The 1,153,433-nt window shown below is 44.5% G+C and overlaps 1 protein-coding gene across 2 annotated transcripts; it reads right to left on the bottom strand.

Moving 5' to 3' along the window:
• Window positions 1-37,952: 37,952 nt before the first annotated feature.
• LOC141265486 (cadherin-9-like) lies at window positions 37,953-605,852 on the bottom strand. 2 transcript variants are annotated; one of them, XM_073678637.1, is made up of 12 exons: window positions 605,397-605,852; window positions 522,295-522,579; window positions 396,515-396,809; window positions 346,101-346,220; window positions 231,463-231,630; window positions 147,156-147,343; window positions 145,489-145,742; window positions 134,644-134,780; window positions 124,008-124,129; window positions 44,773-44,890; window positions 44,425-44,676; window positions 37,953-41,012 (listed from the first exon to the last, which is right to left on the bottom strand). In XM_073678637.1, exons 2-12 carry the CDS (start codon window positions 522,517-522,519, stop codon window positions 40,531-40,533), a joined length of 2,361 nt encoding a protein of 786 aa, XP_073534738.1. In that variant the 5' UTR covers window positions 522,520-522,579; window positions 605,397-605,852; the 3' UTR covers window positions 37,953-40,530. The 2 variants fall into 2 exon arrangements, 1 of the variants encoding a protein (XP_073534738.1); XR_012320104.1 differs by lacking the exon at window positions 37,953-41,012 and having other exon boundaries at window positions 44,541-44,676; window positions 124,013-124,129; window positions 605,397-605,845.
• Window positions 605,853-1,153,433: the final 547,581 nt, after the last annotated feature.

Consider the following 1,153,433-nt stretch of genomic DNA (forward strand, 5'->3'; position numbering starts at 1 on the left):
ATAATCGTAGAAGTAGGGTAGGCTGAAACAGTCTCCACCACATATGTTTTAGCCCTTTGAAGTCGTAAAGCCCTTGCTAATGATTTACTACATTTGTTACGATACTCACAGTAGTGTAGCTTACATCTAGCAAGAAAGTCCTTCGCTATTTTTGTTAAGAATGGCATGTAGCTCTTCATGTACTTTAAGAATCGATTTTTTCAAGGTTTCTGAATGGAGCTGTTTATAGTGAGTTCTAGTGCAGTTCAAATCTCAAAAATTCAGTGCTTGCATACATCTTAATGCTTACAGAGTGCTTCGGTATTCTCTTATTGATTTCTTATATGGGTGTCATAATTATTTCTTAGAGCTTTTCCTGGTTTGCACCACATTGTATTTGGCTTTCATTCTTTTGACTATTGATATTAATAAAAAAAAGTTATTTTCCTTTCAAAATAAAGTCACCTTGTCACAAATGATGGTCATGCACAAATTGGCCAATTGTATAATCAATATGGCAGTAATGCAGTTTAAAGTTTATATATTTATTGTTTAAAATGTGTAGTTGGTGTGCTAAACTCCAGCAATATAAGCTGCACTGACAGTGGATGTACTATAAGAGTTGGAGATGTGTAGCATCTTTTTCTTTAATTAATATAAGAAGCAATAAGCACCAATTAAAAGCCAGGGAGATAATAATTTAGTTTAAGCTAAGCAAAGCCTCTATTGGATTCTGCAAAATAAGTTTCTGTCTTTAAATTACATAAAAAAAATAACAGCAATAATAGTTTTTCTCTAGGCATTTTAATAGATCCTAAAGCCATTTTGAATGTACACTGTGTGCAGAATTATTAGGCAAGTTGTATTTTAGAGGATTAATTTTATTATTGATCAACAACTATGTTCTCAATCTACCCAAAAGACTGGGTGGGTTATTTTTAGATTTGGCTATCTTAGGAGGATATCTGTTTGTGCAGGTAAATATTACTGTGCAGAATTATTAGGCAACTTAATAAAAACCAAGTAGAATCCCATTTCACTTGTTTATTTTCACCAGGTAAACCAATATCAGTGCACAAAATTTAGAAATAAACATTTCTGACAGGCAAAAACAAAAACCCCAAAAATTAGTGATCAATATAGCCACCTTTCTTTATGATGACACTCAACAGCCTTCCATCCATAGATTCTGTCAGTTGCTTGATCTGTTTTCGATCAACATTGAGTGCAGCAGCCACCACAGCCTACCAGACATTGTTCCAAGAGGTGTACTGGTTTCCCTCCCTGTAGATCTCACATTTTATGATGGACCACAGGTTCTCTGTGGGGATCTGATCAGGTGAACAAGTGGGCCATGTCATTATTTTTTCTTCTTTTAGACCTTTACTGGCCAGCCACGCTGTGGAGTAGTTGGATGCATGGGATGGAGCATTGTCCTGCATGAAAATCATGTTTTTCTTGAACGATACTGACTTCTTCCTCTACCACTGCTTGAAGAAGTTGAATTCCAGAAACTGGCTGTAGGTCTGGGAGTTGAGCTTCACTCCATTCTCAACCCGAAAAAGTCCCACAAGTTCATCTTTGATGATACCAGCCCATACCAGTACCCCACCTCCACCTTGCTGGCGTCTGAGTCGAAGTAGAGCTCTCTGCCCTTTACTAATCCAGCCGCTGGCCCATTCATCTGGCCCATCAAGAGTCACTCTCATTTCATCAGTCCATAAAACCTTTAAAAAATCAGTCTTAAGATATTTCTTGGCCCATTCTTGACATTTTATCTTATGTTTCTTGTTCAAAGGTGGTCATTTTTCAGCCTTCCATACCTTGGCCATGTTCCTGATTATCGCACACCTTGTGCTTTTTGATACTCCAGTAATGTTTCAGCTCTGAAATATGGCAAAACTGGTGGCGGAAGGCATCTTGGCAGCTTCAAGATTGATTTTCCTCAATACATGGGCAGTTATTTTGCGCCTTTTTTGGCCAACCCGCTTCTTGCGACCCTGTTGGATATTTGCCATGAAACGCTTGATTGTTCGGTGATCATGCTTCAAAAGTTTGGAAATTTCAAGACTGCTGCATCCCTCTGCAAGACGTCTCACAATTTTGGACTTTCCAGAGTCCGTCAAATCTCTCTTCTGACCAATTTTGCCAAAGGAAAGGAAGTTGCCTAATAATTAAGCACACCTTATATAGGGTGTTGATGTCATTAGTCAACACCCCTCCTCATTACAGAGATGCACATCACCAGATTTACTTAATTGGTAGTTGGCTCTCAAGCCTATGCTTCTTGGAGTAGGACAACATGTATAAAAAGTATCATGTGATCAAAATACTCATTTGCCTAATAATTCTGCACACATTGAAGAAGTTTAAAGCCAATTCACAGAAATTATAAGGGCAGGAAGATCATGTCATAAAGTGTTAACTTTCATGCAAGATCTTTTATTTGTCCCTTATGACTACATTAAGTGTGACAAAAGCAAAAAAAATAAAATAGGGCTTTGGTTCATCTTTAAAGTGCTTGTTCAAAATGCATAAATCTTTCTTTAAAACTAGTTTATAACCAGTTATTAATAGGGGAAGTTATGGTTGACTGCATAAATATAAATTTATGTGGCGTCCAAAAGAATGTAACTTATGGACACTAAGTCCATGCAAGTGTAACGCTCTCGTCACAATAACTCTTCACTAAGGCTTAGAAAAAGAAGTCCTGAGCAGATAAAACTTTTACCTTTTTGCCTAATTTCCATAGCTAGTAATAAAAGAGGGTTGTTGTTGTACAGTAAGGACAATCTCTTCAAGCAATAATGCAGAGTATTATTTTTTTTAAAGGGAATCTATCAATAAAATCAACACTCCTAAGCTGCCATTTTGGGTATGCAGGTCATAAAAGGCTGAATAAAATAATACCTTGATATTCATGGAGTCTTATTCCAGATAAATCCACATTTTTCTTATATGTAAATGAGCTGTTCAGGACTTTGGGCAGGACACTGATCTGCATGAGAATCTGCCTGCAGAGCTTTTAAATAAAAGTGGTCCTACTGACAGATTCTGTTTAAATAATTCATAATTCTGTAAATTGTACTTCATTACTGTAACATTACAAGCCAATGTCCCTTACACTGCAATTTCTCATGAATGATATACAGTATGCACATTTCTTCTTCAGAGAGGAAGAAGACTTGAACTCTAGTGACAACTATTGATAATAGAAATCCTAAAAGTCAATATCGACCTTTAAACCTGCCTTGCCATATAACTTAGGATAAAAGCCAAACACAAATCACCATCTGCAGATATATGTTTCAGGGTGTTGCTCTTCCTGAGTTCAAAGAATTGGGAGATTTATTCTGTGTGGTTGGGGAAAATGTATTCTGTGTGGGGGGATTTATTCTATATGTGCGGGATATTTATTCTGTATGGGGGGAGATTAGTGTTGGCGAGATTTAGTGTGGGAGGCATGGGTGGGGGAGATTTAGTGTAATGGAGGTGGGGAAGATTTAGTCTAATGGGGAAGATTTGATGACACAAATCCTATATATAATTCATATACTGAAAAGCTTTAACTCTATAAGCATCATTTATTATACAATGGCCTAAATTACCATGGCAAACTAGAACTTAAAAAAAAATCCTAATTTTAAATTTGGAAAACCTTAAAAGAATTGTTCTCTGGAATCAATTATTTGTGTTTTATTTAAAGGAGTTGTCCAGTATTTATATTGCTAACATATGAGCAGATGTACTCAGTTATGACGTCGAACAACACACTGTTTTCTCAACTGTATAGTAGCCATGGTTAGGCACTGCACATCCACGTCTATGCATTTGAATAGGGGTGGATCTGCAGTACCATGCTGCGGCCAATATACAGGAGATGGAGTTGTGTAGATCCACTACAACACTGATCACTTCCAGCAGCTGATGGCACCAAGAACAGCAGATTGTCAGGAGTGCAGGGTGTCACATTAATCTGATTGTCTATTCGAGGGATAAGCCATTAATATAAAGTACTGGAGAACACTTTTAAATGCATATTTTTGTAGCTAAAAATTATTTTTTGGAATTGCAATTGGGTTCCATTAAAAAGGTTGCATTTTTTGGCTTTTATAGTCTCTTAATTTCACTGCACATGCAAATTTGATGTGGTCTGTTATAAATCAGCTTAGAAAAGCTGAGAAAAAAAACAGATACAAGTTACAAACTCCCTGTCATAGTGGGTTAACTGACAGATTCTTAGTTAACTTATTCTACAGCCAGCAGTAGCTACTGTAGCTTTAGAATAGTAGCGAAGAGGCAATGGAAGGCAAATTGTGAAATGTTTTTAATTCAACCTAAGTGATAAAATTATTTTAAGCCCCAATTGCATGCATTTAATTTAGAAAAAAATGGTCACAAAGGCGTACAACCCCTTGTATATGTATTTAATGCATTATAAAATTGCTGTATAAAACAAATCCATCCATATAGTAACAAATAGCCACTTATAAATAATTAAATACAGTCATGGCCAAAATTTTTGCCACCATTGAAAGTATTTCGCCCAGAAAATGATTGCAATTACACATGTTTTGTTATACACATGTTTATTTTCCTTGTGTTAATTGGAAAAACACAAAAAAAACAGAAAAAAGGTAAATTGGACATTATTTCCTGCTAAACCCCAAATGTAGGCCAGACAAAATTGTTGGCACCTTTCCAAAATTTTCAGGTAAAAAATTTTGTTTCAAGCATGTGATGCTTGTTAATACTGGTGTGGTAATATGAAAATAACACCTGAAAACAGATAAAAAGAGAAAAATTACTGTCTTTGCATTGTGTGTTTGTGTTGACAACCAAAATTGGTGAACATTATCAACAATCTCAAGGACTATAAGTTCATCTCCAGAGATCTTGTTTCTTTGTTGAAGGTGCACAACATAATCAAGAAGTTTATAACTCGTGGTACTGTAGCTAATCTCCCTGGCCTTTGATGGCAGAGAAAAAATGATGAAAGTTTACAACGTAGGACATTCCAGATGGTGGATAAGCAGCCCCATTCAAGTTCCAGAAAAATTCAAGCTGTCGTGCAGGCTCAGAGTGCATGAATTTCAGCGCAAACTATTCATTGACATTTGAATGAAACGAAACACTATGGCAGGAGCACCCCAAGGCTGACACAGAGACATAAAAAAGCTAGACTGTAGTTTGCCAAAATGTATGTGAGTAAGCCAAAATCCTTCAGGGAAAGTGTCTTTAGGACAGTTGAGACCAAGATAAAGCTTTTTGGTAAGGCACATCATTCTGCTGTTTGCCAAAAACAGAATGAAGTCTACAAAGAACAGAACACAGTTCCTACAGTCAAACATGGTGGAGGTTCAAAGATGTTTTAGGGTTGTTTTGCTGCCTCTGGCACTGAGTGCCTTGACAGTGTGCAAGAAAACATGAAATCTGAAGATTACCAATACATTTTGGGTTGCAATATAGTGCCCAGTGTCATAAAGCTTGCATCCTAGGTCATGGGTCTTCCAGCAGACCAATGACCCCAAACATACTTCAAGAATCACACAGAAATGGGTGGAAATACAGTGCTTTAGAGTTCTGAAATGGCAAGCAATGAGTCTGGATTTAAATCCCATTGAACACCTGTGGAGAGATTTTAAAATTGCTGTCGGGAGAAGACACCCTTCAAATATGAGAAACCTGGAGCTGTTTGAAAAGAAGAGTGGCCAAAATTCCAGTTGAGAGTTGTAAGAAGCATGTTGATGGTTATAGGAAGCGATTGATTGCAGCTATTTTTTCCAAAGGGTGTTCAACCAAGCATTAAATTGAGGGTGCCAACAATTTTGTATCTGTGCAGGTCATCTCTTATAATGCCCTCAAAATCTTTGCACACTACTGATATCAGACTTACTAGAAAGTAGTTACCTGGATCCATCTTCTTACCTTTCTTAAGTATTGGTAACATGACAACCATCCTCCAATCCTGTGGCACCAACCCTATTACAAGTCTAAGAAGATAAGATAAAGCGGTCTTCCAATTGCCAAGCTCAACTACCTCAATATCTGTGGATGAATTCCTTCTCACCTAGGGGATTTGTCAATGTTTAATTTGCTCAGATACAGGCATACTTCTTGTTGTAAGCTAGTTATATCAGGTGGTGAGCATTAATTTTTGTCTTGTTGAATGATCCCAGGAACAGTCAGTTCTTTGGAGAACATAGATGAAAAGTGCCTGTTTAATATCTCAGCCTTTTCTTTGTCCTCTATAATTATCTTGCTATCATCATCTTTTAAGGGGCCGATGCCACCTGATTTTTTTCTTGTTGACATTGTTGTATGTATAAAAATTTTCTTGATTTATTTTAATGTAGCTGGCGATTTGCTTCTCTGTAGATAACATTGCTAGCAGGATTTATTTTTTGCATTTCTTATTGAGAATTTTATAAACCTGAAATACTATTTCCGTATTCTCGGCCTTCAAGATTTTGAATGCCTTTTGTTTTTCTCTTATTAAACTTTGTGCTGTCTCATTTATACATAATGGTGTCTTTTTATTAATTTCTATCCTTTAAAATACCCTATTTATGTTTGGCATCCCCATTTACCACGACATTGTCCCAGTCTACACAGTTAAGCCCTTCTCTTGATTTGTTAAAATCTGCTTTGCTAAAGTTCCAGGTTTTTGCATTTCCTCTTTGAAATGTTTTATTGAATATTACATTGAAACTACCATATTATGGTCACTGCTTCCCAAATTCTCCCAGAACTGTAAATCTAAAATAGTATCTTGTCTAGTTGACAGGACCAGATCCAGCAGATTACCTCCCCTGGTTGGTTCATCTACTAGCTGAGACAAGTAATTGTCTTGAACTGTAGATAAGAACTTGCAGCTTTTAGCACAACCAGAAGATTCTATGTCCCTTTGAATGTCTGGATAGTTAAAATCTCTCATAATAAGGACCCTATTATTATTTGTTTCCATTTTAATTTGTTGCAGTATTTCATCCTCTACCTGTTCAATTCAATTTTACAATTTTGACCAGTGTCAATTTATGAGGAGGTAATAACTCTTGAACGCTTCAATGGATCTCACTGATTTTGAGACTGTTTTTTCATGTCATATTTTACTTCATGATAGTGGTAAAAATATATTCAATATGACTTGTGTTTAATTGTGAAAAAACAGAAAGTTGGCAAAATTTGGAAAATTTAAACATTTTCAAACTTTTAATTTTTATGCCCTTAAACTAGAAACTTTTGTCACACAAAATAGTTAATAAATAACATTTACCACATGTCTACTTTACATGAGCACAATTTTTGGAAAAAAAAATTTTGTTTGGAAGTTATAAGGGTTAAAAGTTGACTAGCGATTTCTCATTTTTCCAACCAAATTTGCAAACCATTTTTAAATGGACAACATCACATTTGAAGTGACTTTGAGTGGTCTATATGACAGAAAATACCCAAAAGTGACACCATTCTAAAAACTGCACCCCTCAAGTTGCTCAAAACCACATTCAATACTTTTATTAACCCTTCATGTGCTTCACAGGAACTGAAGCAATGTGGAAGGAAAAAAATTAACATTTAACTTTTTTCTCAAAAATGTTACTTTAGACCCACATTTTTTTTTATTTTCACAAGGTTAGAGGAGAAAATGGGCAGAAAAACGTGTTACACAATTACTCCTGAGCATGCCGATACCCCATAGGTTGGTGGAAACCACTGTTTGGGCACACGGCAGGGCTTGGAAGGAAAGGAGCACCGTTTGAATGAACGCAAAATTGTCTGGAATCGATAACGGACGCCATGTCCCCCCACAAGTGACCCCATTTTGGAAACTACGCCCCTCAATGATTTTATCCAGGTGTATAGTGAGCATTTTGAATCCACAGGTACAACACAGAATTTCAAAACATTAGGTCATCCTAATGAAAAAGTTTTTTTCATAAAAATCTTCCTTTTACCCCAAATTTCTCACTTTTGCAAGATGTACCACTAAAAGTTGGACCCCAGAGTTTGATTCCCACTTTATTACAAGTGTGGTGATTAGTGTTGAGCCACCCCCGTAGTGTTCGAGTTCGGTTCGGTTTGTCGAACACCCGTGTGTTCGCCGAACTGTTCGTCGAACTGTTCGTCAAACACCTTCGAACACCGTTAAAACCAATGGCAGGCAAACAAAAACACATAGAAACACATAGAAAACACCTTCAAAGGTGTCCAAAAGCTGACAAACTGCTCAGAAGACACAACTAACACATGGAAAAGTGACAAGTAGAGATGAGCGGTGTTCGACTAGAACTGTTCGCCAATCTCAAATTCGAGCTGTTTTGGGCGGTGTTCGAGTTGTTCGACGAACCCGAACGATTTGCAAAAAATTCGGCTGTTCGAGGTTATGTTCGATAACTGTTCGTGCACCAAAAGCGTGTCCTGCATGTCTGGCGCTATTTAGAGCACCAATCATGCAGGGATTGTCTGCCACTCACTGTAATGCCACAGCCATGGTGGTTGTGGCATTACAGTGATTGCCCAAATCGATGGGAACAGTGCCAACAGTGAAACATGAAAAGCCGGCAATTCAGCACCGGCATACACCTGTACCCGACAATTTAGAACCGAAAGAATAGAGCTTCACACATAGATTAGATAGATATAAACATGTCAGCCACATATATACGAAGTACAGTGAAAGTGCTGCTTACTGTACTTGTCATTTAGCGTAAAGGATTTATCAAAAAAAATAATAGTGTTTTCATGCACCGTCTCTTTAAAAAAGCCGGCCGGCAATTCAGCAGCGGTACCCGACAATTTATAACAGACAGAATAGAGCTTCACACATAGATTAGATAGATAGAAACATGTCAGTCACATACATATGAAGTACAGTGATAGTGTTGGTTACTGTACTTGTCATTTAGTATTAAAATAAAGGATTTATTATTAAAAAAATTGGCGTGGGGTTCCCCTTAATTTTAGGCTCTAGCGGAGGTTAAGCAGACGGCTGGGGCAGATGTTTGAAGCCTGGGAAGGGGGTAATACCCACGGAGCTTCCCAGGCTACTAATATCAGCCCCCAGCTGAATACATAGCCTTTACTAGCTATTAAAATGGGGGACCCCCCCAAAAAAATGACGTGGGGTCCCCCCTAATTTAATAGCTAGCAAAGGCTAGGCAGACAGCTGGGGGCTGATATTAATAGCCCAGGAAGGGAGCCATGAATATTGGCCCCCTCCCAGGCTAGAAACATCAGCCGTCAGCCGCCCCAGAAATGGCGCATTCATAGGATGCGCCAATTCTGGCACTTAGCCTCGCTCTTCCACGCTGCCCTGGTGCGGTGGCAGGGGGTAATAGGGTTGGGGTTGATGTCAGCTTATAATGCCAGCTGACATCAAGCCCAGGTTAGTAATGGAGAGGCGTCTATAAGACACCCCCATTACTAACCCCATAGTCAAAGTTAAAAAAAACACAAACACCCAGAATAAAGTCCTTTAATTGAAATAAAGACACAATCCTTTATTGTTCTAAATTAAACCATACTTACCGTCACGCCCATTCCAGCTGAAGCCAACGATCTCCTGCAATAAAAGAAAAATAATAAAGCAACCTCATCCTTACCTTTCCATGGTTCCCACGACAGCTTCAGCTCTGCTACATCGAGATGACAGGCTGGACCGCAGCAGAACGCTGCCATCCAGCCTCTCATCCCGCAGACACTGAGAAGCGCAGGCTTGCTTGCGCTGCTCAGCGTCTCTCTGTGACGACATCCAGATGAGCCGAGTTCATGTCCAATGAACTCGGCTCACCTCATGCACGTCACTGACAGCGTGGGAAAATTCTCACGCTGAAGCGGTGAGTGCAGGAGAATTCTCCCACGCTGTCAGTGACGTGCATAAGGTGAGCTCATGTCCAATGAACTCAGCTCACCTCCTGCACGTCACTGACAGCGTGGGAGAATTCTCCTGCACTCAGCGCTTCAGCGTGAGAATTCTCCCACGCTGAAGCGCTGAGTGCAGGAGAATTTTCCCACGCTGTCAGTGACGTGCATAAGGTGAGCTCATGTCCAATGAACTCAGCTCACCTCCTGCACGTCACTGACAGCGTGGGAGAATTCTTCTGCACTCAGCGCTTCAGTGTGAGAATTCTCCCACGCTGAAGCGCTGAGTGCAGGAGAATTTTCCCACGCTGTCAGTGACGTGCATGAGGTGAGCCGAGTTCATTGGACATTAACTCGGCTCATCTGGATGCCCTCACAGAGAGACACTGTGGAGCGCAAGCAAGCCTGCGCTTCTCAGTGTCTGCGGGATGACAGGCTGGATGGCAGCGTTCTGCTGCGGTCCAGCCTGTCATCTCGATGTAGCAGAGCTGAAGCTGTCGTGGGAACCATGGAAAGGTAAGGATGATGTTGCTTTATTATTTTTCTTTTATTTCAGGAGATCGTTGGCTTCAGCTGGAATGGGCGTGATGGTAAGTATGGTTTAATTTAGAACAATAAAGAATTGTGTGTTTATTTCAATTAAAGGACTTTTTTCTGGGTGTTGTGTTTTTTTTAAATACCTTACTAGAAATTCATGGTGGTCATGTCTAATATTGGCGTGACCCCATGAATTTCGGGCTTAGGGCCAGCTGATAATGCCAAGCTGGCCCTAACCCCTTTATTACCCAGTGAGCCACCGCATCAGGGCCCTGGATGAGTTGGGTACAGCGCCAGAAGATGGCGCTTCTATGAACGCGCCATTTTCCGGGGTGGCTGCGGACTGCAATTTGCAGCGGGGGTGGCCCAGAAAGCTTGGGCCTCCCTGCGCTGCGGATTCCAGCCCCCAGCTGCCTAGTTGTACCTGGCTGGACACAAAAACAGGGCGAAGCCCCACGTCAATTTTCTTTAAATTATTTCATGAAATAATTAAGAAAAAAAGGGCTTTCCTATATTGTTGTGTCCGGCCAGGTACAAATAGGCAGCTGGTGGTTGGGGGCAGCCCGTTCCTGCCTGCTGTACCTGGCTGGACACAAATATAGTGCGAAGCCCCACGTCAATTTTTTTTAAATTATTTCATGAATTTCCTGAAATAATTTAAAAAAATTGAAGTGAAAAAAATTCTCCTGCAATCAGCGCTTCAGCGTGAGAATTTTCCCACGCTGTCAGTGACGTGCATGAGGTGAGCCGAGTTCATTGGACATGAACTCGGCTCCTCTGGATGTCGTCACAGAGAGACGCTGAGCAGCGCAAGCAAGCCTGCGCTTCTCAGTGTCTGCGGGATGACAGGCTGGATGGCAGCGTTCTGCTGCGGTCCAGCCTGTCATCTCGATGTAGCAGAGCTGAAGCTGTCGTGGGAACCATGGAAAGGTAAGGATGAGGTTGCTTTATTATTTTTCTTTTATTGCAGGAGATCGTTGGCTTCAGCTGGAATGGGCGTGATGGTAAGTATGGTTTAATTTAGAACAATAAAGGATTGTGTCTTTATTTCAATTAAAGGACTTTATTCTGGGTGTTTGTGTTTTTTTTAACTTTGACTATGGGGTTAGTAATGGGGGTGTCTTATAGACGCCTCTCCATTACTAACCTGGGCTTGATGTCAGCTGGCATTATAAGCTGACATCAACCCCAACCCTATTACCCCCTGCCACCGCACCAGGGCAGCGTGGAAGAGCGAGGCTAAGTGCCAGAATTGGCGCATCCTATGAATGCGCCATTTCTGGGGCGGCTGACGGCTGGTGTTTCTAGCCTGGGAGGGGGCCAATATTCATGGCTCCCTTCCTGGGCTATTGATATCAGCCCCCAGCTGTCTGCCTAGCCTTTGCTAGCTATTAAATTAGGGGGGACCCCACGTCATTTTTTTGGGGGGGTCCCCCATTTTAATAGCTAGTAAAGGCTATGTATTCAGCTGGGGGCTGATATTAGTAGCCTGGGAAGCTCCGTGGGTATTACCCCCTTCCCAGGCTTCAAACATCTGCCCCAGCTGTCTGCTTAACCTCCGCTAGAGCCTAAAATTAAGGTGAACCCCACGCCAATTTTTTTAATAATAAATCCTTTATTTTAATACTAAATGACAAGTACAGTAACCAACACTATCACTGTACTTCATATATATGTGACTGACATGTTTCTATCTATCTAATCTATGTGTGATGCTCTATCTTTCTGTTCTAAATTGTCGGGTACCGCTGCTGAATTGCCGGCCGGCTTTTTTAAAGAGACAGTGCATGAAAACACTATTATTTTTTTAAATAAATCCTTTACACTAAATGACAAGTACAGTAAGCAACACTATCACTGTACTTATTATATATGTGACTGACATGTTTCTATCTATCTAATCTATGTGTGAAGCTCTATTCTTTCTGTTCTAAATTGTCGGGTACAGATGCTGAATTGCCGGCCGGCTTTTTTAAAGAGACGGTGCATGAAAACACTAATATTTTTTTTAATAAATCCTTTACACTAAATGACAAGTGCAGTAACCAACACTGTCACTGTGCTTCTTATATGTGTGACTGACATGTTTCTATCTATCTAATCTATGTGTGATGCTCTATTCCTTCTTGTCTAAATTGGCGGGTACCGGTGTATGCTGCTGCTGAATTTGCCGGCTGGCTTTTTTAAAGAGAGTGTCTTCTGAGCAGTTTGTCAGCTTTTGGACACCTTTGCAGGTGTTTTCTATGTGTTTCTATGTGTTTTTGTTTGCCTGCCATTGGTTTTAACGGTGTTCGACGGTGTTCTAAGGTGTTCGACGAACAGTTCGACGAACAGTTCCTCGAACATCCCGGTGTTCGACGAACCGAACCGAACCCGAACACTACGGGGGTGGCTCAACACTAGTGACAAGTACATATAGTCATGCGAAAAGAAAAGAGGTGGAGGAGTAAAAGGAGGGGGAGACACAGATATAAGCATGTCATGCCCTTCTAAAATCCAAAAAGTGAGAAGCCGACACGGCCAGTCCGTTCCTGCCTGTGCCACTTCTGTGTCGCCGGGTTTGTGCCAGAGCCGCGGTGGACCCTGACGGCCAGCCCCCCTATCCGAATACTGGTGCCTGTCCACCGGTGGGTCGAGGCCCCCCACGGTGGGGGGGGAGTAACATCTGCAGAAGAAAGACCATCTTCCAGCCAAACTAAGATGTCGACTTCTTTTCGTGGACAATGTGATACGATCCCATTCTTACGGACACGCCCATCGCTACAAATTCTAGATGAGGCACAAAAACAGCAGGTGCTTCAACGGATATCAAGTGCTCCTTCAAGTGGGCTCTCCATCACCTCAATTTCAACATCACAAATACTCCAGTCCTCAGAGGTGTCACCCCAATCGCACTTGCTTCCTCACAGCTCCCAAGTCTCCAGCTGCCCGTCTGACTATGGGGTAACACAGATGGCTGAGTCTGCCCAGCTGTTTACTCATACTATAGCCTGGGAAACGGAGGTCTGCTCCAGAGCTTCTGTTAATCCAGATGAGGAAATGATCTGATCCGATGCCCAGAATCTTTATAAGTTGGATCCAGGACCAGATGAAGAAGGTTCTGAGCATAATGTAGACCCTTGTTCCCAAACTGTAACTCCTGTTGGTGGAGACAATGATGAAGACGATGATGAGACTCAAATACCTGATTGGAGCGACAACTTGACTTTTCGGTCAGGGCAGGAAGAGGTTGGCTCTGAGGGCGACGGGTGTGATAACATACAGGGTGATGATGACGAGGTTGGAGATCCCACTTACTGTCAACCCACAGTCAGACAGTCGATGAGGTCAGCAGAGGAGGTGGAGGAGGATGTGACTAGCCCTGGGGATGGGGATGACTCGGTACCCGGGCATTTGCCTGGCCTTGGGGATGTCGCGGTGGTCGGCTCCCTGGCCCGTACCCTGGGGTCTCTCTTTAAAAGGGTGGATAATTGTTAATTTTATAAGAGTTCATGATGCCACCTGTGGTATCTGGTGACAAGCACCAGCGCTGCAGCAGTCCACTGAGGCCGGTGATAAGGCAGCTCGATGGTATAGCTCCCCACAGGTGGAGCTAGGTCTCAGGGCAGCGTATGCAGGGGGAATGCAGGACAGGCAAGACCCAGCTGGGTCAGAGCAAGAACGGGAACGGACACGGTAGTCACTTCAGTACCTTTTACTGGTGGAAATTCAGGCACATCCCGGAGCACTGTAGGGTGAAGGGTGCATATCAGGATCCTCCCCAATGAGCGGGTGTAGGGCCTCCTGTTTCTTGCCTCTGCGTAGTAAGTTTCTGACCTGCCTGGAGCCAGGCCTAACTTTGTCTCTGTCCTGCGCTGGCTGACCTTGTGGTAGGGCCTTCTCTTGGAGTTCACGCTCCCAGTATGCGGGGCCTAAGCGTCTCCTGGCTCTGTTACATATCAGCACCTTAGCGATCCTGGGACTTGTAGATCTCCAGGGATTCCGGTTATGCCTTACTGGGTCATAGAGATACCGGTAAGCTCGGATCCTGTGTCCGGTAAATGCTTCGGGGTGAGCTGGTTAAGCTCCTCTGCCCCTTATGTACTAACTCGCCACTCGCCTTCGGCCTACTCGGGCCCTCACTAGGCTATACACACTAACAGCAGCTTGCCATGCTTCACTGATCTTATGGCACCGGAACACCTTAAGCTCTATCTGGGCTCCCTGAATCTAGCAAGCAGGAGCCTCGTGCTCCACTGCTGAACTATTAACTGCATTCTCTAGACTAGACTGAGCTCCACTGAAGACTGACCTCTCTTAGGCTTCTCTACTGCAGGAACTCTTCAGAGGAACTGAACTGCCTAGCTCCACCTTCCCTATTTATATCCCTAACGGGCTCCCTCTGCTGGTCTGAGGTGGAAGGTGGAGATGTGTGAATGTTTATGGGGGCCTCTTGTGGAGGATTCCATCAATGCACTCTTGTAGGATCTGTGATACCAAGCGCAGCGGGGAATCACAGATGCTATTGACGACGAGGTTAGGTTGCGCCTTCCTGAGCAGAGACGGAGTACTGGAAGCACGTCAACAACTGCATCCTCAACCACAACTCTGCCTCTGACCACAAGTCGTAGTGGTTCTTCAGGTCACATGGGCTCTAAACCTTGCATAGCCTGGGCATTTATTCAGATCGATAAGGATGACCCAAATCGTGTTTTCTGTAATATTTGTCAGCAAAAGCTAAGTAGAGGCCAAAAAATACATAGTTTGAGTACTTCATGCATGTACCGTCACATGGATATGAAGCATAAGTTGCAGTTGGAAGCTCACTGTGCTACAATGCGGCCTAGCCGGCTGGGCCAACCACCGTCTGCCCCATCTTGTGCATCCGCAGCCTCTTCATCCTCTGTGACTGGGGGGACATCAGTCACACATGTTTTTGGACGCAGACCTGCCACCTCTTTACCCGCAACAGCCAGTGTGATTGGCAGGTCGTCAGTTCATTGGGAAGTGGAAACACCTGCTAGTGTTGAGCGCTCTCCGACATCGAGAGCAAAACCTTTGGATCAAGGCAACCTAACATGTCCGCCTGCATCTTCCTCACAGACCGGCAGTTGCCGGGGACACCCTACTCAACACCGTCTAAGCACAACAGCCAGCCCTCGGTCCCTCAGATGTGGAAAAGTAAAAGACCATTTCCTCCTAGCCATGAGAAAGCTAAGAGGTTGAATTTCACCATCTGCAAGCTGTTGGCTACAGAAATGCTGCCTTTCCACCTGGAGGACACAGAGGATTTTCAAGACCTTATGTCCGTCACAGTGCCCCAGTACCAGATGCCCAGTCGGCACTACTTCTCAAAGAAAGATGTGCCTGCGCTCCACTAGCATGTCGCACACAACATCACCGCTTCTTTGAGAAACTCTGTGTGTGACAGGGTGCACTTCACCACAGACACTTGGACGAGAAGGCATGGACAGGGGCGTTACATGTCGCTGACTGGGCACTGGGTAACTATGGTGACAGCAGGACAAGGGGCTGCTGTCCAAGTCTTACCGTCCCCACGAGTTGTGTGTTAATCCTCTTTATCTCGAACTTCCTCCACTGCTTCTGCCTCCTCAACCTCCTCTCGGTCCTCCACCTGCACCCAAACACTGTCTGGTAATGCCACCTGCTTTCTAACTGCGCAGAAGGAATCCTGCACACCTCCTTACTATGCTGGCAGCAGGGCTCAACGCATCAGTATTTACTTTGAAATGTCTGGGAAATGTGAGTCACACAGCTGAGGAGTTTTGGTCAGCTCTGGAGACCCAGTTTCATGAAAGGTTGTCTCCACTGGACCTGCAACCAGGGAAGGCCATGTGCGACAATGCTGCAAACCTGGGTGCGGCACTTCGCCGGGGCAATGTCACACACGTGCCTTGTATGGCTCACGTGTTGAACCTGTTGTCCAGCAATTTTTAGCCCACTATCCCGGACTAGATGGCCTTCTGCAGAGTGCACGGTCGCTGTGTGCTCACTTTCGCCGTTCGCATCCCGCAGTTCAACGACTTACATCTCTACAGAAGTCGTTGGGCCTGCCAGTTCACTGGCTGAAATGCGATGTGCCGACACGGTGGAATTCAACTCTGCACATGTTGCAGCGACTGTGGCAGCACCGACAAGCCCTGGTGCAATACGTTCTGACGTATAGCTTGGGCCAACGAGATCCAGAGGTGGGGCAAATCACGCTGGAGGAGTGGTCTCAGATCAGGGACCTATGCACCCTTCTGCACAGTCTTGAAATGGCAACGAAGATGTTTAGTGCTGACGATGCCATTATCAGCATGACTATTACGGTGATTTACATGCTGGAGCACATGTTAAACAGAATTCGGAGTCAGGTGGTGGGACAAGAGGAGGTGGAGGAAGTAGAGGAGGAGTCGTATGCGGAAGGGATAACATCTCCAAGGTCCAGACGGTTGGCAGCACCAAGGGAGAGGGTGGGGGAGAGGGATTAACCAGGGCGCATGGTAGCAGCCAAACTGTTGAGGAAGGTGCAGGAGCCGAGGAAGAAGTGGAGGACAAACTGGCAATGGGCATGGAAGACTCATCAGATGAGGGAGACCTTGATCACATTTCTGTTGTGTGAGGTTGGAGGGAGAGGGCAGAGGAAGGAAGCATGATTCTTACCTCGCCACCAACACAACAAGGACTTGGTCCTTCTGGATGCGCAAGACACATGAGTGCCTTCTTGCTGCACTACCTGCAACATGACCCCCGGATTGTCAGAATTCGAAGTAATCCCGACTACTGGGTTGCCACACTCTTAGATCCCAGGTACAAAAGTATATTTGCCGAAATAATTCCTGCCATAAAAAGGTATTGACGAATGCAGGAGTATCTGTTGCAGAATCTTACATGTGCTTTTCCACAAAACACCAGTGGTGCACGTAGTGAATCTCACAGTTCTAACTTGCCAACGGTGGGACTGTCGAGTCTTCATCACTCAAACAGTAACAGTAACACAGTATCTGCTGGTAACAGCAATTTTGTGGAATCGTTTCACCACTTTTTTAGACCATCCTTTGCAAGGCCACAGGAGACAAGAAGTCTGACACATAGTCAATGCCTAGAGAGGATGGTACAGGAGAATCTCCAAGTGAACATCGAAGCCATGACTGTGTCACTGGACCCTTGCTCATTTTGGTATTCCAATCTTGAAAAATCGCCGGAGCTCGCCACTCACTCCTTGGAGATCTTGTCATGCCATGCAGCCAGCATTCTCTCTGAACGTGTGTTCAGCGCTGCTGGTGGTGTGCTGACAGATAAGCGCACGCGGCTGTCCACTGAGAATGTAGACAGACTCACGTTCATAAAGATGATCAAATCATGGATTCGCAAGGACATTTCTACCCCTGTGTCATCCTTGGGAGACTAAAAGCTTGGGGATTTGGTAAAATCACTTCACCAACCATTTTAAGCAACAGTGGGGCAATTGATGCCACTTAACCCTAGAACGCATGACCATAAAAATCTACACTTTCACATACCTGGGGCCCTTTAGGCCCGTGTGCAAATAACATGGAATAACTCAAACTCAAATGACAAACAACTATATACATGAAGAATACCTAGAGTTTCAAAATTCTAACTAAAGCAATATTGCAGAAAATAGAAAACAATTAACTGGGCGGGCCTGCAAGGCAACAGGTATGCGTTCTAGGGTTAAGTGGTGTCTGTGCCACAATTTTGGGAGTCCCCTTGATGTGTCTTACGTGACGTTGGCATCGTCAATTCCAGGTGGGTTGGGTCGCACCCCCCCCTTTTAACTGTAAGAAACTACATACACTATGGCTTGGGGTAACACAGATGGTTGAGTCTGAAGAGCTGTTTACTCAGAGTTCTGCTCCAAATCTTCAGTGTCTGCTAGTCAGCGTAGAATTTTTAACTGAATCTAGCCTAGGCAATACTTTGGGCGTAGTAGCCCAGCTGCGAAGCAAGCTGCACCGCCTGTGTATCTAATAAGAATTTTTAAATTAAACTAGCCTAGGCAGACTGTGGGGACCCCCAACCAAACCCAGATGCTCAGCCCCCCTACTGCCCCCCTTTCATGGACAACCCAATAATGTAACTCTTACAACTGGATGGGTGAGGATCGGTCACAGCTTTATTAACACTTTATACTCATTCCATTAGAAAGGCATTTTATTTCTAAAATAATTCAGCTTGTTGCAGCATGCCCTGGGTCCCCACTCCGGCAAGTTGGCCAACAAGTGTAACTCTCCAACATGTCCTTTCTATTTCCAGGCCACGGAGGATCCAGCGTACTCGTATGCAGGACTCTGACCCCCACCCATCACTCTTAACGCTTGTTCCACTCCGTCCTGAAGTCCTGACAGGAATATGTCCAGTCCAATATCTATTAAGTGAACACCGTCGGGCCGTATGAGGCCTCCTTTATCTCCTTCCAGTTGTCGGTGTCGTATCACTACACCGCCTCTGTCTCTTCTAAATTTTGCCATCCGAATATTTATTACCCGCCTTGTCCATTCGATGGCCGTGATGTCTCGCGCACCTTGCCATACCGCTATCGGCACAATCTCTGACCATACTATAGCTAATTTTGTGAAAAATTCTCTGAAGCGCTCAGTGTCTAGTTTCATTATTGCCATTAGTTATGCGCTCTTGTGATGACCTAGGTTGTTTCCCCCGGCCTGTATAACTAAGATGACCGGACCTCTTGCCTCTCTCCCTACCTTGATTACCTCCATTAGTACCTGTGGCCATAGCAGGCCTCTAATACCTCTCCAGTTGAAATATGTGTTATGAAACTCTAATTTCCTCCCGCCTGGGCAGACTTTCGCCCTTTTTTGTGCCCAATATATATACGAGTGGCCTATCACTCACACTGTTGGCTTAGCATCACCTGTAAAAGAAACAAACCACGTTAGGATAACAAGTCCGGTCTTATGTATCTCGCCAAACACGTGGATCGCCATCTCCCTATCCTCTGAACTTCCGTTTCTGACAGTCCTGCTCTTGCTGCTTCCGTGGCCGCACCTATGCGGAATGAGTGTGTCCCGTAATCTTTGGGGTGGTTCCCTGCCGATGTTATGCATTTATTAAATATAGCTTAGAACAGGTATCTTGATAATGGCGTTCCATCAATGTGTGATACGAAGAAATTACTTTGTGATCTGATGGTTAGATATGTTTTTACTATTGTTACCTGACTCAGTGTACCGTTTGTGGGTTGTAGAAGTACCCAAGTACCCCTGCCCGCTGGAACCGTTTTCGATTGGTGTATGCGTACACGTATTGCATTATTGGCTATGACTACTTCCTGGTGTAATAAGCGTCCACTGGTGGTAATTTTGGATTGAGGGACTAATTCGCTTATACATAGCGCCCCGAAGAAGGCGATCACAAATGCAGTAGACATTAGTGTTGCTTCAAATTGTGAGTGTCATGTTAATGGTGTTAGGGATAAGATGTGAGAAATCAGTTTTAGTGACACGGGACGGGACGTCTACATTCCTGACTTGGCTGACCCCTTTTCCACCCTTTTATGGATTGTCTGATGATGAATCTTTGTCACATCTCCCCAATTCAGTAGTTGGAAGTGAAATGCTACTCCGGTCAGACACCGCTGCGCTGACGCCCCTGATATGCCCCTCATCATTAGCTGGTGGAGAAATTCTATGGTGACTTGTGATCTGGCTTGTTCACATTGGTCAACCGTCTGCCTGCTACTAGTCGTGTCCACTCTTCCCATGCCTTACCGTATGCTTGCCACGTTGACGGGGCAACTGACGCTCTGATTAATGGCATCAACTATTCGCCACTAGATCCCATAGGGAGGGTGGGCAACTGTTGCTCGATGGGTGGGCGTTGTAGAAGAGCTCTGTGAAAGTCTGCCAATTGAATTGTTAGAAAGCGTTAGCAGCAGCTTTATACCCCTCAGCATAGTGGCTAGCGCGGACCCATACATTGTGTTTTAGGAACAGGAATACTAGCCTGCGTAGTAGGCCTAGCACTGGGAGAGACGATGATGCCATCTTATTAATGCAGTGCGCTAGGCTGGTGTTTTGTGTTATGAAGCGTATATTTTTGTTAGCCAGGCGCGCGCCCCATATTTCTATTGCTACCACTATTGGGAAAAATTATTTTCAGGGCTAGATGCAGCTAAAAATTATTATTAATTTCAAAGCTGGTGGAGCTTGGTATAGATGGCCTAATACAATGAGTCCCACACACTGCTAGAAGGCCAAATATATTTTCAGAGCTAGATGCAGATAAAAATTATATTCAATTTGCAACCTGATGGAGGTCAGTATAGATGGACTAATAGAGAAAGTCCCACACACTGCTAGAAGGCCAAATATTTTTTCAGAGCTAGATGCAGATGAAAATTATATTCAATTTGCAACCTGATGGAGGTCAGTATAGATGGACTAATACAACAAGTCCCACACACAGCTAGAAGCCCAATATTTTTTCAGAGCTAGATGCAGACAAAAAATAATTTTGAATTTGCAACCTGATGGAGGTCAGTATAGATGGACTAATAGAGAAAGTCCCAAACACTGCTAGAAGGCCCAATATTTTTTCAGAGGTAGATGCAGAAAAAAATATATTCAGTTTGCAACCTGATGGAGGTCAGTATAGATGGACTAATACAACAAGTCCCACACACAGCTAGAAGCCCAATATTTTTTCAGAGGTAGATGCAGAAAAAAATATATTCAGTTTGCAACCTGATGGAGGTCTGTATAGATGGATTAATAGAACAAGTCCCACACACAGCTAGAAGCCCAATATTTTTTCAGAGGTAGATGCAGAAAAAAATATATTCAGTTTGCAACCTGATGGAGGTCTGTATAGATGGATTAGTAGAACAAGTCCCACACACAGCTAGAAGCCCAATATTTTTTCAGAGGTAGATGCAGAAAAAAATATATTCAGTTTGCAACCTGATGGAGGTCAGTATAGATGGACTAATACAACAAGTCCCACACACAGCTAGAAGCCCAATATTTTTTCAGAGCTAGATGCAGACAAAAAATTATTTTGAATTTGCAACCTGATGGAGGTCAGTACAGATGGACTAATAGAGAAAGTCCCAGACACTGCTAGAAGGTCACATATTTTTTCAGACGTAGATGCAGAAAAAAATATATTCAGTTTGCAACCTGATGGAGGTCTGTATAGATGGATTAATAGAACAAGTCCCACACACAGCTAGAAGCCCAATATTTTTTCAGAGGTAGATGCAGAAAAAAATATATTCAGTTTGCAACCTGATGGAGGTCAGTATAGATGGACTAATACAACAAGTCCCACACACAGCTAGAAGCCCAATATTTTTTCAGAGGTAGATGCAGAAAAAATATATTCAGTTTGCAACCTGATGGAGGTCTGTATAGATGGATTAATAGAACAAGTCCCACACACAGCTAGAAGCCCAAATATTTTTTCAGAGGTAGATGCAGATAAAAATTATTTTTAATTTGCAACCTGATGGAGGTCAGTATAGATGGACTAATAGAGAAAGTCCCACACACTGCTAGAAGGCCAAATATTTTTTCAGGGCTAGATGCAGATAAAAATTATATTCAATTTGCAACCTGATGGAGGTCAGTATAGATGGACTAATAGAACAAGTCCCACACACATCTAGAAGCCCAAATATTTTTTCAGAGGTACTGTAGATGCAGATAAAAATTATTTTTAATTTGCAACCTGATGGAGGTCAGTATAGATGGACTAATACAACAAGTCCCACACACAGCTAGAAGCCCAATATTTTTTCAGAGGTAGATGCAGAAAAAAATATATTCAGTTTGCAACCTGATGGAGGTCTGTATAGATGGATTAATAGAACAAGTCCCACACACAGCTAGAAGCCCAATATTTTTTCAGAGGTAGATGCAGAAAAAAATATATTCAGTTTGCAACCTGATGGAGGTCAGTATAGATGGACTAATACAACAAGTCCCACAGACAGCTAGAAGCCCAATATTTTTTCAGAGCTAGATGCAGAAAAAAATTATATTCAATTTGCAACCTGATGGAGGTCAGTATAGTTGGACTAATAGAATGATGCTATGCCCAAAAGATTTTACTTCACTAGGTGCAGTAAAAAAATTGGTATTCTATACACAGGTGGTATATCTTGCAACACAGATAGGCTACTCCACTGACTAACACACTCTGCAATAGGCCAAAAAGGATTAGCTTTGCTAGATTCAGCCAAATGCTGTGAAAAAAACTTGCACAGCACTGGCACAGACCTGCCTGGCAAAAACTGATAGGAACTGATGTAACCTAGTCCTGAAAAGGACTCCAATTACAATTAGTCTTTACTCCCACAACCTATCTATTTAAGAGCACAGACCTGCCTGATAAAAGTCATAGGAAATGCTGTAACCTAGACCTTAAAAGGACTGCAATCACAACTATTCCCTACTCCCAAGCTATCTGTAGATTTGTGCGAAAATTGGCTTGAAATTAACAAGGTATAGCGCACACAGCAACAGCGGTGCCGTCTAACACGCAGCTGCAGCAGTGAGAAAATGGTGGCGACGGGGAAAATGGCTTGGTCTTATAGGGCAAGGACATGTGACATACACTGCCAATGACACATGCCCTTGCTTGTGTGAAAAAAAGCACTTCGCTCTGTGTGTGCGCGGCTGATAGGCTGACAGATTGCACCTCCCCACTGTAAATGCGGGAAAGAGAAAAAAAAATGGAGATCTTCATTGTTCCTGCAGAGATCCATCCCCTGCCCCTCCCCCCACCCCGCTGTACACTCAAACTGCGTATTAACATTAATTTTCATCATTACTGAGAAAAAATCCAGTTATGATTTTGGTGCACGAACAGTTATCGAACATAACCTCTAACAGCCGAATTTTTCTCAAATTGTTCGTGTTCGCCGAACGGCTCGAACACCGCCCAAAACAGCTCGAATTTGAGATTGGCGAACAGTTCGAGTAGAACAACGCTCATCTTTAGTGGTGATACCACAAATGTAGTTAATAAGTTCTGTTTGGACAACCGACAGGGCTTTTGGAACACAAATTTGGCTGAAAGATGGCGGGCACCATGTCTCATTTGCAGGGTCCCAAAGGTGCCCAAAAAGCAGAAACCCCCCACAACTGAAACCCATTTTTAGAAATTACACTTCTCAAGGATTTTATCCAGGGGTATGAGGATTTTTAATCCAAAGGTGCTACATATTATATAACATTAGTTTGTCATTTTGAATATGTAGTTATTAGTGCTGAGTGCAGGTGCTCACTACTAGAGTTTACATTGGGCGCTTGGGTATGCACCAAATATGGCGGATGCTCAGGTGACATTCTTACGTCTCTGCCCCGCATGGTTTACGGCTGTTATATAGCCAAAAAAACATGTGGGGATTACCTGTCATACACAGGCAATGCTGCATTATTATTTTGGGTGTCTAACAGCCGCGAAACATGCGGGGCGAGGACTCAAGCATGTCACTCAAGGACCCGCGATATTCTGTGCATACTCAAGCACCTGATGCAAACTCGAGTAGTGAGCACTTGCGCTCAAAAGTAATCATATCGTCATAATTTTTAATTTAAACTTTTGAAAAAAAAATTCTAACCCTAACCCTAATTTTAACTCCAACCCCAAGCACAACCCTAACTCCAATCATAACACTTACACAACCATAACACAACCCTAACCCTACCATAACCCTAACACATACCTTATCCTAACAATACTAACCCTAACACAACCCTAACACAAGCCTAATCCCAACCCTAACTGAAAAGAATGAAAAAGATATATATTTTTTATTCTATAATTTTTATATGACCAAGAGTATGACTGTGTGTGATATTACAGTCATCAAAAGGAACTAATAGAAAAAATTATCTGTTGTTTCCGGGTACTGGCCGGCAGATCAGGGCGGACGCATACTGCTCATGCACCCGCCATTTTTTTAAGAAGATGATGCAGAGTGCCGGGGGACAGAGGAAGGCCCAGGGATGGAGGAGATACCAAAGGGAGCTCAGGGAAAAAAAATTTTTCTCCTCTGACATGTATATCATGTCAGAAGAGAGAAATAATTGTAATAGACACACTTTTTTTTTTACTTGACCGCTGTTATTCATTGAATAACGGCGATCACGTGATCAGGGACCAGAAAAATCATCCCTGATCATGTTCTCCAGGGTCTCAGGTACCTCAGGTAGCTAAAACGATTGAGATTTTCAGACTCTGAGAAGCACTAAAAGCTTATTCTGGATCGCCATTTTAAAACGGCAATGAGGGAATAAGGCCCCTTAGCAGGGCACTGTTTTAATGTATATTGACGGTCGTTAAGTGGTTAATTATTTGTATGGCACAAAACAACTTGGGCCAGTGAATGTCAACAGCAGTCATGATGAAAGTGCACAGAAACAAAGATTGGTGAGGACTATCTGACCATTATAAGAGGGGGATTTCTAACAGGACAGTGATGGTAATTTTTGAACTATGATCATATTTTCTGTTTTTATGCTAGCATTGAAAACCCTTATAAATGCGTTGTGCACGTTCAAAAATCTTCTGCTCACTGGCTTAATTACCTGTAAAAAGTAGACAGCAAGAGTCGCTCAGAACCGCAGAACTGTGTCATCATACACACATACACAAATTAATACATAAACACTAACACAAACTGATATATTCACAGTCTGACCTACCATATGCTGGATAGCAATTTGGCAAATCCATCTTCACTCCTGACATTACCCCTGCATTACTACAAAATACCAGTGATTGTCTTTCGACTGTTTCTAATATTATGTCCTCCCTCTATCCAAGACTGAATCTGTCAAAAAATGAACTCCTTGTGTTTCCTCCCTCTGCTAACCTACCTATGCTTGATATTTCCATTTCTCTATATGGTTCTACCATTACTCCAAAGCAACAGGCCCACTGTCTTGGGGTCATATTTGATTCAGAACTTGCATTCACACCCTATATCCGATCACTTGCTCATTCATGTCACCTACATCTTAAAAACATCTATAGAATTCAACTTTTTTCTTGCCTTTGACTATGCAAAAACTCTTACTGCTACTTTTTCCTTCTCGTCTGACCTATTGCAACTCTCTACTAACTGATCTCCTTCTTATTAAACTCTCCCCACTCCAAACCTTCTTTAACGCAGCAGCCAGGATCATACTCCTTTCTAATTCTAACCACTACACAGGCACCTCTACTCTGTGCCAGTTAAGGCACTGGTTGCTCATCTGTTATAGGGTCCAATATAAACTTATCACTCTGACCCACAAAGTGCTCCACGGTTCAGCACCACCATACCTCTCCTGCATTATCTTTTTTTAACACCCTACCCATGCCCTCCGTTCTGCTAATGACCTAAGGCTAACTTTCTTAATAACTCGAACCTCTTCCTTCTTCAAGATTTACCTCTTCAAGATTTCTTGGTGATGTGGCAATTCTCTGTAATGCACTACCTAGGTCAATTTGATTAATTCCCAATACCCATCAGTATTAAGTGTGGCCTAAAAATGCATTCCTTTAGACTGGCCTATTGCCTCATCTCACTTACATAATTATTCCTGTTTTTCCCTTACAACATTTTCTTCCAAATCAGGACCCTCATAGCATCAATTTATATACCCTCCATGCACTTAATAGCAATGGCTAGTAACCGGTTCATGCACCCTTATGTGAATACCCTATTATATTGATGGCTGGATCATACAATACGAGCAGTTTTTTACCATATACCTTTATTGTCTCCCCTACTTCTTCATTGATTGTAAGCTTGAGAGCAAGGCCCTCATTACTCTTGGTATCTGTTTAATTATGTGTTGCTCTGTATAGTTTTTATTTTCTGTACAAGTCTCCGAAATGTAAAGTGCTGCAGAATATGTTAGCACTATAGAAATAAAAAATATTATTATTATTACTCCTGTTATCCCAGAATCCCAGAAGAATTGTCAGGAAAAAATGAACAATCTTCAGAGATGATGAGGACAAAAGACACAGCACTTCAGACAACTTCCGGTTCCTGCCAAGTTCAATAGCCTGCAGTGTTGTGACTTCTTTCTTTCTTGTTTCTTGCAGAGGCTACGTAGTCCCTACCTCCAATGAATACTGTTGTTGTATCTGTATACAGAGAGCAGCAGGAGAATAAAACAGCTTATTGCTGTTGCTGTGCAGAAACAATTACATTTAGTGGTGGACTACCTGAGAAAAAATGCAAAACAAAACTTCAATAAATAAATGCAGTTTAGATTGTCATAGGGGACCAATGGTACAAGCACAAACCAGCAACTGCTCCATTTACATGCAAATGTCAGAAACAACGGACACTGGAAGCCTGTTCTAGCATTTCTTCTGCGGTGTTGCTATCAGTGTGTCAAGAGTGGGAGAAGAGAGTTACATTGACAATCCAACACAATTGACAGCACTTTGAACACATTTTATAAGTGGTCATAAACTTGTAAAAAACTCATGAAAGAATAAAGTTATGTTAAAACCAAGCACACCATTGTTTTTCTTATGAAATTCGCAATAAGTTTGAGGTGTCACATGACCCTCTTCACATTGAAAAAAATAAAGCTGGATCCAAAATGGTCGACTTCAAAATGGCCACCATGGTCACCACCCATCTGGAAAAGTTTTCCCCCTCCCATATACTAATGTGCCACAAACAGGAAGTTTATATCACCAACCATTCCCATTTAATTTAGGTGTATTCATATAAATAGCCCACCCGGTACAATAATTATTATTACTATTCCACATTTATTCCGTGGCGCGTTAAATGTGGAAAGGGGTCACTGACTGGTACAAAAGGAGAGAGGACCCTGCCCACGAAGGCGCACAAACAATGTACAAGGGATGGGTGAGGGTACAGTAGGTCAGGTTACAGCTAGTCGTACAGCGGTATGCTGGAGCGAGGCTTACCACAGATTGTACGTTTGTCACAAGAAGTGTGTCTTCAGCTTCCTTTTCAAGGTTTCCACGGTAGGCGACAGTCTGATGTGTTGGGGTGCAGCGTTAAACAGTAGGTGAGATGCACAGGACAAATCTTGTATATGATTGTGACAAGAAGAGATAAGAGGGAAGTAGGAAAGAAGATCTTGGAAGGATGGGATGTTGCATGCAGATAGCTAGTAGAGGGCGACTAGGTCACACATGTATGCAAGAGACAGGTTTTCGAAGGCTTGGTATGCCAAAGTTTGGCTTTTCAACTGGAGTCTCTGGGCAACAGGGAGCCAGCACAGAGATTGACAGAGGGGAGAAGCCTGAGAATAGCAGATTGACAGGTGGATTAATCAGCCAGCACAGTTTAGGATATATTGGAGGGGTGCGAGAGTGGTTGAAGGGAGGGCACAGAGCAGGAGCTTGTAGTAGTCAAGGCAGGAGTTGATGAGGGCGTGCATTGGTGTTTTTCTAGATTCATGGTTGAGGAATGTGCGGATCCCCGAGATATTTTGGAGTTGGAGTCAGCAGCAAGTGGAAAGGGCTTTGATCTGACGTTTGAAGGACAGATCAGAGTCAAGCTTGCGGGATTGGGGAGAGTTGGCAGCCATTCACTTTGATGATAGGCCAGTTGGGGTGGGGATGAATGCGATGGTGGAAAGATGATGCATTCTGTTTTATCCATGTTAATTTTTACAAATCTAGCAGAGAAGAAAAATGAAATACAGGACACCCATTGTGGGATTCTGGTTAGTAAGGAGGTGATATCTGGTCCAGAGAGGTAAATCTGTGTGTCATCAGCATAGAGGTCATACTGAAAGCCATGAGACTATGAGCTGTCCCAATCCGAAGGAGTAGATGGTGAAGAGCCTGGGTCCTAGAACTGAACCTTGGGGGACATCGACATATAGGGGGTGAGATGAGGAGGTGGTTTGTGAGTGGGAGACACTGAATGTCCTGTTGGTTAGGTATGAAAAGATCCAAGAGAGAACCAAGTCTGTGATGCCGAGAGATGAGAGTCTGTATTAAGAGGGTATGATCTACTGTGTCGAAAGCAGATGACAGGTCTAGCAGGAGGAAAGAGTAGTCTTGCTTGGATTTGGTAGTTAGTAGGTCTTTGGTGACTTTAGTGAGTGGAGTTTCAGTGGAATGGTGAGGTCAGAAGCCAGATTGTAAGCGGTCAAAGAGGGAGCAGGAGGATAGGTGGGAGAACAGTTCAAAATAGACATGTTGATCCAGTAATTTGGAAGCATAGGGGAAAAGTTAGATGGGACGATAGAAAAATATAACATGGGTAAAGGGAGGGCTTTTGGAGGATGTGTGTGATTGAGGTATGTTTGAATTATGAGGGGAAGATGCCAGTTGTTAGTGATAGGTTGAAAGGGAGTGTTAGGCTTGGGATGAAGACTGTGGTACGGTTTGGAATGAAGTGGGATGGTATTGGGTCAAGTTCACAGGTGATGAGATGTGATTTGGAGAGTAAAGATGATCTTCTGTGATGGTGGAGAAGCTGATTTGGGAGGAGGAAAGTTGAGTTGTTATGAGAAGGGGCTGTTAGGACTTTGCCCTATGTTGTAAAAGCTTTGCCCTATGTTGTCAATCTTCTGCTTGAATAATGAGGCTAAGTCTACCCCTGAGATGAGAGGAGAGGAGAGGGAGGGAGAGCTGGTGAACAGAGGAGGGACTTGAAAGTACTGAATAGCTGTTTAGGGTTGTGAGACACGTATGACATGAGAGATGAGAAGTAGATTTGTTTTGCTGCAGTAAGCAATTGTGCAGCATTTTTAAAACTTCTGTTACTGGACTCCACTCTCTTTCTTTGGCAGTCGAACAGTGGTACGCCTTGTAGATGAGGGGCAGGAAGAACATGTGCTCCAGTAGATGACAAGAACTGCATCAAGTGGCCTCTGCTTCTCTTCCTCCACCTTAACATCACACAAAGTACAGTTCTCAGAGGTGGCACACCAATTACCCTTGTTTTCACCCATGTCACAACTCTCCAACAGGCCAACTGACTGTTGGGAAGCACAGATGGGCGAGTCGGAAGAGGTGTTCACACATTCTATTTCAGGGCATCAGAGGTCTGATCCAAAGCTTCACAGACTCAAGATGGGAAAAGCATGTGTACCGATGCCTTAAATTTTTTTCAGTTGATCCATGCACGGATGAAGTAGGGTCCTAGGAGGTGGGTATGGATGGGTTGGAAAAAGAAATAAATACACACCAGAACATGGAGAACTAAACTAATAGAAAACAGGGGTTGGAGAACTAAACTAATAAGACAACAGGGATTGGAAAACGAACCTACTAAACAGCTACGGTTGGAGAACTAAACCACTACACACCAGGGGATGGAGAACTAAACTACTGGACACCAATGTGTCATTAGACAGCAAGTGTTGGAATCAACAAGGCTTGCGGGACAAAGCTCTGTATCTAACACTTCCTTCAGTGCTTCTACATCCTCCACCTCCTCTAGGGCCTCCACCTGTGCCCTCAACCTCTGTCTTAACGAGACACATGTTCCAACAGTGCAGAAAGAATCACCCCCACCTCCGTACTGCACAGCCAGGGCTCACAGCAATCAAGCAGTTTTAAAATTAATATGCCTTTCAGATCGCAGTCATAACACTGAAGAGTTGTGGACAGCTCTCCATGCCGAGTTTGAGCAATGGCTGTCTCCACTGAGCCTGGAGCAAGAGAAGGCCGAGTGTGATAACGGTGCAAACAGGGTGGCGGCCCTACGCCAGCGCAACCTCAGACATGTGCCTTGCATGGTACCTGATGGTACAGCAATTTCTCTGCCACCATCCCAGCCTGGATGCGCTACTGCAGAATCCACGGTCTTTTCATGCTCACTTAAATCTATAAAAATGAGCAGGATCTTTAGTATAAAAACCTGACTACTAGACAAAGAGCAAACTTCTTCATGATGATAGAGTCCACCATTTCCTTAGCTTGCTAGTACTTTTCTGTGGGAATGAGCTTGTCTTCAAACAGCCAGGAATAACCAGTGAATAGCATGCCATGGTTTGGTATTAGCACCCAGTACCAGAAGTGAAGTCATCCACAATTTCCGTACCTCAGGAATTTTATTTGGTAGACTGGCTGAGCAAACATTAGTTTCTCACAAAGGAGCTGAAGATACTGAGTTACAGTAGGTGCAAGTTTCCCCAGCATGACCTGTTTGTTATTGTTAGCTATCAGAGGGAGAACATAACTGAGCTTTCCAAGGTGCCATATTTCATCTTAAGTTTTATATACCCTGCACTTGCGTCCTTACATTCTACAGGATGGCGGACAGTAGGTTGTGGAGTTGCATTAGCTCCGGTGGTGTTGAGGTGGCAGCGGGGCAATGGCAGGCTGTAGGCTGTCTTGAAGAGATGGGTTTTCAGGTTGTGTCTGAAGGATCTGAATGTGGTGGCTAATCGGACGTGTTGAGGCTCAGAATTCCAGAGGATGGGGGATATTTGGTAGATGTATTGGAGGTGATTGGGTGAGGAACAAATAAGTGTGAAGAGAAGGAGGTCTTGGGAAGGCCAGAGATTGCATAAGAGAATATATCGGGAGATTAGTTCAGAGATGTACGGAGAATAAAGGTTATTGATGGCTTTGTAGGTCAGAGTTAGCAGTTTGAACTGGATACACTGAGAAATTGGGAGCCAGTGAAGGGATCTTATAGATTGCAATCTTATGGATCGCTGGAGCCAGTCCATAGAAAAAAAAAAAACAGCCATAGAGTGTTCAGCAACCTTCACACAGACTTTTCTAAGCCAGGGATGCTTCTCGGCAGGGTTGGATGAGCCCACCAGAGAACCGGAGAGTCCTCCGATGGGCCCTGGCTCCTCCTTCAAGAGAGTTCATAGTGTAAACCTTGCAGGTTGTGATGATGATAAGGCCATCAATCTCCTTAATTTTCTGTTACTTGGAATGCAAGCGCAAGTATACAGCCAGCCACCCACTCTCCCACAGGCCGCAATACTAAACTGGCACATTTCTGGACAGCTTCTTGCACTTGAAATGTTGCCCTTTAGGCTCGTGGAGGCGGAAGCTTTTCACAATGTCACGGCGGCGGAATCAAATCCTCTGGTGGGCCTATTGTTCTTCAGTCTGACACAGCTTCTTGATGAGAGTTGTATTTCACCACAACCATATTCTTTAGCTTGGTGAAAGGACTGGCAGAGAGGGAAGCCGTATCTACTTCGGCTGTCATTTCTCCCCGGAAGTCATCTAATGAAACTTGTTGCATAATTAATGGCAGCCCGTCCAACATCAGCTCACACTTCTCGGTGTTGCTTAGTCACAGACAAACATCTTTCTTTACGCCTTGAATTTAATCACTACAGAGTTGGACAATGGCCTGATCTGAAATGCATTTGAGAAATAAAGTTCATAAGTTAAGCCACGGTTTAGGCCACTGAAGGTCATTAGGCAAAACTCATCCAGATTTCCCACTGACTGAAAGAAGGGTATCAAGAGGACGACTGTCCATGTTCTCCTCCTCATCCTCCTCCTCCTCATTATCACCCAATCCGCATTGAGATGAGATGAGGCTGGGCTGCATAGTTCCTTGCTCCGTCTGCAATGTCTCCTCTTTAACTGTGAGCACCAAGCATTTCAGTAGACAGAGAAGTGGGATGGTGATACTAATTATGGCATCATCGTCACTCTCCATCTTGGTGGAGTCCTCAAATTTTTGGAGGACAGAACAGATGTCAGGTATCCATGCCCACTCATCTGCTCTTATGTGTGGAGGCTGACGTGAATGCCGATGGGCGTGTTGAAGCTGGATATCAACAACTGCCCCCTGCTGCTCACAAATCCTTCCCAACATCTGCAACGTTGATTTCCACCATGTGGTGACATCGCACAACAGTCGGTGAGCTGGAAGCTGCAAATGCTGCTAAAGCACTGCCAAGGTGGCAAAAGCTATAGCTGACTTCTTGAAATGGGCAAACACATGGTGTACTTTCACAAGCAGCTCTGGCAGATCTGGGCAGGTTTTGAGAAACCAATGAACCACTAAGTTGAGCACATTTAGTGCTCTCTCATTACTAATGTGTACCCCTGTATGGAGAACAATATCAGCACTGAAGAATTAAAAGATGAAATATAGCCTGCTTTATATACCACGGTACTAAGAAAACCAATTTTGATTATTTCTTGTGTACCCCTGTGACAAAAATATCTTCACCAAAGAATTAATTTCAGTAGAGTAGAAAAATTATAATGGTGACCGACAACTCTTCCACTACAGCCAATCCAGCAGGTGGAGATCCAATCAGGATTCTCCACATTTCCAAAAATTAGTGGCAAACACCAGCAAAGAGGCATCAATTTCAGTACAGTACAAATTATAGAATTAAGAATGACACCTCTTCAACTACAGTCAACCCAGGAGATGGAGACCTAACCTGGAGTGTTCATGTTTCCCTAAATTAGTGCCTAACATCAGCAAAGTGCCATCAATTTCAGTACAGTACAAATTGAAGAATTAGGAACAACACCTCTTCCCCTACAGCCAACCCAGTAGATGGAGACCAAATCAGAAGTGTTCACATTTGAAAACATTTGGGCCTAAAACCACCAAAGTGGCATAAATTTCACTAGAGTATAAGTAGTATAATGGGGACCGACACCTCTTCCACTGCAGTCAACCCAATAGATGGAGACCCAATCAGGATTCCCCACATTTCCAAAAATAGTGGCAGACACCAGCAAAGTGGCATCAATTTCAGTGCAGTAGAAATTGTAGAATTCGGAACGACACCTCTTCCCCTACAGCCAACCCAAAATATATAGACCCAATCAGGAGTGTTCACATTTTAATAAATAAGGGCCTAAAACAACCAAAGTGGCATCAATTTCACTAGAGTTTAAGTAGTATAATGGGGACCGACACTGCTCCCACTAAAGACAACCAAATAGATGGAGACCCAATCAGGATTCTCCACATTTTCAAAAATTAGTTGCAGACACTAGCTAGGTAGCATCAATTTTACTTTAGTAGAAATTGTAGAATTAGGACCGACACCTCTTCCAGTACAGCCAACCCAGGAGTTGGAGATCTAACTAGGAGTGTTCACATTTCCCTAAATTAGGGCCTAACAATACCACTTTGAAATCAATTTCACCACAGTAGAACTAGTTTAATGGAGACCAAAACTTCTTCACTACAGTCAACCCAATAGATGGAGACCCAATCAGGATTCTCCACTTTTCCAAAAATTAGTGGCAGACACCAGCAAACTGGCATCAATTTCTCTACAGTTGAAATTGTAGAATTAGGAACAACACCTCTTCCCCTACAGTCAACCCAATAGATGGAGACCCAATCAGAACTGTTCAAATTTTAAAAAATTAGGGCCGAAGACCACCATTTCCGTGGCCAACAGATTGGAGATGGTTGAGTTCAACCTCTTAGCTTTGTCATGTGTAGGAGAAAACAATCTTTTACGTGACCACAACTGCGGGAAAGTGGCATCAATTTCACTAAAGTATAAGTAGTATAATGGGGATCGACGCCGCTTCCACTACAGCCAACCCAATAGATGAAGACCCAATCAGGATTCCCAACATTTTCCAAAAATGTTCCAGCAAAGTGGCATCAATTTCAGTACAGTATAAATTGTAGAATTAGGAACGACACCTCTTCCACTACAGGCAACCCAGCAGATGGAGACACAATCAGAACTGTTCACTAGTGATGAGCGAGCATGCTCCCTACTGCGCAAGATGCTCGGCGCTCACCGAGTATTTCCTGGGTTGATCGGCGGGAGCTCGGGTCCCCTTCCTGCATGTTTGGCGCTCTTTAGAGCGCCAATCAACATGCAGGGATTACCTGACACTCATTGTAATGCCGCAGCCATGGTGGTTGTGTCATTACAGTGATTGAATGGCCACACAGCGTCATCAGGTCTATATCCGACCTGGCGCCGCTGTGATCGTCACAGACACTCGGGAATCAGGCAGAGTAGGGAGAGGTGCTACTGCGTCAGAGAGAGATTTGCTTGTGTATTAGGTAGTGTAGGGAGAAAAACCATACATTACACATATCCATCTTAACAAACAGTCCTTTTGAGGAATAACTAATCCATCTGCAGAGATATCAGGCAGGCAGTGTATATAGACAGGCAGGGTATATAGCAGACTGCAGTGCACATAGCACAAGAGGCTCCATTTCAATTCTGCCTTCTGATGCTGTTAGATATTTCTGTACAAAGGCCCAGGTCTCAGGGGCAAGGAATACTTTTTTTTGGATCTTAATCCTCATTATTTGCTTCAAAAGCAATCCAGAGAACACTGTTTTTCTGCGCCATTTGCTTGTTGGCACTTCAGAATACAGCCAGGTCCTTTTGCATATTACAGCGCTAAAAATCCAGCTATTTAAAACTGTGTTTTCTCAGTCAAACGGATCACATATACGTTTTCAGAAAATACTGCCATTTTTGGCCTCCATTCCAATTTATTTTCACTGTGTCAGCGACATTTTTGACACCAGTTTGCTGTTAAAACTAGTTACCTACAGGCCAGGTATTTAAAACTCTGTTTTCTCCGTCACACGGATCACATATACGTTGTCAGAAAATACTGCCATTTCTGGCCTCCATTAAAAATTTTCTTCAGTTTGTCAGTGAAGCAATTCACACCAATTTGCTGTTCAAACTACTTACCTACAGGCCAGGTATTTAAAACTCTGTTTTCTCCATCACACGAATCACATATGCGTTGTCAGAAAATACTGCCATTTCTGGCCTCTATTAAAAATTTCCTTCAGTGTGTCAGTGAAGCAATTTACAGCAGTTTGATGTTCAAACTACTTACCTACAGGCCAGGTATTTAAAACTCTGTTTTCTCCATCACACAGATCACATATACGTTGTCAGAAAATACTGCCATTTCTGGCCTCTATTAAAAATTTATTTCAGTGTGTCAGTGAAGCAATTCCCACCAGTTTGCTGTTCAAACTACTTACCTACAGGCCAGGTATTTAAAACTCTGTTTTCTCCATCACATGGATCACATATACGTTATCAGAAAATACTTCCATTTCTGGCCTCCATTAAAAATTTCCTTCAGTGTGTCAGTGAAGCAATTCCCACCAGTTTGCTGTTCTAACTACTTACCTACAGGCCAGGTATTTAAAACTCTGTTTTCTCCGTCACATGGATCACATATAAGTTAGCTCCAAACTCAGTCATTCGTAGTGAGCGTGGAAGATACTGTCCTCCATTTAAAATGGGCAAGGCACATTGCAAGGGACGGGGAACTCGACTTGATGGTGATGGTGCATGCAGAGGTTGCGGACAAGGCAGTGGGCAAGCTGAAATTGTGCCACAACAAACACCCACATCTTCTCGCCTGACCTTCCTGTCCCAATTCCTAGGGGACCGCAGCACACCACTATTGAACCCAGAGCAGTGTCAAAAGGTTGATGGTTGGATAGCGGATAATGCTTCCAGTCACTTAGCCACCACCACCACCACCACCCTGTCTTCCACATGTTCAAGTCTCAGTAGACGTGAGTCTGGACCACATATTCCTCACTCTGCTCCTCCTTTCTGCCACAATGCCGAGTGCCCGGAGACAACCGACCCCACACTTTGACACTCTGAAGAGCTGTTCACTTTTCCATTTATAGATTCTGGCCTCTCGCCCGGTCCAGTTGAAGCGGGGCAAGAGGAGATCGGGTGTAGTGATGCCCAAACATTTGAGCAGCCACGGTGTTATGCTGGTGTGTCCTTTAATAAAATAAAATAAAACTTAAAGGACACGACGGGGTCCACCGGACTGCAGAGGATCTGCAGCAGCTGAGTCTGAGAGGAATGTTCATCTAAGCACAGAGAAAGAAAAGAACTGGAGCACTGGATGGCGGCGTATAGAGCTGCAGATAGCTGCAGGCCAGGAAAGGCCTGGAACCTAAGTTCCTAAAGAGGAGGAGGATCTCGGCAGCACCCAACACTTGGGTGTAAAAGTGGCAGTGTGACCACACATACAATGGCGGACACTGGAATGCTGGATCAGTAGCAAGGACACCTCCGTGGCGTGGACACCAACCGGTGAACTGACATGGTAGATCATGCTGCTCACAGCATTCCCCTAGCCCTAATTGATGGCTAGGATGACTAGGGAGCTTTCAGCAGGAACCCATGACAACGACTCTCACACACTGCATTTACTGCCAGAGAACTCACGCCAGGATAGAAAGAGATAGACTAGGCACCGGGGAGGAGCCCACTGAGCCCTTAATTACACTAGAGACAACCCCAGCCCCCCAGGACAACCAACCACGCTGTACCATACAGCAGGGGGCGTAGCTTAGTGTCACATGACCAAAATGGGGAGTGGCTTAGCGGAACATGATCACAAGGGGGCGTGGCTTAGCGGCACATGAGCAGAAACCACACTTAGAATCCCTAGAACTGAACCTAAATGCTGACAGTTACTGACCAGCAGGAAAGGGCCTGGCTGGACGCCATGAGAAAGCCCTTCTCCTGCATACCGGCCTAACACACGCTCATACGAAGGCGACGGTGGGAAAGTGTCACAAGAGGTGGACAATGATGAGACACAATTGCCAGAAAGTCAGGAAGAGGACCAGGGTGCGGAAGTGCAAGATGAGGTGGTGGATGATATAGTAACTAACCCAACCTGGCAGGAGGACATGTAGAGTGAGGACAGCAGCACACAGGGTGAGGGAGGCAGAGCACCACAACAGGCAGGAAGAAGCAGTGTGGTGGCCACAGACAGAAGGCAGGCAACCGTTCCCCGTAACACCAACACAAAGGAAGTTGCCAGTATAACTGTTAGGTCTTCCCAAGTCTGGTTATTTTTTAGAGACTCTGCAGATAACCCCAAAAAGGCCATTTGCACCACCTGCCAGGCCAGCATGAGCAGGGGTGGCAAAACTAGCAGCCTGACCACCAGCAGCATGATCAGGCATATGGCAGCAAAGCACCCGACTTTGTGGGCCGAACCACAGGGTCCAGGAACAGTGTCTGCGGGTGGCACCATTGCTTCTTCCGCTGTTGTGCATGCAAGCCTATCCCCTGTCCATGGTGCATGCGAAGCTGCCTCCTGCCCTGCACCTGTAATTGAGCACTCTCAAGTAGCAGCATCAGGAAGCACGTCCACGTCCATGTCCCAGCACAGCGTAGAGTTGTCGATACCCCAGTCCTTGGAACGCAAGCGCAAATATGCAGCCAACGCCCCACAGGCCACACTACTAAATTCTCACATTTCACGACTGCTTGCGCTCAAACTGTTGCCTTTTTGGCTCGTGGAGACGGAAGCATTCCGCAACCTTATGGCAGCGGCCGTCCCTTGGAACTCAGTCCCCAGCCGCCACTATTTCGAACACATTGTCTGTCCTTATTAGGTACAACAACCACACTGTCTGCCCTTATTGGTTATAAATGCCACATAGTCCTGACTCATTAGCTATATCAGTTAAACTGTCATCTTTTATTAGCTAAAACCAACACACTGTCTTCTAATATGAACTATTACTGCCACACTATCCACTCTTATGAGCTAATATGGATATTAAGAGCTTCCACACCCCTGTTAAAATGTCAGGATTTTTGTTATGTAAAAAAGATCATACGAAGAAAAATAATTTCAAAACTTTTTTCCACCTTTAATGTCAACTACAATCTGTACAATTCAATTGAAAACAAGTTAAAAAAATAAAAAACTAAAATAATGTGATTGCATAAATTCGCACACCATTTGTTGCACTTTGTTGATGTATCCTTTGAATATATGAGAGCATTCAATCTTTTTGAGTAGGAGTCTTTCTGCATGGCACTTCTGGAATTGGCCCCTCATCAGTGCAAAGCAGAAATTCTGATTTGACTAGTTGAGAGGCCTCTGACCGAGTCCAGGTTGGAATCCTCCATAAGGAGAATTTTTCTCAATTAGACTATCTGCTTTTTAGCAGATATAGCCATGTGAGTGCTTGATTTTTTTTAAATGAATGACACCATTAAATCTACAATATAATGTACTGTTCCACAAACAGAAATGCATACAGTTACATGCCTTGGCATACTGTAACTTGGCCACTCTTAATGTACCTAGGCAATTGTCAAGATCCACTGATGGCAGCTGCCTTTGCAATTGCCAAATGACATTCCAGATATGCTCAATGGGAGACAAGTTTGAAGATCATGCAGATAATTGTATCCACACAGATTGCCCACAGTAGCACAAACAACATGTGGTCTGGCACTGTTGCATTGAAAAATGGCTCCTGGGACACTTTGGAGAAATTGTTGCACCAATAGTTCATCAAAAAGATAATTGTAACTCTGAGCTGCTAGTGTATCTGAAATGAAGACTAGAGGGGTCAAGCTACCAGACATTATGCCTCCCATATCATGATCCCCAGATTATGACCAGTGTGACATTCCTTCTTAAATGCTCTTGCATACTGTTTTTGTTTTAAATGCAATAATAGCTGAAAATTGATCTGGAGACCACATAGGTTACACCATGAAGAGACCTTCACAAGAGAACATCACACCAGTCCTTATCTTCTGGGCTAAGGAGTGGGGTGACATAACGTTTTGTAGCTGGACCCCACTAGTTTTCGTAACAGGTACACTAACTACGCTAAAGCTCCAAATTGTCTCAGGAACAGTCTTTCAACACAAAAATGCAAGGCTGCATATTTCTCAAGCCATTGTGAGTTGCTTTCCAGGCTTAAATATTCTACTGTGGCCTTAATCATCTCTGGACATGTCTTCCATAATGCACATTTGGGATGACATTAGTCGGCAAATTGAAAGGGTGCTGCCAGCAGCGAATCTTGATGATTTGTTTGCTGAAGCATACTTAGTGGGGCACAACAGTTGTCAGACAACCATTAATAACCTCATAGATAGTAAGCTAAGTAATTTAAGAGCAGATAATGCTCTGCATGGAGCTCATATCGGTTACGGATTTAATAGAGAAGTTTTGAAATTTTATTTCCATTATGTCATCATTTGCATATTATTAACATGTTCATAAATCCTGTGATTACCATAAATCCATGACTTTTCCTTCTTGGTGTTTGTTACAATTTCCAAGTTGAGATGTGTAGGTGAATAAATGCCTTCCTTTGAAGACCAGCTGGGCTTTGTAAGAGGACCAACATAGTATTAATAAAGGTGTTTAATAGGCCCCAGACTGTCCTGATAATCCATCGACACCTCACAAATGCATCATAAAGAACTGATTGGAGCCGATGCAGGGGCGTACTGGCAAATAAGCTACTTAAACATCCCTGTCAGTGTTTGACAGCTTCATTTGTTCAATAAAGTGAAGCAAATAAAGCTTTCTCTGGTCACTGTTGTTACAGGCAGATGCTGGCTATTTTATACATCCAGCATCTACTGGGTATTATACAAGCTCAGCGCCTGAACCAATCCAAATATGTTCAGCCTCACTGCAACATCTAGTTACATCACGGTATATGACATGGTTAATATTATGTTTAATCAGTGTATATTAAATTACAAACATACAAATTATATGACTCCATTTTTTCAAACATATTTGGTTGTATCTGTTATAAATGTTATAAACTAGCCTAATTAAATATAAAACAAATTTAATTCTTTAGCAGTTTTCTTGTTTTAAATCATATCACTTTGCCTATAACACACACAAATAGATATGCAGTACATACACATACAGACAGGACAAACATGTAGAAATTAAAAATAGAAACTTAATTGAACATTTTTAAATCAAATATTTTGTAAAATGTAGCAAACACTTGTATAACAATTATTTTTATTCCAAAACAGTACAAAAATATAGTTTTTCCTTTGTAAAAAATAGAGCAAACACACAATTACAGACATTCTAATTCATTAAATAACATTCAAAACATCTTTTCTTTCAAATAATTGTAATACTTAACTTTTCAATTTGGTTTAATTTAAAACAATAAGTCTATTTTTTATCTATTTTACATTGTGTGCAAGCTAATGCTAAAATAGAATAGTCATTAAAGGCACAGAACAGTGTTCCATTATATTCGTATTACTTTTATGCATACTCCTGTAGATTAAAGAACATCAATCAAATAGCTTGTTAATTCTTCTGTACCAATGGCAGGAAAATAGTACTTACTATATCCAGAATAAATAACTGTGTTGGATGTAATTTGTAGACGTTTAAATAGTTCATCACTACTAGAAATCAATTAAAGTATGTTTTTCATCAGTCACTTTCATCCCCGCCATACATATCGGCGAGTTTTTTAAATCGAGGACCCCAGTCATTAAGATACCGGTAATCATGATTCTCGTTAACCTCAAGGGATTCCAAAGAGCTTAGAGATTCAGCAATGGAGTCATTACCTTCATAAGCATAGGTTGCAAGTGAGTCATATGGAGGAGCAGTTGCATCTGTATCATTTTCATTTATTTTCCGTTGAATAAAATCTTGAACATCAACATTTTCCAACAGAGGAGCTGGTCTTTGTATATGAAATATAGTGTCAGGGATGATATCTCTTCTAAGTTTATTTTCCTCTCTAGCTTCAGGATTTCTTAGTGCTCCAATATCAAAAGCTTGCGTATCCTCCTCACCTCCTCCCTCATCATTATAGGTCACAACATTATCTCGCACATCATCCTTTGAAACTATTAATGGTTCTTTTTTTCTGTGTCTCTTCAGAGCCGCAAAAAGGACTACTAATGCTGAAAGGGAAATTAGGAAATATTTAATATTTTACTCTTACAGAATGTTTATAATATTTTTGATTTTGTTTGTTGAATGAGTAATTAGAAATTATTTTGTGACATTATTGAACCATACGATAAAAAATGTAACTTGTGTTTTAATAATGTTCATGAGAAATATTTCATCTTATCATTCATTTATATGAAGCACTCATTATGTATGTTACATATTGTATCAATTAGTGAATTCTTATTTATATAGCTATGGCTAAAACTGATCAACAGGTCATTATATTAGTGGAAAAATGTTCTTATGGAAAATGCACATTTCATATACACTAGTGAGTGACATACCGCTATTAGTGGCAGACTACGCGAGCCTCATCAAACTGTGTGTGAGGTACTTTGGAAGCTATTATAATCTATGTTATTGATATGGGGACCATTCAACTGTGTGTGGGGTACTGAGCAGGCATCATACTGTGGGAATGGGGCAAAAGAAGCCATGATACTATATTTGTGAGGAAGTCTATTGGGGCCATCATGTTATGTGAGGGGCTGTGAGGGCTATCATACTGTGTATGGGGAGCTGTGAGGGCCATAATATTTTTTTGTAGAGGACAGTGGGTGTTATCATACTGTTTGTGGAGGCCATTATACTGTGTGTGGAGGGTTATGAGGTCCAAAATACTGTGTGTTGGATTTTTGGGGCCATGATACTGTATTTGTGGGGACATTATACTGTTTCGTGGAGCATCATACTGTTTGTGAGGCTGCAGGGACATCATAATGTGTGCCATGATACTGTGTGGGGGAGTTGTGGAGGCCTAAATACTGTGGGAGGGGGCTATGGGAATATCATACTGTATGGGGACTGTGGTGAGCTGAGCATAATACTCTGTGGCAGGATGTGGGGGCATCATACTAAGAGGGGGAACTGTGAGGGCATCATACTGTGTGTGTGGATATGTGGGGGTTATGATTCTGTTTGTGAATTGTGGGAGTTATCATAGTATTTGTGGGGGACTTTGGGGCATCATATTTTGTGGGGTGCTTTCAGGGTCACAATATTGTGTGTGAGAGACTTTGGGTCAATGATATTCTATTTGAGGTCCATAATGCTCTCTGTGACAGACTGTGGTGGCATAATAATGTGTGAGGGAACCTATGGGGGCAATGGTACTGGGTATGGAAATCAGTATACTCTGGGCATCATATCATGTGTGTTATGATACTGTGTGGGGGCAAGCTGTGGTGGCCATGATAATGTGAATGAGGGGTTCTATGCAGGCATGATACTGTTAAGAGGGCTCTGTGAACCATGATACAGTGTGGAGGACTGCAGGGGAATCATGCTGTGGGGGAACTGTAAAATTTTGGGGAATCATACTGTTTGCAAGCTGTAGAGACCATGTGTGAGAGGCTGTGGGAGACATCATACTGATGTGTGGGGAATGTGAGGGCCTTCATACTGTGTGGGAAATGCAGGTGGCATCATACTTTGTGTAGGGACTGTGTTGTCCATGATAGTGTGTGTTTGGGACTGTGGGGGCCATTATGCTGTGCTTTATGAACCAAGATACTGTGTGAGGGGCTGTAGGAGCATCATACAGTTGATGGTTATGTGAAGGCTTGATGCAGAATATAGGGCATTCATACGGAGGAACATCATACTGTGTGGGAGGATGTGTGGGAATAATATTGTGTGTGCCAAGATACTGTGTGGTGGGGGATATGAAACCATATGTGGGGCTGAGGGGACATCATACTATGGGTGGAAAAATGGAGGCATCAAACAGTGTGTGGGGGCTGTGCGGTCATGATACTGTGTGTAGTGGCATGAAGACCATGATACTGTGTTTAAGAGGCTGTGGAGTGCTGTAAGGGCCATTACATTGTGTTTGGAGAGCTGCATGGGAAAATATAATGTGTGTGGGGGCATTTGGAGCCTGTGATACTGTGTATGGGGGCTACCATACTGGGGGGGGGGCACTCTACTTGGTGGGAGGCTGCAGGGGTCTATGAATGCATCAAACTGTGTTAGGGATGTGGTAATAATCATACCATGATGGGGTTATGGGAGCATCAAACTGTGTGTAGAGACTGTGGGGGCCATGATACTCTGTGTTTGTGGTAGGGTATGACAACCATGATACTGTGTGTTGGAAGCTCTGGAGACCATGTTTCTGTGGGATATATAGTAGGGGCATTATACTGTGCTGTGTGTTGTGGGCTGTGGGGGCTATCATAGTGTGTGATATGCTGTTTGAGCTATCATACTGAATGGTTGGGTGTGAGGACCATGATACTTGGTGTGGAGGAACTAGAATATACTGTGTGGGGGGCACTTTAGGGACATCATGTCTACTGTGACAATTTTTTCATTGAGTGGGGATAAGGGAGGAACCAATTAGAACTTTTTCTTTGGGACCCCCAGATGTTAACATATGTCTTTAACAAAAGTTACCATTAGTCTCCTTATTGTTAAACCCATACACCAGAATCAAGCAGGATGGTTTGGTGTATTTTTTTTCTTAAACAAGGAGTGTATACACACAGAGAAGTATGTTTTGTCTTTTTATACTTTCCTTACTGGCTTAAAAAAAACCTGCAGAAAAAAATGCCTTCTGTTTCTGGCACTGTAGTAGAACTACTTTCTGATTAATGTGCAATTCTGAGCATGTCTGTATGTGAAGTTTTACCAATGTCTGCTAATGGCAAATCTGCTGTTTCAGGTTTGTTAAACTAAACACACTGACAGTATATAAACCCTGCTCTTTCACTTTAATACATTTTGTAACACATTATGTTCATGTTCATCCATCTACAGTAAAGAACTTTCTTCAATATAATATCACCCTGTGGCCAAATTAGTATTTACTTCCATATATCACGTGTATGTCTGAGTGTCATCTCATCATTTCTACGTAGAAGCGGAAAAACTAATTGGGATTAAGAGATGATAACATATACATGTGAAACTGTGGCCCGTGGGTCAAATCTGGCCCGCAGGACGATTATATTTGGCCCACGACACCACAACCACCACCCCTATGTGGGGCCATTATTCTGCATATAGGACTTTGTGTGGTCCATTATTCTGTATGGAGGACTATGTAGGGCCCATTATTCTGTATGGAAGACTATGTGTGGCCATTATACTGCCTGGAGGACTATGTGGGGACCATTATACTGTATGGAGGACTATGTGGGGCCCATTATTCTGTATGCAGGACTGTGTGGGGTCCATTATACTGTATACTGGTTGGCCCGCGACTTTGTCCAAGTATTTCATTTTGGCCCTCTGTGTGTTTGAGCCTGACATCCCTGCAATAAACTATACATGTTTGCACAAATCATGTATACAGCACAAAATTTTGTTAACACAAGCGCACATAATTAAAACATTTTCAGAAGAAATAGAACTTACAGAGAAGTATGATGATGCAAAGTAAAATCGCAACTAATGCACCAGTGCTCAGTCCAGCTGGAAGGAAGAAAGCTTCAGCACTGCATGTCTGTATATTGCCTTTGCTGTCACAGGCACATACCTGTATAGTCAATGTTTCAGTGCTGCTCTGAACAGGATAGTCATTGTCAAAAATAATAACTGGCAATGTATATGCACTAATTTTATGACGATTATATTTGTTTCTTTTTGTTAAAATACTTGCTGTATTGTCTGGAATTATAAAACAAGATGAAAATGTTAAGAGATGTGAACAAGAATAACAAATATGTTGTATAACTAATATTATATTGCTGTCAAATATTTTACCTTTATTGTCAACAACTGTAAAGTTCGGATTTATGGAAAATTCTGGTACCATTTCAAAGAAAAATGTATGTCCTCGTGGAGGTTCATCTTTGTCCACAGCACTTACTGTCTGTATGAGCTGTAAGGAAACACACACTTTACAGAGTGGACTTGTCAAATATCACTTTCATATTTATTGTACTTCTGTGAGATATAAAGAAAATATGCTTGAGTTGCAATTTGAGTGTAAGAATAATGGCTACAACAATGTAAAAGCAACATTGTAAAACATTCAATATCAAAATGGTATTTGGATTTCAATAAGCATATTTTTAATTTCTGTACACACATACTTTACAATAGGAATGCTTGATTCATACACTGCTCAAAAAAATAAAGGGAACACTCAAATAACACATCCTAGATCTGAATGAATGAAATATTCTCATTGGATACTTTGTTCTGAAAAAGTTGAATGTGCTGACAACAAAATCACACAAAAATCATCAATGGAAATCAAATTTATTAACCAATGGAGGCCTGTATTTGGAGTCACCCCCAAAATTAAAGTAGAAAAACACACTACAGGCTGATCCAACTTTGATGTAATGTCCTTAAAACAAGTCAAAATGAGGCTCAGTTTTGTGTGTGGCCTCCACGTGCCTGTATGACCTCCCTACAACGCCTGGGCATGCTCCTGATGAGGTTGCGGATGGTCTCCTGTGGGATCTCCTCCAAGACCTGGACTAAAGCTTCCGCCAACTCCTGGACAGTCTGTGGTGCAACGTGACGCTGGTGGATGGAGTGAGATATGATGTGCTCAATCGGATTCAGGTCTGGGGAAGGGGCGGCCCAGTCCATAGCTTCAATGCCTTCATCTTGCAGGAACTGCTGACACACTCCAGCCACATGAGGTCTGGCATTGACCTGAATTAGGAGGAACCCTGGGCCAACCGCACCAGCATATGGTCTCACAAGGAGTCTGAGGATATTTTCATAGCTAACTACTTCCACTTTCCAAAATGGTATGAAGAATTTTTCAATTAAGTTGTTTCTATGGCATGTGTATTAATTTATTTACTCTCCTATTCCCCTGACATTCCCGTGCTGTGTCCCTGATTCTCCCAGCTGGTCTTCTGTATAAATTGGCTTTAGCAGTGTTGTGCTACATACCACTGATTCCAGTGATTGGCTGTAGTGGACTGGTGGAAAATTTATCCTGTGCCATTTGAAGCTAATGTAAACACCCTTGGGGAGAATCAGGGATGCAGTGATGAAATGGCCAAAATGGAATTGGTGGGTATATCTTATTCAATAATAACAAATTTGAAAATAAACAGCCTATATGTTGCTGCACTTTCAAAACACTCAAAAATCCAAGAAATAACCAGGAAGCTAGTACAGCTCTGAGGTAAAATGTTATTTTTATTAAGTATATCAATAAAACCAATAAAACATACAATTGATGGGGAAAGGAAGTGACAAAGAGATGCCACCGATAGAGGTAATACTAATGGGGTACTGGAAAGTAAAATGACATGTTTATATGTCAACCAAGATGTACTATACCATTGAAAGTACCGTATTTTTCGAACTATAACAAGCACCGGACCATAAGACTAGTGTTGAGCCACCCCCGTAGTGTTCGGGTTCGGTTCGGTTCGTCGAACACCGGGATGTTCGAGGAACTGTTCGTCGAACTGTTCGTCGAACACCTTAGAACACCGTCGAACACCGTTAAAACCAATGGCAGGCAAACAAAAACACATAGAAACACATAGAAAACACCTGCAAAGGTGTCCAAAAGCTGACAAACTGCTCAGAAGACACTCTCTTTAAAAAAGCCGGCCGGCAAATTCAGCAGCGGCATACACCGGTACCCGACAATTTAGACAAGAAGGAATAGAGCATCACACATAGATTAGATAGATAGAAACATGTCAGTCACACATATAAGAAGCACAGTGACAGTGTTGGTTACTGCACTTGTCATTTAGTGTAAAGGATTTATTAAAAAAAATATTAGTGTTTTCATGCACCGTCTCTTTAAAAAAGCCGGCCGGCAATTCAGCATCTGTACCCGACAATTTAGAACAGAAAGAATAGAGCTTCACACATAGATTAGATAGATAGAAACATGTCAGTCACATATATAATAAGTACAGTGATAGTGTTGCTTACTGTACTTGTCATTTAGTGTAAAGGATTTATTTAAAAAAATAATAGTGTTTTCATGCACTGTCTCTTTAAAAAAGCCGGCCGGCAATTCAGCAGCGGTACCCGACAATTTAGAACAGAAAGATAGAGCATCACACATAGATTAGATAGATAGAAACAAGTCAGTCACATATATATGAAGTACAGTGATAGTGTTGGTTACTGTACTTGTCATTTAGTATTAAAATAAAGGATTTATTATTAAAAAAATTGGCGTGGGGTTCCCCTTAATTTTAGGCTCTAGCGGAGGTTAAGCAGACGGCTGGGGCAGATGTTTGAAGCCTGGGAAGGGGGTAATACCCACGGAGCTTCCCAGGCTACTAATATCAGCCCCCAGCTGAATACATAGCCTTTACTAGCTATTAAAATGGGGGACCCCCCAAAAAAAATGACGTGGGGTCCCCCCTAATTTAATAGCTAGCAAAGGCTAGGCAGACAGCTGGGGGCTGATATTAATAGCCCAGGAAGGGAGCCATGAATATTGGCCCCCTCCCAGGCTAGAAACACCAGCCGTCAGCCGCCCCAGAAATGGCGCATTCATAGGATGCGCCAATTCTGGCACTTAGCCTCGCTCTTCCACGCTGCCCTGGTGCGGTGGCAGGGGGTAATAGGGTTGGGGTTGATGTCAGCTTATAATGCCAGCTGACATCAAGCCCAGGTTAGTAATGGAGAGGCGTCTATAAGACACCCCCATTACTAACCCCATAGTCAAAGTTAAAAAAAACACAAACACCCAGAATAAAGTCCTTTAATTGAAATAAAGACAAAATCCTTTATTGTTCTAAATTAAACCATACTTACCATCACGCCCATTCCAGCTGAAGCCAACGATCTCCTGCAATAAAAGAAAAATAATAAAGCAACCTCATCCTTACCTTTCCATGGTTCCCACGACAGCTTCAGCTCTGCTACATCGAGATGACAGGCTGGACCGCAGCAGAACGCTGCCATCCAGCCTGTCATCCCGCAGACACTGAGAAGCGCAGGCTTGCTTGCGCTGCTCAGCGTCTCTCTGTGACGACATCCAGAGGAGCCGAGTTCATGTCCAATGAACTCGGCTCACCTCATGCACGTCACTGACAGCGTGGGAAAATTCTCACGCTGAAGCGCTGATTGCAGGAGAATTTTCCCACGCTGTCAGTGACGTGCAGGAGGTGAGCTGAGTTCATTGGACATGAGCTCACCTCATGCACATCACTGACAGCGTGGGAGAATTCTCCTGCACTCAGCACTTCAGCGTGAGAATTTTCCCACGCTGTCAGTGACGCGCATGAGGTGAGCCGAGTTCATTGGACATGACCTCGGCTCATCTGGATGCCGTCACAGCGAGACAGTGAGGAGCGCAAGCATGCCTGCGCTTCTCAGTGTCTGGGGGATGACAGACTGGATGGCAGCGTTCTGCTGCGGTCCAGCCAGTCATCTCGATGTAGCAGAGCTGAAGCTGTCGTGGGAACCATGGAAAGGTAAGGATGAGGTTGGTTTATTATTTTTCTTTTATTGCAGGAGATCGTTGGCTTCAGCTGGAATGGGTGTGATGGTAAGTATGGTTTAATTTAGAACAATAAAGAATTGTGTCTTTATTTCAATTAAAGGACTTTATTCTGGGTGTTGTGTTTTTTTTAAATACTTTACTAGAAATTCATGGCGGTCATGTCTAATACTGGTGTGACCCCATGAATTTTGGGCTTGGGGCCAGCTGATAATACCAAGCTGGCCCTAACCCCTTTATTACCCAGTGAGCCACCGCACCAGGGCCCTGGATGAGTTGGGTACAGCGCCAGAAGATGGTGCTTCTATGAACGCGCCATTTTCCGGGGTGGCTGCGGACTGCAATTTGTAGCGGGGGGGGGCCCAGAAAGCTTGGGCCTCCCTGCGCTGCAGATTCCAGCCCCCAGCTCCCTAGTTGTACCTGGCTGGACACAAAAATAGGGCGAAGCCCCACGTACTTTTTTTTTAATTATTTCATGAAATTCATGAAATAATTAAGAAAAAAAGGCCTTCCCTATATTGTTGTGTCCGGCCAGGTACAAATAGGCAGCTGGTGGTTGGGGGCAGCCCGTTCCTGCCTGCTGTACCTGGCTGGACACAAATATAGTGCGAAGCCCCACTTCAATTTTTTTTAATTATTTCATGAAATTCATGAAATAATTAAGAAAAAAAGGGCTTCCCTATATTGTTGTGTCCGGCCAGGTACAAATAGGCAGCTGGTGGATGGGGGCAGCCCGTTCCTGCCTGCTGTACCTGGCTGGACACAAATATAGTGCGAAGCCCCACTTCAATTTTTTTAAATTATTTCAGGAAATTCATGAAATAATTTAAAAAAAATTGACGTGGGGCTTCGCCCTGTTTTTGTGTCCAGCCAGGTACAACTAGGCAGCTGGGGGCTGGAATCCGCAGCGCAGGGAGGCCCAAGCTTTCTGGGCCACCCCCGCTGCAAATTGCAGTCCGCAGCCACCCCGGAAAATGGCGCGTTCATAGAAGCGCCATCTTCTGGCGCTGTACCCAACTCATCCAGGGCCCTGATGCGGTGGCTCACTGGGTAATAAAGGGGTTAGGGCCAGCTTGGCATTATCAGCTGGCCCTAAGCCAGAAATTCATGGGGTCACGCCAATATTAGACATGACCACCATGAATTTCTAGTAAAGTATTTAAAAAAAACACAACACCCAGAAAAAAAGTCCTTTAATTGAAATAAACAAACAATTCTTTATTGTTCTAAATTAAACCATACTTACCATCACGCCCATTCCAGCTGAAGCCAACGATCTCCTGAAATAAAAGAAAAATAATAAAGCAACATCATCCTTACCTTTCCATGGTTCCCATGACAGCTTCAGCTCTGCTACATCGAGATGACAGGCTGGACCGCAGCAGAACGCTGCCATCCAGCCTGTCATCCCGCAGACACTGAGAAGCGCAGGCTTGCTTGCGCTCCACAGTGTCTCTCTGTGAGGGCATCCAGATGAGCCGAGTTAATGTCCAATGAACTCGGCTCACCTCATGCACGTCACTGACAGCGTGGGAAAATTCTCTTGCACTCAGCGCTTCAGCGTGGGAGAATTCTCACACTGAAGCGCTGAGTGCAGTAGAATTCTCCCACGCTGTCAGTGACGTGCAGGAGGTGAGCTGAGTTCATTGGACATGAGCTCACCTTATGCACGTCACTGACAGCGTGGGAAAATTCTCCTGCACTCAGCGCTTCAGCGTGGGAGAATTCTCACGCTGAAGCGCTGAGTGCAGGAGAATTCTCCCACGCTGTCAGTGACGTGCAGGAGGTGAGCTGAGTTCATTGGACATGAGCTCACCTTATGCATGTCACTGACAGCGTTGGAGAATTCTCCTGCACTCACCGCTTCAGCGTGAGAATTTTCCCACGCTGTCAGTGACGTGCATGAGGTGAGCCGAGTTCATTGGACATGAACTCGGCTCATCTCGATGTCGTCACAGAGAGACGCTGAGCAGCGCAAGCAAGCCTGCGCTTCTCAGTGTCTGCGGGATGAGAGGCTGGATGGCAGCGTTCTGCTGCGGTCCAGCCTGTCATCTCGATGTAGCAGAGCTGAAGCTGTCGTGGGAACCATGGAAAGGTAAGGATGAGGTTGCTTTATTATTTTTCTTTTATTGCAGGAGATCGTTGGCTTCAGCTGGAATGGGCGTGACGGTAAGTATGGTTTAATTTAGAACAATAAAGAATTGTGTCTTTATTTCAATTAAAGGACTTTATTCTGGGTGTTTGTGTTTTTTTTAACTTTGACTATGGGGTTAGTAATGGGGGTGTCTTATAGACGCCTCTCCATTACTAACCTGGGCTTGATGTCAGCTGGCATTATAAGCTGACATCAACCCCAACCCTATTACCCCCTGCCACCGCACCAGGGCAGCGTGGAAGAGCGAGGCTAAGTGCCAGAATTGGCGCATCCTATGAATGCGCCATTTCTGGGGCGGCTGACGGCTGATGTTTCTAGCCTGGGAGGGGGCCAATATTCATGGCTCCCTTCCTGGGCTATTAATATCAGCCCCCAGCTGTCTGCCTAGCCTTTGCTAGCTATTAAATTAGGGGGGACCCCACGTCATTTTTTTTGGGGGGTCCCCCATTTTAATAGCTAGTAAAGGCTATGTATTCAGCTGGGGGCTGATATTAGTAGCCTGGGAAGCTCCGTGGGTATTACCCCCTTCCCAGGCTTCAAACATCTGCCCCAGCCGTCTGCTTAACCTCCGCTAGAGCCTAAAATTAAGGGGAACCCCACGCCAATTTTTTTAATAATAAATCCTTTATTTTAATACTAAATGACAAGTACAGTAACCAACACTGTCACTGTACTTCATATATATGTGACTGACATGTTTCTATCTATCTAATCTATGTGTGGAGCTCTATTCTGTCTGTAATAAATTGTCGGGTACCGCTGCTTAATTGCCGGCCGGCTTTTTTAAAGAGACGGTGCATGAAAACACTATTATTTTTTTTTATAAATCCTTTACGCTAAATGACAAGTACAGTAAGCAGCACTGTCACTGTACTTCATATATATGTGACTGACATGTTTCTATCTATCTAATCTATGTGTGATTCTCTATTCTTTCTATTCTAAATTGTCGGGTACCGCTGCTTAATTGCCGGCCGGCTTTTTTAAAGAGACGGTGCATGAAAACACTATTATTTTTTTTTAATAAATCCTTTACGCTAAATGACAAGTACAGTAAGCAGCACTGTCACTGTACTTCATATATATGTGACTGACATGTTTCTATCTATCTAATCTATGTGTGATTCTCTGTTCCTTCTATTCTAAATTGTCGGGTACCGCTGCTGAATTGCCGGCCGGCTTTTTTAAAGAGACGGTGCATGAAAACACTATTATTTTTTTTGATAAATCCTTTACGCTAAATGACAAGTACAGTAAGCAACACTATCACTGTACTTCATATATATGTGGCTGACATGTTTATATCTATCTAATCTATGTGTGAAGCTCTATTCTTTCGGTTCTAAATTGTCGGGTACAGGTGTATGCCGCTGCTGAATTGCCGGCTTTTCATGTTTCACTGTTGGCACTGTTCCCATCGATTTGGGCAATCACTGTAATGCCACAACCACCATGACTGTGGCATTACAGTGAGTGGCAGACAATCCCTGCATGATTGGTGCTCTAAATAGCGCCAGACATGCAGGACACGCTTTTGGTGCACGAACAGTTATTGAACATAACCTCGAACAGCCGAATTTTTTGCAAATCGTTTGGGTTCGTCGAACAACTCGAACACCGCCCAAAACAGCTCGAATTTGAGATTGGCGAACAGTTCTAGTCGAACACCGCTCATCTCTACATAAGACGCACCTAGGTTTTAGAGGAGGAAAATAGGAAAAAAAATTTAAACAAAAAATGTGGTCATGATGCCTTGTTATGGGGAAGGGGGTCTGCTGCTGACACTGGCATAGGGGTAACATCCCTCAATTCTGTTAATATCCTCCATCCTGGTATGTATGGCCCCTCCTTCCTGGTATGCATGGCCGCCATCCCATCCTGGTATACGTGGCCTTCATCCCCATCCTGGAATGCATGGCACCCCTTGATCCCCCACCCTGGTATTCATGGCACCCCTTGATCCCCCATCCGGGTATGCATGGCACCCTTTTATTTCCCATCCTGGCATGCATGGCATCCCTTAATCACCAATTCTGGTATGTATGGCACCCCTTGATCACCCATCCTGGTATGCCTGGCACCACTTGATCACCCATCCTGGTTTGTATGGCACTCCTTGGGCCCCCATCGTGGTATGCATGGTATTTCTTGATCACCCATCCTGGTAGGTATGGCCCCCCTCATCCCCATCCTGGTATGCATGGCACCCCTTGATTTACCAATACTGGTATGCATGGCACCCCTAGATACCCCATCATGATATGCAAGGCAAACCCCCCCTAAAACCCATCCTGGTATGTATGGAACCCCTTGATCACCCATCCTGGTATGTATGGCACCCCTTGAGCCCCCATGCTGGTATGCATGGCACCGCTTGATCTCCTATCCTCGTATGTATGGCACCTCTTGATCCCCCATCACGCTGCCCACAAAAAAAAATAAACAATCATACTCACCTCCTCTCTCCTCCAGTGTTGTCCTGCTCTGCTGCCAATAATCTCACTATGTGAGCCGCACATGGCAGGGCGCGCATAGCGTCCCTGCCATGCACCCTCACACAGTGTGAGATGCTGTGCTGGAATAGTCACTGCTCCCCACTCCGGGACTCTGTGCATGGGGAGCAGTGACCATTCATTCTCTTCAATAGCCAGCGCACTGTACCACAGCATGGCTCCTGCTGCTGCTCTGCGGTCAGTGTGCCCGCTATTAAAGTCCATGAATATTCACTACAACCAATGGAAGTTGTAATTAAAACAAAAACATTAAATAAACAATGGGTCATTTTCTGATGACATGTTCCCTTTAAGTGTTTGATGTCAAGGTAGAATCAATGGGTCATTATGGATTTTCAGGCAGTTCTTCTCATCCCTCGCTGACCTTACAATAATGACCCACTATAACAGACAAGACGAGAGGGCAGGGTGTCACACAACGGCTTTATTTCCCCCGGCAATACTTAATCTAGCACATCACACTCCGGCTATTAAGAAAAATTAATATTCACTGCTCCCCAGGCAATATTCATTTTCTTTAGTAGTGGGCACAGTATAGGCTGCAGCAGGCGGCTGCTGCCTCCTGTGCCCCGCTGATCCCTCGCTGCCACTCCCCCACACCCACCACCATGCACGGCCATACAATAATATAGCATTCGGAGGAAAATTTTATGAGGAAAAAAGTGTGTCTTATAGTCTGAAAAATACGGTATATTAGGAAATTTGTCAATGATAATATTCAATGAGAATAATTGTCCAGGATGTCAAATGAGACACCTTATGTAATGCAGCATAGAGTTATATCATGTAAAGCTGGCAATCAGCAAGTGGCAGAAGGTATAAAAAGGTATAATTTATAAATGGTATAGTATACCATGCTGTCAAAATAACTGGTAACACAGCTTATATATTTAGATAGGTATATCCAACAAGTACCTATGAGTGATGAGCGAGCATACTCGCAAGTACTCGGTACTCGCCGGAGCATCTCAGTACTCGAGATGCTCGGAGCTCGCCGAGTACTTGCGAGATGCTCGGGCGGATGCTCGGGTCCCCACCTTGCATGTTTGGTGCTCTTTATTGTGCCAATCAACATGCAGGGATTGCCTGCCACTCATTGTAATGCCACAGCCATTGTGGTTGTAGCATTACAGTGATTGGCTGGCCACACAGCATCATCAGGTCTATATCAGACCTGGCACCGCTGTGCTGGTCAGACTACTCTGCAATCAGGCAGTGTAGGGAGAGCTGCTGTTGAGCTAGGGAGAGATTTGGTTGTGTATTTGGTACTGTAGCGAGAAAACAAGTACATTACACATATCCATCTCAACAAACAGTTCTTCTGAGGACTAATCCATCTGCAGAAATATCAGGCAGGCAGTGTATATAGCAGACTGCAGTGCAAATAGCACAAGAGGCTCCATTCCAGTTCTGATTTCTGCTGCTCTTAGATATTTCTAGACAAAGGCCCAGGTCTCAGGGGCCAGGAATAATTTTTGGACCTTAATCCTCTTTATTTGCTTAAAAAGCAATCCAGAGAAAACCGTTTTTCTGCGCCATTTGTTTGTTGGCACTGCAGAACACAGCCAGGTTCTTTCCATATTACAGAGCTAAAAACCAGCTATTTAAAACTGTAGTTTGTCCATCACATGGATCACATATAATTGTGCTGAAAATACTGCCATTTCTGGCCTCCATTCAAATTTTTTTTCACTGTGTCAGCGAAGTTTTTGACACCGGTTTGCTGTTCAAAATAGTTACCTACAGGCCTGGTATTTAAAACTGTGGTTTTTCCATCACACAGATTACGTATAACTTCGCTCCAAATTCAGCCATTTGTAGTGAGCGTGGAAGATATTGTCCTCCATTTAAAATGGGCAAGGCGCATTGGCAAGGGACGGGGAACTGGACGTGATGGTGATGGTGCATGCAGAGGCAGAGGCCAAGGCCGTGGGCAAGCTAAAATTGTGCCACAACAAACACCCACACCTTCTCGCCCAACCTTCCTGTCCCAATTCCTAGGGGACCGCAGTACACCACTATTGAACCCAGAGCAGTGTCTAAAGGTTGTTGGTTGGATAGCTGATAATGCTTCCAGTCACTTAGCCACTACCACCACCACCCTGTTTTCCACACGGTCAAGTCTCAGTAGTCGTGAGTCTGGACCGCATATTCCTCACCCTGATCCTCCTTCCTCTCACCATGCCGAGAGCCTGGAGACAAATTATCCCACACATGGACACTCTGAAGAGCTGTTCACTTTTTTCATTTATAGATTCGGGCCTCTCGCCCGGTCTACTTGAAGCGGGGCAAGAGGAGATCGCATGTAGCGATGCCCAAATATTTGAGCAGCCACGGTCACACTAAGGCTATGGTGGGAAAGTGTCCCAAGAGGTGGACAATGATGAGACACAATTTCCAGAAAGTCAGGAGGAGGACCAGGTTGCGGAAGTGGAAGACGAGGTGGAGGATGATATGGTAACTGACCCAACCTGGCATGAGGACATGCAGAGTGAGGACAGCAGCACACAGGGGGAAGGAGGCAGAGCACCCCAACAGGCAGGAAGAAGCAGTGTGGTGGCTACAGACAGAAGGCAGGCAACCGTTCCCCGTAACACCAAAACGAACCAAGTTGCCAGTACAACTGTTAGGTCTTCCCGAGTCTCGTTGTTTTTAAAGACTCTGCCGATAATCCCCATAAAGACGATTTGCACCACCTGCCAGGCCAGAATCAGCAGGGGTGGCAAAACGACGGGCACCCCACTTTGTGGGCCGAACCCCAGGGTTCAAGAACAATGTCTGCGGGTGGCACCATTGCTTCTTCTGCTGTTGTGCACGCAAGCCAATCCCCTGTCCATGGTGCATGCAAAGATGCCTCCTGCCCTGCACCAGTCATTGCACACTCTCAAGTAGCAGCATCAGGAAGCATGTCCACGTCCTTGTCCCTGCACAACGTTCAGTTGTCCATACCCCAGTTCTTGGAATGGAAGCGCAAATACGCAGCCAACGCCCCACAGGCCATATGACTAAATTCTCACACTTCACGACTGCTTGTGCTCAAAATGTTGCCTTTCAGGCTCGTGGATACGGAAGCATTCTGCAACCTTATGCCGGCGGACGTCCCTCGATACTTGGTCCCCAGCCGCCACTATTTCTCCTGGTGTGCCATCAACGCATTACACAAGCACGTGTCCCAAATCATTAGCCGTGCTCTCAACAACACAGTTACCGGGAAAGTCCACCTAACCACGGACACTTGGACAAGTGCTTGTGGGCAGGGATGGTACATCTCGCTGGAGGTACACTGGGTTAACATAGTGGAAGCCAGGACCCAGTCGGATGTTGGGACGGTACATGTCCTCCTGACGCCAAGGATTGCGGGCCCTAGGTTAATCAGGATTTCCCCCACGGTCTACAGCTCCTGTACCTCATCCTCCTCAGCTTCCTCTTCAGCCTCCATCTCCAAAATGACCACATCAGTCACAAGCTGCGGCACTGCCTCGGCCAAGCGGCAGCAGGCTGTGCTGAAGCTAATTTGCTTAGGTGACAAACCACACAATGCTGAAGAGTTGTGGACAGCTCTGAAAGAGCAGGCAGATCTGTGACTCACAGTGCTGAACCTGCAGCCAGGCATGGTCGTGTGTGACAATGACCGGAACCTGGTGGCGGCTCTGAGGCAAGGTGAGCTCAAACGCTTACCATGGCTGGCCTATGTGCTTAACCTTGTGGTTCAGCGGTTTCACACATCCTACCCGGAGCTGCCGGATCTGCTTGTTAAAGTACGCCGCCTGTGTGCCCATTTTAGAAAATCACCTACAGCTTCCGCCGCCCTTGCCGTGTTTCTGCAGCGTTTGCAGCTTCTGGCTCACAGACTGGTGTGTGATGTCCCCACGCGTTGGAACTCTGCACTTCAGATGTTGGGAAGGATTTGTGAGCAGAAGTGGGAAGTTGGTGAGTACCAGCATCATCAAGGCTATCGGTATTCATTTCAGACTCCACACATAAGACTTCAGGAGTGGACATGGATGTCAGACATATGTACCATCCTCAAAAACTTTGAGGACTCCACCAAGATGGTGAGCGGCAATGACGCCATAATTAGCGTCACCATCCCGCTTCTCTGTCTTCTGAAATGCTCTCTGCTCACAATCAAAAAGGATGCATTGCAGGCAGATCACGATGAGATGGAGCAAGGAACCATACATGGTGATTACACACAGCCCAGCCTCATCTCATCCCAACTTGGATTGGGTGACAATGAGGAAGAGGAGGAGGAAGAATAGGAGCTTCATGCACTATAGACGGTACTACCTGCACAGCTGTCATACCGTCTGTTCAGCGTGGATGGCTAGAGAACAGAGAGGAGGAGGAGGAGAGCATGGTCAGTCATCCTCTTGGTGAGCATACTGAAGTCTTGCCTGTTAGCAGTCTGGCACGCATGGGCAAGTTTATGTTATGCTGCCTTTCCCACGACCCTCGCGTTCTCAAAACTTTGAGTGACAGTCATTACTGGTTGGTGACACTTCTAGACCCACGCTACAAGGAAAACTTTATATTTCTTATTCCTGAGGGAGAAAGGTCTACAAAAATGGGGCTGTACCAGAAGGCCCTTTTTGAGGAACTATTAAAAAAATTCCCATCTGAAAACGCTGGCGGCAGAGGTCACAGTTCGTTGGACAACCAAGGAGTACAGGTGAGAGAGACACAACTTCAATCCAGCAGAGTCAGGGGAACACTTTCAAAGTTCTGGGAGAATTTTCTCAGCCCCTCCCATTGCACAGGCCATGAGGCGCCTGGTACTCTCACAAGGAGTGCAAAGTTTGGGAAGATGCTGAGGGAGTACCTTGCCGACCGTACCAACGTCCTCCGTGATTCCTCTGTGCCATATACAGTAACTATTAGGTATCAAAGCTGGATATGTGGAATGTACTGGCTCTCTATGCCTTGGAGGTCCTGGCCTGCCCTGCCGCCAGCGTTTTATCAGAGCGGGTTTTTAGTTCCGCTGGTGGAATTATAACTGATAAGCGCATCCACCTTTCAACTGAAAATGCTGACAGGCTGACTCTTATAAAAATGAACAAGGGCTAGATTTGGATGGACTTCTCAACACCACCTAATGATATCAGCGTAACACAAACTTAAATACAATGTCTTTTTTTGGGAGGTGTATTCCCATGCACCTCGTCGCACCCACACATGGGTATACGCTCCCTGATTTCGACTATTTGCTCTTGTATTCCTCCTTCTCCTCATCCTCCATCACCATATCACCAGGGTGAACGTGGTCCATGAGGCAACACCCACATAATTTTTTTAAAGGGTGTTTATGATGCCCGTAAAAAAAAATTTTTATACAGTATGTTAATGTATACCCCCCAGGGGTAAATGTTTGTCAGTCCATACACTTAGTGCATGAGCTTTACAAGTATAGAAGGCCCGCTCCTTTCTAATGGGAAAAATTTTTTATGAGGCCATCCTCCACGTCTCTTTCAAGGGGCATTGGAGTACCTCCCAATTTTTGGCAGCCCTTGCATTCACTGCATAGGCAAACACAATGGGAGACCCACTTCCTAATAATGGGAACTTTTTTTTCAGGAGGCCCTCCTCTACTTCTCTTCAAAAGGACATTGGAGTGCCTCCAATTTTTTGGCAACCCTTGCATTCACTGCATAGGCAAACACAATGGGAGACCCACTTCGTAATAATGGGAACATTGTTTTCAGGAGGCCCTATGACCTCCATGTCTCTTCCAAGGGGCATTGGAGTGCCTCCAAATTTTTGGCAACCCTTGCATTCACTGCATAGGCAAACACAATGGGAGACCCACTTCCTAATAATGCGAACATTGTTTTCAGGAGACCCTCTGACCTACATGTCTCTTCCAAGGGGCATTGGAGTGCCTCCAAATTTTTGGCAACCCTTGCATTCACTTAATATGCAAACATAATGGGAGACCTATTTCCTAATAATGGGAACATTATTTTCAGGAGGCCCTCCTCTAAGTCTCTTCAAAGGGGTATTGGGGTGCATCCAAATTTTCAAAGTGGCATTGGGGTGCGTCCAAATTTTGGGCAGCCCTGCCACTCACTGCATACGCAATAACAGTATAGGAGACCCACTCTTTAGTAATGGGAACAATAAAACATAGCCGGCTGATGGCTCTCTAAAAATAGTGAGGGCCGACTACTGGCCCTTTAAGAATAGTAAAGGCCGCCTGATTGCCCTATAAGAATAGGCTTTGTGACTTTCAGAGTCCCTCCTTCATAAATGAAACACGATGTATCTGATGATATCTCATACACCACATGGCCAGATGAGGTTGTAAAATGTTAAAATGACATTTCCTGGTGAATGCATTTATCACGGCTGAAAGCAATGCAAAAGTGAAAAAACGCATCAAAAACACTACGTGTGAGCATAGCCCAAGGTGTGGAGGAGCATTTTTGTTTTTGGTTATTTATTTTGCCTTATTTACAAGTCAATACCCTGGAAAGGATGCTCCTTAACATATTTCCCAGGAAAATCCATTTTGGTTTCGTTTTGGTATGTTTTATTGTGAGTCCGTAAAAGTGGCATAATACCTCTGACAACGATGTTGAAGAAGTGACCTGGGAGTCACAAATGCTTCCAGAGGTCTTCCCCATGCTGTCCCCATGTCATTTAAGAACTGTTCCCATTGATTTGGGCAATTTTTAGGCCCTCTGCAGACCGCCAGGGGGAGCCACTTGAAAAATGGTCGAGTTTCCCATAGACTTACTTTGGGCTCATTGCTCGGGTCGAGCACCCGAGTATTCCAATGTGCTCGACCAGAGCATCGAGCACCCGAGCCTTTTAGTGCTCGCTCATTACTAGTACCAATATGATACAACAAACATTTGTCACAATGGATATAAATACAGACAGGGATGAAACCCTAGTAATGATATGTTGCTGTATCAATCTATTAAAGCTAGTGCATAAGAAATGTAAACAAAGAACCTACAATACAGAATACCACATGTCAAGCAAAATGTTTATGCATAGATAAGATCAGTACAATCTGGATGGAGCGAGGGCAGGTACCACAATGTGCGTTTCACGTTAGCTTCTTCGGGGAATTCCCCATTATAGGTTTTTGCATTTTTTTTCATGCCATTCATTGTATGGGTAAAATTACCAGTCAACATGATTATGGCTTTATCAATCTTGCTTAGTTTTTTTTTTTTATTTGTAAAAAAATATATATATTTTTGGTTTGTTTCACTACTTTCTGAAACGTGTAACATTTTTTCTGTTGATGGTGGAGAATAACTGTTTTTTTTCTGTGCTGACTTGAACCTGTGATCATTTGACTGTTCTATTTACTGCAATACTGTGGTAAAAGTCAAGGCGCCTTAAAAATATCATCCTTTAGCGGAGCTCTGCAGACAAGCCACACTAGCAACCATGTGGACCTACAGCAGGTAACTCCTGGTAACACACTGGTGTCCTGCAATCATTACATTTCTGCTAACAAAATTGACAGCACATCTAAATTGCCAATAGCAGTGTTTGTAGGGTTTGTAGCTCAGCTCTGGCCTCTGCTGTCTATTGATAAGGCTGGCATATTTTGTGTGGGGATGAAATGCAGCTCTTGAATCCTCTCCACGCTTGCACTGACGTACTGGAATAGCCTAATGCGCTCAGGGGTTAAAGTATGCTTCTCCTACAATCTACTGAAGGATTCTTATATTATTATGACGTGCCTTGACGTGCCAGAGCTGGTATGTCACTCTCCATAAGGAGAAACGCTACTCCTTAGACCTCAGTCCAGAGCCTCTCACCTTGCCAAATCAGATCTCATACTTTGCACTGATGAGGGCCAACAGCCCGAAACACCGTGTCTGCAAATTGAGATTCTGATTTGGCTTTTATCCTAAGTCATATTGCATGACTCGTTAAAGGGTTGATTGTGACTTGTAGGATTGCTACTTCCAATAGGTGGTGCTATAGTGTACAAGTCCTCTTTTTCTCTGAAGAGACAATTTGCATATATATTATTATGCAAATAGTTTTTGCGTCTGAATATCAGCCCTTCTATCCTTGTGTTGGGTACCTTTTAATGTAGGAAGAACCTGAAAGCTGATAAATGCTGCCCAATTGAGAGGCAGCATGTATCAGGTACTAACTGTATAAACTTAGCCAGGTATGTTTTAAAAACACACTTTAAAAGCCACCAGGGACTGAGCCGTGCTGGAGACTAATCGGACAGACAGGTCCCCTACTGCATTATATTGATTAGTCTCTGGCTAAGTCTACATTTAGGCAGAGACCTGTTACTCCAGGGTTTTGAGCGAGTAGCAGTCGCCGGTGATCTGCCTGTCCAATTAATCTCCAAAATGACTCAGTCCCTTGCAGCTTTTAAAATATATTTTTCTCTAAAAAAAGCCTTATCCCTTATGCCATGTCTCTGCTCTTTTTGTGTATACATATGTGTATTTCTTCAGATACTCTGCTATATCATGCCTGATAAAGAGACCTAAGTACTCTTCAAGTCTTCAGTCTTGCTTTGTAACATCAATTAGTTTCTTTTTATTAACCATTAAAATGTATTATATCTACAATATTATTATTTTATTACTCCTACTGAGAGCAATCATTTTTTTTTCAACTGAATAACACGATTAGTGTTGAGCCACCCCCGTAGTGTTCGAGTTCGGTTCGGTTCGTCGAACACCCGTGTGTTCGCCGAACTGTTCGTCGAACTGTTCGTCGAACACCTTCGAACACCGTTAAAACCAATGGCAGGCAAACAAAAACACATAGAAACACAAAGAAAACACCTTCAAAGGTGTCCAAAAGCTGACAAACTGCTCAGAAGACACAACTAACACATGGAAAAGTGACAAGTACATATAGTCATGAGAAAAGAAAAGAGGTGGAGGAGTAAAAGGAGGGGGAGACACAGATATAGGCATGTCATGCCCTTCTAAAATCCAAAAAGTGAGAAGCCGACACGTTCAGTCCGCTCCTGCCCGTGCCACCTCCGTGTCGCCGGGTTTGTGCCAGAGCCGCGGTGAACCCTGATGGCCAGCCCCCCTCTCCCAATACTGGTGCCTGTCCGCTGGTGGGTCGAGCGAGCCCCCCTGTGGTGGAGGCAGCTCTAAGTTTTTTAATTTAAATTGTCTCTCTAATTTGAATGAATACACTTTAAATCCATTTACAAGGATCTATTGGAGGGCAAGTCTCATGCCAGCAGCCGCGTAAGTCCAGCTCCAGTAGCGTCCACTAAAGCTGCTGCAGTTAAAAAGCTTTTATAAGGATCGAGCTCGGCTGTCCACCACAAGGCATCCTACTGCCAGTCCCAGCCCCTATGCCTTGGGGTGCCTCCTGATGCTCTTCACTGAGTATCCCGTGGTCCCGAAACATTTCCTTTGAAAAAATTAAGTGTCCAAACTACAGGTGGTGTAGCTTGCTTAACAGCCGGGATAATCCGCTGACTAGCAGACACTGCTACTAGGCACAAAGTATTTCCTGGGCTAGATGCAGTTAACAATTTGTAAGTAGATACTCTCGTTGGATGCTGAGAAAGCATTCCATAGAGTCTCCTGGCACGCCATATATGATTCTCTTAAAAAGCTTGGGGTAGGGGTCTAGGGGACCCTTTTATAGCCAAAATCACGGCCCTGTATCACAATATGTCACCTAGGCTGAAGATAAATGGAACTGTAGCACCCTGAGGGCTCGGTTGCTACAGATGTATTGCACCTCACCCAGAGGTGTGATATCTCACTCTCAGGTAAGGATGGAGTGTGGATCAGGACCCGACACCTGCATGCATTACACCACATTGCCGTGGGGCAGGGCGACCAATATGCCCCTGAGATGGGCACGACAGTCCCTGTCCCTGGCTGGAGTGGGGGGAGGGAACACTGAGGAAGGGGAACCCTGTAGTGCAGGAGCAGGGAGGAAGCAGTTCCTGGGTGCATTGAGAAGGGAGTATAAAAGGTGGGCACCATCTTAGTTCAGTGCAGAGAAGTCTGAGCAGAAGTGGCAGGGAGCAGGGGCTCTGCATGAGCTCTGCTCCGGAGGCGGGCCTAGTAACAGAGGCCCAGGCCTGCAAGAGGGAGAAGGAAGGAAGAGGAGCAGAGAAGGCTCCAGGAACGAGGAATGAAGGGATCCCAGGGGTGCGGACGGGCGAGTCGCCACCGCACGCCCGAATCCACCTGCGTGGAGGGGTCAGGCCAAAGGGGGAGACCGGTCGCCGAACTAGTGGAGGCAGGAAATGACCCTCAGCTAGAAACCGGAGGCTCTGACATTTTATGTGGCGCAGCCCCTCGCTACACCCGCTAGGAAGGCACCACATAGGGTCAGGGAAACTGGCGCCAAGTTTACCAAGAGGAGGCCCGAGGCAGCCGGACAGAAGTGTTGGTAAGAAAGGCCAGACAAAGGACACACAAAGGGGGTCCTGTGAAGCGCTCCAAAGTTATCTGGGAGTTGTCTGAGCCCCTCACCTGGTGAGCACAGTACGACGTGGGCAGCCGTTACCTGCAGACGTGGTCTGGATAATAAGAACTGTGAGTAAAGGCCCTGAACTGCATCACTGACTCCGTGTCGTTACTGCTGCTGCCCTGCACCATCACCCCCATCCTCCGCATACACTGCCCTGAGGCTATACTCCTCCCGTGGGGAGTTATGCTACGCTCTGCTGCACCCACAACACCATCCTCAGCGGTCTGCCCTGTAGCGGCGGTTCACTCTGACCGCAATCCACGGGTGGCGTAGTCGGACATTTAAACATCAAAACCACATAAATAGTTCCGCCACTGGTTTGACCACCCTGAGCCACGGAACCGGGTCGCCGCCACGAAGACTACAACCACCAGCGTTCACCAAAAAGGGTCCGGCTCCAGGTGTCCCAAGGCCCACGGGGTGCGTCAGAACATTTTCATCACCTTTCACAATCACCAATGGGACAAGGCAGGGATGTCCTCTGTCCCCTCTCTTATACATCCTAGTGACGGAGCACCTGCTCTCATCAATTCGCCATAACCCCAATATTAGGTGGATTGAGGTGGGAGGCACCGAGTACAAGTGCTCTCTATTTGCTGATGATGTCCTAGTATATATCACTCAATCACATATATCCATCCATGCTGTTATGGCTGAAATAGATCACTTTGTTACATGGTCAAATTTTAAAATCAATGCAGCGAAGTCTGAGGCCCTCGATGTCTCCCTCCCCAAATCCATATAGGATTCCATCCAGTCCAACTTTCCCTTTGCCTGGCCCTCACAGGGTATCAAATACTTAGGAATTCCTATTCATAGAGACCTCTCCCATCTATGTTATCTTAATTTTTGGCCCTTTATTGAACAACTCCATACAGACCACGGTTGGCAAGTTAGAACTGTAAGATTCACTACGTGAACCACTGGTGTTTTGTGGAAAAGCACATGTACACTGCGTTCCAAATTATTATGCAAAAAGTGTTTAGGAGTGATAAGGGAAGAATTTGTTTGTTTGTCAGTTAAACTCATTGATGGTGATGTGTGTCAGGGCTCTTTATATCACTGTAAGCAATTGCAGACACCTGTGCTAATTAGTTTGGCAGGTGTGTCCAATGAAAGGCAAGACTACTTAAGAAGGCTCTCTCACATTATTAAGCAGCCTACATTTTCTGCCAAAATGGGAAAGAAAAAGGATGTGTCGGCTGCTGAGAAGCAACAAATTGTGGAGTGTTTAGGTCAAGGCATGACTACAATCAACATTGTGCGATGATCAGGATGAAGTGTCTTGGCAATCAAGAAGTATGTAGCTGATTCACAGTACACACGTGTGCGTGCTGATAAGGGCAAATTGAGGACTCTTTCCTACAGGCAATTACGTCAGGTTGAAAGAGCAGCGGCAAAAAAGCCTTGTCATAGCAGCAGACAAGTTTTTGAAGCTGCTTGTGCCTCCAACGTCCCCCGAACAACAAGATGCAGGGTCCTTCAGAGGTTTGCAGCTGTGCATACGCCATCCTGTCGACCTCCTCTATCCACTTCACACAAGCAGAAACGGCTCCAGTGGGCCAAACATTACATGAAGACTGATTTCAAAACTGTTTTGTTCACGGATGAGTGCCGTGCAGCGCTCGATGGTCCAGATGGATGGAGTGGAGGATGGCTGGTTGATGGACACCCCACGCAAACACGGCTACAGCGCCAACAAGGAGGAGGTGGAGTAATGTTTTGGGCTGGAATCATGGGGCGAGAGATTGTCGGCCCCTTTAGGATCCCTGAAGGTGCTAAAGATTAACTCCATAATGTATGTGGATTTTCTCAAACAGCACTTCCTGCCATGGTTCAAGAAGAAGAACCGTGTATTTCACAGCAAGATCATTTTTCTGCGTGATAATGCACCATCTCATGCTGCACATAAAACATCTGCATCTCTGGCTGATATGGGCATAAAAGGGGACAAACTTATGGTGTGACCCCCATGCTCCCCTGACCTCTAGGTTGATCGAAAAGTTTGGGGGATCTAAGAGTGTGGCAACCCAGTAGTCATGATTACTTCGAATTCTGAAAATATGAGGGTCATGCTGCAGGTAGTGCAGCAAGAAGGCACTTATGTGTCTTGCGCATCTCGGAGCCCCAAAATTATTTTCCGGGCTAGATGCAGCTAAAAATTATTATTAATTTTAAATCTGGTGAAGCTTTAGTATAGATGGCCTAATGGGATCAGTGCTGCACACTGCTACAAAGCCCAAATTATTTTCCAGTCAAGATACAGATAAACATGATTAGTAATTTTAAATCTGTTGGAGCTTATTATAGATGGCCTAATAGAATCAGTGCTGCACACTGCAACAAAGCCCAAATTATTTTCCAGCCAAGATACAGATAAACATGATTAGTAATTTTAAAGCTTAAAACGGTTGGTAGGGTGATTTTAACCAATCATCAAGCTTTTACTCTCCCCAGGATGACACAGGGGTAGAAAAGTCGTTTCGGATCCATGATTTGTTCATCTTTATGAACGTGAGTCTGTCTACATTATCAGTGGAGAGACGCGTGCGCTTATCTGTCAGCACACCACCAGCAGCGCTGAACACACGTTCAGACAGAACGCTGGCTGCGGGGCATGACAAGATCTCCAAGGCGTAAGTGGCTAGCTCCGGCCATTTATCCAGATTGGAAGCCCAAAAAGAGCAAGGGTCCAGTGACACAGTCGTGGCTTCAATGTTTACTTGGAGATACTCCTGTACCATTGTCTCTAGGCGTTGACTAAGTGTCAGACTTCTTGACTCCTGTGGCCTTGCAAAGGATGGGCTAAAAAAGTGGTGAAATGATTCCGCAAAATTGATGTTACCAGCAGATACTGTGGTTCTGTTACGGTTTGAGTGCTGAACACTTGACGGTCCTACGGTTGGCAAGTTGGAACTGTGAGATTCACTACGTGCACCACTGGTATTTTGTGGAAAAGCACATGTAAGATTCTGCAACAGTCTCTGCTGATACTCCTGCATGCGTGCATCCCTTTCTATGGAAGGAATAATTTCTGCAAATTTACTTTTGTACCGGGGATCTAACAGTGTGGCAACCCAGTAGTCAGGATTATTTCTAATTCTCACAATTCGAGGGTCATGTTGCAGGTAGTGCAGCAAGAAGGCACTCATGTGTGTTGCGCATCCAGGAGCACCAAGTCCCTGTTGTGTTGGTGGCGAGGTAACAATCATGCTTCCTTCCTCTGTCCTCTCCCCCCAACCTCGCACAACAGAAATGTGATCAAGGTCTCCCTCATCTGATGAGTCTTCCATCAGTTCGTCCTCCACTTCTTCCTGGGCTCCTGCACCTTCCTCACTAGTTTGGCTGCTACCATGCGCCCTGGTAAAACCATCTCCCCCACCCTCACATGCCTGCCGCCTTGGTGCTGCCGACCGTCTGGACCTTGCAGATGTCAGCCCTTCTGCATACAACTCCTCCTCCTCTACTTCCTCCACCTCCTCTTGTGCCACCACCTGACTCTGAATTCTGTTTAACATGTGCTCCAGCTTGTAAATCACCGGAATAGTCATGCTGATAATGGCATCGTCAGCACTAAACATCTTCGTCGCCATTTCAAAACTGTGCAGAAGGGTGCATAGGTCCCTGATCTGAGACCACTCCTCCAGCGTGATTTGCCCCACCTCTGAATCTCGTTGGCCCATGCTATACATCAGAACGTATTGCACCAGGGCTTGTCAGTGCTGCCACAGTCGCTGCAACATGTGCAGAGTTGAATTCCACCGGGTAGGCACATCGCATTTTAGCCGGTGAAGTGGCAGGCCCAACGACTTCTGTAGAGATGTAAGTCGCTGAGCTGCGGGATGCGAACGGCGGAAGTGAGCACACAGCGACCGTGCCCTCTGCAGAAGGCCATCTAGTCTGGGATAGTGGGCTAAAAATTGCTGGACAACCAGGTTCAACACGTGAGCCATACAAGGCACGTGTGTGACATTGCCCCGGCGAAGGGCCGCACCCAGGTTTGCAGCATTGTCGCACACGGCCTTCCCTGGTTTCATGTCCAGTGGAGACAACCATTCATGAAATTGGTTCTCCAGAGCTGACCACAACTCCTCAGCTGTGTGACTCACATTTCCCAGACATTTCAATGTAAAAACCGCCTGATGACGTTGAGCCCTGCTGCCAGCATAGTAAGGAGGTGTGCAGGATCCCTTCTGCGCAGTTAGAAAGCTTGTGGCATGACCAGACAGGCTTTGGGTGCAGGTGGAGGACCGAGAGGAGGTTGAGGAGGCAGAAACAGTGGAGGAACTTTGAGATAAAGAGGATTGACGCACAACTCGTGGGGACGGCAAGACTTGGACAGCAGCCCCTTGTCCTGCTGTCACCATAGTTACCCAGTGCCCAGTCAGTGACATGTAACGCCCCTGTCCATGCCTACTCATCCAAGTGTCTGTGGAGAAATGCACCCTGTCACACACAGAGTTTCTCAAAGAAGCGGTGATGTTGTGTGCGACATGCTGGTGGAGCGCAGGCACACCTTTCTTTGAGAAGTAGTGACGACTGGGTATCTGGTACTGGGGCACTGCGACGGACATAAGGTCTCGAAAATCCTCTGTGTCCACCAGGCGGAAAGGCAGCATTTCTGTAGCCAAGAGCTTGCAGATGGTGAAATTCAACCTCTTAGCTTTCTCATGGCTAGGAGGAAATGGTCTTTTACTTGTCCACATCTGAGGGACCGAGGGCTGGCTATTGTGCTTAGACGGGGTTGATAAGGGTGTCCCCGGCAAACTGCCGGTCTGTGAGGAAGATGCAGGCGGACATGTTAGGTTGCCTTGATCCAAAGGTGGTGCTATCGATGTCGGACAGCGCTCAACACCAGCTGGTGTTACCACCTCCAAAGAAAATGATGACCTGCCAATCACGCTGGCTGTTGCGGGTAAAGAGGTGGCAGGTCTGCGCCCCAAAACAGGTGTGACTGCTGTTCCCCCAGTCACAGAGGATGAAGAGGCCGCGGATGCACAAGATAGGGCAGACGGTGGTTGGCCCGGCCGGCTAGGCCGCATTGTAGCACACTGAGCTTCCCACTGCAACTTATGCTTCATGTCCATGTGCCGGTTCATGCATGAAGTACTCAAACTATGTATTTTTTGGCCTCTACTTAGCTTTTGCTGACAAATGTTACAGATAACACGAGTTGGGTCATCTTTATCGATCTGAAAAAATGCCCAGGCTATGCAAGGCTTAGCACCCATGCGACCTGAAGAGCCACCACGACTTGTGGTGAGAGGCAGAGTTGTGTTTGAGGATGCAGTTGTTGACGTGCTTCCAGTACTACGTCTCTGTCCAGGAAGGCGCAACCTGACCTCGTCGTCACTAGCATCTTCCTCCACCTCCTCTGCTGACCTCATCTCTTTGCTGACTGTGGGTTGACAGTAAGTGGGATCTCCAACCTCATCATCATCACCCTGTGCGTTATCACACCCATCGTCCTCAGAGCCAACCTGTTCCTGCCCTGACAAAAAAACTAAAGTTGTCGCTCCAATCAGGTATTTGAGTCTTATCATCGTCTTCCTCATTGTCTCCACCAATAGGAGTTACAGTTTGGGAATGAGGGTCTACATTATGGTCAGAACCTTCTGCGTCTGGTCCTGGATCCGACTCATAAAGATTCTGGGCATCAGTGCAGATCATTTCCTCGTCTGGATTCACAGAAGCGCTGGAGTCGACCTCTGATTCCCAGGCTATAGTATGAGTAAACAGCTCTGCAGACTCAACCATCTGTTCTACCTCATACTCAGACGGGCAGCTGGAGATTTGGGAGCTGTGAGGAAGCAAGTGCGATTGGGGTGACACCTTTGAGGACTGGAGTATTTGTGATATTGAAGTTGATGTGGAGGAGAGCCCACTTAAAGGAGCACTTGATATCCGTTGAAGCACCTGCTGTTTTTGTGCCTCATCTGGAATTTGTAGCGATTGGCGTGGCCGTAAGAAAGGAATCTTATCACATTGTCCGCTAAAAGAAGTAGACATTTTAGTTTGGCTGGAAGATGGTCTTTCTTCTGCAGATGTTACTGTTGCTTTAACACCTACCCCACGGACACAACCTTTTTTCCCCTTCCCAACACGCCTATTCCCCTTTCCACCAGCAGCAGGCCTTTTTCCACTCATTTTGGTGGTTAACTAATTCACAACTCTGGAGTTGTTTGCACAAAAAAACAATGGATGGGAACCGAGCAGAGCTGAGTGGCCAAACTGTGGTATTAGGCCAAAACTATTGGCTGGGTTAGATGCAGAAAAAAATTATATTCAATTTGCAACCTGATGGAGGTCAGTATAGATGGACTAATAGAACAAGTCCCACACACAGCTAGAAGGCCAAATATTTTTTCAGAGGTAGATGCAGAAAAAAATTATATTCAGTTTGCAACCTTATGGAGGTCAGTATAGATGGACTAATAGAACAAGTCCCACACACAGCTAGAAGGCCAAATATTTTTTCAGAGGTAGATGCAGAAAAAAATTATATTCAGTTTGCAACCTTATGGAGGTCAGTATAGATGGACTAATAGAACAAGTCCCACACAAAGCTAGAAGGCCAAATATTTTTTCAGAGGTAGATGCAGAAAAAAATATATTCAGTTTGCAACCTGATGGAAGTCTGTATAGATGGATTAATAGAACATGTCCCACACACATCTAGAAGCCCAATATTTTTTCAGAGGTAGATGAAGAAAAAAATATATGCAGTTTGCAACCTGATGGAGGTCAGTATAGATGGATTAATAGAACAAGTCCCACACACAGCTAGAAGGCCAAATATTTTTTCAGAGGTAGATGCAGAAAAAAATTATATTCAGTTTGCAACCTTATGGAGGTCAGTATAGATGGACTAATAGAACAAGTCCCACACACAGATAGAAGGCCAAATATTTTGTCAGAGGTAGATGCAGAAAAAAATTATATTCAGTTTGCAACCTGATGGAGGTCTGTATAGATGGACTAATACAACAAGTCCCACACACAGCTAGAAGCCCAATATTTTTTCAGAGGTAGATGCAGAAAAAAATATATTCAGTTTGCAACCTGATGGAGGTCTGTATAGATGGATTAATAGAACAAGTCCCACACACAGCTAGAAGCCCAATATTTTTTCAGAGGTAGATGCAGAAAAAAATATATTCAGTTTGCAACCTGATGGAGGTCTGTATAGATGGATTAATAGAACAAGTCCCACACACAGCTAGAAGCCCAATATTTTTTCAGAGGTAGATGCAGAAAAAAATTATATTCAGTTTGCAACCTTATGGAGGTCAGTATAGATGGACTAATAGAACAAGTCCCACACACAGCTAGAAGGCCAAATATTTTTTCAGAGGTAGATGCAGAAAAAAAGTATATTCAGTTTGCAACCTTATGGAGGTCAGTATAGATGGACTAATAGAACAAGTCCCACACACAGCTAGAAGGCCAAATATTTTTTCAGAGGTAGATGCAGAAAAAAATTATATTCAGTTTGCAACCTTATGGAGGTCAGTTTAGATGGACTAATAGAACAAGTCCCACACACAGCTAGAAGGCCAAATATTTTGTCAGAGGTAGATGCAGAAAAAAATTATATTCAGTTTGCAACCTTATGGAGGTCAGTATAGATGGACTAATACATCAAGTCCCACACACAGCTAGAAGCCCAATATTTTTTCAGACGTAGATGCAGAAAAAAATATATTCAGTTTGCAACCTGATGGAGGTCAGTATAGATGGACTAGTACAACAAGTCCCACACACAGCTAGAAGCCCAATATTTTTTCAGAGCTAGATGCAGAAAAAAATTATATTCAATTTGCAACCTGATGGAGGTCAATATAGATCGACTAATAGAACAAGTCCCACACACAGCTAGAAGACCAAATATTTTTTCAGAGGTAGAAGCAGAAAAAAATTATATTCAGTTTGCAACCTTATGGAGGTCAGTATAGATGGACTAATAGAACAAGTCCCACACACAGCTAGAAGGCCAAATATTTTTTCAGAGGTAGATGCAGAAAAAAATTATATTCAGTTTGCAACCTTATGGAGGTCAGTATAGATGGACTAATAGAACAAGTCCCACACACAGCTAGAAGGCCAAATATTTTTTCAGAGGTAGATGCAGAAAAAAATATATTCAGCTTGCAACCTGATGGAGGTCTGTATAGATGGATTAATAGAACAAGTCCCACACACAGCTAGAAGCCCAATATTTTTTCAGAGGCAGATGAAGAAAAAAATATATGCAGTTTGCAACCTGATGGAGGTCAGTATAGATGGACTAGTACAACAAGTCCCACACACAGCTAGAAGCCCAATATTTTTTCAGAGCTAGATGCAGAAAAAAAATATATTCAATTTGCAACCTGATGGAGGTCAGTATAGATGGACTAATAGAATGATGCTATGCCCAAAAGATTTTACTTCACTAGGTGCAGTAAAAAAATTGGTATTCTATACCCAGGTGGTATATCTTGCAACACAGATAGGCTACTCCACTGACTAACACACTCTGCAATAGGCCAAAAAGGATTAGCTTTGCTAGATTCAGCCAAATGCTGTGAAAAAAACTTGCACAGCACTGGCACAGACCTGCCTGGCAAAAACTGATAGGAACTGATGTAACCTAGTACTGAAAAGGACTCCAATTACAATTAGTCTTTACTCCCACAATCTATCTATTTAAGAGCACAGACCTGCCTGATAAAAGTCGTAGGAAATGCTGTAACCTAGTCCTTAAAAGGACTGCAATCACAACTATTCCCTACTCCCAAGCTATCTGTAGATTTGTGTGAAAATTGGCTTGAAATTAACAAGGTATAGCGCACACAGCAACAGCGGTGCCATCTAACACGCAGCTGCAGCAGTGAGAAAATGGTGGCGACGGGGAAAATGACTTGGTCTTATAGGGCAAGGACATGTGACATACACTGCCAATGACACATGCCCTTGCTTGTGTGAAAAAAAGCACTTCGCTCCGTGTGTGCGCTGCTGATAGGCTGACAGATTGCACCTCCCCACTGCAAATGCGGGAAAGAGAAAAAAAAATGGAGATCTTCATTGTTCCTGCAGAGATCCATCCCCTGCCCCTCCCCCCACCCCTCTGTGCACTCAAACTGCGTATTAACATTAATTTTCATCATTACTTAGAAAAAATCCAGTTATGATTTTGGTGCACGAACAGTTATCGAACATAACCTCGAACAGCCAAATTTTTCTCAAATTGTTCGTGTTCGCCGAACGGCTCGAACACCGCCCAAAACAGCTCGAATTTGAGATTGGCGAACAGTTCGAGTAGAACAACGCTCATCTCTAAACACGATACAAAAACCTTTTTTTTCCTTTGAGATAATCTTATAAATGTGCCCCTGCTGCGTACTGTGTAATGGCTGTGTCTGACTATACAGGAGCAGGGACTGAACATACCACAGCTCCTGGCCAGGATAGAAAGCAAAAGATTATGCAGACATTACAGCATATGATCTTAGCCGATTCCTTTTTGTGAGATAAAACATGTTTAAAAACAGGCAGTGAAATGTTTTACCTCTCAAAAAGAATCAACTGAGATCTCATGCCTTAATGTCTGTATATTCTCTCTTATTCCTCCCCTGGTGATTTGCATCTCCAGATTCCACACTGTGGAGACACAAGGGTCAGTGGGTGCTCTCATCAGTTGGCCTGGCTGTCTTTAGAAAGACAGCATGGATCAGGGCTCGTCCCACCATACTCCTTCCCCTTGGGCATAATAGTACTTTGACAACACAGGGTGAGGGTAACACTCTATGGTAATAATTGATTGGCTCACCAACAGTCAACAACATATAGTACCTTCCCAGCAAGTACATAAAATGGTACAAATGACAGAGTTTCACCCTTCCACTCGCTTGCCGGGAATCAGAAAATTTGCGACTTTGAGGCATCCACAGCCAACTACCCCAACTAGTAGCAGCATGTTTTTGGCAGGCACCCACAGAGAGGAGGTAGAGGCAAGCTTATTAAGCTGATAGAGTCCATTGCGGAATGTAGCCAGGTGACCTGATTTTCCCAACATGGGTTTACCAAAAGTCTCTGTGGGTTCAGTGTTGGGCAGTGAATCAAATCTGTATTTCTCTGGTTGGAGCCGTGGTGCCTTGGCTGCTGTCCTCTAGAATCTCTCTGGAAAAAGTCAGATCCTCCTTTTCTAGTCCACAGCTCTTATTCAGAGCATTCTTCCACATGATTGGGGGGAGGTGGGTGGAGGTCATCTCTCATTGTTCGGGTAATCAGTTAACCTGCATATTTTGTCCTTAAATGTTTTCAGAACAACAAGCTGAATGGGCTGATACAATAGGTAGTCAGCAGGTATTCACCAAATTACCAAACATCAGTTGTTTAATTAAGCTGTGCCCTTGTCCCTCAAGGATAGCAGAAAAATAAGCTGCAGAAGCTTATACAATAGGTAGTCAGCAGGCATTCAACTAATTAACAAACATCAATTCAATCTACAGCAAGAGTCAACGTTCAGGCTCAAATAAACAATAGCTCATGTCCCTCAGCCTACTGAGTAATAGTCCGGCATAATTAAGAATAACCGCTGTGTTGTCACACACACATAAGTGCAAAAATGTATCACATTTAATATCATTGAGGGACTGTCTCTCTTGCCCACCACCATCGCTAAATGGACTAATGTTGTTTTATTTTGCAACGCTTGCTTCTGCACAATGCTCGCCTATCTCTCTCCTTTTCCTGTATTGAAATTTGCACAAATTTCTTCACCGTAAATCACATTTTTGGTGAAAATTTGGCAAACCAAAGGTATTACAGTTTCAAGAGATCTGCTCATCTCTAATCAGCATACTTAAATATTAATATAATTATTTTTCCATTTTGCTATGTTGCTTTTATTCATGCTTCTGTTCTCAACAAATACTTTGATAGCTGATCAAATGGCAAGTTAAAAAGAGGACGTAAGCTCAAATTGGGCAAAACCTTACACATAGGTATTATACCAATGGAAGAATTAAACAGAATATAACTGAAACAAGATTCAATATCGTACATGATTTATAGTGACTTTGAAATAGAACAACCTCAACCAATAAAGTGAAATATTTTATAAACATTTTTGACAAGGAATCATTCACGCAAAACAATAAAAAGTAGAATATAATATTTTGTAATAAATATAACATAACACTTCATGTTTTACAGATATATATCTGTGTTTTTAAGTTAAAAAATGTAATCTTAAATAAAAGTTGCTAGACAATGTGCAGAGGAAAATTATTCTCAATTGAGGATAAGTAACACTCTATCTCTGACAAAAATCACTCATCAGATAAAATTTTGCACCAATGAAGCTATATATTTTCTGCTGTTGAAATCTATAAGAACATTTTTGTGCTGAGAATATTTAACTATCAATCATTCTAGAAAACAACAGCAACAGCTAAAAATAAATCTATCTATCTATCTATCTATCTATCTATCTATCTATCTATCTATCTATCTATCTATCTATCTATCTATCTCTGCTTAATCTCTGCCTAAAATATTGGGGTGTACCAAATCATGAGTTGCATACAATCTAAAAAATATTATTCTTTAAATTATTTCCAAAATTCTGATGTGTGTAGCTGAAATAAATAAAAAAAATAACTCAAAAGTACAGTTACATTTTTAATAATATTGAAAAAAAGACAAATATTTATCAATATCAACCGAGGGATGGCAAAGAACAAGGGGAAGGGGAACATGCATTAACACAATAAATGAAGCAGTCCACCCCAAAAAGATTTAAACTTTCCCACCAGATCCCAAATGTTGATCTATTGGGCCAAACGTTTAGAAAAAGCTTTATACATTTACCTTATCATGTTCTTCTCTTCTAAAATAAAAATCCAAACCGTTTTTGAACTCATCAATAGGGACGATCGTAAGTTTCAAATTTGGCATGAATATGGCACATTCGGATTCGCGATCGGAAACACGTGCATTTTTATTAAAATCAGCAAAAATTGGTAAAATTCTGTGAAAAAGTGCAGAAAATAATTGCGTTGCAATTAAAGTATTTTTAACAATTTGGCTAGCATAGTGATGGTGTATGATGAGCGTGGGGACGTGTTTGATGAGGGGAGGGGCTGGAAAGAGCACACATGACCTCAGAGCAGCGCCATGTTTGTGATATATTTTTTTTTCCTAACTTTATGTGTGCAAATCGCGGCTAGCCAATCAGGGCGCAGGAAGCATCCCCACTGTCCAGACATAAGGGCTTGTGCCATTGGCTACTGAAATAACATGTTCTCACTATATAAAGAGCGGACATGTTGTGTTAGTCCCATTTTCTGATTAAAGCAGGTCACAGATGCTGCTGCTGACACTGCTCCTGAATACTGAGAGATTTTAGCTAGTTAGATAGGCGGTTGCTTCTAAGTCAGATAGTTTAGATTGCTAGTATCTTGTGTGTCTGTGAAATCGATCATCCAGCAGTTTTTTTTTTCTTGTGCCATTACTGAGGTCCATACAAAGACAACATGGTGCATGTCATAGAAGGCTGTTGTGCACTGCTTCTATTGTACTCCATGCATGAGTACACCTTTAAAAATCTATTTTTTTCACTTGCTAATGTGATACAGCAAGTCATAGTAGCCCAACTTTTCATTTTGTGGTGTTGAAATTCAGCTGTATGCAGAGCTCCTGCAGAGTACAAAAATCTTTTTTTTCTTTTTCTAACATGATGCAGCAAGACATGGTAGTCCACCTTGTCATTTTGCGGGGGGGTGAGATTCAGCAGTATGCAGAGTAAAAAAATCTATTTTTTTCTGTGAGAAATATAACGCAGCATGCCATAAGCCACCTTGTCATTTTGTGGTGTTTAAATTCAGCTGTGTGGTGACTGAGTAAAAAAAACAATTTTTTTTAGTTGCTAACAAGAGTAAAACATTTTTTTTCTCTGTGAGAAACTTGACGCAGCATGCCATAAGCCACCTTGTCGTTTTGTGGTGTTGAAATTCAGCTGTGTGGTGACTAAGTAAAAAAACTATTTTTTTCAGATGCTAACAAGAGTAAAAAAAAATATTTTTTTTCTGCGAGTAACGTGATGCAGCACGCCATTGTCATTTTGTGGCGTTTAAATACAACTGTTTGCAGAGTAAAAAAATCTATTTTTTTCTGTGACAAACGTGATTTAGCAGGTTAGATCTGAGTTTGAAATTGTTTGGAGCATATCTCCAAAGTTATACAGGCCTCATCTACACTAAATAAATACTTTCTTCTCTTATCAGTAGGGGATATCTCAGGGTGCCAAGGGAGTGTGGATTATGGCGACCGAGGGGGGCTAGTGATACCAGACAAACTGTTAGTGAAGGAGCAAGAATCGAGGAACAAATGGAGGTGGAAGAGGTGATGGATGAGCAACTGTCAGGAGATGAAGAGGATAATCATGCCTTCTCTGTTGTTCATGGTTGGCAAGAAGGGATGGAGGAAACAAGCATCAGAGTTAACTAGCCACCAACACATCATGGACTTGGACCTCATGGAAGAGCCCGACATATGAGTGCCTTCTTGTTGCACTATCTGCAACATGATCCCTGTATAGTTAGGATTCGAAATAGTGCTGACGATTGGGTTGCCACTCTGTTAGATCCACGTTATAAGAGTAAATTTTGCCAAATACTTGGAAAGGGACCCGCGAGTGCTGGTGTATAGAAACACGCTTTTACACAACCTTAAGAGTAGTTTTCCCCAAGACAGCAGTTAGGCACACAGTGTGCATCGCAGCTCTACACTTCCAACCTCTGGCACGTCAATTAGTCAATGCCAAAATATTAACAGTATGTCACGGGTGTGTCAGAGGTGACAGACAGTTGCCCTGCAGTTGGTTGCAGGAGATCTCTATGTTTGGTATTACAAACATCTTCCTAGAGACTGGCTGTCTCTGGGACCCAGCCTCTACCTCCCTCTGGATAATTAGTTCCCTGGCCTGGGTGTATAAATATCTGGTGTGTCTGAGAGGGTGGTGCTTGTGAGGCTTAGCAAGAGCAGTACTTCATCCTCTCTGGAGCTTGAGGCCGTGTGCTCATTAGTTTGGAGTCATCTAAAGCTAAGCAATTCCCCCCTGTTTGTCTTCCCTTGTTGTCTATAGAGTTTAGTGGAGATCGACTAGTGCTCATTTCCATCCTTCCTTAGCCTTAGCCATATGCCAGGGAAAGTCAGGGCGAGGCACGTGTGCGGCGACTGATGAAGAGCCAATATAGGGACAGTAGTTGAGACAGGGTGACACTAGACCAGACCAGGAGGTCTCCAATCCCCACTTTTCCTAGTGTCTGGGCTCCCTTTCCCTCTTCCCTCTGTGTTGCACTAAGTCTTTCCCACAACTTGCATGACACTGTAGCAGCAGCAGTGTAAGTGGCTGCAGCAATTTTTGTGAGTCCTTTCACACATTTTTTACACCAGCTCGTGCACCAGCACAACAGAGTACAAGCCTGACACGTGGTGAACGACTAAAGAGGATGGTGCAGGAGTATCTAGAGCTCAATATCAATACCATCAAGGAGGGTTTGGACCCTTTGACATTTTGGTCTTCAAAAATGGATGAGTGGCCTGAGCTCGCCCATCTTGCCTTGGAGATTTTATCTTGCCTGGCAGCCAGCATTCTCTCAGAGCATGTCATCAGAGCTGCTGGTGGTGTCCTGATGGATAAGCGCAGCCGGCTGTCCCCTGAAAGTGTTGACCACCAAACTTTCATCAAGATGAACAAGTCATGCATCTCCAAGGACTTTTGCAACCCAATCGCAGACTGTAGAGACTACTCGATGCTGTAGTTTTTAGTGTGCTGTAGAGATGAGCGGTGTTCGACTAGAACTGTTCGTCAATCTCAAATTCGAGCTGTTTTGGGCGGTGTTCGAGTTGTTCGACGAACCCGAACGATTTGCAAAAAATTCAGCTGTTCGAGGTTATGTTCGATAACTGTTCGTGCACCAAAAGCGTGTCCTGCATGTCTGGCGCTATTTAGAGCACCAATCATGCAGGGATTGTCTGCCACCCACTGTAATGCCACAGCCATGGTGGTTGTGGCATTAGAGTGATTGCCCAAATCGATGGGAACTGTGCTCACAGTGAAACATGAAAAGCCGGCAATTCAGCAGCGGCATGCACCGGTACCCGACAATTTAGAACCGAAAGAATAGAGCTTCACACATAGATTAGATAGATAGAAACATGTCAGTCACATATATAAGAAGTACAGTGACAGTGTTGATTACTGTACTTGTCATTTAGTGTAAAGGATTTATAAAAAAAAATATTAGTGTTTTCATGCACCGTCTCTTTAAAAAAGCCGGCCGGCAATTCAGCAGCGGTACCCGACAATTTAGAATAGAAGGAATAGAGAATCACACATAAATTAGATAGATAGAAACATGTCATTCACATATATAAGAAGTACAGTGACAGTGTTGATTACTGTACTTGCCATTTAGTGTAAAGGATTTATTAAAAAAAATATTAGTGTTTTCATGCACCGTCTCTTTAAAAAAGCCGGCCGGCAATTCAGCAGCGGTACCCGACAATTTAGAATGGAAGGAATAGAGAATCACACATAAATTAGATAGATAGAAACATCTCATTCACATATATAAGAAGTACAGTGACAGTGTTGATTACTGTACTTGTCATTTAGTGTAAAGGATTTATTAAAAAAAATATTAGTGTTTTCATGCACCGTATCTTTAAAAAAGCCGGCCGGCAATTCAGCAGCGGTACCCGACACTTTAGAATGGAAGGAATAGAGCATCACACATAGATTAGATAGATAGAAACATGTCAGTCACATATATATGAAGTACAGTGACAGTGTTGATTACTGTACTTGTCATTTAGTGTTAAAATAAAGGATTTATTTAAAAAAAAATTAGCGTGGGGTTCCCCTTAATTTTAGGCTCTAGCGGAGGTTAAGCAGACGGCTGGGGCAGATGTTTGAAGCCTGGGAAGGGGGTAATACCCATGGAGCTTCACAGGCTACTAATATCAGCCCCCAGCTGAATGCCTAGCCTTTACTAGCTATTAAAATGGGGGACCCCCCAAAAAATTGACGTGGGGTCCCCCCTAATTTAATAGCTAGCAAAGGCTAGGCAGACAGCTGGGGGCTGATTTTAATAGCCCAGGAAGGGTGCCATGAATATTGGCCCCCTCCCAGGCTAGAAACACCAGCCGTCAGCCGCCCCAGAAATGGCACATCCATAGGATGCGCCAATTCTGGCACTTAGCCTCGCTCTTCCCACTGCCCTGTAGCGGTGGCAGTGGGGTAATAGGGCTGGGGTTGATGTCAGCTTATAATGCCAGCTGACATCAAGCCCAGGTTAGTAATGGAGAGGCGTCTATAAGACACCCCCATTACTAACCCCATAGTCAAAGTTAAAAAAAAACACAAACACCCAGAATAAAGTCCTTTAATTGAAATAAAGACACAATTCTTTATTGTTCTAAATTAAACCATACTTACCATCACGCCCATTCCAGCTGAAGCCAACGATCCCCTGCAATAAAAGAAAAATAATAAAGCAACATCATCCATACCTTTCCATGGTTCCCACGACAGCTTCAGCTCTGCTACATCGAGATGACAGGCTGGACCGCAGCAGAACACTGCCATCCAGCCTGTCATCCCGCGGACACTGAGAAGCGCAGGCATGCTTGCGCTCCTCAGCGTCTCTCTGTGACGGCATCCAGATGAGCCGAGGTCATGTCCAATGAACTCGGCTCACCTCATGCACGTCACTGACAGCGTGGGAAAATTCTCACGCTGAAGCGCTGAGTGCAGGAGAATTTTCCCATGCTGTCAGTGACGTGCATGAGGTAAGCCGAGTTCATTGGACATTAACTCGGCTCATCTGGATGCCCTCACAGAGAGACACTGTGGAGCGCAAGCATGCCTGCGCTTCTCAGTGTCTGCGGGATGACAGGCTGGATGGCAGCGTTCTGCAGGTCCAGCCTGTCATCTCGATGTAGCAGAGCTGGAGCCGTCCTGGGAACCATGGAAAGGTAAGGATGATGTTGCTTTATTATTTTTCTTTTATTTCAGGAGATCGTTGGCTTCAGCTGGAATGGGCGTGATGGTAAGTATGGTTTAATTTAGAACAATAAAGAATTGTGTGTTTATTTCAATTAAAGGACTTTTTTCTGGGTGTTGTGTTTTTTTTAAATACTTTACTAGAAATTCATGGTGGTCATGTCTAATATTGGCGTGACCCCATGAATTTCGGGCTTAGGGCCAGCTGATAATGCCAAGCTGGCCCTAACCCCTTTATTACCCAGTGAGCCAACGCATCAGGGCCCTGGATGAGTTGGGTACAGCGCCAGAAGATGGCTCTTCTATGAACGCGCCATTTTCCGGGGTGGCTGCGGACTGCAATTTGCAGCGGGGGTGGCCCAGAAAGCTTGGGCCTCCCTGCGCTGCGGATTCCAGCCCCCAGCTGCCTAGTTGTACCTGGCTGGACTCAAAAACAGGGCGAAGCCCCACGTCAATTTTCTTTAAATTATTTCATGAAATAATTAAGAAAAAAAGGGCTTCCCTATATTGTTGTGTCCGGCCAGGTACAAATAGGCAGCTGGTGGTTGGGGGCAGCCCGTTCCTGCCTGCTGCACCTGACTGGACACAAATATAGTGCGAAGCCCCACGTCAATTTTTTTTAAATTATTTCATGAATTTCCTGAAATAATTTAAAAAAATTGAAGTGGGGCTTCGCACTATATTTGTGTCCAGCCAGGTACAGCAGGCAGCAACGGACTGCCCCCAACCACCAGCTGCCTATTTGTACCTGGCCAGACACAACAATATAGGGAAGGCCTTTTTTTCTTAATTATTTCATGAATTTCATGAAAAAATAAAAAAAAATTGAAGTGGGGCTTCGCACTATATTTGTGTCCAGCCAGGTACAGCAGGCAGGAACGGGCTGCCCCCAACCACCAGCTGCCTATTTGTACCTGGCCGGACACAACAATATAGGGAAGGCCTTTTTTTCTTAATTATTTCATGAATTTCATGAAATATTAAAAAAAAATTGAAGTGGGGCTTCGCACTATATTTGTGTCCAGCCAGGTACAGCAGGCAGGAACGGGCTGCCCCCAACCACCAGCTGCCTATTTGTACCTGGCCGGACACAACATGACCTCGGCTCATCTGGATGCCGTCACAGCGAGACACTGAGGAGTGCAAGCATGCCTGCGCTTCTCAGTGTCCGCGGGATGACAGGCTGGATGGCAGCTTTCTGCTGCGGTCCAGCCTGTCATCTCGATGTAGCAGAGCTGAAGCTGTCCTGGGAACCATCGAAAGGTAAGGATGATGTTGGTTTATTATTTTATTTTTATTACAGGAGATCGTTGGCTTCAGCTGGAATGGGCGTGATGGTAAGTATGGTTTAATTTAGAACAATAAAGAATTGTGTCTTTATTTCAATTAAAGGACTTTATTCTGGGTGTTTGTGTTTTTTTTAACTTTTACTATGGGGTTAGTAATGGGGGTGTCTTTTAGACGCCTCTCCATTACTAACCTGGGCTTGATGTCAGCAGGCGTTATAAGCTGACATCAACCCCAACCCTATTACCCCACTGCCACCGCTACAGGGCAGTGGGAAGAGCGAGGCTAAGTGCCAGAATTGGCGCATCCTGTGGATGCGCCATTTCTGGGGCGGCTGACGGCTGGTGTTTCTAGCCTGGGAGGGGGCCAATATTCATGGCACCCTTCCTGAGCTATTAATATCAGCCCCCAGCTGTCTGCCTAGCCTTTGCTAGCTATTAACATAGGGGGGACCCCACGTGATTTTTTTGGGGGGGGTCCCCCATTTTAATAGCTAGTAAAGGCTAAGTATTCAGCTGGGGGCTGATATTAGTAGCTTGGGAAGCTCCGTGGGTATTACCCCCTTCCCAGGCTTCAAACATCTGCCCCAGCCGTCTGTTTAACCTCCGCTAGAGCCTAAAATTACGGGGAACCCCACGCCAATTTTTATTTTAATATATCCTTTATTTTAACTCTAAATGACAAGTACAGTAACCAACACTGTCGCTGTACTTATTATAAATGTGACTGACATGTTTCTATCTATCTAATCTATGTGTGAAGCTCTATTCTTTCTGTTCTAAATTGTCGGGTACAGATGCTGAATTGCCGGCCGGCTTTTTAAAAGAGACGGTGCATGAAAACACTAATATTTTTTTTACTAAATCCTTTACACTAAATGACAAGTGCAGTAACCAACACTGTCACTGTACTTCTTATATATGTGACTGACATGTTTCTATCTATCTAATCTATGTGTGATGCTCTATTCCTTCTTGTCTAAATTGTCGGGTACCGGTGTATGCCGCTGCTGAATTTGCCGGCCGGCTTTTTTAAAGAGAGTGTCTTCTGAGCAGTTTGTCAGCTTTTGGACACCTTTGCAGGTGTTTTCTATGTGTTTCTATGTGTTTTGGTTTGCCTGCCATTGGTTTTAACGGTGTTCGACGGTGTTCTAAGGTGTTCGACGAACAGTTCGACGAACAGTTCCTCGAACATCCCGGTGTTCGACGAACCGAACCGAACCCGAACACTATGGGGGTGGCTCAACACTAGTGTGCTGCACTGATCTTACATAATTGCAGTCTGTGATATGCTTAGTGTGGCTTCTGTGCCTGCTGTTGCTGCTGCTTCTGCTTCAGATGTTAATACTAATTTTTTGAAATGTGAACACTCCTGGTTGGGTCTCCATGTGCTGGCTTGGCTGTAGTGGAAGAGGTGTCGGTCCCCATTATAATATTTTTATTCTACTGAAATATTTTTTTTGGTGCAGATATTGTTTTCCACACAGGGTTACACAGACATGATAAAATCAAAATTGGTTTTCTTACTACCATGGTATATAAAGCAGACTACATCTCAGCTTTTAATTGTTTGGTACAGATATTGTTCTCCACACAGGAGAACACAGACAAGATAAAATCAAAATTGGTTTTCTTATTACCGTGGTATATAAAGCAGGCTACATCTCATCTTTTAATTCTTAAGGAACAGATATTGTTCTCCACACAGAGGTACACATGATAAAATACAAATTGGTTTTCTTACTACTCTGGTATATAAAACATATTTCTTTTTTTAATTCTTTGGTGCAAATATTGTTCTCCATACAGGGGAAAAAATACTTTCTTCTGTTACTAACATGATACAGTAGGGGAGATCTCAGTTTGAAATTGTTTGGAGCATATCTCCTATGTTATTGTTATGATCTGCAACATAAACTAAGGAAAGATAGGGGAATGCTGTCCCTACAGTAAGACTAATCTGAATCCCTACGATGTAGCGGGCTGCCTGTTCCTTGTGAACAGACCCGCCTTAGTCCTCGGCTAGTCTGAACGAAGACCTATACAATTAAGGGAGAGGTCCCTAAATGAACTAAGGACTGGGACAAAAAAGGGACATCTCCTAAACAGAAGTTGTTGCAAAGCACAAAAGACAAACTGACAAAAAGTGCTAGAGGTCCCAGAGGACCAAGCGAACTAGACAGAGATAGGCACCGAAGCACCTGGCTAGAGAGACAGTCAAACAACACTGAAGTCCAGTAAAGCCAGAAGGGCGGAGCTGGAATATATAGGCAGATGGTCACGTGACCGCAAAACACAAGATAGAAAAAACTAACAGGAGGGTTCTAACAGTACCCCCTATTTTATGAGGATCCTCCGGATCCTCCAGACCCAGGCCTATCTGGAAACCTCCTGTGGAAAGCTTTAACAAGCCTAGGAGCAGAGACATCATCCGTACTTACCCAGGAGTTGTCTTCGGGACCGAAACCCTTCCTGGAGACAAGATACTGTAATCTCACTCTATGCCATCTAGAATTCAAGATACGCAAAATTTCATATTCGCCGTCTTCCACCACAGGAGGAACTGTGACAGTGACGTCCCTATCAGATACGACAGCCTTTTTCAACAAGGAAACATGAAACACAGGATTAATCTTCCAGGAAGTAGGGACATCCAACCTAACAGCAGACTGGTTAACAACCTGAAGCACTTTAAATGGACCCACAAACTTAGGACCCAGTTTTTTAGAGGGAATCCTCTACCGCAGGTTCTTCGAGGACAACCAAACCATGTCACCCACAGTAAACAAAACCTCTTTACGTTTCCTGTCAAAATACTTCTTTGACTTTTTGTTAGCCTCTTGAAGGTTACAACGTACATTAGTCCAAACTCTCTCCAAATCACCGGAAAAATTCTCCTCCTCCGGCACCGCCGACCCCAATTTGGAGAACGAACCAAAAGACGGATGTCTCCCAGTACAACAAAAAAAAGGAGAACACCCAGCAGAGGAGGATGTATGATTGTTAAGAGCAAATTCTGCGAGAGGTAGAAACTCCGTCCACACCTCATGATTGTCCGCCACAAAACAACGCAAAAACTGTTCAACATCCTGGTTCTTTCTTTCAGTCTGTCCATTAGACTCAGGAAGATAACCAGACGAAAATGACAAATGGACTCCCAACCTGTCACAAAAAGCACGCCAAAAGCGAGCCACAAACTGAGGTCCTCTATCAGAAACAATATCCGTGGGAACACCATGGAGCTTGACAATCTCCTTAACAAACGCCTTAGCAAGTGTCTTGGTGCAGGGCAACTTAATGAATGGAACCAAATGACACATCTTACTAAAATGGTCAACGCCCACCCAGATGACAGTAAAACCCTCGGACACAGGAAGATCACTAATAAAATCCATAGTGAGATGCGTCCAAGGCGCACTAGGAACCTCCAGAGGGCAAAGCAACCCCGCAGCAGGAGTATGTGAAGCCTTTGACCTAGCGCACACAGTACACTGACGCACCCACTTGATGACTTCCTTCTGCCATCCATGCCACCAAAAACTGCGACTGATCATTCTCTTAGTCTCTGAAATTCCTGCATGACCTGCCAACAGAGACTCATGACACTCCACAAACAAATCTCTCCTAAAGGCTCTAGGCACAAACAACCTCCCATGGGGAGTGTTAGATGGAGCATCATCTTGAGCTTTCAGAATCCCATTCTCCAAAACGGAGTCCAAAGCCGCCACCACAACTCCTTTCTGTAAAATGCTCTCCTCCTCCTCGGCACTGACCGTAGGAGAGAAGCTGCGAGATAAAGCATCGGCTTTAACATTCTTAGTACAAGGGATATTGGTAACAGAAAAATTAAATCGAGAAAAAAAAAGTGCCCACCTAGCTTGACGGGCATTCAAGCGCTTGGCAGCATCCAGATAGATCAAATTCTTATGAACTGTGAAAACCTGAATAGGAAGTCTAGTGCCTTCCAAAAAATGATGCCAATGTTCAAACGCGAGTTTAATAGCCAGCAACTCCCAATTTCCAACATCATAATTCAATTTGGTTTCTGAATTTTTTTTTCGAAAAGAAGGCACAAGGATGTACTCCACCCTTGTTATCCAGAGACAAAACTGCTCCGACCCCCACCGATGAAGCATCGACCTCGACCAAAATAGGCTTGGCCTCATCAGGCTGCATAAGGATAGGGGCAGAACTGAACCTCTCTTTGAGATACTCAAGCGCTTCAATGGCCTCAGTAGTCCACTGGGCCGAATTCGCACCTTTCCTGGTGAGATCGGTTAGAGGTTTAACAGTTACAGAAAAATTCTTAATGAATTTCCTGTAATAATTGGCAAAGCCAAAAAATCTCTGTATAGATTTCAAACCAATAGGCCTTGGCCATTTCTGCACAGCCTGTACCTTCACAGGGTCCATCTCAAAGCCCTCGCTGGAGACAATGTAGCCCAAAAAACAAATTTTCTGCACAGCAAACTCACATTTCTCCAGCTTAGCAAAGAGTGAATTATCACTCAATAACTGCAAAACTTCACGTACACTCTGCCAATGCGACTCTAGATCTGGTGAATAAATCAAAATGTCATCCAAATACACAGCCACATTCTTACCAATCAGAGGTCTCAGGATGTCATTAATAAGGTTCTGAAAAAATGCAGGTGTATTGGTAAGACAAAAAGGCATCACCAGATTCTCAAAATGACCTACTGGAGTGTTAAAACCAGTTTTCCATTCTTCACCCTCCTTCACACGTAACAAATTGTATGCCCCCGGAGATCAATTTTGGAGAACCACTTGGCTCCCACTAACTGGTTAAACAAGTCAGGAATTAACGGTAATGGGTAGGAATTGCGTACGGTAATCTTATTAATTTCACGAAAATCCAGACATGGACGTAAACCGCCGTCCTTTTTTTTAACAAAGAAGAATCCAACTGCCACAGGCGACTTAGAATGTCTGATGTGACCAGCAGCCAGGCTAGTCTGTATCTACTCCTCCAAGGCCTTTCTTTCAGGGATAGTCAGATTAAACAAGCGACTTTTTGGAAGAGTAGCACCCGGAACAAACTCAGTGGCGCAATCATAATCCCTATGAGGAGGTAAAATTTGCGACACCTCCTCCGAAAAAAACATCCAAAAATCTTGAATAGGTACAGGTAAATCCACTTTTTCCACAGCCGCAATGTGACCATTATAACATTTATCATAGCATTTCGGACTCCAAGACTTAATCACATTAGTAGACCAGTCCAATAAACGATTGTGCAATTTTAACCAAGGCAATCCTAGAACAGCTGGAGAGGGTAAATTATCCAAAACAACCAAGTCCAAAATTTCTTGGTGAACTCCATTGATAGTGAGAGGAAATGCAGCAGTCTTGTGAGTAATACATTTCAAAGGAATGTTATCAATTGCAAGCACAGAAATACGTGATGACAAAGGTTTGGATTTCAATTTAAGGTTTTCCAAAAACCCTTTATCAATCACATTAAGTGTTGAACCACAATCCACAAATACCTGAAATTCAATCAAATCTCCCTGCAGAGTAGTACTCCCAGAAATAAATACTCCTGCAGAGTGTAAACAAGCTATACGGGTATAACTGACCTTTTTTTTTATTTACTTAAATGACTCTCACAATACTTAATCAAATGGTCACCTTTACCACAATAAAGACACAAACCCTCGGCGAATCTCCGGTCTTTTTCCTGAGAGCGGAGTGACATCCCCGCAACTTTCATCGGTTCCCCACCGTCAGAGCAGATTTTCTGGGGACTAGGACCTGACATTACAGGAGTCTTTACCTCATTGAGTCTGCACCTCAGTCTCCTGTCTATACGAACAGCTAACTGCATAGCTTCCTGCAAAGTCTCAGGTGCAGGGAATGCAATTAGCAAATCCTTAACCCTTTCACTCAGACCAGCAAGAAATAAACATTTCAGCGCCAAATCATTCCACTTAACTTCTGAAGCCCATCTCCTGAAATGTGTGAAATAATTTTCAACATCATCAGACCCCTGATTCAAACGTCTAAGTTCTGATTCAGCAGATAAGATTTGATCAGGATCGTCATATAATAGCCCCATAGCAGAAAAAAATTCTTCAACGGAACTTAAGCACGGATAATTAGGCTGGAGAGAAAAGGCCCAACCTTGTGGTTCTTTGCGCAAAAGTGACATAATAAAACCAATGCGCTGTGATTCATTCCCAGAGGATCTGGGTCTCAAACAAAAATATAACAAACAAGCATTTTAAAGGAAAAAAAATCTTGCTGTTTACCATAAAAAACATCAGGCAGTCCTACCTTCGGTTCCACAAAATGTGCTCCAGGACAGCTACTCACTTGTTGCTGAAGCTCGGCCACCTTCAGAGACAATCCCTGCAGGCGTTGAGCCAACTCCTGGATGGAAACCATACTGATCCCCGAATTTCTTTCCTTTTAGTTTTCTTTTGGCTGGACTTACTGTTATGATCTGCAACATAAACTAAGGATAGATATGGGAAAGCTGTCCCTACAGTAAGACTAAGCTGAATCCCTACGATGCAGCGGGCTGCCTGTTCCTTGTGAACAGACCTGCCTTAGTCCTCGGCTAGTCTGAACGAAGATCTATAGAATTAAGGGAGGAGTCCCTAAATGAACTAAGGACTGGGACAAAAAAGGAACACCTCCTAAACAGAAGTTGTTGCAGAGCACAAAAGACAAACTGACAAAAAGTACTAGAGGTCCCAGAGGACCAAGCGAACTAGACAGAGATAGGCACTGAAGCACCTGGCTAGGGAGACAGTCAAACAACACTGAAGTCCAGCAAAACCAGAAGGGCGGAGCTGAAATATATAGGCAGATGGTATGCCAGTCCTTTCACCGAGCTAAAGAATATGGCTGTGGTGAAATACAACTCTTACTGAGAATCAGTGTTAGACTGATGAACATTGGACCCAAAAGAGGGCCCACCTTTCTCCCCAACTCAAAAGCCCCATAACACCTGCAAGGTTTGCATTATGAACTCTCCTGAACCGGAGGATTCTCCGGTTCTCTCGTGGGCCCGTGCAACCCTGCCGAGATGCAGCCCTGGCTAAGAAAACTCTGTGTGAAGGTTCCCGGACACTGTATGGCTGCTTTTTAACTGCGGACTGGCTGGATCTGAAATCTGGCACCTTGGCAAAGCCCAATTATAATAATAATAATAATGCTTTTAATTATATAGCGCCAACATATTCCGCAGCGCTTTACAATGCAGACAATTTACAGACATTATTGGCACTGCCTCCATTGGGCTCACAATCTACATTCCCTATCAGTGTGTCTTTGAAGTGTGGGAGGAAACTGGAGAACCTGGGGTGAACCCATGCAAACACGAGGAGAATATACAAACTCCTTTCAGATGTTGTTCTTGGTGGGATTTGAACACAGGATGCCAGCACTGCATGGCTGCAATGCTAACTACTGAGCCACCATGCTGCCCTCTCTGTTCTCCCTCAGATATCTAACAAACAGGTCATGATGTAGAAACTTGTACCTACTGCCACTCAGTGTCTTCAGCTCCTTTGTGAGAAACTAATATTTGGGCAGCCACTCAGCTTACCAAATAAAATTCCTGAGAAGGAAATTGTGGATGGCTTTGCTTCTGGTACTCGGCGCTAATACCAAACCATGGCATGTCAAAATTCACTGGAAATAGTCCTGGTTGGTTGGAGACAAGCTCATTCCCACAGAAAAGTACCAGCAAGCTAAGGAGATGGTGGCCTCTATCATCATGACCTGGAATGTTTACATTATGAACTCTCCTGAAGGAGAAGCCAGGGCTCACCGGACGATTCTCTGGTGGGCCCGTCCAACCCTGCCAAGAAGTAGCCCTGTCTAAGAAAAGTCTGTGTGAAGGTTCCCGGACACTGTATGGCTGCTTTTATACTGTGGACTGGCTCCAGCAATCTATAAGACTTAAGAGCAATCTGGCACCTTGGCAAAGCCCAATTCTGTTCTCTCTCTGATATCTATCAATAATAAAAAGGTCAGACTGGAGAAACATGCACCTACTGCCACTCACTGTTTTCAGCTCCTTTGTGAGAAACTAATGTTTGGGCAGCCAGTCTACCAAATAAAATTCCTGAGAAGGAAATTGTGGATGGCTTCGCTTCTGGTACTGTGTGCTAATACCAAACCAAGGAGTGCCATAATTCACTGGAAATATTCGTGGCTGATTGGAGACAAGCTCATTCCCACAGAAAAGTACAAGTGTCAATACACGGATGCAACAGCAGAGAGAGGGGGAAGGAAGGCCCTAGCGGTAGGGAACAAGGGAAGGGACACCTTCTGACACCAACCTGTGTCTGTTCCTAAGCTCCCCTATCATCCCTGGATGGGTCCTTCCCCCGTGCATGATCACATGTCTAAGCCCTCGCTGGCTCTTGACTTAACCTGGCTGCAACCAGTTTACATGGACTGTTTGGACCACCCGGCTGCGATTCGGAGGACATCATTTTCATTTAAGTTGTGAGTTTTTGCAAATAAAAACATTTAAGTTGAACTTTCCTTAGGTCACTGACTCATTACAGCACAGTGTAAACACCGCCGCACTACACTGTCAACAACTCTTGATCAGTTTGACTGCAATATCCATGGCATGTTAATTGAAACACTGCCTTATTGCAGTGAGCCCTGGCTGCGCAGTACGGAGGTGGGGGGATTCTATATGCACTGTTGGAACGTGTGTGTCATTAAGGCAGTGGTTGAGGGTGCAGGTGGAAGCCCTATAGGAGGTGGTAGAGGCAGGAGCACTGGAGGAAGTGTTAGATACAGAGGTTTGTCCCGCAAGACTTGGGGATTCTAACACTTGCTGTCTAGTGACACTTTGGTGTCTAGTGGTTTAGTTCTCCATCACCTGGTGTGTAGTAGTTTAGTTCTCCAATCCTAGCAATTTAGGAGTTTAGCTTTCCAAACCCTATTGTCTATTAGTTTAGTTCTCCGTGTTCTGGTGTGTATTTGTTTTGTTCTCCTACCCTAGCTTTTTAGTAGTTTAGTTCTCCAACCCCTGTTGTCTATTAGTTTAGTTCTCCATCCTCTCTGTTCTCCCACTCACTGAGAGTCACCTCTTCCTTCCTTGACAGCAAAGTACTATCTTGGATTTCTTCATATCTAACCAACCGGACATTCAGTGTCTCCCACTCACACACCACCTCTTCATCTCGCCCCCTATGTGTCGGTGTCCCCCAAGGTTCAGTTCTAGGACCCCTGCTCTTCTCCATCTACACCTTCGGCCTGGGACAGTTCAGAGTCTCACGACTTTCAGTATCACCTCTATGCTGATACAAACAGGCCTACTTCTCTGGACCTGATATCACCTCCTTGCTAACCAGAATCCCACAATGTGTGTCCGCTATTTCATCTTTCATCTCTGCTAGATTTGTAAAACTTAACATGGATAAAACAGAATTCATCATCTTTCCACCATCTCATTCATCACCACTCTCCCCATTCCCGCAAGCTTGACTCTGATCAGTCCTTCAAACGTCAGATCCAAGCCCTTTCCACTTGCTGCCGACTCCAACTCCAAATTATCTCTGGTATCTGCACATTCCTCAACCATGAATCTACAAAAACACCAGTGCATGCCCTCATCATCTCCTGCCTCGACTACTGCAAACTCCTGCTCTGTGGCCTCTCTTCTATTACTCTCGCCCCCCTCCAATCTATCCTAAAGTGTGACTAATCCACCTGTCACCCCGCTATTCCCTGGCCTCTCCCCTCTGTCAATCCCTGCGCTGGCTCCCCATTGCGCAGAGACTGCAGTTGAAAAGCCTAACTTTGGCATACCAAGCCATCAAAAACTAGTCTCCACCATACATTGTGTCCTAATCTCCCTGTACTTACCTGCACGCAACCTCACATGCTTACAAGATCTCCTTCTCCATTTATCTCTTCTTGCCACAATCGCATACAAGATTTGTCCTGTGCATCTCGCCTACTGTGGAATTCTATACCCCAACACATCAAACTCTCGCCTACCGTGGAAACCTTCAAGTAGAAGCTGAAGAACCACTTCTTCTGACAAGTGTACAATCTGTAGTAACCATTGCTCCACCATACTGCTGCATGACCAGCTGTACCCTCACCTACTCTATCCTCACCCATCCCTTGTAGATTGTTTGTGCGCCCTCGCAGGCAGGGTCCTCTCTCCTCTTTTACCTATCGGTGACCCGTTTTCACATGTAAAGTGCCCCGGAATAAATTGCGCTATAATAATAAATAATAATTTTACTACTTGTATTCTGGGTCAATTGATGGCACTTTCCTGATGCCTTTCCCTAATTTGATGAGTTATGGCAGCTTTTGGGCCAATTTGAAGCTCTTGTGTATGCGTTTGGTTTTGCCTCCCATTGAATCCAAAGGCATTCGGCTATGTTCGGCAAATATTCGATGAATAAATAGGCGAATATTGCAAATTCGACGATCGTAATCCAAATAGAATATTGAAATATTCACCCATCTCTACTCATCAAAAGTTTCCACATTGACCAACTTATCAGATAGACTATTCCACAGATTTATAGTTCTCATGGTAAAGAAAGCTTGTCTGCTCTGGAGATTGCACCTTGTTTTCTCCTGACGGAGGGAGTACCTATTGAGGAGATTTTAGATGAAACAGCTTATGACCATAAATTTTGTACAGGTCGTTTAACTGCAAGTTAATCATGTTCCCAATTAGATGTCTCTTCCCAAGACTAAATACATTTAATTCTTTTTATATCTCCTCAAATCTAAGATTTTCCATGACCTGCTTTGTGACTCTTTTGCACCATTTTTAACTCCATTTTTAAATTAGCTGTTCAGCTAATAAATTAAAATATATTATTTGCAAAAACAGATACATTCACCAAACACATAAAAATGGCATAATAGCATTAATATAAAAGTATGTTATTTAAAAGTTAATAATTCCATAATTAATATTAATTTTATTTTTAAAAAAATGTACTGCGATGTCCAAAAAGCAACATTTTTCCTTATAGCTGTTGAAAAGCACTGCTTATGTATAGATGAGCTAATTAAAATTAAACTACATGTATGAGAACCATTTACTATAGGAATGTATAAATGACAATTCTATGCATTCACAGGAATGAATGACAAAATAAAATAAAATATAGCAAGACTGGGAAGGTATAAAGGAAAAGCTGCTTGGAGCGGTGTGATGACCAGAATGCTTTCCAAGGATGGGGGGGCGGTAGGAAAAAAGGATGCGCCCGACGTGCGTTTCGCGGCACGGCTGTCCGCTTTCTCTGCTATATTGATCCCTCCTGTGCATTGTGCTCTTGAAATATATGATGGGCCATTGAGCCCTTATGTATTTTTCACTAGCTACCCATGCTTCAGTGAAATGTTTGAGGCCATTGGGGAACAGTGTAATAATGGGAGATTATGATTATATAGGTCTGTGATAGGGTAATTTTTACATCTATTTGGAGCTAGCATTATTAAACCTTTTCTGTTAACCGCCCAAATTTAGGGCTTATAAACTGTTATATATATCCGGTTTTGCTTCCACCTTGAATACTGTCTTTATAAACTCTTTTTAATAATATAACTTAATAAAATGAATTTGTACATTTCATACCAGTTTGTCTGTCTTGTCCTCCTATCGTCTCCATGTCTTGTTGACAGTTAATGGTTTATGTAAGGGGGGATGTGCTGCCCAAGCCTGGTCAGTGATCCACCCCTTTATGAGTGATGTTCTTTTTGGCCATGAATTGGTGTCTAATGATTATAGCCAGGTAGGAGAAGCATTCCACTAAAATATTCTTATAGGGTCCAGTCGAATAACATAGCCAGAGATGAGATTTGTCCTGTATGGCGCCTGCTCTTCCCAGCACTGATCTACGTGATTGACAAGTCATGTTAAGTATCTAGAGGTGCAGAGAGTAGCCGACCGGGGCAGAGCCAGACTATTCTTGTCCCTGGCTGTATCCACCACTTGTATCTTTAAAGTATATTATGTCATCTAAGGGTGGGTTGAGCATCTTGAAATCATGAACGCTTCTCAGAATTTTTAAACATTGGGGTATGAAAATAAAAAAAATTACACAGAGACAAAGGAACAGTAGCAGAGAGCTGGAATGTGAACACCTGCTCTGTTTGTTATTTTTCGAGTATAAAAGTGTTTGAGGACCACTTTTTTAATGTGGTAAACTAATTTAACCTGTGTAATCTCCACTATTTACCAGTAAATGGATTTAATCCACCAAATATAGATGGGCTTAAATCCATTTGTTGTTAAAAGAGATGGATTATAGGATTGATTTTATTTCTGGATCACACAAGCAGGTGTTATTCCAAGTAGATGATTAGACCATAAGTAACAACTAGAGATGAGCGAGCACTAAAATGCTTGGATGCTCATTACGCGAACCGAGCAATTTCAAGTAACTCGAGTAACGAGTATAATGGGAAATACTACAAAGAGAATACCCCTATATTCAAAATACAGACATAGTGTCAATATATCATAATTTAGCACATATAGATCACATAAAATAGATAACAGTCACTTACATAATGAAAAGTGACACCAGATCTGTATATAAGATTCCAAACCATAAAGGGATTAAACAAACAATGATAAGGGGAATAGAGGTAACGTTACCTGTAGTGCACCACAACAGGATTCCACCACACCCAACGGGCGTTTTGCAAGGAAATGCTTTGTCCAGTGGTATAAGGGTATTCCCTTTGTAGTATTTTGTTTCCCAAATATTTGTTTTACCAGGTGTACCCAACTTTTCTTCATTTGTACCCCCATCTTGTGATATTCTTTGTTATACTGATTGAATATTTTTTATGATTTATAAATAAAGATATTTTTAGCCCTTATTAAGACATTCCTTTTTTTGGTGTTGAATGTTTGTGCTTCTTTCGTACTATTTTGATTATGGATTGAGGATTGTTTCGGCATTATTACATACTGTATTAGACATAAAGGAGGGCCTCATACACATTCTGTTTAAATTGTCATGTCGTGGTACTCCTAGACTCATAAAGGCTATGCACTAAGTGCAAATGCTGCCCAAAATTACAAGCAGGGTCATCCATACACCCTTGAAGGCACCAATTGTAGTGCCTCATTCAAATATTGTGAACAAAGTGTAGTTGTGATTCTCCAACAGTCATAAAAGCTCTGAACACAGTGCAAAGCCTGTCAATAATGACAAGCAGGGTCATCCTTACTAGTGTTGAGCCACCCCCGTAGTGTTCGAGTTCGGTTCGGTTCGTCGAACACCCGTGTGTTCGCCGAACTGTTCGTCGAACTGTTCGTCGAACACCTTCGAACACCGTTAAAACCAATGGCAGGCAAACAAAAACACATAGAAACACATAGAAAACACCTTCAAAGGTGTCCAAAAGCTGACAAACTGCTCAGAAGACACAACTAACACATGGAAAAGTGACAAGTACATATAGTCATGCGAAAAGAAAAGAGGTGGAGGAGTAAAAGGAGGGGGAGACACAGATATAGGCATGTCATGCCCTTCTAAAATCCAAAAAGTGAGAAGCCGAGACGGCCAGTCCGCTCCTGCCCGTGCCACCTCCGTGTCGCCGGGTTTGTGCCAGAGCCGCGGTGAACCCTGACGGCCAGCCCCCCTCTCCCAATACTGGTGCCTGTCCGCTGGTGGGTCGAGAGAGCCCCCCTGTGGTGGAGGCAGCTCTAAGCTTTTTAATTTAAATTGTCCCTCTAATTTGAATGAATACACTTTAAATCCATTTACAAGGATCTATTGGAGGGCAAGTCTCATGCCAGCAGCCGCGTAATTCCAGCTCCAGTAGCGTCCACTAAAGCTGCTGCAGTTAAAAAGCTTTTATAAGGATCGAGCTCGGCTGTCCACCGCAAGGCATCCTAGTGCCAGTCCCAGCCCCTATGCCTTGGGGTGCCTCCTGATGCTCTTCACTAAGTATCCCGTGGTCCCGAAGCATTTCCTTTGAAAAAATTAAGTGTCCAAACTACAGGTGGTGTAGCTTGCTTAACAGCCGGGATAATCCGCTGACTAGCAGACACTGCTACTAGGCACAAAGTATTTCCTAGGCTAGATGCAGTTAAAAATTTGTAAGTAGATACTCTCGTTGGATGCTGAGAAAGCATTCCATAGAGTCTCCTGGCACGCCATATATGATTCTCTTAAAAAGCTTGGGGTAGGGGTCTAGGGGACCCTTTTATAGCCAAAATCACGGCCCTGTATCACAATACGTCACCTAGGCTGAAGATAAATGGAACTGTAGCACCGAGGGCTCGGTTGCTACAGACGTATTGCACCTCACCCAGAGGTGTGATATCTCACTCTCAGATAAGGATGGAGTGTGGATCAGGACCCGACACCTGCATGCATTACACCACATTGCCGTGGGGCAGGGCGATCAATATGCCCCTGAGATGGGCACGACAGTCCCTGTCCCTGGCTGGAGTGGGGGGAGGGAACACTGAGGAAGGGGAACCCTGCAGTGCAGGAGCAGGGAGGAAGCAGTTCCTGGGTGCATTGAGAAGGGAGTATAAAAGGTGGGCACCATCTTAGTTCAGTGCAGAGAAGTCTGAGCAGAAGTGGCAGGGAGCAGGGGCTCTGCATGAGCTCTGCTCCGGAGGCGGGCCTAGTAACAGAGGCCCAGGCCTGCAAGAGGGAGAAGGAAGGAAGAGGAGCGGAGAAGGCTCCAGGAACGAGGAATGAAGGGATCCCAGGGGTGCGGACGGGCGAGTCGCCACCGCACGCCCGAATCCAGGTGCGTGGAGGGGTCAGGCCAAAGGGGGAGACCGGTCCCCGAACTAGTGGAGGCAGGAAACGACCCTCAGTTAGAAACCGGAGGCTCTGACATTTTATGTGGCGCAGCCCCTTGCTCCACCCGCTAGGAAGGCACCACATAGGGTCAGGGAAACTGGCGCCAAGTTTACCAAGAGGAGGCCCGAGGCAGCCGGACAGAAGTGTTGGTAAGAAAGGCCAGACAAAGGACACACAAAGGGGGTCCTGTGAAGCGCTCCAAAGTTATCTGGGAGTTGTCTGAGCCCCTCACCTGGTGAGCACAGTACGACGTGGGCAGCCGTTACCTGCAGACGTGGTCTGGATAATAAGAACTGTGAGTAAAGGCCCTGAACTGCATCACTGACTCCGTGTCGTTACTGCTGCTGCCCTGCACCATCACCCCCATCCTCCGCATACACTGCCCTGAGGCTATACTCCTCCCGTGGGGAGTTATGCTACGCTCTGCTGCACCCACAACACCAGCCTTAGCGGTCTGCCCTGTAGCGGCGGTTCACTCTGACCGCAATCCACGGGTGGCGTAGTCGGACATTTAAACATCAAAACCACATAAATAGTTCCGCCACTATTTTGACCGCCCTGAGCCACGGAACCGGATCGCCGCCACGAAGACTACAACCACCAGCATCCACCAAAAAGTGTCCGGCTCCGGGTGTCCCAAGGCCCAGGGGGTGCGTCAGAACATTTTCATCACCTTTCACAATCACCAATGGGACAAGGCAGGGATGTCCTCTGTCCCCTCTCTTATACATCCTAGTGACGGAGCACCTGCTCTCATCAATTCGCCATAACCCCAATATTAGGTGGATTGAGGTGGGAGGCACCGAGTACAAGTGCTCTCTATTTGCTGATGATGTCCTAGTATATATCACTCAATCACATATATCCATCCCTGCTGTTATGGCTGAAATAGATCACTTTGTTACATGGTAAAATTTTAAAATCAATGCAGCGAAGTCTGAGGCCCTCGATGTCTCCCTCCCTAAATCCATATAGGATTCCATCCAGTCCAACTTTCCCTTTGCCTGGCCCTCACAGGGTATCAAATACTTAGGAATTCCTATTCATAGAGACCTCTCCCATCTATGTTATCTTAATTTTGGGCCCTTTATTGAACAATTCCATACAGACCACGGTTGGCAAGTTAGAACTGTAAGATTCACTACGTGAACCACTGGTGTTTTGTGGAAAAGCACATGTACACCGCGTTCCAAATTATTATGCAAAAAGTGTTTAGGAGTGATAAGGGAAGAATTTGTTTGTTTGTCAGTTAAACTCATTGATGGTGATGTGTGTCAGGGCTCTTTATATCACTGTAAGCAATTGCAGACACCTGTGCTAATTAGTTTGGCAGGTGTGTCCAATGAAAGGCAAGACTACTTAAGAAGGCTCTCTCACATTATTAAGCAGCCTACATTTTCTGCCAAAATGGGAAAGAAAAAGGATGTGTCGGCTGCTGAGAAGCAACAAATTGTGGAGTGTTTAGGTCAAGGCATGACTACAATCAACATTGTGCGATGATCAGGATGAAGTGTCTTGGCAATCAAGAAGTATGTAGCTGATTCACAGTACACACGTGTGCGTGCTGATAAGGGCAAATTGAGGACTCTTTCCTACAGGCAATTACGTCAGGTTGAAAGAGCAGCGGCAAAAAAGCCTTGTCATAGCAGCAGACAAGTTTTTGAAGCTGCTTGTGCCTCCAACGTCCCCCGAACAACAAGATGCAGGGTCCTTCAGAGGTTTGCAGCTGTGCATATGCCATCCTGTCGACCTCCTCTATCCACTTCACACAAGCAGAAACGGCTCCAGTGGGCCAAACATTACATGAAGACTGATTTCAAAACTGTTTTGTTCACGGATGAGTGCCGTGCAGCGCTCGATGGTCCAGATGAATGGAGTGGAGGATGGCTGGTTGATGGACACCCCACGCAAGCACGGCTACAGCGCCAACAAGGAGGAGGTGGAGTAATGTTTTGGGCTGGAATCATGGGGAGAGAGATTGTCGGCCCCTTTAGGATCCCTGAAGGCGCTAAAGATGAACTCCATAATGTATGTGGATTTTCTCAAACAGCACTTCCTGCCATGGTTCAAGAAGAAGAACCGTGTATTTCACAGCAAGATCATTTTTCTGCATGATAATGCACCATCTCATGCTGCACATAAAACATCTGCATCTCTGGCTGATATGGGCATAAAAGGGGACAAACTTATGGTGTGACCCCCATGCTCCCCTGACCTCTACCCCATTCAGAACCTTTGGAGCATCATTAAAAGGAGTGTCTATGATGGCGGGAGGCAGTTCACATCTAAGCAACAGCTCTGGGAGGGTATTCTGTCCTCATGCAAAACAATTGAAGCAGAAACCATCCAAAACCTGACAAATTCAATGGACGAGAGAGTTCAGAAGCTCCTTTCGAACAAGGGGTCCTATGTGAAAATGTAACATCACCTAGAATAAAGTTTTGAGTTGAAAACTGTTTGATTTCAGTTTCTAACAACCTGCTAATGCTTATAATTTCAAAAATGACAATTTTTTTGGTCTTTATTAAAATGAAAAGGTTGATCGAAAAGTTTGGGGGATCTAAGAGTGTGGCAACCCAGTAGTCATGATTACTTCGAATTCTGACAATATGAGGGTCATGCTGCAGGTAGTGCAGCAAGAAGGCACTTATGTGTCTTGCGCATCTCGGAGCCCCAAAATTATTTTCCGGGCTAGATGCAGCTAAAAATTATTTTTAATTTTAAATCTGGTGAAGCTTATTATAGATGGCCTAATAGGATCAGTGCTGCACACTGCTACAAAGCCCAAATTATTTTCCAGTCAAGATACAGATAAACATGATTAGTAATTTGAAAGCTTAAAACGGTTGGTAGGGTGATTTTAACCAATCATCAAGCTTTTACTCTCCCCAGGATGACACAGGGGTAGAAAAGTCATTTCGGATCCATGATTTGTTCATCTTTATGAACGTGAGTCTGTCTACATTATCAGTGGAGAGCCGCGTGCGCTTATCTGTCAGCACACCACCAGCAGCGCTGAACACACGTTCAGACAGAACGCTGGCTGCGGGGCATGACAAGATCTCCAAGGCGTAAGTGGCTAGCTCCGGCCATTTATCCAGATTGGAAGCCCAAAAAGAGCAAGGGTCCAGTGACACAGTCGTGGCTTCAATGTTTACTTGGAGATACTCCTGTACCATCGTCTCTAGGCGTTGACTATGTGTCAGACTTCTTGTCTCCTGTGGCCTTGCAAAGGATGGGCTAAAAAAGTGGTGAAATGATTCCGCAAAATTGATGTTACCAGCAGATACTGTGGTTCTGTTACGGTTTGAGTGCTGAACACTTGACGGTCCCACGGTTGGTAAGTTGGAACTGTGAGATTCACTACGTGCACCACTGGTATTTTGTGGAAAAGCACATGTAAGATTCTGCAACAGTCTCTGCTGATACTCCTGCATGCGTGCATCCCTTTCTATGGCAGGAATAATTTCTGCAAATTTACTTTTGTACCGGGGATCTAACAGTGTGGCAACCCAGTAGTCAGGATTATTTCTAATTCTCACAATTCGAGGGTCATGTTGCAGGTAGTGCAGCAAGAAGGCACTCATGTGTGTTGCGCATCCAGGAGCACCAAGTCCCTGTTGTGTTGGTGGCGAGGTAACAATCATGCTTCCTTCCTCTGTCCTCTCCCCCCAACCTCGCACAACAGAAATGTGATCAAGGTCTCCCTCATCTGATGAGTCTTCCATCAGTTCGTCCTCCACTTCTTCCTGGGCTCCTGCACCTTCCTCACTAGTTTGGCTGCTACCATGCGCCCTGGTAAAACCATCTCCCCCACCCTCACATGCCTGCCGCCTTGGTGCTGCCGACCGTCTGGACCTTGCAGATGTTAGCCCTTCCGCATACAACTCCTCCTCCTCTACTTCCTCCACCTCCTCTTGTGCCACCACCTGACTCCGAATTCTGTTTAACATGTGCTCCAGCATGTAAATCACCGGAATAGTCATGCTGATAATGGCATCGTCAGCACAAAACATCTTCGTCGCCATTTCAAAACTGTGCAGAAGGGTGCATAGGTTCCTGATCTGAGACCACTCCTCCAGCGTGATTTGCCCCACCTCTGAATCTCGTTGGCCCAGGCTATACGTCAGAACGTATTGCACCAGGGCTTGTCGGTGCTGCCACAGTCGCTGCAACATGTGCAGAGTTGAATTCCACCGGGTAGGCACATCGCATTTTAGCCGGTGAAGTGGCAGGCCCAACGACTTCTGTAGAGATGTAAGTCGCTGAGCTGCGGGATGCGAACGGCGGAAGTGAGCACACAGCGACCGTGCCCTCTGCAGAAGGCCATCTAGTCTGGGATAGTGGGCTAAAAATTGCTGGACAACCAGGTTCAACACGTGAGCCATACAAGGCACGTGTGTGACATTGCCCCGGCGAAGGGCCGCACCCATGTTTGCAGCATTGTTGCACACAGCCTTCCCTGGTTTCAGGTCCAGTGGAGACAACCATTCATGAAATTGGTTCTCCAGAGCTGACCACAACTCCTCAGCTGTGTGACTCACATTTCCCAGACATTTCAATGTAAAAACCGCCTGATGACGTTGAGCCCTACTGCCAGCATAGTAAGGAGGTGTGCAGGATCCCTTCTGCGCAGTTAGAAAGCTTGTGGCATGACCAGACAGGCTTTGGGTGCAGGTGGAAGACCGAGAGGAGGTTGAGGAGGCAGAAGCAGTGGAGGAACTTTGACATAAAGAGGATTGACGCACAACTCGTGGGGACGGCAAGACTTGGACAGCAGCCCCTTGTCCTGCTGTCACCATAGTTACCCAGTGCCCAGTCAGCGACATGTAGCGCCCCTGTCCATGCCTACTCGTCCAAGTGTCTCTGGTGAAATGCACCCTGTCACACACAGAGTTTCTCAAAGAAGCGGTGATGTTGTGTGCGACATGCTGGTGGAGCGCAGGCACACCTTTCTTTGAGAAGTAGTGCTGACTGGGCATCTGGTACTGGGGCACTGCGACGGACATAAGGTCTCGAAAATCCTCTGTGTCCACCAGGCGGAAAGGCAGCATTTCTGTAGCCAAGAGCTTGCAGATGGTGAAATTCAAACTCTTAGCTTTCTCATGGCTAGGAGGAAATGGTCTTTTACTTGTCCACATCTGAGGGACCGAGGGCTGGCTATTGTGCTTAGACGGGGTTGATAAGGGTGTCCCCGGCAAACTGCCGGTCTGTGAGGAAGATGCAGGCGGACATGTTAGGTTGCCTTGATCCAAAGGTGGTGCTATCGATGTCGGACAGCGCTCAACACCAGCTGGTGTTACCACCTCCAAAGAAAATGATGACCTGCCAATCACGCTGGCTGTTGCGGGTAAAGAGGTGGCAGGTTTGCGCCCCAAAACAGGTGTGACTGCTGTCCCCCCAGTCACAGAGGATGAAGAGGCCGCGGATGCACAAGATATGGCAGACGGTGATTGGCCCGGCCGGCTAGGCCGCATTGTAGCACACTGAGCTTCCCACTGCAACTTATGCTTCATGTCCATGTGCCGGTTCATGCATGAAGTACTCAAACTATGTATTTTTTGGCCTCTACTTAGCTTTTGCTGACAAATGTTACAGATAACACGAGTTGGGTCATCTTTATCGATCTGAAAAAATGCCCAGGCTATGCAAGGCTTAGCACCCATGCGACCTGAAGAGCCACCACGACTTGTGGTGAGAGGCAGAGTTGTGTTTGAGGATGCAGTTGTTGACGTGCTTCCAGTACTACGTCTCTGTCCAGGAAGGCGCAACCTGACCTCGTCGTCACTAGCATCTTCCTCCACCTCCTCTGCTGACCTCATCTCTTGGCTGACTGTGGGTTGACAGTACGTGGGATCTCCGACCTCATCATCATCACCCTGTGCGTTATCACACCCGTCGTCCTCAGAGCCAACCTGTTCCTGCCCTGACAAAAAACTAAAGTTGTCGCTCCAATCAGGTATTTGAGTCTTATCATCGTCTTCCTCATTGTCTCCACCAACAGGAGTTACAGTTTGGGAATGAGGGTCTACATTATGGTCAGAACCTTCTGCGTCTGGTCCTGGATCCGACTCATAAAGATTCTGGGCATCAGTGCAGATCATTTCCTCGTCTGGATTCACAGAAGCGCTGGAGTCGACCTCTGATTCCCAGGCTATAGTATGAGTAAACAGCTCTGCAGACTCAACCATCTGTTCTACCTCATACTCAGACGGGCAGCTGGAGATTTGGGAGCTGTGAGGAAGCAAGTGCGATTTGGGTGACACCTTTGAGGACTGGAGTATTTGTGATGTTGAAGTTGATGTGGAGGAGAGCCCACTTAAAGGAGCACTTGATATCCGTTGAAGCACCTGCTGTTTTTGTGCCTCATCTGGAATTTGTAGCGATTGGCGTGGCCGTAAGAAAGGGATCTTATCACATTGTCCGCTAAAAGAAGTAGACATTTTAGTTTGGCTGGAAGATGGTCTTTCTTCTGCACCTACCCCACGGACACAACCTTTTTTCCCCTTCCCAACACGCCTATTCCCCTTTCCACCAGCAGCAGGCCTTTTTCCACTCATTTTGGTGGTTAACTAATTCACAACTCTGGAGTTGTTTGCACAAAAAAACAATGGATGGTAACCGAGCAGAGCTGAGTGGCCAAACTGTGGTATTAGGCCAAAACTATTGGCTGGGCTAGATGCAGAAAAAAATTATTTTTATTTGCAACCTGATGGAGGTCAGTATAGATGGACTAATAGAACAAGTCCCACATGCTGCTAGAAGCCCAAATATTTTTTCAGAGCTAGATGCAGAAAAAAATTATTTTTAATTTGCAACCTGATGGAGGTCAGTATAGATGGACTAATAGACCAAGTCCCACACACTGCTAGAAGCCCAAATATTTTTTCAGAGCTAGATGCAGAAAAAAATTATTTTTAATTTGCAACCTGATGGAGGTCAGTATAGATGGACTAATAGACCAAGTCCCACACACTGCTAGAAGCCCAAATATTTTTTCAGAGCTAGATGCAGAAAAAAATTATTTTTAATTTGCAACCTGATGGAGGTCAGTATAGATGGGCTAATAGACCAAGTCCCACACACCACTAGAAGCCCAAATATTTTTTCAGAGCTAGATGCAGAAAAAAATTATTTTTAATTTGCAACCTGATGGAGGTCAGTATAGATGGACTAATAGACCAAGTCCCACACACTGCTAGAAGCCCAAATATTTTTTCAGAGCTAGATGCAGAAAAAAATTATTTTTAATTTGCAACCTGATGGAGGTCAGTATAGATGGACTAATAGAACAAGTCCCACACGCTGCTAGAAGCCCAAATATTTTTTCAGAGATAAATGAAGAAAAAAATTATTTTTAATTTGCAACCTGATGGAGGTCAGTATAGATGGACTAATAGACCAAGTCCCACACACTGCTAGAAGCCCAAATATTTTTTCAGAGCTAGATGCAGAAAAAAATTATTTTTAATTTGCAACCTGATGGAGGTCAGTATAGATGGACTAATAGACCAAGTGCCACACACCGCTAGAAGCCCAAATATTTTTTCAGAGCTAGATGCAGAAAATTTTTTTATTCAATTTGCAACCTGATGGAGGTCAGTATAGATGGACTAATAGACCAAGTCCCACACACTGCTAGAAGCCCAAATATTTTTTCAGAGCTAGATGCAGAAAATTTTTTTATTCAATTTGCAACCTGATGGAGGTCAGTATAGATGGACTAATAGACCAAGTCCCACACACTGCTAGAAGCCCAAATATTTTTTCAGAGCTAGATGCAGAAAAAAATTATTTTTAATTTGCAACCTGATGGAGGTCAGTATAGATGGACTAATAGACCAAGTCCCACACACTGCTAGAAGCCCAAATATTTTTTCAGAGCTAGATGCAGAAAAAAATTATTTTTAATTTGCAACCTGATGGAGGTCAGTATAGATGGACTAATAGAACAAGTCCCACACGCTGCTAGAAGCCCAAATATTTTTTCAGAGATAAATGAAGAAAAAAATTATTTTTAATTTGCAACCTGATGGAGGTCAGTATAGATGGACTAATAGACCAAGTCCCACACACTGCTAGAAGCCCAAATATTTTTTCAGAGCTAGATGCAGAAAAAAATTATTTTTAATTTGCAACCTGATGGAGGTCAGTATAGATGGACTAATAGACCAAGTCCCACACACTGCTAGAAGCCCAAATATTTTTTCAGAGCTAGATGCAGAAAAAAATTATTTTTAATTTGCAACCTGATGGAGGTCAGTATAGATGGACTAATAGACCAAGTCCCACACACCGCTAGAAGCCCAAATATTTTTTCAGAGCTAGATGCAGAAAAAAATTATATTCAGTTTGCAACCTGATGGAGGTCAGTATAGATGGACTAATAGAATGATGCTATGCCCAAAAGATTTTACTTCACTAGGTGCAGTAAAAAAATTGGTATTCTATACACAGGTGGTATATCTTGCAACACAGATAGGCTACTCCACTGACTAACACACTCTGCAATAGGCCAAAAAGGATTAGCTTTGCTAGATTCAGCCAAATGCTGTGAAAAAAACTTGCACAGCACTGGCACAGACCTGCTTGGCAAAAACTGATAGGAACTGATGTAACCTAGTCCTGAAAAGGACTCCAATTACAATTAGTCTTTACTCCCACAATCTATCTATTTAAGAGCACAGACCTGCCTGATAAAAGTCGTAGGAAATGCTGTAACCTAGTCCTTAAAAGGACTGCAATCACAACTATTCCCTACTCCCAAGCTATCTGTATATTTGTGCGAAAATTGGCTTGAAATTAACAAGGTATAGCGCACACAGCAACAGCGGTGCCGTCTAACACGCAGCTGCAGCAGTGAGAAAATGGTGGCGACGGGGAAAATGGCTTGGTCTTATAGGGCAAGGACATGTGACATACACTGCCAATCACACATGCCCTTGCTTGTGTGAAAAAAAGCACTTCGCTCCGTGTGTGCGCTGCTGATAGGCTGACAGATTGCACCTCCCCACTGCAAATGCGGGAAAGAGAAAAAAAAATGGAGATCTTCATTGTTCCTGCAGAGATCCATCCCCTGCCCCTCCCCCCGCCCCGCTGTACACTCAAACTGCGTATTAACATTAATTTTCATCATTACTGAGAAAAAATCCAGTTATGATTTTGGTGCACGAACAGTTATCGAACATAACCTCGAACAGCCGAATTTTTCTCAAATTGTTCGTGTTCGCCGACCGGCTCGAACACCGCCCAAAACAGCTCGAATTTGAGATTGGCGAACAGTTCGAGTAGAACAACGCTCATCTCTAATCCTTACCCCTTGAAGGCACGAACTAGAGTTGGCTTTGTTCATTGTTATCAGAGTGAGACTGTCAGTACTTTCTGTTGACATGCAAAAGCATCTGTCTGCTATGACCCCCCACGTGGCATTGAAAACTCACTCAGACAAGATGCAGGGCAGCTTAACACCTAAAAGACATAGAGGGACAACTCATGCCAGGTGTTCAGCTTTGAGACTCAATATCTAAAGATCGCAGAGGAATTAGGTAGTAAATTTGTTTTGTCGGCCAAGTATTGCTTGACCAACTTTAAAACTTTTCCCTACTTGTCAATAAATACCCGGTGATCAGGGCCTGAATGCTGGGAGGGTGTCATGAATTTGTCCCAGGCCTTTGACAGTGTACCCCTGCCTCTGTTGTCTGTCTCCCTCGGCTCTCTTCCTTGGTGTGCCAAGGAAGCTTGCCCCCTGCCACTAACGTTGTCTGATGGCAATTTTTTCAACATATTTTCCACAATGAACTTCTGGTTTAACCCCATTGTAGTAGACCTCTCCGTTGCAGGAAGGCGAGATGCAAGGTTCTCCTGGTAGCATGGGTCTAGCAGGGTGAACAATAGTACTCTTTTTGGCCAAGATGAATGTAATGCAAGGGTCAGGGGAAAAGCAGACATACATAAAGACTGCCATATGTGCCAAGGTCTCTACAGCCCACACTTCCCTGTCTCCACCATAATGACTACTCTCCATCTCCCCCTGCTTCATCTCTTTCTCCTCATTCCACTTCTCATCCCATCCACATTTGAGAGACAAGACAAAGCTTGTGACAGGCCTCTGTTGCCAGTTCCTGCTCCTCCTCTTCTTCCACAGCCACCACTTCATCATTGTTACCCGATCTGTGATGAGCAGATGATATGAGGCTGGACTTGGTAGTATCTTCCTGTCTGATGTCTTACTCGTGGTCACACCGCATACCAGTTGATGACCAGGCACTTGCATGTGCTACTGCAGCAGTGCCGGAGTGGCGGCAGCTATAGCTGACTTGCGAAACTGGGCGCTGATGTGGCGAACCTTAACCAGAAGCTCTGGCAAATCTGGGTAGGTTTTCAGAAACTGCAGAACCACCAAGATGAGCACATTGGCCAAGTGTGGTACATGTGTGAGCTTGGCAAGCTTCACAGCTGCCACGAGGTTACGCCCCTTATCACAGGTGATCGTGCTTGGTTGGAGGTTCAGCAGCGAGCGACACATATTTGTCTGGTCTGTTATTCCTTTCAATAACCCTGCTGCAGTGTGACTAGACAAAGTAGCTTCAGCAGAATCTGTTGCCACTTCACTGAGGTAGTGGTGCAGAGCTTCTGGCTGATGTGGTCAACATGCTCTGAGATAGCACATTGGAGAAGGAGGATGAGGAGGAGCAGGAGAAGGTGCAGGAACTGGTGTAGGAGGTGGAGGAACCCCTGCTTTAAGTAGGGCCAGCAATCCTCAGCGTTGGTAGCACATGTGCTGTGCCAGGGTGCGCCTCGGCCCTGGCCTCCACAATGTTCACTCAGTGTGCCATAAGGGAAATATAGCATCCCTGGCCACAAGCGATTGTCCACTTGTCGGTCGTTAAGTTACAATTTCAGTAATGGCGTTGATAAAGGCTGGGGTGATATTCCTGGTCAATCTTTGAACAACCAAATTTATACACCTGTAGCAGGTCAATTTTGTTTTTTATGTCAAACCAACGAAATTTCACACAAACCAAGTTCTACAGTATATATGACAAGTAACCCATCTTTGTTTTCTTCATTGCTTTAATTTTTTTAACTGTACAGTTTGCAAGAAATGAAAAATCTTTTATTGAATAGATGGTTAACTAAAACAATAATGTGTGACAAAATATCTTTGTTGTAAAAAAAAAAAATCTCGATGGTAATAGCCAATTTTTGAACAACCACCTTTGTACACTTGTAGTAGGCAATTTTTAAGTTTATAATTCAAAATAACGAAATTTCACTCAAAGCAGGTTCTGCAGGATAAATGACAATACATATTGGAACAAAAATATTTTGTGAACTGTACCAGGCCAAACGCTTTTCAGAAAGTGCAAAGCTCGGAAAAAATTATAAGGAAGGTAATAAAGTAATCCGCTTCTTCTTCTCCTTCCATGGGAGGTTGGGGGGAATGCCTTCACCTGCTTCCTGAAGACCGATTTCAAGTTGCCTGGGCTATAAGTGACTCAGCTTCAGGCAGTGGCGGAGCCCCCGACATATAGAAATGTGCAACAGCCCCCTGTGTCCATCGCCTGCTCCTACATAGGAGGCTGAGAATTCTAAGAACTATCCGATCTCTCAGAGGTGGTAGCCCCCTTTTGAGCTGCCTCATGAAGCATCTGCCAGACCCATTCATTTCTCAAGAAGAGTTCAACCTGCTCCCTTCCTTCTTGAATCACACCCACTGCATACCAGGGATGTTGCCCCTCCATTTTGAGGAACGTGACCCTGGTTCCAGCCATCACTCTTGTAGCCTTTGAGCCAAGTGTTCCATCTCTAATGGCTCTAATTTGAAGATCCCAAACTCTTTGATAGACCCCCTTCTCCTGTTGTACGTATTGACCTCCCCCCGGGATGCCAACTTTAGTACCTTGTGGCTAGCAGGCCAATAGCATTTCACCACACCTGTTCCTGGCTCGCATCCTTGTTTCTTCAAACCAGCCTAGGCCCCGCAGTCTGCTCACAAGTTACTGGATTCAGGTTGTCCTGTCCACAGTTGGCAAAAACCCCAGCAGTTATTGCTGCGGCCTGGGTTCGGCTTGGGTTTGAGCCTTGGTGGTTCCAGGAAACCGGCTGATTACAGACCACAGGTTCCTGCCACTTTAACTGTCGTGCCAGCTTCCTCTGTCTCTGATATTCGTCAATCCCTTGGGAGTCTCGCATGATTCTGCCAACCTTGTTGCCCACTAAGTGTGTTACACTATATGGATGACTAATTGAATCCAGAAAAATTTTGAATGCTTTTTTGGTGTGTTATACAACACCAAAATGTTCCACTAAGCATGTAATACTCTATGAGTGAGCAATTGAATCCAGAAAAATGTTTCAATGCTGTTTGGGAGTATTATATGCCACCAAAATGTACCACAAAGCACGTAATACTCTATGGATGACAATTTATTCAATTACATTTTTCACACAAAAAAAAGAATGAAGTCCACTGCCGCAGCTATTTATTTGGCAATGGAATGTAAATCTTAAAAAATCTGTATTCTACAGAATTTTTGTTATTTTCTCCATGTGAACAAAGGGCGATTGAAAGGTAAAAAAAAATACTCACCTCATCTTCCACCTTCCTGGCACCCCTGCAGGCTTCGGCACCCACTGCACACCATACAGTCCTCAAGGCCTACTGTGTCCACAGTTGCATGCTGATGCCTTCAGTTTAGAACATGATGTCTGACAGTAACCAGACGTCACTGCATGCTGTGCTGTCACTCGGGTGATATGCATCATAACATCGTGACATCATGACATGTCCTGTGCTGTCAGCTCTGCAATAGAGCTGTGCCTGTGCAGTTCTTCAGCTTTACTTTAGCAGTGAGTGTAGGGGAAAGGACTGTACAACTGAGTTGACAGCACTAAGAGAGGAGAGCTACAGCTGAAGATATGTTTTTAATGAGACAAAGCTCAGCTCTGCTGTTCAGTCCATTCCCCACTCCACACACTGGCTGCCTGTAGGATGGAAGCTGAAAAAGTACTTGTAATCAGACTTAAAATAAACTCTAGAGGCATAATCTCTGGAGATCTATATCTTACACATAGATTTTAACAGGTCATTTATTTTTTAAGAAACACAGTTTTCTTTGGAACATGTCAGTAGATCACAGTTATAAAGGTATAATTTTATTCAACTTTCTAGAATCTTCACGCTTAGATAGTTTAGGAGGTATAATTCTTATGACATATTCCCAGTAGCATAAAAACTTAAAGGGGTTGTCTGGTATAAAATGGTCGCACTGCTTGCTGTGAGTATTCACCAGTGTTGGCATTGGGAAAGGAGGTCACATGACTGCAAGTATGCGATATGCATACTCCCGGCCAGAACCTGACTAGGCTGTTTACTGCCTTCAGAGTGGTCATTTTGATATAATTGCATAATGATTATCTATACCCCTTATTATGGCAGATGTTAACCCTTTTACAACCTTTGACGTACATGTCTCTGCCTTTGATGCGAGCTTGCACACCAAGCCCACATCTTTCCCAGCAGATGATGACTGATTTATTCAGCTATCATGGGTCTTTTACAGCCACGGCATTTAACTAGCGCCAGAAGGGATAGTCGTCACTCCACTCACCCTTCGGGGCTCCCGTAACATGTTTGCGGGGCTCTGATGGGTTGCCATGACAGCCCGGGGGTCTGCTGATAATCCCTGTACCTGTAATTATGATACTTCTGTGAAAGCCAGTGTTTAGCTGGTGTTCATAAGAGATTGTGATTTTAGCTATGCAAAGCAGTGCTGATGTACTGCTATGTATAGTACAAGCGATCAGATGACTGCAGCTTCAAGTCTCATAAGGGATGATTAAAACAGTAAAAAGTAAACAAAATGTTTTTAAGCATAAAAAAATTAAAAAAAACAGAAAAGTTCAAATCACCCACCTCTTCCCCCATTGAAAATAAAAAAAGATAAAAAATACACATATTTGGTATCGCTGAATTTGTAAAAGTCTGATCTATCAAAACATAAATAAATTAATAAAATCAACCAACAGCATGACAAGAAAAAAAAATGAAAAGCCAGAATAACGTTTTTTTTTCAGCTGCAACATTGCAATAAAATGCAATAGGAGGCAATCAAAACATCGTTTCCACCCCAAAATTGGGGGGGAGTGAAAATCCCTTAAACAGACAAAGTAAAAATGTAAAAAAAAGTGAAAAAGTGGGAAAAAAGGTAAAAAAAAAATCACAAAATAATAATAAAAAAAATAATAAATATTTTATAAAAAAGAAATCACACATATTTGGTATCACTACGTCCAAGACGACCCCACCTATAAAACTGTCCCACTAGTTAACCCCTTCAGTGAGCACCATAAAAAAAAAAATAAAAAGCGAGACAAAAATCTATGCTTTATTATTATACTGCCGAACAAAAAGTGGAATAAAACACGATAAAAATAACAAATGTAGGTAAATATGGTATCTCTCAAAACATTATCTTGTCCCGTAAAAAACAAGCAACTAAACAGCTTCATCAGCGAAAAAATAAAAAAGTTATAGCTCTCAGAATAAAGCTATACAAAAATAATTTTTCTACAACATAATTTTTATTGTGTAAAAGCGCTAAAACATAAAAAAACTATATAAATGTGGTGTTGCTGTAATCGTACTGACCTGAAGAATAGAGCTGTCTTATCAATTTTATCACACGAGAAACAGCATGAAAAATTACCCAATAAACAATTTCTCAATTCCTGGTTTTTGTTCATTCTGCCTCCCAAAAATTGGAATAGAAAGTGATCAAAAATTCTCATGTGTCCAAAAATGATACCAATAAAAACGTCAACTCGTCCCACAAAAAATAAGCCCTCACATGACTCAGTTAGCTGAAATATGGAAAAATTATAGCTCTCAAAATATGGTGATGCAAAAACTTGCTTTTGCAATAAAAAGTGTCTTTTAGTGTGTGACAGTAGTCAAATATAAAATAAACTATATAAATCTGGCATCGCTGTAATCGCTCTGACCTGAACAATAAAGTTGTCTAATCACTTATTCCACACGAGGAATGGCGTAGAAAAATAAATAAAACCAATTCTTCATCTGCTGTTGATTTTTTCATTCTGCCTCCCAAAGATTGCAGTAAGGCTAGGCGCACATCTATCCTGCGCTCTGCACTGAGTGCTTACACCGGGGTTTCCATGTAAATCTCTGAAATACATGATTCAGATGAAAACCTGATGGAAGATTCCCTATCTAAGGCAGATGGGAGCACTGTGGATGCCGTCTGGCCTGTGATCCGGTGGTGTCTGTCTTCTAAGCCTTCTGAAAAGAAGGATACCACTGAAAAAATGGCCAGACGGAGTCCATAGGAACTCTGCTGCCTCATTATAGTGAATAGATCCTACAGGGATTTCATTTGATTCATGTCACTCTGAGATTTAGATGGAAACCCCAATATAAGTGCTCAGCGTAGAGCACCGGAAAAAATGTGATCCCAAACGTTATGTAAAATGTTCCTAACAAAATCTTCAAATCAGTCCACAATTCCTTTCTGAACCCTGCCAAGTGCCCAAACAATAGTTTTCCCCACATATAGGGTATATGAGTGATCAGGAGAAATTGTACAACAAATTTTGGGATTAATTTTCTCCTATTAGCCTTGTGAAAATAAAAAAATTGGGGCTAAAATTTGAAAAAAATTTTTTTTTTTTAATTTTCATTGTTCTATATTATAAACTTCTATGAAGCACTTGGGGGTTCACGGAGCTCACCACACATCTAGATAAGTTCCTTGAGGGGTCTAATTTCCAAAATGGTGAAATGCTGTCACTTGTGGGGAATTTCCACTGTTTAGGCACATCAAGGACTCTACAAACACGATATGGAGTCCGCTAATTATGCATTAAAAAAGTTTAATGATGCTCCTTCCTTTCCAAGCTCTGCTTTGCACACAAACAGCTGTGTGAGAAATGGCTTATTTGTGTGGCACAGTGACAGTTTAAATTATACCAATTTGACATTTTTTCCTTATTGTGACTTTTATTGTATAGCTTAATAAAATATAAAGTTTGAAAGACCAGACTTATATGTATGTGGAAAATAACAAATCTGTTTATTTATTTATATTTTTTTGAAATAGGGAAAATAGGTTAATTAAAATTTTTATGTTATTTTTTTAAATTTTTGATATATTTTACAATTTTTTCATATTTTTAACATTATCTTTGAGTCCCCTTACAGGACTTAAACCTGCGATTGTCTGATTGCTTATACTGATGTTGAAAATATTTGTCTTATAAAGAGCTGAGGGGGTACCAGGATGGTGGTAATTGGGACCTTCATAAGTTCATGATTATGCATTAAGGGGTTAAAGAGTACCAATCATTATGTGGTTGTTTATTTTATTTAAAACACCACCCTGGCATTTTTTTATTTCACGCCCAGAGTGGTATCAGTATAATATATATTCTCTGCTTACAGTACAATACTCCCATTTTCTTTTGTTACTGGCGCTACTCCAGTCCTGTTTTGCTATTTGTGACTTGTCAGATTACTCCAGTGATTGCTGGACAGACCGGAAGCCTCTTCTTAATTTAAGTCTATGAGAGCTAAACTGAGGCTCTTGAGAACTTTTGACTCTTAGCTGTCAGTCAGGAGCTGTGGTCACAAGATGGCATAACAGATCATTATCCTGCAAGAGCAGAAGATGGCAGCTGGAAAAAATTTTTCTATGGGCAGGTAATAGACAATAGTGATACCACTCAGAGTGTGAAATTATAAAAAAAAAAGAACCGCTGGAGTGGTGATTTAAGAAAGAAATAGGCAGTCACATACTGAAACTTTTCTAAATATGCTTAATTAAAATTATTAAAGAAATTTTGAGTGCTGAATTCTGCCCTCATCATTGTCCCCTGCTTGCACTGCGATCAGTGCTAGCTAGGGAGAATGTTGAGAGTAGCGGTCGCCTCAAGACAGGTGAGTATAATGATTTTTTTATTTTATTCTTATTTTTACACTACTCTCAATATTGTCCCTTGCTAGCGCTGATTGCAGCGCAAGCAAGGGACAATGATGAGGGCATCACTCAGCACCTGGCACTTGGGAACAGCACGAACAGTACCGCTGATTCCCAGGCGCCGGTATATGTGATGCTGATGTGGCACACGGGCGGCACATGGTTGCCACACGTATGCTATACGTACACGGATATCTCCGGTACTGATTTTTCCAGTACTGGAAATATCCAGATGTTTGAAAGAGCCCTAACCGACATCTGCTGTACTTTTAAAGCCCAAGTCAGTAGCTGATGCATGGAACAGGCTCACGGGGTGAGCATGCCTCATACCTGGCAAGTAACTTTAAGCCTGTGTGACCACAATGAGTTTTTAATGAGATTTTATCAGTGCCTATTTTGCTGCTTCAAAAACACAGCGTCTTACAGTTCCAGCAAAATGGATGGAATTGATAGAAATCTCATGCCCACGATGTTTTTTTCTCATCGTGAACTGACCTGTGGTGCATGTTTCAAAATAGAATATTTCAATTTTTCTTGCCGGTATGCTGAGCTTTATGTGCAGATTTTTCCCATAGACTTGCATTCGATGTGGAAAATCCACAGGTAAAAAATGCACATGCGTTTTTACTGTGTTTCTGCTGCGGAATATAATCAAAAATGCATGCAATCCTCACATACGTATAGCAATAAAGATTTGTCATAGCCAAATACCTGGAAGTATCAAAAACAAAACATCTTTGTTTAAAACATGACATACTAAGAAGAGACAAAAGCACGTTAAAAATGTGTGTAAAAAAACACACACAAAAACGCATGTAAAAACGCAAGTAACCTAATTTACATAATAGGTGCAGAAATGCTTCAGAAACATCAAAAACTTACCAAAGGATCATCCAAGGCATGTAGCCTCATAGCAGGGGTTGAAGTGGAGCTCCACCAGCAACAGTTAACCTGTTAATTGCCACTACAAAACTCTAACAGTGGCATTATCAGCATGCTGGCACGGGGGCGCATCATTCTGTTCCCATCTCCTATGAAGTGATATCGAGGCATCAATGGGTTGCCTGTGGCTGTGCTTCAAAGATCGTGATTTTTGCTACATGCAGAAATACTGTGGTATGGCTGAGTACAATTAATCAGACAATCGCAAAATCAAGTCCTCTAAGGGGACTAATAAATACAGTAAATAATAAAAAAATTATTAAAAATGGGATAAAAAAACCTAAGGCTATGTGCCCACGATGCAGAAATGCTCCGGATTTTTCCTGAGCGTTTCTACATCTCCATGGCAGAAAAAACGCATGCGGATTTTACATGAGTTTTTCCTGCCAGGCACAAGCGTAAGTGAAGCATTTTTTCACATGCGATTTCGCATGCAGGTTGTCAAGCGCTTTCCAAGTGATTTTAGCATCGCTTGGAAAGTGCTTGACAACTTTGTCACACTATATAAATCCATGCAACCGGCGTGGATTTATATAGTGTGACCAAGTTATAGTAAAAGAATGGTAAAAAATAAAAATAAACATTATACTCACCTTCCGATGGCCCCCTGGACTCCTTTTCCGGTCCGTACGTTGTGTTGGGCAGCTCGCGGTGGTCTAAAAGGACCTTCCATGATGTCATTTAGTCATGTGACAGGTCACGCGACCGCTGACATCAGCGGTCGCTTGACCCGTCACATGACTAAATGACGTCACCGCAGGTCCTTTTAGACCATTGCGAGCTGCCGGGAAGCCAGGACGCATCTCTATGGAGACCAAGGGCCATCACAAGGTAAGTATAATGTATTTTTTTATTTTGAATTCTTTTTTTTTTACAGGTACTATGGTACCCGGGTCTGGATGAGAGGCTCCTCTTCTCCAGACCCGAGTACCATCTGCACATTGAATCGCTTAATATCCGCATGTGCACATGTAGTCATGCGGATATTAAGCGACTCAATGCAAGTCAATGGCGGCGAAAACGCCACGATTACGCAAAATAATTGGTAGTGCTGCGGATTTTTCCGTAATGATAATCCACAGCGGAAATTCCCACAGCTTGTGCACTGCACATGCGGATTATCATTGGGGAACATAGCAGACCTTCTACCAAGCTTTTTTTAAGCATTTCTGCAACGGAATTGCTGCTGCGGAAACGCTTAAAAAACGCATAGTGGGCACACAGCCTGAAAGTTCACATCACCCTGCTTTTCCTCCATTATGAATAAAGATAACACAAAAATAAAAACATAAACATATGTGGTATCAGAAAAATCCAATTTATCAAAATATAAATGAGGTCTTAGGTCCATTTTAGCACACAATGTGCACCAAAAAAACAATTCCCAAAAAACAATGTCAGAATTGATTTTTTGTGCAATTTTACCACAATTGGAATTCTTTTCCTGTTTTGGAGTATAGTTTTTGGTAAAATGAATAGGCTCTCAAAAGTACAACTTGTCCTGCAAAAAATTAGCCATCACACATCTACATGAAAGGAAAAATAAAAAAAATATGGCTTTTGGAAGAACTGTAGTAAAAAAGAAAAAAGAAATTGGCCACATTGGTAAGAGGTTAAAAAAAATATTAGTCATTCTGCATAAAAAATCATCATTATTGTATGTTGCTGGAAAAATCAAAGTTATGTGATCCAGACACATTGATTTAAAAAAATATTGCAACCTTAAGTGGTTAAATCGATTCACTTAACATTTTTAAAACAACATATAAATGAGAAAATCAAGAAAGATAATAAACATGAGCATAGTAAGTAAACAATTCAATAGGTAATAGGAACATTGCTTATCAAGGCTTACAAACGAATCTATGGAAAATGCTTTTTACATGGTTTTGTACTGGAGACAAATACTGCAAGTGATATCCTTTGCAGTTCTGAACAAACTTCTTCCTACAGAAGGTTTTGATATGGGGAGAAAGTCCAATTTATTAAGGTAGTGAATATGTTTATAAAGAAAGCAATATGTTCAGACTTTTGTTCTGAAGGGAGACTTCAGAACACTGTACTGCCTCCTGGATCGCTAAGTATCCCTCTTCTCTCTACTACCTTACACCGCTAAGGAGAGGAGGCTGAAGTTGCGAGACTACTGAGGAGCACACGGTTAGCACATGGAGATAATAGCTATGTGTCCGAAGACAAAGCGGTGATCAAATTGTTAATATGTCTGCATGTTCACATATACTGCACATGTGAGCACTGCAGGTGCATTTCTGTGTATGTCAGTATGCATCTATGTACTGTTTATGTGATGCGCCCCCTGGGCCGTGTGTGTAGGGGAATACTCGGAGCCGGATCTCTGTGTAACGCTGGGGGCTGTAGTCTCCATGGCGGTGACCCGGTCCCGAGGCTCAGGGTGGTCAAACCAGTGGCGGATCTGTCTCCTTGGTCTTGTAATGCTTAAATGTCCGACTACGCCACCCGTGGATTGCGGTCACTGAGAACCGCCGCTGCGGGCAGACCGCTGAGGCTGATGTTGTGTGCGCAGCAGGGGGTAGTATAACTCCCCACGGGAGGAGTATAGCCTCAGGGCAGTGAGTGCAGATGGTGGGGGCAATGTTGCGCGGGAGCAGCAGTAATGACTCCGAGTCCAGTGATGCAGTCCAGGGTCTTTACTCACAGTTTTACACTCCAAGCCACTTCTGCAGATTATGGCTGCCCACGTCGTGCTGTGCTCACCAGGTGAGGGGCTCGGCCAACTCCCAGGTACCTTTGGAGTGCTTTTCAGGACCCCCTTCGTGAGTCCTTTCTCTAGCCTGTTGTACCCCACAAGTGACCATGTTTCGGTCCAGCTGCCTCGGGCCTTGGCGGGCAAACGTATGTTCCGTTTCCCTGGATCCTATGTGGTGCCTTCCTAACGGGTGTAGTGAGGGGCAGTGCATGTACAGTGCCACGGCCTCCGGTTACTAGCTGAGGTTAGTTGCTCTCCTCCACTAGATGAGGGATCCAGTTCCCTTTTCTTGGCCTGACCCCCCTACTCTGGTAGCGGCGGGCATGTGGTGGCAACTGGCCGGTCTGCGCCCCTGGGGTCCCTTCAGTCTTCTCCTAGAGCTTCCTCCATTCTTCTCCCTTCCTTCCTTCTCCTCCAGGCCCAGGCCTTTGGCCTAGAAAACCTATATGCCTACCATATAATACATGGTCTGCAAATCCCTATAATCAAGACAAAAAAACAAAAAACTCTGTTCAGGAGAAAGAAATTGCAATACTGGAGAGAGGAGAAACCTTTACTCCCAAAATGAATGATAATAAAATCTATAAGTAAGTATTCGCCAAACAGACACATATAAGGGAAATTGAAAAAATTATTCTTTATTGAAGAAAATGTATGAATATCATATAAATTACAATCAAATTAAGTAATAAAATACAAGATAAGGACAAAAGGGGAGGGGGAGAGAGGATAGCTAGAGAATAGTATAATGAGATGACTGGTATAGCAAACAGACTAACACCCCAAAAAAAGCATTCAGAATATGACAGATGTAAGTATACTGCCTATGAATGAAAAATCCAACCACTGACCATATCAGATAGTAATGATTACAGATGCTCTAGAAAAAGCTGAAAGCATGTCTAGCATAGAGTCAAAGAGTCCTGCATGTAGAATACATGCAGGTAAATATCAAAATGGTTATATGCTATCAAATAGATTGTAACCATGATAATTGCACAAGGAGATATGCATGTCAGTGAATAATAGGACCAGATATGGAACTTACATTACCTTGGGTCATGTCTATGGAGTCCTAGGCAGCGTGGGAGGGAATGCTGGGAGTGCAAGGCACCCTCACACTCCCAGCATTCCCTCCCACGCTGCCTATACTTACATCTGTCATATTCTGAATGCATTTTTTAGGGTGTTAGTCTCTTTGCTATATCAGTCATTTCATTATACTATTCTCTAGCTATCCTCTCTCCCCCTCCCCTTTTGTCCTTATCTTGTATTTTATTACTTAATTTGATTGTAATTTATATGATATTCATACATTTTCTTCAATAAAGAATAATTTTTTCAATTTCTCTTATATGTGTCTGTTTGGCGAATACTTACTTATAGATTTTATTATCATTCATTTTGGGAGTAAAGGTTTCTCCTCTCTCCAGTATTGCAATTTCTATCTTAAGACTTGGCCTGCCTGCGGAGCAGAGCCCGTGCAGAGCCTCTGCTCCCCGCCTCCTACTCTCTCTGCTCTCTCTCCTTTCTACTACTTTCTACTCTGACTCTAAGATGGTGCCCACCATATATACTCCCCTATACAGTGCACCCGGGATCTACTCTCCCCCCCCACACACTACCAGGTTCCCCCTTTCTAGGTGTTCCCTCCCCCCACTCCAGCCAGGGACAGGGACAGTTGTGCTCACTCTTGGGAGCATTGTCGCCCTGTCCCCCGGAAATGTGGTGTAGTGCATGTGGGTGTTAGGGTCCTGAGCCATACTCCATCCTTACCTGGTAGTGAGATATTACACCTCTGGGTGAGATGAAATACCTCTGTAGCAACCAAACCCTCGGGGCGCTACATTCCCCCCTGGTAAATCACAGCACGTCCACGGGCTGGAACAGAGTAAACAAAGATATGCAAAAAGATTTTAAATGCAACCATATAAAAACAATTCAACATTTTTCTCTTTTTCCCTTTATGGGAGACAACTTTTCCTGTTGCTTTCAGCATTATTAAACTTTACTTTTTAATATATATAAAATTTTCTTTTATATATATATAACTCTCGGCATATAGATGTATATAAAATATTTCTTCCAGTGAAAACACAAACTATTCTCAGCAGCATTTTTGCGACGAAGTCCCTTTAGCAGGTCACAGTCCTTGCCGCGACCTGGTGTCCATGTCACCCAACAAGGTGCAATTTTACTAAGTGCAAATTTTTAAACACCTTCAAGTGTCTTTTGAGGTAGGTGTATATAAAACCAAAAGGGGGCACCTTAAGAAGTGCAATTATTTACAACATTTGGCTGCTCCCAGTCCTCAGCCAGACAGAAAAGGGTTGGCTGCTCCCAGTCCTCAGCCGGATAGAAAAGGGTTGGCTGCTCCCAGTCCTCAGCCGGATAATTCACAGACCCTTTTTGGGTAACTTAAACAAGCAAATTGACAACAACCCCTAACCGGGTAAACTTTTTGTAATCCGCAACGGCGTGTCACGAAACTGCTTCGCTCTGGTGGGTAACTATTTACAGTTTCTTATTGCTGCATTTTAGTAGCGGTATCCCTGCGCCTCATCCTCTTCAGGTTCATCCAGATCCTCTGTGTAGCAGGGTTCAGGGTAGTGGTGCTCCTCCACCCTCCAGACGTTGAGAGCGTACCACCATCGCATACCTCGGTGTCAGGTGTATGTTACCCGATCCCCCCGAAAGAGATCCCGTTTCAGGTTAACCTCGGGCAGACGACTCTCCACATCCCTTCTATTAACAAAAAGGTCTGTGTCGGTTGTCGGGTCCCGAATAAAACCCCACCCCTTCTCCTGGTGGAATTTGACCACGATCCCGGTTACTGTGGGACCGCGTGCCGCTTGGGGGTCCCGGCGGGTCCGGGTCTTCTCTTCCGCGCTCCGGGCCTGCAGCTGTTCCTGCCTCTGGCACCACGCCTGCTTCTCCTTCTCTAGTTGTTCTATCTCACGGTGGCAGAACTCCCACCTGCGAGCTGCGTCCGCCCGCGTCTCCTGTGAAAACCCCATTATGTCCTCCCCGGTCTGGTCCCACTCTATCTGGATATCCTCATCCGGGAGCTTGGGGCTGGTGACTGGCTGCGGAGTGGGCAGGAGCGGAGCAAGTGGGGCTTCGGCCCCTGCGGACAGGTCCCTCCGGTGGCAAGGGTGAACCCATCCGCGTGGCAGGGGGACCAGCTCTTCATGATGCCCGGCCAGCTGGCTGTATAGGTCGGTCCCTAGGGATGGTAGTTCTGGGACCGGGGGCGCTCGCTGTTGGAAGGCGCCTGGGGACATCAGGCCTTGCGACCGGGCCTGGAGCGGGCCACTTCCGGCCGTACCCGGGATCAAGGGGCACGGTGTGGGACATGGTCCAGCGGCTGCGCTTGTGGCTTTTTGCCTAGGTGCAGGCAGCGGGAGCGGAGGAGGAGGTGCAGCGGCGTCCGGGGCGATCTGCTCTGCGACGGGGTCCAGGGGCAGGTTGGTGGTGTCCTGGCTGGTATCAGGGGCATCCCCCTTACCTGCTCCCTCTGCAGTGCTGCGCTCAGCCTCCACTGGTCTCCCTCCGTCCTCAGGGGCAGGCATGCTGTCATGTGGTTGCAGCGCCTCTTGCTGCTGGGCTGCGACCCGCCGGCCCATCTCTTCTCTCCAGCCCGCGATGGCCTCCCGCTGCACCTGGACCATCCTTCGGTCCAAATCCTCCAGTCCAGCCGGGAGGAATTCAGGGTCCTCTCCGGGGAGCCGGGCCATCAGCTCCATGAGGCTGCAAGGAGCCGCTTCGGCCTGCAGTAGGCCACTGGCACGGGTACTGGGGCTAGTGCTGCTCGTCATCTCCGGGTGTGGTCTGCCAAGACTGATCCAAACCACACCTTGCCCCTCGGTTTTCTTGTCCTTCTGCCCCTGTTGGGGGTGGTCCTGGGGCAATCTGCGGACAATCACTCTCAGGGGCAGCCCCCCCACATGATGGACATCTCTACAGCCGCACTCATGGCTGTTGGGGGTGGGCTCCGTCTTTGGCGCCATTCTGGGACCTGGCCCACGATGGGAGGTTGCTTCTTGTTGTCTTTTGGCGTGCACATCATGGCGTCTGTTCTTCTGGGGCGGGCGCCATATTCAATACAGTGAAACAGTCTCTTAGGCACGCAATACCCGATGATAACGGGTTGGTTTCGATCCTGCCGACTACGCCAAAGTTGACACGCCCCCTGGGCCGTGTGTGTAGGGGAATACACGGAGCCGGATCTCTGTGTAATGCTGGGGGTTGTAGTCTCTGTGGCGGCGACTCGGTCCTGTGGCTCAGGGCGGTCAAACCAGTGGCTGATCTGTCTCCTTAGTCTTGTAATGCTTAAACGTCTGACTACGCCACCCGCGGATTGCGGTCACTGAGAACCGCCGCTGTGGGCAGACTGCTGAGGCTGATGTTGTGTGTGCAGCAGGGGGTAGTAAAACTCGCCACGGGAGGAGTATAGCCTCAGGGCAGTGAGTTCAGATGGTGGGGGCGATGGTGCGCGGGAGCAGCAGTAATGACTCCGAGTCCAGTGATGCAGTCCAGGGTCTTTACTCACAGTTTTACACTCCAAGCCACTTCTGCAGATTATGGCTGCCCACGTCGCTCTGCGCTCACAAGGTGAGGGGCTCGGCCAACTCCCAGGTACCTTTGGAGTGCTTTTCAGGACCCCCTTCGTGTGTCTTTTCTCTAGCCTGTCGTACCCCACAAGGGAACACATTTCTATCTAGCTGCCTTGGGCCTTGGCAGGCAAACGTATGTTCCGTTTCCCTGGGTCCTATGTGGTGCCTTCCTAACGGGTGTAGTGAGGGGCCGTGCATGTACAGTGCCACGGCCTCCGGTTACTAGCTGAGGGTAGTTGCTCTCCTCCACTAGATGAGGGATCCGGTTCCCTTTTCTTGGCCTGACCCCCCTACTCTGGTAGCGGCGTGTGTGCTGTGGCGACTGGCCGGTCCGCACCCCTGGGGTCCCTTCAGTCTTCTCCTAGAGCATCCTTCATTCTTCTCCCTTCCTTCCATCTCCTCCAGGCCCAGGCCTTAAGACTTGGCCTGCCTGCAGAGCAGAGCCTGTGCAGAACCTCTGCTCCCCGCCTCCTACTCTCTCTGCTCTCTCTCTCCTTTCTACTACTTTCTACTCTGACGCTAAGATGGTGCCCACCATCTATACTCCCCTATACAGTGCACCCGGGATCTATTCTCCCCACCCACACACTACTGGGTTCCCCCTTTATAGGTGTTCCCTCCCCCTACTCCAGCCAGGGACAGGGACAGTTGTGCTCACTCTTGGGAGCATTGTCGCCCTGTCCCCCGGAAATGTGGTGTAGTGCATGTGGGTGTTAGGGTCCTGAGCCATACTCCATCCTTACCTGGAAGTGAGATATCACACCTCTGGGTGAGATGCAATACCTCTGTTGCAACCGAACCCTAGGGGCGCTACATTTGCATCTGGGTAGTGTGTATGAATTAGCATGTGTGCACTTCACATATTTGTGTGCTATTTGTGTGTAAATACCAATGTATTTGCAAGCATTCAATGTGAAATTAAGACCATTCTGCTCCATGATGTATTCATCATGAGTGGTTGTTAATGTGAGCTCCATTATGATTAGGTCATGTGCATCATGTTGATCTTGCAGGTGCTGTTACCATGAGTTCAGCATTTGAAGCCAAGCTGACACACATAGGGATTGAGAAGAATTTCAATCCCTGCAGTTTAACCCTTTACAGGTCACAGTCAAAAGTGACTTTCGCATCTAGGCAGTATCTTTGGCATCCTCCTGCATATTGATTGTGGGGTTTCATATAATTTCATGGTAGCTGGGGGTCTAAAATATTAATTGTCAATTTTGACTTGGAATTCACCTCAAAATCTTTTATTTATTCACACATCTTAAAGGGACTGTCCAGGCATAACATATTGAAAACCTATTCTAAGACTACATCAACCATATGAGATTAGTGTGTGTCTGACACCCGGCGCCTTCACTGATCAGCTGTTGTCAGTTTCTGTAGTGTTCAGAAGTAAACCTTGAATAAAGCTGAACAGCACAGCACAATACCCTGTGTCGTGACCACTGTTGAGTATGTTGAGTACTGTAGATCAGCGTGTGTTCACTTAAATATGAGTTGACTTGCAGTTCTTGGCAACAGCCACTACACAGAGACCACTAGACACTTGCCACCTTTTGGTGAACATAGTAAATGCAGGAGGAAAAATAAACACTTGCCTATCAGAATCTTACACAACAATTCCTGCATTTCCTTTCCCTTTATGTGAGAGTGAAAACTAAAATTTGTGCCTACAGACCATAAAGCTGTTGTTAAATCTGCTAACAGATTTATGCAAATGGAAAATGACAACTCCATTTTCCTTCAGATTTGGATTTATTGAACTCTGTATTATCACGAAAATACGCTACTTAAGATCATTTATGCTAACGGTTAAATTGCAGTCGAGATGCTTAGTAAGGCAGTTTGCATAGAACAATAGCATTTGAACACTTAACACTTAATGAAAAAAACATAACATTTTAGCCATAAAATTTTAGTATCAGTAGATATTTGCACAAGCTCCATCACATCAACCAATAATAGGCATTGTTTTTAAATAAAGTAATTCTTACTCACCTGACCTGGTTTTGCCTTTTCACATACAAAGGTCTCATAATGTTCTGCAAATTCTGGTGCATGATCATTAATGTCTTGTATCTTTATATACACTTGCACATATCTGTTAAGCTTGGGATTTTCTAAAAAAAATACACGTAAAAAAGATAAATTATTATTCAAACTAATTAAATATAAATTGAGATGTAACATACCTAAAGTAAATTTTATTAAAAGATTATCCGATTAGACGATTAGGCAGACTGCAATTATTCTCAAACTAATTATAATAGAAGCAATTTTAAAAGTAATACTAATAATTATAAATTTGCAGATGGTGCATATTGTCATTCATATAATAATTGAGGTTGGGAATAATAAGATTAGTTGAAATATTCACCTGCAGAGGCAGTATATCAGCAGCATTCAGGACAGCTACAGCCATTAAGAAATGTGTGGACTGCTGTATTCAATCCCAAACACAGCTTATATTTGATGACTGTGGATGCAGATATCAGCTATTTGTTGGCGGTACTGGCTGTCAGATACCCACAGATATCCTATTGATAACTTATCGTATGGATAGGTCACTAATTGTTCTTTCCTGGACAACCGTTTTACATTTTTATATCTTTAAAATTATTAATATCATATTCTTTTATTAAAAATGATTTATGCTTTGTCACTACAAAAATATATACTTGAACTGGCAAATTCTTGCATAATATGCCAAGCATTTAAAGGGGTAGTCCAGCATTTAAAATATATATTTAAAATATCTCTCCTTACACCCTAACCAGTTTTGTAATTTGCTTTATTACAAATTACCACTCACTTTTCCCTACCCAAATAATCCCTTAATGTGTTTTTCTAATTGTTCTTCTTGAGATGTTTTGTTTGAGATGAGTGTCAAATGTGATATCACAGGAGGCTGGGGATGCACTCACTTCCCCCAGTGTTCATTGCCCCTCCTGGAACATGATGTCATCAGGGTGCAGCACTCCAGTTACTTACTAATTTTTGAGATAGTTTCAGAGATAGAATCAGAATGTGGGAGCAACACTCACCTCTCCCACAGAATCCATCACCTAGAATCACCTAGAATCCAGGACATCTTCATAGGGTGCAGCAATACAAGAAACTAGTAAGTAACTGCAATGCTGCCCCCAGTTGACATCCTATTCCAGGAGGGGCGATGCATGCTGCAGGGACTGCAGCCCCAGCCTCCTTTGACTCTTCTCTAATGAAATGTCACAAGTAGAGTACAAAAACACATTTAGAACTTAGCTAAAAATGGAAAAGTGTAGCGTGTTATAGAGAGAGTGTAAGGATAACTATATAGAGTGCCAGACCACCCCTTTACGATTAAAAGAAGAATAGTTTGCCCAAAATTAAAAATTAAATATTGATAGTGCCATTTATTTATATTCACAAAATAAATTTTATATAATAATGCAATAAAAGTTTTTAAGAAACTGTAACCCTGACTACCATAACATGCAATTATAGCCGAAAGTTTTGGCACCCGTGAAATTGTTCCAGAAAATGAAGTGTTTCTTCCAGAAAATGATTGCAATTATACATGTATTGTCATGCATATATTTATTTCCTTTGTGTGTATTGGAACAACACGAAAAAAATAGATAAAAAAAGGCAAATTGGACATAATTTTGCACAAAACCCCAAAAAATGAGAAGGAAAACATTGTTGGCACCCTCAACTTAGTATTAGGTTGCACACCCTTTGGAATAAATAACTGCAATCAATAGCTTCCTATAACCATCAACAAGCTTTTTACACCACTCAACTGGAATTTTGGACTAATCTTCTTTGCAAACTGCTCCATTTCTCTTATATTATTGAAATTTTAAGATCTCTCCAAAGGTGTTAAATGGGATTTAAATCTGGAGTCATTGCTGGCCACTTAAGAACTCTCCATCTCTTTGTTTCCATTCATTTCTGGATACTTCTTGAAGCATGTTTGGGTTCATTGTCCTGCTGGAAGACCCATTACCCAGGATGCAATCCCAGCTTTCTGACATTGGGCACTACAATTGCGACCCAAAATCCAGTGCCAGAGGCAGCAAAACAACCTCAAAACATCTTTGAACCTCCATCATATTTGACTGTAGGTACTGTGTTCTATTCTTTGAAGGCCTCATTTCATTTTTCGGTAAACAATAGAATGATGTGCTTTACCAAAAAGCTTTATCTTGATCTCATCTAACCACAAGATGCTTTCCCAGAAGAATTTTGACTTATCATGTAAATTTTGGCAAACTTCAGTCTAGCTATTTTATGTTTCTGAGTCAGAAGTGGAGTCCTCCTGCATCTCCTGCCATAGCATTTAATTTCAAAGGAAGCTGAAGGAAATTATACTTTGATATCTGCGATCTAATGTTTTATGCTGGTGAAAACTATGTTTTTATCTCATGTAAATGAGCTGTGGGGGACTATGGGCTGGACACTGATATGCATGAGAATCTGCCTTCAGAAATTATCTTAAATGAAAGAGGAACTTTCTTTTTAAGTACTTATGTGACTGTTTTTTTATTTTGGGCGCGATGAGTCATATTTTTCAATGCCACCATTTTGGGGAAAATATAACTTTAAAGTGGTTGCTCAATTTAAACAATTTATCCTCTATCAATATGATAAGGGAAAACATGTGGATTGGAGTCTGCTGGGACCTGCACCGATAGGGAGAATGGGTATCTTTTATAATTTCTAGAATGGAGCAGCAGTGCGTATGTGCCCTATGAGGCTGCCGAGCGCGGAGCTTGAATTTTTCATGCAGCTACAGTTGAAACCTGAAGTTTATGTACTCTATATAAAAAGACACATATGCATGTTTTTATCAATATCTGACATGAAATCATAATAAACCTTTCCCATTTTAGGTCAATAAGGAATACTATAGTTTTTAATACACAGCTCAAAAAAATAAAGGGAACACTTAAACAACAGAATATAACTCCAAGTAAATCAAATTTCTGTGAAATCAAACTGTCCACTTAGGAAGCAACACTGATTGACAATCAATTTTACATGCTGTTGTGGAAATGGAATAGACAATAGATGGAAATTATTGGCAATTATCAAGACACCCTCAATAAAGGAGTGGTTCTGCAGGTGGGGACGACAGATCACATCTCAGTTCCAATGCTTTCTGGCTGATGTTTTTGTCACTTTTGAATGTTGGTTGTGCTTTCACATTCGTGGAAGCATGAGACAGACTCTACAAGCCACAGAAGTTGCTCAGGTAGTGCAGCTCATCCAGGATGGCACTTCAATGCGAGCTGTGGCAAGAAGGTTTGCTGTGTCTGTCAGCGTAGTATCCAGAGGCTGGAGGTGCTGCCAGGAGACAGGCCAGTACACCAGGAGACGTGGAGGGGGCCATAGGAGGGCAACAACCCAGCCGCAGGACCGCTATTTCCGCCTTTGTGCAAGGAGGAACAGGAGGAGCACTGCCAGAGCCCTGCAAAATGACCTCCAGCAGGCCACAAATGTGCATGTGTCTGCACAAATGGTTAGAAACCGACTCAATGAGAGTGGTATGAGGGCACGATGTCCACAGATGGGGGTTGTGCTCACAGCCCAACACCGTGCAGAACGCTTGGCATATTGCCACAGAAAACCAGGATTGGCAAAGTCGCCACTGGCGCCCTGTGCTCTTCACAGATGAAAGCAGGTTCACACTGAGCACATGTGACAGACATGACAGAGTCTGGAGATGCCGTGGAGAGCGATCTGCTGCCAGCAACATCCTTCAGCATGATCGGTTTGGCAGTGGGTCCGTAATGGTGTGGGGTGGCATTTCTTTGGAGGGCCGCACAGCCCTCCATTTGCTCGCCAGAGGCAGCCTGACTGTCAATAAGTACCGAGATGAGAGCCTCAGACCCCTTGTAAGTTGTAAGACCATATGCTGGTGCGGTTGGCCCTGGGTTCCTCCTAATGCAGGACAATGCCAGACCTCATGTGACTGGAGTGTGTCAGCAGTTCCTGCAAGATGAAGGCATTGAAGCTATGGACTGGCCCGCCTGTTCCCCAGACCTAAATCCGATTGAGCACATCTGGGACATCATGTCTTGCTCCATCCACCAACGTCACGTTGCACTACAGACTGTCCAGGAGTTGGCGGATGCTTTAGTCCAGGTTTGAGAGGAGATCCCACAGGAGACAATCCGCGACCTCATCAGAGCATGCCCAGGCATTGTAGGAAGGTCATACAGGCACGTGGAGGCCACACACAATACTGAGCCTCATTTTGACTTGTTTTAAGCATATTACATCAAAGTTGGATCAGCCTGTAGTGTGCTTTTCCACTTTAATTTTGGGGGTAACTCCAAATCCAAGCCTCCATTGGTTAATAAATTTGATTTCCATTGATGATTTTTGTGTGATTTTGTTGTCAGCACATTCAACTTTGTACAGAACAAAGTATTCAATGAGAATATTTCATTCATTCAGATCTAGGATGTGTTATTTTAGTGTTCCCTTTATTTTTTTGAGCAGTGTATTTGCCAAATGCCAGAATAATGAGTAAGAGAGAATGTTTTAAGGCATTTTTATTACTTACTGCAAACTCAAAAGTTTACATACATTTCATTAGTATTTGGTACCATTGCCCATAAACTAAATGACTTGGGTCAAACGTTTGGGATATCCTTCCACAAGCTTCTCACAATAGTTAGTCGGAATTTGGGCCCATTCCTCCTGACAAAACTGGTGTAACTGATCCAGGTTTGTAGGTCGCCTTGCTCGCACCTGCCTTTTCAGCTTTGCCCATAAATTTTCAATAGGATTGAGATCAGGGCTTTGCGATGTCCACTCCAAAACATTGACTTTGTTATCCTTAAGCCACTTTGTTACCATTTTGGCTGTATGCTTCAGGTCATTATCCATTTGGAAGACCCATTTTCGCACAAGCTTTAACTTCCTAGCTGATGTCTTGAGATGTTGCTTCAGTATTGCCACATAATATTCTTTTCTTATGATGCCATCTATTTTGTGAAGTGCTCCAGTCCTTCCTGCAGCAAAACAACCCCACAACATGATGCTTCCAAGATTCTCCATTTTTCCTCCAAATGTAATGAAGGTCATTATGCATAAAAAGTTCAAAACCAAAGCACTTGGTCAGTGCTGCTATTCAATTTTCTATTATTTGCTTGGATGTTACACTTCAGCCTTTGCACCTCCATTACTGTCCGATACCACTGCTGGAGTTCGAATGCTCACATATAACATAGTGGTGCCTGAAGATCTTTTCCTTTTCTCTGCTATTTGCTTTAATAGCTAATGTTTATTAACTATTTATAGGGAAAAAAAGAAAAAAACAACAGTAATTCTGTTTTTCCTTTTTAATTTTTTGTTATTTGTATGCTGCAACTTATTAACTTTATTCTATGGGTCATTATGAATAGGTAATACAAAGCTTTTAAAGTTTAAATTATTTATTTTTTAACTTTTGTATAATAAATACACTGAGAAAAGAAAATAATCAATTTTTGTGTAGTTTCATTCTGAGAAATAAAAGTTTAACATTTTTCAAACACATTTTATTTTAGGGTTTCTTTTGCGAGATGAACAAAAACGTCAATTTTGTCATTGTTTTTCTTTTCTATGTGGCATTGTTGGTACAAATAATGACAGTTTTCCTTGATCACTTAGATAATACAGTTTGTTATTTAAGTTTTGCAGTGCATTATCCAGCCTTTTAGTTTGAGGCAACAGTCACACATACTGTAAGTGTGAGTGTTACCATGCAAAATACATAAACCAATGTTTTTTTACACGCATCCTAGTTGTTTCTGTTTTTTTCTCACTCATTTTTTTCACTGAAGTAGGTAGACTATCTAAACGTTTTTTTTTATACATTGACTCTTAATCTCTCTGTTAAAAACAGATGAAACTGTAACCCTAATATACAAAGCATGTGTTCAGTATGTAATCTGTTTTACATGGATTCTTATAGAGTTTAATAGCCAAGTAGGATCTGCAAGATCCATGAGAATAGGATGTGCAGACCGGCAGAGATTAATCCTTTTTTAAAACTGATGTGTGTTCGGGTCAGTTAGACTCTATGGGTCTGTACTGTCTGAACAAAAACTGGGCAGCACTAGGAGGTGTCACACGGATGTGTAAATGCAGTAAATTGTAAATATGCGCACAATCAGTATTTGGTTGCAGGAATTTCTGCAGTGTTTCTACAAGATTCTGCACCTCTTGGCCTCAAAGTTCGATTTGTTTCAGATCGGCGAACTTGCCAATGTTCTCTGAACAGTTCTACGAACATACTCGAATTCCATTGCATTCAATGGGAGACAAAACCAAATGCATACACAACACCATCAAAGGGCCCCAAAAGCCGCCAAAACAGCTGAAATTCAGGGCAGACACCATAAAAAGTTGCATCCTTTGACCAACAGCATGAATAGTATAATTATTATTATTAGTTATTATTATAGTGCCATTTATTCCATGGCGCTTTACATGTAAAAAGGGGTCACCGACTGGAACAGGAGCAGAGAGGACCCTGTCCGCAAGGGCTCACAAACATTCTACAAAGTATGGGTGAGGATACAGTAGGTGAGGGCAGAGCTGGTCGTGAGGGTAGAGCGAGGGTTACTGCAGATGGTACGCTTGTCAGAAAAGGTGGGTCTTCAAGTTCCTTTTGAAGGAGTCTGAGTTGTTGGGGTAGAGAGTTCCAGAGAAGGGGAGATACATGGGACAAATCTTGTATGCGATTGTGGGAAGAGGAGATAAGAGGGAAGCAGAGAAGGAGATCTTGTGAGGATCGGAGGTGGCGTGCTGGTAAGTCCTGGGAGACGAGGTCACAGATCTATGGAGGAGACAGATTTTGGATGGCCTTGTATGCCAAAATTAGGGTTTTCAATTGGAGTCTTTGAGTAACAGGGAGCAAGAGCAAGGATTTACAGAAGGGAGAAGCCATGGAATAATGGGGTGACAGGTGGATTAGTCAGCCAGCAGAGTTTAGGATAGAATGGAAATGTGCAACTGATGCTCCTCCGTCACCATGGCAAATGTTCTCACACAGGTCTCTGGCCACAGATCCTCCACTTGTATATCCGCTTCAGCTGTTGTGAGTGAGAGACCATCACCTGTTATGGAAGTGCACATGCCTGCGGTTTTTGAAAAATCGAAGACACCGAGCACACCACATCTTTATCAATCCACCATAACATCTCCGCCTGCACCTCTCTCACAGTTCAGCAGTTTACTACACCCTCTCTCAGCACAGCAGCCAGCCCTCGGTCCTGCAGATGTGGTCACATAAAAGATTGTTTCCACCTTCACATTCCAAAGCAAAGAGCTTGAACTTCACCACCTCCAGTCTGTTGACCACGGAAATGCTGCCTTTCTGCCTGGTGGATACAGGTGGTTTCTGAAAGCTGATGGCCGTCACAGTCCCCCAGTACCAGCTGCCCAGCCACTATTATTTCTCTAAGAAATATGTGCCTATGCTACACCAGCATGGTGCAGACAACATCACCCGTTTCTTGAAAAAAATTATATCTGACAGGGTGCATTTCACCACTGACATCTGGAAAAGCAAGCATGGCCAGGGGCATTACATCTCGCTGACTGGGCGCTGAGTGTCTCTGGTGGCTGTGGGGGCCAGTGGGGAATGGGCTTCTCCACAAGTCTTGGAATCCCTAGGGCTCGCAGGGCGCTTGGGGATGGAGAACTAAACCACTACCCACCATAACATGGAGAACTAGACTAATAGAAAACAGGGGTTGGAGAATTAAATTACTAAACACCTAGGGTTGAAGAACTAAACCATTATACACCAGCAGATGGAGAAATAAACCACTAGACACTAAGTCTTGGAATCCCTAAGGCTTGTGGGACAAACCTCTGTATCTAACACTTCCTCCAATGCTTCCACCTCCTCTAGGGCCTCAACCTGCACCCTCAACCTCTGTCTTAATGAGACATGCATTCCAACATTGTAGAGAGAATCTCTCCCTCCTCCGTACTGCGCAGCCAAGGCTCACCGCGATCTGGCAGTGTTTAAATTAATATGCCTTGGAGATCGCAGTCATACAGCTCAAGAGTTGTGGACAGCTATCCAGGCCAAGTTTGGGCAATTGCTGTCTCCACTAAACCTGAAGCCAGGGAAAGTCATGTGCGATAATGGTGCGAATCTAGTGGCGGCTCTATGCCATGGCAACATCACACAAGTGCCTTGCATGACTCATATCCTCACGACTATCCTAGCATGGATGCGCTGCTGTAGAAACCACGGTCGCTGTATGCTCACTTCCTCCTCTTGCAACCCGTGGGTCATCAACTTGCATTGCAATAGAGTTCTTTCGGCCTACTGGTTAACCGGTTGATATGCAATATGCCGACATAGTGTAATTTAACTTTGCACATGTTGCAGTGACTGTGGCAGCAGCGATGAGCCCTGGTGCAGTATGTCATTTTGCATAGCCTGGGTCAATCCAATATGGACGTGGGGCAAATCACACGTGAAGAGTGGACACAGATAAAGGACCTTTGCACCCTTCTGCACATTTTTGAAATGACTAATAAGATGGCTAGCGCTGACGATGCCATCATCAGCATAACTATTCCGGTCATATGCATGCTGGAGCACACTTTGAATAGTCAGCGGGAGGAGGTGGTGGTTAGTCATGAACGAGTACCGTAATATTCAAAATCACTATACTCGTAACGAGTACTTTGTAATAATTGTGTATTCATTCCGAATAGCGAGTACAATGTAAGTCAATGGGAAATGCGAGTAATTTTCTTCTGGACCCTACAAAGGGTTCTGGGGGCCCGAGGAAAAGGCTGACATGGATGGGAAAGGGATGAAACAGAATGGGAAGAGCCTGGAGAATATGCCTGCATGTATTTCTGACTCACACATGGTTTCTGGGAATACGTTTGTTGCAGTATTACGCCACTTTTACAGACACACAAGAAAAACTACCAAACCTTAGCTAAATTGCATTTAACAGGCCAAAAAGGTTAAGAAACAGTTTTTCCTGCATAATCACTTGCATAGAAGGCTAAATAAACCAGAGAAACCAAAAAAATATGCCTTTTAGCGCTTGTTCACACGTACTGTTGTGGCTTTTTTTCGCCTTTTACAATTGGGAGGGCCCTGACTTATCCATTTTGTAGGTCCCTCTGTCATACATAATTTTTAGTTTGCTATTCCCCAGCACTTTACAAGCACAGCTAGAACGTACCAGTAGGTATGTTGATCTTTGACCTGAGAGGCCTCAGGTGGCTCTGTGACATGGAGGGACAGCTGTTACTTAGACATTTGGGCGGTCCCTCCATCATTAACACTCAGATAGTGGAATACATATTCCATAGCAGTTTACAATGTGCCCATTGTAGTGTTGGGCTAGACCCTTCTCCTCCTGCTCCTCCTCCTACTCCTCCACCACCATTTGATACTGCGGCCCTAAATTCATATGTTCAGAGGGCCTGCAGTAGGCATGAAATCTGAGTTTTGTGAGAGCCCTCATGTGGCCCTGTAACATACATTTTGAAGTGCCCTCCTCTAGAAATTTTGGAGGTGCCTCTTGTGTTCATTTGTGAGTGCCCTCATTTATTCATATTGTAGGGCCCTCACTCTATTATTTAACTCATTTAAGGGCAGAGACTACAGAGAAAAAGGCCAAAAGACACGGAGTACTAGAAGGTAGCAGTGAGTGCGGCCTGCGATCCTCAGGTTTGGCTTAACTTTGGGAACCGGAAAAATAAAGCTGCACTAGTCAACTGACCTAGACCAGCAGATGACATGGCTCCCCAAACCATCACTAGACCTCAAACAGCTTGGATTGTGTGCCTTTCCACTCTTCTTCCAGACTCTGGGACCATGATTTCAAAATGAAATGCAAAATTTACTTTCATCTGAAAACAACACCTTGGACCACTGAGCAACAGTCCAGGTCTTTTTCTCCTTGGCCCAGGTAAGATGCTTCAGTCGTTGTCTATTGGTCATGAGTAGCTTGACATAAGGAATGCGACACTTGTAGCCCATGTCCTGGATATGTCTGTGTGTGGTGGCTCTTGAAGCAATGACACCAGCTGCAGTCCACTCCTTGTGAATCTCTCCCAAATGTTTGAATGGCCTTTTCTTAACAATCCTTTCCAGGCTGCGCTTATCCAGATTGCTTGTGCACCTTTTTCTAACACACTTTTTCCTTCCACTCAACTTTACATTAATATGCTTGGATACAGCACTCTGTGAACAGCCAGCTTCATTAGCAAAGACATTTTGTGGCTTACCCTCCTTGTGGATTGTGTCAATAACTGCCTTCTTGACCTTTGTCAAGTCATCAGTTTTCCCCATGATTGTGGAGCCTACTGAAACAGACTAAGGGACCTTTTTAAATGCGTAGGAAGCCTTTGCAGGTGTTTTTTGTTAATTATTCTAATTTACTGAGATAATGACTTTTGTGTTTTCATTGGCTGTAAGCCATAATCATCAACATTAAAAGAAATAAAGACTTGAAATAGCTCATTCTGTTTGTAATGACTCTATATAATACATGAGTTTCACTTTTTGGATTGAAGAACTGAAATAAATTAACTTTTTGATGACATTCTAATTTTGTGAGAAGCACCTGTATTTTTTTTTACTTGAAAGCTTGAAACTTAAACTCACCTGTTTCAGTAGCCACTAATGTGATATTTTGCCATGGTGTCATTTCACGGTCAAGAGTTTTTGCTAAGGTTAATGAACCATTTTCTGAATATATATTAAAAGTTCTTTCCAAGTCCGTGTTACGGTCAATGCTATACCTGCAAGTAAAGACAAAAACGATTTTGTTAATACAGAAAAACAATTTCATAACTCACTAAAAAGATGTTAGGTATCATTAACTGTTTATAAATTACTACCATGCACATACATGTTTCTATACAGTAATGAGCACAAGGGTAACAATGTTTTGAACTTTTGACTTTCAGGCTTCATATCTCACCAGTAGTGATGAGCGAGCATGTTTTTTTAACCCTTTCTGCGAGCATGCTCAGGTGCTCGCCGAGTATTTGCGACGTGCTTGAATGTTATGTTTGAGTCACTGTGTATTCATGATTTGCTATTGTTTGACAGCTTTAATACATGTGAGGAATGCCTGTTTGTTAGGCATTCCTCACACGCTTTAAAGCTGTCAAACAGTCACAAATCATGCACACACAGTGACTGAAACATAACATTCGAGCACGCTGAAGATACTCAGAAAACACCAGAGCATGCTCATAAATCCTGAGTAACGAGCATGTTCGCTCATCACTACTCACCAACTACTAGTGCTTCAAACGTGAGACTACCATCATTTTATAGACAATCATCTAGGCTATCTAATACAAAAATTTGACTTGCTAGTATTTAGCATAAAAATAGTTATGCAGATTCTTGTCATGTCACTGCATTGTTACTGTTTTGCTCCTGGTGGTGGAAAAACCTTTTTCATCCTATATACTTCAAATTACAACCTGTTCTCACATTCCCTAATAGCTCGGTGAGTTATTAGGTTGATTCCCAAGTGAAAGGTCACTGATTTGAATCAAGGAGCAGGCATGAAGAAGATTTTCTAAGAAAAAAGAAACAGCATCACCTAGCTCATCGATAGCAGTCTCTCATATAGCATCAAGTACAATATGTTCCAGGACAGTTGGAAGAATGTGAAATGAAGTCTGTCCATTCAAAAGCCAAGAGGTGTACGTCCAGGCAAATTTTCAGAGTCAACAAGTCGGCTCATCACAAGGTCTATCAGTTCTGGTATGACAAACATGACAGTGGAGGATTCTTGTATGGTTTGTAATAGTGAGATCACAGACATCCATGCAAGCACCGTGCAATGCACGTTACACAAGTCTGAAATGGTGGCCTGAAAAAAGGTGAAGAAAACTCGACTTCAATATTGTCATAAGAAGTGTCAACTTGAGTTTGCAAAAAAGTACAAAAAGTGGAAGATTGGAAAAAGGTTATTTAAAGCAACAAGACAAAAATCAATAAACTAGGCTTTAATGGGTGTAAATGGGTCTGGAAGAAACAGGGGAAAAAGGGGCTAACGGATCGATAAATTGAAGAAACTGTCAAGATCAGTGGAGGTAGCCTGATGATATGGGGTAGTTTCACATCCAAAGATGTTGGATACTTGATGAGGATTGATGGTGGTCTCAATGCTGAGCTATATCTGAGCATCCTACAAGATGAGTAACTTTGTACACTTGAGTATTATGGGAATGAAAAGAACAACATAGTGTTCTGGAGATTAAATGGGACACATGAACAAAAAATTCAAAAGTCCATTATGGACACAGGAAGAACTGAGTAGAGTGCACTCTTTTTAGTCAGATACACTTTAAATAGAAAGACAGGCTTGTCCCCCTTAAAAGTCCATTTGGGTAGTGCCTCAAAGATGGGTCTGTACTTACTGCAGGTGTTACAGATGCAACATGGTACTATGACAGCCTATGTCCAGACCTTGCAGGAAATATGTGGTGCATAAACATGAGTTTTCATTAGTGATGGGAGAAGACTAAAATGCTTGGGTGCTCGATGCTCGGGTCGAGCACATTGGAACACTCGGGTGCTCGACCCGAGCAGCAAGCCCAATGTAAGTCTATGGGAAACTTGAGCATTTTTCAGACGGCTCTCCCCGGCGGTCTGCAGTGGGCCTAAAAATGTCCCAAATCGATGGGAACAGTGCTCAAATGACATGGGATCAGCATGGGGAAGACCCCTGGAAGCATTTCTGACTCCGAGGTCACTTCTGTCAACAATGTTGTCAGAGGTATTACGCCACTTTTACGGACTCGCAATAAAACATAAAACATTCAAAAACAAAGCCAAAATGGATTTTCCTGGGGAACATTATTTCCAGGGTAATGACTTGTATATATAGCAAAATAAATAACCAAAAATAAAAATGCTCCGCCACACCTTGGGCTATGTTCACAGCGTTTTTGATGCGTTTTTTCACTTTTGCATTGCTTTCAACCGTGACAAATGCATTCACTGGGAGATGTCCTTTTAACACTTTACAACCTTATCTGGCCATGTGGTGTGTGAGATATCATCAGACACATCGTGTTTCATTTATGAAGGAGGGACTCTGAAAGTCACAAATCCTATTTTTATAGTGTCATCAGGCAGCCTTTACTATTCTTAAAGGGTCAGCAGTCGGCCCTCACTTTTCTTAGAAAGCCATCAGCCGGCTATGTTTTATTGTTCCCATTACTAAAGAGAGGGTCTCCTATATTGTTATTGCGTATCTAGTGAGTGGCAGGGCTACCCAAAATTTGGACGCACCCCAATACCACTTTAAAAATTTGGACACACTCCAATATCCCTTTGAAAAGACTTAGAGGAGGGCCTCCTGAAAACAATGTTCCCATTATTAGGAAGTAGGTCTCCCATTGTGTTTGCCTATGCAGTGAATGCAGGGGTTACCAAAAATTTGGAGGCAATTCAGTGGCCCTTGGAAGAGACGTGGAGGTCAGAGGGCCTCCTGAAAACAATGTTCCCATTATTAGGAATTGGGTCTCCCATTATGTTTGTCTATGCAGAGAATGCAAGGGTTGCCAAAAATTTGGAGGTACTCCAATGCCCCTTCGAAGAGACGTGGAGGAGGACCTCATAAAAAAAATTTCCCATTAGAAAGCAGCGGGGCTCCTATACTTGTAATGCCCATTCGCTGTATGGGCTGACAAACATTTACCCTTGGGGGGTATACATGAACATACTGTATAAAAAATTTTTTACAGGCATCATAGACACCCTTTAAAAAATTATGTGGGTGTTGCATCACGGACCACGGCTACCCTAGTGATATGGTGGTGGAGGATGAGGAGAAGGAGGAGGACAAGAGCAAATAGCCAAAATTAGGAAGCGTATACCCATGTGTGGGTTTGAAGAGGTGCATAGGAATACACCTCCCAAAAAAAGACACTGGATTTGAGTTTATGTTACGCTGCTATTATTTGGTGGTGTTGAGAAGTCTGACCCAATCCAGCCCTTGTTCATTTTTATAAGAGTCAGCCTGGCAGCATTTTCAGTTGACAGGCGGATGCGCTTATCAGTTATAATTCCACCAGCGGCACTAAAAACCTACTCTGATAAAACGCTGGCGGCAGGGCAGGCCAGGACCTCCAAGGCATAGAGAGCCAGTTCATTCCACGTATCTAGCTTGGATACCCAATAATTATAAGGCACAGAGGAATCACGGAGGACATTGGTACAGTCGGCAAGGTACTCCCTCAGCATCTTCCCAAACTTTGCACTCCTTGTGAGAGTACCCCGCGCCTCATGGCTTGTGCGATGGGAGGGGCTGTGAAAATTCTCCCAGAACTTTGACAGTGTTTCCCTGCCTCTGTCAGATTGAAGTTGTGTCTCTCTCACCTGTACTCTTTGGTTGTCCAACGAACTGTGAAATCTGCCGCCAGCGTTTTCAGATGGGAATTTTTTTTAATAGTTCTGCAACAAGGGCCTTCTGGTACAGCCTCATTTTTTTTGATCTGTCCCTCTCAGGAATAAGAGATATAAAGTTCTCTTTGTAGCGTGGGTCTAGAAGTGTCACCAACCAGTAATGACTGTCACTAGTGATGAGCGAGCACTAAAATGCTCGGGTGCTTGTTGCTCGGGTCTAGCACATTGGAATACTTGGGTGCTCGTCCCGAGCAACGTGTTCGAACCCTCCTGTTAGGTTTTTTCTCTTTTGTGGTCACGTGACCTGCTGCCTATTTATTCCAGCTCCACCCTTCTGGCTTTGCTGGACTTCAGTGTTATTTGACTCTCTATCTAGCCATGTGCCTTTGTACCTATCTCTCTAGTTCGTTTGGTCCTTTGGACCTATATGTACTTTTTGTCTGTTTGTCTTTTTGCTCCGCTACTACATCTGCTAGGAGGAGTCCAATTTTGTCCCAGTCCTTAGTTCTTTTAGGGACCCCTCCCTTCATTCTATAGGTCTGCGTTCAGACTAGCTGAGGACGAAGGTGGGTCTGTTCACAAGGAACAGGTCGCCCGCTGCAACGTAGGGAATGAGCTTATTCTTACTGTAGGGACAGATTCCCTTTCTTTCCTTAGTTCTTGTAGCAGATCATAACACAACGAGCCAAATGTAAGTCTATGGGAAACTCGAGCATTTTTCTGGCGGTCCCCCCGGCGGTCTGGATAAAGGTCAAAAATGGCCAAAATCGATGGGAACAGTGCTCAATTAAATGTCAGGCAGGCAGAATATATAGGCAGACAGGCAGGCTGGGTATATAGGAGGGTGCATGAAAAACATAGCAGGGCACTTGGAACACACTAGTGCCCTCCGATATTCTTGCACCCATCTCTTTAAAAAAGCCAGCCGGCAATTCATCAGCGGCATACACCGATACCCAACAATTTAGAACAGAAAGAATAGGGCATCATACTTAGATTAGATAGATAGAAACATGTCAGTCACATATATAATGAGTACAATGACAGTGTTGGTTACTGTACTTGTCATTTAGTGTTAAAATAAAAGATTTATTTTAAAAAAAATTGGCATGGGGTTCCCTGTAATTTTAGTATCTAGCGAGGTTAAGCAGACAGCTGGGACAGATGTTTGAAGCCTGGAAAGGGGGTAATACCCACGGAACTTCCCAGGCTACTAATATCAGCCCCCAGCTGAATACCTAGCCTTTACTAGCTATTAAAATGGGGGACCCCTCCAAAAATGACGCTATTTTAATTCCTAGCAAAGGCTAGGCAGACAACTGGGGGCTGATATTAATAGCCCAGGAAGGGTGCCATGAATATTGGCCCCCTCCCAGGCTAGAAACACCAGCCATCAGCCGCTCCAGAAATGGCGCATCCATAGGATGGTGGAGAAACCACAGTTTTAAATACCTGGCCTGTAGGTAACTATTTTGAACAGCAAACCGGTGCCAAAATCTTTGCTGACACAATGAAAACATTTTTTAATGGAGGACAAAAATGGCGCAATTATATATGATTCGTGTGGCGGACAAACCACAGTTTTAAATAGCTGGAATTTTAGCGCTGTAACATGGAAATAACCTTACTGTGCCAACAAGCAAATGGCGCAGAAAAACTGAGTTCTCTGGATTGCTTTTTAAGCAAATAATGATGATTAAGATCCAAAAAAAAATAGTCCTGGCCCCTGAGAACTGGGCCTTTGTCTCGAAATATCTAATAGAAGCATAAGACAGAACTAGAATGGAGACCCCTTGTGATATACACTGTGTGCCGAATTATTAGGCAAATGAGTATTTTGATCACATGATACTTTAAATACATGTTGTCCTACTCCAAGCTGCATAGGCTTGAGAGACAACTACCAATTAAGTAAATCTGGTGATGTGCATCTCTGTAATGAGGAGGGATGTTGACTAATGACATCAACATCCTATATATGGTGTGCTTAATTATTAGGCAACTTCCTTTCCTTTGGCAAAATGGGTCAGAAGAGAGATTTGACGGGCTCTGAAAAGTCCAAAATTGTGAGATGTCTTGCAGAGGGATACAGCAGTCTTGAAATTTCCAAACTTTTGAAGCGTGATCACCGAACAATCAAGCATTTCATGGCAAATAGCCAACAGGGTCGCAAGAAGTGTGTTGGCCAAAATAGGCGCAATATAACAGCCCACGAATTGAGGAAAATCAAGCGTTTATCTGCCAAGATGCCATTCGCCACTAGTTTTGCCATATTTCAGAGCTGCAACGTTACTGAAGTATCAAAAAGCACAAGGTGTGCAATACTCAGGGACATGGCCAAGGTAAGGAAGGCTGAAAAACGACCCCCTTTGAACAAGAAACATAAGATAAAACGTCAAGAATGGGCCAAGAAATATCTTAAGACTGATTTTTCAAAGGTTTTATGGACTGATGAAATGAGAGTGACTCTTGATGGGCCAGATGAATGGGCCAGAGCATGGATTAGTAAAGGGCAAAGAGCTCCACTCCGACTCAGACGCCAGCAAGGTGGAGGTGGGGAACTGGTATGGGCTGGTATCATCAAAGATGAACTTGTGGAACCTTTTCGGGTTGAGGATGGAGTGAAGCTCAACTCCCAGACCTACTGCCAGTTTCTGGAAGACTACATGTTCAAGCAGTTGTACAGGAAGAAGTCGGTATCGTTCAAGAAAAACATGGTTTTCATGCAGGACAATGCTCCATCACATGCATCCAACTACTCCACAGAGTGGCTGGCCAGTGAAGGTCTAAAAGAAGAAAAAATTATGACTTGGCCCCCTTGTTCATCTGATCTGAACCCCATAGAGAACCTGTGGTCCATCATAAAATGTGAGATCTACAGGGAGGGAAAACAGTACACCTCTCGGAACAGTGTCTGGGATGCTGTGATGGCTGCTACACGCAATGTTGATCGAAAACAGATCAAGCAACTGACAGAATCTATGGATGGAAGGCTGTTGAGTATTATCATAAAGAAAGGCGGCTATATTGATCACTAATTTTTTTCGTTTTTGTTTTTGCATGTCAGAATGTTTATCTCTAAATTGCCTGCCTATATGCACTGCCTGCCTGATATCTTGCAGAAGGACTGTTTGTTGAGTTGGATATTTGTAATGTACTTGTTTTCTCCCTACACTACCTAATACACAACCAAATCTCTCCCTAGCTCAGCAGCACCTCTCCCTACACTGCCTGATTGTGGAGTAGACTGGCGAGCACAGCTGCGCCAGGTCTGATATAGACCTGATATAGACCTGATGATGCTGTGCAGCCACACAATCACTGTAATGCCACAACCAACATGGCTGCGGCACTACAGTGAGTGGCAAGCAATCCCTGCATGTTGATTGGCGCTCTAAAGAGTGCCAAACATGCAGTGAGAGGACCCGAGCATCCGCCCGAGTATCTGGCAAGTACTCGGCGAGCTTCGAGCATCTCGAGTACTGAGATGCTCGGGTGAGTACTGAGTATTTGCGAGTATGCTCGCTCATCACTAGTTTTCATCCATTCAAGATACTAATGCCAGCGCAGATGTGCATCAGCTGAATCCAAGTGACTTGTATCGTCATACACATACACGTGACAAGGAGCCTAGATCCAAGGTTTGGCCAAATCCAGCTGACCACTTCCACCTCAGTGACATTTGAGGGAAAGTCTTTCTGGATTCAATCCAGTTATTGCAAAAAAGTCACTACGCTGGCAGAATAACTGTTAACTAACAGAGACACTGGATAAAATTTTAAATATGGACTGTGAGAAAAATATTATTTGACACCATACTGCGCTTATAAAGGACATGAAAGGAGGAAAGCCAAAGGACTGTTGGATCTGCACATACAGCCCAGTATCTTCAAGGACTATGCCATATTTAGCCTTACCTCTGTAGCCATGGGAGGCATTAACATCACACTGCATACACAATGAAACCTGGATTCAATATGCCTTGTGACAAAAAAGATGTGCCTTGTGACGTGTCTGCTATATTGACTATAGCTGGATGAGTCACTAACCCCTAATTCCAGTTAAATAAAACAGGACCTAAGGGACAGATGCGGTTGTGGGAGTACAATCCAGATATAGGGGGTGTGGTTGCCAAAATAAGGACCGACATCCCTCATTCAGGCCCCATTCACAATGATGGTTTATGGTTCAGTCTTCAACACGTTGGTGTTGGTACCTGTGGTAAAGACAACAATTGTTTCTCTATATACACACACATGACCTGACTCAGATTGATGAGACAGTGTACCAAAATGGTGTTGAAGACTGTAAAACAGTATCTCTCAGTGAGATAAAAAAGGGTAAGTGTACCTTTGATATGGATGGAATTCAAATTAATAATACTTGGTGCGCCCATGAAGCCACGTTGGGACTTTTGAATTTACTGTATTGTATACAGACCCTAACCCATATTTGCATTCTCCCAGAAGGAATATTTTTGCTTTGTGGACATCTTGCTTACAAGTGGGTGAGCCTAGACATAAGAGGGGTTTGCACATTTGACAGACTAGCACAAGCCACCTTCAGAAAAGTAAAGAAGATATAGCAGCAGTTCCAATCCACGCCTTGTATAAACAAGCAGCAGACAATATGCCCCGGCCAAATGGTAGGCCTCATGTAGTAGAAATGGGGTAGCAAACAAAATATTCAGTAGTATTTTAATATTTCCCTTCATAGCACAAATGTGGGACAATTTAGTGGAAGCCACTGACTACATGGATGATCTAATTTTCCAGCTTCTTGAAACTTTTAATGACACTAATGCAATACAGAGACATACAGTTGTCACTGTGAGGATCTGAGGTTGTGGGTTGTAATAATCACCTAGACAGGTTTACAATGCAACTATTTTTTGTTTCTTACCTCTATGGTCTAACAACAACTCCGAGTAGATGGCCAAAATGCAATGCCCCCAGTCCATAAGATCCCAACCAGAGGCAGGCAGTTCCATTGCTCCCATACCAGGTGATACCCACCTTCCCCCATCTTTTGGTTGGCCCACAGATTTTGTATCTCCCACTAGTATAGTCTGTATTCACAGTCCATGCTCCTCATGATGACGGATGCCAAGACTGTAGCACATGTATCCAACTACAGCTAACAACAACAGTCATTAGGATAGTTCCTCAAAGACAGACGACAGATAATATGATCGAAGAATGTGTATCCAGCTCCATCAGGCAACAACAATCCTTAGGATAGTTTCTCAAATCCAAATAACAGATACCACGACCATAGCACGTGTATTCAGCTCTAGCCGGCAACAACTGTCCTTAAGATAGCTCCTCAAATCCAGAAACAGATACAATGACTGTAGAATGTGTACCCAGCTCCAGCTGGCAACAACAGTCCTTAGGATAGTTCCTTACATTAAGATTAAAGATACCCAGACCATATCACGTGTATCCAGCTCAAGTCAGCAACTGACCTCCAATCTCCATAGTCCATCCATACAGGAGCACCAGGAGCTAGCCTCAGCAACAGATCCTCACCCCTCGACATCACCACACCAGCTCTCTCACTAAAAATGTGGCTTATTGCTCTACCTCTCCTGGGATCAGCCCTCTGGTTGGGCTGAGAAACTAACACCCCACTCCCTTTAAATGTTTGCTACAGGTAGATAAAAGAATGAAAAATGTTCCAGATGCCCAGCCTCCAGCCTTTCTGCAGGGTTATGTATTAGGGATGCCCCTACAGAGTAAAAAGAAACACATGCCCCTACCAGATGCAGGACAGAAATGCTTATGTAGGTCTTAGGTATACATGAGATCCAGCCTGCACATCTTCCTCTGCTTACTGTCACTGAATGAAAACATTGATTCCTGGGGCTGAACACTTTCCATGAGAGATTTGTGCACCTTACACTGACAAGCAAGCAAATCTCTAATAAAACGCAACATTATCTGTAACCCTAAGAGTAACTGGTGCTCCGTGCTGGAAAAAGTCTGTATCTCTTAGAGCCATGGACTCCGCTCTACATCCATGGGTCAATGTCTTTAGTCCTCAGCCAACTCCTCACAGTCATTAACCAACATACTATACTGCTAGACTACCTGACAGCAAAAGAAGGGGGAGTGTGCCAAGTAATTGGTCCAGCTTGTTACCATTATATTGACCCTGCAGGCAATCTCCTGGTCAAAACAGATATACATAAAATAAATGAACTTAGAGATAAATGGTTACAAGAACACAAAGCAAACAAAGACTCTTGTTTGGGGAATACATTCTCCTTTTTGAATCCAGCCAACTGGTTTAAGGGCCTAGCGGGTTGGGATTCTGGCATGATATAGACTTGCATGCAGATTTTATTATTTTGTTTATTGTTCTATGTAGCCATAAAAGCACTGATATATGTATTATCCATGCAATTGAATAGCATATGTGCCAAGATTTCCAGTACAAAATCTCCTGTGGTGAATTTAAGACCCCAGAGAACCACTCCTGACAGGAAGTGGGTGTCCACACTGAGGGAAGCCCCCTTATAGGTACTAGACCCATGAGACAGTAGCTCCTGTGTAGATACCAACTAACCCTGTGGTAAAGGTTATACTATTTACAAAAGGAGGACACTGATATAGATGGTTTAAAATTTTCCTCTATATTCTATATTTTTTTAGTATTGCCTAGTTTCAGTCTTATATTTTGCTTAATATTTTTTTTAAGGTTTCATATCTGGTCAAATATTTTCCTATTTCATATGCAATAATTTGAGAAACTGTGCGTGTTATGGTAAGTTCATTGAGCAAAGACATAATATCAAAAAAATCTCATAACATGTTTGTGTGAAGAAGGCAGCTGATGACAATTTCCAATGGGAACTACACTTGTCTGTAAATGGTATAAGAATCTTGCTCACATGGTTAATAAATAGAATTGTTTATGCTCACAACGTGTGGATTTCTTTTCTCCGAGCGCTTGTAACAGAGAGGGTTGAGTCTCTCAATTTGGCCTCAATGGTGATCCCACTATCTGACTTTGAGTCAGAACACACTGTTGCAACACATGTAAACTAAAAGAAAGAAGAAATAAACTTACTTTACTGAACTCTTTGCAGAGTCAGGATCCTGAGCAGTTACGTGACCAATTATGCTACCTTCTTTGGTGTCTTCATTCACTTCAAACACATAAAAAGGTTTACTAAAAATAGGCGCCTCATCAATATCTTTCAGTAGTACTTTCACAATTGCTGTATCTTTAAATGAGGTAAGGTAAGTAAATCTTGGATCTTCATATGTATTAGCAGCTTCAACTTGAAATGTATGTAGTCGTTGACTTTCAAAATCCAAAGGCTATAGAGATATTAAAATGAATATAAATCAAAAACATAAGTGATCCATTCTGATTTATCATTCAACATGTCCCCAAATAATCATAAAAGTTCAAATCAATACATCACTTAAAGGTCAATTAGACTAAAGTCATTTAGTACGTTGTATATTATTCTTATTGTATACGTCATTTTAGACATGCATAGTATAAACTGAAATACTTTCTTGCCCAGTAGTTGTAATAAATGAAACAAAATGAGATACTGAAGGAAATTTGCATTTTATGGATCCATGATATAAATTTTTCAAAGTGAAAAAAAATATTTGAAAATAAAAGGTTAATTCATTCAAAATTTTGTTAAGAAGTAGCTCCAGCCCTTATATTTCTGAGCAGTCATCGTTTTCTAGTATAAAATTTCTAAATAAAGGTACAAGTGACCCAGTTTCTTAGCCAGAGACATGAAACAGCAGGATGATATTTTGCTCAACATTTAGTTAAAAAAAATGTAATCATAAAACAAAAAAGTGAAGGTGGTTAATATGGGAAAATGTAGGACATTTTGAAGCAAATACAGCTTATTTAAAGTTAACAATAGTAAAATCACAGCATGTTTATTATTTGAGATAGTTCTGAAAAATAAACTCTTCTCCACAACAGAAATTACATAAAGAACCTGTAAAATAATTTTAAATGAGGAAATAAACTAGGCTAATGAGCAAGGTGACAAGGTAAAATATGCCGCCAGGCAGTTACTAAGATGAATTCACAACAACCTTAATGAATGTTGATGTAGTAAATCCTAAAACTGGCAGTCCAGACTTCAAATGTCTGAAGATAAATAGAAGAAAGACAAAAGTCCATATCCATAATGTCCATTCTCACTGGGCTTGTTTTTGTGAGTTTAACTCTGCCCAAGCTTCTGAGATAGTTTTCTGAATGGCCGAATGGCACCATCCCATTGTTCGTGATGCACAAAAGGAACTCCGGATGCAGTTGGTAACGTCACCTTGAATAGCTATGAAGTCCTGCTAGGTACAGCACACTGCGTTATCCTATGCGTTTCAGAGAACTCTGTATCCTTCAGAAGGGATCATAAGGTAATTATGAATTCATCTTTGTAACTGCCTGATGAAATACTTTACCTTGTCACTTTGCGCATTAGCCTAGTTTATTTCTTACATTTTATATTAACCCTGTGGTGGTCAGGGTCGGGATGTTTATTTGCAGCAGGGGACCTGTAAGGTACGCTCAGTTAGATGAGCACCTGTTATTTTTATTTTACAGGTGAAAATACTTTATTAAAAAAAGAAGTTGTCTAGGAAGTGGACAACCCCATTTAAACCTCAGTTCAACACTTTTATATGTAGCCATAGTATGTTTGCAAAAAATATTACTTTATAATCATTGCATATATAGCATAAAATAGTAATAACCTTTTTAACCATTATAATTCCATCCTGTGTACGCTGGTCTGTGGTGATCTCAAATAAATCTTTGGCATCTCCATCAGTGATAGAATATTTAATCTCTGCATTTTTGCCCACATCTGCATCAACAGCTTTTATTCTGCCAATCTCTGCTCCTATAGCTGCAGATTCGGATGCCACAAATTGGTAGATACCTGTAGCATGGAACAATATTTGCTTTTAGGAGATTGTCGTAAACATTAAATTTAATAATAATGAGGCTTATTTTGCACAACATAATACCAGGCAGTATTTTACATCAATATTTGTATTCTGAATAGAGGAGTGGGTCAAAAACTGGAAAGGGGTGCATGTCTTTCCAATATACTGTTCCTGTGGTTAGATTCTATTTCTGGTCTTTTTGATTTACAAATAATTAAGTAAAACTTTATTACATTTTTTTTGCTAATATGGCCTAAGATTGTATTCAAACTCAGTGTCTATGAAAATTGCATTTATTAGTTTCTAAAAGATGTAAAAAATATGCAAAATGTAAATATGACCTTTAAAATGTTGAAGGTTCTGACCATATGGTAACTTTAAGGATGTGCATGGTAAATTATAGCATTGCTATAGCAGAAGCACTAACATTTTCCTACGAGAAACAAGATAAAAAACAACCCTCTCACCTTCTCAAGAATTTGAATGGTTTAGACTTTTTTTAGTATGAAGATATTCTCAGAGGTTCTGTCTCATACCTCAGAATAGATTTGAATTCAATACCCATATTTATCATGCAGTGATATTGAAACATGCATCTCACAAAGTAATATTTTTCATTACTGCAATGATCAGTTTCAACATGACGTAAATTATATGTGTATACTTGGCAAGAAAGGAATATATTATTTGCCACTTTTTTATACTGTATATATTATTTGGCATACATGATAAAGTAAACTTAGCCCATTCAGATATTCAAATTGTTTTCACATGTTTTAATTTTACTATACATGGGGCTTAGTTTTTATGTCATTTTCATACTCTCTTTTAATGTATATTATAAATGTGTTTTTCCCATTTTTTTATCTATTTTACAAAAATACATTTAAATTTTGTTCCATCTATAGCAAATATTTTTATATATTGGACATATATTTTTGTTTCAACAGGTTAACAACGATTTGGATTGTCATAATGTTTTGCTATTATTTGCGCACTCTTTATATATTTATTCATTATTTATTTATTTTTCATTGATTTCACATAAAGTCTCAATAGACCTTTGAGAGTACTTCAATATTTAAATAAGTTTTTTTAATCTGATTTCCTCTGTAACTGGGCTGGTATATTAGCCCCAGAGACATTGGATATGAAGCTTCCTGACTGCATACAGATTTCTGGGTGGTCTAGGGCTTGGCAGCTCCTGTTCCCACCTTAGAAACAGTGATCCTATGACCACTTTTCACGAGAAGGAAATCTTGTTTAGCACTGTGTATGCAATGGTTTAGAGGGCAGAGAGAGATGATAATAAACTGGGGAGCTTGGCTGTGTCTGACAATCAGATTCCTGCTCAGGCAACTGCATGATTGTGTACAGTTGCTCTACTGTCCAGTGATGTTGTCGAATGTCATTGCAGAGATTCCATAATTTTTTCCCTCTGCTTGGTCTGAAAAAAATTACCCTTACTGAGTGCAACATTTTTAATCTTGATTTCTTTTAGTGTTTCTTAAAGCCCTAAAGTTGCCATTTGAAATGACTTTAGTTTGTGCCATGTCTGTGATCTGCTTTTTTTCAACAACATTAAACAACTTAATGAACATCCTCCTAGCCTGGTGATTCCATAATTTTTGCCAGAGGTTGTATTATAAATCATAAAAATCCTATAGTGTCTCTTCGCCATTGCATTAGATTAAGCATCAATATTCCTGCTGAGCAAAGCAGTAGTAAATCTTACATCAATGATGCAAAGTAATGTTAGCAACAATGTAACTTTACAGTTATACAATGACACAGATCTAAATTAACACGTAGAGTGAATGTTGTCTTATCTGTAGATTAGAGTGCCTGAATATTTAGGATTTTTGAGAAGTGTGCTTTGTAACTAAACGGCACTAAACTGAGAATAACATTTGTGTAATTAGGATCATATCTGTAATCTACATTGATGTTAGTGTTTACAGTGGGATAATATGCTCTGAATAAAATGGCACTAATGGTGAAAAAAGAAATTTAAACATTGCATTGCTGATTAAAATAATAGAGATTAATGCTGCTATTTGCTCAAGTGATTGGCAATTGAAATGTATTGAGGCCCAGTAAGAATCCAAAAAGGAAAATAGATTACACACAATAATTGTGATTTGCATATTTAAATTTAAGTATCTAATGAGGTCTCCTGATCAAGCTGTTGACGTCACTTACATGTCATAGAGGAGTTGGACACGATGGTAAGGTAAGCACTCCAATGGAAGTAGTGCAAGAGGACAACATGGGGCTGGAAAGTGTGAGGGGGCCTTATATTGAGATTAGGCAGTGTTGTAAGGGGGACACAGTATAATAGGTAAGTATGAGAACAAAACAGAAATGGCGCAGCATAGTGAACAGTGTTAAGCCAGAGTATGGAGGAGACAGCATACAGAGAGGAGATAAGTATGAAGAGGGGCACAGTATAGAGGCTGATCAGTATAGGAGGGCACAGTTTCGAGAAGCAGCAATGTCAAGAGGTGCCCCAGTATGGAAAAGGATGCATGGGAGTGAACAGTTAAGATAGAGAAAGCGGTTATAGCAAATCAGGGTGGTCAGTGTAGATAGATTATAGGTAATCAAGGTGTACAGTGTTGCAGTTATAGTTAATAAAGGCGAATAGTGAGGGGGTTATAGCTAATAAGGGATGACAGTGTGGCAGTTATAGATAATAATGATGGACAGTCATGGTTATAGTTCATAAGGCAGGTGGTGTTAGAGAGGATAGTGTGGAAACCATGCATTATCAGCTCGCACAGTGAAGGGAAATCTATTTATTCAGGAGCACAGCATTGGGCAGATATATTTATTCTGTGACATTATAATGACACTTTTATTTTTAGGGGCATCATGTCAGGATACTATACAGCAGGCTTTACAACAGAAAAGTTTGCAGACATGAGCTGTGTATCTGAAAAATCATCTAGAGAGAAGATGGAGCAGAAAAGACACAGAACAGCACCAATAAGAAAAGATGTCACCTATAGGGTACCTAGATGTAAATATTACATATCATCAGTACTGTTCCTGTATGGTCCACAGTCTGATGATTCCTGTTAACAAAAATTTCCAGTATCTCCATACCATTGTTAAAGACATACTTGAAATTGTAGACTTATGCAGTACAATTGTATATGGACCTGACCTGACATTTCAATTGATCGGTGTACCAAGTTTGGTGATGTAGTAATTTACTGATGGCAGTTCTGCTGCTGAATTCATCTACTGATGATGGTATTGGTTATGTATTTCTGTACTGGGGTGGTTCTGGTAATGGTAATGCGCTCATGTACTGATTGCAGTTATGGTGTTGTATTACTGTACTGTGAGAAATTAATTCCTGTAATAGTATTGGTTCAACTTCTGATCCTCTACATATATAGCAATTCATAACTTTTCAGATAACTTGATACATGGCTACACTAATACACTATTTTTTCATCTTTCAAGTTAAGGATTACTACATCTGTATTTGTGAAAAAACACACTGCCTGGATTCTGCTCTGATAGCCGATTCCAGTAATCATCACATGACCATTCTTAAGCAATTAGCATGCTTAGACAAACACATGGACAGGTGAATGTGGCCAGGGACGGTACGGAGCCAGTCCACATTAAAAATGCAGCCAGAGAGGGTCCGGGTACCTTCCCACGCTCTTTTCTTAGCCAGGGCTGCTTCTCGGCAGGGTTGGACAGGCCCACCAGAGAATCATTGGGTAGGCCCCGGCTTCTCCATCAGGAGAGATGATAGTCGCAAACTTTGTAGCTGCTATGGGGCTCTTGAGCGGGGGAGAAAGGTGGGTCCTCAGAATCAAATCCACTGGTAGGCACAATGTTTTTCAGTCTGACACTGCTTCTCAGTGAGAGTTGTACTTCACCACAGCCATATTCTTTAACTCGGTGAAAGGACTGGCATAGAGGGAAACAGTATCTACTCCGGGTGTCATTTCTCCCAGTAAGTCCTCTAATGCACATTATTGCATAAGCAATGGCAGGTCGTCCAACATCAGCTCGCACTTGTCGGTGGGGCTTTAACACACTAACATCTTTCTTTGCGCCTTTAATTTCATGAATACAAAGTTGGGCAATGGCCTGATCTGCAATGCGGTATGAGAAATAACATGCATAAGCACGTCCAATCCACATTAAAAAGCAGGCATAGAGTGTCCGGGAACTTTCCCACACACTTTTCTTAGCTAGGTCTACATCTTGGCATTGTTGGACGGGCCCACCAGAGAATCCTCTGATGTACCTTGGCTTCTACCTGAGGAGAGTTCATGATAGCTCTAACTTTGCAGCTGCTATGGGGCTCTTGAGCGGGTGAGAAAGGTTAGCCCTCAGAATCAAATCCTCTGGTGGGCACAATGTTTTTCAATTTGAAACAGCTTCTCAGTGGGAGATGAATTTCACCACAGCCATATTCTTTAGATTGGTGAAAGGGCTGGCATAGAGGGAAATCGTATCTACCAGGGCTGTCATTTTTCCGTCACCAGGTTCCGCCCATTGTCACACACGACCATGCCTGGCTGTATGTTCAGCGGTGAGATCCACAGATCAGGCTGCTGTGTTACAGCTTTCAACAACTCTGCAGTGCTGGGCGTTTTTTCACCTAAGCATTAAGCATGTTATCTTCAGCACAGCCTGTTGCCACTTGGCCAAGGCAGTGCTGCAGTGGTTTCAGCTTGTGACTCATGTGGTCATTTTGGAGATGGAAGAGTAGGTGCAGGAGCTGAACAATGTGATTACATTGAGGTTACATTGGTGATGCTGTTTTTTATACTTAAGAAAGATCCTACTGTTTTTCTTTTTTACGCTATTTTTAAAGACAAATGCATTCACTGGGAAATGTCATTTTACTAGTGTTGATCGAGCACTAAAATGCTCGGGTGCTCAAAGCTCGGGCCGAGCTCACAGAAGCATTTCTGACCCCCAGGTTACTGCTGTCAACAACGTTGTCAGAGGTATTAAGCCACTTTTACGGGCTCACAATAAAACGTTCAAAAACGAAACTGAAACGGTTTTCATGTGAAATATGTTAAGAAACATCCTTTCCAGGGTAAAGACTTGTGTATAAGGTAAAATAAATAACCAAAAACAAAAATACTCCTCCACACCTTGGGCTATGTTCACAAGTAGCATTTTTTATGCGTTTTTGCTCTTTTGTATTGCTTTCAACCGTGACAAATGCATTCACCGGGAAATGTCATTTTAACATTTTACAACCTTATCTGGCCATGTGCTGTGTGACACATGCATACAGTGCAGAAAAGACATGGGAAAAGCATGGGGAAGACCCCTGGAAGCATCTCTGACACCCAGGTCACTGCCTAAAAGTGTGCCCATCAGAAGTGATCCTTGCCCCATCAGAAGATGCAGACTTGCAACTATCTCCGTGCAAGTCTTTGTCGCAGGGCAGTGTTCAATTGTACCATTCCTTGCAATTCAAGCGCAAGTATGCAGCCTGCCACCCACCCCCAGGCTGAAATACCATACTGCATGCTTGCTTGCACTTGAAATTGGGCCTTTTAGACATGTGGAGGCCGACTCCGGCCACCATGTCATAGCTGCGTCGGCGGCCCTTTTATCCATACTCAGTCCCCAGCCGCCCGGCGGCCGGGTGTCCACGCTTTGTCCCCAGCCACCAGTGGGCGGCCGGGTGTCCATACTCGGTCCCCAGCTTCCCCATGGCCAGGTGTCCACGCTTGGTCCTCAGCTGCCTGGGGGTGGCCGGGTGTCCATAAATGGTCCCCAGCCTCCCCTATTTGTCCCGGTGTGCCTAATACACAAGCGGGCATACCAAAACATTACCTGTGCCCTCCCCAGTGCAGTTAGTGGGAAGGACAGCATAACCACAAACACGGGGACAATTGAATGTGGCCAGGGATGGTCCATCTCACTGACGCCTTCACACTGGGTTAATATTGTGGAAGCCGGGACACAGTTGGACACTGGGATGCAACGCGTCCTCCAGACATAGAGAATTGCGGTTCCTGGGTCAATCAGGCTTCAACACAAAGTTCAGAAGGTAGACAGCAGCAGTGGTCGGCCTCCTACACAACGAGTAAATTATTCACGATCATGAGGCCATCCATCTCCTTAGCTTTCTGTTCCTTGGAATGCAAGCGCATGTAGGTAGTAGCGGCTAGGCCTGAGGTGGTCAGCGTTTTGGCGCATATCCTACCTCCTCCGAGGATTGCTAGATGTTTTCCTGCTACTATCCCAGTTCTATGACTCCCGTTAAAACAAAGCTTCAGGTGGTGAATGATGGAAGAGGTGGTGGGAAAGGAGAAAGAGCAGGAGGAACAGGTACCATTCACATCAATATCTGGCCAGTCAACCACACATGTCTTGTAGGACATGTTTCTGTACCAAAAGGAGCGATTCGGCTACACAGTTATAGGGCATACAGTGAGTGCAATGCCTACCAAAAATTTCGAGGCACTCCAATGCCCCTTGGAAGTGACATGGAGGTCAGAGGGACTTAACTAAACCGTTTTTTCCATTTATAACAACTGGGTCTCCTGTACACTGTCGGCCTAAGCAGTGAATGGAAGGCTTTCCAAAAATTATGAGGAACTGCAATGCCCCTTGAAATAGACGTGGATTAAAGCGTACTAAAAACCTTCTACCCATTATTGGGGAGTGGGTCTCCATTAGTGTTCGCCTATGAATTGAAAAACAAAAGCTCACTAAAACTAGGAGGAAATGCAATGCCCATTGGAAAAGTCTTGGAGGTTAGAGGTAATTAAAAACAACATTTCAATGCCCCTTGGAAGAGCTGTGGAGGTCACAGTAGCTTAACAAGACAATTTGAATGCCCCTTGGAAGAGACATGGAGTTCAGAGTGGTTTAACAAGACGATTTTAATGCCCCTTGGAAGAGACGTGGAGGTCACCGTAGCTTAAAAAGACGGTTTTAATGCTCCTTGGAAGAGACGTGGAGTTCAGAGTAGTTTAACAAGACGGTTTTAATGCCCCTTGGAAGAGACGTGGAGGTCCCAGTGGAATAAAAAGACAATATCAATGACACTTGGAAGAGACGTGGAGCTAACAGTAGCTTAACAAGATGATTTTAATGCCCTTTGGAAGAGACGTGGAGTTCAGAGTGGTTTAACAAGACGATTTTAATGCCCCTTGGAAGAGACGTGTAGGTCACAGTAGCTTAACAAGACGGTTTTATTGCCCCTTGGAAGAGACTAGGAGTTCAGAGTGGTTTAACAAGACGGTTTTAATGACCCTTGAAAGAGACGTGGAGCTCACAGTAGCTTAACAAGACAGTTTTAATGCCCCTTGGAAGAGACGTGGAGTTCAGAGTGGTTTAACAAGATGGTTTTAATGCCCCTTGGTAGAGATGTGGAGGTCAAAGTAACTTAACAAGACAGTTTTATTGCCCCTTGGTAGAGATGTGGAGGTCAAAGTAACTTAACAAGACAGTTTTATTGCCCCTTGGAAGAGACGTGGAGTTCAGAGTGGTTTAACAAGACAATTTTAAAGCCCCTTGGAAGAGACGTGGAGGTCCCAGTGGAATAAAAAGACAATATCAATGCCACTTGGAAGAGTGGTGGAGGTCCCAGTGAAATAAAAAGACAATATCAATGCCACTTGGAAGAGTGGTGGAGGTCCCAGTGGAATAAAAAGGCAATATCAATGCCCCTTGGAAGAGTGGTGGAGGTTATAGTGGAATAAAAAGATAATATCAATGACCCTTGGAAGAGAAGTGGAGGTCACAGAAGCTTAACAAGACGATATTAATGCCCCTTGGAAGAGATGTGGAGTTCAGAGTGGTTTAACAAGATGGTTTTAAAGCCCCTTGGAAGAGACGTCGAGGTCACAGTAGCTTAACAAGACTGTTTTAATTCCCCTTGGAAGAGATGTGGAGTTCAGAGTTGTTTTACAAGACGGTTTTAATGCCCCTTGGAAGAGACATGGAGGTCCAAGTGGAATAAAAAGACAATATCAATGCCTCTTGGAAGAGTGGTGTAGGTCCCACTGGAATAAAAAGACAATATCAATGCCCCTTGGAATAGTGATGGAGGTCCCAGTGCAATAAAAAGACAATCTCAATGACCCTTGGAAGAAACGTGAAGGTCGCAGTAGCTTAAAAAGATGATTTTAATGCCCATTGGAAGAGACATGGAGTTCAGAGTGGTTTAACAAGACGGTTTTAATGACCTTTGGAAGACACATGGAGTTCACAGTAGCTCAACAAGACGGTTTTAATGCCCTTTGGAAGACACGTGGAGTTCAGAGTGGTTTAACAAGATGGTTTTATTGACCCTTGGAAGAGACGTGGAGTTCAGATTGATTTAACAAGAAGACTTTAAAGCCCCTTGGAAGAGACGTGGAGGTCCCAATGGAATAAAATGACAATATCAATGCCCCTTGGAAGAGTAGTGGAGGTCCCAGTGGAATGAAAACACAATATCAATGCCCCTTAGAAGAGTGGTGGAGGTCCCAGTGGAATAAAAAAACAATATCAATGCCCCTTGGAAGTGTGCTGGAGGTCCCAGTGGAATGAAAAGACAATATCAATGTCCATTGGAAGAGACGTGGAGGTCACAATAGCTTAACAAGACGATTTTAATGCCCCTTGGAAGAGTGGTGGAGTTCAAAGTTGTTTAATAAGACGCTTTTAATGCCCCTTGGAAGAGACGTGGAGGTCATAGTAGCTTAACAAGACGGTTTTAATGCCCCTTGGAAGAGACGTGGAGTTCAGAGTGGTTTAACAAGAAAGTTTTAAAGAACCTTGGAAAAGACGTGGAAGTCACAGCAGCTTAACAAGACGGTTTTAATGCCCCTTGGAAGAGACGTGGAGTTCAGAGTGGTTTAAAAAGTCGGTTTTAATGACCCTTGGAAGAGACGTGGAGCTCAGAGTAGCTTAACAAGACGGTTTTAATGCCCCTTGGAAGAGACGTGGAGTTCAGAGTGGTTAAACAAGATGGTTTTAATTCCCCTTGGAAGAGATGTGGATGTCACAGTAGCTTAACAAGACGGTTTTATTGCCCCTTGGAAGAGACGTGGAGTTCAGAGTCGTTTAACAAGACGATTTTAAGGCCCCTTGGAAGAGACGTGGAGGTCCCAGTGGAATAAAAAAGACAATATCAATGCCCCTTGGAAGAGTGGTGGAGGTCCAAGTGGAATAAAAAGACAATATCAATGCCACTTGGAAGAGTGGTGGAGGTCCCAGTGGAATAAAAAGACAAAATCAATGCCCCTTGGAAGAGTGGTGGAGGTTATTGTGGAATAAAAAGACAATATCAATGACCCTTGGAAGAGACGTGGAGGTCACAGTAGCTTAACAAGATGATTTTAATGCCCCTTGAAAGAGACGTGGAGTTCAGAGTGGTTTAACAAGACAGTTTTAAAGCCCCTTGGAAGAGACGTGTAGGTCATAGTACCTTAACAAGACGGTTTTAATGCCCTTGGAAGAGATGTGGAGTTCAGAGTAGTTTAACAAGACGGTTTTAATGCCCCTTGGAAGAGACATGGAGGTCCCAGTGGAATAAAAAGACAATATCAATGCCCCTTGGAATAGTGATGGAGGTCCCAGTGCAATAAAAAGACATCGTCAATGACCCTTGGAAGAGACGTGAAGGTCACTGTAGCTTAAAAAGACGATTTTAATGCCACTTGGAAGAGACGTGGAGTTTAGAATGGTTTAACAAGACGGTTTTAATGACCCTTGGAAGAAACGTGGGGATCACATTAGCTCAACAAGACGGTTTTAATGCCCCTTGGTAGACACGTGGAGTTCAGAGTGGTTTAAGAAGATGGTTTTATTGCTCCTTAGAAGAGACGGGAGTTCAGATTGGTTTAACAAGACGACTTTAAAGCCCCTTGGAAGAGACGTGGAGGTCCCAGTGGAATAAAAAGACAATATCAATGCCCCTTGGAAGAGTGGTGGAGGTTCCAGTGGAAAGAAAAGACAATATCAATGCCCCTTGGAAGAGTGGTGGAGGTCCCAGTGGAATAAAAAGACAAAATCAATGCCCCTTGGAAGAGTGGTGGAGGTCATAGTGGAATAAAAAGACAATATCAATGACCCTTGGAAGAGACGTGGAGGTCACAGTAGCTTAACAAGACGATTTTAATGCCACTTGGAAGAGACGTGGAGATCAGAGTGGTTTAACAAGACGGTTTTAAAGCCCCTTGAAAGAGACGTGGAGGTCACAGTAGCTTAACAAGATGGTTTTATTGCCCATTGGAAGAGACGTTGAGTTCAGAGTGGTTTAACAAGACAGTTTTGATGACCCTTGGAAGAGACGTGGATATTGCAGTAGCTTAACAAGACGGTTTAAATGCCCCTTGGAAGAGACGTGGAGTTCAGTGTGGTTTAGCAAGATGATTTAAATGCCCCTTGGAAGAGAGATGGAGGTCACAGTAGCTTAAAAAGACGGTTTTATTGCCCCTTGGAAGAGACGTGGAGGTCCCAGTGGAATAAAAAGACAATATCAATGCCCCTTTTAAGAGTGGTGGAGGTCCCAGTGGAAAGAAAAGACAATATCAATGAACCTTGGAAGAGACGTGGAGGTCACAGTAGCTTAACAAGACGATTTTAATGCCCCTTGGAAGAGACGTGGAGTTCAGAGTGGTTTAACAAGATCGTTTTATAGCCCCTTGGAAGAGACGTGGAGGTCATAGTACCTTAACAAGACGGTTTTAATGCCCCTTGGAAGAGATGTGGAGTTCAGAGTAGTTTAACAAGACAGTTTTAATGCCCCTTGGAAAAGAAATGGAGGTCGCAGTGGAATAAAAAGACAATATCAATGCCTCTTGGAAGAGTGGTGTAGGTCCCACTGGAATAAAAAGACAATATCAATGCCCCTTGGAATAGTGACGTAGGTCCCAGTGCAATAAAAAGACAATGTCAATGACCCTTGGAATAGACGTGAAGGTCACTGTAGCTTAAAAAGACGATTCTAATGCCACTTGGTAGAGACGTGGAGTTCAGAATGGTTTAACAAGTCGGTTTTAATGACACTTGGAAGAGACGTGGGGTTCACAGTAGCTCAACAAGACGGTTTTAATACCCCTTGGTAGACACGTGGAGTTCAGAGTGGTTTAACAAGACGGTTTTATTGCTCCTTAGAAGAGACGTGGAGTTCAGATTGGTTTAAAAAGACGATTTTAATGCCCCTTGGAAGAGACTTGGAGTTCCCAGTGGAATAAAAAGACAATATCAATGCCCCTTGGAAGAGTGGTGGAGGTCCCAGTGGAATAAAAAGACAATATCAATGCCCCTTGGAAGAGTGGTGGAGGTCACAGTGGAATGAAAAGACAATATCAATGACCCTTGGACGAGAGGTGGAGGTCACAGTAGCTTAGCAAGATGATTTTAATGCCCCTTGGAAGAGTGGTGGAGTTCAGAGTGGTTTAACAAGACGCTTTTAATGCCCCTTGGAAGAGACGTGGAGGTCACAGTAGCTTAACAAGATGGTTTTAATGCCCCTTGGAAGAGACGTGGAGTTCAGAGTGGTTTAAGAAGAGGGTTTTATTGCCCCTTGGAAGAGACATGGATTTACCAGTGGAATAAAAAGACATTATCAATGCCCCTTGGAAGAGTGGTGGGTGTCCCAGTGGAATAAAAAGACAATATCAATGCCCCTTTGAAGAGTAGTGGAGGTTATAGTGGAATAAAAAGACAATGTCAATGAACCTTGGAAGAGACGTTGAGGTCACAGTAGCTTAACAAGACGATTTTAATGCTGCTTGGAGGAGACGTGGAGTTCAGAGTGGTTTAACAAGACGATTTTAAAGCCCCTTAAAAGAGACGTGGAGTTCACAGTAGCTTAACAAGACGGTTTTATTGCCCCTTGGAAGAGACATTGAGTTCAGAGTGGTTTAACAAGACGGTTTTAATAACCCTTGGAAGAGACATGGAGCTCACAGTAGGTTAACAAGACAGTTTTAATGCCCCTTGGAAGAGACGTGGATTTCAGGGTGGTTTATCTAGACAATATTAATGCCCCTTGGAAGAGTGGTGGAGGTTACAGTGGATTAAAAAGACAATGTCAATGACCCTTCGAAGAGACGTGGAGGTCACAGTAGCTTAACAAGATGATTTTAAAGCCCCTTGGAAGAGTGGTGGAGTTCAGAGTGCTTTAATAAGACGCTTTTAATGCCCCTTGGAAGAGACGTTGAGGTCACAGTAGCTTAAAAAGATGGTTTTAATGCCCTTTGGAAGAGACGTGGAGTTCAGAGTGGTTTAACAAGATGGTTTTATTGTCCCTTGCAAGAAACGTGGAGGTCCCAGTGGAATAAAAAGACATTATCAATGCCCCTTGGAAGAGTGGTGGAATTCCCAGTGGAATAAAAAGACAATATCAATGCCCCTTGGAAGAGTGGTGGAGGTTACAGTGGATTAAAAAGACAATATCAATGACCCTTCGAAGAGACGTGGAGGTCAGAGTAGCTTAACAAGACGGTTTTAATGCCCCTTGGAAGAGACGTGGAGTTCAGAGTGGTTTAACAAGAACGTTTTAAAGAACCTTGGAAAAGACGTGGAAGTCACAGTAGCTTAACAAGACGGTTTTAAAGCCCCTTGGAAGAGACGTGGAGTTCAGAGTGGTTTAAAAAGACGGTTTTAATGACCCTTGGAAGAGACGTGGAGCTCAGAGTAGCTTAACAAGACGGTTTTAATGCCCCTTGGAAGAGACGTGGAGTACAGTGTGGTTTAACAAGATGGTTTTAATGCCCCTTGGAAGAGATGTGGATGTCACAGTAGCTTAACAAGACGGTTTTATTGCCCCTTGGAAGAGACGTGGAGTTCAGAGTCGTTTAACAAGACGATTTTAAAGCCCCTTGGAAGAGACGTGGAGGTCCCAGTGGAATAAAAAGACAATATCAATGCCCCTTGGAAGAGTGGTGGAGGTCCCAGTGGAATAAAAAGACAATATCAATGCCACTTGGAAGAGTGGTGGAGGTCCCAGTGGAATAAAAAGACAAAATCAATGCCCCTTGGAAGAGTGGTGGAGGTTATTGTGGAATAAAAAGACAATATCAATGACCCTTGGAAGAGACGTGGAGGTCACAGTAGCTTAACAAGATGATTTTAATGCCCCTTGAAAGAGACGTGGAGTTCAGAGTGGTTTAACAAAACAGTTTTAAAGCCCCTTGGAAGAGACGTGTAGGTCATAGTACCTTAACAAGACGGTTTTATTGCCCTTGGAAGAGATGTGGAGTTCAGAGTAGTTTAACAAGACGGTTTTAATGCCCCTTGGAAGAGACATGGAGGTCCCAGTGGAATAAAAAGACAATGTCAATGACCCTTGGAAGAGACGTGAAGGTCACTGTAGCTTAAAAAGACGATTTTAATGCCACTTGGAAGAGACGTGGAGTTTAGAATGGTTTAACAAGACGGTTTTAATGACCCTTGGAAGAGACGTGGGGATCACAGGATCTCAAAAAGACGGTTTTAATGCCCCTTGGTAGACACGTGGAGTTCAGAGTGGTAAAACAAGATGGTTTTATTGCTCCTTAGAAGAGACGGGAGTTCAGATTGGTTTTTACAAGACGACTTTAAAGCCCCTTGGAAGAGACGTGGAGGTCCCAGTGGAATAAAAAGACAATATCAATGCCCCTTGGAAGAGTGGTGGAGGTTCCAGTGGAAAGAAAAGACAATATCAATGCCCCTTGGAAGAGTGGTGGAGGTCCCAGTGGAATAAAAAGACAAAATTAATGCCCCTTGGAAGAGTGGTGGAGGTCATAGTGGAATAAAAAGACAATATCAATGACCCTTGGAAGAGACGTGGAGGTCACAGTAGCTTAACAAGACGATTTTAATGCCACTTGGAAGAGACGTGGAGATCAGAGTGGTTTAACAAGACGGTTTTAAAGCCCCTTGAAAGAGACGTGGAGGTCACAGTAGCTTAACAAGATGGTTTTAATGCCCATTGCAAGAGACGTTGAGTTCAGAGAGGTTTAACAAGACAGTTTTGATGACCCTTGGAAGAGACGTGGATATCATAGTATCTTAACAAGACAGTTTAAATGCCCCTTGGAAGAGACGTGTTGTTCAGAGTGGTTTAGCAAGATGGTTTTAATGCCCCTTGGAAGAGAGATGGAGGTCACAGTAGCTTAACAAGACGGTTTTAATGCCCCTTGGAAGAGACGTGGAGGTCCCAGTGGAATAAAAAGACAATATCAATGCCCCTTGGAAGAGTGGTGGAGGTCCCAGTGGAAAGAAAAGACAATATCAATGCCCCTTGGAAGAGTGGTGGAGGTCCCAGTGGAATAAAAAGACAATATCAATGCCCCTTGGAAGAGTCGTGGAGGTCATGGTGGAATAAAAAGACAATATCAATGACCCTTGGAAGAGACGTGGAGATCACAGTAGCTGAACAAGACGATTTTAATTCCTCTTGGAAGAGACGTGGAGTTCAGAGTGGTTTAACAAGACAGTTTTAATGCCCCTTGGAAGAGAAATGGAGGTCGCAGTGGAATAAAAAGACAATATCAATGCCTCTTGGAAGAGTGGTGTAGGTCCCACTGGAATAAAAAGACAATATCAATGCCCCTTGGAATAGTGATGGAGGTCCCAGTGCAATAAAAAGACAATGTCAATGACCCCTGGAATAGACATGAAGGTCACTGTAGCTTAAAAAGACGATTCTAATGCCACTTGGTTGAGACGTGGAGTTCAGAATGGTTTAACGAGTCGGTTTTAATGACACTTGGAAGAGACGTGGGGTTCACAGTAGCTCAACAAGACGGTTTTAAAGCCCCTTGGTAGACACGTGGAGTTCAGAGTGGTTTAACAAGACGGTTTTATTGCTCCTTAGAAGAGACGTGGAGTTCAGATTTGGTTTAAAAAGACAATTTTAATGCCCCTTGGAAGAGACTTGGAGGTCCCAGTGGAATAAAAAGACAATATCAATGCCCCTTGGAAGAGTGGTGGAGGTCCCAGTAGAATAAAAAGACAATATCAATGCCCCTTGGAAGAGTGGTGGAGGTCCTAGTGGAATGAAAAGACAATATCAATGACCCTTGGACGAGAGGTGGAGGTCACAGTAGCTTAGCAAGACGATTTTAATGCCCCTTGGAAGAGTGGTGGAGTTCAGAGTGGTTTAATAAGACGCTTTTAATGCCCCTTGGAAGAGACGTGGAGGTCACAGTAGCTTAACAAGATGGTTTTAATGCCCCTTGGAAGAGACGTGGAGTTCAGAGTGATTTAACAAGAGGGTTTTATTGCCCCTTGGAAGAGACATGGATTTCCCAGCGGAATAAAAATACATTATCAATGCCCCTTGGAAGAGTGGTGGAGGTCCCAGTGGAATAAAAAGACAATATCAATGCCCCTTCGAAGAGTGGTGGAGGTTATTGTGGAATAAAAAGACAATATCAATGAACCTTGGAAGAGACGTGGAGGTCACAGTAGCTTAACAAGACGATTTTAATGCCCCTTGGAAGAGACATTGAGTTCAGAGTGGTTTAACAAGACGGTTTTAATGCCCCTTGGAAGAGACATTGAGTTCAGAGTGGTTTAACAAGACGGTTTTAATAACCCTTGGAAGAGACGTGGAGGTCACAGTAGCTTAACAAGATGGTTTTAATGCCCCTTGGAAGAGACGTGGAGTTCAGAGTGATTTAACAAGAGGGTTTTATTGCCCCTTGGAGGAGACATGGATTTCCCAGTGGAATAAAAAGACATTATCAATGCCCCTTGGAAGAGTGGTGGAGGTCCCAGTGGAATAAAAAGACAATATCAATGCCCCTTCGAAGAGTGGTGGAGGTTACAGTGGATTAAAAATACAATGTAAATGACCCTTCGAAGAGACGTGGAGGTCACAGAAGCTTATCAATATGATTTTAAAGCCCCTTGGAAGAGTGGTGGAGTTCAGAGTGCTTTAATAAGACGCTTTTAATGCCCCTTGGAAGAGACGTTGAGGTCACAGTAGCTTAACAAGACGATTTTAATGCCCCTTGGAAGAGACGTTGAGTTCAGAGTGGTTTAACAAGATGGTTTTATTGTCCCTTGGAAGAGACGTGGAGGTCCCAGTGGAATAAAAAGACATTATCAATGCCCCTTGGAAGAGTGGTGGAATTCCCAGTGGAATAAAAAGACAATATCAATGCCCCTTGGAAGAGTGGTGGAGGTTACAGTGGATTAAAAAGACAATATCAATGACCCTTCGAAGAGACGTGGAGGTCACAGTAGCTTAGCAAGACGATTTTAATGCCCCTTGGAAGAGTGGTGGAGTTCAAAGTTGTTTAATAAGACGCTTTTAATGCCCCTTGGAAGAGACGTGGAGGTCACAGTAGCTTAACAAGACGGTTTTAATGCCCCTTGGAAGAGACCTGGAGTTCAGAGTGGTTTAACAAGAAAGTTTTAAAGAACATTGGAAAAGACTTGGAAGTCATAGTAGCTTAACAAGACGGTTTTATAGCCCCTTGGAAGAGACGTGGAGTTCAGAGTGGTTTAACAAGATGGTTTTAATGACCCTTGGAAGAGACGTGGAGCTCAGAGTAGCTTAACAAGACGGTTTTAATGCCCCTTGGAAGAGACGTGGAGTTCAGTGTGGTTTAACAAGATGGTTTTAATGACTCTTGGAAGAGATGTGGATGTCACAGTAGCTTAACAAGACGGTTTTATTGCCCCTTGGAAGAGACGTGGAGTTCAGAGTCGTTTAACAAGACGATTTTAAAGCCCCTTGGAAGAGACGTGGAGGTCCCAGTGGAATAAAAAGACAATATCAATGCCCCTTGGAAGAGTTTTGGAGGTCCCAGTGGAATAAAAAGACAATATCAATGCCACTTGGAAGAGTGGTGGAGGTCCCAGTGGAATAAAAAGAAAAAATCAATGCCCTTTGGAAGAGTGGTGGAGGTTATTGCAGAATAAAAAGACAATAACAATGACCCTTGGAAGAGAAGTGGAGGACACAGTAGCTTAACAAGATGATTTTAATGCCCCTTGAAAGAGACGTGGAGTTCAGAGTGGTTTAACAAGACAGTTTTAAAGCCCCTTGGAAGAGTCGTGTAGGTCATAGTACCTTAACAAGACGGTTTTAATGCCCTTGGAAGAGATGTGGAGTTCAGAGTAGTTTAACAAGACGGTTTTAATGCCCCTTGGAAGAGACATGGAGGTCCCAGTGGAATAAAAAGACAATATCAATGCCCCTTGGAATAGTGATGGAGGTCCCAGTGCAATAAAAAGACAATGTCAATGACCCTTGGAAGAGACGTGAAGGTCACTGTAGCTTAAAAAGACGATTTTAATGCCACTTGGAAGAGACGTGGAGTATAGAATGGTTTAACAAGACGGTATTAATGACCCTTGGAAGAGACGTGGGGATCACAGTAGCTCAAAAAGACGGTTTTAATGCCCCTTGGTAGACACGTGGAGTTCAGAGTGGTTTAACAAGATGGTTTTATTGCTCCTTAGAAGAGACGGGAGTTCAGATTGGTTTAACAAGACGACTTTAAAGCCCCTTGGAAGAGACGTGGAGGTCCCAGTGGAATAAAAAGACAATATCAATGCCCCTTGGAAGAGTGGTGGAGGTTCCAGTGGAAAGAAAAGACAATATCAATGCCCCTTGGAAGAGTGGTGGAGGTCCCAGTGGAATAAAAAGACAAAATCAATGCCCCTTGGAAGAGTGGTGGAGGTCATAGTGGAATAAAAAGACAATATCAATGACCCTTGGAAGAGACGTGGAGGTCACAGTAGCTTAACAAGACGATTTTAATGCCACTTGGAAAAGACGTGGAGATCAGAGTGGTTTAACAAGATGGTTTTAAAGCCCCTTGAAAGAGACGTGGAGGTCACAGTAGCTTAACAAGATGGTTTTAATGCCCATTGCAAGAGACGTTGAGTTCAGAGTGGTTTAACAAGACAGTTTTGATGACCCTTGGAAGAGACGTGGATATCACAGTAGCTTAACAAGACAGTTTAAATGCCCCTTGGAAGAGACATGGAGTTCAGAGTGGTTTAGCAAGATGGTTTTAATGCCCCTTGGAAGAGAGATGGAGGTCACAGTAGCTAAACAAGACGGTTTTAATGCCCCTTGGAAGAGACGTGGAGGTCCCAGTGGAAAGAAAAGACAATATCAATGCCCCTTGGAAGAGTGGTGGAGGTCCCAGTGGAATAAAAAGACAATATCAATGCCCCTTGGAAGAGTCGTGGAGGTTATAGTGGAATAAAAAGACAATATCAATGACCCTTGGAAGAGACGTGGAGGTCACAGTAGCTTAACAAGACGATTTTAATGCCCCTTGGAAGAGACGTGGAGTTCAGAGTGGTTTAACAAGACAGTTTTAAAGCCCCTTGGAAGAGACGTGGAGGTCATAGTACCTTAACAAGACGGTTTTAATGCCCCTTGGAAGAGATGTGGAGTTCAGAGTAGTTTAACAAGACGGTTTTAATGCCCCTTGGAAGAGAAATGGAGGTCGCAGTGGAATAAAAAGACAATATCAATGCCTCTTGGAAGAGTGGTGTAGGTCCCACTGGAATAAAAAGACAATATCAATGCCCCTTGGAATAGTGATGGAGGTCCCAGTGCAATAAAAAGACAATGTCAATGACCCTTGGAATAGACGTGAAGGTCACTGTAGCTTAAAAAGACGATTCTAATGCCACTTGGTTGAGACGTGGAGTTTAGAATGGTTTAACAAGTCGGTTTTAATGACACTTGGAAGAGACGTGGGGTTCACAGTAGCTCAACAAGACGGTTTTAATGCCCCTTGGTAGACACGTGGAGTTCAGAGTGGTTTAACAAGACAGTTTTATTGCTCCTTAGAAGAGACGTGGAGTTCAGATTGGTTTAAAAAGACGATTTTAATGCCCCTTGGAAGAGACTTGGAGGTCCCAGTGGAATAAAAAGACAATATCAATGCCCCTTGGAAGAGTGGTGGAGGTCCCAGTGGAATAAAAAGACAATATCAATGCCCCTTGGAAGAGTGGTGGAGGTCCCAGTGGAATGAAAAGACAATATCAATGACCCTTGGACGAGAGGTGGAGGTCACAGTAGCTTAGCAAGACGATTTTAATGCCCCTTGGAAGAGTGGTGGAGTTTAGAGTGGTTTAATAAGACGCTTTTAATGCCCCTTGGAAGAGACGTGGAGGTCACAGTAGCTTAACAAGCTGGTTTTAATGCCCCTTGGAAGAGACGTGGAGTTCAGAGTGGTTTAAGAAGAGGGTTTTATTGCCCCTTGGAAGATACATGGATTTCCCAGTGGAATAAAAAGACATTATCAATGCCCCTTGGAAGAGTGGTGGAGGTCCCAGTGGAATAAAAAGACAATATCAATGCCCCTTCGAAGAGTGGTGGAGGTTATAGTGGAGAAAAAGACAATATCAATGAACCTTGGAAGAGACGTGGAGGTCACAGTAGCTTAAAAGATGATTGTAATGCCGCTTGGAGGAGACATGGAGTTCAGAGTGGTTTAACAAGACAATTTTAAAGCCCCTTAAAAGAGACGTGGAGGTCACAGTAGCTTAACAAGACGGTTTTAATGCCCCTTGGAAGAGACATTGAGTTCAGAGTGGTTTAACAAGACGGTTTTAATAACCCTTGGAAGAGACATGGAGCTCACAGTAGGCTAACAAGACGGTTTTAATGCCCCTTGGAAGAGACGTGGAGTTCAGGGTGGTTTAACTAGACAATATTAATGCCCCTTGGAAGAGTGGTGGAGGTTACAGTGGATTAAAAAGACAATGTCAATGACCCTTCGAATAGACGTGGAGGTCACAGTAGCTTAACAAGATGATTTTAAAGCCCCTTGGAAGAGTGGTAGAGTTCAGAGTGCTTTAATAAGACGCTTTTAATGCCCCTTGGAAGAGACGTTGAGGTCACAGTAGCTTAACAAGACGGTTTTAATGCCCCTTGGAAGAGACGTGGAGTTCAGAGTGGTTTAACAAATCGTTTTATTGTCCCTTGGAAGAGACGTGGAGGTCCCAGTGGAATAAAAAGACATTATCAATGCCCCTTGGAAGAGTGGTGGAATTCCCATTTGAATAAAAAGACAATATCAATGCCCCTTGGAAGAGTGGTGGAGGTTACAGTGGATTAAAAAGACAATATCAATGACCCTTCGAAGAGACGTGGAGGTCACAGTAGCTTAACAAGACGATTTTAATGCCCCTTGGAAGAGTGGTGGAGTTCAAAGTTGTTTAATAAGACGCTTTTAATGCCCCTTGGAAGAGACGTGGAGTTCAGAGTGGTTTAACAAGACGGTTTTAATGACCCTTGGAAGAGACGTGGAGTTCAGACTAGTTTAACAAGATGGTTTTAATGCCCCTTGGAAGAGATGTGGATGTCACAGTAGCTTAACAAGACGGTTTTATTGCTCCTTAGAAGAGACGTGGAGTTCAGAGTCGTTTTACAAGACGATTTTAAAGCCCCTTGGAAGAGACGTGGAGGTCCCAGTGGAATGAAAAGACAATATCAATGCCCCTTGGAAGAGTGGTGGAGGTCCCAGTGGAATAAAAAGACAATATCAATGCAACTTGGAAGAGTGGTGGAGGTCCCAGTGGAATAAAAAGACAAAATCAATGCCCCTTGGAAGAGTGGTGGAGGTTATTGTGGAATAAAAAGACAATATCAATGACCCTTGGAAGAGACGTGGAGGTCACAGTAGCTTAACAAGATGATTTTAATGCCCCTTGAAAGAGACGTGGAGTTCAGAGTGGTTTAACAAGACAGTTTTAAAGCCCCTTGGAAGAGACGTGCAGGTCATAGTACCTTAACAAGACGGTTTTAATGCCCTTGGAAGAGATGTGGAGTTCAGAGTAGTTTAACAAGACAGTTTTAATGCCCCTTGGAAGAGACATGGAGGTCCCAGTGGAATAAAAAGACAATATCAATGGCCCTTGGAATATTGATGGAGGTCCCAGTGCAATAAAAAGACAATGTCAATGACCCTTGGAAGAGACGTGAAGGTCACTGTAGCTTAAAAAGACGATTTTAATGCCACTTGGAAGAGACGTGGAGTTTAGAATGGTTTAACAAGATGGTTTTAATGACCTTTGGAAGAGACGTGGGGATAACAGTAGCTCAACAAGACGGTTTTAATGCCCCTTGGTAGACACGTGGAGTTCAGAGTGGTTTAACAAGATGGTTTTATTGCTCCTTAGAAGAGACGGGAGTTCAGATTGGTTTAACAAGACGACTTTAAAGCCCCTTGGAAGAGACGTGGAGGTCCCAGTGGAATAAAAAGACAAAATCAATGCCCCTTGGAAGAGTGGTGGAGGTCATAGTGGAATAAAAAGACAATATCAATGACCCTTGGAAGAGACGTGGAGGTCACAGTAGCTTAACAAGATGATTTTAATGCCACTTGGAAGAGACGTGAAGATCAGAGTGGTTTAACAAGACGGTTTTAAAGCCCCTTGAAAGAGATGTGGAGGTCACAGTAGCTTAACAAGATGGTTTTAATGCCCATTGGAAGAGACGTTGAGTTCAGAGTGGTTTAACAAGACAGTTTTGATGACCCTTGGAAGAGACGTGGATATCACAGTAGCTTAACAAGACGGTTTAAATGCCCCTTGGAAGAGACGTGGAGTTCAGAGTGGTTTAGCAAGATGGTTTTAATGCCCCTTGGAAGAGAGATGGAGGTCACAGTAGCTTAACAAAACGGTTTTAATGCCCCTTGGAAGAGATGTGGAGGTCACAGTGGAATAAAAAGACAATATCAATGCCCCTTGGAAGAGTGGTGGAGGTCCCAGTGGAAAGAAAAGACAATATCAATGCCCCTTGGAAGAGTGGTGGAGGTCCCAGTGGAATAAAAAGACAATATCAATGCCCCTTGAAAGAGTCGTGGAGGTTATAGTGGAATAAAAAGACAATATCAATGACCCTTGGAAGAGACGTGGAGGTCACAGTAGCTTAACAAGACAATTTTAATGCCCCTTGGAAGAGACGTGGAGTTCAGAGTGGTTTAACAAGACAGTTTTAAAGCCCCTTGGAAGAAACGTGGACGTCATAGTACCTTAACAAGACGGTTCTAATGCCCCTTGGAAGAGAAATGGAGGTCGCAGTGGAATAAAAAGACAATATCAATGCCTCTTGGAAGAGTGGTGTAGGTCCCACTGGAATAAAAAGACAATATCAATGCCCCTTGGAATAGTGATGGAGGTCCCAGTGCAATAAAAAGACAATGTCAATGACCCTTGGAATAGACGTGAAGGTCACTGTAGCTTAAAAAGACGATTCTAATGCCACTTGGTAGAGACGTGGAGTTCAGAATGGTTTAACAAGTCGGTTTAATGACACTTGGAAGAGACATGGGGTTCACAGTAGCTCAACAAGACGGTTTTACTGCCCCTTGGTAGACACGTGGAGTTCAGAGTGGTTTAACAAGACGGTTTTAATGACCCTTGGAAGAGACTTGGAGGTCCCAGTAGAATAAAAAGACAAAATCAATGCCCCTTGGAAGAGTGGTGGAGGTCCCAGTGGAATAAAAAGACAATATCAATGCCCCTTGGAAGAGTGGTGGAGGTCCTAGTGGAATGAAAAGACAATATCAATGGCCCTTGGACGAGAGGTGGAGGTCACAGTAGCTTAGCAAGACGATTTTAATGCCCCTTGGAAGAGTGGTGGAGTTCAGAGTGGTTTAAAAAGACGCTTTTAATGCCCCTTGGAAGAGACGTGGAGGTCACAGTAGCTTATCAAGATGGTTTTAATTCCCCTTGGAAGAGACGTGGAGTTCAGAGAGGTTTAACAAGAGGGTTTTATTGCCCCTTGGAAGAGACATGGATTTCCCAGTGGAATAAAAAGACATTATCAATGCCCCTTGGAAGAGTGGTGGAGGTCCCAGTGGAATAAAAAGACAATATCAATGCCCCTTCGAAGAGTGGTGGAGGTTATAGTGGAATAAAAAGACAATATCATTGAACCTTGGAAGAGACGTGGAGGTCACAGTAGCTTAACAAGACGATTTTAATGCCGCTTGGAGGAGACGTGGAGTTCAGAGTGGTTTAACAAGACGATTTTAAAGCCCCTTAAAAGAGACGTGGAGGTCACAGTAGCTTAACAAGACGGTTTTAATTCCCCTTGGAAGAGACATTGAGTTCAGAGTGTTTTAACAAGACGGTTTTAATAACCCTTGGAAGAGACATTGAGCTCACAGTAGGTTAACAAGACGGTTTTAATGCCCCTTGGAAGAGACGTGGAGTTCAGGGTGGTTTAACTAGACATTATTAATGCCCCTTGGAAGAGTGGAGGAGGTTACAGTGGATTAAAAAGACAATGTCAATGACCCTTCGAAGAGACGTGGAGGTCACATTAGCTTAACAATATGATTTTAAAGCCCCTTTAAAAGAGTGGTGGAGTTCAGAGTGCTTTAATAAGATGCTTTTAATGCCCCTTGGAAGAGACGTTGAGGTGACAGTAGCTTAACAAGACGGTTTTAATGCCCCTTGGAAGAGACGTGGAGTTCAGAGTGGTTTATCAAGATGGTTTTATTGTCCCTTGGAAGAGACGTGGAGGTCCCAGTGGAATAAAAAGACATTATCAATGACCTTTGGAAGAGTGGTGGAATTCCCAGTGGAATAAAAAGACAATATCAATGCCCCTCGGAAGAGTGGTGGAGGTTACAGTGGATTAAAAAGACAATATCAATGACCCTTTGAAGAGACGTGGAGGTCACAGTAGGTTAACAAGGCGATTTTAATGCCCCTTGGAAAAGACGTGGAGTTCAGAGTCGTTAAACAAGATGTTTTTAATGCCCCTTGGAAGAGACGTGGATGTCACAGTAGCTTCACAAGACGGTTTTAATGTCCCTTTCAAGAGAAGTGGAGTTAAGAGTTATTTAACAAGGCGGTTTTTATGCCCCCTGGAAGAGACGTGGAGGTCACATTGGATTAAAAAGACAATAACAATGCCCCTTGGAAGAGTGTTGGAGGTCTCAGTGGAATAAAAAGACAATATCAATGCCCCTTGGAAGAATGGTGGAGGTCCCAGTGGAATAAAAAGACAATATCTATCACCCTTGGAAAAGACGTGGAGGTGACAGTAGATTAACAAGATGATTTTAATGCCCCTTGGAAGAGACTTGGAGTTCAGAGTGGTTTTACAAGACGGTTTTAATGCCCCTTGGAAGAGACGTGGTGGTCACAGTAGCTCAACAAGTCGGTTATAATGCCCCTTGGAAGAGACATGGAGTACAGAGTGGTTTAACAAGATGGTTTAAATGTCCCTTGGAAGAGACGTGGAGGTCACAGTGGAATAAAAAGACAATATCAATGACCCTTGGAAGAGACGTGGAGGTCACAGTAGCTTAACATGATAATTTTAATGCCCCTTGAAAGAGACGTGGAGTTCAGATTGGTTTAACAAGATGGTTTTAATGCCCCTTGGAAGAGACGTTGTGTTCAGAGTGGTTTAACAAAACGGTTTTAATGCCCCTTGGAAGAGACGTGGAGCTCACAGTAGCTTAACAAGACGGTTTTAATGCCCCTTGGAAGAGACGTGGAGTTCAGTGTGGTTTAACTAGACGATTTTAATGCCCCTTGGAAGAGATGTGGAGGTCGCAGTGGAATAAAAAGACAATATCAATGCCCCTTGGAAAAGAGTAGTGGAGGTCCCAGTGGAATAAAAAGCCAATATCAATGCCCCTTGGAAGAGTGGTGGAGTTCAGAGTGGTTAAATAAGATGCTTTTAATGCCCCTTGGAAGAGACGTGGAGTTCAGAGTGGTTTAACAAGAGGGTTTTATTGCCCCTTGGAAGAGACGTGGAGGTCCCAGTGAAATAAAAAGATATTATCAATGCCCCTTGGATGAGTGGTGGAGGTTATAGTGGAATAAAAAGACAATATCAATAACCCTTGGAAGAGATGTGGAGGTCACAGTAGCTTAACAAGACGATTTTAATGCCCCATGGAAGAGACGTGGAGTTCAGAGTGGTTTAACAAGACGGTTTTAAAGAACCTTGGAAGAGAGGTGGAGGTCACAGTAGCTTAACAAGACAATTTTAATGCCCCTTGGAAGAGTGGTGGAGCTCTGAGTGGTTCAATAAAACGCTTTTAATGCCCCTTGTAAAAGACGTGGAGGTCACAGTAGCTTAACAAGACGGTTTTATTGCCCCTTGGAAGAGACGTGGTGTTCAGAGTGGTTTAACAAGACGATTTTAAAGCCCCTTGGAAGAGACGTGGAGGTCACAGTGGAATAAAAAGACAATATCAATGCCCCTTGGAAGAGTGGTGGAGGTCCCAGTGGTATAAAAAAACAATATCAATGCACCTTGGAAGAGTGGTGGAGATCCCAGTGGAATAAAAAGACAATATCAATGACCCTTGGAAGAGACGTGGAGGTCACAGTAGCTTAACAAGACGATTTTAATGCCCCTTGGAAGAGTGGTGGAGCTCTGAGTGGTTCAATAAGACGCTTTTAATGCCCGTTGTAAAAGACTTGGAGGTCACAGTAGCTTAACAAGACGATTTTAATGCCCCTTGGAAGAGATGTGGAGTTCAAAATCGTTTAACAAGACGGTTTAAAGCCCCTTGGAAGAGACGTGGAGGTCATAGTAGCTTAACAAGACGGTTTTAATGCCACTTGGAAGAGACGTGGAGTTGAGAGTGGTTTAACGTGACGATTTTAATGCCCCTTGGAAGAGACGTGGAGGTTACAGTGGAATAAAAAGACAATATCAATGCCCCTTGGAAGAGTGGTGGAGGTACCAGTGGAATAAAAAGACAATATCAATGCCCCTTGGAAGAGTGGTGGAGATTAGAGATGAGCGTTGTTCTACTCGAACTGTTCGCCAATCTCAAATTCGAGCTGTTTTGGGCGGTGTTCGAGCCGTTTGGCGAACACGAACGATTTGAGAAAAATTCGGCTGTTCGAGGTTATGTTCGATAACTGTTCGTGCACCAAAATCATAACTGGATTTTTTCTCAGTAATGATGAAAATTAATGTTAATACGCAGTTTGAGTGTACAGCGGAGTGGGGGGAGGGGCAGGGGATGGATCTCTGCAGGAATAATAAAGATCTCCATTTTTTTTTCTCTTTCCCGCATTTACAGTGGGGAGGTGCAATCTGTCAGCCTATCAGCAGCGCACACACGGAGCGAAGTGCTTTTTTTCACACAAGCAAGGGCATGTGTCATTGGCAGTGTATGTCACATGTCCTTTCCCTATAAGACCAAGCCATTTTCCCCGTCGCCACCATTTTCTCACTGCTGCAGCTGCGTGTTAGACGGCACCGCTGTTGCTGTGTGCGCTATGCCTTGTTAATTTCAAGCCAATTTTCGCACAAATCTACAGATAGCTTGGGAGTAGGGAATAGTTGTGATTGCAGTCCTTTTAAGGACTAGGTTACAGCATTTCCTACGACTTTTATCAGGCAGGTCTGTGCTCTTAAATAGATAGGTTGTGGGAGTAAAGACTAATTGTAATTGGAGTCCTTTTCAGGACTAGGATACATCAGTTCCTATCAGTTTTTGCCAGGCAAGTCTGTGCCAGTGCTGTGCAAGTTTTTTTCACAGCATTTGGTTGAATCTAGCAAAGCTAATCCTTTTTGGCCTACTGCAGAGTGTGTTAGTCAGTGGAGTAGCCTATCTGTGTTGCAAGATATACCACCTGTGTATAGAATACCAATTTTTTTACTGCACCTAGTGAAGTAAAATCTTTTGGGCATAGCATCATTCTATTAGTCCATCTATACTGACCTCCATCAGGTTGCAAACTGAATATATTTTTTTCAGCATCTACCTCTGAAAAAATATTGGGCTTGTAGCTGTGTGTGGGACTTGTTCTATTAATCCATCTATACAGACCTCCATCAGATTGTAAACTGAAAATAATTTTTTTCTGCATCTACCTCTGAAAAAATATTTGGGCTTCTAGCTGTGTGTGGGACTTGTTCTATTACTCCATCTATACAGACCTCCATCAGGTTGCAAATTGAATATAATATTTTTCTGCATCTAGCTCTGAAAAAATATTGGGCTTCTAGCTGTGTGTGGGACTTGTTGTATTAGTCCATCTATACTGACCTCCATCAAGTTGCAAACTGAATATATTTTTTTCTGCATCTACCTCTGAAAAAATATTGGGTTTCTAGATGTGTGTGGGACTTGTTCTATTAATCCATCTATACAGACCTCCATCAGGTTGCAAACTGAATATAATTTTTTTCTGCATCTAGCTCTGAAAAAATATTTGGCCTTCTAGCAGTTTGTGGGACTTTCTCTATTAGTCCATGTATACTGACCTCCATCAGGTTGCAAATTAAAAATAATTTTTATCTGCATCTAGCTCTGAAAAAATATTTGGGCTTCTAGCTGTGTGTGGGACTTGTTCTATTACTCCATCTATACTGACCTCCATCAGGTTGCAAATTGAATATAATTTTTTTCTGCATCTAGCTCTGAAAAAATATTGGGCTTCCAGCTGTGTGTGGGACTTGTTGTATTAGTCCATCTATACTGACCTCCATCAGGTTGCAAACTGAATATATTTTTTTCTGCATCTACCTCTGAAAAAATATTGGGCTTCTAGCTGTGTGTGGGACTTGTTCTATTAATCCATCTATACAGACCTCCATCAGGTTGCAAACTGAATATAATTTTTTTCTGCATCTAGCTCTGAAAAAATATTTGGCCTTCTAGCAATGTGTGGGACTTTCTCTATTAGTCCACCTATACTGACCTCCATCAGGTTCCAAACTGAATAAAAAAAATTTCTGCATCTAGCTCTGAAAAAATATTTGGCCTTCTAGCTGTGTGTGGAACTTTCTCTATTAGTCCATCTATACTGACCTCCATCAGGTTGCAAACTGAATATAATTTTTTTCTGCATCTAGCTCTGAAAAAATATTTGGCCTTCTAGCAGTGTGTGGGACTTTCTCTATTAGTCCATCTATACTGACCTCCATCAGGTTGCAAATTAAAAATAATTTTTATCTGCATCTAGCTCTGAAAAAATATTTGGGCTTCTAGCTGTGTGTGGGAATTGTTCTATTACTCCATCTATACTGACCTCCATCAGGTTGCAAATTGAATATAATTTTTTTCTGCATCTAGCTCTGAAAAAATATTGGGCTTCTAGCTGTGTGTGGGACTTGTTGTATTAGTCCATCTATACTGACCTCCATCAGGTTGCAAACTGAATATAATTTTTTTCTGCATCTAGCTCTGAAAAAATATTTGGCCTTCTAGCAGTGTGTGGGACTTTCTCTATTAGTCCATCTATACTGACCTCCATCAGGTTGCAAACTGAATATATTTTTTTCTGCATCTACCTCTGAAAAAATATTGGGCTTGTAGTTGTGTGTGGGACTTGTTCTATTAATCCATCTATACAGACCTCCATCAGGTTTCAAACTGAAAATAATTTTTTTCTGCATCTAGCTCTGAAAAAATATTTGGGCTTCTAGCTGTGTGTGGGACTTGTTCTATTACTCCATCTATACTGACCTCCATCAGGTTGTAAATTGAATATAATATTTTTCTGCATCTAGCTCTGAAAAAATATTGGGCTTCTAGCTGTGTGTGGGACTTGTTGTATTAGTCCATCTATACTGACCTCCATCAGGTTGCAAACTGAATATATTTTTTTCTGCATCTACCTCTGAAAAAATATTGGGTTTCTAGATGTGTGTGGGACTTGTTCTATTAATCCATCTATACAGACCTCCATCAAGTTGCAAACTGAATATAATTTTTTTCTGCATCTAGCTCTGAAAAAATATTTGGCCTTCTAGCAGTTTGTGGGACTTTCTCTATTAGTCCATGTATACTGACCTCCATCAGGTTGCAAATTAAAAATAATTTTTATCTGCATCTAGCTCTGAAAAAATATTTGGGCTTCTAGCTGTGTGTGGGACTTGTTCTATTACTCCATCTATACTGACCTCCATCAGGTTGCAAATTGAATATAATATTTTTCTGCATCTAGCTCTGAAAAAATATTGGGCTTCTAGGTGTGTGTGGGACTTGTTGTATTAGTCCATCTATACTGACCTCCATCAGGTTGCAAACTGAATATATTTTTTTCTGCATCTACCTCTGAAAAAATATTGGGTTTCTAGATGTGTGTGGGACTTGTTCTATTAATCCATCTATACAGACCTCCATCAGGTTGCAAACTGAATATAATTTTTTTCTGCATCTAGCTCTGAAAAAATATTTGGCCTTCTAGCAGTTTGTGGGACTTTCTCTATTAGTCCATGTATACTGACCTCCATCAGGTTGCAAATTAAAAATAATTTTTATCTGCATCTAGCTCTGAAAAAATATTTGGGCTTCTAGCTGTGTGTGGGACTTGTTCTATTACTCCATCTATACTGACCTCCATCAGGTTGCAAATTGAATATAATTTTTTTCTGCATCTAGCTCTGAAAAAATATTGGGCTTCCAGCTGTGTGTGGGACTTGTTGTATTAGTCCATCTATACTGACCTCCATCAGGTTGCAAACTGAATATATTTTTTTCTGCATCTACCTCTGAAAAAATATTGGGCTTCTAGCTGTGTGTGGGACTTGTTCTATTAATCCATCTATACAGACCTCCATCAGGTTGCAAACTGAATATAATTTTTTTCTGCATCTAGCTCTGAAAAAGTATTTGGCCTTCTAGCAATGTGTGGGACGTTCTCTATTAGTCCACCTATACTGACCTCCATCAGGTTCCAAACTGAATAAAAAAAATTTCTGCATCTAGCTCTGAAAAAATATTTGGCCTTCTAGCTGTGTGTGGGACTTTCTCTATTAGTCCATCTATACTGACCTCCATTAGGTTGCAAACTGAATATAATTTTTTTCTGCATCTAGCTCTGAAAAAATATTTGGCCTTCTAGCAGTGTGTGTGACTTTCTCTATTAGTCCATCTATACTGACCTCCATCAGGTTGCAAATTAAAAATAATTTTTATCTGCATCTAGCTCTGAAAAAATATTTGGGCTTCTAGCTGTGTGTGGGACTTGTTCTATTACTCCATCTATACTGACCTCCATCAGGTTGCAAATTGAATATAATTTTTTTCTGCATCTAGCTCTGAAAAAATATTGGGCTTCTAGCTGTGTGTGGGACTTGTTGTATTAGTCCATCTATACTGACCTCCATCAGGTTGCAAACTGAATATAATTTTTTTCTGCATCTAGCTCTGAAAAAATATTTGGCCTTCTAGCAGTGTGTGGGACTTTCTCTATTAGTCCATCTATACTGACCTCCATCAGGTTGCAAACTGAATATATTTTTTTCTGCATCTACCTCTGAAAAAATATTGGGCTTGTAGTTGTGTGTGGGACTTGTTCTATTAATCCATCTATACAGACCTCCATCAGGTTGCAAACTGAAAATAATTTTTTTCTGCATCTAGCTCTGAAAAAATATTTGGGCTTCTAGCTGTGTGTGGGACTTGTTCTATTACTCCATCTATACTGACCTCCATCAGGTTGCAAATTGAATATAATATTTTTCTGCATCTAGCTCTGAAAAAATATTGGGCTTCTAGCTGTGTGTGGGACTTGTTGTATTAGTCCATCTATACTGACCTCCATCAGGTTGCAAACTGAATATATTTTTTTCTGCATCTACCTCTGAAAAAATATTGGGTTTCTAGCTGTGTGTGGGACTTGTTCTATTAATCCATCTATACAGACCTCCATCAGGTTGCAAACTGAATATAATTTTTTTCTGCATCTAGCTCTGAAAAAATATTTGGCCTTCTAGCAGTGTGTGGGACTTTCTCTATTAGTCCATGTATACTGACCTCCATCAGGTTGCAAATTAAAAATAATTTTTATCTGCATCTAGCTCTGAAAAAATATTTGGGCTTCTAGCTGTGTGTGGGACTTGTTCTATTACTCCATCTATACTGACCTCCATCAGGTTGCAAATTGAATATAATTTTTTTCTGCATCTAGCTCTGAAAAAATATTGGGCTTCCAGCTGTGTGTGGGACTTGTTGTATTAGTCCATCTATACTGACCTCCATCAGGTTTCAAAGTGAATATATTTTTTTCTGCATCTACCTCTGAAAAAATAATGGGCTTCTAGCTGTGTGTGGGACTTGTTCTATTAATCCATCTATACAGACCTCCATCAGGTTGAAAACTGAATATAATTTTTTTCTGCATCTAGCTCTGAAAAAATATTTGGCCTTCTAGCAGTGTGTGGGAATTTCTCTATTAGTCCATCTATACTGACCTCCATCAGGTTGCAAACTGAATAAAACATTTTTCTGCATCTAGCTCTGAAAAAATATTTGGCCTTCTAGCAGTGTGCGGGACTTTCTCTATTAGTCCATCTATACTGACCTCCATCAGGTTGCAAACTGAATATAATTTTTTTCTGCATCTAGCTCTGAAAAAATATTTGGCCTTCTAGCAGTGTGTGGGACTTTCTTTATTAGTCCATCTATACTTACCTCCATCAGGTTGCAAATTAAAAATAATTTTTATCTGCATCTAGCTCTGAAAAAATATTTGGGCTTCTAGCTGTGTGTGGGACTTGTTCTATTACTCCGTCTATACTGACCTCCATCAGGTTGCAAATTGAATATAATATTTTTCTGCATCTAGCTCTGAAAAAATATTGGGCTTCTAGCTGTGTGTGGGACTTGTTGTATTAGTCCATCTATACTGACATCCATCAGGTTGCAAACTGAATATATTTTTTTCTGCATCTACCTCTGAAAAAATATTGTGTTTCTAGCTGTGTGTAGGACTTGTTCTATTAATCCATCTATACAGACCTCCATCAGGTTGCAAACTGAATATAATTTTTTTCTGCATCTAGCTCTGAAAAAATATTTGGCCTTCTAGCAGTGTGTGGGACTTTCTCTATTAGTCCATGTATACTGACCTCCATCAGGTTGCAAATTAAAAATATTTTTTATCTGCATCTAGCTCTGAAAAAATATTTGGGCTTCTAGCTGTGTGTGGGACTTGTTCTATTACTCCATCTATACTGACCTCCATCAGGTTGCAAATTGAATATAATTTTTTTCTGCATCTAGCTCTGAAAAAATATTGGGCTTCCAGCTGTGTGTGGGACTTGTTGTATTAGTCCATCTATACTGACCTCCATCAGGTTGCAAACTGAATATATTTTTTTCTGCATCTACCTCTGAAAAAATATTGGGCTTCTAGCTGTGTGTGAGACTTGTTCTATTAATCCATCTATACAGACCTCCATCAGGTTGCAAACTGAATATAATTTTTTTCTGCATCTAGCAGTGAAAAAATATTTGGCCTTCTAGCAGTGTGTGGGACTTTCTCTATTAGTCCATCTATACTGACCTCCATCAGGTTGCAAACTGAATAAAAAAATTTTCTGCATCTAGCTCTGAAAAAATATTTGGCCTTCTAGCAGTGTGCGGGACTTTCTCTATTAGTCCATCTATACTGACCTCCATCAGGTTGCAAACTAAATATAATTATTTTCTGCATCTAGCTCTGAAAAAATATTTGGCCCTCTAGCAGTGTGTGGGACTTTCTCTATTAGTCCATCTATACTGACCTCCATCAGGTTGCAAATTAAAAATATTTTTTATCTGCATCTAGCTCTGAAAAAATATTTGGGCTTCTAGCTGTGTGTGGGACTTGTTCTATTACTCCATCTATACTGACCTCCATCAGGTTGCAAACTGAATATATTTTTTTCTGCATCTAGCTCTGAAAAAATATTTGGCCTCCTAGCAGTGTGTGGGACTTTCTCTATTAGTCCATCTATACTGACCTCCATCAGGTTGCAAACTGAATATAATTTTTTTCTGCATCTAGCTCTGAAAAAATATTTGGCCTTCTAGCAGTGTGTGGGACTTTCTCTATTAGTTCATCTATACTGACCTCCATCAGGTTGCAAACTGAATATATTTTTTTCTGCATCTACCTCTGAAAATATATTGGGCTTGTAGCTGTGTGTGGGACTTGTTCTATTAATCCATCTATACAGACCTCCATCAGGTTGCAAACTGATAATAATTTTTTTCTGCATCTACCTCTGAAAAAATATTTGGGCTTCTATCTGTGTGTGGGACTTGTTCTATTACTCCATCTATACTGACCTTCATCAGGTTGCAAACTGAATATAATTTTTTTCTGCATCTAGCTCTGAAAAAATATTTAACCTTCTAGCAGTGTGTGGGACTTTCTCTATTAGTCCATCTATACTGACCTCCATCGGTTTGCAAATTAAAAATAATTTTTATCTGCATCTAGCTTTGAAAAAATATTTGGGCTTCTAGCTGTGTGTGGGACTTGTTCTATTACTCCATCTATACTGACCTCCATCAGGTTGCAAATTGAATATAATTTTTTTCTGCATCTAGCTCTGAAAAAATATTGGGCTTCTAGCTGTGTGTGGGACTTGTTCTATTAATCCATCTATACAGACCTCCATCAGGTTGCAAACTGAATATAATTTTTTTCTGCATCTAGCTCTGAAAAAATATTTGGCCTTCTAGCAGTGTGTGGGACTTTCTCTATTAGTCCATCTATACTGACCTCCATCAGGTTGCAAACTGAATATAATTTTTTTCTGCATCTAGCTCTGAAAAAATATTTGGCCTTCTAGCAGTGTGTGGGACTTTCTCTATTAGTCCATCTATACTGACCTCCATCAGGTTGCAAATTAAAAATAATTTTTATCTGCATCTAGCTCTGAAAAAATATTTGGGCTTCTAGCTGTGTGTGGGACTTGTTCTATTACTCCATCTATACTGACCTCCATCAGGTTGCAAATTGAATATAATTTTTTTCTGCATCTAGCTCTGAAAAAATATTGGGCTTCTAGCTGTGTGTGGGAGTTGTTGTAATAGTCCATCTATACTGACCTCCATCAGGTTGCAAACTGAATATATTTTTTTCTGCATCTACCTCTGAAAAAATATTGGGCTTCTAGCTGTGTGTGGGACTTGTTCTATTAATCCATCTATACAGACCTCCATCAGGTTGCAAACTGAATATAATTTTTTTCTGCATCTAGCTCTGAAAAAATATTTGGCCTTCTAGCAGTGTGTGGGACTTTCTCTATTAGTCCATCTATACTGACCTCCATCAGGTTGCAAACTGAATATAATTTTTTTCTGCATCTAGCTCTGAAAATATATTTGGCCTTCTAGCAGTGTGTGGGACTTTCTCTATTAGTCCATCTATACTGACCTCCATCAGGTTGCAAACAGAATATATTTTTTTCTGCATCTACCTCTGAAAAAATATTGGGCTTCTAGCTGTGTGTGGGACTTGTTCTATTAATCCATCTATACAGACCTCCATCAGGTTGCAAACTGAAAATAATTTTTTTCTGCATCTACCTCTGAAAAAATATTTGGGCTTCTAGCTGTGTGTGGGACTTGTTCTATTACTCCATCTATACTGACCTCCATCAGGTTGCAAACTGAATATATTTTTTTCTGCATCTACCTCTGAAAAAATATTGGGCTTGTAGCTGTGTGCGGGACTTGTTCTATTAATTCATCTATACAGACCTCCATCAGGTTGCAAACTGAAAATAATTTTTTTCTGCATCTACCTCTGAAAAAATATTTGGCCTTCTAGCAGTGTGTGGGACTTTCTCTATTAGTCCATCTATACTGACCTCCATCAGGTTGCAAACTGAATATATTTTTTTCTACATCTACCTCTGAAAAAATTTTGGGCTTTTTGCTGTGTGTGGGACTTGTTCTATTAATCCATCTATACAGACCTCCATCAGGTTGCAAACTGAAAATAATTTTTTTCTGCATCTACCTCTGAAAAAATATTTGGGCTTCTAGCTGTGTGTGGGACTTGTTCTATTACTCCATCTATACTGACCTCCATCAGGTTGCAAATTGAATATAATTTTTTTCTGCATCTAGCTCTGAAAAAATATTGTGCTTCTAGCTGTGTGTGGGACTTGTTGTATTAGTCCATCTATACTGACCTCCATCAGGTTGCAAACTGAATATATTTTTTTCTGCATCTACCTCTGAAAAAATATTGGGCTTCTAGCTGTGTGTGGGACTTGTTCTATTAATCCATCTATACAGGCCTCCATCAGGTTGCAAACTGAATATAATTTTTTTCTGCATCTAGCTCTGAAAAAATATTTGGCCTTCTAGCAGTGTGTGGGACATTCTCTATTAGTCCATCTATACTGACCTCCATCAGGTTGCAAACTGAATATAATTTTTTTCTGCATCTAGCTCTGAAAAAATATTTGGCCTTCTAGCAGTGTGTGGGACTTTCTCTATTAGTCCATCTATACTGACTTCCATCAGGTTGCAAACTGAAAATAATTTTTTTCTGCATCTAGCTCTGAAAAAATATTTGGCCTTCTAGCAGTGTGTGGGACTTTCTCTATTAGTCCATCTCTACTGACCTCCATCAGGTTGCAAATTAAAAATAATTTTTATCTGCATCTAGCTCTGAAAAAATATTTGGGCTTCTAGCTGTGTGTGGGACTTGTTCTATTACTCCATCTATAATGACCTCCATCAGGTTGCAAATTGAATATAATTTTTTTCTGCATCTAGCTCTGAAAAAATATTGGGCTTCTAGCTGTGTGTGGGACTTGTTGTATTAATCCATCTATACTGACCTCCATCAGGTTGCAAACTGAATATATTTTTTTCTGCATCTACCTCTGAAAAAATATTGGGCTTCTAGCTGTGTGTGGGACTTGTTCTATTAATCCATCTATACAGACCTCCATCAGGTTGCAAACTGAATATAATTTTTTTCTGCATCTAGCTCTGAAAAAATATTTGGCCTTCTAGCAGTGTGTGGGACTTTCTCTATTAGTCCATCTATACTGACCTCCATCAGGTTGCAAACTGAATATAATTTTTTTCTGCATCTAGCTCTGAAAAAATATTTGGCCTTCTAGCAGTGTGTGGGACTTTCTCTATTAGTCCATCTATACTGACCTCCATCAGGTTGCAAACTGAATATAATTTTTTTCTGCATCTAGCTCTGAAAAAATATTTGGCCTTCTAGCAGTGTGTGGGACTTTCTCTATTAGTCCATCTATACTGACCTCCATCAGGTTGCAAACTGAATATGATTTTTTTCTGCATCTAGGTCTGAAAAAATATTTGGCCTTCTAGCAGTGTGCGGGACTTTCTCTATTAGTCCATCTATACTGACCTCCATCAGGTTGCAAACTGAATATATTTTTTTCTGCATCTACCTCTGAAAAAATATTGGGCTTTTTGCTGTGTGTGGGACTTGTTCTATTAATCCATCTATACAGACCTCCATCAGGTTGCAAACTGAAAATAATTTTTTTCTGCATCTACCTCTGAAAAAATATTTGGGCTTCTAGCTGTGTGTGGGACTTGTTCTATTACTCCATCTATACTGACCTCCATCAGGTTGCAAATTGAATATAATTTTTTTCTGCATCTACCTCTGAAAAAATATTGGGCTTCTAGCTGTGTGTGGGAATTGTTGTATCAGTCCATCTATACTGACCTCCATAAGGTTGCAAACTGAATATATTTTTTTCTGCATCTACCTCTGAAAAAATATTGGGCTTCTAGCTGTGTGTGGGACTTGTTCTATTAATCCATCTATACAGACCTCCATCAGGTTGCAAACTGAATATAATTTTTTTCTGCATCTAGCTCTGAAAAAATATTTGGCCTTCTAGCAGTGTGTGGGACTTTCTCTATTAGTCCATCTATACTGACCTCCATCAGGTTGCAAACTGAATATAATTTTTTTCTGCATCTAGCTCTGAAAAAATATTTGGCCTTCTAGCAGTGTGTGGGACTTTCTCTATTAGTCCATCTATACTGACCTCCATCAGGTTGCAAACTGAATATAATTTTTTTCTGCATCTAGCTCTGAAAAAATATTTGGCCTTCTAGCAGTGTGTGGGACTTTCTCTATTAGTCCATCTATACTGACCTCCATCAGGTTGCAAATTAAAAATAATTTTTTTCTGCATCTAGCTCTGAAAAAATATTTGGGCTTCTAGCTGTTTGTGGGACTTGTTCTATTACTCCATCTATACTGACCTCCATCAGGTTGCAAATTGAATATAATTTTTTTCTGCATCTAGCTCTGAAAAAATATTGGGCTTCTAGCTGTGTGTGGGACTTGTTGTATTAGTCCATCTATACTGACCTCCATCAGGTTGCAAACTGAACATATTTTTTTCTGCATCTACCTCTGAAAAAATATTGGGCTTCTAGCTGTGTGTGGGACTTGTTCTATTAATCCATCTATACAGACCTCCATCAGGTTGCAAACTGAATATAATTTTTTTCTGCATCTAGCTCTGAAAAAATATTTGGCCTTCTAGCAGTGTGTGGGACATTCTCTATTAGTCCATCTATACTGACCTCCATCAGGTTGCAAACTGAAAATATTTTTTTTCTGCATCTAGCTCTGAAAAAATATTTGGCCTTCTAGCAGTGTGTGGGACTTTCTCTATTAGTCCATCTATACTGACCTCCATCAGGTGGCAAATTAAAAATAAATTTTATCTGCATCTAGCTCTGAAAAAATATTTGGGCTTCTAGCTGTGTGTGGGACTTGTTCTATTACTCCATCTATAATGACCTCCATCAGGTTGCAAATTGAATATAATTTTTTTCTGCATCTAGCTCTGAAAAAATATTGGGCTTCTAGCTGTGTGTGGGACTTGTTGTATTAGTCCATCTATACTGACCTCATTCAGGTTGCAAACTGAATATATTTTTTTCTTCATCTACCTCTGAAAAAATATTGGGCTTCTAGCTGTGTGTGGGACTTGTTCTATTAATCCATCTATACAGACCTCCATCAGGTTGCAAACTGAATATAATTTTTTTCTGCATCTAGCTCTGAAAAAATATTTGGCCTTCTAGCAGTGTGTGGGACTTTCTCTATTAGTCCATCTATACTGACCTCCATCAGGTTGCAAACTGAATATAATTTTTTTCTGCATCTAGCTCTGAAAAAATATTTGGCCTTCTAGCAGTGTGTGGGACTTTCTCTAATAGTCCATCTATACTGACTTCCATCAGGTTGCAAACTGAATATATTTTTTTCTGCATCTACCTCTGAAAAAATATTCGGCTTGTAGCTGTTTGTGGGACTTGTTCTATTAATCCATCTATACAGACCTCCATCAGGTTGCAAGCTGAAAATAATTTTTTTCTGCATCTACCTCTGAAAAAATATTTGGGCTTCTAGCTGTGTGTGGGACTTGTTCTATTACTCCATCTATACTGACCTCCATCAGGTTGCAAACTGAATATAATTTTTTTCTGCATCTAGCTCTGAAAAAATATTTGGCCTTCTAGCAGTGTGTGGGACTTTCTCTATTAGTCCATCTATACTGACCTCCATCAGGTTGCAAATTAAAAATAATTTTTATCTGCATCTAGCTCTGAAAAAATATTTGGGCTTCTAGCTGTGTGTGGGACTTGTTCTATTACTCCATCTATACTGACCTCCATCAGGTTGCAAATTGAATATAATTTTTTTCTGCATCTAGCTTTGAAAAAATATTGGGCTTCTAGCTGTGTGTGGGACTTGTTGTATTAGTCCATCTATACTGACCTCCATCAGGTTGCAAACTGAATATATTTTTTTCTGCATCTACCTCTGAAAAAATATTGGGCTTCTAGCTGTGTGTGGGACTTGTTCTATTAATCCATCTATACAGACCTCCATCAGGTTGCAAACTGAATATAATTTTTTTCTGCATCTAGCTCTGAAAAAATATTTGGCCTTCTAGCAGTGTGTGGGACTTTCTCTATTAGTCCATCTATACTGACCTCCATCAGATTGCAAACTGAATATAATTTTTTTCTGCATCTAGCTCTGAAAAAATATTTGGCCTTCTAGCAGTGTGTGGGACTTTCTCTATTAGTCCATCTATACTGACCTCCATCAGGTTGCAAATTAAAAATAATTTTTATCTGCAACTAGCTCTGAAAAAATATTTGGGCTTCTAGCTGTGTGTGGGACTTGTTCTATTACTCCATCTATACTGACCTCCATCAGGTTGCAAATTGAATATAATTTTTTTCTGCATCTAGCTCTGAAAAAATATTGGGCTTCTAGCTGTGTGTGGGACTTGTTGTATTAGTCCATCTATACTGACCTCCATCAGGTTGCAAACTGAACATATTTTTTTGTGCATCTACCTCTGAAAAAATATTGGGCTTCTAGCTGTGTGTGGGACTTGTTCTATTAATCCATCTATACAGACCTCCATCAGGTTGCAAACTGAATATAATTTTTTTCTGCATCTAGCTCTGAAAAAATATTTGGCCTTCTAGCAGTGTGTGGGACATTCTCTATTAGTCCATCTATACTGACCTCCATCAGGTTGCAAACTGAAAATATTTTTTTTCTGCATCTAGCTCTGAAAAAATATTTGGCCTTCTAGCAGTGTGTGGGACTTTCTCTATTAGTCCATCTATACTGACCTCCATCAGGTGGCAAATTAAAAATAAATTTTATCTGCATCTAGCTCTGAAAAAATATTTGGGCTTCTAGCTGTGTGTGGGACTTGTTCTATTACTCCATCTATAATGACCTCCTTCAGGTTGCAAATTGAATATAATTTTTTTCTGCATCTAGCTCTGAAAAAATATTGGGCTTCTAGCTGTGTGTGGGACTTGTTGTATTAGTCCATCTATACTGACCTCATTCAGGTTGCAAACTGAATATATTTTTTTCTTCATCTACCTCTGAAAAAATATTGGGCTTCTAGCTGTGTGTGGGACTTGTTCTATTAATCCATCTATACAGACCTCCATCAGGTTGCAAACTGAATATAATTTTTTTCTGCATCTAGCTCTGAAAAAATATTTGGCCTTCTAGCAGTGTGTGGGACTTTCTCTATTAGTCCATCTATACTGACCTCCATCAGGTTGCAAACTGAATATAATTTTTTTCTGCATCTAGCTCTGAAAAAATATTTGGCCTTCTAGCAGTGTGTGGGACTTTCTCTAATAGTCCATCTATACTGACCTCCATCAGGTTGCAAACTGAATATATTTTTTTCTGCATCTACCTCTGAAAAAATTTTCGGCTTGTAGCTGTGTGTGGGACTTGTTCTATTAATCCATCTATACAGACCTCCATCAGGTTGCAAGCTGAAAATAATTTTTTTCTGCATCTACCTCTGAAAAAATATTTGGGCTTCTAGCTGTGTGTGGGACTTGTTCTATTACTCCATCTATACTGACCTCCATCAGGTTGCAAACTGAATATAATTTTTTTCTGCATCTAGCTCTGAAAAAATATTTGGCCTTCTAGCAGTGTGTGGGACTTTCTCTATTAGTCCATCTATACTGACCTCCATCAGGTTGCAAATTAAAAATAATTTTTATCTGCATCTAGCTCTGAAAAAATATTTGGGCTTCTAGCTGTGTGTGGGACTTGTTCTATTACTCCATCTATACTGACCTCCATCAGGTTGCAAATTGAATATAATTTTTTTCTGCATCTAGCTTTGAAAAAATATTGGGCTTCTAGCTGTGTGTGGGACTTGTTGTATTAGTCCATCTATACTGACCTCCATCAGGTTGCAAACTGAATATATTTTTTTCTGCATCTACCTCTGAAAAAATATTGGGCTTCTAGCTGTGTGTGGGACTTGTTCTATTAATCCATCTATACAGACCTCCATCAGGTTGCAAACTGAATATAATTTTTTTCTGCATCTAGCTCTGAAAAAATATTTGGCCTTCTAGCAGTGTGTGGGACTTTCTCTATTAGTCCATCTATACTGACCTCCATCAGATTGCAAACTGAATATAATTTTTTTCTGCATCTAGCTCTGAAAAAATATTTGGCCTTCTAGCAGTGTGTGGGACTTTCTCTATTAGTCCATCTATACTGACCTCCATCAGGTTGCAAATTAAAAATAATTTTTATCTGCAACTAGCTCTGAAAAAATATTTGGGCTTCTAGCTGTGTGTGGGACTTGTTCTATTACTCCATCTATACTGACCTCCATCAGGTTGCAAATTGAATATAATTTTTTTCTGCATCTAGCTCTGAAAAAATATTGGGCTTCTAGCTGTGTGTGGGACTTGTTGTATTAGTCCATCTATACTGACCTCCATCAGGTTGCAAACAATATAATTTTTTTCTGCATCTAGCTCTGAAAAAATATTTGGCCTTCTAGCAGTGTGTGGGACTTCCTCTATTAGTCCATGTATACTGACCTCCATCACGTTGCAAACTGAATATAATTTTTTTCTGCATCTAGCTCTGAAAAAATATTTGGCCTTCTAGCAGTGTGTGGGACTTTCTCTATTAGTCCATCTATACTGACCTCCATCAGGTTGCAAACTGAATATATTTTTTTCTTCATCTACCTCTGAAAAAATATTGGGCTTGTAGCTGTGTGTGGGACTTGTTCTATTAATCCATCTATACAGACCTCCATCAGGTTGCAAACTGAAAATAATTTTTTTGTGCATCTACCTCTGAAAAAATATTTGGGCTTCTAGCTGTGTGTGGGACTTGTTCTATTACTCCATCTATACTGACCTCCATCAGGTTGCAAATTGAATATAATTTTTTTCTGCATTTAGCTCTGAAAAAATATTGGGCTTCTAGCTGTGTGTGGGACTTGTTGTATTAGTCCATCTATACTGACCTCCATCAGGTTGCAAACTGAATATATTTTTTTCTGCATCTACCTCTGAAAAAATATTGGGCTTCTAGCTGTGTGTGGGACTTGTTCTATTAATCCATCTATACAGACGTCCATCAGGTTGCAAACTGAATATAATTTTTTTCTGCATCTAGCTCTGAAAAAATATTTGGCCTTCTAGCAGTGTGTGGGACTTTCTCTATTAGTCCATCTATACTGACCTCCATCAGGTTGCAAACTGAATATAATTTTTTTCTGCATCTAGCTCTGAAAAAATATTTGGCCTTCTAGCAGTGTGTGGGACTTTCTCTAATAGTCCATCTATACTGACCTCCATCAGGTTGCAAACTGAATATATTTTTTTCTGCATCTACCTCTGAAAAAATATTCGGCTTGTAGCTGTGTGTGGGACTTGTTCTATTAATCCATCTATACAGACCTCCATCAGTTTGCAAGCTGAAAATAATTTTTTTCTGCATCTACCTCTGAAAAAATATTTGGGCTTCTAGCTGTGTGTGGGACTTGTTCTATTACTCCATCTATACTGACCTCCATCAGGTTGCAAACTGAATATAATTTTTTTCTGCATCTAGCTCTGAAAAAATATTTGGCCTTCTAGCAGTGTGTGGGACTTTCTCTATTAGTCCATCTATACTGACCTCCATCAGGTTGCAAATTAAAAATAATTTTTATCTGCATCTAGCTCTGAAAAAATATTTGGGCTTCTAGCTGTGTGTGGGACTTGTTCTATTACTCCATCTATACTGACCTCCATCAGGTTGCAAATTGAATATAATTTTTTTCTGCATCTAGCTTTGAAAAAATATTGGGCTTCTAGCTGTGTGTGGGACTTGTTGTATTAGTCCATCTATACTGACCTCCATCAGGTTGCAAACTGAATATATTTTTTTCTGCATCTACCTCTGAAAAAATATTGGGCTTCTAGCTGTGTGTGGGACTTGTTGTATTAGTCCATCTATACTGACCTCCATCAGGTTGCAAACTGAACATATTTTTTTGTGCATCTACCTCTGAAAAAATATTGGGCTTCTAGCTGTGTGTGGGACTTGTTCTATTAATCCATCTATACAGACCTCCATCAGGTTGCAAACTGAATATAATTTTTTTCTGCATCTAGCTCTGAAAAAATATTTGGCCTTCTAGCAGTGTGTGGGACATTCTCTATTAGTCCATCTATACTGACCTCCATCAGGTTGCAAACTGAAAATATTTTTTTTCTGCATCTAGCTCTGAAAAAATATTTGGCCTTCTAGCAGTGTGTGGGACTTTCTCTATTAGTCCATCTATACTGACCTCCATCAGGTGGCAAATTAAAAATAAATTTTATCTGCATCTAGCTCTGAAAAAATATTTGGGCTTCTAGCTGTGTGTGGGACTTGTTCTATTACTCCATCTATAATGACCTCCATCAGGTTGCAAATTGAATATAATTTTTTTCTGCATCTAGCTCTGAAAAAATATTGGGCTTCTAGCTGTGTGTGGGACTTGTTGTATTAGTCCATCTATACTGACCTCATTCAGGTTGCAAACTGAATATATTTTTTTCTTCATCTACCTCTGAAAAAATATTGGGCTTCTAGCTGTGTGTGGGACTTGTTCTATTAATCCATCTATACAGACCTCCATCAGGTTGCAAACTGAATATAATTTTTTTCTGCATCTAGCTCTGAAAAAATATTTGGCCTTCTAGCAGTGTGTGGGACTTTCTCTATTAGTCCATCTATACTGACCTCCATCAGGTTGCAAACTGAATATAATTTTTTTCTGCATCTAGCTCTGAAAAAATATTTGGCCTTCTAGCAGTGTGTGGGACTTTCTCTAATAGTCCATCTATACTGACCTCCATCAGGTTGCAAACTGAATATATTTTTTTCTGCATCTACCTCTGAAAAAATTTTCGGCTTGTAGCTGTGTGTGGGACTTGTTCTATTAATCCATCTATGCAGACCTCCATCAGGTTGCAAGCTGAAAATAATTTTTTTCTGCATCTACCTCTGAAAAAATATTTGGGCTTCTAGCTGTGTGTGGGACTTGTTCTATTACTCCATCTATACTGACCTCCATCAGGTTGCAAACTGAATATAATTTTTTTCTGCATCTAGCTCTGAAAAAATATTTGGCCTTCTAGCAGTGTGTGGGACTTTCTCTATTAGTCCATCTATACTGACCTCCATCAGGTTGCAAATTAAAAATAATTTTTATCTGCATCTAGCTCTGAAAAAATATTTGGGCTTCTAGCTGTGTGTGGGACTTGTTCTATTACTCCATCTATACTGACCTCCATCAGGTTGCAAATTGAATATAATTTTTTTCTGCATCTAGCTTTGAAAAAATATTGGGCTTCTAGCTGTGTGTGGGACTTGTTGTATTAGTCCATCTATACTGACCTCCATCAGGTTGCAAACTGAATATATTTTTTTCTGCATCTACCTCTGAAAAAATATTGGGCTTCTAGCTGTGTGTGGGACTTGTTCTATTAATCCATCTATACAGACCTCCATCAGGTTGCAAACTGAATATAATTTTTTTCTGCATCTAGCTCTGAAAAAATATTTGGCCTTCTAGCAGTGTGTGGGACTTTCTCTATTAGTCCATCTATACTGACCTCCATCAGATTGCAAACTGAATATAATTTTTTTCTGCATCTAGCTCTGAAAAAATATTTGGCCTTCTAGCAGTGTGTGGGACTTTCTCTATTAGTCCATCTATACTGACCTCCATCAGGTTGCAAATTAAAAATAATTTTTATCTGCAACTAGCTCTGAAAAAATATTTGGGCTTCTAGCTGTGTGTGGGACTTGTTCTATTACTCCATCTATACTGACCTCCATCAGGTTGCAAATTGAATATAATTTTTTTCTGCATCTAGCTCTGAAAAAATATTGGGCTTCTAGCTGTGTGTGGGACTTGTTGTATTAGTCCATCTATACTGACCTCCATCAGGTTGCAAACAATATAATTTTTTTCTGCATCTAGCTCTGAAAAAATATTTGGCCTTCTAGCAGTGTGTGGGACTTCCTCTATTAGTCCATGTATACTGACCTCCATCACGTTGCAAACTGAATATAATTTTTTTCTGCATCTAGCTCTGAAAAAATATTTGGCCTTCTAGCAGTGTGTGGGACTTTCTCTATTAGTCCATCTATACTGACCTCCATCAGGTTGCAAACTGAATATATTTTTTTCTTCATCTACCTCTGAAAAAATATTGGGCTTGTAGCTGTGTGTGGGACTTGTTCTATTAATCCATCTATACAGACCTCCATCAGGTTGCAAACTGAAAATAATTTTTTTGTGCATCTACCTCTGAAAAAATATTTGGGCTTCTAGCTGTGTGTGGGACTTGTTCTATTACTCCATCTATACTGACCTCCATCAGGTTGCAAATTGAATATAATTTTTTTCTGCATTTAGCTCTGAAAAAATATTGGGCTTCTAGCTGTGTGTGGGACTTGTTGTATTAGTCCATCTATACTGACCTCCATCAGGTTGCAAACTGAATATATTTTTTTCTGCATCTACCTCTGAAAAAATATTGGGCTTCTAGCTGTGTGTGGGACTTGTTCTATTAATCCATCTATACAGACGTCCATCAGGTTGCAAACTGAATATAATTTTTTTCTGCATCTAGCTCTGAAAAAATATTTGGCCTTCTAGCAGTGTGTGGGACTTTCTCTATTAGTCCATCTATACTGACCTCCATCAGGTTGCAAACTGAATATAATTTTTTTCTGCATCTAGCTCTGAAAAAATATTTGGCCTTCTAGCAGTGTGTGGGACTTTCTCTAATAGTCCATCTATACTGACCTCCATCAGGTTGCAAACTGAATATATTTTTTTCTGCATCTACCTCTGAAAAAATATTCGGCTTGTAGCTGTGTGTGGGACTTGTTCTATTAATCCATCTATACAGACCTCCATCAGGTTGCAAGCTGAAAATAATTTTTTTCTGCATCTACCTCTGAAAAAATATTTGGGCTTCTAGCTGTGTGTGGGACTTGTTCTATTACTCCATCTATACTGACCTCCATCAGGTTGCAAACTGAATATAATTTTTTTCTGCATCTAGCTCTGAAAAAATATTTGGCCTTCTAGCAGTGTGTGGGACTTTCTCTATTAGTCCATCTATACTGACCTCCATCAGGTTGCAAATTAAAAATAATTTTTATCTGCATCTAGCTCTGAAAAAATATTTGGGCTTCTAGCTGTGTGTGGGACTTGTTCTATTACTCCATCTATACTGACCTCCATCAGGTTGCAAATTGAATATAATTTTTTTCTGCATCTAGCTTTGAAAAAATATTGGGCTTCTAGCTGTGTGTGGGACTTGTTGTATTAGTCCATCTATACTGACCTCCATCAGGTTGCAAACTGAATATATTTTTTTCTGCATCTACCTCTGAAAAAATATTGGGCTTCTAGCTGTGTGTGGGACTTGTTCTATTAATCCATCTATACAGACCTCCATCAGGTTGCAAACTGAATATAATTTTTTTCTGCATCTAGCTCTGAAAAAATATTTGGCCTTCTAGCAGTGTGTGGGACTTTCTCTATTAGTCCATCTATACTGACCTCCATCAGATTGCAAACTGAATATAATTTTTTTCTGCATCTAGCTCTGAAAAAATATTTGGCCTTCTAGCAGTGTGTGGGACTTTCTCTATTAGTCCATCTATACTGACCTCCATCAGGTTGCAAATTAAAAATAATTTTTATCTGCAACTAGCTCTGAAAAAATATTTGGGCTTCTAGCTGTGTGTGGGACTTGTTCTATTACTCCATCTATACTGACCTCCATCAGGTTGCAAATTGAATATAATTTTTTTCTGCATCTAGCTCTGAAAAAATATTGGGCTTCTAGCTGTGTGTGGGACTTGTTGTATTAGTCCATCTATACTGACCTCCATCAGGTTGCAAACAATATAATTTTTTTCTGCATCTAGCTCTGAAAAAATATTTGGCCTTCTAGCAGTGTGTGGGACTTCCTCTCTTAGTCCATGTATACTGACCTCCATCAGGTTGCAAACTGAATATAATTTTTTTCTGCATCTAGCTCTGAAAAAATATTTGGCCTTCTAGCAGTGTGTGGGACTTTCTCTATTAGTCCATCTATACTGACCTCCATCAGGTTGCAAACTGAATATATTTTTTTCTTCATCTACCTCTGAAAAAATATTGGGCTTGTAGCTGTGTGTGGGACTTGTTCTATTAATCCATCTATACAGACCTCCATCAGGTTGCAAACTGAAAATAATTTTTTTCTGCATCTACCTCTGAAAAAATATTTGGGCTTCTAGCTGTGTGTGGGACTTGTTCTATTACTCCATCTATACTGACCTCCATCAGGTTGCAAATTGAATATAATTTTTTTCTGCATTTAGCTCTGAAAAAATATTGGGCTTCTAGCTGTGTGTGGGACTTGTTGTATTAGTCCATCTATACTGACCTCCATCAGGTTGCAAACTGAATATATTTTTTTCTGCATCTACCTCTGAAAAAATATTGGGCTTCTAGCTGTGTGTGGGACTTGTTCTATTAATCCATCTATACAGAGCTCCATCAGGTTGCAAACTGAATATAATTTTTTTCTGCATCTAGCTCTGAAAAAATATTTGGCCTTCTAGCAGTGTGTGGGACTTTCTCTATTAGTCCATCTATACTGACCTCCATCAGATTGCAAACTGAATATAATTTTTTTCTGCATCTAGCTCTGAAAAAATATTTGGCCTTCTAGCAGTGTGTGGGACTTTCTCTATTAGTCCATCTATACTGACCTCCATCAGGTTGCAAATTAAAAATAATTTTTATCTGCAACTAGCTCTGAAAAAATATTTGGGCTTCTAGCTGTGTGTGGGACTTGTTCTATTACTCCATCTATACTGACCTCCATCAGGTTGCAAATTGAATATAATTTTTTTCTGCATCTAGCTCTGAAAAAATATTGGGCTTCTAGCTGTGTGTGGGACTTGTTGTATTAGTCCATCTATACTGACCTCCATCAGGTTGCAAACAATATAATTTTTTTCTGCATCTAGCTCTGAAAAAATATTTGGCCTTCTAGCAGTGTGTGGGACTTCCTCTATTAGTCCATGTATACTGACCTCCATCACGTTGCAAACTGAATATAATTTTTTTCTGCATCTAGCTCTGAAAAAATATTTGGCCTTCTAGCAGTGTGTGGGACTTTCTCTATTAGTCCATCTATACTGACCTCCATCAGGTTGCAAACTGAATATATTTTTTTCTTCATCTACCTCTGAAAAAATATTGGGCTTGTAGCTGTGTGTGGGACTTGTTCTATTAATCCATCTATACAGACCTCCATCAGGTTGCAAACTGAAAATAATTTTTTTGTGCATCTACCTCTGAAAAAATATTTGGGCTTCTAGCTGTGTGTGGGACTTGTTCTATTACTCCATCTATACTGACCTCCATCAGGTTGCAAATTGAATATAATTTTTTTCTGCATTTAGCTCTGAAAAAATATTGGGCTTCTAGCTGTGTGTGGGACTTGTTGTATTAGTCCATCTATACTGACCTCCATCAGGTTGCAAACTGAATATATTTTTTTCTGCATCTACCTCTGAAAAAATATTGGGCTTCTAGCTGTGTGTGGGACTTGTTCTATTAATCCATCTATACAGACGTCCATCAGGTTGCAAACTGAATATAATTTTTTTCTGCATCTAGCTCTGAAAAAATATTTGGCCTTCTAGCAGTGTGTGGGACTTTCTCTATTAGTCCATCTATACTGACCTCCATCAGGTTGCAAACTGAATATAATTTTTTTCTGCATCTAGCTCTGAAAAAATATTTGGCCTTCTAGCAGTGTGTGGGACTTTCTCTAATAGTCCATCTATACTGACCTCCATCAGGTTGCAAACTGAATATATTTTTTTCTGCATCTACCTCTGAAAAAATATTCGGCTTGTAGCTGTGTGTGGGACTTGTTCTATTAATCCATCTATACAGACCTCCATCAGGTTGCAAGCTGAAAATAATTTTTTTCTGCATCTACCTCTGAAAAAATATTTGGGCTTCTAGCTGTGTGTGGGACTTGTTCTATTACTCCATCTATACTGACCTCCATCAGGTTGCAAACTGAATATAATTTTTTTCTGCATCTAGCTCTGAAAAAATATTTGGCCTTCTAGCAGTGTGTGGGACTTTCTCTATTAGTCCATCTATACTGACCTCCATCAGGTTGCAAATTAAAAATAATTTTTATCTGCATCTAGCTCTGAAAAAATATTTGGGCTTCTAGCTGTGTGTGGGACTTGTTCTATTACTCCATCTATACTGACCTCCATCAGGTTGCAAATTGAATATAATTTTTTTCTGCATCTAGCTTTGAAAAAATATTGGGCTTCTAGCTGTGTGTGGGACTTGTTGTATTAGTCCATCTATACTGACCTCCATCAGGTTGCAAACTGAATATATTTTTTTCTGCATCTACCTCTGAAAAAATATTGGGCTTCTAGCTGTGTGTGGGACTTGTTCTATTAATCCATCTATACAGACCTCCATCAGGTTGCAAACTGAATATAATTTTTTTCTGCATCTAGCTCTGAAAAAATATTTGGCCTTCTAGCAGTGTGTGGGACTTTCTCTATTAGTCCATCTATACTGACCTCCATCAGATTGCAAACTGAATATAATTTTTTTCTGCATCTAGCTCTGAAAAAATATTTGGCCTTCTAGCAGTGTGTGGGACTTTCTCTATTAGTCCATCTATACTGACCTCCATCAGGTTGCAAATTAAAAATAATTTTTATCTGCAACTAGCTCTGAAAAAATATTTGGGCTTCTAGCTGTGTGTGGGACTTGTTCTATTACTCCATCTATACTGACCTCCATCAGGTTGCAAATTGAATATAATTTTTTTCTGCATCTAGCTCTGAAAAAATATTGGGCTTCTAGCTGTGTGTGGGACTTGTTGTATTAGTCCATCTATACTGACCTCCATCAGTTTGCAAACAATATAATTTTTTTCTGCATCTAGCTCTGAAAAAATATTTGGCCTTCTAGCAGTGTGTGGGACTTCCTCTCTTAGTCCATGTATACTGACCTCCATCAGGTTGCAAACTGAATATAATTTTTTTCTGCATCTAGCTCTGAAAAAATATTTGGCCTTCTAGCAGTGTGTGGGACTTTCTCTATTAGTCCATCTATACTGACCTCCATCAGGTTGCAAACTGAATATATTTTTTTCTTCATCTACCTCTGAAAAAATATTGGGCTTGTAGCTGTGTGTGGGACTTGTTCTATTAATCCATCTATACAGACCTCCATCAGGTTGCAAACTGAAAATAATTTTTTTCTGCATCTACCTCTGAAAAAATATTTGGGCTTCTAGCTGTGTGTGGGACTTGTTCTATTACTCCATCTATACTGACCTCCATCAGGTTGCAAATTGAATATAATTTTTTTCTGCATTTAGCTCTGAAAAAATATTGGGCTTCTAGCTGTGTGTGGGACTTGTTGTATTAGTCCATCTATACTGACCTCCATCAGGTTGCAAACTGAATATATTTTTTTCTGCATCTACCTCTGAAAAAATATTGGGCTTCTAGCTGTGTGTGGGACTTGTTCTATTAATCCATCTATACAGACGTCCATCAGGTTGCAAACTGAATATAATTTTTTTCTGCATCTAGCTCTGAAAAAATATTTGGCCTTCTAGCAGTGTGTGGGACTTTCTCTATTAGTCCATCTATACTGACCTCCATCAGGTTGCAAACTGAATATAATTTTTTTCTGCATCTACCTCTGAAAAATATTTGGCCTTCTAGCAGTGTGTGGGACTTTCTCTATTAGTCCATCTATACTGACCTCCATCAGGTTGCAAACTGAATATAATTTTTTTCTGCATCTAGCGCTCAAAAAATATTTGGCCTTCTAGCAGTGTGTGGGACTTTCTCTATTAGTCCATCTATACTGACCTCCATCAGGTTGCAAACTGAATATTTTTTTTTCTGCATCTACCGGGCCAACCACCGTCTGCCATATCTTGTGCATCCGCGGCCTCTTCATCCTCTGTGACTGGGGGGACAGCAGTCACACCTGTTTTGGGGCGCAGACCTGCCACCTCTTTACCCGCAACAGCCAGCGTGATTGGCAGGTCATCATTTTCTTTGGAGGTGGTAACACCAGCTGGTGTTGAGCGCTGTCCGACATCGATAGCACCACCTTTGGATCAAGGCAACCTAACATGTCCGCCTGCATCTTCCTCACAGACCGGCAGTTTGCCGGGGACACCCTTATCAACCCCGTCTAAGCACAATAGCCAGCCCTCGGTCCCTCAGATGTGGACAAGTAAAAGACCATTTCCTCCTAGCCATGAGAAAGCTAAGAGGTTGAATTTCACCATCTGCAAGCTCTTGGCTAGAGAAATGCTGCCTTTCCGCCTGGTGGACACAGAGGATTTTCGAGACCTTATGTCCGTCGCAGTGCCCCAGTACCAGATGCCCAGTCGGCACTACTTCTCAAAGAAAGGTTTGCCTGCGCTCCACCAGCATGTCGCACACAACATCACCGCTTCTTTGAGAAACTCTGTGTGTGACAGGGTGCATTTCACCACAGACAATTGGACGAGTAGGCATGGACAGGGGCGTTACATGTCGCTGACTGGGCACTGGGTAACTATGGTGACAGCAGGACAAGGGGCTGCTGTCCAAGTCTTGCCGTCCCCACGAGTTGTGCGTCAATCCTCTTTATGTCAAAGTTCCTTTACTGCTTCTGCCTCCTCAACCTCCTCTTGGTCTTCCACCTGCACCCAAAGCCTGTCTGGTCATGCCACAAGCTTTCTAACTGCGCAGAAGGGATCCTGCACACCTCCTTACTATGCTGGCAGTAGGGCTCAACGTCATCATGCGGTTTTTACTTTGAAATGTCTGGGAAATGTGAGTCACACAGCTGAGGAGTTGTGGTCAGCTCTGGAGAACCAATTTCATGAATGGTTGTCTCCACTGGACCTGAAACCAGGGAAGGCTGTGTGCGACAATGCTGCAAACCTGGGTGCGGCCCTTCGCCGGGGCAATGTCACACACGTGCCTTGTATGGCTCAAGTGTTGAACCTGGTTGTCCAGCAATTTTTAGCCCACTATCCCAGACTAGATGGCCTTCTGCAGAGGGCACGGTTGCTGTGTGCTCACTTCCGCCGTTCGCATCCCGCAGCTCAGCGACTTACATCTCTACAGATGTCGTTGGGCCTGCCACTTCACCGGCAAAATGCGATGTGCCTACCCGGTGGAATTCAACTCTGCACATGTTGCAGCGACTGTGGCAGCACCGACATTCCCTGGTGCAATATGTTCTGACGTATAGCCTGGGCCAACGAGATCCAGAGGTGGGGCAAATCACGCTGGAGGAGTGGTCTCAGATCAGGGACCTATGCACCCTTCTGCACAGTTTTTAAATGGTGACGAAGATGTTTAGTGCTGACGATGCCATTATCAGCATGACTATTCCGGTGATTTACATGCTGGAGCACATGTTAAACAGAATTCGGAGTCAGGTGGTGGCACAAGAGGAGGTGGAGGAAGTAGAGGAGGAGGAGTTGTATGCGGAAAGGCTAACATCTGCAATGTCCAGACGGTCGGCAGCACCTAGGCGGCAGGCATATGAGGATGGGGGAGATGGTTTTACCAGGGCGCATGGTAGCAGCCAAACTAGTGAGGAAGGTGCAGGAGCCCAGGAAGAAGTGGAGGACGAACTGATGGAAGACTCATCAGATGAGGGAGACCTTGATCACATTTCTGTTGTGCGAGGTTGGGGGGAGAGGACAGAGGAAGGAAGCATGATTGTTACCTCGATACCAACACAACAGGGACTTGGTGCTCCTGGATGCGCAACACACATGAGTGCCTTCTTGCTGCACTACCTGCAACATGACCCTCGAATTGGGAGAATTAGAAATAATCCTGACTACTGGGTTGCCACACTGTTAGATCCCCGGTACAAAAGTAAATTTGCAGAAATTATTCCTGCCATAGAAAGGGATGCACGCATGCAGGAGTATCAGCAGAGACTGTTGCAGAATCTTACATGTGCTTTTCCACAAAACACCAGTGGTGCACGTAGTGAATCTCACAGTTCCAACTTGCCAACCGTGGGACCGTCAAGTGTTCAGCACTCAAACCATAACAGAACCACAGTATCTGCTGGTAACATCAATTTTGCGCAATCATTTCACCACTTTTTTAGCCCATCCTTTACAAGGCCACAGGAGACAAGAAGTCTGACACATAGTCAACGCCTAGAGACGATGGTACAGGAGTATCTCCAAGTAAACATTGAAGCCATGACTGTGTCACTGGACCCTTGCTCTTTTTGGGCTTCCAATCTTGAAAAATGGCCCGAGCTAGCCACTTACGCCTTGGAGATCTTGTCATGCCCCGCAGCCAGCGTTCTGTCTGAACGTGTGTTCAGCGCTGCTGGTGGTGTGCTGACAGATAAGCGCACGCGACTCTCCACTGATAATGTAGACAGACTCACGTTCATAAAGATGAACAAATCATGGATCCAAAATGACTTTTCTACCCCTGTGTCATCCTGGGGAGAGTAAAAGATGGATGATTGGTTAAAATCACCCTACCAACCATTTTAAGCTTTCAAATTACTAATCATGTTTATCTGTATCTTGGCTGGAAAATAATTTGGGCTTTGTAGCAGTGTGCAGCACTGATTCTATTAGGCCATCTATAATAAGCTCCACCAGATTTAAAATTACTAATCATGTTTATCTGTTTCTTGGCTGGAAAATAATTTGGGCTTTGTAGCAGTGTGCAGCACTGATCCTATTAGGCCATCTATACTAAGCTCCACCAGATTTAAAATTAATAATAATTTTTAGCTGCATCTAGCCCGGAAAATAATTTTGGGGCTCCGAGATGCGCAAGACACATAAGTGCCTTCTTGCTGCACTACCTGCAACATGACCCTCATATTGTCAGAATTCGAAGTAATCATGACTACTGGGTTGCCACACTCTTAGATCCGCCAAACTTTTCGATCAACCTTTTCATTTTAATAAAGACCAAAAAAATGGTCATTTTTGAAATTATAAGCATTAGCAGGTTATTAGAAACTGAAATCAAACAGTTTTCAACTCAAAACTTTATTCTAGGTGATGTTACATTTTCACATAGGACCCCTTGTTCGAAAGGAGCTTCTGAACTCTCTCGTCCATTTAATTTGTCAGGTTTTGGATGGTTTCTGCTTTAATTGTTTTGCATGAAGACAGAATACCCTCCCAGAGCTGTTGCTTAGATGTGAACTGCCTCCCGCCATCATAGACACTCCTTTTGATGATTCTCCAGAGGTTCTGAATGGGGTAGAGGTCAGGGGAGCATGGGGGTCACACCATAAGTTTGTCCCCTTTTATGCCCATATCAGCCAGAGATGCAGATGTTTTATGTGCAGCATGAGATGGTGCATTATCATGCAAAAAAATGATCTTGCTGTGAAATACACGGTTCTTCTTCTTGAACCATGGCAGGAAGTGCTGTTTGAGAAAATCCACATACATTATGGAGTTCATCTTTAGCGCCTTCAGGGATCCTAAAGGGGCCAACAATCTCTCTCCCCATGATTCCAGCCCAAAACATTACTCCACCTCCTCCTTGTTGGCGCTGTAGCCGTGTTTGCGTGGGGTGTCCATCAACCAGCCATCCTCCACTCCATCCATCTGGACCATCGAGCGCTGCACGGCACTCATCCGTGAACAAAACAGTTTTGAAATCAGTCTTCATGTAATGTTTGGCCCACTGGAGCTGTTTCTGCTTGTGTGAAGTGGATAGAGGAGGTCGACAGGATGGCGTATGCACAGCTGCAAACCTCTGAAGGACCCTGCATCTTGTTGTTCGGGGGACGTTGGAGGCACCAGCAGCTTCAAAAACTTGTCTGCTGCTATGACAAGGCTTTTTTGCCGCTGCTCTTTTAACCTGACATAATTGCTTGTAGGAAAGAGTCCTCAATTTGCCCTTATCAGCACGCACACGTGTGTACTGTGAATCAGCTACATACTTCTTGATTGCCAAGACACTTCATCCTGATCATTGCACAATGTTGATTGTAGTCATGCCTTGATCTAAACACTCCACAATTTGTTGCTTCTCAGCAGCCGACACATCCTTTTTCTTTCCCATTTTGGCAGAAAATGTAGGCTGCTTAATAATGTGAGACAGCCTTCTTAAGTAGTCTTGCCTTTCATTGGACACACCTGCCAAACTAATTAGCACAGGTGTCTGCAATTGCTTACAGTGATATAAAGAGCCCTGACACACATCACCATCAATGAGTTTAACTGACAAACAAACAAATTCTTCCCTTATCACTCCTAAACACTTTTTGCATAATAATTTGGAACACAGTGTACATGTGCTTTTCCACAAAACACCAGTGGTTCACGTAGTGAAGCTTATAGTTCTAACTTGCCAACCGTGGTCTGTATGGAGTTGTTCAATAAAGGGCCCAAAATTAAGATAACATAGATGGGAGAGGTCTCTATGAATAGGAATTCCTAAGTATTTGATACCCTGTGAGGGCCAGGCAAAGGGAAAGTTGGACTGGATGGAATCCTATATGGATTTGGGGAGGGAGACATCGAGGGCCTCAGACTTCGCTGCATTGATTTTTAAATTTGACCATGTAACAAAGTGATCTATTTCAGCCATAACAGCATGGATGGATATATGTGATTGAGTGATATATACTAGGACATCATCAGCAAATAGAGAGCACTTGTACTCGGTGCCTCACACCTCAATCCACCTAATATTGGGGTTATGGCGAATTGATGAGAGCAGGTGCTCCGTCACTAGGATGTATAAGAGAGGGGACAGAGAACATCCCTGCCTTGTCCCATTGGTGATTGTGAAAGGTGATGAAAATGTTCTGACGCGCCCCCTGGGCCTTGGGACACCCGGAGCCGGACCCTTTTTGGTGGATGCTGGTGGTTGTAGTCTCCGTGGCGGCGACCCAGTTCCGTGGCTCAGGGCGGTCAAACCAGTGGCGGAACTATTTATATGGTTTTGATGTTTAAATATCCGACTACGCCACCCGTGGATTGCGGTCAGAGTGAACCGCCGCTCCAGGGCAGACCGCTGAGGCTGGTGTTGTGGGTGCAGCAGAGCGTAGCATAACTCCCCACGGGAGGAGTATAGCCTCAGGGCAGTTTATGCGGAGGATGGGGTTGATGGTGCAGGGCAGCAGCAGTAACAACACGGAGTCAGTGATGCAGTCAAGGGCCTTTACTCACAGTTCTTATTATCCAGACCACGTCTGCAGGTAACGGCTGCCCACGTCGTACTGTGCTCACCAGGTGAGGGGCTCAGACAACTCCCAGATAACTTTGGAGCGCTTCACAGGACCCCCTTTGTGTGTCCTTTGTCTGGCCTTTAATACCAACCATTCTGTCCGGCTGCCTCGGGCCTCCTCTTGGTAAACTTGGCGTCAGTTTCCCTGACCCTATGTGGTGCCTTCCTAGCGGGTGTAGCGAGGGGCTGCGCCACATAAAATGTCACAGCCTCTGGTTTCTAGCTGAGGGTCATTTCCTGCCTCCACTAGTTTCGGGGACCGGTCTCCCCCTTTGGCCTGACCCCTGCACGCAGGTGGATTCGGGCGTGCGGTGGCGACTCGCCCGTCCGCACCCCTGGGATCCCTTCATTCCTCGTTTCTGGAGCCTTCTCCGCTCGTCTTCCTTCCTTCTCCCTCTTCCAGGCCTGGGCCTCTGTTACTAGGCCCGCCTCCGGAGCAGAGCTCATGCAGAGCCCCTGCTCCCTGCCACTTCTGCTCAGACTTCTCTGCGCTGAACTAAGATGGTGCCCACCTTTTATACTCCCTTCTCAATGCACCCAGGAGCTGCTTCCTCCCTGCTCCTGCACTACAGGGTTCCCCTTCCTCAGTGTTCCCTCCCCCCACTCCAGCCAGGGACAGGGACTGTTGTGCCCATCTCAGGGGCATATTGGTCGCCCTGCCCCACGGCAATGTGGTGTAATGCATGCAGGTGTCGGGTCCTGATCCACACTCCATCCTTACCTGAGAGTGAGATATCACACCTCTGGGTGAGGTGCAATACCTCTGTAGCAACCGAGCCCTCAGGGTAATACAGTTCCATTTATCTTCAGCCTAGGTGACGTATTGCGATACAGGGCCATGATTTTGGCTATAAAAGGGTCCCCTAGACCCCTACCCCAAGCTTTTTAAGAGAATCATATATGGCGTGCCAGGAGACTCTATGGAATGCTTTCTCAGCATCCAACGAGAGTATCTAATTACAAATTTTTAACTGCATCTAGCCCAGGAAATACTTTGTGCCTAGTAGCACCTGTAGTTTTGACACTTAATTTTTTCAAAGGAAATGCTTCGGGACCACGGGATACTCATTGAAGAGCATCAGGAGGCACCCCAAGGCATAGGGGCTGGGACTGGCAGTAGGATGCCTTGCGGTGGACAGCCGAGCTCGATCCTTATAAAAGCTTTTTAACTGCAGCAGCTTTAGTGGACGCTACTGGAGCTGGAATTACGCGGCTGCTGGCATGAGACTTGCCCTCCAATAGATCCTTGTAAATGGATTTAAAGTGTATTCATTCAAATTAGAGAGACAATTTAAATTAAAAAGCTTAGAGCTGCCTCCATCACAGGGGGGCTCGCTCGACCCACCAGCGGACAGACACCAGTTTTGGGAGAGCGGGGCTGGCCGTCAGGGTTCACCGCGGCTCTGGCACAAACCCGGCGACACGGAGGTGGCACGGGCAGGAGCGGACTGAACGTGTCGGCTTCTCACTTTTTGGATTTTAGAAGGGCATGACATGCCTATATCTGTGTCTCCACCTCCTTTTACTCCTCCACCTCTTTTCTTTTCGCATGACTATATGTACTTGTCACTTTTCCATGTGTTAGTTGTGTCTTCAGAGCAGTTTTTCAGCTTTTGGACACCTTTGAAGGTGTTTTCTATGTGTTTCTATGTGTTTTTGTTTGCCTGCCATTGGTTTTAACGGTGTTCGAAGGTGTTCGACGAACAGTTTGACGAACAGTTCGGCGAACACACGGGTGTTCGACGAACCGAACCGAACTCGAACACTACGGGGGTGGCTCAACACTAGTGGAGATCCCAGTGGAATAAAAAGACAATGTCAATGACCCTTGGAAGAGATGTGGAGGTCACAGTAGCTTAACAAGACGATTTTAATGCCCCTTGGACGAGTGGTGGAGCTCAGAGTGGTTTAATAAGACTCTTTTAATGACCCTTGGAAGAGACGTGGAGGTCACAGTAGCTTAAGAAGACAGTTTTAATGCCCCTTGGAAGAGACGTGGAGTTCAGAGTGGTTTAACAAGATGGTTTTATTGCCCCTTGGAAGAATGGTGTAGGTCCCAGTGGAATAAAAAGACAATATCAATGCCCCTTGGAAGAGTGTTGGAGGTTGCAGTGGATTAAAAAGACAATATCAATGACCTTTCGATGAGATGGGGAGGTCACAGTTGCTTAACAAGATGATTTTAATGCCCCAAGGAAGAGACATGGAGTTCAGAGTGGTTTAACAAGATGGTTTTAATGTCCCTTGGAAGAGACATGGATGTCACAGTGGAATAAAAAGACAATATCAGTGCCCCTTGGAAGAGTGGTGGAGGTCCCAGTGGAATAAAAAGACAATATCAATGACCCTTGGAAGAGACGTGGAGGTCACAGTAGATTAACAAGATGATTTTAATGCCCCTTGGAAGAGACATGGAGTTCAGAGTGGTTTTACAAGACGGTTTTAATGTCCCTTGGAAGAAACCTGGTGGTCACAGTAGCTCTACAAGTCGGTTATAATGCCCCTTGGAAGAGACATGGAGTACAGAGTGGTTTAACAAGATGGTTTAAATGTCCCTTGGAAGAGACGTGGAGGTCACAGTGGAATAAAAAGACAATATCAATGACCCTTGGAAGAGACGTGGAGGTCACAGTAGCTTAACATGACAATCTTAATGCCCCTTGAAAGAGACGTGGAGTTCAGATTGGTTTAACAAGACGGTTTTAAAGAACCTTGGAAGAGAGGTGGAGGTCACAGTAGCTTAACAAGACGATTTTAATGCCCCTTGGAAGAGTGGTGGAGCTCTGAGTGGTTCAATAAGACGCTTTTAATGCCCCTTGTAAAAGACGTGGAGGTCACAGTAGCTTAACAAGACGGTTTTATTGCCCCTTGGATGAGACGTGGTGTTCAGAGTGGTTTAACAAGACGATTTTAAAGCCCCTTGGAAGAGACGTGGAGGTCACAGTGGAATAAAAAGACAATATCAATGCCCCTTGGAAGAGTGGTGGAGGTCCCAGTGGTATAAAAAGACAATATCAATGCCCCTTGGAAGAGTGGTGGATGTCCTCGTGGAATAAAGAGACAATATCAATGCCCCTTGGAAGAGTGGTGGAGGTTATAGTGGAATAAAAAGACAATATCAATGACCCTTGGAAGAGACTTGGAGGTCACAGTAGTTTAACAAGACGTGTTTAATGCCACTTGGAAGAGATGTGTAGTTCAAAATCGTTTAACAAGACAGTTTTAAAGCCCCTTGGAAGAGACGTGGAGGTCATAGTAGCTTAACAAGACGGTTTTAATGCCACTTGGAAGAGACGTGGAGTTGAGAGTTGGTTAAGGTGACGATTTTAATGCCCCTTGGAAGAGACGTGGAGGTCCCAGTGGAATAAAAAGACAATATCAATGCCCCTTGGAAGAGTGGTGGAGGTACCAGTGGAATAAAAAGACAATATCAATGCCCCTTGGAAGAGTGGTGGAGATCCCAGTGGAATAAAAAGACAATATCAATGACCCTTGGAAGAAAAGTGGAGGTCACAGTAGCTTAACAAGACGATTTTAATGCCCCTTGGACGAGTGGTGGAGCTCAGAGTAGTTTAATAAGACGCTTTTAATGACCCTTGGAAGAGACGTAGAGGTCACAGTAGCTTAAGAAGACGGTTTTAATGCACCTTGGAAGAGACTTGGAGTTCAGAGTGGTTTAACAAGATGGTTTTATTGCCCCTTGGAAGAGACTTGGAGGTCCCAGTGGAATTAAAAGACATTATCAATGCCCCTTGGAAGAGTGCTGTAGGTCCCAGTGGAATAAAAAGACAATATCAATGCCCCTTGGAAGAATGTTGGAGGTTGCAGTGGATTAAAAAGACAATATCAATGACCTTTCGAAGAGATGTGGAGGTCACAGTTGTTTAACAAAATGATTTTAATGCCCCAAGGAAGAGACGTTGAGTACAGAGTGGTTTAACAAGATGGTTTTAATGCCCCTTGGAAGAGACGTGAAGGTCCCAGTGGAATAAAAAGACAATATCAATGCCCCTTGGAAGATACGTAGAGGACCTAGTGGAATAAAAAGACAATATCAATGCCCCTTGGAAGAGTGGTGGAGGTCCCAGTGGAATAAAAAGACAATATCAATGACCTTTGGAAGAGACGTGGAGGTCACAGTAGCTTTACAAGATGATTTTAATGCCCCTTTTAAGAGACGTGGAGTTCAGAGTGGTTTTACAAGACGGTTTTAATGCACCTTGGAAGAGACGTGGAGTTCAGAGTGGTTTAACAAGACGGTTTTAATGTCCCTTGGAAGAGACGTGGATGTCACAGTGGAATAAAAAGACAATATCAATGCCCCTTGGAAGAGTGGTGGAGGTCCCAGTGGAATAAAAAGACAATATCAATGACCCTTGGAAGAGACGTGGAGGTCACAGTAGCTTTACAAAATGATTTTAATGCCCCTTGGAAGGGACGTGAAGTTCAGAGTGGTTTTACAAGACGGTTTTATTGCCCCTTGGAAGAGACGCCGAGGTCACAGTAGCTTAACAAGACGGTTATAATGCCCTTTGGAAGAGACGTGGAGTTCAGAGTGGTTTATCAAGACGGTTTTAATGTCCCTTGGAAGAGACGTGGACGTCACAGTGGAATAAAAAGACAATATCAATGCCCGTTGAAAGAGTGGTGGAGGTTACAGTGGAATATAAAGACAATATCAATGACCCTTGGAAGAGACGTGGAGGTCACAGTAGCTTAACAAGACGATTTTAATGACCCATGGATGAGACGTAGAGTACAGAGTGGTTTAACAAGACAGTTTTAATGCCCCTTGGAAGAGACGTGAAGGTCTCAGTGGAATAAAAAGACAATATCAATGCCCCTTGGAAGATACGTAGAGGACCCAGTGGAATAAAAAGACAATATCAGTGCACCATGGAAGAGAGGTGGAGGTCACAGTAGCTTAACAAGAAAATTTTAATGCCCCTTGGAAGAGACGTGGAGTTCAGAGTGCTTTAACAAGATGGTTTTAATGCCCCTTGGAAGAGATGTGGAGGTTACAGTAGCTTAACAAGACAGTTTTTATGCCCCTTGGAAGAGTCGTGGAGTTCAGAGTGGTTTAACAAGAAGGTTTTAATGCCCCTTGGAAGAGACGTGGAGGTCCCAGTGCAATAAAAAGACAATATCAATGCCCCTTGAAAGAGTGGTGGAGGTTACAGTGGAATGAAAACACAATATCAATGCCCCTTGGAAGAGAGGTGGAGGTCCCAGTGGAATAAAAAGACAAGCATATTCAAAACATTATTCCCATTATTGGGGAGTGGGTCTCCGATTGTCTTTGCCAATGCCTTCCAAGCAAAAGCTGCCAAAAATTAGGATGGAGGAACTTGCAATGCTGGCAACACGGACCACAGTAACCCTGGTGGTATAGTGGTTGTGGAGTCTGAGGATAAGGAGAAGAGCAAAAAACAGCCGAAATGAGGAAGCGTATACCCATGTGTGGGTGTGAAGCGGTGCATGGGAAAACACCTCCCAAAATAACACAGATTTGACTTTATGTTACTCTGCTGTCATTTGTTGGTGATAACAAGTCTGGCCCAATCCAGCCCTTGTTCATTTTGATAAGGGTCAGCTTGTCAGCAGTGTCAGTTGACAGGTGAGTGCGCTTTATCAGTTATAATTCCCCCAACGGCACTAAAAACACGCTCTGATAACACGCTAACGGCAGGGCAGGCCAGTACCTCCAAGGCGTAGAGAGCGAGATCATTCCAAGTGTCCAGCTTAAAAGGCAAAGAGGAATCATGGAGGACGCTGGTACGGTCGGCAAGGTACTCCCTCACCATCTTTTGAAACTTTCCACTCCTTGTGAGAGTACCCCGCGCCTCAGGACCTGTATGCTGGGCGAGTCTCAGAAAACTGTCCCAGAACATTGACAGTGATCCCCTGCCTCTGCTGGATTGAAGTTGCGTCTCTCTCGCCTGTATGCCTTGGTTGAGCAACGAACTGTGACCTCTGCTGCTAGCGTGTTCAGATGGGAATTTTTTTTAACAGTTCTGCAGCAAGGGCCGTCTGGTACTGCTCCATTTTTGTAGACCTCTCCACCTCAGGAATAAGAGAGTGAAAGTTCTCCTTATAGCGGGGGTCTAAAAGTATCACCAACCAGTAATGACTGTCACCCAACATTTTGACAACGTGAGGGTCATGGTTAAGGCAGCGTAACATAAAGTCAGCCATGTGTGCCAGACTGGTAACGGGCAAGATTTCCGTGTCCTCACCAAGATGACGACTGATCATGCTCTCCTCCTCCTCCTCCTCCCCCCTGTCCTCAGGCCACCCACGCTGAACCGACGGTATGACAGCTGTACAGGTACTACCGTCTACAGCGCATGATACCAGCTCCTGTTCTTCCTCCTCCTCCTCTCCCTCATTGTCCCCCAATGCACGTTGGGATGAGATGAGGCTGGGCTGTGTGTAATCGCCCGCTATGGTTTCTTGATCCATCTCATCATACTTTAGCTGCAATGCCTCCTCTTTAATTCTCTGCAGAGAGCGTTACAAAAGACAGACAAGTGGGATGCTGACGCTAGTTATGTCGTCATCGCCACCCACCATCTTGGTGGGCTCCTCAAAGTTTGTCAGGATGCTAGATATGTCAGACATCCAGGTCCACCCCTGAGGTCTTATGTGTGGAGTCTGACCTGAATATCGACGGCCTTGTTGCAGCTGGTACTCCACAACTGCTCTCTTCTGCTCACAAATCCTTTGCAACATGTGGAGGGTAGAGATCCAACATGTGGGGACATCACACACCAGTCGGTGTGCCAGAAATTGCAAACGCTGCTGCAAAACAGCAAGGGCAGCGGAAGCTGTAGCCGACTTGCGAAAATGAGCTGACAGGCGGCGTAATTTAACGAGCAGATCTGGCAACTCGGGGTACGATTTATGAAACCGTTGAACCACGAGGTTAAGCATATGAGCCAGGCATGGTACGTGTGTGATTGTTAGAACCTTGCTCTTAGGTTTTTTCCTTTGCTGGTCACATGACCTTGTTGGCCTATTTAATCCTGCTCCGCCCTTCTGGCATTGCTGGACTTCATTGTATAACTACTTTCTAGCTAGCCTGTGCTCTGTATCTAACTCTGTTAGTTTGCTTGGTCTACGGACCTCTATGTTCTATATATTTTGTTTGTTCGTCTGTCTGCTCCTATTTCTGTTAGGAGGTGTCCCATATTCCTCCCAGTCCTTAGTACTTGTAGGGATTCCTTCCCCACATCTAAAGGTCTCCGTACAGACTAGCTTAGGACTTTAGCAGGTCTGATCGCAGGATCAGGTTCCCTGTTACATCGTAGGGATTCAGCTGAGTTCTATCGTAGGGACAGATCTCCTCTCTTTCCTTAGCTCTGGTAGCAGAACATAACAGTAAGTCCAGCCTGCAAATTCTCTAAGGAAAGATTTTTCTGTTCCATCATAGTGTCGGTTCAGGATTTGGCTCATCACCTGCAGGGACTCTCTCTGGAGGTGGTCGAGCTCCGTCAGCACGTGAGTAACTGTCCTGGAGCACATTTCTTGGAGCCTAAGGTATGTTTGCCGGATTTATTTTTTGGTGAACACCGAGAATTTTTTTCATTTAAAAATGCTTGCTTATTGTATTTTCGTTTGAGACCAAAGTCCTCTGGGGATGAATCCCAGCGCGTAGGGTTCATAATGTCACTTTTGCGCAAAGAGCCTCAGGAGTGGGCCTTTTCTTTGCAACCTAGTGATACATGCTTCAGATCAGTGGATAGTTTTTTTTCTGCTTTGGGGCTATTATATGATGATCCTGACCGTGTCTCATCAGCTGAGACTGAGTTAAGACGTTTGAGACAGGGATCAGGTAATGTGGAAAAATATTGTACTCATTTCCGTCGTTGGTCTACTCAAACAGGGTGGAACGATTCTTCTCTGAAAAGTCTATTTCTTGCTGGGCTCAATGAAAGGGTTAAAGACCTGCTAATTGCTTATCCTACACCTGAAGATTTTCAACAGGCTATGCAATTAGCTAAACGGGTGGATAGGAGACTGCGTGCAAGGGTTAATGAGAGCAAATCCTCTGCTATGTCAGTTTCTGGTTATGAGAATGTGTGTACTAACAGTGGTGAACCGATGGAGATTGGATCGGTGGCACCTCGCTCTCAAGAAAAAGACCGTAGATTTTCTGAAGGCTTGTGTTTCTATTGCGGAAAATCTGGTCATTTGATTAAAGGCTGTGAGCTTCGTATGAAGAAAGAAAAAAAAATGGTCAGTCATGCCCGTATTGCCTGTTTAAATTCCAAGGGTGTATTTTTAGCTGCTTCCACGATTGCTCAGGAAAAATTAATGGAATTTCGGGTGTTTGCTGATTGTGGGTCTACTCTGAATGTAATTGATGGGGGATTCTTGGAAAGACTCAATTTAAAACCCGAACCTTTATCATCCCCCATTGCTGTGGTTTCTGTGGATGGTTCCCCTTTGAAGAATATTACTCTCAAGGTCTGTGAATTTCCTCTCACTATTAATGGTGTTCACCATGAGAAATTGGATTTGGTAGTTTTGAATAACTTGCCTTCTCCAGTAATATTGGGATTGCCCTGGTTAAATGTTCACAATCCTGTACTGGATTGGTCTACCAGTGAAATTAAATCCTGGAGCCATAAATGTTATGACAAGTGTTGTAACAGGCGTATTGCAGCTTTGGATAGGGGAGAATTGCCTGTTCCTATTCAGGATTTTTGGAGAGTTTTTTCTGAGAAGGAATCGCAGGTTTTGCCTCCTCATAGAGACTATGATTGTTCTATTGAATTTGTCCCTGGAGCGACTCTTCCTAAAAGTCGTTTATTTAACCTTACTATTCCTGAGAGGAAGGCATTGGAGGAATACATACAGACAAGTTTGGCCGCCGGTCACATTAGGCCCTCTAAGTCTCCTGTGGCGGTTGGATTTTTTTTTGTAAAAAAAAAGGACGGCGGTTTACGTCCTTGTCTGGATTTTTGTGAGATTAACAAAATTACTGTATGCAATCCTTACCCACTGCCATTGATTCCTGATCTGTTTAACCAGTTAATGGGGGCCAAGTGGTTCTCTAAAATTGACCTTAAGGGGGCATACAATCTGTTGCGCATGAAGGAGGGTGACGAATGGAAGACTGCTTTTAACACTCCTGTGGGTCATTTTGAGAATCTGGTTATGCCTTTTGGTCTTACTAATGCTCCTGCATTTTTTCAGAATCTTATTAATGACATCCTTAGACCTTTGATCGGCAAAAATGTGGTTGTGTATTTGGATGACATTTTGATTTATTCGCCGGATCTGGAGTCTCATTGGCGGAGCGTACGTGAGGTATTACAGTTATTAATGGACAATTCGCTTTTTGCTAAGCTGCAGAAATGTGAGTTCGCTGTACAGAGAATTAGTTTTTTGGGTTACATTATCTCCAGCGAAGGTTTTGAGATGGACCCGGTTAAAGTTCAAGCTGTACAGGAATGGCCTAGGCCTATTGGTTTGAAATCGATACAGAGGTTTTTAGGTTTCGCCAATTATTACAGAAAATTCATAAAAATTTTTTCTAGTATTGTCAAACCTCTGACCGATCTCACCAGGAAAGGTGCTGATGCGGTTCAGTGGTCTTCTGAGGCCATTGAAGCTTTTGTGTATCTCAAGGAGAGGTTCACCTCTGCTCCCATCCTTATGCAGCCTGATGTGACTAAGCCGTTTTTGGTTGAGGTTGATGCTTCCTCTGTGGGGGTTGGCGCAGTATTGTCTCAGGATAACGGGGATGGATTACATCCCTGTGCCTTTTTTTCAAAAAAATTTTCGGAGACTGAACTGAATTACGATATTGGTAATCGGGAATTATTGGCTATTAAACTCGCATTTGAACACTGGCGCCACTTCTTGGAAGGTGCGGAATTTCCCGTTCAGGTTCTTACGGATCATAAAAATCTGATATATCTTGATGCTGCCAAGCGCCTGAATGCCCGTCAGGCTAGGTGGGCACTGTTTTTCTCGCGGTTTAATTTCTCCGTTACTTACATCCCTGGTACTAAGAATGTTAAGGCGGATGCCTTGTCTCGCAGTTTTTCTCCCATAGTCGGTGCTGAGAGAGAGGAGAACATTTTACAAGAAGGTGTTGTGATAGCTGCTTTGGACTCCGTTTTGGAAGATGAGATTCTTAAAGCACAGGAGAATGCCCCATCTAACACTCCTCATGGGAGGTTGTTTGTGCCTGGGACCTTTAGGAGAGATTTGTTTGTTGAGTGTCACGAATCTCGGTTGGCAGGTCATCCCGGAATCTCTGAGACCAAGAGACTGGTGGGTCGCAGTTTTTGGTGGCCTGGATGGCAGAAGGAAGTCATTAAGTGGGTGCGTCAATGTACTATATGTGCTAGATCTAAGTCCTCACATACTCCTGCTGCGGGGTTGCTTTGTCCTTTGGAGGTTCCCAGTGCTCCTTGGACACATTTGGCTATTGACTTTATAACTGACCTTCCCCCCTCTGAGGGTTTTACTGTCATCTGGGTGGTCGTGGACCGTTTTAGCAAGATGTGTCACTTGGTTCCCTTCATCAAACTGCCCTGCGCTAAAACTCTCGCTAAGGCCTTTGTCAAGGAAATTGTCAGACTTCATGGCGTTCCTACTGACATTGTTTCTGATAGGGGTCCTCAGTTCGTAACTCGTTTTTGGCGTGCCTTTTGTGACAGGTTGGGAGTTCATTTGTCGTTCTCGTCCGGATATCATCCTGTATCTAATGGCCAGACAGAAAGGAAAAACCAGGATGTTGAGCAGTTCTTGCGTTGTTTTGTGGCAGACAATCAAGAGGGGTGGTCTGAGTTTCTGTCACTTGCTGAATTTGCTCTGAACAATCATACATCTTCTTCTGCTGGTTGTTCGCCTTTTTTTTGTTGTTCTGGGAGACATCCGTCGTTTGGGTCGTTCTCCAAGTTGGGATCTGCCGTGCCTGAGGAGGAGAATTTTTCCGGTGATTTGGAGAGAGTTTGGACGGATGTGCGTGGTAATCTTCAGGAGGTTTTGTTCGCTGTTGGAGACATGGTTTGGTTGTCCTCTAGGAATCTGCGGTTGAGGATTCCTTCTAAGATATTGGGTCCCAAGTTTGTAGGGCCCTTTAAGGTGCTTCAGGTTGTCAACCAATCTGCTGTTAGGTTGGAGGTTCCTACCTCCTGGAGAATTAATCCGGTATTTCATGTCTCTCTGTTGAAAAAAGCTGTTGTATCGGATTGTGACGCCTCTGCCTCTGTTCCCCACTGGTCGTGGACCCTGGGGTTCGCCCTACAAAGTCGGGTGCTTTGCTGACATGTACCTGATCATGCTGGTGGTGGTCAGGCTGGTAGTTTTGTCATCCCTGCTGATGCTGGCCTGGCAGTTGGTACAAATTACCTTTTTGGGGTTATCAGCAGAGTTTTTTAAAAAATTCCAGATTCTGGAAGACCTACCGGTTGTACTGGCAACGTCCCTCGTGCTGGTCTTACAGGGAATGGTTGCCCGCCTTCTGTCTGTGGCCACCACACTGCTTCTTCCTGCCTGTTGGGGTACTCTGCCTCCCTCCCCCTGTGTGCTGCTGGCCTCGCTCGGCGTGTCCTCCTGCCACGTTGGGTCAGTTACTAGATCATCCACCACCTCCTCCTCTTACACTTCCGCACCACGATCCTCCTCCTCACTTCGTGGCAATTGCGTCTCGTCATCATCCACCTCTTGTGAAATATTGCCAGCGTCGCCTTCCTGTGGCCGTGGCTGTTTAAATATTTGGCCATCGCTACATGGGATCTGCTCTTTTACCACTTCAAGCGGAGCAGGCGAGGGTCACAAATATGGAAATGGACCAGAGAACAGCTCTTCAGAGTGTAAAACAGTGGGATCATATGCTGTCTGACGACACTCGGCATGGTGGGAGGAAGGAGCATCAGGGTGAGGAGGAGTATGCGGTCGAGACTCACGGCTACTAACACTTGACCATGTGGAAGACAGACCGGAGGTGGTGGAGCCCAGATATATTTGTGTCTGAACAGTCAGCGAGACACTCAAACTGTTTTTTTTATGTAAAAAAGGCAAAAAGGTGGATTACACCCAGATTTGAACCGTGGAAGAGGAAAACCACAGTTCTCTTTCTCTGGCCTGCACCAGAATCTTTTAAACAGATAAATTTGTGTCTGAACAGTTAGCGAGACACTCAAACTGTTTTTTCTATGCAAAAAGGTGGTTTACACCCAGATTTGAACCGTGGAAGAGGAAAACCACAGTTCTAGTTCTCTGGCCTACACCAGATTCTTTTAAACAGAAACATTTGTGTCTAAACAGTCAGCGAGACACTGAAACTGTTTTTTTTTATGTAAAAAAGGCAAAAAGGTGGATTACACCCAGATTTGTACCGTGGAAGAGGAAAACCACAGTTCTATTTCTCTGGCCTACACCAGAATCTTTTAAACAGATATATTTGTGTCTGATCAGTCAGTGAGACACTGAAACTGTTTCTTTTATGTAAAAAGGGCAAAAAGGTGGATTACACCCAGATTTGAACCGTGGAAGAGGAAAACCACAGTTCTATTTCTCTGGCCTACACCAGAATCTTTTAAACAGATATATTTGTGTCTGAACAGTCAGCGAGACACTCAAACTGTTTTTTTTATGTAAAAAATGCAAAAAGGTGGATTACACCCATATTTGAACCGTGGAAGAGGAAAACCACAGTTCTATTTCTCTCGCCTACACCAGAATCTTTTAAACAGATATATTTGTGTCTGAACAGTCAGCGAGACACTCAAACTGTTTCTTTTATACAAAAAGGTGGATTACACCCAGATTTGTACCGTGGAAGAGGAAAACCACAGTTCTATTTCTCTGGCCTACACCAGAATCTTTTAAACAGATATTTTTGTGTCTGATCAGTCAGCGAGACACTCAAACTGTTTCTTTTATACAAAAAGGTGGATTACACCAAGATTTGTACCGTGGAAGAGGAAAACCACAGTTCTATTTCTCTGGCCTACACCAGAATCTTTTAAACAGATATATTTGTGTCTGATCAGTCAGCGAGACACTCAAACTGTTTTTTTAATGCAAAAAGGTGGATTACACCCAGATTTGAACAGTGGAAGAGGAAAACCACAGTTCTATTTCTCTGGCCTACACCAGAATCATTTAAGCATATATATTTGTGTCTGAACAGTCAGCGAGACACTCAAACTGTTTTTTTTATGTATAAAATGCAAAAAGGTGGATTACACCCATATTTGAACCGTGGAAGAGGAAAACCACAGTTCTATTTCTCTCGCCTACACCAGAATCTTTTAAACAGATATATTTGTGTCTGAACAGTCAGCGAGACACTCAAACTGTTTCTTTTATACAAAAAGGTGGATTACACCCAGATTTGTACCGTGGAAGAGGAAAACCACAGTTCTATTTCTCTGGCCTACACCAGAATCATTTAAGCATATATATTTGTGTCTGAACAGTCAGCGAGACACTCTCACTGTTTTTTTTTATGTAAAAAAGGCAAAAAGGTGGATTACACCCAGATTTGAACCGTGGAAGAGGAAAACCACAGTTCTAGTTCTCTCGCCTACACCAGAATCTTTTAAACAGATATATTTGTGTCTGAACAGTCAGAGTGACACTCAAACTGTTTTTTTTATGGAAAAAAGGCAAAAAAATAGATAAAACAGAGATTTGAAGCATGGAACTGCAAAACCACAGTTCTAGTTATCTGGCCGAAACCAGACTCTTTTTAACAGACATATTTGTGTCTGAACACTCACAGACACACTTAAATTTTTTTTTCGGGGGGGGAAATACCAAAAGGTTAATAAGACCGGTATTTGTACAGTCTGACTGAGGAAAAAATAAAAAAAGAAGATTTAGATGAAAAAAAAAAAGGATTTTTCCTGGCCCCTGAGACCTGGGGCTAAGTCTAGCAATTTGAGTAGCAGCAGCACACAGGACTGTTATGCAGTGTTTGTTGGTATAACCGCTGCATCTCCTATACAGCCTGCCTGCCTGCCTGATATCTGGGATGGATACTAGTCCTCAGAAGGACTGTTTGTTTGACTTTGCAGGCTTTAGAGACCCTACACTACCTATTTCGCAGTATAAATCTCTCCCTAGCTCAGCAGCACTCTCCTTACACTGTCTGATCCGGAGCAACTGTGTCCAAGATGGCGGCGCCTGGTTTTAAATACTCGAGGTGATGCTGTGCGGCCAGTCAATCACTCTAATGCCCACAACCAACATGGCTGCGGCATTACAGTGACTGACTGGCAATCCCTGCATGTTCATTGGCTCTGTAAAGAGCACCAAAAATGCAGGGCGGAGACCTGAGCTCCCGCCCGAGTAACTCGGAAATGGTCGGTGCTCGCCGAACATCCCGAGTAGTGAGATGCTCGGGCGAGTACCGAGCAGGGTCGAGTATGCTCGCTCAACACTACATTTTACCATTTTACAACCTTATCTGGCAATGTGGTATGTGACACATCATCAGACACATCCTGTTTCATTTTTGATGGAGGGACTCTGAAAGTCACAGAGCCTATTTTTATAGGGCCATCAGATGACCTTTACTATTCTTAAAAGGCCAGAGGTTGGCTCTTTCTATTGTTAGAGAGCCATCAGCCGGCTATGCTTTGTTGTTCTCATTATTAACAAGTGGGTCTCCTATACTGCTATTGCGTATGCAGTGATTGCAAGGGCAGCCAAAAATTCAGACGCAACCCAGTACCCCTTTGAAGAAACATAGAGGAGGGTCTCAGTAAAAAAAATGTTCCCATTATAAAGGAGCGGGTCTCCTATAGTTGTAATGCCCATGCTGTGACTGCAAGGGCTGCCAAAATTTGGGAAAACCCCACTAACAATTTAAAGACACATAGAGCAGGGCCAAAGTAACAAGTAAGACATGTTCCTATTAGAAAGGAGAGGGTCTGCTATACAGTTATAGGGTATGCAGTGAGTCCAATGGCTGACCAATTATAGGAAAAACCCCACTAAGAATTTAAAGACACATAGAGCAGGGCCACAGTAACAAGTACGACATGTTCCCATTAGAATGGAGAGAGTCTGCTATACAGTTATAGGGTATGCAGTGAGTCCAGCGGCTGACCAAATTTATGAAAAAACCCACTAAGAATTTGTAGACACATAGAGCAGGGCCACAGTAACGACATGTTCCCATTAGAAAGGAGAGAGTCTGCTATACAGTTATAGGGTATGCAGTGAGTCCAACGGCTGACCAAATTTAGGAAAAATCCCACTAAGAATTTAAAGACACATAGAGCAGGGCCACAGTAACAAGTACGACATGTTCACATTAGAAAGGAGAGAGTCTGCTATACAGTTATAGGGTATGCAGTGAGTCCAACGGCTGACCAATTTTATGAAAAACCCCACTAAGAATTTAAAGACACATAGATCAGGGCCACAGTAACAAGTACGACATGTTCCCATTAGCAAGGATGGGGTCTGCTATACAGTTATAGGGTATGCAGTGAGTCCAATAGCTGACCATATTTAGGAAAAACCCCACTAACAATTTAAAGACACATAGAGCAGGGCCAACGTAACGACAAATTCCCATTAGAAAGGAGAGGGTCTCCCATAATGTTGGCCTATGCAGTGAATGCAAGGGCTGCCAAAAATTGGGAGGCACTCCAATGCCCCTTGGAAGAGACTTAGAGGGCCTCATAAAAAAATGTTCCCATTAGAAAGGAACAGGTCTCCGAAACTTGTAATGTCCATGCACTAAGTGTATGGGCTGACAAACACTTACATCTGGGGGTATACATGAACATACTGTATATTTTTTTTTTTGATGGGCATCATAAACACCCTTTAAAAACATTATGTGGGTGTTTTATCACGGACCACGGTCACCCGGGTGATATGGTGGTGGAGGATGAGGATGAGGAGAAGGAGGAAGCAAGAGCAAATAGCCAAATTCAGGAAGCGTATACCCATGTGTGGGTGTGAAGAGGTGCATGGGAATACACCTCTCAAAAAAAGACACTGGATTTGAGTTCATGTTACGCTGCTATCATTCGGTGGTGTTGAGAAGTCTGGCCCAATCCAGCCCTTGTTCATTTTTATAAGAGTCAGCCTGTCAGCATTTTCATTTGACAGGCGGATGCGCTTATCAGTTATAATTTCACCAGCGGCACTAAAAACCCGCTCTGATAAAACGCTAGCGGCAGGGCAGCCCAGGACCTCCAAGGTGTAGAGAGCCAGTTCATTCCACGTATCTAGCTTGGATACCGAATAATTATAAGGCTCAGAGGAATCACGGAGGACGCTTCTACGGTCGGGAAGGTTCTCTCTCAGCATCTTTCCAAACTTTGCACTCCTTGTGAGAGTACCCCGCACCTCAGGGCCAGTGCAATGGGAGGGTCTGAGAAAACTGTCCGAGAACTATGACAGTGTTCCCCAGCCTCTGCTGGATTGCATTTGTGTCTCTCTCGCCTGTACTCCTTGGTTGTCCAATGAACTGTGATCTCTGCAGCCAGCGTTTTCAGATGGGAATTTTTTTAATAGTTCCGCAACAAGGGCCTTCTGGTACGGCCCAATTTTTGTAGACCTGTCCGCCTCAGGAATAAGAGATATAAAGTTCTCCTTGTATCATGGGTCTTGAAGTGAGTGTCACCAACCAGTAATGACTGTCACCCAAAATTTTGAGAACGCGTGGTTCATGGGAAAGGAAGCATAACATAAACTCAGTCATGCGTGCCAGACTGCTAACAGGCAAGACTTCCGTGTCCTCACCAAGAGGATGACTGACCATGCTCTCCTCCTCCTCCTCTCTGTCCTCTTGCCATCCACGCTGAACCGACGGTATGACAGTTGTGCAGGTAGTACCATCTGTAGCGCATGAAACTAGCTCCTGTTCTTCCTCCTCCTCCTCCTCTTCCTCATTGTCACCCAATCCACGTTGGGATGAGATGAGCCTGGGCAGTGTGTAATCACCCTGTATGGTTCCTTGCTCCATCTCATCATGCTCTGCCTGCAATGCATCCTCTTTGATTGTGAGCAGAGAGTGTTTCAGAAGACAGAGAAGCAGGATTGTGACGCTAATTATGGCATCATCGCCGCTCACCATCTTGGTGGAGACCTCAGAGATTTGAAGGATGGTACATATGTCTGACATCCATGTCCACTTCTGAGGTCTTATATGTGGAGTCTGAACTGAATACTGACGGCCTTGTTGATGCTGGTACTCAACAACTGCCCTCTTCTGCTCACAAATCCTTCCCAACATCTGCAAAGTAGAGTTCCAAAGCATGGGGACATCACATACCAGTCTGTGAGCCGGAAGCTGCAAACACTGCAGAAACACGGCAAGGGCGGCGGAAGCTGTAGGTGACTTTCTAAAATGGGCACATGTGGCGTATTTTTAACTAGCAGATCATGCAGCTCCTGGTATGTTTTGAGAAACCGCTGAACCATGAGGTTAAGCACATGGTCCAGGCATGGTACGTGTGTGAGCTTGCCCCACAAGACCATGCCTGGTTGTAGGTACAGCGGTGTGAGCCACAGATCTGCCTGCTCTTTCAATATCCTTTTCACACTGCTCTGTGTTCAATAGTGGTGTTCTGTGGTCCCCAATTAATTGGGACAGGAAGGTCAAGCGAGAAGATGTTGGTGTTTGTTGTGGCATATTTCAGCTAGCGCACATGCTGCCCCCATCCTGTTATGTGCTCCCTATCTTCTTTTGTGCTATTTCATCCTCTTTTGTGCAGCCCCCATCCTGCACCACATCCTTCTTATGCTGCCCCCATTCTGTGCCCCCCATCCTGTTTTGTGCTGCCCCCATCCTGCTCCCCCATACTGGTATTTTCACCCCCATCATGGTCCATTCTCCCCTATCCTGATCCCCCATCATGGTATTTGTGTTCCCTCATCCTGGTATTTTTGCTCCCCCATACTGGTCCCCCATCCTAGTATTTGTGCTGCCCCCTTCCTGTTTTGTGCTGCTCCCATCCTGTGCCCCTATCCTGTTTTATGCAGCCCCCATCCTGCTTCCCATTTTGTTTTGTGCTGCCCCATCCTGCTCCCCCATTCTGGTCCCCCATCCTGTTTTGTGCTGCCCCCATCTTGCGCCGCCATCCTGTTATGTGCTGTCCCCATCCTGTTATGTGCTGCCCCCATCCTGCTCCCCCATCTTGATATTTGTGCTCCCCATCTGGGTATTTGTGCCCCCATCCTGGTCCTCCATCCTGGTATTTGTGCTCCCCCATCCTGGTATTTGTGCTCCCCTATCCTGTCTTGTGCTCCCCCATCCTGTTCCTCCATCCTGTTATGTGCTTCTTCATCCTGTTATGTGCTGCCCCATCCTGTTATGTGCTCACCCATCCTATTAAGTGCTCCTTCATCCTGTAATGTGCTCCCCCACACTGTTATGTGCTCCCCCATCCTGTTATGTGCTCCCCATCTTCTTTTGTATTGCCCCATCCTCTTTTGTGCAGCCCCCATCCTACATCCCATCCTGTAATGTTCAGCCCCATCCTGCTCCCCATCATGTTATGTGTTGCCCCCTTCCTGTTATGTGTAACCCCATCCTGTTTTGTGCTCCCCCATCCTGTTATGTGCACCCCATATTCTTTTGAGCTGCCCCATCCTCTTTTGTGCAGCCCCCATCCTCTTTTGTGCAGTCCCCATCCTGCACCTCACCCTGTTTCGTGCTGCCCCATTCTGCGCCCTCATTCTGTTTTGTGCTGCCCATCCTGCTCCCCCATCCTGGTATTTGCACTCCCATCATGGTACATTTTTCCCTATCCAGGTATTTGTGCCCCCATCCTGGTCCTCCATCCTGGTATTTGTGCTCTCCCATCCTGGTATTTTTGCTCCCCCATCCTGGTTCCACATCCTTGTATTTGTGCTGCCCCCTTCCTGTTTTGTGCTGCCCCCATCCTGTTTTGTGCTGCTCCCATCCTGGGCCCCCATCCTGTTTTATGCTGCCCCCATCCTGCGCCCCAACTAGTTTTGTGCTGCCCCTATACTGCTCCCCCATTTTGATCCCCCATCCTGTTTTGTGCAGCCCCCATCTTGTGCCCCAATCCTGTTATGTGCTGCCCCCATCCTGTTATGTGCTGCCCCCATCCTGCGCCCCATTCTGCTTTGTGCTGCCCCCATCCTGCTCCCCCATCCTGATATTTGTGCTCTCCATCCTGGTATTTGTGCTTCCATCCTGGACCCCCATCCTGGTATTTGTGCTCCTCCATTCTGGTATTTGTGCTCCCCCATCCTGGTATCTGTGCTGCCCCCATCCAAACAAAATAAAAACTTCTACTCACCTTTTTCCCTCTCCCTTGCAGCACATCCTCAACCTCCGGCGAGTCTGGAGGAAGATTGTGGTGCCAGAGTTTGTTCCTGCGTATAGCTCGATCTCCGGTGCCATTTTGCGGTAGACAAATTTGCACACTGAAAATTTGTCTTCAACAAAATGGCGCTGCAGATCGCGCTATGCGCAGGGGTGAACTATGGCTCCACACTCCTCCTCCAGATTCGCCGGAGATCGAGGTATGTGTCCTAATGGTGCCGGAGATAGCTGTATGCGGTCAGCACTTCCGCATACCGCGATCTCCGGCACCACAGTCTTTCATCCTCGTCTTCCTCCCTCTCACCTATAGTGGCTGATGTTTTCTTCTGTCTCTGGCCAGACTGCGCTGTTGCATCGTGCTTGCGCAGTCTATAGAGGCTTCGGACAGACGGACACATATACCATTATATTATTGATTTATATATATATATAAATATATATATGTATATATATTGTTAGGTGGCTAATGGTCGCATAGTCGATGGGAGGTATGTATCACAGAGATGATATGGTCTCTGTGATGTAACCCGGTGTATTTTCTCTAGTGCACGCACGCACTAAGATGACTAATTGGTACACACGGGACTGGGTTACTGGACGCTACTCAGCCTGTGTGCCCACAGGACTGACTAAGCAGAGACCTGCTAAGGACACTTTACTTTGTTTGCCTCCACTAAAGGCTGTTTATTTTATTTTTCTTGCGTGTTGGTTTATGAAGCAATAAACCGACATGGACTCTTAAAGGAACATGCTCCCTGTTATCCTCCCATCTCACCCAAGTGAGTAAAACCCCTACAATATATATAAGTATATATATATATATATATATATATATATATATATATATATATATATACAGTACAGACCAAAAGTTTGGACACACCTTCTTATTTAAAGATTTTTCTGTATTTTCGTGACAATGAAAATCGTACATTCACACTGAAGGCATCAAAACTATGAATTAACACATGTGGAATTATATACTTAACAAAAAAGTGTGAAACAACTGAAAATATGTCTTATATTCTAGGCTCTTCAAAGTAGCCACCTTTTGCTTTGATGACTGCTTTGCACACTCTTGGCATTCTCTTGATGAGCTTCAAGAGGTAGTCACCGGAAATGGTTTTCACTTCACAGGTGTGCCCTGTCAGGTTTAATAAGTGGGATTTCTTGCCTTATAAATGGGTTTGGGACCATCAGTTGTGTTGTGCAGAAGTCTGGTGGGTACACAGCTTATAGTCTGTAACATACCTGGCGGCGTCCTTGCATGGTGGTCCATCTCCCACTGTGCAAGAGCGCGCACTTGATCTCCAGTCCAGAATGTCTCTCTGGCTTACCTCCATGCTGTCTGTTTGTGTCTGTTTCTGCTGCTTAAGGGCGGCGCCCGATCACTTCCTGCTTTTTGTACCTGCTGTGGGTCACACCCCTTGTGCGTCCTCAGCCTATTGCTGTCTGTCACCTGGTATATAGCTCAGCTGCTCCCATCTATTCCTGCCTGAGCATAGTGTTTCATTCAGTGTGTGCTTGCACTCTGAAGGTGCCAGGTCCCGTTCTGTGTTCTCTTGTCTGCCTATCCTGGAGGCTGTATTTCCAGGCCTGTCTGAACACACTCCTAGCCTGTTCCTCCTGCCTTCTAGGGGCCGATTACCTAGACCTGTTCCTGTATCTTGTCTGACCTGTCTGAACACGCTCCTAGCCTGTTCCTCTCGCCTTCTAGGGGCTGATTACCTAGACCCGCTCCTGTATCTTGTCTGTCCTGTCTGAACACGCTCCTTGCCTGTTCGTCCTGCCTCTCTGGGGGCCGTATTCCCAGACCCGCTCCTGTATTCCGCTGCAGTGTCGGTCTCCTCCGTACACTCAGTTCCAGTCTGAACTCTCTCCTATCCTTTACCTGTTTTGCCTCTATGTCCGTTCCCTTCCTTTTTCTGCAGAGTCTGAACTCGTACCTAACTCCTGCTTGTTGTCTCTGTACTCCCGTTTGTGAGTTTGTGGTCCACTCGCTACTTCTCTGCTAGTACCCTGTGGGTGTCTGGCTCTGCCTTTCCCTTCCTGTCTGTTCCGTGTGAACAGAGCCCTGTCCCCCCTACTCAGCCTAGCCTGCTCTGACTCCTTTGCTCACCGCTCCGGCGGTTCTAGCCTGCACTGACTCCTTTGCTCACCGCTCCAGCGGTTCTAGCCTGCTCTGACTCCTTTGCTCACCGCTCCGGCGGTTCTAGTCTGCTCTGTCTCCTTTGCTTACCGCTCCGGCGGTTCTAGCCTGCTCTGACTCCTTGCTCACTGCTCCGCAGCCTTGCTCCGCTCTGACCCTTTTGCTCACTGCTCCGGCAGTCCTGTCCTGCCTTGCTTCTGCCCGCTGCTCCGGCAGTCCTGTCCTGCCCTGCTTCTGCCCGCTGCTCCGGCAGTCCTGTCCTGCCCTGCTTCTGCCCGCTGCTCCGGCAGTCCTGTCCTGCCCTGCTTCTGCCCGCTGCTCCGGCAGTCCTGTCCTGCCCTGCTTCTGCCCGCTGCTCCGGCAGTCCTGTCCTGCCCTGCTTCTGCCCGCTGCTCCGGCAGTCCTGTCCTGCCCTGCTTGTGCTCGCTGCTCCTGCAGCCCCGTCCGGCTCTGTTCTTGCCCCCCGCTTCGGGCGTTCCCTCTCTGCTGTGGTTGTCTACCGCATCTGCGGTTCTGTGACCCAGTCTGTACTGGGTCTTACCCTTTCTGTGCTCCAGCCCGTCCTTTCGGCCAGTACCTCCCTGCCTGCATACTCGCCTGTATCCACCCATCTGCATACCTGCTGTGTTTGCTTACATCCACCAGTCTGTGCCAGCCTAACCTGCCTGTTCCTGAGTCCCAGTGTGTACTGGGTCCTATCCCGCCTTTGTTCCTACCTGCTAGTGCCTCCCTGTCTGTACTCTAGCTGTGCTTGCCTGTACCCCTCTGCCTGTATTGTTCCTGAGTCCCAGTGTGTACTGGGTCCTATCCCGCCTGTGTTCCTACCTGCTAGTGCCTCCCTGTCTGCACTCTAGCTGCGCTTGCCTTTACCCGCCTGCCTGCATACCAGTCGTGCCTGCCTATACCCTCCAGTCTGTGCGCCAGCCTAACCAGCCTGTTCCAGTAATCCCTGTGTGGGTCAACCCCCGTGTCCGGAGTTTGACCTGGAGTAGCACCTGGTCCCTCTGCCCGGTTTCTCCCTGGTGCACTGGCGTCGTATGCCGTCGTGCCATCTTGGTCGGATCGGCCAGATACTTAGTCACGCCCCTCCAGGCACTCTCCGGTTCATGGTCCAGTGGAACCACAACACCCGCACACGCCAGTCAGTCCGGGCGTGTGCATAACAGCATGCTCAGGCCATGGTTCCCGTTGAGCCCCACGGCCTTCGCTCTCTGAGAAGTTTCCCAGCGAATACATGCATTAAAAATAAATAAATAATTTTTTTTTTTTTTTTCTCAGCTGAGTTCCAGGCGAATTACGCACCCGTCCAGATGGATCTATCTGCTCTCGTTCCTGCGGATCCGCCACGTTACTATGGGGATCCAAGACAAAGTCGTGCATTTGTGGAGCAATGCATGCTACACTTCAAGTTCTACCCTCTATGTTTTCCCACCGATCGGGTTAAGGTGGCATTCATTATGTCTTACCTGGCGGGTGATGCCTTGGAATGGATCAACCCCCTATATGAAACACAGGATCCGATCCTCCTGGACCTAATGACCTAATGGCCTTCCTGGTGGCCTTTCTAATGGTCTTCGATGATCCTAACCCGGAGGCTCCTGCTGAAGCTTCACCTCCCAATATCCCGGAGCAGCCCCGATGGGTAATGTGTGTGGGTAGCGCAATAGTCCTCCAGCCCAATGAGACTACTGTCCACCCAGAATCTTCACAGGGTGACTACGCTTTCCGGAATACATCTCCCAACCTCAAGAGGCAGTCCAGACGTGCTAGACGTAGAGGCAAGCCGTCACGCCAGGGTCTGTCCTCCCTGAGACCTCCTGACCCCAACCTTGAAGTCCCTACTGAAGCTTCATCTCCCTGTATCCCGGAGAAGCCCCAACGGGTAATGTGCGTGGGTAGTGCTCCGGTTCTCCTGCCCGAAGAGACTTCTGCCCATCCAGACTCCACACAGGAGAACTTCCTGCACCCGGCATCAGATGCTTCACCCACTTTAACCGGTGTGCATGTCCAAGGATGCTCCAAAGCTGTGGTTACCTCTGAGTCTGTGCACCTCTACTACCTGGCGGAGGACCCCCTGTTGCCTCCTGAATCCTCCGGGATACCACTCGATGACAAATGGAGAGAGACTTCTCTACTCTCGGTACTCGATACTTTGTCCGCTTCGTCCTGTGAGCCTGACAATCGGTACCCCAAAGTGGTAGTTACCCCCGAGTCTCTACACCCCTCCGACCAGGCGGAGGACCTCCAGTTGTCTCCAGAACCCTTCGGGGTGCTACCTGGTAGCGAAAGGACAGAGACTCTCCTATACTCTGTACCTGATACCTCGCTCGCTTCGTCCAGTGAGTCCAACCTAGTGTACTCCGAAGCAGAGGTTACTCCCGAGTCTCTGCACCCCTCCGACCAGGCGGAGGACCTCCAGTTGTCTCCAGAACCCTTCGGGGTGCTACCTGGTAGCGAAAGGACAGAGACTCTCCTTTACTCTGTACCTGATACCTCGCTCGCTTCGTCCAGTGAGTCCAACCTAGTGTACTCTGAAGCAGAGGTTACCCGTGAGTCTCTACACCCTTCTGACCAGGCGGAGGACCGCCAGTTGTCTCCAGAACCCTTCGGGGTGCCACCTGGTGGTGAATGGACAGAGACTTTCCTATACTCGGTACCCGATACCTCGCCTGCTTCGTCCAGTGAGTCCGACCTAGTGTACTCTGAAGCAGATGTTTTCTCTGAGCCTCTGCACTCTTCTGACCCGGCGGAGGACCTCCAGTTGTTTCCTGAATCCTCCGGGGTACCACCAGATAACAAAGAGACAGTGACTTTTCCTCATTATGTACCTGATAACCCGTCTATTTCTTCCTGTGAGCTTGACAAGATGTACCTCGAAGCAGAGATTACCCCCAAGTCTCTGTCCCCCTCCAACCCGGTGAAGGACTTCCAGTTGTCTCCTGTACCCTCTGGGGTGCCACCTGAAAATATGTGGAGAGAGACTTCCTTGTGTGCTGTTCCTGGTACTCCACCCGTTTCGTCTGTTGCTGAGGATGGCTGGATAGGAGGTAGCATCCTAGCTAACCAGATGAGATCAGTTTTTCCTGTGGACAGTGGAAGTGATCTCCTTGAAGTGAACGACTGGTCCTCGAATTCCCTGCGGAAGATTCTGGCAGGCCTGAAGAAGAGGGGGCGTAAGGGGGGGGGTACTGTAACATACCTGGCGGCGTCCTTGCATGGTGGTCCATCTCCCACTGTGCAAGAGCGCGCACTTGATCTCCAGTCCAGAATGTCTCTCTGGCTTACCTCCATGCTGTCTGTTTGTGTCTGTTTCTGCTGCTTAAGGGCGGCGCCCAATCACTTCCTGCTTTTTGTACCTGCTGTGGGTCACACCCCTTGTGCGTCCTCAGCCTATTGCTGTCTGTCACCTGGTATATAGATCAGCTGCTCCCATCTATTCCTGCCTGAGCATAGTGTTTCATTCAGTGTGTGCTTGCACTCTGAAGGTGCCAGGTCCCGTTCTGTGTTCTCTTGTCTGCCTATCCTGGAGGCTGTATTTCCAGGCCTGTCTGAACACGCTCCTAGCCTGTTCCTCCTGCCTTCTAGGGGCCGATTACCTAGACCTGTTCCTGTATCTTGTCTGACCTGTCTGAACACGCTCCTAGCCTGTTCCTCTCGCCTTCTAGGGGCTGATTACCTAGACCCGCTCCTGTATCTTGTCTGTCCTGTCTAAACACGCTCCTTGCCTGTTCGTCCTGCCTCTCTGGGGGCCTTATTCCCAGACCCGCTCCTGTATTCCGCTGCAGTGTCGGTCTCCTCCGTACACTCAGTTCCAGTCTGAACTCTCTCCTATCCTTTACCTGTTTTGCCTCTATGTCCGTTCCCTTCCTTTTTCTGCAGAGTCTGAACTCGTACCTAACTCCTGCTTGTTGTCTCTGTACTCCCGTTTGTGAGTTTGTGGTCCACTCGCTACTTCTCTGCTAGTACCCTGTGGGTGTCTGGCTCTGCCTTTCCCTTCCTGTCTGTTCCGTGTGAACAGAGCCCTGTCCCCCCTACTCAGCCTAGCCTGCTCTGGCTCCTTTGCTCACCGCTCCGGCGGTTCTAGCCTGCACTGACTCCTTTGCTCACCGCTCCAGCGGTTCTAGCCTGCTCTGACTCCTTTGCTCACCGCTCCGGCGGTTCTAGTCTGCTCTGTCTCCTTTGCTTACCGCTCCGGCGGTTCTAGCCTGCTCTGACTCCTTGCTCACTGCTCCGCAGCCTTGCTCCGCTCTGACCCTTTTGCTCACTGCTCCGGCAGTCCTGTCCTGCCCTGCTTCTGCCCGCTGCTCCGGCAGTCCTGTCCTGCCCTGCTTCTGCCCGCTGCTCCGGCAGTCCTGTCCTGCCCTGCTTCTGCCCGCTGCTCCGGCAGTCCTGTCCTGCCCTGCTTCTGCCCGCTGCTCCGGCAGTCCTGTCCTGCCCTGCTTCTGCCCGCTGCTCCGGCAGTCCTGTCCTGCCCTGCTTGTGCTCGCTGCTCCTGCAGCCCCGTCCGGCTCTGTTCTTGCCCACCGCTTCGGGCGTTCCCTCTCTGCTGTGGTTGTCTACCGCATCTGCGGTTCTGTGACCCAGTCTGTACTGGGTCTTAACCTTTCTGTGCTCCAGCCCGTCCTTTCGGCCAGTACCTCCCTGCCTGCATACTCGCCTGTATCCACCCATCTGCATACCTGCTGTGTTTGCTTACATCCACCAGTCTGTGCCAGCCTAACCTGCCTGTTCCTGAGTCCCAGTGTGTACTGGGTCCTATCCCGCCTGTGTTCCTACCTGCTAGTGCCTCCCTGTCTGCACTCTAGCTGTGCTTGCCTGTACCCCTCTGCCTGTATTGTTCCTGAGTCCCAGTGATTACTGGGTCCTATCCCGCCTGTGTTCCTACCTGCTAGTGCCTCCCTGTCTGCACTCTAGCTGCGCTTGCCTTTACCCGCCTGCCTGCATACCAGTCGTGCCTGCCTATACCCTCCAGTCTGTGCGCCAGCCTAACCAGCCTGTTCCAGTAATCCCTGTGTGGGTCAACCCCCGTGTCCGGAGTTTGACCTGGAGTAGCACCTGGTCCCTCTGCCCGGTTTCTCCCTGGTGCACTGGCGTCGTATGCCGTCGTGCCATCTTGGTCGGATCGGCCAGATACTTAGTCACGCCCCTCCAGGCACTCTCCGGTTCATGGTCCAGTGGAACCACAACACCCGCACACGCCAGTCAGTCCGGGCGTGTGCATAACATAGTCCTCCTGAATAGACTGTTAGAATTTGTATTATGGCAAGAAAAAGCAGCTAAGTAAAGAAAAACTAGTGGCCATCATTACTTTAAGAAATGAAGGTCAGTCAGTGCGAAAAATTGGGAAAACTTTGAAAGTGTCCCCAAGTGTATTTGCAAAAACCGTCAAGCGCTACAAAGAAACTGGCTCACATGAGGACCGCCCCAGGAAAGGAAGACCAAGAGTCACCTCTGCTTCTGAGGATAAGTTTATCCGAGTCACCAGCCTCAGAAATCGCAGGTTAACAGCAGCTCAGATTAGAGACCAGGTCAATGCCACACAGAGTTCTAGCAGCAGACACATCTCTTCAACAACTGTTAAGAGGAGACTTTGTTCAGCAGGCCTTCATGGTAAAATAGCTGCTAGGAAACCACTGCTAAGGACAGGCAACAATCAGAAGAGACTTGTTTGGGCTAAAGAACACAAGAAATGGACATTAGAACAGGGGAAATCTGTGCTTTGGTCTGATGAGTCCAAATTTGAGATCTTTGGTTCCAACCACCGTGTCTTTGTGCGACGCAGAAAAGGTGAACGGATGGACTCTACATGCCTGGTTCCCACCGTGAAGCATGGAGGAGGAGGTTTGATGGTGTGGGGGTGCTTTGCTGGTGACACTGTTGGAGATTTATTCAAAATTGAAGGCATACTGAACCAGCGTGGCTACCACAACATCTTGCAGCGACATGATATTCCATCCTGTTTGTGTTTAGTTGGACCATCATTTATTTTTCAACAGGACAATGACCCCAAACACACCCCCAGGCTGTGTAAGGGCTATTTGACCAAGAAGGAGAGTGATGGGGTGCTACGCCAGACGACCTGGCCTCCACAGTCACCAGACCTGAACCCAATCGAGATGGTTTGGGGTGAGCTGGACCGCAGAGTGAAGGCAAAAGGGCCAACAAGTGCTAAGCATCTCTGGGAACTCCTTCAAGATTGTTGGAAGACCATTTCCGGTGACTACCTCTTGAAGCTCATCAAGAGAATGCCAGGAGTGTGCAAAGCAGTCATCAAAGCAAAATGTCGCTAATTTGTAGAACCTAGAATATAAGACATATTTTCAGTTGTTTCACACTTTTTTGTTAAGTATATAATTCCACATGTGTTAATCCATAGTTTTGATGCCTTCAGTGTGAATGTACAATTTTCATAGTCAAGAAAATACAGAAAAATCTTTAAATGAGAAGGTGTGTCCAAACTTTTGGTCTGTACTGTATATATATAGTGAAAGAGAAAGAGAGAGTGAGAATGTGTTCTTCATTACAAAGGAATGAACAGTGGTTTGAAACTTCATGAATAAAATATAGTACTAATAACATGTTTTTCAGATGGCAAACATTAAGTAAAATATTGTAGAGGTTTTCATTACAAAATGAATGGATTTAATTTTGTTTTACTATTTTGTAATAAAGGGAAACAAAAATGCCTATTAAAACAGGCTACTGCTTTCCTTTATCTAGCATAAAGCTATAAGCAGGCACTGCAGTGGCACAGTATTTATGAAAGAGCATCACAGATGGTATCTGTTAAATTACCAAATTTAAACAGGGCTTTAAACACAGCACAAGTATTAAATGCATCTTACTCTGTGGGAATCTAGGCGGATTGTCATTGACATCAGTCAGTGTGATGTTCACCGTGGTGGTCCCAGATAATCCTCCCATCTGGCCACCCATATCTTTGGCCTGAATAACCACTTGGTAATGTTCCCTGTTCTCTCTATTCATATCTGGTAGAGCAGTTTTGATTATGCCTGCAAAAAAAGGAAACAAAATATATTTTCAAACATTTTCACATGGAATGTACTGCGGATATGAAGGCATTGTCAGCAAATTCACATTTAATTATATCTTATGCAGGTCAGGTTAAAAACAAGCAAAAATAAAATAGCTAAACAGATTATACTGATCTACAGCCAAATTGGTTTGGAGATGAAAACAATTGAACTTAACTAATTTTGTGGTGCTGAAAACAAATATGATGCTGACATTTGCTGATTGGCACCAATTTTCAAGATCCAGAGGAAGTTGTAACTGCTTATGACATCTTTCATGTAAATGTAAAGAAAAATTGTGCCTTTATTATTTCATCGTCTTTATTGCATTGCTAGTAGCCAAACTAACTTAAATCATCTATTTATTTCATTGAGCCTTCAGTATGCTATCATCTTGGGGTGACCAATCAAAAAAAGTCAACTCAGCTCCGATGATGTAATGCTAATTACAGTTGCATAACCTACTTTTATAAATTCTCCCTGTGTAAGGTAAACAGTTTTAGGATTTCTTTGCATAGTTTCTTATCATATTTACACGTTTCTATATATTTTTTCTGATGTGCTTCGTTCTTGCATTAACAAAAAGATAGTTTTTGCTACATATCCGGTGAAGTCACTTTTGAGTCACAAAGGTGAACCTTGACTACCATGATAAGGAAAGCCTACAACATGTATTTTGGCTGCAGAATAGGGGATAAGGACAAGAGTTATGCTGCACATATGTTGCAATAGATGTACATGACATCTTACCAAGTAGTTGCATGGGAAAAGGCAATCTATTCCTTTTGCACTCTCAATGATCTGTAGGGAGCCAACCAATCACACTACCAATTGCTATTTCTGCATAGTGCCTCCCATTAGGAAAGGACTTTCAGGTAAGAAGACACAGTGGACTTTACAGTATCCAAACATTTCTTTAGCAACCTCAACTGAACCACACCTTATAACACAAGATGAACTGAACAATCTTGTTAGAGACTTGGATCTGCCCAAGAGTAAGGCTGAGCTCTTAGGTTCCTGGCTACAGCAGTGAAATCTCCTAAAAGTAAAGTCAGTGGATAAAAATGCAAAAGAATTCACGTATCTCGTTAATACATTTCCAAGGTTGAGTGATGCAAATATAAAGGAAGGAGTCTTTATTGAAAGTTATAAGAAACCTTGCGGTAACCTGGTATTCAGTTCACCCATGGACTGAGGGTCTCCTCTGCACGGACGTCTTATAGTATAGCAAGGAAAAATGAAGAGAAAAGGAAGGTACATCCAGCACTGGGTCCTCATAAAAAATTCTTCTTTATTGCAAATCCATAAAAACTCCAGACAGAGTAATTGCATACGTGTTTCAGACAGTTATGTCCTTAGTCATTGCATACATGAGTCTTTATTGAACCTCACATTCATAAGCTTCTTCAAGATGTAGAGTTTCTCTGTTTTTTGAAGGGCAAGGAAAAGGCTGCATGGGTAGCATACGCATTAGTGTAACTAATTTGTTGAGAAACATAAGTCCAGATAACTATTAAGAGATGTTGGAAAAACTCATCAAAACGTATAAGGATCTTGACTGTAACATGTGCTTAAAGATTAATTTCTTATATTCACATCTAGACTATTTTTCACCAAACTGTGGAGCAGTGATCGACGAGTATGATGAAAGATTTCACCAAGATATTGCGGCTATGGAGCACCATTTCTTTAAAGAAGCACTCCCATCAAATTGTTTATCCTCTTAATATTTTGAAATCATCATAATATTGTACTGTGTACTTACAATTGCTCACTTTGCCTTTCTACCCAGCTAATTCTTCTGTTTTCTCTGCTCTATGTAGAAACAGGAAGTGTCTTTTCCTTACAGAAATCATTCCTCTCTTCAACTCCTGACCCTGGTGCTCCACCCCTCCCCCTGACATAGACTTTTCCAGTAACTAATGAGTTATACAGTGTAAATTGACCTCCTCTTTCTGCAGAGCTTAGAAGGATTCAGCTAGTCTCTTTTTAATCATGTGATGTCATAAACCTAATGGAAAACAGACGAATTAGAATGGTAGAAGGGAAAAATGAGCAATTGTAAGCACACAATGCTATATAATATGATGGGAGTGCTTCTATAATGACAGCTAAATTAATTCTGATTTAACTATTCTGATTTTATTTTGTCTCCTTTTATTTTGTGATTTATAAACTTTATTTTTTGATTGATGCAGCTGGAACCTTATGCATTATTATTTTCATGCAGAGCATCTTGTAGATGTCTCAGGCTTCATTTTTTGAGTATAAAGAAATTAAACATTTTTTTTCTTATTTTCATTATGACTGGGGATGAGAGAACCCATTTGATGCAGGTCGAATTTCTTTGCAATTTCACAGCAACATGTAATTTTTTTCCTGATTTCCAGTACATTATATGGTAAAATCAATGGTGGTGTTCAAAAGTACAACTCGTTCCGCAAAAAAAACAAGCCCTCACATGGCCATATTGATAAAAAAATAAAAAAAGTTATGGTTCTGGGAAGAAGGGGAGCAAAAACTGAGAATGTAAAAATGGGCAATCCCAAAGTCATGAAGAGGTTAAAAGATGGACTTAATTTTGTATTCTTCCAACTGTCGTGGCAGTCACATGATGCAGTTTGGCAATTGTCTTTGGCCGATCTTTATGGCTGCTCCTTGATTCGAACCAGTGACCTTTTGCTTGAGAATCAACCTAATAACACATTGAGCTATTAGGGAATGAGAGAACAGGTTGTATTTAGTAGTATACAGGAAGAAAAAGATTTTTCTACCCCCAGGAGCAAAACAGTAACAATGAAATGACTTGAGAATAATCTGCATAACTAATCATATGCTAAATAGTTGCAAGTCAAATTTATGTATGGGATAGCAGAGATGATTGTCTATAAAATGATGTTAGTCTCATGTTTGCAGCAGTAGTGAATGGAGAGATATGAAACCTGAAATTCAAAAGTTTAGAATATTGTTACACGCTTGCTTGTCAGTGTATATTGTAACTGGGGTATCCATATCATCTTCATCAAGTTAAGACTTCCCACCATTCAAAGAGGTTCCCTATGCCACAAGTCTCCCTTGAATTTAAATTTAGCCAAAAGAGGGTAGAGATTACGTTTTTCATAATCAGAGAAAGTCAGAGATAGCCTAATACCTAGATATTTTTTAGTTGTCTTACATTTCAGAGGGATCAGATTTTCATCTAATTGCAAGGGACTACTCTAATAGATAATTATCCATAGGTAAAATATCAGATTTACCCCCTTTTTTAGTCAGACCAGAAAATCTTCAAATGCACTTCTATTTATTAAAGAGAGGTTCCAAGTTGCAAGAAATAAAAGCATATTATTTGATTATTTGCCTCAAGAGCTAATTTCTCTTAGTTTGCTCCCCACCAAAAACTTTGGATACTTGTGTGCTCTCTAATACAGACCGCCAAAGGTTTAATGGCAATAGCAGGAGGCATGCCTGCCATGTACCCTGCCCAGTGTCACCACCTGGGAAAGGACATCATTAATCCTTATATGAGCTTTGAGTACTCTATAAAATAATTGAACTGAAGAGTCTATGTTTATCCACATGAACCTGCAAGTTCAATTATAGGCGCATAAATTAATTGCAGTGAAATTAGCTGGCATAAACCCAGTTTGGCTTTAGTGGATAAGAGAAAAAATGACCCTAGAAAGAAATAAAGCCAGGGGTCTTGCCAATATTTTAAAGTCAGCCCACAGTGGCGAGATAGGCCCTTAGAAACATGGATGCTATGGATCTTTACCGGATTTCAAAATAAATACAATAATAGCTTCAGACTTGGATTTGGGCAGTTTAACAACCTTAAAGGCATGCTGGAGCACCTGTAGCAGTTCAGGCAAAAGCACTTCCTGAAAGATCGTAAATATTTCAACCGGGAAACCGTCTAAACCAGGTGTCTTAGAATTAACCATTTATGTCATTGCCTCCAGCAACTCATTCAGATATAGAGGAACTTCTCACTGGTTCCTGCTGGAATATCTTTAATAATGTACTCCTATCCATAGAGTTAACAATTTGATCCATCAATGACACCAGTCAAAATTTATATATGGTATCATAGAAGTTAAAGAAAAACTCTCGAATATCTTTTACCTTTGTTACCCATGTGCCTTCTTTAGTTTGGATAAAAGTCAAACAGGGAACCCACCCTTGGAAGTCCTTGCAATTGTGGCAAATAGATGTCCCACTCTCTGTCTCTCTCTTCGTAGTATTTTTCTTTAGCAAAAAAGTGGCTATTAGCCGCTACTTCAAGTGGGCACCTCCAAGGTTTCTTGCGTTCTACTCCAATCCATGGCTGTAGATTAAGTTGGACATTGAATATAGGCTGACTCAGACTCTGCAACCTGTTTTGCTAAAGGCTCCCCATAATTTTTAGTGACAGATTTCTTTCGGCTAATTAGCTGAAAAAATGCACCTGTATGAGTAGTGTCCCGCAACACAAGAGGATCAGCTCAACCTTGATTATCTCTAAAATATGTTATAATATATTTTATGAAATGTAAGGTGCTGCGGAATATATTGGCGCCATAGAAATAAAAAATATTATTATTACATTCAGATATTTGAAATTAATTTATTAGGTTTATCCAAAATGGGTTAGGTTTCCAGGCCTTTAGAGTGCCTAACTGGACAATGCCAACATTAATCTCTGCAAAAATTGGGAGCAGTCCAAGAGCATCCATAGTAAACACTCTATCTGGAATATTTTTGGAAGCAATAGACTGTTAACAAGACATAAATCTATACATGATAAAGTATTATGAGATAATGTATAACAAGAGAAAGTTTTTTTTTTTTTATATCGGGCCCTCCATATATCAAACAACATAACTTCATCCAGCAAATGACCAAACTTCGTAGGTGACGAGTTGTGCCCTTCATTCCATGCACTTTATCCATTCCTTGTATTTTACAATACAGGCACAGATATCGACCTTCTGCATTAATTTCTTTGTCTAAGTATTGAAATGGGATGGATTTGGAACCAAGACATTTTAAGCCCCTAGAGAAAATAGTGTGTGTAGAATTAAAAATGTGACCTATCCAAGCCTTCTAAACAAATTGTAGTTTCACAAGTGAGATTCATTTCCTTGAGATTAATTATAGCTGACAAATAAGTTCTAAAATAATCAAATATTGCCATTCTTTCAACGGGATCTCGCATGCCCCTCACATTCTAGGAAAATAAAGACAATGTACCAGCCTCATTTGTAATGTAGCAACACCTCTAGTCGATACAGAGGCTTCCCCAATATGGCCATAGCATGATACCTTATAAGAAACCTAGAACATATAGCACAATTATTAAAATGCAGAACTTAATGGCAAAACTAAATGTAGTTATGCAAGCAAAACAACCATCCCTTTAAATTCCCACCTTACCACATCCCTTGTGAAAGATAACATCATAACCTATCCAAGCAAAATAGCAAAAAACACAAGTTTCTTTAAAGTTTGTTTAAAAGCTCTCCTTAATACCTCAAAAAAACATGGTGTAATATTTTAGAAACTATCCATAGTGACCTGAAACAGGAATGCATTAGACAAGTAGCATAGTAGTGTTTTTTAACCCTGCGGTTCTCTTCATGTCTACTACACACTTATAATGTTCCGGTCCTATTAAAGTCTTGATTTTTAGCTAATTTCAGTGTTTTATTTGAATACCTATTGCATTATTATATTGTATGTGAACATGGTTGTTCATAAACAAATGAAATACAAAATCAAAAACTTAATTTTTATTTTTTTTGTATCAAAAAATGTTACATGGCATTATTGCAATATTCATGCATATTGCACATTTGCGCATAAAAAAATATTCTTTATATAACTGTAAACTATAATAACATCAAACTGTATGTAAATATATTTAAAAAAAGTAAATAAAAAAATGAAAAGTTCAGTTTTTTCTATATAAAATGGTAAATAAGGTTCACTGTGCTAAATTTACTGTTTGTATTTGTCACAAGCATAATTTACATGTCTTTTGCATAAGTACTTTGCACAACTGAAACATATCACATTTGTTTTGTGATTACTTGATGTTGGACAGAAGGTGCATCATTTCCATTTTAGGCTGGTTGCATTGCTGGTGGAGGCCATGGGCATCATAGTAGTGCCGGTGGAAGCCATTGGTTCACTTTCTTTAGCATGCTGTTGGATCCTGTGGACAATGGCTGCCACTCCATCTTCTCTGGGTGTTACTTTTCTTTCTTCGATTTATGGGCTAACCAGTGATTTCCCCAACTCCTCTATAAAAATTCTTCTTTTATATAGTTTATTTTTGTTCCAATTTGGGTGTATTTCACGCCATAACACGAATGCATTGAACGCCGACACATCAAGAATGTTGTAAAAAACAACCATTGGCCACCAATTTCTTTTGCTTTTACTGGTGTAAGTGCCTATGAGTTGATCTAGAGTATCAACTGCCCCTTTTGTAGCATTGTAATGTAAAATCATGTCTGGCTTTCTTTCGTCTCGATTACTGATTGCACTGTCATGGTGCATTGTGCTCATCAGAATGACCTGTTTGTGTTTTTTTGGGAACGTAAGAAACTACTGTTGTATCTTATTGAGAATACCTTGCGGCATTTCTGGCTCATTTTTTTCTAACAGTACCCAGCATGGTCATTTTTCTTTTCAGCAACATCTGCTCCAGTTGGTATGATGTGAAAAAATTGTCACATGTAACATTTTGTCCTTTGAGTCCGTGCGTCAAATCCACAACTACTTGCATACCTTGATTTTTTTCAGCTCTTTCTCCAGTGTATATGTAAATCTGCGCGGACCAAAAGGACCTAGATAAATTGACAAATAGTAGTGGATGCAATATATACTGTAGTCCAAAATGAGATTATAACTCCTTTATTTTACTCAAAAAATGGCTGGAGATTAGTATAAAAGGCTATCGGTCATTTTTGACCAAACAGTACAAGCGTAAAAAAAAACGCGGAGCAAAAAGTAAACAAAAAAAAAATACGCATAGTAAGAACCCCTCAAATGAGGAAAAGTCAATTAACCACAAGTTGGAATGTAATTCAGACTAATAATAATATTCTAAATAAAACCCAGAAATGAGATAGTAGATATCACATCAAATGCACAGCACAGTCATGATGTTTTTAGAAAAGTCAAAGAAAATCAATTTGGCTTAGCTCCTCGATTGCAGAATCATGGAAATCAAGCAAAGCAAGTACCTCTTTAGGTGCATGAAGGAAACCAGTAGACATGAGTGTAACTAGTCACAGTCTGGCAGGATAAAGCATGCCAAACTGCACATGGAGGTTAGATAGGCAGCTTTTGACTTCAGTAACTTTCACCTTCTTCCTCTGCACTTCAGCAGAAAAATCCAGGAATAAAGAAATTGTGTCCCCATTTTGTGAGTGTTTTGCATTTCTTTGGTCTTTCCAATAATTTTGTCACTATCCTTATAGTGCAGCATCTTTACCACTACCGATTTGGGTGAAGTACCAGCAGGGAGAGACTTAGTGGGGACACTATGAGCCCCTTCAACTGCATATAGGGGAGAGAGAGTGGCCTTGCCCATGACTGTTTATATCCGATTTTTTTTTTTTAATTCTAGTGGAGTTGTTGTCTTAATTTTTTTCTATGATCCCACCAATCTTACATTATTCCTTTGCAAGCTAGATTCTAGGTCATTGGCCTTAGCTTGTAATATGTTATTGGAATGATCATAACTGTGGATGTCTTTAAGGGCCAAAGTTATCCGGTCTTCAAATTCACTAATGTACCCCTCAGCAGCAGTAGTGCATTTCAGATACTTTCTTCAGGCTGTTCCTTAATAAATTAATCTCTTCAGTAGCATGTCAAGCTCGCATAGTCAGTAATGCAAATGCTTTATTACACTGAATGACTACTGTAAATACAGTATTTCTGTCAGCGTTGGTGTTGCTGGTTCTTGCTGATTATGTAAATTCCCTATCAACCTGGGGCTCACTGCAGTCTCCCTGATCCCTTGATCTTTTCTCTAATCTCACCATCATCTTCAAATACAGTATCTCGGTCCAGCTATCCCCCGCTCACCCAAGTGGTGTAGTTACTAGTGATGAGTGAACATGCTCGCCACTGCTCTGTATTTGCCTGAGCATAGCTGTGCTCTACAAGCTCGGCGCTCGGTGAGTATTTCCGGGTTGCTCGGGCGGGAACTCGGGTCCCCTCTCTGCATGTTTGGCACTCTTTAGAGAGCCAATGAATATGCAGGGATTGCCTGCCACGCACTGTAATGCCGTAGCCATGTTGGTTGTGGCATTACAGTGATTGGCTGGCTGCACAGCGTCATCAGGTCTATATAAGACCTGGTGCTGCTATGCTCATCAGTCTACTCCGGAACCAGGCAGAGTAGGGAGAGGTGCTGCTGCATCAGGGAGAGATTTGCTTATCTATATTTAGTATAGGTATTCCACAACATATACACTGCTCAAAAAAATAAAAGGAACACTTAAACAACAGAATATAACTCCAAGCAAATCAAACTTTTGTGTAATCAAACTGTACACTTAGGAAGCAACACTGATTGACAATCAATTTCACATGTTGTTGAGCAAATAGAAGAGACAGTAGATGGAAATTATTTGCAATTATCAAGACACACTCAATAAAGGAGTGGTTCTGCAGGTGGGGACCACAGATCACATCTCAATTCCATTGCTTTCTGGCTGATGTTTTGGTCACTTTTGAGTGTTGGTTGTGCTTTCACACTCATGGTAGCATGAGACGGACTCTACAACCCACAGACGTTGCCCAGGTAGTGCAGCTCATCCAGGATGGCACATCAATGCGAGCTGTGGCAAGAAGGTTTGCTGTGTGTGTCAGAGTAGTGGAGGGGGCCGTAGGAGGGCAACAACCCAGCAGCAGGATCGCTACCTCCACCTTTGTGCAAGGAGGAACAGGAGCAGCACTGACAGAGCCCTGCAAAATGATCTCCAGCATTCCCCAAATGTGCATGTCTGCACAAACGGTTTGAAACCGACTCCATGAGGGTGGTATGAGGGCCCGACATCCACAAATGGGGGTCTCACAGCCCAACACCGTGCAGGACGCTGGGCATTTGCCACAGAACACCAGGATTGGCAAAGTCGCCACTTGCACCCTGTGCTCTTCACAGATGAAAGCAGGTTCACACTGAGCACATGTGACAGACGTGACAGAGTCTGGAGACGCCGTGGAGAGCGATCTGCTGCCTGCAACATCCTTCAGCATGTCTGGTTTGGCAGTGGGTCAGTAATGGTGTGCGGGCGCGTTTCTTTGGAGGGCCGCACAGCCCTCCATGTGCTCACCAGAGGTAGCCTGACTGCCATTAGGTACAGAGATGAGAGCCTCAGACCCCTTGTGAGACCATATGCTGGTGCAGTTGGCCCCGGGTTCCTCCTAATGCAGGACAATGCCAGACCTCATGTGGCTGGAGTGTGTCAGAAGTTCCTGCAAGATGAAGGCATTGAAGCTATGGACTGGCCTGTCCATTCCTCAGACGTGAGTCCGATTGAGCACATCTGGGACAACATGTCTCGCTCCATCCACCAACGTCACGTTGCACCACAGACTGTCCTAGAGTTGGCGGATGCTTTAGTCCAGGTCGGGGAGGAGATCCGACAGGAGACCATCCGCAACCTCATCAGGAGCATACCCAGGCATTGCAGGAAGGTCATACAGGCACATGGAGGCCACACACAATACTGAGCCTCATTTTGACTTGTTTTAAGGACATTACATCAAAGTTGGATCAGCCTGTAGTGTGTTTTTCCACTTTAATTTTGGGGGTGACTCCAAATTCAGGCCTCCATTGGTTAATAAATTTGATTTCCATTGATGTTTTTTGTGTGATTTTGTTGTCAGCACATTCAACTTTGCACAGAACAAAGTATTCAATGAGAATATTTCATTCATTCAGATCTAGGATGTGTTATTTGAGTGTTCCCTTTATTTTTGAGCAGTGTATATCCATATGAACTAACAGTCCTTCTGGGACTAATCGAGCTTCATATATTCAGTGGTAATAGCAGGAGTTAGGCACGCAGGCAGTGTTTGTGGCAGACTGCAGTGCATGATACAGCACAAGAGCGTCCATTGAACGTCCTGTTAGTATAGGTATTCCACAACATATATATATATATATTGTGATGTAGCAGACATCCCTTTAATGGTTCAGTGTAGTTTGAATGACCATGTACGTTCCCCTTTAACTGACTGGTCACATGACCGTGACATCACACAGGTCCTTTTGAACACAGTTAAGGTCCTATTTGCGGGTGTGTGTGTGTGCTGCAGAATATATAAACCCTGTGTGTTCCTGTGTGGGTGTGTTCTGGTGTGTAGGAGTTCCTGGTTGTTGGGAGCTCCTGTGTGGGCACCATGTGAGAGGCACGAGGCTGTTCCCTGTGTGTGGTGGGAACACCGCTCGTGTGAGGCCTGGAGTGGCCTGGTGGACTCCGGTGGAGGTGAAGCCTGTGTGAGTGTGTGGGGGATGCCAGTAAGCCTCGGAGTGCCACACAAGAGGCCTGATGGACTCCGGTGGAGGTGAAGCCTGGATCCCTGTTTGAAAGTATCGGGGATGCCAGTAAGCCTCGGAGTGCCACACAAGCGTCCTGGAGGGTGATGCCTGGATATGAAATGTGCAATATGCCAGTAAGCCTTGGATGGGAGTAATGGCTGGAGACCACGTGTGGTAAGCCGTAGAGCCACAGTGGTGGCGTATGAAATGGACTATTACAGCTGAAGCCGGCAAAAGGTAATACTCTTGCGTTATGGACATTTACATGGACATTGTTTAGTACTACCTTGCGGAAGGCTGTATTAAGAGCCAAGTGGGCCGGTCTGCCACTTGGGCTCGTGGACTTTATCAGTGTGTCGGCGCGTCACGGAGTTGTACCCGGAAATAAGCTGTTTATGATGTGTAATAAACTGCTGAGCATTGTTGGAAAGCGGAAAGCTGATCATATGTGAGTTGATTGACGCAGCGAAGCGAGTATCCCCCAGGATAATAAGTAGCGCTGCCTTACATGTGGTTTAAGAGTGCGGGGAGCTGCAGTCTGGTTGCTAGGGGCAGCTGCAGTCTGGTTGCTAGGGGCAACTGTAGTCTGGTTGCTTGGGGCACTCTGCAGACTGGTTGCTGGGAGCAATTGCAGTCTGGTTGCTAGGGGCAATTGCAGTCTGGTTGCTGGGAGCAACTGTACAGGTCGACGAGTGTGGTGTAGCATCTGGCTGCAACTCGGCGGGGTTGTGAAGGTTGTCGTCGCACTCAAACCTGGTTTGCTGTGGCTCGGCGAGGCTCACGAAAGTCAAAGCATCTTGCTGCAACTCGGCGGGGTTGCGAAGGTTGTCATCGAACTCAAACCTGGTTTGCTGTGGCTCGGCGGGGCTCACGAAGTTCAAAGCATCTTGCTGAAAGTCGGCGGGGTTGCGAATATTGACATTACACTCAAATCCTGTTTTGCTGTGGCTCGGCGGGGCCACGAAAAATTTATCGGGGAGAGCGGTGAAGTTCAAGTGTGAACAGTATACCGTGATGGCTGTGAGCAAAGCAGCAGATGTTTTTGGGGCTATTGAGCGTTTGAAGGACCGATTGGGACCGGAGCAGGTATTTGAGAAACTCTTACAGGACATGGTGCGGGAACCACAGGAGCTGTGGACACCGTATAGAATGGTGGCCGTGGACCATTCTATGGACTCTCCGGGGGCGCCCGTGTTGTCCCAGAGTGCCCGGGGAGGTGGTAAGAGATCTTGTGAACTGAGTCCTAAGACTGTCGCTGATGTTTTTTGTAAAAATTCCCTTACAGGTGTGGTTGTTTAAAAGGGGGCGGAGTCTAAAAAGGGGGCGAATTTTTACAAGAGTGTGGAGTAGAGATGAGCGTTGTTCTACTCGAACTGTTCGCCAATCTCAAATTCGAGCTGTTTTGGGCGGTGTTCGAGCCGGTCGGCGAACACGAACAATTTGAGAAAAATTCGGCTGTTCGAGGTTATGTTCGATAACTGTTCGTGCACCAAAATCATAACTGGATTTTTTCTCAGTAATGATGAAAATTAATGTTAATACGCAGTTTGAGTGTACAGCGGGGCGGGGGGAGGGGCAGGGGATGGATCTCTGCAGGAACAATGAAGATCTCCATTTTTTTTTCTCTTTCCCGCATTTGCAGTGGGGAGGTGCAATCTGTCAGCCTATCAGCAGCGCACACACGGAGCAGTGATTGGCAGTGTATGTCACATGTCCTTGCCCTATAAGACCAAGCCATTTTCCCCGTCGCCACCATTTTCTCACTGCTGCAGCTGCGTGTTAGACGGCACCGCTGTTGCTGTGTGCGCTATACCTTGTTAATTTCAAGCCAATTTTCGCACAAATATACAGATAGCTTGGGAGTAGGGAATAGTTGTGATTGCAGTCCTTTTAAGGACTAGGTTACAGCATTTCCTACGACTTTTATCAAGCAGGTCTGTGCTCTTAAATAGATAGATTGTGGGAGTAAAGACTAATTGTAATTGGAGTCCTTTTCAGGACTAGGTTACATCAGTTCCTATCAGTTTTTGCCAGGCAGGTCTGTGCCAGTGCTGTGCAAGTTTTTTTCACAGCATTTGGCTGAATCTAGCAAAGCTAATCCTTTTTGGCCTATTGCAGAGTGTGTTAGTCAGTGGAGTAGCCTATCTGTGTTGCAAGATATACCACCTGTGTATAGAATACCAATTTTTTTACTGCACCTAGTGAAGTAAAATATTTTGGGCATAGCATCATTCTATTAGTCCATCTACACTGACCTCCATCAGGTTGCAAATTAAAAATAATTTTTTTCTGCATCTAGCTCTGAAAAAATATTTGGGCTTCTAGCAGTGTGTGGGACTTGGTCTATTAGTCCATCTATACTGACCTCCATCAGGTTGCAAATTAAAAATAATTTTTTTCTTCATTTATCTCTGAAAAAATATTTGGGCTTCTAGCAGCGTGTGGGACTTGTTCTATTAGTCCATCTATACTGACCTCCATCAGGTTGCAAATTAAAAATAATTTTTTTCTGCATCTAGCTCTGAAAAAATATTTGGGCTTCTAGCAGTGTGTGGGACTTGGTCTATTAGTCCATCTATACTGACCTCCATCAGGTTGCAAATTAAAAATAATTTTTTTCTGCATCTAGCTCTGAAAAAATATTTGGGCTTCTAGCAGTGTGTGGGACTTGGTCTATTAGTCCATCTATACTGACCTCCATCAGGTTGCAAATTAAAAATAATTTTTTTCTTCATTTAGCTCTGAAAAAATATTTGGGCTTCTAGCAGTGTGTGGGACTTGTTCTATTAGTCCTTCTATACTGACCTCCAGCAGGTTGCAAATTGAATATAATTTTTTTCTGCATCTAGCTCTGAAAAAATATTTGGGCTTCTAGCGGTGTGTGGGACTTGGTCTATTAGTCCATCTATACTGACCTCCATCAGGTTGCAAATTAAAAATAATTTTTTTCTGCATCTAGCTCTGAAAAAATATTTGGGCTTCTAGCAGTGTGTGGGACTTGGTCTATTAGTCCATCTATACTGACCTCCATCAGGTTGCAAATTGAATAAAAAAATTTTCTGCATCTAGCTCTGAAAAAATATTTGGGCTTCTAGCAGTGTGTGGGACTTGGTCTATTAGTCCATCTATACTGACCTCCATCAGGTTGCAAATTAAAAATAATTTTTTTCTGCATCTAACCCAGCCAATAGTTTTGGCCTAATACCACAGTTTGGCCACTCAGCTCTGCTCGGTTACCATCCATTGTATTTTTGTGCAAACAACTCCAGAGTTGTGAATTAGTTAACCACCAAAATGAGTGGAAAAAGGCCTTCTGCTGGTGGAAAGGGGAATAGGCGTGTTGGGAAGGGGAAAAAAGGTTGTGTCCGTGGGGTAGGTGCAGAAGAAAGACCATCTTCCAGCCAATCTAAAATGTCTACTTCTTTTAGCGGACAATGTGATAAGATCCCTTTCTTACGGCCACGCCAATCGCTACAAATTCCAGATGAGGCACAAAAACAGCAGGTGCTTCAACGGATATCAAGTGCTCCTTTAAGTGGGCTCTCCTCCACATCAACTTCAACATCACAAATACTCCAGTCCTCAAAGGTGTCACCCAAATCGCACTTGCTTCCTCACAGCTCCCAAATCTCCAGCTGCCCGTCTGAGTATGAGGTAGAACAGATGGTTGAGTCTGCAGAGCTGTTTACTCATACTATAGCCTGGGAATCAGAGGTCGACTCCAGCGCTTCTGTGAATCCAGACGAGGAAATGATCTGCACTGATGCCCAGAATCTTTATGAGTCGGATCCAGGACCAGACGCAGAAGGTTCTGACCATAATGTAGACCCTCATTCCCAAACTGTAACTCCTGTTGGTGGAGACAATGAGAAAGACGATGATAAGACTCAAATACCTGATTGGAGCGACAACTTTAGTTTTTTGTCAGGGCAGGAACAGGTTGGCTCTGAGGACGACGGGTGTGATAACGCACAGGGTGATGATGATGAGGTCGGAGATCCCACTTACTGTCAACCCACAGTCAGCCAAGAGATGAGGTCAGCAGAGGAGGTGGAGGAAGATGCTAGTGACGACGAGGTCAGGTTGCGCCTTCCTGGACAGAGACGTAGTACTGGAAGCACGTCAACAACTGCATCCTCAAACACAACTCTGCCTCTCACCACAAGTCGTGGTGGCTCTTCAGGTCGCATGGGTGCTAAGCCTTGCATAGCCTGGGCATTTTTTCAGATCGATAAAGATGACCCAACTCGTGTTATCTGTAACATTTGTCAGCAAAAGCTAAGTAGAGGCCAAAAAATACATAGTTTGAGTACTTCATGCATGAACCGGCACATGGACATGAAGCATAAGTTGCAGTGGGAAGCTCAGTGTGCTACAATGCGGCCTAGCCGGCCGGGCCAACCACCGTCTGCCATATCTTGTGCATCCGCGGCCTCTTCATCCTCTGTGACTGGGGGGACAGCAGTCACACCTGTTTTGGGGCGCAGACCTGCCACCTCTTTACCCGCAACAGCCAGCGTGATTGGCAGGTCATCATTTTCTTTGGAGGTGGTAACACCAGCTGGTCTTGAGCGCTGTCCGACATCGATAGCACCACCTTTGGATCAAGGCAACCTAACATGTCCGCCTGCATCTTCCTCACAGACCGGCAGTTTGCCGGGGACACCCTTATCAACCCCGTCTAAGCACAATAGCCAGCCCTCGGTCCCTCAGATGTGGACAAGTAAAAGACCATTTCCTCCTAGCCATGAGAAAGCTAAGAGGTTGAATTTCACCATCTGCAAGCTCTTGGCTACAGAAATGCTGCCTTTCCGCCTGGTGGACACAGAGGATTTTCGAGACCTTATGTCCGTCGCAGTGCCCCAGTACCAGATGCCCAGTCGGCACTACTTCTCAAAGAAAGGTGTGCCTGCGCTCCACCAGCATGTCGCACACAACATCACCGCTTCTTTGAGAAACTCTGTGTGTGACAGGGTGCATTTCACCACAGACACTTGGACGAGTAGGCATGGACAGGGGCGTTACATGTCGCTGACTGGGCACTGGGTAACTATGGTGACAGCAGGACAAGGGGCTGCTGTCCAAGTCTTGCCGTCCCCACGAGTTGTGCGTCAATCCTCTTTATGTCAAAGTTCCTCCACTGCTTCTGCCTCCTCAACCTCCTCTCGGTCTTCCACCTGCACCCAAAGCCTGTCTGGTCATGCCACAAGCTTTCTAACTGCGCAGAAGGGATCCTGCACACCTCCTTACTATGCTGGCAGTAGGGCTCAACGTCATCAGGCGGTTTTTACATTGAAATGTCTGGGAAATGTGAGTCACACAGCTGAGGAGTTGTGGTCAGCTCTGGAGAACCAATTTCATGAATGGTTGTCTCCACTGGACCTGAAACCAGGGAAGGCCGTGTGCGACAATGCTGCAAACCTGGGTGCGGCCCTTCGCCGGGGCAATGTCACACACGTGCCTTGTATGGCTCACGTGTTGAACCTGGTTGTCCAGCAATTTTTAGCCCACTATCCCAGACTAGATGGCCTTCTGCAGAGGGCACGGTCGCTGTGTGCTCACTTCCGCCGTTCGCATCCCGCAGCTCAGCGACTTACATCTCTACAGAAGTCGTTGGGGCTGCCACTTCACCGGCTAAAATGCGATGTGCCTACCCGGTGGAATTCAACTCTGCACATGTTGCAGCGACTGTGGCAGCACCGACAAGCCCTGGTGCAATACGTTCTGACGTATAGCCTGGGCCAACGAGATTCAGAGGTGGGGCAAATCATGCTGGAGGAGTGGTCTCAGATCAGGGACCTATGCACCCTTCTGCACAGTTTTGAAATGGCGACGAAGATGTTTAGTGCTGACGATGCCATTATCAGCATGACTATTCCGGTGATTTACATGCTGGAGCACATGTTAAACAGAATTCGGAGTCAGGTGGTGGCACAAGAGGAGGTGGAGGAAGTAGAGGAGGAGGAGTTGTATGCGGAAGGGCTAACATCTGCAAGGTCCAGACGGTTGACAGCAAAAAGGCGGCAGGCATGTGAGGGTGGGGGAGATGATTTTACCAGGGCGCATGGTAGCAGCCAAACTAGTGAGAAAGGTGCAGGAGCCCAGGAAGAAGTGGAGGACGAACTGATGGAAGACTCATCAGATGAGGGAGACCTTGATCACATTTCTGTTGTGCGAGGTTGGGGGGAGAGGACAGAGGAAGGAAGCATGATTGTTACCTCGCCACCAACACAACAGGGACTTGGTGCTCCTGGATGCGCAACACATATGAGTGCCTTCTTGCTGCACTACCTGCAACATGACCCTCGAATTGTGAGAATTAGAAATAATCCTGACTACTGGGTTGCCACACTGTTAGATCCCCGGTACAAAAGTAAATTTGCAGAAATTATTCCTGCCATAGAAAGGGATGCACGCATGCAGGAGTATCAGCAGAGACTGTTGCAGAATCTTACATGTGCTTTTCCACAAAATACCAGTGGTGCACGTAGTGAATCTCACAGTTCCAACTTGCCAACCGTGGGACCGTCAAGTGTTCAGCACTCAAACCGTAACAGAACCACAGTATCTGCTGGTAACATCAATTTTGCGGAATCATTTCACCACTTTTTTAGCCCATCCTTTGCAAGGCCACAGGAGACAAGAAGTCTGACACATAGTCAACGCCTAGAGACGATGGTACAGGAGTATCTCCAAGTAAACATTGAAGCCACGACTGTGTCACTGGACCCTTGCTCTTTTTGGGCTTCCAATCTGGATAAATGGCCGGAGCTAGCCACTTACGCCTTGGAGATCTTGTCATGCCCCGCAGCCAGCGTTCTGTCTGAACGTGTTTTCAGCTCTGCTGGTGGTGTGCTGACAGATAAGCGCACGCGGCTCTCCACTGATAATGTAGACAGACTCACGTTCATAAAGATGAACAAATCATGGATCCGAAGCGACTTTTCTACCCCTGTGTCATCCTGGGGAGAGTAAAAGCTTGATGATTGGTTAAAATCACCCTACCAACCGTTTTAAGCTTTCAAATTACTAATCATGTTTATCTGTATCTTGACTGGAAAATAATTTGGGCTTTGTAGCAGTGTGCAGCACTGATCCTATTAGGCCATCTATAATAAGCTTCACCAGATTTAAAATTAAAAATAATTTTTAGCTGCATCTAGCCCGGAAAATAATTTTGGGGCTCCGAGATGCGCAAGACACATAAGTGCCTTCTTGCTGCACTACCTGCAGCATGACCCTCATATTGTCAGAATTCGAAGTAATCATGACTACTGGGTTGCCACACTCTTAGATCCCCCAAACTTTTCGATCAACCTTTTCATTTTAATAAAGACCAAAAAAATGGTCATTAGCAGGTTGTTAGAAACTGAAATCAAACAGTTTTCAACTCAAAACTTTATTCTAGGTGATGTTACATTTTCACATAGGACCCCTTGTTCGAAAGGAGCTTCTGAACTCTCTCGTCCATTGAATTTGTCAGGTTTTGGATGGTTTCTGCTTCAATTGTTTTGCATGAGGACAGAATACCCTCCCAGAGCTGTTGCTTAGATGTGAACTGCCTCCCGCCATCATAGACACTCCTTTTAATGATGCTCCAAAGGTTCTGAATGGGGTAGAGGTCAGGGGAGCATGGGGGTCACACCATAAGTTTGTCCCCTTTTATGCCCATATCAGCCAGAGATGCAGATGTTTTATGTGCAGCATGAGATGGTGCATTATCATGCAGAAAAATGATCTTGCTGTGAAATACACGGTTCTTCTTCTTGAACCATGGCAGGAAGTGCTGTTTGAGAAAATCCACATACATTATGGAGTTCATCTTTAGCGCCTTCAGGGATCCTAAAGGGGCCGACAATCTCTCTCCCCATGATTCCAGCCCAAAACATTACTCCACCTCCTCCTTGTTGGCGCTGTAGCCGTGTTTGCGTGGGGTGTCCATCAACCAGCCATCCTCCACTCCATTCATCTGGACCATCGAGCGCTGCACGGCACTCATCCGTGAACAAAACAGTTTTGAAATCAGTCTTCATGTAATGTTTGGCCCACTGGAGCCGTTTCTGCTTGTGTGAAGTGGATAGAGGAGGTCGACAGGATGGCGTATGCACAGCTGCAAACCTCTGAAGGACCCTGCATCTTGTTGTTCGGGGGACGTTGGAGGCACAAGCAGCTTCAAAAACTTGTCTGCTGCTATGACAAGGCTTTTTTGCCGCTGCTCTTTCAACCTGACGTAATTGCCTGTAGGAAAGAGTCCTCAATTTGCCCTTATCAGCACGCACACGTGTGTACTGTGAATCAGCTACATACTTCTTGATTGCCAAGACACTTCATCCTGATCATCGCACAATGTTGATTGTAGTCATGCCTTGACCTAAACACTCCACAATTTGTTGCTTCTCAGCAGCCGACACATCCTTTTTCTTTCCCATTTTGGCAGAAAATGTAGGCTGCTTAATAATGTGAGAGAGCCTTCTTAAGTAGTCTTGCCTTTCATTGGACACACCTGCCAAACTAATTAGCACAGGTGTCTGCAATTGCTTACAGTGATATAAAGAGCCCTGACACACATCACCATCAATGAGTTTAACTGACAAACAAACAAATTCTTCCCTTATCACTCCTAAACACTTTTTGCATAATATTTTGGAACGCGGTGTACATGTGCTTTTCCACAAAACACCAGTGGTTCACGTATTGAATCTTACAGTTCTAACTTGCCAACCGTGGTCTGTATGGAATTGTTCAATAAAGGGCCCAAAATTAAGATAACATAGATGGGAGAGGTCTCTATGAATAGGAATTCCTAAGTATTTGATACCCTGTGAGGGCCAGGCAAAGGGAAAGTTGGACTGGATGGAATCCTATATGGATTTAGGGAGGGAGACATCGAGGGCCTCAGACTTCGCTGCATTGATTTTAAAATTTTACCATGTAACAAAGTGATCTATTTCAGCCATAACAGCAGGGATGGATATATGTGATTGAGTGATATATACTAGGACATCATCAGCAAATAGAGAGCACTTGTACTCGGTGCCTCCCACCTCAATCCACCTAATATTGGGGTTATGGCGAATTGATGAGAGCAGGTGCTCCGTCACTAGGATGTATAAGAGAGGGGACAGAGAACATCCCTGCCTTGTCCCATTGGTGATTGTGAAAGGTGATGAAAATGTTCTGACGCACCCCCTGGGCCTTGGGACACCCGGAGCCGGACCCTTTTTGGTGGATGCTGGTGGTTGTAGTCTTCGTGGCGGCGATCCGGTTCCGTGGCTCAGGGCGGTCAAACCAGTGGCGGAACTATTTATGTGGTTTTGATGTTTAAATGTCCGACTACGCCACCCGTGGATTGCGGTCAGAGTGAACCGCCGCTACAGGGCAGACCGCTAAGGCTGGTGTTGTGGGTGCAGCAGAGCGTAGCATAACTCCCCACGGGAGGAGTATAGCCTCAGGGCAGTGTATGCGGAGGATGGGGGTGATGGTGCAGGGCAGCAGCAGTAACGACACGGAGTCAGTGATGCAGTTCAGGGCCTTTACTCACAGTTCTTATTATCCAGACCACGTCTGCAGGTAACGGCTGCCCACGTCGTACTGTGCTCACCAGGTGAGGGGCTCAGACAACTCCCAGATAACTTTGGAGCGCTTCACAGGACCCCCTTTGTGTGTCCTTTGTCTGGCCTTTCTTACCAACACTTCTGTCCGGCTGCCTCGGGCCTCCTCTTGGTAAACTTGGCGCCAGTTTCCCTGACCCTATGTGGTGCCTTCCTAGCGGGTGGAGCAAGGGGCTGCGCCACATAAAATGTCAGAGCCTCCGGTTTCTAGCTGAGGGTCGTTTCCTGCCTCCACTAGTTCGGGGACCGGTCTCCCCCTTTAGCCTGACCCCTCCACGCAGGTGGATTCGGGCGTGCGGTGGCGACTTGCCCGTCCGCACCCCTGGGATCCCTTCATTCCTCGTTCCTGGAGCCTTCTCCGCTCCTCTTCCTTCCTTCTCCCTCTTGCAGGCCTGGGCCTCTGTTACTAGGCCCGCCTCCGGAGCAGAGCTCATGCAGAGCCCCTGCTCCCTGCCACTTCTGCTCAGACTTCTCTGCACTGAACTAAGATGGTGCCCACCTTTTATACTCCCTTCTCAATGCACCCAGGAACTGCTTCCTCCCTGCACTGCAGGGTTCCCCTTCCTCAGTGTTCCCTCCCCCCACTCCAGCCAGGGACAGGGACTGTCGTGCCCATCTCAGGGGCATATTGGTCGCCCTGCCCAACGGCAATGTGGTGTAATGCATGCAGGTGTCGGGTCCTGATCCACACTCCATCCTTATCTGAGAGTGAGATATCACACCTCTGGGTGAGGTGCAATACGTCTGTAGCAACCGAGCCCTCGGTGCTACAGTTCCATTTATCTTCAGCCTAGGTGACGTATTGTGATACAGGGCCGTGATTTTGGCTATAAAAGGGTCCCCTAGACCCCTACCCCAAGCATTTTAAGAGAATCATATATGGCGTGCCAGGAGACTCTATGGAATGTTTTCTCAGCATCCAACGAGAGTATCTACTTACAAATTTTTAACTGCATCTAGCCCAGGAAATACTTTGTGCCTAGTAGCAGTGTCTGCTAGTCAGCGGATTATCCCGGCTGTTAAGCAAGCTACACCACCTGTAGTTTGAACACTTAATTTTTTCAAAGGAAATGCTTCGGGACCACGGGATACTCAGTGAAGAGCATCAGGAGGCACCCCAAGGCATAGGGGCTGGGACTGGCACTAGGATGCCTTGCGGTGGACAGCCGAGCTCGATCCTTATAAAAGCTTTTTAACTGCAGCAGCTTTAGTGGACGCTACTGGAGCTGGAATTACGCGGCTGCTGGCATGAGACTTGCCCTCCAATAGATCCTTGTAAATGGATTTAAAGTGTATTCATTCAAATTAGAGGGACAATTTAAATTAAAAAGCTTAGAGCTGCCTCCACCACAGGGGGGCTCTCTCGACCCACCAGCGGACAGGCACCAGTATTGGGAGAGGGGGGCTGGCCGTCAGGGTTCACCGCGGCTCTGGCACAAACCCGGCGACACGGAGGTGGCACGGGCAGGAGCGGACTGGCCGTCTCGGCTTCTCACTTTTTGGATTTTAGAAGGGCATGACATGCCTATATCTGTGTCTCCCCCTCCTTTTACTCCTCCACCTCTTTTCTTTTCGCATGACTATATGTACTTGTCACTTTTCCATGTGTTAGTTGTGTCTTCTGAGCAGTTTGTCAGCTTTTGGACACCTTTGAAGTTGTTTTCTATGTGTTTCTATGTGTTTTTGTTTGCCTGCCATTGGTTTTAACGGTGTTCGAAGGTGTTCGACGAACAGTTCGACGAACAGTTCGGCGAACACACGGGTGTTCGACGAACCGAACTCGAACACTACGGGGGTGGCTCAACACTAGTGTGGAGTGTAGAAAACTGGAAATTGTTGATGATTGTGGGTGGGTACCTCCTAAAAATGACAAGGTGACCGTTGATAACGGGGTAGCTCCAGTGGAAGGCTGTGAAGTCAAAATGGGAGGTGATCTGGTAGTCCACAACACCATGGGGAGTGACACAGACCCCATAGCTGACGGTGACACTACGGAAGTAGAAAGAGAGGTCAGTCAGGAGGGGCTAGACGAGGAGAGAGAGTCCACCTCTCGTCGTAGACGGCGCAGGGGCCACAAAAGGTTGCTCCTGTACTTTTTGCTGAAAGTGAAAGTAAAGAAAATGTAATGGTGTGTGCCATTGTTTCAAGTGTGGATCCTCCTTCAGAGGCAGAGGAGGAGGTGACGGACCTGGAGAACGTGTCCTCAGACCAGCGGAGCCTGGAGTCTGAACGGCAGAGGGTATACCAGGTTGTGAAGAACTTACAGCGAGATCTAAAGGGAAGCAACGAGGAAGTTAATCAATGGAAGGAGATGTTCCACGCAATTAAGGAGGACCGCCGTAAAATCAAGGAAGAGGTTTTGCAGTTGAAGCTTGAGAAGGAGGCGCGGCAGGAAGGTGTTTCTGGTTGTGAACAAATCCTAGAACGACTGCGCAAACAGCTCAACCAGGAGCTGGGTGACTCCAAGAAGGAGTGTGGTGAACGCAGTAGGGAACTGCAACAGAGTAAGAGAGATTATGAGGATCTCCTCAAGGTGAAAGAAAAACTAGAGGAGGATAAGGCGGTGCAGAGCAAGTGGTCAAGTGGTTGAGACCACTCTGCAAGATATCCATGAGGAGAATGATGATCTCCGGGGAAAGACCCTAGATCTGGAAGCTCAGGTAAAGGAGCTACAGATGTCCTGTGATACTCTCCAGAAGGCGGAGATGTACCTTAAGGAAACAGTCTGCAAGATGGAAGCTGAGCGAGTGAAGATGGAGGAGTCCAATCGGAAAAGCCACAGACCAGGGCCAGCAGTTGACCGCTGGTGATGGGAGGTATGAAGCAGATACCTCCTCGAGTGATGTGGGCTCGGAGGGTTCGGTGGAGTTGCTACAAGCTCAAGGAGTTGCTACAAGCCCAGTGGATGCAAGAGAAGCGTGAGAGACTGGCTATTGAGAGCCGAGTGGGCGCATTGGAGACGGAGAGGTCTGAGAGAGCTCTGCTGCTGGAAGAGCAGTTGAAGCAGGAAGAGCTTCAGAGATGGACTGCTGAGAGGCGAGTAACTGAGCTGGAAGGAGAAGTTTTAGAGCTCAAAGGTCGCCTAGCAAAGTGTCACGTGGTGAACGAGGTCTCCTTGGAGAAGGGAAGAGGCAAACAAGTTGCACATACTCCCTTAGACCATGAGAAGGTGGACCTGAGGAGGGCTAAGAGTATGGTGTTGGAAGATAAAGGTGAAGTGGAGGTGGTCAAGACGAAAAGTTGTGAAGTTGTAGCTTTGAGTCAGCTCAGGGGAAGCATCCAGAGTGAAGAAGCTGGAAGTCAGTTGTCCCTGAAACCTGAGCTGGTTAATTGTCTGGAAACCACTGGTGAGACCGAAACGTCTCGGTACAAGTGCCTCGTAGATGTACCTGAGGACTTGAGGGAAGAATGCACCCGTGAGTTCGTGCATGAGGAGTTTAAGAAGGCCGTGGGAGCCTGTAAGGTGTACTTGACCTCAGAGGCTAGACAGCTGGTGGTCCTGTCCACGACTGAAGTCACAGTGAAGAGGGTGGCGATCCTGAGTGACATACATTGGCGATGTATTCGCACGAAGCGGTTTATCCGGTTGAAGACGGAGCAAGCCGCTAGACAACTGGAGCTGATGAGAAAGGCTCACAGTCTGCGAGAAGAGGTCATCTGGGTGCCTCATGTTCTGGTGAGAGAGCTCATTGGTAGTGTTGAGCCACCCCCGTAGTGTTCGGTTCGGTTCGTCGAACACCGGGATGTTCGAGGAACTGTTCGTCGAACTGTTCATTGAACACCTTAGAACACCGTCGAACACCGTTAAAACCAATGGCAGGCAAACAAAAACACATAGAAACACATAGAAAACACCTTCAAAGGTGTCCGAAAGCTGACAAACTGCTCAGAAGACGCTCTCTTTAAAAAAGCCGGCCGGCAATTCAGCAGCGGCATGCACCGGTACCGACAATTTAGACAAGAAGGAATAGAGCATCACACATAGATTAGATAGATAGAAACATGTCAGTCACACATATAAGAAGCACAGTGACAGTGTTGCTTACTGTACTTGTCATTTAGTGTTAAAGGATTTATTAAAAAAAATAATAGTATTTTCATGCACCGTCTCTTTAAAAAAGCCGGCCGGCAATTCAGCAGCGGTACCCGACAATTTATAACAGAAAGAATAGAACTTCACACATAGATTAGATAGATAGAAACTTGTCAGTCACATATATAATAAGTACAGTGACAGTGTTGCTTACTGTATTTGTCATTTAGTGTAAAGGATTTATTAAAAAAAATAATAGTGTTTTCGTGCACCGTCTCTTTAAAAAAGCCGGCCGGCAATTCAGCAGCGGTACCCGACAATTTATAACAGAAAGAATAGAGCTTCACACATAGATAGATATAAACATGCCAATCACATATATAATAAGTACAGTGACAGTGTTGGTTACTGTACTTCTCATTTAGTGTAAAGGATTTATTTAAAAAAATAATAGTGTTTTCATGCACCGTCTCTTTAAAAAAGCCGGCCGGCAATTCAGCCTCGGTACCCGACAATTTAGAACAGAAAGATAGAGCATCACACATAGATTAGATAAATAGAAATATGTCAGTCACATATATATAAAGTACAGTGACAGTGTTGATTACTGTACTTGTCATTTAGTGTTAAAATAAAGGATTTATTAAAAAAAAAATTGGCGTGGGGTTCCCCATAATTTTAGTCTCTAGCGGAGGTTAAGCAGACGGCTGGGGCAGATGTTTGAAGCCTGGGAAGGGGTAATACCCATGGAGCTTCCCAGGCTACTAATATCAGCCCCCAGCTGAATACCTAGCCTTTACTAGCTATTAAAATGGGGGACCCCCCCAAAAAAATGACGTGGGGTCCCCCCTATTTTAATAGCTAGCAAAGGCTAAGCAGACAGCTGGGGGCTGATATTAATAGCCCAGGAAGGGTACCATGAATATTGGCCCCCTCCCAGGCTAGAAACACCAGCCGTCAGCTGTCCCAGAAATGGCGCATCCGTAGGATGCGCCAATTCGGGCACTTAGCCTCGCTCTTCTCACTGCCCTGTAGCGGTGGCAGTGGGGTAATAGTGGTGGGGTTGATGTCAGCTTATAATGTCAGCTGACATCAAGCCCAGGTTAGTAATGGAGAGGCGTCTATATGACACCCCCATTACTAACCACATAGTCAAAGTTAAAAGAAAACACAAACACCCAGAATAAAGTCCTTTAATTGAAATAAACACACAATTCTTTATTGTTCTAAATTAAACCATACTTACCATCACGCCCATTCCAGCTGAAGCCAACGATCTCCTGCAATAAAAGTAAAATAATAAAGCAACATCATCCTTACCTTTCCATGGTTCCCACGACAGCTTCAGCTCTGCTACATCGAGATGACAGGCTGGACCGCAGCAGAACGCTGCCATCCAGCCTGTCTTTCCACAGACACTGAGAAGCGCAGGCATGCTTGCGTTCCTCAGTGTCAGGCTGTGACGGCATAAAGATGAGACGAGTTCAAGTTCAATGAACTCAGCTCACCTCATGTACGTCACTGACAGCGTGGGAGAATTCTCACGCTGAAGCGCTGAGTGCAGGAGAATTTTCCCATGCTGTCAGTGACGTGAATGAGGCTGATATTTAAATTTGGCGCACAAATCGGTGATTGGCCGCGGGCAGCATTCGCGACCAATCAGCACAGTAGTGTTTAACTTTGGCGGCAAGATCAGTGATTGGTCGCGCGCCAAGACCGCGACCAATCACCGATTTGGGCGCCACATTTAAATATCGTCCGCGACCAATCAGCACAGCGTTGTTTAAATGTGGATCCAAGATCGGTGATTGGTCGCGGCCGATATTTAAATTTGGCGCACAAATCTGTGATTGGTCGCGGGCAGCGTCTGCGACCAATCAGCACAGTAGTGTTTAACTTTGGCGGCAAGATCAGTGATTGGTCGCGGTCAAGACGGCGACCAATCACCGATTTGTGCGGCACATTTAAATAGCGGCCGCGACCAATTGGATGTCAGCGCCGCTCCCCGCTCCTCCCTTTACACCCTAGCCGCATGGATGTCAGCGGCGCTGCCTGTGCGGATACTTCCGCTGCGAGAACCCGGGACATGAGCGGGTGCTCGCAGCAGAAGTATCCCGACCCGCAGCGCCGCTCCCCGGTCCTCCCTTCACACCCTAGCCGCTGATGTCCCCACAGTATCCGCATGGTGTTACAAAGGTCCGGACATTTGTGTTAAAAATCGCTGATTGGTCGCAGGCGCTGCCCGCGACCAATCACCGATTTGGGCGCCAAATTTAAATATCGGCCGAGACCAATCACCCATCTTGGCTCCACATTTAAACACCGCTGTACTGATTGGTCGCGGACGCTATTTAAATGTGGCGCCAAAATCGGTGATTGGTCGCGCCCAGCGTCTGCGACCAATCAGCATAGCGGTGTTTAAATGTGGAGCCAAGATCGGTGATTGGTTGCGGCCGATATTTAAATTTGGCGCCCAAATCGGTGATTGGTCACGGGCAGCGCCAGCGACCAATCAGCGATTTTTAACACAAATGTCCGGATCTTTGTAACACCATGCGGATACTGTGGGGACATCAGCGGCTAGGGTGTCAACGGAGGACCGGGGAGCGGCGCTTCGGGTCGGGATACATCTGCTGCGAGCAGTCACTCATCTCCCGGCTTCTCGCAGCGGAAGTATCCGACCAGGCAGCGGCGCTCCCCGGTCCTCACCAATACGATTCGCTGATTGGTCGCGCTCTCCGCACGCGACCAATCAGTGATCTTGGTGCTAAAGTTAAACACCGCTCTGCTGATTGGTCGCGGACGCTGCCCGCGACCAATCACCGATTTGGGCGTCACATTTAAATAGCGGCCGCGACCAATCAGCGAGCTTGGCGCCAAATTTAAACAACGCTCTGCTGATTGGTTGCGGACGCCAGACGCGTCCAGTGAGATTGGCGCCAAATTTAAACAACGCTCTGCTGATTGGTCGCGGACTCCAGCCGCGACCAATCAGCGAGATTGGCGCCAAATTTAAACCCCGCTCTGCTAATTGGTCGCGGATGCCGGCAGCGACTAATCAGCATTATTGGTGCCAAATTTAAACACCGCTCTGCTGATTGATCGCGGTCGCCGTCCGCGACCAATCAGCAGTATTGGCTCCAAATTTAAACCCTGCTCGGCTGATTGGTCACGGTTGCCGGCCGCGACCAATCAGCAGTATTGGCGCCAAATTTAAACCCCGCTCTGCTGATTGGTCACGGTTGCCGGCCGCGACCAATCAGCGATATTGGCGCCAAATTTAAACACCGCTCTGCTGATTGGTCGCGGCCGGCGATGGCGACCAATCAGCATTATTGGCGCCAAATTTAAACCCCGCTCTGCTGATTGATCGCGACCGCCGGCCGCGACTAATCAACATTGTTGCCGCCAAATTTAAACACCGCCCTGCTGAATGGTCGCAGTCGTGACCAATCACCATTATTGGCGCCAAATTTAAACACCGCTTTGCTGATTGGTCGCAACCGCAATCAATCAGCATTATTGGCGCAAAATTTAATCACCGCTTTGCTGATTGGTCGCGACCGCGACCAATCAGCATTATTGGCGCAAAATTTAAACCCCGCTCTGCTGATTAGTCGCGACCGTCGGCCGTGACCAATCAGCGATATAATCGCCAAATTTCAACACCGCTTTGCTGATTGGTCGCGGTTGCTGGCCGCGACCAGTCAGCGATTTTGGCGCCAAATTTAAACACCGCTCTGCTGATTGCGCCGGGTCTGCCGCATACATATTCTAGAATACCCGATGCGTTAGAATCGGGCCACCATCTAGTTTCATGAAATAATTTGAAAAAAAATTGACGTGGGGCTTCGCACTATATTTGTGTCCAGCCAGGTACAGCAGGCAGGAACGGGCTGCCCCCAACCACCAGCTGACTATTTGTACCTGGCCGGACACAACAATATAGGAAAGCCCTTTTTTTCTTAATTATTTCATGAATTTCATGAAATAATTTAAAAAAAAAAATACGTGGGGCTTCGCCCTATTTTTGTGTCCAGCCAGGTACAACTAGGCAGCTGGGGGCTGGAATCTGCAGCGCAGGGAGGCCCAAGCTTTCTAGGTCCCCCCGCTGCAAATTGCAGTCCGCAGCCACCTCGGAAAATGGCGCGTTTATAGAAGCGCCATCTTCTGGCGCTGTACCCAACTCATCCAGGGCCCGGGTGCGGTGGCTCACTGGGTAATAAAGGGGTTAGGGCCAGCTTGGCATTATCAGCTGGCCCTAAGCCCGAAATTCATGGGGTCACGCCAATATTAGACATGACCGCCATGAATTTCTAGTAAAGTATTTAAAAAAAACACAAACACCCAGAATAAAGTCCTTTAATTGAAATAAACACACAATTCTTTATTGTTCTAAATTAAACCATACTTACCGTCACGCCCATTCCAGCTGAAGCCAATGTCTTCTGCAATAAAAGTAAAATAATAAAGCAACCTCATCCTTACCTTTCCATGGTTCCCACGACAGCTTCAGCTCTGCTACATTGAGATGACAGGCTGGACCGCAGCAGAACGCTGCCATCAAGCCTGTCATCCTGCAGACACTGAGGCATGTTTGCGCTCCTCAGTGTCTCGCTGTGACGGCATCCAGATGAGCTGAGTTCATGTCCAATGAACTCGGCGCACCTCATGCACGTCACTGACAGCGTGGGAAAATTCTCCTGCACTCAGCGCTTCAGCGTGAGAATTCTCCCACGCTGTCAGTGACGTGCATGAGGTGAGCTCATTCATGTCCTATGATCTCAGCTCACCTCATGCACGTCACTGACAGCGTGGGAAAATTCTCCTGCACTCAGCGCTACAGCGTGAGAATTCTCCCCCGCTGTCAGTGACGTGCATGAGGTGAGCTGAGTTCATTGGACATGAACTCATCTCATCTTTATGCCGTCACAGCTAGAGATGAGCGTTGTTCGACTCGAACTGTTCGCCAATCTCAAATTCGAGCTGTTTTGGGCGGTGTTCGAGCCGTTCGGCGAACACGAACGATTTGAGAAAAATTCGGCTGTTCGAGGTTATGTTCGATAACTGTTCGTGCACCAAAATCATAACTGGATTTTTTCTCAGTAATGATGAAAATTAATGTTAATACGCAGTTTGAGTGTACAGCGGGGTGGGGGGAGGGGCAGGGGATGGATCTCTGCAGGAATAATGAAGATCTCCATTTTTTTTTTCTCTTTCCCGCATTTACAGTGGGGAGGTGCAATCTGTCAGCCTATCAGCAGCGCACACACGGAGCGAAGTGCTTTTTTTCACACAAGCAAGGGCATGTGTCATTGGCAGTGTATGTCACATGTCCTTGCCCTATAAGACCAAGCCATTTTCCCCGTCGCCACCATTTTCTCACTGCTGCAGCTGCATGTTAGACGGCACCGCTGTTGCTGTGTGCGCTATACCTTGTTAATTTCAAGCCAATTTTCGCACAAATCTACAGATAGCTTGGGAGTAGGGAATAGTTGTGATTGCAGTCCTTTTAAGGACTAGGTTACAGCATTTCCTATAACTTTTATCAGGCAGGTCTGTGCTCTTAAATAGATAGATTGTGGGAGTAAAGACTAATTGTAATTGCAGTCCTTTTCAGGACTAGGTTACATCAGTTCCTATCAGTTTTTGCCAGGCAGGTCTGTGCCAGTGCTGTGCAAGTTTTTTTCACAGCATTTGGCTGAATCTAGCAAAGCTAATCCTTTTTGGCCTATTGCAGAGTGTGTTAGTCAGTGGAGTAGCCTATCTGTGTTGCAAGATATACCACCTGTGTATAGAATACCAATTTTTTTACTGCACCTAGTGAAGTAAAATCTTTTGGGCATAGCATCATTCTATTAGTCCATCTATACTGACCTCCATCAGGTTGCAAATTGAATATAATTTTTTTCTGCATCTAGCTCTGAAAAAATATTTGGGCTTCTAGCAGTGTGTGGGACTTGTTCTATTAGTCCATCTATACTGACCTCCATCACGTTGCAAATTAAAAATAATTTTTATCTGCATCTACCTCTGAAAAAATATTTGGGCTTCTAGCTGTGTGTGGGACTTGTTCTATTAGTGCATCTATACTGACCTCCATCAGGTTGCAAACTGAATATAATTTTTTTCTGCATCTAGCTCTGAAAAAATATTTGGCCTTCTAGCAGTGTGTGGGACTTTCTCTATTAGTCCATCTATACTGACCTCCATCAGGTTGCAAATTCAAAATAATTTTTTGTCTGCATCTAGCTCTGAAAAAATATTTGGCCTTCTAGCTGTGTGTGGGACTTTCTCTATTAGTCCATCTATACTGACCTCCATCAGGCTGCAAATTAAAAATAATTTTTATCTGCATCTACCTCTGAAAAAATATTTGGCCTTCTAGCTGTGTGTGGGACTTGTTCTATTAGTCCATCTATACTGACCTCCATCAGGTTGCAAACTGAATATAATTTTTTTCTGCATCTAGCTCTGAAAAAATATTTGGCCTTCTAGCAGTGTGTGGGACTTTCTCTATTAGTCCATCTATACTGACCTCCATCAGGTTGCAAATTAAAAGTAATTTATATCTGCATCTAGCTCTGAAAAAATATTTGGCCTTCTAGCAGTGTGTGGGACTTTCTCTATTAGTCCATCTATACTGACCTCCATCAGGTTGCAAATTAAAAATAATTTTTTGTCTGCATCTAGCTCTGAAAAAATATTTGGCCTTCTAGCAGTGTGTGGGACTTTCTCTATTAGTCCATCTATACAGACCTCCATCAGGTTGCAAACTGAATATATTTTTTTTCTGCATCTACCTCTGAAAAAATATTGGGCTTCTAGCTGTGTGTGGGACTTGTTCTATTAATCCATCTATACAGACCTCCATCAGGTTGCAAAATGAATATAATTTTCTTCTGCATCTACCTCTGAAAAAATATTTGGGCTTCTAGCTGTGTGTGGGACTTGTTCTATTAGTCCATCTATACTGACCTCCATCAGGTTGCAAACTGAATATAATTTTTTTCTGCATCTAGCTCTGAAAAAATATTTGGCCTTCTAGCAGTGTATGGGACTTTCTCTATTAGTCCATCTATACTGACCTCCATCAGGTTGCAAATTAAAAATAATTTATATCTGCATCTAGCTCTGAAAAAATATTTGGCCTTCTAGCAGTGTGTGGGACTTTCTCTATTAGTCCATCTATACTAACCTCCATCAGGTTGCAAATTAAAAATAATTTTTTGTCTGTATCTAGCTCTGAAAAAATATTTGGCCTTCTAGCAGTGTGTGGGACTTTCTCTATTAGTCCATCTATACAGACCTCAATCAGGTTGCAAACTGAATATATTTTTTTTCTGCATCTACCTCTGAAAAAATATTGGGCTTCTAGCTGTGTGTGGGACTTGTTCTATTAATCCATCTACACAGACCTCCATCAGGTTGCAAACTGAATATAATTTTTTTCTGCATCTACCTCTGAAAAAATATTTGGGCTTCTAGCTGTGTGTGGGACTTGTTCTATTAATCCATCTATACAGACCTCCATCAGGTTGCAAACTGAATATAATTTTTTTCTGCATCTACCTCTGAAAAAATATTTGGGCTTCTAGCTGTGTGTGGGACTTGTTCTATTAGTCCATCTATACTGACCTCCATCAGGTTGCAAACTGAATATAATTTTTTTCTGCATCTAGCTCTGAAAAAATATTTGGCCTTCTAGCAGTGTGTGGGACTTTCTCTATTAGTCCATCTATACTGACCTCCATCAGGTTGCAAATTAAAAATAATTTTTATCTGCATCTAGCTCTGAAACAATATTTGGCCTTCTAGCAGTGTGTGGGACTTTCTCTATTAGTCCATCTATACTGACCTCCATCAGGTTGCAAATTAAAAATAATTTTTTGCCTGCATCTAGCTCTGAAAAAATATTTGGCCTTCTAGCAGTGTGTGGGACTTTCTCTATTAGTCCATCTATACTGACCTCCATCAGGTTGCAAATTAAAAATAATTTTTTGTCTGCATCTAGCTCTGAAAAAATATTTGGCCTTCTAGCAGTGTGTGGGACTTTCTCTATTAGTCCATCTATACTGACCTCCATCAGGCAGCAAATTAAAAATAATTTTTATCTGCATCTACCTCTGAAAAAATATTTGGCCTTCTAGCTGTGTGTGGGACTTGTTCTATTAGTCCATCTATACTGACCTCCATCAGGTTGCAAACTGAATATAATTTTTTTCTGCATCTAGCTCTGAAAAAATATTTGGCCTTCTAGCAGTGTATGGGACTTTCTCTATTAGTCCATCTATACTGACCTCCATCAGGTTGCAAATTAAAAATAATTTATATCTGCATCTAGCTCTGAAAAAATATTTGGCCTTCTAGCAGTGTGTGGGACTTTCTCTATTAGTCCATCTATACTGACCTCCATCAGGTTGCAAACTAAAAATAATTTTTTGTCTGCATCTAGCTCTGAAAAAAATTTTGGCCTTCTAGCAGTGTGTGGGACTTTCTCTATTAGTCCATCTATACTGACCTCCATCAGGTTGCAAACTGAATATATTTTTTTTCTGCATCTACCTCTGAAAAAATATTTGGGCTTCTAGCTGTGTGTAGGACTTGTTCTATTAGTCCATCTATACTGACCTCCATCAGGTTGCAAACTGAATACAATTTTTTTCTGCATCTACCTCTGAAAAAATATTTGGGCTTCTAGCTGTGTGTAGGACCTGTTCTATTAGTCCATCTATACTGACCTCCATCAGGTTGCAAACTGAATACAATTGTTTTCTGCATCTACCTCTGAAAAAATATTTGGGCTTCTAGCTTTGTGTGGGACTTGTTCTATTAGTCCATCTATACTGACCTCCATCAGGTTGCAAATTGAATATAATTTTTTCTGCATCTAACCCAGCCAATAGTTTTGGCCTAATACCACAGTTTGGCCACTCAGCTCTGCTCGGTTCCCATCCATTGTTTTTTTTGTGCAAACAACTCCAGAGTTGTGAATTAGTTAACCACCAAAATGAGTGGAAAAAGGCCTGCTGCTGGTGGAAAGGGGAATAGGCATGTTGGGAAGGGGAAAAAAGGTTGTGTCCGTGGGGTAGGTGCTAAAGCAACAGTAACATCTGCAGAAGAAAGACCATCTTCCAGCCAAACTAAAATGTCTACTTCTTTTAGCGGACAATGTGATAAGATCCCTTTCTTACGGCCACGCCAATCGCTACAAATTCCAGATGAGGCATAAAAACAGCAGGTGCTTCAACGGATATCAAGTGCTCCTTTAAGTGGGCTCTCCTCCACATCAACTTCAACATCACAAATACTCCAGTCCTCAAAGGTGTCACCCCAATCGCACTTGCTTCCTCACAGCTCCCAAATCTCCAGCTGCCCGTCTGAGTATGAGGTAGAACAGATGATTGAGTCTGCAGAGCTGTTTACTCATACTATAGCTTGGGAATCAGAGGTCGACTCCAGCGCTTCTGTGAATCCAGACGAGGAAATGATCTGCACTGATGCCCAGAATCTTTATGAGTCGGGTCCAGGACCAGACGCAGAAGGTTCTGACCATAATGTACACCCTCATTCCCAAACTGTAACTCCTGTTGGTGGAGACAATGAGGAAGACGATGATGAGACTCAAATACCTGATTGGAGCGACAACTTTAGTTTTTTGTCAGGGCAGGAACAGGTTGGCTCTGAGGACGACGGGTGTGATAACGCACAGGGTGATGATGATGAGGTTGGAGATCCCACTTACTGTCAACCCACAGTCAGCCAAGAGATGAGGTCAGCAGAGGAGGTGGAGGAAGATGCTAGTGACGACGAGGTCAGGTTGCGCCTTCCTGGACAGAGACGTAGTACTGGAAGCACGTCAACAACTGCATCCTCAAACGCAACTCTGCAACTCACCACAAGTCGTTGTGGCTCTTCAGATTGCATGGGTGCTAAGCCTTGCATAGCCTGGGCATTTTTTCAGATCGATAAAGATGACCCAACTTGTGTTATCTGTAACATTTGTCAGCAAAAGCTAAGTAGAGGCCAAAAAATACATAGTTTGAGTACTTCATGCATGAACCAGCACATGGACATGAAGCATAAGTTGCAGTGGGAAGCTCAGTGTGCTACAATGCGGCCTAGCCGGCCGGGCCAACCACCGTCTGCCATATCTTGTGCATCCGCGGCCTCTTCATCCTCTGTGACTGGGGGGACAGCAGTCACACCTGTTTTGGGGTGCAGACCTGCCACCTCTTTACCCGCAACAGCCAGCATGATTGGCAGGTCATCATTTTCTTTGGAGGTGGTAACACCAGCTGGTGTTGAGCGCTGTCCGACATCGATAGCACCACCTTTGGATCAAGGCAACCTAACATGTCCGCCTGCATCTTCCTCACAGACCGGCAGTTTGCCGGGGACACCCTTATCAACCCCGTCTAAGCACAATAGCCAGCCCTCGGTCCCTCAGATGTGGACAAGTAAAAGAACATTTCCTCCTAGCCATGAGAAAGCTAAGAGGTTGAATTTCACCATCTGCAAGCTCTTGGCTACAGAAATGCTGCCTTTCCGCCTGGTGGACACAGAGGATTTTCGAGACCTTATGTCCGTCGCAGTGCCCCAGTACCAGATGCCAAGTCGGCACTACTTCTCAAAGAAAGGTGTGCCTGCGCTCCACCAGCATGTCGCACACAACATCACCGCTTCTTTGAGAAACTCTGTGTGTGACAGGGTGCATTTCACCACAGACACTTGGACGAGTAGGCATGGACAGGGGCGTTACATGTCGCTGACTGGGCACTGGGTAACTATGGTGACAGCAGGACAAGGGGCTGCTGTCCAAGTCTTGCCGTCCACACGAGTTGTGCGTCAATCCACTTTATGTCAAAGTTCCTCCACTGCTTCTGCCTCCTCAACCTCCTCTCGGTCTTCCACCTGCACCCAAAGCCTGTCTGGTCATGCCAAAAGGGATCCTGCACACCTCCTTACTATGCTGGCAGTAGGGTTCAACGTCATCAGGCGGTTTTTACTTTGAAATGTCTGGGAAATGTGAGTCACACAGCTGAGGAGTTGTGGTCAGCTCTGGAGAACCAATTTCATGAATGGTTGTCTCCACTGGACCTGAAACCAGGGAAGGCCGTGTGCAACAATGCTGCAAACCTGGGTGCTGCCCTTCGCCGGGGCAATGTCACACACGTGCCTTGTATGGCTCACGTGTTGAACCTGGTTGTCCAGCAATTTTTAGCCCACTATCCCAGACTAGATGGCCTTCTGCAGAGGGCACGGTCGCTGTGTGCTCACTTCCGCCATTCGCATCCCGCAGCTCAGCGACTTACATCTCTACAGAAGTCGTTGGGCCTGCCACTCCACCGTCTAAAATGCGATGTGCCTACCCGGTGGAATTCAACTCTGCACATGTTGCAGCGACTGTGGCAGCACTGACAAGCCCTGGTGCAATACGTTCTGACGTATAGCCTGGGCCAACGAGATCCAGAGGTGGGGCAAATCACGCTGGAGGAGTGGTCTCAGATCAGGGACCTATGCACCCTTCTGCACAGTTTTGAAATGGCGACGAAGATGTTTAGTGCTGACGATGCCATTATCAGCATGACTATTCCGGTGATTTACATGCTGGAGCACATGTTAAACAGAATTCGGAGTCAGGTGGTGGCACAAGAGGAGGTGGAGGAAGTAGAGGAGGAGGAGTTGTATTCGGAAGGGCTAACATCTGCAAGGTCCAGACGGTCAGCAGCACCAAGGCGGCAGGCATGTGAGGGTGGGGGAGATGGTTTTACCAGGGCGCATGGTAGCAGCCAAACTAGTGAGGAAGGTGCAGGAGCCCAGGAAGAAGTGGAGGACGAACTGATGGAAGACTCATCAGATGAGGGAGACCTTGATCACATTTCTGTTGTGCGAGGTTGGGGGGAGAGGACAGAGGAAGGAAGCATGATTGTTACCTCGCCACCAACACAACAGGGACTTGGTGCTCCTGGATGCGTAACGCACATGAGTGCCTTCTTGCTGCACTACCTGCAACATGACCCTCGAATTGGGAGAATTAGAAATAATCCTGACTACTGGGTTGCCACACTGTTAGATCCCCGGTACAAAAGTAAATTTGCAGAAATTATTCCTGCCATAGAAATGGATGCACGCATGCAGGAGTATCAGCAGAGACTGTTGCAGAATCTTACATGTGCTTTTCCACAAAACACCAGTGGTGCACCTAGTGAATCTCACAGTTCCAACTTGCCAACCGTGGGACCGTCAAGTGTTCAGCACTCAAACCGTAACAGAACCACAGTATCTGCTGGTAACATCAATTTTGCGGAATCATTTCACCACTTTTTTAGCCCATCCTTTGCAAGGCCACAGGAGACAAGAAGTCTGACACATAGTCAACGCCTAGAGACGATGGTACAGGAGTATCTCCAAGTAAACATTGAAGCCATGACTGTGTCACTGGACCCTTGCTCTTTTTGGGCTTCCAATCTGGATAGATGGCCGGAGCTACCCACTTACGCCTTGGAGATCTTGTCATGCCCCGCAGCCAGCGTTCTGTCTGAACGTGTGTTCAGCGCTGCTGGTGGTGTGCTGACAGATAAGCGCACGCGGCTCTCCACTGATAATGTAGACAGACTCACGTTCATAAAGATGAACAAATCATGGATCCGAAACGACTTTTCTACCCCTGTGTCATCCTGGGGAGAGTAAAAGCTTGATGATTGGTTAAAATCACCCTACCAACCGTTTTAAGCTTTCAAATTACTAATCATGTTTATCTGTATCTTGGCTGGAAAATTATTTGGGCTTTGTAGCAGTGTGCAGCACTGATTCTATTAGGCCATCTATAATAAGCTCCACCAGATTTAAAATTACTAATCATGTTTATCTGTAACTTGACTGGAAAATAATTTGGGCTTTGTAGCAGTGTGCAGCACTGATCCTATTAGGCCATCTATACTAAGCTCCACCAGATTTAAAATTAATAATAATTTTTGGCTGCATCTAGCCCGGAAAATAATTTTGGGGCTCCGAGATGCGCAAGACACATAAGTGCCTTCTTGCTGCACTACCTGCAACATGACCCTCATATTGTCAGAATTCGAAGTAATCATGACTACTGGGTTGCCACACTCTTAGATCCCCCAAACTTTTCGATCAACCTTTTCATTTTAATAAAGACCAAAAAAATGGTCATTTTTGAAATTATAAGCATTACAGGTTATTAGAAACTGAAATCAAACAGTTTTCAACTCAAAACTTTATTCTAGGTGATGTTACATTTTCACATAGGACCCCTTGTTCGAAAGGAGCTTCTGAACTCTCTCGTCCATTGAATTTGTCAGGTTATGGATGGTTTCTGCTTCAATTGTTTTGCATGAGGACAGAATACCCTCCCACAGCTGTTGCTTAGATGTGAACTGCCTCCCGCCATCATAGACACTCCTTTTGATGATGCTCCAGAGGTTCTGAATGGGGTAGAGGTCAGGGGAGCATGGGGGTCACACCATAAGTTTTTCCCCTTTTATGCCCATATCAGCCAGAGATGCAGATGTTTTATGTGCAGCATGAGATGGTGCATTATCATGCAAAAAAATGATCTTGCTGTGAAATACACAGTTTTTCTTCTTGAACCATGGCAGGAAGTGCTGTTTGAGAAAATCCACATACATTATGGAGTTCATCTTTAGCGCCTTCAGGGATCGTAAAAGGGCCGACAATCTCTCTCCCCATGATTCCAGCCCAAAACATTACTCCACCTCCTCCTTGTTGGCGCTGTAGCCGTGTTTGCGTGGGGTGTCCATCAACCAGCCATCCTCCACTCCATCCATCTGGACCATCGAGCGCTGCACGGCACTCATCCGTGAACAAAACAGTTTTGAAATCAGTCTTCATGTTATGTTTGGCCCATTGGAGCCGGTTCTGCTTGTGTGAAGTGGATAGAGGAGGTCGACAGGATGGCGTATGCACAGCTGCAAACCTCTGAAGGACCCTGCATCTTGTTGTTCGGGAGACGTTGGAGGCACCAGCAGCTTCAAAAACTTGTCTGCTGCTATGACAAGGCTTTTTTGCCGCTGCTCTTTTAACCTGACATAATTGCCTGTAGGAAAGAGTACTCAATTTGCCCTTATCAGCACGCACACGTGTGTACTGTGAATCAGCTACATACTTCTTGATTGCCAAGACACTTCATCCTGATCATCGCACAATGTTGATTGTAGTCATGCCTTGACCTAAACACTCCACAATTTGTTGCTTCTCAGCAGCCGACACATCCTTTTTCTTTCCCATTTTGGCAGAAAATGTAGGCTGCTTAATAATGTGAGACAGCCTTCTTAAGTAGTCTTGCCTTTCATTGGACACACCTGCCAAACTAATTAGCACAAGTGTCTGCAATTGCTTACAGTGATATAAAGAGCCCTGACACACATCACCATCAATGAGTTTAATTGACAAACAAACAAATTCTTCCCTTATCACTCCTAAACACTTTTTGCATAATAATTTGGAACACAGTGTACATGTGCTTTTCCACAAAACACCAGTGGTTCACGTAGTGAATCTTACAGTTCTAACTTGCCAACCGTGGTCTGTATGGAGTTGTTCAATAAAGGGCCCAAAATTAAGATAACATAGATGGGAGAGGTCTCTATGAATAGGAATTCCTAAGTATTTGATACCCTGTGAGGGCCAGGCAAAGGGAAAGTTGGACTGGATGGAATCCTATATGGATTTGGGGAGGGAGACATCGAGGGCCTCAGACTTCGCTGCATTGATTTTAAAATTTGACCATGTAACAAAGTGATCTATTTCAGCCATAACAGCATGGATGGATATATGTGATTGAGTGATATATACTAGGACATCATCAGCAAATAGAGAGCACTTGTACTCGGTGCCTCCCACCTCAATCCACCTAATATTGGGGTTATGGCGAATTGATGAGAGCAGGTGCTCCATCACTAGGATGTATCAGAGAGGGGACAGAGGACATCCCTGCCTTGTCCCATTGGTGATTGTGAAAGGTGATGAAAATGTTCTGGTGCACCCCCTGGGCCTTGGGACACCCGGAGCCGGACCCTTTTTGGTGGATGCTGGTGGTTGTAGTCTTCGTGGCGGCGACCCGGTTCCGTGGCTCAGGGTGGTCAAACCAGTGGCGGAACTATTTATGTGGTTTTGATGTTTAAATGTCCGACCCGTGGATTGCGGTCAGAGTGAACCGCCGCTGCAGGGCAGACCGCTGAGGCTGGTGTTGTGGGTGCAGCAGAGCGTAGCATAACTCCCCACGGGAGGAGTATAGCCTCAGGGCAGTGTATGCGGAGGATGGGGGTGATGGTGCAGGGCAGCAGCAGTAACGACACGGAGTCAGTGATGCAGTCCAGGGCCTTTACTCACAGTTCTTATTATCCAGACCACGTCTGCAGGTAATGGCTGCCCACGTCGTACTGTGCTCACCAGGTGAGGGGCTCAGACAACTCCCAGATAACTTTGGAGCGCTTCACAGGACCCCCTTTGTGTGTCCTTTGTCTGGCCTTTCTTACCAACCCTTCTGTCCGGCTGCTTCGGGCCTCCTCTTGGTAAACTTGGCGCCAGTTTCCCTGACCCTATGTGGTGCCTTCCTAGCGGGTGTAGCGAGGGGCTGCGCCACATAAAATGTCACAGCCTCCGGTTTCTAGCTGAGGGTCGTTTCCTGCCTCCACTAGTTTCGGGGACCGGTCTCCCCCTTTGGCCTGACCCCTCCACGCAGGTGGATTCGGGCTTGCAGTGGCGACTCGCCCGTCCGCACCCCTGGGATCCCTTCATTCCTCGTTCCTGGAGCCTTCTCCGCTCCTCTTCCTTCCTTCTCCCTCTTCCAGGCCTGGGTCTCTGTTACTAGACCCGCCTCCGGAGCAGAGCTCATGCAGAGCCCCTGCTCCCTGCCACTTCTGCTCAGACTTCTCTGCACTGAACTAAGATGGTGCCCACCTTTTATACTCCCTTCTCAATGCACCCAGGAACTGCTTCCTCCCTGGTCCTGCACTACAGGGTTCCCCTTCCTCAGTGTTCCCTCCCCCCACTCCAGCCAGGGACAGGGACTGTCGTGCCCATCTCAGAGGCCTATTGGTCGCCCTGCCCCACGGCAATGTGGTGTAATGCATGCAGGTGTCGGGTCCTGATCCACACTCCATCCTTACCTGAGAGTGAGATATCACACCTCTGGGTGAGGTGCAATACCTCTGTAGCAACCGAGCCCTCAGGGTGCTACAGTTCCATTTATCTTCAGCCTAGGTGACGTATTGTGATACAGGGCCGTGATTTTGGCTATAAAAGGGTCCCCTAGACCCCTACCCCAAGCTTTTTAAGAGAATCATATATGGCGTGCCAGGAGACTCTATGGAATGCTTTCTCAGCATCCAACGAGAGTATCTAATTACAAATTTTTAACTGCATCTAGCCCAGGAAATACTTTGTGCCTAGTAGCAGTGTCTGCTAGTCAGCGGATTATCCCGGCTGTTAAGCAAGCTACACCACCTGTAGTTTGGACACTTAATTTTTTCAAAGGAAATGCTACGGTACCACGGGATACTCAGTGAAGAGCATCAGGAGGCACCCCAAGGCATAGGGGCTGGGACTGGCAGTAGGATGCCTTGCGGTGGACAGCCGAGCTCGATCCTTATAAAAGCTTTTTAACTGCAGCAGCTTTGGTGGACGCTACTGGAGCTGGAATTACGCGGCTGCTGGCATGAGACTTGCCCTCCAATAGATCCTTGTAAATGGATTTAAAGTGTATTCATTCAAATTAGAGAGACAATTTAAATTAAAAAGCTTAGAGCTGCCTCCACCACAGGGGGGCTCGCTCGACCCACCAGCGGACAGGCACCAGTATTGGGAGAGGGGGGCTGGCCATCAGGGTTCACCGCGGCTCTGGCACAAACCCGGCGACACGGAGGTGGCACGGGCAGGAGCGGACTGAACGTGTCGGCTTCTCACTTTTTGGATTTTAGAAGGGCATGACATGCCTATATCTGTGTCTCCCCCTCCTTTTACTCCTCCACCTCTTTTCTTTTCGCATGACTATATGTACTTGTCACTTTTCCATGTGTTAGTTGTGTCTTCTGAGCAGTTTGTCAGCTTTTGGACGCCTTTGAAGGTGTTTTCTAGGTGTTTCTATGTGTTTTTGTTTGCCTTCCACTGGTTTTAATGGTGTTCGAAGGTGTTCGACGAACAGTTCGAAGAACAGTTCGGCGAACACACGGGTGTTCGACGAACCGAACGAACTCGAACACTACGGGGGTGGATCAACACTAGTCACAGCGAGACGCTGAGGAGCGCAAGCATGCCTGCGCTTCTCAGTGTCCGCGGCATGGCAAGCTCGATGGCAGCATTCTGCTGCGGTCCAGCCTGTCATCTCGATGTAGCAGAGCTGAAGCTGTCTTGGGAACCATCGAAAGGTAACGATGATGTTGCTTTATTATTTTACTTTTATTGCAGGAGATCGTTGGCTTCAGCTGGAATGGGCGTGGTGGTAAGTATGGTTTAATTTAGAACAATAAAGGAATGTGTCTTTATTTCAATTAAAGGAGTTTATTCTGGGTGTTTGTGTTTTCTTTTAACTTTGACTATGGGGTTAGTAATGGGGGTGTCTTATAGACGCCTCTCCATTACTAACCTGGGCTTGATGTCAGCTGGCATTATAAGCTGACATCAACCCCAGCCCTATTACCCCATTGCCACCGCTACAGGGCAGTGGGAAGAGCGAGGCTAAGTGCCAGAATTAGCGCATCCTATGGATGCGCCATTTCTGGGGCGGCTGACGGCTGGTGTTTCTAGCCTGGGAGGGGGCCAATATTCATGGCACCCTTCCTGGGCTATTAATATCAGCCCCCAGCTGTCTGCCTAGCCTTTGCTAGCTATTAAAATAGGGGGGACCCCACGTCATTTTTTTGGTGGGGTCCCCCATTTTAATAGCTAGTAAAGGCTAGGTATTCCGCTGGGGGCTGATATTAGTAGCCTGGGAAGCTCCGTGGGTATTACCCCTTCCCAGGCTTCAAACATCTGCCCCAGCCGTCTGCTTAACCTCCGCTAGAGCCTAAAATTATAGGGACCCCCACGCCAATTTTTTTTTAAATAAATCCTTTATTTTAACACTAAATGACAAGTACAGTAATCAACACTGTCACTGTACTTCATATATATGTGACTGACATGTTTCTATCTATCTAATCTATGTGTGATTCTCTATTCCTTCTATTCTAAATTGTCGGGTACAGATGCTGAATTGCCGGCCGGCATTTTTAAAGAGACAGTGCATGAAAACACTATTATTTTTTTTAATAAATCCTTTACACTAAATGACAAGTACAGTAAGCAACACTGTCACTATACTTCATATATGTGTTACTGACATGTTTCTATCTATCTAATCTATGTGTGATTCTCTATTCCTTCTATTCTAAATTGTCGGGTACCGCTGCTGAATTGCCGGCCGGCTTTTTTAAAGAGACGGTGCATGAAAACACTATTATTTTTTTTAATAAATCCTTTACACTAAATGACAAGTACAGTAAGCAACACTGTCACTGTACTTCATATGTGTGTTACTGACATGTTTCTATCTATCTAATCTATGTGTGATTCTCTATTCCTTCTATTCTAAATTGTCGGGTATCGCTGCTGAATTGCCGGCCGGCTTTTTTAAAGAGACAGTGCATGAAAAAACTATTATTTTTTTTAATAAATCCTTTACACTAAATGACAAGTACAGTAAGCAACACTGTCACTGTACTTCATATATATGTGACTGACATGTTTCTATCTATCTAATCTATGTGTGATTCTCTATTCTTTCTATTCTAAATTGTCGGGTACCGCTGCTGAATTGCCGGCCGGCTTTTTTAAAGAGACGGTGCATGAAAACACTATTATTTTTTTTGATAAATCCTTTACACTAAATGACAAGTACAGTAAGCAACACTGTCACTGTACTTCGTATATATGTGGCTGACATGTTTCTATCTATCTAATCTATGTGTGAAGCTCTATTCTTTCGGTTCTAAATTGTCGGGTACCGGTGTATGCCGCTGCTGAATTGCCGGCTTTTCATGTTTCACTGTGATCATTGTTCCCATCGATTTGGGCAATCACTGTAATGCCACAACCACCATGGCTGTGGCATTACAGTGAGTGGCAGACAATCCCTGCATGATTGGTGCTCTAAATAGCGCCAGACATGCAGGACACACTTTTGGTGCACGAACAGTTATCGAACATAACCTCGAACAGCCGAATTTTTTGCAAATCGTTCGGGTTCATCGAACAACTCGAACACCGCCCAAAACAGCTCGAATTTGAGATTGGCAAACAGTTCTAGTCGAACACCGCTCATCTCTACTCATTGGGAGAAATGGCCGAGCCATGCAGATGATGGTGAAAAAGTCTGGTGTGGTAAAAGTAAGCAGTCCACGTGATCGTCGGGACTGGATGCCGGATGAAAACGGCATGGTGTTTTTCTACGCTGTAGGAAAGGAAGAAAGTCTTGCAGATATGAGCATGCTGGTGGAGTACCGAGTGACCTACCTGCGAGAGGTGGAAAAGTTGAATCTCGCTAGACTGCAAGTGGATAGACAGCATCATCTGAGCAACAGAAGATGGCAGCCGTCTAGAAAGTGTGAGACCAGACAGAGAAAGGGCTCCCTAAATATCAGAGCAGCTGAGGTTAGGGACCTTTCAAGATGTTCTGGGAGTGGGTTTGGAGGTAATGAGACCTCCAGTGACTCAGGGTTGAGTGGCCCATACAATCGACCCAATAGAGGACGGAACCATGTGGAGTCACACTGTTGTATTGACCGCTGGGAGCGGGGGAGTAGTGTTGAGCCACCCCCGTAGTGTTCGGGTTCGGTTCGGTTCGTCGAACACCGGGATGTTCGAGGAACTGTTCGTCGAACTGTTCGTCGAACACCTTAGAACACCGTTGAACACCGTTAAAACCAATGGCAGGCAAACAAAAACACATAGAAACACATAGAAAACACCTGCAAAGGTGTCCAAAAGCTGACAAACTGCTCAGAAGACACTCTCTTTAAAAAAGCCGGCCGGCAAATTCAGCAGCGGCATACACCGGTACCCGACAATTTAGACAAGAAGGAATAGAGCATCACACAGAGATTAGATAGATAGAAACATGTCAGTCACACATATAAGAAGCACAGTGACAGTGTTGGTTACTGCACTTGTCATTTAGTGTAAAGGATTTATTAAAAAAAATATTAGTGTTTTCATGCACCATCTCTTTAAAAAAGCCGGCCGGCAATTCAGCATCTGTACCCGACAATTTAGAACAGAAAGAATAGAGCTTCACACATAGATTAGATAGATAGAAACATGTCAGTCACATATATAATAAGTACAGTGATAGTGTTGCTTACTGTACTTGTCATTTAGTGTAAAGGATTTATTTAAAAAAATAAGAGTGTTTTCATGCACTGTCTCTTTAAAAAAGCCGGCCGGCAATTCAGCAGCGGTACCCGACAATTTAGAACAGAAAGATAGAGCATCACACATAGATTAGATAGATAGAAACATGTCAGTCACATATATATGAAGTACAGTGATAGTGTTGGTTACTGTACTTGTCATTTAGTATTAAAATAAAGGATTTATTATTAAAAAAATTGGCGTGGGGTTCCCCTTAATTTTAGGCTCTAGCGGAGGTTAAGCAGACGGCTGGGGCAGATGTTTGAAGCCTGGGAAGGGGGTAATACCCACGGAGCTTCCCAGGCTACTAATATCAGCCCCCAGCTGAATACATAGCCTTTACTAGCTATTAAAATGGGGGACCCCCCAAAAAAAATGACGTGGGGTCCCCCCTAATTTAATAGCTAGCAAAGGCTAGGCAGACAGCTGGGGGCTGATATTAATAGCCCAGGAAGGGAGCCATGAATATTGGCCCCCTCCCAGGCTAGAAACACCAGCCGTCAGCCGCCCCAGAAATGGCGCATTCATAGGATGCGCCAATTCTGGCACTTAGCCTCGCTCTTCCACGCTGCCCTGGTGCGGTGGCAGGGGGTAATAGGGCTGGGGTTGATGTCAGCTTATAATGCCAGCTGACATCAAGCCCAGGTTAGTAATGGAGAGGCGTCTATAAGACACCCCCATTACTAACCCCATAGTCAAAGTTAAAAAAAACACAAACACCCAGAATAAAGTCCTTTAATTGAAATAAAGACACAATCCTTTATTGTTCTAAATTAAACCATACTTACCATCACGCCCATTCCAGCTGAAGCCAACGATCTCCTGCAATAAAAGAAAAATAATAAAGCAACCTCATCCTTACCTTTCCATGGTTCCCATGACAGCTTCAGCTCTGCTACATCGAGATGACAGGCTGGACCGCAGCAGAACGCTGCCATCCAGCCTGTCATCCCGCAGACACTGAGAAGCGCAGGCTTGCTTGCGCTGCTCAGCGTCTCTCTGTGACGACATCCAGATGAGCCGAGTTCATGTCCAATGAACTCGGCTCACCTCATGCACGTCACTGACAGCGTGGGAAAATTCTCACGCTGAAGCGCTGATTGCAGGAGAATTTTCCCACGCTGTCAGTGACGTGCAGGAGGTGAGCTGAGTTCATTGGACATGAGCTCACCTCATGCACATCACTGACAGCGTGGGAGAATTCTCCTGCACTCAGCACTTCAGCGTGAGAATTTTCCCACGCTGTCAGTGACGTGCATGAGGTGAGCCGAGTTCATTGGACATGACCTCGGCTCATCTGGATGCCGTCACAGCGAGACAGTGAGGAGCGCAAGCATGCCTGCGCTTCTCAGTGTCTGCGGGATGACAGACTGGATGGCAGCGTTCTGCTGCGGTCCAGCCAGTCATCTCGATGTAGCAGAGCTGAAGCTGTCGTGGGAACCATGGAAAGGTAAGGATGAGGTTGGTTTATTATTTTTCTTTTATTGCAGGAGATCGTTGGCTTCAGCTGGAATGGGTGTGATGGTAAGTATGGTTTAATTTAGAACAATAAAGAATTGTGTCTTTATTTCAATTAAAGGACTTTATTCTGGGTGTTGTGTTTTTTTTAAATACTTTACTAGAAATTCATGGCGGTCATGTCTAATACTGGCGTGACCCCATGAATTTTGGGCTTGGGGCCAGCTGATAATACCAAGCTGGCCCTAACCCCTTTATTACCCAGTGAGCCACCGCACCAGGGCCCTGGATGAGTTGGGTACAGCGCCAGAAGATGGCGCTTCTATGAACGCGCCATTTTCCGGGGTGGCTGCGGACTGCAATTTGTAGCGGGGGGGGGGCCCAGAAAGCTTGGGCCTCCCTGCGCTGCAGATTCCAGCCCCCAGCTGCCTAGTTGTACCTGGCTGGACACAAAAATAGGGCAAAGCCCCACGTACTTTTTTTTTAATTATTCCATGAAATTCATGAAATAATTAAGAAAAAAAGGCCTTCCCTATATTGTTGTGTCCGGCCAGGTACAAATAGGCAGCTGGTGGTTGGGGGCAGCCCGTTCCTGCCTGCTGTACCTGGCTGGACACAAATATAGTGCGAAGCCCCACTTCAATTTTTTTTAATTATTTCATGAAATTCATGAAATAATTAAGAAAAAAAGGGCTTCCCTATATTGTTGTGTCCGGCCAGGTACAAATAGGCAGCTGGTGGATGGGGGCAGCCCGTTCCTGCCTGCTGTACCTGGCTGGACACAAATATAGTGCGAAGCCCCACTTCAATTTTTTTAAATTATTTCAGGAAATTCATGAAATAATTTAAAAAAAATTGATGTGGGGCTTCGCACTATATTTGTGTCCAGCCAGGTACAGCAGGCAGGAACGGGCTGCCCCCAACCACCAGCTGCCTATTTGTACCTGGCCGGACACAACAATATAGGGAAGCCCTTTTTTTCTTAATTATTTCATGAAATAATTTAAAGAAAATTGACGTGGGGCTTCGCCCTGTTTTTGTGTCCAGCCAGGTACAACTAGGCAGCTGGGGGCTGGAATCCGCAGCGCAGGGAGGCCCAAGCTTTCTGGGCCACCCCCGCTGCAAATTGCAGTCCGCAGCCACCCCGGAAAATGGCGCGTTCATAGAAGCGCCATCTTCTGGCGCTGTACCCAACTCATCCAGGGCCCTGATGCGGTGGCTCACTGGGTAATAAAGGGGTTAGGGCCAGCTTGGCATTATCAGCTGGCCCTAAGCCCGAAATTCATGGGGTCACGCCAATATTAGACATGACCACCATGAATTTCTAGTAAAGTATTTAAAAAAAACACAACACCCAGAAAAAAGTCCTTTAATTGAAATAAACACACAATTCTTTATTGTTCTAAATTAAACCATACTTACCATCACGCCCATTCCAGCTGAAGCCAACGATCTCCTGAAATAAAAGAAAAATAATAAAGCAACATCATCCTTACCTTTCCATGGTTCCCATGACAGCTTCAGCTCTGCTACATCGAGATGACAGGCTGGACCGCAGCAGAACGCTGCCATCCAGCCTGTCATCCCGCAGACACTGAGAAGGGCAGGCTTGCTTGCGCTCCACAGTGTCTCTCTGTGAGGGCATCCAGATGAGCCGAGTTAATGTCCAATGAACTCGGCTCACCTCATGCACGTCACTGACAGCGTGGGAAAATTCTCCTGCACTCAGCGCTTCAGCGTGGGAGAATTCTCACACTGAAGCGCTGAGTGCAGGAGAATTCTCCCACGCTGTCAGTGACGTGCAGGAGGTGAGCTGAGTTCATTGGACATGAGCTCACCTTATGCACGTCACTGACAGCGTGGGAAAATTCTCCTGCACTCAGCGCTTCAGCGGGAGAATTCTCACGCTGAAGCGCTGAGTGCAGGAGAATTCTCCCACGCTGTCAGTGACGTGCAGGAGGTGAGCTGAGTTCATTGGACATGAGCTCACCTTATGCACGTCACTGACAGCGTGGGAGAATTCTCCTGCACTCACCGCTTCAGCTTGAGAATTTTCCCACGCTGTCAGTGACGTGCATGAGGTGAGCCGAGTTCATTGGACATGAACTCGGCTCATCTGGATGTCGTCACAGAGAGACGCTGAGCAGCGCAAGCAAGCCTGCGCTTCTCAGTGTCTGCGGGATGAGAGGCTGGATGGCAGCGTTCTGCTGCGGTCCAGCCTGTCATCTCGATGTAGCAGAGCTGAAGCTGTCGTGGGAACCATGGAAAGGTAAGGATGAGGTTGCTTTATTATTTTTCTTTTATTGCAGGAGATCGTTGGCTTCAGCTGGAATGGGCGTGACGGTAAGTATGGTTTAATTTAGAACAATAAAGGATTGTGTCTTTATTTCAATTAAAGGACTTTATTCTGGGTGTTTGTGTTTTTTTTAACTTTGACTATGGGGTTAGTAATGGGGGTGTCTTATAGACGCCTCTCCATTACTAACCTGGGCTTGATGTCAGCTGGCATTATAAGCTGACATCAACCCCAACCCTATTACCCCCTGCCACCGCACCAGGGCAGCGTGGAAGAGCGAGGCTAAGTGCCAGAATTGGCGCATCCTATGAATGCGCCATTTCTGGGGCGGCTGACGGCTGGTGTTTCTAGCCTGGGAGGGGGCCAATATTCATGGCTCCCTTCCTGGGCTATTAATATCAGCCCCCAGCTGTCTGCCTAGCCTTTGCTAGCTATTAAATTAGGGGGGACCCCACGTCATTTTTTTGGGGGGGGTCCCCCATTTTAATAGCTAGTAAAGGCTATGTATTCAGCTGGGGGCTGATATTAGTAGCCTGGGAAGCTCCGTGGGTATTACCCCCTTCCCAGGCTTCAAACATCTGCCCCAGCCGTCTGCTTAACCTCCGCTAGAGCCTAAAATTAAGGGGAACCCCACGCCAATTTTTTTAATAATAAATCCTTTATTTTAATACTAAATGACAAGTACAGTAACCAACACTATCACTGTACTTCATATATATGTGACTGACATGTTTCTATCTATCTAATCTATGTGTGAAGCTCTATTCTGTCTGTTATAAATTGTCGGGTACCGCTGCTGAATTGCCGGCCGGCTTTTTTAAAGAGACGGTGCATGAAAACACTATTATTTTTTTTGATAAATCCTTTACGCTAAATGACAAGTACAGTAAGCAACACTGTCACTGTACTTCGTATATATGTGGCTGACATGTTTCTATCTATCTAATCTATGTATGATGCTCTATTCTGTCTGTTATAAATTGTCGGGTACCGCTGCTGAATTGCCGGCCGGCTTTTTTAAAGAGACAGTGCATGAAAACACTATTATTTTTTTAAATAAATCATTTACACTAAATGACAAGTACAGTAATCAACACTGTCACTGCACTTCTTATATATGTGACTGACATGTTTCTATCTAATCTATGTGTGATTCTCTATTCCTTCTATTCTAAATTGTCGGGTACCGCTGCTGAATTGCCGGCCGGCTTTTTTAAAGAGACGGTGCATGAAAACACTATTATTTTTTTTGATAAATCCTTTACGCTAAATGACAAGTACAGTAAGCAGCACTTTCACTGTACTTCGTATATATGTGGCTGACATGTTTATATCTATCAAATCTATGTGTGAAGCTCTATTCTTTCGGTTTTAAATTGTCGGGTACCGGTGTATGCCGCTGCTGAATTGCCGGCTTTTCATGTTTCACTGTGATCATTGTTCCCATCGATTTGGGCAATCACTGTAATGCCACAACCACCATGGCTGTTGCATTACAGTGAGTGGCAGACAATCCCTGCATGATTGGTGCTCTAAATAGCGCCAGACATGCAGGACACGCTTTTGGTGCACGAACAGTTATCGAACATAACCTCGAACAGCCGAATTTTTTGCAAATCGTTCGGGTTCGTCGAACAACTCGAACACCACCCAAAACAGCTCGAATTTGAGATTGGCGAACAGTTCTAGTCGAACACCGCTCATCTCTACGGGGGAGACCTGGTAGGGTTTCAACTGACCACTGGGAGCGGGGGAGACCTGACAAGGTTACGACTGACCGCTGTGAGCGGGGAAAGTCTGACAAGTTTACGACCCGGAAATGTGACATGACGGAGTCGATGACATTGACAGATGGTAGGTCCCTAAGGAGTGGGCTAATGTCAATGACTAATGTTCCAGGGGCTGAACAACGCAAGGGTCAAGTGCATGGTCTCAGTGTGAACTGTGGAATATAGACTGTTTGTGTATATTATGTGTTCAACCCAACAAGTTTGAACAGAGGGGGGGAATATGTGATGTAGCAGACATCCCTTTAAGGGTTCTGTGTAGTTTGAATGACCATGTACCATCCCCTTTAACTGACTGGTCACATGACCGTGATATCACACAGGTCCTTTTGCACACAGTTAAGGTCCTATCTGCGGGTGTGTGTGTGATGCAGGATATATAAACCCTGTGTGTTCCGGTGTGGGTGTGTTCCGGTGTGTAGGAGTTCCTGGTTGTTGGGAGCTCCTGTGTGGGCACCGTGTGAGAGGCACGAGGCTGTTCCCTCTGTGTGGTGGGAACACCGCTCGTGTGAGGCCTGGAGTGGCCTGGTGGTCTCCAGTGGAGGTGAAGCCTCGACCCCTGTGTGAGTGTGTGGGGGATGCCAGTAAGCCTCGGAGTGCCACACAAGCGTCCTGGAGGGTGAAGCCTGGATATGAAATGTGCAATATGATAGTAAGCCTTGGACGGGAGTAACGGCTGGAGACCACGTGTGGTAAGCCGTAGAGCCACAGTGGTGGCGTATGAAATGAACTATTACAGCTGAAGCCGGCAAAAGGTAATACTCTTGCGTTATGGACATTTACATGGACATTGTTTAGTACTACCTTGCGGAAGGCTGTAATAAGAGTCTAGTGGGCCGGTCTGCCACTTGGGCTCGTGGACTTTATCAGTGTGTCGGCGGGTCACGGAGTTTGACCCGGAAATAAGCTGTTTATGATGTGTAATAAACTGCTGAGCATTGTTGGAAAACGGAAAGCTGATCATATGTGAGTTGATTGACGCAGCGAATCGAGTATCCCCCAGGATAACAAGTAGCGCTGCCTTACAAAATATATATATATATATATATATACAGTACAGACCAAAAGTTTGGACACACCTTCTCATTTAAAGATTTTTCTGTATTTTCATGACTATGAAAATTGTACATTCACACTGAAGGCATCAAAACTATGAATTACCACATGTGAAATTATATACTTAACAAAAAAGTGTGAAACAACTGAAAATATGTCTTATATTCTAGGTTCTTCACAGTAGCCCCCTTTTGCTTTGATGACTGCTTTGCACACTCTTGGCATTCTCTTGATGAGCTTCAAGAGGTAGTCACCGGAAATGGTCTTCACTTCACAAGTGTGCCCTGTCAGGTTTAATAAGAGGGATTTCTTGCCTTATAAATTGGGTTGGGACCATCAGTTGTGTTGTGCAGAAGTCTGGTGGATACACAGCTGATAGTCCTACTGAATAGACTGTTAGAATTTGTATTATGGCAAGAAAAAAGCAGCTAAGTAAAGAAAAACGAGTGGCCATCATTACTTTAAGAAATGAAGGTCAGTCAGTGCGAAAAATTGGGAAAACTTTGAAAGTGTCCCCAAGTGCAGCTGCAAAAACCATCAAGCGCTACAAAGAAACTGGCTCACATGAGGACCGCCCCAGGAAAGGAAGACCAAGAGTCACCTCTGCTTCTGAGGATAAGTTTATCCGAGTCACCAGCCTCAGAAATCGCAGGTTAACAGCAGCTCAGATTAGAGACCAGGTTAATGCCACACAGAGTTCTAGCAGCAGACACATCTCTACAACAACTGTTAAGAGGAAACTTTGTGCAGCAGGCCTTTATGGTAAAATAGCTGCTAGGAAACCACTGCTAAGGACAGGCAACAAGCAGAAGAGACTTGTTTGGGCTAAAGAACACAAGGAATGGACATTAGACCAGTGGAAATCTGTGCTTTGGTCTGATGAGTCCAAATTTGAGATCTTTGGTTCCAACCACCGTGTCTTTGTGCAACGCAGAAAAGGTGAACGGATGGACTCTACATGCCTGGTTCCCACCGTGAAGCATGGAGGAGGAGGTGTGATGGTGTGGGGGGGCTTTGCTGGTGACACTGTTGGGGATTTATTCACAATTGAAGGCATACTGAACCAGCATGGCTACCACAGCATCTTGCAGCGGCATGCTATTCCATCCGGTTTGCGTTTAGTTGGACCATCATTTATTTTTCAACAGGACAATGACCCCAAACATACCTCCAGGCTGTGTAAGGGCTATTTGACCAAGAAGGAGAGTGATGGGGGGCTACGCCAGATGACCTGGCCTCCACAGTCACCAGACCTGAACCCAATCGAGATGGTTTGGGGTGAGCTGGACCGCAGAGTGAAGGCAAAAGGGCCAACAAGTGCTAAGCATCTCTGGGAACTCCTTCAAGATTGTTGGAAGACCATTTCCGGTGACTACATCTTGAAGCTCATCAAGAGAATGCCAAGAGTGTGCAAAGCAGTCATCAAAACAAAAGGTGGCTACTTTGAAGAACCTAGAATATAAGATATATTTTCAGTAGTTTCACACTTTTTTGTTAAGTATATAATTCCACATGTGTTAATTCATAGTTTTTATGCCTTCAGTGTGAATATACAATTTTCATAGTCTTGAATATACAGAAAAATCTATAAATGAGAACGTGTGTCTAAACTTTTGGTCTGTACTGTATATATATATATATATATATATATACACACACATATATATATATATATACACATATATATATATCCATCTGAACTAACAGTCCTTCTGAGGACTAATCCAGTAATCCATCTGCAGATTATCAGTGCTAGGCAGGCAGTGTATGTGGCAGACTGCAGTGCATGATACAGCACAAGAGGGTCCATTGAACGTGCTGTCTGCTGCTGCTTTAATAATTACAGTTATTTGTAGACATAGCCCCAGATATTAGGGGCCAGGGCAAACTTTTTTCATCTTAATCCTGGTTATTTGCTTAAAAAGCAATCCAGAGTGCACCATTTTTCTGCTCCATTTGCTATTTCTCACTCCAAAATAAAGCCGGATCTGTTCCATATTTCAGCGCTAAAAATCCAGAAATTTAAACTGAACATGGAAAATATTGGCTTCCTTTTCCATTCTGTTGCTGTGTTTCGGTCAGGCTATTCACACTAGGTCTCCTTGTAGAATAGTATTTGTAAATTCGAGGCCTGCTATTTAAAACTGTGTTTCTCTGTCAGACATATCACCTATAAGAGTGTTCCAAAATCAGACATTTCTTCCATTTTCATTTCGTTGCAGTGTGTCGGTCAAGCTATTCACACTAGGTCTCTGTGCAGAATAATATTAGTAAATTACAGGCCTCCTATTTAAAACTGTGGTTCTCTGTCAGACATATCACATAATACTGTGGTTCAAATACAGCCATTTGTAGTGAACGTGGAAAATATTGTCCTCCATTTATAGATTGTAGCATAGTGTCAGTGTACACCATTTTACAGCTCCATTTACTTGTTCACAGAATACAGCCAGATTTTTTTTCATATTACTGTATTGGGGAAGCAGGGGAACTTTTTTCAATGATCAGACGCACGTGATCCATATGACTGCTGTAATAATGCAGAAATTTTGTGGAGCCTGCCAAATATTCCAATTCTTTTAAAGTCAGCCACCTGTGTTTCGTTGAACCAATTGACACTTGGTCACTGACAAATATCATACTATTAGGCAACTGAATGGAACCGTGGCCATCAGACGTTATCCCATATGACGGCCCTAATAATCCAGCAATTATTGTGAGCGTGTCAAATATTACACTTCATTTAAAGTATTGCAGTTGAAGGTTCAAACCTATTCTCAGTTGGCTGCTGAAAAATAGCATATCTGTGAACAATGTTGTCAGAGTATTACGCCACTTTTGCGGAGTGACAAAAAAAAACATACAAAAAACATGCTAAAATAGAAAAAAATGTTTAGAAACATTCTTTCCAGGGTAATGATTTGTAAAGAAGGCCAAAGAAATAAAAAAAATAAAGTTACGGACTGTGGAACACTCATGTGTAGATGGTGATGATACCACCTAGCAGCACCGGTACCTAATGTAAATGCATCATTATCGATAAGGAATAGAATAGATTTTAAATTTTTTTGGGCAGCACCAGCAGCATGCAGTATAAGGCAATAATACCTGGCTGGATCGGTGTAATACACTATCCATATTGCGATGCCTCACATATAAAAGAATTTCAGATAAGACAGTTAAAATTCTAGAACATATAATCTATTTGAATTGTCCTTCCTATTATTAAGGAGTGTGTCTCCTATACTATTATTGCATATGCAATAATTTCAAGGGCTGCCAAAAATTAGGAAGCGCTCCAATACACATTTGAAGAGACGTAAAAAAAAATAAATAAAAACACATTTGGATCTTTCTTTAGCATAAAAACCAGACTCTCCAATGTAACCTCAATGTAATCACATTGTTCAGCTCCTGCAACTCCTCCTCCGGTTCGGCCTCCATCTCCAAAATGACCACATCAGTCACAAGCTGGAAGCACTGCAGCACTGCCTTGGCCAAATGGCAACAGGCTGTGCTGAAGATAATATGCTTAATGCTTAGGTGACAAACCGCCCACTGCTGCAGAGTTGTTGAAAGCTGTAACACAGCAGCCTGATCCGTGGCTCTCACCGCTGAACATACAGCCAGGCATGGTCGTGTGTGACAATGGGCAGAACATATTGGAGGAGAAATGACAGCCGGAGTAGATAGGGTTTCCCTCTATGCCAGTCCTTTCACCGAGCTAAAGAATATGGCTATGGTGAAATACACCTCTCACCGAGAAGCAGTGTCAGTGAAAAGCATTGGGCCCAACAGAGGATTTGATTCTGAGGGCCCACCTTTCTCCCCCGCTCAAGAGACCAATAGTAGCTGCAAAGTTTGCGCTATCAAGAACTCTCCTGATGGAGAAGCCATGGCCCACCCAAGAATTCTCTGGTGGGCCCATAAAACTCTGCCGAGAAGCAGCCCTAGATAAGAATAGTGTGTGGGAAGGTTCCTGGACACTCTATGGCTGCTTTTTTTTTTTACTGTGGACTGGCTCCAGAAATCAATAACATTGCAATCTATGATCCCTTCACTGGCTCCCCATTGGCCAGAGACTTCAGTTCAAAACCGTAACCATGACATGCAAAGCTATCCACAACCTGTCTGCTCCATATATCTGTTACCTAGTCTCCCGGTACATACCAGCACGCAACCTCCGATCCTCACATGATGTCCTTCTCTACTCTCGTCTTCTCTCCTTTTCCCACAATTGCATACAAGGTTTTTCCTGTGCATCCCTTCTACTCTTGAACTGTGTACCCCAACATATCAGACTCTCGCCTACTGTTGAAAAAATTAAAAGGAAGCTGAAGACCCACCTCTTCCGACAAGCTTACAACCTGCAGTAACCCTCGCTCCACCATACCGCTACGCGACCAGCTGTACCCTCACCTACTGTATGCTCACACATTGCTTATAGACTGTGCATCGTCACGGGCAGGGTTATCTCTGCTGTTGTACCAGTCTTTGACTTTTCACATGTAAAGCGCAATGGAATAAATGGCGCTATAATAATGAATAATAATAATTATACTACTTTTACTCTGGGTCAATTGATGGCACTTTCCTGGTGACTGACCCTAAATTGATGTGTTTTGGCAGCTTTTGGTCCCATTTGAAGGCGTTCTGTATACGTTTGGTTTTGTCACCCATTGAATCCAATGGCGTTTGGCAATGTTCGGTGAATATTCGAAAATTACATTGGTGAATATTGCAAAAATAGTGATTGTAATCAGAAACACCCTTAAAAAAATGATGTGGGTGTTGCATCACGTTCTCCATGGTAATATGGTAGTGGAGGATGGGGAGAAGGAAGAGGGTGACATTAAATAGAATAATTTCTGAAGGGTATACCCATGTCTGGGTGTGAAGGGGTGCATGGGAATAGACCCCCCCAAAAAATAACCACTGGATTTGAGTTTATGTTTGATGCTATCATCTGGTGGTGTTGAGAAGTCTGGCCCAATTCAGCCCTTGTTCATTTTTATATGAGTCGGCCTGTCAGCATTTTCAATTGACAGGCAGAAGCGCCTATCAGTTTTATCAGTTATAATGCCCCCGGCGGCACTAACAACCATCTCTGACAAAACGCTAGAGGCCAGGACCTCCAAGAGGTAGAAAGACAGTTCAAGCCATGTGTCCAGCTTGCATCTTCCAAAACTTTTCCCTCCTTGTCAGAGGACCCTGTGTATCAGGGTCTGGGCACTGGGAGGGTCTGAGGAAAGTGACCCAGACCTTTGACAGCGTTCTCCTGCCTCCGCCACATTGGGTTTGAGTCTTCCTCGCTTGAACTCCTTGATTGTCCAATGAACTGTCTGACTGTGACCTCTGCCGCTAGCGTTGTCAGTAGTGTTGAGCCACCCCCGTAGTGTTCGAGTTCGGTTCGGTTCGTCGAACACCCGTGTGTTCGCCGAACAGTTCGTCGAACTGTTCGTCGAACACCTTCGAACACCGTTAAAACCAATGGCAGGCAAACAAAAACACATAGAAACACATAGAAAACACCTTCAAAGGTGTCCAAAAGCTGACAAACTGCTCAGAAGACACAACTAACACATGGAAAAGTGACAAGTACATATAGTCATGCGAAAAGAAAAGAGGTGGAGGAGTAAAAGGAGGGGGAGACACAGATATAGGCATGTCATGCCCTTCTAAAATCCAAAAAGTGAGAAGCCGAGACGGCCAGTCCGCTCCTGCCCGTGCCACCTCCGTGTCGCCGGGTTTGTGCCAGAGCCGCGGTGAACCCTGACGGCCAGCCCCCCTCTCCCAATACTGGTGCCTGTCCGCTGGTGGGTCGAGAGAGCCCCCCTGTGGTGGAGGCAGCTCTAAGCTTTTTAATTTAAATTGTCCCTCTAATTTGAATGAATACACTTTAAATCCATTTACAAGGATCTATTGGAGGGCAAGTCTCATGCCAGCAGCCGCGTAATTCCAGCTCCAGTAGCGTCCACTAAAGCTGCTGCAGTTAAAAAGCTTTTATAAGGATCGAGCTCGGCTGTCCACCGCAAGGCATCCTAGTGCCAGTCCCAGCCCCTATGCCTTGGGGTGCCTCCTGATGCTCTTCACTAAGTATCCCGTGGTCCCGAAGCATTTCCTTTGAAAAAATTAAGTGTCCAAACTACAGGTGGTGTAGCTTGCTTAACAGCCGGGATAATCCACTGACTAGCAGACACTGCTACTAGGCACAAAGTATTTCCTGGGCTAGATGCAGTTAAAAATTTGTAAGTAGATACTCTCGTTGGATGCTGAGAAAGCATTCCATAGAGTCTCCTGGCACGCCATATATCATTCTCTTAAAAAGCTTGGGGTAGGGGTCTAGGGGACCCTTTTATAGCCAAAATCACGGCCCTGTATCACAATACGTCACCTAGGCTGAAGATAAATGGAACTGTAGCACCGAGGGCTCGATTGCTACAGACGTATTGCACCTCACCCAGAGGTGTGATATCTCACTCTCAGATAAGGATGGAGTGTGGATCAGGACCTGACACCTGCATGCATTACACCACATTGCCGTGGGGCAGGGCGACCAATATGCCCCTGAGATGGGCACGACAGTCCCTGTCCCTGGCTGGAGTGGGGGGAGGGAACACTGAGGAAGGGGAACCCTGCAGTGCAGGAGCAGGGAGGAAGCAGTTCCTGGGTGCATTGAGAAGGGAGTATAAAAGGTGGGCACCATCTTAGTTCAGTGCAGAGAAGTCTGAGCAGAAGTGGCAGGGAGCAGGGGCTCTGCATGAGCTCTGCTCCGGAGGCGGGCCTAGTAACAGAGGCCCAGGCCTGCAAGAGGGAGAAGGAAGGAAGAGGAGCGGAGAAGGCTCCAGGAACGAGGAATGAAGGGATCCCAGGGGTGCGGACGGGCGAGTCGCCACCGCACGCCCGAATCCACCTGCGTGGAGGGGTCAGGCCAAAGGGGGAGACCGGTCCCCGAACTAGTGGAGGCAGGAAACGACCCTCAGCTAGAAACCGGAGGCTCTGACATTTTATGTGGCGCAGCCCCTTGCTCCACCCGCTAGGAAGGCACCACATAGGGTCAGGGAAACTGGCGCCAAGTTTACCAAGAGGAGGCCCGAGGCAGCCGGACAGAAGTGTTGGTAAGAAAGGCCAGACAAAGGACACACAAAGGGGGTCCTGTGAAGCGCTCCAAAGTTATCTGGGAGTTGTCTGAGCCCCTCACCTGGTGAGCACAGTACGACGTGGGCAGCCGTTACCTGCAGACGTGGTCTGGATAATAAGAACTGTGAGTAAAGGCCCTGAACTGCATCACTGACTCCGTGTCGTTACTGCTGCTGCCCTGCACCATCACCCCCATCCTCCGCATACACTGCCCTGAGGCTATACTCCTCCCGTGGGGAGTTATGCTACGCTCTGCTGCACCCACAACACCAGCCTTAGCGGTCTGCCCTGTAGCCGCGGTTCACTCTGACCGCAATCCACGGGTGGCGTAGTCGGACATTTAAACATCAAAACCACATAAATAGTTCCGCCACTGGTTTGACCGCCCTGAGCCACGGAACCGGATCGCCGCCACGAAGACTACAACCACCAGCATCCACCAAAAAGGGTCCGGCTCCGGGTGTCCCAAGGCCCAGGGGGTGCGTCAGAACATTTTCATCACCTTTCACAATCACCAATGGGACAAGGCAGGGATGTCCTCTGTCCCCTCTCTTATACATCCTAGTGACGGATCACCTGCTCTCATCAATTCGCCATAACCCCAATATTAGGTGGATTGAGGTGGGAGGCACCGAGTACAAGTGCTCTCTATTTGCTGATGATGTCCTAGTATATATCACTCAATCACATATATCCATCCCTGCTGTTATGGCTGAAATAGATCACTTTGTTACATGGTAAAATTTTAAAATCAATGCAGCGAAGTCTGAGGCCCTCGATGTCTCCCTCCCTAAATCCATATAGGATTCCATCCAGTCCAACTTTCCCTTTGCCTGGCCCTCACAGGGTATCAAATACTTAGGAATTCCTATTCATAGAGACCTCTCCCATCTATGTTATCTTAATTTTGGGCCCTTTATTGAACAATTCCATACAGACCACGGTTGGCAAGTTGGAACTGTGAGATTCACTATGTGCACCACTGGTATTTTGTGGAAAAGCACATGTAAGATTCTGCAACAGTCTCTGCTGATACTCCTGCATGCGTGCATCCCTTTCTATGGCAGGAATAATTTCTGCAAATTTACTTTTGTACCGGGGATCTAACAGTGTGGCAACCCAGTAGTCAGGATTATTTCTAATTCTCCCAATTCGAGGGTCATGTTGCAGGTAGTGCAGCAAGAAGGCACTCATGTGTGTTGCGCATCCAGGAGCACCAAGTCCCTGTTGTGTTGGTGGCGAGGTAACAATCATGCTTCCTTCCTCTGTCCTCTCCCCCCAACCTCGCACAACAGAAATGTGATCAAGGTCTCCCTCATCTGATGAGTCTTCCATCAGTTCGTCCTCCACTTCTTCCTGGGCTCCTGCACCTTCCTCACTAGTTTGGCTGCTACCATGCGCCCTGGTAAAATCATCTCCCCCACCCTCACATGCCTGCCGCCTTGGTGCTGTCAACCGTCTGCACCTTGCAGATGTTAGCCCTTCCGCATACAACTCCTCCTCCTCTACTTCCTCCACCTCCTCTTGTGCCACCACCTGACTCCGAATTCTGTTTAACATGTGCTCCAGCATGTAAATCACCGGAATAGTCATGCTGATAATGGCATCGTCAGCACTAAACATCTTCGTCGCCATTTCAAAACTGTGCAGAAGGGTGCATAGGTCCCTGATCTGAGACCACTCCTCCAGCGTGATTTGCCCCACCTCTGAATCTCGTTGGCCCAGGCTATACGTCAGAACGTATTGCACCAGGGCTTGTCGGTGCTGCCACAGTCGCTGCAACATGTGCAGAGTTGAATTCCACCGGGTAGGCACATCGCATTTTAGCCGGTGAAGTGGCAGGCCCAACGACTTCTGTAGAGATGTAAGTCGCTGAGCTGCGGGATGCGAACGGCGGAAGTGAGCACACAGCGACCGTGCCCTCTGCAGAAGACCATCTAGTCTGGGATAGTGGGCTAAAAATTGCTGGACAACCAGGTTCAACACGTGAGCCATACAAGGCACGTGTGTGACATTGCCCCGGCGAAGGGCAGCACCCAGGTTTGCAGCATTGTCGCACACGGCCTTCCCTGGTTTCAGGTCCAGTGGAGACAACCATTCATGAAATTGGTTCTCCAGAGCTGACCACAACTCCTCAGCTGTGTGACTCACATTTCCCAGACATTTCAATGTAAAAACCGCCTGATGACGTTGAGCCCTACTGCCAGCATAGTAAGGAGGTGTGCAGGATCCCTTCTGCGCAGTTAGAAAGCTTGTGGCATGACCAGACAGGCTTTGGGTGCAGGTGGAAGACCGAGAGGAGGTTGAGGAGGCAGAAGCAGTGGAGGAAAAATGACATAAAGAGGATTGACGCACAACTCGTGGGGACGGCAAGACTTGGACAGCAGCCCCTTGTCCTGCTGTCACCATAGTTACCCAGTGCCCAGTCAGCGACATGTAACGCCCCTGTCCATGCCTACTCGTCCAAGTGTCTGTGGTGAAATGCACCCTGTCACACACAGAGTTTCTCAAAGAAGCGGTGATGTTGTGTGCGACATGCTGGTGGAGCGCAGGCACACCTTTCTTTGAGAAGTAGTGCCGACTGGGCATCTGGTACTGGGGCACTGCGACGGACATAAGGTCTCGAAAATCCTCTGTGTCCACCAGGCGGAAAGGCAGCATTTCTGCAGCCAAGAGCTTGCAGATGGTGAAATTCAACCTCTTAGCTTTCTCATGGCTAGGAGGAAATGGTCTTTTACTTGTCCACATCTGAGGGACCGAGGGCTGGCTATTGTGCTTAGACGGGGTTGATAAGGGTGTCCCCGGCAAACTGCCGGTCTGTGAGGAAGATGCAGGCGGACATGGTAGGTTGCCTTGATCCAAAGGTGGTGCTATCGATGTCGGACAGCGCTCAAGACCAGCTCCAAAGAAAATGATGACTTGCCAATCACGCTGGCTGTTGCGGGTAAAGAGGTGGCAGGTCTGCGCCCCAAAACAGGTGTGACTGCTGTCCCCCCAGTCACAGAGGATGAAGAGGCCGCGGATGCACAAGATATGGCAGACGGTGGTTGGCCCGGCCGGCTAGACCGCATTGTAGCACACTGAGCTTCCCACTGCAACTTATGCTTCATGTCCATGTGCCGGTTCATGCATGAAGTACTCAAACTATGTATTTTTTGGCCTCTACTTAGCTTTTGCTGACAAATGTTACAGATAACACGAGTTGGGTCATCTTTATCGATCTGAAAAAATGCCCAGGCTATGCAAGGCTTAGCACCCATGCGACCTGAAGAGCCACCACGACTTGTGGTGAGAGGCAGAGTTGTGTTTGAGGATGCAGTTGTTGACGTGCTTCCAGTACTACGTCTCTGTCCAGGAAGGCGCAACCTGACCTCGTCGTCACTAGCATCTTCCTCCACCTCCTCTGCTGACCTCATCTCTTGGCTGACTGTGGGTTGACAGTAAGTGGGATCTCCGACCTCATCATCATCACCCTGTGCGTTATCACACCCGTCGTCCTCAGAGCCAACCTGTTCCTGCCCTGACAAAAAACTAAAGTTGTCGCTCCAATCAGGTATTTGAGTCTTATCATCGTCTTCCTCATTGTCTCCACCAACAGGAGTTACAGTTTGGGAATGAGGGTCTACATTATGGTCAGAACCTTCTGTGTCTGGTCCTGGATCCGACTCATAAAGATTCTGGGCATCAGTGCAGATCATTTCCTCGTCTGGATTCACAGAAGCGCTGGAGTCGACCTCTGATTCCCAGGCTATAGTATGAGTAAACAGCTCTGCAGACTCAACCATCTGTTCTACCTCATACTCAGACGGGCAGCTGGAGATTTGGGAGCTGTGAGGAAGCAAGTGCGATTTGGGTGACACCTTTGAGGACTGCAGTATTTGTGATGTTGAAGTTGATGTGGAGGAGAGCCCACTTAAAGGAGCACTTGATATCCGTTGAAGCACCTGCTGTTTTTGTGCCTCATCTGGAATTTGTAGCGATTGGCGTGGCCGTAAGAAAGGGATCTTATCACATTGTCCGCTAAAAGAAGTAGACATTTTAGTTTGGCTGGAAGATGGTCTTTCTTCTGCACCTACCCCACGGACACAACCTTTTTTCCCCTTCCCAACACGCCTATTCCCCTTTCCACCAGCAGCAGGCCTTTTTCCACTCATTTTGGTGGTTAACTAATTCACAACTCTGGAGTTGTTTGCACAAAAAAACAATGGATGGTAACCGAGCAGAGCTGAGTGGCCAAACTGTGGTATTAGGCCAAAACTATTGGCTGGGTTAGATGCAGAAAAAAATTATTTTTAATTTGCAACCTGATGGAGGTCAGTATAGATGGACTAATAGACCAAGTCCCACACACTGCTAGAAGCCCAAATATTTTTTCAGAGCTAGATGCAGAAAAAAATTATTTTTAATTTGCAACCTGATGGAGGTCAGTATAGATGGACTAATAGAACAAGTCCCAAACGCTGCTAGAAGCCCAAATATTTTTTCAGAGATAAATGAAGAAAAAAATTATTTTTAATTTGCAACCTGATGGAGGTCAGTATAGATGGACTAATAGGCCAAGTCCCACACACTGCTAGAAGCCCAAATATTTTTTCAGAGCTAGATGCAGAAAAAAATTATTTTTAATTTGCAACCTGATGGAGGTCAGTATAGATGGACTAATAGACCAAGTCCCACACACTGCTAGAAGCCCAAATATTTTTTCAGAGCTAGATGAAGAAAAAAATTATTTTTAATTTGCAACCTGATGGAGGTCAGTATAGATGGACTAATAGACCAAGTCCCACACACCGCTAGAAGCCCAAATATTTTTTCAGAGCTAGATGCAGAAAATTTTTTTATTCAATTTGCAACCTGATGGAGGTCAGTATAGATGGACTAATAGACCAAGTCCCACACACTGCTAGAAGCCCAAATATTTTTTCAGAGCTAGATGCAGAAAAAAATTATTTTTAATTTGCAACCTGATGGAGGTCAGTATAGATGGACTAATAGACCAAGTCCCACACACCGCTAGAAGCCCAAATATTTTTTCAGAGCTAGATGCTGAAAAAAATTATATTCAATTTGCAACCTGCTGGACGTCAGTATAGAAGGACTAATAGAACAAGTCCCACACACTGCTAGAAGCCCAAATATTTTTTCAGAGCTAAATGAAGAAAAAAAATATTTTTAATTTGCAACCTGATGGAGGTCAGTATTGATGGACTAATAGACCAAGTCCCACACACTGCTAGAAGCCCAAATATTTTTTCAGAGCTAGATGCAGAAAAAAATTATTTTTAATTTGCAACCTGATGGAGGTCAGTATAGATGGACTAATAGAACAAGTCCCACACGCTGCTAGAAGCCCAAATATTTTTTCAGAGATAAATGCAGAAAAAAATTATTTTTAATTTGCAACCTGATGGAGGTCAGTATAGATGGACTAATAGACCAAGTCCCACACACTGCTAGAAGCCCAAATATTTTTTCAGAGCTAGATGCAGAAAAAAATTATTTTTAATTTGCAACCTGATGGAGGTCAGTATAGATGGACTAATAGAACAAGTCCCACACGCTGCTAGAAGCCCAAATATTTTTTCAGAGATAAATGAAGAAAAAAATTATTTTTAATTTGCAACCTGATGGAGGTCAGTATAGATGGACTAATAGACCAAGTCCCACACACTGCTAGAAGCCCAAATATTTTTTCAGAGCTAGATGCAGAAAAAAATTATTTTTAATTTGCAACCTGATGGAGGTCAGTATAGATGGACTAATAGACCAAGTCCCACACACTGCTAGAAGCCCAAATATTTTTTCAGAGCTAGATGCAGAAAAAAATTATTTTTAATTTGCAACCTGATGGAGGTCAGTATAGATGGACTAATAGAACAAGTCCCACACGCTGCTAGAAGCCCAAATATTTTTTCAGAGATAAATGAAGAAAAAAATTATTTTTAATTAGCAACCTGATGGAGGTCAGTATAGATGGACTAATAGACCAAGTCCCACACACTGCTAGAAGCCCAAATATTTTTTCAGAGCTAGATGCAGAAAAAAAATATTTTTAATTTGCAACCTGATGGAGGTCAGTATAGATGGACTAATAGACCAAGTCCCACACACCGCTAGAAGCCCAAATATTTTTTCAGAGCTAGATGCAGAAAAAAATTATATTCAGTTTGCAACCTGATGGAGGTCAGTATAGATGGACTAATAGAATGATGCTATGCCCAAAAGATTTTACTTCACTGGGTACAGTAAAAAAATTGGTATTCTATACACAGGTGGTATATCTTGCAACACAGATAGGCTACTCCACTGACTAACACACTCTGCAATAGGCCAGAAAGGATTAGCTTTACTAGATTCAGCCAAATGCTGTGAAAAAAACTTGCACAGCACTGGCACAGACCTGCCTGGCAAAAACTGATAGGAACTGATGTAACCTAGTCCTGAAAAGGACTCCAATTACAATTAGTCTTTACTCCCACAATCTATCTATTTAAGAGCACAGACCTGCCTGATAAAAGTCGTAGGAAATGCTGTAACCTAGTCCTTAAAAGGACTGCAATCACAACTATTCCCTACTCCCAAGCTATCTGTATATTTGTGCGAAAATTGGCTTGAAATTAACAAGGTATAGCGCACACAGCAACAGCGGTGCCGTCTAACACGCAGCTGCAGCAGTGAGAAAATGGTGGCGATGGGGAAAATGGCTTGGTCTTATAGGGCAAGGACATGTGACATACACTGCCAATCACACATGCCCTTGCTTGTGTGAAAAAAAGCACTTCTCATTACTGAGAAAAAATCCAGTTATGATTTTGGTGCACGAACAGTTATCGAACATAACCTCGAACAGCCGAATTTTTCTCAAATTGTTCGTGTTCGCCGACCGGCTCGAACACCGCCCAAAACAGCTCGAATTTGAGATTGGCGAACAGTTCGAGTAGAACAACGCTCATCTCTAGTTGTCAGATGGGAATTTTTTTTTTGTTATAATTCTTCAACAAGAGCCTGAACTTAATATCTCCTAAAATGAATTCCTTCGGTTTCCTCCCTCTACTAACTTACATACAGTTATATGAAAAAGTTTGGGCACCCCTATTAATCTTAAGCTTAATGTTTTATAAAAATTGGTGTTTTTGCAACAGCTATTTCAGTTTGATATACGTAATAACTGTTGGACACAGTAATGTTTCTGCCTTGAAATGAGGTTTATTGTACTAACAGAAAATGTGCAATCTGCATTCAAGCAAAATTTGACAGGTGCATAAGTATGGGCACCTCACCAGAAAAGTGACATTAATATTTAGTAGATCCTTCTTTTGCAAAAATAACAGCCTCTAGTCGCTTCCTGTAGCTCTTAATGATTTCCTGGATCCTGGATGAAGGTATTTTTGACCATTCCTCTTTACAAAACAATTCCAGTTCAGTTAAGTTTGATGGTCGCCGAGCATGGACAGCCCTCTTTAAATGATCCCACAGATGTTCAATGATATTCAGGTCTGGGGACTGGGATGGCCATTCCAGAACATTGTAATTGTTCCTCTGCATGAATGCCTGAGTAGATCTGGAGCGGTGTTTTGGATCATTGTCTTGCTGAAAGATCCATCCCCTGCGTAACTTCAACTTTCTCACTGATTCTTGAACATTATTGTCAAGAATCTGCTGATACTGAGTGGAATCCATGCGTCCCTCAACTTTAACAAGATTCCCGGTACCGACATTGGCCACACAGCCCCAAAGCATGATGGACCCTCCACCAAATTTTACTGTGGGTAGCAAGTGTTTTTCTTGGAATGCTGTGTTTTTTGCCACCATGCATAACGCCTTTTTGTATGACCAAACAACTCAATCTTGGTTTCATCAGTCCACAGGACCTTCTTCCAAAAAGAAATTGGCTTCTCCAAATGTGATTTTGCATACCTCAGCCGACTCTGTTTGTGGCGTGCTTGCAGAAACGGCTTCTTTCGCATCACTCTCCTATACAGCTTCTCCTTGTGCAAAGTGCGTCGTATAGTTGACCGATGCACAGTGACACCATCTGCAGCAAGTTGATGCTGCAGCTCTCTGGAGGTGGTCTGAGGATTGTCCTTGACTGATCTCACCATTCTTCTTCTCTGCCTTTCTGATGTTTTTCTTGGCCTGCCACTTCTGACCTTAACAAGAACTGTCCCTGTGTTCTTCCATTTCCTTACTATGTTCCTCACAGTGGAAACTGACAGGTTAAATCTCTGAGACAGCTTTTTTGTATCCTTCCCCTGAACAACTATGTTGAATAATCTTGGTTTTCAGATCATTTGACAGTTGTTTTGAGGAGCCCATGAAGCCACTCTTCAGAGGAGATTCAAACAGGAGAACAACTTGCAAGTGGCCACTTTAAGTAGCTTTTCTCATGATTGCATACACCTGGCTATGAAGTTCAAAGCTCAATGAGGTTACAAAACCAAAAAAAGTGCTTTAGTAAGTCAGTAAAAAGTAGGTAGGAGTATTTAAAACAAGAAAATGATAAGGGTGCCCATACTTATGCACCTGTCAAATTTTGTTTGAATGCAGAGTGCACACTTTCTGTTAGTACAATAAACCTCATTTCAAGGCAGAAACATTACTGTGTCCAACAGTTATTACATATATCAAACTGAAATAGCTGTTGCAAAAACACCAATTTTTATAAAATATTAATTTTAAGATTAATAGGGGTGCCCAAACTTTTTCATATAACTGTATTACTTTGCAATTTATTTTAGATGCTGTCACCATAACTCCCACTCGGCACGCCTGCTATCTTTGAGTCATATTTGACACACAACTTTCCTTTTTTCAACTTGGAAAATCACTTACTTGCTCATATCACCTGCTTCTTATAAACTTCTCCAGAAGTCGACCTTTTCTCACCTTTGATACTGCAAAAACTCTTACTGTCACTCTTTATCACTAGTGCAACTCTCTTCCAATCGGTCTCCCTCTAAACAAACTGTATCCTCTCCAATCCCTTCTGAATGCAGCAGCCAGGGTCATATTTCTATCAAGCTGCTTCACCGATGCCTCTACCCTGTGCCAGTCATTGCACGGATTAGGTTAAACAATCACTTACGAATACAAAACAAACTTATCTCTCTCTCCCACCAAGCTGTCCACAGTTCTTCAACGGCCTATATCTCTTCCCTCATTTCTGTGTATCACCCCTCCTGTACCCTCCGTTCTGCAAATGATCTAAGACAAACATCCTCCTTAATCAGAATCTCACACCTCCATCTCCAAGAATTCTCTTGTGCCGTGGCATCTTTCTGTAATGCCCAAAATGCGTACAACGCGATGGTCATGGTAAAGGCATGGGAACATAAAGTCGGCCTTGTGTGCCAGACTGCCAACAGCCAAGACTACCCTGTTCTCACCAAGAGTATTACTGTCTATGTTCTCTTCCTCCTCCTCATTATCACCCAATCCGCGCTGAGATAAGGTTGGGTTGGGTAGCATCAACCTGTACAGTTCCTTGCTCCACCTGCAATGCCTCCTCTTTAATTGTGGGCAGTGGGCGTTTCAGTAGATAGAGAAGCGGGATGGTGATGCTCGTTATGGCATCATTGCCGCTCACCATCTTGGTGAAGTCCTCAAAGTTTTGGAGCAGGGCACAGATGTCAGACCTCCATGCCCACTCATCAGCTCTTATGTGCGGAGGCTGACCTGAATGCCAACGGACATGTTGAAGCTGGTACTCAACAACTGCTCTCTGCTGCTTAAAATCATTCCAAACATCTGCAATGTTGATTTCCAATGCGTAGTCACATCGCACACCGGCGGCTGAAGTTGTAACTAACTTTCTGAAATGGGCACACACGCGGTGTACTTTCACAAGCAGCTCTGGCAGATCCGTGTAGATATTGAGAAACTGCAGAACCACTAAGTTGAGCACATGGGCTTGCCTAGCTTCAGAGCTGACACCAGGTTCTCTGATACAGCTTTCAACAACTCTGCAACAGTGTGTGGTTTGTCGCCCAAGCATACAGTCCTGCTCATTGTTATTGCCACACACAAAGTTTAAGTAAATAATCTGGAATATGTCCTGAAAAAATGAATCAAGTGATGGAGATGGAGGCTGATGAGGAGAAGGTGGTGCAGGAGCTGTAGAATGTAGGGGTAACCCTGATTGACCCAGGGCCCACAATCCTTTGCGCTGGGAGGACTTGTTCCATCCCAGGGTTCCAATGGGTCATGGCTTCCTCAATACTGGAATTTGTCAGTGAGATGAACTGTCCTTGGTCACATTCACTTGTCCACGTGTTTGTGGTTAGGTGGTTAAGTGTACTGGGAAGGGCACGGGTAATTTTCTGGGACCAGCACCTGTGGAAGGTGAAGATTATACTAGGAGAAATAGTGGTGGCTGGGGACCGAGTATGTACACCCGGCCGCTGCCGCCATGAGGTTGTGGAAAGCTTCCGCCTCCATGTGCCTAAAAGGCAACATTTGAAGTGCAAGAAAGCAGTTCAGAAATGTGGCAGATTAGTATTGAGGCCTGTGGGTGGGTGGTTGGCTGCATACTTTCGCTTGCATTCCAAGTTACACAAAGATAATGAAATGAATGATCCAACCATCATGAACAATTTGGTCATTGTCTAGGAGAACGAGCACAATATTAACCCAGTGACATGTGTCAGTGAGAAGTACCGTCCTTGGCCACATTCACTTGTCCATGTGTTTTTGGCTAGGCAGTCCTTCCCACTTAAGTGCACTGGGAAGGGCACTGGTAATTTTCTGGGACCTGCATTTGTAGAAGGCGGAGACGATACTGGGAGAAATAGTGGGGGCTGGGACTGAGTATGGACACCGTGCCACGGCCGCCATGAGGTTGTGGAAAGCTTCTTCTTCCACGAACCTAAAAGCCAACATTTCAAGTGCAAGCAGTCCAGAAAAGTGGCAATTTAGTATTGCGGCCTGTGGGTGGGTGGGTGGCTGGCTGCATACTTGTGCTTTCATTCCAAGAACTGTAATAGGGACAACTGAACCCTGCAAAGGGACAAGGACATGGATAAGATAAGATAAGATAAGATATACTTTATTTATCCCGGAGGAAATTGCAGATGGTAATTGTTGAAAATCTGCAATGATAGGTGCAAGGCGGGTGGAATTTTCACATGCGCCATGGATAGGGGATTGGCGTGCACGCGCAACAGCGGAAGTAGCAGTGGTGTCACCCGCAGACACTGTTTCTCGACCTTGGTGTTTGGCCCAGCTTGTCAGGTGTTTTGCTGTCATATGCCTAAGCATGCTGGTGGTGGTCAGGCTGATAGTTTTGGTGCTCTTGCTGATGCTGGCCTGGCAGATGTTGCAAATGGCCTTTTTGGATTTATTTAAACAGTCTTTAAAAAAGAACCAGACTCGGGAAGACCTAACAGTTGTACTGGCAACTTCCGTCGTGTTGGTTTTCCAAGGAGCAGTGGCCCACCTGGTGTCTGTGGCCACCACACTGCTTGTTCCCGCCTGTTGTGGTGCTATGCCTCCCTCCCCCTGTGTGATTCTGTCCTCACTCTACATGTCCCCTTGCCAGGTTGGGTTAGTGACTTCATTGTCCAGCGCTTCATTTTTCGCTTCCGCACCTTGTTCCCCCTCCTGACTTTCTGTCCTTTGTGTCTCATCATTATCCACCTATTGCGACTGTATTTTCACTTTCCCACAATCACCTTTGGGTGACCATAGCTCCTCAAATCACTACATGTGATTTTTTGTTGCCCTGCTCGAAGATGGCCGGTCAAGAGGCCCAAATTTATCGATGGAAAAGTGAACAGCTCTTGGGGTAACCCTGGACTCTAATCTCTCCTTCAATCCATATATAAAAGCTCTTTCCACTTCCAAGCGGACCGAGCGAGAGGCTAGAATCTATAAATGGAAAGATGAACAAAACAGCTCTTCGAAGTGTCCAAGTGTGGGATCATTTGTCTCAGGACACTCGGAATGGTGGGAGGAAGGAGGATAAGGGTGAGGAAGATGCCGACTGCAAGTAAAAAAAATCTCCCGGATCCGCACATTCCTCAACCACAAATCTATAAAAACACTAGTGCACGTGCTCATCATCTCCTTTCTCGACGATGGCAACCTCCTGATCTGTGGCCTCCCTTCTAACACTCTCGCATTCCTTCAATCTATCCTAAACTCTGTTGCCCGACTAATCCACTTGTCCCCTCAACTATTCCCTGGCCTCTCCTCTCTGTCAATGCCTTCACTGGCTCCCCATTACCCAAAGACTCCAGTTCAAAACCCTAACCTTGGAATGCAGAGCTATCCACAACCTGTCTCCTCCATAAATCTGTGACCTAGTCTCCCAGAACTTACCTGCACGCAACCTTCAATCCTCACAAGATGTCCTTCTCTACTCCCCTCTTATCTCCTCTTCCCACAATCGCATGCATTCTCCCGGGCATCCTCCCTTCTCTGGAACTCTCTATCCCACCATTTCTGACTCTCACCTACTGTTGAAACCTTTAAAAGGAAGCTGAAGACCCACCTCTTGCAACATGCGTACAACCTACAGCAACCCTTGCTCCACCATACCGCTGCAAGACCAGCTCTATCCTCACCTACTGTATCCTCAACAAGGCCTTGTAGACTGGGCCCTTGTGGGCAGGGTCATTATCCTGGAAAGGATGCTCCTTAACATATTTCCCAGGAAACTCCATTCTGGTTTTGTTTTTGTAAGTTTTATTATGAGTCTGTAAAAGTGGCGTAATACTTCTGACAACGTTGTTGACAGCAGTGACTTGGGAGTCCAGGGGTCTTCCCCATGCTGTTCCCATGTCATTTGAGTATTGTTCCCATTGATTTGGGCAATTTTAAGGCCCTCTGCAGACTTCCAGGGGGGCCACCAGAAAAATGCTGGAGCAGAGACTCCCACTCCATCTTGGGAGTCTTGATACTCCTGGCTTTTTCAGCAGACTAAGACTGTCGCACTCCGCTATTCTATTTCACCATTGATGAGTAAAAATAGGAAGTTTAGCCTATACATAGTTTAAAATTCATGGAGTCGGGCAGGAGCCTCCGTTACATATCTGCTCACATCCCAAGCTAAGCCATGCTGCCCTCCCTTCTTTTTTTTTAAATTGTCTATTCTGCATCTCTACGTGAATGCTAAGAAAGCTAGTGACCTTAAACTCATTGGCTGTGTCAGGGACCAGCCAAGGAACATGCAGATATCCCACTGTGGCCACCAATTTATCAGACTGACAAGGAATCTTGCAGCGATACCACCACTGCCACCAACTTGTCACAAAACAACACCCCACTGCCTCCAATCGTTAGGACAATTATGCAATTGACTGACAATTGATGGACGAGGCCATGGCTGCTTTCGCGACTAGGCAGGTAATTTTGTGCTTCCCAGTGAACGTATAGTATATACACATCCGATTCGAGCACATGGAATATAATACATGCTTCGATACGGGCACCATTAAGCTCCTCAATAACCAAAGAACTAGCTGCCACCAACAATCATTTATACAGGCCAACTGGACACACGGCTGTGGTAATGTATAACCTCATGAGGCTTCAGGGATGAAGTTTATAGAATAAGAGGAATGAAACTATTACATTTTATATATTTAATCCAAAAAGAAGGCCATGTTTTTGAAAATATACAAATGATGTTACAAAAGAGGAGAAAAAAATATAGAATATATAATTAAATAAAAGAAAAAGGGGTAGCAAAAGAAAAGTACAAGACCTAACGTCACGGAGCTGTATCTACCAGAACTGAACCATAATTATATTTCAGAATCTGCTTTTATTAGATAAGAGCCACTCCCACATTCCTCGCTGAGCTCATATGGGGGCTGGTCAATAGGATGCTGCTAATCCCAAAAAATGATGAGATCCCTGATCTTCAGGATATATACCCACATGGAAGTCCCAGGTGGGAGATATTAATGCCATATTTCCCATCATGATTTTAGCTTTTATAGATAGAAAATATGGCATATCCGACTTTGTCCATTTGGCCGATATTAATTATGGGATGATAGGTTGGCGACACAGTGATTACTTTCATCACTAGTTACATCCACTACTTCATAATGATGCCTAACATATGTCTATCATACCTATAGGACATATTCCATTCTAAAAAAAAACAATATTCATAACTGGAACCTGGTTCTAAAGAGTCTGCTTGTAGTTCTTTTGAACAAAGGAAGAGTTATCTCTGCAGGCGATAAATTTGTCGCCTCCCAGTCTCTTGTATACACTGAGCATGGATTTTGTGTCTTCTCTCCAGTAGATAACCCACTTCAATTACCTGTTCACAGCAGGAGGTCATAGAGTAACCGGAGTAAGATGTTTAGTGTGGTAGCTCTTATTCCCTTTTCAAGACGTGATGAAGCCATGATTCAATCCTCAAAATGAGGTTGACACGTCCCCCCTCAAGAGAAGGTTTTGATATTGATCCCATTTTGCCTTTACATCTATGACAGGCTGTGTTTGTGCTTTGGAAGGTTGAAACAATGCAATCACTTCCCAAAAAATTTGAAAGTTACTTTTTTCACAGCTGACAGCAGTGATTTGTGCAGTCCTGTTATAAAGTAAGTGATCTCCCTTTCTGGAACTGTGTCACTGCTGTTCAGGCAACTTTGTTACAGGAAAATAAATCTTTGTACAGTGTTAGCCAGTAAATAGAAAAATATAAAAAATTGAGAGTCCTCAGTGGTTGACACCTTTTAACAGCTAACTGAAAAGATAACAACAAGAAGCAAGCTTTTGAAACTACTCAGGTCTCTCCATCAGGAATAGACGATGAGAGACTATGCCTGAGGAAGAGACCGGAATAATCTTGAAAGCTTGTTTCTTGATACCATATTTTCAGATAGCTATTAAAAATATATTAACCACTGAGGACTCTCAATTTTTAATATTTTTCAAGGGAGCTTTGGGTAATACATACAATCAAAATGAATATGTTTATTTATACATGGAATTCTTCAAAGGTCATGTTAAAGGTGGTGTTTTTGCACAACCACAACATGCTGCCTTCAGTTCCACTAGCATTTGCAACCCAACCTAAAGAAAGTTATACAGTCATGGAAAGCCTTCTTAAGCTGCATTTGAAAAGGCTGCTTATCATTCATCAGGGGAAATGAATTTTTTTTCAACGCAAAAGAGCATCTTTCTCGGCGGTGCATTGTACTGTGTAAACGGGTATTGCGCTGCCGAGAAGAGTGGTAGACATTTAGTCCCATTCGTCCTTTTATGTAAACGGACCCTTAAATTTATACAGTGCCGGTGTTATGACAGTCATGTCTATACTGATTTTAAAGTGATCACTTTTTAATGGAAGTACAGTACGGCAACACAAAATTCTGTTAGCTTTGAAAAACAGACAGTTATGACATATCAAATCATTACAGGCAGAAAAATTGGCCTCATCATCATCAATCATCATTTTCTCCAAGCCAAAAGAATGTAGTATATCAACTGCTTGACAATCTGGATAAAGTCACCCTTCCACTCTTACATTTTAAAATCAGACTCATGAAACAGTTTGGAAATGCTTTTTAATAGAAATAGTGATGTATTTACCTATATAGAGTACAGACCAAAAGTTTGGACACACCTTCTCATTTAAAGATTTTTCTGTATTTTCATGACTTTGAAAATTGTACATTCACACTGAAGGAATCAAAACTATGAATTAACACATGTGGAATTATATACTTAACAAAAAAGTGTGATCAACTGAAAATATGTCTTATATTGAGGGTTCTTCAAAGTAGCCACCTTTTGCTTTGATGACTGCTTTGCACACTCTTGGCATTCTCTTGATGAGCTTCAAGAGGTAGTCACCGGAAATAGTTTTCACTTCACAGGTGTGCCCTGTCAGGTTTAATAAGTGGGATTTCTTGCCTTATAAATGGGGTTGGGACCATCAGTTGTGTTGTGCAGAAGTCTGGTGGATACACAGCTGATAGTCCTAACAACGCCGCGAGAGCACAACTCAATTTCTTTGAAATTTAAGATGAAGTGGTAGGCAGCCCCACAAACTCTATCTCCTCCATAGATGGAATTTCTATACACCCCACCTCAGATAATGGATCCCCCCTGCCTGTGGCCCAAACTGTGGATCAGCCATAAACCACTCAAACCCCCCACAACAGGGAACCCAAACCCCAGTAACGACCCAAAATAGATTTGCACCACTAAGCAACACCCCTGAGGTGCCTGAGAACCCACGAACGCCTCCATCCCCAACAGGGAGTAACTCCCCTCTATCTATCAGAAAAACTCCCCCCTCTCGACCACAACAAACCCCACCCGAAACTACCACCCCGCACGCCTTAGTAAGAAAACACACCAGCAATGTGAATTTTTTTCAGAGGGCCACCAGAAAAAACGCAAAAGGGGCGGCAGGGGAGGGAAACTCGCCCAAAAGAAAAAGAATAAACCAAAGGAGATGAATAATACTCAATCCATATTTAACCTAAGCCAACACAAATTAACACATAGTGAGACCACCCTACTAGCTAAAGGTTAAAAATACGCACCGTCAACCAAACTAGATAAATTCCAGGCATTCATAGGTGTAAAAAAATTTATGAGGCAACCAGCCCTTAAAAAGTGCTACGCAAAAAAGGAGGGCGAAACCCCATTAGTAACAGTGGCAAATTCACCAACTAACTTGCCAACACCTCTACATACCTCCTTAAGAAAAAATCTAATTTCCACCCCATCCAAGAATATTCAAAGGCCTTCAACACATTCGAAAAAAACGTCACTGACGACATCCGTCGACTCAATGACAAAAAATGTCTCAAATTCAGAAACAACTTTACTAAATCTGAAATAGCTGCGATGAAGCGCTTACAACAAAATAAAAATATCGTCATCCGCCCAGCAGACAAAGGGGGCGGTATAGTCATCTTAGACCATGAATACTACCACAAGGAGTCACTAAGACTCCTGAGTGACCCACGAACTTATCAAATCATCCCCCTTAACCCAACCAAAACCTACCTACATGAACTAAAAACCCTATCAAAAAAAGGACTAGATGCAGGGTTCCTCAACAAAGACGAATGCGATTATATCAATATCCCACATCCTAGACTAGCTGTATTCTACCACCTACCAAAAATCCACAAATTTAAAAAAAATCCCCCGGGGAGACCAATTATCTCAGGAATACAATGTCTTACAGCAAATCTCTCCAGACTAGTGGACCACCATCTCCAGGACCTAGTACCCCTACTACCCTCCCATCTGAAGGACAGCAAACATGCCATTCAAATATTAAACGAAACCCAGTGGCAAAACAACTACATCCTGGGAACACTAGACATAACCTTTTTATATACCAATATCCAACACAAAAAGGGATGTGAGGCCTCCCACCTCGTTCTACAACAGAAAATGTCCATAGAGCAAAGCCTGTTCATCACAGAGTGCATGGAATTCATCCTTACACACAATTACTTGTTATATGAGGGGAACTACTACTTCCAGCAATGGGGCACCGCCATGGGAACGAGGTTCGCACCTAGTTACGCTAACCTCTACGTGGGAGAGTGGGAGGCTCTTACCATCCACCCAAGTGGAGTCCTACACGCGGACCTGGTCCTGTGGTGGAGATTTATAGATGACATACTCTTCATATGGTCAGGGGACCAGCCCTCCCTTGAATAATTCTTACAAGAAATAAACACTAAAAACTTCTTCCTACAATTCACATCCACTACCAGCACCCAAGCAGTTAACTTCTTGGACCTAAACATCTATATTGAGGATAACCAAATCCTGGACCGTACTTACTGCAAACCCACAGATGCTAATGGATACATCCCACTGGACAGTTGTCACCTCCCAAACTGGTTACTCAACGTACCCCGTAGCCAATACATACGATTACACAGGAACTGCTCAAAAGACCCCGACTTTGTGAAAGAAGCTGACCAACTGACCAAGAAGTTCCTTGAGAAAGGGTACAACACAAATTTCTTGAGCGAAACAGTAAAGAATGTAGCTAGAATACCACGAGAAAACCTTCAGAGCACATCCACCAATAACAAGAAATCCTTGCATGAAAAATACCACCTGAACATCCCGATCATCACACCATACTATTCAAATACTTACTTGTTTAGAAAAATTGTTGAGAAACACTGGAACAAATTTAAGGATGATAATACAATTGGGGAACAGATGACTGACAAACCACAATTCCTATACAAAAAGGCACGAAATCTAGGGAGTATCATAGCCCCCACAACAAAAAACTTCCAAAACAACAGCCAACCACACACCGCCTTTAATCAAAAAATCAAGGGGTTCTTTCCATGCAAAAAATGTAAAATGTGCAAAACAATAACCACAAGCAAACAAAGTACTGTCAGCCACGGACACGAGACATACCCCTTTATGGACTTTATAACATGCACGACCACTGGAGTAATTTATAGCCTGACATGTCCATGCAAAAAAATGTACGTGGGGAGAACAAAACGGCCCATGAATGTCAGAATCAACGAACACCTAAGGAACATACAAAACAAATACACGGGACACCCGCTCTCCAAACACTTCATGGAGAAACACAATGGATCCATTAATGGAATCCAGGCTACAGGCAGTTAAACTGTACCAACGCATTGGAGAACAGGCGACTTTATTAAAACAATTTCCAAAATAGAGAGTAAGTGGATTTTCCAATTAAATACCCTCAAACCGAGAGGGTTGAACAGTGAAATTGAACTGTTCGCATTCAATGACTGACTGGTGCACGGATGATTGACAGGCACTTAGTAGGACCATACCCCCATAGGGTATATAAAGGCACCTCATTGCTGGATAGGACTATCCCTGAGGAAGGAAGCAGTGACTTTTGAAATGCGTTGGAAATTGTCCTATCCCAGCCTAGCAAGCGCAAACAGGCCTCCGTACCTCGTGTGTCACGTGATACCACGTCACACAGGTCCTCGCGTGCTTTCTGCAGGAAGCACGTACTCATCCTACCCGGAACACGCGAGCCAGCGGCAGTCACCGGCCGGGACTCCGCTCTCGCTCCGGCTACAGGAATTACCCGCTCGCCTCCCAGGACTGTTAGCACATCTTGGAACGACGGCTCTCTGCGGGACCCATGTAAGACTGCCACCAACTGTAAGTACACCGTGCTCTGCGCTGCCTCCACAGGGCACCACAGCCAGACCTCCCACCGACCACCTGTTATATCCATTTCCAGAACGGTGATCTACCTCCAGAATCTGCACCAATCAGGGGCGACTACCAACACTTTAAGGGCTCCGCTACCTATCTCTGTGCTCTCCCTTTACCTGGCACCCTGCCAGACCATAAGACTCTATAGCACAACAATCTGTGCCACCAGGACCCTACCAGACTACTTACTGGTAACACTACCTCTATATAACTTCACTAGTTCCTCCCAATGTCCTAACTTGACCTAAAAACTATATACCTTTACCAGCAGGCACACCTGAAGTAGCACCCAAGATCCCTGGGGATAATCCAACAACAAAGTTACCTGACCCCTCTAACGGAACAAGCCAGACTCTACCCGGATATGCCACAGGTAAAACCACCTGTCCCACATTGTCCAACCCTCTCACCTGTATACCCAGTCCCATTTGTATATTCAGCTTCATCTATACACCCTGTTATCCTCCAAAGGCACAACCACTATTGAAGCAAGGTCGCCGAGCAGGTGAATCCCCTGCCACCAACCTAACAACCTTGGACCAGGACCCTTATCACACCATTTTATACAGGTACAAAGGTCACCACTATCTACCAGATCCCCTAAGCCACGGGTGATACTAACCTCTGCTCTGTATTACAGAGTCCAACTCCAGGAATCCAAAAACGGAACACTCTGTCCATATCCAATAGCTTATTGACCAATCATACCAGGTAACTATCAAGTTCTAATCTCCTATAGACGAGTCCTCTCCAAATGAAAATCTAAACAACCTAACCTCTCTCTACAGGTCCTCAAACTCTGAGCCAAAACAAATCAACGACCATCTCCTATCAAGACCAGAACCGCTATATCCTCTCAAAGCTAATCTCCCCTATATATACCCTAAGTTGTGTATTGAATTCTTGCTTTTATATCATCTTTTAACATTTTATAACACTTTATGACCTTAAATAAAGAACAACCTTTTTATCTTGAACTTTGAGTTTGTCTCACTACCTAAGCGTGAATTAAAATAGTCTGCATTTTGATGTCTAGTCGCAGATTTTCAAAGTTGTTTAGATCAGGGGACTGTGAGGGAGATTTTAAAACCTTCAGCTTTAGCCTTTTGAGGTAGTCTATTGTGGATTTTGATGTGTGTTAAGGATCATAATCAATATGTAGAAGCCATCCTCTTTTCAACTTCAGCTTTCTTATAGATAGTGTTATGTCTACTTCAAAAATTTGTTGAAATCCTACCAGCAACTCTCACTGAAATTTTGCTTGGTCTTTCAGACCTTATCTTTAACTCTAATGTTCCTGCTAACTGCCATTTATTAATTAAATTTCGAACTGAGGAAAGGGCAACTTAAAAACGCTTTGCAATCTTCTTATAGCCCTTCTCCTGATTTGTTGGCCTCCACCATTTTCATTTTCAGAGTTCTAGGCAGTTGCTTAGAAGAACCCATGGCTACTATCTTTTGGCACAAGGTTAGAGGAGACTGTGTATTTATAAATCTGGGAAATTTGAATCACCTGGCCTTTCCTAACAATGAAAGTGAACAAGACATATCCATGAAAGGCTTATTAAGGCCTGAAACATTGGTCAAAGTTATCTGAGCACACAAATCTCCAAGGGTGATCCATCGCCCCATTTTCCTTTTTATATATAGTGGGAAAAATAAAGATTTGATAAACTGACAATTTTGCAAGTTTTTCAACTTACAAAGAATGGAAAGGTCTGTAATTTTTTATCAAAGACTCCACCTCTGAAAGACAGATTCTAAAAAAAAAAAGAAAATCACATTGTATGATTTTTACATTTTTAAGTTGCATTTTATTGCATGAAATAAATATTTGATCACCTACATTCCAGCAAGGATTCTGCCTCTTACAGACCTGTTAGTTTTTATTGAAGAAGCCCTCCTTCTCTGCATTCATTACCTGTATCAACTGCACCTGTTTGAACTCGTTACCTGTATAAAAGACACCTGCTCACACACTCAATCAATCACACTCCAACCTCTCCACCATGGCCAAGAACAAAGTGCTGTCTAAGGACACCAGGGACAAAATTGTAAACTTGAACAATGTTGGGATTGGCTGCAGGACAAAAAGCAAACAGCTTGGTGAGAAGGCAACAACTGTAGGCACAATTATTAGAAAATGGAAGAAGCAGAAGATGACTGTCAATCTTCCTTGGTCTGGGGATCCATGCAAGATCTCGCCTTGTGGGGTAAGCATCATTCTGAGAAAGGTCAGGAATCAGCCCAGAACTACACGGGAGGACCTGGTTAATGACCTGAAGAGAGCTGGGACCACAGTCTCAAACATTACCATTAATAACACATTACGCAGTCATGTATTAAAATCCTGTAGGGCACACAAAGTCCTCCTGCTCATGCCAGCACATGCTCAGGCCCATTTGAAATTTGCCAATGACCATCTGGATGATCTAGAGGTGGCATGGGAGAAGGTTATATGATCAGATGAGACCAAAATAGAACTACATCTTCAGAGAGAAAGAGGACTTGAACTCTATAGCACCACCCATTGGAAGCAGCAATCCTGCAAGTCACAATCGACTCTTTAAGGAGTCTTGCAATATGACTTAGGACAGTAGCCAAACCAGAATCTCAATTTGCAGACATGGCGTTTCGGGCTATTGGCCCTCGTCAGTGCAAAGTATGAGAACTGATTTGGCAATATGAGAGGCTCTGGAGTGAGGTCTAAGGGGTAATGTTTCTCCTTGCGGAGAGTGACATACTGGCCCTATATTTTTCTCACTTCACTTCACCAACTTAGACTAGTAGTGCTTATGTCTCACACAAATCAAATTACAAAAATATTTAAACACAAGATGTAATGTACCAAAATAGGTAAAAAGCCATGCAAACTTTTGCATTGGCCCATTTTCCTTTTTGTAATTCTTAAAATGTAAAAAATGACAATATATATTTTTGTGTCTAAAATACAAAGGAAATGTCTCATCTTCAACTTTAGGCCTTTTTGAAATCATTTTATCTTAAACTTGCTTAACTATTCACAATAACAGTAATTTTGATCTTGGGTGCCCAAAGGTTTACATGCTTGCACTTCTGCTCTTTGGCCACAAAAAGTACTCTATTCTATGCAAAAATCAGATGGACCATAAACAGCAGTATACTATTTTTTGTTCTGGTTCCAGTAGTAATATATTTGTTCAGTCTTTAATTTCCAGACACCATCTTATTATAAGTGGCCTAGGACTTGCTGTCATGAGATGCATTGCCCCACTGAGCTTAAGGGCACACTTACACTGGTGAACCACATCCGATGATTCTCTCATGCGAGATAATTGGATGCTATATGCAAATGACGCTCGGTTCAAACTCTGCTGCGAGTGTCATTTAATAGTGCTCTAATCTTCTCGCATGAGAGAATCGCAGCACAGGTGCAAAGGAGATAGAGAAAGTAATTTCTCCATCTCATTTATTGCTGGCATCCTCGGTAATCGCACTCACTTGGATGACATTTGAGTGCAGTCCAATGTTTCACATGCACCCATAGACTTGTATGGGTGCGTGTGATCAGATCCTCGGATGCACTCGCAGCATGCTGCGATTGTTTTTTCATGCTGAAAAAGCATGAGAAAATAATTCCCTATCTGCACTGCCCCTTTTTATAACATTGAGCCAAGTGCTATCCAATTAAACATGTGACGGCAGTCGGCCGTGTTATACACTCGTATGAGCGAGCTCTTAAAGGGGTGGTCCGAAGGTAAAGTCATTTTGCTTCTAACTTCGTATTTATTTGATGCTATAATCTAAGGTGTTTTCTAATATATTTGCTTTAAAAATTCCCTACCATTCACTAGCTACACTGCCCAACAGCTATTTCATTTTTTCTCTTCTTTTTGTTTGATAATGATTCATTTGAGCATCCCAGTGCATGCTGGGATACTCAAACGAAGCATCAGCAGAGCAGTGGGCAGAGACTGCGGCCACTGTCACAGCTTCTGCCCCCTCCCTGAAACGAAGCATCATCAGTGAAGCTCAATTCATGGGTGGTGCTGTCCCTGTTGTCTCCCCTGTACACAGCCTCCCCTGTGTGCACTCTGTTGTCTAATAAGCTGGGAACAGGGAGATGTCACTCTAAACTGCATTTTTAAAGCAAGTATGTTATAAAATAGCTTACATTATAGCATCAAATAGATAGGAAGTTTGGAGCAAAATGACTTTGCATTCAGATCACCTTATTAAGGAGATAAAAATGGGATAAATTGGTTTTGGGCCAACAGAAGTAAATCATGTATTGTCCTACTTTTGCTTCTCCAGCAGCAATAAAAAAAATTCCTGAAACAAACTGACAATGGTGTGCTTTGCTTTTGGAGTGCTTGGTAGCCACACTCACCCCCCCCAAACAAAATGCAGATTGCTTCACATACACCTGTCAAATTCTCCATTTCATGAGGTTATGTGTTAGGACCTACTCTTGATATAGATGTGGTTCCCATCAACCCAGGTCTAACCTTTAAGAAAATGAGTAAAGCAGATTCTTACATATTTCATTAAAGGGGATGTCCCCTTTAAGAATAAGTTTTTCCTGTAGTTAGTAGTAAAAAAATAAACTGCACTTTATCCACCTTGCCAGCGTCCAGTGCTAAGTCTCTGCTGCTGCTGCTCCTGGCATCTGCTGTTTTCCACAATAACCCCTTAAGGACCAAGCAATTTCAAATTTTTCATTTTTTTTTCCTCCTTTTAATCTTTTATTCCAAGAGCCATGACTTTCTTATTTTACTGTCAATATAGACATGTGAGGGATTTTTTTTTGCAGGGAGAGTGGTTATTTCAAATGACACCATTCATTATATCATATGATGTACTGGAAAGCAGGGAAAAAATTTCAAAGTGTGTCAAAATAGCAAAAAAAGTGTAATTCTGCAATTTTTTACATTTTATTTACAGCGTAGATTTTATAGTAAAACTGACCTGGCAATATGATTCTCCAAGTCACTATAACTATGCAGAAGACAAGCATGCATAGTTTTTGTTTTACTTAAATAATGAACAAAAAATTCAGAAATTTGTAAAAAAAAATTTTGCTTGTGTCCCCACTTTACAAGTGCCGTAACCATTTTAATTTTCAGGATATGTATTTGAGCCCTGAGCCGGTGTTTTTATTCATATAATTTTCAGGCAGATACAATGTTTTGATTGCCTGTTATTATATTTTTTCTGCTGATGCAGTAGCTGAAAAACTGTAATTCTGGCATTTTGTGTCTATTCAAGTTACACAGTTTACCGATAGGATTGATTTAATTTGTATTTTCATAGATCGGACATTTATGAACTCGATTATGAAGTGTTTAGGCATAAAAACTTAGTCATGTATTGTTTAGTCATGTTTATTCATACAAACTGTAATTGTTCTAACATTTTTTACATCAATCCTTGGCAATGTTACATTAAATTATATAGTATATTAAAAGGAAAGTGGCTTAGCCCAGCAGCCTATAATTCTGCTGTCTCGTCCTGTAAACTCTAAAAGTATTTAGAAAATGATCTCCAAAAACACATTACTGCAAAAAAATATAAATACCGTCATTAGTAGAGATGAGCGGTGTTCGACTAGAACTGTTTGCCAATCTCAAAATTCGAGCTGTTTTGGGTGGTGTTCGAGTCGTTCGACGAACGGAAACGATTTGCAAAAAATTTGGCTGTTCGAGGTTATGTTTGATAACTGTTCGTGCACCAAAAACGTAACTGGATTTTTTCACATCATGCAGGGATTGTCTGCCACTCACTGTAATGCCGTAGCCACGGTGGTTGTGGCATTACAGTGATTGCCCAAATCGATGGGAACAGTGCTCACAGTGAAACATGAAAAGCCGGCAATTCAGCAGCGGCATACACCGGTATCCGACAATTTAGAACAGAAAGAATAGAGCATCACACATAGATTAGATAGATAGAAACGTGTCAGTCACATATATAAGAAGTACAGTGACAGTGTTGGTTACTGTACTTGTCATTTAGTGTCAAAGGATTTATTAAAAAAAATAATAATGTTTTCATGCACCGTCTCTTTAAAAAAGCCGGCCGGCAATTCAGCATCCGTACCCGACAATTTAGAACAGAAAGAAAAGAGCATCACACATAGATTAGATAGATAGAGACATGTCAGTCACATATATAAGAAGTACAGTGATAGTGTTGATTACTGTACTTGTCATTTAGTGTTAAAATAAAGGATTTATTTAAAAAAAAATTGGTGTGGGGTTCCCCGTAATTTTAGTCTCTAGCGGAGGTTAAGCAGACGGCTGGGGCAGATGTTTGAAGCCTGGGAAGGGGGTAATACCCACGGAGCTTCCCAGGCTACTAATATCAGCCCCCAGCTTAATACCTAGCCTTTACTAGCTATTAAAATGGGGGACCCCAAAAAAAATGACTTGGGGTCCCCCCTATTTTAATAGCTAGCAAAGGCTAGGCAGACAGCTGGGGGCTAATATTAATAGCCCAGGAAGGGTGCCATGAATATTGGCCCCCTCCCAGGCTAGAAACACCAGCCGTCCGCCACCCCAGAAATGGCGCATCCATAGGATGCGCCTATTCTGGCACTAAGTCTCGCTCTTCCCACTGCCCTGTAGCGGTGGCAGTGGGGTAATAGGGCTGGGGTTGATGTCAGCTTATAATGCCATCTGACATCAAGCCCAGGTTAGTAATGGAGAGGCGTCTATAAGACACCCCCATTACTAACCCCATAGTCAAAGATAAAAAAGCACAACACTCAGAATAAAGTCCTTTAATTGAAATAAACACACAATTCTTTATTGTAAATTAAACCATACTTACCATCACGCCCATTCCAGCTGAAGCCAATGTCTTCTGCAATAAAAGTAAAATAATAAAGCAACCTCATCCTTACCTTTCCATGGTTCCCAGAATGGCTCCAGCTCTGCTACATTCACATGACATGCTGGATCGCAGCCGAAAGCTGCCATCCAGCTTGCCATGCCGCAGACACTGAGAAGCGCAGGCATGCTTGCGCTACTCAGTGTCTGGCTGTGACAGCATCCAGATGAGCCGAGATCATGTCCAATGAACTCAGCTCACCTCATGCACGTCACTGACAGCGTGGGAAAAATCTCCTGCTCTTGCGCTTGCCGTGAGTGCAGGAGAATTCTCTCACGCTCACCGCATGCGCAGGAGAATTCTCCCACGCTGTCAGTGACGTGCATGAGGTGAGCTGAGTTCATTGGACATGATCTCGGCTCATCTGGATGCTGTCACAGCCAGACACTGAGGAGCGCAAGCATGCCTGTGCTTCTCAGTGTCTGCGGCATGGCAAGCTGGATGACAGCTTTTGGCTGCGATCCAGCCTCTCATGTCAATGTAGAAGAGCTAGAGCCATCCTGGGAACCATGGAAAGGTAAGGATGATGTTGGTTTATTGTTTTATTTTTATTGCAGGAGATCGTTGGCTTCAGCTGAAATGGGCGTGATGGTAAGTATGGTTTAATTTAGAACAATAAAGAATTGTGTTTATTTCAATTAAAGGACTTTATTCTGGGTGTTGTGTTTTTTTTTTTAACTTTGACTATGGGGTTTGTAATGGGGGTGTCTTATAGACGCCTCTCCATTACTAACCTGGGCTTGATGTCAGCTGGCATTATAAGCTGACATCAACCCCAGCACTATTACCCCACTGCCACCCCTACAGGGCAGTGGGAAGAGCGATGCTAAGTGCCAGAATTGGCACATCCTATGGATGCGCCATTTCTGGGGCTGCTGACGGCTGGTGTTTCTAGCCTGGGAGGGGGCCAATATTCATGGCACCCTTCCTGGGCTAGTAATATCATCCCCCAGCTGTCTGCCTAGCCTTTGCTAGCTATTAAAATAGGGGGGACCCCACGTAATTTCTTTGTAGGATCGCCCATTTTAATAGCTAGTAAAGGCTAGGTATTCAGCTGGGTGCTGATATTAGTAGCCTGGGAAGCTCCATGGGTATTAATGTTAGAACTCTCCTGTTGGTTTTTTTCTAGATTGCTGGTCACATGACCTTTTTTGCCTATTTAATCCGGCTCCGCCCTCCAGGCCTTGCTGGATTTCATTGTAATTACTACTCTTGAGCTAGCTTGGTGCTCTGTTACCTTTCTCTGTTGGTTTTGCTAGGTCTTCTGACCTCTATGTTCTATGTTGTGTGTTTGTCTTTTACTGCTACAATTTCTGCTAGGAGGTGTCCAACTTTATCCCAGTCCCTAGTTCTTGTAGGGATCCCTTCCTTGCATCTATAGGTCTTCGTACAGACTAGCTGAGGACTTTAGCGGGTCTCATCGCAGGATCAGGTTCCCCGTTACAGTTTAGTTCTATTTGTAGGGACAGATCTCCTGTCTTTCCTTAGTGCTTGTAGCAGATCATAAGAGTAAGTCCAGCCCAAAAAAAAAAAAATAATAATAATTTCTCTAAGGAAAGACCTCCAGTTTCCATCATGGTCTCGCTTCAAGATTTGGCTCAACGCCTGCAGGGACTCTCTCTGGAGGTGGCCGAGCTCCAACAACACATGAGTAGCTGTTCTGGAGCACATTTTGTGGAGCCAAAGGTACGTCTGCCTGATCTATTTTTTGGTGAACAACAAGATTTTTTTTCTTTTAAAAATGCTTGTTTATTGTATTTTCGTTTAAGACCCAGATCCTCTGGTGATGAATCACAGCACATAGGGTTCATAATGTCACTTTTGCGCAAAGATCCTCAGGGATGGGCCTTTTCTCTCCAACCTAGTGATCCGTGCTTTAGATCAGTGGATAGTTTTTTTTCTGCTTTGGGTTTGTTGTACGATGATCCTGATCGTGTCTCATCTGCTGAGTCTGAATTGAGACGTCTGAGGCAGGGATCAGGTAATGTGGAAAAATATTGTTCTCACTTCCGTCGGTGGTCTGCCCGGGTGGGGTGGAATGATTCAGCTTTGAAAAGTTTGTTTCTTGCAGGGCTAGGTGAAAGGGTTAAGGATTTGCTGATTGCTTATCCACACCTGTAAACTTGCATGAGGCAATGCAATTAGCTATACGGGTGGACAGGAGACTGCGTGCAAGGGTTAATGAGAGTAAATCCTCTGCCATGTCAGCTCCGAGTTTTGAGAGGGTCTGTGCTGACAAAGGAGAGCCGATGGAGATTGGGGCAATGGCACCCCGCTCTCAGGAAAAAGACCGCAGGCTTTCAGGAGGTTTGTTCTTTTATTGCGGAAATTCTGGTCATTTTATTAAGAACTGTGTGCTTCGTATGAACAAAGAAAAAAAAATGGTCAGTCATGCACATATTACCTGTTTAAATGCTAAGGGAGTATTCCTATCTGCTACTACCGCTGCTCAGGAAGAATTAATTGAATTTCGGGTATTTGTGGATTGTGGTTCTACTCTGAATGTGATTGATGGCAGATTCTTGGAAAAACTTAAATTAAAACCTAAACCTTTGTCATCCCCTATTGCTGTGGTTTCTGTTGATGGCTCTCCCTTGAAGAGTGTTACTCACAAGGTCTGTGAATTTCCCCTCACTATTAATGGTATTCATCAAGAGAGTTTGGATTTGGTAGTATTAAATAATTTGCCTTCTCCAGTAATTTTGGGGTTGCCCTGGTTAAAATTGCACAATCCTGTACTGGATTGGTCTACCAATGAAATTAAGTCCTGGAGCCCTAAATGTTATGACAAGTGTTGTAACGGACGTATTGCTGCAGTGGAAAAAGGGGAATTACCTGTACCTGTACCTATTCAGGATTTTTGGAGAGTTTTTTCAGAGGAGGAGTCACAAATTTTGCCTCCCCATAGAGACTATGATTGTACCATTGAATTTGTCCCTGGAGCGACTCTTCCTAAAAGTCATTTATTTACTCTTACTATTCCTGAGAGAAAGGCTTTGGAGGAATACATACAGACAAGCTTGGCCGCCGGTCACATTAGGCCTTCCAAGTCTCCTGTGGCTGTTGGATTTTTTTTTGTAAAAAAAAAAGATGGCGGTTTACGTCCTTGTCTGGACTTTTGTGAGATTAATAAAATTACTGTACGCAATCCTTACGCACTGCCATTGATTCCTGATTTGTTTAACCAGTTAGTGGGGGCCAAGTGGTTCTCTAAAATTGATCTCCGGGGAGCATACAATTTGTTGCGCATGAAGGAGGGTGATGAATGGAAGACTGCTTTTAACACTCCTGTGGGTCATTTTGAGAATCTGGTTATGCCTTTTGGTCTTACCAATGCTCCAGCATTTTTTCAGAATCTTATTAATGACTTCCTTAGACCTTTGATCAGCAAAAATGTGGTTGTGTATTTGGATGACATTCTGATTTATTCCGCCTGATCTGGAGTCTCATTGGCGGAGCGTACGTGAGGTTTTACAGTTATTAATGGACAATTCGCTTTTTGCTAAGCTAGAGAAATGTGAGTTCGCTGTACAGAGAATTAGTTTTTTGGGTTACATTATCTCCAGTGAAGGTTTTGAGATGGACCTGGTTAAAGTTCAAGCTGTGCAGGATTGGCCTAGGCCTATTGGTTTGAAATCGATACAGAGGTTTTTGGGATTTGCCAATTATTACAGAAAATTCATAAAAAAAATTTCTATTATTGTCAAACCGCTGACCGATCTCACCAGGAAAGGTGCTAATGTGGTTCAGTGGACTTCTGAGGCCATTGAAGCTTTTGTGTTTCTAAAGGAGAGGTTCAGCTCTGCCCCCATACTTATGCAGCCTGATGTGACTAATCCGTTTTTGGTTGAGGTTGATGCTTCTTCGGTGGGGGTCGGTGCGGTGTTGTCTCAGGAAAGCAAGGATGGAGTACATCCCTGTGCCTTTTTTTTCAAAAAAATTTTCTGAGACTGAACTTAATTACGATATTGGTAATCGGGAATTGCTGGCTATTAAACTCGCATTTGAACACTGGCGTCATCTCTTGGAAGGTGCTGAATTTCCCATTCAGGTTTTCACTGATCATAAAAATCTGATCTATCTTGATGCTGCCAAGCGCTTGAATGCCCGTCAGGCTAGGTGGGCACTTTTTTTCTCGCGGTTTAATTTTTCCGTTACTTACATCCCGGGTACCAAGAATGTTAAAGCGGATGCTTTGTCTCGCAGCTTTTCTCCCATGGTCGGTGCTGAGGAGGAGGAGGAGAGCATTTTACAAGAAGGTGTTGTGATTGCTGCTTTGGACTCTGTTTTGGAGGATGAGATTCTTAAAGCTCAGGAGAATGCCCCATCTAACACTCCCCATGGGAGGTTGTTTGTGCCTAGGACCTTTAGGAGAGATTTGTTTGTTGAGTGTCATGAGTCTCGGTTGGCAGGTCATCCAGGAATTTCTGAGACCAAGAGACTTGTGGGTCGCAGTTTTTGGTGGCCTGGATGGCAGAAGGAAGTCATTAAGTGGGTGCGTCAATGTACGGTGTGTGCTAGATCTAAGTCTTCACATACTCCTGCAGCGGGGTTGCTTTGCCCTCTGGAGGTTCCTAGTGCACCTTGGACACATCTGGCTATGGACTTTATTACTGACCTTCCCCCCTCTGAAGGTTTCACGGTCATCTGGGTGGTCGTGGACCGTTTTAGCAAGATGTGTCACTTGGTTCCCTTCATCAAACTGCCTTGCGCTAAGACACTCGCTAAGGCCTTTGTCAAGGAAATTGTCAGACTACATGGCGTTCCTACTGACATTGTTTCTGATAGGGGACCTCAGTTCGTGGCTCGTTTTTGGCGTGCCTTTTGTGACAGGTTGGAAGTTCATTTGTCGTTTTCATCTGGATATCATCCTGAGTCTAATGGCCAGACAGAAAGAAAGAACCAGGATGTTGAGCAGTTCTTGCGTTGCTTTGTGTCAGACAATCAAGAGGGGTGGTCTGAGTTTCTGCCACTTGCTGAATTTGCTCTTAACAACCATACATCCTCTTCTGCTGGGTGTTCGCCTTTTTTTTGTTGTTCTGGGAGACATCCGTCTTTTGGGTCATTCTCCAAATTGGTATCGGCTGTGCCTGAGGAGGAGAGTTTTTCCGGTGATTTGGAGAGAGTTTGGACGGATGTGCGTGATAATCTTCAGGAGGCTAACAAAAAATCTAAGAGGTACTTTGATAGGAAACGGCAAGAGGTTTCATTTGCTATTGGTGACATGGTTTGGTTGTCCTCTAAGAATCTGCGATTGAGGATTCCTTCTAAAATATTGGGTCCCAAGTTTGTAGGGCCCTTTAAGGTGCTTCAGATAGTTAACCAATCTGCTGTTAGGTTGGAGGTTCCTACCTCCTGGAAGATTAATCGGGTGTTTCATGTTTCTCTGTTGAAAAGAGCTGATGTGTCGGTTGATGACGCCTCTGCCACTGTTCCTCCGGTGGTGGAGGACGGGGAATATGAAATTTCCCGCATCCTAAATTCTAGACGGTATAGAGGGAGTTTGCAGTATCTCGTCGCTTGGAAGGGTTTCAGACCCGAGGATAACTCATGGGTGAGGGCGGATGATGTTTCTGCTTCCAGACTTGTCAGAGCGTTTCACAGGAGGTTTCCTGATAAGCCCGGGCCTAGGGGATCCAGAGGATCCTCTTAGAAGAGGGGGTACTGTTAGAACTCTCTTGTTGGTTTTTTTCTAGTTTGCTGGTCACATGACCTTTTTTGCCTATTTAATCCGGCTCCGCCCTCCTGGCCTTGCTGGACTTCATTGTAATTACTACTCTTGAGCTAGCTTGGTGCTCTGTTACCTTTCTCTGTTGGTTTTGCTAGGTCTTCTGACCTGTATGTTCTATGTTGTGTGTTTGTCTTTTACTGCTACAATTTCTGCTAGGAGGTGTCCAACTTTATCCCAGTCCCTAGTTCTGGTAGGGATCCCTTCCTTGCATCTATAGGTCTTCGTACAGACTAGCTGAGGACTTTAGAGGGTCTGATCGCAGGATCAGATTCCCTGTTACATCGTTGGGATCCAGTTTAGTTCTATTGTAGGGACAGATCTCCTGTCTTTCCTTAGTGCTTGTAGCAGATCATAACAATTACCCCCTTCCCAGGCTTCAAACATCTGCCCCAGCTGTCTGCTTAACCTCCGCTAGAGACTAAAATTACGGTGAACCCCACAACAATTTTTTTTTTAATAAATCCTTTATTTTGACACTAAATGACAAGTACAGTAATCAACACTATCACTGTACTTATTATATATGTGACTGACATGTTTCTATCTATCTAATCTATGTGTGATGCTCTATTCTTTCTGTTCTAAATTGTAGGGTACGGATGCTGAATTGCCGGCCGGCTTTTTTAAAGAGACGGTGCATGAAAACACTATTATTTTTTTTAAATAAATCCTTTAACACTAAATGACAAGTACATTAACCAACACTGTAACTGTACTTCTTATATATGTGACTGACATGTTTCCCTCTATCTAATCTATGTGTGATGCTCTATTCTTTCTGTTCTAAATTGTCGGGTACCGATGCTGAATTGCTGGCCAGCTTTTTTAAAGAGAGTGTCTTCTGAGCAGTTTGTCAGCTTTTGGACACCTTTGAAGGTGTTTTCTATGTGTTTTATTTGCCTGCCATTAGTTTTAATGGTGTTCGACATTGTTTGACAGTGTTCTAAGGTGTTGGACGAACATTTCCACGAACATCCCGGTGTTCGACGAACCGAACCCGAACACTACGGGGGTGGCTCAACACTAGTCATTAGTTTTTTAAAACCATCCATCTCCACCAGCCAGAATGGCAGCAGTGCAAAAGTCAGGAATTAGGAAATGCTACCATTCAGAATCATGGCTTGTGGATGGCAAGGGGGTATCTCCTCTTTCTCTCAATGGTTTGGAGATGGAAAGCTGACCACTTCCATAAAACGTGTGGAGATGCCTTATAACACTGGTGATGGTGGTGATGTCACAACCTCTCTTTGCAGGGAGGTAGGAGGCCCTGTTGATCATGAGCATGAGGAAGAGGCCGAGACGCAGCAGAAGAAGGAGCAAAGGAGGTTTAGATTTGTCATGTTTTTTAAGGTGTGTACTCCATTGCAACTCATGCTTGGAATTCAGAAGCCTCATCATATGCACGTGGTGCTCAGGTTCAGAAGATTTATGCCTCGCTTCAGGGTCTGATGGCACAGCATGCAAACCACCGTTACTTGTCAGCATATTCATTGAAGAAATGCCACACCAGGAAGCTCTTTGGAGCTGTCTTTGGTGTGCTGATTTAAGAGGCACAGTGGGCGGTAGCAGCTGACGTACTGGCTAGGGGCTGCCCACTCTACCTTTGCACCTTGATCCTCTTTTGCTGTGCTTCTGGGGCAGCATGGTCACCTCAACTTCCTCTGAATTGTGTATATCAGTAAAATGGCCTCTGCTCCATGTGGGGTCTAGGACCTAATCATCCCCTGCATCATCTTCCGACTCCTCAACCCTGCTCTCCTTGCCGGTCTGCACACTGCAGTTGGCAAATGAGTTTCTTCATCATCTGACATGAACTGTGATAGTCCACTAACCATGTACAATAGCCCTCCCATGTACTCATCCTCCAACATATCAAGTAGTTAGGCATCAGTGCACTCAGTCTCTTCCACTTCTGGGGCAAGGCAAGGTGTATAGGCCACAGAATCCCAGCCAGCAGTATCACCAAAAAGCAGAAGAGACTGCTGCATGACTTGGGGCTTAGACTGCTTGGCTGATTTGCAAGAGGGTGAGGTGGAAGCCTTTTCAACATCTTGTGGCCTAAACATTCATGCAGCAGTATTCGCTTCTACGAAAGAACACATAACATCATGTCACCAGCGGGCATCAGAGGAAGGTGTTGTATTTGGGCACATAGCAGGTACACAACAACCACGTCCTCTCCCTCCATCAGCTACAACACCAACACCATCAGTAGCTACACCAGCACCTCCACGGCCTTGTTCAGGTCCCCTATTTAATGCTCTCCTCATTTTTTCCAGCAGCTTTGGTAAACACTACTCGTAAAGAGATGGTGAAAGAGTAGATTTATTTTTTTTCAACACTACTAGAAAACACACAGCAGTCCAGAAAAATTATTTCTTTGGCCTGCAAATGGCAATGAGATGGCTGATGCCAATTATTTATTTACTGCAATACTAGAAAACACACAGCGGTCCAGAAAATTACTTCTTTGGCCTATAAATGGCAACGACACAGCTGATGCCAATTATTTTTTTCTCAGACTAAACGAAAACACACAGAGGTCAAGAAAAATTATTTACTTGGCCTACAAATGGAAACAAGAAGGCTGATGCCAATTAATTATTTACCAGACAACTAGAAAACACACAGAGGTCCAGAAAAATAATTTCTTTGGCCTATGAATAGCAACAAGATGGCAGGTGCCAATTATTTTTTTCTCAGACTACTAGAAAAAACACAGAGGTTGACAAAACATATTTCTTTGGCCTTCAAATGTCAACAAGACAGCCAATGCCAATTATTTATTTGCAATACTACTTGAAAACACACAGCAGTCAGAAAAATTATTTATTTGGCCTATAAATGGCAACAAGATGGCTGGTGCCAATTAATTGTTTCCCATACTACTAGAAAACACACAGTGGTCCAGAAAAATTACTTATTTGGCCTACAAATGGCAACGAGACAACTGATGCCAATTATTTATTTCTCAGAATACTAGAAAACACACAGCGGCTTAAAGGCACAATACTCCCACAGGTGGAGGGTGCAGAGTACGCACAGTGGCTTAAAGGCACAGTACTCCCACAGGCAGGGTTGCAGAGTACACACAGAGGCTTATGCCATGGCCCCACTATCAGTATTTGGTCAGTATTCGGTCAGCATTTTTGCTCAGGAGTGGGAGCCAAAACCAGGTGAGGAACAATTAGAGAAAAGGTATAATATAAACAAGTGCACCAATTCTGCATTTATCACCCATTCCTGGTTTTGACTTCCACTCCTGAGAAAAAATGCTGACCGAATACTGACCAAAAGCTGATAGTGGGCGATGGCCTTAAAGGAACAGTACTCCCACAGGTGGGGGGTGCAGAGAACGCACAGCGGCTTAAAGGCACAATACTCCCATAGGCAGGGGGTGCAGATTGCACACAATAGCTTAAAGGCACAGTACTGTCACAGGCAGGGAATGCAAAATACACACAGCGCCTTAAAGGCACAATACTCTGACAGGTGGGTGGTGCAAAGTACACATAGTGGCTTAAAGGCACAGTTTTCCCACAGGCAGGGTTGCAGAGTACACACAATTGTTTTAAGGAATATTACTCCCACAGGCAGGGGGTGCAGAGTACACACAGCGGTTTACAGGAACATTACTCCCATAGTCGGAGCTGCAGAGTATACACAATGGCTTAAAAGAACAGTACTCCCACAGGCAGGGGATGCAGAGTACACACAGCAGCTTAAAGGCACAGTACTGTCAAAGACTGGGTTGCAAAGTACACACAGCAGCTTAAAGGTACTTTACCCTCACAGGCGGGGATGTACAGTTCACACAGTGGCTTTTGGAACAGTACTCCCACAGATATGGGTTGCAGAGTACATACAGCGGTTTTTGGCATTGTACTCCCACAGGTGAGGTTGCAGAGTACACACAGCGGCTTTTGGCACAGTACTCCCACTGATATGGGTTGCAGAGTACAAACAGCGGCTTTTCGCACAGTACTCCCACAGATATGGGTTGCAGAGTACACACAGCGGCTTTTGACACAGTACTCCCACAGGTGAGGTTGCAGAGTACACACAGCCACTTTTTTGCAGAGGGCGCAGTCAGATTCTGTCCCTAACTCCAAATGTGTCATGTGTCCTGTATCTAACTAATAAGAGAAATTGGTCATGTGGTACGCCAGCCAATCAAAGCCATGCCAATACTTAGTATGTCTGTGATTGCGCCGGAAGTGTCCACAGTCTAAAAGCTCATTGATTGCCTGCGTTGCAGCCTTTAAACAAGGCTGGAGAGCATACAATAAACATACAGGAATCCAATCATACATTAAAAAGTCCGTGTTTGGGGTTCGGTACCTGACACTAGGTGTCCGATACGGACCCCGAACTTTACCGTTCAGGTTTGCTCATCCCTATCCATAATACTTCTCTATTACCTTCAGCCATTCATTATTGTACCACTCTACAGCCCTTTGGCATACAAACTGCCTTCTTTTACAGCCGAATATTTCATATTTTGACTCATCAGACCAAAGCACCTGCTGTCATTATTACACACTCTAGTTCTTATATGTTTGTGTATAGTTGCGTCATTTTCACTTGTTTCCATGTCACAAATATATTTTGTTTGCTGCAATTCTTCCATGATAACCACTATTGACCAGACTTCTTCAAAAGGTAGATGGGTGCTGCTGGGTTCCACTGTAACACCTGGTCACCTTCCATTATGAAGAGAAGTAAGCATGATGTGGTTTTCATCTGCTGCAATAACTTTTATTGGCCGACAACTGTGTCTATTTATTTTATTGTGTCCTCCATTCTGAGAAATACATGCGGATACTCATCCATCATGTCTATCAAGCATTATCATCAAGGAGGCATCTGATTTCTTCAAAAATTATTCTGCAGCCGGACAGCAATCCCATGCATACATCTCATGTCATTAAGAACTATCGTTAGTATTGGGATAAACAAGGAGTCCTGGAAGTGATCATATTGCACCTACTATGCCTTAATGCCAACATCATCAATTCTTTATATAAAGAAACAGAAGGATTTGCCCAAACCACATCCACAGAAGACCTGTGGTTAGTTCTCCAAGTTGTTTGGAATAACCTACGTGCCGAGTTCCTTTAAACACTGTGTGCAAGTGTATCTAGAAGAGCTGATACCTTGATACTGTTTTGAATGGAAAATGTGGTCACACCAAATATAGATTTCATTTAGATTTTGCTGTTATTCATTCACTTTACATTTGTTAATTGATAAAAGTAAACATTTTGATATTTAAAAGTATTCTTAAATTGTAGCATTTTTGCACACCTGTCTAAATATTTTGCACAATACTAGATAGTTTTATTTTAGTTTTAAATATTAGCAGTGCTGTTTTATGGGCAAATGTGTATTTTGTTTATTTTCTAATTTACTCAAGATAAAAAAGATTAACAAAATATGAATTTTTCTCACATATCAAAAACTAACAAAATGCAATGCTTAATGAGCATAATCAGCCTGCATTTACATTTATTTTCTTTTTATATTTATTTTTCTTTACTTATATACAAATTGAGCAAAACAAGTAAAGAGTTGAGACTTGGGCCAAACAAAAATGTATAATCCAACGAGTTCAGGATACAGCAGGCATATAAAAGTCGATAAAGTAATAGGTGAGGCTGTGGCTAAAGGCAGTTAATATGTGCAGGCTTTTAAGGTAGAGAAAAATGTCTACATGTCTGATATGGTAAAGAAATGTATTTTTCCAAAAAAAATTCAGTGGCTGTGCATTATTAAAAGTAATAACTATTAAGGTCAGCAAAAAGGCTACAGGGGAAAGTTTGGGAAATATGTGCGGTTCAGGTAGTTAAGAAGAATAAACATTTTAATAAGCCTTGAATTAGGAAGAATCACACTTTAAAATTGTCAGGCAGGTTGAAGCAGAAAGTATTTTTTCGCTGAATGATTCTTGTCAATGTGTGCAAGGAAATAAACAAAACAATATACAGTGTGTTCAAAAAAGGAGTATTGCCTGGATGAGTATGGCATATCAGCAAAATATTTAACCCCTTCACAACGTGGATAATTTTTGTTTTCTTGTTTTTGTTTTTCTTCATCTTCTTCCCAGAGCCATAACTTTTGTATTTTTCTGTCGACAAATACATATGAAGGCTTGTTTTTTTCAAAACAAGTTGTACTTTTGAAAAACATCATTAATTTAACCACACAGTGTACTGGAAAACTGAAAAAAATTGCAAGTTGGGAGAAATTTTGAAAAAACACAATTCTGACAATGTTTTTGGAGAATTGTTTTTATGGTGTACATTTTTTGGTAAAAATGACCTTGTAATATAATTCTCAGCAGAGCAGCAGAAAGATGAGAGAATTAATGGTACACAGAGGTGAAAAAATTCAGAAAATAGTTGCACAAATAAAGAAGCTGTGGACTGAACATCTGTCAATTGCTTTATATTCATTTAGAACCAATCCCAGCAGAAAGACAGCGCTCTCTCTCTATGGGATTCTAAGACAGGATGTTATTTCTCTCAACAGTTAAAACACCTACATAGTGACCTGACAGAATATATCAGTGCCCTACAACAGATACTGTCACAACTTCGTTACCATGTGCTCTCTTCCATACTTACAGTACAACTCAAAGAAAGACTGTATGGGGTTACATTTACTAAAGAATGGAGACTGGGTGGTTGTAAAGAAGCTTCTAAGGAAAATATTAGAAACTAGATTTGAAGAGCTATTTCAAGTCTAATTAACTACCCCAGCATTGGTTAAATTGGAAGAAAAAACTTCTTGAACCATGTCTCTCATTGTAAAAAGGTTTCAATAGCGTCCAATAAGAATCAGACCACATTATGCATGTGTTTCAGATAAGTAATTTTGTATTAGTTAATACTGCCAAGCCAGTGTAAGGAGGCTTATATGCAATGCAATATTCCTCTGGGTATTTTAATACGCGAATAGACTTTTCAGAGAGTAAGTCTATGGCCACATATTTGATATTTTAAGTCATGTGGCAAGGCTAGTTAAAGTAGTTGATATTGACTTTTAGGATTGTTATTAAGTAGAAAATTAGATTCTATGCCATTTGTGATGCCATATTCTACATTCTCAAGTTACAGGATATAAGACACATACCAATGTGGGGAAAATCTGTAGTTATTTATATATTATATTAATTTTGAAAGGACAGAGGAGATATGTACAGTGATCATAATGTGATTATATGTTGACCATAAAAGAATTACAAGCTGTGCACACATTGTGTAGTCAATAGTATTAATGTATTTATTAAAAATATCCAATAAGAACAAATTATTTATTTCTCAGACACCTAGAAAATACACAGCAGTCAAGAAAAATTACTTCTTTGGCCTACAAATGGCAATGAGACAGCTGATGCCAATTATTTATTTATCAGACTACTAGAAAACACAAAGCAGCTTAAAGGCACAATACTCCCACAGGTGGGGGGTGCAGAGTACACATAGTGGCTTAAAGGCACAGTACTCCCACATGCAGGGTTGCAGAGTGCACACAGCAGTTTAAACTTGGAGTCTTGGAATCTCCCCATTTCAAAAACTTTCGGGCAAACACCAGAGTATAAATATTAAAATGGGGCTCTGAAACCCCTTCCACTACAGGCAAACCCATCAGATGGAGACCCAACCAGGAGTCTCCACATTTAAAAAAATTATTGACGCACATCACTAAAGTGGCATCAATTTCACCAGAGTAGAAATAGTATAATGGGACTCTGACACCCCTTCCACTACAGGCAACCCATCAGATGGAGACCCAACAGGAGTCTCCACATTTCAAAAAATTGTTAGTAACATCAGCAGCCGTAGCAACAGCAAGCACAGAAGCCACAACAAACGTGTCACAGACTGCAATAGCACAAGATCAAAACTAAACCAGTCTGCCCAGTCTGCGACTGGGGTGCAAAAGTCATTGGAGATCCATGACTTGTTCATCTTGATGAAAGTTAGGCCGTCTACACTTTCACGGGACAGCTGGATGCGCTTATCCATCAGGACATCACCAGCAGGGCGAATACACGTTTTGAGAAAACGCTGGCTGCCGGGCATGACAAAACCTCCAAGGTGTGACATGCAAGCTCAGGCCACTCTTCCATTTTTGAAGACCAAAATGTAACAAGGTCCAAACCCCCCTGATGGCACTGATTATTGAGCTCGGGATACTTCTGCACCATGCTCTCCAGTCGTTCACTATGTGTCAGACATATATTTGTTCTGCTGGTTCGCGGGCTGGTCTAAAAAATGTGTGAAACGACTGACAGAACTTACTTCTGCCACTTATACTGCTGCTGCTGATAATGTTTTTGTGTTGAGGACTTGACATTCCTGGGGTTGGAAGTCTACAACTGCTAGGCACACAGGGTGAATCACTGCTGTCTTGGGGAAAACCACTCCACGTGGGGAAAACTTAAGATTGTCTAGAGGCGTGTTTCGATACTCCAACATGTGCACGTCCCTTTCCAGAGGGAAAGCATCTTGCAAAATTTACTCTTGAACCGTGGATCTAACAGAGTGGCAACCCAGTAGTCAGCACTATTTCTAATCTTAACAATATGGGAATCATGTTGCAGATAGTACAGCAAGAAGTCACTCATGTGTCGGGCGCTTCCATGAAGTCCAAGTCCATGGTGTGTTGGTGGCACAGAAACATTCATGCTTGCTTCCTCTTTCCTCTCCCGCCAACCACGGACAACAGAGAGGGTATCATTATCCTCTTCATTTCCTAACTGTTGTGTGCCCATCACTTCTTCAATCTTGTAACATACCTGGTGGCGTGCTTGCGTAGTGCACCATCTCCCACTATGCAAGATCGCATCTTAACCTTCAGTCCAGCTTGTAAGCCGTGCTCAGGTTCTACTGTGTGCATGCTCTGGTTTGACTGCTTAGGGCGGCGGCCCAGTTACTTCCTGTTTCTTATAGCTGCTGTGGGCACACTCCTAATGCGTCCCCAGCCTATTGCTGTGAGTCACTGGATATTTAAACCCACTCCACCCTGTAGGAGATGCCTGAGCAACTCTAACATTCATTGTGCTCCTTGACTCTGAATGTGCCAGGTCCCGTTCTGTTTCTTGCCTGTCCGCCAACCTGGGGGCTGTATTCCCAGGCCAGTCTGAACTACCTCTTAGCCTGTTTGTCCGCCATACAGGGGGCCGTATACCAGACTCGCTCCTGTATTTTGTTGCAGTGTCAGTTCCTGTCTGAACACTCTCCTAGCCTGTTTGTCCGCCATACTGGGGGCCGTATACCCAAACTCGCTCTGTATCTTGTTGCAGTGTCAGTTCCTGTCTGTACACTCTCCTAGCCTGTTTGACACTGTGTCTGTACCTTCCCTTTTCCTGCCGTCTCTGAACCTGCACCTAACTCCTACTCGTTGTCTCTGTACTTCTGTTGTGAGTTTAGAGTCCACTCGCTACTTCATTGCATGTACCTTGTGTGTATGTGGTTCTGCTTGTCCCTTCCAGTCGGTTCAGTGTGAACAGAGCCCTGTCCTCTCTGCTCTGCCTTGTTCACCACTCCGGCGGTTTCGCTCTGCTCTGCCTTGCTCACCGCTCCGGCGGTTCCTCTCTGCTCTGCCTTGCTCACCCCTCCAGTGGTTCCTCTCTGCTCTGCCTTGTTCACCGCTCCGGCAGTTCCTCTCTGCTCTGCCTTGGTCACCGCTCCGGCGGTTTCGCTCTGCTCTGCCTTGCTCACCGCTCCGGCGGTTCCTCTCTGCTCTGCCTTGTCCACCGCTCCGGCGGTTCCTCTCTGCTCTGCCTTGGTCACCGCTCCGGCGGTTTCGCTCTGATCTGCCTTGCTCACCGTTTCGGCGGTTCCTCTCTGCTCTGCCTTGTCCACCGCTCCGGCGGTTCCTCTCTGCTCTGCCTTGCTCACCGCTCCGGCAGATCTTCTCTTCTCGGCCTTGCTCACTCCTCCGGCGCTTCCTCTCTGCTCTGCCTTGTCCACCACTCTGGCGGTTCCTCTCTGCTCTGCCTTTTTCACCGCTCCGGCGGTTTCGCTCTGCTCTGCCTTGCTCACCGCTCCGGCGGTTCCTTCATGCTCTGCCTTGCTCACCGCTCCGGAGGTTCCTCTCTGCTCTGCCTTGCTCACCGCTCCGGCGGTTCCTCTCTACTCTGCCTTGTCCACCGCTCCAGCGGTTTCTCCCTGCTCTGCCTTGCTCACCGCTCCGGCGGTATCCCTCTGCTTTGCTTTGCCCACCGCTCAGCAGTTCCTCTCTGCTCTGCTTGTCTACTGCATCTGTGGATCTGTTCCTGAATCCCAGTCTGTACTGGACCCTATCCAACCTGCACTCCAATCTGCTAGTGCCTCCCTGTCTGCACTCCAGCCATGCTTACCAGTACCCCCCGTCTGCATACCAGCCGTGCTTGCCAGTATCTTCCTGTCTGCACTCCAGCCGTGCCTGCCAATACCCACCTGCCTGTATGCCAGTCTAACCTGCCTGTTCCTGCATTCCCCGGTGTGGGTCAACAACTGTGACTGGGGTCTGACCTGGAGTCGCACCTGGTCCCTCTGCTCGGTTCCTCCTTGGTCCACGGAGTCGACTTAGCCGACGTGCGACCTTGGTCCGATCGGGATGATACTTAGTTACGCCCCTCCAGGCACTCCTCGGTTCATGGTACAGTGGGATCACTAATCACGCAAACGCCAGCCAGTCCGGGCGTGTTCATAACAGTTTGCTCAGGCCATGGTTCCCATTGAGCCCCACGGCCCTTCGGCCTCAGAGACTTTTGAATCTGTGTCTGGCAATTATGTGTCTCAAGAAAAATTTTTTTCGCAAGCTGAGGTCCAGGCAATTTACACACCAGCCCCAATGGAGCTATCAGCACCTGTTCCTGCGGATCCGCCACGGTACTATGGGGATCCAAAACGAAGCCGTGCATTTGTATGGCAATGCCTGCTGCAGTTCCGGTTCTACGCTCACTATTTTCCTACCGATCGGGTTAAAGTGGGATTTATGATGTCCTACCTAGAGGGTGATGCCTTGAAATTGATCACCCCCCTATGGGAAACAAGGTATCCTATCATCTCTGACCTGCAGGCCTTCCTGGTGGCCTTTCTAATGGTCTTCAAAGACCCTAATCCTGAAGCCTCTGCTAAAGCTTCCCTTCCCAATATCCCGGAGCAGCCCCGATGGGTAATGTGTGTGAGTAGCTCACCAGTTCTCCAGCCTGAAGAGACTGCTGCCCACCCAGAGTCCACACAGAATGACTACGCTCCGCAGAATACTTCTCTTCCCAACATCAAGAGGCAGTCCAGATGTGCAAGGCATAGTGGCAAACCATCATTTCAAGTTCTGTCCTCCCAAAGACCTCCTGTTCCCCAGCCTGGAGAAGCAGCTACCCACACTGAATCCATGAAGGTTGACCATGTTCGTCAGGCAAAGCAGAGGCCGGAACTCAGTCACAAAATCGGATTGTGGTCCTGCTGCGGTTGTTTGGGACCGCCTGATGATCTTTGTCCAGCGAAGGTTGGAGAATCCCAAGACATTAGGCCTGTAGGAGAGGCTGCCCTTGGCGTTAGTGTTTCCTCTCCACAGATGACCATGACTGTCTCCGCGGCAAGATAAAGCCTCGGATTAACCGGAAGTTTCGGGCTTAAATACTTGAAGAGTCAGTGTTTGATTCCTGTCCGAAAACTCCAGAAGCCAGTTTGGGCATTGTCAGCGGAAGGACGAGCCCTACTCAGAAACAGTCAAAATATGTCTGTACAAATTAAGCTCCAGATTGGAGCATTACACATGAAGAAGCTTACATTCCAGGTGCTGACAGGTTTACCCACAAGTCGTCCAGAGCCGAGAGATCTAGTGCCCGCTCAGGTCTGGAGACCCTGCATGGTGTATCCTGGGGGACTGCTAAGGTACAAGGGGTGTCCAGTTCCCATATCTTCAGGACAGTCAGGAGTTTCTTCTTCTTTTTCACTAGATCTGCTAGTCGCTGACTCGCTGTGCGCTGAAGTCTCCAAAGGAAGAAAAGCGGAGGCAATATCCCCACACAGTCTCGATGATTGTACCAATGATCTGGCTTCAGGTACCGTCCCGCCTCACAGACATGTCATCTCTGAAACCAGAAAGAAGATGGTCCCAAAGCAAGGACCCTCCATCTCTAATAAATCTGGCCTTACGTTCATCAAGGCGGTAGATACCTCCAAGTCTCTGCACCCATCCAAACAGGCAGAGGACCTCCAGTTGCCTCTTGAATCCTCCGGGGTGCTACCTGATAACAAATAAAGAGAGACTTTCCTACACCCTGTACCTGATACCTCACCCACTTCATCCAGTGAGCTTGACAAAGTGTACTCCAAAGCAGTTGTAACCCCCGAGTCTCTGCACCCCTCCAACCAGGCGGAGGATCTCCAGTTGTCTCCTGAATTCCCCGGGGTGTTACCTGATAATAATTGGAGTGAGACTTTCCTACACCCTGTACTTGGTACGCCGCCCACTTCATCCAGTAAGCTTGGCAAAGTGTACGTCAAGGCGATGGTAACCCCCGAGTCTCTGCACCCCTCCAACAAGGCGGAGGACCTCCAGTTGTCACCTGAAACCTCCTGGGTGATATCTGATAACAAATGGAGAGAGACTTTCCTGTGAGCTGTTCCTGGTACTTCACCCACTTCATCTGTTTGCTGAGGATGGCTTGATGGGAGGAAGCATATTAGTTACCAAGATGATGAGATCAGTTTCATTTCCTCTAGTGGACAGAAGAGGTAATCCTCTTGAAGAGAAGGATTGTCCTCCAAATTCTCTGCAGAAGACCCTTGCAGGCTGAAAGAAGAGGAGGCGTAAAGAGGGGGTACTGTAACATACCTGGTGGCGTGCTTGCATAGTGCACCATCTCCCACTATGCAAGATCGCATCTTAACATCCAGTCCAGTTTGTAAGACATGCTCCTGTTCTACTGTGTGCATGCTCTTGTCTGACTGCTTAGGGCAGCGGCCTGGCTAATTCCTGCTTCTTATAGGTGCTGTGGGCACACTCCTAATGCGTCCCCAGCCTATTGCTGTGAGTCACTGGATATTTAAACCCACTCCACCCTGTAGGAGATGCCTGAGCAACTCTAACATTCAGTGTGCTCCTTGACTCTGAATGTGCCAGGTCCCGTTCTGTTTCTTGCCTGTCCGCCAACCTGGGGGCTGTATTCCCAGACCTGTCTGAACTATCTCTTAGCATGTTTGTCCGCCATACTGGGGGCCGTATACCCAGACTCGCTCTTGTATCTTGTTGCAGTGTCAGTTCCTGTCTGAACACTCTCCGAGCCTGTTTGTCCACCATACTGGGGGCCGTATACCAAGACTCGCTCCTGTATCTTGTTGCTGTGTCAGTTCCTGTCTGTACACTCTCCTAGCCTGTTTGTCTCTGTGTCCGTACCTTTCATTTTCCTGCAGTCTCTGAACCTGCACCTAACTCCTACTCGTTGTCTCTGTACTTCTGTTGTGAGTTTAGAGTCCACTCGCTACTTTATTGCAAGTATCTTGTGTGTATCTGGTTCTGCTTGTCCCTTCCACTCTGTTCAGTGTGAAAAGAGCCCTGTCCTCTCTGCTCTGCCTTGTTCACCACTCCGGCGGTTTCTCTCTGCTCTGCCTTGCTCACCGCTCCGGCGGTTTCACTCTGCTCTGCCTTGCTCACCGCTCCATCAGTTCCTCTCTGCTCTGCCTTGCTCACCGCTCCGGCGGTTCCTCTCTGCTCTGCCTTGTTCACCACTCCGGCGGATCCTCTCTGCTCTGCCTTGTTCACCGCTCCGGCGGTTTCACTCTGCTCTGCCTTGCTCACCGCTCCGTCAGTTCCTCTCTGCTCTGCCTTGCTCACCGCTCCGGCGGTTCCTCTCAGCTCTGCCTTGTTCACCGCTCCGGCGGATCCACTCTGCTCTGCCTTGTTCACCGCTCCGGCGGTTCCTTACTGCTCTGCCTTGCTCACCACCCCAGCGGTTCCTCTCTGCTCTGCCTTGTATACCACTCCGGCGGTTCCTCTCTGCTCTGCCTTGTTCACCTCTCCGGCGGTTCCTCTCTGCTCTGCCTTGCTCATCGCTCCGGCAGTTCCTCTCTGCTCTGCCTTGCTCACCGCTCCGGCGGTTCCTCTCAGCTCTGCCTTGTTCACCGCTCCGGCTGTTCCTCTCTGCTCTGCCTTGTTCACCGCTCCAGTGGTTTAGCTCTGCTCTGCCTTGCTCACCGCTACAGTGGTTCCTTCCTGCTCTGCCTTGCTCACCGCTCTGGCAGTTCCTCTCTGCTCTGCTTATCTACCGCATCTGCGGTTCTGTTTCTGAATCCCAGTCTGTACGGGACCCTATCCAGCCTGCGCTCCAACCTGCTAGTGCCTCCCTGTCTGCACTCCAGCCGTTCTTGCCACTATCCCCCCGTCTGCATACCAGCCGTGCTTGCCAGTATCCTCCTGTCTGCACTCCAGCCGTGCCTGCTAATACCCACCTGCCTGTATGCCAGTCTAACCTTCCTGTTTCTGCATTCCCCGGTGTGGGTCAACAACCCTGACCGGGGTCTGACCTGGAGTCACACCTGATTCCTCTGCTCAGTTCCTCCTTCGTCCACGGAGTCGACTAAGCCGCTGTGCGACCTTGGTCGGATCGGGTTGATACTTAGTTACGCCCCTCCAGGCACTCCTCGGTTCATGGTACAGTGGGATTACTAATCACGCACACGCCAGCCAGTTCAGGCATGTGCATAGCACATCTCATCCTCTTCTATTTGGTCCTCGGCTCCTGCATCTTTAGTAACAGTTTGTCTGGTACCGTGAGCCTCACTCTATTGTTGTAATCCACCCTCCCTTGGTAATCGCATGTGCGATGACAGTCTGGAATTTAGAGATATTGTTATCCCTTCAGCATCCTCCTCTGCTTCCTCCTTTTCCTCTGGGACCAACATATACTCCCACAAACTTTCACAGTGTGCTCCAGCATGTAGATGACAGGAGTAGTGATGCTGATGATGGCTTCGCCAGCGCTAACCATCTTAGTAGCCATTTCTTGAATGTGCAAAAGGGTGTGGAGGTCCTTTATCTGTGCCCACTCCACAAGCATGATTTGCACCATGTCCGTACTGTATAGGCCCAGGCTATGCAAAATGAGATTCTACGCCAGGGCTTGTTGCTGCTTCCACAGTCGCTGCAACATATGCAGAGTGGAATTCCACTGTGTCGGCACAATACATATCAACTGGTTAACCGGTAGGCCGAAAAACCTCTGTAGTAATGCAAGGCGATGACCTGCGAGGTGGGATCTGCGGAAGAGAGCACACAGAGACCGTGCTTTCTGCAGCAGCGCATCCAGACCAGGAAAGTGGTGGAGAAATTGCTGTATCACCAGGTTGAGGACTTGAGCTATGCAATGCACATATGTGAAGTTGCCCTATCATAGGGCCACCACCAGTTTCACTCAGTTATAACACATGGCCTTCCCTGGCTCCACGTTCAGTGGAGACAGCTGTTGCTCAAACTCGGCCTGGATTGCTGTCAATAATTCTTGAGCTGTGTGACAATGATCTCCAAGGCATATTAATTTAAACACTGCCTGATTGCGGTGAGCCCTGGCTGCGCAGTACAAAGGTGGGGGGACTCTCTCTGCACTGTTAAAATACGTGCCTCATTTAGGTAGAGGTTGAGGGTACAGGTGGAGGCCTTAGAGGAGGTGGAGGAGGCAGAAGCAGTGGAGGAAGTGTTACATACAGAGGTTTGTCGCGCAAGCCTTGGGGATTCCAAGACTTGTGGAACAGCCCCTTCCATGCCTGCCCACAGACGACAGTCACCCAGTGCCTGGTCAGCGAGATGTAACTCCCCTTACTATGCTTGCTCGTCAACTTGTCAGTGGTGAAATGCACCCTGTCAGACACAGATTTTTTCAAGTAATAGATGATGTCTGTGACATGCTGGTGTAGCACAGCCACAGCTTTCTTAGAGAAGTAATGGCAACTGGGCAACTGGTACTTGGGGACTGTGATGGCCATTAACTTTCGGAAACCGTCTGTATCCACCAAGTGGAAAGGCAGCATTTCTGTGGCTCACAGATTGGAGATGTTGGAGTTCAAGCTCTTAGCTTTTCATCTTTTTTATATTTATATAGCACCAACATATGCCATAGCGCTTTACAATTCAGACAATTTACAGACATTATTGGCACTGTTCCCATGTGTAGGAGGACATAATCTTTTACATGACCACAACTGCGGGACATAGTGCTGACTGCTGTGCTAAAAAAGGGTGGAGAATGGTGAACACTACAAACTGCTGGAATGTGAGTTAGGTACAGTTATGGTGGATTGAGAAAGATGTGATGTGCTCGGTGAAAAAAAAACAGGAGGCAGGCTTGTCTACTTTTATAACAGCTGACGGGCTCACACTTCCCCCTACTGTAGCGGGTAAACAAGTGGAAGTTCTGTGGCAAGAGAACTGGGGGAGAACACTCGCCACGGTGATGGAGGAGGAAGACGCAGCAGATGCGGTTGATGGGGAAGCCGATGGTTGGCGAGGCCCGCTAGTGAACATGAGCCGTTTCATGCATGTAGTAGTCATATTATTGCAATTTTTGCAGCTACTTAGTGCCTCTGGGTTCACATCAAGTGGGATCTACAACCTTATTATCATCCTCTGTTCTCCAACTCCTCACCCTGAGAGTCATCCTCCTTCTTTTCCTGCCCTGACAGCACAGTACAGACTGTATTCACCTCAGGTATCTGAGTCTCATCAGGATCACCTGCACTTTCGGGGGTTAACATCTGGTAACAAGGGACTGGATTCTGCTCGGACCCTACTTCGTCCAGCCCCGGATCCAAGTGAATAAAATTTTGGGCATCGGTGCAGATGGTTTCCTCCTCCTGAGTCTGTGAATCTTTAGAGGAGACCTCTAATGCCTATGGAATAGAATGTGTGAACAGCTCTGCAGACTCACCCATCTGTAGTTCCAAAAAGTCAGCTGGGCGGTTGGAGAGTTGTGACATGGGAAGAAACAAGGGTAATTGGGGTGCCACCTCTGAGGACTGTACTTTGTGTGATGTTAAGATGGAGGAAGAGGAGGAGAGGCCATTTTATGCAGCACTTGCCATCCACTGGAGCACTTTCTCTTTCTGGGCTTCATCTACAATGCTTATTGCTGTGTGGATGCCAATGAAAGTAAGTGGAGTAGCCGGTCTAGTAACAGAAGTTGTCAGTTGTCTTTGGATAGGATGAAACGGTGTTTGTTCAGTAGAGCTTTCAGTTATATTACCACCTACTCCATGTACACCATGAACTCCAAGCCTATTCCCCGTTCCTCCACGACCTCGTTTTTTCACACTTATGTTGGATGTACCCTTCTCCTCTTTTAACCAGCTGTTTCACAACCCTAGGCCCAGACCTGTAAGTCACCTGTCACTAAATTACAAATCAGTATTTATTTGCTAAGATAGTGTGGCAGAACCAGGCTATTATTATAAAGAAATGTAGATTCTGAACTGTAGACTCCTGACTGTAGCACAATATTAGCACAAAAGATTTATATGCTGAAATGTGGCCTGGTTTCTGGACCATGCTATCAGCACAGATAATTTCGATTCTGAAATGTGGACTCCTGGCAGGAGCACAATATTAGCACAAAAGATTTATATAATGAAATGTATCACGGTTTCTGGACCGTGCTGTTAGCACAAAGAATTTAGATTCTGAAATGTGGACTCCTGGCTGGGGCACAACATTACCACAAAAGATTTAGATGCTGAAATATGGCCTACCTTCTGGACCACGCTATTACTGCAAAGAATTTAAATTGTGAAATGTGGACTCCTGGTTGGAGCACAATATTAGCACAAAAGAGTTATATGCTGAAATGTGTCCTGGTGTCTGGACCACACAATTAGCACAAAGGATTGATATACTGGAAGGTTAATTTCACAGTCACACAGGATTCTTTCTATCTGAACTTGCTGACTGACAATCAAGCACCTGGATGACTACCTTACTATCCTGTAGCAGCAGCAGGAGCAGCCTCTCTGAGCTATTACATTGACAAAATGGTGTTGAAACAATATGTCCGCTCTTTATATGGAGAGGGACATGTTACTTCGGTAGCTAATGACACAAGACCTTGTGTGTGGACGTTGTGGATGGTTTCTGCGCCCTGACTGGCTGCCGAAATCTCCACACATTAAGTTAAGAAAAAAAATAAATAAAAAAAAACAGTCCGTTTCTCCTCTGACCTCTCCCCACCCATACCCCTCATCAAACACGCCCACCCTCCGCTCATCATATAGCACCACTATCCTAGCCAAAGTCTTAACAAAAGCATTTGTGAAAACTCGATCATTTACCGAAATTGGCTGAATTTTGCCGATTTTAAGGAAAATGCTTGGGATCTGAACACGAATCCGAATGTGCAATGTTTGTGACGACTTTGAGATTGCCGAACAAGTTCACTCATCTCTTATTTTAAGTCACCTGTAAAATAGTTGATATTGACTCTTAAGATTTCTATATCCACAAGCTGGCAAAAGAGTTAAAGTCTTCTTCTCTATTTAAACATTTGAAATAGTTATTAACACAGTTAAGGTTATACACAAGCATCTTCTAGAGGCTATAGTAGGTCTGAATAAATGCAAGCTGTTGGCTTTGTAGTCATTTTTCAATTTTGGTCAAGTCAATGCCCTATATAGTCATCTCTAATTGAAGAAGAATTGTTTGTCCCTGAATTTTGGAACAAGACAGAACTAAATGTAGGGGGTAATTTCAGAAATACTGTAATAGCACTCCCAAAGGTAAAATGTGCAAAGAACTATCTTGGCTGTATTTGTCTAAATGGTTTAAGGGTCTAGGTAATTGTTTTTAAGGAATATTACAGTTTGAAGTACAAATGCTTTCAGGATAACAGGATTAATTAAATATATATATATTTATATATCTATATATATATAGATATATATACCGTATTTTTTCGACTATAAGACGCACTTTTTTCCTCCAAAATTTTGGAGGAAAGTGGGGGGGTACGTCTTATAGTCCGATATACATAAAATACTGTGGCTGTGGGTGGTGGGGGATGTGGGGGGAAGCGACAATGGTGGAGAAGCAGTGCACAGGAGGCAGCAGCCGCCTGCTGCAGCCTACACTGTGCCACCTACTAAAGAAAATGAATATGCACTGCTCCCCACGCCCATAGGCGTGGGGAGCAGTGAATATTAATTTTCCTTAATAACCGGAACACTTTGCCTGCAGTGGGGCTCCTGGTAAATATGGCACCCTGTATGTATGGCCCCCCTCATCCCTCATCCCAGTATGCATGGCCCCATCGTCCTGGTATGCATAGCCCCCTTTATCCCTGTATGTGTGGCCCCCTAATCCTGGTATGCTTGGCACTCCCTGATCCCCTTTACACTGCAAAGAAAAAAAATAAACTTTCATACTCTCCTCCTCCTCCTCCACCTCTCTCCTGGAGCGCTGTGTCATGCTCTGTGCCGGAGTAGTCACTGCTCCCCATGCTGTGACTCTGTGCGTGGGGATCATTGACCATTCATTCTCCCCAATAGCGCGCATGCTGTAGCCACAGCGTGGCTCCTGCTGCACTCAGCTGTCAGCGTGCCCACTATTAAAGGCCATGAATATTCACCACTCCCATGGGTGTGGTGAATATTCATGGCCTTTAATTGCGGGCACATTGACAGCCGAGAACAGCAGGAGCCACGTTGTGACTAAAGTGTGCACACTATTAGGGAGTATGAATGGTCACTGCTCGCCATGCACGCAGTCCCGGCTTGGTTAGAAGTGACTATTCCGGCACAGAGCGTGACATAGCGCTGGATGAGACAGAAGGTGAGTATGAGTGTTTATTTTTTTTCTGTGCAGCGTGACGGGGATCATGGGGTGCCTACTGAAACAGATTAAGGGACCTTTTTTAATGCATTTGAAGCCTTTGCAGGTGTTTTTTGTTAATTATTCTAATTTACTGAATTAATAACTTTTTTGTTTTCATTGGCTGTCTGTAACCCATAATCAACATTAACAGAAATAAACACTTGAAATAGATCACTCTGTTTGTAATGACTATATAAAATATATGAGTTTCACTTTTTGTATTGAAGAACTGAAATAAATTAACTTTTTGATGATGTTCTAATTTAGTGAGAAGCACTTGTATATATGAAACACCTAAAATTAATATGACACCCCAGATTTCTTTGGGGGGTTTTGGAAATCAGAAGTCTTTGTATTTCTTTGCTCTCCTGGGACTGGCTGATTCCCAGAAACTTTTAAGTTAGAGTTAGAACTGCTCTAATAGGCTATGTTCCCATATTATTTTTTTTAACAACATATGTAAATGTTATGAATATTCCTTGATGAACTGTATGTACCCAATGTGTCCATAAGTCCAATTCATTTATTGTGTACCTTTTGGCATAAACTGGTCCAGTTTTAGAGATGATCAGATGTTTTGAAAATTGAATTACCTAGTTTTGGGGATTTTTTTCCTTAATAAATTTACCAAGAATTGCAATTGCCCTGAAAAGGTCTCTTAGAATTGTATACAAGCCTGTTCAGCATCTTTTAAACAAACAATGCCATAGTAATGTCTATGCGTTAATGGATTGAAACTATTGTTCACTGCATTTTGTCACACACATCAACTGCTCAGTTTGTTCTTAGAATTTTTGGCTCCCTATTTCTATTGCTGTGCTGTGAACTGTCAAATACTCTCCGTAAATAGATTAACCCCAAATGGTTACTGCACAGCATTCCTTGACTTAATTTTATAGAGGCTATGATAGGCTGTGCTATCTTATATGATTTCAAATACAATATGTTGTGACAGCTGCAAGGCATTACTGGGAAACCCACTCAGTAATGCCCATGGTCATGTGTGCCTTCTTTGACTGATACAGTAGTCATCATTGTCTAAAATAAGGTTGGTTCTTCTTGATTTGCTAAAAATGAATTAAATATTGTTCAAATTTGCCGGGTCCAGTGAATTTCCTAAATTTCAACATTCCTAAATTTACGCAAAAGTGATTTGCTCATTTTATCTAGCATAGATCAACATGCATATGTTTCACTGTTAAGAAAATTACAGTCTCCTACATTTTCTTACAATATTCAGAGGGTCTTTGCAATATATATATATATATTTTTCTACAACAGGAGCTAATGAACGACATACCTAACTGTACACCTATACAGTGGACTAGTTCTCAGCCTTCAATTGTAGGTATACATGAGGAAAACCTATTATTGTATTCTTCTGTAGGTTCAAAATGAGGTGTGAACAGGCCCTGGAGATTGAGGATTGATAGTAAGGTGAGAGATAGTAGTGGGATGTGGAGACTGATTGAAAAAAAAATTGACTTTTCTAAAGAACTCTCATGATAGGATGAATCCCACTGAAACTAGTCTATTAGTTTAGTTTTGATAGCAAGTTAAATGTTAAAGATAGTGGGGATGAGGAATGGGAAACAGTCTAAGAATCAAAATTTCTACCAGAGATCTTTATGTATGTATCTTTATGGGCTTAGGAAGTGTGTAAGAAATCGTAAGGCATTAAAAGCTAAAAGGTTGTAAGAACAGAGAGGGAAAGCAAGATTATCAATATAAATTTGAGCATAAACATAAAAGAAATGATGTTTAAGTGTATGTCAAACAATATAAAGTATACAAGCTTTGCATGCTTAAGAACAAAAAAAATATTTTCTGGTGAACTAAAAGGGCTTGTCTGGCATTAGGGTACAAGTTTGCAGAGCCTTTATGTGATTGCAGACTTGTAAATCCTCATATCGTACACCAGGCTGACTAAAGAACTGAGACAAACCTCCAGGGTTGTTGAGCGGAGATGGAAAAATCCCCACTCCAATGAGCACTTCATTGCATTCAAACAGTCCCTCACTACTTTCAAGTCCACACTCACTGCAGCAAAACAAACCTACATCTCATCTCTCACATTCTCCCTGTCACACAAACCATAAACATCTATTCAACAATTTCAATTCTCTCCTCCATCCCCCAGCGCCTTCTCCCTCTCCTCTCATCTCAGCCGAGGACTTTGCCTCATTCTTTAAGCAGAAGATTGATACTATCAGACAAAGATTTTGCCTAAATTTCCCACAGCCCATTCTCATATCTACTCAATCCTCCTCCTCCAAAACCAGCTTTTCCGCCATTTCGGAAGATCAACTTTCCTCCTTACTCTCCAAGTCACACCTCACCACCTGTGAACTTGACCCTATCCCGTCCCACATCATCACTAACCTTACTACAGTCTTCATCCCAACCCCAACACACCTTTTCAACCAGTCACTAACAACTGGTGTCTTCCTCTCATGCTTCAAACATGCCTCAATCACACCCATCCTCAAAAAACCCTCCCTTGACCAATCTTCTCTGACTAGCTATCGCCGCATATCACTTCTCCCCTATGCCTCAAAACTACTCAAACAACACGTCCATTTTGAACTGTCCTTACACCTCTCCTCCTGCTCCCCTTTTCATCGCTTACAATCTGGCTTCTGACCGCATCATTCTACTGAAACTGCCCTGACTAAAGAAGTCACCAACGACCTACTAACTGCTAAATCCAAGCAACACTATTCTGTCCTTTTCCTCCTGGACCTGTCATCTGCCTTCAACACAGTGGACCATTCCCTCTTACTACAGATTCTCTCATCTCTTGACATCAGAGATTTTGCCCTATCTTGGATCTCCTCATACTTAACTTACAGGACCTTCAGTGTTTCTCACTCACATACCACCTCCTCATCTCACCCCCTCTCTGTCGGTGTCCCCCAATGTTCAGTCCTAGGACCTCTACTCTTCTCAATCTACACCCTTGGCCTGGGACAGCTCATAGAGTCCCACGGCTTTCAATGTCATCTCTATGCTGACGACACACAGATTTACCTCTCTGGACCTGATATCACCTCCTTACTAACTAGAATCCAACAATGTATGTTCGCTATCTCATCCTTCTTCTCTGCTAGATTTCTAAAGCTTAACATGAATAAAACTGAATTCATCATTTTTCCCCATCTCACTCAGCCCGCCCATCTGACCTATCCATCAAAATCAATGGTTGTCCATTTTCCCCTGTCTCACAAACTCGCTGCCTCGGGGTAACCCTGGACTCTAACCTCTCCTTCAAACCACATATCCAAGCCCTTTCTATTTCCTGCAGATAAAAACTCAAAAACATCTCCCCGATCCGCACATTCCTCAACCATGAATCTGCAAAAACACTAGTTCATGCCCTCATCATCTTCTGCCTCGACTACTGCAACCTCCTGCCCTGTGGCCTCCGCTCTAATACTCTCACACCCCTCCAATTTATCCCAAACTCTGCTGCCCGACTAATCCACCAGTCCCCTGCTATTCCCTGGCCTCTCCTCTCTGTCAAATGCTTCACTGGCTCCCCATTGCCCAGAGACTCCAGTTAAAAACCATATCCTTGGCAAACAAAGCCATCCACAACCTGTCTCCTCCATACATCTGTGACCTAGTCTCCTGATACATACCTACACGCAACCTACGATCCTCACAAGATCTCCTTCTCTACTCCCCTCTTATCTCCTCTTCCCACAATTGTATATAATATTTCTGCCGTGCATCCCCCCTACTCTGTAACTCCCTACCCCAAAGCATCAGACTCTTGCCTACCGTGGAAACCTTCAAAAGGAACCTGAAGACCCATCTCTTCCGACAAGCCTACAACCTGCAGTAACCATCGCTCCACCACATCTTTGCATGACCAGCTCTACCCCCACCTACTGTATCCTCACCCATCCCATGTAGACTGTGAGCCCTCGTGGGCAGGGTCCTCTCTCCTCCTGTTCCAGTTTGCAATTGCGTTTTTGTTCAAGATTTTTGTAATTGTTCCTGCTATGTATACCCCCTTTTTCAAATGTATAGTGCCATGGAATAAATGGCGCTATAATAATAAATAATAATAATAATAATTGCATGTTGTGAGGATTCTCTGGTGCCTGTGCCTAGAGTGATGGGCACATGACTGCAAATATGAAATTTGCATACATATGGCCATGTACCGACAAGACATGCATGGCCTCACTCAGTGTAAGTGCATTATGTGTGGCCGGACACATCTAGCCAAAATGTGGCCGGAAGTTTGCAAATCACATACTTGTGGTCACATGATCGCCTGCGCCGGAGAAACCTCACAGAGTGCAGTTCTTGCGTTAAGAGGATTCACAAGTTTGTAACCACAGAGAGTGACCGCAGACTAATTCCCAAGGCAGGACAACTCCTTTTAGATATGTTAGAGATAATTTTTGCAAAAGTGTAAATCAGGTAAAATAGCTAGATTTTTGTACATACCTGTATCTGGATCAATTGAAAAATATGGTTGCCCTTGAAGAATACTGTATACTATCCTAGCGCTATTTCCATATAAAGGATCATCGGCATCCATGGCAGTTACTTGAATGACTGAGGTGCCTGCAAAAAGAATACCGTAATTAATAATATAACACTGCTTTGAAAAGTTATTAAAAAGAGTTATTCTCATCTTCTATCTTCTGTAATTCCTGCTAGCTGAGAGTATGCTCTCCTGATGATTGACAGATTGGACCAGCAAATAGTTGAGCCACTAGCCTGAATTGTGCACTCTTCAATACTGCAAGCAGAAGCAGCTTTGTCTCTGAAGCTTTGGAGGAGTGCAGAGGCAGCAATCCGCCAACATCAGAGCATGCTCTATTGCAAAGAAATTGCATGTGCTGGCCGGTAACCTAGACAACAAGCAGTAAACTATAAAACTAAAAATTTTAACATTTTTGTTTTCATATGCACTTTGCAATTTTACCCATTCCAGATGAGACAATGCTTTTTAATAAAAAGTAATTCAGTGAATATTATGACATGATATGAGCAAGTGAGCCTGTTAAGGCAAGAATCGGCATACCTTAACTTATCTAATAAGAAGTGAGACATATGACATCAAAAATAATTTAAAATGATACAGATTTGCTCTAAAAAATGTATGTTTATTAGGTTTATTAGAACCCCTATTTGAATGGCTTGGGCCTAAGTTAGCTCCAATTTCAGCAATGTACCCCATTAGATGCTACTGTGTCCTCACCGTTTAAGGACTACTGAAGTAGGAAGGAGCTCCCAATCTACACGTTTTAAATGCATATACGAAGACTGTCTGCCAGCATAATACCTGATAGCCATTGCATGTGTATTAAACAGGTAACATGAAGTTCACAATGTTGCATTGTGACAAGTAAAGAAGAGAAAATGTTTTAATATTCGGTTCATCAACGTGTGGATGTAGAAAAACTGTGTCCAATTATCCGCCCTTCTCCAAATGAATAAGGATCCAGTGTCCAAAGATTAAATTAAATCCATTTATTATAAGCTAAGACCAAATGCGTTTCACGGACGCCCCGTCCGCTTCATCAGTCAATAGCTATAGGACTATTATAACCGGACAAACTGCTGGACCGTGAGTGAGATGCAGCAGAGATGTTGCGATGGATTGATAAAGTTGTAGTGTGCTCTTTTTCTGAGATCAGTCAAAAACAGCAGGCATGTCCTCTTCCATTACAGCTGGAGGGCTCTCACTCAGCCTGACTGGAGCCGGTAAAGAACCGGAGGTTTTGCGGTGGGAGACCTGCATGACAATACTTGGCATGGTAACAGAGGAGGAGGAAGAAGCAGCATGTTAGAACCTTGCTGTTAGGTTTTTTTTCCTTTGCTGGTCACATGACCTTGTTGGCCTATTTAGTCCTGCTCCGCCCTTCTGGCTTTGCTGGACTTCATTGTATATCTACTTTCTAGCTAGCCTGTGCTCTGTATCTAACTCTGTTAGTTTGCTTGGTCTACGGACCTCTATGTTCTATCTATTTTGTTTGTTCGTCTGTCTGCTACTATTTCTGTTAGGAGGTGTCCCATATTCCTCCCAGTCCTTAGTACTTGTAGGGATTCCCTCCCCACATCTATAGGTCTTCGTACAGACTAGATTAGGACTTTAGCAGGTCTGATCGCAGGATCAGGTTCCCTGTTACATCGTAGGGATTCAGCTGAGTCTCATAGTAGGGACAGATCTCCTCTCTTTCCTTAGCTTTGGTAGCAGAACATAACAGTAAGTCCAGCCAGCAAATTCTCTAAGGAAAGATTTTTCTGTTCCATCATGGTGTCGGTTCAGGATTTGGCTCATCGCCTGCAGGGACTCTCTCTGGAGGTGGCCGAGCTCCGTCAGCACGTGAGTAACTGTCCTGGAGCACATTTCTTGGAGCCTAAGGTATGTTTGCCGGATTTGTTTTTTGGTGAACACCGAGAATTTTTTTCATTTAAAAATGCTTGCTTATTGTATTTTCGTTTGAGACCTAAGTCCTCTGGGGATGAATCCCAGCGCGTAGGGTTCATAATGTCACTTTTGCGCAAAGAGCCTCAGGAGTGGGCCTTTTCTTTGCAACCTAGTGATTCATGCTTCAGATCAGTGGATAGTTTTTTTTCTGCTTTGGGACTATTATATGATGATCCTGACCGTGTCGCATCAGCTGAGACTGAGTTGAGACGTCTAAAACAAGGATCGGGTAATGTGGAAAAATATTGTACACATTTTCGTCGTTGGTCCACTCAAACAGGGTGGAACGATTCTGCTCTGAAAAGTCTATTTCTTGCTGGGCTCAGTGAAAGGGTTAAAGACCTGCTAATTGCTTATCCTACACCTGAAGATTTGCAACAGGCTATGCAATTAGCTATACGGGTGGATAGAAGACTGCGTGCTAGGGTTAATGAGAGCAAATCCTCTGCTATGTCAGTTTCTGGTTATGATAATGTGTGTACTAACAGTGGTGAACCGATGGAGATTGGATCGGTGGCACCTCGCTCTCAAGAAAAAGACCGTCGTTTTTCGCAAGGCTTGTGTTTCTATTGCGGAAAATCTGGTCATTTGATTAAAGGCTGTGAGCTTCGTATGAAGAAAGAAAAAAAAATGGTCAGTCACGCCCGTATTGCCTGTTTAAATTCCAAGGGTATATTTTTAGCTGCTTCCACGATTGCTCAGGAAAAATTAATGGAATTTCGGGTGTTTGTTGATTGCGGGTCTACACTGAATGTAATTGATGGGGGATTCGTGGAAAAACTCAATTTAAAACCTGAACCTTTATCATCCCCCATTGCTGTGGTTTCTGTGGATGGCTCCCCTTTGAAGAATATTACTCTCAAGGTCAGTGAATTTCCTCTCACTATTAATGGTGTTCACCATGAGAAATTGGATTTGGTAGTGTTGAATAACTTGCCTTCTCCAGTAATATTGGGTTTGCCCTGGTTAAAATTTCACAATCCTGTACTGGATTGGTCTACCAGTGAAATTAAATCCTGGAGCCATAAATGTTATGACAAGTGTTGTAACGGGCGTATTGCAGCTTTGGATAGGGGAGATTTGCCTGTTCCTATTCAGGATTTTTGGAGAGTTTTTTCTGAGAAGGAATCGCAGGTTTTGCCTCCCCATAGAGACTATGATTGTTCTATTGAATTTGTCCCTGGAGCGACTCTTCCTAAGAGTCGTTTATTTAACCTTACTATTCCTGAGAGGAAGGCTTTGGAGGAATACATACAGACAAGCTTGGCCGCCGGTCACATTAGGCCCTCTAAGTCTCCTGTGGCGGTTGGATTTTTTTTTGTAAAAAAAAAGGACGGCGGTTTACGTCCTTGTCTGGATTTTCGTGAGATTAACAAAATTACTGTACGCAATCCTTACCCACTGCCATTGATTCCTGATCTGTTTAACCAGTTATTGGGGGCCAAGTGGTTCTCTAAAATTGACCTTAAGGGGGCATACAATCTGTTGCGCATGAAGGAGGGTGATGAATGGAAGACTGCTTTTAACACTCCTGTGGGTCATTTTGAGAATCTGGTTATGCCTTTTGGTCTTACTAATGCTCCTGCATTTTTTCAGAATCTGATTAATGACATCCTTAGACCTTTGATCGGTAAAAATGTGGTTGTGTATTTGGATGACATTTTGATTTATTCGCCAGATCTGGAGTCTCATTGGCGGAGCGTGCGTGAGGTATTACAGTTATTAATGGACAATTCGCTTTTTGCTAAGCTGGAGAAATGTGAGTTCGCTGTACAGAGAATTAGTTTTTTGGGCTACATTATCTCCAGCAAAGGTTTTGAGATGGATCCGGTTAAGGTTCAGGCTGTGCAGGAATGGCCTAGGCCTATTGGTTTGAAATCGATACAGAGGTTTTTGGGTTTCGCCAATTACTATAGAAAGTTCATAAAAAAATTTTCTAGTATTGTCAAACCTCTGACTGATCTCACCAGGAAAGGTGCTGATGCGGTTCAGTGGTCTTCTGAGGCCATTGAAGCTTTTGTGTATCTCAAGGAGAGGTTCACCTCTGCTCCCATCCTTATGCAGCCTGATGTTACTAGGCCGTTTTTGGTTGAGGTTGATGCTTCCTCTGTGGGGGTTGGCGCAGTATTGTCTCAGGATAACGGGGATGGATTACATCCCTGTGCCTTTTTTTCAAAAAAATTTTCGGAGACTGAATTGAATTACGATATTGGTAATCGGGAATTATTGGCTATTAAACTCGCATTTGAACACTGGCGCCACTTCTTGGAAGGTGCGGAATTTCCCGTTCAGGTTCTTACGGATCATAAAAATCTGATATATCTTGATGCTGCCAAGCGCCTGAATGCCCGTCAGGCTAGGTGGGCACTGATTTTCTCGCGGTTTAATTTCTCCGTTACTTACATCCCTGGTACTAAGAATGTTAAGGCGGATGCCTTGTCTCGCAGTTTTTCTTCCATAGTCGGTGCTGAGAAAGAGGAAAACATTTTACAAGAAGGTGTTGTGATAGCTGCTTTAGACTCCGTTTTGGAAGATGAGATTCTTAAAGCTCAGGAGAATGCCCCATCTAACACTCCTCATGGGAGGTTGTTTGTGCCTGAGACCTTTAGGAGAGATTTGTTTGTTGAGTGTCACGAATCTCGGTTGGCAGGTCATCCCGGAATCTCTGAGACCAAGAGACTGGTGGGTCGCAGTTTTTGGTGGCCTGGATGGCAGAAGGAAGTCATTAAGTGGGTGCGCCAATGTACTATATGTGCTAGATCTAAGTCCTCACATACTCCTGCTGCAGGGTTGCTTTGTCCTTTGGAGGTCCCCAGTGCTCCTTGGACACATTTGGCTATGGACTTTATAACTGACCTTCCCCCCTCTGAGGGTTTTACTGTCATCTGGGTGGTCGTGGACCGTTTTAGCAAGATGTGTCACTTGGTTCCCTTCGTCAAACTGCCCTGCGCTAAAACTCTCGCTAAGGCCTTTGTCAAGGAAATTGTCAGACTTCATGGCGTTTCTACTGACATTGTTTCTGATAGGGGTCCTCAGTTCGTGGCTCGTTTTTGGCGTGCCTTTTGTGACAGGTTGGGAATTCATTTGTAGTTTTCGTCCGGATATCATCCTGAATCTAATGGCCAGACAGAAAGGAAAAACCAGGATGTTGAGCAGTTCTTGCGTTGTTTTGTGGCAGACAATCAAGAGGGGTGGTCTGAGTTTCTGCCACTTGCCGAATTTGCTCTGAACAATCATACATCTTCTTCTGCTGGTTGTTCGCCTTTTTTTTGTTGTTCTGGGAGACATCCTTCGTTTGGGTCGTTCTCCAAGTTGGGATCTGCCGTGCCTGAGGAGGAGAATTTTTCCGGTGATTTGGAAAGAGTTTGGACGGATGTGCGTGGTAATCTCCAGGAGGCCAACAGAAAATCTAAAGACTACTTTGATAGGAAACGACAGGAGGTTTTGTTCGCTGTTGGTGACATGGTTTGGTTGTCCTCTAGGAATCTGCGGTTGAGGATTCCTTCTAAGAAATTGGGTCCCAAGTTTGCAGGGCCCTTTAAGGTGCTTCAGGTTGTCAACCAATCTGCTGTTAGGTTGGAGGTTCCTACCTCCTGGAGAATTAATCCGGTCTTTCATGTCTCTCTGTTAAAAAAAGCTGTTGTGTCGGATGCTGACGCCTCTGCCTCTGTTCCTCCGGTGGTGGAGGACGGGGAATATGAAATTTCTCGCATCCTTGACTCTAGACGGTATAGAGGTAGTTTGCAGTATCTTGTGGCCTGGAAAGGTTTCGGACCCGAGGATAACTCTTGGGTGAGGTCAGATGATGTTTCCGCGTCCAGACTTATCAGAGCGTTTCACAGGAGATTTCCTGATAAGCCTGGTCCTAGGGGATCCGGAGGATCCTCTTAGAAGGGGGGGTACTGTTAGAACCTTGCTGTTAGGTTTTTTTTCCTTTGCTGGTCACATGACCTTGTTGGCCTATTTAGTCCTGCTCCGCCCTTCTGGCTTTGCTGGACTTCATTGTATATCTACTTTCTAGCTAGCCTGTGCTCTGTATCTAACTCTGTTAGTTTGCTTGGTCTACGGACCTCTATGTTCTATCTATTTTGTTTGTTCGTCTGTCTGCTACTATTTCTGTTAGGAGGTGTCCCATATTCCTCCCAGTCCTTAGTACTTGTAGGGATTCCCTCCCCACATCTATAGGTCTTCGTACAGACTAGATTAGGACTTTAGCAGGTCTGATCGCAGGATCAGGTTCCCTGTTACATCGTAGGGATTCAGCTGAGTCTCATAGTAGGGACAGATCTCCTCTCTTTCCTTAGCTTTGGTAGCAGAACATAACACAGCAGATGCGGATGATGGGGTGGCTGATGGTTGTTGAGGTCCGCATTTTATCACAGTAAGATTGCCAGAGTAACGCATGTTAATTGCGCATGTGAAGATTTATGCATGTTGTATTGAAATTTTTGCACTTTTTCCCTCTACTAAGTTTTTTATCGCAAAGTGTGCAGATAACGTGAGATGGCTTATCCTTTGCAATCTGAAAAAAGGCCCAGGCTAGGCAACCATTGCCATCCCTGCGAGCTGCAGACCCACTAGCTCTGATGGCCACAGCCACAGTTGTGGTTAAGGATGCAGTGCTCCTCGTGCTTGCATCACTCCGTGTCTGCGCCGTAGGGCGAAATGTAACCTCCTCGTCTTCTTCCCCCTTCCTTTAGATGAGCTACTCAGCTATGTGACTCTGGGTTCATACCAAGTAGGATCTTCAACCACGTCATCATCCAATGTGTTATCCCATTCCTTGCCCTCAGACTGACCCTTCTCCTCTTGTTGCCCTGACAGCACAGTACAGTCCACATGAGCTTGAGGTGTTTGAGTCTCATCAGGATCACCTCCTTCCCCAGTGGTTAAAATCTGGTTATGAGGGTCAGGAACCTGCTCGGACCCTACTCCATCCTGCCCCGAATCCAACCTAAATAAAATTTGGGCATCAGTGCAGATGCTTTCTTCCACTTCTTGACTCTGTGAATGTTTGGAGTACTCTTCTGATGCTCATGGTATATAATGTGTCAACAGTTCTACTGACTCGCCTATCTGTGGTTTGCTACAGTCAGTTTGGCACTTGGACAGTTGTGACACATGGGGAAGCAAGGGTAATTGGGGTGCCACACTATACTGTGAGTGATGTTGAGGTGGAGGAAAAAGAGAGGAGGCCACTTGACGAAGTGTTTGCCATCCACAAGAGCACCTGCTCTTTCTGGCCCTTATGAATAAGGCATATCGCTGTGCAGCTGCCAAAGAAAGGGAGTGGAGTAGCCCGTCCACTAACATAAGTTGTCAATTGTCTTTGGATAGGACAGGACGGTGTTGGTTCATTAGTGATTTCGCTAACATTTCCACCTACCCCACCTATACCTTGAACACCAAGCCTGTTCCCCCTTCCACTGAGACCTCTCTTTTTCCCACTCATGTTGCTCAGATAGTGTGGTAGGAGCACGCTATTAGCAAAACAAAATTAGATTTTTTCCTTGGCAACAGCTCTGCACACACCTGAATTTCAGCGGCACTAAATGAGAAGGTAAGATATAGCTTGCTGTATAACGTTACTAACAGAAGAAAGTATTTTTTTACTGTGGAACTGTGGATGAGGCATATATAACATACAAGATACTCTCCAAACTATTTCAAACTGAAATATCCCCTGCTGTATAACGTTACTAACAAAAGAAATGAAAAAGTTCATCCAGCTCACCATATGAAGTGGAATTCCTCAAGACGTGCAGGGATTGAGAGCCTGTGTTGGCAGCAAGGTGGATCAATTGCAGGAAAGAGAGATTAATCCAGCACAAAATCCAGGGGATTAATTAAAAACTTTAAAAACTAAAAAGAGTACATGTTAAAAAATGCTCTAAACAGCATGCTATTAGATAGCATGCTCTTTAGAACATTTTTTAACATGTACTCTTTTTAATCATGTTTAAATAAATTTCAAGTTTTTAATTAATTCCCTGGATTTTGTGCTGGATAAACCTCTCTTTCCTGCCACTAACAAAATAAAGTATTTTTTTTAGTGTGGATGAGGCCTATATAACATACGAGATATTCTCCAAACTATTTGAAACTGAGATGTCCCCTGCTGTATCATGTTAGGAACAGAAGAAAGTATTTTTTTTACTGTGGATGAGGCCTGTATAACATATGAGATTTTCTCCAAACTATTTCAAACAAAAATCTAGCCTGCTGTATCAAGTTAGGAAGAGCTAAAAATAGATTTTTGTACTCTGCATAAGCTCTGCATACAGCTGAATTTCATCGCCACTAAAGGACTAGGTGGCTTATAGCAGAGTGTAACACGTTTACGACAGAAAAAAATATTTTTTGGACTCTACCTAACAAGAGAAAAAATCTATTTTTTTACTCAGAAAACAGCTAAACTTCAAAGCCAGTAAAATAGTATGTGGCTTTCAGCAGAGTATATCACGTGTGCCACGCAAAAAAATATTTGGTGGACTCCGGCTAGCAACAGAAAAAATATATATTTTTACTCTGAAAAAAGCTGAAGTTCACCGCCACAAACGTTGTTGATGGCTTATATCACAGTGATTCACGCTTGTCACACAAAAAAATATTTTTTGGAGTCTGCCTAGCAAGAGAAAAAAATATTTTTTTACTCTGAAAACAGCTGAACTTCAACGCCACTAAAATAGTATTATGTGAAAGGAGACACAGGAAGTGCCCAAGCGTCATAGCACCCTCAAGCATCATAGAGACGACCAGGCGCGCGCCCAGCAACCAGAGAAGGCGGCGCATGTGCACCGCATCAGAGAAGGTGAAAGATCCAGTAAAATGAGAAACATGGGCATAGTACTGAATGTTTAATTTTTACACAGCAGACAAAATGCTTAGTGCCAACAGAATAGCAAAAGGCGCAAATAGTGGATACATATGCTTAATCAAAAAATGGTAACAGCATGTTTAAATACAGCAAAATGACATTAAAACATGATTCACTATTAAGATGATATTCATCTTCAGATATCCAGGCAGAATTGCCTGCAGATGACTCAGTCCATGGGATGCCCATAACATAAGCTCAAAAAGACAAACGGGGAAGGGAAGACCTCTCAGTCTAGACGGAACTAAGAAAGTTATTAAAAAAAACACAATTAATAAAAACTGTAAAAAATATATATGATTAAAAAAACACCACTCAAAAGAGGAAGCGGGGGGTGAGAAAACATGCATGAAATCAATGGGCAAGATTACAAAAATGATGAAAAAGAGAGAGATTCGTTGAGACCACAAATCTCTCTCTTTTACATCATTTTTGTAATGTTGCCCCTGGGAGTTGGTTTGATTTGGTGTTTGCGGGAAGGTGTCGCCCCCACTTCCACCATAACGTTTGGATTTGGGCTATTTTGTTAATTGCCACTAAAATAGTAGATGGCTTTTAGCAGAGTGTATCACATTTGCGACACCAAAAAATCTTTGCTGGACTCTAGCTAGCAACATAAAAATATATTTTTTTACTGAAAACAGCTGAAGTTCTCCACCACTAACATAGTAGATGGCTTATAGCAGAGTGTATCACGTTTGTTACACTAAAAAATATTTTTCTGACGCCGCCTAGCAAGAGAAAAATCTATTTTTTTCATCTGAAAACAGCTGAACTTCAACGCCACTAAAATAGTATTATGTGAAAGGAGACACAGGAAGTGCCCAAGCGTCATAGCACCCTCAAGCATCATAGAGACGACCAGGCGCGCGCCCAGCAACCAGAGAAGGCGGCGCATGTGCACCGCATCAGAGAAGGTGAAAGATCCAGTAAAATGAGAAACATGGGCATAGTACTGAATGTTTAATTTTTACACAGCAGACAAAATGCTTAGTGCCAACAGAATAGCAAAAGGCGCAAATAGTGGATACATATGCTTAATCAAAAAATGGTAACAGCATGTTTAAATACAGCAAAATGACATTAAAACATGATTCACTATTAAGATGATATTCATCTTCAGATATCCAGGCAGAATTGCCTGCAGATGACTCAGTCCATGGGATGCCCATAACATAAGCTCAAAAAGACAAACGGGGAAGGGAAGACCTCTCAGTCTAGACGGAACTAAGAAAGTTATTAAAAAAAACACAATTAATAAAAACTGTAAAAAATATATATGATTAAAAAAACACCACTCAAAAGAGGAAGCGGGGGGTGAGAAAACATGCATGAAATCAATGGGCAAGATTACAAAAATGATGAAAAAGAGAGAGATTCGTTGAGACCACAAATCTCTCTCTTTTACATCATTTTTGTAATGTTGCCCCTGGGAGTTGGTTTGATTTGGTGTTTGCGGGAAGGTGTCGCCCCCACTTCCACCATAACGTTTGGATTTGGGCTATTTTGTTAATTGCCACTAAAATAGTAGATGGCTTTTAGCAGAGTGTATCACATTTGCGACACCAAAAAATCTTTGCTGGACTCTAGCTAGCAACATAAAAATATATTTTTTTACTGAAAACAGCTGAAGTTCTCCACCACTAACATAGTAGATGGCTTATAGCAGAGTGTATCACGTTTGTTACACTAAAAAATATTTTTCTGACGCCGCCTAGCAAGAGAAAAATCTATTTTTTTCATCTGAAAACAGCTGAACTTCAATGCCACTAAAATAGTTTGTGGCTTTTAGCAGAGTGTATCACGTTTGCAGCACAAAAAAATCTTTGGTGAACTGTGGCTAGCAAGAGGAAAAATCATTTTTTTTTTACTGTGCATAAGGCTGAATTTCACCCACCAAAAAAATGACAAAGTTGGCTGTTATAGCTTGCACTATCACATTAGCAATTGAAAATAAAAAGGCTTTTATGCTCTGCACTGAGAAGCTCTGCAGAGTCTGCATCCAGCTCAATTTCAACCCCGCAAAATCAAAAGGTGGGCAGCAAGGGCTTGCTTACTTTCTTTATCACATTAGCAAGTGAAAAAATAGATTGAAGTCATACTCGTGCATGGAGCACAATACAACCGATGCACAACACTGTTCTATAGCATGGGCCCTGCTCTTTCTGTCAGAATCTCAGTAATTGCACAAGAAAAAAAAAGTGCTGCAACATCGATCACACAGGTAAACAGCACAGAACTTATCTACACTATCTAACAACACACAAGTGCCCATCTATCTAAAATCTCTCAGTACACAGGCGCACACTCAGCAGGAGCATCTAGCAGCAGTCAGTGACATGCATAAAATGGCACTGAGGGAACATGGCTGCTCTTTATATAGAGAGGACATGTGATTTCAGCAGCAAATGGCAGAAGCCCTTGTGTCTGGACAGTGTAGATTCTTCCTGCGCTCTGATTGGCTAGCCGCGCTTTCCTCACTTAAAGTTACAGATATAAAAAAAAAAGATTACAAGCACGCCGCTAATCTCACCAGTTCTGAGCTCTCACCAGCCCCTCCACTCATCTAACATGTCCCCTCACTCATCATAAACAAGCACTATGCTAGCCAAACTGTTCAAAATGCTGTAGTAGCACCGCAACCACTTTCGCGCACTTATTCGCCGAACGGTGCCGATTTTACCAAATTTAAGATAAAATGCTCGCCTTTCCGATCACTAATCCAAATGTGCCATATTTGTGTCAAACTTAAAAGGGTTGTCCGGTACTTTTAAAAATATGACAATGTGTTTTAATGATAAATAGAAGCTTCTTTCTAATTACCTCCTGGTGCTGTTTCTGCCTGTGAGTGGCGCTATCGGTGGTCGCTCACAGGCAGCACGTGACCCCCTCGCTGATGTCACATCAAGTGAGGCGTGACTCAGCACTGGGGTCCCTGCGGTGGCTGCTGGGTTGTGTGCGGGGTTATTGCCCATGTCACACCCAGAATCCACCGCTCGCTTTCCCAATGAATGGGGAGAGGGAGCACGCGCAGTGGATTCCGCAGGTGATGCACGAGGTAACCCCGCCCACAACCCAGAAGCCAGTGGTGGAACGCGGAAAAGGGACCCTCAGCTGCAGCCTGGACTTGTCATGACATCAGCGGATGTCAGAGCCGGCTGCAGCTGGGGGTCACGTGCTGCCTGTGAGCGGCCAGTGATAGCGCCGCTCACAGGCAGTAACAGCCCAAGGAGGTAATTAGAAAGAAGCTTCTATTTATCATTAAAACACATTGGCATATTTTTAAAACTACTGGAAAACCCCTTTAAGTTTCGAGATCGGATTTCGAACATATTCGCTCATCACAAGTGACAAGGCATCTAATAATTATTACACAGGTCCACCATCTATTATAACCTACAGAGAAACGACTCGCAAAAGTTCAACTGCTGGAATTTCAGTCATCTAAGGTCCCATCATTTATACCATATGGTGAGCTTCCACTTGTTTGGCATTATTGTAGCAGATAAAACCTACTGAACAATTTACAGGGAGCGAGTTTCCAGTAGTATAATACTTCAGTAGCTGGGAACAATCTATTGTGCAGCAAAATGGAGTGTTTGTAATTTTCATTCTGTAAGTCCACTGCATGCGTTTTTCAAGGAAATCCCTTGTGGGGCGAAAATAGTAACTGCCTTTATAGAGAAATTCCCAGAGGAGTATAATTTACAAAATAGGTTTATGTTCAGGGGGTTTGTGCTGTGCTGCCACAATGGCATCCACACTCTATTCCATCAACATTCAAAAGTCCATTAGAGCTCTTTTCCTTCCAAGTCCCATGTACTTAAACAATGGTTTACCTCTAAATATGGGATATATTGCCACAGCTGGGAGAAAATGTATAAAAAATCTATATTTTACAATGTTAGGGATAAAGCAACAGTCTAGTGTTAAAAATGTAATTTTTCAAGTTAAAAATTTCTGTGAAAGACCTGTGGTATCAAAATTCTCATAACACCTTTACATTTAGGAAAAGCATGTTGTTTCTCAAATTGGGTAACTTGATTTTTTTTTGCTATTTTGGCACCTTGGATGCTCTGAAAATGATGCCCACAATCTATTTAAGTCCAAAATCAAAGAACACTTTCTCTTTCAAGCCTTGCCATGTGCTCAAGCAGTAATTTCCTACCAAATATGTGGCATTGCAGCATTCAGGAGAAATTATATACCAAAATGTAGTCTAAATTTTCTCCAAATATGTCTTCTGAAAATGAAGAATTAGCAGCTAAAACATCATTTTAGTGGAAAAAAATATAACTTACAAAAAGCAGAAAGTGTCATGACAAAAAAATCTCAGAATAACTGCAATGTGCATTAACATTCCAAAGTAATAACCATATAAAGTGACACATGACCAGGGTGGACAATTCACATTTACAGTAGGCTATGTTGCTGGAATAAAGTTCTTTTTTACATCGTGAAGTTAAAGGTTTTTTGTTGCCACATCGTGTTTCAACACCATTGTAGCAATAAAAAAGATATTATGCTGATATGGCATTAAAATGTGTTGTCGCAATAAAAACCTTCAACTCTAATATGTCAAGAGACCTTTATTCGAGAAGCACAGACTACTATAAATAGGGCAGATATCTTCCCACAGCCATGGGACAGCAGCTGCTCATATTCTTTATTCCGTAGTTGTGTCTCACACAACCACTCCAGGTGAGAGCCATCAATTGTTTCAATTGTTTCGGTGACCTCCTGCATTTAGTTTTTCACATACTTTCTGGTGCTCTATTCCCTCTACAGCTTTATTTCTAGAAAGTGACACATGTCAGATTTTAAAAATTTGGCCTGGTCAGGAGTGCCATAAAGTGGCCGTTGATATAAGAAGTTAAACCTTTGGCTCAGGGCTCAAAAAAAAAAATCATGGAACAATTGCAAAAATTCCCTTTTAGAAAAATATTGAGAATGTATAAAAGTGACTTTAACATTACCATAATTTGTAGCTCGTAAATTGGAAATTTTGCTTGAAATTGCGCATTTTTAAACAAATGGAGATTGCATACTTATTTGTTGCATCTTTGTATAGAAAGACCAAGAATCTGGCACTCAATTTAGTGAATGTATTTACAACGTGAAGAAAGTGTACAAAATGTTTTGGTCATTTAGACCTCCATCAGTTATACACTAAGTGGTCCATATAGGTTCAGAGAAATTCAAACATAAAGCACATGTGTATCCAGCTCTTTATGTTTCAAGCATAGGCTTGTGCCTAGGGAGAGAGTGAGCCTGTGGCTGCCCGCAGGGTTGTGACTCCTGTCACTGCAATGACCAGACCGTGTGTTAGGACCCTATCCCTGCACCTAGCTATAGCACAGGAGTGTCGTTCTTTTTTTCACAGTACTTACATCTTTGTTTATGTTATGCACACGCCTGGGCTGACTGGCGTGTGCGTGATTTAGTGATTCCACTCTGCCATGAACCGGAGAGTGCCTGGAAGGGCGTAACTAAGTATCAACCCAATCCGACCAAGGTCGCACGACGGCAGGTTCAGACTCTGCAGAAAAAGGGAAGGTACGGACATAGAGAAAACACAGATAACAGATCTAGGTATGCGGCCCCTAGAAGGCGGGACGAACAGGCTAGGAGCGTGTTCAGACAGGCCTGGAAATACAGCCTCCAGGAAGGCGGACAGGTAAGAGAAACAGAACAGGACCTGGCACATTCAGCGTCAAGGAGCACACTGAATGATAGAGCTGCTCAGGCATCAGTTTCCAGGTGGAGCTGGTTTAAATATCCAGTGACAGACAGCAATAGGCTGAGGACGCATTAGGGGTGTGACCACAGCAGCTACAAGAAACAGGAAGTAACTGGGCCACCACCCTAAGCAGTCAGAACAGAGACAAACAGACAGCATGAATAGAAGCCAGGCTAGCAGACTGGACTGAGGATCAAGTTTGCGATCTTGCATAGTGAGAGATGGTGCACCATGCAAGCCCGTCACCAGATATGTTACAGTACCCCCCTCCCTTACGCCCCCTCTTCTTCAAGCCTTCAAGAGTGTTCCGCAGAGAATTGGGAGGCCAGTCCTTCTCTTCAAGAGGATTACCTCTTCTGTCCACTAGAGGAAACAAAACTGGTCTCATCATCTTGGTAACTAGTATGCTTCCTCCCATCGAGCCATCCTCAGCAACGGATGAAGTGGGTGAAGTACCAGGTACAGGGTGTAAGAAAGTCTCTGTCCATTTGTTATCAGGTAGCACCACGGAGGGTTCAGGAGACAACTGGAGGTCTTCCACCTGGTTGGAGGGGTGCAGAGACTCGGGGGTAACCACAGCTTCGGAGTACACTTGGTCAAGCTCCCTGGATGAAGCAGGCGAGGTATCAGGTACAGGGTGTAGGAAAGTCTCTCTCCATTTGTTATCAGGTAGCATGCCGGAGGATTCAGGAGGCAACTGGAGGTCCTCCGCATGGTTGGAGGGGTGCAGAGACTCGGGGGTAACCACTGCTTCGGGGTACACTTGGTTAAGCTCACTGGATGAAGTGAGCGAGGTATCAGGCACAGGGTGTAGGTAAGTCTCTCTCCATTTGTTATCAGGTAGCACCCCGGAGTATTCAGGAGGCAACTGGAGGTCCTCCGCCTGATTGGAGGGGTACAGAGACTTGGGGGTATCCACCGCCTCGATGGACGCAAGGCCAGATTTATTAGAGATGGAAGGTCCATGCTTTGGGACCATCCTCAAACTGGTTTCAGAGATGACATGTCTGTGAGGTGGGACGATACCTGAAGCCAGATCATTGGTACAATCGTCGAGACTGTGTGGGGACATTGCCTCGGTTTCTCTTCCTTCGGAGACTTCAGTGCACAGCGAGTCAGCGACTAGCAGATCTGGTGAAGAAGAAGAAGACATTGCTGACTGTCCTGAAGATATGGGGACTGGACACCCCTTGTACCTTAACAGTCCCCCAAGATACACCATGCAAGGTCTCCCGACCTGAACGGGCACTAGATCTCTCGGATCTGGACGACTTGTGGGTAAACCAGTCAGCATCTGAAAGGAAAGCTTCTTCAAGTGTAATGCTCCAATCTGGAGCTTAATTTGTACAGACATCTTTTGACTGTTTCTGAGTAGGGCTCGTCCTTCTGCAGACAATCCCCAAACCGGCTTTTGGAGTTTTCGGACGGGACTCAGACATTGACTCTTCAAGGTTTTAAGCCCGAAACTTCCGGTTAATCCGAGGCTTTTACTTGCCACGGAGACAATCATGGTCATCTGTGGAAAGGAAACACTAAGGCCAAGGGCAGCCTCTCCTACAGGCCTAATGTCTTGGGATTCTCCAACCTTCTCTGGACAAAGACCGTCAGGGGGTCCCAAACAACCGCAGCGGGACCGCAATCTGATTTTGTGACTGAGTTCCGGCCTCTGCTTCGCCTGACGAACATGGTCAACCTTCTTGGATTCAGTGCGGGTAGCTGCTTCTGCAGGCTGAGGAACAAGAGGTCTTTGGGAGGACAGAACCTGGCGTGATGGTTTGCCTCTACGCCTTGCATGTCTGGAATGCCTCTTGAGGTTGGGAAGAGAAGTATTCTGCGAAGCGTAGTTATCCTGTGTGGATTCTGTGTGGGCAACAGACTCTTCGGGCAGGAGAACTGGTGAGCTACCCACACACATTACCCATCGGGGCTGCTCCGGGATACTGGGAAGGGAAGCTTTAGCAGAGCCTTCAGGATTGGGGTCATCGAAGACCATTAGAAAGGCCACCAGGAAGGCCTGCAGGTCAGAGACGATAGGATCCTTTGCTTCCCATAGGGGGGTGTTCCATTTCAAGGCATCACCCGCTAGGTAGGACATCATAAATCCCACTTTAACCCGATCGGTAGGAAAATAGTGAGCATAGAACTGGAACTGCAGCATGCATTGCTCCACAAACGCACGTCTTTGTTTAGGATTCCCATAGTACCGTGGCGGATCCGCAGGAACGGGTGCAGAAAGCTCCATTTGGACTGGTGCGTACATTGCCTGGGCCATAGCTAGAGAAAAAAATTTTTTTATTTATTTTATTTTATTTATTTTTTTTTTAATGCACGTATTCGCTGGACACGGATTCAAAATGTCTCTGAGAGCAAAGGGACGTGGGGCTCAACGGGAACCGTGGCCTGAGCAAACTGCTGACTGGCGTGTGCGTGATTTAGTGATTCCACTGTGCCATGAACCGGAGAGTGCCTGGAGGGGCATAACTAAGTATCAACCCGATCCGACCAAGGTCGCACGACGGCTAATGACGCCGTGCACCAGGGAGGAACCGAGCAGAGGGACTAGGTGCTACTCCAGGCCAGACCCCGGACACGGCTGTTGATCCACACCGGGGAATACAGGAACAGCAGGTTAGGCTGGCACACAGACAGGTGGGTATTGGAAGGCACGGCTGGCATGCAGACAGGTGGGCACTGGCAGGCACAGCAGGAGTGAAGAGAGGAGGATACTGGCAGGCACAGCTGGTATGCAGACAGGAGGGTACTGACAAATACGGCTGGTGTGCAGACGGAGAGGAACTAGCAGGTTGGAGCACAGGCTGGATAGGGTCCAGTACAGACTTGGATTCAGGAACAGAACCGCAGATGCGGTAGACAAGCAGAGAAGAGAGATAACGCCGGAGCGGTGAGCAAGGCAGAGCAGGCAGGAACCACCAGAGTGGTGAACAAGGCATAGCAGAGAGAAACCGCCGGAGCGGTGAGCAAGGAGGAGCGGGCAGAAACCGCCGGAGCGGTGAGCAAGGCAGAGCGGGCAGAAATCGCCGGAGCGGTGAGCAAGGCAGAGTAGAGATAAACCCCTGGAGCGGTGAGCAAGGCAGAGCGGGCAGAAACCGCCGCAGCGGTAAGCTAGGCAGAGTAGAAATAAACCCCTGGAGCGGTGAGCAAGGCAGAGCGGGCAGAAGCCGCCAGAGCGGTGAGTAAGACAGAGCGGGCAGAAACCGCCGGAGCGGTGAGCAAGGCAGAGCAGAGATAAACCGCTGGAGCGGTGAGCAAGGCAGAGCGGGCAGAAACCGCCGGAGCGGTGAGCAAGGCAGAGCAGAGATAAACTGCCAGAGCGGTGAGCAAGGCAGAGCGGGCAGAAACCGCCGGAGCGGTGAGCAAGGCAGAGCAGACATAAACCGCCGGAGCGGTGAGCAAGGCAGAGCGGGCAGAAACCACCGGAGCGGTGAGCAAGGCAGAGCAGAGATAAACCGCCGGAGCGGTGAGCAAGGCAGAGCGGGCAGAAACTGCCAGAGCGGTGAGCAAGGCAGAGCAGAGATAAACCGCCGGAGCGGTGAGCAAGGCAGAGCGGGCAGAAACCGCCGGAGCGGTAAGCTAGGCAGAGTAGGGATAAACCCCTGGAGAGGTGAGCAAGGCAGTGCGGGCAGAAACCGCCGGAGCGGTGAGTAAGGTAGAGCGGGCAGAAACCGCCGGAGCGGTGAGCAAGGCAGAGCAGAGATAAACCGCTGGAGCGGTGAGCAAGGTAGACCGGGCAGAAAAAGCCAGAGCGGTGAGCAAGGCAGAGCAGAGATAAACCGCCAGAGCGGTGAGCAAGGCAGAGCGGGCAGAAACCGCCGGAGCGGTGAGCAAGGCAGAGCAGACATAAACCGCCGGAGCGGTGAGCAAGGCAGAGCGGGCAGAAACTGCCGGAGCGGTGAGCAAGGCAGAGCAGAGATAAACCACCGGAGCGGTGAGCAAGGCAGAGCGGGCAGAAACCGCCAGAGCGGTGAGCAAGGCAGAGCAGAGAAAAAACGCCGGAGCGGTGAGCAAGGCAGAGCGGGCAGAAACCGCCGGAGCGGTGAGCAAGGCGGAGCAGAGATAAACCGCCGGAGCGGTGAGCAAGGCAGAGCGGGCAGAAACTGCCGGAGCGGTGAGCAAGGCAGAGCAGAGATAAAACGCCGGAGCGGTGAGCAAGGCAGAGCGGGCAGAAACCGCCGGAGCGGTGAGCAAGGCGGAGCAGAGATAAACCGCCGGAGCGGTGAGCAAGGCAGAGCGGGCAGAAACCGCCGGAGCGGTGAGCAAGGCAGAGCAGAGATAAAACACCGGAGCGGTGAGCAAGGCAAAGCAGGCAGAAACCGCCGGAGCGGTGAGCAAGGCGGAGCAGAGATAAACCGCCGGAGCGTTGAGCAAGGCAGAGCGGGCAGAAACTGCCGGAGCGGTAAGCAAGGCAGAGCAGAGGGGACAGGGCTCTGTTCACACGGAACAGACTGGAAGGGAAAGGCAGACCCAGATACACACAAGATACTTGCAAGTACAGCGACAACGAATAGGAGTTAGGTGAAGCTTCAGACTCTGCAGAAAAAGGGAAGGTACGGACATAGAGAAAACGCAGATAACAGATCTAGGTATGTGGCCCCTAGAAGGCGAGACGAACAGGCTTGGAGCGTGTTCAGACAGGCCTGGAAATACTGCCTCCAGGAAGGCGGACAGCCAGGAGAAACAGAACAGGACCTGGCACATTCAGCGTCAAGGAGCACACTGAATGATAGAGTTGCTCAGGCATCAATTTCCAGGTGGAGCTGGTTTAAATATCCAGTGACAGACAGCAATAGGCTGAGGACACATTAGGGGTGTGCCCACAGCAGCTACAAGAAACAGGAAGTTACCGGGCCGCCGCCCTAAGCAGTCCGAACAGAGACAAACAGACAGCATGAATAGAAGCCAGGCTATCAGACTTGACTGAGGATCAAGTTTGCGATCTTGCATAGTGAGAGATGGTGCACCATGCAAGCCCGCCACCAGGTATGTTACAGTTTATTTGCCTAAACCCTAGTGATGGGCGAGCACTAAAATGCTCGGGTGCTCGTTGCTCGGGTCGAGCACATTGGAATATTCTAGTACTCGACCCGATCAACGAGCCGAATGTAAGTCTATGGGAAACACGAGCATTTTTCAGGTGGCTCCCCCCGGAGGTCTGCAGAGGGCCTAAAATTGCCAACAGTGCTCAAATGACATAGGGATAGCATGGGGAAGATCCCTGGAAGCATTCCTGACTCCCAGGTCACTGTTGTCAACAATGTTGTCAGAGATATTATGCCACTTTTACGGAATCACAATAAAACATACAAAAACTAAACCAAAATGGATTTTCCTGGGAAATATGTTAAGGAACATCCTTTCCAGGGTAATGACTTGTATATAAGGTAAAATAAACAACTAAAAACAAAAATACTCCTCAACACCTTGGGCTATGTTCACACGTAGCGTTTTTGATGCGTTTTTGCACTTTTGCATTGCTTCAACCATGACAAATACATTCAACGGGAAATGTAATTTTAACATTTTACAACCTTATCTGGCCATGTGATGTGTGAGACATGATCAGACACATCCTGTTTCATTTATGAAGGAGGAACTCTGAAAGTCACAAAGCCTATTTTTATAGGGCCATGATGGCCTTTGCTATTCTTAAAGGGCCAGCAGTCGTCCCTCAGTATTCTTAGAGAGCCATCAGTCGGCTATGCTTTGTTGTTCACATTACTAAAGAGTGGGTCTCCTACAGTGTTATTGCGTATGCAGTGAGTGGCAGGGCTGCCCAAAATTTGGACACACCCCAATGCGCCTTTGAAATTTTGGACGCACCCCAATACCCCTTTGAAAAGACTTAGAGGAGGGCCTCCTGAAAACAATGTTCCCATTATTAGGAAGTTGGTCTCCCTTACTCTTTGCCTATGCAGTGAATGCAAGGGCTGCCAAAAATTTGGACCTACTCCAATGCCCCTTGGAAGAGACGTAGAGGAGGGCTTCCTGAAATTTTTTTTTCTCATTATTAGGAAGTGGATCTCCCATTGTGTTTGCCTATGTAATGAATCCAAGGGCTGCCAAAAATTGTGAGGCACTCCAATGCCCCTTGGAAGAGACGTGGAGGTCAGAGGGCCTCCTGAAAACAATGTTCCCAATATTAGGAAGTTGGTCTCCCATACTGTTTACCTATGCAGTGAATGTTTGGGCTGCCAAAAATTTGGACCTACTCCAATGCCCCTTGGAAGAGACATAGAGGAGGGCCTCCTGAAAAAAAATATTCCCATTAATAGGAAGTTGGTCTCCCATTGTGTTTGCCTATGCAGTGAATCCAATGGTTGCCAAAAATTTGGAGCCACTCCAATGCCCCTTGGAAGAGACGTAGAGGTCAGGGGGCCTCCTGAAAACAATGTTCAAATTATTAGGAAGTGGGTCTCCCATAGTGTTGGCCTATGCAGTGAATGCAAGGGCTGTCAAAAATTGGGAGGCACTCCAATGCTCCTTGGAAGAGATGCAGAGGACCTCATGAAAAAATGTTCCCATTTTTAGGAAGTGGGTCTCCCATACTGTTTGCCTATGCAGTGAATGCAAGGGCTGCCAAAAATTTGGACCTACTCCAATGGCCCCTGGAAGAGACATAGAGGAGGGCATCCTGAAAAAAAAGTGTTCCCATTATTAGGAAGTGGGTCTACCATTGTATTCGCCTATGCAGTGAATGCAAGGGTTGCCCAAAATTTGTAGGCACTCCAATGCCCCTTGCAAGATTGAAAGAGACGTGGAGGTCAGAGAGCCTCCTGAAAACAATGTTCCCATTATTAAGAAGTGGGTCTCCCATAGTGTTGGCCTATGCAGTGAATGCAAGGGCTGACAAAAATTGGGAGGCACTTCAATGCCCCTTGGAAGAGACGTAGAGGACCTCATGAAGAAATGTTCCCATTATTAGGAAATGGGTCTCTCATAGTGTTGGCTTATGCAGTGTATGCAGTGAATGCAAGGGATGCCAAAAATTGGGAGGCACTCCAATGCCCCTTGGAAAAGATGTGGAGGAGGGCCTCATAAAAAAATGTTCCCATTTTAAAGGAGCGGGTCTCTTATACTTGTAATGCCCATGCACTAAGCCTATGGGCTGACAAACATTTACCCCTGGGGGGTATACATAACCATACTGTATAAAAACATTTTTTATGGGCATCATAAACACCCTTTAAAAAAATGATGTCGGTGTTGCATCACGGACCACGGTCATCCTGGTGATATGATGGGGAAGGATGAGGATGAGGATAAGGAGGAGGACAAGAGCAAATAGCCAAAATCAGGAACCATATACACATGTGTGATTGTGAAGAGGTGCATGGGAAAACACCTCCCAAAAAAAGACGCTGCTATTATTCGGTGGTGTTGAGAAGTCTGGCCCAATCCAACCCTTGTTCATTTTTATAAGAGTCAGTCTGTCAGCTTTTTCAGTTGACAGGCGGATGTTTTTATCAGTTATAATTCCACCAGCAGCACTAAAAACCTGCTCTGATAAAATGCTAGCGGCAGGGCAGGCCAGGACCTCCAGGACGTAGAGAGCCAGTTCATTCCACGTGTCAAGCTTGGATACTAAATAATTATAAGGCGCAGAAGTATCACGGAGGATGTTGGTACGGATGGCAAGGTACTCCCTCAGCATCTTCCCAAACTTTGCACTCCTTGTGAGAGTACCCTGCGCCTCAAGGCCTGTGCAATGGGAGGGGCTGAGGAAACTCTCCCAGAACTTTGACAGTGTTCCTCTGCCTCTGCTGGATTGTAATTGTGTCTCTCTTGCCTGTATTCCTTGGTTGTCCAATGAACTGTGACCTCTGCCACCTGCGTTTTCAGATGGGAATTTTTTTAATAGCTCCTTAACAAGGGCCTTCTGGTACTGCCCCATTTTTGTAGACCTGTCCACCTCAGGAATAAGAGATAGAAAATTGTCCTTGCAGTGTGGATATAGAAGTGTCACCAACCAGTAATGACTGTCACAAAAGATTTTGAGAATGTAAGGGTCACGGGAAAGGCAGCGTAACATAAACTCAGCCATGCGTGCCAGACTGCTAACAGGCAAGACGTATATGTCCTCACCAAGAGAACAACTGACCATGCTCTCCTCCTCCTCCCCCCTGTTCTCAGGCCATCCACGCTCAACAGTCGGTATGACAGTTGTGCAGGTAGTACCATCTATCGCGCATGAAACTAGCTCCTGTTCATCCTCCTCCTCTTCCTCATTGTCACCCAATCCATGCTGGGATGAGATGAGGCTAGGCTGTGTGTAATCCCCCTCAATGGTTCCTTGCTCCAACTCACCGTGGTCCGCCTTCAATGCATCCTCTTAATGGTGAGCAGAGAGCGTCTCAGAAGACAGAGAAGTGGGATGGTGATGTTAATTATGGCATCATCGCTGCTCACCATTTTTGAGGATGGTACATATGTCTGACATCCATGTCCACTCTTAAGGTCTTATGTGTGAAGTCTGAATTGAATACCGACGGCCTTGTTGATGCTGGTAGTCAACAACTGCCACTTCTGCTCACAAATCCTTCCAAACATCTGCAGTGTAGAGTTCCAATGCGTGGTGACATCACACACCAGTCACTGAACTTGAAGCAGCAAACGCTGCTGAAGCCTGGCAAGGCCGACAGAAGCTGTAGCTGAATTTCTAAAATGGGCACACAGGTGTCGTACTTTGACAAACAGATCAGGCAGCTAAGGTAGGTTTTGAGAAACCGCTGAACCACGAGGTTAAGCTCATGAGCCAGGCATGGTACATGTGTGAGCTCGCCTCGCTTCAGAGCCGCCACCAGATTCCGGCCATTGTCACACATGACCATTCCTGGCTGTAGGTTCAGCGATGTCAGCCACAGATCTGCCTGCTCTTTCAGAGCTGTCTACAACTCTTCAGTATTGTGCGGTTTGTCACCTAAGTATATTAGCTTCAGCACAAACTGTTGCCGCTTGGCTGAGGTAGTGCTACAGTGCTTCCAGCTTGTGACTGAAGTGATCATTTCGGAGATGGAGGCTGAAGAGGAGGAGGAGGCTGAGGAGGATGAGGTGCAGGAGCAGTAGACTGAGAAGACAACCCTGATTGACGTAGGGCCCGCAATCGTCGGCATTGGGAGGATGTGTTACGTCCCAAGGTCCGACTGGGTCCTGGTTTCCACTATGTTAACCCAGTGTGCCGTCAGTGAGATGTCCCGTCCCTGCCCACAAGCACTTGTCCATGTGTCTGTGGTTAAATGGACTTTCCTGGTAACTGCATTGTTGAGGGCATGGCTAATGTTGTGGGACACGTGCTTGTGTAAAGCGGGGACGGCACGCCGGGAGAAATAATGGCGGCTGGGAACGGAGTACCAAGGTATGGCCACCGCCATCAGGTTGCTGAAAGCTTCCGTCTCCATGAGTCTAAAAGGCAACATTTCGAGTACAAGCAGTCGTGAAATGGGGGAATTTAGTAGTGTGAAGTGTGGGCTGTTGGCTGCGTATTTGCGCTTGAGTTGCAAGGACTGGGGTATGGACAACTGAATGCTGCACTGGGACAAAGATGTGCTTCCTGATGCTGCTAGTTGAGAGTGTGCAACGACAGGTGCAGGGCAGGAGGCTACTTCGCATGCAATATGGACAGGGGATAGTCTTGCATGCACGACAGCGGAAGAAGCAGTTGTGTCACCCGCAGACACTGTTCCTGCACTCTTGGGTTTTGCCCACAAAGTCGGGTGCTTTTATGCCATGTGCCTGATCATGCTGGTGGTGGTCAGGCTGGTAGTTTTGCTACCCCTGCTGATACTGGCCTGGCAGGTGGTGCGAATGGCCTTTTTGGGGTTATTGGCAGAGTCTTTAAAAAACAACCAGACTCGGGAAGACCTAACAGTTGTACTGGCAACTTCCATTGTGTTGTTGTTTCGGGGAATGGTTGCCCACCTTCTGTCTGCGTCCACCATACTGCTTCTTCCTGCCTGTTGGGGTACTCTGCCTCCCCCCCCCTATGTGCTGCTGTCCTCGCTCTGCATGTCCTCCTGCCAGGTTTGTTCAGTTACTATATCATACACCACCTCGTCTTCCACTTCCACACCCTGGTTCTCCTCCTGACTTTCTGGCAATTGTGTTTCATCATCGTCCACTTCTTGCGACAATTTCCCACTGTCGCCCTCGTATCACCGTGGTTCCTGAAATATTTGGGCATCGCTACATGCGATCTGCTCTTGCCCCGCTTCAGGTGGACAAGGCGAGAGGCCCGAATCTATAAATTGAAAAGTGAACAGCTCTTCGGAGTGTCCTACTGTGGGATCAGTTTTCTATGGGTACTCTGCATGGTGGGAGGAAGGAGGATCAGGGTGAGGAATACAGTTATATGAAAAAGTTTGGGCACCCCTATTAATCTTAAGCTTAATGTTTTATAAAAATTGGTGTTCTTGCAACAGCTATTTCAGTTTGATATATGTAATAACTGTTGGACACAGTAATGTTTCTGCCTTGAAATGAGGTTTATTGTACTAACAGAAAATGTGCAATCTGCATTCAAGCAAAATTTAACAGATGCATAAGTATGGGCACCTCACCAGAAAAGTGATATTAATATTTAGTAGATCCTCCTTTTGCAAAAATAACAGCCTCTAGTCGCTTCCTGTAGCTTTTAATGAGTTCCTGGATCCTGGATGAAGGTATTTTTGACCATTGCTCTTTACAAAACAATTCCAGTTCAGTTAAGTTTGATGGTCGCCGAGCATGGACAGCCCTCTTCAAATGATCCCACAGATGTTCAATGATATTCAGGTCTGGGGACTGGGATGGCCATTCCAGAATATTGTAATTGTTCCTCTGCATGAATGCCTGAGTAGATTTGGAGCGGTGTTTTGGATCATTGTCTTGCTGAAAGATCCATCCCCTGCGTAACTTCAACTTTGTCACTGATCCTTGAACATTATTGTCAAGAATCTGCTGATACTGAGTGGAATCCATGCGTCCCTCAACTTTAACATGATTCCCGGTGCCGGCATTGGCCACACAGCCCCAAAGCATGATGGAACCTCCACCAAATTTTACTGTGGGTAGCAAGTGTTTTTCTTGGAATGCTGTGTTTTTTTTGCCGCCATGCATAACGCCTTTTTGTATGACCAAACAACTCAATCTTGGTTTCATCAGTCCACAGGACCTTCTTCCAAAAAGATATTGGCTTCTCTAAATGTGCTTTTACATACCTCAGCCGACTCTGTTTGTGGCGTGCTTGCAGAAACGGCTTCTTTCGCATCACTCTCCCATACAGCTTCTCCTTGTGCAAAGTGCGTTGTATAGTTGACCGATGCACAGTGACAACATCTGCAGCAAGTTGATGCTGCAGCTCTCTAGAGGTGGTCTGAGGATTGCCCTTGACTGATCTCACCATTCTTCTTCTCTGCCTTTCTGATGTTTTTCTTGGCCTGCCACTTCTGGCCTTAACAAGAACTGTCCCTGTGTTCTTCCATTTCCTTACTATGTTCCTCACAGTGGAAACTGACAGGTGAAATCTCTGAGACAGCTTTTTGTATCCTTCCCCTGAACAACTATGTTGAATAATCTTTGTTTTCAGATCATTTGACAGTTGTTTTGAGGAGCCCATGATGCCACTCTTCAGAGGAGATTCAAACAGGAGAACAACTTGCAAGTGGCCACTTTAAGTAGCTTTTCTCATGATTGCATACACCTGGCTATGAAGTTCAAAGCTCAATGAGGTTACAAAGCCAAAAAAAGTGCTTTAGTAAGTCAGTAAAAAGTAGGTAGGAGTATTTAAATCAAGAAAATGATAAGGGTGCCCATACTTATGCACCTGTCAAATTTTGTTTGAATGAAGATTGCACATTTTCTGTTCGTACAATAAACCTCATTTCAAGGCAGAAACATTACTGTGTCCAACAGTTACTACATATATCAAACTGAAATAGCTGTTGCAAAAACACCAATTTTTATAAAACATTTAGCTTAAGATTAATAGGGGTGCCCAAACTTTTTCATATAACTGTATGCGGTCCAGACTCACAGCTACTGAGACTTGACCATGTGGAAGACAGGGTGGTGGTGGTGGTGGCAAACTGACTGGAAGCATTATCCGCTATCCAACCAACAACCTTTTGACACTGATCTGGGTTCAATAGTGGTGTGCTGCGGTCCCCTAGCAATTGGGACAGGAAGGTCGGGTGAGAGAATGTGGGTGTTTGTTGTGGCACAATTTCAGCTTGCCCACGGCCTCGGCCTATGCATGCACCATCACCATCACCGTCCCTTGCCACGCGCCTTGCCCATTTTAAATGGAGGACAATATCTTCTATGCTCACTACAAATGGCTGAATTTTGAGCGAATTTATATGTGATCCGTGTGACGGACAAACCACAGTTTTAAATAGCTGGCCTGTAGGTAACTATTTTTAACAGCAAACTGGTGTCAATAACTTCGCTGACACACTGAAACAAAACTTTAATGGAGGCCAGAAATGGCAGAATTTTCAGCGAATTTATATGTGATCCGTGTGATGGACAAACCACAGTTTTAAATAGCTGGCCTGTAGGTAACTATTTTTAACAGCAAACTGGTGTCAATAACTTCGCTGACACACTGCAACAAAATTTCAATGGAGGCCAGAAATGGCAGAATTTTTAGTGCAATTATATGTGATTCGTGTGACAGACAAACCCCAGTTTTAAATAGCTGGCCTGTAGGTAACTATTTTTAACAGTGACCTTGTTTTAATAACTTCGCTGACACACTGCAACAAAATTTCAATGGAGGCAAGAAATGGCAGAATTTTCAGCGCAATTATGTGTGATCCGCGTGACAGACAAACCACAGTTTTAAATAGCTGGATTTTTAGCGCTGTTATATGGAAAGGACCTGGCTGTATTCTGCAGTGCCAACAAGTAAATGGCACAGAAAAACGGTGTTCTCTGGATTGCTTTTTAAGCAAATAATCAGGATTAAGATAAAAAAATATATTTCTGGCCCAAGATACCTGGGGATATTTCTACAAATATCTGTACATGCACCAGCAGGCAGAACTGGAATGGACTATCTTGCTATACAGTGGTGGCCAAAAGTATTGGCACCCCTGCAATTCTGTCAGATAATACTCAGTTTCTTCCTGAAAATGCTTGCAATCACAAATTCTTTGGTATTATTATCTTCATTTAATTTTCTTGCAAGGAAAAAACACAAAAGAGAATGAAGCAAAAATCAAATCATTGATCATTTTACTCAAAACTCCAAAAATGGTCCAGAAAAAAGTATTGGCACCCTCAGCCTAATACTTGGTTGCACAACCTTTAGCCAAAATAACTGCGAACAACCGCTTCCGGTAACCATCAATGAGTTTCTTGCAATGCTCCGCTGGAATTGTAGACCATTCTTCCTTGGCAAACTGCTCCAGGTCACTGAAATTTGAAGGGTGCCTTCTCCAAACTGCCATTTTGAGATATCTCCACAGGTGTTCTATGGGATTCAGGTCTGGACTCATTGCTGGCCACCTTAGAAGTCTCCATTGCTTTCTCTCAAACCATTTTATAGTGCTTTTGGAAGTGTGTCCTGCTGGAAGACCCTTGACCTCTGAGGGAGACCCAGCTTTCTCACACTGGGCCCTACATTATACTGCAAAATTTGTTGGTAGTCTTCAGACTTTATAATGCCATGCACACGGTCAAGCAGTCCAGTGCCAGAGGCAGCAAAGCAACCCCAAAACATCAGGGAACCTCCACCATGTTTGACTGTAGGGACCGTGTTCTTTTCTTTGAATGCCTCTTTTTTTTCCTGTACACTCCATGTTGATGCTTTTTCCCAAAATGCTCTACTTTTGTCTCATCTGACCAGAGAACATTCTTCCAAAACGTTTTAGGCATTCTCAGCTAAGTTTTGGCAAACTCCAGCCTGGCTTTTTTATGTTTCGGGGTAAGAAGTGGGGTCTTCCTGGGTTTCCTACCATACAGTCCCTTTTCATTCACACGCCGACGGATAGTGCGGGTTGACACTGTTGTACCCTCGGACTACAGGGCTGCTTGAACTTGTTTTGGATGTTAGTCAAGGTTCTTTATCCACCATCCGCACAATCTTGCGTTGAAATCTCTCGTCAATTTTTCTTTTCCGTCCACATCTAGGAAGGTTAGCCACAGGGCCATGGGCTTTAAACTACTTGATGACACTGCGCACGGAAGACACAGGAACATTCAGGTCTTTGGAGATGGACTTGTAGCCTTGAGATTGCTCATGCTTCCTCACAATTTGGTTTCTCAAGTCCTCAGACAGTTCTTTGGTCTTCTTTATTTTCTCCATGCTCAATGTGGTACACACAAGGACATAGGACAGAGGTTGAGTCAACTTTAATCCATGTTAACTGGCTGCAAGTGTGATTTAGTTATTGCCAACACCTGTTAGGTGCCACAGGTAAGTTACAGGTGCTGCTAATTAGACGAATTAGAGAAGCATCACATGATTTTTCAAACAGTGCCAATACTTTTGTCCACCCCCTTTTTTAGGTTTGGTGTGGAATTATATCCAATTTGGCTTTAGGACAATTCTTTTTGTGTTTTTTCATTGAAGACAAATTAAATAAAGATAATAATACCAAAGAATTTTTGATTGCAATCATTTTCAGGAAGAAACTGAGTATTATCTGACAGAATTGCAGGGGTGCCAATACTTTTGGCCACCACTGTATGCACCGCAGTCTTCCACATTCACTGCCTGCCTGCCTAGCACTGATATCTCTGAAGCTGGATTAGTCTTCAGAAGGACTGTTAGTTGAGATGGATATGTAGAGAATCTTGTAGAATACCTACACTAACTAATAAACAACCAAATCTCTCCCTAGCTCAGCAGCACCTCTCCCTACACTGCCTGATTGCGGAGTTGACTGTGAAGAGCATGGCGGCGCCAGGTCTGATATAGACCTGATGACGCTCTGCGGCCAGCCAATCACTGTATTGCCGCAACCAACATGGCTGAGGAATTACAGTGTGTGGCATACAATGCCTGCATGTTGATTGTCGCTCTAAAGAGCGCCAAACGTGCAGGGAGGGGACCCGAGCATCCACCCGAGCATCTCGGAATTACTCGGCAAGCTCCGAGCATCTTGAGTACTAAGATTCTCAGGCAAGTACCTATTACTTGCTAGTATCCCGCTCATCACTACTAAACACAAAAGATAGATGTAATAGGGCTTGCACAGACGACCGTATTAGGTCCGAATGCGATTTTACAAAATATCGGTTTGCACTCAGACCAATATTAGTCAATGGGGCTGTGCACATGTCCGCTTTTTTCATCGGACAGAGTCTGTGTGAGGAAAAAATTGTCCAAGTCTGATCCAATATTTGGATCGAACTCGGCCATGCAAGTCAATGAGTGTATGGAAACCATCAGACTGCAGTCTAATTCCTTGCACTGACACATTGCAGAAGATGGAGAACTTGTGTTTTCCCTCTTCTCCTCACAGTGTGCTCTGATTCTCTCATTCTCTCATCTGAGAGAATCGGATCAGAGTATGCTGATCAAAGTTTGATCAGACTTTCATTTGAGCATACTGTATATGCTAAGAAAAGCTTCTTTTACATAAACTGAGTAGTTCCAAAAAGCCTTATGAGTGTAAAAGATGCCAAAAGATCACTGGAACAGGCGCCTTAAACTCATGCCGTACATCCTAAATGGCTTAGGTTTAAAGCTCTAGATCATGCAGCATATCTTTAGGTACCATGGTATGAACAGGTTTATTACTGATACAGTATATGGATCTTCATACAAGTATGTATATTTTGCCCATATTATTCTGATTTTGTTTATTTTCAACTCTTTCAACAGATTTTTTTGGTAAAATTATCTTTTAGTCTTATTTGTTTGCTGTTTCTGCTGCACAGGAAGTTTTTGGCTTCTTTGATATCGCCTTAACACACTTGCATTGTAGTTTGAAAGGTTTACCAACCCAGTTAAACTCCACTTTTCTTATTTGGTGGGACCTTATAATAATAATATATTTTTTTATTTTTATAGCCCCAACATATTCCGCAGCACTTTACATTACAGAGGTGACTTCTACAGACAATAAAGACATTACAGAATTACACAGAGTGCTGTGGGATCTCTCTCCATGTGATACACATTAATGTAAGTGCACTTGTTTTATCATATTGTCTATACTTACCTTGAAGGGTTATAGCTTGGGATACTGTCGATACTTTCACCTCTTACCACTTTCATCTCACTCATGACTATTTCAAACATTTTTTGAGGGATGCCAGAAATCTCACTAACTAACACCTATTAGGCATCTCCTGGTTAATGTTAATAGTTAGTGATGAGCGAGTATGTTTTGTTAACCCTTTCGCCGAGTATACTTGGGTGAGCACCTAGTATTTACAGCGTGCTCGGTGATATGTTTGAATCACTCCCATGTGCATGATTTGCGAGGGTTTGACAGCTTTAATACATGTGAGGAATGTGTTAGAAGCAGATATTCCTCATATGTATTAAAGCTGTCAAACCGTCGCTAATCATGCACTTGGAAGTGATTCAAACATATCACAGAGCATGCTGTAAATACTCAGTGCTCGCCCGGGAAGCACAGTGCCCAGGAAGCTGCGAGCGCCGGCAGCAGCAGGAGAGCCAGAAGATGCCGGGCCAGGAGCGCGGCGGTAAGAGGGACGGCGTCTCTGCCTGTCAGGGGGCAGAGATGCCGATATTACAGTACCTCCCCCTTTACGCCCACTCTTTTTTAGGCCTGAAAAAAAAATTTTAAGAAGAAGCGGGGCGTGGATATCCTACCTGGGTTCCCAAGTTCTCTCCTCTGGGTCAAACCCCTTCCAATCCACCAGAAAAAAGGTTTTTCCTCTTACCCTCTTGGTGGCAAGAATGTTCTCTACCTCATAGACGTCCTCAGTGGAGACCGGAGCAGGGGAGGTACCTGGATCGTCGGAAAAAGAATTAAGAACAACCGGTTTGAGGAGAGATACGTGGAATGAGTTGGGAATCCATAAGGTGGCCGGGATTGATTTGCTTGAGGAACTCAAATGGACCGATGAACCATGGACCCAACTTATAGGAGGGTATTTTGAGATGAACATGTTTGGAGGAGAGCCAAACCTTGTCTCCCGGACGGAATTGAGGTGGGTCCAGACTTCTCTTGTTGGCATGTTTCTTCATCCGCTCGGAGGATTGAAGAAGGGCGGATCTAGTGTCCTCCCAAATGGTGGAAAATTTGCTGACCAGAGACTCTGCGGCACGATTGTCCACTGAAGTGGAGATGGGAAACGGAATTCGAGGGTGTTGACCGTAGACCACAAAGAATGGGGATTTAGAAGAAGATTCGCTCTCATGGTTGTTATAGGAGAACTTGGCCCATGGTAGGTGCTGTACCCAATTGGTATGGTGAGCGTTGACGAAGTGCCGGAGGAAGCTGGTAAGGATCTGGTTGATACATTCCACTTGGCCATTGGACTGAGGATGATAAGCAGAGGAGAAATCCAGGGTGACATCCAGCAGCTTACACGTAGCTCTCCAGAAGCGCGAAGTGAACTGGGCCCCTCAATCAGACACAATGTGGAGGGGTAGGCCGTGGAGGCGAAAGATGTGATGGATGAAGTCCTTAGCCAGCACAGATGCAGACAGGAGACCAGGCAAAGAGATAAAGTGGGCCATTTTAGAAAAGAGGTCAGTGACCACCCAAATGACAGTACAACCGGCAGAAACAGGGAGATCAGTAATAAAGTCCATACCAATTTGTTGCCACGGGGCAGCAGGTATGGGAGGAGGCAGGAGACGGCCGGCTGGAAGATGTCTGGGAGCCATGTTGCGGGCACAGGATGAACAGGCCGTGATGAAGTCTACAACATCCTTGCGCAGGGAAGGCCACCAGTAATGCCGGGTAATGAGCAGGAAGGTCTTCCTCTGGCCAGCATGACCGGCTAGTTTAGATGAATGACCCCAGTGAAGAACTTTCTTACGATCCGGAACCGCTACAAACGTCTTACCGGGGGGGAGACGAGACAGGTCCAAGGGAGCCACATTCATCACTTAGGAGGGATCGATGATCTGTGTAGGCTCCTCCTCTTTATCAGAAGACAGGAAGGATCGTGACAAAGAGTTGGCTGTAACGTTCTTGTCCGCAGGGCGGTAATAAAGGGTAAAGTTGAAATGGGCGAAGAACAAAGACCTCCGGGCCTGATGCGGATTGAGTCCTTGGGCATTTTGTAGATATACCTAGTTTTTGTGGTCAGTGTAAATGACCACCGGGTGCAGAGCCCCCTCTAGCAGGTAACGCCACTCCTCCAGAGCCAATTTGATGGCTAGCAGTTCTCGGTCTCCTATGGAGTAGTTGCGCTTGGACGAGGAGAAGAGCTTGGAGAAGAAGCCCCAGGTTACCATTCTCCCGGATGAAGATTTCTGGGTGAGCACCGCTCAGGCTCTGGAAGAGGAAGCATCAACCTCCAGAAAGAACTGTTTGTTGCAATCTGGACGGTGCAGCACCGGGGATGAAGAGAAGGCTTGTTTTAAGGAGAGGAAGGCCTCCTCTGCTTTGGACGTCCATTCCATAGGATTTGCTCCCTTACGGGTGAGCGCAGAGATGGGTGCAGTCCGGGAAGAGAAATGTGGGATGAAGAGGCGGTAATAGTTAGCGAAGCCCAGGAATCGCTGAATCGACTTTAACCCCTCCGGTCGGGGCCACTTTAAGACGGCAGAGACCTTCTCGGGGTCCATCCGTAGACCAGTCTTAGAGATAATATAGCCCAGGAACGAAAGAGAGGTCTGCTCGAAGAGGTATTTCTCAAATTTTGCGTATAGGTGATTCTGCCTGAGCCTAAGCAGGACCTGACGAACATCCATCCGGTGTGTGGGCAGATCTGGAGAGAAGACCAAGATGTCGTTAAGGCACACCACCACGCATGAATATAAGAGGTCACGGAAGATGTCGTTAACTAGTTCTTGGAAGACAGTTGGAGCATTACAAAGGCCGAAGGGTATCAAATGGTATTCATAGTGGCCATCCCGGGTATTGAATGCTGTCTTCCACTCGTCTCCTTGGCGGATCCGGACCAAGTTATATGCCCCACGAATATCGAGTTTGGTGAAGATCTTCGCCCCTTTAAGGCAGTCGAACAGCTCTGAGATGAGCGGTAGGGGGTATTTGTTTTTGATGGTAATCTGGTTGAGTCCCCTATAATCGATACAGGGGCGTAGTGAACCATCTTTCTTTTTTACGAAGAAGAATCCTGCTCCAGCCGGGGAGGTAGATTTCTGGATGAATTCCCTAGCCAGATTTTCTTCGATATACTCAAACATGGCCCGGGTTTCGGCCAGCGACAAGGGGTAGATACGCCCACGGGGTGGAGAGGCACCGGGTACCAGGTCGATAGGACAATCATATGGCTTATGAGGTGGCAGTGTCTCTGCTTCCTTCTTGTCGAAGACATCTGCATAAGACCAGTAAGGTGCAGGTAGACCAGGTAAATTAGCTGGAGTAGACGGAGGTCAAACCGGGCGAACCGGAACCAGGCAGGTCTCATGGCAATCCTGCCCCCAACGGAGCACCTCACTGGATCTCCAATTCAAAACGGGTTCATGTCTCTGTAGCCAGGGTAGACCTAGCAGAAGGGAGTGAGAGAGTCCAGATAGCACATGGAAGGAGATCCTTTCCGAGTGCAGCATTCCCACCTGACGGGTTACAGGCTCTGTGATTAGCAAGATGGTCACCGGAAGGAGTCTTCCATCCACGGAAGCAACTGCCAATGGTTCAGCCAGAGGTTTGGTGGGAACCTGATACTTCTCTACAAGGGACTGAGAAATGAGATTCCCAGTGGCTCCGGAATCCAGGTGGGCGGTTTCAAAGAAGCGGTTCTCTCCACAGGAAATAGAAAAGGATAGAGTCAAGAATGGAGAGGATTTACTCTTGCCTAGGACTACCTCTCCGAGCGCTCCTAGGCACTGGAGTTTCCCGGCTTCACCGGACAGGAACGGATCAGATGCTCCTTAGTACCACAGTAGAAACAGCTCCCCTCGGCTTGGCATGTTTCTTGGCGAGACTTGACAATCTTGGTCTGGTCGATCTGCATGGGTTCGGACGAGCGTGCCCCAGGAGTTGCTGGTTGGGAGGCAGGTTTCTGGAAAACAGGAGCAAGATGAGGAAATCTTCTCTCCCGGGTAGTCTCCTTAGCTCGTTTCAGGAAACAGATGTCAATCCAGGTAGCTAGTGATACCAGGTCATCCAGGGCGGTAGGAATGTCCCGGCCGGCTAGCTCGCCCTTGATCCATCTGGAAAGACCCTCCAAGAAGGTGGATACCAGGGCCTCGTTGTTCCAGGCAAGCTCAGATGCAAGGGTACGGAACTGTATGGCATACTGGCCCATGGTGAGACTCCCTTGGCGGAGATGGAGCAATGAGGAGGCAGTAGACGTCCTTTGTCCGGGCACATGGAAGACCTTCCGGAAGGCAGTGAGGAAAGCCGGAAGATCGAACACCTGGGGATCCCATCTCTCCCATAGAGGGTTTAGCCATGCCAATGCATCCCCGGTGAGGTGTGACAGACATGATGAACGCCACCTTGGCCCGGTCGGAGGGAAACTGATGTGTCACTAGTTCAAAGTGCAGCGTGCACTGGTCCAGAAAACCCCGACATAAGACGGGGTAACCCCCAAAATGAGGAGGAGCAGAGAGCCGGGGTTCAGAGCTGGATGCCGCGGTTGCCGCTTGGTTCGAGGCGGACACAGGTGGGACGAACTTATGATGTGGCACCCATGCTCCCCTGACCTCAACCCCATTGAGAACCTCTGGAGCATCATCAAAAGGATGAATGATGGCGGGAGGCAGTTCACATCTAAGCAACAGCTCTGAGAGGGTATTCTGTCCTCATGCAAAACAATTGAAGCAGAAACCATCCAAAACCTGACAAATTCAATGGACGAGAGAGTTCAGAAGCTCCTTTCGAACAAGTGGTCCTATGTGCAAATGTAACATCACCTAGAATAAAGTTTTGAGCTGAAAACTGTTTGATTTCAGTTTGTAATAACCTGCTAATGCTTATAATTTCAAAAATGACCATTTATTTGTTCTTTATTAAAATGAAAAGGTTGAAAACTATGCTGTGCATAATAATTTGGAACATGCATTTTGAGTGCAGTTTGAGTTTTTTCTTTTTTAAAAAATATACTGTTATCTTAGGCAGTTTTCACAAAAACCTTTCAATTGTACTCTAATAGTTATTTGACTGGAAAATTACAATGACTGCAATTCATATAGGTAATTTGGGAAAATCTGTGAAAATATTATTTGCATAATAATTTGGAACACAGTGTAAGCATAAATCCTTGAATGAGTTTTTTTTTTGTGATTAACCCAATTGATGGCAGCGTTTTGGGAGTCATTAGTATTAGTATGAATATGTGTGTTGCTTTGAGGTGTTAGTTTCTAAACCTGGACCTTGTAGTTATAGGAGCTATATTCTGGAGAACGTGATTGGAGAGCCTAAGAATTTTTTTCTGCTTTAATATTCTCTGCTTCCATTGTTGAATTTTGGTAATGTTTTATTTTTTTGTGTTTTCATAGCTGTGTGAAGCAATGCTATAGAAAAAACAAGTTGAGACAACATAAAATGAAAATCTTTTGCTGTGGGCTAAACTTCTTGATGTTTCTTTTGTCATGATGAGCATGCCTACCCCTAAAGTTAATCAGCCCTAAACATTACATGAACGTGCACTGATGTAAACAGGAAAAATGTTGTTTTCTGTTTATTTTAATTACCATATATTTCAGACTATAAGACTCACCGAACCACAAGACGCATCCCAAATTTTGAGGTGGAAAGTAGGAAATTTTTTTTTTTATAAGATGAGGGTCCGTCTTATAGTCTGAATAGGTATCTTACCTGGGGGTCTGTGGAGCGGGGGTGACAGGAGGCAGGGTCCCTCAGAAAGCCGGCGGAAGTGAAGGAATGCTGCGGAAGATGGCTGCTTCAGGAAGATGGCTGTGGCCTGCAGAAAAGCAGCACATGCCGCTCTGCCTCAGGGCCTATAGCCAGACCGCGGCCCTGTAGCATCTCACCTCTTCTGCTGCCGCCACTGGATTCCTTAGGGAACGGAGGGCCCTGCTTCCAATGATCCCGCTCCACCACCACCGCAACTTCCCAGTACGTTCGGCCCATAAGACGCACACCATATTTTCCTCCTAAATTTGGGGGAAAAAAGTGCGTCTTATGGTCCGAAAAATATGGTACTATTTTATTATTCTCTGACCACTTTTAGATTTTTTCTTAAGTGTTTGTTTCATTGATTTGAAGTACAAGTCTTTACTTGAACAGGTCATGAGTAGGTGACTATATAATAACAGTCTCCATCAGCTCAGAACCTATAGATAACAATAACTCAGTGCATGGTTGTATTGAGCTCTGTGACGTAGATGAGGTTTCCATTAAAACTATGCTTTTAGTGGAGAATATCTATATAATATGGTGTGAAAACAAAACATTACAAGACTTTTTTCATATAAAATATTGCAGAAAAAATAATTTTAATGTTAATATTTCAAAACAGAGTCAGCCTGGGTTCACATGAGAGTGTAAAAAATCATCTAAATTTCAAAATTTCATCCTGAAAACTCGGATGATTTTTTTTTCATTTGTCATCAGTATGCGATCCATTTTTATACAGCAGCAGTTATTAAAGAATTAAAAGGCTCAAAAGAGTTTTAAAGAATTGCAATTGCAATTGCAGCCGTAAACATCAGATGCTATTCTGTGTCTCCGAATAGAATCCAATTTTTTTGTGGACCCATTGACTCGAATGGGCAAGTCTTATACGATACATGGAAGAACATAATGTGTACTTTGAGTACTTTTACATGCAAATTCAGTCCTTGAAAAAGTCACTGAAAAAATAGGCTTGTATGAACCTACCCTCATATTGAGGAATAGTAAAACCCCAAGAAGAATGTAATAGCCTTTTACGGCTTTGTACAACAAGAGATTATTGAAAGCCAAAATATATCTATGTTCATGAGGTCTAAAGCAATGTTTACATTTTGCTCGTTTTGTCAAAATTTTATTGCTTTTTGTGGCTATTTTCGCTTTGCATTAAGCTTTTTTTGGATCTATTGGGCTTATTTTATGGCAAATAAAGAATATAAGGTTACTAGTGGGTAAAAAGGAAAAAACTCTAATGAAATATAAATTTGCATAAAAGTATTTTATTTTCACTACTTTATGGTGGGCAGTTTTATTACTTGTCTTTTATAGGTAATATAAGTCATAATTTAAAACAGAATATTGTCTCAGATGCTTTTACAGCCCTTTTTGTCAAATCCAAAACCTTCAGATATACAGCAAATATAGACGATTACAGAAGTAATTTATAGCCGTCACTGCTACTTTACCAAAGAATGCTCAAGGAAAAGTTAATTGTTGAAGACAACAGTAAAATGTTCATATGACAAATAACAAAATATCACGTTTATCAGCTAAACAACATCTCTAGTTCAGCTGAAATGTTTAATTTATTTCTTCTATATTAATTTATGATCTATATTTTCTCCAAGCAATTACATTAGGCATTTTTTCCAGCACAATTTAATGCATTGACATAATAGGATATGCAACATACATCAATATGACAATGGATGCCCGCACTGTGTAATACTTAATTTTGTTTTGGGGCAGTTGCCGAATTAATCTTTCTGCAGTTGTCAAAAGAAAAATTCATAAAGAATATGGGAAATGATTGTGAATGTTTAAACATTAGCCAACACTGAAGTACTCTGCCTGATTAATTGTTACATTACTTTATAATGGACACGGCGGACGTCCTTACGCAGGTCGATGGCGTCCTTCTGGATGGAGAGGTACTGCTTGTTACAGCAGACGTAGAAAGCCTGTACACCTGTATTGAGCACAACACTGGTCTGGAGGCGGTCCGCCTCTTCCTCAGGGCGTCTGATCCGGCTGGCCCTTTGTGTGGACTGATCGTCGAGCTCCTGCAATTCATCCTGACCCATAATTATTTTTTGTTTAAGGATGCAGTATATATGCAGAAACGGGGCACAGCCATGGGGGCGGCCTGCGCGCCCTCGTACACCAACCTCTTCCTAGGAGTATGAGAAAGGTACATTTTTGGCGATGAGGGCGCGGGGGCCAGCTCGACGAATTCATGGTCCAATTAAACCAGAATACATGGGGCATTAGGCTGACATACAAATTTCACACCACAAAAATTGATTTCCTGGATGTCGAGCTGGAGGTTGATGATGGGAGGTGCCTCCAGACCGAAATCTTTAGGAAGTCTACGTCAGTCAATGCCCTAATACATGCTGATACGGCACACCATCCCACAACTATAAGGGCCGTCCCTGTCGGGCAGTTCCTGAGGGCGAGGCGGATCTGCTCCTCTGACCTTAAATTTGAACGTCAGGCCGTGCATTTGAAGCACAGGTTCAGACAACGAGGGTATAGTAACAGGTGTATCAGGCATGGATATGATAGGGCTAGGCGAACCCCATGTAACAACTTATTATATTCTAACACCATTAAAGGTTTGGAAACCGGACAAGCAAAAATTCGGTATATCTCTAATTATAACCATGAATGGGAAAATATGAGGAAGATCATGACCAAGCATTGGGACATCTTGGCAACCGACCCCTCCCTGGGACCAATTCTTGGGGATCGTCCCCTTATGACCCCGAGATGGGCCAAAAACCTTAAAGACCTCCTAGTCTCGAGTCACTATGTTCCGATACGACCAAATCCTTTTGGTTCCCATGGACCGACCCTCGGGACTTTCCCTTGCGGTCGTTGTCTTGCCTGCACCAATGTAGCGCGCTGCAACTCGTTCACGTCCTCAGATGGCAATAAACATTTTAAAATAAGACACTATATTTCATGTGGTACTAATAACGTCATCTATTATGCCATGTGTGATTGCCCTTTAATCTATATTGGACTTACATCCAGGGAACTGAGAATACGTGTGCGTGAGCATGTGCGCGACATTGGTGCGGCCAGAACGGCGACCGATGTCAACGAACTCAAAAGTATTCCCAGGCATTTCAGGGCTGTCCATAATTGCGACCCTCGCTGTTTCAAAGTGCGGGGGATAGACGTGATACATCTGGGTGCGCGGGGTGGCAATGTCAGAAAGGTTTTGGCGCAGGTTGAAGCTAAGTGGATAGTGACACTTGGGACACTGTCGCCCCGTGGACTAAATGAGTCCCTTTCCTTCTCCTCCTTCTTATGACATTAAGACATTTATAGCTGATCCTATATCATACAATGATCCCCTCCTCTCTACCCTCACTGTGCCCGAGGGACATATATGTTTAGTTTGGGGTTTATTTTTTGTTTTTAAATTATTCTTTATTTTTAATATGTTTATATATACTTTTTCAGTTTTCTTTCCGATAATGTATAACTTCTTTCTTTGCACCTTATTGGATCAACCCTTATTTATTCAAAATGACTGTGTGATGCAGATGTCCCATATGAAATGAAGGATGGGATGATAGAATGATGGGAAAAAGACAAAGAAAAGGACGACTGATGGATAAATTGTCATGGATATTGTGTTACATATGTACTTCCTGTTAAACTCCAGTTCTGTTTTCTCCTTCTTTTTTATATGTAATTTGTAGGCGAGTACTGCTGCCCTGTGACGTGGTGCACATGCGCCGGCCTTCCTGTCGCTGGGCGCGCCCCCAGCTGTCTGTATGACGTCCGCGCACGGTCGGGCACTTCCGCGTTTTGAGCGTCGTGCCCGCGCATGCGCGGTGGTTCTTGACGGCCTGGGGGCATTGCCTGACGCGGGACTCGGCAGGCGCATGCACCATTTTGGCGTCGCTGGGACACCCGTGCACGCCCCCATCACACGTGCGACCGGTCACGTGAGCGCTCACGTGTCCGGCGCGAACAGTTCAAAAAGGTCTCTCTTCCCCACTACTATCACCGCCCCTTGAGAAAGCGGCCCCAGCTGCCGCGAAACGTTCGTCGGGGGACGCACGTGGTTCCTTATCTGAATTGCCTACTGACTGCCTATCACCTTTGGTAAGACAACTATCTCCCTCATGTCTATTTAAGTGACACATCTCCCCTGGCACTTAGCCTAAGAGTACAGAAGAGGTCACTTCCCTCTCCTTTTTTCTGGGGGGGGGAGGGGAGGGAATGTGTGGAGATGTTCTCCTATCTGCATTACTTTATATTAATACAAATATGCACGCTGCACCTTATTTGACAAGTCTGGTTTGGCTGCTTTTTAGCAGTGCACTATAGAGTGCGCCACCACATGGTTGGTTCAACAATAGCTTGTCAATCTTGACATCATGTTGTACCTTATTAAAATTTTAGGTCTATTACTTATATTTTTATAATCTTTATTCTATTGGTCAAGAATTTTGGGTGCAGCGTTTTTTCCACTCTGATGGTAAAATTCTTCCCCAACTGTAAAGTTATGTCTATTTGATTGAGTATCTAGTATTGAGGCAGGTCTGTTTGGCTAATTTGGATATTTCATTGTCCACCTTGCTCTTCTCTTGCTTCTTATTTTTGTTTTTGGATTATAATTTTTTTTTAATTAATTTTTCAATAAAATATGTATTTCTTTTTAAACCATGATGACTCTGTTTTCCTCTTGTCAAAAAATGTTGCTTTTGAGTCGGTATTGGAGGGTGCTGGGGGGGACTCTGTTCCCTCGCCTACACCCACTTTCTAATATTTGGGCTATTTTGCTAATTACTTTATAGTAGTATTAGTGATTTTGATCATTTGTGTGTGTGAGAGAGAGATTTTTCTCACACGTATGTGTGCATGTGTTCACACAGAGTTTCTTAGAAAAATGAAAAATGTTTAGCAGAAATAGAAGCAATTTTGGTGTTGTTTTTGATGTTCTTCTAGCTCTTTTTTGTTCATCAGGCATATTTTTCTAATTTACTCAGTTGGCAAGCCTGTAGTTCCTCTTCTAACATGGCCAAACTCTTAACTTGTTTTAAAAAAATATTCATAAAAAACAGCACCATGCACACTAAAGGTACATTGTACATGTAAATGAATAAGAACTTATTTACCAGGCTTCTGAATATTTTGTTACAAAATCTACATTAAAGAATGCTTCAATATTCTTCTGCTGTAGTGTACATAGTGCTATTTCTTTACATTCCTTTATTTTTTTAAACATGGAAAAACAAGAAACTTCTTAATCCCTTAAGGATGGAGCCAATTATGTCCTTAATGACCAGTAGAGATGAGCGGTGTTCGACTAGAACTGTTCGCCAATCTCAAATTCGAGCTGTTTTGGGCGGTGTTTGAGTCTGTTTGAGGTTATGTTTGATAACTGTTCATGCACCAAAAGCGTAGCAGGATTTTTTCACATCATGCAGGGATTGTCTGCCACTCACTGTAATGTCACAGCAATGGCGGTTGTGGCAATACAGTGGTTGCCCAAATCGATGGGAACAGTGCTCACAGTAAAACATGAAAAGCCGGCAATTCAGCAGCGGCATACACCAGTACACGACAATTTAGAAAAGAAAGAATAGAGCATCACACATAGATTAGATAGAAACATGTCAGTCACATATATAATAAGTACAGCGATAGTGTTGATTACTGTACTTGTCATTTAGTGTTAAAATAAAGGATTTATTAAAAAAAAAATTGGTGTGGGGTTCCCCATAATTTTACTCTCTAGTGGAGGTTAAGCAGACGGCTGGGGCAGATGTTTGAAGCCTGGGAAGGGGGTAATACCCACGGAGCTTCCCAGGTTACTAATATCAGCCCCCAGATGAATACCTAGCCTTTACTAGCTATTAAAATGGGGGACCCCTCCAAAAATTACTTGGGGTTCCCCCTATTTTAATAGCTAGAAAAGGCTAGGCAGACAGCTGGGGGCTGATATTAATAGCCCAGGAAGGGTGCCATGAATATTGGCCCGCTCCCAGGCTAGAAATACCAGCCGTCAGTCGCCCCAGAAATGGCGCATCCATAGGATGCGCCAATTCTGGCACTTAGCTTCGCTCTTCCCACTGCCCTGTAGCGGTGGCAGTGGGGTAATAGGGCTGGGGTTGATGTCAGAATATACACTGTGTTCCAAATTATTATGCAAATAATATTTTCTCAGATTTTCCCAAATTAACTATATGAATTGCAGTCATTGTAATTTTCCTGTCAAATAACTATTTGAGTACAATTGAAAGGTTTTTGTACAAACTGCCTATGATAACAGTATATTTAAAAAAAAATAAAAAACTCAAACTGCACTCAAAATGCATGTTCCAAATTATTATGCACAGCATAGTTTTCAACCTTTTCATTTTAATAAAGAACAAAAAAATGGTCATTTTTGAAATTATAAGCATTAGCAGGTTATTACAAACTGAAATCAAACAGTTTTCAACTCAAAACTTTATTCTAGGTGATGTTACATTTGCACATAGGACCGCTTGGTTGAATGGAGCTTCTGAACTCTCTCATCCATTGAATTTGTCAGGTTTTGGATGGTTTCTGCTTCAATTGTTTTGCATGAGGACAGAATAGCCTCCCAGAGCTGTTGCTTAGATGTGAACTGCCTCCCGCCATCATAGACACTCCTTTTGATGATGCTCCAGAGGTTCTCAATGGGGTTGAGGTCAGGGGAGCATGGGTGCCACACCATAAGTTTGTCCCCTTTTATGCCCATAGCAGCGAGAGATGCAGATGTGTTATGTGCAGCATGAGACGGGGCATTATCATGCATGAAAATGATCTTGCTGCTTAATGCACGGTTCTTGTTCTTGAACCATGGAAGGAAGTGCTGTTTGAGAAACTCAACATACATTATGGAGTTCATCTTTACCCCTTCAGGGATGCTAAAAGGGCCGACAATCTCTCTCCCCATGATTCCAGCCCAAAACATTACTCCACCTCCTCCTTGTTAGCGCCGTAGCTGTGTCTGCATGGGGTGTCCATCAACCAGCCATCCTCCACTCCATCCATCTGGACCATCGAGATCATTTCATGCATGATAATGCCCCGTCTCATGCTGTACATAACACATCTGCATCCCTGGCTACTATGGGCATAAAAGGGGACAAACTTATGGTGTGGCACCCATGCCCCCTGACCTCAACCCCATTGAGAACCTCTGGAGCATCATCAAAAGGAGTGTCTATGATGGCGGGAGGCAGTTCACATCTAAGCAACAGCTCTGGGAGGGTATTCTGTCCTCATGCAAAACAATTGAAGCAGAAACCATCCAAAACCTGACAAATTCAATGGACGAGAGAGTTCAGAAGCTCCTTTCGAACAAGCGGTCCTATGTGCAAATGTAACATTACCTAGAATAAAGTTTTGAGTTGAAAACTGTTTGATTTCAGTTTCTAATAACATGCTAATGCTTATAATTTCAAAAATGATCATTTTTTTGTTCTTTATTAAAATAAAAAGGTTGAAAACTCTGCTGTGCATAATAATTTGGAACATGCATTTTGAGTGCAGTTTGAGTTTTTTATTTTTTAAAAAATATACTGTTATCATAGGCAGTTTGTACAAAAACCTTTCAATTGTACTCTAATAGTTATTTGACTGGAAAATTACAATGACTGCAATTCATATAGGTAATTTGGGAAAATCTGAGAAAATATTATTTGCATAATAATTTGGAACACAGTGTAATGCCAGCTGACATCAAGCCCAGGTTAGTAATGGAGAGGCGTCTATAAGACACCCCCATTACTAGCCCCATAGTCAAAGTTAAAAAAAACACAAACACCCAGAAAAAAGTCCTTTAATTGAAATAAACACACAATTCTTTATTGTTCTAAATTAAACCATACCTACCATCATGCCCAATCCAGATGCAGCCAATGTCTTCTGCAATAAAAGTAAAATAATAAACCAACATCATCCTTACCTTTCCAAGGTTCCCAGGATGGCCCCAGCTCTGCTACATCGAGATGACAGGCTGGATCGCAGCCAAAAGCTGCCATCCAGCTTGCCATGCCGCAAACACTGAGAAGCGCAGGCATGCTTGCACTCCTAAGTGTCTGGCTGTGACGGCATTCAGATGAGCAGAGTTCATGTCCAATGAACTTAGCTCACCTAATGCACGTCACTGACAGCGGGGAGAATTCTCCTGCACATGCGGTGAGCGTGAGAGAATTCTCCTGCGCTCACGGCAAGCGCAAGCGCAGGAGAGTTTTCCCACGCTGTCAGTGACATGCATGAGGTGAGCTGAGTTCATAGAACTTGGACATGAAGTCGGCTCATCTGGATGCCGTCACAGCCATACACTTAGGAGCCCAAGCATGCCTGCTCTTCTCAGTGTCTGCGGAATGGCAAGCTGGATGGCAGCGTTCTGCTGCGATCCAGCCTGTCATCTCGATGTAGCAGAGCTGGAGCCGTCCTGACTTATTATTATTGTACTTATTGTACTTATTATTATTGTACTTATTATATATGTGACTGACAAGTTTCTATCTGTCTAATCTATGTGTGATGCTCTATTCTTTCTGTTCTAAATTGTCGGGTACCGATGCTGAATTGCCGGCCGGCTTTTTTAAAGAGACGATGCATGAAAACACTATTATTTTTTTTACTAAATCCTTTAACAATAAATGACAAGCACAGTTTCCAACACTGTCACTGTACTTCTTATATATGTGACTGACATGTTTCTATCTATCTAATCTATGTGTGATTCTCTATTCTTTCTGTTCTAAATTGTCGGGTACCGATGCTTAATTGCCGGCCGGCTTTTTAAAGAGAGTGTCTTTTGAGCAGTTTGTCAGCTTTTGGACACCTTTGAAGGTGTTTTCTATGTATTTTTATTTGCCTGCCATTGGTTTTAACAGTGTTCGACGGTGTTCGACAGTGTTCTAATGTGTTCGACGAACAGTTCCACGAACATCCCGCTGTTCGGCGAACCGAACTGAACCCGAACACTACGGGGGTGGCTCAACACTAATGACCAGGCCAATTTTTACAATTCTGACCACTGTTACTTTATGAGATAATCACTCTGGAACGCTTCAACGGATCTCACTGATTGTGAGATTTTTTTTGTGATATATTGCAATTCATGATGGTGGTGAAATTTCTTCGATAAGACTTGCATTTACTTGTGAAAAAAATGGAAATTTGATGTCATTTTTTTAAATTTTGCAATTTTTAAATTTTTAATTTTCATGCCCTTAAATCAGAGAGATATGTAACGCAAAAATAGTTAATAAATAACATTTCCTACATGTCTACTTTAAATCAGAACAATTTTGGAGCCAACATTTTTTTTTATTAGGAACTTATAAGGGTTAAAAGTTGACCAGCGATTTCTCATTTTTTCAACAAAATTTACAAAATTATATTTTAGGGACCGCATCACATTTGAAGTGACTTTATATGAATCTATACGACAGAAAATACCCCAAAGTCACACCATTCTAAAAACAGCACCCCTCAAGGTGCTCAAAACCACATTCAAGACATTTATTAACCATTCATATGTTTCACAGGAACTGAAGCAACGTGAAAAGTAAAAATGAACATTTAACTTTTTTTCACAAAATGTTTACTTCAGACCCAATTTTTTTATTTTCACAAGAGTAACGAGAGAAAATGGACCACAAAATTTGTTGAGCAATTCCTCATGAGTAAGCCGATACCACATATATGGGGTAAAACCGGTGTTTGGGTGCACGGCAGGGTTCAGAAGAGAAGGAGCACCATTTGACTTCTTGAATGTAAAATTTGCCTGAATAATTAGCCATGTCTCGTTTGGGGAGCCCTTGATGTTCCTAAACAGTGGTAACCCCCAATAAGTGACACCATTTGGAAACTAGACCCCTTAGGGAACTTACTTAGATATGTGTTGGACACTTTGAACCCCCAGGTGCTTCACAAACGTTTATAACATTGAGCGGTAAAAATAAAATTTTCACATTTTTCCCACAAAAATGTTTTTCAGCCCTCAATTTTGCATTTTCATAAGGGTAACAGGAGAAATTGCCCCATGCCATTTCTTTTGCAATTCCTCTTGAGTAAGCCGATACCCCCTATATGGGAGAAAACCACTGTTTGGGTGCACGGCAGCGTTTGTAAGGGAAAGAGTGCCAATTGACATTTTGAATGTAAAATTTGCTTGAATAATTAGCGGATGCCATGACGTGTTTGGGGAGCCCCTGATGTGCCTAAACAATGGAAACCCCCCACAAGTGACCCCATTTTGGAAACTAAGCCCCTCAGAGAACTTATCTAGATGTGTGGTTAGCACCTTGAACTGCCAGGTGCTTCACAGGAGTTTATAACGTAGAGCTGTGAAATGAAGGAATCAAATTTTTTTCCACAAAAATTAACTTTTAGCCCCAATTTTTTTATTTTCACAAGGGTAACAGGAGAAATTGGACCCCAAAATGTTTTGTGCAATTGCTCCTGAGTATGGACATACCTTATATGCAGGGGAAAACTATTTTTTGGGTGCACAGGAGGGCTTGGAAAGGAAGGATTGACGGTTGGAAAGCAGACTTTGATGGAATGGTCTGTGGGTGTCATGTCGCGTTTGAAGATCCCCTGATGTGCCTCAACTTTGGAAAACCCCAACAAGTTACCCTATTTTGAAAAGTACACTCCTCAAGGATTTTATCCAGGGGTATAGTGAGCATTTTGAACCAACAGGTACTACTTAGAATTTTATAAGAAAAAAATGGGAGAACAAGACAGACTACCTGGTATGAAATGTGCAAAATCACTTTATTAGGTTATAATGTAAAAAATTGGATAGGACAGTTTACAGGGTAAGTACAAAAACCAGATGTATATAACAGTTAAAGATCTAAAAGCTGGTCAGTGACACAAATGAGTTTGCATTCAGCTAGTTTCAAGTAAATATAGCAAAATGTGTACATAGCCTGTCATGAGCATATATGATCATGATCTCTCATAAAAGCACAGTGCCAGAGTGGCCTACAGTAAGACATCAATGTATAAATAGTTTAAATACAAAATACATAGTAATACAGCAGTCTAATACATATTAAAGTGGCACAAACACACCAGAGAGATCATGAGACAGGCTACAAGTAAGTAAGTAACAAAACATGCTGAAAGCAGTGTAATGACCAGTATGCTTACCAGGTGTAAGGGGGCGGTAGTACACGTAAATGCGCCCCGAAGCGCGTTTTGCGGCGCTGCTGGCCGCTTTCTCAAGGGCAGGAGTGGTGCAGTGTGGAAAAGGGAGCCCATATTTATATGTGCCTGTAATATTGAGTCCATTAGAGAATCCGGAAGCGCGACCTCCGCAAACTGGAAGTGCGTCACCGGAATCACGTGACATGTGTCACATGACCGCAAGGGACGTGTGTGAGACGGCACATGCGCACCGCCTCGGTCCAGTCCCAGGCGTGCCCCCAGACCGTCAAGCCACCCGTGCGTGCTGGGAGAGCGTGCCAGGTAAGCCTGCAGACAGCCCGGAGCGCGACAGAGACGGCCAAGATGGGACGCATGCGCACCACACATCCCTCCAAACTAAGGCCAGAGACATATGGCTGCGCAGATTAAAGACAGTTATATTCAGGCATCGTGCATAGACATAAAAAAATATCAATAACTGTGAATTACACGAACAGAAGGGCACATATAGTAGGGCTGTAGATTTGAGATGATGAGCCATAGTAGGGATGCAAAATTCAGACATAAACTAGAATAGAAAATCAGAAAAAAAGAGAGAAAAAAAAGAAAAAAGGGACAAGAAAATTAATAAATTAATATATAACAACACTACACCACAAAATATAATAAAAACAAATATGAAAACAAAAAATAAATAAGAAAATATTAAAAACAAAACCCGAAAACCGCCAAGCCGAATGTACAGAAATAAATACAAAAAATGCCAAGCACAATTATAAATAAGAGGAAAAACTCAAGGTTTCATTCAAGCCAAAAGTTCCAGATTTGTTAAATAAATCAATTTAAGGGAAGAAAAAGGCGTCCTATGCTTAGAAAAAGTGTCATAATACTTACCAAAAATTCATGGCAAAAAAGTGTGTACAATATAATGAATAATTTTTTATGAGCATAAACTGAGCAGAAACGCAAATATTTTAAGGTGTTTTGAGATTTGGAGGAGGATCTGGAGAGTTTCAGCTCAGTTTCTGCTTCAAAAACTGCTTGGTAAACTCTGTGTTCCCATAGCCTATGAATTTTGACACATTGAGTTTTTTTCAGGGGATTTTGGACCGAATACTCTCCAAAAACCCTAGGAAATTTACAACCTCCATAAAATGAACACAATACACTGCAATGTCAAAACTTGGTGGCTGTGTTGGCATCTAAAAGACGCTGTGTTCACCCAGCCTTGAGTATTTCAATGTGGATTTTAACAAAATGTACAAAAAAAATCCTTTTTAGAAAACTCATTGATAATCTACTCTAAGTGTGCGTCCACATAACATCTTTTCAGGTCAATTTCACCTGGAACCAATTTGAAAAAGTCCATCAAAATCGCCCCATACAATTAACAGATTGAATAGCAATATAAAAAATTGGTGGCTGTGTTGGAGTCTAAAAGATGCTGTGTGCACATAGCCTTCAATATTGAATATTTAATGTGGATTTTTAAACAAAATCTACTCCAAAATCCTTTTCAGAAAACTCAGTGATAATCTAGCCTAACGGTATGTCCAGACATCATCTTTCCAGGTTAATTTCACATTGTACCAATTTGAAAAGGTGCAACAAAATCTCTCCATGAAATTAACATATTGAACAGCAATGTCAAACCGACATTGCTGTGCACATATTCTGTCTTATATCACATATTTTAACAGATGCAGGGTTTTGGAAACTTTAAAGCAGTTAAAATAAATTGCATGTCCAATCTTTGGGCCGTTTCCACTAGGCAGCCGCCCACTCTCTATCCTTCACAGTATAGAATGAAAACCACTGATGTAAAAGCCACCACATGAATGAGCACAAACCTGCCTGAGAAGCCACTTAAGGAAAATGACCATCAGAATTTTCCTGAACTGGCTTCACCTGGGAAAATTTGTCGGTTGCACGGGTGTCTAAATAATGCCCTAAGTGTAAGTACACATGTAGTTTTCCAGGAGGTTTTGGAGCCAAAACTGAGCGGAAACTTTCCAAATCCTCCTAAAAAATGTCAAAACTCTTCAAAAACTTGGAGTATCTGCTCAGTTTCAGTTCCAAAAAGTCTGCAAAAAGATTCTGTGGGCACAAACACTGAATGCATTTATCTACAGTATGTCTATGAAAGTATAGTAAGATGTAAACTTATGTGAGAGATACTATTTTTGTAAAATTAAAAAGTCATTCTTTGCCGTGAAATATTATACAAGCCTAAGGGGGTCTACATAAAATACCCTTTATACCCATCATCATTATCATTTACAATATTGAACTGTGATAATAAAAAGTTATGTTGAAATGAGAGTAAAGCTTGAGCATCAAACTTTGTGTGAATCGTTTCATGAATAAGTTCATTGGCCATGACAGTTGTGTGTGGCCACTGGAGGAGAGCAGGAGAACCACCGCTTACCTAATGACATCACTGGCCTCTAACCTGAGATCATCGGAGGCTCTTCTTCTGCCTAGAGAGCAGGGTACGATGTCACTGTTTACAATAGAGGAAGTGGTTCAGAGAAAGATGATTTTTTAGCTAGCGTAAAAGTAATTTCCCCAGACAAATGATGAACATTTACACAGGTCGATTATCATCAAACAAACGTTCCCAGCAATGTTCATTCCCAGTTATGTACCTGTCTGAATGAGCCATAATTCTACTTGTAAATTGAAATGAGAGATAAATAAGATGTTCATTTTACTTACCAACTTCTGACATTTCAGGGACAGTTGCAGTATAAATATCTTGGTTAAACTTTGGTTCATTGTCATTGATATCATGAATCTTAATTATAAACTCAGATTCTGGTTCAACTTGTTTTCCTGTTCTTTTGTCTATTGCTTTGGCTCGAAGAACATAGGTTGACTTTTCTTCTCTATCCAATCTCCTTGCAGCTTTGATATCTCCAGTATTTTCATCTATAATAAAAGCACTACCGGCTCCATCTCCTGATAAAATATACTTTAAATTGCCTTCTCCTTTATCTTGATCTGTGTACAACTGAAGGAAAAAAAATATTAAGTAAGATATTCTGCCCAGCTGAAAAATAACTACAACATACAGAATACTAAACGATCCCAAAAGTGAAATGTTGGTCACTCATATCCAGTTGCTAAACCTTCATCGTTCTCTTGCCTGAAAGGGTACAATCAATGAATATTTGGCATCTTTAGTTCTCATCAATATCTTTGCTCACTTTAAAGAATATTGTATAAAATTCCTAGAAAAATAAGAAATAAGAAGCAGACAAACTCTATAGGAAGTAAAGAGTGCTTACACCTCTTTGCTCTGAGCACACAAGGCTTCACCATTCAGAACTTCTAACTTGATGAACAAACACCATGCTATCGATTACATTTAGGAAGGGCTCTGCTATTTTTTAGATAAAAACATTTAAAAAATTTAACAATACATAAAATGTATAACCAAAAAATGTATTTAAAACATTACTTTGCAATATATTGTAATAATATTTTTGACAAAGACAGATAAACAAAATGTTGTATGTCATAAAAAAATATACAGTTGAAACCAAAAGTTTACATACACTATATAAAAAGATACACATGCATGTTTTTTATCAATATCTGACATGGAATCAGAATAAACCTTTCCCATTTTAGGTCAATTAGGATTACCATTATTTTTAATATTTGTCAAATGCCAGAATAATAAGAGAGATTAAATGTTTTAAGGCATTTTTATTACTTACTGCTAAGTCAAAAGTTTACATACACTAAGATTACTATTAGTGATGAGTGAGTTTGTTCTGTTAACCCTTTCGCCGAGTATGCTCGGGCGAGCACGGAGTAGTTACAGCTGCTCTGTGTTATGTTTGAATCACTGGCATGTGCATGATTTGCAACAGTTTGACAGCTTCAATACATGTGAGGAATGTCTATTTCTTACACATTCCTCACATATATTAAAGCTGTCAAACAGTTGCAAATCATGCACACGGGAGTGATTCAAACATAACACCGAGCAGCTGTAAATGCTCGGTGCTCGCCCGAGCATACTCGGCGAAAGGGTTAACAAAACATACTCGCTCATCACTAATTACTATGCCTTTAAACAATTCTGGACTGCCCATATGATGGTGTCATGTGTTTGGAAGCTTCTGGTTTTTTTGACAACATGTGAGTTAATTAGAGACACACTTGTGGATGTATGTGAGTTAATTAGAGACACACCTGTGGATGTATTTTAATGCACACCTGAAACACACTGATTCTTTGTGTAGCATCATGGGAAAGTATAAAGATATCAGCCAAGATATCAGGAATAGAATTGTGGACTTGCACAAGTCTGGCTCATCCTTGGGTACAATTTCAAGAAATCTGAAGGTGCCTCATTCTTCTGTACAAACAATTATACATAAGTACAAACAAGATGGGAATGTCCAGCCATCATACAGCTCAGGAAGGAGATGGGTTTTGTGTCTCAGAGATGAACGTGCTTTGGTCTGACAAGTGCAAATCAACTCAAGGACAAAAGCAAAAGACCTTGTGAAAATAATGGCGGAAGCTGGTAAGTTTGTGTTAATAACCACAGTGAAACAAGTAGTGTATCAACATGGGTTGAAAGGCCACTCTGCCAGGTAGAAGCCATTACTCCAAAAGAAACACAGAAAAAACTGATTAATGTGTGCAAATGCACATAGGAACAAAGACCTTAATTTTTGTAGACATGTCCTGTGGTCTAATGAAACGAAAATTTAACTTTTTGGGCATAATGACTATCGTTACTTTTGGAGGAAAAAGGGAGAAGCTTGGAAGCCTAAGAACACCATCCCAACTGTGAAACACAGAAGTGGCAGCATCATGCTGTTGGGTTGTTTTGCTACAGGAGGGACTCGTGAACTTCACAAAATAGATGGCATAATGAGAAAAGAAGATTATGTGGCAACACTGAAGCAGCATCTCAAGACATGAGCCAGGAAGTTAAAGCTTGGGCAGAAATGGAACTTCCAAATGGACAATGACCTGAAACATACTGCCAAAATGGTAACAAAGTGGCTTAATTATAACAATGTCAGTGTTTTGGAGTGGCCATCATAAGGCCCTGATCTCAATCCTATTGAAAATATATGGGCAAAGCTGAAAAGGCAGGTGCGAGCAAGGCGACCTACAAACCTGGATCAGTTACACCAGTTTTGTCAGGAGGAATGGGCCCAAATTCTGAAAAACTATTGTGAGAAGCTTGTGGAAGGATATCTCAAACATTTGGCCCAAGTCATTCAGTTTAAGAGCAATGGTACCAAATACTAATGAAATGTATGTAAACTTTTGACTTTGCAGTAAGTAATAAAAATACCTTAAATTATTTAATCTCTCTCATTATTCTGGCATTTGGCAAATATTAAAAATGATGGTAATCCTAATTGACCTAAAACGGGAAAGGTTTAATAAGATTCCATGTAAGATATTGAGAAAAACATGCATATCTGTCTTTTTATATAGTGTATGTAAACTTCTGGTTTCAACTATATGCCTGGCACTATTTCACATATGCTGCACACAGCATTTGATGTGGCAGGGCGGATTTGTCCATATTGCACCGATGCAATCTGATCACATAATGTAGCACAGCCAATCAGGGGGGCTATTACATACAGTAGAACACATAAGGGCCAGCGAAAGAATGACATTTTATGTTCAAACTGAGTAGAGAATGGAGAGCACAGAGCACATAGGATGGTGATAGAAAAAGGCCTAATGTGATTTTGGTGTACTGCTTCAGTGCTGATGTACCAGATTAAAAATGGGAGTGATAGTTTCAGTCTGTGAATAGAAATCCAAAATTCAAGTAATAAAAGAGGACTATTGTAGCTGTTTCATCATCATCATCATCATCACTCAGTGTGTGACCGTGAATCTGTGACATATGTGATATACAGCAGCATCAGCTCCTTAATAACTGATTTTTTTCATACTGTGACAGCAAGCAAGGATGGTATTAAACCACTTATTGCAGATTTTGCAACTAAATCTGAATTCAAAGGTTGCATCTGTTTGTAAATGAAAGTGTGATGTCTGAGTTTTAAAATTCACTATTTTTTTAAAGCGTTATCCTGAAACTTAAACACAAGTGTTTACTTACCAAAGTGAGCGCGTAGTTTAAAATAAATTTTGTTCCGATCTAATACTAGATGCCTATATAGACTACCTGAGTACAGTGACCAGTTACGCCTACTTGCTTTTGGGAAGTGATTTTACCTAGATTTCCTTGCCCCATCCTATTTGGTAGAGGCATGTGTAATTTTTTAAATTTATTTTTAATTTATTTATTTAATTTAATTTTTTAAAGCGAAAACAAATAACATAATCCTGAAACTTAAATAAAAGTGTTGACAAAAGAGTGCGTTGTTTAAAATAATTATTGACACCTCTTCGTTGCCTTAACTAGTCTAATTAGATATGTAAATATACTCCCTGAGTACAGTGGCCCATCCGATTTTGTAATGACATGTGGACTTTTTTCTTCTTAAACTTTAAAATAGAAGAGTTCTTTAGTTTTGGAATACCTGTTTTAATTTTCTACTGCAAATACCTTACACCCCACAGCCATGCTGCAAAATTGTCACATATTTGTTACCAGTCGTGAACCTACATGTATCAACTTTGCAACCTAGAATTGTAGGTTTCATTAACTTATTTTTCATTTTCTTTTAACATTGTTATTTAAAAAATAAATAATAAAGGTTAACTAGTCACATTTAACAATTATAGGCACCACAACTAAATTGCTGGTTGTTGCCACAAACTACTTTCAATGTGTGTACCTACGTAGCGACCTCTTTATTTAAAGTTAAAAGTTTTTTGTCAAGAGTGGGAAAAATTAAAACCCAAAATTTGTTAAGTTTGTTAACAAAGTTTAGAAACAAATTAAATGTTATACTTTTGTCCAAAATGTATGCTAAACCCAAACATGAAGAGCCTAACTAGCCATGAAAAAATAAGGTAGGTCAAATATACAGCAATTCAAATCAAGAAAAAAATATCCCCAAATGATTTGAAAACAAAATGAATACCTTTATTGAATTAAACAATATATCTTAAAAACAATAAAAACATATAGGCAAAGATTATGAACCATGAAAGAACAGTACACTGGATGTACAATAACATTTCATAGACGTAGTCTGGTTATAAAATCTTAGTCATATCTAAACAAATATATACATAATCAAAGTTAATTTGCCATAAAGTAAGGCTTACAAATAAATGTCTAGTAAATAAGAATTAAAAGAATTAATCTTAATACGATTCCCATAGGCAAGGTATACATTCGCCACCTGGTGGTTAAAAGGAAGTCATAAATAATCACACATGCGCATGTAGTATAAGGGAATCAGTGCAAGAGAGATCCAGGACATCATCTATGGTGGGGGAACCATGAAACTGCATAAGGTGACTAGTGCATTACATATGTTGTATCTTATGTGAGCAGCTCGATGAAGCAAGCCATAGAGACTCTATGGAGCGAGCCAAAATGGCTAGAATCAGAAGGATTAAGGTGCTATAGTGCTACGTGATCTCAATACACAGGTCATCTAACAAATCAATAACTTGTGACCTAGTAGGAACCAAATAATAGCTCCATGAAAAAAGGATAATTAAATGACCAACTCTTATCAATAGAGTATAAAGTGCTTAGTGCTGTAATGTCACAAGAAGCCGGTCAGTCCATACCTTAGTTAACTATGACTCAATACAGTGCATTAAGTCTTTAAAGGTAAGGGATTACTAATACATCAGAAGAAATTAATGCATAATCTTTTTTTCCAACCTATTTTAATTTTTTTATAGTAGATTTTTTTATTTTACCTTCTGTACATAATTATGGTTCAACCCATCTTTAACTACTGTTAGCAACATTTAGATATATCATATGCCAGTCATATAGACCATAGACAAAGATAATAGACTTCTAGAGAAGAATTTTTTAGCCATGTTTTGTGACCACTCCTAATAAAGATAATGGGCGAAACGCGCGTTGGGGCTGCGGAGTGAACAACTTATCGGCACAGTCACTTTATCTTAAGTAGTTACATGCCAAATTTCATGATTATATTTGGAGATTCTTGATCTGATTCACATATGCCGTGTATATAAGGCTCATAATACTTTACTTGCATCTAGTGATAAAACTTGGCTAGTACAATACACTGATTTACTATATATGCAATCCCTTAAACAGCATGTTTGGATACTGTAATTCTGTTTATACTTGTATCTTCCAATTTAGTATTGAACTTTTATGAAATTCAGCACATTTAAGAGCAGATTTATTTACTTTTGCTTGACACTTAATCAATCATTTAGTCAGTTGATTATGTATGCTAAAATCCCTGCCTTAATGGTCACATTAAAAATAACAAATATGTCTTTCCTTAGTCCAAGCGGATTAAGTGATATTACACTTCCCCTCTTGTTTGTAGTGCATGAAGAATAAAAAACTGAATCAATTTAGTCACACTGATGATACAGTTACAGCACCTCACTAAATAACTTGAATCTTTATATTATTGTTCTTAGATGGCATAATTAAACACTATCAAATTAGGACTTTTGCCATCCCTGGTTGTAATGAACTATCTGCTCCGATCGCCTTTGCCTATGCTGTAAAATCTTAAATTTCGCTCAATGACTGTACCTTATTTTAAAGTGGGTTTAATCGTCCCACCGGATTGGTTGTTCTACACTATCTAAACATTTCAAATGATAGCTGCAGGGCATTTTGGGGAAGTCATTGTTGCAACAATAACAGTATGTGAAATGGCAAAAAAAATTTTTGCACTCCCGGCAAAGCAAAGTATTCGATTTTGTGAGGATCTGCAAATTTGAGGAAATTGGAAGCAAATTCAGTCGTCAGCAGATCAATATGCTTATAAAATAAGTTGTTGTTTCTGAAAGGAAACTAAAGGATTTCTGACAAATCTATTGGGGTGCAACAAATTATGCTGATCACTGAATATATACAGTGGGTGAAATAAATATTGAACATGTCATCAATTTTCTAAGTAAATATATTGTGAAAGGTGCTATTAACATGAGATTATCCCCAGATGTTGGTAACAATCCATCCAATCCACACAGACAAAGACATCAAACCATAGATGTTAATAAATTAAGTTACGTGTAGTGATGAGCGAGTATGCTCGCTACTGCTTGCCGAACATCTCACTGCTCGAGATGCTTGGTGCTCGCTGAGTATTTCCGGTATGTTCGACGGGAGCTTGGGTCCTCTCCCTGCATGTTTGGCGCTCTTTAGAGCGCCAATCAACATGCAGGGATTGCCTGCCACTCACTGTAATGCTGTAGCCGTGTTGGTTTTGGCATTTGAGTGATTGGCTGGGGGCACAGCGTCATCAGGTCTATATCAGACTTGGTGCCGCCATGCTCGTCACAGTCACTCCAGAATCAGACAGTGTAGGGAAAGGTGCTGCTGAGTCAGGGAGAGATTTGCTTGTGTATTAGGTAGTGTAGGGAGAAAAATCATACATTACACATATCCATCTTAACAAACAGTCCTTTTGAGGACTAACTAATCCATCGGCAGAGATATCAGGCAGGCAGTGTATATAGGCAGGCAGGCAAGTTATATAGCAGACTGCAGTACATATAGCACAAGAGGCTCCATTCCAATTCTGCCTTCTGCTGCTGTTAGATATTTCTATACAAAGGCCCAGGTCTCAGGGGCCAGGAATACTTTTTTTTGGATCTTAATCAGGGGAGGAGTCCTGAGGAGATAATTTCCATATTCCCACTGCATTTTGGGGTAAGTGAAGAGTCTCCGCAAGCTCAAAGAACACTGGATTTTGGCTGTTGGAGCTGAAAAGAGGACATCGGCAAACCAGGGGAGGAGTCCTGAGGACATAATTTGCATATTCCCACTGCATTTTGGGGTAAGTGAACAGTCTCCGCGAGCTCAAAGAACACTGGAGTTTGGTTGTTGGAGCTGAAAAGAGGACATCGGTAAACCGCATTTTGAAGCTTTTTTTTTAAGCTTTTTTCACTGTTTTCAGAACATTAACAATAAGAACATGGAAGAGTCCAGGAGCCATTTGGTGAGCTGCATATCCTGCTACATGTTCACAGACTTGCCAGTGGAAAAGCCAAACTTCACATGCCAGAAATGCAAGCTTGTGTCCCTGTTGGAGTAAAAGTTGCGAAATCTAGAAGAGAGGTTAACAACCTTGAAAATCATTAAGGAAGGTGAAGAGTTCTTAGACAGAGCAGAATTATCTCTTCATGATTCAGAAAGAGAAGAAATTCGAACTGCACCTGACGAAACAGAGGAATGGAAGCATGTGACCCACAGAAGCAGGAGGATCGAGAGGCAGTCAGCACCCATACTGCTCAGGAACCAGTACCAGGCTCTCACGCAGGAGAACCATGAAGAAATACAGCAAAATAAGACTTTGCCAGCAATGAATAACCTTGTAAGCCCTCAGAATCCTCCTGGATGGAGAAAGAAGAATGTTGTGAAGAAAAAACGGAGAGTGGTGGTCATGGGGGATTCCCTGTTAAGAGGAACAGAGGCTGCTATCTGCAGACCAGACATAACCTCAAGAGAAATGTGCTGTCTTCCAGGAGCAAAAATTAAAGATGTGTCTGACAGGATATCAAGACTTTTCAGACCTACAGATCACTACCCATTCCTGCTAATACATGTGGGGACAAATGACACCGCAAGAAAGGACCTGGAAACCATCTGCAGTGACTTTGAAGACTTAGGCAAGAAAATGAAAGAATTGGGAGCGCAGGTGGTCTTCTCATCCATCCTCCCAGTGGATGGCCATGGAACAATGAGGTGGAATAAGATTCTACAGGTGAACAACTGGCTACGTCGATGGTGCCGTCAACAAGGATTTGGATTTCTGGATCACGGAATGAATTACCTATACGATGGACTACTTGCTAGAGATGGGGTGCACCTTACGAAGACTGGAAAACATGTATTTGGAAGTCGCCTTGCTACACTCATCAGAAGAGCTTTAAACTAGAACAATGTGGGAAGGGAAGCAAAAGGCCAGAAAAAGCCATACAGCTGACAAATACTATTGAGATCTCTGCTACTGGGAGTGGAAAAGAAGAACAAAGACAAAACAATTTAAATAATAAAAATATGGGAGGAAGAGAAACCAATCACAAACTAAAATGTTTTTATACAAATGCACAAAGCATGGGCAACTAACAAGGAGAATTGGAACTACTAATGCAGGAAAAGGAATATGATGTCATTGGAATCACTGAAACTTGGTGGGACGATACACATGATTGGAATAAAAGGCTAAAAGGATACAACTTATTTGCAAGAAACAGACTTGATAAACGAGGAGGAGGTGTTGCATTGTATGTTAGAAAAGCGTATATCTGCACAGAGATTGAAGCTTCAGAGACTGGGAGTTTTGTGGAAACTGTTTGGGTAAGAATACAAGGAGAGAACAACGGAAAGGACACCATTGTAGGCATTTACTACAGGCCACCTGGGCAAGCTGAAGATATGGATGAACTCTTTATGTATCAAATGACCAAGTTCTCCAAAAAATATGACGTAGTGGTCATGGGAGATTTCAACTATCCAGACATTTGTTGGGAATCTCTCTCGAGTAAAACTAACAGGTCAAGCAAATTCTTATCCTCTCTTGCTGACAACTTTATCTTCCAAAAGGTAGGGGAGAAAACAAGGGGATCTGCTACTTTGGATCTAATCCTTATAAACAGGGAGGAAATGGTTGAGGAGGTAAAGGTGGCTGGGATCCTAGGAGGCAGCGATCATGCTATTATAGAATTTTGGATAACTAGAGGAGGAAGACATGTGAAGACTCAAACTTCAAGGTTAGATTTTAGAAAGGCAGATTTTAAGAGACTCAGAAAGAGAATAGGAGGGATCCAATGGCTGGATGTCCTTAAGGACAAAAATGTCCAGGAAGGATGGGAAATTTTTAAAAATGAGATTCTCAAAGCACAATCGTTAACAATCCCGAAAAGTAGGAAGAATGGGAAGCATTTAAGGAAACCAAGATGGATGAACACAGAACTTAAACACATGCTAAAAAGAAAGAAAGAAATGTTTATTAAATGGAAAGATGGAGGCATATCTAAAGAAGATTATAGTTCAGTCTGCAGATCCTGCAGGGCGCGTATCAGGTTAGCTAAAGCTGACAATGAATTAAGGCTTGCAAGAGATGTCAAAAGCAATAAAAAAGGATTTTGGGGGTATGTCAAAAGTAAAAGAAAAGTCAAAGATGCTATAGGATTTTTACAGGATGAAAATGGAGAAATGGTAAGAGAGGATGTTGAGAAGGCCGAACTTTTTAATTCCTATTTTGCATCTGTTTTCTCTCAGAAAGAAAATGTAACATCAACTGATCTTCACTGTCCTTTTAAAGGAATAGAGGAATCCAAGTTATCTGTAAACAGAAAGATTGTGAGGGAATATTTAGCTAACATAAATGAGTTCAAGTCTCCAGGTCCAGATGAATTACACCCCAGAGTACTGAAGGAGATCGTAGAAGAAATTTTACAACCACTCTCCATAATCTTTGAAAATCCTTGGAGAACAGGAGAAGTCCCAGAAGACTGGAGAAGAGCAAATGTTGTTCCTATCTTCAAAAAGGGGAAGAAGGTGGACCCAGGGAACTATAGGCCGGTGAGTCTGACTTCTATACCAGGAAAGATCTTTGAAAAAATTATTAAACAACATGTATGTAAGTACATGGATAAGAATGAAGTGATTAACCAGAGTCAGCATGGGTTTGTAACTAACAAGTCATGTCAGACTAACTTAATTTCCTTCTATGACAGAATCACTGACTGGGTGGATCAGGGAAATGCTGTAGATATAGTATATCTTGACTTCAGCAAAGCATTTGACAAAGTATCTCACACCATCCTTATTGAAAAAATGACCAAGTATGCAATGGACCAGGCAACTGTTAGGTGGATTCATAACTGGCTTAGTGATCGGACTCAAAGGGTGGTTGTAAATGGCTTCACATCCAGCTGGATGAATGTCTCAAGTGGGGTACCACAGGGCTCCGTCCTGGGACCTGTATTGTTCAACATCTTTATCAATGATTTAGATGAAGGAATTGAGGGTAAACTGATTAAATTTGCTGATGACACAAAGCTAGGAGGGATAGCTAATACTAGAGAAGAGAGAGAGAGGATTCAAAAAGACCTAAATAAACTGGAGCAGTGGGCAGCAACCAACAGAATGGTTTTTAACAGGGAAAAATGCAAAGTACTACATCTGGGCAATAAAAATGAAAAAAGCATATACAGAATGGGAGGAATAGAGCTAAGCAACAGTACATGTGAAAAAGACTTAGGTATACTAATAGATCATAGACTGAACATGAGTCAACAGTGTGATGCAGCAGCAAAAAAGGCAAATACAATTCTGGGATGTATTAACAGAAGCATACAGTCTAGATCACGTGAAGTCATTATCGGTCTTTACTCCTCTTTGGTCAGACCTCATCTGGAATACTGTGTACAGTTTTGGGCACCACATTTTAAAAAAGACATAGACAAACTGGAGCAAGTTCAGAGAAGAGCGACCAGAATGGTGACTGGTCTGCAAACCATGTCCTATGAGGAACGGTTGCAGGATTTGGGAATGTTTAGCTTGCAAAAAAGAAGACTGAGAGGAGACTTAATAGCTGTCTACAAATATGTCAAGGGCTGTCACATTGTAGAAGGATCATCTTTATTCTCATTTGCACAAGGAAAGACTAGAGGCAATGGGATGAAACTAAATGGGAGGAGACACAGATTAGATATTAGAAAAAACTTTTTGACAGTTAGGGTGATTAATGAGTGGAACAGGCTGCCACGAGAGGTGGTGAGTTCCCCTTCAATGGACGTCTTCAAACAGAGGCTGGACAGACATCTGTCTGAGATGATCTAGTGAATCCTGCTTTGAGCAGGGGGTTGGACCAGATGACCCAGGAGGTCCCTTCCAACTCTACGATTCTATGATTCTATGATTCTATGATTCTATGATAATCCTCATTATTTGCTTAAAAAGCAATCCAGAGAACACCGTTTTTGTTACGATCTGCAACATGTACTAAGGAAAGATAGGGGAAAGCTGTCCCTACAGTAAGACTAAGCTGAATCCCTACGATGTAGCGGGCTGCCTGTTCCTAGTGAACAGACCCGCCTTAGTCCTCGGCTAGTCTGAACGAAGACCTATAGAATTAAGGGAGGGGTCCCTAAAAGAACTAAGGACTGGGAGAAAAATGGGACAGCTCCTAAACAGAGTAGTTGTTGCAGAACACAAAAAGACAAACTGAAAAAAATGTACTAGAGGTCCCAGAGGACCAAGCGACCTAACAGAGAAAGGCACTGAAGCACCAGGCTACAGAAACAGTCAAACACTGAAGTCCAGCACAGCCAGAAGGGCGGAGCTGGAATATAAAGGCAGATGGTCACGTGACCGCAAAACGCAAGATAGAAAAAACAAACAGGAGGGTTCTAACAGTTTTCTGCACCATTTGCTTGTTGGCACTGCAGAATACAGCCATGTCCTTTCCATTATACAGAGCTAGAAATCCAGCTATTTAAAACTGTGTTTTCTCCGTTAAACGGATCACATATAATTTGTCAGAAAAAACTGCCATTTCTGGCCACCATTTAAAAATTTCTTTCAGTGTGTCAGTGAAGCAATTCGCACCAGTTTGCTGTTCAAACTACTTACCTACAAACCAGGTATTTAAAACTCTGTTTTCTCCATCACACGGATCACACATATGTTGTCAGATAAAACTGCCATTTCTGGCCTCCATTAAAAATTTCCTTTAATGTGTCAGTGAAGCAATTCACACCAGTTTGATGTTCAAACTACTTACCTACAGGCCAGGTCTTTAAAACTTTGTTTTCTCCGTCATACTGATCACATAAATGTTGTCAGAAAATACTGCCATTTCTGGCCTCCATTAAAAATTTCTTTCAGTGTGTCAGTGAAGCAATTCACACCAGTTTGCTGCTCAAACTACTTACCTACAGGGCAGGTATTTAAAACTTTGTTTTCTCCGTCACATGGATCACATATACGTTGTCAGAAAATACTGCCGTTTCTGGCCTCCATTAAAAATTTCTTTCAGTGTGTCAGTGAAGCAATTCACACCAGTTTGCTGTTCAAACTACTTACCTACAGGCCAGGTATTTAAAACTCTGTTTTCTCCGTCACACGGATCACATATACATTGTCAGAAAATACTGCCATTTCTATCCTCCATTAAAAATTTCTTTCAGTGTGTCAGTTAAGCAATTCACACCAGTTTGCTGTTCAAACTAGTTACCTACAAGCCAGGTATTTAAAACTCTGCTTTCTCCGTCACACGGATCACATATACGTTGTCAGTAAATACTGCCATTTCAGGCCTCCATTAAAAATTTCCTTTAGTGTGTCAGTGAAGCAATTAACACCAGTTTGCTGTTCAAACTACTTACCTACAGGCCAGGTATTTAAAACTCTGTTTTCTCCGTCACACGGATCACATATAAGTTCGCTCTCAACTCAGTCATTTGTAGTGAGCATGGAAGAAACTATCTTCCATTTAAAATGGGCAAGACACGTGGCAAGGGACGGGGAACTGGACGTGATGGTGATGGTGCATGCAGAGGCCGAGGACATGGCAGTGGGCAAGCTGAAATTGCGCCACAACGAACACCCACATCTTCTCGCCTGACCTTCTTGTCCCAATTCCTAGGGGACCGCAGCACACCACTATTGAACCCAGAGCAGTGTCAAAATGTTGTTGGTTGGATAGCGGATAATGCTTCCAGTCACTTAGCCACCACCACCACCACAACCACCACCCTGTCTTCCACACGGTCAAGTCTCAGTAGCCGTGAGTCTGGACCGCATATTCCTCACCCTGATCCTCCTTCCTCCCATGATGCCGAGTGCCCGGAGACAACTGATCCCACACTTGGACACTCTGAAGAGCTGTTCACTTTTCCATTTATAGATTCGGGCCTGTCGCCCGGTCCACTTGAAGTGGGGAAAGAGGAGATTGCGTGTAGCGATGCCCAAATATTTGAGCAGCCACGGTCACACAAAGGCGACGGTGGGAAAGTGTCACAAGAGGTGGACGATGATGAGACACAATTGCCAGAAAATCAGGAGGAGGACCAGGGTGTGGAAGTGGAAGAAGAGGTGGTGTATGATATAGTAACTGAACAAACCTGGCAGGAGGATATGCAGAGCGAGGACAGCAGCACACAAGAGAAGGGAGGCAGAGCACCCCAACAGGCAGGAAGAAGTAGTGTGGTGGCCGCAGACAGAAGGCAGGCAACCGTTCCCCGTAAAACCAACATGAAGGAAGTTGAAAGTACAACTGTTAGGTGTTCCCGAGTCTGGTTGTTTTTTAAAGACTCTGCCGATAACCCCAAAAAGGCCATTTGCACCACCTGCCAGGCCAGCATCAGCAGGGGTGGCAAAATGACCAGCCTGACCACCACTAGCATGATCAGGCACATGGCATCAAAGCACCCAACTTTGTGGGCCGAACCCCAGGGTCCAGGAACAGTGTCTGCAGGTGGCACCATTGCTTTTTCCGCTGTTGTGCATGCAAGCCAACCCCCTGTCCATGGTGCATGCGAAGACGCCTCCTGCCCTCCACCTGTTGTTGTGCACTCTCAATTAGCAGCATCAGGAAGCATGTCCATGTCCTTGTAGCAGGACAGCGTTCAGTTGTCCATACCCCAGTCCTTGGAACGCAAGCGCAAATATGCAGCCAATGCCCCACAGGCCACACTACTAAATTCTAACATTTCACGACTGCTTGCTGTTACGCTCGCTCCCGGACTGACTGGCGTGAGCGTGATTAGTGATCCCACTCGACCATGAACCGAGGAGTGCCTGGAGGGGCATAACTAAGTATCAACCTGATCTGACAAATGTTGCACGGCGGCACAGTCAACTCCGTGAACCAGGGAGGAACTGAACAGATGGACCAGGTGCTACTCCAAGTCAGACCCCGGTCACAGCTGTTGACCCACACCGGAGAATGCAGGAACAGGCAGGTTAGCTGGTATGCAGAAAGGTGGGTACTGGCAAGCACGGCTGGTATGACGGCAGGTGGGTACTTAGCAGGCACGGCTGGTATGAAGGCAGTTGGGTACTGGCAGGCACGGCTGATATGCAGACAGGCGGATACTGGCAGGTATGAACGCAGGCTGGATATGGACCAGTACAGACTGGGATACAGGAACAGAGCCGTAGGTGCGGTGAATAAGCAGAGCGGAGCAAAACCGTAGGAGCGGTGAACAAGCAGAGCGGAGCAAAACCGCAGTACTGATGAACAAGCAGAGCGGAGCAAAACCGCAGGTGCCGTGAACAAGCAGAGTGGAGCAAAACCGCAGGTGCGGTAAACAAGTGGAGCAGAGCGGAACCACCAGTGCAGTAAACAAGTAGAACAGAACAGAACCGCAGGTGCGGTAAACAAGCGTAACAGAGCGGAACCGCCGGAACGGTGAACAAGCAGAGCAGAACAGAACAGAACCACAGGTGCGGTAAACAAGCGGAGCAGAGCCGAACCGCCGGAGCGGTGAACAAGCAGAGCAGAACAGAACCGCAGGTGCAGTAAGCAAGCGGGAAGAGCGGAACCTCCGGAGCAGTGAACAAGCAGAGCAGAACAGAGCAGAAGGTGAAGGCAGACAGGACAGGGCTCTGTTCACATGGAACAGACTGGAAAATACAGGAAGATGGTTCGAACACAGGAGGTAGATATGGAGGCAGGGAAAGGGGACAAGCAGAACCAGATACACACAAGGTACTTACAATGAAGTAGCGAGTGGACACAAAACTCACAAACAGAAGTACAGAGACAACGAGTTGGAGTTAGGTGCAGGTTCAGACACTGCAGGAAAAGGGAAGGTACGGACATAGAGAGAAACAAGTAACGGGCTAGGACACTGTTCAGACAGGAACTGAACTGGGAACAAGATACAGGAACGAGCCTGGGAACTCAGCCCCCAGGGTGGCGGAAACAGACTAGAGGTCAGAGGTACAGGTAGCGGCCCTGGGTACTCAGTTGCAAGAATCACACAGATGAATAGTGTTGCTCAGGCCCCTCCTACTGGGTGGAGGGGGTTTAAGTATCCAGTGACTCACAGCAATATGCTGGGGATGCATTAGGACTGTGCACACAGTAGCTATAAGAAACAAGCAGAAAGCCGCGCTGATGCCCTAAGCAATCAGACAAGATACACGGACACAGCAGGTACTGGAGCAAAGAGTGCAGCATGGACTGACAGGTAAGATTGCGGTCTTGCACGGTGGTGGTGCACCATGCAAGCACGCCGCCAGGGATGTTACAGTACCCCCCCTTTACGCCCCCTCTTCCTCCAGCCAGCAAGGATTTTCTGCGTATAATTTGGAGGTCGATCCTTCTCCTCAAGAAGATTTCCTCTTCTGTCCACTAGAGGGAACAAAGCTGGTCTCATCATCTAGGTAACTACGATGCTTCCTTCCATCGGGCCATCCTCAGCAACAGATGAAGTGGGCGAGGTACCAGGAACAGGACACAGGAAAGTCTCTCTCCACTTATTAATATCGCGTAGCACCCCAAAGGATTCACGAGACAACTGGAGATCCTCCACCGCGTTAGAGGGTTGCAGAGACTCGGGGGAAACCACCGCTTTGACGTACACTTTGCCAAGCTTACTGGATGAAGTGGGCGAAGTACCAGGCAGAGGGTACAGAATAGTCTCTTTCCATTTGTTATCATTGGGAAGTACCCCTAAGGATTCACGGGACAACTGGAGGTCCTCCACCAGGTTGGAGGGGTGCAGAAACTCGGGGTTAACCACCGCTTTGATATACACTTTGCCAAGCTTACTAGATGAAGTGGGTGAAGTACCAGGTACAGGGTGCAGAAAAGTCTCTCTCCATTTGTTATCAGGTAGCACCCCGGAGGATTCAGGAGACAACTGGAAGTCCTCCGCCTGGTTGGAGGGGTGCAGAGACTCGGGGGTAACCACCGCCTTGACGTACACTTTGCCAAGCTTACTAGATGAAGTGGGCGAAGTACCAGGTAAAGGGTGCAGAAAAGTTTCTCTCCATTTGTTATCAGATAGTACTCCGGAGGATTCAGGAGGCAAATGGAGGTCCTCCGCCTGGTTGGAGGGGTGCAGAGACTTGGAGGTAGCCATCGCCTTGATGGACTTATTGCCTGATTTGTTAGAGATGGAGGATCCTTGCTTAGGGACCAACCTCAGTCTGGTTTCTGAGATGACACGTCTGCAAGGCGGGGTGGTGCCTAAAGCCAGATCATTGGTACAATAGTCGAGACTGTGTTGGGGAAATTCCTCCGCTTCCCTTCCTTCGGAGACTTCAGCGCACAGCGAGTCAGCGACTAGCAGATCTGGTGAAGAAGAAGAAGAAACTGCTGACTGTCCTGCAGATATGGGGACTGGACACTAGTGTTGAGCCACCCCCGTAGTGTTCGAGTTCGGTTCGGTTCGTCGAACACCCGTGTGTTCGCCGAACTGTTCGTCGAACTGTTCGTCGAACACCTTCGAACACCGTTAAAACCAATGGCAGGCAAACAAAAACACATAGAAACACATAGAAAACACCTTCAAAGGTGTCCAAAAGCTGACAAACTGCTCAGAAGACATAACTAACACATGGAAAAGTGACAAGTACATATAGTCATGCGAAAAGAAAAGAGGTGGAGGAGTAAAAGGAGGGGGAGACACAGATATAGGCATGTCATGCCCTTCTAAAATCCAAAAAGTGAGAAGCCGACACGGCCAGTCCGCTCCTGCCCGTGCCACCTCCGTGTCGCCGGGTTTGTGCCAGAGCCGCGGTGAACCCTGATGGCCAGCCCCCCTCTCCCAATACTGGTGCCTGTCCGCTGGTGGGTCGAGCGAGCCCCCCTGTGGTGGAGGCAGCTCTAAGCTTTTTAATTTAAATTGTCTCTCTAATTTGAATGAATACACTTTAATTCCATTTACAAGGATCTATTGGAGGGCAAGTCTCATGCCAGCAGCCGCGGTAATTCCAGCTCCAGTAGCGTCCACTAAAGCTGCTGCAGTTAAAAAGCTTTTATAAGGATCGAGCTCGGCTGTCCACCGCAAGGCATCCTACTGCCAGTCCCAGCCCCTATGCCTTGGGGTGCCTCCTGATGCTCTTCACTAAGTATCCCATGGTCCCGAAGCATTTCCTTTGAAAAAATTAAGTGTCTAAACTACAAGTGGTGTAGCTTGCTTAACAGCCGGGATAATCCGCTGACTAGCAGACACTGCTACTAGGCACAAAGTATTTCCTGGGCTAGATGCAGTTAAAAATTTGTAATTAGATACTCTCGTTGGATGCTGAGAAAGCATTCCATAGAGTCTCCTGGCACGCCATATATGATTCTCTTAAAAAGCTTGGGGTAGGGGTCTAGGGGACCCTTTTATAGCCAAAATCACGGCCCTGTATCGCAATACGTCACCTAGGCTGAAGATAAATGGAACTGTAGCACCCTGAGGGCTCGGTTGCTACAGACGTATTGCACCTCACCCAGAGGTGTGATATCTCACACTCAGGTAAGGATGGAGTGTGGATCAGGACCCGACACCTGCATGCATTACACCACATTGCCGTGGGGCAGGGCGACCAATATGCCCCTGAGATGGGCAGGACAGTCCCTGTCCCTGGCTGGAGTGGGGGGAGGGAACACTGAGGAAGGGGAACCCTGTAGTGCAGGAGCAGGGAGGAAGCAGTTCCTGGGTGCATTGAGAAGGGAGTATAAAAGGTGGGCACCATCTTAGTTCAGTGCAGAGAAGTCTGAGCAGAAGTGGCAGGGAGCAGGGGCTCTGCATGAGCTCTGCTCCGGAGGCGGGCCTAGTAACAGAGGCCCAGGCCTGGAAGAGGGAGAAGGAAGGAAGAGGAGCAGAGAAGGCTCCAGGAACGAGGAATGAAGGGATCCCAGGGGTGCGGACGGGCGAGTCGCCACCGCACGCCCGAATCCACCTGCGTGGAGGGGTCAGGCCAAAGGGGGAGACCGGTCCCCGAACTAGTGGAGGCAGGAAACGACCCTCAGCTAGAAACCGGAGGCTCTGACATTTTATGTGGCGCAGCCCCTCGCTACACCCGCTAGGAAGGCACCACATAGGGTCAGGGAATCTGGCGCCAAGTTTACCAAGAGGAGGCCCGAGGCAGCCGGACAGAAGTGTTGGTATGAAAGGCCAGACAAAGGACACACAAAGGGGGTCCTGTGAAGTGCTCCAAAGTTATCTGGGAGTAGTCTGAGCCCCTCACCTGGTGAGCACAGTACGACGTGGGCAGCCGTTACCTGCAGACGTGGTCTGGATAATAAGAACTGTGAGTAAAGGCCCTGGACTGCATCACTGACTCCGTGTCGTTACTGCTGCTGCCCTGCACCATCACCCCCATCCTCCGCATACACTGCCCTGAGGCTATACTCCTCCCGTGGGGAGTTATGCTACGCTCTGCTGCACCCACAACACCAGCCTCAGCGGTCTGCCCTGTAGCGGCGGTTCACTCTGACCGCAATCCACGGGTGGCGTAGTCGGACATTTAACCATCAAAACCACATAAATAGTTCCGCCACTGGTTTGACCGCCCTGAGCCACGGAACCGGGTCGCCGCCACGAAGACTACAACCACCAGCATCCACCAAAAAGGGTCCGGCTCCGGGTGTCCCAAGGCCCAGGGGGTGCGTCAGAACATTTTCATCACCTTTCACAATCACCAATGGGACAAGGCAGGGATGTCCTCTGTCCCCTCTCTTATACATCCTAGTGACGGAGCACCTGCTCTCATCAATTCGCCATAACCCCAATATTAGGTGGATTGAGGTGGGAGGCACCGAGTACAAGTGCTCTCTATTTGCTGATGATGTCCTAGTATATATCACTCAATCACATATATCCATCCCTGCTGTTATGGCTGAAATAGATCACTTTGTTACATGGTAAAATTTTAAAATCAATGCAGCGAAGTCTGAGGCCCTCGATGTCTCCCTCCCCAAATCCATATAGGATTCCATCCAGTCCAACTTTCCCTTTGCCTGGCCCTCACAGGGTATCAAATACTTAGGAATTCCTATTCATAGAGACCTCTCCCATCTATGTTATCTTAATTTTGGGCCCTTTATTGAACAATTCCATACAGACCACGGTTGGCAAGTTAGAACTGTAAGATTCACTACGTGAACCACTGGTGTTTTGTGGAAAAGCACATGTACACTGCGTTCCAAATTATTATGCAAAAAGTGTTTAGGAGTGATAAGGGAAGAATTTGTTTGTTTGTCAGTTAAACTCATTGATGGTGATGTGTGTCAGGGCTCTTTATATCACTGTAAGCAATTGCAGACACCTGTGCTAATTAGTTTGGCAGGTGTGTCCAATGAAAGGCAAGACTACTTAAGAAGGCTCTCTCACATTATTAAGCAGCCTACATTTTCTGCCAAAATGGGAAAGAAAAAGGATGTGTCGGCTGCTGAGAAGCAACAAATTGTGGAGTGTTTAGGTCAAGGCATGACTACAATCAACATTGTGCGATGATCAGGATGAAGTGTCTTGGCAATCAAGAAGTATGTAGCTGATTCACAGTACACACGTGTGCGTGCTGATAAGGGCAAATTGAGGACTCTTTCCTACAGGCAATTACGTCAGGTTGAAAGAGCAGCGGCAAAAAAGCCTTGTCATAGCAGCAGACAAGTTTTTGAAGCTGCTTGTGCCTCCAACGTCCCCGAACAACAAGATGCAGGGTCCTTCAGAGGTTTGCAGCTGTGCATACGCCATCCTGTCGACCTCCTCTATCCACTTCACACAAGCAGAAATGGCTCCAGTGGGCCAAACATTACATGAAGACTGATTTCAAAACTGTTTTGTTCACGGATGAATGCCGTGCAGCGCTCGATGGTCCAGATGGATGGAGTGGAGGATGGCTGGTTGATGGACACCCCACGCAATCACGGCTACAGCGCCAACAAGGCGGAGGTGGAGTAATGTTTTGGGCTGGAATCATGGGGAGAGAGATTGTCGGCCCCTTTAGGATCCCTGAAGGCGCTAAAGATGAACTCCATAATGTATGTGGATTTTCTCAAACAGCACTTCCTGCCATGGTTCAAGAAGAAGAACCGTGTATTTCACAGCAAGATCATTTTTCTGCATGATAATGCACCATCTCATGCTGCACATAAAACATCTGCATCTCTGGCTGATATGGGCATAAAAGGGGACAAACTTATGGTGTGACCCCCATGCTCCCCTGACCTCTACCCCATTGAGAACCTTTGGAGCATCATTAAAAGGAGTGTCTATGATGGCGGGAGGCAGTTCACATCTAAGCAACAGCTCTGGGAGGGTATTCTGTCCTCATGCAAAACAATTGAAGCAGAAACCATCCAAAACCTGACAAATTCAATGGACGAGAGAGTTCAGAAGCTCCTTTCGAACAAGGGGTCCTATGTGAAAATGTAACATCACCTAGAATAAAGTTTTGAGTTGAAAACTGTTTGATTTCAGTTTCTAACAACCTGCTAATGCTTATAATTTCAAAAATGGCCATTTTTTTGGTCTTTATTAAAATGAAAAGGTTGATCGAAAAGTTTGGGGGATCTAAGAGTGTGGCAACCCAGTAGTCATGATTACTTCGAATTCTGACGATATGAGGGTCATGCTGCAGGTAGTGCAGCAAGAAGGCACTTATGTGTCTTGCGCATCTCGGAGCCCCAAAATTATTTTCCGGGCTAGATGCAGCTAAAAATTATTTTTAATTTTAAATCTGGTGGAGCTTATTATAGATGGCCTAATAGGATCAGTGCTGCACACTGCTACAAAGCCCAAATTATTTTCCAGTCAAGATACAGATAAACATGATTAGTAATTTGAAAGCTTAAAACGGTTGGTAGGGTGATTTTAACCAATCATCAAGCTTTTACTCTCCCCAGGATGACACAGGGGTAGAAAAGTCGTTTCGGATCCATGATTTGTTCATCTTTATGAACGTGAGTCTGTCTACATTATCAGTGGAGAGCCGCGTGCGCTTATCTGTCAGCACACCACCAGCAGCGCTGAACACACGTTCAGACAGAACGCTGGCTGCGGGGCATGACAAGATCTCCAAGGCGTAAGTGGCTAGCTCCGGCCATTTATCCAGATTGGAAGCCCAAAAAGAGCAAGGGTCCAGTGACACAGTCATGGCTTCAATGTTTACTTGGAGATACTCCTGTACCATCGTCTCTAGGCATTGACTATGTGTCAGACTTCTTGTCTCCTGTGGCCTTGCAAAAGATGGGCTAAAAAAGTGGTGAAATGATTCCGCAAAATTGATGTTACCAGCAGATACTGTGGTTCTGTTACGGTTTGAGTGCTGAACACTTGACGGTCCCACGGTTGGCAAGTTGGAACTGTGAGATTCACTACGTGCACCACTGGTATTTTGTGGAAAAGCACATGTAAGATTCTGCAACAGTCTCTGCTGATACTCCTGCATGCGTGCATCCCTTTCTATGGCAGGAATAATTTCTGCAAATTTACTTTTGTACCGGGGATCTAACAGTGTGGCAACCCAGTAGTCAGGATTATTTCTAATTCTCCCAATTCGAGGGTCATGTTGCAGGTAGTGCAGCAAGAAGGCACTCATGTGTGTTGCGCATCCAGGAGCACCAAGTCCCTGTTGTGTTGGTGGCGAGGTAACAATCATGCTTCCTTCCTCTGTCCTCTCCCCCCAACCTCGCACAACAGAAATGTGATCAAGGTCTCCCTCATCTGATGAGTCTTCCATCAGTTCGTCCTCCACTTCTTCCTGGGCTCCTGCACCTTCCTCACTAGTTTGGCTGCTACCATGCGCCCTGGTAAAACCATCTCCCCCACCCTCACATGCCTGCCGCCTTGGTGCTGCCGACCTTCTGGACCTTGCAGATGTTAGCCCTTCCGCATACAACTCCTCCTCCTCTACTTCCTCCACCTCCTCTTGTGCCACCACCTGACTCCGAATTCTGTTTAACATGTGCTCCAGCATGTAAATCACCGGAATAGTCATGCTGATAATGGCATCGTCAGCACTAAACATCTTCGTCGCCATTTCAAAACTGTGCAGAAGGGTGCATAGGTCCCTGATCTGAGACCACTCCTCCAGCGTGATTTGCCCCACCTCTGAATCTCGTTGGCCCAGGCTATACGTCAGAACGTATTGCACCAGGGCTTGTCGGTGCTGCCACAGTCGCTGCAACATGTGCAGAGTTGAATTCCACCGGGTAGGCACATCGCATTTTAGCCGGTGAAGTGGCAGGCCCAACGACTTCTGTAGAGATGTAAGTCGCTGAGCTGCGGGATGCGAACGGCGGAAGTGAGAACACAGCGACCGTGCCCTCTGCAGAAGGCCATCTAGTCTGGGATAGTGGGCTAAAAATTGCTGGACAACCAGGTTCAACACGTGAGCCATACAAGGCACGTGTGTGACATTGCCCCGGCGAAGGGCCGCACCCAGGTTTGCAGCATTGTCGCACACGGCCTTCCCTGGTTTCAGGTCCAGTGGAGACAACCATTCATGAAATTGGTTCTCCAGAGCTGACCACAACTCCTCAGCTGTGTGACTCACATTTCCCAGACATTTCAATGTAAAAACCTCCTGATGACGTTGAGCCCTACTGCCAGCATAGTAAGGAGGTGTGCAGGATCCCTTCTGCGCAGTTAGAAAGCTTGTGGCATGACCAGACAGGCTTTGGGTGCAGGTGGAAGACCGAGAGGAGGTTGAGGAGGCAGAAGCAGTGGAGGAACTTTGACATAAAGAGGATTGACGCACAACTCGTGGGGACGGCAAGACTTGGACAGCAGCCCCTTGTCCTGCTGTCACCATAGTTACCCAGTGCCCAGTCAGCGACATGTAACGCCCCTGTCCATGCCTACTCGTCCAAGTGTCTGTGGTGAAATGCACCCTGTCACACACAGAGTTTCTCAAAGAAGCGGTGATGTTGTGTGCGACATGCTGGTGGAGCGCAGGCACACCTTTCTTTGAGAAGTAGTGCCGACTGGGCATCTGGTACTGGGGCACTGCGACGGACATAAGGTCTCGAAAATCCTCTGTGTCCACCAGGCGGAAAGGCAGCATTTCTGTAGCCAAGAGCTTGCAGATGGTGAAATTCAACCTCTTAGCTTTCTCATGGCTAGGAGGAAATGGTCTTTTACTTGTCCACATCTGAGGGACCGAGGGCTGGCTATTGTGCTTAGACGGGGTTGATAAGGGTGTCCCCGGCAAACTGGCTGTCTGTGAGGAAGATGCAGGCGGACATGTTAGGTTGCCTTGATCCAAAGGTGGTGCTATCGATGTCGGACAGCGCTCAACACCAGCTGGTGTTACCACCTCCAAAGAAAATGATGACCTGCCAATCACGCTGGCTGTTGCGGGTAAAGAGGTGGCAGGTCTGCGCCCCAAAACAGGTGTGACTGCTGTCCCCCCAGTCACAGAGGATGAAGAGGCCGCGGATGCACAAGATATGGCAGACGGTGGTTGGCCCGGCCGGCTAGGCCGCATTGTAGCACACTGAGCTTCCCACTGCAACTTATGCTTCATATCCATGTGCCGGTTCATGCATGAAGTACTCAAACTATGTATTTTTTGGCCTCTACTTAGCTTTTGCTGACAAATGTTACAGATAACACGAGTTGGGTCATCTTTATCGATCTGAAAAAATCCCCAGGCTATGCAAGGCTTAGCACCCATGCGACCTGAAGAGCCACCACGACTTGTGGTGAGAGGCAGAGTTGTGTTTGAGGATGCAGTTGTTGACGTGCTTCCAGTACTACGTCTCTGTCCAGGAAGGCGCAACCTGACCTCGTCGTCACTAGCATCTTCCTCCACCTCCTCTGCTGACCTCATCTCTTGGCTGACTGTGGGTTGACAGTAAGTGGGATCTCCAACCTCATCATCATCACCCTGTGTGTTATCACACCCGTCGTCCTCAGAGCCAACCTGTTCCTGCCCTGACAAAAAACTAAAGTTGTCGCTCCAATCAGGTATTTGAGTCTTATCATCGTCTTTCTCATTGTCTCCACCAACAGGAGTTACAGTTTGGGAATGAGGGTCTACATTATGGTCAGAACCTTCTGCGTCTGGTCCTGGATCCGACTCATAAAGATTCTGGGCATCAGTGCAGATCATTTCCTCGTCTGGATTCACAGAAGCGCTGGAGTCGACCTCTGATTCCCAGGCTATAGTATGAGTAAACAGCTCTGCAGACTCAACCATTTGTTCTACCTCATACTCAGACGGGCAGCTGGAGATTTGGGAGCTGTGAGGAAGCAAGTGCGATTTGGGTGACACCTTTGAGGACTGGAGTATTTGTGATGTTGAAGTTGATGTGGAGGAGAGCCCACTTAAAGGAGCACTTGATATCCGTTGAAGCACCTGCTGTTTTTGTGCCTCATCTGGAATTTGTAGCAATTGGCGTGGCCGTAAGAAAGGGATCTTATCACATTGTCCGCTAAAAGAAGTAGACATTTTAGTTTGGCTGGAAGATGGTCTTTCTTCTGCAGATGTTACTGTTGCTTTAACAAATACCCCACGGACACAACCTTTTTTCCCCTTCCCAACACGCCTATTCCCCTTTCCACCAGCAGCAGGCCTTTTTCCACTCATTTTGGTGGTTAACTAATTCACAACTCTGGAGTTGTTTGCACAAAAAAACAATAGATGGTAACCGAGCAGAGCTGAGTGGCCAAACTGTGGTATTAGGCCAAAACTATTGGCTGGGTTAGATGCAGAAAAAAATTATATTCAATTTGCAACCTGATGGAGGTCAGTATAGATGGACTAATACAACAAGTCCCACACACAGCTAGAAGCCCAATATTTTTTCAGAGGTAGATGCAGAAAAAAATATATTCAGTTTGCAACCTGATGGAGGTCAGTATAGATGGACTAATACAACAAGTCCCACACACAGCTAGAAACCCAATATTTTTTCAGAGGTAGATGCAGAAAAAAATTATATTCAGTTTGCAACCTGATGGAGGTCTGTATAGATGGATTAATAGAACAAGACCCACACACAGCTAGAAGCCCAATATTTTTTCAGAGGTAGATGCAGAAAAAAATATATTCAGTTTGCAACCTGATGGAGGTCAGTATAGATGGACTAATACAACAAGTCCCACACACAGCTAGAAGCCCAATATTTTTTCAGAGGTAGATGCAGAAAAAAATATATTCAGTTTGCAACCTGATGGAGGTCAGTATAGATGGACTAATACAACAAGTCCCACACACAGCTAGAAGCCCAAATATTTTTTCAGAGGTACTGTAGATGCAGATAAAAATTATTTTTAATTTGCAACCTGATGGAGGTCAGTATAGATGGACTAATAGAGAAAGTCCGACACACTGCTAGAAGGCCAAATATTTTTTCAGAGCTAGATGCAGAAAAAAATTAGATTCAGTTTGCAACCTGATGGAGGTCAGTATAGATGGACTAACAGAGAAAGTCCCACACACTGCTAGAAGGCCAAATATTTTTTCAGAGCTAGATGCATACAAAAAATTATTTTGAATTTGCAACCTGATGGAGGTCAGTATAGGTGGACTAATAGAACAAGTCCCACACACTGCTAGAAGGCCAAATATTTTTTCAGAGCTAGATGCAGAAAAAAATTATATTCAGTTTGCAACCTGATGGAGGTCTGTATAGATGGATTAATAGAACAAGACCCACACACAGCTAGAAGCCCAATATTTTTTCAGAGGTAGATGCAGAAAAAAATATATTCAGTTTGCAACCTGATGGAGGTCAGTATAGATGGACTAATACAACAAGTCCCACACACAGCTAGAAGAAGCCCAATATTTTTTCAGAGGTAGATGCAGAAAAAAATATATTCAGTTTGCAACCTGATGGAGGTCAGTATAGATGGACTAATACAACAAGTCCCACACACAGCTAGAAGCCCAAATATTTTTTCAGAGGTACTGTAGATGCAGATAAAAATTATTTTTAATTTGCAACCTGATGGAGGTCAGAATAGATGGACTAATAGAGAAAGTCCGACACACTACTAGAAGGCCAAATATTTTTTCAGAGCTAGATGCAGAAAAAAATTATATTCAGTTTGCAACCCGATGGAGGTCAGTATAGATGGATTAATAGAACAAGACCCACACACAGCTAGAAGCCCAATATTTTTTCAGAGGTAGATGCAGAAAAAAATATATTCAGTTTGCAACCTGATGGAGGTCAGTATAGATGGACTAACAGAGAAAGTCCCACACACTACTAGAAGGCCAAATATTTTTTCAGAGCTAGATGCAGAAAAAAATTATATTCAGTTTGCAACCTGATGGAGGTCTGTATAGATGGATTAATAGAACAAGACCCACACACAGCTAGAAGCCCAATATTTTTTCAGAGGTAGATGCAGAAAAAAATATATTCAGTTTGCAACCTGATGGACGTCAGTATAGATGGACTAATACAACAAGTCCCACACACAGCTAGAAGCCCAATATTTTTTCAGAGGTAGATGCTAGAGATGAGCGTTGTTCTACTCGAACTGTTCGCCAATCTCAAATTCGAGCTGTTTTGGGCGGTGTTCGAGCCGGTCGGCGAACACGAACAATTTGAGAAAAATTCGGCTGTTCGAGGTTATGTTCGATAACTGTTCGTGCACCAAAATCATAACTGGATTTTTTCTCAGTAATGATGAAAATTAATGTTAATAAGCAGTTTGAGTGTACAGCGGGGCGGGGGGAGGGGCAGGGGATGGATCTCTGCAGGAACAATGAAGATCTCCATATTTTATTCTCTTTCCCGCATTTGCAGTGGGGAGGTGCAATCTGTCAGCCTATCAGCAGCGCACACACGGAGCGAAGTGCTTTTTTTCACACAAGCAAGGGCATGTGTGATTGGCAGTGTATGTCACATGTCCTTGCCCTATAAGACCAAGCCATTTTCCCCGTCGCCACCATTTTCTCACTGCTGCAGCTGCGTGTTAGACGGCACCGCTGTTGCTGTGTGCGCTATACCTTGTTAATTTCAAGCCAATTTTCGCACAAATATACAGATAGCTTGGGAGTAGGGAATAGTTGTGATTGCAGTCCTTTTAAGGACTAGGTTACAGCATTTCCTACGACTTTTATCAGGCAGGTCTGTGCTCTTAAATAGATAGATTGTGGGAGTAAAGACTAATTGTAATTGGAGTCCTTTTCAGGACTAGGTTACATCAGTTCCTATCAGTTTTTGCCAGGCAGGTCTGTGCCAGTGCTGTGCAAGTTTTTTTCACAGCATTTGGCTGAATCTAGCAAAGCTAATCCTTTTTGGCCTATTGCAGAGTGTGTTAGTCAGTGGAGTAGCCTATCTGTGTTTCAAGATATACCACCTGTGTATAGAATACCAATTTTTTTACTGCACCTAGTGAAGTAAAATCTTTTGGGCATAGCATCATTCTATTAGTCCATCTATACTGACCTCCATCAGGTTGCAAACTGAATATAATTTTTTTCTGCATCTAGCTCTGAAAAAATATTTGGGCTTCTAGCAGTGTGTGGGACTTGGTCTATTAGTCCATCTATACTGACCTCCATCAGGTTGCAAATTAAAAATAATTTTTTTCTTCATTTAGCTCTGAAAAAATATTTGGGCTTCTAGCAGTGTGTGGGACTTGTTCTATTAGTCCTTCTATACTGACCACCAGCAGGTTGCAAATTGAATATAATTTTTTTCTGCATCTAGCTCTGAAAAAATATTTGGGCTTCTAGCGGTGTGTGGGATTGGTCTATTAGTCCATCTATACTGACCTCCATCAGGTTGCAAATTAAAAATAATTTTTTTCTGCATCTAGCTCTGAAAAAATATTTGGGCTTCTAGCAGTATGTGGGACTTGGTCTATTAGTCCATCTATACTGACCTCCATCAGGTTGCAAATTAAAAATAATTTTTTTCTTCATTTATCTCTGAAAAAATATTTGGGCTTCTAGCAGCGTGTGGGACTTGTTCTATTAGTCCATCTATACTGACCTCCATCAGGTTGCAAATTAAAAATAATTTTTTTCTGCATCTAGCTCTGAAAAAATATTTGGGCTTCTAGCAGTGTGTGGGACTTGGTCTATTAGTCCATCTATACTGACCTCCATCAGGTTGCAAATTAAAAATATTTTTTTTCTGCATCTAGCTCTGAAAAAATATTTGGGCTTCTAGCAGTGTGTGGGACTTGGTCTATTAGTCCATCTATACTGACCTCCATCAGGTTGCAAATTGAATAAAAAAATTTTCTGCATCTAGCTCTGAAAAAATATTTGGGCTTCTAGCGGTGTGTGGGACTTGGTCTATTAGTCCATCTATACTGACCTCCATCAGGTTGCAAATTAAAAATAATTTTTTTCTGCATCTAACCCAGCCAATAGTTTTGGCCTAATACCACAGTTTGGCCACTCAGCTCTGCTCGGTTACCATCCATTGTTTTTTTGTGCAAACAACTCCAGAGTTGTGAATTAGTTAACCACCAAAATGAGTGGAAAAAGGCCTGCTGCTGGTGGAAAGGGGAATAGGCGTGTTGGGAAGGGGAAAAAAGGTTGTGTCCGTGGGGTAGGTGCAGAAGAAAGACCATCTTCCAGCCAAACTAAAATGTCTACTTCTTTTAGCGGACAATGTGATAAGATCCCTTTCTTACGGCCACGCCAATCGCTACAAATTCCAGATGAGGCACAAAAACAGCAGGTGCTTCAACGGATATCAAGTGCTCCTTTAAGTGGGCTCTCCTCCACATCAACTTCAACATCACAAATACTCCAGTCCTCAAAGGTGTCACCCAAATCGCACTTGCTTCCTCACAGCTCCCAAATCTCCAGCTGCCCGTCTGAGTATGAGGTAGAACAGATGGTTGAGTCTGCAGAGCTGTTTACTCATACTATAGCCTGGGAATCACAGGTCGACTCCAGCGCTTCTGTGAATCCAGACGAGGAAATGATCTGCACTGATGCCCAGAATCTTTATGAGTCGGATCCAGGACCAGACGCAGAAGGTTCTGACCATAATGTAGACCCTCATTCCCAAACTGTAACTCCTGTTGGTGGAGACAATGAGGAAGACGATGATAAGACTCAAATACCTGATTGGAGCGACAACTTTAGTTTTTTTTCAGGGCAGGAACAGGTTGGCTCTGAGGACGACGGGTGTGATAACGCACAGGGTGATGATGATGAGGTCGGAGATCCCACTTACTGTCAACCCACAGTCAGCCAAGAGATGAGGTCAGCAGAGGAGGTGGAGGAAGATGCTAGTGACGACGAGGTCAGGTTGCGCCTTCCTGGACAGAGACGTAGTACTGGAAGCACGTCAACAACTGCATCCTCAAACACAACTCTGCCTCTCACCACAAGTCGTTGTGGCTCTTCAGGTCGCATGGGTGCTAAGCCTTGCATAGCCTGGGCATTTTTTCAGATCGATAAAGATGACCCAACTCGTGTTATCTGTAACATTTGTCAGCAAAAGCTAAGTAGAGGCCAAGAAATACATAGTTTGAGTACTTCATGCATGAACCGGCACATGGACATGAAGCATAAGTTGCAGTGGGAAGCTCAGTGTGCTACAATGCGGTCTAGCCGGCCGGGCCAACCACCGTCTGCCATATCTTGTGCATCCGCGGCCTCTTCATCCTCTGTGACTGGGGGGACAGCAGTCACACCTGTTTTGGGGCGCAGACCTGCCACCTCTTTACCAGCAACAGCCAGCGTGATTGGCAGGTCATCATTTTCTTTGGAGGTGGTAACACCAGCTGGTCTTGAGCGCTGTCCGACATCGATAGCACCACCTTTGGATCAAGGCAACATAACATGTCCACCTGCATCTTCCTCACAGACCGGCAGTTTGCCGGGGACACCCTTATCAACCCCGTCTAAGCACAATAGCCAGCCCTCGGTCCCTCAGATGTGGACAAGTAAAAGACCATTTCCTCCTAGCCATGAGAAAGCTAAGAGGTTGAATTTCACCATCTGCAAGCTCTTGGCTACAGAAATGCTGCCTTTCCGCCTGGTGGACACAGATGATTTTCGAGACCTTATGTCCGTCGCAGTGCCCCAGTACCAGATGCCCAGTCGGCACTACTTCTCAAAGAAAGGTGTGCCTGCGCTCCACCAGCATGTCGCACACAACATCACCGCTTCTTTGAGAAACTCTGTGTGTGACAGGGTGCATTTCACCAAAGACACTTGGACGAGTAGGCATGGACAGGGGCGTTACATGTCGCTGACTGGGCACTGGGTAACTATGGTGACAGCAGGACAAGGGGCTGCTGTCCAAGTCTTGCCGTCCCCACGAGTTGTGCGTCAATCCTCTTTATGTCATTTTTCCTCCACTGCTTCTGCCTCCTCAACCTCCTCTCGGTCTTCCACCTGCACCCAAAGCCTGTCTGGTCATGCCACAAGCTTTCTAACTGCGCAGAAGGGATCCTGCACACCTCCTTACTATGCTGGCAGTAGGGCTCAACGTCATCAGGCGGTTTTTACATTGAAATGTCTGGGAAATGTGAGTCACACAGCTGAGGAGTTGTGGTCAGCTCTGGAGAACCAATTTCATGAATGGTTGTCTCCACTGGACCTGAAACCAGGGAAGGCCGTGTGCGACAATGCTGCAAACCTGGGTGCAGCCCTTCGCCGGGGCAATGTCACACACGTGCCTTGTATGGCTCACGTGTTGAACCTGGTTGTCCAGCAATTTTTAGCCCACTATCCCAGACTAGATGGCCTTCTGCAGAGGGCACGGTCGCTGTGTGCTCACTTCCGCCGTTCGCATCCCGCAGCTCAGCGACTTACATCTCTACAGAAGTCGTTGGGCCTGCCACTTCACCGGCTAAAATGCGATGTGCCTACCCGGTGGAATTCAACTCTGCACATGTTGCAGCGACTGTGGCAGCACCGACAAGCCCTGGTGCAATACGTTCTGACGTATAGCCTGGGCCAACGAGATTCAGAGGTGGGGCAAATCACGCTGGAGGAGTGGTCTCAGATCAGGGACCTATGCACCCTTCTGCACAGTTTTGAAATGGCGACGAAGATGTTTAGTGCTGACGATGCCATTATCAGCATGACTATTCCGGTGATTTACATGCTGGAGCACATGTTAAACAGAATTCGGAGTCAGGTGGTGGCACAAGAGGAGGTGGAGGAAGTAGAGGAGGAGGAGTTGTATGCGGAAGGGCTAACATCTGCAAGGTCCAGACGGTCGGCAGCACCAGGGCGGCAGGCATGTGAGGGTGGGGGAGATGATATTACCAGGGCGCATGGTAGCAGCCAAACTAGTGAGGAAGGTGCAGGAGCCCAGGAAGAAGTGGAGGACGAACTGATGGAAGACTCATCAGATGAGGGAGACCTTGATCACATTTCTGTTGTGCGAGGTTGGGGGGAGAGGACAGAGGAAGGAAGCATGATTGTTACCTCGCCACCAACACAACAGGGACTTGGTGCTCCTGGATGCGCAACACACATGAGTGCCTTCTTGCTGCACTACCTGCAACATGACCCTCGAATTGGGAGAATTAGAAATAATCCTGACTACTGGGTTGCCACACTGTTAGATCCCCGGTACAAAAGTAAATTTGCAGAAATTATTCCTGCCATAGAAAGTGATGCACGCATGCAGGAGTATCAGCAGAGACTGTTGCAGAATCTTACATGTGCTTTTCCACAAAATACCAGTGGTGCACGTAGTGAATCTCAAAGTTCCAACTTGCCAACCGTGGGACCGTCAAGTGTTCAGCACTCAAACCGTAACAGAACCACAGTATCTGCTGGTAACATCAATTTTGCGGAATCATTTCACCACTTTTTTAGCCCATCCTTTGCAAGGCCACAGGAGACAAGAAGTCTGACACATAGTCAACGCCTAGAGACGATGGTACAGGAGTATCTCCAAGTAAACATTGAAGCCACGACTGTGTCACTGGACCCTTGCTCTTTTTGGGCTTCCAATCTGGATAAATGGCCGGAGCTAGCCACTTACGCCTTGGAGATCTTGTCATGCCCCGCAGCCAGCGTTCTGTCTGAACGTGTGTTCAGCGCTGCTGGTGGTGTGCTGACAGATAAGCGCACGCGGCTCTCCACTGATAATGTAGACAGACTCACGTTCATAAAGATGAACAAATCATGGATCCGAAACGACTTTTCTACCCCTGTGTCATCCTGGGGAGAGTAAAAGCTTGATGATTGGTTAAAATCACCCTACCAACCATTTTAAGCTTTCAAATTACTAATCATGTTTATCTGTATCTTGACTGGAAAATAATTTGGGCTTTGTAGCAGTGTGCAGCACTGATCCTATTAGGCCATCTATAATAAGCTTCACCAGATTTAAAATTAAAAATAATTTTTAGCTGCATCTAGCCCGGAAAATAATTTTGGGGCTCCGAGATGCGCAAGACACATAAGTGCCTTCTTGCTGCACTACCTGCAGCATGACCCTCATATTGTCAGAATTCGAAGTAATCATGACTACTGGGTTGCCACACTCTTAGATCCCCCAAACTTTTCGATCAACCTTTTCATTTTAATAAAGACCAAAAAAATGGTCATTTTTGAAATTATAAGCATTAGCAGGTTGTTAGAAACTGAAATCAAACAGTTTTCAACTCAAAACTTTATTCTAGGTGATGTTACATTTTCACATAGGACCCCTTGTTCGAAAGGAGCTTCTGAACTCTCTCGTCCATTGAATTTGTCAGGTTTTGGATGGTTTCTGCTTCAATTGTTTTGCATGAGGACAGAATACCCTCCCAGAGCTGTTGCTTAGATGTGAACTGCCTCCCGCCATCATAGACACTCCTTTTAATGATGCTCCAAAGGTTCTGAATGGGGTAGAGGTCAGGGGAGCATGGGGGTCACACCATAAGTTTGTCCCCTTTTATGCCCATATCAGCCAGAGATGCAGATGTTTTATGTGCAGCATGAGATGGTGCATTATCATGCAGAAAAATGATCTTGCTGTGAAATACACGGTTCTTCTTCTTGAACCATGGCAGGAAGTGCTGTTTGAGAAAATCCACATACATTATGGAGTTCATCTTTAGCGCCTTCAGGGATCCTAAAGGGGCCGACAATCTCTCTCCCCACGATTCCAGCCCAAAACATTACTCCACCTCCTCCTTGTTGGCGCTGTAGCCGTGTTTGCGTGGGGTGTCCATCAACCAGCCATCCTCCACTCCATTCATCTGGACCATCGAGCGCTGCATGGCACTCATCCGTGAACAAAACAGTTTTGAAATCAGTCTTCATGTAATGTTTGGCCCACTGGAGCCGTTTCTGCTTGTGTGAAGTGGATAGAGGAGGTCGACAGGATGGCGTATGCACAGCTGCAAACCTCTGAAGGACCCTGCATCTTGTCGTTCGGGGGACGTTGGAGGCACAAGCAGCTTCAAAAACTTGTCTGCTGCTATGACAAGGCTTTTTTGCCGCTGCTCTTTCAACCTGACGTAATTGCCTGTAGGAAAGAGTCCTCAATTTGCCCTTATCAGCACGCACACGTGTGTACTGTGAATCAGCTACATACTTCTTGATTGCCAAGACACTTCATCCTGATCATCGCACAATGTTGATTGTAGTCATGCCTTGACCTAAACACTCCACAATTTGTTGCTTCTCAGCAGCCGACACATCCTTTTTCTTTCCCATTTTGGCAGAAAATGTAGGCTGCTTAATAATGTGAGAGAGCCTTCTTAAGTAGTCTTGCCTTTCATTGGACACACCTGCCAAACTAATTAGCACAGGTGTCTGCAATTGCTTACAGTGATATAAAGAGCCCTGACACACATCACCATCAATGAGTTTAACTGACAAACAAACAAATTCTTCCCTTATCACTCCTAAACACTTTTTGCATAATAATTTGGAACGCGGTGTACATGTGCTTTTCCACAAAACACCAGTGGTTCACGTAGTGAACCTTACAGTTCTAACTTGCCAACCGTGGTCTGTATGGAATTGTTCAATAAAGGGCCCAAAATTAAGATAACATAGATGGGAGAGGTCTCTATGAATAGGAATTCCTAAGTATTTGATACCCTGTGAGGGCCAGGCAAAGGGAAAGTTGGACTGGATGGAATCCTATATGGATTTAGGGAGGGAGACATCGAGGGCCTCAGACTTCGCTGCATTGATTTTAAAATTTTACCATGTAACAAAGTGATCTATTTCAGCCATAACAGCAGGGATGGATATATGTGATTGAGTGATATATAATAGGACATCATCAGCAAATAGAGAGCACTTGTACTCGGTGCCTCCCACCTCAATCCACCTAATATTGGGGTTATGGCGAATTGATGAGAGCAGGTGCTCCGTCACTAGGATGTATAAGAGAGGGGACAGAGGACATCCCTGCCTTGTCCCATTGGTGATTGTGAAAGGTGATGAAAATGTTCTGACGCACCCCCTGGGCCCTGGGACACCCGGAGCCGGACCCTTTATGGTGGATGCTGGTGGTTGTAGTCTTCGTGGCGGCGATCCGGTTCCGTGGCTCAGGGCGGTCAAACCAGTGGCGGAACTATTTATGTGGTTTTGATGTTTAAATGTCCGACTACGCCACCCGTGGATTGCGGTCAGAGTGAACCGCCGCTACAGGGCAGACCGCTAAGGCTGGTGTTGTGGGTGCAGCAGAGCGTAGCATAACTCCCCACGGGAGGAGTATAGCCTCAGGGCAGTGTATGCGGAGGATGGGGGTGATGGTGCAGGGCAGCAGCAGTAACGACACGGAGTCAGTGATGCAGTTCAGGGCCTTTACTCACAGTTCTTATTATCCAGACCACGTCTGCAGGTAACGGCTGCCCACGTCGTACTGTGCTCTCCAGGTGAGGGGCTCAGACAACTCCCAGATAACTTTGGAGCGCTTCACAGGACCCCCTTTGTGCGTCCTTTGTCTGGCCTTTCTTACCAACACTTCTGTCCGGCTGCCTCGGGCCTCCTCTTGGTAAACTTGGCGCCAGTTTCCCTGACCCTATGTGGTGCCTTCCTAGCGGGTGGAGCAAGGGGCTGCGCCACATAAAATGTCAGAGCCTCCGATTTCTAGCTGAGGGTCGTTTCCTGCCTCCACTAGTTCGGGGACCGGTCTCCCCCTTTGGCCTGACCCCTCCACGCAGGTGGATTCGGGCGTGCGGTGGCGACTCGCCCGTCCGCACCCCTGGGATCCCTTCATTCCTCGTTCCTGGAGCCTTCTCCGCTCCTCTTCCTTCCTTCTCCCTCTTGCAGGCCTGGGCCTCTGCTACTAGGCCCGCCTCCGGAGCAGAGCTCATGCAGAGCCCCTGCTCCCTGCCACTTCTGCTCAGACTTCTCTGCACTGAACTAAGATGGTGCCCACCTTTTATACTCCCTTCTCAATGCACCCAGGAACTGCTTCCTCCCTGCTCCTGCACTGCAGGGTTCCCCTTCCTCAGTGTTCCCTCCCCCCACTCCAGCCAGGGACAGGGACTGTCGTGCCCATCTCAGGGGCATATTGGTCGCCCTGCCCCACGGCAATGTGGTGTAATGCATGCAGGTGTCGGGTCCTGATCCACACTCCATCCTTATCTGAGAGTGAGATATCACACCTCTGGGTGAGGTGCAATACGTCTGTAGCAACCGAGCCCTCGGTGCTACAGTTCCATTTATCTTCAGCCTAGGTGACGTATTGTGATACAGGGCCGTGACCCCTACCCCAAGCTTTTTAAGAGAATCATATATGGCGTGCCAGGAGACTCTATGGAATGCTTTCTCAGCATCCAACGAGAGTATCTAATTACAAATTTTTAACTGCATCTAGCCCAGGAAATACTTTGTGCCTAGTAGCAGTGTCTGCTAGTCAGCGGATTATCCCGGCTGTTAAGCAAGCTACACCACCTGTAGTTTGGACACTTAATTTTTTCAAAGGAAATGCTTCGGGACCACGGGATACTTAGTGAAGAGCATCAGGAGGCACCCCAAGGCATAGGGGCTGGGACTGGCACTAGGATGCCTTGCGGTGGACAGCCGAGCTCGATCCTTATAAAAGCTTTTTAACTGCAGCAGCTTTAGTGGACGCTACTGGAGCTGGAATTACGCGGCTGCTGGCATGAGACTTGCCCTCCAATAGATCCTTGTAAATGGATTTAAAGTGTATTCATTCAAATTAGAGGGACAATTTAAATTAAAAAGCTTAGAGCTGCCTCCACCACAGGGGGGCTCTCTCGACCCACCAGCGGACAGGCACCAGTATTGGGAGAGGGGGGCTGGCCGTCAGGGTTCACCGCGGCTCTGGCACAAACCCGGCGACACGGAGGTGGCACGGGCAGGAGCGGACTGGCCGTCTCGGCTTCTCACTTTTTGGATTTTAGAAGGGCATGACATGCCTATATCTGTGTCTCCCCCTCCTTTTACTCCTCCACCTCTTTTCTTTTCGCATGACTATATGTACTTGTCACTTTTCCATGTGTTAGTTGTGTCTTCTGAGCAGTTTGTCAGCTTTTGGACACCTTTGAAGGTGTTTTCTATGTGTTTCTATGTGTTTTTGTTTGCCTGCCATTGGTTTTAACGGTGTTCGAAGGTGTTCGACGAACAGTTCGACGAACAGTTCGGCGAACACACGGGTGTTCGACGAACCGAACCGAACTCGAACACTATGGGGGTGGCTCAACACTAGTAGATGCAGAAAAAAATATATTCGGTTTGCAACCTGATGGAGGTCAGTATAGATGGACTAATACAACAAGTCCCACACACAGCTAGAAGCCCAAATATTTTTTCAGAGGTACTGTAGATGCAGATAAAAATTATTTTTAATTTGCAACCTGATGGAGGTCAGTATAGATGGACTAATAAAGTCCGACACACTACTAGAAGGCCAAATATTTTTTCAGAGCTAGATGCAGAAAAAAATTATATTCATTTTGCAACCTGATGGAGGTCAGTATAGATGGATTAATAGAGAAAGTCCCACACAGTGCTAGAAGGCCAAATATTTTTTCAGAGCTAGATGCATACAAAAAATTATTTTGAATTTGCAACCTGATGGAGGTCAGTATAGGTGGACTAATAGAACAAGTCCCACACACTGCTAGAAGGCCAAATATTTTTTCAGAGCTAGATGCAGAAAAAAATTATATTCAGTTTGCAACCTGATGGAGGTCTGTATAGATGGATTAATAGAACAAGTCCCACACACAGCTAGAAGCCCAATATTTTTTCAGAGGTAGATGCAGAAAAAAATATATTCAGTTTGCAACCTGATGGAGGTCAGTATAGATGGACTAATACAACAAGTCCCACACACAGCTAGAAGCCCAATATTTTTTCAGAGGTAGATGCAGAAAAAAATATATTCAGTTTGCAACCTGATGGAGGTCAGTATAGATGGACTAATACAACAAGTCCCACACACAGCTAGAAGCCCAAATATTTTTTCAGAGGTACTGTAGATGCAGATAAAAATTATTTTTAATTTGCAACCTGATGGAGGTCAGTATAGATGGACTAATAGAGAAAGTCCGACACACTACTAGAAGGCCAAATATTTTTTCAGAGCTAGATGCAGAAAAAAATTATATTCAGTTTGCAACCTGATGGAGGTCAGTATTGATGGATTAATAGAACAAGACCCACACACAGCTAGAAGCCCAATATTTTTTCAGAGGTAGATGCAGAAAAAAATATATTCAGTTTGCAACCTGATGGAGGTCAGTATAGATGGACTAACAGAGAAAGTCCCACACACTACTAGAAGACCAAATATTTTTTCAGAGCTAGATGCAGAAAAAAATTATATTCAGTTTGCAACCTGATGGAGGTCTGTATAGATGGATTAATAGAACAAGACCCACACACAGCTAGAAGCCCAATATTTTTTCAGAGGTAGATGCAGAAAAAAATATATTCAGTTTGCAACCTGATGGACGTCAGTATAGATGGACTAATACAACAAGTCCCACACACAGCTAGAAGCCCAATATTTTTTCAGAGGTAGATGCAGAAAAAAATATATTCAGTTTGCAACCTGATGGAGGTCAGTATAGATGGACTAATACAACAAGTCCCACACACAGCTAGAAGCCCAAATATTTTTTCAGAGGTACTGTAGATGCAGATAAAAATTATTTTTAATTTGCAACCTGATGGAGGTCAGTATAGATGGACTAATAAAGTCCGACACACTACTAGAAGGCCAAATATTTTTTCAGAGCTAGATGCAGAAAAAAATTATATTCAGTTTGCAACCTGATGGAGGTCAGTATAGATGGATTAATAGAACAAGACCCACACACAGCTAGAAGCCCAATATTTTTTCAGAGGTAGATGCAGAAAAAAATATATTCAGTTTGCAACCTGATGGAGGTCAGTATAGATGGACTAACAGAGAAAGTCCCACACACTACTAGAAGGCCAAATATTTTTTCAGAGCTAGATGCAGAAAAAAATTATATTCAGTTTGCAACCTGATGGAGGTCTGTATAGATGGATTAATAGAACAAAACCCACACACAGCTAAAAGCCCAATATTTTTTCAGAGGTAGATGCAGAAAAAAATATATTCAGTTTGCAACCTGATGGAGGTCAGTATAGATGGACTAATACAACAAGTCCCACACACAGCTAGAAGCCCAATATTTTTTCAGAGGTAGATGCAGAAAAAAATATATTCAGTTTGCAACCTGATGGAGGTCAGTATAGATGGACTAATAGAGAATGTCCGACACACTACTAGAAGGCCAAATATTTTTTCAGAGCTAGATGCAGAAAAAAATTATATTCAGTTTGCAACCTGATGGAGGTCAGTATAGATGGATTAATAGAACAAGACCCACACACAGCTAGAAGCCCAATATTTTTTCAGAGGTAGATGCAGAAAAAAATATATTCAGTTTGCAACCTGATGGAGGTCAGTATAGATGGACTAACAGAGAAAGTCCCACACACTACTAGAAGGCCAAATATTTTTTCAGAGCTAGATGCAGAAAAAAATTATATTTAGTTTGCAACCTGATGGAGGTCTGTATAGATGGATTAATAGAACAAGACCCACACACAGCTAGAAGCCCAATATTTTTTCAGAGGTAGATGCAGAAAAAAATATATTCAGTTTGCAACCTGATGGAGGTCAGTATAGATCGACTAATACAACAAGTCCCACACACAGCTAGAAGCCCAAATATTTTTTCAGAGGTACTGTAGATGCAGATAAAAATTATTTTGAATTTGCAACCTGATGGAGGTCAGTATAGATGGACTAATAGAGAAAGTCCGACACACTGCTAGAACGCCAAATATTTTTTCAGAGCTAGATGCAGAAAAAAATTATATTCAGTTTGCAACCTGATGGAGGTCAGTATAGATGGACTAATAGAATGATGCTATGCCCAAAAGATTTTACTTCACTAGGTGCAGTAAAAAAATTGGTATTCTATACACAGGTGGTATATCTTGCAACACAGATAGGCTACTCCACTGACTAACACACTCTGCAATAGGCCAAAAAGGATTAGCTTTGCTAGATTCAGCCAAATGCTGTGAAAAAAACTTGCACAGCACTGGCACAGACCTGCCTGGCAAAAACTGATAGGAACTGATGTAACCTAGTCCTGAAAAGGACTCCAATTACAATTAGTCTTTACTCCCACAACCTATCTATTTAAGAGCGCAGACCTGCCTGATAAAAGTCGTAGGAAATGCTGTAACCTAGTCCTTAAAGGGACTGCAATCACAACTATTCCCTACTCCCAAGCTATCTGTATATTTGTGCGAAAATTGGCTTGAAATTAACAAGGTATAGCGCACACAGCAACAGCGGTGCCGTCTAACATGCAGCTGCAGCAGTGGGAAAATGGTGGCGACGGGGAAAATGGCTTGGTCTTATAGGGCAAGGACATGTGACATACACTGCCAATGACACATGCCCTTGCTTGTGTGAAAAAAAGCACTTCGCTCCGTGTGTACGCTGCTGATAGGCTGACAGATTGCACCTCCCCACTGTAAATGCGGGAAAGAGAAAAAAAAATGGAGATCTTCATTGTTCCTGCAGAGATCCATCCCCTGCCCCTCCCCCCACCCCGCTGTACACTCAAACTGCGTATTAACATTAATTTTCATCATTACTGAGAAAAAATCCAGTTATGATTTTGGTGCACGAACAGTTATCGAACATAACCTCGAACAGCCGAATTTTTCTCAAATTGTTCGTGTTCGCCGAACGGCTCGAACACCGCCCAAAACAGCTCGAATTTGAGATTTGCGAACAGTTCGAGTAGAACAACGCTCATCTCTACTGGACACCCCTTGCACCTCAGCAGTCCCCCAGGAAACACCATGCAGGATGTCCAGACCTGAGCGGGCACTAGATCTCTCGGCTCTGGATGACCTGTGGGTAAACCAGACAGCACCTGGAATGTGAACTTCTTCATGTGTAATGCTCCAATCTGGAGCTTAATTTGTACAGACATATTTTGAGTGTTACTCAGTAGGGCTCGTCCTTCCGCTGACAATGCCCAAACCGGCTTCTGGAGTTGTTGGACGGGAATCAAACACTGACTCTTCAAGGCTTTAAGCCCGAAACTTGTGGTTAATCTGAGGCCTTCACTTGCCACGGAGACAGTCATGGTCATCTGTGGAGAGGAAACACTAACGCCAAGGGCAGCCTCTCCTACAGGCCTAATGTCTTGGGATTCTCCAACCTTCGCTGGACAAAGACCGTCAGGGGATCCCAAACAACCGCAGTGGGACCACAATCCGATTTTGTGACTAAGTTCTGGCCTCTGCTTTGCCTGACGAACATATTCATCCTTCGTGGATTCTGTGCGGAGAGCTGCCTCTACAGGCTGGGGAACAGGAGGTATTTGGGAGGGCAGAACCTGCCGTGACGGTTTACCTCTACGCCTTGCACGTCTGGACTGCCTCTTCAGGTTGGGAAGGAAAGTATTCTGTGGAGCTTTGTCATCCTGTATGGATTCTTTGTGGGCAGCAGTCTCTTCTTGCTGGAGAACTGGTAGGCTACCTACACACATTACCCAACGGGGCTGCTCCGGGATACTGGGAAGGGAAGCTTTAGCAGAAGCCTCAGGGTTAGGGTCATCGAAGACCATTAGAAAGGCCACCAGGAAGGCCTGCAGGTCAAAGACGTGAGGATCCCATGCTTCCCATAGGGGGGTTATCCAGTTCAAGGCATCACAAGCTAAATAGGACATCATGAATGCTGCTTTCACCCGATCAGTGGGAAAATAGTGAGCATAGAATTTGAAAAGCAGCATACATTGCTCCACAAATGCACAGCTTTGTTTTGGATCCCCATAGTACCGTGGTGGATCCGCAGGAACGAGTGCTGATAGCTCCATTTGGGCTGGTGCGTAAATCGCCTGGACCTCAGGTTGAGAAAATTTTTTTCTTGGTGCACGTACTCGCCAGACAAGGATTCAAATGTCTCTAAGAGCGAAGGGCCGTGGGGCTCAGCCCACTTTATCGAGTGCTTTGCTGCCATGTGCCTGATCATGCTGGTGGTAATCACGCTGCTATTTTTGCTACCCATGCTGGCCTGGCAGGTGGTGCAAATGGCCTTTTTGGGGTTATCTGCAGAGTCTTTAAAAAACAACCACACTCAGGAAGACCTAACAGTTGTACTGGCAACTTCCGTCATGTTGGCGTTACAAGGATCGCTTTCCCGCCTTGCTCTTCTCTTTACTCGCTTGAAGCTGGCCGGGTGAATCTGCAAATGGAAAAATGAACAGCTCTTCTGAATGTCCAAGTGTGGGATCAGTTGTCTCCGGACATTCGGCATGGTGGGAGGAAGGGGGATCAGGGTGAGGAATATGAGGACCAGACTCACGGCTACTGAGACTTGACCGTGTGGAAGACAGGGTGGTGGTGGCGGCAAAGTGACTAGAAGCATTGTCTGCTATCCAACCAACAACATTTTGACACTGCTCTGGGTTCAATAGTAGTGTACTGCAGTCACCTAGTAATTGGGACAGGAAGGTCGAGTGACAAGATGTGGATGATTGTTGTGGCACAATTTCAGCTTACCCATGGCCACATCTTCGGACTCTGCCTGTACCATCACCATCACGTCCACTTTCCTGTCCCTTGCCACGCACCTTGCTCATTTTTAATGGAGGACAATATTTTCCACGTTCACGAGAAATGGCTGATTTTGGAACGCAGTTATATGTGACACGTCTGACAGAGAGCCACGGTTTTAAATAGCAGTCCTATAATTTACTAATATTATTCTACACAGAGACCTAGTGTGAATAGCTTGACCGACACACTGCCACAAAATGAAAATGGAAGAAATAGCTGATTTAGGAACACTGTTATAGGTGATATGTCTGGCAGAGAACCACGGTTTTAAATAGCAGACTTGTAATTTACTAATATTTTTCTACACAGAAACCTAGTGTGTTAGCTTGACTAACACACTGCAATGAAATGAAAGGCAGAAAAGGCTGATTTTGGAACACGGTTATAGGTGATATGTCTGACAAAGAACCACGGTTTTAAATAGCAGGCCTGAAATTTACTAATATTATTCTACACAGAGACTTAGTGTGAATAGCTTGAGCAACACACTGCAACAAAATGAAAATGGAAGAAATGTCTGATTTTGGAACACTGTTATAGGTGATGTGTCTGACAGAGAACCACAGTTTTAAATAGCAGGCCTATAATTTACTAATATTTTTCTACACAGAGACCTAGTGTGAATAGCTTGACTGACACACTGCAACAGAATTGAAAAGGAGGCCAATGTTTTCCACATCCGGAATGACTTAACCTATAAAACAGTATCACTAGTTAATCCCTTCAGTTAACATCATAAAAAAACAAGGCAAAAAACGATGCTTTATCATCATACCACCAAACAAAAAGTTAAAAAAATGCAAACAAAAAGACGAATGTAAACAAAATGGTGCCTCTGAAAACGTCATCTTGTCCAGTAAAAAACAAGCCACCATACAGCTCCATAAGCTGAAAAATAAAAAAGTTGCAGCTCTCAGAATAAAGCAATGCAGAAATTATTAATTCTTGGTAAATTAGTTTTTATTGTGTAAAAGCTCCAAAACATAAAAAAGGTATAAATGTGGTATTGCTGTAATCATTCTGACCTGAGGAATAAAGCTACCTTATAAACGGCATGAAACAAAAAAAAAAGATCCTAAATTACTGTTTTTTGTTTATTCTGCCACCAAAAATCAGAATAGAAAGCGATCAAAAAATGTCATTTGCCCAAGCATGGTACCAATGAAAAGAACAATTCGCCCTACAAAAAACAAGCCATCACATGACTCTGTCAGCCGAAATATGGAAAAATTATAGCTATTAAATATGGGGATGCAAAAACTTGTCAAGTTTTTGCAATAAAAAGCATCTTTTAGTGTGTGACAGCATCCAAACATAAAAGAACAATATAATTCTGGTATCACTGTAATCACACTTCTTTTTGCACCACTCTAGCATTTTTTTATTTAAGTACTGGAGTGATGCTACTAATCTAAGTTCCCTAGGCCTAATCTTATACTAACCAGTCACCATCTTCAGCTCTTACTGGTGCCACTCTGGTCCCACACTGCCGTCTTGAGAATGCAACTTCTGAATGACAGATATAATGGTTTCAAGCTCTCAATGTAAGTCTATGAGAACCTTGTTCTGGCTCACATAGACTTGCATTGAGTTGTGGCTTCCAGATCACTCCAACAAATATTGGAACGATCTGAAAGGTCTCAAACTGCTGGAGACCAACAGAAGCGGTGCCGGGAACAGTTGAAGATAGCAGTTTGTAAATATAAGACCAGGGATTGGGAATTTAGTTTTGTAGCGCCATTCCAGCACTGTAATAAAAAAAATGCTGAAGTGATGCTTTAAAGTTGGAAAGCATGGCAAATTGTTCCAGCACTTGAATGACCTTAAGAGGACCCTCTCTTTATTTGCTAATGAATAAATGTTTTTTGTAAAATCGTGGACTATAACACATTTTGCCTGAATTTTTCTTCCTTTAACTTGATATCTTACTTCACATGCTAGATTAACCCCTTAGTGACCACCAATGCATCTTTTTACTGACTTAAGATATAACAGAATAGCATCCACCAATGGGCAAAAATGGCAGCAACTGTCAGTTGTATACTATAGCTGACACCCTGCTGTATCAACCACGATTTATGTTGGCACTGACCATGGCCGTTTAACCCATAAGGTACTGCTGTTAATAGTGACAAAGGCATCTACATGATTAACAGAGCATGGAGGCAAGGGTACCTAAGAAAATCAGTTCTGAAAAATTTCTTGAAAAAATCGAAAATTGCTTTCTGAAAACAAAATGAATGGATATTCAACAAATAGTGTTGATGTACGATAGACATAAGTTAAATGTTATTTGTTAACTATTTTGTGTGATATAACTATTTGGATTAATGGTATTAACATTCAAAGTTTGAAAATTGCAATTTTTTTTACATTTTTGTCAAAGTTCTAATATTTTTATAAATATATGCAAAACATATTGACCTAAATTTATCAATGACATAAAATATTATGTGTCACGAAAAAAAAATCTCAGAATAACTGGGCTATGTTGAAGCATTACAAAGTTATTACCACATAAAGCGACTTGTCAGATTTGTAAAATTTAGGCTACTAAGGGGTTGACATTTGATTGGTAAGATAAAGAGAGTAAGGGAAAGAGGGCAATCATATATTGTCCCATTTCTCATGTCTTTTGAGGAAGACAGGGTCTGAACGATTCGCAGTCCATCATGGGATTTCTCATTTCTCATACAGCATGAAGGTATCTAGAAAAGTTGCTAGGAAACAGAATCTCATCAGAGTTTGCTTAGTGGAGGCCCAATTAACAATATCAAAGACATTTTTAGTATCTATGCAAAGAAGAAACATGGATTTTTGTTTTATGGGTTAAGCTTGGCCTTTCTTTATTCTCCAAAAAAGTTACCCAGCCATATTGACCTGGTTTGACTAGGTTGGGTATGATTTGTCTGAGACTGATCACTAAAAGCTTGACCCATATCTTAAGTTTTAAGTTCAAAAGGAAAATAAGCCTCTACTTGCGACACATTTCAGCATCCATATCTTCTTTTAGAATTAGCTACACATGAGCCTCATGAATTTGCTTAGGCAGGTGGCCTAAATGTATTTATTTATTTTTTAATTTTTTATAGAACATTTCACAGTACTTTTTAGACAAAATTATTACTTTCTCAATGGGGGCTCACAGTCAAAGATCACCAGTTTGCCTTTGGTGTGTAGGAGCCAACTAGAGTACCTAGAGGAAACCCACCCAAAAACAAGGAGAACAGAAAAATTCCAATCCTTACATATATTGTCCTTTGTGGGAATTGAACCCACAATTGAACTATGCAAAGCAAGAGTGTTAACCACTCTGCCACCGAACACATTTCTGCCAAGTGTGACAGTAACATGTCTTGAAACATCTTATACCATAGAAAAGCCATCTAGTCCAGGACTTTTAACGGGCAGGAGGCTAGGAACCAATTTTTAAGTTCTTTTAACTACAGGGACAGTTAGTGTAGCTGTGCCCTGATAACAACTTAGCATAGGGAGGTAAACTAACATTTAGTAAAGATTCAGTGTGCTTTGTTTCATCATTGTGGGATTTTGTTTCTTACAAATTCATTGGAAAATATATCTGAAAAGTGCGAACTAAATCTTTGGTGCTCTTTTTGTCTTATCTATATCTTTTATGTCAGCAATGCATACTCTGACTTTAGTTTTCTTAATGATAGGTGACATGAGCCTTTCCTCCATATTTAAATATAATTTAATCATGTTCAGGAAATACGCGTGTTTAGTAGTGTTGAGCCACCCCCGTAGTGTTCGAGTTCGGTTCGGTTCGTCGAACACCCGTGTGTTCGCCGAACTGTTCGTCGAACACCTTCGAACACCGTTAAAACCAATGGCAGGCAAACAAAAACACATAGAAACACATAGAAAACACCTTCAAAGGTGTCCAAAAGCTGACAAACTGCTCAGAAGACACAACTAACACATGGAAAAGTGACAAGTACATATAGTCATGCGAAAAGAAAAGAGGTGGAGGAGTAAAAGGAGGGGGAGACACAAATATAGGCATGTCATGCCCTTCTGAAATCCAAAAAGTGAGAAGCCGGCACGTTCAGTCCGCTCCTGCCCGTGCCACCTCCGTGTCGCCGGGTTTGTGCCAGAGCCGCGGTGAACCCTGACGGCCAGCTCCCCTCTCCCAATACTGGTGCCTGTCCGCTGGTGGGTCGAGCGAGCCCCCCTGTGGTGGAGGCAGCTCTAAGCTTTTTAATTTAAATTGTCTCTCTAATTTGAATTAATACACTTTAAATCCATTTACAAGGATCTATTGGAGGGCAAGTCTCATGCCAGCAGCCGCGTAATTCCAGCTCCAGTAGCGTCCACTAAAGCTGCTGCAGTTAAAAAGCTTTTATAAGGATCGAGCTCGGCTGTCCACCGCAAGGCATCCTACTGCCAGTCCCAGCCCCTATGCCTTGGGGTGCCTCCTGATGCTCTTCACTGAGTATCCCGTGGTCCCGAAGCATTTCCTTTGAAAAAATTAAGTGTCCAAACTACAGGTGGTGTAGCTTGCTTAACAGCCGGGATAATCCGCTGACTAGCAGACACTGCTACTAGGCACAAAGTATTTCCTGGGCTAGATGCAGTTAAAAATTTGTAATTAGATACTCTTGTTGGATGCTGAGAAAGCATTCCATAGAGTCTCCTGGCACGCCATATATGATTGTCTTAAAAAGCTTGGGGTAGGGGTCTAGGGGACCCTTTTATAGCCAAAATCACGGCCCTGTATCACAATACGTCACCTAGGCTGAAGATAAATGGAACTGTAGCACCCTGAGGGCTCGGTTGCTACAGAGGTATTGCACCTCACCCAGAGGTGTGATATCTCACTCTCAGGTAAGGATGGAGTGTGGATCAGGACCCGACACCTGCATGCATTACATCACATTGCCGTGGGGCAGGTCGACCAATATGCCTCTGAGATGGGCACGACAGTCCCTGTCCCTGGCTGGAGTGGGGGGAGGGAACACTGAGGAAGGGGAACCCTGTAGTGCAGGAGCAGGGAGGAAGCAGTTCCTGGGTGCATTGAGAAGGGAGTATAAAAGGTGGGCACCATCTTAGTTCAGTGCAGAGAAGTCTGAGCAGAAGTGGCAGGGAGCAGGGGCTCTGCATGAGCTCTGCTCCGGAGGCGGGCCTAGTAACAGAGGCCCAGGCCTGGAAGAGGGAGAAGGAAGGAAGAGGAGCGGAGAAGGCTCCAGGAACGAGGAATGAAGGGATCCCAGGGGTGCGGACGGGCGAGTCGCCACCGCACGCCCGAATCCACCTGCGTGCAGGGGTCAGGCCAAAGGGGAGACCGGTCCCCGAAACTAGTGGAGGCAGGAAACGACCCTCAGCTAGAAACCGGAGGCTCTGACATTTTATGTGGCGCAGCCCCTCGCTACACCCGCTAGGAAGGCACCACATAGTGTCAGGGAAACTGGCGCCAAGTTTACCAAGAGGAGGCCCGAGGCAGCCGGACAGAAGGGTTGGTAAGAAAGGCCAGACAAATGACACACAAAGCCGGTCCTGTGAAGTGCTCGAAAGTTATCTGGGAGTTGTCTGAGCCCCTCACCTGGTGAGCACAGTACGACGTGGGCAGCCGTTACCTGCAGACGTGGTCTGGATAATAAGAACTGTGAGTAAAGGCCCTGGACTGCATCACTGACTCCGTGTCGTTACTGCTGCTGCCCTGCACCATCACCCCCATCCTCCGCATACACTGCCCTGAGGCTATACTCCTCCCGTGGGGAGTTATGCTACGCTCTGCTGCACCCACAACACCAGCCTCAGCGGTCTGCCCTGCAGCGGCGGTTCACTCTGACCGCAATCCACGGGTGGCGTAGTCGGTCATTTAAACATCAAAACCACATAAATAGTTCCGCCACTGGTTTGACCACCCTGAGCCACGGAACCGGGTCGCTGCCACAAAGACTACAACCACCAGCATCCACCAAAAAGGGTCCGGCTCTGGGTGTCCCAAGGCCCAGGGGGTGCATCAGAACATTTTCATCACCTTTCAGAATCACCAATGGGACAAGGCAGGGATGTCCTCTGTCCCCTCTCTTATACATCCTAGTGACGGAGCACCTGCTCTCATCAATTCGCCATAACCCCAATATTAAGTGGATTGAGGTGGGAGGCACCGAGTACAAGTGCTCTCTATTTGCTGATGATGTCCTAGTATATATCACTCAATCACATATATCCATCCATGCTGTTATGGCTGAAATAGATCACTTTGTTACATGGTCAAATTTTAAAATCAATGCAGCGAAGTCTGAGGCCCTCGATGTCTCCGTCCCCAAATCCATATAGGATTCCATCCAGTCCAACTTTCCCTTTGCCTGGCCCTCACAGGGTATCAAATACTTAGGAATTCCTATTCATAGAGACCTCTACCATCTATGTTATCTTAATTTTGGGCCCTTTATTGAACAACTCCATACAGACCACGGTTGGCAAGTTAGAACTGTAAGATTCACTACGTGAACCACTGGTGTTTTGTGGAAAAGCACATGTACACTGTGTTCCAAATTATTATGCAAAAAGTGTTTAGGAGTGATAAGGGAAGAATTTGTTTGTTTGTCAGTTAAACTCATTGATGGTGATGTGTGTCAGGGCTCTTTATATCACTGTAAGCAATTGCAGACACCTGTGCTAATTAGTTTTGTAGGTTTGTCCAAAGAAAGGCAAGACTACTTAAGAAGGCTGTCTCACATTATTAAGCAGCCTATATTTTCTGCCAAAATGGGAAAGAAAAAGGATGTGTCTGCTGGTGAATAGCAACAAATTGTGGAGTGTTTAGGTCAAGGCATGACTACAATCAACATTGTGCGATGATCAGGATGAAGTGTCTTGGCAATCAAGAAGTATGTAGCTGATTCACAGTACACACGTGTGCGTGCTGATAAGGGCAAATTGAGGACTCTTTCCTACAGGCAATTACGTCAGGTTAAAAGAGCAGCGGCAAAAAAGCCTTGTCATAGCAGCAGACAAGTTTTTGAAGCTGCTGGTGCCTCCAACGTCCCCCGAACAACAAGATGCAGGGTCCTTCAGAGGTTTGCAGCTGTGCATACGCCATCCTGTCGACCTCCTCTATCCACTTCACACAAGCAGAAACGGCTCCAGTGGGCTAAACATTACATGAAGACTGATTTCAAAACTGTTTTGTTCACGGATGAGTGCCGTGCAGCGCTCGATGGTCCAGATGGATGGAGTGGAGGATGGCTGGTTGATGGACACCCCACGCAAACACGGCTACAGCGCCAACAAGGAGGAGGTGGAGTAATGTTTTGGGCTGGAATCATGGGGAGAGAGATTGTCGGCCCCTTTAGGATCCCTGAAGGCGCTAAAGATGAACTCCATAATGTATGTGGATTTTCTCAAACAACACTTCCTGCCATGGTTCAAGAAGAAGAACCGTGTATTTCACAGCAAGATCATTTTTTTGCATGATAATGCACCATCTCATGCTGCACATAAAACATCTGCATCTCTGGCTGATATGGGCATAAAAGGGGACAAACTTATGGTGTGACCCCCATGCTCCCCTGACCTCTACCCCATTCAGAACCTCTGGAGCATCATCAAAAGGAGTGTCTATGATGGCGGGAGGCAGTTCACATCTAAGCAACAGCTCTGGGAGGGTATTCTGTCCTCATGCAAAACAATTGAAGCAGAAACCATCCAAAACCTGACAAATTCAATGGACGAGAGAGTTCAGAAGCTCCTTTCGAACAAGGGGTCCTATGTGAAAATGTAACATCACCTAGAATAAAGTTTTGAGTTGAAAACTGTTTGATTTCAGTTTCTAATAACCTGCTAATGCTTATAATTTCAAAAATGACCATTTTTTTGGTCTTTATTAAAATGAAAAGGTTGATCGAAAAGTTTGGGGGATCTAAGAGTGTGGCAACCCAGTAGTCATGATTACTTCGAATTCTGACAATATGAGGGTCATGTTGCAGGTAGTGCAGCAAGAAGGCACTTATGTGTCTTGCGCAACTCGGAGCCCCAAAATTATTTTCCGGGCTAGATGCAGCTAAAATTATTATTAATTTTAAATCTGGTGGAGCTTAGTATAGATGGCCTAATAGGATCAGTGCTGCACACTGCTACAAAGCCCAAATTATTTTCCAGCCAAGATGCAGATGAACATGATTAGTAATTTTAAATCTGGAGGAGCTTATTATAGATGGCCTAATAGAATCAGTGCTGCACACTCCTACAAAGCCCAAATTATTTTCCAGCCAAGATACAGATAAACATGATTAGTAATTTGAAAGCTTAAAACGGTTGGTAGGGTGATTTTAACCAATCATCAAGCTTTTACTCTCCCCAGGATGACACAGGGGTAGAAAAGTCGTTTCGGATCCATGATTTGTTCATCTTTATGAACGTGAGTCTGTCTACATTATCAGTGGAGAGCTGCGTGCGCTTATCTGTCAGCACACCACCAGCAGCGCTGAACACACGTTCAGATAGAACGCTGGCTGCGGAGCATGACAAGATCTCCAAGGCGTAAGTGGCTAGCTCCGGCCATTTATCCAGATTGGAAGCCCAAAAAGAGCAAGGGTCCAGTGACACAGTCATGGCTTCAATGTTTACTTGGAGATACTCCTGTACCATCGTTTCTAGGCGTTGACTATGTGTCAGACTTCTTGTCTCCTGTGGCCTTGCAAAGGATGGGCTAAAAAAGTGGTGAAATGATTCCGCAAAATTAATGTTACAAGCAGATACTGTGGTTCTGTTACGGTTTGAGTGCTGAACACTTGACGGTCCCACGGTTGGCAAGTTGGAACTGTGAGATTCACTACGTGCACCACTGGTGTTTTGTGGAAAAGCACATGTAAGATTCTGCAACAGTCTCTGCTGATACTCCTGCATGCGTGCATCCCTTTCTATGGCAGGAATAATTTCGGCAAATTTACTTTTGTACCGGGGATCTAACAGTGTGGCAACCCAGTAGTCAGGATTATTTCTAATTCTCACAATTCGAGGGTCATGTTGCAGGTAGTGCAGCAAGAAGGCACTCATGTGTGTTGCGCATCCAGGAGCACCAAGTCCCTGTTGTGTTGGTGGCGAGGTAACAATCATGCTTCCTTCCTCTGTCCTCTCCCCCCAACCTCGCACAACAGAAATGTGATCAAGGTCTCCCTCATCTGATGAGTCTTCCATCAGTTCGTCCTCCACTTCTTCCTGGGCTCCTGCACCTTCCTCACTAGTTTGGCTGCTACCATGTGCCCTGGTAAAACCATCTCCCCCACCCTCACATGCCTGCCGCCTTGGTGCTGCCGACCGTCTGGACCTTGCAGATGTTAGCCCTTCTGCATACAACTCCTCCTCTACTTCCTCCACCTCCTCTTGTGCCACCACCTGACTCTGAATTCTGTTTAACATGTGCTCCAGCATGTAAATCACCGGAATAGTCATGCTGATAAGGGCATCGTCAGCACTAAACATCTTCGTCGTCATTTCAAAACTGTGCAGAAGGGTGCATAGGTCCCTGATCTGAGACCACTCCTCCAGCGTGATTTGCCCCACCTCTGGATCTCGTTGGCCCAGGCTATACATCAGAACGTATTGCACCAGGGCTTGTCAGTGCTGCCACAGTCGCTGCAACATGTGCAGAGTTGAATTCCACCGGGTAGGCACATCGCATTTTAGCCGGTGAAGTGGCAGGCCCAACGACTTCTGTAGAGATGTAAGTCGCTGAGCTGCGGGATGCGAACGGCGGAAGTGAGCACACAGCGACCGTGCCCTCTGCAGAAGGCCATCTAGTCTGAGATAGTGGGCTAAAAATTGCTGGACAACCAGGTTCAACACGTGAGCCATACAAGGCACGTGTGTGACATTGCCCTGGCGAAGGGCCGCACCCAGGTTTGCAGCATTGTCGCACACGGCCTTCCCTGGTTTCAGGTCCAGTGGAGACAACCATTAATGAAATTGGTTCTCCAGAGCTGAACACAACTCCTCAGCTGTGTGACTCACATTTCCCAGATATTTCAAAGTAAAAACCGCCTGATGACATTGAGCCCTACTGCCAGCATAGTAAGGAGGTGTGCAGGATCCCTTCTGCGCAGTTAGAAAGCTTGTGGCATGACCAGACAGGCTTTGGGTGCAGGTGGAAGACCGAGAGGAGGTTGAGGAGGCAGAAGCAGTGGAGGAACTTTGACATAAAGAGGATTGACACACAACTCGTGGGGACAGCAAGACTTGGACAGCAGCCCCTTGTCCTGCTGTCACCATAGTTACCCAGTGCCCAGTCAGCGACATGTAACGCCCCTGTCCATGCCTACTCGTCCAAGTGTCTGTGGTGAAATGCACCCTGTCACACACAGAGTTTCTCAAAGAAGCGGTGATGTTGTGTGCAACATGCTGGTGGAGCGCAGGCACACCTTTCTTTGAGAAGTAGTGCCGACTGGGCATCTGGTACTGGGGCACTGCGACGGACATAAGGTCTCGAAAATCATCTGTGTCCACCAGGCGGAAAGGCAGCATTTCTGTAGCCAAGAGCTTGCAGATGGTGAAATTCAACCTCTTAGCTTTCTCATGGCTAGGAGGAAATGGTCTTTTACTTGTCCACATCTGAGGGACCGGGGGCTGGCTATTGTGCTTAGACGGGGTTGATAAGGGTGTCCCCGGCAAACTGCCGGTCTGTGAGGAAGATGCAGGCGGACATGTTAGGTTGCCTTGATCCAAAGGTGGTGCTATCGATGTCGGACAGCGCTCAACACCAGCTGGTGTTACCACCTCCAAAGAAAATGATGACCTGCCAATCACGCTGGCTGTTGCGGGTAAAGAGGTGGCAGGTCTGCGCCCCAAAACAGGTGTGACTGCTGTCCCCCCAGTCACAGAGGATGAAGAGGCCGCGGATGCACAAGATATGGCAGACGGTGGTTGGCCCGGCCGGCTAGGCCGCATTGTAGCACACTGAGCTTCCCACTGCAACTTATGCTTCATGTCCATGTGCCGGTTCATGCATGAAGTACTCAAACTACGTATTTTTTGGCCTCTACTTAGCTTTTGCTGACAAATGTTACAGATAACACGAGTTGGGTCATCTTTTTCGATCTGAAAAAATGCCCAGGCTATGCAAGGCTTAGCACCCATGCGACCTGAAGAGCCACCACGACTTGTGGTGAGAGGCAGAGTTGTGTTTGAGGATGCAGTTGTTGACGTGCTTCCAGTACTACGTCTCTGTCCAGGAAGGCGCAACCTGACCTCGTCGTCAATAGCATCTTCCTCCATCTCCTCTGCTGACCTCATCTCTTGGCTGACTGTGGGTTGACAGTAAGTGGGATCTCCAACCTCATCATCATCACCCTGTGCGTTATCACACCCGTCGTCCTCAGAGCCAACCTGTTCCTACCCTGACAAAAAACTAAAGTTGTCGCTCCAATCAGGTATTTGAGTCTCATCATCGTCTTCCTCATTGTCTCCACCAACAGGAGTTACAGTTTGGGAATGAGGGTCTACATTATGGTCAGAACCTTCTGCGTCTGGTCCTGGATCCGACTCATAAAGATTCTGGGCATCAGTGCAGATCATTTCCTCGTCTGGATTCACAGAAGCGCTGGAGTCGACCTCTGATTCCCAGGCTATAGTATGAGTAAACAGCACTGCAGACTCAACCATCTGTTCTACCTCATACTCAGACGGGCAGCTGGAGATTTGGGAGCTGTGAGGAAGCAAGTGCGATTGGGGTGACACCTTTGAGGACTGGAGTATTTGTGATGTTGAAGTTGATGTGGAGGAGAGCCCACTTAAAGGAGCACTTGATATCCGTTGAAGCACCTGCTGTTTTTGTGCCTCATCTGGAATTTGTAGCGATTGGCGTGGCCGTAAGAAAGGGATCTTATTACATTGTCCGCTAAAAGAAGTAGACATTTTAGTTTGGCTGGAAGATGGTCTTTCTTCTGCAGATGTTACTGTTGCTTTAACACCTACCCCACGGACACAACCTTTTTTCCCCTTCCCAACACGCCTATTCCCCTTTCCACCAGCAGCAGGCCTTTTTCCACTCATTTTGGTGGTTAACTAATTCACAACTCTGGAGTTGTTTGCACAAAAAAACAATGGATATGAACCGAGCAGAGCTGAGTGGCCAAACTGTGGTATTAGGCTAAAACTATTGGCTGGGTTAGATGGAGAAAAAAATTATATTCGATTTGCAACCTGATGGAGGTCAGTATAGATGGACTAATAGAACAAGTCCCACACAGAGCTAGAAGCCCAAATATTTTTTCAGAGGTAGATGCAGAAAAAAAATATATTCAGTTTGCAATCTGATGGAGGTCAGTATAGATGGACTAATAGAGAAAGTCCCACACACTGCTAGAAGGCCAAATATTTTTTCAGAGCTAGATGCAGACAAAAAATTATTTTGAATTTGCAACCTGATGGAGGTCAGTATAGGTGGACTAATAGAACAAGTCCCACACACTGCTAGAAGGCCAAATATTTTTTCAGAGCTAGATGCAGAAAAAAATTATATTCAGTTTGCAACCTGATGGAGGTCAGTATAGATGGACTAATAGAACAAGTCCCACACAAAGCTAGAAGCCCAAATATTTTTTCAGAGGTAGATGCAGATAAAAATTATTTTTAATTTGCAACCTGATGGAGGTCAGTATAGATGGACTAATAGAGAAAGTCCCACACACTGCTAGAAGGCCAAATATTTTTTCAGAGCTAGATGCAGATAAAAATTATTTTTAATTTGCAACCTGATGGAGGTCAGTATAGATGGACTAATAGAGAAAGTCCCACACACTACTAGAAGGCCAAAAATTTTTTCACAGCTAGATGCAGAAAAAAATTATATTCAGTTTGCAACCTTATGGAGGTCAGTATAGATGGACTAATAGAACAAGTCCCAAACACAGCTAGAAGCCCAAATATTTTTCAGAGGTAGATGCAGATAAAAATTATTTTTAATTTGCAACCTGATGGAGGTCAGTATAGATGGACTAATAGAGAAAGTCCCACACACTGCTAGAAGGCCAAATATTTTTTCAGAGCTAGATGCAGATAAAAATTATTTTTAATTTGCAACCTGATGGAGGTCAGTATAGATGGACTAATAGAGAAAGTCTCACACACTGCTAGAAGGCCAAATATTTTTTCAGAGCTAGATGCAGATAAAAATTATTTTTAATTTGCAACCTGATGGAGGTCAGTATAGATGGACTAATAGAGAAAGTCCCACACACTGCTAGAAGGCCAAATATTTTTTCAGAGCTAGATGCAGATAAAAATTATTTTTAATTTGCAACCTGATGGAGGTCAGTATAGATGGACTAATAGAGAAAGTCCCACACACTGCTAGAAGGCCAACTATTTTTTCAGAGCTAGATGCAGAAAAAAATTATTTTCAGTTTGCAACCTGATGGAGGTCTGTATAGATGGATTAATAGAACAAGTCCCACACACAGCTAGAAGCCCAATATTTTTTCAGAGGTAGATGCAGAAAAAAAATATATTCAGTTTGCAACCTGATGGAGGTCAGTATAGATGGACTAATAGAGAAAGTCCCACACACTGCTAGAAGGCCAAATATTTTTTCAGAGCTAGATGCAGAAAAAAATTATATTCAGTTTGCAACCTGATGGAGGTCAGTATAGATGGACTAATAGAACAAGTCCCACACACAGCTAGAAGCCCAAATATTTTTTCAGAGGTAGATGCAGATAAAAATTATTTTTAATTTGCAACCTGATGGAGGTCAGTATAGATGGACTAATAGAGAAAGTCCCACACACTGCTAGAAGGCCAAATATTTTTTCAGAGCTAGATGCAGATAAATATTATTTTTAATTTGCAACCTGATGGAGGTCAGTATAGATGGACTAATAGAGAAAGTCCCACACACTGCTAGAAGGCCAAATTTTTTTTCAGATCTAGATGCAGATAAAAATTATTTTTAATTTGCAACCTGATGGAGGTCAGTATAGATGGACTAATAGAGAAAGTCCCACACACTGCTAGAAGGCCAAATATTTTTTCAGAGCTAGATGCAGAAAAAAATTATATTCAGTTTGCAACCTGATGGAGGTCAGTATAGATGGACTAATAGAACAAGTCCCACACACTGCTAGAAGCCCAAATATTTTTTCAGAGCTAGATTCAGAAAAAAATTATATTCAATTTGCAACCTGATGGAGGTCAGTATAGATGGACTAATAGAATGATGCTATGCCCAAAAGATTTTACTTCACTAGGTGCAGTAAAAAAATTGGTATTCTATACACAGGTGGTATATCTTGCAACACAGATAGGCTACTCCACTGACTAACATACTCTGCAATAGGCCAAAAAGGATTAGCTTTGCTAGATTCAGCCAAATGCTGTGAAAAAAACTTGCACAGCACTGGCACAGACCTGCCTGGCAAAAACTGATAGGAACTGATGTAACCTAGTCCTGAAAAGGACTGCAATTACAATTAGTTTTTACTCCCACAATCTATCTATTTAAGAGCACAGACCTGCCTGATAAAAGTCGTAGGAAATGCTGTAACCTAGTCCTTAAAAGGACTGCAATCACAACTATTCCCTTCTCCCAAGCTATCTGTAGATTTGTGCGAAAATTGGCTTGAAATTAACAAGGTATAGCGCACACAGCAACAGCGGTGCCGTCTAACACGCAGCTGCAGCAGTGAGAAAATTGTGGCGACGGGGAAAATGGCTTGGTCTTATAGGGCAAGGACATGTGACATACACTGCCAATGACACATGGCCTTGCTTGTGTGAAAAACAGCAGTTCGCTCCGTGTGTGCGCTGCTGATAGGCTGACAGACTGCACCTCCCCACTGCAAATGCGGGAAAGAGAAAAAAAAATGGAGATCTTCATTATTCCTGCAGAGATCCATCCCCTGCCCCTCCCCCCACCCCGCTGTACACTCAAACTGCGTATTAACATTAATTTTCATCATTACTGAGAAAAAATCCAGTTATGATTTTGGTGCACGAACAGTTATCGAACATAACCTCGAACAGCCGAATTTTTCTCAAATCGTTCGTGTTCGCCGAACGGCTCGAACACCGCCCAAAACAGCTCGAATTTGAGATTGGCGAACAGTTCGAGTAGAACAACGCTCATCTCTAGTGTTTAGTCACTCTGGCATTTAAAATGGTCTTTAGTTTTTCTCTTAGGTAATTGAGTTCTTGTTGTGCTAATAGGTCTTAGGTTCATTTGTGTATGTTATCCACTGAAGCAATTTGTGCCAGCAAGGATTTAATTTCTTTTTTTTTAACTATTGCTCCTAATGTAATAAGGACATTTATGTGTTTCCTAGATTGGCGTGGCACTTTAAATTTCTGGCACATTTACCTCAAATGTTTTTAAGTGATCTAAAACATTTCATGTTAGAAGTACTTTTCAAAAAGCAATTTATTTAACCACCATCTCAATATTTTGGGAGTTGTGTTATTTCTAAGACAGTGGAACAGGACGAAAATCCGAGATTGCTACATTGTGGCAGCATATTATTTTTTTTTTACTGAAAAAAAATCTGAAATCAGTGTCAGTCAGTGATTATATGGTGTGTTTGCTTGTCACGAGCTAATGTACAAAGTTTTTGTATTATTTGCTCAATTCTTTTGCGAAAGGGGAATAATTGTTTTTCAGAACCCTAAAATTCCCCAAAATCCAGACATTTAACTGTGATTGTCTGCCTAACAAAGTTTGCATGCCACAAACAATTTTTATTTGCACATCTGTTTTACTAGTCACATTTTACATCTGTACTCGCCCCACCAACACGAGAGCCGCTGCTGGATTTTTGGATATGTACATACCTAGCAATTCTTATAGTGTGATTTAGGGGAAGGAGGTTTAATTTTCTAAAAAAAATGTCTGTAAAATACAGAAATAAATAAATGAGAAGTTAATAGGAGGAAAGGGAAGCACATGGCTATAAATGGTCATTTTTCAGACATGCATGGGCAGGTGGGAAATGAGCGCATGGGATAAGGGTGCTCCATTGCATTTCAATAGTTTTTGCCAACTTATCCAGAGAGACCATGAATTAAGAAAGTTTTAATTTTAGCATATTTGCCAAGTTTGACAATTTCTCAAACCTGCAGATATGATTACCTTATTTTTTTTTTTTTTTATTATTTACCTTATTTCCTCAAGGCTTAGTGGTGGATGACATGTGTCTTTTTTCCTTGTTTAGGTAAGTGGTCACATTTCTTAAGACAACCCATATTGTTAATACTAAATGTGAAAGCAGTACCTTTTTTAATTTCAGCCGAAGACCCCAATACTTTACTTGGCAAAAAGCTGGTTACTATTCATTTAAGCTTATTTAAGGCAAATGGCAACATTAATTTTCTAGCTGCCTCTAAATGTAGAGAGAGGGTAGTTTTAGAAATTTTAAGTCTCCATTCTCCAAAGCTTGCAAAGAAGATTTTTCTAGATAGCCCATAAAAGTATCACTCCTAGAAGGTATTGAATAGAAGGTCTGTAATGTTAAAAGGTATTCCCATCTCCAAGATCCCATCCCAATGTGTTCTAGGTGTAATAATAATAATAATAATAATAATAATAATAATATATTAGCAAATACATTCAATTAGAAATGTAGTATAGTTCTTCTGATTGACTATGTAGCTTACCCCACATACAGGGCATTGCAGTAGCTAACTGTCACTATATGAGTGGTCACAACCTTGAATACCTAAATTAATGCAATGCCTTGCACACAGGGTAAGAGACAAATATGCTACATTTCTAATTGGAGGTATTTGCTAATGTTATTATTGCACCTACTACATATTGGGATATAATCTTGGAGATGGGAATACTCCTTTAAGCTTTTACAGAGGTAATAGAAAGGGCAGAGATTATTCATGTTTGCTCTTTCATTTTATCTTCCCATTATTCCAAGAGCAATAACTAATTTATTTGTCCTTTGACAAGCTAGTCTTTTTCAGAACAAGTTCTAGTTTTGAATGACATTATTCATTTTAATATACAATATACTGAAAAGAGTAAAAAAAATCAAGTGAAATGAAATGGTGAAAAAATGCAATTCCACGATTATTTTTTGGGTTTTCTTTTTACAGCATTCATTGTACAATAAAAAGCACCTGCCAACACGATACTCCAAATACAATTAGAACATTACCAAACATGCATAGATTATTATTTTAAATGGGTGAAAAAACAATTCATAAGTTTGTGAAAAAATATTTTGGTTTGTGTTGCTAATTTCCGAGACTCATAAAATTATTCGTTTTCATCGATGAATTTATTTGAGAGTGTTTATTTTTGCATGGCAAGCTCACTTTTTCCTTGATAATATTTTTAGGGAGCACACAAAATTTTGATCACTTTTTATTGTATATTTTAGGATGGTTTGTTAACTGACAAACTGTAATTCTGGTGTTTCGAATTTACAAGTTAATTAATTTTATATTTTGATTACCAGACTTTAACAGATGCAGTGATACCAAATAAATGTATTTTTTATTGTTTTATTTGTTTATTTTCAATGATGATATATACACTACCGTTCAAAAGTTTGGGGTCATTTAAAAATGTCATTATTTTTGAAAGAAAAGCACATTTTTTATTCAATGAAGCTAGCATTAAATGAATCAAAAGAATCATAAATATACTCTATACATTGTTAATGTGGTAAATGACCATTCTAGCTGCAAATGTCTTGTTTTTATTGCAATATCTACATAGGTGTATAGAAGCCCATTTCCAACAACCACCACTCCAGTGTATTAATGGTACATTGTGTTTGCTAACTGTAAGAAGGCTAATGGATGTTTAGAAAACCCTAGAAAACGTTTGCACAAGTATGTTAGCCCAGCTGAAAACTGTTTGGCTGATTGGAGAAGCTATAAAATTGACCTTCCTTTGAGCTAGTTGAGAATCTGGAGCATTACATTTGTTTGTTCTATGAAACTCTTAAAATGGCCAGAAAAAGAGAACTTTCTTGTGAAACTCGACAGTCTATTCTTGTTCTTAGAAATGAATGCTATTTCATGTGAGAAATTGCAAAGAAACTGAATATTTCCTACAACGGTGTGTACTACTCCCTTCAGAGGAGAGCACAAGCAGGCTCTAACCAGAGTAGAAAGATAAGTGGGAGGCCCCGCTGCACAACTGAGCTGCAAGACAAGTACATTAGAGTCTCTAGTTTGAGAAATCGACGCCTCACAGCTCCTCAACTGGCAGCTTCATTAAATAGTACACGCAAAACACCAGGGTCAATGTCTACAGAGAAGAGGCGACTCCGGGATGCTGGCCTTCAGGGCAAAGTGGCAAAGAAAAAGCCATATCTGAGACTGGCTAATAAAAGGAAAAGATTAATATGGGCAAAAAAGCACAGACATTGGACAGAGGAAGATTGGAAAAATGTTTTATGGACAGACGAATCAAAGTTCGAGGTGTTTGGATCACACAGAAGAACATTTGTGAAACACAGAACAACTCAAAAGATGCTGGAAGAGTGCCTGACGCCATCTGTCAAGCATGGTGGAGGTAATGTGATGGTCTAGAGTTGCTTTTGTGCTGGTAAATTGGAAGATTTGGACAAGGTAAACGGGATTTTGAATAAGGAAGGCTATCACTCTATTTTGCAAAGCCATGCCATACCCTGTGGAGAGCGCTTGATTGGAGCCAATTTCATCTTACAACAGGACAGTGACCAAAAACACACCATCAAATTATGCATGAACTATTTACGGAAGAAGCAGGCAGCTGATATTCTATCTATAATGGAGTGGCCAGCGCAGTCACCAGATCTCAACCCCATTGAGCTGTTGTGGGAGCAACTTGACCGCATGGTACACAAAAAGTGCCCATCAAGCCAATCAAACTTGTGGGAGGGGCTCAGGAGGCATAGGGTGAAATTTCTCAAGATTACTTCAGCAAATTAACAGATAGAATGCCAAAGGTCTTCAATACTGTAATTGCTGCAAAGGGAGCATTCTTTGACGAAAGCAAAGTTTGAAGGAGAAAATTATTCTTTCTAATAAAAATCATTATTTCTAACCTTGTCAATGTCTGGATTATATTTTCTAATCATTTTGCAACTCATTTAAAAAATAAAAGTATGAGCTTTCATGGAAAACACAAAATTTTCTGGGTGACCCCAAACTTTTGAACGGTATCTATCTATCTATCTATCTATCTATCTATCTATCTATCTATCTATACATTTATGTTAATGTTTTAAACATTTAACTTTGTTTTTAGTTTCTTTGGGATTTGGATCTGCAATTGTCTGGTCACTTATGCTATATTTTGCCATACTGCAATATTGGACTATATAGTGTAAATAGCCATTTCCAATAAAGCTCAGCCTGTGACTCGGCTTCCCGGGAGTATCAAGATGACATCCCTGGGGCCCCTATCTGCCATAGTAATCCATCAGTGCCTAAAAACTTTGTCAAGCAGGCCTGATGGCAGAAATTAAGGATATAAATTAGTTTGCTCAATTATCAGGTTTATTATGTGATGATGATTAAATGACTACTGTAAAGTGATGTCTATAGAAATGGATGTATCAGTAATGTTAGACTTAGTAGACAGAGGGAAATTGCAAGATACAAGCAAAGATAGATTGCAGTAATGGAAAAAAAGAACTTGATTATATACTGTAGGTCATTTTCTGAAGACACATTTCCTTTTAGACTGTCTAGTATCAACAAATCAGTGAGGATATTCATGGATGCTTTTTAGTGACTTCCTGGTTTCAGGAAGGCTTTTTATTCTATTCTGTCTTCTGCTCTATTTTTACTTTTGCCATGCAATATACATTTAGCTAATAAATATCATGACAGCATATCGCAAAATCACTTTTATTTTAAAGTTGGTAATTTCGCTACATCTTGAGATATATTGAGCCAAGAGAAAAGGAGGAATTACACATCTGTATAAATGTCGGCTCCAACATAGGAGAGCACCAAGCATGTTATCTCATATAATGTTAAGCTGCAACTAAATGAAAATAAATTCCTACGTACAATAATAGAATATTTAATAACATCACAATATTGTGTATTTATGTTAAACTAAACATATCATATTTTGTAGTATTTATTGTATAAAAGTTTCAGGTAAAATAAATTACACTTATAGATATTCTTTTTAGTGAAAAAACATATGTCATATGAGCTAAAATATTGCATTACATTACCTAGCAATCTGTTCATAATAATTGATCTTTATGATGTAATGAGCATTTTGGCATTAGACTGTTCAATATTTGGCAGGCAGTAATGCTTGGATAGTAAATTACCCTGTACTACAGTAATGTCATATATTCAGTTTAGCATGATTCAGTAGAAATTATTAGTAGCAGAGCTATTCTTGTTGAAACATCAGGCTGCAATTTTTCTGGGCCATAAAAAGTTTTAAAAAATAAAAATAATTATACTCACCTCTCACCTTTCCGGCCCTTCTGCTGCTCACAGAAACTTGTCCAGTCCCCACCACATCTTGTGATCCTCTGTGTAATGCCAAGACAGGCGCCCCTGCATGGTCTCCTCTACCCTTCCATGTAGGAACGCCGGCATACTCACCACTCCTGCCCTGTGGCGTGGTCCCGGTGTTTTCACTGCTTCCTGGTCTGTATGTGTGCAATGCACCTCCCGGCGGCGCGCTCTCCTGGTCTTGAAGGGGCAATGTGTGCCTATGGTAAAATGCCCACAGCCTATAGCTGAGAAATATTTTGTAACACAGTACACCTGCAAGATGGCTTCCGGCCAATAGCTGTTAAGTATCTTGTTTAAAAGGCACCCTCCCTAATAGGGAGGTGCCAAGTAGCACATTGAGTCTCTAGGTAGTGTGGCGTTCTACCAGTGAAGTTGTGAGGTCCCCTGGTCCCGGTGTGGCCAGTCCTGAACCCAAACTCCCTCGTCCTAGTGCTGACAATACCTGAACCTCATCCCAGGGTCCATGTGCGGCAAGTTCCTGAATCATTATCCAAGACTTGTTTGTCTGAACATGTGCCTATTTGAATTCCCTCTTACAGTGCTGGCCAAAAGTATTGGCACCCCTGCAATTCTGTTAGATAATACTCAGTTTCATCCTGAAAATGATTGCAATCACAAATTCTTTGGCATTATTCTCTTCACTTAATTTGTCTTCAATGAAAAAAAACACAAAAAGAATTGTCCTAAAGCCAAATTGGATATAATTCCACACCAAACCTAAAAAAGGGGGTGGACAAAAGTATTGGCACACTTTGAAAAATCATGTGATGCTTTTCTAATTCGTGTAATTAACAGCACCTGTAACTTACCTGTGGAACCTAACAGGTGTTGGCAATAACTAAATCACACTTGCAGCCAGTTAACATGAATTAAAGTTGACTCAACCTCTGTCCTGTGTCCTTGTGTGTACCACATTGAGCATGGAGAAAAGAAAGAAGACCAAAGAACTGTCTGAGGACTTGAGAAACCAAATTGTGAGGAAGCATGAGCAATCTCAAGGCTACAAGTCCATCTCCAAAGACTTGAATGTTCCTGTGTCTTCTGTGCGCAGTGTCATCAAGAAGTTTAAAGCCCATGGCACTGTGGCTAACCTCCCTAGATGTGGACGGAAAAGAAAAATTGACGAGAGATTTCAACGCAAGATTGTGCGGATGGTGGATAAAGAACCTCGACTAACATCCAAACAAGTTCAAGCTGCCCTGCCGTCCGAGGGTACAACAGTGTCAACCCGTACTATCCGTCGGCGTCTGAATGAAAAGGGACTGTATGGTAGGATACCCAGGAAGACCCCACTTCTTACCCCGAGACATAAAAAAGCCAGGCTGGAGTTTGCCAAAACTTAGCTGAGAAAGCCTAAAACGTTTTGGAAGAATGTTCTCTGGTCAGAGGAGACAAAAGTAGTGCTTTTTGGGAAAAAGCATCAACATAGAGCGTACAGGAAAAAAAAAGAGGCATTCAAAGAAAAGAGCACGGTCACTATAGTCAAACATGGCAGAGGTTCCCTGATGTTTTGGGGTTGCTTTGCTGCCTCTGGCACTGGACTGCTTGACCGTGTGCATGGCATTATGAAGTCTGAAGACTACCAACAAATTTTGCAGCATAATGTAGGGCCCAGTGTGAGAAAGCTGGGTCTCCTTCAGAGGTCATGGGTCTTCCAGCAGGACAATGACACAAAACACACTTTCAAAAGCACTATAAAATGGTTTGCGAGAAAGCACTGGAGACTTCTAAGGTGGCCAGCAATGAGTCCAGACCTGAATCCCATAGAACACCAGTGGAGAGATCTCAAAATGGCAGTTTGGAGAAGGCACCCTTCAAATATCAGGGACCTGGAGCAGTTTGCCAAAGAAGAATGGTCTACAATTCCAGCAGAGCATTGTAAGAAACTCATTGATGGTTACCGGAAGTGGTTGTTCGCAGTTATTTTGGCTAAAGGTTGCGCAACCAAGTATTAGGCTGAGGGTGCCAATACTTTTGTCTGGCCCATTTTTGGAGTTTTGTGTGAAATGATCAATGATTTGATTTTTGCTTCATTCTCTTTTGTGTTTTTTTCCTTGCAAGCAAATTAAATGAAGATAATAATACCAAAGAATTCATGATTGCAATCATTTTCAGTAAGAAACTGAGTATTATCTGACAGAATTGCAGGGGTTCCAATACTTTTGGCCAGCACTGTATATCCAGACTTCTACAACCAGTCTGCGAACCCTGAAGCCACATCAGTGGCACTTGTATCCTTTAGCCGCTCTGGCAGTACCTGAATCAGTCCTGTGTCTGTGTGTCAGTAACCCTTCTGCTTGAGGATCCTGAACCTATTAGTCTGAATGGAGCGCGAGTCCATGTCAGGGTCAGTAATTTTTCTGCAGAAGATCTAGAACCTATTAATCTGAATAAAGTCTGAGTCCATATCCGTGTCTGCGTACCTGACTCCTGGGGTCAGCAGCTGCAGTGCCGAAAACAGCTTGGAGTGGTACCTGGCAGCCATATCTGACTGCACCGTCAGAATCTCCAGTAAATACCTGGTAGCTGATTAGCTATGTCCCTCCTTGGTAAGTCCCACCAGCATGCGCAACAGTTACCAGCATGGGCCATGGGCCCTACTGAACCTCAGCCCTCCCATTGAGCTACCAGTGAAAAAGCTAGGAGAAAATTTTGTTCCAACTGCAGATATTAGATAGCCAATTGGAAGCATTGACGTCAGTGGCACTAGCCCAAATTGCAGTACTTGCGGCTTTGCTAATTCAAGCTGAAACTTGTGGTCCTGGAGTGAAACCCATCCTGCCAGATCTGCCATGGTACCCTATGGATCTGAAGCAGTGCCGTTGGATCTGTGAAGAATGGACTGGTGGCAGTAAATAGCGGAGGAGCCAGAGAAGTTTTATGGATTTTACGTTTATTGTGCTCTGGACTCAGGAGAGACTCCAGATCATAATTAGGGACTTTAAATTTATTGTGTGTGATTCATGATTATCCATGGCAGTTATGTGAAAATTCTCACCTGAAAAGGAACATGCGGTAACAATGGTTGTGGGCTATACAGTTGCTAAATTGTACTGTTTAAGCAGGTATTCAAAATGTAAAATTTAATTTTTTAAAAGATTGAAAAAAAAAGTTCCATGCCTTTACCAAGAAAGATGAGACAAAACTACTAGGTCAGTTAATGTCCCATAAGCAAGCACTTGCAACAGGTCACTGTAATTAGTTGTTGTATACAGATCTAATATTGGGCTATTTAATCAAGAAAGCATACAAAAATGTGAAGAATTTTTTTTTCTTTTAAAAAATACATTTACAAAAGAAAGCAAAAGAAATGTAAAAAAAACTCATAGCATATGGCTTGTCTACCTCACAAAATAGAAAGCTCATTTTCTTACCCACAAGCCTTGGTTTCATGATTTTTATTTTCAGTATCAACATTAGTCGAACACATTAGAACACTGTTGACCACCGTCGAACACAGTTGAAACCAAAGGCAGGCAAACAAAAACACATAGAAAACACCTTCAAAGGTGTACAAAAGCTGACAAACTGCTCAGAAGACTTTTTAAAAAAGCCGGCCGGCAATTCAGCATCGGTAATCAACAATTTAGAACAGAAAGAATAGAGCATCGCACATAGATTAGATAGATAGAAACATGTCAGTCACATATATAAGTAGTACACTGACAGTGCTGGTTATTGCACTTGTCATTTAGTGTAAAAGGATTTATTAAAAAAAATAATAGTGTTTTCATGCACCGTCTCTTTAAAAAGGCCAACCGGCAATTCAGCATCAGTACCCGGCAATTTAGAACAGAAATAATAGAGCATCACACATAGATTAGATAGATAGAAACATGTCAGTCACATATATAATAAGTACAGTGATAGTGTTGATTACTGTACTTGTTATTTAGTGTTAAAATAAAGGATTTATTAAAAAAAAATTTGGCGTCAGGTTCCTCGTAATTTTAGTCTCTAGCGGAGGTTAAGCAGATGGCTGGGGCAGATGTTTGAAGCCTGGGAAGGGTGTAATACCCACGGATCTTCCCAGGCTACTAATATCATCCCCCAGCTGAATACGTAGCCTTTACTAGCTATTAAAGTGGGGGACCCCAAAAAAAAATGATGTGGGGTCCCCCCTATTTTAATAGCTACCAAAGGCTAGGCAGACAGCTGGGGGCTGATATTAATAGCCCAGGAAGGGTGCCATGAATATTGGCCCCCTCCCAGGCTAGAAACACCAGCCGTCAGCCGCCCCAGAAATGGCGCATTAATAGGATGCGCCAATTCTGGCACTTAGCCTCGCTCTTCCCACTGGCCTGTAGCGGTGGCAGTGGGATAATAGGGCTGGGTTGATGTCAGCTTATAATGCCAGCTGACATCAAGCTCAGGTTAGTAATGGAGAGGCATCTATAAGACACCCCCATTACTAACCCCATAGTCAAAGTTAAAAAAAAACACAAACATCCAGAATAAAGTCCTTTAATTGAAATAAACACACAATTCTTTAATGTTCTAAATTAAACCATACTTACTGTCACGCTCATTCCAGCTGAAGCCAACGATCTCCTGCAGTAAAAGTAAAATAATAAACCAATCTCATCCTTATCTTTCCATGGTTCCCAGGACGGCTCCAGCTCTGCTACATTCACATGACATGCTGGATCGCAGCCGAAAGCTGCCATCCAGCTTGCCATGCCGCAGACACTGAGAAGCGCAGGCATGCTTGCGCTCCTCAGTGTCTGGCTGTGACGGCATCCAGATGAGCCGAGTTCATGTCCAATGAACTCAGCTCACCTCATGCACGTCACTGACAGCATGGGAAAATTCTCCTGCGCATGTGGTGAGTGCAGGAGAATTTTCCCACGCTGTCAGTGACGTGCATGAGGTGAGCTCAGGTCCAATGAACTCAGCTCACCTCATGCACATCACTGACAGGCTGGATCACAGCTGAGCGCTGCCATCCAGCATGCCATCATTCATAGACACCGCAGAGCGCAGTGTAATATTACCATCAATATTACATTATAATAGGCAACTAATATAGCTGGTCCATTACCAAATATTACCAGCATAAATAGCGGTGATAATAGCGCCTTATTGATCATTAATCAAAAACACTAGGTGGCAAAATTGAGGCAAAAACAAAGGCAAAAAATGCAACAAAATGGCCGGCAAAAAAATGCAGGTACAATCGTGGCAATATCGTGGCAAAAACGCAGGAGCAATTGTGGCAAAATCGCTGACACAAAGTGTTTTTTCCCGCGACTTTGCTGCTTTTTTTTGCTTTCATTTTTTATGTGATTTTACCAGCAATTTTGCCTGTGTTTTTTCCCTCAGTTTTTGCCGCGATTTTGATGCAATTTTGGTGCATTTTTTGCCATTGTTTTTGCATTGATTTTGCAGCGATTGTGCATGCTTTTTTTGCTGCATTTTGCCTGCAATTTTGCTGCATTTTTTGGCCTGTTTTTTTACGCTATTTTGTCACGATTTTGCTTGTGTTTTTTCAGTGCATTCAATGGGTGAAAAACAAAGGAATAAATGCATAGAGAATTGACTTCCTGAAGATTATATACTATTTTAATTTTTGGTGTGTCTTGCTTGCGTTTTTCACCCATGAAATGCACTGAAAAGACGTTTGCAAAAAATGCGGCAAAACCGCAAAGAGAATTGACATGCTGATGATTATATTCTGCACCAAATCTGCAAGTCAAAGAATTCTGAACGTGTGCATGACACTTCACATTTCTCATTCACTTTGCTGCGGAAAAAAACTTGTTTTTTTGTGCATTTTTGTATACATTTTTTGCACAGCAATGAATGCTTTTTGGAGCTAAATAAATATATTTGAAAAAAGAAATGTGGGACATCGCTTTAACCCTTGGATTACATTCGGACCCGTAGTCATTATTTCGCTGCGTCCAAAACACTGTGTTCCAATGCCGCACTTGATTTGTCAGTACATGCCGATCCTCCGCATATAATGACATTTCAATCGGTTAAAATCTGCAGCAGAGACTAGCGTCTCCACTACTGAAATTAACATGCTGCTGGGGAGTTTACACAGAGTCAAAAACAAGCACAGTGGGCATGAGATTTCTTATAAATGAAATAAAATTAAGAATTAAATTTAAAAAATGGCGTGGCCTCCCGCATCATTTTCATAACCAGCAGAGGGAAAGCCGACTGCTGGAGGCTGATATTACTAGCCACTGAAGGGTCAATAAGTCAAAGATGTTCCCTGGCTATTAATAACAGCCCACATCTGTTTGCTTAGCCTTTACTGGCTGGATTACAAGGGGATCCCAGAAAAAAATTGACAAAGGGTCCCCCTATAAAATCTAATCAAGAAAGGCTAAACCGACAGCTGTGAGCTGATCTTAATAGCAAGGGAAATTGAAATTTGCTTTTATGCACACTACTCCCACAGACATGGATGCAGTGTAGAAAACATTGGATAGGCACGATACTCCCACAGACACGCTTTCAGATAAGAAAATATTAGCAGGCACACTACTCCCACAGACACACGTGCAGAATAGAAAAAATTGATTAAGCACACTACTCCCACAAACACACGTGCAGAGTAGAAGAAAATGGTTGTAGGCACACTAGGCACTCTACTCCCACAGAAATGAGTGCACAGTACACACAGAGAAATCTGCGCACACACAAAACCTAATACTGTCCCTCCCTCCAGCTGTGTCCTTTCCCTACACTAAGCAGAGAAAAATGGCGGAAGCACCCGTGATCCGGCATTTATACAGGCCAGGTCATGTGGAACGCCTGTGAATCACAGCCATGCCAATACTTGTTGATTGGCTGTGCTGCAGCCTTTCAAGAAACTTTATTCGCCATCAAAACCCAAACAGTAAACCGGACGTCCAGTTAAAAGTCAGTGTTCGGGGTTCAGAACCGGACATTTGGTTTCTGGTACGAACCTTGAATTTTACATTTCGGGTTCGTTCATCCCTAAACATTATCTTTTGAAAACCTACTGGTTTGCTTTCTGAACACTACTACAATTACATAATATTTTACACTTACTACACTGTACAATGCTTTACTAAATAACTCTCAAAGTCACATTTCATTTTAACTTTTATATTTTAAATTTAAAGCGCTGAGTAAAAATACAAAAAGTACAGTCCTTATCATCGTTATAGGCACCCATGAAGTTTAAGTACATAATTTGCAATATCTCCTGGAAAAAATAAATCAAGTGAAACAGGTTTTTTTCATAGAGCACTTGTGTTAAATACAAACGATAAATAATGATTTAAAAAAAAAACAATAGGGGGGGATAGAAAAACCTAAAGCTTGCTGTTTCACTGGTATTGGCATCCTTTACATTAATTTAGTATGGAAACACATTCTGACTTGCTTGTGGTAAATCACAAAAGAGATTTACCTGTGATTAATTGTCAGTGCCCATGTGATGTGAATTTGCCAATGAATGATGACTTCATTGTTTTAAAAAGCCACATGGTGGGCCTTGTTCTTTTGTCACAATGATGAAGACTAAAGGAGCAGTCTGAGGACACCTGAAATGCTATTATTAGCAAATAGAAGACTTCCAAAGGGTATGAAACTGTCTTCAAAGACCTTGTTATCCCAGTTTCAACAGTGTGTAATGTTATTTAGAAGTTTGCAAAGCATAGAACCGTCAAGAACCTCCCTTGATATGGGGGAAAGATGATAATTGACAAAGTCTGGTGCGAATGGTGGAAAAAGCACCATGTCAAACATCCAAAGACCTGAAGGCCAAACTGGAACAGTCTGGGTTCATGGTTTCAAGAAGTACCATATGCCCTACACTAAACCAAGCATAGATTTAAGTGCTAAGGTCAAGAAGAAACCATTGCTGAAGAAAAGACATAAAAAGGAAAGACTGATCTTTGCCAAAGAGTACCTTGACAAACCAGAATCCTTTTGGGAAAATGTTCTGTGGACAGATGAAGCAAAAATAAAGCTATTTGGCAAAGCAAATCAACAGTTTGTTTACATACGGCACAATGTAGGTTTTAAGGAAAAGAATACAGGAATCATGAAATCAGAAAATTATCAAGAGATTTTAGAGCGAAATGTCCTACTCAGTGTAAGAAAACTTGGTTTGAGTCACAGATCATGGGTCCTCCAGCAAGACAATGACCCAAAACACAGCACACATCCAAACGTACACAGGAATATTTGAAAAAGAAAAGATGGACTGTTTTAAAATAGCCAGCAATGAGTCCTGAACTCAATCCCATTGAAAATCTTTGGGACGAGCTGAAATCTTCCTTTGGGATAAAGAACCCTGCAAACATTCAAGAGCTTGAACAAACTGTAAAGGAAGAGTGGGAGAAAATTCTAGCTGAGAAGTGCAAGAAGTTTATAGTTGGCTACAAGAAATGTTTGGAGGCTGTTATCAATACCAAAGGGTGTGCAACCAACTATTAATTAGGGGTGCCTTTATTGCTGCACATTCTGTTTATTCTGTTTTTTCTTTAAAAGTGCAACATGGAAGTTGAAAAACAATGTTTTATTGTTGTATTACTTTGGACCACTAATTAAAAAATCCTGAGGATATAACTTTGATAGATTTCCATTTATTTCTGAAGATATTGTACAGTCTATGAAAAAAATGAAGGGGTGCCAATAATGGTGAGCAGCACTGTACCTTTTTGTATACTCATTGTAGCTTAGAAACCTTATGCTGGATTTAAAAATGAAGAAATTATGAATTGCACTGGGGTTGTCTTGTAATTTCATGTTAATTTGCTTGGTTAATTCAAAACATACATATATGAGGTTTTCAATTAGTTTAATTTAATAAATGCCATGGTGTCTAAATATTGCTTTTAGATACTGGTTAAATACATTCTAATAGGAAAAGTTCAAAGTCAATCTATATGACTGTAGATTGCCCAATCTTGACTGTATGGGATGCTCAAAATGTTGCAATTCCCCTGAATTTCCTGTGTGGGTTTGAGGTGACATAACCACTTTTGTGCAATATATTGGATATTGGATATTTGTGGCCAACATTGAGAAACAGAGGAAAGTCAAGTTGGCACATTACCATAAGTATACAAATCACATACATGAAGTCCCATCAATGCCCACCTTCATGGGTAATACAGGGATATCGCGACAGCGCATGCATCACACACTTCTCTCATGATTCAGCAGCCTTGAGTCACATAGAATGGCTGACAAAATTTCTCCTTAAACTAGTCAACTCCTTTTAAGTTGTTCATTTCAGTCACTACCAAAATATCCACTTTCCAGTGTTGGTGAGAAGAAACTGCTCTTAATGAGCTGACTATAGTTGTACTGCACAGTAGCATAAATCACTCTTTTGTCTATGTACAAGAAAATCTGTATAATGGTAAAGAGTTGCTGTGTGATCACCAGCATTAAGTGGACATTATAAGAGGGCATAAAAATAACAGTAGGGGTAGCCATCAGACTTTTAATTACAATATTTAAACAAAGGAGCAGTTTGTGTTGATCATTCAACATAAAAAAGTAAAGTAATTTTGAGACTTGAAAGTGGCCAGTCATTGGAGGTCATATATTTTGATGACTAGTAAATAGTAGGTTAAGTACATGGTAAGCAAAAATACATGTCACGATAACTTCACATGGAAAAACTGACCTGAAAAGGGACTTTTAGTTAACAGTAAAAATACAGCTGCATGTAATCGTTTGGGCAACTTGTAAACAGTTAAGCAAGTTGAAGATGAAATGATCCCTAAAAGGCTTTAAGTTAAAGATTACACATTTCCTTTGTAGTTTGCGCAAAAAAAAATTATATTGTAATTTTTTACATTTTAAAAATTACAAAAAGGAATATGGGGTGATGCAAAAGTTTAGGTATCCTTGGTGATTTGTGTGCTCAGATAATTTTGACAAAGATTTCAGACCTTAATTAGCCTTTTAGGGTTCTGGCTTGTTCGCTACCATTGTTAGGAAAGGTCAGGTGATGCAAATTTCACAGCTTTATAAAAACCAAGCTTCCGCTAACCATGTGCCAAAAAAAAGCCATCGATTCTTCTAACCAGCTGCCTAACACTCTGAAAATAAAAATGGTAGAGGCCGACAAAGCAGAAGAAAGCTTTAAGAAAATAGCAAAGTGGTTTCAAGTTCCCCTTTCCTCAGTTTGAAATGTAATTAAGAAATGCCAGTTAACAGGAACAGTGGAGGTCAAAATAAGGTGTGGAAGACCAAGCAAACTTTCAATGAGAGTTGCTTGTATAATTGCTAGACAGCAAAAGACCTTCAGAAAGATTTAGCAGACTCTGGAGTTGTGGTACATTGTTCTACTCTTCAGAGACACCGGCACAAATATGCCCTTCTTGGAAGAGTCATCAGAAGAAAACCTCTCCTGCATCCTTGCCATAAAATTCAACATTAGAAGTATGCAAAAGAACATCTGAACAAGCCTGATGCATTTTGGAAACAAGTCTTGTGGACCGATGAGGTTAAAATAGAACTCTTTGGCCACAATGATCAATGGTATGTGTTGCAAAAAAAGAGCACAGAATTTCAGGAAAATAACATCTCACCATCCATTAAGAAAGGGGTAGATTAATCATGCTTTGGGGTTGTGTGGCAGCCAATGGCATGGGAAATATTTCACGGGTAGAGAGAAGAATGGATTCAATGAAATATCAACAAATTCTTGATGCAAACATAACACTATCTGTAGAAAAGCTCAAGTTGAAAAGAGGATGGGTTCTACGAATGGATAATTCTTCTAAACACACATCAAAATTCACAATAGATTACCTCAAAAGGCACAAGCTGAAGGTATTACAATGGCCCCTACAGTCCCCTGATCTGAACATCATTGATAATCTGTGAATTTTGAAATCATCAAAAGAGCAGTGCATGCAAGACGACCCAGGAATCTCACAGAACTAGAAGAATTTTCCAAGGAAGAATGGATGAAAGTCTCTCAAACAAGAATTGAAAGGGAGTGCTACTTGGTGCTAACCATGCAGGATGCCCGAAATTTTACATCGGCTCATTTTTCTTTTTGTAATTTTTAAAATGTAAAAAATGAATATATATATATATATATATATATATATATATATATATATATATGTTTGCCTAAAATATAAAGGAAATGTGTCATTTTTAACTTAAGGCCTTTTAGAGAGCATTTCATCTTCTAGACCTCCACCTCTTCTGTCTATACACTGCCCCTATTGGACAAATAATCAGAAGATTTGGGTTCCAGTATCATCTCTATGCTGACGACACCAAATTATACACTTCTTCCCCTGACATCACCCCTACCCTAATACAAAATACTAAGGATTGTCTGTCTGCTGTCTCTAACATCATGTCCTCCCTCTATCTTAAACTGAATCTCTCCAAAACTGAACTTCTTGTTTTTCTACCCTCTACTAACCTAACTCTACTTAACATCGAAATTACCTTGGAGGGTTCAACCATAACTCTCAAGGAACACACCCGTTGCCTTGGAGCCATATTCGACATTAACCTTTCATTTACTCACTATATCCGATCAGTCACTCGCTCTTGTCACCTGCATCATAAAAACATCTCCAGAAAATGACCTTTTCACACTTACACAAACTGCTAAAACTCTTAATGTCGCTCTTATTCACTCTCGCCTGGAGTACTTCAACTCTCTTCCTCTTACCAAATTTTCACCTTTCCAATCCAGAGTTGTATTTCTGGTCAGCTGCTTCACCGATGCCTCTATCTTGTGCCAGTCATTACACTTGTTGCCCATTCACTACAGGGTCCAATACAAACTCATCGCTCTCACCTACAAAGCTCTCACCAGGACTACAAAGCCTTATATCTCCTCTCTCATCTCTGTCTGTCGCCCTACACGTGCCCTCTGTTCTACAAATCTACTAACATCTCTCATAATCCGAACCTTGCATCTCCAGGTCCAAGATTTCTCTCGTGCTGTGCCAGTTCTCTGGAATGCACTACCCCCGACGATCCGACTGATGCCTAGCCCCCAAGTCTTCAAGCGCGCTTTAAAAACCCATCTCTGTAAACAAGCCTACCACCTCAACTACTCAGTAAACTAACTTTCCCCTGTCCCCTCCTTCCAAATATTATTCAGAATCTGCACCCTACTCTTCATCTGTCTCCACACCCTCCATGCACACGATAACTGCACTCGATACTTGAGTATTGCACTTAAACATACTGGCTGATGACCGGATCATGCAGTTTTATATAAAAATCCCTTTTTATTATAATTGCCAGACCTGAAATAACAAGCACTTTTCACCTATTGTGTCCCCCCATTTCCTTATAGAATGTAAGCTTGCTAGCAGGGACCTCACTCCTAATTTAACTGTTTAAACTGTCTTAAATTGTATTGTTTTTATTGTCTGTACATGTCCCAACTTAATTGTAAAGTGCTGTGGAATATGTTGGCGGTATATAAATAGAAAATATTATTTATCATTATTACTTGCTTAACTATTCACAATAACAGTGATTTTTACCAGGGGTGCCCAAACTTTTACATGCCACTGTAACTGTAGAAATGTCATCCGAGTGCGGTTCGATGTTTTCCATGCACGCATAGACATTTATCGGCGAGTGTCATCTGGTTATAAGAGGCAAATTATGCTTGCTGTGATCATTTTCCTTGAACGACCTTCTCTAAGGAAAATATTGGACAAGTGCACTGCTTCATTAAATAACTTTGTTAGCGTACACTCCGATGTTTTGATGAATCACATTTGGACTGAAACTATGGTTGTCTACACGAAACCTAATATAAAGTGATAAAGGAATTTTTTTCTTAAGATGAGCAACATTTCCCCTTTTTATTTTTTGTGTTTATTTTGCCCTCCTCTGAATTAAGATTGCAGAATTTAAGGCAGAAGTGAATGATCTTATGTCATTATTCAGACTTACATATAATACTAGGTTACTACTGAAGTGAAATGGAATTACAATTTTCAAGGAATGGTGCACTTTTTGTTACACCGATTATCCTGAATGGTGATGACGTTAAAATGATCTTCCAGTTGTATTGGAAAATGATCAAAGTACAGGAGTCATCACAATAATCATTTTCTTTTCTAAATTCCTTTCAGTAGACATGCTGTATTACTAAGCTTCTTTATGTTTCTATAATCTCATAACCTTCTACAATCCCAGAAAGCTGTGAGACAGCACAGACCACCATTCTTCTTTGTGCTGCTATTGATAGCAAAATGGTTTATGAAAGTGATTTAGAAAAACAGTTATTGTGCCCACTCTTGTACTATAATTGCTTTCCTGAATAACTGTAAAACACACGATTGGTCTACGAATTTAAAAAAAACTTATTGACCTGAAATGAAGGGGTGTTAACAAAATCAGGATCTTAATTAAAATGTCAATTTATTAGATAAGTTAAAAAACATGAATGTGAAAAAGGGAAAAAACTGTCACAACCACCAAGGGGAGATTATGGGTAAACGCGTTTTAGACAGAAGTCCTTAATCATTGCATACAAAACAACATGTCAGTAGGCATTTTATGTCATATTCTATTGAAAAAGACACTAACTTGCAATGTGGAAGACAGCAAGTCATTCATAATGGTAGATTAAATTGATATCTCCCAAATTGAAAGTTAGTTTTTGTTAGTTTCTTACTATGTTTTTAACCCCTTTCTGACGTATGACCTAATAGTACATCATGGTGACCAGGGCCGATTGGACCAATGAAGTATTATTTGGTCATATGGCGATCGAGCCCGCACACAAGCAGTGCGGGGCAATCGCCGCCGGGTGTCAGCTACACTGCTATACAGCTGTCCCGCACTGCTCCTGGCACATTAACCCCCTCAATGCAGCGATCTAAGTCGATCGCAGCATTGCGGGGGAAAGGGGAGGGGATCGCAATACTCACCTCCTCTGTCGGCCTCCAGCGCTGTCTGCCTCGGTTTCCCGGATGTTGCCATGACGACCCGATGTCGTCATTAGAGATGAGCGGTGTTCGACTAGAATTGTTTGCCAATCTCAAATTCGAGCTGTTTTGGGCGGAGCTCGAGTCGTTCGACGAACGCGAACGATTTGCAAAAAATTCGGCTGTTCGAGGTTATGTTCGATAACTGTTCGTGCACCAAAAGCATGTCCTGCATGTCTGGCGCAATTTAGAGCACCAATCATGCAGGGATTGTCTGCCACTCACTGTAATGCCACAGCCATGGTGGTTGTGGCATTACAGTGATTGCCCAAAACGATGGGAACAGTGCTCACAGTGAAACATGAAAAGCCGGCAATTCAGCAGCGGCATACACCGGTACCCGACAATATAGAACAGAAAGAATAGAGTATCACACATAGATTAGGTAGATAGAAACATGTCAGTCACATATATAAGAAGTACAGTGACAGTGTTGGTTACTGAACTTGTCATTTAGTGTAAAGGATTTATTAAAAAAAATATTAGTGTTTTCATGCACCGTCTCTTTAAAACAGCTGTTCGGCAATTCAGAATCGGTACCCGACAATTTATAACAGAAAGAATAGAGCATCACACATAGATTAGATAGATAGAAACATGTCAGTCACATATATAATAAGTACAGTGATAGTGTTGATTACTGTACTTGTCATTTAGTGTTAAAATAAAGGATTTATTAAAAAAAAATTGGTGTGGGGTTCCCCGTAATTTTAGTCTCTAGCGGAGGTTAAGCAGACGTCTGGGGCAGATGTTTGAAGCCTGGGAAGGGGGTAATACCAACGGAGCTTCCCAGGCTACTAATATCAGCCCCCAGCTGAATACCTAGCCTTTACTAGCTATTAAAATGGGGGACCCCCCAAAAAATGACTTGGGGTCCCCCCTATTTTAATAGCTAGCAAAAGCTAGGCAGACAGCTGGGGGCTGATATTAATAGCCCAGGAAGGGTGCCATGAATATTGGTCCCCTCTCAGGCTAGAAACACCAGCCATCAGCCGCTCAAGAAATGGCGCATCCATAGGATGTGCCAATTCTGGCACTTAGCCTCGCTCTTCCCACTGCCCTGTAGCGGTGGAAGTGGGGTAATAGGGTTGGGGTTGATGTCAGCTTATAATGCCAGCTGACATCAAGCCCAGGTTAGTAATGGAGAGGCGTGTAAAAGACACCCCCATTACTAACCCCATAGTCAAAGTTACAAAAAAACACAAACACCCAGAATAAAGTCCTTTAATTGAAAAAAAGACACAATTCTTTATTGTTCTAAATTAAACCATACTTACCATCACGCCCATTCCAGCTGAAGTCAACGATCTCCTGCAATTAAAGTAAATTAATAAAGCAACATCATACTTACCTTTCCATGGTTCCCACGACAGCTTCAGCTCTGCTACATTCACATGACAGACTGGACCGCAGCAGAACGCTGCCATCCAGCTTGCCATGCCGCAGAGACTGAGAAGCGCAGGCATGCTTGCGCTTCTCAGTGTCTAGCTGTGACGGCATCCAGATGAGCCGAGTTCATGTCCAATGAACTCAGCTCACCTCATGCACGTCACTAACAGCGTGGGAAAATTCTCCTGCGCATGCGGTGAGTGCAGGAGAATTTTCCCACGCTGTCAGTGACGTGCATGAGGTGAGCTCATGTCCAATGAACTCAGCTCACCTCATGCACGTCACTGACAGCGTGGGAAAATTCTCAGTGCTCAGCGCTTGAGCAGGAGAATTCTCCCATGCTGGGATGGCATTGAGATGACAGGCTGGATCACAGCTGAGCTCTGCCATCCTGCATGCCATCATTCATAGACACCGCAGAGCGCAGGCATGTTTGCGCTCTGCAGTGTCTCTGAAGGATGACAAGGTGGATGGCAGCGCTCAGCTGTGATCCAGACTGTCATCTCAATGCCATCCCAGCGTGGGAGAATTCTCCTGCTCAAGCGCTGAGCGCTGAGAATTTTCCCACGCTGTCAGTGACGTGCATGAGGTGAGCCGAGTTCATTGGACTTGAACTCGGCTCATCTTTATGCCGTCACAGCCAGAAACTGAGGAGCGCAAGCATGCCTGCGCTTCTCAGTGTCTGCCGCATGGCAAGCTGGATGGCAGCGTTCTGCTGCGGTCCAGTCTGTCATGTGAATGTAGCAGAGCTGAAGCTGTCGTGGGAACCATGGAAAGGTAAGTATGATGTTGCTTTATTATTTTACTTTTATTGCAGGAGATCGTTGGCTTCAGCTGGAATAGGCGTGATGGTAAGTATGGTTTAATTTAGAACAATAAAAAATTGTGTCTTTATTTTAATTAAAGGACTTTATTCTGGGTGCTTGTGTTTTTTTGTAACTTTGACTATGGGGTTAGTAATGGGGGTGTCTTATAGACGCCTCTCCATTACTAACCTGGGCTTGATGTCAGCTGGCATTATAAGCTGACCTCAACCCCAACCCTATTACCCCACTGCCACCGCTACAGGGTAGTGGGAAGAGCGAGGCTAAGTGCCAGAATTGGCATCTGCAGCACTGACAGCCTGTATAGCATAGGGATGGTGCTGCATTCCAGTGCTATACAGACGATCAGAATAAAAAAAGTGAAAGTCCCAGAGTAGGACACAGAATAAAAGTCCAAAAGGTGTTAAATAAAGGAAAAAAATAAAATAAAAAAATTGCAAAAATATTTAAAAAAAAATAAAAAAAATAATCCACCAAAAATAAAAATATAATGGACCCATCAATAAATATTATTAAGAAAAAAACAAAACAAAACAATAAAAGTACACATATTTGGTATTGCCGCGTCCGGAACGACCTGACCTATAAAATTTTCCCACTAGTTAACCCCTTTTGTGAGCACAGTAAAAAAAAAACAATGCTTTATCATCATACCGCCAAACAAAAAAAGAAATAACAAGCAATCAAAAAGACGAAAAGACGAATATAAATAAAAATGGTACCGCTGAAAACATCATCTTGTCCTGCAAAACAAGCTACTCTACAGCTCCATCAGCAGAAAAACAAAAAAGTTATAGCTCTCAGAATAAAGCGATGCAAAAAAATATTTTTTTCTATAAAATAACTTTTATGGTGTAAAAGTGCCAAAACCTAGAAAAACGATATAAATGTGGTACTGCTGTAAATGTACTGACCTGAAGAATAAGGCTGCCTTATCAGTTTTACCACACGTGGAACAGCATAAAAAAAAAACATAAAAACAATTCTGGAATTGCTGGGTTTTGTTTATTCTGCCTTTCAAAAATCGAAATAGAAAGCGATCAAAAAATGTCAAGTGCCTGAAAATGATACCGATAAAAACGACAAGTCATCCTGCAAAAAACAAGCCATCACATGACTCTGTCGACCAAAATATGGAAAAATTATGGCTCTCAAAATATGGCGATGCAGAAACTAGATTTTACAAAAAATTGCGTCTTTTAGTGTGTGACAGCTGTCAATCATAAAAACCCGATATGATTCTGGTATCGCTGTAATTGCACCGACCTGAAGAATAAAGTTTCCTAATCACTTATACCGCAAGAGGAATGGCGTGAAAAGTAAACTCTAGGGTTAGATATAGGGTTGTGTTAGGGTTAGGGTTGGGCTAGGGCTGGGCTAGGGTTAGTGTTGGGGTTGGTTTTAGGGTAGGGCTAGGGTTAGTATTAGGCTAGGGTAGGGCTAGGGTTAGTGTTGTGCTAGGGTTGGGCTAGGGTTAGGGTTGGGCAAGGGTTAGGGTTGGGATAGGGTTGGGGATGGGGTTAGGGTTGGGCTAGGGCTAGGGTTATGGCTGGGTTAGGGATTTTTTTCAAAAGTAAAAAACAAAAGATGACGATATGGCGACTAGTGTTGAGAGCAAGTGCTCGCTACTTGAATTTGCATCGGGTGCTCGGGTATGCACTGAGTATCACGGGTACTCAAGTGACATGCTCGAGTCTCCGTCCCATATGCATCGTGGCCAAAAAAAACTTGCGGGGATTGCCTGCCATGCACGAGCGATCCCAGAATTTTTTTTTGAGGGGTGTCTAATAACCATGAAACATGCTAGTTTAGACATGCGGGTCTAGTTTCCAAAACGGTGTCACTTGTGGGGGTTTTCCACTTTTTAGGTACATCTGGGGCTCTCCAAACGCAACATGGTGCCCACTAATTATTCAAGCAATTTTTACAAACAAAAAGTCAAATGGCGCTCTTTCCCTTCCGTACCCTGCCGTGCGCCCAAACAGTGTTTTTTCCCCACGTATGGGGTATCTGTGTGCTCAGGGGAAATTTCACAACAAATTTTGGGGTCTATTTTTTCCTTTTACCCCTGACAAAATAAAAAAAAATTGGGTCTAAAGTAACATTTTTGTGAAAAAAGTTAAATGTTAATTTTTTTCTTCCACATTCCAAAAATTCCTGTGAAGCACCTGGGTTAATAAAGTTCTTGAATGTGGTTTTGAGCACCTTGAGGGGTGCAGTTTTTAGAATGGTGTCACTTTGTGGTATTTTCTGTCATAAACCCCCCTCAAAGTGACTTCAAATGTGATGTGGTCCCTAAAAAAATGGTTTTGTAAATTTTGTTGGAAAAATGAGAAATCGCTGGTCATCTTTTAACCCTCATAGCTCCCTAATAAAAAAAAAATTTGGTTCCAAAATTGTGCTGATGTAAAGTAGACATGTGGGAAATGTTATTTATTAACTATTTTGTGTGACATATCTCTCTGATTTAAGGGCATAAAAATTAAAATTGCAAAATTTTCTAAATTTTCGCCACATTTCCGTTTTTTTAACAAATAAACACAAGTGATATCGAAGAAATTTTACCAAAATCATGAAGTACAATATATCACGAAAAAACACTCTCAGAATCAGGGGGATCCATTGAAGAGTTCCAGAGTAATTACCTCATAAAGTGACAGCGGTCAGAATTGTAAAAATTGGCCCGGTCATTAACGTGCAAACCACCCTAGGGGGTAAAGGGGTTAATATTTCTTGGATTGGAGATTTCTGGTCATGTGTTCCAATAGGATATGACATAAAAATCTGAAGATTAAAAAAATACATTTTTTATGGACGAGAATACATTTTTATTGATACCATTTTGGGATAGATATGACATTTTTATCATTTGTTAAAGCATTTTTTGTGAAATTGCAGGAATCCCCAAAAAAATAATTTTGGCATTTTTGAATTTTTTTCATTTATGATAGATCAGACTTTTCTTTATATGGTGATGACACATATATGTTTTATTTTTTTTTTTTTATTATCTTTATTTTTTATGGGTAAATAGGTGCGTGACTTGAACTTTTATGTTTTTTTTATTTTTTCCTATATTTTTAAAACTTTTTTTTTACTTTTCAATGTTCTTAACAGTTCCCTTGGGGGACCTGAAGCGGCAATCATCTGATCGCTTGTGCTATATACAGTGATGCCACAATATTACTGTATATAGTAAAAATCATGGTCTCCTTTGAAGCCTGGCGACAGACCCCTGTTGTTGTCATAGCAACCCATCAGTGGCTCGCAATAACATCATGGTCGGTGCATAGAATATTGCCCACACGTCAGCGAGTGTTAAATTCCCTTGTCAAAGATTGACAGCAGCATTTAAACAGTTAACAATTGCTTCACTCCACCAGTGATAGAGGCAAGTCCTGGCTGTAACACACAGCCATGACCTGCCGAGTGTGGAACAGGCTTCCAACTGTGCTTCCAATTTGCGCCGTACATTTATAGCACATGTCGAGAAGGGGTTGAAGCATTTAGCTCTCCTCCTACATGTTTCGTTCATTAATCGAATAAAATGCTGTACGTAACTGCTCAAACTGAATACACGGATATATGGGTACAGGTACTGAAGTAGTTCTGTCACGGCAACACATTAACCCCTTTACCCCCTAGGGTGGTTTGCACGTTAATGACCAGGCCAATTTTTACAATTCTGACCACTGTCACTTTATGAGTTAATAACTCTGGAATGCTTCAATGGATCCCCCTGATTCTGAGATTGTTTTTTCATGACATATTGTACTTCATGATAGTGGTAAAATTTCTTCGATATCACTTGCATTTTTTTGTTAAAAAAATGGAAATTTGGCAAAAATTGTGAAAATTTAGCAATTTTCAAACTTTGAATTTTCATGCCCTTAAATCAGAGAGACATGTCACACAAAATAGTTAATTAATAACATTTATCACATGTCTACTTTACTTCAGCACAATTTTGGATCCAAATTTACAAAACCATTTTTTTAGGGACAACATCACATTTGAAGTGACTTTGAAGGTCCTTTATGACATTAAATATCCAAAAGTAATACCATTCTTAAAACTGCACCCCTCAAGGTGCTCAAAACCACATTGAAGAAGTTTATTAATCCTTCAGGTACTTCACAGGAATTTTTGGAATAAGGAAGAAAAAAATTAACGTTTAACTTTTTTCACAAAAATGTTACTTTAGACGCCAATTTTTTATTTTTGTAAGGGTAACAGGAAAAAATGGACCCCATGTTGTGCAATTTCTCCTGAGCACTCTGATAGCCAATATGTGGGGGAAAACCACTGTTTGGGCATACGGCAGGGTTCGGAAGAGAAGGAGTGCCATTTGACTTTTTGAGTGTAAAATTTGCTTGAATAATTAGCAGACGCTATGTTGCATTTGGAGAGCCCCTGATGTGCCTAAACAGTGGAAACTCCCACAAGTGAAACCATTTTGGGAACTTATCTAAATGTGTGGTGAGCACCATAAACCCCCAGGTGAATCACAGAAGTTTATGACATTGAGCCGTAAAAATAAAATTTTCACATTTTTCCCACAAAAATGTTTTTCAGCCTCCAATTTGCATTTTCATATAGGTAACAGGAGAAATTGCACCATGCAGTATGTTGTGCAATTTCTCTTGAGCACGCTGATAGCCAATGTGTGGGGGAAAACCACTGTTTGGGCACACGGCATGGTTCGGAAGAGAATGAGTGCCATTTGACTTTTTGAATGTAAAATTTGCTTGAATAATTAGCAGAAACCATGTTGCATTTGGAGAGCCCCTGATGTGCCTAAACAGTGGAAACTCCCACAAGTGAAACCATTTTGTGAACTTATCAAAATGTGTGGTGAGCACCTTGAACCCCCAGGTGCTTCACAGAAGTTTATAACATTGAGCCGTAAAAATAAAATTTTCACATTTTTCCCACAAAAATGTTTTTCAGCCCCCAATTTGCATTTTCATATGGGTAACAGGAGAAATTGCACCATGCAATTTGTTTTTCAATTTCTCCTGAGTAAGCCGATACCCCATATGTGGGAGAAAAGCACTGTTTTGGTGCACGTCAGGGTTCGGAAGGGAAGGAGCGTCATTTGACTTTTTGAATGTAAAATTTGCTTGAATAATTAGCAGATGCCATGTTGCATTTGGAGAGCCCTTGGTGGGCCTAAACAGTGGAAACTCCCCACGAGTGTTACCATTTTGGAAACTAGACCCCTCAGGAATGGATGTCTTGTGAGCACCTTAAATCCCCAGGTGCTTCACAGAAGTTTATAACATGAAGCCGTGAAAATAAATAAATCAAACATTTTCCTCAAAAATGATGTTTTAGCCCCAAATATTTTATTTTCACAACGGTAAGAGGAGAAAATGGGCCCCAAAAGCTGTTGTGCAATATGCTAATACCCCATATTTAGGGAAAATACATTGTTTGGGCGCACTGCAGGGTTCAGAAGGGAAGGAGCACTGTGTGACTTTTTGAACACAAAATTGGCTGGAATTGAGAGCGGACGCCATGTTGCATTTGGAGAGCCCCTGATGCGCCTAAATGGTGGAAACCCCCCACAAGTGACCCCATTTTAGAAACATTAGATTTTATGAAAGGGTATAGTGAACATTTTGAACCCAGAGGTACGACATAGAATTTGATAACAATAGTTCATCATATTGAATAAGTTGTCATTACTCTTGAGTGTAAGGGTTCGCTACTTGAGTTTGCATCAGGTACTTGGGTATGCACCAACTATCGTGGGTGCTCAAGTGACATGCTGGAGTCCCCACCCTGCATGTTTCATGGTTGTTCATGATCCAAAAAAAACATGCTGGGATCACTCATGCATGGCAGGCAACTTTTGTTGGCCACGAAGCATAAGTGGGGGAGACTGGAGTATGTCACTCGAGCACCTGCGATAGTCAGTGCATACCCGAGCCCCCGATGCAAACTTAAGTAGCGAGCGTGTGCAATCACCACTGGTCTCCATCTCATCATCATTTTTTTTTCTTTAGTTTTGAAAAAATCCCAAACATAGCATAACCCTAACCCTAGCACAACCCTAACCCTAGAGTTTATTTGTGGTATAAGTAGTTAGTCGACTTTATTTTTCTGGTTGGTGCGATTACAGCTATACCAGATTCACATCGGGTTTTTATGACAGCTGTCACACAGTAAAAGACACTTTTTTGCAAAGACTAGTTTTTACATCGGCATATTTTGAGAGCTATAATTTTTCCATATTTCGGCTGACAGAGTCATATGATGGCTTGTTTTTTTGCGAGACGAGATGACGTTTTTATTGGTATCATTTTCAGGCACATGACATTTTTTGATCGCTTTCTATTCTGATTTTTGGGAGGCAGAAAAAACAAAAACCAACAATTCAGGAATTGTTTTTTGGGTTTTTTTTTATGCCGTTCTGCGTGTGGTAAAATTGATGAGGCAGCTTTATTCTTTGGGTCAGCATGTTTACAGTGGTATCACATTTATATTTTTTTATGTTTTGGCGCTTTTACTCAATAAAAACTATTTTAGAGAAAAAATAATTTTTTTGTATTACTTTATTCTGAGAGCTATAACTTTTTTATTTTCTGGCTAATGGAGCAGTATGACACCTTGTTTTTTGCGGGACAAGATGACGTTTTCAGTGGCACCATTTTTATTTACATTCGGTTTTTTTTATCGCATTTTATTCCATTTTTTGTTTGGCGGAATGTTGATAAAACATAATTTTTTGGCTTTTTTTTTTACCGTATTCACTAAAGGGGTTAACTAGTGAAACAGTTTTTTAGGTCAGGATGCTCCAGATGCGGCGATGCAAAATGTGTGTATTTTATTGGTTTATTTATTTTTTTTTCATAATAATATTTATTTATGGGTACAACATATTTTTATTTTTAGGGGATTATTTTTGAAAATTTTTTTTTTAGATTTTTGCAATTTTTTTTTTTCACTTTCTGACACTTCTATTACTTTTACACTTTGTCCCGCTATGGGACTTTAACTTTTTACATTCTGATTGGCTGTATAGCATAGGAATGCAGCACCATCCCTGTGCTATTCAGGCTGTCAGTGCTGCACAGGGCATTACCAAAGTAACTTCTTGCCTCCTGGTGACCCAGATGTTGTCATGACGACATCGGGTCACCATGACAACATCCGGGACCCGGCAGGAGACAACACAGGATGACGGAGAAGAGGAAAGTAACGGCGCTTACCTCCCCTTGGTCCTGGAATGCTGCGATCGACTTCAATCACAGCATTTTGGGGGTTCATGTGCCAGCAGTTGTGCTTTACTGCTCCTGGCACATAGCACTGGCACAGCTGATTGTCACAACTGACACCCGGCGGCGATCACCCTGCACCGCTTGTGTGTGGGCGGAATCGCATTATACATAATAGTATGTAGCTGGTCCATAAGGCCCAGGGCGCAGCTACATACTATTACTGACATCAGATTGCCCATTGCTATTATAGTTATAGAGCGAGCCACATCCCCCAAGATGCCATAGTCGCAGGCTATTGTCAAATCTAGTGTTGTGAGATTTTGAGCTTAAATTACCAGCTCCTTCGCCAGTCTAATCCATTCTAAATGTCCTCAATTTTATAGCATGTGTAGCAGTGTACATGTTTTCCTCACCCAGGTCAAATTAATAATTTATTACCCTTGCAGTAGATTCAATATTTTATCTCTTAGTCAATATTCTAGGCTGATATGGGAACAGCACCAAAATAATTTATAATGAACAGATAATATATAGATTAAAGGCAAATTAAAATGTCCAAGTCAGTAGACAATGAACTATTTTCTGTGCTCATGGGAATAGAGACTTTAATAATTTAACACCATCTGGAAGCAATGGTAAAGATCCATTTGTTTGACCATACATAATAACAGGAGTCTCTATGTCAGTAGAAGACACACCACCATCTGTTGCCATAGGAAATGTCTTTAATAATGTAACCATCTGGTAACAATAGCAAAAAATCTTTTTAGCTGACAAGTCACATATTTAATTTCAATAGTAATAAAACTCAAAGCTCCTTCACTAGGTGTCTCTTTCTAAGAACTCAAGGGTAATTGATAACTTACTCTACTTTCAATTTACGTGTGAATTAGCTGCATTGCAACAATATAGATACCATATATATTTTTTGTTATTTCATAAGGCAAGTCCAATTACTGTATAATATCTATCCTTAGACCTTCCCACCAAAAAAATGTATGTTAAAGTGCAAGTGATGATCAACTTGGGTTAGTCCAAGTTAAGTATACGTTTATGGGGATCAACATGCTAGTAATTCCCCTTAAGTAAGACTTTCACAGTTTACACTTACATGAATTTACTGTATATTCTTTATTGTTTATTTATGTTCTCTGTTTACTATTGAATTTTGTAATTTTGCATGTTTTAACACCTTTGAGTTATTTGTGTAAAGTCCATATTTAATTTAGAATTAATCAGTCATGGGTGAAGTGTTGGACCCTTGAAATTGTTCCAGTAAATGAAGTATTTCACCCAGAAAATTATTGCAATTATACATGTTTTGTTATACTCAAATTTATTTCCTTTGTTTGCATTGGAACAACACAAAAAAAAAACGAGTAAAAAGGCAAATTGGACATAATTTCACACAAAACCCCCAAAATAGACTGGACAAAATTTCTGGCACCCTCAACTTAATATTTGGTTGCACACATGCATTGTATTGACAATGGGGTAAGCTTTCTGTGGAGCTATAGAGCAGGATGGTGTTATATCCTAGAGGCAGCAAAACTACAATATATTAATTTGTTTAGGTCATGTTTATATTTTTCACACATTTTTTTCCAGAATCAGATCAAAGTCACTGTGGTTCATATCTCTGTATAAAAATATTTTTAACACCAAAGCACTCACTTTAAAAACAAAATAAAAAGGTCAATCAGGGTTGCCCCCACATTCTACAGCTTCTGCACCTCCTCCTCTTCTTCTTCAGCCTCCATCTCTGAAATGACCACATTAGTCAGAGGCTGGAAGCACTTCAGCGCTGCCTCGGCCAAGCTGCAACAGACTGTGCTGAAGCTAATATACTTAGGTGACAAACCTCACCCAACTGAAGAGTTGTGGACAGCTCTGAAAGAGCAGGCAGATCTGTGGCTGACACCGCTGAACCAACAGCCAGGCAAGGTCATGTGTGACAATGGCCGGAACCTGGTGGCGGCCCTGAAGCGAGGCAAGCTCACACACGTACCATGACTGACCCATGTGCTTAATCTCGTGGTTCAGCGGTTTCTCAAAACCTACCCAGATGTGTCGCATCTGCTTGTCAAAGTACGCCGCATGTGTGCCCATTTTAGAAAGTCAGCTACAGCTTGCGCCACCCTTTCTGTTCTTCAGCAGCATTTGCAGCTTCCAGCTCACTGACTGGTGTGCAATGACCCCACACATTGGAACTCTACATTGCAGATGTTGGGAAGGATTTGTGAGCAGAAGAGGGCAGTTGTTGACTATCAGCATCAACAAGGCCATCTGTATTCAGGTCATACTCCACACATAAGACCTCAGGAGTGGACATAGATGTCAGATATCTGTACCATCCTCCAAAACTTTGAGGACTCCACCAAGATGGTGAGCGGCGATGACGCCATAATTAGCGTCACCATCCCGCTTCTCTGTTTTCTGAAACAATTGCTGCTTGTAATTAAAGATGTTGCATTGCAGGCGGAGCACGATGAGATGGAGCAAGGAACCATACAAGGTGATTCCACATAGCCCAGCCTCATCTCATCCCAACGTAGATTGGATGACAATGAGGAAGAAGAGGAGGAACAACATGAGCTAGTTTCCTGCGCTATAGACTGTACTACCTGAACAACTGTCATACCATCTGTTCAGCGTGGATGGCCTAAGGACAGGGAGGATGATGAGGAGGAGAGCATTGTCAGTCATCCTCTTGGTGAGGACATGTAAGTCTTGACTCTTTGCAGTCTGGCACACATGGCTGAGTTTATGTTACCCTGCTTTTCCTTGAGCCTCGCGTTGTCAAAATTTTGAATGACAGTCATTACTGGTTGGTGACACTTCTAGACTTATGCTGCAAGGAGAATTTTCTATCTCTTATTCCCTTGCTTAACAGGCCTAATAAAATGGGGCAGTACCAGAATGCCAGTGTTGCGGAATTATTATATCTACGTATCTTGCAAGGGGCATTGGAGTACCTCCAAGTTTTTGGCAGCCATTGCATTCACTGTATAGGCAAACAGTATGGGAGACTCACTTTCTAAAAATGGGAACATTTTTTTCAGGAGGCCCTCCGACTCCAATATCTCTTGCAAGGAACACTGTAGTTCCTCCAAATTTTTGCCAGCTGCTGCATTCACTGCATAGGCAAAAAGTATGGGAGACCCTGTCCTTTCTAATGGGAACATGTCGTTACTGTGGTCCAGCTCTCTGTGTCTTTAAATTGGTATTGGAGTTCTTCTTTTGGCAGCCCTTGCAGTCACTGCTGGGCATTACCACTATAAGAGACCCACTCGTTTATAATGGGAAAAATTTTTTACTGAGACCCTCCTCTATGTCTCTTCAAAGGGGTATTGGTGTACGCACAAATTTTTGGCAGCCCTTGCAGTCACTGCATACGCAATAACAGTATAGGAGTCACACACAACAAAGCATAGCTGACTGCTGGCCCTTTAAGAATAGTAAGGGCTATCTGATGGCCCTATAAAAAATATTGTTTGTGACTTTCAGAGTCCCTCATTCATAAATGAAACAGGATGTGTCTGATGATGTATCACACACCACATGGCCAGATAAGGTTGTAAAATGTTAAAATGACATTTCCTGGTGAATACATTTTTCACGGTTGAAAGCCAAGCAAAAGTGCAAAAACGCATCAAAAACGCTATATTTGAACATAGCCCAAGGTGTGGAGGAGCATTTTTTATTTTGGTTATTTATTTTGCCTTATATTTAAGTCATTACCGAGGAAAGGATGTTCCTTAACATTTTTCCCAGGAAAATCCATTTTGGTTTAGTCTTTGTATATTTTATTGTGAGTCCATAAAAGTGGCATAATACCTCTGACAACATTGTTTACAGCAGTGACCTGGGAGTCAGAGATGCTTCCAGGGGTCTTCCCCATGCTGTTACCATGGCATTTGAGCACTGTTCCCATCGATTTGGGCAATTTTTAGGCCCCCTGCAGACCTCCGGGGGTGGGGGGGCAGCCAGAAAAGTGCTTGAGTTTCCCATAGACTTACATTGGGGTCGTTACTCAGACCAAGCACTCGAGCATTCCAATTTGCTCGACCCGAACAACGAGTACCCGAGCATTTTAGTGCTCGCTCATTACTATTAGTTACCCTTGAGTATTAAGCATCATAAAATATCTCATAAAAAAGTGATTATTGAAGCTGTTTGAATGTATAAAAACATTTGTTTGCTACAGAAAACCACAAGAATCAAAAATTACAAAATAAAAACTAGTAAGAAAACGTTTAAAATAATAGCAGGAAACCTTTAATGGCTCTATTTTTTTTGTTGGAAACAAAAGACAGAATTTGACAAAGAAGGGCCACCAACACCATGAATCCTCATGAAATCCATTAGCTGATATTGAATCATCCTCATGAACATCTAGATAAAGACAGTATGTAAGTATGTAAACTGCTTCAATTGGGACCACACAGAGTCCTTAGTAGTAACGGGTGCCGCTTAACAATTAATTAAGACAGAAAAAATCTAATACCAAACCATGACTGGAAAAACCTGCAACCAGGAAAAGTAATATAACAATCAGAAAAACAGAGGATGCATACATGTACACACGGGGTCAAAATTGTTGGTACCCCTTGTTTAATGAAAGAAAAACCCACAATGGTCACAGAAATAACTTGAATCTGACAAAAGTACTAATAAAAACAAATCTATGAAAATGAACAAATGAAAGTCAGTCATTGCTTTTCAACCCTGCTTCCACAGAATTTAAAAAAATATTAATCTCATGAAATAGGCCTGGACAGAAATGATTGTACCCCTGAAAATAATGTGACAAAAGGGACATGTTAAATCAAGTTGTGTTCACTAATTAGCATCGCAAGTGTCTACAATCTTGTAATCAGTCAGTGGGCCTGTATATAGGGCTACAGATACTCACTGACATGGTGTGTACCACACTCAGGAAGATAAGGAAAGAGTTGTCTTAGGAGATTAGAAAGAAAATTATAGACAAACATGTTAAAGGTAAAGGTTCTAAGACCATTTCCAAGCAGCTTAATGTTCCTGTGACTACAGTTGCACATATTATTCAGAAATTTAAGATCCATGGGACTGTAACCAACCTCCCTGGACATGGCCGCAGGAGGAAAATTGATGACAAATCACAGAGACAGATAATACAAATGGTAACAAAAGAACCCAGGAAATCTTCTAAAGAGATTAAAGGTGAACTTCAAGCTCAAGGAACATCAGTGTCAGATCGCCCGATCCGTTGTTGTTTGATCCAAAGTGGAATTCACGGGAGACGACAAAGGATAACATCATTGTTGAAAAAAAAAACATAAAAAAGCCAGACTGGAATTTGCCAAACTACATGTTGACAAGCCACAAAGCTTTTGGAAGAATGTCCTATGGACAGGTGAGACAAAAATGGAGGTTTTTGGTAAGGTACATCAGCTCTATGTTCATAGACGGAAAAATGAAGCATATCAAGAAAAGAACACTACCCCTACTGTGAAACATGGAGAAAGCTCTGTTATGTTCTGGGGCTGCTTTGCTGCATCTGGCACAGGGTGTCTTCAATCTGTGCAGGATACAATGAAAACTCAAGACTATCAAGGGATTCTAGAGAGAAACTGCCCAGTTTCAGAAAGCTTGGTCTCAGTCACAGGTCATGGGTCTTGCAACAGGATAATGACCCAAAACACCCAAGAATGGCTAAGTTGAAAACATTCTGAAGTGGCCTTCTATGAGCCCTGACCTAAATTCTATTCAGCATCTTTGGAAAGAGCTGAAACATGCCACCTGGAAAAGGCAACCTTCAAACACGAGACAACTGGAGCAGTTTGCTCATGAGGAGTGGGCCAAAATACCTGTTGAGAGGTGCAGAAGTCTCATTGACGGTTACAGGAATCGTTTGATTGTAATGATTGCCTCAAAAGGTTGTTCAACAAAATATTAAGTTAAGAGTAACATAATTTCTGTCCAGGACTATTTCAAGTGTTTAATTTTTTTTAAAAAAATTGTTCATTTTCATAGATTTTTATTTCATTATTACTTTTGTCAGATTTAAGTTATTTCTGTGACCAATGTGGGTTTTTCTTTCATTAAACGAGGGGTACCAACAATTTTGACCACATGTACAGTACAGACTAAAAGTTTGGACACACCTTCTCATTTAAAGATTTTTCTGTATTTCCATGACTGTGAAAATTGTACATTCACACTGAAGGCATCAAAACTATGAATTAACACATGTGGAATTACATAGTTAACAAAAAAGTGTGAAACAACTGAAAATATGTCTTATATTCTAGGTTCTTCAAAGTAGCCACCTTTTGCTTTGATGACTGCTTTGCACACTCTTGGCATTCTCTTGATGAGCTTCAAGAGGTAGTCACCGGAAATGGTTTTCACTTCACAGGTGTGTCCTGTCAGGTTTAATAAGTGGGATTTCTTGCCTTATAAATGGGGTTGGGACCATCAGTTGTGTTGTGCAGAAGTCTGGTGGATACACAGCTGATAGTCCTACTGAATAGACTGTTAGAATTTGTATTATGGCAAGAAAAAAGCAGCTAAGTAAAGAAAAATGAGTGGCCATCATTACTTTAAGAAATGAAGGTCAGTCAGTGCGAAAAATTAGGAAAACTTTGAAAGTGTCCCCAAGTGCAGTTGCAAAAACCATCAAGCGCTACAAAGAAACTGGCTCACATGAGGACCGCCCCAGGAAAGGAAGACCAGGAGTCACCTCTGCTTCTGAGGATAAGTTTATCCGAGTCACCAGCCTCAGAAATCGCAGGTTAACAGCAGCTCAGATTAGAGACCAGGTCAATGCCACACAGAGTTCTAGCAGCAGACACATCTCTTCAACAACTGTTAAGAGGAGACTTTGTGCAGCAGGCCTTCATGGTAAAATAGCTGCTAGGAAACCACTGCTAAGGACAGGCAACAAGCAGAAGAGACTTCTTTGGGCTAAAGAACACAAGGAATGGACATTAGACCAGTGGAAATCAGTGCTTTGGTCTGATGAGTCCAAATTTGATATCTTTGGTTCCAACCGTGTCTTTGTGCGACGCAGAAAAGGTGAACGGATGGACTCTACATGCCTGGTTCCCACCGTGAAGCATGGAGGAGGAGGTGTGATGGTGTGGGGGTGCTTTGCTGGTGACACTGTTGGGGATTTATTCAAAATTGAAGGCATACTGAACCAGCATGGCTACCACAGCATCTTGCAGCGGCATGCTATTCCATCCGGTTTGCGTTTAGTTGGACCATCATTTATTTTTCAACAGGACAATGACCCCAAACACACCTCCAGGCTGTGTAAGGGCTATTTGACCAAGAAGGAGAGTGATGGGATGCTACGCCAGATGACCTGGCCTCCACAGTCACCAGACCTGAACCCAATCAAGATGGTTTGGGGTGAGCTGGACCACAGAGTGAAGGCAAAAGGGCCAACAAGTGCTAAGCATCTCTGGGAACTCCTTCAAGATTGTTGGAAGACCATTTCCAGTGACTACCTCTTGAAGCTCATCAAGAGAATGCCAAGAGTGTGCAAAGCAGTCATCAAAGCAAAAGGTGGCTACTTTGAAGAACTTGGAATATAAGACATATTTTCAGTTGTTTCACACTTTTTTGTTAAGTATACAATTCCACATGTGTTAATTCATAGTTTTGATGACTTCAGTGTGAATGTACAATTTTCATAGTCATGAAAATACAGAAAAATCTTTAAATGAGAAGGTGTGTCCAAACTTTTGGTCTGTACTGTATATAATAAGCAAGAAGTGGTTCAAGCATCTAGTAACGTAGGATTAAAGTGATCTGACACATATGAGAAAGATATGACAGATAGAAATGAGCGGATGGATCGAACACAATTCAATTTGATTTGCAAGGGTTGACCTAAGCAAAAAAAAAATTACCAGCCCCATTTCAAATACTGTTAAATATTCAGAGAGTAGGCTAATGGTGTTAGGCATGTTTAATGCCCTGCAGCTATCACAACATATGATCTAGTGCTGCAAATAAGCGGGGCTGTAAAAGGCGGTATAAAACATGGGGGGTGGCCAAGAAGCACCAATTTTTGATAGTATGTAAGTATATGGGGTAAGAAGGCATTGCTCACATCACACCTAGGGATAGAGAAAGGCCTAATCTGATTGAGCACTACTACTTTAAGTATTACTTTAACAATACATTTTATAGTTCTCGGTATTGTATCAACTGTAATACATCATTATCCTGTGAAATATGTTGGATGAACTACTGATCCTTTGAAGATCAGAATACAAAGACACTTGACAGATGTGGTTAGTTTGAGTCAAAATGTCTCATTATTGTGTCCTCAGATGATAATAAGCTCTACAAAGTAACCAACACAGAGGAGAATAATTTAATATTGCAGAAAATGACTTTTGTAACCTGGAGGCTTTGGCCCAGAAGTGACAATTGAAGTTTAATATATATAAATTTATGGTCATGTATGTAGGCCAAGTAAAGAAAATGTATAACTATTTATAGTAAAATGTTGTGTTAAACAGCTAAGGAAAAAGACTTAGGACTATCACTGAACAGTAACCTCAACTTTAGTGACCAGTTCCAGGCACCTGCTGCAAAAGCAAATAAAAATATATTAATTAAAATAGGCACATATTCTCATAAGAACATAGTTCACTAATCGATCCGCCTTTCCCTAATTGCAAGAACTAGATTTCTGCAAAGAGAATATTCTGACCAGGAAACAAGTTTGTATATCATGATATCGTCTGTATATCAGGTCATATAAGAAATCAAGAAGACTTTCTCTCTTAAAGAAGCAATCACATCAAAAATTTTATTTTTTTAATATATTCCAATCAACATATTATATGGCACAATGTACTTACAATTGCTCATTTAACCTTTTTACCCAGTTAATTCTTCTGTATTACATTATGTCAATGAATTTATTTTATTAAAAACTGACTAGCTGGATCCTTTTTGTTAGGTGCCGGGCGCTTGCTGGATCAGAAATGGGTTCTGAGTCATCTTTGGATTCTGTGGTCTCCCATTCCGATCCAGCAAGTGCTGATGCTGCACAGCATCACCGTCGGTCCCAACGCCTAGCCAATGCACAAGATGTACAAGTAGTATCTCATGTATTTGAACCTAGCAACATGAAGCACAGGTTGCGGAGAGAGACTAGGCTACTGCAGCCTAAGTCCGAGAGGCGCTGCACTGATGGTTTGGCAGCCAACTGACCCGGTGACTTGGCACTGCCTGATTGGTCCACGGGTGGCGTCACCAATGGTGCGACGGTGGGCAGGGCTTCGTCTTTAAAAGGCCTGCCCACAAACATGGTGGCGCGCTCAGATCATTTGAGCTGGTTGTTTGTGGTGTGCACGCTTTCCTCTTGAGCTCCTCAAAGAGCCATAGATATATGCAGGCAGGTAGCTAGGCTGACAGCTCGGCTCTCACCAGGGGGTTCGCCTTACACCCCGAGCCGTATACAGACGCCGTACTCCCAGTACTGCCTGTGAGCCATACAGAGCGGGTCTGCTCAGTCAGGTAGCACGCCGGCTGAGTGCTCGAATACCCGGCGGGAATCACACCCGCACACTAGTGCCAACTCCTATAGCGTAGCGCCTGTATCGAAGACAGGGCTACTGCTTCTTCCCCTGTCACACGTCTCCCTGCGGTTCTTGGAGATTGAGTGAACCGTTATATTCTCACATTAGCGCCAACTCCTATAGCATAGCGCCTTCACTTCTGGGCAGTTAACGGAGATAGAGCATACCGCTACACCCGGTCTTGTGTGTTGTTAACACGGAAGGGTTATCATTTTAGTTGGGTACTTCCCTTTCCACCCGGGAGGTGTTCGGCAGCAGTCCACCAGGCTGCATCGCAGACCCCGGGGTCGTTGTGTTACTATTTAATAAAGTTGTCTGCAACCATCCCCTTAACAGTATCTGAGCGCCAGGGTCTTGCCGAACATGGCTGACAACCAGCAACTGCAGCGCTATGTACAGCAACTTGAGGCCAGACTTAGGTCTCTGGAACAAGCTGTCCCGGTCACTGACATCACTGCAGTGGCTACCCAGGCGGCTTCTCTAGCAGCCAATCTGATTAACTCGGCTGCGGGGAACACTGCAAGTGTCCCATTACCTCATTTTGCTCTCCCGGAGAAATTTTCTGGGGACAGTAAATTCTGCACGGGTTTTATCAATTTATGCTCCATTCAGTTGGAGATGATGGAGGCATGGTTCCCCTCCGAAAAAGCCAAAGTGGGATATGTCATCTCATTACTCTCCCACCGGGCTCTGGAGTGGGCTACTCCTCTGTGGGAGCGAAATGACCCGGTAGTGGCTAATGCGGGTCTTTTCCTTCAAACCCTAATGAGTGTTTTCCTTGGGCCTCAGTTTACGCATGACACGGCTCTCATGCTTCTTGTGTTGAGCCAGGGTTCGGGCACCGCCAGTCACTATGCCATCCAGTTCAGAACCTTTGCGGCTGAGCTGGATTGGGCTGAGTGGTCGCTAATCCCGGTGTTTTGGAGGGGGCTGGCTGGGCATATTAAAGATGCCTTAGCTACCAGGGAGATTTCAACCTCTCTGGAAGAGTTAATAACTCTTGCTAACCGAATAGATCTGCGTCATGCAGAACGCAAGTTAGAGCTTTAGGTTTCCAGACCTCGGTTTCGGTTTGCACCCGCTTTCTCTAGGCCTATCTCTAAACCCGCGGTTCCCAACCCGGAGCCTGAGGCTATGAACATATCCCGGACTTAGTATAAGCCCCCTCGTTCCCGACCTGCACATCCCTTGGAGTACCCCATTAATAAGGTTTCCAAGCAGTCGGGAAACGAGGGTGTCTAACCACCGTTGGAGGGGGTGTGTTAGATTCAGGGGTTTCTTCCTCCAAATTACTTTATGAGGTGTCGTTGTCCTTCAGAACAACTATGGTAACTGCCAAGGCGTGGGTGGATTCTGGAGCCGATGGCAATTTTTTGTCTTCAGCATTTGCTCAGAGGCATGCCATTCCTATGGAGTTACTGTCTAGGTCAAAGAACATCAGGGTGGTCAATGGCTCTCTGCTGGATACACAAATCACCCACCAGTCTGTTCCCCTCACCATGTCATTTCCTCTGGGTCATTGGGAGGTTATCTCCTTCCTTATTAATCCCGGGGGATTAGATGAGGTGCTATTGGGCCATCCTTGGCTACGCCGTCACTCTCCACACATTGACTGGAGTACAGGGAGAATTTATTCCTGGGGTAAAGATTGTGTGCCCCAGTGTATGGTTCCAGCCGCCTGAGGGGCAGTCTCAGAGCCTTCTCCCGACTTGTCCGCTCTGCCTGTGCAATATCGGAGCTTTGCGGATGTCTTTTCTAAAAAGGCTGCTGAGACTTTACCTCCCCACCGACCGTATGACTGTCCTATTGACCTGGTTCCTGGTACTGAGCCTCCTCACGGTATGGTCTACCCTCTGTCTGTACCCGAGACCCAGGCCATGTCTGACTATATCAAAGAGAATCTGGCCCGGGGGTTTATCAGAAAATCGGTCTCTCCTGCGGGAGCGTGGTTTTTCTTTGTCCAGAAGAAAGGGGGGTGATTTGCGTCCCTGCATTGATTACATAGGACTAAATGCCATCACCATCAAGAATAAATACCCTCTGCCCCTTATCTCTGAGCTATTTGACAGGTTGCGAGGGGCTCATATTTTTACTAAGCTGGACTTGCGAGGGGCGTATAATCTTGTGCGAATCCGTGTGGGCGACGAGTGGAAAACAGCCTTTAACACTCGTGATGGCCATTATGAGAATCTCGTCATGCCTTTCGGATTATGCAATGCCCCTGCAGTTTTTCAAGATTTTGTCAGCGATATCTTTCGGGATTTGCTGCTATCTTCCGTGGTAGTCTATCTTGACAATATTCTTATTTTTTCCCCAGACCTCTCCACACACCGAGAGGATGTTCGTAGGGTTTTCGAGCGATTGCGAGCAAATTCTTTGTACTGTAAGATGGAGAAGTGTCAGTTTGAACGAGTCGTTACCATGCCTGGGCTATATCATATCCAGTAAGAGATTGGCTATGGATCCACAAAAGTTGGTGGCAGTACAGAAGTGGCAGCAGCCCCATTCTCTTAAAGCGGTACAACGTTTCATGGGCTTTATTAACTACTACCGGCAGTTCATACCACATTTTTCCACCCTGGTGGCTCCCTTAGCCGTTTTAACCCGGAAGGGTGCCAATCCCAAGAACTGGTTTCAGGAGACATCCGAGGTGTTCCGGGAGATTAAATCCTACTTTGCTAGAGCTCCCATTCTCCATCTCCTGGATGTAGACAAGCCATTCTTCCTGGAGGTCGATGCCTCCTCTGTCGGAGCAGGAGCGGTTCTCTGCCAAAAGAATGAACAGGGTCGGACAAGACCATGTTTTTTCTTTCTTCTCCAAGAGCTTCTCTCAAGCAGAGAAGAATTATACGATTGGTGACAAAGAATTGCTTGCTATTAAGATGACTTTTTCGGAATGGAGGTACCTCTTGGAGGGAGCTAAACAACCTTTCGTGGTATATTCCGATCATAAAAATCTTTCGCACCTACAGACGGCTCAGCGTCTTAACCCGAGGCAGGCCAGGTGGTCTCTTTTCTTTTCCCGATTCAATTTTTCCATTCATTTTTTAAAAGGAGAAAAGAACCCTCGGGCGGACGCTTTGTCCCGGTCTATGGATACGGCTGAGGACGAGGACGAGCGAAGGCTTATTGTTCCTCCAGAGTTTAAGCGGATGCTGGCTCCAGTGTCCCAAAACCAGGTTCCTCCCGGGAGGACGTTCGTTCCTCCAAATTTACAGAATGAGGTACTGTCCTGGGCACATGCTTCTAAGATCGGAAGTAATTTTGGGGTTAAGCGTACCACAGAGCTTCTCCAACGGTCTTATTGATGGCCTCGGTTATCCCAGGACGTTAAGGAGTATGTCCAAGCGTGTGTCTCCTGTGCAAGTAATAAATCGTCCCGTCAGAGGCCGGCTGGTCTTCTTCATCCGTTACCCATGGCGGATAGACCTTGGGAGCTGGTTGGGATGAATTTTATTGTTGAGTTGCCTAAGTCCCGGGGAAATACGACTATATGGGTGGTGTCTGACCATTTCTCTAAGATGATTCACCTAGTCCCTCTGCCTAGGGTCCCTTCCTCCCAGGTTCTGGCATCATTTTTCATTCGTCACGTTTTCCGTCTCCACGGGATGCCTGATAGGATTGTCTATGACCAGGGACCACAGTTTTCCTCCCGGTTTTGGAAAGAATTGTGTAATTTGCTCAGCATTGAACTGAATCTTTCCACTGCCTATCACCGGGAGACCAATGGTCTGGTGGAACGCACTAACCAGATGCTGGTGACATAATTGCACCATTTCGTTTCGGCCAACCAGAATGACTGGTCGATATTGCTTCCCTGGGCAGAGTTTGCCTTAAACAACGCAGTGGCAGATTCCATGGGTCAGACTCCATTTCTCCTAAATAATGGCCAACATCCGCGAGTCCCGGTTCCTATGCCGGTTTCCTCTGAGGAACCTGGGGTCAGAGATTGGGCTCTGGAGGGCGGGAGGTTTGAGATCATGCCCAGGAGGCTATTTTGGCTTCCAAGAATCGGATGAGAGAGTCGGCTGACACTCATCGTCGTCCAGCCCTCGTATTCTCCCCGGGCGACAGAGTGTGGCTCTTGGCTCACAACATCAGAGTACGCGGGGAATCCGCTAAGTTTGCTCCTCGTTTTATTGGTCCTTTCAGAATCCTGGCCCAAATAAACCCCGTAGTGTACTGGTTACAATTACCTCGACACATGAGGATTCACGACACATTTCATGTGTCGCTTCTCAAGCCGGTTCGTCTGCCAAAATTTTCGGAGCCCCAATCTGCTCCAGACACCAGGGGTGATGATTTTGAGGTACAGGCGATTGTGGGGTCTAAGATGGTTTAGGGGAAAAAATTTTACCTCGTACACTGGAGAGGTCATGGATCTGAGGATTGCTCCTGGAAGCCAGTGGACCTGGCTCATTGAGGAATATGAGTGTCAAGTGGAGGGGGAGGTTAGTAGGGGGGACTATGTTAGGCGCCGGGCACTTGCTGGATCAGAAATGGGTTCTGAGTCATCTATGGATTCTGTGGTCTCCCATTCTGGTCCAGCCAGGGCTGATGCTGCACTGCATCACCATCGGTCCCAACACCTAGCCAATGCACGAGATATACAGGTAGTATCTTGTGTATTTGTGCCTAGCAACATGAAGCACAGGTTGCGGAGAGAGACTAGGCTACTGCAGCCTAAGTCCGAGAGGCGCTGCACTGAGCATGCCCGTGACCTAGCGGACCGTGATTGGTGGTTTGGCAGCCACCTGACCCGGTGACCTGGCACCGCCTGATTGGTCCACAGGTGGTGTCATCAATGGTGTGATGGTGGGCAGGGCTTAGTCTTTAAAAGGCCCACCCACAAGCATGGCGGCACGCTCAGATCATTTGAGCTGGTTGTTTGTGGTGTGCACGCTTTCCTTTTGAGCTCCTCAATGAGCCATAGCTATATGCAGGCAGGTAGCTAGGCTGACAGCTCGGCTTTGACTAGGGGGTTCGCCTTACACCCCGAGCCGTATGCAGACGCCGTACTCCCAGTACCGCCTGTGAGCCATACAGAGCGGGTCTGCTCAGTCCGGTAGCATGCCGGCTGAGTGCTCGAATACCCGGCGGGAATCACACCCGCACACTAGCGCCAACTCCTATAGCGTAGCGCCTGCATCGAAGACAGGGCTACTGCTTCTTCCCCGGTCACACGTCTCCCTGCGGTTCTTGGAGATTGTGTGAACCGTTATATTCTCACATTAGCGCCAACTCCTATAGCATAGCGCCTGTATCGAAGACTGGGCTACTTCTTCTTCCCCGGTCACACGTCTCCCTGCGGTTCTTGGAGATTGCGTGAACCGTTATACCCGTTCCATGTGCAGTAACACGGAGGGGTTAGGCAGTTTGTAGGTGCGTCGCCGGACGCTCATCTTCTGTGCAGTTAACGGAGATAGAGCATACCGCTACACCCGGTCCTGTGTGTTGTTAACACGGAAGGGTTATCATTTTAGTTGGGTACTTCCCTTTCCACCTGGGAGGTGTTCGGCAGCAGTCCACCAGGCTGCATCGCGGACCCCACGGTCGGTTGCGTTCCTATTTAATAAAGTTGTCTGCAACCGTCCCCTTAACACTTTTAAACTCTATGTAAAAACAGGAGGTCAATTTTCCATGCACAATGTGATGCTGAGTCAATTTTCATGGCCAGGCTGTGAGAAGGGATAATCAAGGAGTCCGAAGTCAAAGCCAGGAGGGTACGTCATAAACAGAGGGAAGAGGCAAAGGCGTAGTGAAGTAATGTTCTGTTGGTCAGAATAGCAGGAGGATAGCAGATCCAAGCAGAAGGGGTTAAACAAACAGATTGTCAGAAAAAGGTCCAATGAACACCTGAGGATAGCCTGGATGAGATACTTCCTGTTTCTACATAGAGCAGAGAAAAGAGAAGAATTATCTGGTACAAAGACAAAATGAGCAATTCTAAGTACACAATGCTATATAATATGATGATTGCAATATGTTAAAAGGATAAAAACTTTGATGGAAGTGTTTCTTTAATGTGGAATGATTAATATCTGCGTCACATTTTTTTGCATTCATGTGCCTTTTACATAGTAAGATTATAGATGGAATTTGATGTACTTATGTCTTTTTTCAACATTTATTACAAAGAAACTCTGTTTTTGTATGTGTACATGAGCGTAGAGGAGCCCTGAAGCTGGTTTCACACTCAGTACCTCACAGACTGTTTCATAATCTTTTAATGCAGACAGCAAAACTTAAAGTGCAACTGTTGTTTTAATTTTTATTTTAGAAATCAATGAAAATTTGAAACATGAAAATAAGCAAATTTATTAATTTATCTGCTTCTCTCTCTGCCAAGACTGATCATTTATTTAAAAAATTCTCAATTCATGGATAAAATCTTTTTTTCAATGAATCAATGAAGACAGATTTTTAAATAACTGAGATAGAATCTTATCAGTAGCACTGTCATCTCCTATTTGGCAGGGGGAGGGGAGAATTGGTGAGGAACTAGAAGCAACGTTCCTGCCTCTGGGTCCTCCTTCCTATATGTATGGAATCTTACCAGTAGTAACTGTCAATTCCTATTTCAGTAATGTAAAATCTGTCTTCACTGAATGCAGATTATACCTGTGAATGGAGAATTTTGAGAATAAATGATCAGTCCTGGCAGAGAAAAGAGATTTCCCTGATACAATATATTACAAAGTTGTTTATTTTCACTTGTACTATTGATTTAGGATTTAGGAAATATAAATTAAAATGACAATTGCTCTTTAAATACAATAAAAGACAATATAATTTAGATGCAGCAACCTGAAGGCACTTGCATCCCCTAATGCACAAATTATCATTAACCATCAATGTGGTATATTTGCGGTAGTTACTATAAAGAGACGCACAATAATAAGGAAATCTTCTGTTAAAATTACTTTTAATGTACAGGTGCACCTCACAAAATTAGAATATCATAAAAAAGTTAATTGATTTCAGTTCTTCAATACAAAAAGTGAAACTCCTATATTATATAGAGTCATTACAAACAGAGTGATCTATTTCAAGTGTTTATTTCTGTTAATGTTGATGATTATGGCTTAGAGCCAATGAAAACACAATAGTAATTATCTCAGTAAATTAGAATACTTTATAACAACAGCTTGAAAAATGTTTTTAAAATACGAAATGTTGGCCTACGGAAATGTATGTTCAGTAAATGCATCAATACTTGGTTGGGGCTCCTTTTATATCAATTGCTGCATCAATGTGGCGTGGCATGGAGGCGATCAGCCTGTGGCACTGCTGAGGTGTTATGGATGCCCAGGATGCTTTGATAGCAGCCTTCAGCTCGTCTGCATTGTTGGGTCTGGTGTCTCTCATCTTCCTCTTGACAATACCCGATAGATTCTCTATGGGGTTAAGGTCAGGCAAGTTTGCTGGCCAATCAAGCACAGTGATACTGTTGTTTTTAAACCAGGTATTCGTACTTTTGGCAGTGTGGAGAGATGCCAAGTCCTGCTGGTGAATGAAATTTTCATTTCCAAAAAGATTGTCGGCAGAGGGAAGCATGAAGTGCTCTAAAATTTCCTGGTAGACAGCTGCTCTGACTTTGGTCTTGGTAAAACACAGTGGACCAACTCCAGCAGATGACATTCCTCCCCAAACCATCAGTGATTATGGAAACTTCACACTACTCCTCATGCAGCTTGGATTGTGATCCTCTCCAGGCTTCCTCCACACTATGGGACCTTGATTTCCAAATGAAAATTGGAACTCTGGGACCTTGTGGAGTGTGTCAATGACTGCCTTCTGGACATCTGTCAAGTCAGCCATCTTCCCCATGATTGTGGAGCCTACTGAAACAGACTAAGGGACCTTTTAAAAAGCTTAGGAAGCCTTTGCAGGTGTACAGTGTCCATTTTAGTACATGATAAGATATCAAAATCAAACATCAGAATGATGTCAGTTTGAGGCTAAATACCCTGTCTGACAAGTGATCCTGACAAGTGATTTTGACAAGTGATTCTGACAAGTGATCCTGACAAGTGATTTTGACCAGTGATTTTGACAAGTAATTTTGACAAGTGATCTTGACAAGTGATTCTGACAAGTGACCCTGACAAGTGACCTTGACAAGAGATTCTGACAAGTGATTTTGACAAGTGATCCTGACAAATGATTTAGACAAGGGATTTTGAAAAGTGATTCTGATAAGTGATTTTGACAAATGACTTTTACAACTGTAATAATAAAAAAGTGATTCTGACAAGTGATCCTGACTAGTGATTTTAACAAGTGACTTTTACAATTCTAATAATAAAAAAGTCACTTTTCGCTGATTGGACTTTAACCCAAAATTCTGCATCCAGAAGCAAGTGCACTACCCATGGAGATATAAACTCAGTTCAAGAAACCGATGAGTTTTATTTGGTTATATAATTTTGAGTACAAACCTGTCTGAAACTCATTGGGACTTATGCACAAACTGCAAGCAAGCCAAATTCAAATGATGTTTGATTTTGATGTGTGAGTCAGATGAGTGACTTTCTTCAAACATCAGAATCAGAATCACAATGACTTTTAGTCACCCTGAGTATTTTCATGATTAATCTCATAAGACACGAAAAATTTCCAGCTGCTATCACTTGCCTTGGTAGCTCAATGGTTAGGCATCATCCTCTGTAGTTACAGTGTCAGGATTCAAATCTATATAGGATTTTTTTTTAATGAACCTACATTAAATAAATCTTAATTTTTTAATGAACCTACAGTTTAATGGTAAGGCATCTGTGTCACATAGTTTTGGTTTGAAACTATAATAATAATAATAATAATAATAATAGTAATTAATAATAAAAAAGTTCAGTGTCCCTACAGGCTTTTCTTAGCTTATGAGATTAACCATGATAATACTCAGGGTGTCTAAAAGTAATTGTGATTCTTATCATGGTGTGTGAGAAAAGTCAGATATCAAAGTCAAGCATCACTGACGTTTGTGTGCTAGCCAGCATAATTTAAAAAACAGAAGTTTATTTTTTAATTCACTTAGGATTTGAACGCAGAACACCCACTCCGTGAGGCAAGAGAGTCACCATTCTGCCATAAGCTCAAATGATGCTGCTGGATGGTTTTTCTTGGTTTATGAGCTTTACTATGCCAATACTCATGGTGTCTGGAAGTCCTTCTGATTTTGATTCTGATGTGAGAAGAAAGTCAGCTATCAAACTCATTCATCAAGCGCATACATGATTTGAATTTGGTTTGGACAATGTCTGTGTGAAAGACCTGATTGCACTGAAAATAACATAACCTAGTAGAATGCCTACTTTAATTTAATGAGTGTATAGCTGAATGGTAAGTGTGCTGTGAAACATTTGCTTTAGGGTTCAAGTCCCAGTAGGGACAATCAACTTTTTACTACTAATAATGTATTATTATTATTATTACTATTATTATTATTATCCTTTCAAACCAAAACTATGTGACACAGATGCCTTACCATAAGTGATGAGCGAGCATGCTGCCAATGCTCCGTACTCGCCCGAGCATCTCAGTATTCGAGATGCTCAGAGCTCGCAGAGTACTTGCGCGATGCTCGGGCGGGAGCTCGGGTCCCCTCCCTGCATGTTTGGCGCTATTTAGAGCACCAATCATGCCGGGATTGTCTGCCACTCACTGTAATATCACAGCCATCGTGGTTGTGTCATTACAGTGATTGTCCAAATCTATGGGAACAGTGCTCACAGTGAAACATGAAAAGCCGGCAATTTAGTAGTGGCATACACCGGTACCCGACAATTTAGAACTTAAAGAATAGAGCATCACACATAGATTAGATAGATAGAAACATGTCAGTCACATATATAATAAGTACAATGACAGTGTTGGTTACTGTACTTGTTATTTAGTGTTAATATAAAGAATTTTAAAAAATAAAAATTGGCGTGGGGTTCCTCGTAATTTTAGTCTCTAGCAGAGGTTAAGAAGATGGCTGGGGCAGATGTTTGAAGCCTGACAAGGGGGTAATACCCACGGGGCTTCCCAGGCTACTAATATCAGCCCCCAGCTAAATACCTAACATTTAATAGCTATTAAAATGGGGGACCCCAAAAAAAATGACGTGGGGTCCTCCCTATTTTAATAGCTAGCAAAGGTTAGGCAGATAGCTGGGGGGTGATATTAATAGCCCAGGAAGGGTGCCATGAATATTGGCCCCCTCCCAGGCTAGAAACACCAGCCGTCAGCCGCTCCAGAAATGGCGCATCCATAGGATGCGCCAATTCTTGCACTTAGCCTCGCTCTTCCCACTGCCCTGTAGCAGTGGCAGTGGGGTAATAGGGCTGGGGTTGATGTCAGCATATAATGCCAGCTGACATCAATCCCAGGTTAGTAATGGAGAGGCATCTATAAGACACCCCCATTACTAACCCCATAGTGAAAGTTAAAAAAAACACAGACACCCAGAATAAAGTCCTTTAATTGAAATAAAGACACAATTCTTTAATGTTCTAAATTTAACTCTACTTACCGTCATGCCCATTCCAGCTGAAGCCAACGATCTCCTGCAATAAAAATAAAAAAATAAACCAACCTCATCCTTACCTTTCCATGGTTCCCAGGATGGCTCCAGCACATCTACACTGACATGACAGGCAGGATCGCAGCAGAATGCTGCCATCCAGCTTGCCATGCAGGCCGCAGACACTGAAAAGCTCCTCAGTGAAGCTCCTCAGTGTCTGGCTGTGACGGCATCCAGATGAGCCGAGTTCATGTCCAATGAACTCAGCTCACCTCATGCACGTCACTGACAGCGTGGGAGAATTCTCCTGCGCATGCAGTGCCGGAAAATGACGTCACCGCTTGAGCAGGAGAATTCTCCCACTCTGGGATGGCATTGAGATCGCAGGCTGGATGGTAGCGGAACTCTGCCATCCAGCTTGTCATCCTTCAGAGACACTGCAGAGCGCAAGCTCTCCAGTTCCGTCATGTTGGATAGTGAACGTTGGTGGACAGCCATTTTCAGGTCTCTCCAGAGATGATCATTTGGGTTTAGGTCAGGGCACTAGCTGGGCCATTAAAGAATGGTCACAGAGCTGTTCTGAAGCCATTCCTTTGTTATTTTAGCTGTGTGCTTAGGGTCATTGTCTTGTTGGAAGGTGAACCTTCGGCCAAGTCTGAGGTCCAGAGCACTCTGGAAGAGGTTTTCATCCAGGATATCTCTGTACTTGGCCACATTCATGTTTCCTACAATTGCAACCAGTTGTCCTGTCCCTGCAGCTGAAAAACACCCCCATATCATGATGCTACCACCACCATGTTTCACCGTTGGGATTATATTGTTCAGGTGATGAGCAGTGCCTGGTTTTCTCCACACACACCGCTTAGAATTATCACCAAAAAGTTCTATCTTCATCTCATCAGACCAGAGAATCTTATTTCTCATAGTCTGGGAGTCCTTCATGTGTTTTTGAGCAAACTCTATGCAGGCTTTCATATGTCTTACACTGAGGAGAGGCTTCCGTTGGGCCACTCTGCCATAAAGGCCCAACTAGTGGAGGGCTGCAGTGATAGTTGACTTTGTGGAACTTTCTCCCATCTCCCTACTGCATCTCTGGAGCTCAGCCACAATGATCTTGGAGTTCTTCTTTACCTCTCTCACCAAGGATCTTCTCCCACAATTGCTCAGTTTGGATGGACGGTCAGGTCTAAGAAGACTTCTGGTGGTCCCAAACTTCTATTTAAGGATTATGGAGGCCTCTGTGCTCTGAGGAACCTTGAGTAATGCAGAAATTCTTTTGTAAACTTGGCCAGATCTGTGCCTTGCCACAATTATGTCTCTCAGCTCCTTGGGCAGTTCCTTTGAGCTCATGATTCTCATTTGGTCTGACATGTAATGTGAGCTGTGAGGTCTTATATAGACAGATGTGTGCCTTTCCAAATTAAGTCCTATGAGTTTAATTAAACACAGCTGGACTCCAATGAAGGAGTAGAGTCATCTGAAGGAGGATCACAAAGAAATGGACAGCATGTGACTTAAATATGAGGGTCTGAGCAATGGGTCTGAATACTTATGACCATGTGATATTTCAGTTTTTCTTTTTTAATAAATTTGCAAAAATTTCTACATTTCTGTTTTTTTTCAGTCAAGATGGGGTGTAGAGTGTACTTTAATGAGAAAAAAAGTAACTTTTTAGAATTTACCAAATGGCTGCATTGAAACAAAGATTGAAAAATTTAAAGGGGTTTGAATTCTTTCCATACCCACTGTAAAATAACGATCAACGCTCTGCATGCCATCTTTTCCTGAGATCTTGCATACAGAGTGGTTGTATAACCCCTGTATACCTATAAGAGAAAGAAAAATCATTGGTGGCCAGTGCTGTCCTGCTGCAATACTCCTGCTTCTGCTGTGTCTCCTGTGCTGTGCTGTGTGCTGCACGCTTTTTGCTGTGTGACCAATCTGTGATCACAGCAGTAGCAGTTCCCAAATTCCTGTTTGTGCTGCCCCATGACCCCCACCACCAATCCCTACACTCTGCAACTTGCATCAGGGGAGCGTATATCACAGTGTTAGTGATGTCCGTTTTTATGTTTCACAAAAAAAAAATAGTTAGCATGGAGAAATTTTATAGGTAGCACATTAGGATAGTGTAAATCATAGTGTTAGTGATGTCCATTTTTCTATTGCAGAAAAAAAAGAATAGTTAGCATTGAGAAACTTTATAGGTAGAGCACTAGAGTAATGTATGTCACAGTGTTAGTAACGTCCATTTTTTTAGAAAGGGCGACAGCAGAGCCCAATGCAGCGACAACATGCTGGTAATCAAGTATAAGAACAAGAGGGATGTCCTTATCTTGACAATCATACACCATAATAACAGGTATCTTTTTACTGTCCTAGGTACACAACAGACGTCCCAAAGTCAGATTGTATCCTTGATTCTAATAAATTCATGGGTAGTGTATATCTCTCAGAAGAGGTCCTCAAACCATAGAGTGCCATGCAAAAAGCAAAAGTATGGTGCTAAAGGTTGGATGTGAACATTGTACAAATGCCACTGTACAATGCTTTTGCGCTGTTTCTATGTGCAGGCACTATGGGGACCTTTCTTCAGTTTCAAGAGGTAGTCATTAAGGCCATAATGTTTGGCAGTCAAGAAGGTGAGGGTCCCAGTGCTTCTGAAACTGAATGTGCCCGTATTGTACCAGGCTAACATTTTCCCAGTGAGGTTCCCTAAACTGTGAGGAAGGGAAGACAAAAAAGTGCAGAATATGCTCCAAGAGAAGAATACAAAAGGACAAAATTTACTGTTGTGAAATCTGCCGTGAGAAACTAGTCCTTTGCATTAGGGATTGCTTCAAAGCATATCACATGTCCATAAATAGATACAATTTGGTTTTACTCTGTCAACACTACTGTCAAAAGTGTGTCAGATGTGACAGACAGTCACCCTGCAGTTGGTTGCAGAAGATCTCTTTGTTTGGCATTACAGACACCTTCTTAGCTGTTTCACTCTAGGACCAAGCAGCTACCATCTTGTTGCTAATTGACACCCTGGCCTGAGAGTTTAAATAGTTTTACTTTGCAGCAGGAAGGGGCCGGTGATACTCACTAGTGTTGAGCCACCCCCGTAGTGTTTAAGATTGGTTCGGTTCGTCGAACACTGGGATGTTCGTGGAACTGTTCGTGGAACACCTTAGAACACTGTCGAACATCGTCGAACACCGTTAAAACCAATGGCAGGCAAATAAAAATACATAGAAAACACCTTCAAAGGGGTAGAAAAGCTGACAAACTGCTCAGAAGACACTCTCTTTAAAAAAGCCGGCTGGCAACTCAGCATCGGTACCCGACAATTTAGAACAGAAAGATTACAGCATCACACATAGATTAGATAGATAGAAAGATGTCAGTCACATATATAATAAGTACAGTCATAGTGTTGATTACTGTACTAGTCATTTAGTGTTAAAATAAAGGATTTATTAAAAAATAAATTGGCTTGGGGTTCCCCGCAATTTTAGTCTCTAGAGGAGGTTAAGAAGATGGCTGGGGCAGATGTTTGAAGCCTGGGAAGGGGGTAATACCCACGGAGCTTCCCAGGCTACTAATATCAGCCCCCAGCTGAATACCTAGCCTCTACTTGCTTTAAAATGGGGGACCCAAAAAAAAAATGACTTGGGTTCCCCCCTATTTTAATAGCTAGCAAAGGCTAGGCAGATAGCGGGGGGCTGATATTAATAGCCCAGGAAGGGTGCCATGAATATTGGCCCCCTCCCAGGCTAGAAACACCTGTCGTCAGCTGCCCCAGAAATGGCGCATCCATAGGATGCGCCAATCCTGGCACTTAGCCTCTCTCTTCTCACTGCCCTGTAGCGGTGGCAGTGGGGTAATAGGGCTGGGGTTGATGTCAGCTTATAATGCCAGCTGACATCCAGCCCAGGTTAGTAATGGAAAGGCTACATCTAGATGACAGGCTGGATCGTAGTAGAACGCTGCCATCCAGCTTGCCATGCCACATACACTGAGAAGCGCAGGCATGCTTGCGCTCCTCACTGTCTGGCTGTGACGGCATCCAGATGAGCCGAGTTCATGTCCATTGAACTCAGCTCACCTCAAGCACGTCACTGATAGCATGGGAGAATTTTCCTGCGCATGCGGTGAGCGTGAGAGAATTCTCCTGCGCTCACGGCAAGCCCAAGCGCAGGAGAATTTTCCCACGCTGTCAGTGACATGCATGAGGTGAGCTGAGTACATTGAACTCAGCTCACCTCATGCACATCACTGACAGAGTGGGAAAATTCTCCTGCACTTGCAGTGAGCACAGGAGAATTCACTCAAGCTCAAGGCGAGCGCAGGAGAATTTTCCCACGCTGTCAGTGACGTCCATGAGGTGAGCTGAGTTCATTGGACATGATCTCGGCTCATCTGGATGCCGTCACAGCCAGACACTAAGGAGCACAAGCATGCCTGCGCTTCACATTGTCTGCGGCATGTTAAGCTGGATGGCAGCTTTCGGCTGCGATCCAGCCAGTCATGTGAATGTAGCACAGCTGGAGCCATCCTGGGAACCATGGAAAGGTAAGGATGATGTTGGTTTATTATTTTACTTTTATTGCAGAAGACAATGGCTTCAGCTGGAATGGGCGTGATGGTAAGTATGGTTTAATTTAGAACATTAAAAAATTGTGTTCTTATTTCTATTAAACGACTTTATTCTGGGTGTTGTGGTTTTTCTAAATGCTTTACTAGAAATTCATGGCGGTCATGTCTAATATTGGCGTGACCCCTTGAATTTCGGGCTTAGGGCCAGATGAAAATACCAAGCTGGCCATAACCCCTTTATTACCCAGTGAGCTGCCGCATCAGGGCCCTTGATGAGTTGGGTACAGCGCCAGAAGATGGCGCTTCTATGAACGCACTATTTTCTGGGGTGGCTGCGGACTGCAATTTGCAATGAGGGGGGCCCAGAAAGCTTGGGCCTCCCTGCGCTGCGGATTCCAGCCCCCAGCTGCCTAGTTGTACCTGGCTGGACACAAAAATAGGGCGAAGCCCCACGTATTTTTTTTTTCAATTTTTTCATGAAATAATGCCCCCAACCACCAGCTGCCTATTTTTACCTGGCCGGACACAACAATATAGGGAAGCCCTTTTTTTAAAATTATGTCATGAATTTCATGAAATAATACAACTAGGCAGCTGGGGGCTGGAATCAGCAGCGCAGGGAAGCCCAAGCTTTCTGCCCCCCCCCCCCGCTGCAAATTGCAGTCCGCAGCCACCCCAGAAAATGGCACTTTCATAGAAGCGCCATCTTCTGGTGCTGTACCCAACTCATCCAGGGCCCTGGTGCGGTGGCTCACTGGGTAATAAAGGGGTTAGATCCGGCTTGGTATTATCAGCTTGCCCTAAGCCCGAAATTCATGGGGTTACGCCAATATTAGACATGACCGCCATGAATTTCTAGTAAAGTATTTAAAAAAAACACAACACCGAGAATAAAGTCCTTTAATTGAAATAAGCACATCATTTTTTAATGCTCTAAATTAAACCATATTTACCATCACGCCCATTCCAGCTGAAGCCAACGATCTCCTGCAATAAAAGTAAAATAATAAACCAACATCATCCTTACCTTTCCATGGTTCCCAGGACGGCTCCAGCTCTGCTACATTCACATGACTGGCTGGATCGCAGCCGATAGCTGCTATCCAGCTTGCCATACCGCAGACACTGAGAAGCGCAGGCATGCTTGCGCTCCTCAGTGTCTGGCTGTGATGGCATCCAGATAAGCCGAGTTCATGTCCAATGAACTCGGCTCACCTCATGCTGTTAGAACTCTCCTGTTAGGTTTTTTTTTAGTTTGCTGGTCACATGACCATTTTTGCCTATTTAATCCGGCTCTGCCCTCCTGGTCTTGCTGGACTTCATTGTATTTACTACTCTTGAGCTAGCTTGGTGCTCTGTTGCCGTTCTCTGTTAGTTTTGCTAGGTCTTCTGACCTCTATGCTTTTTGTTGTGTGTTTGTCTTTGACTGCTACTATTTCTGCTAGGAGGTGTCCAACTTATCCCAGTCCCTAGTTCTTGTAGGGATCCCTCCCTCACATCTATAGGTCTTCGTTCAGACTAGCCGAGGACTTTAGCGGGTCTGATCGCAGGATCAGGTTCCCCGTTACATCATAGGGATCTAGTTTAGTTCTATTGTAGGGACAGTTCTCCTGTCTTTCCTTAGTCCCTGTAGCAGATCATAACAGTAAGTCCAGCCCTAAAAGAAAAAAAAAAATTTCTCTAAGGAAAGACCTCCAGTTTTCCATCATGGTCTCGGTTCAAGATTTGGCTCAACGCTTGCAGGGACTCTCTCTGGAGGTGGCCAAGCTCCAACAACACGTGAGTAGCTGTTCTTGAGCACATTTTGTGGAACCAAAGGTACGTCTGACAAGATTTTTTTTCTTTTAAAAATGCTTGTTTATTGTATTTTCGTTTGAGACCCGGATCCTCTGGGGATGAATCACAGCGCATAGGGTTCATAATGTCACTTTTGCGCTAAGATCCTCAGGGATGGGCCTTCTCTCTCCAACCTAGTGATCTGTGCTTTAGATCAGTGGATAGTTTTTTTTCTGCTTTGGGTTTGTTGTATGATGATCCTGATTGTGTCTCATCTGCTGAGTCTGAATTGAGACGTTTGAGGCTTGTTTCTTGCAGGGCTACGTGAAAGGGTTAAGGATTTACTGATTGCTTATCCCACACCTGGAAACTTGCAGGAGGCTATGCAATTAGCTATACGGGTTGACAGGAGACTGCGTGCAAGGGTTAATGAGAGCAAATCCTCTGCTATGTCAGCTCCGAGTCTTGAGAGGGTCTGTGCTGACAATGGAGAGCCGATGGAGATTGGAGCGATGACACCCCGCTCTCAGGAAAAAGATCGCAGGCTTTCTGAAGGCTTGTGCTTCTATTGCGGAAATTCTGGTCATTTTATTAAGAACTGTGTGCTTCGTTTGAAGAAAAAAAAAAAATGGTCAGTTATGCCCGTATTGCCTGTTTAAATTCTAAGGGAGTATTCCTATCTGCCACTACTGCTGCTCAGGATGAATTAATTGAATTTCGGGTATTTGTGGATTGTGGTTCTACTCTGAATGTGATTGATGGGGGATTCTTGGAAAAACTTAGATTAGAACCTAAAACTTTGTCATCCCCTATTGCTGTGGTTTCTGTTGATGGCTCTCCCTTGAAGAGTGTTACTCATAAGGTCTGTGAGTTTCCCCTCACTATTAATGGTATTCACCAAGAAAATTTGGATTTGGTGGTATTGGATATTTTGCCTTCTCCAGTAATATTGGGGTTACCCTGGTTAAAATTACACAATCCTGTACTGGATTGGTCTACCAATGAAATTAAGTCCTGGAGCCCTAAGTGTTATGACAAGTGTTGTAACGGACGTATTGCTGCTGTGGATAAAGGAGAATTGCCTGTACCTATTCAGGATTTTTGGAGAGTTTTTTCTGAGGAGGAGTCACAAATTTTGCCTCCCCATAGAGACTATGATTGTACCATTGAATTTGTCCCTGGAGAGACTCTTCCTAAAAGTCGTTTATTTAATCTTACTATTCCTGAGAGAAAGGCTTTGGAGGAATACATACAGACAAGCTTCGCCGCCAGTCACATTAGGCCTTCCAAGTCTCCTGTGGCTGTTGGATTTTTTTTTGTAAAAAAAAAAGATGGCGGTTTACGTCCTTGTCTGGACTTTCGTGAGATTAATAAAATTACTGTACGCAATCCTTACCCACTGCCATTGATTCCTGATTTATTTAACCAGTTAGTGGGGGCCAAGTGGTTCTCTAAAATTGATCTCCGGGGGGCATACAAATTGTTGCGCATGAAGGAGGGTGATGAATGGAAGACTGCTTTTAACACTCCTGTGGGTCATTTTGAGAATCTGGTTATGCCTTTTGGTCTTACCAATGCTCCAGCATTTTTTCAGAATCTTATTAATGACATCCTTAGACCTTTAATCGGCAAAAATGTTGTTGTGTATTTGGATGACATTCTGATTTATTCGCCTGATCTGGAGTCTCATTGGCGGAGCGTACGTGAGGTTTTACAGTTATTAATGGACAATTCGCTTTTTGCTAAGCTGGAGAAATGTGAGTTCGCTGTACAGAGAATTAGTTTTTTGGGCTACATTATCTCCAGTGAAGGTTTTGAGATGGACCCGGTTAAAGTTCAAGCTGTGCAGGAATGGCCTAGGCCTATTGGTTTGAAATCGATACAGAGGTTTTTGGGTTTCGCCAATTATTACAGAAAATTCATAAAAAAATTTTCTATTATTGTCAAACCGCTGACCGATCTCACCAGGAAAGGTGCTAATGCGGTTCAGTGGACTTCTGAGGCCATTGAAGCTTTTGTGTTTCTAAAGGAGAGGTTCACCTCTGCTCCCATCCTTATGCAGCCTGATGTGATTAAGCCGTTTTTGGTTGAGGTTGATGCTTCTTCGGTGGGGGTCGGGGCGGTGTTGTCTCAGGAAAACAAGGATGGAGTACATCCCTGTGCCTTTTTTTCCAAAAAATTTTCTGAGACTGAACTTAATTACGATATTGGTAATCGGGAATTGCTGGCGATTAAACTCGCATTTGAACACTGGCGTCACCTCTTGGAAGGTGCTGAATTTCCCATTCAGGTTTTCACTGATCATAAAAATCTGATCTATCTTGATGCTGCCAAGCGCTTGAATGCCCGTCAGGCTAGGTGGGCACTTTTTTTCTCGCGGTTTAATTTTTCCGTTACTTACATCCCGGGTACCAAGAATGTTAAAGCGGATGCTTTGTCTCGCAGCTTTTCTCCCATGGTCGGTGTTGAGGAGGAAGAGGAGAGCATTTTACAAGAAGGTATTGTGATTGCTGCTTTGGACTCCGTTTTGGAGGATGAGATTCTTAAAGCTCAGGAGAATGCCCCATCTAACACTCCCCATGGGAGGTTGTTTGTGCCTAGGACCTTTAGGAGAGATTTGTTTGTTGAGTGTCATGAGTCTCGGTTGGCAGGTCATCCAGGAATTTCTGAGACCAAGAGACTTGTGGGTCGCAGTTTTTGGTGGCCTGGATGTCAGAAGGAAGTCATTAGGTGGGTGCGCCAATGTACTGTGTGTGCTAGATCCAAGTCTTTGCATGCTCCTGCTGCGGGGTTGCTTTGCCCTCTGGAGGTTCCTAGTGCACCTTGGACACATCTGGCTATGGACTTTATTACTGACCTTCCCCCCTCTGAAGGTTTCACGGTCATCTGGGTGGTCGTGGACCGTTTTAGCAAGATGTGTCACTTGGTTCCCTTCATCAAACTGCCTTGCGCTAAGACACTCGCTAAGACCTTTGTCAAGGAAATTGTCAGACTACATGGTGTTCCTACTGACATTGTTTCTGATAGGGGACCTCCGTTCGTGGCTTGTTTTTGGCGTGCCTTTTGTGACAGGTTGGGAGTTCATTTGTCGTTTTCATCTGGATATCATCCTGAGTCTAATGGCCAGACAGAAAGGAAGAACCAGGATGTTGAGCAGTTCTTGCGTTGTTTTGTGGCAGACAATCAAGAGGGGTAGTCTGAGTTTCTGCCACTTGCTGAATTTGCTCTTAACAACCATACATCCTCTTCTGCTGGGTGTTCGCCTTTTTTTTGTTGTTCTGGGAGACATTCGTCTTTTGGGTCATTCTCCAAATTGGTTTCGGCTGTGCCTGAGGAGGAGAGTTTTTCCGGTGATTTGGAGAGAGTTTGGACGGATGTGCGTGGTAATCTTCAGGAGGCTAACAAAAAATCTAAGAGGTACTTTGATAGGAAACGGCAAGAGGTTTTGTTTGCTGTTGGTGACATGGTTTGGTTGTCCTCTAAGAATCTGCGATTGAGGATTCCTTCTAAAAAATTGGGTCCCAAGTTCGTAGGGCCCTTTAAGGTGCTTCAGATAGTTAACCAATCTGCTGTTAGGTTGGAGGCTCCTACGTCCTGGAAGATTAACCCGGTGTTTCATGTTTCTCTGTTGGAAAAAGCTGATGTGTCTGATGGTGACGCCTCTGCCACTGTTCCTCTGGTGGTGGAGGACGGGGAATATGAAATTTCCCGCATCCTAAATTCTAGACGGTATAGAGGGAGTTTGCAGTATCTCGTCGCTTGGAAGGGTTTCGGACCTGAGGATAACTCATGGGTGAGGGCGGATGATGTTTCTGCTTCCAGACTTGTCAGAGCGTTTCACAGGAGGTTTCCTGGTAAGCCTGGGCCTAGGGGATCCGGAGGATCATCTTAGAAGAGGGGGTACTGTTAGAACTCTCCTGTTAGGGTTTTTTTAGTTTGCTGGTCACATGACCATTTTTGCCTATTTAATCCGGCTCCGCCCTCCTCGTCTTTCTGGACTTCATTGTATTTACTACTCTTGAGCTAGCTTGGTGCTCTGTTGCCGTTCTCTGTTAGTTTTGCTAGGTCTTCTGACCTCTATGCTTTTTGTTGTGTGTTTGTCTTTGACTGCTACTATTTCTGCTAGGAGGTGTCCAACTTATCCCAGTCCCTAGTTCTTGTAGGGATCCCTCCCTCACATCTATAGGTCTTCGTTCAGACTAGCCGAGGACTTTAGCGGGTCTGATCGCAGGATCAGGTTCCCCGTTACATCGTAGGGATCTAGTTTAGTTCTATTGTAGGGACAGTTCTCCTGTCTTTCCTTAGTCCCTGTAGCAGATCATAACACATGCACGTCACTGACAGCATGGGAAAATTCTCCTGCGCTTGCGGTGAGCGTGAGAGAATTCTCCTGCGCTCACGGCATGAGAATTCTCTCAAGCTCAAGGCGAGCGCAGGAGAATTTTCCCACGCTGTCAGTGACGTGCATGAGGTGAGCGGAGTTCATTGGATATGAACTCGTCTCATCTGGATGCCATCACAGCCAGACCCTGAGGAGCGCAAGCATGTCTCAGTGACTGCAGCATGGCAAGCTGGATGGCAGCTTTCTGCTGCAATCCAGCCTGTCATCTCGTTGTTGCAGAGCTGGAGCCGTCCTGGGAACCATGGAAAGGTAAGGATGATTTTGGTCTATTATTTTACTGGGCCAGTCAAGAATGGTCACAGAGCTGTTCTGAAGCCATTCCTTTGTTATTTTAGCTGTGTGCTTAGGGTCATTGTCTTGTTGGAAGGTGAACCTTTGGCCAAGTCTGAGGTCCAGAGCACTCTGGAAGAGGTTTTCATCCAGGATATCTCTGTACTTGGCCACATTCATGTTTCCTACAATTGCAACCAGTTGTCCTGTCCCTGCAGCTGAAAAACACCCCCATATCATGATGCTACCACCACCATGTTTCACTGTTGGGATTATATTGTGCAGGTGATGAGCTGTGCCTGGTTTTCTCCACACACACCGCTTAGAATTATCATCAAAAAGTTCTATCTTCATCTCATCATACCGGAGAATCTTATTTCTCATAGTCTGGGAGTCCTTCATGTGTTTTTGAGCAAACTCTATGCAGGCTTTCATATGTCTTGCACTGAGGAGAGGCTTCCGTTGGGCCACTCTGCCATAAAGGCCCGACTGGTGGAGGGCTGCAGTGATAGTTGACTTTGTGGAACTTTCTCCCATCTCCCTTCTGCATCTCTGGAGCTCAGCCACAATGATCTTGGAGTTCTTCTTTACCTCTCTCACCAAGGCTCTTCTCCCACAATTGCTCAGTTTGGATGGACGGTCAGGTCTAAGAAGACTTCTGGTGGACCCAAACTTCTTCTATTTAAGGATTATGGAGGCCTCTGTGCTCTGAGGAACCTTGAGTAATGAAGAAATTCTTTTGTAAACTTCGCCAGATCTGTGCCTTGCCACAATTATGTCTCTCAGCTCTTTGTGCAGTTCCTTTGAACTCATGATTCTTATTTGGTCTGACATGTATTGTGAGATGTGAGGTCTTATATAGACAGATGTGTGCCTTTCCAAATTAAGTCCTATGAGTTTAATTAAACACAGCTGGACTCCATTGAAGGAGTAGAGACATCTGAAGGAGGATCACAAGGAAATGGACAGCATGTGACTTAAATATGAGTGTCTGAGCAAAGGGTCTGAATACTTATGACCATGTGATATTTCAGTTTTTCTTTTTTAATAAATTTGCAAAAATTTCTACATTTCTGTTCTTTTTCAGTCAAGATGGGGTGTAGAGTGTACTTTAATGAGAAAAAAAGTAACTTTTTAGAATTTACCAAATGGCTGCATTGAAACAAAGAGTGAAAAATTTAAAGGGGTTTGAATTCTTTCCATACCCACTGTAAAATAACGATCAACGCTCTGCATGCCATCTTTTCCTGAGATCTTGCATGCAGAGTGGTTGTGTAACCCCTGTATACCTATAAGAGAAAGAAAAATCATTGGTGGCCAGTGCTGTCCTGCTGCAATACTCCTGATTCTGCTGTGTCTCCTGTGCTGTGCTGTGTGTTGCACGCTTTTTGCTGTGTGACCAATCTGTGATCACAGCAGTAGCAGTTCCCAAATTCCTGTTTGTGCTGCCCCATGACCCCCACCACCAATCCCTACACTCTGCAACTTGCATCAGGGGAGCGTATATCACAGTGTTAGTGATGTCCGTTTTTATGTTTCACAAAAAAAAAATAGTTAGCACGGAGAAATTTTATAGGTAGCACATTAGGATAGTGTAAATCATAGTGTTAGTGATGTCCATTTTTCTATTGCAGAAAAAAAAGAATAGCTAGCATTGAGAAACTTTATAGGTAGAGCACTAGAGCAATGTATGTCACAGTGTTAGTAACGTCCATTTTTTTAGAAAGGGCGACAGCAGAGCCCAATGCAGCGACAACATGCTGGTAATCAAGTATAAGAACAAGAGGGATGTCCTTATCTTGACAATCATACACCATAACAACAGATATCTTTTTACTGTCCTAGGTACACAACAGACGTCCCAAAGTCAGATTGTATCCTTGATTCTAATAAATTCATGGGTAGTGTAGATCTCTCAGAAGAGGTCCTCAAACCATAGAGTGCCATGCAAAAAGAAAAAGTATGGTGCTAAAGGTTGGATGTAAACATTGTACAAATGCCACTGTACAATGCTTTTGTGCTGTTTCTATGTGCAGGCACAATGGGGACCTTTCTTCAGTTTCAAGAGGTAGTCATTAAGGCCCTAATGTTTGGCAGTCAAGAAGGTGAGGGTCCCAGTGCTTCCTATGGATGCGCCATTTCTGGGGCAGCTGACTGCTGGTGTTTCTAGCCTGGGAGGGGGCCAATATTCATGGCACCCTTCCTGGGCTATTAATATCACCCCCCAGCTGTCTGCCTAGCCTTTGCTAGCTATTAAAATAGGGAGGACTCCACGTCATTTTTTGGGGGGTCCCCATTTTAATAGCTAGTAAAGGCTAGGTATTCAGCTGGGGGCTGATTTTAGTAGCCTGGGAAGCTCCGTGGGTATTACCCCCTTTCCAGGCTTCAAACATCTGCCCCAGCCATCTGCTTAACCTCCGCTAGAGCATAAATTAACGAGGAACCGCACGCCAATTTTTTTTTAAATAAATCCTTTACTTTAACATTAAATGACAAGTACAGTAATCAGCACGATCACTGTACTTATTATATATGTGACTGACATGTTTCTATCTATCTAATCTATGTGTGATGCTCTATTCTTTCTGTTCTAAATTGTTGGGTACTGATGCTGAATTGCTGGCTGGCTTTTTTAAAGAGACAGTGTATGAAAACACTATTATTTTTTTTAATAAATCCTTTAACACTAAATGACAAGTACAGTAACCAACACTGTCACTGTACTTCTTATATATGTGACTGACATGTTTCTATTTATCTAATCTATGTGTGATGCTCTATTCTTTCTGTTCTAAATTGTCAGGTACCGGTGTATGCCGCTGCTGAATTGCCGGCTTTTCATGTTTCACTGTGAGCACTGTTCCCATCGATTTGGGCAACACTGTAATGCCACAACCACCATGGCTGTGACATTGCAGTGAGTGGCAGACATTCCCTGCATGATGTGAAAAAATCCAGTTACGCTTTTGGTAAACGAACAGTTATCGATCATAACCTCGAACAGCCGAATTTTTTGAAAATAGTTTGCGCTCGTCGAACGACTTGAACACCGCCCAAAACAGCTCGAATTTGAGATTTGCAAACTGTTATAGTCGAACACCACTCATCTCTAATACTCACATGTTTCCTTGTGAATTCTTGGAGCTCTCAGATTGCTATCTTCCTCTGTGGTGCTAGGAGGATGCTTGGAGTTATCTCTCTGAAGTCGGCTAAAGCTAAGCTACTTTGCCCCATGTTTGTCTCCCTTGTTGTCTTTTAGTCTTTAGTGGGGATCGACTAGTGTTCATCTCCCCTTCCATATCCAGGGCCAAATGCTAGGGAAATACAGGGTTTAGGTTTGCGTGCGGCGATTGGTGAGGACCCAATATAGGGATGTTAGTGGAGACAGAGTGATATCAGATCAGCCTAGGAGGTCTCCACTCCCTCCCTTTCCCTAGAGTCTGGGCTCCCTTTCCGTCTTCCCTTGCACTTAGTCTTTCACACACCTTGCGTGACAGCTACACACTTTTATAATCTGATGTACTCCGTATAACTTACACATACAACCACATTATCAATTCATACACCAGAAAAACAAAAGCATTAATATCATTACTATAACTATGCCTCTAGATAATTTCTTGAGGTATATTGTTTCCAAAAATGGGGTCACTTGTGGGGGGTTTCCACTGGTTAGGGGACTCTAAAAACATGACATTGTGCCCGCAGACCATACTATCAAAGTCTGCAATCCAAAATGTCACTCCTTCATTTTGGAGCTCGGCAGTGTGTCCAAACAGTAGTTTCCCATGACATATGAGATATCAGCATTCTCAGGAGAAATTTAACAGCAAGTTTTAGGGTTAATTTTTTCCTGTTACCCTAGTGAAGATGAAAAAATTTGGGGCTAAAGCAACATTTTTGTGGGAAAAATATTTTTTTTTCATTTTCACGGTTGTAAAATCCTGTGAAGCACCTCTGGGTTCAAGGTCCTTAACCCATATCTACATAAATTGCTAGAGGAATCTATTTTCCAAAATGGGGTCATATGGGAGATATCCACTGTTTAGGCATATTAAGGGCTCTCCAAATGCGCCATGGTGTCGGCACACCATTCCATCAATATCTATGCTCTAAAATGTAATTTCTTCCTTTTGGAACATGGCAGTGTATTCAAACAGCAGTTTCCCATCACATATGAGGTATTAGCGTACTCAGGAGAAATTGCACAACAAATTTTAGGGTCCATTTTCTTTTTTTATCCTTGTGAAAATAAAAAAATTAGAGCTATATCAGCATTTTTGTGAGAAAAATGTGCTATTTTATTTTCACGACTCAACATTATAAACCTTTGTAAACTGGGAGTTCAAGGTGCTCACTACACATTTAGATAAATTCTTTAAGAGGTCCAATTTCTGAAATGAAGTCAATTGTGGGGGGTTTCCACTTTTAAGGCACATCAGGCACTCTCCAAATGCGACATGGTGTCTGCTATCAATTCCAGTCAATTTTGGGTTCCGAAAGTCAAAATGGTGCTTCTTCCCTTCCAAGCCCTGCTGTACGCCCAAACAGTAGTTTTTCACAACATGTGGGATATTTTTGTACTCTGGAGAAATTGCACAACAAAATATATGGTACATTCTCTCCTTTTAACCTTGTGAAAATGCAAAATTTGGGGCTAAATTATCATTTTTTGAGTGAAAAAGTCACATTTTCCTTTCACATTGCTTTAATTCCTGTGAAACACCTGAAGGGTAAATAAAGTTCTTGATTGTGGTTTTGAGTACTTTGAGGAGTGGAGTTTTTAGAATGGTATCACTTTTGGTTGTTTTCTGTCACATATGCCCCTCAAAGTCACTTCAAATGTTATGTGGTCCCTAAAAAAAGGTTTTGTAAATTTTGTGCCAAAAATTAGAAATTGCTGATCAACTTTTAATCCTTCAAATTCCTAACAAAAAAAGTATGTTTCAAAAATGATGCTGATGTAAATTAGACATGTGGGAAATGTTATTTATTAACTATTTTGTGTGACATAACCATCTGGTTTATGGACATAAATTTAATGTATAAAAATGTTTACATTTTCACCACATTTCTAATATTTTCACAAATAAATGCAAGTCATATCGAACAAGTTTTACCACTATCATGATGTAGAATTTGTCAAGACGAGATACATTCTCAGAATCACTGGGATCCGTTGAAGCATTCCAGAGATTTTACCTCATTAAGTAACACTGGTAAGAATTGAAAAAAATTGCATGGTCAGGAAGGTGAAAACAGGCTTCGGGGTGAAGAGGTTAAAGAAATCATATTATGTAAAGGAGGCCTTTAGCTGGAATCACACATGCAATTTTTGTAGCAATTTTTACCACAATATTTAAAACCAAACCCAGGAACTTACTTGGAAAGGAAAGAACGGCAGCAGTCTTTAATTCAAACTCATAGAATTTTTAGACTTTTCTAAATGCACCTGTATTGGTGCATTTTGCTTATTTAATTAATATTTTAAAAATGCATATTTTTATAGTTTTTTGTAAGTCCTGTAGAAAAACTTACTGGACAAAAAAATAGCAGAAGAATGTCATACTGTAAGGATGCTGTGTTTTGGAAAAAATTCCACAAAGTCCCAAAGTCTCAAAACTCCACAAAATACCACAAACAGAAATGCAATGTAAGTAGACTTTTCGAGAACTTCATATTTTCAGTACCTTAAGTCGGATTTGTGCAACTATCAACCTGTAAGTGTGACATAAACCTTGTGAGAAATTTTTGATGCCATTATAAGAGATGATCTCCTAAAGTATAACGCAGAAAATCATATAACAACTGACAACCAGAATTGATTCATGAAAGATAAGTCTAGTCTAACCAAGATCTTGGGTTTCTATGAGGACGTAAGTGCAAATCTGTATGCTAGTAATGCGGCTGATGGGATTTATCTGGACTTTTCAAAGACATTTGTTACTGAACCACACAACAGTCTTGTACTGAAGCTCCAGAAGCAAGAACTAGGGGAAACTATATGCAAATGGACAAAAAACTGTGATACAGTCAGTAGTGGGGTCCACAAGGATCAGCATTAGTCCAAATTATTTTTATCTATAAATTATCTTAAGGATGAGAGTGAGAGTAACACCTCATTCTTTGATGATGACACACAACATTGTAGGATAATAACAACTTAACCTGACAGTAATATAACAGACCAATCTAGATAAGATGTATGCATGGGCATACACTTGGTAGATAAGGTTTAATATTTCTAAACGACAAGTAATTAATCCAGACTACAGTTGCTGCCTAAGCATTAAATATAAATTTAATAGGGATTACAGAACAGGAGAAGGACTTGGATATTTTGGTTACAAGAAAGCTGAGCAGCAGTACTCAATGTCAGGCAGCAGCTGCAAAAGCAAATACGGTTTTAGGGTGTATAAAGGGAAAGCTAGACACCTGTGATCCCAATGTAATATTACACCTCCACTAATCCCTTGTAAGGCCATACTTTGAATATGGAATCCATTTAGGTCACTGCATTTTAAAAAGGATATTAGAAAGCTGGTGTCAGTTCAAAGTCAACTAGAATATTACATGGGTTGAAAGGTCTGTCTTATAATGAGTTTAGAAAAGTTGGGCTTTTTTAGTTTAGAATAAAATGCCTACAAGGTGATATATTTAAGTGTAAATATATGTTTTATCAATGCAAATGCAAAGGACTGGAACTTGACTTATTCCTTCCAAGGACATTACAGATTACTAAGGGACATTCATTAAATATGGAGGGAAAGACAATTCTGGCATCTAAATAAAAATGGGTTATTTGCAATTAGAGCAGTCAGATTGTGGAATGTCTAACTAAAGAGATAGCAATGACAGATACTGTTTTTCTTCAACCTATTTCAAGGGGTTGTCCAAGACTTTTATATTAACCCCATTACAACGTGGTACGTAATAGTATGCACCACATCATAACCCTTGTTCAACGTGGGCTCTGGCGTTGAGCCCGCACTAAACCGGGCACATGTCAGCTGATTTATACAGCCGACATGTGCCCACAACAGCCACGGGTGGAATCGCGATCCACCCACAGCTGTTAACTAGTTAAATACTGCTGTCAATCTCTGACAGCAGCATTTAACAGTGCCGCGCCGGAAGTATGTAGCAGACCCGATCAGGTAATTGCTGCTTCTAGTCTCCCATGGAGACTATTGAAGCATGCAAAAAGTAAAAAAAAAAAGTCGGATCTACGCAAAAATGGTATCAATAAAAACGTCTGCTCAGCATGCAAAAATAATCCCTCACCCGGCCCCAGATCACAAAAAATGGAGACGCCACTGGTCTCTGAAAATGGCGCCATTTTTTTTTTAGCAAGCTTTGGATTTTTTTCTCACCACTTAAATATAAAAGAACCTATACGTATCTACAGACTCATAATGACCTGGATAATAATAATGGCAGGTCAGTTTTAGCATTCAGTGAACGTGGTAAAAAAAAAAAAAAAAAAAAAAACAGCTGTGGAATTGCACTTTTTTTTTGCCATTCCACCGCACTTGGAATTTTTTTACCGTTTTCCAGTACACAATATGGTAAAACCAGTGTTGTAATTCAAAACTACAACTCGTCTTGCAAAAAAATACGCCCTCACAAGGCCATATTGACCAAAAAGATAAAAAAGTTATGGCTCTGAGAACAAGGGGAGCAAAAAACGAAAACACAAAAATGGAAAAAGCTCCCATCATTAAGGGGTCAATGGCCTATCCTTAGGATAGTTAATCAGCATTTGATCATGAGGGTGTGATGCCTTATATCCTCGTGAATTAATTGTTTACGGTGCCTGAAGCGGCCAGAAGTGCTCAGTTGCAAAGCTGTTCAGCACCATCAGCAGTATAGTAGCTATAGCTGGATACTGCACATCTGACCTCAATTAATTAATTAATTAGACTAGGGGGCACATGTGCAGTAACTTTTAGCGACAATTATACAATTGACAGAGCTGTTCTATGCACCACCAAAACTGAGTACTTATGGCAGCTGCCAGCACTGAGTACAGCTGATTTGTGGGGGCACTGGGTACCGCATCCTCACCTCCCCACCAATCAGATATTGATAACTTATCCTAATCATAGACCATCAATATTAAAGTACTAGTCAACCTCTTAAAGTGCATAAATATTTAATTTGTAGAAACATCTGGTAATAGCCTTTATTTTACCTAAACAAGTATCCAGATAAAGTGCAGATACACCTTTAAAAACATTTGCAAAACATTAACGAGCCCTAAGGTTACTTGACAACTTTTAAAGCTTTAGAAATATATTTTTTTCTGTCCATGTATCTAAATTTAGCATTATTTTGTAAAATATATTTGGTATTTTTGTAGCCATTTTCAGAATGTATGATAACATTTCCCTTTATTATTAAATATGATATTATTAATGATTGTTAGAACTAATAAAAGTAAAAATCATATTATTATAGTAATCAGCAAATATATTTATATGTACAATGTCTTTTAAAACTTACCTTGCCAACATACTGTGTGTCTGAACCGGTATATTCTTCAAGTAAAAAAAACTGATTCCACATCCATCCTCGCTTTTTACGTTGCAACACTTTTATGCCATCTTGGGATATGCTACGTCTGTTTCGGTGATTATATTCCATAGTTGTTCTATCCACAGGTGTTGTATGTGTCATAAATATCAAATTTGTACACAAAATTAAGGGCAAATTGTAACATGTCTTCATGATTTCCTGTTGAACACTTTTTTTTAATCCTTTCTTAAAATATTTTGCTTTCAATGGCTTCTGTAAAACAAAAAAACAAACAAGTGCGTAAATACTTAAGCATGAATTCAAATTTTCTTCTTTTGTAATCGCACTGACATGTTACATTATGTAAAACAATTTAAAATTCATTTAACCTTTTCATTTCTGCTCATGCTGTATATCAAAAGTCTCATTTTATCAAGCTAAATATTTTTTAATATAGATATCCATTTCTACTAAAGTTTTTTTTCCTGTTTCTTTATATGCATTTACTGAACCCCGTAGTGATGGAGCCAATTTTGACCTTAATGACCAAGCCAAATTTTAGAAATCTGACTAGTGTCATTTTAGGTGGTAAAGCTTTGGAATGCTTCAATGTATCCCACTGATTCTGAGATTGTTTGTTCATGAAATAATGTACTTCATGTTGATGATAAATTTTGGTTGATATGATTTACGTTTATTTATGAAAATATCAAACATTTTAAACAAAAATTGAAAATATCGCAATTTTTAAACTTTCAATTTTTATGCCCTTAAATCAGATAGTTATAACATACAAAATAATTAATAGATAACATTTCCTATATATCTACTTTACATCTGCATCATTTTTGAAACATAATTTTTTTTTGTTAGGATGTTAGAGGCTTACAATTTTAGCAGCAATATCTAATTTTTTCAACAAATTTGCAAAACCTATCTCATTAGGGACCTATTCAGATTTAAATGGACTTTGAAAGGCCTATATATTTGACACTTCCCAAAAGTGAGACCAGTTTAATAACCACACCACACAAATACTTCAAAACTGTGGTCTGGAAATGTTTTAACCCTCCAGGTGCTACATAGGAATTAATGCAAAATGGAATGATAAAAATAAATTATAGTTTTAACCCTAAAATCTTTATTTAGCCCCAATTTTTTTCACTTTTGCAAGAGGTAACACCAAAAAGTGGACCACACAGTTTGTTACCAATTTTCTTACAAGTGCAGCGATACCCTACATGTAGTCAAAAAGTTATGTTTGGACAAACTGTAGAGCTCGGAACAGAAGGAACATTCATTGAATTTTCTAACACAAATTTGGCTGAAAGAGATGGCTGGCACCATGTCGCATATGCAGGGCCCCTAAGTTGCCTAAACAGCAGAAACCCACCACAAGTTACCCCATTTTGAAAACTACACCCCTCAAGGATTTTATCCAGGGGTATAGTGAGGATTATGAACCCACAGGTACTACACAGAATTTGATGACATTAGGTTGTCATAATAAAAAAGTTCATTTTTTTCACAAAAATCTTGCATTTGCCCGAAATTTCTTCTTTTGGAAGAGGTAACACCAAAAAGTGGACCTACAGTTTGTTGCCCATGTTCTTATGAATGCGACAATACCCCACATGTAGTCGACAAGTTTTATTTAGACAAACGGCAGTGCTCAGAACAGAAGGGGCACAATTTGTATTTTGGAACATTTATTTGGAATTGATTGTCATTAGTGATGAGCGAGCATACTCGCAAGTAATCGGTAGTCGCCCGAGCATCTCACTACTGAAGTCCAAACCCCAGCAAGCACAAATAAGCAGCCAACGCCCCACAGGCCACACTACTTAATTATCACATTTCACGACTGCTTGCGCTCGAAATGTTGACTTTTAGGCTCGTGGAGATGGAAGCATTCCGCAACCTGATGGCGGCGGCCGTCCCTCAGTATTTGGTCCCCAGCCGCCACTATTTCTCCCCGTGTGCTGTCCCCGCATTACACAAGCACGTGTCCCAAACATTAACCGTGCCCTCAACAAAGCAGTTACCGGGAAAGCCCACTTGACCATGGACACGTGGACAAGTGCTTGTGGGCAGGGACGGTACATCTCGCTGACGGCACACTGAGTTAACATAGTGGAAGCCGGGACCCAGTCGGACCTTGGGACAGAACACGTCCTCCCGACGCCAAGGATTGTGGGCTCTAGGTCAATCAGGTTTGCCCTCACGATCTACAGCTCCTGCAACTCATCCTCCTCAGCCTCCTCCTTCTCTTCAGCCTCCATCTCCAAAATGACCACATCAGTTACAAGCTAGAAGCACTGCAGCACTGCCTCGGCCAAGCGGAGACAGGCTGTGCTGAAGCTAAAATATTTAGGTGACAAGCCACACAATGCTGAAGAGTTGTGTACAGCTCTGAAAGAGCAGGCAGATCTGTGGCTCACACCGCTGAACCTACATACAGGAATGGTCGTGTGTGACAATGGCCGGAACCTGGTTGCGGCTCTGATGCGTGGCGAGCTCACACATGTACCATGCCTGGCCCATGTGCTTAACCTCATGGTTCAGCGGTTTCTCAAATCCTACCCGGAGCTGCTTGTCAAAGTACGCTGCCTGTGTGCCCATTTTAGAAAGTCACCTACAGCTTCCGCCGCCCTTGCTGTGTTTCATCAGCGTTTGCAGCTTCTGGTTCAAAGACTAGTGTTTGATGTCCCCACAGATTGGAACTCTACACTGCAGATGTTGGGAAAGATTTGTGAGCAGAAGAGGGCAGTTGTTGGGTACCATCATCAACAAGGCCTTCTGTATTCAGCTCAGACTCCACACATATGACCTCAGGAGTGGACATGGATGTCAGACATATATACCATCCTCCAAAACTTTGAGGACTCCACCAAGATGGTGAGCAGCGATGAAGCCATAATCCTCGCCTCCATCCCACTTCTCTTTCTTCTGAAATGCTCTCTTCTCACAATCAAAGAGGATGCATTGCAGGCGGAGCATGATGAGATGGAGCAAGGAACCAAACAGGGTGATTACACACGGCCCAGCCTCTTATCATCCCAATGTGGATTGGGGGACAATGAGGAGGAGGAGGAGGAGGAGGATGAACAAGAGATAGTTTCATGCGCTATAGACGGTATTAACTGCACAGCTGTCATTCCGTCTGTTCAGCATGGATGGCCAGAGGACAGAGAGGAGGAGGAGAGCATGGTCAGTCATCCTCTTGGTGGGGACACCGAAGTCTTGCCTGTTACTAGTCTGGCACGCATGGCTGAGTTTGTTACGCTGCCTTTCCCATGACCCTCGCGTTCTCAAAATTTTGGGTGACAGTCATTACTGGTTGGTACCACTTCTAGACCCACGCTACAAGGAGAACTTTATATCTCTTATTCCTGAGGTGGACAGGTCTGCAAAAATGGAGCTGTACCAGAAGGCCCTTGTTGCGGAACTATTAAAAAAATTCCCATCTGAAAACGCTAGCGGCAGAGGGCACACTTCATTGGACAACCAAGGAGTACAGGCAAGAGAGACACAACTTCAATCCAGCAGAGGTAGGGGAACACTATCAAAGTTCTGGGAGAGTTTTCTCAGCCCCTCCCATCGCACAAGTCCTGAGGTGCGGAGTACTCTCACAAGGAGTGAAAAGTTTGGGAAGATGCTGACGGAGAACTTTGCCGACCATACCAACGTCCTCCGTGATTCCTCTGTGCCTTATAATTATTGGGTATCCAGGCTGGATACGTGGAATGAACTGGCTCTCTATGCCTTGGAGGTCCTGGCCTGCCCTGCCACCAGCGTTTTATCAGAGCGGGTTTTTAGTGCTGCTGGTGGAATTATAACTGATAAGCGCATCCGCCTGTCAACTGAAAATTCTGACAGGCTGACTCTTATAAAAATGAACAAGGGCTGGATTGGGCCAGACTTCTCAACACCACTGAATGATAGCAGCGTAACATAAACTCCAATCCAGTGTCTTTTCTTGAGAGGTGTATTCCCATGCACCTTTTCACACCCACACATGGGTATACGCTTCCTGATTTTGGCTATTTGCTCTTGTCTTCCTTCTTCTCCTCATCCTCCACCACCATATCACCAGGGTGACCGTGGTCCGTGATGCAACACCAACCTAATTTTTTTAAAGGCCCATAAAATAAAAATTTGATACAGTATGTTTATGTATACCCCCCATGGGTAATTGTTTGTCAGCCCATACACTTAGTGCATGGGCATTACAAGTATAGGAGGCGCGCTCCATTCTAATGGAAAACATTTTTTATGAGGTCTTCCTCCACGTCTCTTCCAAGGGGCATTGAAGTGCCTCCAATTTTTTGGCAGCCCTTGCATTCACTGCATAGGCCAACACTATGGGAGACTCTCTCCTTTCTAATGGGAATTTTTCATTTCTGTGGCCCTGCTTTATGTGTCTTTAAAATTTTAGTGGGATTTTTCCTAAAATTGGTCAGTCGTTGGACTCACTGCATACCCTATAACTGTATAGCAGACCCTCTCTTTTCTAATGGGAACATGTCGTACCTTGTTACTGTGGCCCTGCTCCATGTGTCTTTAAATTCTTAGTGGGGTTTTTCCTAAAATTAGTCAGCCGTTGGACTCACTGCATACCCTATAACTGTAGAGCAGACCCTCTCGTTTCCAATGGGATCATGTTGTACCTTGTTACTGTGGCCCTGCTCCGTGTGTCTTTAAATTCTTAATGGGGTTTTTCCTAAAATTAGTCAGCCATTGGACTCACTGCATACTAGTGTTGAGCCACCCCCGTAGTGTTCGAGTTCGGTTCGGTTCGTCGAACACCCGTGTGTTCGCTGAACTGTTCGTCGAACTGTTAATCGAACACCTTCGAACATCGTTAAAACCAATGGCAGGCAAACAAAAACACATAGAAACACATAGAAAACAACTTCAAAGGTGTCCAAAAGCTGACAAACTGCTCAGAAGACACAACTAACACATGGACAAGTGACAAGTACATATAGTCATGCGAAAAGAAAAGAGGTGGAGGAGTAAAAGGAGGGGGACACACAGATATAGGCATGTTATGCCCTTCTAAAATCCAATAAGTGAGAAGCCGACACGGCCAGTCCGCTCCTGCCCGTGCCACCTCTTTGTCGCCGGGTTTGTGCCAGAGCCGCGGTGAACCCTGATGGCCAGCCCCCCTCTCCCAATACTGGTGCCTGTCTGCTGGTGGGTCGAGCGAGCCCCCCTGTGGTGGAGGCAGCTCTAAGCTTTTTAATTTAAATTGTCTCTCTAATTTGAATGAATACACTTTAAATCCATTTACAAGGATCTATTGGAGGGCAAGTCTCATGCCAGCAGCCGCGTAATTCCAGCTCCAGTAGAGTCCACTAAAGCTGCTGCAGTTAAAAAGCTTTTATAAGGATCGAGATCGGCTGTCCACCGCAAGGCATCCTACTGCCAGTCCCAGCCCCTATGCCTTGGGGTGCCTCCTGATGCTCTTCACTGAGTATCCCGTGGTCCCGAAGCATTTCCTTTGAAAAAATTAAGTGTCCAAACTACAGGTGGTGTAGCTTGCTTAACAGCCGGGATAATCCGCTGACTAGCAGACACTGCTACTAGGCACAAAGTATTTCCTGGGCTAGATGCAGTTAAAAATTTGTAATTAGATACTCTCGTTGGATGCTGAGAAAGCATTCCATAGAGTCTCCTGGCACGCCATATATGATTCTCTTAAAAAGCTTGGGATAGGGGTCTAGGGGACCCTTTTATAGCCAAAATCACGGCCCTGTATCGCAATACGTCACCTAGGCTGAAGATAAATGGAACTGTAGCACCCTGAGGGCTCGGTTGCTACAGAGGTATTGCACCTCACCCAGAGGTGTGATATCTCACTCTCAGGTAAGGATGGAGTGTGGATCAGGACCCGACACCTACATGCATTACACCATATTGCCGTGGGGCAGGGCGACCAATATGCCCCTGAGATGGGCACGACAGTCCCTGTCCCTGGCTGGAGTGGGGGGAGGGAACACTGAGGAAGGGGAACCCAGTAGTGCAGGAGCAGGGAGGAAGCAGTTCCTGGGTGCATTGAGAAGGGAGTATAAAAGATGGGCACCATCTTAGTTCAGTGCAGAGAAGTCTGAGCAGAAGTGACAGGGAGCAGGGGCTCTGCATGAGCTCTGCTCCGGAGGCGGGCCTAGTAACAGAGGCCCAGGCCTGGAAGAGGGAGAAGGAAGGAAGAGGAGCGGAGAAGGCTCCAGGAACGAGGAACGAAGGGATCCCAGGGGTGCGGATGGGCGAGTCGCCACCGCACGCCCGAATCCACCTGCGTGGAGGGGTCAGGCCAAAGGGGGAGACCGGTCCCCAAAACTAGTGGAGGCAGGAAACGACCCTCAGCTAGAAACCGGAGGCTGTGACATTTTATGTGGCGCAGCCCCTCGCTACACCCGCTAGGAAGGCACCACATAGGGTCAGGGAAACTGGCGCCAAGTTTACCAAGAGGAGGCCCGAGGCAGCCGGACAGAAGGGTTGGTAAGAAAGGCCAGACAAAGGACACACAAAGGGGGTCCTGTGAAGCGCTCCAAAGTTATCTGGGAGTTGTCTGAGCCCCTCACCTGGTGAGCACAGTACGACGTGGGCAGCCGTTACCTGCAGACGTGGTCTGGATAATAAGAACTGTGAGTAAAGGCCCTGGACTGCATCACTGACTCCGTGTCGTTACTGCTGCTGCCCTGCACCATCACCCCCATCCTCCGCATACACTGCCCTGAGGCTATACTCCTCCCGTGGGGAGTTATGCTACGCTCTGCTGCACCCACAACACCAGCCTCAGCGGTCTGCCCTGCAGCGGCGGTTCACTCTGACTGCAATCCACGGGTGGCGTAGTCGGACATTTAAACATCAAAACCACATAAATAGTTCCGCCACTGGTTTGACCGCCCTGAGCCACGGAACCGGGTCGCCGCCACGGAGACTACAACCACCAGCATCCACCAAAAAGGGTCCGGCTCCGGGTGTCCCAAGGCCCAGGGGGTGCATCAGAACATTTTCATCACCTTTCACAATCACCAATGGGACAAGGCAGGGATGTCCTCTGTCCCCTCTCTTATACATCCTAGTGACGGAGCACCTGCTCTCATCAATTCGCCATAACCCCAATATTAGGTGGATTGAGGTGGGAGGCAACGAGTACAAGTGCTCTCAATTTGCTGATGATGTCCTAGTATATATCACTCAATCACATATATCCATCCATGCTGTTATGGCTGAAATAGATCACTTTGATACATGGTCAAATTTTAAAATCAATGCAGCGAAGTCTGAGGCCCTCGATGTCTCCCTCCCCAAATCCATACAGGATTCCATCCAGTCCAACTTTCCCTTTGCCTGGCCCTCACAGGGTATCAAATACTTAGGAATTCCTATTCATAGAGACCTCTCCCATCTATGTTATCTTAATTTTGGGCCCTTTATTGAACAACTCCATACACACCACGGTTGGCAAGTTAGAACTGTAAGATTCACTACGTGAACCACTGGTGTTTTGTGGAAAAGCACATGTACACTGTGTTCCAAATTATTATGCAAAAAGTGTTTAGGAGTGATAAGGGAAGAATTTGTTTGTCAGTTAAACTCATTGATGGTGATGTGTGTCAGGGCTCTTTATATCACTGTAAGCAATTACAGACACCTGTGCTAATTAGTTTGGCAGGTGTGTCCATTGAAAGGCAAGACTACTTAAGAAGGCTGTCCCACATTATTAAGCAGCCTACATTTTCTGCCAAAATGGGAAAGAAAAAGGATGTGTCGGCTGCTGAGAAGCAACAAATTGTGGAGTGTTTAGGTCAAGGCATGACTACAATCAATATTGTGCGATGATCAGGATGAAGTGTCTTGGCAATCAAGAAGTATGTAGCTGATTCACAGTACACACGTGTGCGTGCTGATAAGGGCAAATTGAGGACTCTTTCCGACAGGCAATTACGTCAGGTTAAAAGAGCAGTGGCAAAAAAGCCATGTCATAGCAGCAGACAAGTTTTTGAAGCTGCTGGTGCCTCCAACGTCCTCCGAACAACAAGATGCAGGGTCCTTCAGAGGTTTGCAGCTGTGCATACACCATCCTGTCGACCTCCTCTATCCACTTCACACAAGCAGAAACGGCTCCGGTGGGCCAAACATTACATGAAGACTGATTTCAAAACTGTTTTGTTCACGGATGAGTGCCGTGCAACGCTCGATGGTCCAGATGGATGGAGTGGAGGATGGCTGGTTGATGGACACCCCACGCAAACACGGCTACAGCGCCAACAAGGAGGAGGTGGAGTAATGTTTTGGGCTGGAATCATGGGGAGAGAGATTGTCGGCCCTTTTAGGATCCCTGAAGGGGTAAAGATGAACTCCATAATGTATGTGGAGTTTCTCAAACAGCACTTCCTGCCATGGTTCAAGAAGAAGAACCGTGTATTCCAAAGAAAGATCATTTTTATGCATGATAATGCACCATCTCAAGCTGCACATAAAACATCTGCATCTCTGGCTGATATGGGCATAAAAGGGGACAAATTTATGGTGTGACCCCCATGCTCCCCTGACCTCTACCCCATTCAGTACCTCTGGAGCATCATCAAAAGGAGTGTCTATGATGGCGGGAGGCAGTTCACATCTAAGCAACAGCTCTGGGAGGGTATTCTGTCCTCATGCAAAACAATTGAAGCAGAAACCATCCAAAACCTGACAAATTCAATGGACGAGAGAGTTCAGAAGCTCCTTTCGAACAAGGGGTCCTATGTGAAAATGTAACATCACCTAGAATAAAGTTTTAAGTTGAAAACTGTTTGATTTCAGTTTCTAATAACCTGCTAATGCTTATAATTTCAAAAATGACCATTTTTTTGGTCTTTATTAAAATGAAAAGGTTGATCGAAAAGTTTGGGGGATCTAAGAGTGTGGCAACCCAGTAGTCACGATTACTTCGAATTCTGACAATATGAGGGTCATGTTGCAGGTAGTGCAGCAAGAAGGCACTTATGTGTCTTGCGCATCTCGGAGCCCCAAAATTATTTTCCGGGCTAGATGCAGCTAAAAATTATTATTAATTTTAAATCTGGTGGAGCTTAGTATAGATGGCCTAATAGAATCAGTGCTGCACACTGCTACAAAGCCCAAATTATTTTCCAGCCAAGGTACAGATAAACATGATTAGTAATTTAAAATCTGGTGGAGCTTAGTATAGATGGCCTAATAGAATCAGTACTGCACACTGCTACAAAGCCCAAATTATTTTCCAGCCAAGATACAGATAAACATGATTAGTAATTTTAAATCTGGTGGAGCTTATTATAGATGGCCTAATAGAATCAGTGCAGCACACTGCTACAAAGCCCAAATTAATTTCCAGCCAAGATACAGATAAACATGATTAGTAATTTGAAAGCTTAAAATGGTTGGTGAGGTGATTTTAACCAATCATCAAGCTTTTACTCTCCCCAGGATGACACAGGGGTAGAAAAGTCGTTTCGGATCCATGATTTGTTCATCATTATGAACGTGAGTCTGTCTACATTATCAGTGGAGAGCCGCGTGCGCTTATCTGTCAGCATACCACCAGCAGCGCTGAACACACGTTCAGACAGAACGCTGGCTGCGGGGCATGACAAGATCTCCAAGGCGTAAGTGGCTAGCTCCGGCCATTTATCCAGATTGGAAGCCCAAAAAGAGCAAGGGTCCAGTGACACAGTCATGGCTTCAATGTTTACTTGGAGATACTCCTGTACCATCGTCTCTAGGCGTTGACTATGTGTCAGACTTCTTGTCTCCTGTGGCCTTGCAAAGGATGGGCTAAAAAAGTGGTGAAATGATTCCGCAAAATTGATGTTACCAGCAGATACTGTGGTTCTGTTACGGTTTGAGTGCTGAACACTCGACGGTCCCACGGTTGGCAAGTTGGAACTGTGAGATTCACTACGTGCACCACTGGTGTTTTGTGAAAAAGCACATGTAAGATTCTGCACCAGTCTCTGCTGATACTCCTGCATGCTTGCATCCCTTTCTATGTCAGGAATAATTTCTGCAAATTTACTTTTGTACCGGGGATCTAACAGTGTGGCAACCCAGTAGTCAGGATTATCTCTAATTCTCACAATTCGAGGGTCATGTTGCAGGTAGTGCAGCAAGAAGGCACTCGTGTGTTGCGCATCCAGGAGCACCAAGTCCCTGTTGTGTTGGTGACGAGGTAACAATCATGCTTCCTTCCTCTGTCCTCTCCCCCCAACCTCGCACAACAGAAATGTGATCAAGGTCTCCCTCATCTGATGAGTCTTCCATCAGTTCGTCCTCCACTTCTTCCTGGGCTCCTGCACCTTCCTCACTAGTTTGGCTGCTACCATGCGCCCTGGTAAAACCATCTCCCCCACCCTCACATGCCTGCCGCCTTGGTGCTGCCGACCGTCTGGACCTTGCAGATGTTAGCCCTTCCGCATACAACTCCTCCTCCTCTACTTCCTCCACCTCCTCTTGTGCCACCACCTGACTCCGAATTCTGTTTAACATGTGCTCCAGCATGTAAATCACCGGAATAGTCATGCTGATAATGGCATCGTCAGCACTAAACATCTTCGTCGCCATTTCAAAACTGTGCAGAAGGGTGCATAGGTCCCTGATCTGAGACCACTCCTCCAGCGTGATTTGCCCCACCTCTGGATCTCGTTGGCCCATGCAATACTTCAGAACGTATTGCACCAGGGCTTGTTGGTGCTGCCACAGTCGCTGCAACATGTGCAGAGTTGAATTCCACCGGGTAGGCATATCGCATTTTAGCCGGTGAAGTGGCAGGCCCAACGACTTTTGTAGAGATGTAAGTCACTGAGCTGTGGGATGCGAACGGCGGAAGTGCACACAGCGACTGTGCCCTCTGCAGAAGGCCATCTAGTCCAGGAGAGTGGGCTAAAAATTGCTGGACAACCAGGTTCAACACGTGAGCCATACAAGGCACATGTGTGACATTGCCCCGGCGAAGGGCCGCACCCAGGTTTGCAGCATTGTCGCACACGGCCTTGCCTGGTTTCAGGTCCAGTGGAGACAACCATTCATGAAATTTTTTCTCCAGAGCTGACCACAACACCTCAGCTGTGTGACTCACATTTCCCAGACATTTCAAAGTAAAAACCGCCTGATGACGTTGAGCCCTACTGCCAGCATAGTAAGGAGGTGTGCAGGATCCCTTCTGCGCAGTTCGAAAGCTTGTGGCATGACCAGACAGGCTTTGGGTGCAGGTGGAGGACCGAGAGGAGGTTGAGGAGGCAGAAGCAATGGAGGAACTTTGAGATAAAGAGGATTGACGCACAACTCGTGGGGACGGCAAGACTTGGACAGCAGCCCCTTGTCCTGCTGTCACCATAGTTACCCAGTGCCCAGTCAGTGACATGTAACGCCCCTGTCCATGCCTACTCGTCCAAGTGTCTGTGGTGAAATGCACCCTGTCACACACAGATTTTCTCAAAGAAGCGGTGATGTTGTTTGCGACATGCTGGTGGAGCGCATGCACACCTTTCTTTGAGAAGTAGTGCCGACTGGGCATCTGGTACTGGGGCACTGCGACGGACATAAGGTCTCGAAAATCCTCTGTGTCCACCAGGCGGAAAGGTAGCATTTCTGTAGCCAAAAGCTTGCAGATGGTGAAATTCAACCTCTTAGCTTTCTCATGGCTAGGAGGAAATGGTCTTTTACTTGTCCACATCTGAGGGACCGAGGGCTGGCTATTGTGCTTAGACGGGGTTGATAAGGGTGTCCCCGGCAAACTGCCGGTCTGTGAGGAAGATGCAGGTGGACATGTTAGGTTGCCTTGATCCAAAGGTGGTGCTATCGATGTCGGACAGCGCTCAACAATAGCTGGTGTTACCACCTCCAAAGAAAATGATGACCTGCCAATCACGCTGGCTGTTGTGGGTAAAGAGGTGGCAGGTCTGCGCCCCAAAACAGGTGTGACTGCTGTCCCCCCAGTCACAGAGGATGAAGAGACCGCGGATGCACAAGATATGGCAGACGGTGGTTGGCCCGGCCGGCTAGGCCGCATTGTAGCACACTGAGCTTCCCACTGCAACTTATGCTTCATGTCCATGTGCCGTTTCATGCATGAAGTACTCAAACTATGTATTTTTTGGCCTCTACTTAGCTTTTGCTGACAAATGTTACAGATAACACGAGTTGGGTCATCTTTATCGATCTGAAAAAATGCCCAGGCTATGCAAGGCTTAGCACCCATGCGACCAGAAGAGCCACCACGACTTGGGGTGAGAGGCAGAGTTGTGTTTGAGGATGCAGTTGTTGACGTGCTTCCAGTACTATGTCTCTGTCCAGGAAGGCGCAACCTGACCTCGTCGTCACTAGTAACCTCCTCCACCTCCTCTGCTGACCTCATCTCTTGGCTGACTGTGGGTTGACAGTAAGTGGGATCTCCAACCTCATCATCATCACCCTGTGCGTTATCACACCCGTCGTCCGCAGAGCCAACCTGTTACTGCCCTGACAAAAAACTAAAGTTGCCGCTACAATCAGGTATTTGAGTCTCATCATCGTCTTCCTCATTGTCTCCACCAACAGGAGTTACAGTTTGGGAATGAGGGTCTACATTATGGTCAGAACCTTCTGCGTCTGGTCCTGGATCCGACTCATAAAGATTCTGGGCATCAATGCAGATCATTTCCTCATCTGGATTCACAGAAGCGCTGGAGTCGACCTCTGATTCCCAGGCTATAGGATGAGTAAACAGCTCTGCAGACTCAACCATCTGTTCTACCTCATACTCAGACGGGCAGCTGGAGATTTGGGAGCTGTGAGGAAGCAAGAGCGATTGGGGTGACACCTTTGAGTACTGGAGTATTTGTGATATTGAAGTTGATGTGGAGGAGAGCCCACTTAAAGGAACACTTGATATCCGTTGAAGCACCTGCTGTTTTTGTGCCTCATCTGGAATTTGTAGTGATTGGCGGTGGCCGTAAGAAAGGGATCTTATCACATTGTCCGCTAAAGACTTAGACATTTTAGTTTGGCTGGAAGATAGTCTTTCTTCTGCAGATGTTACTGTTACTTTAACACCTACCCCACGGACACAACCTTTTTTCCCCTTCCCAACATGCCTATTCCCCTTTCCACCACCAGCAGGCCTTTTTCCACTCATTTTGGTGGTTAACTAATTTACAACTCTGGAGTTGTTTGAACAAAAAAACAATGGATGGGAACCGAGCAGAGCTGAGTGGCCAAACTGTGGTATTAGGCCAAAACTATTGGCTGGGTTAGATGCAGAAAAAAATTATATTCAATTTGCAACCTGATGGAGGTCAGTATAGATGGACTAATAGAACAAGTCCCACACACAGCTAGAAGCCCAAATATTTTTTCAGAGGTAGATGCAGAAAAAAAATATATTCAGTTTGCAACCTGATGGAGGTCAGTATAGATGGACTAATAGAGAAAGTCCCACACACTGCTAGAAGGCCAAATATTTTTTCAGAGCTAGATGCAGACAAAAAATTATTTTTAATTTGCAACCTGATGGAGGTCAGTATAGATGGACTAATAGAGAAAGTCCCACACACTGCTAGAAGGCCAAATATTTTTTCAGAGCTAGATGCAGATAAAAATTATTTTTAATTTGCAACCTGATGGAGGTCAGTATAGATGGACTAATAGAGAAAGTCCCACACACTGCTAGAAGGCCAAATATTTTTTCAGAGCTTGATGCAGAAAAAAATTATATTCAGTTTGCAACCTGATGGAGGTCAGTATATATGGACTAATAGAACAAGTCCCACACACTGCTAGAAGCCCAAATATTTTTTCAGAGGTAGATGCAGAAAAAAATTATTTTTAATGTGCAACCTGATGGAGGTCAGTATAGATGGACTAAGAGAACAAGTCCCACACACTGCTAGAAGCCCAAATATTTTTTCAGAGCTAGATGCAGAAAAAAATTATATTCAATTTGCAACTTGATGGAGGTCAGTATAGATGGACTAATAGAATGATGCTATGCCCAAAAGATTTTACTTCACTAGGTGCAGTAATAAAATTGGTATTCTATACACAGGTGGTATATCTTGCAACACAGATAGGCTACTCAACTGACTAACACACTCTGCAATAGGCCAAAAAGGATTAGCTTTGCTAGATTCAGCCAAATGCTGTGAAAAAAACATGCACAGCACTGGCACAGACCTGCCTGGCAAAAACTGATAGGAACTGATGTAACCTAGTCCTGAAAAGGACTGCAATTACAATTAGTCTTTACTCCCACAACCTATCTATTTAAGAGCACAGACCTGCCTGATAAAAGTCGTAGGAAATGCTGTAACCTAGTCCTTAAAAGGAATCACAACTATTCCCTACACCCAAGCTATCTGTAGATTTGTGCGAAAATTGGTTTGAAATTAACAAGGTATAGCGCACACAGCAACAGCGGTGCCGTCTAACATGCAGCTGCAGCAGTGAGAAAATGGTGGCGACGGGGAAAATGGCTTGGTCTTATAGGGGCAAGGACATGTGACATACACTGCCAATGACACATGCCCTTGATTGTGTGAAAAAAAGCACTTCTCTCCGTGTGTGCGCTGCTGATAGGCTGACAGATTGCACCTCCCCACTGTAAATGCGGGAAAGAGAAAAAAAAATGGAGATCTTCATTATTCCTGCAGAGATCTATCCCCTGCCCCTCCCCCCGCCACGCTGTACACTCAAACTGCGTATTAACATTAATTTTCATCATTACTGAGAAAAAATCCAGTTATGATTTTGCTGCACGAACAGTTATCGAACATAACCTCGAACAGCCGAATTTTTCTCAAATCGTTCGTGTTCGCCGAACGGCTCTAACACCGCCCAAAACAGCTCGAATTTGACATTGGCGAACAGTTCAAGTCGAACAATGCTCATCTCTACTGCATACCCTTTAACTGTAAAGCAGATCCTCTCCTTTCTAATGGGAACATGTCATACCATTTTACTGTGGCCCTGCTCCGTGTGTCTTTAAATTCTTAGTGGGGTTTTTCCTAAAATTAGTCAGCCGTTGGGCTCACTGCAAACCCTATAACTGTATAGCAGACCCTCTCCTTTCTAATGGGAACATGTCGTAACTTGTTACTGAGGCCCTGTTCCGTGTGTCTTTAAATTATTAGTGGTGTTTTTCCTAAAATTAGTCCGCCGTTGGACTCACTGCATATCCTATAACTGTACAGCAGACCCTCTCCTTTCTAATGGGAACATGTCGTACCTTGTTACTGTGGCCCTACTCCCTACTTTAAATTCTTAGTGGGGTTTTTCCCAAATTTTGCCTGCCCTTGCAGTCAGAGCATGGGCATTACCACTATAGGAGACACGCTCCTTTATAATGGGAACATTTTTTTTACTGAGACCCTCCTCTATGTCTCTTCAAAGGGGTATTGTGTTGCGTCCAAATTTTTGGCAGCCCTTGCAGTCACTGGATACGCAATAACAGTATAGAAAACCTACTTGTTAATAATGGGAACAACAAAGCATAGCAGGCTGATGGCTCTCTAACAATAGCTAGGACCGACTGCTGGCCTTTTAAGAATACTAAGGGACGTCTGATGTCCATATAAAAATAGGCTTTATGACTTTGAGTCCCTCCATCATAAATAAAATAGGAAGTGTCTGATAATGTGTCACACACCACATTGTCAGCAAAGGTTGTAAAATGTTAAAATGACATTTCCCGGTGAATGCATTCGTCTTCAAAACAATAGGATCTTTCTTTAGTATAAAAAACAGCGTCACCAATTTAACAACAATGTAATCACATTGTTCAGCTCATGCACCTCCTCCTCCATCTCCGAAATGACCACATCAGTCACAAGCTGACAACACTGCAGCACTGCCTTGGCCAAGCGGCAACAGGCTGTGCTGAAGATAACATGCTTAATGCTTAATTGACAAACCGCCCAGCGCTGCAGAGTTGTTGAAAGCTGTAACACAGAAGCCTTATCTGTGGCTCTCACTGCTGAACATACAGCCAGGCATGGTCATGTGTGACAATGGGCGGAACCTGGAGACAGAGAAATGACATCCGGGGTAGATACTGTTTCCCTCTATGCTAGTCCTTTCACCGAGCTAAAGAATATGGCTGTGGTGAAATACAACTCCCACTGAGAAGCTGTTTCAGATTGAAAAACATTGTGCCCACCAGAGGATTTGATTCTAAGGGCCAACCTTTCTCCCCCGCTCAAGAGCCCCATAGCAGCTGCAAAGTTAGCGCTATCATGAACTCTCCTGAGGTAGAAGCTAAGGCACACAAGAGGATTCTCTGGTGGGACCGTCCAACCCTGCCGAGAAGCAGTCCTGGCTCTGAAAAGTGTGTGGAAAGGTTCCCGGACACTCTATGGCTGCTTTTTTACTGAGGTGGAAACCCACGCAAACATGGGGAGAACATACAAAGTCCTTGCAGATTTTGTCCTTGCTGGGATTTGAACTCAGGATCCCAGCGCTGCAAGTCTACAGTGCTAACCACTGATCCAATGTGCTGCCGTTCACCCTCTTTTATCTAACAAGCTGTAGAAACTTGCACCTGCTGCCACTCTATCTTCAGCTCCTTTGTGAGAAAATGTATTTGGGCTGCCACTCAGTCTACCAAATAAAATTCCTGAAAAGGAAATTGGTGATGGCTTCAATACTGGTACCGGGGGCAGTGTTACTACCATTGCGTCTTACCATAGTTTGCTGGAAATATTCGAGGCTGGTAGGAGGCAAGCAAATTCCCTCAGAAAAGTACCAGCAGTATTGTTCAGGGACCCGCGCTTGTAGAAGACGGAGACAACACGGGAAAAATAGTGATGGCTGGGGCCGAGTATGGACACGAGGTATGAGGCATGTGGTCGTGAAAAGCTTCCACCTCCATGAGCCTAAAAGGCCACATTTCAAGTGCAAGCAGCTTTACAGGACTTCCTGTGAGAAATGACATGCAGGCTAGATAGGGTTTCCCTCTATGCCAGTCCTTTCACCGAGCTAAATACAACTGCTAGCAAAAAGAGTTGTGGACTGGCTCCATACCGTCCCTGGCCACATTCACCTGTCCATGTGTTTGTGGTTAGGCGGTCCTTCCTAGTAAGTGCACTGGGTAGGGCACAGGTAATGTTGTGGGACACGGGCTTGTGGAAGGTGGAGGCGATAACGGGAAATATAGTGGCGGCTGGTGACCAAATATGGACACCCGGCCGCCGCCGACATGAGGTTGTGAAAAGCTTCCGCCTCCACTAGCTTAAAAGGCCATATTTCAAGGGCAAAAAGCTGCCCAGAAATCTGGCAGTTTAGTGTTGCGGCCTGTGGGTGGGTGGGTGGCTGGCTGCATACTTGCACTTGCATTCAAAGTAACAGAAAACTAAGCAGATGGTGGTCTCTATCATCATCATGGCCTCACCTCGGCACTATGTACTCTCTTGAAGGAGAAGCCAGGGCCCGCCGGAGGAGCATCCGGTTCTCTGGTGGGCCCGTTCAACCCTGCTAAAAAGCAGCCCTGGCTAAGAAAAGTGTGGGGGAAGGTTCCCGGACACTCTATGGCTGCTTTTTTAATGTGGATCGGCCATGCTTATGCATGTTATCAAACCGCATTACAGATCAGGCCATTGTCCAACTCTGTATTCAAGAAATTAAATGTGCAAAGAAAGATGTGTGTGTGTGTGTCAAAGCACCACCGACAAGGGAGAGTTGACATTGGACAGGCTGCCATTGCTTCTGCAAGAAGCTGCATTACAGGACTTCCTGTGAGAAATTACATGCAGGCCAGATAGGGTTTCCCTCTATGCCAGTCCTTTCACCGAGCTAAATACAACTGTCAGCAAAAAAAGTTGTGAACTTGCTCTGTACCGTCCCTGGCCACATTCACCTGTCCATGTGTTTGTAGTTTGGCGGTCCTTCCCAGTAAGTGCACTGGGGATGGCACGGGTAATGTGGTGGAACCCGTGCTTGTGGAAGGCGGAGACGATATCGGGAAAGATAGTGGCGGCTGGGGTCCGAGTATGGACACCCGGCCGCCACCGGCATGAGGTTGTGAAAGCTTCTGATTCCACGAGCTTAATAGGCCACATTTCAAGTCCATACAGCTGTCAAAAATTTGGCAGTATAGTATTGCAGCCTGTGGGTGGGTGGGTGGGTGGCTGGCTGCCTGCATACTTGCGCTTGCATTCCAAGGAATGGGGTAGGGACAACTGAATGCTGGGACAAGGAAGTGGATGGTGATTGTTGCAAGTCTGCAATGACAGGTGCATGGCGGGAGGCATCTTTGCATGTGCCAAGGATGACTTATGATGGGCACACTTTTAGGCAGTGACCTGGAAGTCAGAGATGCTTCCAGAGGTCTTCCCCATGCTGTTCCCATGTCTTTTCGGCACTGTATGCATGTGTCTGATGATGTGTCACACACCACAAGGCCAGATAAGGTTGTAAAATGTTAAAATTACATTTCCTGGTGAATGCATTTGTCTTGGTTGAAAACAATGCAAAAGTGCAAAAACGCATCAAAAACGCAATGTGTGAACATAGCCCAAGGTGTGGAGAAGCATTTTTGTTTTCGGTTATTTATTTTGCCTTATAAACAATTCCTTACCCTGGAATGGATGTTCCTTAACATATTTCCCAGGAAAATCCATTTTGGTTTCGTTTTTGTATGTTTTATTGTGAGTCCGTAAAAGTGGCGTAATACTCTGACAACATTGTTAACAGCAGTGACCTGGGAGTCAGAAATGCTTCCAGGGGTCTTCCTCATGCTGTTCCCATGTCATTTGAGCACTGTTCCCATCGATTTTTGCAATTTTTAGGCCCTCTGCAGACCGCCGGGGGGAGCCGCCTGAAAAATGCTTGAGCTTCCATTAGACTTACATTGGGCTCGTTGCTCGGGTCGAGCACCCGAATATTCCAAGTTGCTTGACCAAAGCAACGAGTACCCGAGCATTTTAGTGCTCTCTCATCACTAATTGTCATATTTGCAGAGCCTGTGTGTTTCAAGAGCAACAGGAAACCCATATAAATATATTTTTTGTAAATTATACCCTCCAATATATTTATCTAGTTAGTGAGTAGTTTTTATGCTATTGATGCAACAGAGGTTTGAAAACTCATGTTCTGAGGAACCTCAAATTTTATTGCACAAGCTTTTGTAGTAATTGTTAGGGTACACATGTTACCCTTGGTAAAGAAATGGCATCATTAGTTCCCAGACAATTTTACCCAGGATGCCAATTGTCTGGGAGCTGTTTGGTGGCTTAATTTGGTGGTCCATATCTTCATATATTAGGAAGGTAGATGTCTACCCTGATATGCTCTCTCACATTTTGTACAAATTCACACCGTATTTGGCGCACTTGGAGGGAATAAATTTGCGTAATGGTGCAATGACAGACGGCCTTTGAAACTCATGAGGAACTCGTCGACTGAAACATTTTACTGTGGGGTATAGGAATTTAGAAATGTATCTTTTAGGAGGGAAACTAGGGGTTTCAATTTGTTAAGACGATCATAGTTAGAGTAATTTCTTGGAGAGGCTTGGGAATTTGCATTAAAATGAAGGAATCTCATTAAGGTTTCATAATGAGCTCTGGAGATGGCAGCTGCTAATACAAGGGTGCTGTGGACAGATTTTCTTGCACAGTAGGAGCGGAAAGTGTTTTTTTTCTAAAACCATGCTGAGGGTAAGGCATTAAGCTTTTTCATTTCAGGGACATTTGTGGGGATCCATGAACAGGAATGAAAGTATGTGGGTGTTTGAGAAATATATTGTAAGGCATTTAAAGTGGTTTGCTGGGCGATTAATTGTAGGACTCTTGAGGTAATAAAATTTGGAAAAATTCAAAGGAGGTAAAATTGATGACATCTAATTTTATTTCACGGGCTGCTGAAAAAGGGGTAATTTAAGGGGAAAATGCTTTGGAAGTATACAGCAATGGAGGGGGGACTACGGAAATTGGTTCTGCCTCTGACGACTCAGCAGTGACGACTGACTCCACTACTATTTTTATGTCATTTTTATATTCCTTATTTTTGCTGATATTGGGGCATAATGTATAGAAAATAGGATATTTGTATTTCTTTTTCACATTTTTTTAACAAGTACAAAGGACCGCTAAAAGATTTTAAATTGTGTTCCCCTTTCCCTAGAAATGACTGGTAGGTATTGGACACACTTTTTGATGGGAAAGGGATAGAAACATTGAATCGGGCTGATAGTATCTCTTTTTGGTTTTAGTTTTGCTTTATTTATGCTTTTTTTCTGTTTTATTCTTGTTTTTTTTTTTTTTCATTAATTTTACACACGATGTCCCCATGAGATCTTAAAAATCTTTGGGGAGCATTTTAGCAGATTAATATACTCTTTTTATTGTTAATTCACCCTGTAACTAGGGCTGGTATAATAGCCATATTTACAAGGGAAATGTAGTCTTCTGGATGCATAGCAGAGATGACATGATCCCAGAGTCCAGAAGAGGAAGCACTGTCAGTGCTTCCTTATCTGTATACACAAATGCTGTTTTAGTGCTGGGCATGCAAAGATTGAGAAAGTGAAAATAGTATTTACCATGTTTCTCTTCTCTGTGGGGATTCTGGGTGTGCCTCACAGACAGTTCAACATCCTGGCAGCTGCAGAATTTCCTGCAAGCTGCTTACACTGCAGAGTAAAGTATGGACTACGAGGACATTAATAGTCTATGGACAATCCAGAAGTGGTGAAGTAAAGTTATTATTAAAAATTGGTAAAGTTTAAACCATATTAAACCACAAAACAAAGTTATCATAAATATATAATTTATACCTGGTTGGGAACACTGTAAAAAATATAAAAAAACTAAATTGTTATTTCTTGTTCAATGGGACTTCAAAGAAAATGTTAATTAAAAATGGCCAAAAGTGCTATGTACACCAAAATAATCCTATTGGAAACAATAACTCAGCCTCCCACAAAACTCAACTCCCCTACTCCCTGAAAAAAATGGAACCCAAGTTATCTATAATGTTTTTATTGTGTGAAAGTGTTAAAACAAACAAAATAACTACTTTATATAAATTTGGATTTGCCATAATTGCCATAATTGCAGTGACCTGCAGAATAAAGTCAGCATGTAATTTGTACCGTGTAAAAATGCCATTGAAACATAATCCAAGAGACAATAATGAAATTACAGGATTTTTGGGGTATTCACAGACTGAATACACATGAAAACGGTAAAAAAGGTACTTGAAGTAACTTCTCAACTGAGTGATAGACTCTAATGATTTAACATTGTACTAGTGTTGAGCCACCCCCGTAGTGTTCGAGATCGGTTCGGTTCGTCGAACACCCGTGTGTTCGCCGAACTGTTCGTCGAACTGTTCGTCGAACACCTTCGAACACCGTTAAAACCAATGGCAGGCAAACAAAAACACATAGAAACACATAGAAAACACCTTCAAAGGTGTCCAAAAGCTGACAAACTGCTCAGAAGACACAACTAACACATGGAAAAGTGACAAGTACATATAGTCATGCGAAAATAAAAGAGGTGGAGGAGTAAAAGGAGGGGGAGACACAGATATAGGCATGTCATGCCCTTCTAAAATCCAAAAAGTGAGAAGCCGACACGGCCAGTCCGCTCCTGCCCGTGCCACCTCCGTGTCGCCGGGTTTGTGCCAGAGCCGCGGTGAACCCTGATGGCCAGCCCCCCTCTCCCAATACTGGTGCCTGTCCGCTGGTGGGTCGAGAGAGCCCCCCTGTGGTGGAGGCAGCTCTAAGCTTTTTTATTTAAATTGTCTCTCTAATTTGAATGAATACACTTTAAATCCATTTACAAGGATCTATTGGAGGGCAAGTCTCATGCCAGCAGCCGCGTAATTCCAGCTCCAGTAGCGTCCACTAAAGCTGCTGCAGTTAAAAAGCTTTTATAAGGATCGAGCTCGGCTGTCCACCGCAAGGCATCCTACTGCCAGTCCCAGCCCCTATGCCTTGGGGTGCCTCCTGATGCTCTTCACTGAGTATCCCATGGTCCCGAAGCATTTCCTTTGAAAAAATTAAGTGTCTAAACTACAGGTGGTGTAGCTTGCTTAACAGCCGGGATAATCCGCTGACTAGCAGACACTGCTACTAGGCACAAAGTATTTCCTGGGCTAGATGCAGTTAAAAATTTTTAATTAGATACTCTCGTTGGATGCTGAGAAAGCATTCCATAGAGTCTCCTGGCACGCCATATATGATTCTCTTAAAAAGCTTGGGGTAGGGGTCTAGGGGACCCTTTTATAGCCAAAATCACGGCCCTGTATCGCAATACGTCACCTAGGCTGAAGATAAATGGAACTGTAGCACCCTGAGGGCTCGGTTGCTACAGACGTATTGCACCTCACCCAGAGGTGTGATATCTCACTCTCAGGTAAGGATGGAGTGTGGATCAGGACCCGACACCTGCATGCATTACACCACATTGCCGTGGGGCAGGGCGACCAATATGCCCCTGAGATGGGCACGACAGTCCCTGTCCCTGGCTGGAGTGGGGGGAGGGAACACTGAGGAAGGGGAACCCTGTAGTGCAGGAGCAGGGAGGAAGCAGTTCCTGGGTGCATTGAGAAGGGAGTATAAAAGGTGGGCACCATCTTAGTTCAGTGCAGAGAAGTCTGAGCAGAAGTGGCAGGGAGCAGGGGCTCTGCATGAGCTCTGCTCCGGAGGCAGGCCTAGTAACAGAGGCCCAGGCCTGGAAGAGGGAGAAGGAAGGAAGAGGAGCGGAGAAGGCTCCAGGAACGAGGAATGAAGGGATCCCAGGGGTGCGGACGGGCGAGTCGCCACCGCACGCCCGAATCCACCTGCGTGGAGGGGTCAGGCCAAAGGGGGAGACCGGTCCCCGAACTAGTGGAGGCAGGAAACGACCATCAGCTAGAAACCGGAGGCTCTGACATTTTATGTGGCGCAGGCCCTCGCTACACCCGCTAGGAAGGCACCACATAGGGTCAGGGAAACTGGCGCCAAGTTTACCAAGAGGAGGCCCGAGGCAGCCGGACAGAAGTGTTGGTAAGAAAGGCCAGACAAAGGACACACAAAGGGGGTCCTGTGAAGTGCTCCAAAGTTATCTGGGAGTTGTCTGAGCCCCTCACCTGGTGAGCACAGTACGACGTGGGCAGCCGTTACCTGCAGACGTGGTCTGGATAATAAGAACTGTGAGTAAAGGCCCTGGACTGCATCACTGACTCCGTGTCGTTACTGCTGCTGCCCTGCACCATCACCCCCATCCTCCGCATACACTGCCCTGAGGCTATACTCCTCCCGTGGGGAGTTATGCTACGCTCTGCTGCACCCACAACACCAGCCTCAGCGGTCTGCCCTGTAGCGGCGGTTCACTCTGACCGCAATCCACGGGTGGCATAGTCGGACATTTAAACATCAAAACCACATAAATAGTTCCGCCACTGGTTTGACCGCCCTGAGCCACGGAACCGGGTCGCCGCCACGAAGACTACAACCACCAGCATCCACCAAAAAGGGTCCGGCTCCGGGTGTCCCAAGGCCCAGGGGGTGCGTCAGAACATTTTCATCACCTTTCACAATCACCAATGGGACAAGGCAGGGATGTCCTCTGTGCCCTCTCTTATACATCCTAGTGACGGAGCACCTGCTCTCATCAATTCGCCATAACCCCAATATTAGGTGGATTGAGGTGGGAGGCACCGAGTACAAGTGCTCTCTATTTGCTTATGATGTCCTAGTATATATCACTCAATCACATATATCCATCCATGCTGTTATGGCTGAAATAGATCACTTTGTTACATGGTAAAATTTTAAAATCAATGCAGCGAAGTCTGAGGCCCTCGATGTCTCCCTCCCCAAATCCATATAGGATTCCATCCAGTCCAACTTTCCCTTTGCCTGGCCCTCACAGGGTATCAAATACTTAGGAATTCCTATTCATAGAGACCTCTCCCATCTATGTTATCTTAATTTTGGGCCATTTATTGAACAATTCCATACAGACCACGGTTGGCAAGTTAGAACTGTAAGATTCACTACGTGAACCGCTGGTGTTTTGTGGAAAAGCACATGTACACCGCGTTCCAAATTATTATGCAAAAAGTGTTTAGGAGTGATAAGGGAAGAATTTGTTTGTTTGTCAGTTAAACTCATTGATGGTGATGTGTGTCAGGGCTCTTTATATCACTGTAAACAATTGCAGACACCTGTGCTAATTAGTTTGGCAGGTGTGTCCAATGAAAGGCAAGACTACTTAAGAAGGCTCTCTCACATTATTAAGCAGCCTACATTTTCTGCCAAAATGGGAAAGAAAAAGGATGTGTCGGCTGCTGAGAAGCAACAAATTGTGGAGTGTTTAGGTCAAGGCATGACTACAATCAACATTGTGCGATGATCAGGATGAAGTGTCTTGGCAATCAAGAAGTATGTAGCTGATTCACAGTACACACGTGTGCGTGCTGATAAGGGCAAATTGAGGACTCTTTCCTACAGGCAATTACGTCAGGTCGAAAGAGCAGCGGCAAAAAAGCCTTGTCATAGCAGCAGACAAGTTTTTGAAGCTGCTTGTGCCTCCAACGTCCCCCGAACAACAAGATGCAGGGTCCTTCAGAGGTTTGCAGCTGTGCATACGCCATCCTGTCGACCTCCTCTATCCACTTCACACAAGCAGAAACGGCTCCAGTGGGCCAAACATTACATGAAGACTGATTTCAAAACTGTTTTGTTCACGGATGAGTGCCGTGCAGCGCTCGATGGTCCAGATGGATGGAGTGGAGGATGGCTGGTTGATGGACACCCCACGCAAACACGGCTACAGCGCCAACAAGGAGGAGGTGGAGTAATGTTTTGGGCAGGTATCATGGGGAGAGAGATTGTCGGCCCCCTTTAGGATCCCTGAAGGCGCTAAAGATGAACTCCATAATGTATGTGGATTTTCTCAAACAGCACTTCCTGCCATGGTTCAAGAAGAAGAACCGTGTATTTCACAGCAAGATCATTTTTCTGCATGATAATGCACCATCTCATGCTGCACATAAAACATCTGCATCTCTGGCTGATATGGGCATAAAAGGGGACAAACTTATGGTGTGACCCCCATGCTCCCCTGACCTCTACCCCATTCAGAACCTTTGGAGCATCATTAAAAGGAGTGTCTATGATGGCGGGAGGCAGTTCACATCTAAGCAACAGCTCTGGGAGGGTATTCTGTCCTCATACAAAACAATTGAAGCAGAAACCATCCAAAACCTGACAAATTCAATGGACGAGAGAGTTCAGAAGCTCCTTTCGAACAAGGGGTCCTATGTGAAAATGTAACATCACCTAGAATAAAGTTTTGAGTTGAAAACTGTTTGATTTCAGTTTCTAACAACCTGCTAATGCTTATAATTTCAAAAATGACCATTTTTTTGGTCTTTATTAAAATGAAAAGGTTGATCGAAAAGTTTGGGGGATCTAAGAGTGTGGCAACCCAGTAGTCATGATTACTTCGAATTCTGACAATATGAGGGTCATGCTGCAGGTAGTGCAGCAAGAAGGCACTTATGTGTCTTGCGCATCTCGGAGCCCCAAAATTATTTTCCGGGCTAGATGCAGCTAAAAATTATTTTTAATTTTAAATCTGGTGGAGCTTATTATAGATGGCCTAATAGGATCAGTGCTGCACACTGCTACAAAGCCCAAATTATTTTCCAGTCAAGATACAGATAAACATGATTAGTAATTTGAAAGCTTAAAACGGTTGGTAGGGTGATTTTAACCAATCATCAAGCTTTTACTCTCCCCAGGATGACACAGGGGTAGAAAAGTCGTTTCGGATCCATGATTTGTTCATCTTTATGAACGTGAGTCTGTCTACATTATCAGTGGAGAGCCGCGTGCGCTTATCTGTCAGCACACCACCAGCAGCGCTGAACACACGTTCAGACAGAACGCTGGCTGCGGGGCATGACAAGATCTCCAAGGCGTAAGTGGCTAGCTCCGGCCATTTATCCAGATTGGAAGCCCAAAAAGAGCAAGGGTCCAGTGACACAGTCGTGGCTTCAATGTTTACTTGGAGATACTCCTGTACCATCGTCTCTAGGCGTTGACTATGTGTCAGACTTCTTGTCTCCTGTGGCCTTGCAAAGGATGGGCTAAAAAAGTGGTGAAATGATTCCGCAAAATTGATGTTACCAGCAGATACTGTGGTTCTGTTACGGTTTGAGTGCTGAACACTTGACGGTCCCATGGTTGGCAAGTTGGAACTGTGAGATTCACTACGTGCACCACTGGTATTTTGTGGAAAAGCACATGTAAGATTCTGCAACAGTCTCTGCTGATACTCCTGCATGCGTGCATCCCTTTCTATGGCAGGAATAATTTCTGCAAATTTACTTTTGTACCGGGGATCTAACAGTGTGGCAACCCAGTAGTCAGGATTATTTCTAATTCTCACAATTCGAGGGTCATGTTGCAGGTAGTGCAGCAAGAAGGCACTCATGTGTGTTGCGCATACAGGAGCACCAAGTCCCTGTTGTGTTGGTGGCGAGGTAACAATCATGCTTCCTTCCTCTGTCCTCTCCCCCCAACCTCGCACAACAGAAATGTGATCAAGGTCTCCCTCATCTGATGAGTCTTCCATCAGTTCGTCCTCCACTTCTTCCTGGGCTCCTGCACCTTCCTCACTAGTTTGGCTGCTACCATGCGCCCTGGTAAAACCATCTCCCCCACCCTCACATGCCTGCCGCCTTGGTGCTGCCGACCTTCTGGACCTTGCAGATGTTAGCCCTTCCGCATACAACTCCTCCTCCTCTACTTCCTCCACCTCCTCTTGTGCCACCACCTGACTCCGAATTCTGTTTAACATGTGCTCCAGCATGTAAATCACCGGAATAGTCATGCTGATAATGGCATCGTCAGCACTAAACATCTTCGTCGCCATTTCAAAACTGTGCAGAAGGGTGCATAGGTCCCTGATCTGAGACCACTCCTCCAGCGTGATTTGCCCCACCTCTGAATCTCGTTGGCCCAGGCTATACGTCAGAACGTATTGCACCAGGGCTTGTCGGTGCTGCCACAGTCGCTGCAACATGTGCAGAGTTGAATTCCACCGGGTAGGCACATCGCATTTTAGCCGGTGAAGTGGCAGGCCCAACGACTTCTGTAGAGATGTAAGTCGCTGAGCTGCGGGATGCGAACGGCGGAAGTGAGCACACAGCGACCGTGCCCTATGCAGAAGGCCATCTAGTCTGGGATAGTGGGCTAAAAATTGCTGGACAACCAGGTTCAACACGTGAGCCATACAAGGCACGTGTGTGACATTGCCCCGGCGAAGGGCCGCACCCAGGTTTGCAGCATTGTCGCACACGGCCTTCCCTGGTTTCAGGTCCAGTGGAGACAACCATTCATGAAATTGGTTCTCCAGAGCTGACCACAACTCCTCAGCTGTGTGACTCACATTTCCCAGACATTTCAATGTAAAAACCGCCTGATGACGTTGAGCCCTACTGCCAGCATAGTAAGGAGGTGTGCAGGATCCCTTCTGCGCAGTTAGAAAGCTTGTGGCATGACCAGACAGGCTTTGGGTGCAGGTGGAAGACCGAGAGGAGGTTGAGGAGGCAGAAGCAGTGGAGGAACTTTGACATAAAGAGGATTGACGCACAACTCGTGGGGACGGCAAGACTTGGACAGCAGCCCCTTGTCCTGCTGTCACCATAGTTACCCAGTGCCCAGTCAGCGACATGTAACGCCCCTGTCCATGCCTACTCGTCCAAGTGTCTGTGGTGAAATGCACCGTGTCACACACAGAGTTTCTCAAAGAAGCGGTGATGTTGTGTGCGACATGCTGGTGGAGCGCAGGCACACCTTTCTTTGAGAAGTAGTGCCGACTGGGCATCTGGTACTGGGGCACTGCGACGGACATAAGGTCTCGAAAATCCTCTGTGTCCACCAGGCGGAAAGGTAGCATTTCTGTAGCCAAGAGCTTGCAGATGGTGAAATTCAACCTCTTAGCTTTCTCATGGCTAGGAGGAAATGGTCTTTTACTTGTCCACATCTGAGGGACCGAGGGCTGGCTATTGTGCTTAGACGGGGTTGATAAGGGTGTCCCCGGCAAACTGCCGGTCTGTGAGGAAGATGCAGGCGGACATGTTAGGTTGCCTTGATCCAAAGGTGGTGCTATCGATGTCGGACAGCGCTCAACACCAGCTGGTGTTACCACCTCCAAAGAAAATGATGACCTGCCAATCACGCTGGCTGTTGCGGGTAAAGAGGTGGCAGGTCTGCGCCCCAAAACAGGTGTGACTGCTGTCCCCCCAGTCACAGAGGATGAAGAGGCCGCGGATGCACAAGATATGGCAGATGGTGGTTGGCCCGGACGGCTAGGCCGCATTGTAGCACACTGAGCTTCCCACTGCAACTTATGCTTCATGTCCATGTGCCGGTTCATGCATGAACTACTCAAACTATGTATTTTTTGGCCTCTACTTAGCTTTTGCTGACAAATGTTACAGATAACACGAGTTGGGTCATCTTTATCGATCTGAAAAAATGCCCAGGCTATGCAAGGCTTAGCACCCATGCGACCTGAAGAGCCACCACGACTTGTGGTGAGAGGCAGAGTTGTGTTTGAGGATGCAGTTGTTGACGTGCTTCCAGTACTACATCTCTGTCCAGGAAGGCGCAACCTGACCTCGTCATCACTAGCATCTTCCTCCACCTCCTCTGCTGACCTCATCTCTTGGCTGACTGTGGGTTGACAGTAAGTGGGATCTCCGACCTCATCATCATCACCCTGTGCGTTATCACACCCGTCGTCCTCAGAGCCAACCTGTTCCTGCCCTAACAAAAAACTAAAGTTGTCGCTCCAATCAGGTATTTGAGTCTTATCATCGTCTTCCTCATTGTCTCCACCAACAGGAGTTACAGTTTGGGAATGAGGGTCTACATTATGGTCAGAACCTTCTGCGTCTGGTCCTGGATCCGACTCATAAAGATTCTGGGCATCAGTGCAGATCATTTCCTCATCTGGATTCACAGAAGCGCTGGAGTCGACCTCTGATTCCCAGGCTATAGTATGAGTAAACAGCTCTGCAGACTCAACCATCTGTTCTACCTCATACTCAGACGGGCAGCTGGAGATTTGGGAGCTGTGAGGAAGCAAGTGCGATTTGGGTGACACCTTTGAGGACTGGAGTATTTGTGATGTTGAAGTTGATGTGGAGGAGAGCCCACTTAAAGGAGCACTTGATATCCGTTGGAGCACGTGCTGTTTTTGTGCCTCATCTGGAATTTGTAGCGATTGGCGTGGCCGTAAGAAAGGGATCTTATCACATTGTCCGCTAAAAGAAGTAGACATTTTAGTTTGGCTGGAAGATGGTCTTTCTTCTGCAGATGTTACTGTTGCTTTAACACCTACCCCACGGACACAACCTTTTTTCCCCTTCCCAACACGCCTATTCCCCTTTCCACCAGCAGCAGGCCTTTTTCCATTCATTTTGGTGGTTAACTAATTCACAACTCTGGAGTTGTTTGCACAAAAAAACAATGGATGGTAACCGAGCAGAGCTGAGTGGCCAAACTGTGGTATTAGGCCAAAACTATTGGCTGGGTTAGATGCAGAAAAAAATTATTTTGAATTTGCAACCTGATGGAGGTCAGTATAGATGGACTAATAGAGAAAGTCCGACACACTACTAGAAGGCCAAATATTTTTTCAGAGGTAGATGCAGAAAAAAATATATTCAGTTTGCAATCTGATGGAGGTCAGTATAGATGGATTAATAGAACAAGACCCACACACAGCTAGAAGCCCAATATTTTTTCAGAGGTAGATGCAGAAAAAACTATATTCAGTTTGCAACCTGATGGAGGTCAGTATAGATGGACTAATAGAACAAGTCCCACACACTGCTAGAAGCCCAAATATTTTTTCAGAGGTACTGTAGATGCAGATAAAAATAAGTTTTAATTTGCAACCTGATGGAGGTCAGTATAGATGGACTAATAGAGAAAGTCCGGCACACTACTAGAAGGCCAAATATTTTTTCAGAGGTAGATGCAGAAAAAAATATATTCAGTTTGCAACCTGATGGAGGTCAGTATAGATGGACTAATAGAACAAGTCCCACACACTGCTAGAAGCCCAAATATTTTTTCAGAGGTACTGTAGATGCAGATAAAAATTAGTTTTAATTTGCAACCTGATGGAGGTCAGTATAGATGGACTAATAGAGAAAGTCCGACACACTACTAGAAGGCCAAATATTTTTTCAGAGGTAGATGCAGAAAAAAATATATTCAGTTTGCAACCTGATGGAGGTCAGTATAGATGGATTAATAGAACAAGACCCACACACAGCTAGAAGCCCAATATTTTTTCAGAGGTAGATGCAGAAAAAACTATATTCAGTTTGAAAACTGATGGAGGTCAGTATAGATGGACTAATAGAACAAGTCCCACACACTGCTAGAAGCCCAAATATTTTTTCAGAGGTACTGTAGATGCAGATAAAAATTAGTTTTAATTTGCAACCTGATGGAGGTCAGTATAGATGGACTAATAGAGAAAGTCCGACACACTGCTAGAAGGCCAAATATTTTTTCAGAGGTAGATGCAGAAAAAAATATATTCAGTTTGCAACCTGATGGAGGTCAGTATAGATGGATTAATAGAACAAGACCCACACACAGCTAGAAGCCCAATATTTTTTCAGAGGTAGATGCAGAAAAAAATATATTCAGTTTGCAACCTGATGGAGGTCAGTATAGATGGACTAATAGAACAAGTCCCACACACTGCTAGAAGCCGAAATATTTTTTCAGAGGTACTGTAGATGCAGATAAAAATTAGTTTTAATTTGCAACCTGATGGAGGTCAGTATAGATGGACTAATAGAGAAAGTCCGACACACTACTAGAAGGCCAAATATTTTTTCAGAGGTAGATGCAGAAAAAAATATATTCAGTTTGCAACCTGATGGAGGTCAGTATAGATGGATTAATAGAACAATACCCACACACAGCTAGAAGCCCAATATTTTTTCAGAGGTAGATGCAGAAAAAAATATATTCAGTTTGCAACCTGATGGAGGTCAGTATAGATGGACTAATAGAACAAGTCCCACACACTGCTAGAAGCCCAAATATTTTTTCAGAGGTACTGTAGATGCAGATAAAAATTAGTTTTAATTTGCAACCTGATGGAGGTCAGTATAGATGGACTAATAGAATGATGCTATGCCCAAAAGATTTTACTTCACTAGGTGCAGTAAAAAAATTGGTATTCTATACACAGGTGGTATATCTTGCAACACAGATAGGCTACTCCACTGACTAACACACTCTGCAATAGGCCAAAAAGGATTAGCTTTGCTAGATTCAGCCAAATGCTGTGAAAAAAACTTGCACAGCACTGGCACAGACCTGCCTGGCAAAAACTGATAGGAACTCATGTAACCTAGTCCTGAAAAGGACTGCAATTACAATTAGTCTTTACTCCCACAACCGATCTATTTAAGAGCACAGACCTGCCTGGCAAAAACTGATAGGAACTCATGTAGCCTAGTCCTGAAAAGGACTCCAATTACAATTAGTCTTTACTCCCACAATCTATCTATTTAAGAGCACAGACCTCCCTGATAAAAGTCGTAGGAAATGCTGTAACCTAGTCCTTAAAAGGACTGCAATCACAATTATTCCCTACTCCCAGGCTATCTGTATATTTGTGCGAAAATTGGCTTGAAATTAACAAGGTATAGCGCACACAGCAACAGCGGTGCCGTCTAACACGCAGCTGCAGCAGTGAGAAAATGGTGGCGACGGGGAAAATGGCTTGGTCTTATAGGGCAAGGACATGTGACATACACTGCCAATGACACATGCCCTTGCTTGTGTGAAAAAAAGCACTTCGCTCCGTGTGTGCGCTGCTGATAGGCTGACAGATTGCACCTCCCCACTGTAAATGCGGGAAAGAGAAAAAAAAATGGAGATCTTCATTGTTCCTGCAGAGATCCATCCCCTGCCCCTCCCCCCACCCCGCTGTACACTCAAACTGCGTATTAACATTAATTTTCATCATTACTGAGAAAAAATCCAGTTATGATTTTGGTGCACGAACAGTTATCGAACATAACCTCGAACAGCCGAATTTTTCTCAAATTGTTCGTGTTCGCCGAACGGCTCGAACACCGCCCAAAACAGCTCGAATTTGAGATTGGCGAACAGTTCGAGTAGAACAACGCTCATCTCTACATTGTACAAGTAAGCTTAAGTTTATCCATTTGTAAGAAAGATATATCACACTTTTATACACATTACAGTCTATGACTGCCGAGTATCATCCTTGAATACCTCTTTTGGCATTTTCATCAATAATAATTAATAATAATAAGACAAATAATATTTTTTCTTTCTATAGCGCCAACATAATCCACAGCACTTTACAATTCAGAGACTCGTACAGACAATAAAGACATTGCAAAGTAATACACAACTCAGATACTAAGAGAAGTGAGGCCCTGCTCGCAAGCTTACAATCTAAAGGAAACACGAATGTTAAATGGTAAAATATGCTTGTAATGTATGGTCCAGTCATCAATAAAATAAATAGGGTATTCAAATAACGCTGCATGAACCGGTCACCAGCCAGTATCTGTACATTACAGATGCAAAGTGCTATTGATTGTATGGAGGGTGTGTAAACAGAAACACTGAGAAAAAATTATCTTACTTCTAAAATACTAATACTCAGTATAAAAGATTACACTGAGAAATTGTAATTATCATTTTGACTTCCAATGTTCTTGAACCAGAGCGCCTCTGCAAAAATGACATGTTGCCCAAAAGTCTATCTAGCAAAATCCATGCTCAAAAAGCCAAAGAGTCATTCTCCTTTTCAAAGCCCTGCATTAGGAGTGATAAAAGGAGTGATGTTGTATATATACATATCTATGTTGATAAGTACTATATATATGTAGGCTGAGAAAAGTGATCATCTGCAAGATGTTACTGTATTTAGTGGGGCTCAAAAGGATGACGTTTTGCAAAAAGTTTGCTGCCTCAACATTTTTAGAGCTCTTAATCAGATATGTCTATGGTTTACTAAAATATAATTATAAGCATCTCAGAAGTTTTTAAACTTTTATTCCAATTCCAACAATTTGCGATTTGATTTGCAAGGACTGCATAAAAAAGATTGCAGCAGTCAGAGAGCTGTATCAGTGTCAACTTTCCTCCACCTATGGCTGATACCAATAATTACATCAGTGATATCATCATTTTCCATGACTGTCCAATGTCTGTTTTCCCAATTGCTCTGCTGGCACCAGTGTCAAAGGCCCACACTCATCTGAGCATTTACTCACTGCTAGTGTTGAGCGATACCTTCCGATATCAGGAAATATCGGATCGGATTGGATCGGGCCGATACTCAAAAAGTATCGGATATCGCCGATTTCGATACCGGAACCAATGCAAGTCAATGGGATACAAATATCGGAATGAAAATAAACCCTTTCTTTCCTTGTAGGTTAATTCTACATGAAGGAAAACAACTAACAATAATGTAGAATGTATTGGGGGAGGTGGTTGCCCAAATCGATGGGAACAGTGCTCACAGTGAAACATGAAAAGCCGGCAATTCAGCAGCGGCATACACCGGTACCCGACAATTTAGAACAGAAAGAATAGAGCTTCACACATAGATTAGAAAGATAGAAACATGTCAGCCACATATATAAGCAGTACAGAGACAGTGTTGCTTACTGTACTTGTCATTTAGTGAAAAGGATTTATTTAAAAAAATAATAGTGTTTTCGTGCACCTTCTCTTTAAAAAAGCCGGCCGACAATTCAGCAGCGGTACCCGACAATTTAGAACAGAAAGATAGAGCATCACACATAGATTAGATAGATAGAAACATGTCAGTCACATATATAAGAAGTACAGTGATAGTGTTGCTTACTGTACTTGTCATTTAGTGTAAAGGATTTATTTAAAAAAATAAAAGTGTTTTCATGCACCGTCTCTTTAAAAAAGCCGGCCGGCAATTCAGCAGCGGTACACGACAATTTAGAACACAAAGATAGAGCATCACACATAGATTAGATAGATAGAAACATGTCTGTCACATATATAAGAAGTACAGTGACAGTGTTGCTTACTGTACTTGTCATTTAGTGTTAAAATAAAGGATTTATTAAAAGAAAAATTGGCGTGGGGTTCCCCGTAATTTTAGTCTCTAGAGGAGGTTAAGCAGACGGCTGGGGCAGATGTTTGAAGCCTGGGAAGGGGGTAATACCCACGGAGCTTCCCAGGCTACTAATATCAGCCCCCAGCTGAATACCTAGCCTTCACTAGCTATTAAAATCAGGGACCCCCCCAAAAAAATGACGTGGGGTCCCCCCTATTTTAATAGCTAGCAAAGGCTAGGCAGACAGCTGGGGGCTGATATTAATAGCCCAGGAAGGGTGCCATGAATATTAGCCCCCTCCCTGGCTAGAAACACCAGCCGTCAGCCACCCCAGAAATGGCGCATCCATAGGATGCGCCAATTCTGGCACTTAGCCTCGCTCTTCCCACTGCCCTGTAGCGGTGGCAGTGGTGTAATAGGGCTGGGGTTGATATCAGCTTATACTGCCTGCTGACATCAAGCCCAGGTTAGTAATGGAGAGGCGTCTATAAGACACCCCCATTACTAACCCCATAGTCAAAGTTAAACAAAAAACACAAACACCCAGAATAAAGTTCTTTAATTGAAATAAAACACAATTCTTTATTGTTCTAAATTAAAGCATACTTACCATCACGCCCTCTCCAGCTGAAGCCAACGATCTCCTGCAATAAAAGAAAAATAATAAAGCAACATCATCCTTACCTTTCGATGGTTCCCAGGACAGCTCCAGCTCTGCTACATCGAGATGACAGGCTGGACCGCAGAAGAAAGCTGCCATCCAGCCTGTCATCCCGCAGACACTGAGTAGCGCAGGCATGCTTACGCTCCTCAGTGTCAGGCTGTTACGGCATAAAGATGAGCCGAGGTCATGTCCAATGAACTCGGCTCACCTCATGCACGTCACTGACAGCGTGGGAAAATTCTCCTGCACTCAGCGCTTCAGCGTGAGAATTTTCCCATGCTGTCAGTGACGTGCATGAGGTGAGCTCATGTCCAATGAACTCAGCTCACCTCATGCACGTCACTGACAGCGTGGGAAAATTCTCCTGCACTCAGCGCTTCAGCGTGAGAATTCTCCCACGCTGTCAGTGACATGCATGAGGTGAGCTGAGTTCATTGGACTTGAACTCGGCTCATCTGGATGCCGTCACAGCGAGACACTGAGTAGCGCAAGCATGCCTGCGCTTCTCAGTGTCTGCGGCATGGCAAGCTGGATGGCAGCTTTCTGCAGCGATCCAGCCTGTCATGTGAATGTAGCAGAGCTGAAGCTGTTGTGGGAACCATGGAAAGGTAAGGATGATGTTGCTTTATTATTTTACTTTTACTGCAGGAGATCGTTGGCTTCAGCTGGAATGGGCGTGATGGTAAGTATGGTTTAATTTAGAACAATAAAGAATTGTGTCTTTATTTCAATTAAAGGACTTTATTCTGGGTGTTTGTGGGTTTTTTTAACTTTGACTATGGGGTTAGTAATGGGGGTGTCTTATAGACGCCTCTCCATTACTAACCTGGCTTGATGTCAGCTGGCATTATAAGCTGACATCAACCCCGGCCCTATTACCCCACTGCCACAGCTACAGGGCAGCGGGAAGAGCGAGGCTAAGTGCCAGAATTGGCGCATCCTATGGATGCGCCATTTCTGGGTCGGCTGACGGCTGGTGTTTCTAGCCAGGGAGGGGGCCAATATTCATGGCACCCTTCCTGAGCTATTAATATCAGCCCCCAGCTGTCTGCCTAGCCTTTGCTAACTATTAAAATAGGCGGGACCCCACGTCATTTTTTTGGGGGGTCCCCCATTTTAATAGCTAGTGAAGGCTAGGTATTCAGCTGGGGGCTGATATCAGTAGCCTGGGAAGCTCTGTGGGTATTACCCCCTTCCCAGGCTTCAAACATCTGCCCCAGCCGTCTGCTTAACCTCCGCTAGAGACTAAAATTACGGGGAACCCCACGCCATTTTTTTTTAAAATAAATCCTTTATTTTAACACTAAATGACAAGTACAGTAATCAACACAGTCACTGTACTTATTATATATGTGACTGACATGTTTCTATGTATCTAATCTATGTGTGATGCTCTATTCTTTCTATTCTAAATTGTCGGGTACCGCTGCTGAATTGCCGGCCGGCTTTTTTAAAGAGACGGTGCATGAAAACACTAATATTTTTTTAAATAAATCCTTTACACTAAATGACAAGTACAGTAACCAACACTGTCACTGTACTTCATATATATGTGACTGACATGTTTTTATCTATCTAATCTATGTGTGATGCTCTATTCTTTCTATTCTAAATTGTCGGGTACCGGAGTATGCCGCTGCTGAATTGCCAGCCGGCTTTTTTTAAGAGACGGTGCACGAAAACACTATTGTTTTTTTTAATAAATCCTTTACACTAAATGACAAGTACAGTAAGCTGAGCGCTGCTATCCAGCTTGTCATCCTTCAGAGACACGGCAGAGCACAGGCATTATGGGAACTTCCGATTCCGGTATTCGATATTGTAAAAGTATCGGAACTCAGTATCGGAACTCCGATACCACGAATATCGGTCGATACCCGATATTTCAGTATCGGAATGCTCAACACTACTCACTGCCCATCATGATCATGTCATCTATGTCTGCTGACAGGGCTACTAGTGCTGGCCAGACACTCCGAGACATTTCCTAGCCTGACTTGTCTTTTCTATCATGAGCTTAATGTTGCTGCCGCTGCCACTGCTATGTCAAGCCAGTCAAACTTCTTCCTACCCACTGAATTTTATAGTACTACACTTTACGGCTGTTGCTTGAGTTACTATTGCTGGCCCTGCAGTGCAAGATATCCTCATTCCATATTTTTTCTACAGTTTGACTGCTGCCACTGCTTAGTCATATCTATCACACATCACACTTGTCCAGTGTGCTGTACAACTTAACCTCTTTCCAACATGAAACGAAATAGTACGTTCCATGTTGGCACCCCCTGCTCAGCATGGGCTCTGGCGCTGAGCCCGCACGGAATCGGGCACATGTCAGCTGATGATACAGCTGACATGCGCCCGCGACAGCCGCGGGTGGAATCGCAATCCACTCGCGATGCACCCGTGGCTGTTAAATAGTTAAATGCCGCTGTCAATCTCTGACAACAGCATTTAACAGCGCAGCGCTGGAAGCGCGTCACTAACTTCACCCATCGGTGACCCCTCACGTGATCACGGGTCACCGATGGGTTTGCATGACATCCTGGGGTCTGCAGCAGACCCCTGTGATTGTCATGTCCAGATTGCAAGTCATAGCAAGTGAGCAAATCTGCTACTTTAAGGAGATCTGCTCATCGCCTGTATCTAGCAGAGCCGATCAGGAAACTACTGCTTCTAGTCTCCTATGAAGACTATTGAAGCATGCAAAAAGTAAAAAAAAAATGTTTTTAAAAATATAAAAAAAATACAAAAATATAAAAGTTTAAATCACCCCCCTTTCGCCCAATTTAAAATAAAACAATATTAAAACACACATACACATATTTGGTATCGCCGCGTTCAGAATCGCCCAATCAATCAAAATAAAAAAATAATTAATCCGATCAGTAAATGGCGAAATGAGAAAAAAAATCTAAACGTAAGAATTACTTTTTTTGGTTGCCACAACATTGCAATAAAATGCAATAACGGGCGGTCCAAATTTTGGATGTACCCCAAAATAGTATCAATAAAAATGTCAGCTTGGTGCGCAAAAAATAAGCCATCAACTGGCCTCAGATTCTGAAAAATAGAGATGATATGGGTCTCGGAAAATGGTGCTTTGTTTTTTTTTTTAAAGCAAATTTTGGATTTTTTTTCACCACTTAAATAAAAAAGAACCTATACATGCTTGGTGACTACAACTCAAAATGACCTGTAAAATACTAATGGCAGGTCAGTTTTAGCATTCAGTGAACGTGAAAAAAAAAAAACTGTGGAATTGCACTTTCTTTGCAATTTCATCGCACTTGGAATTTTTTGCCCATTTTCCAGTACATAATATGGTAAAACCAGTGATGTCATTCAAAAGTAAAACTCGTCCCGCAACAAATAAGCTCTCACATGGCCATATTGACTGAAAAATAAAGAAGTTATTGCTCTGGGAACAAGGGGAGCAAAAAATGAATAAGCAAACAGAAAATGCTCTGGTCATGAAGAGTTTAAAGGGATTTACCCACATACAAAAGTTCATTTTATTCAATAGATCTTGGAAAAATAATAATTTCCACAATTGGATGTGTTAAATAAAATGTTCTTGTGCTAAGATAATCTTATAAATGTGCCCCTGCTGCGTACTGTGTAATGGCTGTGTCTGACCCTGCAGGAACATGGTCTGATCATACCACATCTCCTGGGCAGGGGAGAATGCAAAAAAGTATACAGACATTAAAGCATGGGATCGCAGCTGATTCTTTTTGTGAGGTAAAACATTTCCTTGCCTGTTTTTAAACAATGTTTAACTTCAAAGAAAGAATCATTGGCGATCCCATGCTGTATTGTCTGTATCGTTTTATTTCTCCCACTCCTGTCCAGGAGCTGTGGTATGATCAGACCATGTCCCTGCACAGGAAGGCCCAGCCACTACACAGTACACAGCCGGGGCACATTTATAAGATTATCTAAGCATAAGAACATTTAATTTAAACACATCCAATTGTGGAAATTATTATTCCGAGATCTATTGATTAAAATTAACTTTTGTTCCGGTGAAAACCCATTTAACTAAACTGTTGCTGGGTTGGGTAATCTTTTGATTTTAGACAAATATGAAACAGTTCCCAAAATAGGGCAATTTTTTTCACAACTTGTTGATAACTCATTTCTTCTTTACTCTAAGTGGCACAAGAGTTCATGTACTCTTACTCTCTAAAGATGCTATTTGCATTCTCCAATCTGAAAACAGATAGGCAAAATATACATTTTGGATGGTTTGATAAAAGGTCACTGTAATTTTTTAATTACTTCAAAAATAGCAAATGTGTTTTAACATTCCTAGATGAAAAGTCATTACTTTTTTACTTTCAAAAGAGCACAGTTGTTGGGCTCCCTAAAAAAAGGAAGACTTTTTGGGAGGCTTATGAAAAAGCTATTAATTCTTAATTTAGAAAAGAATAAAGCTTTCAAGACTCCCAAGATTGATGCAGGCAACCAGGCCCAAAGAATGTAGAAAAGATGTATCCAGCACTCATCTTGAGGTTCAATAAGAAATTGTCATTGATTAGATTCAATAGAAATCAACAGTACAGAAATGTATAAAAAATACACTTGGGTAGAATGATAAATGGTTCAAACCCTAGTCCATGGGTTCTTAATCATAACTGGAAAAAACAACTGAATTATCTGACAAAAGGGATTTTTTACTGGTGAGGTTTGTCATTCCTGGGCAAACAGTTAGCCCTTTAGCTTAGAGACAAATGGATATACAGTATGCAACTAAGTTTAATCAAGCATTTATATAGCAATGCAAATACAAATGTACAGTGAAGGAAATAATTATTTGATCCCTTGTTGTTTTTGTAAGTTTGCCCACTGACAAAGACAAGAATAGTCTATAATTTTAAGGGTAGGTTAATTTTACCATTGAGAGATAGTAATATCCCCAAAAAATCAAGAAAATCACATTGTATAAATTAGATAAATTTATTTGCATTTTTCAGTGATAAATAAGTATTTGATCCCCTACAAACCATTATGAGTTCTGGCTCCTACAGACCAGTTAGATGCACCTAATTAACTCATTACCTGCATTAAAGACAGCTGTCTTACATAGTCACCTGTATAAAAAACTCCTGTCCACAGTCTCAATTAATCAGTCAGAATCTAACCTCTACAACATGGGCAAGAGCAAAGAACTTTCTAAGGATGTCAGGGACAAGATCATAGACCTGCACAAAGCTGGAATGGGCTACAAAACCATATGTAAGACTCTGGGTGAGAAGGAGACAACTGTTAGTGCAATAGTAAGAAAATGGAAGAAATACAAAATGACTGTCAATCGACATCGATCTGGGGCACCATACAAAATCTCACCTCGTGGGGTATCCATGATCATGAGGAAGGTGAGAGATCAGCCTAAAACTATACAGGGGGAACTTCTTTATGATCTCAAGGCAGCTGGGACCACAGTCACCAAGAAAACCATTGGTAACATCTTACTCCTTAATGGTTTAAAATCCTGCAGTGCCCGCAAGGTCCCCCTGCTCAAGAATGCACATGTGCAGGTCCGTCTGAAGTTTGCCAATGAACACCTGATTGATTCTGTTAGTTATTGTGAGAAGGTGTGTGGCCAGATGAGACAAAAATTGAGCTCTTTGGCATTAACTCAACTCGCCGTGTTTGGAGGAAGAGAAATGCTGCCTATGACCCAAAGAACACCATCCCCACTGTCAAGCATAGAGGTGGAAACATTATGTCTTGGGGGTGTTTCTCTGCTAGGGGTACAGGACTACTTCACCGCATCAATGGGAGAATGGATGGAGCCATGTACTGTAAAATCCTGAGTGACAACCTCCTTCCATCTGCCAGGACATTAAAAATGGGTCGTGGCTGGGTCTTCCAGCAAGACAATGACCCAAAACATACAGCTAGGGCAGCAAAGGAGTGGCTCAAAAAGAAGCACATTAAGGTCATGGAGTGGCCTAGCCAGTCTCCAGACCTTAATCCCATAGAAAACTTATGTAGGGAGTTGAAGCTTCGAGTTGCCAAGTGACAGCCTCAAAATCTTAATGATTTAGAGATGATCTGCTAAGAGGAGTGGACCAAAATTCCTCCTGACATGTGCGCAACCCTCATCATCAACTACAAAAAACGTCTGATTGCTGTGCTTGCCAACAAGGGTTTTGCCACCAAGTATTAACTGTTGTTTGCCAGAGGAATTATTGCACTGCAAAATGCTAATAAATTTATCTAATTTATACAATGTAATTTTCTTGATATTTTTTTTTTGGATATTCTGTCTCTCAATGTTAAAATTAATCTATCCTTAAAATTATAGACTGTTCATGTCTTTGTCAGTGGGCAAACATACAAAAAAAGCAAATAATTGTTTCCTTCACTGTATATGTAGACGTACAAATACAATCAAAAATAGAAGAAATGCATTGTTTACATGCTGTCATCACTGTGCACAAATAAAGTTATATAAATAAATGTATATATAATTTCCATCACAGCAATTGGAGCTTTCTCTTTGAAGTTCTTGATGATATCCGTTAAGCAGTTGATTTTGGGGAAAACTTACAGCTATGTCCTTGCCTGTAAATCCCTTATAATGCAAAGCAATGATGACTAAACATGTTTTCTTGGAGGTTACTATGGTTAACAGAAGTAGACAATGATTTCAAGCACTAGCTCCTTTTTTATTTCAAGTAATCTCTTATAATTTAATCAGCAAGACAGAGTGATATCTGTGGCCTTGCCCTTGTTAAAACTTTATCCTCAGCTAACTAAAAGACTATTGAAATTATATGTTCAAGTCATTTTGCTGCAGAGCTAACATTAAATGGAAATGAGGTTTATATGATTAAGTTAATTTAAATGGCAAGGAATGAAGGGGACTGGAGTTAGAGTGTAGGTATTTTCTGCAGAATGGAAAAGAAAAGTAGGTATGAGGTAATGGCCCTAAGTCTACTAGTAAAGAAGAGAATAAGTGACTTTTTTTTTCTTTTCCTTCTCTTGATATCAGTGATTTACCAAGCCTCTTCTTTACCATGTGACTGTAATTCAGACGAGCTGTCTCTCACAGTGTCTTTTGTGTGATCGGTATTATTCTATAAGATTTTCTATGTGAGTTTCATAGTATTACATTGAGAAAATCTTCTCCTGGTCTCCAAAAAATGTGCTGTATTATCTGAATAATCTGAAATGTGGTCACATGATACAGTAGACCAGAATGGAGATAATATCAGGAGAAGATGTTGATCAATTTTAACACATGCACGCTGTATAACATGCATATTGATAAGATAAAAAATTCTAAATTTTCCAGGACATACTTCTTTAAAGGGAGTCTGTCAGCACAAAATGAAGGCTCAAACCAAGCACAGCAGCCTGTTACACCCTTGCAGGGGCCAAGCAGTTATTTACACCTTTCTACCTACTTATTTTCTATTATTTTTTCCTCTAACTCTGGTAAAGCCATATCTGTCAATCAAGGAAGATGACACAAAGATAGATGGAACACAATGCTTGGCAATCCCAAGGGTGCACCTAATTTGGTTTTAACAGTAATTTTGTGCTCACAGATTCCCTTTGATCATTTCACTTAATAGCTACCTAACTATATACTGATGCCTTGTTAAAAAAAATCATTTCTTGAACAATATTTAGGAAATCCTGAAAACATGATCTTTTGAGGGGTGGTGCATAAGGACTGGAGTTTGGGAAACTGTTTAGGGGACTTTCTAATAGACACAGCTGTATGAGACACCATATATATACACCATTTTAGTAATTCCAGGAGTGAGGCAGCTAAAAGTAAGCTGTTGTCAATTATGTGCCTCCTGCTAAAATCATCGACCTCCATGCAGCAATTCCATTCCAGTCATTCCTGTAGTGAGACATCTAGAATGGAGTTGCTGTATGGAGGATGTCCTAATAGACAATACTGCACATAAATCATGAACTTGCATACACTAACTTTTTATCAGTTGTTCCTAAAGTGGGATAGCTAAAATGGAGTAGCTGTATGGAAGAAACCCTTATAGACAATACTGTGTGCACAGAAATAATGAATCACCATACTGAAACTCTGCTTTAATTATTCCTACAGTGAGTCATCTAGAATGGAGTTGCTGTATGTATGACATCCTTATTGACACATCTGTGTGCACAGAAATCATAGATGTTCATAGTTTCTGGGCAGACAGTCACATAACATTACAGCCCCTATTCATCAAGATACAATATGTATAAGTGTGTCAAAGTTATCCCTATCTACAAGCCTTAAAAATTCTATACATGATATCTGATACATTCTACTCTCATTTTGGAACTATGTGGGAGCTACTGATCTATGAAATATCTGAGCAATGTAGAAGGAAAACACCACTTTGGAAAACGTAATTTATCCACTGATTCAGGCAATGTAGTGGGAAGTCAATATGTATAAGAATTACTGTTGACTAGTGTTGAGCCACCCCCGTAGTGTTCGAGTTCGGTTCGGTTCGTCGAACACCCGTGTGTTCGCCGAACTGTTCGTCGAACTGTTCGTCGAACACCTTCGAACACCGTTAAAACCAATGGCAGGCAAACAAAAACACATAGAAACACATAGAAAACACCTTCAAAGGTGTCCAAAAGCTGACAAACTGCTCAGAAGACACAACTAACACATGGAAAAGTGACAAGTACATATAGTCATGCGAAAAGAAAAGAGGTGGAGGAGTAAAAGGAGGGGGAGACACAGATATAGGCATGTCATGCCCTTCTAAAATCCAAAAAGTGAGAAGCCGAGACGGCCAGTCCGCTCCTGCCCGTGCCACCTCCGTGTCGCCGGGTTTGTGCCAGAGCCGCGGTGAACCCTGACGGCCAGCCCCCCTCTCCCAATACTGGTGCCTGTCCGCTGGTGGGTCGAGAGAGCCCCCCTGTGGTGGAGGCAGCTCTAAGCTTTTTAATTTAAATTGTCCCTCTAATTTGAATGAATACACTTTAAATCCATTTACAAGGATCTATTGGAGGGCAAGTCTCATGCCAGCAGCCGCGTAATTCCAGCTCCAGTAGCGTCCACTAAAGCTGCTGCAGTTAAAAAGCTTTTATAAGGATCGAGCTCGGCTGTCCACCGCAAGGCATCCTAGTGCCAGTCCCAGCCCCTATGCCTTGGGGTGCCTCCTGATGCTCTTCACTAAGTATCCCGTGGTCCCGAAGCATTTCCTTTGAAAAAATTAAGTGTCCAAACTACAGGTGGTGTAGCTTGCTTAACAGCCGGGATAATCCGCTGACTAGCAGACACTGCTACTAGGCACAAAGTATTTCCTGGGCTAGATGCAGTTAAAAATTTGTAAGTAGATACTCTCGTTGGATGCTGAGAAAGCATTCCATAGAGTCTCCTGGCACGCCATATATGATTCTCTTAAAAAGCTTGGGGTAGGGGTCTAGGGGACCCTTTTATAGCCAAAATCACGGCCCTGTATCACAATACGTCACCTAGGCTGAAGATAAATGGAACTGTAGCACCGAGGGCTCGGTTGCTACAGACGTATTGCACCTCACCCAGAGGTGTGATATCTCACTCTCAGATAAGGATGGAGTGTGGATCAGGACCCGACACCTGCATGCATTACACCACATTGCCATGGGGCAGGGCGACCAATATGCCCCTGAGATGGGCACGACAGTCCCTGTCCCTGGCTGGAGTGGGGGGAGGGAACACTGAGGAAGGGGAACCCTGCAGTGCAGGAGCAGGGAGGAAGCAGTTCCTGGGTGCATTGAGAAGGGAGTATAAAAGGTGGGCACCATCTTAGTTCAGTGCAGAGAAGTCTGAGCAGAAGTGGCAGGGAGCAGGGGCTCTGCATGAGCTCTGCTCCGGAGGCGGGCCTAGTAACAGAGGCCCAGGCCTGCAAGAGGGAGAAGGAAGGAAGAGGAGCGGAGAAGGCTCCAGGAACGAGGAATGAAGGGATCCCAGGGGTGCGGACGGGCGAGTCGCCACCGCACGCCCGAATCCACCTGCGTGGAGGGGTCAGGCCAAAGGGGGAGACCGGTCCCCGAACTAGTGGAGGCAGGAAACGACCCTCAGCTAGAAACCGGAGGCTCTGACATTTTATGTGGCGCAGCCCCTTGCTCCACCCGCTAGGAAGGCACCACATAGGGTCAGGGAAACTGGCGCCAAGTTTACCAAGAGGAGGCCCGAGGCAGCCGGACAGAAGTGTTGGTAAGAAAGGCCAGACAAAGGACACACAAAGGGGGTCCTGTGAAGCGCTCCAAAGTTATCTCCGAGTTGTCTGAGCACAGTACGACGTGGGCAGCCGTTACCTGCAGACGTGGTCTGGATAATAAGAACTGTGAGTAAAGGCCCTGAACTGCATCACTGACTCCGTGTCGTTACTGCTGCTGCCCTGCACCATCACCCCCATCCTCCGCATACACTGCCCTGAGGCTATACTCCTCCCGTGGGGAGTTATGCTACGCTCTGCTGCACCCACAACACCAGCCTTAGCGGTCTGCCCTGTAGCGGCGGTTCACTCTGACCGCAATCCACGGGTGGCGTAGTCTGACATTTAAACATCAAAACCACATAAATAGTTCCGCCACTGGTTTGACCGCCCTGAGCCACGGAACCGGATCGCCGCCACGAAGACTACAACCACCAGCATCCACCAAAAAGGGTCCGGCTCCGGGTGTCCCAAGTCCTCTGTCCCCTCTCTTATACATCCTAGTGACGGAGCACCTGCTCTCATCAATTCGCCATAACCCCAATATTAGGTGGATTGAGGTGGGAGGCACCGAGTACAAGTGCTCTCTATTTGCTGATGATGTCCTAGTATATATCACTCAATCACATATATCCATCCCTGCTGTTATGGCTGAAATAGATCACTTTGTTACATGGTAAAATTTTAAAATCAATGCAGCGAAGTCTGAGGCCCTCGATGTCTCCCTCCCTAAATCCATATAGGATTCCATCCAGTCCAACTTTCCCTTTGCCTGGCCCTCACAGGGTATCAAATACTTAGGAATTCCTATTCATAGAGACCTCTCCCATCTATGTTATCTTAATTTTGGGCCCTTTATTGAACAATTCCATACAGACCACGTTTGGCAAGTTGGAACTGTGAGATTCACTACGTGCACCACTGGTATTTTGTGGAAAAGCACATGTAAGATTCTGCAACAGTCTCTGCTGATACTCCTGCATGCGTGCATCCCTTTCTATGGCAGGAATAATCTCTGAAAATTTACTTTTGTACCGGGGATCTAACAGTGTGGCAACCCAGTAGTCAGGATTATTTCTAATTCTCACAATTCGAGGGTCATGTTGCAGGTAGTGCAGCAAGAAGGCACTCATGTGTGTTGCGCATCCAGGAGCACCAAGTCCCTGTTGTGTTGGTGGCGAGGTAACAATCATGCTTCCTTCCTCTGTCCTCTCCCCCCAACCTCGCACAACAGAAATGTGATCAAGGTCTCCCTCATCTGATGAGTCTTCCATCAGTTCGTCCTCCACTTCTTCCTGGGCTCCTGCACCTTCCTCACTAGTTTGGCTGCTACCATGCGCCCTGGTAAAATCATCTCCCCCACCCTCACATGCCTGCCGCCCTGGTGCTGCCGACCGTCTGGACCTTGCAGATGTTAGCCCTTCCGCATACAACTCCTCCTCCTCTACTTCCTCCACCTCCTCTTGTGCCACCACCTGACTCCGAATTCTGTTTAACATGTGCTCCAGCATGTAAATCACCGGAATAGTCATGCTGATAATGGCATCGTCAGCACTAAACATCTTCGTCGCCATTTCAAAACTGTGCAGAAGGGTGCATAGGTCCCTGATCTGAGACCACTCCTCCAGCGTGATTTGCCCCACCTCTGAATCTCGTTGGCCCAGGCTATACGTCAGAACGTATTGCACCAGGGCTTGTCGGTGCTGCCACAGTCGCTGCAACATGTGCAGAGTTGAATTCCACCGGGTAGGCACATCGCATTTTAGCCGGTGAAGTGGCAGGCCCAACGACTTCTGTAGAGATGTAAGTTGCTGAGCTGCGGGATGCGAACGGTGGAAGTGAGCACACAGCGACCGTGCCCTCTGCAGAAGGCCATCTAGTCTGGGATAGTGGGCTAAAAATTGCTGGACAACCAGGTTCAACACGTGAGCCATACAAGGCACGTGTGTGACATTGCCCCGGCGAAGGGCCGCACCCAGGTTTGCAGCATTGTCGCACACGGCCTTCCCTGGTTTCAGGTCCAGTGGAGACAACCATTCATGAAATTGGTTCTCCAGAGCTGACCACAATTCCTCAGCTGTGTGACTCACATTTCCCAGACATTTCAATGTAAAAACCGCCTGATGACGTTGAGCCCTACTGCCAGCATAGTAAGGAGGTGTGCAGGATCCCTTCTGCGCAGTTAGAAAGCTTGTGGCATGACCAGACAGGCTTTGGGTGCAGGTGGAAGACCGAGAGGAGGTTGAGGAGGCAGAAGCAGTGGAGGAAAAATGACATAAAGAGGATTGACGCACAACTCGTGGGGACGGCAAGACTTGGACAGCAGCCCCTTGTCCTGCTGTCACCATAGTTACCCAGTGCCCAGTCAGCGACATGTAACGCCCCTGTCCATGCCTACTCGTCCAAGTGTCTGTGGTGAAATGCACCCTGTCACACACAGAGTTTCTCAAAGAAGCGGTGATGTTGTGTGCGACATGCTGGTGGAGCGCAGGCACACCTTTCTTTGAGAAGTAGTGCCGACTGGGCATCTGGTACTGGGGCACTGCGACGGACATAAGGTCTCGAAAATCCTCTGTGTCCACCAGGCGGAAAGGCAGCAATTCTGTAGCCAAGAGCTTGCAGATGGTGAAATTCAACCTCTTAGCTTTCTCATGGCTAGGAGGAAATGGTCTTTTACTTGTCCACATCTGAGGGACCGAGGGCTGGCTATTGTGCTTAGACGGGGTTGATAAGGGTGTCCCCGGCAAACTGCCGGTCTGTGAGGAAGATGCAGGCGGACATGTTAGGTTGCCTTGATCCAAAGGTGGTGCTATCGATGTCGGACAGCGCTCAAGACCAGCTGGTGTTACCACCTCCAAAGAAAATGATGACCTGCCAATCACGCTGGCTGTTGCGGGTAAAGAGGTGGCAGGTCTGCGCCCCAAAACAGGTGTGACTGCTGTCCCCCCAGTCACAGAGGATGAAGAGGCCACGGATGCACAAGATATGGCAGACGGTGGTTGGCCCGGCCGGCTAGACCGCATTGTAGCACACTGAGCTTCCCACTGCAACTTATGCTTCATGTCCATGTGCCGGTTCATGCATGAAGTACTCAAACTATGTATTTTTTGGCCTCTACTTAGCTTTTGCTGACAAATGTTACAGATAACACGAGTTGGGTCATCTTTATCGATCTGAAAAAATGCCCAGGCTATGCAAGGCTTAGCACCCATGCGACCTGAAGAGCCACCACGACTTGTGGTGTGAGGCAGAGTTGTATTTGAGGATGCAGTTGTTGACGTGCTTCCAGTACTACGTCTCTGTCCAGGAAGGCGCAACCTGACCTCGTCGTCACTAGCATCTTCCTCCACCTCCTCTGCTGACCTCATCTCTTGGCTGACTGTGGGTTGACAGTAAGTGGGATCTCCGACCTCATCATCATCACCCTGTGCGTTATCACACCCGTCGTCCTCAGAGCCAACCTGTTCCTGCCCTGACAAAAAACTAAAGTTGTCGCTCCAATCAGGTATTTGAGTCTTATCATCGTCTTCCTCATTGTCTCCACCAACAGGAGTTACAGTTTGGGAATGAGGGTCTACATTATGGTCAGAACCTTCTGCGTCTGGTCCTGGATCCGACTCATAAAGATTCTGGGCATCAGTGCAGATCATTTCCTCGTCTGGATTCACAGAAGCGCTGGAGTCGACCTCTGATTCCCAGGCTATAGTATGAGTAAACAGCTCTGCAGACTCAACCATCTGTTCTACCTCATACTCAGACGGGCAGCTGGAGATTTGGGAGCTGTGAGGAAGCAAGTGCGATTTGGGTGACACCTTTGAGGACTGGAGTATTTGTGATGTTGAAGTTGATGTGGAGGAGAGCCCACTTAAAGGAGCACTTGATATCCGTTGAAGCACCTGCTGTTTTTGTGCCTCATCTGGAATTTGTAGCGATTGGCGTGGCCGTAAGAAAGGGATCTTATCACATTGTCCGCTAAAAGAAGTAGACATTTTAGTTTGGCTGGAAGATGGTCTTTCTTCTGCACCTACCCCACGGACACAACCTTTTTTCCCCTTCCCAACACGCCTATTCCCCTTTCCACCAGCAGCAGGCCTTTTTCCACTCATTTTGGTGGTTAACTAATTCACAACTCTGGAGTTGTTTGCACAAAAAAACAATGGATGGTAACCGAGCAGAGCTGAGTGGCCAAACTGTGGTATTAGGCCAAAACTATTGGCTGGGTTAGATGCAGAAAAAATTATTTTTAATTTGCAACCTGATGGAGGTCAGTATAGATGGACTAATAGACCAAGTCCCACACACTGCTAGAAGCCCAAATATTTTTTCAGAGCTAGATGCAGAAAAAAATTATTTTTAATTTGCAGCCTGATGGAGGTCAGTATAGATGGACTAATAGACCAAGTCCCACACACCGCTAGAAGCCCAAATATTTTTTCAGAGCTAGATGCAGAAAAAAATTATTTTTAATTTGCAGCCTGATGGAGGTCAGTATAGATGGACTAATAGACCAAGTCCCACACACCGCTAGAAGCCCAAATATTTTTTCAGAGCTAGATGCAGAAAAAAATTATTTTTAATTTGCAACCTGATGGAGGTCAGTATAGATGGACTAATAGACCAAGTCCCACACACCGCTAGAAGCCCAAATATTTTTTCAGAGCTAGATGCAGAAAAAAATTATATTCAGTTTGCAACCTGATGGAGGTCAGTATAGATGGACTAATAGAATGATGCTATGCCCAAAAGATTTTACTTCACTAGGTGCAGTAAAAAAATTGGTATTCTATACACAGGTGTTATATCTTGCAACACAGATAGGCTACTCCACTGACTAACACACTCTGCAATAGGCCAAAAAGGATTAGCTTTGCTAGATTCAGCCAAATGCTGTGAAAAAAACTTGCACAGCACTGGCACAGACCTGCCTGGCAAAAACTGATAGGAACTGATGTAACCTAGTCCTGAAAAGGACTCCAATTACAATTAGTCTTTACTCCCACAATCTATCTATTTAAGAGCACAGACCTGCCTGATAAAAGTCGTAGGAAATGCTGTAACCTAGTCCTTAAAAGGACTGCAATCACAACTATTCCCTACTCCCAAGCTATCTGTATATTTGTGCGAAAATTGGCTTGAAATTAACAAGGTATAGCGCACACAGCAACAGCGGTGCCGTCTAACACGCAGCTGCAGCAGTGAGAAAATGGTGGCGACGGGGAAAATGGCTTGGTCTTATAGGGCAAGGACATGTGACATACACTGCCAATCACACATGCCCTTGCTTGTGTGAAAAAAAGCACTTCGCTCCGTGTGTGCGCTGCTGATAGGCTGACAGATTGCACCTCCCCACTGCAAATGCAGGAAAGAGAAAAAAAAATGGAGATCTTCATTGTTCCTGCAGAGATCCATCCCCTGCCCCTCCCCCCGCCCCGCTGTACACTCAAACTGCGTATTAACATTAATTTTCATCATTACTGAGAAAAAATCCAGTTATGATTTTGGTGCACGAACAGTTATCGAACATAACCTCGAACAGCCGAATTTTTCTCAAATTGTTCGTGTTCGCCGACCGGCTCGAACACCGCCCAAAACAGCTCGAATTTGAGATTGGCGAACAGTTCGAGTAGAACAACGCTCATCTCTACTGTTGACTTTACCAGTAAATTTGAACAGGTAAAATTCACAGTGGATTACACTACTAAGCATGTGGGTTAGATTTTACAAATCTTATTCAGGTAATGCATTATTTTTCTTCATCAAAACTGACATGCCATGCAGATTTTAAAATTCACACATGGTAATTTCTTTTTCACTGTCGACTTCAAAGCTTTTAGAATAGCAAGGGTAACTTTCACAGTGAATTGAAAGAAAAAAAACATATGTTATACCTTCAAATTTTGGTGCAAATTTTCCAACCCTTAATGTTTATACTTTAAAATATCTGCTAAGGCGACCTGAGAGCTGTTTTGGGCGAAGGCAGAGGACAAATTGTTTGAGGGCAGTGCAAACAGAGAAATGGTAAGAAAAGAAACCCCACTGGAAAGCAGTCACTGCAGTTTTTTTAATTGAGTATTAAAAAATAGAATTTGAATAATTGCTGTTACCCATGAAACCAATTGTAATTGCCATGCAATTTTGTTGTTCTCCTGGAAAATCAAGTGACTGTTTAAAAGTTAATTTGAATAAATTTAAATCAATGAGGTTGCGGTTGCAATAAAGCCAAGACATGGCCACTTTATTGGGTCTATACCTTATATAAGTTGACCCTTAAACAAAGTACATTTTAATTAATAGATCTTGGAATAATAATAAGTTGAAAAAATGTGTCTGTGCTGAGATAATCTTATAAATGTACCCCTGCTATGTCCTGTGAAATGGCTGTGTCCAACCATGCAGAGCTGCTCCAGTACTACAGCTCCTGGCTAAGGGGGTAAGCTTAAGTCATTTATGATAAGTGAATATACAGATGAGTAAGAGCTCACAGCTGCTACTTTCTAAGGTAACACATTTATCCGTCTGTTTTATCACAGGAGTGAGAGTATTTGCCATGTCACCAGTCATGTGAGCTCATCATAAATCACGTCAGTGACATAATAGTTCCAGTTGCCGCTGAGCTAATATATGACATGCTTCAGGTGAGTTTGGGTATGTGGCCATGATCAGGAGCCGCTGCAGGTTTGACGCTGCATGTTTATACAGCGTCAAACCTGCAGCAACCAGATGTTACAGCATAGTGGATAGGATCTCTAGAAATCCCATGTTCAATGTGCGTGCATCTGAGGCTGCGGATTACCCGTGGACACTGACATGTGGCGTGTCTTTCAGGACCCCAACATGTCAAATTTTCTTGCGTAGTCACTAGTCTTCATAACAAAAATTTGACAACTAGAATGTATAGAATGCGGTAAATTTGCATGGTTCAGTGAACACATGTGGATTTACCTGCGTTCGATAGAATGCAACATTTTGGACGCAGCAAAAATATGCATCCAAAGCGCTGCTACGTCCGGATCGTGGGCACAGAGCCTAAAAAAAACTGGCTTGTGCTCCAGAGTAATTTTTATAACCAGCAGAGGGAAAGCTGACCACTGGGGGCTGATATTAGTAGCTAAGGAAGAAACCATTAGCCAAAAATGTTCCCTGGCTATTAATAAAAACCCACAGCTGTGTTCTTAGCCTTTACTGGCTTGATTACAGGGGGACCCCAGAAATTTTTTTTACGTAGGGTCCCCCCTATAAAATCTAACCAGCCAAAGGCTAAACAGACAGCTGTGGGCCGATATTAATAGCCAGGGAAGGGGCCATGGACCCTGGCCCCCTCCGTAGCTAATAATATCACCCCTCAGCAGTCCCAGAAATGGCGCATCCATAAGATGCGCCAAAACTAGCGCTTAGCCTCCACTCTTCCCACTGCCATGTAACGGTGGCGAGTGGGGTAATGGGGTTGTGGTTCATGTCAGTCTTGTATTGGCGGCTGACGTCAAACCCAGGTTAGTAATGTCTATAAGATGCCCCCATTAAAAATCACATAGCAAAGTTTTTGCTGCTTTTTCAATAAAAGACAAAGCCAGAATAAAGTATTTTACTGAAGTAAAATTACACACGGTTTTAATAATATTTTTTATTATACACTCAGTCCCCAAAGCCCACAATCTTCTGTAAAAAAAAATAAACATAAAAAACAACCATATCCCTCACCTGTCTGCCATCACGATGTTGTCCAGATTGTCCCTCGGCGATCCGGGTCTTTTCTACAGCAGTGACATCAGCAATCACTGATGTCACTGCTGTAGAAGACAGCAATGTACACTGACAGGGATGTAACCACTCCTGTCAGTGTACATTGCTGCAAGTGTAAGGTCACTTGGGTTCATCAGCTGAAGATGAGCTGATCAACCCCTGTGACCTCAGCATCAGTACTGGTAGGAACATTCTTGAGAATGTTCCTACGCAGCAACGGTACCATAAAGTGAGGTCACCTGAGCTCTCAGCTGATCTTCAGCTGAGAGCTCAGGTGACCTCAGGTCTAGGCAACGCAGCGATATACACTGCCAGGAGCAAGCGCGCTTCAGGCAGTGAACCGCCAGCCTCTGGGATGAAGATATTGTGAGGACCAGGAGGACACTGGGGGATGCCAGACAGGTGAGGATAGTGTTTTTTTATTTTTTTACTTTTTTTTATTACAAAGCGCACAGCCCCAGCTCGGCTGAGGACACTACTACTATCCTCAACCGCGCTGCTCTTGCTGTTATCAGCAGGAGCGTTGGTTGGATGATGAGAGTAGTAGTTCTCCCCAGCCGACCCGGGTATCACTTCTATGTGCATTTCTGCAGCGTTTTCCTGCCTATTGACTTTAATTGAACCGCAGCAAATCTGCGGCTATAAATATTATACCTGCGGATTTGCTGCGGTTCAATTAAAGTTCATGGGCGGGACACGCTGCATAAACACTACATAGAAAGGACATACTGCGCTTTTAAACGCAATGGCAATCCTGAGTGGAAATTTCCACATCATGTGCACAGCACATCAGGATTGCCATTGCATTAGCTGGCAGACCAATTACCAAGCTTTTTTGATGCATTTCCAGGCAGAAAAAAAGCTGCAAAAACGCATTAAAAATGCTACGTGCGCATTTAACCTTACAGTTACAGGTTTCTGAAACTGAATATTAAAGTGTTGGTAGAGGCAACCATCTCCAATAATGACATAGAGTGACTAAATGTGAGCTGGAATTAGCATAAACATGATGACCCTGTTGGCTATAGATAAAAAAGAAATCAATTGCTTCATTTGCCTTTGAGAATGAGCTCAATCAAGGTTTCTGAAGTGTTTAGATAAGATGCTTAACATTTTTATGCCTAGAGTTAAGAGAAATTGTTATAATTAATCAAATATATAGTTACATTCTGGGTGATGAACAGCACTATCTAGGTTAAGATTTCCCACAGAAACCTTGTCTACATTCTTAAGTCACCATCATGCAGCAGACATGGTAATAGCCATCCCAAGTATATGATACAGTGATTGTACATTTACACAGTCGAGACACGGGCTCATACACACTGTTTTTTTTTAGGGTGTTTAACCTCTTGTGAAAAAGGCATGAATTTCAAGCTTTCTTAAACTATTTTTTCAAGTGTTTTTTGGATTTTTCTTGCTACATTTGTAACACATTTTTGGCTGCAGTTATATTTTTTTGGGCATTATAATGATGTTCCTTCCACCTTAGTGGATAGAATGGTGTCAATTGGATGCAATCGTGTCAATATTCCTCAATTCACTTCATGCTTGCATATCAATCTATCTTGGTGACTTTTATGACAAATGTAACTAGGTAAGCAATGTCATGTGGCTCATTAAGAATACAGCACATTGGTGTCAGAATACATTGCTGATTATTAAACTGTTCATTTTAAATAGTTTTTTTGATACCTGGTGATTGAAAAGTTGTTCCTCCATAACAAGGTAAATCCACACATGGCTGATCTGCTGTGGACTTCTCCATAACAGAAAATCTTTAATAAAACTTATAAAAAGGCAAAACCCATTGCAGATTGTGCTGAGCCAGTACTGTGCCCATCTCTCTCTGTCAACAAATTATTCATACGGTAAAGACACCCTATTTAATGGATACGATAAAATATAACTTTTATTAATTTTGTTAAAATGTGATCTAAATTTATAATGACTAAATTGAACCTGTATTATTCCATTTTCTAACCGGGTTCCTAGTATTGGAAACCTTCTGCATTCAGTTAGAAATCTTCAAGACACTAATGAGCCTATGCTATCCTATCTAAGCTATGGCAGCAGTGCATGGATCTATGTAGCGATAACCAGATACATATATTTTCTTATAAGAGTGGAATAATAGACAATGGAATAATACAGGTTCACTTTGGTCATTTTAAATTTAGATAGTTTTTTATCAAAATTAATAAAAGTCATGTTTTATTGCATCCCTTAAAAAAGGGTTTGTTTACCTTCTGGGTAATTTGTTAAAAAGATTTTTTCATCTCTAAAGGGGTATAGACACCCCAGTAGTTTATCATCTCTCTCTTTTGCACATCTAACTTCCAAATGACAGAGGTCCATTAAACACATTAAAATAAGCAGTTTACACTACTAGAAAACCTCAGAGTGTTAGCCATTTAATTTCAGGACAGTAGGGATACCTTCAATTCATGGTGAATTTATTTGCTGCAAATCAAATTTTTGGGTCAAATTTGAATTTTAAAAGTTTTTTTGGGGGCAGCAGTAAGTTAAAGAGGCTATATTTTAGTCTGACAACCCTTTATTTAATACTATAGTCTCTAGGGTAAAATAAAAATAACTGATGTCGGCATCAGGTCTCCCAAGCTTTGCATGACATTTTTATGCCACATTTCATGCATGAATATACAGTTGTTATATCAATCACATGACATATATGACCATGCCAGAAAGGGGATGCATATTCCTTAGACCTTGTAATACCTCTGGAACACACATGTCAAACTCTGGCCCATGGGCCATATCTGGCCCTCTGGGTGATTATATTTGGCCTGTGATGCCGGGGAATGTGTGGGGCCAATAAACTGCATGGAGGACTATAAGGACCTATCAAACTGTATAGAGGACTTTGTGGGGGCCATTATACTGTATCAAGGACTATGTTGGGGCCATTTATAGAGGACTATGCAGGGGCCATTATACTGTATAGAGGACTGTGTGGGGGCCATTATACCATATAGAGGATTCTGTGGGGCCCATTATATTGTAAGGAGGATTATATGGGGCCCATTAATTTGTATGGAGGACTGTGTGAGGCCCATTATACTGTGTTGAGGTCTGTCTGGGGATTACCGTTGGGGCATCATACTGTGATTGGTCACCATACTTTTATGGGGGAGCTCTGTAGGGTCATCATACCATGTGTGTGGAGGGTACTGTGGAGGAATTCACTGTGGGGGCATCATACTGTGTTTGGGGGGCACTTGTTGGCATCATACTTTATTATCTGTATTATTTATTAATTCAAGGTTGTTTATCCTTTGTTATTACATATTTAAATTAGGCCATTGGGTCCTATGCTTTTTACTAATCTTACATAACATATTATATTATTCCAGTATGCCCCATTTGTGATTATGTGCTAATTTTATTCCAAGATTTATTAATTAAAATGTACTTTGTTCGTGAGACAACCCCTTTAAATTTGTTTCCATATGAAAAGTTTCATCAATACATTTGATAAAGGAAAACTCTCAATTGTAGACATTTTTTAATAAATATCAAGGTTGGCCTGCTACGTTGTCCAAGCTTTTAAATTTGGCCCTCTGTGTATTTGAGTTTGACATCCCTGCTTTGGAGGCATTAGAGATCAGCGGTGCAGCTCTCTGCCCACTGTCTTTGTATTATGACTGTTTTGTTAATACAATATAATAAAATTTGGTGCCCTTTTATATTTTACCTAGGGTCACACTTTATATCAAAAAATTACAAATATGTTTCTGAGGCATTGAAGTTGTCTTCATTTTAATGGTATTGGATTTTTGCTTGGTTCTAGCAAAATGATTACAAAGTTTTCCTTGTAGCATTTTTGTGCTTCTCCTTGCTTTGTCATCATTTGTAAAGAAGGCCTTGATCTGTGCAATGTAATGAAGCTACAGTATATCATTTTAATGATGTTGTTCACAGAGTTAAATGATGTATGTTATGGTTTTGTACTCAATTACATGTCTTTCTTGGTATTGTATATTTATTTAAGATCCCCTAGGAAATAATGGATCATGGTATTTAGTAATTTTACAAATGGTACAGTATATTTTCTGGAAAATGCTGTGTTTTTGAAATATCATTGTTAAAAAGACATGTGAGATAAACTATTGTACTCACAACAATCACTACATAATACATATAGAGCTTACATCTGCCTGCTGGGGAAATCAGATAACCAAGTGGGGGAAGGGGTGGCAAACCCTTACCAAGTTTGTATTGAACTATTATGTGGATAGGTCATCAATATATGAGTCCAAGAGGACTCCTAATTCTTTTGGAGCCCAATATAAATCTGTAACAAAGCCCCCAACTATAATGCATCATTACTAGTTCTGGATTCATCATATAGAGCAGGTATATATTTTGCACCATTACACCTCCAAACTTCATTTGTGACTGCAACCACCAGTTTTTGTTGGATGTAATCTGGCCATACTTTCATTTTTGAAGCCTGGGCCATTCCTCGTGGGAGTAAATCATGAATTTCCCAGCGCTATTGTCCATAATCAATTGAATCAATGAAGTAAGCAGAAAGAAACTGGATTATTTTTTTCTAAAAGTCAAGTCAGAGGTTGAATATTCTAAAATGGGATGCACTAAATAAGAGATCCCAAAACTTTCTGACCTTGTGAGCCTCATTCACCTATGACAAAGGGTCGCGAGCCTCATCCAGCTCCTGCCCCACTCCCAGTAGTGACACCCAGAGCCCCTTATTACCGATATAATGATAACCAAACCTTTTATACTGCAGTATGCCAAGCTCCAGTGTTTCCGATCTTACCCCCATTCAAATCTGCTCTTCTGTGCAAGGCTACACACAAAAGTCATCATCTAGAGATCTACTCTTAATACCTGTTAGCTACACCTGGTGCTAATGCACCAAGCAGGCAGACAGTCACGAGCCACACATTACAAGCCCACGAGACACATGTGGCTCTCGAGCTATAGGTTGGGGACCCCTGTCTTAGTGCATGGCATTAATGATGTTATGTTCCCTGCTAGAATATTTCTTTAATATAGGATGAATTTTGCAATATACCTATCCTTATCTTGGTCATTAAAATGAGAACCACAAATATACTACAAATAACAAGTTGGATTTCACTGAATAAACTGTACGCTAGGATGTGACTTTTGCCTTCATGCATATTATTATTTTAACACATGTCAGCAGTGATAGTTGTAATAATCCTTACATTTAATACAAATAAATTTGTAGTCTCAGAAGCTTATGCAACCCATTACAGTGTTAGATTCATATATTGCTCCATTAAATCCCATAAAGTAGCATCATTTTGCTGACAAAACTGCATGGCCATTTACTGTGCTTCATAATTCACACTGACTGTTGATTTTGCGTATATGCTGTACTAAAATAAGCTCATAAATTCACTGAAGAGTTCAGTAAGCTAACAGAAGAAAAGAAAATGCAATATTGATTATTTTCATAAAATGTAAAGACTGTATTACAAAATCATTTTTTTTATCAGATCATTTTTTATTAAAAAGAAAAACACTTATTTAAATTTTCCATTTTGAAAAATATACCAAGATTAAAAAAAAGGAATAAAAAAAAACAGATACACTGAGTACAATACACTAATAGGTACCAAAACATTTCTTTGATGTAGTACATTGCGCACTAGGCTAAATATAGTGAGACTATTCATGATCTATACGCTCTGCATATATGATGAAAAGATAAGCATGGAAAATATGTTCAATTGCTGCATGTGCAAAAAAAACCTCATGGATAATGCCCAAACTTCTTTTAAAAAAAAACACTTTAGTGGGAGAGTACGATGGCTGTACTATCACTAGAATTCATTTTAGAGGAAAGCGAAGATTGCCTGTATAAAACACTGTAGGGCAAATCCCGAGTGCTCAGTAAAACCTCTCATATTCTTTCAAATTTCTGCATTATATTTCTTTTTTAATACACTCACATTTCAATTCTTATTATGTTGTTCAATGTATTTATTAATTCAGTATGTCCCCAAACTAGCCAGTAAAAAGCTAATAATTAGGGACTTGGAATAAAGTGCATGATATACCAATTGCCAAAAGGGTTTCAGAGTCCATCCAATCACCAATTAAAGCTAGAAAATATGCTCTTGCATCCATATGCAATTTTATATAGAATAGAGAATATAGAATGTAGATGTTTAATGAGGGATAATATACTCGAACTATAAACGCCAATCCTTGCACCCTCTCATATCATGTGTAGCATGTCATCTCCCACAATGTAACAGATTTTTTTCACACATTCTTTATTTATTTTTTAAGTAGATAACCCTAGAAAGACGAGTCTTTTGAACGTCTTAAGAACTCTTTTTTTTTCATTTGTGTGTTTTGAGAACCATCATTTTGACTTACTTCCTTTGATTTAGCGTTGTGGTTTGCATTTTTTTGCAGTTAAGATAGTAGTTTTTTAGATACATATAATATATTGGCTAAACTCTAATACATTTGTGAGGAGGAATGGGAATAAAAATTCCCATAACCATCATCATCATTTTACAATATACTGAACAGTAGAAAAAGGACATGGACTGCACATTCAAAAATCATACATTGATCTAGTGGCGCTAGGCAAAAAATATACAAAACTGAACATGATGTTCTTAGTTTAACATTCTGATCAAATTATATGAATCCCACTGCCACATCACAGAAAACCTCTCAGTGTGTCCCTAACTTTTTATAGCTTTAAAGGAGTGGTGCTGTGCGCTAACCACCAGCGCAGCATCAGTGCACCAGCAGGCTATAAAAAGTGTATTAGACATGGAGCAGATGACACAGACAATCTTCGCTTTCCTCATGAACTGATTCTGGTGATAGTACAGCCATTGTGTAAGATCGTGAGTATATAGCCAAGATGTGAGATGTACATGGAGAGACAAGTGAGGGTCTCTCTTTGTTTGAATTGACTGGGGAGTCAGCTGAGGAGCTCAGCAGTCTTTGGTCGTAGAGAGAAAAGGAAAATGTAATGGTGGACAGACTACCAGAGTGTGGGAGCTGAGGAAATCTCATACTGACATGTGTGTGGATTGACATATACCTGACAGAGTATTGGATGTGTACCTGCTGGAGTTTTGGATGTGTACCTGTCAGATTATTAGACATACTGTATACCTACCAGGTTATTGACTTGCCGTCTATACTGTACTTTTCTGATATGAGTAACTTTGTGCTGGAGCATGGCTGTTTTGTGTTAAAGTCCCTCCAGGGTTTCTGGAGCTAATGATAAGTGAAACTGCCATAATTTTATAACATGACAAGAATCTGCATAACTAATCATATGCAAAATAGCTGCAAGTCAAATTTATGTATGAGATAACCAAGATGATTGTCCATAAAATTATGGTAGTCTCACATTTGAAGAAGTCGTGGTTGGTGAGATATGGAGCCTGAAAGTCAAAAGTTCAAAACATTGTTATTCTTTTGCTCATCAGTGTATATGTACACTAGCTATTGAACCCGTTCTATGCCCGGGTGGCGAGCATTTATATTGGTATATGGCCTCCATCTTGTCATGTGCTGCTTCCATCCTGCGCCCTAATTTTGTCATGTGCTGCTTCCATCCTGCGCCCCCATCCTTGTATGTGCTGCTCCCATCCTGTGCCCCCATCCTGTCATGTGCTGCTCCCATCCTGCGCCCCATCCTGTCATGTGCTGCTCCCATCCTGCTCCCCCATCCTGTCATGTGCTGCTCCCATCCTGCTCCCACAACCTGTCATGTGCTGCTGCCATCCTGCGCCCCCATCCAGTCATGTGCTGCTCCCATCCTGCTCCCCCATCCTGTCATATTCTGCTGCCATCCTGCTCTCCCATCCGGGTGTGTGCTGCTCCCATCCTGCACCCCCATCCTGTCATGTGCTGCTGCCATCCTGCTCCCCCATCCTGTCATGTGCTGCTCCCATCCTGCTCCCCCATCCTATCATATGCTGCTCCCATCCTGCTCCCCCATCCTGTCATGTGCTGCTCTCATCCTGCGCCCCCATCCTGTCATGTGCTGCTGCCATCCTGTGCCCCCATCCTGTCATGTGCTGCTTCCATCCTACGCCCCCATCCTGTCATGTGGTGCTGCCATCCTGCTCCCCCATCCTGGTGTGTGCTGCTCCCATCCTGCGCCCCCATCCTGTCATGTGGTGCTCCCATCCTGCACCCCTATCCTGTCATGTGCAGCTGCCATCCTGCGCCCCCATCCTGTCATGTGCTGCTCCCATCCTGCTCCCCCATCCTATCATGTGCTGCTCCCATCCTGCTCCCCCATCCTGTCATGTGCTGCTCTTATCCTGCTCCCCCATCCTGTCATGTGGTGCTCCCATCATGCGCCCCATCCTGTCATGTGCTGCTACCACCCTGCGCCCCTATCCTGTCATGTGCTGCTCCTATATTGTGCCCCCAATCTGTAAAGTGCTGCTCCCATCCTGCTTCCCCATTCTGTAATGTGCTGCTCCCATCCTGCGCCCCCATCCTGTCATGTGCTGCTCCCATCCTACGCCCCTCTCCTGTCATGTGCTGATCCCATCCTGTGCCCCCATTCTTTCATGTGCTGCTCCCATCTTGTGCCCCTATCCTGTCATGTGCTGCTCCCATCCTCTGCCCCCATTCTGTAATGTGCTGCTCCCATCCGGCACCCCCATTCTGTAATTTGCTGCTCCCATCCTGCGCCCTCATTCTGGTATGTGCTGCTCCCATCCTGCACCCCCATCCTGGTATGTGCTTACCCCATCCTGTGAAGTGCTGCTGCCATCCTGCGCACCCATTCTGTAATGTGGTGCTCCCATCCTGCGCCCCCATCCTGTCAAGTGCTGCTGCCATCCTGCGCCCCTATCCTGTCAGGTGCTGCTCCCATCCTGGTATGTGCTTACCCCATCCTGTCATGTGCTGCTCCCATCCTGTCATGTGCTGCTCCCATCCAGCGCCCTCAACCAGTCAAGTGCTGCTGCCATCCTGCGCCCCCATTCTGTAATGCGGTGCTCCCATCCTGTGCCGTCATCCTGTCAAGGGCTGCTGCCATCCTGCACCCCCATTCTGTAATGTGGTGCTCTCATCCTGCGCCCCAATCCTGTCATGTGCTGCTCCCATAAAATAGCACCTGAGTCAACGTATGCGCATCTCACAATATCTGGCACCATTTTCTTGAAGACACTGTGTCTGGGAATTTGCACACACAGTGTCTTCACTAAAATGGCATCGTAGTGCAGTATGCACACGCTCTGATTCAGGCACCACACTGCACAGGCGTCACCCATTTTGGCTTTGAACAGAAAGACACATTCAGTGTTATATATAACATTTTAAATTTTATTAAACTATGAGCTGGAAAAAAAAATATTGTGCAAAAACTTCTCTGTAAACAACATTTTTGGTGTAAACTCTCTGGTCTTTCTTTAAGTTGCTTTGTTGATTAGTAGCAAAAACTTTGACTTTGACTTGTTTGAAGGATTTTGTCCTTGAAAAGGCGACATAAAGTTGGCCACGGCTGAAGGCTGGAGATGGCAAATATATGCCAACTGAATCCAGTGTTTGCCCTTGACTTTTGTTGATGGTCATAGCATAAGCAAGTCTTAAGGGAAACTGTTTTCGTTTTAAAGTAAAAGGAAGATCAGGATCCGCTTGGTTCCAGAATAACTCTGGGAATGAATACCCTTGTAGCTTTAAATGATCCGGTGAGGATTTCACAGTCAATGACTTTTGACATCATTCGCTTCACAACCATTCTGGTGCCATTGCAAAGACCTCTTGTTAAGTTAAGATTCCTTAATAGCATGACTACTGCTCCAACTTTCAAATGTAATCTATGAGGAGGCATACCACCAGGCGTTAAGCTGTTTAAGAACTCCATTGGATAGTTTGCTGCTTCCTCAGCATTTGCAGTATCTTGCTGAATGGAATCCATACTGGTGTAGCATTTCAATTCAGACTGAATTAGTCTAAGAACATTTTCATTCAGTTCATGTGAATGTTGGTTTTTTGGAGTTAGGATTGCATGGTTAGCAATGCTTTCATCTTCTGCTTGTATGACTTGAGGAAAGACAGCATCAACAATACATCCATTTTCAATGGAGACAGAAGGAATTTAAAAGATACCTTCCTCTAGTTCTGGTTCTTGAAGTTTTCCATCTTCAAGGTTTAAAAGCCATTGGGAAAAGCCTTGATGTTCTTGGGGGACATCGTCCTCATTGGTACGCATGTTTTGGTCCAATTTGAGGACTTCAATATTCCTCCAACAATTGCTGTTCTTCATGCATGCTGAAATTATTTCGGTTCTGCTGGCATGTGGTACAACAGGAAGGATTTGTCGAAAATCTCCACCAAAAACACTTCACCTCCGATATTTAGGGTATCCATTTACATTGCTATTAGTTTCAGAACAGAAATCCTTGGGAAAACCTTTAGTACAGTTCCCATTGTCCATACATGGTGCATTTGGATTAAGTGGCCCACATGGACCATGTATCATGCAAGATTTTACAGTTTCATAAAGCTTCGGATGAGTGTCTTTGTGCGGGAGCTCTGCACAAACAATTTTGTCAATTCTTTCTTTTTCCAAGGCTTTGTATTCCGGGGCCATAAATGCCAATATATGTCCATGAGGGAGCCCTCTTTTTTGGAACTCAATTACATACACCATACCATTAACAATTCCAAATCTGTGGTATGTAGTTAAGTTTCCAAGTAGCAATTTTAGTTTCATGTTAAATACTAACTACTACTAAATCGGGCCTGTCACATGGTTCCTGTCTGGGAAGTAAGTTTTCCCTGATTTCCCTCCATTTTGGAATGCACATTACTGTTACAAATAGGTCTGGTTTGCCATATTTCCTGACCATTGCCATGGCATCTTGGTAGTTTTTGCCATATTTCTTGGACTTCCTTGGAAAGTTGATGGCAATATGACTTTTTTTCCAGGTGGGATATTTATGTTCATGAAATGGTGGTTGGTCACGAATTGGTGAAGGACGTCATATTCTTCAGCTCTTACAGTACTTTGATTTTTGCGCACCCAATTCAAACGGTTTGCCTCAGTTTTGCAATAGGCATCAACCATAAATTGGTGTGTCAGCTTTCCTGCATTAAGGAACTTGTTAAAAGTACCATCACGAATGGCAAAGTGGTATGAATACCATTGAAGTTGAGTCACATTTCCTCGACCAATTGTTTTTTTTTTAGTTCTGTAGTCCACCCAGAGTCCCCATAAGGGAAAAGCAAAGGGTAGCACATTGGGTCATAGAGTCTACTCAGGATAGATACCACTTTTTGGATGAATGGTAAAGTCACGGTTTTCTGGGGGTGCACCATCTGTGCTGTGGAAAATGGCACCAATTTCCCTTCTGGCAGTTGGAGCATTGATTTTGCTGGGGTGCATAGTATTTACTTTTTCTCTCACAAGAGTCATGCTATATTCAATTGGTGTTCGGTTTTCTAGATTTGCTTTTAGTATTTCTTCTTGTTCAAATTGCAACATATTTTTGTATTCTCTGGAGAAAGGATTGATATCTTCGAGAATTCTTTGTAGATTTTCCATAACATTATGAATGCATACACTATTGGCTGGATTGTGCATTCTTTCATTCAAGGCTTGAGCTGAATCCAGAATATATAACTGGGCGTATGTTGGTGATTCACCTTGGTTAGGGTGCAACGCAGATGTTGCATGGTAAATTTGCCCATGGATTCTGTAACAGAAAGGTCCTGATCGCCTGTTAATTGATTGGTCAATTTGTGCACCCATTGATGCAAAAGTGTCTGCACTATTGTATGATCTTATGTTTTCCATAAAATTCTTGGAGTTTGGTTACGATCTCTTCATGCAATTAGTAATATAGGGTGCATTCGTACTTCTTCCATTATGATGGTTCCATTATGACAACAGTTTGTTGTAATTTCATTTTGGAAATGGCTGGCATTACAAAATGAGCATTTGTTGTTTATTAGGCCAAGATAGCATGGCTCAATGTCGTCTTCATTGAAGTTTTCAGTAAGCAAAGTAGTGTTGCAAAATATTTCGTTCTTCCCCAGCGGGCAGGATGTTTAGTACGGGCTACTCTGTGTCTCTCAGCATTGGCTTTGCGATGCTGCTGAAGCTCACCGTCTGTCATACTCTCTGGGGCAGATCTATGCCTCTCAGCATCAGCTTTGTGCATCTGTTGACGCTTTTTTGGGGTGAGATTATGACGGTCAGCCCTTCTTCTGACAGTATTTTTTTAAGCTGCAATTTAAGGTGCTGTTTTTTACCCGTACCTCTACGAACCTTTTGAGCTGCAGCCCTTTTTGTTTTTTTTTGCCTGAGTTTCCTCCTCAGAAAGAACTTGCTGGCGTTTGGGGGGCCATTATTATGGAATTACAGAATGAATAAGGTTGTAAACTTTAATTAAAATATTTAGCTCTGCTGATGTTTGATATTGTCAAAAAAGTGGCTGAATTGCTCCGCTGACGTATTTTATATATATATATATTCAGTACAAAGTGGCTGGATTGCTCCGCTGATGTATTATATACAGTTAGGTCCATACAGTTAGGTCCATATATATTTGAACAGAGACAACATTTTTCTAATTTTGGTTCTAGACATTACCACAATGAATTTTAAACAAAACAATTCAGATGCAGTTGAAGTTCAGACTTTCAGCTTTCATTTGAGGGTATCCACATTAAAGTTGGATGAAGGGTTTAGGAGTTTCAGCTCCTTAACATGTGCCACCCTGTTTTTAAAGGGACCAAAATTAATTGGACAGATTAAATAATTGTAAATAAAATGTTAATTTCTAGTACTTGGTTGAAAACCCTTTGTTGGCAATGACTGCCTGAAGTCTTGAACTCATGGACATCACCAGACGCAGTGTTTCCTCCTTTTTGATGCTCTGCCAGGCCTTCACTGCGGTGGTTTTCAGTTGCTATTTGTTTGTGGGCCTTTCTGTCTGAAGTTTAGTATTTAACAAGTGAAATGCATGCTCAATTGGGTTGAGATCAGGTGACTGACTGGCCATTCAAGAATATTCCACTTCTTTGCTTTAATAAACTTCTGGGTTGCTTTGGCTTTATGTTTTGGGTCATTGTCCATCTGTAGTATGAAACGACGACCAATCAGTTTGGCTGCATTTGGCTGGATCTGAACACACAATATGGCTCTGAATACATCAGAATTCATTTGGCTGCTTCTGTCCTGTGTCACATCATCAATAAACACTAGTGACCCAGTGCCACTGGCAGCCATGCATGCCCAAGCCATCACACTGCCTCCACCGTGTTTTACAGTTTATGTGGTATGCTTTGGATCATGATCTCTACCATGCCTTCGCCATACTTTTCTCTTTCCATCATTCTGGTAGAGGTTGATCTTGGTTTCATCTGTCCAAAGAATGTTCTTCCAGAACTGTGCCGGCTTTTTTAGATGTTTTTTAGCAAAGTCCAGGCAAGCCTTTTTATTCTTGATGCTTATGAGTAGCTTGCACCGTGCAGTGAACCCTCTGTATTTACTTTCATACAGTCTTCTCTTTATGGTAGATTTGGATATTGATACGCCTACCTCCTGGAGAGTATTGTTCACTTTGTTGGCTGTTGTGAAGGGGTTTCTCTTCACCATGGAGATTATTCTGCGATCATCCACCACTGCTGTCTTCCATGGGCACCCAGGTCTTTTTGCATTGATGAGTTCACCAGTGCTTTCTTTCTTTCTCAGGATGTACCAAACTGTAGATTTTGCCACTCCTAATATTGTAGCAATTTATCGGATGGGTTTTTTCTGTTTTTGCAGCTTAAGGATGGCTTGTTTCACCTGCATGGAGAGCTCCTTTGACCGCATGTTTACTTCACAGCAAAACCTTCCAAATGCAAGCACCACACCTCAAATCAACTCCAGGCCTTTTATCTGCTTAATTGAGAATGACATAACGAAGGGATTGACCACACCTGTCCATGGAATAGCCTAGGAGTCAATTGTCCAATTACTTTTGGTAGCTTTAAAAACAGGGTGGCACATGTTAAGGAGCTGAAACTCCTAAACCCTTCATCCAATTTTAATGTGGATACCCTCAAATGAAAGCTGAAAGTCTGAACTTCAACTGCATCTGAATTGTTTTGTTTAAAATTCATTGTGGTAATGTCTAGAACCAAAATTAGAAAAATGCTGTCTCTGTCCAAATATATATGGACCTAACTGTATATATTTGGACATAAACAACATTTTTCTAATTTTGGTTCTAGACATTACCACAATGAATTTTAAACAAAGCAATTCAGATGCAGTTGAAGTTCAGACTTTCAGCTTTCATTTGAGGGTATCCACATTAAAATTGGATGAAGGGTTTAGGAGTTTCAGCTCCTTAACATGTGCCACCCTGTTTTTAAAGGGAAAAAAAAGTAATTGGACAGATTAAATAATTGTAAATAAATGTTAATTTCTAGTACTTGGTTGAAAACCCTTTGTTGGCAATGACTGCCTGAAGTCATGAACTCATGGACATCACCAGACGCTGTGTTTCCTCCTTTTTGATGCTCTGCCAGGCCTTCACTGCAGTGGTTTTCAGTTGCTGTTTGTTTGTGGGCCTTTCTGTCTGAAGTTTAGTCTTTAAGAAGTGAAATGCATGCTCAATTGGGTTGAGATCAGGTGACTGACTTGGCCATTCAAGAATATTCCACTTCTTTGCTTTAATAAACTCCTGGGTTGCTTTGGCTTTATGTTTTGGGTCATTGTCCATCTGTAGTATGAAACGACAACCAATCAGTTTGGCTGCATTTGGCTGGATCTGAGGACACAGTATAGCTCTGAATACATCAGAATTCATTCGGCTGCTTCTGTCCTGTGTCACATCATCAATAAACACTAGTGACCCAGTGCCACTGGCAGCCATGCATGCCCAAGCCATCACACTGCCTCCGCCATGTTTTACAGATGATGTGGTATGCTTTGGATCATGAGCTGTACCACACCTTCGCCATACTTTTCACTTTTCATCATTCTGGTAGAGGTTGATCTTGGATTCATCTGTCCAAATAATGTTCTTTCAGAACTGTGCTGCCTTTTTTAGATGTTTTTTAGCAAAGTTCAGTCTAGCCTTTTTATTCTTGATGCTTATGAATGGCTTGCACTGTGCAGTGAACCCTCTGTATTTACTTTCATGCAGTCTTCTCTTTATGATAGATTTGGATATTGATACGCCTACCTCCTGGAGAGTGTTGTTCACTTGGTTGGCTGTTGTGAAGGGGTTTCTCTTCACCATGGAGATTATTCTGCGATCATCCACCACTGTTGGCTTCCGTGGGCGCCCAGGCCTTTTTGCGTTGATGAGGTCACCAGTGCTGGATTGCTCCGCTGATGTATTTTATATATATATTCAGTAGAAAGTGGCTGGATTGCTCCGCTAACATATTATATATATATATATATATATATATATATATATATATATATATATATATATATATATATATAGATATATAAATTCAGTATAAAGTGGCTGGATTGCTCCGCTGACGTATTTTGTGCGGGATTGATCTGCTGATGTAATTTATATATATATTCAGTAGAAAGTGGCTGGATTGCTCTGCTGATGTATTTTATATACAACCCCTGGCAAAAATTATGAAATCACCGAGCTCGGAGGATGTTCATTCAGTTGTTTAATGTTGTTGAAAAAAAGCAGATCACAGACATGGCACAAAAGTAAAGTCATATCAAATGGCAACTTTAGGGCTTTAAGAAACACTAAAAGAAATCAAGATAAAAAATGTCGTACTCAGTAAGGGTAATTTTTTTCAGACCAAACAGAGGGAAAAAATTATGGAATCACTCAATTCTGCGGAAAAAAATATGGAATCACCCTGTAAATCTTCATTTCCAAAACTAACACCTGTATCAAATTAGATCGGCTCATTAGTCTGCATCTAAAAAGGAGTGATCACACCTTGAAGAGCTGTTGCACCAAGTGGACTGATATGAATCATGGCTTCAACAGGAGAGATGTCAATTGAAACAAAGGAGAGGATTATCAAACTCTTAAAAGAAGGTAAATTATCAGGCAATGCTGCAGAAGATGTTGGTTGTTCACAGTCAGCTGTGTCTAAAATCTGGACCAAATACAAACAACATGGGAAGGTTGTTAAAGGCAAACATACTGGTAGACCAAGGAAGACATCAAATCGTCAAGACCGGAAACTTAAAGCAATATGTCTCCAAAACAGGAAATTCACAACAAAACAAATGAGGAACGAACGGGAGGAAACTGGAGTCAATGTCTGTGACCGAACTGTAAAAAAACACCTAAAGGAAATGGGATTCACATACAGAAAAGCTAAGCAAAATCCATCATTAACACCTAAACAGAAAAAACAAGGATACAATGGGCTAAGGAAAAGCAATCGTGGACTGTGGATGGCTGGATGAAAGTTATATTCAGTGATGAATCGAAAATCTGCATTGGGCAAGGTGATGATGCTGGAACTTTTGTTTGGTGCCGTTCCAATGAGATTTATAAAGATGACTGCATGAAGAGAACATGCAAATCTCCACAGTCATTGATGATATGGGGCTGCATGTTAGGTAAAGGCACTGGGAAGATGGCTGTCATTACATCTTCAAAAAATGCCCAAATTTACATTGATATTTTGGACAGTTTTCTTATCCCATCAATTGAAAGGATGTTTGGGGATGATGACATCATTTTTCAAGACGATAATGCATCCTGCCATAGAGCAAAACTGTGAAAACATTCCTTGAAAGAAGACACATAAGGTCAATGTCATGGCCTGCAAAGAGTCCGGATCTCAATCCAATTGAAAATCTTTGGTGGAAGTTGAAGAAAATGGTCCATGACAAGGCTGCAAAGCAGATCTGGCAACAGCAATCAGAGAAAGTTGGAGCCAGATTGATGAAGAATACTGTTTGTCACTCATTAAGTCCATGCCTCAGAGACTGCAAGCTGTTATTAAAGCCAGAGGTGGTGCAACAAAATACTAGCGATGTATTTGAGTGTTCTTTTGTGTGTTTGTTTTTCATGATTCCATATTTTTTTCCTCAGAATTGAGTGATTCTATATTTTTTTCCATCTGCTTGGTCTGAAAAAAATTACCCTTACTGATTACCACATTTTTTATCTTGATTTCTTTTATTGTTTCTTAAAGCCCTAAAGTTGCCATTTGAAATGACTTTAGTTTTGTGCCTTGTCTGTGATCTGCTTTTTTTCAACAACATTAAACAACTGAATGAACATCCTCCGAGCCCGGTGATTCCATAATTTTTTCAAGGGGTTGTATATATTCAGTAGAAAGTGGCTGGATTGCTCCGCTGATGTATTATATATACAGTACAGACCAAAAGTTTGGACACACCTTCTCATTTAAAGATTTTTCGGTATTTTCATGACTATGAAAATTGTACATTCACACTGAAGACATCAAAACCATGAATTAACACATGTGGAATTATATAGTTAACAAAAAAGTGTGAAACAACTGAAAATATGTCTTATATTCTAGGTTCTTCAAAGTAGACACCTTTTGCTTTGATGACTGATTTGCACACTCTTGGCATTCTCTTGATGAGCTTCAAGAGGTAGTCACTGGAAATGGTCTTCCAACAATCTTGAAGGAGTTCCCAGAGATGCTTAGCACTTGTTGACCCTTTTGCCTTCACTCTGCGGTCCAGCTCACCCCAAACCATCTCGATTGGGTTCAGGTCTGGTGACTGTGGAGGCCAGGTCATCTGGCGTAGCACTTCATCACTCTCTTCTTGGTCAAATAGCCCTTTCACAGCCAGGAGGTGTATTTAAGGTCATTGTCCTGTTGAAAAATAAATGATTGTCCAACTAAATGCAAACCGGATGGAATAGCATGCCGCTGCAAGATGCTGTGGTAGCCATGCTGGTTCAGTATGCCTTCAATTTTGAATAAATTCCCAACAGTGTCACCAGCAAAGCACCCCCACACCATCACACCTCCTCCTCCATGCTTCACGGTGGGAACCAGGCATGTAGAGTCCATCCATTCACCTTTTCTGCGTCGCACAAAGACACGGTGGTTGGAACCAAAGATCTCAAATTTGGACTTAAGATTGTATACATGCAGCACATAAGTGCATGTTTCACAATGGCCATGAATCAGAAAAACCTACAAGAAGCAAAATGAAAATAAACCCTGCTGTAAATAAATAAAAAGCATTCGGGATAGAACCTACTGCATGTATACCATCTTAAACCAAGGTCAAATTTTGTGCTTTTTCTTTGTATATTTTGCATTCTGTGCAAACCTGGGTGTGGCCTCCCTTCCTAGAGCTGGATAACACATTTAAAAGCTTCCCTTGGCTTGTGTTCCCACTTTGGGACTGGAGCCTCAGTCTGCCCTTATTCACACAGAGGTCAACTTTGACAATTAGTAAGGTTTTTAATATTAGACAGAGTAGGTTCTATCCCGAATGGGTTCACCTTGTCGCTGGTGGGATAGCTTTCATACTATTTTTGATCAAAAACAGTGTTACTATGAACACTATTTTATTTAAATGCACTTGGGTTCACCTTGTCGCTGGTGGGATAGCTTTCATACTATTTTTGATCAAAAACAGTGTTACTAAGAACCCTATTTTATTTAAATGCACTTACTTTTTATTTATTTACAGCAGGGTTTATTTTCATTTTGCTTCTTGTAGGTTTCATGGCCATTGTGAAACATGCACTTATGTGCTGCATGTGTACCATCTTAAACCAGGCTCGAATTTTGTGTGTTGAGACTCTAACTTGCACCATCTTGTGTATTTGCTGGGACTGTTCTAGATGTTTATTGTTTGTTTGATGGTTAACTGCTTTATCCTCACCGTGTTGTCTGAGTAGTATTACACCCATGGGAGACCCTGTGTCTCCACAGGCATATTTCAGCTCACCCCAAAGATTTTCAATGAGATTGAGGTCAGGACTCATTGCTGGCCATTTTAAAACAGTCATTTTTTTCTTTTTCAACCATTTCTGTGTACTTTTGTATGTGTGCTTTAGGTCATTGTCTTGCTGGAGGACCCATGATCTTGGACTCAAACCAAGTTTTCTTACACTGTGTATGACATTTCTCTCTAAAATCTCTTGCTAATTCTCTGATTTCATGATTCCTGTAATACGGTCAAGATCTCCAGTATCAGACACAGAAAAGAAACCCCACAGCATTATGGATCCTGCACCATACTTAGCTGTTGGTAAGGTGTTCTTTTCCTTATAAGCTTTATTGCACTGTGTGAAAACAAACTGTTGCTTTGCATTAGCAAAAAGCTAAGCTCTATTTTTGTTTTATCTGTCCACAGAACATTTTCCCAGAAGGACTGTGGTTTGTTAAGATACTATTTTGCAAAGATCAGTCGTTCCCTTTTATGTCTTTCCTTCAGCAATGGTTTCTTTCTTGGCCTTTTCCCATAATGCTCTGCTTGGTTTAGTGTGCGGCGTATGGTACTTGTTGAAACCATGACCCCAGACTGTTCCTAGTTGGCCTACAGGTCTTTGGATGTTTGACGTGGTGTTTTTTCCACCATCAGCACCAACCTTCGAAGGCATCTTTAGTCAAGTTTCCTCTTTCCCCAACATCCAGGGAGGTTCTTGATGGTTTCATGCTTGGAAAACTTCTTAATAACATTGCGCACTGCTGAAACTAGGATACCAAGGTCTTTTGAGATGGCCTTTGGAAGCTTTGGGTTTGCTAATAATAGCATTTCAGGGCCTACCATGCGGCTTTTTAAAACACTGAAGTCATCATTCATTGGATAATTCATGTCACATGGGCACCGACAATTAATTACAGGAGAAACTCTTTTGTGATTTACCACAGGTGAGTCAAAATGTGTTTCCATACTAAATGAATGATTGTTTTTGGTTTTAAATTGCTGTTTATCATTTGCTCTTTTGTATTTAATACGAGTGCTCTATACAAAAAAACTGTTTCACTTGATTCATTTTTTTCAGGAGATATTCTACATTATGTACTTAAACTTCATGTTCCATTCAAAATACACCTATACAGGGAGGGAACTCAGCTTTTGCTGAAGGAGGGGTTTGCTTCCAGAAACATACAATGAGGCAGTGTGAATGACTGCAGGAGGAACATTTATCAAATTGTTTAATGGGGCTAAAGGATCAAGAATACCAAGGCACTGATTATTCCAAAATAAAAACATTTCCAAAGTAGGACAAAAAAATATGTAAATAATAGAAATAAAGTATTCTAAGTCTGAAAGGCAACTCCATGATAACAAAACAACAAAATGATCAGTCATGAGATGGATTAGCTCCTCAGTAAATGTTGTGCAAGGAGACTTCAATGAATCTCCCAAAAGACTTGTGGAAGAGAGAGGATATCCTTGATGGGCCACATATCAGGGGACCTAAGCTTTACCTGAAGAGCTTGTTGAGTAGCAGTCATAGAATCATCTTGGCCCATTCTAGGAGTTTTTGAGTCAGAACAGCGGGGTTATTTGTCATGGTCAAAAAATGGTACGATCTGTTAATTCAGAAACAACAGCACATGGATGTGCCTCTTAAGTAGTGTTGAGCCACCCCCGTAGTGTTCGGGTTCGGTTCGGTTCGTCGAACACCGGGATGTTCAAGGAACTGTTCGTCGAACTGTTCGTCGAACACCTTAGAACACCATCGAACACCGATAAAACCAATGGCAGGCAAACAAAAACACATAGAAACACATAGAAAACACCTTCAAAGGTGTCCAAAAGCTGACAAACTGCTCAGAAGACGCTCTCTTTAAAAAAGCCGGCCGGCAATTCATCAGCGACATACACCGGTACCCGACAATTTAGACAAGAAGGAATAGAGCATCACACATAGATTAGATAGATAGAAACATGTCAGTCACACATATAAGAAGCACAGTGACAGTGTTGCTTACTGTACTTGTCATTTAGTGTAAAGCATTTATTTAAAAAAATAATAGTGTTTTCATGCACCGTCTCTTTAAGAAAGCCGGCCGGCAATTCAGCAGCGGTACCCGACAATTTAGAACAGAAAGAATAGAGCTTCACACATAGATTAGATAGATAGAAACATGTCAGTCACATATATAAGAAGTACAGTGACAGTGTTGCTTACTGTACTTGTCATTTAGTGTTAAAATAAAGGATTTATTAAAAAAAAAATTGGCGTGGGGTTCCCCCTAATTTTAGTCTCTAGCGGAGGTTAAGCAGATGGCTGGGGCAGATGTTTGAAGCCTGGGAAGGGGGTAAGACTCATGGAGCTTCCCAGGCTACTAATATCAGCCCCCAGCTGAATACCTAGCCTTTACTAGCTATATAAATGGGGGACCCCCCCAAAAAAATGACGTGGGGTCCCCCCTTTTTTAATAGCTAGCAAAGGCTAGGCAGACAGCTGGGGGCTGATATTAATAGCCCAGGAAGGGTACCATGAATATTGGCCCCCTCCCAGGCTAGAAACACCAGCCGTCAGCCGCCCCAGAAATGGCGCATCCATAGGATGCGCCAATTCTGGCACTTAGCCTCTCTCTTCCACGCTGCCCTGTAGCGGTGGAAGGGGGTAATAGGGCTGGGGTTGATGTCAGCTTATAATGCCACCTGACATCAAGCCCAGGTTAGTAATGGAGAGGCGTCTATAAGACACCCCCATTACTAACCACATAGTCAAAGTTAAAAAAAAACACAAACACCCAGAATAAAGTCCTTTAATTGAAATAAACACACAATTCTTTATTGTTCTAAATTAAACCATACTTACCATCACGCCCATTCCAGCTGAAGCCAACGATCTCCTGCAATAAAAGAAAAATAATAAAGCAACCTCATCCTTACCTTCCCATGGTTCCCACGATGGCTCCAGCTCTGCTACATCGAGATGACAGGCTGGACCGCAGCAGAAAGCTGCCATCCAGCCTGTCATCCCGCAGACACTGAGAAGCGCAGGCATGCTTGCGCTCCTCAGTGTCTCTCTGTGATGGCATAAAGATGAGCCGAGGTCATGTCCAATGAACTCAGCTCACCTCATGCACGTCACTGACAGCGTGGGAAAATTCTCCTGCACTCAGCGCTTCAGTGTGAGAATTCTCCCACGCTGTCAGTGACGTGCATGAGGTGAGCTCATGTCCAATGAAGTCAGCTCACCTCATGTACGTCACTGACAGCGTGGGAGAATTCTCACGCTGAAGCGCTGAATGCAGGAGAATTTTCCCACGCTGTCAGTGACGTGCATGAGGCTGATATTTAAATTTGGCACACAAATCGGTGATTGGTCGCGGGCAGCGTCCACGACCAATCAGCACGGTAGTGTTTAACTTTGGCGGCAAGATCAGTGATTGGTCGCGCGCCAAGACCGCGACCAATCACCGATTTGGGCGCCACATTTAAATATCGGCCGCGACCAATCAGCACAGCGTTGTTTAAATGTGGATCCAAGATCGGTGATTGGTCGCGGTCTATATTTAAATTTGGCGCACAAATCTGTGATTGGTCGCGGGCAGCGTCCGCGACAAATCAGCACAGTAGTGTTTAACTTTGGCGGCAAGATCAGTGATTAGTCGCGGTCAAAACGGCGACCAATCACCGATTTGTGCGGCACATTTAAATAGCGGCCGCGACCAATTGGATGTCAGCGCCGCTCCCCGGTCCTCCCTTCACATCCTAGCCGCTGATGTCCCCACAGTATCCACATGGTGTTACAAAGGTCCGGACATTTGTGTTAAAAATCGCTGATTGGTCGCTGGCGCTGCCCGCGACCAATCAGCGATTTGGGCGCCAAATTTAAATATCCTCCGCGACCAATCACCCATCTTGGCTCCACATTTAAACACCGCTGTACTGATTGGTCGCGGACGCTATTTAAATGTGGCACAGCACAGCGGTGTTTAAATGTGGAGCCAAGATTGGTGATTGGTTGAGGCCGATATTTAAATTTGGCGCCCAAATCGGTGATTGGTCGCGGGCAGCGCCAGCGACCAATCAGCGATTTTTAACACAAATGTCCAGATCTTTGTAACACCATGCGGATACTGTGGGGACATCAGCGGCTATTGTGTCAAGGGAGGACCGGGGAGCGGCGCTGCACGTCGAGATACTTCTGCTGCGAGCAGTCGCTCATCTCCCGGCTTCTCGCAACGGAAGTATTCGACCAGGCAGCGGCGCTCCCCGGTCCTCAACAATACGATTAGCTGATTGGTCGCGCTCTCCGCACGCGACCAATCAGTGATCTTGGCGCTAAAGTTAAACACCGCTCTGCTGATTGGTCGCGGACGCTGCCCGCGACCAATCACCGATTTGGGCGCCACATTTAAATAGCGGCCGCGACCAATCAGCGAGCTTGGCGCCAAATTTAAACAACGCTCTGCTGATTGGACGCGGACGCCAGCCGCGACCAATCAGCGAGATTGGCGCCAAATTTAAACCCCGCTCTGCTGATTGATCGCGGTCGCCGTCCGCGACCAATCAGTAGTATTGGCGCCAAATTTAAACCCTGCTCAGCTGATTGGTCACGGTTGCCGGCCGCGACCAATCAGCAGTATTGGCGCCAAATTTAAACCCCGCTCTGCTGATTGGTCACAGTTGCCTTCCGCGACCAATCAGCGATTTTGACGCCAAATTTAAACACCGCTCTGCTGATTGGTCGCGGCCGGCGATTGCGACCAATCAGCATTATTGGCGCCAAATTTAAACCCCGCTCTGCTGATTGGTCGCGATGGTGACCAATCACCATTATTGGCGCCAAATTTAAACACCGCTTTGCTGATTGGTCGCGACCACAACCTATCAGCATTATTGGTGCAAAATTTAAACCCTGCTCGGCTGATTAGTCGCGACCGCCGGCCGTGACCAATCAGTGATATAGTTGCCAAATTTCAACACCGCTTTGCTGATTGGTCGCGGTTGCTGGCTGCGACCAGTCAGCGATTTTGGCGCCAAATTTAAACACCGCTCTGCTGATTGCACCGGGTCTGCCGCATACATATTCTAGAATACCCGATGCGTTAGAATCGGGCCACCATCTAGGTTCAAGAAATAATTTAAAAAAAAATTGACGTGGGGCTTCGCACTATATTTGTGTCCAGCCAGGTACAGCAGGCAGGAACGGGCTGCCCCCAACCACCAGCTGCCTATTTGTACCTGGCCGGACACAACAATATAGGGAAGCCCTTTTTTTCTTAATTATTTCATGAATTTCATGAAATAATTAAAAAAAAAAATACGTGGGGCTTCGCCCTATTTCTGTGTCCAGCCAGGTACAACTAGGCAGTCCGCAGCCACCCCGGAAAATGGCGCATTCATAGAAGCGCCATCTTCTGGCGCTGTACCCAACTCATCCAGGGCCCTGGTGCGGTGGCTCACTGGGTAATAAAGGGGTTAGGGCCAGCTTGGCATTATCAGCTGGCAGTAAGCCCGAAATTCATGGGGTCACGCCAATATTAGACATGACCACTATGCCGTCACAGCGAGACACTGAGGAGCGCAAGCATGCCTGCGCTTCTCAGTGTCTGCGGGATGACAGGCTGGATGGCAGCTTTCTACTGTGGTCCAGCCTGTCATCTCGATGTAGCAGAGCTGGAGCCATCGTGGGAACCATGGGAAGGTAAGGATGAGGTTGCTTTATTATTTTTCTTTTATTGCAGGAGATCGTTGGCTTCAGCTGGAATGGGCGTGATGGTAAGTATGGTTTAATTTAGAACAATAAAGGATTGTGTCTTTATTTCAATTAAAGGACTTTATTCTGGGTGTTTGTGTTTTCTTTTAACTTTGACTATGGGGTTAGTAATGGGGGTGTCTTATAGACGCCTCTCCATTACTAACCTGGGTTTGATGTCAGGTGGCATTATAAGCTGACATCAACCCCAGCCCTATTACCCCACTGCCACCGCTACAGGGCAGTGGGAAGAGCGAGGCTAAGTGCCAGAATAGGCGCATCCTATGGATGCGCCATTTCTGGGGCGGCTGACGGCTGGTGTTTTTAGCCTGGGAGGGGGCCAATATTCATGGCACCCTTCCTGGGCTATTAATATCAGCCCCCAGCTGTCTGCCTAGCCTTTGCTAGCTATTAAAATAGGGGGGACCCCACGTCATTTTTTTTGGGGGGGTCCCCCATTTTAATAGCTAGTAAAGGCTAAGTATTCCGCTGGGGGCTGATATTAGTAGCCTGGGAAGCTCCGTGGGTATTACCCCCTTCCCAGGCTTCAAACATCTGCCCCAGCCGTCTGCTTAACCTCTGCTAGAGCCTAAAATTACGGGGAACCCCACGCCAATTTTTTTTTAAATAAATCCTTTATTTTAACACTAAATGACAAGTACAGTAATCAACACTATCACTGTACTTCTTATATATGTGACTGACATGTTTCTATCTATCTAATCTATGTGTGATGCTCTATTCCTTCTATTCTAAATTGTCGGGTACAGATGCTGAATTGCCGGCCGGCTTTTTTAAAGAGACAGTGCATGAAAACACTATTATTTTTTTTAATAAATCCTTTACACTAAATGACAAGTACAGTAAGCAACACTGTCACTGTACTTCATATATATGTGACTGACATGTTTCTATCTATCTAATCTATGTGTGATTCTCTATTCTTTCTATTCCAAATTGTCGGGTACCGCTGCTGAATTGCCGGCCGGCTTTTTTAAAGAGACGGTGCATGAAAACACTATTATTTTTTTTGATAAATCCTTTACACTAAATGACAAGTACAGTAAGCAACACTGTCACTGTATTTCATATATATTTGGCTGACATGTTTCTATCTATCTAATCTATGTGTGAAGCTCTATTCTTTCGGTTCTAAATTGTGGGGTACGGGTGTATGCCGCTGCTGAATTGCCGGCTTTTCATGTTTCACTGTGAGCACTGTTCCCATCGATTTGGGCAATCACTGTAATGCCACAACCACCATGGCTGTGGCATTACAGTGAGTGACAGACAATCCCTGCATGATTGGTGCTCTAAATAGCGCCAGACATGCAGGACACGCTTTTGGTGCACGAACAGTTATCGAACATAACCTCGAACAGCCGAATTTTTTGCAAATCGTTCGGGTTCGTCGAACAACTCGAACACCGCCCAAAACAGCTCGAATTTGAGATTGGCGAACAGTTCTAGTCGAACACCGCTCATCTCTACTCTTAAGTGAGGAGGGGTGAAAATTAAGTTAAATGGAGAACCTCCCTGCTCACTGGGAAGTAAGGTATCAAGTAAAGTGTCTGCAGAAGAAAGAATAGAAATGTTAGCACAGGTTTTGCGCACTAAGGGTCACATTTGAGGCAAGTAAGATTTTTTAGGATGTATATAGAAAAAGTGAGTGGGAATTTGTCAGCTGCATCTGCTCACATCACCTTCTTGGCACATCCACCCTCTAGGAGTATTGCATTTTAAAATATTTTTAGTATCTCAATCATTTCTTAGTCAAAGTTTTTTGAGCAACTCCACAGAATAGTGCTGAACTCTACAAAGACCTGCCAAATTGAAGTAATGGAAACCGCAGAAAATAAACAATGTAGTCAAATCTTAATACTTTCATCTTCTCATTCAGTTTTTATTCCTACGCTTCATATTTGCTGATTTATCTTTTAAGCTTCCATTACTGCCATTTTAAGTTTATCAAGTTACATATTCATCCCTAATGGATTTCTTAGCCTTAGCTATTTATTATATTGTCCACTGTTGTTTTATTACAAAAAATGTAACAAAAAGAAAACAGAGATCAGATAAAGTCAGAAATAATATAATTTTTTTTCCTTATATTATGGTCAAAAGACAAAGGATTGGATGACTAATGAAAAAATAATTGTGGATGATAGCATCTGCCTCTGCTTAATCAATGTCAAGATAAAAACAGATGCCTCTCATGTTTTGTACATCCATCATACATGATTAGCATTTGAATAATTTAACAAAATTTGGACTACCCAACATTAATGTCACTGCCCTATGACAATACTCTATCTAAAAGAATAATTTTCTTAAAATTCCTTCCTTTGATTTTACCAGATATGTTCAGCAGCCATACATATTTAATGTACATTTTTCGGCGAGTGTATTTTACGTTCAGGTTCTACAGCAGGATATATATTATTAAGTAAGTGTTGTATTGAAATATTTTAATGAATATAATTTTTTGAAGAATTTAATTTGACATTTAATGATTATATAGTCAAATGGATTTCTTGTTCTCTAATGAGCTGGGAAAAATGATTTCTTGTTCTTGATGAATATAGAATCCCTTTCTTCACATCTATAGTTTACTTTGTTACTGTTATTAGTCACTGTGTCCTTGAGTAATTGCAATTGTAATCTTTTTAAGTCCTGCACATTGAAAAAAACATTTCAGCGTTTGATACAGTAGAAAGAGAAGCAGCAATTTATCATAAAGCTACTGTTAATACAAAACTAAAAAATAAACAGGTATAGTTTCACCATCTTTACAATTACAAACATTTAGTATAGATTTTGTAAATATTCTGTCACTGAACCTTAGGTCTACTTGCATCCTGATAAATTATGCATGCAGTACTCAAAAAAAAGTACACTTATTGCCTTAGGAGTGCAATACAATATCCAGAAAATATTATATTGGCGTTCTATACATTTTTCAGGTCCAAAAAGCAATTAGTATCATTCTGGATGTGATCATTTGCCCAGATATCCACACTGATTTGTTAAATGGTGCATGCAGAGACACCAGAATACCATACAGATCACACAGTGCATGGCTATATAGAGCCTACATTACCCATATACTTATTACCAACAATACATGGATAGTGGCATACATTAATGACAAGAATAGTGCCTACCATATTTATGCTCACCCTCACGTTAAATTCATTTATGTCAACGACTTCCATTTCTCATTAAACAAATTCAATACAATATAACAACTTGCAATCAAAACTCGTGATAAGCTTCAATTCTGATCATAACCACCTGGTGGCCACACATAGACATATAAAGTATAGGCATCTTGTGACAGATTGTCATGAAATCATATTTTTTTTACTTCTTGCATTAAACACCCTCGCATATGTCAAGCTAAGAGCAAATTTATGGAAATGTTTGTACAAAACCCAAAAGTATGGTATGTTGCACAAATAAATCCTTAAAATTAGGGCAGTTAAACGCTGACGCACTGTCAACAATGATCCCATACCAAGCAGAAGACATTTTCAGATCTAGTTTTGCTCTACATATTACTGCATGGACCATGAACTCTTCCACCCTGTGCAAGAACACTGATCTTGCCTTCTTCTGGAAGTATCTGATAATACCTGTACTTTCTCATTGATAGTCATTGGGATATTACAGGTTACCTTTTTAGATAAAGCCCTCTCAAATTTCTAAGGGTAATTATAGAGAGCGATATAATTTGTTTGGGTAGAAACAGATGACATCTGAAGGTCGTTAGCAGTTCATATATCCATGGTGCTCATTTATCAAGATCTGTTATGAGATAAGTATTGGTAATCTTATGGCTACTATGGAATTTGCAATATATAACTGAATTTAAGTGAAAAAAAAAGCAAAGTGTGCATGCAATTTCATTAAAGTTAATATTCCAAAAAAGAATGAAAGCTAAGGCATGAAACAACCAGTCACATAAATATAAAAGATTTCCCCGGCTTAACATCTACACACACTCTTAAGGATATCGGCAATATGGATAAAGTCAGCATTAGCCGGGTAATCGTAGCTTATACAGATATACTTGCGTGACAACAATTCTGCAGCAAAGGAGATTTTCAGGATGGTTATCTACAACTTGTATACAGATTAAAGTTGGGTTAGAGCAGAAGAATGACAATCAGTTTATGTCCACAGTCTAACTTCTCATAGATATTTCTTGAAAATGTTTTTCTGAAAAATTCTTAAAATCGTGAAAGCGTACACAGCTTTTCTGAATAATGGCAAACCAAATGGTTAGAAAACATGTGCTTTGTACAGTTATTCACACATAACCTTGAGTAGGATGCATTTTTCCAAATAAAGAGCTTTTTTATAATTGTATTAAATATCTCCCTGACCTTGATTTAACTATTGTGCTTGGAAAAGTGCTATCATAGTTCAAGAAAATAAAGGAAATTCTGCCAGAATTCGACTCACGATCATATTATTTCATTGTTAATCATCAAGAGAAAGCTGATCCCTATGGAATAACATTTCTTCTTTGGATTTTTCTATGACTGTGTACTTAGTCAGATTTTTAACCCTATGCTGACTCATACATTACGTGCCAATATAATTCAATGCTTAGCATATCAGGGCTTAATTTGGAAGAGATAACCAATTGAAGCTTGTGAAGAGTGAGAACTTTATATTGCAGTAGTTATACCTGTAGTGGTAAGTAAAACAGTTTGGATAATATATATGTGTACACATATATATGTATATATGTATGTGTATATATATATATATATATATATATATATATATATATATTTATATAGATATACATGTATATCTATAGACATATATATATAGATATATATATATACATATATATATAGATATATATATATCTATAGATAGATATATATATCATTTGGATCCTGTCCTATTACACTACATCTTTTTGGCTCAGGATACTGAAGCAAACTGGTAGATGATACCATAAAAGAATGAAAAGCGATTTTCAAAGTATCCATATACATTTACGTAAAATGAGTTGATGCACTACTAGATTTTGCACAACTTGCCCATATATATATAGTGAAACATTTCCTTCCAGTCTCAGTAAATATTGATTTCTTTACAACTGTTATTCATCATTTCATTTTCAGGGCCTTCAAGGTAACAAGAAATATGCAATTACACCCATTCTCTTATATATTGCTGGCAAGACAAAACAATTTATCACGTAATTGCTGAATCATTTCATTTTTTTTTTAATGCCAGTTTCTAAGTTTTTTGCTTCGTCGCGGGTTTAGTGTTGATTAATATCTAAGGAAGATCAAAGCACTAATAAGTTTTCACCCTGGAATAGACCTACTTTGCCTTGCTTCTACCAGTCCCCAGTTATTCACTCTCTGACACATGACAATGTTAATATTATGCTCAACTAAATGTGTCCCTAAATACAGTGTTTGTTACATTGTATTGATTCTTCTGAACAGAGTTTAAGGTTTAAATAAGAATTATTCCATAGTCTTTCATCTAAGGTGAATGCATGATAATATATAAAAAATAAAACATATATATATATATATATATATACACACATATATATATGTATATGTATTTTTTTTAATTTGCAGGGCAATAGAAATATAGAATTCTTTTATAGAAGCAAACAGTCATTACTTACAGAAAATAGATGCTGCATTCAAGCATATATGTGTAGTAAAGCACAACTAGCAGTGTGTCAGGCACTTACCTTAGTTCAATGGAAGCATTCAGCACATCAATCTATGTCCGGCAGGTCGCTGTCATTACATTCTCCTCTGTGCTGTACAGTAACTTCTCTGCTAAATCTTCTCTTATCTACTAGGCTTCTTCCAGTATTATTCTAACTCTGACAAGAGAGAGAGAGATTGCAGTCAAATAGACTGATTGGCTTCCTGGAGATTAATAAACAAGGCTAGGATATGAAGAGATTGTGCTGCTGATAGAAAAGCAGTATTCAGCATGGAGGGTTATACAGTGGCTGGGGAAGGAGGAGAAATAGCATGAGGGGATTCTTGGCTGCACACAGAATGATTTGCAAATGAATAGGGTGGGTTGGAACACAGAGGAGGGGTTTCTTAAAGACTACTTTGTAACAGACTGGATCTAGCCACAGTTAATCAGCCCCATCTAATCTGCTTTCAGCTACAATGTAGCAGGGTAAAAAAAAAAAAAATCTCGAACTACTTCATCGCCAGAAAAATAACATTCCAGCTTCATGCTGTAGGAACTACACACATGCATTTACATAATGAGACCTTAGCACGCCGCTTCTGCTATCAATTGGGACTGGCTTGCTCAATTTAAAATCATTTAGACCTTAGATGACTGCTCTGCCAAAGCTGTTTTTTTTTAGACTTGTTGGCAGAGATTAAACATTCCATCTGTTTAAAAAGAGAAGAGATACAAACCCAGTATTAAATATGCTAATTAAACTGCAATCAGCAAATTATAATTTTGAGCAGTATTTAAGATGTGCTGATCTGTAGTTAACTGTCTCATCTTCAACCTGGAATGATTTTTTTTTAGACTTTTCTTCAAAATAAATTAGCATGTCAATCAGATGTGACTAATCCATAGGTTATTCACATTAATAGCTCATTTGAAAGCTAAGACTTAGGCAAACATTAATATAAATAATGATCCTACCGTGTAGTAAATATAAGGTCAGCACATGAGATTATGTAAAACAGCATGGGCAAAAGTGAGTCTTATATTTACCATTAATTAAATTTTATTCAACAAAAATATACTACTTTATTGTGTGCTATTATTTTATATTAGAAAGCTGTTCTATATGTGGCATAGTTGATATACAGTGGTGCTGTAGTTTGTCAAGCCTTTAGAATTCTCCATATTTCTGCATAAACTTGACATAAAACTACATCAGATTTTCGCATAAGTGCTAAAAGCACAAAAGTTAAAGAAAGCCAAATCAAACAATTGGTTCAAAAATATTAGTCTTTGTCATGTTTTAAATGAGAAAAATAAATGTTTCCAGTATTTGTAATTGTTAATTAGTCCTGGACATCGGCTTAAAGAAATTTTACCTCATTCCTATCTACAAAATAACTTAAAACCTGTTATGTAGGTGGGTTTTCTCCCCTGAACTTCAGTGCCTTCCACAACATTTATATAGGATTACGGTCAGGTCAATCCAAAAGTTTAGCGTTATTCTTCTTTAACCAATCTTTTGTAGACCAACTTCTGTGCTTGGGGGTCATTGTTTTGCTGCATTGTCCATGTTCTATTGAGATTCAGCTCATAAACAAATGTCTTGATATTTTCCTTTAGAATTTGGTAGTATAATTCAAAATTACTTGTTCTATCAATGATGGCAAGGTGTCCTTACCCTGAACTAGCAAAACAAGACCAAGACATGACACCACCTCCACCAAGTTTCACTTGTGAAGTTTTTATGCTATAGTGCAGCATTTTTATTTCTCAAAATATAATATTTCTCATTTAAACCAGAAAGTCCTATTTTACCTGATTCATTCACAAAATATTGTTTTAATAGCATTTTGGCTATTACCTGTGATCATTGCAAACTGCCTATGGGCAGCAATGTTCTTTTTGGGGAGCAATAGCTTTCTCCTTTCAGTCTAGCCATGCACAACATAGTTGTTTAGTATTCTTCTGATAGTGGTCTCAGGAACATTTAAGAGGTTGTCCACAACTTGGACAACCTCTTCCCAATCTGAATGTTTGCCCCCAGTAAAATAATAACACTTACACTCGCTTCTTGTTCCTGGCGCCGTTCCAATGGTGTCAGCACTGGCTCACCTAGGGGTTGCATAATGTAACATTATCTCTGTGACCAATAAGTGATGGCTTAACTCTCTCTGCCTTCAAACATATCACATACAGTACTGTCTGTACTGTACATTCGGAAGAAGTGAGAGAGCAACAGCTATCACTTCCTCCAGATGTATGTATTTTTGTCTGAAAGAAGGGAGATTTAAACGACTGCTGATTGGCCACTGAAATTGCGTGACGTAGCAATGTAATGCAAGCCCTTGCAGAGTCAGTGCTGACATATTGTAAAGGGGTTGTCTGAGTGGTGGACAACCCCTTTAATATAAGCTAATATGAGAGAGACCTTTATTTGCTTAGAGATCTTTTAGTTGATTAGGATCCTTTGTGACCTCAAAGACTATTATACAGCTTGGTTTTTCAGTGATCTTTGCTGATTGACCAATCCTAAGGACAGTAATAGTAGACTTGAGTATCCACTATTTGAACAAAATCTGTCTGACTGTGGATTGGTGTGGTGCAAACTAAAGATGAGCAAATTTTGTAAAATTCTAATCCGCCAGATTTGCAGAATTGTACACAAAATTTTAATCGCAGCAAATAAAGTTGCTGCGAATCACATAACTAAAAACCATTTAATTACTTGGAAAATATGTGTATAAAACTCAGAACTCCCCTAAGAGTATATTGAACCCATATTGGTCTCTGTAATGTAAACACAGTCCTTTTAATGTCTAAGTGACATCAACCTGCTTTGATAGATTAAAACAGGTGGCAAGCGGTAGTAACCAACAGCTTATTTAACCATAGACATCAGTTTCAAGCTATATAGGCTACTTATATTGTATGTAAGGTCAAAAAGTTACTCCTGTTGGGGGCATAGGCCTGCCCTACTGTTGTTTATAAATAGTTGATACAAACAGAAGAAGTCATGGTATCTTCACTTGGATGCAAAAATTATCCCTGTGTCAGGAGGAGAATCAAGGGAAGTATATAAAGAGCTTACCATTGCCACCTTTCTAAACAAAACAGCACTTCCTTTTTCACAAGCTATCCAAAATTATCTCATTGATTAGAGAGAAAAGCAATTGTAGTTTTGAATATGAAGAAGTTATTGTTTCTTAACCAGGATTGAAAAATAATCCCTTTTATGAGTCCTCAACTAGTTTGCTAATCACAAAATAATTGGGCAATTATGATGACTTATAATCAACACATCAAATTAATAAACTTTTTTTAAGGATAAAAAAACAGGAGTACTGTTTTCAAAGTTAAGAACCTATGGCTTGTTGTCACCGAGCCTTTCCAATAATAAGCCCTATTTTGGAAGCTGTTTCATGGTTGTGAACCTTAAAGAGAGTATATTCATAGCATCATTTATACTGTCCAGCACTATGAAACACAGTCGCCAGGCAGGAGATGTGCTTCTGGCATGGTTGTGCAGTGGCTGCGGCAGAAGCAACACTTTAGTGAGTTAGGACATAGCAGGCAAAAAGATGTGTAGCAGTTTACGGCCAACAACAGCAGCCTTCACAATGGGAGTACTACTGTAAAGATGATGTGAAGGACAAGGAGCAGATGCCTGACTGAGTGTGGTTCATTGGCACACATCAGCAGAATGGTAGAAAAGACATTTAATGGACAGTCTGGCAGGCAGAAAGATAGTATGACCAATTCATTCATTGGCATCAGCCATAGTTGCATGAAAGTCTGCACTGATCTATGCCTGATTGATTTTAACAAAAGTTACATTTCCTAAACTTGTGTCAGATAACCTGGTTTGCTTTGCTGTGACAAAACCACCGGCTGTACTGAATACCCTCTCTGACATGACACTGGAGACTGGACAACACAGAAGACTCCTAGCAAATTAGGTCAGTTCTTGCCACTAGTCCAGGGTGTTTACCCAGAAATCCATGAGATCAGGGCTCAGGGTATCTGCCTGAGAAAGGATACAGTCTATTTATGTCTAAACCTGGCTGATCTGGCAGTGCAATTGTGTTCACTGAGGTCTACCAGGTTGTCTCTGCTACTTAATGGAACCCCAACTCTGGCAGAGGTAGGGAAATGTTTTCTCTGCATAGATCTCAAAGGGGTCTTCTTTTCTGCCAGCAGGCATTCACTCAACAAAAGCGTCTTAGAGGAGGCAATAAGCCATTTAAACTCCCTTTTGGAATCTGAAAAAATTTCCCTATTTTACTTTTATAACAAGAGTCTAAAAGCGAGACTATCTAATAGTTATCACTTTGCTTCATGCACAATACGCCTTTATGCCCCATAAGCATTGCAGCGGACAGCACGGTGGCTCAGTGATTAGCACTGCAACCTTGCAGCACTGGGGTCCTGGGTTCAAATCCTACCAAGGACAACATCTGCAAGGAGTTTGTATGTTCTCACTGATTTTGCATGGGTTTCCTCCCACACTCTAAAGACATACTGCAAGGAGTTTGTATGTTCTCACTGATTTTGCATGGGTTTCCTCCCACACTCCAAAGAGATTGTGAGCCCCAATGGGAACAGCGATGATAATGTATGTAAAACACTGCGGAATATGTTGGTGCTATATAAAAATAAAGATTATTATTATACAACTTACAATAATCTTTATATAAAAATAAAGATTATTATTATTATACAACTTGCCATGCTCGCCAGGATCGAGGGCAATGTTGTTCCATAGTCATCACCCAGTTGTGAAAGTTGGTTGCAATGGCCAGCATTGTCATTTTCACTGTGATATTCTGCCTCATTGTTTGTCTGCGCCAATCTGTATCCTCCTTCACATTCTCCTACTTCTGCTATACTTTCTCCTTCTCTTTCAAAACTTGCAGCACGTGACATGGACCTTCTTCCATCCCCTCTTACATGTTGATGAGTATTTTTTCCAGGATAACTATTAGTTATCCTGATTGCTGATTCAACACACGTCCCTATTAACAAATTTTGCTGCCTCTTCAAAGGGCTGCGGTAGGCGACGTCCATCCTTCATTAGCTGCCATTATAGGATCTATAAGTAACCCATACTTCAGTTTGACTGCTTCATGATAATGACTGTCAGCATTTTATATTATTCATCCAAATGTTGAAACATATGCCACATTGCATTTCAGTGGTATGCTTCTTCCAAAATTAGGAGTGCATCCTTTGTCTATTAAAATTGTCTGACACTTTTCTGGCTATAGCAACCACCTTCTCAAGAGTGTTTATTTGTGAAGGAAATCTTTTACTATTAAATTCAGGATGAGTTATTTTACCTGACTGGAAGGCAGCCAGAAAAATCTGGGATTGTTGCTCACGACAATTTCAAGTTGCTTTTCACAATGAAGGAAGCAGTGAGACAGTTGATGCATGATGCATGGCTTTTTCCCCCCAGGTTTCCAAGTTGTAAAATAGATTTGCAGTGCAGAAAGAAAGCAGTCAGTTTGTGGATTCAATAATGTGCTCTGTGTCTTTAGGAGATAAAATCATTTCAGGAGAACCAGATCTGAAAAAGGTGTTTGAGGAGACAGATAAATGCCACCAGGTAGTGGAAACATAACCAGCTTACAGTAGCAGAGGTATCATCACCTTTCCCAGATGTGATGGTACATTGCTGCCACTGAAACATTAACCTAGTAAGCTGTGAAAATCATGGATTGTCCCCGGCCAAAGTTGCTGATTTTGGTACGTAAAGTGCAGTGTACTTTGGATCTCAAAGACAAGTCCAAAGAATGGTGTCTGCTCTCTTGCACATCAGAAAAAAGAACAAGCACCCCTTTCTATGAGAAATAGTGGCAGCTGATAAACTGAGCGAACACCATCACCTGACGCGCAACACCCAAAGCGAATTTCACAAAAGCATTGTCATTTGTATGCTGTATTCAGGTGTATTCAGGTGGCGTGTTTGTGCTTTTAATATTAGATTATTGAAACAATGAAGCAAACTCAAAACTTATTTTAACTTATTTACGCTTTGTTTAAAATAACTTTGTTAGGTAAAATGGCATTTCTAAAACACCGGGACCTCATTTTCATTTACAAATGCAAGCCTTAACACGTTCACCTCCGAGCCTGTTTTCACCATCCTCACCAATTTTTTCAATTCTGACCACTGTCAATTTGTGAGGTAATAACTCTTGAATGTGTAAACGGATCAATTTTAATTTTTATGCCTTGAAATCAGAGAGATATGTCACACAAAATAGTTGATAAATAATATTCCCCATGTCTACTTTTCATCAGCACAATATTTGCAACATCATTTTTTTATTAGTAAGATAAAAGGGTTAAAAGTTGACCAGCAATTTTGCATTTTTACAACAGAACTTACAAAACTTTTCATTTTAGGTATCACATCACATTTGAAGTGACTTTGAGGGGGTCTATATGACAATCAATACTAAAAAGTGACACCATTATAAAAACTGCACCATTCAAGGTGCTCAAAACCACATTCAAGAAGTTTGTTAACTCTTCAGGTGCTTCACAGGAATTAATGGAATATGGAAGGTAAAAATAAGCATTTAACTTTTTTTCACAAAAATTTTACTTTAGACCCAAGTTTTTTTTACTTTCACAAGGGTAACAGGATCAGGTTTAGGCATCTTGAGCATACTGATGCCTAAACAGTGGAAATCGCCCACAAATTGCCCTATTATGGAAACTAAGCCGCTCAAGGAACCTATCTAGATGTATGGTGAGCACCTTGAACCCCAGGTGCTTCCGAAAAGTCTTTAATATTGAGCTGTGAAAAAGTGCAAAGCTCAGAAGAGAAGAAGCTTCATATTGCAGATTTTGCTGGACTTGTTTGATGGTGCCATGACACATTGATAGAGTCCTGAGGTGCCAGAACAGCCGAAACCCCCATAAGTGACCTGATTTTGCAAACTACACCTCTCAATGAATTCAACTAGGGATGAAATAATCAAATTGACACCACAGATGTGTCACAACATTTCATACCATTGGGCAGTGAAGAAAAAATAATTACATTTTTACCACCAAAATTTAGTTGTAATCCCAGATTTTACATTTTCCCACTGGGAAATGAGTAACAGTGGCACCAAAATTTTTCCCACATTTCCTGCTGAATTTAGACATACCGAATAAGTGGCTGTACAGTGCTGCTTAGCCACACAACGAGACTCAGGAGGGAATTGCCTCCTGGAGCATAGATTTTCCTAGAATAGTTTGCAGACTCTACAGTATATACAGAGCCCCTAGGTGCTAGAAGAGTAGAATTCCCCATCAAGTAAGAAGAAAATTGCAAACTGACATTTTAGTGACCAGTATGTTGTAGTGACTAATACGTTATGCCCAGCTTGTGCTTCTGGAGATATTCACCTGTAAATTAGGCGGGCTCTTATCACTACAGAAAAGCCAAACATGTGGATGCTAGTTTCGGTTTAGGCACACTGGGGTTCAGAAGGGAGGGGTCATTTGGATTTGGGAGTACAGAATATGCTGAATTTCTTTTGGGGGGCAAGGAGCCATAACTCTTTTCCAAAGCCTTTGTAATACCAGTAACATGGATGCCCCCTATATTTCCAGTGACAGATGATTAAACTGTGTGGAGGCTTTTTTGTGTCGATTGAGTTGAGGCTTTTATTGGGAACATTTTACACAGCATTTTGGATTACATTTATCCAGCGCTCTTTACGCTAAGCACTTACTTTGAGGTTTCCATCTAAATCTCTGAGTGATGTTGTCCTTGTTTTCAGAAGTGCACAAAACTGTGGGTTACGACATTTTTCTGCATGCCTTAAAAGACTAACACCGCCGGATCACAGGCCAGATGGTATCTACAATGCCTCCATCTGCCTCATTACAGGGAATCTTCTGTTTGAATCACGTATTTAAGAGATATACACGGTAATCCTTGTGTAAGTGCTCAGTGCAGAGAGCAGGATAAATGTGAGCCAAGCCTTACTGTAAACTTTGAGAGGCAGAATGAACAAATCAACAGCAGGTGAATAATTGGTTTTATTCATTTTTACGCCATTCCTCATGCAGTATAAGTGAATAGACGACTTTATTCTTCAGGTCGGTGCGATTACAGCAATACCAGATTTATATCTGGTTTTTATGTTTGGCAGCTGTTACACACTAAAAGTCACTTTTTATTGTAAAAGCAAGTTTTTGCCACACCATATTTAGATAGCTATAATTTTTCCATATTTCGGCCGACAGAGTCATTTGACGGCTTGTTTTTGTGGGACAAGTTCACTTTTTTATTGGTACCATTTTTGGACACATGACATTTTTGACTGCATTGTAATCTGTTTTTGGGAGGCAGAATGAACAAAAACCACCAATTCAGAATTTGCTTTTGCAAGGTTTTTTATGCCATTCTGCGTGTGGTAAAATTGATAAGGCAGCTTTATTCTTCGGGTCACGATTACAGCAATACCACATTTATATCTTTTTATGTTTTGGGGCTTTAACTCAATAGAAACTATTTTATAGAAAAAATAATTATTTTTGCATCGCTTTATTCTGAGAGCTATAACTTTTTTTATTTTATCGCTTACAGAGCTGTATGGCAGCATGTGTTTTGCGGGACTAGTTGACATTTTTAGCTTTTCCATTTTTATTTACATTTGTCTTTTTGATTGTGTTTTATTCCACTTTTTGTTTGGCAGTATTATGATAAAGTATAGTTTTTTGCCTCATTTTGTTTTATTTTTTTTAACGGAGTTCACTGAAGGGGTTAACTAGCGGGACAGTTTTATAGTTCGGGTCGTTCCGGACTCAGCAATACCAAGGATGTGTATTTTTTTTTACATAAGTAAATGTATTTATTGGATTAATATTTTTTTTCCCTTTATTTTGTGACTTTTTTTTAATATTTTTGCAATTTTTATTAACTTTTTAACTTTTTTACATTGTCCCAGGATGAGACATCAATTTCTGACTGACAAATTGTTATCTGACACTCTGCAATGCTTCTGCACTGCAGAGCATCGGAGCAGCTACTGACATGCAGGGAGGAAGCATGTCAGCTTCTGCTCTGAGCATGAGCTGACAGGCCACTGTCCCTGGGAGACCCCGTCGCTATCTTGGGCCCCGGTGTCACTATGGAGACCATCAGCACAACAAGATCGCATCACATTGTGCCAATGGGAGCACAGAGGGAGCTCACTCCCTCTGCGATGCCCCTGTCACTATTGACAGCAGCATCAGAGGGGTTAGAAGCCAATGATCAGTGCTAGCTCTAATATAGAGCTGGCATCCACATTTGATCACGGCAGTGCTCAGCGCGAACCCGCGTGATCACTTCGCCACCTTATATATAAACTGCTCTTTGCGGGAAAACATCTCCCGCAGCGCCGTATATATAGTGGGTACGGAAAGTATTCAGACCCACTTAAATTTTTAACTCTTTGTTTCATTGCAGCCATTTGGTAAATTCTAAAAAGTTCATTTTTTTCTCATTAAAGTACACTTTGCACTCCATCTTGACTGAAAAAAACAGAAATGTAGAAATGTTTGCAAATTTATTAAAAAAGAAAAACTGAAATATCACATGATCATAAGTATTCAGACCCTTTGCTCAGACACTCATATCTAAGTCACATGCTGTCCATTTCCTTGTGATCCTCCTTAAGATGGTTCTACTCCTTCTTTGGAGTCCAGATGTGTTTAATTAAACTCATATGACATGATTTGGAAAGACACACACCTTTCTATATAAGACCTCACAGCTCACAGTGCATGTCAGACTAAATGAGAATCATGAGCCCAAAGGAACTGCCCGAGGATCTCGTAGACAGAATTGTGGCAAGGCACAGATCTGACCAAGGTTACAAAAGAATTTCTGCATTACTCAAGGTTCCTAAGAGCACAGTGGCCTCCATAATCCTTAAATGGAAGAAGTTTGGGACCACCAGAAGTCTTCCCAGACCTAGCCGTCCAGCCAAACTGAGCAATTGTGGGAGAAGAGCCTTGGTGAGAGAGGTAAAGAGGCTGTGGCTGAGCTCCAGAGATGCAGTAGGGAGATGGGAGAAAGTTCCACAAAGTCAACTATCAGTGCAGCCCTCCACCAGTCGGGCCATTATGGCAGAGTGGCCCGACGGAAGCCTCTCCTCAGTGCAAGACATATGAAAGCCTGCATAGAGTTTGCTGAAAAATGCATGAAGGACTCCCAGACTATGAGAAATAAGATTCTCTGGTCTGATGAGACGAAGATAGAACTTTTAGGTGATAATTCTAAGCGGTGTGTGTGGAGAAAACCAGGCACTGCTCATCACCTGCCCAATACAATCCCAACAGTGAAACATGGTGGTGGCAGCATCATGCTATGGGGGTGTTTTTCAGCTGCAGGGACAAGATGACTGGTTACAATTGAAGGAAACATGAATGCGGCCAAGTACAGCGATATCCTGGATGAAAACCTCTTCCAGAGTGCTCTGGACCTCAGACTTAGCCGCAGGTTCACCATCCAACAAGACAATGACCCTAAGCACACAGCTGGAATAACAAAGGAGTAGCTTCAGAACAACTCGGTGATCATTCTTGACTGGCCCAGCTATAACCCTGGACTAAACCCAATTTAGAATCTCTGGAGAGACCTGAAAATGGCTGTCCACCAACGTTCACCATCCAACCTCATGGAACTGGAGAGGATCTGCGAGGTAGAATGGCTGAGGATCCCCAAATCCTGGTGTGAAAAACTTGTTGCATCATTCCCAAGAAGACTCATGGCTGTACTAGCTCAAAAGGGTGTATCTACTTAATACTGAGCAAAAGGTCTGAAGACTTATGACCATGTGATATTTCAGTTTTTCTTTTTTAATAAATTTGCAAACATTTCTACATTTCTGTTTTTTTTCAGTCAAGATGGGGTGCAGAGTGTACATTAATGAGAAAAAAAATGAACTTTTTAGAATTTACCAAATGGCTGCAATGAAACAAAGAGTAAAAAATTTAAAGGGGTCTGAATACTTTCCGTACCCACTGTATACGGCACATGGAGGGAAGGGGTTAAATTCAGAATTTGGATAATTCTTCAATGAGTTAACACTACTGCACCTCTCTTTGAAACAAGATCATGGCTTAACATCTATGTGCTTACATTTTGTAGTCATTCAAGGTTAAAATGACAGGCCCCAATCTGTGAACCAGACAAATCCAGTGTATAGGTGAAATACCACCATATTCTATCAAAGACAATAAACATTTGGTGCGAGATGGCATGAAATGCAAATATAATTGTTCAACACTCATAGTCATAATGAAATGCATAATAATTAGTCTTCATTAGTAGCTGGACTAAATATGCCTTTTAATCCACTGTCAAGTCTGTTCAAAACTCTGCATGACCCTTTCATTTTCAGCCTGCAGTGCAGAAGTTTAGCTAAGCTGTAATGAATATGCATGTTCAGAGGCTTATACTGTACGTATACTCTTTCCAACAGTAGCCTGCAATATTGCGAATCCAATTTAAATAATGCAATATAATATATCCTTTAAAATAGGGCTAAAAAACATGAGTTCTAAAGATTTTGCCTTAAAAATCAAATTCTTTTTTTTAAAAAAAGAGTACTAATATGATACATAGTATGCTTGAACAACAGAAAATTATGCATCAAAAAATAGCACTCTCAAAATTAATAATAAAGAAAAGCCACTCATCTATTGTATTTTCAAGTAGATTTGCACAACATCTGTGGTGAACTGCTGCAATATACCAGGAAAATACTTCATGATCCACTAGGCATAACAGCATTGTACTTTTTCAATACAACTGAATACAAAAAACTAATATGCTGTGGAATATATAATATCTATAATTTAACGGGAGATGCATGCTCTGTCTTGAGCCTTTATAGACTGCGCATGCGCGACGCGCAGTCTGGCTTCAGACAGAAGACAGCATTCAGCCGTTACAGGTAAGAGGAGTGTATGCCGCCAGAGATCACTGTATGCGTAGATACTGAACGCATACCGCGATCTCCGGCGCCATACTTTCATACTTACCTGACCTGGAGGAGCGTTGCTGCGACACCTCTCTTCGCCAGAGACCAGGGCAGGAGTGATGCGTCGGATCGGCGCATGCGCATAGTGCTATCCGGCGCCATTTTATTGAAGACACATTTGCAGTGTGTCTTCAGCAAAAGGGCGTCAGATAGCGCGGTATGGGCACGCGCATACTCCGGTGCCACACTCCTCCCCCGGCCTCTGGCAGAACAGGACACAGCAGTGTTGGAGCACAGGGAAGTAAGGTGAGTATAAGTGTTTATTTTTTTGTATGTGTGTACAGCATGAAAGGGATGAGGGGTGCCATACATACCAGGATTGGGGGTGAGGGGGCCACACATACCAGGATTGGGGGGTGAGAGTTCCACGCATACCAGGTTTTGTTGGATGAAGGGTACCAAGCATACCAGAATTGTGGGGTGAGAGGACCATATATACCAGGATTGTTGGGTGAGGGGACCATGCATACCAGAATGGTAGGGTACCACACATACCAGGATTGTGGGATGAGGGGACCATGCATACCAGGATTAGGGGGGTGAGGGGACCATGCATACCAGGATTGTAGGGTGAGGGGATCATGCATAACAGGATGAGGGGTACCACACATGCCAGGATTGGGGGGTGAGGGGACCATGCATAACAGGATGAGGGGTACCACATATGCCAGGATTGGGGGGTGAGGAGACCATGCATAACAGGATTGGGGGGGTGAGGGGACCATGAATACCAGGATTGCGGGATAAGGGGACTATGCATACTAGGATTGTGGTGTGAAAGGTACCACACATACCAAGATTGAGGGGTGAGGGGACCATGCATACCAGGATGAGGGGTACCATACATACCAGGATAGGGGTGAGGGGTACCATGCAAACCAGGATTGGGGATGAGGGAGCCATGAATACCAGGAAAGGGATGAGAAGTGCCATGCATTCCAGGATAAGGATGAGGAGTGCCATGCATACCAGGATTAGAGATGACGGAGCCATGCATACCAGGATTGGGGATGAGGGGTGCCATGCATACCAGAATTGGGGATGAGGGAGCCATGCATACCAGGATTCGGGATGAGGGAGCCATGCATACAAGCATTGGGGATGAGGAGTGCCATGCATACCAGGATTGGGGATGAGGGAGCCATGCATACCAGGATTGGGGATGAGGGACCCATGCATACAAGGATTGGGGATGAGGGGTGCCATGCATACCAGGATTGGGGATGAAGGAGCCATGCATACCAGCATTGGGGATGAGGGAGCCTGGAATACCAGGATTGGGGATGAGGGGTGCCATGCATGCCAGAATAGGGATGAGGGGTACCATGCATACCAGTATGAGGATGAGGGGTGCCATGCATACTAGGATGAGGGATTGGATGCCATGCATACCAGGTTTCTTTTATGAGGAGGCCATACATACCAGAATTGGGATGAGGGGTGCCATGCATGACAGGATGAGGGGTACCATAAATACCAGGATAGGGATGTGGGTACCATGTATACCAGGATTGGGGATGAGGGGCCCATGCATACTAGGACAGGGATGAGGAGTGCCATTTAGTGTTGAGCCACCCCCGTAGTGTTCGAGTTCGGTTCGGTTCGTCGAAAACCCGTGTGTTCGCCGAACTGTTCGTCGAACTGTTCGTCGAACACCTTCGAACACCATTAAAACCAATGGCAGGCAAACAAAAACACATAGAAACACATAGAAAACACCTTCAAAGGTGTCCAAAAGCTGACAAACTGCTCAGAAGACATAACTAACACATGGAAAAGTGACAAGTACATATAGTCATGCGAAAATAAAAGAGGTGGAGGAGTAAAAGGAGGGGGAGACACAGATATAGGCATGTCATGCCCTTCTAAAATCCAAAAAGTGAGAAGCCGACACGGCCAGTCCGCTCCTGCCCGTGCCACCTCCGTGTCGCCGGGTTTGTGCCAGAGCCGCGGTAAACCCTGACGGCCAGCCCCCCTCTCCCAATACTGGTGCCTGTCCGCTGGTGGGTCGAGCGAGCCCCCCTGTGGTGGAGGCAGCTCTAAGCTTTTTAATTTAAATTGTCTCTCTAATTTGAATGAATACACTTTAAATCCATTTACAAGGATCTATTGGAGGGCAAGTCTCATGCCAGCAGCCGCGGTAATTCCAGCTCCAGTAGCGTCCACTAAAGCTGCTGCAGTTAAAAAGCTTTTATAAGGATCGAGCTCGGCTGTCCACCGCAAGGCATCCTACTGCCAGTCCCAGCCCCTATGCCTTGGGGTGCCTCCTGATGCTCTTCACTAAGTATCCCATGGTCCCGAAGCATTTCCTTTGAAAAAATTAAGTGTCTAAACTACAGGTGGTGCAGCTTGCTTAACAGCCGGGATAATCCGCTCACTAGCAGACACTGCTACTAGGCACAAAGTATTTCCTGGGCTAGATGCAGTTAAAAATTTGTAATTAGATACTCTCGTTGGATGCTGAGAAAGCATTCCATAGAGTCTCCTGGCACACCATATATGATTCTCTTAAAAAGCTTGGGGTAGGGGTCTAGGGGACCCTTTTATAGCCAAAATCACGGCCCTGTATCGCAATACGTCACCTCGGCTGAAGATAAATGGAACTGTAGCACCCTGAGGGCTCGGTTGCTACAGACGTATTGCACCTCACCCAGAGGTGTGATATCTCACTCTCAGGTAAGGATGGAGTGTGGATCAGGACCCGACACCTGCATGAATTACACCACATTGCCGTGGGGCAGGGCGACCAATATGCCCCTGACATGGGCACGACAGTCCCTGTCCCTGGCTGGAGTGGGGGGAGGGAACACTGAGGAAGGGGAACCCTGTAGTGCAGGAGCAGGGAGGAAGCAGTTCCTGGGTGCATTGAGAAGGGAGTATAAAAGGTGGGCACCATCTTAGTTCAGTGCAGAGAAGTCTGAGCAGAAGTGGCAGGGAGCAGGGGCTCTGCATGAGCTCTGCTCCGGAGGTGGGCCTAGTAACAGAGGCCCAGGCCTGGAAGAGGGAGAAGGAAGGAAGAGGAGCGGAGAAGGCTCCAGGAACGAGGAATGAAGGGATCCCAGGGGTGCGGACGGGCGAGTCGCCACCGCACGCCCGAATCCACCTGCGTGGAGGGGTCAGGCCAAAGGGGGAGACCGGTCCCCGAACTAGTGGAGGCAGGAAACGACCCTCAGCTAGAAACCAGAGGCTCTGACATTTTATGTGGCGCAGCCCCTCACTACACCCGCTAGGAAGGCACCACATAGGGTCAGGGAAACTGGCGCCAAGTTTACCAAGAGGAGGCCCGAGGCAGCCGGACAGAAGTGTTGGTAAGAAAGGCCAGACAAAGGACACACAAAGGGGGTCCTGTGAAGTGCTCCAAAGTTATCTGGGAGTTGTCTGAGCCCCTCACCTGGTGAGCACAGTACGACTTGGGCAGCCGTTACCTGCAGACGTGGTCTGGATAATAAGAACTGTGAGTAAAGGCCCTGAACTGCATCACTGACTCCGTGTCGTTACTGCTGCTGCCCTGCACCATCACCCCCATCCTCCGCATACACTGCCCTGAGGCTATTCTCCTCCCGTGGGGAGTTATGCTACGCTCTGCTGCACCCACAACACCAGCCTCAGTGGTCTGCCCTGTAGCGGCGGTTCACTCTGACCGCAATCCACGGGTGGCGTAGTCGGACATTTAAACATGAAAACCTTATAAATAGTTCCGCCACTGGTTTGACCGCCCTGAGCCACGGAACTGGGTCGCCGCCACGAAGACTACAACCACCAGCATCCACCAAAAAGGGTCCGGCTCCGGGTGTCCCAAGGCCCAGGGGGTGCGTCAGAACATTTTCATCACCTTTCACAATCACCAATGGGACAAGGCAGTGATGTCCTCTGTCCCCTCTCTTATACATCCTAGTGACGGAGCACCTGCTCTCATCAATTCGCCATAACCCCAATATTAGGTGGATTGAGGTGGGAGGCACCGAGTACAAGTGCTCTCTATTTGCTGATGATGTCCTAGTATATATCACTCAATCACATATATCCATCCATGCTGTTATGGCTGAAATAGATCACTTTGTTACATGGTAAAATTTTAAAATCAATGCAGCGAAGTCTGAGGCCCTCGATGTCTCCCTCCCCAAATCCATATAGGATTCCATCCAGTCCAACTTTCCCTTTGCCTGGCCCTCACAGGGTATCAAATACTTAGGAATTCCTATTCATAGAGACCTCTCCCATCTATGTTATCTTAATTTTGGGCCCTTTATTGAACAACTCCATACAGACCACGGTTGGCAAGTTAGAACTGTAAGATTCACTACGTGAACCACTGGTGTTTTGTGGAAAAGCACATGTACACTGCGTTCCAAATTATTATACAAAAAGTGTTTAGGAGTGATAAGGGAAGAATTTGTTTGTTTGTCAGTTAAACTCATTGATGGTGATGTGTGTCAGGGCTCTTTATATCACTGTAAGCAATTGCAGACACCTGTGCTAATTAGTTTGGCAGGTGTGTCCAATGAAAGGCAAGACTACTTAAGAAGGCTCTCTCACATTATTAAGCAGCCTACATTTTCTGCCAAAATGGGAAAGAAAAAGGATGTGTCGGCTGCTGAGAAGCAACAAATTGTGGAGTGTTTAGGTCAAGGCATGACTACAATCAACATTGTGCGATGATCAGGATGAAGTGTCTTGCCAATCAAGAAGTATGTAGCTGATTCACAGTACACACGTGTGCGTGCTGATAAGGGCAAATTGAGGACTCTTTCCTACAGGCAATTACGTCAGGTTGAAAGAGCAGCGGCAAAAAAGCCTTGTCATAGCAGCAGACAAGTTTTTGAAGCTGCTTGTGCCTCCAACGTCCCCCGAACAACAAGATGCAGGGTCCTTCAGAGGTTTGCAGCTGTGCATGCGCCATCCTGTCGACCTCCTCTATCCACTTCACACAAGCAGAAACGGCTCCAGTGGGCCAAACATTACATGAAGACTGATTTCAAAACTGTTTTGTTCACGGATGAGTGCCGTGCAGCGCTCGATGGTCCAGATGGATGGAGTGGAGGATGGCTGGTTGATGGACACCCCACGCAAACACGGCTACAGCGCCAACAAGGAGGAGGTGGAGTAATGTTTTGGGCTGGAATCATGGGGAGAGAGATTGTCGGCCCCTTTAGGATCCCTGAAGGCGCTAAAGATGAACTCCATAATGTATGTGGATTTTCTCAAACAGCACTTCCTGCCATGGTTCAAGAAGAAGAACCGTGTATTTCACAGCAAGATCATTTTTCTGCATGATAATGCACCATCTCATGCTGCACATAAAACATCTGCATCTCTGGCTGATATGGGCATAAAAGGGGACAAACTTATGGTGTGACCCCCATGCTCCCCTGACCTCTACCCCATTCAGAACCTTTGGAGCATCATTAAAAGGAGTGTCTATGATGGCGGGAGGCAGTTCACATCTAAGCAACAGCTCTGGGAGGGTATTCTGTCCTCATGCAAAACAATTGAAGCAGAAACCATCCAAAACCTGACAAATTCAATGGACGAGAGAGTTCAGAAGCTCCTTTCGAACAAGGGGTCCTATGTGAAAATGTAACATCACCTAGAATAAAGTTTTGAGTTGAAAACTGTTTGATTTCAGTTTCTAACAACCTGCTAATGCTTATAATTTCAAAAATGACCATTTTTTTGGTCTTTATTAAAATGAAAAGGTTGATCGAAAAGTTTGGGGGATCTAAGAGTGTGGCAACCCAGTAGTCATGATTACTTCGAATTCTGACAATATGAGGGTCATGCTGCAGGTACTGCAGCAAGAAGGCACTTATGTGCCTTGCGCATCTCGGAGCCCCAAAATTATTTTCCGGGCTAGATGCAGCTAAAAATTATTTTTAATTTTAAATCTGGTGAAGCTTTAGTCTAGATGGCCTAATAGGATCAGTGCTGCACACTGCTACAAAGCCCAAATTATTTTCCAGTCAAGATACAGATAAACATGATTAGTAATTTGAAAGCTTAAAACGGTTGGTAGGGTGATTTTAACCAATCATCAAGCTTTTACTCTCCCCAGGATGACACAGGGGTAGAAAAGTCGTTTCGGATCCATGATTTGTTCATCTTTATGAACGTGAGTCTGTCTACATTATCAGTGGAGAGCCGCGTGCACTTATCTGTCAGCACACCACCAGCAGCGCTGAACACACGTTCAGACAGAACGCTGGCTGCGGGGCACGACAAGATCTCCAAGGCGTAAGTGGCTAGCTCCGGCCATTTATCCAGATTGGAAGCCCAAAAAGAGCAAGGGTCCAGTGACACAGTCGTGGCTTCAATATTTACTTGGAGATACTCCTGTACCATCGTCTCTAGGCGTTGACTATGTGTCAGACTTCTTGTCTCCTGTGGCCTTGCAAAGGATGGGCTAAAAAAGTGGTGAAATGATTCCGCAAAATTGATGTTACCAGCAGATACTGTGGTTCTGTTACGGTTTGAGTGCTGAACACTTGACGGTCCCACGGTTGGCAAGTTGGAACTGTGAGATTCACTACGTGCACCACTGGTATTTTGTGGAAAAGCACATGTAAGATTCTGCAACAGTCTCTGCTGATACTCCTGCATGCGTGCATCCCTTTCTATGGCAGGAATAATTTCTGCAAATTTACTTTTGTACCGGGGATCTAACAGTGTGGCAACCCAGTAGTCAGGATTATTTCTAATTCTCACAATTCGAGGGTCATGTTGCAGGTAGTGCAGCAAGAAGGCACTCATGTGTGTTGCGCATCCAGGAGCACCAAGTCCCTGTTGTGTTGGTGGCGAGGTAACAATCATGCTTCCTTCCTCTGTCCTCTCCCCCCAACCTCGCACAACAGAAATGTGATCAAGGTCTCCCTCATCTGATGAGTCTTCCATCAGTTCGTCCTCCACTTCTTCCTGGGCTCCTGCACCTTCCTCACTAGTTTGGCTGCTACCATGCGCCCTGGTAAAACCATCTCCCCCACCCTCACATGCCTGCCGCCTTGGTGCTGCCGACCGTCTGGACCTTGCAGATGTTAGCCCTTCCGCATACAACTCCTCCTCCTCTACTTCCTCCACCTCCTCTTGTGCCACCACCTGACTCCGAATTCTGTTTAACATGTGCTCCAGCATGTAAATCACCGGAATAGTCATGCTGATAATGGCATCGTCAGCACTAAACATCTTCGTCGCCATTTCAAAACTGTGCAGAAGGGTGCATAGGTCCCTGATCTGAGACCACTCCTCCAGCGTGATTTGCCCCACCTCTGAATCTCGTTGGCCCAGGCTATACGTCAGAACGTATTGCACCAGGGCTTGTCGGTGCTGCCACAGTCGCTGCAACATGTGCAGAGTTGAATTCCACCGGGTAGGCACATCGCATTTTAGCCGGTGAAGTGGCAGGCCCAACGACTTCTGTAGAGATGTAAGTCGCTGAGCTGTGGGATGCGAACGGCGGAAGTGAGCACACAGCGACCGTGCCCTCTGCAGAAGGCCATCTAGTCTGGGACAGTGGGCTAAAAATTGCTGGACAACCAGGTTCAACACGTGAGCCATACAAGGCACGTGTGTGACATTGCCCCGGCGAAGGGCCGCACCCAGGTTTGCAGCATTGTCGCACACGGCCTTCCCTGGTTTCAGGTCCAGTGGAGACAACCATTCATGAAATTGGTTCTCCAGAGCTGACCACAACTCCTCAGCTGTGTGACTCACATTTCCCAGACATTTCAATGTAAAAACCGCCTGATGACGTTGAGCCCTACTGCCAGCATAGTAAGGAGGTGTGCAGGATCCCTTCTGCGCAGTTAGAAAGCTTGTGGCATGACCAGACAGGCTTTGGGTGCAGGTGGAAGACCGAGAGGAGGTTGAGGAGGCAGAAGCAGTGGAGGAACTTTGACATAAAGAGGATTGACGCACAACTCGTGGGGACGGCAAGACTTGGACAGCAGCCCCTTGTCCTGCTGTCACCATAGTTACCCAGTGCCCAGTCAGCGACATGTAACGCCCCTGTCCATGCCTACTCGTCCAAGTGTCTGTGGTGAAATGTACCCTGTCACACACAGAGTTTCTCAAAGAAGCGGTGATGTTGTGTGCGACATGCTGGTGGAGCGCAGGCACACCTTTCTTTGAGAAGTAGTGCCGACTGGGCATCTGGTACTGGGGCACTGCGACGGACATAAGGTCTCGAAAATCCTCTGTGTCCACCAGGCGGAAAGGCAGCATTTCTGTAGCCAAGAGCTTGCAGATGGTGAAATTCAACCTCTTAGCTTTCTCATGGCTAGGAGGAAATGGTCTTTTACTTGTCCACATCTGAGGGACCGAGGGCTGGCTATTGTGCTTAGACGGGGTTGATAAGGGTGTTTCCCTGGCAAACTGCCGGTCTGTGAGGAAGATGCAGGCGGACATGTTAGGTTGCCTTGATCCAAAGGTGGTGCTATCGATGTCGGACAGCGCTCAACACCAGCTGGTGTTACCACCTCCAAAGAAAATGATGACCTGCCAATCACGCTGGCTGTTGCGGGTAAAGAGGTGGCAGGTCTGCGCCCCAAAACAGGTGTGACTGCTGTCCCCCCAGTCACAGAGGATGAAGAGGCCGCGGATGCACAAGATATGGCAGACGGTGATTGGCCCGGCCGGCTAGGCCGCATTGTAGCACACTGAGCTTCCCACTGCAACTTATGCTTCATGTCCATGTGCCAGTTCATGCATGAAGTACTCAAACTATGTATTTTTTGGCCTCTACTTAGCTTTTGCTGACAAATGTTACAGATAACACGAGTTGAGTCATCTTTATCGATCTGAAAAAATGCCCAGGCTATGCAAGGCTTAGCACCCATGCGACCTGAAGAGCCACCACGACTTGTGGTGAGAGGCAGAGTTGTGTTTGAGGATGCAGTTGTTGACGTGCTTCCAGTACTACGTCTCCGTCCAGGAAGGCGCAACCTGACCTCGTCGTCACTAGCATCTTCCTCCACCTCCTCTGCTGACCTCATCTCTTGGCTGACTGTGGGTTGACAGTAAGTGGGATCTCCGACCTCATCATCATCACCCTGTGCGTTATCACACCCGTCGTCCTGAGAGCCAACCTGTTCCTGCCCTGACAAAAAACTAAAGTTGTCGCTCCAATCAGGTATTTGAGTCTTATCATCGTCTTCCTCATTGTCTCCACCAACAGGAGTTACAGTTTGGGAATGAGGTTCTACATTATGGTCAGAACCTTCTGCGTCTGGTCCTGGATCCGACTCATAAAGATTCTGGGCATCAGTGCAGATCATTTCCTCGTCTGGATTCACAGAAGCGCTGGAGTCGACCTCTGATTCCCAGGCTATAGTATGAGTAAACAGCTCTGCAGACTCAACCATCTGTTCTTCCTCATACTCAGACGGGCAGCTGGAGATGTGGGAGCTGTGAGGAAGCAAGTGCGATTTGGGTGACATCTTTGAGGACTGGAGTATTTGTGATGTTGAAGTTGATGTGGAGGAGAGCCCACTTAAAGGAGCACTTGATATCCGTTGAAGCACCTGCTGTTTTTGTGCCTCATCTGGAATTTGTAGCGATTGGCGTGGCCGTAAGAAAGGGATCTTATCACATTGTCTGCTAAAAGAAGTAGACATTTTAGTTTGGCTGGAAGATGGTCTTTCTTCTGCAGATGTTACTGTTGCTTTAACACCTACCCCACGGACACAACCTTTTTTCCCCTTCCCAACACGCCTATTCCCCTTTCCACCAGCAGCAGGCCTTTTTCCACTCATTTTGGTGGTTAACTAATTCACAACTCTGGAGTTGTTTGCACAAAAAAACAATGGATGGTAACCGAGCAGAGCTGAGTGGCCAAACTGTGGTATTAGGCCAAAACTATTGGCTGGGTTAGATGCAGAAAAAAATTATTTTGAATTTGAAACCTGATGGAGGTCAGTATAGATGGACTAATACAAATAGTCCCACACACTGCTAGAGGCCCAAATATTTTTTCAGAGGTACTGTAGATGCAGATAAAAATTATTTTTAATTTTCAACCTGATGGAGGTCAGTATAGATGGACTAATAGACCAAGTCCCACACACTGCTAGAAGCCCAAATATTTTTTCAGAGCTAGATGCAGAAAAAAATTATTTTTAATTTGCAACCTGATGGAGGTCAGTATAGATGGACTAATAGACCAAGTCCCACACACCGCTAGAAGCCCAACTATTTTTTCAGAGCTAGATGCAGAAAAAAATTATATTCAATTTGCAACCTGCTGGAGGTCAGTATAGAAGGACTAATAGAACAAGTCCCACACACTGCTAGAAGCCCAAATATTTTTTCAGAGCTAGATGCAGAAAAAAATTATTTTTAATTTGCAACCTGATGGAGGTCAGTATTGATGGACTAATAGACCAAGTCCCACACACCGCTAGAAGCCCAACTAATTTTTCAGAGCTAGATGCAGAAAAAAATTATATTCAATTTGCAACCTGCTGGAGGTCAGTATAGAAGGACTAATAGAACAAGTCCCACACACTGCTAGAAGCCCAAATATTTTTACAGAGCTAAATGAAGAAAAAAATTATTTTTAATTTGCAACCTGATGGAGGTCAGTATAGATGGACTAATAGACCAAGTCCCACACACTGCTAGAAGCCCAAATATTTTTTCAGAGCTAGATGCAGAAAAAAATTATATTCAGTTTGCAACCTGATGGAGGTCAGTATAGATGGACTAATAGAATGATGCTATGCCCAAAAGATTTTACTTCACTAGGTGCAGTAAAAAAATTGGTATTCTATACACAGGTGTTATATCTTGCAACACAGATAGGCTACTCCACTGACTAACACACTCTGCAATAGGCCAAAAAGGATTAGCTTTGCTAGATTCAGCCAAATGCTGTGAAAAAAACTTGCACAGCACTGGCACAGACCTGCCTGGCAAAAACTGATAGGAACTCATGTAACCTAGTCCTGAAAAGGACTCCAATTACAATTAGTCTTTACTCCCACAACCTATCTATTTAAGAGCACAGACCTCCCTGATAAAAGTCGTAGGAAATGCTGTAACCTAGTCCTTAAAAGGACTGCAATCACAACTATTCCCTACTCCCAAGCTATCTGTATATTTGTGCGAAAATTGGCTTGAAATTAACAAGGTATAGCGCACACAGCAACAGCGGTGCCGTCTAACACGCAGCTGCAGCAGTGAGAAAATGGTGGCGACGGGGAAAATGGCTTGGTCTTATAGGGCAAGGACATGTGACATACACTGCCAATGACACATGCCCTTACTTGTGTGAAAAAAAGCACTTCGCTCCGTGTGTGCGCTGCTGATAGGCTGACAGATTGCACCTCCCCACTGCAAATGCGGGAAAGAGAAAAAAAAATGGAGATCTTCATTGTTCCTGCAGAGATCCATCCCCTGCCCCTCCCCCCACCCCGCTGTACACTCAAACTGCGTATTAACATTAATTTTCATCATTACTGAGAAAAAATCCAGTTATGATTTTGGAGCACGAACAGTTATCGAACATAACCTCGAACAGCCGAATTTTTCTCAAATTGTTCGTGTTCGCCGAACGGCTCGAACACCGCCCAAAACAGCTCGAATTTGAGATTGGCGAACAGTTCGAGTAGAACAACGCTCATCTCTAGTGCCATTCATACCACTATAGGGATGAGGTGTGCCATGCATACCAGGATTGGGGATGACGGAGCCATGCATACCAGGATTGGTGATGAGGGGAGCCATGCATACCTGGATTGGGGAAGAGGCAGCCATGCATACCAGGATTGGAGACAAGGGGTGCCATGCATACCAGTATTGGGGATGAGGGAACCATGCATATCAGGATTGGGGATGAGGGGTGCCATGCATACAAGGATTGGGGATGAGGTAGCCATGCATACCATAATTGGGGATGACGGAGCCATGCATACCAGGATTGGGGATGAGGGTTGTCATGCATACCAGGATTGAGGATGAGGGTGCCATGCATACCAGGATTGGGGATGAGGGAGCAATGCATACCAGGATTGGGAATGAGGGTTGTCATGCATACAAGGATTGGGGATGAGGTAGCCATGCATACCATAATTGGGGATGACAGAGCCATGCATACCAGGATTGGGGATGAGGGGTGTCATGCATACCAGGATTGAGGATGAGGGTGCCATGCATACCAGGATTGGGGATGACGGAGCCATTCATACCTGGATTGGGGATGAGGGAGCCATGCATACCTGGACTGTATATGAGAGGTGCCATTCATACCACGATTGGGGGTGAGGGGTGCCATGCATACCAGGATTGGGGATGAGGGGTGCCATGCATAACAGGATTGGGGATGAGGGAGCCATTCATAAAAGGATTGGGGATGAGGGAGCCATGCATACCATGATTGGGGATGAGGGAGCCATGCATACCAGGATTGGGGATGAGGGAGCCATGCATACCAGGATAGGGATGAGGGAGCCATGCATAACAGGATTGGGGATAAGGGAGCCGTGCATACCAGAATTGGGGGGTGAGGAGTGCCATGCATACCAGGATTGGGGAGGAAGGTTGCCATGCATACCAGGATTGGGGATGAGGGGTGCCATGCATACCAGGTTTGGGGATGAGGGGTGCCATGCATACCAGGATTGGGAATGAGGGTTGTCATGCATACAAGGATTCAGATAGGAGTGCCATGCATACCAGGATGGTGGTGAGGGGTTCCATGCATACCAGGATGTGGGTGAGGGGTTCCATGCATACCAGGATGAGGGATACCATACGTACCAGGATAGGGATGAGGGATGGGATACCATGCATACCAGGATAATGATGAGGAGTGCCACACATACCAGGATTGTGGATGAGGGGTGCCACGCATATCAGGATTGGGGTGAGGGGTGCCATGCATAATAGGATTGGGGATGAGTGGTGCCATGCATTCCAGGATTGGGGTTGAAGGGTGCCATGTATACCAGGATTGGGGGTGAGGGGTGCCATGCATACCAGGATTGGGTGTGAGGGGTGCCATGCATAACAGGATTGGGAGTGAAGGGTGCCATGCATTACAGGATAGGGATGAGGGGTGCCATGCATTATAGAATAGGGATGAGGGTTGCCAAGCATACCAGGATAGGGATGAGAGGTGCCATGCATACCAAGATAGGGATGAGGGGTGCCATGCATACTAGGATAGGATGGTGGAGACAGGATGGAGGAAGCACAAATACCAGGAGGGGGGCAGCACATACCCGCATGGGAGACCATATACCAATTAAAATTCTCGCCACCCAGGCATAGAATGGGTTCAGTAGCTAGTAGTAAATATATATTTATATATCTTAATATATACTTACCTTGTAATGTCGTCACATCCTGTTCCATCCAGATGTGTCCAGATCCCAGAATTCCAAGCGGCGGAAGTTCTTCGACCGCCATATTGGGACACCCAAGTGATAGGTGTCTCAATATGGAAACCACTGGTGGTACCAGCCTCTTGCGCGGTACCACCAGTGGAACACAATCGCGAACACGCCGTAAACGCTGAACATGCCACCGCCAGGATCAGCCAAATGATTCATTGACCGCCGTATCTACATAATGTCAGGAATTCCTCAGGCAGAATTGCAGCAGACAGCCTTTGTACTGTAAGATCTATGAGACAGTAGGATTCCCTGTAGTATTATGCAGTGACGTCACAGAACCAAATGACAAACTCAGCTCTGCACGTGTACAATTCAGAGCTTACTACTGCACTAGATCTTGATACAACTTAGCCTCATTATACTGAATGATTGGTCTGAGAAGGCATGATACAGGAACAGGGAAAAGAGACAGGACAGAGCGGTGTCAAGCGGCGTCAGCAGGCAGGGCAGCATGGCAGAGCGGTATGAGCAGGCAGAGCGGTATGAGCAGTGAGATCACAGCAGAGCGGCATGAGCAGGCAGAGCAGAGAAACAGAGTGGCATGAGCAGGCAGAGTACAGTAGTATGAGCAGGCAGATCAGAGTGGCATGAGCAGGCAGAGCATGGCAAAGCGCAGCATGAGAAGGCAGAGCATGGCAGAGCGCGGCATGAGCAGGCAGAGCACGGCAGAGCGTGGCATGAGCAGGCAGAGCGCGGCATGAGCAGGCAGAGCGCGGCATGAGCAGGCCGAGCACGGTATGAGCAGGCAGGGTGCGGTGTGAGCAGGTAGAGCGTGGTGTGAGCAGGCAGAGCGCGGCAGAGAGCAGCGTAAGCAGGCAGAGCGCGGTAGCACGGTGTGAGCAGGCAGAGCGCTGCAGAGCACAGCGTAAGCAGGCAGAGCATGGCAGCATGGCATGAGCATGCATGACACTACCGCTCTTGCGATGCGACAGCATCGGGCCTCCATCTGGTATATATATAATATATATGTATAGTGCCTCAAAAAAAGATTTCATTCTCAGGAAATTTTTCCACATTTTTTCACGTTACAGCCTCAAACTTAAATGTATTTTCTTGGAATTTTATGTGATATACCAACACAAGGTAGCAAATATTTATGAAGCCAAAAGTAAATTTATATAAATTGTTCTAAATATTTTAAAAATATAAATCTGAAAATTATGACATGCATTTGTATTCACCCCCTGAAGTCTGATACCCCTAAATAAAATCCTGAGTGACTAATTGACCCAGAAGTCACATAATTAGTAAATTGAGTCCTCCTTTGTATAATTTTATTATCAGTGTAGCTACAGCTGTTCTGCGAAGGTCTCACAGGTTTGTTTGAAAACACTTAGTTTTCATCCCCAATACTGGCATGCATGACACCCCTCATCCCCAATCCTGGAATGCATGGCGCCCCTCATCCTGGTATGCATGGCACCCCTCATCCCTATCCTGGTATAGATGGTTCTCCTCATCCCTATCCTGGTATGCATGGCCCCTCATCCGAATCCTGGTATGCATGGCCCCCCCAGATCCTTATCCTGGTATGCATGGTACCCCTCATCCTCAATCCTGGTATGCATGGTACAACTCACCCCTCAATCCTGGTATGCATGGTACAACTCACCCCTCAATCCTGGTATGCATGACACCCCTCTTCCCCCAATCCTGGTATGCATGGGACACCTCATCCCCAATCCTCATATGCATGGCACCCCCCATCCCCTATCCTGGTATGCATGTCATTCCTCATCCCCAATCTTGATATGCATGGTACCCCTCATCCCCCAATCCTGGTATGCATGGTACACCTTATCACCCAATCCTGGTATGCGTGGTCCCCTCATCCCTCAATCCTGGTAGGTGTGGCCCCCTCATCCCCCAATCCTGGTATGCATGGTACCCCATTATCACCCAATCCTGGTATGCGTGGCCCCCTCAGCCCTCAATCCTGGTATGCATGGTCCCCTCAGCCCCCCAATCCTGGTAGGTGTGGCCCCCTCATCCCTCAATCCTGGTATGTATTGTACCCCTCATCCCCCAATCCTGGTATGTGTGGCACCCTCATCCACCAATCCTGGAATGTGTGGCCCCCTCATCCCTCAATCCTGGTATGTTTGGTACCCCTCATCCCCCAACCCTGGTATGTGTGGCCCCCTCATCCCCCAATCCTGGAATGTGTTGCCCCCTCATACCACAATCCTGGTACGCATGGTACCCCTCATCCCCCAATCCTGGTATGTGTGGCTCCCTCACCCCCCAATCCTGGTATGCATGGTACTCCTCTGCAGACATACAAAAAAAATAAACACTTATACTCACCTTTCTTCCCTGTGATCCAGCACTGCTGAGCCCTGTTCTGCCGGAGGCTGGGGGAGGAGTGCTGCTCCAGAGCACCACGCTGTCCGGCACCATTTTGCAGAAGACTCACTGCAAATGTGTCTTCAGTAAAATTGCGCCGGAGAGCGCTATGCGCATGCGCCGATTCCGACAATTTCGGAATGCTGTCCTCATCCCCATCCTGGTACGCATGGCACCCCTCACCCTCAATCCTGGTAAGCATAGCACCCCTCACCCTCAATCCTGGTAAGAATGGCACCCCTCATCCTCAATCTTGGTACGCATGTCAATCCTCACCCTCAATCCTGGTATGCATGGCACCTCTCACCACTAATCCTGGTATGCATGGCACCCCTTACCCCCAATCCTGGTATGCATGGTACCCCTTACCCCCAATCCTGGTATGCATAGCACCCCTCATCACTATCCTGGTATGCATGGCACGCCTCATCCCTATCCTGGTATGCATGGCATCCGTCACCTCCAATCCTCGTATGCATGACACCCCTCACCCCAATCCTGTATGCATGGCACCTCTCACCCATAAACCTGGTATGCATGGCACCCCTCATCCCCAAACCTGGTATGCATGGCATCCCTCATCCCCAATCCTGGCATGCATGGTGCCCCTCATCCTGGTATGTATGGGTCCCTCTTGCCTCATCCTTGTATGCATGGCACCCCTCATCCCTATCCTGGTATACATGGTACCCCTCATCCCTATCCGGGTATGCATGGCCCTTCATCCGATTCCTGCTATGCATGGCACCCCCAGATCCCTATCCTGGTATGCATGGTACCCCTCATCCCCAATCCTAGTATTTATGGTACCCCTCATCGCCCAATCCTGGCATGCATGGTACCCCTCACCCCTGAATCCTGTTATGCATGGAACCCCTAACCCCTCAATCCTTGTATGCATGACACCCCTCTACCCCCATTCCTGGTATGCATGGTAACGCTCATCCCCAATCCTAGTATGCATGGTACCCCTCATCCCCCAATCCTGGTATGCGTGGCCCCCTCATCCCCCAATCTTGGTATGCGTGGCCCCCTCATCCCCCAATCCTGGTTGGCGTGGTCCCCTCGTCCCCCAATCCTGGTATGCGAGGCCCCCTCATCCCCCAATCCTGGTATGCATGGTACCGCTCATTCCCCAATCCTGTATGTATGGTACCCCTCATCCCCCAATCCTGTTATGCATGGTCCCCTCATCCCCCCAATCCTGGTAGGTGTGGCCCCCTCATCCCTCAATCCTGGTATGTATGGTACCCCTCATCCCTCAATCCTGGTATGTGTGGCCCCCTCATCTCACAATCCTGGTATGCATGGGACCCCTCATCCCCCAATCCTGGTATGTGTGGCCCCCTCACCCACCAATCCTGGAATGCATAGTGCTCCTATGCACACATGCAAAAAAATAAACACTTATACTCACCTTTCTTCCCTGTGATCCAGCTCTTCTGAGTCCTGTTCTACCGGAGGCTGGGGGAGGAGTGCGGCGCCAGAGCACCGCGCTGTCCAGCGCCATTTTACTGAAGACACACTGCAAATGTGTCTTCAGAAAAATGGCGCTGGATAGCGCTATGCACATGCACCGATTCCGACACCTTCACTCCGCCCCCGGTTTCCGGCCAAAAGAGAGGCACCGTGGCAATGCTCCTCCCGGTCAGGTAAGTATGTAAGTATGGCGCCGGACATCGCGGTATGCGTTCAGTGTCTAGGCATACCGCAATCTCTGGCCCCATACACACTGCTCTTGCCTGTAACGGCTCCATGCGTTCTTTTGTCTGGAACCAGACTGCGCGTCGCACATGCGCAGTCTATAGAGGCTTCAGACAGAGGGACGCTTGGCCGGTTATATTATAGATTTATGAGCATTCATTTGTCTGGCATATGCAGCAGTTAAGAAAGGTCCAATCCAAAATAAACACTAAATTCAAAGGCAAACTCAAGGAAGAGAAAATTAATGGAAACTTGGTTTCAAAGAGACTTTTTTAATCTTGTTCTTATGCTAATAACATTTTAGAAAAATATATATATTTTGATGCTTTAAAGTATTGAGGCTCACATAATTCCTCCCATTCGTTCCTCATTTGTTTTGTTGTGCATTTCCTGTTTTGGAGACATATTGCTTTAAGTTTCCGGTCATGACACTTTTGATGTCTTCCTTGGTCTACGAGTATGTTTGCCTTTAATAACCTTCCCATGTTGTTTGTATTTGGTCCCTATTTTAGACACAGCTGACTGTGAACAACCAACATCTTTTGCAACATTGCGTGATTATTTACCTTCTTTTAAGAGTTTGATAATCCTCTCCTTTGTTTCAATTGACATCTTTCATGTTGGAGCCATGATTCATGTCAGTCCACTTGGTGCAACAGCTCTCCAAGGTGTGAGCACTCATTTTTAGATGCAGACTAATGAGCAGATCTAATTTGATTTTTTCCCTCTGCTTGGTCTGAAAAAATTACCCTTACTGAGTACCACATTTTTTTTGTTGATTTCTTTTAGTGTTTCTAAAAGCCATAAAGTTGCCATTTGAATTTACTTTAGTTTTGTGCCATGTCTGTGATTTTCTTTTTTTCAACAACATTAAACAACTGAATGAACATCCTCCGAGCCCGGTGATTCCATAATTTTTGCAGGGGTGTTATGTTCGAAATCTGATCTCACATGTTAAGTTCAAGACGAATGTGGCACATTTGGATTCATGATAGGAAAGACGAACAAAATATGTTAAATTCAGGAAAATTGGTAACGTTCTGCGAATTTACGCGGTTACGTGATTGCAGGGCAACTACTGCATTTTTTTTCAGTTTTTCTACCATAGTGCTTGTGTATGATGAGTGGGGAGACGTGGCAGATGAGTGGTGGGGCTGGTGAAAGCTCAAAACAGGTCTGATCAGCGACGCACTGTTCTTTTTTTCCTTCCTGTAGGTGGTAACTTTAAGTCAGGAAAGAGCAGCTAGCCAATCAGAGCGCAGAAAGCATCCACAGTGTCCCAGACACAAGGGCCTCTGCAATAGGTTGTTGAAATCACATGTTCTCTCCATATAAAAACTGACCATGTTCCCTCAGCGCCATTTTATGCTTATCACTGCATGAGTCAGACGCTGCTCCTGCACCCTGCTCCTGTGTAATGAGAGATATTAGCTAGATAGATGGACACTTCTGTGCAACTCAGATAGTGTAGATAAGTCCTGCACTGTGTACCTGTTCAATTGACCTTGCAGTCTTTTTTGGTGTGCAATTACTGAGATTCTCACAGAAAGGGCAGGGTCTTTGGCTCACAATAGTGCTGTGCATCAGTTATACTGTGCTCCATGCAGACATTCAATTTATTTTTGCCCCTGCTAATGTGATAAAGCAAGCAAGCAAGCCTTTGTAGGCCACTTTTTGTTTTTGTGGGGTTGAAATTCTGCTATCTGCAGAGCTTGTCAATGCAGAGCTTCTCAGTGCAGAGCTTCTGAGTGCAGAGCACAAAAAACTTTTTTTTAAATTTGCTAATATGATAGTGAAAGCTGTGTTAGCCCAGTTTGTCATTTTTTGGGTGGATGAACTTCAGCTTTATGCACAGTAAAACAAATATTTTTTTGCTGTTGCTAGCCACAGTCTACTAAAGATTTTTTTGTGCCGCAGACGTGTTACACTCTGCTATAAGCCACCTAATGCTTTTAGCGGCAGTGAAATTCAACTGTTTTCAGAGTAAAAAAATATATTTTTTCTGTTGATAGTCAGAGTTTACCAAAGATTTTTCGGTGTCACAAGCATTATAAACTTTGCTAAAAGCCACATACTATTTTAGTGGCAGTGAAATTCATCTGTATGCAGAACTTATGTAGAGTAAATAAATCTATTTTTTACTGAGACTAAAGTGATACAGTATGCTAGATCTGAGTTTTTTCTTTGATTCTTAATGTTATACAGCTGGGGACATCTCAGTTTGGTTAATATCAAGTATGTTATACAGGCCTCGTCCACAATAAAAAAAATACTTTCTTCTGCTACTAATGTGATACAGTAATACTAATGTGATACATTATGGGACATCTCAGTTTAAAATTGTTCATGGCAAATCTCCTATGATATACAGGCCTCATTCACACAAAAAAAATACTTTCTTCTGTTTGTAACGTCATACACTAGGGGACATCTCAGGGTGCCAAGGGAGGGTGGTTCACTGCGATCAAGGGGGGTTGGCGATACAAGAAAAACTATTAGTGAAGTTGTTAGTGAAGGCGAGGATCAACTGGAAGAGGAAGAGTTGATGGGCGAGCAACAGTCAGAACATGAAAAGGATAATCATCCCCTCTCTGTTTGCCAGGTGGGGACGAAGGAAACCCACATCAGACTTACCCAGCCTCAAACACAGCATGGGCTTGATCTCAGGAAAGAGGTCGACATATGAGCGCGTTCATGCTGTGCTATCTGCAACATGATCATCATATAGTTATGATTCAAAATAGTGCTAACGACTGGGTTGCCATTCTGTTAGATCCACATTATAAGAGTAAATTTTGCCAGATACTTCCTGCCCTGGAAAGGGACCCACGAATGCTGGAGCATCGAAAGATGCTTTTACACAACCTTAACATAGGTTTTCCCCAAGCCAGCAGCGAGGCACACAGAGTTCATTGTAGCTCTACACTTCCATCTTCTGGCACGTCAATTCGTCAATGCCAAAATAATAGCAGCAGCAGTAGTGTAAGTAGCAGAAGCTATTTTTGTGAGTCCTTTCACACATTTTTCAGACCAGCTAGTGCAACTGCACAACAGAGTACAAGTCTGACACATGGTGAATGACTGGAGAGGATGGTGCACTCCTGATTGAGTCTTCATCTGCTTGGATGGCTATAGTGGAAAAGGTTTTGGTTTCTAATTCTACAATTTCTACAGCAGTGAAATTAATGCCACTTTGTTGGTGTCTGCCACTAATTTTTGGAAATGTGGAGAATCCTGATTGGGTCTCCATCCATTGGGTTGGCTGTAGAGTAAGCGGTGTCGGTCCCCATTATGCTACTTAAACTGTAGTGAAATTCATGCCACTTTGGTGATTTTAGGCCCTCATTTTTTAAATGTGAACACTCCTGATTGTATCTCCATCTATTGAATTGGCTGTAGTGGAAGAGGTTTCGGTCTCCATTAAACTACTTCTACTCTGGTGAAATTGATGTCACTTTGCTGGTGTCTGCCACTAATTTTTGGAAATGTGGGGAATCCTATCTATCCTCCATCTACTGGATTGGCTTTAGGGGATGACGGATTATTCCTAATTCTACAATTTCTACTGTACTGAAATTGATGCCACTTTGCTAGTGTCTGCCACTAATTTTTCGAAATGTGTGGAATTCTGATTGGGTCTCCATCTATTTGGTTGGCTGTAGTGGAAGAGGTTTCTGTCTCCATTAAACTACTTCTACTCTAGTGAAATTGATGCCACTTTGGTGGGATTAGGCCCTAATTTTTTGAATGTCGTGGAGGAGTTGTTGGTCACCATTATACTAGTTCTTCTGTAGTGAAATTAATTCTTTGGTGCAGATATTATTGTCACAGTGGTAAACAAGATATAGTCAAAATTGTTTTTCTTAGTACCATGGTATATAAAGCAGGCTATATTTCATCTTTTAATTTTTCGATGCTGATATTGTTCTCCATACAGGGGTACACATTAGTAATGAGAGAGCACTAAATGTGCTCAACTTAGTAGTTCAGCGGTTTTTCAAAACCTACCCTGATGTTCCAGAGCTGCTTGTGAAAGTACAATGCGTGTGTGCCCATTTCAGAAAGTAAGCTACAGCTTCCGCCACCCTGGCAGTGCTTCAGCAGTATATGCAACTTCCAGCTCACCGACTGTTGTGTGATGTCACCACACATTGGAAATCAACATTGCAGATGTTGGGAAGGATTTGTGAGCAGCAGAAAGCAGTGGTTGAGTACCAGCTTCAACTCGCCCATTGGCATTCAGGTCAGCTTCTGCACATCAGAACTGATTAGTGGGCATGGATGTCTGACATCTGTGCCATCCACCAAGATGGTGAGAGGCTATGACGCCATAATTAGCGTCACCATCCCGCTTCTCTGTCTACTGAAATGCTTGGTGATCATAGTTAAAGAGGAGGCATTGCAGGCAGAGCAAGGAACTATGCAGCTCAGTATCAACTCATCTCAATGTGGATTGGGTGATAATGAGGAGCAGGAGTAGGATGAGGAGAACAAGGACAGTCATCCTCTTGGGGAGGACAGGGAAGTCTTGGCTGTCTTGGATGTCTTGATACCCTTCGATCAGTCTGTGGGAAAGCTGTATGAATTTCACTTAATGACCTTCAGTGGCCTAAACCATGGTTTTGCTTATGCACATTATTTCTCTAAACGCATTGCAGATCAGGGCATTGTCCAACTCTGTAGTGATTAAATTCAAGGCGTAAAGAAAGATCTTTGTCTGTGACTAAGCACCACCGACAAGTGTGAGCTGATGTTGGACGGGCTGCCATTGCTAATCCAACAAGCTACATTAGAGGACTTCCTGGGAGAAATTACAGCCGGAGTAGATACGATTTCCCTCTATGCCAGTCCTTTCACCGAGCTAAAGAATATGGCTGTGGTGAAATACAACTCTCACCGAGAAGCAGTCTCAGACTGAGGAAAATTGGGCCCACCAGAGGATTTCATTGTGAGGGACCACCTTTCTCCCGCACTAAAAAGCCCCAAAGCAGCTGCAAGGATTGTGCTATAAACTCTCCTGAAGGAGAAGCCAGGACCCACTGGAGGATTCTCCAGTTCTCTGGTGGACCCGTCCAACTCTGCTGAGAAGCAGCCCTGGCTAAGAAAAGTGTGTGGGAAGGTTCCTGGACACTCTATGGCTGCTTTTTTGCTGTGAACTGGCTCCAGTGAGATGTACCGTCTGTGGCCACATTCATTTGTCCACATGTTTGCGGTTAGGCAGTCCTTCCCACTAAGTGCACTGGGGAGGGCACGGGTAATGTTCTGGGACACGTGTTTGTGGGAGGCGGGGACAACACCTGGAGAAATAGTGGTGTATGGGGACCGAGTATGGACACCCGGCCGCCGTCATGAGATTATGAAAAGCTTCCACATCCATGAGCCTAAAAGGCAACATTTCAAGTGCAAGCAGCTGTCCAGAAATGTGGCAGTTCAGTATTGCGGCCTGTAGGTGGGTGGCTGGATACATAACTGCACTTAAATTCCAAGTAATAGAAAACTAAGTCGATGGATTTCCTCTTCATCATCACAACCTGCAAGGTTTGTTCTATGAACTCTCTTGATGGAGATGCCAGGGCCCACTGGAGGAGTCTCTGGTTCTCTGGTGGGCCAGTCCAACCCTGCCGAGAAGCCTCCCTGGCTAAGAAAGTGTGTGAGAATGTTCCCGGGCACTCCATGGCAGCTTTTTCACTGTGGACTGGCTCCAGCAATCCAAACTAGTCCTAGTTTGTATGCCCCGGAAGTAGGCACGCACGCCGAAACACGCGTAGGGGCAGTGGCATCATCAGCTGGCGCACACATGTAAGATGTTTTGTTATTGTAAGCTTGGGAGACCCTCCATTATCTAGATGGCTGTATATATGATGTGCATTGTCTATGACATCATTATATGCACAATGCACTTTAAGATATGTTATAGTCACTTACTACTCAACTATACTGATACTAGCCATTTATATTTATTTATTGACTTACAACCATCCTGGTTATAGGTGGACCCTTTAGAGAGTATACAGTGGGTACGGAAAGTATTCAGACCCCTTTAAATTTTTCACTCTTTGTTTCATTGCAGCCATTTGGTAAATTCTAAAAAGTTCATTTTTTTCTTATTGAAGTAGACTCTGCACCCCATCTTGACAGAAAAAAACAGAAATGTAGACATTTTTTCAATTTTTTTAAAGAAGAAAAACTGAAATATCACATAGCGATAAGTATTCAGACCCTTTGCTCAGACACTCATACTTAAGTCACATGCTGTCCATTTCCTTGTGATCTTCCTTGAGATGGTTCTACTCCTTCATTGGAGTTCAGCTGTGTTTAATTAAACTTATAGGACTTGATTTGGAAAGGCACACACCTGTCTAAATAAGACCTCACAGCTCACAATGCATGTCAGACCAAATGAGAATCATGAGCTCAAAGGAACTGCCCAAGGAGCTCAGAGAGAGAATTGTGGCAAGACACAGATCTGGCCAAGGTTACAAAAGAATTTCTGCAGTACTCAAGGTTCCTAAGAGCACAGTGGCCTCCATAATCCTTAAATGGAATAAGTTTGGGACCACCAGAAGACTTCTTAGACCTGGCCATCCAGCCAAACTGAGCAATCATGGGAGAAGAGCCTTGGTGAGAAAGGTAAAGAAGAAGACCAAGATCACTGTGGCTGAGCTCCAGAGATGCAGTAGGGAGATGGGAGAAAGTTCCACAAAGTCAACTATCACTGGAGCCCTCCACCAGTCGGGCCTTTATGGCAGAGTGGCTCAACGGAAGCCTCTCCTCAGTTCAAAACATATGAAAGCCCGCATAGAGTTTGCACAAAAACACATGAAGGACTCCCAGATTATGAGAAATAAGATTCTCTGGTCTGATGAGACAAAAATAGAACTTTTTGGTGATAATTCTAAGCGGTATGTGTGGAGAAAACCAGGCACTGCTCATCACCTGCTCAATACAATCGCAACAGTGAAACATGGTGATGGCATCATCATGCTATGGGAGTGTTTTTCAGTTGCAGGGACAGGACGACTGGTTGCAATTGAAGAAAACATGAATGCGGCCAAGTACAGAGATATCCTGGATGAAAACCTCTTCCAGAGTGCTCTGGACCTCAGACTTGGCCGAAGGTTCACCTTCCAACAAGACAATGACCCTAAGCACACAGGTAAAATAACAAAGGAGTGGCTTCAGAAAAACTCTGTGACCATTCTCGACTGACCCAGCCAGAGCCCTGACCTAAACCCAATTGAGCATCTCTGGAGAAACCTGAAAATGGCTATCCACGAACGTTCACCTTCCAACCTGACCGAACTGGAGAGGATCTGCGAGGAAGAATGGCAAAGGATCCCCAAATCCAGGTGTGAAAAACGTGTTGCATCATTCCCAAGAAGACTCATGGCTGTACTAGCTCAAAAGGGTGCTTATACTGAATACTGAGCAAAGGGTCTGAATACTTATGACTATGTGATATTTCAATTTTATTTTTTAATAAATTCGCAAAAATTTCTGTTTTTTTTCAGTCAAGATGGGGTGCAGAGTGAACATTTATGAGAAAAAAATGAACTTTTTAGAATTTACCAAATGGCTGCAATGAAACAAAGAGAAAAATTTAATAGGGTCTGAATACTTTCCGTACCTACTGTAAAATAGTGGTCTTTGTTACATTGTGTGTGCCTCTTGGTGGTGCTCTTTATGGTGTTTACTATTGATTATCTGTGCTACTGTTATGCACACGCCCGGGCTGAGCGGCGTGTGCGTGTGATTGTAGTGATTCCACTGGACCGTGCCGGAGAGTGAATGCCTGGAGGGGCTTAACTAGGTATTCACCCAATCGACCAGGGTCGCACGACGGCATACGACGCCAGTGCACCAAGGAGGAACCGAGCAAAGGGACCAGGTGCTACTCCAGGACAGACCCCGGACACGGCTGTTGACCCACACAGGGGAATACAGGAACAGACTGGTAGGCTGGCACACAGACTGGTGGGTATAGGCAGGCACGACTGGTATGCAGGCAGGCGGGTAAGCAGGCAGGGGGGTACAGGCAAGCACAGCTAGAGTGCAGACAGGGAGGCACTAGCAGGTAGGAACACAGGCGGGATAGGACCCAGTACACACTGGGACTCAGGAACAATACAGGCAGAGGGGTACAGGCAAGCACAGCTAGAGTGCAGACAGGGAGGCACTAGCAGGTAGGGACACTGGCGGGATAGGACCCAGTACACACTGGGACTCAGGAACAGAGCCACAGATGTGGCGGACAAACACAGCAGAGTGAGGCCGCCCAGAGAGGTGAGCGAGAACAGGGCAGGACAAGGCCGCCTGGAGCGGTGAGCAAGAGTAGAGCAGGACAAGGCCGCCAGGAGCGGTGAACAAAGGATCAAAGCTGAGCGAGACTGCTGGAGCAGTGAGCAAGAGTAAAGCAGGACGAGGCCGCCTGGAGCGGTGAGCAAGAGTGGAGCGAGACTGCCGGAGCAGCGAGCAAAAGGGTCAGAGCGGAGCAAGGCTGCCGGAGCAGCGAGCAAAGGAGTCAGAGCAGGCTAGAACCGCCGGAGCGGTAAGCAAAGGAGTCAGAGCAGACTAGAACCGCCGGAGCGGTGAGCAAAGGAGTCAGAGCAGGCTAGAACCGCCGGAGCGGTGAGCAAAGGAGTCAGAGCAGACTAGAACCGCCAGAGCGGTGAGCAAAGGAGTCAGAGCAGGCTAGAACCGTCGGAGCAGTGAGCAAAGGAGTCAGAGCAGGCAAGGCTGAGTAAGGGGGACAGGGCTCTGTTCACACGGAACAGACAGGAAGGGAAAGGCAGAACCAGACACCCACAGGGTACTTGCAGTGAAGTAGCGAGTGGACCACAAACTCACAAACGGGAGTACTGAGACAACAGGCAGGAGTTAGGTACGAGTTCAGACTCTGCAGAAAAAGGAAAGGAACGGACATAGAGAAAAGACAGATGAAAGATAGGAGAGAGTACAGACTGGAACTGAGTGTACGGACGAGACCGACACAGGAGCGGGACACAGGAGCGGGTCTGGGAATACGGCCCCCAGAGAGGCGGGACGAACAGGCAAGGAGCGTGTTCAGACAGAACAGACAAGATACAGGAGCAGGTCTGGGTAATCGGCCCCCAGAGAGGCGGGACAAACAGGCAAGGAGCGTGTTCAGACAGGACAGACAAGATACAGGAACGGATCTAGGTAATCGGCCCCTAGAAGGCGGGAGGAACAGGCTAGGAGTGTGTTCAGACAGGACAGACAAGATACAGGAATGGATCTAGGTAATCGGCCCCTAGAAGGCGGGAGGAACAGGCTAGGAGCGTGTTCAGACAGGCCTGGAAATACAGCCTCCAGGAAAGGCAGCAGGCAAGAGTACACAGACAGGACTCAGTTCAGACACGGGAACTGATACCGCAAGGCAGGAGACATAGACAGGACTCAGTTCAGACACGGGAACTGATACCGCAAGACAGGAGACAAAGAACGGGACCTGGCATCTTCAGAGTGAAGGCACACACTGAATGAAACACTATGCTCAGGCAGGGATAGATGGGAGCAGCTGAGCTATATACCAGGTGACAGACAGCAATAGGCTGAGGACGCACAAGGGGTGTGACCCACAGCAGGTACAAAAAGCAGGAAGTGATCGGGCGCCGCCCTTAAGCAGCAGAAACAGACACAAACAGACAGCATGGAGGGAAGCCAGAGAGACATTCTGGACTGGAGATCAAGTGCGCGCTCTTGCACAGTGGGAGATGGACCACCATGCAAGGACGCCGCCAGGTATGTTACAGCTACTTTGTGTTTTATGTGCTTTTTACTACTTGTCTAATGAAATACAGTACAAACCAAAAGTTTGGATACACCTTTCATTTAAAGATTTTTCTTTATTTTCATGACTTTGAAAATTATACATTCACACTGAAGGCATCAAAACTATGAATTAACACATGTGGAATTATGTACTTAACAAAAAAGTGTGAAACAACTGAAAATATGTCTTATATTCTAGGTTCTTCAAAGTAGTCACCTTTTGTTTTGATGACCGTTTTGCACACTCTTGGCATTCTCTTGATGAGCTTCAAGAGGTAGTCACCGGAAATGGTTTTCACTTCACAGGTGTGCCCTGTCAGGATTAATAAGTGGGATTTCTTGCCTTATAAATGGGGTTGGGACCATCAGTTGTGTTGTGCAGAAGTCTGGTGAATACACAGCTGATAGTCCTACTGAATAGACAGTTAGAATTTGTATTATGGCAAGAAAAAAGCAGCTAAGTAAAGAAAAATGAGTGGCCATCATTACTTTAAGAAATGAAGGTCAATTAGTCCGAAAAATTGGGCAAACTTTGAAAGTGTCCCCAAGTGCAGTTGCAAAAACCATCAAGCGCTACAAAGAAACTGGCTCACATGAGGACCGCCCCAGGAAAGGAAGACCAAGAGTCACCTCTGCTTATCCGAGTCACCAGCCTCAGAAATCGCAGGTTAACAGCAGCTCAGATTAGAGACCAGGTCAATGCCACACAGAGTTCTAGCAGCAGACACATCTCTACAACAACTGTTAAGAGGAGACTTTGTGCAGCAGACCTTCATGGTAAAATAGCTGCTAGGAAACCACTGCTAAGGACAGGTAACAAGCAGAAGAGACTTGTTTGGTCTAAAGAACACAAGGAATGAACATTAGACCTGTGGAAATCTGTGCTTTGGTCTGATGAGTCCAAATTTGAGATCTTTGGTTCCAACCACCGTGTCTTTGTGTGACGCAGAAAAGGTGAACAGATGGACTCCACATGCCTGGTTCCCAATGTGAAGCATGGAGGAGGAGGTGTGATGGTGTGGGGGTGCTTTGCTGGTGACACTGTTGGGGATTTATTCAAATTGAAGGCATACTGAACCAGCATGGCTACCACAGCATCTTGTAGCGGCATGCTATTCCATCCGGTTTGCGTTTAGTTGGACCATCATTTATTTTTCAACAGGACAATGACCTCAAACACACCTCCTGGCTGTGTAAGGGCTATTTGACCAAGAAGGAGAGTGATGGGGTGCTACGCCAGATGACCTAGCCTCCACAGTCACCAGACCTGAACCCAATCGAGATGGTTTGAGGTTAGCTGGACCGCAGAGTGAAGGCAAAAGGGCCAACAAGTGTTAAACATCTCTGGGAACTCCTTCAAGATTGTTGGAAGACCATTTCTGGTGACTACCTCTTGAAGCTCATCAAGAGAATGCCAAGAGTGTGCAAAACAGTCATCAAAGCAAAAGGTGGCTACTTTGAAGAACCTAGAATATAAGACATATTTTCAGCCGTTTCACACTTTTTTGTTAATCATATAATTCCACATGTGTTAATTCATAGTTTTGATGCCTTCAGTGTGAATGTACAATTTTCAAAGTCATGAAAATACAGAAAAATCTTTAAATGAGGTGTGTCCAAACTTTTGGTCTGTACTGTATATATTTTTTACTGTTCTTGATACGTCTTTTTTCTTATTGGTGATCATTAATTATAACATTTGAACTAATGGAGAGAGTCCGTAGAATGCCTATCTTATGATTTATTAATTAGAACATGATTATGTAATGGCATTAATTCATGGGTTAGTATTTGTTTTTTTAAAGCAGACCACTGTGAGACTGCCAAAGAAAGGGTGTGCAGTCCAGTAACAGACGTTTTCAAAATGCTGCACAATTGCTCACTGCAGAAAAACAAACCTACTTCTCATCTCTCATATCATACGTGTCTCACAACTAGTGATGAGCGAGTTAACCCTTTCGGCGAGTATGGTTTGGTGAGTACCGAGTATCTTCAGCATACTCAGTGATATGTTTGAATCACTCCCGTGTGCATGATTTGCAACTGTTTGACAGCTTTAATACATGTGAAGAATGCTTTTTTCTTAAGCATTCCTCACATGTATTAAAGCTGTCAAACAGTCACAAATCAAGCACACGAGCATGATTCAAACATATCACCGAGTACGCTGAAGATACTCGGTACTCGACTAAGCATACTCACCGAAAGGGTTAGCCGAACATACTCGCTCATCACTACTCACAACCCTAAACAGCTAATCGGTACTTTCAAGTCCCTCCCCTGTCCACCAGCTCCCCCTCCATCTCCTCTCATCTCAGCTGAAAACTTAGCCTCATTCTTCAAGCAGAAGATTGACAACATAGGGCAAAGCTTTTGCTTAAAGTCCCAACAGACCCTTCTCATAACGAATCAACTCTCCTCCTCCAAAACCAGCTTCTCCGCCATCTCGGTGTAATGACCGGACGTCCGAGAGAGATCCAGTGAGTCACAAACTGACACAGAGACAGAAATAAACAACACTTTCTTTACTAAAACAGGGATTAGACAAAAATTCAGTATTGCATGAATCAGTCTCAGGTTCTACCTGGGACACTGTCCCTACCAAAAACACACAGTCAGCAAAAGCTGAAATCAAGGTGCCAAACTCAAGGTTTCCAGCTTATGTGAATTATTCTAAAAATCTGGAACAATTTTACCTAAACATAGTGTCAGTCTAGTGAGGGCGGTCTATAGGGACCCCCTGAGAAGGCACACTGAGTACAATCCTACTATTAACAATAACAATGCATGAAACTATACCAATTGCTCTTATACCCCTATTATAAGGATACCCCGGTATCTTAAAGTTACGGTACCGTTAACCTCAGATGTAGTCTATCACAGGCCTGTGAATCGCGGTGGCTACAGCTAGTCCCAGAAAACTTTGGCGCCAAAACAAAAGCAACGTTCACAAAAACAGCAAAAGTTCCTTGTTTTGTCGGCCGATGCCGAGCCCACACGCCGGGAACTTTAGTCCTGTAGCCTCAGGTTAAGGTCTGGGAAGCTCTATTCACAAAGCTTGTCAGTATCCTCTCAATGTGAATGGCACCGGACCTTTTCTCTCCTCTCGCAGTCACTCACTCTTTTCCAGACCACCGACCATGTGCTCCGTCACAGAGATGGATTCCTCAGTCTCTTCGCCTTCTCAGTCGACACTTGACTCCTTCATCACAAAGTCTCTAGTCCACACAGCATGGACTTCCACAAAACTCCAAAGAGCCACACAGCTTTCCCCAGCTCAGCACTTGTTCTTAAGCAGGGATGCAGCTTCACCAGGGACAGGGGTTAGCAATCTCCACAGGGAAGCTTGTAGAGACAGTGTCTTGTTCCAGCTCAGTTCTCACAGACTTCCTGTCTAGCCCCTCACACAGCAGACACCCTCAGAATGCACAGAGTTTCCTGCTCTGCCCCTGCTCTTAGCTCAGCCTGGCAAAAGTCACAGGGTCCTAATGCTCTCCTGCTGCTATCACAGTTCACACTCTCACAACGGAAGATCATCTTTACTCTTCAAATCACATCTCACCACCTGTGAACTTGACCTAATACCATCCCACCTCATTCCAAACCGTACCACAGTCTTCATCCCAAGCCTAACCCTCCTTTTCAAGATGTCACTAACAACTGGCGTCTTCCCCTCGTGATTCGATCACACCCATCCTCCAAAACCCCTCCCTTGAAATATCCTATGTTTAGCTATTGCCCCATCTCACTTCTCACCTATGCCTTCAAACTACTGAATAAATATGTCTATTTTGAACTGTCCTCCAACCTCTACTGCTCCCTCTTTGACTGCTTATAATCAGTCACCAACAGCCTACTAACTGCCAAATCCAAGCCAAACTACTCTGTCTTCCTCCTCCTAGACCTGTCATCTGCCTTTGACACAGTAGACCATTCCCTCTTACTACAGACTCTCATCTCTCGGTATCACAGACTTGGCCCTGTCTTGGATCTTTTCATACCTAACCGACAGGACATTCAGTGTCTCCCACTCACACCCCACCTCCTCATCTCAAGCCCTATAAATCGGTGTCCCCTAAGGTTCAGTTGTAGGACTCAGACTCCTCTTCATCTACACCTTCAGCCTGGTACAGCTCATGGTCTCACAGCTTTCAGTATTACCTCTATGCTGATGACACACAGATCTATCTCTCTGGACCTGATATCACCTCCTTACTTAGCAGAATTACACAATGTGTGTCCTATATTTCTTCTTTTTTATCTGCTATATTTGTAAAAATTAACATGGACAAAACAGAATGTATCATCTTTCCACCATCCCATTCACCTCCCACCCCAACTGACCTATCTATCAAAGTGAATGGCTGCCCAATCTCCCTAGTCCTGCAAGCTTAACTCTGATCTGTCCTTCAAACGTCAGATGCAAGCCCTTTCCACTTGCTGCTGACTCCAACTCCAAAGTATCTCGGGGATCCGCACATTCCTCAACCATGAATGTAGAAAAACACCAGTGCACGCCCTCATCATCTCCCACCTCGAATACTACAAGCTTCTGCTCTGTGGCCTCCCTTCTACTCCCACACCTCTCCAATCTATCCTAAACTGTGCTGGCAGATTAATTCATCTGTCACCCCGCTATTCCCAGGCTTCTCCCCTCTGTCAATCCCTGCTCTGGCTCCCTGTTGCCCAGAGACTCCAATTGAAAAGCCTAACTTTGGCATGCCAAGCCATCGAAAACCTGTCTCCTCCATATATGTGTGACTTAGTTTCCCTGTTCTAGTTACCTGCATGCAACTTCCCATCTTTCCAAAATCTCCTTCTCTACTCCCCTCTTATCTCTTCTTGTCACGATCGCATACAAGATTTGTCCCATGCATCTCCGCTACTGTGTATTGCTGTACCCCAAAACATCAGACTCTCGCTTGCCATGGTAAATACAATTCATGGAATAAATGGTAGTATATGTACCCAATGGGGCATATATATTAAACTATACTATAACCTCACTATGTATATATATAATTAATTCTCCACTACCATAGCACAGACCAAGTCTGAGCCAAATTGTCAGTAACACAGAAAAACAAACAAAAAATCTGAAAAATAGGCCACTAAATATAAGCAAATGAATAAAAGTTTATTAAGGGGTAATAACAAGCACAAGGGGGGGTAAAGTGCAAAGTGCAGACAGTAAAAACCATACAAGTGGAGAGAGGACCCTGCCCGCCAGGGCGCACAAACAATCTACAAGGGATGGGTGAGAATAAAGTAGGTCAGGGTACAGCTAGTCATGCAGCGATATGCTGGAGCGAGGATTGCCACAGATTGTACACTTGTCACAATAAGTGGTCATCGGCTTTCTTTTCAAGATTTGCATGGTAAGTGAGAAAAACAAACATAAAATACGAAAATTAGGCGACTAAATTTGCGCAAAAGAATCAAAGTTTATTAAGGGGTAATAACAAGCACAAGGGGGGTAAAGTGCAAAGTGCAGACAGTAAAAACTATAGAGATAGCACCACGCGGCAGCTGCCATAAATAATATGTATATGACTATACCAAATTTGCAAGCATGCTTGATTGGTGGTACAAAAAGCAGATTTATAATCAAAAAAGTGTGTATCAATTAATACATAATTTGGATAATATACTCACATGATAAGAATAAAGTATAAAGTATAAAGAAATATGCACAGAAGTTTGCACTATAAGCAACACGATTAAAGATGAGTGAATGTATTCTAGTGGAATTGAATTATACTTGAATACTACAAAAATCCACATTCAATGAAATGCAGATTATTTTGTAATTTGCTTTAGCACAAACACAGCCAATCGGTGGCCTCTGTCCTGCATTATTCTAAACCATAAAGGTCCATCAAAAGGTTAAAAAAACAACTTATAATTAGAGATGAGCGGTGTTCTACTAGAACTGTTCGCCAAACTCAAATTCGAGCTGTTTTGGGCGGTGTTCGAGTTGTTCGATGAACCCGAACGATTTGCAAAAAATTCGGCTGTTCGAGGTTATGTTCGATAACTGTTCGTACACCAAAAGCTTGTCCTGCATGTCTGGCGCTATTTAGAGCACCAATCATGCAGGGATTGTCTGCCACTCACTGTAATGCCACAGCCATGGTGGTTGTGGCATTACAGTGATTGCCCAAATCGATGGGAACAGTGCCAACAGTGAAACATGAAAAGCCGGCAATTCAGCAGCGGCATACACCGGTATCCGACAATTTAGAACCGAAAGAATAGAGCTTCACACATAGATTAGATAGATAGAAACATGTCAGCCACATATATATGAAGCACAGTGACAGTGTTGATTACTGTACTTGTCATTTAGTGTAAAGGATTTATCAAAAAAAATAATAGTGTTTTCATGCACCGTCTCTTTAAAAAAGCCGGCCGGCAATTCAGCAGCGGTACCCGACAATTTGGAATAGAAAGAATAGAGAATCACACATAGATTAGATAGATAGAAACATGTCAGTCACATATATATGAAGTACAGTGACAGTGTTGCTTACTGTACTTGTCATTTAGTGTAAAGGATTTATTAAAAAAAATAATAGTGTTTTCATGCACTGTCTCTTTAAAAAAGCCGGCCGGCATTTCAGCATCTGTACCCGACAATTTAGAGTAGAAGGAATAGAGCATCACACATCGATTAGATAGATAGAAACATGTCAGTCACATATATATGAAGTACAGTGACAGTGTTGATTACTATACTTGTCATTTAGTGTTAAAATAAAGGATTTATTTAAAAAAAAATTGGCGTGGGGTTCCCCGTAATTTTAGTCTCTAGCGGAGGTTAAGCAGACGGCTGGGGCAGATGTTTGAAGCCTGGGAAGGGGGTAATACCCACGGAGCTTCCCAGGCTACTAATATCAGCCCCCAGCTGAATACCTAGCCTTTACTAGCTATTAAAATGGGGGACACCGCCCCAAAAAATGACGTGGGGTCCCCCCTATTTTAATAGCTAGCAAAGGCTAGGCAGACAGCTGGGGGCTGATATTAATAGCCCAGGAAGGGTGCCATGAATATTGGCCCCCTCCCAGGCTAGAAACACCAGCCGTCAGCTGCCCCAGAAATGGCGCATCCATAGGATGCGCCAATTCTGGCACTTAGCCTCGCTCTTCCCACTGCCCTGGTGTGGTGGCAGTGGGGTAATAGGGCTGGGGTTGACGTCAGCTTATAATGCCAGCTGACATCAAGCCCAGGTTAGTAATGGAGAGGCGTCTATAAGACACCCCCATTACTAACCCCATAGTCAAAGTTAAAAGAAAACACAAACACCCAGAATAAAGTCCTTTAATTGAAATAAAGACACAATCCTTTATTGTTCTAAATTAAACCATACTTACCACCACGCCCATTCCAGCTGAAGCCAACGATCTCCTGCAATAAAAGTAAAATAATAAAGCAACCTCATCCTTACCTTTCCATGGTTCCCAGGACAGCTTCAGCTCTGCTACATTGAGATGACAGGCTGGACCGCAGCAGAACGCTGCCATCCAGCCTGTCATCCCGCAGACACTGAGAAGCGCAGGCATGCTTGCGCTCCTCAGTGTCTCGCTGTGACGGCATAAAGATGAGCCGAGGTCATGTTCAATGAATTCGGCTCACCTCATGCACGTCACTGACAGCGTGGGAGAATTCTCCTGCACTCAGCGCTTCAGCGTGAGAATTTTCCCACGCTGTCAGTGACGTGCATGAGGTGAGCCGAGTTCATTGGACATGAATGAGCTCACCTCATGCACGTCACTGACAGCGTGGGAAAATTCTCACGCTGAAGCGCTGAGTGCAGGAGAATTTTCCCACGCTGTCAGTGACGTGCATGAGGTGAGCTCATTCATGTCCATTGAACTCAGCTGACCTCATGTACGTCACTGACAGCGTGGGAGAATTCTCACGCTGAAGCGCTGAGTGCAGGAGAATTCTTCCACGCTGTCAGTGACGTACATGAGGTGAGCTGAGTTCATTGGACATGACCTCGGCTCATCTGGATGCCGTCACAGAGAGACACTGAGGAGCGCAAGCATGCCTGCGCTTCTCAGTGTCTGCGGGATGACAGGCTGGATGGCAGCGTTCTGCTACAGTCCAGCCTGTCATCTCGATGTAGCAGAGCTGAAGCTGTCTGGGAACCATGGAAAGGTAAGGATGAGGTTGTTTTATTATTTTACTTTTATTGCAGGAGATCGTTGGCTTCAGCTGGAATGGGCGTGATGGTAAGTATGGTTTAATTTAGAACAATAAAGAATTGTGTGTTTATTTCAATTAAAGGACTTTTTTCTGGGTGTTGTGTTTTTTTTAAATACTTTACTAGAAATTCATAGTGGTCATGTCTAATATTGGCGTGACCCCATGAATTTCGGGCTTAGGGCCAGCTGATAATGCCAAGCTGGCCCTAACCCCTTTATTACCCAGTGAGCCACCGCACCAGGGCCCTGGATGAGTTGGGTACAGCGCCAGAAGATGGCGCTTTTATGAACGCGCCATTTTCCGGGGTGGCTGCGGACTGCAATTTGCAGCTGGGGGGACCCAGAAAGCTTGGGCCTCCCTGCGCTGCAGATTCCAGCCCCCAGCTGCCTAGTTGTACCTGGCTGGACACAAAAATAGGGCAAAGCCCCACGTATTTTTTTTTTAATTTATTTCATGAAATTCATGAAATAATTAAGAAAAAAAGGGCTTCCCTATATTGTTGTGTCCGGCCAGGTACAAATAGGCAGCTGGTGGTTGGGGGCAGCCCGTTCCTGCCTGCTGCACCTGACTGGACACAAATATAGTGCGAAGCCCCACGTCAATTTTTTTTTAAATTATTTCATGAACCTAGATGGTGGCCCGATTCTAATGCATCGGGTATTCTAGAATATGTACGCGGCAGACCCGGCGCAATCAGCAGAGCGGTGTTTAAATTTGGCGCCAAAATCGCTGACTGGTCGCGGCCAGCAACCGCGACCAATCAGCAAAGCGGTGTTGAAATTTGGCGACTATATCACTGATTGGTCACGGCCGGCGGTCGCGACTAATCAGCAGAGCGGGGTTTAAATTTTGCGCCAATAATGCTGATAGGTTGTGGTTGCGACCAATCAGCAAAGCGGTGTTTAAATTTGGCGCCAATAATGGTGATTGGTCACGACCTCGACCATTCAGCAGAGCGGTGTTTAAATTTGGCGGCAACAATGTTGATTAGTCGCGGCCGGCGGTCACGACCAATCAGCAGAGCGGGGTTTAAATTTGGCGCCAATAATGCTGATTGGTCGCAATCGCCGGCCGCGACCAATCAGCAGAGCGGTGTTTAAATTTGGCGTCAAAATCGCTGATTGGTCGCGGAAGGCAACTGTGACCAATCAGCAGAGCGGGGTTTAAATTTTGCGCCAATAATGCTGATAGGTTGTGGTTGCGACCAATCAGCAAAGCGGTGTTTAAATTTGGCGCCAATAATGGTGATTGGTCACGACCTCGACCATTCAGCAGAGCGGTGTTTAAATTTGGCGGCAACAATGTTGATTAGTCGCGGCCGGCGGTCATGACCAATCAGCAGAGCGGGGTTTAAATTTGGCGCCAATAATGCTGATTGGTCACGGCGATTGCGACCAATCAGCAGAGCGGGGTTTAAATTTGGCGCCAATACTGTTGATTGGTCGCGGCCGGCAACCGTGACCAATCAGCCGAGCAGGGTTTAAATTTGGCGCCAATACTACTGATTGGTCGCGGACGGCGACCGCGATCAATCAGCAGAGCGGTGTTTAAATTTGGCGCCAATAATGCTGATTAGTCGCGGCCGGCATCCGCGACCAATTAGCAGAGCGGGGTTTAAATTTGGCGCCAATCTCGTTGATTGGTCGCGGCTGGAGTCCGCGACCAATCAGCAGAGCGTTGTTTAAATTTGGCGCCAATCTCACTGATTGGACGCGTCTGGCGTCCGCGACCAATCAGCAGAGCGTTGTTTAAATTTGGCGCCAAGCTCGCTGATTGGTCGCGGCCGCTATTTAAATGTGGCGCCCAAATCGGTGATTGGTCGCGGGCAGCGTCCGCGACCAATCAGCAGAGCGGTGTTTAACTTTAGCGCCAAGATCACTGATTGGTCGCGTGCGGAGATGGATGCGCCATTTCTGGGGCGGCTGACGGCTGGTGTTTCTAGCCTGGGAGGGGGCCAATATTCATGGTACCCTTCCTGGGCTATTAATATCAGCCCTCAGCTGTCTGCCTAGCCTTTGCTAGCTATTAAAATAGGGGGGACCCCACGTCATTTTTTGGGGGGGTCCCCCATTTTAATAGCTAGTAAAGGCTAGGTATTCAGCTGGGGGCTCATATTAGTAGCCTGGGGAGCTCCGTGGGTATTACCCCCTTCCCAGGCTTCAAACATCTGCCCCAGCCGTCTGCTTAACCTCCGCTAGAGACTAAAATTACGGGGAACCCCACGCCAATTTTTTTTTTAATAAATCCTTTATTTTAACATTAAATGACAAGTACAGTAATCAACACTGTCACTGTACTTCATATATATGTGACTGACATGTTTCTATCTATCTAATCTATGTGTGATGCTCTATTCCTTCTATTCTAAATTGTCGGGTACAGATGCTGAATTGCCGGACGGCTTTTTTAAAGAGACGGTGCATGAGAACACTATTATTTTTTTAAATAAATCCTTTACACTAAATGACAAGTACAGTAATCAACACTGTCACTGTACTTATTATATATGTGACTGACATGTTTCTATCTATCTAATCTATGTGTGATTCTCTATTCCTTCTATTCTAAATTGTCGGGTACAGATGCTGAATTGCCGGCCGGCTTTTTTAAAGAGACGGTGCATGAAAACACTATTATTTTTTTTGATAAATCCTTTACACTAAATGACAAGTACAGTAACCAACACTGTCACTGTGCTTCTTATATGTGTGACTGACATGTTTCTATCTATCTAATCTATGTGTGAGGCTCTATTCCTTCTTGTCTAAATTGTCGGGTACCGGTGTATGCCGCTGCTGAATTGCCGGCCGGCTTTTTTAAAGAGAGCGTCTTCTGAGCAGTTTGTCAGCTTTTGGACACCTTTGAAGGTGTTTTCTATGTGTTTCTATGTGTTTTTGCCTGCCATTGGTTTTAACAGTGTTCGACGGTGTTCTAAGGTGTTCGACGAACAGTTCGACGAACAGTTCCTCGAACATCCCGGTGTTCGACGAACCGAACCGAACCCGAACACTACGGGGGTGGCTCAACACTACTTATAATCACCACTCCGGCTCCTCTACTCCTCACCATCATCCACATGCTCCTTGTCGCATCTTCTTATCATTGCCATGAGCGCTGAATCCCCAGAGCCTGAAGTAGTGACATTGCGTGGAAGGCCCAGAATGGTTCTGAACATGCATGTGCAAGGTCATGCTACATAATAATAATCTTTTTATTTATATATTGCCAACATATTCCACAGCACTTTGCAATTCAGACAATTTCCAAACATTTTCCACACTGTCCCAATTGGGGCTCACAATCTACATTCCCTATCAGTATGTCTTTGGAGTGTGGGAGGAAACCCAAGCATGCGGGGGAAACCCACGCAAATATGGGGAGAACATACAAACTCCCTTCAGTCCTTAGTGGGATTTGAACCCAGGAACCCAGTGCTGTAAGGCTGCAGTGCTAAGTATTGAGCCACCGTGCTGCCCTATGTCATGAGTCATGATGTCATTGACATTGACATTTTGTCATTGAAAAACAAAAAGGGGAATCCAGCACTATCACATCTGCGAATAAAGAAAAAAATAGCTTGATTTGAAATGCAATCCAAGATATGCAACATTTCGGTCTAATACAAAGAGCTTCATCAGATGCATTCCTATTCGGATGTGGTCTCGAGAAATAGTGCTATAAACAATAGGGTAATAGTCAAAAACAATGTTTGAGGTAGGCTGCTACCCTTTTCTTTTTCAAATACAGCAATTTTTTCTTTTTTTGCATATTTGAGAGTGCCGGATTCTATTTTTTTTTTTGCTTTTACAGAGAGGTATCCTCTCTGAGCACCCACCTCTACAGAGTGATGTATTGTTCTGCTTGTGCACAACCCTCAGCAAAGCCAGAAGTCTTAGCATGAGGAGGCCCATAAATTCAGTGCCTGTTGATATTATAGGAAGGTGGGTTGATATTATAAAGGCCCAGAGCATAAAAAAGTGACATTTAATTTGCAGAGTATAACTTTTCTGTGAATTGAATTTCCAGAGAAAGTTTGTGGGTACGGGCGAAATAAAACTTAGCCTGATATGCTTATTTAAACACTACGCCCGGGTGGTGAGCATTTTTATTGGTATATGGTCTCCCATGCTGGTATGTGCTGCCCCCATCCTGGTATTTGTGCTGCCCCCCCTCCTGTCCCCACCATCCTATCCTGGTAAGCATGGTACCCCTCATCCCTAATCCTGGTATGCATGGCACCCCTCACCCCCAATCCTAGTATGCATGGCACCCCTCATCCCCAATCCTGGCATGCATGGCACCCATCACCCCCAATCTTGGTATGCATGGCACCCCTCACCCACAATCCTGGTATGCATGGCACCCTTCACCCCCAATCCTGGTATGCATGGTACCCCTCAACCCCAATTCTGGAAGGCATGGCACCCCTCATTCCCAATCCTGGTATGCATGGCACCCCTCACCCCCAATCCTGGTATGCGTGGCACTCCTTATCCCCAAACCTGGTATGCATGGTAACCCTCATCCTGGTATGCATGGGCCCCTCACCCACATCCTGGTGTGCATGGCACCTTTCACCCCCATCCTGGTAGGCATGGGCCCCTCACCCCCATCCTGGTATGCATGGCACTCCTCATCCCTATCCTGGTATACATGGCACACCTCATCCCCAATCCCGGTATGCATGGCACCCCTCATCTCCAAACCCGGTTTGCATGGCACCCCTCAACCCCAATCCTTGTATGCATGGCTCTCTCATCCCCAATCCTGGTATGCATGGCTCCCTCATCCCCAATCCTGATATGCATGGCACCCCTCATCCCCAATCCTGGTATGCATGGCTCCCTCATCCCCAATCCTGATATGCATGGCACCCCTCATCCCCATCCTGGTATGCATAGGCCCCTCATCCCCAATCCTGGCATGCATGGCACTTCTCATCCCTAATCCTGGTATGCATGGCTCCCTCATCCCCAATCCTGGTATGCATGGCTCCCTCAACCCCCAATCCTGATATGCATGGCACCCCTCATCCCCAATCCTGGTATGCATGGCACCCCTCATCCCCAATCCTGGCATGCATGGCTCCCTCATCCCCAATCCTTGTATGCATGGCTCCCTAATCCCCAATCCTGATATGCATGGCACCCCTCATCCCCAATCCTGGTATGCATGGCTCCCTCATCCCGAATCCTGATATGCATGGCACCCCTCACCCCCATTGTGATATGCATGGGCCCCTCATCCCCAATCCTGGTATGCATGGCACTTCTCATCCCCAATCCAGGTATGCATGGCTCCCTCATCCCCAATCCTGGTATGCATGGCATCCCTGATCCACAATCCTGATATGCATGGCTCCCTCATCCCCAATCCTGACATGCATGGCACCCTTCACCCCCATCCTGGTATTCATGGGCCCCTAATCCCCAATCCTGGTATGCATGGCACTTCTCATCCCCAAACCTGTTATGCTTGTCTCCCTCATCCCGAAACCTGGTATGCATTGCTCCCTCACACCCAATCCTAATATGATTGGCACCCCTCATCCCCAATCCTGGCATGCATGGCTCCCTCACCCCCGATCCTGGTATGCATGACTCCCTCATCCCCAATCCTGGTATGCATGCACCCCTCATTCCCAATCCAGGTATGCATGGCTCTCTCATCCACAATCCTGGTATGCATGGCTCCCTCAACCCCAATCCTGGTATGCATGGCACCCCTCATCCCCAATCCTGGTAAGCAAGGCTCCCTCATCCCAAATCCTGATATGCATGACACCCCTCACCCCCATCCTGGTATGCATGGGCCCCTCATCCCCATTCCTGGCATGCATGGCACTTCTCATCCCCAATCCTGGTATGCATGACTCCCTCATCCCCAATCCTGGTATGCGTGGCTCCCTCATTCCCCCATAATGGTATGTGTGGTATACCTCATCCCCCAATCCTGGTATGCATGATCCCCTCAGCCCACAATCCTGGTATGCATGGTGCCCCCCCCAATCCTGGTATGCATGGTCCCCTCACCCCCCAATCCTGGTATGCATGATCCCCTCACTCCACAATCCTGGTATGCATGGTCCCCTCACTCCACAATCCTGGTTTGCATGGTCTCCTCACCCCCAATCCTGGTATGCATTATCCCCTCACCCCACAATCCTGGTATGTGTGGTCCCCTCATCCCCCAATCCTGTTAAGCATGGTCCCCTCACCCAACAATCCTGGTATTCATGGTCCCCTCACCCCACAATCCTGGTATGTGTGGTCCCCTCACCCCCCAATCCTGGTATGCATGGTCCCCTCACCCCACAATCCTGGTATGTGTGGCCCCCTCATCCCTCAATCCTGGTATACATGGTCCCCTCACCCCACAATCCTGGTATGTGTGGCCCCCTCATCCCTTTCATGCTGTGCACACATACAAAAAAATAAACAGTTGACTCACCTTTCTTCTCTGTGCTCCAGCGCTCCTGTGTCCTGTTCTGCCGGAGGCCGAGGGAGGAGTGCGGCGCCGTAGCACCGGGCTGTCCATCACCATTTTGCTGAAGACACACTGTAAATGTGTCTTCAGTAAAATGGCACTGGATAGCGCTATGCCCATGCGCCGATCCGACGCCTCACTCCTGCCCCAGTCTCCGGCGAAGAGAGAGGTGCAGCGGCAACGCTCCTCCTGGTTAGGTAAGTATGTAAGTATGGCGCGGGAGATCGTTGTATGCGTTCAGTGTCCGCGATCTCCGGCGCCATACACTCCTCTTTCCTGTAACGGCTGGATGCGGCCTTCTATCTGGAGCGCAGTCTATAAAGGCTTCAGACAGAGACACGCTTAGCCAATTATATTATAGATGACACCTCTATGTCTTTTTCTGCAAAACTATGATTACAGGGCCACAAACCTTCAGCTCTGAATGCTAGTAATCTGTATTCAAGCACTGAAAAAGTTGAAGAAGAAAAACAAACAGAAGCTCTGATACCAGGACCTGATGGCATACACCCACGGGTACTAAGGGAACTAAGTAATGTGATAGACAGATCGTTATATCTTATATTTAAGGACTCTGTTGAGACTGGGTCTGTACCACTTGATTGGCGACAGGCGAATGTAGTGCCAATATTCAAAAAGGGAGCGAAAAGTGACGCCGGAAACTATCGGCCGGTGAGTCTGACGTCCGTTGTGGGCAAAATTTTTGAAAGCTTCATTAAAGAGGCAATTACGGAGCATCTTGATGCTAATAATCTTTTAATCCCGAACCAACATGGATTCATGAGGAATCGCTCCTGCCAAACAAACCTGATTGACTTCTACGAGGAGGTTAGCTCTCGATTAGATCAGGGGGAACCAGTGGATGTCGTGTATCTCGACTTCTCAAAAGCATTCGATAGCGTGCCACATAATAGGTTGGTATACAAAATGAGAATGATGGGGCTGGGGGAAAATGTCTGCAAGTGGATAGCTAACTGGCTAAAGGATAGAAGGCAGAGGGTGGTTATAAATGGAATATTCTCAGATTGGGTAAGCGTCACTAGTGGGGTACCACAGGGGTCTGTACTAGGCCCAATGTTATTTAATATCTTTATTAACGACATAGTCAACGGGATAAATAGTAAAATATCAATATTTGCAGATGACACAAAGTTATGTAAAACAATTAATACAAAAGAGGACAGTGCAGACCTACAGAGGGATTTGGATAAGCTGGGTAGGTGGAGCATTAAATGGCAAATGAGGTTTAACGAGGAGAAATGTATGGTCATACATATGGGAAGGAAAAATGGAAGTCACCAGTACTCACTGAATGGGAAATCATTGGGGAATTCAGAGATGGAGAAGGACTTGGGCATCTTGATTGATAGCAAACTAAATTGGAGTGCCCAAAGTCAGGCCGCTGCTGTAAGGGCAAACAGGGTAATGGGATGTATCAGAAGAGGTATAGCTGCAAAGGATGAGAACATTGTTCTTCCACTGTACAAAGCACTGGTCAGACCACACTTGGAATACTGTGCTCAGTTATGGGCCCCAATATATAGAAAGGATATAAATGAGCTTGAAAAGGTACAAAGGAGGGCAACAAAATTAATAAAGGGAATGGAGGGACTGCAATACCCAGAGAGGTTGGCAAAACTAGGACTATTCAGCCTGGAAAAGAGAAGGTTGAGGGGGGACATAATAAATGTGTACAAATATGTTAGAGGACAGTATAGAGATCTTGCCCGGGATTTGTTCAAAAGGAGGGATATTACGGTAACAAGAGGTCATTCACTAAGACTGGAAGAGAAAAGGTTTCAGCACCAGCATAGGAAGGGGTTCTTTACGGTAAGAGCAGTGAGAATATGGAATTCACTGAGTGAGGAGACGGTAATGTCAGATTCACTACACCAGTTCAAGCGGGGACTGGATGCATTTCTAGATACCAGGCAGATTTCAGCATATACTTAAAAATAAAATAAAATAGTAAGTTGATACAGGGATTTATTCTGACTGCTGGTTTCAGAGTCGGGAGGGAATTTTTCCTCAGGTGAAGATTGGCTAAATCATTTGGGGTTTTTGCCCTCCTCTGGATCAACTTTAGCAATTACAGAACTAACAGGTCGAACTTGATGGACGCAAGTCTTTATTTGGCTTTACAAACTATGTTAAGTATAGCCCCTGAATGGGTTGCATTGTGTGGAGATAATGATCATGTACCTGTTACCAAGCAAACACTTACTGTATAACAGTAAATTGCCTCTTTATAGAGCCACCTTTTGGAAATAGCGATCCTAGAAGTCACAATCGACACTTTAACTAGTCTTGCAATATGACTTAGGATAAAAGCCAAATCAGAATCTCAATCTGCAGACATGGGGTTTCAGGCTGTTGGCCCTCATCAGTACAAAGTATGAGAACATATGTTAATGCCAAATGAATATGCCATAATCCTGCCCACCCCTCTGCGCCAGCTTCACTGAATGTGGTCATACTGCCATATTGCTTTACTGAGAATCGCATCGCAATACTTCAACTGGCCGTCTGCTGTCCTGACCTGAGCGTGACAGCATGTATTTTTATGCAGCTGTCATGCTCAGGCCAGGAAAGCAGATGGCCAGTCGGACTATTGCAATGTGATTCTCGAATATATGGCAGTCTGACTGAGTCACTGACACCAGCACAGAGGGGTGGGTGGGATTATGGGCTGGGCAAGGGGTGAATATTCAATTGGCATTAACATACATTTGACTACCTGGCGTGCGACTATAAATTTTCAGGGACTTACAGCAACACAGCGAGGTAACGTGCATCAATAAAAGTTGCATAATCTGAAAGGGCTGCCCAAGCCCTATTTCAGAATACTATTAGCAGGGTACGCAAAAGTGATCTGACAGATTCCCATTAACTGTGATTGTTACATTAAAACTAGTGTTGAGCCACCCCCGTAGCGTTCGAGTTCGGTTCGGTTCGTCGAACACCCGTGTGTTCGCCGAACTGTTCGTCGAACTGTTCGTCGAACACCTTCGAACACCGTTAAAACCAATGGCAGGCAAACAAAAACACATAGAAACACATAGAAAACACCTTGAAAGGTGTCCAAAAGCTGACAAACTGCTCAGAAGACACAACTAACACATGGAAAAGTGACAAGTACATATAGTCATGCAAAAATAAAAGAGGTGGAGGAGTAAAAGGAGGGGGAGACACAGATATAGGCATGTCATGCCCTTCTAAAATCCAAAAAGTGAGAAGCCGACACGGCCAGTCCGCTCCTGCCCGTGCCACCTCCGTGTCGCCGGGTTTGTGCCAGAGCCGCGGTGAACCCTGATGGCCAGCCCCCCTCTCCCAATACTGGTGCCTGTCCGCTGGTGGGTCGAGCGAGCCCCTCTGTGGTGGAGGCAGCTCTAAGCTTTTTAATTTAAATTGTCTCTCTAATTTGAATGAATACACTTTAAATCCATTTACAAGGATCTATTGGAGGGCAAGTCTCATGCCAGCAGCCGCGTAATTCCAGCTCCAGTAGCGTCCACTAAAGCTGCTGCAGTTAAAAAGCTTTTATAAGGATCGAGCTCGGCTGTCCACCGCAAGGCATCCTACTGCCAGTCCCAGCCCCTATGCCTTGGGGTGCCTCCTGATGCTCTTCACTGAGTATCCCATGGTCCCGAAGCATTTCCTTTGAAAAAATTAAGTGTCTAAACTACAGGTGGTGTAGCTTGCTTAACAGCCGGGATAATCCGCTGACTAGCAGACACTGCTACTAGGCACAAAGTATTTCCTGGGCTAGATGCAGTTAAAAATTTGTAATTAGATACTCTCGTTGGATGCTGAGAAAGCATTCCATAGAGTCTCCTGGCACGCCATATATGATTCTCTTAAAAAGCTTGGGGTAGGGGTCTAGGGGACCCTTTTATAGCCAAAATCACGGCCCTGTATCGCAATACGTCACCTAGGCTGAAGATAAATGGAACTGTAGCACCCTGAGGGCTCGGTTGCTACAGACGTATTGCACCTCACCCAGAGGTGTGATATCTCACTCTCAGGTAAGGATGGAGTGTGGATCAGGACCCGACACCTGCATGCATTACACCACATTGCCGTGGGGCAGGGCGACCAATATGCCCCTGAGATGGGCACGACAGTCCCTGTCCCTGGCTGGAGTGGGGGGAGGGAACACTGAGGAAGGGGAACCCTGTAGTGCAGGAGCAGGGAGGAAGCAGTTCCTGGGTGCATTGAGAAGGGAGAATAAAAGGTGGGCACCATCTTAGTTCAGTGCAGAGAAGTCTGAGCAGAAGTGGCAGGGAGCAGGGGCTCTGCATGAGCTCTGCTCCGGAGGCGGGCCTAGTAACAGAGGCCCAGGCCTGGAAGAGGGAGAAGGAAGGAAGAGGAGCGGAGAAGGCTCCAGGAACGAGGAATGAAGGGATCCCAGGGGTGCGGACGGGCGAGTCGCCACCGCACGCCCGAATCCACCTGCGTGGAGGGGTCAGGCCAAAGGGGGAGACCGGTCCCCGAACTAGTGGATGCAGGAAACGACCCTCAGCTAGAAACCGGAGGCTCTGACATTTTATGTGGCGCAGCCCCTCGCTACACCCGCTAGGAAGGCACCACATAGGGTCAGGGAAACTGGCGCCAAGTTTACCAAGAGGAGGCCCGAGGCAGCCGGACAGAAGTGTTGGTAAGAAAGGCCAGACAAAGGACACACAAAGGGGGTCCTGTGAAGTGCTCCAAAGTTATCTGGGAGTTGTCTGAGCCCCTCACCTGGTGAGCACAGTACGACGTGGGCAGCCGTTACCTGCAGACGTGGTCTGGATAATAAGAACTGTGAGTAAAGGCCCTGGACTGCATCACTGACTCTGTGTCGTTACTGCTGCTGCCCTGCACCATCACCCCCATCCTCCGCATACACTGCCCTGAGGCTATACTCCTCCCGTGGGGAGTTATGCTACGCTCTGCTGCACCCACAACACCAGCCTCAGCGGTCTGCCCTGTAGCGGCGGTTCACTCAGACCGCAATCCACGGGTGGCGTAGTCGGACATTTAAACATCAAAACCACATAAATAGTTCCACCACTGTTTTGACCGCCCTGAGCCACGGAACCAGGTCGCCGCCACGAAGACTACAACCACCAGCATCCACCAAAAAGGGTCCGGCTCCGGGTGTCCCAAGGCCCAGGGGGTGCGTCAGAACATTTTCATCACCTTTCACAATCACCAATGGGACAAGGCAGGGATGTCCTCTGTCCCCTCTCTTATACATCCTAGTGACGGAGCACCTGCTCTCATCAATTCGCCATAACCCCAATATTAGGTGGATTGAGGTGGGAGGCACCGAGTACAAGTGCTCTCTATTTGCTGATGATGTCCTAGTATATATCACTCAATCACATATATCCATCCATGCTGTTATGGCTGAAATAGATCACTTTGTTACATGGTAAAATTTTAAAATCAATGCAGCGAAGTCTGAGGCCCTCGATGTCTCCCTCCCCAAATCCATATAGGATTCCATCCAGTCCAACTTTCCCTTTGCCTGGCCCTCACAGGGTATCAAATACTTAGGAATTCCTATTCATAGAGACCTCTCCCATCTATGTTATCTTAATTTTGGGCCCTTTATTGAACAATTCCATACAGACCACGGTTGGCAAGTTAGAACTGTAAGATTCACTACGTGAACCGCTGGTGTTTTGTGGAAAAGCACATGTACACCGCGTTCCAAATTATTATGCAAAAAGTGTTTAGGAGTGATAAGGGAAGAATTTGTTTGTTTGTCAGTTAAACTCATTGATGGTGATGTGTGTCAGGGCTCTTTATATCACTGTAAGCAATTGCAGACACCTGTGCTAATTAGTTTGGCAGGTGTGTCCAATGAAAGGCAAGACTACTTAAGAAGGCTCTCTCACAATATTAAGCAGCCTACATTTTCTGCCAAAATGGGAAAGAAAAAGGATGTGTCGGCTGCTGAGAAGCAACAAATTGTGGAGTGTTTAGGTCAAGGCATGACTACAATCAACATTGTGCGATGATCAGGATGAAGTGTCTTGGCAATCAAGAAGTATGTAGCTGATTCACAGTACACACGTGTGCGTGCTGATAAGGGCAAATTGAGGACTCTTTCCTACAGGCAATTACGTCAGGTTGAAAGAGCAGCGGCAAAAAAGCCTTGTCATAGCAGCAGACAAGTTTTTGAAGCTGCTTGTGCCTCCAACGTCCCCCGAACAACAAGGAGGAGGTGGAGTAATGTTTTGGGCTGGAATCATGGGGAGAGAGATTGTCGGCCCCTTTAGGATCCCTGAAGGCGCTAAAGATGAACTCCATAATGTATGTGGATTTTCTCAAACAGCACTTCCTGCCATGGTTCAAGAAGAAGAACCGTGTATTTCACAGCAAGATCATTTTTCTGCATGATAATGCACCATCTCATGCTGCACATAAAACATCTGCATCTCTGGCTGATATGGGCATAAAAGGGGACAAACTTATGGTGTGACCCCCATGCTCCCCTGACCTCTACCCCATTCAGAACCTTTGGAGCATCATTAAAAGGAGTGTCTATGATGGCGGGAGGCAGTTCACATCTAAGCAACAGCTCTGGGAGGGTATTCTGTCCTCATGCAAAACAATTGAAGCAGAAACCATCCAAAACCTGACAAATTCAATGGACGAGAGAGTTCAGAAGCTCCTTTCGAACAAGGGGTCCTATGTGAAAATGTAACATCACCTAGAATAAAGTTTTGAGTTGAAAACTGTTTTATTTCAGTTTCTAACAACCTGCTAATGCTTATAATTTCAAAAATGACCATTTTTTTGGTCTTTATTAAAATGAAAAGGTTGATCGAAAAGTTTGGGGGATCTAAGAGTGTGGCAACCCAGTAGTCATGATTACTTCGAATTCTGACAATATGAGGGTCATGCTGCAGGTAGTGCAGCAAGAAGGCACTTATGTGTCTTGCGCATCTCGGAGCCCCAAAATTATTTTCCGGGCTAGATGCAGCTAAAAATTATTTTTAATTTTAAATCTGGTGGAGCTTATTATAGATGGCCTAATAGGATCAGTGCTGCACACTGCTACAAAGCCCAAATTATTTTCCAGTCAAGATACAGATAAACATGATTAGTAATTTGAAAGCTTAAAACGTTTGGTAGGGTGATTTTAACCAATCATCAAGGTTTTACTCTCCCCAGGATGACACAGGGGTAGAAAAGTCGTTTCGGATCCATGATTTGTTCATCTTTATGAACGTGAGTCTGTCTACATTATCAGTGGAGAGCCGCGTGCGCTTATCTGTCAGCACACCACCAGCAGCGCTGAACACACGTTCAGACAGAACGCTGGCTGCGGGGCATGACAAGATCTCCAAGGCGTAAGTGGCTAGCTCCGGCCATTTATCCAGATTGGAAGCCCAAAAAGAGCAAGGGTCCAGTGACACAGTCGTGGCTTCAATGTTTACTTGGAGATACTCCTGTACCATCGTCTCTAGGCGTTGACTATGTGTCAGACTTCTTGTCTCCTATGGCCTTGCAAAGGATGGGCTAAAAAAGTGGTGAAATGATTCCGCAAAATTGATGTTACCAGCAGATACTGTGGTTCTGTTACGGTTTGAGTGCTGAACACTTGACGGTCCCACGGTTGGCAAGTTGGAACTGTGAGATTCACTACGTGCACCACTGGCATTTTGTGGAAAAGCACATGTAAGATTCTGCAACAGTCTCTGCTGATACTCCTGCATGCGTGCATCCCTTTCTATGGCAGGAATAATTTCTGCAAATTTACTTTTGTACCAGGGATCTAACAGTGTGGCAACCCAGTAGTCAGGATTATTTCTAATTCTCACAATTCGAGGGTCATGTTGCAGGTAGTGCAGCAAGAAGGCACTCATGTGTGTTGCGCATCCAGGAGCACCAAGTCCCTGTTGTGTTGGTGGCGAGGTAACAATCATCCTTCCTTCCTCTGTCCTCTCCCCCCAACCTCGCACAACAGAAATGTGATCAAGGTCTCCCTCATCTGATGAGTCTTCCATCAGGTCGTCCTCCACTTCTTCCTGGGCTCCTGCACCTTTCTCACTAGTTTGGCTGCTACCATGCGCCCTGGTAAAACCATCTCCCCCACCCTCACATGCCTGCCGCCTTGGTGCTGCCGACCTTCTGGACTTTGCAGATGTAAGCCCTTCCGCATACAACTCCTCCTCCTCTACTTCCTCCACCTCCTCTTGTGCCACCACCTGACTCCGAATTCTGTTTAACATGTGCTCCAGCATGTAAATCACCGGAATAGTCATGCTGATAATGGCATCGTCAGCACTAAACATCTTCGTCGCCATTTCAAAACTGTGCAGAAGGGTGTATAGGTCCCTGATCTGAGACCACTCCTCCAGCGTGATTTGCCCCACCTCTGAATCTCGTTGGCCCAGGCTATACGTCAGAACGTATTGCACCAGGGCTTGTCGGTGCTGCCACAGTCGCTGCAACATGTGCAGAGTTGAATTCCACCGGGTAGGCACATCGCATTTTAGCCGGTGAAGTGGCAGGCCCAACGACTTCTGTAGAGATGTAAGTCGCTGAGCTGCGGGATGCGAATGGCGGAAGTGAGCACACAGCGACCGTGCCCTCTGCAGAAGGCCATCTAGTCTGGGATAGTGGGCTAAAAATTGCTGGACAACCAGGTTCAACATGTGAGCCATACAAGGCACGTGTGTGACATGGCCCCGGCGAAGGGCCGCACCCAGGTTTGCAGCATTGTCGCACACGGCCTTCCCTGGTTTCAGGTCCAGTGGAGACAACCATTCATGAAATTGGTTCTCCAGAGCTGACCACAACTCCTCAGCTGTGTGACTCACATTTCCCAGACATTTCAATGTAAAAACCGCCTGATGACGTTGAGCCCTACTGCCAGCATAGTAAGGAGGTGTGCAGGATCCCTTCTGCGCAGTTAGAAAGCTTGTGGCATGACCAGACAGGCTTTGGGTGCAGGTAGAAGACCGAGAGGAGGTTGAGGAGGCAGAAGCAGTGGAGGAACTTTGACATAAAGAGGATTGACGCACAACTCGTGGGGACGGCAAGACTTGGACAGCAGCCCCTTGTCTCCTGCTGTCACCATAGTTACCCAGTGCTCAGTCAGCGACATGTAACGCCCCTGTCCATGTCTACTCGTCCAAGTGTCTGTGGTGAAATGCACCCTGTCACACACAGAGTTTCTCAAAGAAGCGGTGATGTTGTGTGCGACATGCTGGTGGAGCGCAGGCACACCTTTCTTTGAGAAGTAGTGCCGACTGGGCATCTGGTACTGGGGCACTGCGACGGACATAAGGTCTCGAAAATCCTCTGTGTCCACCAGGCGGAAAGGCAGCATTTCTGTAGCCAAGAGCTTGCAGATGGTGAAATTCAACCTCTTAGCTTTCTCATGGCTAGGAGGAAATGGTCTTTTACTTGTCCACATCTGAGGGACCGAGGGCTGGCTATTGTGCTTAGACGGGGTTGATAAGGGTGTCCCCGGCAAACTGCCGGTCTGTGAGGAAGATGCAGGCGGACATGTTAGGTTGCCTTGATCCAAAGGTGGTGCTATCGATGTCGGACAGCGCTCAACACCAGCTGGTGTTACCACCTCCAAAGAAAATGATGACCTGCCAATCACGCTGGCTGTTGCGGGTAAAGAAGTGGCAGGTCTGCGCCCCAAAACAGGTGTGACTGCTGTCCCCCCAGTCACAGAGGATGAAGAGGCCGCGGATGCACAAGATATGGCAGACGGTGATTGGCCCGGCCGGCTAGGCCGCATTGTAGCACACTGAGCTTCCCACTGCAACTTATGCTTCATGTCCATGTGCCGGATCATGCATGAAGTACTCAAACTATGTATTTTTTGGCCTCTACTTAGCTTTTGCTGACAAATGTTACAGATAACACGAGTTGGGTCATCTTTATCGATCTGAAAAAATGCCCAGGCTATGCAAGGCTTAGCACCCATGCGACCTGAAGAGCCACCATGACTTGTGGTGAGAGGCAGAGTTGTGTTTGAGGATGCAGTTGTTGACGTGCTTCCAGTACTACATCTCTGTCCAGGAAGGCGCAACCTGACCTCGTCGTCACTAGCATCTTCCTCCACCTCCTCTGCTGACCTCATCTCTTGGCTGACTGTGGGTTGACAGTAAGTGGGATCTCCGACCTCATCATCATCACCCTGTGCGTTATCACACCCATCGTCCTCAGAGCCAACCTGTTCCTGCCCTGACAAAAAACTAAAGTTGTCGCTCCAATCAGGTATTTGAGTCTTATCATCGTCTTCCTCATTGTCTCCACCAACAGGAGTTACAGTTTGGGAATGAGGGTCTACATTATGGTCAGAACCTTCTGCGTCTGGTCCTGGATCCGACTCATAAAGATTCTGGGCATCAGTGCAGATCATTCCCTCGTCTGGATTCACAGAAGCGCTGGAGTCGACCTCTGATTCCCAGGCTATAGTATGAGTAAACAGCTCTGCAGACTCAACCATCTGTTCTACCTCATACTCAGACGGGCAGCTGGAGATTTGGGAGCTGTGAGGAAGCAAGTGCGAATTGGGTGACACCTTTGAGGACTGGAGTATTTGTGAGGTTGAAGTTTATGTGGAGGAGAGCCCACTTAAAGGAGCACTTGATATCCGTTGAAGCACCTGCTGTTTTTGTGCCTCATCTGGAATTTGTAGCGATTGGCGTGGCCGTAAGAAAGGGATCTTATCACATTGTCCGCTAAAAGAAGTAGACATTTTAGTTTGGCTGGAAGATGGTCTTTCTTCTGCAGATGTTACTGTTGCTTTAACACCTACCCCACGGACACAACCTTTTTTCCCCTTCCCAACACGCCTATTCCCCTTTCCACCAGCAGCAGGCCTTTTTCCACTCATTTTGGTGGTTAACTAATTCACAACTCTGGAGTTGTTTGCACAAAAAAACAATGGATGGTAACCGAGCAGAGCTGAGTGGCCAAACTGTGGTATTAGGCCAAAACTATTGGCTGGGTTAGATGCAGAAAAAAAATATTTTGAATTTGCAACCTGATGGAGGTCAGTATAGATGGACTAATAGAGAAAGTCCGACACACTACTAGAAGGCCAAATATTTTTTCAGAGGTAGATGCAGAAAAAAATATATTCAGTTTGCAACCTGATGGAGGTCAGTATAGATGGATTAATAGAACAAGACCCACACACAGCTAGAAGCCCAATATTTTTTCAGAGGTAGATGCAGAAAAAACTATATTCAGTTTGCAACCTGATGGAGGTCAGTATAGATGGACTAATAGAACAAGTCCCACACACTGCTAGAAGCCCAAATATTTTTTCAGAGGTACTGTAGATGCAGATAAAAATTAGTTTTAATTTGCAACCTGATGGAGGTCAGTATAGATGGACTAATAGAGAAAGTCCGACACACTACTAGAAGGCCAAATATTTTTTCAGAGGTAGATGCAGAAAAAAATATATTCAGTTTGCAACCTGATGGAGGTCAGTATAGATGGACTAATACAACAAGTCCCACACACAGCTAGAAGCCCAAATATTTTTTCAGAGGTACTGTAGATGCAGATAAAAATTAGTTTTAATTTGCAACCTGATGGAGGTCAGTATAGATGGACTAATAGAGAAAGTCCGACACACTACTAGAAGGCCAAATATTTTTTCAGAGGTAGATGCAGAAAAAAATATATTCAGTTTGCAACCTGATGGAGGTCAGTATAGATGGACTAATACAACAAGTCCCACACACAGCTAGAAGCCCAAATATTTTTTCAGAGGTACTGTAGATGCAGATAAAAATTAGTTTTAATTTGCAACCTGATGGAGGTCAGTATAGATGGATTAATAGAGAAAGTCCGACACACTACTAGAAGGCCAAATATTTTTTCAGAGCTAGATGCAGAAAAAAATTATATTCAGTTTGCAACCTGATGGAGGGCAGTATAGATGGATTAATAGAACAAGACCCACACACAGCTAGAAGCCCAATATTTTTTCAGAGGTAGATGCAGAAAAAAATATATTCAGTTTGCAACCTGATGGAGGTCAGTATAGATGGACTAATAGAACAAGTCCCACACACTGCTAGAAGCCCAAATATTTTTTCAGAGGTACTGTAGATGCAGATAAAAATTAGTTTTAATTTGCAACCTGATGGAGGTCAGTATAGATGGACTAATAGAGAAAGTCCGACACACTACTAGAAGGCCAAATATTTTTTCAGAGGTAGATGCAGAAAAAAATATATTCAGTTTGCAACCTGATGGAGGTCAGTATAGATGGACTAATAGAACAAGTCCCACACACTGATAGAAGCCCAAATATTTTTTCAGAGGTACTGTAGATGCAGATAAAAATTAGTTTTAATTTGCAACCTGATGGAGGTCAGTATAGATGGACTAATAGAGAAAGTCCGACACACTACTAGAAGGCCAAATATTTTTTCAGAGGTAGATGCAGAAAAAAATATATTCAGTTTGCAACCTGATGGAGGTCAGTATAGATGGACTAATACAACAAGTCCCACACACAGCTAGAAGCCCAAATATTTTTTCAGAGGTACTGTAGATGCAGATAAAAATTAGTTTTAATTTGCAACCTGATGGAGGTCAGTATAGATGGACTAATAGAGAAAGTCCGACACACTACTAGAAGGCCAAATATTTTTTCAGAGGTAGATGCAGAAAAAAATATATTCAGTTTGCAACCTGATGGAGGTCAGTATAGATGGACTAATACAACAAGTCCCACACACAGCTAGAAGCCCAAATATTTTTTCAGAGGTACTGTAGATGCAGATAAAAATTAGTTTTAATTTGCAACCTGATGGAGGTCAGTATAGATGGATTAATAGAGAAAGTCCGACACACTACTAGAAGGCCAAATATTTTTTCAGAGCTAGATGCAGAAAAAAATTATATTCAGTTTGCAACCTGATGGAGGGCAGTATAGATGGATTAATAGAACAAGACCCACACACAGCTAGAAGCCCAATATTTTTTCAGAGGTAGATGCAGAAAAAAATATATTCAGTTTGCAACCTGATGGAGGTCAGTATAGATGGACTAATAGAACAAGTCCCACACACTGCTAGAAGCCCAAATATTTTTTCAGAGGTACTGTAGATGCAGATAAAAATTAGTTTTAATTTGCAACCTGATGGAGGTCAGTATAGATGGACTAATAGAGAAAGTCCGACACACTACTAGAAGGCCAAATATTTTTTCAGAGGTAGATGCAGAAAAAAATATATTCAGTTTGCAACCTGATGGAGGTCAGTATAGATGGACTAATAGAACAAGTCCCACACACTGCTAGAAGCCCAAATATTTTTTCAGAGGTACTGTAGATGCAGATAAAAATTAGTTTTAATTTGCAACCTGATGGAGGTCAGTATAGATGGACTAAGAGAGAAAGTCCGACACACTACTAGAAGGCCAAATATTTTTTCAGAGGTAGATGCAGAAAAAAATATATTCAGTTTGCAACCTGATGGAGGTCAGTATAGATGGACTAATACAACAAGTCCCACACACAGCTAGAAGCCCAAATATTTTTTCAGAGGTACTGTAGATGCAGATAAAAATTAGTTTTAATTTGCAACCTGATGGAGGTCAGTATAGATGGACTAATAGAGAAAGTCCGACACACTACTAGAAGGCCAAATATTTTTTCAGCGCTAGATGCAGAAAAAAATTATATTCAGTTTGCAACCTGATGGAGGTCAGTATAGATGGATTAATAGAACAAGACCCACACACAGCTAGAAGCCCAATATTTTTTCAGAGGTAGATGCAGAAAAAACTATATTCAGTTTGCAACCTGATGGAGGTCAGTATAGATGGACTAATAGAACAAGTCCCACACACTGCTAGAAGCCCAAATATTTTTTCAGAGGTACTGTAGATGCAGATAAAAATTAGTTTTAATTTGCAACCTGATGGAGGTCAGTGTAGATGGACTAATAGAGAAAGTCCGACACACTACTAGAAGGCCAAATATTTTTTCAGAGGTAGATGCAGAAAAAAATATATTCAGTTTGCAACCTGATGGAGGTCAGTATAGATGGATTAATAGAACAAGACCCACACACAGCTAGAAGCCCAATATTTTTTCAGAGGTAGATGCAGAAAAAAATATATTCAGTTTGCAACCTGATGGAGGTCAGTATAGATGGACTAATAGAACAAGTCCCACACACTGCTAGAAGCCCAAATATTTTTTCAGAGGTACTGTAGAGGCAGATAAAAATTAGTTTTAATTTGCAACCTGATGGAGGTCAGTATAGATGGACTAATAGAGAAAGTCCGACACACTACTAGAAGGCCAAATATTTTTTCAGAGGTAGATGCAGAAAAAAATATATTCAGTTTGCAACCTGATGGAGGTCAGTATAGATGGACTAATAGAACAAGTCCCACACACTGCTAGAAGCCCAAATATTTTTTCAGAGGTACTGTAGATGCAGATAAAAATTAGTTTTAATTTGCAACCTGATGGAGGTCAGTATAGATGGACTAATAGAGAAAGTCCGACACACTACTAGAAGGCCAAATATTTTTTCAGAGGTAGATGCAGAAAAAAATATATTCAGTTTGCAACCTGATGGAGGTCAGTATAGATGGACTAATACAACAAGTCCCACACACAGCTAGAAGCCCAAATATTTTTTCAGAGGTACTGTAGATGCAGATAAAAATTAGTTTTAATTTGCAACCTGATGGAGGTCAGTATAGATGGACTAATAGAGAAAGTCCGACACACTACTAGAAGGCCAAATATTTTTTCAGAGCTAGATGCAGAAAAAAATTATATTCAGTTTGCAACCTGATGGAGGTCAGTATAGATGGATTAATAGAACAAGACCCACACACAGCTAGAAGCCCAATATTTTTTCAGAGGTAGATGCAGAAAAAACTATATTCAGTTTGCAACTTGATGGAGGTCAGTATAGATGGACTAATAGAACAAGTCCCACACATTGCTAGAAGCCCAAATATTTTTTCAGAGGTACTGTAGATGCAGATAAAAATTAGTTTTAATTTGCAACCTGATGGAGGTCAGTATAGATGGACTAATAGAGAAAGTCCGACACACTACTAGAAGGCCAAATATTTTTTCAGAGGTAGATGCAGAAAAAAATATTTTCAGTTTGCAACCTGATGGAGGTCAGTATAGATGGACTAATAGAACAAGTCCCACACACTGCTAGAAGCCCAAATATTTTTTCAGAGGTACTGTAGATGCAGATAAAAATTAGTTTTAATTTGCAACCTGATGGAGGTCAGTATAGATGGACTAATAGAGAAAGTCCGACACACTACTAGAAGGCCAAATATTTTTTCAGAGGTAGATGCAGAAAAAAATATATTCAGTTTGCAACCTGATGGAGGTCAGTATAGATGGACTAATACAACACGTCCCACACACAGCTAGAAGCCCAAATATTTTTTCAGAGGTACTGTAGATGCAGATAAAAATTAGTTTTAATTTGCAACCTGATGGAGGTCAGTATAGATGGACTAATAGAGAAAGTCCGACACACTACTAGAAGGCCAAATATTTTTTCAGAGCTAGATGCAGAAAAAAATTATATTCAGTTTGCAACCTGATGGAGGTCAGTATAGATGGATTAATAGAACAAGACCCACACACAGCTAGAAGCCCAATATTTTTTCAGAGGTAGATGCAGAAAAAAATATATTCAGTTTGCAACCTGATGGAGGTCAGTATAGATGGACGAATAGAACAAGTCCCACACACTGCTAGAAGCCCAAATATTTTTTCAGAGGTACTGTAGATGCAGATAAAAATTAATTTTCATTTGCAACCTGATGGAGGTCAGTACAGATGGACTAATAGAGAAAGTCCGACACACTACTAGAAGGCCAAATATTTTTTCAGAGCTAGATGCAGAAAAAAATTATATTCAGTTTGCAACCTGATGGAGGTCAGTATAGATGGACTAATAGAGAAAGTCCGACACACTACTAGAAGGCCAAATATTTTTTCAGAGGTAGATGCAGAAAAAAATATATTCAGTTTGCAACCTGATGGAGGTCAGTATAGATGGATTAATAGAACAAGACCCACACACAGCTAGAAGCCCAATATTTTTTCAGAGGTAGATGCAGAAAAAAATATATTCAGTTTGCAACCTGATGGAGGTCAGTATAGATGGACTAATAGAACAAGTCCCACACACTGCTAGAAGCCCAAATATTTTTTCAGAGGTACTGTAGATGCAGATAAAAATTAGTTTTAATTTGCAACCTGATGGAGGTCAGTATAGATGGACTAATAGAGAAAGTCCGACACACTACTAGAAGGCCAAATATTTTTTCAGAGGTAGATGCAGAAAAAAATATATTCAGTTTGCAACCTGATGGAGGTCAGTATAGATGGATTAATAGAACAAGACCCACACACAGCTAGAAGCCCAATATTTTTTCAGAGGTAGATGCAGAAAAAAATATATTCAGTTTGCAACCTGATGGAGGTCAGTATAGATGGACTAATAGAACAAGTCCCACACACTGCTAGAAGCCCAAATATTTTTTCAGAGGTACTGTAGATGCAGATAAAAATTAGTTTTAATTTGCAACCTGATGGAGGTCAGTATAGATGGACTAATAGAATGATGCTATGCCCAAAAGATTTTACTTCACTAGGTGCAGTAAAAAAATTGGTATTCTATACACAGGTGGTATATCTTGCAACACAGATAGGCTACTCCACTGACTAACACACTCTGCAATAGGCAAAAAAGGATTAGCTTTGCTAGATTCAGCCAAATGCTGTGAAAAAAACTTGCACAGCACTGGCACAGACCTGCCTGGCAAAAACTGATAGGAACTCATGTAACCTAGTCCTGAAAAGGACTGCAATTACAATTAGTCTTTACTCCCACAACCGATCTATTTAAGAGCACAGACCTCCCTGATAAAAGTCGTAGGAAATGCTGTAACCTAGTCCTTAAAAGGACTGCAATCACAACTATTCCCTACTCCCAAGCTATCTGTATATTTGTGCGAAAATTGGCTTGAAATTAACAAGGTATAGCGCACACAGCAACAGCGGTGCCGTCTAACACGCAGCTGCAGCAGTGAGAAAATGGTGGCGACGGGGAAAATGGCTTGGTCTTATAGGGCAAGGACATGTGACATACACTGCCAATGACACATGCCCTTGCTTGTGTGAAAAAAAGCACTTCGCTCCGTGTGTGCGCTGCTGATAGGCTGACAGATTGCACCTCCCCACTGTAAATGCGGGAAAGAGAAAAAAAATGGAGATCTTCATTGTTCCTGCAGAGATCCATCCCCTGCCCCTCCCCCCACCCCGCTGTACACTCAAACTGCGTATTAACATTAATTTTCATCATTACTGAGAAAAAATCCAGTTATGATTTTGGTGCACGAACAGTTATCGAACATAACCTCGAACAGCCGAATTTTTCTCAAATTGTTCGTGTTCGCCGAACGGCTCGAACACCGCCCGAAACAGCTCGAATTTGAGATTGGCGAACAGTTCGAGTAGAACAACGCTCATCTCTAATTAAAAGGGCTCTTTAAAAATTACTCGACCAACACCTATTTCAGGCTGCAACTTGTACTAGGCACACACTAGGATGGGTTTCAATATGAAGAAACGCAGCTCAAAGCATGTTTCTTGACTTTAGGCTATGGAGGAGCATAATGAACAAGCCTATCTTGAGACCACTTTAAAGTGCATCTATTGTTCCTGTAAACATGACAACATCTGCGGAAACTGGGCCCCAATATTGATCTATGTTGGTTATATTGCTGCATCTAATTTAGATTGTGTGTTCACTGCAATTAGTTCCATAACTCGACCTATGAATGAAGAGAAAGACTGTCCTGCATTCCAAGAGTGCTCAGCAAGATTCTTGTGGAAGGACTGCACCAAAGTAAAATGAGAATTGCAAAATAAACTTTGCTTACAGAAATGGCTTAAAGAGGTTTTACATAGAAAGAGAAGCAGATAGGCACCCCTATAACCAGGGCAAAACATAAAGCAATTAAAATATAAGAGCCTATGAATACATAAATTGTAAAGCTAGTCAAGATATTTTGCTTTGAAAGCCGTGCTTTTGCATAAGGAAATCATGTCTACTAGTGATTAGCGAGCATGCTCGCAACTGCTCAGTAGCCGCCAGAGCATCTCACTGTTCGAGATGCTCGGCGCTTGCCGAGTACCTCCTGGATGCTCGGGCGGGAGCTCGAGTCCCCGCCTCGCATGTTTGGTGCTGTTTGGACAGCGAATAAACATGCGGGGATTGCCTGCCACTCACTGATATGCCGTAACCATGTTGGTTGTGGCATTACAGTGATTGGCTGGCTGCATAGCATCATCAGGTCTATATGAGACCTGGTGACCCTATGCTCTTCACAGACTACCCTTCAGACAGGCAGAGTGTGGAGAGGTGCAGCTGAGTGAGGGAGAGAATTGGCGGTTTATTTAGTGAGGTATTCCAAAGCAATATACATCTAAACTACCAATGCTTCCAAGGACTGTCTAACTCCTGCTATCACCAATGATACATATCAATCCTGGTGAGTTAGACAGGCATAGTTTGTGGAGAGTATATAGAAGAGAATAGGGTCCATTGCATGTTCTGTCTGCTGCTGTTACTGATATCCATAGCTCTAGATATCAGGGCTAATATTCTTTTTGCTCTTAATCCTGATTATCTGCTTGAAAAGCAATATAATACACCAATTTTACTGCTCCATTTTCTTGTTAGCAGCATACAGCCAGATTTGTTTGATTTTAATAGCATTGTTGTATTGTGGAAGCAGAGAAACTTGTCTATCATCCCAGGTGATCAGATAATACTGAGGTAATAATCCTGACATTTTTGGGAGTGTGTCAAATATTATACTCCATTTAAAGTCTGCCAGTTGTGTGTTGTTCAATCCTATTCACACTTGGTTGCTGACCAGTACCATACTAGAAGGTCACTGCCCAAAACCGTGGTCATCAGATGTGATCCGATATTACTGTGGTAATAATCCTGACATTTTTGAGAATGTGACAAATTTTATACTCTATTTAAAATGGATGAAGCACGTGGCAAGGGACTGGGAAGTGGACATTATTGTGATGTGCATGCAGAGGCAGAGGCCATGGGCAAGCTGAAATTGTGCCTGCTGAGGGAGTACAACAAGCACCCACATCATGTCGCCCTACCATCCTGTCCCACTTTGTAGGGGGCCTGGGGAGCACCCCTATTGAAGCCAGAGCAAAAGGTTGTTGGTTTGCCTTCACCATTACCTTGTCTTCCACACGGTCTAGTCTCTTTAGCCGTGAGTCTGGACCACATATTCCTCACTCTGATCCTCCTTCCTCCTACCATGCCAAGTGCCCAGAGGCAAGTGATCTCACACTTGGACACTGCAAAGAGCTGTTTACTTTTACATTTATAGGTTTGGACCTTTCGAGTGGCCCACTTCAAGCGGGGCAAGAGGAAATCACATGTAGTTATGCCCAAATATTTGAGCATCCACGATCACACAAAGGCGACAGTGGGAAAGTGCAATTACTGTCGTACGAGGCGGATAATGATGATGAGACCCAATTGTCGGGGAGGGAGGTGAAGCACCACAACAGGCAGGTACAAGCAGTGGGGTGGTCACAGACACTAGGCGGGCAACTGTTCTCCATAACTTCAACATGAGGGAAGTTTCCAGTCCAACTGTAGGGTCTTCTCTGGTCTGGCTCTTTTATGAAGACTGTCAAGTTAACCCCAAAAAGACCATTTGAAACTTCTGCCATGCCAGCATCAGCAGGGGCAGCAAACCTACTAGCCTGACCATCACCAGCATGCTCAGACACATGTCAGAAAAGCGCCCCACTAGTTGGGCTGAATGCCAGGGTCCAGATACAGTGTATGCGGGTGACACCACTGCGTGTTCTTCTGTTGTGCATGCACGCCAATCTCCTGTCTATGGCAAGGGCGAAGATGCCTTCTGCCCTGCACCTGTCGTTGCACACTTGCTACGACCACCATCAGCAACCATGTCCTTGTCCCAGCGCAATGTTCAGTTGTCCCTACCCCAGTCCTTTGAACGTGTAGCGTCGGCGTCCCTGCCTCCTGTCGGGAAAAAATGCAGATCCCCTCACCGCCGCGGTCCGGCATTCTCCAGATCCCCTGGTGCATCTGTCCGGGGAGCGTGCACCACGCACAAATTCCCAGGCACTGTACTTAGGGCACGCACGCGTGCACTCCCTTCCTCTTAAAGGGGCCGCACGCATCATCCTAAAGAGTCCCCGGCCAATAGCCAGGGGGACTGCTCTTATATAAGGCACCTCCTCCAAAATAGAAGTGCCTGTGCAAGGTTGTTGTTTGTGTGATAACACTCTCTCCAGGCCTCAAGTTCCAGTGACCGCCTGCCTGTCTATCAGCCGTACAAACCTGCCTGCTTGTCTATCAGCCGTGCCTGCCCACCTGTCAGCCGTGACCACTCAATTGTATATCAGCCGTGCCCAACTGTCTGTCTAGCAGCCGTGTCCACCTGCCTGTCTATCTGCCGTGCCCGCCTGCATTTCTACCCGTATCACCTGCCTGTCTTCCAGCTGTGCTCATCTGCTGTGCCTGTCGGCTTCGGCCATCAGTCCCATGGGAGTCGCCTGCTCTCACACAAGGTCGGTCCCAGAGTGGCACCTTGTTCACCTTCCCGGTCCCTCCTTGGTTCACGGAGTCGACTAAGCCACCGTGTGGCCAGGGTCAGTCCGGGTAGGCACTTAGGTACGCCCCTCTGGTCCCTCCTTGTATCACAGCACAGAGGTTCCAGCACCTGGATTCGTAACCGTTTGCACAGGCCATGGATTCCAGTGGCTCCCAGGCTCCTTCGCTCTCAGACCTGTACCAAGAGGTTTCTCACCAGAGATCCCAACAGGATACTATCCAGTCCTATATGCAGACAGTCAACACCACTTGGACGCGCTGTCCACCCCAACTGTGTCCTCCTCTAACCAAGCGGCACCCACTCCGGCGGCACCTCATTCCAGTGGCGCTGTGGCATTCGGCTTTGGACCACGGCTATCTGCTCCTCCACGTTTTGGTAGTGACTCTGCCCTATGTCGGGTCTTCATGAATCAGTGCATGCTGCACTTTGAGCTCCTGGCACCAGTTTGCCTCCGACTGGGACAAGGTGCATTCATCATGTCTCATCTCACCGGAGAGGCATTGGTGTGGCTTAGCCCTCTGTGGAAGAGAGGGGATCCTCTGGTGTCCGACCTCCAGACTTTGCTCATGGCTTTCAGGAAGGTGTTCTATGAGCCCAGACGAAAATCTTCAAATGCCTCCTCTCTTTTCAGACTCCGCCAAGGGAGTCTCTCTCTGGGACAGTATGCTATGCGTTTCCGCATCCTCGCATCTGAACTTGCCTGGAACAATGAGGCTCTTGTGTCCACCTTTTGGGAGGGCCTTTCCAGATAGATCAAGGATGAGCTAGCCGGCCTTGACATACCTCCATCTCTGGACGACCTGGTGTCATTAGCTACACGGATCGACATCCGTTTTCAGGAGTGTTCTACCCAATTGCTATGGTGAGAGTTGGCAAAGTGCCGAAGAAAATTGGTAAGTATCTGATTAATACGTTCCACCTAACCATTGGACTGAGGATGATAGGCTGAAGAAAAGTCCAAAGTGACATCCAGCAGCTTGCACATGGCTCTCTAGAAACGAGAAGTGAACTGAACTCCTCTGTCCGAGACAATGTGGAGGGGTAAGCCGTGGAGACGAAGGATGTGACAATGAAGTCCTTAGCCAGCACAGGTGCGGACAGAAGACCAGGCAAAGGAATGAAGTGAGCAATCTTGGAGAAGCAGTCAGCGACCACCCATATGACGGTAGAACCGGCAGATACCGGAAGATCAGTGATGAAGTCCATAGCAATGTGCTGCCAAGGAGCAGAAGGCACAGGTAGAGGAAGAAGACAACCAGCTGGGAGGTACCTAGGTATCTTGTTACGGGCACAGGAGGGACAAGTCGCAATGAAATCCGCAACATCCTCGCGCAGGGTGGGCCACCAATAATGAAGGGCAATGAGCAGAAGCGTCTTCCTCTGGCAGGCATGACCAGCCAGTTTGGACGAATGACCCCAGAGTAAGACTCTCTTCCGATCCTGAGCCACTACAAAGATCTTATCAGGAGGTAGATGAGACAGGTCAAATTGAGCAACAGACATTATTCTGGAGGGGTCAATAATGTGTAGAGGCTTTCTCCACTTGATCGGTAGACAGAAAGAGCGGGATAGAGAGTCAGCTTCAATATTCTTGTCTGCCGGGCGGTAATGGAGAGTAAAGCTGAAATGAGCAAAGAACAAAGACCATCTGGCCTATAGCGGATTTAGTCTTTGGGTGGTCTGCAAGTAAGCGAGGATTTTATGGTCAGTGTAGATGACCACCAAGTGCAGAGCCCCTTCAAGCAAGTAGCGCCAATCCTCCAGCACTAATTTTATGGCCAGCAGATCTCAATCTCCTATGGAGTAATTACGCTCGGACGAAGACAAGAGTTTGGAGAAGAAGCCACAGGTCACCATTCGTCCGGACGAGGATTTCTGGGTGAGCTCTGCTCCGGCTCCTGAGGAAGAGGCATCAACCTCCAGGAAGAACTGTTTACTGCAATCTGGACAATGTAGCACTGGAGTGGAGGAGAAGGCTTGCTTAAGAGAAACAAAGGCACTTTCTGCATCGGAAGTCCATTCCCTTGGATTTGCTCCTTTACGGGTGGGAGAAGAGATAGGAGCAGTTCGGGAGGAGAAATGAGGAATGAAGAGGAGGTAATAGTTAGCAAATCCCAGAAATTGCTGAATAGCCTTCAACCCCTCAGGTCGGGGCCACTTTAAGACAGCAGACACCTTCTCGGATCCATCCGCAGTCCGGTCTCAGAGATGATATACCCTAAAAATGGTAGGAAGGTCTGCTCAAAGAGGAATTTCTCATACTTATCATAAAGATGATTCTTCCTAATCCTCAGCAGTACATGACGAACTTCCCTCCGATGAGATGGCAGATCAGGGGAGAACACCAAGATACCGTTCAGGTACACCACCAAGCAGGAATACAGAAGATCTCGGAAGATGTTGTTCACTAACTCCTGGAAGACGGCTGGAGCATTACAGAGACTGAAGGGCACTTGTAGTGACCATCCTGAGTGCTGAATGCTGTCTTCCACTCGTCTCCCTGGAGAATCCGGACCAGATTGTACGCCCTACGAAGATCGAGCTTAGTGAAGATCTTCACGCCTTTTAGGCGGTAAAACAGCTCTGAGATGAGAGGCAAGAGGCACTTATTTTTTATGGCAATCTGGTTTAGGCCCCTATAGTCGATACATGGACGAAGATAGCCGTCTTTCTTTTTGATGAAGAAGAATCCTGCTCCAGCTGGAGAGGTGGATTTCTGGATAAATCCCCTAGCAAGATTCTCTTCTATGTATTCAGACATAGCACGGGCCTCAGCCAGTGTCAAGGGGTAGATTCGCCCATGAGGAGGTGAAGCACCACGTATTAGATCGATGGAGCAATCATACGGCCTATGAGGTGGTAGTGTCACTGCCTCCTTTTTATCAAAGACATCCGCATATGACCAGTAGGGTGCCAGCAGGCCAGGTAGGTTAGCTGGAGTAGACGGAGGTCGAGCAGGACGAACCGCAATCAGACATGACTTATGAGATTCCTGACCCCAAAGGAGCACCTCACCCGAGCTCCAATTCAGGATGGGCTCATGACAAAGGCAGGCCAAGCAAGAGGGGATGAGAGAGACCAGACTGCACTTAAAAAGAGATCCTCTCCTAATGTAGCATTCCCACCTGAAGAGTTACAGGCTCAGTGACAAACAAGATGGTCTCAGAGAGAAGCTTTCCATCCACAGAGGAAATCACTAAAGGATCAGCCAGACGTATGGTAGAAATCAGATATCGCTCCACAAAGGCCTGTTGAATGAGGTTCCCAGCTTCTCCGGAATCAAGATAGGCAGTCTCGAAGAAGCGGGTCTCATCACTGGTAACTGAAACGGACAGAGTCAAGGGTGGAGAGGAAGAACTTTTGCCTAGGACGACCTCTACGAGTGGTCCTAGACACTGGAGTTTCCCAGTCTCTCTGGACAGGAGCGGATTAGATGCTCTGTACTGCCAAAGTAGAATCAACTTCCCTCGGCGTGGCAGATCTCCTGACGAGACTTGACCATGTTAACTTGGTCTATTTGCATAGACTCCAGGAGAAGACATCGGAGGGGATGCTGGTTGCGAGACTGGCCTTTGGAAGGTTGGTGCGAGGTGCAGGAGACTTCTCTCACAGGTCGCCTCCTTAGAACACTCCTGAAAATGTGTAGATAATGACACCAGGTCATTCAGAGAGGGAGGTATGTCATGGCCGGCTAGCTCAGAGGGTTAAGCCATGCCAACGCCTTTCTGGTGAGATGACACATGATGAATGCCACCAGGCCCGGTCGGAGGTGAACTGGTTTGCCAGGAGCTCAAAGTGAAGCGTGCACTGATTAATGAAGCCTCGACAAAGGGCAGAGTCACCACCAAAACATGAAGGAGCAGAAAGCCGGGGTCCAAAGCTGGATGCCACAGCACAACTGGGTTGAGGTGCCATCAGAGCGGATGCTGCTTGGTTAGAGGAGGACACAGTCGGGGTGGACAGCGCGTCCAAGCGGGAGTTGACTGTCCACAGATAGGACAAGATATTATCCTGTTGGGATCTCTGGCAAGAGGCCTCTTGGTACAGGTCTGAAATTGAAGGAGCCTGGAAGCCATCGGATTCCATGGCCTGTGTAAACTGTTACGGATCCGGGTTGTGGAACCTCTATGCTGTGATGCAAGGAGGTACCAGAGGGGCGTAACTAAGTGCCTACCTGGGCCGACCCTGACCACACGGCGGCTTGTCAATTCTGTGAACCAAGGAGGGACCGGTAAAGTGAAACAGGTGCCACTCTGGGACCGATCTTGTGTGAGAGCAGGCGACTCCCACAGGACTGATGGCCAAAGCCAACAGGTACAGCAGATGAGCACGGCTGGTAGACAGGCAGGTGATGCGGGTAAACAAGCAGACGAGCACGGCAGATAGAAAGGCAGGTGGGCATGGCTGATAGAGAGGCAGGCGGGCACGGCTGATAGACAGGCAGGTGGGCACGGCTGATAGACAGGCTGGCGGGCACTGGAACCTGAGGGCTGAGGAGAGTGTTAGCTCACAAACATCAAACTTGCACAGGCACCTCCATTTTCGAGCAGGTGCCTAATATAGGAACTGTCTTCGGGCCATTGGTAGGGGAGATGCAGCAGGGGAGCCGGAAGACGTGGGACCGGGACCGCGGTGGTGAGGGGATTGGCGTCTCTGTCCAGCATGAGGTAGAGATGCAGACGCTACAGCCGTGCCCTCACCAATGCAGTTATTGCGAAGGTCCACCTAACCATGGACACGTGGGCAAGTGCTTTTGGACAGGGATGGTACATGTCACTGACGGCACACTGGGTTAATATAGTGGAAGCTAGGACCCAGTTGGACCCTGCAACAAAATAGTTCCTCCCGAGGCCGAGGAATGCAGGCCCTGGGTCAATCAGGGTCACCCCCACATTCCACAACACCTGCACCTCCTCCTCCACAGCCTCCATCTCCAAAATGACTACATAATTTGGAAGCTGGAAGCACTGCAGCACTGCCTCGGCCAAGTGGCAACAGGCTGTGCTGAAGCTAATGTGCTTAGGTGACAAACCGCACACTGCTGCAGAGTTGTTGACAGTTGTAACAGAGCAGGCATATCCGTGGCTCTCACCGGTGAACCTACAGTCAGGCATAGTCGTGTGTAACAATGGCTGGAACCTGGTGGCGGCTATGAGGCTGGGTAATCTTACCTGGCCCATATGCTCAACCAAGTAGTTCAGCGGTTTCTCAAAATCTTCCCGGATATGCCTGAGCTGCTTGTCAAAGTACGACGCCTGTGTGGCCATTTCAGAAAGTCACCTAAAGCTTCCGTCGCCCTCGCCGTGCTTCAGCAGCGTTTGCAGCTTCCATATCACCGACTGGTGTGCGGTCACCACGCACTGGAACTCAACGTTGCAGATGTTGGGAAGGATTTGTGAGCAGCAGAGGGCAGTTGTTGAGTACCAGCTTAAACATGCCCATTGATATTCAGGTCAGTCTCCGCACATAAGAGCTGATGAGTGGGCAAAAAAGTGCATTTTATTTTCCAAGGTACATGAAGCAAAGGTTAAAATTGTGTATTCACAAAAAAGAGAATATAGGCATCTTTATGCAGGCATCTTTGGATGCGTTTGAGCGGCAGGCGCTTTTTATGTTTGTCAAGATGCCTGCATTCTTTTTTTTGTGAATACACAATTTTAATCTTTTCTTCATATTCCTCAGAAAATAAAATGCACTTTTTTGGACTTGGACTCTCTTTGAGCTTGATTTTTTGGATGTTGTGCCCTGCCCAGGTGCTATCTGTGCTCCAGAAGTGTGTAACTGCAGGTGGTGAGCTGGATTTACTTCTGTGACTATGGATGTCTGACATCAGTGTCATTCTCCAAAACTTTGAGGACTCCACCAAGATGGTGAGTGGCGATGACACCATAATTACCATCCTGCTTCTGTGCCTACTGAAATGCTCGCTGCGCACAATTAAAGAGGAGGCATTGCAGGCGGAGCACGATGAGATGGAGCAAGGAACCATGTGGTGATGCCACACAACCTAGCCTCATCTCATTTCAATGCAGATTGGGTGATGAGGAGGAACAGTAGCTGCTTCCTGGTCTAAAGATGGTACAACCGACACAACAGCCATACGTCTAATCAGAGTGGATGGCCTGAGGAGAGGGAGAATGAGGAGGAAGACAAGGAGGAGGATGAGGAGGAGAGCATGGATAGTCGTCCTATTGGTTAGTCTGGCACACATGGCTGAATTTATGTTCTGCTGCTTTTCCCGTGACCCTCGCTTTTTGGTCAACACTAATTACTGGTTGGTTACACGTTTAGACCCATGCTACAAGGAGAACTTAATATGTCACATTGCCCAGCGACAGCCCCAAAACATCAATGCTCTAGAGGAGATCTGCATGGAGGAATGGGTCAACATATCAGCAACACTGTTTTCCAACCTTGTGAAGACTTAAAGAAAACGTTTGACCTCTGTCATTGCCAGCAAAGGATATATAACAAAGTATTGAGATAAACTTTTGTAATTGACCAAATAGTTATTTTGCACCAAAATTTGAAAAAAAATTCTTTCCAAATCAGGCAATGGTTCTGCCTCGTAGCTTGCTCCTAGCAGCGTTATCATCTCTCATTTTCTGTTTATTTTGATTTTCAGGATTTGTTTTCTCATTTTGTCTCTCATAGTTGAGGTCTACCAATAATGTCAATTACAGGCCTCTCTCATCTTTATAAGTGGGAGAACTTGCACAATTGGTGGCTGACTAAATACTTTTTTCCCCAATGTAAATGTATTTTTCACCATTGAAAGCAATTTAAAAGTGCAAAAACACATCAAAAACGCTACGTGTGAACATAGGCCAAGGTGTGCATGAGCATTTTTTTTTGCCTTATATACAAGTCATTACCCTGGAAAGAATGTTCCTTAACATTTTTTTCCAGGAAAATCCATTTTGTATTGTTTTTGTATGTTTTATTGTGAGTCCGTAAAAGTGACACTGTTTCCATCGATTTGGTTAATATATAGGCCCCTCCAGACCTCTGGGGGAAGCCACTGGAAAAATACTTGAGGTTCTTATTGACTTATATTGGGCTCGTTGCTGAGGTCGAGTACCCAAGCATTGTAATTTGATTGACCCAGACAACAAGCTCCCGAGTACTTTAATGCTTGCCCATCACGAATGTCTACCACTCTCCTCTTTCTATTTTCTTTCTGAAGTTAACTTCTTGTGAGTAAATGCATTTCATAATGTTGAAACCAAATATACAGTTGCACAATTGTTTGCTGAAGGCCAGCAATTCCTGATTTCATAGAGATACTCTTCAATGTCATCTAGAGTGGGATAAAGAGATGAATGAAGTGGTGACCAAAAACTCTTTAAGAGGAGGATGAAAGTGCTGATGATGCTCAGTTTAAAGAAGTGATAGACCTCAATAAAATGTTCACTTAGAGCTTGCAAAGGGAGAAACTTAGCAGTAAGTGATAATGTCTTGTGTATTTATCTTATCTCTTACAGTTTCCATGATTGCAAACTTTGTGTTAATGTAGTTTGAGAGAAAGCTACAAGTGAAACTAATCTGAAAATGAACATAAACCTTGCTGTAAAAAACTAAAAAGCCAAAGTGCTTTTAAGTAACATAGGGTCCTTAGTAAAACTGTTTTTGATCAAAAATAGTATAAAAGCCATCCCACCATGGCACAGTGACCCCATTCACGATAGTCCTACTCTGTCTAATATTTAAAACCTTACCATGTGTCAGAAGTGACCTGTGTGAATAAGGGCAGACAACGGACTGGGTCCCGAACTGTGGACACCAGCCCAGGGAAGCTACATAAATGTGATTTCCAGCTCAAGTGAAACTAATGTATGCACTCAAACTACTACAAAATAAAAAATCTACATGTATTATTCACACTTTTCCATATAATTATTAATTTTACCGATATGGTCATGCAATGAATTCATGAATTTTCAAAATTTTGCTCAACTATTTTGATTGTAGAATATTTTCTTTGGTGAGATGAAACGTTTTGTCTGTGAAAATAAAAGAGACCAAATGATCTTTCCAAAAATTGGTGGTTTTCATAAAACATTTAATAAAAAAATTGTCTGACAATGTGGTACAATAACAAAAAAATGTATACGCAATAGCTATAACTTCTGCCACTTCACTATTGACCTTTGTAAACTTGGATGAAGCAATGACGCAAAATTTCTCTACACGTTACATTCAATCACTGATCAGAATGATGAACAGCACAAAAGTGCTTAAAATAGTGATTGGCTGCAGCAGCGAAGTGTGTAGACACCATACCATTGATGCAACAAAGTAATCAAAGACAAGTAGTAAACAATGGAGTGCAAGTGCTGGAGGGGTAGCAGATAAAACAGTTAAGCAAAGCATCCTTTGTCATTTTATCCTGTATTTTTTACCTATCTCAGTATCCCTTTTTTCCCATTTAACAAAAAGAATTTAGATGAGTTTTACTGCATGATTTTTTTTTGGCTGCAGATGAATTCTTTGGATTATGTGAATGGAATTTGAATCCTATTTTCACTGTGTAAGATGTCTGGATCAAAATATTATAGCTCAAGGGCACTAACATACTGCTGAAATAAGTCATATTTGACTCTTTACACATTTTTATGAGACTAGGGGAAATGGATTGCACTGCTTGAATTCATGATTAACATTAAGCCACAGATATTTCTTCACAAATATTTATAAAAAAAAAAAAAAATCTAAAAAGTTAAATGCAGTTTGAATCCAGTTGTATTTAGTGAATTTTATTGTTAAACTTTACAGTTTTAAAGTGAACCTGTCATATTAAAAATACTTTTGAATCTCCAGACAGCATAATATAGAACAGAAAAATCTGAACAGCTGGATATAAAGAATTATGGGGAAATATTAAGCATCCTGGGTTTTTTGTTAACTTATATCATTACTCATTGTAGACTTCTCAGTCAAGTAGGTGGTCCTAAAATTTCTAAACGTAGAAAATTCAAAAGATTCAGTTCCATTATATTTGATAGAATTTATATGAATCCAAAAAGCCATGTGGTCTCCATTTTGCTCCTCCAGTTTATGTAGCTTCCAGCATTGATTTCAATGATGAATCACATCCCACATGACCATAAGGTGACTTAATCAGCACCAGAAAATGCAAAAACAGGAGGGAGTGAGCAGAGATCCTTAAGGGGAGCTGTGGCTGAAGGACACTTGAGGGGAGGGCATAGGACAGTTAAATAGAATCTCAGACAAATATCTGACAGTATAATAAAATAGAATTTGGGCCTTTTGAAACAGACCAAATTTATTCACCAAATGAAATCATGTAAATCTGCCAGAAAAAAATGTAGGGATATTTGCTCTTTTCTAGTGCTACTCAATGACTGAAAGCTAAGAGAAAATGTGTCAGAGAAACTCTGGCATATTCATCCGTTGATCTGAATACTTTTTTAGCAACTGACTGAGGCTCCTTATCAATCTGACTAAGAGGAAGTACCTGGAGCCTCTACATCCAGAAGGTCTTGGGTGAGAATATTCCATTATATACTAGGATAACTATACCATACTAAAGATTGTCTTGATATTTGATTGGTACTATAGGTACCGCTGGTGTGCATTTTCTACTGGATATGTTTGCCATGATTTGAAGTTGCCAGCCCCGACACATCTGTATGCTGTTTTGCATTTTTGGTCTATTTTTTTTTAGTAACTTAAAGCTATATTTTAAACAACCTACTATTCGCTACAAAAACTTACAATTAGTGGGATAGCCTTTGTTCAAATACCCAGTTTCTTAAACTAGAAGAAAGATGCCAGAGAGGCCATCTCCTTTATATGTATAAACACATGTGTGGTTAATACAAAAGACTGAAACGTGATTTTTCCTTACAAGAACCTTACAAAGGATCATGGACATTTATTAAATATAGAGGAAAAGTGACTCAACTAACTAAAAGGGAGAAGGTTCCTTACTGTAATAGTAGTCATATTGTAGAATGCAATAACGTAAAAGGTTGTAATGGCAGATTCTATATCAGCATTTAAATAAGGGATAAATGTTGTTCTTGCAACAATATCTTTGAGGGGTATAAATTGTTAAGGAGATCTGTCAGTGGTCACCTGGCAGCTATAAAAAGGGCTTTGTGTCAGTTACTCCAACTATCAGGTCATGATAGAGCACTGGCTCCACCATTTAACACTTGTATAGGGATGTGGACTTATTCAGCTGTCCTGGGCTGCGTCCTCGGAGTAGTCACTTGTTGGTGGTGCAGGCTGTCAGGAATAGACAGGTCGCGAGTCAGAAGCAGTAGGGCATACAAGACAAAATCAAAGACGGAAGAATAGTCAGGAAATAGGCAAGGTCAGAATGGGAATAACAGTCTGAACGAGGAAAAACAAGCTATAGTTAACCAAAGGTAGACTTCACTATACCTGGTACAGGAAACTGACTCAGACGTTTAAGTAGGGAGCAGTCCCATCTAGCAATACTGACTATCCAGCAATCATCCCTATAGCTACATTTTTTTCATAATTGTTTAAGTATTTGTTAGTCTAAAATCTTCTTATATGGACAAGCTTTTATCTCCTGTACAGCGCACATCACATTGAATGGGGCATGGTGTAAAAACAACTTCAGATCAGAACTGATAAGACCCGGACTAGTAGAGGGAAATTTTAATATTGTACATTTGTTTTAAAAAAATGAAGTGCTAGAACTTCATCAGTTTGGCGCATTATTTAAATCAGCATATTATATTAAAGGTATTGCCTGGGATGAGACTATCCTTTAAAGGGAATACAACGATATGATACAGATTTCTCATATAAAAGAAGTGTTAATATTTTGAATTTTACTTTTTGAATTACTATTATGGCTATGCTATGGCAGAACTCTGTAATATAATTTTGTCTATTCATTTAGAAAAACAGCATAAAATGCAAAAGAAAAGAGAAGAGTCATACAAATAAAGAGATACTGCCCAATTCATCATTTGCATTTTTAAAGTCACTTTTCTTTTTTTGTCTCGTAGTACTCCCGTTTGCAAAAAAATCCTTCAAAATGATGCAAATGGTTTATGAATATTAAGCAAAATCAAAAATGCTCATTATTTTTGTCTTTTATTCTTTTTATAAAGTGGACTTTAAGAAAGGCAAACATTTAAAGAATAATAAGGTTTAATTGAAAAAGATGAAAAACACCAAAAGCTTGAGAAAAGAAGGAAAAAAAATCTTGATGCAATAAATTGGGCCCATAGTAGGCAAGAAAACTATGATTTGATCTCAATGTAGCAGACATGCATTTCTTAGTGCAGTACAGTTTGTTAGTCATGTGTTGAAGTTTTTTATATATCAGTTAATTTTACTGAGTTTTATTAACGCAATTAGTTCTTGCAAGGTAAAGAAGAAATAGTTAAAATGCATGTTTAGCCTTGTCATAATATTATACCATTAAAGCGTGAATTAGACAGATGAAAGGATAAAGTGAATCCCATAAGGTGTGCAACACCCATCAAAATGGTTTCAATCACTGCTGCTTATTTACTGAACAATAAAGGGGAGCAAAAAGGTTAAAAAAAAGTACTAATGCCTTAACTGCAACACAGTCCCCACAACCTGTCGTCTGGTATAATAATGTTTGTAAAGCTCTGTGGAATATAATAGCACTATATAAAAAAGTAAAGTAAATAAAATAAGTATACTCAGTCAAGCAAGTGAAGAGGGGAGCACCCAGGACTGTTACCATCACAATGTGTGCCGAAACTGTATTCTCTTTGCCCAATACCCCCTCTACTATTAAGGACTGAGACAGGAGTGTGTGCTGCACCGGAGGATTTTCTGTACTCACTGTTACACTGTCCATTGGACCGGACCCAACTTCAAACAAGACAGCAGATTGTAGATCGGGGTTAACAGACTCACTTTTACTGTGCAATTCTTCCACACATGGATGCAGTAAACAGATCAAGACAAGTTATTTGGTTAGTGAAGTACCCTTGGTTTTGTGCCTTTCCAGTGTTTGTTCTCATCCTGTTCTGAGACCCACTTCTTCTGCGACCCAGCTGAGAATCTCTCCTCTAGGGATATGGTGGCCTCGCATTGAGCATCTCTAACAGGCTGTGAACCTAGGACTGTCCCGGCATCCAGATTCAGTATCAAACGTACCCTCATTCTGCTCTGACAACTTGCACATTTGAAACACCTTCTTCACTGCTATAACTGCTTTCGGAGTCTGTTTTCCTGTTTGTTAAGTCTTACTCCAACACTCTGCTCTTTCTATCTGTTAAGGAACAGAACCTACACCTGTCCTGTTCACTCTGGTCATGGACCCAGAATTGGGGTGGCCTGACACAGTCCTCCCCTATTGGCAGTCTCACCGCCTAAGACACTCTCTGACTACTGATCCCAACTGTCTGCAACCCAGAATTGATTTTTTTAAAACAGTTCTAAAACCCCTCCTAGTTAATGATGCAACCCCTGAATTAACTATCTAGTGTCTTAAGCAGTATATTGTAACTCAATCCCTATCTATTGTATGGTTCCCCCTCTGGGTAGACCTCCTGCATCCCAGGGACGGCCTTAGGCAAAGCCTATGGGAAAAACGGCATACAATAATCGGCTATAGGGATTTAACACAGCAAACACTTGTTTTATCAAATAAATAACATGAATACATAAATACAAAATAACTTAACAACCCATTCTTGCCTCTGCGTGTTCTTCACTAACCAACCCTCTACACAAGCATTTGTTTGGAGGATTAACTGATGGACAACAGCTATTGAATGTGTGTTTCAGCGGAGAGTCAACTTTGTCAAATGAAAGATACACACCTGTAAATGACTCACCCCCTGGGCCAGTGCTGTAGTGCGGCGCGCGTGCGCGCGGGGAATACCCGGAGCCGGATCCGATGGGGGTAGTAGTCTTCGTGTGGCGGTGACCCGGTCCATGCCCAGGGTGGTCAAACTAAGTGGCAGTTATTGGTATGATGGTATTAGTGTCCGACTACGCCACCCGTTGAATGCGGCTATGAAGCCGCCGCTGCAGGGCAGTCCGCTGAGGCCGGTGGTACGGATGTGCAGCGTGGATGGTATAACCCCCAACGGGAGGGGTATGGCCTCAGGGCAGAGGATGAGGTTGATGTTGGGAGTGATGGTGTGGATGTCCCAGCACTAATGGTGCGACAAGGAAGCACGGAGACGCGAGGGTACAGTTCAGGGTCTTTACTGATGGTACAAGGCAAATTCCCCCGGGAGTACTGGCTAGTAGTTGGGGCCTGGTTAGTCTGCGAGTAAGCCGGAGTTCCCCTGGCCAGGTGGAGCTGTAGGCCTTCCCGTTAGTCTGTACCCTTCCTGGCTACCCTGCTTTCGGCGGTTACAAGTAGCCCACGTCCCTGGGTATACCGTGTGGTGCTCACCCGTATGGCTGGTGACCTGGGGCCTCCTGTTAGCCTCCGCTCCGGTATGGCGGTGCTGGTCCCTTCGTTGTGACTGAGCCTCCGGGCTTTTATGGCCAGAGGACCTGGAATCCCCTGCCGGATGGATTCTGCTGCTGGGTATATCTTAGTCCCCACAGCCTCGGACTCCTGTGTCCGGTTTTAGTACCTTCTCCCAGGGCGAGCTCTGCACAGCTCCAGCCCCTGGCGCTTCTCCTTGGCTCCTACAGAGCTCCTGATGTCTATCTGTCCCTATTTCTGCGTGTCCAGACCAGACTCCGTCTCTGTCTGGAACTCCTCTCTCCTAACCCTGCCTCAGCCCCAGTTTATGTAGGGGAAGTTCTTCCCCTCCCAGGACTGGGCAGGAGGTGTGGAATGCTTAGGATTCCTGCCCAGGAGACCTCCCACCTGCTCACAGACGTAATATTGCTATTACTGTGGAAACCAGACCCCTGGGGTGCCACATTCCCCTCTAGTGAAATTTAGTACTCCCGGACTAAACATAACAGGGTATAAACAATAACAATTAAATACATGAGATGGTCACGGCGTGTCCGTAACCGGGAAGCAATAAGGGTGTCCATTTCACCAAAGAACAGGGAGCCGTAACCAGGTAGGGGTCTGTCCTGCCCCGAGTCTTTAACAGTCTTTAGTCCATTCCTGGGTTACGCTCCAAACATATTTACAACAGAGTTCCGGTTACTCACTGTTCATAACCTGTCAGTCCATATAAAGAAATCTGTAACTGAAAAACATAATTAGCAACGGCTACAACAAAACAGGTAAACATAAAATAGTTAAAGCAATTAGCCAACTTAGATTCTCCAACGTACGGGCATCTGGCCTCTGGTAACCCTAGTGGACCTACGGAGCTCACTCACTGGTCCTGCACTACAGGGTGTAGGAGGTGTTATGGGCAAGCTGGCAGCTTTCTGCGCACTCTTTGGCTCACTAGGGGCACGGCAGGCTCACTACTAGCAGAGGGTTGATCCTCCTGTACTGCTGGTGTGGACTCTTCTGCCTCTTGGGCCGGCTGCTCTTCCAGCTCTACTGGTTCTTCTGTAGGCACTTGCGGGGCTGGCTGGAGAAAAGTGAGGACGGGCACCACGACAGCACCGTTTACCTGTGTCCAAGACCGGGGGAAGTCTCCGAGTACAGTCCTGACCATTTCTTCCCTTTCCTCTGCGGGTCGAGGGTTTTCTTGATCTTCTTCTTCAGGGCTTTGCAGCTGCTCGGGACACTTCTTCAGGTGGTCTCTGGAGACAACGGCTGTGGTTTCTCCTCCATCCTTACTGATCACGCAAATCTTTGGGTTCTCATGGCTTGATGGCAGTACGGTGTACGGGTCCTTCTCCCACTGGTCGTCCAACTTGTGGAGCCGTCTTTTCCTCTTCAAGACCTGCTCTCCAGGTACCAGGGGAACAGCGGGAGCATACTGATTATAAGCCCTCTCTTGCATTTCTCTAGCTTGAGACAGACTTCGCTCGACGCTCTCCTGTACTTTCCGATACTGCTGCTGCCGTTCTGTATCCCAGTCTGCCTCTGGCGAGGTGTCCTCGGGCGTCAGGACTCCCATATCCATGTCGATAGGCAGCTTACCAGGTCTCGCTCTCATTAGGTAAGCCGGGGTACAGTTGGTAGAACCTACAGGGATGTGGTTGTATAGGTCCACCAGATCAGGCAGCTTCTCAGGCCACATACTGCGTTCTTCCAGGGGCAATGCTTTCAGGAGGTCTATCACCACCTGGTTCATCTTCTCGCAGAGTCCATTGGTTTGAGGGTGATGGGGCGTTGTTCTTATCTTCGTGCAGCCATACAGGTTGCAGAACTCCTGGAAGACTTCCGCTTCGAAGGCTGGCCCTTGGTCTGTCAGCACTTGGTCCGGGTACCCGTGTGGACGACAGAAGTGCTGCTGGAAGGCTCTAGCTGCTGTTTGAGCCATTAAGTCCTTGACCGGGACCACCACCAGGAACCGGGAGTAATGATCTACGATTGTGAGGGCGTAGACATACCCAGATCTGCTTTGAGCCAGTTTCACATGGTCCAGGGCTACCAGTTCCAGTGGCTGTCGGGTGATGATGGGCTGCAAGGGAGTCTTCTGGCTGGCACGGTCCTTCCTTCTTAGGTGGCACGGTCCACAGTCTCTGCACCACCTCTCGATGGCTCCTCTCATGCCTACCCAGTAGAACCGTTCACGCAACAAGAACTCCAGCTTCTTCCACCCGAAATGTCCTGCTCCGTTGTGGTACGCCTCCAGAATCATAGCCGCGTCTCGTCTGGGGACCACTACCTGCCAGGTCAACTCATGTGTTCGAGAGTTAACCATTCTCCGGCACAACTTCTCCCTGTAGAGGAACAGCCTACTTTTCTCCTTCCACAGTTGCTTAGTCTCCTCTGGGGCGTCTGGGTCCAGACTGGCATCGGCTTGGGTCAGCATTTCCTTCACCAGGCGGACTGCAGGATCACTGTCTTGCGTCTCCGCCCAGTTGTAGTGGGGCAAGGGATTGAACGTCGCGGAGCGCCTGTCCTTCACACGGTTGGAATACAGGGTAATCCCATGACGGTGGAACGCAGGGAGCTCAACTTCTTCCAGATCTTCTGGATCTTCCCCTACGTCCGGTAAGTTCGGCATTCTAGACAGGGCATCTGCGTTGGCATTTGAGCGTCCTGCCCGGTATTTGATGATGAATTCAAAGTTGGACAGGCGAGCCATCCATCTCTGTTCCAGAGCACCGAGCCTTGCAGTGTCCAGGTGTGTCAACGGGTTGTTATCCGTGTACACGATGAATTTGGAGGAGGCAAGGTAATGCTTGAAACGTTCGGTCACTGCCCACACTACTGCCAGGAACTCCAGCTTGAATGAGCTATAATTCTCAGGGTTCCTCTCGGTGGGTCGTAGCTTTCGGCTAGCGTAAGCGATTACCCGTTCTTTTCCTTGCTGGATCTGGGACAGCACGGCTCCTAGCCCGATGTTACTTGCGTCCGTGTGGACGATAAAGGGCTGGCTGTAGTCTGGATATGCCAGGATTTCATCCCCCTGGAGGGCCATCTTCAGCTGGCAAAAGGACTCCTCTTCCAGCTTTTCCCACCTGAAGGGCGGCTTCTGGTTTTTGGCTTTTCGAGATTGACCTATCAGGAGGTCCTGCATAGGGGCTGCCATTTTGGTGAAACCGGGAATGAATCTTCGGTAGTAGCCTACCAACCCGAGGATCTGCCGCACTTCCTTTATGCTGGAGGGTCTTGGCCAGTCCTTAATCACGGTGATCTTATCAGGGTCGGGAGCCACTCCGTCAGCACTCACCACGTGTCCCAGGTATTGCACCTTTGGTTTCAGGAGGTGACACTTGGAGGGTTTCACCTTTAGGCCGTAGTTTGCCAGAGCTTCAAACACTTCTGCCAGGTGTTTCAGGTGGTCCTCGTAGGTCTTGGAATAGACGATGACATCGTCCAGGTATAACAGGACCGTCTCGAAGTTCCTGTGTCCCAGACAGCATTCCATCAACCGTTGGAAGGTTCCTGGTGCGTTGCAGAGCCCGAACGGCATACAGTTAAATTCGCTGAGACCCATCGGGGTGGTGAATGCGGTCTTCTCCCGGTCCGCCTCTGCTACAGGAACCTGCCAGTACCCGCTAGTGAGATCCAAAGTAGAGAAGAAGTTAGCAGATTTTAATGCAGCTAAGGACTCTTCTATCCTTGGTAACGGGTACGCATCTTTGTGTGTGATACGGTTGACCTTCCTGTAGTCTACACACATTCTCATGGTGTTGTCTTTCTTTTTCACTAAGACTAGTGGAGCTGCCCAGGGGCTACAGCTGTCCCTGATTACCCCAGCCTCCTTCATGTCTCTAAGCATCCCCTTGGCGTGTTGGTAGTGTGCCGGGGGTACGGGTCGGTATCTCTCCTTTATGGGAGGATGGTCTCCCATGGGGATGTGGTGTTCTACCCCCTTTACTCGCCCGAAGTCTAGCGGGTGTTTACTAAACACTCTCTCGTACTCTCGAACCACCCGATAGACTCCCTGTTTCTGGTGTGAGGGAGTGGAGTCAGTACCCAAATACAGTTGCTGACACCAGTCCTCCATTGGTTTCTTAGAGCCGTTACCTTCCTCTGGTTGAGATGGAGGCAAGGGTTCCACGGCCTGTACAGAATTCTGGTTTATGGTGAACAATTTGGCTAGCGTGGCATACCGGGGCAGGTGTACTTCTCTCTCACCGATATTTATGATGCGAACGGGCACCCTCCCATGGCGTACATCGACCACCCCCCGTGCTGTCAAAATGGTGGGCCTACTGTCTGAGTAGACGGGTTCTACCATTGCTTGGTAGTCTCTACCTCTTAGACCAATAGCTGCCCGGCACCAAATCATCATTTCACTTATTGGGGGCATGGCAATAGGGAACGGGTCACACATTCTCACGCTACCTATCTCACCACCAGATAGTTCCACCTGTTGCCGCTTCATCAGTGCCCGGATCTCTTTTTGGAGCACACGCTGCTGGCCGGAACTGGCGTTCTTGGCAACCTGCTGTAAAATGAGAATCACCTCTGCAAGACAATTTTCAATTACATTGGTTCCCAGGGTGATTCTAGGGTGACTCTCATGACGGTCTATGTCCACTATAATCAGTCCTTGTGCCGCCAGTTCGACTTTACCGATTTTAATGTTCACCTCCTTGAATCCCACCTGCGGCACGGGCTGACCATTGCTGGCGATGATACTCAGGTCGTCGTCTGGGTAGCGGGTTATGTCCGAATCATTCCAGTACTGCTTGAAGAGCACATACGGGATGGTGGTGACCTGTGACCCAGTGTCTAGTAGGGCACTCAGGAATGCCATCCAGTACCACAGGGAAGATTGGACGTCCCCCTACGTATTTATCACGCCAGTTTGATGGGCCTGATGGTCTTATGCCTGGGGGTTGGCCCTCTACCCCAGGTTGTGCCCGTTTAAATGACAGTACCTTGCCACATGTCCGGGTTGATTGCAGCGGGGGCAAATAGGTCGTCCGTCCTCGTTGTATCGATCGCTGGGTCTTCCTCTGGCCGGTGGGGTCCTCCTTGGTCGGCGCCACGGGATGTCCTCCGGTCCGGATGCCAGCTCGATCTTCCCTGCAGTAGAAACCTGTAAAGACTGCACAGTTCGGGTTAGCGCGGCAATGCTTTTAGTTAGCTCTTGGACCTGATGGTGCACGTCTGTAGCCGGGTCACTGTTTAAAGCCTGCGCATCAGCTCCCACAGGCCCTGCAGACAAGGGCGCCGTTTCCTGGTGATAAGTGATAGCAGGGCGCCTGTGGGTCACAGCGCCACCTGGTGCCGGTTCTCGGAGCACCCGGATGGCTCTGTCCTTGAACTGTGCAAAGTCCAGGTCAGGGTCCTGTAAGGCCATTGCTCGCAACTGGGTTCGGTGGGCATTGCACAGTAGACCCTCAATGAATTGTTCAGTCAACAGCTTATCTTCATTTCCCATGCTGTCAGGGTCTGCCTGCTTAATGGCTCTCAGGGCCTCTTGTAGGTTTAGAGCATAGTCTCTTATACTCTCATGTGCCCGTTGTTTGCACCCATAAAATCTTAGTTTTATTTCGGCTGAGGTGCAGGTGTCAAATGTGTCTTTCAGCCGGGTTAGTATGTCTCTGACAGTCCTCTTCCTCCCAGGTGGCCAGGACTTTACCTCCCTTTGGGCTGCCCCGATTAATTGGGCAACCAGGATGCTCACTTTTTGCGCCTCCGTGAGGGGATACACCTGGAAGAGGCTATCCAGCCTTTCTCTGAAGTCATTTAGGGTATGTGACTCCCCTGAGTACTGGGGTAGCCAGGCTGCCCCCGGGATATAGGGCATGGTGAAAGGCATGACCGCAGCAGCGGTGGCGCTGGCGGCGGTTGTGGCGATGAAGCTCTCCTCCGTATCCCACATCCTCCTCCCCCCTAGTGGACCGTGGCCTACCTTGCGATGATCCTCTTCCGTAGGCCGCGGCTCCGCAGTGGATCGTCAGGGTTGAGGACCTTCCGTCGCGCTCCTGTGACATCGGCGTCTGCTGGGCTCCTTCTAGGACCTTACGCAACGTCCGGACGTGAGGCGGGGCTTCAGTTCTCGCGGGCTTTCGGAGTCCACGCCCCTCTTCTTCCCGCGCGGCGCCCTCAAGATGGCGTCCAATGGCGGGAAAACTCCACGGATGGCGGGAAGAAGGCAGAAGATGGCGTCGGATGGCGGGAATCGGCTCCAGATGGCGGGAAACGACTCCGGACGGCGGGAAACTTCACCACAGGTAAGTAAAAAAGTCTCTTTTTCAGGCACGCAGTACCCGGTGGTTGCGGGCACGTAATCCTGCCGACTGCGCCAAAGTTGACTCACCCCCTGGGCCAGTGCTGTAGTGCGGCGCGCGTGCGCGCGAGGAATACCCAGAGCCGGATCCGATGGGGGTAGTAGTCTTCGTGTGGCGGTGACCCGGTCCGTGCCCAGGGTGGTCAAACTAAGTGGCAGTTATTGGTATGATGGTATTAGTGTCCCACTACGCCACCCGTTGAATGCGGCTATGAAGCCGCCGCTGCAGGGCAGTCCTCTGAGGCCGGTGGTACGGATGTGCAGCGTGGATGGTATAAGCCCCAACGGGAGGGGTATGGCCTCAGGGCAGAGGATGAGGTTGATGTTGGGAGTGATGGTGTGGATGTCCCAGCACTAATGGTGCGACAAGGAAGCACGGAGACGCAAGGGTACAGTTCAGGGTCTTTACTGATGGTACAAGGCAAATTCCCCCGGGAGTACTGGCTAGTAGTTGGGGCCTGGTTAGTCTACGAGTAAGCCGGAGTTCCCCTGGCCAGGTGGAGTTGTAGGCCTTCCCGTTAGTCTGTACCCTTCCTGGCTACCCTGCTTTCGGCAGTTACAAGTAGCCCACGTCCCTGGGTATACCGTGTGGTGCTCACCCGTATGGCTGGTGACCTGGGGCCTCCTGTTAGCCTCCGCTCCGGGATGGCGGTGCTGGTCCCTTCGTTGTGACTGAGCCTCCGGGCTTTTATGGCCAGAGGACCTGGAATCCCCTGCCGGATGGATTCTGCTGCTGGGTCTATCTTAGTCCCCACAGCCTCGGACTCCTGCGTCCAGTTTTAGTACCTTCTCCCAGGGCGAGCTCTGCACAGCTCCAGCCCCTGGCGCTTCTCCTTGGCTCCTACAGAGCTCCTGATGTCTATCTGTCCCTGTTTCTGCGTGTCCAGACCAGACTCCGTCTCTGTCTGGAACTCCTCTCTCCTAACCCTGCCTCAGCCCCAGTTTATGTAGGGGAAGTTCTTCCCCTCCCAGGACTGGGCAGGAGGTGTGGCATGCTTAGGATTCCTGCCCAGGAGACCTCCCACCTGCTCACAGACGTAATATTGCTATTACTGTGGAAACCAGACCCCTGGGGTGCCACATAAACACCCTTAAAGGGGACATTTATATCGATGGCCTATCTTTAGTATAGGGAATCTTTATGTGAATGGTGGGGGTATGACATTAGAGACCCCCGACAACCAGTTGCTGCTGGTGGCTGCCTGATGTGTTGAGTTGCGGAGTGCACAAAACGTGCTTCAGGGGCATTTTCTGCGATTCTCATACAGGTTTTTGACTCTATGTTACATATTATACCTTGTTACTTTTCTAGTTGTCATGTCATGGATGTACAATCTATTAGCCACATGTCCAATAAGAGTTTTTTTAATGAAGTGTCATATGCTGAACAAAATAGCGACTAGTTATTAAGTATGTTGTACTATATTTATAGACTCTCGTCTAATCCATTGAGCTATATATTTCTGTAGGACCTTTTTGATCCACTGGTATAGAATAGGTTGACAGCAACCTTTCTCAACTGGTTTATATCTTGTTTTTATATGTTCCATGTGGATAGGGTCTTTTTCACACTGGCAACAGCATGTATATCTTTGAATAACATTGTCTATTTAAATCATCAATCATGTGTGTGGTCTCATGTTCTGTGTGATGTTTTTATGTTTTTTAGGTTAATTTAATGTTTTGTAACTAATAAAAAATTATATTTTACTGAATTGGTAAGCGTTCCTTATATTGTAGGTTGTTTACATAGTGACTGAGTTGTGCAAATCTGCCCCCTTTTGATTCGAATAGATGGTAGATCTGCAGTACCCGACTGTGGCCACTTTTGCGTTGACGGAGCTGTGCTGCCCAGCACATCAGGCCAGAGCCGGCACTGAGAACATTTTATCTGCAGGGGTGCCAGGGGTCCCCACCAATCATAGATTAATAACCTAGCCTCAGGATACGCCATCAATATAAAAATCCCGGAGAACCCCAATAAGCAGCCCTTGTCTCCTGTATCTAAAATAGGATTGAAATATCAGTTAAGATTAAGATCAAAAGCTCGAGGAAAGAGAAAATGGAAAATAGATAGCAAAGATACAAAAGGATTATTGAGAGAGTAAAAAAAAACACATCACAAGTATGCACAGAGTGATTGATCTTCAGAAAGGAAGGTAAATTGACTCTAAAAGATACAGTATTAACTAATCTCAAGTAGTAAATCCAAGATTGACATATAAATAACTCCTCCGGAGACACTTCATTGTGGTGTAGCTAAAGACCATTGCGGAATCTTCCATTTATTACTCCGAATGCGAGATAAGGATGCTTCACACTCTGGGGCCTCCAAAGTCATCTGTTTACTTTCAAGATCATCTTGAGGTTTTCTAAATGTTCCCCTTCCTCAGCAAACCTCAGGAAAATACGAGTCTTATTTTGAAAGACTAAATACAATTTAAATGAAAAAGCTGCTTTCATTACTGAGCTTTCATCTGAAAATAATGGGGTTTAACAAGAATATCCCTGAGATTGTTATCTGGCCTCAGAACAGTCATTGCTCCCTGAGCTCGGAACAGCTCCAAATGTTGTTCAGTCAGATACAATTGGGTTTCTGATTCATTTCTGGTTTGCAGAGGCCATGTACCTGTAGTATCTAGTCATCCCTGAGATTTTTTTGTTTTGTATTTTCTATTAACAGCTAAATATGTTGCTGTATTTCATTTGTTGGACCGCAAGTAAATCTGTGATCACATCATATTCCAAAGCTATTTATGTATGGGCAGCATAGAAATATACTTTATGCAACCTTATGCCATATGGTGCCTTTATATGCTACATGCAGACTCCTGGCTAAAAGAAACCTTTGCAGCAGAGTAAAGGTTTCCATGCAGAATGGCTCTGAACTGAAAAGAGTAGTTATTCAGATCTAGCAGGTGCTCACTTGACAAGTGCTGCACAATACACAGATAGCATAGCATGCTTTCCATCCAGATAACAAATAGCATATAGCACCTAAAGAACATTATACTTACTAAACCAACAGCTTTATAGTACAGAAAAATATATTTAGCACTAACCCTCTGAAATAATGCTGAAAGAATACTCTTTCTACCTATTATAGTCTATGGTGCTGTTCACATGTCAGTGTTTATTTGCGAACTATGTCCTCAAAAATCACGTAGATATATCCATTTTTGAACCAATCACCATGCAAGTCTATAAGGCCATAAAAATATCCCAGACAGCACACGTTGCCATCCATTTGCAATTCTTTGCCCTGTGCCATTTAACATTGCAATAGGTTACAGTACTTTTGCATTTTTTTTCCTTTGGACACACTAACCAAACACTGATATAAATCTGTTCCAGCACACTAATGAAAATCTGTCCTTTATCCGTGTAAGAGAAAAAAATGAATATCTCAATGAGACCTTAGACAATGTATGGAGTGAACAAGGGGATGAAGGTGTGCCGCCACGATGGATAGTGGAGACACAACTGGTGAATATTGATGCTTTTATTTGGTGTTTTCAGGATCACAAACCGGTTTTCGGCTCCGGACCAGAGCTGTCGTCAGGTGCCGAAAAATGATTTGTAATCCTAAAAACCTCAAATAAAAGTATGTATATTCACCTGCTGTGTCTCGACTATCCTTCCTGGCAGCATACCAGCATCCCCTCATTCACTCCTCATGTCTAACTCACTTCTCTCATGAATGGGCATTTAATTGGGGTTGCTTCCTGCTCCTTTAGTGTGTGTGCTCCTAAAACCCCACATCACGAAAATTACGCGTCACTTCAGCACCACTATGACCTCATATTTTTCTACTTAGACAATGTATGTGTCTGTAAAATTAAACTGGGACTCAAATGCTAAAATATTGAACCCCATATTAGTCAATGTTAAAGGCATGTGGGAGTGTGGGAGAGTGGAATAGTCCTGATCTTTAGTGCTTCTGTGGACATTGCAAGGCACTTAAAAGATTAGAGCACCTTTCACTGGAATTTGTAATTAAAATTGAGTACCTCCTCGAAGTGCAGCAGTTCTACTGATTCTGGAACAGTTTTTCTTTTTATTTTCTGTGCCCCACCATTCAAAAGTTATTACCTCCAGTAATAAAAATACAATTTTCCCTTCAATCAATTGGCAACACAACACAGAACTTCTGTCGAAGATGAGTGCAAGCAAATGCCTCCGAGTGGTTTACACCTAGTTGGATAAAGGAAAAATCTAAACATTTCTTACCAAAAGGCATAATTTTGAAACATAGAGACACACAAAAGAAAAAAAATGTAATAAAATCAGTGGAACAATGTCAATTGGCATAACTTAGAACAGAAATGGAATGCGATAACATCCTGGATGGGAGATCTGTTATGGGGATGCACATTGCATTCCCGATTTAGGTTATGCCATCCTCAGTGCACAAAATAGTAATACTTTGTGGGTTGTCTGCCCAGGCTTATATACACGGTGATTATCTTTTAGATATGGCCTTTTAATATATTGAACATGCACTAAATTTCTGCACATATCTGGGTCTCAATATATATTCTCCAGCATTTATTTATGGGCATTCATATTATAGCACTGCATATGCAACCTAACAACTGGTTTTCTAGGCAATGAGCTACAACAATAAAAAATGAGCAAAACCTACAAAAGACAAAAGACAAAAATATATCTCATACCCTACCATCATTATATATAAATGTAAAGCAAAGTTGCATAATAAATATAGGGTACTTAGTGAACTATTTTTGATCAAAAAAAGTATACAAGCCGTCCCACCAGCGGCAAGGTGACCCTAAATTGGGACGGTACCTATACTGCCTATATTAAAAACCTTACTGTATATCAAAGTTGAAGTAATGCATATAAAAGGGTAGACAAATAGGACCGGGTCCCAACTCCAGACCACCCAGGCCCGTGGTAAGCTACATATATACCAGTCAGCTCAACAAAGGGGATGCCACACCCTTAAATTGCACAGAATGCAAACAAGACAAAAAACCAAGCAATGTGAACTGAGGTCTAAGATGGTAGACATGCAAGAATTAGGAGCATGTTCACACTAGCAAAAAGAAGCAAAACCAACAAAAGACAAAAGACAAAAATATATCTCATACCCTACCATCATTATATATAAATGTAAAGCAAAGTTGCATAATAAATATAGGGTACTTAGTGAACTATTTTTGATCAAAAAAAGTATACAAGCCGTCCCACCAGCGGCAAGGTGACCCTAAATTGGGACGGTACCTATACTGCCTATATTAAAAACCTTACTGTATATCAAAGTTGAAGTAATGCATATAAAAGGGTAGACAAATAGGACCGGGTCCCAACTCCAGACCACCCAGGCCCGTGGTAAGCTACATATATACCAGTCAGCTCAACAAAGGGGATGCCACACCCTTAAATTGCACAGAATGCAAACAAGACAAAAAACCAAGCAATGTGAACTGAGGTCTAAGATGGTAGACATGCAAGAATTAGGAGCATGTTCACACTAGCAAAAAGAAGCAAAACCTACAAAAGACAAAAGACAAAAATATATCTCATACCCTACCATCATTATATATAAATGTAAAGCAAAGTTGCATAATAAATATAGGGTACTTAGTGAACTATTTTTGATCAAAAAAAGTATACAAGCCGTCCCACCAGCGGCAAGGTGACCCTAAATTAGGACGGTACCTATACTGCCTATATTAAAAACCTTACTGTATATCAAAGTTGAAGTAATGCATATAAAAGGGTAGACAAATAGGACCGGGTCCCAACTCCAGACCACCCAGGCCCGTGGTAAGCTACATATATACCAGTCAGCTCAACAAAGGGGATGCCACACCCTTAAATTGCACAGAATGCAAACAAGACAAAAAACCAAGCAATGTGAACTGAGGTCTAAGATGGTAGACATGCAAGAATTAGGAGCATGTTCACACTAGCAAAAAGAAGCAAAACCAACAAAAGACAAAAGACAAAAATATATCTCATACCCTACCATCATTATATATAAATGTAAAGCAAAGTTGCATAATAAATATAGGGTACTTAGTGAACTATTTTTGATCAAAAAAAGTATACAAGCCGTCCCACCAGCGGCAAGGTGACCCTAAATTGGGACGGTACCTATACTGCCTATATTAAAAACCTTACTGTATATCAAAGTTGAAGTAATGCATATAAAAGGGTAGACAAATAGGACCGGGTCCCAACTCCAGACCACCCAGGCCCGTGGTAAGCTACATATATACCAGTCAGCTCAACAAAGGGGATGCCACACCCTTAAATTGCACAGAATGCAAACAAGACAAAAAACCAAGCAATGTGAACTGAGGTCTAAGATGGTAGACATGCAAGAATTAGGAGCATGTTCACACTAGCAAAAAGAAGCAAAACCTACAAAAGACAAAAGACAAAAATATATCTCATACCCTACCATCATTATATATAAATGTAAAGCAAAGTTGCATAATAAATATAGGGCACTTAGTGAACTATTTTTGATCAAAAAAAGTATACAAGCCGTCCCACCAGCGGCAAGGTGACCCTAAATTGGGACGGTACCTATACTGCCTATATTAAAAACCTTACTGTATATCAAAGTTGAAGTAATGCATATAAAAGGGTAGACAAATAGGACCGGGTCCCAACTCCAGACCACCCAGGCCTGTGGTAAGCTACATATATACCAGTCAGCTCAACAAAGGGGATGCCACACCCTTAAATTGCACAGAATGCAAACAAGACATCCTATTTGTCTACCCTTTTATATGCATTACTTCAACTTTGATATACAGTAAGGTTTTTAATATAGGCAGTATAGGTACCGTCCCAATTTAGGGTCACCTTGCGCTGGTGGGACGGCTTGTATACTTTTTTTGATCAAAAATAGTTCACTAAGTACCCTATATTTATTATGCAACTTTGCTTTACATTTATATATAATGATGGTAGGGTATGAGATATATTTTTGTCTTTTGTCTTTTGTAGGTTTTGCTTCTTTTTGCTAGTGTGAACATGCTCCTAATTCTTGCATGTCTACCATCTTAGACCTCAGTTCACATTGCTTGGTTTTTTGTCTTGTTTGCATTCTGTGCAATTTAAGGGTGTGGCATCCCCTTTGTTGAGCTGACTGGTATATATGTAGCTTACCACGGGCCTGGGTGGTCTGGAGTTGGGACCCGGTCCTATTTGTCTACCCTTTTATATGCATTACTTCAACTTTGATATACAGTAAGGTTTTTAATATAGGCAGTATAGGTACCGTCCCAATTTAGGGTCACCTTGCCGCTGGTGGGACGGCTTGTATACTTTTTTTGATCAAAAATAGTTCACTAAGTACCCTATATTTATTATGCAACTTTGCTTTACATTTATATATAATGATGGTAGGGTATGAGATATATTTTTGTCTTTTGTCTTTTGTAGGTTTTGCTTCTTTTTGCTAGTGTGAACATGCTCCTAATTCTTGCATGTCTACCATCTTAGACCTCAGTTCACATTGCTTGGAACAATAAAAAATGCAATAGTAATTATCAGGGGATAACTACTGCACCCATAATTTTAATTAGAAATAAATTGGAAAGTTGGTTGTGTTTACATGAACTGATAAATTATACCTATTGAAGATGAAAATAACTCTTTAAAGAGGACCTTTCAGCAATTTGAACACGATAATGGAATAGTAGCTCCAGAGTTGAGTAAAGCATTTTTTTTAATTTCTCTTCTCTGTTGGAGTCATATAAGTTTGCAAAGTTCAGGTTATAATTTATGCTATAGCTCAACTAGTTCACACCAGAGACTTGTCTCTGGGGGTGTGTACTTCTTTTCATGCAAAAGGTTGACTAATCATAAGCAGGCAGCGTAATGAAATGGAGAAAAGATCACGCCCTCATCTCACTGACCTCTGCAACTGCTGGGTAGAGATGTAGCAGAGCTGAGTTATGTATCATTACAAACCCTTCCATATCTCATCTCATAGCTGTCAGTGTGGGGGAAGATGAGATCTGACAGCACTGTGAGATGAGATCTGGAAGTTTTTGTAATGGTAAATAACTTAGCTCTGCTAACTTTCTGCAGAGTTCCTGCAGAGATATGTATTGATACATACACTTTCAGATCTCATTTAATGACCGTCAGTGTGTGGGGGGGGGGGAGTGAGAGCACTGTGAGATGAGATCTGTAAAGGTTTGCAATTATGCATAACTCAGCTATACTATATCTTTATACAATAGCTGCAAAGATCAGTGAGTTGAAGAGAGCATGTTTTTTTTGCTCTGGTAACACCCAGTTAAACTATAACATACATTATAACCTAAATTTTGCAAGTTAGTATCTCCACAAGAAGAGGAAAAATTAAAAAAAAAAAAATCTGTTCTAATCAGCCCAGCCACCACTATCCCATGATGTGAATGATCCTCTTTAAGAGCACCATGGGCCCTAGGGAGTTATAGGCCCCCAAGTCAAGTCACACATATGTAATTACTAGTGATGAGCGAGCACTAAAATGCTCGGGTGCTCGAAGCTCGGGTTGAGCACATTGGAATACTCGGGTGCTCGACCCGAGCAACGAGCCCAATGTAAGTCTATGGGAAACTCAAGCATTTTTCTGGCGGTACCCCCCCGGTGGTCTGCAGATGGTCAAAAATTGCCCAAATCGATGGGAATGGTGCTCAATTAATCATCAGGCAGGCAGAATATTTAGGCAGACAGGCAGGCAGGGTATATAGGATGGTGCATGAAAAACATAGCAGGGCAATTGGAACACACTAGTGCCCTCCGATTTTCAGCATCCGTCTCTTTAAAAAAGCCGGCAATTCATAAGCGGCGTACATCGGTAGCCGACAATTTACAACAGAAAGAATAGAGCATCGCACATAGATTAGATAGATATTATATATGTGACTGACATGTTTGTAAGTACAGTGATAGTGTTGATTACTGTACTTGTCATTTAGTGTTAAAATAAAGGATTTATAAAAAAAAAAATAATAGTGTTTTTGTCTCTTTAAAAAAGCCGGCCAGCAATTCATCAGCAGCATACACCGGTAACAGACAATTTAGAACAGAAAGAATAGAGCATCACACATAGATTAGATAGATTGAAACATGTCAGTCACATATATAATAAGCACAGTGAAAGTGTTGATTACTGTACTTGTCATTTAGCGTTAAAATAAAGGATTTATTTAAAAAAAATTTGACGTGGGGTTCCCTGTAATTTTAGTCTCTAGCGGAAGTTAAGCAGACAGCTGGGGCAGATGTTTGAAGCCTGGGAAGGTGGTAATACCCACGGAGCTTCCCAGGCTACTAATATCAGCCCCCAACTGAATACCTAGCCTTTACTAGCTATTAAAATGGGGGACCCCCAAAAAGTGATGTTAGTCCCCCCTATTTTAAAAGCTAGCAAAGGCTAGGCAGACAGCTGGGGGCTGATATTAATAGCCCAGGAAGGGTGTCATGAATATTGGCCCCCTCCCAGGCTAGAAACACCAGCCGTCAGCCGTCCCAGAAATAGGATGCGCCAATTCTGGCACTTAGCCTCGCTCTTCCCACTGCCCTGTAGCGGTGGCAGTGGGGTAATAGGGCTGGGGTAGATGTCAGCTTATAATGCCAGCTGACATCAAGCCCAGGTTAGTAATGGAGAGGCATCTATAAGACACTCCCATTACTAACCCCATAGTCAAAGTTAAAAAAAAAACACAAACACCAAGATTAAAGTCCTTTAATTGAAATAAACACACAATTCTTTAATGTTCTAAATTAAATCATACTTACCATCATGCACATTCCAGCTGAAGCCAACGATCTCCTGCAATAAAAATAAAATAATAAAGCAGCCTCATCCTTACCTTTCCATGGTTCCCAGGACGGCTCCAGCTCTGCTACATTCATATGACAGGCTGGATCGCAGCTGAAAGCTGCCATCCAACTTGCCATGCCGCAGACACTGAGAAGCGCAGGCATGCTTGTGCTCCTCAGTGTCTGGCTGTGACGGCATCCAGATGAGCCGAATTCATGTCCAATGAACTCAGATCACCTCATGCACGCCACAGACAGCGTGGGAGAATTCTCCTGCGCATGCGGTGAGCGTGACAGAATTGTACTGCGCATGCGGTGAGCACAGGAGAATACTCCCACGCTGTCAGTGACGTGCATAAGGTGAGCTCATGTCCAATGAATTAAGCTCACGTCATGCACGTCATTGACAGCGTGAGAGAATTCTCCTGCGCTCAGCGCTTGAGCAGGAGAATTCTCCCACGCTGGGATGGCATTTAGATGACATGCTGGATCGCAGCTGAGCGCTGCCATCCAGCATGCCATCCTTCATAGACACTGCAGAGTGCAGGCATGCTTGCGCTCTGCAGTGTCTCTGAAGGATGAAAAGCAGGATGGCAGCGCTCAGCTGCGATCCAGCCTGTCATCTCATTTCCATCCCAGCGTGGGAGAATTCTCCTGCTCAAGTGCTATGCGCAGGAGAATTCTCCCAGGCTGTCAGTGACGTGCATGAGGTGAGCTGAGTTCATTGGACATGAACTCGGCTCATCTGGAATCTGTCACAGCCAGACACTGAGGAGCGCAAGCATGTCTGCGCTTCTCAGTGTCTGCAGCATGGCAAGCTGGAAGTCAGCTTTCGGCTGCGATCCAGCCTGTCATGTGAATGTAGCAGAGCTGAAGCTGTCCTGGGAACCATGGAAACGTAAGGATGAGGTTGATTTATTATTTCTCTTTTATTGTAGAAGACATTGGCTTCAGCTGGAATGGGCGTGATGGTAAGTCTGGTTTAATTTAGAACATTAAAAAATTGTGTGTTTATTTCAATTAATGGACTTTATTCTGTTTGTTGTGTTTTTTTTAAATACTTTACTAGAAATTCATGGCAGTCATGTCTAATATTGGCGTGACTCCATGGATTTCGGGCTTAGGGCCAGCTGATAATACCAAGCTGGCCCTAACCCCTTTATTACCCAGTGAACCACCGCACCAGGTCCCTGGATGAGTTGTGTACAGCGCCAGAAGATGGCGCTTCTATGAACGCGCCATTTTCTGGGGTGGCTGCGGACTGCAATTTGCAGTGGGGGGGGGGCGGCCCAGAAAGCTTGGGCCTCCCTGCGCTGCGGATTCCAGCCCCCAGCTGCCTAGTTGTACCTGGCTGGTCACAAAAATAGGGCGAAGCCCCAGGTATTTTTTTTTTAAATTATTTCATGAAATTCATGAAATAATAAAAAAAAAAAGGGCTTCCCTATATTGTTGTGTCCGGCCAGGTACAAATAGGCAGCTGGTGGTTGGGGGCAGCCCGTTCCTGCCTGCTGAACCTGGCTGGACACAAAAATAGGGCGAAGCCCCACTTCAATTTTTTTTTAATTATTTCATGAAATTCATGAAATAATTAAAAGCATGCCTGCCCTCTGCAGTGTCTATGATGAATGACATGCTGGATGGCAGCGCTCAGCTGCGATCCAGGCTGTCATCTTATTGCCATCCCAGTGTGGGAGAATTCTCCTGCTCAAGCGCTGAGCGCAGGAGAATTCTCCCACGCTGTCAATGACGTGCATGAGGTGAGCTGAGATCATTGGACATGAGATCACCTCATGCATGTCACTGACAGTGTCGGAGAATTCTCCTGCGCTCACAGCATGCGCAGGAGAATTCTCTCACACTCACCGCATGCGCAGGAGAATTCTCTCATGCTGTCAGTGACGTGCATGAGGTGAGCTGAGTTCATTGGACATGAACTCGGGTCATCTGGATGCCGTCACAGCCAGACACTGAGGAGCGCAAGCATGCCTGCGCTTCTTAGTGTCTGCGGCATGGCAAGCGGGATGGCAGCTTTCGGCTGCGATCCAGCCTGTCATGTGAATGTAGCAGAGCTGGCGTCGTCCTGGGAACCATGGAAAGGTAAGGATGAGGTTGGTTTATTATTTTACTTTTATTGCAGAAGACATTTATTTCAGCTGGAATGGTCGTGATGGTAAGTATGGTTTAATTTAGAACATTAAAAAATTGTGTGTTTATTTCAATTAAATGACTCTATTCTGGGTGTTTGTGTTTTTTTTAACTTTGACTATGGGGTTAGTAATGGGGGTGTCTTATAGACACCTCTCCATTACTAACCTGGGCTTGATGTCAGCTGGCATTATAAGCTGACATTAACCCCAGCCCTATTACCCCACTGCCACAGCTACAGGGCAGTGGGAAGAGCGAGGCTAAGTGCCAGAATTGGCGCATCCTATGGATGCGCTATTTCTGGGGCGGCTGACGGCTGGTGTTTCTAGCCTGGGAGGGGGCCAATATTCATGGCACCCTTCCTGGGCTATTAAAATCAGCCCCCAGTTGTCTGCCAAGCCTTTGCTTGCTATCAAAATAGGTAGGACCCCACGTTATTTTTTTTCCGTCCCCCATTTTAATTGCTGGTAAAGGCTAGGTATTCAGCTGGGGGCTGATATTAGTAGCCTGGGAAGCTCGGTGGGTATTACCCCCTTCCCAGGCTTCAAACATCTGCCCCAGCCATCTGCTTAACCTCCGCTAGAGACTAAAATTATGGGGAACCCCACGCCAATTTTTTTTTAATAAATCCTTTATTTTAATGCTAAATGACAAGTACAGTAACCAACACTATCACTGTTCTTATTATATATGTGACTGACATGTTTCTATCTAATCTATGTGTGATGCTCTATTCTTTCTGTTCTAAATTGTCAGGTACAGATGAATGCCACTGATGAATTGCTGGCTGTTTTTTTTAAAGAGACAGATGCATGAAAACACTATTATTTTTTTTTTTATAAATCCTTTATTTTAACACTAAATAACAAGTACAGTAACCAACACTGTCACTGTACTTAGTATATATGTGACTGACATGTTTCTATCTATCTAATCTATGTGTGATGCTCTATTCTTTCTGTTCTAAATTGTCTGTTACTGGTGTATGCTGCTGATGAATTGCCGGCTTTTCATGTTTCACTGTGAGCACTGTTCCCATCGATTTGGGCAATCACTGTAATGTCACAACCACTATGGCTGTGACATTACAGTGAGTGGCAGACAATCTCTGTATGATTAATGCTCTAAATAGCGCCCAACATGCAGGACGGGGACCCGAGCTCCTGCCCGAGCATCTTGAAAGTACTCGGCGAGCTCCGAGCATCTCGAGTACTGAGTTGCTCGGGCGAGTACCGAGCAGTGGCGAGCATGCTCGCTCATCACTAGTAATTACATATGCCTAAATATTAATAAGACATAAATGTACTATCAATATGTAAATGAAATCTGCCACCAGGTTTTTGCCATCTAATCTGAGGGCTTCATAATGCAGAGACAGAGACCTTGATTACCGAGATGTGTTACTTACTGGGCTGCATGATGTAGTTTTGATAAAATCACTGTTTTAGTAGCAGCAGATTGTCACTAGAGGACAAAGAAAACTGATACCTTACATGTATTTTTATTATGTTTTTTGGGGGTATACGTAAGGAGGAATGTTTATCCTTGTGGAGAGTGCAAAGTATCACAGCGGTAACTCGCATGCATTCCCACCTCCGTGCTACTCACACCATTTGCCGCTCTGCTTATCCTCATCTCTGGCCACTGTACAGCACTTCCAACTCTGCTTTAAATTCCTGATGTCTCCATATGTCTATCGGGGTCACAGCCATGTCCTACAGGAATTTAACCCTGATGTGTCCTGTGGGGTTTGGATTCCCTAGTCAATCACCAACCAACAAGTGTTATATCAGGCCTGAGCTTAGGTTCTAGTTTGATTTTAGCATCTAATTCCCTGTCGAGGTGTTTTGTTGCTTATCCCTCCCATTACTGACCCGACTTGTCTTCTCATTCGGTCTATTCTCTCAGTACCAAACCTTGGCTACGTATCCTGAACCTGTGCTGCCTGCCCTGAGCCCGAACCATCTGACTATGCTTCTGTATCTCCCTTTATACCTTGATCTGTGGGTCAGCTCCTGCAGATCCAGAGACTTCCCTGGAGCGGCAACTGGTGGCTATCCTGCGGCCCAAGCCTATTCTCACCATCAGAGGCACTAGTGAAGACCATGTAGCCACTTCGTCACACCCCTCCAGGGTAAGTCCAGCCAGTGGTGCAGTGGGTGCACACCCACCAGCATTGCACAAAGCCAGAGTAAGAAGGCTTATAGGCCATGCAATGCTCTTACGGGAATATAAATATACAAATATCCTTGAAGAGGATAAGAACTCTGCTGCCACGTTTTGGTATTTGCAATCCTAATGGTCAATATTAGGATTTTTACCCCCAATAAGTGGCACTAGCATTCCACTCTACTTCCTCTATGAAGAGAATATTAGCATATTTAAATTCCCAGAGGAGCATACCATGGCCAATAAGTCTCCTTAAATTGGCTTGGAGCACTCCACAAGGAGAAGTGTTCCTCCTTAGACTCTATATCAGACGCCTCTCACCTAGCTAAATCAGACCTCCTGCTTTGCACTGATGAGGAGCAAACACCCTGAAACAGATGTCTGCAAATTGATTGTCTGGTTTGGTTTTTAATGCTATGTTATGTGGGAAGGTTTCTTAAAGTGTCAATATAGACTTTACAGATTGATACTCCTAATAGGAGGCATTAGAGTTCTAGTCTTATTCTTTGAAGAGAATATTTGCATATCGTCTTTTTGATGTTATGGTTTTTGTCTCTTTTTGGTATGTCAGGCTTAAAATAAAGCTGATACTTCTTGGTATTTGGCTTTAATAAAACTATATTTATATAGTCATGTGCTGATTATTTGACGTTATCATGTCTTTCCATAAGAATTTTACTTGCTGATTTTCCCCATCTAATGCAGTTCTATGGCGAAAATCTGCACATAAAACTCAGTGTACCCACAAGAGACACTGACATTTTTCAGATTTAAAACTTCACATTGAATGTCAATTTACGCTGCGTTAAAGAAAAAAAAACACAGTGGGCATGAGATTCCTTCAAATCCCGTCCACTAGCCTGGAACTGTAAACTGTAAGACTCTACGATAAAATACACAGTGCCAAAAACACCAAACAACTCATCGTGAGAACTTAAAGAACTTAAAGGGGTATTTCCATCTCCAAGATCATCTCCCAATATATAGTAGGTGTAATAATATTAGCAAATACCTCCAATTAGAAATGTAGTATAGTTTTTCTGATTTACTATGTTTCCTCGTGTGATGGCACTGCAGAATCTTGGATATCCATGGTTGCGACCACTGAAATAGTGACAGCTAGTTGCTAGAGGTCGTAACCATGGATTCCTAAGGTCCTGCAATGCCTGCACACGAGGAAACATATAGTAAATCAGAAAAACTATGCTACATTTCTACTTGTAAGTTTTTTCTAATGTTATGTTTACACCTACTGCATATTGGGATAGAATCTAGGAGATGAGAATACCTCTTTAACCTAAAACATATACCAGAGTTTCAATAACGCAGCCAGATACTGATTCATGCTGCCCATAATTTGAGCAGCATGAATCAGATGATAGGTTCCTTTTAATAAATTGGGTACAATAGTCTTAATTTCTAAGAAAAATATTACTTACATTTGATATTCACTTCAAAAAAAGGTACCTAAAATGTATTAAATAGTTAAACAACAGGAAAAGGCTATGTAAATGGAAGAGAAACATTACGTCTAGTTTAACAAAACATGAAATAATAAAGAACATGAGCCTTTTAGTGTGACATATACAGGGGTTATTAATCATTATTTCTAAAGCATTCAAAAACAACATTTTAATGACAGACATTATTTAAAGGAAAAATACTGTGAAATACCATTTTCTGAAATGTCATAGTGACATGTCAGAAAGTTTTGTTAATCCCACTGATTCCAAATTAATGGTGTTGCAATACTTTTTCAGATGAAACACCAGAAAGAGTATAAAACTTGTCAGGTCATGTAAGATGATATTTTTCATGAAAACATTCCAATAATTATTAGGTTTTATAACCTAATATTGCAAAAGGCAATATTTTTTCACTTCACATCACATTCAACAATAAGATCGTAGCGGTAACCCATTAGCTTTCAGCAAAAATATTTGCTTGATTTTCATACAGTGTCTTATAATCCAAATTAGATGTTTTTTTTTACAGCAAATTAACAATCATATCATATGTAATGTAAAATGATAGTTATTTTTCTTAGTAACCTAGAAATAACCATCTGAGAAGATAAATAACAACAGGGAAGAGCTATGATTGCTGGAGCTACCTATGCTATTGCAGAGCAAATATTTATTGCCACTGCCATGCAAATGGTTCATATTATGGGTCTGTTCATTTTAATAAGCCTGCATAACACTGGGTCAAATGAAGTTCTGAGCTCAAACTCTGTGGGAAGTGACACTGAGACGGCCAATAAATTTGCCAAAGGGATGTATGAAATATATTATAAAACACATGACAATTTTCATGCATATATAGGCATACAGTATGGACAAAAGTTTGGACATAGCTCCTAATCATTAAATTCAAAATTTTCATTCAGTCCCAAAAGTCCAACCCTTAACCATGCAGTCTGCCTTTACAATCATTTGTGATAGACTAGGTGGAGCTTATGGAACTCAACCATGGTCCTAAATAGGATGTCACCTTTGGAAAAAACTAGTATAAATTAAAGCATTTAGGATGTCACAGCAACTTGCCAAGCTTATCCAGACTTTAAACGAAAAGATGGTCAAAAAGACTAGAGCCCCTCAAACCACTTCCTACTACAGGCACCCAAAGCTCTTTCTCTTGATTAGTAGATCTGATGGAATATTATGCCAGGCGAGGCCTAAAAATCAGAAGAGTCACCAGATATTCTGTCAGGTATGGGGAAATTTGAGGACTCTGGTCGGCAGCAACAGACAATTGACTGGCTGCTGGATCATGGTCCTGCAGGTTGTTTTTTATCATTTCTAGTTGAATGGATCATCATTAAGCTTACCAGTACTGAACACTAGGGCAGTGAAAATATGTTCTGTGGAAAGACAATCATGCTTCTCTATTCAATAGTTAGATGGACAAGTCTGGTTTTGGAAAATTCAAGAAAAGCAAATATTGTTAGCTGTTATTGTTGTAAAGGAGGGACCTATTTCATATTAATGCCTATGTAAAGAGATGAGCGGATCTCAAGAAATACAAAGTAGCCTCATGGTACTGATTTCCCAAGTAAATTTGATTTTCAGCAGAGTTATTTTATGCAAATTGAATGTCTCCTGCAATTTTCTGAGGTCCCAAAGCATAATAAACTCCAGTGGAATTTAACATTGCACATTGTTGTCATAGGAACCAAATGTCAGACAATGACCTTGATGTCTGCCAGGAATGGTAGCCTGTTAAACGCTGCCATAAGTAGCGTGTAATGTGGTTTTGTCAGTGTTTGCCAGGCAGCTCTAAAATGGCTACCATGGACAGGCTTAGCGCAAGCCACTTTGCTTACTTGATCTAAGGGGTTGCCCTGGCCTTCATACGTTAACCCATGTATGGAGATCGGGACTTAAACAGGGGCCCCTAACCTCCGTCCTTGAAGTATGCTGCTGTATGGTGGTGCAGACTTGCAGGAATGGTCAGATAGCTGAGTCAGGACCAAGAAAACAAGAAAAGAACAAAATCAAAAAACACAAGAATAGTCAATAAAACAAGATGAGGTCATGAACAGGACAAAAACACACTATACTGGAGCTGAACTAATAGGACTGAACCAGAGAAGCACATGACTATATCTGGAAGCTACCAGTTCTTCAATTGGCTAGAGCAGGGAGTTGATAACTCCAGCTGCACTGCACACACATCCATACTGCCAGACTGGATGGCACTGCATGCTCCAGCCACCCTAATCTTAGAGGCTGAGCAGAGCCTGCACCCTTCAGAGTTTCTGGCTCCAAAGTCTTTTTATCAGCAATACCGCTTCCAGAATGAATACGATGGTGCCTGGAGATAGAAGCAGAAGTCGCAGGAGCAGGTCCTGGTGGAGATACGACAGCCCCCTCCCATCCTTTAATAGGGGCCTCCAGACTCTTACAACCACGTTTATTCAGAAACAGTAGATGAACCCATGGTCTCTCTTCTGGGCCAGTAACACCCCCCAATGCACCAGATATTGCTCAAGTCTATGGGGGGTGCATTATACTGAAGGGAGTTCTATGGGAAATGCATTATACTTCTGCTATGGGGCCCGATGACTTCTATGTTTGTCCCTGGTGAGTATAATGTTTTATTTTTTTCCTATACATTAAATAACAGTGGCAGAATGGGGGACATATTCCAAGATGGGGGATATATCTATACAGCATGGGTCATAGGATAAATGACATATACCAGGATGGAGGTTATATATACCAAGATGGGGCCAGGATGAGAGACATAAATACCAGGATGGAGGGCTTATATATATATATATATATATATATATATATATATATATATATATATATACCAGGATGAGGGACATAAATACCAGGATGGAGGGCATATATATATACTAGCTAATGAGCCCGTTCTACACCCGGGTGGTGAGCATTTTTATTGGAATATGGTCTCCCATGCTGGTATGTGCTGCCTCTATCCTGGTATTTGTGCTGCACCCATCCTGTTACTCCATCCTGTTATGTGCTGCCCTCATCCCTATCCTGGTATGCATGGCACCCCTCACCATTAATCTTGGTATGCATGGTACCCCTCACCCCCAATCGTGGTATGCATGGCACCTCTCACCCCCAATCCTGGTATGCATAGCAACTCTAATCCCCAATCCTGGCATGCATGGTACCAAATCCCTCATTCCTATCATGGTACATATGGTACCCCTCATCCTGTTATGCATGGTAACCTTCATCCCTATCCTGGCATGCATGGCCTCTCATCCGAATCCAGGTATGTATGGCCCCCCAGATCCCTATCCTAGTATGCATGGTACCCCTCATCCCTATCCTGGTATGCATGGCCCCTCATCCGAATACTGGTATGCTTGGCCCCCCCAGATCCCGATACTGGTATGCATGGCAACCCTCATCCCAAATCCTGGTATGCATGGCACCCCTCATCCCCAATCCTGGTATGTATGGCACCCCTCATCCCCAATCCTGGTATGCATGGCACCCCTCACACCCAATCCTGGTTTGCAATGCACCCCTCATCCTCCATCTTGGTATGCATGGCACCCCTCAGCCCCAATCTTGGTATGCATGGCATCCCTCATCCCCAATCCTGGAATGCATGGGCCCCTCATCCCCAATCTTGGTATGCATAGCACCCCTCATCCCCAGTCCTGGTATGCATGGCACTCCTCATCCCCCATCCTGGTTTGCATGGCACCCCTTATCTCCAATCCTGGAATGCATGGCACCCCATATCTCATCCTGGTATACATGGCACCCCTCATCCCAATTCTGGAATTTATGGCACTCATCATCCCCTAATTCTGGTATGTATGGCTTCCTCATCCCCAATCCTGGTATGCATGGCACTCATCATCCCTATCCTGGTATGTATGGTACCCCTCATCCTGGAATGCATGTCACCCCATCCCTCATCCTGGTATGCATGGTACCCCACATCCCTATCCTGGTATGTATGGTACCCCATCCCTCATCCTGGTATGCATGGTACCCCGCATCCCTATTCTGGTATGTATGGTACCGCGTATCCTGATATACATGGCACCCCTCATCCCAATTCTGATATGTATGGCCTCCTCATCCCTCAATCCTGGAATGCACGGCACTCCATCCCTCATCCTGGTATGCATAGTACCCCGCATTCCTATCCTGGTATGCATGGTACCCCTCATCCCTATTCTTGTATGCATGGCTCCCTCATCCTGGTAGGCATGGCACCCCATCCCTCATCCTGGTATACATAGTACCCCACATCCCAATTCTGGTATATATGGTACCCCTAACCCTGGTATGCATGGCACCCCATCCCTCATCCTGGTATGCATGGCACCTCACATCCCTATTCTGGTATATATGGTACCCATCATCCTGGTACATGGCACCCCTCATCCCAATTCTGGTATGTATGGCCTCCTCATCCCTCAATCCTGATATGCATGGCACCCAACCCCTCATCCTGGTATGCATGACTCCCTCATCCCTATCCTGGTATGTATGGCCCCCTCATCCCTATCCTGGTATGCATGGTACCCCTCATCCCCCAATCCAAGTATGCATGGCACCACATAATTCTATTCTGGTATGCATATTACCCCTCATCCCTATTCTGGTATGCATGGCACCCCATCCATCATCCTGGTATGCATGGTACCCCACATTCCTATCCTGGTAAGCATGGTACTCCTCATCTCAAATGCTGGTATGTATGGCACCCCTCATCCCCAATGCTGGTATGCATGGCACCGCTCATCCCCAATGCTGGTATCCATGGCACTGCTCACCCACCAATCCTGGTATGCATGGCACCCCTCACCCCCAATCCTGGAATGCATGGTCCCCTCACCCTCCCAATCCTGGTATCCGTGAGCCCCTCACCCCCTAATCATGGTATGCATTGCCCCCTCACCCCAAATCCTGGTATGCATGGCCTCCTCACCACCCAATCCTGGTTTGCATGAGCCCCTCACCACCTAATCATTGTATGCGTGGCCCTCTCACCCCCAATCCTGGTATGTGTTACCTCCTCATCCCCCAATCCTGGTATGTGTGGCCCTCTCATCCCCCAATCCTGGTATGTGTGGCCCCCTCATCCTCCAATCCTGGCATGCATGGTACCCCATCCCTCATCCCTATCCTGATATGTATGGTACCCCTCATCCTGTTATGCATGGTACCCCTCATCCCTATTCTGGTATGCATGGCTCCTCATCTGAATCCCGGTATGCATGGCCCCCAAGATCTCTATCCTGGTATGCATGGTACCCCTCATCCCTATCCTGTTATGCTTGGCACCCCTCATCCCAAATCCTGGTATGCATGGCACCTCTCATCCCCATTCTTGGTATGCATGGCACCCCTCATTCCCAATCCTGGTTTGCATGACACCCCTTATCCCCAATCCTGGTATGCATGGCACCCCTCATCCCCAATCTTGGTATGCATGGCACCCCTCATCCCCAATCCTGGTATGCATGGCCCCATCATTCCCAATCTTGATATGCATGGCAGCCTTCATCCCCAATCTTGGTATGCATGGCACCCCTGATCCCCAATCCTAGTATGCATGCCACTCCTCATCTCTATCCTGGTTTGCATGGCACCCCTCATCCCAAATCCTGGTATGCATGGCACCTAGTGATGAGCGAGCATGCTCGCCACTGCTCGGTACTCGCCGGAGCATCTCAGTACTCGAGATGCTCGGAGCTCGCCAAGTACTTTCGAGATGCTTGGGCGGGAGCTCGGGTCCCCGTCCTGCATGTTTGGTGCTCTTTAGACCACCAATCATGCAGGGATTGTCTGCCACTCACTGTAATGTCACAGCCATGGTAGTTGTGGCATTACAGTGATTGCCCAAATCGATGGGAACAGTGCTCACAGTGAAACCTGAAAAGCCGGCAATTCAGCAGTGGCATACACCGGTACCCGACAATTTTGAACAGAAAGAACAGAGCGTCACACATACAGTAGATTAGATAGATAGAAACATGTCAGTCACATATATAATAAGTACAGTGACAGTGTTGGTTACTGTACTTGGTATTTAGTGTTAAAATAAAGGAAAAATTAAAAAAAAAATAATAGTGTTTTCATGCATCCGTCTCTTTAAAAAAGCCGGCCCGCAATTCGTCAGCGGCATACCTCGGTACCCGACAATTTAGAACAGAAAGAATAGAGCATCACACATAGATTGGATGGATAGAAACATGTCAGTCACATATATAATAAGTACAGTGACAGTGTTGGTTACTGTACTTGTCATTTAGCGTTAAAATAAAGGATTTATTAAAAAAAAAATTGGCGTGGGGTTCCCCGTAATTTTAGACTCTAGCTGAGGTTAAGCAGACGGCTGGGGCAGATGTTTGAAGCCAGGGAAGGGAGTAATACCCACGAAGCTTCCCAGGCTACTAATATCAGCCCCCAGCTGAATACCTAGCCTTTACTAGCTATTAAAATGGGGGACCCAAAAAAAAATGATGTGGGGTCCTCCCCTATTTTAATAGCTAGCAAAGGCTAGGCAGACAGCTGGGGGCTGATATTAATAGCCCAGGAAGGGTGCCATGAATATTGGCCTCCTCCCAGGCTAGAAACACCAGCCGTCAGCCGCCCCAGAAATGGCGCATCCATAGGATGCGCCAGTTCTGGCACTTAGCCTCGCTCTTCCCACTGCCCTGTAGCGGTGGCAGTGGGGTAATAGGGTTGGAGTTGATGTCAACTTATATTGCCAGCTGACATCAAGCCAAGGTTAGTAATGGAGAGGCGTCTATAAGACACCCCCATTACTAACCCCATAGTGAAAGTTAAAAAAAAACACAAACACCCAGAATAAAGTCCTTTAATTGAAATAAAGACACAATTCTTTAATGTTCTAAATTAAACTCTACTTACCGTCACGCCCATTCCAGCTGAATCCAACGATCTCCTGCAATAAAAGTAAAATAATAATCCAACCTCATCCTTACCTTTCCATGGTACCCAGGATGTCTACAGCTCTTCTACATTGACATGACTGGCTGGATCGCAGCAGAACGCTGCCATCCAGCTTGCCATGTCGCAGACACTGAGAAGCTCCTCAGTGAAGCTCCTCAGTGTCAGGCTGTGACGGCATCCAGATGAGCCGAGTTCATGTCCAATGAACTTAGCTCACCTCATGCACGTCACTGACGTCACCTCATGATGTCACCGCTTGAGCAGGAGAATTCTCCCACGCTGGGCCGGCATTGTGATGGTAGGCTGGATGGTAGCAGAACGCTGCCATCTAGTTTGTCATCCTTCAGAGACATTGCAGAGCGTAAGCATGCCAGCGCTCATCAGTGTCTCTGAAGGATGACAAGCTGGATGGCAGCGTTCTGCTACCATCCAGATTGCCATCTCAATGCCTGCACTCCTCAGTGTCTCTGAAGGATGGCATGCTGGATGGCAGGGTTCTGCTATCATCCAGCCGGCCATCTCAATGCAGTCCCAGCGTGGGAGAATTCTCCTGCGCTCAGCGCTTGAGCAGGAGAATTCTCCCACGCTGGGATGGCATTGAGATGACAGGCTGGATCGCAGCTGAGCGCTGCCATCCTGCTTGTCATCTTTCATAGACACTGCAGAGCGCATGCATGCTTGCACTCCGCAGTGTCTCTGAAGTATGACAAGCTGGATGGCAGCGCTCAGCTGCGATCCAGCCTGTCATCAGAATGCCATCCCAGCGTGGGAGAATTCTCCTGCTCAAGCGCTGAGCGCAGGAGAATTCTCCCACGCTGGGATGGCATTGAGATGACAGGCTGGATCGCAGCTGAACACTGCCATCCAGCATTCCATCCTTCATAGACACTGCAGAGCGCAGGCATGCTTGCGCTCTGCAGTGTCTCTGAAGGGTGACAAGCTGGATGGTAGCGCTCAGCTGCGATCCAGCCGGTCATCTCAATGCCATCCCAGTGTGGGAGAATTGTCCTGCTCAAGCGCTGAGCGCAGGAGAATTCTCCCATGCTGTCAGTGACGTGCATGAGGTGAGCTGAGTTCATTAGACATGAACTCCGCTCAACTGGATGCCGTCACAGCCAGACACTGAGGAGCTTCACTGAGGAGCTTCTCAGTGTCTGCGGCATGGCAAGCTGGATGGCAGCGTTGTGCTACGATCCAGCCTGTCATGTCAATGTAGCAGAGCTGAAGCTCTCCTGGGAACCATGGAAACGTAAGGATGAGGTTGGTGTATTATTTTACTTTTATTGCAGAAGACATTGGCTTCAGCTGGAATGGGCGATACGGTAAGTAGGGTTTAATTTAGAACATTAAAGGAATGTGCCTTTATTTCAATTAAAGGACTTTATTCTGGGTGTTTGTGGGTTTTTTTTAACTTTGACTATGGGGTTAGTAATGGGGGTGTCTTATAGATGCCTCTCCATTACTATCCTGGGCTTGATGTCAGCTGGCATTATAAGCTGACATCAACCCCAACCCTATTACCCCACTGCCACCACTACAGAGCAGTGGGAAGAGCGAGGCTAAGTGCCAGAATTTGCGCATCCTATGGATGCGCCATTTCAGGAGCGGCTGGCGACGGGTGTTTTTAGCCTGGGAGGGGGCAAATATTCATGGCACCCTTCCTGGGCTATTAATATCAGCCCCCAACTGTCTGCCTAGCCTATGCTAGCTATTAAAATAGCGGGGACCCCACATCATTTTTTTTTTTGGGTCCCCCATTTTAATAGCTAGTAAAGGCTAGGTATTCAGCTGGGGGCTGATATTAGTAGCCTGGGAAGCTCAGTGGCATCCCCAAACCTGGTGTGCATGGCACTTCTCATCACTATCCTGGTATGTATGGTACCCCTCATCCTGGTATGCATGGCACCCTGCATCCCTCATCCTGGTATGCATGGTACCCCGCATCACTATCCTGGTATGTATGGTACCCCATCCCTCATCCTGGTATGCTTGGTACCCCGCATCCCTTTTCTTGTATGTATAGTACCCCTCATCCTGGTATACATGGCACCCCTCATCCCTATCATTATATGCATGGTACCCCCATCCCTGTTTTGGATGTCTGGCATCCCTCATCCTGGTATGCATTGCACCCCATTCCTCATCCTGGTATGCATGGTACCCTGCATCCCTATCCTGATATGTATGGTACCCCTCATCCTGGTATGCATGGCACCCCATCCCTCATCCTGGTATGCATGTCACCCCATATCCCTGTTTTGGTATATATGGTACCCCTCATCCTGGTATACATGGTACCCCTCATCCCAATTCTGGTATGAATGGCCTCCTCATCACCCAATCCTGATATGCTTGGCACCCAACCCCTCATCCTTGTATGCATGGCTCCCTCATCCCTATCCTGGTATGTATGGCCCCCTCATCCCTATCCTGGTTTGCATGGTACCCCTCATCCCCCAATCCTGGTATGCATGGCACCACATAATTCTATTCTGGTATGCATGGTACCCCTCATCCATATTCTTGTATGCATGTCACCCCTCTACCCCAATGCTGGTATGCATGGCACCCCTCATCCCCAATGCTGGTATACAAGGCACCTCTCACCCCCCAATCCTGGAATACATGGCACCTCTCACCCCCAATCCTGGTATGCATGGTACCCCTCACCCCCCATTACTGGTAAGCATGGCCTCCTCACCCCCCAATCCTGGTATGCGTGGCCCCCTCACCCCCCATCCTGATATGCCTGGCCCCCTCACCCCCCAATCCTGGTATGTGTGGCCCCCTCACCCCCTAATCCTGGTATGTGTGGCCCCCTCACCCCCCAATCCTGGTATGTGTGGCCCCCTCATCCCCCAATCCTGGTATGTGTGGCCCCCTCAACACCCAATCCTGGTATGTGTGGCCCCCTCATCCCCCAATCCTGGTTTGTGTGGCACCCTCAAGCCCCTATCCTGGTTTGTGTGGCCTTCTCATCCCCATCCTGGTATGTATGACCCCCTCATCCCTATCCTGGTATGCATGGTAGCCCTCATCCCCCAATCCTAGTATGCATGGCACCACATAATCATATTCTGGTATGCATGGTACCTCTCATCCTTGTATGCATGGCACCCCATCCATCATCCTGGTATGCATGATACACCACATTCCTGTTCTGGTACTCCTCATCCCCAATGCTGGTATGCATGGCACCTATCTTCCCCAATACTGGTATGCATGGCACCCCTCACCCTCCCAATACTGATATGCATGGCACCCCTCACCCCCAATCCTGGTATGCATGGTCCCCTCACCCCCCAATCCTGGTATGCATGGTACCCCTCACCACCCAATTCTGCTATGCGTGGCCCCCTCACCCCCAATCCTGGTTGCGTGGCCCCCTCACCTCCCAATCCTGTTACGCATGGCCCCCTCACCTCCTAATCCTGGTATGCGTGGTCCCCTCACCCCCCATCCTGGTATGTGTGGCCCCCTCACCACCAATCCTGGTATGCGTTTCCCCCTCACCCCCCAATCCTGGTATGCGTGGCTCCCTCGCCCCCTGATCCTGGTAGGCGTGGTCCCCTCACACCCCAATCCTGGTATGTGTTGCCTCCTCTTCCCCCAATCCTGGTATGTGTGGCCTGCTCATCTTCCAATCCTGGTATGTGTGGCCCACTCATCCCCCAATCCTGGTATGTGTGGCCTCCTCATCTTCCAATCCTGGTATGTGTGGCCCATACATCCCCCAATCCTGGTATGTGTGGCCCCCTCATCCCCAAATCCTGGCATGCATGGTACCCCATCCCTCATTCCTATCCTGATATGTATTGTACCCCTCATCCTGTTATGCATGGCACCCCTCATCCCTATTCTGGTATGCATGGCTCCTCATCCAAATTCTGGTATGCATGCCCCCCTAGATTCCCATCCTGGTATGCATGGTACCCCTCATCCCTATCCTGGTATGCATGGCACTCCTCATCCCAAATCCTTGTATGCATGGCACCCCTCATCCCCAATCCTGGTATGCATGGCAACTCTCATCCCCAATCCTGGTTTGCATGGCAACCCTCATCCCCAATCCTTGTATGAATGGCACCCCTCATCCCCAATCCTGGTATGCATGGCACTCCTCATCCCCAATCCTGGTTTGCATGGCACCCCTCATCCCAAATCCTGGTATGCATGGCACCCTTCATCCCCAATCCTTGTATGCATGGCACACCTCATCCCCAATCTTGGTATGCATGGCACCCCTCATACCAAATCCTGGTATGCATGGCAACCTTCATCCCCATTCCTGGTTTGCATGGCATCCCTCATCCCCAATCTTGGTATGCATGGCACCGCTCATCCCCAATCTTGGCATGCATAGCCCCATCATCGCCAATCTTGGTATGCATGGCCCCCTCATCCCCAATCTTGGTAAGCATAGCACCCCTCATCCCCAATCCTCGTATGCATGGCACCCTTCATCCCCTCCTGGTTTGCCTGGCATCCCTCATCCCCAATCTTGGTATGCATGGCACCCCTCATCCCCAATCCTGGTATGCATGGTCCCATCATCCCCAATCTTGGTATGCGTGGCACCCCTCATCCCAAATCTTAGTATGCATGGCACTCCTCATTCCCAATCCTGGTATGGATGGCACTCCTCATCCCCAATCCTGGTTTGCATGGCACCCCTCATCCCCAATTCTTGTATGCATGGCACCCCTCATCCCCAATCTTGGTATGCATGGCACCCCTCATACCAAATCCTGGTAAGCATGGCACCCTTCATCCCCAATCCTGGTTTGCATGGCACCCCTCATCCCCAATTCTGGTATGCATGTTCCCATCATCCCCAATCTTGGTATGCATGGCATCCCTCATCCCTAATCCTGGTATGCATGGCACCCTCATCCCCAATCTTGGTATGCATAACACCCCTCATCCCCAATCCTGGTATGCATGGCTTCCTCATCCCCAATCCTGGTATGCATGGCACTTCTCATCCCTATCCTGGTATGTAAGGTGCCCCTCATCCTGGTATGCATGGCACCCCATCCCTCATCCTGGTATGCATGGTACCCCACATCACTATCCTGGTATGTATGGTACCCCATCCCTCATCCTCGTATGAATGGTTCCCCAAAAACCTATTCTGGTATGTATTGTACCCCTCATCCTGTTATACATGGCACCCCTCATCCCAATTCTGGTATGTATGGCCTACTCATCCCTCATCCTGGTATGCATGGTACCCCGCATTTCTATCATGGTATGCATGGTACCCCTCATCCCTATTTTGGATTGCTGGCCTCCCTCATCCTGGTATGCATGTCACCCCATCCCTCATCCTGGTATGCATGGTACCCTGCATCCCTATCCTGGTTTGTATGGTACCCCTCATCCCTGGTATGCATGGCACCCCATCCCTCATCCTGGTATGCATGACACTCCACATCCCTATTCTGGCATGTATGGTACCCCTCATTCTGGTATACAGGCTCCCTCATCCCTATCCTGGTAAGTATGGCCCCCTCATCCCTATCCTGGTATGCATGGTACCCCTCATCCCCCATTCCTGGTATGAGTGGCACCACATAATCCTATTGTGGTATGCATGGTACCCCTCATCCCTATTCTTTTATGCATGGCACCCCTCAACCCCAATGCTGGTATGCATGGCACCCCTCATCCCCAATGCTGGTATACATGACACCCCTCACCCCCCAATCCTGGTATGCATGGCACCCCTCACCCCCAATCATGGTATGCATGGTCCCCTCCCCCCCCAATCCTGGTATGCATGGTACCCCTCACCCGCCAATACTGGAATGCGTGGCCCCTCACCACCCAATCCTTGTATGCGTGCCCCCCTCACACCCTAATCCTGGTATGCGTGGCCCCCTCATCCCCAATCCTGGTATGCGTGGCCCCCTAACCCCCCAATCCTGGTATGCGTGGCTCCCTTACCTCCAATCCTGGTATGTGTGGCCCCCTCACACCCTAATCCTGTTATGTGTGGCCCCCTCACCCCCAATCCTGGTATGCATGGCCCCCTCACCCCCAATCCTGGTATGCGTTATGTTATGGTTACATTAAGTTATGGTTCTATACCTTCTGTAGATTAGAAGTCTTATTGTTATTTATATCTTGGTGTTGCTGGAGTCACAAAGAAAGATTATTTTAATGATTGCCAAGTTTTACTGACCAGTAAATTTGTTATATTATAGAAGTATATAGAGCTAATAATGCTAGTCATAGCAGTTCTAGTTACTTAATAGTTGTATTCTTTTACTTTATGAATAACCTTAATAACATAGTTTTACAATGGTCATCATTTAAATAATTTTAGAATACTGTATATAAAGATTAAACATGAAAGTGCAGTTTTACTAATCGTCAATGTAGACAAGGCATTCGCTGACCGCTGCTGTGTCTATTGATTGAGAAGTCTTCTCACTTGGGTGCCTGACTCTATCTGACAGCTGGACTTCTGACTTGCAGTTGCAATTACAACTTACAATGCAACTACTATTCAGCTGGGTCATGTTTTAATGGCCTACAGAATAAAGTCCCTTAACAGCAACCATAAAAACACAGCAGACAGTCATTACGGAATTCTTAAAACAACATCTAAGTTTTGAAAGCAGCACTTCAGGACTGGGCAGTTGTGTATAAGTTTCTAAGTAAACTGATTACCAGATGAACGAAAAAAAAATGCCTGTTCCCAAAGATCTGATAATGCATATAACTTTATTCAGAATTCTGTGTCATTTTATTGATTCAAATCAACACATTTCTCACACTATAATAAAAAGTCAGCTCTGCACCAAGACATATCCTCTAGTGCATGAATGTCTAGAGACCCGGTCAAACAGCTAGCTGAAAAGAAGACAAACAAATCCCACAGCAAGGATGAATCTCTTGCTAAAATTTCCACATTAATTTTAAGGAAGAAAGAAAGAACGAAAGAAAGAAAGAAAGAAAGAAAGAAAGAAAGAAAGAAAGAGGGAAAGAAAGAAAAAGAAAGAAAGAAAGAAAGAAAGAAAGAAAGAAAGAAAGAAAGAAAGAAAGAAAGAAAGAAAGAAAGAATGGCACACAGATCAGAAGGACAACTTGGCTATCATTTAGAAAAAAGTATGAGAAAATTACCTTCTCAGGGAAGCATCTTAGATGTCAGTTACTCTAAATAAACTGTTTACAGAGGATACAAAGCTCTCAAAAGAGAGTCACAAGTCAAGCTACCACAAGCAGCAATTAAGAAAGAGCTGACACAAATGGAAATAACTTTTACCAAGTAATCACTATCAGGGCAAGGCTTCATGTCATGATTCCATAATTCCCAGTATCCTATGGATGCGGTGCATGACAGCTCTGCCACCCTATCAGGATTGTGAGTGACAGCTCTACAACCCAATCTGAGGCCGAGGTGTGAGTATTATGAATGACAGCTCAGCCGTCCTATCTGGCAGGGTCTGTAGGATCTCCTTCAGGTGTCATCTGCTCGAGGTGATCACTGGGCTATTTACCACTCTGACAATGGTCAGACCATTGCCAGTTGTAGCTTTGCTCAAGTGATGTGTGTGTTTGCTTTGTGCCCTGAGTTGTATTCTGATCTCAGTTGCTGACCTTGAATTTACCTTTGACCATCTGTTTGACTTACCCCTTTGTCTTGTTCCTTTATCTTCCTGATACTCTGACCTGTGACTGTGACCTGACTATGTGACTATTTGTCTTTTCCCTTTGTGTGTTATGAGCCCTCTTGGTACAGACCCAAGACCTTTTGACTATCCTGCCTCACAGCAAATCTGTGGGTAGTGAATAGCTTCACATTGAGTATTGACTAGCATCACACATGGTAAGTCTACTAAAGAGCCTCACATTTTTGAGGAGCTTGAGGGGACAAAGAATTGTATTGATTTTGATAATATTCAATTACTGTGGTTGATTTGAAATCCTTCTAGTGGCAGGCTAGCCAGGCTAACAGAGTCTTATAAACACTATGGAGCAACTAAATGTATGAAAGTATGTTTAACCAGTTAACCAGCCATCATTACTAGTGATGAGCGAACGTGCTCGCCATTACTCGGTACTCGCCCGAGCATCACTGTGCTCAACATGCTCGGCACTCGGCGAGTATTTCCGGGGTTTCTCATTTGGAGCCCTGCTCCCCACCCTGCATGTTTGGCACTCTATAGAGAGCCAATGAACATGCAGGGATTGCTTGCTGCGCACTGTAATGACGTAGACATGTTGGTTGTGGGCATTACAGTGATTGGCTGGCCGCACAGCGTCATCAGGTCTATATAAGACCTGACACTGCTATGCTCGTCACAGTCTACCCCAGAAACAGGCAGAGTAGGGAGAGCTGCTGCTGAGTTAGTGAGAGATTTGCTTGTTTATAGTTAGTATAGTGTAGCATCAGCCTCTCTGCCCCCTGCTAGGCAGACACGCCGTCCCTCTCACCTTCCCGCTCCTGGCGCGGCATCCTCCAGCGCTCCTCTCCCCGCTGCTGTCGGCACGCGCTCCTTCCCCGGCACTGTGCTTAGGGCGCGCGCGCGCTCCCCCTCTCTAAAAGGGACCGCGCGCGCCATCCTAAGGAGTCCCCGGCCAATTGCCGGAGGACCTCCCATATATAAGGCACCTCCTCCTGCCAGCCTGACTACCAGTCCTGTCTGCCAGCTTCTCTTCCCTCCTGCCCGACAGTCTGCCTCCGGTCTTCCGCCAGTCTCTCTATGGGCAAGTCCACCTACGTTCCAGGAAGCACCTGCCAGTTACCTGCCTGCTAGCTGTCGAGCCTGCTAAACCCGCTCACCTAGGAGCGCACGTCTGCTTCCCGCCTGTTACCTGCTAGCCTACCTGGAGGCTCTGCCGTCACATGCTGTGACCACCTGCCTGTCAGCCTAGAGACTACAGTCTGCTTGCCGTCACTAGCCGTGACCACCTGCTAGCCTACCTGGAGGCTCCCGCTGTCACTTGCCGTGACCACCTAGCCGCTTGCCAAGAGATTTCTTCCGTCACGTACCATGACCACCCGTCAGCTAACCCAGAGACTTCTGCCTGCTTGTCGTGCCCACCCGCTATACTGGTCAGTCTCAGTCATCTGACCCGTGGGAGCCACCTGCTCTCTACAACGTCATCCCCAGAGTAGCACCTGGTCCCTCTGCTCGGATCCTCCCTGGTCACGGAGTCGTTAGCCGCCGTCCGACCAGGGTCGGTTCTGGTAGATGCTTAGTTACGCCCCTCTGGGTCCCTCCTTTCACCGCGGCACAGAGGTTCCACCACCCGGACCCGTAACTGTTTGCTCGGGCCATGGAACCCGGTGGCACCCACGCTCCCTCGCTCTCTGACCTATTCCACGAAGTTTCCCATCAGAGATCCCAACAGAAATCCATCCTGAACCACCTGCGTAATGTCAACTCCCGCCTGGACACATTGACTGCTCCACCAGGACCTGCCTCCAGTTGCACGACTCACGCCCCGGCAGCGCCGCTGCCCATCAATACCATGGTACCCGGTCCTGGCCTCCGGCTTTCTGCACCGCCTTGTTTTGGTGGAGATCCCGCCTTGACTCGAGGCTTCATTAACCAGTGCACCCTGCACTTTGAACTCTTGGCACATCATTTTACCTCCGACCTGGCCAAAGTGGCCTTCATCATGTCCCATCTCACTGGGGAAGCACTGGCTTGGCTAAATCCCCTGTGGGAGAGAGGGGATCCCCTGGTATCCAACTTGTCAGCTTTCCTCACTGCTTTCCAGAAAGTCTTCGATGAACCGGGACGAAAGACCTCATCAGCCTCCTCTCTGCTACGTCTCCGCCAAGAGAGTCTCACCGTGGGCCAATATGCCATACGGTTCCGTACCCTCGCTTCTGAGCTTGCCTGGGATAACGAGGCCCTGGTGTCCGTCTTCTGGGAGGGCCTTTCCTGTCGGATTAAAGACGAACTTGCAGGTCGGGATATTCCAACCACCCTGGATGACTTGGTGACACTAGCTACCCGGATTGACATCCGGTTCCAGGAACGTACCAAAGAGATCACCCGTGAGAGGAGGTTTCCCCGCCTTGCTCCTACTTTCCAGAGACCTGTCTCTTCATCTGTCACTCCCCGGGCGCACTCACCCGAACCCATGCAGATCGACCAGACCAAGATGGTCAAATCTCGCCAAGAGTCACGCCGAGCCGAGGGGAGCTGTTTCTATTGTGGCAGTAAGGAGCACCTGATCCGTTCCTGCCAGGAGAGACCGGGAAACTCCGGTGTCTAGGACCGCTCGGAGAGGTCGTCCTAGACAAAAGTAAACCCTCTCCATCCCTGACTCTGTCTGTCTCTATCTCCTGGGGAGAGAACCATCACTTTGAACTCGCTCAACTAGATTCTGAAGCTGCTGGAAATCTCATTTCCCTGTCCCTAGTAGAGAAATACCGCATTCCCACCAAATCTCTGGCTGAACCATTGTCTGTCGCCTCAGTGGATGGAAGACTCCTACCGGTGACCATCCTGCTCGTCACGGAACCCATAACCCTGCAGGTGGGAATGCTGCACTCTGAAAAGATCTTCTTCCATGTGCTACCCGGACTCTCTCACTCCCTATTGCTAGGCCTACCTTGGCTCCAGATGCATGAACCCGTGTTGAACTGGCAATCCGGTGAAGTACTCCGGTGGGTTCCGGACTGCCATAGGACCTGCCTGGTTCCGGTTCGCCCGGTTCGTCCACTACCCACTCCAGCTAATTTACCCGGTCTTCCTGCTCCTTACTGGCCCTATGCAGACGTCTTCGGTAAAAAGGAAGCAGAGACATTACCACCTCATAGGCCATATGATTGCCAGATCGACTTGGTACCTGGCGCCACTCCACCCCGCATTGTCTGCGGCCGAGACCCAGGCCATGTCAGAGTACATAGAGGAGAATCTGGCTAGGGGGTTCATCCGGAGATCTACCTCCCTGGCAGGAGCCGGATTCTTCTTTGTCAAAAAAAAGGATGGCTCGCTACGCCCCTGTATTGACTATAGAGGACTCAATCAGATCACCGTTAAAAATAAATACTCCCTGCCGCTCATCTCCAAGTTGTTTGATCGCCTTAAAGGCGCCAGGATCTTTTCCAATCTGGATCTACGTGGAGCGTATAACCTGGTCCGTATCCTTCAAGGAGACGAGTGGAAAACGGCATTTAATACCCGGGACGGACACTATGAGTACCGTGTGATGCCCTTCGGCCTCTGCAATGCTCCCGCCGTCTTCCAAGAACAGGTCAGCGACATCTTCCGTGATCATCTTTACTCCTGCGTGGTGGTATACCTGGACGATATCTTGGTCTTCTCTCCGGATCTCCCCACACACCGGAGGGATGTTCGTCAGGTCATGCTTAGGCTCAGGCAGAACCACCTCTATGCTAAATACGAGAAGTGCCTTTTCGAGTAGACCTCTCTTCCATTCCTGGGCTATGTTATCTCCCAGACAGGCTTGCGAATGGATCCCGAGAAGCTCTCTGCTATCCTAAAGTGGCCCCATCCAGAGGGGTTGAAGGCGATACAGCGATTCCTTGGCTTCGCCAATTTCTATCGTCTCTTCATTCCACACTTCTCGTCCCAGACTGCTCCCATATCTGCGCTCACCCGCAAGGGGGCAAATCCCAAGGTATGGTCGCTCGAAGCTGAGGAGGCCTTCCTTTCCTTAAAGCAAGCTTTCTCCTCTGCCCCAGTTCTGCACCATCCAGACTGCAATAAACAATTCTACCTGGAGGATGATGCCTCCTCTTCCGGAGCCGGAGCAGTACTTACCCAAAAATCTTCTTCCGGCAGAATGGTAACCTGCGGCTTCTTCTCCAAAATCGTCTCCTCTTCTGAGCGCAACTACTCCATAGGAGACCAAGAGTTGCTAGCCGTCAAATTGGCACTGGAGGAGTGGCGATACCTGCTTGAAGGGGCTCTATACCCGGTGATCATTTACACACATCACAAAAATCTGGCATATCTCCGAAATTACCAGAGACTTAATCCGCGTCAGGCCCGGTGGTCTTTGTTTTTTTGCCCGCTTCGACTTCATCCTGCATTTCCACCCGGCAGACAAGAATGTCAAAGCTGATGCCTGGTTCCAATCCTTCCTGTCCTCCAATCAAGAGGAGGAGCCTATGCACATCATCGACCCCTCCAAGGTGATGAATGTGGCCCCCTTGGATTTGACTCGTCTTCCACCCGGCAAGACGTTTGTAGCGGTTCCAGACCGTGAGAAGGTTCTTCACTGGGGTCATTCTTCTAAACAAGCTGGCCATGCTGGCCAAAAGAAGACCTTCCTGCTCATTACCCGGCATCACTGGTGGCCTACCCTGCATAAGGATGTGGTAGACTTCGTCTCTGCCTGTTCATCTTGTGCCCGCAACAAAGTTCCCAGACACTTACCAGCCGGTCATCTCCTCCCGTACCTGTTGCCCCGTGGCAACACATCACTATGGACTTCATTACCGATCTCCCTGTTTCTGCCGGGTGTACAGTCATTTGGGTGGTCGCGGATTGCTTTTCTAAAATGGCCCACTTCATTCCCCTGCCTGGTCTCCCGTCTGCATCTGAGCTGGCTAAAGACTTTATCCGCCATATCTTCCGTCTCCATGGCATACCCCTCCACATCGTGTCGGAATGAGGGGTTCAGTTTACCTCACACTTCTGGAGAGCCACATGTTAACTGCTGGATGTCACCCTGGATTTCTCCTCCGCTTACCATCCTCAGTCCAATGGTCAAGTGGAGCGGATAAATCAGATCATTACCAGATACCTCCGGCACTTCTTTAATGCCCACCATTCTGATTGGGTGGACCTCCTACCATGGGCCGAATTCTCGTATAATAACCACGAGAGTGAATCCTCTTCCAAGTCCCCGTTCTTCATTGTCTATGGCCAACATCCCTGGATTCCGTTTCCCATCTCCACTTCTGTGGACAACCCTGCCGCGGAGTCTCTTGTCAGTGAATTTTCAACCATTTGGGAGAGTACTAAGTCCACACTTCTTCAGTCCTCCGAGCGGATGAAGAGATATGCTGATAAGAGGTGTCTGGATCTGCCTCAATTCCGTCCGGGAGACAAGGTTTGGCTCTCCTTCAAACATGTGCGGCTCAAGATACCCTCCTACAAGTTGGGCCCTCGTTTCATCGGCCCTTTCGAAATTCTCGAGCAAATTAATCCAGTTGCCTACAAATTAAAACACCCGGCCACCTTACGGATTCCCAACTCCTTCCACGTATCTCTCTTCAAACCCGTTGTCTTTAACTCTTTTTCCAACAATCCAGGTGCTCCCCCTGCTCAGGTTTCCGCTGAGGACGTCTTTGAGGTAGAGAGTATTCTGGCCACCAAGAGGGTAAGAGGAAAGACCTTTTTTCTGGTAGATATTTAAGGCGTTTGGTCCTGAGGAGAGAACTTGGGAACCCAGGGAGAACATCAACGCCCCTCTTCTTGTTGAAAAATTTCTTTCAGGCCTAAAAAAGAGAGGGCCTAAATGGGGGGTACTGTAGCATCGGCGTCTCTGCCCCCTGCTAGGCAGAGACGCCGTCCCTCTCACCTTCCCGCTCCTGGCGCGGCGTCCTCCAGCGCTCCTCTCCCCGCTGCTGCCGGCGCGCGCTCCTTCCCCGGCACTGTGCTTAGGGCACGCGCGCTCTCCTCCTCTCTTAAAGGGAACGCGCGCGCCATCCTAAGGAGTCCCCGGCCAATTGCCGGAGGACCTCCCATATATAAGGCACCTCCTCCAAAATGGAGGTGCCCGAGCAAAGTTGTTGCACAGAATACTTACCTCTGCTTCAGCCCTCAGGTCCAGTTGCCAGCCTGACTACCAGTCCTGTCTGCCAGCTTCTCTTCCCTCCTGCCCGACAGTCTGCCTCCGGTCTTCCGCCAGTCTGTCTATCGGCAAGTCCACCTTCGTTCCAGGAAGCACCTGCCAGTTACCTGCCTGCTACCTGGCGTGCCTGCTAAACCCGCTCACCTGGGAGCGCATGTCTGCTTCCCGCCTGTTACCTGCTAGCCTACCTGGAGGCTCTGCCGTCACATGCTGTGACCACCTGCCTGTCAGCCTATAGACTACAGTCTGCTTGCCGTCACTAGCCGTGACCACCTGCTAGCCTACCTGGAGGCTCCCTCTGTCACTTGCCGTGACCACCTACCTGCTTGCCAAGAGACTTCTTCCGTCACATACCGTGACCACCGGTCAGATAACCCAGAGACTTCTGCCTGCTTGTCGTGCCCACCCGCTATACCGGCCAGTCTCAGTCATCTGACCCGTGGGAGCCACCTGCTCTCTACAAGGTCATCCCCAGAGTAGCACATGGTCCTTCTGCTCGGATCCTCCCTGGTCACGGAGTCGTTAGCCGCCGTCCAACCAGGGTCGGTTCGGGTAGATACTTAGTTACGCCCCTCTGGGTCCCTCCTTGCACCGCGGCACAGAGGTTCCACCACCCGGTCCCGTAAGATATAGGTATTCCACAATATATATATATCCATCTGAACTAACAGTCCTTCTGAGGACTAATACAGCTGCATATTTTCAGTGGTGAAGGTGATAGCAGGAGTTAGGCAGGCAGCGTATTTGACAGACTGCAGTGCATGATACAGCCCAAGAGGGTCCATTGCATGTTCAACTTCTGACTGATCCTGCTGTGACAAATATTTGTAGACATAGCCCCAGGTATCAGGGGCCAGGGAATTTTATTTTTTATTTTAATCCTGGTTATTTGCTTAAAAACCAAGGCAGGCAGGGTATGTGACAGACTGCAAAGCATGATACAGCACAAGAGGGTCCATTGCATGTTTAACTTCTGACTGATCCTGCTGTGACAAATATTTGTATACATAGCCCCAGGTATCAGGGGACAGGGCTAATTTTTTTTCATCTTTTTCCTGGTTATTTGCTTAAAAAGCAATCCAGAGTACACCATTTTCCTTCTCCATTTGCTTGTTTACACTGCAGAATACAGCCAGAACTTTTCCATATTACAGCAATAAATTTCAAGAATTTTAACTGAACGTGGAAAATATTGGCCTCCATTTCCATTTTGTTACAGTGTGTCGGTGAAGCTATTCACACGAGGTCTCTGTGAAAAATATTATTAGTAAACTACAGGCCTGCTATTTTAAACCGTGGTTCTCTGTCAGACATAACACCTATAAGAGTGTTAAAAAATCAGACATTTCTTCCATTTTCATTCCGTTGCAGTGTGTCGGTCAAGCTATTCACACAAGGTGTCTGTGAAGGATAGCACACTGGGTATGATAAGTATTCAGACCCCTTTAAATTCAACCATTTCTGGCTTCCATTTACATTTTGCTGCAGTGTGTCGGTCAAGTTTTTCACACTAGGTCTCTTTGAAGAATAGTATTAGTAAACTACAGGCCTGCCATTTTAAACCATGTTTCTCTATCAGATGTATCACATATAACTGCATTCCAACATCAGCCATTTCTGGCTTCCATTTCCATTTCGCTGCAGTGTGTCGGTCAAGCTATTCACACTTGGTCTCTGTTAAGAATAGTATTGGTAAACTACGGGCCTGCTATTTAAAACCGTGGTTCTCTGTCAGATGTATCACATATAACTGCGTTCCAAACTCAGCCATTTATCATGATAAAGAAGAAGGGTGGGCACTGCTGCAAATATGTGTGATGGGGTGCTACAGTAGCCTGATGGGACTCTAGACTAGACTAGAGACGCTAGTGCCGGCAGGTAACTACCCCAATTCATTCCCTGCATACATTTCAACTTTTGACATGGTTTTTCAGGTTTACCTGGTCTATCAGTATGCATGCATGCACTTTCTGTCATTGATAAATTAAATTATGTGGTATGCTATTGTGATATACTTAATGATCATGCTTTATATCATACATGCATGTACTTTCTGCCATTGATAAATTAAATTATGTGGTATGCTATTATGATATATTTCAATGACCATGCTTTATACTATGGGATTTGATAAGTAGTACTCTATTTACCTGCGGGTTCAAGGGGGTTATTGCTTTGAACGAATACATTGATATCTCTTCCCCCTACTTTTGATGTTGCATAGAGCAATGTTTTGCCTATTTTTAAATGATTTTATTTCATATACTGTGGTAGATGGTCTTGTATAAAAATTTAAATAAAGATTTGTGATTTTTTTATAGAACATTGTGGGTGTGCATAGTTTCTATAGCCTGTGCTTTCTCTTGTAAACTCAGCCATTACTATTGAACGTGGAAAATATTGTCCTCTATTAAAAATGGGCAAAGTGTGTGGCAAGGTATGGGGAAGTGGGAGTGATGGCGATGGTGCATGCAGAGGCCGAGGACGTTGCCGTAGGCAAGCTGAAATTGTGCCACAACAAACACCCACATCTCGTTGCTTGATCTTCCTGTCCCAATTACTAGGGGACCGCACAACACCACTATTAAACACAGAGCAGTGTCAAAAGGTTGTTGGCTGGATAACAGATAATGTTTCCAGTCACTTTGCAACCACCACCACCCTGTCTTCCACTCGGTCTTTCCCACACTTGGACAATCAGAAGAGCTTTTCAATTTTTCATTTATAGATTTGGGCTTCACGCCCAGCCAGCTTCAAGAGAGTCAAGAGGAGAATGCGTGTAGCGATGCCAAAATATTTGAGCAGTCACGGTCACATGAAGGCAGCGGTGGAAAAGTGCAAATACTGTTGCAAGAGGTTGATGATGATGATGAGACCCAATTGCCAGAATGTCAGGAGGAGGACCACGGTGTGAAAGTGGATGACGAGGTGGTGGATGATATAGTAACTGACCCAACCTGGCAGGGTGACATGCAGACCGAGGACAGCAGCACAAAGTGGGAGGGAGGCGTAGCGCAACAACAGGAAGAAGCAGTGTGGTGGCCACAGACACAAGGCGGGAAAGCGTTTCCCGTAAGGCCAGCATGACGAAAGTTGCCAGTACAACTGTTAGGTCTTCCCGAGTCTGGTTGTTTTTTAAAGACGTTACAGATAACCCCAAACAGGTCATTTGCACCACTATCCAGGCCAGTGTCAGCATGGGTAGCAAAACTAGCAGCCTAACCACCACCAGCATGATCAGGCACATGGTAGCAAAGCACCCGACTAAGTGGGCCAAACCCCAGGGTCCAGAAACAGTGTCTGCAAGTGACACCACTGCTTCTTCCACAGTTGTGTGTACACACCAATCCCCTGTCCATAGCGCATGTGAAGATGCTTCCCGCCCTACACGTGTCGTTGCATACTCTCAACTATCACCATCAGCAAGCACGTCCACGTCCTTGTCCCAGCGCAGCGTTCAGTTGTCCCTACCCCAGTCCTTGGATCGCAAGCACACATACGCAGCCAATGCCCCACAGGCCAAACTACTAAATTAACACATTTTGCGAATGCTTGTGCTCGAAATGTTGCCTTTTAGGCTTGTAGAGGCTGATGGCACCAGCCGTCTCTCGGTACTCAGTCTCCAGCAGCCACTATTTCTCCCAGTGTGCCGTCCTCGTATTACACGAGCACGTGTCTCACAACATTAGATGTGCCCTCAACAATGCAGTTACTGGGAAAGTCCACCTAACCACAGACATGTGGAAAAGTGCTTGTGGGCAGGGATGGTACATCTCTCTGACGGCACACTGGGTTAATATAGTGGATGCCGGGATCCAGTTGGACATTGGGACAGAACACGTCCTCCTGACACCGAGGATTGTGGGCCCTCGGTGAATAAGGGTTGTCCCCACATTCTACAGCTCCTTAACCTCCTTCTGCTCTTCTTCAGCATCCATCTCTGAAATGAGCACATCAGTCAGAAGCTTAAAGCATTGCAGCACTGCCTCGGCCAAGCGGCAACAGGCTGTGCTTAAGCTAATATGCTTAGGTGACAAACAGCACAATGCTGAAGAGTTGTAGACAGCTCTGAAAGAGCAGGCAGATCTGTGGCTGACGCCACTGACCCTACAGCCAGGCATGGTTGTGTGTGACAATGGCCGGAACCTGGTGGCGGCTCTGATTCGAGGTGAGCTCACACACGTACCATGCCTGGCCCATGTGCTTAACCTCGTGGCTCAGCAGTTTCTTAAAACATACCCGGATCTGCCGAATTTGTTTGTCAAAGTACGCCACATGTGTGCCTTTTTTAGAAAGTCAGCTACAGCTTCCACCGCCCTTGCTGTACTTCAGTAGCGTTTGCTGCTTCCAGCTCACCGACTGGTGTGCGATGTCCCCACATGTTGGAACTCTACATTGCAGATGTTGGGAAGGATTTGTCAGCAGAAGAGGGCAGTTGTTGACTACCAGCATCAACAAGGCCTTCGGTATTCAGTTCAGACTCCACACATAAGACCTCAGGAGTGGACATGGATGTCAGGTATCTGTACCATCCTACAAAACTTTGAAGGCTCCACCAAGATGGTGAGGGGCGATGATGCCATGATTAGCATCACCATCCCACTTCTCTGTCTTCTGAAACGCTCTCTGCTAACAATTAAAGAGGATGCATAAGAGGCGGAGCACGATGAGATGAAGCAAGGAACAATACAGGGGGATTCCACACAGCCCAGCCTCATCTCATCCCAACATGGATTGGGTGAAAATGAGGAAGAGGAGGAGGAAGAACAGGAGCTAGTTTCCAGCGCTATAGATGGTACTACCTGCACAACTGTCATAATGTCTCTTTAGCGTAGATGGCCTGAGGACAGGGAGGAAGATGAGGAGTAGAGCATAGTCAGTCGTCCTCTTGGTGAGGACACGGAAGTCTTTCCTGTTAGTAGTCTGGCACACATGGCTGAGTTTATGCTATGCTCCTTTTCCAGTGACCCTCACGTTTTCCAAATTTTGGGTGACAGTCATTAATGGTTTGTGACACTTCTACATGCTACCCATGCTACAAGGAGAACTTTCTGTCTCTTATTCCCATGCCGGACAGTCCTAATAAAAAGGGGCAGTACCAGAATGCCCTTTTTGCTGAATTATTAACAAAATTTCCATCTGAAAATGCTGGCGGCAGAGGGCACAGTTCTTTGGACAACCAAGGAGTACAGGCGAGAGAGACATAAATTCAATCCAGCAGAGGCAGGGGAACACTGCCAAAGTTCTGGGACAGTTTTCTCAGACCCTCCCATCGCACAATCCCAGAGGCTCGGGGTACTCTCACAAGGAGGGAAAAGTTTCAGAAAATGCTGAGGGAGTACTTTGCTGACAGTACCAGCGTCCTCCGTGATTCCTCTGAGCCTTAAAATTATTGAGTATCCAAATTGGACATGTGGCATGAACTGGCTCTCTACGCCTTGGATGTCCTGGCCTGCCCTGCCGCTAGTGTATTGTCAGAGCAGGTTTTTAGTGCCGCTGGTGGAATTATAACTGATAGGCACATCTGCCTGTCAATTGAAAATATGCTGACAGGCTTACTCTTATGAAAATGAACAAGGGCTGGATTGGGCCAGACTTCTTAACACCACCGAATGATAGAAGCATAACATAAACTCAAATACAGTGTCTTTTTTTTTGGGAGGTCTAACCCTATTTCCATGCCCTCTCCCCCCCAAAAAAATCTAAATAATTGTCGGGGTCACAGAAGAGCAGATCCCACAACCTTCCAGCCTTTACATAGCAATTTTCTTCCTGCTGAAGTCCTAGATTCCTCTTTCATTGCCCCATAAAATGTGATGCAACCAAAAGTGCCCCCCCTAACACAGTTTTATACCCCATTGGGAATTCCTCCTCACTAGCCTCTACATGCACACTATAATGACCCTACTGTCAGGGCTGTGGAGTCGGTGTCCATTTTTGTGGAGTCTGAGTGGGAGTCGGTATAAAATGGACCGACTCCGATTCCTAATATACAGTCATGGCCAAAAGTTTTGAGAATGACACCAAAATTATATTTTCACATGATCTGCTGGCCTCTGGTTTTTATTAGTGTTTGTCTGATGTTTATATCACATACAGAAATATAATTGCAATCATATTATGAGTACCAATAAGGTATATTGACAGTTAGAATGAGTTAATGCAGCAAGTCAATATTTGCAGTGTTGCCCCTTCTTCTTCAAGACCTCTGTAATTCTCCCTGGCATGCTCCCAATCAACTTTTGGACCAAATCCTGACTGATAGCAGTCCATTCTTGCATAATCAATACTTGCATTTTGCCAGAATTTGTTGGTTTTTGTTTGCCCACCCGTCTCTTGATGATTGACCACAAGTTCTCAATGGGATTAAGATCTGGGGAGTTTCCAGGCCATAGACCCAAAATCTCTATGTTTTGTTCCATGAGCCATTTAGTTATCACCTCTGCTTTATGGCAAGGTGCTCCATCATGCTGGAAAAGGCATTGTTGGGCGCCAAACTGCTCTTGGACGGTTGGGAGAAGTTTCTCTTGGAGGACATTCTGGTACCATTCTTTATTCATGTCTGTGTTTTTAGGCAAGACTGTGAGTGTGCCGATTCCCTTGGCTGAGAAGCAACCCCACACATGAATGGTTTCAGGATGCTTTACAGTTGGCATGAGACAAGACTGGTGGTAGCGCTCACCTCTTCTTCTCCGAATAAGCTGTTTTCCAGATGTCCCAAACAATCGAAAAGGGGATTCATCAGAGAAAATGACTTTGCCCCAGTCCTCTGCAGTCCACTCCCTGTACCTTTTGCAGAATATCAGTCGGTCCCTGATGTTTTTTCTGGAGAGAAGTGGCTTCTTTGCTGCCCTCCTTGAAACCAGCCCTTGCTCAAAGAGTCTCCGCCTCACAGTGCGTGCAGAAGCACTCACACCAGCCTGCTGCCATTCCTGAGCAAGCTCGGCACAGCTGGTAGTCCGATCCCGCAGCTGAAACAGTTTTAAGATACGGTACTGGCGCTTGCTGGTCTTTCTTGGGCGCCCTGGAGCCTTTTTGACAACAATGGAAGCTCTCTCCTTGAAGTTCTTGATGATGCGATAGATTGTTGACTGAGGTGCAGTCTTTGTAGCTGCGATACTCTTCCCTGTTAGGCCATTTTTGTGCAGTGCAATGATGGCTGCACGTGTTTCTTTAGAGATAACCATGGTTAACTGAAGAGAAACAATGATACCAAGAACCAGCCTCCTTTTAAAGTGTCCAGTGATGTCATTCTTACTTAATCATGACTGATTGATCGCCAGCCCTCTCCTCATCAACACCCACACCTGTGTTAATGGATCAATCACTAAAACGATGTTAGCTGCTCCTTTTAAGGCAGGACTGCAATGATGTTGAAATGTGTTTTGGGGGTTAAAGTTCATTTTCTTGGCAAATATTGACTTTGCAAGTACAGTAATTGCTGTTAAGGTGATCACTCTTTGACATTCAGGAGTATATGCAAATTGCCATTACAAAAAATGAAGCAGTAAACTTTGGAAAAATTGCTATTTGTCTCATTCTCAATACTTTTGGCCATGACTGTATATAATAAATTGGGTACAATAGTTCAATGCAGTTTGTGGGGAATATTGGTTTCATAAGAATTTGGAAAGTTATGAAATGTCCTATAAATGTCTGTCCTATTCCTGATCTAAGGGTCTAGACTTTTAGGTGAGATGAATCTGTGCTACAGTAAATTTATCACTTAAACATGAGCCATGTATGAGGGAGTTGGAGTCGGAGTCGTGGAGTCGGAGTTGGAGTCGGTGTCATGGAAATTGAGGTATCGGAGGTTTGGCTTACTGACTCCACAGCCCTGCCTACTGTACCCCAACTCAACTCCCAGGGCAAAGTATGGTGACCCCAACACAGTATGATCCCCACACAGGCCTCCATACAGTATAATGGGCCTACATACAGTGTAATAGCCCCCACACCTTTCCAAACTGCACAGAGTATAATGCACTCTCCATGGTCCTCCATACAGTATATTGCACTCACCATGGTCCTCCACACAGTATAATGCACTCGCCATGTTCCTCCACACAGTATAATGCAGTCCGCTTGGTCCTCCACGCAGTATAATGCACTCGCCATGGTCCTCCATGTGGTATAATGCACTTACCATGGTGCTCCACACAGTATAATGCACTCCCCATAGTCCGCAATATAGTATATTAGACTCCCCATGGTCCTGCACACAGTATAATGCACTCGCCATGGTCCTCCACGAAGTATAATGTACTCGCCATGGTCCTCCACTCAGTATAATGCTCTCGCCATGGTCCTCCACGCAGTATAATGCAATCCCCATAGTCCTCTGTATAGTATAATGCACTCCCCATAGTCTTCCATATAGTATAATGCACTCCCCATGGTCCTGCACACAGTATAATGCATTCCCCATGGTCCTGTGAACAGTATAATGCACTCGCCATGGTCCTCCACACAGTATAATGCACTCGCCATGGTCCTCCACACATTACAATGCATTCGTCACTGTCCTCCACGCAGTATAATGCACTCGCCATGGTTCTCCACACAATATAATGAACTCCCCATGGTCCTCCACACAGTATAATGCACTCGGCATGGTCCTCCACGCAGTATAATGCACTCCCCATGGTCCTCCACACAATATAATGAACTCCACATGGTCCTCCACACAGTATAATGCGCTTCCCATGGTCCTCCACACAATACAATGCATTCCCCATGGTCCTAAGCACAGTTTATTGCACTCCCCATGATCCTCCAAATAGTATAATGCACTCGCCATGGTCCCCCACACAGTATAATGTACTCCCCATGGTCCTCCACACAGTATAATGCACCCCCCATGGTCCTGCACACAGTATAATGCACTCCCCATGGTCCTCCATATAGTATATTGCACTCGCCATGGTCCTCCACACAGTATAATGCACTCGCCATAATCCTCCACACAATATAATGCACTTGCCATGGTCCTATACGCAGTATGATGCACTCACGATGGTCCTCCAGGCAGTATAATGCACTCACCATGGTCCTCCACGCAGTATAATCCACTTGCCATGGTCCTCAACACAGTATAATACACTCCCCATAGTCCGCCATATAGTATAATGCACTCCCCATGGTCCTGCACACAGTATAATGCACTCGCCATGGTCCTCCACAAAGTATAATGTACTCACCATGGTCCTCCATGCAATATAATGCTCTCGCCATGGCTTTCCATGCAGTAAAAGGCACTCCTCATAGTCCTCTATATAGTATAATGCACTCCCCATAGTTCTCCATATAGTATAATGCACTCCCCATGGTCCTGCACACAGTATAACGCACTCCCCATGGTCATGTGCACAGTATAGTGCACTCGCCATGGTCCTCCACACAATATAATGCACTCGCCATGGTTCTCCACACAGTATAATGCACTCGCCTTGGTCCTCCACACAGTATAATGCATTCGCCATTGTCCTCAACGCAGTGTAATGCACTCGCCATAGTTCTCCACACAGTATAATGATCACCCCATGGTCCTCCACACAGTATAATGCACTCGCCATGGTCCTCCACACAGTATAATGCACTCCTTATTGGTCCCCCACACAGTATAATGCACTCCCCATGGTCCTCCACACAATATAATGAACTTCCCATTGTACGGCGCACAGTATAATGCACTCCCCATGATCCTCCATATAGTATAATGCACTCCCCATGGTCCTCCACACAGTATAATGTACTCCCCATGGCCTCCACACAGTATAATGCACTCTCCATGGTCCTGCACACAGTATAACGCACTCCTCATTGTCCTCCATGCAGTATAATTCACTCCCCATGGTTCTCCACACAGTACAATGCTCTCCGCATGGTCCTCCACACAGTATAATGCACTCCCCATGGTCTTCCACACGATATAATGAACTCCCCATGGTCCTGCACACAGTATAATGCACTCGCCATGGTCCTCCACAAAGTATAATGTACTCACCATGGTCCTCCACGCAGTATAATGCTCTTGCCATGGTCCTCCACGCAGTAAAATGCACTCCCCATAGTCCTCTATATAGTATAATGCACTCCCCATAGTCCTCCATATAGTATAATACACTCCCCAAGGTCCTGCACACAGTATAATGCACTCCCCATGGTCCTATGCACTGTAAAATGCACTCGCCATGGTCCTCCACACAGTATAATGCACTCACCATGGTCCTCCACACAGTATAATGCATTCTCCATTGTCCTCCACGCAGTATAATGCACTCACCATGGTTCTCCACACAATATAATGAACTCCCCATGGTCCTCCACACAGTATAATGCTCTCGCCATGGTCCTCCACCCGGTATAATGAACTCCTCATTGTCCTCCACACAGTATAATGCACTCGCCATGTTCCTCCACACAGTATAATGCACTCCTCATGGTCCTCCATACATTATATTGCACTCCCCATGGTCCTGCACACAGTATAATGCACTCCCCATGGTCCTGTACACAGTATAATGCGCTCCCCATGGTCCTGCACACAGTATAATGCACTTACCATGGTCCCCCATGCAGTATAATGCACTCCCCATGGTCCTCCACACAGTATAATGCACTCCCCATTGTCCTCCACGCAGTATAATGCACTCCCCATGGTCCTCCACACAGTATAATGAACTCCTCATGGTCCTCCACACAGTATAATGCACTCGCCATGGTCCTGCACACAGTATAATGCACTCCCTATGATCCACCACACAGTATAATGCACTCCCCATGGTGATCCACACAGTATAATGCACTCTCCATGGTCGTATACTCAGTATAATGCAGCCCCCCATAGAGTAAAATGCAGCCCCCACCATAAGGTAAAATGCAGCCCCAGTCCTCCATTATTATCAGTACTCACTGATTTACAAAAATAAATAATTAAATACATACTTACCGCTGCTACATTCTCTGCAGTGCTTTTCTGTCATCACCTCAGCAACTGCCGGCTCCACTGTTTGACACAGTGTGGCACGTCCTCACGCCGCTGCATCAGATGCAGAGGAGGAATAATGGGAGAGGGAGTGTCACATGACACTCCCTCCTACATCATTGCTTTCAACCAGGGCCAGCTCCAGGTTTTTGTGGGCCCCAGGCAAAAGACTCTCAGTAGGCCCCTTTAACGCATACCACGATTTATGATGCAATGATATTGCAGTGAAATATAGGAATACAACATAGAGCCCAGCCTGCCCCCATATGTGTGCGTGTTTGCATCCTTCACATATGCAAACACGCACACACACACACAGTACTCAGACATGCTTGCACGCATGCACAGTACGCACACATGCACGCACACACAGTACACAGACATGCACACACACAGTACGCAGACATGTACGCACACACACAGTACGCAGACATGCACGCACGCACACAGTACGCAGACATGCATGCACGCACACAGTACGCACACATGCACACACACAGTTCGCACACATGCACGCACACATGCACACACACACAGTACGCACACACACAGTATGCAGACATGCACGCACACAGTACGCAGGCATGCACACACACAGTACGCAGACATGCACACACACACAGTACTCAGACATGTACACACACACAGTGCGCAGACATTTACACACACAGTACGCAGACATGCACACACACAGTATGCAGACACGCACAGACAGTACGCAGACATGCACACAAACAGTACGCAGACATGCATGCACACATAGCATGCAGACAAGCGCACACACATAGTACGCACACATGCACACACACAGTACGCACACAATACGCAGACATGCGCACGCACACAGTACGCAGACATGCACACACAGTATGCAGACTTGCACACACAGTATGCAGACATGCACACACACAGTACGCACAAATGCACAGTACGCACGCATGCACAGTATGCACACACAGTACACAGACATGCACGCACACACGGTACGCAGACACTCACACACACAGTATGCAGACATGCACGCACACACACGGGATGCACACATGAGCACACACACAGTACGCACACATGCACACACACAGTACAAACACATGTACACACACACAGTGCGCAGATATGCACGCACACAAACAGTACGCAGACATGCATGCGCACACACACACAGGATACACACATGTGTACACACAAAGTATGCACACATGCACACACACAGTGCAAACACATGCACACACAGTGCAAACACATGCACACACAGTATGCACACATGCATGCACACACACAGTACGCACACACACAGTACACACACATGCACACACACAGTATGCAGACATGCATCCACACAGTATGCACACATGCACACACACAGTATGCAGACACGCACACACAGTACGCAGACATGCATGCACACACACATGCATGCACACACATAGCACGCAGACAAGCACGCACACACAAAGAACGCACACACACAGTACGCAGACATGCACACACACAGTATGCAGACATGTACAGACAGTATGCAGACATGCACACACATAGTATGCAGACAAGCACACACACACACAGTACGCACACATGCACACACACAGTATGCACACATGCACACACACAATACGGAGACATGCGCACACACACAGTATGCAGACTTGCACACACAGTATGCAGACATGCACACACACAGTATGCACAAATGCACAGTATGCACACATGCACAGTACGCACACACAGTACACAGACATGCACGCACACACGGTACGCAGGCACTCACACACACAGTATGCAGACATGCACGCACACACAGAGGATGCACAAATGAGCACACACACAGTACGCACATATGCACACACACAGTACGAACACATGCACACCCACACAGTACGCAGATATGCACGCACACAAACAGTACGCAGACATGCACGCACACACACAGGATACACACTTGCGTACACACAAAGTATGCACACATGCACACACACAGTGCAAACACATGCACACATGCATGCACACACACAGTTCGCACACATGCACACACAGTACGCACACATGCATCCACACACATGCACACACACAGTACGCAGACATGCACACACACAGTGCACAGACATGCACACACACAGTACGCAGACACGCACACACAGTACGCAGACATGCACGCACACACACAGTACGCAGACATGCATGCACACACATAGTACGCAGACAAGCACGCACACACATAGTACGCAGACAAGCACGCACACACATAGAACGCACACATGCACCCACAGTATGCACACATGCACACACACAGTACGCAGACATGCACACACACAGTATGCAGTCACGCACACACAGTACGCAGACATGCACGCACAAACACACTACGCAGATATGCATGCACACACATAGTACGCAGACAAGCACGCATGCACATTGTACGCACACATGCACACACACAGTACGCACACATGAACACACACAGTACGCAGACATGCACACACACAGTACGCAGACTTGCACACACAGTATGTTGACATGCACACACACAGTACGCACAAATGCACAGTACGCACACATGCACAGTACGCACACACAGTACACAGACATGCATGCACACATGGTACGCAGACACGCACGCACACACACAGTATGCAGACATGCACACACACACGATGCACACATGAGCACACACACAGTACGCACACATGCACACACACAGTACGAACACATGCACACACACACAGTATGCAGATATGCATGCACACAAACAGTACGCGGACATGCACGCACACACACAGGATACACACATGCGTACACAAAAAGTACGCACACATGCACACACACAGTGCAAACACATTACACACACACAGTATGCACACATGCATGCACACACACAGTACGCAGACTTGCACACACACAGTACGCACACATGCACACACAGTATGCACACACACAGCACGCACACATGCACCCACAGTATGTACACATGCACACACAGAGTACACAGACATGCCTGCACACACACAGTACGCAGACATGGAAGCACAAACACAGTACGCAGACATGCATGCACCCGGTATGCAGACATGCACGCACACGGTACACAGACATGCATGCACATACACAAACAGAAAGGTACACACACAGACAGACATCAGACATGCCCCTTGGCCTGGGCATGTCTGATGGCCATCACAGGCTCTAGACCATCAGGGGGCCCAGACTGTTCCCCTAGCATCTCCGCAGGAAGGACCTCTGCCGTTGTTTGATTGCCGGCATCTCATTAGGGCCCCCCTCCTGACCCCCTGCTCCGCAAGCGCTGCTTAATCACGGGCACTTCATCAGGGCCCCCCTTGAGGCCTCCCTTCAACAGGGCTCCCCATGGGGCCTCCGTTCAACAGGGAACCCACGAGGCCTCCCTTCAACAGGGAATCCCTTGGGGCCTCCCTTCAACAGGGTCCCCCCTCCATCAGGGCCTCCCTTCAACATGCCCCCCCCTCTATCGTGGTGCCCCTCCTGCACCACCCGCTCCGCTGTTTAATTGCCACCAGCACTGTGTTCAGGCATGGCCGCACGCTGTGTGGCTGTGTCTTGTAGTAATTAAAGTTGCAGTGTCACCCCTGCAGGCATTACTACAAGACATAGCCGCACAGCGTGCGGCCATGCATGAACACAGTGCCGGCGGGCGGCAGTGGCAATCAAACAGCGGAGTGAGGGGAGCATAAGGAGGGCGACTGCTATGTGGCGCCCCTGGCTCATGGGCCCAATAGCAGTCTCGTGGCCTGTTGCCATTAGCGGTATGCCACTGCCCCTGTGTAGTGATGAGCGAGTACTAAAATGCTCGGGTACTCGTCGCTCGGGTCAAGCACATTGGAATACTTGGGTGCTCGACCCGAACAACGAGCCCAATGTAAGTCTATGGGAAACTAGAGCATTTTTCAGGCAGCTCCCCCCGGCGGTCTTCAGAGGGCCTAAAAATTGCCCAAATCGATGGGAACAGTGCTCAAATGACATGAAAACAGCATGGGGAAGACCGCTGGAAGCATCTCTGACTCCCAGATCACTGCTGTCAACAACGTTGTCAGAGTATTACGCCACTTTTACGGACTCACAATAAAACATACAAAAATGAAACTAAAATGGATTTTCCTGGGAAATATGTTAAGGAACATCCTTTCCATGGTAATGACTTTTATATAAGGCAAAAAAAATAACCAAAAACAAAAGTACTCCTCCACACCTTGGGCTATGTTCACATGTAGCGTTTTTGATGCGTTTTTGCACTTTTGCATTGCTTTAAACCAAGACAAATGTATTCACCAGGAAAAGTCATTTTAACATTTTACAACCTTATCTGGCACTGTGGTGTGTGACACATCATCATACACATGCACACAGTGCTGAAAAGTCATGGGAACAGCATGTGGAAGACCTCTGGAAGCATCTCTGACTCCCAGGTCACTGCCTAAAAGTGTGCCCATCATAAGTGATCCTTGGCGCATGCGAAGATGCCTCCCGCCATGCATCTGTCGTTGCAGACTTGCAACAATCACCGTCCACGTCCTTTTCCCAGTGCAGCGTTCAGTTGTCCCTACTAGAGATGAGCGCTGTTCGACTCGAACTGTTCGCCAATCTCAAATTCGAGCTGTTTTGGGCGGTGTTCGAGCCGTTTGGCGAACACGAACAATTTGAAAAAAATTCGGCTGTTCGAGGTTATGTTCGATAACTGTTCGTGCACCAAAATCATAACTGGATTTTTTCTAAACAATGCTGAAAATTAATGTTGCTACACAGTTTGAGTGTACAGCGGGGCGGGGGGAGGGGCAGGGGATGGATCTCTGCAGAAATAATGAAGATCTCCATTTTTTTTCCTCTTTACCGCATTTACAGTGGGGAGGTGCAATCTGTCAGCCTATCCACAGCGCACACACGGAGCGAACTGCTTTTTTTCACACAAGCAAGGGCATTTGTCATTGGCAATGTATGTCACATGTCCTTGCCCTATAAGACCCAGCCATTTTCCCCGTCGCCACCATTTTCTCACTGCTGCAGCTGCGTGTTAGACGGCACCGCTGTTGCTGTGGGTGCTATACTTTGTTAATTTCAAGCCAATTTTTGCACAAAACTACAGATAGCTTGGGAGTAGGGAATAGTTGTGATTGCAGTCCTTTTAAGGACTAGGTTACATCATTTCCTATAACTTTTATCAGGCAGGTCTGTGCTCTTAAATAGATAGGTTGGGAGTAAAGACTAATTGTAATTGCAGTCCTTTTCAGGGCCAGGTTACATCAGTTCCTATCACTTTTATCTGACAGGTCTGTGCTTTTTAAAAGCTAGGTTGGGAGTAAAGACTAATTGTAATTGCAGTCCTTTTGAGGGCTAGGTTACATAAGTTCTTATCACTTTTTGCCAGGCAGGTCTGTGCCAGTGCTGTGCATCCTTTTTTCACAGCATTTGGCTAAATCTAGCAAAGCAAATCCTTTTTGTCCTCTTCAGTGTGTGTTAGTCAGTGGAGAAGCCTATCTGTGTTGCAAGCTACACCACCTGTGTATAGAATACAATTTTTTTTACTGCACCTAGTGAAGTAAAACCTTTTGGGCATAGCATCATTCTATTAGTCCATCTATACTAAGCTCCACCAGGTTTCAAATTCAATATAATTTTTTTCTGCATATAGCTCTGAAAAAATATTTCGGCTTGTAGCAGTGTGTGGGACTTGATCTATTAGTCCATCTATACTAACCTCCACCAGGTTGCAAATTCAATATAATTTTTTTCTGCATCTAGCTCTGATAAAATATTTTGGCTTGTAGCAGTGTGTGGGACTTGTTCTATTAGTCCATCTATACTAACCTCCACCATGTTGCAAATTCAATATAATTTTTTTCGGCATCTAGCTTTGAAAAAATATTTCGGCTTGTAGCAGTGTGTGGGACTTGTTCTATTAATCAATCTATACTAACCTCCACCAGGTTGGAAATTCAATATAATTATTTTCTGCATCTAGCTCTGAAAAAATATTCGGCTTGTAGCAGTGTGTGGGACTTGCTCTATTAGTCCATCTATACTAACCTCCACCAGGTTGCAAATTCAATATAATTATTTTCTGCATCTAGCTCTGAAAAAATATTTCGGCTTGTAGCAGTGTGTGAGACTTGTTCTATTAGTCCATCTATACTAACCTCCACCAGGTTTCAAATTCAATAAAAATTCTTTCTGCATCTAGCTCTGAAAAAATATTTCGGCTTGTAGCAGTGTGTGGGACTTGTTCTATTAGTCCATCTATACTAACCTCCACCAGGTTGCAAATTCAATATAATTTTTTTCTGCATCTAGCTCTGAAAAAATATTTTGGCTTGTAACAGTGTGTGGGACTTGTTCTGTTAGTCCATCTATACTAACCTCCACCAGGTTGCAAATTCAATATAATTTTTTTCTGCATCTAGCTCTGAAAAAAATATTTCGGCTTGTAGCAGTGTGTGGGACTTGTTCTCTTAGTCCATCTATACTAACCTCCACCAGGTTGCAAATTCAATATAATTTTTTTCTGCATCTAGCTCTGAAAAAATATTTAGGCTTGTAGCAGTGTGTGGGACTTGTTCTATTAGTCCATCTATACTATCCTCCACCAGGTTGCAAATTCAATATAATTTTTTTCTGCATCTAGCTTTGAAAAAATATTTCGGCTTGTAGCAGTGTGTGGGACTTGTTCTATTAATCCATCTATACTAACCTCCACCAGGTTGCAAATTCAATATTACTATTTTCTGCATCTAGCTCTGAAAAAATATTTCGGCTTGTAGCAGTGTGTGGGATTTGTTCTATTAGTCCATCTATACTAACCTCCACCAGGTTGGAAATTCAATAGAATTTATTTCTGCATCTAGTTAGGAAAAAATATTTCAGCTTGTAGCAGTGTGTGGGACTTGTTCTTTTAGTCCATCTATACTAACCTCCACCAGGCTGCAAATTCAATATAATTTTTTTCTGCATCTAGCTCTGAAAAAATATTTCGGCTTGTAGCAGTGTGTGGGACATGTTCTATTAGTCCATCTATACTAACCTCCACCAGGTTGCAAATTCAATATAATTTTTTCTGCATCTAGCTCTGAAAAAATATTTTGGCTTGAAGCAGTGTGTGGGACTTGTTCTATTAGTCCATCTATACTAACCTCCACCAGGTTGCAAATTGAATATCACTTTTTTTCTGCATCTAGCTCTGAAAAAATATTTTGGCTTGTAGCAGTGTGTGGGACTTGTTCTGTTAGTCCATCTATACTAACCTCCACCAGGTTGCAAATTCAAAATAATTTTTTTCGGCATCTAGCTTTGAAAAAATATTTCGGCTTGTAGCAGTGTGTGGGACTTGTTCTATTATTCCATCTATACTAACCTCCACCAGGTTGCAAATTCAATATAATTATTTTCTGCATCTAGCTCTGAAAAAATATTCGGCTTGTAGCAGTGTGTGGGACTTGTTCTATTAGTCCATCTATACTAACCTCCACCAGGTTGCAAATGCAATATAATTATTTTCTGCATCTAGCTCTGAAAAAATATTTCAGCTTGTAGCAGTGTGTGAGACTTGTTCTATTAGTCCATCTATACTAACCTCCACCAGGTTTCAAATTCAATAAAAATTCTTTCTGCATCTAGGTCTGAAAAAATATTTCGGCTTGTAGCAGTGTGTGGGACTTGATCTATCAGTCCATCTATACTAACCTCCACCAGGTTGCAAATTCAATATAATTTTTTTCTTCATCTAGCTCTGAAATTTTTTTTCGGCTTGTAGCAGTGTGTGGGACTTGTTCTATTAGTCCATCTATACTAACCTCCACCAGGTTGCAAATTCAATATAATTTTTTTCTGCATCTAGCTCTGAAAAAATATTTTGGCTTGTAACAGTGTGTGGGACTTGTTCTATTAGTCCATCTATACTAACCTCCACCAGGTTGCAAATTCAATATAATTTTTTTCTGCATCTAGCTCTGAAAAAAATATTTCGGCTTGTAGCATTGTGTGGGACTTGTTCTCTTAGTCCATCTATACTAACCTCCACCAGGTTGCAAATTCAATATAATTTTTTTCTGCATCTAGCTCTGAAAAAATATTTAGGCTTGTAGCAGTGTGTGGGACTTGTTCTATTAGTCCATCTATACTAACCTCCACCAGGTTGCAAATTCAATATAATTTTTTTCTGCATCTAGCTTTGAAAAAATATTTCGGCTTGTAGCAGTGTGTGGGATTTGTTCTATTAGTCCATCTATACTAACCTCCACCAGGTTGGAAATTCAATAGAATTTATTTCTGCATCTAGTTAGGAAAAAATATTTCAGCTTGTAGCAGTGTGTGGGACTTGTTCTTTTAGTCCATCTATACTAACCTCCACCAGGCTGCATATTCAATATAATTTTTTTCTGCATCTAGCTCTGAAAAAATATTTCGGCTTGTAGCAGTGTGTGGGACATGTTCTATTAGTCCATCTATACTAACCTCCACCAGGTTGCAAATTCAATATAATTTTTTTCTGCATCTAGCTCTGAAAAAATATTTTGGCTTGAAGCAGTGTGTGGGACTTGTTCTATTAGTCCATCTATACTAACCTCCACCAGGTTGCAAATTGAATATCATTTTTTTTCTGCATCTAGCTCTGAAAAAATATTTTGGCTTGTAGCAGTGTGTGGGACTTGTTATATTAGTCCATCTATACAAACCTCCACCAGGTTTCAAATTCAATAAAAATTCTTTCTGCATCTAGCTCTGAAACAATATTTTGGCTTATAGCAGTGTGTGGGACTTGATCTATCAGTCCATCTATACTAACCTCCACCAGGTTGCAAATTCAATATCATTTTTTTCTTCATCTAGCTCTGAAATTTTTTTTCGGCTTGTAGCAGTGTGTGGGACTTGTTCTATTAGTCCATCTATACTAACCTCCACCAGGTTGCAAATTCAATATAATTTTTTTCTGCATCTAGCTCTGAAAAAATATTTTGGCTTGTAACAGTGTGTGGGACTTGTTCTATTAGTCCATCTATACTAACCTCCACCAGGTTGCAAATTCAATATAATTTTTTTCTGCATCTAGCTCTGAAAAAATATTTCGGCTTGTAGCAGTGTGTGGGACTTGTTCTCTTAGTCCATCTATACTAACCTCCACCAGGTTGCAAATTCAATATAATTTTTTTCTGCATCTAGCTCTGAAAAAATATTTAGGCTTGTAGCAGTGTGTGGGACTTGTTCTATTAGTCCATCTATACTAACCTCCACCAGGTTGCAAATTCAATATAATTTTTTTCTGCATCTAGCTTTGAAAAATTAATTCGGCTTGTAGCAGTGTGTGGGACTTGTTCTATTAATCCATCTATACTAACCTCCACCAGGTTGCAAATTCAATATAATTATTTTCTGCATCTAGCTCTGAAAAAATATTTCGACTTGTAGCAGTGTGTGGGATTTGTTCTATTAGTCCATCTATACTAACCTCCACCAGGTTGGAAATTCAATAGAATTTATTTCTGCATCAAGTTAGGAAAAAATATTTCAACTTGTAGCAGTGTGTGGGACTTGTTCTATTAGTCCATCTATACTAACCTCCACCAGGTTGCAAATTGAATATCACTTTTTTTCTGCATCTAGCTCTGAAAAAATATTTCGGCTTGTAGCAGTGTGTGGGACTTGTTCTATTAGTCCATCTATACTAACCTCCACCAGGTTGCAAATTCAATATAATTTTTTTCTGCATCTAGCTCTGAAAAAATATTTCGGCTTGTAGCAGTGTGTGTGACTTGTTCTATTAGTCCAGCTATACAAACCTCAACCAGGTTGCAAATTCAATATAATTTTTTTCTGCATCTAGCTTTGAAAAAATATTTCGGCTTGTAGCAGTGTGTGGGACTTGTTCTATTAGTCCATCTATACTAACCTCCACCAGGTTGCAAATTCAATATAATTTTTTTCTGCATCTAGCTCTGAAAAAATATTTTGGCTTGTAGCAGTGTGTGGGACTTGTTCTATTAGCCCATCTATACTAACCTCCACCAGGTTGCAAATTCAATATAATTTTTTTCTGCATCTAGCTATGAAAAAATATTTCGGCTTGTAGCAGTGTGTGGTACTTGTTCTATTAGTCCATCTATACTAACCTCCACCAGGTTGCAAATTCAATATAATTTTTTTCTGCATCTAGCTCTGAAAAAATGTTTTGGCTTGAAGCAGTGTGTGACACTTGTTCTATTAGTCCATCTATACTAACCTCCACCAGGTTGCAAATTGAATATCATTTTTTTCTGCATCTAGCTCTGAAAAAATATTTCGGCTTGTAGCAGTGTGTGGGACTTGTTCTATTAGTCCATCTATACTAACCTCCACCAGGTTGCAAATTCAATATAATTTTTTTCTGCGTCAAGCTCTGAAAAAATATTTCGGCTTGTAGCAGTGTGTGGGACTTGTTCTATTAGTCCATCTATACTAACCTTCACCAGGTTGCAAATTCAATATAATTTTTTTCTGCATCTAGCTATTAAAAAATAGTTCGTCTTGTAGCAGTTTGTGGGACTTCTTCTTTTAGTCCATCTATACTAACCTTCACCAGGTAGAAAATTCAATATAATTTTTTTCTGCATCTAGCCCTGAAAAAATATTTCAGCTTGTAGCAGTGTGTGGGACTTGTTCTATTAGTCCATCTATACTAACTTCCACCAGGTTGCAAATACAATATAATTTTTATCTACATCTAACCCAGCCAATTCTTTTGGGCTAATACCATAGTTTGGCGACTCAGCTCTTCTCGGTTCCCATTCATTGTTTTTTGTGCAAACAACTCCAGAGTTGTGAATTAGTTAACCACCAAAATGAGTGGAAAAGGCCTGCTACTGGTGGAAAGGGGAATAGGCGTGTTGGGAAGGGAAACAAAGGTTGTGTACGTGGGGTAGGTGTTAAAGCAACAGTGGGACCGTCGCGTGTTCAGCACTCAAAACGTAACAGAAACACATTATCTGCTAACATCAATTTTGCGGAATCATTGCACCACTTTTTTAGCCGATCTTTTGCAAGGCCACAGGAAACAAGAAGTCTGACACATAGTCAATGCCTAGATACGATGGTACAGGAGTATCTCCAAGTAAACATTGAAGCCATGACTGTGTCACTCGACCCTTGCTCTTTTTGAGCTTCCAATCTGGATAAATGGCCGGAGCTCGCCACTTACGCCTTGGAGATCTTGTCATGCCCCGCAGCCAGAGTTCTGTCTGAACGTGTGTTCAGCGCTGCTGGTGGTGTGCTGACAGATAAGCGCACGTGGCCCTCCACTGAAAATGTAGACAGACTCACGTTCATAAAGATGAACAAATCATGGATCCAAAACGACTTTTCTACCCCTGTGTCATCCTGGGGAGAGTAAAAGCTTGATGATTTGTTAAAATCACCTCACGAACCGTTTTAAGCTTTCAAATTAATAATCATGTTTATCTGTATCTTGGCTGGAAAATAATTTGGGCCTTGTAGCAGTGTGCAGTACTGATTCTATTAGGCCATCTATACTAAACTCCACCAGATTTAAAATTACTAATCATGTTTAACTGTATCTTGGCTGGAAAATAATTTGGGCCTTGTAGCAGTGTGCAGTATTGATTCTATTAGGCCATCTATACTAAACTCCACCAGAATTAAAATTACTAATCATGTTTATCTGTATCTTGGCTGGAAAATAATTTGGGCTTTGTAGCAGTTTGCAGTACTGATTCTATTAGGCCATCTATAATAAGCTCCACCAGCTTTCAAATTAATAATAATTTTTAGCTGCATCTCGCCAGGAAAATAATTTTGGGGCTCCTAGATGCACAAGACACATGAGTGCCTTCTTGCTTCACTACCTGCAACATGACCCTCAGATTGTCAGAATTCAAAATAATCCTGACTACTGGGTTGCCACACTCTTAGATCCCCCACACTCTTCTATCAACCTTTTCATTTTAATAAAGAACAAAAAAATGGTCATTTTTGAAATTATAAGCATTAGCAGGTTATTACAAACTGAAATCAAACAGTTTTCAACTCAAAACTTTATTCTAGGTGATGTTAGATTTGCACATAGGACCCCTTGTTCGAAAGGAGCTTCTGAACTCTCTTTTCCATTGAATTTGTCAGGATTTGGATGGTTTCTGCTTCAATTGTTTTGCATGAGTACAGAATACCCTCCCAGAGCTGTTGCTTAGATGAGAACTGCCTCCCGCCATCATAGACACTCCTTTTGATGATGCTCCAGAGGTTCTCAATGGGGTTGAGGTCAGGGGAGCATGGGGGTCACACCATAAGTTTGTCCCCTTTTATGCCCATATCAGCCAGAGATGCAGATGTGTTATGTGCAGCATGAGATGGTGCATTATCATGCATGAAAATGATCTTGCTGCGGAATGCACGGTTCTTCTTCTTGAACCATGGCAGGAAGTGCTGTTTGAGAAACTCCACATACATTATGGAGTTCATCTTTACCCCTTCAGGGATCCTAAATGGGCCGACAATCTCTCTCCCCATGATTCCAGCCCAAAACATTACTCCACCTCCTCCTTGTTGGCGCCGTAGCCGTGTTTGCGTGGGGTGTCCATCAACCAGCCATCCTCCACTCCATCCATCTGGACCATCGAGCGTTGCACGGCACTCATCGGTGAACAAAACAGTTTTGAAGTCAGTCTTCATGTATTGTTTGGCCCACTGGAGACGTTTCTGCTTGTGTACAGTGGATAGAGGAGGTCGACAGGATGGCTTACGCACAGCTGCAAACCTCTGAAGGACCCTGCTTCTTGTTGTTTGGGGGACGTTGGAGGCACCAGCAGCTTCAAAAACTTGTCTGCCGCTATGACAAGGCTTTTTTGCCGCTGCTCTTTTAACCTGACGTAATTGCCTGTAGGAAAGAGTCCTCAATTTTCCCTTATCAGCACGCACATGTGTGTACTGTGAATCAGCTACATACTTCTTGATTGTGCGATGATCAGGATGAAGTGTCTTGGCAATGTTGATTGTAGTCATGCCTTGACCTAAACACTCCACAATTTGTTGCTTCTCAGCAGCCGACACATCCTTTTTCTTTCCCATTTTGGCAGAAAATGTAGGCTGCTTAATAATGTGAGACAGCCTTCTTAAGTAGTCTTGCCTTTCATTGCACACACCTGCCAAACTAATTAGCACAGGTGTCTGCAATTGCTTACAGTGATATAAAGATCCCTGACACACATCCCCATCAATGAGTTTAACTGACAAACAAAAAAATTCTTCCCTTATCACTCCTAAACACTTTTTGCATAATAATTTGGAACACAGTGTACATGTGCTTTTCCACAAAACACCAGTGGTTCACGTAGTGAATCTTACAGTTCTAACTTGCCAACCGTGGTCGGTATGGAGTTGTTCAATAAAGGGCCCAAAATTAAGATAACATAGATGGGAGAGGTCTCTATGAATACGAATTCCTAAGTATTTGATACCCTGTGAGGGCCAGGCAAAGGGAAAGTTGGACTGGATGGAATCCTGTATGGATTTGGGGAGGGAGGCATCGAGGGCCTCAGACTTCGCTGCATTGATTTTAAAATTTGACCATGTAACAAAGTGATCTAATTCAGCCATAACAGCAGGGATGGATATATGTGATTGAGTGATATATACTAGGACATCCTCAGCAAATGCAGAGCACCTGTACTAGGTGCCTCCCACCTCAATCCACCTGAAATTGGGGTTATGGCGAATTGATGAGAGCTGGTGCTCCGTCACTAGGATGGATAAGAGAGGGGACAGAGGACATCTATGCCTTGTCCCATTGGTGATTATGAAAAGTGATGAAAATGTTCCATTTATCTTCAGCCTAGGTGACGTATTGCGATACAGGGCCGTGATTTTGGCTATAAAAGGGCCTCCTAGACCCCTACCCCAAGCTTTTTAAGAGAATAATATATGGCGTGCCAGGAGACTCTATGGAATGCTTTCTCAGCATCCAATGAGAGTATCTAATTACAAATTTTTAACTGCATCTAGCCCAGGAAATACTTTGTGCCTAGTAGCAGTGTCAGCGGATTATCCCAGCTGTTAAGCAAGCTACACCACCTGTAGTTTGGACACTTAATTTTTTCAAAGCAAATGCTTCGGGCCCCCAGAACACTCAGTGAAGAGCATCGGGAGGCACCCCAAGGCACAGGGGCTGGGACTGGCGGTAGGACGCCTTGCGGTGGACCGCAAAGCTCGATCCTTATAAAGGCTTTTTAACTGCAGCAGCTTTAGAGGACGCTACTGGAGCTGGAATTCCCGCAGCTGCTGGCATCAGACTTGCCCTCCAATAGATCCTTGTAAAAGGATTTAAAGTGTACTCATTCAAATTAGAGAGACAATTTAAATTAAAAAGCTTAGACCTGCCTCCACCGCAGGGGGGCTCGCTCGACCCACCAGCGGACAGGCACCAGTATTGTGAGAGGGGGGCTGGCCGTCAGGGTCCACCGCAGCTCTCACAACCCCGGCGACACGGAGGTCTCACGGGGAGGAACGGACTGGCCGTGTCGGCTTCGCACTTTTTTAGTTCTAGAAGGGCATGACATGCCTATATCTGTGTCTCCCCCTCCTTTTACTCCTCCACCTCTTTTCTTTTCGCATGACTATATGTACTTGTCACTTTTCCATGTGTTAGTTGTGTTTTCTGAGCAGTTTGTCAGGTTTTGCACTTGAAATGTGGCCTTTAAGGCATGTGGAGGAGGAAGCTGACCACAATCTTATGGATGTGGCAACCGGGTATCCATACTCGGTCCCCAGCCGCCACTGTTTCTCCCTGTGTCGTCTCCGCCTTCCACAAGCACGGGTCCCACAACATTACCCATGCCCTCCCCAGTGCACTTACTGGGAAGGACCGCCTAACCATAAAAATGTGGACAGGTGAATGTGGTCAGGGACGATACGTAGCCAGTCCACAGCTTTTTTTTGCTGAGTTGTATTTCACCACAGCCATATTCTTTAGCTTGGTGAAAGTACTTGGGAAACCATAACTACTCAGCAGTCATTTCTCCCAGGAAGTCCTCTAAATCTGCTTTTGTAGAGGACATATTGATGCTCATGCTAGAGCAACTCCATTTTGTCTGCTCGCTTTAAAATCATGTTATTATCACTCCTTGCATAACATACATTCTTTCTTTCGCTTTCCATAGAACTTCTCTCACGCTAACTTTTTCTCAAGAGATCATTTTGTCAGACACTCTGTTATCTAACTTGTTTAGGCCAGGTTTGACCTTGTAAAATTTCCATAGTGCTTCAAACTAACAATGATTATATGACCATATATGTGTTTCCGTAATAATTGTACTAACATCAGTTAGCCTATAGTATTGTAGTATGGCTGTAGAGTTGATTGGCTATTTGATATACTCAAAACAATATAAAATGCTAAGCAAAATAAACGGGATCAGAGATTCTTTGAGTCCTCCCAATACAGAACATTGTTTCCGTTTGGTCTTCTGTGGATTGCAATCAACATAATAATTTGACACTCACTTGGTCAACCGTGAAGGGTTATTGCCCTCCCTTAACACTTTCACTTGAAATGTGGCCTTTTAGGTTCGTGGAGGCAGAAGCTTTTCATAACCTCATGCCGGCGGCGGCCGGGTGTCCATACTTGGTCCCCAGCCGCCACTGTTTCTCCCGGTGTCGTCTCCGCCTTCCACAAGCACGGGTCCCACAACATTACCTGTGCCCTCCCCAGTGCACTTACTGGGAAGGACTGCCTAACCACAAAAATGTGGACAGGTGAATGTGGTCAGGGACGGTACGGAGCCAGTCCACAGCTTTTTTTACTGAGTTGTATTTCACCACAGCCATATTCTTTAACTTGGTGAAAGGACTTCAGAAACCATATCTACCCAGCTGTCATTTCTCCCAGGAAGTCCTCTAAAGCTGCTTTCACTTGAAATGTGGCCTTTTTGGCCTGTGGAGGTGGAAGCTTTTCATAACTTCATGCCGGCGGAGGTGGGGTGTCCTTACTCGGTCCCCAGTCGCCAATGTTTCAACCGTTGTGGTTTCTGCCTTCCACAATCACGGGTACCACAACATTACCCGTGCCCTCCCCAGTGCACTTACTGTGAAGGACCACATAACCACAAACACGTGGATAGGTGAAGGTGGCCAGGGACAGTACAGAGCCAGTCCACAGCTTTTTTTGCTGAGTTGTATTTCACCACAGCCATATTCTTTAGCTCGGTGAAAGGACTGGCATAGAGGGAAACCGTATCTACTCTGGGTGTCATTTCTCCCAGGAAGTCCTCGAAATCAGTTTTGCAGTAGCAATGGCAGCCAGTCCAACATCAACTCACACTTCTTGGTGGTGCTTTGACACACAAACATATTTCTTTGCACATTTAATTTCATGACTACAGAGTTGGGCAATGGCCTGATCTGCAACACGGTTTGAGAAATAACATGCATAAGCATGTCCGATCCACATTAAAAAAACAGCCATAGAGTGTCCAAGAACCTTCCCCCACACTTTTCTTAGCCAGGGCTGCTTCTCGGCAGGGTTGGATGGACCCACCAGAAAACCGAAGACTCCTGTGGTGGGCCCTGGCTTCTACTTCAGGAGAGTTTATAGTGCCGAGGTGAGGCCATGATGATGATAGAGGCCACCATCTGCTTCGTTTTCTGTTACTTGGAATGCAAGCGCAAGTATGAAGCCAGTCACCCACCCACAGGCTGCAATACTAACTGCCAGATTTCTCGGCAGCTGCTTGCACTTGAAATGTGGCCTGTTAGGCTCTTGGAGGCGGAAGCTTTTCACAACCTCATGCCTCATGCCTCGTGTCCATACTCGGTCCCCAGCCGTCACTATTTCTCCAGGTGTTGTCTCTGCCTTCTACAAGTGCGGGTTCCTGAACATTACTGCTGCTACTTTTCTTTGGGAATTTGCTTGCCTCCTACCAGCCTGTAATATTTCCAGAAAACTATGGTACGGCGCCAAGGTATTACACCCCCCAGTAACAGTAGCGAAGCCATTCCCAATTTCCTTCTCAGGAATTTTATTTGATAGACTGTGTGGCTGCCCAAAAAAATTATTTTCTCACAAAGGAGCTGAAGATAGAGTGGCAGTAGGTGCAAGTTTCTCCAGCCTGATAGATATTAGAGGGTGAACGGCAGCACATTGGATCAGGGGTTAGCACTGAAGCCTTGCAGCATTGGGATCCTGTGTTCAAATCCCAGCAAGGACTTTGTATATTCTCTCCATGTTTGTGTGGGTTTCCACCTCAGTAAAAAAGCAGCCCTAGAGTGTCCAGGAACCTTCCCACACACTTATCTTAGCCAGGACTGCTTCTTGACAGGGTTGAACGGTCCCACCAGAGAATCCTCTGGTGTGCCCTGGCTTCTATATCAGGAGAGTTCATGATAGCACTAACTTTGCAGCTGTTATGGGGTTCTTGAGCAGCGGAGAAAGGTGAGCCCTCAGAATCAAATCCTCTGGTGGGCACAATGTTTTTCAATCTGAAACAGCCTCTCAGTGGGCGTTGTATTTCAGCACAGCCATATTCTTTAGCTCGGTGAAAGGATTGGCATAGAGGTAAATCGTATCTACTCCGGCTTTCATTTCTCCATCACCAGGTTCCGCCCGTTGTCACAAATGACCATGCCTGGCTGTATGATCAGTGGTGAGAGCTGTGTTACAGCTTTCAACAACTCTGCAGAGCTGGCATGTTATCTTCAGCACAGCCTTTTGCCGCTTGGCTAAGGCAGTGCTGCAGTGCTTTCAGCATGTGACTGATGTTGTCATTTTGGAGGTGGAGGAGGAGGTGCAGGAGCTGAACAATGTGATTACATTGAGCTTACATTGGCGACTCTGTTTTTATACTAAAGAAAGATCCTACTGTTTTTTTTTTCTTTACGTTATTTTTTAAGGCAAATGCATTCACCGGGAAATGTCATTTTAACATTTTACAACCTTATCTGGCAATATGGCGTGTGACACATCATCAGACACATTCTGTTTCATTGATGATGGAGGGACTCTGAAAGACACATAGAGCAGGGCCACAGTAACGAGTATGACATGTTCCCATTAGTAAAGAGAGAGTCTGCTATACAGTTATAAGGTATGCAGTGAGTCCAACGGCTGACAAACTTTAGGAAAAACACCACTAAGAATTTGAGACACAGAGCAGGGCCACAGTAACAAGTACGACATGTTCCCATTAGAAAGGAGAGGGTCTGCTATACAGTTATAGGGTATGCAGTGAGTCCAACGGTTGACCAAATTAAGGAAAAACCCCACTAAGTATTTAAAGACACATAGAGTAGGGCCAAATTAACAAGTACGACATGTTCCAATTAGAAAGGAGAGGGTCTACTATACAGTTATAGGGTATGCAGTGAGTCCAACGGCTGACCAAACAAAACCTCACTAACAATTTAAAGAGACATAGAGCAGGGCCACAGTAATGACAAATTCCCGTTAGAAAGGAAATAATCTCCCATAGTGTTGGCCTATGCAAGGGCTGCCAAAAATTTGGAGGCACTTCAATGCCCCTTGGAAGAGACGTGGAGAAGGGCCTCATAAAAAAAATGTTCCCATTAGAAATGAGCGGGCCTCCTATACTTGTTAAGCCCATGCACTAAGTGTATGGGCTGACAAACATTTACCCCTGGGGGGTATACATGAACATACTGTATAAATTTTTTTCTTTTACGGGCATCATAAACACCCTTTAAAAAAAATGCTGTGGGTGTTGCATCAAGGACCACAGTCACCCTGGTGATATGGTGGTGGAGGATGAGGAGAAGGAGGAGGACAAGAGCAAATAGCCAAAATCAGAAAGCGTATACCCATGTGTGGGTGTGAAACGGTGCATGGGAATACATCTCCCAAGAAAAGACACTGGATTTGAGTTTTTGTTATGCTGCTATCATTCGGTGGTGTTGAGAAGTCTGGCCAAATCCAAACCTTGTTGATTTTAATAAGAGTCAGCCTGTCAGCATTTTCAGTTGACAGGCGGATGCGCCTATCAGTTATAATTCCACCAGCGCACTAAAAACACGCTCTGATAAAACACTGGCGTCAGGGCAGGCATGGACCTCCAAGGCATAGAGAGCCAGTTCATTCCACGTATCCAGCATGGATACCCAATAATTATAAGGCACAGAGTAATCACGGAGGACGTTGGTACAGTTGGCAAAGTACTCCCTCAGCATCTTTCCAAACTTTGCACTTCTTGTTAGATTACCGCGTGCCTCAGGGCCTGTTCGATGGGTGGGGCTGAGAAAACTCTCCCAGAACTTTGACAGTGTTCAACTGCCTCTGCTGGATTGAAGTTGTATCTCTCTTGCCTGTATTCCTTGGTTGTCCAACGTAGTGTGCCCTCTGCCACCAGCGTTTTCAGATGGGAATTTTTTTAATAGTTCCGCAACTAGGGCCTTGTGGTACAGCCCCATTTTTGTAGACCTGTCCGCCTCAGGAATAAGAGATATAAAGTTCTCTCTGTAGCGTGGGTCTAGAAATGTCACCAACCAGTAATGACTGTCACCCAAAATTTTCAGAACACGAGGGTCATGGGAAAAGCAGAGTAACATAAACTCAGCCATGCGTGACAGACTACTAACAGGCAAGACTTCCGTGTCCTCACCAAGAGGATGACTGACCATGCTCTCCTCCTCCTCTCTGTCCTCTGGCCATCCACGCAGAACAGACGGTATGACAGCTGCCCAGGTAGTACAGTCTATAGTGCATGAAACTAGCTCCTGTCCTTCCTCATCCTCTTCCTCATTATCACCCAATCCATGTTGGGATGAGATGAGGCTGGGCTGTGTGTAATCACGCTGTATGGTTCCTTGCTCCATCTCATCATGCTCCGCCTGCAATGCATCCTCTTTGATTGTGAGCAGAGAGCGTTTCAGAAGACACAGAAGCGGGATGGTGACGCTAATTATGGCATCATCACAGCTGTAACATCCCTGGCGGCGTGCTTGCATGGTGCACCACCTCCCACCATGCAAGACCGCAATCTTACCTGTCAGTCCACGCTGCACTCTTTGCTCCAGTACCTGATGTGTTCATGTCTCTTGTCTGATTGCTTAGGGCATCGGCGCGGCTTTCTTCTTGTTTCTTATAGCTACTGTGTGCACAGTCCTAATGTGTCCCCAGCCTATTGCTGTGAGTCACTGGATACTTAAACCCCCTCCACCCAGTAGGGGGTGCCTGAGCAACACTTTCACTCAGTTTGCCAGGTCATGTCCTGTATCTAGTCTGTTCTGCCACCCTGGGGGCTGAGTACCCAGGGACGCTACCTGTATCTCTGACTTTGGTCTGTTTCCGCCACCCTGGGGGTTGAGTACCCAGGGCCGCTACCTGTATCTCTGACTTCTAGTCTGTTTCCGCCACCCTGGGGGCTGAGTTCCCAGGCTATTTCCTGTATCTTCTTCCCGGTTCAGTTCCTGTCTAAACAGTGTCCTAGCCCGTTACTTGTTTCTCTCAATGTCCCTGCCTTCCCTTTTCCTGCAGTGTCTGAACCTGCATCTAACTCCAAATCGTTGTCTCTGTACTTCTGTTTGTGAGTTTTGTGTCCACTCGCTACTTCATTGTGAGTACCTTGTGTGTATCTGGTTCTGCTTGTCCCCTTTCACTGCCTCCATATCTACCTCCTGTGTTCTAACCATCTTCCGGTATTTTCCAGTCTGTTCCATGTCAACAGAGCCCTGTCCTGTCTGCCTTCACCTTCTGCTCTGTACTGCTCTGCTTGCTCACCGCTCCGGCGGTTCCGTTCTGTAACGCTTGTTTACCACACCTGCGGTTCTATTCTGCTCTGCTTGTTTACCGCTCCGGCGGTTCCGCTCTGCTCCGCTCTGCTCCGCTTGTTCACCGCACCTGCGGTTTTGCTCTGCTCTGCTTGTTCACCGCACCTGCGGTTTTGCTCCGCTCTGCTTGTTCACCGCACCTGCGGTTTGGCTCCGCTCTGCTTGTTCACTGCACCTGCAGTTTTGCTCCGTTCTGCTTGTTCACCGCACCTGCGGTTTTGCTCTGCTCTGCTTGTTCACCGCACCTGCGGTTTTGCTCCACTCTGCTTGTTCACCGCTCCTGTGGTTTTGCTCTGCTAGTCCACCTACCTGCAGCTCTGTTCCTGTATCCCAGTCTGTACTGGTCCCTATCCAGCCTGCTAAGTACCTGCCAGTATCTGCCTGTCTGCATTACAGCCGTGCCTGTCAGCACCCGCCTGTCTGCATAGCAGCCGTGCCTGCCGGTACACACCTGCCTTCATACCAGCCGTGCCTGCTTAGTACCCACCTGCCGTCATACCAGCCGTGCCTGCCAGTACCCACCTGTCTGCATACCAGCTAACCTGCCTGTTCCTGCATTCCCCGGTGTGGGTCAACAGCTGTGACTGGGGTCTGACCAAGAGTAGCACCTGGTACCTCTGCTTGGTTCCTCCATGGTTCACGGAGTCGACTGAGCCGACGTGCGACCTTGGTCGGATCGGGTTGATACTTAGTTATGCCCCTCCAGGCACTCCTCGGTTCACTGTCCAGTGGGATCACTAATCACGCTCACGCCAGTCAGTCTGGGTGCGAGCGTAACAGTCGCTCACCATCTTTGTGGAATCCTCAAAGTTTTGGAGGATGGTACATATGTCTGACATCCATTTCCACTCCTGATGTCTTATAGTGGTGGCCAAAAGTATTGGCACCCCTGCAATTCTGTCAGATAATACTCAGTTTCTTGCTGAAAATGATTGCAATCACAAATTCTTTGGTATTATTATACACAAAAGAGAATGAAGCAAAAATCAAATTATTGATCATTTCAAACAAAACTCCAAAAATGGCCCAGAAAAAAGTATTGGCACCCTCAGACTAATACTTGGTTGCACAACCTTTAGCCAAAATAACTGCGAACAACCGCTTCCGGTAACCATCAATGAGTTTCTTACAATGCTCTGCTGGAATTGTAGACCATTCTTCTTTGGTAAACTGCTCCAGGTCCCTGATATTTGAAGGGTGCCTTCTCCAAACTGCCATTTTGAGATCTCTCCACAGGTGTTCTATGGGATTCAGGTCTGGACTCATTGCTGGCCACCTTAGAAGTCTCCAGTGCTTTCTCTCAAACCATTTTATAGTGCTTTTGGAAGTGTGTTTTGGGTCATTATCCTGCTGGAAGACCCATGACCTCTGAGGGAGACCCAGCTTTCTCACACTGGGCCCTACATTATGCTGCAAAGTTTGTTGGTAGTCTTCAGACTTCATAATGCCATGCACACGGTCAAGCAGTCCAGTGCCAGAGGCAGCAAAGCAACCCCAAAACATCGGGGAACCTCCGCCATGTTTGACTGTAGGGACCGTGTTCTTTTCTTTGAATGCCTCTTTTTTTTCCTGTACATTCTATGTTGATGCTTTTTCCCAAAAAGCTCGACTTTTGTCTCATCTGACCAGAGAACATTATTCCAAAACGTTTTAGGCTTTCTCAGGTAAGTTTTGGCAAACTCCAGCCTGGCTTTTTTATGTCTCGGGCTAAGAAGTGGGGTCTTCCTGGGTATCCTACCATACAGTCCCTTTTCATTCAGACGCCGACGGATAGTACGGGTTGACACTGTTGTACCCTCGGACTGCAGGGCAGCTTCAACTTGTTTGGATGTTAGTCGAGGTTCTTTATCCACCAGCCGCACAATCTTGCGTTGAAATCTCTCGTCAATTTTTCTTTTCCGTCCACATCTAGGGAGGTTAGCCACAGTGCCGTGGGCTTTAAACTTCTTGATGACACTGCGCACGGAAGACACAGGAACATTCAGGTCTTTGGAGATGGACTTGTAGCCTTGAGATTTCTCATGCTTCCTCACAATTTGTTTTCTCAAGTCCTCAGACAGTTCTTTGGTCTTCTTTCTTTTCTCCATGCTCAATGTGGTACACACAAGGACACAGGACAGAGGTTGAGTCAACTTTAACCCATGTTAACAGGCTGCAAGTGTGATTTAGTCATTGCCAAAACCTTTTAGGTGCCACAGGTAAGTTACAGGTGCTGTTAATTACACGAATTAGAGAAGCATCACATGATTTTTCAAACAGTGCCAATATTTTTGTCCACCCCTTTTTTTAGGTTTGGTGTGGAATTATATCCAATTTGGCTTTAGGACAATTCTTTTTGTGTTTTTTCATTGAAGACAAATTAAATGAAGATAATAATACCAAAGAATTTGTGATTGCAATCATTTTCAGGAAGAAACTGAGTATTATCTGACAGAATTGCAGGGGTGCCAATACTTTTGGCCACCACTGTATGTGTGGAGTCTGAACTGAATACCGATGGCCTTGTTGATGCTGGTACTCATCAACTGCCCTCTTCTGCTCACAAATCCTTCCCAACATCTGCAGTGTAGAGTTCCAATGCGTGGGGACATCACACACAAGTCTGTGAGCCGGAAGCTGCAAACGCTGCTGAAACACTGCAAGGCCGGCAGAAGCTGTAGCTGACTTTCTAAAATGGGCCAGGCATGGTACGTGTGTGAGCTCGTCTTGCCTCAGAGCCGCCACGAGGTACCGGCCACTGTCACACACGACCATGCCTAGCTGTAGATTCAGCGGTGTGAGCCACAGATCTGCCTGCTCTTTCAAAGATGTCCACAACTCTTTAGCTTTGTGCGGTTTGTCACCTAAGCATTTTAGTTTCAGCACAGTGTGTTGCCGCTTGGCAGAGGCAGTGCTGCAGTGCTTCCAGCTTGTGACTGATGTGGTCATTTTGGAGATGGAGGCTGAAGAGGAGGAGGCTGAGGAGGATGAGGTGCAGGAGCTGTAGACCATAGGGGCAACCCTGATTGACTTAGGGCCCGCAATCCTTAGCGTTGGAAGGACATGTTCCGTCCCAAGGTCTGACTGAATCCTGGCTTCCACTATGTTAACCCAGTGTGCCATTAGCGAGATGTACCGTCCCTGCCTACAAGCACTGGTCCACGTGTAAGTGGTTAGGTGGACTTTCCCGGTAACTGCGTTGTTGAGGGCAAGGCTAATGTTTTGGGACATGTACTTGTGTTATGCGGGGACGGCACCCCGGGAGAAATAGGGGACTGAGTACCGAGGGATGGCCGCCCACATCAGGTTGCCGAATGCGGAATGCTTCCGTCTCCACGAGCCTACAAGGCAACATTTTGAGCGCAAGCAGTCGTGAAATGTTAGAATTTAGTAGTGTGGCCTTTGGGGCGTTGGCTGCATACTTGCACTTGCATTCCAAGGACTGGGGTATGGACAACTGAATGCTGCGCTGGGACAAGGAAAAGGACATGCTTCTTGATGCGGCTACTTGAGAGTGCGAAATGACAGGTGCAGGGCAGGAGGCATCTTCGCATGCACCATGGATAGGGGATTGGCTTGCACCGAATACAGTGGAAGAAGCAATGGTGCCACCTGCAGACACTGTTCCTGGACCCTAAGGTATGGCCCACAAAGTCGGGTGCTTTGCTGCCATGTGCCTGATCACGCTGGTGGTGGTCAGGCTGGTCGTTTTGCCACCACTGCAGATGATGGCATGGCAGGTGGTGCAAATGGCATGGCCTTTTTGGGGTTATCGGCAGAGTCTTTAAAAAACAAACAGACTCGAGAAGACCTAACAGTTGTACTGGCAACTTCCTTCGTGTTGGTGTTACGGGGATCGGTTGCTTGCCTTCTGTCTGTGGCCACCACACTGCTTCTTCCTGCCTGTTGGGGTGCTTGCCTCCCTCACCCTGTGTGCTGCTGTCCTCGCTCTGCATGTTCTCCTGCCAGGTTGGGTCAGTTACTATATCATCCACCACCTCGTATTCCAATTTCGCAAACTGGTCCTCCTCCTGACATTCTGGCAATTGTGTCTCATCATCGTCCACCTCTTGTGACACTTTCCCACCGTCGCCTTCATGTGACCATGGCTGCTCAAATATTTGGGCTTTGCTTCATGCGATCTCCTCTTGACCAGCTTCAAGTGGACCGGGCAAGAGGCCCGAATCTATAAATGGAAACGTGAACAGCTCTTCAGAGTTTACAAGTGTGGGATCAGTTGTCTTGGGCTCTCGGCATGGTGGGAGGAAGGAGGATCAGGGTGAGTAATATGCGGTCCAGACTCACGGCTACTGAGACTTGACCGTGTGGAAGACAGGGTGGTGGTGGTGGCTAAGTGTCTGGAAGCATTATACGCTATCCAATCAACAACCTTTTGAGACTGCCCTGGGTTCAATATTGGTGTGCTGCGGTAACCTAGGAATTGGGACACAAAGGTGGGGGGAGAAGATGTAGGTGTTTGGTGTAGCACAATTTCAGCTTGCCCATGGCCTTGTCCTCAGCCTCTGCATGCACCACCACCATCACTTCCAGTTCCCCGTCCCTTGCCACGTGCCTTGCCCATTTTAAATGGAGGACAGAATCTTCCACGCTCACTACAAATGATTGAGTTTGGAGCGTACTTACATGTGATCTATGTGACGGAGAAAACAGAGTTTTAAATAGCTGGCCTGTAGGTAAGTAGTTTGATGAGCAAACTGGTGTGAATTGCTTCACTGACACACTGAAAGAAATTTTTAATAGAGGCCAGAAATGGCAGTATTTTCTGACATTGTGTATGTGATGCTTGTGACGGAGAAAACAGAGTTTTAAATAACTGGCCTGTAGGTAACTAGTTTGAACAGCAAACTGGTGGGAATTGCTTCACTGACACACTGAAGGAAAATTTCTGTGGAGGCCAGAAATGGCAGTATTTTCTGACAACCTATATGTGATCCGTGTGACGGAGAAAACAGAGTTTTAAATACCTGGCCTGTAGGTAAGAAGTTTGAACAGCAAACTGGTGTGAATTGCTTCACTGACACACTGAAGGAAATTTTTAATGGAGGCCAGAAATGGCAGTATTTTCTGACAACGTATATGTGATGCGTGTGACGGAGAAAACAGAGTATTAAATAACTGGCCTGTAGGTAAGTAGTTTGAGCAGCAAACTGGTATGAATTGCTTCACTGACAAACTGAAGGAAATTTTTAATGGAGGCCTGAAATGGCAGTATTTTCTGCCAACGTATATGCGATCCGTGTGACAGAGAAAACAGAATTTTAAATACCTGACCTGTAGGTCAGTAGTTTGAACAGCAAACTGGTGTGAATTGCTTCACTGACACACTGAAGGAAATTTTAATGGAGGCCTGAAATGGCAGTATTTTCTAACAACGTATATGTGATCCATGTGATGGAGAAAAGAGAGTTTTAAACCCCTGGCCTGTGGGTAAGTAGCTTGAACAGCAAACTGGTGTAAATTGCTTAACTGACACACTGAAGAAAATTATTAATGGACGCCAGAAATGGCAGTATTTTCTGACAACGTATATGTGATCCGTGTGATGGAGAAAACAGAGTTTTAAATATTTGGCATGTAGGTAAATAGTTTGAACAGCAAACTGGTGTGAATTGATTCTCTGACACACTGAAGAAAATTTTTAACGGAGGCCAGAAATGGCAGTGTTTTCTGACAACGTATATGTGATCCTTCTGACGGAGAAAACTGAGTTTTCAGTACCTGGCCTGTAGGTAACTAGTTTGAACAGCACACTGGTGTGAATTGCTTCACTGGCACACTGAAGGAAATTTTTAATGGAGGTTAGAAATGGCAGTATTTTCTGACAACGTATATGTGATCCGTGTGACGGAGAAAACAGAGTTTTAAATACCTGGCCTGTAGGTAAGTAGTTTGAACAGCAAACTGGTGTGAATTGCTTCACTGACACACTGAAGGAAATTTTTAATGGAGGCCAGAAATGGCAGTATTTTCTGACAACGTATATGTGATCCGTGTGACGGAGAAAACAGAGTTTTAAATACCTGGCCTCTAGGTCAGTAGTTTGAACAGCAAACTGGTGTGAATTGCTTCACTGACACACTGAAGGAAATTTTAATGGAGGCCTGAAATGGCAGTATTTTCTAACAACGTATATGTGATCCATGTGATGGAGAAAAGAGAGTTTTAAACCCATGGCCTGTGGGTAAGTAGCTTGAACAGCAAACTGGTGTAAATTGCTTAACTGACACACTGAAGAAAATTATTAATGGATGCCAGAAATGGCAGTATTTTCTGACAACGTATATGTGATCCGTGTGATGGAGAAAACAGAGTTTTAAATATTTGGCATGTAGGTAAATAGTTTGAACAGCAAACTGGTGTGAATTGATTCTCTGACACACTGAAGAAAATTTTTAATGGAGGCCAGAAATGGCAGTATTTTCTGACAACGTATATGTGATCCTTCTGACGGAGAAAACTGAGTTTTCAGTACCTGGCCTGTAGGTAACTAGTTTGAACAGCACACTGGTGTGAATTGCTTCACTGGCACACTGAAGGAAATTTTTAATGGAGGTTAGAAATGGCAGTATTTTCTGACAACGTATATGTGATCCGTGTGACGGAGAAAACAGAGTTTTAAATACCTGGCCTGTAGGTAAGTAGTTTGAACAGCAAACTGGTGTGAATTGCTTCACTGACACACTGAAGGAAATTTTTAATGGAGGCCAGAAATGGCAGTATTTTCTGACAACGTATATGTGATCCGTGTGACGGAGAAAACAGAGTTTTAAATACCTGGCCTCTAGGTCAGTAGTTTGAACAGCAGACTGATGTGAATTGCTTCACGAACACACTGAAGAAAATTTTTAATGGAGGCCAGAAATGGCAGTATTTTCTGACACTATATATGTGATCCGTGTGATGGAGAAAACAGAGTTTTAAATACCTGGCTTGTAGGTAAGCAGTTTGAACAGCAAACTGGTGTGAATTGCTTCACTGACACACTGAAGGAAATTTTTAATGGAGGCCAGAAATGGCAGTATTTTCTGACAACGTATATGTCATCCGTGTGACGGAGAATACAGAGTTTTAAATTCCTGGCCTGTAGGTAAGTAGTTTGAACTGCAAAGTGGTGTGAAATGCTTCACTGACATGCTGAAGGAAATTTCTAATGGAGGCCAGAAATGGCAGTATTTTCTGACAACGTATATGTGATCCGTGTGACGGACAAAACAGAGTTTTCAATACCTGGCCTGTAGGTAAGTAGTTTGAACAGGAAAGTGGTGTGAAATGCTTCACTGACACGCTGAAGGAAATTTCTAATGGAGGCCAGAAATGGCAGTATTTTCTGACAACGTATATGTGATCCGTGTGACGGACAAAACAGAGTTTTCAATACCTTGCCTGTAGGTAAGTATTTTGAACAGGAAAGTGGTGTGAAATGCTTTACTGACATGCTGAAGGAAATTTCTAATGGAGGCCAGAAATGGCAGTATTTTCTGACAACGTACAGTATATGTGATCCGTGTGACGGAGAAAACGCAGTTTTAAGTAGCTTGATTTCTAGTACTGTAATATGGAAAGGACCTGGCTGTATTCTGCAGTGCCAACAAGCAAATGGCGCAGAAAAACGGTGTTCTCTGGATTGCTTTTTAAGCAAATAATGAGGATTAAGATCCAAAAAAAAGTATTACTGGCCCCTGAGACCTGGGCCTTTGTATAGAAATATCTAAAAGCAGCAGAAGGCAGAATTGGAATGGAGCCTCTTGTGCTATAGGCACTGCAGTCTGCTATATATCCTGCCTGCCTGCCTATATACACTGCCTGCCTGATATCTCAGCAGATGGATTAGTTAGTCCTCAAAAGGACTGTTTGTTAAGATGAATATGTGTAATGTACGGTTTTTCTCCCTACACTACCTTATACACAAGCAAATCTCTCCCTGATGCAGCAGCACCTCTCCCTACTCTGCCTGATTCCGGAGTGACTGTAAGGAACACAGCTGCGCCAGGTCTAATATAGAACTGATGATGCTGTATGGCCATCCAATCACTGTTATGCTACAACCACCATGGCTGAGGCATTACAATGAGTGGCAGACAATCCCTGCCTGTTGATTGGTGCTCTAAAGAGCACCAAACATGCAGGGAGGGGACCCGAGCTCCCACCGAGCAACTCAGGAAATAATCGGCGAGCGCCGACCATCTCGAGCAGTGTGATGCTCAGGAGAGCACCGAGCAGTAGCGAGAATTCTCGCTCATCACTACCCCTCTGTCTACACACCCAGACATGGGTATATGCTTCCTAATTTTGTCTATTTGCTTTTGTTCTCCTCCTTCTCCTCATCATCCACCTCCATATCACCATTTCTACGTCTCTTGCAAGGGGCATTGGAGTTTCTCAAAAAGTATGGGAGACCCACTTTCTAATAATGGGAGCATTGTTTTCTGGAGGCTGTCTGACCTCTACGTCTCTTGCCAGGGACATTGGGGTTCCTCCAATTTTTGGCAGCCGTGGCAGTCACTGCATAAGCCAGAACAGTATGGGAGACCCACTCCATTCTAATGGAACATGCTGTTACTGTGGCCCAGCTCTATGTGTCTTTAAATTGTTATTGGGGTTTTTCCCAAATTGTGGCAGATCTTTTAGTCATTACATGGGCATTACCACTATAGAAGACCCACTCCTTTATAATGGGAACATTTTTTTACTGAGGCCCTCCTCTATGTCTCTTCAAAGGTGTATTGGGGTGTGTCCAAATTTTTGGCAGCTGTTGCAGTCACTGCATACCCAATAACAGTATAGGAGACACAATTTTTAATAATGGGAACAACAAAGCATAGTCAACTGTTGGCCTTTTCAGAATATTTAAGGCCGCCTGATGGCCCTATAAAAATAGTCTTTGTGACTTTCAGAGTCCCTCCGTCATCAATGAAACAGGATGAGTCTGATTATGTCTCACACACCACATAGCAAGATAAGGTAGTAAATAGTGTTGAGAGAGCACTAAAATGCTCGGGTGCTCGAAGTCTATGGGAGACCCGAGTATTTTTGCGGCGACACCCCGGGCAGTCTGTAGAAAGCCTAAAAAGTGCCCAAAACGATAGTGACAGTGTTCAAATGACATATGGACAGCATGGAGATCGCCCCTGGAAGCATTTCTGACCCCCAGGTCACTGCTGTCAACAACGTGGTCAGAGGTATTAAGCCACTTTTACGCGCTCACAGTAAAACGTTCAAAGAAGAAACTGAAACTGCTTTCCTGTGAAATATGTTAAGGAACTTCCTTTCCATGGTAAAGACTTGTGTATAAGGTAAAATAAATAACCAAAAACAAAAATACTCCTACTCACCTTGGGCTATGTTCACAAGTAGCATTTTTTATGCGTTTTTGCACTTTTGTATTGGCCATGTGCTGTGTGACACATGCATACTGTGCTGAAAAGACATGGGAACAGCATGGGGAAGACCCCTGGAAGCATCTCTGACACCCAGGTCACTGCCTAAAAGTGTGCCCATCAGAAGTGATCCTTGCCGCATCAGAAGACGAAGACTTGCAACTATCCCTGTGCAAGTCCTTGTCCCAGGGCAGTGTTCAATTGCACCTCTCCCATTCCTTGCAATGCAAGTGCAAGTATGCTGCCTGCCAACCACCCACCCCCAGGCTGCAATACAATACTGCTTGCTTGCTTGCCCTTGAAATGGGGCCTTTTAGGCATGTGGAGGCAGAATCTGGCCACCACGTCATGACTGCGTCGGCGGCCTGGTATCCAAACTCAGTCCCCTGCCACCCGATGGCTGGGTGTCCATGCTCGGTCCCCAGCTACCAGGGGGCGGCCGGGTGTCCATACTCGGTCCCCAGCCGCACCGCGGCCGGGTGCCCACACACGGTCCCCAGCCGCCGCTATTTGTCCCGGTAACCTTCCCCACACTTTTCTTAGCCTGGCCTGCTTTAGGGCAGCATTGGACGAGCCCACCAGACAACCAGACTCCTCCAGTGGGCCCTCGCATCTCCATCAGGGGAGTTGAGAGTGCCAAGGTGAGGAGCATGATGATGATGATAGAAGTTAGCATCTGCTTTGTTTTCTTGGAATGCAAGCTTAATTTTGCAGCCTGCCACCCAACCACCCCCAGGCTGCAATACAATACTGCTAGCTTGCTTGCACTTGAAATGAGCGCTTTTAGGCTTGTGGAGGTAGATGACGGCCACCATGTCATGGCTGCGTCGGTGGCCTGGTATCCATACTCGGTCCCCAGCCGCCCAGCGGCCGGGTGTCCATACTCGGTAACCAGCCGCCCCGCGACCGGGTGCCCACACACGGTCCCCAGCCACCTGGGGGTGGCAGGGTGTCCATAAATGGTCCCCAGCCACCCCTATTTGTCCCGGTGCACCTTATACACAAGCGCGCATACCAAAACATTACCTGTGCCCTCCCCAGTGCATTTATTGGTAAGGACAGCCTAACCACAAACATGTGGACAAGTGAATGTGGCCAGGGATGGTCCATCTCACAGACGCCTCCACGCTGGGTTAATATTGTGGAAGCCGGGACACAGTTGGACACTGGGATGCAACACGTCCTCCAGACATAGAGGATTGTGGGTCCTGGGTCAATCAGGCTTCAACACAAAGTTCAAAAGGTAGACATCAGCAGTGGTCGGCCTCCTACACAACGAGTAAATTATTCATGAGACCATCCATCTCCATAGCTTTAAGTTCCTTGGAATGCAAGCACATGTATGTAGTAGCGGCTAGGCCTGAGGTGGTCAATGTTTTGGTGTACATCCTACCTCCTCCGAGGATTGCTGGAAGATTTCCTGCTACTATCCTAGTTCTATGACTCCCGTTAAAACAAAGCTTAAGGTGATGAATGATGGATGAGGTGGTGGCAAAGGAGAAAGAGCAGGAGGAACAGGGAACATTCACATCAATATCAGGCCAGTCAACCACACATGTCTTGTAGGATATGTTTCTGTACCAAAAGGAGCGGTTCGGCTACACAGTTTTAGGGCTTACAGTGAGTGCAATGCCTACCAAAAATTTCGAGGCACTCCAATGCAACTTGGAAGTGACATGGAGGTCAGAGGGCCTTAACTAAACCGTTTTTTCCATTTATAGCAACTGGGTCTCCTGTACACTGTTGGCCTAAGCAGTGAATGGAAGGCTTTCCAAAAATTGTGAAGAACTGTAATGCCCCTTGAAACAGACGTGGTTTACAGCGTATTAAAAACCTTCTACCGATTATTGGGGAGTGGGTCTCCCTTAGTTTTTGCCTATGCATTGAAAAGCAAAAGCTGACTAAAATTAGGAGGAAATGCAATGCCCTTTGAAAGAGTCCTGAAGGTTAGAGTTAATTAAAAGCAACATTTCAATGCCCCTTGGAAGAGCTGTGGAGTTCAGAGTGGTTTAACAAGACGGTTTTAACGCCTCTTGGTAGAGACGTGAAGGTCACAGTAGCTTAACAAGACGGTTTTCATGCCCCTTGGAAGAGCTGTGGAGTTCAAAGTGGTTTAACAAGACGGTTTTAATGCCCCTTGGAAGAGACGTGGAGGTCACGATAGCTTAACAAGATGGTTTTAATGCCCCTTGGAAGAGACATGGAGTTCATAGTGTTTTAACAAGATGGTTTTAATGCCCCTTGGAAGAGACGTGGAGGTCACAGTAGCTTAACAAGACAGTTTTAATGCCCCTTGGATGAGTGGTGGAGATCGCAGTGGAATAAAAAGACAATATCAATGCCCCTTGGAAGAGTGGTGAAGGTCACAGTAGCTTAACAAGACGGTTTTAATACCACTTGGAAGAGATATGGAGTTCAGAGTGGTTTAACAAGACGGTTTTAATGCCCCTTGGAAGACACGTGGATGTCACAGTAGCTTAACAACAAAGTTTTAATGCCCCTTGGAATAGTTGTGGAGGTCCCAGTGGAATAAAAACAGAATATCAATGCCCCTTGGTAGAGTGGTGGAGGTCACAGTAGCTTAACAAGACGGTTTTAATGCCACTTGGAAGAGCTGTGGAGTTCAGAGTGGTTTAACAAGATGGTTTTAATGCCCCTTGGAAAAGTGGTGGCGGTCGCAGTGGAATAAAAAGACCATATCAATGCCCCGTGGAAGAGACGTGGAGGTCACAGTAGCTTAACAAGACGGTTTTAGTGCTCCTTGCAAGAGCTGTGAAGTACAGTGTGGTTTAACAAGATGGTTTTAATGTCCCTTGGAAGAGACGTGGAGGTCACAATAGCTTAACTAGACGGTTTTCATTCCCCTTGGAAAAGCTGTGGAGTCCAGACTGGTTTAACAAGAAGGTGTTCATGCCCCTTGGAAGAGCTGTGGAGTTCAGAGTGGTTTAACAAGACGGTTTTAATGCCCCTAGGTAGAGACGTGGAGGTCACAATAGCTTAACAAGACGGTTTTTATGCCCCTTGGAAGAGCTGTGGAGTTCAGAGTCATTTAACAAGACGGTTTTAATGCCCCTTGGAAGAGCTTTGGAGTTCAGAGTGGTTTAACAAGACGGTGTTCATGCCCCTTGAAAGAGCTGAGGAGTTCAGAGTGGTTTAACAAGACGGTTTTAATTCCCGTTGGAAGAGACGTGGAGGTCGTAGTGGAATAAAAAGACAATATCAATGCCCTGTGGAAGAGACGTGGAGGTCACAGTAGCTTAACAAGATGGTTTTCATGCCCCTTGGAAGAGCTGTGGAGTTCAGAGTGGTTTAACAAGACGGTTTTATTGTCCCTTGGAAGAGACGTGGAGGTCACAGTAGCTTAACAAGATGGTTTTAATGCCCCTAGGAAGAGCTGTGGAGTTCAGAGTCATTTAACAAGATGGTTTTAATGCCCCTTGGAAGAGCTGTGGAGTTCAGAGTGGTTTAACAAGACGGTTTTAATGCCCCTTGGAAGAGTGGTGGAGGTCGCAGTGGAATAAAAAGACAATATCAATGCCCCTTGGTAGAGACGTGGAGGTTCCAGTTGCTTAACAAGACGGTTTTAATGCCCCTTGGAAGAGCTGTGAAGTTCAGAGTGGTTTAACAAGATGGTGTTCATGCCCCTTGGAAGAGCTGTGGAGTTCAGATTGGTTTAACAAGACAGTTTTAATGCCCCTTGGAAGAGCTGTGGAGTTCAGAGTCATTTAACAAGACGGTTTTAATGCCCCTTGGAAGAGCTGTGGAGTTCAGAGTGGTTTAACAAGACGGTGTTCATGCCCCTTGAAAGAGCTGAGGAGTTCAGAGTGGTTTAACAAGACGGTTTTAATTCCCGTTGGAAGAAACGTGGAGGTCGCAGTGGAATAAAAAGACAATATCAATGCCCTGTGGAAGAGACGTGGAGGTCACAGTAGCTTAACAAGATGGTTTTCATGCCCCTTGGAAGAGCTGTGGAGTTCAGAGTGGTTTAACAAGACGGTTTTATTGTCCCTTGGAAGAGACGTGGAGGTCACAGTAGCTTAACAAGATGGTTTTAATGCCCCTTGAAAGAGCTGTGGAGTTCAGAGTCATTTAACAAAATGGTTTTAATGCCCCTTGGAAGAGCTGTGGAGTTCAGAGTGGTTTAACAAGACGGTTTTAATGCCCCTTGGAAGAGTGGTGGAGGTCGCAGTGGAATAAAAAGACAATATCAATGCCCCTTGGTAGAGACGTGGAGGTTCCAGTTGCTTAACAAGACGGTTTTAATGCCCCTTGGAAGAGCTGTGAAGTTCAGAGTGGTTTAACAAGACGGTGTTCATGCCCCTTGGAAGAGCTGTGGAGTTCAGATTGGTTTAACAAGACAGTTTTAATGCCCCTTGGAAGAGATGTGGAGGTCGCTGTGAAATATGAAGACAATATCAGTGCCCCTTGGAAGAGACGTGGAGGTTACAGTAGCTTAACAAGACGGTTTTCATGCCCCTTGGAAGAGCTGTGGAGTTCAGAGTGGTTTTACAAGACGGTTTTAATGCCCCTTGGAAGAGACGTGGAGGTCACAGTAGCTTAACAGGATGGTTTTAATGCCCCTTGGAAGAGCTGTGGAGTTCAGAGTGGTTTAACAAGACAGTTTTAATGCCCCTTGGAAGAGACGTGGAGGTCACAGTAGCATAACAAGATGGTTTTCATGCCCCTTGGAAGAGCTGTGGAGTTCAGAGTGGTTTAACAAGACAGTTTTAATGCCCCTTGGAAGAGACGTGGAGGTCACAGTAGCTTAACAAGACGATTTTCATGCCCCTTACAAGAGCCATGCAGTACAGCATTTTAAAAACATTATTCCCATTATTGGGGAGTGGGTCTTCCATAGTCTTTGCCTTTGCCTTCTAAGCAAAAGCTGCCAAAAATTAGGACGGAGGAACTTGCAATTCTGGAAACACGGACCACGGTCACCCTGTTGGTATAGTGTTGGTGGAGGCTGAGGATAAGGAGAAGAGCAAAATGCAGCCGAAATGAGGAAGCGTATACCCATGTGTTGGTGTGAAGCGGTGTATGGGAATACAACTCCCGAAATAACACAGTGAATTTGACTTTATTTTACTCTGCTGTCATTTTGTGGTGATGAGAAGTCTGGCCAAATCCAGCCCTTGTTCATTTTGATAAGGGTCAGCTTGTCAGCATTGTCGGTTGACAGGCGAGTCCGCTTATCAGTTATAATTCCCCCAGCAGCACTAAAAACGCGCTCCGATAACACACTAGCGACAGGGCAGGCCAGGACCTCAAAGGCGTACAGAGCGAGTTCATTCCAAGTGTCCAGCTTGGATACCCAATAATTAAAAGGCACAGAGGAATCACGGAGTATGCTGGTACGGTCGGCAATGTACTACCTCACCATCTTTTGAAACTTTTCACTCCTTGTGAGAGTACCCCGCGCCCCAGGGCCTGTAATCTGGGCGGGTCTCAGAAAACTGTCCCAGAACGTGTTCACCTGCCTCTGATGGATTGGAGTTGCGTCTCTCTCGCCCGTACGCCTTGGTTGGGCAACGAACTGTGACCTCTGCCGCTAGAGTGTTCAGATGGGAATTTTTTAACAGTTCTGCAGCAAGGGCCTTCTGGTACTGCCCCATTTTTGTAGACCTCTCCACCTCAGGAATAAGAGAGTGAAAGTTCTCCTTGTAGCGGGGGTCTAAAAGTGTCACCAACCAGTAATGACTGTTACCCAACATATTGACAACACGAGGGTCACAGTTAAGGCAGTGTAACAAAGTCAGCCATGCAAGCCAGATTGGTAACGGGCAAGACTACCGTGTCCTCACCAAGATGACAACTGACTATGCTCTCCTCCTCCTCCTCCATATCCCCCCTGTCCTCAGGCCACCCACGCTAAACCGACGGTATGGCAGTTGTACAGGTACTACCATCTACAGCGCATGATACCAGCTCCTGTTCTGCCTCCTCCTCCTCCTCTCCCTCATTGTTCCCCAATGCACGTTGGGATGAGATGAGGCTGGGCTATGTGTAATCGCCCGTTACGGCTACTTGATCCTTCTCATCATACTCTGGCTGCAATGCCTCCTCTATAATTCTCTGTAGAGAGCGTTGCAAAAGACAGACAAGTGGGATGCTGATGCTTATGAATGCGTCATCGCCACTCACCATCTTGGTGGACTCCTCAAAGTTTGTCAAGATGGTACATATGTCAGCTATCCAGGTCGACTCCTGAGGTCTTATGTGTGGAGTGTGACCTGAATATCTTCGGCCTTGTTGCAGCTGGCACTCCACAACTGCTCTCTTCTGCTCACAAATCGTGTGCAACATGTGGAGGGTAGAGTTCCAACGTGTGGGGACATCACACACCAGTCGGTGTGCCAGAAGCGCAAACGCTGCTGCAACACTGCATAGGCGGCAGAAGCTGTAGCCGACTTGCGAAAATGAGCTGACAGGCGGCGCACTTTGACGAGCAGATCTGGCAACTCGGGGTACGATTTAAGAAACCGCTGATCCACGAGGTTAAGCACATGAGCCAGGCATGGTACGTGTGTGATCTCGCCACTCCTCAGAGCCGCCACCAGGTTACGGCCATTGTCACACATGACCATGCCTGGATCTAGGTTCAGCGGTCTCAGCCACAGATCTGCCTGCTCTTTCACAGATGTCCACAACTCACAAGCAGTGTGAGGTTTTTCACCTAAGCTTATGAGTTTCAGCACAGTCTGTTGCCGCTTGGCTGAGGCAGTACTGCAGTGCTTCCAGCTTGTAACTGATGTGGTGATATCTGAGATGAAGGCTGAACATGAGGAGGAGGAGTAGGATGATGCGCATGAGCTGTACACTGTGGGGGCAACTCTGACTGACATAGGGCCCGCAATCCTCGGTGTGGGGAGGATGTGTTCTGTCCCAAGGTCCAACTGGGCCCTGGCTTCCACTATGTTTACCCAAAGTGACATGAGGGAGATGTCCCTGGCCACAAGCACTTGTCCACGTGTCCGTTGTCAGGTGAACTCTCCCAGTAACTGCGTTGTTGAGGGCACAGCAGATGTTTTGGGACACGTGCTTGTGTAGTGCGGGAATGGCACACCGGACAAAATAGTGTCGGCTGGGGACCGAGTACAGAGGGATGGCCACCGCCATAAGGTTGCGGAAGGATTCCATCTCCACGAGCCTAAAAGGCAGCATTTCCAACGCGAGCAGTCGTGAAATGGGCAAATTTATGACTGTGGCCTGTGGGGCGTTGGCTGGACTTTGCGCTTTCGTTCAAAGATCTAGGATATGGACAATTGAACGCTGCGGTGGGACGTGGACGTGGACGTTGATGCTGTTTCTTGAGAAATTGCCATAACAAGTGAAGACTGAGAGGAGGGGGCATCTTTGCATGTAGTATGGACAGGGGATTGAGTTGCACACACAGAATGGGGTTCTCTTACACGCACATCAGCGGAAGAAGCAGTGGTGACACCCGCTGACACTGGTCGTGGACACTGAGGTTCGCTCCACAAAGTCAGGTGCTTTGCTGACATGTGCCTGATCATGCTGGTGGTGGTCAGGCTGGTAGTTTTGTCACCCCTGCTGATGCTGGCATGGCAGTTGGTACAAATGGACTTTTTGGGGTTATCAGCAGAGTCTTTAAAAAAATTCCTGACACTGGAAGACCTACAGGTTGTACTGGCACCGTCCCTCGTGTTGGTGTTACCGGGAACGGTTGCCCACCTTCTGTGTGCAGCCACCACACTGCTTCTTCCTGCCTGTTGGGGTACTCTGCCCCCCCCCTGTGTGCTGCTGGCCTCGCTGTGCGTGTCCTCCTGCCACGTTGGGTCAGTTACTAGATCATCCACTAACTCCTCCTCTTCCCCTTGTGCACCACTATCCTCCTCCTCACTTCGTAGCAATTGTGTCTCATCATCGTCCACCTCTTGTGACAAATTGCCAGCGTAGCTTTCCTGTGGCCGTGGCTGTTCAAATATTTGGGCATCACTACATGGGATCTCCTCTTCCACTACTTCAAGCGGAGCAGGCGAGGGGCACAAATATGGAAATGGACCTGTGAACAGCTCTTCAGAGTGTCCACCTGTGGGATCAGTTGCTGTCTGACGACACTCGGCATTGTGGGAGGAAGGAGCATCAGGGTGAGGAGTGGTATGCGGTCGAGACTCACAGCTACTAAAACTTGGCCGTGTGGAAGACAGACAGGAGGTGGTGGTCCCCAGGTAACTGGAAGTATTATCTGCTATCCAATTAATAACCTGTTCACACTGATCAGCTCGCAATACTGGTGTTGTAGTGTGCTTCCCTAGTTATTTGGTCAAGAAGTGGGAGTGAGAAGATGTGGTTGTTGGTTGTGGCACATTTTCACCTTGGCCACGGCACCGTCCTCTACACGCACCATCACCAGAACGTCCAGTTCCACGTCCCTTGCCACGCGCCTTGCCTATTGTAAATGAAGTAGCATAGCTTACACTCGCACGATCAATGGAAATAGGGTAATAATAAGGAGATTAGAACCGCGGAAGAGGAAAACCACAGTTCTAGTTATCTGGCCTACACCAGAATCTTTTAAACAGATATATTTGTGTCTGAACACTGATCGAAACACTCAAACTGATTTTATTTTATGGAAAAAAGGCAAAAAGCTGGATAATACAGAAATTTGAACCGTGGAACTGTAAAACCACAGTAATAGTTATGTGGCCTACATCAGAATGTTTTAAACAGATATATTTGTGTCTGAACAGTCAGGGAGACACTATTACTGTTTTTTTTTATGGAAAAAAGACCAAAAGCTGGATAATACAGAGATTTGAACCGTGGAACTGCAAAACCACAGTTATAGTTATGTGGCCTACACCAGAATCTTTTAAACAGATATATTTGTGTCTGAACAGTCAGTGAGACACTATTACTGTTTTTTTCACAGAAAAAAGACCAAAAGCTGGATAATACAGAGATTTGAACTGTGGAACTGCAAAACCACAGTTATAGTTATGTGGCCTACACCAGAATCTTTTAAACAGATGTATTTGTGTCTGAACAGTCACAGACACACTCAATTTTTTTTGGGGGGGGCGGGAAATACCAAAAGGTTAATAAGACGGATATTTGTACAGTCTGACTGAGGAAAAAAAAAAACAAGATTTAGATGAAAAAAAAAAAGAATTTTTCCTGGCCCCTGAGACCTGGGGATAAGTCTAGTAATTTGACCAGCAGAAGCACATGGGACTGTAATACACTGTTTGTTGGTATAACCACTGCATCTCCTATACAGCCTGCCTGCCTGCCTGATATCTGGGTTGGATATTAGTCCTGAGAAGGAATGTTTGTTTGATTTGGCAGGCTTTAGAGACCCTACACTACCTATTTCGCACTATATATCTCTCCCTAACTCAGCAGCACTGACCCTACACTTTCTGATCCCGGGCGACTGTGTTCTAGATGGCGGCGCCCCGTTTTAAATACTCGAGGTGACGCTGTGCGGCCAGCCAATCACTGTAATACCCACAAACAACATGGCTGTGGCGTTACAGTGACTGGCTGGCAATCCCTGCATGTTCATTGGCTCTGTAAAGAGCGCCAAACATGCAGGGCAGAGACCCAAGCTCCCGCCCGAGTAACCCGGAAAGCTCAGTGCTCGCCGAACATCCCGAGTAGCGAGATTCTCTGGCGAGTACCGAGCAGCATCTAGCATGCTCACTCAACACTAGTAGTAAAATGTTCAAATTTTAAAATTACAACTGTGAATGTATTTTTCACCTTTGAAAGCAATGCAAAATGCAAAAACCCATCAAAAACGCTACGTTTTAACATAGGCCAAGGTGTGAAGGAATATTTATTTTTTGGATATTTATTTTGCCTTATATAGAAGTCATTGCCATGAAAAGGATGTTCCTTAACTTATTTCCCAGGAAAATCCATTTTGGTTTTGTTTTTGTGTGTTTTATTGTGAGTCCGTATAAGTGGCGTAATACCTCTGACAACATTGTTTACAGAAGTGACTTGGGAGTCAGAAATACTTCCAGGGGTCTTCCCCATTCTGTTCCCATGCCATTTGAGCACTGTTTCCATCTATTTGGGCAATTTTTAGGCCCTCTGCAGACCATCAGGTGGGGGCTGCCGGAAAAATGCTTGAGTTTCTCATAGACTTACATTGGGCTAGTTACTCGGACCGAGCACTCTAGCATTCCAATTTTCTTGACCCGAACAACGAGTACCCGAACATTTTAGTGCTCGTTCATCACTAATCATTACTAATCGGTCCCACCGCAAGTTCTCATTTGACTTTTAAAGTCAAACTCTGGTCTCAAAGGGAATCTGTCAGCAGGTTTTTGCTATGTGTTTTATCAGACCTATGAGGTATACAGAGAGACCTTCATTCCAGCACAGCAATGTATCATGTAGTTTACTACTGTATTTGCAGCAGTTGTGAAAAAATCAGTTTTCTCTGCTGTAGATCTAGCAGAACTCATAATGTTAAGCCCTATATAACCATACCCAAACTACCGATTGGCAAATTTGTTTGTACTTTATATAGTGACAGAAAGCTGCTTATCGAGGCTGGTAGCGTGATTTCTTTTAGGCAAGAAGTCAGTTGTCATGTAGTGATAATCTCTAGCTGATAAAACTCTGATTGAATGGAAACAGCAAAACAAAATGCAGTAAGTGACACATTGCTGAAATTACATTTATCTGCCCCTATATCATGGTGCTTTTAATATACTACTTGGTGACTAAAATACTTGGTGACAGATTTCCCTTAAGAGTGGATATCAAGAGTCATTTGTAAAGCTAGAAAGTTCCTCCTCTCACTCTGCTTAAATTTTATGGAAAGAATTTATTGTGAAGAATATTGTGATGAATATTAGATTCTTGTTAAAATACAATTAAGGATTTACAGAGACCGTGCTTAGATAATTGTTTGATCCTAGAACACCCACTCCATTGCCAAAGCTTATTACCCACAAGCTTATCAAATGTGGGATACATTTAATTTTCCTAGATGGCTACATATTCTCAAAGTACCAACCACCTTCTTCAACTTGGACCAGATGTTATCTATGCATTTTACACGAGGGTGCTCAGAAAGTGGATTTTGTGCCATCGAAACAAGATCTTACATATTCAAAGAGAGTCTGATCATTTTAGCCAAGGAGGACAGTAGGTCCAAAGTTTTCAGGCCCCTCTTTACTGCAGTAGGACAGTCAAATAACATTAAAACAAAGTCTTGGACTACAAGCCCTCCATCATCCTTTGGACAGTAAATGGTCTCTGGCCTCATTGAAGGAGTATGTTTCATTCAAAGAAGGTCAACTCTTTATGGATACTATTCTCTTTATAAAGCCAACAGAAGGGGAGTCATTCTGGCTAGTTGTGCAAAAAGAGAAACTGTGGCATGAAGATTATTTTATTTTTTTTTCTCTACCTATCACAGAAAGGATGTACAGTTAGGTCCATATATATTTGGACCGAGACAACATTTTTCTAATTTTGGTTCTAGACATTACCACAATGAATTTAAAAAAAACAATTCAGATGCAGTTGAAGTTCAGACTTTCAGCTTTCATTTGAGGGTATCCACATTAAAATTGGATGAAGGGTTTAGGAGTTTCAGCTAGTTAACATGTGCCACCCTGTTTTTAAAGGGACCAAAAGTAATTGGACAGATTAAATAATTGTAAATAAAATGTTCATTTCTAGTACTTGGTTGAAAACCCTTTGTTGGCAATGACTGCCTGAAGTCTTGAACTCATGGACATCACCAGACGCTGTGTTTCCTCCTTTTTGATGCTCTGCCAGGCCTTCACTGCAGTGGTTTTCAGTTTCTGTTTGTTTGTGGGCCTTTCTGTCTGAAGTTTAGTCTTCAACAAGGACCTAACTGTATGTATGTATGCAATCCTTGATCAGCCATTTGATGGGGCATACTGCTGTGCGAAATGTGTGCATTCCGCTTGTAAGCCAACATACTTAAATTAAATGAATAACTTACAAGCAATAAGATCCAATGACAACATGAAAAGGAGATTGCTGCTTGCTGAGCAGGTGCTCGCTGGGGTAGATGTGGGGGAAGATAGCTGCTTGAAACTGCAGGACAACGAGGCAGCGATCTTTGTGACAATTTCTTCCCCTTTTTCCAAGAGCCATAACTCTTATATTTTTCTATCAATATAGCCATATGAGGGCTTGTTTTTTGCGGGACGAGTTGCACTTTTAAATGACACCATTGATTTTTACCATATAGTGTACTGGAAAATGAGAAACAAATTCCAAGTGCGGTGAAATTGCAAAAAAAAGTGCAATTCGACTATTGTTTTTTTTGTTTTTAATTTACGATGTTCACTATATGGTGAAACTAACCTGGCAATATCATTCCCTAGGTCAGTATAAGTACAAAAAAACAAAAGATATATAATTTTTTTTGTATTTAAGTGGTGAAAAAAATTCTGACATGTGTAAGAATTTTTTTTCTTATCTCGACATTTGTGTGAAGGCTTATTTTTTGCTTCTTTAGTATTGATATCATTTTGGTGCAGTTACCTTGTTTTGATTGCCTCTTGCATTTTATTGAAATGTTGCAGCTACCGAAAAACTGTAGTTCTGGCATTTTGATATTTAAACAAAAAGTTTACATACACTATATAAAAAGACACATATGCATGTTTTTCTCAATATCTGACATGAAATCAGAATAAATCTTTCCCATTTTAGGTGAATTAGGATTACCATAATTTTTAATATTTGCCAAATGCCAGAATAATGAGAGAGAGAGAGAGAGAATGTTTTAAGGCATTTTTATTACTTACTGAAAAATCAAAAGTTTACATACACTAAGATTACTATGCCTTTAAACAATTCTGGACTGCCCATATGATGATGTCATGTGTTTGTAAGCTTCTGATAGGTGTTTTAGCAACATCTGAGTTAATTATAGACACACCTGTAGATGTATTTTAATGCGCACCTGAAACACACTGCTTCTTTGTGTAGCATCATGGGAAAGTCTAAGGTAACAGCCAAGATATTAGGAAGAGAATTGTGGACTTGCCAAGTCTGGCTTATCTTTGGGTACAATTTCAAGATACCTAAAGGTCCCTCGTTCATCTGTACAAACAATTATATGCAAGTACAAACAAGATGGGAATGTCCAGCCATCATACCACTCAGGAAGGAGACAGGTTCAGTGTCTCAGAGATGAACGTGCTTTAGTCCGACATGTGCATATCAACCGAGGGACAAAAGCAAAGGACCTTGTGAAGATGATGGCGGAAGCTGGTACGATTGTGTCAATATCCACAGTGAAATGAGTACTGTATCAACATGGGCTGAAAGGCCACTATGCAATGAAGAAGCCATTATTCAAAAAGAAAAAGAAAAAGGCCAGGTTAATGTTTGCAAATGAACGCAGGAACAATGACCTTAATTTTTGAAAACATGTCCTGTCGTCTGATGAAACGAAATTTGAACTTTTTTGGGCATAATGACCGTCGTTACGTTTGGAGGAAAAAGAGAGAAGCTTGGAAGCCTAAGAACACCATCCCAACTGTGAAACACAGGGGTGGCAGCATCATATTGTGGGGTTGTTTTGCTGCAGGAGGGACTGGTGCACTTCACAAAATAGATGGCATCATGAGAAAAGAAGATTATGTGGCAATACAGAAGCAACATCTCAAGACATCAGCCAGGAAGTTAAACCTTGGGCGGAAATGGGTCTTCCAAATGGACAATGACCCAAAGCATACTGCCAAAATGGAAACAAAGTGGCTTAAGAATAACAAGGTCAATGTTTTGGAGTTGCCATCACAAAGACCTGATCTCAATCCTATTGAAAATTTATGGGCAAAGCTGAAAAGGCAGGTGCGAGCAAGGCAACCGACAAACATGGATCAGTTACACCAGTTTTGTCAGGAGGGATGAGCCCATATTCCAACTAACTATTGTGAGAAGCTCATTTTAAGGGCAATGGTACCAAATATTAATGAAATATATGTAAACTTTTGACTTTGCAGTAAGTAATAAAAATGCCTTAAAACATTCTCTCTCATTACTATGGCATTTGGCAAATATTAAAAATTATGGTAATCCTAATTGACCTAAAACTAGAAAGGTTTATTCTGATTTCATGTCAGATATTGAGAAAAACATGCATATGTGTCTTTTTATATAGTGTATGTAAACTTCTGGTTTCAACTGTGTGGGTATTCTGCAAACACTGATTTGCAGGTTGGTATGGCCTTACAAACTTAAACAAAGCCCTACACTTAATAGGATCACCTGCTCTTCTAATATCTTGAAATAACACAGATTTAGAGAATTAGTCATAGATAAGATTCCGGTGTATCGTAATGGCTGAAAGTGTTTGCACCCATGAAATTGTTCCAGCAAATGAAGTATTTCTCCAAGAAAATGAGTGCAATAATACATGTTTTGTCATACACATGTTTATTTCATTTGTGTATATTGGAACAACACCAAAAAAAATAAATTAAGGCAAATTGGACAGAATTTCACACAAAATCCCAAAAATGGGCCAGACAAAATTGTTGGCACGTTTCCAAAATTGTGGGTAATTAACTTTGTTTCAAGCATGTGATGCTCGTTCACACTCACCTTTGGCAAGTAACAGGTGTGGGCAATATAAAAGTCACACCTGAAACCAGATAAAAGGGGAGAAGTTGACTCAATTTTTGCATTGTGTGTCTGAGTGTGCCACAGTAAGCATGGAGAACAGAAAGGAGAGAAGAGAACTGTCTGAGAACTTGAGAACGAAAATTGTTGAAAAATATGAACAATCTCAAGATTACAAGTTCAGCTCCAGAATTGTTGATGTTCCTTTGTCCACGGTGCGCAACATAATCAAGAAGTTTACAATTTCAAGGGTACCAACACTTTTGGCCATGACTATATAGTAGAGTGAATGTATGTTATTTCACTGCCAAGAAAACAAAGTAGTTGAGGAAGTTCAGTGTCAGTAGGACAATTCTGGGAGTTCTAGCTTTGCAGTCAAACACACCCAATCCTTCACAGCATATAAATCCCAAGTAACCAAAAATTAAATAGCCAAGTAATCATTCCCTTATGGGAACCCTTAGTGGGACAAAGGCAATGTAAATTATTTACTAAATTGTGGGTTAACAAGCACGGCTTATTAAGAAGAATACCCGTTAAAATGTAACATTTATTAGGTCAATTTAAAATAGTCAAAAACCATAAAAAATATCAAATTGTTAAAAAATTACACAAATGCTAAAAGGAGAGCTTATGGGAAAAGGTAATAGAATATAGATTACTAACTTACCCTACTTATACCCTAAAAGTTTACCCCTTCCTTGCTGAGGAGGTTGGCACCCTAGCTTGGATTCAATGTGGCACCCCCACTTACCGACCGCTATCCCTGGAATACCCTATTGGTTGCTCATCTGGAGCATAAATGATACCACCGGAGATTCCAGCTAAACTCTCAGCAAACTCAGCCAAAAACACAAGGTCACAATAAGGCTATGTGCCCACGATGCAGAAATGCTCCGGATTTTTCCTGAGCGTTTCGGCATCTCCCTGGTAGAAAAAACGCATGCGGATTGTACATGCATTTTTCCTGCTAGGGACATGCGGATGTGAAGCGTTCTTCGCATGCATTTCCACATGCGGGTTGACAAGCGCTTTCCAAGCGATTTTAGCATCACTTGAAAAGTGCTTGTCAACTTGGTCACACTATATAAATCCATGCAACTGGCATGGATTTATATAGTGTGACCTTAAAGAATGTTAAAAAATAAAAAAATAAATCTATACTTACCTTCCGATGGCCACCGCAGTCTTGCTTTGCTCCGTTCTCCCTTGCCGGCAGATCGCGGTACACTGAAGGACCTGCCGTCACATGACTATGATGTCAGCGCAGGTCTTTCAGTCCATTGCGAGCTGCCGGCATGGGAGGACGAGCGCAGCAGGGGCCATCAGAAGGTAAATATAACATTTATTTTTTATTTTATTCTGTTTTTCACTGGTTCTATGGTACCCTGGTCCGGAGGAAAGTCTCCTCTCCTACACACCCGGGTACCATCCGCACATTGAAACGCGTGGAATGCTCATCTGCATATGCAGTGATGCCTAATCCACGCGTTTCAATGCAAGTCAATGGTGGCGAAAATGCAGCACTTCCTCAAAATAATTGGTAGGGCTGCGTTTTTTTCCTCTATGATAATCCGCAGCAGAAACTTCCCCAGCATGTGCACAGCACATGCGGATTATCATTGCGGAACATGGCGGGCATTCTACCATGCATTTTTTAAGCGTTTCTGCAGCGTTTTTGCCGCTGCAGAAACGCTTAAAAAATGCATCGTGGGCACACAGTCTAAGACCCAATGAAATTAACCTAGTAGATTAGAGAAAATATCCCAGACAATAAATAGCAACAACTGATCAAATCTCTCACAGGTAGATAGTGTTGGGGCTATTTGCTTGGCGGGGACCACAGATAAGTACAATGAAGTCTGATGCCATGCAATGTATGTCTATATCTATGATTTGAGGCTATCAATTTGGCAGAGGTTGTTTATGGATTATATGCAAACTGACATCCATATTTGTTTTTGAGGTTGATGCCTTTTTGACTATATGAGGCTATGTGCTTCTCCATTGTTGAGATCACTAAATGAGTAACCCTGATTGCTTTCTCTCCCCCCCCCCCTTTTTCCACATCAGTATTCTAGTGCTGATGGTATGGATTATGCTTCATCTGTTATTTCATGTTTTTTCACGCACTTTGCTGAATGTGAAACAAGAGGGGATTGTAAGGAGAGAAAATAGGAAGCGCAGGCTTCTAAGTGTAGTAGTTAGATTCCAAGGGTATATACTCGGTATAAATCCACTCACCTATTTGGTGTCTTGAGGTTCTGCATGTAGATCCAATCAGTGGATCACTCCATTCCTCTTACCATTCAGTTTGCTGCAGAAATCTGGGAGCTGATGAGAGCACTGGACAGTGCTTTCATGGGCGATACCACTTTGTAAATGTTTTTCCCAGCAATATGCTCTCCTGAAGGATGATGATGGAACTTGATATTCGGATTCAAAGATAATTTTTATTTCAAACTAAAATTCAACCGGTTTCGACTTCTTTGAGTCTTCCTCAGGTATAACATCATGCATATAAACAGATCGATCTACACACATTTTATAGCAGACATCCCTGCTTGTCATTTTGGGTGGGGACTGAAAGATCTGTTTTTCAGACACACCCAGATACTCAGATATGCAGGATTTTGCACTCTGAGGAATCTAACAAAACCCATATACTAAATGACTTTCATACAGTTTTTTTCCATAAAATTTTTTTTTGCACAACAAACTTTTTTCACACAGAAAGTAATTTCTTTTCTAAAAACACTATAAATATAATTTTACCATATATAAAATGTCTTTTAAAATGTTATTAAACATACTAAAAGTGTGATTTCACACAGAAATGTAAAATCCTGCAAACATGTACATTATGACAAAATTTAAAACTCTTTCTTTCTTCATATTATAGCCATTTTCAAATACAATTTTGTAAAAAATGACAAAAAAAAATGTATATTTATACCTGTCAACATTTATATGTCAAATACCCTCTATAATATCATTTAATCCATCTGGGTATAATGTACCCAGAGGGAAGATCCAATATGATTCTTTCCGGTTTAAATTTTGTACCCTATTAGTACAATTCTCAGGTATTTGCTCCAATGGGGTCACGGAAATATTGAATGTTTTATTATGCTTCAGACATAAGTGCCGAGATAAGCTCTGTTTTAAAAAAACATTGTTGGTATTGCGCCTGTGGCCATTCATATGGGATCGTAGGGACTGGATGGTCCGACCCACGTATTGCAGGCCACAAGCAGGGACAAGCAGGGATATCTGCTATAAAATGTGTGTAGATATATCTGTTTATATGCATGATGCTATACCTGAGGAAGACTCAAAGAAGTCGAAACCGGTTGTATTTTAGTTTGAAATAAAAATTATCTTTGAATCCGAATATCAAGTTCCATTATCATCCTTCAGGAGCGTATAGTGCTGGGAAAAACATTTACAAAGCACCGTGTTGAATGGGATCTGAGGTACTGTATCACTAGTGTTGAGCTAGCATGCTCGACACTGCTTGGTACTCGCCCGAGCATCTCACTACTCGGGATGTTCGGTGAGCACTGAGCATTTCCGGGTTACTCGGGCAGGAGCTCGGGTCTCCGCCCTGCATGTTTGGCGCTCTTTACAGAGCCAATGAACATGCAGAGATTGCCAGCCAGTCACTGTAATACCGCAGCCATGTTGGTTGTGGGCATTACAGTGATTGGCTGGCCGCACAGCATAACCTCGAGTATTTAAAACCGGGCGCTGTCATCTTGGACACAGTCGCTCCGGATCAGAAAGTGTAGGGAGAGTGCTGCTGAGCCAGGGAGGGATTTATACTGTGAAATAGGTATTGTAGGGCCTCTAAAGCCTGCCAAATCAAACAAACAGTCCTTCTTAGGACTAATATCCATCCCAGATATCAGGCAGGCAGGCAGGCTGTATAGGAGACGCAGTGGTTATACCAACAAACACTGCATTACAGTCCTGTGTGCTACCGCTGCTCAAATTGCTAGACTTATCCCCAGGTCTCAGGGGCCAGGAAAAATCCTTTTTTTCCATCTTAATCCACTTTTTTTTTTTTCCTCAGTCAGACTATACAAATACTCATCTTATTAACCTTTTGGTATTTTTTCCCCCCAAAAAAAAAATTTAGTGTGTCTGTGAGTGTTCAGACACAAATATATCTGTTTAAAAGAGTCTGGTTTCGGCCAGATAACTAGAACTGTGGTTTTGCAGTTCCACAGTTCAAATATCTGTATTTTCCACTTTTTTGCCTTCTTTCCATAAAAAAAAACAGTTTGAGTGTCTCACTGACTGTTCAGACACAAACATATCTGTTTAAAAGAATCTGGTGTAGGCCAGAGAACTAGAACTGTGGTTTTCCTCTTCCACGGTTCAAATCTGGGTGTAATCTACTTTTTTGCCCCTTTTACATATAAAAAAAAGGTTCAGTGACTCGCTGACTGTTCAGACACAAATATATCTGTTTAAAAGATTCTGATGTGGGCCAGAGAAATAGAACTGCGGTTTTTCTCTTCCTTGGTTCAAATCTTGGTGTTAATCCACTTTTTGCCTTTTTTACATAAAAAAACAGTTTGAGTGTCTCGCTGACGGTTCAGACACAAATATATCTGTTTAAAAAATTCTGGTATAGGCCAGAGAACTAGAACTGTGGTTTTCCTCTTCCACGGTTCAAATCTGGGTGTAATCCACCTTTTTGCCTTTTTTACATAAAAATAACAGTTTGAGTGTCTCGCTGACTGCTCAGACACAAATATGTCTGTTTAAAAGATTCTGGTGTATGCCAGAGAAATAGAACTGTGGTTTTCCTCTTTCACAGTTCAAATCTGGGTTTAATCCACATTTTTGCCCTTTTTACATAAAAAAAACAGTTTTAGTGTCTCGCTGACTGTTCAGACACAAATATATCTGTTTAAAAGATTCTGGTGTAGGCCAGCGAACTAGAACTGTGGTTTTCCTCTTCCACGGTTCAAATCTGGGTGTCATCCACCTTTTTGCCTTTTTTATATAAAAAAAAGGTTCAGAGTCTCGCTGACTGATCAGACACAAATATGTATGTTTAAAAGATTCTGGTGTGGGCCAGAGAACTAGAACTGTGGTTCTTCTCTTCTTTGGTTCAAATCTGGGTGTTATCCACCTTTTTGCATTTTTTACATAAAAAAACAGTTTGAGTGTCTCGCTGATGGTTCAGGCACAAATATATCTGTTTTAAAGATTCTGGTGTAGGCCAGAGAACTAGAACTGTGGTTTTCCTCTTCCACAGTTCAAATCTGGGTGTAATCCATCTTTTTGCCTTTTTTACATAAAAAAAACAGTTTGAGTGTCTCGCTGACGGTTCAGACACAAATATATCTGTATAAAAGATTCTGGTGTATGCCAGAGGAAGAGAATTGTGGTTTTCCTCTTCCACGGTTCAAATCTGGGTGTAATCCACCATTTTGCATTTTTTGCATAAAAAAATCAGTTTCAGTGTCTCGCTGACTGTTCAGACACAAATATGTCTGTTTAAAAGATTCTGGTGTGGGCCAGAGAAATAGAACTGTGGTTTTCCTCTTCCACGGTTCAAATCTGGATGTAATCCACCCTTTTGCCCTTTTTACATAGAAAAAACAGTTTTAGTGTCTCGCTGACTGTTCAGACACAAATATATCTGTTTAAAAGATACTGGTGTAGGCCAGAGAAATAAAACTGTGGTTTTCCTATTCCATGGTTCAAATCTGGGTGTAATCCACCTTTTTGCTTAAAAAAAACAGTTTGAGTGTCTCGCTAACTGTTCAGACACAAATATATCTGTTTAAAAAATTCTGGTGTAGGCAAGAGATATAGAACTGTGGTTTTCCTCTTCCATGGTTCAAATCTCCTTATTATTACCCTTTTGCCATTAATAGTGCGAGTGTAAACTATTTTACTTCATTTATAATGGGCAAGGCGCATGGCAAGGGACGTGGAACTGGACGTTCTGGTGATGGTGCGTGCAGAGGATGGGGCCGTGGCCAAGGTGAAAATGTGTCACAACCAACAGCCACATCTTCTCGCTCCCAGTTCTTTGCCGAATTACTAGGGAAGTACACAACAAAACCACTATTGAGAACTTATCAGTGTGAACAGATTATTAATTAGATAGCAGATAATACTACCTGTCACCTGGGCACCACCACCTCCGATCTGTCTTCCACATGGTCAAGTTTTAGTAGCTGTGAGTCTCGACCGCATACTCCTCCTCACCCTGATGCTCCTTCCTCCCACCTTGCAGAGTGTCGTCAGACAGCAACTGATCCCACACTTGGACACTCTGAAGAGCTGTTCACTGGTCCATTTCCATATTTGTGCCCCTTGCCTGCTCCGCTTGAAGTGGTGGAAGAGGAGATCCCATGTAGCGATGGCCAAATATTTGAACAGCCACGGCCACAGGAAGGCGACACTGGCAGTTTGTCACAAGAGGTGAACGATGACGAGACACAATTGACACGAAGTGAGGAGGAGTACCGCGGTGCGGAAGAGGAGGAGGTGGTGGATGATCTAGTAACTGACCCAATGTGGCAGGAGGATACGCAGAGCGAGGCCAGCAGCACACAGGGGAAGGGAGGCAGAGTACCCCAACAGGCAGGAAGAAGCAGTGTGGTGGCCGCAGACAGAAGGCGGGCAACCGTTCCCCGTAACACCAACACGAGGGACGTTGCCAGTACAACGGATAGGTCTTCCAGAGTCTTGAATTTTTTTAAAGACTCTGCTGATAACCCCAAAAAGTCCATTTGTACCACCTGCCAGGCAAGCATCAGCAGGGGTGACAAAACTACCAGCCTGACCACCACCAGCATGATCAGGCACATGTCAGCAAAGCACCCGACTTTGTGGGGCTAACCCCAGGGTCCACGACCAGTGTCAGCGGGTGACACCACTGCTTCTTCCGCTGTTGTGCCTGTAAGAGAACCCCCTGTTGTGCGTGCAATTCAATCCCCTGTCCATACTGCATGCAAAGATGCCCCCTCTTCTCAGTCTTCACTTGTTATGGTAATTTCTCAAGAAACAGCATCAACGTCCATATCCACATCCCACCGCAGCGTTCAATTGTCCATATCCCAGACCTTTGAACGAAAGCGGAAATTCGCCGCTAACGCCCGTCAGGCAACAGTCCTAAATTCAGGCAATGTGAACTGAGGTCTAAGATGGTAGACATGCAAGAAATAGGAGCATGTTCACACTAGCAAAAAAGAAACAAAACCTACAAAAGACAAAAGACAAAAATATATATCATACCCTACCATCATTATATATAAATGTAAAGCAAAGTTGCATAATAAATATAGGGTACTTAGTGAACTATTTTTGATCAAAAAAAGTATACAAGCCGTCCCACCAGCGGCAAGGTGACCCTAAATTGGGACGGTACCTATACTGCCTATATTAAAAACCTTACTGTATATCAAAGTTGAAGCAATGCATATAAAAGGGTAGACAAATAGGACCGGGTCCCAACTCCAGACCACCCAGGCCCGTGGTAAGCTACATATATACCAGTCAGCTCAACAAAGGGGATGCCACACAACAGTCCTAAATTCGCACATTTCACGACTGCTTGCGTTGAAAATGCTGCCTTTTTTTACTGGTGGAGACGGAATCCTTCCGCAACCTTATGGCGGTGGCCGTCCCTCGGTACTCGGTCCCCAGGCGACACTTTTTTGCCCAGTGTGCCATCCCCGCACTACACAAGCATGTCTCCCAAAACATCTGCAGTGCCCTCAACAATGCAGTTACTGGGAGAGTCCACCTGATAAAGGACACTGCTTGTGGCCAGGGACGGTACATCTCCCAGACGGCACACTAGGTAAACATAGTGGAAGCCGGGACCCAGTCGGACCTTGGGACAAAACACATCCTCCTCACACCAAGGAATGCGGGCCCTTTGTCAGTCAGAGTTGCCCCCACAGTGTACAGCTCCTGCGCATCCTCCTCCTCCTCCTCATGTTTAGCCTCCATCTCAGGCGCCATCATTAGTGTCAGCATCCCACTTGTCTGTCTCTTGCAATGCTCTCTGCAGAGAATTAAAGAGGAGGCATTGCAGCCAGAGTAATATGAGATGTATCAAGAAGCCGTAGCAGACGATTACACACAGCCCAGCCTCATCTCATCCCAACGTGCATTGGGGGACAATGAGGGAGAGGAGGAGGAGGAAGAAAAGGAGCTGGTATCATGCGCTGTATACGGTAGTACCTGTACAACTGTCATACCGCCGGTTCTGCATGGGTGGCTTGAGGACAGGGGGGAGAAGGAGGAGGAGAAGGAGAGCATGGTCAGTCGTCTTCTTGGTGAGGACATGGAAGTCTTGCCCATTACCAGTCTGGCACGCATGGCTGTCTTTATTTTATGCTGCCTTAACCGTGACCATATCGTTGTCAAAATGTTGGGTGACAGTCAATACTGGTTGGTGACACTTTTATACTCCCACTACAAGGAGAACTTTCACTCTCTTATTTCTGAGGTGGAGAGGTGTACAAAAATTGGGCAGTACTGCAGAACTATTAAAAAAATTCCCATCTGAACACGCTAGCGGCAGAGGTCACAGTTCATTGACCAACCAAGGCGTACAGGTGAGAGAGACGCAACTTGAATCCAGCAGAGGCAGGGGAACACTGTCAACGTTCTGGGACAGTTTTCTGAGACCCGCCCAGCTTATAGGCCCTGAGGCGCGAGGTATTCTCACAAAGAGTGGAAAGTTTCAAAAGATGGTGAGGGAGTACCTTGCTGACCGTACCAGCGTCCTCCGTGATTCCTCTGTGCGTTTTAATTATTGGGTATCCAAGCTAGACACTTGGAATGAACTCGCTCTGTATGCCTTGGAGGTCCTGGCCTGCCCTGCCGCTAGCGTGTTATCGGAGCATGTTTTTAGTGCTGCTGGGGGAATTATAACTGATAAGCGCACTCGCCTGTCAACTGACAATGCTGACAAGCTGACCCTTATCAAAATGAATAAGGGCTGTATTGGGCCAAACTTTTCATCACCACCAAATGACTGCAGAGTAGCATAAGGTCAAATTCACTGTGTTATTTCGGGAGGTGTATTTCCATGCACCGTTTCACACCCACACATGGGTATACGCTTCCTCATTTCGGCTGTTTTTTGCTCTTCTCCTTATCCTCAGCCTCCACCACCATTATACCACCAGGGTGACAGTGGTCCGTGTTTCCAGCATTGCAATTTCCTCCGTCATAATTTTTTGCAGCTTTTGCTTGGAAGGCATAGTCAAAGACTATGGGAGACCCACTCCCCAATAATGGGAATAATGTTTTTAATATGCTGTACTGCATGGCTCTTGTAAGGTGCATTGCAAGTTCCTCCATCCTAATTTTTGGCAGCTTTTGATTCGAAGGCATAGGCAAAGACTATGGGAGACCCACTCCCCAATAATGGGAATCATGGTTTTAATATGCTGCACTGCATGGCTCTTGTAAGTGGCATTGCAAGCTCCTCCGTCCTAATTATTGGCAGCTTTTGCTTGGAAGGCATAAGCAAAGACTATGGGAGACCCACTCCCCAATAATGGGAATAATGTTTTTAATATGCTGTACTGCATGGCTCTTGTAAGGGGCATTGCAAGTTCCTCCATCCTAATTTTTGGCAGCTTTTGATTAGAAGGCATAGGCAAAGACTATGGGAGACCCACTCCCCAATAATGGGAATAATGTTTTTAATATGCTGTACTGCATGGCTCTTGTAAGGGGCATTGCATGTTCCTCCATCCTAATTTTTGGCAGCTTTTGATTAGAATGCATAGGCAAAGACTATGGGAGACCCACTCCCCAATAATGGGAATAATGTTTTTAATATGCTGTACTGCATGGCTCTTGTAAGGGGCATTGCAAGTTCCTCCATCCTAATTTTTGGCAGCTTTTGCTTGGAAGGCATAGGCAAAGACTATGGGAGACCCACTCCCCAATAATGGGAATAATGTTTTTAATATGCTGTACTGCATGGCTCTTGTAAGGGGCATTAAAATCGTCTTGTTAAGCTACTGTGACCTCCACGTCTCTTCCAAAGGTCATTGATATTGTCTTTTTATTCCACTGGGACCTCCACCACTCTTCCAAGGGGCATTGATATAGTCTTTTTATTCCACTGAAACCTCCATAACTCTTTCAAGGGGCATTGATTTTGTCTTTTTATTTCACTGCGACCTCCAACACTCTTGCAAGGGGCATTGATATTGTCTTTTTATTCCACTGGGACTTCCACCACTCTTCCAAGGGGCATTGATATTGTCTTTTTATTCCACTAGGACCTCCACGTCTCTTCCAAGGGGCATTAAAATCACCTTGCTAAACCACTCTGAACTCCACATCTCTTCCAAGGGGCATTAAAATCGTCTTGTTAAGCTACTGTGACCTCCATGTATCTTCCAAGGGGCATTAAAATCGTCTTGTTAAACCACTCTGAACTCCACGTCTCTTCCAAGGGGCATTATAACCATCTTGTTAAACTACTGTGACTTCCATGTATCTTCCAAGGGGCATTAAAACCGTCTTGTTAAACCACTCTGAACTCCACGTCTCTTCCAAGGGGCATTAAAACCGTCTTGTTAAGCTATTGTGATCTCCACGTCTCTTCCAAGGGTCATTGATATTGTCTTTTTATTCCACTGGGACCTCCACCACTATTACAAGGGGCATTAAAATTGTCTTTTTATTCCACTGGGACCTCCACCACTCTTCCAAGGGGCATTGATATTGTCTTTTTATTCCACTGGACCTCCACGTCTCTTCCAAGGGGCATTTAAACCGTCTTGTTAAACCACTCTGAACTCCCCGTCTCTTCCATGGGGAATTAAAACCATCTTGTTAAACCAATCTGAACTCCACGTTTCTTCCAAGGGGCATTAAAATCATCTTGTAAAGCTACTGTGACCTCCACGTCTCTTCCAAGGGTCATTGATATTGTCTTTTTATTCCACTGGGACATCCACGTCTCTTCCAAAGGGCATGAAAACCGTCTTGTTAAACCACTCTGAACTAAACGTCTCTTCCAAGGGGCATTAAAATCATCATTTAAGCTACTGTGACCTCCACATCTCTTCCAAGGGGCATTAAAACCGTCTTGTTAAACCACTCTGAACACCATGACTGTTCCAAGGGGCATTAAAATCATCTTATTAAGCTACTGTGACCTAAACATCTCTTCCAAGGGGCATTAAAACTGTCTTGTTAAACCACTCTGAACTCCACGTCTCTTCCTAGGGGCATTAAAATCATCTTGTTAAGCTACTGTGACCTCCACGTCTCTTCCAAGGGTAATTGATATTGTCTTTTTATTCCACTTGGAACTCCACCACTCTTCCAAGGGACATTGATATTGTCTTTTTATTCCACTGCCACCTCTACCACTCTTCCAAGGGGCATTTATATTGTCTTTTTATTCCACTGGGACCTCCACGTCTCTTCCACGGGGCATTAAAACCGCCTTGTTAAACCACTCTGAACTCCACGTCTCTTCCAAGGGGCATTAAAACCGTCTTGTTAAGCTACTGTGACCTCCACATCTCTTCGAAGGGGCATTAAAACCGTCTTGTTTAACCACTCTTAACGTCACAGCTCTTACAAGGGGCATTGAAATGTTGTTTTTAATTACCTCTAATCTACACAACTCTTCCAACGGGCATTGCATTTCCTCCTAATTTTAGTCAGCTTTTGCTTTTCAATGCATAGGCGAATACTAAGGGAGAATCACTCCCAAATAATGGGTAGAAGGTTTTTAATACGCTGTAATCCACGTCTGTTTCAAGGGGCATTGCAGTTCCTCATAATTTTTGGAAAGCCTTCCATTCACTGCTTAGGCCAACAGTGTACAGGAGACCCAGTTGCTATAAATGGGAAAAACGGTTTAGTTAAGGCCCTCTGACCTCCATGTTAATTCCAAGGGGCATTGGAGAGCCTCGAAATTTTTGGTAGGCATTGCACTCACTGTATGCCCTATAACTGTGTAGGTGAACCGCTCCTTTTGGTACAGAAACATATCCTACAAGACATGTGTGGTTGACTGGCCTGAAATTGATGTGAATGGTCCCTGTTCCTTCTGCTCTTTCTCCTTTGCCACCACCTCATCCATCATTTATCACCTGAAGCATTGTTTTAACAGGAGTCATAGAACTGGGATAGTAGCAGGAAAGCATCCAGCAATCCTTGGAGGAGGTAGGATATGCACCAAAACGCTGACCACCTCAGGCCTAGCCGCTACTACATACACACGCTTGCATTCCAAGGAACAGAAAGCTAAGGAGATGGATGGCCTCATGATCATGAATAATTTACTCGTTGAGTAGGAGGCCGACTACTGCTGCTGTCTACCTTCTGAACTTTGTGTTGAAGCCTGATTGACCCAGGACCCGCAATCCTCTATGTCTGGAGGATGTGTTGCATCCCAGTGTCCAACTGGGTCCCGGCTTCCACAATATTAACCCAGTGTGAAGGCGTCAGTGAGATGGACCATCCTTGGCCACATTCACTTGTCCACGTGTCTGTGGTTAGACTGTCCTTCCCACTAAATGCACTGGGGAGGGCACAGGTAATGTTTTGGTATGCGCGCTTGTGTATAAGGCGCACCGGGACAAATAGGGGCGGCTGGGGACCGTTTTTGTACAACCGGCCGCCCCCAGGTGGCTGGGTACCGTGTGTGGGCACCCGGCCGTAGGGCGGCTGGGGACCGAGTATGGACACCCGGCCGCCCCCTGGCGGCTCGGGACCAAGTGTGGACTCCCAGCGCCGGGCAACTGGGGACTGAGTATGGATACCAGGCCGCCGACGCAGTCATGACATGGTGGCCATATTCCGCCTCCACATGCTTAAAGGCCCAATTTTAAGTGCAAGCAAGCAGTATGGTATTGCATCCTTGGGGTGGGTGGGTGGCAGGTTGCATACTTGCGCTTGCATTGCAAGGAATGGGGGAGGTACAATTGAACACTGCCCTGGGACAAGGACTTGCACGGGGATAGTTGCAAGTCTGCATCTTCTGATGCGGCAAGGATCACTTCAGATGGGCACACTTTTAGGCAGTGACCTAGGTGTCAGAGATGCTTCCAGGGGTCTTACCCATGCTGTTCCCATGTCTTTTCCACACTGTATGCATGTGTCACACAGCACATGGCCAGATAAGGTTGTAAAATATTAAAATGACATTTTCCGGTGAATGCATTAGTCACGGTTGAAAGCAATACAAAAGTGCAAAAACGCATAAAAAATGCTACTTGTGAACATAGCCCAAGGTCTGTAGGATTATTTTTGTTTTTGGTTATTTATTTTACCTTATACACAAGTCTTTACCCTGGAAAGGATGTTCCTTAACATATTTCACAGGAAAACAGTTTCAGTTTCATTTTTGAACGTTTTATTGTGAGCCCTTAAAAGTGGCTTAATACCTCTGACCACGTTGTTGACAGAAGTGACCTGGGGGTCAGAAATGCCTCCTGGGCCCATCCCCATGCTATCCCAATGTCATTTGAGCACTGTCACTATCGTTTTGAGCACTTTTTAGGCTTTCTACAGACTGCCGGGGGTGCCCCCGCAAAAATGCTCGGGTCTCCCATAGACTAACATTGGGCTTGTTACTCGTGTCGAGCATCCGAGTATCACGGTGAGCTCGGCCCGAGCTTCCAGCACCCGAGCATTTTAGTGCTCACTCAACACTATGTATCACCAATCTTACTGATTTATACAGATCTGGTATTAGCAATCTAACGTATCTGGTTCCTCTTTCTTTTGATATCAGTGGTGATCTTTATATACTCTAGCCTAGAGTATATATGGGACATTTTTAGGGGGAGCCTTTGAGGAGTGGGTGCGCCTTATTGCGTCCAATCTAGGGTGCCAATCTCCGCAGTCAGGTAGGGACACCTATTAGGGAGAGAAAAGGGTGAGATAGAATTATCACTTTGGATGGGGCAAAGAAAATATCCCCTATTTTTCTTATTATCACAATTAATATCTAGTGTTGTGGCACTATTTTAAAACACTATATGCACCAGGTCAAGGCCAAAACAGTGTCTGTGCCTTTTTTTTGTGTTCAGTTTATGGTATTATATGGCTATGTGCCCACGATGCAGAAATGCTCCGGATTTTTCCTGAGCGTTTCTGCATCTCCCCTGGCAGAAAAAACGCATGCGGATTGTACGTGCATTTTTCCAGCTAGGGACATGCGGTTGTGAAGCGTTCTTCACATGCATTTCCGCATGCGGGTTGACAAGGGCTTTCCAAGCGATTTTCGCATCTCTTGGAAAGTGCTTGTCAACTTGGTCACACTATATAAATCCATGCAAACGGCATGGATTTACATAGTGTGACCCCAAAGAATGGTTAAAATTAAAATTAAAAATCTATACTTACCTTCCGATGGCCCCCGCAGTCTTGCTTCGCTCCGTCCTGGCTGCCGGCAGATCGCGGTACACTGAAGGACCTGCCGACGTCAGCATCGCGTGACCCATCACTTGACTATGACGTCAGCGCAGGTCCTTCAGTCCACCGCGATCTGCCGACATGGGAGGACGAGCGCATAGGGGTCGGTCAGAAGGTAAATATAACATATATTTTTTATTTTATTCTTTCTTTCACAGGTTCTGTGGTACCTGGTTGTGGATGAGAGTCTACTCTCCTCCACACCCGGGTACTATCCGCACATTGGAACACATGGAATGCGCATCTACATATACAGTGATGCGGAATCCATGCGTTCCAATGCTAGTCAATGGCGGCAAAAACGCAGCGCTTCCGCAAAATAATTGGTAGTGCTGTGTTTTTTTCCGCAATGATAATCCGTAGCGGAAATTTCCGCAGCATGTGCACAGCACATGCGGATTATCATTGGGGAGCATGGCAGGCATTCTACCATGCATTTTTAAGTGTTTTTGCAGCGTTTTTGCCGCTGCGGAAACGCTTAAAAAACGCATCGTGGGCACACAGCCTAATACTGATAATGTTGATTGATACTATCTACTAGTGATGAGCGAGTATGTTCGGTTAACCCTTTTGGCGAGTATGCTCGGGTTAGCAATGAGAATCTTCAGCGTACTCGGTGATATGTTTGAATCACTCCCGTGAGCATGATTTGCGACTTTTTGACAGCTTTAATACATATGAGGAATGCTTGTTTCAGTGCTAGGCAGGCAGGCAGTGTATTTGGCAGGCTGCAATGTAGGATACAGCACAAGAGGGTTCATTGAACGTCCTGTCTGCTGCTGCAGTAATAATTACAGATATTTGTAGACACAGTCCCAGATATCAGGGGCCAGGGAATTTTTTTTTTCTCTTAATCCTGGTTATTTGCTTAAAAAGCAATCTAGAGTACACCATTTTTCTGCTCCATTTGCTTCATCTCACTGCAGAAAAAAGACAGATCTGTTCCATATTTCAGTGATAAAAATCCAGAAATGTAAACTGAATGTGGAAAATATTGGCCTCCTTTTCCATTCTGTTGCAGTGTGTCGGTCAAGTTATTCTCACTAGGTGTCTGTGAAGAATAGTATTAGTAAATTACAGGCCTGCTATTTAAAACTGTGATTCTCTGTTAGATATAACACCTATAAGAGTGTTCCAAAATCAGCCATTTCTTCTATTTTCATTCAGTTGCAGTGTGTCGGTCAAGCTACTCACACTAGGTGTCCGTGAAGGATAATTTTAGCAAATTATAGGCCTGCTATTTAACCCCTTTGCAGCCCAAGGCATACTAATACGTATCTGCCCCCTGGGACTTAAGCGCCTGATACATATTAGTACGCCTTGGCGATTTTGCCTGCACACATTCAAGCCAATTTTACATTTAAAAAGTCAAATAGCGCTCCTTCCCTTCCAAACCCTGCCATGTGCCCAAATAGTGGTTTTCCCTCACATATGGGGTTTCATCAGAGTGCTCAGGAGGAATTGCACAACAAATATTGGGGTTCATTTTTTAATGATACCCTTGTTAAAATAAAAAAAATGGAGTCTAAAGTAACATTTTTGTGAAAAAAAATAAATGATCATTTTTTCTTCCACATTCCAAAAATTCCTGTGATCCATCTGACGGGTTAATAAACTTCTTGAATGTGGTTTTGAGCACCTTGAGGGGTGCAGTTTCTAGAATGGAGTCACTTTTGGGTATTTTCTGTCATAAAGGCCCCTCAAAGTCACTTCAAATGTGATGTGGCCCCTAAAAAAAATGTTTGTTTGTTTTTATTTTGTTGTAAAAATGAGAAATCCCTGGTCACTTTTTAACCCTTACAGCTCCTTATTAAAAAAAATAAAAATTGGTTCCAAAATTGTGCTTATGTAAAGTAGACATGTGGGAAATGTTATTTATTAACTATTTTGTGTGACATATCTCTCTGATTTAAGGGTATGGAAAATCAAAATTTGAAAATTGCGAAATTTTAAATTTTTTTGCCAAATTTCCTTTTTTTTCAAAAATAAACGCAAGTGATATCGAAGAAATTGTATGACTATCATGAAGTACAGTATGTCCTGAAAAACAATCTCAGAATCTCAGTGTTTTTTCCCCACATATGGGGTATCAGCGTACTCAGGAGGAATTGCACAGCAAATTGCATGGTGCAATTTCTCCTGTTACCCTTATGAAAATGCAAAATTGGATGCTGAAAAACATTTTTGTTGAAAAAATGTGAAAATTTTATTTTTTACGGCTCAATGTTATAAATGTCTGTGAAGCACCTGGGGGTTCAGGGTGCTCACCACACATCTAGATAAGTACCCTGAGGGGTCCAGTTTCTAAAATTGGGTCACTTGTGCAGGGTTTCCACTGTTTAGGCACATCAGGGCTCTCCAAATGCTGATGTAAAGTAGACATGTGGGAAATGTTATTTATTAACTATTTTGTGTGACATATCTCTCTGATTTAAAGGCATGGAAAATCAAAGCTTGAAAATTGTGAAATTTTCAAATTTTTTGCCAAATTTCCTTTTTTTTCACAAATAAACGCAAGTGATATCGAAGAAATTTTATGACTACCATGAAGTACAATATGTCCTGAAAAAACATTCTCAGAATCAGTGGGATCCATTGAAGCATTCCAAAATAATTACCTCATTAAAATGACAGTGGTCCGAATTGTAAAAATTGGCCTGGTCATTATTGTGATAATTACCCTGGGGTGTAAAGGGGTTAAAACTGTGGTTCTCTGTCAGACATATCACCTATAAGAGTGTTCCAAAATCAGCCAATTCTTCCATTTTCATTATGTTGCAGTGTGTCGGTCAAGCTATTCACACTATATCTCTGTGTAGAATAGTATTAGTAAATTACAGGCCTGCTATTTAAAACCGTCGTTCTCTGTCAGACATAACACCTATAAGAGTGTTCCAAACTCAGCCGTTTCTTCCATTTTCGTTTTCTTGCAGTGTGTCGGTCAAGCTATTCACACTAGGTGTCTGTGAAGGATAGCATTAGAAAATTACTGGCCTGCTACTTAAAACTGTGGTTCTCTGTCAGACATAACACCTATAAGAGTGTTCCAAAATCAGCCATTTCTTCCGTTTTTGTTTTGTTGCAGTGTGTCAGTCAAGCTATTCACACTAGGTGTCTGTGAAGAATAGTATTAGCAAATTAGAGGCCTGCTTTTTAAAAATGTGGTTCTCTGTCAGACGTATCACATATAACTGATTTCCAAAATCAGCCATTTCTCGTGAACGTGGAAAATATTGTCCTCCATTAAAAATGGTCATGGTACGTAGAAAGGGATGTGGAAGTGGACTTTATGGTGATGGTGAATGTAGAGTTTGAGGACGAGGATGTGGCAGTGGGCAAGCTGAAATTGTGCCACAGCAAACACCCACAACTTGCTGCTCGACCTTCCTTTACGAATTACTAAGAGACCGCAGAACACCACTATTGAACACAGAGCAGTGTCAAAAGGTTATTGGTTGGATAGCAGATAATACTTCCAGTCAGATTGCCACCACCACCACCAACCCTGTCTTCCACACAGTCAAGTCTCAGTAGCCATGAGTCTGGACCGCATATTCCTTACCCTGATCCTCCTCCCTCCCACTATGCCGAGTGCCCGGAGACAACTGATCCCACACTTGGACACTCAGAAGAGCTGTTCAGTTTACCATTTGTAGATTCTGGCCTCTCGCCCAGCCAGATTCAAGTGGATCAAGAGGAGAACGCGTATAGCAATGCCCAAATATTGGAGCAGCCATGGTCGCACAAAGGTGAAGGTGGGAAAATGCAATTACTGTTGCAAGAGGTGGATGATGATGATGATGAGACAGAATTGCCAGAAAGTCAGGAGGAGGACCACGGTGCGGAAGTGGAAGACGAGAAGGTGGATGATATAGTAACTGACCCAACCTGGCAGGAGGACATATTGAGTGAGGACAGCAGCACACAGGGGGAGGGAGACGTAGCACCACAACAGGCAGGAAGAAGCAGTGTGGAGGCCGCAGACATGTTCCTCGTGACGCCAGCATGATGGAAGTTGCCAGTTCAGCTGTTAGCTCTTCTCGAGTCTGGTTATTTTTTATATACTCTGAAGATAACCCCAAAAAGGCAATTTGCACCATCTGCCAGGCCAGTATCAGCAGGGGTAGCAAAACTTCCAGCCTCACCACCACCAGCAACATCTCCACACAGCCCAGCCTCATCTCATCCCAACGTGGATTGGGTGACAATGAGGAAGAGGAGGAGGAGGAGGAAGAACAGAAACTAGTTTCCTTCACTACCTGCACATCTGTCATATCGTCTGTTCCGCGTGGATGGCCTCAGGACAGAGAAGAGGAGGAAGAGGAGGAGGATGAGAAAGAGAGCATGGTCAGTCGTCCTCTTGGTGAGGACATGGAAGTCTTGCCTCTTTGCAGTCTGGCACACATGGCTGAGTTAATATTACGCTGCCTTTCCCGTGACCCTCGTGTTGTCCAAATTTTGGGTGACAGTCATTATTGGTTGGTGACACTTCTAGATCCATGCTATAAGGAGAAGTTTCTGTCTCTTATTTCCTTGCAGGACAGGCCTAATAAAATTGTGCAGTACGAGAAGGCCCTTATTGCAGAATTATTAAAAAAATTCCCATCTGAAAACTCTGGTGGCTGAGGTAAAAGTTTGTTGGACAACCAAGGAATACAGGCGAGAGAAACACAAATGCAATCGAACAGAGGCAGAGGATTACTGTAAAAGTTCTGGGACAGTGTTCTCAGACCCTCCCATCCCACGATTCCTCTGAGCCTTATAATTATTGGGTATCCAAGTGGGACACATGGCATGAACTGGCTATCTACTCCTTGGAGGTTCTGGCCTGCCCTGCTGCTATCGTTTTGTCAGAGCGGGTTTTTAGTGCTGCCGGTAGAATTGTAACCTATAGGAGCATCCGTCTGTCAACTGAAAATGCTGACAGGCTGACTCTTATAAAAATGAACAAGGGCTGGATTGGGCCAGACTTCTCAACACCACCGAATAATAGCAGCGTAACAAACTCAAATACAGAGTCTTTTTTTGGGAGGTCTTACTCTATTCCCATGCACCTCTGTCTTCACACCCAGACATGGGTATACACTTCCTGATTTTGTATATTTTCTCTTGTCCTCCTCCTTCTTCGCATCCTCATCTTCCACCACCATATCACCACCATATGTACCATATCAACATATCTACGTCTCTTGCAAGGGGCATTGGAGTTCCTCCAAATTTTTGGCAGCCATTGTTACACTGCACAGGCAAACAGTATGTGAGACACACTTCCTAATAATGGGAGCATTTTTTGCTGGAGGCCCTCCGCGCTCTACATCTCTTGCAAGGGGTATTGGAGTTCCTCCAATTTTTTTGCAGCCATTGCCTCACTGCATAGACAAACAGTATAGGAGACACACTTCCTAATAACGGAAGCATTGTTTTCAGGAGCCCCTCCGACCTCTTAGTCTCTTGCAAGGGGCATTGGAGTTCCTACAAATTTTTGGCAGCCGTTGCTTCACTGCATAGGCAAACAGTATGGGAGACACACTTCCTAATAATGGGAGCATTTTTTTCAGATGGCGCTCCGACCTCTAAGTCTCTTGTAAGGAGCATTGGAGTTACTCCAAATTTTTGGCAGCCGTTGCAGTCACTGCATACGCAATATCAATACAGGAGACCCACTCGTTAATAATGGGAACAACAAAGCATAGTCGACTGATGGCTCTATAACAATAGCAAGGGCAGACTGCTGTCCCTTTAAGAATAGTAAGGGCCGCCCGATGGCCCTATAAAAATAGACTTTTTGACTTTCAGAGTCCCTCCATCATAAATGAAACAGGATGTGTCTGATGATGTGTCATGCACCACATGGCCAGATAAGGTTGTATAATGTTAAAATGACATTTCCCGATTAATGCATTTGTCTTGGTTGAAAGCAATACAAAAGTGCTAAAACTCATCAAAAACACTACGTGTGAACATAGCCCAAGGTGTGGAGAAGAATTTTTGTTTTCGGTTATTTTTTTTGCCTTATATACAATTCATTACTCTGGAAAGGATGTTCCTTAACATATTTCCCAGGAAAATCCATTTTGGTTTCATTTTTGTATGTTTTATTGTGAGTCCGTAAAAATAGCGTAATACCTCTGACAACGTTGTTGACAGCAGTGACCTGGGAGTCAGAAATGTTTCAAGGGGTCGTCCTCATTCTGTTCCCATGTAATTTGATCACTGTTCCCATCAATTTGGGCAATTTTAGGTCCTCTGTAGACCGCCGTGGGGAGCCGCCTGAAAAATGCTTGAGTTTCCCATAGTCTTACATTGGGCTTGTTACTCAGTCCGAGCACTCGAGCATTCCAATTTGCTCGACTTGAACAACGAGTACCCAGGCACTTTAGTGCTCGCTCATCACTAGTAAAGACATCTGATCATATTACTTACTACCAAAATTTCCTTGGTCAAACAATCTTTGACTGTAATAATAGCCTCAAAACTTCTTTTTGTAGCCAAATAGTGATCTTCTCCACCTCTCTAGTAGTTTCTTTCATTCTTCCACTGCAGTATTCTCAAGCTTTTGAAAGTATTCATATTTTTTCCACTAATTCAGTTCTTGCTAAAGTTATCAATTGTATTGGATTAGGCCCGTCCATTTTTTCTTACTTTACTATTGTTGTGTACTTTTGGATGTGCGCTTTAGGTGATTATTTTATTGTGACCAGAAAAACAAACACTCCAACATCCAGGAAGTTCTTCATAAAACATTTAACTTCATTCAAAATATATTAATATTCACATATGCAGGGGCATATTCAGGAAAGGATGGTAGGCATGGTATTTGCCCTGGCACTGCAAGCAGCATGGCGCCATTGGTCTGCCTTATGAGGTGTCATCAAGGCAGCTTAATTTTGCCAACCCCAATGTGGAATTTGGACATTCTCTGAGCTGGCTGTCAAGCTGACAGCCAGATCAGAAAAGTTGTAACATGTCAGCTTTCAGCTTTTAATAGTACTCACATCTTTGTGGTGCAAGTATAGTTAAAACCCTGACGACTGGCACCTCCAGGACAGGGAGAAGTCAACAATGTAATCAGGTCATCTGATCATACTGCTGATATTTCTCTCCTGTGGCATATAGGTGTTGAGCATAGGTATGGTAAGCGCTCTAATGGAGCTGAAAAAAAGAAAAGCTTTATTAGCATTGGGAATCTTTGATGGGAGAGTATAGGGAGAGAAGTAGTTTGAGGAGACAGTCTGTGGAGAAAGAAAACTGTGGGGAGGCAATATGGAAAGGGGAAAATGTGAGAAAACAGTTTAGGAGCAGGCAGAATGTATGAGGAAACAGTATGGAGACTGGAGAGGAGGGGGGATGTGTGGGGAGAGAGTTTGCAGAGGGAGGGGAAATGTGTGAGGAGACAGAATGGGAAAGGAGGGGAAAATATGTGAGAAGTAATTATGGTTGGGGAATGAATGAGGAGACAGCATGAGGAGGGAGTAGGAAACTGTCTGAGGGGAGAAAAGTATGAGGTGGCACAGTATAGAGACTGACTAGTGTGGAGGGGCAGTATAGAGAAGAGGTAGTACTTTTTTGAAATGCTTTGTTAGCCTTTTCTGAGCCGTGACATTTTAAATGATGAATCGGGAGCAAGTGCAGGCAGTGGGCTTTTAATATGAGCGTGCTACAGGTAGGGAAGGTGCTGGTTCAAATATACAGCTAGAACGTGCCTCTAACTTGCAGCTATGTGATTATAGGGTGTCGATTGGTGATTAGTTGCCATGATAGCCAGGTCCCATGACTTCCTTCTCAGTACTCCTGTAAACTCCATTAACATGCAGTATTGAAGTTCATAGACCAAGCATGTGAATAAAGGTCCAAGTCCCCAAAGAAGACTAAAAAATATAGTTAAAAACATAAAAAAATGAAAAAATAACCCTATTTTTCTTCATTTAAAATTAAGGAATAAAACAATAAAATAAAAAATAAGCATATTCTGCATTTCTGCATCTGTAAAAGTCGTATCTATAAAAATATTAAGTAACTTAACCCATGCTTCATATGCCTTACAGAAAAAAAATAATTAAAATGTCAAAATTGCGATTTTATTGTTACATTTTTTTTCCACTAAAATGCAATAAAATCAATTTAAAATGCTGTAAGGAGCTTAACATTTTTCCATTAAAAGCAGCAGCTCACCATGCAAAAAAAAACAAGCTTCCACACAGCTCAATCAGCAGAAAATTAAAAAAGTTATGTGTCTCAGAACATAGTAAAACAAACCACATTTTTCTTCAAACATTACAGTATACTTATTTCTCACCACTTATATGATTAAAATAAATGTATAAGGTTGGTGTAGTTGTAATAATACTGACCGGACAAATCATGTCGCTGGGTCAATTTTACCATGCACCGAATACTCTGACACCATTACAACAAACCACAAAAAAACAATGTCAGAATTGCATTTTTATAACATAACCGCAGTAGGATTTTTTCTTATTTTTCTGGTATATGTTAAAATCAATTGTGTTGTTTGAATTAAATCTGAATACAACTTGTCTCAGATAAAGCAATGCCTCATATGTCTATATCAATGGAAAAATAAAAAAGTTATGGTTCTTGGAAGAAGAAGAGGAAAACATAAAATCTCCAAAACAAAAAATGAAAACATTGCTGTGTCCTTAGGGGGTTAATATGGAAATGTAATTATCATTTATTATAATTTATATCTGAAGTATACTTTTTTAAATTATTGCATTATCTACATGCTTTATATTTTTTACAAGCAAAGAATTAAACATTTATGTATCTATTGAATGTATAATGTAACAATAACCTGGAAAGATTCTCCAGTCCTATAGATTCTCCAGTCCTATAGAGCAAAGGTGAATACTTTACATTTCAAATGACCAAATTTGAAGGATCCTGGAAATGTTAACTCTGCTTTTGTTTTATTGTATTTTCTTTTAGTAGATGAAAAGACAGAGTTTATAGTTGGGACCATTTTAGAAACAAAGTGAATACTGAAAGTGTCTGGTTATTGCATTGTTTATGCTGTATATTGGTAAGCAGGTGCAGAATGAAACTGCCAAGTTGTCACACTGCTTCTATTTATCAGCTGGCATGTAGTAATTTCGGTACCTTTCCTTTTTTGGAAGAGATAGAACGCATACTTTATTCAAGGGTGTAATTCTGCTCACATAGTTTTGTTTCAACGCTTACAGTATATTGTTTCAAATGGAACTGTTGCTCTCATTATTGAGTGTTCAGATGACATACAGCACATGCTCTAACACATCATATGGGTTTATTAATGAATAAAGAAATTGATAAAGAAAAAGGCATAGTACTTGCTTTAATTTCAGGGAGTTGATGCACATATGTTTTGTATGATATATCTCCTTATCATGTGCATATTTTCTCTACCTAATTGAGTTTATCGTTATGATGGCAAATTGTTTTTTGATATGTGTACAATATACAGATTAACACTTCTATGCTCCAGTTTATTCAATGATGGACAAAAAAATGGAGCCCTCTGAAAAGAACCTACAATTATTTTAGACCCTAGAACAGGTCCTAACTTGAGATGAGCGAGCATGCTTACAACTGCTCGTTACTCGCCTGAGTATCTCACTGTTCGAGATGCTCGTCGAGTACTTCCTGGATGCTCGGATAGGAGCTTGAGTCCCTGCTACACATGATTGGCACTGTTTAGACAGCGAATAAGCATGCAGGGATTGCGTGCCAGTCACTCAAATGCCACAGCCATGTTGGTTGAGGCATTACAGTGATTGGCCGCATAGCGTCATCGGATCTATATCAGACTCGGTGACCCTATGCTCGTCATTGTCTACCCTTCAGATAGGCAGAGCAGTGAGAGCTGCAGCTGACTGAGAAAGAGAATTGGTGGTTTATTTAATTAGGTATTCAAGAGCTATTTTTGGGAACGTGACAAATATTGTACTACATTGAAAGTCTGCCAATTGTGTGTTGTTCAAACCTATTCACACTTTGTCACTGACCAATACCATACTATTAGGCCACTGCCTAAAACTGTGGTCATCAGACGTGATCCGATATTGCTTCAGTAATAATTCTGAGATTTTTGGGAAAGTGACAAATATCATACTCCATTTAAAGTCTGCCAGTTTTCCGCCAGTTGTGCTGACCAATAGCATATCTGTGAACAATGTTGTCAGAGTATTATGCCACTTTTACCGACTGACAATAAAACACATATAAAAACAAAGCTAAAATGGATTTTCCTGGAAGAAATGTTAAGAAACATTCTTTGCAGGGTCATGACTTGTATATAAGGTCAAATAAATAAAAAAAACAATAAAAAGCTCCTCCACACCTTGGGCTATGTTCACACATAGTATTTTTGATGCATTTTTTCACTTTCACATAGCTTTCAATGGTGAAAAATACTTTCACCAGTAAATGTAATTTTAACATATCGCTACCTTATCTTGCCATGTGGTGTGTGAGACATGATCAGACACATCCTGTTTCACTTATGAAAGAGGGACCCAAATACTCACAAAGCCTATTTTTACAGGGCCATCCGACGGCCCTTGCCATTGTTAAAGGGCCAGCAGTCATCCCTCACTATAGTTAGAGGATCATCAACCAGCCATGATTTTCATAGGTGTACATTGGTATTGCAATATAACGTATCTTTCTGAGGTGGTCACATTTTTTTTTCGTATACAGTACAGACAAAAAGTTTGGACACACCTTCTCATTTAAAGATTTTTCTGTATTTTCATGACTATTAAAATTGTACATTCACACTGAGAGAATGCCAAGAGTGTGCAAAGCAATCATCAAAGCAAAAGGTGGCTACTTTGAAGAACCTAGAATATAAGACATATTTTCAGTTGTTTCACACGTTTTTGTTAAGTATATAATTCCACATGTGTTAATTCATAGTTTTGATGCCTTCAGTGTGAATGTGCAATTTTCATAGTCATGAAAATACAGAAAAATCTTGAAATGAAAAGGTGTGTCCAAACTTTTGGTCTGTACTGTATATTCTGTCAAGTTAGAAATTTTGATGTCAATCAGGCACCCCTCACAATTTATGGATGTCCAGCAGGTCACCCTCACAATTTATGGAGTGACAGCAGGCAGCATCCACTATTTTTAGAGGCCAGCTGGCATTTTGGGGACAGATGAGACAAAGAAAGAGATTTTTTTGTAAAGCAGCACATCATTCAACTGTTTACTGTAATTGGAAATAGGCATACAAATAAAAGAGCACAGTACTTACAGTCAAATATGGTGGAGGTTCAAAGATATTTAGGGGTTGTTTCGTTGCCTCTGGGACATGGTGCCTTGACTATGTGCAAAACATCATGAAATATGAAGATTCCCAAAGGATTTTAAGTTGCAATGTAGTGCCCAGTGTCATACAGCTGGGTTTCCATCCTAGGTGATGTGTCTTCTAGCAAGACAATGACCCCAAGCATACTTCAAGAAGCACCCAGAAATGGCTGGAAATAAAGCAATGGAGAGTTTTGTAGTTGTAATTCCAGCTCCAGTAGCTTCAAATCTTCCACCACTAAATGTTACATTCAGAAGCTACATAGAAACTGCAAATGGACACATTAAATCAGTACATTTTTAAAACTTTGATTAATTTCTGTCAAATATGAAAAATATCTGTCAACTTCAATGAATTTCTGTCAACTATGATAAATTTCTTTAAACCTTGATTAATTTTTGAGTACAGATCACTGTAAAAATTATGAATTGGTCAATGAGTGCACGAAAAACAAATCAAGTTTTGGCCTGTTCAAGAGATGTATGCGACCAGAATGAACACTCATCTCGAGCTTTTTATAACACCTATCACCTGTCGCTATTGTAAATGCATCTAACAGTGGTATCATTAGGGAATAGAATAGATGTATTATTTTTTCCTGCAGCACCAGCAGCACGCAGCATAAGGCAACAATACCAGGCTGGATCAGTGTAATATGCTATCCATACTGCGCTAGCTCACCCATAAACAAATTTCAGATTAGAGAGGTAACATTGCAAAATATAGAATCTATTTGAATTGGCCTTCCCATTATTAAAGAGTCGGTCTCCAATATTGTTATTGCGTATGCAGCAAGTTCAAGGGCTGTCAAAAATTAGGACGCACTCCAATACACATTTAAACAGATGTAGTGGAGGGCCTCAGTTAGAAATTAAATTTTTATCATCAAGGAGTGGGTCTCCTAGACTGGTAATTGCCATGTACTAAGTGAAAGGGCTGATAAACATTGACGCCTGGGGGATATACAGATATATTATATATGAAGTTTGAGCTATGCTTCTAAAAATAGTTCCTACGGGCATAATAAACACCCTTAAAAAAATTATGTGGGCATTGCATGATGGTCACCCTGGTGATATGGTGTTGTAGGATGAGGAGAAGGAGAAGGAGGAGGGCAACATGAAAGAGAAGAAATCCTGAAGAGTTTACCCATGTCTGGGGTGAAGGGGTGCTTGGGAATAGACCCCCCCAAAAAATCACTGGATTTGAGTTTATGTTTTGATACTACCATCCGGTGGTGTTGAGAAGTCTGGCCCAATCCAGTTCTTGTTCATTTTGATAAGAGTCAGCCTGTCAGCATTTTCAGTTGACAGGCAGATGCACCTATCAGTTATAATGCTCATGGCAACACTAAAAATCATCTCTGAATAAACACTAACGGCCAGGACCTCCAAGGCATAGAGAGACAGTTCATGCCACGTTTACAGCTTGGATACCCAATAGTTGTAAGGTACAGAGTAATCATGGAGGACGCAGGTACGGTCGCCAAGGTACTCCTTCAGCATCTTCCAAAACTTTTCAGAATACCCCGCCTATCAGGGCCTGGGCGATGGGAGGGTCTAAGAAAACTGTCCTTTGACAGTGTTCCCCTGCCTCTGCCGCATCTGGCTTGTGTCTCCCTTGCCAGTACTCCTTGGTTGTCAGACGAACTGTGACCTATGCCACCAGCGTTGTCAGATGGAAATTTTTTTAATTATTCTTCAACAAAGGCCTTCTGATACTGCAACATTTTATTAGACCTCTCTGCCACAGGAAGGACAGATAGAAAGTTCTCCTTGTAGCTTGGGTCTAGAACCATACACACAGAAATCTACGTGCCATCAATACCCAGCAGTTTATGAACAATCTACACTCATCTTTTGAATATATATTGATAGGAAAAAATGCCACTGCATACCAGTCAATAAAATTCCAAAGTGCTTGTTTAATAATCCATGGATGGAATACAGCCACATCATGCGAAGACAACTGACGTTTCTGGCGCTACTGCGCCCTAAATCATAGAATAAAAGTGAACTGTACTCAAGTGAAATTTAAAATCAATGACATGGCAATCCCACCCTTGAAAGGGGAGGAGGAACAATTAATTATTTATGCTATACATATGGATGCTTTAGTTCAATATAGTGCAGATCACATATATTATTTTATACACCAACAATATGCATACCAAGATGGACTTACTGAATAGACCAATATCACATCAAAAAAGAGATATATAAGACTGGAGATATCTGAAACAATGTAAAAGAAAACTTTCTTTTAAAAAAAAATTCCTTTTTTTTTCTTTTTCCTTCTTCCCCTCTCATATCAGGTCACACCTAATATTCACTGTGTGCAGAATTATTAGGCAAATGAGTATTTTGATCACATGATACTTTTTAGACATGTTGTCCTACTCCAAGCTGCATAGGCTTGAGTGCCAACTACCTATTAAGTAAATCTGGTGATGTGCATCTCTGTAATGAGGAGGGGTGTTGACTAATAACATCAACACCCTATATAAGGTGTGCTTAATTATTAGGCAACTTCCTTTCCTTTGGCAAAATGGGTCAGAAGAGAGATTTGACGGGCTCTGAAAGGTCCAAAATTGTGAGATGTCTTGCAGAGGGATGCAGCAGTCTTGAAATTTCCAAACTTTTGAAGTATGATCACCGAACAATCAAGTGTTTCATGGCAAATAACCAACAGGGTAGCAAGAAGCATGTTGGCCAAAACAGGCGCAAAATAACTGCCCATGAATTGAGGAAAATCAAGCGTGAAGCTGCCAAGATGCCATTCGCCACCAGTTTTGCCATATTTCAGAGCTGCAATGTTACTGGAGTATCAAAAGCACAAGGTGTGCGATACTCAGGGACATGGCCAAGGTAAGGAAGGCTGAAAAATGACCACCTTTGAACAAGAAACATAAGATAAAACGTCAAGAATGGGCCAAGAAATATCTTAAGACTGATTTTTAAAAGGTTTTATGGACTGATGAAATGAGAGTGACTCTTGATGGGCCAGATGGATGGGCCAGAGGCTGGATCAGTAAAGGGCAGAGAGCTCCACTCTGACTCAGACTCCAGCAAGTTGGAGGTGGGGTACTGGTATGGGCTGGTATCATCAAAGATGAACTTGTGGGACCTTTTCAGGTTGAGGATGGAGTGAAGCTCAACTCCCAGACCTACTGCCAGTTTCAGGAAGACAACTTCTTCAAGCAGTGGTACAGGAAGAAGTCAGGATCGTTCAAGAAAAACATGATTTTCATGCAGGACAATGCTCCATCACATGCATCCAACTACTCCACAGCGTGGCTGGCCAGTAAAGGTCTAAAAGAAGAAAAAATAATGACATAGCCGCCTTGTTCACTTCATCCGAATCCCATAGAGAACCTGTGGTCCATCATAAAATGTGAGATCTACAGGGAGGGAAAACAGTACACCTCTCGGAAAAATGTCTGGGAGGCTGTGGTGGCTGCTGCACGCAATGTTGATCGAAAACAGATCAAGGAACTGACAGAATGGATGGATGGAAGGCGGTTGAGTGTCATCATAAAGAAAGGTGGCTATATTGATCACTAATTTTTTTGTTTTTTGTTTTTGCATGTCAGAAATGTTTATTTCTAAATTTTGTGCACTGATATTGGTTTACCTGGTGAAAATAAACAAGTGAGATGGGATTATATTTGGTTTTTATTAAGTTGCCTAATAATTCTGCACAGTAATAGTTACCTGCACAAACAGATCTCCTCCTAAGATAGCCAAATCTAAAAAAACCCACTCCAACTTCCAAAAATATTAGGCTTGAATATTTATGAGTCTTTTGGGTTGATTGAGAACATAGTTGTTGATCAATAATAAAAATAATCCTCCAAAATACAACTTGCCTTATAATTATGAACACAGTGTATATCTTACAGTTAAAAATTGCTAAAAGTGACGGGTTGAAGGGCAGGTGTGCAGAGCAACTAATATATGTAATATAAATCACTTTTGTGATTCATGCCTGATGGAAATTTTGTGCCCATTTTAAGGATCCAATAGGCTTCTCGCAGCAAAAGCTTTTTGTGTCAATCCCCTCCACAGATAGGGCATTTTACTTTTTCTATTGCATACAATTTCAAATTAGTCACATCCCCATTGTGTATGTTCACAAAGTGTTTTTCACACCCTGAATAAGAAGCATTTTTGTCCTTAATGTTTTTAATATGTTCGGACAAACGTTTTTTCACTTTCTGTATTGTGCACCCATATACTTTACTAATAATTAATTGTTCCTCCTCCTCTTTCAGGGGTGGGATTGCCATTCCATTGATTTCACTTGAGCACAGTTCACTTTTATTCTATGATTAAGGGCGCAGCAGCGCCAGAAACGTCAGTTGTCTTCGCATAATGTGGCTGTATTCCATCATTTAATCATGGATTATTAAACAAGCACTTTGGAATTTTATTGACTGGTATGCAGTGCTGTCTTTTCCTATCAATATATATTCTTTAGATGGTCAGCTGGCAAGACGTGAAGGACGGACACCTACCAGGACATTGAGGCTGAGGCTGTGAAATAATCTGCAGTGTGGTGAGCTTTTTTTCTTCTGTTTTTTTATTTGTTAAACTCATCTTTAGCTCCTATCCTCTCCCTCTCCTTTCCAGACTCAGAATTGTCACACTCTAACAACACATTGCAGAGTGCCCTGGATGAAGCAGCACTTGCTACACGCAGAATGACTCGGCATAGAAGGCAGCCCTGGCACATGATGCAAACACATTTTCTCCAACGCTGCTCAAGGTGCGCTGAGTGTCTGTCGAGAAAATCACTTTCAGCAGTTCTTGTTCAAAACTTATAACTCTGCTCTCCATCTGACTAAACAAGTCTACTTTGCCACCATTATGACATCTCTAGCCAACAATCCTAAATGACTCTTTGAAACCTTCCACTCCCTCCTGAGCCCTAAAGTACAGACCCCCGTCATCCTCAACCTAAGCGCTGATGATCTCGCCACTTATTTCCAACAAAAAAATGAATCATATCTGTAAAGACATTTTTGCACAATCCCCTCAGAGTCTGGATCCACTTACCTTCCAGACCTCACTTTCCATCTTCGAGCCTGTCACAGAAAAAGTATTGACCAGACTCCTTGCTTCTTCTTGCCCTATAACCTGCAACAGTGGCCTTATTCCCTCACATCTCCTTCAGTCCCTTATCCCAGCAGTTAATACCCAACTAAAATATTTAACCTATTTTTCTTTGGGTAGCTTTCCCTCTTCATTCAAACAAGCAAACATAATCTCTTTTCTTAAAAAGACATCCCGGGACCAGAACTGTGCTGCTAACTACAGACCGGTCTCTAATCTTCCTTTCATCTATAATTTCCTGGAACGCCTGGTCCACTCCCGTTTCATCCGCTATCTCTCAGATAACACTCTTCTCGAACCTTTCCAATCCGGTTTCTGCTCTTCACACTCTATTGAAACTGCCCTCACTAAAGTCTCTAATGATGTAACAGCTAAATCCAATTGGCACTACTCTGTTGTTTCTCCTGGATCTCTCTGCTGCCTTTGACAGTGTGGATCGTTAGCTCCTCCTCACTATGCTAGGCTCTAAAGGTCTCAAGGACACCATTCGCTCCTCATTCTCCTCCTCGTTCTCCCTCTCCTCAGGCCATCAAAGCTGAACAGATGGTATGAATGTGGTGTGGGTAGCACCGTCTGTAGCGCAGAAAATCAGCTCCTGTTCTTTCTCCTCCTCCTTATTATCACTGAATCCACATTGAGAATACATGAGGCTGAGCTGTGTAGCATCACCCTGTATAGTTCCTTGCTCCATCTCATTGTGCTCTGCCTGCAATGCCTCCTCTTTAATTGTAATCAATGAGTGTTTCAGTAGACAGAGAAGCGGGATGGTGACGCTAATTATAACGTAATCGCTGCTCACTATCTTGGTGGAGTCCTCCAAGTATTGGAGGACGGAACAGATGTCAGACATAAATGCCCACTCATCAGCTCTTATGTGCGTAGACAACCCGTATGTCGATGGGCCTGTTGGAGCTGGTACACAACAAACTGCCCTCTGCTGCACATAAATCCTTCCCAACATCTGCAACGTTGACTTCCAACACATAGTCACATCGCACACCAGTCGGTGAGCTGGAAGCTGAAAATTCTGCTGAAGCACGGTCAGTGCGGTGGAAGCTGCAGCTGACTTTCTGAAAAGTGCACACACGCAGTGTACCCTCACAAGCAGCTCAGGCAGATCTGGGTAGGTTTTGAGAAACCGCTGAACCTCTAAGTTGAGCTCAAGGGCCAGGCATTGCACATGTGCAAGGTAGCCAAGCCTCAAAGCCACCACCAGGCTCCAGCCATGGTCATACATGACCATGCCTGGCTGTAGGTTCAGCAGTGAAAGCCACAAATCTGCCTGCTCTGTTACAGCTGTCAATAACTCTGCAGCGATGTGCGGTTTGTCACCTAAGTAACATTAGCTTCAGCACAGCCTGTTGCCACTTGGCCGAGGCAGTGCTTCCAGCTTGGGACTGATATGGTCATTTTGGAGATGGAGGCCAAAGAGGAGGAGGAGGTGCCAGAGCTGTGCAATGTGGGGCAATCCTGATTGACCCAGGGCCCACAATCCACTGCGTCGGGAGGACGTATTCCGTTGTATGGTCTGACTGGGTCCTGGCTCCCACAATATTAACCCAATGCGCTGTCAGTGAGATGTACCGTCCCTGGCCACAAACACTTGTCCACGTGTCCATGGTTAGGTGGTCCTTCCCAGTAACTGCTTTGGTGATAGTACAGGTAATGTTCTGGGACCCGTGCTTGTATAAGTCGGGGACGGCACCCTGAGAGAATTAGTGGAGGCTGGGGACCGAGTACTGAGGAACAACCTCCAAGAGGTTGCAGAAAGCTTTCGTCTCCACGAGCCAAAAAGGCAACATTTCTAGTGCAAGCAGTCGAGAAATGTGGCAATTTAGTATTGTGGCCTGCGGGTGGGTGACTGCATATTTGCGCTTTTGTTTCAAGGACTGGGTAAGGAAAACTGAAAGCTGCACTTGAACAAGGACATTGACGTGGTTGCTGAACTGATGGTTGCAAGTGTGCAAAGACAGGTGGGAGACATTTATACCTGCATCATCGACGGAGGCTTGGTGTGCACATACAACAGGTGAAGAGGCAGTGGTGTCACTTGCAGACCCTGGAGTTCAGCCCAACTACTTCGATGCTTTGCTTTCATGTGCCTGAGCATGCTGGTGGTGGTCAGGCTGGTAGTTTTGCTGCCACTGCTGATGCTGGCATGGCAATTGTTGCAAATTGACTTCTTTGGTTTAACTGGACAGTCTTTAAAAAAGAACCAGACTCGGGAAGACCTAGCAATTGGACTGGCAACTTCCCTGGTATTGGTGTTTTGGGGAACAGTTGCCCGCCTTGTGTCTGAGACCACCACACTGCTTTTTCCTGCCTGTTGTGGTGCTATGCCACCCTCCCCCTCTGCACTGCTGTCCTCACTATGCATGTCACCTTATCAGGTTGGGTCAGTGACTTCATCGTCCACCACCTCGTCTTACACTTCCGCACCCTGGTCCTCCTCCTGACTTTCTGGCAAATGTGTCTCCATCATCCACCTCTTGTGATAGTAATTGCACTTTCCCACAATCAGCTTCATGTGACTATGGCTGCTCAAATATTTTGTCATTGCTACATGCGACTTGCTGTTACCCCAGTTGAAGCAGACAGAGCAAGAGGCCAGATTCTATAAATGGAAAGATGAACAAAACAGCTCTTTGGAGTGTCCAAGTGTGGGATTACTTGTCTCTGGGCACTCGACATGGTGGGAGGAAGGACATTCAATCCAGGAGACCGGCAACCTCCATACATCCAGCATGTGTGAGACAAACAGCTCTCAATTTACCGAGTGAATCCCACCCAGGAGTGGAGATATGATGAGCAGCCTGCTCATAATCAACCTGTCATGGTCAATTAACCCCTTTTAGTCCTATATGCATTAAAGCATTGCTTTAAGTTTATCTCCCAACCACTAGATATCTAGCAGCCACCTTACAATGGGTATACCAGCAGTGCAGATTTTCTACAAATCCTCCTTATCTGGGGTGGCACCTGTCATCCACCTGTAGCTCAAGTCTAACCACACTATCAAAGGCTCTAGTGAAAACAGAGGTGGTTGCTTAGTTATGCCTCTACATGCTCTCTGCGGTACGTGGTGCAGTGGGTCCACGATCCTTAACCCCTTGGCAACCCTTGGATTTTCCATTTTTGAATTTTCGTTTTTTGCTCCCCTTGTTCCCAGAGCAATAGCGTTTTTATTTTTTGGTCAATATGGCAGTGTGAGGGCTTATTTTTTGCGGGACGAGTTGTACTTTTGATCAAAATTACTGGTTTTACCATATCGTGTATGGGAAAATGGGTAAAAAATTCCAAGTGTGGTGAAATTGCAAAAAAAGTGCAATACCACAGATTTTTTTGTTTATTTTTTTTACCACTTTCACTGAATGCTAAAACTGACCTGCCATTCTTATTCTCCATGTCATTATGAGTTTGTAAACACCAAACATGTATAGGTTCCTTTTTATTTAAGTGGTGAAAAAAAATTCCAAAGTTTGCTTAAAAAAAAAAAAAAAATGGCACCATTTTCCAAGACCTGTAGCGTTTCTATTTTTCTGGATCTGGGGCCGGGTAAGGGCTTATTTTTTGTGTGCCAAGCTAAAGTTTTCATTGATACCATTCTGGGTAGATCCTATGTTTTGATCGCCCGTTATTGCATTTTATTGCAATGTTGCTGCGACTAAAAACGCAATTGTGGCGTTGAGAATTTTTTTCTCGTTACGCCGTTTACCGATCGGATTAATTCTTTTTTTATTTTGATGGATCTGGCTATTCTGAACGCGGCGATACCAAAATATGTGTATGTGTTTTTTATTATTATTATTTTATTTTGAATGGGGCGATAGGGGGGTGATTTAAACTTTTATATTTTTTTAATTTTTTTAATATTTTTAAAAACTATTTTTTTTTCACTTTTTGCATGCTTCTTTAGTCTCCTCTGCTACATAGAGGTGATGAGCAGATCACCTCTATATAGCAGAAATTATCCTGTGCTATGAGAGCAGACCACTAGGTGGCGCTCATAGCGATCAGCACATGACAACCACTGGGGTCTGCTGCAGACCTAGGGTTGTCATGTCTATGCATCGGTGACCTGCGATCACGTGACGGGGATCACCTATGGGTGGGGTAAGTGACGCGCTTCAGGCGCGGCAATGTTAAATGCCACTGTCAGAGATTGACAGCGGCATTTAACATGTTAACAGCCGCGGGTGGATCGCGATTCCACCCGCGGCTGTTGAGGGCACATGTCAGCTGTAATAATCAGCTGACATGTGCCCGATTCAGTGTGGGCTCAGCGCCAGAGCCCGCGCTGAACAGTAGGTGACAGCCTGGTGCGTACTAATACGCTAGAAAATGTAAAGAGGTTAAGCGTGACATGCAACTTTTTAAAATGTTGCAAAATTTGGCGGAATTTCACTCCAGCCTTTTCCAGCATTTTGGCGCACATTTTGTGATTTCTTTTGCCAAATTGCAACTTTTAGCAACAAAAGTTGCAAAACAGTTCAAGACAGGAAAAGAGCCCATTTTTTACTTTACGCTAAATTCATTAATCACATGAGCCATTTTGATTAATTTGGTGCTAAAATGTCAACTAATACTATAAGACAAAAAAAAGGAAAGTTAGTTTAAAAAAAGCAGCAAATGATGAATTGGTGCCTAAGTCAGCTTTACCACTCGTCTTAATAGTTTGCAAGATAATTGGTAATACCATTCAGAATTTTTTACATTGCACTTGTAATATATAAATGAATGCTTTGATGCTGTGTAAAATATAAAATGTTAATGTTTGAAGCAAATATCATTTGCAGAAACTTTTTATCTAGTTATGATCTTACTAGCAGATAAATGTAAAAATGCACTTTACTTAAAAAATGAAAATGCATGCCTCGTGCCAATAAAATATAGATTTTTAGACATTTGCCCACTCAGTGCACTAAAAAGGTAGATTTTTTTTTACTAGAAAAATGCTCAATTAGACATGTATAAATACTGTACAATGAAATTAAAGCTAATTTTAAAGTAAGCAAGATATATTGGTTAATTTAAAAGAAAGGGTCATTAGGTGTGGGCAGTATTCCCAAAACTGTCAATACTCAAACACTGACTGGAATTGAATCAGCAGCATTGAATTACTTCTAATAAATGAAATTTGTATAACTATGTTTTATGAAGACTATGATATAAATTACACTTGAAATAAAACTATTAGTGTGCTTTCTGTAATTTTTGTCCTCTGATGAATTTCTCAGTGAATATCTAATCAAAGGCTCTTCCATTTCAAAATTAAAGAAACTATTAACTATATATTATCACCCAATTTTACAATATCAGGACTGCATAGGAATAATGTAGAGCTGTGGGGCAGGATATTTTCCAGTTCTATTGCCCAGCCCCTAGGCATGCATTCTGCCTTTGCAAACATTTGTGAATGAATGGGCTCACTGAATTCACACATTGTACTACAATAAGATGCCAAAGTAGCAAGATGTCAATTTGTTAAATTTATTTATTTATTGAATATTCCACAAGCAGCTAGAAGTGATATTATTGAAAAGTGGATGTGTTTGGTAGGGTCCACAGCCTGTTGGACAAATAGGAAAATGTAGTTTTCTCCCGAGGAGACAGCCTACCTAGGCATTGTTACCCACGGCCCGAGAGCCGAGAACGCAGATAACGCCCTACCTTCTGGTCCCACATTATACAGTGGGATAACAGGGCAAGTGACTGTCCCCAAACAGGTCCCAGAGTGTTTCTGTGAGGCTGTGGCCTTAGTGTGACTTCTGGCTAACTCTAGCCAGGAGTCTCAGACTTCCAAATTCCTGAAGGAGAGATTATTGTGATATCCAGGAAGGGTGGGCCATGAGGTAGACTTGTGGGGTGATCTGTAAATCAGCCCCTACGCTACCTCAAAAAGGGGTTGGTGTCACAGAAAATATTAACAAATGTGGAATATATCTGATGGCAGTCTCCATTTAACCCCTTCATGAACCTGCAATTTTCCATCTTTGAGCTTTCATTTATTTCTTCCCTTCTTCCAAGAGCCCCAACGTTTTATTTTTCCATCAATATAGCTATATGAAGGCTTATCTTTTGTGGAACGAGTTGTACTTTTGAATGACACTATTGATTTTACCATATCGTACAATACCACAAAAGTTTTTTGGGTTGATTATTTACCATGTAAAATATGTGGTAAAACTGACGTGGCAATATGATTCTCCTGGTCAATATGATTATGCAGATACCAAACATGTATAAGCTAATTTTTATTTAAGTAGTGAAAAAAAAATTAGAAATTTGTAAGAAAAATAAATTTCTCTTATGTCGCCATTTTACGAGACCCATAGTGTTTACATTTTTTGGGATGTAGGGCTAGGTGAGAATATATTTTTTTGAGGCTTGAGCTGACTTTTTTTATTGATGCCTTTTTTAGGGTAGATGCACACATGGTCAAAATTGTTGGTACCCCTCGTTTAATGAAAGAAAAACCCACAATGGTCACAGAAATAACTTGAATCTGACAAAAGTAATAATAAATTAAAAATCTATGAAAATGAACAAATGAAAGTCAGACATTGTTTTTAAACCCTGCTTCCACAGAATTTTCAAAAAAAATTAAACTCATAAAATAGGTCTGGACGGAAATGATGGAACTCTTAACTTAATACTTTGTTAAACAACCTTTTGAGGCAATCACTGCAATCACATGATTCCTATAACTGTCAATGAGACTTCTGCACCTCTCGACAGGTATTTTGGCCCACTTCTCATGAGTAGTGTTGAGCGAGCATGCTCGACACTGCTCGGTACTCACTTGAGAATCTCGCTACTCGGGATGTTCGGCGAGCACCGAGCATTTCCGGGTTACTCGGGCGGGAGCTCGGTCTCCGCCCTGCACGTTTGGCGCTCTTTACAGAGCCAATGAACATGCAGGGATTGTCAGCCAGTCACTGTAATGCCGCAGCCATGTTGTTTGTGGGCATTACAGTGATTGGCTGGCCGCACAGCATCACCTCGAGTATTTAAGGAAAGTAGGGAAAGTGCTGCTGAGTTAGGGATATATAGTGCGAAATAGTTAGTGTAGGGTCTCTAAAGGCTGCCAAATCAAACAAACAGTCCTTCTCAGGACTAATATCAATCTCAGATATCAGGCAGGCAGGCTGTATAGGAGATGCAGTGGTTATACCAACAAACAGTGCATTACAGTCCAGTGTGCTCCTGCTGGCCAAATTTCTAGACTTATCCCCAAGTCTCAGGGGCCGGGAAAAATCCTTTTTTTTTTCATCTAAATCCTGTATTTTTTTTTTCTCAGTCAGACTGTCCAAATACGTGTCTTATTAACCTTTTGGTATTCCCCCTCCCAAAAAAAAAAAATTGAGTGTGTCTGCGACTGTTCAGACACCAATATATCTGTTTAAAATATTCTGGTGTAGGCCACATAACTATAACTGTGGTTTTGCAGTTCCACGGTTCAAATCTCAGTATTATCCAGCTTTTGGCCTTTTTTTCATAAAAAAAAACAGTAATAATGTCTCGCTGACTGTTCAGACACAAATATATCTGTTTAAAAGAGTCTGGTGTAGGCCAGATAACTAGAACTTTGGTTTTGCAGTTCCACGGTTCAAACCACTGTATTATCCAACTTTTGGCCTTTTTTACATAAAAAAAAAACAGTAATAGTGTCTCCCTAACTGTTCAGAGAAAAATATATCTGTTTAAAATATTCTTGTGTAGGCCAGATAACTAGAAGTTTGGTTTTGCAGTTCCACAGTTCAAATCTCAGTATTATCCAGCTTTTGGCCTTTTTTCTGTAAAAAAAAAACAGTAACAGTGTCTCCCTGACTGTTCAGACAAAAATATATCTGTTTAAAATATTCTGGTGTAGGCCAGATAACTAGAAGTTTGGTTTTGCAGTTCCACGGTTCAAATCTCTGTATTATCCAGCTTTTGGAATTTTTTACATAAAGAAAAAACAGTAATAGCTTCTTCTTGACTGTTCAGTCACAAATACTGTATATCTGTTTAAAAGAGTCTGGTGTAGGCCAGGGAAATAGAACTGTGGTTTTCCTCTTCCACGATTCTAATCTCTTTTTTATTACCCTTTTTCCATTGATAGAGCGAGTGTAAGCTATTTTACTTCATTTACAATGGGCAAGGCGCACGGCAAGGGACGTAGAAGTGGACGTTCTAGTGATGGTGCATGTAGAGGACGGGGCCGTGGCCAAGGTGAAAATGTGCCACAACCAACAGCCACATCTTCTCGCTCCCACTTCTTGACCAAATTACTAGGGAAGCACACTACAACACCAGTATTGCGAACTGATCAGTGTGAACAGGTTATTAATTGGATAGCAGATAATACTTCCAGTTACCTGGGCACCACCACCTCCGGTCTGTCTTCCACACGGTCAAGTGTTAGTAGCCGTGAGTCTCGACCGCATACTCCTCCTCACCCTGGTGCTCCTTCCTCCCACCATGCCGAGTGTCGTCAGACAGCAATTGATCCCACACTTGGACACTCTGAAGAGCTGTTCACTGGTCCATTTCCATATTTGTGCCCCTCGTCTGCTCCGCTTGAAGTGGTGGAAGAGGAGATCCCATGTAGCGATGCCCAAATATTTGAACAGCCATTGCCAGAGGAGGTCGACGCTGGCAATTTGTCACAAGAGGTGGACGATGATGAGACACAATTGCCACGAAGTGGTGAGGAGGATTGTGGTGCGCAAGTGGAAGAGGAGAAGGTGGTGGATGATCTAGAAACTGACTCAACGTGGCAGGAGGACATGCAGATCAAGGCCAGCAGCACACAGGGGGAGGCAGAGTACCCCAAGAGGCAGGAAGCAGCAGTGGGGTGGCCGCAGACAGAAGGCGGGCAACCATTCCCCATAACACGAACACGAGGGACGTTGCCAGTACAACTGATAGGTCTTCAAGAGTCTGGAATTTTTTTAAAAACTCTGCTGATAACCCCAAAAAGGCCATTTGTACCACCTGCCATGCCAGCATCAGCAGGGGTGACAAAACTACCAGCCTGACCACCGCCAGCATGATCAGGCACATGTAAGCAAAGCACCCGACTTTGTGGGGCGAACCCCAGGGTCCACGACCAGTGTCAGTGGGTGTCACCACTGCTTCTTCCGCTGTTGTGCGTGAATGAGAACCCTCTGTTGTGCGTGCAAGGCATTACCCTGTCCATACTGCATGCAAAGATGCCCCATCCTCTCAGTCTTCACTTGTTATGGCAGTTTCTCAAGAAACAACATCAACGTCCACGACCACGTCCCACCGCATAGTTCAATTGTCCATATCCCAGACCTTTGAACGAAAGTGCAAACTCGCAGCCAACGCCCCACAGGCCACAGTCCTAAATTTACACATTTCTTGACTGCTTGCATTTGAAATGCTGCTTTTTAGGCTAGTGGAGATGGAATCCTTCCGCAACCTTATAGCGGTTGCCGTCCCTCGGTACTCGGTCCCCAGCTGACACGATTTTACCCGGTGTGCCATCCCCGCACTACACGAGCCCCCGCAGTGTACAGCTCCTGCGCATCATCCTCCTCCTCCTCCTCATGTTCAGCCTCCATCTCAGATATCACCACATCAGTTACAAGCTGGAATCACTGCATTACTACCTCAGCCAAGCGGCAACAGGCTGTGCTGAAACTCATAAGCTTAGGTGATAAACCTCACACTGCTTGTGAGTTGTGGACAGCTGTGAAAGAGCAGGCAGATCTGTGGCAGAGAACGCTGAACCTACATCCAGGCATGGTCGTGTGTGACAATGACCGTAACCTGGTGGCGGCTCTGAGGAGAGGCGAAATCACACACGTACCATGCTTGGCTCAAGTGCTTAACTTTGTGGTTCAGCAGTTTCTTAAATCGTACCCCGAGTTGCCAGATCTGCTCGTCAAAGTATGCCGCCTGTCAGCTCATTTTCGGAAGTCAGCTACAGCCCTTGCTGTGTTGCAGCAGCGTTTGCAGCTTCCTGCACACCGACTGGTGTGTGATGTCCCCTCACATTGGAACTCTACCCTCCTCATGTTGCAAAGGATTTCTGTGCAGAAGAGAGCAGTTGTGGAGTACCAGCTGCAACAAGGCCATCAATATTCAGATCAGACTCCACACATAAAACCTCAGGAGTGGACCTGGATGTCTGACATATGTACCATCCTGACAAACTTTGAGGAGTCCACCAAGATGGTGAGTGGCGATGACGCCATCATTAGCGTCAGCATCACACTGTCTTTTGCAATGCTCTCTGCAGAGAATTAAAGAGGAGGCATTGCAGCCAGAGTATGATGAGATGGATGAAGACGCCTTAATGGGCGATTACACACAGCCCAGCCTCATCTCATCCCAACGTGCATTGGGGGACAATGAGGGAGAGGAGGAGGAGGAGGAAGAACAGGAGCTGGTATCATGCGCTGTAGACGGTAGTACCTGTACAACTGTCATACAGTCGGTTCAGCGTAAGTGGCCTGAGGATAGGGGGGAGGAGGAGGAGGAGGAGGAGGAGAGCATGGTCAGTCGTCATCTTGGTGAGGACACGGAAGTATTGCCCGTTACCAGTCTGGCACGCATGGCTGACTTTATGTTACGCTGCCTTAACCATGACCCTCGCGTTGTCAAAATGTTGGGTGACAGTCATTACTGGTTGGTGACACTTTTAGACACCCGCTACAAGGAGAACTTTCACTCTCTTATTCCTGAGGTGGAGAGGTCTCCAAAAATGTGGCAGTACTAGAAGGCCCTTGCTGCAGAACAGTTAAAAAAATTCCCATCTGAACACGCTAGCGGCAGAGGTCACAGTTCATTGAACAACCAAGGCGTACGGGCGAGAGTGACGCTACTCCAATCCAGCAGAGGCAGGGGAACACTGTCAACATTCTGGGACAGTTTTCTGAGACCCGCCTGGCTTACAGGCGCTGAGGCACGGGGTACTCTCACAAGGAGTGGAAAGTTTCAAAAGATGGTGAGGGAGTACCTTGCTGACCGTAAGAGCATCCTCCATGATTCCTCTGTGCCTTTTAATTATTGGGTATCCAAGCTGGACACTTGGAATGAACTCGCTCTTTACGCCTTGGAGGTCCTGGCCTGCCCTGCCACTAGCGTGTTATCAGAGCGTGTTTTTAGTGCCGCTGGGGGAATTATAACTGATAAGCGCACTCGCCTGTCAACTGACAATGCTGACAAGCTGACCCTTATCAAAATGAACATGGGCTGGATTTGGCCAGACTTCTCATCAACACCAAATGACAGCAGAGTAACATAAAGTCAAATCTACTGTGTTATTTGGGGAGGTGTATTCCGATGCACCGCTTCACACCCACACATGGGTATACGCTTCCTCATTTTGGCTGTTTTTTGCCCTTCTCCTTATCCTCAGCCTCCAGCACCACTTTACTACCAGGGTGACCGTGGTCCATGTTGCCCGCATTGCAAGTTCCTCCTTCCTAATTTTTGGCTGCTTTTGCTTGGAAGGCATAGGCAAAGACTATGGGAGACCCACTCCCCAATAATGGGAATAATGTTTTTAATATGCTGTACTGCATGGCTCTTGTAAGGGGCATTAAAATCATCTCGTTAAACTACTGTGACCTTCACCACTCTTCCAAGGGACATTAAAACCATCTTATTAAGATACTGCGACGTCCACCACTCTTTCAAGGGGTATTAAAACCATCTTGTTAAGCTACTGCGACCTCGACCACTCTTCCAAGGGGCATTAAAACCATCTTGTTAAGCTACTGTGACCTCCACCACTCTTCCCAGGGGCATTAAAATCATCTTGTTAAGCTACTGCAACCTCCACCGCTCTTCCAAGGGGCATTAAAATCGTCTTGTTAAGCTACTGCGACCTCCACCACTCTTCCAAGTGGCATTGATATGGTCTTTTTATTCCACTGCGACCTTCACTACTTTTCCATGGGGCATTGATATTGTCTTTTTATTCCACTGCGACCTTCACCACTTTCCAAGGTTCATTAAAACCGTCTTGTTAAGCTACTGCGACCTCCAAAGCTCTTCAAAGGGGCATTAAAACCATCTTGTTAAGCTACTGCGACCTCCACAACTCTTCCAAGGGGCATTAAAACCATCTTGTTAAGGTACTGCGACCTCCACCACTCTTCCAAGTGGCATTGATATGGTCTTTTTATTCCACTGCGACCTTCACTACTTTTCCATGGGGCATTGATATTGTCTTTTTATTCCACTGCGACCTTCACCACTTTCCCAAGGTTCATTAAAACCGTCTTGTTAAGCTACTGCGACCTCCAACGCTCTTCCAAGGGGCATTAAAACCATCTTGTTAAGCTACTGCGACCTCCACCACTCTTCCAAGTGGCATTGATATTGTCTTTTTATTCCACTGCGACCTCCACCACTTTTTCAAGGGGCATTAAAGCTGTCTTGTTAAGCTACAGCAACCTCCACAACTCTTCCAAGGGGCATTAAAACCGTCTTGTTAAGCTACTGTGACCTCCACCACTCTTCCAAAGGGCATTAAAACCATCTTGTTAAGCCACTGCGACCTCCACCACTCTTCCAAGTGGCATTAAAACCGTCTTGTTAAACCACTCTGAACTCCACATCTCTTCCAACGGGCATTGAAATGTTGTTTTTAATTAACTCTAACCTCCACGACTCTTCCAACGGGCATTGCATTTCCTCCTAATTTTAGTCAGCTTTTGCTTTTCAATTCATAGGCGAACACTGAGGGAGGCCCACTCCCCAATAATGGGTTGATGGTTTTTAGTACGCTGTAATTAGTGTTGAGCCACCCCCGTAGTGTTCGAGTTCGGTTTGGTTCGTCGAACACCCGTGTGTTCGCCAAACTGTTCGTCGAACTGTTCGTCGAACACCTTCGAACACCGTTAAAACCAATGGCAGGCAAACAAAAACACATAGAAACACATAGAAAACACCTTCAAAGGTGTCCAAAAGCTGACAAACTGCTCAGAAGACACAACTAACACATGGAAAAGTGACAAGTACATATAGTCATGCCAAAAGAAAAGAGATGGAGGAGTAAAAGGAAGGGGAGACACAAATATAGGTATGTCATGCCCTTCTAAAATCCAAAAAGTGAGAAACCGACACGTTCAGTCCGCTCCTGCCCGTGCCACCTCCGTGTCGCCGGGTTTGTGCCAGAGCCGCGGTGAACCCTGACGGCCAGCCACCCTCTCCCAATACTGGTGCCTGTCCGCTGGTGGGTCGAGCGAGCCCCCCTGTGGTGGAGGCAGCTCTAAGCTTTTTAATTTAAATTGTCTCTCTAATTTGAAAGAATACACTTTAAATCCATTTACAAGGATCTATTGGAGGGCAAGTCTCATGCCAGCAGCCGCGTAATTCCAGCTCCAGTAGCGTCCACTAAAGCTGCTGCAGTTAAAAAGCTTTTATAAGGATCGAGCTCGGCTGTCCACTGCAAGGCATCCTACTGCCAGTCCCAGCCCCTATGCCTTGGGGTGCCTCCTGATGCTCTTCACTGAGTATCCCTTGGTCCCGAAGCATTTCCTTTGAAAAAATTAAGTGTCCAAACTACAGGTGGTGTAGCTTGCTTAACAGCCGGGATAATCCGCTGACTAGCAGACACTGCTACTAGGCACAAAGTATTTCCTGGGCTAGATGCAGTTAAAAATTTGTAATTAGATACTCTCGTTGGATGCTGAGAAAGCATTCCATAGAGTCTCCTGGCACGCCATATATGATTCTCTTAAAAAGCTTGGGGTAGGAGTCTAGGGGACCCTTTTATAGCCAAAATCACGGCCCTGTATCACAATACGTCACCTAGGCTGAAGATAAATGGAACTGTAGCAACCTGAGGGCTCGGTTGCTACAGAGGTATTGCACCTCACCCAGAGGTGTGATATCTCACTCTCAGGTAAGGATGGAGTGTGGATCAGGACCCGACACCTGCATGCATTACACCACATTGCCGTGGGGCAGGGCGACCAATATGCCTCTGAGATGGGCACGACAGTCTCTGTCCCTGGCTGGAGTGGGGGGAGGGAACACTGAGGAAGGGGAACCCTGTAGTGCAGGAGCAGGGAGGAAGCAGTTCCTGGGTGCATTGAGAAGGGAGTATAAAAGGTGGGCACCATCTTAGTTCAGTGCAGAGAAGTCTGAGCAGAAGTGGCTGGGAGCAGGGGCTCTGCATGAGCTCTGCTCCGGAGGCGGGCCTAGTAACAGAGGCCCAGGCCTGGAAGAGGGAGAAGGAAAGAAGAGGAGCGGAGAAAGCTCCAGGAATGAGGAATGAAGGGATCCCAGGGGTGCAGACGGGCGAGTCGCCACCGCACGCCCGAATCCACCTGCGTGGAGGGTTCAGGCCAAAGGGGGAGACCGGTCCCCGAAACTAGTGGAGGCAGGAAACGACCCTCAGCTAGAAACCGGAGGCTCTGACATTTTCTGTGGCGCAGCCCCTCGCTACACCCGCTAGGAAGGCACCACATAGGGTCAGGGAAACTGGCGCCAAGTTTACCAAGAGGAGGCCCGAGGCAGCCGGACAGAAGGGTTGGTAAGAAAGGCCAGACAAAGGACACACAAAGGGGGTCCTGTGAAGCACTCCAAAGTTATCTGGGAGTTGTCTGAGCCCCTCATCTGGTGAGCACAGTACGACGTGGGCAGCCGTTACCTGCAGACGTGGTCTGGATAATAAGAACTGTGAGTAAAGGCCCTGGACTGCATCACTGACTCCGTGTCGTTACTGCTGCTGCCCTGCACCATCACCCCCATCCTCCGCATACACTGCCCTGAGGCTATACTCCTCCCGTGGGGAGTTATGCTACGCTCTGCTGCACCCCCAACACCAGCCTCAGCGGTCTGCCCTGCAGCGGCGGTTCACTCTGACCGCAATCCACGGGTGGCGTAGTCGGACATTTAAACATCAAAACCACATAAATAGTTCCGCAACTGGTTTGACCACCCTGAGCCACGGAACCGGGTCGCCGCCACGAAGACTACAACCACCAGCATCCACCAAAAAGGGTCCTGCTCCGGGTGTCCCAAGGCCCAGGGGGTGCATCAGAACATTTTCATCACCTTTCACAATCACCAATGGGACAAGGCAGGGATGTCCTCTGTCCCCTCTCTTATACATCCTAGTGACGGAGCACCTGCTCTCATCAATTCGCCATAACCCCAATATTAGGTGGATTGAGGTGGAAGGCACCGAGTACAAGTGCTCTCTATTTGCTGATGATGTCCTAGTATATATCACTCAATCACATATATCCATCCATGCAGTTATGGCTGAAATAGATCACTTTGTTACATGGTCAAATTTTAAAATCAATGCAGCGAAGTCTGAGGCCCTCGATGTCTCCCTCCCCAAATCCATATAGGATTCCATCCAGTCCAACTTTCCCTTTGCCTGGCCCTCACAGGGTATCAAATACTTAGGAATTCCTATTCATAGAGACCTCTCCCATCTATGTTATCTTAATTTTGGGCCCTTTATTGAACAACTCCATACAGACCACGGTTGGCAAGTTAGAACTGTAAGATTCACTACGTGAACCACTGGTGTTTTGTGGAAAAGCACATGTACACTGTGTTCCAAATTATTATGCAAAAAGTGTTTAGGAGTGATAAGGGAAGAATTTGTTTGTTTGTCAGTTAAACTCATTGATGGTGATGTGTGTCAGGTCTCTTTATATCACTGTAAGCAATTGCAGACACCTGTGCTAATTAGTTTGGCAGGTGTGTCCAATGAAAGGCAAGACTACTTAAGAAGGCTGTCTCACATTATTAAGCAGCCTACATTTTCTGCCAAAATGGGAAAGAAAAAGGATGTGTCGGCTGCTGAGAAGCAACAAATTGTGGAGTGTTTAGGTCAAGGCATGACTACAATCAACATTGTGCGATGATCAGGATGAAGTGTCTTGGCAATCAAGAAGTATGTAGCTGATTCACAGTACACACGTGTGCGTGCTGATAAGGGCAAATTGAGGACTCTTTCCTACAGGCAATTACGTCAGGTTAAAAGAGCAGCGGCAAAAAAGCCTTGTCATAGCAGCAGACAAGTTTTTGAAGCTGCTGGTGCCTCCAACGTCCCCCGAACAACAAGATGCAGGGTCCTTCAGAGGTTTTCAGCTGTGCATACGCCATCCTGTCGACCTCCTCTATCCACTTCACACAAGCAGAAACGGCTCCAGTGAGCTAAACATTACATGAAGACTGATTTCAAAACTGTTTTGTTCACGGATGAGTGCCGTGCAGCGCTCGATGGTCCAGATGGATGGAGTGGAGGATGGCTGGTTGATGGACACCCCACGCAAACACGGCTACAGCACCAACAAGGTGGAGGTGGAGTAATGTTTTGGGCTGGAATCATGGGGAGAGAGATTGTCGGCCCCTTTAGGATCCCTGAAGGCGCTAAAGATGAACTCCATAATGTATGTGGATTTTCTCAAACAGCACTTCCTGCCATGGTTCAAGAAGAAGAACCGTGTATTTCACAGCAAGGTCATTTTTTTGCATGACAATGCACCATCTCATGCTGCACATAAAACATCTGCATCTCTGGCTGATATGGGCATAAAAGGGGACAAACTTATGGTGTGAACCCCATGCTCCCCTGACCTCTAACCCATTCAGAACCTCTGGAGCATCATCAAAAGGAGTGTCTATGATGGCGGGAGGCAGTTCACATCTAAGCAACACCTCTGGGAGGGTATTCTGTCCTCATGCAAAACAATTGAAGCAGAAACCATCCAAAACCTGACAAATTCAATGGACGAGAGAGTTCAGAAGCTCCTTTCGAACAAGGGGTCCTATGTGAAAATGTAACATCACCTAGAATAAAGTTTTGAGTTGAAAACTGTTTGATTTCAGTTTCTAATAACCTGCTAATGCTTATAATTTCAAAAATGACCATTTTTTTGGTCTTTATTAAAATGAAAAGGTTGATCGAAAAGTTTGGGGGATCTAAGAGTGTGGCAACCCAGTAGTCATGATTACTTCGAATTCTGACAATATGAGGGTCATGTTGCAGGTAGTGCAGCAAGAAGGCACTTATGTGTCTTGCGCATCTCGGAGCCCCAAAATTATTTTCCGGGCTAGATGCAGCTAAAAATTATTATTAATTTTAAATCTGGTGGAGCTTAGTATAGATGGCCTAATAGGATCAGTGCTGCACACTGCTACAAAGCCCAAATTATTTTCCAGCCAAGATACAGATAAACATGATTTGTAATTTTAAATCTGGTGGAGCTTACTATAGATGGCCTAATAGAATCAGTGCTGCACACTGCTACAAAGCCCAAATTATTTTCCAGCCAAGATACAGATAAACATGATTAGTAATTTGAAAACTTAAAACGGTTGGTAGGGTGATTTTAACCAATCATCAAGCTTTTACTCTCCCCAGGATGACACATGGGTAGAAAAGTCATTTCGGATCCATGATTTGTTCATCTTTATGAACGTGAGTCTGTCTACATTATCAGTGGAGAGCCGCATGCGCTTATCTGTCAGCACACCACCAGCAGCGCTGAACACACGTTCAGACAGAACGCTGGCTGCGGGGCATGACAAGATCTCCAAGGCGTAAGTGGCTAGCTCCGGCCATTTATCCAGATTGGAAGCCCAAAAAGAGCAAGGGTCCAGTGACACAGTCATGGCTTCAATGTTTACTTGGAGATACTCCTGTACCATCGTCTCTAGGCGTTGACTATGTGTCAGACTTCTTGTCTCCTGTGGCCTTGCAAAGGATGGGCTAAAAAAGTGGTGAAATGATTCCGCAAAATTGATGTTACCAGCAGATACTGTGGTTCTGTTACGGTTTGAGTGCTGAACACTTGACGGTCCCACGGTTGGCAAGTTGGAACTGTGAGATTCACTACGTGCACCACTGGTGTTTTGTGGAAAAGCACATGTAAGATTCTGCAACAGTCTCTGCTGATACTCCTGCATGCGTGCATCCCTTTCTATGGCAGGAATAATTTCGGCAAATTTACTTTTGTACCGGGGATCTAACAGTGTGGCAACCCAGTAGTCAGGATTATTTCTAATTCTCACAATTCGAGGGTCATGTTGCAGGTAGTGCAGCAAGAAGGCACTCATGTGTGTTGCGCATCCAGGAGCACCAAGTCCCTGTTGTGTTGGTGGTGAGGTAACAATCATGCTTCCTTCCTCTGTCCTCTCCCCCCAACCTCGCACAACAGAAATGTGATCAAGGTCTCCCTCATCTGATGAGTCTTCCATCAGTTCGTCCTCCACTTCTTCCTGGGCTCCTGCACCTTCCTCACTAGTTTGGATGCTACCATGCGCCCTGGTAAAACCATCTCCCCCACCCTCACATGCCTGCCGCCTTGGTGCTGCCGACCGTCTGGACCTTGCAGATGTTAGCCCTTCCGCATACAACTCCTCTTCCTCTACTTCCTCCACCTTCTCTTGTGCCACCACCTGACTCCGAATTCTGTTTAACATGTGCTCCAGCATGTAAATCACCGGAATAGTCATGCTGATAATGGCATCGTCAGCACTAAACATCTTCGTCGCCATTTCAAAACTGTGCAGAAGGGTGCATAGGTCCCTGATCTGAGACCACTCCTCCAGCGTGATTTGCCCCACCTCTGGATCTCGGCCCAGGCTATAAGTCAGAACGCATTGCACCAGGGCTTGTCGGTGCTGCCACAGTCGCTGCAACATGTGCAGAGTTGAATTCCACCGGGTAGGCACATCGCATTTTAGCCGGTGAAGTGGCAGGCCCAACGACTTCTGTAGAGATGTAAGTCGCTGAGCTGCGGGATGCGAACGGCGGAAGTGAGCACACAGCGACCGTGCCCTCTGCAGAAGGCTATCTAGTCCGGGATAGTGGGCTAAAAATTGCTGGACAACCAGGTTCAACATGTGAGCCATACAAGGCACGTGTGTGACATTGCCCCGGCGAAGGGCCGCACCCAGGTTTGCAGCATTGTCGCACACGGCCTTCCCTGGTTTCAGGTCTAGTGGAGACAACCATTCATGAAATTGGTTCTCCAGAGCTGACCACAACTCCTGAGCTGTGTGACTCACATTTCCCAGACATTTCAAAGTAAAAACAGCCTGATGACGTTGAGCCCTACTGCCAGCATAGTAAGGAGGTGTGCAGGATCCCTTCTGCGCAGTTAGAAAGCTTGTGGCATGACCAGACAGGCTTTGGGTGCAGGTGGAAGACCGAGAGGAGGTTGAGGAGGCAGAAGCAGTGGAGGAACTTTGACATAAAGAGGATTGACACACAACTCGTGTGGACGGCAAGACTTGGACAGCAGCCACTTGTCCTGCTGTCACCATAGTTACCCAGTGCCCAGTCAGCGACATGTAACGCCCCTGTCCATGCCTACTCATCCAAGTGTCTGTGGTGAAATGCACCCTGTCACACACAGAGTTTCTCAAAGAAGCGGTGATGTTGTTTGCGACATGCTGGTGGAGCGCAGGCACACCTTTCTTTGAGAAGTAGTGCCAACTGGGCATCTGGTACTGGGGCACTGCGACGGACATAAGGTCTCGAAAATCCTCTGTGTCCACCAGGCGGAAAGGCAGCATTTCTGTAGCCAAGAGCTTGCAGATGGTGAAATTCAACCTCTTAGCTTTCTCATGGCTAGGAGGAAATGGTCTTTTACTTGTCCATATCTGAGGGACCGAGGGCTGGCTATTGTGCATAGACGGGGTTGATAAGGGTGTCCCCGGCAAACTGCCGGTCTGTGAGGAAGATGCAGGCGGACATGTTGGGTTGCCTTTATCCAAAGGTGGTGCTATCGATGTCGGACAGCGCTCAACACCAGCTGGTGTTACCACCTCCAAAGAAAATGATGACCTGCCAATCACGCTGGCTGTTGCGGGTAAAGAGGTGGCAGGTCTGCGCCCCAAAACAGGTGTGACTGCTGTCCCCCCAGTCACAGAGGATGAAGAGGCCGCGGATGCACAAGATATGGCAGACGGTGGTTGGCCCGGCCTTCTAGGCCGCATTGTAGCACACTGAGCTTCCCACTGCAACTTATGCTTCATGTCCATGTGCCGGTTCATGCAAGAAGTACTCAAACTATGTATTTTTTGGCCTCTACTTAGCTTTTGCTGACAAATGTTACAGATAACACGAGTTGGGTCATCTTTATCGATCTGAAAAAATGCCCAGGCTATGCAAGGCTTAGCACCCATGCGACCTGAAGAGCCACCACGACTTGTGGTGAGAGGCAGAGTTGTGTTTGAGGATGCAGTTGTTGACGTGCTTCCAGTACTACGTCTATGTCCAGGAAGGCGCAACCTGACCTCGTCATCACTAGCATCTTCCTCCACCTCCTCTGCTGACCTCATCTCTTGGCTGACTGTGGGTTGACAGTAAGTGGGATCTCCAACCTCATCATCATCACCCTGTGCGTTATCACACCCGTCGTCCTCAGAGCCAACCTGTTCCTGCCCTGACAAAAAACTAAAGTTGTCGCTCCAATCAGGTATTTGAGTCTCATCATCGTCTTCCTCATTGTCTCCACCAACAGGAGTTACAGTTTGGGAATGAGGGTCTACATTATGGTCAGAACCTTCTGCGTCTGGTCCTGGATCCGACTCATAAAGATTCTGGGCATCAGTGCAGATCATTTCCTCGTCTGGATTCACAGAAGCGCTGGAGTCGACCTCTGATTCCCAGGCTATAGTATGAGTAAACAGCTCTGCAAACTCAACCATCTGTTCTACCTCATACTCAGACGGGCAGCTGGAGATTTGGGAGCTGTGAGGAAGCAAGTGCGATTGGGGTGACACCTTTGAGGACTGGAGTATTTGTGATGTTGAAGTTGATGTGGAGGAGAGCCCACTTAAAGGAGCACTTGATATCCGTTGAAGCACCTGCTGTTTTTGTGCCTCATCTGGAATTTGTAGCGATTGGCGTGGCCGTAAGAAAGGGATCTTATCACATTGTCCGCTAAAAGAAGTAGACATTTTAGTTTGGCTGGAAGATGGTCTTTCTTCTGCAGATGTTACTGTTGCTTTAACACCTACCCCACGGACACAACCTTTTTTCCCCTTCCCAACACGCCTATTCCCCTTTCCACCAGCAGCAGGCCTTTTTCCACTCATTTTGGTGGTTAACTAATTCACAACTCTGGAGTTGTTTGCACAAAAAAACAATGGATGGGAACCGAGCAGAGCTGAGTGGCCAAACTGTGGTATTAGGCCAAAACTATTGGCTGGGTTAGATGGAGAAAAAAATTATATTCGATTTGCAACCTGATGGAGGTCAGTATAGATGGACTAATAGAACAAGTCCCACACACAGCTAGAAGCCGAAATATTTTTTCAGAGGTAGATGCAGAAAAAAAATATATTCAGTTTGCAACCTGATGGAGGTCAGTATAGATGGACTAATAGAGAAAGTCCCACACACTGCTAGAAGGCCAAATATTTTTTCAGAGCTAGATGCAGACAAAAAATTATTTTGAATTTGCAACCTGATGGAGGTCAGTATAGGTGGACTAATAGAACAAGTCCCACACACTGCTAGAAGGCCAAATATTTTTTCAGAGCTAGATGCAGAAAAAAATTATATTCAGTTTGCAACCTGATGGAGGTCAGTATAGATGGACTAATAGAACAAGTCCCACACACAGCTAGAAGCCCAAATATTTTTTCAGAGGTAGATGCAGAAAAAAATTATATTCAGTTTGCAACCTGATGGAGGTCTGTATAGATGGATTAATAGAACAAGTCCCACACACAGCTAGAAGCCCAATATTTTTTCAGAGGTAGATGCAGAAAAAAAAATATTTTTAATTTGCAACCTGATGGAGGTCAGTATAGATGGACTAATAGAGAAAGTCCCACACACTGCTAGAAGGCCAAATATTTTTTCAGAGCTAGATGCAGAAAAAAATTATATTCAGTTTGCAACCTGATGGAGGTCAGTATAGATGGACTAATAGAACAAGTCCCACACACAGCTAGAAACCCAAAAATTTTTTCAGAGGTAGATGCAGATAAAAATTGTTTTTAATTTGCAACCTAATGGAGGTCAGTATAGATGGACTAATAGAGAAAGTCCCACACACTGCTAGAAGGACAAATATTTTTTCAGAGCTAGATGCAGATAAAAATTATTTTTAATCTGCAACCTGATGGAGGTCAGTATAGATGGACTAATAGGACAAGTCCCACACACAGCTAGAAACCCAAAAATTTTTTCAGAGGTAGATGCAGATAAAAATTATTTTTAATTTGCAACCTGATGGAGGTCAGTATAGATGGACTAATAGAGAAAGTCCCACACACTGCTAGAAGGCCAACTATTTTTTCAGAGCTAGATGCAGAAAAAAATTATATTCAGTTTGCAACCTGATGGAGGTCTGTATAGATGGATTAATAGAACAAGTCCCACACACAGCTAGAAGCCCAATATTTTTTCAGAGGTAGATGCAGAAAAAAAATATATTCAGTTTGCAACCTGATGGAGGTCTGTATAGATGGATTAATAGAACAAGTCCCACACACAGCTAGAAGCCCAAATATTTTTTCAGAGGTAGATGCAGATAAAAATTATTTTTAATTTGCAACCTGATGGAGGTCAGTATAGATGGACTAATAGAGAAAGTCCCACACACTGCTAGAAGGCCAAATATTTTTTCAGAGCTAGATGCAGATAAAAATTATTTTTAATTTGCAACCTGATGGAGGTCAGTATAGATGGACTAATAGAGAAAGTCCCACACACTGCTAGAAGGCCAAATATTTTTTCAGAGCTAGATGCAGAAAAAAATAATGTTCAGTTTGCAACCTGATGGAGGTCAGTATAGATGGACTAATAGAACAAGTCCCACACACAGCTAGAAGCCCAAAAATTTTTTCAGAGGTAGATGCAGATAAAAATTATTTTTAATTTGCAACCTGATGGAGGTCAGTATAGATGGACTAATAGAGAAAGTCCCACACACTGCTAGAAGGACAAATATTTTTTCAGAGCTAGATGCAGATAAAAATTATTTTTAATTTGCAACCTGATGGAGGTCAGTATAGATGAACTAATAGAGAAAGTCCCACACACTGCTAGAAGGCCAAATATTTTTTCAGAGCTAGATGCAGATAAAAATTATTTTTAATTTGCAACCTGATGGAAGTCGGTATATATGGACTAATAGAGAAAGTCCCACACACTGCTAGAAGGCCAAATATTTTTTCAGAGCTAGATGCAGAAAAAAAATTATATTTAGTTTGCAACCTGATGGAGGTCAGTATAGATGGACTAATAGAACAAGTCCCACACACAGCTAGAAGCCCAAATATTTTTTCAGAGGTAGATGCAGATAAAAATTATTTTTAATTTGCAACCTGATGGAGGTCAATATAGATGGACTAATAGAGAAAGTCCCACACACTGCTAGAAGGCCAAATATTTTTTCAGAGCTAGATGCAGATAAAAAATATTTTTAATTTGCAACCTGATGGAGGTCAGTATAGATGGACTAATAGAGAAAGTCCCACACACTGCTAGAAGGCCAACTATTTTTTCAGAGCTAGATGCAGAAAAAAATTATATTCAGTTTGCAACCTGATGGAGGTCTGTATAGATGGATTAATAGAACAAGTCCCACACACAGCTAGAAGCCCATTATTTTTTCAGAGGTAGATGCAGAAAAAAAATATATTCAGTTTGCAACCTGATGGAGGTCTGTGTAATGCACACGCCCAGACTGACTGGCGTGTGCGTGTTTATGTAGTGATTCCACTGTGCCATGAACCGGAGAGTGCCTGGAGGGGCGTAACTAAGTATCTGCCCGATCCGACCAAGGTCGCACGACGGCGTACGACGCCAGTGCACCAGAGAGGAACCGAGCAGAGGAACCAGGGTCTACTCCAGGTCAGACTCCGGAAACGGCTGTTGACCCACACCGGGGAATACAGGGACAGGCAGACTAGAGCGCAGGCTGGGTAGGGTCCAGTACAGACTGGGAGACAAATTCGAAACCGCAGACGCGGTGGACAGAGCCGAGCAAAGCGAAACCACAGACACGGTGGACAGGGTCGAGCAAGGCGAAACCGCAGACGCGGTGGACAGAGCTGAGCAAAGCGAAAACCGCAGACGCGGTGGACAGAGCAGAGCAAAGCGAAAACCGCAGACGCGGCGGACAGAGCAGAGCAAAGCAAAAACCGCAGACGCGGCGGACAGAGCAGAGCAAAGCGAAAACCGCAGACGCGGCGGACAGAGCAGAGCAAAGCGAAAACCGCAGACGCGGCGGACAGAGCTGAGCAAAGCGAAAACCGCAGACGCGGCGGACAGAGCTGAGCAAAGCGAAAACCGCAGACGCGGCGGACAGAGCTGAGCAAAGCGAAAACCGCAGACGCGGCGGACAGAGCTGAGCAAAGCGAAAACCGCAGACGCGGCGGACAGAGCTGAGCAAAGCGAAAACCGCAGACGCGGCGGACAGAGCTGAGCAAAGCGAAAACCGCAGACGCGGCGGACAGTGCTGAGCAAAGCGAAAACCGCAGACGCGGCGGACAGAGCTGAGCAAAGCGAAAACCGCAGACGCGGCAGACAGAGCTGAGCAAAGCGAAAACCGCAGACGCGGCGGACAGAGCTGAGCAAAGCGAAAACCGCAGACGCGGCGGACAGAGCTGAGCAAAGCGAAAACCGCAGACGCGGCGGACAGAGCTGAGCAAAGCGAAAACCGCAGACGCGGCGGACAGAGCTGAGCAAAGCGAAAACCTCAGACGCGGCGGACAGAGCTGAGCAAAGCGAAAACCGCAGACGCGGTGGACAGAGCTGAGCAAAGCGAAAACCGCAGACGCGGTGGACAGAGCTGAGCAAAGCGAAAACCGCAGACGCGGTGGACAAGGCTCTGTTCACACAGAACAGACTAGAAGGGAAAGGCAGAACCAGATACCCACAGGGTACTTGCAGAGAAGTAGCGAGTGGACCACAAACTCACAAACGGAAGTACAGTGACAACGAGGAGGAGTTAGGTACGAGTACAGACTCTGCTGAAAAAGGAATGGAACGGACATAGAGAAAAAACAGGTAAAAGATAGGAGAGAGTTCAGACTGGAACTGAGTGTACGGAGGAGACCGACACTGCAGCGGGATACAGGAGCGGGTCTGGGAATACGGCCCCCAGAGAGGCGGGACGAACAGGCAAGGAGCGTGTTCAGACTGGCCTGGAAATACAGCCTCCAGGAAGGCAGAACGAACAGGCAAGGAACGAGTACAGACTGCAGGTTAAGGTACACAGATAGGACACAGTACAGACATGGAAACAGATATTGCAAGACTGGTAACATAGACAGGACCTGGCATGTCAGAGACAAAAGCCAACTGACAGGGCAAGATGCTCAGGCATGGGTTAATTGGAGCAGCTGTTTTAAATACCAGGTGACAGACAGCAATAGGCTGAGGACGCACAAGGGGTGTGCCTGCAGCAGGTACAAAAAGCAGGAAGTGATCGGGCGCCGCCCTTAAGCAGCAGACACAGAGGCAAACAGACAGCATGGAGGGAAGCCAAAGAGACATTCTGGACTGGAGATCAAGTGCGCGCTCTTGCACAGTGGGAGATGGACCACTATGCAAGGACGCCGCCAGGTATGTTACAGTCTGTATAGATGGATTAATAGAACAAGTCCCACACACAGCTAGAAGCCCAATATTTTTTCAGAGGTAGATGCAGAAAAAAAATATATTCAGTTTGCAACCTGATGGAGGTCAGTATAGATGGACTAATAGAGAAAGTCCCACACACTGCTAGAAGTCCAAATATTTTTTCAGAGCTAGATGCAGATAAAAATTATTTTTAATTTGCAACCTGATGGAGGTCAGTATAGATGGACTAATAGACAAAGTCCCACACACTGCTAGAAAGCCAAATATTTTTTCAGAACTAGATGCAGAAAAAAATTATGTTCAGTTTGCAACCTGATGGAGGTCAGTATAGATGGACTAAAAGAACAAGTCCCACACACAGCTAGAAGCCCAAATATTTTTCAGAGGTAGATGCAGATAAAAATTATTTTTAATTTGCAACCTGATGGAGGTCAGTATAGATGGACTAATAGAGAAAGTCCCCCACACTGCTAGAATGCCAAATATTTTTTCAGAGCTAGATGCAGATTAAAATTATTTTTAATTTGCAACCTGATGGAGGTCAGTATAGATGGACTAATAGAGAAAGTCCCACACACTACTAGAAGGCCAAATATTTTTTCAGAACTAGATGCAGAAAAAAATTATATTCAGTTTGCAACCTGATGGAGGTCAGTATAGATGGACTAAAAGAACAAGTCCCACACACAGCTAGAAGACCAAATATTTTTTCAGAGGTAGATGCAGATGAAAATTATTTTTAATTTGCAACCTGATGGAGGTCAGTATAGATGGACTAATAGAGAAAGTCCCACACACTGCTAGAAGGCCAAATATTTTTTCAGAGGTAGATGCAGATAAAAATTATTTTTAATTTGCAACCTGATGGAGGTCAGTATAGATGGACTAATAGAGAAAGTCCCACACACTGCTAGAAGGCCAACTATTTTTTCAGAGCTAGATGCAGAAAAAAATTATATTCAGTTTGCAACCTGATGGAGGTCTGTATAGATGGATTAATAGAGAAAGTCCCACACACTACTAGAAGGCCAAATATTTTTTCAGAACTAGATGCAGAAAAAAATTATATTCAGTTTGCAACCTGATGGAGGTCAGTATAGATGGACTAAAAGAACAAGTCCCACACACAGCTAGAAGACCAAATATTTTTTCAGAGGTAGATGCAGATAAAAATTATTTTTAATTTGCAACCTGATGGAGGTCAGTATAGATGGACTAATAGAGAAAGTCCCACACACTGCTAGAAGGCCAAATATTTTTTCAGAGGTAGATGCAGATAAAAATTATTTTTAATTTGCAACCTGATGGAGGTCAGTATAGATGGACTAATAGAGAAAGTCCCACACACTGCTAGAAGGCCAACTATTTTTTCAGAGCTAGATGCAGAAAAAAATTATATTCAGTTTGCAACCTGATGGAGGTCTGTATAGATGGATTAATAGAACAAGTCCCACACACAGCTAGAAGCCCAATATTTTTTCAGAGGTAGATGCAGAAAAAAAATATATTCAGTTTGCAACCTGATGGAGATCTGTATAGATGGATTAATAGAACAAGTCCCACACACAGCTAGAAGCCCAAATATTTTTTCAGAGGTAGATGCAGATAAAAATTATTTTTAATTTGCAACCTAATGGAGGTCAGTATAGATGGACTAATAGAGAAAGTCCCACACACTGCTAGAAGGCCAAATATTTTTTCAGAGCTAGATGCAGATAAAAATTATTTTTAATTTGCAACCTGATGGAGGTCAGTATAGATGGACTAATAGAGAAAGTCCCACACACTGCTAGAAGCCCAATATTTTTTCAGAGGTAGATGCAGAAAAAAAATATATTCAGTTTGCAACCTGATGGAGGTCAGTATAGATGGACTAATAGAGAAAGTCCCACACACTGCTAGAAGTCCAAATATTTTTTCAGAGCTAGATGCAGATAAAAATTATTTTTAATTTGCAACCTGATGGAGGTCAGTATAGATGGACTAATAGACAAAGTCCCACACACTGCTAGAAAGCCAAATATTTTTTCAGAACTAGATGCAGAAAAAAATTATGTTCAGTTTGCAACCTGATGGAGGTCAGTATAGATGGACTAAAAGAACAAGTCCCACACACAGCTAGAAGCCCAAATATTTTTCAGAGGTAGATGCAGATAAAAATTATTTTTAATTTGCAACCTGATGGAGGTCAGTATAGATGGACTAATAGAGAAAGTCCCCCACACTGCTAGAATGCCAAATATTTTTTCAGAGCTAGATGCAGATTAAAATTATTTTTAATTTGCAACCTGATGGAGGTCAGTATAGATGGACTAATAGAGAAAGTCCCACACACTACTAGAAGGCCAAATATTTTTTCAGAACTAGATGCAGAAAAAAATTATATTCAGTTTGCAACCTGATGGAGGTCAGTATAGATGGACTAAAAGAACAAGTCCCACACACAGCTAGAAGACCAAATATTTTTTCAGAGGTAGATGCAGATAAAAATTATTTTTAATTTGCAACCTGATGGAGGTCAGTATAGATGGACTAATAGAGAAAGTCCCACACACTGCTAGAAGGCCAAATATTTTTTCAGAGGTAGATGCAGATAAAAATTATTTTTAATTTGCAACCTGATGGAGGTCAGTATAGATGGACTAATAGAGAAAGTCCCACACACTGCTAGAAGGACAAATATTTTTTCAGAGCTAGATGCAGATAAAAATTATTTTTAATTTGCAACCTGATGGAGGTCAGTATAGATGAACTAATAGAGAAAGTCCCACACACTGCTAGAAGGCCAAATATTTTTTCAGAGCTAGATGCAGATAAAAATTATTTTTAATTTGCAACCTGATGGAAGTCGGTATATATGGACTAATAGAGAAAGTCCCACACACTGCTAGAAGGCCAAATATTTTTTCAGAGCTAGATGCAGAAAAAAAATTATATTCAGTTTGCAACCTGATGGAGGTCAGTATAGATGGACTAATAGAACAAGTCCCACACACAGCTAGAAGCCCAAATATTTTTTCAGAGGTAGATGCAGATAAAAATTATTTTTAATTTGCAACCTGATGGAGGTCAATATAGATGGACTAATAGAGAAAGTCCCACACACTGCTAGAAGGCCAAATATTTTTTCAGAGCTAGATGCAGATAAAAAATATTTTTAATTTGCAACCTGATGGAGGTCAGTATAGATGGACTAATAGAGAAAGTCCCACACACTGCTAGAAGGCCAACTATTTTTTCAGAGCTAGATGCAGAAAAAAATTATATTCAGTTTGCAACCTGATGGAGGTCTGTATAGATGGATTAATAGAACAAGTCCCACACACAGCTAGAAGCCCATTATTTTTTCAGAGGTAGATGCAGAAAAAAAATATATTCAGTTTGCAACCTGATGGAGGTCTGTGTAATGCACACGCCCAGACTGACTGGCGTGTGCGTGTTTATGTAGTGATTCCACTGTGCCATGAACCGGAGAGTGCCTGGAGGGGCGTAACTAAGTATCTGCCCGATCCGACCAAGGTCGCACGACGGCGTACGACGCCAGTGCACCAGAGAGGAACCGAGCAGAGGAACCAGGGTCTACTCCAGGTCAGACTCCGGAAACGGCTGTTGACCCACACCGGGGAATACAGGGACAGGCAGACTAGAGCGCAGGCTGGGTAGGGTCCAGTACAGACTGGGAGACAAATTCGAAACCGCAGACGCGGTGGACAGAGCCGAGCAAAGCGAAACCACAGACACGGTGGACAGGGTCGAGCAAGGCGAAACCGCAGACGCGGTGGACAGAGCTGAGCAAAGCGAAAACCGCAGACGCGGTGGACAGAGCAGAGCAAAGCGAAAACCGCAGACGCGGCGGACAGAGCAGAGCAAAGCAAAAACCGCAGACGCGGCGGACAGAGCAGAGCAAAGCGAAAACCGCAGACGCGGCGGACAGAGCAGAGCAAAGCGAAAACCGCAGACGCGGCGGACAGAGCTGAGCAAAGCGAAAACCGCAGACGCGGCGGACAGAGCTGAGCAAAGCGAAAACCGCAGACGCGGCGGACAGAGCTGAGCAAAGCGAAAACCGCAGACGCGGCGGACAGAGCTGAGCAAAGCGAAAACCGCAGACGCGGCGGACAGAGCTGAGCAAAGCGAAAACCGCAGACGCGGCGGACAGAGCTGAGCAAAGCGAAAACCGCAGACGCGGCGGACAGTGCTGAGCAAAGCGAAAACCGCAGACGCGGCGGACAGAGCTGAGCAAAGCGAAAACCGCAGACGCGGCAGACAGAGCTGAGCAAAGCGAAAACCGCAGACGCGGCGGACAGAGCTGAGCAAAGCGAAAACCGCAGACGCGGCGGACAGAGCTGAGCAAAGCGAAAACCGCAGACGCGGCGGACAGAGCTGAGCAAAGCGAAAACCGCAGACGCGGCGGACAGAGCTGAGCAAAGCGAAAACCTCAGACGCGGCGGACAGAGCTGAGCAAAGCGAAAACCGCAGACGCGGTGGACAGAGCTGAGCAAAGCGAAAACCGCAGACGCGGTGGACAGAGCTGAGCAAAGCGAAAACCGCAGACGCGGTGGACAAGGCTCTGTTCACACAGAACAGACTAGAAGGGAAAGGCAGAACCAGATACCCACAGGGTACTTGCAGAGAAGTAGCGAGTGGACCACAAACTCACAAACGGAAGTACAGTGACAACGAGGAGGAGTTAGGTACGAGTACAGACTCTGCTGAAAAAGGAATGGAACGGACATAGAGAAAAAACAGGTAAAAGATAGGAGAGAGTTCAGACTGGAACTGAGTGTACGGAGGAGACCGACACTGCAGCGGGATACAGGAGCGGGTCTGGGAATACGGCCCCCAGAGAGGCGGGACGAACAGGCAAGGAGCGTGTTCAGACTGGCCTGGAAATACAGCCTCCAGGAAGGCAGAACGAACAGGCAAGGAACGAGTACAGACTGCAGGTTAAGGTACACAGATAGGACACAGTACAGACATGGAAACAGATATTGCAAGACTGGTAACATAGACAGGACCTGGCATGTCAGAGACAAAAGCCAACTGACAGGGCAAGATGCTCAGGCATGGGTTAATTGGAGCAGCTGTTTTAAATACCAGGTGACAGACAGCAATAGGCTGAGGACGCACAAGGGGTGTGCCTGCAGCAGGTACAAAAAGCAGGAAGTGATCGGGCGCCGCCCTTAAGCAGCAGACACAGAGGCAAACAGACAGCATGGAGGGAAGCCAAAGAGACATTCTGGACTGGAGATCAAGTGCGCGCTCTTGCACAGTGGGAGATGGACCACTATGCAAGGACGCCGCCAGGTATGTTACAGTCTGTATAGATGGATTAATAGAACAAGTCCCACACACAGCTAGAAGCCCAATATTTTTTCAGAGGTAGATGCAGAAAAAAAATATATTCAGTTTGCAACCTGATGGAGGTCAGTATAGATGGACTAATAGAGAAAGTCCCACACACTGCTAGAAGTCCAAATATTTTTTCAGAGCTAGATGCAGATAAAAATTATTTTTAATTTGCAACCTGATGGAGGTCAGTATAGATGGACTAATAGACAAAGTCCCACACACTGCTAGAAAGCCAAATATTTTTTCAGAACTAGATGCAGAAAAAAATTATGTTCAGTTTGCAACCTGATGGAGGTCAGTATAGATGGACTAAAAGAACAAGTCCCACACACAGCTAGAAGCCCAAATATTTTTCAGAGGTAGATGCAGATAAAAATTATTTTTAATTTGCAACCTGATGGAGGTCAGTATAGATGGACTAATAGAGAAAGTCCCCCACACTGCTAGAATGCCAAATATTTTTTCAGAGCTAGATGCAGATTAAAATTATTTTTAATTTGCAACCTGATGGAGGTCAGTATAGATGGACTAATAGAGAAAGTCCCACACACTACTAGAAGGCCAAATATTTTTTCAGAACTAGATGCAGAAAAAAATTATATTCAGTTTGCAACCTGATGGAGGTCAGTATAGATGGACTAAAAGAACAAGTCCCACACACAGCTAGAAGACCAAATATTTTTTCAGAGGTAGATGCAGATAAAAATTATTTTTAATTTGCAACCTGATGGAGGTCAGTATAGATGGACTAATAGAGAAAGTCCCACACACTGCTAGAAGGCCAAATATTTTTTCAGAGGTAGATGCAGATAAAAATTATTTTTAATTTGCAACCTGATGGAGGTCAGTATAGATGGACTAATAGAGAAAGTCCCACACACTGCTAGAAGGCCAACTATTTTTTCAGAGCTAGATGCAGAAAAAAATTATATTCAGTTTGCAACCTGATGGAGGTCTGTATAGATGGATTAATAGAGAAAGTCCCACACACTACTAGAAGGCCAAATATTTTTTCAGAACTAGATGCAGAAAAAAATTATATTCAGTTTGCAACCTGATGGAGGTCAGTATAGATGGACTAAAAGAACAAGTCCCACACACAGCTAGAAGACCAAATATTTTTTCAGAGGTAGATGCAGATAAAAATTATTTTTAATTTGCAACCTGATGGAGGTCAGTATAGATGGACTAATAGAGAAAGTCCCACACACTGCTAGAAGGCCAAATATTTTTTCAGAGGTAGATGCAGATAAAAATTATTTTTAATTTGCAACCTGATGGAGGTCAGTATAGATGGACTAATAGAGAAAGTCCCACACACTGCTAGAAGGCCAACTATTTTTTCAGAGCTAGATGCAGAAAAAAATTATATTCAGTTTGCAACCTGATGGAGGTCTGTATAGATGGATTAATAGAACAAGTCCCACACACAGCTAGAAGCCCAATATTTTTTCAGAGGTAGATGCAGAAAAAAAATATATTCAGTTTGCAACCTGATGGAGATCTGTATAGATGGATTAATAGAACAAGTCCCACACACAGCTAGAAGCCCAAATATTTTTTCAGAGGTAGATGCAGATAAAAATTATTTTTAATTTGCAACCTAATGGAGGTCAGTATAGATGGACTAATAGAGAAAGTCCCACACACTGCTAGAAGGCCAAATATTTTTTCAGAGCTAGATGCAGATAAAAATTATTTTTAATTTGCAACCTGATGGAGGTCAGTATAGATGGACTAATAGAGAAAGTCCCACACACTGCTAGAAGGCCAACTATTTTTTCAGAGCTAGATGCAGAAAAAAATTATATTCAGTTTGCAACCTGATGGAGGTCAGTATAGATGGTCTAATAGAACAAGTCCCACACACTGCTAGAAGCCCAAATATTTTTTCAGAGATAGATGCAGAAAAAAATTATATTCAATTTGCAACCTGATGAAGGTCAGTATAGATGGACTAATAGAATAATGCTATGCCCAAAAGATTTTACTTCACTAGGTGCAGTAAAAAAATTGGTATTCTATACACAGGTGGTATATCTTGCAACACAGATAGGCTACTCCACTGACTAACACACTCTGCAATAGACCAAAAAGGATTAGCTTTGCTAGATTCAGCCAAATGCTGTGAAAAAAACTTGCACAGCACTGGCACAGACCTGCCTGGCAAAAACTGATAGGAACTGATGTAACCTAGTCCTGAAAAGGACTGCAATTACAATTAGTCTTTACTCCCACAATCTATCTATTTAAGAGCACAGACCTGCCTGATAAAAGTCGTAGGAAATGCTGTAACCTAGTCCTTAAAAGGACTGCAATCACAACTATTCCCTACTCCCAAGCTATCTGTAGATTTGTGCGAAAATTGGCTTGAAATTAACAAAGTATAGCGCACACAGCAACAGCGGTGCCGTCTAACAGGCAGCTGCAGCAGTGAGAAAATGGTGGCGACGGGGAAAATGGCTTGGTCTTATAGGGCAAGGACATGTGACATACACTGCCAATGACACATGCCCTTGCTTGTGTGAAAAACAGCAGTTCGCTCCGTGTGTGCGCTGCTGATAGGCTGACAGACTGCACCTCCCCACTGCAAATGCGGGAAAGAGAAAAAAAAATGGAGATCTTCATTATTCCTGCAGAGATCCATCCCCTGCCCCTCCCCCCAACCCGCTGTACACTCAAACTGCGTATTAACATTAATTTTCATCATTACTGAGAAAAAATCCAGTTATGATTTTGGTGCACGAACAGTTATCGAACATAACCTCGAACAGCCGAATTTTTCTCAAATCGTTCGTGTTCGCTGAACGGCTCGAACACCGCCCAAAACAGCTCGAATTTGAGATTGGCGAACAGTTTGAGTAGAACAACGCTCATCTCTAGCTGTAATCCACATCTGTTTCAAGGGGCATTGCAGTTCCTCATAATTTTTGGAAAGCCTTCCATTCACTGCTTAGGCCAACAGTGTAAAGGAGACCCAGTTGCTATAAATGGAAAAACGGTTTAGTTAAGGCCCTCTGACCTCCATGTCACTTCCAAGGGGCATTGGAATGCCTTGAAATTTTTGGTAGGCATTGCACTCACTGTATGCCCTATAACTGTGTAGCCGAACCGCTCCTTTTGGTGCAGAAACATATCCTACAAGACATGGGTGGTTGACTGGACTGATTTTGATGTGAATGGTCCCTGTTCCTCTTGCTTTTTCTCCTTTGCCACCACCTCATCTATCAATCCTTACCTGAAGCGTTGTTTTAACGGAAGTCATAGAACTGGGATAGTAGCAGGAAAACATCCCGCAATCCTCAGAGGAGATAGGATATGCGCCAAAACTCTAATCACCTCAGGCCTAGCTGCTACTACATACATGCGTTTGCATTCCAAGAAACAGAAAGCTAAGGAGATGGATGGTCTCATGATCATGAATAATTTACTCATTGTGTAGGAGGCCAATCACTGCTTCTGTCTACCTTCTGAACTTTTTGTTGAAGCCTGATTGACCCAGGACCTGCAATCCTCTATGTCAGGAGTAGTGTTGAGCCACCCCCGTAGTGTTCGAGTTCGGTTCGGTTCGTCGAACACCCGTGTGTTCGCCGAACTGTTCGTCGAACTGTTCGTCGAACACCTTCGAACACCGTTAAAACCAATGGCAGGCAAACAAAAACACATAGAAACACATAGAAAACACCTTCAAAGGTGTCCAAAAGCTGACAAACTGCTCAGAAGACACAACTAACACATGGAAAAGTGACAAGTACATATAGTCATGCGAAAAGAAAAGAGGTGGAGGAGTAAAAGGAGGGGGAGACACAGATATAGGCATGTCATGCCCTTCTAAAATCCAAAAAGTGAGAAGCCGAGACGGCCAGTCCGCTCCTGCCCGTGCCACCTCCGTGTCGCCGGGTTTGTGCCAGAGCCGCGGTGAACCCTGACGGCCAGCCCCCCTCTCCCAATACTGATGCCTGTCCGCTGGTGGGTCGAGAGAGCCCCCCTGTGGTGGAGGCAGCTCTAAGCTTTTTAATTTAAATTGTCCCTCTAATTTGAATGAATACACTTTAAATCCATTTACAAGGATCTATTGGAGGGCAAGTCTCATGCCAGCAGCCGCGTAATTCCAGCTCCAGTAGCGTCCACTAAAGCTGCTGCAGTTAAAAAGCTTTTATAAGGATCGAGCTCGGCTGTCCACCGCAAGGCATCCTAGTGCCAGTCCCAGCCCCTATGCCTTGGGGTGCCTCCTGATGCTCTTCACTGAGTATCCCGTGGTCCCGAAGCATTTCCTTTGAAAAAATTAAGTGTCCAAACTACAGGTGGTGTAGCTTGCTTAACAGCCGGGATAATCCGCTGACTAGCAGACACTGCTACTAGGCACAAAGTATTTCCTGGGCTAGATGCAGTTAAAAATTTGTAAGTAGATACTCTCGTTGGATGCTGAGAAAGCATTCCATAAGGTCTCCTGGCACGCCATATATGATTCTCTTAAAAAGCTTGGGGTAGGGGTCTAGGGGACCCTTTTATAGCCAAAATCACGGCCCTATATCACAATACGTCACCTAGGCTGAAGATAAATGGAACTGTAGCACCGAGGGCTCGGTTGCTACAGACGTATTGCACCTCACCCAGAGGTGTGATATCTCACTCTCAGATAAGGATGGAGTGTGGATCAGGACCCGACACCTGCATGCATTACACCACATTGCCGTGGGGCAGGGCGACCAATATGCCCCTGAGATGGGCACGACAGTCCCTGTCCCTGGCTGGAGTGGGGGGAGGGAACACTGAGGAAGGGGAACCCTGCAGTGCAGGAGCAGGGAGGAAGCAGTTCCTGGGTGCATTGAGAAGGGAGTTTAAAAGGTGGGCACCATCTTAGTTCAGTGCAGAGAAGTCTGAGCAGAAGTGGCAGGGAGCAGGGGCTCTGCATGAGCTCTGCTCCGGAGGCGGGCCTAGTAACAGAGGCCCAGGCCTGCAAGAGGGAGAAGGAAGGAAGAGGAGCGGAGAAGGCTCCAGGAACGAGGAATGAAGTGATCCCAGGGGTGCGGACGGGCGAGTCGCCACCGCACGCCCGAATCCACCTGCGTGGAGGGATCAGGCCAAAGGGGGAGACCGGTCCCCGAACTAGTGGAGGCAGGAAACGACCCTCAGCTAGAAACCGGAGGCTCTGACATTTTATGTGGCGCAGCCCCTTGCTCCACCCGCTAGGAAGGCACCACATAGGGTCAGGGAAACTGGCGCCAAGTTTACCAAGAGGAGGCCCGAGGCAGCCGGACAGAAGTGTTGGTAAGAAAGGCGAGACAAAGGACACACAAAGGGGGTCCTGTGAAGCGCTCCAAAGTTATCTGGGAATTGTCTGAGCCCCTCACCTGGTGAGCACAGTACGACGTGGGCAGCCGTTACCTGCAGACGTGGTCTGGATAATAAGAACTGTGAGTAAAGGCCCTGAACTGCATCACTGACTCCGTGTCGTTACTGCTGCTGCCCTGCACCATCACCCCCATCCTCCGCATACACTGCCCTGAGGCTATACTCCTCCCGTGAGGAGTTATGCTACGCTCTGCTGCACCCACAACACCAGCCTTAGCGGTCTGCCCTGTAGCGGTGGTTCACTCTGACCGCAATCCACGGGTGGCGTAGTCGGACATTTAAACATCAAAACCACATAAATAGTTCCGCCACTGGTTTGACCGCCCTGAGCCACGGAACCGGATCGCCGCCACGAAGACTACAACCACCAGCATCCACCAAAAAGGGTCCGGCTCCGGGTGTCCCAAGGCCCAGGGGGTGCGTCAGAACATTTTCATCACCTTTCACAATCACCAATGGGACAAGGCAGGGATGTCCTCTGTCCCCTCTCTTATACATCCTAGTGACGGATCACCTGCTCTCATCAATTCGCCATAACCCCAATATTAGGTGGATTGAGGTGGGAGGCACCGAGTACAAGTGCTCTCTATTTGCTGATGATGTCCTAGTATATATCACTCAATCACATATATCCATCCCTGCTGTTATGGCTGAAATAGATCACTTTGTTACATGGTAAAATTTTAAAATCAATGCAGCGAAGTCTGAGGCCCTCGATGTCTCCCTCCCTAAATCCATATAGGATTCCATCCAGTCCAACTTTCCCTTTGCCTGGCCCTCACAGGGTATCAAATACTTAGGAATTCCTATTCATAGAGACCTCTCCCATCTATGTTATCTTAATTTTGGGCCCTTTATTGAACAATTCCATACAGACCACGGTTGGCAAGTTAGAACTGTAAGATTCACTACGTGAACCACTGGTGTTTTGTGGAAAAGCACATGTAAACCGCGTTCCAAATTATTATGCAAAAAGTGTTTAGGAGTGATAAGGGAAGAATTTGTTTGTTTGTCAGTTAAACTCATTGATGGTGATGTGTGTCAGGGCTCTTTATATCACTGTAAGCAATTGCAGACACCTGTGCTAATTAGTTTGGCAGGTGTGTCCAATGAAAGGCAAGACTACTTAAGAAGGCTCTCTCACATTATTAAGCAGCCTACATTTTCTGCCAAAATGGGAAAGAAAAAGGATGTGTCGGCTGCTGAGAAGCAACAAATTGTGGAGTGTTTAGGTCAAGGCATGACTACAATCAACATTGTGCGATGATCAGGATGAAGTGTCTTGGCAATCAAGAAGTATGTAGCTGATTCACAGTACACACGTGTGCGTGCTGATAAGGGCAAATTGAGGACTCTTTCCTACAGGCAATTACGTCAGGTTGAAAGAGCAGCGGCAAAAAAGCCTTGTCATAGCAGCAGACAAGTTTTTGAAGCTGCTTGTGCCTCCAACGTCCCCCGAACAACAAGATGCAGGGTCCTTCAGAGGTTTGCAGCTGTGCATACGCCATCCTGTCGACCTCCTCTATCCACTTCACACAAACAGAAACGGCTCCAGTGGGCCAAACATTACATGAAGACTGATTTCAAAACTGTTTTGTTCACGGATGAGTGCCGTGCAGCGCTCGATGGTCCAGATGAATGGAGTGGAGGATGGCTGGTTGATGGACACCCCACGCAAACACGGCTACAGCGCCAACAAGGAGGAGGTGGAGTAATGTTTTGGGCTGGAATCATGGGGAGAGAGATTGTCGGCCCCTTTAGGATCCCTGAAGGCGCTAAAGATGAACTCCATAATGTATGTGGATTTTCTCAAACAGCACTTCCTGCCATGGTTCAAGAAGAAGAACCGTGTATTTCACAGCAAGATCATTTTTCTGCATGATAATGCACAATCTCATGCTGCACATAAAACATCTGCATCTCTGGCTGATATGGGCATAAAAGGGGACAAACTTATGGTGTGACCCCCATGCTCCCCTGACCTCTACCCCATTCAGAACCTTTGGAGCATCATTAAAAGGAGTGTCTATGATGGCGGGAGGCAGTTCACATCTAAGCAACAGCTCTGGGAGGGTATTCTGTCCTCATGCAAAACAATTGAAGCAGAAACCATCCAAAACCTGACAAATTCAATGGACGAGAGAGTTCAGAAGCTCCTTTCGAACAAGGGGTCCTATGTGAAAATGTAACATCACCTAGAATAAAGTTTTGAGTTGAAAACTGTTTGATTTCAGTTTCTAACAACCTGCTAATGCTTATAATTTAAAAAATGACCATTTTTTTGGTCTTTATTAAAATGAAAAGGTTGATCGAAAAGTTTGGGGGATCTAAGAGTGTGGCAACCCAGTAGTCATGATTACTTCGAATTCTGACAATATGAGGGTCATGCTGCAGGTAGTGCAGCAAGAAGGCACTTATGTGTCTTGCGCATCTCGGAGCCCCAAAATTATTTTCCGGGCTAGATGCAGCTAAAAATTATTTTTAATTTTAAATCTGGTGAAGCTTATTATAGATGGCCTAATAGGATCAGTGCTGCACACTGCTACAAAGCCCAAATTATTTTCCAGTCAAGATACAGATAAACATGATTAGTAATTTGAAAGCTTAAAATGGTTGGTAGGGTGATTTTAACCAATCATCAAGCTTTTACTCTCCCCAGGATGACACAGGGGTAGAAAAGTCGTTTCGGATCCATGATTTGTTCATCTTTATGAACGTGAGTCTGTCTACATTATCAGTGGAGAGCCGCGTGCGCTTATCTGTCAGCACACCACCAGCAGCGCTGAACACACGTTCAGACAGAACGCTGGCTGCGGGGCATGACAAGATCTCCAAGGCGTAAGTGGCTAGCTCCGGCCATTTATCCAGATTGGAAGCCCAAAAAGAGCAAGGGTCCAGTGACACAGTCGTGGCTTCAATGTTTACTTGGAGATACTCCTGTACCATCGTCTCTAGGCGTTGACTATGTGTCAGACTTCTTGTCTCCTGTGGCCTTGCAAAGGATGGGCTAAAAAAGTGGTGAAATGATTCCGCAAAATTGATGTTACCAGCAGATACTGTGGTTCTGTTACGGTTTGAGTGCTGAACACTTGACGGTCCCACGGTTGGCAAGTTGGAACTGTGAGATTCACTACGTGCACCACTGGTATTTTGTGGAAAAGCACATGTAAGATTCTGCAACAGTCTCTGCTGATACTCCTGCATGCGTGCATCCCTTTCTATGGCAGGAATAATTTCTGCAAATTTACTTTTGTACCGGGGATCTAACAGTGTGGCAACCCAGTAGTCAGGATTATTTCTAATTCTCACAATTCGAGGGTCATGTTGCAGGTAGTGCAGCAAGAAGGCACTCATGTGTTTTGCGCATCCAGGAGCACCAAGTCCCTGTTGTGTTGGTGGCGAGGTAACAATCATGCTTCCTTCCTCTGTCCTCTCCCCCCAACCTCGCACAACAGAAATGTGATCAAGGTCTCCCTCATCTGATGAGTCTTCCATCAGTTCGTCCTCCACTTCTTCCTGGGCTCCTGCACCTTCCTCACTAGTTTGGCTGCTACCATGCGCCCTGGTAAAATCATCTCCCCCACCCTCACATGCCTGCCGCCCTGGTGCTGCCGACCGTCTGGACCTTGCAGATGTTAGCCCTTCCGCATACAACTCCTCCTCCTCTACTTCCTCCACCTCCTCTTGTGCCACCACCTGACTCCGAATTCTGTTTAACATGTGCTCCAGCATGTAAATCACCGGAATAGTCATGCTGATAATGGCATCGTCAGCACTAAACATCTTCGTCGCCATTTCAAAACTGTGCAGAAGGGTGCATAGGTCCCTGATCTGAGACCACTCCTCCAGCGTGATTTGCCCCACCTCTGAATCTCGTTGGCCCAGGCTATACGTCAGAACGTATTGCACCAGGGCTTGTCGGTGCTGCCACAGTCACTGCAACATGTGCAGAGTTGAATTCCACCGGGTAGGCACATCGCATTTTAGCCGGTGAAGTGGCAGGCCCAACGACTTCTGTAGAGATGTAAGTCGCTGAGCTGCGGGATGCGAACGGCGGAAGTGAGCACACAGCGACCGTGCCCTCTGCAGAAGGCCATCTAGTCTGGGATAGTGGGCTAAAAATTGCTGGACAACCAGGTTCAACACGTGAGCCATACAAGGCACGTGTGTGACATTGCCCCGGCGAAGGGCCGCACCCAGGTTTGCAGCATTGTCGCACACGGCCTTCCCTGGTTTCAGGTCCAGTGGAGACAACCATCCATGAAATTGGTTCTCCAGAGCTGACCACAACTCCTCAGCTGTGTGACTCACATTTCCCAGACATTTCAATGTAAAAACCGCCTGATGACGTTGAGCCCTACTGCCAGCATAGTAAGGAGGTGTGCAGGATCCCTTCTGCGCAGTTAGAAAGCTTGTGGCATGACCAGACAGGCTTTGGGTGCAGGTGGAAGACCGAGAGGAGGTTGAGGAGGCAGAAGCAGTGGAGGAAAAAAGACATAAAGAGGATTGACGCACAACTCGTGGGGATGGCAAGACTTGGACAGCAGCCCCTTGTCCTGCTGTCACCATAGTTACCCAGTGCCCAGTCAGCGACATGTAACGCCCCTGTCCATGCCTACTCGTCCAAGTGTCTGTGGTGAAATGCACCCTGTCACACACAGAGTTTCTCAAAGAAGCGGTGATGTTGTGTGCGACATGCTGGTGGAGCGCAGGCACACCTTTCTTTGAGAAGTAGTGCCGACTGGGCATCTGGTACTGGGGCACTGCGACGGACATAAGGTCTCGAAAATCCTCTGTGTCCACCAGGCGGAAAGGCAGCATTTCTGTAGCCAAGAGCTTGCAGATGGTGAAATTCAACCTCTTAGCTTTCTCATGGCTAGGAGGAAATGGTCTTTTACTTGTCCACATCTGAGGGACCGAGGGCTGGCTATTGTGCTTAGACGGGGTTGATAAGGGTGTCCCCGGCAAACTGCCGGTCTGTGAGGAAGATGCAGGCGGACATGTTAGGTTGCCTTGATCCAAAGGTGGTGCTATCGATGTCGGACAGCGCTCAAGACCAGCTGGTGTTACCACCTCCAAAGAAAATGATGACCTGCCAATCACGCTGGCTGTTGCGGGTAAAGAGGTGGCAGGTCTGCGCCCCAAAACAGGTGTGACTGCTGTCCCCCCAGTCACAGAGGATGAAGAGGCCGCGGATGCACAAGATATGGCAGACGGTGGTTGGCCCGGCCGGCTAGACCGCATTGTAGCACACTGAGCTTCCCACTGCAACTTATGCTTCATGTCCATGTGCCGGTTCATGCATGAAGTACTCAAACTATGTATTTTTTGGCCTCTACTTAGCTTTTGCTGACAAATGTTACAGATAACACGAGTTGGGTCATCTTTATCGATCTGAAAAAATGCCCAGGCTATGCAAGGCTTAGCACCCATGCGACCTGAAGAGCCACCACGACTTGTGGTGAGAGGCAGAGTTGTGTTTGAGGATGCAGTTGTTGACGTGCTTCCAGTACTACGTCTCTGTCCAGGAAGGCGCAACCTGACCTCGTCGTCACTAGCATCTTCCTCCACCTCCTCTGCTGACCTCATCTCTTGGCTGACTGTGGGTTGACAGTAAGTGGGATCTCCGACCTCATCATCATCACCCTGTGCGTTATCACACCCGTCGTCCTCAGAGCCAACCTGTTCCTGCCCTGACAAAAAACTAAAGTTGTCGCTCCAATCAGGTATTTGAGTCTTATCATCGTCTTCCTCATTGTCTCCACCAACAGGAGTTACAGTTTGGGAATGAGGGTCTACATTATGGTCAGAACCTTCTGCGTCTGGTCCTGGATCCGACTCATAAAGATTCTGGGCATCAGTGCAGATCATTTCCTCGTCTGGATTCACAGAAGCGCTGGAGTCGACCTCTGATTCCCAGGCTATAGTATGAGTAAACAGCTCTGCAGACTCAACCATCTGTTCTACCTCATACTCAGACGGGCAGCTGGAGATTTGGGAGCTGTGAGGAAGCAAGTGCGATTTGGGTGACACCTTTGAGGACTGGAGTATTTGTGATGTTGAAGTTGATGTGGAGGAGAGCCCACTTAAAGGAGCACTTGATATCCATTGAAGCACCTGCTGTTTTTGTGCCTCATCTGGAATTTGTAGCGATTGGCGTGGCCGTAAGAAAGGGATCTTATCACATTGTCCGCTAAAAGAAGTAGACATTTTAGTTTGGCTGGAAGATGGTCTTTCTTCTGCACCTACCCCACGGACACAACCTTTTTTCCCCTTCCCAACACGCCTATTCCCCTTTCCACCAGCAGCAGGCCTTTTTCCACTCATTTTGGTGGTTAACTAATTCACAACTCTGGAGTTGTTTGCACAAAAAAACAATGGATGGTAACCGAGCGGAGCTGAGTGGCCAAACTGTGGTATTAGGCCAAAACTATTGGCTGGGTTAGATGCAGAAAAAAATTATTTTTAATTTGCAACCTGATGGAGGTCAGTATAGATGGACTAATAGACCAAGTCCCACACACCGCTAGAAGCCCAAATATTTTTTCAGAGCTAGATGCAGAAATTTTTTTTATTCAATTTGCAACCTGATGGAGGTCAGTATAGATGGACTAATAGACCAAGTCCCACACACTGCTAGAAGCCCAAATATTTTTTCAGAGCTAGATGCAGAAAAAAATTATTTTTAATTTGCAACCTGATGGAGGTCAGTATAGATGGACTAATAGACCACGTCCCACACACCGCTAGAAGCCCAAATATTTTTTCAGAGCTAGATGCAGAAAAAAATTATTTTTAATTTGCAACCTGATGGAGGTCAGTATAGATGGACTAATAGACCAAGTCCCACACACCGCTAGAAGCCCAAATATTTTTTCAGCGCTAGATGCAGAAAAAAATTATATTCAATTTGCAACCTGCTGGAGGTCAGTATAGATGGACTAATAGAACAAGTCCCACACACTGCTAGAAGCCCAAATATTTTTTCAGAGCTAAATGAAGAAAAAAATTATTTTTAATTTGCAACCTGATGGAGGTCAGTATAGATGGACTAATAGACCAAGTCCCACACACTGCTAGAAGCCCAAATATTTTTTCAGAGCTAGATGCAGAAAAAAATTATTTTTAATTTGCAACCTGATGGAGGTCAGTATAGATGGACTAATAGACCAAGTCCCACACACCGCTAGAAGCCCAAATATTTTTTCAGAGCTAGATGCAGAAAATTTTTTTATTCAATTTGCAACCTGATGGAGGTCAGTATAGATGGACTAATAGACCAAGTCCCACACACTGCTAGAAGCCCAAATATTTTTTCAGAGCTAGATGCAGAAAAAAATTATTTTTAATTTGCAACCTGATGGAGGTCAGTATAGATGGACTAATAGACCAAGTCCCACACACTGCTAGAAGCCCAAATATTTTTTCAGAGCTAGATGCAGAAAAAAATTATTTTTAATTTGCAACCTGATGGAGGTCAGTATAGATGGACTAATAGAACAAGTCCCACACGCTGCTAGAAGCCCAAATATTTTTTCAGAGATAAATGAAGAAAAAAATTATTTTTAATTTGCAACCTGATGGAGGTCAGTATAGATGGACTAATAGACCAAGTCCCACACACTGCTAGAAGCCCAAATATTTTTTCAGAGCTAGATGCAGAAAAAAATTATTTTTAATTTGCAACCTGATGGAGGTCAGTATAGATGGACTAATAGACCAAGTCCCACACACCGCTAGAAGCCCAAATATTTTTTCAGAGCTAGATGCAGAAAAAAATTATATTCAATTTGCAACCTGCTGGAGGTCAGTATAGAAGGACTAATAGAACAAGTCCCACACACTGCTAGAAGCCCAAATATTTTTTCAGAGCTAAATGAAGAAAAAAATTATTTTTAATTTGCAACCTGATGGAGGTCAGTATAGATGGACTAATAGACCAAGTCCCACACACTGCTAGAAGCCCAAATATTTTTTCAGAGCTAGATGCAGAAAAAAATTATATTCAGTTTGCAACCTGATGGAGGTCAGTATAGATGGACTAATAGAATGATGCTATGCCCAAAAGATTTTACTTCACTAGGTGCAGTAAAAAAATTGGTATTCTATACACAGGTGGTATATCTTGCAACACAGATAGGCTACTCCACTGACTAACACACTCTGCAATAGGCCAAAAAGGATTAGCTTTGCTAGATTCAGCCAAATGCTGTGAAAAAAACTTGCACAGCACTGGCACAGACCTGCCTGGCAAAAACTGATAGGAACTGATGTAACCTAGTCCTGAAAAGGACTCCAATTACAATTAGTCTTTACTCCCACAATCTATCTATTTAAGAGCACAGACCTGCCTGATAAAAGTCGTAGGAAATGCTGTAACCTAGTCCTTAAAAGGACTGCAATCACAACTCTTCCCTACTCCCAAGCTATCTGTAGATTTGTGTGAAATTTGGCTTGAAATTAACAAGGTATAGCACACACAGCAACAGCGGTGCCGTCTAACACGCAGCTGCAGCAGTGAGAAAATGGTGGCGACGGGGAAAATGGCTTGGTCTTATAGGGCAAGGACATGTGACATACACTGCCAATGACACATGCCCTTGCTTGTGTGAAAAAAAGCACTTCGCTCCGTGTGTGCGCTGCTGATAGGCTGACAGATTGCACCTCCCCACTGCAAATGCGGGAAATAGAAAAAAAAATGGAGATCTTCATTGTTCCTGCAGAGATCCATCCCCTGCCCCTCCCCCCGCCCCGCTGTACACTCAAACTGCGTATTAACATTAATTTTCATCATTACTGAGAAAAAATCCAGTTATGATTTTGGTGCACGAACAGTTATCGAACATAACCTCGAACAGCCGAATTTTTCTCAAATTGTTCGTGTTCGCCGACCGGCTCGAACACCGCCCAAAACAGCTCGAATTTGAGATTGGCGAACAGTTCGAGTAGAACAACGCTCATCTCTAGTCAGGAGGACGTGTTGCATCCCAGAGTCCAACTGTGTCCTGGCTTCCACATTATTATCCCAGTGTGAAGGTGTCAGTGAAATGGACCATCACTGGCCACATTTACTTGTCCACGTGTTTGTGGTTAGGCAGTCCTTGAAATAGGGGCAGCTGGAGACCGTTTATGGACATCCAGCCGCCCCCTGACGGCTGGGGACCAAGCGTGGTCACCCGGCCCCCTGGCGGCTGGGGACCGAGTGTTGACACCCGGCCGCGGGGCGGCTGTGGGCCGAGTATGGACACCCGGTCGCCCCCTGGCGGCTGGGGACCAAGTGTGGACACCCGGCTGCCGGGCGGCTGGGTACTGAGTATGAATACCAGTCCGCCGATGCAGCCATGACGTGGTGGCCATATTCCACCTCCACATGCCTAAAAGTCCCAATTTCAAGTGCAAGCAAGCTAGCAGTATGGTATTTCAGCCTGGGGGTGGGTGGGTGGCAGGCTGCACACTTATGCTTGCATTCCAAGAAAACAAAGCAGATGCTAACTTCCACCATCATCATCATGCTCCTCACCTTGGCACTCTCAGCTCTCCTGATGGATAAGCCAGGCCCACTGGAGGAGTCTGGTTGTCTGGTGGTCTCTCGCCAATTCTGCCCTAAAGCAGGCCAGGCTAAGAAAAGTGTGGGGAAGACTACCGGGAAAAATAAGGGCGGCTGGGGACCGTTCATGGACACCCAGCCGCCCCCTGGCGGCTGGGGACTGAGTATGGATACCAGGCCGCCGACACAGCCTTTACGTTGTGGACAGATTCGGCCTCCACATGCCTAAAAGGCCCAATTTCAAGTGAAAGCAAGCAAGCAGTATGGTATTGCAGCCTGGGGATGGGTGGGTGGCAGGCTGCACACTTACGCTTGCATACCAAGAAAACAAAGCAGATGCTAACTTCTATCATCATCATCATGCTCCTCACCTTGGAACTCTCAAATCCCCTGATGGATAAGCCAGGGCCCACCGGAGGAGTCTGGTTGTCTGGTGGGCTTAGCCAATGCTGCCCTATAGCAGGCCAGGCTAAGAAAAGCGTGGGGAAGGTTACCGGGACAAATAGGGATGGCTGGGGACTGTTTATGGACACCCAGCCGCCCCCTGGCGGCTGGGGACCAAGCGTGGACACCCGGCTGCCGGGCGGCTGGGGAATGAGTATGGATACCAGGCCGCCGACGCCGCCATGACATGGTGGCCAGATTCCGCCTCCACATGCCTAAAAGTCCCAATTTCAAGTGCAAGCAAGCAAGCAGTATGGTATTGCAGCCTGGGGGTGGGTGGGTGGCAGGCTGCATACTTGCGCTTGCATTGCAAGGAATGCGGGAGGTACAACTGAACACTGCCCTGGGACAAGGACTAGCAAGTCTGATGCGGCAAAAATCACTTCTGATGGGCACACTTTTAGGCAGTGACCTGGGTGTCAGAGATGCTTCCAGGGGTCTTCCCCATGCTGTTCCCATGTCTTTTCAACACTGTATGTATGTGTCACACAGCATATGGGCAGATAAGGTTGTAAAATGTTAAAATGACATTTCCTGGGGAATGCATTTGTCACGGTTGAAAGAAATACAAAAGTGCAAAAACACATAAAAAATGCTACATGTGAACATAGCCCAAGGTGTGGAGGAGTATTTTTGTTTTTGATTATTTATTTTATCTTATTCACAAGTCTTTACCCTGGAAAGGATGTTCCTTAACATATTTCACAGGAAAGCAGTTTCAGTTTCATTTTTGAACGGTTTATTGTGAGCCCGCAAAAGTGGCTTAATACCTCTGACCACGTTGTTGACAGAAGTGACCTGAAGGTAAGAAATGCTTCATGGGGCGTTCCACATGCTGTCCCCATGTCTTTTTAGCACTGTCACTATCGTTTTGGGCACTTTTTAGGCTTTCTACAGACTGCCGGGGGTGCCGCCGCAACAAATGCTTGGGTCTCCCATAGACTAACATTGGGCTCGTTGCTCGTGTCGAGCACCCGAGTATAACGGTGAGCTCGGCCCAAGCTTCGAGCATCCGAGCATTTTAGTGCTCGCTCAACACTACTCATGAGCAAACTGCTCCAGTTGTCTTGTGTAGGTTGTCTTTTCCAGACAGCATGTTTCAGCACTTTCCAAAGATGCTCAATAAGATTTATTGTCAGGGCTCATCGAAGGCCACTTCAGAATAGTCCAATGTTTTCATCTAAGCCATTCTTGGGTGTTTTTAACTGTGTGTTTTGGGTCATTATCCTGTTGCAAGACCCATGATCTGCGACTGAAACCAAGCTTTCTGATGCTAGGCAGCGCATTTCTCTCTAGAATCCCTTGATAGTCTTGAGATTTCAATGTACCCTGCACAGATTCAAGACACCCTGTGCCAGATGCATCAAAGCAGCCCCAGAACATAACAGAGCCTCCTCCATGTGTCACAGTAGGGACAGTGTTCTTTTCTTGATATGCTTCATTTTTCCATCTGTGAACATAGAGCTGATGTGCCTTTCCAAAAACTTTCATTTTTGTCTCATCTGTCCATAGGGCATTCTCCCAGAAGCTTTGTGGCTTGTGAACATGTAGTTTGGCAAATTCCACTCTGGCTTTTTTATGATTTTATTTCAACAATGGTGTTCTCCTTGGTCGTCTCCCATGAAATCCACTTTGGATCAAACAATGACGGATGGTGCAATCTGACACTGATGTTCCTTGAGTTTGAAGTTCACCTTTAATCTCTTTTGAAGATTTTCTGGGCTCTTTTGTTACCATTGGTATTATTCGTCTCTTTGATTTGTCATCAATTTTCCTCCTGCGGTCACGTCCATGGAGGTTGGCTACAATCCCATGGATCTTAAATTTCTGAATAATATGTGCAACTGTAGTTGCAGGAACATCAAGCTGCTTGGAGATGGTCTTATAACCTTTACCGTTAACATGCTGGTCTATAATTTTCTTTCTAATCTCCTGAGTCAACTCTTTCCTTTGCTTCCTCTGCTCCATGTTGAGTGTGGTGCACACCATGTCACCAAACAGCACAGTGAGTATCTGTAGCCCTATATACACAGGCCCACTGACTGATTACAAAATTGTAGACACCTGTGATGCTAATTAGTGTACACATTTTGATTTAACATGTCCCTTTTGTCACATTATTTTCAGGGGTACCATCATTTCTGTCCAGGCCTATTTAATGAGTTTAAATTTTAAAAAATTCTATAGAAGTAGAGTTGAAAAGCAATGTCTGACTTTCATTTGTTCATTTTCATAGATTTTTAATTTATTATTACTAGTGTTGAGCGAGGACTAAAATGCTCGGGTGCTCGAAGCTCGGGCCGAGCTCGCCGTGATATTCGAGTGCTCGACCCGAGCAACGAGCCCCATGTTATTCTATGGGAGACCAGAGCATTTTTGTGGCGGCACCCCAGGCAGTCTGTAGAAAGCCTAAAAAGTGCCCAAAATGATAGTGACAGTGCTCAAAAGACATGGGGACAGCATGGACATCGCCCCAGAAAGCACCAGGTCACTGCTGTCAACAACGTGGTCAGAGGTATTAAGCCACTTTAAAGGGCTCACAATAAAACGTTCAATAACGAAACTGAAATATGTTAAGGAACTTCCTTTCCAGGGTTAAGACTTGTCTATAAGGTAAAATAAATAACCAAAAACAAAAATACTCCTCCACACCTTGGGCTATGTTCACAAGTAGCATTTTTTATGCGTTTTTGCACTTTTGTATTGCTTTCAACCGTGACAAATGCATTCACCGGGAAATGTCATTTTAACATTTTACAATCTTATCTGGCCATGTGCTGTGTGACACATGGATACAGTCCTGAAAAGACATGGGAACAGCATGGGGAAGACCCCTGGAAGCATCTCTGGCACCCAGGTCGCTGGCTAAAAGTGTGCCCATCAGAAGTGATCCTTTCTGCATCAGAAGATGCAGACTTGCAACTATCCCCATGAAAGTCCTTGTCCCAGGGCAGTGCTCAATTGTACCTCCCCCATTCCTTGCAATGCAAGCGCAAGTATGCAGCCTGCCACCCACCCACCCCAGGCTGCAATTTCATACTGCTTGCTTGTACTTGAAATGGGACCTTTTAGTTTGGAAGAGGCCGAAGCTGACCACTACCTCATGGCTGCTTCGGCAGCGAGGTATCCATACTCAGTCCCCAGCAGCCCGGTGGCTGGGTATTCACGCTCGGTCTCCAGCCACCAGGGAGCGGCCAGGTGTCTATACTCGGTCCCAAGCCGCCCCACGGCCGGGTGTCCACACACGGTCCCCAGCCACCCCTATTTCTCTTTGAAACATCCCCCCACACACTTTTCTTAGCCTGACCTGCTTTAGGGCAGCATTGGCTGAGCTCACTAGAGAACCAGACTCCTCCGGTGGGACCTGGCTTCTCCATCAGGGGAGTTGAGAGTGCCAAGGTGAGGAGCATGATGATAATGATAGAAGTTAGCATCTGCTTTGTTTTCTTGGAATGCAAGCATAAGTGTGCAACCTGCCACCAACCCACCCCCAGGCTGCAATACCATACTGCTAGCTTGCTTGCACTTGAAATTGGGACTTTTAGGCATGTGGAGGCAGACGCCGGCCACCATATCATGGCTGCGTCGGCGGCCTGGTATCCATGCTCAGACCCCAGCCGCCTGACGGCCGGGTGTCCATACTCAGTACCCTGCTGCCCCACGGCCGGGTGTCCACACACGGTCCCCAGCCGCCTGGCGGCGGCCGGTTTCCCATAAACGGTACCCAGCCACCCCTATTTCTCCTTGTAACATCCCCCCAAACTTTTCTTAGCCCGGCCTGCTTTAAGGCAGCACTGGATGAGCCCACCAGAGAACCTGACTCCTCCGGTGGGCTCTGGCTTCTCCATCAGGAGAGTTGAAAGTGCCAAGGTGAGGAGCCTGATGATGATGATAGAAGTTAACATCTGCTTTGTTTTCTTGGAATGCAAGCGTAAGTGTGCAACCTGCCACCTACCCACCCCCAGGCTGCAAGACCATACTGCTAGCTTGCTTGCACTTGAAATTGGGCCTTTTAGGCATGTGGAGGCAGACACCGGCCACCATGTCATGGCTGCATCAGCGGCCTGGTATCCATGCTCAGTCCCCAGCCGCCCGGCGGCCTGGTGTCCTCGCAAGGTCCCCAGCCACCAGGGGGCGGCCGGGTGTCCATAAACGGTCCCCAGCCACCCCTATTTCTCCTTGGAACATCCCCTCACACTTTTCTTAGCCCGGCATGCTTTAGGGCAGCATTGAACGAGCCCACCAGAGAACCAGACTCCTCTTGTGGGCCCTGGCTTCTCCATCACGCCAGTTGAGAGTGCCAAGGTGAGGAGCATGATGATGATGATAGAAGTTAGCATCTGCTTTGTTTTCTTGGAATGTAAGCGCATGTATGTAGTAGTGGCTAGGCTTGAGGTGGACAGCGTTTTGGCGCATATCCTACCTCCTCCGAGGATTGCTGGATGTTTTCCTGCTACTATCCCAGTTCTATGACTCCCGTTAAAACAATGCTTCAGGTGATGAATGATGGATGAGATGGTGGCAAAGGAGAAAGAGCTGGAGGAACAGGGACCATTCACATCAATATCAGGCCAGTCAACCACACATGTCTAGTAGGATATGTTTCTGTACCAAAAGGAGAGGCTTGGCTACACAGTTATAGGGCATGCAGTGAGTGCAATGAGTGCCAAAAATTTAGAGGCACTCCAATGCCCCTTGGAAGTGACATGTAGGGCCTTAACTAAACCGTTTTTTCCATTTATAGCAACTTGGTATCCTGTGCACTGTTGGCCTTAGCAGTGAATCGAAGGCTTTCCAAAAATTATGAGGAACTGCAATGGCCCTTGAAACAGATATGGATTACAGCATACTAAAAACCTTCTACCCATTATAGCGAAGTGGGTCTCCCTTAGAGTTCGCCTATGCATTGAAATGCAAAAGCTGACTAAAATTAGGAGGAAATGCAATGACTGTTGGAAAAATGGTGGAGTTCGCAGTGAATAAAAGGACTATTTCAATGCCCCTTGAAAAAGTGGTGGAGGTCACAGTAGCTTAACAAGACAATTTTAGTGCCCCTTGGAAAAGTGGTGGAGGTCGCATTAGCATAACAAGACGGTTTTAAATCCCTTTGGAAGAGATATGGAGGTTTCAGTAGCTTAACAAGAAGGTTTAAATGCCCCTTGGAAGAGACATGGAGGTCGCAGTAGCTTAACAAGACAGTTGTAATGCCCCTTGGAAAAGTAGTGGAGGTCGCATTAGCTTAAAAAGACGGTTTTAATGCCCCTTGGAAGAGACGTGGAGGTTGCAGTAGCTTAACAAGACAATTTAATAGCCCCTTGGAAAAGTGGTGAAGTTTACAGTAGCTTAACAAGATGGTTTTAATGCCCCTTGGAGAAGTGGTGGAGGTTGCAGTAGCTTAAGAAGACTGTTTAAATGCCCCTTGGAATAGACGTGGAGGTCAGAGTGGTTTAAAAGCACGGTTTTAATGCCCCTTGGAAGAGCGGTGGAGGTCTCAGTAGCTTAACAAGACGGTTTTAATGCCCCTTGGAAAAGTGGTGGAGGTCGCATTAGCTTAACAAGACGGTTTTAATGCCCCTTGGAAGAGACGTGGGGGTTGCAGTAGCTTAACAAGACCGTTTAAATGCCCCTTAGAAGAGATGTGAAGGTTGCATTAGCTTCACAAGACTTTTTTATTGCCAGTTGGAAAAGTGGTGGTGGTCGCATTAGCTTAACAAGATGGTTTTAATGTCCCTTGGAAGAGTGGTGGAGGTTAGAGTAGCTTAACAAGACGGTTTTAATGCCCCTTGGAGAAGTGGTGGACATCGCAGTAGCTTAATATGATGGTTTTAATGCCTCTTGGAAGAGACGTGGAGGTCAGAGTGGTTTAACAAGACTGTTTAAATGCCTCTTGGAGGTCGCAGAAGCTTAGCAAGATGGTTTTAATGCCCCTTGGAAGAGGGGTGGAGGTCACAGTAGCTTAAAAATGCAGCTTTAATGCCCCTTGGAAAATTGGTGGAGGTCGCAGTAGCTTAACAAGACAGCTTTAATGCCCCTTGGAAGAGACTTGGAGGTTGCATTAGCTTAACAAGATGGTTTTAATGCCCCTTGGAAAAGATGTGGAGGTCGCATTAGCTTTGTTAAGGGAGGGCAATAACCCTTCACGGTTGACCAAGTGAGTGTCAAATTATTATGTTGTTTGCGCAATCCACAGAAAACCAAACGGAGGCAATGCGTGCTCTGTATTGGGAGGATACAAAGAATCTCTGATCCCGTTTATTTTGCTTAGCATTTTATATTGTTTTGAGTTTATTAATGTCCAATCATCTACAGCCGTGCCACAGGCTATCCAATGTCAGTACAATTATTACGGAAACACATATATGGTCATATTATCATCGTTAGTTCGAAGCACTATGGAAATTTTACAAGGTCAAACCTGGCCTAAACAAGTTAGATAACAGAGTGTCTGACAAAATGTTCTCTTGAGAAAAAGTTAGTGTAAGAGAAGTTCCATGGGATGAGAAAGAAATAATGTATGTTATGCAAGGAGTGATAATAACATGATTTTAAAGCAAGCAGACAAAATGGAGTTGCTCTAGCATGTCTATCAATACGTCCTTTAGAGCTTAACAAGACGGTTTTAATGCCCATTGGAAGAGTGGTGGAGGTTACAGTAGCTTAACAAGACGGTTTTAATGCCCCTTGGAGAAGAGGTGGACGTCGCAGTAGCTTTACAAGACGGTTTTAATGCCCCTTGGAAGAGTGGTGGAGGTTACAGTAGCTTAACAAGACGGTTTTAATGCCCCTTGGAGAAGAGGTGGACGTCGCAGTAGCTTTACAAGACGGTTTTAATGCCCCTTGGAAGAGACGTGGAGGTCAGAGTGGTTTAACTAGACTGTTTAAATGCCCCTTGGAGGTCGCAGTAGCTTAACAAGACGGTTTTAATGCCCCTTTGAAGAGTGGTGGAGGTCACAGTAGCTTACCAAGACAGCTATAATGCCCCTTGGAAAAGTGGTGGAGGTCGCAGTAGCTTAACATGACAGCTTTAATGCCCCTTGGAAAAGTGGTGGAGGTTGCAGTAGCTTAACAAGACAGTTTTAATGCCTCTTGGAAAACTGATGGAGGTCGCATTAGCTTAACAAGACGGTTTTAATGCCCCTTGGAAGAGACGTGAAGGTTGCAGTAACTAACCAAGATGGTTTGAATGCCCCTTGGAAGAGACGTCGAGGTCGCAGTAGTTTAACAAGACGGTTTTAATGCCCCTTGGAAAAGTGGTGGAGGTTGCAGTAGCTTAACAAGACGGTTTTAATGCCCCTTGGAAGAGTGGTGAAGGTCACAGTAGCTTACCAAGACAGCTTTAATGCCCTTTGGAAAAGAGGTGGAGGTCGCAGTAGCTTAACAAGACAGCTTTAATGCCCCTTGTAAAAGTGGTGGAGGTCGCAGTAGCTTAACAAGATGGTTTTTATGCCCCTTGGAAAAGTGGTGGAGGTCGCATAAGCTTATCAAGACGGTTTTAATGCCACTTGGAAGAGACGTGGAGGTTGCAGTAGCTTACCAAGACAGTTAAAATGCCCCATGGAAGAGACGTGGAGGTCGCAGTAGCTTAACAAGACGGTTTTAATGCCCCTTGGAAAAGTGGTGGAGGTTGCAGTAGCTAAAAAAGACGGTTTAAATGCCCCTTGGAAGAGCGGTGGAGGTCGCAGTAGATTTACAAGACGGTTTTAATGCCCCTTGGAAGAGTGGTGGAGGTCACAGTAGCTTAACAAGACAGCTTTAATGCCCCTTGGAAAAGTAGTGGAGGTCGCAGTAGCTTAACAAGACAGCTTTAAGGCCCCTTGGAAAAGTGGTGGAGATTGCACTAGCTTAACAAGACGGTTGTAATGCCCCTTGGAAAACTGGTGGAGGTGGCATTAGCTTAACAAGACGGTTTTAATGCCCCTTGGAAGAGACGTGGAGGTTGCAGTAGCTTAACAAGACGGTTTAAATGCCCCTTAAAAGAGATGTGGAGGTTGCATTAGCTTAACAAGACTTTTTTACTGCCCCTTGGAAAAGTGGTGGAGGTCGCATTAGCTTAACAAGACGGCATTAATGCCCCTTGGAAGAGTGGTGGAGGTTACAGTAGCTTAACAAGATGGTTTTAATGCCCCTTGGAGAAGTGGTGGACGTCGCAGTAGCTTAACAAGATGGTTTTAATGCCCCTTGGAAGAAACGTGGAGGTCAGAGTGGTTTAACAAGACTTAAAATGCCCCTTGGAGGTCGCAGTAGCTTAGCAAGATGGTTTTAATGTCCCTTGGAAGAGGGGTGGAGGTCACAGTAGCTTAACAAGACAGCCTTAATGCCCCTTGGAAAAGTGGTGGAGGTCGCAGTAGCTTAACAAGACAGCTTTAATGCCCATTGGAAGAGACGTGGAGGGTGCAGTAGCTAAACAAGACAGTTTAAATGCCCCTTAGAAGAGATGTGGAGGTTGCATTAGCTTAACAAGATGGTTTTAATGCCCCTTGGAATAGTGGTGGAGGTTGCATTAGCTTAACAAGACGGTTTTAATGCCCCTTGGAAGAGTGGTGGAGGTTACAGTAGCTTAACAAGACAGTTTTAATGCCCCTTGGAGAAGAGGTGGACATCGCAGTAGCTTTACAAGATGGTTTTAATGCCCCTTGGAAGAGACGTGTAGGTTGGAGTAGTTTAACAAGAATGTTTACATGCCCCTTGTAGGTCGCAGTAGCTTAACAAGACGGTTTTAATGCCCCTTGGAAGAGTGGTGGAGGTCACAGTAGCTTACCAAGACAGCTTTAATGCCCCTTGGAAAAGTGGTGGAGGTTGCAGTAGCTTAACAAGACAGTTTTAATGCCCCTTGGAGAAGTGGTGGAGGTCGCAGTAGCTTAACAAGACAGTTTTAATGCCCCTTGGAAGAGTGGTGGAGGTCGCAGTAGCTTAACAAGACTGTTTTAATGCTCCTTGAAAGAGTGGTGGAGGTCACAGTAGCTTAACAAGACGGTTTTAATGCCCCTTGGAAGAGATGTGGAGGTTGCAGTAGCTTACCAAGACGGTTTAAATGCCCCTTGGAAGAGACGTGGAGGTCGCAGTAGCTTAACAAGACGGTTTTAATGCCCCTTAGAAAAGTGGTGGAGGTCTCAGTAGCTTAACAAGACAGTTTTAATGCCCCTTGGAAAACTGGTGGAGGTCACATTAGCTTAACAAGATGGTTTTAATGCCCCTTGGAAGAGACGTGGAGGTTCCAGTAGCTTAACAAGACGGTTTAAATGCCCCTTGGAAGAGACATGGAGGTCAGAGTGGTTTAACAAGACTGATTTAATGCCCCTTGCAAGAGCCATGCATTACAGCATACTAAAACATTATTCCCATTATTAGTCTTTGCCTATGCCTTCCAAGCAAATGCTGCCAAAAATTAGGGAGGAGGAAATTGCAATGCTGGCAACATGGACCACGTCACCCTGGTGGTATAGTGGTGGTAGAGGCTATGGGTAAGGAGAAGAGCAAAAAAACGTTGAATTGAGGAAGCGTATACCCATGTGTGGGTGTGAAGCGGTGCATGGGAATTCACCTCTTGAAATAACAAAGTGGATTTGACTTTATGTTACTCTGCTGTCATTTGATGGTGATGAGAAGTCTGGCCCAATCCAGCCCATGTTCATTTTCATAAGGGTCAGCTTGTCAGCATTGTCAGTTGACAGGCGAGTACGCTTATCAGTAATAATTCCCCCAGCGACAATAAAAACACGCTCCGATAACACGCTAGCGGCAGGGCAGGCCAGGACCTCCAAGGCATACAGAGCGAGTTCATTCCAAGTGTCCAGCTTGAATACCCAATAATTAAAAGGCACAGAGGAATCACGGAGGATGCTGCTGTGGTCGGCAAGGTACTCCCTCACCATCTTTTGAAACTTTCCACTCCTTGTGAGAGTACCCCGCACCTCCTGGCCTGTAAGCTGGACGGGTCTCAGAAAACTGTCCCAGAATGTTGACAGTGTTCCCCTGCCTTTGCTGGATTGGAGTTGCGTCTCTCTCGCCTGTACGCCTTGGTTGGTCAACAAACTGTGACCTCTGCCGCTAGCGTGTTCAGATGGGAATTTTTTTAACAGTTCTGCAGCAAGGGCCTTCTGTTACTGCCCCATTTTTGTAGACCTCTCCACCTCAGGAATAAGAGAGTGAAAGTTCTCCTTGTAGCAGGGGTCTAAAAGTGTCACCAACCAGTAATGACTGTCACCCAACATTTTGGCAATGTGAGGGTCACGGTTAAGGCAGCGTAACATAAAGTCAGCCATGCTTGCCAGACTGGTAACGGGAAAGACTTCCGTGTCCTCAACAAGATGACAATTTACCATGCTCTCCTCCTCCTCCCCCCTGTCCTCAGGCCACCCACGCTGAACCGACGGTATGACAGTTGTACAGGTACTACCGTCTACAGCGCATGATACCAGCTCCTGTTCTTCCTCCTCCTCCTCCTCTCCCTCAAAGTCCCCCAATGCACGTTGGGATGAGATGAGGCTGGGCTTTGTGTAATCGCCCATTACGGGTTCTTGATACATCTCATCATACTTTGGCTGCAATGCCTCCTCTTTAATTCTCTGCAGAGAGCATTGCAAAAGACAGACAAGTGGGAAGCTGACGATAATGATGGCGTCATCGCCACTCACCATCTTGGTGGACTCCTCAAAGTTTTTCAGGATGGTACATTTGTCAGACATCCAGGTCCACTCCTGAGGTCTTATGTGTGGTGTCTGATCTGAATATCGATGGCCTTGTTGCAACTGGTACTCCACAACTGCTCTCTTCGGCTGACAAATCCTTTGCAACATGAGGAGGGTAGAGTTCCAACGTGTGGGGACATCACACACCAGTCGTTGTGCCGGAATATGCAAATGCTGCTGCAACCCAGCATTGGCGGTGGAAGCTGTAGCCTACTTCCGAAAATGAGCTGACAGGCGGCGTACTTTGACGAGCAGATCTGGCAACTCGGGGTACGATTTAAGAAACCACTGAACCACGAGGTTAAGCACATGAGCCAGGCATGGTACGTGTGTGATCTCGCCTCGCCTCAGAGCCGCCATCAGGTTACGGCCATTGTCACACACCACCATGCCTGGATGTATGTTCAGCGGTCTCAGCCACAGATCTGCCTGCTCTTTCACAGCTGTCCACAACTCACAAGCAGTGTGAGGTTTATCACCTAAGCTAATGAGTTTCAGCACAGCCTGTTGCCGCTTGGCTGATGCAGTACTGCAGTGAATCCAGCTTGTAACTGATGTGGTGATATCTGAGATGGAGCCTGAACATGAGGAGGAGGAGGAGGATGATGTGCAGGAGCTGTACACTGTGGGGGTAACTCTGACTGACATAGGGCCCGCAATCCTTGGTGTGGGGAGGATGTGTTCCGTCCCAAGGTCCGACTGGGTCCCGGCTTCCACTATGTTTACCCAGTGTGCCGTCAGGGAGATGTACCGTCCCTGGCCACAAGCACTTGTCCACGTGTCCGTTGTCAGGTGGACTCTCCCAGTAACTGCATTGTTGAGGGCACGGCAGATGTTTTGGGAGACATGCTTGTGTAGTGTGGGGATGGCACACCGGGCAAAATAGAGTCGGCTGGGGACCGAGTACCGATGGACGGCCACCACCATAAGGTTTTGGAAGAATTCCGTCTCCACCAGCCTAAAAGGCAGCATTTCCAATGCAAGCAATCGTGAAATGTGCAAATTTAGAACTGTGGCCTGTGGTGCATTGGCTGCGAATTTGCGCTTTCATTCAAAGCTCTGGGATATGGACAAGTGAACTCTTCGGTGGGACTTGGACGTGGACGTTGATGCTGTTTCTTGAGAAACTGCCATAACAAGTGAAGACTGAGAGGAGGGGGCATCTTTGCATGCAGTATGGACAGAGGATTGCCTTGCACGCACAGCAGGGGGTTCTTTTACATGCACAACAGCGGAAGAAGCAGTAATGACACCAGCTGACACTTTTCATGGACCCTCGGGTTCGCCCCACAATGTCGGGTGCTTTGCTGCCTTGTGCCTGATCATGCTGGTGGTGGTCAGGCTGGTAGTTTTGTCAACCCTGCTGATGCTGGAATGGCAGGTGTCACAAATGGCCTTTTTGGGGTTATCAGCAGAGTCTTTAAAAAAATTCCAGACTCTGGAAGACCTACCGGTTGTACTGGCAACGTCCCTTGTGTTGGTGTTATGGGGGAACTGTTGCCCGCCTTCTGTGTGCGGCCACCACACTGCTTCTTCCTGCCTGTTGGGGTACTCTGCCTCCCTCCCCCTGTGTGCTGCTGGCCTCGCTCTGCATGTCCTCCTGCCACGTTAAGTCAGTTAGTAGATCATCCACCACCTCCTCCTCTTCCACTTGCGCATCACGATCCTCCTCCTCACTTCGTGGCAATTGCCAGCGTCGACTTCCACCTCTTGTGACAAATTGCCAGCGTCGACCTCCTCTGGCCGTGGCTTTTCAAATATTTGGGCATCGCTACATGGGATCTCCTCTTCCACCACTTCAAGCGGAGCAGGCGAGGGGCACAAATATGAAAATGGACCAGTGAACACCACTTCAGAGTGTCCAAGTGTGGGAACAGTTGCTGTCTGACGACACTCGGCATGGTGGGAGGAAGGAGCATCAGGGTGAGGAGGAGTATGCGGTCGAGACTCACGGCTACTAACACTTGACAATGTGGAATACAGACTGGAGGTGGTGGTGCCCAGGTAACTGGAAGTATTATCTGCTATCCAATTAATAACATGTTCACACTGATCAGTTCGCAATACTGGTGTTGTAGTGTGCTTCCCTAGTAATTCGGTCAAGAAGTGGGAGCGAGAAGATGTGACTGTTGGTTGTGGCACATTTTCACCTTGCCCACGGCCCCGTCCTCTACACGCACTATCACCAGAACGTCCAGTTCCACGTCCCTTGCCACGCGCCTTGCCCATTTTAAATGAAGTAAAATAGCTTACACTCGCACTATCAATGAAAAAAAGGTAATAAAAAGGAGATTAGAACCGTGGAAGCGGAAAACCACAGTTCTATTTCTCTGGCCTACACCAGAATCTTTTAAACAGATATATTTGTGACTAAACAGACAGGGAGACATTATTACTGTTTTTTTTACGTAAAACAGGCCAAAAGCTGGATAATATAGAGATTTGAGCAGTGGAACTGCAAAACCACAGTTCTAATTTACTGGCATATAAAAGCCTTTTTTACAAAGATATATTTGGGGCTGAACATTCAGCGACACACTCAAACTGTTTTTTTTATGTAAAAAAGTCCCAAAAGTGGATAATATAGAGATTTGAACCGTGGAACTGCAAAACCACAGTTCTATTTTTCTGGCCTACACCAGACTCTTTTAAACAGATATATTGGTCTCTGAACAGTCAGGGAGACACTAAAACTGTTTTTTTATGGCAAAAAATGCAAAAAGCAGGGTAATACACAGATTCGACCCATGGAACTGCAAAACCACAGTTATAGTTAAGTGGCCTACATCAGACTCTTTTAAAGAGATATATTGGTGTCTGACCAGTCAGGGAGACACTATTAGAATTTTTTTTACGGCAAAAAATGCCAAAAACAGGATAATGCAGAGATTTGACCCATGGAACTGCAAAATCACAGTTATAGTTGTGTGGCATACACCAGACTTTTTTAAACAGATATATTGGTGTCTGACCAGTCACGGAGACACTATTACAGTATTTTTTTACAGCAAAAAAATGCAAAAAGCAGGATAATACAGAGATTTGACCCGTGGAACTGCAAAACCATAGTTACAGTTCTATTTTTCTGGCCTACACCAGACTCTTATAAACAGATATATTGGAGTCTGAACAGTCACAGACACACTCAATTTTTTTTTGGTGGGGTGGGAAATACCAAAAGGTTAATAAGACTCGTATTTGGACAGTCTGACTTAGGAAAAAAAAATACATAATTTAGATGAAAAAAAATATATTTTTCCTGGCCCCTGAGATCGGGGTGATAAATCTAGCAATTTGACCAACAGGAGCACTCAGGACTGTAATGCAGCGTTTGCTGGTATAACCACTGCATCTCCTATACAGCCTGCCTGCCTGCCTGCTATCTGGGATGGATATTAGTCCTGAAAAGGACTGTTTGTTTGATTTGGCAGTCTTTAGAGACCCTACACTACCTATTGTAACGGGTCTGGGAGGCAGAACCTCTGAGCAACTATACAAAGGGGCAGTCCTTGTAAGGAAGCGGGTGGCTCCCAGGGAAGGCGGGCAGGTAGTCACGGCAAGTGACAGGGACAGTCTCTGGGTAGAAGTGCAGGAAGTCACGGCAAGTGATGGGGACAGTCTCTTGACAGGCAAGTGACAGCAGGGTAAGAGTCTCTAGACCGGCAGGAGGTCACGGCAAGTGACGGCTGAGCCTCCAGGTAGGCTAGCCGGCAGGTAGCAGGTGAGCGCTCCCAGGTGAGCGGGCAAGAGTCTCTGGACAGGCAGGTGGTCACGGCAAGTGACGGCTGAGCCTCCAGGTAGGCTAGCAGGCAGGTCAGCAGGTGAGCGCTCCCAGGTGAGCGGGCAAGAGTCTCTGGACAGGCAGGTGGTCACGGCAAGTGACGGCTGTGCCTACAGGTAGGCTAGCAGGCAGGTAGCAGGTGAGCGCTCCCAGGTGAGCGGGCAAGAGTCTCTGGACAGGCAGGTATCTGGCAGGTACTTATTGGTCCGCAGGCGGACTGATCCATAGACAGACTGGCAGGTGCTGGTAGGCAGACTGTCGGACCACAGGATAGCAAGCAGGTAAGCAGATATCAGGCAGGTATCAGGCAGGTATCAGGCAGGTATCAGGCAGGTATCAGGCAGGAATCTGGCAGGTGACTGGCAGGTAACTGGTAATGGGACCTAAGTGCTGAAGCAGAGTTGAAAGGCTTTGCAACAACATTGCTCGTGCACCTCCATTTTGGAGGAGGTGCCTTATATATGGTGATGTCCTTTGGCCATTGGCCGGGGACTTCTTAGGACGGCACGCGTGGCCCCATTAAGAGAGGGGGAGCGTGCGTGCGCGCGCCCTAAGCACAGAGGCCGGGAAGCAGTGCGCGCTGCCAGCAAAGCGGGAGGAAGACGCCGGGCACGGAGCGGAGAGGTGAGGGGAACGGCGTCCCTGCCTAGCAGGAGGCAGGGACGCCGACGCTACACCTATTTTGCACTATATATCTCTCCCTAACTCAGCAGCACTCTCCCTACACTGTCTGATCCGGAGCGACTATGTCCAAGATGGCGGCGCCCGGTTTTAAATACTCGAGGTGACGCTGTGCGGCCAGCCAATCACTGTAATGCCCACAAACAACATGGCTGCGGCATTACAGTTACTGGCTGGCAATCCCTGCATGTTCATTGGCTCTGTAAAGAGCGCCAAACGTGCAGGGCGGAGACCTGAGCTCCCGCCCGAGTAACCCGGAAATCCTCAATGCTCACCGAACATCCCAAGTAGTGTGATGCTCGAGCGAGTAACGAGCAGTGTCGAGCATGCTCGCTCAACACTAATTATTACTTTTGTTAGATTCAAGTTATTTCTGTGACCATTGTTGTTTTTTCTTTCATTAAACAAGTTGTACCAACAATTTTGACCATGTGTGTATGATGTTTTGATTGTTTCATATTGCATTTTATTGTAATGTTGCTGCCGCCATAAATTTTTAATTCTGGCTTTTTTATTTTCTCTTAGCACTGTTTACCGATTGGATTAATTGACTATATTTTAATAGATTGGATATTTCTGAACGCAGACACCTAACATGTGTACATTTTTAAATTGTTTTATTTTCAATAATGCAAAAGAGGGGCGATTTGAACTTTTTTTCTAATTTAATATTTTTAAAAACTTTTTTTTTTCATATTTTTCACTGACTTAAACAGTCCCCCTAAGATCATCCAATCGCCTATGCTACAAATAGCAGTGCTTCGGCACTGTTATGTATAGCAGAAATCACAATCTCCTATGAACGCTGGCCATGAGCCGGTGTTCACAAGAGATTCACAATGACAGGGACGGGGGTCTTCAGCAGACCCCCGCCTGTCATGGTAACCCATCGATTCCCTGCAATCACATGTAAGGTGTGCCGATGGGCTGGACTAATGATGGGCTTCTGGTAGGTAAGTGTTAAAGCCAGCTGTAGGCCAAGCACTGCTCCACCCGCCATTAAGTGTGGGAAAGATGTGCGTGCAAGACTTAAAAATTGCTGTTCAGTGATGTCTCCATCCAATCTCATTGAGTTAGAGCTAGAGTGCAAAGAAGAATGGGCAAACATTTTTCAGTTTTCAGATGTGCAAAGCTGATAGAGACATATCCTAAAAGTCTTGCAATAGTAATTGCAGTGAAAGGTGGTCCTAAAAAGCACTGACTCATGGGCTGAATACAAATGCACATCACAATTTTCAGATTTATATTTTTAAAACATTAAGAAAATCATGTATCATTTTCTTTACACTTCATGTCTAAGGGGTAATGTTTCTCTTTGTGGAGAGTTACATACCAGCTCTGACATGTCAAGGTAAGGAGGCTTATTCACCATGCAATGTTCCTCTGGGAAATTTAATATGCAAATTGCCTCTTCAAATTGTGACTTGTAGGACTGCTGCTTCCAATAGGTGGCACTATAGGGTTCAAGTCTTCTTCATCCCTGAAGAGGCAATTTGCATATTAAATTTCCCAAAGGAGCATTGCAATGCAAATAAGCTTCCTTACCTTGGCATATCAGAGCTGATATGTCCCTTTCCACAAGGAGAAATGTTACCCCTTAGACCTCAGTCCAGAGTTTCTCACCTAGCCAAATCAATTCTCATACTTTGCACTGATGAGGGCCAATAGCCCGAAACACCATGTCTTCAAATTGAGATTCTGATTTGGCATTTATCCTAAGTCATATTGCACGACTCGTTAAATGGTCAATTGTGTCTTATAGGGTTGCTGCTTCCAATTGGTGGCGGTATAGAATTCAAGTCCTCTTCTTCTCTGATAGGCAATTTGCATTTTTACACTTCACAAATTCTTGCTGCAATGTGATGGTACATCACGTAAAATCCCAAGAAAAGACAGTTAAGTTTGTGGGTGTAATATGAAAAAATGTGGAAACAGGGTTTGAATAATATTTCAAGGCACTATATATACAGTGGATATGGAATGTATTCAGACCCCTTTAAAATTTTCACTCTTTGTTTCATTGCAGCCATTTGGTAAATTCTAAAAAGTTCTTTTTTTTTCTCCTTAAAGTACACTCTACACCCCATCTTGACTGAAGAAAACAGAAATGTAGAAATTTTTGCAAATTTACTAAAAAAGAAAAACTGAAATATCACATGGTCATAAGTATTCAAACCCTTTGCTCGGTATTGAGTAGAAGCAGCCTTTTGAGCTAATACAGCCATGAGTCCCTGTTAAGAGGAACAGAGGCCGCTATCTGCAGACCAGACATAACCTCAAGAGAAATGTGCTGTCTTCCAGGAGCAAAAATTAAAGATGTGTCTGACAGGATATCAAGACTCTTCAGACCTACAGATCACTACCCATTCCTGCTAATACATGTGGGGACAAATGACACCGCAAGAAAGGACCTGGAAACCATCTGCAGTGACTTTGAAGACTTAGGCAAGAAAGTGAAAGAATTGGGAGCGCAGGTGGTCTTCTCATCCATCCTCCCAGTGGATGGCCATGGAACAATGAGGTGGAATAAGATTCTACAGGTGAACAACTGGCTACGTCGATGGTGCCGTCAACAAGGATTTGGATTTCTGGATCACGGAATGAATTACCTATACGATGGACTACTTGCTAGAGATGGAGTGCACCTTACGAAGACTGGAAAACATGTATTTGGAAGTCGCCTTGCTACACTCTTCAGGAGAGCTTTAAACTAGAACAATGTGGGAAGGGAAGCAAAAGGCCAGAAAAAACCATACAGCTGACAAATACTATTGAGATCTCTGCTACTGGAAGTGGAAAGGAAGAACAAAGACAAAACAATTTAAATAATAAAAATATGGGAGGAAGAGAAACCAATCACAAACTGAAATGTTTTTATACAAATGCACAAAGCATGGGCAGCAAACAAGGAGAATTGGAACTACTAATGCAGGAAAAGAAATATGATGTCATTGGAATCACTGAAACTTGGTGGGACGATACACATGATTGGAATAAAAGGCTAAAAGGATACAACTTATTTGCAAGAAACAGACTTGATAATCGAGGAGGAGGTGTCGCATTGTATGTTAGAAAAGCATATATATGCACAGAGATTGAAGCTTCAGAGACTGGGAGTTCTGTGGAAACTGTTTGGGTAAGAATACAAGGAGAGAACAACGGAAAGGACACCATTGTAGCCATTTACTACAGGCCACCTGGGCAAGCTGAAGATATGGATGAACTCTTTATGTATCAAATGACCAAGTTCTCCAAAAAATATGACGTAGTGGTCATGGGAGATTTCAACTATCCAGACATTTGTTGGGAATCTCTCTCAAGTAAAACTAACAGGTCAAGCAAATTCTTATCCTCTCTTGCTGACAACTTTATCTTCCAAAAGGTAGGGGAGAAAACAAGGGGATCTGCTACTTTGGATCTAATCCTTATAAACAGGGAGGAAATGTTTGAGGAGGTAAAGGTGGCTGGGACCCTAGGAGGCAGCGATCATGCTATTATAGAATTTTGGATAACTAGAGGAGGAAGACATGTGAAGACTCAAACCTCAAGGTTAGATTTTAGAAAGGCAGATTTTAAGAGACTCAGAAAGAGAATAGGAGGGATCCAATGGCTGGATGTCTTTAAGGACAAAAATGTCCAGGAAGGATGGGAAATTTTTAAAAATGAGATTCTCAAAGCACAATCGTTAACAATCCCGAAAAGTAGGAAGAATGGGAAGCATTTAAGGAAACCAGGATGGATGAACACAGAACTTAAACACATGCTAAAAAGAAAGAAAGAAATGTTTATTAAATGGAAAGAGGGAGGCATATCTAAAGAAGATTATAATGCAGTCTGCAGATCCTGCAGGGCACGTATCAGGTTAGCTAAAGCTGACAATGAATTAAGGCTTGCAAGAGATGTCAAAAGCAATAAAAAAGGATTTTGGGGATATGTCAAAAGTAAAAGAAAAGTCAAAGATGCTATAGGATTTTTACAGGATGAAAATGGAGAAATGGTAAGAGAGGATGTTGAGAAGGCCGAACTTTTTAACTCCTATTTTGCATCTGTTTTCTCTCAGAAAGAAAATGTAACATCAACTGATCTTCACTGTCCTTTTAAAGGAATAGAGGAATCCAAGTTATCTGTAAACAGAAAGATTGTGAGGGAATATTTAGCTAACATAAATTAGTTCAAGTCTCCAGGTCCAGATGAATTACACCCCAGAGTACTGAAGGAGATCGTAGAAGAAATTTTACAACCACTCTCCATAATCTTTGAAAATTCTTGGAGAACAGGAGAAGTCCCAGAAGACTGGAGAAGAGCAAATGTTGTTCCTATCTTCAAAAAGGGGAAGAAGGTGGACCCAGGGAACTATAGGCCGGTGAGTCTGACTTCTATACCAGGAAAGATCTTTGAACAAATTATTAAACAACATGTATGTAAGTACATGGATAAGAATGAAGTGATTAACCAGAGTCAGCATGGGTTTGTAACTAACAAGTCATGTCAGACTAACTTAATTTCCTTTTATGACAGAATCACTGACTGTGTGGATCAGGGAAATGCTGTAGACATAGTATATCTTGACGTCAGCAAAGCATTTGACAAAGTATCTCACACCATCCTTATTGAAAAAATGACCAAGTATGCAATGGACCAGGCAACTGTTAGGTGGATTCATAACTGGCTTAGTGATCGGACTCAAAGGGTGGTTGTAAATGGCTTCACATCCAGCTGGATGAATGTCTCAAGTGGGGTACCACAGGGCTCCGTCCTGGGACCTGTATTGTTCAACATCTTTATCAATGATTTAGATGAAGGAATTGAGGGTAAACTGATTAAATTTGCTGATGACACAAAGCTAGGAGGGATAGCTAATACTAGAGAAGAGAGAGAGAGGATTCAAAAAGACCTAAATAAACTGGAGCAGTGGGCAGCAACCAACAGAATGGTTTTTAACAGGGAAAAATGCAAAGTACTACATCTGGGCAATAAAAATGAAAAAAGCATATACAGAATGGGAGGAATAGAGCTAAGCAACAGTACATGTGAAAAATACTTAGGTATACTAATAGATCATAGACTGAACATGAGTCAACAGTGTGATGCAGCAGCAAAAAAGGCAAATACAATTCTGGGATGTATTAACAGAAGCATACAGTCTAGATCACATGAAGTCATTATCGGTCTTTACTCCTCTTTGGTCAGACCTCATCTGGAATACTGTGTACAGTTTTGGGCACCATATTTTAAAAAAGACATAGACAAACTGGAGCAAGTTCAGAGAAGAGCGACCAGAATGGTGACTGGTCTGCAAACCATGTCCTATGAGGAACGGTTGCAGGATTTGGGAATGTTTAGCTTGCAAAAAAGAAGACTGAGAGGAGACTTAATAGCTGTCTACAAATATGTCAAGGGCTGTCACATTGTAGAAGGATCATCTTTATTCTCATTTGCACAAGGAAAGACTAGAAGCAATGGGAGGAAACTAAATGGGAGGAGACACAGATTAGATATTAGAAAAAACTTTTTGACAGTTAGGGTGATTAATGAGTGGAACAGGCTGCCACGAGAGGTGGTGAGTTACCCTTCAATGGACGTCTTCAAACAGAGGCTGGACAAACATCTGTCTGAGATGATTTAGTGAATCCTGCTTTGATCAGGGGGTTGGACCAGATGACCCAGGAGGTCCCATCCAACTCTACCATTCTAAGATTCTATGATTCTATGATTCTATGAGTCTTCTTGGGAATGATGCAACAAGTTTTTCACACCAGGATTTGGGGATCCTCTGCCATTCTTCCTTGCAGATCCTCTCCAGTTCTGTCAGGTTGGATGGTGAACGTTGGTGGACAGCCATTTTAAGGTCTCTCCAGAGATGCTCAATTGGGTTTAGGACAGGGCTCTGGCTGGGCCAGTCAAGAATGGTCACAGAGTTGTTCTGAAGCCACTCCTTTGTTATTTTAGCTGTGTGCTTAGGGTCATTGTCTTGTTGGAAGGTGAACCTTCGGCCAAGTCTGAGGTCCAGAGCACTTGGGAAGAGGTTTTCAACCAGGATATCTCTGTACTTGGCCGCATTCATGTTTCCTTCAATTGCAAGTAGTCATCCTGTCCCTGCAGCTGAAAAACACCCCCATGGCATGATGCGGCCAGCACCATGTTTCATTGTTGGGATTGTATTGGGCGGTTGATGAGCAGTGCCTGGTTTTCTCCACACATACCGCTTAGAATCATCACCAAAAAGTTCTATCTTCATCTCATCAGGCCAGAGAATCTTATTTCTCATAGTCTGGGAGTCCTTCATGTGTTTTTGAGCAAACTCTATGCAGGCTTTCATATGTCTTGCACTGAGGAGAGGCTTCCGTTGGACCACTCTGCCATAAAGGTCAGACTGACAGAGGGCTGCAGTGATAGTTGACTTTGTGGAATTTTCTCCCATCTACCTACTGCATCTCTGGAGCTCAGCCACAGTGATCATGGGGCCCAACTTTACCTTTCTCACCAAGGCTCTTCTCCCACTATTGCTCAGTTTGGCTGGACGGCCTGGTGTAGGAAGACTTCGGGTGGTTCCAAACTTCTTCCATTTAAGGATTATGGAGGCCACTGTGCTCTTAGGAACCTTGAGTAATGCAGAAATTCTTTTGTAACCTTGGCCAGATCTGTGCCTTGCCACAATTCTGTCTCTGAGATCCTTGGGCAGTTCCTTTGAGCTCATGATTCTCATTTGGTCTGACATGGACTGTGAGCTATGAGGTCTTATATAGACAGGTGTGTGCCTTTCCAAATCAAGTCCTATAAGTTTAATTAAACACAGCTGGACTCCAATGAAGGAGTAGAATCATCTCAAGGAGGGTCACAAGGAAATTGATAGCATGTGACTTAAATATGAGTGTCTGAGCAATGGGTCTGAATACTTATGACCATGTGATATTTCAGTTTTTCTTTTTTAATAAATTTGCAAAAATTTCTACATTTCCGTTTTTTTTTCTGTCAAGATGGGGTGCAGAATGTACTTTACTGAGAAAAAAAAAAAACTTTTTAGAATTTACTAAACGGCTGCAATGAAACAAAGAGTGAATATATATATTATACAGTGTCATGTAAAAGTTTGGATACCCCTGGTCAAAATTACTGTTATTGTGAACAATTAAGCAGGTTGAAGAAGAAATGATCAAGCATGAACTGCTATTTTGAGGTCTAGCCACAGTCTTTCAATGATATTCAGATCAGGGGACTGTTAAGGTTATTGTAAAACCTTAAATTTGCAGATTTTGAGGTAGTATATTGTGGATTTTGACGTGTGTTTAGGATCATTATCCATTTGTAGAAGCCAACCTCTATTCAACTTCAGATTTTTTGCAAATGGTGTTATGTTTGGGTCAAGAATTTGTTGAAATTTAATTGAATTTATTCTTCCCTTCACCCATGGATTGCCCCCCGTGCCATTGGCTGCAACACAACCCCAAAGCATGATTGACCCACCTCTTTGTTTAATAGTTGGCAAAATGTTATTTTTCTTAAATTCTGTGCCATTTTTTTCTGTACATATAACTGTGATCATTGTGGCCAAAGAGTTCAATTTTAACCTCATGAGTCCACAAGACTAGTTTCCAAAATGCATCAAGCTTGTTTAGATGTTTTTGCATACTTATGACACTGAATTTTATGGTGAGGACACATGAGAGGTTTTCTTCTGATTACTGTTCCATGAAAGCCATATTTGAACAGGTGTCTAAACACTAGAACAATTTACCACCACTCCTGAGTCTGCTAAGTCTTTCTGAACATCTTTTGCAGTGAAGCTGGGGTTCCGATGTGCCTCTCTAGCAATCCTACGAGCAGCTCTCACCTAAATTGTGCTTGGTCTTACAGATCTTATCTTGACCTCCACTGTTTCTGTTAACTGCCATTTCTTAATTAATTTCTGAACTAAGGAAATGGCAACTTGAAAATGCTTTGACATTTTCTTATAGCCTTTTCTGCTTTATGTGCCTCCACAATTTTCATTTTCAGTGTGCTAGGCAGCTGCTTAGAAGAAACCATGGCTACTGCTTTTTTGCCACAAGGTTAGAATAGGCTGAATTTTTATAAAGCTGTCAAATTTGCATCACTTGGCCTTTCCTAACAATGATAGTGAACAAGCCATAACCCTAACAGGCTAATTAATGTGTGAAACCTTGGTAAAAGTTATATGAGCACATAAATTTCCAACGGTGCCCAAAATGCCCAAAATTTTGCATTGGACCATAGACTTTTTTGGAATTTTTAAATGACAATATATGTATACTAGCTATTGAACCCATTTTACGCCCGGGTGATGAGCATTTTTATTGTTATATGGTCTCCCATGCTGGTATGTGCTGCCCCCCTCCTGGTAGTTGTGCTTCCCCCATCCTGTCCCCACCATCCTATCCTGGTATGCATGGTACCCCTCATCCCTATCCTGGTATGCATGGCCCCTCATCCGAATCCTGGTATGCATGGCCCCACGACATCCCAATCCTGTTATGCATGGTATCCCTCATTCCTATCCTGATATGCATGACCCCCTCAACCCTAATCCTGGTATGCATTGTACCCCTCATCCCTAGTCTGGTATGCATGATACCCCTTATCCCTATTCTGGTATGCATGGCAGCCCTCATCCCCATTGTTGGTATGCATGGCACCCCTCATTCCAAATCTGGTTTACATTGAACCCCTCATCCCAATCCTGGTATGTATGGTATCCCTCATCACTATTCTGCTATGTATGGTACCCCTCATCCTGGTATGCATGGCACCCCATGCCTCATCCTGCTATGCGTGGTACCCCTCATCCCTATTCTGGTATGTATTGCATCCCTCATCCCCCAATCCTGGTATGTATGGCCTCCTCATCCCCCAATCCTGGTATGCATGGCACACTATCCATCATCCTGGCATGCATGGTACCCCGCATTGCTATCCTGGTAAGCATGGTACCCCTCATCCCTATTCTGGTATGTATGGTACCCCTCATCCTGGTTTACATGGCACCCCTCATCCCAATTCTAGTATGTATGGCCTCCTCATGCCAGAAAATTGGTATGCATGGCACCCAATCCTTCATCCTGATAAACATGGCTACTTCATCCCCAATCCTGGTATGTATGGCCCCCTAATCCCTATCCTGGAAAGCATGGCACTCCCCATCCCCCAATCCTAGTATGCATGACACCCCATCCCTAATCCTGGTATGCATGGCAACCCTCATCCTTATTCTGGTATGCATGATACCCAACATCCCTATTCTGGTATGCATGGCACCCCTCATCCCCATTGCTAGTATGAATGGCACCCCTCACCCCCCAATCCTGGTATGCATGGTCCTTCACCTCCCAATCCTGGTATGCATGGTCCACTCACCCCCCAATCCTGATATGTGTGGTACTCCCTCATCCTGGTATGCATGGCACCCCACATCCCTATCCTAATATGCGCATGGCACCCATCATCCCTATCTTGGCATGCATGGCACCTCTCATCCCCATCCTGGTATGCATAGCACCTCTCATCCCCATCCTGGTATGCATGGCACCCCTCACCCCAATCGTGGTATGCATTGCACCCCACACCCCCAATCTTGTTATGCATGGAACCCCTCACCCCCAATTCTGGTATGCATGGCATCCCTCATCCCCAATCCTGGTATGCATAGCACCCCTTATTCTGGTATGCATGGCTCCCTCATACCCAAGCCTAGTATGCATGGCCCCCTCAGCCTTATCCTGGTATGCATGGGCTCCCCCCCCCTCCTGGTATGCATGGCACTCCTTATCCCTATCCTGGTATGCATGGTACCCCATCCCCCATCCCTATCCTTGTATGTATGGTACCCCTCATCCTGGTATGGATGGTACCCCTCATCCCTATTCTGGTATGCATGGCACCCCATCCCTCATCCTGGTATGCATGGTACCCCTCATCCTTTTCCTGGTATACATAGTACCGCTCATCCCTATCCTGGTATGCATGGCCCCTCATCTGAATCTTTGTTTGCATGGCCCCCCAAAATCCATATCCTGGTATGCATGGTATCCCTCATTCCTATCCTGGTATGCATGGCACCCCTCATCCCTATCCTGGTATGAATGGCCCCCTCATCCCCACTCCTGGTCTGCATTGCCCCCTTATCCCCAATCCTGGTATACATGGCACCCCTCATCCCCAATCCTGGTATGCATTGCACCCCTCATCCCTAATCCTGGTATGCATGGCACCCCTCATCCCCAATCCTGGTATTCATAGCACCCCTCATCCCCAATCCTGGTATGCATGGCATCCGTCATCCCCAATCCTGGTATACATGGCACACACTCATTCCAAATCTGGTATACTTGGCACCCCTCATCCCAATCCTGGTATGCATGGCACCCCATCTCTCATCCCGTTATGGATGGCCCCCTCATCCTAAATTTGGTATGCATGGCACTCCTCATCCCTATAATGATTTGCAAGGTACCCCATCCCTCATCCATATCCTTATATGTATGGTACCCCTCATCCTGGTATGGATGGCACCCCTCATCCATATCCTGGTATGCATGGCACCCCATCCCTCATCCTGGTATTCATGGTACCGCTCATCCCTATCCTGGTATGCCTGGCCCCTCATCCGAATCCTGGTATGCATGGCCCCCCCACATCCCTATCATGGTATGCAGGGCCCCCTAATCCCCAATCCTGGTATGCATGGCCCCCTCATCCCCGATCCTGGAATGCATGGCACCCCTCATCTCCAATCCTGGTATGCATGGCACCCCTGATCCCATATCCTGGTATGCATGACACCCCTCATCTCCAAACGTGGTGTTCATAGCACCCATCATCCCCAATCCTGGTATGCATGGCATCCCTCATCCCCAATTCTGGTATACATGGCACCACTCATTCCAAATCTGGTATACATTGCACCCCTCATCCCAATTCTGGTATGCATGCCACCCCATCTCTCATCCTGGTATGCATGGCCCCCTCATCCCAAATTTGGTAAACATGACATCCCTCATCCAAATCCTCGTATGTATGGCATCCCTCATCACTATCCTGGTACGTATGGTACCCCTCATTCTGGTATGCATGGCACCCCATCCCTCATCCTGGTGTGCATGGTACTCCTCATCCCTATTTTGGTATGTATGGCACCCCTCATAACCCAATCCTGGTATGTATGGCCTATTCATCCCTATCCTGGTATGCATGACACTCCTTATCCCACAATCCTGGAATGCATGGCACCCCATCCCTTATCCTGGTATGCATGGTACCCCTCATCCCTATTCTGCTATGTATGGTACACCTCATTCCTATTTTGGTATGCATGGCACCCCATCCCTCTTCCTGGCATGCATGGTACCCCGCATTCCTATCCTGGTATGCATGGTACCACTCATCCCTATTTAGGTATGCATGGCACCCCTCATCCGCCAATCCTGGTATGCATGGTCCCTTCACTCCCCAATTCTGGCATGCTTGGTCCCCTCACCCCCCAATCCTGGTATGCATGGTCCCCTCACCTCCCAATCCTGGTATGCATGGCCTCCTCATCCCCCAGTCCTGGTATGCATGGTCCCCTCACACCACAATCCTGGTATGCATGGTACCCCTCATCCCCCAATCCTGGTATGCTTGGTACCCCTGCTCCCCCAATCCTGGTATGCGTGGCACCCCTCACCCCCCAATCCTGGCATTTATGGTACCCCTGCTCCCCCAATCCTGGTATGTGTTGCCCCCTCACCCCCAATCCTGGTTTTCTTGGTTCCCCTCATCCCCCAATCCTGGTATGGTGGTACCCCTCATCCCCAATCCTGGTATGCATGGCACCCCTCACCCCCCCGTCCTGGTATATATGGCCCCTCATCCCCCAATCCTGGTATGTGTGGACCCCTCACCCCCCAATCCTGGTATGTATTGCACCATATCCTTAATCCTGGTTTGCATGGTACCCCATCCCTCATCCCTTTCATGCTGTACACATACAAAAAAATAAACACTTATACTCACCTTTCTTCCCTGTGCTCCAGCGCTGCTGTGTCCTGCGGTATGGGCAATCGCGTATTCCGGCGCCACACTCCCTCCCCAGCCTCTGGCAGAACAGGACCCAGCAGCACTGGAGCACAGGGAAGAAAGGTGAGTATAAGGGTTTATTTTTTTGTATGTGTGCAGCGTGAAAGGGATGGGGGGTGCCATACATACCAGGAATGGGGATAAGGGGTGCAATGCATACCTGGATTGGGGAATGAGGTGTACCATACATACCAGTTTTGAGGGGTGAGAGGACCATGCATACCAGGATTGGGGGGTGAGAGGATCATGCATACCAGGATAAGGGGTGCCATACATACCAAAATAGGGATGAGGGGTACCATGCATACCAAGATGAGGGAAGGGGTGCCATGCATACCAGGATGAGAGATATGATGCCATGCATACCAGGATTGGAATGAGGGGTACCATGCATTCCAGGATAAGGGATGGGGTGAAATGCATACAAGGATAGGGGATATTGTGCCATGCATACCAGGACTGGGTGATGAGCAGTGCCAAGCATACCAGAATAGGGATGAGGGGGCCATACATACCAGGATTGGGGATAAGGGAGCCATGCATACCAGGATGAGGGATGGGGTGTCATGCATACCAGAATTAGGGGATGAGGAGGTCATACATACAAGAATTGGGATGAGGGCTACCATACATGCCGGAATAGGAATAGTGATGTGGGGTACCATGCATACAAGGATGAGAGATACGATGCCATGCATACCAGGATTGGGATGAGGGGTGCAATGTATACTAGATTTGGAATGAGGGATGCTCTGCAAACTATGATTGGGCATGAGGGGTGCCATGCATGCAAGGATGTGGGGTGATTGGTCCCTTGCATACCAGGATTGGGATGAGGGGTGCCATGCATACCAGGATTGGGGATGAGGGGTTCCATGCATACCATGATTGGGGATGAGGGGTGCCATGCATGCTAGGATTGGGGGATAAGGACCCCATACATACCAGGATTGGGGGATGAGAGGTGCAATACATACCAGAATTGGGATGAGGGGTGCACTGCATACCAGGATGAAGAATGGGTTGCCATGCATACCATGATGAGAGATGTGGTGCCATGCATACCAGGATTTGGGGATGAGGGGTGCCAAACAGACCAGGATTGAGATGAGGGATACCATGTATACCAAATTTGGGATGAGGGGGGCATGCATACCAGGATGAGAGACAGGATGCCATGCATGCCAGAATTGGGATGAGGGGTGCAATGAATACCAGGTTTGGAATGAGGGATGCTATGAATACCAGGATTGGGGATGAGGGGTGCCATGCATACCAGCATTGGGGATGAGGGGTTCCATGCAAACAAGGATTGGGGATGAGGTGTGCCATGCATACCAAGATTGGGGATGAGGTGTGCCATGCATACCAGGATTAGGGATGAGGGATACCATGCATACCAGAATAGGGATGAGGGGTACCATGCACACCAGGATGAGAGACAGGGTGCCATGCATACCAGGATTGGGGATGAGGGGTTCCATGCATACCAGGATTGGGGATGAGGTTTGCCATGCATACCAGGATTGGGGATGAGTGGTGCCACCATGCATACCAGAATAGGGATTAGGGGTACCATCTATACCAGGATAAGGGATAGGGTGAAATGCATAATAGGATTGGCCATGCATACCAGGATTGGGTGAAGAGAAGTGCCATGCATACCAGGATAGGGATGAGGGGGCCATGCATACCAGGATTGGGGATAAGGGAGCCATGCATACCAGGGTGAGGGAATGGGTGCCACGCATACCTATATTAGTGGATGAGGAGGCCATACATACCAGAATTGGGATGAGGAGTGCCATGTATACCAGGATGAGGGCTATCATACATGCCAGAATAGTGATGCGGGGTACCATGCATACCAGGATGAGGGATGGGGTGGCATGCATACCAGGATAAGGGGTACCATACATACCAGGATAGGGATGAGAGGTACCATACATACCAAAATAGGGATGAGCTGTACCATGCATATCAGGATAGGAATGCGTGTTTCCTTAAATACAAGGATGAGGGATGGGGTGCCATGCATACCAGAATTGGAGAATTAGGAGGCCATACATACCAGGATTGGGGTATGAGGGGTGCCATACATATCAGAATTGGGATGAGGGGTGCCATGCATGCCAAGATGAGGGATGGGGTGCCATGCATACCAGGATGAGAGATGAGATGCCATGCATACCAGGATTGGGATGAGGGGTGCAATGTATAGCAGATTTGGAATGAGGGATGCTATGCAAACCAGGATTGGGAATGAGGGGTGCCATGCATACCATAATGAGGGATGTGGTGCCATGCATACCAGAATTTGGGGATGAGGGGTGCCACACAGATCAGGATTGAGATGAGGGATGCCATGTATACCAAATTTAGGATGAGGGGGGCATGCATACCAGGATGAGAGACAGGATGCCATGCATGCCAGAATTGGGATGAGGGGTGCAATGTATACCAGGTTTGGAATGAGGGATGCTATGCATACAAGGATTGGGGATGAGGGGTGCCATGCATACCAGGATTGGGGATGAGGGGTTCCGTGCATACAAGCATTGGGGATGAGGTGTGCCATGCATACAGGATTGAGGATGATGTGTGCCATGCATACCAGGATTAGGGATGAGGGGTACCATGCATACCAGAATAGGGATGAGGGGTACAATGCACACCAGGATTAGGGATGAGGGGTACCATGCATACCAGGATTGGGGATGAGGGGTTCCATGCATATCAGGATTGGGGATGAGGGGTGCCACCATGCATACCCAAATAGGGATTAGGGGTACCATCTATACCAGGATAAGGGATAGGGTGAAATGCATAATAGGTTTGGCCATGCATAAAAAGATTTGGTGATGAGGAATGCCATGCATACCAGGATAGGGATGAGGGGGCCATGCATACCAGGAAGAGGGAATGGGTGTCATGCATACCTGGATTAGGGGATGAGGAGGCCATACATACCAGAATTGGGATGAGGGGTGCCATGTATACCAGGATGAGGGCTATCATACATACAATAATAGTGATGCGGGGTACCATGCATACCAGGATGAGGGGTGGGATGCCATGCATACCAGGATAAGTGGTGCCATACATACCAGCATAGGGAGGAGAGATACCATACATACCAAAATAGGGATGAGCTGTACCATGCATATCAGGATAGGAATGCGGGATTCCATAAATACAAGGATGAGGGATGGGGTGCCATGCATACCAGAATTGGAGAATAAGGAGGCCATACATACCAGGAGTGGGGGATGAGGGGTGCCATACATATCAGAATTGGGATGAGGGGTGCCATGCATACCAAGATGAGGGATGGGGTGCCATGCATACCAGGATGAGAGATACGATGCCATGCATACCAGGATTGGGATGAGGGGTGCAATGTATACCAGATTTGGAATGAGGGATGCTATGCAAACCAGGATTGGGGATGAGGGGAGCCATGCATACCAGGATTGGGGATGAGGGGTCCCATGCATACCAGGATTGGGGATGAGGGGTGCCATGCATGCAAGGATTGGGGGATAAGGAGCCCATACATACATGGATTGGGGGATGAGAGGTGCAATACATACCAGAATTGGGATGAAGGGTGCCATGCATACCAGAATTGGGATGAGGGGTGCCATGCATACCAGGATTGGGGATGAGGGGTGCCATGCATACCGGGATTGGGGATGAGGGGTTCCATGCATACCAGGATTAGGGATGAGGGGTACCATGCATACCGGGATTGGGGATGAGGTGTGCCATGCAAACCAGGATTGGGGATGAGGGGTACCATGCATACCAGGATTAGGGATGAGGGGTACCATGCATACCAGAATAGGGATGAGTGGTATCTTGCATACCAGGATAAGGGATGGGGTGAAATGCATACAAGGATAGGGGATATTGTGCCATGCATACCAGGTTTTGGTGATGAGCAGTGCCATGCATACCAGAATAGGGATGAGGGGGCCTTACATACCAGGATTGGGGATAAGGGATCCATGCATACCAGGATGAGTGATTGGGTGTCATGCATACCAGGATTAGGGGATGACGAGGCCATACATACCAGAATTGAGATGAGAGCTACCATACATGCCAGAATAGTGATGTGGGGTACCATGCATACCAGGATGAGGGATGGGGTGCCATGCATACCAAAATAGGGATGAGGGGTACCATGCATACCAAGATAGGAATGCGGGTTTCCATGCATACAAGTATGAGGGATGGGTTGCCATAAATACCAAGATTGGGGGATAAGGAGGCCATACAAACCATGATTGGGGGATGAGTGGTGCCTTACATAGCAGAATTGGGATGAGGGGTGCCATGCATACCAGGATGAAGGATGGGGTGCCATGCATACCAGGATGAGAGATACGATGCCATGCATACCAGGATTGGGATGAGGGGTGCAATGTATAGCAGATTTTGAATGAGGGATGCTATGCAAATTAGGATTGGGGGTGAGGGGTGCCAAGCATACCAGGATTGGGGATGAGGGTTCCCATGCATACCAGGGTTGGGGATGAGCGGTGCCATGCATACCAGGATTGGGATGAGGGGTTCCATACATACCAGGATTGGGGATGAGGGGTGCCATGCATAATTGGATTGGGGGATAAGGAGCCCATACATACCAGGATTGGGGGATGAGAGCTGCAATACATACCAGAATTGGGATGAGGGGTGCCATGCGTACCAGGACGAAGGATGGGTTGCCATGCATACCATGATAAGGGATGTGGTGCCATGCATTCTAGAATTTGGGGATGATGGGTGACAAGCAGACCAGGATTGAGATGAGGGATGCCATGTATACCAAATTTGGGATGAGGGGCCATGCATACCAGGATGAGAGACAGGATGCCATGCATGCCAGAATTGGGATGAGGGGTGCAATGTTTACCAGGTTTGGAATGAGGGATGATATGCATACCAGGATTGGGGATGAGGGGTGCCATGCATTCCAGGATTGGGGATGAGGGGTTCCCTGCATACAAGGATCGGTGATGAGGTGTGCCATGCATACCAGGATTGGGGATGAGGTGTGCCATGCATACCAGGATTAGGGATGAGGGGTACCATGCATTCCAGAATAGGGATGACAGATACCATGCACACCAGGATTAGAGACAGGGTGCCATGCATACCAGGATTGGGGATGAGGGGTTCCATGCATACCATGATTGGGGATGAGGTGTGCCATGCATATCAGGATTGGGGATGAGGGGTGCCACCATGCATACCCAAATAGGGATTAGGGGTACCATCTATACCAGGATAAGGGATAGGGTGAAATGCATAATAGGTTTGGTCATGCATAAAAAGATTGGGTGATGAGGAATGCCATGCATACCAGAATAGGGATGAGGGGGCCATGCATACCAGGATTGGGGATAAGGGAGCCATGCATACCAGGAAGAGGGAATGGGTGTCATGCATACCTGGATTAGGGGATGAGGAGGCCATACATACCAGAATTGGGATGAGGGGTGCCATGTATACCAGGATGAGGGCTATCATACATACAAGAATAGTGATGCGGGGTACCATGCATACCAGGATGAGGGATGGGGTGCCATGCATACCAGGATAAGTGGTGCCATACATACCAGGATAGGGATGAGAGGTACCATACATACCAAAATAATGATGAGCTGTACCATGCATATGAGGATAGGAATGCGGGTTTCCATAAAAACAAGGATGAGGGATGGGGTGCCATGTATACCAGAATTGGAGAATTAGGAGGCCATACATACCAGGAGTGGAGGATGAGGGGTGCCATACATATCAGAATTGGGATGAGGGGTGCCATGCATACCAAGATGAGGGATGGGGTGCCATGCATACCAGGATGAGAGATACGATGCCATGCATACCAGGATTGGAATGAGGGGTGCAATGTATACCAGATTTGGAATGAGGGATGCTATGCAAACCAGGATTGGGGATTAGGGGTGCCATGCATACCAGGATTGGGGATGAGGGGTCCCATGCATACCAGGATTGGGGATGAGGGGTGCCATGCATGCTAGGATTGGGGGATAAGGAGCCCATACATACATGGATTGGGGGATGAGAGCTGCAATACATACCAGAATTGGGATGAGGGGTGCCATGCATACCAGAATTGGGATGAGGGGTGCCATGCATACCAGGATTGGGAATGAGGGGTGCCATGCATACCGGGATTGGGGATGAGGGGTTCCATGCATACAAGGATTGAGGATGAGGTTTGCCATGCATACCAGGAATGGGGATGAGGGGTCCCATGTATACCGGGATTGGGGATGAGGTGTGCCATGCAAACCAGGATTAGGGATAAGGGGTACCATGCATACCAGAATAGGGATGAGTGGTACCTTGCATACCAGGATAAGGGACATTGTGCCATGCATACCAGATTTGGGTGATGAGCAGTGCCATGCATACCAGAATAGGGATGAGGGGGCCATACATACCAGGATTGGGGATAAGGGATCCATGCATACCAGGATGAGTGATTGGTTGTCATGCATACCATGATTAGGGGATGACGAGGCCATACATACCAGAATTAAGATGAGAACTATCATACATGCCAGAATAGTGATGTGGGGTACCATGCATACCAGGATGAGGGATGGGGTGCCATGCATACCAGGATAAGGGGTGCCATACATACCAGGATAGGGATGAGGGGTACCATACGTACCAAAATAGGGATGAGGGGTACCATGCATACCAAGATAGGAATGCGGGTTTCCATGCATACAAGTATGAGGGATGGGGTGCCATGCATACCAAGATTGGGGGATTAGGAGGCCATACAAACCATGATTGGGGGATGAGGGGTGCCATACATAGCAGAATTGGGATGAGGGGTGCCATGCATACCAGGATGAGGGATGGGGTGCCATGCATACCAGGATGAGAGATACGATGCCATGCATACCAGGATTGGGATGAGGGGTGCAATGTATAGCAGATTTGCAATGAGGGATGCTATGCAAACTAGGATTGGGGATGAGGGGTGCCAAGCATACCAGGATTGGGGATGAAGGGTCCCATGCATACCAGGGTTGGGGATGAGGGGTGACATGCATACCAGGATTGGGATGAAGGGGTTCCATACATAACAGGATTGAGGATGAGGGGTGCCATGCATAATTGGATTAGGGGATAAGGAGCCCATACATACCAGGATTGGCGGATGAGAGGTGCAATACATACCAGAATTGGGATGAGGGGGGCCATGCATACCAGGACGAAGGATGCGTTGCCATGCATACCATGATAAGGGATGTGGTGCCATGCATTCTAGAATTTGGGGATGATGGGTGCCAAGCAGACCAGGATTGAGATGAGGGATGCCATGTATACCAAATTTGGGATAAGGGGCCTTGCATACCAGGATGAGAGACAGGATGCCATGCATGCCAGAATTGGGATGAGGGGTGCAATGTATACCAGGTTTGGAATGAGGGATGCTATGCATACCAGGATTGGGGATGAGGGGTGCCATGCATACCAGGATTGGGGATGAGGGGTTCCGTGCATACAAGGATTGGGGATGAGGTGTGCCATGCATACCAGGATTGGGGATGAGGTGTGCCATGCATACCTGGATTAGGGATGAGGGGTACCATGCATTCCAGAATAGGGATGACGGATACCATGCACACCAGGATTAGAGACAGGGTGCATTGCATACCAGGATTGGGTATGAGTGGTTCCATGCATACTAGGATTCGGGATGAGGTGTGCCATGCATACCAGGATTGTGGATGAGGGGTGCCACCATGCCTACCAGAATAGGGATTAGGGGTACCATCTATACCAGGATAAGGGATAGGGTGAAATGCATAATAGGATTGGCCATGCATACCAGGATTGGGTGATGAGGAGTGCCATGCATACCAGGATAGGGATGAGGGGGCCATGCATACCAGGATTGGGGATAAGGGAGCCATGCATACCTGGATGAGGGAATGGGTGCCATTCATACCTGGATTAGGGGATGAGGAGGCCATACATACCAGAATTGGGATGAGGGGTGCCATGTATACCAGGATGAGGGCTATCATACATGCCAGAATAGTGATGCGGGGTACCATGCATACCAGGATGAGGGATGGGGTGCCATGCATACCAGGATAAGCGGTGCCATACATACCAGGATAGGGATGAGAGGTACCATACATACCAAAATAGGGATGAGGGGTACCATGCATATCAGGATAGGAATGCGGGTTTCCATAAATACAAGCATGAGGGATTGGGTGCCATGCATATCAGAATTGGAGAATTAGGAGGCCATACATACCAGGATTGGGGGATGAGGGGTGCCATACATATCAGAATTGGGTTGAGGGGTGCCATGCATACCAAGATGAGGGATGGGAATCCATGCATACCAGGATGAGAGATACGATGCCATGCATACCAGGATTGGGATTAGGGATGCAATGTATACCAGATTTGGAATGAGAAATGCTATGCAAACCAGGATTGGGGATGAGGGGTGCCATGCATACCAGGATTGGGGATGAGGGGGTCCCATGCATACCATGATGGGGGATGAGGGGTGCCATGCATGCTAGGATTGGGGGATAAGGACCCCATACATACCAGGATTGGGGGATGAGAGTTGCAATACATACCAGAATTGGGATGAGGGGTGCCATGCATACCAGGATGAAGGATGGGTTGCCATACATATCATGATGAGGAATGTGGTGCCATGCATACCAGGATTTGGGGATGAGGGGTGCCACACAGATCAGTATTGAGATGAGGGATGCCATGTATACCAAATTTGGGATGAGGGGGGCATGCATACCAGGATGAGAGACAGGATGCCATGCATGCCAGAATTAGGATGAGGGGTGCAATGTATACCAGGTTTGGAATGAGGGATGCTATGCATACCAGGTTTGGGGATGAGGGGTGCCATGCATACCAGGACTGGGGATGAGGGGTTCCGTGCATACAAGCATTGGGGATGAGGTGTGCCATGCATACCAGGATTGGGGATGAGGTGTGCCATGCATACCAGGATTAGGGTTGAGGGGTATCATGCATACCAGAATAGGGATGAGGGGTACCATGCACACCAGGATGAGAGACAGGGTGCCATGCATACCAGGATTGGGGATGAGGGGTTCCATGCATATCAGGATTGGGGATGAGGGGTGCCACTATGCATACCAGAATAGGGATTAGGGGTGCCATCTATACCAGGATAAGCGATAGGTTGAAATGCATAATAGGTTTGGCCATGCATAAAAAGATTTGGTTGATGAGGAATGCCATGCATACCAGGATAGGGATGAGGGGGCCATGCATACCAGGATTAGGGATAAGGGAGCCATGCATACCAGGAAGAGGGAATGGGTGTCATGCATACCTGGATTAGGGGATGAGGAGGCCATACATACCAGAATTGGGATGAGGGGTGCCATGTATACCAGGATGAGGGCTATCATACATACAATAATAGTGATGCGGGGTACCATGCATACCAGGATGAGGGATGGGGTGCCATGCATACCAGGATAAGTGGTGCCATACATACCAGCATAGGGAGGAGAGATACCATACATACCAAAATAGGGATGAGCTGTACCATGCATATCAGGATAGGAATGCGGGATTCCATAAATACAAGGATTAGGGATGGGGTGCCATGCATACCAGAATTGGAGAATAAGGAGGCCATACATACCAGGAGTGGGGGATGAGGGGTGCCATACATATCAGAATTGGGATGAGGGGTGCCATGCATACCAAGATGAGGGATGGGGTGCCATGCATACCAGGATGAGAGATACGATGCCATGCATACCAGGATTGGGATGAGGGGTGCAATGTATACCAGATTTGGAATGAGGGATGCTATGCAAACCAGGATTGGGGATGAGGGGAGCCATGCATACCAGGATTGGGGATGAGGGGTCCCATGCATACCAGGATTGGGGATGAGGGGTGCCATGCATGCAAGGATTGGGGGATAAGGAGCCCATACATACATGGATTGGGGGATGAGAGGTGCAATACATACCAGAATTGGGATGAAGGGTGCCATGCATACCAGAATTGGGATGAGGGGTGCCATGCATACCAGGATTGGGGATGAGGGGTGCCATGCATACCGGGATTGGGGATGAGGGGTTCCATGCATACCAGGATTAGGGATGAGGGGTACCATGCATACCGGGATTGGGGATGAGGTGTGCCATGCAAACCAGGATTGGGGATGAGGGGTGCCATGCATACCAGGATTAGGGATGAGGGGTACCATGCATACCAGAATAGGGATGAGTGGTATCTTGCATACCAGGATAAGGGATGGGGTGAAATGCATACAAGGATAAGGGATATTGTGCCATGCATACCAGGTTTTGGTGATGAGCAGTGCCATGCATACCAGAATAGGGATGAGGGGGCCTTACATACCAGGATTGGGGATAAGGGATCCATGCATACCAGGATGAGTGATTGGGTGTCATGCATACCAGGATTAGGGGATGACGAGGCCATACCTACCAGAATTGAGATGAGAGCTACCATACATGCCAGAATAGTGATGTGGGGTACCATGCATACCAGGATGAGGGATGGGGTGCCATGCATACCAGGATAAGGGGTGCAATACATACCAGGATAGGGATGAGGGGTACCATACATACCAAAATAGGGATGAGGGGTACCATGCATACCAAGATAGGAATGCGGGTTTCCATGCATACAAGTATGAGGGATGGGGTGCCATGCATACCAAGATTGGGGGATAAGGAGGCCATACAAACCATGATTGGGGGATGAGTGGTGCCTTACATAGCAGAATTGGGATGAGGGGTGCCATTCATACCAGGATGAAGGATGGGGTGCCATGCATACCAGGATGAGAGATACGATGACATGCATACCAGGATTGGGATGAGGGGTGCAATGTATAGCAGATTTTGAATGAGGGATGCTATGCAAATTATGATTGGGGATGAGGGGTGCCAAGCATACCAGGATTGGGGATGAGGGGTGCCATGCATACCAGGATTGGGATGAGGGGTTCCATACATACCAGGATTGGGGATGAGGGGTGCCATGCATAATTGGATTGGGGGATAAGGAGCCCATACATACCAGGATTGGGGGATGAGAGCTGCAATACATACCAGAATTGGGATGAGGGGTGCCATGCGTACCAGGACGAAGGATGGGTTGCCATGCATACCATGATAAGGGATGTGGTGCCATGCATTCTAGAATTTGGGGATGATGGGTGCCAAGCAGACCAGGATTGAGATGAGGGATGCCATGTATACCAAATTTGGGATGAGGGGCCATGCATACCAGGATGAGAGACAGGATGCCATGCATGCCAGAATTGGGATGAGGGGTGCAATGTTTACCAGGTTTGGAATGAGGGATGCTATGCATACCAGGATTGGGGATGAGGGGTGCCATGCATACCAGGATTGGGGATGAGGGGTTCCCTGCATACAAGGATCGGGGATGAGGTGTGCCATGCATACCAGGATTGGGGATGAGGTGTGCCATGCATACCAGGATTAGGGATGAGGGGTACCATGCATTCCAGAATAGGGATGACGGATACCATGCACACCAGGATTAGAGACAGAGTGCCATGCATACCAGGATTGGGGATGAGGGGTTCCATGCATACCATGATTGGGGATGAGGTGTGCCATGCATATCAGGATTGGGGATGAGGGGTGCCACCATGCATACCCGAATAGGGATTAGGGGTACCATCTATACCAGGATAAGGGATAGGGTGAAATGCATAATAGGTTTGGCCATGCATAAAAAGATTGGGTGATGAGGAATGCCATGCATACCAGAATAGGGATGAGGGGGCCATGCATACCAGGATTGGGGATAAGGGAGCCATGCATACCAGGAAGAGGGAATGGGTGTCATGCATACCTGGATTAGGGGATGAGGAGGCCATACATACCAGAATTGGGATGAGGGGTGCCATGTATACCAGGATGAGGGCTATCATACATACAAGAATAGTGATGCGGGGTACCATGCATACCAGGATGAGGGATGGGGTGCCATGCATACCAGGATAAGTGGTGCCATACATACCAGCATAGGGAGGAGAGATACCATACATACCAAAATAGGGATGAGCTGTACCATGCATATCAGGATAGGAATGCGGGTTTCCATAAATACAAGGATGAGGGATGGGGTGCCATGCATACCAGAATTGGAGAATTAGGAGGCCATACATACCAGGAGTGGAGGATGAGGGGTGCCATACATATCAGAATTGGGATGAGGGGTGCCATGCATACCAAGATGAGGGATGGGGTGCCATGCATACCAGGATGAGAGATACGATGCCATGCATACCAGGATTGGGATGAGGGGTGCAATGTATACCAGATTTGGAATGAGGGATGCTATGCAAACCAGGATTGGGGATGAGGGGAGCCAATGCATACCAGGATTGGGGATGAGGGGTCCCATGCATACCAGGATTGGGGATGAGGGGTGCCATGCATGCTAGGATTGGGGGATAAGGAGCCCATACATACATGGATTGGGGGATGAGAGGTGCAATACATACCAGAATTGGGATGAGGGGTGCCATGCATACCAGAATTGGGATGAGGGGTGCCATGCAAACCAGGATTGGGGATGAGGGGTACCATGCATACCAGGATTAGGGATGAGGGGTACCATGCATACCAGAATAGGGATGAGTGGTATCTTGCATACCAGGATAAGGGATGGGGTGAAATGCATACAAGGATAGGGGATATTGTGCCATGCATACCAGGTTTTGGTGATGAGCAGTGCCATGCATACCAGAATAGGGATGAGGGGGCCTTACATACCAGGATTGGGGATAAGGGATCCATGCATACCAGGATGAGTGATTGGGTGTCATGCATACCAGGATTAGGGGATGACGAGGCCATACATACCAGAATTGAGATGAGAGCTACCATACATGCCAGAATAGTGATGTGGGGTACCATGCATACCAGGATGAGGGATGGGGTGCCATGCATACCAGGATAAGGGGTGCAATACATACCAGGATAGGGATGAGGGGTACCATACATACCAAAATAGGGATGAGGGGTACCATGCATACCAAGATAGGAATGCGGGTTTCCATGCATACAAGTATGAGGGATGGGGTGCCATGCATACCAAGATTGGGGGATAAGGAGGCCATACAAACCATGATTGGGGGATGAGTGGTGCCTTACATAGCAGAATTGGGATGAGGGGTGCCATTCATACCAGGATGAAGGATGGGGTGCCATGCATACCAGGATGAGAGATACGATGCCATGCATACCAGGATTGGGATGAGGGGTGCAATGTATAGCAGATTTTGAATGAGGGATGCTATGCAAATTAGGATTGGGGATGAGGGGTGCCAAGCATACCAGGATTGGGGATGAGGGGTGCCATGCATACCAGGATTGGGATGAGGGGTTCCATACATACCAGGATTGGGGATGAGGGGTGCCATGCATAATTGGATTGGGGGATAAGGAGCCCATACATACCAGGATTGGGGGATGAGAGCTGCAATACATACCAGAATTGGGATGAGGGGTGCCATGCGTACCAGGACGAAGGATGGGTTGCCATGCATACCATGATAAGGGATGTGGTGCCATGCATTCTAGAATTTGGGGATGATGGGTGCCAAGCAGACCAGTATTGAGATGAGGGATGCCATGTATACCAAATTTGGGATGAGGGGCCATGCATACCAGGATGAGAGACAGGATGCCATGCATGCCAGAATTGGGATGAGGGGTGCAATGTTTACCAGGTTTGGAATGAGGGATGCTATGCATACCAGGATTGGGGATGAGGGGTGCCATGCATACCAGGATTGGGGATGAGGGGTTCCCTGCATACAAGGATCGGGGATGAGGTGTGCCATGCATACCAGGATTGGGGATGAGGTGTGCCATGCATACCAGGATTAGGGATGAGGGGTACCATGCATTCCAGAATAGGGATGACGGATACCATGCACACCAGGATTAGAGACAGAGTGCCATGCATACCAGGATTGGGGATGAGGGGTTCCATGCATACCATGATTGGGGATGAGGTGTGCCATGCATATCAGGATTGGGGATGAGGGGTGCCACCATGCATACCCGAATAGGGATTAGGGGTACCATCTATACCAGGATAAGGGATAGGGTGAAATGCATAATAGGTTTGGCCATGCATAAAAAGATTGGGTGATGAGGAATGCCATGCATACCAGAATAGGGATGAGGGGGCCATGCATACCAGGATTGGGGATAAGGGAGCCATGCATACCAGGAAGAGGGAATGGGTGTCATGCATACCTGGATTAGGGGATGAGGAGGCCATACATACCAGAATTGGGATGAGGGGTGCCATGTATACCAGGATGAGGGCTATCATACATACAAGAATAGTGATGCGGGGTACCATGCATACCAGGATGAGGGATGGGGTGCCATGCATACCAGGATAAGTGGTGCCATACATACCAGCATAGGGAGGAGAGATACCATACATACCAAAATAGGGATGAGCTGTACCATGCATATCAGGATAGGAATGCGGGTTTCCATAAATACAAGGATGAGGGATGGGGTGCCATGCATACCAGAATTGGAGAATTAGGAGGCCATACATACCAGGAGTGGAGGATGAGGGGTGCCATACATATCAGAATTGGGATGAGGGGTGCCATGCATACCAAGATGAGGGATGGGGTGCCATGCATACCAGGATGAGAGATACGATGCCATGCATACCAGGATTGGGATGAGGGGTGCAATGTATACCAGATTTGGAATGAGGGATGCTATGCAAACCAGGATTGGGGATGAGGGGAGCCATGCATACCAGGATTGGGGATGAGGGGTCCCATGCATACCAGGATTGGGGATGAGGGGTGCCATGCATGCTAGGATTGGGGGATAAGGAGCCCATACATACATGGATTGGGGGATGAGAGGTGCAATACATACCAGAATTGGGATGAGGGGTGCCATGCATACCAGAATGGGGATGAGGGGTGCCATGCATTCCAGGATTGGGGATGAGGGGTGCCATGCAGGCTAGGATTGGGGGATAAGGAGCCCATACATACATGGATTGGGGGATGAGAGGTGCAATACATACCAGAATTGGGATGAGGGGTGCCATACATATCAGAAATGGGATGAGGGGTGCCATGCATACCAAGATGAGGGATGGGGTGCCATGCACACCAGGATGAGAGATATGATGCCATGCATACCAGGATTGGGATGAGGGGTGCAATGTATACCAGATTTGGAATGAGGGATGCTATGCAAACCAGGATTGGGGATGAGGGGAGCCATGCATACCAGGATTGGGGATGAGGGGTCCCATGCATAAAAGGATTGGGGATGAGGGGTGCCATGCATGCTAGGATTGGGGGATAAGGAGCCCATACATACATGGATTGGGGGATGAGAGGTGCAATACATACCAGAATTGGGATGAGGGGTGCCATGCATACCAGAATTGGGATGAGGGGTGCCATGCATACCAGGATTGGGGATGAGGGGTGCCATGCATACCGGGATTGGGGATGAGAGGTTCCATGCATACAAGGATTGAGGATGAGGTGTGCCATGCATACCAGGAATGGGGATGAGGGGTCCCATGTATACCGGGATTGGGGATGAGGTGTGCCATGCAAACCAGGATTGGGGATGAGGGGTGCCATGCATACCAGGATTAGGGATAAGGGGTACCATGCATACCAGAATAGGGATGAGTGGTACCTTGCATACCAGGATAAGGGACATTGTGCCATGCATACCAGGTTTGGGTGATGAGCAGTGCCATGCATACCAGAATAGGGATGAGGGGGCCATACATACCAGGAATGGGGATAAGGGATCCATGCATACCAGGATGAGTGATTGGTTGTCATGCATACCATGATTAGGGGATGACGAGGCCATACATACCAGAATTAAGATGAGAACTATCATACATGCCAGAATAGTGATGTGGGGTACCATGCATACCAGGATGAGGGATGGGGTGCCATGCATACCAGGATAAGGGGTGCCATACATACCATTATAGGGATGAGGGGTACCATACATACCAAGATAGGGATGATGGGTACCATGCATACCAAGATAGGAATGCGGGTTTCCATGCATACAAGTATGAGGGATGGGGTGCCATGCATACCAAGATTGGGGGATTAGGAGGCCATACAAACCATGATTGGGGGATGAGGGGTGCCATACATAGCAGAATTGGGATGTGGGGTGCCATGCATACCAGGATGAGGGATGGGGTGCCATGCATACCAGGATGAGAGATACGATGCCATGCATACCAGGATTGGGATGAGTGGTGCAATGTATAGCAGATTTGGAATGAGGGATGCTATGCAAACTAGGATTGGGGATGAGGGGTGCCAAGCATACCAGGATTGGGGATGAAGGGTCCCATGCATACCAGGGTTGGGGATGAGGGGTGCCATGCATACCAGGATTGGGATGAAGGGGTTCCATACATAACAGGATTGAGGATGAGGGGTGCCATGCATAATTGGATTGGGTGATAAGGAGCCCATACATACCAGGATTGGGGGATGAGAGGTGCAATACATACCAGAATTGGGATGAGGGGGGCCATGCATACCAGGACGAAGGATGCGTTGCCATGCATACCATGATAAGGGATGTGGTGCCATGCATTCTAGAATTTGGGGATGATGGGTGACAAGCAGACCAGGATTGAGATGAGGGATGCCATGTATACCAAATTTGGGATAAGGGGCCATGCATACCAGGATGAGAGACAGGATGCCATGCATGCCAGAATTGGGATGAGGGGTGCAATGTATACCAGGTTTGGAATGAGGGATGCTATGCATACCAGGATTGGGGATGAGGGGTGCCATGCATACCAGGATTGGGGATGAGGGGTTCCGTGCATACAAGGATTGGGGATGAGGTGTGCCATGCATACCAGGATTGGGGATGAGGTGTGCCATGCATACCTGGATTAGGGATGAGGGGTACCATGCATTCCAGAATAGGGATGACGGATACCATGCACACCAGGATTAGAGACAGGGTGCATTGCATACCAGGATTGGGGATGAGTGGTTCCATGCATACTAGGATTCGGGATGAGGTGTGCCATGCATACCAGGATTGTGGATGAGGGGTGCCACCAGGCCTACCAGAATAGGGATTAGGGGTACCATCTATACCAGGATAAGGGATAGGGTGAAATGCATAATAGGATTGGCCATGCATACCAGGATTGGGTGATGAGGAGTGCCATGCATACCAGGATAGGGATGAGGGGGCCATGCATACCAGGATTGGGGATAAGGGAGCCATGCATACCAGGATGAGGGAATGGGTGCCATTCATACCTGGATTAGGGGATGAGGAGGCCATACATACCAGAATTGGGATGAGGGGTGCCATGTATACCAGGATGAGGGCTATCATACATGCCAGAATAGTGATGCGGGGTACCATGCATACCAGGATGAGGGATGGGGTGCCATGCATACCAGGATAAGCGGTGCCATACATACCAGGATAGGGATGAGAGGTACCATACATACCAAAATAGGGATGAGGGGTACCATGCATATCAGGATAGGAATGCGGGTTTCCATAAATACAAGGATGAGGGATTGGGTGCCATGCATATCAGAATTGGAGAATTAGGAGGCCATACATACCAGGATTGGGGGATGAGGGGTGCCATACATATCAGAATTGGGTTGAGGGGTGCCATGCATACCAAGATGAGGGATGGGATTCCATGCATACCAGGATGAGAGATACGATGCCATGCATACCAGGATTGGGATTAGGGATGCAATGTATACCAGATTTGGAATGAGGAATGCTATGCAAACCAGGATTGGGGATGAGGGGTGCCATGCATACCAGGATTGGGGATGAGGGGGTCCCATGCATACCATGATTGGGGATGAGGGGTGCCATGCATGCTAGGATTGGGGGATAAGGACCCCATACATACCAGGATTGGGGGATGAGAGTTGCAATACATACCAGAATTGGGATGAGGGGTGCCATGCATACCAGGATGAAGGATGGTTTGCCATACATATCATGATGAGGAATGTGGTGCCATGCATACCAGGATTTGGGGATGAGGGGTGCCACACAGATCAGTATTGAGATGAGGGATGCCATGTATACCAAATTTGGGATGAGGGGGGCATGCATACCAGGATGAGAGACAGGATGCCATGCATGCCAGAATTGGGATGAGGGGTGCAATGTATACCAGGTTTGGAATCAGGGATGCTATGCATACCAGGTTTGGGGATGAGGGGTGCCATGCATACCAGGACTGGGGATGAGGGGTTCCATGCATACAAGCATTGGGGATGAGGTGTGCCATGCATACCAGGATTGTGGATGAGGTGTGCCATGCATACCAGGATTAGGGATGAGGGGTATCATGCATACCAGAATAGGGATGAGGGGTACCATGCACAACAGGATGAGAGACAGGGTGCCATGCATACCAGGATTGGGGATGAGGGGTTCCATGCATATCAGGATTGGGGATGAGGGGTGCCACTATGCATACCAGAATAGGGATTAGGGGTGCCATCTATACCAGGATAAGGGATAGGGTGAAATGCATAATAGGTTTGGCCATGCATAAAAAGATTGGGTGATGAGGAATGCCATGCATACCAGGATAGGGATGAGGGGGCCATGCATACCAGGATTGGGGATAAGGGAGCCATGCATACCAGGAAGAGGGAATGGGTGTCATGCATACCTGGATTAGGGGATGAGGAGGCCATACATACCAGAATTGGGATGAGGGGTGCCATGTATACCAGGATGAGGGCTATCATACATACAAGAATAGTGATGTGGGGTACCATGCATACCAGGATGAGGGATGGGGTGCCATGCATACCAGGATAAGTGGTGCCATACATACCAGCATAGGGAGGAGAAATACCATACATACCAAAATAGGGATGAGCTGTACCATGCATATGAGGATAGGAATGCGAGTTTCCATAAATACAAGGATGAGGGATGGGGTGCCATGCATACCAGAATTGGAGAATTAGGAGGCCATACATACCAGGAGTGGAGGATGAGGGGTGCCATACATATCAGAATTGGGATGAGGGGTGCCATGCATACCTAGATGAGGGATGGGGTGCCATGCATACCAGGATGAGAGATACGATGCCATGCATACCAGGATTGGGATGAGGGGTGCAATGTATACCAGATTTGGAATGAGGGATGCTATGCAAACCAGGATTGGGGATGAGGGGAGCCATGCATACCAGGATTGGGGATGAGGGGTCCCATGCATACCAGGATTGGGGATGAGGGGTGCCATGCATGCTCGGATTGGGGGATAAGGAGCTCATACATACATGGATTGGGAGATGAGAGGTGCAATACATACCAGAATTGGGGATGAGGGGTGCCATGTATACCAGAATTGGGATGAGGGGTGCCATGCATACCAGGATTGGGGATGAGGGGCGCCGTGCATACCGGGATTGGGGATGAGGGGTTCCATGCATACAAGGATTGAGGATGAGGTGTGCCATGCATACCAGGAATAGGGATGAGGGGTCTCATGCATACCGGGATTGGGGATGAGGTGTGCCATGCAAACCAGGATTGGGGATGAGGGGTGCCATGCATACCAGGATTAGGGATGAGGGGTACCATGCATACCAGAATAGGGATGAGTGGTGCCCTGCATACCAGGATAAGGGATGGGGTGAAATGCATGCAAGGATAGGGGATATTGTGCCATGCATACCAAGTTTGGGTGATGAGCAGTGCCATGCATACCAGAATAGGGATGAGGGGGACATACATACCAGGATTGGGGATAAGGGAGCAATGCATACCAGGATGAGTGATTGGGTGTCATGCATACCAGGATTAGGGGATGAGGAGGCCATACATACCAGAATTGGGATGAGGGCTACCATACATGCCAGAATAGTGATGTGGGGTACCATGCATACCAGGATGAGGGATGGGGTGCAATGCATACCAGGATAAGGGGTGCCATACATACCAGGATAGGGATGAGGGGTACCATACATACGAAAATAGGCATGAGGGGTACCATGCATACCAAGATAGGAATGCGGGTTTCCATGCATATAAGTAGGAGGGATGGGGTGCCATGCATACCAGGATTGGGGGATTAGGAGGCCATACAAACCAGGATTGAGGGATGAGAAGTGCCATACATTGCAGAATTAGGATGAGGGGTGCCATGCATACCGGATGAGGGGTACCATACATACCAGAATAGGGATGTGGGGTACCATGCATACCAAGATGAGGGATGGGGTGCCAGGCATACCAGGATGAGAGATACGATGCCATGCATACCAGGATTGGGATGAGGGGTGCAATGTATAGCAGATTTTGAATGAGGGATGCTATGCAAGCTATGATTTTGGATGAGGGGTGCCATGCATAGCAGGATTGGGTATGAGGGGTCCCATGCATACCAGCGTTGGAGATGAGGGGTGCCATGCATACCAGGATTGGGATGAGGGGTTCCATACATACCAGGATTGGGGATGAGGGGTGCCATGCATACTAGAATTGGGGGATAAAGAGCCCATACATACCAGGATTGGGGGATGAGAGGTGCAATACATACCAGAATTGGGATGAGGGGTGCCATGCATACCAGGATGAAGGATGGGTTGCCATGCATACCATGATGAGGGATGTGGTGCCATGCATACCAGTATTTGGGGATGAGGGGTGCCAAACAGACCAGGTTTGAGATGAGGGATGCCATGTATACCAAATTTGGGATGAGGGGGGCATGCATACCAGGATGAGAGACAGGATGCCATGCATGCTAGAATTGGGATGAGGGGTGCAATGTATACCAGGTTTGGAATGAGGGATGCTATGCATTCCAGGATTGGGGATGAGGGGTGCCATGCATACCAGGATTGGGGAAGAGGGGTTCCATGCATACCAGGATTGGGGATGAGGTGTGCCATGCATAACAGGATTGGGGATGAGGTGTGCCATGCATACCAGGATTAGGGATGAGGGGTACCATGCATACCAGAATAGGGATGAGGGGTACCATGCACACCAGTATGAGAGGCAGGGTGCCTTTTATACCAGGATTGGGGATGAGGGTTTCCATGCATACCAGGATTGGGGATGAGGTGTGCCATGCATACCAGGATTGGGGATGAGGAGTGCCACTATGCATACCAGAATAGGGATTAGTGGTACCATCTATACCAGGATAAGGGATAGGGTGAAATGCATAATAGGATAGGGGATGTTGTGCCATGCATACCAGGATTGGGTGATGAGGAGTGCCATGCATACCAGAATAGGGATGAGGGGGCCATGCATATCATGATTGGGGATAAGGGAGCCATGCATACCGGGATGAGGGAATGGGTGCCATGCATACATGGATTAGGGGATGAGGAGGCTATACATACCAGATTTGGGATGAGGGGTGCCATGTATACCAGGATGAGGGCTACCATACATGCAGGAATATTGATTCGGGGTACCATGCATACCAGGATGAGGGATGGGTTGCCATGCATACCAGGATAAGGGGTGCCATACATACCAGGATAGGGATGAGAGGTACCATACATACCAAAATAGGGATGAAGGTTACCATGCATATCAGGATAGGAATGCGGGTTTCCATAAATACAAGGATGAGGGATGGGGTGCCATGCATACCAGAATTGGAAAATTAGGAGGCCATACATACCAGGTTTGGGGGATGAGGAGTGCCATACATATCAGAATTGGGATGAGGAGTGCCATGCAAACCAGTAAGAGGGTACCGTACATACCAGAAAAGGGATGCGGGGAACCATGCATACTACATACCAGCAATGGGGGTGAGGGGTGCCATGCATACCAGGATTGGGGATGAGGAGTGCCATGCATACAAGGATTTGGGATGAAGGGTGTCATGCATACCAGCATTGGGGATGAGAGGTGACATGCATACCAGGATTGGGGATGAGGTGTGCCACCATGCATACCAGAATAGGGATTAGGGGTACCATCCATACCAGAATAAGGGTTTGGGTGAAATGCATAATAGGATAGCGGATGTTGTGGCATGCATACCAGGATTGGGTGATGAGGAGTGCCATGCATACCAGGATTGGGGGGGGAGGGTGCCATGCACACCAGGATGGGGATGATGGGTGCCATAAATACCAGGATAGGGATGAGTGCTGTCATACATACCAGGATAGGGATGAGGGGTCCAATGCATACCAGTATAGGGATGAGGGGTGCCATGCATACCAGGATATGATGATGGGGACAAGATGAGGGTAGCACAAATACCAGGATGGAGGCAGCACAAATACCAGGAGGGAGGCAGCACAAATACCAGGAGGAGGGCAGCACACACCAGCATGGGAGACTGTATACCAATAAAAATGCTCGCCACCTGGGCGTAGAGCCAGTTCAATATCTAATATATATATAATATCTTTATCTCTCTATCTATCCATCTGTGTAAGTGTATATATATATATATATGTATAGTATATATAGATATAGATGCATGTGTGTATATATATATATATATATATATATATATATTTTTACATATATATATATTTATATATGTATATAATATCTGTATCTCTCTATCTATCCATGTGTGTGTATATACATTATATAAAATATATGTGTGTATATATAAATTTATGTGTATATCTATATATATCTATAACATAATCGGCCAAGCGTCCCTCTGTCAAAAGCCTCTAAAGACTGCGCATGTGCGACATGCAGTCTGGCTCTCTACAGAAGAACGCTTGGAGCCGTTAAAGGCAAGAGGAGTGTATAGCGCTGGAGATCACGGTATGCGTAGACACTGAACGCATACCGCGATCTCCGGCGCCTTACTTACATACTTACCTGACTGGGAGGAGCGTTGCCGTGGAGCCTCTCTTCTGGCCGGAGACCGGGGGTGGAGTGAAGGCGTCGGATTCGGCGCATGCGCCTAGCGCAATCTGACACCATTTTACTGAAGACACATTTACAGTGTGTCTTCAGCAAAATGGCGCCAGACAGCGCGGTGCTCCGGCACCGCACTCCTCCCCCTGCCTCCGGCAGAACAGGACACAGCAGCACTGGAGCACAGGGAAGAAAGGTGAGTATAAGGGTTTATTTTTTTTGTATGTGTGCAGCTTGAAAGGGATGAGGGGTGAGGGGACCATACATACCAGGATTGAGGGTTGAGGGGACCATGCATACCAGGATTGGGGGTGAGGGGACCATGCATACCATGATTCGGGGTGAGGAGACCATGCATACCAGGATTGTGGGATGAGGGGGCTACACATGCCAGGATTGAGGGATGAGGGGGCCACACATACCAGGATTGGGGGATGAGGGGTGCCACACATACCAGGATTGGAGAGATGAGGGGACCATGCATACCAGGATTGGGGGTGAGGGGATCATGCATACAAGGATTGGGGGATGAGGGGACCATGCATACCAGGATTGAATGATGAGGGGTATCATACATACCAGGATTTGGGGATGAGGGGTACCATACATACCAAGATTTGTGGTTGAGGCGACCATGCATACCAGGATTGGGGGATGTGGGAACTACGCATACCAGGATTGGGGGATGAGGGGGGCCATGCATACCAGGATTGGGGATGAGGGGACAATGCATACCAGGATTGGGGGATGAGGGGCATCATGCATACCAGGATTGGGGGATGAGGAGTGCCTTGCATACCAGGATAAGGGGATGAGGGGTACCATATATACAAAAAATGGGGGGTGAGGGGACAATGCACACCAGGATTGGGGGATAAAGGGACCACACATACCAGGATTAGGGGATGAGGGGTGCAATGCATTCCAGGATAAGGGGATGAGGGGTATCATACATACCAGGATTGGGGAATGAGCGGTACCATACATACCAAGACATGGGATGAGGGGACCATGCATACCAGGATTGGGCGATGAAGGGACCACACATACCAGGATTGGGGGATGAGGGGTGCCATTAATACCGGGATAGGGGGATGTGGGGTACCATGCATACCAGGATTGGGGATGAGGGGACCATGCATACCAGCATTTGGGGGTGAGGGGACCATGCAAACCAGTATTGGGGTTAAGGTTACCACACATACCAGGATTGGGGGATGAGGGGTACCATGCATACCAGGATGGGGAAATGAGGGGTACCATGCATACCAGGATTGGGGGATGAGGGGTACCATGCATACCAGGATTGGGGATAAGGGGTGCCATGCATACCAGCATTGGGGATGAGGGGTTTCATGCATACAAGGATTGGAGAAGAGGGGTGTCATGCATACCAGGATTGGGGATGAGGTGTACCATGCATACCAGGATTGGGGATGAGGGGTGCCATGCATACCAGAATAGGGATGAGGGGTACCATGCATACCAGGATAAGGGATGGGGTGAAATACATACAAGGACAGGGGATGTTGTGCCATGCATACCAGGATTGGGTGATGAGGAGTGCCATTCATACCAGTATAGGGTTGAGGGGGCCATGCATACCAGGATTGGGGATGAGGGGTGCCATGCATGCCAGGATTGGGGATGAGGGGTTTCATGCATACAAGGATTGGGGAAGAGGGGTGCCATGCATACCAGGATTGGGGATGAGGTGTACCATGCATACCAGGATTGGGGATGAGGGGTGCCATGCATATCAGAATAGGGATGAGGGGTACCATGCATACCAGGATAACGGATGGGGTGAAATGCATACAAGGACAGGGGATGTTGTGCCATGCATACCAGGATTGGGTGATGAGGAGTGCCATGCATATCAGGATAGGGTTGAGGGGGCCATGCATACCAGAATTGGGGATAAGGGAGCCATGCATACCAGGATGAGGGATTGGGTTCCATGCATACCTGGATGAGGGATTGGGTGCCACGCATACCAGGATTAGGGAATGAGGAGGCCATACATACCAGAATTGGGATGAGGGCTACCATACATGCCAAAATAGTGATGCGGGGCACCATGCATACCAGGATAAGGGATGGGGTGTCATGCATACCAGGATAAGGGGTGCCATACATACCAGGATAGGGATGAGGGGTACCATACATACCAAAATAGGGATGAGGGGTACCATGCATATTAGGATAGGAATGCGGGATTCCATGCAACCAAGGATGAGGTATGGGGTGCCATACATACCAGGATTGGGGGATTAGGAGGCCATACATACCAGGATTGGGGGATGAGGAGTGCCATACATACCAGAATTGGGATAAGGGGTGCCATGCATACCAGGATGAGGGGTACCACACATAACAGAATAGGGATGCTGGGTACCATGCATACCAAGATGAGGGATGGGGTGCCATGCATACCTGGATGAGGGATGGGGTGCCATGCATACTAGGATTGGGATGAGGGGTGCAATGTATACCAGATTTGGATTAAGGGATGTTATGCATACCAGGATTGGAGATGAGGGATGCCAAGCATACCGGGATTGGGGATAAGTGGTGCCATGCATACCAGGATTAGGGATGAGGGGTCCCATGCATATCAGGATTGGGGATGAGGGGTGGCATGCATACCAGGATTGGGGATGAGGGGTTCCATGCATGCCAGGATTGGGGTTGAGGGGTGCCATGCATACCTGGATTGGGGATGAGGTGTACCATGCATACCAGGATTGGGGATGAGGGGTGCCGTACAAACAAGGATAGGGTTGAGTGGTGCTATGCATACCAGGATAGGGGAAGAGAGGTGCCATGCATACCAGGGTTGGGGATGAGGGGTGCCATGCATACCAGGAAAGGGATGAGGGGTGCCATGCATACCAGGATTGGGAATGAGGAGTGCCATGCATATGAGGATTGGGGATGAGGAGTGCCATCCATACCAAGATTGGGGTTGTGGGGTGGCATGCATCCCAGAATTGTGAATGAGGGGTGGCAGGCACACCAGGATTGGGGATGAGGAGGCCATACATACAAGGAATAGGGATGAGGGGTGCCATGCAAACCAGGATTGGGGATGAGGGGTGCCATGCATACCAGAATTGGGGATGAGGGTACCATGCATACCAGGATTGGGGAAGAGGGGTGCCATGCATACCAGGATTGGGGATGAGGGGTGCCATGCATATCAAGATTGGGGATGGGAGGGCCATGCATACCAGTTTAAGGATGAGGGTTGCCATGCAAACCAGAATATGGATGAGGTGTGCCATGCATACCAGTATAGGGATGTGGGGGGGCCATGCATACCAGGATGAGGGATGGGGTACCATACATACCAGATAGGAATGAGAGGTACCATTCATACTAGGATGGGGGTGAGGAACCCATGCATACCAGGATAAGGCTGAGGGAGCCATGTATATCAGATTGGGTATGAGAGAGCCATGCATACCCGGATGAGGAATGAGGGGTGCCATGCATGCCAGGATTAGGATGAGGGCTGCCATACATACTAGGATTGGGGGTGAGAGGTGCCATGCATACCCGGATTGGGGGTGAGGGGTTTCTTGCATACCAGGATTGGGGGTGAGGGGTGTCATGCAGACCAGGATTGGGTGGAAGGGTGCCATGCATACCAGGATGGGGATGATGGGTGCCATAAATACCAGGATAGAGATGAGGGGTGCCATGCATATCAGGATAGGGATGAGGGGTGCCATGCATACCAGGATAGGGATGAGGGGTGCCATGCATACCAGGATAGGATGATGGGGACAAGATGGAGGTAGCACAAATACCAGGATGGAGGCAGCACAAATACCAGGAGGAGGGCAACACATACCAGCATGGGAGACTATATACCAATAAAAATGCTCGCCACCCGGGAGTAGAACCTGTTCAATATCTAATATATATAATAACTTTATCTCTCTATCTATCCATCTGTGTATGTGTATATATATGTATAGTACTGTATATATAGATATAGATACATGTGTGTATGTATATATATATATATATATATATATTTATATATATGTATATAATATCTGTATCTCTCTATCTATCCATCTGTGTGTGTATATACAGTATATAAAATATATGTGTATATATATATATAGATATATGTGTATATCTATATATATCTATAACATAATCGGTCAAGCGTCCCTCTGTCTAAAGCCTCTAAAGACTGATCATGTGCGACGCGCAGTCTGGCTCCAGACAGAAGAATGCTTGGAGCCGTTACAGGCAAGAAGAGTGTATAGCGCTGGAGATCACGGTATGCGTAGACACTGAGCGCATACTGCGATCTCCGGCGCCATACTTACATACTTACCTGACTGGGAGGAGCGTTGTCGTGGCGCCTCTCATCTGGCCGGAGACCGGGGGCGGTCGAAATCGGCGGATGTGCATAGCACTATCTGACACCGTTTTACTGAAGACACATTTACAGTGTGTCTTCAGCAAAATGGTGCCGGACAGCGCGGTGCTCCGGCACCGCACTCCTCCCCCGGCCTCTGGCAGAACAGGACACAGCAGCGCTGGAGCCCAGGGAAGAAAGGTGAGTATAAGGGTTTATTTTTTTTGTATGTGTGCAGCTTGAAACGGATGAGGGGTGAGGAGACCATACATACCAGGATTGAGGGATGAGGGGACTAGGCATACCAGGATTGGGGGTGAGGGGACCATGTATACCAGGATTCGGGATGAGGAGGGCATGCATAACTGGATTGGAGGAAGAGGGGGCCACACATACCAGGATTGGGGGATGAGGGGACCACACATACCAGGATTGGGGGATGCGGGGTGCCACACATACCAGAATTGGAGGGATGAGGGGATCATGCATACCAGGATTGGGTGTGAGGGGACTATGCATACCAGGAATGGAGGATGAGGGGACCATGCATACCAGGATTGGGGGATGAGGGGTACCATACATACCAGGATAGGGGGATGAGGGGTACCACACATACCAGGATTGGGAGTTGAGGGGTGCCATGCATACCAGGATTGGGGATGAGGGGACCATGCATACCAGGATTGGGGGTGAGGGGACCAAGCAAATCAGTATTGGGGTTAAGGTTACCACACATACCAGGATTGGGGGATGAGGAGTACCACGCTTACCAGGATTGGGGGATGAGAGGTACCATGCATACCGGGATTGGGGGATGTGGGGACCATGCATACCAGGATTGGGGGATGAAGGATACTATGCATACCAGGATTGGGGGATGAGGGGTATCATGCATACCAGGATTGGGGGATGAGGAGTGCCTTGCATACCAGGATAGGGGGAAATGGGCATACCATACATACCAAGATTGGGGGGGTGAGGGGACCATGCATACCAGGATTGGGGGATGAAGAGATCACACATACCCGGATTGGGGGATGAGGGGTGCCATTCATACCAGGATATGTATGAGGGGGGCATACATACCAGGATTGAGGATGAGAAAGCCATGCATATCAGGATGACAGTTTGGGTACATACATACCAAAATTGGAGGATGGGAGGTGCCATGCATACCAGGATGAAGGATGGGTTGCCATGCATACCATGATGAGGGATGTGGTGCCATGCATACCAGGATTTGGGGATGAGGGGTGCCAAACAGACCAGGATTGAGATGAGGGATGCCATGTATACCAAATTTGGGATGAGGGGGGCATGCATACCAGGATGAGAGACAGGATGCCATGCATGCTAGAATTGGGATGAGGGGTGCAATGTATACCAGGTTTGGAATGAGGGATGCTATCCATACCAGGATTGGGGATGAGGGGTGCCATGCATACCAGGATTGGGGATGAGGGGTTCCATGCATACCAGGATTTGGGATGAGGTGTGCCATGCATAACAGGATTGGGGATGAGGTGTGCCATGCATACCAGGATTAGGGATCAGGGGTACTATGCATACCAGAATAGGGATGAGGGGTACCATGCACACCAGTATGAGAGACAGGGTGCCATGCATACCAGGATTGGGGATGAGGTGTTCCATGCATACCAGGATTGAGGATGAGGTGTGCCATGCATACCAGGATTGGGGATGAGGAGTGCCACTATGCATACCAGAATAGGGATTAGTGGTACCATCTACACCAGGATAAGGGATAGGGTGAAATGCATGGATTGGGTGATGATGGGTGCCATACATACCAGGATTGGGTGAGGGGTGCTGTATATATATGTATAGTATATACAGTACAGAAAAAAAGTTTGGACACACCTTCTCATTTAAAGATTTTTCTGTATTTTCATGACTATGAAAATTGTACATTCACACTGAAGGCATCAAACTATGAATTAACACATGTGGAATTATATACTTAACAAAAAAGTGTGAAACAACTGAAAATATGTCTTATGTTCTAGGTTCTTCAAAGTAGCCACCTTTTGCTTTGATGACTGCTTTGCACACTCTTGACATTCTCTTGATGAGCTTCAAGAGGTAGTCACTGGAAATGGTCTTCCAACAATATTGAAGGAGTTCCCAGAGATGCATAGCACTTGTTGGCCCTTTTGCCTTCATTCTGCGGTCCAGCTCACTCCACACCATCTCGATTTTGTTCAGGGCTGATGACTGTGGAGGCCAGGTCATCTGGCGTAGCACCCCATCACTCTCCTTCTTGGTCAAATAGCTCTTACACAGCCTGCAGGTGTGTTTGGGGTCATTGTCCTGTTGAAAAATAAATGATGATCCAACTAAACGCAAACCGGATGGAATAGCTTGCAGCTGCAAGATGCTGTGGTAGCCATGCTGGTTCAGTATGCCTTCAATTTTGAATAAATCCCCAACAGTGTCACCAGCAAAGCACCCCCACACCATCACACCTCCTCCTCCATGGTTCACGGTGGGAACCAGGCATGTAGAGTCCATCCGTTCACCTTTTCTGCGTTGCACAAAGACACGGTGGTTGGAACCAAAGATCTCAAATTTGGACTCATCAGACCAAAGCACAGATTTCCACTGGTCTAATGTCCATTCCTTGTGTTCTTTAGCCTAAACAAGTCTCTTCTGCTTGTTGCCAGTCCTTAGCAGTGGTTTCCTAGTAGCTATTTTACCATGAAGGCCTGCTGCACAAAGTCTCCTCTTAACAGTTGTTGAAGAGATGTGTCTGCTGCTAGAACTCTGTGTGGCATTGACCTGGTCTCTAATCTGAGCTGCTGTTAACCTGCGATTTCTGAGGCTGGTGACTTGGATAAACTTATCCTCAGAAGCATAGGTGACTCTTGGTCTTCCTTTCCTGGGGTGGTCCTCATGTGAGCCAGTTTCATTGTAGTGCTTGATGGTTTTTGAAACTGCACTTGGGGACACTTTCAAAGTTTTCCCAATTTTTCGCACTGACTGCCTTCATTTCTTAAAGTATTGATGGCCACTGGTTTTTCTTTACTTAGCTGCTTTTTTCTTGCCGTAATACAAATTCTAACAGTCTATTCAGTAGGACTATCAGCTGTGTATCTACCAGACTTTGTCACAATACAACTGATGGTCCCAAGCCCATTTATAAGGCAGGAAACCTCACTTATTAAACCTGACAGGGCACACCTGTGAAGAGAAAACCATTTCCGGTGACTACCTCTTGAAGCTCATCAAGAGAATGCCAAGAGTGTGCAAAGCAGTCATCAAAGCAAAAGGTGGCTACTTTGAAGAACCTAGAATATCAGACATATTTTCAGTTGTTTCACACTTTTTTGTTAAGTATGTAATTCCACATGTGTTAATTCATAGTTTTGATGCCTTCTGTGTCAATGTACAATTTTCATAGTCATGAAAATACAGACAAATCTCTAAATGAGAAGATGTGTCCAAACTTTTGGCTTTTACTGTATGTGTGTATATACAGATATACGAGGGTCAGTCAATAAGTAATGCCTCCTATTTTTTCTCCTTAAATAAGGTAGTTATGTTAAATATTCAAATTTGGCACAATTCCTCAAACCTTCTTCTCTAATCCACAGCAATTGTAACTTCCTGAACCAACAGGTGGCAGGACTGTATCCGTTTGCAAAATGGCTGACATCGATGTTCGTATTAGACAACGTTCTGTGATTGAATTCTTGCATGGAGAAGGTGAAACGCCCATTCGAATTCATGAGAGACTGAAAAATGTGTACGGTGATGCAACAGTGGATGTCAGTACTGTTAGACGATGGGTTCGTCGCTGTAACACAGCTGAAGGGCCATCACCGTTGGCTGACAAAATGTGGAATGGCAGGCCAGTAACCGCAGTGACACCAAGCAACATTCCGCAAGTCGATGACATCATTCGTGGTTACCGCCGGGTGACTGCAGATGAATTGTCTGGCATTATCTGCCTCAGTAAAGGCAGTGTGATTATTGGACAACTGGGATACAGAAAAGTTTGAGCACGGTGGGTGCCAAGAATGCTTTTAACCATGCTGAAATACATGCCCTTGTTAAATGGTGGACCAAGACTGAAGAAGTGGATGAAGATAATATTGAAAAGTGACAAATTAATCGTTAATGTTGTGGTTTTCAACCTATGTAATTGCATTTGAATTTCTTGCCAATTAAAAGGAGAAAAAAAATAGGAGGCATTACATATTGACTGATTGACTGACCCTCGTAGATACATGTATATATACTGTATATATATGAATATAATATTTGTATCTCTCTATCTATCCATCTGTGCATATATATATAATATATACACTACCGTTCAAAAGTTTGGGGTCACCCAGACAATTTTGTGTTTTCCATGAAAACTCATACTTTTATTTATCAAATTCGTTGCAAAATAATTAGAAAATATAATCCAGACATTGACAAGGTTAGATATAATGATTTTTATTAGAAAGAATAATTTTCTCCTTCAAACTTTGCTTTCGTCAAAGAATGCTCCCTTTCCAGCAATTGTAGACCTTTGATATTCTAGCTGTTAATTTGCTGAGGTAATCTTGAGAAATTTCACCCCATGCCTCCTGAAGCCTCTCCCACAAGTTGGATTGGCTTGATGGGTACTTTTTGCGTACCATACGGTCAAGCTGCTCCCACAACAGCTCAATGGGGTTGAGATCTGGTGACTGCGCTGGCCACTCCATTACAGATAGAATACCAGCTGCCTGCTTCTTCCCTTGATAGTTCATGCAAAATTTGGAGGTGTGCTGTGGGTTATTGTCCTGTTGTAGGATGAAATTGGCTCCAATCAAGCGCTGTTCACAGGGTATGGCATGGCATTGCAAAATGGAGTGATAGCCTTCCTTATTCAAAATACCACTTACCTTGTACAAATCTCCCACTTTACCAGCACCAAAGCAACCCCAGACCATCACATTACCTCCACAAGGCACTCTTCCAGCATCTTTTCAGTTGTTCTGCATCTCACAAATGTTCCTATGTGTCATCCAAACACGTCAAACTTTGATTCGTCTGTCCATAAAACTTTTTTCCAATTTTCCTCTATCGAATGTCTGTGTTCTTTTGCCCATATTAATCTTTTCCTTTTATTAGCCAGTCTCAGATATGGCTTTTTCTTTGCCCCTTTGCCCTGAAGGCTAGCATCCCGGAGTCGCCTCTTCACTGTAGACGTTGACACTGGCGTTTTGCGTGTACTATTTAATGAAGCTGCCAGTTGAGGAGCTGTGAGGCGTCAATTTCTCAAACTAGAGACTCTAATGTACTTGTCTTGTTGCTCAGTTGTGCAGCGTGGCCTCCCACTTCTCTTTCTACTCTTGTTAGAGCTTGTTTGTGCTCTCCTCTGAAGGGAGTAGTACACACCATTGTAGGAAACCTTCAGTTTCTTGGCAAGTTCTCGCACGGAATAGCCTTCAATTCTAAGAACAAGAATAGACTGTTGAGTTTCACATGAAAGTTCTTTTTTTCTGGCCATTTTGAGAGTTTCATAGAACAAACAAATGTAATGCCCCAGATTCTCAACTAGCTCAAAGGAAGGTCAATTTTATAGCTTCTCAAATCAGCCAAACAGTTTTCAGCTGGGCTAACATACTTGTGCAAGGGTTTTCTAGGGTTTTCTAAATATCCATTAGCCTTCTTACACAGTTAGCAAACACAATGTACCATTAAAACACTGAAGTGGTGGTTGTTGGAAATGGGCCTCTATACACCTATATAGATATTGCAATAAAAACAAGACGTTTGCAGCTAGAATAGTCATTTACCACATTAGTAATGTATAGAGTCTATTTCTGATTCATTTAATGTTAGCTTCATTGAAAAAAATGTGCTTTTCTTTAAAAAATAATGAAATTTCTAAATGACCCCAAACTTTTGAACGGTAGTGTATATGTGTGTATATATACATTTATGTTTATATCTATATACAGTACAGACCAAAAGTTTGGACACACCTTCTCATTTAAAGTTTTTTCTGTATTTTCATGACTATGAAAATTGTACATTCACACTGAAGGCATCAAAACTATGAATTAACACATGTGGAATTATATACTTAACAAAAAAGTGTGAAACAACTGAAAATATGTCTTATATTCTAGGTTCTTCAAAGTAGCCACCTTTTGCTTTGATGACTGCTTTGCACACTCTTGGCATTCTCCTGATGAGCTTCAAGAGGTAGTCACTGGAAATGGTCTTCCAACAATCTTGAAGGAGTTCCCAGAGATGCTTAGCACTTGTTAGCCCTTTTGCCTTCACTCTGCGGTCCAGCTCACCCCAACCCATCTCGATTGGGTTCAGGTCTGGTGACTGTGGAGGCCAGGTCATCTGGCATAGCACCCCATAACTCTCCTTCTTGGTCAAATAGCCCTTACACAGCCTGCAGGTGTGTTTGGGGTCATTGTCCTGTTGAAAAAGAAATGATGGTCCAACTAAACGCAAACCGGATGGAATAGCATGCCGCTGCAAGATGATGTGGTAGTCATGCTTGTTCAGTATGCCTTCAATTTTGAATAAATCCCCAACAGTGTCACCAGCAAAGCACCCCCACACCATCACACCTCCTCCTCCATGCTTCACGGTCGGAACTAGGCATGTAGAGTCCATCCGTTCACCTTTTCTGCGTCGCACAAAGACACAGTGGTTGGAACCAAAGATCTGAAATTTGGACTCATCAGACCAAAGCACAGATTTCCACTGGTCTAATGTCCATTCCTTGTGTTCTTTAGCCCAAACAAGTCTCTTCTGCTTGTTGCATGTGCTTAGCAGTGGTTTCCTAGCAGCTATTTTACCATGAAGGCCTGCTGCAGAAAGTCTCCTCTTAACAGTTGTTGTAGAGATGTGTCTGATGCTAGAACTCTGTGTGGCATTGACCTGGTCTCTAATCTGAGCTGCTGTTAACCTGCGATTTCTGAGGCTGGTGACTCGGATAAACTTATCCTCAGAAGCAGAGGTGACTCTTGGTCTTCCTTTCCTGGGGCGGTCCTCATGTAAGCCAGTTTCTTTGTAGCACTTGATGGTTTTTGCAACTGCACTTGGGGACACTTTCAAAGTTTTCCCAATTTTTCGGGCTGACTGACCTTCATTTCTTAAAGTAATGATGGCCACTCGTTTTTCTTTACTTAGCTGCTTTATTCTTGCCATAATACAAATTCTAAAATCTATTCAGTAGGACTATCAGCTGTGTATCCAGCAGACTTATGCACAACACAACTGATGGTCCCAACCCCATTTATAAGGCAAGAAATCCCACTTATTAAACCTGATAGGGCACACCTGTGAAGTGAAAACCATTTCTGGTGACTACCTCTTGAAGCTCATCAAGAGAATGCCAAGAGTGTGCAAAGCAGTCATCAAAGCAAAACGTGGCTACTTTGAAGAACCTAGAATATAAGGCATATTTTCAGTTGTTTCACACTTTTTTGTTAAGTATATATTTCCACATGTGTTAATTCATAGTATTGATGCCTTCAGTGTGAATGTACAATTTACATAGTCATAAAAATACAGAAAAATCTTTAAATGAGAAGGTGTGTCCAAACTTTTGGTCTGTACTGTATATATATATATATATATAAATATATATACACTGCTCAATTATCACTGGCAATTATCAAGACACCCTCAATAAAGGAGTAGTCCTACAGGTGGGGACCACAGACCACATTTCAGTACCAGAGGAGACTTTGTGCAGCAAACCTTAATGGTAAAATAGCTGCTAGGAAACCACTGCTAAGGACAGGCAATAAGCGGAAGAGACTTGTTTGGGCTAAAGAACACAAGGAATGGACATTAGACCAGTGGAAATCTGTGCTTTGGTCTGATGAGTCCAAATTTGAGATCCTTGGTTCCAGCCACCGTGTCTTTGTGCGACGCAGAAAAGGTGAACCGATGGACTCTACATGTCTGGTTCCCACCGTGAAGCATGGAGGAGAAGGTGTGATGTTGTGGGGGTGCTTTGCTGGTGACACTGTTGGGGATTTATTCAAAATTGAAGGCATACTGAACCAGCTTTGCTACCACAGCATCTTGCAGTTGCATGCTATTCCATCCGGTTTGCGTTTAGTTGGACCATTATTTATTTTTCAACAGGACAATTACCCTAAACACACCTCCAGGCTGTGTAAGGGCTATTTGAACAAGAGGGAGAGTGATGGGGTGCTACGCCAGATGACCTGGCCTCCACAGTCACCAGACCTGAACCCAATCGAGATGGTTTGGTGTGAGCTGGACCCCAGAGTGAATGCAAAAGGGCCAACAAGTACTAAGCATCTCTGGGAACTCCTTCAAGATTGTTGGAAGACCATTTCCGGTGACTACCTCTTGAAGCTCATCAAGAGAATGCCAAGAGTGTGCAAAGCAGTCATCAAAGCAAAAGGTGGCTACTTTGAAGAACCTAGAATATAAGACATAGTTTCAGTTGTTTCACACTTTTTTGTTAAGTATAGAATTCCAAATGTGTTAATTCATAGTTTTGATGCCTTCAGTGTGAATGTACAATTTTCATAGTCATGAAAATACAGAAAAATCTTTAAATGAGAAGGTGTGTCCAAAATTTTGGTCTGTACTGTATATATACTGGGAAGGAAATAATTATTGGATCCCATGCTGTTTTTGTAATCTTGCCCTCTGTCAAAGACATGAACAGTCTATAATTTTATGGGTAGGTTAATTTTAACATTGAGAGATAGAATATGTAAAAAAATCAAGAAAATCACATTGTATAAATTAGATAAATTTATTTGCATTTTACAGTGAGAAATAGGTATTTGATTCCTCTGGCAAACAACACTTTTGCTTAATGGAAAACCATTGTTGGCACGCACAACAGTTAGACGTTTTTTGTAGTTGATGATGATGGTTGCGCACATGTAAGGAGGAATTTTGGTACACTCATCTTTGCAGATCTTCTGTGAATCATTAAGATTTTGAGGCTGTCGCTTGGCAATTCAGAGCTTCAACTCCCTCCATAAGTTTTCTATGGGATTAAGGTCTGGAGACTGTCTCTGCCACTCCATGACCTTACTGTGCTTCTTTTTGAGCCACTCCTTTGTTGCCTTGGCTGTCTGTTTTGGGTCATTGTCTTGCTGGAAGACCCAGCCACGACCCATTTTTAATGTCCTGGCAGAGGGAAGGAGGTTGCCACTCAGGATTTTACGGTACATGGCGCCATTCATTCTCCCATTGATGCAGTGAAGTAGTGCTGTGCCCTTAGCAGAGAAAAACCCCCAAAACATAATGTTTCCACCTCCATGCTTGACAGTGGGGACGGTGTTCTTTGGGTCATAGGCAGCATTTCTCTTCCTCCAAACATGGCGAGTTGAGTTAATGCCAAAGAGCTCAATATTTGTCTCATATAGCCACAGCACCTTCTCCCAATAACTCACAGAATCAACCAGATATTGATTGGCAAACTTCAGATGGGCCTGCACATGTACCTTCTTGAGCAAGGGGACCTTGCGGGCATTGCAGGATTTTAAACCTTTAAGGTGTAATGTTTTACCAATGGTTTTCTTGGTGACTGTGGTCCCAACTGCTTCAGATCATTAACAAGTTCCCCCCATGTAGTTTTAGGCTGATCTCTCACCTTCCTCATGATTAAGGATACCCCACGAGGTGAGATTTTGCATGGTGCCCCTGACCGATGTCGATTGACAGTCATTTTATATTTCTTCCATTTTCTTACTATTGCACCAACAGTTGCCTCCTTCTCACCCAGCATCTTACTTATGGTTTTGTAGCCCATTCCAGCTTTGTGCTGTTCTATGATCTTGTCCCTGACATCCTTAGAAAGCTCTTTGGTCTTGCCCATGTTATAGAGGATAGAGTGTGACTGATTAATTGAGTCAGTGGACACGAATCTTTGATACAGGTGACTATGTAAGACAACTGTCTTTAATGCAGGTAACGAGTTGATTAGGAGCGTCTAACTGATCTGTAGGAGTCAGAACTCATAATGGTTTGTTGGGTATCAAATACTTATTTCTCACTGCAAAATCCAAATAAATTTATCTAAGCTATACAATGTGATTTTCTTGATTTTTTGGGGGGATTTTCTATCTCTCAATGTTAAAATTAACCTACCCTTAAAATTATATACTGTTCATGACTTTGTCAGTGGGCAAACTTACAAAAACAGCAAGGAATCAAATAATTATTTTCTTCACTATATATGTATATATATATACACTGCTCAAAAAAATAAAGGGAACACTCAAATAACACATCCTAGATCTGAAATATTCTCATTGAATACTTTGTTCTGTACAAAGTTGAATGTGCTGACAACAAAATCACACAAAAATCATCAATGGAAATCAAATTTATTAACCAATGGAGGCCTGGATTTGGCGTCACTCCCAAAATTAAAGTGTAAAAACACACTACAGGCTGATCCAACTTTGATGTAATGTCCTTAAAACAAGTCAAAATGAGGCTCAGTATTGTGTGTGGCCTCCACGTGCCTATATGACCTCCCTACAATGCCTGGGCATGCTCCTGATGAGGTTGCGAATGGTCTCCTGTGGGATCTCCTCCCTGACCTGGACTGAAGCATCCGCCAACTCCTGCACAGTCTGTGGTGCAACGTGACGTTTGCAGATGGAGCGAGACATGATGTCCCAGATGTGCTCAATCAGATTCAGGTCTGGAGAACAGGCGGGCCAGTCCATAGCTCCAATGCCTTCATCTTGCAGGAACTGCTGACACACACCAGCCATATGAGGTCTGGCATTGTCCTGCATTAGGAGGAACCCAGGGCCAAGCGCACCAGCATATTGTCTCACAAGGGGTCTGAGGATCTCATCTCGGTACCTAATGGCAGTCAGGCTACCACTGGCAAGCACATGGAGGGCTGTGCGGCCCTCCAAAGAAATTCCACCCCACACCATTACTGACCCACTGCCAAACCGGTCATGCTGAAGGATGTTGCAGGCAGCAGATCGCTCCCACGGTGTCTCCAGACTCTGTCACGTCTGTCACATGTGCTCAGTGTGAACCTGCTTTCATCTGTGAAGAGCACAGGGCGCCAGTGGCAACTTTGCCAATTCTGGTGTTCTGTGGCAAATGCCAAGCATCCTGCAAGATGTTGGGCTGTGAGCACAACCCCCATCTGTGGACGTCGGGCCCTCATACCACCCTCATGGAGTCGGTTTCTAACCGTTTGTGCAGACACATGCACATTGTGGCCTGCTGGAGGTCATTTTGCAGGGCTCTGGCAGTGCTCCTCCTATTCCTCCTTGCACAAAGGCGGAGGTAGCGGTCCTGCTGCTGGGTTATTGCCCTCCTACGGCCCCCTCCACGTCTCCTGCTGTACTGGCCTGTCTCCTGGTAGCGCCTCCAGCCTCTGGACACTACGCTGACAGACACAGCAAACCTTCTTGCCACAGCTTGCATTGATATGCCATCCTGGATGAGCTGCACTACCTGAGCAACTTCTGTGGGTTGTAGAGTCCATCTAATGCTACCACAGTGTGAAAGCACAACCAACATTCAAAAGTGATGAAAACATCAGCCAGAAAGCATTGGTACTGAGATGTGGTCTGTGGTCCCCACCTGCAGAACCACTCCATTATTGAGTAGGTCTTGATAATTGCCAATAATTTCCATCTATTGTCTATTCCATTTGCACAACAGCATGTGAAATTGATTGTCAATCATTGTTGCTTCCTAAGTGGACAGTTTTATTTCACAGAAGTTTGATTTACTTGGAGTTATATTCTGTTGTTTAAGTGTTCCCTTTATTATTTTGAGCAGTGTATATATAGAGAGAGAGATACATTTTATTTTAGGACGTGATAGCATATGCCTTGGATCATGTGACTACTCATCACATTTTAAGTCAAAGGTTTTTTGTTTAAAACTTCTTTTCTATCCCAGATATAGCAAGAGTTAAGCAATGGCAGTACTATAGAACAACGTTGATGATGGACAAGATGAGAGAAACTGAATGCTTAAGAGATTTCAGCTACTTACCATGATCAGCAGGCGTAAATATAAAGGTCGAGAAGACCATTACTCACTTTGCTTTCTCCTTCTCTCTTTTTTTCCTCAAGGATGATTATGACATTATGTTGCACATCAATTTTGCATCCCTATCCCTAGAATTCCTTTCATGACATATCTTTTCACGACATATGCCTTACCATACATCATTTATGCATACTTTTATTTCAGTATATAGCATTATCTCACAAAAAATATACATTATTTTTTATTCATCAATATATACTAACCACTTCTTGGTATAATGCTTTGATAATGCTATCTTCTGTATGTGCATTTTAACCATCCTGGGCAGCATACATAGAAATAAATGGATCAATGTTAAATGGTTAGAAGCAAGAAGGCAAACCAATATCAGCACAAACTCTAATGTTATTACTTATTTTCTTTTGAAGATGAAAGCACTGCATCATCTTCTTTCAATTTCCAATGCCTTAAATCAATGCTATGCACCTGAGATATAAAAAGATATAACTGCTTTATGAAATGAATGGAAAAATTTCAATAGATCTTAGAATCCTATCAGTAGGTTTTATGAATGTATGGCAAAACAATGAACATCCAGACAGCTTTTTTCTCGATGAGTTTGCAGCAATTCATCATTTATGTATTGACGGACAAGATAGTGTGAATCACTGCATGCATAGACCATGCACAGCAGCACATAGAATCCCTATATATTGGTGCTATTCATACTTCCAAATGAAGCATTGTATTCTCCCCTAGAAGCAATGTTTATAGGGGAAGAATGATGCTGATTTTACACGGCGCGATGCACAATGTTAAACAACTGCTCACTTGCAAAATACTTGCCGGTCAGCGGTCGATAATTAACCCAGCTACAGATGAGGACTGAACGACCAGTAACAGATCATTTAGTGTGCATTAGCTTTCATTTTTCTCAGCAATGCAAGTCTTGTTTACACAGGACCATGCGCTGCAAAAAGCAGCCTAAGAGATCATTTGACCTGAAAAACTCGAATTCTGCTAATTCATTCAGTGATGAGCAGACAGTTTCCACTGAGCAATATAACATAATAATTGATGCTGGGGCTAAACAGAGAAGGTGTAAACTTTGTCAACTTTTAAGTGGACACGAAGTGGTTGTGTCTAAGACTAAAGTCACACTACCTTATTTTCAGTCATCTGAGAAAATCGGTCCGATTGTGCTAATCACTCTCTGGTCAGACTCTGATCAGAGTGTGACGAGAGTGTGAAATAAGGTAATCCAATTTCTTGGATGAGGAGAAGATGGAAAAAAATATTCTCCATTGTCAGTCCATAAAAATCGAACTGCACTCAGATATCATCGGTGTGCAGTCCGATGGTTTTCACGGACTCATTAACTTACATTGTCGAGAGCAAGCGGAATATTGGATGAAAATTGGGCATGCTGCGATTTTTCCTGAGACAGACTCTGTCCGTGGAAAGAAATCGGACACATGCAGGGCCCCATAGAATAACATTGATCCGATTGCAATCCAATGATTTGATTTCATCGCACTCAAATCAAAAATACGGTCGTCTGCATGAGCCCTACGGCTACATTCCCACACTGAATACTTGGTGAGTTTTTTACGTTAATTTTCTGCAGCATTTTTGCACCTATTAGCAAAATTAAGTTATTGGCATTTTTTTCATTGCGTTTTTGCCTTGCGTATTTGTTTTTGACTCTGCGTTTTTTGTCTCTTTTTGATAAGTCGAGTTTAACCCCTTACCGACGTGGTGCATATTAGCACGCATCACGTTGGTACCCCCGGTTCAGCACGGGCTCCGGCGCTGAGCCTGCAATGAACCTGGCACATGTCAGCTGATTCTTACAGCTGACATGTGCCCGCAACAGCCGCGGGTGGAATCGCGATCCACCTACAGCTGTTAACCAGTTAAATGCCGCTGTCAGTCTCTGACAGCTGCATTGAACTCGCGCTTCCGGGAAGCGAGTCACTGACTCTGCCCATCGGTGACCCCATCACGTGATCGCGGGTCACCTATGGGTGGCCATGACAGCCTGGGGTCTGCATCAGACCCCTGTGGTTGTCATGTCTAGATTTTTATGAGCCCGCCCAGTGGTCGGTGCTCATAGCAGCTGAGCATTTCTGCTACACAGAGGTGATCTGCTCATCACCTGTGTGTAACAGAAACAATCAGATAACTGCAGCTACTAGTCTCCTATGGAGACTATTGAAGCATTCAGAAAGTTAAAAAAAAATGTTTTTAAGAATATTAAAAAAATAAAAAATATATAAAAGTTTAAATGACCCCCCTTCGCCGCATTCAAAATAAAACAATTAAAAAAACACCCACATACACATATTTGGTATCGCCCGATCTATGAATATAAAAAAAAAATAATCCAATCGGTAAACGGCGTAATGAGAAAAAAAATCTAAACGCCAGAATTAAGTTTTTTTGGTTCCCACAACATTGCAATAAAATGCAATATCGGGCAATTAAAACATCTACCCCAAAATGGTATCAATAAAAACGTCCGCTTAGTGTGCAAAAAATAAGCCCTCACCGAGCCCTATGACGCTGAAAAATGGAGGCGCTACGGGTCGCGGAAAATGGTGACAGGTCAGTTTTAGCATTCAGTGAACATGGTAAAAAAAAAACCAATAAAAAAGACTGTGGTATTGCATTTTATTTGCAATTTCACCACACTTGGAATTTTTTTTCCTGTTTTCCAGTACATGGTATGATAAAACTAGTGATGTCGTTCAAAAGTACAACTTGTCCCGTCAAAAAGAAGCCCTCACATGGCCAAACGCAATAATGGAAAATGCTCCAGTCATTAAGGGGTAAAATAAAGCTGCTTAGTTTTTAATAGTGTGTTATTGACAAATAATATATATATATATATCCAAGTGCTTCTCACTAAATTAGAATATCATCAAAAAATTTATTTATTTCAGATCTTCAATACAAAAAGTGAAACTCATATTACAGTATATAGAGTCGTTACAAACACAGTGATCTATTTCAAGTGTTTATTTCTGTTAATGTTGATGATTATGGCTTACAGCCAATGAAAACACAAAAGTCATGATCTCAGAAAATTAGAATACGTTATAACAACAGCTTGAAAAATGTTTTTAAAATCCGAAATGTTGGCCTACTGAAATGTATGTTCAGTAAATGCACTCAATACTTGGTCGGGGCTCCTTTTGCATCAATTACTGCATCAATGCGGCGTGGCATGGAGGTGATCAGCCGGTGGCACTACTGAGATGTAATGGAAGCCCAGATTGCTTTGATAGCAGCCTTCAGCTTGTCTGCATTGTTGGGTCTGATGTCTCTCATCTTCCTCTTGACAATACCCCATAGATTCACTATGGGGTTAAGGTCAGGTGAGTTTGCTGGCCAATCAAGCACAGTGATGCTGTTGTTTTTAAACCAGGCATTGGTACTTTTGGCAGTGTGGAGAGGTGCCAAGTCCTGCTGGAGAATGAAATTTCCATCTCCAAAAAGCTTGTCGGCAGAAGATGGCATGAAGTGCTCTAAAATTTCCTGGCAGATGGCTGCGCCGAATTGGGTCTGAAAAAAACACAGTGGACCTACACCAGCAGATGACATAGCTCCCCAAACCATCACTGATTTTGGAAACTTCACACTAGACCTCAAGCAGCTTGGATTGTGTGCCTCTCCATTCTTCCTCCACACTCTGGGTCCTTGATTTCCAAATAAAATGCAAAATTTACTTTAATCTGAAAACAACACCTTGGACCACTGAGCAACAGTCCAGGTCTTTTTCTCCTTGGCCCAGGTAAGGCACTTCTGGTGTTGTCTATTGGTCATGAGTGGCTTGACAAAAGGAAGCAAAACTTGTAGCCCATGTTCTGGATATATCTGAGTGTGGTGGCTCTTGAAGCAATGACCCCAGCAGCAGTCCATTCCTTGTGAATCTCCACCCAAATTTTTGAATGGCCTTTTCTTAGAAATCTTTTCAAGGCTGCAGTTATCCCGGTTGCTTGTGCACCTTTTTCTACCACACTTTTTCCTTCCACTCAACTTTCCATTAATATACTTGAATAAAGCACCCTGTGAACAGCTAGGTTCTTTAGCAATGACCTCTTGTGGCTTATCCTCCTTGTAGAGGGTGTCAATGACTGCCTTCTGGACATCTGTCAAGTCAGCAGTCTTCCTCAAGATTGTGGAGCCTACTGAAACAGACTAAGGGACCTTTTGAAATGCATCGGAAGCCTTTGCAGGTGTTTTTTATTTATTATTATCATTTACTGACATAATGACTTTTGTGTTTTCAATGGCTGTAAGCTATAATCATCAACATTAACAGAAATAAACACTTGAAATAGATCACTCTTTTTGTAATGACTCTATTTAATATATGAGTTTCACTTTTTGTATTGAAGAACTGAAATAAATCAACTTTTTGATGATATTCTAATTTAGTGAGAAACACTTGTATACTGTATATAATATTTATGTTTGGTTTTAGACAAAATTATATTGATGCAGTCATGCATACGTTCCATGAGTTTTTAGTGCATTTCCAGCTTGAAAACACATTAAAAACACATATGCGATTTTTAACTGGGGAATTGCAGATGCAGTTCTATGTTGAAGATTATTGTTGAGCCACCCCCGTAGTGTTCGAGTTCGGTTCGTCGAACACCAGTGTGTTCGCCGAACTGTTCGTCGAACTGTTCGTCGAACACCTTCGAACACCGTTAAAACCAAAGGCAGGCAAACAAAAACACATAGAAACACACAGAAAACACCTTCAAAGGTGTCCAAAAGCTGACAAACTGCTCAGAAGACATAACTAACATATGGAAAAGTGACAAGTACATATAGTCATGCGAAAAGAAAAGAGGTGGAGGAGTAAAAGGAGGGGGAGACACAGATATAGGCATGTCATGCCCTTCTAAAATCCAAAAAGTGAGAAGCCGACACGGCCAGTCCGTTCCTGCCCGTGCCACCTCTGTGTCGCCGGGTTTGTGCCAGAGTCGCGGTGGACCGTGACGGCCAGCCCCCCTCTCCCAATACTGGTGCCTGTCCGCTGGTGTGTCGAGCGAGCCCCCCTGTGGAGGAGGCAGCTCTAAGCTTTTTAATTTAAATTGTCTCTCTAATTTCAATGAATACACTTTAAATCCTTTTACAAGGATCTATTGGAGGGCAAGTCTCATGCCAGCAGCCGCGTAATTCCAGCTCCAGTAGCGTCCACTAAAGATGCTGCAGTTAAAAAGCTTTTATAAGGATCGAGCTCGGCTGTCCACCACAAAGCATCCTACCGCCAGTCCCAGTCCCTATGCCTTGGGGTGCCTCCTGATGCTCTTCACTGAGTATCCTGTGGTCCCGAAGCATTTCCTTTGAAAAAATTAAGTGTCCAAGCTACAGGTGGTGTAGCTTGCTTAACAGCCGGGATAATACGCTGACAAGCAGACACTGCTACTAGGCACAAAGTATTTCCTGGGCTAGATGCAGTTAAAAATGCGTAATTAGATACTCTCGTTGGATGCTGAGAAAGCATTCCATAGAGTCTCCTGGCACGCCATATATTATTCTCTTAAAAAGCTTGGGGTAGGGGTCTAGGGGACCCTTTTATAGCCAAAATCATGGCCCTGTATCACAATACGTCACCTAGGCTGAAGATAAATGGAAATGAAGCACCATGAGGGCTCGGTTGCTACAGAAGTATTGCACCTCACCCAGAGGTGTGATATCTCACTCTCAGGTAAGGATGGAGTGTGGATCAGGACCCGAAACCTGCTTGCATTACACCACATTGCCGTGGGGCAGGGCGACCAATATGCCCCTGAGATGGGCACGACAGTCCCTGTCCCTGGCTGGAGTGGGGGGAGGGAACACTGAGGAAGGGGAACCCTGTAGTGCAGGAGAATGGAGGAAGCAGTTCCTGGGTGCATTGAGAAGGGAGTATAAAAGGTGGGCACCATCTTAGTTCAGTGCAGAGAAGTCTGAGCAGAAGTGACAGGGAGCAGGGGCTCTGCATGAGCTCTGCTCCGGAGGCGGGCCTAGTAACAGAGGCCCAGGCCTGGAAGAGGGAGAAGGAAGGAAGAGGAGTGGAGAAGGCTCCAGGAATGAGGAACGAAGGGATCCCATGGGTGCGGATGGGCGAGTCGCCACCGCACGCCCTAATCCACCTGCTTGGAGGTGTCAGGCCAAAGGGGGAGACCGGTCCCCGAAACTAGTGGAGGCGGGAAACGATCCTCAGCTAGAAACCGGAGGCTGTGACATTTTATGTGGCGCAGCCCCTCGCTACACCCGCTAGAAAGGCACCACATAGGGTCAGGGAATCTGGCACCAAGTTTACCAAGAGGAGGCCCGAGGCAGCCGGACAGAAGGGTTGGTAAGAAAGGCCAGACAAAGGACACACAAAGGGGGTCCTGTGAAGCACTCCAAAGTTATCTGGGAGTTGTCTGAGCCCCTCACCTGGTGAGCACAGTACGACGTGAGCAGCCGTTACCTGCAGAAGTGGTCTGGATAATAAGAACTGTGAGTAAAGGCCCTGGACTGCATCACTGACTCCGTGTCATTACTGCTGCTGCCCTGCACCATCACCCCCATCCTCCGCACACACTGCCCTGAGGCTATACTCCTCCCGTGGGGAGTTATGCTACGCTCTGCTGCACCCACAACACGAGCCTCAGCAGTCTGCCCTGCAGCGGCGGTTCACTCTGACCGCAATCCACGGGTGGCGTAGTCGGACATTTAAACATCAAAGCCACATAAATAGTTCCGCCACTGGTTTGACCGCCCTGAGCCACGGAACCGGGTTGCCGCCACGGAGACTACAACCACCAGCATCCACCAAAAAGGGTCCGGCTCCGGGTGTCCCAAGGCCCAGGGTGCGCGTCAGAACATTTTCATCACCTTTTATAATCACCAATGGCACAAGGCAGGGATGTCCTCTGTCACCTCTCTTATACATCCTAGTGATGGAGCACCTGCTCTCATCAATTCGCCATAACCCCAATATTAGGTGGATTGAGGTGGGAGGCACCGAGTACAAGTGCTCTCTATTTGCTGATGATGTCCTAGTATATATCACTCAATCACATATATCCATCCCTGCTGTTATGGCTGAAATAGATCACTTTGTTACATGGTCAAATTGTAAAATCAAAGCAGCGAAGTCTGAGGCCCTCGATGTCTCCCTCCCCTAATCCATACAGGATTCCATCCAGTCCAACTTTCCCTTTGCCTGACCCTCACAGGGTATCAAATACTTAGCAAATCCTATTCATAGAGACCTCTCCCGTCTATGTTATCTTAATTTTGGGCCCTTTATTGAACAACTCCATACAGACCACGGTTGGCAAGTTAGAACTGTAAGATTTACTTCGTGAACCACTGGTGTTTTGTGGAAAAGCACATGTACACTGTGTTTCAAATTATTATGCAAAAAGTGTTTAGGAGTAATAAGGGAAGAATTTGTTTGTTTGTCAGTTAAACTCATTGATGGTGATGTGTGTCTGGGCTCTTTATATCACTGTAAGCAATTGCAGACACCTGTGCTAATTAGTTTGGCAGGTGTGTCCAATGAAAGGCAAGACTACTTAAGAAGGCTGTCCCACATTATTAAGCAGCCTACATTTTCTGCCAAAATGGGAAAGAAAAAGGATGTGTCGGCTGCTGAGAAGCAACAAATTGTGGAGTGTTTAGGTCAAGGCATGACTACAATCAACATTGTGCGATGATCAGGATGAAGTATCTTGGCAATCAAGAAGTATGTAGCTGATTCACAGTACACACGTGTGCGTGCTGATATGGGCAAATTGAGGACTCTTTCCTACAGGCAATTACATCAGGTTAAAAGAGCAGCGGCAAAAAAGCCTTGTCATAGCAGCAGACAAGTTTTTGAAGCTGCTGGTGCCTCCAACGTCCCCCGAACAACAAGATGCAGGGTCCTTCAGAGGTTTGCAGCTGTGCGTACGCCATCCTGTCGACCTCCTCTATCCACTTCACACAAGCAGAAACGGCTCCAGTGGGCCAAACATTACATGAAGACTGATTTCAAAACTGTTTTGTTCACGGATGAGTGCCGTGCAACGCTCGATGGTCCAGATGGATGGAGTGGAGGATGGCTGGTTGATGGACACCCCACGCAAACACGGCTACAGCGCCAACAAGGAGGAGGTGGAGTAATCGTTTGGGCTGGAATCATAGGGAGAGAGATTGTCGGCCCCTTTAGGATCCCTGAAGGGGTAAAGATGAACTCCACAATGTATGTGGAGTTTCTCAAACAGCACTTCCTGCCATGGTTCAAGAAGAAGAACCGTGTATTACACAGCTAGATCATTTTTATGCATGATAATGCACCGTCTCATGCTGCACATAACACATCTGCATCTCTGGCTGATATGGGCATAAAAGGGGACAAACTTATGGTGTGACCCCCATGCTCCCCTGACCTCTACCCCATTCAGAACCTCTGGAGCATCATCAAAAGGAGTGTCTATGATGGCGGGAGGCAGTTCACATCTAAGCAACAGCTCTGGGAGGGTATTCTGTCCTCATGCAAAACAATTGAAGCAGAAACCATCCAAAACCTGACAAATTCAATGGACGAGAGAGTTCAGAAGCTCCTTTCGAACAAGGGGTCCTATGTGCAAATGTAAAATCACCTAGAATAAAGTTTAGAGTTGAAAACTGTTTGATTTCAGTTTCTAATAACCTGCTAATGCTTATAATTTCAAAAATGACCATTTTTTTGGTCTTTATTAAAATGAAAAGGTTGATCGAAGAGTGTGGGTGATCTAAGAGTGTGGCAACCCAGTAGTCAGGATTACATCGAATTCTGAAAATCTGAGGGTCATGTTGCAGGTAGTGCAGCAAGAAGGCACTTATGTGTCTTCCGCATCTCGGAGCCCCAACATTATTTTCTGGGCTAGATGCAGCTAAAAATTATTATTAATTTTAAATCTGATGGAGCTTAGTATACATGGCCTAATAGAATCAGTACTGCACACTGCTACAAAGCCCAAATTATTTTCCAGCCAAGATGCAGATAAACATGATTAGTCATTTTAAATCTGGTGGAGCTTAGTATAGATGGCCTATTAGAATCAGAGCTGCACACTGCTAAAAAGCCCAAATTATTTTCCAGCTAAGATACAGATAAACATGATTAGTAATTTGAAAGCTTAAAAAGGTTGGTGAGGTGATTTTAACCAATCATCAAGCTTTTACTCTCCCCAGAATGACACAGGGGTAGAAGAGTCGTTTCGGATCCATGATTTGTTCATCTTTATGAACGTGAGTCTGTCTACATTATCAGTGGAGAGCCGCGTGCGCTTATCTGTCAGCACACCACCAGCAGCGCTGAACACACGTTCAGACAGAATGCTGGCTGCGGGGCATGACAAGATTTCCAAGGCGTAAGTGGCTAGCTCCGGCCATTTATCCAGATTGGAAGCCCAAAAAGAGCAAGGGTCCAGTGACACAGTCATGGCTTCAATGTTTACTTGGAAATACTCCTGTACCATCGTCTCTAGGCGTTGACTATGTGTCAGACATCTTGTCTCCTGTGGCCTTGCAAAGGATGGGCTAAAAAAGTGGTGAAATTATTCCGCAAAATTGATGTTACCAGCAGATACTGTGTTTCTGTTACGGTTTGAGTGCTGAACATTCGACGGTCCCATGGTTGGCAAGTTCGAACTGTGAGATTCACTACCTGCACCACTGGTGTTTTGTGGAAAAGCACATGTAAGATTCTGCAAGAGTCTCTGCTGATACTCCTGCATGCGTGCATCCCTTTCTATGGCAGGAATAATTTCGGCAAATTTACTTTTGTACCGGGGATCTAACAGTGTGGCAACCCAGTAGTCAGGATTATTTCTAATTCTCACAATTCGAGGGTCATGTTGCAGGTAGTGCAGCAAGAAGGCACTCATGTGTCTTGCGCATCCAGGAGCACCAAGTCCCTGTTGTGTTGGTGGCGAGGTAACAATCATGCTTCCTTCCTCTGTCCTCTCCCCCCAACCTCACACAACAGAAATGTGATCAAGGTCTCCCTCATCTGATGAGTCTTCCATCAGTTCGTCCTCCACTTCTTCCTGGGATCCTGCACCTTCCTCACTAGTTTGGCTGCTACCATGCGCCCTGGTAAAACCATCTCCCCCACCCTCACATGCCTGCCGCCTTGGTGCTGCCGACCGTCTGGACCTTGCAGATGTTAGCCCTTCCGCATACAACTCCTCCTCCTCTACTTCCTCCACCTCCTCTTGTGCCACCACCTGACTCCGAATTCTGTTTAACATGTGCTCCAGCATGTAAATCACCGGAATAGTCATGCTGATAATGGCATTGTCAGCACTAAACATCTTCGTCGCCATTTCAAAACTGTGCAGAAGGGTGCATAGGTCCCTGACCTGAGACCACTCCTCCAGCGTGATTTGCACCACCTCTGGATCTCGTTGGCCTAGGCTATACGTCAGAACGTATTGCACCAGGGCTTGTCTGTGCTGCCACAGTCGCTGCAACATGTGCAGAGTTGAATTCCACCGGGTAGGCACATCGCATTCTAGCCGGTGAAGTGGCAGGCCCAACGACATCTGTAGAGATGTAAGTCGCTGAGCTGCGGGATGCGAACGGCGGAAGTGAGCACACAGCGACCGTGCCCTCTGCAGAAGGCCATCTAGTCCGGGATAGTGGGCTAAAAATTGCTGGACAACCATGTTCAACACGTGAGCCATACAAGGCACGTGTGTGACATTGCCCCGGCGAAGGGCCGCACCCAGGTTTGCAGCATTGTCGCACACGGCCTTCCCTGGTTTCAGGTCCAGTGGAGACAACCATTCATGAAATTGGTTCTCCAGAGCTGACCACAACTCCTCAGCTGTGTGACTCACATTTCCTAGACATTTCAAAGTAAAAACCGCCTGATGACGTTGAGCCCTACTGCCAGCATAGTAAGGAGTTGTGCAGGATCCCTTCTGCGCAGGTAGAAAGCTTGTGGCATGACCAGACAGGCTTTGGGTGCGGGTGGAGGACCGAGAGGAGGTTGAGGAGGCAGAAGCAGTGGAGGAACTTTGAGATAAAGAGGATTGACGCACAACTCGTGGGGATGGCAAGACTTGGACAGCAGCCCGTTGTCCTGCTGTCACCATAGTTACCCAGTGCCCAGTCAGCGACATGTAACGCCCCTGTCCATGCCTACTCGTCCAAGTGTCTGTGGTGAAATGCACCCTGTCACACACAGAGTTCTCAAAGAAGCGGTGATGTTGTGTGCGACATGCTGGTGGAGCGCAGGCACACCTTTCTTTGAGAAGTAGTGTCGACTGGGCATCTGGTACTGGGACACTGCGACGGACATAAGGTCTCGAAAATCCTCTGTGTCCACCAGGCATCATTTCTGTAGCCAAGAGCTTGCAGATGGTGAAATTCAACCTCTTAGCTTTCTCATGGCTAGGAGGAAATGGTCTTTTACTTGTCCACATCTGAGGGACCGAGGGCTGGATATTGTGCTTAGACGGGGTTGATAAGGGTGTCCCCGGCAAACTGCCGGTCTGTGAGGAAGATGCAGGTGGACATGTTAGGTTGCCTTGATCCAAAGGTGGTGCTATCGATGTCGGACAGCGCTCAACACCAGCTGGTGTTACCACCTCCAAAGAAAATGATGACCTGCCAATCACGCTGGCTGTTGCGGGTAAAGAGGTGGCAGGTCTGCGTCCCAAAACAGGTGTGACTGCTGTCCCCCCAGTCACAGAGGATGAAGAGGCCGCGGATGCACAAGATATGGCAGACGGTGGTTGACCCGGCCGGCTAGGCCGCATTGTAGCACAGTGAGCTTCCCACTGCAACTTATGCTTCATGTCCATGTGCCGGTTCATGCATGAAGTACTCAAACTATGTATTTTTTGGCCTCTACTTAGCTTTTGCTGACAAATGTTACAGATAACACGAGTTGGGTCATCTTTATCGATCTGAAAAAATGCCCAGGCTATGCAAGGCTTAGCACCCATGCAACCTGAAGAGCCACCACGACTTGTGGTGAGAGGCAGAGTTGTGTTTGAGGATGCAGTTGTTGACGTGCTTCCAGTACTACGTCTCTGTCCAGGAAGGCGCAACCTGACCTCGTCGTCACTAGCATTCTCCTCCACCTCCTGTCCTGACCTCATCTCTTGGCTGACTGTGGGTTAACAGTAAGTGGGATCTCCAACCTCATCATCATCACCCTGTGCGTTATCACTCCCGTCGTCCTCAGAGCCAACCTGTTCCTGCCCTGACAAAAAACTAAAGTTGTCGCTCCAATCAGGTATTTGAGTCTCATCATCGTCTTCCTCATTGTCTCCACCAACAGGAGTTACAGTTTGGGAATGAGGGTCTACATTATGGTCAGAACCTTCAGCGTCTGGTCCTGGATCCGACTCATAAAGATTCTGGGCATCAGTGCAGATCATTTCCTCGTCTGGATTCACAGAAGCGCTGGAGCCGACCTCTAATTCCCAGGCTATAGTATGAGTTAACAGCTCTGCAGACTCAACCATCTGTTCTACCTCATACTCAGACGGGCAGCTGGAGATTTGGGAGCTGTGAGGAAGCAAGTGCAATTGGGGTGACACCTTTGAGGACTGGAGTATTTGTGATGTTGAAGTTGATGTGGAGGAGAGCCCCCTTTAAGGAGCACTTGATATCCGTTGAAGCATCTGCTGTTTTTGTGCCTCATCTGGAATTTGTAGCTATTGGCGTGGCCGTAAGAAAGGGATCTTATCACATTGTACGCTAAAAGAAGTAGACATTTTAGTTTGGCTGGAAGATGGTCTTTCTTCTGCAGATGTTACTGTTGCTTTAACACCTACCCCACGGACACAACCTTTTTTCCCCTTCCCAACACGCCTATTCCCCTTTCCACCAGCAGCAGGCCTTTTTCCACTCATTTTGGTGGTTAACTAATTCACAACTCTGGAGTTGTTTGCACAAAAAAACAATGGATGTGAACCGAGCAGAGCTGAGTGGCCAAACTGTGGTATTAGGCCAAAACTATTGGCTGGGTTAGATGTAGAAATAAATTATATTCAATTTGCAACCTGATGGAGGTCAGTACAGATGGACTAATAGACCAAGTCCCACACACTGCTAGAAGCCCAAATATTTTTTCAGAGCTAGATGCAGGAAAAAATTATATTCAATTTGCAACCTGATGGAGGTCAGTATAGATGGACTAATAGACCAAGTCCCACACACTGCTTGAAGCCCAAATATTTTTTCAGAGCTAGATGCAGAAAAAAATGATATTCAATTTGCAACCTGATGGAGGTCAGTATAGATGGACTAATAGAACAAGTCCCAAACACTGCTAGAAGCCCAAATATTTTTTCAGAGCTAGATGAAGAAAAAAAATATTTTTAATTTGCAACCTGATGGAGGTCAGTATAGATGGACTAATAGACCATGTCCCACACACTGCTAGAAGCCCAAATATTTTTTCAGAGCTACATGCAGAAAAAAATTATATTCAATTTGCAACCTGATGGAGGTCAGTATAGATGGACTAATAGAACAAGTCCCACACGCTGCTCTAAGCCCAAATATTTTTTCAGAGCTAGATGCAGGAAAAAATTATATTCAATTTGCAACCTGATGGAGGTCAGTATAGATGGACTAATAGAACAAGTCGCACACGCTGCTAGAAGCCCAAATATTTTTTCAGAGCTAGATGCAGAAAAAAAATATTTTTAATTTGCAACCTGATGGAGGTCAGTATAGATGGACTAATAGACCAAGTCCCACACACTGCTAGATGCCCAAATATTTTTTCAGAGCTAGATGCTGAAAAAAATTATATTCAATTTACAACCTGATGGAGGTCAGTATAGATGGACTAATAGAATGATGCTATGCCCAAAAGGTTTTACTTCACTAGGTGCAGTAAAAAAATTGGTATTCTATACACAGGTGGTGTAGCTTGCAACACAGATAGGCTACTCCACTGACTAACACACTCTGCAATAGGCCAGAAAGGATTAGCTTTGATAGATTTAGCCAAATGCTGTGAAAAAAACTTGCACAGCACTGGCACAGACCTGCTTGGCAAAACCTGATAGGAACTGATGTAACTTAGTCCTGAAAAGGACTGCAATTACAATTAGTCTTTACTCCCAACCTATCTATTTAAGAGCACAGACCTGCCTGATAAAATTCATAGGAAATGCTGTAAGCTAGTCCTTAAAAGGACTGTAATCACAACTATTCCCTACTCCCAAGCTATCTGTAGATTTGTGCGAAAATTGGCTTGAAATTAACAAAGTATAGCGCACACAGCAACAGCGGTGCCCTCTAACACGCAGCAGCAGCAGTGAGAAAATGGTGGCGACGGGGAAAATGGCTGGGTCTTATAGGGCAAGAACATGTGACATACACTGCCAATGACACATGCCCTTGCTTGTGTGAAAAAAAGCACTTCGCTCCGTGTGTGTGCAGCTGATAGGCTGACAGATTGCACCTCCCCACTGTAAATGCGGGAAAGAGAAAAAAAAATGAAGATCTTCATTATTCCTGCAGAGATCCATCCCCTGCCCCTCCCCCCGCCCCGCTGTACACTCAAACTGCGTATTAACATTAATTTTCATCATTACTGAGAAAAAATCCAGTTATGATTTTGGTGCATGAACAGTTATTGAACATAACCTCGAACAGCCGAATTTTTTTCAAATCGTTCGTGTTCGCCGAACGGCTCGAACACCGCCCAAAACAGCTCGAATTTGAGATTGGCGAACAGTTCGAGTCGAACAACGCTCATCTCTAGTGAAGATCAGGGTACTCACAAGATAAGTTAACATGTTGAGGATTTGAAGCATGAATCACAGGTCACTTTCAGTAAAAAAAAACCTGAAAGATATTTATTTATTTTATTTATTTTAGGAAAGTCAAAGGCAAAAGGAGGGCACCATCGACAATACAGGGTATCGCTCAACCCGTCACATACCCGAAACAAGACTAATAACACACAACAAGGAAGGTATGTATGGAAAGACAGGGAGCACTAAATATATACCAACATGATTTTATTATTCATCAAGAACGGACAGACATGGAAAAATTAAAAACATTTAAAAAGCACAAAGCTTAAATCCAACAGTATACCGCATAGAAATATAATAGTGGTCAAGGCCTCAAGACAATATATGCACCAATAAACACACCTAATATATTTGTGTAAACCCACATAGGTTCATATAAATAAATAAATAAATTAATTAATTAATGAGCCCCTCTCCTATTTAAGGCACCAATAGTTAGTGCAAGCAATATTTAGTCAAAAGCTCTTTCTTTTTGTTTAATAGAAAAAGTGCTATCAGTATTCATCATAGACAAAATGCACAATTTACTAAAAGGAGTTAGGAGGGAGATGATTCCCCCAATACCAGCCTTAAAGTAAAGTGCTGTGGAATATGTTGGCGTTATAGAAATAAAAATGATTATTATTATTATTATAGGCTCCTTAAATAAGACCTGTAGGTTAAAGGCGACAGTGTACCCATGTACACCCGAGAGGCCAAGAAGACTGCAACCCCATGCAACACCCATTGTTTCGGCACGGACCTCGAACATGGACTTCCTCAGGAACATTGGCTGCTTCCCACACTGTCATCTGTGTGACAGTGCGGGAAACACGGACTCTGATCCGAGGTCAGATGTGACTGTGACTGGCGGTAAAAAGCTAACAGCTGGTCACAGACGTCGGCTGATGAGAGTATTACTCTGTCTGTCGCTGAAATAGGAGAACTCATCTGCAGGTACCTGTGCTCCAAGTAAAAAAAAATGTAAATAAATAAATATTGAAATAAAAATAAAAAAGCATTATACTCACCTTAATGCCTTATGGCCGGGTGTCCATACTCGGTCCCCAGCTGCCCCGCGGCCGGGTGTCCACACTCGGTCCCCAGCCGCCAGGGGGCCGGGTGTCCACACTTGGTCCCCAGCCAACAGGGGGTGGCCGGGTGTCCATAAATGGTCCCCAGCCGACCCTATTTGAAGGACAGCCTAACCACAAACAAGTGGACAGGTGAATGTGGCCTGGAATGGTCCTTCTCACTTACGCCTTCACACTGGGTTAATATTGTGGAAGCCGGGACACAGTTGTACACTGGGATGCAACACGTTCTCCAGACATAGAGGATTGCGGGTCCTGGGCCAATCAGGCATCAACACAATGTTCAGGAGGTCGGTCTCCTACACAACGAGGAAATTATTCATGATCATGAGACCATCCATCTCCTTATCTTTCTGTTCCTTGGAATGCAAGCGCATGTATGTAGTAGCGGCTAGGCCTGAGGTGGTCAGCGTTTTGGCGCATATCCTACCTCCTCCGAGGATTGCTGGATGTTTTCCTGCTACTATCCCAGTTCTATGACTCCCGTTAAACCAAAGCTTCAGGTGATGAATGATGGATGAGATGGTGGCAAAGGAGAAAGAGCTGGAGGAACAGGGACCATTCACATCAATGTCAGGCCAGTCAACCACACATGTCTTGTAGGATACGTTTCTGTACCAAAAGGAACGCTTCGGCTACACAGTTATAGGGCATACAGTGAGTGCAATGCCTACCAAAAATTTCAAGGCACTCCAATGCCCCTTGGAAGTGACATGGAGGTCAGAGGGTCTTAACTAAACTTTTTTTTCCATTTATAGCAACTGGGTCTCCTGTGCACTGTTGGCCTAAGCAGTGAATGGAAGGCTTTCCAAAAATTATGTGGAACTGCAATGCCCCTTGAAACAGACGTGGATTACAGCGTACTAAAAACCTTCTACCCATTATTGGGGAGTGGGTCTACCTTTGTGTTCGCCTATGCATTGAAAATCAATAGCTGACTAAAAGTAGGAGGAAATGCAATGCCCGTTGGAAGAGTCGTGGAGGTTAGAGTTAATTAAAAAAAAAATTTCAATGCCCGTTGAAAGACCTGTGGAGTTCAGAGAGGTTTAATAAGATTTTTTAAATGCCCCTTGGAGGAGTGGTGGAGGTCGCAGTCGCTTAACAAGATGGTTTTAATGCACCTTGGAAAATTGGTTGAGGTCGCAGTGGAATAAAAAGACAATATCAATGCCCCTTGGAAGAGTGGTGGAGGTCGCAGTAGCTTAACAAGACGGTTTTAATACCTCTTGGAAAAGTGGTGGAGGTGGCAGTAGCTTAACAAGACAGTTTTAATGCCCCTTGGAAAAGTGGTGGAGGTTGCAGTAGCTTAAAAAGACGGTTTTAATGCCCCTTGGAAGAGTAAAGGAGGACACAGTAGCTTAACAAGACAGTTTTTATGCCCCTTGTAAAAGTGGTGGAGGTCGCAGTGGAATAAAAAGACAATATCAATACCCGTTGGAAGAGTGGTGGAGGTCGCAGCAGCTTAACAAGTTGGTTTTAATGCCCCTTGGAAGAGTGGTGGAGGTCGCAGTAGCTTAAGAAGATGGTTTTAATACCCCTTGGAAGAGTGGTGTAGGTCGCAGTGGCTTAACAAGACACTTTTAATGCCCCTTGGAAAAGTGGTGGAGGTCGCAGTAGCTTAACAAGATGGTTTTAATGCCCTTTGGAAAAGTGGTGGAGGTCGCAGTAGCTTAACAAGATGGTTTAATGCCCCTTGGAAAAGTGGTGGAGGTCGCAGTAGCTTAACAAGACGGTTTTAATGCCCCTTGGAAGAGTAAAGGAGGTTGCAGTAGCTTAAAAAGACGGTTTTTATGCCCCTTGTAAAAGTGGTGGAGGTCGCAGTGGAATAAAAAGACAATATCAATACCCGTTGGAAGAGTGGTGGAGGTCGCAGTAGCTTAACAAGTTGGTTTTAATGCCCCTTGGAAGAGTGGTGGAGGTCGCAGTAGCTTAAAAAAATGGTTTTAATACCCCTTGGAAGAGTGGTGTAGGTCGCAGTGGCTTAACAAGAGAGTTTTAATGCCCATTGGAGAAGTGGTGGAGGTCGCAGTAGCTTAACAAGATGGTTTTACTGACCTTTGGAAAAGTGGTGGAGGTCGCAGTAGCTTAACAAGATGGTTTTAATGCCCCTTGGAAGAGTAAAGGAGGTCGCAGTAGCTTAAAAAGACGGTTTTTATGCCCCTTGTAAAAGTGGTGGAGGTCGCAGTGGAATAAAAAGACAATATCAATGCCCGTTGGAAGAGTGGTGGAGGTCACAGTAGCTTAACAAGTTGGTTTTAATGCCCCTTGGAAGAGTAATGGAGGTCGCAGTAGCTTAACAAGATGGTTTTAATGCCCCTTGTAAGAGGGTGTAGGTCGCAGTAGCTTAACAAGACAGTTTTAATGCCCCTTGGAAAAGTGGTGGAGGTCGCAGTGGAATAAAAGGATAATATCAATGCCCCTTGGAAAAGTGGTGGAGGTCGCAGTAGCCTAACAAGATGGTTTTAATTCCCCATGGAAGAGAGGTGGAGGTCGCAGTAGCGTAACAAGACCATTTTAATGCCCCTTGGAAAAGAGGTGGAGTTTGCAGTAGCTTAACAAGATGGTTTTAATGCCCCTTGGAAAAGTGGTTGCTTTCGCAGTAGCTTAACAAGACGGTTTTAAAGCCCCTTGGAAGAGTGTTGGAGAACGCAGTAGCTTAACAAGCCGGTGTTAATGCCCCTTGGAATAGTGATGGAGGTCCCAGTGGAATAAAAAGACAATATCAATGCGCCTTGGAAGAGTGGTGGAGGTTGCAGTAGCTTAACAACACTGTTTTAATGAACCTTGGAAGAGTGGTGGAGGTCACAGTAGCTTAACAAGACAGTTTTAATGCCCATTGGAACAGTGGTGGAGGTCGCAGTACCTTAACAAGATGGTTTTAATGCCCCTTGGAAAAGTGGTCCAGGTAACAGTGGAATTAAAAAGACAATATCCATGCTCCTTGGAAGAGTGGTGGAGGTGGCAGTAGCTTGACAAGACATTTTTAATGCCTCTTGGAAAAGTGGTGGAGGTCGCAGTGGAATAAAAAGAAAATATCAATGCCCCTTGGAAGAGTGGTTGAGGTCGCAGTAGCTTCAGGTGATGAATGATGGATGAGATGGTGGCAAAGGAGAAAGAGCTGGAGGAACAGGGACCATTCACATCAATATCAGGCCAGTCAACCACACATGTCTTGTAGGATAAGTTTCTGTACCAAAAATAGCGGTTTGGCTACACAGTTATAGGGCATACAGTGAGTGCAATGCCTACCAAAAATTTCAAGGCACTCCCATGCCCCTTGGAAGTGACATGGAGGTCAGAGGGCCTTAAGTAAACCTTTTTTTCCATTTATAGCAACTGGGTCTCTTGTGCACTGTTGGCCTAAGCAGTGAATGGAAGGCTTTCCAAAAATTATGAGGAACTGCAATGCCCTTTGAAACAGACATGGATTACAGCGTACTAAAAACCTTCTACCCATTATTGGGGAGTGGGTTTGCCTTTGTGTTCGCCTATGCATTGAAAATCAATAGCTGACTAAAAGTAGGAGGAAATGCAATGCCCGTTGGAAGAGTCGTGGAGGTTAGAGTTAATTAAAAAAAAAAATTTCAATGCCCGTTGAAAGACCTGTGGAGTTCAGAGAGGTTTAATAAGATGGTTTTAATGCCCCTTGGATTAATGGTGGAGGTTGCAGTAGCTTAACAAGACGGTTTTAATGCACCTTGAAAATTGGTTGAGGTCGCAGTGGAATAAAAAGAAAATATCAATGCCCCTTGGAAGAGTGGAGGAGGTCACAGTAGCTTAACAAGACGGTTTTAATACCCCTTGGAAAAGTGGTGGAGGTCGCAGTAGCTTAACAAGATGGTGCTAATGCCCCTTGGAATAGTGATGGAGGTCACAGTGGAGTAAAAAGACAATATCAATGCACCTTGGAAATGTCGTGGAGGTCGCAGTAGCTTAAAAAGACAGTTTTAATGAACCTTGGAAGAGTGATGGAGGTCGCAGTAGCTTAACAAGACGGTTTTAATGCCCCTTGGAAAAGTGGTGGAGGTCGCAGTGGAATAAAAAGACAATATCAATGCTCCTTGGAAGAGATGTGGAGGTGACAGTAGCTTGACAAGACATTTTTAATGCCTCTTGGAAAAGTGGTGGAGGTTGCAGTGGAATAAAAAGAAAATATCAATGCCCCTTGGAACAGTGGTGGAGGTCGCAGGAGCTTAACAAGATGGTTTTAATGCACCTTGGAAAAGTGGAGGAGGTGGCAGTAGCTTAACAAGACGGTTTTAATGCCCCTTGGAAGAGTGGTGGAGGTGGCAGTAGCTTAACAAGACGGTTTTAATGCCCCTTGGAAAAGTGGTGGAGGTCGCAGTGGAATAAAAAGACAATAACAATGCCCCTTGGAAGAGTGGTGGAGGTCGCAGTAGCTTAACAAGATGGTTTTAATGCCCCTTGGAAAAGTGGTGGAGGTCGCAGTGGAATAAAAGGACAATACCAATGCCACTGGAAAAGTGGTGGAGGTGGCAGTAGCTTGCAAGATGTTTTTAATGCCTCTTGGAAAAGTGGTGGAGGTCGCAGTGGAATAAAAATACAATATCAATGCCCCTTCGAACAGTAGTGCAGGTTGCAATAGCTTAACAAGACGGCTTTAATGCCCCTTGGCAAAGTGGTGGAGGTGGCAGTAGCTTAACAAGATGGTTTTAATGCCCCTTGGAAAAGTGGTAAAGGTCGCAGTAGCTTATCAAGATGGTATTAATGCCCCTTGGAAGAGTGGTGGAGGTCGTAGTAGCTTAAGAAGACGGTTTTAATGCCCCTTGGAAAAGTTGTGGTGGTCGCAGTGGAATAAAAAGACAATATCAATGCCCCTTGGAAGAGTGGTGGAGGTCGCAGTAGCTTAACAAGATGGTTTTAATGTGCCTTGGAAAAGTGGTGGAGGTCGCAGTGGAATAAAAAGACAATAACAATGCCCCTTGGAAGAGTGGTGGAGATCGCAGTAGCTTAACAAGATGGTTTTAATGCCCCTTGGAAAAGTGGTGGAGGTCGCAGTGGAATAAAAGGACAATATCAATGCCCCTGGAAAAGTGGTGGAGGTGGCAGTAGCCTGCAAGACGTTTTTAATGCCTCTTGGAAAAGTGGTGGAGGTCGCAGTGGAATAAAAAGACAATATCAATGCCCCTTGGAACAGTAGTGCAGGTTGCAATAGCTTAACAAGATGGTTTTAATGCCCCTTGGCAAAGTGGTGGAGGTGGCAGTAGCTTAACAAGACGGTTTTAATGCCCCTTGGAGAAGTGGTAAAGGTCGCAGTAGCTTATCAAGATGGTTTTAATGCCCCTTGGAAGAGTGGTGGAGGTCGTAGTAGCTTAAGAAGACGGTTTTAATGCCCCTTGGAAAAGTTATGGTGGTCGCAGTGGAATAAAAAGACAATATCAATGCCCCTTGGAAGAGTGGTGGAGGTCGCAGTAGCTTAGCAAGATGGTTTTAATGTGCCTTGGAAAAGTGGTGGAGGTCGCAGTAGCTTAACAAGATGGTTTTAATGCCCCTTGGAAAAGTGGTGGAGGTCGCAGTGGAATAAAAAGACAATATCAATGCCCCTTTGAAGAGTGGTGGAGGTCGCAGTAGCTAAACAAGATGGTTTTAATGCCCCTTGGAAAAGTGGTGGAGGTCGCAGTGGAATAAAAAGACAATATCAATGCCCCTGGAAAAGTGGTGGAGGTGGCAGTAGCTTGCAAGACGTTTTTAATGCCTCTTGGAAAAGTGGTGGAGGTCGCAGTGGAATAAAAATGCAATATCAATGCCCCTTGGAACAGTAGTGCAGGTTACAATAGCTTAACAAGACGGTTTTAATGCCCCTTGGCAAAGTGGTGGAGGTCGCAGTAGCTTATCAAGATGGTTTTAATGCCCCTTGGAAGAGTGGTGGAGGTCGTAGTAGCTTAAGAAGACGGTTTTAATGCCCCTTGGAAAAGTTGTGGTGGTCGCAGTGGAATAAAAAGACAATATCAATGCCCCTTGGAAGAGTGGTGGAGGTCGCAGTAGCTTAACAAGATGGTTTTAATGTGCCTTGGAAAAGTGGTGGAGGTCGCAGTGGAATAAAAAGACAATAACAATGCCCCTTGGAAGAGTGGTGGAGATCGCAGTAGCTTAACAAGATGGTTTTAATGCCCCTTGGAAAAGTGGTGGAGGTCGCAGTGGAATAAAAGGACAATATCAATGCCCCTGGAAAAGTGGTGGAGGTGGCAGTAGCTTGCAAGACGTTTTTAATGCCTCTTGGAAAAGTGGTGGAGGTCGCAGTGGAATAAAAAGACAATATCAATGCCCCTTGGAACAGTAGTGCAGGTTGCAATAGCTTAACAAGATGGTTTTAATGCCCCTTGGCAAAGTGGTGGAGGTGGCAGCAGCTTAACAAGACGGTTTTAATGCCCCTTGGAGAAGTGGTAAAGGTCTCAGTAGCTTATCAAGATGGTTTTAATGCCCCTTGGAAGAGTGGTGGAGGTCGTAGTAGCTTAAGAAGACGGTTTTAATGCCCCTTGGAAAAGTTATGGTGGTCGCAGTGGAATAAAAAGAAAATATCAATGCCCCTTGGAAGAGTGGTGGAGGTCGCAGTAGCTTAGCAAGATGGTTTTAATGTGCCTTGGAAAAGTGGTGGAGGTCGCAGTAGCTTAACAAGATGGTTTTAATGCCCCTTGGAAAAGTGGTGGAGGTCGCAGTGGAATAAAAAGACAATATCAATGCCCCTTTGAAGAGTGGTGGAGGTCGCAGTAGCTAAACAAGATGGTTTTAATGCCCCTTGGAAAAGTGGTGGAGGTCGCAGTGGAATAAAAAGACAATATCAAGGCCCCTGGAAAAGTGGTGGAGGTGGCAGTAGCTTGCAAGACGTTTTTAATGCCTCTTGGAAAAGTGGTGGAGGTCGCAGTGGAATAAAAAGACAATATCAATGCCCCTTGGAACAGTAGTGCAGGTTACAATAGATTAACAAGACGGTTTTAATGCCCCTTGGCAAAGTGGTGGAGGTGGCAGTAGCTTAACAAGACGGTTTTAATGCCCCTTGGAGAAGTGGTAAAGGTCACAGTAGCTTATCAAGATGGTTTTAATGCCCCTTGGAAGAGTGGTGGAGGTCGTAGTAGCTTAAGAAGACGGTTTTAATGCCCCTTGGAAAAGTTATGGTGGTCGCAGTGGAATAAAAAGACAATATCAATGCCCCTTGGAAGAGTGGTGGAGGTCGCAGTAGCTTAGCAAGATGGTTTTAATGTGCCTTGGAAAAGTGGTGGAGGTCGCAGTAGCTTAACAAGATGGTTTTAATGCCCCTTGGAAAAGTGGTGGAGGTCGCAGTGGAATAAAAAGACAATATCAATGCCCCTTTGAAGAGTGGTGGAGGTCGCAGTAGCTAAACAAGATGGTTTTAATGCCCCTTGGAAAAGTGGTGGAGGTCGCAGTGGAATAAAAAGACAATATCAATGCCCCTGGAAAAGTGGTGGAGGTGGCAGTAGCTTGCAAGACGTTTTTAATGCCTCTTGGAAAAGTGGTGGAGGTCGCAGTGGAATAAAAAGACAATATCAATGCCCCTTGGAACAGTAGTGCAGGTTACAATAGATTAACAAGACGGTTTTAATGCCCATTGGCAAAGTGGTGGAGGTGGCAGTAGCTTAACAAGACAGTTTTAATGCCCCTTGGAATAGTGGTAAAGGTCGCAGTAGCTTATCAAGATGGTTTTAATGCCCCTTGGAAGAGTGGTGGAGGTCGTAGTAGCTTAAGAAGACGGTTTTAATGCCCCTTGGAAAAGTAGTGGTGGTCGCAGTGGAATAAAAAGACAATATCAATGCCCCTTGGAAGAGTGGTTGAGGTCGCAGTAGCTTAACAAGACGGTTTTAATGCGCCTTGGAAAAGTGGTGGAGGTCACAGTAGCTTAACAAGACGGTTTTAATGCCCTTTTGAAGAGTGGTGGACGTCACAGTATCTTAACAAGATTGTTTAATGCCCCTTGGAAAAGTGGTGGAGGTCGCAGTGGAATAAAAAGACAATATCAATGCCCCTTGTAAGAGTGGTGGAGGTTGCAGTAGCTTAACAAGACGGTTTTAATGCCCCTTGGAAAAGTGTGTGAGGTCGCAGTAGCTTAACAAGACGGTTTTAATGACCCCTTGGAAGAGTGATGGAGGTCGCAGTAGCTTAACAAGATGGTTTTAATGCCCCTTGGAGGAGTGGTGGAGGTCGCAGTAGCTTAACAAGATGGTTTTAATGCCCCTTGGAAAAGTGGTGTTTGTCGCAGTAGAATAAAAAGACAATATCAATGCCCCTTGGAAGAGTGGTGGAGGTCGCAGCAGCTTTACAAGACGATTTTAATGCCCCTTGGAAGAGTGGTGGAGGTCGCAGCAGTTTAACAAGACTGTTTTAATGCCTCTTAGATAAGTGGTGGAGGTCGCAGTGGAATAAAAAGACAAAATCAATGCCCCTTGGAAGAGTGGTGGAGGTCGCAGTAGCTTAACAAGATGGTATTAATGCCCCATGGAAGAGTGGTGGAGGTCGCAGTAGCTTAACAAGATGGGTTTAAAGCCCCTTGGAAAAGTGGTGGAGGTCGCAGTAGCTTAACAATACGGTATTAATGCCCCTTGGAAGAGTGGTGGAGGTCGCAGTAGCTTAACAATATGGTTTTAATGCCCCTTGGAAGAGTGGTGGAGGTTGCAGTGGCATAACAAAATGGTTTTAATGCCCCCTGGAAAAGTTTTGGAGGTCGCAGTGGAATAAAAGGACAATATCAATGCCCCTTTGGAGAGTGGTGGAGGTCGCAGTAGCTAAACAAGATGGTTTTAATGCCCCTTGGAAAAGTGGTGGAGGTCGCAGTGGAATAAAAAGACAATATCAATGCCCCTGGAAAAGTGGTGGAGGTGGCAGTAGCTTGCAAGACGTTTTTAATGCCTCTTGGAAAAGTGGTGGAGGTCGCAGTGGAATAAAAAGACAATATCAATGCCACTTGGAACAGTAGTGCAGGTTGCAATAGCTTAACAAGACGGTTTAAATGCCCCTTGGAATATTGTTAAAGGTGGCAATAGCTTAACAAGACAGTTTTAATGCCCCTTGGAATAGTGGTAAAGGTTGCAGTAGCTTATCAAGATGGTTTTAATGCCCCTTGGAAGAGTGGTGGAGGTCGTAGTATCTTAAGAAGACGGTTTTAATGCCCCTTGGAAAAGTTGTGGTGGTCACAGTGGAATAAAAAGACAATATCAATGCCCCTTGGAAGAGTGGTGTAGGTCGCAGTAGCTTAACAAGATGATTTTAATGTGCCTTGGAAAAGTGGTAGAGGTCGCAGTAGCTTAACAAGATGGTTTTAATGCCCCTTGGAAAAGTGGTGGAGGTCGCAGTGGAATAAAAAGACAATATCAATGCCCCTTGGAAGAGTGGTGGAGGTCGCAGTAGCTAAACAAGATGGTTTTAATGCCCCTTGGAAAAGTGGTGGAGGTCGCAGTGGAATAAAAAGACAATATCAATGCCCCTGGAAAAGTGGTGGAGGTGGCAGTAGCTTGCAAGACGTTTTTAATGCCTCTTGGAAAAGTGGTGGAGGTCGCAGTGGAATAAAAAGACAATATCAATGCCCCTTGGAACAATAGTGCAGGTTACAATAGCTTAATAAGACGGTTTTTATGCCCCTTGGAATATTGGTAAAGGTGGCAATAGCTTAACAAGACAGTTTTAATGCCCCTTGGAATAGTGGTAAAGGTTGCAGTAGCCTATCAAGATGGTTTTAATGCCCCTTGGAAGAGTGGTGGAGGTCGTAGTAGCCTAAGAAGACGGTTTTAATGCCCCTTGGAAAAGTTGTGGTGGTCGCAGTGGAATAAAAAGACAATATCAATGCCCCTTGGAAGAGTGGTGGAGGTCGCAGTAGCTTAACAAGTCGGTTTTAATGCGCCTTGGAAAAGTGGTGGAGGTTGCAGTAGCTGAACAAGACGGTTTTAATGCACTTTTGAAGAGTGGTGGACGTCGCAGTATCTTAACAAGATTGTTTAATGCCCCTTGGAAAAGTGGTGGAGGTCGCAGTGGAATAAAAAGACAATATCAATGCCCCTTGGAAGAGTGGTGGATTTTGCAGTAGCTTAACAAGATGGTTTTAATGCCCCTTGAAAAAGTGTGTGAGGTCGCAGTAGCTTGACAAGACGGTTTTAATGCCCCTTGGAAGAGTGATTGAGGTCGCAGTAGCTTAACAAGATGGTTTTAATGCCCCTTGGAGGAGTGGTGGAGGTCGCAGTAGCTTAACAAGACGGTTTTAATGCCCCTTGGAAAAGTGGTGGTTGTCACAGTAGAATAAAAAGACAATATCAATGCCCCTTGGAAGAGTGGTGGAGGTCGCAGCAGCTTTACAAGACGATTTTAATGCCCCTTGGAAGAGTGCTGGAGGTCGCAGCAGTTTAACAAGACGGTTTTAATGCCCCTTAGATAAGTGGTGGAGGTCGCAGTGGAATAAAAACACAAAATCAATGCCCCTTGGAAGAGTGGTGGAGGTCGCAGTAGCTTAACAAGATGGTTTTAATGCCCCATGGAAGATTGGTGGAGGTCGCAGTAGCTTAACAAGATGGTTTTAAAGTCCCTTGGAAAAGTGGTGGAGGTTGCAGTAGCTTAACAAGACGGTAATAATGCACTTGGAAGAGTGGTGGAGGTCGCAGTAGCTTAACAATATAGTTTTAATGCCCCTTGGAAGAGTGGTGGAGGTTGCAGTAGCATAACAATATGGTTTTAATGCCCCTTGGAAAAGTTTTGGAGGTTGCAGTGCAATAAAAAGACAATATCAATGCCCCTTTGCAGAGTGGTGGAGGTCGTAGTAGCTTAACAAGATGGTTTTAATGCCCCTTGGAAAAGTGTTGGAGGTCGCAGTAGCTTAAAAGATGGTTTTAATGCCTATTGGAAAAGTGGTGGAGGTCGCAGTAGCTTAACAAGATGGTTTTAATGCCCCTTGGAAGAGGGTGTAGGTCGCAGTAGCTTAACAAGACAGTTTTAATGCCCCTTGGAAAAGTGGTGGAGGTCGCAGTGGAATAAAAAGACAATATCAATGCCCCTTGGAAGAGTGGTGGAGGTCGCAGTAGCTTAAAAAGATGGTTTTAATGCCCCATGGAAGAGTGGTGGAGGTCGCAGTAGCTTAACAAGATAGTTTTAAAGCCCCTTGGAAAAGTGGTGGAGGTCGCAGTAGCTTAACAAGACGGTATTAATGCCCCTTGGAAGAGTGGTGGAGGTCGCAGTAGCTTAAAAATATGGTTTTAATGCCCCTTGGAAGAGTGGTGGAGGTTGCAGTAGCATAACAATATGGTTTTAATGCCCCTTGGAAATGTTTTGGAGGTCGCAGTGGAATAAAAAGACAATATCAATGCCCCTTTGCAGAGTGGTGGAGGTCGCAGTAGCTAAACAAGATGGTTTTAATGGCCCTTGGAAAAGTGGTGGAGGTCGCAGTGGAATAAAAAGACAATATCAAAGCCCCTTGGAACAGTAGTGCAGGTTGCAATAGCTTAACAAGACAGTTTTAATGCCCCTTGGAATAGTGGTAAAGGTGGCAGTAGCTTAACAAGACGGTTTTAATGCCCCTTGGAAAAGTGGTAAAGGTCGCAGTAGCTTATCAAGATGGTTTTAATGCCCCTTGGAAGAGTGGTGGAGGTCGTAGTAGCTTAAGAAGACGGTTTTAATGCCCCTTTTAAAAGTTGTGGTGGTCGCAGTGGAATAAAAAGACAATATCAATGCCCCTTGGAAGAGTGGTGGAGGTCGCAGTAGCTTAACAAGATGGTTTTAATGTGCCTTGGAAAAGTGGTGGAGGTCGCAGTGGAAAAAAAAGACAATAACAATGCCCCTTGGAAGAGTGGTGGAGGTCGCAGTAGCTAAACAAGATGGTTTAAATGCCCCTTGGAAGAGTGGTGGAGGTTGCAGTAGCATAACAATATGGTTTTAATGCCCCTTGGAAAAGTTTTGGAGGTCGCAGTGGAATAAAAAGACAATATCAATGCCCCTTTGCAGAGTGGTGGAGGTCGCAGTAGCTAAACAAGATGGTTTTAATGCCCCTTGGAAAAGTGGTGGAGGTCGCAGTGGAATAAAAAGACAATATCAATGCCCCTGGAAAAGTGGTGGAGGTGGCAGTAGCTTGCAAGACGTTTTTAATGCCTCTTGGAAAAGTGGTGGAGGTCGCAGTGGAATAAAAATTCAATATCAAAGCCCCTTGGAACAGTAGTGCAGGTTACAATAGCTTAACAAGACAGTTTTAATGCCACTTGGCAAAGTGGTGGAGGTGGCAGTAGCTTAACAAGATGGTTTTAATGCCCCTTGGAAAAGTGGTGGAGGTAGCAGTGGAATAAAAGGACAATATCAATGCCCCTGGAAAAGTGGTGGAGGTGGCAGTAGCTTGCAAGACGTTTTTAATGCCTCTTGGAAAAGTGGTGGAGGTCGCAGTGGAATAAAAAGACAATACCAATGCCCCTTGGAACAGTAGTGCAGGTTGCAATAGCTTAACAAGATGGTTTTAATGCCCCTTGGCAAAGTGGTGGAGGTGGCAGTAGCTTAACAAGACGGTTTTAATGCCCCTTGGAGAAGTGGTAAAGGTCGCAGTAGCTTATCAAGATGGTTTTAATGCCCCTTGGAAGAGTGGTGGAGGTCGTAGTAGCTTAAGAAGACGGTTTTAATGCCCCTTGGAAAAGTTATGGTGGTCGCAGTGGAATAAAAAGACAATATCAATGCCCCTTGGAAGAGTGGTGGAGGTCGCAGTAGCTTAACAAGATGATTTTAATGTGCCTTGGAAAAGTGGTGGAGGTCGCAGTAGCTTAACAAGATGGTTTTAATGCCCCTTGGAAAAGTGGTGGAGGTCGCAGTGGAATAAAAAGACAATATCAATGCCCCTTGGAAGAGTGGTGGAGGTCGCAGTAGCTAAACAAGATGGCTTTAATGCCCCTTGGAAAAGTGGTGGAGGTCGCAGTGGAATAAAAAGACAATATCAATGCCCCTGGAAAAGTGGTGGAGGTGGCAGTAGCTTGCAAGACGTTTTTAATGCCTCTTGGAAAAGTGGTGGAGTTCGCAGTGGAATAAAAAGACAATATCAATGCCCCTTGGAACAGTAGTGCAGGTTACAATAGCTTAACAAGACGGTTTTAATGCCCCTTGGCAAAGTGGTGGAGGTGGCAGTAGCTTAACAAGACAGTTTTAATGCCCCTTGGAATAGTGGTAAAGGTCGCAGTAGCTTATCAAGATGGTTTTAATGCCCCTTGGATGAGTGGTGGAGGTCGTAGTAGCTTAAGAAGACGGTTTTAATGCCCCTTGTAAAAGTAGTGGTGGTCGCAGTGGAATAAAAAGACAATATCAATGCCCCTTGGAAGAGTGGTGGAGGTCGCAGTAGCTTAACAAGACGGTTTTAATGCGCCTTGGAAAAGTGGTGGAGGTCGCAGTAGCTTAACAAGACGGTTTTAATGCCCTTTTGAAGAGTGGTGGACGTCGCAGTATCTTAACAAGATTGTTTAATGCCCCTTGGAAAAGTGGTGGAGGTCGCAGTGGAATAAAAAGACAATATCAATGCCCCTTGGAAGAGTGGTGGAGGTTGCAGTAGCTTAACAAGATGGTTTTAATGCCCCTTGGAAAAGTGTGTGAGGTCGCAGTAGCTTAAGAAGACGGTTTTAATGACCCCTTGGAAGAGTGATGGAGGTCGCAGTAGCTTAACAAGATGGTTTTAATGCCCCTTGGAGGAGTGGTGGAGGTCGCAGTAGCTTAACAAGATGGTTTTAATGCCCCTTGGAAAAGTGGTGGTTGTCGCAGTAGAGTAAAAAGACAATATCAATGCCCCTTGGAAGAGTGGTGGAGGTCGCAGCAGCTTTACAAGACGATTTTAATGCCCCTTGGAAGAGTGGTGGAGGTCGCAGCAGTTTAACAAGACGGTTTTATTGCCCCTTAGATAAGTGGTGGAGATCGCAGTGGAATAAAAAGACAAAATCAATGCCCCTTGGAAGAGTGGTGGAGGTCGCAGTAGCTTAACAAGATGGTTTTAATGTCCCATGGAAGAGAGGTGGTGGTCGCAGTAGCTTAACAAGATGGTTTTAAAGCCCCTTGGAAAAGTGGTGGAGGTCGCAGTAGCTTAACAAGACGGTATTAATGCCCCTTGGAAGAGTGGTGAAGGTCGCAGTAGCTTAACAATATGGTTTTAATGCCCCTTGGAAGAGTGGTGGAGGTTGCAGTAGCATAACAAAATGGTTTTAATGCCCCTTGGAAAAGTTTTGGAGGTCGCAGTGGAATAAAAAGACAATGTCAATGCCCCTTTGTAGAGTGGTGGAGGTCGCAGTAGCTAAACAAGATGGTTTTAATGCCCCTTAGAAAAGTGGTGGAGGCCGCAGTGGAATAAAAAGACAATATCAATGCCCCTGGAAAAGTGGTGGAGGTGGCAGTAGCTTGCAAGACGTTTTTAATGCCTCTTGGAAAAGTGGTGGAGGTCGCAGTGGAATAAAAAGACAATATCAATGCCCCTTGGAACAGTAGTGCAGGTTGCAATAGCTTAACAAGACGATTTTAATGCCCCTTGGAATATTGGTAAAGGTGGCAATAGCTTAACAAGACAGTTTTAATGCCCCTTGGAATAGTGGTAAAGGTCGCAGTAGCTTATCAAGATGGTTTTAATGCCCCTTGGAAGAGTGGTGGAGGTCGTAGTAGCTTAAGAAGACGGTTTTAATGCCCCTTGGAAAAGTTGTGGTGGTCGCAGTGGAATAAAAAGACAATATCAATGCCCCTTGGAAGAGTGGTGGAGGTCAAAGTAGCTTAACAAGACGGTTTTAATGCGCCTTGGAAAAGTGGTGGAGGTTGCAGTAGCTTAACAAGACGGTTTTAATGCACTTTTGAAGAGTGGTGGACGTCGCAGTATCTTAACAAGATTGTTTAATGCCCCTTGGAAAAGTGGTGGAGGTCGCAGTGGAATAAAAAGACAATATCAATGCCCCTTGGAAGAGTGGTGGAGGTTGCAGTAGCTCAACAAGATGGTTTTAATGCCCCTTGGAAAAGTGTGTGAGGTCGCAGTAGCTTAACAAGACGGATTTAATGCCCCTTGGAAGAGTGATGGAGGTTGCAGTAGCTTAACAAGATGGTTTTAATGCCCCTTGGAGGAGTGGTGGAGGTCGCAGTAGCTTAACAAGACGGTTTTAATGCCCCTTGGAAAAGTGGTGGTTGTCACAGTAGAATAAAAAGACAATATCAATGCCCCTTGGAAGAGTGGTGGAGGTCGCAGCAGCTTTACAAGACGATTTTAATGCCCCTTGGAAGAGTGGTGGAGGTCGCAGCAGTTTAACAAGACGGTTTTAATGCCCCTTAGATAAGTGGTGGAGGTCGCAGTGGAATAAAAAGACAAAATCAATGCCCCTTGGAAGAGTGGTGGAGGTCGCAGTAGCTTAACAAGATGTTTTAATGCCCCATGGAAGAGTGGTGGAGGTCGCAGTAGCTTAACAAGATGGTTTTAAAGCCCCTTGGAAAACTGGTGGAGGTCGCAGAAGCTTAACAAGACGGTAATAATGCCCTTGGAAGAGTGGTGGAGGTCGCAGTAGCTTAACAATATAGTTTTAATGCCCCTTGGAAGAGTGGTGGAGGTTGCAGTAGCATAACAATATGGTTTTAATGCCCCTTGGAAAAGTTTTGGAGGTCGCAGTGGAATAAAAAGACAATATCAATGCCCCTTTGCAGAGTGGTGGAGGTCGTAGTAGCTTAACAAGATGGTTTTAATGCCCCTTGGAAAAGTGTTGGAGGTCGCAGTAGCTTAACAAGATGGTTTTAATGCCCCTTGGAAAAGTGGTGGAGGTCGCAGTAGCATAACAATACATTTTTAATGCCCCTTTGAACAGTGGTGGAGGTTGCAAGAGCTTTACAAGACGGTTTAAATGCCCCTTGGAAGAGTGGTGGAGGTCGCAGTAGCTTAACAAGATGGTTTTAATGCCCCTTGGAAAAGTGTGTGAGGTCGCAGTAGCTTAACAAGACGGATTTAATGCCCCTTGGAAGAGTGAAGGAGGTTGCAGTAGCTTAACAAGATGGTTTTAATGCCCCTTGGAGGAGTGGTGGAGGTCGCAGTAGCTTAACAAGACGGTTTTAATGCCCCTTGGAAAAGTGGTGGTTGTCACAGTAGAATGAAAAGACAATATCAATGCCCCTTGAAAGAGTGGTGGAGGTCGCAGCAGCTTTACAAGACGATTTTAATGCCCCTTGGAAGAGTGGTGGAGGTCGCAGCAGTTTAACAAGACGGTTTTAATGCCCCTTAGATAAGTGGTGGAGGTCGCAGTGGAATAAAAATACAAAATCAATGCCCCTTGGAAGATTGGTGGAGGTCGCAGTAGCTTAACAAGATGGTTTTAATGCCCCATGGAAGAGTGGTGGAGGTCGCAGTAGCTTAACAAGATGGTTTTAAAGCCCCTTGGAAAAGTGGTGGAGGTCCCAGAAGCTTAACAAGACGGTATTAATGCCCTTGGAAGAGTGGTGGAGGTCGCAGTAGCTTAACAATATAGTTTTAATGCCCCTTGGAAGAGTGGTGGAGGTTGCAGTAGCATAACAATATGGTTTTAATGCCCATTGGAAAAGTTTTGGAGGTCGCAGTGGAATAAAAAGACAATATCAATGCCCCTTTGCAGAGTGGTGGAGGTCATAGTAGCTTAACAAGATGGTTTTAATGCCCCTTGGAAAAGTGTTGGAGGTCGCAGTAGCTTAACAAGATGGTTTTAATGTCCCTTGGAAAAGTGGTGGAGGTCGCAGTAGCATAACAATACATTTTTAATGCCCCTTTGAACAGTGGTGGAGGTTGCAAGAGCTTTACAAGACGGTTTAAATGCCCCTTGGAAGAGTGGTGGAGGTCGCAGTAGCTTAACAAGATGGTTTTAATGCCCCTTGGAACAGGGTGTAGGTCGCAGTAGCTTAACAAGACAGTTTTAATGCCACTTGGAAAAGTGGTGGAGGTCGCAGTGGAATAAAAAGACAATATCAATGCCCCTTGGAAGAGTGGTGGAGGTCGCAGTAGCTTAACAAGATGGTTTTAATGCCCCATGGAAGAGTGGTGGAGGTCGCAGTAGCTTAATAAGATGGTTTTAAAGCCCCTTGGAAAAGTGGTGGAGGTCGCAGTAGCTTAACAAGACGGTATTAATGCCCCTTGGAAGAGTGGTGGAGGTCGCAGTAGCTTAACAATATGGTTTTAATACCCCTTGGAAGAGTGGTGGAGGTTGCAGTAGCATAACAATATGGTTTTATGCCCCTTGGAAAAGTTTTGGAGGTCGCAGTGGAATAAAAAGACAATATCAATGCCCCTTTGCAGAGTGGTGGAGGTCGCAGTAGCTAAACAAGATGGTTTTAATGCCCCTTGGAAAAGTGGTGGAGGTCGCAGTGGAATAAAAAGACAATATCAATGCCCCTGGAAAAGTGGTGGAGGTGGCAGTAGCTTGCAAGACGTTTTTAATGCCTCTTGGAAAAGTGGTGGAGGTCGCAGTGTAATAAAAAGATAATATCAATGCCCCTTGGAACAGTAGTGCATGTTGCAATAGCTTAACAAGACGGTTTTAATGCCCCTTGGAATAGTGGTAAAGGTGGCAGTAGCTTAACAAGACAGTTTTAATGCCCCTTGGAATAGTGGTAAAGGTCGCAGTCGCTTATCAAGATGGTTTTAATGCCCCTTGGAAGAGTAGTGGAGGTCGTAGTAGCTTAAGAAGACGGTTTTCATGCCCCTTGGAAAAGTTGTGGTGGTCGCAGTGGAATAAAAAGACAATATCAATGCCCCTTGGAAGAGTGGTGGAGGTCGCAGTAGCTTAACAAGACGGTTTTAATGTGCCTTGGAAAAGTGGTGGAGGTTGCAGTAGCTTAACAAGACGGTTTTAATGCACTTTTGAAGAGTGGTGGACGTCGCAGTATCTTAACAAGATTGTTTAATGCCCCTTGGAAAAGTGGTGGAGGTCGCAGTGAAATAAAAAGACAATATCAATGCCCCTTGGAAGAGTGGTGGAGGTTGCAGTAGCTTAACAAGACGGTTTTAATGCCCCTTGGAAAAGTGTGTGAGGTCGCAGTAGCTTAACAAGACGGTTTTAATGCCCCTTGGAAAAGTGATGGAGGTCGCAGTAGCTTAACAAAATGGTTTTAATGCCCCTTGGAGGAGTGGTGGAGGTCGCAGTAGCTTAACAAGACGGTTTTAATGCCCCTTGGAAAAGTGGTGGTTGTCACAGTAGAATAAAAAGACAATATCAATGCCCCTTGGAAGAATGGTGGAGGTCGCAGCAGTTTAACAAGACGGTTTTAATACCCCTTAGATAAGTGGTGGAGGTCGCAGTGGAATAAAAAGACAAAATCAATGACCCCTTGGAAGAGTGGTGGAGGTCGCAGTAGATAAACAAGATGGTTTTAATGCCCCATGGAAGAGTGGTGGAGGTCGCAGTAGCTTAACAAGATGGTTTTAAAGCCCCTTGGAAATGTGGTGGAGGTCGCAGAAGCTTAACAAGACGGTATTAATGCCCTTGGAAGAGTGGTGGAGGTCGCAGTAGCTTAACAATATAGTTTTAATGCCCTTTGGAAGAGTGGTGGAGGTTGCAGTAGCATAACAATATGGTTTTAATGCCCCTTGGAAAAGTTTTGGAGGTCACAGTGGAATTTAAAGACAATATCAATACCCCTTTGCAGAGTGGTGGAGGTTGCAGTAGCTTAACAAGATGGTTTTAATGCCCCTTGGAAAAGTGTTGGAGGTCGCAGTAGCTTAACAAGACGGTTTAAATGCCCCTTGGAAGAGTGGTGGAGGTCGCAGTAGCTTAACAAGATGGTTTTAATGCCCCTTGGAAGAGGGTGTAGGTCGCAGTAGCTTAACAAGACAGTTTTAATGCCCCTTGGAAAAGTGGTGGAGGTCGCAGTGGAATAAAAAGACAATTTCAATGTCCTTGGAAAAGAGGTGGAGGTCGCAGTAGCTTAACAAGATGGTTTTAATGCCCCTTGGTAGAGAGGTGAAGGTCGCAGTAGCTTAACAAGACAGTTTTAATGCCCCTTGGAAAAGTGGTGGAGGTTGCAGTAGCTTAACAAGACGGTTTTAAAGCCCCTTGGAAGAGTGTTGAAGATCGCAGTAGCTTAACAAGCCGGTGTTAATGCCCCTTGGAATAGTAATGGAGGTCGCAGTGGAATAAAAAGACAATATCAATGCGCCTTGGAAGAGTGGTGGAGGTTGCAGTAGCTTAACAACACGGTTTTAATGAACATTGGAAGAGTGGTGGAGGTCACAGTAGCTTAACAAGACGGTTTAATGCCCATTGGAAGAGTGGTGGAGGTCGCAGTAGCTTAACAAGACGGTTTTAATGCCCCTTGGAAAAGTGGTGGAGGTCGCAGTGGAATAAAAAGACAATATCCATGCTCCTTGGAAGAGTGGTGGAGGTGGCAGTAGCTTGACAAGACATTTTTAATGCCTCTTGGAAAAGTGGTGGAGGTCACAGTGGAATAAAAAGAAAATATCAATGCCCCTTGGAAGAGTGGTGGATGTCGCAGGAGCTTAACAAGATGGTTTTAATGCCCCTTGGAAAAGTAATAGAGGCCGCATTAGCTTAACAAGATGGTTTTAATGTCCCTTGGAAAAGTGGTGGAGGTGGCAGTAGCTTAACAAGACGGTTTTAATGCCCCTTGGAAGAGTGGTGGAGGTCGCAGTAGCTTAACAAGATGGTATTAATGCCCCTTGGAAAAGTGGTGGAGGTCGCAGTGGAATAAAAAGACAATATCAATGCCCCTGGAAAAGTGGTGGAGGTGGCAGTAGCTTGCAAGACGTTTTTAATGCCTCTTGGAAAAGTGGTGAAGGTCGCAGTGGAATAAAAAGACAATATCAATGCCCCTTGGAACAGTAGTGCAGGTTGCAATAGCTTAACAAGACGGTTTTAATGCCCCTTGGAAAAGTGATAAAGGTCGCAGTAGCTTATCAAGATGTTTTTAATGCCCCTTGGAAGAGTGGTGGAGGTCATAGTAGCTTAAGAAGACGGTTTTAATGTCCCTTGGAAAAGTGGTGGAGGTCGCAGTAGCATAACAATACATTTTTAATGCCCCTTTGAACAGTGGTGGAGGTTGCAAGAGCTTTACAAGACGGTTTAAATGCCCCTTGGAAGAGTGGTGGAGGTCGCAGTAGCTTAACAAGATGGTTTTAATGCCCCTTGGAAGAGGGTGTAGGTCGCAGTAGCTTAACAAGACAGTTTTAATGCCCCTTGGAAAAGTGGTGGAGGTCGCAGTGGAATAAAAAGACAATATCAATGCCCCTTGGAAGAGTGGTGGAGGTCGCAGTAGCTTAACAAGATGGTTTTAATGCCCCATGGAAGAGTGGTGGAGGTCGCAGTAGCTTAATAAGATGGTTTTAAAGCCCCTTGGAAAAGTGGTGGAGGTCGCAGTAGCTTAACAAGACGGTATTAATGCCCCTTGGAAGAGTGGTGGAGGTCGCAGTAGCTTAACAATATGGTTTTAATGCCCCTTGGAAGAGTGGTGGAGGTTGCAGTAGCATAACAATATGGTTTTAATGCCCCTTGGAAAAGTTTTGGAGGTCGCAGTGGAATAAAAAGACAATATCAATGCCCCTTTGCAGAGTGGTGGAGGTCGCAGTAGCTAAACAAGATGGTTTTAATGCCCCTTGGAAAAGTGGTGGAGGTCGCATTGGAATAAAAAGACAATATCAATGCCGCTGGAAAAGTGGTGGAGGTGGCAGTAGCTTGCAAGACGTTTTTAATGCCTCTTGGAAAAGTGGTGGAGGTCGCAGTGGAATAAAAAGACAATATCAATGCCCCTTGGAACAGTAGTGCATGTTGCAATAGCTTAACAAGACGGTTTTAATGCCCCTTGGAATAGTGGTAAAGGTGGCAGTAGCTTAACAAGACAGTTTTAATGCCCCTTGGAATAGTGGTAAAGGTCGCAGTAGCTTATCAAGATGGTTTTAATGCCCCTTGGAAGAGTGGTGGAGGTCGTAGTAGCTTAAGAAGACGGTTTTCATGCCCCTTGGAAAAGTTGTGGTGGTCGCAGTGGAATAAAAAGACAATATCAATGCCCCTTGGAAGAGTGGTGGAGGTCGCAGTAGCTTAACAAGACGGTTTTAATGTGCCTTGGAAAAGTGGAGGAGGTTGCAGTAGCTTAACAAGACGGTTTTAATGCACTTTTGAAGAGTGGTGGACGTCGCAGTATCTTAACAAGATTGTTTAATGCCCCTTGGAAAAGTGGTGGAGGTCGCAGTGAAATAAAAAGACAATATCAATGCCCCTTGGAAGAGTGGTGGAGGTTGCAGTAGCTTAACAAGACGGTTTTAATGCCCCTTGGAAAAGTGTGTGAGGTCGCAGTAGCTTAACAAGACGGTTTTAAAGCCCCTTGGAAGAGTGATGGAGGTCGCAGTAGCTTAACAAGATGGTTTTAATGCCCCTTGGAGGAGTGGTGGAGGTCGCAGTAGCTTAACAAGACGGTTTTAATGCCCCTTGGAAAAGTGGTGGTTGTCACAGTAGAATAAAAAGACAATATCAATGCCCCTTGGAAGAATGGTGGAGGTCGCAGCAGTTTAACAAGACGGTTTTAATACCCCTTAGATAAGTGGTGGAGGTCGCAGTGGAATAAAAAGACAAAATCAATGACCCCTTGGAAGAGTGGTGGAGGTCGCAGTAGCTAAACAAGATGGTTTTAATGCCCCATGGAAGAGTGGTGGAGGTCGCAGTAGCTTAACAAGATGGTTTTAAAGCCCCTTGGAAATGTGGTGGAGGTCGCAGAAGCTTAACAAGACGGTATTAATGCCCTTGGAAGAGTGGTGCAGGTTGCAGTAGCATAACAATATGGTTTTAATGCCCCTTGGAAAAGTTTTGGAGGTCACAGTGGAATTTAAAGACAATATCAATACCCCTATGCAGAGTGGTGGAGGTCGCAGTAGCTTAACAAGATGGTTTTAATGCCCCTTGGAAAAGTGTTGGAGGTCGCAGTAGCTTAACAAGATGGTTTTAATGCCCCTTGGAAAAGTGGTGGAGGTCGCAGTAGCATAACAATACATTTTTAATGCCCCTTTGAACAGTGGTGGAGGTTGCAAGAGCTTTACAAGATGGTTTAAATGCCCCTTGGAAGAGTGGTGGAGGTCGCAGTAGCTTAACAAGATGGTTTTAATGCCCCTTGGAAGAGGGTGTAGGTCGCAGTAGCTTAACAAGACAGTTTTAATGCCCCTTGGAAAAGTGGTGGAGGTCGCAGTGGAATAAAAAGACAATATCAATGCCCCTTGGAAGAATGGTGGAGGTCGCAGCAGTTTAACAAGACGGTTTTAATACCCCTTAGATAAGTGGTGGAGGTCGCAGTGGAATAAAAAGACAAAATCAATGACCCCTTGGAAGAGTGGTGGAGGTCGCAGTAGATAAACAAGATGGTTTTAATGCCCCATGGAAGAGTGGTGGAGGTCGCAGTAGCTTAACAAGATGGTTTTAAAGCCCCTTGGAAATGTGGTGGAGGTCGCAGAAGCTTAACAAGACGGTATTAATGCCCTTGGAAGAGTGGTGGAGGTCGCAGTAGCTTAACAATATAGTTTTAATGCCCTTTGGAAGAGTGGTGGAGGTTGCAGTAGCATAACAATATGGTTTTAATGCCCCTTGGAAAAGTTTTGGAGGTCACAGTGGAATTTAAAGACAATATCAATACCCCTTTGCAGAGTGGTGGAGGTTGCAGTAGCTTAACAAGATGGTTTTAATGCCCCTTGGAAAAGTGTTGGAGGTCGCAGTAGCTTAACAAGACGGTTTAAATGCCCCTTGGAAGAGTGGTGGAGGTCGCAGTAGCTTAACAAGATGGTTTTAATGCCCCTTGGAAGAGGGTGTAGGTCGCAGTAGCTTAACAAGACAGTTTTAATGCCCCTTGGAAAAGTGGTGGAGGTCGCAGTGGAATAAAAAGACAATTTCAATGTCCTTGGAAAAGAGGTGGAGGTCGCAGTAGCTTAACAAGATGGTTTTAATGCCCCTTGGTAGAGAGGTGAAGGTCGCAGTAGCTTAACAAGACAGTTTTAATGCCCCTTGGAAAAGTGGTGGAGGTTGCAGTAGCTTAACAAGACGGTTTTAAAGCCCCTTGGAAGAGTGTTGAAGATCGCAGTAGCTTAACAAGCCGGTGTTAATGCCCCTTGGAATAGTAATGGAGGTCGCAGTGGAATAAAAAGACAATATCAATGCGCCTTGGAAGAGTGGTGGAGGTTGCAGTAGCTTAACAACACGGTTTTAATGAACATTGGAAGAGTGGTGGAGGTCACAGTAGCTTAACAAGACGGTTTAATGCCCATTGGAAGAGTGGTGGAGGTCGCAGTAGCTTAACAAGACGGTTTTAATGCCCCTTGGAAAAGTGGTGGAGGTCGCAGTGGAATAAAAAGACAATATCCATGCTCCTTGGAAGAGTGGTGGAGGTGGCAGTAGCTTGACAAGACATTTTTAATGCCTCTTGGAAAAGTGGTGGAGGTCACAGTGGAATAAAAAGAAAATATCAATGCCCCTTGGAAGAGTGGTGGATGTCGCAGGAGCTTAACAAGATGGTTTTAATGCCCCTTGGAAAAGTAATAGAGGCCGCATTAGCTTAACAAGATGGTTTTAATGTCCCTTGGAAAAGTGGTGGAGGTGGCAGTAGCTTAACAAGACGGTTTTAATGCCCCTTGGAAGAGTGGTGGAGGTCGCAGTAGCTTAACAAGATGGTATTAATGCCCCTTGGAAAAGTGGTGGAGGTCGCAGTGGAATAAAAAGACAATATCAATGCCCCTGGAAAAGTGGTGGAGGTGGCAGTAGCTTGCAAGACGTTTTTAATGCCTCTTGGAAAAGTGGTGAAGGTCGCAGTGGAATAAAAAGACAATATCAATGCCCCTTGGAACAGTAGTGCAGGTTGCAATAGCTTAACAAGACGGTTTTAATGCCCCTTGGCAAAGGGGTGGAGGTGGCAGTAGCTTAACAAGACGGTTTTAATGCCCCTTGGAAAAGTGATAAAGGTCGCAGTAGCTTATCAAGATGTTTTTAATGCCCCTTGGAAGAGTGGTGGAGGTCATAGTAGCTTAAGAAGACGGTTTTAATGTCCCTTGGAAAAGTGGTGGAGGTCGCAGTAGCATAACAATACATTTTTAATGCCCCTTTGAACAGTGGTGGAGGTTGCAAGAGCTTTACAAGACGGTTTAAATGCCCCTTGGAAGAGTGGTGGAGGTCGCAGTAGCTTAACAAGATGGTTTTAATGCCCCTTGGAAGAGGGTGTAGGTCGCAGTAGCTTAACAAGACAGTTTTAATGCCCCTTGGAAAAGTGGTGGAGGTCGCAGTGGAATAAAAAGACAATATCAATGCCCCTTGGAAGAGTGGTGGAGGTCGCAGTAGCTTAACAAGATGGTTTTAATGCCCCATGGAAGAGTGGTGGAGGTCGCAGTAGCTTAATAAGATGGTTTTAAAACCCCTTGGAAAAGTGGTGGAGGTCGCAGTAGCTTAACAAGACGGTATTAATGCCCCTTGGAAGAGTGGTGGAGGTCGCAGTAGCTTAACAATATGGTTTTAATGCCCCTTGGAAGAGTGGTGGAGGTTGCAGTAGCATAACAATATGGTTTTAATGCCCCTTGGAAAAGTTTTGGAGGTCGCAGTGGAATAAAAAGACAATATCAATGCCCCTTTGCAGAGTGGTGGAGGTCGCAGTAGCTAAACAAGATGGTTTTAATGCCCCTTGGAAAAGTGGTGGAGGTCGCATTGGAATAAAAAGACAATATCAATGCCGCTGGAAAAGTGGTGGAGGTGGCAGTAGCTTGCAAGACGTTTTTAATGCCTCTTGGAAAAGTGGTGGAGGTCGCAGTGGAATAAAAAGACAATATCAATGCCCCTTGGAACAGTAGTGCATGTTGCAATAGCTTAACAAGACGGTTTTAATGCCCCTTGGAATAGTGGTAAAGGTGGCAGTAGCTTAACAAGACAGTTTTAATGCCCCTTGGAATAGTGGTAAAGGTCGCAGTAGCTTATCAAGATGGTTTTAATGCCCCTTGGAAGAGTGGTGGAGGTCGTAGTAGCTTAAGAAGACGGTTTTCATGCCCCTTGGAAAAGTTGTGGTGGTCGCAGTGGAATAAAAAGACAATATCAATGCCCCTTGGAAGAGTGGTGGAGGTCGCAGTAGCTTAACAAGACGGTTTTAATGTGCCTTGGAAAAGTGGAGGAGGTTGCAGTAGCTTAACAAGACGGTTTTAATGCACTTTTGAAGAGTGGTGGACGTCGCAGTATCTTAACAAGATTGTTTAATGCCCCTTGGAAAAGTGGTGGAGGTCGCAGTGAAATAAAAAGACAATATCAATGCCCCTTGGAAGAGTGGTGGAGGTTGCAGTAGCTTAACAAGACGGTTTTAATGCCCCTTGGAAAAGTGTGTGAGGTCGCAGTAGCTTAACAAGACGGTTTTAAAGCCCCTTGGAAGAGTGATGGAGGTCGCAGTAGCTTAACAAGATGGTTTTAATGCCCCTTGGAGGAGTGGTGGAGGTCGCAGTAGCTTAACAAGACGGTTTTAATGCCCCTTGGAAAAGTGGTGGTTGTCACAGTAGAATAAAAAGACAATATCAATGCCCCTTGGAAGAATGGTGGAGGTCGCAGCAGTTTAACAAGACGGTTTTAATACCCCTTAGATAAGTGGTGGAGGTCGCAGTGGAATAAAAAGACAAAATCAATGACCCCTTGGAAGAGTGGTGGAGGTCGCAGTAGCTAAACAAGATGGTTTTAATGCCCCATGGAAGAGTGGTGGAGGTCGCAGTAGCTTAACAAGATGGTTTTAAAGCCCCTTGGAAATGTGGTGGAGGTCGCAGAAGCTTAACAAGACGGTATTAATGCCCTTGGAAGAGTGGTGCAGGTTGCAGTAGCATAACAATATGGTTTTAATGCCCCTTGGAAAAGTTTTGGAGGTCACAGTGGAATTTAAAGACAATATCAATACCCCTATGCAGAGTGGTGGAGGTCGCAGTAGCTTAACAAGACGGTTTTAATGCCCCTTGGAAAAGTGGTGGAGGTCGCAGTGGAATAAAAAGACAATATCCATGCTCCTTGGAAGAGTGGTGGAGGTGGCAGTAGCTTGACAAGACATTTTTAATGCCTCTTGGAAAAGTGGTGGAGGTCACAGTGGAATAAAAAGAAAATATCAATGCCCCTTGGAAGAGTGGTGGATGTCGCAGGAGCTTAACAAGATGGTTTTAATGCCCCTTGGAAAAGTAATAGAGGCCGCATTAGCTTAACAAGATGGTTTTAATGTCCCTTGGAAAAGTGGTGGAGGTGGCAGTAGCTTAACAAGACGGTTTTAATGCCCCTTGGAAAAGTTTTGGAGGTCACAGTGGAATTTAAAGACAATATGAATACCCCTTTGCAGAGTGGTGGAGGTCGCAGTAGCTTAACAAGATGGTTTTAATGCCCCTTGGAAAAGTGTTGGAGGTCGCAGTAGCTTAACAAGATGGTTTTAATGCCCCTTGGAAAAGTGGTGGAGGTCGCAGTAGCATAACAATACATTTTTAATGCCCCTTTGAACAGTGGTGGAGGTTGCAAGAGCTTTACAAGACGGTTTAAATGCCCCTTGGAAGAGTGGTGGAGGTCGCAGTAGCTTAACAAGATGGTTTTAATGCCCCTTGGAAGAGGGTGTAGGTCGCAGTAGCTTAACAAGACAGTTTTAATGCCCCTTGGAAAAGTGGTGGAGGTCGCAGTGGAATAAAAAGACAATTTCAATGTCCCTTGGAAAAGAGGTGGAGGTCGCAGTAGCTTAACAAGATGGTGTTAATGCCCCTTGATAGAGAGGTGAAGGTCGCAGTAGCTTAACAAGACAGTTTTAATGCCCCTTGGAAAAGTGGTGGAGGTTGCAGTAGCTTAACAAGACGGTTTTAAAGCCCCTTGGAAGAGTGTTGAAGATCGCAGTAGCTTAACAAGCCGGTGTTAATGCCCCTTGGAATAGTAATGGAGGTCGCAGTGAAATAAAAAGACAATATCAATGCGCCTTGGAAGAGTGGTGGAGGTTGCAGTAGCTTAACAACACGGTTTTAATGAACATTGGAAGAGTGGTGGAGGTCACAGTAGCTTAACAAGACGGTTTAATGCCCATTGGAAGAGTGGTGGAGGTCGCAGTAGCTTAACAAGACGGTTTTAATGCCCATTGGAAAAGTGGTGGAGGTCGCAGTGGAATAAAAAGACAATATCCATGCTCCTTGGAAGAGTGGTGGAGGTGGCAGTAGCTTGACAAGACATTTTTAATGCCTCTTGGAAAAGTGGTGGAGGTCACAGTGGAATAAAAAGAAAATATCAATGCTCCTTGGAAGAGTGGTGGATGTCGCAGGAGCTTAACAAGATGGTTTTAATGCCCCTTGGAAAAGTAATAGAGGCCGCATTAGCTTAACAAGATGGTTTTAATGTCCCTTGGAAAAGTGGTGGAGGTGGCAGTAGCTTAACAAGACGGTTTTAATGCCCCTTGGAAGAGTGGTGGAGGTCGCAGTAGCTTAACAAGATGGTATTAATGCCCCTTGGAAAAGTGCTGGAGGTCGCAGTGGAATAAAAAGACAATATCAATGCCCCTGGAAAAGTGGTGGAGGTGGCAGTAGCTTGCAAGACGTTTTTAATGCCTCTTGGAAAAGTGGTGAAGGTCGCAGTGGAATAAAAAGACAATATCAATGCCCCTTGGAACAGTAGTGCAGGTTGCAATAGCTTAACAAGACGGTTTTAATGCCCCTTGGCAAAGGGGTGGAGGTGGCAGTAGCTTAACAAGACGGTTTTAATGCCCCTTGGAAAAGTGATAAAGGTCGCAGTAGCTTATCAAGATGTTTTTAATGCCCCTTGGAAGAGTGGTGGAGGTCATAGTAGCTTAAGAAGACGGTTTTAATGTCCCTTGGAAAAGTGGTGGAGGTCGCAGTAGCATAACAATACATTTTTAATGCCCCTTTGAACAGTGGTGGAGGTTGCAAGAGCTTTACAAGACGGTTTAAATGCCCCTTGGAAGAGTGGTGGAGGTCGCAGTAGCTTAACAAGATGGTTTTAATGCCCCTTGGAAGAGGGTGTAGGTCGCAGTAGCTTAACAAGACAGTTTTAATGCCCCTTGGAAAAGTGGTGGAGGTCGCAGTGGAATAAAAAGACAATATCAATGCCCCTTGGAAGAGTGGTGGAGGTCGCAGTAGCTTAACAAGATGGTTTTAATGCCCCATGGAAGAGTGGTGGAGGTCGCAGTAGCTTAATAAGATGGTTTTAAAACCCCTTGGAAAAGTGGTGGAGGTCGCAGTAGCTTAACAAGACGGTATTAATGCCCCTTGGAAGAGTGGTGGAGGTCGCAGTAGCTTAACAATATGGTTTTAATGCCCCTTGGAAGAGTGGTGGAGGTTGCAGTAGCATAACAATATGGTTTTAATGCCCCTTGGAAAAGTTTTGGAGGTCGCAGTGGAATAAAAAGACAATATCAATGCCCCTTTGCAGAGTGGTGGAGGTCGCAGTAGCTAAACAAGATGGTTTTAATGCCCCTTGGAAAAGTGGTGGAGGTCGCATTGGAATAAAAAGACAATATCAATGCCGCTGGAAAAGTGGTGGAGGTGGCAGTAGCTTGCAAGACGTTTTTAATGCCTCTTGGAAAAGTGGTGGAGGTCGCAGTGGAATAAAAAGACAATATCAATGCCCCTTGGAACAGTAGTGCATGTTGCAATAGCTTAACAAGACGGTTTTAATGCCCCTTGGAATAGTGGTAAAGGTGGCAGTAGCTTAACAAGACAGTTTTAATGCCCCTTGGAATAGTGGTAAAGGTCGCAGTAGCTTATCAAGATGGTTTTAATGCCCCTTGGAAGAGTGGTGGAGGTCGTAGTAGCTTAAGAAGACGGTTTTCATGCCCCTTGGAAAAGTTGTGGTGGTCGCAGTGGAATAAAAAGACAATATCAATGCCCCTTGGAAGAGTGGTGGAGGTCGCAGTAGCTTAACAAGACGGTTTTAATGTGCCTTGGAAAAGTGGAGGAGGTTGCAGTAGCTTAACAAGACGGTTTTAATGCACTTTTGAAGAGTGGTGGACGTCGCAGTATCTTAACAAGATTGTTTAATGCCCCTTGGAAAAGTGGTGGAGGTCGCAGTGAAATAAAAAGACAATATCAATGCCCCTTGGAAGAGTGGTGGAGGTTGCAGTAGCTTAACAAGACGGTTTTAATGCCCCTTGGAAAAGTGTGTGAGGTCGCAGTAGCTTAACAAGACGGTTTTAAAGCCCCTTGGAAGAGTGATGGAGGTCGCAGTAGCTTAACAAGATGGTTTTAATGCCCCTTGGAGGAGTGGTGGAGGTCGCAGTAGCTTAACAAGACGGTTTTAATGCCCCTTGGAAAAGTGGTGGTTGTCACAGTAGAATAAAAAGACAATATCAATGCCCCTTGGAAGAATGGTGGAGGTCGCAGCAGTTTAACAAGACGGTTTTAATACCCCTTAGATAAGTGGTGGAGGTCGCAGTGGAATAAAAAGACAAAATCAATGACCCCTTGGAAGAGTGGTGGAGGTCGCAGTAGCTAAACAAGATGGTTTTAATGCCCCATGGAAGAGTGGTGGAGGTCGCAGTAGCTTAACAAGATGGTTTTAAAGCCCCTTGGAAATGTGGTGGAGGTCGCAGAAGCTTAACAAGACGGTATTAATGCCCTTGGAAGAGTGGTGCAGGTTGCAGTAGCATAACAATATGGTTTTAATGCCCCTTGGAAAAGTTTTGGAGGTCACAGTGGAATTTAAAGACAATATCAATACCCCTATGCAGAGTGGTGGAGGTCGCAGTAGCTTAACAAGACGGTTTTAATGCCCCTTGGAAAAGTGGTGGAGGTCGCAGTGGAATAAAAAGACAATATCCATGCTCCTTGGAAGAGTGGTGGAGGTGGCAGTAGCTTGACAAGACATTTTTAATGCCTCTTGGAAAAGTGGTGGAGGTCACAGTGGAATAAAAAGAAAATATCAATGCCCCTTGGAAGAGTGGTGGATGTCGCAGGAGCTTAACAAGATGGTTTTAATGCCCCTTGGAAAAGTAATAGAGGCCGCATTAGCTTAACAAGATGGTTTTAATGTCCCTTGGAAAAGTGGTGGAGGTGGCAGTAGCTTAACAAGACGGTTTTAATGCCCCTTGGAAAAGTTTTGGAGGTCACAGTGGAATTTAAAGACAATATGAATACCCCTTTGCAGAGTGGTGGAGGTCGCAGTAGCTTAACAAGATGGTTTTAATGCCCCTTGGAAAAGTGTTGGAGGTCGCAGTAGCTTAACAAGATGGTTTTAATGCCCCTTGGAAAAGTGGTGGAGGTCGCAGTAGCATAACAATACATTTTTAATGCCCCTTTGAACAGTGGTGGAGGTTGCAAGAGCTTTACAAGACGGTTTAAATGCCCCTTGGAAGAGTGGTGGAGGTCGCAGTAGCTTAACAAGATGGTTTTAATGCCCCTTGGAAGAGGGTGTAGGTCGCAGTAGCTTAACAAGACAGTTTTAATGCCCCTTGGAAAAGTGGTGGAGGTCGCAGTGGAATAAAAAGACAATTTCAATGTCCCTTGGAAAAGAGGTGGAGGTCGCAGTAGCTTAACAAGATGGTGTTAATGCCCCTTGATAGAGAGGTGAAGGTCGCAGTAGCTTAACAAGACAGTTTTAATGCCCCTTGGAAAAGTGGTGGAGGTTGCAGTAGCTTAACAAGACGGTTTTAAAGCCCCTTGGAAGAGTGTTGAAGATCGCAGTAGCTTAACAAGCCGGTGTTAATGCCCCTTGGAATAGTAATGGAGGTCGCAGTGAAATAAAAAGACAATATCAATGCGCCTTGGAAGAGTGGTGGAGGTTGCAGTAGCTTAACAACACGGTTTTAATGAACATTGGAAGAGTGGTGGAGGTCACAGTAGCTTAACAAGACGGTTTAATGCCCATTGGAAGAGTGGTGGAGGTCGCAGTAGCTTAACAAGACGGTTTTAATGCCCATTGGAAAAGTGGTGGAGGTCGCAGTGGAATAAAAAGACAATATCCATGCTCCTTGGAAGAGTGGTGGAGGTGGCAGTAGCTTGACAAGACATTTTTAATGCCTCTTGGAAAAGTGGTGGAGGTCACAGTGGAATAAAAAGAAAATATCAATGCTCCTTGGAAGAGTGGTGGATGTCGCAGGAGCTTAACAAGATGGTTTTAATGCCCCTTGGAAAAGTAATAGAGGCCGCATTAGCTTAACAAGATGGTTTTAATGTCCCTTGGAAAAGTGGTGGAGGTGGCAGTAGCTTAACAAGACGGTTTTAATGCCCCTTGGAAGAGTGGTGGAGGTCGCAGTAGCTTAACAAGATGGTATTAATGCCCCTTGGAAAAGTGCTGGAGGTCGCAGTGGAATAAAAAGACAATATCAATGCCCCTGGAAAAGTGGTGGAGGTGGCAGTAGCTTGCAAGACGTTTTTAATGCCTCTTGGAAAAGTGGTGAAGGTCGCAGTGGAATAAAAAGACAATATCAATGCCCCTTGGAACAGTAGTGCAGGTTGCAATAGCTTAACAAGACGGTTTTAATGCCCCTTGGCAAAGGGGTGGAGGTGGCAGTAGCTTAACAAGACGGTTTTAATGCCCCTTGGAAAAGTGATAAAGGTCGCAGTAGCTTATCAAGATGTTTTTAATGCCCCTTGGAAGAGTGGTGGAGGTCATAGTAGCTTAAGAAGACGGTTTTAATGCCCCTTAGATAAGGGGTGGAGGTCGCAGTGAAATAAAAAGAGCAAATCAATGCCCCTTGGAAGAGTGGTGGAGGTCGCAGTAGCTTAACAAGATGGTTTTAATGCCCCATGGAAGAGTGGTGGAGGTCGCAGTAGCTTAGCAAGATGGTTTTAATGCCCCTTGGAAAAGTGGTGGAGGTTGCAGTAGCTTAACAAGACAGTATTAATGCCCCATGGAAGAGTGGTGGAGGTCGCAGTAGCTTAACAATATGGTTTTAATGCCCCTTGGAAGAGTGGTGGAGGTTGCAGTAGCTTAACAATATGGTTTTAATGCCCCTTGGAAAATTTTTGAAGGTCACAGTGGAATAAAAAGACAATATCAATGCCCCTTTGCAGAGTGGTGGAGGTCGCAGTAGCTTAACAAGATGTTTTTAATGCCCCTTGGAAAACTGGTGGAGGTCGCAGTAGCTTAACAAGATGGTTTTAATGCCCCTTGGAAAAGTGGTGGAGGTCGCAGTAGCTTAACAATACATTTTTAATGCCCCTTTGAACAGTGGTGAAGGTTGCAAGAGCTTTACAAGACAGTTTAAATGCCCCTTGGAAGAGTGGTGGAGGTCGCAGTAGCTTAACAAGATGGTTTTAATGCCGCTTGGAAAAGTGGTGGAGGTCACAATGGAATAAAAAGGCAATATCAATGCCCCTTGGTAGAGTGGTGGAGGTTGCAGTAGCTTAACAAGACAGTTTTAATGTCCCTTGGAAAAGTGGTGGAGGTCGCAGTGGAATAAAAAGACAATATCAATGCCCCTTGGAAGAGTGGTGGAGGTTGCAGTAGCTTATCAAGACAGTTTTAATGCCCCTTGAAAGAGTGGTGGAGTTAGCAGTAGCTTAACAAGATGGTTTTAATGCCCCTTGGAAAAGTTGTGGAGGTCGCAGTAGCTTAACAAGACGGTTTTAATGCCCCTTGGAAAAGTGGTGGAGGTTGCAGTAGCTTAACAAGATGGTTTTAATGCCCCTTGGAAGAGTGGTGGAGGTCGCAGTAGCTTAACATGACGGTCTTAATATCCCTTGGAAGAGTTGTGGATGTCGCAGTAGCTTAGCAAGACAATTTTAATGCCCCTTTTAAGAGCCATGCAGTGCAGCATATTAAAATCATTATTCCCATTTTTGTGGACTGGGTCTCCCATAGTCTTTGCCTTTGCCTTCGAAGCAAAAGCTGCCAAAAATTAGGAAGGAGGAACTTGCAATGCCCCTTTCATTAGCAAGGCATTACAGCATATTAAAAACATTATTCCCATTATTGGGGCGTGGGTCACCCATAGTCTTTGCCTATGCCTTCCAAACAAAAGCTGCCAAAAATTAGGACGAAGGAACTTGCAAAGCTGGCAACACGGACCACGGTCACCCTGGTGGTATTGTGGTGGTGGAGGCTGAGGAGAATAGAAAAAAACAGCCGAGATGAGGAAGCGTATACTCATGTGTGGGTGTGAAGCGGTGCATGAGAATACACCTCACGAAATAACACAGTGGATTTGACTTTATGTTGCTCTGCTGTCATTTGGTGGTGATGAGAATTCTGGCCCAATCCAGCCCTTGTTAATTTTGATAAGGGTCAGCTTGTCAGCATTGTCAGTTGACAGGCGAGTGCGCTAATCAGTTATAATTCCCCCAAAGGCACTAAAAACACGCTCCGATAACACGCTAGCAGCAGGGCAGGCCAGGACCTCCAAGGCACACAGAGTGAGTTCATTCCAACTGTCCAGCTTGGATACCCAATAATTAAAAGGCACAGAGGAATCACAGAGGATGCTGGTACAGTCGGCAAGGTACTCCCTCACCATCTTTTGAAACTTTCTACTCCTTGTGACAGTACCCCGCGCCTTAGGGCCTGTAAGCAGGGTGGGTCTCAGAAAACTGTCCCAGAATGTTGACAGTGTTCCCCTGCCTCTGCTGGATTGGAGTTGCATCTCTCTCGCCTTTACGCCTTGGTTGGTCAACGAACTGTGACCTCTGCCGCTAGCGTGTTCAGATGGGAATTTTTTTAACAGTTCTGCAGAAAGGGCCTTCTGGTACTGCCACAATTTTGTAGACCTCTCCACCTCAGGAATAAGAGAGTGAAAGTACTCCTTGTAGCGGGGGTCTAAAACTGTCACCAACCAGTAATGACTCTCACCCAACATTTTGGCAACGCGAGGGTCACAGTTATGGCAGCGTAACCTAAAGTCAGCCATGCGTGCCATACTGGTAACGGGCAAGACTTCCGTGTCCTCACCAAGATGACGACTGACCATGCTTTCCTCCTCCTCCTTCTCCTCCTCCTCCTCCCCTCTGTCCACGCTGAACCGACGGTATGACAGTTGTACAGGTACTACCGTCTACAGCGTACGATACCAGCTCCTGTTATTCCTCCTCCTCCTCATCCTCTCCCTCATTGTCCCCCAATGCACGTTGGGATAAGATGAGGCTGGGCTGTGTGTAATCGTCCATTACGGCTTCTTGATCCATCTCATCATACTCTGGCTGCAATGCCTCCTCTTTAATTCTCTTCAGAGAGCATTGCAAAGGACAGACAAGTGGGATGCTGATGCTAATTATTGCGTTATCGCCACTCACCATCTTGGTGGACTCCTCAAAGTTGGTCAGGATGGTACATATGTCAGACATCCAGGTCCACTCCTGAGGTCTTATGTGTGGAGTCTGACCTGAATATCGACGGACTTGTTGCAGCTGATACTCCACAACTGCTCTGTTCTGCTCACAAATCCTTTGCAACATGTGGAGGGTAGAGTTCCAACATGTGGGGACATCACACACCAGTCGGGGTGTGATTTAAGAAACTGCTGAACCACAAGGTTAAGCACATGAGCCAGGCATGGTACGTGTGTGATCTCGCCTTGCCTCAGAGCCGCCACCAGGTTACGGCCATTGTCACACACGACCATGCCTGGATGTAGGTTCAGCGGTCTCAGCCACAGATCTGCCTGCTCTTTCACAGCTGTCCACAACTCACGAGCAGTGTGAGGTTTATCACCTAAGCTTATGAGTTTCAGCACAGCCTGTTGCCGCTTGTCGGAGGCAGTACTGCAGTGTTTCCAGCTTGTAACTGATGTGGTGATTTCTGAGATGGAGGCTGAACATGAGGAGGAGGAGGAGGAGGATGAGCAGGAGCTGTACACTGTGGGGGCAACTCTGACTGACATAGGGCCCGCCATCCTCGGTGTGGGGAGCATGTCTTCCGTCCCAAGGTCCGACTGGGTCCCGGCTTCTACTATGTTTACCCAGTGTGCCGTCAGGGAGATGTACCGTCCCTGGCCTCAAGCACTTGTCCACGTGTCCGTTGTCAGGTGGATTCTCCCAGTAACTGCGTTGTTGAGGGCATGGCAGATGTTTTTGGACACGTGCTTGTGTAGTGCGGGGATGGCACATCGGGCAAAATAGTGTCGGCTGGGGACCGAGTACTGAGGGACGGCCGCCGCCATAAGTTTGCGGAAGGATTCCGTCTCCACCAGCCTAAAAGGCAACATTTCCAACGCAAGCAGTCGTGAAATGTGTGAATTTAGGACTGTGGCCTGTGGGGCATTGGCTGCGAATTTGCGCTTTCGTTCAAAGGTCTGGGATATGGACAATTGAACGCTGCGGTGGGACGTGGACGTGGATGCTGTTTCTTGCGAAACTGCCATAACAAGTGAAGACTGAGAGGAGGGGGCATCTTTGCTTGCAGTATGGACAGGGGATTGCCTTGCATGCACAACAGGGGGTTCACTTACATGCACAACAGCGGAAGAAGCAGTGGTGACACCCGCTGACACTGGTCGTGGACCCTGGGATTTGCCCCACAAAGTCGGGTGCTTTGGTGACATGTGCCTGATCATGCTGGTGGTGGTCAGGCTGGTAGTTTTGTCACCCCTGCTGATGCTGGCATGGCAGGTGGTACAAATGGCCTTTTTGGGGTAATCAGCAGAGTCTTTAAAAAAATTCAAGACTTTGGAAGACCTATCGGTTGTACTGGCAACGTCCCTCGTGTTGTTGTTATGGGGAACTGTTGCCCGACTTCTGTGTGCGGCCACCACACTGCTTCTTCCTGCCTGTGTGGGGTACTCTGCCTTCCTCCCGCTGTGTGCTGCTGGCCTTGCTCTGTGTGTCCTCCTGCCACGTTGGGTCAGTTACTAGATCATCCACCACCTCCTCCTCTTCCACTTGCGCACCACGATCCTCCTCCTCACTTCGTGGCAATTGTGTCTTGTCATCGTCCACCTCTTGTGACAAATTGCCAACGTCGACTTCCTTTGGCCATGGCTGTTCAAATATTTGGGCATCGCTACATGGGATCTCCTCTTCCACCACTTCAAGCGGAGCAGGCGAGGGGCACAAATATGGAAATGGACCAGTGAACAGTTCTTCAGAGTGTCCAACTGTGGGATCAGTTGCTGTCTGATGACACTCGGCATGATGGGAGGAAGGACATCAGGGTGAGCAGGAGTATGCGGTCGAGACTCACAGCTACTAAAACTTGACCGTGTTGAAGACTGACCAGAGGTGGTGGTGCCCAGGTAACTGGAAGTATTATCAGCTATGCAATTAATAACCTGTTCACACTGATCAGTTTGCAATACTGGTGTTGTAGTGTGCTTACCTAGTAATTCGGTCAAGAAGTGGGAGCGAGAAGACGTGGCTCTTGGTTGTGGCACATTTTCACCTTGGCCACGGCTACGTCCTCTACACGCACCATCACCAAAACGTCCAGTTCCACGTCCCTTGCCACGCGCCTTACCCATTGTAAATTAAGTAAAATAACTTACACTCGCACTATCAATGGAAAAAGGGTAATAAAAGATAAGAACCCTGGAAGAGGAAAACACCACAGTTCTATTTCTCTGGCCTACACCAGAATCTTTTAAATAGATCTATTTGTGTCTGAACAATCAGTGAGACACTATTACTGTTTTTTTTAATGTAAAAAAGGCCAAAAGCTGGATAATACAGAGATTTTAACAGTGGAACTGCAAAACCAAACTTCTAGTTATCTGGCCTACACCAGAATATTTTAAACAGATATATTATTGTCTGAATAGTCAGGGAGACACTATTACTGTTTTTTTTAAGTAAAAAAGGCCAAAAGCTGGATAATACAGAGATTTGAACTGTGGAACTGCAAAGCCAAACTTCTAGTTATCTGGCTTACACCAGAATATTTTAAACAGATATATTTGTGTCTGAACAGTCAGGGAGAAACTATTACTGTTTTTTTTTTATATAAAAAAGGCCAAAAGCTGGATAATACAGAGATTTTAATCGTGGACTTGCAAAACAAAACTTCTAGTTATCTGGCCTACACCAGAATATTTTAAACAGATATATTTGTGTCTGAACAGTCATGGAGACACTATTACTGTTCTTTTAGTAAAAAAGGCCAAAAGCTGGATAATACAGAGATTTGAACTGTGGAACTGCAAAACCAAACTTCTAGCTTTCTGGCCTACACCAGAATATTTTAAACATATATATTTGTGTCTGAACAGTCAGGGAGACACTCTTACTGATTTTTTTATGTAAAAAAGGCCAAAAGCTGGATAATACTGAGGTTTTAACCGTGGAACTGCAAAACCGAACTTCTAGTTATCTGGCCTACACCAGAATATTATAAACAGATATATTTGTGTCTGAATAGTCAGGGAGACAGTATTACTGTTTTTTTTTACGGAAAAAAGGCCAAAAGCTGGATAATACTGATATTTGAACCATGGAACTGCAAAACCAAACTTCTAGTTATCTGGCCTACACCAGAATATTTTAAACAGATATATTTGTGTCTGAACAGTCAGGGAGATACTATTACGGTTTTTTTTATGTAAAAAAGGCCAAAAGCTGGAAAATACTGAGATTTGAGCCGTGGAACTGCAAAACCGCAGTTATAGTTATGTGGCCTACACCAGAATATTTTAAACCGATATATTAGTGTCTGAACAATCACAGACACACCCAATTTTCTAGGGGGGGGGGGATGCTGAAAGGTTAATAATACGCGTATTTGTACAGTCTGACTGAGGAAAAAAAATATACAGGATTTAGATTAAAAAAAAAGGATTTTTCCTGGCCCCTGAGAGCTTGGGATAAGTCTAGCAATTTGACCAGCAGGAGCACACAGGACTGTAATGCACTGTTTGATGGAGTAACCACTGAGTCTCCTATACAGCCTGCCTGCCTGTCTGATATCTGGGATTGATATTAGTCCTGGGAAGGACTGTTTGTTTGATTTGGCAGCCTTTAGAGACCCTACACTAACTATTTCGCACTATATATCTCTCCCTAACTCAGCAGCAATCTCCCTACACTGTCTCATCCCGGGCGACTGTGTCCAAGATATCCAATACTCAAGGTGACGCTGTGCGGCTAGCCAATCACTGTAATGCCCACAAACAACATGGATGCGGCATTACAGTTACTGGCTGGCAATCCCTGCATGTTCTTTGGCTCTGTAAAGAGCGCCAAACATGCAGGGCGGAGACCCGAGCTCCCGCCCGAGTAACCCGGAAATGCTCGGTGCTCGCCGAACATCCCGAGTATCGAGATGCTCGGGCGAGTACCGAGCAGTGTCGAGCATGCTCGCTCAACAGTAGTCATAATGTATTTATTCTAACTAACAGATAATTTATTTGTTTGAAGATTCTTGGCTCTTTGCATAATAACATAAAATATTTATTTTATCTAATAGATCCAATAATACAATATATTAAGTAGACCAGATAAGACATAATTTTCTGTATACCTTAAATATGAAGGGGATATGAATAACATCTCATGACTGTTCCACCTTTATAAATATTATTCTATTTATTTTCTCTTCACACAAGCTGTGCATATCAAAATCTCTTTTAGTTTATAATCATATTATTCTGTGTTCTTTAAATGCTTTAGTTTTGTGCATATTTTCAAGAATAGAACTATACTAGGATTAGTATCTTAAAAATTACTAAAATGAGAATAGCCATAAGGTATAGTTTATATCTTGTAAGGGACAAACAGCATGGCATAGCATGCTTCATTAGTAGCACTTCTCATAGCAGCTGGCCAAAAGATTGCGACAATGAATCACTCATATTTTGCTTTTTGGTCCCTTTACTTACAATGTTAAGAAGCATTTAAGAACAGCTGGAACTCCCTTTTTAAATTACAAGCATTTACGTTTTTGGTTTTGTTAAATGGAATAATAATCAGATTAAAAGGAGGTTTCAAAAGTGAAAGTAAAATTACAATTTTGTAATAATTATCTTCAGAAAAAAGATTCTGTGTAACTATCGATCTACTGTATCTGTCTATCTATCTACATGAAATCTTTTTGGGTGTACTCAATTAAGCACTATATATATATACAGTACAGACCAAAAGTTTGGACACGCCTTCTCATTTAAAGATTTTTCTGTATTTTCATGACTTTGAAAATTGTACATTCAAATTATGAATTAACACTTGTGGAATTATATACTTAACAAAAAAGTGTGAAACAAATGAAAATATGTCTTATATTCTAGGTTCTTCAAAGTAGCCACCTTTTGCTTTGATGACTGCTTTGCGCACTCTTGGCATTCTCTTGATGAGCTTCAAGAGATAGTCACCGGAAATGGTTTTCACTTCACAGGTGCGCCCTGTCAGGTTTAAAAAGTGGGATTTATTGCCTTATAAATGGGGTTGGGACCATCAGTTGTGTTGTGCAGAAGTCAGATGGATACACAGCTGATAGTCCTACTGCATAGACTGTTAGAATTTGTATTATGGGAAGAAAAAAGCAGTTAAGTAAAGAAAAACGAGTGTCCATCATTACTTTAAGAAATGAAGGTCAGTCAGTCCCAAAAATTGGGCAAACTTTGAATGTGTCCCCAAGTGCAGTTGCAAAAACCATCAAGCACTACAAACAAACTGTCTCACATGAGGACCGCCCCAGGAAAGGAAGACCAAGAGTCACCTCTGCTTCTGAGGATAAGTTTATCCGAGTCACCAGCCTCAGAAATCGCAGGTTAACAGCAGCTCAGATTAGAGACCAGGTCAATGCCACACAGAGTTCTAGCAGCAGACACATCTCTTCAACAACTCTTAAGAGGAGACTTTGTGCAGCAGGCCTTCAAGGTAAAATAGCTGCTAGGAAACCACTGCTAAGGACAGGCAACAAGCAGAAGAGACTTGTTTGGGCTAAAGAACTCAAGGAATGGACATTAGACCAGTGGAAATCTGTGCTTTGGTCTGATGAGTCCAAATTTGAGATCTTTGGTTCCAACCACCGTGTCTTTGTGCGATGCAGAAAAGGTGAACGGATGTATTCTACATGCCTGGTTCCCACCGTGAAGCATGGAGGAGGAGGTGTGATGGTGTAGGGGTGCTTTGCTGGTGACACTGTTGGGGTTTTAATCAAAATTGAAGGCATACTGAACAAGCATGGCTACCACAGCATCTTGCAGCAGCATGCTATTCCATCCGGTTTGCGTTTAGTTGGACCATCATTTATTTTTCAACAGGACAGTGACCCCAAACACACCTCCAGCCTGTGTAAGGGCTATTTGACCTGTTATGTGAGATAGATGTGCTATATTTTGGTACATAGTAATCCTTATAGAAATACTTCATCTCAGAATATTAACTTTATTTAGTATCTATGGTGGCCATCTATGCATTTGAATATGTAATATGCATGTATGTAGGGGTTTATAGTTTTTATGTGCTGCTTCTGTGATCTGTTTTTAGGTGAAGCAATAATTTTACATCTTTAAATAAAACTTTTGTATTTTTTGAAGATATTGTATCCCATTACCTCTTTTTTGTACTCGATAAGTTACATGTGATCTCTGAGGGGGATTCTATTTGTATGGAGGCTTATAGTTTGTTTTATCTTCAGTTGAACAGACCTAATCTTTTTACAATACCCTGTCAATTGCCATTGCCGCTTTTTCTTTTAATATACAGTATACAGTATTTTGTACAACAATATAATTAACTTTTGACAATCTTTTCAATCCAAATTATTTAACCAGTGACATAAGGGATGTAATAACTTTATTAAATACTAGTTAGGTAGATACAATACATGTATAGAAAGTGAAATATGGAAGCAGGCCACAGTTCAAGTGCGGCATACATGGATATCTAATTGGACTTGTAAAATAAGTGTGCAAACACAGATATGCAAGGTTAGGATACGTGCACATGTCATCATTTTCACGCAGACTCCATGTAGAAAACATTGGAAAAAGCTCTAAGAAACACAAAAAAGAAAGAATGTATGCAACAGGGTGTTGTATTGGTGCAGTGTGTACAGATTTAAAATATAACTAGTCAAATGGAAAAAAAATTGTCTACAACACACACATAATCATCTTAAAATGCTGCTGCAATCCCTGTCTAGGCTATTATGCAAGCTTTGCTAGTTCTTCTTTATTGACTTTACCATGTGATGTGACAACTGCCAGGCTTTTTATGATGCCCGAACTGTCACCCTTATGCTCAAGTCAGTCTTATTTGGTGATGCAATCTTCTGAATGTTTAAAAAGTTGTCTGACATTTTTCTGGTGATTCACACAAATTAATTTGTTCAAATTCACCAGAATCTGCGAATTTCATGAAATTCATTTCACATGAAATTAATTTTTTCATTTCTAGTGGCTCTCATCCTGTATATACACTGAAGAGCAAAAGAGTAACAATGTTTTGAACTTTTGACTTTCAGGCTCCATACCTCACAACCACTACTGCTTCGAACATGAGATTGAAATCATTTTAGAGACAATTATCTTGGCTGTCTCATACATAAATTTGACTTGCAACTGTTTAGCATATGATTTGATGTGCAGATTCTTGTCATGTCACTGCATTTTTACTGTTTTGCTCCTGGTGGTGAAAAAATATTTTTCTTCCTGTAGGCTACAAGTTACAACCTGTTCTCACGTTTCCTAATAGCTCAGAGTATTATTAGGTTGATTCCCAAGCGAAAGGTCACTGGTTTGAATTGAGAAGCATGAAGAAGATTTCCCAAGAAAAGAGAAACAGCATCAACCAGCTCATCGATAGCAGTCTCTCAGCCAAGAAAATTCACAAACTGCAACATGTGAGTGTGATGATAGTTGGACATATATGAAATGAAGTCTGTCCATCCATTCAAAAGACAAGAGGTAGACATCCAGGCAAAATATCGAAGTCAACAAATCGGCTCAACACAAGGTCTATCAGTTCTGATGCAACAAACACGGCAGTTGATGTGGCTTGCATACTTCATAATAGTGAGATCACAAACATCCATGCAAGCACCGTGCAAAGCACATTGCAAGTCTGGAATGGTGAAGAAGCCTTGACTTCAATATCGTCATAACAAGCATCGGCTTAAGTTTGCAAAAAGTATTTGGAGCGATAAGTCGAAAGTCAATAGACTAGGGTCTGATAGATGCAAATGGGTCTGGAAAAACAAGGGTAATGGGGGGCTAAAGGATCAAGAAATTGAAAGAACTGTCAAGTTTGGTGGCGGAAGCCTGATGATATGGGGTTGTTGATGGTCTCAATGTTGAGCTATATTTGAGTATCCTACAAGACGAGTTACTTTTTACACTCATACTCAAGTATTATGGGCATGAAAAGAATGACATAGTGTTCCTGAAAAACAAGACCCGAAGCATACATCAAGATTGGAGAAGAAATGGTTCAATGACAATAAAGTACAGGTGCTGGATTGGCCCCCACAGTCCCCAGACCTCAACCAAATCGAACACTTGTGTGTAGATTTGAAGAAAAAGCTGTGTACATACCCAAGTGAGTAAACCAGTATTCACCAACTTTGGGAAAATGTAGAAGATACCTGGAATCAGATTTTGGTCAAGACATGCTTAAATCTGATCAAGAGCATACCCAGAATGATTCAGGCAGTGTTGAAAGCCAAAGTTGGGTTTACAAAACAATAAATCTTAAAATTTAGATCTGGAACATCTCCTTTATAAAGCCTAATTAGTCTTGTGCCTTACATTTGTGGTGCCCCTGCTGGTTCTGTCACCACAGAGATGCTGCATCTCACCCAGAGGTGTGGTATCCCACTCACAGGTAAGGATGGAGTTCAGCCCGGGACCCAAACACCTGCATCCAACACTACATAATTCCAGACCAGCAGGAGGGGCAAGATTCACTGCTCCACTGCGGAGCCCTGCCCCTGGCTGGAGTGGGGGGAACCAAGAGAGGGGGAACCATGTAGTGGGTGTGGGTGGAGGAAGCAGGTCAGGGGAGCACTTGAGAAGGAGGATATAAAAAGGGGAAGCCATTTTGGTTGTGTGTTCAGTCAGAGAAGGACAGTGAAAGGAGTAGGAGCTATGCAGCAGCTCTGCTCGGGAGGAGCGGGCCTGAGTGAGAGAGGCCCAGGAAGAGAGTAGAGATGAGCGGTGTTCGACTCAAACTATCCGCCAATCTCAAATTCGAGCTGTTTTGGGTAGTGTTCGAGCCGTTCGACGAACCCGAACAATTTGAAAAAAATCCGTCTGTTCGAGGTTATGTTCGATAACTGTTCATGCACCAAAATCGTAACTGGATTTTTTTCACAGTAATACTGTTAATCAATGTTAATAGACAGTTTCAGTGTAGAGTGGGCGGGGGGAGGGGCAGGGGATGGATCTATGCAGAAATAATGCCGATCTCCATTTTTTTTTCTTTCCCGCATTTACAGTGGGGAGGTGCAGTCTGTCAGCCTATCAGCAGCGCACACAAGCAGCGAAGTGCTTTTTTTTCACACAAGCAAGGGCATGTGTCATTGGCTGTGTATGTCATGTGTCCTTGCCCTATAAGGCCCAGCCATTTTCCCCGTCGCCACCATTTTCTCACTGCTGCAGCTGAGTGTTAGATGGTACCGCTGCTGCTGTGGGCGCTATACTTTGTAACTGTGTGAATTGCAAGCAAATTTGCTCTTAAATAGACAGATAGGTTTAGGGAGTAGGTACTAGTTGTAAATACAGCCCTTTTAAGGGGTAGGTTACAGCAGTTCCTAGCACTTTTTGCCAGGCAGGTCTGTGCCAGTGCTGTGCAAGTGTTTTTCACAGCATTTGGCTAAATCTAGCTAAGCAAATCCTTTTGGGCCTCTAGCAGTGTGTGTTAGTCAGTGGAGTAGCCTATCTGTGTTGCAAGCTTCACCACCTGTGTATCTAATACCAATTTTTTACTGCACCTAGCCAAGTAAAACCTTTTGGGCATAGCAGCAGTGTCTGTTACTGTTATGATCTGCTACAGGGACTAAGGAAAGACAGGAGATCTGTCCCTACAATAGAACTAAACTAGATCCCTACGATGTAACGGGGAACCTGATCCTGCGATCAGACCCGCTAAAGTCCTCGGCTAGTCTGTACGAAGACCTATAGATGTGAGGGAGGGATCCCTACAAGAACTAGGGACTGGGATAAGTTTGGACACCTCCTAGCAGAAATAGTAGCAGTCAAAGACAAACACACAACAAAAAGCATAGAGGTCAGAAGGCCTAGCAAAACTAACAGAGAACGGCAACAGAGCACCAAGCTAGCTCAAGAGTAGTAAATACAATGAAGTCCAGCAAGGCCCGGAGGGCGGAGCCGGAATAAATAGGCAAAAATGGTCATGTGACCAACAAGCTAAAAGAAACCTAACAGGAGAGTTCTAACAGTACCCCCTCTTCTAAGAGGATCCTCCGGATCCCCTAGGCCCAGGCTTACCAGGAAACCTCCTGTGAAAAGCTCTGACAAGTCTGGAAGCAGAAACATCATCCGCCCTCACCCATGAGTTATCCTCAGGTCCGAAACCCTTCCAAGCGACGAGATACTGCAAACTCCCTCTATACCGTTTAGAATTTAGGATGCGGGAAATTTCATATTCCCCGTCCTCCACCACCGGAGGAACAGTGGCAGAGGCGTCACCATCCGACACATCAGCTTTTTTCAACAGAGAAACATGAAACACCGGGTTAATCTTCCAGGACGTTGGAACCTCCAACCTAACAGCAGATTGGTTAACTATCTGAAGCACCTTAAAGGGCCCTACGAACTTGGGACCCAATTTTTTAGAAGGAATCCTCAATCGCAGATTCTTAGAGGACAACCAAACCATGTAACCAACAGCAAACAAAACCTCTTGCCGTTTCCTATCAAAGTACCTCTTAGATTTTTTGTTAGCCTCCTGAAGATTACCAAGCACATCCGTCCAAACTCTCTCCAAATCACCGGAAAAACTCTCCTCCTCAGGCACAGCCGAAACCAATTTGGAGAATGACCCAAAAGACGGATGTCTCCCAGAACAACAAAAAAAAGGCGAACACCCAGCAGAAGAGGATGTATGGTTGTTAAGAGCAAATTCAGCAAGTGGCAGAAACTCAGACCACCCCTCTTGATTGTCTGCCACAAAACAACGCAAGAACTGCTCAACATCCTGGTTCTTCCTTTCTGTCTGGCCATTAGGCTCAGGATGATATCCGGATGAAAACGACAAATGAACTCCCAACCTGTCACAAAAGGCATGCCAAAAATGAGCCACGAACTGAGGTCCCCTATCAGAAACAATGTCAGTAGGAACACCATGTAGTCTGACAATTTCCTTGACAAAGGCCTTAGCGAGTGTCTTAGCGCAAGGCAGTTTGATGAAGGGAACCAAGTGACACATCTTGCTAAAACGGTCCACGACCACCCAGATGACCGTGAAACCTTCAGAGGGGGGAAGGTCAGTAATAAAGTCCATAGCCAGATGTGTCCAAGGTGCACTAGGAACCTCCAGAGGGCAAAGCAACCCCGCAGCAAGAGCATGCGAAGACTTGGATCTAGCACACACAGTACATTGGCGCACCCACTTAATGACTTCCTTCTGCCATCCAGGCCACCAAAATCTGCGACCCACAAGTCTCTTGGTCTCAGAAATCCCTGGATGACCTGCCAACCAAGACTCATGACACTCAACAAACAAATCTCTCCTAAAGGTCCTAGGGACAAACAACCTCCCATGGGGAGTGTTAGATGGGGCATTCTCCTGAGCTTTAAGAATCTCATCCTCCAAAACGGAGTCCAAAGCAGCAATCACAACACCTTCTTGTAAAATGCTCTCCTCTTCCTCCTCAACACCGACCATGGGAGAAAAGCTGCGAGACAAAGCATCCGCTTTAACATTCTTGGTACCTGGGATGTAAGTAACGGAAAAATTAAACCGCGAGAAAAAAAGTGCCCACCTAGCCTGACGGGCATTCAAGCGCTTGGCAGCATCAAGATAGATCAGATTTTTATGATCAGTGAAAACCTGAATGGGAAATTCAGCACCTTCCAAGAGGTGACGCCAGTGTTCAAATGCGAGTTTAATCGCCAGCAATTCCCGATTACCAATATCGTAATTAAGTTCAGTCTCAGAAAATTTTTTTGAAAAAAAGGCACAGGGATGTACTCCATCCTTGTTTTCCTGAGACAACACCGCACCGACCCCCACCGAAGAAGCATCAACCTCAACCAAAAACAGCTTAGTCACATCAGGCTGCATAAGGATGGGAGCAGAGGTGAACCTCTCCTTAAGAAACACAAAAGCTTCAATGGCCTCAGAAGTCCACTGAACCGCATTAGCACCTTTCCTGGTGAGATCGGTCAGCGGTTTGACAATAATAGAAATTTTTTTTATGAATTTTCTGTAATAATTGGCGAAACCCAAAAACCTCTGTATCGATTTCAAACCAATAGGCCTAGGCCATTCCTGCACAGCTTGAACTTTAGCTGGGTCCATCTCAAAACCTTCACTGGAGATAATGTAGCCCAAAAAACTAATTCTCTGTACAGCGAACTCACATTTCTCCAGCTTAGCAAAAAGCGATTTGTCCATTAATAACTGTAATACCTCACGTACGCTCCGCCAATGAGACTCCAGATCAGGCGAATAAATCAGAATGTCATCCAAATACACAACCACATTCTTACCAATCAGAGGTCTCAGGATGTCATTAATAAGATTCTGAAAAAATGCTGGAGCATTGGTAAGACCAAAAGGCATCACCAGATTCTCAAAATGACCCACAGGAGTGTTAAAAGCAGTCTTCCATTCATCACCCTCCTTCATGCGCAACAAATTGTATGCCCCCCAGAGATCAATTTTAGAGAACCACTTGGCCCCCACTAACTGGTTAAATAAATCAGGAATTAATGGCAGTGGGTAAGGATTGCGTACAGTAATTTTATTAATCTCACGAAAGTCCAGACAAGGACGTAAACCGCCATCTTTTTTTTTTACAAAAAAAAATCCAACAGCCACAGGAGACTTGGAAGGCCTAATGTGACCGGCGGCCAAGCTTGTCTGTATGTATTCCTCCAAAGCCTTTCTCTCAGGAATAGTAAGATTAAATAAACGACTTTTAGGAAGAGTCGCTCCAGGGACAAATTCAATGGTACAATCATAGTCTCTATGGGGAGGCAAAATTTGTGACTCCTCCTCAGAAAAAACTCTCCAAAAATCCTGAATAGGTACAGGTAATTCCCCTTTTTCCACCGCAGCAATACGTCCGTTACAACCCTTGTCATAACACTTAGGGCTCCAGGACTTAATTTCATTGGTAGACCAATCCAGTTCAGGATTGTGCAATTTTAACCAGGGTAACCCCAATATTACTGGAGAAGGCAAATTATCCAATACCACCAAATCCAAATTCTTTTGATGAATACCATTAATAGTGAGGGGAAATTCACAGACCTTATGAGTAACACTCTTCAAGGGAGAGCCATCAACAGAAACCACAGCAATAGGGGATGACAAAGTTTTAGGTTCTAATCTAAGTTTTTCCAAGAATCCCCCATCAATCACATTCAGAGTATAACCACAATCCACAAATACCCGAAATTCAATTAATTCATCCTGAGCAGCGGTAGTAGCAGATAGGAATACTCCCTTAGAATTTAAACAGGCAATACGTGCATGACTGACCATTTTTTTTCCTTTGCTCATACGAAGCACACAGTTCTTAATAAAATGACCAGAATTTCCGCAATAGAAGCACAAGCCTTCAGAAAGCCTGCGGTCTTTTTCCTGAGAGCGGGGTGCCATCGCCCCAATCTCTATCGGCTCTCCATTGTCAGCACAAACCCTCTCAGGACTCGGAGCTGACATAGCAGAAGATTTGCTCTCATTAACCCTTGCACGCAGTCTCCTGTCCACCCGTATAGCTAATTGCATTGCCTCCTGCAAGTTTCCAGGTGTGGGATAAGCAATCAGTAAATCCTTAACCCTTTCACTTAGCCCTGCAAGAAACAAGCTTTTCAAAGCTGAATCGTTCCACCCCACCTGGGCAGACCACCGACGGAAGTGAGAACAATATTTTTCCACATTACCTGATCACTGCCTCAAACGTCTCAATTCAGACTCAGCAGATGAGACACGATCAGGATCATCGTACAACAAACCCAAAGCAGAAAAAAAACTATCCACTGATCTAAAGCACGGATCAGTAGGTTGGAGAGAGAAGGCCCATCCCTGGGGATCTTTGCGCAAAAGTGACATTATGAACCCTATGCGCTGTGATTCATCACCAGAGGATCCGGGTCTCAAACGAAAATACAATAAACAAGCATTTTTAAAAGAAAAAAAATCTTGTTGTTCGCCAAAAAATAAATCAGGCAGACGTACCTTAGGTTCCACAAAATGTGCTCCAGAACAGCTACTCACGTGTTGTTGGAGCTTGGCCACCTCCAGAGAGAGTCCCTGCAAGCGTTGAGCCAAATCTTGAACCGAGACCATGATGGAAAACTGGAGGTCTTTCCTTAGAGAAAATTTTTTTTTTTTTTTTTAGGGCTGGACTTACTGTTATGATCTGCTACAAGGACTAAGGAAAGACAGGAGATCTGTCCCTACAATAGAACTAAACTAGATCCCTACGATGTAACGGGGAACCTGATCCTGCGATCAGACCCGCTAAAGTCCTCGGCTAGTCTGTACGAAGACCTATAGATGTGAGGGAGGGATCCCTACAAGAACTAGGGACTGGGATAAGTTTGGACACCTCCTAGCAGAAATAGTAGCAGTCAAAGACAAACACACAACAAAAAGCATAGAGGTCAGAAGACCTAGCAAAACTAACAGAGAACGGCAACAGAGCACCAAGCTAGCTCAAGAGTAGTAAATACAATGAAGTCCAGCAAGGCCAGGAGGGCGGAGCCGGATTAAATAGGCAAAGATGGTCATGTGACCAACAAACTAAAAAAAACCTAACAGGAGAGTTCTAACAGTTACTCATTGTAGTAGCCCATCTGTACCAAGCTACACCACATATGTATATAATACCAATTTTTTACTGCACCTAGCCAAGTAAAACCTTTTGGGCATAGTAGCAGTGTCTGTTACTCATTGGAGTAGCCCATCTGTACAAAGCTACACCACCTTTGTATTTAATAACAATTTTTTACTGCATCTAGCCCAGTAAATAATTTTGGGCATAGTAGCAGTGTCTGTTACGCATTGGAGTAGCCCATCTGTACCAAGCTACACCACCTTTGTATTTAATTACAATTTTTTACTGCATCTAGCCCAGTAAATACTTTTGGGCATAGTAGCAGTGTCTGTTACTCATTGTAGTAGCCCATCTGTACCAAGCTACACCACCTTTGTATTTAATAACAATTTTTTACCGCATCTAGCCCAGTAAATACTTTTGGGCCTGGAGCAGTGTCTGTTACTCATTGTAGTAGCCCATCTGTAACAAGCTACACCACCTTTGAATTTAATTAAAATTTTTTACTGCATCTAACCCAGTAAATACTTTTGGGCATAGTAGCAGTGTCTGTTACTCATTGTAGTAGCCCATCTGTACCAAGCTACACCACCTTTGTATTTAATAACAATTTTTAACTGCATCTAGCCAAGTAAAGCCTTTTGGGCCTGTAGCAGTGTCTGTAACTCATTGGAGTAGCCCATCTGTACCAAGCTACACCACCTTTGTATTTAATAACAATTTTTTACTGCATCTAGCCAAGTAAAACCTTTTGGGCCTGTAGCAGTGTCTGAAACTCATTGTAGTAGCCCATCTGTACCAAGCTACATCACCTTTGTATTTAATAACAATTTTTTACTGCATCTAGCCAAGTAAAACCTTTTGGGCATATTAGCAGTGTCTGTTACTCCTTGGAGTAGCCCATCTGTACCAAGCTACACCATCTTTGTATTTAATAACATTTTTTTACTGCATCTAGTCCAGTAAATACTTTTAGGCCTGTAGCAGTATCTGTTACTCATTGGAGTAGCCCATCTGTAAAAAACTACACCACCTTTGTATTTAATAACAATTTTTTACTGCATCTAGCCCAGTAAATACTTTTGGGCCTGTAGCATTGTCTGTTACTCATTGTAGTAGCCCATCTGTAACAAGCTACACCACCTTTGCATTTAATAACATTTTTTTACTGCATCTAGCCAAGTAAAACCTTTTGGGCCTGTAGCAGTGTCTGTTACTCATTGTAGTAGCCCATCTGTACCAAGCTACACCACCTGTGCACCTAATAAAATTGTTTTACTGCATCTAACCCAGTCAATCCTTTTGGGCTAGTACCACAGTTTGGCCACTCAGCTCTGCTCGGTTTCCATCCATTGTTTTTTGTGCAAACAACTACAGAGTTGTCAATTAGTTAACCACCAAAATGAGTGACAAAAGTCCTGCTGCTGGTGGAAAGCGGAATAGGCGTGTTGGAAAGGGAAAAAAAGGTTGTGTCCGTGGGGTAGGTGTTAAAGCAACAGTAACATCTGCAGAAGAAAGACCATCTTCCAGCCAAACTAAGATGTCTACTTCTTTTCGTGGACAATGTGATACGATCCCTTTCTTACGGACATGCCCATCGCTACAAATTCCAGATGAGGCACAAAAACAGCAGGTGCTTCAACGGATATCAAGTGTTCCTTCAAGTTGGCTCTCCTCCACCTCAACTTCAACATCACAAATACCCCAGTCCTCAGAGGTGTCACCCCAATCGCACTTGCTTCCTCACAGCTCCCAAGTCTCCAGCTGCACGTCAGAGTAGGGGGTAACACAGATGGTTGAGTCTGCAGAGCTGTTTACTCATACTATAGCCTGGGAAATGGAAGTCTGCTCCAGAGCTTCTGTTAATCCAGACGAAGAAATGATCTGCACTGATGCCCAGAATCTTTATGAGTCGGATCCAGGACCAGATGAAGAAGGTTCTGAGCATAATGTAGACCCTCGTTCCCAAACTGTAACTCCTGTTGGTGGAGACAATGATGAAGACGATGATGAGACTCAAATACCTGATTGGAGCAACAACTTGACTTTTTGGTCAGGGCAGGAAGAGGTTGGCTCTGAGGACGACGGGTGTGAGAACACACAGGGTGATGATGACGAGGTTGGAGATCCCACTTACTGTCAACCCACATTCAGCCAGTCAATGTGGTCAGCAGAGGAGGTGGAGGAGGATGCTATTGACAACGAGGTTAGGTTGCGCCTTCCTGGACAGAGATGGAGTACTGGAAGCAGGTCAACAACTGTATCCTCAACCACAACTCTGCCTCTGACCACAAGTCGTGGTGGCTCTTCAGGTTGCATGGGCTCTAAGCCTTGCATAGCCTGGGCATTTTTTCAGATCGATAAGGATGACCCAACTTATGTTATCTGTAATATTTGTCACCAAAAGCTAAGCAGAGGCCAAAAAATCCATAGTTTGAGTACTTCATGCATGAACCGTCACATGGATATGAAGCATAAGTTGCAGTGGGAAGTGTTATGTTCTGCTACCAGAGCTAAGGAAAGAGAGGAGATCTGTCCCTACGATAGAACTCAGCTTAATCCCTACGATGTAACAGGGAACCTGATCCTGCGATCAGACCTGCTAAAGTCCTAAGCTAGTCTGTACGGAGACCTATAGATGTGGGGAAGGAATCCCTACAAGTACTAAGGACTGGGAGGAATAAGGGACACCTCCTAACAGAAATAGTAGCAGACAGACGAACAAACAAAATATATAGAACATAGAGGTCAGTAGACCAAGCAAACTAACAGAGCAAGACACAGAGCACAGGCTAGCTAGAAAGTAGATATACAATGAAGTCCAGCAAAGCCAGAAGGGCGGAGCAGGATTAAATAGGCCAACAAGGTCATGTGACCAGCAAAGGAAAAAAAACCTAAGAGCAAGGTTCTAACAGTACCCCCCCTTCTAAGAGGATCCTCCGGATCCCCTAGGACCAGGCTTATCAGGAAATCTCCTGTGAAACGCTCTGATAAGTCTGGACGCGGAAACATCATCCGACCTCACCCAAGAGTTATCCTCGGGACCGAAACCTTTCCAGGCCACAAGATACTGCAAACTACCTCTATACCGTCTAGAGTTAAGGATGCGAGAAATTTCATATTCCCCGTCCTCCACCACCGGAGGAACAGAGGCAGAGGCGTCACAATCCAATACAACAGCTTTTTTCAACAGAGAGACATGAAATACCGGATTAATTTTCCAGGAGGTAGGAACCTCCAACCTAACAGCAGATTGGTTGACAACCTGAAGCACCTTAAAGGGCCCTACAAACTTGGGACCCAATTTCTTTGAAGGAATCCTCAACCGCAGATTCCTAGAGGACAACCAAACCATGTCACCAACAGCGAACAAAACCTCCTGTCGTTTCCTATCAAAGTAGTCTTTAGATTTTCTGTTGGCCTCCTGAAGATTACCACGCACATCCGTCCAAACTCTCTCCAAATCACCGGAAAAATTCTCCTCCTCAGGCACGGCAGATCCCAACTTGGAGAACGACCCAAACGACGGATGTCTCCCAGAACAACAAAAAAAAGGCGAACAACCAGCAGAAGAAGATGTATGATTGTTCAGAGCAAATTCAGCAAGTGGCAGAAACTCAGACCACCCCTCATGATTGTCTGCCACAAAACAACGCAAGAACTGCTCAACATCCTGGTTTTTCCTTTCTGTCTGGCCATTAGATTCAGGATGATATCCGGACGAGAACGACAAATGAACTCCCAACCTATCACAAAAGGCACGCCAAAAACGAGCCACGAACTGAGGACCCCTATCAGAAACAATGTCAGTAGGAACGCCATGAAGTCTGACAATTTCCTTGACAAAGGCCTTAACGAGAGTTTTAGCGCAGGGCAGTTTGACGAAAGGAACCAAGTGACACATCTTGCTAAAACGGTCCACGACCACCCAGATGACAGTAAAACCCTCAGAGGGGGGAAGGTCAGTTATAAAGTCCATAGCCAAATGTGTCCAAGGAGCACTGGGAACCTCCAAAGGACAAAGCAACCCCGCAGCAGGAGTATGTGAGGACTTAGATCTAGCACATATAGTACATTGACGCACCCACTTAATGACTTCCTTCTGCCATCCAGGTCACCAAAAACTGCGACCCACCAGTCTCTTGGTCTCAGAGATTCCGGGATGACCTGCCAACCGAGATTCGTGACACTCAAACAAATCTCTCCTAAAGGTCCCAGGCACAATCAACCTCCCATGAGGAGTGTTAGAAGGGGCATTCTCCTGTGCTTTAAGAATCTCATTTTCCAAAACGGAGTCCAAAGCAGCTATCACAACACCTTCTTGTAAAATGTTCTCCTCTTTCTCAGCACCGACTATGGGAGAAAAACTGCGAGACAAGGCATCCGCCTTAACATTCTTAGTACCAGGGATGTAAGTAACGGAGAAATTGAACCGCGAGAAAAACAGTGCCCACCTAGCCTGACGGGCATTCAGGCGCTTGGCAGCATCAAGATATATCAGATTTTTATGATCCGTAAGAACCTGAACGGGAAATTCCGCACCTTCCAAGAAGTGGCGCCAGTGTTCAAATGCGAGTTTAATAGCCAATAATTCCCGATTACCAATATCGTAATTCAGTTCAGTCTCCGAAAATTTTTTTGAAAAAAAGGCACAGGGATGTAATCCATCCCCGTTATCCTGAGACAATACTGCGCCAACCCCCACAGAGGAAGCATCAACCTCAACCAAAAACGGCCTAGTAACATCAGGCTGCATAAGGATGGGAGCAGAGGTGAACCTCTCCTTGAGATACACAAATGCTTCAATGGCCTCAGAAGACCACTGAACCGCATCAGCACCTTTCCTGGTGAGATCAGTCAGAGGTTTGACAATACTAGAAAATTTTTTTATGAATTTTCTGTAGTAATTGGCGAAACCCAAAAACCTCTGTATCGATTTCAAACCAATAGGCCTAGGCCATTCCTGCACAGCCTGAACCTTAACCGGATCCATCTCAAAACCTTTGCTGGAGATAATGTAGCCCAAAAAACTAATTCTCTGTACAGCGAACTCACATTTCTCCAGCTTAGCAAAAAGCGAATTGTCCATTAATAACTGTAATACCTCACGCACGCTCCGCCAATGAGACTCCAGATCCGGCGAATAAATCAAAATGTCATCCAAATACACAACCACATTTTTGCCGATCAAAGGTCTAAGGATGTCATTAATCAGATTTTGAAAAAATGCAGGAGCATTAGTAAGACCAAAAGGCATAACCAGATTCTCAAAATGACCCACAGGAGTGTTAAAAGCAGTCTTCCATTCGTCACCCTCCTTCATGCGCAACAGATTGTATGCCCCCTTAAGGTCAATTTTAGAGAACCACTTGGCCCCCATTAACTGGTTAAACAGATCAGGAATCAATGGCAGTGGGTAAGGATTGCGTACAGTAATTTTGTTAATCTCACGAAAATCCAGACAAGGACGTAAACCGCCGTCCTTTTTTTTTACAAAAAAAAATCCAACCGCCACAGGAGACTTAGAGGGCCTAATGTGACCGGCGGCCAAACTTGTCTGTATGTATTCCTCCAAAGCCTTCCTCTCAGGAATAGTAAGGTTAAATAAACGACTTTTAGGAAGAGTCGCTCCAGGGACAAATTCAATAGAACAGTCATAGTCTCTATGGGGAGGCAAAACCTGCGATTCCTTCTCAGAAAAAACTCTCCAAAAATCCTGAATAGGAACAGGCAATATCCAAAGCTGCAATACGCCCGTTACAACACTTGTCATAACATTTATGGCTCCAGGATTTAATTTCACTGGTAGGCCAATCCAGTACAGGATTGTGAAATTTTAACCAGTGCAATCCCAATATTACTGGAGAAGGCAAGTTATTCAACACTACCAAATCCAATTTCTCATGGTGAACACCATTAATAGTGAGAGGAAATGCACAGACCTTGAGAGTAATATTCTTCAAAGGGGAACCATCCACAGAAACCACAGCAATGGGGGATGATAAAGGTTCAGGTTTTAAATTGAGTCTTTCCACGAATCCCCCATCAATTACATTCAGAGTAGACCCGCAATCAACAAACACCTGAAATTCCATTAATTTTTTCTGAGCAATCGTGGAAGCAGCTAAAAATATACCCTTGGAATTTAAACAGGCAATACGGGCATGACTGACCATTTTTTTTTCTTTCTTCATACGAAGCTCACAGCCTTTAATCAAATGACCAGATTTTCCGCAATAGAAACACAAGCCTTCAGAAAATCGACGGTCTTTTTCTTGAGAGCGAGGTGCCACCGATCCAATCTCCATCGGTTCACCACTGTTAGTACACACATTCTCATAACCAGAAACTGACATAGCAGAGGATTTGCTCTCATTAACCCTTGCACGCAGTCTTCTATCCACCCGTATAGCTAATTGCATAGTCTGTTGCAAATCTTCAGGTGTAGGATAAGCAATTAGCAGGTCTTTAACCCTTTCACTGAGCCCAGCAAGAAATAGACTTTTCAGAGCAGAATCGTTCCACCCTGTTTGAGTAGACCAACGACGGAAATGAGTACAATATTTTTCCACATTACCTGATCCCTGTTTTAAACGTCTCAACTCAGTCTCAGCTGATGCGACACGGTCAGGATCATCATATAATAGTCCCAAAGCAGAAAAAAAACTATCCACTGATCTGAAGCATGTATCACTAGGTTGCAAAGAAAAGGCCCACTCCTGAGGCTCTTTGCGCAAAAGTGACATTATGAACCCTACGCGCTGGGATTCATCCCCAGAGGACTAGGTCTCAAACGAAAATACAATAAGCAAGCATTTTTAAATGAAAAAAGTTCTCGGTGTTCACCAAAAAATAAATCCGGCAAACATACCTTAGGCTCCAAGAAATGTGCTCCAGGACAGTTACTCACGTGCTGACGGAGCTCGGCCACCTCCAGAGAGAGTCCCTGCAGGCGATGAACCAAATCCTGAACCGACACCATGATGGAACAGAAAAATCTTTCCTTAGAGAATTTGCTGGCTGGACTTACTGTTATGTTCTGCTACCAGAGCTAAGGAAAGAGAGGAGATCTGTCCCTACGATAGAACTCAGTTTAATCCCTACGATGTAACAGGGAACCTGATCCTGCGATCAGACCTGCTAAAGTCCTAAGCTAGTCTGTACGGAGACCTATAGATGTGGGGAAGGAATCCCTACAAGTACTAAGGACTGGGAGGAATAAGGGACACCTCCTAACAGAAATAGTAGCAGACAGACGAACAAACAAAATATATAGAACATAGAGGTCAGTAGACCAAGCAAACTAACAGAGCAAGACACAGAGCACAGGCTAGCTAGAAAGTAGATATACAATGAAGTCCAGCAAAGCCAGGAGGGCGGAGCAGGATTAAATAGGCCAACAAGGTCATGTGACCAGCAAAGGAAAAAAAACCTAAGAGCAAGGTTCTAACAGGAAGCTCACTGTGCTACAATGCGGCCTAGCGGGCCGGGCCAACCACCGTCTGCCCCATCTTGTGCATCCACGGCCTCTTCATCCTCTGTAACTGGGGGGACAGCAGTCACACATGTTTTTGGACACAGACCTGCCACCTCTTTACCCGCAACAGCCAGTGTTATTGGCAGGTAATCATTTCATTTGGAAGTGGAAACACCAGCTGGTGTTGAGCGCTCTCCGACATCGAGAGCACCACCTTTGGATCAAGGCAGCCTAACTTTTCCGCCTGCATCTTCCTCATAGACCCGCAGTTTGCTGGGGACACCCTATTCAACCCCGTCTAAGCACAACAGCCAGCCCTCGGTCCCTCAGATGTCGAAAAGTAAAAGACCATTTCCTCCTAGCCATGACAAAGCTAAGAGGTAGAATTTCACCACCTGTCAGCTGTTGGCTACAGAAATGCTGCATTTCCGCCTGGTGGACACAGAGGATTTTCGAGACCTTATGTCCGTCGCAGTGCCCCAGTGCTAGATGCCCAGTCGGCACTACATCTCAAAGAAAGGTGTGCCTGCGCTACACCAGCATGTCGCACAAAACATCACCGCTTCTTTGAGAAACTCTGTGTGTGACAGGGTGCATTTCAAAACAGACATTTGGACGAATAGGCATGCACAGGGGCGTTACATGTTGCTGACTGGGCACTGGGTAACTATGGTGACAGCAGGACAAGGGGCTGCTGTCCAAGTCTTGCCGTCCCCACGAGTTGTGCGTCAATCCTCTTTATCTAGAAGTTCCTCCACTGCTTCTGCCTCCTGATCCTCCTCTCGGTCCTCCACTTGCACCCAAAGCCTGTCTGTTAATGCCACCCGCTTTCTAACTGCACAGAAGGAATCCTGCACACCTCCTTACTATGCTGGCAGCAGGGCTCAACGGCATCAGGCGGTGTTTACTTTGAAATGTCTGGGAAATGTGAGTCACACAGCTGACGAGTTGTGGTCAGCTCTGGAGACCGAGTTTCATGAATGGTTGTCTCCACTGTACCTGGAACCAGGGAAGGCCGTGTGCGACAATGCTGCAAACCTGGGTGAGGCCCTTCGCCGGGGCAATGTCACACACGTGCCTTCTATGGCTCACGTGTTGAACCTGGTTGTCCAGCAATTTTAAGCCCTCTATCCAAGACTAGATGGTCTTCTGCAGAGTGCACGGTCGCTGTGTGCTCACTTCCGCCATTCGCATCCCGCAGCTCAACGACTTACATCTTTACACAAGTCGTTGGGCCTGCCAGTTCACCGTCTGAAATGCGATGTGCCGACACGCTGGAATTCAACTCTTCACATGTTGCAGCAACTGTGGCAGCACCGACAAACCCTGGTGCAATAGGTTCTGACGTATAGCCTTGGCCAATGAGATCCAGAGGTGGGGCAAATCATGCTGCAGGAATGGTCTCAGATCAAGGACCTATGCACCCTTCTGCACAGTTTTGAAATTGCGATGAAGATGTTTAGTGCTGACGATGCCATTATCAGCATGACTGTTACGGTGATTTACATGCTGGAGCACATGTTAAACAGTATTCGGAGAAAGGTGGTGGGACAAGAGGAGGTGGAGGAAGTAGATGAGCAGTCGTATGTGGAAGGGATATCATCTCCAAGGTCCAAACGGTCGGCAGCACCAAGGTGGCAGGGATGGGAGGGTGGGGGAGAGGGATTAACCAGGGTGCATGGTAGCAGCCAAACTAGTGAGGAAGGTGCAAGAGCCGAGGAAGAAGTGGAGGACGAACTGGCGATGGGCATGGAAGACTCATCAGATGAGGGAGACCTTGATCACATTTCTGTTGTGCGAGGTTGGGGGGAGAGGGCAGAGAAAGGAAGCATGATTCTTACCTTGCTACCAACACAACAAGGACTTGGTCCTCCTGGATGCGCAAGACACATGAGTGCCTTCTTGCTACACTACCTGCAACATGACCCTCGGATTGTCAGAATTCGAAGTAATCCCGACTACTGGGTTGCCACACTCTTAGATCCCCGGTACAAAAGTAAATTTGCCGAAATAATTACTGCCATAGAAAGGGATTCACGCATGCAGGTGTATCAGCAGAGGCTGTTGCAGAATCTTACATGAGCTTTTCCACAAAACACCAGTGGTGCACGTAGTGAATCTCGCAGTTCTAACTTGCCAACCGTGGGACTGTCAAGTCTTCATCACTCAAACCGTAACAGTAACACAGTATCTGCTGGTAAAAGCAATTTTGTGGAATCGTTTCACCACTGTTTTAGACCATCCTTTGCAAGGCCACAGGAGACAAGAAGTCTGACACATAGTCAATGCCTAGAGAAGATGGTGCAGGAGTATCTCCAAGTGAACATCGAAGCCATGACTTCGTCACTGGACCCTTGCTCATTTTGGGCTTCCAATCTGGAAAAATGGCCGGAGCTCGCCACTCACGCCTTGCAGATCTTGTCATGCCCTGCAGCCAGCGTTCTCTGTGAACGTGTGTTCAGTGCTGCTGGTGGTGTGCTGACAGATAAGCGCACGCGGCTTTCGACTGAGAATGTAGACAGACTCACGTTCATAAAGATGACCAAATCATGGATCCGCAAGGACTTTTCTACCCCTGTGTCATCCTGGGGATACTAAAAGCTTGAGGATTTGGTAAAATCACCTCACCAACCGTTTTAAGCAACTCTGAGGCAATTGATGCCACTTAAGTGGTGTCTGTGCCACAATTTTTGGAAAAAATGGAGACTCTTTTGGAGTCCCCTTGCTGTGTTTTACTTGACATTGGCATCGTCAATTACAGGTGGGTTGGGTCTCCCCCCCCCTTTTAACCGTATTAAACTGCATACACTATGGCTTGGGGTAACACAGATGGTTGAGTCTGAAGAGCTGTTTACTCAGAGGTCTGCTCTAAAGCTTGAGTGTCTGCAAGTCAGCGTAGTAGCCCAGCTCTGAAGCAAGCTACACCGCCTGTGTATCTAATAAGAATTTTTAACTGCATTCAGCCCATGCAATACTTTTGCATAGTAGCCCAGCTGCGAAGCAAGCTACACTGCCTGTGTATCTAATAAGAATTTTTAACTGCATCTAGTCTAGGCAGACTGTGGGGACCCCCAACCAAACCCAGACGCTCAGCCCCCCTACAGCCCCCCTTTCCTTGACAATACAATAATGTAACTATTACTACTCGATGGGTGAGGATCGGTCACAGCTTTATTAACTCTTTATACTCATTCCATTAGAAAGGCATTTTATTTCTAAAATAATTCAGCTTGTTGCAGCATGCCCTGTGTCTCCACACCAGCAAGTTGGCCAACAAGTGTAACTCTCCAACATGTCCTTTCTATTTCCTGGCCACCGAGGATCCTGCGTACTCGTATGCAGGACTCTGACCCCCATCCATCACTCTTAATGCATGTTCCACTCCGTCCTCGGGTCCTGACAGGTATATGTCCAGTCCAATATCCATTAAGTGAACACCGTCGGGTCGTATGAGGCCTGCTTTATCTCCTTCCAGTTGTCGGTGTCGTATCACTACACAGCCTCTGTCTCTTCTAAATTTTGCCATCCGAATATTTATTACCCGCCTTGTCCGTTCGATGACCGCACCTTACCGTACCACTATCGGCAATATCTCTGACAATACTATAGTTAGTTTTGTGAAAAATTCTCTGAAACGCTCAGTGTCTAGTTTCATTATTGCCATTAGTTATGCGCTCTTGTGATGACCTAGGTCGTTTCCCCCGGCCTGTATAACTAAGATGACCGGACGTCTTGCCTCTCTCCCTACCTTGATTAGCTCCATTAGTACCAGTATCCATTGCAGGCCTCTAATACCTCTCCAGTTGAAATATGTGTTATGAAACTCTAATTTCCTCCCGCCTGGGCGGACTTTTGCCTTTTTTTCGGCCCAATATATAAACGAGTGGACTATCACCCACACTTTTGGCTTAGCGTCACCTGTAAAAGAAACAAACCACGTTAGGATAACAAGTCCGGTCTTATGTATCTCGCCAAACACGTGGATCGCCATCTCCCTATCCTCTCAACTTCCGTTTCTGACAGTCCTGCTCTTGCTGCTTCCATTGCCGCGCCTATGCGGAATGAGTGTGTCCCGAAATCTTTGATGTGGTTCCCTGCCGATGTTATGCATTTAATAAATATAGCTTGGAACTGGTATCTTGATAATGGCGCTCCATCAATGTGTGATAGGAAGAAATTACTTTGTTATCTGATGGTTATATATGTTTTTACTATTGTTACCTGACTCAGTGTACCGTTTGTGGGTTGTAGAAGTACCCAAGTGCCCCTGCCCGCTGGAACCGTTTTCGATTTGCGTATGCGTAGATGTATTGCATTATTGGCTATGACTACATCCTGGTGTAATAAGCCTCCACTGGTGGTAATTTTGGATTGAGGGACTAATTCGCTTATGCATAGCGCCCTGAAGAATGTGATCGCAAATGCAGTAGACAGTAATGTTTCTTCAAATTGTGAGTGTAATGTTAATGGTGTTAGGGATATGATGTGAGAAATCAGTTTTAGTGACACGGGACGGGACGTCTACACTCCGGACTTGGCTGACCCCTTTTCCACCCTTTTATGGATTGTCTGATGATGAATCTCTTTGTCACATCTCCCCAATTCAGTAGTTGGAAGTGAAATGCTACTCCGGTCAGACACCGCTGCGCTGACGCCCCTGATATGCCCCTCATCATTAGCTGGTGGAGAAATTCTATGGTGACTTGTAATCTGGCTTGTTCACATTGGTCAACCCGTCTGCCTGCTACTAGTCATGTCCACTCTTCCCATGCCTTACTGTATGCTTGCCACGTTGACGGGGCAACTGACACTCTGATTAATGGCATCAACTATTTTCCACTAGATCCCATAAGGAGGGTGGGCAACTGTTGCCTGATAGGTGGGCGTTGGGGAGGAGCTCTGTGAAAATCTGCCAATCGAAATGTGATAAAGCGTTAGCAGCAGTGTTAGACCCCTCAGCATTGTGGCTAGCGCGGACCCATACATTGTGTTTTAGGCACAGGAATGCTAGCCGGTGTAGTAGGCCTAGCACTGGGAGAGACGATGATGCCATCTTATTAATGCAGTGCGCTAGGCTGGTGTTTTTTGTTATGAAGCGTATATTTTTGTTAGCCAGGCGTGCCCCCCTTATTTCTATTGCTACCACTATTGGGAAGAGTTCCAGGAGTGTCTGTTATTTAGTAAGCACTTGTTCTGCCCAATACGGAGGCCATAAGCTTGTGCACCATTGGTTATTTAGTATCGCTGCATAACCGCCTGATTCTGCCGACCCAGTGAATAATCTTAGTTCAAGGTTGGACTGTTCTGCTGACATAAATAACGTGTGACCGTTGAATGATTATAAGAAGGTTTTCCACAACTCTAAGTCCGCCCGTAGCTGCCTGCTTTTGTTGCGGGCGATAAATGACGAGAAAAAACCCTTCCGACTGGCATCACCCGGCTCGCAAACACGAGGAGACCTAGTAATACTTGCATCTGCTGTAGTTTTACTTTCCATACTGCGCAAAAACCCTCGATCAGGTGTAATGTTTTGGTATTTTTTCCCATGGGAAGTGGAACAACCTTGCTGTGGTGTCGATTTCGATGCCTAAGAACTATAGCTTTGTTGTGGGGCCTATGGTTTTTGTTGAGCATAATGGGACTCCAAACCGATGGGAGATGTTTGTGAATTCGTTAAGTAAGGGGCAGCGAAAGTGGATGACCAATCGCCACGGCCCGCGGAGGGGCCACCACAGTCAGTGACTCCTTCCTTATTTAGTATAGAGTCTACCAATGCTTTGGGCGTAGTAGCCCAGCTGTGATGCAAGCTACACCGCCTGTGTACCTAATAAGAATTTTAAACTGCATCTAGCCCAGGCAATGCTTTGGGCATAGTTGCCCAGCTGTGAAGCAAGCTGCACCGCCTGTGTATCTAACAACAATTTTTTACTGCATCTAACCCAGCCAATCATTTGCTAGTATTGCTAGTAGCAGTGTCGCATGGGCTCTAAACCTTGCATAGCCTGGGCATTTTTTCAGATCGCTAAGGTTGACCCAACTCATGTTATCTGTAACATTTGTCACTAAAAGCTAAGTAGAGGCCAAAAAAACAATAGTTTGAGTACTTTATGCTTGAACCGTCACATGGATATGAAGCATAAGTTGCAGTGCGAAGCTCACTGTGCTACAATGCGGCCTAGCGGGCCGGGCCAACCACCAACTGCCCCACCTGTGTCATCCTGGGGAGACTAAAAGCTTGAGGATTTTGGAAAATCAGCTCACCAACCATTTTAAGCAATTCTGGGACAATTGATGCCACTTAAGTGGTGTCTGTGCCACAATTTTTGGAAAAAATGGAGACTCTTTTTGGAGTCCCCTTGCTGTGTTTTACATAACGTTGGCATCGTCAATTCCAGGTGGGTCGGGTCTCCCCCCCCTTTTAACCGTAAGAAACTACATACACTATGGCTTGGGGTAACACAGATGGTTGAGTCTGAAGAGCTGTTTACTCATACTATAGCCTGGGAATCAGAGGTCTTCTCCAAAGCTTCAGTATCTGCTAGTCAGCAGAGTAGCCACCGCCTGAAGATCTAATTACAAATTTTTAAGTGCATCTAGCCCAGGCAATACTTTGGGCCTAGTAGCAGTGTCTGCTAGTCAGCAGAGTATCCCAGCTGTTAAGCAAACTACACCACCTGTGGTTTGGACACTTAATTTTTTCAAAGGAAATGCTTCGGGCCCCCGGACACTCAGTGGAGAGCATCGGGGAGGCGCCCCAAGGCAATCTGGCTGGGACCGGCGGTAGCACGCCTTGTGGTGGACCGCCAAGCTTGATCCTTATAAAATCTTTTTAACTGCAGCAGCTTTAGTGGACTCTACTGGAGCTGCAATTACCGTGGCTGCTGGCATCAGGCTTGCCCTCCAATAGATCCTTGTAAAAGGATTTAAAGTGTACTCATTCAAATTACAGAGCCAATTTAAATTACAGAGCTTAGACCAGCCTCCACCGTGGGGGGGCTCGACCCACCAGCGGACAGGTACCAGTATTGGGAGAGGGGGGCTGGCCATCAGGGTCCACCGCGGCTCTGGCACAAACCCAGCGACACCGAGGTCGCACGGGCAGGAACGGACTGGCCGTGTCGGCTTTGCACTCCAGAGTAGTCCCTCTGCCCGCTCGCGCCCGTAACCTCAAAGGTATGCGCAAGCGGCTTTTCTTCCCAGGGCTGTTCCCCACCCAGCAGGAACGTGGTGGAGCTCTGGTCGGCCTTCCACTGTACTCCCTTACCTCCCTCGCCCTCTTTCCTTCTTCCGTTCTCCATCTAACCCTTCGGCTCTGTGGTGTCCACTCTCCCTCCAGCTCTCTCCTTCTCACAAGTGGACTACCGCGTGTATTCACACTGTGGCGAATCTTTTGGGCCCAGGCATAAGAAGTTGTCGAGGGAATGGATAATATGTGCCCCCTTAGAAATGTCCATTACAACCCTTTCGAGGAAGCAACTAAACGCCTCAAATAGTGAGCAGGATCTGGACCACCCCATGGGCAAACAGCGATCTATATAGTATGCTCCTTCCCAGAAGCAGCCCAATAGGTGGTCAATATTCGGAGGCACAGGTAGTAAGTAACTGGAACGCCGCATCAATGTCTGTTTTGGCCATTAGGGTGACCCTTCCCAACTTCTTGATCCGCCTGATTGCCTTGTCAAAGGATGAACAGTATATACTACTGTACTTGGTTCCGCGTCGATGTTGTCGTTTACTGACCTGCCCCTTGGATATGACAAAGGGTGGATTAGTCCGAATGTATTGGGTTCCATTTTTGGCACAACTCTCAACGGGGATACCACTACGTCTTGTAAGGAAAGTGTTCTGTATGGAACCGCCATTCTACCTAAAGATATTTCTTTTTTTAATTTTCTTGTCACGACGTCTGGGTGTTGGTAGGCTGATTTTAGATTTTTACTCCTGCCTTTCTTGATTTTAGAAGGGCTTGACATGATTATATCTGTGTCTCCCCCTCCTTTTACTCCTCCACCTCTTTTCTTTTCGCATGACTATATGTACTTGTCACTTTTCCATGTGTTAGTTGTGTCTTCTGAGCAGTTTGTCAGCTTTTGGACACCTTTGAAGGTGTTTTCTATGTGCTTCTATGTGTTTTTGTTTGCCTGCCATTGGTTTTAATGGTGTTCGACGGTGCTCGACGAACAGTTCGACGAACAGTTCGGCGAACACACCGGTGTTCGATGAACCGAACTGAACCCGAACACTAGGGGGCTGGCTCAACTCTAGAATACAGACTGAAGGGAAGAGAGGAGCAGGGAGAAAGGCTCCAGAAGGAAAGAGTGGATCCTACTGGTACGGGGAGTGCAGGAGGCCACCCGTACGCCCGAATCTACCAGGAGTAGAAGGATCAGGCCGCAAATGGGACCGGCCCCTAACTAGTGAGAATTATTGCTTTCAGCTAGAAACCGGAGGCTTCTACATTTCCAGGGTATAGTTGCCACAGCTGCAATTAATCACCAAAAAGGTAGCCACACAGGATCCAGGGAACTCCAGGTTGCCTGCCAAGATCTGAGGTTACCGGCTTGGGACACTGTTTGCGAGGCACAGGGCAGGAGGGTGAGAACCAGAGCAGGAAGACGACCAGGAGAGGCACACGGAAATGGGTCCCGTTAAGTGCTCTTGAATTACCTGACGGATTGCTGAACCCCTCCTTGAGTAAACACCAGACGACGTGGGTGGTTATGAACGGCAGATATAACCAGGAGCAACGTGATAATCGTGAGTAAACCCTGAAGATTGCACCCCACTGTCTCTGTGAATTATTGCTGCACCATCATTCCCTGCACCACACTGCAAAACAACAGCTACCTCATCTATATTCACCACAGCAATGCCCTGGAGCTTAGCTCTACCTGTGGAGAGCTGAACCAACTCTGCTGCATTGCCAACTGCTCCAGAGGACGTTCTCCGCAGTGGTGGCTCCATAAAGCCGCATACGACAGGTGGCGTCACAAACATTAAACATAAAACTATAATCCTTTTCTTTAAAACCCCTTTTATTGACCACCCTGGGTCACGGACCGGGTCACCGCCACTGTGACATCTCCCCTAGCAATGACCTGCCCGGCTACCGAGTACCCCACGGCCCAGGGGGCGCGTCACATTAACCATGCAAGGTGAGCAATTACAGCTTTTCCTTATACATTGCTATACTGGATAAAACCCTTTTACTCCTAATTTATCCCCAAAGCCTATTCAAAATTTACACATTCAAACATTTTTAATAATACTGTAACATACTATTCAACTTTGAATTTGTTATGCCGCATACATCGGCAGGCTGCACACTGATGAGCAAAGCACAAATAATTACCTATGCCTGGTTGCATCTGATGTAGCTTACACTATTCTATGAGGACTATGTGGAGTTTCCCAGCTACAAACATTTTCAGACTCTTTACAAAAAATTTCCGTTTATACTTGCAATGTTATTTATGGTTTTGTTCACATATGTGGCGTGTTTTCATATAAACACTGAAGTCATGCCACAGTGCAAGTGTGATTTATGTGGTAAAATTAATATTTCAACATAGTTTATGTAGATTATGTGATGGATATATGTTGAAGGCTTCTGATGGAATCACTGAGGCAGATATGAATATAGTCTTCTTTTATCAGTAAGGTCGATTTTTTTACCCAATCTATGCTCTAGGATTGAGTATGTTACTCTATATACACTGCTCAAAAAATAAAGGGAACACTTAAGCAACAGAATATAACTCAAAGTAAATCAAACTTCTGTGAATTCAAACTGTCCACTTACGAAGTAACACTGATTGACCAACAATTTCACATGCTGTTGTGCAAATGGAATAGAAAATAGATGGAAATTATTGGCAATTATCAAGACACCCTCAATAATGGAGTGGTTCTGCAGGTGGGGACCACAGACCACATCTCAGTACCAATGCTTTCTGGCTGATGTTTTGGTCAATTTTGAATGTTGGTTGTGCTTTCACACTCATGGTAGCATGAGACGGACTCTACAGCCCACAGAAATTTCTCAGGTAGTGCAGCTCATCTAGGATGGCACATCAATGCGAGCTGTGGCAAGAAGGTTTGCTTTGTCTGTCAGCGTAGTGTCCAGAGGCTGGAGGTGCTACCAGGAGACAGGCCAGTACACCAGGAGAAGTGGAGGGGACCATAGGAAGGCAACAACCCAGCAGCAGGACTGCTACCTCCGCCTTTGTGCAAGGAGGAACAGGAGGAGCACTGCCAGAGCCCTGCAAAAGTACCTCCAGCAGGCCACAAATGTGCATGTATCTGCACAAACAGTTAGAAACCGACTCCATGAGGGTGGTATCAGGGCCCGATATCCATAGATTGGGGTTGTGCTCACAACCCAACAGGACGCTTGACATTTGCCACAGAACACCAGGATTGGCGAAGTCGCCACTGGCGCCCTGTGCTCTTCACAGATGAAAGCAGGTTCACACTGATCACATGTGACAGATGTGACAGAGTCTGGAGACGCCGTGGAGAGCGATCTGCTGCCTGCAACATCCTTCAGCATGACGGGTTTGGCAGTGGGTCAGTAATGGTGTGAGGTTGCAGTTCTTTGGAGGGCCGCACAGTCCTCCATGTGCTCGCCAGAGGTAGCCTGACTGTCATTAGGTTCCGAGATGAGATCCTCAGACCCCTTGTGAGACCATATGCTGGTGAAGTTAGCCCAGAGTTTCTCCTAATGCAGGACAATGCCAGACCTCATGTGGCTGGAGTATGTCAGCAGTTCCTGCAAGATGAAGGCATTGAAGCTATGGACTGTCCCGCCCGTTCCCCAGACCTGAATCCGATTGAGCACATCTGGGACATCATGTCTCGCTCCATCCACTAACGTCACATTGCACCACAGACTGTTCAGGAGTTGGCGTATGCTTTTGTCCAGGTCAGGGAGGAGATCCCACAGAAGACCATCCGTAACCTCATCAGGAGTATGCCCAGGCATTGTAGCGAGGTCATACAGGCACGTGGAGGCCACACACAATAATGAGCCTCATTTTGACTTGTTTTAAGGACATTACATCAAAGTTTGATCAGCCTGTAGTGTGTTTTTCCACTTTAATTTTGGGGGTGACTCCAAATCCAGGCCTCCATTGGTTAATAAATTTGATTTTCATTGATGATTTTTGTGTGATTTTGTTGTCAGCACATTCAACTTTGTACAGAACAAAGTATTCAATGAGAATATTTCACTCATTCAGATCTAGGATGTGTTATTTGAGTGTTCCCTTTATTTTTTTGAGCAGTGTAGTTATCTTGATTTTTTTAAGGGCAAGTACGAACAACTGTGTATTCTTTCATATGAGAGAATTGGGTCAATTATACAAAGCACACTCTGATCAAACTCTAATCAGAGCTTGATCAGAGTGTAGTCATAAGGCCCCGTCATACTAAGCGACGCTACAGCGATCCCGACAATGATACGACCTGTCAGGGATCGTTGCTGCGTCGCTATGTGGTTGCTGGTGAGATGTCAAAGAGTCAGATCTTCCCAACGATGCAGCAACGATGCGGCGACCCGTAACGATCTGTATAACGATGCACGCCTATGTGTTTCTGTGTCTGAGTCGTTGTAACGGGTCTGGGAGGCGGAACCTCTGAGCTACTATACAAGGGGGCGGTCCTTGTAAGGGAGCGGGTGGCGACCAGGGTAGACGGGCAGGCAGTCACAGCATGTGACTGGGACAGTCTCTGAATGAACGGACATGAGGTCGCGGCAAGTGACCGGGGCAGTCTCTGGATGAACGGGCAGGAGGTCACGGCAAGTGACCGGGGCAGTCTCTGGATGAACGGGCAGGAGATCACGGCAAGTGACCGGGGCAGTCTCTGGATGAACGGGCAGGAGATCACGGCAAGTGACCGGGGCAGTCTCTGGATGAACGGGCAGGAGGTCACGGTAAGTGACCGGGGCAGTCTCTGGGTAAAGGATTGGTACGACCTGTGGCGGCAGATGATAGACGTGAGCTCCCAGGTGAGCAGGCGAGAGTCTCTGGATAATCGGGTGGTCACAGCATGTGACGGCGGAGCCTCCAGGAAGACCAACAGACAGGTAGCAGATGAGCGCTCCCAGGTGAGCGGGCAAGAGTCTCTGGAATAGCAGGTGGTCACAGCACGTGACGGCGGAGCCTCCAGATAGGCAAGCAGGCAGGTAGAGGAGGAGCGCTCCCAGGTGAGCGGGCAGGAGTCTCTGGAATAGCAGGTGGTCACAGCACGTGACGGCGGAGCCTCCAGGAAGGCTAGCAGGCAGGTAGCAGATGTGCGCTCCCAGGTGAGCGGGCAGGAGTCTCTGGAATAGCAGGTGGTCACAGCACGTGACGGCAGAGCCTCCAGGAAGGCTAGCAGGCAGGTAGCAGATGTGCGCTCCCAGGTGAGCGGCCAAGCTGGTCCATAGACAGACTGACAGGAGTAGGAAGGCAGACCGTCGGACCTCAGGCTAGCAAGCAGGTAGCAGGAATATCAGGCAGGAAACAGACAGCAAACTGGCAGGACTCTGGCAGGAATCAGGCAGGTAACTGGCAACGGGACCTGAGGGCTGAAGCAGAGTAGTGAACAGTGCAACAACATTGCTCGGGCACCTCCATTTTGGAGGAGGTGCCTTATATATGGTGAAGTCCTCCGGCCATTGGCCGGGGACTCCTTAGGACGGCGCGCGCGGCCCCTTTAAGAGGGAGGGAGCGCGCGCGCCCTAAGCACAGTGGCCGGGAAGGAGCGCGCGCTGCCAGCAGAGCGGGAGGAGGAAGCCGGGCTCGGAGCAGAGAGGTGAGGGGAACAGCGTCCCTGCCTAGCAGAGGGCAGGGACACTGACGCTACAGTCGTTAACAAGGTCGTTGGTAAGGTGTCAAACACACCGATGCATGCTACCCAGCGGGGCTTCAACGATCAAAGAAATGTCCAGACCATTCCGACACGACCAGCGATCTCACAGCAGGGGACTGGTCGCTGCTAAGTGTCAAACGTAGCGAGATTGCTACTGAGGTTGCTGTTGCGTCACAAAACTTGTGACTCAGCAGCGATCTCACTAGCGATCTCGCTTAGTGTGACCGGGCCTTTAGTGTGATTCAATTCTCACGGCTGAGGAGAAGATGGAGAAAAAAATGTCTCTATCTTCTAAATTCTGTCAGTCTGTGGAAATCAGACTGCACTCAGACATCATCCGAGTGTAGTCCAATAGTTTCCAGGAACTCTTTGACGTGCATGGCTGAGTGAGATCCGAAAATTGGATGAAACTCGGGCATATTACTTTTTTTTCCTTGAACCAGCTTGGTCCGAGGAAAAAATCTGACGTATGCATTACCCCATAGATTAATATTGGTTGGAGTGCAATCCATTTTTTTTTCAGACGAACTAGGACTATAAACACAGCTATGTGCATGAGCCCTAAAAGTTCATTCACAACATTGAAAGTTATTACTAGTGTTGAGCCACCCCCGTAGTGTTCGAGTTCGGTTCGGTTCGTCGAACACCCGTGTGTTCGCAGAACTGTTCGTCGAACTGTTCGTCGAACACCTTCGAACACCGTTAAAACCAATGGCAGGCAAACAAAAACACATAGAAACACATAGAAAACACCTTCAAAGGTGTCCAAAAGCTGACAAACTGCTCAGAAGACACAACTAACACATGGAAAAGTGACAAGTACATATAGTCATGCGAAAAGAAAAGAGGTGGAGGAGTAAAAGGAGGGGGAGACACAGATATAGGCATGTCATGCACTTCTAAAATCCAAAAAGTGAGAAGCCGACACGTTCAGTCCGCTCCTGCCCGTGCCACCTGCGTGTCGCCGGGTTTGTGCCAGAGCCGCGGTGAACCCTGACGGCCAGCCCCCCTCTCCCAATACTGGTGCCTGTCCGCTGGTGGGTCGAGCGAGCCCCCCTGTGGTGGAGGCAGCTCTAAGCTTTTTAATTTAAATTGTCTCTCTAATTTGAATAAATACACTTTAAATCCATTTACATGGATCTATTGGAGGGCAAGTCTCATGCCAGCAGCCGCGTAATTCCAGCTCCAGTAGCGTCCACTAAAGCTGCTGCAGTTAAAAAGCTTTTATAAGGATCGAGCTCGGCTGTCCACCGCAAGGCATCCTACTGCCAGTCCGAGCCCCTATGCCTTGGGGTGCCTCCTGATGCTCTTCACTGAGTATCCCGTGGTCCCGAAGCATTTCCTTTGAAAAAATTAAGTGTCCAAACTACAGGTGGTGTAGCTTGCTTAACAGCCGGGATAATCCGCTGACTAGCAGACACTGCTACTAGGCACAAAGTATTTCCTGGGCTAGATGCAGTTAAAAATTTGTAATTAGATACTCTCGTTGGATGCTGAGAAAGCATTCCATAGAGTCTCCTGGCACGCCATATATGATTCTCTTAAAAAACTTGGGGTAGGGGTCTAGGGGACCCTTTTATAGCCAAAATCACGGCCCTGTATCGCAATACGTCACCTAGGCTGAAGATAAATGGAACTGTAGCACCCTGAGGGCTCGGTTGCTACAGAGGTATTGCACCTCACCCAGAGGTGTGATATCTCACTCTCAGGTAAGGATGTAGTGTGGATCAGGACCCGACACCTGTATGCATTACACCACATTGCCGTGGGGCAGGGCGACCAATATGCCCCTGAGATGGGCACGACAGTCCCTGTCCCTGGCTGGAGTGGGGGGAGGGAACACAGAGGAAGGGGAACCCTGTAGTGCAGGAGCAGGGAGGAAGCAGTTCCTGGGTGCATTGAGAAGGGAGTATAAAAGTTGGGCACCATCTTAGTTCAGTGCAGAGAAGACTGAGCAGAAGTGGCAAGGAGCAGGGGCTCTGCATGAGCTCTGCTCCGGAGGCAGGCCTAGTAACAGAGGCCCAGGCCTGGAAGAGGGAGAAGGAAGGAAGAGGAGCGGAGAAGGCTCCAGGAACGAGGAACGAAGGGATCTCAGGGGTGCGGACGGGCGAGTCGCCACCGCACGCCCGAATACACCTGTGTGGAGGGGTCAGGCCAAAGCAGGAGGCAGGAAACGACCCTCAGCTAGAAACAGGAGGCTGTGACATTTTATGTGGCGCAGCCCCTCGCTACACCCGCTAGGAAGGCACCACATAGGGTCAGGGAAACTGGCGCCAAGTTTACCAAGAGGAGGCCCGAGGCAGCCAGACAGAAGGGTTGGTAAGAAAGGCCAGACAAAGGACACACAAAGGGGGTCCTGTGAAGCGCTCCAAAGTTATCTGGGAGTTGTCTGAGCCCCTCACCTGGTGAGCACAGTACGACGTGGGCAGCCGTTACCTGCAGACGTGGTCTGGATAATAAGAACTGTGAGTAAAGGCCCTGGACTGCATCACTGACTCCGTGTCATTACTGCTGCTGCCCTGCACCATCACCCCCATCCTCCGCATACACTGCCCTGAGGCTATACTCCTCCCATGGGGAGTTATGCTACGCTCTGCTGCACCCACAACACCAGCCTCAGCGGTCTGCCCTATTTCATGAATTTCCTGAAATAATTTAAAAAAATTGAAGTGGGGCTTCGCACTATATTTGTGTCCAGCCAGGTACAGCAGGCACGAACGGGCTGCCCCCATCCACCAGCTGCCTATTTGTACCTGGCCGGACACAACAATATAAGGAAGCCCTTTTTTTCTTAATTATTTCATGAATTTCATGAAATAATTAAAAAAAATTGAAGTGGGGCTTCGCACTATATTTGTGTCCAGCCAGGTACAGCAGGCAGGAACGGGCTGCCCCCAACCACCAGCTGCCTATTTGTACCTGGCCGGACACAACAATATAGCGAAGGCCTTTTTTTCTTAATTATTTCATGAATTTCATGAAATAATTAAAAAAAAAGTACGTGGGGCTTCGCCCTATTTTTGTGTCCAGCCAGGTACAACTAGGCAGCTGGGGGCTGGAATCTGCAGCGCAGGGAGGCCCAAGCTTTCTGGGCCCCCCCCCCCGCTACAAATTGCAGTCCGCAGCCACCCCGGAAAATGGCGCGTTCATAGAAGCGCCATCTTCTGGCGCTGTACCCAACTCATCCAGGGCCCTGGTGCGGTGGCTCACTGGGTAATAAAGGGGTTAGGGCCAGCTTGGTATTATCAGCTGGCCCCAAGCCCAAAATTCATGGGGTCACGCCAGTATTAGACATGACCGCCATGAATTTCTAGTAAAGTATTTAAAAAAAACACAACACCCAGAATAAAGTCCTTTAATTGAAATAAAGACACAATTCTTTATTGTTCTAAATTAAACCATACTTACCATCACACCCATTCCAGCTGAAGCCAACGATCTCCTGCAATAAAAGAAAAATAATAAAGCAACCTCATCCTTACCTTTCCATGGTTCCCACGACAGCTTCAGCTCTGCTACATCGAGATGACTGGCTGGACCGCAGCAGAACGCTGCCATCCAGTCTGTCATCCCGCAGACACTGAGAAGCGCAGGCATGCTTGCGCTCCTCACTGTCTCGCTGTGACGGCATCCAGATGAGCCGAGGTCATGTCCAATGAACTCGGCTCACCTCATGCACGTCACTGACAGCGTGGGAAAATTCTCACGCTGAAGTGCTGAGTGCAGGAGAATTCTCCCACGCTGTCAGTGATGTGCATGAGGTGAGCTCATGTCCAATGAACTCAGCTCACCTCCTGCACGTCACTGACAGCGTGGGAAAATTCTCCTGCAATCAGCGCTTCAGCGTGAGAATTTTCCCACGCTGTCAGTGACGTGCATGAGGTGAGCCGAGTTCATTGGACATGAACTCGGCTCATCTGGATGTCGTCACAGAGAGACGCTGAGCAGCGCAAGCAAGCCTGCGCTTCTCAGTGTCTGCGGGATGACAGGCTGGATGGCAGCGTTCTGCTGCGGTCCAGCCTGTCATCTCGATGTAGCAGAGCTGAAGCTGTCGTGGGAACCATGGAAAGGTAAGGATGAGGTTGCTTTATTATTTTTCTTTTATTGCAGGAGATCGTTGGCTTCAGCTGGAATGGGCGTGATGGTAAGTATGGTTTAATTTAGAACAATAAAGGATTGTGTCTTTATTTCAATTAAAGGACTTTATTCTGGGTGTTTGTGTTTTTTTTAACTTTGACTATGGGGTTAGTAATGGGGGTGTCTTATAGACGCCTCTCCATTACTAACCTGGGCTTGATGTCAGCTGGCATTATAAGCTGACATCAACCCCAACCCTATTACCCCTTGCCACCGCACCAGGGCAGCGTGGAAGAGCGAGGCTAAGTGCCAGAATTGGCGCATCCTATGAATGCGCCATTTCTGGGGCGGCTGACGGCTGGTGTTTCTAGCCTGGGAGGGGGCCAATATTCATGGCTCCCTTCCTGGGCTATTAATATCAGCCCCCAGCTGTCTGCCTAGCCTTTGCTAGCTATTAAATTAGGGGGGACCCCACGTCATTTTTTTGGGGGGGTCCCCCATTTTAATAGCTAGCAAAGGCTATGTATTCAGCTGGGGGCTGATATTAGTAGCCTGGGAAGCTCCGTGGGTATTACCCCCTTCCCAGGCTTCAAACATCTGCCCCAGCCGTCTGCTTAACCTCCGCTAGAGCCTAAAATTAAGGGGAACCCCACGCCAATTGTTTTAATAATAAATCCTTTATTTTAATACTAAATGACAAGTACAGTAACCAACACTATCACTGTACTTCATATATATGTGACTGACAGGTTTCTATCTATCTAATCTATGTGTGATGCTCTATCTTTCTGTTCTAAATTGTCGGGTACCGCTGCTGAATTGCCGGCCGGCTTTTTTAAAGAGACAGTGCATGAAAACACTATTATTTTTTTAAATAAATCCTTTACACTAAATGACAAGTACAGTAAGCAACACTATCACTGTACTTATTATATATGCGACTGACATGTTTCTATCTATCTAATCTATGTTTGAAGCTCCATTCTTTCTCTTCTAAATTGTCGGGTACAGATGCTGAATTGCCGGCCGGCTTTTTTAAAGAGACGGTGCATGAAAACACTAATATTTTTTTTAATAAATCCTTTACACTAAATGACAAGTGCAGTAACCAACACTGTCACTGTGCTTCTTATATGTGTGACTGACATGTTTCTATCTATCTAATCTATGTGTGATGCTCTATTCCTTCTTGTCTAAATTGTCGGGTACCGGTGTATGCCGCTGCTGAATTTGCCGGCCGGCAAATTACATTTGCTCACCTCATGCACGTCACTGACAGCGTGGGAAAATTCTCCTGCACTCAGCGCTTCAGCGTGGGAAAATTCTCACGCTGAAGCGGTGAGTGCAGGAGAATTCTCCCACGCTGTCAGTGACGTGCATAAGGTGAGCTCATGTCCAATGAACTCAGCTCACCTCCTGCACGTCACTGACAGCGTGGGAGAATTCTCCTGCACTCAGCGCTTCAGCGTGAGAATTCTCCCACGCTGAAGCGCTGAGTGCAGGAGAATTTTCCCACGCTGTCAGTGACGTGCATGAGGTGAGCCGAGTTCATTGGACATTAACTCGGCTCATCTGGATGCCCTCACAGAGAGACACTGTGGAGCGCAAGCAAGCCTGCGCTTCTCAGTGTCTGCGGGATGACAGGCTGGATGGCAGCGTTCTGCTGCGGTCCAGCCTGTCATCTCGATGTAGCAGAGCTGAAGCTGTCGTGGGAACCATGGAAAGGTAAGGATGATGTTGCTTTATTATTTTTCTTTTATTTCAGGAGATCGTTGGCTTCAGCTGGAATGGGCGTGATGGTAAGTATGGTTTAATTTAGAACAATAAAGAATTGTGTGTTTATTTCAATTAAAGGACTTTTTTCTGGGTGTTGTGTTTTTTTTAAATACTTTACTAGAAATTCATGGTGGTCATGTCTAATATTGGCGTGACCCCATGAATTTCGGGCTTAGGGCCAGCTGATAATGCCAAGCTGGCCCTAACCCCTTTATTACCCAGTGAGCCACCGCATCAGGGCCCTGGATGAGTTGGGTACAGCGCCAGAAGATGGCGCTTCTATGAACGCGCCATTTTCCGGGGTGGCTGCGGACTGCAATTTGCAGCGGGGGTGGCCCAGAAAGCTTGGGCCTCCCTGCGCTGCGGATTCCAGCCCCCAGCTGCCTAGTTGTACCTGGCTGGACACAAAAACAGGGCGAAGCCCCACGTCAATTTTCTTTAAATTGTTTCATGAAATAATTAAGAAAAAAAGGGCTTCCCTATATTGTTGTGTCCGGCCAGGTACAAATAGGCAGCTGGTGGTTGGGGGCAGCCCGTTCCTGCCTGCTGTACCTGGCTGGACACAAATATAGTGCGAAGCCCCACGTCAATTTTTTTTAAATTATTTCATGAATTTCCTGAAATAATTTAAAAAAATTGAAGTGGGGCTTCGCACTATATTTGTGTCCAGCCAGGTACAGCAGGCAGGAACGGGCTGCCCCCATCCACCAGCTGCCTATTTGTACCTGGCCGGACACAACAATATAAGGAAGCCCTTTTTTTCTTAATTATTTCATGAATTTCATGAAATAATTAAAAAAAATTGAAGTGGGGCTTCGCACTATATTTGTGTCCAGCCAGGTACAGCAGGCAGGAACGGGCTGCCCCCAACCACCAGCTGCCTATTTGTACCTGGCCGGACACAACAATATAGGGAAGGCCTTTTTTTCTTAATTATTTCATGAATTTCATGAAATAATTAAAAAAAAAGTACGTGGGGCTTCGCCCTATTTTTGTGTCCAGCCAGGTACAACTAGGCAGCTGGGGGCTGGAATCTGCAGCGCAGGGAGGCCCAAGCTTTCTGGGCCCCCCCCCCCCGCTACAAATTGCAGTCCGCAGCCACCCCGGAAAATGGCGCGTTCATAGAAGCGCCATCTTCTGGCGCTGTACCCAACTCATCCAGGGCCCTGGTGCGGTGGCTCACTGGGTAATAAAGGGGTTAGGGCCAGCTTGGTATTATCAGCTGGCCCCAAGCCCAAAATTCATGGGGTCACGCCAGTATTAGACATGACCGCCATGAATTTCTAGTAAAGTATTTAAAAAAAACACAACACCCAGAATAAAGTCCTTTAATTGAAATAAAGACACAATTCTTTATTGTTCTAAATTAAACCATACTTACCATCACACCCATTCCAGCTGAAGCCAACGATCTCCTGCAATAAAAGAAAAATAATAAACCAACCTCATCCTTACCTTTCCATGGTTCCCACGACAGCTTCAGCTCTGCTACATCGAGATGACTGGCTGGACCGCAGCAGAACGCTGCCATCCAGTCTGTCATCCCGCAGACACTGAGAAGCGCAGGCATGCTTGCGCTCCTCACTGTCTCGCTGTGACGGCATCCAGATGAGCCGAGGTCATGTCCAATGAACTCGGCTCACCTCATGCACGTCACTGACAGCGTGGGAAAATTCTCACGCTGAAGTGCTGAGTGCAGGAGAATTCTCCCACGCTGTCAGTGATGTGCATGAGGTGAGCTCATGTCCAATGAACTCAGCTCACCTCCTGCACGTCACTGACAGCGTGGGAAAATTCTCCTGCAATCAGCGCTTCAGCGTGAGAATTTTCCCACGCTGTCAGTGACGTGCATGAGGTGAGCCGAGTTCATTGGACATGAACTCGGCTCATCTGGATGTCGTCACAGAGAGACGCTGAGCAGCGCAAGCAAGCCTGCGCTTCTCAGTGTCTGCGGGATGACAGGCTGGATGGCAGCGTTCTGCTGCGGTCCAGCCTGTCATCTCGATGTAGCAGAGCTGAAGCTGTCGTGGGAACCATGGAAAGGTAAGGATGAGGTTGCTTTATTATTTTTCTTTTATTGCAGGAGATCGTTGGCTTCAGCTGGAATGGGCGTGATGGTAAGTATGGTTTAATTTAGAACAATAAAGGATTGTGTCTTTATTTCAATTAAAGGACTTTATTCTGGGTGTTTGTGTTTTTTTTAACTTTGACTATGGGGTTAGTAATGGGGGTGTCTTATAGACGCCTCTCCATTACTAACCTGGGCTTGATGTCAGCTGGCATTATAAGCTGACATCAACCCCAACCCTATTACCCCCTGCCACCGCACCAGGGCAGCGTGGAAGAGCGAGGCTAAGTGCCAGAATTGGCGCATCCTATGAATGCGCCATTTCTGGGGCGGCTGACGGCTGGTGTTTCTAGCCTGGGAGGGGGCCAATATTCATGGCTCCCTTCCTGGGCTATTAATATCAGCCCCCAGCTGTCTGCCTAGCCTTTGCAAGCTATTAAATTAGGGGGGACCCCACGTCATTTTTTTGGGGGGGTCCCCCATTTTAATAGCTAGTAAAGGCTATGTATTCAGCTGGGGGCTGATATTAGTAGCCTGGGAAGCTCCGTGGGTATTACCCCCTTCCCAGGCTTCAAACATCTGCCCCAGCCGTCTGCTTAACCTCCGCTAGAGCCTAAAATTAAGGGGAACCCCACGCCAATTGTTTTAATAATAAATCCTTTATTTTAATACTAAATGACAAGTACAGTAACCAACACTATCACTGTACTTCATATATATGTGACTGACATGTTTCTATCTATCTAATCTATGTGTGATGCTCTATCTTTCTGTTCTAAATTGTCGGGTACCGCTGCTGAATTGCCGGCCGGCTTTTTTAAAGAGACAGTGCATGAAAACACTATTATTTTTTTAAATAAATCCTTTACACTAAATGACAAGTACAGTAAGCAACACTATCACTGTACTTATTATATATGCGACTGACATGTTTCTATCTATCTAATCTATGTTTGAAGCTCTATTCTTTCTCTTCTAAATTGTCGGGTACAGATGCTGAATTGCCGGCCGGCTTTTTTAAAGAGACGGTGCATGAAAACACTAATATTTTTTTTAATAAATCCTTTACACTAAATGACAAGTGCAGTAACCAACATTGTCACTGTGCTTCTTATATGTGTGACTGACATGTTTCTATCTATCTAATCTATGTGTGATGCTCTATTCCTTCTTGTCTAAATTGTCGGGTACCGGTGTATGCCGCTGCTGAATTTGCCGGCCGGCTTTTTTAAAGAGAGTGTCTTCTGAGCAGTTTGTCAGCTTTTGGACACCTTTGCAGGTGTTTTCTATGTGTTTCTATGTGTTTTTGTTTGCCTGCCATTTTTTTTAACGGTGTTCGACGGTGTTCTAAGGTGTTCGATGAACAGTTCGACGAACAGTTCCTCGAACATCCCGGTGTTCGACGAACCGAACCGAACCCGAATACTACGGGGGTGGCTCAACACTATTTGTTACATGGTCAAATTTTAAAATCAATGCAGCGAAGTCTGAGGCCCTCGATGTCTCCCTCCCCAAATCCATATAGGATTCCATCCAGTCCAACTTTCCCTTTGCCTGGCCCTCACAGGGTATCAAATACTTACGAATTCCTATTCATAGAGACCTCTCCCATCTATGTTATCTTAATTTTGGGCCCTTTATTGAACAACTCCATACAGACCACGGTTGGCAAGTTAGAACTGTAAGATTCACTACGTGAACCACTGGTGTTTTGTGGAAAAGCACATGTACACTGTGTTCCAAATTATTATGCAAAAAGTGTTTAGGAGTGATAAGGGAAGAATTTGTTTGTTTGTCAGTTAAACTTATTGATGGTGATGTGTGTCAGGGCTCTTTATATCACTGTAAGCAATTGCAGACACCTGTGCTAATTAGTTTGGCAGGTGTGTCCAATGAAAGGCAAGACTACTTAAGAAGGCTGTCTCACATTATTAAGCAGCCTACATTTTCTGCCAAAATGGGAAAGAAAAAGGATGTGTCGGCTGCTGAGAAGCAACAAATTGTGGAGTGTTTAGGTCAAGGCATGACTACAATCAACATTGTGCGATGATCAGGATGAAGTGTCTTGGCAATCAAGAAGTATGTAGCTGATTCACAGTACACACGTGTGCGTGCTGATAAGGGCAAATTGAGGACTCTTTCCTACATGCAATTACGTCAGGTTGAAAGAGCAGCGGCAAAAAAGCCTTGTCATAGCAGCAGACAAGTTTTTGAAGCTGCTTGTGCCTCCAACGTCCCCCGAACAACAAGATGCAGGGTCCTTCAGAGGTTTGCAGCTGTGCATACGCCATCCTGTCGACCTCCTCTATCCACTTCACACAAGCAGAAACGGCTTCAGTGGGCCAAACATTACATGAAGACTGATTTCAAAACTGTTTTGTTCACGGATGAGTGCCGTGCAGCGCTCGATGGTCCAGATGGATGGAGTGGAGGATGTCTGGTTGATGGACACCCCACCCAAACACGGCTACAGCGCCAACAAGGAGGAGGTGGAGTAATGTTTTGGGCTGGAATCATGGGGAGAGAGATTGTCGGCCCCTTTAGGATCCCTGAAGGCGCTAAAGATGAACTCCATAATGTATGTGGATTTTCTCAAACAGCACTTTCTGCCATGGTTCAAGAAGAAGAACCGTGTATTTCACAGCAAGATCATTTTTCTGCATGATAATGCACCATCTCATGCTTCACATAAAACATCTGCATCTCTGGCTGATATGGGCATAAAAGGGGACAAACTTATGGTGTGACCCCCATGCTCCCCTGACCTCTACCCCATTCAGAACCTTTGGAGCATCATTAAAAGGAGTGTCTATGATGGCGGGAGGCAGTTCACATCTAAGCAACAGCTCTGGGAGGGTATTCTGTCCTCATGCAAAACAATTGAAGCAGAAACCATCCAAAACCTGACAAATTCAATGGACGAGAGAGTTCAGAAGCTCCTTTCGAACAAGGGGTCCTATGTGAAAATGTAACATCACCTAGAATAAAGTTTTGAGTTGAAAACTGTTTGATTTCAGTTTCTAACAACCTGCTAATGCTTATAATTTCAAAAATGACCATTTTTTTGGTCTTTATTAAAATGAAAAGGTTGATCGAAAAGTTTGGGGGATCTAAGAGTGTGGCAACCCAGTAGTCATGATTACTTCGAATTCTGACAATATGAGGGTCATGCTGCAGGTAGTGCAGCAAGAAGGCACTTATGTGTCTTGCGCATCTCGGAGCCCCAAAATTATTTTCCGGGCTAGATGCAGCTAAAAATTATTATTAATTTTAAATCTGGTGAAGCTTTAGTATAGATGGCCTAATAGGATCAGTGCTGCACACTGCTACAAAGCCCAAATTATTTTCCAGTCAAGATACAGATAAACATGATTAGTAATTTTAAATCTGGTGGAGCTTATTATAGATGGCCTAATAGAATCAGTGCTGCACACTGCTACAAAGCCCAAATTATTTTCCAGCCAAGATACAGATAAACATGATTAGTAATTTGAAAGCTTAAAACGGTTGGTAGGGTGATTTTAACCAATCATCAAGCTTTTACTCTCCCCAGGATGACACAGGGGTAGAAAAGTCATTTCGGATCCATGCTTTGTTCATCTTTATGAACGTGAGTGTAGCGCCGGCGTCCCTGCCCTCTGCTAGGCAGGGACGCTGTTCCCCTCACCTCCCTGCTCCGTGCCCGGCGTCCTCCTCCCGCTCTGCTGGCAGCGCGCGCTCCTTCCCGGCCACTGTGCTTAGGGCGCGCGCGCGCGCTCTCCCTCCCTCTTAAAGGGGCCGCGCGCGCCGTCCTAAGGAGTCCCCGGCCAATGGCCGGAGGACTTCACCATATATAAGGCACATCCTCCAAAATGGAGGTGCTCGAGCAATGTTGTTGCACTGTTCACTACTCTGCTTCAACCCTCAGGTCCCGTTGCCAGTTACCTGCCAGATACTTGCCAGATTCCTGCCAGCCTGCTGTCTTTTCCTGCCTGATATTCCGCTACCTGCCTGCTAGCCTGAGGTCCGACGGTCTGCCTTACAACTCCTGTCAGTCAGTCTAAGGACCTGCTTGCCCGCTCACCTGGGAGCGCACTTCAGCTACCTGCCTGCTTGCCTGAGGTCCGACGGTCTGCCTTCCAACTCTTGTTAGTCTGTCTATGGACCAGCTTGCCCGCTCACCTGGGAGCGCACATCTGCTACCTGCCTGCTAGCCTACCTGGAGGCTCCGCCGTCACGTGCTGTGACCACCCGCCTGTCCAGTGACTCCTGTCCGCTCACCTGGGAGCGCTCATCTGCTGCCTGTCCGTTAGCCTACCTGGAGGCTCTGCCGTCACGTGCTGTGACCACCCGCTTATCCAGAGACTCTCGCCCGCTCATCTGGGAGCGCTCATCTGCCGCATGTCTGTTGGTCTTCCTGGAGGCTCCGCCGTCACATGCTGTGACCACCCGTTTATCCAGAGACTCTCGCCTGGTCACCTGGGAGCTCAAGTCTACCATCAGCCGCCACAGGTCGTACCAACCCTTTACCCATAGACTGCCCCGGTCACTAGCCGTGACCATCTGCCCGTTCACCCAGAGACTGTCCCGGTCACTTGCCGTGATCATCTGCCTGTTCACCCAGAGACTGCCCCAGTCACTTGCCATGATCTCCTGCCCGTTCTTCCAGAGACTGTCCCGGTCACTTGCCGTGACCATCTGCCCGTTCACCCAGAGACTGTCCCGGTCACCTGCTGTGACTGCCTGCCTGGTCGCCACCCGCTCCCTTACAAGGACCGCCCCCTTGTATAGTAGCTCAGAGGTTCCGCCTCCCAGACCCGTTACAGTGAGTCTGTCTACATTATCAGTGGAGAGCCGCGTGCGCTTATCTGTCAGCACACCACCAGCAGAGCTGAACACACGTTCAGACAGAACGCTGGCTGCGGGGCATGACAAGATCTCCAAGGCGTAAGTGGCTAGCTCCGGCCATTTATCCAGATTGGAAGCCCAAAAAGAGCAAGGGTCCAGTGACACAGTCGTGGCTTCAATGTTTACTTGGAGATACTCCTGTACCATCGTCTCTAGGCGTTGACTATGTGTCAGACTTCTTGTCTCCTGTGGCCTTGCAAAGGATGGGCTAAAAAAGTGGTGAAATGATTCCGCAAAATTGATGTTACCTGCAGATACTGTGGTTCTGTTACGGTTTGAGTGCTGAACACTTGACGGTCCCACGGTTGGCAAGTTGGAACTGTGAGATTCACTACGTGCACCACTGGTATTTTGTGGAAAAGCACATGTAAGATTCTGCAACAGTCTCTGCTGATACTCCTGCATGCGTGCATCCCTTTCTATGGCAGGAATAATTTCTGCAAATTTACTTTTGTACCGGGGATCTAACAGTGTGGCAACCCAGTAGTCAGAATTATTTCTAATTCTCACAATTCGAGGGTCATGTTGCAGGTAGTGCAGCAAGAAGGCACTCATGTGTGTTGCGCATCCAGGAGCACCAAGTCCCTGTTGTGTTGGTGGCGAGGTAACAATCATGCTTCCTTCCTCTGTCCTCTCCCCCCAACCTCGCACAACAGAAATGTGATCAAGGTCTCCCTCATCTGATGAGTCTTCCATCAGTTCGTCCTCCACTTCTTCCTGGGATCCTGCACCTTCCTCACTAGTTTGGCTGCTACCATGCGCCCTGGTAAAACCATCTCCCCCACCCTCACATGCCTGCCGCCTTGGTGCTGCCGACCGTCTGGACCTTGCAGATGTTAGCCCTTCCGCATACAACTCCTCCTCCTCTACTTCCTCCACTTCCTCTTGTGCCACCACCTGACTCCGAATTCTGTTTAACATGTGCTCCAGCATGTAAATCACCGGAATAGTCATGCTGATAATGGCATCGTCAGCACTAAACATCTTCGTCGCCATTTCAAAACTGTGCAGAAGGGTGCATAGGTCCCTGATCTGAGACCACTCCTCCAGCGTGATTTGCCCCACCTCTGGATCTTGTTGGCCCAGGCTATACGTCAGAACGTATTGCACCAGGGCTTGTCGGTGCTGCCACAGTCGCTGCAACATGTGCAGAGTTGAATTCCACCGGGTAGGCACATCGCATTTTAGCCGGTGAAGTGGCAGGCCCAACGACTTCTGTAGAGATGTAAGTCGCTGAGCTGCGGGATGCGAATGGCGAAAGTGAGCACACAGCGACCGTGCCCTCTGCAGAAGGCCATCTAGTCTGGGATAGTGGGCTAAAAATTGCTGGACAACCAGGTTCAACACGTGAGCCATACAAGGTACGTGTGTGACATTGCCCCGGCGAAGGGCCGCACCCAGGTTTGCAGCATTGTCGCACACGGCCTTCCCTGGTTTCAGGTCCAGTGGAGACAACCATTCATGAAATTGGTTCTCTAGAGCTGACCACAACTCCTCAGCTGTGTGACTCACATTTCCCAGACATTTCAATGTAAAAACCGCCTGATGCCGTTGAGCCCTACTGCCAGCATAGTAAGGAGGTGTGCAGGATTCCTTCTGTGCAGTTAGAAAGCTTGTGGCATGACCAGACAGGCTTTGGGTGCAGGTGGAAGACCGAGAGGAGGTTGAGGAGGCAGAAGCAGTGGAGGAACTTTGACATAAAGAGGATTGATGCACAACTCGTGGGGACGGCAAGACTTGGACAGCAGCCCCTTGTCCTGCTGTCACCATAGTTACCCAGTGCCCAGTTAGCGACATGTAACGCCCCTGTCCATGCCTACTCGTCCAAATGTCTGTGGTGAAATGGACCCTGTCACACACAGAGTTTCTCAAAGAAGCGGTGATGTTGTGTGCGATATGCTGGTGGAGCACAGGCACACCTTTCTTTGAGAAGTCGTGCTGACTGGGCATCTGGTACTGGGGCACTGCGACGGACATAAGGTCTCGAAAATCCTCTGTGTCCACCAGGCGGAAAGGCAGCATTTCTGTAGCCAAGAACTTGCAGATGGTGAAATTCAACGTCTTAGCTTTCTCATGGCTAGGAGGAAATGGTCTTTTACTTGTCCACATCTGAGGGACCGAGGGCTGGCTATTGTGCTTAGACGGGGTTGATAAGGGTGTCCCCGGCAAACTGCCGGTCTGTGAGGAAGATGCAGGCGGACATGTTAGGTTGCCTTGATCCAAAGGTGGTGCTATCGATGTCGGACAGCGCTCAACACCAGCTGGTGTTACCACCTCCAAAGAAAATGATGACCTGCCAATCACGCTGGCTGTTGCGGGTAAAGAGGTGGCAGGTCTGCGCCCCAAAACAGGTGTGACTGCTGTCCCCCCAGTCACAGAGGATGAAGAGGCCGCGGATGCACAAGATATGGCAGACGGTGGTTGGCCCGGCCGGCTAGGCCGCATTGTAGCACACTGAGCTTCCCACTGCAACTTATGCTTCATGTCCATGTGCCGGTTCATGCATGAAGTACTCAAACTATGTATTTTTTGGCCTCTACTTAGCTTTTGCTGACAAATGTTACAGATAACACGAGTTGGGTCATCTTTATCGATCTGAAAAAATGCCCAGGCTATGCAAGGCTTAGCACCCATGCGACCTGAAGAGCCACCACGACTTGTGCTGAGAGGCTGAGTTGTGTTTGAGGATGCAGTTGTTGACGTGCTTCCAGTACTACGTCTCTGTCCAGGAAGGTGCAACCTGACCTCGTCGTCACTAGCATCTTCCTCCACCTCCTCTGCTGACCTCATCTCTTGGCTGACTGTGGGTTGACAGTAAGTGGGATCTCCAACCTCATCATCATCACCCTGTGCGTTATCACACCCGTCGTCCTCAGAGCCAACCTGTTCCTGCCCTGACAAAAAACTAAAGTTGTCGCTCCAATCAGGTATTTGAGTCTTATCATCGTCTTCCTCATTGTCTCCACCAACAGGAGTTACAATTTGGGAATGAGGGTCTACATTATGGTCAGAACCTTCTGCGTCTGGTCCTGGATCCGACTCATAAAGATTCTGGGCATCAGTGCAGATCATTTCCTCGTCTGGATTCACAGAAGCGCTGGAGTCGACCTCTGATTCCCAGGCTATAGTATGAGTAAACAGCTCTGCAGACTCAACCATCTGTTCTACCTCATACTCAGACGGGAAGCTGGAGATTTGGGAGCTGTGAGGAAGCAAGTGCGATTGGGGTGACACCTTTGAGGACTGGAGTATTTGTGATGTTGAAGTTGATGTGGAGGAGAGCCCACTTAAAGGAGCACTTGATATCCGTTGAAGCACCTGCTGTTTTTGTGCCTCATCTGGAATTTGTAGCGATTGGCGTGGCCGTAAGAAAGGGATCTTATCACATTGTCCGCTAAAAGAAGTAGACATTTTAGTTTGGCTGGAAGATGGTCTTTCTTCTGCAGATGTTACTGTTGCTTTAACACCTACCCCACGGACACAACCTTTTTTCCCCTTCCCAACACGCCTATTCCCCTTTCCACCAGCAGCAGGCCTTTTTCCACTTATTTTGGTGGTTAACTAATTAACAACTCTGGAGTTGTTTGCACAAAAAAACAATGGATGGGAACCGAGCAGAGCTGAGTGGCCAAACTGTGGTATTAGGCCAAAACTATTGGCTGGGTTAGATGCAGAAAAAAATTATATTCAATTTGCAACCTGATGGAGGTCAGTATAGATGGACTAATAGAGAAAGTCCCACACACTGCTAGAAGGCCAAATATTTTTTCAGAGCTAGATGCAGAAAAAAATATATTCAGTTTGCAACCTGATGGAGGTCTGTATTGATGGATTAATAGAACAAGTCCCACACACAGCTAGAAGCCCACTATTTTTTCAGAGGTAGATGCAGAAAAAAATATATTCAGTTTGCAACCTGATGGAGGTCAGTATAGATGGACTAATACAACAAGTCCCACACACAGCTAGAAGCCCAATATTTTTTCAGAGGTAGATGCAGAAAAAAATATATTCAGTTTGCAACCTGATGGAGGTCTGTATAGATGGATTAATAGAACAAGTCCCACACACAGCTAGAAGCCCAATATTTTTTCAGAGGTAGATGCAGAAAAAAATATATTCAGTTTGCAACCTGATGGAGGTCAGTATAGATGGACTAATACAACAAGTCCCACACACAGCTAGAAGCCCAATATTTTTTCAGAGGTAGATGCAGAAAAAAATATATTCAGTTTGCAACCTGATGGAGGTCAGTATAGATGGACTAATACAACAAGTCCCACACACAGCTAGAAGCCCAATATTTTTTCAGAGGTAGATGCAGAAAAAAATATATTCAGTTTGCAACCTGATGGAGGTCAGTATAGATGGACTAATACAACAAGTCCCACACACAGCTAGAAGCCCAATATTTTTTCAGAGGTAGATGCAGAAAAAAATATATTCAGTTTGCAACCTGATGGAGGTCAGTATAGATGGACTAATACAACAAGTCCACACACAGCTAGAAGCCCAATATTTTTTCAGAGGTAGATGCAGAAAAAAATATATTCAGTTTGCAACCTGATGGAGGTCTGTATAGATGGATTAATAGAACAAGTCCCACACACAGCTAGAAGCCCAATATTTTTTCAGAGGTAGATGCAGAAAAAAATATATTCAGTTTGCAACCTGATGGAGGTCTGTATAGATGGATTAATAGAACAAGTCCCACACACAGCTAGAAGCCCAATATTTTTTCAGAGGTAGATGAAGAAAAAAATATATGCAGTTTACAACCTGATGGAGGTCAGTATAGATGTACTAATACAAGTCCCACACACAGCTAGAAGCCCAATATTTTTTCAGAGCTAGATGCAGAAAAAAATTATATTCAATTTGCAACCTGATGGAGGTCAGTATAGATGGACTAATAGAATGATGCTATGCCCAAAAGATTTTACTTCACTAGGTGCAGTAAAAAAATTGGTATTCTATACACAGGTGGTATATCTTGCAACACAGATAGGCTACTCCACTGACTAACACACTCTGCAATAGGCCAAAAAGGATTAGCTTTGCTAGATTCAGCCAAATGCTGTGAAAAAAACTTGCACAGCACTGGCATAGACCTGCCTGGCAAAAACTGATAGGAACTGATGTAACCTAGTCCTGAAAAGGACTCCAATTACAATTAGTCTTTACTCCCACAATCTATCTATTTAAGAGCACAGACCTGCCTGATAAAAGTCGTAGGAAATGCTGTAACCTAGTCCTTAAAAGGACTGCAATCACAACTATTCCCTACTCCCAAGCTATCTGTAGATTTGTGCGAAAATTGGCTTGAAATTAACAAGGTATAGCGCACACAGCAACAGCGGTGCCGTCTAACACGCAGCTGCAGCAGTGAGAAAATGGTGGCGACGGGGAAAATGGCTTGGTCTTATAGGGCAAGGACATGTGACATACACTGCCAATGACACATGCCCTTGCTTGTGTGAAAAAAAGCACTTCGCTCCGTGTGTGCGCTGCTGATAGGCTGACAGATTGCACCTCCCCACTGTAAATGCGGGAAAGAGAAAAAAAAAATGGAGATCTTCATTGTTCCTGCAGAGATCCATCCCCTGCCCCTCCCCCCACCCCGCTGTACACTCAAACTGCGTATTAACATTAATTTTCATCATTACTGAGAAAAAATCCAGTTATGATTTTGGTGCATGAACAGTTATCGAACATAACCTCGAACAGCCGAATTTTTCTCAAATTGTTCGTGTTCGCCGAACGGCTCGAACACCGCCCAAAACAGCTCAAATTTGAGATTGGCGAACAGTTCGAGTAGAACAACGCTCATCTCTAGTTATTACTTATCAACAGGATTTGTAATATGGACATGTTAATAGTCCCATTGATGATAATGGGTATGCATTTTTAGCAGTAAAAAAACTAATAAAAATAAATAGCAAACATATGAATGAGGCTTTTCGTCTCTTTCATACAAGCATATAATAATGCTGTAATGCAAATCCACAATATGGATTTATAATTGAACAGGATGCATCATTATTCCATGAGTATTAGATCAGTTGATCTGTATTTGCAGCCATTGATATTATTTTGTATTGGTTTATTGCATTGTTAGTTTACAAGTTAATTGCCCTATTGGTTTAAATTAGTCCTATATTTAAAACAGTGAAAAATGGATGAAAGATTAATGACAAATACCCTCATCTAAACAAGCTATTGTATATATATTTTTTGTAGTTTCAATTTCATAATTACAATGAAAATATTTGTCTGTAAAATGAACAAATTACAAGCATTTTCATTGTAATTTCATTTATTAAAATGCACTTTAACATTTTCTTGCCTTCTGACATGACTACTAACTATCTTTCAAATTACGATTGACCTATGTCATGTACCCAGCCATGGTTAAATTTAATTAATTGCTTATATTTGCATAAAATAGGAGAATTTAGCATGTCATGATAACTGATATCGGAAAGAAAGTCACATTGTGTGTTTTTTTTCAGTTTCATTAGTATCCATCATTATTATGTGCTGTTTTTTTTAAATGATTATAAAGAAATGGAAATTTTGCAGTTGTCAATTGTAATTAATTTTTATTTATTTAGCTTGTTTACAGGGTGTTTATAAAAGATTAATCGGGTTTTGCATTCATAATACTGCAAAGATATACATTTCTCCCGTTTGTAATAATAACGTATCGAAAGGTCAAATCTCAGTTTAAGTGAAGAGTTGAACCATCACAATGTTCGAATATGGGGAATGGAAAATCCCAATTAAATTGTGGAAATCTAAAGAGATTCTTCGAAAGTAAATGTTTTCTGTGCAATCTCGAAAAACAAAGGTGCACAGGCCATTCTTTTAGCTGAAAAGACTGTGACGGGTACATCATACTTTGATATGTTACAGTTATGGTTGTTTCCACAACTGAAAATTAATTCCAGAAACTTCATTTTCTAACAAGACAGAGTTCCATCCCACTGGCATTCAGAGGTGCATCACTATCTCATTGAGCAACTCCCAAATAGGTGGATTGGGCGCTGAACTGGTGTTGACTTGACATTGTGCATGTAAAATATTTTGAAATATAGCTCTTTGAAACCCGGTGATCTTTTATATTTACCCTGTACAGTGATAAGACAGTCTCCAATGTTTTAATTTAACTTCACTCTCTCTTCTCCCTGGTCATTTTTAGAATATGAGAAAAACTCATGTAAACATTAAAGACAATGCCATAACATGTTTAAGATCAATTTGATAACAGATTCTGATTTATTTGTAATTCATTTAATGGCATGAATTGCAACCAGATTTTTTGCAAAAGAAAAAGAGTTGATTTATTTGGCATACGGTTGCACCACAATTCAACCACTGCCACTGGAGGGAACAATTCCAAAAATCTATGATTAGCACAGTAGCCAAAGAGCATCCTACAAAGAACCATTGCATCCATTAAACTTTAATATTATCCACCTGTCCCATCTGGGAAGGTCTCTGCACCCTTCCCTGATGGCTAGCGCCCTTTCCTGTGCATGGCAGACATCATGCTGTTGCTGATTAACGGCAGCTTTTACTGTCCTGTCAGATGAATCTGTTCAATCTTTTGGATGTTATATTTTTATCTGGTCCTACTCCAATGTATGCTTCTGCCTCCATGTGCAATTGCATTTACTCTTCAAACAGCACTGCTGAGGCAGGAGACAGCATTATCGACATCACTGGATTGCATATGCACTATAAAGCTAAAGTATTAGCCTGCACAATCAGTGAGCAGGTTAGTGGCGTCTGGCACAGTTATTGTGTAGGACAGCCAATCAGGGGAGCTAGCCCAGTTAATATAAAAGATAGGGTTTAGAAAATGAAAGCCATTTTATTCCTGTACATATGTAAAGAGGTATAGGAGCTCTGAGTGCACAGCATATAGAAAGAAAAAGACGTAATGTGATTGCGGTTTTCTACTTCAGTGCTGATGTTCCAAATTGAAAATGGGAGCAATAGTTTCAGTCTGTGAATATAAATCCCAAATTATTATTAAATTATTAAATTAAGTTATATACAATGAACTGTGTGACTGTGTGTGACTGTTGATTATACATCTGTGATACACAGCGCATTAATAACTGCTTTTTTACATAATGCAAGCAAGAAAGGATAGAATTTAACCACTCATTGCTGATTTTGCAACTAAATCCTTATGAGTTTTTTATGTGTTTTGGATGAAAACTGTTCCATTTAAGGTATGTTGGACCGTCGATTGGCTTCCGGTACAGTTATGTCTCTATTTCATTGTTCTGTAGCTTAATGATGGTGTCCAAAAAGTTAATTTCAGTACAGGAATAGTTGAGTGTTAGGTTGATGGTGGGATAAAATTGATTAAAGTGTTGATGGAACATCTTTTGCTCAGACTCCATCCAACATACCTTAAATGGGACAGCTTCCATCCAAAACACATAAAAAACTATTGTTCACAGCCAAGCCATTAGATACAATCGGATATGTTCCAACCCTATAGATAGAGACAAACACCTTGGTGGCCCCAGAAAGACCTTTTTGAATCAGGGCTACCATGACAATTGAGAACCAGATTAGAAGAGCCACCAGAATATCAAGGAATCACCTCCTACATTACAAAACTAAACAAAAAAGCAACTGGGTACCTCTAGTAGTCACCTAGAATCCAAACCTGGAGGTGCCATGGGGAGCTGCATGGAAATTACAACCTTTACTACAAAAAAATGCCAGATTACAATCCATATTTCCAGACCCCCCACTTCTGTGTTTCAGGCAGCCCCGAAATCTAAAAAACACCATTGTCAGAAGCTCCCTATCATCTCCACCAGCTACAGGAACCTTTCCCTGCAACCAGAAAAGGGGAAAACCTTTCCATTTATAATGAGCACAGACAAAATAAAGATTCCCAGCTCATATCAGGACTACAAGATCCCAGATACTTTCAGCTGCATCACATCTAATGTGGTGTACGTAATTATATGTATCAAATGTCCAGCTGGGGGTCCTTATGTTGAACAGACAGGACAAAAACTTAGAACAAGAATGAATTCTCATCGCAACACAATAAAATAAAAAAGAATAGATCTACCTGTGGCAAAACATTTTTGTATCTCTCATCACAGTATCAAGGACATGAAATTACTGCTATTAAAAGGTAATTTCAAATCTGAAAGATACCGAAAAGTCTTGGAATCTAAACTAATGATAACCTTTGATACCTTCAGAGCAAGAATGAATATGTCACATGGATTTATGTCTTTCTATATCTACTAAGGAATGTGCTCCTCAGACCTTTGGGGTCATCAGAACCCTGGACCAGACCTCAATCACAGGACAATAAAACTTTCACACTCCTTATCTATGAACTATATTTAGTGCCACAACTGTTTATCCCTCTCCCATAGTAATAGTTATGCTTTACGTCACTTATCTCATCCATTGCATTATTTCTGTGTCTTGCTGTGTATAAATATGTGACTCTTCAGATTTTGTGCTATCCTATGCCTGATGAAGAGACCTGAGTAGTCTTGAAAGCTTGCAATTTGTTACCATCTTTTCAGTTAGCCATTAAAAGGTTTCAACCACTGAGGACTCTCAAATCTAAATATTTTTCTATCTACTGGCTAACACGATACAAAGATATATAATTTTCCGGTAGAAGTAATGATAATCAATAAGATGTCATAGCTGCAGAGCATTTTGGGGAGGCCCACACAGCAACATAAAATAACATTAGCCTGCTCTCTGATGCTTCAGCAGTGTGGAAAAGGATGCCAGGCAAGTTTTCTTCTCTTTTGAACTACAAATAAAATCTCAAAATGCTCAAATTTCCAATGATCTATCTGCTCATCTCTAAATTTAACCCTATGCCTGCTCTACAGTGTCTAAACTCCTGGCATTGTGGCTTCTGGTGTGTTCTGCTCTTTTTTCTTGTTTGTTGTGCAGCATAGCATACTGTTCTGGTCCTTGCAGCTGTTTCATCCACCATGCATCTTAGTCGATTTAATTCACCATGTGAACCCTAACACGTATCCACTGCAGTCAATCGTTAACTACAGTGATTACATGATTTACACTACTAGAGCTAATCATGTGTAGAAGCCACGTCATTTCTGCAGCAAAAAATAAAGACTGGTGAAGGGTCCTTGAGTGGCGCCATTGAAAACGTGGGCATTTGTATAGGTTATTTTGCTATTTTATTAAATTGTCTGCCTTTGGCAAAATTTTTGTTCACAGCAATTATTTAGTGTAATAGCACATAATATATAAATTAGCATTTACTGAATATGTTTTCCTGGGTTTAATAGTTTATACAGTTATTATATTTGTCCTTTGGTACAATGGACTGTCCTGGATTAAAAAAAAATAATGACTAAAGATAATTGAACATGTGTTACGCACACGTCCGGGCTGACTGGCGTGTGCGAGATTAGTGATCCCACTGTACCATGAACCGAGGAGTGCCTGGAGGGGCGTAACTAAGTATCTACCCGATCTGACCAAGGTCGCACGGCGGCTAACGACTCCATGAACCAAGGAGGAACCGAGCAGAGGGACCAGGTGCGACTCCAGGTCAGACCCCGGTCACAGTTGATGACTCACACCGGAGAATGCAGGAACAGGCAGGTAGACTGGCATACAGGCAGGTGGGTATTGGCAGGCACGGCTGGAGTGCCGACAGGAGGATACTGGCAAGCAAGGCTGGTATGCAGACAGGGGGGTACTAGCAGGTTGGAGCGCAGGCAGTATAGGGTCCAGTACAGACTGGGATTCAGGAACAGAACCACAGATGCGGTAGACAAGCAGAGCAGAGAGGAACCGCTGGAGCAGTGGGCAAGCAGAGCAGAGACATGCCGCCGTAGCGGTGAGCAAGGCAGAGCAGGAAGGAACCGCTTGAGCGGTGAGCAAGGCAGAGCAGGAAGGAACCGCCGAAGTGGTGAGCAAGGCAGAGCAGGAAGGAACCGCCAGAGTGGTGAATAAGGCAGAGCAGGGCGGAACCGCCGGAGCGGTGAGCAAGGCAGAGCAGGGAGGAACCACCAGAGCGGTGAGAAAGGCAGAGCAGGGAGGAACCGCTGGAGCGGTGAGCAAGGCAGAGCAGGAAGGAACCGCCAGAGTGGTGAACAAGGCAGAGCAGGAAGGAACCGCCAGAGCGGTGAGAAAGGCAGAGAAGGGAGGAACCGCCAGAGCGGTGAGCAAGGCAGAGCAGAGAGGAACTGCCGGAGCGGTAAACAAGGCAGAGCAGGGAGGAACCGACGGAGCGGTGAGCAAGGCAGAGCAGGAAGGAACCGCCGGAGCAGTGAGGAAGGCAGAGCAGAGCGGAACCGCCGGAGCGGTGAACAAGGCAAAGCAGAGAGGAACCACCGGAGCGGTGAGCAAGGCAGAGCAGAGAGGAACCGCCGGAGTGGTGAGCAAGGCAGAGCAGAGAGGAACCGCAGGAGCGGTAAACAAGGCAGAGCAGAGAGGATAGGGTTCTGTTCACACTGAACAGACTGGAAGGGACAAGCAGAACCAGATACACACAAGATACTTGCAATGAAGTAGCGAGTGGACTCTATACTCACAAACAGAAGTACAGAGACAACGAGTTGGAGTTAGGTGCAGGTTCAGACACTGCAGGAAAAGGGAATCTACGGACATAGAGAAAAACAGATAACAGGCTAGGATGCAGTTCAGACAGGAACTGCTACTGCACGGAGATACAAGAACAGGTCTGGGTATACAGCCCCCAGAGGTGGAAACAGACTAGAAGTCACAGGTAACAGGTCTGGGAATGCGGCCCCCAGAGTGGCGGGAACAGACTAGAAGTCACAGGTAACAGGTCAGGGAATTCGGCCCCCAGAGTGGCGGGAACAGACTAGAAGTCAGAGATAACAGGACAGGACCTGGCAATTCAGTAGCAAGGATGAACTGAGTGAAGGTGTTGCTCAGGCACATCCTACAGGGTGGAGGGGGTTTAAATATCCAGTGACTCACAACAATAGGCTGGAGACGCATAAGGGGTGTGCCCACAGCAACTATAAGAATCAGGAAGTAACCGGGCCGCTGCCCTAAGCAGTCAGTCAAGGGACAAGCACACAGCAAGAACTGGAGCAGGAATAGCAGAATGGACAGACAGGTAAGATTGTGGTCTTGCATAGTGGGAGGTGGTGCACTATGCAAGCACACCGCCAGGGATGTTACAGTACCCCACCGTTACGCCCCCTCTTCTTCAAGCCTGCAAGGGTTATCTGTAGAGAATTTGGAGGCCAATCCTTCTGTTCAAGAGGATTACCTCTTCTGTCCATTAGAGGAAACGAAACTGGTCTCATCATCTTGGTGACTAGGATGCTTTGTCCCATCGAGCCATCCTCAGCAACAGATGAAGTGGGTGAAGTACCAGGAACAGCACACTGAAAAGTCTCTCTCCATTTGTTATCAGGTAACACCCTGGTGGATTCAGGAGACAACTGGAGGTCCTCCGCCTGGTTGGAGGGGTGCAGAGATTCAAGGGTAACCACCGCCGTGACGTTCACTTTGCCAAGCTTACAGGATGAAGTGGGTGGCGTAGCAGGTACCAGGTGTAGGAAAGTCTCTCTCCATTTATCAGGTAGCACCCCGGGAAATTCAGGAGACAACTGGAGGTCCTCCGCCTGGTTGGAGGGGTGCAGAGACTCGGGGGTAATCACTGTTTCGGAGTACATTTTGCCAAGCTTACTGGATGAAGTGGGCAGCGTACCAGGTACCGGGTATAGGAAAGTCTCTCTCCATTTATCAGGTAGCACCCCGGTGAATTCAGGAGACAACTGGAGGTCCCCCGCCTGGTTGGAGGGGTGCAGAGACTCAAGGGTAATCACCGCCTTGATGGACGTAGGACCAGATTTATTAAAGACGGAGGGTCCTTGCTTTAGGACCATCTTCAGACTGGTTTCAGAGATGACTTGTCTGTAAGGCGGGACGGTTCCTGAAGCCAGATCATTGGTACAATTGTCGAGACTGTGTGGGGACAACGCCTCCACTTCTATTCCTTCGGAGACTTCAGCGCACATCGAGTCAGCGACTAGCAGATCTGGTGAAGAAGAAGAAGAAACTGCTGACTGTCCTGAAGATGTGGGGACTGGACACCCCTTGTACTTTAGCAGTCCCCCAGGATACACTATGCAGGATCTCCTGACTTGAGCGGCCACTAGATCTCTCGGCTCTGGACGACCTGTGGGTAAGCCAGTCAGCACCTGGAATATGAACTTATTCATGTGTAATGCTCCAATCTGGAGCTTAATTTGTACAGACATATTTTGACTGTTTCTGAGTAGGGCTCGTCCTTCTGCTGACAATGCCCAAACCAGCATCTGGAGATGTGGGACTGGAATCAGACACCGACTCCTCAAGGCTTTAAGCCCGAAACTTCCGGTTAATCCGAGGTCTTCACTTGCCAAGGAGACAGTCATGGTCATCTGTGGAGAGGAAACACTAACGCCAAGGGCAGCCTCTCCTACAGGCCTAATGTCTTGGGATACTCCAACCTTCGCTGGACAAAGACCGTCAGGGAGTCCCAGACCACCGCAGCGGGAGCGCAATCCGATTTTGTGACTGAGTTCTGGTTTCTGCTTTCCCTGACGAACATAGTCATCCTTCATGGATTCAGTGCGGAAAGCTGCCTCTACAGGCTGCGGAACAGGTGGTCTTTGGGAGGACAGAACCTGGTGTGACGGTTTACCTCTACGCCTTGCACATCTGGACTGTCTCTTGAGGTTGGGAAGAAAAGTATTCTGTGGAGCATAGTCATCCTGTGTGGATTCTGGGTGGGCAGCAGTCTCTTCAGGCTGGAGGACTGGTAGGCTACCCACACACATTACCCATTGGGGCCGCTTCGGGATATTGGGAAGGGAAGCTTAAGCAGAGGCTTCAGGATTAAGGTAATCAAAGACCATTAGAAAGGCCACCAGGAAGGCCTGCAGGTCAAAGATGATAGGATCCCATGCTTCCCATAGGGGGGTGATCCATTTCAAAGCATCACCCGCTAGGTAGGACATCATAAATGCCACTTTAACCCGATTGGTAAGAAAATAGTGAGCATAGAACTTGAAATGCAGCATGCATTGCTCCACAAATGCACAGCTTCGTTTTGGATCACCATAGTACCGTGTTGGATCCGCAGGAACAAGTGAGGATAAATCCATTTGGGCTGGTGCATAAGTCACCTGGGCCATAGCTTGAGAAACCTTTTTTTTTTTTTTCTTGGTGCATGTATTCGCCAGACAAGGATTCAAAATGTCTCTGAAAGCGAAAGGCCGTTGAGCTCAATGGGAACCATGGCCTGAGCAAACTGTTACGCACACGACCGGGCTGACTGGCGTGTGTGAGATTAGTGATCCCACTGTACCATGAACCGATGAGTGCCTGGAGGGGCGTAACTAAGTATCTACCCGATCCGACCAAGGTCGCACGGCGGCTAACGACTCCGTGAACCAAGGAGGAACCGAGCAGAGGGACCAGGTGCGACTCCAGGTCATACCCCGATCACAGTTGTGGACCCACACCAGAGAATGCAGGAACAGATAGGTAGACTGGCATACAGGCAGGTGGGTATTGGCAGGCACGGCTGGAGAGCAGACAGGAGGATACTGGCAAGCAAGGCTGGTATGCAGACAGGGGGGTACTAGCAGGTTGGAGCGCAGGCAGGATAGGGTCCAGTACAGACTGGGATTCAGGAACAGAACCGCAGATGCGGTAGGCAAGCAGAGCAGAGAGGAACCGCTGGAGCGGTGGGCAAGGCAAAGTAGAGAGATACCGCCGGAGCGGTGAGAAAGGCAGAGCAGGAAGGAACCGCCGGAGCGGTGAGCAAGGCAGAGCAGGAAGGAACCGCCGGAGCGGTGAACAAGGCAGAGCAGGGAGGAACTGCCGGAGCGGTGAGCAAGGTAGAGCAGGGAGGAACTGCCGGAGAGGTGAACAAGGCAGAGCAGGGAGGAACCGCTGGAGCGGTGAGCAAGGCAGGGCAGGGAGGAACCACCGGAGCGGTGTGCAAGGTAGAGCAGGGAGGAACTGCTGCAGCGGTGAGCAATTCAGAGCAGAGCATAACCGTTGGAGCGGTGAAGTCACAGGTAACAGGTCTGGGAATGCAGCCCCCAGAGTGGCGGGAACAGACTAGAAGTCAGAATTTACAGGACAGGACCTGGCATTTCAGTAGCAAGGACGAACTGAGTGAAGATGTTGCTCAGGCGCCCCCTACAGGGTGGAGGGGGTTTAAATATCCAGTGACTCACAGCAATAGGCTGGAGATGCATAAGGGGTGTGCCCACAGCAGCTCTAAGAATCAGGAAGTAACCGGGCCGCCGCCCTAAGCAGTCAGTCAAGGGACAAGCACACAGCATGAACTGGAGCAGGAATAGCAGACTGGACAGACAGGTAAGATTGTGGTCTTGCATAGTGGGAGGTGGTGCACTATGCAAGCACACCGCCAGGGATGTTACAACATGCATTTGCAAATTGCATTCATGTATCAATTTTCAGAGTTATTCAATGCAAATTGTATGTTTATTGTTATGCTCTGGGGTCTCTCCAGACCCAGGAATGTCATAAAATTAGGATGTAAAAAATAATAATAATAATATTGCTCTCCTTGCTGTTCACATACCCCACCACCCCTGCAGCCTGCCATCTAGTCTTCCGTACCTCTTCGTTTTACCTTCCCCCTTCATGCACCTCTTTTTCCACCTGCTTCACTCTGGATTGTGTCTTCTAGCTAAGTAGGCCTCCGATATATTTGCGTGCCATGCCATCGACATGTACGTTGTGACACAACATTATCACCTTCATCTCTCGAGGAATAGTCAGCCCCTCACGGGATGCATGTTGTAACTTCACAATGTGCACCATGATGGCATGGTGCACAAGAATGTAAGACACCTTGTCGTGCCATAAGACCATGGGTCTTGGTGAAGCAGATTGTGGAAGATGGATAAAGGTGAAAAGAAGAGGTGTGAGAGCCAGCCTGTGAGCTGTAGGGGTGGATGGGGGAGCAGGAGAGTGGTGTGGGTGAGCTTTATCTTTTTTTTTGCCTGCCCTATATGATTCAGCAACATGGCAGCCAGCTGGCTGCTATTTTGAATAATTTGTGAAGATTGAATTGTAAAAAATACATATTCTGGAAAATGCAAATTATATTTTTAAATTCGAGAATGAAATTCCACTTTAACAAATTTGCTCATCTCTATTAATGATAGATTGGCAATTTGAGATTCGCTGGTTAATGAAACCCCATGCCCCCACCAGTCAGAGGAAAATAGCTCCAGCACAACTAAACAATGTACGTGGTGAAATATATGAGAGATCCAGTGAAGCACTCAGTGGTGGCCACTAAGCAATGGCGATACTGTGTTCGGTCGTGTAAAGTTTTAGCCACTGCCAGAGCAATTTTCAGCTGATCAATAAAGTTCTGGATGTCAGACACCCAGTGATCTTAGATTGATGACCTATCTCGTGGATAGTTCATCAATAGTTAAATCCTGGACAACCCTTTTGATTGAAATAATGAATCTTTCAAAAATACTGCATTAGACTTTTTTCAACAACGTAATGTATCATAAATTCAACACTTTCTGTAAATGGAACGGAAGCAATTAGAAGTAACATATTGAAAAACATGAAGAAGCTTTACAAAAATCTATAAATATAATACTCAAAATTCACACCTTTCATAGATAGCATCTTATCTGTGAAGTTGCCGGAAAGATATATTATCTATCAGTCATGAAAACCCCTGCCAATGTAATGATATATGGAAGTGATACATCATAACCTCTCCATCAGTTCTTTGATATACGACTTCGTGTATTACACAGTGAGCTGGCAAAAATGATTCTGGCCATTCAGCAATTTTTAATATGTCATTTGAAAAGGATCATTACTTAATGAAGTATGCATGGGTACATAAAATAATTTAATTTTATTAATTGCCACACTGAATAAGACATTTATTAGATGCGACTTTACATTCTCTGCTACAAGAGCAGAAACAATTACCCTCTAAATGAGTTTTATCATTTTAGAGAACTTTGAAATACTTGCTTCTTATATCTAGATTGTGAAATGTAAGACCATTATCACTGAACCAATGCCATATATATTGTAGAGTAGTCATATAGGAAAAATAAGGTCGACTGTATTCATACTGCTAGAAAGCAAACTGACTGAAAATCTACTTTTCATCCCCACAGGTACATTTTAGAATTTAACTTACCATTGTTGAACAAATCATACTTACCCTTAGATCCAATAATTCTCAAAAAGAACATGCAAATATAATTTCCAAATAATGTTGAGAATAACAGGTTAAAATAACAGTTTTAACACCTCCACCCATGGGCTATTTTTTGTTTTTTCGTTTTCATTTTTTCTTCCCCTTTTTTCCAAGAGCACTAACTTTTTTATTTTTTCATCAACACAGCAGTACTAGTTGTTTTTTTTTTTTGCAAGACACGTTGACATCACTCATTTTATCATGTGATGGCCTGGAAAGTGAATTAAAATTGCAAAAAAAGTGTAATTCCACAATTGTTTTTTAGGTGTTTTATGTACCATGTTCACAAAATGGTAAAACTGACCAGGCAATATGATTCATCAGGTCAATTTGAGTAGGCAGATTGTAAACATGCATAGTTTTTTTTTAAATTAAGTGGTGAAAACATTTTTTTTGGGCCCTGAGCTGTTGTTTTTACTGATATCATTTTGAGGTAGATCAGAGGCAGATCTTAGGCTATGTGCCCATGATGCAGAAATGAAGCAGAAAATTTTTGCAGCGTTTCTGCATGTTCTTGGCAGTCAAAAACGCTTGCGGATTTTAGAGGTGTTTTTGGCGCGTTTTACATGCGGATTTGACTTGCATTTTTCAAGTGCATTGGGACCTCAAATCCGCATGCAGAGGCGCCCAAATAATGGACATGCTGCGGATTTTTCCGCAAGGAAAATCCGATGCGGAAAATTCCGGAGCATGGGCACTACAGATGAGCGGTGTTCGACTCGAACTGTTCGCCAATCTCAAATTCGAGCTGTTTTGGGCGGTGTTCGAGCAGTTCGGCGAACACGAACAATTTGAAAAAAATTCGGCTGTTCGAGGTTATGTTCGATAACTGTTCATGCACCAAAATCATAACTGGATTTTTTCTTAGTAATGCTGAAAATTAATGTTAATACGCAGTTTGAGTGTACAGCGGGGCGGGGGGAGGGGCAGAGGATGGATCTCAGCAGAAATAATGAAGATCTCCATTTTTTTTTCTCTTTCCCGCATTTACAGTGGGGAGGTGCAATCTGTCAGCCTATCAGCAGCGCACACACGGAGTGAAGTGCTTTTTTTTCACACAAGCAAGGGCATGTGTCATTGGCAGTGTATGTCACATGTCCTTGCCCTATAAGACCCAGCCATTTTCCCCGTCGCCACCATTTTCTCACTGCTGCAGCTGCGTGTTAGACGGCACCGCTGTTGCTGTGTGCGCTATACCTTGTTAATTTCAAGTCAATTTTCGCACAAATCTACAGATAGCTTGGGAGTAGGGAATAGTTGTGATTGCAGTCCTTTTGAGGACTAGGTTACATAATTTCCTATGACTTTTATCAGGCAGGTCTATGCTCTTAAATAGATAGGTTGGGAGTAAAGACTAATTGTAATTGCAGTCCTTTTGAGGGCTAGGTTACATCAGTTCGTATCACTTTTTGCCAGGCAGGTCTGTGCCAATGCTGTGCAAGTTTTTTTCACAGCAGTTGGCTAAATCTAGCAAAGCAAATCCTTTTTGGCCTCTTGCAGTGTGTGTTAGTCAGTGGAGTAGCCTATCTGTGTTGCAAGCTACACCACCTGTGTATAGAATACAAATTTTTTTACTGCACCTAGTGAAGTAAAACCTTTTGGGCAGAGCATCATTCTATTAGTCCATCTATACTAACCTCCACCAAGTTGCAAATTCAAAATAATTTTTATCTGCATCTAGCTCTGACTTGTTCTAATAGTCCATCTATACTAACCTCCACCAGGTTGCAAATCCAAAATAATTTTTATCTGCATCTAGCTCTGAAAAAAAATATTTGGGCTTGGGCTTGTAGCAGTGAGTGGGACTTGTTCTATTAGTCCATCTATACTAACCTCCACCAGGTTGCAAATTCAAAATAATTTTTATCTGCATCTAGCTATGACTTGTTCTATTAGTCCATCTATACTAACCTCCACCAGGTTGCAAATTCAAAATAATTTTCATCAGCATCTAGTTCTGAAAAAATATTTGGGCTTCGGCTTGTAGCAGTGTGTGGGACTTTTTCTGTTAGTCCATCTATACTAACCTCCACCAGGTTGCAAATTCAAAACAATTTTTATCTGCATCTAGCTCTGAAAAAATATTTGGGCTTCGGCTTGTAGCAGTGTGTGGGACTTTTTCTATTAGTCCATCTATACTAACCTCCATCAGGTTGCAAATTAAAATTAATTTTTATCTGCATCTACCTCTGAAAAAATATTTGGGCTTCTAGCTGTGTGTGGGACTTGTTCTATTACTCCATCTATACTGACCTCCATCAGGTTGCAAATTGAATATAATTTTTTTCTGCATCTAGCTCTGAAAAAATATTGGGCTTCTAGCTGTGTGTGGGACTTGTTGTATTAGTCCATCTATACTGACCTCCATCAGGTTGCAAACTGAATATATTTTTTCTGCATCTACCTCTGAAAAAATATTGGGCTTCTAGCTGTGTGTGGGACTTGTTCTATTAATCCATCTATACAGACCTCCATCAGGTTGCAAACTGAATATAATTTTTTTCTGCATCTAGCTCTGAAAAAATATTTGGCCTTCTAGCAGTGTGTGGGACATTCTCTATTAGTCCATCTATACTGACCTCCATCAGGTTGCAAATTAAAAATAATTTTTATCTGCATCTAGCTCTGAAAAAATATTTGGGCTTCGGCTTGTAGCAGTGTGTGGGACTTTTTCTATTAGTCCATCTATATTAACCTCCACCAGGTTGCAAATTCAAAATAATTTTTATCTGCATCTAGCTCTGAAAAAATATTTGGGCTTCGGCCTGTAGCAGTGTGTGAGACTTGTTCTATTAGTCCATCTATACTAACCTCCACCAGGTTGCAAATTCAAAATAAATTTTATCTGCATCTAGCTCTGAAAAAATATTTGGGCTTGGGCTTGTAGCAGTGTGTGGGACTTGTTCTATTAGTCCATCTATACTAACCTCCACCAGGTTGCAAATTCAAAATAATTTTTATCTGCATCTAGCTCTGAAAAAATATTTGGGCTTGGGCTTGTAGCAATGTGTGGGATTTGTTCTATTAGTCCATCTATACTAACCTCCACCAGGTTACAAATTAATAATAATTTTTTGCTGCATCTTGCCTGTAAACTAATTTTGCGCATATTAGCAGTGTGTGGTACTCATTCTATTAGGCCATCTATACTAAGCTCCACCAGCTTTCAAATTACTAATAATTTTTAGCTGCATCTTGCCTGGAAAATAATTTTGGGCATAGTAGCAGTGTGTGGTACTCATTGTATTATGTCATCTATACCAAGCTCCACCAGCTTTGAAATTAATAATAATTTTTAGCTGCATCTAGCCCGGAAAAATTTTTTTCTTCCCAAAAGTGGTAGCAATAGGAATATAGGGCGCGCTCCTGGCTAACAAAAATATACGCTTCATAACAAAAAACACCAGCCTAGCGCACTGCATTAATAAGATGGCATCATCGTCTCTCCCATCTACGCCGTCTAGTATTCCGGTGACTAAAACATAATGCATGGGTCCGCGCTAGCCACGATGCTGAGGGGTCTAAAGCTGCTGCTAATGCTTTATCACAATTCATTTGGCAGATTTTCACAGAGCTCCTCCCCAGCGCCCTCCCATCGGGCAACAGTTGCCCACCCTCCCTATGGGATCTAGTTTCGAATAGTTGATGCCATTAATCAGAGCGTCAGTTGCCCTGTCGACGTGGCAAGCATACGGTAAGGCATGGGAAGAGTGGACACGACTAGTAGCAGGCAGACGGGTTGACCAATGTGAACAAGCCAGATTACAAGTTACCATAGAATTTCTCCACCAGCTAATGATGAGGGGCATATCAGGGGCGTCAGCGCAGCGGTGTCTGACCGGAGTAGCATTTCATTTCCAACTACTGAATTGGGGAGATGTGACAAGGAGTTTCATCATCAGACAATCCATAAAAGGGAGGAAAAGGGGTCAGCCAAGTCAGGAGAGTAGACGTCCCGTCCCGTGTCACTAAAACTGATTTCTCACATCATATACCTAACACCATTAACATAACACTCACAATTTGAAACAACACTACTGTCTATTGCATTTGCGATCGCCTTCTTCGGGGCACTATGCATAAGCGAATTAGTCCCTCAATCCAAAATTACCACCAGTGGGGGCTTATTACACCAGGACGTAGTCATAGCCAATAAGGCAATACGTCTACGCATACGCCAATCGAAAATGGTTCCAGCAGGCAGGGGCAGTTGGGTACTTCTACAACCTACAAACGGTACACTGAGTCGGGTAACAATAGTAAAAACATATATAACCATCAGATCACAAAGTAATTTCTTCCTATCACACATTGATGGAACGCCATTATCAAGATACCAGTTCCAAGCTATATTTAATGAACGCATAACATCGGCAGGGAACCACCCCAAAGATTACGGGACACACTCATTCCGCATAGGCGCGGCCACGGAAGCAGTAAGAGCAGGACTGTCAGAAACGGAAGTTCAGAGGATAAGGAAATGGCGATCCATGTGTTTGGCGAGATTCATAAGACCGGACTTGTTATCCTAACGTGGTTTGTTTCTTTTACAGGTGACACTAAGCCAACAGTGTGGGTGATAGGCCACTCGTATATATATTGGGCAGAAAAAAGGGCGAAAGTCTGCCCAGGCAGGAGGAAATTAAAGTTTCATAACACATATTTCAACTGGAGAGGTATTAGAGGTGATCACAAGAGGGCATAACTAATGGCAATAATGAAACTAGACACTGAGCGCTTCAGAGAATTTTTCACAAAACTAACTATAGTATGGTCAGAGATTGTGCCGATAGCGGTATGGCAAGGTGCGCGGCGAGACAACACGGCCATCGAATGGATAAGGCGGGTAATAGATATTCGGATAGCAAAATTTAGAATAGACAGAGGCGGTGTAGTGATACAACACCGACAACTGGAAGGAGATAAAGCAGGCCTCATACGGCCCGATGGTGTTTCCTTAATGTATATTGGATTGGACATATTCCTGTCAGGACTCCAGGACGGAGTGGAACAAGCGTTAAGAGTGATGCATGGGGGTCACAGTCCTGTATACGAGTACGCAGGATCCTCCGTGGCCTGGAAATAGAAAGGACATGTTGGAGAGTTGCACTTGTTGGCCAACTTGCCGGTGTGGAGACCCAGGGCATGCTGCAACAAGCTGAATTATTTTAGAAATAAAATTCCGTTCTAATGGAATGAGTATAAAGAGTTAATAAAGCTGTGACCGATCCTCACCCATCCAGTTGTAAGAGTTACATTATTGTATTGTCAAGGAAAGGGGGGCTGTAGGGGGGCTGAGCGTCTGGGTTTGGTTGGGGGTTCCCACAGTCTGCCTAGGCTAGATGCATTTAAAAATTCTTATTAGATACACAGGCGGTGCAGCTTGCTTCGCAGCTGGGCTACTACGCCCAAAGCATTGCCTAGACTAGATGCAGTTAAAAATTCTACGCTGACTAGCAGACACTGAAGCTTTGGAGCAGACCTCTGAGTAAACAGCTCTTCAGACTCAACCATCTGTGTTACCCCAAGCCATAGTGTATGTAGTTTCTTACAGTTAAAAGTGGGGGGGAGCGACCCCACCCACCTGGAATTGACGATGCCAACGTCATGTAAAACACAGCAAGGGGACTCCCAAAAGAGTCTCCATTTTTTCCAAAAATTGTGGCACAGACACCACTTAAGTGGCATCAATTGCCCCAGAGTTGCTTAAAACGGTTGGTGTGGTGATTTTCCCAAATCCTCAAGTCTCCCCAGGATGACACAGGGGTAGAAAAGTCCTTGCGGATCCATGATTTGTTCATCTTTATGAACGTGAGTCTGTCTACATTCTCAGTGGACATCAGCGTGCGCTTATCTGTCAACACACCACCAGCAGCGCTGAACACACGTTCAGACAGAACGCTGGCTGCGGGGCATGACAAGATCTCCAAGGCGTAAGTGGCAAGCTCTGGCCATTTATCCAGATTGGAAGCCCAAAAAGAGCAAGGGTCCAGTGACACAGTCATGGATTCAATGTTTACTTGGAGATACTCCTGTACCATCGTCTCTAGGCATTGAATATGTGTCAGACTTCTTGTCTCCTGTGGCCTTGCAAAGGATGGTCTAAAAAAGTGGTGAAACGATTCCACAAAATTGCTGTTACCAGCAGATACTGTGTTACTGTTACGGTTTGAGTGATGAAGACTCGACAGTCTCACGGTTTGCAAGTTAGAACTTTGAGATTCACTACATGCACCACTGGTGTTTTGTGGAAAAGCACATGTAAGATTCTGCAACAGCCTCTGCTGATACTCCTGCATGCGTGAATCCCTTTCTATGGCAGGAATTATTTCGGCAAATTTACTTTTGTACCGGGGATCTAAGAGTGTGTCAACCCAGTAGTCGGGATTACTTCGAATTCTGACAATCCGAGGGTCATGTTGCAGGTAGTGCAGCAAGAAGGCACTCATGTGTCTTGCGCATCCAGGAGGACCAAGTACTTGTTGTGTTGGTAGCGAGGTAAGAATCATTCTTCCTTCCTCTGCCCTCCCCCCCCAACCTTGCACAACAGAAATGTGATCAAGGTTTCCCTCATCTGATGAGTCTTACATGCCCATCGCCAGTTCGTCCTCCACTTCTTCCTCAGCTCCTGCACCTTCCTCAACAGTTTGGCTGCTATCATGCGCCCTGGTTAATCCCTCTCCCCCACCCTCCCATACCTGCTGCCTTGGTGCTGCCCACCGTCTGGACCTTGGAGATGTTATCCCTTCCGCATACGACTCCTCCTCTACTTCCTCCACCTCCTCTGGTCCCACCACCTGACTCTGAATTCTGTTTAACGTGTGATCCAGCATTTAAATCACCAGAATAGTCATGCTGATAATGGCATCATTGTCAGCACTAAACATCTTTGTCGCCATTTCAAAACTGTGCAGAAGGGTGTGTGGTGCCCCTGAGGGTACAGTCGCCACAGATGTACTGCATCTCACCCAGAGGTGTGGTATCTCACCCTCAGGTAAGGAAGGAGTATGGCTCGGGACCCTAACACCTGCATCCAACACATACCCACAGTGGGGGTAGGGCGAGATTGCTCCTAAGGGAGAGCACAGTCCCAGGTCCCTAGCAGGTGGGAGGGTCCTATGTAGTGGGTTTGGGTGGAGAAAGCAGCTTAGGGGAGCACATGACAGGGAGAGTATAAATAGGAAGCCATCTAAGAAAGAGCTAGCCAGTCAGAGGAGGAGAAGTGACAGGAGCAGAGGCTCTGCATGAGATCTGCTCCGGAGGCGGGCCTAGCCTGGGAGGTCCAGGACTGAAGGAGAGAAGAGAGGAGTGGGAGCGAGAAGGCTCCAGGAACCGAAGGGACCCTATGGGTACGGGCCGTGCAGAAGGCCATCCGTACACCCGCTGCTACCAGGAGGTAGAGGGGTCAGGCCAGATAACGGGAACCGGTCCCTCAACTAGCGGAGAAACAGCAAGGCTCCACTAGAAACCGGAGGCTTCAGCATTTCATGTACTGCAGGCCAAAGTCCACACCAGTCTCACTAAGAAGGTAGCCACTTAGAACCCAGGGTACAGAACACACATCGCCCGCCAAGGCCTGAGGATACCGGATAGAAGTGTCACTGGGTGTGAGGTGCAGGGAGATGGCCAGAGAAAGGACACACAGAAGGGGGTCCTGCTAAGTACTCCGGAGCTATCTGGGGGTGTACTGAGCAACTCACTGAGTACGCACAGAACGACGGGGGAGATTGCTCTGGTACCTGTAATCTGGACTGCAACAACTGTGAGTAAAGACCTTGGGACTGCATCACACGGACTCTGTGTTCGTTACTGACACCCTGCACTACAACCACCATCATCCACCCACACTGCCCTGAAGCAACAATCTTCCTGTGAGGAGTAATAATACCATTGCTGCAAAACCACCAGCTTCAGAGAACTGTTCCGCAGTGGCGGCCCCTTTGGCCGCACTCCAAAGGTGGCGTAGTCGGACATTATAAAACCCATATATACAAATTACCCTTGGATTGACCGCCCTGGGTCACGGACCGGGTTGCCGCCACAGTGACAACAACCCCCAGCGTCTACCGGCCCGGCTCCGGGTACCTCACGGCCCTGGGGGCACGTCAACTTCATAGGTCCCTGACCTGAGACCACTCCTGCAGCGTGATTTGTCCCACCTCTGGATCTCGTTGGCCCAGGCTATACGTCAGAACGTATTGCACAAGGGCTTGTCGGTGCTGCCACAGTCACTGCAACATGTGCAGAGTTGAATTCCACCGTGTTGGCACATCGCATTGCAGCCGGTGAACTGGCAGGCACAACGACTTCTGTAGAGATGTAAGTCGTTGAGCTGCGGGATGCGAACGGCGGAAGTGAGCACACAGCGACCGTGCCCTCTGCAGAAGGCCATCTAGTCCGGGATAGTGAGCTAAAAATTGATGGACAACCACGATCAACACGTGAGCCATACAAGGCACGTGTGTGACATTGCCCTGGCGAAGGGCCGCACCCAGGTTTGCAGTATTGTCGCACACGGCCTTCCCTGGTTGCAGGTCCAGTGGAGACAACCATTCATGAAACTGGGTCTCCAGAGCTGACCACAACTTCTCAGCTGTGTGACTCACATTTCCCAGACATTTCAAAGTAAACACCGCCTGATGCCGCTGAGCCCTGCTGCCAGCATAGTAAGGAGGTGTGCAGGATTCCTTCTGCGCAGTTAGAAAGCGGGTGGCATGACCAGACAGGCTTTGGGTGCAGGTGGAGGACCGAAAGGAGGTTGAGGAGGCAGAAGCAGTGGAGGAACGTCTAGATAAAGAGGATTAACGTACAACTTATGGGGACGGCAAGACTTGGACAGCAGCCCCTTGTCCTGCTGTCACCATAGTTACCCAGTGCCCAGTCAGCGACATGTAACGCCCCTGTCCATGCCTACTCGCCCAAGTGTCTGTGGTGAAATGCACCCTGTCACACACAGAGTTTCTCAAAGAAGCGGTGATGTTGTGTGCGACATGCTGGTGGAGTGCAGGCACACCTTTATTTTAGAATTAGTGCCGACTGGGCATTTGGTACTGGGGCACTGCGACGGACATAAGGTCTCGAAAATCCTCTGTGTCCACCAGGTGGAAATGCAGCATTTCTGTAGCCAACAGCTTGCAGATGGTGAAATTCAACCTCTTAGCTTTGTCATGGCTAGGAGGAAATGATCTTTTACTAGTCCACATCTGAGGGACCGAGGACTGGCTGTTGTGCTTAGACGGGGTTGAGTAGGGTGTCCCCGGCAAACTTGCCGGTCTGTGAGGAAGATGCAGGCAGAAAAGTTAGGTTGCCTTGATCCAAAGGTAGTGCTCTCAATGTCGGAGAGCGCTCAACACTAGCTGGTGTTTCCACTTCCAAATGAAATGATGACCTGCCAATCACACTGGCTGTTGCGGGCAATGAGGTGGCAGGTCTGTGTCCAAAAACATGTGTGTCTGCTGTCTTCCCAGCCACAGAGGATGAAGAGGCTGCGGATGCACAAGATGTGGCAGACGGTGGTTGGCACGGCCCGCTAAGCCGCATTGTAACACAGTGAGCTTCCCACTGCAACTTATGCTTCATATCCATGTCACGGTTCATGCATGAAGTACTCAAACTATGGATTTTTGGGCCTCTACTTAGCTTTTGGTGACAAATATTACAGATAACACTAGTTGGGTCATCCTTATCGATCTGAAAAAATACCCAGGCTATGCAAGGCTTAGAGCTCATACGACCTGAAGAGCCACTACGACTTGTGGTCAGAGGCAGAATTGTGGCTGAGGATGCAGTTGTTGACGTGCTTCCAGTACTCCGTCTCTGTCCAGGAAGGCGCAACCTAACCTCGTCGTCACTAGCATCTGTGACACCCAGCTGCGCTTGGTATCAGAGATCCTAGAAGAGTGCATTGATGGAATCCTCCATAAGAGGCCCCCATAAACATTCACACATCTCTACCTTCCACCTCAGACCAGCAGAGGGAGCCCGTTAGGGATATAAATAGGGATGGTGGAGCTAGGCAGTTCAGTTCCTCTGAAGAGTTTCTGCAGTAGAGAAGCCTAAGAGAGGTCAGTCTGTAGTGGAGCTCAGACTAGTCTAGAGAACTCAGTTAATAGTTCAGCAGTGGAGCACGAGGGTCCTGTTAGCTAGATTCAGGGAGCCCAGTTAGAGCTTAAGGTGTGCCGGTGCCATAAGATCGGTGAAGCGCGGCAAGTTGCCATTAGTGTGTATAGCCTAGTGAGGGCCCGAGAAGGCCGAAGGCGAGTGGAGAGTTAGTACATAGGGGGCAGAGGAGCTTAACCAGCTCACCCCGAAGCATTTACCGGACACTGGGATCTCTATGACCCAGTAAGGCATAACCGGAATCCCTGGAGAACTACAAGTCCCAGGATCGCTAAGGTGCTGATACGTAACAGAGCCAGGAAACGATTGGTAGAGATGAGCGTTGTTCTACTCGAACTGTTCGCCAATCTCAAAGTCGAGATGTTTTGGGCGGTGTTCGAGCCGTTCGGCGAACACGAACGATTTGAGAAAAATTCGGCTGTTCGAGGTTATGTTCGATAACTGTTCTTGCACCAAAATCATAACTGGATTTTTTCTCAGTAATGATGAAAATTAATGTTAATACGCAGTTTGAGTGTACAGCGGGGTGGGGGGAGGGGCAGGGGATGGATCTCTGCAGGAATATTGAAGATCTCCATTTTTTTTTCTCTTTCCCGCATTTACAGTGGGGAGGTGCAATCTGTCAGCCTATCAGCAGCGCACACACGGAGCGAAGTGCTTTTTTTCACACAAGCAAGGGCATGTGTCATTGGCAGTGTATGTCACATGTCCTTGCCCTATAAGACCAAGCCATTTTCCCCGTCGCCACCATTTTCTCACTGCTGCAGCTGCATGTTAGACGGCACCGCTGTTGCTGTGTGCGCTATACCTTGTTAATTTCAAGCCAATTTTCGCACAAATCTACAGATAGCTTGGGAGTAGGGAATAGTTGTGATTGCAGTCCTTTTAAGGACTAGGTTACAGCATTTCCTACGACTTTTATCAGGCAGGTCTGTGCTCTTAAATAGATAGGTTGTGGGAGTAAAGACTAATTGTAATTGGAGTCCTTTTCAGGACTAGGTTACATCAGTTCCTATCAGTTTTTGCCAGGCAGGTCTGTGCCAGTGCTGTGCAAGTTTTTTTCACAGCATTTGGCTGAATCTAACAAAGCTAATCCTTTTTGGCCTATTGCAGAGTGTGTTAGTCAGTGGAGCAGCCTATCTGTGTTGCAAGATATACCACCTGTGTATAGAATACCAATTTTTTTACTTAACCTAGTGAAGTAAAATCTTTTGGGCATAGCATCATTCTATTAGTCCATCTATACTGACCTCCATCAGGTTGCAAATTGAATATAATTTTTTTCTGCATCTAGCTCTGAAAAAATATTTGGCCTTCTAGCAGTGTGTGGGACTTTCTCTATTAGTCCATCTATACTGACCTCCATCAGGTTGCAAAATGAATATATTTTTTTCTGCATCTACCTCTGAAAAAATATTGGGCTTGTAGCTGTGTGTGGGACTTGTTCTATTAATCCATCTATACAGACCTCCATCAGGTTGCAAACTGAATATAATTTTTTTCTGCATCTACCTCTGAAAAAATATTTGGGCTTCTAGCTGTGTGTGGGACTTGTTCTATTACTCCATCTATACTGACCTCCATCAGGTTGCAAATTGAATATAATTTTTTTCTGCATCTAGCTCTGAAAAAATATTGGGCTTCTAGCTGTGTGTGGGACTTGTTGTATTAGTCCATCTATACTGACCTCCATCAGGTTGCAAACTGAATATATTTTTTTCTCCATCTACCTCTGAAAAAATATTGGGCTTCTAGCTGCGTGTGGGACTTGTTCTATTAATCCATCTATACAGACCTCCATCAGGTTGCAAACTGAATATAATTTTTTTCTCCATCTAGCTCTGAAAAAATATTTGGCCTTCTAGCAGTGTGTGGGACTTTCTCTATTAGTCCATCTATACTGACCTCCATCAGGTTGCAAATTAAAAATTATTTTTATCTGCATCTACCTCTGAAAAAATATTTGGGCTTCTAGCTGTGTGTGGGACTTGTTCTATTACTCCATCTATACTGACCTCCATCAGGTTGCAAATTGAATATAATTTTTTTCTGCATCTAGCTCTGAAAAAATATTGGGCTTCTAGCTGTGTGTGGGACTTGTTGTATTAGTCCATCTATACTGACCTCCATCAGGTTGCAAACTGAATATATTTTTTTCTGCATCTACCTCTGAAAAAATATTGGGCTTCTAGCTTTGTGTGGGACTTGTTCTATTAATCCATCTATACAGACCTCCATCAGGTTGCAAACTGAATATAATTTTTTTCTGCATCTAGCTCTGAAAAAATATTTGGACTTCTAGCAGTGTGTGGGACTTTCTCTATTAGTCCATCTATACTGACCTCCATCAGGTTGCAAACTGAATATTATTTTTTTCTGCATCTAGCTCTGAAAAAATATTTGGCCTTCTAGCAGTGTGTGTGACTTTCTCTATTAGTCCATCAATACTGACCTCCATCAGGTTGCAAACTGAATATAATTTTTTTCTGCATATAGCTCTGAAAAAATATTTGCCCTTCTAGCAGTGTGTGGGACTTGTTCTATTAGTCCACCTATACTGACCTCCATCAGGTTGCAAATTCAAAATAATTTATTGTCTGCATCTAGCTCTGAAAAAATATTTGGCCTTCTAGCAGTGTGTGGGACTTGTTCTTTTAGTCCACCTATACTGACCTTCATCAGGTTGCAAATTCAAAATAATTTTTTGTCTGCATCTAGCTCTGAAAAAATATTTGGCCTTCTAGCAGTGTGTGGAACTTTCTCTATTAGTCCATCTATACTGACCTCCATCAGGTTGCAAACTGAATATTTTTTTTTCTGCATCTACCTCTGAAAAAATATTTGGGCTTCTAGCTGTGTGTGGGACTTGTTCTATTAGTCCATCTATACTGACCTCCATCAGGTTGCAAATTGAATATAATTTTTTTCTGCATCTAGCTCTGAAAAAATATTTGGCCTTCTAGCAGTTTGTGGGACTTTCTATTAGTCAATCTATACTGACCTCCATCAGGTTGCAAACTGAATATAATTTTTTTCTGCATCTAGCTCTGAAAAAATATTTGGCCTTCTAGCAGTGTGTGGGACTTTCTCTATGAGTCCATCTATACTGACCTCCATCAGGTTGCAAATTAAAAATAATTTTTATCTGCATCTAGCTCTGAAAAAATATTTGGGCTTCTAGCTGTGTTTGGGACTTGTTCTATTACTCCATCTATACTGACCTCCATCAGGTTGCAAGTTGAATATAATTTTTTTCTGCATCTAGCTCTGAAAAAATATTGTGCTTCTAGCTGTGTGTGGGACTTGTTGTATTAGTCCATCTATACTGACCTCCATCAGGTTGCAAACTGAATATATTTTTTTCTGCATCTAGCTCTGGAAAAATATTTGGCCTTCTAGCAGTGTGTGGGACTTTCTCTATTAGTCCATCTATACTGACCTCCATCAGGTTGCAAATTAAAAATAATTTTTATCTGCATCTAGCTCTGAAAAAATATTTGGGCTTCTAGCTGTGTGTGGGACTTGTTCTATTACTCCATCTATACTGACCTCCATCAGGTTGCAAATTGAATATAATTTTTTTCTGCATCTAGCTCTGAAAAAATACTGGGCTTCTAGCTGTGTGTGGGACTTGTTGTATTAGTCCATCTATACTGACCTCCATCAGGTTGCAAACTGAATATATTTTTTTCTGCATCTACCTCTAAAAAAATATTGGGCTTCTAGCTGTGTGTGGGACTTGTTCTATTGATCCATCTATACAGACCTCCATCAGGTTGCAAACTGAATATAATTTTTTTCTGCATCTAGCTCTGAAAAAATATTTGGCCTTCTAGCAGTGTGTGGGACTTTCTCTATTTGTCCATCTATACTGACCTCCATCAGGTTGCAAACTGAATATTATTTTTTTCTGCATCTAGCTCTGAAAAAATATTTGGCCTTCTAGCAGTGTGTGGGACTTTCTCTATTAGTCCATCTATACTGACCTCCATCAGGTTGCAAACTGAATATAATTTTTTTCTGCATCTAGCTCTGAAAAAATATTTGGCCTTCTAGCAGTGTGTGGGACTTGTTCTATTAGTCCACCTATACTGACCTCCATCAGGTTGCAAATTCAAAATAATTTTTTGTCTGCATCTAGCTCTGAAAAAATATTTGGCCTTCTAGCAGTGTGTGGGACTTTCTCTATTAGTCCATCTATACTGACCTCCATCAGGTTGCAAACTGAATATTTTTTTTTCTGCATCTACCTCTGAAAAAATATTTTTGCTTCTAGCTGTGTGTGGGACTTGTTCTATTAGTCCATCTATACTGACCTCCATCAGGTTGCAAATTGAATATAATTTTTTTCTGCATCTACCTCTGAAAAAATATTTGGCCTTCTAGCTGTGTGTGGGACTTTCTCTATTAGTCCATCTATACTGACCTCCATCAGGTTGCAAACTGAATATAATTTTTTTCTGCATCTAGCTCTGAAAAAATATTTGGCATTCTAGCAGTGTGTGGGACTTTCTCTATTAGTCCATCTATACTGACCTCCATCAGGTTGCAAATTAAAAATAATTTTTATCTGCATCTAGCTCTGAAAAAATATTTGGGCTTCTAGCTGTGTGTGGGACTTGTTCTATTACTCCATCTATACTGACCTCCATCAGGTTGCAAATTGAATATAATTTTTTTCTGCAGCTAGCTCTGAAAAAATATTGTGCTTCTAGCTGTGTGTGGGACTTGTTGTATTAATCCATCTATACTGACCTCCATCAGGTTGCAAACTGAATATATTTTTTTCTGCATCTACCTCTGAAAAAATATTGGGCTTCTAGCTGCGTGTGGGACTTGTTCTATTAATCCATCTATACAGACCTCCATCAGGTTGCAAACTGAATATAATTTTTTTCTGCATCTAGCTCTGAAAAAATATTTGGCCTTCTAGCAGTGTGTGGGACTTTCTCTATTAGTCCATCTATACTGACCTCCATCAGGTTGCAAATTAAAAATAATTTTTATCTGCATCTACCTCTGAAAAAATATTTGGGCTTCTAGCTGTGTGTGGGATTGTTCTATTACTCCATCTATACTGACCTCCATCAGGTTGCAAATTGAATATAAATTTTTTCTGCATCTAGCTCTGAAAAAATATTGGGCTTCTAGCTGTGTGTGGGACTTGTTGTATTAGTCCATCTATACTGACCTCCATCAGGTTGCAAACTGAATATATTTTTTTCTGCATCTACCTCTGAAAAAATATTGGGCTTCTAGCTGTGTGTGGGACTTGTTCTATTAATCCATCTATACAGACCTCCATCAGGTTGCAAACTTAATATAATTTTTTTCTGCATCTAGCTCTGAAAAAATATTTGGCCTTCTAGCAGTGTGTGGGACTTTCTCTATTAGTCCATCTATACTGACCTCCATCAGGTTGCAAATTAAAAATAATTTTTATCTGCATCTACCTCTGAAAAAATATTTGGGCTTCTAGCTGTGTGTGGGACTTGTTCTATTACTCCATCTATACTGACCTCCATCAGGTTGCAAATTGAATATAATTTTTTTCTGCATCTAGCTCTGAAAAAATATTGGGCTTCTAGCTGTGTGTGGGACTTGTTGTATTAGTCCATCTATACTGACCTCCATCAGGTTGCAAACTGAATATATTTTTTTCTGCATCTACCTCTGAAAAAATATTGGGCTTCTAGCTGTGTGTGGGACTTGTTCTATTAATCCATCTATACAGACCTCCATCAGGTTGCAAACTGAATATAATTTTTTTCTGCATCTAGCTCTGAAAAAATATTTGGCCTTCTAGCAGTGTGTGGGACTTTCTCTATTAGTCCATCTATACTGACCTCCATCAGGTTGCAAATTAAAAATAATTTTTATCTGCATCTAGCTCTGAAAAAATATTTGGGCTTCTAGCTGTGTGTGGGACTTGTTCTATTACTCCATCTATACTGACCTCCATCAGGTTGCAAATTGAATATAATTTTTTTCTGCATCTAGCTCTGAAAAAATATTGGGCTTCTAGCTGTGTGTGGGACTTGTTGTATTAGTCCATCTATACTGACCTCCATCAGGTTGCAAAATGAATACATTTTTTTCTGCATCTACCTCTGAAAAAATATTGGGCTTCTAGCTGTGTGTGGGACTTGTTCTAATAATCCATCTATACAGACCTCCATCAGGTTGCAAACTGAATATAATTTTTTTCTGCATCTAGCTCTGAAAAAATATTTGGCCTTCTAGCAGTGTGTGGGACTTTCTCTATTAGTACATCTATACTGACCTCCATCAGGTTGCAAACTGAATATAATTTTTTTCTGCATCTAGCTCTGAAAAAATATTTGGCCTTCTAGCAGTGTGTGGGACTTTCTCTATTAGTCCATCTATACTGACCTCCATCAGGTTGCAAACTGAATATAATTTTTTTCTGCATCTAGCTCTGAAAAAATATTTGGCCTTCTAGCAGTGTGTGGGACTTGTTCTATTAGCCAACCTATACTGACCTCCATCAGGTTGCAAATTCAAAATAATTTTTTGTCTGCATCTAGCTCTGAAAAAATATTTGGCCTTCTAGCAGTGTGTGGGACTTTCTCTATTAGTCCATCTATACTGACCTCCATCAGGTTGCAAACTGAATATTTTTTTTTCTGCATCTACCTCTGAAAAAATATTTGGGCTTCTAGCTGTGTGTGGGACTTGTTCTATTAGTCCATCTATACTGACCTCCATCAGGTTGCAAATTGAATATAATTTTTTTCTGCATCTAACCCCGCCAATAGTTTTGGCCTAATACGACAGTTTGGCTACTCAGCTCTGCTCAGTTCCCATCCATTGTTTTTTTGTGCAAACAACTCCAGAGTTGTGAATTAGTTAACCACCAAAATGAGTGGAAAAAGGCCTGCTGCTGGTGGAAAGGGGAATAGGCGTGTTGGGAAGGGGAAAAAAGGTTGTGTCCGTGGGGTAGGTGTTAAAGCAACAGTAACATCTGCAGAAGAAAGACCATCTTCCAGCCAAACTAAAATGTCTACTTCTTTTAGCGGACAATGTGATAAGATCCCTTTCTTACGGCCACGCCAATCGCTACAAATTCCAGATGAGGCACAAAAACAGCAGGTGCTTCAACGGATATCAAGTGCTCCTTTAAGTGGGCTCTCCTCCACATCAACTTCAACATCACACATACTCCAGTCCTCAAAGGTGTCACCCCAATCGCACCTGCTTCCTCACAGCTCCCAAACCTCCAGCTGCCCGTCTGAGTATGAGGTAGAGCAGATGGTTGAGTCTGCAGAGCTGTTTACTCATGCTATAGCCTGGGAATCAGAGGTCGACTCCAGCGCTTCTGTGAATCCAGACGAGGAAATGATCTGCACTGATGCCCAGAATCTTTATGAGTCGGATCCAGGACCAGACGCAGAAGGTTCTGACCATAATGTAGACCCTCATTCCCAAACTGTAACTCCTGTTGGTGGAGACAATGAGGAAGACGATGATGAGACTCAAATACCTGATTGGAGCGACAACTTTAGTCTTTTGTCAGGGCAGGAACAGGTTGGCTCTGAGGACGACGGGTGTGATAACGCACAGGGTGATGATGATGAGGTTGGAGATCCCACTTACTGTCAACCCACAGTCAGCCAAGAGATGAGGTCAGCAGAGGAGGTGGAGGAAGATGCTAGTGACGATGAGGTCAGGTTGCGCCTTCCTGGACAGAGACGTAGTACTGGAAGCACGTCAACAACTGCATCCTCAAACACAACTCTGCCTCTCACCACAAGTCGTGGTGGCTCTTCAGGTCGCATGGGTGCGAAGCCTTGCATAGCCTGGGCATTTTGTCAGATCGATAAAGATGACCCAACTCGTGTTATCTGTAACATTTGTCAGCAAAAGCTAAGTAGAGGCCAAAAAATAAATAGTTTGAGTACTTCATGCATGAACCGGCACATGGACATGAAGCATAAGTTGCAGTGGGAAGCTCAGTGTGCTACAATGCGGCCTAGCCGGCCGGGCCAACCACCGTCTGCCATATCTTGTGCATCCGCGGCCTCTTCATCCTCTGTGACTGGGGGGACAGCAGTCACACCTGTTTTGGGGCGCAGACCTGCCACCTCTTTACCCGCAACAGCCAGCGTGATTGGCAGGTCATCATTTTCTTTGGAGGTGGTAACACCAGCTGGTGTTGAGCGCTGTCCGACATCGATAGAAACACCTTTGGATCAAGGCAACCTAACATGTCCGCCTGCATCTTCCTCACAGACCGGCAGTTTGCCGGGGACACCCTTATCAACCCCGTTTAAGCACAATAGCCAGCCCTCGGTCCCTCAGATGTGGACAAGTAAAAGACCATTTCCTCCTAGCCATGAGAAAGCTAAGAGGTTGAATTTCACCATCTGCAAGCTCTTGGCTCCAGAAATGCTTCCTTTCCGCCTGGTGGACACAGAGGATTTTCGAGACCTTATGTCCGTCGCAGTGCCCCAGTACCAGATGCCCAGTCGGCACTACTTCTCATAGAAAGGTGTGCCTGCGCTCCACCAGCATGTCGCACACAACATCACCGCTTCTTTGACAAACTCTGTGTGTGACAGGGTGCATTTCACCACAGACACTTGGACGAGTAGGCATGGACAGGGGTGTTACATGTCGCTGACTGGGCACTGGGTAACTATGGTGACAGCAGGACAAGGGGCTGCTGTCCAAGTCTTGCCGTCCCCACGAGTTGTGCGTCAATCCTCTTTATGTCAAAGTTCCTCCACTGCTTCTGCCTCCTCAACCTCCTCTCGGTCTTCCACCTGCACCCAAAGCCTGTCTGGTCATGCCACAAGCTTTCTAACTGCGCAGAAGGGATCCTGCACACCTCCTTACTATGCTGGCAGTTGGGCTCAACGTTATCAGGCGGTTTTTACTTTGAAATGTCTGGGAAATGTGAGTCACACAGCTGAGGAGTTGTGGTCAGCTCTGGAGAGCCAATTTCATGAATGGTTGTCTCCACTGGACCTGAAACCAGGGAAGTCCGTGTGCGACAATGCTGCAAACCTGGGTGCGGCCCTTCGCCGGGGCAATGTCACACACGTGCCTTGTATGGCTCACGTGTTGAACCTGGTTGTCCAGCAATTTTTAGCCCACTTTCCCAGACTAGATGGCCTTCTGCAGAGGGTACGGTCGCTGTGTGCTCAATTCCGCCATTCGCATCCCGCAGCTCAGCGACTTACATCTCTACAGAAGTCGTTGGGCCTGCCACTTCACCGGCTAAAATGCGATGTGCCTACCCGGTGGAATTCAACTCTGCACATGTTGCAGCGACTGTGGCAGCACCGACAAGCCCTGGTGCAATACGTTCTGACGTATAGCCTGGGCCAACGAGATCCAGACGTGGGGCAAATCACGCTGGAGGAGTGGTCTCAGATCAGGGACCTATGCACCCTTCTGCACAGTTTTGAAATGGCGACAAAGATGTTTAGTGCTGACGATGCCATTATCAGCATGACTATTCCGGTGATTTACATGCTGGAGCACATGTTAAACAGAATTCGGAGTCAGGTGGTGGCACAAGAGGAGGTGAAGGAAGTAGAGGAGGAGGAGTTGTATGCGGAAGGGCTAACATCTGCAAGGTCCAGACGGTCGGCAGCACCAAGGCGGCAGGCATGTGAGGGTGGGGGAGATGGTATTACCAGGGCGCATGGTAGCAGCCAAACTAGTGAGGAAGGTGCAGGAGCCCAGGAAGAAGTGGAGGACGAACTGATGGAAGACTCATCAGATGAGGGAGACCTTGATCACATTTCTGTTGTGCGAGGTTGGGGGGAGAGGACAGAGGAAGGAAGCATGATTGTTACCTCGCCACCAACACAACAGGGACTTGGTGCTCCTGGATGCGCAACACACACGAGTGCCTTCTTGCTGCACTACCTGCAACATGACCCTCGAATTGGGAGAATTAGAAATAATCCTGACTACTGGGTTGCCACACTGTTAGATCCCCGGTACAAAAGTAAATTAGCAGAAATTATTCCTGCCATAGAAAGGGATGCACGCATGCAGGAGTATCAGCAGAGACTGTTGCAGAATCTTACATGTGCTTTTCCACAAAACACCAGTGGTGCACGTAGTGAATCTCACAGTTCCAACTTGCCAACCGTGGGACCGTCAAGTGTTCAGCACTCAAACCATAACAGAACCACAGTATCTGCTGGTAACATCAATTTTGCGCAATCATTTCACCACTTTTTTAGCCCATCCTTTGCAAGGCCACAGGAGACAAGAAGTCTGACACATAGTCAACGCCTAGAGACGATGGAACAGGAGTATCTCCAAGTAAACATTGAAGCCATGACTGTGTAACTGGACCCTTGCTCTTTTTGGGCTTCCAATCTGGATAAATGGCCTGAGCTCGCCATTTACGCCTTGAAGATCTTGTCATGCCCCGCAGCCAGCGTTTTGTCTGAACGTGTGTTCAGCGCTGCTGGTGGTGTGCTGACAGATAAGCGCACGCGGCTCTCTACTGATAATGTAGACAGACTCACGTTCATAAAGATGAACAAATCATGGATCCGAAACGACTTTTCTACCCCTGTGTCATCCTGGGGAGAGTAAAAGATGGATGATTGGTTAAAATCACCCTACCAACCGTTTTAAGCTTTCAAATTACTAATCATGTTTATCTGTATCTTGGCTGGAAAATAAATTGGGATTTGTAGCAGTGTGCAGCACTGATTCTATTAGGCCATCTATAATAAGCTCCACCAGATTTAAAATTACTAATCATGTTTATCTGTATCTTGGCTGGAAAATAATTTGGGCTTTGTAGCAGTGTGCAGCACTGATCCTATTAGGCCATCTATACTAAGCTCCACCAGATTTAAAATTAATAATAATTTTTAGCTGCATCTAGCCCGGAAAATAATTTTGGGGCTCCGAGATGCGCAAGACACATAAGTGCCTTCTTGCTGCACTACCTGCAACATGACCCTCATATTGTCAGAATTCGAAGTAATCATTACTACTGGGTTGCCACACTCTTAGATCCGCCAAACTTTTCGATCAACCTTTTCATTTTAATAAAGACCAAAAAAATGGTCCTTTTTGAAATTATAAGCATTAGCAGGTTATTAGAAACTGAAATCAAACAGTTTTCAACTCAAAACTTTATTCTAGGTGATGTTACATTTTCACATAGGACCCCTTGTACGAAAGGAGCTTCTGAACTCTCTCGTCCATTGAATTTGTCAGGTTTTGGATGGTTTCTGCTTCAATTGTTTTGCATGAGGACAGAATACCCTCCCAGAGCTGTTGCTTAGATGTGAACTGCCTCCCGCCATCATAGACACTCCTTTTGATGATGCTCCAGAGGTTCTGAATGGGGTAGAGGTCAGGGGAGCATGGGGGTCACACCATAAGTTTGTCCCCTTTTATGCCCATATCAGCCAGAGACGCAGATGTTTTATGTGCAGCATGAGATGGTGCATTATCATGCAAAAAAATGATCTTGCTGTGAAATACTCGGTTCTTCTTCTTGAACCATGGCAGGAAGTGCTGTTTGAGAAAATCCACATACATTATGGAGTTCATCTTTAGCGCCTTCAGGCATCCTAAAGGGGCCGACAATCTCTCTCCCCATGATTCCAGCCCAAAACATTACTCCACCTCCTCCTTGTTGGCGCTGTAGCCGTGTTTGCGTGGGGTGTCCATCAACCAGCCATCCTCCACTCCATCCATCTGGACCATCGAGCGCTGCACGGCACTTATCCGTGAACAAAACAGTTTTGAAATCAGTCTTCATGTAATGTTTGGCCCACTGGAGCCGTTTCTGCTTGTGTGAAGTGGATAGAGGAGGTCGACAGGATGGCGTATGCACAGCTGCAAACCTCTGAAGGACCCTGCATCTTGTTGTTCGGGGGATGTTGGAGGCACCAGCAGCTTCAAAAACTTGTCTGCTGCTATGACAAGGCTTTTTTGCCGCTGCTCTTTTAACCTGACGTAATTGCTTGTAGGAAAGAGTCCTCAATTTGCCCTTATCAGCACGCACACGTGTGTACTGTGAATCAGCTACATACTTCTTGATTGCCAAGACACTTCATCCTGATCATCGCACAATGTTGATTGTAGTCATGCCTTGACCTAAACACTCCACAATTTGTTGCTTCTCAGCAGCCGACACATCCTTTTTCTTTCCCATTTTGGCAGAAAATGTAGGCTGCTTAATAATGTGAGACAGCCTTCTTAAGTAGTCTTGCCTTTCATTGGACACACCTGCCAAACTAATTAGCACAGGTGTCTGCAATTGCTTACAGTGATATAAAGAGCCCTGACATACATCACCATCAATGAGTTTAACTGACAAACAAAAAATTCTTCCCTTATCACTCCTAAACACTTTTTGCATAATAATTTGGAACACAGTGTACATGTGCTTTTCCACAAAACACCAGTGGTTCACGTAGTGAATCTTACAGTTCTATCTTGCCAACCGTGGTCTGTATGGAGTTGTTCAATAAAGGGCCCAAAATTAAGATAACATAGATGGGAGAGGTCTCTATGAATAGGAATTCCTAAGTATTTTATACCCTGTGAGGGCCAGGCAAAGGGAAAGTTGGACTGGATGGAATCCTATATGGATTTGGGGAGGGAGACATCGAGGGCCTCAGACTTCGCTGCATTGATTTTAAAATTTGACCATGTAACAAAGTGATCTATTTCAGCCATAACAGCATGGATGGATATATGTGATTGAGTGATATATACTAGGACATCATCAGCAAATAGAGAGCACTTGTACCTCCCACCTCAATCCACCTAATATTGGGGTTATGGCGAATTGATGAGAGCAGGTGCTCCGTCACTAGGATGTATAAGAGAGGGGACAGAGAACATCCCTGCCTTGTCCCATTGGTGATTGTGAAAGGTGATGAAAATGTTCTGACGCGCCCCCTGGGAATTGGGACACCCGGAGCCGGACCCTTTTTGGTGGATGCTGGTGGTTGTAGTCTCCGTGGCGGCGACCCGGTTCCGTGGCTCAGGGCGGTCAAACCAGTGGCGGAACTATTTATGTGGTTTTGATGTTTAAATGTACGACTACGCCACCCGTGGATTGCGGTCAGAGTGAACCGCCGCTCCAGGGCAGACCGCTGAGGCTGGTGTTGTGGATGCAGCAGAGCATAGCATAACTCCCCACGGGAGGAGTATAGCCTCAGGGCAGTGTATGCGGAGGATGGGGGTGATGGTGCAGGGCAGCAGCAGTAACGACACGGAGTTAGTGATGCAGTCCAGGGCCTTTACTCACAGTTCTTATTATCCAGACCACGTCTGCAGGTAACGGCTGCCCACCTCGTACTGTGCTCACCAGGTGAAGGGCTCAGACAACTCCCAGATAACTTTGGAGCGCTTCACAGGACCCCCTTTGTGTGTCCTTTGTCTGGCTTTTCATACCAACCTTTCTGTCCGGCTGCCTCGGGCCTCCTCTTGGTAAACTTGGCGCCAGTTTCCCTGACTCTATGTGGTGCCTTCCTAGCGGGTGTAGCGAGGGGCTGCGCCACATAAAATGTCACAGCCTCCGGTTTCTAGCTGAGGGTCGTTTCCTGCCCCACTAGTTTCGGGGACCGGTCTCCCCCTTTGGCCTGACCCCTCCACGCAGGTGGATTCGGGCGTGCGGTGGCGACTCGCCCGTCCGCACCCCTGGGATCCCTTCATTCCTCATTCCTGGAGCCTTCTCCACTCCTCTTCCTTCCTTCTCCCTCTTCCAGGCCTGGGCCTCTGTTACTAGGCCCGCCTCCGGAGCAGAGCTCATGCAGAGCCCCTGCTCCCTTCCACTTCTGCTCAAACTTCTCTGCACTGAACTAAGATGGTGCCCACCTTTTATACTCCCTTCTCAATGCACCCAAGAACTGCTTCCTCCCTGCTCCTGCACTACAGGGTTCCCCTTCCTCAGTGTTACCTCCCCCCACTGCAGCCAGGGACAGGGACTGTCGTGCCCATCTCAGGGGCATATTGGTCGCCCTGCCCCACGGCAATGTGGTGTAATGCATGCAGGTGTCAGGTCCTGATCCACACTCCATCCTTACCTGAGAGTGAGATATCACACCTCTGGGTGAGGTGCAATACCTCTGTAGCAACCGAGCCCTCAGGGTAATACAGTTCCATTTATCTTCAGCCTAGGTGACGTATTGCGATACAGGGCCGTGATTTTGGCTATAAAAGGGTCCGCTAGACCCCTACCCCAAGCTTTTTAAGAGAATCATATATGGCGTGCCAGGAGACTCTATGGAATGCTTTCTCAGCATCCAATGAGAGTATCTAATTACAAATTTTTAACTGCATCTAGCCCAGGAAATACTTTGTGCCTAGTAGCAGTGTCTGCTAGTCAGCGGATTATCCCGGCTGTTAAGCAAGCTACACCACCTGTAGTTTTGACACTTAATTTTTTCAAAGGAAATTCTTCGGTACCACGGGATACTCAGTGAAGAGCATCAGGAGGCACCCCAAGGCAAAGGGGCTGGGACTGGCAGTAGGATGCCTTGCGGTGGACTGCCGAGCTCGATCCTTATAAAAGCTTTTTAACTGCAGCAGCTTTAGTGGTCGCTACTGGAGCTGGAATTACGCGGCTGCTGGCATGAGACTTGCCCTCCAATAGATCCTTGTAAATGGATTTAAAGTGTATTCATTCAAATTAGAGAGACAATTTAAATTAAAAAGCTTAGAGCTGCCTCCACCACAGGGGGGCTCGCTCGACCCACCAGCAGACAGGCACCAGTATTGGGAGAGGGGGGCTGGCCGTCAGGGTTCACCGCGGCTCTGGCACAAACCCGGCGACATGGAGGTGGCACGGGCAGGAGCGGACTGAACGTGTCGGCTTCTCACTTTTTGGATTTTAGAAGGGCATGACATGCCTATATCTGTGTCTCCCCCTCCATTTACTCCTCCACCTCTTTTCTTTTCGCATGACTATATGTACTTGTCACTTTTCCATGTGTTAGTTGTGTCTTCAGAGCAGTTTGTCAGCTTTTGGACACCTTTGAAGGTGTTTTCTATGTGTTTCTATGTGTTTTTGTTTGCCTGCCATTGGTTTTAACGGTGTTCGAAGGTGTTCGACGAACAGTTCGACGAACAGTTTGGCGAACACACGGGTGTTCGCCGAACCGAACCGAACTCGAACACTACGGGGGTGGCTCAACACTAACGCTTAGGCCCCGCATACTGGGAGTGTGAACTCCGAGACAAGGCACTATCACAAGGTCAGCCAGCGCAGGACAGAGAAAAAGTTAGGCCTAGCTCCAGGCAGGTCAGAAACTTACTATGCAGAGGCAAGAAACAGGAGGCCCTACACCCGCTCATTGGGGAGGATCCTGATATGCACCATTCACCCTACAGTGCTCCGGGATGTGCCTGAATTTCCACCAGTAAAAGGTACTGAAGTGACTACCGTGTCCGTTCCTGTTCTTGCTCTGACCCAGCTGGGTCTCGCCTGTCCTGCATTCCCCCTGCATACGCTTTTCTGAGGCCTAGCTCCACCTGTGGGGAGCTATACCATCGAGCTGCCTTATCACCGGCCTCAGTGGACTACTGCAGCGCTGGTGCTTCTCACCAGATAGCACAGGTGGCGTCATGAACTCTTATAAAATTAACAATTATCCACCCTTTTAAAGACTGACCCCAGGGTACGGGCCTGGGAGCCGACCACCGCGACATCCCAAAGGCCAGTCAAAGGCCCGGGTACCGAGTCATCACCATCCCCTGGGCTAGTCACATCCTCCTCCACCTCCTCTGCTGACCTCATCTACTGGCTGACTGTGGGTTGACAGTAAGCGGGATCTCCAACCTCATCATCATCACCCTGTGTGTTGTCACACCCGTCATCCTCAGAGCCAACCTCTTCCTGCCCTGACAGAAATGTCAAGTTGACGCTCCAATCAGGTATTTGAGTCTCATCATCGTCTTCATCATTTTCTCCACCAACAGGAGTTACAGTTTGGGAACGAGGGTTTACATTATGCTCAGAACCTTCTTCATCTGGTCCTGGATCCAACTCATAAAGATTCTGGGCATCAGTGCAGATCATTTCCTCGTCTGGATTAACAGAAGCTCTGGAGCAGACCTCAGTTTCCCAGGCTATAGTATGAGTAAACAGCTGGGCAGACTCAACCATCTGTGTTACCCCATACTCAGACAGGCAGCTGGAGAATTGGGAGCTGTGAGGAAGCAAGTGCGATTGGGGTGACACCTCTGAAGACTGGAATATTTGTGATGTTGAAGTTGAGGTGGAAGAGAGCCCACTTGAAGGAGCACTTGATATACATTGAAGCACCTGCTGTTTTTGTACCTCATCTGGAATTTGTAGCGACGTGCGTGTCCGTAAGAAAGAGATCGTATCACATTGTCCACGAAAAGAAGTAGACATCTTAGTTTGGCTGGAAGATGGTCTTTCTTCTGCAGATGTTACTCTCCCCCACCGCGGGGGGGCTCGACCCACCAGCGGACAGGCACCAGTTTTGAGACAGGGGGGCTGGCCGTCAGGGTCCACCGCAGCTCTGGCACAAACCCGGCGACACGGAGGTTGCACGGACAGGAACGGACTGGCCGTGTCGGCTTCACACCTTTTTGGTTTTAGAAGGGCATGACTTGCCTATATCTGTGTCTTCCCCTCCTTTTACTCCTCCACCTCTTTTCTTTTCGCATGACTATATGTACTTGTCACTTTTCCATGTGTTAGTTGTGTCTTCTGAGCAGTTTGTCAGCTTTTGGACACCTTTGAAGGTGTTTTCTATGTGTTTTTATGTGTTTTTGTTTGCCTGCCATTGGTTTTAACGGTTTTCGATGGTGTTCGACCAACAGTTCGGCGAACATACGGGTGTTCGACTAACCGAACCGAACTCGAACACTACGGGGGTGGCTCAACACTAATGGGCGCAGAACATGCAGAATTTCATTAGGGAGCATGGGGCACGTATTACCAAGCGTTTTTAAAGCGTTTCTGCTGTGGAAATTCTGCATTAAAAACGCTTGAAAAAACGCATAGTGGGCACACAGCCTTATTGCATTTTATTGCAATTTTGCAGAGGCCAAAAAAATGAATCCTGGCTTTTTTTTTCATTACGCTGTTTACCTATCAAATTAATTTATTTTACATTTTGATAGATTGGACTTTTTCAAACGTAGCAATTTCAAACGTGTATTTATTTTTTATTGTTTTATTTTTAATGGGGCAAAAAGCGTGTTATTTAAACTTTTATGTTTTTAATATTTTTTCATATATTTCAAAAGTTTTTTTTCTACTTTTTGCTATATCTTTTAGTCCCCTTATGTGGAGACTAATTGTGCTATACATTTCAGTGCACAAACACTGCTATGTACTGGTAAGATCACGATCTCCTAGGAATGCTATCCAAACACTGGCTTTTATAGGAGGATCATCATAACAAGCATGGAGGTCTTCAGCAGACCTTCGGCTGTAATGGCAACACATTGGTGCTCCGCGATCACGTCATGATTGCACCAATGGGCAAATGACGCACTCCCTGCTGTTAAATGACACTGTCAGAGACTGACAGTGACAATTAACAGGTTAACAGCCATGAGGAGTGCTGCTGTTAAAGATACATAATGACTCATTAAATCAGTTTGCTGGGAAAGATTCTTGGTTGGGCGTGTGAGCCCACCTCAAAGGCAGTAACACAACTTTTGACGTACATGTACGTCAAAGGTCATGAATGGGTTAATGTAAAAATGTTCAAGACAAAAACAAGAAAAATGGACATATTGCTGTATCCTATAATATATACAGTATATTACTTTTTAAAAATAAATATATATTTATTTTTTAAATACACATCAATGCATTATTTTTTTTTCCACAAGGCGTTGCTCTACTATAGAGATATCAAATTAATGTGTAAATGAGGCTAGAAGTGCATTGGGACATGGCATTGCACTTCCATTGCCTCAGCCCCCCTGTCCTTTCTACACATAGTCCTCTAGTGGATGGACACTTAGATAGCACTGCTGCATTATTTCTCTACTCCTGAAATCTCTACATTTTCTGCTTTGTTATCGTAGCTGGAAAGTAGTTTTCCCCCTGTGGCACAGGGAAAGTACTGTGCAGATGCAAGAACAAAGATGAATGGAGCATGCTTCAGAAACAGAACAATCATACAATGTGGGCAAATATTTACTTATTCAAATAGCACTTGGTAACTCCACTTAGTCAAACACTGGCTGATGATTGGTTCATGCAGCTTTATTCTAAATGCCATAATTATTGCAATGATGGGTTCAGCATATATGACAAACACTTTTTACCTAATGTGTCCCCCTATTTCCTTATAGATTGTAATCTTGTGAGCAGGGCCCTCTCTCCTACTGTAACTTTTGATCTATGTGCTACTTTGTGATTTCTTTATTGCTTGTACATGTCATTTGTACATGTCCCTGCTTAATTATTAAGTGATGCAGAATATGTTGTGAAGAAACTAAGAAGGAAAAGTGCAAATAGGGTGATATCCGAGGGTCATGTTGCAGGTAGAGCAGCAAGAAGGCACTCATGTGTCTTGCACATCCAGGAGGACCAAGTACTTGTTGTGTTGGTAGCGAGGTAAGAATCATGCTTCCTTCCTCTGCCCTCCCCCCCAACCTCGCACAACAGAAATGTGATCAAGGTTTCCCTCATCTGATGAGTCTTACATGCCCATCGCCAGTTCGTCCTCCACTTCTTCCTCAGCTCCTGCACCTTCCTCAACAGTTTGGCTGCTATCATGCGCCCTGGTTAATCCCTCTCCCCCACCCTCCCATACCTGCCGCCTTGGTGCTGCCCACCGTTAGAGATGAGCGGTGTTCGACTTGAACTGTTCGCCAATCTCAAATTCGAGCTGTTTTGGGCGGTGTTCGAGTTGTTCCACGAACCCGAACGATTTGCAAAAAATTCGGCTGTTCGAGGTTATGTTCGATAACTGTTCGTGCACCAAAAGCATGTCCTGCATGTCTGGCGCTATTTAGAGCACCAATCATGCAGGGATTGTCTGCCACTCACTGTAATGCCACAGCCATGGTGGTTGTGGCATTACAGTGATTGCCCAAATCGATGGGAACAGTGCTCACAGTGAAACATGAAAAGCCGGCAATTCAGCAGCGGCATACACCTGTACCCGACAATTTAGAACCGAAAGAATAGGGCATCACACATAGATTAGATAGATAGAAACATGTCAGCCACATATATACGAAGTACAGTGAAAGTGCTGCTTACTGTACTTGTCATTTAGCGTAAAGGATTTATCAAAAAAAATAATAGTGTTTTCATGCACCGTCTCTTTAAAAAAGCCGGCCGGCAATTCAGCAGCGGTACCCGACAATTTATAACAGACAGAATAGAGCTTCACACATAGATTAGATAGATAGAAACATGTCAGCCACATATATACGAAGTACAGTGAAAGTGTTGCTTACTGTACTTGTCATTTAGCGTAAAGGATTTATCAAAAAAAATAATAGTGTTTTCATGCACTGTCTCTTTAAAAAAGCCGGCCTGCAATTCAGCAGCGGTACCCGACAATTTATAACAGACAGAATAGAGCTTCACACATAGATTAGATAGATAGAAACATGTCAGTCACATATATATGAAGTACAGTGATAGTGTTGGTTACTGTACTTGTCATTTAGTATTAAAATAAAGGATTTATTATTAAAAAAATTGGCGTGGGGTTCCCCTTAATTTTAGTCTCTAGCGGAGGTTAAGCAGACGGCTGGGGCAGATGTTTGAAGCCTGGGAAGGGGGTAATACCCACGGAGCTTCCCAGGCTACTAATATCAGCCCCCAGCTGAATACATAGCCTTTACTAGCTATTAAAATGGGGGACCCCCCAAAAAAAAATGACGTGGGGTCCCCCCTAATTTAATAGCTAGCAAAGGCTAGGCAGACAGCTGGGGGCTGATATTAATAGCCCAGGAAGGGAGCCATGAATATTGGCCCCCTCCCAGGCTAGAAACACCAGCCGTCAGCCGCCCCAGAAATGGCGCATTCATAGGATGCGCCAATTCTGGCACTTAGCCTCGCTCTTCCACGCTGCCCTGGTGCGGTGGCAGGGGGTAATAGGGTTGGGGTTGATGTCAGCTTATAATGCCAGCTGACATCAAGCCCAGGTTAGTAATGGAGAGGCGTCTATAAGACACCCCCATTACTAACCCCATAGTCAAAGTTAAAAAAAACACAAACACCCAGAATAAAGTCCTTTAATTGAAATAAAGACACAATCCTTTATTGTTCTAAATTAAACCATACTTACCGTCACGCCCATTCCAGCTGAAGCCAACGATCTCCTGCAATAAAAGAAAAATAATAAAGCAACCTCATCCTTACCTTTCCATGGTTCCCACGACAGCTTCAGCTCTGCTACATCGAGATGACAGGCTGGACCGCAGCAGAACGCTGCCATCCAGCCTCTCATCCCGCAGACACTGAGAAGCGCAGGCTTGCTTGCGCTGCTCAGCGTCTCTCTGTGACGACATCCAGATGAGCCGAGTTCATGTCCAATGAACTCGGCTCACCTCATGCACGTCACTGACAGCGTGGGAAAATTCTCCTGCACTCAGCGCTTCAGCATGAGAATTCTCCCACGCTGAAGCGCTGAGTGCAGGAGAATTTTCCCACGCTGTCAGTGACGTGCATAAGGTGAGCTCATGTCCAATGAACTCAGCTCACCTCCTGCACGTCACTGACAGCGTGGGAGAATTCTCCTGCACTCAGCGCTTCAGTGTGAGAATTCTCCCACGCTGAAGCGCTGAGTGCAGGAGAATTTTCCCACGCTGTCAGTGACGTGCATGAGGTGAGCCGAGTTCATTGGACATTAACTCGGCTCATCTGGATGTCCTCACAGAGAGACACTGTGGAGCGCAAGCAAGCCTGCGCTTCTCAGTGTCTGCGGGATGAGAGGCTGGATGGCAGCGTTCTGCTGCGGTCCAGCCTGTCATCTCGATGTAGCAGAGCTGAAGCTGTCATGGGAACCATGGAAAGGTAAGGATGATGTTGCTTTATTATTTTTCTTTTATTTCAGGAGATCGTTGGCTTCAGCTGGAATGGGCGTGATGGTAAGTATGGTTTAATTTAGAACAATAAAGAATTGTGTGTTTATTTCAATTAAAGGACTTTTTTCTGGGTGTTGTGTTTTTTTTAAATACTTTACTAGAAATTCATGGTGGTCATGTCTAATATTGGCGTGACCCCATGAATTTCGGGCTTAGGGCCAGCTGATAATGCCAAGCTGGCCCTAACCCCTTTATTACCCAGTGAGCCACCGCACCAGGGCCCTGGATGAGTTGGGTACAGCGCCAGAAGATGGCGCTTCTATGAACGCGCCATTTTCCGGGGTGGCTGCGGACTGCAATTTGTAGCGGGGGGGGGGCCCAGAAAGCTTGGGTCTCCCTGCGCTGCAGATTCCAGCCCCCAGCTGCCTAGTTGTACCTGGCTGGACACAAAAATAGGGCGAAGCCCCACGTACTTTTTTTTTAATTATTTCATGAATTTCATGAAATAATTAAGAAAAAAAGGCCTTCCCTATATTGTTGTGTCCGGCCAGGTACAAATAGGCAGCTGGTGGTTGGGGGCAGCCCGTTCCTGCCTGCTGTACCTGGCTGGACACAAATATAGTGCGAAGCCCCACGTCAATTTTTTTTAAATTATTTCATGAATTTCCTGAAATAATTTAAAAAAATTGAAGTGGGGCTTCGCACTATATTTGTGTCCAGCCAGGTACAGCAGGCAGGAACGGGCTGCCCCCATCCACCAGCTGCCTATTTGTACCTGGCCGGACACAACAATATAGGGAAGCCCTTTTTTTCTTAATTATTTCATGAATTTCCTGAAATAATTTAAAAAAATTGAAGTGGGGCTTCGCACTATATTTGTGTCCAGCCAGGTACAGCAGGCAGGAACGGGCTGCCCCCATCCACCAGCTGCCTATTTGTACCTGGCCGGACACAACAATATAGGGGAGCCCTTTTTTTCTTAATTATTTCATGAATTTCATGAAATAATTAAAAAAAATTGAAGTGGAGCTTCGCACTATATTTGTGTCCAGCCAGGTACAGCAGGCAGGAACGGGCTGCCCCCAACCACCAGCTGCCTATTTGTACCTGGCCGGACACAACAATATAGGGAAGGCCTTTTTTTCTTAATTATTTCATGAAATTCATGAAATAATTAAAAAAAAAGTACGTGGGGCTTCGCCCTATTTTTGTGTCCAGCCAGGTACAACTAGGCAGCTGGGGGCTGGAATCTGCAGCGCAGGGAGGCCCAAGCTTTCTGGGCCCCCCCCCCGCTACAAATTGCAGTCCGCAGCCACCCCGGAAAATGGCGCGTTCATAGAAGCGCCATCTTCTGGCGCTGTACCCAACTCATCCAGGGCCCTGGTGCGGTGGCTCACTGGGTAATAAAGGGGTTAGGGCCAGCTTGGTATTATCAGCTGGCCCCAAGCCCAAAATTCATGGGGTCACGCCAGTATTAGACATGACCGCCATGAATTTCTAGTAAAGTATTTAAAAAAAACACAACACCCAGAATAAAGTCCTTTAATTGAAATAAAGACACAATTCTTTATTGTTCTAAATTAAACCATACTTACCATCACACCCATTCCAGCTGAAGCCAACGATCTCCTGCAATAAAAGTAAAATAATAAAGCAACCTCATCCTTACCTTTCCATGGTTCCCACGACAGCTTCAGCTCTGCTACATCGAGATGACAGGCTGGACCGCAGCAGAACGCCGCCATCCAGCCTGTCATCCCGCAGACACTGAGAAGCGCAGGCTTGCTTGCGCTGCTCAGCGTCTCTCTGTGACGACATCCAGATGAGCCGAGTTCATGTCCAATGAACTCAGCTCACCTCCTGCACGTCACTGACAGCGTGGGAAAATTCTCCTGCAATCAGCGCTTCAGCGTGAGAATTTTCCCACGCTGTCAGTGACGTGCATGAGGTGAGCCGAGTTCATTGGACATGAACTCGGCTCATCTGGATGTCGTCACAGAGAGACGCTGAGCAGCGCAAGCAAGCCTGCGCTTCTCAGTGTCTGCGGGATGACAGGCTGGATGGCGGCGTTCTGCTGCGGTCCAGCCTGTCATCTCGATGTAGCAGAGCTGAAGCTGTCGTGGGAACCATGGAAAGGTAAGGATGAGGTTGCTTTATTATTTTTCTTTTATTGCAGGAGATCGTTGGCTTCAGCTGGAATGGGCGTGATGGTAGGTATGGTTTAATTTAGAACAATAAAGGATTGTGTCTTTATTTCAATTAAAGGACTTTATTCTGGGTGTTTGTGTTTTTTTTAACTTTGACTATGGGGTTAGTAATGGGGGTGTCTTATAGACGCCTCTCCATTACTAACCTGGGCTTGATGTCAGCTGGCATTATAAGCTGACATCAACCCCAACCCTATTACCCCCTGCCACCGCACCAGGGCAGCGTGGAAGAGCGAGGCTAAGTGCCAGAATTGGCGCATCCTATGAATGCGCCATTTCTGGGGCGGCTGACGGCTGGTGTTTCTAGCCTGGGAGGGGGCCAATATTCATGGCTCCCTTCCTGGGCTATTAATATCAGCCCCCAGCTGTCTGCCTAGCCTTTGCTAGCTATTAAATTAGGGGGGACACCACGTCATTTTTTTTGGGGGGTCCCCCATTTTAATAGCTAGTAAAGGCTATGTATTCAGCTGGGGGCTGATATTAGTAGCCTGGGAAGCTCCGTGGGTATTACCCCCTTCCCAGGCTTCAAACATCTGCCCCAGCCGTCTGCTTAACCTCCGCTAGAGCCTAAAATTAAGGGGAACCCCAAGCCAATTTTTTTAATAATAAATCCTTTATTTTAATACTAAATGACAAGTACAGTAACCAACACTATCACTGTACTTCATATATATGTGACTGACATGTTTCTATCTATCTAATCTATGTGTGATGCTCTATTCTTTCTGTTCTAAATTGTCGGGTACCGCTGCTGAATTGCCGGCCGGCTTTTTTAAAGAGACAGTGCATGAAAACACTATTATTTTTTTTGATAAATCCTTTACACTAAATGACAAGTACAGTAAGCAACACTGTCACTGTACTTCATATATATGTGACTGACATGTTTCTATCTATCTAATCTATGTGTGAAGCTCTATTCTTTCTGTTCTAAATTGTCGGGTACAGATGCTGAATTGCCGGCCGGCTTTTTTAAAGAGACGGTGCATGAAAACACTAATATTTTTTTTAATAAATCCTTTACACTAAATGACAAATGCAGTAACCAACACTGTCACTGTGCTTCTTATATGTGTGACTGACATGTTTCTATCTATCTAATCTATGTGTGATGCTCTATTCCTTCTTGTCTAAATTGTCGGGTACCGGTGTATGCCGCTGCTGAATTTGCCGGCCGGCTTTTTTAAACAGAGTGTCTTCTGAGCAGTTTGTCAGCTTTTGGACACCTTTGCAGGTGTTTTCTATGTGTTTCTATGTGTTTTTGTTTGCCTGCCATTGGTTTTAACGGTGTTCGACGGTGTTCTAAGGTGTTCGACGAACAGTTCCACGAACAGTTCCTCGAACATCCCGGTGTTCGACGAACCGAACCGAACCCGAACACTACGGGGGTGGCTCAACACTACCCACCGTCTGGACCTTGGAGATGTTATCCCTTCCGCATACGACTCCTCCTCTACTTCCTCCACCTCCTCTGGTCCCACCACCTGACTCTGAATTCTGTTTAACGTGTGATCCAGCAATTAAATCACCAGAATAGTCATGCTGATAATGGCATCATTGTCAGCACTAAACATCTTTGTCGCCATTTCAAAACTGTGCAGAAGGGTGTGTGGTGCCCCTGAGGGTTCAGTCGCCACAGATGTACTGCATCTCACCCAGAGGTGTGGTATCTCACCCTCAGGTAAGGAAAGAGTATGGCTCGGGACCCTAACACCTGCATCCAACACATACCCACAGTGGGGGTAGGGCGAGATTGCTCCTAAGAGAGAGCACAGTCCCAGGTCCCTAGCAGGTGGGAGGGTCCTATGTAGTGGGTTTGGGTGGAGAAAGCAGCTTAGGGGAGCACATGACAGGGAGAGTATAAATAGGAAGCCATCTAAGAAAGAGCTAGCCAGTCAGAGAAGGAGAAGTGACAGGAGCAGAGGCTCTGCATGAGATCTGCTCCGGAGGCGGGCCTAGCCTGGGAGGTCCAGGACTGAAGGAGAGAAGAGAGGAGTGGGAGCGAGAAGGCTCCAGGAACCGAAGGGACCCTATGGGTACGGGCCGTGCAGAAGGCCATCCGTACACCCGCTGCTACCAGGAGGTAGGGGGGTCAGGCCAGATAACGGGAACCGGTCCCTCAACTAGCGGTGAAACAGCAAGGCTCAACTAGAAACCGGAGGCTTCAGCATTTCATGTACTGCAGGCCAAAGTCCACACCAGTCTCACTAAGAAGGTAGCCACTTCGAACCCAGGGTACGGAACACACATCGCCCGCCAAGGCCTGAGGATACCAGATAGAAGTGTCACTGGGTGTGAGGTGCAGGGAGATGGCCAGAGAAAGGACACACAGAAGGGGGTCCTGCTAAGTACTCCGGAGCTATCTGGGGGTGTACTGAGCAACTCACTGAGTACGCACAGAAAGACGGGGGAGATTGCTCTGGTACCTGTAATCTGGACTGCAACAACTGTGAGTAAAGACCTTGGGACTGCATCTCACGGACTCTGTGTTCGTTACTGACACCCTGCACTACAACCACCATCATCCACCCACACTGCCCTGAAGCAACTCTCTTCCTGTGAGGAGTAATAATACCATTGCTGCAAAACCACCAGCTTCAGAGAACTGTTCCGCAGTGGCGGCCCCTTTGGCCGCACTCCAAAGGTGGCGTAGTTGGACATTATAAAACCCATATATACAAATTACCCTTGGATTGACCGCCCTGGGTCACGGACCGGGTCGCCGCCACAGTGACTACAACCCCGAGCGTCTACTGGCCCGGCTCCGGGTACCTCACGGCCCTGGGGGCACGTCAACTTCATAGGTCACTGATCTGAGACCACTCCTGCAGCATGATTTGCCCCACCTCTGGATCTCGTTGGCCCAGGCTATACGTCAGAACGTATTGCACCAGGGCTTGTCGGTGCTGCCACAGTCACTGCAACATGTGCAGAGTTGAATTCCACCGGGTAGGCACATCGCATTTCAGCCGGTGAACTGGCAGGCCCAACGACTTCTGTAGAGATGTAAGTCGTTGAGCTGCGGGATGCGAACGGCGGAAGTGAGCACACAGTGACCGTGCCCTCTGCAGAAGGCCATCTAGTCCGGGATAGTGGGCTAAAAATTGATGGACAACCACGTTCAACACGTGAGCCATACAAGGCACGTGTGTGACATTGCCCCGGCGAAGGGCCGCACCCAGGTATTGTCGCACACGGCCTTCCCTGGTTGCAGGTCCAGTGGAGACAACCATTCATGAAACTGGGTCTCCAGAGCTGACCACAACTTCTCAGCTGTGTGACTCACTTTTCCCAGACATTTCAAAGTAAACACCACCTGATGCCGTTGAGCCCTGCTGCCAGCATACTAAGGAGGTGTGCAGGATTCCTTCTGCGCAGTTAGAAAGCGGGTGGCATGACCAGACAGGCTTTGGGTGCAGGTGGAGGACCGAGAGGAGGTTGAGGAGGCAGAAGCAGTGGAGGAACTTCTAGATAAAGAGGATTAACGTACAACTCATAGGGACGGCAAGACTTGGACAGCAGCCCCTTGTCCTGCTGTCACCATAGTTACCCAGTGCCCAGTCAGCGACATGTAATGCCCCTGTCCATGCCTACTTTTCCAAGTGTCTGTGGTGAAATGCACCCTGTCACACACAGAGTTTCTCAAAGAAGCGGTGATGTTGTGTGCGACATGCTGGTGGAGTGCAGGCACACCTTTCTTTGAGAAGTAGTGCCGACTGGGCATTTGGTACTGGGGCACTGCGACGGACATAAGGTCTCGAAAATCCTCTGTATCCACCAGGCGGAAAGGCAGCATTTCTGTAGCCAACAGCTTGCAGATGGTGAAATTCAACCTCTTAGCTTTGTCATGGCTAGGAGGAAATGGTCTTTTACTAGTCCACATCTGAGGGACCGAGGACTGGCTGTTGTGCTTAGACGGGGTTGAGTAGGGTGTCCCCAGCAAACTTGCCGGTCTGTGAGGAAGATGCAGGCAGAAAAGTTAGGTTGCCTTGATCCAAAGGTGGTGCTCTCAATGTCGGAGAGCGCTCAACACTAGCTGGTATTTCCACTTCCAAATGAAATGATGACCTGCCAATCACACTGGCTGTTGCGGGCAATGAGGTGACAGGTCTGTGTCCAAAAACATGTGTGTCTGCTGTCTTCCCAGCCACAGAGGATGAAGAGGCCGCGGATGCACAAGATGTGGCAGACGGTGGTTGGCACTAGTGTTGAGCCACCCCCGTAGTGTTCGGGTTCGGTTCGGTTCGTCGAACACCGGGATGTTCGAGGAACTGTTCGTCGAACTGTTCGTCGAACACCTTAGAACACCGTCGAACACCGTTAAAACCAATGGCAGGCAAACAAAAACACATAGGAACACATAGAAAACACCTTCAAAGGTGTCCAAAAGCTGACAAACTGCTCAGAAGACGCTTTCTTTAAAAAAGCCTGCCGGCAATTCAGCAGCGGCATACACCGGTACATGACAATTTAGACATGAAGGAATAGAGCATCACACATAGATTAGATAGATAGAAACATGTCAGCCACATATATACGAAGTACAGTGACAGTGTTTCTTACTGTACTTGTCATTTACTGCAAGGATGTATTAAAAAAAATAATAGTGTTTTCATGCACCGTCTCTTTAAAAAAGCCGGCCGGCAATTCAGCATCTGTACCCGACAATTTATAACAGACAGAATAGAGCTTCACACATAGATTAAATAGATAGAAACATGTCAGTCACATATATAATAAGTACAGTGACAGTGTTGGTTACTGTACTTGTCATTTAGTATTAAAATAAAGGATTTATTATTAAAAAAAATTGGCGTGGGGTTCCCCGTAATTTTAGTCTCTAGCGGAGGTTAAGCAGACAGCTGGGGCAGATGTTTGAAGCCTGGGAAGGGGGTAATACCCACGGAGTTTCCCAGGCTACTAATATCAGCCCCCAGCTGAATACCTAGCCTTTACTAGCTATTAAAATGGAGGACCCCCCCAAGAAAATGACGTGGGGTCCCCCCTAATTTAATAGCTAGCAAAGGCTAGGCAGACAGCTGGGGGCTGATATTAATAGCCCAGGAAGGGAGCCATGAATATTGGCCCCCTCCCAGGCTAGAAACACCAGCCCTCAGCCGCCCCAGAAATGGCGCATCCATAGGATGCGCCAATTCTGGCACTTAGCCTCGATCTTCCACGCTGCCCTGGTGCGGTGGCAGGGGGTAATAGGGTTGGGGTTGATGTCAGCTTATAATGCCAGCTGACATCAAGCCCAGGTTAGTAATGGAGAGGCGTCTATAAGACACCCCCATTACTAACCCCATAGTCAAAGTTAAAAAAAAAACACAAACACCCAGAATAAAGTCCTTTAATTGAAATAAAGACACAATTCTTTATTGTTCTAAATTAAACCATACTTACCATCACGCCCATTCCAGCTGAAGCCAACGATCTCCTGCAATAAAAGAAAAATAATAAAGCAACCTCATCCTTACCTTTCCATGGTTCCCAGGACAGCTCCAGCTCTGCTACATCGAGATGACAGGCTGGACCGCAGCAGAACGCTGCCATCCAGCCTGTCATCCCGCAGACACTGAGAAGCGCAGGCATGCTTGCGCTCCTCAGTGTCTGACTGTGACGGCATCCAGATGAGCCGACAATGAACTCGGCTCACCTCATGTACGTCACTGACAGCGTGGGAAAATTCTCCTGCACTCAGCGCTTCAGCGTGAGAATTTTCCCACGCTGTCAGTGACGTGCATGAGGTGAGCCGAGTTCATTGGACATGACCTCGGCTCATCTGGATGCCGTCACAGCCAGACACTGAGTAGCGCAAGCATGCCTGCGCTTCTCAGTGTCTGCGGGATGACAGGCTCGATGGCAGCGTTCTGCTGCGGTCCAGCCTGTCATCTCGATGTAGCAGAGCTGAAGCTGTCGTGGGAGCCATGGAAAGGTAAGGATGATGTTGCTTTATTATTTTACTTTTATTGCAGGAGATCATTGGCTTCAGCTGGAATGGGCGTGGCGGTAAGTATGGTTTAATTTAGAACAATAAAGAATTGTGTGTTTATTTCAATTAAAGGACTTTTTTCTGGGTGTTTGTGTTTTTTTTAAATACTTTACTAGAAATTCATGGTGGTCATGTCTAATATTGGCGTGACCCCATGAATTTCGGGCTTAGGGCCAGCTGATAATGCCAAGCTGGCCTTAACCCCTTTATTACCCAGTGAGCCACCGCACCAGGGCCCTGGATGAGTTGGGTACAGCGCCAGAAGATGGCGCTTCTATGAACGCGCCATTTTCCGGGGCGGCTGCGGACTGCAATTTGCAGCGGGTGGGGCCCAGAAAGCTTGGGCCTCCCTGCGCTGCAGATTCCAGCCCCCAGCTGCCTAGTTGTACCTGGCTGGACACAAAAATAGGGCGAAGCTCCACGTATTTTTTTTTTAAATTCATGAAATTCATGGAATAATTAAGAAAAAAAGGGCTTCCCTATATTGTTGTGTCCGGCTAGGTACAAATAGGCAGCTGGTGGTTGGGAGCAGCCCGTTCCTGCCTGCTGTACCTGACTGGACACAAATATAGGGCGAAGCCCCACATCAATTTTTTTTTCATTATTTCATGAATTTCCTGAAATAATTAAAAAAAAATTGACGTGGGGCTTCGCCCTATATTTGTGTCCAGTCAGGTACAGCAGGCAGGAACGGGCTGCCCCCAACCACCAGCTGCCTATTTGTACCTGGCCAGACACAACAATATAGGGAAGCCCTTTTTTAAAAAAATTATTTCATGAAATAATTAAAAAAAAATTGACGTGGGGCTTCGCACTATATTTGTGTCCAGCCAGGTACAGCAGGCAGGGACGGGCTGCCCCCAACCACCAGCTGCCTATTTGTACCTGGTTGGACACAACAATATAGGGAAGCCCTTTTTTTCTTAATTATTCCATGAATTTCATGAAATAATTTAAAAAAAAAATGCGTGGGGCTTCGCCCTATTTTTGTGCCCAGCCAGGTACAACTAGGCAGCTGGGGGCTGGAATTTGCAGCGCAGGGAGGCCCAAGCTTTCTGGACCCCACCCGCTGCATATTGCAGTCCGCAGCCGCCGCGGAAAATGGCGCGTTCATAGAAGCGCCATCTTCTGGCGCTGTACCCAACTCATCCAGGGCCCTGGTGCGGTGGCTCACTGGGTAATAAAGGGGTTAAGGCCAGCTTGGCATTATCAGCTGGCCCTAAGCCCGAAATTCATGGGGTCACGCCAATATTAGACATGACCACCATGAATTTCTAGTAAAGTATTTAAAAAAACACAACACCCAGAATAAAGTCCTTTAATTGAAATAAACACACAATTCTTTATTGTTCTAAATTAAACCATACTTACCGTCACGCCCATTCCAGCTGAAGCCAATGTCTTCTGCAATAAAAGTAAAATAATAAAGCAACCTCATCCTTACCTTTCCATGGTTCCCACGACAGCTTCAGCTCTGCTACATCGAGATGACAGGCTGGACCGCAGCAGAACGCTGCCATCGAGCCTGTCATCCCGCGGACACTCAGAAGCGCAGGCATGCTTGCGCTCCTCAGTGTCTCGCTGTGACGGCATAAAGATGAGACAAGCTCATGTCCAATGAACTTGGCGCACCTCATGCACGTCACTGACAGCGTGGGAGAATTCTCCTGCACTCAGCACTTCAGCGTGAAAATTCTCCCACGCTGTCAGTGACGTATATGAGGTCAGCTGAGTTCATTGGACATGAATAAGCTCACCTCATGCACGTCACTGACAGCGTGGGAAAATTCTCACGCTGAAGCGCTGAGTGCAGGAGAATTTTCCCACGCTGTCAGTGACGTGCATGAGGTGAGCTCATTCATGTCCAATGATCTCAGCTCACCTCATGCACGTCACTGACAGCGTGGGAGAATTCTCACGCTGAAGTGCTGAGTGCAGGAGAATTCTCCCACGCTGTCAGTGACGTGCATGAGGTGCGCCGAGTTCATTGGACATGAACTCGTCTCATCTTTATGCCGTCACAGCCAGACACTGCAGAGCGCAAGCATGCCTGCGCTTCTCAGTGTCTGCGGGATGACAGGCTGGATGGCAGCGTTCTGCTGCGGTCCAGCCTGTTATCTCGATGTAGCAGAGCTGAAGCTGTCTTGGGAACCATGGAAATGTAAGGATGAGGTTGCTTTATTATTTTTCTTTTATTGCAGGAGATCGTTGGCTTCAGCTGGAATGGGTGTGACGGTAAGTATGGTTTAATTTAGAACAATAAAGGAATGTGTCTTTATTTCAATTAAAGGACTTTATTCTGGGTGTTTGTGTTTTCTTTTAACTTTGACTATGGGGTTAGTAATGGGGGTGTCTTATAGACGCCTCTCCATTACTAACCTGGGCTTGATGTCAGCTGGCATTATAAGCTGACATCAACCCCAACCCTATTACCCCCTGCCACCGCACCAGGGCAGCGTGGAAGAGCGAGGCTAAGTGCCAGAATTGGCGCATCCTATGGATGCGCCATTTCTGGGGCGGCTGACGGCTGGTGTTTCTAGCCTGGGAGGGGGCCAATATTCATGGTTCCCTTCCTGGGCTATTAATATCAGCCCCCAGCTGTCTGCCTAGCCTTTGCTAGCTATTAAATTAGGGGGGACCCCACGTCATTTTTTTGGGGGGTCCCCCATTTTAATAGCTAGTAAAGGCTAGGTATTCAGCTGGGGGCTGATATTAGTAGTCTGGGAAGCTCCGTGGGTATTACCCCCTTCCCAGGCTTCAAACATCTGCCCCAGCTGTCTGCTTAACCTCCGCTAGAGACTAAAATTACGGGGAACCCCACGCCAATTTTTTTTAATAATAAATCCTTTATTTTAATACTAAATGACAAGTACAGTAACCAACACTGTCACTGTACTTATTATATATGTGACTGACATGTTTCTATCTATCTAATCTATGTGTGAAGCTCTATTCTGTCTGTTATAAATTGTCGTGTACAGATGCTGAATTGCCGGCCGGCTTTTTTAAAGAGACGGTGCATGAAAGCACTATTATTTTTTTTAATAAATCCTTTGCAGTAAATGACAAGTACAGTAAGCAACACTGTCACAGTACTTCATATATATGTGACTGACATGTTTCTATCTATCTAATCTATGTGTGAAGCTCTATTCTGTCTGTTATAAATTGTCGGGTACCGCTGCTGAATTGCCAGCCGGCTTTTTTAAAGAGACGGTGCACGAAAACACTATTGTATTTTTTAATAAATCCTTTACACTAAATGACAAGTACAGTAAGCAACACTGTCACTGTACTTCGTATATATGTGGCTGACATGTTTCTATCTATCTAATCTATGTGTGATTCTCTATTCCTTCTATTCTAAATTGTTGGGTACAGATGCTGAATTGCCGGCCGGCTTTTTTAAAGAGACGTTGCATGAAAACACTATTATTTTTTTTGATAAATCCTTTACACTAAATGACAAGTACATTAAGCAACACTGTCACTGTACTTATTATATATGTGACTGACATGTTTCTATCTATCTAATCTATGTGTGATGCTCTATTCTTTCTGTTCTAAATTGTCGGGTACCGGTGTATGCCGCTGCTGAATTGCCGGCTTTTCATGTTTCACTGTGAGCACTGTTCCCATCGATTTTTAGCAATCACTGTAATGCCACAACCACCATGGCTGTGGCATTACAGTGAGTGGCAGACAATCCTTGCATGATTGGTGCTCTAAATAGCGCCAGACATGCAGGACACGCTTTTGGTGCACGAACAGTTATCGAACATAACCTCGAACAGCCAAATTTTTTGCAAATCGTTCGGGTTCGTCGAACAACTCGAACACCGCCCAAAACAGCTCGAATTTGAGATTGGCGAACAGTTCTAGTCGAACACCGCTCATCTCTAGTTGGCACGGCCCGCTAGGCCGCATTGTAACACAGTGAGCTTCCCACTGCAACTTATGCTTCATATCCATGTCACGGTTCATGCATGAAGTACTCAAACTATGGATTTTTGGGCCTCTACTTAGCTTTTGGTGACAAATATTACAGATAACACTAGTTGGGTCATCCTTATCGATCTGAAAAAATAAACAGGCTATGCAAGGCTTAGAGCTCATGCGACCTGAAGAGCCACTACGACTTGTGGTCAGAGGCAGAATTGTGGTTGAGGATGCAGTTGTTGACGTGCTTCTAGTACTCCGTCTCTGTCCAGGAAGGCGCAACCTAACCTCGTCGTCACTAGCATCTGTGACACCCACCTGCGCTTGGTATCACAGATCCTAGAAGAGTGCATTGATGGAATCCTCCATAAGAGGCCCCCATAAACATTCACACATCTCTACCTTCCACCTCAGACCAGCAGAGGGAGCCCGTTAGTGATATAAATAGGGATGGTGGAGCTAGGCAGTTCAGTTCCTCTGAAGAGTTCCTGCAGTAGAGAAGCCTAAGAGAGGTCAGTCTGCAGTGGAGCTCAGACTAGTCTAGAGAACTCAGTTAATAGTTCAGCAGTGGAGCACGAGGGTCCTGTTAGCTAGATTCAGGGAGCCCAGTTAGAGCTTAAGATGTGCCGGTGCCATAAGATCGGTGAAGCGCGGCAAGTTGCCATTAGTGTGTATAGCCTAGTGAGGGCCCGAGAAGGCCAAAGGCGAGTGAAGAGTTAGTACATAGGGGGCAGAGGAGCTTAACCAGCTCACCCCGAAGCATTTACCGGACACCGGGATCTCTATGACCCAGTAAGGCATAACCGGAATCCCTGGAGAACTACAAGTCCCAGGATCGTTAAGGTGCTGATACATAACAGAGCCAGGAGACGCTTAGGCCCCGCATACTGGGAGTGTGAACTCCAAGACAAGGCCCTACCACAAGGTCAGCCAGCTCAGGACAGAGACAAAGTTAGGCCTAGCTACAGGCAGGTCAGAAACTTACTATGCAAAGGCAAGAAACAGGAGGCCCTACACCCGCTCATTGGGGAGGATCCTGATATGCACCCTTCACCCTACAGTGCTCCGGGATGTGCCTGAATTTCCACCAGTAAAAGGTACTGAAGTGACTACCGTGTCCGTTCCCGTTCTTGCTCTGACCCAGCTGGGTCTCGCCTGTCCTGCATTCCCCCTGCATACGCTTTTCTGAGGCCTAGCTCCACCTGTGGGGAGCTATACCATCGAGCTGCCTTATCACCGGCCTCAGTGGACTACTGCAGCGCTGGTGCTTCTCACCAGATAGCACAGGTGGCGTCATGAACTCTTATAAAATTAACAATTATCCACCCTTTTAAAGACTGACCCCAGGGTACGGGCCCGGGAGCCGACCACCGCGACATCCCAAAGGCCAGGCAAAGGCCCGGTTAAAGAGTCATCCCCATCCCCTGGGCTAGTCACATCCTCCTCCACCTCCTCTGCTGACCTCATCTACTGGCTGACTGTGGGTTGACAGTAAGTGGGATCTCCAACCTCATCATCATCACCCTGTGTGTTCTCACACCTGTCATCCTCAGAGCCAAACTCTTCCTGCCCTGACAGAAATGTCAAGTTGACGCTCCAATCAGATATTTGAGTCATAGAATCATAGAATCATAGAATCATAGAATGGTAGAGTTGGAAGGGACCTCCTGGGTCATCTGGTCCAACCCCCTGCTCAAAGCAGGATTCACTAGATCATCTCAGACAGATGTCTGTCCAGCCTCTGTTTGAAGACGTCCATTGAAGGGGAACTCACCACCTCTCGTGGCAGCCTGTTCCACTCATTAATCACCCTAACTGTCAAAAAGTTTTTTCTAATATCTAATCTATGTCTCCTCCCATTTAGTTTCATCCCATTGCTTCTAGTCTTTCCTTGTGCAAATGAGAATAAAGATGATCCTTCTACAATGTGACAGCCCTTGACATATTTGTAGACAGCTATTAAGTCTCCTCTCAGTCTACTTTTTTGCAAGCTAAACATTCCCAAATCCTGCAACCGTTCCTCATAGGACATGGTTTGCAGACCAGTCACCATTCTGGTCGCTCTTCTCTGAACTTGCTCCAGTTTGTCTATGTCTTTTTTAAAATGTGGTGCCCAAAACTGTACACAGTATTCCAGATGAGGTCTGACCAAAGAGGAGTAAAGACCGATAATGACTTCACGTGATCTAGACTGTATGCTTCTGTTAATACATCCCAGAATTGTATTTGCCTTTTTTGCTGCTGCATCACACTGTTGACTCATGTTCAGTCTATGATCTATTAGTATACCTAAGTCTTTTTCACATGTACTGTTGCTTAGCTCTATTCCTCCCATTCTGTATATGCTTTTTTCATTTTTATTGCCCAGATGTAGTACTTTGCATTTTTCCCTGTTAAAAACCATTCTGTTGGTTGCTGCCCACTGCTCCAGTTTATTTAGGTCTTTTTGAATCCTCTCTCTCTCTTCTCTAGTATTAGCTATCCCTCCTAGCTTTGTGTCATCAGCAAATTTAATCAGTTTACCCTCAATTCCTTCATCTAAATCATTGATAAAGATGTTGAACAATACAGGTCCCAGGACGGAGCCCTGTGGTACCCCACTTGAGACATTCATCCAGCTGGATGTGAAGCCATTTACAACCACCCTTTGAGTCCGATCACTAAGCCAGTTATGAATCCACCTAACAGTTGCCTGGTCCATTGCATACTTGGTCATTTTTTCAATAAGGATGGTGTGAGATACTTTGTCAAATGCTTTGCTGAAGTCAAGATATACTATATCTACAGCATTTTCCTGATCCACCCAGTCAGTGATTCTGTCATAGAAGGAAATTAAGTTAGTCTGACATGACTTGTTAGTTACAAACCCATGCTGACTCTGGTTAATCACTTCATTCTTATCCATGTACTTACATACATGTTGTTTAATAATTTGTTCAAAGATCTTTCCTGGTATAGAAGTCAGACTCACCGGCCTATAGTTCCCTGGGTCCACCTTCTTCCCCTTTTTGAAGATAGGAACAACATTTGCTCTTCTCCAGTCTTCTGGGACTTCTCCTGTTCTCCAAGAATTTTCAAAGATTATGGAGAGTGGTTCTAAAATTTCTTCTACGATCTCCTTCAGTACTCTGGGGTGTAATTCATCTGGACCTGGAGACTTGAACTCATTTATGTTAGCTAAATATTCCCTCACAATCTTTCTGTTTACAGATAACTTGGATTCCTCTATTCCTTTAAAAGGACAGTGAAGATCAGTTGATGTTACATTTTCTTTCTGAGAGAAAATAGATGCAAAATAGGAATTAAAAAGTTCGGCCTTCTCAACATCCTCTCTTACCATTTCTCCATTTTCATCCTGTAAAAATCCTATAGCATCTTTGACTTTTCTTTTACTTTTGACATACCCCCAAAATCCTTTTCTATTGCTTTTGACATCTCTTGCAAGCCTTAATTCATTGTCAGCTTTAGCTAACCTGATACGTGCCCTGCAGGATCTGCAGACTGCATTATAATCTTTTTTAGATATGCCTCCCTCTTTCCATTTAATAAACATTTCTTTCTTTCTTTTTAGCATGTGTTTAAGTTCTGTGTTCATCCATCCTGGTTTCCTTAAATGCTTCCCATTCTTTCTACTTTTCGGGATTGTTAACGATTGTGCTTTGAGAATCTCATTTTTAAAAATTTCCCATCCTTCCTGGACATTTTTGTCCTTAAGGACATCCAGCCATTGGATCCCTCCTATTCTCTTTCTGAGTCTCTTAAAATCTGCCTTTCTAAAATCTAACCTTGAAGTTTGAGTCTTCACATGTCTTCCTCCTCTAGTTATCCAAAATTCTATAATAGCATGGTCAGTGCCTCCTAGGGTCCCAGCCACTTTTACCTCCTCAACCATTTCCTCCCTGTTTATAAGGATTAGATCCAAAGTAGCAGATCCCCTTGTTTTCTCCCCTACCTTTTGGAAGATAAAGTCTCATCATCGTCTTCATCATTGTCTCCACCTACAGGAGTTACAGCTTGGGAACGAGGGTCTACATTATGCTCAGAACCTTCTTCATCTGGTCCTGGATCCGACTCATAAAGATTCTGGGCATCAGTGCAGATCATTTCCTTGTCTGGATTAACAGAAGCTCTGGAGCAGACCTCAGTTTCCCAGGCTATAGTATGAGTAAACAGCTGGGCAGACTCAACCATCTGTGTTACCCCATACTCAGACGGGCAGCTGGAGAATTGGGAGCTGTGAGGAAGCAAGTGCGATTGGGGTGACACCTCGGAAGACTGGAATATTTGTGATGTTGAAGTTGAGGTGGAGGAGAGCCCACTTGAAGGAGCACTTGATATACATTGAAGCACCTGCTGTTTTTGTACCTCATCTGGAATTTGTAGCGATATGCGTGTCCGTAAGAAAGAGATCGTATCACATTGTCCACGAAAAGAAGTAGACATCTTAGTTTGGCTGAAAGATGGTCTTTCTTCTGCAGATGTTACTCCCCCCCCACCGCGGGGGGGCTCGACCCACCAGCGGACAGGCACCAGTATTGACACAGGGGGGCTGGCCGTCAGGGTCCACCGCAGCTCTGGCACAAACCCGGCGACACGGAGGTTGCACGGACAGGAACGGACTGGCCGTGTCGGCTTCACACCTTTTTGGTTTTAGAAGGGCATGACTTGCCTATATCTGTGTCTTCCCCTCCTTTTACTCCTCCACCTCTTTTCTTTTCGCATGACTAAATGTACTTGTCACTTTTCCATGTGTTAGTTGTGTCTTCTGAGCAGTTTGTCAGCTTTTGGACACCTTTGAAGGTGTTTTCTATGTGTTTTTATGTGTTTTTGTTTGCCTGCCATTGGTTTTAACGGTTTTTGATGGTGTTCGACCAACAGTTCGGCGAACATACGGGTGTTCGACTAACTGAACCGAACTCGAACACTACGGGGGTGGCTCAACACCAATGGGCACAGAACATGCAGATTTTCATTAGGGAGCATGGGGCACGTATTACCAAGCGTTTTTAAAGCGTTTCTGCTGTGGAAATTCCGCATTAAAAACGCTTGGAAAAACGCATAGTGGGCACACAGCCTTATTGCATTTTATTACAATTTTGCAGAGGCCAAAAAAATGAATCCTGGCTTTTTTTTTCATTACGCTGTTTACCTATCAAATTAATTTATTTTACATTTTGATAGATTGGACTTTTTCAAACGAAGCAATTTCAAACGTGTATTTTTTTTTATTGTTTTATTTTTAATGGGGCAAAAAGCGTGTTATTTAAACTTTTATGTTTTTAATATTTTTTCATATATTTCAAAAGTTTTTTTTCTACTTTTTGCTATATTTTTTAGTCCCCTTATGTGGAGACTAATTGTGCTATACATTTCAGTGCACAAACACTGCTATGTACTGGTAAGATCACGATCTCCTAGGAATACTATCCAAACACTGGCTTTTATAGGAGGATCATTATAACAAGCATGGAGGTCTTCAGCAAACCTTCGGCTGTTATGGCAACACATTGGTGCTCCGCGATCACGTCATGATTGCACCAATGGGAAAATGACGCACTCCCTGCTGTTAAATGCCACTGTCAGAGACTGACAGTGGCAATTAACAGGTTAACAGCCATGAGGAGTGCGGCTGTTAAAGATACATAATGACTCATTAAATCAGTTTGCTGGGAAAGATTCTTGGTTGGGCGTGTGAGCCCACCTCAAAGGCAGTAACACAACTTTTGACGTACATGTACGTCAAAAGTCATGAATGGGTTAATAATGTAAAAATGCTCAAGACAAAAACAAGAAAAATGGACATATTGCTGTATCCTATAATATATACAGTATATTACTTTTTAAAAATAAATATATATTTATTTTTTAAATACACATCAATGCATTATTTTTTTTTCCACAAGGCGTTGCTCTACTATAGAGAAATCAAATTAATGTGTAAATGAGGCTAGAAGTGCATTGGGACATGGCATTGCACTTCCATTGCCTCAGCCCCCCTGTCCTTTCTTCACATAGTCCTCTAGTGGATGGACACTTAGATAGCACTGCTGCATTATTTCTCTACTCCTGAAATCTCTACATTTTCTGCTTTGTTATCGTAGCTGGAAAGTAGTTTTCCCCCTGTGGCACAGGGAAAGTACTGTGCAGATGCAAGAACAAAGATGAATGGAGCATGCTTCAGAAACAGAACAATCATACAATGTGGGCAAATATTTACTTATTCAAATAGCACTTGGTAACTCCACTTAGTCAAACACTGGCTGATGATTGGTTCATGCAGCTTTATTTTAAATGCCATAATTATTGCAATGATGGGTTCAGCATATATGACAAACACTTTTTACCTAATGTGTCCCCCTATTTCCTTATAGATTGTAATCTTGTGAGCAGGGCCCTCTCTCCTACTGTAACTTTTGATCTATGTGCTACTTTGTGATTTCTTTATTGCTTGTACATGTCATTTGTACATGTCCCTGCTTAATTATTAAGTGATGCAGAATATGTTGTGAAGAAACTAAGAAGGAAAAGTGCAAATAGGGTGATATCCATGATACAAAGGGTGAATAAACAGGGGGTGTAAGCTCACCTTGTTTTGTTGCAATTGCAACAATAAATATGCTTGAAAAGCTGCTGCAGACCATGGAAGATAGATCATTAAGATAGCATAAAATGAGGGTCCATCTTAAAGCCCGAATTGAGATTATCAGGGGGGGGCGGTGGCTGTGGTGTAGCGTTGTCACAGGAGACAGGGTTGCCGCTGCTGGAAGCCGGTGGAGTCAAGAGCGGGGTGATGCTGCAAGCCCTGGGCTGGAAGGAATGGTATTCTAGCGGTGCGAGGAAGGAGGCATTGATCTGCAGGCCATGGGCTTCAGAAAAATGACAGCGGTGCGAGGCAGAAGTGAAGTCCCCGCTCTGCACATTGATCTCCTGATGGCGGGCTTCAGGAAAAAGGTAGTGGTGACCCTGCCTCCTGTGACCCCGCTACACCGCCGCTTTCCCCTGGTAAGCCACATTCGGACAGACCCCCATTTTCTTCCCAAATGGGGGAAAAAGTGTGAATTATAGTCTGAAAAATACAGTAAATAAAATTATTACTAATTATTATTAAATAAGTATGAAAGTGCACTGTAAGTGAGTTCACTGGTTTCTGCTTGTTACAAGTGCATTCACATGAATCCAGTTCAGTTCTAATGTGATTTCCATATGGTTGCTATGTGGGTTTTTCCAAAAATGATACATCAGATATTTACAAATAAAGTATAATTTTATTTTTATTTTATTATTATTATTATTATTAACTCTAATGCCGCTTATTGGAAGTTGAGAAATCAAGTCCTCTTCCTCTCTGAAGAGACAATTTCCATATTTAATTTCCCAGTGGAGAATTCAAGGTATTTACTAGAGATGAGCGTTGTTCTACTCGAACTGTTCGCCAATCTCAAATTCGAGCTGTTTTGGGCGGTGTTCGAGCCGGTCGGCGAACACGAACAATTTGAGAAAAATTCGGCTGTTCGAGGTTATGTTCGATAACTGTTCGTGCACCAAAATCATAACTGGATTTTTTCTCAGTAATGATGAAAATTAATGTTAATACGCAGTTTGAGTGTACAGCGGGGCGGGGGGAGGGGCAGGGGATGGATCTCTGCAGGAACAATGAAGATCTCCATTTTTTTTTCTCTTTCCCGCATTTGCAGTGGGGAGGTGCAATCTGTCAGCCTATCAGCAGCGCACACACGGAGCGAAGTGCTTTTTTTCACACAAGCAAGGGCATGTGTGATTGGCAGTGTATGTCACATGTCCTTGCCCTATAAGACCAAGCCATTTTCCCCGTCGCCACCATTTTCTCACTGCTGCAGCTGCGTGTTAGACGGCACCGCTGTTGCTGTGTGCGCTATACCTTGTTAATTTCAAGCCAATTTTCGCACAAATCTACAGATAGCTTGGGAGTAGGGAATAGTTGTGATTGCAGTCCTTTTAAGGACTAGGTTACAGCATTTCCTACGACTTTTATCAAGCAGGTCTGTGCTCTTAAATAGATAGATTGTGGGAGTAAAGACTAATTGCAATTGGAGTCCTTTTCAGGACTAGGTTACATCAGTTCCTATCAGTTTTTGCCAGGCAGGTCTGTGCCAGTGCTGTGCAAGTTTTTTTCACAGCATTTGGCTGAATCTAGCAAAGCTAATCCTTTTTTGCCTATTGCAGAGTGTGTTAGTCAGTGGAGTAGCCTATCTGTGTTGCAAGATATACCACCTGTGTATAGAATACCAATTTTTTTACTGCACCTAGTGAAGTAAAATCTTTTGGGCATAGCATCATTCTATTAGTCCATCTATACTGACCTCCATCAGGTTGCAAACTGAATATAATTTTTTTCTGCATCTAGCTCTGAAAAAATATTTGGGCTTCTAGCAGTGTGTGGGACTTGGTCTATTAGTCCATCTATACTGACCTCCATCAGGTTGCAAATTAAAAATAATTTTTTTCTTCATTTATCTCTGAAAAAATATTTGGGCTTCTAGCAGCGTGTGGGACTTGTTCTATTAGTCCATCTATACTGACCTCCATCAGGTTGCAAATTAAAAATAATTTTTTTCTGCATCTAGCTCTGAAAAAATATTTGGGCTTCTAGCAGTGTGTGGGACTTGGTCTATTAGTCCATCTATACTGACCTCCATCAGGTTGCAAATTAAAAATAATTTTTTTCTGCATCTAGCTCTGAAAAAATATTTGGGCTTCTAGCAGTGTGTGGGACTTGGTCTATTAGTCCATCTATACTGACCTCCATCAGGTTGCAAATTGAATAAAAAAAATTTCTGCATCTAGCTCTGAAAAAATATTTGGGCTTCTAGCGGTGTGTGGGACTTGGTCTATTAGTCCATCTATACTGACCTCCATCAGGTTGCAAATTAAAAATAATTTTTTTCTGCATCTAGCTCTGAAAAAATATTTGGGCTTCTAGCAGTGTGTGGGACTTGGTCTATTAGTCCATCTATACTGACCTCCATCAGGTTGCAAATTAAAAATAATTTTTTTCTTCATTTAGCTCTGAAAAAATATTTGGGCTTCTAGCAGTGTGTGGGACTTGGTCTATTAGTCCTTCTTTTCTGACCTCCAGCAGGTTGCAAATTGAATATAATTTTTTTCTGCATCTAGCTCTGAAAAAATATTTGGGCTTCTAGCGGTGTGTGGGACTTGGTCTATTAGTCCATCTATACTGACCTCCATCAGGTTGCAAATTAAAAATAATTTTTTTCTGCATCTAGCTCTGAAAAAATATTTGGGCTTCTAGCAGTGTGTGGGACTTGGTCTATTAGTCCATCTATACTGACCTCCATCAGGTTGCAAATTAAAAATAATTTTTTTCTGCATCTAGCTCTGAAAAAATATTTGGGCTTCTAGCAGTGTGTGGGACTTGGTCTATTAGTCCATCTATACTGACCTCCATCAGGTTGCAAATTGAATAAAAAAAATTTCTGCATCTAGCTCTGAAAAAATTTTTGGGCTTCTAGCGGTGTGTGGGACTTGGTCTATTAGTCCATCTATACTGACCTCCATCAGGTTGCAAATTAAAAATAATTTTTTTCTGCATCTAACCCAGCCAATAGTTTTGGCCTAATACCACAGTTTGGCCACTCAGCTCTGCTCGGTTACCATCCATTGTTTTTTTGTGCAAACAACTCCAGAGTTGTGAATTAGTTAACCACCAAAATGAGTGGAAAAAGGCCTGCTGCTGGTGGAAAGGGGAATAGGCGTGTTGGGAAGGGGAAAAAAGGTTGTGTCCGTGGGGTAGGTGCAGAAGAAAGACCATCTTCCAGCCAAACTAAAATGTCTACTTCTTTTAGCGGACAATGTGATAAGATCCCTTTCTTACGGCCACGCCAATCGCTACAAATTCCAGATGAGGCACAAAAACAGCAGGTGCTTCAACGGATATCAAGTGCTCCTTTAAGTGGGCTCTCCTCCACATCAACTTCAACATCACAAATACTCCAGTCCTCAAAGGTGTCACCCAAATCGCACTTGCTTACTCACAGCTCCCAAATCTCCAGCTGCCCGTCTGAGTATGAGGTAGAACAGATGGTTGAGTCTGCAGAGCTGTTTACTCATACTATAGCCTGGGAATCAGAGGTCGACTCCAGCGCTTCTGTGAATCCAGACGAGGAAATGATCTGCACTGATGCCCAGAATCTTTATGAGTCGGATCCAGGACCAGACGCAGAAGGTTCTGACCATAATGTAGACCCTCATTCCCAAACTGTAACTCCTGTTGGTGGAGACAATGAGGAAGACGATGATAACACTCAAATACCTGATTGGAGCGACAACTTTAGTTTTTTGTCAGGGCAGGAACAGGTTGGCTCTGAGGACGACGGGTGTGATAACGCACAGGGTGATGATGATGAGGTCGGAGATCCCACTTACTGTCAACCCACAGTCAGCCAAGAGATGAGGTCAGCAGAGGAGGTGGAGGAAGATGCTAGTGACGACGAGGTCAGGTTGCGCCTTCCTGGACAGAGACGTAGTACTGGAAGCACGTCAACAACTGCATCCTCAAACACAACTCTGCCTCTCACCACAAGTCGTGGTGGCTCTTCTGGTCGCATGGGTGCTAAGCCTTGCATAGCCTGGGCATTTTTTCAGATCGATAAAGATGACCCAACTCGTGTTATCTGTAACATTTGTCAGCAAAAGCTAAGTAGAGGCCAAAAAATACATAGTTTGAGTACTTCATGCATGAACCGGCACATGGACATGAAGCATAAGTTGCAGTGGGAAGCTCAGTGTGCTACAATGCGGCCTAGCCGGCCGGGCCAACCACCGTCTGCCATATCTTGTTCATCCGCGGCCTCTTCATCCTCTGTGACTGGGGGACAGCAGTCACACCTGTTTTGGGGCGCAGACCTGCCACCTCTTTACCCGCAACAGCCAGCGTGATTGGCAGGTCATCATTTTCTTTGGAGGTGGTAACACCAGCTGGTCTTGAGCGCTGTCCGACATCGATAGCACCACCTTTGGATGAAGGCAACCTAACATGTCCGCCTGCATCATCCTCACAGACCGGCAGTTTGCCGGGGACACCCTTATCAACCCCGTCTAAGCACAATAGCCAGCCCTCGGTCCCTCAGATGTGGACAAGTAAAAGACCATTTCCTCCTAGCCATGAGAAAGCTAAGAGGTTGAATTTCACCATCTGCAAGCTCTTGGCTACAGAAATGCTGCCTTTCCGCCTGGTGGACACAGAGGATTTTCGAAACCTTATGTCCGTCGCAGTGCCCCAGTACCAGATGCCCAGTCGGCACTACTTCTCAAAGAAAGGTGTGCCTGCGCTCCACCAGCATGTCGCACACAACATCACCGCTTCTTTGAGAAACTCTGTGTGTGACAGGGTGCATTTCACCACAGACACTTGGACGAGTAGGCATGGACAGGGGCGTTACATGTCGCTGACTGGGCACTGGGTAACTATGGTGACAGCAGGACAAGGGGCTGCTGTCCAAGTCTTGCCGTCCCCACGAGTTGTGCGTCAATCCTCTTTATGTCAAAGTTCCTCCACTGCTTCTGCCTCCTCAACCTCCTCTCGGTCTTCCACCTGCACCCAAAGCATGTCTGGTCATGCCACAAGCTTTCTAACTGCGCAGAAGGGATCCTGCACACCTCCTTACTATGCTGGCAGTAGGGCTCAACGTCATCAGGCGGTTTTTACATTGAAATGTCTGGGAAATGTGAGTCACACAGCTGAGGAGTTGTGGTCAGCTCTGGAGAACCAATTTCATGAATGGTTGTCTCCACTGGACCTGAAACCAGGGAAGGCCGTGTGCGACAATGCTGCAAACCTGGGTGCGGCCCTTCGCCGGGGCAATGTCACACACGTGCCTTGTATGGCTCACGTGTTGAACCTGGTTGTTCAGCAATTTTTAGCCCACTATCCCAGACTAGATGGCCTTCTGCAGAGGGCACGGTCGCTGTGTGCTCACTTCCGCCATTCGCATCCCGCAGCTCAGCGACTTACATCTCTACAGAAGTCGTTGGGCCTGCCACTTCACCGGCTAAAATGCGATGTGCCTACCCGGTGGAATTCAACTCTGCACATGTTGCAGCGACTGTGGCAGCACCGACAAGCCCTGGTGCAATACGTTCTGACGTATAGCCTGGGCCAACGAGATTCAGAGGTGGGGCAAATCACACTGGAGGAGTGGTCTCAGATCAGGGACCTATGCACCCTTCTGCACAGTTTTGAAATGGCGACGAAGATGTTTAGTGCTGACGATGCCATTATCAGCATGACTATTCCGGTGATTTACATGCTGGAGCACATGTTAAACAGAATTCGGAGTCAGGTGGTGGCACAAGAGGAGGTGGAGGAAGTAGAGGAGGAGGAGTTGTATGCGGAAGGGCTAACATCTGCAAGGTCCAGACGGTCGGCAGCACCAAGGCGGCAGGCATGTGAGGGTGGGGGAGATGATTTTACCAGGGCGCATGGTAGCAGCCAAACTAGTGAGGAAGGTGCAGGAGCCCAGGAAGAAGTGGAGGACGAACTGTTGGAAGACTCATCAGATGAGGGAGACCTTGATCACATTTCTGTTGTGCGAGGTTGGGGGGAGAGGACAGAGGAAGGAAGCATGATTGTTACCTCGCCACCAACACAACAGGGACTTGGTGCTCCTGGATGCGCAACACACATGAGTGCCTTCTTGCTGCACTACCTGCAACATGACCCTCGAATTGTGAGAATTAGAAATAATCCTGACTACTGGGTTGCCACACTGTTAGATCCCCGGTACAAAAGTAAATTTGCAGAAATTATTCCTGCCATAGAAAGGGATGCACGCATGCAGGAGTATCAGCAGAGACTGTTGCAGAATCTTACATGTGCTTTTCCACAAAATACCAGTGGTGCACGTAGTGAATCTCACAGTTCCAACTTGCCAACCGTGGGACCGTCAAGTGTTCAGCACTCAAACCGTAACAGAACCAAAGTATCTGCTGGTAACATCAATTTTGCGGAATCATTTCACCACTTTTTTAGCCCATCCTTTGCAAGGCGACAGGAGACAAGAAGTCTGACACATAGTCAACGCCTAGAGACGATGGTACAGGAGTATCTCCAAGTAAACATTGAAGCCACGACTGTGTCACTGGACCCTTGCTCTTTTTGGGCTTCCAATCTGGATAAATGGCCGGAGCTAGCCACTTACGCCTTGGAGATCTTGTCATGCCCCGCAGCCAGCGTTCTGTCTGAACGTGTGTTCAGCGCTGCTGGTGGTGTGCTGACAGATAAGCGCACGCGGCTCTAATGTAGACAGACTCACGTTCATAAAGATGAACAAATCATGGATACGAAACGACTTTTCTACCCCTGTGTCATCCTGGGGAGAGTAAAAGCTTGATGATTGGTTAAAATCACCCTACCAACCGTTTTAAGCTTTCAAATTACTAATCATGTTTATCTGTATCTTGACTGGAAAATAATTTGGGCTTTGTAGCAGTGTGCAGCACTGATCCTATTAGGCCATCTATAATAAGCTTCACCAGATTTAAAATTAAAAATAATTTTTAGCTGCATCTAGCCCGGAAAATAATTTTGGGGCTCCGAGATGCGCAAGACACATAAGTGCCTTCTTGCTGCACTACCTGCAGCATGACCCTCATATTGTCAGAATTCAAAGTAATCATGACTACTGGGTTGCCACACTCTTAGATCCCCCAAACTTTTCGATCAACCTTTTCATTTTAATAAAGACCAAAAAAATGGTCATTTTTGAAATTATAAGCATTAGCAGGTTGTTAGAAACTGAAATCAAACAGTTTTCAACTCAAAACTTTATTCTAGGTGATGTTACATTTTCACATAGGACCCCTTGTTCGAAAGGAGCTTCTGAACTTTCTCGTCAATTGAATTTGTCAGGTTTTGGATGGTTTCTGCTTCAATTGTTTTGCATGAGGACAGAATACCCTCCCAGAGCTGTTGCTTAGATGTGAACTGCCTCCCGCCATCATAGACACTCCTTTTAATGATGCTCCAAAGGTTCTGAATGGGGTAGAGGTCAGGGGAGCATGGGGGTCACACCATAAGTTTGTCCCCTTTTATGCCCATATCAGCCAGAGATGCAGATGTTTTATGTGCAGCATGAGATGGTGCATTATCATGCAGAAAAATGATCTTGCTGTGAAATACACGGTTCTTCTTCTTGAACCATGGCAGGAAGTGCTGTTTGAGAAAATCCACATACATTATGGAGTTCATCTTTAGCGCCTTCAGGGATCCTAAAGGGGCCGACAATCTCTCTCCCCATGATTCCAGCCCAAAACATTACTCCACCTCCTCCTTGTTGGCGCTGTAGCTGTGTTTGCGTGGGGTGTCAATCAACCAGCCATCCTCCACTCCATTCATCTGGACCATCGAGCGCTGCACGGCACTCATCGTTGAACAAAACAGTTTTGAAATCAGTCTTCATGTAATGTTTGACCCACTGGAGCCGTTTCTGCTTGTGTGAAGTGGATAGAGGAGGTCGACAGGATGGCGTATGCACAGCTGCAAACCTCTGAAGGACCCTGCATCTTGTTGTTCGGGGGACGTTGGAGGCACAAGCAGCTTCAAAAACTTGTCTGCTGCTATGACAAGGCTTTTTTGCCGCTGCTCTTTCAACCTGACGTAATTGCCTGTAGGAAAGAGTCCTCAATTTGCCCTTATCAGCACGCACACGTGTGTACTGTGAATCAGCTACATACTTCTTGATTGCCAAGACACTTCATCCTGATCATCGCACAATGTTGATTGTAGTCATGCCTTGACCTAAACACTCCACAATTTGTTGCTTCTCAGCAGCCGACACATCATTTTTCTTTCCCATTTTGGCAGAAAATGTAGGCTGCTTAATAATGTGAGAGAGCCTTCTTAAGTAGTCTTGCCTTTCATTGGACACACCTGCCAAACTAATTAGCACAGGTGTCTGCAATTGCTTACAGTGATATAAAGAGCCCTGACACACATCACCATCAATGAGTTTAACTGACAAACAAACAAATTCTTCCCTTATCACTCCTAAACACTTTTTGCATAATAATTTGGAACGCGGTGTACTTGTGCTTTTCCACAAAACACCAGTGGTTCACGTAGTGAATCTTACAGTTCTAACTTGCCAACCATGGTCTGTATGGAATTGTTCAATAAAGGGCCCAAAATTAAGATAACATAGATGGGAGAGGTCTCTATGAATAGGAATTCCTAAGTATTTGATACCCTGTGAGGGCCAGGCAAAGGGAAAGTTGGACTGGATGGAATCCTATATGGATTTAGGGAGGGAGACATCGAGGGCCTCAGACTTCGCTGCATTGATTTTAAAATTTTACCATGTAACAAAGTGATCTATTTCAGCCATAACAGCAGGGATGGATATATGTGATTGAGTGATATATACTAGGACATCATCAGCAAATAGAGAGCACTTGTACTCGGTGCCTCCCACCTCAATCCACCTAATATTGGGGTTATGGCGAATTGATGAGAGCAGGTGCTCCGTCACTAGGATGTATAAGAGAGGGGACAGAGGACATCCCTGCCTTGTCCCATTGGTGATTGTGAAAGGTGATGAAAATGTTCTGACGAACCCCCTGGGCCTTGGGACACCCGGAGCCGGACCCTTTTTGGTGGATGCTGGTGGTTGTAGTCTTCGTGGCGGCGATCCGGTTCCGTGGCTCAGGGCGGTCAAACCAGTGGCGGAACTATTTATGTGGTTTTGATGTTTAAATGTCCGACTACGCCACCCGTGGATTGCGGTCAGAGTGAACCGCCGCTACAGGGCAGACCGCTAAGGCTGGTGTTGTGGGTGCAGCAGAGCGTAGCATAACTCCTCACGGGAGGAGTATAGCCTCAGGGCAGTGTATGCGGAGGATGGGGGTGATGGTGCAGGGCAGCAGCAGTAACGACACGGAGTCAGTGATGCAGTTCAGGGCCTTTACTCACAGTTATTATTATTATCCAGAGCACGTCTGCAGGTAACGGCTGCCCACGTCGTACTGTGCTCACCAGGTGAGGGGCTCAGACAACTCCCAGATAACTTTGGAGCGCTTCACAGGACCCCCTTTGTGTGTCCTTTGTCTGGCCTTTCTTACCAACACTTCTGTCTGGGTGCCTCGGGCCTCATCATGGTAAACTTGGCGCCAGTTTCCCTGACCCTATGTGGTGCCTTCCTAGCGGGTGGAGCAAGGTGCTGCGCCACATAAAATGTCAGAGCCTCCGGTTTCTAGCTGAGGGTCGTTTCCTGCCTCCACTAGTTCGGGGACCGGTCTCCCCCTTTGGCCTGACCCCTCCACGCAGGTGGATTCGGGCTTGCGGTGGCGACTCGCCCGTCCGCACCCCTGGGATCCCTTCATTCCTCGTTCCTGGAGCCTTCTCCGCTCCTCTTCCTTCCTTCTCCCTCTTGCAGGCCTGGGCCTCTGTTACTAGGCCCGCCTCCGGAGCAGAGCTCATGCAGAGCCCCTGCTCCCTGCCACTTCTGCTCAGACTTCTCTGCACTGAACTAAGATGGTGCCCACCTTTTATACTCCCTTCTCAATGCACCCAGGAACTGCTTCCTCCCTGCTCCTGCACTGCAGGGTTCCCCTTCCTCAGTGTTCCCTCCCCCCACTCCAACCAGGGACAGGGACTGTCGTGCCCATCTCAGGGGCATATTGGTCGCCCTGCCCCACGGCAATGTGGTGTAATGCATGCAGGTGTCGGGTCCTGATCCACACTCCATCCTTATCTGAGAGTGAGATATCACACCTCTGGGTGAGGTGCAATACGTCTGTAGCAACCGAGCCCTCGATGCTACAGTTCCATTTATCTTCAGCCTAGGTGACGTATTGTGATACAGGGCCGTGATTTTGGCTATAAAAGGGTCCCCTAGACCCCTACCCCAAGCTTTTTAAGAGAATCATGTATGGCGTGCCAGGAGACTCTATGGAATGCTTTCTCAGCATCCATCGAGAGTATCTACGTACAAATTTTTAACTGCATCTAGCCCAGGAAATACTTTGTGCCTAGTAGCAGTGTCTGCTAGTCAGCGGATTATCCCGGCTGTTAAGCAAGCTACACCACCTGTAGTTTGGACACTTAATTTTTTCAAAGGAAATGCTTCGGGACCACGGGATACTCAGTGAAGAGCATCAGGAGGCACCCCAAGGCATAGGGCCTGGGACTGGCACTAGGATGCCTTGCGGTGGACAGCCGAGCTCGATCCTTATAAAAGCTTTTTAACTGCAGCAGCTTTAGTGGACGCTACTGGAGCTGGAATTACGCGGCTGCTGGCATGAGACTTGCCCTCCAATAGATCCTTGTAAATGGATTTAAAGTGTATTCATTCAAATTAGAGGGACAATTTAAATTAAAAAGCTTAGAGCTGCCTCCACCACAGGGGGGCTCTCTCGACCCACCAGCGGACAGGCACCAGTATTGGGAGAGGGGGGCTGGCCGTCAGGGTTCACCGCGGCTCTGGCACAAACCCGGCGACACGGAGGTGGCACGGGCAGGAGCGGACTGGCCGTCTCGGCTTCTCACTTTTTGGATTTTAGAAGGGCATGACATGCCTATATCTGTGTCTCCCCCTCCTTTTACTCCTCCACCTCTTTTCTTTTCGCATGACTATATGTACTTGTCACTTTTCCATGTGTTAGTTGTGTCTTCTGAGCAGTTTGTCAGCTTTTGGACACCTTTGAAGGTGTTTTCTATGTGTTTCTATGTGTTTTTGTTTGCCTGCCATTGGTTTTAACGGTGTTCGAAGGTGTTCGACGAACAGTTCGACGAACAGTTCGGCGAACACACGGGTGTTCGACGAACCGAACCGAACTCGAACACTACGGGGGTGGCTCAACACTAGTATTTACGTCTCATCATACTGACATGCTAGACCTGGCTTGTCCCTCTCCACAAGGAGAAACCTTATCCCTTATACACACAAAAGCATGATATGCTGTAATGCTGTGTATGTTCTATAAAGCTCGAGAAAGGTTCATACTATTGACCAAAACATCACTACAATGGGCTATTAAATGTAACTATTTTTCATAATTTTTTGTTATGCTGACTCCAATTGTTTTGTCATAATTTAATCTATCTATCTATCTATCTATCTATCTATCTATCTATCTATCTATCTATCTATTTGTCATGCCGATAACTCACATGGTTAATGGGCGCTATCATACTCACTGCGTTTACCGCTCTGCTCCTCCCAGTGTCGACCCGTGTCACTGAACTGCCTCTTGCAGCATTCCCAGCACTTCTGCATCCTGCTTTGATGGACAGTCTCCACCTGGCTATAGGGAAGTGGCCATTCTCTGCAGGAATTTAACTCGTTGGGCCCTGCAGAGTATTGCTTCCATGGCCTCTCCTCTGCCGGCAAGGGAAATAATAGGCAGCTCCTCCCTCCACACCTTGCCTTAACTTAGGTTCCTAGGTGCAGGTCCTCTCTAGTAGTCTGTCTAGGAGCATTATTATTTTTGTCTTTCCTGCTACCGACCCAGCTTATTTACTCGTTTTGTCTGACCTCTCCAATCCTGACCCCAGCATTGTATTTTGATTCTCTGCTGCAAACCCTGACCTCGAACTCTCTGACTACATCTCTGCTTTTGCCCTATGTGTTTTTTGTTGTGCCTCTGGTCCGTAGGTTAACTACTGCAGGTTTGGGCTTGGCCCTAGAATGGCACTTGATGACGTCCCAGCCTATCCTCATCATCAGAAGCACTAATGAAGACCAGGAAGTCACTTAGTTATGCGTCCCTCCAGAGTAAGCCAGGCCACTGGTGCAGTGGCTACACACCCACCACCCTCACACTATGTATCTATCTTTACAGTGCTCATCATAGATGAATACACTCCAACTGACTTGTCAGCCTGGCCAGTGGCACATTGGGTCCAAACCCACCGCCATCACAGTAAGTTCAGGCCATGGACCCCACTGACAAATTGGGTCCTTAAGACATCAAGTCGCATGTATAAGTCCTATTTTAGGAGGCCTGTAATCAATGTGAGCGTCAAAAACAGCTGATTCAGGCAATAAATGTGATGGCATCTCAGCTGCAGGATTTGTCCACCTCAGTTTCCACCCTGCCCCATAAACCCCAAGCAGAGTCGAGGCTTTATAAGCCAGTGTCAAATCCACTTAACTCTCCACACCCATCTCTTTTCATTGGACCAAACCAAAATTGATTTAAGGTCTCTCTCCTGCCCGGACAAGCCCTGGCTTGGGCAAATCCCATTTGGGAGCGTAGGGGTCCAGTGTCCCGTGAATTTCCTGGAGAAGTTCTGAGCAGTGTTTGAGGTTCCAGGCCACACCTCTTCAGTTACCTTGTCCCTGTTGACTCTAAGACAAGGCACAGACACCATGGCTCAGTATGCTTTACACTTCCATACGCTGTGGAGCTTGAAATGAAGATGCCCTGGTGGCAACCTTCTATCAGAGTCTGTTCAGTCTTATTAAGGATGAACTGGCTGGCAGAAATCTACTATCCTACCTTGATGCTCTTATACACCTGGCAACTCGGATTGATCTCTGTAACATACCTGGCGGCGTCCTTGCATGGTGGTCCATCTCCCACTGTGCAAGAGCGCGCACTTGATCTCCAGTCCAGAATGTCTCTCTGGCTTCCCTCCTTGCTGTCTGTTTGTCTGTTTTGGCTGCATAGAGCGACGCCCCCGCTGAACTTCCTGTTTCTTGTACCTGCTGCGGACACGCCCCTGTTGCACCTTCAGCCTATTGCTGTCCATCTTTGGGTATTTATACCACCTTCTTCCTCAAGATGGCGCCTGAGCATTGTGTCCTGTCAGTCGGCTTTTTTGTCTCTGACATGCCAGGTCCTATCCTGTTTTCCTGCCTGTTTTCCAGTTCTGTGTCTGAACTGTGGTCTGTTCTTGTGAACACGCTTCTTGCCTGTTCTTTCGCCTTCTAGGGGCCGTATTCCTAGATCTGCCTGTCTGTGCCTTGCGGTATCTGTTCCCGTCTGAACAGAGTCCTGTTTGTGTCCCTGCCTTGCGGTATCTGTTCCTGTCTGAACTGAGTCCTGTCTATTTCTCCTGTCTTGCAGTATCTGTTCCCATGTCTGAACTGAGTCCTGTCTATGTCTCCTGCCTTGCGGTATCAGTTCCCGTGTCTGAACTGAGTCCTGTCTGTGTACTCTTGCCTGCTGCCTTTCCTGGAGGCTGTATTTCCAGGCCTGTCTGAACACGCTCCTAGCCTGTTCCTCCCGCCTTCTAGGGGCCGATTACCTAGATCCGTTCCTGTATCTTGTCTGTCCTGTCTGAACACGCTCCTTGCCTGTTCGTCCCGCCTCTCTGGGGGCCATATTCCCAGACCCGCTCCTGTATCCCGCTGCAGTGTCGGTCTCTTCCGTACACTCAGTTCCAGTCTGAACTCTCTCCTATCCTTTACCTGTTTTGCCTCTATGTCCGTTCCTTTCCTTTTTCTGCAGAGTCTGAACTCGTACCTAACTCCTGCTTGTTGTCTCTGTACTCCCGTTTGTGAGTTTGTGGTCCCCTCGCTACTTCACTGCAAGTACCCTGTGGGTATCTGGCTCTGCCTTTCCCTTCCTGTCTGTTCCGTGTGAACAGAGCCCTGTCCGTCCTGCTCTGACTCCTTGCTCACTGCTCCGGCAGCCTTGCTCCGCTCTTACCCTTTTGCTCACTGCTCCGGCAGTCCTGTCCTGCCCTGCTTCTGCCCGCTGCTCCGGCAGTCCTGTCCTGCCCTGCTTCTGCCCGCTGCTCCGGCAGTCCTGTCCTGCCCTGCTTCTGCCCGCTGCTCCGGCAGTCCTGTCCTGCCCTGCTTCTGCCCGCTGCTCCGGCAGTCCTGTCCTGCCCTGCTTCTGCCCGCTGCTCCGGCAGTCCTGTCCTGCCCTGCTTCTGCCCGCTGCTCCGGCAGTCCTGTCCTGCCCTGCTTCTGCCCGCTGCTCCAGCAGTCCTGTCCTGCCCTGCTTCTGCCCGCTGCTCCAGCAGTCCTGTCCTGCCCTGCTTCTGCCCGCTGCTCCGGCAGTCCTGTCCTGCCCTGCTTGTGCTCGCTGCTCCTGCAGCCCCGTCCTGCTCTGTTCTTGCCCACCGCTTTGGGCGTTCCCTCTCTGCTGTGGTTGTCTACCGCATCTGCGGTTCTGTGACCCAGTCTGTACTGGGTCTTAACCTTTCTGTGCTCCAGCCCGTCCTTTCGGCCAGTACCTCCCTGCCTGCATACTCGCCTGTATCCACCCCTCTGCATACCTGCCGTGTTTGCTTACATCCACCAGTCTGTGCCAGCCTAACCTGCCTGTTCCAGTAATTCCAGTGTGGGTCAACCCCCGTGTCCGGAGTTTGACCTGGAGTAGCACCTGGTCCCTCTGCCCGGTTTCTCCCTGGTGCACTGGCGTCGTATGCCGTCGTGCCACCTTGGTCGGATCGGCCAGATACTTAGTCACGCCCCTCCAGGCACTCTCCGGTCCATGGTCCAGTGGAACCACAACACCCGCACACGCCAGTCAGTCCGGGCGTGTGCATAACAGCATGCTCAGGCCATGGTTCCCGTTGAGCCCCACGACTTTCGCTCTCTGAGAAGTTTTCCAGCGAATACATGCATTAAAAATAAATAAATAATTTTTTTTTTTTTTTTCTCAGCTGAGTTCCAGGCGAATTACGCACCCGTCCAGATGGATCTATCTGCTCTCGTTCCTGCGGATCCGCCACGTTACTATGGGGATCCAAGACAAAGTCGTGCATTTGTGGAGCAATGCATGCTACACTTCAAGTTCTACCCTCTATGTTTTCCCACCGATCGGGTTAAGGTGGCATTCATTATGTCTTACTTGGCGGGTGATGCCTTGGAATGGATCAACCCCCTATATGAAACACGGGATCCGATCCTCCTGGACCTAATGGCCTTCCTGGTGGCCTTTCTAATGGTCTTCGATGATCCTAACCCGGAGGCTCCTGCTGAAGCTTCACCTCCCAATATCCCGGAGCAGCCCCGATGGGTAATGTGTGTGGGTAGCGCAATAGTCCTCCAGCCCAATGAGACTACTGCCCACCCAGAGTCCTCACAGGGTGACTACGCTTTCCGGAATACTTCTCCCAACCTCAAGAGGCAGTCCAGACGTGCTAGACGTAGAGGCAAGCCGTCACGCCAGGGTCTGTCCTCCCTGAGACCTCCTGACCCCAACCTTGATGTCCCTACTGAAGCTTCATCTCCCTGTATCCCAGAGAAGCCCCAACGGGTAATGTGCGTGGGTAGTGCTCCGGTTCTCCTGCCCGAAGAGACTTCTGCCCATCCTGACTCCACACAGGAGAACTTCCTGCACCCAGCATCAGATGCTTCACCCACTTTAACCGGTGTGCATGTCCAAGGATGCTCCAAAGCTGTGGTTACCTCTGAGTCTGTGCACCTCTACTACCTGGCGGAGGACCCCCTGTTGCCTCCTGAATCCTCCGGGATACCACTCGATGACAAATGGAGAGAGACTTCTCTACACTCGGTACTCGATACTTTGTCCGCTTCGTCCTGTGAGCCTGACAATGGGTACCCCAAAGTGGTAGTTACCCCCGAGTCTCTACACCCCTCCGACCAGGTGGAGGACCTCCAGTTGTCTCCAGAACCCTTCGGGGTGCTACCTGGTAGCGAAAGGACAGAGACTCTCCTATACTCTGTACCTGATACCTCGCTCGCTTCGTCCAGTGAGTCCAACCTAGTGTACTCCGAAGCAGAGGTTACTCCCGAGTCTCTACACCCCTCCGACCAGGTGCAGGACCTCCAGTTGTCTCCAGAACCCTTCGGGGTGCTACCTGGTAGCGAAAGGACAGAGACTCTCCTTTACTCTGTACCTGATACCTCGCTCACTTCGTCCAGTGAGTCCAACCTAGTGTACTCCGAAGCAGAGGTTAATCCCGAGTCTCTACACCCCTCCGACCAGGCGGAGGACCTCCAGTTGTCTCCAGAACCATTCGGGGTGCCACCTGGTGGTGAATGGACAGAGACTTTCCTATATCCTGGATCTGATACCTCGCTTGCTTCGTCCAGTGAGTCCGACCTTGTGTACTCTGAAGCAGATGTTTTCTCTGAGCCTCTGCACTCTTCTGACCCGGCGGAGGACCTCCAGTTGTTTCCTGAATTCTCCGGGGTACCACCAGATAACAAAGAGACAGTGACTTTTCCTCATTAAGCACCTGATAACCCGTCTATTTCTTCCTGTGAGCTTGACAAGATGTACCTCGAAGCAGAGATTACCCCCAAGTCTCTGTCCCCCTCCAACCCGGTGAAGGACTTCCAGTCGTCTCCTGTACCCTCTGGGGTGCCACCTGAAAATATGTGGAGAGAGACTTCCTTGTGTGCTGTTCCTGGTACTCCACCCGTTTCGTCTGTTGCTATGGATGGCTGGATAGGAGGTAGCATCCTAGCTAACCAGATGAGATCAATTTTTCCTGTGGACAGTGGAAGTGATCTCCTTGAAGTGAACGACTGGTCCTCGAATTCCCTGCGGAAGATTCTGGCAGGCCTGAAGAAGAGGGGGCGTAAGGGGGGGGTACTGTAACATACCTGGTGGCGTCCTTGCATGGTGGTCCATCTCCCACTGTGCAAGAGCGCGCACTTGATCTCCAGTCCAGAATGTCTCTCTGGCTTCCCTCCTTGCTGTCTGTTTGTCTGTTTTGGCTGCATAGGGCGATGCCCGCTGAACTTCCTGTTTCTTGTACCTGCTGCGGACACGCCCCTGTTGCACCTTCAGCCTATTGCTGTCCATCTTTGGGTATTTATACCACCTTCTTCCTCAAGATGGCGCCTGAGCATTGTGTCCTGTCAGTCGGCTTTTTTGTCTCTGACATGCCAGGTCCTATCCTGTTTTCCTGCCTGTTTTCCAGTTCTGTGTCTGAACTGTGGTCTGTTCTTGTGAACACGCTTCTTGCCTGTTCTTTCGCCTTCTAGGGGCCGTATTCCTAGATCTGCCTGTCTGTGCCTTGCGGTATCTGTTCCCGTCTGAACAGAGTCCTGTTTGTGTCCCTGCCTTGCGGTATCTGTTCCTGTCTGAACTGAGTCCTGTCTATTTCTCCTGTCTTGCAGTATCTGTTGCCGTGTCTGAACTGAGTCCTGTCTATGTCTCCTGCCTTGCGGTATCAGTTCCCGTGTCTGAACTGAGTCCTGTCTGTGTACTCTTGCCTGCTGCCTTTCCTGGAGGCTGTATTTCCAGGCCTGTCTGAACACGCTCCTAGCCTGTTCCTCCCGCCTTCTAGGGGCCGATTACCTAGATCCGTTCCTGTATCTTGTCTGTCCTGTCTGAACACGCTCCTTGCCTGTTCGTCCCGCCTCTCTGGGGGCCGTATTCCCAGACCCGCTCCTGTATCCCGCTGCAGTGTCGGTCTCTTCCGTACACTCAGTTCCAGTCTGAACTCTCTCCTATCCTTTACCTGTTTTGCCTCTATGTCCGTTCCTTTCCTTTTTCTGCAGAGTCTGAACTCGTACCTAACTCCTGCTTGTTGTCTCTGTACTCCCGTTTGTGAGTTTGTGGTCCCCTCGCTACTTCACTGCAAGTACCCTGTGGGTATCTGGCTCTGCCTTTCCCTTCCTGTCTGTTCCGTGTGAACAGAGCCCTGTCCGTCCTGCTCTGACTCCTTGCTCACTGCTCCGGCAGCCTTGCTCCGCTCTTACCCTTTTGCTCACTGCTCCGGCAGTCCTGTCCTGCCCTGCTCCTGCCCGCTGCTCCGGCAGTCCTGTCCTGCCCTGCTTCTGCCCGCTGCTCCGGCAGTCCTGTCCTGCCCTGCTTCTGCCCGCTGCTCCGGCAGTCCTGTCCTGCCCTGCTTCTGCCCGCTGCTCCGGCAGTCCTGTCCTGCCCTGCTTCTGCCCGCTGCTCCGGCAGTCCTGTCCTGCCCTGCTTCTGCCCGCTGCTCCGGCAGTCCTGTCCTGCCCTGCTTCTGCCCGCTGCTCCGGCAGTCCTGTCCTGCCATGCTTCTGCCCGCTGCTCCGGCAGTCCTGTCCTGCCCTGCTTCTGCCCGCTGCTCCGGCAGTCCTGTCCTGCCCTGCTTGTCCTCGCTGCTCCTGCAGCCCCGTCCTGCTCTGTTCTTGCCCACCGCTTTGGGCGTTCCCTCTCTGCTGTGGTTGTCTACCGCATCTGCGGTTCTGTGACCCAGTCTGTACTGGGTCTTAACCTTTCTGTGCTCCAGCCCGTCCTTTCGGCCAGTACCTCCCTGCCTGCATACTCGCCTGTATCCACCCCTCTGCATACCTGCCGTGTTTGCTTACATCCACCAGTCTGTGCCATCCTAACCTGCCTGTTCCAGTAATTCCAGTGTGGGTCAACCCCCGTGTCCGGAGTTTGACCTGGAGTAGCACCTGGTCCCTCTGCCCGGTTTCTCCCTGGTGCACTGGCGTCGTATGCCGTCGTGCCACCTTGGTCGGATCGGCCAGATACTTAGTCACGCCCCTCCAGGCACTCTCCGGTCCATGGTCCAGTGGAACCACAACACCCGCACACGCCAGTCAGTCCGGGCGTGTGCATAACAATCTCCATTTCCATGAGCGAGCTCTGGAACAAGCTCAAGTATCTCCTCGTGTCCGGGGACCACCCAGACTGGCTCTCAGTTTCTAGGACCTCTTGCTACTTGAAGCCACACATTTTTTTATAGAGCTGATGCATGTTGAGTGGGCCAAAATTTCTGTACAAAAGGAACAGAAAAGGGATAAGAAGAGCAAGTATATGTACTGTGGAAGCAAAGGTAATCATGTTTGTCTGTGCCTAGGGAGGCCAAGAAACTCCAGCACCCATGGTAGGTTAAAGAGATGACCCTAAGTGAGAAAGATTATGCTCAAAAACTATTGAGCAAGGTCACCCTGATATAGGGAGAGAGGTCTCGCTCTGCTGCAGCCCATTTAGATTCCAGCTCCACTGCCAACTTCATCCATCAGGACCTCATTCTTCAACTTCTTCTTCCTACATAACAGCTAGATAATCCCCTGCCTATTGCCTCCATTGATGGACAACTACTAGTGGAGCCTATATATCATGCTGCCAGTCAAGTTGCAGATAGGAGTGCTATCAGTTGTTGACTGATCCACCAGCTAGGGGACCATTTTGTGCTAAAAACTGCCTTGCCAAGGTCTTGCCCAAGTCTCTGCCTTCCATACCTTTGAACCTTTCTTTTCTTCTCACCGATTATCGTGCCTTTGGAAAAGTCTTTTGAGAAAAAAAGGCACCCTCTAGACGGTCTTGCCACACCATAAATCCACCCTATAAACTTTACCATTTCCCCATAGATTCTCAGTCTGGCACCTCTCAACCCTGTGGTCGGGTATATCCCCTATCTCTATAAGAGATTCGTGCCATGTCGGAGAACATCCAAGAAAACTCAGCCAAAGCATTCATCCATAAGTCCTTTTCTTCTGCCAATGTCAGCTTCATCTTCATGACAATGAAGGATGGTTCCCTATTTCCCTGTATTGACTATTGGGACTTAAACTAAATCACCATTAAGTATCAACTGCCTTTTATTTCTGAACTATTTGAAAGAATCTGCGGTGCAAAGATTTTCACAAAATTGTATCTACAATGGGCTTAAACTTAATCCGAATCCACAAAGGCGACAAATGGAAAGCTGCCTTTAATACCCATGACGGTCACTAAGAGTATCTTATTATGACCTTTGACCTGTGCAATGTGCCCACCGTGTTTCAGGAGTTCACTAACAACATCTTCTGGGACCTCCTCAATGTTTCTGTGGTCGTGTATTTGGACCACCTCCTGATTTTCTTCCCTGATTTACCTACCCATAGAAGGCACGTCCTTTAGGTTCTGCAGCATCAATGGAGAGCAATTTGTTTCCCAAGTTCTTCAAATGTGTCTTTGAAAGATTCTCCTTTCCAATCCTTGGCTACATTGTTTCCACGAGGGCATCAGTATGCATCGTGAGTAGGTTTCTGCTGTGTTCTCCTGGCCTCATCCTCAGTGCTTGCAGTGGTTCATTCACCAACTTCTACAAGCAATTTATCCCTCACTTCTAGCCCTAAATGGCACCCATTTCCACCTTAACGAAGAAGGGGACTAATGCCAAGTTCTGATCTGGATCGGCCGTGCCAGCCTTCCAGCATTTAAAAGAGGCCTTCGTGAGAGCTGCAGTGCTGCAACACCCCGATCCTATCAAGCAGTTTCTCTTCGAGATGGATGCCTCATCTATCGGTACTGAGGCAGTAATTTCACAAAGGACTTCTTCGGTGGAAGTCTGACACCTGAGTTTTTTTCTCTAAGATGTTTTCACCATAAGAGCAAAACTATGCTATTGGGGATTGTGAACTACTGGCCATTAAAATGGCGCTTGAGTAATGGCGACATCTACTGGAAGGTGTCATCTCTCCGATAATAATATACACAGATCATAAGAATTTGACGTTCCTGCAGTTCCCTCAACAATTAAATCCTAGTCAAGCCAGGTGGGAATTATCTGTGTCTGTCTTGGCTTTGGGTTGCACTTCCATCCAGCAGAGAAGAATGTTAAAGCTGATGTCTTCTCGATCATTTGACATGACTGATTCTTAAGAAGAATCACAGCACATCATTTACTTGGCTAGGATTGTTGAATGGGCTCTATGTTCATTTAAAAGACATTCCTCTGGGTAAGACCTTTGTTACTATAGCTAGGAGAATTCTGTCCTGGGGACACAAATCCAAGCTGGCCAGCCATGTGGGCATAATTATGTTTATCTAGCTGATTGCTCACTGCTTTTGGTGGCACTCGCTGGCCAAGGATGTTTGTGACTCTGTAACCACCTATTCACTGTGCGCTAGAAACAAGTCTCCCAGGAACAAGCCTGCTGGTCACCTTCAGCCTCACAGACCTTCCCCTCTCTGAGGATTACAACACCATCGGAGTCGTGGTGGACCGGTTCTCCAAGATGGCTCGCTTTATTCCCCTGGTTGGACTTCCCTCCGCTTGCAAGCTCACCACGCAGTTCTTTCAGCTTGTGTTTCTCCTCCATGGTTCTTCTCTCCACATAGTCTCTAATCATGGGGTCCATTTCACATAAAACATTTTGAGAGCTTTTTGCCAGCTGTTGAATGTCCAGCTGGTTTTCTCCTTCACATGCCATCCTCAGACCAATGAGCAAGTGGAGCGGGTCAAGCAGGTTCTTGAGAACTACCTATGCCACTTTGTCTCTGCCCATCTGCATGATTGGGTGCAGTTACTTCCCTTGAAAGCCAAACTGGAGTGAGTGTTTACCTTGACACAATACTGCATACACAGTAGAGGAATAGTATGCATGGAGCCTCTCTTAAAGCCCATGCACAAAAATGCCACCTACAATTTGCCAAGGCCAATGATGAAAAATATACAGACTACTGAGACTCTATAATCTGGAGGGATGAGACCAAGATAAATGTTTTTAAAATGGATGGTGTTGAAACTGTATGGCGTCACAAAGGTGAGGATTACAAAAAGAAATGCAATGTGCCTACAGTGAAGCATAGTGGTGGCATTGTCCTTATTTGGGGCTGCATGTGTACTGCTGTTGTTGGTAGCTCTATATTGCAAGAAAAGAGGCTACCATTAGGGATGAGCGGACCCGTGGATGTTCGAGTTCTGGTACCTAACCAAACTTAAGTCCAAAGTTTGGTTCAGGGTACCAGAACTGCATCCGAACTTGAACCCAAACCCAAACCCCATTGAAATCAATGGGGACCCAAACTTTGGTACTGGAAAACCTCTCTCTCTCCTCCCAGATTTCCCCCCGGAATTCCAAGCATTAAAATGGACTTCTGGGAGAAGTCGTGTTTGGAGTTAACCACAGGACACTAACTCAGGTATGCTCATCTCTAGCTACCATCACTATGTGTCCTTGATAGACATGCACTTTTCCAACTTGACAGTAATTCAAAACACATATCCAAAGCAATTGTTGCATTTTTGAAGAATAGGGTGAGAGTGTTTCTGTGGCTAAGTATGTCTCCTGACCTGAATCCAACTGAACAATTATTGGGAATTCTGAAGAGACAAGTTGAGCATCACTCTTCATCCAGTATCCAGGTCCTAAAAAAAGTCGTTCTTGAAGAACGGAAAAAGTTAGGTGTTGCAATATGTCACCAACATGTTCATTCCATGCCAAGAAGACTTGGTGCTGTCCTTAAAAATCATGGAGGTTATGCAAAATACAAGATGTAGTTGTTTTTGATGTTGAGTGTATTTATTTTGCATCAAGTAATTTGAGTACAACTGAAGATTTTTGTAATGTATGTTATATTATAAACCTTACTGTCATGTTATGAGTTAAAAAATGTTCTATGAAACTAACTCTTGTCAAAATATTTTAAATTGTTCTTGTGTTCAGAGAGTTATTGATTAAAATCTTACTTTTCAAGGGGAGTATACTCATTTATGCTATGCACTGTATATTTATTTATATAGACATTGACGAAAGGTTTGAAAGTTTTGAGACTGAGACAACTTGCTTTGGTGTATTTAAATATTTTAGTTAGATGTTTCTGTGGTTACTGAAGTAAAATTATAAGCATTTTGTAAGTTTTTAAAGTTTTATTGATAAACATGTTAAGCTTGGGCAAATACTTAGCATTTACTGAGTTAACCCTTATTTTTCAAGACTTGTGCAATTATTCTTGGCGTGCTTGATATCAGTTTGTGTGCCAAATCATGATTGATGCAAACTCATTCTTGCTTACTTAGTGCTTGTAATTTTTCACACTTTCTATGTTTTTCTTTGTCCATCCACGTTTTGAGGTTAGACCACGGGATCTCAATGGGAACAGGAAGATTTCTTGCCTTGGACCTAAGACTTCAATGTTTTATTGACCAAGCCACTTAGTTATCACTTTTGTTTTAAGACATTGTGACATGGTGCTCCATTGTGCCTAAAACAGCATTATTCATCATCAGTTTGCTCCCGGACCATGAGACATTGCTCTTGGAGTATGTTTAGATACTATTCTTTATTCATGACAGTATTATAAGGCAAAATGGCAAAATTTAGAGTGAGCCCACTCCCATTAATGAAAACCAACCAACATATGAAGGGTCTCAGATTGCCTTACTGTTGGCATGACATGGGGCTCTAATAGCTGTCTGTTGCTATTCCTTAGTAAGCTCTGCACTGGTGTTATATTGAGTCTGAAGGTCAATCATCCTCTTTAGGAGATGGTCCAGGCACTTGCTGGACTCTCTTAGGCAACCTCAACCCTTCTTCACAGCAACAGAACTTATTTGTTTAAAGTTCTTGATGATCTGATAAATAGTTGATTTAGAGGCAATCTTACAAGCACCATTGTCTTTCCAGTAAACATTTTTCAATGCAAAGCAATCTTTAGGGCATATTTTTCCTTAGCTGTAACTTGGTTAAAAAAAGTGGTCAATGATTTCAAGCACCCTCTCCCTTTTAAAGTAACTAGTCTGCTTTCATGAAACAGTCATATTGACAGAGTAATATAATTTGGTTTGTCCTCATGATCTATTTCTCCTGAGCATACAAAAAGATAACTGAAATGATGTAAGGTCACATTGTGGAGTGGCTGAAATTCAGTGGAAATATGTTTTTTGTAATTGATAATAGTCATGGCAAGGAATTACTAAGCAGTAAGCAATTTTTTCATTTCAACCGATAACTCTTCATAACAATCTAGAGTTAATGCAAATTTCTACTGTAAAAATGGAACAGCAAACTTTGAGATAGCCAACATTTGTGTCAGTCTCAAAACTTTTAGCCATGGCTGTATATATAATTTTGTGTCAGGCTCGAATCTTTTAGCTTTGACTGTATATACTGTATGTGCATGATTGTACATGTTATTCAAATGATGCACTGAATACAATGCTTAAATTAACAACAGCATTTAGAGAAATATTTTCTACTGCAAATAATAATAAAAAAAACTTGAATATTTACACACAGTAAATTATATTCCTCTACTATATAGTATTTAGAGATAAAATAACCTAGATGTAAGACAAATCAATTCAGTATATTGTTCAAAACTGGACCACAATACTGCGGTCTGTTGTATCTATTGACTGTGTTTCCTATAAGTATAGATTACATTAAAGGAAGCTAATGTATTTTATCAGTGCACATGCTTTACTGGTAATGCATCTATTAATGGTAAATTTGGCACAGATGATACAGTGATCAGATAAAGGTTCAATTTCTATAAATCAGATGATGATATACTTCAATTAACCATGGAAAGTAAGATGAGGTGAATGTTCAAGGGATAACATTTAAAACAAAAATAAACATAGAAAAAATTCAGCAAACAGAGATTCATAAAATCTGTCTTTAAAAAGGCAAATGGATTTGTTTGTGAAGGAAAGAGAAGAACATTCATGTTTTCGACCTGATGACATATAAATCTACATTGTGCACACTGAACGAAATGAATGGTCAAGCAAATAAAAAATATTTTCAAAGAAATAAAGTGTTATGTTCTGCAACTTAGAACTAAGGAATAGGGGGGATAAGCAGTCCCTGCACTGAGACTCAGCTTTATCCTACGCTAGGGTTGGTGCCCTATTCCTTATGAATAGACCGACCGAAACTCCTACACTGAACTCAAACGAAGACCTATAGGAAAGGGAAAGGGGTCCCTAAAATAGCTAAGGACTGGGAGGAAAAGCAGGAGACCTACTAACAGAAAAGTTAGTTGCAGAAACGAAAATTAAAAGAAACAAAACTGGTGGAACAAGAAGTCCCAGGATAACAATAGTCCAAAGCAAGAAGAACTAAACCAGGCTACTTAGCCAGACCATGAGCATTACGACACTGATGTCCAGCAGGGAATGGGGGCCAGGTGCTGGGTAACAAAGAGTGCAGAGATCACGTGACCAAGAAACCCAGCACCAGAGGAAAAGACTAGAAGCCAGCAAACCACAACAAGATGGCCGATAGTAAAACAACATAGATTCTAACATAAATTATATATTATTCTGAAGCTCACAATTGTGTTCTGTAATCAGTATATGGAACATTAATGTGGTGGTCGTTGATAAAAAGTGACTTTCATCAATGTCAAATGCTTCTTAGCTGCAGTGCTGTGCTTTACTATGCTAACAAAGGATATCATAATTTGGTTCACTGAGATGAAAGCATGTGTTTTGCACTCAAGCAATTGCTGTGCATGTATAGTTCTAACGTCTGCTATACGGATATTAAAATAATCTATCAGTAACAAAAGGAAAATGCCATAAAATATACAAAAATAGTTTCTCTAAAATAAAAACAGTAAATACAGAGTAAAAATTATACATTTGTATACAATAGAGACGAGCAAATCTTTTGAAATGCGAATTTGTCAGCTTTACCAATTTTTTTTTTTAAATTTTAATTTGCAACATATCTTTTTCACAGTGAATAACACATTTTGAAAACACCTATTTAACACTCTGAGGCCTCCTAGGACTGCATCCAACCTTTTTTTAGCTTTTTAACATAAACATAGACTTAATAATGTAAAAGTGACCCCAACAAATAAAGCTATAGTATGGTATAGTAAACAGATGAAAAACGTTAGTAACCAATAAACTGATTAATAGCAAACTATAATGACATTTTACACTTTCTAAAAAAAAAAAATCGATCCAAAAATGAACCCTTAGTGGAAGATGTCTGTGGTGCAGCTATTTAAATACAAATGATGTACATTGAAGAAGCCGTAGCAGCAGGATCTGTTGATTGGAAAATGAAGAAGCTTAACCCTTTCATGACCTTTGACATACCCATATGTCATAATTGATAAGAGGTTTCCGACCTTTGACGTATGGGGTACGTCATGGCAATCATGAGGACACAGGAGCTTTGCCTGCACGATTGCCGCTGGAAGTTTGGCTTGAGTTAAAGCCAAGACCTGGCGGTCACTGCCAGGAATGGTGACAGAATCACCTTTAGCATTTTAATCCCTTAAATGCCATCATTGATATCTATCTCAGCATTTAGAACACAGGGAGATTGTATGAGTTCTCTCTACCATCTGGTCAGCGCCCCCGAGGGCCCGATAATTGCCATGGCAATGGAAAGTCCTCATGACAATGCTGTAGTCAGACAGCTATGGCAATCTACACTGCGTTCCAAATTATTATGCAAATAATATTTTCTCAGATTTTCCCAAATTACCTATATGAATTGCAGTCATTGTAATTTTCCAGTCAAATAACTATTAGAGTACAATTGAAAGGTTTTTGTACAAACTGCCTATGATAACAGTATATTTAAAAAAAATTAAAAACTCAAACTGCACTCAAAATGCATGTTCCAAATTATTATGCACAGCAGAGTTTTCAACCTTTTCATTTTAATAAAGAAAAAAAAGTGGTAATTTTGAAATTATAAGCATTAGCAGGTTATTACAAACTGAAATCAAACAGTTTTCAACTCAAAACTTTATTCTAGGTGAAGTTACATTTGCACATAGGACCGCTTGTTCGAAAGGAGCTTCTGAACTCTCTCGTCCATTGAATTTGTCAGGTTTTGGATGGTTTCTGCTTCAATTGTTTTGCATGAGGACAGAATACCCTCCCAGAGCTGTTGCTTAGATGTGAACTGCCTCCCGCCATCATAGACACTCCTTTTGATGATGCTCCAGAGGTTCTCAATGGGGTTGAGGTCAGGGGAGCATGGGTGCCACACCATAAGTTTGTCCCCTTTTATGCCCACAGCAGCCAGAGATGCAGATGTGTTATGTGCAGCATGAGACGGGGCATTATCATGCATGAAATGATCTCGATGGTCCAGATGGATGGAGTGGAGGATGGCTGGTTGATGGACACCCCATGCAAACACGGCTACGGCGCTAACAAGGAGTAGGTGGAGTAATGTTTTGGGCTGGAATCATGGGGAGAGAGATTGTCGGCCCTTTTAGGATCCCTGAAGGGGTAAAGATGAGCTCCATAATGTATGTTGAGTTTCTCAAACAGCACTTCCTTCCGTGGTTCAAGAAGAACGGTGCATTCCGCAGCAAGATCATTTTCATGCATGATAATGCCCCGTCTCATGCTGCACATAACACATCTGCATCTCTGGCTGCTATGGGCATTAAAGGGGACAAACTTATGGTGTGGCACCCATGCTCCTCTGACCTCAACCCCATTGAGAACCTCTGGAGCATCATCAAAAGGAGTGTCTATGATGGCGGGAGGCAGTTCACATCTAAGCAACAGATCTGGGAGGGTATTCTATCCTCATGCAAAACAATTGGAAGCAGAAACCATCCAAAACCTGACAAATTCAATGGACAAGAGAGTTCAGAAGCTCCTTTCGAACAAGGGATCCTATGTGCAAATGTAACATCACCTAGAATAAAATTTTGAGTTGAAAACTGTTTGATTTCAGTTTGTAATAACCTGCTAATACTTATAATTTCAAAAATGACCATTTTTTTTTCTTTATTAAAATGAAAAGGTGGAAAACTCTGATGTGCATAATAATTTGGAACATGCATTTTGAGTGCAGTTTGAGTTTTTTATTTTTTTAACAATATACTGTTATCATAGGCAGTTTGTGCAAAAACCTTTCAATTGTTCTCTAATAGTTATTTGACTGGAAAATCACAATGACTGCAATTCATATAGTTAATGTGGGGAAATCTGATAAAATATTATTTGCATAATAATTTGGAACACAGTGTATTAGATCATGCTCAGAGCGTAATTTAAGAGGCTCTTGTTGGTGCAGCACTTACAGGTAAAATGCATTGCAATACTGGGGCTTTGCAATGCATTATACCAGCATTCAGAGTAAAAAAAATGTTAAACTCACATAGAGGGGTCTAAGTAATAAAGTAAAAAGAAAATTAAAAAAAAAATTGTAAAAATATTTGAAAAAAAAAAATATATAAATCTATTGTCACTATAATCACACCAACCAGAAGAATAGTCATCTAATCACTTATACCACATGAGGAAAGGCATAAAAAATAAATTGAACCAATACTTGACCTGCTGTTGATTTGTTCATTCTGCCTCACAAAGATCTCAGTTGGGCTCGGCTTACATTTATTCTGCGCTCTGCACTGAGCTCTTGCACGGGGATTTCCATGTAAATCTTTGAAATAAGAGAGTCAGATACAGAACCCCCGCAGGAAAATTCCCTATAATGAGGCAGATGGAGACACTGTCCTATGATCCGGCAGTGTCTGTCTTTTTAGGCGTACATAAAAGCACGGTCGGCTACAGTTTTGTGGACCTGTGAAAGGATGGACAACACTGAACAGAGGCTTGATGGAGCCCAGAGAAACTACTACCTCATAATAGTGAATAGATCCCTCAGGGGTTTGATCTGAATCACGTCAATCAATGATTTAGATGTAAAACCCGATGTAAGTGCTCAGCATAGAGCACAGGATAAATCTGACCCAAAGTGTTATGTAAAATGTTCCCAGCAAAAGCTTCAACTCAATCCACCAAAAAACAAGTCCCCACTCAGGTCCATCATCTGTCAATAGGGGGCTTCCACATTATAGATATAGGCAGCTTCCATGTTAATAGTAGCACAAAGGCTCTGGAAAAGCACTATGGCTCATCGCCCCCCAAAAGAAATCCAACAAATTTTGCACTCTCAAATCCAAATGTACCTCTACCTTCTGAGCTCCAGTATGCCTAAACCACATTTAAATTTCACATGTTTGGCATCTCTGTAGCAATGAGAAGCCGTTTAATTTACAGGGAGTGCTTCACCAGAAGCACAAGGTAGGCATAATTAACTGGGCACTACAACGTACTGTGGACTACAACGTACTGGGTACTGACTGCACTCCAGATTTTCAATTTTCACTCAGCAACATCCACTGCTGCTTGTTTCTGTAAAACACACAAGGAGTCAAAATCATCACTACACCTGTAGATAAATTCCCAGAAGGGCGTAATTTTCAAAATGTAGTCACTTGTGGAGGATTCTGCTCTTCTGGCACTTAGGGGCTCTATATATGGAGTCCGCAAACTATTTTACGATCATTTTTTCTCCAAGAGTCAAATGGCACTCTTTCCCTCCCGAGTCTCATCGTGTGGCAAAGCAGTACTGTACAGCCACATATGGGCATTGTCACATTCAGCAGGAATTCTGGGACAATTTTGTAAGTATTACTCACTTCCCTATGTAAAAATGTAAAATCTGGGGCTAAATTTTTTTTTCTTCACTGCCCAATAATCTAAAATTCTATACACACCCGTGTGTCCTTATTTTCATGGTTTTCCCATGAATGAAAGTTCATTTTAATCAATAGATCTTGGTTTAATAATAACTTCCACAATTGGATGTGTTTAAAATTTTTTTTCCTGTGCTGAGATGATCTTATAAATGTAATAGCTGTGTCTGACTGTGCAGGAACATGGACTGATAATACCACAGCTCCTGGGCAGGGGAGGAAGCAAAAGAGTATACAGACATTACAGCATGGGATTGCAGCTGATTCTTTTTGTGAGGTAAAACATTTCCCCGCCTGTTTTTAAACAATGTTTTACTTCAAAGAAATAATCAGCTGTTATCCCCTGATGGAATGTTTGTATACTCTTTTGAGTGGTTTGCCTGCTGTCACTCTGTTGCTGCAGTATATCACAGATGTATGAATTCACTGTCACCTTCTGAGATGTGATGTTGAAACTGATACAATAGTTCCCTGTATATCACTTGAATCTTGGATTCTATTATCAAACTGAAACTATCACTCCAACTTTCAATCTGGTACATCAGCGCTGAAGTATTACTGTAAGGTGCCCCAGCGAGGTAGTCATGGGCGAGTTGTAGCCCTGCTCGCTTTGACACCCTACAGACAATTTGTGTCCTCCCTCTGATGTGTGGCTGGGTATGTGACAATCTTCACTTACGTCAAACCATCCGATCGAGGCTGTCTCCAGGCATTTATCTTCTGGGACCAGGGCAGCAATAAATTCAGAGGGCACGAAGTTTTTAACCATAAATGGGATTTTACTTGGGGGAGAGGAGTATATACAGTATTTACAGTCAGGTACATTGGATAAGGCCCAACAGGTTTTCATCTCCCATACAGGTGCTAGAAACATCTTCAGCCCTGGTGTCCTCTTTAGGTGAAGCATGTCTCTAATTCTATTCTCTGTCCCAAGAGACTTTTCCTCACCAGCGACAGTGTATCCTGATCATATTTCTCCCTCACAGCTTAACCTGGAGTCCTATCTTCCTCTGCTTCCTGCAGACTAGAAGTGCCCCGGGGTCCTCAATACCTCTGTTCAGTTTCTCTGGCGGCTAATGGTACTCCTGCATGAAGAGATATTTACACTACTTATCCACTATCTGAGGGTGGGGAGCCCCCGTCTACCCTAGCAGCCAATTTCCCTGGCTGTCCGCCCGTAAGGCTTCCTGTCACAACTCTGACAGGACTCCAACTGACACTTTCTGAAAAATTCTGTTGACGTTACCTAGGATTCCCCACCCCCTGCGGCAGTTAATTCCTCGCTGTCATTCAGGTAGCAGACTCTTACTAACAGCTGCGCCTGACAGTGGCATCTTTTGGCTGAATAAAAGTACTACAGCCCCACAAGGAAATATGTTAAACTAAACCCCAGATATACTCCATGCGTTCCCCCCTCTACTCTACTGACTGTACTACTGAAGCTAACCCCTTAACTTGACCTAACAGCAGTTCAGAGAGACTTGACTATGGGAACATGTTATTCCAACTACTTTAGTACCAAAGGAAGGGTACACCCTTTTTCACTATTACATTACATCACAATCACATTAGGCCTTTATCTATCCCTATCTTGTGTGCTCGGAGTGATCCTATTCCTACACAGTACGGGCATAAAATGGCGCTCTTTGGCCGGCCAAATGATTAATATTGCATGTGATAGCCCCATATAGAGCTCATACCCATATGTGGGAAAAAACTTTCTGATATCTGGACCAAAAAATCAGACCAGTGTCATGCGAGTGTCATGCGATTTTCATGAGAGGACAATGCGATTTTTCACACCTGGCATCCGTATGACATCGGTATGCAATGCTTTTTTTTTCTCTGCAACTATTATTCTGCAAACATTTACAGGACCATTTACAGTGTTCTATGTTTCAGAATGGTAATGTATCCGTAAAAATTGGATGGCATACGGATGTTCCGTATGTCGTCCGTTTTTTTTCTCGCTCCCATTGACTTGCATTGGTGAGTCTCTGCGGCATACGTGGCAATACGCAGAATGCTTTAATTTTTTTCTCAGTCTGATTTCAGCTGAGAAAAAAATCGCAGATGAGATATGCCTAATAGAATAACATTGGTTAGAGTGCAATCCGATTTTTTATTGGCTTGCACTCATCCATTTTTCTCGCCTATGAGTATGAGCCCATAGGCTGTGCTACATTAAGTGATTATATTGCTATGAGGCATTATGGAGAAGCTCACACTGTCAAGCCACACACTCACTGAGTGTGCAGCATGTGTGAAATGGCACTGTGCACTTTTAATTTTTTTCAATTGTGAACCATTAATCTTATCGCAGATTTTTTGAATGCTTTTGAAACCATGGATTTTAGGAAATACATTTCGAGCCTTATCCTGCTCAGAGCAATTTGCTCATCTCCATTCTTATATGATTTTTTTCTGAGTTGTGGTGACAAAAAAAAAATCACAATTCAAAGGTTTTGATTTTTTTTTGTTTTTCCTTCATTTACTGATCTGGTAAATAAATTTTATATTTTGACTTTTCTGGAAGTGTCGATACCAATATGTTCATTTTTTATTTAATTTCTTTAATTTTTTTTTAACTTATTACTTTATTTGAAGACCTTTTAGAGGATTGGATCCTGCGATTGTCTAATCGCTGATACTATATAATGCAATACTTACAGATGAATGTTTTCAAATTAGGTAAATACAAGCTCAGATGAGCAAAAACACATAGCAAAGTAAAATGTATCATTACTTAACAAAACCTAGATGAAAATGTTAAAGCACTATATGAGAAGTGATGTACTCTCTTATTACTCCCAAAGTAATTAAGAGGGTAAATAACATCCAGGTGCTGTTAATCAAATGCCATTGAAAGACTCTTTTATTAGACATGTTGACAACCTCTATAAAAGCAGAAGTTTTTGTCAGAGATGAGTAAGCCTCTACTTTCTGAATAGAACTTGGCAGCATGGCTAGACTTAGCTAATTTGCATTTACAGACGTCTTCTGTAGTGTTGAGCCACCCCCGTAGTGTTCGGGTTCGGTTCGGTTCGTCAAACACCGGGATGTTCGACGAACTGTTCGTCGAACACCTTAGAACACCGTCAAAACCAATGGCAGGCAAACAAAAACACCTAGAAACACATAGAAAACACCTTCAAAGGTGTCCAAAAGCTGACAAACTGCTCAGAAGACACTCTCTTTAAAAAAATCGGCCGGCAATTCAGCAACGGCATACACCGGTACCCGACAATTTAGACAAGAAGAAATAGAGCATCACACATAGATTAGATAGATAGAAACATGTCAGTCACATATATAAGAAGTACAGTCACAGTGTTGCTTACTGTACTTGTCATTTAGTGTTAAAGGATTTATTAAAAAAAAATTAGTGTTTTCATGCACCATCTCTTAAAAAAGTCGGCCGGCAATTCAGCATCGGTACCCGACAATTTATAACAGAAAGAATAGAGCATCACACATAGATTAGATAGATAGAAACATGTCAGTCACATTTATAAGAAGTACAGTGATCGTGTTCATTACTGTACTTGTCATTTAGTGTTAAAATAAAGGATTTATTAAAAAAAAAATTGGCGTGGGGCTCCCCGTAATTTTAGTCTCTAGCGGAGGTTAAGCAGACGGCTGGGGCAGATGTTTGAAGCCTGGGAAGGGGGTAATACCCACGGAGCTTCCCAGGCTACTAATATCAGCCCCCAGCTGAATACCTAGCCTTTACTAGCTATTAAAATGGGGGACCCCCAAAAAAATGATGTGGGGTCCCCCCTATTTTAATAGCTAGCAAAGGGTAGGCAGACAGCTGGGGGCTGATATTAATAGCCCAGGAAGGTTGCCATGAATATTGGCCCCCTCCCAGGCTAGAAACACCAGCCTTCAGCCGCCCCAGAAATGGCGCATCCATGAGACAGTGCATGAAAACACTAATATTTTTTTTAATAAATCCTTTACACTAAATGACAAGTACAGTAACCAACACTGTCACTGTACTTCTTATATATGTGACTGACATGTTTCTATGTATCTAATCTATGTGTGATACTCTATTCTTTCGGTTCTAAATTGTCGTGTACCGGTGTATGCCGCTGCTGAATTGCCGGCTTTTCATGTTTCACTGTGAGCACTGTTCCGATCGATTTGGGCAACCACTGTAATGCCACAACCACCATAGCTGTGGCACTACAGTGAGTGACAGACAATCCCTGCATGATTGGTGCTCTAAATAGCGCCAGACTTGCAGGACACGCTTTTGGTGCACGAACAGTTATCGAACATAACCTCGAACAGCCGAATTTTTTGCAAATCGTTCGCGTTCATCGAACAAGTCGAACACCGCCCAAAACAGCTCGAATTTGAGATTGGCAAACAGTTCTAGTCGAACACCGCTGATCTCTAGTCTTCTGGAACGACATCTGATGGACAGACTTGCATCATGTGTTGCTAAAGCAAAACAAAGCATATCAGCACAAACACCTAAGGCCCCGGCCCCACTATCAATATTTGGTCAGCATTCGGTCAGTTTTTTTTCTCAGGAGTAGGAGCCAAAACCAGGAGCGGGTGACAAATGCAGAATTGGTGACTTATTTCTATTATACCTTTTCTCTGATTGTTCCTCACCTGGTTTTGGCTTCCACTCCTGAGAAAAAATACTGACCGAATACTGACCAAATACTAATAATGGGGCTGTGGCCTAATACCAATTGTCAAGCATGGTGATTGAGGAGTGATGATGTGGGGTTGTTTTGAAGCTAAAGTACCTACAACCTTGGGTGAAGTTAATACTATAGGTTAACACTGAATATTTATGGTGTGCATAAAATGCAGTGTCTTACAGTTTCAGCAAAGTGTATGGGATTTATAGAAATCACATCCCCACTATTTGTTTTTGTTTTTTTTTAAACACCATAAACTGACTTGCAGTGTATGTTTCAAATCCACAACATATCCAGTATGGTCAGTTTTATGTACAGGTTTTACTATAAAATTGCATTAGATGCAAAAATTTCACAATTAAAAAATGCATATGCAATTTTAGTGCATTTTCATCATGGAAGCAAACTAAAACGCATGTAATCTGCACATGTCTGTATTAATAAAGTTTTGCCAAAGTCACATATTAGAAAGTATAGAAAACAAATGAGTTTTATCTAAAATATGTCATAAAAAAGAGACAAAATCTGCAATGTTTAAAACGCAAAGAAAATACATGTAAAAAAAAAAGCACTCTAACATGTAATGAAAAATAATGCAAAGAAATCTAATTTACATAATAACTGGTGCCAAAGTATTCCAAGTTATAGACCAATGATCCAATAATTAAACTTTGGCCGAAACTGGGTCTTGCTGTAGGACAGTGATCTGAAGCACACCTGCAAATCTACATCAGAAGTTTTGAAAAAGACAAAAGTCAAAGTGTCACAATTACAAAAAGTCCACACCGCTACACAAATTAATTGTTGTAGCAGGACCTTATGAAAACTGTGCAGAAGCAAATGCCTACAAACTTCAGTGAACTTAAGCAACATGTTGAAGAAGAGTGGGCCAAAATTCATCCAGAACAATATGAAAGACTAAAAAAGTCATGCAGAAAATGATAATTTGGCTTCCTCACAAGAGCAAATGTTGCTGCCATGTAAGATGATAATAAATCAAATCAGTGAGATTTGAGTTCAGTGACTGATAAAGCTCCTACATCCCTGACTCGTTTTATGATGAACTTAGAGGGCTGGATATGCAGTATATATACTTACTTCTGTGATTAAACAAGCAGGAAGATGTGTTACCTTGTAGAGAGAATCAGCTGTGAGCACCTGCTGTGCCATTTCTATACTCTCTTATCCTTCATTCCCAGCCTAAACTTTACCATGGCATGCAATGCTTCCCAACTTGTCTTCCATCAAACACATTTTGGACGTCATTGTTTAGCAAGTTCAAATTGAGCTGACAGTAGTAAATCTTGATTATTTGCATGCCCAAGTGCATACACTGTAAAACATTCCTCATGCAACCATTAACAACCTCATTAATACATTTCAAGGCAAATAAGTGTATGTATTTCTGTTCGTGTAGATCATACTCAATTCTGAATCCATTGAAATGTCTTGATATCCATCCTGGTATACAAGGCCTCCCCATCCTGGTATACATGCCCTTCCTTCCTTGTATACATGCCCCCCCATCCTGATATACATAGCCCCTCATGTCCATCCTGGTATACATGGCACATCATCCTGGTATACATGGCCCCCATACTGGTATACGTGGAATCTATCCCCACTCTGGTATACATTATTATTATTATTATTTATTTATATAGCGCCATTGATTCCATGGTGCTGTACATAAGAAGGGGTTACATGCCAAGTAAAAGTATCACTTACAGTAAACAAACTAACAATGATAGACTGGTACGGAGGGAAGAGGACCCTGCCCTTGGGGGCTTACATTCTACAGGAATGGGGAGGAAACAGTAGGTTGGGGGTTGCAGTAGCTTCGGTGTTGTTGAGGAGGCAGCAGGGTCATTGCAGGCTGTAGGCTTTCTTGAAGAGATGGGTTTTCAGGTTCCGCCTGAAGGATCCGGATGTGGTGGATAATCGGACGTGTTGAGGCACAAAATTCCAGAGGATGGGGGATATTCGGGAGAAATCTTGGAGGCGATTGGGTGAGGAACGGATAAGTGTGGAGGAGAGAAGGAGGTCTTGGGAGGACCGGAGGTTACATGAGGGAATATATCGGGAGATTAGTTCAGAGATGTACGGAGGAGAGCGGTTATGGATGGCTTTGTATGTCAGTGTTAGTAGTTTGAACTGGATACGCTGGGGGAATGGGAGCCAGTGAAGCGATTTGCAAAGGGGCTTAGCAGAGGAGTAGCGAGGAGAGAGATGAACAAGTCGGGCAGCAGAGATGAGGATAGACTGGAGGGGTGCAAGAGTGTTAGCAGGGAGGCCACAGAGGAGGATGTTGCAATAGTCGAGGCGGGAGATGTTGAGGGCATGCACAAGCAGTTTAGTAGAGTTAGGGTTGAGGAAAGGACGGATTCTGGAAATATTTTTGAGCTGGAGGCGACAGGAGGTGGCGAGAGCTTGGATGTGGGGTTTGAAGGACAGGGCAGAGTCAAGGCTTACTCCGAGGCAGCGGATTGTCGGTACAGCGGAAAGAGTGATGTCATTTATTGTGATAGAATGATCAGGTGGGAAGGATATGCGAGATGGTGGAAAGATAATGAGTTCAGTTTTGTCCACATTGAGCTTAAGGTAGCGGGAGGAGAAGAAGGAGGATATGGCTGATAGACATGCTGGGATTCTGGACAGCAGAGCAGTGACGTCTGGGCCAGAGAGGTAGATCTTGGTGTCATCAGCGTACAGATGGTACTGGAAGCCATAAGATTTTATGAGCTGTCCCAGGCCAAGGGTATTGATTGAGAAGAGTAGGGGACCTAGGACAGAGCCTTGAGGGACTCCAACAGAGAGGGAACAGGGTGAGGAGGTAGCGTGGGAGTGGGAGACGCTAAATGTGCGGTTAGAAAGGTATGAGGAGATCCAGGATAGGGCAAGGTCTTTGATGCCAAAGGAAGAGAGTATCTGTTATAGGAGGCAGTGGTCAACTGTATCGAAAGCAGAGGACTGGTCAAGAAGAAGGAGTACAGAGAATTGTCTGTTAGCTTTGGCTGTGAGTAGGTCATTGGTGATTTTGGTAAGGGCAGTTTCGGTGGAATGGTGGGGGCGGAAGCCGGATTGTCGGTTGTCGAAGAGAGAGTTAGATGAAAAGTGGGAGGAAAGTTCGGCGTGAACATGTTGCTCAAGGAGTTTGGAGGCAAATGGGAGCAGCGATATGGGGCGATAGCTGGACAGGGCGGATGGGTGGAGGGATGACTTTTTGAGGATAGGCATGATTGTGGTATGTTTGAAGGAAGCAGGGAAGGTACCAGAGGATAGTGATAGGTTCAAGAGATGGGTTAGGGATGGGACGAGTGTGGGTGTGAGGTTGGCGAGGAGGTGAGATGGGGTCGGGTCGAGTGCACATGTGGTGAGGTGTGATTTGGAGAGGAGATGAGTAAGGTCTCTTTCCGTGATGTTGGGAAGGGAGGTTATGGGGTTAAGGAAATAGTGTGGCAAACAAAGGGGTTGTGGTCGTCGGACAGTAAAGACTTGCCGTGTTTGGTCAATCTTGTTTTGGAAGTGTGTGGTAAACTCCTCAGCAGAGATGAGGGAGGTCGGAGGGGGCAGTGGAGGGCGGAGGAGAGAGTTAAAAGTGTTGAATAGCTGTTTGGGGTTGTAGGATAGGGATGATATGAGGGTTGTGGAGTAGGCCTGTTTAGCAGAGGTGTGTGCTGATTTGAATGTGAGCTTTGCTTGTTTGAAAGCAGTGAAGTCTTCTTGAGTATGTGTTTTCTTCCAATGCCGCTCCGCAACCCTGGATGCTTGTCGAAGCTGTTTAGTGAGGTTGTTGTGCCAGGGTTGCCTGTTGGCTCGTCACGCTCTGCCATGCATAAGAGGGGCGACCGAGTCAATAGCTGATGCGAGAGTGGAATTGTAGAAAGCTGTGGCTCTGTCTGTGTCATGGAGTGAGGATATGGATGTCAGTGGTAGAACAGAGTCAGAGAGTGTGTGAGTGTCTAGATGTGCAAGGTTTCTGCGGGGGTGTGCTAGCTGCCGGACATGGGTGATAGATGAGGAGGACAGGGATGAGAAGGTGAGTAGATGGTGGTCAGATAGGGGTAGGGGGGAGGTTGTGAGGTTAGATAGGGAGCATAGTCGGGTGAAGATGAGGTCTAGTGTGTGTCCGTCTGTGTGGGTGGCTGAGGAGGACCACTGAGTAAGTCCAAAGGATGAAGTAAGCGACAGGAGTTTTGATGCTGCTGACTGGCGAGTGTCAGTGGGGATGTTGAAATCGTCCATGATGATTGTGGGAATGTCAGCCGAGAGAAAGTAAAGAAGCCAGGTGGAAAATTGGTCGATAAAGGAAGTGATCGGGCCCGGGGGTCGGTATATGACAGCCACTTGGAGGTTGGAGGGAGAGTTAATGCTGACAGAGTGGACTTCAAAAGAAGGGAGAATAAGGGAGGGAAGAGGAGGAGTAGGGCGAAAGGTGCAATTGTTAGAGAGGAGAAGACCCACTCTTCCACCATGTCTGTTTCCAGGGCGAGGAGTGTGGGTGAAGTGGAGGCCGCTGTTACACAGCGCAGCAGGGGAGGCAGTGTCAGAGGGTGTTAGCCATGACTCTGTGATGGCCAGGAAGGAGAGATGATGAGAGGTAAAGAGGTCGTGGACAAAATGGAGCTTGTTGCAGACAGAGCGTGCATTCCACAGTGCTCCAGAGAGAGGGAGCAGCGGGGTGGGCGTCAGGGGGACCGGTTTTGCGTAAGAGGGGTTGCGGTAGTTTGCAGTTGGTTTGGTGCGACAGGTGGGGGAGTTGGTGGAGGGTGCAAGCTGTGGGGGTCCAGGATTGGGAGATATGTCGCCAGCAGTGAGGAGAAGCCGAGAGAGGGAGAGCAGGTGGGGGAAAGAGAGTGTCCGGCTTGTTTTATGTTTTGGGAGGATTGATCTGGGGTTGAGGAGCAGATCTGTAGATGAAGTTAGGTGGGGAGGAAGGAGGGAAGGAGAGATGATGATTTGGTTAGAGGGTGCTGGGTTGTGGGGATAGCGAAGGAGAGTGAGGATTAGGGGGGCAAAAACAGTAAAAGCATATGTAAGCATGTTGAAAGTGTAAGGGAGAATGAGAAAGAGAATCTAAGTACAAGTAGTAAATAGTTCTTTGTACCTTCTGGTCACTTCTGGCCCATTTCTGGCATATTTCATTTCTAGCCCCTTAAAAAGCGATCCTTTGAAAGCCAGACCATCTGTCTGTGCCAGACCTGTCTCCCTTGATTTATGGAGCTCTGGCTAGCACATTAGGTGGGTCAGGTGTGCAGAGGGGGAGGAGCCGCAGGGACACTGCTCACAAAAGCATGGGTGGAGGGGGGGAGTAATTAGGACACAGGGGCTAAATGAATTAACGAAACAGACAGCTAGGGACCAGTGTGTATTGGGATCAAAGGATTGAGCTGGTGATCATGCAGATTGGGAAAAACATACCGGGAGACAGACAAATACAGTTTTGAAAGACAGTCAGATATGCAGCATGGACATTGCAGATGGGGTCAGATCCCCATCCTGGTATAAATGGCCCCATCTCTACCCTGGTATACTTGGCCTCCATTTCCATCCTAGTATACATGGCACCTATCCCCACCCTAATATACAGGGCCCCTCATCCCCATCCTGGTATACATGGCCCTCCATCTTGTTATATATGGCCCTCCATCCTGTTATACATGCCCCACATCCCCATCCTAGTATATATGTCCCCCTCATGCCTCACTCATAAAAAATAAAGGATTCTACTCACCTTCCCTCTGCCCCAGCAGCATTCTGATATGATGCCAGCAGCTGACATCAGCATGTAAGCAATGCATGATGTGACTGCCATGCGCCCCCACACACTGAGATCAGCTGCTGGAATATTCACTGCTCCCCATGCCCGAGACTATGGGAGTTGGGAGCAGTGAATATTAATTTTCCTTATTAGCGGACTCACTGTTAGCTATAGCCGCCTTTTCTGCAGCTGCTCAGTGATCACGTGTGCCCACTATTAAAGTGAATGAATATTGGCTGCTCCCCACGTCCATGGGAGTGGAGAGCAGTGAATATTCATTCTCTTTAATAGCGGACACATGTGATCGTCGATCATCTGCAGACACCGCAGCTGCGGCTATCAGTGTATCCACTATTAAAGAAAATGAATATTCACTACTCTTCACTCCCATGGTTGTGGGGAGCAGTCAATATTCATTCACTTTAACAACTGGCACAGTGTTAGCTGCAGCAGACAGCTCCTGCCTCCTGTGACCTTCTACTCTGCCGCTGCTGCTCCCCCTCCCACCCACCATCCACAACCAGACTATAAGGTACCGAACTATAAGACACACCCCCCATTTTCCTCCAAAATTTTGTAAGAAAAAAAAGTGTCTCTTATAGTCCAAAAAATACTATATAAGTACTATATAAGATGGATGAAAACCCTTCTCGGGTGCCTCCTGATGAAGCTAATGCGTGATATGGGTAAAATGCAGTGTGGTCCTTCATATGATACTTTTATGATGGCGAGTGCTGGAGGGTAATGGTGGTAATGCATATTGCACTTTGCTTTGAAGCTCTGGTTTAGGGTCCCTTTTGTGAATAAATTGCTTTATATCTTATTATCTAAATAAAGGAATGAATCTATAGTGCTAGGAAGAAAAAGGAGAGGAGGATTGGGTGGAGGAAGGGAAAGAGGGTGAGCATATATGTATTATTATGCCAAAACTATATGACGAGGATATCAATGAAGGATCCTATAATAGTTTAATTACACAAATGAGGACATGAAATGCTAAAATGTGCAAGTACTAAACCCAGGAAAAAATAGCTACAGTCGAAAAAAAAGAGAAATCAATAGTAAAATGAAAAAGTGTAAAAACTGAAAAAGTGTAAAAGTAGTCCAAAGTGAATGATGCCAAACTAATCCTTACTTGGCAGATAAAAGAGAGTCTGGGTTTTTAATGGAGTGTTTTTAGGTGCTTTTTTGCTTTGAATTTTTGCGTGTTTATAATTAATTATAATTAATAAAATTATTTATGCATACAGTTTTTTTCTATCGCTTCATTTTGAGTACAGTATTTCTTTGATGAGTAGATTATTGGTTTGCACTGTTCATATGTAGTTAAATTTATAGGGTTTGTCTGGGCAGAAATGATTGATGTAATCAATAAGTGATCAGTGGTAGTCCATCAGCTGAACTCTCACTTAACAGATGAAAAAAAATTTGGTGACTGCTGTTTGTAAGCGCTCACCCAGCTCCATTGAATGTGTAATGGCTTCTGCTAGCTCCTATTCAAAAAATTGGTGCCGAAGTAACATGCAGTGACCACTGCTAGGTAGCAGCCTCCTGAGTTGTTTTCAGCTTATCGTTGGGGGTGACACATTCTAAGGATAGGTCATTATCAATTATTTCTGCCCAAACAACCCCTCTAGTTTGTCATTACTATGGTAAGGAGTGAACAAGTTAGCGTGGCCAAAAGAGCAAGTGCTTAATTGAGATAGTCTATAAGTATGCGTCGACAGACCTATTACGAGAAAGAGATCTTGTACTAATACAAATAAGTCGCGTGTCAGATCACAATATACCTATGTGCAATAAGCTCTACTGAAGAACGTATTAGCTTTATGGAAGGATCATTTATTTATATTCAAAGTGTATGGTCAATAAAAGTACATTTTTTATTGAAATTTTTAGAGTGCCGTTATTTGCTCTGACTAATGTATGGGATCTGAAAACATGAACCGAGACTCTGAGATATTTCCATCCCATAGAATGGTTCCCCAGATAAACTGTGCTACTGAAGTGTCAAACAAGTGAAAATGCTTTTCAAGTTTTAAAAGGATTTACAGCTATTATCCATTAAGAAAGTCAAGTAAAATATGTAAAAACTGGTATCTACTATATTGCACAGGAAATAAAGTATATCTGATTATTAAAGTGCATTTCCTAAATATTGACCTAAAAGAGTGCATGGTTATGTAATCAATTTTTATATGAATTAAGTAGACTATATATTTACGTCCTATTATTTTCAAAACTTAGTAAGGTTCTTATTAGCAATTTATTTAGTAGAGTACAGAATGCCTTTCACACTGGAAGATCAGCTTCATTCATAATCTAATTATCAACCAGTTTCATCAGACAGAAAATGTTCAAATGAAGGTAGATGCCATCTGTTAAGTGCAAAATTTTCAATTTGAAATGCTTCTATAAAAACAGTTGGTAAAGTGGCATGTAAAAGTTTGGGCACCCCTGGTCAAAATGACTGTTATTGTTAACAGTTAAGCAAGTTGAAGATGAAATGATCTCTAAAAGTCCTAAACACATTTCTTTTGTATTTTAGGCAAAAAAAATTTTTTTTCATTTTTTACATTTTAAAAATTGCAAAAAGAAAAATCGGCTGATGCAAAAGTTTGAAAGCCTGCATGGTTAGTATCTAGCAGCACCCCATTCTACAGTATCACAGCTTATAAAAAGCTTTTTGTAGCCAGACAATAGTCTTTCAATTCTTGTTTGAAGTATTTCTATCCATTCTTCCTTGGAAAATTCGTCCAGTTTTGTAAGATTCTGGATTGTCTTCCATGCACTTCGATTTTGAGGTCTAGCCATGGATATTCAATTCTTTTCAGATCAGGGAAATATGAGGGCAATTTTAAAACTTCAGCTTGCCCCTTTTGAGGTAGTCTATTGTAGATTTTGACATGTTTTAGGATCATTATCCATTTGTAGAAACCATTCTCTTTTCAATTTCTGCTTTGTTACAGATGCAGAATTTTATGGTGAGGATGCAGGAGAGGTTTTCTTCTGATAGCTCTTCTATGAAGGCCATATTTGTGCATGTGTCTATGAACAGTAGAACAATGTGTGACATCTCCAGAGACTTCTAAATCTTTCTGAAGGTTTTTTGCCGTCAAGCCAGGGATCTGATTTGCCTCTCTAGCAATCCTACAAGCAGCTCTCACTGAAATTTTGCTTGGTCTCCGAGGCCTTATCTTGACCTCCACTGTTCCTGTTAACTGCAATTTCTTAATTGAATTTCAAATTGAGGAAAGGGCAACATGAAAACACTTTGCTACGTTATTCTTATCTTCTCTTTCTTTGTGGGCCTCCACCATTTTTATTTCAGAGTTCTAGTCAGCTGCTTAGAAGAAGCCATGCTGTTTTTTGGCACAAGGTTAGAGAAGGCTGGGATTTTACAAAGCTGGAAAATTTGCACAACCTGGCCTTTCCTAATGATGATAGTGAAAAAGCCATAGCCCTAAAAGCCTAATTAAGTTCTGAAACCTTGGTCAACATTATCTGAGCACACAAATCTCCAAGAGTGCCCAAACTTTAGCATCAGCCAATTTCCTTTTTGTATTTTTTAAAATGTAAAAGATGAAAATATATATGTATATAGTTCTGGCTAAAATACAATGGAAATGTGTCATTTTTAACTTTAGGCCTTTTAGAGATCATTTCATCTTCAACTTGCCTAACTGTTCACAATAACAGTAATTTTGACCAGGGGTGCACAAACTTTTACATGCCACTGTAGGTATTTTAATTTTATCTTATGTAACCTACTAATAATATTAGTAGAGCCCAAAACAAAAGCTACTTAAAGAAACACTGGCATAAACAATTTTCTGCTCTAAACCAGTGTAAATGAGTAAATAATTTAGTGTAAGTGCGTTAATTTATTTACTGATCAACGATGTCCCGTTTTCCAGTGCCACTTATGTCTTCTTCTCACATGACTGCAATGCTGACTTGCCTAATGACACTGGCCCCTACTGTATATGTGAGCGGAAAGTTACTTTTCCAATGTGAGCTTTACGGAGCTTCATTTTCAATCTCCATAGGCTTGTAAAAGCAAATTCCGGCTCACAAATAGGCCCCAGTGTGATCGAGCAAGTTGGAAATTCAGTCACATGAGTGAGGACAGTAGCAATGCTGGAAACTCCGGGAAGGCAGCAATAAATAAGAAAATGAACATACTACATACAACATTATTAATGATAACATTGCAATATTAACAAGCTACATTACTGGCACATTTATACAGGTTTTCATGGGAGTTATTCTTTAAAGTGAATGCTCAAACTCTGGAATCAAAAATATACTGATTCAGAAATGAATGAATGCAGATTAGCTGACCAAAGATAATTGATGATTCAAAATAAATTATTCAGTGATACCAGATTGGAAGAAATTCAGCCAAGTTGCCAATGAGGTAAAAATATTCAAGTTGCATGTACACACTCTTCCAAAATATCCATAATCACATATATATGCATGTACAGTGCACATTTGTACTGTATATATACAGTATGATGGACACATTCAGTGGCATGTAAAAGTTTGGGCACCCCTGTTCAAAATTAGTGTTATTGTGGACAGTTAAGCAAGTTGAATATGAAATGATCTCTAAAAGTCTAAAGATAAATATGACACATTTCCTTTGCATTTTAGACCAACACATATACAGTACAGGCCAAAAGTTTGGACACACCTTCTCATTTAAAGATTTTTCTGTATTTTCATGACTATGAGAATGGTACATTCACACTGAAGGCATCAAAACTATGAATTAACACATGTGGAATTATATACTTAACAAAAAAGTGTGAAACAACTGAAAATATGTCTTATATTCTAAGTTCTTCAAAGTAGCCACCTTTTGCTTTGGTGACTGCTTGTACACTCTTGGCATTATCTTGATGAGCTTCAAGAGGTAGTCACCGGAAATGGTCTTCCAACAATCTTGAAGGAGTTCTCAGAGATGCTTAGCACTTGTTGGCCCTTTTGCCTTCACTCTGCGGTCCAGCTCACCCCAAACCATCTCAATTGGATTCAGGTCTGGTGACTGTGGAGGCCAGGTCATCTGGCGTAGCACCCCATCACTCTCACTCTTGGTCAAATAGCCCTTACACAGCCTGGAGGTGTGTTTGGGGTAATTGTCCTGTTGAAAGATAAATGATGGTCCAACTAAACGCAAGCCGGATGGAATAGCATGCCGCTGCAAGATGCTGTGGTAGCGATGCTGGTTCAGTAAGCCTTCAATTTTGAATAAATCCCCAACAGTGTCACCAGCAAAGCACCCCCACACCATCACACCTCCTCCTCCATGCTTCACGGTGGAAACCAGGTATGTAGAGTCCATCCGTTCACCTTTTCTGCGTCGCACAAAAACACGGTGGTTGGAACCAAAGATCTCAAATTTGGACTCATCAGACCAAAGCAAAGATTTACACCAGTCTAATGTCCATTCCTTGTGTTCTTTAGCCCAAACAAGTCTCTTCTGCTTGTTGCCTGTCCTTTGCAGTGGTTTCCTAACAGCTATTTTACCATGAAGGCCTGCTGCACAAAGTCTCCTCTTAACAGTTGTTGAAAATATGTGTCTGTAGCTAAAACTCTGTGTGGCATTGACCTGGTCTGTAATCTGAGCTGCTGTTAATCTGCGATTTCTGAGGCTGGTGAACTCATCCTCAGAAGCAGAGGTGACTCTTCGTCTTCCTTTCCTGGGGCGGTCCTCATGTGAGCAAGTTTCTTTGTAGCGCTTGATGGTTTTTGCAACTGCACTTGGGGACACTTTGAAAGTTTTCCCAATTTTTCAGACTGACTGACCTTCATTTCTTAAAGTAATGATGGCCACTCATTTATTCTTTACTTAGCTGCTTTTTTCTTGCCATAATACAAATTCTAACAGTCTATTCAGTAGGACTATCAGCTGTGTATCCACCAGACTTCTGCACAGCACAACTGATGGTCACAACCCCATTTATAAGGCAAGAAATCCCACTTATTAAACCTGACAGGGCACACCAGTGAAGTGAAAACCATTTCCGGTGACTTCCTCTTGAAGCTCATCAAGAGAATGCCAAGAGTGTGCAAAGTGGTCATCAAAGCAAAAGGTGGCTACTTTGAAGAACCTAGAATAAAAGACATATTTTCAGTTGTTTCACACTTCTTTGTTAAGTATATAATTCCACGTGTTAATTCATAGTTTTGATGCCTTCAGTGTGAATGTACAATTCTCATAGTCATGAAAATATAGAAAAATCTTTAAATGAGAAGGTGTGTCCAAACTTTTGGTCTGTACTGTATATGTATATATATATATGTATATATATGTATATATATATATATATATATATATATATATATATATATATATATATATATATATATATATATATATATACACTGCTCAAGAAAATAAAGGGAACACTCAAATAACGCATCCTAGATCTGAATGAATGAAATATTCTCATTGAATACTTTGTTCTGGACAAAGTTGAATGTGCTGACAACAAAATCACACAAAAATCATCAATGGAAATCAAATTTATTAACCAATGGAGGCCTGGATTTGGAGTCACCCCCAAAATTAAAGTGGAAAAGCACACTACAATCTGATCCAACTTTGATGTAATGTCCTTAAAACAAGTCAAAATGAGGCTCAGTATTGTGTGTGGCCTCCACGTGCCTGTATGACCTCACTACAATGCCTGGGCATACTCCTGATGATGTTGCGGATGGTCTTCTGTGGGATCTCCTCCCAGACCTGGACTAAAGCATCCGCCAACTCCTGGACAGTCAGTGGAGCAACGTGACGTTGGTGAAAGGAGCGGGACATGATGTCCCAGATGTGCTCAATCGGATTCGGGTCTGGGGAATGGGCAGGCAAGTCCATAGCTTCAATGCCTTCACCTTGCAGGAACTGTTGACTCACTCCAGCCACATGAGGTCTGGCATTGTCCTGCATTAGGAGGAACCCAGGGCCAACCGCACCAGCATATGGTCTCACAAGGGGTCTGAGGATCTCATATCGGTACCTAATGGCAGTCAGGCAACCTATGGTGAGCACATGGAGGGCTGTGCGGCCCTCCAAAGAAATGCCACCCCACACCATTACTGACCCACTGCCAAACCGGTTATGCTGAAGGATGTTGCAGGCAGCAGATCGATATCCACAGCATCTCCAGACTCTGTCACGTCTGTCACATGTGCTCAGTGTGAACCTGCTTTCATCTGTGAAGAGCACAGAGCGCAGTTGGCGACTGTGCCAATCTAGTGTTCTATGGCAAATGCCAAGCGTCCTGCACGGCGTTGGGCTGTGAGCACTAGTGTTGAGCCACCCCCGTAGTGTTCGAGTTCGGTTCGGTTCGTCGAACACCCGTGTGTTCGCCGAACTGTTCGTCGAACTGTTCGTCGAACACCTTCGAACACCGTTAAAACCAATGGCAGGCAAACAAAAACACATAGAAACACATAGAAAACACCTTCAAAGGTGTCCAAAAGCTGACAAACTGCTCAGAAGACACAACTAACACATGGAAAAGTGACAAGTACATATAGTCATGCGAAAAGAAAAGAGGTGGAGGAGTAAAAGGAGGGGGAGACACAGATATAGGCATGTCATGCACTTCTAAAATCCAAAAAGTGAGAAGCCGACACGCTCAGTCCGCTCCTGCCCGTGCCACCTCCGTGTCGCCGGGTTTGTGCCAGAGCCGCGGTGAACCCTGACGGCCAGCCCCCCTCTCCCAATACTGGTGCCTGTCCGCTGGTGGGTCGAGCGAGCCCCCCTGTGGTGGAGGCAGCTCTAAGCTTTTTAATTTAAATTGTCTCTCTAATTTGAATCAATACACTTTAAATCCATTTACAAGGATCTATTGGAGGGCAAGTCTCATGCCAGCAGCCGCGTAATTCCAGCTCCAGTAGCGTCCACTAAAGCTGCTGCAGTTAAAAAGCTTTTATAAGGTTCGAGCTCGGCTGTCCACCGCAAGGCATCCTACTGCCAGTCCGAGCCCCTATGCCTTGGGGTGCCTCCTGATGCTCTTCACTGAGTATCCCGTGGTCCCGAAGCATTTCCTTTGAAAAAATGAAGTGTCCAAACTACAGGTGGTGTAGCTTGCTTAACAGCCGGGATAATCCGCTGACTAGCAGACCCTGCTACTAGGCACAAAGTATTTCCTGGGCTAGATGCAGTTAAAAATTTGTAATTAGATACTCTCGTAGGATGCTGAGAAAGCATTCCATAGAGTCTCCTGGCACGCCATATATGATTCTCTTAAAAAGCTTGGGGTAGGGGTCTAGGGGACCCTTTTATAGCCAAAATCACGGCCCTGTATCGCAATACGTCACCTAGGCTGAAGATAAATGGAATTGTAGCACCCTGAGGGCTCGGTTGCTACAGAGGTATTGCACCTCACCCAGAGGTGTGATATCTCACTCTCAGGTAAGGATGTAGTGTGGATCAGGACCCGACACCTGCATGCATTACACCACATTGCCGTGGGGCAGGGCGACCAATATGACCCTGAGATGGGCACGACAGTCCCTGTCCCTGGCTGGAGTGGGGGGAGGGAACACTGAGGAAGGGGAACCCTGTAGTGCAGGAGCAGGGAGGAAGCAGTTCCTGGGTGCATTGAGAAGGGAGTATAAAAGGTGGGCACCATCTTAGTTCAGTGCAGAGAAGTATGAGCAGAAGTGGCAGGGAGCAGGGGCTCTGCATGAGCTCTGCTCCGGAGGCAGGCCTAGTAACAGAGGCCCAGGCCTGGAAGAGGGAGAAGGAAGGAAGAGGAGCGGAGAAGGCTCCAGGAACGAGGAACGAAGGGATCTCAGGGGTGCGGACGGGCGAGTCGCCACCGCACGCCCGAATCCACCTGCGTGGAGGGGTCAGGCCAAAGGGGGAGACCGGTCCCCGAAACTAGTGCAGGCAGGAAACGACCCTCAGCTAGAAACAGGAGGCTGTGACATTTTATGTGGCGCAGCCCCTCGGTACACCCGCTAGGAAGGCACCACATAGGGTCAGGGAAACTGGCGCCAAGTTTACCAAGAGGAGGCCCGAGGCAGCCGGACAGAAGGGTTGGTAAGAAAGGCCAGACAAAGGACACACAAAGGGGGTCCTGTGAAGCACTCCAAAGTTATCTGGGAGTTGTCTGAGCCCCTCACCTGGTGAGCACAGTACGACGTGGGCAGCCGTTACCTGCAGACGTGGTCTGGATAATAAGAACTGTGAGTAAAGGCCCTGGACTGCATCACTGACTCCGTGTCATTACTGCTGCTGCCCTGCACCATCACCCCCATCCTCCGCATACACTGCCCTGAGGCTATACTCCTCCCGTGGGGAGTTATGCTACGCTCTGCTGCACCCACAACACCAGCCTCAGCGGTCTGCCCTGGAGCGGCGGTTCACTCTGACCGCAATCCACGGGTGGCATAGTCGGACATTTAAACATCAAAACCACATAAATAGTTCCGCCACTGGTTTGACCGCCCTGAGCCACGGAACCGGGTTGCCGCCACGGATACTACAACCACCAGCATCCACCAAAAAGGGTCCGGCTCCGGGTGTCCCAAGGCCCAGGGGGCGCGTCAGAACATTTTCATCACCTTTCACAATCACCAGTGGGACAAGGCAGGGATGTTCTCTGTCCCCTCTCTTATACATCCTAGTGACGGAGCACCTGCTCTCATCAATTCGCCATAACCCCAATATTAGGTGGATTGAGGTGGGAGGCACCGAGTACAAGTGCTCTCTATTTGCTGATGATGTCCTAGTATATATCACTCAATCACATATATCCATCCATGCTGTTATGGCTGAAATAGATCACTTTGTTACATGGTCAAATTTTAAAATCAATGCAGCGAAGTCTGAGGCCCTCGATGTCTCCCTCCCCAAATCCATATAGGATTCCATCCAGTCCAACTTTCCCTTTGCCTGGCCCTCACAGGGTATCAAATACTTAGGAATTCCTATTCATAGAGACCTCTCCCATCTATGTTATCTTAATTTTGGGCCCTTTATTGAACAACTCCATACAGACCACGGTTGGCAAGTTAGAACTGTAAGATTCACTACGTGAACCACTGGTGTTTTGTGGAAAAGCACATGTACACTGTGTTCCAAATTATTATGCAAAAAGTGTTTAGGAGTGATAAGGGAAGAATTTGTTTGTTTGTCAGTTAAACTCATTGATGGTGATGTGTGTCAGGGCTCTTTATATCACTGTAAGCAATTGCAGACACCTGTGCTAATTAGTTTGGCAGGTATGTCCAATGAAAGGCAAGACTACTTAAGAAGGCTGTCTCACATTATTAAGCAGCCTACATTTTCTGCCAAAATGGGAAAGAAAAAGGATGTGTCGGCTGCTGAGAAGCAACAAATTGCGGAGTGTTTAGGTCAAGGCATGACTACAATCAACATTGTGCGATGATCAGGATGAAGTGTCTTGGCAATCAAGAAGTATGTAGCTGATTCACAGTACACACGTGTGCGTGCTGATAAGGGCAAATTGAGGACTCTTTCCTACAGGCAATTACGTCAGGTTGAAAGAGCAGCGGCAAAAAAGCCTTGTCATAGCAGCAGACAAGTTTTTGAAGCTGCTTGTGCCTCCAACGTCCCCAGAACAACAAGATGCAGGGTCCTTCAGAGGTTTGCAGCTGTGCATACGCCATCCTGTCGACCTCCTCTATCCACTTCACACAAGCAGAAACGGCTCCAGTGGGCCAAACATTACATGAAGACTGATTTCAAAACTGTTTTGTTCACGGATGAGTGCCGTGCAGCGCTCGATGGTCCAGATGGATGGAGTGGAGGATGGCTGGTTGATGGACACCCCACGCAAACACGGCTACAGCGCCAACAAGGAGGAGGTGGAGTAATGTTTTGGGCTGGAATCATGGGGAGAGAGATTGTCGGCCTCTTTAGGATCCCTGAAGGCGCTAAAGATGAACTCCATAATGTATGTGGATTTTCTCAAACAGCACTTCCTGCCATGGTTCAAGAAGAAGAACCGTGTATTTCACAGCAAGATCATTTTTCTGCATGATAATGCACCATCTCATGCTGCACATAAAACATCTGCATCTCTGGCTGATATGGGCATAAAAGGGGACAAACTTATGGTGTGACCCCCATGCTCCCCTGACCTCTACCCCATTCAGAACCTTTGGAGCATCATTAAAAGGAGTGTCTATGATGGCGGGAGGCAGTTCACATCTAAGCAACAGCTCTGGGAGGGTATTCTGTCCTCATGCAAAACAATTGAAGCAGAAACCATCCAAAACCTGACAAATTCAATGGACGAGAGAGTTCAGAAGCTCCTTTCGAACAAGGGGTCCTATGTGAAAATGTAACATCACCTAGAATAAAGTTTTCAGTTGAAAACTGTTTGATTTCAGTTTCTAACAACCTGCTAATGCTTATAATTTCAAAAATGACAATTTTTTTGGTCTTTATTAAAATGAAAAGGTTGATCGAAAAGTTTGGGGGATCTAAGAGTGTGGCAACCCAGTAGTCATGATTACTTCGAATTCTGACAATATGAGGGTCATGCTGCAGGTAGTGCAGCAAGAAGGCACTTATGTGTCTTGCGCATCTCGGAGCCCCAAAATTATTTTCCGGGCTAGATGCAGCTAAAAATTATTATTAATTTTAAATCTGGTGAAGCTTTAGTATAGATGGCCTGATAGGATCAGTGCTGCACACTGCTACAAAGCCCAAATTATTTTCCAGTCAAGATACAGATAAACATGATTAGTAATTTTAAATCTGGTGGAGCTTATTATAGATGGCCTAATAGAATCAGTGCTGCACACTGCTACAAAGCCCAAATTATTTTCCAGCCAAGATACAGATAAACATGATTAGTAATTTGAAAGCTTAAAACGGTTGGTAGGGTGATTTTAACCAATCATCAAGCTTTTACTCTCCCCAGGATGACACAGGTGTAGAAAAGTCGTTTCGGATCCATGATTTGTTCATCTTTATGAACGTGAGTCTGTCTACATTATCAGTGGAGAGCCGCGTGCGCTTATCTGTCAGCACACCACCAGCAGCGCTGAACACACGTTCAGACAGAACGCTGGCTGCGGGGCATGACAAGATCTCCAAGGCGTAAGTGGCTAGCTCTGGCCATTTATCCAGATTGGAAGCCCAAAAAGAGCAAGGGTCCAGTGACACAGTCGTGGCTTCAATGTTTACTTGGAGATACTACTGCACCATCGTCTCTAGGCGTTGACTATGTGTCAGACTTCTTGTCTCCTGTGGCCTTGCAAAGGATGGGCTAAAAAAGTGGTGAAATGATTCCGCAAAATTGATGTTACCAGCAGATACTGTGGTTCTGTTACGGTTTGAGTGCTGAACACTTGACGGTCCCACGGTTGGCAAGTTGGAACTGTGAGATTCACTACGTGCACCACTGGTATTTTGTGGAAAAGCACATGTAAGATTCTGCAACAGTCTCTGCTGATACTCCTGCATGCGTGCATCCCTTTCTATGGCAGGAATAATTTCTGCAAATTTACTTTTGTACCGGGGATCTAACAGTGTGGCAAACCAGTAGTCAGGATTATTTCTAATTCTCACAATTCGAGGGTCATGTTGCAGGTAGTGCAGCAAGAAGGCACTCATGTGTGTTGCGCATCCAGGAGCACCAAGTCCCTGTTGTGTTGGTGGCGAGGTAACAATCATGCTTCCTTCCTCTGTCCTCTCCCCCCAACCTCGAACAACAGAAATGTGATCAAGGTCTCCCTCATCTGATGAGTCTTCCATCAGTTCGTCCTCCACTTCTTCCTGGGCTCCTGCACCTTCCTCACTAGTTTGGCTGCTACTATGCGCCCTGGTAAAACCATCTCCCCCACCCTCACATGCCTGCCGCCTTGGTGCTGCCGACCGTCTGGACCTTTCAGATGTTAGCCCTTCCGCATACAACTCCTCCTCCTCTACTTCCTCCACCTCCTCTTGTGCCACCACCTGACTCCGAATTCTGCTTAACATGTGATCCAGCATGTAAATCACCGGAATAGTCATGCTGATAATGGCAT

The sequence above is a fragment of the Phyllobates terribilis genome, unplaced genomic scaffold, assembly GCF_046119375.1.
Source record: "Phyllobates terribilis strain yellow unplaced genomic scaffold, ASM4611937v1 Scaffold_4__5_contigs__length_816908805, whole genome shotgun sequence".
In the NCBI taxonomy this organism is placed as follows: domain Eukaryota; kingdom Metazoa; phylum Chordata; class Amphibia; order Anura; family Dendrobatidae; genus Phyllobates; species Phyllobates terribilis.

Coding starts and splice junctions, on each gene's coding strand:
- LOC141265486 (XM_073678637.1), bottom strand. CDS start 522,519: ATGAAGACATGTTACAATTTGCCCTTAATTTTGTGTACAAATTTGATA. Junction 346,221..396,514: donor CCCTGAAATGTCAGAAGTTG/GTAAGTAAAATG, acceptor TTCTTTTTGCAG/GCACCTCAGTCATTCAAGTA. Junction 134,781..145,488: donor TCTGCAAAGAGTTCAGTAAA/GTAAGTTTATTT, acceptor CTTTACTTGCAG/GTATAGCATTGACCGTAACA.